At 41.5% G+C, this 1136776-nt stretch overlaps 1 protein-coding gene, 1 long non-coding RNA gene and 1 pseudogene across 5 annotated transcripts; 1 reads left to right on the top strand and 2 right to left on the bottom strand.

Annotated features, from left to right (window-relative positions):
- Nucleotides 1-182408: 182408 nt before the first annotated feature.
- On the bottom strand, nucleotides 182409-931165 carry PTPRM (protein tyrosine phosphatase receptor type M). Of its 4 annotated transcripts, XM_075826409.1 has the most exons (33): nucleotides 930659-931165; nucleotides 786158-786280; nucleotides 714717-714988; nucleotides 701094-701172; nucleotides 698013-698128; nucleotides 680292-680466; nucleotides 665671-665964; nucleotides 573363-573671; nucleotides 565691-565800; nucleotides 546533-546734; nucleotides 543809-543911; nucleotides 466340-466613; nucleotides 464879-464915; nucleotides 449753-449827; nucleotides 424813-424945; nucleotides 408206-408235; nucleotides 353933-354084; nucleotides 342888-342962; nucleotides 332390-332574; nucleotides 300439-300526; nucleotides 284333-284409; nucleotides 275475-275511; nucleotides 233094-233191; nucleotides 222007-222123; nucleotides 214439-214593; nucleotides 210997-211132; nucleotides 209344-209493; nucleotides 206512-206685; nucleotides 205022-205153; nucleotides 199491-199616; nucleotides 197247-197410; nucleotides 189244-189379; nucleotides 182409-183053 (listed from the first exon to the last, which is right to left on the bottom strand). In XM_075826409.1, exons 1-33 carry the CDS (start codon nucleotides 930732-930734, stop codon nucleotides 183000-183002), a joined length of 4464 nt encoding a protein of 1487 aa, XP_075682524.1. In that variant the 5' UTR covers nucleotides 930735-931165; the 3' UTR covers nucleotides 182409-182999. The 4 variants fall into 4 exon arrangements, with proteins under 4 accessions (XP_075682524.1, XP_075682525.1, XP_075682526.1 ...); XM_075826410.1 differs by lacking the exon at nucleotides 408206-408235 and having other exon boundaries at nucleotides 930659-931164; XM_075826411.1 differs by lacking the exon at nucleotides 449753-449827 and having other exon boundaries at nucleotides 930659-931164.
- On the top strand, nucleotides 931083-936568 carry LOC142651550 (uncharacterized). Its single transcript, XR_012847644.1, has 3 exons — nucleotides 931083-931177; nucleotides 932922-932978; nucleotides 936241-936568. It is a non-coding gene; the product is annotated as an uncharacterized LOC142651550 (long non-coding RNA).
- Nucleotides 936569-1116142: 179574 nt separating this feature from the next.
- LOC142655102 (5S ribosomal RNA) lies at nucleotides 1116143-1116261 on the bottom strand (annotated as a pseudogene).
- Nucleotides 1116262-1136776: the final 20515 nt, after the last annotated feature.

Below are 1136776 nucleotides of genomic sequence, written 5' to 3'. Positions count from 1 at the left end.
TGCACAGAGAAAACGACAACACCCGACCCGCGTTTTGGCGAATGCCTTCGTCTGGCGGTGGCATCATCCTGGCGGGACCCCCTCCTATATACTACCTGGCCCATGTGTTCCGGGTCGGGAATCACCGGTTTACAGCGGAAGGAGAAAGACGGCGTCAGACAGGGGGTACAAAGATGGCCTCCGCCCCACTTCCAGAACCGCATCATCAGGGAGGATGTGAGGCAGCGATGTCTGACAGCGCCTCCCACATACAGCCCCGAACGAAGACAGAAGACGAAAGGTGCGTAGGCCACTCCCCACCAATCAGCGCACCCGCCCTCCACTGTGATCCGGCGAGTCGGACTAGAGACAACGGAAATCACATATAGAATAGTTTGAGGACATAGAATAAAGTCATATAAAAGATGTGATAAATAACCAGGAACAGAGACCTGAGGTAGCCATACGTAATATACTGCCTTACTGTGTTGAAGGCATTTATATATGTGGGTATATGATTAATTTAAAAAGATAGCGAATGTAGGTGTATAAAACCCTATGAGAAACCAAAGGTAGTGAAAGATGTGCATGTATGAGACATATATCAATGTGAAAAACATGTATAAGAAGACGGTCCAAGGTAAGAGTAAGTAAATAAATAAGGGACCGATATGTGACAAAATAATAAAACAAACCAAAATGAGAAATAAAGAATATAAAGAAACACCTGTCATAAATGGTGTTATGCAGCCAGGCACAAACGAGAAAGGACCAGTATACTAAAAAAAGAAACTATAGATGATGCAGTAATCCATGTGTGCAAAATGTGCACACAAGAAGAACCGCATCATTGATTTTAATGGTAATGCTTCCGATGTAGTTGGTTTCCGTTTGTTTCTGTTCCATAGTCGACTACACTATTGTTTCCATTAAAAAAACCTGAAACTTTACGAAACAGGAACCAACTGTAACGGAAGCATTACTATTGAAATCAATGGTAATGCAAACGGAAGCTATGGTTTCCATTTGGCTTTCCGTTCATCAGTTCCTCCGATGGAAATTTCGAACGGAACCGATAAACGGAAGCTCGACGCTGATGTGAACACACCATAAATCACCAAATTAGGCCTCAAATGCGTACGGCTCATTCACTCATAAGTCCTGTCACAGCTACAGACAAAAGATTAGGGCCACATGTAAGGTGTTTCTAAAACCAGATAACAGCATTAGGGTATGTTCACACGGCCTATTTACGGACGTAATTCGGGCATTTTTGCCCCGAATTACGTCTGAAAATAGCGCCTCAATAGCGCTGACAAACATCTGCCCATTGAAAGCAATGGGCAGACGTTTGTCTGTTCACACGAGGCGTATATTTACGCGCCGCTGTCAAATGACGGCGCGTAAATAGACGCCCGCGTAGAAGAAGTGACCTGTCACTTCTTTGGCCGTAATTGGAGCCGCTATTCATTGACTCCAATGAATAGCAGCGCTAATTACGGCCGTAATTGACGCGGCGTTCAAGCGCCTGCACATGCCGGTACGGCTGAAATTACGGGGATGTTTTCAGGCTGAAACATCCCCGTAATTTCAGCCGTTACAGACGCCCTCGTGTGAACATACCCTTATACTTAGAGGGCTGTTTTATCGGAAAAAATGTAATTAAATTTGCACCATCCGCTGCACAAAGCATAGGGAGCCAGAGACATTCACATTTAGGGCTCGTTTACACGAGCGTGTTATACGTCCGTGCAGCGTGCGTGATTTTCACGCGCGTCGCACAGACCTATAATACTCTATGGGACCGTGAATCCGCTGCGAAAAACTCACGACCTGTTCTATATTTGTGCGCTGTTAAGTGCATTTTGCACACGCAAAACTCCGCGTTTTTGCGTGCGCAAAACGCACATGCTCGTGTAAACGAGGCCTTAGATTAAGGGCATGCGCACACTGCCTGCCTGCACAGCCCTAAAGTCAAGAGTGGAGGAGGAAGATACTGACTTAGGGCTTATAAAGACGAACGTAAAATACGCGCGTGCAATGCGCATGATTTTCACGTGCGTTGCCCGTAGCTATATTAGACAATGGGGCCGTGCAGACATGGCAGCGTTTTTTGCGCAGCGTTGCTCCGTTGCAAAAAACTCACGACATGTCCGTTGATTCAGCGTTTTCAACGCATCACGCACCCATTGAAGTCAATGGGTGCGTGAAAACCACGCATGTCGCACGGAAGCACTTCCGTGCGAACTGCGTGTTTGCGCAACAGCTGTCAAAAGGATGAATGTAAACAGAAAAGCACCACGTGCTTTTCTGTTTCCGAACATCCAAATGGAGTGTCTTTGCGATTAGCGAACCCCGACAACCGAAGCTAACTTCACCGGGTTCGGCCAAACTCGTTTTGGCCGAACCCGGCAAAAAAATTTCCGGTCCGCGACGTCGGGAGACATTCACTGTGCATGGTGCTGAAAGAGTTAAACTGTTTCAGCACCATGGACAGTGACTTGCGATCCCAAAATACATGAACCTGTAAAAAAAAACGAAGTTCTAACTTACCGATAACTCCTGTCTCCTTCCTGCAGTCCGACCTCCCGGGATGACACTTCAGTTCAAGTGACAGCTCCAGCCAATCACAGGCTGCAGCGGTCACTTGGACTGCCGCGTCATCCAGGGAGGTGGGGCCCGATGTCAAGAGAGGCGCGTCACCAAGGACGCGTCACCAAGGACGCGTCACCAAGGCCACGGCCGGGAAGTTCTCGGTAAGTAGGAACTTTCTTTTTTTTTTACAGGTTTTTCGCTGTTGTGTTCGGCATTCACTGTCGAGGGTGCTGAAAGATTTAGCTCTTTCAGCACCTTGGACAGTGACGGGCGTCGACAAGCCTCATCTCTATGATGCCGGCTGCGCGAAAATCACGCAGTCGCGCATCAGACACGGATGACACACGCAGCTGTCAAATGGTGTTTGCGCGCGCAAAACGCTGCGTTGTTTGCGCGCGCAAAAACGCAACGCTCGTGTGAATCCAGCCTTAGGGTCCTCTTACACGGCCCAACGAGGGCTGCGTGAACGAGCACCGATCAACTAGACAGCTTGTTGATCAGTGTACATTTGCTCCTTTCACAAGGAGCTATGTATGGGGATGAGTGAACGCTCATTTGCCCGATAATTGGCCTGTGTTAATGGGCCCTTACTGTAAAAATCACACCCACTTTTTACCCGTGCTAGAATATATTTACATTGCCAGCTTTGTGGCGTTTTTGACAGCAATTTGTGCAAAACTGCCACATAATTGGCATTAAATCTAGCGGGTATTTTCGGTGGAAAAAATGCCAACCATTTTTTTTTCTCATGGCTTCTATATTCATGAGAAAAATAAACAGTATGTCTCTGTAAACGCGGTGTATATCATACAATGTGTATTTTAAAGCGCCTAAATTTAAAAAGTTTGTAAAAATATGCTTCATAAAAAGAAGTGACCAGTCACTTCTTGAAGTGATTTACAAGTTGATATTTCCCTTTGACACTTCAAAAAGCACTTCAAAAATACACCTCAAAATAAGCTTCATAAACAATTGCAAAAATGATTGAAAATCAGCTTAAAAAATGCCTGGATTTCAGAGGCTGTCTTCTCTTGAAATCAGCCTAGTTTTTTTTAGCCTGAACATATGTGAACATAGCCTAACACCTAGTTCAGTAAATAGAGAGATGTGATAGCATCCATGTAGCGGAAATTCAAGTGTTTATTAACGCATCCTCAAACGAAAATCCGATGTTTCGACCCACGCAGGGGTCTGTGCTGGATTTTTTTTTTTGCACATAGTAAACATTGCATTCTTGTTTTATTGCTTATAATTTGGTGAGTGCTGCTAGCAACCATTTCTACCTCAGTTTACACCCAGTTATCAATTTACTCATACATTTCTAGTAGGAATAAAAAAGGAAAGGCACATTTTAGAGTTCTAAGAATAGGTTCTCCAGCATTATGACCTGTTCACACAGAGTTTTTTTGACACGTTTCTGCAAAAAATGGACGAAATTGCCTTTCATTGTTTTTAATGGGAGGTGGAGGCGTTTTTTTCTGATGAGCAGAATAAACACTCGCGGGAAAAAGAAGCGACATGCCCTATCTAGAGGCGTTTTCCCACCTCAAAAACCCCATCGAAATGAATGGGAGACTGAAAAAACGCCAAGAACGGCCGACGATTTTTCATGCTAAAAAACGCTCGCCTTTTTTCCTTTGCCTGTTGAAGAAATAGGTAAAAAAAAAGGAGCCAAAACCCGCGTCAAAAAATGCCTGTGGTGCAAAACCACTTCAAAAAAACTTTTCTGCCTGCAAAAAACTCTGTGTGAACAGGGCCTTACAGTCAATGGGGAATTGCAAGTATTTACTAAAATAGATATGACAGGAGAGATGAAAGGGTCATCTTAAAAGATCACAAATTTGTGTAATGTAATTGCAAGATACTGTCTATAATCCTCAATCTACCACCCCTTTCTAAGGAAAACAATATTCCACCCGCTAGATTTACAGTGCAGTTAATTTTTCAATCATGATTTCTACCTATGGAGTATATTATATGTACTATATTATTAATAGTGATAAGCAAATTTCCCAAAAATGTGTTTCGGTCTGAATAAATTTGCCTCAACTCACAAGTCCCCCAATAGCCCTGTCAGACTCTCTGATGTGGGATACAGTCCTAGAAGATATCAAAGAGTCAAACAAGGCAATCAAGGCACTTGCGATTCCAGAAAAAAAAAAAAGAAAGACATACCACCACCTGTGGTTTCCTGTAGCGACGCGTCCCTGCCGGAATGCGAGATTACATCGTTTTTTTTAATCTTCTCTTCTCCCCCTTTTTTCATCTATGATCTGAACAATCGCAGACGGCACTCACTAACGGCCGCCATTTTGACAATTCATGCGCCACAAACGCCAACGAATCCGAAACTTTGGGGAAATTTGGACCGAATTCGATTCGTGCTGAATCGGTTCGCTCATCTCTAGTATATATTAGATTTTTTTATTTCTTTTTTACAAATAGGAGTTTGCTGATTCTTTATAAGCATTTCATTTTCCAAATGTGTTTTCTAAAATATAGAATATTTTTTACAGAATGGAGTTAAGATTGGGAATTATATGCCTTGCAACAACACTACAGTCCACTATGGACACATTTTATATATCGCAGATTTCAATCGTGGTGTGGATATTTCATTGTAGATTATTCTGTGGTTTTTACCAATTTCAATGCAATGGGTGAAATTCTTGACAATTTTTTATAAGAAATCCACAGCAGAATATTAAATGTTGGAGATTTAAGGCTTGTTTTGTTGCAATTTTCAGAGAATCGCTAATTTAGGCCTTATTCACACGAACGTGTTTTACGTCTGTGCTACGCGCGGACCTATGTTAACGGACCTATATTAACGGACCTATGTTAATGAATGGGGCCGTTCAGACTGTCAGTGAATTTGACGCAGCATATGTGCACTGCGTAAAACTCACGACATGTCCTATATTTGGCCGTGTTTCGCGCAGTCAATGGGTGCGTTCAAATCGCGCTCGGCACACGGAAGCAGAGTGTCATAATGATGCTGGCTGCGCGAAAAATCACACAGCCACGCACCATATGCTGATGACACACGGACCTTTTGCGCGCGCAAAACGCAGTGTTTTTTGCATGCGCAAAACGGACATGTTCGTGTGAATAAGGCCTTACTGTGATGTGGGATCACAGCCTAAAAATCCATGGCATGCCCAAAAATCATTACGGATCTTCACTGAAACGTGTAAACAGGGATTTGTGGATTTGCGGAATCCTCATGGAAAATCTGCAAGTGTGAACGTGGCCTTATAGCTTGTGGGTTTTAAATCCAAATGACAGATCCACTTTAATATGAATATATCAAAAGTCACAAAGAGCCATGCGGAAGATGATTAAAGCAAGCAAGTCTAGAAGCGCACTTATTTTGTGTATACTATATAATTATTTAAGAAATACCTTTAAGATGAACATCTAATATAAATAGAAAGCAAGCAATGGACCATATAAGTAAGCTGAAATATGCCATCAATTTTGGGTCATTTGACTAAAAATATAATGCACTGCTGGTAGATCCAGTGCAACTACTTTATATGTATATTCTTCTAGGTGCAAGTTTTTTGAGCATGAAAAGGTAAAATGTTTCTTTTCTTCAATAAATTGAAGCATTTAAAAGGAACTCAGCCAGATGGAAATAGAAAGGAAGTTTTCTTATATTGGAACCATAAATCTTTCTACATGGAGATTAAATTGTCATGTTTTACATTGTATTATAATCAACTTTACTTTGACACAAAGATCAGAAGTTGTAATGAAATATATATTTGTTAGCATTTTATTAGGCACACCAGTAGTTGGGTCCCCGTCTGCCTTCACAGCAGATTTAATATAACGGGCCTTAGATTCTGCAAGATGTCTGAAATGTGTGACTCGGCCTGGTCAAGTCAAGTTTATTTGCTTTTTGGAATGTTTTGTGTAATTAGTCAGACCGCACATACATCACATTCAGATGCAAATATGTTAGACAGAGAGAGGCAATTGTGAAGAATTAGTTGGGGGGGGGGGACGGGACTTCAGAAGATTTACGATACGATGTCTCTAGTTTAATGTCTTTTTTTCTCCCTTCTACTGGGGTTCACAACCTGTGGCCCACAATGCTGTTCTGTGTGGCTCAACCATCAGGGCACACAGACATGCTTGTATGTATCTTGATGAGTCAGAAAAACATCCTCGATCATAGATACCAGTGATGGTTTTTGAAGATACATGTAAGCGCCCTCTAGGGGAACCCAAATCTCCTGATAGATGTGAGTCCCAGAAGTTTATCCCCTCTATCAGAGATTTATGACATATATTCTGATATCCCATAAATGTCTCAGATGGGAATACCCCTTTAAGTTTTATAGAGCGCCTTGGGAGTGGTACAATCTAATAATGTTGCCCTCGGACCAGAAAGTTTGTGCACCCCTGGTCTAATTAGTCTAGTCTAAATCTTCCTTTAAACCCTAACCTACATTTTAACCTAAACTATTTTACATGTTATCATGAGCTAATCTATAGTGTGTCCTTTGGTTTGTGTGGTTTGGAGTGAGGATCAGCATGCAGAGTACCATTAAGGCTAGATTCACGGGCGTTGCGCACCTTGGACGTGAAAAACTGCAGTTTTTCATGTCTGAGCTGCATCCTTGCTCTGTGTTGCGGGACGCAATAGCACGCATCCCCCATAGACTAGAGTCTATGGAGGGATGCGCGAAGCGTGAAAAAAAGGACTTGTCCTATTTTCTCACGGACCCTTCACGCGGTCCATTGAAACAAGGACGTTTAACACGTTTGTGTCAATAAGGCCAAAGTGATATATCTGTCTAGATCATTGCATATATAATTCCAGAAATGACACATCAGCGTTTTCATGCTGATGGTCTCTATGGTTTATATCTGCAAAAAAGTTTTCCATGACAGCACTCCATGAGAGAGACCGCTCATGTCCAGGACAGGATAACCAGAGGAAATAAAATGGACACACCTCTCTATCTGGCAAGACTCAAAAGGATGCTGAGGACTTGAGTTTAGAAAATGAATTCCATAAAGAACAATCATCTATACATATATAATATATAATTTTTTTGTTTTTAAATATATATATATAAATAGGGAGAAAATAAAGGTAGGAAAAACAGAATACTCTCATGGGTTAATGGAATAAAATTTACCGGTAGAAGTAATCCTTGTTTAAGTGACAGCACCAGCAGAAAAAGGCAATAATAAAGTAGGGAAAGACTACTACCAGATGATAAATCAGCAGCAAAGTGGAGTTGTAGTCTATAATGCCTAAAAAAAAGGTGAGAGGAGCTCCAGGTAGCTGCTTGAGCAATTTGATCTATAGACCACCTACCTGCTTTCTGCACCAAGAAGCCGACAATGCCTTTGTGGAATGGGCTCCAAATCCCCCTTGGAGGATCCAGAGACTGGAAAGAATAAGCTAGATATATGGCTTGCTTTATTCATCTTGCTGTTGTTCCCTTCTGGCTATTTATCCTTAGTTGAGACCTTGATAGTGTAGAAGAAGGTTTTCAGACTTCCTCAAGTCTTTTGTGTTTTTTAGATGATGGATACGAAATTGTTTCACATCAAGAAAGTGGAATGACTCTAGGATTCTTTGGTTTATAGCTGGAGGGGCTAACAATATCTTGCTGTTTATGGAAGTCTGACTACCTTTAGTAAGAAAGATGTAACAACCAATTGCGTGTGTCACGGCTCGGGGTGTGGACCCACTGGACCATACCGTGTAGCGGGATAGTAGTTGGCCAAATAGGGACAGTACAAAGTCTATAGTCCAGAAAGGGTACCTGAGGCAATGTAGACAATAGCGGTGATTCAGGTTGAAGATAAGGCTCTGGCAGTAGACAGACACCCGGCAGGGTGTGACACAGTAGATGCAGTGGAAGACACAACTCGACTTCAACTGTAGACGGCACAGAGGCACGGTAGCACGGGATACAGGGTACAGGCAGCAAGAACTGGAAACTGGAAAACACTAGGAGACCATTTGCAAGACAAACTTTAGGTACACCAAAGGCTCAGGCACTGATCAAGAGGGCAGAGACCTTTTTATAGTCCAGCAGCACTCTGGTCTTGATTGCAGATTTCCTGCAATTGTGCGCGCACTGGCCCTTTAAGGCCGTGCGCGCCCTGCGGGAGACAGGCCCTGAAACAGGAAGTGAGTGTCGGCGTCTCTCAGGAGGGAGATGCCGCCGAGAATGACGGGCCGCGGCCATAGACGTTACAGTATCCTCCCTTTTACGCCCCCTCTTCTTGTGGCCAGAGCGGGAGAGAAACCTCTTCACAAGGACATGTTCTCCTCTGGCTCCCAAGACCTCTCTTCTGTACCAAATCCCCTCCAATCCACCAAATAAAATGTCCTTCCCACTTTCTTGGTGGCCAGGATCTCCCTTACTTCGAAAGTCCCTGACGAGCCGCCAGGAGCCACTGTGGAACTAAGAGTCCTGGAGTAGCGGTTCAGGACCACGGGCTTCAGCAGGGAGACATGGAAGGAGTTAGGGATCTTGACAGTAGGAGGCAGCCGAAGCTTGTAAGAGACAGGGTTAATTTGTAGCAGAATCTCGAAGGGTCCGAGGAACCTGGGAATAAACTTGCAAGACGGCACCCTCAGCCGGATATTCCTGGAAGACAGCCAGACCTTCGTACCTGGAAGAAACTGGGGAGGCTCTCGTCTTCTAGTGTCTGCCTTTTTCTTCATGCGGTCCACCGCCAGCAGAATAGAAGATCGGGTCTGCTGCCATATCTGTAGAAAGTCCCTGAAGGTAGAGTCAGCTGCAGGCACCTGGGACATAGTAGAGACAGGAAGAGGTATTCGAAGATGTTGGCCGTAGAGGATGAAGAATGGACTGGAGGTGGTGGACTCACTAGTATGGCTATTATAGGAGAACTCAGCCCACGGGAGCAGCTGCACCCAGTCATCATGCTGCCTGGAGACAAAGTGCCACAGATAGTTCTCCATAATCTGGTTAACTCTCTCGACTTGACCATAGTTTAGAGGTAAGAAAAACGGGACCACCGGCGCTGCTTGGATCTTTGGTCGATATAAATACACAACCAGCGTGATGGGTTAAGTGTATAGAGTATTTATTGTTGATAGGCTACGCGTTTCGACGTCGAACTGACGTCTTCCTCAGGCCAATACAGACTGTGCGGTTCCTGCCTTATTTAAGCATCTGGGCCAGGAAAAAGACCGCCAGTTGTTAAAGGTCAAAGGTCACATGGGATACAGAAAAAAACAACACAGACGAAAGAAGCGGCATTAAAAGCAATTTACAAGTATCATAATATAATACGAATAAACGGGATTAGTAACATGTTTGGAAACTGTTTTAAAAAACTCTCAGTTATGCTGGCAGATCGGTACCGTATTTTCAAAGTCAAATTTCTATAACAGCCAAAACCTTTATTTATGTATAGGACTGTGGGTGAATAAACAATAATATATTAAATATTTACTTATGTCTGAGTTTTTATGTGTTTTAACTAATGTTTAACGGAAGGACCAAATGAGGCCCAAGAAATGCTGAGTCATAGCGTCCTTGGTTACTAGGAGTGAGAGAAGACTACGGGGAGCTGAAGGGGAACAAAAAGGTTTCAATGGACCGCATATTTGGACCGCACGGGTATACAATAGTGGTTGAGAGCGTCCTTGGTTACCGGTTGTCATGAACACAAGGATGTCAAGGGGGAAAGAAAGGGATTACGCTGGATCGCACAGTAAGCTGCATAGGGTCGCGGGACTCCGCGCTGGAGACCCTTGAAAGAGGCACCTGCAACGGAGCTGGTGAGTGACAGGACGTCATGTTAGTGGGATATTGGTTATTAGTGATTCCTATGGATCTCTTCCATTAATATCCGATTAGGTAAATGGTTATTATTTAAGAATCATCTACAAGGTTAAAACGGTGGCAAATATGTCTGAATTGGTAACGATTAAATTGATTTTGTATGTCGATATCATATATTTTCTTTAAAAGAAGTTTGCAGATAAACCGACAATTTCTTTTATGAAATAAAATAAAATAAAACAGAACAAAATAACCTTTTAAGAGAATTTGTATATACAATGAGGTACGGGGATCAATCTCATTAATATTATGGACTAAAGTTCCTCTAATCATAGATGTCAAAGGTAGATAGTTAAAAAAAAAACCTCTTAAAATTGCGGTAATGTTTGCTGATTGGTTTTTTATTTATTTTTATTATAATTTTTATTTTTATTCTAAAGATGACTCAGTAAGGTCATTCAGACCATTTGGATGTAGGGTTTCCAGTTTAAAAATCCAATAATTCTCCCTTTGCTTTAGCTTAACAAATCTATTTGGTAGGTCCACTGATATCTGTTCGATTGGGGTGACCTTAATCTCGGAAAAATTGCACTTATGTTTGTACAGACAGTGACGGGACACACTTTGTTTTATAAAACCCCTCGTGACATTGAACCTGTGGTTATTTATTCGTTTCCTTAGGGTTTGCGTGGTTCGGCCCACATATTGCAGATTGCAAGTGCACTGCAGTAGATAAATGACATAGGAGCTACCGCAATTTAAAAAATCTTTGATCATAAATTTTTCCCCCGTTTTTATGGAGTGATAATCCCTGCAATTGTTTGAGATGTTATTACAACATAGGCATCTGTTTTGGCCGCATCTAAAGGAACCTTTAAGGTTTGGGAGTAAACCGTGATTTATTATTTTGACATTCCGTAGTTTGCTCGGGGCTATTAGATTTTTTATTGTTTTAGCCCGTCTATATGTAATAATAGGTTTCTCTGGTATTAGGGGTTTTAGAAGAGGGTCGTTTGTTAAAATATGCCAATGTTTTTTTAAAAAAGGTGGCTATTGTCTTACTCTCTTTATTGAATGTGGTTATAAAATTGGTTTTAGCCCTCTCACTACTTGATTTTGGCTTAGTATTTGTAAGTTTCAATTCGATACATTCTTTCTGTGTTAGGCTTTGGGCTTTTATTTCGGCACCTTTGATGAGGCTTTTTGGAAAACCTTTTTCATGGAATCTCTGCTTTAAAATCCTACATTCCTGGTTAAAGGTTAGATTGTCTGAGCAGTTCTTTCTAATTCTTCTATATTGTCCGAACGGGATATTTTTGAGCCACGGGGGGTAGTGGGCACTTTTAAAATCTAGATAACTGTTCACGTCCACCATTTTAAAATGGGTTTTGGTTGTAAAACGGCCATTTTTCTTACCAATTGTCAGATCTAAAAAGTCAATGTTTGTGTCTGAGAATTTATGAGTGAATGAGAGGCCAAAAACGTTATTATTTAACTTTCTCCAACCTGGTAAGCTCTGATTTAAAAACCATTCAACAGACTAACACTTTAAGGGACAACCTATCCTCTTCCCAACGTAAAGCTCTAAAAAATCTACAGAACAACCAAGACATAGTAATTAGGTCCGCAGATAAAGGGGGAGGCATTGTCATACAAGACCGATCCGATTATTTGAAGGAAGCACAGAGATTAATATCAGACACTTTATATTACGAGGAACTTAAACATAACCCAATCCCTGAATTTGAAATAGAATATAAAGCCTTGATCGAAACTGCATTCACCGAAAACTTGATATGTAAAAAAGAAAAAATGTTTCTGACCGTTCCGTTTCCATCCATCCCATTCATGTATCATCTCCCCAAAATCCATAAATCTCTTCATAATCCGCCCGGCCGACCAATAATTTCAGGAATAGGTTCTTTGACAAGTAACCTATCACATTTCGTAGACATCCACCTCCAACCCCTAGTTTCCAAATTGCCATCCTTTTTGAAAGATTCAACACATCTCATAAGAGATCTCTTCCAATTACAGTCAACCTGCGATATTTCTAATATCAACTTTCTTACGGCGGACGTATCGTCTTTATACACTAATATCCCACACACACAGGGTACACAAGTTACGCTTGACTACCTTGCAACTGATCTACGGTATCCAAACACACAAATCAATTTTATCATAGAATGCGTAGATTTTATATTAACCCACAATACGTTCATTTCTGATGGGAAATTTTACAAACAAATAAAGGGATGTGCAATGGGGACAAGATTCGCACCCTCTTATGCAAACTTGTATATGGGGGCTTTCGAGGAAGCCCTCATTTTAAGTAAGCATGCTTTTAGAGACAGAATTTTATTCTATAAACGATTCATTGATGACCTGTTTTTTATATGGAACGGCGACGTCAGTACAGCCAATGATTTTATGGAGGTTTTAAATAATAACGTTTTTGGCCTCTCATTCACTCATAAATTCTCAGACACAAACATTGACTTTTTAGATCTGACAATTGGTAAGAAAAATGGCCGTTTTACAACCAAAACCCATTTTAAAATGGTGGACGTGAACAGTTATCTAGATTTTAAAAGTGCCCACTACCCCCCGTGGCTCAAAAATATCCCGTTCGGACAATATAGAAGAATTAGAAAGAACTGCTCAGACAATCTAACCTTTAACCAGGAATGTAGGATTTTAAAGCAGAGATTCCATGAAAAAGGTTTTCCAAAAAGCCTCATCAAAGGTGCCGAAATAAAAGCCCAAAGCCTAACACAGAAAGAATGTATCGAATTGAAACTTACAAATACTAAGCCAAAATCAAGTAGTGAGAGGGCTAAAACCAATTTTATAACCACATTCAATAAAGAGAGTAAGACAATAGCCACCTTTTTTAAAAAACATTGGCATATTTTAACAAACGACCCTCTTCTAAAACCCCTAATACCAGAGAAACCTATTATTACATATAGACGGGCTAAAACAATAAAAAATCTAATAGCCCCGAGCAAACTACGGAATGTCAAAATAATAAATCACGGTTTACTCCCAAACCTTAAAGGTTCCTTTAGATGCGGCCAAAACAGATGCCTATGTTGTAATAACATCTCAAACAATTGCAGGGATTATCACTCCATAAAAACGGGGGAAAAATTTATGATCAAAGATTTTTTAAATTGCGGTAGCTCCTATGTCATTTATCTACTGCAGTGCACTTGCAATCTGCAATATGTGGGCCGAACCACGCAAACCCTAAGGAAACGAATAAATAACCACAGGTTCAATGTCACGAGGGGTTTTATAAAACAAAGTGTGTCCCGTCACTGTCTGTACAAACATAAGTGCAATTTTTCCGAGATTAAGGTCACCCCAATCGAACAGATATCAGTGGACCTACCAAATAGATTTGTTAAGCTAAAGCAAAGGGAGAATTATTGGATTTTTAAACTGGAAACCCTACATCCAAATGGTCTGAATGACCTTACTGAGTCATCTTTAGAATAAAAATAAAAATTATAATAAAAATAAATAAAAAACCAATCAGCAAACATTACCGCAATTTTAAGAGGTTTTTTTTTTTAACTATCTACCTTTGACATCTATGATTAGAGGAACTTTAGTCCATAATATTAATGAGATTGATCCCCGTACCTCATTGTATATACAAATTCTCTTAAAAGGTTATTTTGTTCTGTTTTATTTTATTTTATTTCATAAAAGAAATTGTCGGTTTATCTGCAAACTTCTTTTAAAGAAAATATATGATATCGACATACAAAATCAATTTAATCGTTACCAATTCAGACATATTTGCCACCGTTTTAACCTTGTAGATGGTTCTTAAATAATAACCATTTACCTAATCGGATATTAATGGAAGAGATCCATAGGAATCACTAATAACCAATATCCCACTAACATGACGTCCTGTCACTCACCAGCTCCAGTGCAGGTGCCTCTTTCAAGGGTCTCCAGCGCGGAGTCCCGCGACCCTATGCAGCTTACTGTGCGATCCAGCGTAATCCCTTTCTTTCCCCCTTGACATCCTTGTGTTCATGACAACCGGTAACCAAGGACGCTCTCAACCACTATTGTATACCCGTGCGGTCCAAATATGCGGTCCATTGAAACCTTTTTGTTCCCCTTCAGCTCCCCGTAGTCTTCTCTCACTCCTAGTAACCAAGGACGCTATGACTCAGCATTTCTTGGGCCTCATTTGGTCCTTCCGTTAAACATTAGTTAAAACACATAAAAACTCAGACATAAGTAAATATTTAATATATTATTGTTTATTCACCCACAGTCCTATACATAAATAAAGGTTTTGGCTGTTATAGAAATTTGACTTTGAAAATACGGTACCGATCTGCCAGCATAACTGAGAGTTTTTTAAAACAGTTTCCAAACATGTTACTAATCCCGTTTATTCGTATTATATTATGATACTTGTAAATTGCTTTTAATGCCGCTTCTTTCTTCTGTGTTGTTTTTTTCTGTATCCCATGTGACCTTTGACCTTTAACAACTGGCGGTCTTTTTCCTGGCCCAGATGCTTAAATAAGGCAGGAACCGCACAGTCTGTATTGGCCTGAGGAAGACGTCAGTTCGACGTCGAAACGCGTAGCCTATCAACAATAAATACTCTATACACTTAACCCATCACGCTGGTTGTGTATTTATATCGACCAAAGATCCAAGCAGCGCCGGTGGTCCCGTTTTTCTTACCTCTAAACTACTGCAAACCGACAGCAAACCTCGTTTGGCTGTGTTGCGGACCTGGCTGCAGCTTCCTAAGTTTTGTCGACACCCCTTTGGTGTCCATCACCCGAGGTGAGCGGAATTGTCTCATTGACCTAATTTTATTACCATTTATCAGAATCTGATTTGCGGCGCCGTGTTTTCTTTTTTCTACCTCACCTAGCTCGACTTGACCATTGGACTGGTGATGGTAAGTCCAACTTTACACCGAGGAGACCGCAGAGTGTTCTCCAGAACTTCGAGGTGAACTGGACCCCTCGATCTGAGACAATATGCAGAGGCAGACGGAAGATGTGTTGAACTAAGAGATCGGCCAGACGAGCAGCAGAAGGCAGACCAATCAGGGGGACAAAATTAGCCATCTTGGAAAACAAATCCACCACCACCCAGATCACACTGCATCCAGCAGAGAGAGGCAGATCAGTAACAAAGTCCATTGCAATATGTTGCCAGGGAGCATCGGGCACAGGCAGTGGTCTGGAGTGGGCAACTTTATTTGCTGTGCATACCATACAGGAGGAGACAAAGTCCATGACGTCTTTGGGCAGCATGGGCCACCAGAACTGACGGGCAATTAGGTCTTGGGTCTTACGGGCACCCGCGTGACCCCAGCAAAGGATTCTTCCTCTGTCTGCCAGACGTACAAAAGTCCTACCCGGAGAAATGTCTCTAACTTGCAGAGGGTTGACAGAGAAGATGCAGGAAGGATCAATAATATTCTGTGGGGACTCCACAGTGTCCTCTGTCTCAAAGGACCTAGACAAGGCATCAGCCCTCACATTCTTGTCGGCAGGTCGGTAGTGGAGTTCGAACTGGAACCGAGCAAAGAACAGCAACCACCTGGCTTGACGAGGATTCAGCCATTGAGCCGTCTGAAGATAGGTCAGGGTCTTGTGGTCCGTGAAGACCAGGATAGGATGAGCTGCGCCTTCTAGCAGGTGTCTCCACTCCTGCAGGTCCAACTTGATGGCCAGTAACTCCCGATCCCCAATCAAGTAGTTGCGCTCTGCGGGAGAAAACAGCTTAGAATAGTAGCCACATACCACAGTCTTGCCTTTGGAACCTCTCTGGAACAAAGGTGCACCAGCACCAATAGAGGAAGCGCCCACCTCTAACGAAAACTGTAGGGATACATCACAGTGATGAAGAATAGAGGCTGACGTTAAGGCCTTTCTTAAGGTTTTAAATGCGGCTTCTGCTTCCGGAGTCCACAACTTGGCATTCATGCCCTTTTTGGTGAGGGTAGAGATGGGAGCTATCAATGAAGAGAAGTTGGGGATGAACAGCCGGTTGAAGTTGGCGAACCCCAGAAAGCGTTGTATGGCCCTTAAGCCTTGGGGGCGTGGCCATTCCAGAACAGCCTTTACCTTCTCAGGGTCCATTTTGAGACCCTGATCGGAGATGATATAGCCCAGGAAGGGTAGAGACTTTTTTTCAAACACGCACTTCTCCAGCTTGGCATAAAGATGATTCTCCCTTAATCGCAGCAAAACCTGGCAGACATGACTCTGATGCGTTACAAGATCTGGGGAAAAAATCAAAATGTCATGGAGATACACCACAGCACAAACATAGATGAGATCACGAAAAATATAATTGACAAATTCTTTAAACACCGCGGGGGCGTTACACAGGGCGAAGGTCATGACCAGGTATTTGTTGTGCCCATCACGTGTATTAAATGCAGTTTTCCACTCGTGACTCTGACGAATCCTGATTAGATTGTAGGCCCCCCGCAGGTCTAGTTTAGAAAAAAAAAATTCCCCCCCCGTATGCGATCAAACAGTTCCGAAGGCAATGGGTACCTGTTCTTCACCGTGATCTGGTTGAGGCCCCAGTAGTTAATGCAGGGACGGAGGGTCCATCTTTTTTCTTGACAAAGAAAACCCCGACTCTGGCTGGGGATGAGGATTTACGTATGAAGCCCCTCTCCAGATTCTCCTTAATGTAGGCCGACATAGACTGGGTTTCAGTAAGGAGAGAGGGTATACCCTACCACGAGGAGGGGACGAATCAGGAACCAAGTCGATAGGACAATCATATGCTCAATGTGGTGGCAACGTCTCTGCTTCTTTCTTGTAGAAGCCATTTGAGAACAGAGAGTAACAAGGAGGCAACCCTGCCGATGGCTGATGCGGAGGAGACTGAGGCGGATGGATATGCCCCAGACAGCAGTTGAGACACTTGGGACCCCACTGGAGAACTTCTCCGGAGTTCCAATGCAGGACTGGGGCATGTAGACAGAGCCAAGGCAAACCCAGCAGCACGGGGTTAACGGCCTTGGGCAGGACAAACAGGGAGATGAGCTCAGAGTGAAGGGCTCCCACTTGAAGTCTCAGCAGCTTGATCACCGACAAAACGTGGTCAGGCAGCGGCAGTCCATCTACCGAGGCAACGGTCAACGGCCTTTCCAGCAGAACAGTGGGCAACCGAAGAAGATCCACAAGGTCTTGGCAGATAAAATTGGTTGCAGAGCCAGAGTCCAGGTAGGCAGAGACCTCATGGGGCCTCTCGCCAGCGACGATGGTCACAGGAATGAACAGTTTGGAGGAGAGTTCTCTATTAAATGCAGTATCGCCCAGGGTTGTCTCTCCAACCAATCCTAGGTGTTGGGGTTTTTTGGCTTCTGGGGACACAGACACACGACATGGCCAGCGAGGCCGCAATATAGACAGAGTCCAGAGGTGCACCTGTGCTATTTCTCCTAAACAGACAGTTTAAACTGATCCACCTGCATCGGGACCTTGGGTGGAGCAGTAGAAGGCAAGAGGGGTTGTTGGGGGCCAGTCTAGGAAGCCATCTCTCTTCTTGAGATCTTTCTCTGAGCCTTATGTCCACTCGAGTGGCAAGTAGAATCAGGTCGTCCAAGGTAGATGGTAGATCCCAAGCAGCAAGTTCGTCCTTGTTCTCGGCTGATAGGCCATGCCACAACAACGCCTCGTTGTTCCAGGACAGTTCTCCTGCCAGGGTCCGGAACTGTATGGTGTATTTGCCCACGGAGGCATCCTACTGGCGAAGGTTAAACATCGCAGTGGCTGCCGTCAAGACTCGTCCAGGCTCCTCGAACACCATACAGAATAACCGCACGAATCCCTGGAAGTCTCGGTTCTCGGGTCCCTGTCGTTCCCAGATTGGGTTTGCCCACGCCAGGGCCTTGCCGGCAAGTAAAGAAATAATGAAGGCGATCCTGGCTCCATCCGAAGGAAATTCTCTGGCGTCTCCATGGATACGAGGTGGCAATGGCAGCGAGATCCGAGGATCCGAACCGGAGCTGCCAGGAGGTGTAGCAGGAGGATCAATTGGAGGAGCTTGAATGGGAGCCGAGAAGGAAGCAGCTAGCGCCCCTTGCTGCTGTTCCATGGAGTCTACTGCCACAAGAAGTTGATCCTGTCGTGCTCGCAGATCCTGCAGGTCCGCCTGCATGGCTTGGGAGGGTGACAGGCCCTTGAATTAGCCAGCAGGGTCCATGGCCTGAGCGTACTGTCATGGCGCGGGTTGTGGACCCACTGGGCCGTACCGCGTAGCGGGATAGCAGCTGGCCAAACAAGTACAGTACAAAGTCTATAGTCCAGAAAGGGTACCTGAGGCAATGTAGACAGTAGCGGTGATTCAGGCTGAAGATAAGGCTCCGGCAGTAGACGGACACTCGGCGTGGTGTGATATAGTAGATGCAGCGGAAGACACAACTCGACTTCAACTGTAGACGGCACAGAGGCACGGTAGCACGGGATACAGGGTACAGGCAGCAGGAACGGGTAACACTGGGAACTGGAAAATACTAGGAGACCATTTGCAAGACAAACTTTAGGTACACAACAATGCTCAGGCACTGATCAAGAGGGCAGAGCCCTTTTTATAGTCCCGCAGTACTCTGGACTTGATTGCAGATTTCCTGCAATTGTGCGCGCACTGGCCCTTTAAGGCCGTGCACGCGCGGGCACGTGCGCCCTGCGGGAGACAGTTTCTGGACCAGGAAGTGAGTGCCGGCGTCTCTCAGGAGGGAGATGCCGCCAAGAACTCACATATCCATGGCTGCAGCGGTCAGAGGGTAAGTCAGAACGACGGGCCGCGGCCATAGACGTTACAGCTTGTCACCGCAGTCGTCATTCATTTCAATGGAGAGGTGGCCGCCCTTGCGTGTTACCCTCTCCATTGAAGTCTATGAAAGTTACAGTAGGAGCCACACCTGTCAGGCATTTATGGCATATCCTGTATATATGTCCTGTTTGCTTACAATGAGAATACCCGTTTAAAAGGGATGTGTCGCAAATTAAATTTTTTTTTTGTAATTTACTTATTTTATTTTTAACTGGTTCCTAAGCGCTGGCAGTGTTTTTACGGCCAGCGGTCAGTGTCCTTAAAACCCGAGCCATAGACTTTTTACGGCTCGGGTTTTAACTTGCTGCCTGAGTGATCGGGCAGCTGAATGTCGGGTCTCCGGCTGTCAGTGACTGCCGGATACCCTGAGGATAAGATAGAAGCAGCTTTCGCTGCTTCTGTCTTCTCTGATCACTTGTACACAGCACTCAATGAACGCTGTGTATAGGAATAGAGGCAGCGGCCGCGCCGCTGTCTGTATTGCTCCCGGTGTTCATGTGACTGGTCACATGATCGCCGGGTGCCGTTAGTGACAGACTGCTGCTGGGTCTAACTAGACCCAGCACAGCCCTATTAGTGACAATCGTCACTATGAGGGTATGTTCACATGCAGTGGTTTCAGACGTAGTTCGGGCGTTTTACGCCTCTAATTACGCCTGAAAAAACGCCCCTAATACGCCTACAAACATCTGCCCATTGCTTTCACTGGGAATTACGATGTTCTGTTCCCACGAGCCTTTATTTTACGCTTCGCTGTTTCAAATTACGGAGCGTAAAAAGATGCTCCATAAAAAGAAGTAGCATGTCACTTCTTGAGGCGTTTTTTGGAGCTGATTTTCCATTGAACACTATGAAAAACGCCTCAAAAAACGCCTCAAAAAAGTCTGAAAAGAAGCCTCAAAAGAAGCTCCAAATTACATTCTCAGCTTCAGGCTGGGTTCACACGACCTATTTTCAGACATAAACGAGGCGTATTATGTCTCGTTTTACGTCTGAAAATAGGGCTACAATGCGTCGGCAAACATCTGCCCATTCATTTGAATGGGTTTGCCGACGTACTGTGCAGACGACCTGTCATTTACGCGTCGTCGTTTGACAGCTGTCAAACGATGACGCGTAAAATGACTGCCTCGGCAAAGAAGTGCAGGACACTTCTTTGCAACGTAACTTGAGCCATTCTTCATTGAAGTCAATGAAGAGCAGCTCAAGATTACAGGCGTCAAAGACGCCTCGCATATTACGAGGAGCAGCATTTACGTCTGAAACGACGCAGCTGTTTTCTGCTGAAAACAGTCTGTCTTTTCAGACATAAAAGCCTCTCATCGTGTGCACATACCCTTAAAAACGCCTGAAAATCAGAAGCTGTTTTCTCTGAAATCAGCTCCGTATTTTTCAGACGTTTTTTGTTAAGGGTATGTTCAGACGGCTTATTTACGGACGTAATTCGGGCGTTTTCCGCCTCGATTTACGTCCGAAAATGCGGCTCGATAGCGTCGGCAAACATCTGCCCATTCATTTGAATGGGTCTTACGATGTTCTGTTCCGACGGTCATTTTTTTTACGCCCCGCTGTCAAAAGGCGGGGCGTAAATAGACGCCCGCGTCAAAGAAGTGCCTGGAGAAAACAGCACCGTAATTTCAGGCGTAATGGCATGTTGAGGCGCTACTTCGCTGCGTCCATTATGGACGTAAATGGAGCTGTTTTTCCATGGAGTCAATGGAAAACGGCTCCATTTACGTCTGAAGAATTGACAGGCACTTCTTTGTCGCGGGCGTCTTTTTTACGCCCCGCCTTTTGACAGCGGGGCGTAAAAAAAATGACCGTGTGCACAGAACATCGTAAGACCCATTCTAATGAATGGGCAGATGTTTGCCAACGCTATCGAGGCGCATTTTCGGACATAAATCGAGGCGTAAAACGCCCGAATTACGTCCGTAAATAAGCCATGTGAACATACCCTTAGGCTGGGTTCACACGACCTATTTTCAGACGTAAATGAGGCATATTATGCCTCGTTTTACGTCTGAAAATACGGCTCCAATACGTCGGCAAACATCTGCCCATTCATTTGAATGGGTTTGCTGACGTACTGTGCCGACGACCTGTCATTTACGCGTCGTCGGCACAGTACGTCGGCAAACCCATTCAAATGAATGTGCAGATGTTTGCCGACGTATGACCTCATGCACACAAACGTTTTTTTTCCTCCCGTAAATACTGACGTAAATACGGGTCCGTGGTTACACATATTCGACCCGTATTGCACCAGTATTTACGGACCCGTGCCCGTAAATACGGGTCCTGTGTCACCAGTATTCCACCCGTATTTACGGGCACGTTTTCGCTGCAAAATTGCACTGCACTAATCGGCAGCCCCTTCTCTCTATCAGTGCAGGATAGAGAGAAGGGGCAGCCCTTTCCGAGGTAAAAGTAAAAGAAATTCATACTTACCCGGCCGTTGTCTTGGTGATGCGTCCCTCTTTCGACATCCAGCCCGACCTCCCTGGCTGACGTGACAGTCCATGTGACCGCTGCAGCCTGTGATTGGCCTGTGATTGGCTGCAGCGGTCACATGGGCTGAAACGTCATCCCGGGAGGCCGGACTGGAGGAAGAAGCAGGGAGTACTGGGTAAGTATGAACTTCTATTTTTTTTACATGTTTATTTATATTGTGATCGGTAGTCACTGTCCCTGGTGCTGAAAGAGTTGGAGCCATATTTTCAGGCGTAAATCGAGGCATAATACGTCTCGTTTATGCCTGAAAATAGGTCATGTGAACCCAGCCTAACTGGGGCTGCTGAGCAGCTCCACTTACAGTGGAAAAGCATGGTGTAAAAGAAAGAAAAAAAATGTATAATGTTCCCGAAAGGTCTTTTTTTACCTTTGAGGGATAGACCATAGTAATAAAAAAATAAAAGTTAAGTAAAGTGCAAAAAAAAGTAATAATAAATACACTTAAAATAGCCATCCCAAAAAAACGTTCCCCTCCCGCCAATCATCGTCGTAACGCTAGCCCAGACCCAATTACCATAATATAGACATGTAATATATTAAAATTTACTGTAGACAATGACGATCACAAATAAAAGGTCTATTTTAGGGTAAAACTATGTTATTACCAAAAAAAGAATACAAATTCTAAAATAGCAAAAAAGATGTGTATAAAAACGATAAAAAAAGAAACCTGCATTGTCTACGGAAAAAACATCGCAAAAATCACGTCGTTAGTCCAACAAATAAAAAAGTTATAGCCATTTAACTAACACGTGCTAAAAAGGGCTAAACGGTGTCTGGTCCTGAAGGCTCAAAATATCCCGGTCCTAAACTGGTAAAAGTTTTTGTGCTGTATTTGTTTTTTTCTTCCACAAGGTGGGAAGTATTAAAAATTAAAGGGGTTGTCCGAGATAAATTTTTATTTAAAAGTTAAACACACAATACACACATTAAATATTCCCTAATATACTTACCTGTGCAATCTTGCTTCTGTTCTCCGTTCTGGCAGCTCTTTTCTTCCGATCACCTGTCTTCTGACGTCACGTTTTCTTCCTCCTCCACTGTCGTGTCGTGTCCCGATCACATGGTCTCGCCCCAGCGAGACCTCGGATGGGACACGACACGTCACTGGAGACGTGTCGTTTCTGCGGGTGCCCGCCCAGCCTATGCAGCTTTTTTTCACTGTGAGCGCGCCTATGCGTGTTCACAGTGAAAAAAGTGAAGAGGGACGGCACCTGCGGGAATGTCGGGTCTCCGGCTGTCAGTGACTGCCGGGGACCCGGAGGAGAAGATAGAAGCAGCTTTCGCTGCTTCTGTCTTCTCCGATGTCTTTTTACACAGCGTTCAATGAACGCTGTGTATAGGAATAGAGACAGCAGCAGCGGCGCTGTCTCTATTCCTCCCGGTGATCATGTGACTGGTCACATGATCACCGGGTACCGTTAGTGGCAGGCTGCTGCTGGGTCTAATCAGACCCAGCACAGCCCTATTAGTGACAATCGTCACTATGAGAGGGCTGATTTCCCCTGTAACTGGGGCTGCTGTGCAGCTCCAGTTACAGTGGAAAAGATGGTGTAAAAAAAAAAGAAAAAAAATATATAATGTTCCCCAAAGGTCTTTTTTCACCTTTGAGGGACAGACAATAATAATAAAAAAATAGTAAAGTACAAAAAATAAATAAATAATAAATACACATAAAATACCCACCCCAAAAAAATACCGTTCCCCCTGTCAATCATTGTTGTAACGCTAGCGCTGACCCAATTACCCTAATATAGACATGTATTATATAGAAATTTACGGTAGACAATGACGATCACAAATAAAAGGTCTATTTTAGGGTAAAACTATGTTATTACCAAAAAAAATAGCTGAAACGTAAAAAAGCTTATTTTTTTACTATTATTTTCAAACTTTATGAATGAAAATTCAAAAATGGCAAAAAAGGTGTGTATAAAAACGATAATAAAAATAAACCTGCATTGTCTACGGAAAAAACGCCGCAAAAATAACGTCGTTAGCGCAACAAATAAAAAAGTTATAGCCGTTTAACTAACACGTGCTAAAAATGGCTAAACGGTGCCCCGTCCTGAACTAGATAAGATCTTCTGGGGTCCTGTATCTAAGCCTACATTGTTAGGCTTAGATACAGGGTCTAACAAACAGTGTCACACATGGAGCCTGTACCTAAGCCTAACACAATGTAGGCTTAGATACAGGACCCCAGATGACATTCTTTTTATTCCTGTATTAGGGTATGTTCACACGGCCTATTTACGGACGTAATTCGGGCGTATTAACCCCCGAATTACGTCCGAAATTACGGCTTGAAATCGTTGGCAAACATCTGCCCATTGAAAGCAATGGGCTGATGTTTGTCTGTTCACACGAGGCGTATATTTACGCGTCGCTGTCAAAAGACGGCGCGTAAATAGACGCCCGCGCCAAAGAAGTGTCATGTCACTTCTTCAGACGTAAATGGAGCCGTTTTCCATGGACTCCATGGAAAACCAGCTCCAGTTACGTCCGTAATGGACGCGGCGTTCAAGTGCCTGCACATGCCGTTACGGCTGAAACGACAGGGCTGTTTTCTCCTGAAAACAGCCCCGTAATTTCGGCCGTTATGGACGCTGCCGTGTGAACATACCCTAAGATTAGTGTTTTGGGGCCCTGTATCTAAGCCTAATATGTGGTATTCTTAGATACATGGCCCATGTGTGACACTGTCTGCTTGGGTAATGTTACTAAGGCTACCTTGTGGTAGGCTTAGATACATGGTCTAACAGTATCACACATGAGCAGTGTATCTAAGCATCCCTCTTTTTTTTTTTTTCTTAGTTATTAGGTGTTTTTTACAGGTTGGGTCCTTGGTACTACATCAAGTTCAAGGACTACTTCAATGACACCTTTTTTATTTTTAATAAAATCGTTAACCAGTGTTGTGTGTGTTATTTTATTACAATATTTTTTCTATGTCCTTCTCATTTATTTAAAAATTTATTACTAGTGCATTATTAATGGCCACTGTCTAACAGCGTCCATTAGTAAGGCTTCATGCACACTAGCGTGTGTATTTTCCGCGCGTGAAAAACTTGCGTCAATCCCATCCGTGTGTTTGCGTTAGGGCGGATTAACACGAACGTGCTATACGTCCGTGCAACCCACGTGGTATTCACGCGGGTCGCACAGACCTATGCAAGTCTATGGGGCAGTGCAGACAGTCCGTGAATTTTACGCAGCGTGAGTCCGCTGCGTAAACTCGCGACATGTTCTATATTTCTGCGTTTTTCGAGCATCACGCACCCATTGAAGTCAATAGGTGCGTGAAAATCAGGCGCATCCCATGGAAGCACTTCCGTGGGACGAGCGTGATTCGCGCAACAGCAGTAAAATAATGAATGTAAACAGAAAAGCACCACGTGCTACAAACATCCAGAGTGTCATAATGACGGCGGCTGCGCGAAAACCGCAGCCGCGCATCCGTATGAACATGACACGGAGCTGTCAAGTGCATTTTGCGCACGCAAAACGCCACCGTATTTGTGTGCGCAAAACGCACACGCTCGTTTAAATCCGCCCTTATGCATCAGTGTGCTTTTCGATTGTCATGTGTTATTCACGCACTCACAAAGCCAGACCATTTTTACCTTCTTTTTTACAACAAATTGCTGTGTAAATCACGCACCAAACACGTGTGTGCTGTTTGTGGTTTTCACGAATGCATTGATTTCAATGTGAGTGTAGGTGCATGATAACGCACCAATAGAGGACATACAGTATGTTTCACGCAGCGGACTCTCGCTGCGTGAAAAGTCACGCATGTGTCAACGGCCCCATTGAAATAAATGGGTTGCGTGTGTTGTGCGTTTTTTCAAAGCACAGCACACAGACTTGATTCACGCTAGTGTAAATCGCGCATAAGGCCTCATTCACACCACGTCGAAACCACGCACAGCACACGCGACCCATTTATTTCAATGGGGCCGTTTTCACGCAGCGAGAGTCCGCTGCGTGAAACATACTGCATGTCCTCTATTGGTGCGTTATCATGCACCTACACTCAAGTAGATGCATGCGTAAAAACCATGCACCAAACAAGCGTGTTTGGTGCGTGATTTATGCTGCAATTTGTTGTAACAAGCATTAAAATCGAGCATTAAAACTGCCTTGCGGGAAAAAGAAGCGACATGCTCCATCTTCGGGCGTTTACGCCTCTGACCTCCCATTGACTTCAATGGGAGGCAGAGAAAGCGTATTTCGCGTTGTTTTATGCCTGCGGCGCTCAATTGCCGCGGGCGAAAAACGCCACGGAAAACGACGCAAAAAACGCAGCAAAAAACGCAGCAAAAAAAGCCACAAACAATGCCGCAAAAAACAGACGCTAAAAAAAAACGCCGAAAAGGCTACGATAAATGCCGCGAAAAACATCACAAATAAAGCCGCGAACAAAGAGGCAAAGAACGCCACGAAAAACGACAGGGAAAACGACACGAAAGACGCAATGAAAAACGCAGAAAAAAAACCGCAAAAAAAGACGCGAAAAACGACGCAAAAAAGGCTACGATAAACGCCACGGAAAAAGCTGCGAAAAACATAGCGGAAAAAGACGCGAGAAACGCCGCAAACAGAGGCAAAGAACGCAGCAAAAATCAACTGGGAAAACGCCACGAAAGACGCAACGAAAAACGCAGCAAAAATAGGCGCAAACAACGACGCAAAAAAAGAAATGATAAACGACGTGAAAAAGGCTACGATAAACGCAACGGAAAACATCGCAAAAAAAGATGCAAACAAACAAGCAAAAAACGCCAAGATAAACGAAGCGAAAAACGCCCCGAACAAAGCGGCAAACAAATACGCAAACAGCGCACAAAAAACGGGTAAAAACGACGCAAAAATCAACGTGCAGGGAGAGGTAAATCTGCCGCAAACTTCAAGACTGAATTTTGAGGCAGATATTCTTCCTGCAAAAAAACTCTGTGTGAACATGGCCTTAGTGGAGAGAGACATGAGATAGAGGAGGGTGGGCGAGGGTGAGGGTGGACGAGGGTGAGGGTGGACGAGGGTTAGGGTGGACGAGGGTTAGGGTGGACGAGGGTTAGGGGAGACACAAAGAGGTTTATAGACCTGAAAAGAGAAAGAAAACATAAATGTGAAAAACATAATGGGGGGGAGAACATTTGCTCACCATCCTTCAAGAATGTCAGCAAGGAGACAAGTCCAGTGAAGGAGGTCAGCGGGGAGGAGCAAGGACAGCTCACGTGAACTCTTGGAAGGTACGTGCACGCTCATTGCAGCCTGCAATGAGCGTGCACGGGAAAAAAGTTTCATAACAAGGAAAGATCAACAAACCAGAGCTGAACTGCATGTAAACAAACCGTGCTAAACTCAAAGAAGAAATGTGCTAAGTAGAATTTTTTTTAAAAATAATGCTTTATTTAGGTTGTCTGTATAAGGGGTAATGTATGACAGAGTTTTTGAAAAAATGTTGGTATCTCGGACAACCCCTTTAAATAATAATTTGACATGTTTTCCTATTTTGGCCACCAGAAGGAGCACTTTCCAGAATTACAGCAAGGTGAATCAGGAAAAGAAGCCAAGAAGCCTGACTTACAGCTACTGTGACTGTTGGGGTATGTGCACACGAGAACTGTCTTTTACGTCTGAAAAGACAGACTGTTTTCAGGAGAAAACAGCTGCTTCGTTTCAGACGTAAAAGCTCCTCCTCGCATTATGCGAGGCGTCTTTAACGCACGTAATCTTGAGCTGCTCTTCATTGACTTCAATGAAGAATGGCTCAAGTTACGTTGCAAAGAAGTGTCCTGCACTTCTTTGCCGAGGCAGTCATTTTACGCGTCATCGTTTGACAGCTGTCAAACGACGACGCGTAAATGACAGGTCGTCTGTACAGTACGTCGGCAAACCCATTCAAATGAATGAGCAGATGTTTGCCGACGTATTGTAGCCGTATATTCAGACGTAAAACGAGGCATAATACGCCTCGTTTACGTCTGATAATAGGTCGTGTGAACCCAGCCTTGGAGGGAGTCTCACAAGCCAGGAAAAGTGTCTTCAAATTGTCAAACAGTGTCCAGCTCCCATTTTGGAACTAATTTTACAATGGCAGCTGGCAGAGCTTTAGAACACACCAAAAGGCTAAGACCTCATGCACACGAACGTTTTTTTTTCCTCCCGTAAATACTGGCGTAAATACGGGTCTGTGGTTACACATATTCGACCCGTATTGCACCAGTATTTACGGACCCTATGATGCTAGGAGCCCGGCTCCCTGCACTGTGTTCGGTCCGGGTCGTAACATGGTTGTGTGAACCCAGCCTAATACTGTTGACCGCTGCTAGAGGGCGATTCACAGTAGGAGTAAGGAATGAAGTAGCAGCGGCGTATGAGCGCCGCTGATCCTTCAAAACAGCTGATCGGCGGTAGCATGCGCAGTACAGAGTTAGACGGCAGAAGCACAGTAGATTGGGTCGGCTCCCGTACCTATCTCTTTTGCCCTGTAGCTGCCATATTTCCTCTGTGTATGTGTCGTGAAGAAGCGCATACACAAATTAAATAAAACATGGCAGCCAGAACAGTAAAAAAAAGTGTTAATTAAAAAAAAAACATTTTATGGGAAAAGATAAATAAAGTAAATATAATATTTTATTAAATAAAAACACAAATTAATAAAAAAAATTATCCATGCCACCTTTCCTTTAAGTCTGAATGAGTTTTATGCCACTGATTATAAACAAACATATAGAGTGAGCAAGTGGTGAGAGCTTGAAACATGCTCTCACCCTTCAGCTCTCGGCAGACAAGGACAAGACTGATCTCTCGCGAGATCGGCCGAGAGCTGAAGAGTGAGAGCGTGCACGTGTATGCGCACGCTCCTCTCTCCAGCTCTTACACTATCCGTAGCAGAGACACACCCCCTTGCCAGTTCGGCAGACAAGTACAAGACTGTGATCTCTCGCGAGAGATCAGTCTTGTCCTTGTCTGCTGAGAGCTGAAAAGTGAGAGCTCTTGCTGTGATACTGTCCGTAGCTGATTGGACAGTGTCACAGCCATGTTACACGCCCCCTGCCATTAGACGCCATTGACAGTTCAGGGGGTTATTTAAATATTGGGCGCCAAATATAATGGCACCAATATCTAAATAACGGAGGAGGGTAGAAAAAAAAAGTAAAGTGCCCCAGGGTTTGTAGAGCCCTGCCCATTACATGCTGCACTCAAGCTGCACATGTATGGGCAGGTGAAAGATTCTCTTTAGGGCTTATTTAGACGAACATGATATACGTCCGTGCAACGCGCGTGATTTTAACGCGCCTCGCACGGACCTATGTTAGTCTATGGGGCCGGGCAGCGTGTGTCCGCTGCGTAAAACTCACGACATGTCTGTTATTTGTGTGTTGTTCGCGCATCACGCACCCATTGAAGTCAATGGGTGCATAAAAATCATGCGCAGCACATGGTAGCACTTCCGTGTGACGTGCGTGATTCGTTCAACAGCAGTAAAAAGTATGAATGAAAACAGAAAAGCACCACGTGCTTTTCAGCTTACAAACAGAGTGTCATAATGATGGCGGCTGCGCGAAAATCACGCAGCCACGCATCATACGCAGCTGACACGCGGAGCCGTTAAGTACCTTTTGCGCGCGCAAAACACTGCGTTTTTTGCACGCGCAAAAGGCACACACTCGTATGAATCCGGGTTTAAAGTGGTTTCCAGAACCCAAAAATATATGAGCACTGCTTTAAGGCCTCATGCACATGACCGCTGCCTATAAACGGCTGCAAACTACGGATCCTTGTTTTTGTGTAAGGGTCCGTAATGCATCCGAGTTGCTTCTCCAACTGCTCCGTATGTCTGTATACTACGACCGTGTTGTTTTCATATGTCATCCTTATTTCACGATTTGCACCCTCAGGAAGGTCACGTGATCGGATTTCCCAGGTGTTTCCTAGCAATGTATCCACAAACGCACAAGTTATTTTTGCAAACCCATAGACTTGAATGGTGGCAAGGGTCTGCAAAAATGTACATGAATAGGACATGTTCTATAATTTGTGGAACAGAGCATAATCCTGCATCAGTGAAAACGTCACACACGGGCAGGTAGGAACAATCCACACCCACACTTCATATATGTAAACACCAACATAATACATAAATGAACATCAATATTTCATAGAGTATCCACAGGTAACTCAGATATGTACATCAGTATTATTTAGATGGACAATTTATCAATAAATAGTATATATAGTATGTGGTAAATAGTGTGGTGTGTATAGAGTAAGTTTAGTCTATGCTATGTATGTATGTAGTGTGTGTATATATAATGTATGTAGTGTGTGTGTGTGTGTGTTGTGACGGTGTGTACAGTACTAACAAATAAAAGATGGGCCAGTTCTCAGTGGGTTGGAAGTCCGCTGTTGATACAATCATCCCTGCTCACTACCGCTATAGCAGCCATAGCAGTACTGTTACCAAAAGTGATGGGTAATATAGTGTAGTTTAGTGGTGTGTGTATAGAATAAGTATAGTCGATGCAATGTATGTAATGTGTGTATATAGTGTGCTTAGTGTGTGTGTGTGTGTGTGTGTGTGTGTGTTATAATCTATATAGTGTGTATACTAGCAAATACCAGATCGGCTAGTGCTCAGAGGGTTGGGAGTCTGCTGTTGACACAATTTTGCCTACTCACTACCGCTATAGCAGCCATAGCAGTACTGTTACCAAAAGTAATGGGTAATGTAGTGTAAGGTAGTGGTGTGTATAGAATAAGTGTAGTCGATGCAATGTATGTAATGTGTATATAGTGTGCTTAGTGTATATAGTTTGTGTGTCGGTGTGTGTGGTATAGTGTATATAGTGTGTATACTAGCAAATACCAGATCGTCTGGGAGTCTGCTTCTGACACAATTATGCCTGCTCACTACCGCAGCCATAGCAGTACTGTTGCCAATAGTGCCAGGGTACTAGGCACTATTTATTAGATTGTGGATTTGATTTACAGAAATGAGGTAAACCAAATTCAATGGATGACGGTCGCCATCACTTACCTCTCTTCACTCCTCTCCACCTCCGTGCGCCACCACAGTAGGTCCTTATGCACCCAGCCCCAAACACAAGGTCCTGATGCTGAACAGCATCCGGACTTAGTGCAGTGGCGTCTGGAGGTAAAGAGGAAACAGCGAGGAGCTGGAAGTAAAAGATGGGGTCTGGGGTCTGAATTAAGGGGGTTGGCCCACGAAAAACATTTAGCACCTATCTGCAGGATAAGCAATAAATGTATGATCGCTTTGGGGGCCCCACCGAACACGAGAACAAGGGTCCCGTGTCCACTGTTTGAATCGAGCGGTGGTCAAGATAGATCTCTGACTTCACTATTGTATATAATTATATATTAATTTGATTAATGAGTAAAGTCTCTATTTGCATGACTTAGAATTTTTTCATATGATTGTTGAGGGGCACAAAGGTGCAATTTAATCTAAGGCCGGTCCTGGCTAGAACCCGCCTTTCTGACGCTGCACGCACCTCCAGAGAGGAGCAAGACGGCAGCCCCGCTCTTTTCACATTCTGAAGAGAAGAGCAGAGCAGTTAGGTGAGTGAGCTGTGGCAGGTACATGTTAAAGAGTGAGCGCCGCTCACTGCACTCATCCTTCTGCCACCACTAATGCTACAGGGATCGGCCAACGCTATGGGGGGATTATTATACGGCAAGTGAGGGTTCTAACATCTTACTTACTGCAGAGGGCTCTATGGGGGATAATCCCCCTGGAGAGCCCTCAGTAGTTATTATATCTGGGGTGAGGGGGTCTAAGCATCTAGCTGACTGCTGAGGGCCCTATGGGCGTGGAAATTATTTCCCACCCATAGAGCCCTCTGCAGTCAGTCAGATGCTCAGAACCCCCCTTGCAGTATAATCCCCCCATAGAGCCCTCAGTAGTTATTATACTGCAAGGGGGGTTCAGAGCATCTGACTGACTGCTGATGGCTCTATGGGGGGGATAACTCCTTCCCTCAGAGCCATAAGAGTCAGACGCTCAGACCCTCCCATTGGGCACTCAGCAGTCAGTCAGACTGCCCTGACCTCCCCCTGCAGTATAATCCTCCTATATAGCCCTCAGGAGTTATTTTAATGTAAGGGGAGGGGTGTCTGACATGTCAAAATGTCAAAAGTTCTCATCGATGAGGATCCGAGCATTGAGATCCCACTGATAGTTAAAAAAAAGCGGCAGGAGCGCTCAGGTGAGTGCTGTACCACTTTGTTTCGGATTGTCTTTCCTCTGATAGCCGAGCAAGCGGTGTACAGGCTCAATAGAAATAAAGTGGTACCGTGCTTACCCGAGCCCTTCTGCCGCTTTGTTTTAGCGATCGGTGGGGTCTCAGTGCTCGGACCCCCATCGATCAAAACTTCTGAAATATCACTATGACACGCCAATTTTTAAAAAAAAGTTTAGTTACCCCTTGGGGACTGAATTGATTGGTCTAAGTTAATGTATGGGCCTGGGGTCTCATTTTGCTTAGGGGTTTGGTCTGGGGTATAAAACAATTTAGGGTGTTTCGTTTCTGAATTTCTGTGTTGCTATAGATGCTGAAAATGGCTGCAGAATTGAGGGGCAAAGATTTCTCATCAGAAAACTCTGCAGTCATCAGGAGAAGTCGCCATAACGGCCTGTGTCAGATGGAGAAGAGAAAAAAAGAGAATGACTCCCATCAGAGAAGACATCATTTGTGAGCCACTGGATTTATAGAGAATCTGGCACCTCTCCTGACATGTCTGTTATAGGAAATCCTTGTATTCTATAAAAAGACGTTGTGTACCCAGGACTAACAGACAAACAAGTGTTACCATTCCCACCGTCAGCGATGGTTAGAGACTATCAGTATGTAGGGACACAGCCTTTTGACAAAGGGAATCGTAACACTCATTTGTCAATGCTCACACAGATAGGTGGTGTTTGATATAGACACGGTGTGGCAGGGCAGTGGTGGAGAGGCGGGGGCAAGCTTGGGGAACAGCCCAAGGCCTATGGTCTACTTAATCCGCCTTTGAGTCACGTGTCTACAAGGGGCCGGCACTCTGACCTAGATAAATAGCTAAGCTCCCTTCTTCGTCAGAGAGACTACGGGTGGGCGGGAAACGAAGAGCATAGGGAAAAGAAGGGGATGCTGGAATTTGTAGTCTTTAAGCATGCGCTGAAAGACTAAGGCCTCATGCACACGAGCGTGAATCACGTCCATGTGACGGCCGTTAAAACAACGGTCGTCACACGGACTCATGAATTTCAATGGGGCCGTTCACACGACCGTCGAAAATAGGACTTGTCCTATTTTACTGCGTGTCATGCATCCCTCCATAGATTGTAGTCTGTGGGGGATCCATGACAACGCGTCCCGCACGGGTCCACTTCGGACGTGGAAAACGGCAGTTTTTCACATCCGAGGTGAGCTACGCTCGTGTGAAGGAGCCCTTAATTCCATCTCAGACCAGCATGATAATGAGCAGGAACTCACTAATGCTCTTATGGTGAACTGTTGTGTTGGTTGTTTGGCTGGCACCTGTTATGGAAGGTGGTTCACTCTTTTCTATGCAAACATTGTGAGAACATAAAGTTATATGCCGACAACCTGTCCTGGTAAGGATCAACTCTAGATATTAGTTCTGCTAGTCACAGCCCCCAAACACTTTGTTTGGCCGCATAGCCCATTGAAAGACTTAGTAAGCTCTTGTTAGGCTACTTTGGGCTCATTCAGATGAGCAGGTTCCGCATCCCTGTACTGTCCGTTGAAATAACTGACGGCACATCAATAGGGCTATTCAGACATGTGTGATTTTTCACGCAGCGTGTGTCCGTTGCGTGAAACTCACTGCATGTCCTATTTTGGTGAGTTTTTGCGGGCCTAGTTGCCCATTGAAGTCTATGGGCGTGTGAAAAACACGGAGAGCACACGGGAGACATCCTTGTGCTGTTCGTGTTTCACGCATTAGTTGCTAAAGAAATGCAGAGAAATAAAAAAAAAAAAAGGAAATGCTTGCAGAGGAGAATCACGGACGGGAAAAACGGATGCCACACGCAAAGCACACTGATGCGGAACGGAAAGCACACTGATGGCATACGGACATGAAATGCAGGAAATACGGTCCAATTTTAGCGCACGCAAATCGGACACCCTCTTGTGAATATAGCCTTAGGCCTCATTCCCACGACAGGGTTTCCCGGCCGGCACCCGGCTGCATTAGGAATAATAGACCCCTAATGGGGCTATTCACACGACCGATTTTTTGACGGCCTGGAAAACCGGCCGTCAAAAAATAGGACATGCTCTATCTTCGGCCGGGTACCCGGCCGCCAGGCTCCCATAGAAGTCTATGGGGCCGGGTAATACACGGCCATCACCGGGATGTGTCCCGAGTGATGGCCGGGTTTTCCGGCGCTTGCACTCTATCTCCTCCTCCTCCTCACAGCGCAGAGTGCATGTGAGGAGGAGGAGTTGATGCCATTCTGATGAATGGCTGTACGCTGTACACTGTGTGGCAGGGCCGGGGTGTACAGCAGGTGGAGGGAGCACTGCGCTGGCTCCCTTCCCCTGCTTGTTTTAAAAGCGCCCTGGCCCGGCGACACCTTCGATGGCGCAGCTAGCAGCTGCTGCTGCTGCGGCTGCTACTACTGTAGCGACGCCACTATAGCAGAGCAGGGAGGTATCTCCCCGCTCTGCTATGTGCTAGCCGCACTTTAGCTCCTTGAAGGAGCGGAATCCCCGTGTTTTCGGGGATTCCGCTCCTGGACAGAGCGCTTGATGTCTCTGTCCATATCTGGGCAGTGACATCAGGGGAAACTCCTGAAGCGGAATCCCCTAACACATGGGGATTCCCCTTCAGGAGTTGCCGCTGATGTCACTGTCCTGATCTGCCCGGCCTGGCACGGATGCAAAACTTTATGCAAACCGGCCGGGCAAAATGGCCGATTTTACCGGCCGGCACACGGGCTCGGGCCTTAGAGTTGATGAATCACCGCTTTCCTCTGGCCTTTGAGTTGGGGATGTAAATTCTTACTAGGGTACCCCTTTGTGCAAAACAGTATCCCCAGACATCCTACTTTGATCTGACTCACTAACATATGCTCTTTGCCGTATCAAGTTTGGTAAATAAAGCCCTTGTTTAAAAATGTTTGGTGGGAGACCCCTCCCCAGTACTGACTAGTAATGTATAAAGAAAGACAAATATTAAATGATTGTAAGCAGATCCAGTTAATTTTGGATGTAAGACCCAATAACAATGTCAGTTCTATGGAGACATCCCCACTTTCTCCAGATGTCTGCAGTTGGTGATGACAAGTTTCAGCATGTTGGATTCTTAACATGCACAATGCTCTGTCCAACCAGTAGATAAGCGGAGCCCAAAGTGCCTGACAGCTGCATATCCCCCTTTCCTATGGAAATAAAAATGCACACTTGACCTCTTGACAGTTTCTTCTAGTTAGCAGTGCAGGCAGATAGGGCTTCAGAGCTCCAATACTTAGCAATGATCTTTTTTGCCCTTTCTGTAATCTGACCCTGCATGTTAATTATCAGTGATGAGTGTATGATAATTAATAATAAACACTAATGAATTTCAAAGTAAGTTTAAGTATGTTCTATTGAAGAGTTTCAATGTTGATAAATTAAATACTTGATTTATGTTATAGCGAATGTTTGCGCCTTTGTTTTTGGGAAGGACTATGCTCATTTGGTGCTAACCTTGTGATTATAAATGCATTTGCTGTTCTGAGAACGTGCCGATGTGGCACATACCAATGTCAAGTAACTCTTACCTGAATGTCTAATACAGCAGTGTGTAAGTACTGCCTGTCACCACAAGATGGCTCTCCAACTACACAAAATATTTAACTTACAAAACTAGACAAGAACACAATTCCCTTTTTTTCCGGACACTAAATATCTATTTGTAAACTTAAAAATATGTTAAATATTTTTTTTATTCCTCGATAATAATATAGTGGAAAAAGACAAAAATGTATTCGCATATTTAGGAAGATAAAAATTCATGAGAAATGCCATACTTCAGAAGATAAAGATTCATGTGAAACAAAACTTTTATCTTGACTTGAGCTACTTTCTCATGTAGGACAAAACAAAATTCTCTATTTGAGAGCCTGTCATATTCATTCAGTTCACTAGCTATGAATCTGAATACATAGAGGCGTAGCTAGGGGTTTAGCACAGGGGGGTGGGCGACATATCTTAGTGGGCCCCAACCCAGTGGGCCGCCCCAACACATCTTTACAACTGAAGAGGCGCATTCTAATTATATACCAGCCATCATTCCTGTATATAACCCCCATCTGGTCGGTATATACCAGTCATCATCCTTGTATATACCAGCCATCATCCCTGTATATACCAGCCATCATCCCTGTTTATAACTCCCATCATCTCTGTATATAACTCCCAAATATTCCTGTGTATACTAGCCATCCTCCCTGTATATAACCCCTATCATCCCTGTATATACCAGCCACCATCCCTGTATATGCCTGCCATCATCCCTGTAAATAACCCCCATCATCCCTGTATTTAACAGCCTGGTTGTGGAATACGTTGCACGAATCCCCAGGCAGAGCACTACCCAGGGAAGCTCCTGACGCTATGGTCCATATATGGACAATGATGTCAGGAACTACAGTGCAAGCACTCTGGTCAGGGACTCCAGCCTTGGAAAAGCCCTTGACGTCACTGTCTATATGAGGACAGTGTTGTCAAGGGCGTCAGTAGCACTGTGGCCAAGGACTCCAACCCTAGAGAAGCCCCTGACATTACTATCCATGTATAGACAGTGATGCGAGGAGCTAGAACACCGTATTCCACGACCAGAAAGTCAAAAGCCCTCAGGCAGCGTCAGGGGCATAACTAGGAAAGACTGGGCCCCATAGCAAACTATTGACTGGGCCCCCCCTTCCCCACAACCAACACCAACACCACTACCCCCCACAACCCTCGCTAGGGCTGGGTGATTGTGACCTAAATAAAAATCACGATTAATTGAACATGTATTCAAAAAGAAAAAAACAAAAAATATTTTCCAAAACATACCAGGCACTCTTTGGGATAAGAATAATTTTGTATACATTTTTATTAAATTCCATATAAAAATATATTTTAAAGATTTTTCATATATAAATATATCTCTTTCCTCTTTTATCCATAATACAAAGATTTTTTATAGGAAAAGAAAAGGGTTTGAGAAAACACATTTGTTTCCAAATAGATGTACATAATTTAAAAAAATGTCTCCTGGCCAGGATACCAACTCAGACTTTTATAACATTACTTCCATTAATTTATCCCCCTGTAAACACAATGACATGTCATGATGAGATATCTAGGTAATAGGTGTTCTATACATAAGCCATAATCAGACCCATATAAGAGATTAGCTATAAGAACCGGTTCTGAAGATTATTTATCCAGACACCATTGGTCTCCGTTCACACTTGCGCTTTTTTCTTTTTACTCCTTCTTTTCTAATTTTGATCCGAAACCAACAGAGACAGTTCCTCTTGTATGATAGCAATGCAATTGTATATAAGGAGTTAAATATTCATCTTTAAATCTTCCTATACTCGGGGGCAGCCGAGATTTCACCCAAAGGTGAGCAAATTTAAGCAATCAGGATACCAACTCAGACTTTTATAACATTACTTCCATTAATGTATCCCCCTCTAAACACAATGACATGTCATGATGAGATATCTAGGTAATAGGTGTTCTATACACAAGCCATAATCAGACCCATACAAGAAATTAGCTATAAGAACCGGTTCTAAAGATTTTTTATCCAGACACCATTGGTCTCCGTTCACACTTGCGCTTTTTTCTTTTTTTCTTTTTCCTCCTTCTTTTCTAATTTTGATCCGAAACCAACAGTAACAGTTCCTCTTGTATGATAACAATGCAATTATATATAGGGAGTTAAATATTCATCTTTAAATCTTCCTATAGTCGGGGGCAGCCGAGATTTCACCCAAAGGTGAGCAAATTTAAAGAGGCTCTGTCACCAGATTTTGCAACCCCTATCTGCTATTGCAGCAGATCGGCGCTGCAATGTAGATTACAGTAACGTTTTTATTTTTAAAAAACGAGCATTTTTGGCCAAGTTATGACCATTTTCGTATTTATGCAAATGAGGCTTGCAAAAGTACAACTGGGCGTGTTGAAAAGTAAAAGTACAACTGGGCGTGTATTATGTGCGTACATCGGGGCGTGTTTACTACTTTTACTAGCTGGGCGTTGTGTATAGAAGTATCATCCACTTCTCTTCACAACGCCCAGCTTCTGGCAGTGCAGACACAGCGTGTTCTCCAGAGATCACGCTGTGTCGTCACTCACAGGTCCTGCATCGTGTCAGACGAGCCGGCACCAGAGGCTACAGATGATTCTGCAGCAGCATCGGCGTTTGCAGGTAAGTCGATGTAGCTACTTACTTGGAAACGCTGATGCTGCTGCAGAATCAACTGTAGCCTCTGGTGCCGACACGATGCAGGACCTGTGAGTGACGTCACAGATCTGCACTGCCAGAAGCTGGGCGTTCTGAAGAGAAGTGGATGATACTTCTCATCAGAACGCCCAGCTAGTAAAAGTAGTAAACACGCCCCGATGTACGCACATAATACACGCCCAGTTGTACTTTTACTTTTCAACACGCCCAGTTGTACTTTTGCAAGCCTCATTTGCATAAATACGAAAATGGTCATAACTTGGCCAAAAATGCTCGTTTTTTAAAAATAAAAACGTTACTGTAATCTACATTGCAGCGCCTATCTGCTGCAATAGCAGATAGGGGTTGCAAAATCTGGTGACAGAGCCTCTTTAAGCAATGGAGCACGCTCCTACATTTAAGAGTCGGAATCCTGCTATGCTGGTATCCACGTTACATTTTTATTCAGACACCATTGGTCTCAGTTCACACTTGCATTTTTTGCTTTTTCCTCCTTCTTTTAGAATTTTGGTCCAAAACCAACAGGAGCAATTCCTCTTATATAATAGCCATGCAAATATAGATAAAGAGTTGAATACTCATCTTTATGTTGATCTCGCAACTCAAGGTGGACTGAAAGTTCACTCTTTTTCACTATGTTCCTCCTCCTGGAGCAATTGTAGGGTTAAGGCAGATTTTAGAAATATATCAATCGGGTTTTTCACCCCTTCAATCTCATCATTGGCAGATCACAATTCCCACATGGAAGGTTCTCCTTATATCCACTCCATCCACGGTCAATCCTTATGTTGAATAGCTTGGATCTTCCTATACTCGGGGGCAGCCGAGGTTTCACCCAAGGTGAGCAAATTATAGCAATGGAACACACTCCTCATTGGAGAGTCGGTATCGTAATATGCTGGTATCCACGTTGTTTTTTTCTGGCAACACTGGAGACTGCAACACGAGGCAAGGTTGAAGTCACTACCTGCCAGGTGTAGACTAATTGATCAGCTGACATGTTTCATCCCGAACCGGGATTTCCTCAGAGCCTCTAATTGAACATGTAACCTTGATTACGATTAATAAACGATTTTTAGACCACACCCCGTTTTGCATGCCATGCTCTCTATTTGCATGCCACACCATTTAATTAATATAGATCCCCTTAGCCTGCTGTATACTAATATATATAATACACCCCCTGACACTGCTCCCACACAGTATATTGCTCCCATAGCTGCCCCACACACTATAATGCCCCATAGATTCCCCCACACTGTATAATGCCCCTATAGCTGCCCTCCATGCAGTATAATGCCTAATACAGCCCCAATAGTGCCAAATAAAAATAATAAAATACTTACTCACCTAACCCCGTTCCAACGATGAGTGAAGAAGATCCCTCTGCTCCTCCAGTCTGTGAGGCTCGGCGCACATTTCAGTTTCTGCTGCACTTCTGGCATATACCATCCTATCAGGCATCCTATTGGTCCACGGTGTCCTCAATGTTCACCCCATTTACTTCTTGTCTAGCCTCAATGCCCGTGTGCCATGGCGAGCGGACAGTGCCAGTCCCAATGGTATAAACGCGGATGATGGGGGTTATACACAGGGATGATGGCTGACTGGCATATACAGGGATGATGGGGGTTGCATACAGGAATAATGGTGCTTATATGCAGGGATGATGGCGGGCTGGTATATACAGAATGATGGGGGTCCCTGTATATAACCCCCTTCATCCCTGTATATAACCCCCATCATCCCTGTATATAACCCCCATCATCCCTGTATATAACCCCCATCATTCCTGTATGTACCTTATCATCCCCGTATATAGCTCCCATCATCTCTATATACAGGGATGATGGGGTTTTATGCAGGGATGAAGGGGGCAGTGGCATAAGTACCGCCCTAGCAGCCGTAGCGACTGCTACGGGGCCCATGGCACGAGGGGGCCCATGTCGCCCGCCGGCACGGGCCCCCACCATGGCCGCAGGCTCCGCTAGCAGCCGCTATGTCGGCAGCTCCGTAGAAATGAATGGAGGCCGGTCGCGCTTGTGCGAATGCGTGACCAGCGCTCCTCTCATTTTTATTGAGCTGCCGACACAGACGCCGGAAGTCCGAGGTTAGTCATGGAGAACTTCAGGGGACTTTCAGTCCCCCGTTCTCCCTATCGCTGCCAGCGATCACACATGTATCCCCTATCCTGTGGCTATATGGCGTTCCCTGCAGGGGGGGCGCTGTATGGCTTTCCCTGCAGGGGGGGGCGCTGTATGGCTTTCCCTGCAGGGGGGGGGGGGCGCTGTATGGCGTTCCCTGCAGGGGGGGCGCTGTATGGCTTCCCTGCAGGGGGGGGGGCGCTGTATGGCGTTCCCTACAGGGGGGGGGCTGTATGGCGTTCCCTAAAGGGGGGGCTGTATGAAGTTCCCTACAGGGGGGGCTGTATGGCGTTCCCTACAGGGGGGGGGGCTGTATGGCGTTCCCTACAGGGGGGGGGCTGTATGGCGTTCCCTACAGGGGGGGCTGTATGGCGTTCTCTACAGGGGGGGCTGTATGGCGTTCTCTACAGTGGGGGCTGTATTGCGTTCCCTACAGGGGGGGGCTGTATGGCGTTCTCTACAGGGGGGCTGTATGGCGTTCTCTACAGTGGGGGCTGTATGGCATTAGCGCCATACAGCCCCCTCTGTAGAGAACGCCATACAGTCCCCCTGTAGATAACGCCATACAGTCCCCTGTAGATAACGCCACACAGCCCCCCTGTAGATAACGCCACACAGTCCCCCCTGTAGATAACGCCACACAGTCCCCCTGTAGATAACGCCACACAGTCCCCCCTGTAGATAACGCCATACCGTCCCCCTCTGTAGATAACGCCATACAGTCCCCCTCTGTAGATAACGCCATACAGTCCCCCTGTAGATAACGCCATACAGCCCCCCTGTAGATAACGCGATACAGTCTACAGGGGGGACTGTATGGCGTTATCTACAGGGGGGGCTGTATGGCGTTATCTACAGGGGGGGCTCTGTATGGCGTTATCTACAGGGGGGACTGTATGGCGTTATCTACAGGGGGGGCTGTAAAAAAGGCACTATCTACAAGGGGGGGGGGGGGTTGTGTGACACCCAGGGGAGGGGGGGGGGGGCCCCACTCAAAAGTTTGCTATGGGGCCCAGTCTTTCCTAGTTACGCCCCTGGAAGGGGGTTATATACAGGGACCCCCATAAGCCCTGTATATAACCCCATCATCCATGTATATACCATTGAGGCTTAACAAGAAATAAATCGGGCGGGCATTGAGGGCCAATAAGCTGCATGATACGCCGATACATGGCAGAAGTGCAGCTGAGTCTTGATACATGCGCGCTCAGCCGCTCACGGCTCAGCACAGAGAGGCACGAGGCAGTGACGTCATCGCGCCTGTGAGCGGCCAGCGTTATAAACTGTCGATCCCCTGCTCTACTATAGGATTCAACTGTATCTGCGTCCTGAGGACGGAGATACAGTTAAAATCAGATAAAAAACTAAAAAAAAACTAAATGCTCAAGACGACCTCGATTATCTGTGCTGAATTTCAGTTTAGTTTCTTTCTGAATATTTTTTTCTGAATAATTGCCAAGCCCTAATCCCGGCCCTCCCGACAATGAACATTTATAAGTTCTGTCTGCAATGTAAAAATACAGCTAGGCCGCCAATTGTATTAACCTTTAGTCACAGGGTTACGAAAATTGTAACAAACAGTGAAGCGCTGATATTTTAACCTTTGGTGTTATCACTTAATTATGTTATTTCATATTTATACATAGAAAAAGGTGGAGTACGAAGCCATATATAGTAAAATATAACACATTTTATTATTTTACAAAATGTTAGACAAACATTTAAAAAGGTACACAATGGAATGGAGAGACCCTTTAATATTATGCATTTACAAGTACACAGGCTATTCATGTATATATAGCAATAAAATATTGCACTGTACTCCTTACACTAAGGATATATAGAATGGGTGGTGTGTTGTCCCATAGATGGCTAGTCCCTCACGTGAAAACCCATAAAGTAATGGACATAATAGTCCTTTGAACAATTTAGGGAAAGCTTAAGTGTCAGAAAAGATTGAAAAATACCTTACCCATGTCAATAGTCATAGAAGCCTGGATAGCTGCTACACACAGCCCTCCTTGTAGATAGTGCCACACACAGCCCCACTTGTAGATAGTGCCACACAACTCCCCTTATAAATAGTGCAACACACAACCCCCTTGTAAATAGTGCCACGCACAACCCCCTTGGAGATAGTGCCACACACAACCCCCTTGTAGATAGTGCCACATGCCCCCCATGTATAGTGACACAACTCTCCTTGTAGATCGTGCCACACACAACCCCCCTTGTAGATAGTGCCACACATAACCCCCCTTGTAGATAGTGCCACACAAAACCCCCCTTGTAGATAGTGCCACATACAACCCCCCTTATAGATAGTGCCACACACAACCCCCCTTATATATAGTGCCCCCCTAAACAAATAATAAAATCCCTAAACTTACCTAGCCCTGTTCTTGCAACGAACAGAATGCCACAGCCTCCTCAGCAGCCTATGAGATGGGACAATTGTGTAGGCTGGTTTGATCTAGTGGCCTGTAGCCTAGTAAATGACAGAACAGGGAGCTAGCTCCCTTCTCCACAATAGTATTCAATTGTATCTGCGTCCTAAGGACGCAGATATAATTGAATGTCAGTCACTGGATGCCCGGTGCTAGCGAGGCCACCAGGCATGAGGGGGCACGTGCCACCTGGCCCGGCACATAATGTTATGTGCTGGGCGTCACAGACCACATCATGCCGCGGGCCCCGTTGCAGCCGCTATGGCTGTTATAGCGGTAGTTGCTCCACTGGGCAGAGTACTCCGGCCCTAGAGAAGCCCTTAACGTCACTGTCCATATGTGAACAGTAATGTCAAGAGCTACAATACCGGAGTTCTTGGCCAGAGGGTCCGAAGCACTCTGGCCCCGGAGAAGCTCTTGACATCACTGTACATATATGGAACTTCCTCTGGGCCAAAGTCTGTGGGCAGAGCGCCTCCAGTGTTGGAAAGCTCCTGACATCACTGTCCATATATTTCCACTGATGTCAGGAGATTCCTGATGTATTTGTTTAACTTATACCTATGCGCTCTCTCGCGTACTACCTCTCCCAGCAGGCACTGCTGCCAGGTTACCTTTGCTACGACGCCGTATGGTTCCTGCATCTTCACACTGCCGTGCACATGCACTTCCTTCTGTCGCTAATGTCGCTGGGCCTGCACCTGGGGTGCGCGCTCACTTCCTGTATCTGTTAGGGCCAGCACACATGCCCAAAGCATCCCCCAGCCAATCCCGGTTAATCACCAGGTATATTAGTCTGCTTCACTGTACACACTCTACCTGAGCAACTTTAGTGCACCTAGTTGTGTCCTGCAAAGGTTCCTGTTTGCATCCTGATTCCAGTCCGCACCTGTTATCAGCCTGTATCCAGCTATTCGCTACCAGCCTGATTTCAGCTATTCGCTACCACTTTAGTTATGGAGATGGCTTACCTGGTGGGTGTGGCTAATGGGGACGTGGTTTTCTTCCCAGAATTTCTGCATACAAATAAATGAACAATAATTTCAGCACTAGCTAGTTTGGCTGACAACTACCATGGTAGGCAGTATCTATCTCTGGTTATCTGGTTGTATACAGGCAGGGGCTGTGTATTACTAGGGTCTGGGAAAACTTTGTGACAACTTCTATGGGAGCTTAGTGGTGGCCATATTAGCTGTCACTCAGCTTTCCCAGAAACGGATATAACTGGGAAAAGGCTGCTACAATTGCCCTATACTGTAGGCCAAAGATACAGGTTTGAGAAACTACGGCCAAGGATAAAAAGAGTAATAAATAAGAATAAATACGAATTACTAGTTTACTAGTTATGACACATGTGCTAAGAACGACAGATCCCATCTGGGAGGAGATACATAATTCACGGCATTTCTGACAATTACCACATACCAAGAACACCGCTTGGAGGCGGTAAATAAGTCAATATCGTTATATTTACTAGTCAGTATATCACGGGGACTTCCTCACCTCCATATAATCCGCTGCTGTCTCCTTTCAGGCCGAAAACTCTACACTGGGGAACGCAGCTGTCTATTTTACTTTGGTTTTGTCCCGTCCCTGAGTGACCGTTACGCCCAAAAACTTGGCACTCTAGTTTGCCCTAGCATCTGTTCCCCAACCAGGGGCAAATGCAGGATTTTTAAGGTGGGGAGTCAACGCAGCCGTCTACCAGGAAATTATAAAGCACTTCATGCTTCCCTCTGCTGATAAGCTTTATGGAGATGCGGATTTCATTTTCCATCAGGACTTGGCATCTGCCACACTGCGAAAAAGTACCAATACCTGGTTTAATAACCACAGTATCACTGCGCTTGATTGGCCAGCAAACTCGCCTGACCTAAAACCCATAGACAATAGTCAAGATGAAGATGAGACACCAGACCCAACAATGCAGACGAGCTGAAGGCCGCTATCAAAGTAACCTGGGCTTCCATAACAGCTCAGCAGTGCCACATGCTGATCGCCTCCATGCCACGCTGCATGGATAATACCTCAGCAGTGCCACAGGCTGATCGTCTCCATGCCACGCCACATTGATAACACCTCAGCAGAGCCACAGGCTGATCGCCTCCACACCACGCCACATTGATGAAGTAATTCATGCAAAAGGAGCCCCGACCAAGTATTGCATGCATATACATACTGTACATACTTTTCAGTGGGCCAACATTTCGCTATTAAAAATAATTTTTGAAATTGTGCTTATATAATATTCTAATTTTCTGAGAGACTAAATTTAGGGTTTTCATTAACTGTTACCGATAATCATCTACATTAAAAGAAAAAAATGATGGAAATAGATCCCTCTGTGTGTAATGAATCTATATAATATAATAGTTTCACTTTCTGAATTGAATTACTGAAATAAATTAATTTTATGATGATATTCTAATTTATTGAGAAGGACTGATATATTTTTATATATATATATATATATATATATATATATATATATATATATATATATATATATATATATATATACACACAACTTAGCATAATACACTACTTCCACCATTACTGAGTAGCTTGACCGTGCTAATGTCCACCTATAGGGAACCTGTTACGTCAAACATGCAGTTCGATCAGTGGACATCATGTTATAGAGCAGGAGGAGCTGAGCAGATTAATATATAGTTCTGTTCAAAAAGATTCGGTTTAACTTGTAATTTATTAACTTAAATCCCTGACAACTGTGGGCTAAAAAGTCTAGTGGGAGGCTCTACTCAGTGATTGACAGCTTTTTCTATATTCACATTCATACAGGGAAGGATGTCAATCAGTGGATGAGACCGCCCTTTGGACTCTTTAGCCCACAGTGAGCAGGGATTTAAATAAATAAATTACATCTTATCCTTTTTGCACAAAACTACATCAATCTGCTCAGCTCCTCCTGCTCAATAACATAATACCTGCAGATAGGACAGCGCGTTCAACGTGACAAGTTCCCTTTATATTCAGAGGGACCCTGTCAGGCTTGTTATGTTGCCTGAATTATTAGAGTTATCATAAGTTATACCATGATTTTGAGTTTCCATATCAACATATCCACTATAAATACATACATTATTTACTACCTAAAAACCTCTGTCTATTGAAAGTAATCATTGAAGATTTGTTAAGACAAATTGTATTGATTTTATAAGAAAGTAAAAAAGGAAATATATGTATGCGTCAGGCCATATGAACATGCCTAGAAGTAACATTTTACAGAACACAAGGGCGTTTCCTCACATTCTGAAGAATTTAATACCATTTTTACTGCACATATGGCTTGGATTGTTCATCTCTCTCTGGTGCCAAATTCATGTGTGGAAATGAATAAGCAATATATGGTTTTCCTGTCTCCAAGCTTGTGTTACTGCTAAAGGAAGCTGTTAAGGGGACAGGCATTTCTTTCTGTAATTTTGCAGTGGTGTTTGTATAATCTAAATGGCTGAATGGGTAAATTAACTCCCCTCCCCATCCAAATCCATAGTTATAAAAATTGGATCTGTTTTTGGTGGTAAGTACGGAGTCTGCATATACAGCATCAAATACCCAGAAGATATATACCACACTCATAACTTCAATTTGGTTCAGTTTTACCAGAATTTAAAGGCTGTGCATGAGAATTATTTAAGTCTTCACCATTAGAATGTCCCACATATAGAAATATTTTGACTATGTTATTAATCTCTTCTGAGATAGAGGGGTGTAAGAAGTAAAACTACTGTTAAGGATCTGCCAGGCACAGCTTCTGTATATACGCCCATAGGTAATCAGTCTGCACCTGCTTCTATGTCTGTGAGACTGACTCCATCTTCCACCACTCAGGGTGGCAGGCTTAGGAGTGGGAGAGCCTATCACAGCCTGGCCACACTCCTGGTTTGACTCGGCTCATTCGCCACTCTTGTTGCTCACGGTGTTTCCGTGGGCAACTGCCCCTTTTCCCTTGCTTCTGTGTACCCTTGTCTGTTTGTCTGTCGTGCACTTATTGAGCGTAGGGACCGTCGCCCAGTTGTACCCCGTCGCCTAGGGCGGGTCGTTGCAAGTAGGCAGGGACTGAGTGGCGGGTAGATTAGGGCTCACTTGTCTGTTTCCTTAACCCCATCATTACATAATCACAAGCCCATATACCTAGTCTACCCTGGTACCTCACACTACTATGGACCCCCTTGAGACCCTGGCTCAGCAAATGCAGGGTCTCTCCTTACAGGTCCAGGCCCTGGCTCAGAGGGTTAACCAGCCTGATGCTACCATGGTAGTGCCCCTCACCTCACCTCTTGAACCCCACCTCAAGTTGCCTGACCGGTTCTCAGGGGACCGGAAGACTTTTCTCTCCTTTCGGGAGAGTTGTAGGCTCTATTTTCGCTTAAAGCCCCACTCCTCAGGTTCTGAGAGCCAGCGGGTGGGTATAATTATGTCCCGGCTCCAGGAAGGGCCCCAAGAATGGGCCTTCTCCTTGGCTCCTGACGCCTCTGAACTTTCCTCCGTTGATGTTTTCTTTTCTGCTCTCGGACTCATTTATGACGAGACTGACAGGACTGCCTTTGCTGAGAGTCAGCTGGTGACCTTACGTCAGGGTAAGAGACCTGTTGAGGAGTATTGCTCTGACTTTAGGAAGTGGTGTGTAGCTTCTCGGTGGAATGACCCTGCCTTAAGGTGCCAGTTTAGGTTGGGTCTGTCGAACGCCCTGAAAGACCTGCTAGTTAGCTATCCCTCTTCTGACTCCCTAGACCAGGTTATGGCTTTAGTGGTACGACTTGACCGACATCTCAGGGAACGACAACGTGAACGTTTTTGTGTTTTCTCCTCTGACTCCCCCATGATGCCTCCCGAGGTTCCGTTGCTTCGTTCTTCCACGGAAGACTCGGAGGTACCTATGCAACTCGGGGCCTCCGTGTCCCCCCAACAACGTAGAGAGTTCCGCAGGAAGAATGGTTTCTGCTTCTATTGTGGGGATGACAAGCATCAAGTGAACACCTGTCCTAGGCATAAGAATAAGCAGCCGGAAAACTTCCGCGCCTAAGTGATCATCGGGGAGGTCACTTGGGCGCACAGGTATTTCCCGTAAATATGAAACGTAATAAAATCTTGCTTCCCTTTCAGGTCTCTTTTGGTGGTAGGTCTACTACCGGCAGTGCCTTCGTGGATTCAGGGTCGTCTGCTAATATCATGTCTGTGGAATTTGCTATGTCTCTAGCTATGCCTTTGATTGATTTGCCTAAACCTGTCCCGGTAGTGGGTATCGACTCCACTCCTCTTGCTAATGGTTATTTTACACAGCATACCCCTGTTTTTGAACTCCTTGTTGGCTCCATGCATTTGGAGCAGTGGTAACAAAAGAAAGAGAGGATCCAGCGATGCGTGGTATGAGTGGGGAAACTCAGTTTCCACTTTATTAAAGTGTAAGCAAACAAAGCTTTACAGGACACCAGGAGGAATGAAAAGGTGGTAAGAATGGCAGATAGATGAAAGCCTACGCGTTTAAAGCACTGGCTGTGCTCTTAATCATGGCTGAGTCGAGTCAGCCATGATTAAGAGCACAGCCAGTGCTTTAAACGCGTAGGCTTTCATCTATCTGCCATTCTTACCACCTTTTCATTCCTCCTGGTGTCCTGTAAAGCTTTGTTTGCTTACACTTTAATAAAGTGGAAACTGAGTTTCGCCACTCATACCACGCATCGCTGGATCCTCTCTTTCTTTTGTTACTATTACCTGCCGTGTGCCGTCGCGGAAGATCCGGGCGATATTGGAACACAGGAGCGTGGAGCTGGTGAGCTGGAGGTTTCCTCCCATCCCCTTTTTCCCTGCTATTACTACTACGTGTATTTTGAGCAGTGCTCTGTACTGTTGATGCAGGGATTATCGTCCGATTTGGTTTTAGGCCTTCCCTGGTTGCAGTTGCATAATCCCACGTTTGACTGGAATACTGGGGATCTCACCAAATGGGGTAATGAATGCTTGACGTCATGTTTTTCTGTTAATTCTATTTCTCCCCCTGAGGAGGTGAACACGCTACCTGACTTTGTTCAGGACTTCGCTGATGTTTTCTCTAAGGAGGCCTCCGAAGTGTTACCTCCTCATAGAGAATACGATTGCGCTATCGATTTGGTACCAGGAGCTAAGCTCCCTAAGGGTAGGATATTTAATCTCTCTTGTCCCGAACGTGAAGCTATGAGAGAGTATATCCAGGAATGCCTGGCCAAGGGTTACATTCGCCCCTCTACTTCTCCGGTAGGTGCTGGCTTCTTCGTAGGGAAGAAGGATGGTGGTCTTAGGCCATGCATTGACTACCGTAACTTGAATAAGGTCACTGTAAGAAACCAGTATCCCTTTCCTTTGATTCCTGATCTCTTTAATCAGGTTCAGGGGGCCCAATGGTTCTCTAAGTTTGATCTACGGGGGGCGTATAACCTTATCCGCATCAAAGAGGGGGATGAGTGGAAGACTGCGTTTAACACGACCGAAGGTCATTTCGAATACCTTGTCATGCCCTTTGGGTTGTGTAATGCTCGTGCGGTCTTCCAGAATTTCATAAATGAGATTTTAAGAGATTACCTGGGGGTATTTCTTGTAGTGTACCTTGATGACATACTGGTGTTTTCCAAGGACTGGTCCTCCCACATTGAGCATGTCAGGAAGGTGCTCCAGGTCCTTTGGGAAAACAAACTGTTTGCGAAGACCGAAAAATGTGTGTTTGGGGTGCAGGAGATACCATTTTTGGGTCAAATCCTCACTCCTCATGAATTCCGCATGGACCCCGCCAAGGTCCAGGCTGTGGCGAAATAGGTCCAACCTGCCTCCCTGAAGGCGTTACAGTGCTTCTTGGGGTTCGCTAATTATTACAGGAGATTTATTGCTAACTTCTCGGTCATCGCTAAGCCTCTTACGGATCTCACTCGCAAGGGTGCTGATCTCCTCCGCGGGCCTCCTGAGGCTGTCCAGGCTTTTGAGGTCCTTAAGAAGTGCTTTATCTCGGCCCCGGTGTTGGTTCAGCCCAACCAAATGGAGCCATTTATCGTGGAGTTTGACGCGTCCGAGGTGGGAGTGGGGGCTGTCTTGTCCCAGGGTACCAGGTCCCTCACCCATCTCCGTCCCTGTGCCTACTTCTCCAGGAAGTTTTCGCCCACTGAGAGTAACTATGATATTGGCAACCGCGAACTCTTAGCCATTAAATGGGCATTTGAAGAGTGGCGCCACTTCCTGGAGGGGGCTAGGCACCAGGTAACGGTCCTTACCGACCACAAGAATCTGGTTTTCCTAGAATCTGCCCGGAGGCTAAACCCGAGACAAGCTCGATGGCCGTTATTTTTTACCAGATTCAACTTTTTTGTTACCTATAGGGCTGGGTCTAAAAATATTAAGGCTGATGCACTATCGCGTAGCTTCATGGCCAGCCCTCCTTCGGAGGAAGATCCTGCTTGTATTTTGCCTCCAGGTATAATCATTTCCTCTAATGATTCTGATTTAGTTTCTGAAATTGCTGCTGATCAAGGTACAGCTCCCGGGAACCTTCCTGAGAACAAGCTGTTTGTTCCCCTGCAATTTCGGCTAAGGGTACTTAGGGAAAATCATGACTCCGCACTATCTGGTCATCCAGGCATCCTGGGTACCAAGCACCTCATTGCCAGAAACTATTGGTGGCCTGGGTTGCCTAAAGACGTTAAGGCCTACGTCGCCGCTTGTGAGGTTTGTGCTAGGTCCAAGACTCCCAGGTCCCGACCAGCAGGCTTACTACGTTCTTTGCCCATTCCCCAGAGACCTTGGACCCATATCTCCATGGATTTTATCACCGATTTGCCTCCATCTCAAGGCAAGTCGGTGGTGTGGGTTGTAGTAGACTGCTTCAGTAAGATGTGCCACTTTGTGCCCCTCAAAAAACTACCCAATGCTAAGACGTTAGCTACCTTGTTTGTCAAACACATCCTGCGTCTCCATGGGGTCCCTGTCAATATTGTTTCTGACAGTGGAGTACAATTTGTTTCTTTGTTTTGGAGAGCCTTCTGTAAAAAGTTGGAGATTGATATGTCCTTCTCCTCTGCCTTCCATCCTGAAACTAATGGCCAAACTGAGAGGACTAATCAGTCTCTAGAACAATATTTAAGGTGTTTTATCTCTGACTGTCAATATGATTGGGTCTCATTCATTCCCCTCGCCGAATTTTCCCTTAATAACCGGGTCAGTAACTCGTCAGGGGTCTCCCCCTTTTTCTGTAATTTTGGGTTTAATCCACGGTTCTCCTCCGTTTCACCTGGTAGTTCCAACAATCCCGAGGTAGAGGTCGTTCATCGGGAACTGTGCACAGTCTGGGCCCAGGTTGAGAAGAACCTAGAGGCGTCCCAGAGCATACAAAAAACTCAGGCAGATAGAAGACGTTCTGCTAACCCCTTGTTTATGGTCGGGGATCTGGTGTGGCTATCGTCAAAGAATTTGCGCCTTAAAGTCACATCCAAGAAGTTTGCTCCCCGGTTTATAGGGCCGTACAAGGTCATTGAAGTCCTCAATCCTGTCTCCTTCCGACTGGAGTTGCCCCCATCTTTTCGAGTACACGACGTGTTTCATGCCTCCCTCCTTAAACGCTGCTCCCCGTCCTTGGCTCCCTCGAGGAAACCTGTCCCCGTTCTCACCCCTGAGGGGGTAGAATTCGAGGTGGCAAAGATTGTGGACAGCAAGATGGTCCAAGGCTCCCTCCAGTACCTGGTCCATTGGAGAGGATACGGGCCTGAGGAGAGGACTTGGGTACCCGCCCGGGATGTTCACGCTGGGGTATTGGTCAGGAGGTTCCACCTTAGTTTCCCCAATAAACCAGGTCCATCTAGAAAGTGTCCAGTGGCCCCTCATAAAAGGGGGGGGGGGGGTACTGTTAAGGATCTGCCAGGCACAGCTTCTGTATCTACGCCCATAGGTAATCAGTCTGCACCTGCTTCTATGTCTGTGAGACTGACTCCATCTTCCACCACTCAGGATGGCAGCCTGGCCAGACGGAGCTAGCTCCCGCCCTCTGTCTATTTATACCTGCCTTTCCTGTTCCTCCTTGCTTGTGATTCTTCTCGTTTGGTTTCCTGGCCCTGCTGCAGCTTCTTGAACTATTTGACCCTGCTTCATATTGACCCTGGCTTACTGACTACTCTCCCGCTCTGCGTTTAGTACCTCGTACACTCCTGGTTTGACTCGACTTGTTCACTACTCTCCTGCTCTGCGTTTGGTACCTCGTACACTCCTGGTTTGACTCGGCTCGTTCACCACTCTTGTTGCTCACGGTGTTTCCGTGGACAACTGCCCCTTTTCCCTTGCTTCTGTGTACCCTTGTCTGTTTGTCTGTGGTGCACTTATTGAGCGTAGGGACCGTCGCCCAGTTGCACCCCGTCGCCTAGGGCGGGTCGTTGCAAGTAGGCAGGGACTGAGTGGCGGGTAGATTAGGGCTCACTTGTCTGTTTCCTTATCCCCATCATTACAACTTCTTAACATTTAGAGAGAACATGTCACTATAACAAGCCTATGAAAGGCATACTTCCCAACTTTTCAGAATGGAAATCAGGGTGTTAGGAAACGTCGGTCCCTTTAAGATTACCATGACTACTAGTCTAGTTTCTGGGTTGTTCTGGTTTTAGTTGTTGAGCCTATTCCTCTTCTCTGTCTTTTTTCCTATCAGATTGAAGGGTAGAGCATTTAAATCTGGGTTGGTTCCGTTTTGTTTGCTTGTGATTTTCCTTGTCTCCATGTGTTTGATCAAGCTACTGACTATACCCTGTACCTTTGACTATTTGCACATTTTGGAACTGGACCTCCGCTTGTCTCTGGATTACCCTTTGCTTACTGATTTGGCATTTCTGCTCCCGACTGGTTTTGACCTCTGCAATCCCTGATATCCACTAGCTTTACGATTTGGACTTTCTGTTTAACCTGTCTTGTTATCTGCTCTGGTATTGCCTGCATTGCACCTCTTATACAACACCGAACTCTGTTAAAACAACCTGGGTTCTAAACGGCAAAGTCCAACCTGCCTTGCGGTGGGCTCTAGCGAAAACCATAGCGTAGCCTTAGATTCTGTTGATCAGAGTTGTGACAGATTTGGGGTTGCGGATTTATTTGCACGCTCATTCCTGACAGTTTCCATCAACCCTTGGGGAATCGCTCACCTAGCAATTCCACAAACTTCCACCCTGGGAATTTCTCAACTGGTGATTCCATTACACAGGGATATTATGTAAGGGGCTCACAGCCATGCCCATTTATATTACACTTCTCCCCAACCTGCGGTATCTTAATCTTAAATAGTACATATGACCCCCGTTATCTCACCCCAAAATAAATACAGACCGCTTTAACAATTCCAGAAATAAGACCAGACCCACTAAACAAAAACATATCCCAGTCCCCTAATGAAAAACACCCCAGACCACTTAAATAAATACAGACCCCAGACCTACATAGACACCCTTCAGAACCCCTGGACTAATACAGACCATTTACGTCTCCACCTAAATAAAGCCTGCAGACCAGACTCCCTATAAATAAAGACCACAGACCAGAGTCCTGGTAAATAAAGACTGCATACCTGACCCCCTAAATAAAGACCCTAGACCAAACTCCCCTCTAAATAAAGTCCCCATATTAGACTTCCCCCAAATAAAAACCTCAGGTCAGACTCCATCTTAAAGGGATTATCCAAAGGTGCTCGCACAATGATATGCCTAACCTCCAACACCATCTCTCTGGCCCCAGGGGCTGTTGCAGCGGTCACACGCCTTACATAGACAAGACTCCCCCTCTTTACAGACCCCAGCCCGAGACCAGACTATACTTTAATACAGATCCCAGACCAAGCTATCCCCGGACCAGCGTCAGGGCATTGTTTGCAGAGGTGTCTGGATGTAAAGAGGTGTGCAGGAAAGGGGAGAAGTGAGTATATTCAGCTCCCAGGAGATTTGCCTTTTCTTCTGGGAGTGTGGGAGATCTATCCTTTTTCCGTGAGTCTCTCGGACATTGCAGTAGAGTTGGCAAGTGTGATTAAAGGGGTATCCCCATCTTATAATGTTATGACATATCGCTAGAAGGTGCCATAACATTATAATTGGTAAGGAACTGACCTTTAAAATTACTGTTTATCTCGAGAACTAAGGAATTAAGGTCCCTTCAGCATTTCTCCTGCTCTGCAGTGCATCCGGTCACCCGTTGTGCAAGGAAATGCAGCACAGCTCCATTGAAGTGAATTGTGCTTTGCTGCAGTTCCCTGCACAGCGGGTGCCCGGAGCGTAGATGTGCATGGAAAATCTGTGAAAGAGCCGCAGTGCTTCATTAGAGCCGTGGCCTCATTATTCTGAGGATTGTGGAGGTCGCGGGCATTAGACCACCACTGATCAGTAAGTGATATCATATCCTAGCTATATGTGGGAAAACAGATTTACACTTGGGACCTCAGTTTCCTAATAGAGAATTAGTTATTCTAATAGAGTTATATTAGCGGTTAAAATTATACCTACTGAAGAGCCCCCCCCCCACCCAAAGTGGCAAACAATGGGCTGAAAAGAAAACACATCCTTGTTCTGTGGAATCACATGGTATATTATGTGGTAACTATCAGCCAGTCAGCAACTCTGAAAAGGATCATGTGATACAGTCTGTGAGTCCTGTTTTTGAGGAGCTTGCAAAATATGTACCATTTTGTCAACACACTAATGGTGCACCGAGCAGAAAATAAAGCGATAGGCAAAATTGTACCACAGTCGATGGTTTCTTGCACCTATTAAAAACGTATAACTTCTAAAAGGAAACCAGTCATCAGGACAGACCCCTGTAGCTTCTGGTCAGGAAGTGGTTAAAGCATCTGTCAGATGCCCCTAAACTTTCGTGTTGCAGCAACAAGAACACAATGTGTCCCATGTGCCAATGTGATAATGACTTATTCCCATTTTTATGGGAGGCAATAGAAACCGAAAAATAAATTATTTTACATGTCACTTTCTATGTGAAAAAAAAATCAATTTCTAAAATTTTGCAATTTTCACACTGACCACTCAACCTCACAATAGGCTGACACTTTCTGCCACTTTTCATCTTGCGCTGCTTACAACAATGACACCTTTTACAAGTACCTTTTCTTATAACTACCTGTATAGTATGTTTAATTATATTTTTGCAGTGGTGCCACTGTTTTTTTAATGCCATATTAATAATGCTTCATTATAAATGTCCGCCTTTCTCTGCATGGAATGTTCTCTGTGCTTTGTTAGAGTTAGATGTTTTGATATGTTCACACGATATTGATAAAAGGGGGCTTGAAGAAGGTCTACTTTCTGCAGTCCATATAAAAAGCCTACTGTGCACTTTTTATGCCACATCAGTCACCAAATCATCATATAACTTGTGACAAACCTAATGTGAACATGACTAAGGTACAGTGGTTGAGCTCTTGAGTATGACCCTAAGGAAATGAGGCATGTAATACTGCAAAGTGCACTCAAGAAGACCCTCATTCCTCACTAATGCCTTTACACTGCTCGGAGCAGTTTGTTTTAGGATTTGTCATTTGCTCTGCAAATTGTTCAAATGGTTGAACATCACGAAACTAGAAGTAATCTTTTATATTTGGATTAAAGCGTTCAAGTCAAGGAAAGATCAGCACTGCAGTTTGTAAGAGATGTAGTGTCTACCGAGAAAGGTTGTCTATTTAAATTAGTTAATATTTTGTCTGATTACCATACACAGTAAGACATCTTTACCATCGGACATTACTTTGTCATTATCTGAAAACTATGTGCCAAGTTATTTATTAACATTTGTGATTGCAAAATCCTTTATGTCTGAGCTACAACCTTGAATCCTTTACAGACTGAAGCTGATTGGGCGTAAGCATAAAACACTCTTTTAATAATGAACTACAATAGAAAATATTTCAATTCTTTAAGCTTGTGATCTAAAGGTCAAGAACTCACTTGGTATTTTAGGCATTCGAATGGGGTGAAATGAACCAAAATAGGTTTCTCTGTATAAAAAATAGACAAGAAAGATGAATAGGCCTGGTATGTAATAGATTGACACTGACAGTCCTGTGTGAGACTTCCATTATATCTAACTCATTTTTTTATATAACTCACATCTAACTTATTTAATTTTAGAAAAAAAATTATCCTATTTTAGGGACTTTGACTTTATAAAAAAACGGCTTTTAATTTTGTTAATTTTTTTTATTTGACAAACTCTGAGATCTGCATTGTCCAAACTATTATTCTAGGGGGGATTCACACGAGCGTGTATTCGGTCCGTGCGGGCCGCGTGGTTTTCACGCGGCACGCATGGACCAATACAAGTCTATGGGGCAGTACAGACAGTCCGTGCTTTTTGCGCAGCGTTTGTCTGCTGCGCAAAAAGCGCGACAGGTTCAATAACTCTGCGTATTTCGCGCATCACGCACCCATTGAAGTCAATGGGTGCGTGAAAATCACGCGCACCACACGGAAGCACTTCCGTGGGACGAGCGTGATTCGCGCAACAGCAGTGAAAAGGATGAATGAAAACAGAAAAGCACCACGTGCTTTTCTGTTTCCGAACATCCAAACGGAGTGTCTTTGCGATGAGCGAAGCCGGACAAGCGTACCGAACTTCACCGGGTTCGGCCAAACTCGTTTTGGCCGAACCCGGCAAAAAAATTATCGGTACGCGACGTCAGGAGATAGTCACTGTCCATGGTGCTGAAAGAGTTAAACTGTTTCAGCACCATGGACCGTGACTTCCGATCCCAATATACATGAACCTGTAGAAAAAAAAACGAAGTTCTGACTTACCGCTAACTCCCGGCGTCTTCCTCCAGTCTGACCTCCCGGGATGACAATTAAGTCCAAGTGACAGCTCCAGCCAATCACAGGCCAAGCACAGGCTGCAGCGGTCACATGGACTGGCGCGTCATCCAGGGAGGTGGGGCCCGATGTCAAGAGAGGCGCGTCACCAAGGACGCGTCACCAAGGACGCGTCACCAAGGCAACGGCCGGGAAGTTCTCGGTAAGTACGAACTTTTTCTTTTTTTTCTACAGGTTTTGCGATATTGTGTTCGGCATTCACTGTCGAGGGTGCTGAAAGAGTTAGCTCTTTCAGCACCTTGGACAGTGACGGCCGTCGACTAGCCTCATCTCTATGATGGCGGCTGCGCGAAAATCACGCAGCCGCGCATCAGACACGGATGTCACACGCAGCTGTCAAATGGTTTTTGTGCGCGCAAAACGCTGCGTTGTTTGCGCGCGCAAAAACGCAACGCTCGTGTGAATCTGCCCTTAGCAATTTGTGCAGCAATGAATTGGACAAAAACCTTATGCTACCTGCTGTGATATTGTCAAGGATGATTTTACCTTTTATGAATTCTCCTAACCTCGCAACTTTTTGTTATTGTTGATTAGAGTTTCACAATGTACTTTCTGGCACCTGGACAGAAAGTCGTCTGGCCGTAAATACAAGCCACTTTTTACCATCAACACAATTTTTCATTATAGTCTAACATTAAAGAGGCTCTCCAGGATTTTGTTTTTCTTAGACCTCTTATTTATGAAAAATCCTCCCTCTCTACAATGTCTGCTGATCAGAGCACTGCTGCATGTAAACATATACAGACCTGAGTGCCACTGCAATGTTACCATGCAGCAACGCTCAGGTCAGCAGGTGCTTTTTTTAAAAAAAAAAAAAAGTAATTGAAAAGCCCTCTTATTTTTCAGGAATAACACGGCTAAATTTTAAAAAATCCTGGAAAACCCCTTTGAGGCATTAACATGTAGAGTAATATATGTACCTATCCCAAAAACAGAATCCATTCTCATATCAACATTCTGACTGCTTTCCATAGTTACATTTCTGTAATATTCCTTGCCCTGATTTGTAACGCGTCAGTCTCAATCTGCAGCTTTTCTTTTTCTAATGCCTGATGCCCACTTCATTTTTTTCTTCAGGGTGCTATCCGTTTTTTTAATGGATAGTACCCTGACACGTTCATTTCAATGGGGCCATGCACACTTCCATTGTTTTAACGGAACCATGCGGCCGTTCCGTCAAAAATAGGACAGGTGCTACTCCTGTCCATTTTTGATGGAACAGTCTCGGCTTTTTCATTGATTTGATCCGTGAAACAACGGACTGCACACGGAAGCAATCCGTGTGCGGTCCGTGTTTCACGGATCCGTCATTAGCGGCCGTACAACGGCCGACGGATATGTGCATGAGACCAAAGACTTCATGCACACATTCGTTGATCTTCATACAGCCGCAAATCACGGATCCGTGAAACATGGACCGCACACTTGTGGCTTCCGTGTGCGGTCCGTTGTTTCAACGGACCAAATGAATGGAATGGCTAAGACTGTTTCGCAAAAAATGGACAGGAATAAGACCTGTTCTATTTTTGTCGGAACAGCCGCACCGTTACGTTAAAAAAACGGAGGTGTGCATGGCCCTATAGAAATGAATGGGTTAATGTGCTATCTATTAAAAAACGGATAGCACACTGAAGCATTTCACTGAAATGTGTTTGAGGCCTAACTTTTATTTTTTTTTGTAGGTTCCACTGGACCTATTGGACTAGATCGTAGATTCGGTGGACTACTGCAATGATCTACGGTTTTTGTTTAAATAAAATGGTTAACGAGGGTTGAGTGGGGGAGTTTTTATTTCAATTAGAATATTTTCTTATGTCTGTGCTTTTTTAATACTTTATTAATGTCTGGATAATGGCAGTTGTGTGTTTGACGACGTCCATTTCTAAGGCGGGGCTTAGTGTGAACCAGTAAAAAGGCTAGCACAAACCCCCATTAGTACCCCGATACCCACCACCACTAGGGGTGCTGGGAAGAGCCAGGTACAATCCAGTACCGGACCATCTCTAATGATTGTCGGGCACTGGGGTGGCCGCAGGCTGGTATTATGAGGCTGGGAATGGCCAAAAACCATGGCAATTCCCACCCTGGTAATGCTAGCCTGCTGCTGCTGTGTTATACCAGGTTGGTTATAAAAATGGGGGGACCCGACGTAATTTTTTAATTTAATTTAAAAAAAAGACGTGGGGTTCACCCCATTTTCATAATCAGCGAGATGCAACACAGCAGCAGCAGCCTAGCATTACCAGGGTGGGAATTGCCACGATTGTTGGTCCTTCCCAGCCTCATAATACCAGCCTGCGGCTGCCCTGGTACCCGACCATCGTTACAGATGGTCCGATACTGGATCGTACCCGGCACCCCTGGTGGCAGTGAGTACCAGGGAAATAATCAGGGCCGGCCTTAGGTTGGATGGCGCCCTGTGCGGGACTCTCTATTGCCTCCCTCTACAAACCAAAAATTAACTACATACAGTGAAGGAAATAAGTATTTGATCCCTTGCTGATTTTGTAAGTTTGCCCACTGTCAAAGACATGAACAGTCTAGAATTTTTAGGCTAGGTTAATTTTACAGTGAGAGATAGATTATATTTTAAAAAAAACAGAAAGTCACATAATCAAAATTATATATATTTATTTGCATTGTGCACAGAGAAATAAGTATTTGATCCCCTACCAACCATTAAGAGTTCAGCCTCCTCCAGACCAGTTACACGCTCCAAATCAACTTGGTGCCTGCATTAAAGACAGCTGTCTTAAATGGTCACCTGTATAAAATACTCCTGTCCACAGACTCAACTAATCAGTCTGACTCTAACCTCTACAACATGGGCAAGACCAAAGAGCTTTCTAAGGATGTCAGGGACAAGATCATAGACCTGCACAAGGCTGGAATTGGCTACAAAACCATAAGTAAGACGCTGGGTGAGAAGGAGACAACTGTTGGTGCAATAGTAAGAAAATGGAAGACATACAAAATGCCTGTCAATCGACATCGATCTGGGGCTCCATGCAAAATCTCACCTCGTGGGGTATCCTTGATCCTGAGGAAGGTGAGAGCTCAGCCGAAAACTACACGGGGGGAACTTGTTAATGATTTCAAGGCAGCTGGGACCACAGTCACCAAGAAAACCATTGGTAACACATTACGCCGTAATGGATTAAAATCCTGCAGTGCCCGCAAGGTCCCTCTGCTCAAGAAGGCACATGTACAGGCCCATCTGAAGTTTGCAAATGAACATCTGGATGATTCTGAGAGAGATTGGGAACAGGTGCTGTGGTCAGATGAGACTAAAATTGAGCTCTTTGGCATTAACTCAACTCGCCGTGTTTGGAGGAAGAGAAATGCTGCCTATGACCCAAAGAACACCGTCCCCACTGTCAAGCATGGAGGTGGAAACATTATGTTTTGGGGGTGTTTCTCTGCTAAGGGCACAGGACTACTTCACCGCATCAATGGGAGAATGGATGGAGCCATGTACCGTCAAATCCTGAGTGACAACCTCCTTCCCTCCACCAGGACATTAAAAATGGCTCGTGGGTGGGTCTTCCAGCACGACAATGACCCGAAACATACAGCCAAGGCAACAAAGGAGTGGCTCAAAAAGAAGCACATTAAGGTCATGGAGTGGCCTAGCCAGTCTCCAGACCTTAATCCCATCGAAAACTTATGGAGGGAGCTGAAGATCTGAGTTGCCAAGCGACAGCCTCGAAATCTTAAAGATTTACAGATGATCTGCAAAGAGGAGTGGGCCAAAATTCCATCTAACATGTGTGCAAACCTCATCATCAACTACAAAAAATTTCTGACTGCTGTGCTTGCCAACCAGGGTTTTGCCACCAAGTATTAAGTCTTGTTTGCTAAAGGGATCAAATACTTATTTCTCTGTGCACAATGCAAATAAATATATATAATTTTGACTATGTGATTTTCTGTTTTCTTTTAAAATATAATCTATCTCTCACTGGTAGAATTAACCTAGCCTAAAAATTCTAGACTGTTCATGTCTTTGACAGTGGGCAAACTTACAAAATCAGCAAGGGATCAAATACTTATTTCCTTCACTGTATATAGACACGTACATACTGGTACATATGTACTGTACATACATAAATACATATTTAGACATACAGGCAAATATATATACACACATATGTAAATATATAGACACACACATATTTATATACAGACAGACACACACACACGCACACACACACACACACACACACACACACACACACACACACACACACACACACACACACACACACACACACACACACACACACAGGCACATAAATACACAGACAGGAACATATACAAATACATAAAAGGCACATACAGTGAAGGAAATAAGTATTTGATCCCTTGCTGATTTTGTAAGTTTGCCCACTGTCAAAGGCATGAACAGTCTAGAATTTTTAGGCTAGGTTAATTTTACCAGTGAGAGATAGATTATATATATAAAAAAAAGAAAAGAAAATCACATAGTCAAAATTATATATATTTATTTGCATTGTGCACAGATAAATAAGTATTTGATCCCCTACCAACCATTAAGAGTTCAGCCTCCTCCAGACCAGTTACACGCTCCAAATCAACTTGGTGCCTGCATTAAAGACAGCTGTCTTACATGGTCACCTGTATAAAAGACTCCTGTCCACAGACTCAATGAATCAGTCTGACTCTAACCTCTACAACATGGGCAAGACCAAAGAGCTTTCTAAGGATGTCAGGGACAAGATCATTGACCTGCACAAGGCTGGAATGGGCTACAAACCCATAAGTAAGACGCTGGGTGAGAAGGAGACAACTGTTGGTGCAATAGTAAGAAAATGGAAGACATACAAAATGACTGTCAATCGACATCGATCTGGGGCTCCATGCAAAATCTCACCTCGTGGGGTATCCTTGATCCTGAGGAAGGTGAGAGCTCAGCCGAAAACTACACGGGGGGAACTTGTTAATGATCTCAAGGCAGCTGGGACCACAGTCACCAAGAAAATCATTGGTATCACATTACGCAGTAATGGATTAAAATACTGCAGTGCCCGCAAGGTCCCCCTGCTCAAGAAGGCACATGTACAGGCCCGTCTGAAGTTTGCAAATGAACATCTGGATGATTCTGAGAGTGATTGGGAGAAGGTGCTGTGGTCAGATGAGACTAAAATTGAGCTCTTTGGCATTAACTCTACTCGCCGTGTTTGGAGGAAAAGAAATGCTGCCTATGACCCAAAGAACACTGTCCCCACTGTCAAGCATGGAGGTGGAAACATTATGTTTTGGGGGTGTTTCTCTGCTAAGGGCACAGGACTACTTCACCGCATCAATGGGAGAATGGATGGAGCCATGTACTGTCAAATCCTGAGTGACAACCTCCTTCCCTCCACCAGGACATTAAAAATGGCTCGTGGGTGGGTCTTCCAGCACTGCAATGACCCGAAACATACAGCCAATGCAACAAAGGAGTGGCTCAAAAAGAAGCACATTAAGGTCATGGAGTTGCCTAGCCAGTCTCCAGACCTTAATCCCATCGAAAACCTATGGAGGGAGCTGAAGATCCGAGTTGCCAAGCGACAGCCTTGAAATCTTAATGATTTACAGATGATCTGCAAAGAGGAGTGGGCCAAAATTCCATCTAACATGTGTGCAAACCTCATCATCAACTACAAAAAATGTCTGACTGCAGTGCTTGCCAACAAGGGTTTTGCCACCAAGTTTTAAGTCTTGTTTGCCAAATATATATGCACACACACAAACACACACACACACGCACGCACACACACACACACACATACTGTAACATATATACACACATATACTGTAACATGTACACACATATACTGTATCATATACACACACACATATACTATAACATATACACACACAAATATACTGTAATATATACACACACACATATACTGTTAAATATACACAAACACAGAGACACTTACCCTCCCTCCATGCTGACAGGATCACAGGTTTCTTGCAGGATAGGGCTGTGGGCGGAGCTTCCTCCTCTGTTGCTCGGCTCCTGTTTACTACGTGTGTGTAACGAGCTGAGGACCGAGCAGAGCCTAGTTGCGCCCCCTACATGCTGGAAGGGTGCAGCGCCCTGTGCACTCGCACAGATTGCACACCCCTAAGGCCGGCCCTGGTAATAATGGGGGGCTAGTGCGAGCCTTTTTACTGGCTCACACTAAGCCCCGCCTTAGTAATGGACGTCGTCAAACAGACAACTGCCATTACTAAGGCGCTAATAAAGTATTAAGAAACACAGAGACATAAGAAAATAATTTTGTTGAAATAAAAACTCACCCACAAAACCCTCGTTAACCATTTTATTTAAAACAAAAACGTAGATCATCACAGTAGTCCAATAGGTCCAGCGGAACCTGCAAAACAAAAAAAATAAAGATAGCAATATGAAAAATATAAATTCTTAGACTCACCTACAGCAAATTCTGTCGTCTCCCTGCGCCACAATAAATACTAGAGGTCCCCACGAGCATCCTGCATGCACCCCCCCACACAGGCTCACGCAGACCATCACACAACCCCCTCACAAGCACCCTGCACGCACCCCCCACAAGCACTCTGCACACAACCCCCCCCACACAGACACCCCCCCAACAGCACCCTGCATGCACCCCACCACAAGCACCTTGCACACAAACCCCCTACCCCTCTTAAACCCCCCCCCCGGCACGCACAAACCCCTCCCACTCACAAACCTATAGCTACACCACTGGATAGAATTGGATACATTGTCTCAGCATACAGTATCACACATGATAGGCTTAGGGTATGTTCACACGCAGAGTTTTCAGGAGTATTTTTGAGTGTAAATGCCTTGAAATACGCCTGAAAAATGGTAGCTAAATGGCCACAAACATCTGCCCATTGAATTCAATGGGAATAACTGTGTTTCGTTCAGACGGAGCGTTTTTTTTATAAAATACATAAGAAAACGCCACATAAAAGAAGGAGCATGTCAAATTCTTCAGCCTTTTTTGGAGCTGTTTTTAATTGTCTCAATGAAAAAAACAGATCAAAAAACTTCTAGAAAGAACGCCTCAAAAAAACATTTTCAGCTTCAAAAACGGCTTAAAATCAGAGGCAGTTTTCTCTGAAAACAGCTCTGTTTTTTTCAGTAGTTTTTACTTGCGTATGAACATACCCTTAGATACATGGCCCCAGCAGACAGTATCGCACATGATAAACTTAGATACAGGGTCCCAGCAGTAAGTATCCTTGTACTAACATATGTCTACCCCCCAAAGAAAATATGTGCGCGTGTATGTATGTGTGTGTGTGTGTGTATATATATATATATATATATATATATATACAAACATATATATATATATATATATATATGAGACAGCATATTGGTAGCACTCTGACCCTATAGCTATGGATAGGAAAAGGCTGGCACTAATCCACATTATTACCCCGGTACCCACCACCACCAGGGGTACGGAGAAGAGTCGGGTACGATCCAGTAGCTGACCATCTGTATTGATGGTCGGGCACTGGGGCGGCCGCAGGCTGGTATTATCAGGCTGGGAAAGCCCAAAAACAGTGGCCCTTCCCACCCTGGTAATGCTAGGCTGATGCTGCTATGTTGTATCTGGCAGGTTATGAAAAATGGAGAGACCCCACTTTATATTTTCCAATTATTTATTAAAATAACTAAAACGATGTGGCGTCCCCCCCATTTTTCATAACCAGCCAGATACAACACTGCAGCAGCAGGCTATCATTATCAGGGTGGGAAGGCCCACTGTTTTTGGGCTTTCCCAGCCTAATAATACCAGCTTGTGGCTGCCCTAGATGGTCGGGTACTGGACCGGGGTAATATTGGAGGGTTAGTATAAGCCTCTGCACCGGCTAACACTAAGCCCCACCTTAGTAATGGACGCTGTCAATCAGCCAGCGGCCATTACTAGGCGGTAGTATTGAAGTTTAAAATAAAATACAAAAACATAGAAGAAATATTTTATTGAAATAAAGAACCCCAACACATCCCTCATTAACCATTTTATTGAAAATAAAAAAAGCCGTCATCGAAGTAGTCCTCAAATCCGAAGTAGTCCAACAACCGAACCTGTAAAAAAAACAAAACACAAAAAAAACCATTAGTAACACAGGTGGTAGGCTTAGATACAGGGCCCATGTGTAATACTGTCTGTTAGACCATGTATCTAAGCCTACCACAAGGTAGGCTTAGATACAGGACCCCAGCAGACAGTAATCTTATAAAGTATAAGATTACTCTCTGCTGGGGCCCTGTATATAAGGCTAAAATGTGGTAGACTTAGATACAGGGCCCATCAGATAGTGTCATACATGTTCATGTATCTAAGCCCACCATGTGGTAGGCTTATATACAGGGTCCATGTGTGATACTGTCTGTTATACCCTGTATCTAAGCTCACCACAAGGCAGACTTAGATACGGGACCCCAGCAGGCAGTAATGTTACGCTTACCCTTCGGCCCAGGGTGCAGTGGATGACCCGACACCATCCAGCAATGTGACGTCATGAAGCGAGAAGACATCAGGACTTTTGCTGCGCTCAGGAAGGCCGGTAAGTAAAGTGTTATGACTATAGTAACAGGGGCCCGTGTATTTATGACATAGCCCCCAGTTACTATAGCAAGTTTTCAATAGACGCGGTGCGGGGGGCGGGGGGGCATTGCGATCGCTGCCCAGCAGTTGCCCGGGGATCTAGGGCACCAGGCTAAAGTGCTAGTGACGGCCCTGCCGCTGATTTTCATTCCAGTTCCTTAGCTTCTGGTCCTATTGGGATTTTGCTCCAACTGAATGTGCACGTTAAAGTCATTTAAAAAAAACAAACCATCTGACGTGTCATAGAGACTGGTTCTGAGTACACCACTGATCTCTAGAATGAAGAAGCACTTCGCTGAGCACTGTGTCCCTTCTCTCCGATCAGAGGCGGGAGGGTGATGTCAGTTGTATACAGGCTATATACTTTTTATTACACCTATATGGCTCTCATGAGCTGAAGGGGTGCCTCTTCTTCTCTTTTGTTCTAGTGATCTGTGGCGGTCTAAGCACCCTGACCGATTATTAATTACCACCATACACCAGACAAGGAATATGGTAATTCAAATGCAGTCAGAGGCAGTATAAATAACAAATCCAATGACACACAGTTGTCTTATTTTAGGATTGTAGTTGTGTCTCCTCCAGGTAGCCTAGACCAGCAAGAAGACTTCTTCCAGCAATGACTTTCTTTAGCAGAGTTTGCTGCCCCAGCATCTTTGGCTCCTCGATTTTGCATCATATGTATGCAACCTCAAGAAACACAAACTGCTCATTCTGCTCTCTCCTTTAACAGCAATGCTGACTCCATCAGCCTCAGATTGTCCTTCCTCATGGGAGCTATAGATATCTCCCATGACAGCCACATATTACCCCCCCCCCCATGATAGCCCCATCTGCATTCCATTAGCCCAGTCTCACCTCCTGCATTGTGCTGGGCTTCTTCTCAGTCTGAAGTGTGGCACTCATGTGCACCTGGTGCCCGACCTAACAACTGATGTGCACAGATAAGACATTTTTTAAATGTAAACACCTATAGAAACTTGTGAAGAATAATGAAGTAAGGGAGGGGGGGGGGGATATAAATAAATATCTATGTATGTAATTGACAACAAATGTTATAACTTATTGCACTACCTTGAACTCTAAACATGTAAATTACCATAAATGCATTATTAGGAGCTTAATTTACTCTTGCCTTGTTCAGTAATTGGATTTTATTATCATCTATGGTGTCCCTTGGCAATCTCTACCGAAGGCCACATATAAGAATAAGCAATTTCTGAGAATTTAATTATGGATTCAAGAGAATATCCTGTTTAGGCACACTTTCCTATATCTAGTTTCTTAAAAAGTCAATGTACATTTTAATCTTTATTACATTGATTCATGGGCATAGGGCAGTCTTCGCAAGGTTATATTTTAACACCTTTAATACAAATACAGAGTTCTTGATACTCTATGAGACATGATATGAGATTGCTTGTGGGTTGGGAATTTGACAGCATCAGTGTAATGACAGGGTAGGGAGACAGACAGGTGAGCCCTAATCTACCCGCCACTCAGTCCCTGCCTACTTGCTACGGCCCGTCCTAGGCGACGGCGTACAACTAGGCGACGGTCCCTACTCTCACTATGTGCACGACAGACAGACAGACAAGGGTACAAAGAAGCTAAGGGAAAAGGGGCAGATGCCCATGGCAAACCCATGAGCTACTAGAGTAGTGAACGAGCCGAGTCAAAGCAGGAGTGTACGAGGTACCAAACGCAGAGCAAGAGAGTAGTCAGTAAAGCCAGGGTCAATATGAAGCAGAGCACAAATAGAACAAGCAGCAGCAGCAGAGCCAGGAAACAAGCAGAATCACAGGCAAAGGAGAAGCAGGAAATGAAGGTATAAATAGGCAGAGGGTGGGAGCTAGCTCCGTCTGGCCAGGCTGTGATAGGCTCTCCCACTCCTCAGCCTCCCAGCCTGAGTGGTAGAAGAAGGAGTCACTCTATCAGACTTAGGAGCAGGTGCAGACTGACTAACCACGGGCGTCGACATAGAAGCTGTGTCTGGCAGATCCTTTACAGTACCCCCCCTTTTATGAGGGGCCACTGGACCCTTTCTAGGTGGACCTGGCTTATTGGGGAACCGAAGATGGAACCTCCTGAGCAATACCCCAGCGTGAACATCCCGGGTGGGTACCCAAGTCCTCTCCGCAGGCCCGTATCCTCTCCAATGGACCAGTTACTGGAGAGAGCCTTGGACCATCCTGCTGTCCACAATCTTGGCCACCTCGAATTCTACCCCTTCAGGGGTGAGAACAGGGGACAGGAAGTTTCCTCGAGGGAGCCAAGGACGGGGAGCAGCGTTTCAGGAGGGAGGCATGAAACACGTCGTGTATTCGAAAAGACGGGGGTAACTCCAGTCGGAAGGAGACAGGGTTAAGGACCGTGGAGAAATTTTTTTGGACGGGACTTTAAGGTGCAAATTTTTAGAAGACAGCCACACCAGATCCCCGACCATAAACAAGGGGTTAGTAGAACGTCTTCTATCTGCCTCAGTCTTTTGTATGCTCTGGGATGCCTCTAGGTTCTTCTGAACCTGGGCCCAGACTGTGCACAGTTCCCGATGAACGACATCTACCTTGGGATTGTTGGAACCACCAGGTGAAACGGAAGAGAACCATGGATTAAACACAAAATTACAGAAAAAGGGGGAGACCCCTGATGAGTTACTGACCCGGTTATTAAGGGAAAATTCAGCGAGGGAAATGAAGGAGACCCAATCATATTGACAGTCAGAGATGAAACACCTTAAATATTGTTCTAGAGACTGATTAGTCCTCTCAGTCTGGCCATTAGTTTCAGGATGGAAGGCAGAGGAGAAGGACAGATCAATCTCCAACTTCTTACAGAAGGCTCTCCAAAACAATTAAACAAATTGTACCCCTCTGTTAGAAACAATATTGACAGGAACCCCATGGAGACGCAGGATGTGTTTGACAAACAAGGTAGCTAACGTCTTAGCATTGGGTAGTTTCTTGAGGGGCACAAAGTGGCACATTTTACTGAAGCGGTCTACTACAACCCACACCACCGACTTGCCTTGAGATGGAGGCAGATCGGTGATAAAATCCATGGAGATATGGGTCCAAGGTCTCTGGGGAATGGGCAAAGAACATAGTAAGCCCGCTGGTCGGGACCTGCGAGTCTTGGACCTAGCACAAATTTCACAAGCGGCGACGTAGGCCTTAACGTCTTTAAGCAAACCAGGCGACCAATAGTTTCTGGCAATGAGGTGCTTGGTAACCAGGATGCCTGGATGGCCAGATGGTGCAGAGTCATGATTCTCCCTGAGTACCCTTAGCCGGAATTGCAGGGGAACAAACAGCTTGTTCTCAGGAAGGTTCCCGGGAGCTGAACCTTGATCAGCCGCAATTTCGGAGACTAGGTCAGAATCAACAGAGGAAATGATTATACCTGGGGGCAAAACACAAGCAGGATCTTCCTCCGAAGGAGGGCTGGCCATGAAGCTACGCGACAGTGCATCAGCTTTAATATTTTTAGACCCAGTCCTATAGGTGACCAAAAAGTTGAATCTAGTAAAAAATAACGCCCATCGAGCTTGTCTCGGGTTTAGCCTCCGGGCAGATTCTAGGAAAACCAGATTCTTGTGGTCGATAAGGACCGTTACCTGGTGCCTAGCCCCCTCCAGGAAGTGGCGCCACTCTTCAAATGCCCATTTAATGGCTAAGAGTTTGCGGTTGCCAATGTCATAGTTACTCTCAGTGGGTGAGAACTTCCTGGAGAAGTAGGCACAGGGACGGAGATGGGTGAGGGACCTGGTACCCTGGGACAAGACAGCACCCACTCCCACCTCGGAGGTGTCAACCTCCACGATGAACGGCTCCATTTGGTTAGGCTGGATCAGCACTGGGGCCGAGATAAAGCACTTCTTAACCCTTTCAAGACCGAGCTCATTTTGACCTTCATGACCAGCCCCATTTTCTCAAATCTGACATGTGTCAATTTATGTGTTAATAACTCTGGAATGCTTTTGCATAGCCAAGCGATTCTGAGATTGTTTTCTCGTGACATATTGTACTTTATGTTAGTGGAAAAATTTGGTCAATAAATTCATTGCTTATTTGTGAAAAACACCAAAATTTTGAGAAAATTTGCAAAAATTATGATTTTTCTCATTTTAAATGTATCTGCTTGTAAAACTGATAGTAATACCACACAAAATAGTTACTATTTTATATATTCCATATGTCTACTTTATATTTGCATAGTTTTTTGAACATTATTTTATTTTTCTAGGACGTTACAACGTTTAGAACTTTAGCAGCAATTTCTCACATTTTCAAGAAAATTTCAAAAGGCTATTTTTACAGGGACCAGTTCAGTTCTGAAGTGGCTTTGAGGGCCTTATGTACTAGATAGACCCCATAAATCACCCCATATTAAAAACTGCACCCCTCAAAGTATTCAAAATAGCATTCAGAAAGTTTCTTAACCTATTAGGCGCTTCACAGGAATTAAAGCAAAGTAGAGGTGAAATGTACAAATTTTATTTTTTTTGCTGAAATTCATTTGTAATACATTTTTTTTCTGTAACACAGAAGGTTTTACCTGAGAAATGCAACTCAATATTTATTGCCCAGATTCTGCAGTTTTTAGAAATATCCCACATGTGGCTCTAGTGTGATAATGGACTGAAACACCGGCCTCAGAAGCAAAGGTGCACCTAGTGGATTTTGGGGCCTCCTTTTTTTTAGAATATATTTTAGGCACCATGTCAGGTTTGAAGAGGTCTTGTGGTGCCAAAACAGTGGAAATCCCCCAAAAGTGAGACAGTTTTGGAAACTACTCACCTCAAGGAATTTATCTAGGGGTATAATGAGCATCTTGACCCCACAGGTATTTTGCTATATTTATTGGAGTTTGTCTGTGAAAGTGAAAATCTACTTTTTTTCCTGAAAAAATATTAAAAAAAATAATATTTGCAAGGAATAAAGTTTAAAAAGCACCCCACAACTTGTAAAGCTACTTCTCCCGATTGCGCCAATACCCCATATGTGGTACTAAACTGCTGTTTGGACCCACGGCAGAGCTCAGAAGGGAAGGAGCGCCATTTGGATTTTGAAGCGCAGATTTTGCTGGATTGTTTTTCAGTGCCATGTTGCGTTTGCAACGCCTTGGAGTAAGCAAAACAGTGGAATCCCCCCAAAACTGACCCCATTTTGAAGACTACACCCCTCAAGGAATTGTTCTAGGGGTATAGTTAGCATTTTGACCCCACAGTTTTTTTTGCTGAATTTAGTGGAATTAGGCCATGAAAATGAAAATCTACCTTTTTCTGAAAAAACATAGAAATGTTTAATTTTTGCAATGAATAAAGGAGAAAAATTACCCCAAAATTTGTAAAGCAATTTGTCCTGATTACAGCAATACGCCATATGTGGTAATAAACTGCTGTTTGGACCCACGGCAGGACTCAGGAGGGAAGGAACAATATTTGGCTTCTGGAGCTCAAATTTAGCTGGAATGGTTTTTGGGTGTCATGTCGCATATGCAAAGCCCCTGAGGTACCAAAACAGTGGAAACCTCCCAAAAGTCCCTTTAGGGGACTGGAACGAGCCATAATTAGGTCGCTGGTACAATACACTGCAATACTAATGTATTGCAGTATAATGTCATTTTACAGGCTCCTGTAACAGCGCGATCGCTGTTCCTGTCCGTTAGTCCCGGGTGTCAGCTGTAATACACAGCAGACACCTGCAGAATATGGAGCGGGCAAAGCGCGTGAGCCCTCTCCATATATAACCCCTCGCACCACGACATGCTATTAAGTCGTGGTGCGCCAAGGCGTTAATGCGCAGCGGATGGTGAAAAGTGAAAATTAAAATTTTCCACTGATATGCCATTTTAATGCACAATATATTGTGCCCAGTTTGTGCCACTGAAGACAAATACCTCATACAATGTTGAGCGGGTTCTCCCGGATATAAAATGTCATATATGTGGACGTAAGCTGGTGTTTGGGCACGCTGTGGGGCTCAGAAGGGAGGGAACGCCATTTGGCTTTTGGAGCGCAGATTTTGCTTGGTAACTGTTCTGTTTGCCGTTTTGCTGGTATCTCAGTTTATAATGTGGGGGTATGTGTAAACTGGGCAGAGTACATCAGGGCATAATAAGAGGGTATAATAATGGGGTACATAAATAATAATTCGCAGATATGTGGCCTTTGTCGCACTGATAAATGGCGCCCGATCCTATCCGCTTTTGGACACTCTGCACAATTTGCATCGCAATATTCTGAGAGCCAGAACTTTTTTATTTTTTCTCCAACGGAGCTGTGTGAGGGCTTATTTGTTGCGGGACAATCTGTACTTTTCATTAGTACCATTTTAGGGTACATGTGATTTTTTTTTATCACTTTTTATTAGATTTTTTTGGAAGCAAAGTGACAAAGAAACATAAATTCTGACAATGTTTTTTGTATTTTACGGGTCGGTACGATTACGGCGATACCATATGCATATAGGTTTTTTATGTTTTGTGGCGATTGCGCAATAAAATCACTTTGATAAAATTATTTATTTTTTGTGTCACCATATTCTGAGAGTCATAATTTTATATTTTTCCGTCAAAAAAGCTGTGTAAGGGCTTGTTTTTTGCGGGACGGGTTGTAGTTTTTATTGGTACTATTTTGGGGTACATACGACTTTTTGATCACTCTTTATTCTATATTTTGGGAGGGTTGATGACCAAAAAAAAGTGATTCTGACATTGTTTTTTAATTATTTTTTTTGCGGTGTTCACCGTGCGGGAAAAATAATATTATAGTTTTATGGTTTGGGTCATTATGAACGCGGTGATACCAAATATGTGTACTTTTTTTAACATTTTCATTTTTTACCTATAATAAAAGACTTATTATAGGAAAAAAAGCATTATTTTTTTTTGTAACCTTTATAACTTGTTTTTACACTTTTATAAAACTTTTTTATTACTTTATTTTTTACTTTTTACTTGTTTTACTTGAAGCCGGGCAGCACTGATCGCTGCTATAATACATTACACTACCTAGGTAGTGTAACGTATTATAAACTGTCAGTGTGACGCTGAGAGTCACACTGACAGGAAGCTTATGAGAACCAGCATCCGGCTGGTTCTCATAGGCTGCTGTGCATGGCAGACCCGGGGCCTGTTATATGGCCCCCGGTTCTGCCTTATAACCGACTGCAGCACCCGCAATCGGTCCCCGGGAAAGTTTGTTGTAGCAACAAACTTTCCAGTTTGTTATAGCAACAAACTTTCCAGTTCGTTGCTACAACACACTTTCCCTGCGATCACATGACCGGGACCTGAACTAATCAGGTCCCGATCATATCTCCGGGACCAGAGGCAGGTGATAACAGCGCGATCCGGGTGCAAGCGCTACTCTGAGACACCCGGATCGCGCTTTTAACACCCACCGTGAATTCACGTCGGCACTGCACAGAGCCCAGCAAGTGCCGACGTGAATATACAGTGAGCGGTCGGGAAGCGGTTAAGGACCTCAAAACCTGGACCGCCTCAGGAGGCCAGTGGAGGAGATCAGCACCTTTGCGAGTGAGATCCGTAAGAGGCTTAGCGATGACCGAGAAGTTAGCAATAAATCTCCTGTAATAATTAGCAAAACCCAGGAAGCACTGCAATGCCTTCAGGGAGGCAGGTTGGACCCATTCAGCCACAGCCTGAACCTTGGCAGGGTCCATGCGGAATTCATGAGGAGTGAGGATTTGACCCAAAAATTGTATCTCTTGCACCCCAAACACACATTTTTCGGTTTTAGCAAACAGTTTGTTTTCCCGAAGGGCCTGGAGCACCTTCCTGACACGCTCAATGTGGGAGGACCAGTCCTTGGAAAACACCAGTATGTCATCAAGATACACTACAAGAAATACCCCCAGGTAGTTTCTTAAAATCTAATTTATGAAATTCTGGAAGACCGCGGGAGCATTACACAACCCAAAGGGCATGACGAGGTATTCGAAATGACCTTTGGGCGTGTTAAACGCAGTCTTGTACTCATCCCCCTCTTTGATGCGGATAAGATTATAAGCCCCCCATAGATCAAACTTCGAGAACCATTGGGCCCCCTGAACCTGATTGAAGAGATCAGGAATCAACGGAAGGGGATATGGCTCCTTACAGTGACCTTATTCAAGTTTCGGTAATCGATGCACGGCCTAAGACCACCATCCTTCTTCCCTACGAAGAAGAAGCCAGCACCTACCGGAGAAGTAGAGGGGCGAATGTAACCCTTGGCCAGGCATTCCTGTATATACTCTCTCATGGCTTCACGTTCGGGACAAGAGAGAATAAATATCCTACCCTTAGGGAGCTTAGCCCCTGGAACCAAATCGATTGCGCAATCATACTCTCTATGAGGAGGTAACACTTCGGAGGCCTTTTTAGAAAAAACATCAGCGAAGTCCTGAATAAACTCAGGTAGAGTGTTCACCTCCTCAGGGAGAGAAATAAAATGAACAGAAAAACATGACGTCATGCATTCATTACCCCATTTGGTAAGATCCCCAGTGTTCGAGTTAAACGTGGGATTATGCATCTGCAACCAGGGTAGGCCTAAAACCAAATCGGATGATAATCCCTGCATCACCAGTACAGAGCATTGCTCCAAATGCATGGAGCCAACAAGGAGTTCAAAAACAGGGGTATGCTGCGTAAAATAACCATTAGCAAGAGGAGTGGAGTCGATACCCACTACCGGGACAGGTTTAGGCAATTCAATCAATGGCATAGCTAGAGACATAGAAAATTCCACAGACATAATATTAGCAGAAGACCCTGAATCCACGAAGGCATTGCCGGTAGCAGACCTACCACCAAAGAGACCTGAAAGGGAAGCAAGATCTTATTAGGTTTCATGTATACGGGAAATACCTGTGCGCCCAAGCGACCTCCCCGATGGTCACTTAGGCACGGATGTTTTCCGGCTGCTTATTCTTACGCCTAGGACAGTTGTTCACTTGATGCTTGTCATCCCCACAGTAGAAGCAGAGACCATTCTTCCTGCGGAACTCTCTACGTTGTTGGGGAGACACGGAAACCCAGAGTTGCATAGGTTCATCCGAGTTTTCCGTGGAAGAACGAAGCAACGGCACCTCGGGAGCCATCATGGGGGAGCCAGAGGAGAAGGCACAAAAACGTTCAAGTTGTCATTCCCTGAGACGTCGGTCAAGACGTACCGCTAAAGCCATTACCTGATCTAGAGAGTCAGAAGAGGGATAGCTAACTAACAGGTCCTTCAGGGCATTCGACAGACCCAATCTAAACTGGCACCTCAAGGCAGGGTCATTCTACCGAGAAGCTACACACCACTTCCTAAAGTCCGAACAGTACTCCTCAACGGGTCTCTTACCCTGACGTAAGGTCACCAGCTGACTCTCGGCAAAGGCAGTCTTGTCAGTCTCGTCATATATGAGCCCGAGAGCAGAAAAAAAAGGTCAACAGAGGAAAGCTCAGGGGCGTCGGGAGCCAAGGAAAAGGCACAATCTTGGGGCCCGTCCTGGAGCCGGGACATAATTATACCCATTCGCTGGCTCTCAGAACCTGAGGAGTGGGGCTTTAGACAGAAATAGAGCCTACAACTCTAACGAAAGGAGAAAAAAGTCTTCCGGTCCCCTGAGAACCGGTCCGGCAACTTGAGGTGGGGTTCAAGAGGTGAGGTGGGGGGCACTACCAGGGTAGCATCATGCAGGTTGCCCCTCTGAGTCAGGGCTTGGACCTGTAGGGAGAGGCCCTGCATTTGCTGAGCCAGGGTCTCAAGGGGGTCCATAGTGTGTCAGGGACCAGGGTAGAAAATGTATATGGGCCTGTGATTATGTAATGATGGGGTAGGGAGACAGACAGGTGAGCCCTAATCTACCCGCCACTCAGTCCCTGCCTACTTCCAATGGCCCATCCTAGGCGACGGCATACAACTGGACAAATAGAACAAGCAGCAGCAGCAGAGCCAGGAAACAAGCAGAATCACAGGCAAAGGAGAAGCAGGAAATGAAGGTATAAATAGACAGAGGGCGGGAGCTAGCTCCGTCTGGCCAGGCTGTGATAGGCTCTGCCACTCCTCAGCCTCCCAGCCTGAGTGGTAGAAGAAGGAGTCACTCTATCAGACTTAGGAGCAGGTGCAGACTGACTAACCACGGGGGTCGACACAGAAGCTGTGTCTGGCAGATCCTTTACAATCAGGCTCTCTTTACACTTGCGCTCGTTCCGTCATAGAAACAGAATAACGAAAATAGCCAGATGCGTCAAAAGACGGACAAAAATGGCGCTTCAAGGAATATTAAAAACAATCCCTGGATGGCCTCAATTTCATGGCCATATACCAGCTTCCAAGGAACAATATGGGTGGCAATCGAGATCACTCTTTACTCCAAAAAGAGAGCGTGTGGATTTCTAATCTTAGATCACTGGCCCCTTTGGGTTTAAATAATGAACTCAAACTGCATATGTTTCTTTGATGTGACCCAGGTCCCGAGACCCGACCCGCGCGACTGTATCCGATGCGCGGTTCGGCTCTTGGGACCGGACCCGCATCCTTATCTTCCCTTATTCCAAAGAACAATGGGGTTGGCAATCAAGATCGCTCTCTACTCCAAAAGAGAGCATGTGGAGTTATAACCTTAGATCATTGGCCCCTTTGGGTTTAAATAATAACTCAAACTGCGTGTTTCTTTGATGCAACCCAGGTCCCGAGACCCGACCCGCGTGACTGTATCCAATGCGCAGTTTGGCTCTTGGGACCTGGTCCGCATTAGTATCTTCCTTTATTCTGTCTATTTTTCTCTTTTTTGTTGTCCCCCCCCCCCTTTATCCTATTTTCCCCATTATCTCTTTCACTATAGGGGATAGTCAACCAGAAAATTCAAGAAATTCAAATTGTCTGAATTATGTATTATTGCAATTACTTACCTTAGTTAGATGTGGAACAACTAGGGTTAAAGAGGCTCTGTCACCACATTATAAGTGGCCTATATTGTACATGATGTGATCGGCGCTGTAATGTAGATTACAGCAGTGTTTTTTATTTAGAAAAATGATAATTTTTTACCTATATTAGCTTTATGCTAATGAGTTTGGAGTTGGTACCGAGTGCAATATTTTTACCACACCATCTGTGCGACTAATTGCACCGGAAGAGGAATACTCCTCCAAGGAGCATTGTATCTTTTTGTATTATCACAGGTATCGATGTAGCAGAACGGAGGAACTCCAGTCACAGCTGAGTAGAGACTCGATATCCGCCCTGATGCTCCTATAAGACTCCAGATGATCCTGAGTTCAGTGAGGAAGAGGATATTGTGGAGAAGCTTAAATAGTCTGAGAATCGAGCCTCCATCCCATTCTGTTTGGGTACAACCCCAAAAGCAATTTTGTTCTTCAACCTGCTCATCCACCCTGTGATAGTACTGATGGGTGAAAGGACTTGCCGACCAAGTAAACTAGATCAGGCGTAAAAGAATGAACTTGGACTAAGGACATAATACCACTACTGTCCTGCGACCCGTAATTGTCGAGTTTATGATATGTATATATATATATATATATATATATATATATATATATATATATTTGTGTAATGTAATATGAATCAATGTGTCGTACAAAAACTTTCAAGGTGTACATATAGAGATTCTAAGTGTAGATATGTGTCCGCAACATAGGCATACTCAGTGAGGACGTGCCCATCCCACAGCGAGTGAGTGTGTACGTGTAGGCAGGCATATATTTACAGCCTGTAGTCACATCATATGGAGGAGTAGTGAGAGATGCTGTTTGAGCATGAATCTCTATATGTACATATACCTAGGGTTTGGGGGGAATATTTTTGTATGTTTGATTATTTTACATTTTGTGTGTATGATTGGGTAGTGTGTAGGAACCCTTAGGGACAGGTAAGGTACACACACACCCTTGTAGGTAATTGCCACCTCAACCTTAGAACTGGTATAGTCCATACGATGATGGATTGAATGTTAAAGGGGAAATGGAAGGCAATGTTCTGCCCCACAATTCGATTTCTAGGTACCAAGACATCACCTACTCCTCAGGGATGTTAACCTGCCATGATAGAGACATGGATATCGGCCCACAAAGAATGTTTAATCTTCAATCAAGATATTGGAATGATTTGGAAAGATAACGGATTTGGTACAAAGGTTGTTGAAAGGCGGGCTAAGCCATTCCAAGGCTGACCATGTGAGGGCACAAGTAGCCTTACATGGGTCGGCATGCTAGAATTGGATCGGCTGAACGACCCGCTGACGCCTCTAAAGTGGAAGGAATACCACGAAAGAAAGAACACAGACTTTGAGGCTCTCAATTGCACTGGACTTTGAGGTTCTTGTAATGTCGGGGTAGGGAAACAGACAAGTGAGCCCTAATCTACCCGCCACTCAGTCCCTGCCTACTTGCAACGACCCGCCCTAGGCGACGGGGTACAACTGGGCAACGGTCCCTACACTAAATAGGTGCACGACAGACAAACAGACAAGGGTACAAAGAAGCCAGGGAAATGGGGAAGTTGCCCACGGGAACACCGTGAGCAACAAGCGAGGTGAACGAGCCGAGTCAAACCAGGAGATGAGCGAGGTACAAAAACGCAGAGCAGAAGAGTGGTCAGAAAAGCCAAGGTCAATCACAAGCAGAGGATCAGTAGTTCAAGAAGCTGCAGCAGGGCCAGGAAACCAACAGAGAAGAATCACAAGCAAAGGAGGAACAGGAAAGGCAGGTATAAATAGACAGAGGGCGGGAGTTAGATCCGTCTGGCCAGGCTGTGATAGGCTCTCCCACTCCTAAGCCTGCCATCCTGGGTGGTGGAAGATGGAGTCAGTCTCACAGACATAGAAGCAGGTGCAGACTGATTACCTATGGGCGTCGACACAGAAGTTGTGACTGGCAGATCCTTTACAGTACCCCCCCTTTTATGAGGGGCCACCGGACCCTTTCTAGGTGGACCTGGTTTATTGGGGAAACTAAGGTGGAACCTCATGAGCAATACCCCAGCGTGAACATCCCGGGCGGGTACCCAAGTCCTCTCCTCAGGCCCGTATCTCCTCCAATGGACCAGGTACTGGAGGGAGCCTTGGACCATCCTGCTGTCCACAATCTTGGCCACCTCGAATTCTACCCCCTCAGGGGTGAGAACAGGGACCGGAGGTTTCCTCGAGGGAGCCAAGGACGGGGAGCAGCGTTTAAGGAGGGAGGCATGAAACACGTCGTGTACTCGAAAAGACGGGGGCAACTCCAGTCGGAAGGAGACAGGGTTAAGGACTTCAATGACCTTGTATGGCCCTATAAACCGGGGAGCAAACTTCTTGGACGGGACTTTAAGGCGCAAATTTTTTGACGATAGCCACACCAGATCCCCGACCACAAACAAGGGGTTAGCAGAACGTCTTCTATCTGCCTGAGTCTTTTGTATGCTCTGGGACGCCTCTAGGTTCTTCTGAACCTGGGCCCAGACTGTGCACAGTTCCCGATGAACGACATCTACCTTGGGATTGTTGGAACTACAAGGTGAAATGGAGGAGAACCGTGGATTAAACCCAAAATTACAGAAAAAGGGGGAGACCCCTGACGAGTTACTGACCCGGTTATTAAGGGAAAATTCGGCGAGGGGAATGAATGAGACCCAATCATATTGACAGTCAGAGATAAAACACCTTAAATATTGTTCTAGAGACTGATTAGTCCTCTCAGTTTGGCCATTAGTTTCAGGATGGAAGGCAGAGGAGAAGGACAGATCAATCTCCAACTTTTTACAGAAGGCTCTCCAAAACAATGAAACAAATTGTACCCCTCTGTCAGAAACAATATTGACAGAGACCCCATGGAGATGCAGGATGTGTTTGACAAACAAGGTAGCTAACGTCTTAGCATTGGGTAGTTTCTTGAGGGGCACAAAGTGGCACATGTTACTGAAGCGGTCTACTACAACCCACACCACCGACTTGCCTTGAGATGGAGGCAAATCGGTGATGAAATCCATGGAGATATGGGTCCAAGGTCTCTGGGGAATGAGCAAAGAACATAGTAAGCCCGCTGGTCGGGACCTGGGAGTCTTGGACCTAGCCCAACTTCACAAGCGGCGACGTAGGCCTTAACGTCTTTGAGCAACCCAGGCTACCAATAGTTTCTGGCAATGAGGTGCTTGGTACCCAGGATGCCTGGATGGCCAGATAGTGCAGAGTCATGATTTTCCCTAAGTACCCTTGTAAAGTATCTGCCAGGCACTACGTCTGTGGATACTCCCAGGATTAATCAGTCGACACCTGAGGCCAGACCTCTTAGACTGACACCGGCTCCCACCAATCAGGGTGGCAGGCTCAGGAGTGGGAGAGCCTATCGCGGCCTGGTCAGTCGGAGTTAGCTCCGCCCCCTGTCCATTTATACCTGCCGTTTTCTCTTCCTCATTGCTTGTTATTCTTCTTGGATTCCTGGCCCCACTGCTGCCTTGCTCCAGCCTGCTTCTGCCGTGCTTCTGCCTTGTTTCAGTTCCCGCTTATCCTGCTTTGCTCTGCCCCTGGCTTGCTTCCTGCTCCGTGCTCTGCGTTTGTATACTCCACTACATCCTGATCCTGACTGGCTCGTTCACCACTCCGTTTCCTCACGGTGTTCCGTGGGCTACTGCCCCTTCCCTTGCTTGTTCCCTGTTTGTATCCCCTTGCACTTAGTCAGCGTAGGGACCGCCGCCAAGTTGTACCCCGTCGCCTTGGGCGGGTCGTTGCAAGTAGGCAGGGACAGGGCGGTGGGTAGATTAGGGCTCACTTGTCTGTTTCCCTATCCCGACATTACATAATCACAAGCCCATATACCTAGTCTACCCTGGTCCCTGACACTACTATGGACCCCCTTGAGACCCTGGCTCAGCAAATGCAGGGCCTCTCCCTACAGGTCCAGGCCCTGGCTCAGAGGGTCAACCAGTCTGACGCTGCCATAGTAGTACCCCTCACCTCACCTCTAGAACTCGACCTCAAGTTACCTGACCGGTTCTCAGGGGACCGTAAGACTTTTCTCTCCTTCCGGGAGAGTTGCAGACTTTACTTCCGTCTAAAACCTCACTCCTCAGGTTCCGAGAACCAGCGGGTGGGTATCATTATATCCCGACTCCAGGAAGGGCCCCAAGAGTGGGCCTTCTCCTTGGCTCCTGACGCCCCTGAACTTTCCTCCGTCGATCTTTTTTTCTCTGCCCTCGGACTCGTTTACGACGAGACTGACAGGACTGCCTTAGCCGAGAGTCAGCTGGTGACCTTACGTCAGGGTAGGAGACCTGTTGAGGAATACTGTTCTGATTTTAGAAAGTGGTGCGTAGCTTCTCGGTGGAACGACCCGGCCCTAAGGTGCCAGTTTAGGTTAGGATTATCTGACGCCCTGAAGGATCTGCTTGTTAGCTACCCCTCTTCTGACTCCCTAGACCAGGTTATGGCCCTAGCAGTACGACTTGACCAACGTCTCAGAGAACGTCAGCTTGAACGTTTCAATGATTTCCCCTCTGACTTCCCTGCGATTCCCCCCGAGGTCCCGTCTCCTCGCTCTTCCATGGAAGACTCGGAGGTACCTATGCAACTCGGGGCCTCCATGTCCCCTCGACAACGTAGAGAGTTCCGCAGGAAGAATGGTCCCTGCTTCTATTGTGGGGGTGACAAGCATCTACTGAACACCTGTCCCAGGCGCAAGAATAAGCAGCCGGAAAACTTCCGCGCCTAAGTGATCATCGGGGAGGTCACTTGGGCGCACAGGTATTTCCCGTTAATATGAAACGCAATCAAATTTTGCTTCCCTTTCAGGTCTCGTTTGCTGGCCGGTCTGCCACTGGCAGTGCCTTCGTGGATTCTGGCTCATCTGCTAATATCATGTCTGTGGAATTTGCTATGTCTCTAAAAATGCCTTTTATTGATTTGCCTTATCCTGTCCCGGTAGTGGGTATCGACTCCACTCCTCTTGCTAATGGTTATTTTACACAGCATACTCCTGTTTTTGAACTCCTTGTTGGCTCCATGCATTTGGAGCAGTGCTCTGTACTGGTGATGCAGGGATTATCGTCCGATCTGGTATTAGGTCTTCCCTGGTTGCAGCTGCATAATCCCACGTTTGATTGGAATACTGGGGATCTCACCAAATGGGGTAGTGAATGCCTGACGTCATGTCTTTCGGTTAACTCTATTTCTCCCCGTGAGGAGGTAAACACGCTACCTGAGTTTGTTCAGGACTTCGCTGATGTGTTTTCTAAGGAGGCCTCCGAGGTGTTGCCCCCTCATAGAGATTACGATTGCGCCATCAATTTGGTACCTGGTGCTAAGCTTCCTAAGGGTAGGATATTTAATCTTTCATGTCCTGAACGTGAAGCTATGAGGGAGTATATCCAAGAATGCCTGGCCAAGGGTTTCATTCGCCCCTCGACTTCTCCTGTAGGTGCTGGCTTCTTCTTCGTAGGGAAGAAGGATGGTGGTCTTAGGCCGTGCATTGACTATCGGAACTTGAATAAGGTCACTGTAAGGAACCAGTATCCCCTTCCTTTGATTCCTGATCTCTTTAATCAGGTTCAGGGGGCCCAATGGTTCTCTAAGTTCGATCTACGGGGGGCATATAACCTTATCCGCATCAAAGAGGGGGATGAGTGGAAGACTGCGTTCAACACGCCCGAAGGTCATTTCGAATACCTGGTCATGCCCTTTGGGTTGTGTAATGCCCCTGCCGTCTTCCAGAATTTTATTAATGAAATTCTGAGAGATTACCTGGGAAATTTTCTTGTAGTGTACCTTGATGACATACTGGTGTTTTCCAAGGACTGGTCCTCCCACGTGGAGCATGTCAGGAAGGTCCTCCAGGTCCTTCGGGAAAATAATCTGTTTGCGAAAACCGAAAAATGTGTGTTTGGGGTACAGGAGATACCATTTTTGGGTCAAATCCTCACTCCTCATGAATTCCGCATGGACCCTGCCAAGGTTCAGGCTGTGGCGCAATGGGTCCAACCTGCCTCCCTGAAGGCGCTACAGTGTTTTTTGGGGTTCGCTAACTATTACAGGAGATTTATTGCCAACTTCTCGGTCGTCGCTAAGCCTCTTACGGACCTCACTCACAAGGGTGCTGATGTCCTCCACTGGCCTCCTGAGGCCGTCCAGGCTTTTGAGACCCTCAAGAAGTGCTTTATATCGGCCCCCGTGCTCGTTCAGCCCAACCAAAGGGAGCCATTTATTGTGGAGGTTGACGCGTCCGAGGTGGGAGTGGGGGCCGTCTTGTCCCAGGGTACCAGCTCCCTCACCCATCTCCGCCCCTGTGCTTATTTCTCTAGGAAGTTTTCGCCCACGGAGAGTAACTATGATATTGGCAACCGTGAACTTTTAGCCATTAAATGGGCTTTTGAAGAGTGGCGTCACTTCCTGGAGGGGGCCAGACACCAGGTAACGGTCCTTACTGACCACAAGAATCTGGTTTTCCTAGAATCTGCCCGGAGGCTTAATCCTAGACAAGCTCGATGGGCCCTATTCTTTACCAGATTTAACTTCTTGGTTACCTATAGGGCTGGGTCCAAAAATATTAAGGCTGATGCACTGTCACGTAGTTTCATGGCCAATCCTCCTTCTGAGGAGGATCCTGCTTGTATTTTACCCCCTGGTATAATCGTTTCTGCCACTGATTCTGATCTAGCCTCTGACATTGCGGCTGATCAAGGTTCAGCTCCCGGGAACCTCCCTGGGGACAAGCTGTTTGTCCCCCTGCAATACCGGCTAAGGGTACTCAGGGAGAACCATGACTCCGCACTATCTGGTCATCCTGGCATCTTGGGTACCAAACACCTCATTACCAGAAACTATTGGTGGCCTGGGTTACTTAAAGACGTTAGGGCTTACGTCGCCGCTTGTGAGGTTTGTGCTAGGTCCAAGACCCCTAGGTCCCGATCTGCGGGCTTACTACGTTCTTTGCCCATTCCCCAGAGACCTTGGACCCATATCTCCATGGATTTTATCACCGATTTGCCTCCATCTCAAGGCAAGTCGGTGGTGTGGGTTGTAGTAGACCGCTTCAGCAAGATGTGCCACTTTGTGCCCCTTAAGAAACTACCTAACGCCAAGACGTTAGCTTCTTTGTTTGTTAAACACATTTTGCGTCTCCATGGGGCCCTAGTCAATATCGTTTCTGACAGAGGGGTACAATTTGTTTCCTTATTTTGGAGAGCTTTTTGTAAAAAGTTGGAGATTGATCTGTCCTTCTCCTCCGCCTTCCATCCTGAAACTAATGGCCAAACGGAAAGGACTAATCAATCCCTGGAACAATATTTAAGGTGTTTCATCTCTGACTGTCAATTTGATTGGGTCTCATTCATTCCCCTCGCCGAATTTTCCCTTAATAACCGGGTCAGTAACTCGTCAGGGGTCTCCCCGTTTTTCTGTAATTTCGAGTTTAATCCAAGGTTCTCCTCCGTTTCTCCTGGTTGTTCCAATAATCCCGAGGTAGAGGACGTTCATCGGGAACTGTGCACAGTCTGGGCCCAGGTTCAGAAGAACCTAGAGGCGTCCCAGAGCGTACAAAAAATTCAGGCTGATAGAAGACGTTCTGCTAACCCCCGGTTTGTCGTCTGGGATCTGGTGTGGTTGTCGTCTAGGCACTTGCGCCTTAAGGTCCCGTCCAGGAAGTTTGCTCCCCGATTTATTGGGCCTTTTAGGGTCATTGAAGTCCTCAACCCTGTATCCTTCCATCTGGAGCTGCCCCCATCCTTTCGCATACACGACGTGTTTCATGCCTCCCTCCTTAAACGCTGCTCCCCGTCCTGGTCCCCCTCGAGGAGGCCTCCTGTTCCCGTTCTCACCCCTGAGGGGGTGGAATTCGAGGTGGCCAAGATTGTGGACAGTAGGATGATCCAGGGCTCCCTCCAGTACCTGGTCCATTGGAGAGGATACGGGCCGGAGGAGAGGACTTGGGTACCTTCTCGAGATGTTCACGCTGGGGTATTGGTCAGGAGGTTCCACCTTCTCTTCCCCACTAAACCGGGTCCTCTTAGTAAGGGTCCGGTGGCCCCTCATAAAAGGGGGAGTACTGTAAAGGATCTGCCAGGCACTACGTCTGTGGATACTCCCTGGATTAATCAGTCGACACCTGAGGCCAGACCTCTTAGACTGACACCGGCTCCCACCAATCAGGGTGGCAGGCTCAGGAGTGGGAGAGCCTATCGCGGCCTGGTCAGTCGGAGTTAGCTCCGCCCCCTGTCCATTTATACCTGCCGTTTTCTCTTCCTCATTGCTTGTTATTCTTCTTGGATTCCTGGCCCCACTGCTGCCTTGCTCCAGCCTGCTTCTGCCGTGCTTCTGCCTTGCTTCAGTTCCCGCTTATCCTGCTTCGCTCTGCCCCTGGCTTGCTTCCTGCTCCGTGCTCTGCGTTTGTATACTCCACTACATCCTGATCCTGACTGGCTCGTTCACCACTCCGTTTCCTCGCGGTGTTCCGTGGGCTACTGCCCCTTCCCTTGCTTGTTCCCTGTTTGTATCCCCTTGCACTTAGTCAGCGTAGGGACCGCCGCCAAGTTGTACCCCGTCGCCTAGGGCGGGTCGTTGCAAGTAGGCAGGGACAGGGCGGTGGGTAGATTAGGGCTCACTTGTTCCCTTCACCTCCTTCCTGCCATAACAACCCTTAGCCGGAATTGCAGGGGAACAAACAGCTTGTTCTCAGGAAGTTTCCCGGGAGCTGAACCTTGATCAGCCGCAATTTCAGATACTAAATCAGAATCAATAGAGGAAATGATTATACCTGGAGGCAAAACACAAGCAGGATCTTCCTCCGAAGGAGGGCTGGCCATGAAGCTACGCCTTAATATTTTTAGACCCAGCCCTATAGGTGACCAAAAAGTTGAATCTGGTAAAAAATAACGCCCATCGAGCTTGTCTCGGGTTTAGCCTCTGGGCAGATTCTAGGAAAACCAGATTCTTGTGGTCGGTAAGGACCGTTACCTGGTGCCTAGCCCCCTCCAGGAAGTGGCGCCACTCTTCAAATGCCCATTTAATGGCTAAGAGTTCGCGTTTGCCAATATCATAGTTACTCTCAGTGGGCGAAAACTTCCTGAGAAGTAGGCACAGGGGCGGAGATGGGTGAGGGACCTGGTACCCTGGGACAAGACAGCCCCCACTCTCACCTCAGACGCGTCAACCTCCACGATAAATGGCTCCATTTGGTTGGGCTGATCCAGCACTGGGGCCGAGATAAAGCACTTCTTAAGGACCTCAAAAGCCTGGACAGCCTCAGGAGGCCAGTGGAGGAGATCAGCACCTTTGCGAGTGAGATCCGTAAGAGGCTTAGCGATGACCGAGAAGTTAGCAATAAATCTCCTGTAATAATTAGCGAACCCCAGGAAGCACTGTAACGCCTTCAGGGAGGCAGGTTGGACCCATTCCGCCACAGCCTGGACCTTGGCGGGGTCCATGCGGAATTCATGAGGAGTGAGGATTTGACCCAAAAACGGTATCTCCTGCACCCCAAACACACATTTTTCGGTCTTAGCAAACAGTTTGTTTTCCCGAAGGGCCTGGAGCACCTTCCTGACATGCTCAATGTGGGAGGACCAGTCCTTGGAAAACACAAGTATGTCATCAAGGTACACTACAAGAAATACCCCCAGGTAGTCTCTTAAAACCTCATTTATAAAATTCTGGAAGACCGCGGGAGCATTACACAACCCAAAGGGCATGACGAGGTATTCGAAATGACCTTCGGGCGTGTTAAACGCAGTCTTCCACTCATCCCCCTCTTTGATGCGGATACGGTTATAAGCCCCTCGTAGATCAAACTTAGAGAACCATTGGGCCCCCTGAACCTGATTGAAGAGATCAGGAATGAAAGGAAGGGGATACTGGTTCCTTACAGTGACCTTATTCAAGTCTCGGTAGTCAATGCATGGCCTAAGACCACCATCCTTCTTCCCTACGAAGAAGAAGCCAGCACCTACCGGAGAAGTAGAGGGGCGAATGTAACCCTTGGCCAGGCATTACTGGATATACTCTCTCATGGCTTCACGTTCGGGACAAGAGAGATTAAATATCCTACCCTTAGGGAGCTTAGCTCCTGGTACCAAATCAATTGCGCAATCGTATTCTCTATGAGGTGGTAACACTTCGGAGGCCTCTTTAGAGAAAACATCAGCGAAGTCCTGAACAAACTCAGGTAGAGTGTTCACCTCCTCAGGGAGAGAAATAGAATTAACAGGAAAACATGACGTCATGCATTCATTACCCCATTTTGTAAAATCCCCAGTATTCCAGTCAAAAGTGGGATTATGCAACTGCAACCAGGGAAGGCCTAAAACCAAATCGGACGATAATCCCTGCATCACCAGTACTGAGCACTGCTCCAAATGCATGGAGCCCACAAGGAGTTCAAAAACAGGGGTATGCTGTGTAAAATAACCATTAGCAAGAGGAGTGGAGTCGATACCCACTACCAGGACAGGTTTAGGCAAATCAATCAATGGCATAGCTAGAGACATAGCAAATTCCACGGACATAATATTAGCAGAAGACCCTGAATCCACGAAGGCACTGCCGGTAGCAGACCTACCACCAAAAGAGACCTGAAAGGGAAGCAAGATTTTATTACATTTCATATTTACGGGAAATACCTGTGCGCCCAAGTGACCTCCCCGATGGTCACTTAGGCGCGGAAGTTCTTCCGGTTGCTTATTCTTACGCCTAGGACAGTTGTTCACTTGATGATTGTCATCCCCACAGTAGAAGCAAAGACCGTTCTTCCTGCGGAACTCTCTACGTTGTTGGGGGGACACGGAGGCCCCGAGTTGCATAGGTACCTCCGAGTTTTCCGTGGAAGAACGAAGCAACGGAACCTCGGGAGGCATCATGGGGGAGTCAGAGGAGAAAACACAAACACGTTCAAGTCGTCGTTCCCTGAGACGTCGGTCAAGTCGTACCGCTAAAGCCATAACCTGATCTAGGGAGTCAAAAGAGGGATAGCTAACTAGCAGGTCCTTCAGGGCGTTCGACAGACCCAATCTAAACTGGCACCTTAAGGCAGGGTCATTCCACCGAGAAGCTACGCACCACTTCCTAAAGTCAGAACAATACTCCTCAACAGGTCTCTTACCCTGACGTAAGGTCACCAGCTGACTCTCGGCAAAGGCAGTCTTGTCAGTCTCGTCATAAATGAGCCCGAGAGCAGAAAAGAAAAGATCAACGGAGGAAAGTTCAGGGGCGTCAGGAGCCAAGGAGAAGGCCCATTCTTGGGGCCCGTCCTGGAGCCGGGACATAATTATACCCACCCGCTGGCTCTCAGAACCAGAGGAGTGGGGCTTTAAGTGAAAATAGGGCCTACAACTCTCCCGAAAGGAGAAAAAAGTCTTCCGGTCCCCTGAGAACCGGTCAGGCAACTTGAGGTGGGGTTCAAGAGGTGAGGTGAGGGGCACTACCAGGGTAGCATCAGGCTGGTTGTCCCTCTGAGCCAGGGCCTGGACCTGTAGGGAGAGGCCCTGCATTTGCTGAGCCAGGGTCTCAAGGGGGTCCATAGTAGTGTCAGGGACCAGGGTAGACTAGGTATATGGGCTTGTGATTATGTAATGTCGGGATAGGGAAACAGAAAAGTGAGCCCTAATCTACCCGCCACTCAGTACCTGCCTACTTGCAACGACCCTCCCTAGGCGACGGGGTACAACTGGGCGACGGTCCCTACACTCAATAGGTGCACGACAGACAAACAGACAAGGGTACAAAGAAGCCAGGGAAATGGGGAAGTTGCCCACGGGAACACCGTGAGCAACAAGCGAGGTGAACGAGCCGAGTCAAACCAGGAGATGAGCGAGGTACAAAAACGCAGAGCAGAAGGGTTGGTCAGAAAAGCCAAGGTCAATCACAAGCAGAGGATCAGTAGTTCAAGAAGCTGCAGCAGGGCCAGGAAACCAACAGAGAAGAATCACAAGCAAAGGAGGAACAGGAAAGGCAGGTATAAATAGACAGAGGGCGGGAGCTAGCTCCGTCTGGCTAGGCTGTGATAGGCTCTCCCACTCCTAAGCCTGCCATCCTGGGTGGTGGAAGATGGAGTCAGTCTCACAGACATAGAAGCAGGTGCAGACTGATTACCTATGGGCGTCGACACAGAAGTTGTGACTGGCAGATCCTTTACAGTTCTCCATTGCACTGGACTCCCGTTTGCACTGGACTTTGAGGTTCTCCATTGCACTGGACTCTCGTTTCCACTGGACTTTGAGGTTCTCGTTTGCACTGGACTTTGAGGTTCTCGTTTACACTGGACTTTTGAGTTTGAGGACTGGTGGGAAGGTGTCCTTGAGGAGATAAGTGATGTTGTGTACCTAAGTCCAAAGGTATATTTCATTCCATCTATGAATATTACCAGTAATGAGCAAGGTTGATGGGGTAATACAGAACAAACACTTCCACAAAATTTGTTGTCGTGTTCCCGACAACAGGGGGAATGTAAAGGGAAGTGTCCCCTTTCAATGGAGATGGAGTGCATATACTGTACATGCACTACAAGTATTGAGTGCATATACTGTACATACTTTTCAGTAGGCCTACATTTCGGTATTAAAAATCATTTTTGAAATTGGGCTTATATAATATTCTAATTTTCTGAGACACAAAATTTTGGGTTTTCATTAACTGTTACCGATAATCATCAACATTATGTGTGTTTGTAATGGTTCATGAACTCTAATACGGCTTCCTACAGCCTCAGAGCCGTAATGTGACACAAAGTCTTCCATATTTATACAGAGGTATTTTTTACTGTCAGAGTCTATATAAACTGTAGTCTGTCCCAATCTTCGAATCTTTCTTTTATAAAGTGCAAATCTTTGATACTATACCCTTTGTTCATACTCCCATGAATGAACAAATGTATAATAAACATTCAATTCCACTTTTAAAGACTTCCTAGTGAAGGTCCAGGAAAAACTCTCTATTTTTGCTCCATCTAAAAAGTGCTTTCATAAGATTTATTTTAGATGGTAATACATGTATTATTTTTTTTAATTATTATTTGTTTACAGCTTCTTTGGTTTTAGCAACTCATATTCTAGTTGTGATGAAAACTCTTTATTTCAACAGTGGAATTTTGATTATTAAACGTAACATATTACGGCCATGGGAGGTAGTTAAAATATAAAATGTAGTGTGAATCATTCCATTTACCATACCATTATCTGATTTCTTATCTCCTGAGCTTTCCTTTAAATTTTTTCCTATAGTGGTATTATTAATTGTTTGGGTTGGCTTTTGCAATATATTACATTAGGTAAGTAAGGTATGACTTTGGTAGCCATGACTTTATACAGTATGTAACCTGTGGGTGGCAGCGTCGTGCTTTGCTAGTTCAATTTAACAAATTGTTGTAGATAGAGATAATATATGATGAAACATTAATTGCCACGATAGTAGTACTATTAGGTAGATGTGTGTGTTAGGCTGTTCCAATTTTGAATAACTCCATGCAAAGACCAAAAAATATCTGGTTAGATCCACTGACCTGTTGTAACCATAAGCTCCCATGTTTACCAAGACAAACAACGCTATTTAGACACTAGCAATTATCATGCACTTAGAAAATCAGGGTATAACGTACTCTATAGTATCTTTCATATTTCATATTTTATATTATGCTTACCTTATCTCATATCCTTGTTCCTTTCGACCTTTTTACGTCCATTTATCCGGGTTAGCACTCCACAAGCAATTTTTTATTCATAAAAAGACATGTATTAACCCTACCCTAGAATTTTGCGGGAATTTTAAACTGCATATATACCAATGTTGTCTTTATTTTCCACACAGTGTATTTACATGATGAAGGGGGTTGGTAGTGAAACGCATAGTGTTAGTACCAGAATAAAGAATCATTATACTAAAACATCAAGGATTTCGAACTTTGTGAGGACAATCCCCATTTTCTTCTTTTCTATCCCACATATGTACATGCACTAGTTTTACAATTATATTAAAGCACTCACCCTTTGGCAAAGCTTTAATATGTGGAATTTTTATCATTTTAGCCAGAAAGCTGATCTGTTTTAGCATGGCACATAAACTGGCCACATACATAAGATAAAAATCATCCAAATTCATTGATTTTGGCAGGATTGGTCGACGATTTTATGTTTTTGGGGAGCTTACTGGCAGAAGCATTGTAACGTCTGTGGCCGTGGCCCGCCGTCCCCACTCACCTCTCGATGGCCGCGACCGCAGTCTTCCGAGTTCTGGCTAGCATCTCCCTCCTAGGAGACACCAGTGTCCTCTAGGGTGCGCGCGCTCGGTCCCGGCCTTAAAGGGCCAGCGCGCGCACATGAAGTTTATTACAAATTTTCCCCTGATAACCCTGGACTATAAAAAGGGCTCTGCCCTTTCACTCCTTGCCTGAGCATTGTTGTGTATTCCCATGTTAGTCTTAGCAAAAGGTCCCTTAGTTGTATCCTGTTACCAGTGTTCCCGTGCCCTGCTACCTCTACCCTGTATCCCGTGCTGTGTTTGTTCCTGTGCCCATTCTAGTGTTGGAGTCGTGTTGTGTCATCTGCCACACCTGCTCTCATATACCACGTCTGGTGTTATCTGCCATGCCTGGTATCATCCGCCACATTTGGCGTTATCTACCGTCAAGTTCCATCTGTGATAAGCCTCTGCTACTGTCCGGACTATTACAGGTACTCTTGTGCTAGGACTTTGCATAGACTTTGTATACGATTGTTTGGCCAGCTGCTACTCCGCTACGGCGGTGTGGCCTAGTGGGTCCACATATCCACAGATCGTGACAAGCTTATTCCCCCTTCCCAATTGAAATAAACATGCACACTAAGCGTAGTGTGCAGGTTTATGATGGAGTCCGGTAAAATAGTTTAGACAGCTGTGTCATATATATGGCCAGTTTAAAGATCCAGCCCAGACCAATATTAATATCTGTAAGATCAGTCTGATTGGGGTGTGTAAACTCAGCTTTACTTTATATTTATGTTATCGTCACTGTATGTTCACTTTGCACATGTGTATGTACTAGGATTCTAGTACAGAGCCCAGGGAGATGCATGCTAGGTTAAAGGAATTGTACAGGATTAGAAACCAATGGCTACTTTCTTTCAGATACAGTGCCACACCTGTTCATGGGTTGTGTCTAGTATTGCAGCTCTGCTTCATTGAAATGAATAGAGCTGTGGACAGGTATAGTACTGTTTTTGGAAGCAAGTAGCCATTTTTTCTAATCCTGTACAACCCCATTAAAGATTGTCAAAAGCTTTGTTCTTCTGGAGAGGGCTTGAAAAAGTGTGCATCCTAGTGCATATTTGTATGTGTCATTCACGGCACGCTTATTATGATGGCATAAATACTGAGGGACCAAAGTTAGTTTTTCATACATTTAAAAATGTCTGTAAATGGTTTAAACTTTTGGTCTCCCTTTAGAGATGTAAGAGCAGCTCTAAACAAATAGACAGCTATCTGTACAACTACAAACAGATACAGTACTGTGCAGAATAAGATAAACCAACATTCATTAGTAAATGTACGTCTTAATTTACCCAACAAAAAAGATGGTTTACATAGGTTGCTAGGGTTCATTGTCAAGTGTGAAAGCTTTGCCTAGAATGATGTCATTTGCAATAGTAATTGTTCGTTTTTCTCATAACATTTCTACATCCTTACCTTTGCTTGTTCTCCCTTGTTTTGCTTACTTATTATAATGCTATCTTTTCATAAAAGCTCATGTTAATATCAGTCTTTGTACAAAATCATTCTTTATGAGTCGGTAAAGTGGGGTTACATTTCCCCTTATCTTTCATGCGACCTCAGAAGAACGCTTGCAATAAATTACTTTTAGTAATAATAAAATACCTTGTTTCATAATGCATGACTCCAGAATTGTTTAATAGCTTCAATGCAGTACAACTGGAATATGGTGTTAAATTTAAGTGCATTGAGGACCTGGTTTGTTATAAAAAAAAAAACAATTTGCCGTTTTTAAACTTGCAAGACATTGACATTGTTAGTCTGGGGCACCCAAGCCTTGTACTTTGGATCTCAAGCCTTATATCCTGGACATTATGGCTGGCATTACTGTGCGGTACCCGCAGGTGACCACATCGCCTGCATATTGTTTGTGCACAGTTCCTTTTTTATGGGAAGTACAGTCACCATGGCAATCGGACACATGCAACCTTGCGTAACATGCACATAGGTGATATCACTAAATAAAGATGATCCAGGTGGACAGGACATGAACACAACATTGCGGCACACACAACACTGTCAACAACCATGGTGGTACGTGCAAATAAGAACCTTTCTTAACATGTGACCAAGGGAGGCTTTTTCCCATCTCTGTGGACATCTGAAATGTGGGGCTAGTGATTCCTGCTACTAGATGTCAAGAGCAATGACCTAGAAAACTAAAGGAATGGCCACAGCTGGAACTATGTAGCAATATCCTATCAAGTAAGACCTATGCAGGTGTCTTCAGACATTACTTGGATACTGTATAGTGATCTTATTTGAGCTCTCTATTATTTCAGCTCTGTATGGTAGAATTTTTCGGGATACATATGGTGGTATTATGTGAAGAGTAAGAAACCAAGGTATAGTACTTTGCTTCAAGATGCAATTAAAGCTTTATTCCAACATTGTACAATAGCAGTAATTTCACAAGTGACCACCCACAAGTGTATAACAGATCACCTGTATTTCTAGTCGCATGACTATAAAATTGCCCCCTCTCCCAAAAGGAGAGCAAGCTGCACACAGATCGGCTGCTAAGAATGATTAAAAGGGAGCTGAGGCAACCAACAGTAACAAAGATACAAAAATGTAAAGGCCTCAGTCAGCATACTGGGGGTGCCAAATCATCGGCACTTCAGTAAAAAAACACCTATATTAAATGCCACAACCTGATAGCTAAGGATGTAAAACAATATGTAAGCACACTGTTACTTACATCCTCTATCCTGTTTCCAGCTGCGTTTCTCCTGCTCTCCACTGCCGGCTGCATCATGTTGCTGGACAGTATGACGTCAGTCCCAGCAGCCTATTTAACCCCTTAAGGACACGGCCAATTTTGGCCTTGGGGACAGAACAATTTTTTTATATTTCCCTCTTCACATCCCGACGCTCATAACTCTTTTATTTTTTGTACGACGTAGTTATATGGACTTTGTTTTTTGCGGGACGAGTTGTACTTTATGTAGGTACCATTTTTTGGTACAAATACACTATCGTTTAATTTCTATACATTTTTATTTTGGTGAAAATGCAGAAAAAAAGCAGTTCTGCAGCAGTTTTAATATTTTTGTTTTTACACCATACACCGATCATCATAAATAATGTTATACATTTGTTGTACAGGTTGTTACGATCGTGGTGATACGAAATATGTCTATATTATTTCATGTTTTGGGACTTATATTTTAAAAAGTTGATTTATTATTAAAAAAATTTTTATTTCTGTGTGTTTCTTTTACTTTTTATTTATTTATTTGTCATTATTTTTTTTTACATTCATTTAACTTTTTTTTTTTTAATCCCATAAAGGGATTTATCATTTTGATTTTGTAACTGTAGTGTACTGGCATAGATCTATATGCCAGTACATTAGCCTGTGTACTGATTGTACATAGGCAGTTGTTAGGGCATACCTCAGTATGCCCTAACAACAGGAAATATGTTCAGACAGCCCTGGGGTCCTTCAATGGACCCTGGGCTGTCTGGCCATACGAGTTATGGGCTTTGATCGCGTCACAGTTATGTTCTGTGACGCGATCAAAGTGCAGTCCCCTCTCCTTGAACGCCGCGATCAGCTTTCATCGCGGCATTCAAAGGGTTAACAGCGGAGAGAAGAGGTTTTTCTTCTCTCCGCTATCAGAGCGGGGCCGTGGCTGTGTATTACAGGCGTTGCCAACCGCTCTCGATCGCACGCACAGACGGCTGTCACACAGGACGAGAATGCTCGTCCTAATGCGCCTAGTACTCGCTGTTCAGGACGAGCATTCTCGTCCTGTGTCGGCAATCAGTTAAAGGCGAATCGGGCCTGAACGCGTTGACAGCAGATTGCGGTGCATTCCTAGCTTATATTTTGTTAATATTGATCTGACATTGAACCTAAGGCCCTGTTTCTGGTTTCTGCATTTGTCTAATTTCTTGAATGGTCACCTGGTATTTGTCACGATGGGTGTGTGGACCAATTGGGCCGACCGCCGTAGCGGGATAGCAGCTGGCCAAACAGGATACCAAGGCAAAGTCTATAGTTCGAATAAGGGTACCTGTGGCAATACAGACAGTAGTGATGGCAGGCTCGGATGGGACCTTGGCAGCAGGCAGACACCAGGCGTGGTGAAATACAGCAGGTCTAGCATACGACACAACACGACTCCAACTCTCTATGGCACAGGAACAAGGTAACACAGGATACAGGTAACAGGAACGGGAACACTGGAAACTGGAAAACACTAAGGGAGCATTTGCAGGGGCAGGGTCCTTCTTATAGTCCAGAGTGATCTGGGAGCAATCAGTCAAATCTAAAACATGTGTGTGTTCTGGCCCTTTAAGCCCGGGAATGAGCTTGAGCGCGCACCCTAGTGGTAACTGCAGGACAGGACGGCCGCATCTGCTGGCACCTCTGGGGAGGGAGACGTCTGCGGGATGATACGTGCGACTGCGGATGTTACAGTATTTGTATTCAACATTTTATAAGGACAAAGTTTGTGCTGCTTGCAGCCACCACTAGGATGAGTTTATGAGATTACTACGCACTGTTTTTACATTGAACTCCCCCTAGTGGCGACTGTAGATGACCAGAATTTTATAATTTAACTAATGTCTATGTAGAGGTTTGGAGCTCTTTTTCAGTAAAAAGGAGTTCTGACCACTATAAAGATATATTGTAATGGCCGCGGTCACGGACCGCCGGCATTACTTACCCGCCAGCAGCCGTGACCTCAGACCGATGAGCTCCAGCCAGCGTCTCCCCCCTAGGAGACGCCAGCACATGAGGCAGCACTGCTCCACTGTCCTGTTTAGGGTGCACGCGCTCGTCCCCAGCCTTAAAGGGCCAGCGCACGCACCTCTAATAAGCTCTCTATCCAATCCCTACGTAACCTGCATTATAAAAAGGACTCTGCCCTCTTCCCCCTTGCCTGGCTGTGTCTGCCCCTGTTCGTTATTGGAAATGGTCCCTTAGTTGTATCCTGTATCTTGTGCTCCTGTATCCAGTAATTGTGTTTGTTCCAGTGTGAAGTCTAGTGTCATCTGTGCCAAGTACCATCTGTGCCCAGTGTCCTCTGTGCCAAGGGTCATCTCTGCCAAGTGTACCACGTCAATTGTCTGCCACGACAAGTGCCTGCCAAATCTTCTATCCAGGTACTCTTGTCCTAAAGACTATCATTGACTGTTGTTTGGCCAGCTGCTACTCCGCTACGGTGGAGCAGCCTAGTGGGTCCACATACCCCATAGACGGAACAAATATTAAGACTGAAATCAACACAGGATGTTGGACCTAAAAATAACATGATATTAAGCCTACTCCACACAGTGGGACAGTTTTTCTAATACGGTCTAAGTTTTAGCAGCGTAAACTTGGACAAGGCAGTCAGAAGATTTGCCACATTTATCAAAGTGGTGTATGCTGTATGATAAGTTTGTCACATCTAGCTAGACATGTTAGAAACTTTTTTTCTTCCTTATACCAACTATTGGTTTATAAAAGTGGTGGACACTGTCTAAAGTTTGGTATTTTGCTGATTGAGAAGAATAAAAAAATAATCTAATTTTAACAAAACGATACTCTACTTTTTGCCATAATGAGGCTATATCTACCAATCACTATTTACATGCTATGGTTATAGTGATATAATTGAAAAAGTTTTTATGCCAGATAGTGATTGGATCCAACGTGGTATGGGTAGCTTCCAACAAGTTCCTGCTTTTCTGTGTTAACTTTTTCGTTCAAATTTGTACCTCTCAATGTTGTTGAAATGTGGAATTGCTTTTCAAGTCAATGTACTTTAATGGTATTAATTGCAAATCATTATTTCACCTCTTGACTTGATTTGATGAAAAAACAACGCAGAAAGGGTTTCGAAGTAAGGCAATTTAAATGCTGAAATGCAATTTTTAACATGCACATCTAAAAACATTAAAACTGGAGTGTGTGTAGATCAATTAAGGATTTTCATTCTTGGTTTGTGTATGTAATTGGGTTCTTCTGACTGAATTCTCTGCTTTCTGCTCAGCCAATTATGAAAGTAATTCTCTGTCAAGGTGAATCATGGAATTGTAAAAACAATGTTATTAGATAGTGCTTACTTTCATGCTGCAATTTATAGAAGTTGTTTTCAAAAGCCCTTTATATTCATATCAATCTCTATCGTGCCCATACCAAGTTATTTACAGCCTCCTTCATTACTGACTTGTCCTGGAGCCCATTAGTCAGTTCTGCCAATTAATTCATTACTCATTATTTCTACATCTAGTATCTTTGGAATGAGTAAAACTGAATGCAGATCAGATTGTATCAAGTTATTTGCGTGTTTTGAATTAACTTAGCTTATAAGAGGAATAAGTATCTTCATTGACTGTGTAATAAACTTGCTAAGGCACGCGCTGTAAATTGTAACCTGATGATTTTCAATGAAATCTTTATCCCAGACTCTAAACTTGTATAGGGACAAGCGATTATAGTAAAGATCGCTCATCCCCATACTAGTTCCTTGTGACAGGAGCAAACGAGCACCGATCAATGAGCTTTATCATTGATCGGCGCTCGTTTACACGGCACATGAGGACCCGAACTCTATCTGGCCTACAGCTTTACTATGTTGGTCTGTCACACATCCAGATCTGCAAATAGGCATGGTGGAGGAATTGGCATACTTATGTTACCATGTTGTATATATTAAGGCATATGTCTAGTAGCATCTCTTACTTTTAGATCTTTTGAAAATCACATTGTTAGGCATTGCTGTCCATCTGGTTTTACTGGTCATTTTGCTACTTGGCTTCTACACTTCCTACCCCTCCTATTAGCATGGATTACTTTCAACATCCCTATTGGTGATACATTATCCTATTCAGCTTTAAAGAGTAATGGCACTTTCATCAAACTTTTGATGTCATAGAGGTCGGTGCTCCGTTAGGCTGAACTCGGCCCACATAGAACTAGAGCCATCTCCGGGCTGAAGAGGAGCACCAATCCCAGCCAAAGATGCAGAGCGCTCAGCTGAGCACTTCTGCGCCTTTGCTTCAGCGACAGTGGGGGTCTCAGCACTCGGACCCCCGCCAATCAAAACTTCTGGTATATCTCTATGACATTTCAGAAGTTTGATGAAAGTGTGGTTACACTTTAGCGGTCCTACCTAACATTCATCAGACTTTCCAAATTTACTAAATCTCATGTGCAACTCACCTGGTCTTATCCTTACTTGTCTTTGTTTGTAACTTTATTAACAATACTTTTCCCATTTTGGATCACCACACATTTTTCCTGGCCCAAAACCTAGACCCACCTATTCCGTGCACAGAACCCTACATAATATTTACATGGACCATTATTTTCAATCTTTGAGAAGGCTGTACCCATCCTCCCCCACAAACTGTATCCAGCCTTCCCTTTGTGTCTTAACTCATAGAATACCTTATGCACTCTCATGTAGTCAACTTTCTCTTTGCTAATGGGGAAATGGAACCTTTACATTATGGTTTCCTCTTTCACATTCCACTGTAACTGCTGAAATGTAAGGTACAATGGTCAATCTCTTCCATAAATATGCATGGCTCATTGCAAACTATACTGTGAGAAACATTTAAAACATTTTTCCATATGTTTCTCAGCAGATCATACGATTCCTCCTCTTCCTCCTCCTCCTCCTCCTCACAAACCTGTTCCTGTCTGTAAGGCAACAAGTTGCAGAAGGAGCCCTCCTCCACTACATTGTCTACAGTAGGAGACCAAGAATGCTAAACCTGAACACTGTGTTTAATCCTGCCCCTTCAGTTGTTAGCCAGCCCAAAATAAAGGAATCAATGGGGAATTCCTATTTTTGGATATTGACAAACAGTTCAACAGTGTTTCTTCTGTTTACTGTTCATTCATTTCCAAGCTTAGTGTTTCTTTAAATCTTTTGAACTTTGCTACATAATTACTCCCCAAAAAACAATCAAAATGACAACTACTGGTGCAGCTTCGGAGTTATCGATGTACTGGGCCTCAACCCCGTTTCCCTGCAGCAGCGCATAAAAATTCCCTGACTCTCCACTGAATGTAAGGGTATGTGCACACACACTAATTACGTCCGTAATTGACGGACGTATTTCGGCCGCAAGTCCCGGACCGAACACAGTGCAGGGAGCCGGGGTCCTAGCATCATACTTATGTACGATGCTAGGAGTCCCTGCCTCTCTGCAGGACAACTGTCCCGTACTGAAAACATGATTACAGTACGGGACAGTTGTCCTGCAGCGAGGCAGAGACTCCTAGCATCGTACATAAGTATGATGCTAGGAGCCCGGCTCCCTGCACTGTGTTCGGTCCGGGACTTGCGGCCGAAATACGTCCGTCAATTACGGACGTAATTAGTGTGTGTGCACATACCCTTACTGTTTTGGTCAAACACAAATATATGATATATAATATAATAGAAAATATTTCCTTCAATTCTAATATAACAATAACATTACCAGCAAGGGCAGGTTTCGTATTTTTTATATATATTGTGGAATAATATGAACTATTTTTCGCTACACGGATCTATATTTGGATTTATCAGTAGGTCTATCTCCCCAAATCCAGCATGGCACCTACCTGATGTTTCTTCAGTAATGAGGTACAGTGGTCCCTCAAGTTACAATAACCCCAGGTTACAGTTTTTTCAACTTATAATGGCCTTTCCTGGGCCATCCTACCTTGAAACCAAATTCAACTTACAATGCCACAGACAGTGCTGATCTGTGGCACATACAATTGACTTGATCCAGACAATGAAGAAGCTCCGTTTCCCTACATAGAAAGTGATTCACCAGCTTCCACTTTCTGACTTTTATTCTATATGTCAGGAGTTGCTTCATCTGTATTAGTTGTCTGTATTTTTCTTTAATGTAAAATTTTTCTTATTTTAGGTTGACATTTTCCTGGCATTGGAACCAATACTAGTTTTCAATAGAATCATAGTCTAAAGGAACAATCAATATTTTTATGTTACCATGGTTGTCTTGGAAAGAATTAATACTGTATTGTAACTGTAGTTTGTTCCAGTGTATATTGTGAAAATTGTGGCAAAATCTGCAATGTGACGCCAACATGTGAATAGGACCTAACACATTTTGGTGCTTGATTTCCATTTCTTTTTGTGGCCATCAAAAATCTGAAAAAGACAGAAGAACACAGCTATTTTTTTGTACAGCATTATAAGCAATCCATGTCCTAAAATCACTGCTGTTTAATATTTTTACCATACAAATTAGGTTTTCTTTTACATTTTTCACATGGCTTGTCTCAGAAATGGACAGACAGGACATAAGTGCTTAAAAGCACAATAAAATTGAAGTGACTGCGGTGATATGGCCATTTTGACAATGTAGAGCACTTAGAAAATATTGCTCAAATAAATTATTTCCAATTGATTATAAACAACATTCAAAATGCTTTGTGCAATGTATTTCAATAGCTACAATAATCATGTTTTATTTTTTCAGTTGAGAAATTGAACAGCTTTGGAACTGATTTTAGCATAACCAAAGAATGACATTACATCGCACATCATTCATTGATAGATTTGTAAAGCGGTTAGGGATAAGAACACCCAGCAATATCGTACACCTTCACTATATGCCATAGAAAAGTTTTACAATGCCACTTTTGTAAGGTTCGTTTGCTTTTCAGATGTATTTCTAAACAAATTATGTATTCACAACTTATTTAAATGGATGTCAAATGTGTATTGCAGAGCCATCAAACAAAAAGCAAAAGCCTTTCTTCCAAGATAGTATATGTATTCATTTTAGTGCATTTTTCTGGATGCTTTCCATGAAGAAAAGTCACATCACGCAGACAGTGACATAGTAGGCACCAGTAAAGCTAAAAGCATGGTAAATGCGCTGTTTCTAGAGATATATAAGCTATACCTTTCAGAACCAGCACAATAGCATTATAACAGTAGGAGAGGGTGATTAACTAGTGCAGTAGAATCGAAGAGTTGATTTGTGTAGTTTTATCTCAAATGCAGCCTTTTGTTGTGGTTGGTTGAAAAGCACTTGATAGAACTTGGGTAGTTGTTACATGATGTTTCATGTTAGAGCATTTATCAGTCTATTTAATAATGATTTATTGATTTTAAAGGGAACCTGTTAGGAGGATTTAGGCCCCAAACCACAACCACTGCCTTATAGTGTGTATGAATAGCTATCTATAAACATGTCCCTATATGTATAACCTGTACCTGTATTCTTAAAAATATGTTTTTTGAATACTGTATTCAGATTAGGTTCTTGGAGTCATGGAGTTGGAGCCGCTCGGGTGAACAGTCACAGTGACCGCTCTCTAATTTTGCCCATTCTGGCTTGATTAACGTTCCTGATGAACTCTCCTGACAACCTGGTGGTTTCCGGCTCATGCGCATTGAAGCTGGGTGTACTTACCTCGACTTCATCGGAACACTGTGCATGCGCTGGAGGCCAACAAGCTGTCAGAAGAGGTTGTTAATCAAGCCAGAACAGGTGATATTAGGAAACAGCCACTGTAACTGTTCACCCAAGCGGCTCCACCTACTTGACTCCAAGAATTCAAAGTACATCTTTTTGAGAATGCCGATACTGATTATACATATACAGACATGTGTAGATGGCTATTTATACACACTATAAGGCAGTGGTGGTGGTTTGGAGTCCTCCTGACAGGTTCCCTTTAAGATTGAAGGACATTACAACATTTTACACACTGATATGGCTGCAGTCCACCCATTCTATTTATTCGTTTGGTTGCCCGCCTCTTAACTTGCTCTAGCTCTGCTATGTCTTTCTTGTACACTGGACAATCACCACAAACACGGTGGACACATGCCACAAATGTACCACTCACACACTGGATACATGATGCACAAGTGCCCCTCGCACTCAGGGCACATGCAGCAGACACATCACTCATGCTGGATACATGGCACACATGCGACTCTCACATTCAGGATACATGTCCCACATGCACTAATCACAAACTGGACACATGCTCCACTAATATACCGGATACATACCGCACAGGTGCCACTGACATGCAGCACACATGCCATGTACGCAACACTCACAAGCTGGACATATGCCACACACGCAAAACTTGCATTCTGGACACATGCCACACATGCACCCACCCAGGATAAATCCAAGTGTCAAACATGCTGATGTAAAACAACTATTGCACACACATTGTAGTGTATACTTACCAGATTTATTTTAACCAGTGCTGACCCCTGCAGGATCCATTCAGGCAGGAGAGTGACATCTACTACTGAGACAAAGCCCCACCTTCAATACGGGTATACTCCGCCCCTTCAAGGCGCTATAAAATTTGCAGCCGCTGTAGACAATAGTCTCCAAGGTCTTTTTATCTAATTGTCTCCACAGAGCTCCTGCTCACAAGGCCCCCTACCTTCCAGACCCTTGTGTGCTGCTTCGTTCGTGTGTCCACCCCGTTGGTGGCATTTTTATTTTTTTTAAATGACCTAGTTAAAGCAAAAACCTCCTTTGCCGCTTCTGTCTCCAAGCCTCCAACTTATCCAAATCCATCTCTAATATAATATATAATATGTAATATAATATTAGTAATATATACTATGTCCTATAATACTGTCCTTTTCAGTGTTAATTACTTTACACAGTTTAGTATCATCTGCAGAAATTTTAATTTGACTCAATAAGCCCTTTACACGGTCATTAAATAGTACCTGTGAGCTCTCCTGACAAGTCTAGTTTAGTAAATACTTGCATTCAAGAAAGAACAATTCTGGAGAATCTTCTTTTCTTAGAACTTCTCATTTTGAGGTTCTTCTGATATTCCTTCTGGAAATGTATGAATAAATTGACAATTGGGTGTACAGTTGCCCTTGTCTATAGGGTGTATTACTACACTTTGGTTGTATTGAAACGTCACATATTTGTCGACTGCACTATTGATTCAGTCCAAAAAGTTGAACCCTTTCACAACGGTGACAAACGGAAACCATTAAAAAAGTATCCGTCACCATTGAGATCAGGTTTCCGTTTGCCTTTCCGTTTAGGGGTTCCCCCAATGGAAAGTTCCGACGGAACCCCTCAATGGAAAGGACTGCTGATGTGAACACAGCTTTAGTGGATTACATTTTAACAAACCCCAATTCACTCACAGAATAAAAAATCTGCTGCGGATTATCGGCATGCTGTGAATTCTCAAAGCCGCAGCATGCCCTATCTGTTGCGGAACTGTTGCAGATTTTCAGTGCAGATTTTATTCATTGCAATACAAGGAATGAAAATCGACAGGTAACTTCCGCACGAAAATCAACAATGAAATACATGCGTATTTCATTGCGGATTTTGGTGCAGATTTTTAGGCCAGTTCCACAGCATAATGTTTACGTGATCTATGAACATAGCCTTATAGTGGGTAGGGACGCACCCTAAACATATTACAAAGAACAGGTCCAAACACTCACCAGTGTGTCACCTCACTTCTAAGAGTGACCCAATCTGGATGTGTTCCATTAACCCCTTTTTGCCCTAAGGGCTTATTCAGACGAACGTATAATACGTCCGTGCTATGCGCGTGATTTTCACACGCGTCGCACGGACCTATGTTAGTCAATGGGGCCGTTCAGACAGTCCGTGATTTACACGCAGCGTATGTCCGCTGCGTAAAACTCACGACATGTCCTATATTTTCCCGTTTTTCGCGCATCAAACACCCATTGAAGTCAATGGGTGCGTGAAAACCGCACACGGCACTCAGACGCACTTCGGTGTGCCGTGCGTGATGCGCGCTACAGTAGTCAAAACTATGAATAAAAACAGAAAAGCACCACGTGCTTTTCTGTTTACAAACATAAAAACAGAGTATCATAATGATGCTGGCTGCGCGAAAATCACGCAGCCACGCATCATATGCTGATGACACACGGAACTTTTGCGTACCTTTTATGGACCTTTTGCGCACGCAAAACGCAGTGTTTTTTGTGCGCGCAAAACGCACACGCTCGTGTGAATCCAGCCTAAGGCTATGTTCACACGGGGTCTTTTGCCGAGTTTTTTGACGCGGAAACCGCGTCGCAAAACTCGGCAGAAACGGCCCGAGAACGCCTCCCATTGATTTCAATGGGAGGCGTCGGCGTCTTTTTCCCGCGAGCAGTAAAACTGCCTCGCGGGAAAAAGAAGCGACATGCCCTATCTTCGGGCGCTTCCGCCTCCGACCTCCCATTGACTTCAATGGGAGGCAGGAGAAAGCGTGTTTTCTGCCCGCGGCGCTCAATGGCCGCGGGCGAAAAACGGCGCGATCATTGCTATTCACACGGAGTATTTTGGGGGAGGAATATCTGCCTCAAAATTCCGTTTGGAGCTTTGAGGCAGATATTCCTCCCCCAAAATACTCCGTGTGAACATAGCCTAAGACATACATTTCCATCATGGGACCTGTACAGTTTCCCCAAAATGATGTAAAATGTACATCACAGTGACAATGTGTGACAATGTGCCCGCGTCATCACTTGTAGGTGACTGCTGTATTAAACAGCCGACACATCGCTATTACGGTCGTTTAACCCCTTAGATGCCACAGTCAATGCTGACTTCCATATTTATGAAGAACTTTTAGGGCCAAATTTATCAAGACTGGCATTCCATACTGAGGTTCGTTGGCGTAACATACGCCAAATTTGATAAAAGGCAAACGCCTTTTAATAAATTTGGCACATTTTGGTCTGTCCTAAAATTAGAAAAGAAAATCTGGATTTCTGCCACAATTTGCTTTTAACGTTTATAAATATGTTGGAATAATTTAGGCCATGCCCACTTTTACGGAACCCTGCCCGTTTTTCTGTGCACTTTTTGAAATTGGTATGTGCCGAGAAAACGTTCAAATGTTAGCTTAAATATGATAAATACCCACTTAATCTTCCTCAACAAGTTGGACAGATTTGAAAAAAGCTTTGGTTGCACCATATTTTTTATTGACTTGTACCATGTTTTGATGTAGGTCTAGTATGTCATGAGTTGAACCAAATATATTATGCAGCGCTTGTCAAATGAAACACTTTTTTTTCTCAGTGAAAGGTTATTCATTTGACACTATTGATAAAAGTGCACCACTGGATGACCAGTTATTAGACATGGTTCATGTACTGGATCATTAGGGTTTGAGTACATAATAATATTACAGGGTTCCAAGACAATAAGAATAGTGTGCACTACTGGGACAAACAGGACTGAGTACTGCAGTGTTGGCTGAAATTTGCCCCTGTATAATTGATTACCAGGGACTGAACCCTATAGTCCCCTGGAACACAAGGACTGGGCACATAAAATTTCAACAGCCATTTTGTCGGTAACAAAAGAGAATTCTGATGGGCACACAATGTCACATTCCACATCACATTCAGGTAAAAAGGAGGCTATACTACGGTACACAGGTACCAATATTTTCCCTATGCACTCTAAAAATGACTTGTTTTCATTTTGCAAACATTTTTGCCTTTGCTCACACATCACATGTCTTGAGGTTGTGTTTGTGAATAAACACAAACCCAACAATGAATCAATTTTTGGCCCATGAGATAACAGCTTTTCAGTTATGTTCCGTTAAGCCATGGAGAATTTACCTGGGATTGAAAGCTGAAAACAGAGATCGGAAAGTTGGTTTAATTGGCTAAACTAGAATCTTATTGTTCTAGTAAAATCTATCTTTAGACAAAGTGAGACCCTCACTTTGGAATTCTTTCTCAGCGGGATTCATTTAACTTCCTATAGAAAAGTCTTCTTTTTTTTCTTGCACTGGTTTACCATCTGAAAATGTCTTCATAATTCTAAGGGTATGTTCACACGCACTAATTACTGACGTAATTACTGATGACAAACATCTGCCCATTGAAAGCAATGGGCAGACGTTTGTCTGTTCACACGAGGCGTAATTTACGCGCCGCTGTCAAATGACGGCGCGTAAATAGACGCCCGCGTCAAAGAAGTGACCTGTCACTTCTTTGGCCGTAATTGGAGCCGTTATTCATTGACTCCAATGAATAGCAGCGCCAATTACGTCCGTAATGGACGTGGCGTTCAAGCGCCTGCACATGCCGTTACGGCTGAAATTACGGGGATGTTTTCAGGCTGAAACATCCCCGTAATTTCAGCCGTTACGGACGCCCTCGTGTGAACATACCCTAATAGAGACCCAACACTATTTTGTTAAGAAAATGTTACATATAATTAAGTGTAAGTATCCCACTGTTTAATATATTTTGTAAATAGTTCTATTTGTATATGATGTGATTGTTACATAGTTGATAAGATTGAAAAAAGACACATGTCTATCAAGTCCAACCTACAGTATAATCCTACAGTGTTGATCCAGAGGAAAGCAAAATAATAGGAGAAAATATTCCCGACTCCAAATATCAGAATAAATTTCTGGATCAACAACTCATCTCCAACAATCTAGTACATACATGTGATATTATATCTTTCAAGAAAGGCATCCAGTCCCCTCTCAAACCTGTTCAACCAATCAACCATCACAACATCCTACGGCAGAGATTTCCGTAGTCTATTTACTCTTACAGTAAAGCAGTGGTTCCCAAACTTTCTGAGGCGTTGTCCCACTTTTGGCTGAGGCTTTTGTTTGGGACCCTCCACTACCGTCCTTAGCCCCATTTCGTCTGATGTATGTCAAGATCATTCGTAGTTAGATGCCGGTACTTAGCTCCATTTGAACCTTGCGACATTGAAAACAGCGACAAATGTGTAGGCAGGGGATGTGGCGGGCTCAGGGTATCCTGCTGCTGTGCGTCGCTGAGATCCGACTATGGCTTCTGATGGTGGGTCATGTGACCTGACCCATCCATTAGTGGCCAACAGAGGCATAGTTAGGGGTTTAGAACAGGGGAGTAAACACATCTGAGTGAGCCCCAAAACAGTGGGCCTCCCAGACAGTATAATGACCCCTTAGTAGCCCCCACACATTATAATGCCCCTGTAGCTGCTCCCACAAAGTATAATGCCCTATAGTGTCTCCCCACACAGTATAATGCCCCTACATGCTGTGTGGGGGCCACTAAGCGGACATTATACTGTGTAGGGGTACTACAGGGGGAAATATACTGTGTGTGGCACTTAGGGGGGCATAATACTGTGTGGGCACAAATAGAGGACAACATACTGTGTTCTTGAAGGGGTTATAATATATTATTAAATATTATTATTAAACTGTATAGGCGACACTAAAGGGGAATTATACTGTGTGTGGGCACTATATAGGGCATAATACGGTGGGGGGCATTATACTGTGTGGGGGCATTATACTTTTTTTATGGGGCATTTTTTTTATGATGGGGTGAGGCGCAAAATATGAATTCGCACGGGGCGCCATCTATCCTAATGCCGGCCCTGGTACCACATATTAGGCACTAAAATGATAGATCTGTGGAAAAATTGCAATTTTCACTTTGCACCATCTGCTTTGCATTCATTTCTAATAAATACACCTGTGGGTCAAATTTCTCACTTTACCCCTTATAAAATAAGTTTCCACAATGGGTTTATTACTTGGGGGTTTGTTTTACTATTTGATTTCAGAGCCCTGCGATTGTGGCCCAATACTGTGAAAATCATCAAAATAGGCCTCAAATGTGCATGGTGCTTTTTCACACCTGAGCCCTTTCATATAGCCAGGCAAATGACAAATGTCTTGAGGTGTGTAGTTTCCAAAATAAAGTCACTTCTATGGGGTTTCCACTGCACTCTGGTAATTTAGGGGCTTTGCAAATGCGACATAGCACTTCAACACCAATCTAACAAACTATGCACTCCAAAAGCCCTCTGTAATGCCATTTTCCTAAACAGCCGTTTAGGGCCAAATTTGGGGAGAAATTCAGTAACAAATTGTGTGGTGCCTTTTCTCCTATTACCCCTTATGAAAGGGAAAAATTGGGAGCTTAACCCCTTCCCGCTCCTTGACGTACTATTCCGCCATGCTGAGCGCGTCGTTCGCACTCAGTGATGGAATAGTACGTCACGGGGAAAATACAGCGCCATTTTCCCCCGGCGTTTCCTTGAGCTGTGATAACTGCTGTTTCCAACAGCAGGCTACCACAGCTCAATGTGCAGGGACCGATTGCGGAGGTCCCCGCTAATTAACCCCTTAGAAGCTGCGTTCAATAGCGTTACAACACCATCGATGGCCCTGCGACGGAATCACAGGCTGCTGATGGTTGCTTTGGTAACTGGAGGCCTAACAATGGCCTCCAAGTCTACTATCTACGGAAGACTAGTAGGTCCTTTGGCAGGACCTACTAGGCTTGCTGTCAGTGAGTAACTAACAGCTCTAATATACTGCACTACGCATTTAGTGCAGTGTATTAGAATAGCGAACAGGGCTTCAAGTCACCGGGTAGGACAAAAAAAGTTTTAAAAAAAAAGTTGGATAAAAATACAAAAATAATCGCCCTTTTCCCCTTATCAAATCCTTTATTATTAAAAAATAATAAATAAATAAATAAACTATACATAATTAGTATTGCCATGTTCTTAACGGCCTGAACTATAAAAGTATTTTGTTATTTATCACGCGAGGTGAATGGCGTAAAAATTTTTGGCTAACAAACCATAGCAGAATCACTATTTTTTGGTCACTTTACCATCCAAAAAATGGAATAAAAAGAGATCAAAAAGTTGCATGTACCCAAAAATGGTACTAATCAAAACTACAGTTAGTTACACAAAAAACATGTCCACACACAGCTATAAACTAAAACACCAGTAGAACCCCGAACAGAACTACTACCAATCAAAATCCACGCCCCAAAAGTCAAGTGGTGTTTCCTCCTTTCTGATCCCTACAGCGTGCCCAAACAGCAGTTTACTTCCACGTATATGGCATTGCCATACCCGGGAGTACCCGCTTAACAGTTTATGAGATATTTGTCTTCAGTGACACAAGCTGGGTGTAACATATTGTGCACTAAAATGGCATATTATTGGAAAATCCACTGCATATTATTTTCTAGGAAAAAACATATTTTCGGTTAAAATACTCACTGCACCGCTTAATAAATGCCCTAAGGGGTGTAGTTTCCAAAATGGGGTCAATTCTGGTGAGTTTCCATTGCTCTGATACCTCTGGGGCTGTGCAAATGCGACATGGCACCCGAAAACCATGAAAAAATTTGGACTCCAAAAAACACATAGCGCTCCTTCCCTTCTGAGTCCTCCCATGGGCCTAAACGCATGTTTATCACCATAGATGGGGTATTGCCGCATTCAGGAGAAATTGTGCAACAAAATGGGGTATTTTATTCTTTCTGAAAAGTTAAGAAATTTTTTGCAAAAACGACATATTATTGGAAAAAAATATTTGTTTTTCATTTCAAGGCCCAATTCCAATACGTTTTGTGAAAAAAACAGTGGGGTCAAAATGGTCACAACATTCATAAATTAGTTCCTTGAGGGATGTAGTTTCAAAAATGGGGTCACTTCTGGTGGGTTTCCATTGCACTGATACCTCTGGGGCTCTGAAATGTGACATGGCACCCGAAAACCAATCCAGCAAAATCTGGACTCCAAATAACACTTACCGCTCCTTTTTTAGGATTTTATCCCTTGTGATAATAAGAAACTTTGTGCAAAAATTGTATTTTATTGTTGTGGTGATTTTCTCCTTTATCCCCTGAAAATAAAAAATTCTACATTTTAGTGGAAAAAAAGAAATATTGCAGCCTAATTACAATAAATTTTGCAAAGACCTGTGGGGTTTAAATATGCACTATACCCCTAGATAGATTTCTTGAGGGGTGTATTTTCCCAAATGGAGTAATTTTTGGGAAGCTTCCACTGTTTTGGTCCCTAAGGCCTCGTGCACACTTCCATCACCGTTTTCACGGCCGTTTTTGAGCCGTTTTTGACGGATCCGTGTGCCCGTTTTAGCGGCCGTGTGATTTCCGTGTGCACTCCCATGTGCATTCTGTATTTCCGTTTCCGAGCGCCGAGCATGGTACTGTCCAGGGTGCTGAAAGAGCAGGGTTGTTCAGCGCAGGTCACTGTACAGGGTGCTGAAAGAGTTAATGGGCTGCACTGATCGTCGGTAACTCTTTCAGCACCCTGGACAGTGACTAGCTCTGAAGACTGACCATGCTCGGCGCATGCAAAATAAAATTTTAATGAAATAAAAAATTAAAAAATCAGTTCATACTTACCCAGAACTCCCTGCATTTTCCTCCTGTCCGGCCTCCTGGGATGACGTTTCATCCCATGTCACCGCTGCAGCCAATCATAGGCTGTAGTGGTGGTCACGCATGTCTGGATGATGTCAGAAGGCCGGCCTCCAGGGATGACGCTTCAACACAAGTGACCGCCTCTGCAGCCAATCACAGGCTGCAGCGGCTACATGGACTGCCGCGTCATACAGAAAGGTCGGACTGGAGGAAGAAGAGGGACTACGACCGGGGTACGTATGAACTGCTTTTTATTTTATTTTTATCAGCAGCCTCTTCTCTCTATCAGTGATGAATAGAGAGAAGTTGCTGCCGATTAGTGTAATATATCTGTAATGTACTTCTACTCGCCCGTACTTCTGCCTTGAGTTTTTTTGACGGCACCGTTGACTTGCATGGGCCTCACGGTCACGGAATCTCGGACCAAAGTAGGACATGCTCTACTTTTGTCGGAACGGAGAAACGAGACCGTCAAAAAAACTGAAGTGTGCATGGCCCCATTGAAATGAATGGGTCAGGGTACTAGCCATCAGGAAAAACGGCTAGCACCCTGAAGAAAAAGACTGAAGTGTGCACGAGGCCTAAGGGGCTTTGCAAATGCAACCTTACACCCAAAAGCCATTCCAGCAAAATTTGAGCTCCAAAAGCCAAATGGTGCTTTTTGACCATGTATAGGGAATTGCTTTACAAATGTTAGTGTGCTTTTTGTCGTTAATTTCTTGTGATAAAGAAAAAATTCTGTTTGCTTTTTAAAAATTTAGATTTTCATTTTCACGGCCTAAATCAAATGTATTCAGCAAAATGCCTGCGGGGTCAAAATGCTAACTTTACCCCTAAATGAATTCCTTGAGTAGTGTAGTATCTCAAATGGGGTCACTTTTTTGATTCTTGAGGGGCTTTGTAAATGCGACAAGGCACCCAAAAAATATTCCAGCAAAATTTGAGCTTCAAAAGTCAAATTGCGCTCCTTACATTCTGTGCTCCGACGTGTGTCCAAACAGCAGTTTATGACCACGTATGGGGTATTGGCGTACTCATGAGAAATTGCTTTACAAATGTTAGGGTGCTTTTTCTCCTTTATTTCTTTTGAAAATTGAAAAATTTGACATTTTAGTGAAAATATTTTTTTATTTTCATTGCCTAATTCCAATACATTTTGCAAAAGACCTGTGGGGTCTAAATGCTCATGATACCTCTAGATAGATTCCTTGAGGGGTGTAGTTTCCCAAATGGAATCACTTTTGGGGGGTATCCACTGTTTTGGTCCTAAGGGGCTTTGCAAGTGTGACATGGCACCCAAATACCATTCCAGCAAAATGTCAGCTCCTAAAGCCAAATGGCTCCACATCCCTTCTAAGCCCTTCCATGTGTCCAAACAGACATTTATGACCACATATGGGGTATTGTCATACTCGGGAGAAATTGCTTTACAAATATTGGGGTGCTCTTTCTGCTTTATTCTTTTGTGGAAATGAAGAAATTCTACGTTTTATTGGAAAAAAATTAGATTTTCATTTTCACAGCGCAATTCAAATGAATTCAGCAAAAAACCTTTGGGGACAAAATGCCCACTATATTACTAGATGAATTCCTTGAGTACTGTAGTTTCCTAAATGGAGTCACGTTTGGGGAGTTTCCACTGTTGTGGTCCCTCAGAGGCTTTGCAAATGCGACACCGCACCCGAATACCATTGCGGCAAATCTGCGCTCCAAAAGTCAAATGGCGCTCCTTCCTTTCTAAGCTCTGTCATGTGTCCAAACAGCAGTTTCTGACCATGAATGCAGTATTTCAGTACTCAGGAGAAATTGCTTTACAAATGTTTGGGTGCTTTAAGTCCTTTATTCCTTGTGAAAATTAAAAAATTCTACATTTTATTGAAATTTTTTTTTATTTTTACGACCTAATTTAAATGAATTTGTCAAACAAACCTGTGTGGTCAAAATGCTCACTATACCCCTAGATTAATTTCTTGAGGGGTGTAGTTTCCTAAATGGAGTCACTTTTGGGGTTTTTCACTGTTTTGGTCCCTCAGGTGCATGGCACCCGAAAATCATTCCGGAAATTACTTCACAAATGTTGGGGTGCTTTTTTTCCTTTATTCCTTATGAAAAGCTGAGCTAAAACATCATTTTTTGAAAAAAATAAAAATTAGACTTTAATTTTTTTGCGGCCTAATTCCAATATATTCAGGAAAAAAACTGTGGGGTCAATATGCTCGCTATACCCCTAGATTAATTCCTTTTGGGGTTTTGTTTGCAAAAGGGTACTTTTGGGGGTGTTTCCTATGTTTAAACCTGATATGATGCCTAAAATATATTCTATTAAAAAGGAGGCCCCAAAATACACAAGGTGCACTTTTTGTGAAATGACTAGGGTTAAGAAACATTCTAAATGCTGTTTTGAATACTATGAGGCATGCAGTTTTTGTAATGGGGTGATATATGGGGGTTTCAAATATATTGGCCCTTTTAAGCCACTTCAGAACTGAACCAGTCTCTGAAAAAGTAGGTTTTGGAAATGTTAGTTAAGAAGTGAGAAATTGCTGCTAAAGTTAGAACATAATAGAAAAATAAAAGGTAGTTCAAAAAATGATGCCAACATAAAGTGGACATATGGTAAATGTTAACTAGTTACTATTTTGCGTGGTATTACTATCTAACAAGCATGGGGAGCACACTGGACTTATATGTATTGGAGAGGCTGACCATCCAGAATTATGAGTAAGGCAAAAAAAATCTTATTCCTCACGGATTGCTTCTAATTGTTGAAGTAGCACTGAGCTGGTTGCTGATTTACGCTATCTTTTTTTCTAAGGTTAAAGGGAACCTGTCACCAGAATTTTACCTATTGAATGATTTTTCACCCACTACCAGCAGGTATTGCTGGTTTAATAGGTGAAATGCTGGTGACAGGTTCCCTTTAAGCTATAGATTATCTTCAATGATTGCCACTAGCAGTCAATAGATACAATACAGACAGTAATAGTCTATAAATAAATCTTTGTGCCTTCCCTTAAAACACCCTTAAGGATACATTTACAAAACCACTGGGTTATGAATATATTGCTGTGATGGTATATTATGTGTGGATTATTGTGAGCCCTCAGCACAGGGGAATGATTCTGTAATCAGGTACCACAGGTCGTGTCTCCAGCCTATGGACAATCAGATGAGTCAGAGGTGCAGTCCACAAGACATAAAGTGTCCTCATTGTCCAGTCCCCTCGGGGGGTCATCAGGAGGTACCACCATCACTCAGCTAGAGTGCAGAGCAGCAAACCAAGCAGATCCAATTATCTCCCCCCGCTGTAATGACAGGGTAGGGAGACAGACAGGTGAGCCCTAATCTACCCGCCACTCAGTCCCTGCCTACTTGCAACGACCCGTCCTAAGCGACGGGGTACAACTGGGCGACGGTCCCTATGCTCAGTAAGTGCAAGACAGGCAAACAGACAAGGGTACACAGAAGCTAGGGAAACGGGGCAGCTGCCCACGGAGACATCGTGAGCAACAAGAGTAGTGAACGAGCCGAGTCAAACCAGGAGAGAACGAGGTACAAAACGCTGAGCAGGAGAGTGGTCAGAAAGCCAAGGTCAATAACAAGCAGAGGATGAATAGTACAAGCAGCAGCAAGCCAGGAAACAAGCATAGAAGAATCACAGGCAAAGGAGGAACAGGAAAGGCAGGTATAAATAGACAGTGGGTGGGAGCTAGCTCCGTCTGGCCAGGCTGTGATAGGCTCTCCCACTCCTAAGGCTGCTATCCTGAGTGGTGAAAGATGGAGACAGACATAGGAGCAGGTGCAGACAGATTGCCCATGGGCGTCGACACAGAAGCTGTGTCTGGCAAATCCTTTACAGTACCCCCCCTTTTATGAGGGGCCACCGGACCCTTTCTCGGTGGACCTGGTTTATTGGGGAAACAAAGGTGGAACCTCCTGAGCAATACCCCAGCGTGAATATCCCGAGCGGGTACCCAAGTCCTCTCCTCAGGCCCGTATCCTCTCCAATGGACCAGGTACTGGAGGGAACCTTGGACCATCCTGCTGTCCACAATCTTGGCCACCTCGAATTCTACCCCCTCAGGGGTGAGAACAGGGACCGGAGGTTTCCTTGAGGGAGCCAAGGATGGGGAGCAGCGTTTAAGGAGGGAGGCATAAAAGACGTCGTGCACTCGAAAAGACGGGGGCAACTCCAGTCGGAAGGAGACAGGGTTAAGGACTTCAATGACCTTGTACGGCCCTATAAACCGGGGAGCAAACTTCTTGGACGGGACTTTAAGGCGCAAATTTTTAGAAGATAGCCACACCAGATCCCCGACCACAAACAAGGGGTTAGCAGAACGTCTTCTATCTGCCTGGGTCTTTTGTATGCTCTGGGACGCCTCTAGATTCTTCTGAACCTGGGCCCAGACTGTGCACAGTTCCTGATGAACGACATCTACCTCGGGATTGTTGGAACTACCAGGTGAAATGGAGGAGAACCGTGGATTAAACCCAAAATTACAGAAAAAGGGAGAGACCCCTGAAGAGTTACTGACCCGGTTATTAAGGGAAAATTCGGCGAGGGGAATGAATGAGACCCAATCATGTTGACAGTCAGAGATAAAACACCTTAAATATTGTTCTAGAGACTGATTAGTCCTCTCCGTTTGGCCATTAGTTTCAGGATGGAAAGCCGAGGAGAAGGACAGATCAATCTCCAACTTTTTACAGAAGGCTCTCCAAAACAATGAAACAAATTGTACCCCTCTGTCAGAAACAATATTGACAGAAACCCCATGGAGACGCAGGATGTGTTTGACAAACAAGGTAGCTAACATCTTAGCATTGGGTAGTTTCTTGAGGGGCACAAAGTGGCACATTTTACTGAAGCGGTCTACTACAACCCACACCCCCGACTTGCCTTGAGATGGAGGCAAATCGGTGATAAAATCCATGGAGATATGGGTCCAAGGTTTCTGGGGAATGGGCAAAGGACATAGTAAGCCCGCTGGTCAGGACCTGGGAGTCTTGGACCTAGCACAAACCTCACAAGCGGCGACTTAGGCCTTAACGTCTTTAAGCAAACCACGCCACCAGTAGTTTCTGGAAATGAGGTGCTTGGTACCCAGGATGCCTGGATTGCCAGATAGTGCAGAGTCATGATTTTCCCTAAGTACCCTTAGCCGGAGTTGCAGGGGAACAAACAGCTTGTTCTCAGGAAGGTTCCCGGGAGCTGAACCTTGATCAGACGCAATTTCGGAGACTAAATCAGAATCAATAGAGGAAATGATTATACCTGGAGGCAAAATACAAGCAGGATCTTCCTCCGAAGGAGGGCTGGCCATGAAGCTACGCGACAGTGCATCAGCCTTAATATTTTTAGACCCAGCCCTATAGGTGACCAAAAAGTTGAATCTGGTAAAAAATAACGCCCATCGAGCTTGTCTCGGGTTTAGCCTCCGGGCAGATTCTAAGAAAACCAGATTCTTGTGGTCGGTAAGGACCGTTACCTGGTGCCTAGCCCCCTCCAGGAAGTGGCGCCACTCTTCAAATGCACATTTAATGGCTAAGAGTTTGTGGTTGCCAATATCATAGTTACTCTCAGTGGGCGAAAACTTCCTGGAGAAGTAGGCACAGGGACGGAGATGGGTGAGGGACCTGGTACCCTGGGACAAGACAGCACCCACTCCCACCTCGGAGGCATCAACCTCCACGATGAATGGCTCCATTTGGTTGGGCTGAACCAGCACTGGGGCCGGGATAAAGTACTTCTTAAGGACCTCAAAAGCCTGGACAGCCTCAGGAGGCCAGTGGAGGAGATCAGCACCTTTGCGAGTGAGATCCGTAAGAGGCTTAGCGATGACCGAGAAGTTAGCAATAAATCTCCTGTAATAATTACCGAATCCCAGGAAGCACTGTAACGCCTTCAGGGAGGCAGGTTGGACCCATTCCGCCACAGCCTGGACCTTGGCGGGGTCCATGCGGAATTCATGAGGAGTGAAGATTTGACCCAAAAATGGTATCTCTTGCACCCCAAACACACATTTTTCGGTCTTAGCAAACAGTTTGTTTTTCCGAAGCACCTGGAGCACCTTCCTGACATGCTCAATGTGGGAGGACCAGTCCTTGGAAAACACAAGTATGTCATCAAGGTACACTACAAGACATACCCCCAGGTAGTCTCTTAAAATCTCATTTATGAAATTCTGGAAGACCGCGGGAGCATTACACAACCCAAAGGGCATGACGAGGTATTCGAAATGACCTTCGGGCGTGTTAAATGCAGTCTTCCACTCATCCCCCTCTTTGATGCGGATAAGGTTATAAGCCCCCCGTAGATCAAACTTAGAGAACCATTGGGCCCCCTGAACCTGATTGAAGAGATCAGGAATCAAAGGAAGGGGGTACTGGTTCCTTACAGTGACCTTATTCAAGTTCCGGTAGTCGATGCACGGGGTAAGACCACCATCCTTCTTCCCTACGAAGAAGCCAGCACCTACCGGAGAAGTAGAGGGGCGAATGTAACCCCTGGCCAGGCATTCCTGGATATACTCTCTCATGGCTTCAGGTTCGGGACAAGAGAGATTGAATATCCTACCCTTAGGGAGCTTAGCTCCTGGTACCAAATCGATTGCGCAATCGTATTCTCTATGAGGAGGTAACACTTCGGAGGCCTCTTTAGAGAAAACATCAGCGAAGTCCTGAACAAACTCAGGTAGAGTGTTCACCTCCTCAGGGAGAGAAATAGAATTAACAGAAAAACATGACGTCATGCATTCATTACCCCATTTGGTAAGATCCCCAGTATTCCAGTTAAACGTGGGATTATGCAACTGCAACCAGGGAAGGCCTAAAACCAAATCGGATGATAATCCCTGCATCACCAGTACACATCACTGCTCCAAATGCATGGAGCCAACAAGGAGTTCAAAAACAGGGGTATGCTGTGTAAAATAACCATTAGCAAGAGGAGTGGAGTCGATATCCACTACCGGGACAGGTTTAGGCAAATCAATCAATGGCATAGCTGGAGACATAGCAAATTCCACAGACATAATATTAGCAGAAGACCCTGAATCCACGAAGGCACTGCCGGTAGCAGACCTACCACCAAAAGAGACCTGAAAGGGAAGCAAGATTTTATTAGGTTTCATCTTTACGGGAAATACCTGTGCGCCCAAGTGACCTCCCCGATGATCACTTAGGCGCGGAAGTTTTCCGGCTGCTTATTCTTACGCCTAGGACAGTTGTTCACTTGATGCTTGTCATACCCACAGTAGAAGCAGAGACCATTCTTCCTGCGGAACTCTCTACGTTGTTGGGGGGACACGGAGGCCCCGAGTTGCATAGGTACATCAGAGTCTTCCGTGGAAGAACGAAGCAACGGAACCTCGAGAGGCATCATGGGGGAGTCAGAGGAGAAGGCACAAAAACGTTCAAGTCGTCGGTCAGGTCGCACCGCTAAAGCCATAACCTGATCTAGGGAGTCAGCAGAGGGATAGCTGACTAGCAGGTATTTCAGGGCGTTCGACAGACCCAATCTAAACTGGCACCTCAAGGCAGGGTCATTCCACCGAGAAGCTACACACCACTTCCTAAAGTCAGAACAATACTCCTCTACAGGTCTCTTACCCTGACGTAAGGTCACCAGCTGACTCTCGGCAAAGGCAGTCTAGTTAGTCTCGTCATAAATGAGCCCGAGAGCAGAAAAGAAAAGATCAACGGAGGAAAGTTCAGGGGCGTCAGGAGCCAAGGAGAAGGCCCATTCTTGGGCCCCGTCCTGGAGCCGGGACATAATTATACCCACCCGCTTGCTCTCAGAACCTGAGGAGTGGGGCTTTAAGCGAAAATAGAGCCTACAACTCTCCCGAAAGGAGAAAAAAGTTTTCCGGTCCCCTGGGAACCGGTCAGGCAACTTGAGGTGGGGTTCAAGAGGTGAGGTGGGGGGCACTACCAGGCAAGCATCACGCAGGTTGTCCCTCTGAGCCAGGGCCTGGACCTGTAGGGAGAGGCCCTGCATCTGCTGAGCCAGGGTCTCAAGGGGGTCCATAGATGTGTCAGGGACCAGGATAGACTAGGTCTATAGGCCTGTGATTATGTAATGACAGGGTAGGGAGACAGACAGGTGAGCCCTAATCTACCCGCCACTCAGTCACTGCCTACTTACAACGACCCGTCCTAAGCGACGGTGTAAAACTGAGCGACGGTCGCTACGCTCAGTAAGTGCAAGACAGACAAACAGACAAGGGTACACAGAAGCTAGGGAAAGGGGGCAGCTGCCCACGGAGACACCGTGAGCAACAAGAGTAGTGAACGAGCCGAGTCAAACCAGGAGAGAACGAGGTACAAAACGCTGAGCAGGAGAGTGGTCAGAAAGCCAAGGTCAATAACAAGCAGAGGATGAGTAGTACAAGCAGCAGCAGCAAGCCAGGAAACAAGCATAGAAGAATCACAGGCAAAGGAGGAACAGGAAAGGCAGGTATAAATAGACAGTGGGCGGGAGCTAGCTCCGTCTGGCCTGGCTGTGATAGGCTCTCCCACTCCTAAGCCTGCCATCCTGAGTGGTGAAAGATGGAGTCAGTCTCACAGACATAGGAGCAGGTGCAGATCCTTTACACCCACCGTGTTCTCATCCTTGCTGTGGCAAACAATAGACGAGCAATACACATAATAGTACAAAAGCCACAACTCACATACAGACAGTAGAACTACAAACTAAAGTAATTATAACAAATGATGGTGACTAAAAACTGCCAAGATGTTCCTCTTCCTCAGGAGTATATAAGGGCTGGTCCTGGGGAGGATGGAGATCTCCTGGATGTAAACCATGTTGGAGTTGCCCTGTCGTCACTGGCTCTGTTGATCGTGCATTAACCTAACAAACTTTATGACAGTTGCATATGATCATGATTTGGGTATGACCATCAACAGTCTCTGCTCATGTAACAGTGTGTGTTTTTTGTACTGGAGTCCTCTTTTCTAATCAGTGTATTTTTTATGAATAAAATATGGGATTTTAGATATACGCTAGTAGTGGACTCTTCTTTTGTACTCTTTGGCTTTAACTATCTTACAAGCAGATACATTTAAATTGACAAAAATGCTAATTTTTTAACATTTCATGTAAAGGGATTTTTTTCTATCTATCTATCTATCTATCTATCTATCTATCTATCTATCTATCTATCTATCTATCTATCTATCTATCTATCTATCTATCTATCAAGAGCCGCACCAACGAATGAAGAAAATCACCTTTGCAAAGGTCTTGTGTGTGCAAGCCTCCAGACCATGACCAACGGTCCAACAATTTAGGAATTCAAAGAGTAGGCAGCACTCCACATCATAGTATCAAAAAAGTGAAAAATCTTTTATTCACCCATATGATAAATTGCAACGTTTCAGTCCTAATTCGGACCTTTCTCAAGCAATCTGTAACTTGTGGTTTAAATACCATGCAACATATAATTGTACGATTACATCCATTAAGTGAAAAAATATTATAAACATATGTTTTTATAAAATATGGAGACATATTACATATATCCCTAAGTAGGAAAAAAGTGGCAAGTGCATAGTGATAAATATTAAACATCTAATACATACACTGATCCATCAAATTCCTATCATACTTATAATTGATTCATCACATTTCATATAAACACATGATGTAATGTATATCTTAATTCATTACTCACTGCCTGGCAGTCCATAACAGTCATAGTGTTTTATATCTCGAGGCCGAGACTCGGTGTCTACCTATTCAAACTGCGCATGTCTACACACCTATTCTCATCCAGTGTTCATATCCCGTGACGTAATCTATCAAAAAAGCCGGCAAGTTATCCTATTGGGCCGCGCGTGCAGGCTTCGCACGCGCATGCGCCAAGGACACTTCGTTGAAGTTATAGCCATCACAGAAAAGGGCAAATATGCCCCTTAGTCCATAAATGCAGTCACCGTGTATCCAGAAAATGCCCATACATAATGTATGAAGTGGACGAGGGATACCTGTTTTTATCTATTTTTTGTTTTTATTTTTATTTTATATATGTAAGAAAATAAAGTGCATCTCCTACGTCATTCTAGACGGAGTCAGCTGATCTGGATTTCAGATGTGCAGATAGCACACCCTATATTACCCGTGCGTCAACATAAAGAAGACAGTACAGGAGTTCACATCTGGATATCGATTGTTTCATCGGAAGTTTAGGGCATCGACCTCATTTCCACATTATTATAATACCTTCATTTTTTCAAAACAAGAAAGAAGAGGCATAATACAGAATAGGGAAATGAAGAGGTTTGGATCCAGCGCTGTATAGGATGTAAAACGGAAGCAATTTCCAAGTTTAATAGTCCTTTTAAAAGAAATCCAGTAGTGTGGAGTCCTGGTGTGAAGAAAGCGGGTGGTGGTATCCTCAGAGCCTACGCGTTTCGGACGGCTCATCTATCTATCTATCTATCTATCTATCTATCTATCTATCTATCTATCTATCTATCTATCTATCTATCTATCTATCTATCTATCTATCTATCTATCTATCTTCATGTCCCATCAGCCATGCCTTTATAATTCCCCAGGTTTAATGGACAAGTGACAGCTGGCTTCCTGCTAGCTGCTCTTTACAGTTCCAATACTCGGGAGGAGCAGAGGATCTCCTCTGATCCTCTGTCTCTTCCACTGCAGGGGGACCTTAAACTGCCAGGTGGCCAAAGGCATATCCTGCGATGTATTCTTACACCTACCGCCCTGCATGTTCATGAGGATAGTGATATTGATTGATTCCAGGAGGCCGGCAGCACTGACACCAGTTCAGGGAGGACTGATGCATCGCTATGGTAGGCCACGTAAAGTCTAGTATTGACTTTTTTCATCCGGTGTCCGCAGCGGCAATTCCAGCCCGAAGTCTGCACTAAATCAAACACAATTTGCTACAGACTTTTGTCCAGAATTGCCTGTGGTATCTGGGCCAGATTTGATGCAGAGTTTCCCGCAGCAAATCAAATCTGTGTGCAGGGGGCCTAAAGGTTCTAATACAATGTGATTTATTCACTCATGTTTAGTGCAAGCTTGACAAAAGCCCTGATACAGGGCTGAAACTTTGCACCCGTTTAAAAAATGCCTAACATTAAAACCACCTGCCTGACATTGTGTAGATCACTCTCGTGTTACAAAAACACCTCTGACCCGTTGAGATATGGACCACAAGACCTCTGAAGGTGTCCTATGTTATCTGTCACCAAGGCTTTAGCAACAGATCCTTTAAGTCTTGTAAATTGTGAGGTGGGGCCTCCATGGATCAGTTTTTCCAGCACATCCCACCGATACTCAATGGTTTGACATCCAAGGAATTTGGAGGCCAAGTCAATACATTGAACTCTTTGTCGTGTTCCTCAAATTATTCCTGAACATTTTCTGCATTTTTTGCCATTAGGAAATGCCGTTGCCATGAAGGAATCAACTCCTACAAGAGCTGCGGTTTTGGAGATGCTCTGCGCTATTCCATACAAAGGGATCCAGTAAAAGAAAGTATACCGCGCAGCATATGATTTTTTTTTTAATGTAAGCCTATGGGTGACGTATCCCACTGTATCCCTATCCATTAGCAAATACTTATAGCTCCAATGGACACTGTTAACGCAGTGTGAAAAGGGCCAAAATGATAGTGATTTGTGATAAATCTGGAGCATGTTTGCAGCAAACCAGACCATATACCTTCTTGTCAGAGAACATTTAAAAAAATGGCAGCCACATACTCCATAAATATGGTGCACATGCATGTTGGTAATATTTACTCCAGATCTACTCCAAAAATATGTTTTTATGAATGTGCCGCACTGTTTTTGTCTTCTGCTGTCTCTTAGTGTCTCCATATACATTATTGTATAGAAAGTTTTTAATTCGACTCATGATTAGCTATAGTACTGCTATTAAAATGCATCATTTTCATAATGAGGAAACGGACATTGGAATTGTCACTAGTATATTCCTTGTAAAATCTTTGTTCTGACCTGCTCTGTGACTCTTTTATATTTAATATGCACAGTCATCCAATAACAGCAGTTATGTAGTACAGGCACGTGGCGGCAATCACCAGTGCTGTATCCCAGTGCAAATGAGTTGAATTAACTAAACAGTATAAACACAAATAATATAATATATTCACGATTAAGTAAAATCATGAGAAAGTAGACTTATTTTTGTATTGCTTTATTAATTCAATATTCAGGAGATGTTGATGCAGTAATTATTTTCATTTATTAATATGCTGGCCATGTGTTCTTCTATCTTGTTTAAACTGTGTAGGTGACTCAGGTGCATATTATTAGACAACTTTTGCTCCCTGGAGGAAGCATGGCAGAAAAACAATTAGCAGTAATCATTGTAAGAACATAAATCAAGGCTTATGCGATGACTTAAGGAATAAATACAGAAAATGACCCGCTGTGTTGAGGCCCCTATGGCAAGTTCACTCTTGTTTTTTTCATACCACTAGATGCTAACTCTCCAATTTTCATGAGAAGGTCACAATGTTGTTTTTTTTATACTCAAATCTTGGGCACTCTGCATTCTGAACTTTGTCCAGTAAAGGACAATACATGGTACAGCATGGCATTATTGGGCTGGGCACTGTATGGCATTATTGATGTGTGAACGATATGGCGCTATTGATTTGGGCACTATATGGTACTATTGGTGTAGATCAGAGGTACACATCCTGCAGCCCAGTGGCTCATGATTACATTCTGATATCAGTACACAGAGTGCCGTTATTAGATGACAGCTCTGTTCCCTCATTGGCTGCTCAGTTGTATCTACCATGTGAGAGAGAAAAGGAGCAGCAAGGACTGGTGTGCAGCATGGGAGAAGGGACAGGTAAGTGCTTACGGTACATTATGTAGCTGGTGCTAATGGGGCACACTGTGTGGCTGGCACTACTGGTATTGTACCTTTGTTGCTCTTTGAACTTTTGTTTCATGCACCACACACTCGGGCAATGCCCTAGACATAACACAGTTCCCCTGATTCTTTTTTGGACACCCTAGAGAGGAGGAGACGACGTGGAGAAGTGGCTGTGTATTCATGCTGCTCGTTCCACTGTAGTTGTAAAATGTTCAGCTGTTCCTGTGTTCTCCCAATAGATGGAAATCCCAAAAGTGGATCCCCTACCTATCAGACATTTGTAACATATACTGTTGATATGCTATAATGTCTTGAGTTGCTTTGTTGCCCGTGGACATATGACTCAATGGTGAGCTCACCAAGCAACCCAATATAATCTAAGTGTGAAAATTCTCTCTGTGTAGAGAATCTAGACACCATGTAATTAGCTACCAGTCCACAGCCCTATATGCTACCTACTCGTCCATCTCTAAAGTCTTATCAGGAGAAAACAGCTCCTGAATTTCAGACGTAATTCCATGTACTGGCGTTTTTCACCGCGTCTTTTACGGACGTAATTTGGAGCTCAATGAAAAACGGCTCCAATTACGTCCCAAGAAGTGTCCTGCACTTCTTTGACGAGGCTGTTATTTTATGCGCCGTCTTTTGACAGCGACGCGTAAAATGACAGGTCGTCGGCACAGTACATCGTAAGACCCATTGAAAGTAATGGGCAGATGTTTGCCGACGTATTGCAGGCATTTTTTCAGACGTAATTCAAGGCGTAAAACGCCTCCATTACGCCTGAAAATAGGTCGTGTGAACCCAGCCCAACGGTAATACCAGGACTTTGTAGTGTGAATGGGTAGCTGGTGAGCTTTGGGGCCCCAGCAACTGAGTACAACAACTCATCAAGACTTGTCGGACAGGCCAGGGGTAATCGATGGAGGGTAAAATACTGAAATCAAGGATACATTGGAAGATTCTGGGTTCAAGCAACTGAGGATACACAGGAATTCAGGATTGGACATAACTACGATCAGCGGCCTAAAGTCTGTTGCAGCATGTTCTACCTGCACCTAGAAAAAGATCCCCAGACTAAGACCTGGAATTCCACATCCACATTCTGTAATGATTCTGGAAACTTACCACTCTACGCTGTACATGGCAGACATTTTTGCTGCATGTTGATAGGAAACAATAATCTAACTGGCCAAAACCTCAGTATACTAAAAAAGAATCACTGACAATGAAAAGTACATTCCTGTCTCGTCCTTCAAAAGACGAAGTCTTATTTTTCCCATAAAATATTTGCCTCCTGTTGCTTTCCTACAAATTGGTACCTCACTAGATTAGTCCACAGACTGTGCCAATACTTCCATGTCTTTCTCCTCAAACCACTGGTCCTTTACTATCCTTTATTGATCCCTAAGGCCACCCAACTCACAGTTATTGATAATTCTGATCAAGAATTTAAAGTCCATTCTGGATTCCAAGCATGCGGAGGCAAAACCAATGTATTAGATAAAGATAATCATGACTTTTTAAAATGATAACATCTTCATAATGTTCAAATGTTAATTAATTAAAAACCACAATGACTGGCTAACATTTTACAAATTACAGAAACTTTTTTTTATTCATTGCCTTTGTAAAGTAACAAAAGGCTATAGATATGGATTCTTGTGGCTGCAAATGTTTGGCACTGGCAGCCGGACACAGCAACAACAGATGGGGTGGCTTGGACAGGAGAGTAGAGATGAACTGGACGCTGGACACAGGAGCAGGCTAGAAATACCACAGGTATCAAGCTGCTTGAGGCAGTAGTCAGGAACTGAAATAGAAGCAAATACATTGACACTTAGGCCAAGAATTAAGACACAGGCTGGTTTAAAGAGGCTCTGTCACCACATTATAAGTGCCCTATCTCCTACATAATCTGATTGGCGCTGTAATGCAACAGCAGGGGTTTTTATTTTGAAAAACGATAATTTTTGTGCAAGTTATGAGCAATTTTAGATTTATGCTAATTAGTTTCTTAATGACCAACTGGGCGTGTTTTTACTTTTTACCAAGTGGGCATTGTACAGAGGAGTGTATGACGCTGACCAATCAGTGACCAATCAGCGACATACACTTTTCATTGTCTAAGCCCATTGTTACAGTGTGATTGTGGAGTGAAAGAAGCTGGGCTGGAACAATGAGAAGTGTATGACGCTGATTGGTCACTGATTGGTCAGCATCATACACTCCTCTGTACAACGCCCACTTGGTAAAAATTAAAAACACGTCCAGTTATCTATTAAGAAACCAATTAGCATAAATCTAAAATTGTTTATAAATTGCTCAAAAATGATTGTGTTTAAAAATAAAAACCACTGTTATCTACATTATAGCGCCGATCAGATTATGTAGGAGATAGGGCACTTATAATGTGGTGACAGAGCCTCTTTAAGTAGCACACCTAAATAACCCCATGATGAAGCAGCCAATGAAAGGAACAAGAAAGAGTTAATATGCACAACACTAGCAGCATGGTATAGTCACATGTCCAAGGAAAACAGAGAAGCATAGGCTGTCTGCGGGTTGATGTTCTTTTAGTGACACCAGCAGAGAACAGATAGCTTAGCGCCATGGCACGTCCGCCACGAGGTGGCAAGAGAAGGATGCTGGAGCGCATCGAGGTGAGTAACAACTCGATCGGCGCTGTTTGTGACAGCCTTATCTTGTGGAATGGAAAGTATATAGATTTATAGATCATTATTGGAAACTTGCCACAAATACATTTTCTCCATATCTGATTAAAATGTTTCCGCATCTGTACCTTCACAGTAAGGGTAAGGCCACACAGTGCGGTCACGGTGCGTTTATGTTGCGTTTTTAAACCGCAGCGAGTCATTTTTCAGTATAAGTCAATGGTGAAATGTTTCTTATGGACAGACTGCTGCTATTATATCACAACGTGTTTTTTTTGCAGTTAACTGCATCTTCATAATGTCCGACCGCATGCGGTTAATGACCGCTCTGCCAAGGTTGTTGCTGAACTGCTTGCGTTTTTGCTCACAGTTCTGCAATGCATTGTAATGAACTATATACAGGCAGCACCTAACAAACGTCAACACGGGTGAAAACTATGGCTATCAATTATTTCCTTTAAAAACGCAACAGAACTCCAGCATTACAGAGACAAAAAACGCATGCGGTTGACCAACCGCAACAAAACCGCATCAACGATGCACCGTGTGGCCTTAGCCTCAAGGCCCTTTTACACGGGCCAATTATCGGAATAACGAGCCTTCACAGTAAACAGGGTAACGATCAGCCGATGAACTAGCAAATGCTCGTTAATGGGCTGATCATATAGTTTCTGCAGCAGAAAATATTATTGTTGCAAACAGGGGGATGTGCTGCCGACCTGATAAAAATGTATGGGGACGAGCAATTGTAGTAATGAGCGCTTGTCCCCATATATTACTTATAATAGCCCCTTGCAAAAGGAGGAAACGGGCACCGATCAACTAGCTGTCTCATTGATCACCGCTCATTGTTATGGCCAAAATAGGGTTAGGGGTAAAAGTAGAGAGGAAGCTAATGCAACAAATAACCAAAACATTGTTAAAGTGTATTTACTGGTTTAAAGATTCTTATAGTCATGTGTCTCCAAGTAGAACCTTCTGTCCATAGTCAATAGTAGGAAGATCAGCTCTGAGGCACAAACATTCATTATTTGTGTGACAGGCTATGTTCACATCAGGTCTTTTGTCTCCATTTAACGTATACTTCGGAAGCTCCAAATGAATAAGTTAAACCGAGACTGTGATGGATGCCTAACAGTGGCATCCGCCACCCATAGGCTGGGTTCATACGACCTATTTTCAGGCGTAATGGAGGCGTTTTACGCCTCGAATTACGCCTGAAAACACGGCTCCAATACGTCGGCAAACATCTGCCCATTCATATCAATAGGTTTGCCGATGTACTGTGCCGACGACCTGTAATTTTACGCGTCGCTGTCAAAAGACGGCGTGTAAAATAACAGCCTCGTCAAAGAAGTGCAGGACTCTTCTTGGGACGTAATTGGAGCCGTTTTTCATTGAAGCCAATGAAGAACAGCTCCAAATTACGTCCGTAATGGACGCCCTGCAAAATGGGAGTACGAGCAATTACGTCTGAAATTCAGGAGCTGTTTTCTCCTGAAAACAGCGCCGTAATTTCAGACGTAATTGCAGTTATCGTGTGCACATACCCTTAGGCTATAATGGTATTCATTTAATGAATACGTCATGAAAAGGGGTCACAACATATCTGTTAAACAGATACCATTAGGCTGAGTTCACACGGGGCGGATATGCTGCGCAAAAGCACACAGCATATGCGCCCTGTGCCCCGCAGGGAATTCCAGGCGAAAAAGTTCACCAAACTGTGGTGCAGTATTTCGCCCGGAATGTCCGCTGTGAAAAACTACAGCACTTTGCTGGCCTGCTACAAGCCGGCCTCCTGAGATGACGTTTCATCCCTAGAGAACGCTGCAGTCAATGACATGAAGCGTCATCCCAAGAGGCCAGCCCTCTGACGTCATCCAGGCCGGCCTCTTGGGATGACACTTCATCCCATGTGACAGCTGTTACAGCCCGTGATTGGCTGCAGCGGTCACATAGGATGAAACGTCATCCCAGGAGGCCGGCCTGGAGGAAGAAACACAGGTTTCTGGGTAAGTATAAGATTTTATTTTCCCAAATTGTGTTTTTTGCGGCGGAATCACTACAAATCCGCCACAAAAAATGCAACAACTGCTATTTGTTGTGGGTTTTACCTCCCTATTGAGTTCAATGGGGAAAACCCACACCAAATAAGCAGCGTTTACGCAAATACAATTGACATGCTGCTGGTCATTTTCTGGCTATTTTTTTCAGCTCAGTATTTACGCAGCGTGTGGATGAGATTTGTTCTATCTCATCCACTCTGCTGCTACTGTATTTGCTGCAGATTTTCCACAATGAATTCTGTTGCAGAAAAACCGCAGTATTTACACAACGTGTGAACTGACCCTTACACTAAATTACAGTAAAAATATCTGGCTTTACTGCGATTGTAACGACCCGAACACTAAAGTTAACACATTAATTGAAGTGCATGCTGAATGCCGTGCAAAAAACCACACGAAAACAATGGTGAAAATGCTTTTTTTTCTATTCTTCCCACCAAAAAAATAAATAAAAGTTAATCAAGAAGTCCTTTGTACTCCAAAATAGTACCATTGAAGACTACATCTCGTCCAGCAAAAAACAAGCCCACATATGACTACATTGACGGAAAAAAATAAAAAACTTACAGCTCTTGGAATGTGGCGATGCAAAAACAAATAATGTTTGTTTAAAAATGCTTTAATTGTCCAAAAGTAATAAAACATAAAATATCTATACATATTTGGCATGGCCGTAATCATACCGACCCATAGAATAAAGTTAACATTATTTACACCGCATAGACAACGGCATAAATTTGATACGCAAAAAACGATTAAGGACTAGCCGTTTTTTTTCAATTCCTTCCCAAAAAAAATTCTAAAAGTTAATTCATATAATATATACACCCAAAAATGCTGCAATTGAAAAATGCAACTCGTCCTGCAAAAAAACAAGCCCTCATATGGCTATGTCGACATAAAAAAAAGGTTATGACTCTTGAAAGGCGGGGAGGAAAACACGAAAAAGAATGCTTGGTGATTAAGGCCAAAATAGGCTTGGTCTTTTAGGGCCAGTTGACACAGTTGAGTTTTTGACACTTTTTTGACATGGAAACTGCGTCAGAAAATGCGCCAAAAAACGTCCGAAAATGCCTCCCATTGATTTCAATGGGAGGCGGAGGCATTTTTTTCCCGCGAGCGGAAAACCCGTCTCGCGGGAAAAAGAAGGGACATGCCCTATCTTTGAGCGTTTACGCCTTTGACCTCCCATTGACATCAATAAGAGGCAGAGAAAGCGTATTTTGTGGTGTTTTATGCCCGCGGGCGGAAAAACGCTGTGAAAATCGTCGTGCAGGCAGAGGAAAATCTGCCTCACAATTCCGTACTGAATTTTGAGGCAGATTTTCCTCCTGCAAAAAACTCAGTGTGAACCCAGCCTTAGGGTATGTTCACACAGCTTATTTTCGGCTGTTTTTCAGGCCAAAAACGTCTGAAAAACGGCCGAAAAATTGGAAGCAGAATGCCTTCAAGCATCTACCCATTGATTTCAATGGGAAATACGGCGTTCTGTTCCGATGTGGTTCTTTTTTTTTCCCCTTGAAAACAGCTCCGTATTTTCAGATGTTTTTTGCTACGCATGTGAACGTACCCTGAGGGGTTAAAGGCATAAAATCTGCTCATGTGAGTTAGGTCTCATATAAAAAGTATGAACAATAAAGCCATAAGAATATAAATCTTGCACCTGTCACTTTAAAAAGTAGAGCAGTTTATGTGCCATCATCTTAATATTAAATTGGAATTCCTTTCCTTTGCACACCATATTATGTATTCACACTAATGGCTCAGCATTATGTTCATAATATATTTTAAATTTGGAATAAACAGACATTAAAATATTTGCAATGTTAAAGGATAGGTAGATGCATAGAAGTGTTTCCATGTTGTATCGATTTGTGATACTTTTAGGTGAATAGTTCATTGATACAGCTTTGTATGGTTAGAAGAACACCCAAAATGTGTGGTATAATACATGATGTGGTGTTGTAATAGGACATTATTGACAGTGGCATAACTACCGCAGTAGCAGCCGTAGCGGGCCCCCCCCTCCCATGGCCGGCGGCTCCGCAAGCAGTCGCTATGGCTGCTACAGCGCGACGCCACTGAAGGGGTTGTTCCTACAAAAGACATGCATCCCCTATCCACAGGATAGGGGATACATGTGTGATCGCTGGACTTCCGGGGTCTCTCTGCAGCTCCATAGAAATTACTTGCGCACCGGTCGCGCTTGTGCGCATGCGTGACCAGCGCGCCTTTCATTTTTATTGAACTGCGCAGACGCCGGAAGTCCGAGGTTTGTCATGGAGAACTTCGGGGGACTTTCGGTCCCCCGTTCCCCTTATCGCTGCCAGCGATCACACATGTATCCCCTATCCTGTGGATATGGAATGCATGCCTTTTGTAGGACAAACTATAGGCCGTTTTTTGTTGGGGGCTGCATGGCGTTACCTACAGGGGGGGGTTTAGGGCTGTATGGCGTTATCTACAGGGGGGCTGTCTGGCGTTATCTAGAGGAGGGTGTATGGCGTTATCTACAGGGGGGGTGTATGGCGTTATCTACAGGGGGGCTATCTGGCGTTATCTAGAGGGGGAGGGCTGTATGGCGTTATCTACAGGGGGGGCTGTATGGCGTTATCTACAGGGGGGCTGTATGGCATTATCTACAGGGGACAGTATGGCGTTAGCTACAGTGGGGTTGTCTGGCGTTATCTACAGGGGCGCTGTCTGGCGTTATCTACAGGGGGGGTGTATGCCATTATTTACAAGGGGGGCTATATGACGTTATCTACAGGGGGGCTGCATGGTGCTATCTACAGGGGGAGGACTGTATGGCATTATCTACTGGGGGAGGGCTGTATAGCGTTATCTACAGGGGGGGGGCTGTATTACGTTATCTACAGGGGGAGGGCTGTATGACGTTATCTACAGGGGGCTGTATGGTGCTATCTAAAGGGGGCGCTGTGTGGCGGAATCTATAGGGAGGCACTATCTCCAAGGGGGGGTTGAGTGATACCCAGGGGAGGGGGGCCACAGTCAAAAGTTTGCTATGGGGCCCAGTCTTTCCTAGTTACACCCCTGATTATTGATAGTGTTAGTCATCATCTATACTACCGTATTATGGCTCCGTACAACCTCCGGGGCCTTACTGTACCTCCATATTCCTATGAATGAGAAATTTTACCATGCTCCATGAGATGCCATATTACGGAGGTATTCTCTGGAAGAAGCATTTCTCTATACATGAGACCTAACAGCATCAAAATAATTCCAACGTAGTAGGAGCATTAAAGTTAGTGTAGATAGTCATGTGCTATATAAATACAACCAATGTTTCCTAGATAATATATTTTTTACCCTTTAAAGCATGAGAGAGAAGAAGACCTCCTACACACTTCCGACACGGTTTTCATGGCCGTTTGTGACGGATCCGTGTGTCCGTTTTGTCGGCCGTGTGCAATCCTGTGTGCACTCCGTGTTTCCGTTTCCGTGCGCCGAGCATGGTACTGTGCAGGGTGCTGAAAGAGTTAATGGGCTGCACTGATCGCCGCTAACTCTTTCAGCCCCCTTTACAGTACCATGCTCGGTGCGCGGAAAATAAAATTTTAATGTAATAAAATAAAAAAATAATTTTATACTTACTTTCCTCCTGTCCGGCCTCCAGCGATGATGTTTCATTCATCTCGCCGCTGCAGCCAATCACAGGCTGTAGTGGTGTTCACGCACGTCAAGTTCACGTCAGAAGTCCGGCCTCCAGGGATGACGCTTCATCCCACGTGACCGCCTCTGCAGCCAATCACAGGCTGCAGCGGCCTCTGCAGCCAATCACAGGCTGCCGTGTCATTCTGGAAGGTCGGACTGGAGGAAGAAGAGGGACTCGCCTCCAAGACAACGACCGGGTATGTATGAACTGATTTTTATTTTATTTTTAATCAGCAGCCACTTTTCTCTATCAGTGATTGATAGAGACAAGTGGCTGCCGATTAGTGTAATATTTCTCTTAAGTTTTACTGCCCGCCCGGCGGTTGCTAGGCAACGGCTCTGTCACACACGGACGGCACACGGATGCCTTCCGTGTGCCTTCAGTTTTTTTGACAGCCCCATTGACTTGCATGGGCCTCACGGTCACGGAATCCCGGACCAAAGTAGGACATGCTCTACTTTGGATCGGAACGGAGCAACGGACCGTCAAAAAAACGGAAGTGTGCATGGCCCCATTGAAATGAATGGGTTCAGGGTGCTATCCGTGACAAAAACGGATAGCACCCTAAAGGAAAAAACTGAGGTGGGCATGGGGCCTGAATGCAGGCCTTATTTTCCATTTTCAATGTGTACACAAAACATTCTTAGGTAACATGAGAAATATAAGAATGAGAGTTATTCATTGTGTTTTCCTATTACAAATTAATAAGTCTGCGTGGCAATATGTCACGTGTTTACACAAGTCTTACTAAGCTCGGTACAATTTTACTTTTGCCTGCCAATCTTATAATTGCATTTACAACTACATTTCATTTCAATTATAAGTTTTCTCAAAGTGTTAGCTGTAATCTTCCTCCGAGGTTTTTATTAGCTTCCAATGTTCCATATCACAGCATCTATGGCTCCAGTGGAACCCGTCTACCTCTGTGATGAAATAAAAACTACTTTCACTGTTACTTGCTATAAAAATGTACAAGTTAGCTTTAAAAAATCCTGCACTGAAACCATTAGATTGTAAATAAACTAATAAATATACTTGTTGATAGAACATGTGTAATTTTCCATTTGTGTAATCCTTAGGCTTGGATTCACACGAGGTCATTACGTCCGTAATGGACGGAACGTATTTCGGCCGCAAGTCCCCGACCGAACACACTGCCGGGAGCCGGGCTCCTAGCATTATAGTTATGTACGACGCTAGGAGTCCCTGCCTCTCCGTGAAACTTCTGTCCTGTACTGAAAACATGATTACAGTACGGGACAGTTGTCCTGCAGCGAGGCAGGGACTCCTAGCATCGTACATAACTATGATGCTAGGAGCCCGGCTCCCTGCAGTGTGTTCGGTCCGGGACTTGCGGCCGAAATATGGATGTAATGTGCTTGTGTGAATCCAGCCATACACCAAAAACTTAGACTGCTCAAGAATTTACATCGGAAAATAAAAATCAAGTATTTTTATTTCATGTACAAAATAATGAGAATAATACGCTTCTCTTTCTTTCTTTACTGGGGAAAAAACCCTGGTCTGTCTGTTTCTGATCAGTTATCGTGTTGATCATTTACAACCTCTCTTACTTACTTTTAGGGCTTATTCAGACGAATGTCATTTACGTCTGTGCAACGCGTGTGATTTTCACGCGCGTTGCACGGACCTATATTAGTCAATGGGGCCGTGTAGACTGTACGTGAGTTTCACACAGCGTGTGTCCGCTGCTTAAAATTCACGACATGTCCTATATTTGTGCGTTTTACGCGAACCACGCACCCATTGAAGTCAATGGGTGCGTGAAAATCACACGAAGCACACGGAATCACTTTCGTGTGACGCGTGTGATTCGCGCAACAGCAGTAAAAACTATTAAAGTAAACAGAAAAGCACCACGTGCTTTTCTGTTTACAAGCATACAAACAGTGTCATAATGATGGCGGCTGCGCGAAAATCATGCAGCCGCGCATCATACGCTGCTGACACATGGAGCTGTTAAGTACCTTTTGCACGCGCAAAACGGTGCGTTTTTTGCGTGCGCAAAATGCACACGCTCGTGTGAATCTGGCCTCAGAGTTCATGCACGTGGCAGAACCGCGCGCAGGAGGCTGTACGGAGTCACTACAACTTTGTACCACGGAGACGTAGGCACTGTTTGTGCTACTATGTGGTACTCTGTAGGATGCCATATTATGAGGTGATTCTCCCCCAGCAGCAATGCTGAATTCTGGGCTGCAAATTAAAACATTTTAAGGAATAATCTTTTCTATAATAACTGTCAAATTTCCTTAAAGTCCCACGCATTCCGGTTGCAGTCTCAAAGGGGGGATTTATTAAGACTGGCGGGTCATACTAATGTAAAGAAAGTTGGAATAAAATAAGCCTAATTTAGTAAGAGGAGCACGCCCCATAATGACTTAAGGGCATCTCTGACTCTCCATGCGCCATAAAGTGGAATCTAGGCCAGCTCATGATTTCTGCTGTAAATTATGGTAAATTTGTCAGGCCTTTGGTGGCCCCACCCTTCCACAGAAGCAGAAACTGCACAAAAGTAACTGGCAAAGAAAAGTTATTAAATTCTCCTTAATGTGGCTTGTTATGGCTGCACCGTTCAATGGCTGTAGGCTGAGGACGAATATTACAGACTATTTCTTGTATTTTCAAAGGGTATTTTGTAATACCCGGCAGGTACTAGAAAACTCCTACAAATGAAAATGTAGTTAAAAAAGTGAAAATAAAGCATAAAAGTTTAAATAAAGCAATAAAAAACCAAAATTTATATTGTGGGTGGAAATGGACCTATGATCTGTATCGATCAGGTCTCATACAATTCTCAGCTGGCCCTTGAACTGGACTCTCTGACACTTTCCTTAAAAACAAACCTCTCTATAATGATATCATTCTCCATCATTTTTTTAGTATCTTTGTCTCTATTTAGTGGACTATTCTCTGGCCAAATAAAACTGAACATTAATGATTGCATAAGTATTTCCATGACAATAGAACTTTTCTATGAGTATAAACTAGTTTCATGCACTGACACAGTAGGATGCTGAATCCTTCACACATCCATATTAACAGTCATCATTGTAACATTGCTTGGCAATGAATGCTTTTATGAGTAGAGGTATTTTGGGCTATGATGCCCGGAGCAAAATTTCACCTTTATTTCTTTGCAGGACACATAGGGCTTTTATTTATTATTTCAAATTTGAGCTGATAGCTTTATATTTTGTAGGTCCTATTTAGTAAAAGATTGTCAAAGAGAAGAAAAACTAATTTATTTTAGGTTCTTTTTTAGTTTGTTCAATCAATATTTACTCTAAAAATGAATTATTTTGTGCATAACAATGCAAAATATGTGCACATTGTATAACATGATGTAGATATAGCGCTGAGAATGGGAATCCCAATTTAGTTTTAGCTTAGCCTTAGCTTCAGACACAGCCTATGTACAAGGATAATAATCATTCAGGTAAATAATTTTTTTAGTGGAAGTGCAAAAGCAGAGTGAATGGGACGGAGCTGCAATACAAGGCACAGCCACTACCAAATGTGCAGGACAGTGCCTGGTAAACAATGACGGGGACACAGCGTTGACCGGAGCAACGAGGCCCCGTCACTTAGCTGATCATGGGGGGTGGGGAGTCGCACCCGTCTGATCTAATATTGATGGCTTAACGATACTCCATCAATATCAGAGTCCCTAAAAAACCCTTTAACTTATATTATTAAAATAATTAACCTGTAGGCCCTGCCTCAATATTATCTACCTAACATATTTGCATGTGCCATTTTCTAGTGTTTTTGTGCTGCAAAGACGCAGTGGTTACAGAAAAATTCAATCAAGGCTGGATTTACATGAGCGCGCGCAAAAAACGCAGCATTTTGCGCGTGCAAAAGGCACTTAACAGCTCCGTGTGTCATCACCATATGATGCGTGGCTGCGTGCTTTTCGTGCAGCCGCCATCATTATGACACTCTGTTTGTATGTTTGTAAACATAAAAAGCACGTGGTGCTTTTCTGTTATCATTCATACTTTTTACTGCTCTTGTGCGAATCACGCACGTCACACGGAAGTGCTTCAATGGGTGCGTGATGCGCGAGAAACGAACAAATATAGGACTTGTCGTGTGTTTCATGCAGCGGACAAACGCTGCGTGAAAATCACGGATTGTCTGCACGGCCCCATAGACTAACATAGGTCCGTGCGAGGCGCATGAAAATCACGCGCGTTGCATGGACGTATTACACGTTCGTGTAAATCCGCCCTAAAACACTGAGGTTTTGAAAAGCTGCAGTTTTTACCCGGATATTGTACAAACTCTGCATCTTACCACTATTTACACAAAACGTGGACCAAAATGGCGCATATAACAACTACACCTACTAAGAATTGAATATGAAATGTAACTAATTATTTAAATGTTTTTTTTAGGTTTTATGATGGAGAACATTGTGATGTGCTATAAGGGGGAGTTTCATATGCAATAGAAAAAGAATTTGGAGTAAGATGCAACACATTTATTAAGAGGCGAATGCCTCTTAATAAATGTGTTGCATTATTTGGCAAGGTGGGTGCCACAATTGTGGCGCAATGACTGTGCCCATGTACCATCCATTTCCCCCATTTTAGTTATAATTTTTTTTTTACATTTATTTGTCCACTGGGGGTGTGGGGGTGGTTGAAAGGGTAACCTAATCGGTGGGGGAGCAGATTGAAATCCTAGTTGGCTTAGATATACACTATAATTTACATCGGTTTTCTGGCGTAATTTATAATAAATGTTTCTAGGCATTGTGACCCCGCCCCTTTTGCAGAGCCATGCCCTTTCCCACAAAAGTGGCGAGGGAGGCGCAAAAATGTTGGGCCCTTTTGCGACTTTCAACGCCAAAAAAGTGGCGTACAAAGATTGATAAATTACTGTATCTGCTGCAATGTATGTGTCTTCTCTCTCTCTCCTCATGACAGAGGGAGGAAAAAGAACTTTCCCCGTGATTACCATAATTGGTTCCTTCATGGTGATCACGTCAATGGGACCCTGAAATCACTTCCATGCTTCCTGAACCCCAAAATTGCATTGACCAGCGGGACTGTAAATATACAGAAGCTCTGTAGACTGGCACAGTGCTCTTTGCCGTATATTTGCATAATGCAGTTTGGAAGTAGTACAATTTGTAAAAACTCTGGACATTTAAGGGCTATGGAAACTTTTGAAAAAAATAAAATTTTACAAAAATTAAATAGTGTATGAGAATGTTTTGAGCAACTTTGTAATTTGTTTTTTTATTAAAGATTATTTAAACTTTTTCAGATTCAGCTGCTATGTATCCTGGATACATAAGAGCTGTATGCTGCGCTGAAACCTGTATCTGCCAGGTCAGTGGGACTAGATATGCAGCAATTTAACCCCTTCACGCTCCTTGACGTACTATTACGTCATGGCAGCTCTATCGTTCGCGCTCCATGCCGTAATAGTACGTCTTGCAGTTAGAACAGCGGTGCGCGCGCCCGGCGCGTTCATGCGCTGTGATAGCTGCTGTTTCTGACAGCAGGCTATCACGGCATAATGGGACGGGACCATTTACTATGGTCCCGCCTCGCCGATCGCCGCTATTGGCTAGTCAGTGAGTAACTAGCCAATAGCAGCGATCGGTCTCATTCAGCACAGCAGTGCTCGAGCCCGGCGTTCCTGAGCTGTGATAGCTGCTGTTTCTGACAGCATGCTATCACAGCATAATGGGCCGGGACCATTTACTATGGTCCCGCCTCGCCGATCGCCGCTATTGGCTAGTCAGTGAGTAACTAGCCAATAGCAGCGATCATTCTCGTCACTTCCTCTCTCTGACCTCACATCCTGCTGCAACCGCCCTGAACGCCCTGTTGGAGTTAGCGAGGCGTTGAGATCGGTTGTGAGCAGAGAGTCAGAGAGAAAAGAAGTGAAAAAAAGTGAAAAAAAGTTTCTAAAACAACGTTTTTTTTGCTTCCCACCACCCCATCCCTTCCTCTTTGAGTTCTACCCACGTTTTTTGGTCAGTGATCTCCTATCACTGACCACTTTTCAGTCTTCAGGACCACATTTCTTGGTCCCTGGGGATTTTTTTTTCATTTTTTTCTATATAAAACATAAAACAAAAAAAAAAATATAAAAAGAAAAAAAAGAAACAAAAAAAAATAGTTAGTTTAGCCAATTTTGAAAATTTAACTGGTTAGTTTAGTATTAGCCCCTTCCCGCTCCTTGACGTACTATTACGTCATGGCAGCTCTATCGTTCGCGCTCCATGCCGTAATAGTACGTCTTGCAGTTAGAACAGCGGTGCGCGCGCCCGGCGCGTTCATGCGCTGTGATAGCTGCTGTTTCTGACAGCAGGCTATCACGGCATAATGGGACGGGACCATTTACTATGGTCCCGCCTCGCCGATCGCCGCTATTGGCTAGTCAGTGAGTAACTAGCCAATAGCAGCGATCGGTCTCATTCAGCACAGCAGTGCTCGAGCCCGGCGTTCCTGAGCTGTGATAGCTGCTGTTTCTGACAGCATGCTATCACAGCATAATGGGCCGGGACCATTTACTATGGTCCCGCCTCGCCGATCGCCGCTATTGGCTAGTCAGTGAGTAACTAGCCAATAGCAGCGATCATTCTCGTCACTTCCTCTCTCTGACCTCACATCCTGCTGCAACCGCCCTGAACGCCCTGTTGGAGTTAGCGAGGCGTTGAGATCGGTTGTGAGCAGAGAGTCAGAGAGAAAAGAAGTGAAAAAAAGTGAAAAAAAGTTTCTAAAACAACGTTTTTTTTGCTTCCCACCACCCCATCCACTACCCACTCCTGTTCCCTTCCTCTTTGAGTTCTACCCACGTTTTTTGGTCAGTGATCTCCTATCACTGACCACTTTTCAGTCTTCAGGACCACATTTCTTGGTCCCTGGGGATTTTTTTTTCATTTTTTTCTATATAAAACATAAAACAAAAAAAAAAATATAAAAAGAAAAAAAAGAAACAAAAAAAAATAGTTAGTTTAGCCAATTTTGAAAATTTAACTGGTTAGTTTAGTATTAGCCCCTTCCCGCTCCTTGACGTACTATTACGTCATGGCAGCTCTATCGTTCGCGCTCCATGCCGTAATAGTACGTCTTGCAGTTAGAACAGCGGTGCGCGCGCCCGGCGCGTTCATGCGCTGTGATAGCTGCTGTTTCTGACAGCAGGCTATCACGGCATAATGGGACGGGACCATTTACTATGGTCCCGCCTCGCCGATCGCCGCTATTGGCTAGTCAGTGAGTAACTAGCCAATAGCAGCGATCGGTCTCATTCAGCACAGCAGTGCTCGAGCCCGGCGTTCCTGAGCTGTGATAGCTGCTGTTTCTGACAGCATGCTATCACAGCATAATGGGCCGGGACCATTTACTATGGTCCCGCCTCGCCGATCGCCGCTATTGGCTAGTCAGTGAGTAACTAGCCAATAGCAGCGATCATTCTCGTCACTTCCTCTCTCTGACCTCACATCCTGCTGCAACCGCCCTGAACGCCCTGTTGGAGTTAGCGAGGCGTTGAGATCGGTTGTGAGCAGAGAGTCAGAGAGAAAAGAAGTGAAAAAAAGTGAAAAAAAGTTTCTAAAACAACGTTTTTTTTGCTTCCCACCACCCCATCCACTACCCACTCCTGTTCCCTTCCTCTTTGAGTTCTACCCACGTTTTTTGGTCAGTGATCTCCTATCACTGACCACTTTTCAGTCTTCAGGACCACATTTCTTGGTCCCTGGGGATTTTTTTTTCATTTTTTTCTATATAAAACATAAAACAAAAAAAAAAATATAAAAAGAAAAAAAAGAAACAAAAAAAAATAGTTAGTTTAGCCAATTTTGAAAATTTAACTGGTTAGTTTAGTATTAGCCCCTTCCCGCTCCTTGACGTACTATTACGTCATGGCAGCTCTATCGTTCGCGCTCCATGCCGTAATAGTACGTCTTGCAGTTAGAACAGCGGTGCGCGCGCCCGGCGCGTTCATGCGCTGTGATAGCTGCTGTTTCTGACAGCAGGCTATCACGGCATAATGGGACGGGACCATTTACTATGGTCCCGCCTCGCCGATCGCCGCTATTGGCTAGTCAGTGAGTAACTAGCCAATAGCAGCGATCGGTCTCATTCAGCACAGCAGTGCTCGAGCCCGGCGTTCCTGAGCTGTGATAGCTGCTGTTTCTGACAGCATGCTATCACAGCATAATGGGCCGGGACCATTTACTATGGTCCCGCCTCGCCGATCGCCGCTATTGGCTAGTCAGTGAGTAACTAGCCAATAGCAGCGATCATTCTCGTCACTTCCTCTCTCTGACCTCACATCCTGCTGCAACCGCCCTGAACGCCCTGTTGGAGTTAGCGAGGCGTTGAGATCGGTTGTGAGCAGAGAGTCAGAGAGAAAAGAAGTGAAAAAAAGTGAAAAAAAGTTTCTAAAACAACGTTTTTTTTGCTTCCCACCACCCCATCCACTACCCACTCCTGTTCCCTTCCTCTTTGAGTTCTACCCACGTTTTTTGGTCAGTGATCTCCTATCACTGACCACTTTTCAGTCTTCAGGACCACATTTCTTGGTCCCTGGGGATTTTTTTTTCATTTTTTTCTATATAAAACATAAAACAAAAAAAAAAATATAAAAAGAAAAAAAAGAAACAAAAAAAAATAGTTAGTTTAGCCAATTTTGAAAATTTAACTGGTTAGTTTAGTATTAGCCCCTTCCCGCTCCTTGACGTACTATTACGTCATGGCAGCTCTATCGTTCGCGCTCCATGCCGTAATAGTACGTCTTGCAGTTAGAACAGCGGTGCGCGCGCCCGGCGCGTTCATGCGCTGTGATAGCTGCTGTTTCTGACAGCAGGCTATCACGGCATAATGGGACGGGACCATTTACTATGGTCCCGCCTCGCCGATCGCCGCTATTGGCTAGTCAGTGAGTAACTAGCCAATAGCAACGATCGGTCTCATTCAGCACAGCAGTGCTCGAGCCCGGCGTTCCTGAGCTGTGATAGCTGCTGTTTCTGACAGCATGCTATCACAGCATAATGGGCCGGGACCATTTACTATGGTCCCGCCTCGCCGATCGCCGCTATTGGCTAGTCAGTGAGTAACTAGCCAATAGCAGCGATCATTCTCGTCACTTCCTCTCTCTGACCTCACATCCTGCTGCAACCGCCCTGAACGCCCTGTTGGAGTTAGCGAGGCGTTGAGATCGGTTGTGAGCAGAGAGTCAGAGAGAAAAGAAGTGAAAAAAAGTGAAAAAAAGTTTCTAAAACAACGTTTTTTTTGCTTCCCACCACCCCATCCACTACCCACTCCTGTTCCCTTCCTCTTTGAGTTCTACCCACGTTTTTTGGTCAGTGATCTCCTATCACTGACCACTTTTCAGTCTTCAGGACCACATTTCTTGGTCCCTGGGGATTTTTTTTTCATTTTTTTCTATATAAAACATAAAACAAAAAAAAAAATATAAAAAGAAAAAAAAGAAACAAAAAAAAATAGTTAGTTTAGCCAATTTTGAAAATTTAACTGGTTAGTTTAGTATTAGCCCCTTCCCGCTCCTTGACGTACTATTACGTCATGGCAGCTCTATCGTTCGCGCTCCATGCCGTAATAGTACGTCTTGCAGTTAGAACAGCGGTGCGCGCGCCCGGCGCGTTCATGCGCTGTGATAGCTGCTGTTTCTGACAGCAGGCTATCACGGCATAATGGGACGGGACCATTTACTATGGTCCCGCCTCGCCGATCGCCGCTATTGGCTAGTCAGTGAGTAACTAGCCAATAGCAGCGATCGGTCTCATTCAGCACAGCAGTGCTCGAGCCCGGCGTTCCTGAGCTGTGATAGCTGCTGTTTCTGACAGCATGCTATCACAGCATAATGGGCCGGGACCATTTACTATGGTCCCGCCTCGCCGATCGCCGCTATTGGCTAGTCAGTGAGTAACTAGCCAATAGCAGCGATCATTCTCGTCACTTCCTCTCTCTGACCTCACATCCTGCTGCAACCGCCCTGAACGCCCTGTTGGAGTTAGCGAGGCGTTGAGATCGGTTGTGAGCAGAGAGTCAGAGAGAAAAGAAGTGAAAAAAAGTGAAAAAAAGTTTCTAAAACAACGTTTTTTTTGCTTCCCACCACCCCATCCACTACCCACTCCTGTTCCCTTCCTCTTTGAGTTCTACCCACGTTTTTTGGTCAGTGATCTCCTATCACTGACCACTTTTCAGTCTTCAGGACCACATTTCTTGGTCCCTGGGGATTTTTTTTTCATTTTTTTCTATATAAAACATAAAACAAAAAAAAAAATATAAAAAGAAAAAAAAGAAACAAAAAAAAATAGTTAGTTTAGCCAATTTTGAAAATTTAACTGGTTAGTTTAGTATTAGCCCCTTCCCGCTCCTTGACGTACTATTACGTCATGGCAGCTCTATCGTTCGCGCTCCATGCCGTAATAGTACGTCTTGCAGTTAGAACAGCGGTGCGCGCGCCCGGCGCGTTCATGCGCTGTGATAGCTGCTGTTTCTGACAGCAGGCTATCACGGCATAATGGGACGGGACCATTTACTATGGTCCCGCCTCGCCGATCGCCGCTATTGGCTAGTCAGTGAGTAACTAGCCAATAGCAGCGATCGGTCTCATTCAGCACAGCAGTGCTCGAGCCCGGCGTTCCTGAGCTGTGATAGCTGCTGTTTCTGACAGCATGCTATCACAGCATAATGGGCCGGGACCATTTACTATGGTCCCGCCTCGCCGATCGCCGCTATTGGCTAGTCAGTGAGTAACTAGCCAATAGCAGCGATCGGTCTCATTCAGCACAGCAGTGCTCGAGCCCGGCGTTCCTGAGCTGTGATAGCTGCTGTTTCTGACAGCATGCTATCACAGCATAATGGGCCGGGACCATTTACTATGGTCCCGCCTCGCCGATCGCCGCTATTGGCTAGTCAGTGAGTAACTAGCCAATAGCAGCGATCATTCTCGTCACTTCCTCTCTCTGACCTCACATCCTGCTGCAACCGCCCTGAACGCCCTGTTGGAGTTAGCGAGGCGTTGAGATCGGTTGTGAGCAGAGAGTCAGAGAGAAAAGAAGTGAAAAAAAGTGAAAAAAAGTTTCTAAAACAACGTTTTTTTTGCTTCCCACCACCCCATTCACTACCCACTCCTGTTCCCTTCCTCTTTGAGTTCTACCCACGTTTTTTGGTCAGTGATCTCCTATCACTGACCACTTTTCAGTCTTCAGGACCACATTTCTTGGTCCCTGGGGATTTTTTTTTCATTTTTTTCTATATAAAACATAAAACAAAAAAAAAAATATAAAAAGAAAAAAAAGAAACAAAAAAAAATAGTTAGTTTAGCCAATTTTGAAAATTTAACTGGTTAGTTTAGTATTAGGGTTAGTTAGTGTCAGGGAACCGTCAAAAAGCGTAGTTAGGTATAGTGTCAGGGAATTTAGCGTCAGGAATCGGTCACCGTAGATAGGCTTAGCGTTAGGGATCCATCACCGTAGTTAGGTTTAGCGTCAGGGAAGCTCGGAATAATTAGATAGGTTTAGTGTCAGGCACCCGTCACCGTAGTTAGGTTTAGTGTCAGGGAAGCTTGAAATAATCTAGATAGGTTTAGTGTCAGGGAATCGTCGCCGTAGTTAGGTTTAGCGTTAGGGAAGTCCACATAAAATTTAGTTAGGTTTAGTGTTAGGAACCCTCGCCCTAGTTAGCTTTAGTGTCAGGGAAGTCCACTTGCTCTCTAAAAACAAAACACACATTTGTGCTAGTTGTGCTATCCTATTGCTCCCAGTTAGGGATTTATTTTTTTGCAGTATATAAATTTTGTCTTCGCACAACAAGCATGTCCCAACGGACATTTACTGCTGAAGAGGCGTATGCATTTCTGGCCTCCGACACAGACTCGTCGGATGGCGATACAGTATTTTATTTGTCTACCTCCTCATCCAGCGATGAAGAGGAGGGACCCCCTAGGAGACGCCCCAGGACCACCACCATAGTAGAAATCCCTGAGAGAAGTGACCCCACAACAAGTGATACCCCTGAGCGAAGTGACCCCATTTGGACACCCACACCAGACCATTATGAACCCCAAATCCCTGAGTACACGGGCAGCCCAGGCATCAAATTTAACACGGCAGGGTTCAGTGAGATGGACTTTTTCAAGTTCTTCTTCACTGATAACTTTATAGAGCTAATGGTCACCCAGACTAATTTATATGCCCAACAGTATATCACCAAGAACCCCAACTCATTTTATGCCCAATCCCAGAGGTGGACTCCTGTAAACGCAGCAGAGTTGGGCAAGTTCTGGGGACTGCTCTTGAACATGGGGCTTCTAAAAAAGCCATCCATTAGGACCTACTGGAGCACGGACATCCTATACCACACCCCGATGTACCGTATGGCCATGTCCAGGATGCGTTATGAGGCAATACTTCGCTTCCTACATTATGCCGATAATGAGCAGTGCCCACCCCGAGATGACCCCAGTTTTGACCGTTTATATAAACTGAGACCCCTATTAGACCATTTCAGTGCCCGGTTTGCCCAAGCATACACCCCCGAGAAGTGTATTTCCATTGATGAGTCCCTGGTACATTTTAAAGGGAGGCTTCAATTCCGCCAATACCTGCCAAGTAAGAGGGCAAGGTATGGCGTGAAGTTGTATAAGCTGTGCGAGAGTGCATCAGGGTATACATATAAATTCAGGATATATGAAGGGAAGGACAGCAGTATTCAGCCCCCAGAATGCCCCCCCTTACTGGGAATTAACGCAAAAATTGTGTGGGATTTGGTGCACCCACTGCTGGACCAGGGTTACCACCTCTACCTGGATAATTTTTATACCAGCGTCCCGCTCTTCAAGTGCCTCGCTTCCAGAAGGACTGCGGCATGCGGCACTGCTAGAAAAAATCTTAGAGGCCTCCCTAAAACACTGCTTGGGCAAACACTCAGAAGGGGTGAGAGCAGGGCACATTCTAGTAGCAACATATTGTGTGTCAAGTACAAGGACAAGAGAGATGTCCTTGTATTGACAACAATACATGGCCACACCAGTACCCATGTACCTGTACGAGGTACCAGTACAGAGACCCCCAAACCAGATTGCATCCTGGACTACAATAGGTACATGGGAGGGGTGGACTTGTCAGATCAAGTCCTGAAGCCCTACAGCGCTACGCGGAAATCGAGGGTGTGGTATAAGAAGCTGGCCGTGCACATCATACAGATGGCATTGTACAATGCGTACGTGCTACGTCGATGTGCAGGCCAGAGGGGAACTTTCCTGGAATTTCAAGAGGTGGTTATAAAGAACCTAATTTTTGGCGACCAGGAAGGAGGGGCACCCAGTACTTCTGGAAGCGAGGCCACACGCATCGTACCAGGGCAACACTTTCCAGGAGAAGTTCCCCAAACTGGCAAGAAGGGAAAAAGTCAAAAGAGGTGCAAAGTGTGCTATAAGAGGGGGATAAGGAAGGACACAACATACCAATGCGACACGTGTCCCGAAAAACCAGGGCTCTGTATGAAAGATTGTTTTAAAATTTACCATACATCCCTTGATTTTTAATTTACCCTGATGCACTCCGCACAGCTTATCCCCCTCATCTTTCCCTTTTGAGCCCTGCCATGTGCCCAAGCAGCAAATAACAGCCACATGTAGGGTATTGCCGTACCCGGGAGAACCCACATTACAATTTATGGGGTGTATGTCTCCGGTGGCACATGCTGGGCACAATATATCGGACACTGAAATGGCATATATGTATAGGAAATTGCAAATCTCACTTTGCACCATCTACTGCGCATTACCTTTTACACAATAACTGTTGGGTCAAAATGCTCACTACACTCTAGATGAATGTCTTAAGGGGTGTAGTTTTTAAAATGGGGTCACTTCTCGGGGGTTTCAACTGTACTGGTACCTCAGGGGTTCTGCCTACATGACTTAGCACCAGAAAAGCTCCAGTAGGCTAAATGGTGGTCCTTCCCTTCTGAGCCCTGTCGTGTGCCCAGGCAGCTAATAACAGCCACATGTAGGGTATTGCCGTACCCGGGAGAACCCACATTACAATTTATGGGGTGTATGTCTCCAGTGGCACATGCTGGGCACAATATATCAGACACTGAAATGGCATATATGCATAGGAAATTGCAAATCTCACTTTGCACCATCTGCTGCGCATTACCTTTTACACAATAACTGTGGGGTCAAAATGCTCACTACACCACTAGATGAATGTCTTAAGGGGTGTAGTTTTTAAAATGGGGTCACTTCTCGGGGGTTTCAACTGTACTGGTACCTCAGGGGTTCTGCCTACATGACTTAGCACCAGAAAAGCTCCAGTAGGCTAAATGGTGGTCCTTCCCTTCTGAGCCCTGTCGTGTGCCCAGGCAGCTAATAACAGCCACATGTAGGGTATTGCCGTACCCGGGAGAACCCACATTACAATTTATGGGGTGTATGTCTCCAGTGGCACATGCTGGGCACAATATATCAGACACTGAAATGGCATATATGCATAGGAAATTGCAAATCTCACTTTGCACCATCTGCTGCGCATTACCTTTTACACAATAACTGTGGGGTCAAAATGCTCACTACACCACTAGATGAATGTCTTAAGGGGTGTAGTTTTTAAAATGGGGTCACTTCTCGGGGGTTTCAACTGTACTGGTACCTCAGGGGTTCTGCCTACATGACTTAGCACCAGAAAAGCTCCAGTAGGCTAAATGGTGGTCCTTCCCTTCTGAGCCCTGTCGTGTGCCCAGGCAGCTAATAACAGCCACATGTAGGGTATTGCCGTACCCGGGAGAACCCACATTACAATTTATGGGGTGTATGTCTCCAGTGGCACATGCTGGGCACAATATATCAGACACTGAAATGGCATATATGCATAGGAAATTGCAAATCTCACTTTGCACCATCTGCTGCGCATTACCTTTTACACAATAACTGTGGGGTCAAAATGCTCACTACACCACTAGATGAATGTCTTAAGGGGTGTAGTTTTTAAAATGGGGTCACTTCTCGGGGGTTTCAACTGTACTGGTACCTCAGGGGTTCTGCCTACATGACTTAGCACCAGAAAAGCTCCAGTAGGCTAAATGGTGGTCCTTCCCTTCTGAGCCCTGTCGTGTGCCCAGGCAGCTAATAACAGCCACATGTAGGGTATTGCCGTACCCGGGAGAACCCACATTACAATTTATGGGGTGTATGTCTCCAGTGGCACATGCTGGGCACAATATATCAGACACTGAAATGGCATATATGCATAGGAAATTGCAAATCTCACTTTGCACCATCTGCTGCGCATTACCTTTTACACAATAACTGTGGGGTCAAAATGCTCACTACACCACTAGATGAATGTCTTAAGGGGTGTAGTTTTTAAAATGGGGTCACTTCTCGGGGGTTTCAACTGTACTGGTACCTCAGGGGTTCTGCCTACATGACTTAGCACCAGAAAAGCTCCAGTAGGCTAAATGGTGGTCCTTCCCTTCTGAGCCCTGTCGTGTGCCCAGGCAGCTAATAACAGCCACATGTAGGGTATTGCCGTACCCGGGAGAACCCACATTACAATTTATGGGGTGTATGTCTCCAGTGGCACATGCTGGGCACAATATATCAGACACTGAAATGGCATATATGCATAGGAAATTGCAAATCTCACTTTGCACCATCTGCTGCGCATTACCTTTTACACAATAACTGTGGGGTCAAAATGCTCACTACACCACTAGATGAATGTCTTAAGGGGTGTAGTTTTTAAAATGGGGTCACTTCTCGGGGGTTTCAACTGTACTGGTACCTCAGGGGTTCTGCCTACATGACTTAGCACCAGAAAAGCTCCAGTAGGCTAAATGGTGGTCCTTCCCTTCTGAGCCCTGTCGTGTGCCCAGGCAGCTAATAACAGCCACATGTAGGGTATTGCCGTACCCGGGAGAACCCACATTACAATTTATGGGGTGTATGTCTCCAGTGGCACATGCTGGGCACAATATATCAGACACTGAAATGGCATATATGCATAGGAAATTGCAAATCTCACTTTGCACCATCTGCTGCGCATTACCTTTTACACAATAACTGTGGGGTCAAAATGCTCACTACACCACTAGATGAATGTCTTAAGGGGTGTAGTTTTTAAAATGGGGTCACTTCTCGGGGGTGTCAACTGTACTGGTACCTCAGGGGTTCTGCCTACATGACTTAGCACCAGAAAAGCTCCAGTAGGCTAAATGGTGGTCCTTCCCTTCTGAGCCCTGTCGTGTGCCCAGGCAGCTAATAACAGCCACATGTAGGGTATTGCCGTACCCGGGAGAACCCACATTACAATTTATGGGGTGTATGTCTCCAGTGGCACATGCTGGGCACAATATATCAGACACTGAAATGGCATATATGCATAGGAAATTGCAAATCTCACTTTGCACCATCTGCTGCGCATTACCTTTTACACAATAACTGTGGGGTCAAAATGCTCACTACACCACTAGATGAATGTCTTAAGGGGTGTAGTTTTTAAAATGGGGTCACTTCTCGGGGGTTTCAACTGTACTGGTACCTCAGGGGTTCTGCCTACATGACTTAGCACCAGAAAAGCTCCAGTAGGCTAAATGGTGGTCCTTCCCTTCTGAGCCCTGTCGTGTGCCCAGGCAGCTAATAACAGCCACATGTAGGGTATTGCCGTACCCGGGAGAACCCACATTACAATTTATGGGGTGTATGTCTCCAGTGGCACATGCTGGGCACAATATATCAGACACTGAAATGGCATATATGCATAGGAAATTGCAAATCTCACTTTGCACCATCTGCTGCGCATTACCTTTTACACAATAACTGTGGGGTCAAAATGCTCACTACACCACTAGATGAATGTCTTAAGGGGTGTAGTTTTTAAAATGGGGTCACTTCTCGGGGGTTTCAACTGTACTGGTACCTCAGGGGTTCTGCCTACATGACTTAGCACCAGAAAAGCTCCAGTAGGCTAAATGGTGGTCCTTCCCTTCTGAGCCCTGTCGTGTGCCCAGGCAGCTAATAACAGCCACATGTAGGGTATTGCCGTACCCGGGAGAACCCACATTACAATTTATGGGGTGTATGTCTCCAGTGGCACATGCTGGGCACAATATATCAGACACTGAAATGGCATATATGCATAGGAAATTGCAAATCTCACTTTGCACCATCTGCTGCGCATTACCTTTTACACAATAACTGTGGGGTCAAAATGCTCACTACACCACTAGATGAATGTCTTAAGGGGTGTAGTTTTTAAAATGGGGTCACTTCTCGGGGGTTTCAACTGTACTGGTACCTCAGGGGTTCTGCCTACATGACTTAGCACCAGAAAAGCTCCAGTAGGCTAAATGGTGGTCCTTCCCTTCTGAGCCCTGTCGTGTGCCCAGGCAGCTAATAACAGCCACATGTAGGGTATTGCCGTACCCGGGAGAACCCACATTACAATTTATGGGGTGTATGTCTCCAGTGGCACATGCTGGGCACAATATATCAGACACTGAAATGGCATATATGCATAGGAAATTGCAAATCTCACTTTGCACCATCTGCTGCGCATTACCTTTTACACAATAACTGTGGGGTCAAAATGCTCACTACACCACTAGATGAATGTCTTAAGGGGTGTAGTTTTTAAAATGGGGTCACTTCTCGGGGGTTTCAACTGTACTGGTACCTCAGGGGTTCTGCCTACATGACTTAGCACCAGAAAAGCTCCAGTAGGCTAAATGGTGGTCCTTCCCTTCTGAGCCCTGTCGTGTGCCCAGGCAGCTAATAACAGCCACATGTAGGGTATTGCCGTACCCGGGAGAACCCACATTACAATTTATGGGGTGTATGTCTCCAGTGGCACATGCTGGGCACAATATATCAGACACTGAAATGGCATATATGCATAGGAAATTGCAAATCTCACTTTGCACCATCTGCTGCGCATTACCTTTTACACAATAACTGTGGGGTCAAAATGCTCACTACACCACTAGATGAATGTCTTAAGGGGTGTAGTTTTTAAAATGGGGTCACTTCTCGGGGGTTTCAACTGTACTGGTACCTCAGGGGTTCTGCCTACATGACTTAGCACCAGAAAAGCTCCAGTAGGCTAAATGGTGGTCCTTCCCTTCTGAGCCCTGTCGTGTGCCCAGGCAGCTAATAACAGCCACATGTAGGGTATTGCCGTACCCGGGAGAACCCACATTACAATTTATGGGGTGTATGTCTCCAGTGGCACATGCTGGGCACAATATATCAGACACTGAAATGGCATATATGCATAGGAAATTGCAAATCTCACTTTGCACCATCTGCTGCGCATTACCTTTTACACAATAACTGTGGGGTCAAAATGCTCACTACACCACTAGATGAATGTCTTAAGGGGTGTAGTTTTTAAAATGGGGTCACTTCTCGGGGGTTTCAACTGTACTGGTACCTCAGGGGTTCTGCCTACATGACTTAGCACCAGAAAAGCTCCAGTAGGCTAAATGGTGGTCCTTCCCTTCTGAGCCCTGTCGTGTGCCCAGGCAGCTAATAACAGCCACATGTAGGGTATTGCCGTACCCGGGAGAACCCACATTACAATTTATGGGGTGTATGTCTCCAGTGGCACATGCTGGGCACAATATATCAGACACTGAAATGGCATATATGCATAGGAAATTGCAAATCTCACTTTGCACCATCTGCTGCGCATTACCTTTTACACAATAACTGTGGGGTCAAAATGCTCACTACACCACTAGATGAATGTCTTAAGGGGTGTAGTTTTTAAAATGGGGTCACTTCTCGGGGGTTTCAACTGTACTGGTACCTCAGGGGTTCTGCCTACATGACTTAGCACCAGAAAAGCTCCAGTAGGCTAAATGGTGGTCCTTCCCTTCTGAGCCCTGTCGTGTGCCCAGGCAGCTAATAACAGCCACATGTAGGGTATTGCCGTACCCGGGAGAACCCACATTACAATTTATGGGGTGTATGTCTCCAGTGGCACATGCTGGGCACAATATATCAGACACTGAAATGGCATATATGCATAGGAAATTGCAAATCTCACTTTGCACCATCTGCTGCGCATTACCTTTTACACAATAACTGTGGGGTCAAAATGCTCACTACACCACTAGATGAATGTCTTAAGGGGTGTAGTTTTTAAAATGGGGTCACTTCTCGGGGGTTTCAACTGTACTGGTACCTCAGGGGTTCTGCCTACATGACTTAGCACCAGAAAAGCTCCAGTAGGCTAAATGGTGGTCCTTCCCTTCTGAGCCCTGTCGTGTGCCCAGGCAGCTAATAACAGCCACATGTAGGGTATTGCCGTACCCGGGAGAACCCACATTACAATTTATGGGGTGTATGTCTCCAGTGGCACATGCTGGGCACAATATATCAGACACTGAAATGGCATATATGCATAGGAAATTGCAAATCTCACTTTGCACCATCTGCTGCGCATTACCTTTTACACAATAACTGTGGGGTCAAAATGCTCACTACACCACTAGATGAATGTCTTAAGGGGTGTAGTTTTTAAAATGGGGTCACTTCTCGGGGGTTTTAACTGTACTGGTACCTCAGGGGCTTCTGCCTACATGACTTAGCACAAGAAAAGCTCCAGTAGGCCAAATGGTGGTCCTTTCCTTCTGAGTCCTGCCATGGGCCCAAACATCAGTTTATCACCACAAATGGGGTATTGCCGCACTCAGGACAAATTGGGCAACAAAATGGGGTGTTTTATTCCTTGTGAAAATAAGAAATTTTGAACAAAAATTACATCTTAATGGAAAAAAATATCATTTTTTTAATTCACAGCCCAATTCAAATAGGTGCTGTGAAAAAACGGTGTGGTCAAAATGATAACAACAACCATAAATGAATTCCTTGAGGGGTCTAGTTTCCAAAATGGGGTCACTTCTGGTGGGTTTCCATTGCTTTCATACCTCTGGGGCTCTGCAAATGCGACATGGAACCCGAAAACCAATCCAGCAAAATCTGGACTCCAACAAACACATAGCGCTCCTTTCCTTCTGAGTCCTCCCATGGGCCCAAACGGCAGTTTATCACCACAAATGGGGTATTGCCGCACTAAGGACAAATTGGGCAACAAAATGGGGTGTTTTATTCCTTGTGAAAATAAGAAATTTTGAACAAAAATTACATCTTAATGGAAAAAATATCATTTTTTTAATTTCACAGCCCAATTCAAATAGGTGCTGTGAAAAAACGGTGTGGTCAAAATGATAACAACAACCATAAATGAATTCCTTGAGGGGTCTAATTTCCAAAATGGGGTCACTTCTGGTGGGTTTCCATTGCTTTCATACCTCAACACCTCTTCAAACCTGGCATGCTGCCTAAAATATATTCTAATAAAAAAGAGGCCTCAAAATGCACTAGGTGCTCCTTTGTTTCTGAGGCTTGTGTTTTATTCCACGAGCGCACTAGAGCCACATGTGGGACATTTCTAAAAACTGCAGAATCTGGACAATACATATTTAGTAGTATTTCTCTGGTAAAATCTTCTGTGTTACAGAAAAAAATGGAATAATATTGAAATTCAGCAAGAAAAATGAAATTTGCAAATTTCACCTCCACATTGCTTTAATTCCTGTGAAATGCCTGAAGGGTTAAAAAACTTTCTAAATGCTGTTTTGAATACTTTGAGGGGTCTAGTTTTTAAAATGGGGTGTTTTATGGGGGTTTCTAATACATAGGCCCCTCAAAGCCACTTCAGAACTCAAGAGGTACCTTAAAAAAAAGGCTTTTGAAATTTTCTTAAAAATATGAGAAATTGCTGTTTATGTTCTAAGCCTTGTAACGTCCAAGAAAAATAAAAGAATGTTAAAAAAACGATGCCAATCTAAAGTAGACATATGGGAAATGTGAACTAGTAACTATTTTGGGTGGTATAACCGTCTGTTTTACAAGCAGATGCATTTAAATTCTGAAAAATGCAATTTTTTCAAAATTTTCTCTAAATTTTGCAATTTTTCACCAATAAACACTGAATATATCGACCAAATTTTACCACGAACATGAAGCCCAAAGTGTCACGAGAAAACAATCTCAGAATCGCTTGGATAGGTTTAAGCATTCCGACGTTATTACCACATAAAGTGAAATATGTCAGATTTGAAAAATGGGCTCTGAGCCTTAAGGCCCAAACTAGGCTGCGTCCTTAAGGGGTTAAGTATTAATGACTTAAAGGGACACAACCATATTGCTGAAATCTGGTAGTGAATGTGCATCTTTATTGGTCCTCTCCAACTAAGGCCTTATTCACACGAACGTGTTAAACGTCCGTGTGACGGCCGTTGAAACAACAGCCGTCACACGGACCTATAATTCAATGTGGCCGTTCACATGGCCGTTGTTTAAACAGACCGAATGAAGGGTCCGTGAGAAAATAATAATAATAATATTTATTTATATAGCGCCAACATATTACGCAGCACTTTACAATTTAGAGGGAACATAAACAGATAATATCAGACATTACATAGTGACAAAGCTAATTTACAATTCAGACATGAGGATTGAGGACCCTGCTCACAAGAGCTTACAATCTATAAGGAAATAAGGGAGACACAAAGTGTAAAAGTGTATGTTCAGTACAATGGTCCAGCCTTCTTTTATACACATAAGGCTGCATGAGCCGGTCACCTGCCAGTATCCGTGTATGACGGACAAGAAATACAGTACAGTGCAAGGAGTGTGAGGGAATCTTATTCTGATGAATAATGGGGCCAAGGAAAGGAGTCAGATTAGGGAATGTTAAAGGCCTGTCTAAAAAGATGTGTTTTCAGGGCACGTTTAAAACTGGATATTGGGAATTAATCTGGTTGTCTGTGGTAGCGCATTCCAGAGGACTGGTGCAGCACGAGAAAAATCTTGGATACGGGAGTGGGAGGTTCGGATTATGGGGGATTTTAATCTAAGGTCGAACGTAGAACACAGGTAGGGTGGTAGACAGAGATGAGGGAGGAGATGTAAGGAGGTGCAGCACTATGGAGAGCTTTGTGGGTGAGAGTAATAAGTTGGGCAACCAGTGTAGTGATTGGCACAGATTAGAGACGTTGGTGTAGCGGTTGGTCATGAAGATGAGCCTAGCTGCTGCATTGAGGATAGATTGGAGAGGGGAGAGTTTGATGAGGGGAAGACCGACTAGTAATGAGTTACAGCAGTCAAGACGAAGGTGTATCAGAGCAATAATAAGAGTTTTGGCTGTTTCCTCAGTAAGAAAAGGGCGGATTCTAGAGATGTTTTTGAGGTGAAAATGACAGGAGCGTATAATTAATTGAATGTGAGGAGTAAAGGAAAGATCTGAGTCAAAACTAACCCTGAGACAGCGGGCGTGCTGCTTAGGAGTTATGGTAGTGCCACACACAGAGATGGAGACATCTGGTTTAGGTAGGTTAGTAGATGGTGGGAACACAAGGAGCTCAGTTTTAGAAAAATTCCGTTTCAGATAGAGAGAGGACATGATGTTAGAGACAGCGGACAATCACTGGTGTTTTGTATTACAGCGTGGGTGATGTCATGGGAAGAGGCAGGGGTGTAGCTAAAGGCTCATGGGCCCTGGTGCAAGAATTCAGCTTGGGCCCCCCCCTGCCGCGCCTATGGCAGCCGCTTTGCCCAACAGCCCCCCCAGTATACTTCCCCCATAGCTGCCCCATACAGTATAATGCTCCCCGTAGCTGCCCCCGTACAGTATAATGCTCCCTGTAACTGTCCCCATACAGTATAATGCTCCCCATAACTGCCCCTATACAGTATAATGCTCCCTGTAGCTGCCCCCACACAGTATAATGCTCCCATAGCTACCCCCCACACAGTATAATGCCTCCATACAGTATAATGCCCCCCATAGCAGACCCCATACAGTATAATGCCCCTCATAAATTCCCCCATACAGTATAATGCCCCCATAGCAGCCCCATACAGTATAATGCCCCCATAGCAGCCCCATACAGTATAATGCCCCCATAGCAGCCCCATACAGTATAATGCCCCTCATAGCTGCCCCCACACAGTATAATGCCCCCATAAAGTATGACACCCCCATAGCGGCCCCATACAGTATAATGCCTGCATAGTTGCCCCATACATTATAATGCCCACCATAAATGCCCTCATACAGTATAATGCCCCCATAGCAGCCCCATACAGTATAATGCCCCCATAACAGCCCCATACAGTATAATGCCCCCATAGCAGCCCCATACAGTATAATGACCCTCATAGCTGCCCCCACACAGTATAATGCCCCCATAAAGTATGACACCCCCATAGCGGCCCCATACAGTATAATGCCTGCATAGCTGCCCCATACAGTATAATGCCCCCCATAAATGCCCTCATACAGTATAATGCCCCCATAGCAGCCCCATACAGTATAATGCCCCTTATAGCTGCCCCCACACAGTATAATGCCCTCCTTAGCTGCCCCACACAGTATAATGCCCCATACAGTATAATGCCCCCTTTAGCTGCCCCCGCACAGTATAAAGCCCCCATAGCTGTCTCCCTACAGTGTAATGCCCCCATAGCTGCCACCATATAAGCCCCCCCGACAGTATAATGCCACCATATGGTATAATGTCCCTCATAGCTGCCACCATATCAGCCCCCCAAACAGTATAATACCCCTCATAGCTGCCACCATATCAGCCCCCCATACAGTAGTGCCCTTCATAGCTGCCACCGTATCAGCCCCACTCCTTATACAGTATAATTCCTCCATATGTGGATCATAGAAAAATAATAAAGTTACTTACCTATCCCTGTTCCCACGACGGGTGGAGGAGGAGATTCTTCTTCTCCTTTGCCCTGTGTTATGAGTGACTCGGTGCAGACAGGCGCGATGACGTCACTAAATTGCGCCTGTCTGCGCCGAGCCGCTAATAGCTCACGGCAGTGAATGCTGGAGGAAGCAGCCGTCAGCTCCTTGCTCAAGGATTAAATTCAACTGGTTCTGCGTCCTGAGGATGCGAATACAGTTGGAAGCAGTACCTCAGTGAGTGGTTCGCGACCCCCTGGAGGTCTTCATACGACCCCCGAGGGGGAGTGCGACCCACAGTTTGTAATGTATTGTGTCGTGCAGTTTGTGTTTGCGGTGGAGAGAGGAGAGGGGGGCCTGTAATTTAAAGCCCCTCTCTCCACCGCAAACACAGACAGTACAATACAATACAATACAACACACATACATTACGGGCCCCCTCTGCAGCTCACCTGCAGTCTTCCATGCTCTTCCGCATCGGCTCTTCCACAGTGGCTGGAACGCCCCTCTCGTGACGTCACGGTCACATGGTACACTGAGTGTACCATGTGACTGTGACGTCTAAACAAACCATGCCCGTAACCAGGAAGTACCGACATACAAACTTTGTATTAGCGCACGGCGTGGTAACGAGGGCCCTGCGGGCCCCCCAGGCTTTTGGGCTTTTGAGTGGATCATGTTAAGTAGGAGTATGTGGTCTAAAGTGTCAAAGGCTGCAGAGAGATCCAGAAGAATCAGGAGAGAGTATTTACCGTCCGATTTAGCTGCCAAGAGATCATTTGAGACTTTAGTAAGGGCAGTCTCTGTGGAGTGTAGAGTGTGGAGACCAGATTGTAAGGGGTCTAGAATGGAGTTAGCAGAGAGAAGGCGGATAAGGCGAGAGTAGACCAAGCATTCCAGGAGTTTGGAGATGAAGGGGAGATTAGAGAATGGATGGGTCAAGAGTTGGTTTATCCAGTAATGGGTTTATAATGGCATATTTAAAAGAGGAGGGAAAGATGCCAGAAGAAAGAGAGAGGTTAAATATTTTAGTCAGGTGACTAGTGACAGCTGGGGAGAGGGACTGGAGGAGGTGTGTGGGGATAGGATCACTAGGACAGGTAGTGGGACGAGAAGAAGAGAGGAGCTTAGTGACTACTTCTGTTATTGGGTCAAATGCTGAAAGTGAAGAAGAGGGAGTGCGGGAGGGAAAGGGATCGATGATACTAGGGGACTGGGAGATATCATGCTGGATGTTGTCAATTTTAATTTTTAAATAAGCGGCCAGGTCTTCAGCACTGAGATCTGTGATCGGTATCTGCACTTTAGAACTAAGGAGGGAGTGAAAAGTATCAAAGAGGTGTTTTGGATTATTAGATAGTGTGGAGATGAGAGACATGTCCTATGTTTTCACGCTTCACGCATCCCTCCATAGACTCTAGTCTATGGGGGATGCGTGATATCGCATCAAGCAGCACGGATGCACCTCGGATGTGAAAAACTGAAGTTTTTCACGTCCAAGAATGCGCAACGCCCATGTTAATCTAGCATAAGGCTGGGGATTATCTGAGTGCCGGCACTTGTGTAACAGTCTGATTCTAACGATACCCATGGAAAGAACTGACCGGAGGGCACAATTTAAGCTATAGCACCCTTTCCAATGACTTTGGTTAGGGTTAAAGCATTCATCTGATCCCGGGGCTTAGGTGCCTCTAGTTAGTCCGGTTGATTCTCTGGATAACTTTTGCTGGTATGGAATCAGACGAAAATAGGAGTGATATGAGACACGGTAACTATAGACAATGGCAAGCAAATATCTATTTAAACACATCGGGTAGGGTATAACATGAAATTGGGAATATAAGCGAGGTGAGATAGTAGCAGCAGTCGGCAAGAGAACCTGGGGAGATTCATAAACCCAGCCAGGAAGCCAAGAGTTGGGAAACAGTACTCAAGCAGAGCAAGGTAAGCGGTACAGCAGCGGTAGTCCGGAGGGTAGTCAGAGGAACAAAGTCAGTAGCGGTGATGTAGCAGGGTTGGGTATGCATGACAGAGGGGTAAAGCAAAAGAAAAGTTAAACATGCCAGGGCAAAAAGGAGCTGTGCGCTGGCTTGGAGAGACAGCGCTGGAATGTGATGAGATGATAATATGGCACTAACCCCTTCTACAAGTAGCCACTGGACCCTTAGGTAGGGCCAGCCTTTGGGATGTGCGACCTGTGCATCACTTATATACTGATAAGGGGCCCTGCCAACAGCATGCTTCAGAGCAGCATTGCAGAGAGCAGACTGCCAGGGAGAATAATGTACAAGCACCAGTTGCCCACTCTGACAGCCTGCTCTGTGTGTGCTGCTGTGCACTGCCGCTCTCTACCTGTGCTCCTCTTTGACCTATAGTGGGCTATTGCTTCCCCCCTACACGGGACTTTGCTTCTCCAGGCTAAGCACTAAGTGCATGATGTTACCTCCTCTGTGCCCCATGGCGCCACATGCTCTTACCCAAGCTGTTGAATGCTGGCTGCCCACAAATGAGCAGAGCAGAGGATTAAAGTGGAGATGTGGGTGAGTATTTATTTTATTACTTTGTTAAGGCTTACTTAAGGGGCACTATTACCATTATAGGGTCACTAAGAAGACACTTTTACTAAAAAGGGGCACTATTACTGTGTGGAGGTCATTAAGGGGCCCTTTTTACTAACTGGGGGCACTAAGTGGCACTTTTACTAACGGGGCACTATTACTGTGTAGGAGAAATAAGGTGCCATTAATAAATGTAGGAGCAGTAAGAGGGCACTATAACTGTTTAGGAGCAGTAAGGGAGCAATATTACTGTGAAGGGGAACTTATAGGCATTATCAGGGCCGCCATCAGGAATTTCAGGGCCCCCTACAGCTAAATTTTCTGGGCCCACCTACCGTGGCACCGCCTGTTAACGGTACTCCGTCCAGCACTATATCATGCTACCCAGGGCCGCCATCAGGGGGGGTATTAGGGGTACTGATGTGAGAGGCCTGGCCAAACCTAATTGAAAGGGGGGCCCGGCAACTGCCGCGACTTGCCTTTGGTAGAAAAAAAACAGGCCCCTGCAATGGGGCTTGTTTTTTTCACCAAAAGAATGTCATGAGCTGCGGGCCCCCCTTTCAATTAGGTTTGGCCGGGCCTCTCACATCAGTACCCATAATACCCCCCCTGATGGCGGCCCTGGGTAGCATGGGGGTCGTCATGGGGGCCGTCAAACACTGCCGCCCGTGCGACCGATCGCGCGCACCCGCAAACTCCCGCGCATGCGCACCCGCGACTGCCTGGAACCGCGCACCGAATTTTGAGGCAGATTTTGACCTGCCCACACTATCTTGCCGCGTTTTTTGCCCGCGGCGATTGAGGACAGCAGACAAAAAACGCAGCGAAAAATGCATTTTCTGCCTCCCATTGATTTCGATAGGAGGTCAGAGGCGGAACCGCGGCAAGAAAGGACGTGCTGCTTTTTCTTTTTTCCGCGACTGGCTCCCATTGATTTCAGATTAAATCAATGGGAGGCGGTTTTGGAAGTTGTTTGGTGCTGATTCTGACGCAGTGTCCGAGTTAATATCAAGGCCCAAAAACTCTGTGAACTGGGCCTTATTGTTAAGGCTTATTCAGACCAACGTGTAATACATCCGTGCAACGTGCGTGATTTTCACGCGCCTCGCACGGACCTATGTTACTCTATGGGGCCGTGCAGACTGTCAGTGATTTTCACGCAGCGTGTGTCCGTGTGTCCGCTGCGTAAAACTCACGACATGTCCTATATTTGTGCATTGTTCGCGCATCACGCACCCATTGAAGTCAATGGGTGCGTGAAAATCCCGCCCAGCAGTTCCGCAGCCGTATAAAATATGAATGAAAACAGAAAAGCACCACGTGCTACAAACATACAAACACAGTGTCATAATGATGGCGACTGCGCGAAAATCACGCAGCCGTGCATCATACGCTGCTGACACACGGAGCTGTTATGGACCTTTTGCATGCTCAAAACGCCACGTTTTTGCGCACGCAAAAAGCACACGCTCGTGTAAATCTGGCCTTAGGGTAGGAACACACTAGGCACGAACACTGCGGATTTTATGCAACACATTTTATTGTGGACAATCCGCAGCGTATTACAGTCGCAGCAGAGTGGATGAGATGTGAACAAATCTCATTCACACGCTGCAAAAATAATTGACCTGCAGTGTGGCTTTTTAAGCTGCAGCATGTCAATTTATTCTGTGGAATCGCTGCTCATCTGTTGCGGAAATGCTGCGGTTCTGCCACAAAAATCACAAATGAGAAAAAAAAGGTACTTTTTTAAATTTATAAAAAAGTTTAGACTTGCCCCGGCCGTAGTCCTGGTGACGCGATCCTCTATTCTTAGCGCAGCTCGGCCTCTTGTCATGACGTTTCATCCCATGTGACTGCTGCAGCGGTCACATGATCTACAGCGTCATCCCAGGAGGCGGGGCTACGTTCAGAAGAGAGAGATGCGTCACCTAAACTACCGCCGGGGCAAGTCTAAACTTTTTTTTCCCTGCAGGATTCCCGCAGCGGACATGCCTCACCAAACCTGCACCACTATTTGGTGCGGTTTTGCTGGCAGAATTCCCTGCGGCTACCGGGGCAGATAAGCTGTGTAGTTTTACTCAGCATATCCGCCTAGTGTGTCCCTTATGATGTCGCTCCTGGAGCTGCTGCCGGTCTCTAAATAGGCAATTGGTCCAGTAGAATTTGGAATTATTTTTTTTTGTGAACCAGCTTAAAAAAATACAAAACGTTTGTGTTAGGGCCTGTTCACATCACCGTTCATTTCCGCTCCGGGGTTCCGTCTGAGGTTTCCGTCGGGTGAACCCTGCAACGGAAAGTGACAGCACAGCTTCCGTTTCCGTCACCATTAGCGCAGTCGACTACGCTATTAATTCCGTCCGAAAACCTGCCGGAACGGTGACGAACGGAAACCATTAGCAATGGTGACGATGTTTCCGTCACCATTGAGATCAATGGTGACTGAAACGGAAGCTGTGCTGTCACTTTCACTTTCAATAAGTTCACAGAGTTTTTGGACCTTGATATTGACTGAATCTGAAATCAATGGGAGCCAGTCGCGGAAAAAAGAAAAAGCAGCACGTCCTTTCTTGCCGCGGTTCTCGAAATCAATGGGAGGCAGAAAATGCATTTTTCGCTGCGTTTTTTGTCTGCTGTCCTCAATCGCAGCGGGCAAAAAACACAGCAAAAAACGCGGCAAGATAGTGTGGGCAGGTCAAAATCTTTTTTTCGGCCTGCAAAATACTCTGTGTGAACAGGGCCATACATAATCAGCACTTTGAGACACTTTACTCACCGTGTCAGAAGAGCTGCTCCCACTCCAGTCCTCTTCAGGCGATGTCTTCGGTCCAGACGTCCAGTCCTTCACTTCCAGGCTCCAGAAAACGGCGGGGATCGTGTAACTCCTGCCGCCGCGCAAGAACTGGACTCCCCCCCCTCTCCTTACGCAGCTACGCTCTGGAGAAGAAGGAAGCGGAGTCGGATGAGGAGGCGGAGTCGGACGAGGAGGCGGAGTCGGAGGACGACGAGGAGGCGAAGTCGGAGGCGGGCCAGCAGGTAAGTAAACTGTGCGCCGCTGCTGTCCTTCCCCGTAGATCGGACTTGTGTTGCGGGCGGCGCGCCTGGTCGGTCGCGCGTGGGCGCGCGCTTGCGGTCATGCGCGCACGGGTGCGCGCTTGCGGTCGTTCGCGCGCGCAAGCGGTGTTTCGCGGCGGTGATGAGGGGGGGGGCCCGCAGCTCACGACATTGTTTTGGTGGAAAGAACAGGCCCCATTGCAGGGGCCTGTTTTTTTCTACCAAAGGCAAGTCGCGGCAGTTGCCGGGCCCCCCTTTCACTAGTACCCCTAATACCCCCCTGATGGCGGCCCTGGGCATTATTACTGTGTGGGGGCACAAATAGGGCTCTATTACTGTGTTGATGTCACTAAGGGATCCCTACTATTGTGTAGGGCACAAAGACGGGCATATTACTATGTGGGGACCTATTACTGTCTGATTTTTGGGGTAACCATATTTATGACACAATTATTTTTGAAGTAGAGTATTTAAAGGTACTTTACTACAAAGCCGGTACAGTAATGTGGGCACCTGGGACAGCAGTAGGCACAGTAATGGGGGAAGCAGCAGGATGGCACTGTTAAAAGGGAGGAAGTATGAGAAGTTTGTGTAGGGGGTGAATAATAGGTGGGGAGGCTGCTGGAAAAGTATAGAGCCATAGATGTCTGGGCAGCAAAGTCTACAGAGACGAGTCATGTCTGGGAGGAGTCGTTATAGTGGTCTGGGTCTGATAAATAAGAACTGGATAAGTGAACATCACCTATGTGTCACTGAATTGACTGTACAGTGTTCACTTATATGGTCTGCAGAGTGCCTGTGTTAAACTGGTATCTGCCACTCAGTGGCGTACCTACCGCTGTTGCTGCTATGGGGCCCATGGCATGAGGGGGCACCGCTATTAGCCGCTATGGTCGTTAAATAATGCTGATTGTATTGAACACTGCGGCAGAGCAGGGAGGTATCTCCCTGCTCTGCCATTTACTAGGCTACAGGCCACATTCGGCCTGCAGCCTATCAGGCATGCCAGTCTACGCAAGGATCCCATCGGTGTTGAGGATTCTGTAGAGCAGCTCGGTTCATCGCCGGAACGGGGCCTAGTTGAGTATATGTTTTGGGTTTTATGTGTTTGTGCGGTGCTATCTACAAGGGAGAGGTGGGGGCGCTATTTACAAGGGGGGGCTGTTTGGCATTATCTACAAGGGGGAGGTGGGGGCACTATCAACACGGGGGCTCTATGGCACTATCTACAAGGGGAAGGTGGGGACACTATCTACAGGGGCGGCTGTATGGCGCTATCTACAAGGGGGAGGTGGGGGCATTATCTACATGGGGGCTCTATGGCACTATCTACAAGCGGAATGTGGGGGCACTATCTACAGGGGCGGCTGTATGACACAATCTACAAGGTCGGGGACAGTAAAGGGGGGTTCAGTATGACACTATCTACAAGGGGAAGGTGGGGGCACTATCTACAGGGGGCTGTATGGTACTATCTACACTACAAGAGAGTTGTGTGGGGCACTATCTACAGGGGGGCTGTATAGCACTGTCTACAGGGGGCTGTATGGCACTATCTACAAGGGGGAGGTGGGGGCACTATTTACAGGGGTGGCTGTATGGCACAATCTACAAGGGGGTGGTCTGGGACACTACAGGGGGGGCTGTATGACACTATCTACAAGGGGGAGGTGGTGGGCACTATCTACAGTGGGGCTGTATGGCAATATATACAAGGGGGAGGTGGGGGCACTATCTACAGGGGGCTGTATGGCACTGTCTACAAGGTGGAGGGAGCACTATCTACAAGGGGGGGGGGTGACACTATCTACAGGGGGGCTGTATAGCACTGTCTACAGGGGGGCTGTATGGCACAATCTACAGGGGGGCTATATGGCACAATCCATAGGAGGCACTATTTACAAGGGGGGCTGTGTGTCGCACCCAGGAGAGGGGGCCCACACAAAAGGTTGGGGCCAGTCTTTCCTAGTTACGCCCCTGCTACCACTATATGGCCACTGTATGGTGGTTATATTGGTATTTGTATAGTTGTTTTTATTCAGTAACACTATGGTGGTAATACTCAATATCAATGATGTGGTATTATTCAGTAACAGTATGGTGGTATTATTCAGTCACTATGTGGTGGTAATGTGTTGTCATAGTGTGGAGGTATTATTCGGTAATCGTGTAATCCTGGCTGTTTAACCCCTTAGCGGCTGCTGTCATGAGTGGCATCTAAGGAGCTTGACGGTGGAAGGAAACTCCCTCTGACTACCCATCTGGCATGATCATGCGGGGGAAGATGGGGGGGGGGACGGTAAAAGAAAATCCTTCAAAGGGTGCCATCTAAACTAAGGCTGGCACTGCCCTTATGATGCTACTAGACCCTGCTGAGCATTTTTAAAATTCTTTATCAACCTATTATCATGTATCGACCTGGTCTGTTTCCCTTCCCAATGGACTAAATATTGAAGGGAGCCCCTAGAATCAATGCTCCTTGAATTAAAAATTTTTGATGACCCCCAACTATGACAGAAGGATGTTTGACTGGGCGAGTAGCAGTATGGACTTGTGTAGGATTGTGTAGGGATTTTAGTAAGGATTTGTGAAAAGGTTTGGGATTTTTATTGATACTGGGTGTTGCAGAAGAAATGATGTAGGGCTAATAACTTCGAGAATCCTGTATGGACCAATATACTTAGATTAAAGATTTACTCAGCTAAGTTCTGACCTAAGATTTGTGTTGAGGGCACAGCGTTTATTTGTGTGTTTTTTTGCATCACTGCATTTTAAGAGCCATAACTTTTTAATTTTTTCATCTTCGTAGCCGTATGAGGATTTGTTTTTTGCATGCCAAGTTGTATTTTTTTTTTGCATTTTTTCCAAATATGATAAGAGAACTTATTTACAAAGAATGAAAAAATGAGAACATACAAAAAGTATTAATATAAATGTGTACTTCTGTACTGCAATTTACTGTAAAGGTGTTTGTGATAAGGCACACCGATGGATCCCCCAGGAGTGTGGTGAAAATGCTTTTGAGGTACCATGTAGTATCTCCTAGTCGAAAAAGAATGACAACTCAGCAGGCTGAAGATGTGCGTGCAGTGCGGCAGGAGTACAGGTGAAAGCAGGAGAGCATCAGGTGTAGAGATGAGCGAACTTATCAAAAGTTCGGTTCGGCTAGTTCGCCGAATCTCACAAAAAAGTTTGATTCGGACCGAACTAGTTCAAACCGAACCTCTCACTTCCGTGCGCCGAGCATGCTACTGTCCAGGGTGCTGATAGAGTTAATGGGCTGCACTAACTCTTTCAGCAACCTTGACAGTACATGCTCGGCGCGCGGAAAATACAATTTTAATGTAATAAAAAAATAAAAATAATACGTTCGTACTTACTTTCCTCCTGTCCGGCCTCCAGCGATGACGTTTCATCCCTTTCGCCGCTGCAGCCAATCACAGGCTGTAGTGGCGGTCACGCACGTCAGGATTACGCTTCATCCCACGTGACCGCCTCTGCAGCCAATCACAGGCTGCAGCGGCGACATGGATGAAACGTTATCGCTGGAGGCCGGACAGGAGGAAAGTAAGTATGAACGTATTATTATTTTTTTTTGGCATGTATGTATGTTGGTATGTATGTATGTATATATGTATGTATGTTGGCATGTATGTATGTTGTCATGTATGTATGTATGTATGTATGTATGTTGTCATGTATGTATGTATGTATATATGTGCATGTATGTTTGCATGTATGTTGGCATGTATGTATATATGTGCATGTTTGTATGTATATTTGCATGTATATATTTGCATGTATGTATGTATGTTTGCATGTGTGTATGTTTGCATGTGTGTATGTTTGCATGTATGTATGTTTGCATGAATGTATGTTTGTATGTATGTATGTTTGCATGTATGTATGTTTGCATGAATGTATGTTTGTATGTATGTATGTATGTATGTATGTTTGCATGTATGTATGTATGTATGTTGTCATGTATGTATCCAAGAAACGAGACTGGAAGCAGCACTCAGCAAAAAATGTGAATTTATTCACCCAACACAGCAACGTTTCACTTCCTCCATGGAAGCATTTTCAAGCAATCAATAAAAACCACACTTTGACATATATAGACAGAGCCGCAGCTCAATTAACAGGTGTTATGAATCGTAACAATTATATAATGTATACAAATATACGATATTAAATAGCAGTGTAACAAAACATACATTACAGCAGTTTATGAGTCAATTTACTGACATATAAATGTAAACAGTCACACTTCCGACAAGTGAAATATAAGTGTATATAGTAGTGAAACATATTAATTACATATTCATCAGCAATCACAGTACAATACAAAGAAGCTGGCACTCACCAATCTGGATAAACAAGGATAATCTGTCTACGAGTTGTCAAAAGTTAAAGATCACAATTTTTCGGCGCCATCGTCGCCGTAATGCGCATGCCCCTATGTTCACCGTCTATTGGCTAATACTATCACATGCGTCTCTGGATGTTATGATGACAGGTTCAGGCACAGCCACTGACCCGACTACATCATCATAAAGGGACAAAAAGTCCCACGCAGACGCACTGCGATGCAGAGCTAGAACCACGCCATAGTATACACTGGCAAACTTGCCAGTAGTCTAATCAGAATACGCTGGCAGCTATAATTGAAAAAGCTCAGCATAAAGTTATGCATTTCATATAGATATTAAGCTTTATTAGTCTTAAGTAGTGTATATATATATACAGGGTGGGCCATTTATATGGATACACCTAAATAAAATGGGAATGGTTGGTGATATTAACTTCCTGTTTGTGGCACATTAGTATATGGGAGGGGGGAAACTTTTCAAGCTGGGTGTTGACCATGGCGGCCATTTTGAAGTTGGCCATTTTGTATCCAACTTTAGTTTTTTCAATGGGAAGAGGGTCATGTGACACATCAAACTTATCGAGAATTTCACAAGAAAAACAATGGTGTGCTTGGTTTTAACGTTACTTTATTCTTTCATGAGTTATTTATGTCATTATGGGTGTCAGGTCCAAGCATTCCTAGATGAACAGTTTCCTGGAAAGTGGATTGGTCGTCATGGGCCAGTTGAATGGCCCCCTAGGTCTCCCGATCTGACCCCCTTAGACTTTTATCTTTGGGGTCATCTGAAGGCAATTTTCTATGCTGTGAAGATACGAGATGTGCAGCAACTGAAACTACGGATACTGGAAGCCTGTGCTAGCATTTCCTCTGCGGTGTTGCTATCAGTGTGTGAAGAGTGGGAGAAGAGGGTTGCATTGACAATCCAACACAATGGGCAGCACTTTGAACACATTTTATAAGTGGTCAGAAACTTGTAAATAACTCATTAAAGAATAAAGTAACATTAAAACCAAGCACACCATTGTTTTTCTTGTGAAATTCTCGATAAGTTTGATGTGTCACATGACCCTCTTCCCATTGAAAAAACTAAAGTTGGATACAAAATGGCCAACTTCAAAATGGCCGCCATGGTCAACACCCAGCTTGAAAAGTTTCCCCCCTCCCATATACTAATGTGCCACAAACAGGAAGTTAATATCACCAACCATTCCCATTTTATTTAGGTGTATCCATATAAATGGCCCACCCTGTATATATATATATATATATATATATATAGGAGAGGATAATGGATAATGGTAAACCGTACTCCAACTATATTCCATACCCATAAACAGAAACTCCCCAGTGCATATATTCAGGAAATAAATGTCACACGCGAAACCTAACCTCAAATGTGTCACAAACTATTGTCACAGAGGCACTCAAGGGTATTTTGTGACGGGATCCTAAAGAAAGGAAGGAAGATCATGACCAACCAAAAGTCACCACTTAATTAAAAAATGAAGTATATAATTAAGCATAGCCAGCGCATCAGTATCGTATACACGGTAGAGACATTATTATGATTCCTAGACAATCTCGTAGGCAGAAAAAACATATTTGTATATATAACATAAATATGCTTCCAGTCTCGTTTCTTGGATATATGCATGAGGAGCACGTCACTCCTTTATTTTGAAGCTAGCACCAACCGTTTTCTTGGCATTTACACAGTGCTGCTCCTATCCCCTGTTCTACTGTTGTCATGTATGTATGTATGTATGTATGTTGTCATGTATGTATGTATATATGTGCATGTATGTTTGCATGTATGTTGGCATGTATGTATATATTTGCATGTTTGTATGTATATTTGCATGTATATATATATATATATGTATGTATGTATGTTTGCATGTGTGTATGTTTGCATGTATGTATGTTTGCATGTATGTATGTTTGCATTTATGTATGTTTGTTTGTATGTATGTATGTATGTTTGCATGTATGTATGTTTGCATGTATGTATGTTTGCATGTATGTATGTTGTCATGTATGTATGTATGTATATATGTGCATGTATGTTTGCATGTATGTATATATGTGCATGTGTGTATGTATGTTTGCATGTGTGTATGTTTGCATGTATGTATATATTTGCATGTATGCATGTATGTTTGCATGTATGTATATATTTGCATGTATTTATGTATGTTTGCATGTGTGTATGTTTGCATGTATGTATGTATGTTTGCATGTATGTTTGCATGTATGTATGCTTGCATGTATGTATGTATGTATGTTGTCATGTATGTATGTATGTATGTTTGCATGTATGTTTATATATATGTGCATGTATGTAATTATGTTTGCATGTATTCATGTTTGCATGTATATTTGTGCATGCTTGTATATATGTATGTATGTATGTATCTTTGCATGTTTGTTTGTATGTATGTTTTAATGTGTGTGTGTATCCATGTATGTATGTATGATAGTTTGCATGTATGTATGTATATATGTGTGTATGTTTGCATGTATGTATATTTGCATGTATATATGTGCATGCTTGTATGTATGTATGTATGTATGTATGTTTGTATATATGTATGCATGTATGTATGTTTGCATGTATGTTTGTTTGTATATATGTCTGTATGGCCACGTATGATACTGTCTGCTGGCGCCCTGTATCTAAGTCAACTTCGCGGCAGGCTTCTATACATGGTATAACAGTCAGTATCACACATTAAACTGAATCTAAGCCTACGACATGTTTTAGTTCATTATTTTTTTTTTTTACAGGTTTGGTGTTTGGACTACGTCGGTTTCGAGGACTAGTTAGATGACGGTTTTTTTTTCTACAATAAAATGGTTAATGAGGGTTGTGTTGGGGGTGCTTTATTTCAATAAAATATTTTATCTACAGTATAGCTTTGTCTTTTTCTTTTCAAATTTTATTACTACCACTTTAGTAATGGCCGCTGTCTGAGTGACAACATCCATTATTAAGGCGAGGCTTAGTGTTAGCCGGTACAGAGGCTAACACTAACCACCATTATTACCCCGGTACCCACCACCACCAGGGGTGCCGGGAAGAGCCAGGTACGATCCAGTACCCGACCATCTGTTGTGATGGTCGGGCTCTGGGGCGGCCGCAGGCTGGTATTATGAGGCTGGGAAGGGCCAAAAACAGTGGACCTTCCCACCCTTGTAATGCTAGGCTGCTGCTGCTGTGTTGTATCTGGCTGGTTATAAAAGTGGGGGGGACCCCACATCATTTTTTTAAATTATTTATTTATTTTTAATTGTTTTTAAAAAAGACATGGGGTTCCACCCAATTTATCATAACCAGCCACATACAACACAGTGTTATTAGCCTGGGAATGGACAAAACCAGTGGCCCTTCCCACCCATGTAATGCCAGACTGCTGCGGCCTTGTATATGGCTGGTTATTAAAAATGTGGGGGACCTGTCTATTGTTAAATTTGTTAAATTTAAAAAAAAAAATGACGTGGGGGTCCCCCCCATTTTTATAACCAGCCCGATACAACACAGCAGCAGCAGCCTAGCATTACAAGGGTGGGAAGGTCCACTGTTTTTGGCCCTTCCCAGCCTCATAATACCAGCCTATGGCCGCCCCAGTACCCGACCATCACAACAGATGGTCGGGTACTGGATCGTACCAAGCTCTTCCCGGCACCCCTGGTGGTGGTGGGTATCGGGGTAATAATGGGTGGTTAGTGCTAGCCTCTGCACCGGCTAACACTAAGTACCGCCTTAATAATGGACGCTGTCAATCAGCCAACTGCCATTATCTAGGCACTAATAAAGTTTAAAAAAAACACAAAGACAATTATTTTTTATTGAAATAAGAAATCCCCAACAAAACCCTCGTTAACCATTTTATTAAAATTTGAAAAAACGTAGATCTACGCAGTAGTCCAACGAATCGAAGATGTAATCCAATCGGTACATCAAAATCTGCAACAACATAAAAAAACAGTTATCAATGTGAACAATAACAATACTTCTACTCACCTACACACATATATACACGCACACACAAACAAACAACCATACACAAACACACACATATATACACAAACACAACAAGATATACACACACACATAAACAGACAAACACACACACACATATACACGAACTCACACATATACAAATAAAAACACACATATCCAAACACGCACACATATACACGAACTCACACATATACAAACAAAAACACACATATCCAAACACACACATATACACGAACACACACATATACACAAATACACACACACACACACACACACATATGCACAGTTATACACAAACACAACAAGATACACACACACACACACACACATATACACACACATATACACGAACTAACACATATACACAAACACATATACAAACAAAAACACACATACCCAAACACACACATATACACAAACACACACATATACACAAATACATATACACAAACACACCCATATATACACAAACACACACACATAAACACACACCCATATACACACATATACACAAACACACACATATACATAAACACACACAAACATCTACACACAAACATATACACAAATACACCCATATATACACACACATATACACAAACACATATACACAAACACACCCATATATACACAAACACACACATATACACAAACACACATATAAAAACAAAAACAGACAAAGACACATACCCAAACACACATATATACACAAAAACACACATACACAAACACACACACTGTTTCTTTTAAATGCTGCTGGGGAACCCGCTCGATCCACTATATAAGGCTGCGCTATAGTGCAGCATTTAAAAGAAACAGGATCCTGACCTGTCCATAGAGTTTAAGGCAGCACAGAGTATTTCAGGAGATGAGCGTGCAGATTCAGTGCTGCTGTGAACTCTGCTCTTACCATTACGTAGCTCTCAGTCTGTTAACTCTCCTCCACTCCTGTCCTCAAGAACACCTTCACATGATTGGCAAGTCACCAAGTAATGGTAAGAGCAGAGTTCATAGCAGCACAGAGTATTTCAGGAGATGAGCGTGCGGATCTTGTGCAGGGTGGTGACTTGCCAATCATGTGAAGGTGCTATTGATGACAGGAGTGGAGGAGAAGTAACAGACTGAGCTACGTAATGGTAAGAGCAGAGTTCACAGCAGCACAGAATCTGCACGCTCCTCTCCTGAAATATTCTGTGCTGCTGTGAACTCTGCTCTTACCATTACGTAGCTCAGTCTGTTACCTCTCCTCCACTCCTGTCCTCAATAACACCTTCACATGATTGGCAAGTCACCACCGCGCACAAGATCCGCACGCTCATCTCCTGAAATACTCTGTGCTGCTGTGAACTCTGTTCTTACCATTACGTAGCTCAGTCTGTTACCTCTCCTCCACTCCTGTCCTCAATAACACCTTCACATGATTGGCAAGTCACCACCGCGCACAAGATCCACACGCTCATCTCCTGAAATATTCTGTGCTGCTGTGAACTCTGCTCTTACCGTTACGTGGTGACTTGCCAATCATGAAGGTGTGATTGAGGACAGTAGTGGAGGAGAGGTAACAGACTGAGAGCTACGTAATGGTAAGAGCAGAGTTCACAGCAGCACTGAATCTGCACGCTCATCTCCTGAAATACTCTGTGCTGCCTTAAACTCTGTGGACAGGTCAGGATCCTGTTTCTTTTAAATGCTGCACTGTAGCGCAGCCTTATATAGTGGATCGAGCGGGTTCCCTAGCAGCATTTAAAAGAAACAGGATCCTGACCTGTCCACAGAGTTTAAGGCAGCACAGAGTATTTCAGGAGATGAGCACGGCCGGCCACAGGCAGCCGGTCGTTTTTCCAAGCCGTGCTCCCATTATGCACACATCCGTAAAAACACCCGTTATTGCGGGTCGTAATTACGACCCGCAATAACGGGCTCATAGACTTCTGTTACCCACAGGTAGCTTCCTGTTTTCTCACGGGAAGGTGCCCGTGCCGTTAAAAAAATAGAACATGTTCTATTTTACGGGCCGTGCTGCTATAATTAGGGTATGTTCACACGAAAGCGTCCGTAACGGCTGAAATTACGGGGATGTTTCCGCCTGAAAACATCCCCGTAATTTCAGCCGTAACGGCATGTGCAGACGCTTGAACGCCGCGTCCATTACGGACGTAATTGGCGCTGCTATTCATTGGAGTCAATGAATAACGGCTCCAATTACGGCCAAAGAAGTGACCGGTCACTTCTTTGACGCGGGCGTCTATTTACGCCCCGTCATTTGACAGCGGCGCGTAAATATACGCCTCGTGTGAACAGACAAACGTCTGCCCATTGCTTTCAATGGGCAGATGTTTGTCAACGCTATTGAGGCGCTATTTTCGGACGTAATTCGGGGCAAAAACGCCCGAATTACGTCCGTAATTAGTGCGTGTGAACATACCCTTATAATGACAGCACGGCTCGCAAAAGCGGCCGGCTGCCCGTGCCCGGCCGTGCTCGTAATTATGAGCACGGCCCATAAAATAAAAAAATAGAACACGTTCTATCTTTTTAACGGCACGGGCACCTTCCCGTGAGAAAACGGGAAGGTACCCGTGGCTAACAGAAGTCTATGGGCCCGCTATTTCGGGTCGTAATTACGACCTGTAATAACGGGTGTTTTTACGGTCGTGTGCATGAGGCCCCGTAATGACGGGTGACTACATGTGTGCACCCGTCATTACGGCAGCGTTGCTATGCGACGTCAGTAAATAGTCACTCTCCAAGGTGCTGAAAGAGTTAACTGATCGGCAGTAACTGTTTCAGCACCCTGGACAGTGACTACCGATCACAATATAGAGTAACCTGTAAAAAAAAAAAGACGTTCATACTTACCGGGAACTCCCTGCTTCCTCCAGTCCGGTCTCCTGGCCGTTGCCTTGGTGACGCGTCCCTCGCGACATCCGGCCCGACATTCCTTGATGACGATGCAGCCCATGTGAGCGCTGCAGCCAATCACAGGCTGCAGAGGCCTCTGCAGCCAATCACAGGCTGCCGCGTCAGAAAAGAAGGTCGGACTGGAGGAAGAAGAGGGACTCGTCACCAAGACAACGACCAGGTACGTATGAAATGCTTTTTATTTTATTTTTAATCAGCAGCCTCTTTTCTCTATCAGTGATTGATAGAGATAAGTGGCTGCCGATTTGTATAATATTTTTGACCGGGTTCGGTCAAAACGTGTTCGGCCGAACCCGGTGAAGTTCGGATTCGCTGCGAACCGAACTTTTCCAGAAGTTCAGACCGAAACCGGGTTCGGTTGTCCCGGTTCGCTCATCTCTAATCAGGTGCTTTCAGGAAGGACTCATAAAACTCTTCCAGGTATCAGCATGGAGCATAAGAATAGCAGTAAATATGAATGATGAAGAAAAAAAAAAAACAGGCAGCAATTTTTTTTATTTTTTGGGGGGGTTTGTTTTTACGGCATTCATTGTGCAGTATAAATGACATGTTAACTTTATTCTGCGGGTCATTACAATTATGGAAATACTAAATTTATATAATTTTTTTTTTACTAATTTTGAACAATAGAAACACATTAAAAAAATAGTTCTGCTTTTTAAGAGCCTTAACTTTTTCATTGTTACGTCAACAAGTTACGCAATTTGCAGTTTTTTTGGGATACATACTGTACAACTTTTTGAAACTGTGACCAAAAATAAGCAATTCTGCCATTGTTCTTTATTTTATTTTTTTACGGCATTCACCATGTGGAATAAATAATGTGTTTGTTTTATAGATGGGGTCGTTACAAATACGGTGATACCAACTATGCATAATTTTTAATGTTTTCTTTCTAAAATTTCAATAATAAGGAACTTTGTAAGGGGCAGTTTTTGTTATTTTTTACTTGCGATTTGATCGTGCGATCCTCTGCTCATCCATATAATACACTGCAATACTTCTGTACTGCAATTTATCGTGCCAGAGGGTGCTCCGTCTAACCGCTTATATGCCACGGTCGCTATTATATTGACTGTGGCATCTAAGAGGTTCAACTGCCGGGAGAAGAGCTAGCTCTGATCCCGGTAGTTGCAGCAGGTTGTCAGCTGTGTGTTATCAAAATTATCAAAGATAACCTTCAGCAATGCTTCATCTGACATTCCTCGTCACCAGCTAGGGCAGGGTTTTTCTTTATCTAGAATTAAGATGGCGGTCTCCGGCCATGCATTGCTTATCGAGGGCTCAACAAAATCACTATCAAGAACAAGTACCTCTTTCTGCTAATATCAGAGATGTTTGACTGAATTAAGAGACCCACCGTGTTTACCAAGATCGAGCTGAGGGATTCGTACAATCTTGTGCACATCAAACCTGGAGATGAGTGAAAAAACGGCTATAAAACTCATGATGCTCTTTGGTCTAAGCAATAAGCCTGCAGTGTTCCAAAATGTTGTCAATTAAATATTCCAGGACATGCTTTATAAATTTGTCGTTGTGTATCTTGATGATATCCTCACCTTCTCACACTCGTTATTGAGTCATTGGGAACATGTCCGACAAGTCCAAATCCGACCGATAGAAAACCACCTCTTCTGAAAGCTTGAAAATGCCTCTTTGAACTTCTGGTACTGAGCTCTGGATGAACCCTGCGAAAGCCCAGGCTATCCAAGATTGGCCACAACCAACAGGGTTGAAAGCCACCCAGCATTTTTTTCTGGATTTGCCAATTATTATCGGCGATTCATCAAATGATTATCCTCTCTGGTAGCACCTATAACAGTACTCATACAAAATCTGCCGATCCTAAGCATTGGACACCAGAGGCCATTCAAGCTTTAAATCAGTTGAAGAAGGCATTCTTACCTATCCCAATTATCAACCAAACTGATAACTAATTTCACCTTCATCTTAGAGGTGGATGCATCCTCATTTGCAGTAGGGGCAATGCTGTCTCAGCAGAAATCCACTGGCAAGATACATCCCTGTGGGTTTTTCCAAACATGTTCTGCTGCAGAAAATAATTACGGGATTGGGGATAAAGAATTTGTAGCAATCAAGCTAATCCTAGAACAATTGAGGCACTTGGAAGGAGCAGTCTTTCCAGTGACCATATATACCGATCATAAGAATTTACATATCTCCACTAAGCCCATCGGTCCAACCCGTGTCAAGCCGGAGACAACCAATAGGAATATAGGCATACTGGCATCATATAGTAAAAATGTCCCATGTAACAATGTAAAATGGAAGACCGATAGATACACAGAACAAGCTTGTATGTGAAAAATTGTATAAAACCTTTATTATGCATACATATGCGTAAAAAATATTTTTTTTATAAAAAACAAATTGATAATGTAAAGGATCTGCCAGGCACAGCTTCGGGGTTAACGCCCATAGATAATCAGTCTGCACCTGCTTCTATGTCTGTGAGACTGACTCCATCTTCCACCACTCAGGGTGGCAGGCTTAGGAGTGGGAGAACCTATCACAGCCTGGCCAGACGGAGCTAGCTCCCGCCCTCTGTCTATTTATAACTGCCTTTCCTGTTCCTCCTTTGCTTGTGATTTTTCTCGTTTGGTTTCCTGGATCTGCTGCAGCTTCTTGTACTATTGTCCTTGCTTCATATTGACCCCGGCTTGCTGACTACTCTCCTGCTCTGCGTTTGGTACCTCGTACACTCCTGGTTTGACTCGGCTTGTTCACTACTCTTCTGCTCTGCGTTTGGCACCTCGTACTCTCCTGGTTTGACTCGGCTTGTTCACTTCTCTTGTTGCTCACGGTGTTGCCGTGGGCAACTGCCCCTTTCTCCCCCTAGCTCTGTGTACCCTTGTCTGTTTGTCTGTCGTGCACTTATTGAGCGTAGGGACCGTCGCCCAGTTGTACCCCGTCGCCTAGGGCGGGTCGTTGCAAGTAGGCAGGGACTGAGTGGCGGGTAGATTAGGGCTCACTTGTCTGTCTCCCCACCCCCGTCATTACAGATAAAAGTGGAGAAGGAAGAGAACCATCAAGAACAAGTGGTAAGGCTGAGGTGGTATGTATGTGCACAATACAAATATTAAAGTAAAAAATATTTTATTCTGTATGATCAGATGCTATATCCCCCCTATAGAACATGAGTAACGTCTGTAAATCAGTACATCACCAGAATACATAATTATGAAGGGAAAGGATAGCGGGAGAACAGGTAAAGAATACATACCAACCTCATCCCATCACGATGCCCCAACGTACATTTCGTCCAAGAGCTTCGTCTGGGGGAGCTTCGTCCGTGTCAAGTCAGGTGGTTGCTGTTCTTTTTCAAGTTTAACCTAATTATCACTTACCATCCACGTTTCAAAAATAACAAAGTAGATGCCCTGTTTCTCTCATTTGATGTCTTGGATCTGGAAAACTCCCCAGCACCCAAGAGTATCATTGACCCCAAAAGCATCATCCTTGCCAAAGTACCTCCAATGTCACCAACCCCTTCACCTGGGAAAACCTTAGTGGTGTCCAGACAATGCCCTAAACTCCGGTTTTGCAGTCATCGGGCAAAAAATTACCATAGATTTACTTTCCAGGAATTACTGATGGCCTACTCTTTCCAGAGATGTAAAGTACTTTATTACTGACTGCAATGTCTTTACGCAGCATAAAACTCTGCCTCGCATGCCTCATGACTTATTGCATCCTCTCCCAATTCCAGATAATCCTTGGTTTCGGGACAATTTTCATTCTTTTGACATACACAAATAATACCTAATTTCTAAAATAAGAAAGCTATATTATACCCTCATACCTATATATTTTTGAAAAGATTTTGAAAGCCACTCTGTACTTTACACTCATGGGAGCCTTCATGCAATTTCGCATCAAAGTGTAACATTTGGTAAAAAAAACTCTGACCCATGCAGAGGTTTAGAGTTCAAGATGTGCAGAGTTCATATAGGCCACTTATGCAGATGTCTACATGAACATATTTTCATAAAATGTTATAACCGAAGAAAATCTTTGTGCCCTAGATGTCAGTAAACAAGTCGGCAAATGGTCTAACTAGGTGCAAATGTTCATCTTCTTACCCCTTTATGTCTCCTAGAGAGGCTAGTTATACAGCCAAGATCAGCCCAAAAAACAAAGAATCAAAATATTAGAACAAATTCAGTAATTTTTATTAAATATGTCAAATATTAAAAACCACTAAAACCGTATGGAAGAATCAACACTAGCACAAGTACTGCAAAGCTATCACTATCAGACATAATCAAACATAACAGTTCTATAAATCATCCATCATGTTAAGTAAACTTGATGTACACCAAGTGGTAGAACAACAATATGTAACATGATCTGTCAGAGTGCTAAAGTGCAATAAAAAACTGTTCAATACATGTTACCTAGCAGTTGGGCAGCGCTGCGATGTACGTTTAGTCTGTGGCTTTTCCCAAGAGGAACATATTTATCTTTAAAAAGCCACAGGAGAAACATAAGAAATGTTGTTCTACCACTTGGTGTACATTAAGTTTACTTATCATGATAAATGATTTATAGAACGGTTATATGTGATTATGTCTGATAGTGATACCTTTGCAGTTTGGTTGCAGTACTTGTGTTAGTGTTGATTCTTCCATATGGTTTTAATCTACGGCGGACATACCATATGTGCAACCTGTGCAGTTGCACAGGGGCCCAGAAGGTAAAGTGGCTCACTATCACCTTCAAAGCAGATCCCTACTGTCTATTAGGTTGTATGTAAGGGGCTGAGGTCAAGAATTTCATAACTCCCAGCTACTGGCGGTTTCTTAGAGACACATAAGGGGTTCTCTATGATAAGATATTTGAGAGCAAGAGGCCCATATACAGTTCTTGCACAGGCGCCCTCTGCAGTCTGTGTTTTTATGGTTTTAAATATACAAATTATTTAACCCCTTCCCGACATCCGCCGTATATATATGGCGCACGTCGGGTGGGGGAGTATGGTGAGCCTGCTTCTTAGAATGAGCATATTGGTTGTATCTTACAGCCGAAACTTCAGCGTAACGAGCGGGATCCCGCTCGAGCACGATCCCGCTCATTTAACTCCTTAGATGCCGCGGTCAATAGCAACCGCGGCATCTAAGTGGTTAGAAACATCCTGTGTTAGTGACCAGTCGGTATCCTGTATCCTGTGTCTGTGACCAGTCGGTATCCTGTGTCCGCTTCCAGTAAACCGGCACCAGCCCGCTTCCAGTAATCTGGCACCAGCCTGCTTCCAGTAATCTGGCCCCAGCCTGCTTCCAGTAATCCTGCACCGGCCTATTTAACACTGGTCTGATCAACAGCTACTCCGTTCTGGTGGAGTAGCCCAGTAACTCCACAACCCCATTGGATGTTACAACTGTTCTGATAAAAACTTCCAAATCCCCATGTTTGTCTGCCTGCAACTGCCACTAGAGGGAGCTCACTGCATTGAACTCAATAAATTATTCACAAGCAGTGTGCTACCCCTAGTGGTGGCAGAAAGAATTCTAGCATTTAACTCATCTTTCCTCCTCAACTTCTCAGAAGTGCCCCCTGATAACCTATACTTAAATGTGCTTATACTTCCCTGTCAATGTAACTACAGATTACATATACAATTATCTAAGGTTTATTTGCTTTACTCATATTTATAAATAAAAGACATCACTTTGTGAGGATGTCATTAGAAATCACCACTTGCTAAGGAAAAAGCTGGGAAACTATATAGGTTATTGCTATGCACAATAAACTGTTATTATTAAAGCGAGTCCCAACAGTGCCATAATCCTTTATTAAAGGGCTGATGTCTTCCACACACATACATTACTCCTGGCTGCATTTTCTGAACGTCTGTAGATTTACTGTAGGCGCACATAAGGTGCCGCTAGTTATTTAACCAATAATATTAAAAATCTACTTCTTCATGGACTGAGCAACTTAAAGGTGATGTCCGACTGTTACCTGTTATGGCACGTTCATTTACTGTAATTGTATTAGTGATGGTTTCACTGCTGGGACCCCAAATGATCCCGAGAATGAGGGGGCCTTGAGGTTACTTAACAGTTTTTATCTTCCCCATTAATATTAATGGAGAGTGAAAGTACATGCCAAGAATGTGTACCAGTGCCCTCTTATTCTTGCGATCAGTGGGGTTTTATGGCATATTTAGATAGTATAAGTGGGAAAACTGCTATTAGTGTCTCACTATAATAATATGTACTTGAAGTATAAGTGCAGGCCCTACAAGGTCTGGTGGACTCCATAGATATCCTCCATACATAATGCAAATATATTACTCTGTATATATACTGTATTAATATAGTAGTAAGTATGTATGTGTATGTATATATATATATATATATATATATATATATATATATATATATATATATAAAACAGTAAATAGGCAGCACTCACAAAGGCTTATAGTGAAAAAAGAGGGTGCTTTATTGACCCCAAAAAGTGCGACGTTTCGGCTCACACAACCTGAGCCTTTCTCAAGCCTTTTTTTTTCACTATAAGCCTTTGTGCCATTTTTTTTTTTTTACTTTATCCTACTACACTCCCCCCCTGATATCAGTACTTTTTGTACTTCAGTACCTCTACGCTTCTATTGCCATTTTTTAATTTGATGTTTTTTTGAACAGATGTAGCATGTTATTTAATAAATCCTTTTCTAAACATAAGTACAGGTTCTGAGAGAAGAGCTACATAGCTGTGTTCCTGTATGCAGCTTTCAGGGTGAGCTGTGCACATTGATCTCTCTATACACAACATACAATGAGAGCTGCACAACCTTAGTCCTTAGTTACGCATGTAGCAGAGCTGCTGTGACCTGATAGAAACTCCTGACTCTGACCCTCTGACATGGAACCTAACAAGAGTTCAAGTGAACGTATGTTTTAGAAACTGAGGCTTCGTTCACATCGGTGTTCTGTTTTTCGTTGTTCTGAACCGTCGAAGGAGCAGAACAACAAGGGAAACTGAACGCCAGATCCGTTGCATGGCGGAAACCAATGGCGCTTGAAGGAACTTATTGACTTTAATGGTTTCCATCGGGTTTCCATCACTGTGTCCTTCATTTTGCGGGACAAAATAGAGCAGTATGCTGCGCTATTTTGGCCATCATTTTAACCCGGATCTGCGGTAACAAGTACAGTAACAAGTGCAGTAGCCTTCCGAATTAGACTACAAGTAAGAGCAAGTCTTTGAGAATCCACGGCTTCATCATTGCCAACAGGGGCCTAACTAGAATTCATGAGACCACATAGAAAAATGAGATGGGCCCCACCATCAAGTAGCAATAATTGCCGGTATGGATGAAAGCGCCATCTGTCAGAGAACCAATATAGAAGTGCTGGATAGCAGAAAGCCATCAACTTGCTCACACACAGCCCATTGGTTTTAATGGCAACGATGTAATCCTTAATTTAACCTGTGGTGGCGCTGCAAGGAAAACACTAGCCTACAGGTTACAGCTCATTTCTGGGGGTACCAGCAGTGGGACACCCAGTGCATCAAACCATGATTACATTACTACACGGCTGAATACAAAGCCTTGAGCCACTATAAAAATTTTGTTGCAGCGTGTGAAAATCAGTTCCACTCATGTGAATGGGGCTGTTTTTGCAGCAGGTGCGTGGATTATTGCAAATTCTATTCAGATGAATGGAATTCATTTTCAATCAAAGAGATTTCTGCAACAAAATCTGTCATGTGTGAATTCACCATAAGGGTAGGAACACACTAGGCGAAGAACACTGCAAATTTTACAGTAGCAGCAGAATTACAGTAGCAGCTGTGTGGGTGAGATTTCAACAAATGCCATCCCAGCACAGCGGGAAAAAGCAGTGGAAAACGAACATAAATTGACCTGCGGCGCGGTTTTCTCAGACAGAGCATGTCAATTAATTCTGTGGAATCGCTGCTCTTGTGTTGTGGGTTTTCCCCATTAAATTCAATGGGGTGCTTAAACCCACAATAAAGAGGTGTGTGTTGCGACATTTCTGGACTAATCAAAACGATTTAGCTACGAAAATCGCAAGTAAGAAAATACCTACCCAGAGTTCACCGCTTCTTCTCCAGTCTGGCCTCCTGGGATGATGTCTCATCCCATGTGACCGCTGCAGCCAATCACAGGCTGCAGCGGTCACATAGCCTGCAACGTCATCCCAGGAGGCCGCTCCTTTCCGCAGCGGAAATTACGCCCGAAATAGTGGCATACAATGTCATCCCAGGAAGCCGGACTACGCACAGAAGAGAGGGAGGTGGTAAGTATGAACGTTTTGTGGTTTTTTCGGCACTGCTTTCCACAAAGGAAATTCTGCCCAAAAAAACGCACCACAACGTGGTGCGGTTTTTTGGACGGCATTCCCTGCGGTGTTCAGGGTGAATACGCTGTGCAGCTTCATGCAGCGTATACAACATGAACACGCTGTGTGTGTTCCTACCCTTACACTGACAAAACAGGTAGCATTGCATCTCACATATTTTTTCTTAGGGTCTGTTAACATCACGTTTTCCCTTTATGTTCAGCGTATACACTGGGGAAATCTCCCGGTGTATGTGGCGAACGTAAATACCTGACGTATGCCACTGTATGCCATACTGTGGCAAAAGTCATACATGGCCCCCATGTTAAAAAAAAAAAGTATACCGTGCGTTATACCTTTTTTTCTTGCAGTGACCCACTGTATAGGAATGCGCATCAACCTACGCTTTTCTATACAGTAAAGAGATATACCAACGAAGAAAATGTATACCAACGTATACCTGCTGGCGGATGACGAGAGTATCTCTTGGGGTACACACCAAAAGTGGTATAAACAGAACATAACTGCTAACAGTACTATTGAGTGACCTGAATAATGCATGACTAGACAGTTGTGATTTTGATCAGTTCCATTTTTATATTGCGGAGGAAATATATTGCCCTTTTGAAAGTATTATCAGTAAATCATAAATGTAAGAAATGCACATTTTTAAAACATTCCGCTGCATTAACAATAGTATATTGAGCACATGAATCTATCAGTGGGACTGCTGCTCAGCATTTATCAGACTACTAACCATTTTCCTACGTGCTTATGTTTCCCATCAGGTGCACCTTCCAAAACATCATTTTTCAAACTTTCATTACATTGTAAATTATCTTCACATAGTGATAGTGTATATTGCGCTTTTCATAGCTCCCTAGCTAAATTTTTCAAGAGTATAGGAAAACTTATTTTTCAAGACTCATTGTCATTCAACGGGTGCATCCTCCTGGTTTGAAGCAGAACATATTTAATGGTAATTCAATTGATCATCATCTCATCCTGTAGCAAATGCGATTGACTGCATTTTATTTAGAGCAGCTCATCCATTTTGTTGAAATTCATTAATACAAAAACTTTTTACTTTCTGAAAGTTTAGCAGTTCATACAGGGGACATGCTGGGTACTGTTGTGTTGCACTTAATCGGTGACTGTATGATTTTTGAGGTGATGTTTGAAATAAAAAGCAAAATAAGTTCTCTATGGGTAGTCCACCATGTTACTGTGTCGCCAGTACTGTGAAAAAAGAGGTGAATTCAGAGGTGGACACTTATATGGATAAAAAAATTATGGCTGAATTTCCATGTTTTCCCAGTGATGTCTAGTAGAAAGTGCTCCCTCTTTAGCAACTAAAGTACCAGTCAGTGTGAGGTAAAGCAGATACATTAATCCAGTAGCTTTTAGCATCTAATTGTATTTTACTAGAAGTCACAGAACCTTAAATCAGATCTATCACATCAATATGCTACTCTAGGTAAGAGCAGCATATGACAGGGACAGATTCTTTTTCCTATTATCCAAAACAGCATAAAAATATATTGTGGTGTAGTCGTGAGAAGAGCGCTCCCCTCATGTATCTGCATGCACATCGACCTGTCAATCACTGTGAGGAGGGCGGGGTAGGCGGGAGATCGCTCCCCTCATGTATCTGCATGCACAGCCACCCGTCAATCACTGTGAGGAGGGTGGGGTAGGCGGGAGAGCGCTCCCCTCATGTATCTGCATGCACAGCCACCCGTCAATCACTGTGAGGAGGGCGGGGTAGGCGGGAGAGCGCTCCCCTCATGTATTTGCATGCACAGCGACCCGTCAATCACTGTGAGGAGGGCGGGGTAGGCGGGAGAGCGCTCCCCTCATGTATTTGCATGCACAGCGACCCGTCAATTACTGTGAGGAGGGCGGGGTAGGCGGGAGAGCGCTCCCCTCATGTATTTGCATGCACAGCGACCCGTCAATCACTGTGAGGATACAGTGACTGCAGTATTGAGAGGACACATTGTGGTTGTCACTGTTTGGGGTCTGACACTGTATGCAGGGCACTGTTTTTGGCTATGAGTAGACCTGTTTGGGGAGGGGGGGGGACTTGCTGATATAAATTGTTAGGCACTGTGGTTGTAACTATTTGGGGGCTTGTTGCCACATGTCTTTATTTACTTATGGACTTCTATGTTTCTTCTCTTCCCATTTACAGCTCCCAGTCCTGGCTGATTGTACGATAGAAATTATATATGTAAATTAAATATTAAGTAAACGCTTAAAGAAGTTGTGGATATATATTTTTTATTTATCCTTTATTTTTTTTGCAAATTAATTATTTAGTTCTTTTCAAATGATACAAATAAAGTAATAATAATTCAACAAAGGGTGACCTGTTAAAATGCAGTTTAAAAACAGATAAATACATAGGTCATGTTTCCTTTAACACATTGCGGTACAAATTTAACAAAAACTGTATGTTGTCATAGTGCCGATCTCCATGTTCCACGGAACAAAAAAATAATAATAAAAGAATTAACACTATTGTAGTTAAGACAATAACAAAAAAGTCAGTCAAACAAAAAATATTGATCCTTCATAAGAATGTAATTGTGCTCATTCATTTGCCAAAATCTGCTGCTTCTATCAGGCGACTTGGTAGCTGTGGATAAAGGATCCATAAACTTCAAGATGCGTCCGTGTCAGAAAACAGCGAGACATTGGGGAAAAAGGCAGTGCAGACAGCTTCCAGATCACTTTTCTCCAGCTCCTCAAAGAGCCAATTATAAGAAAGCAAAATAAGCAGAACACTGAAGTCCTCATTGTATATACACAAATATCAAGGAACAATTTGCATTGTTCATGGGCGAGATGGAGATGAACAGTTTTTATTTTTTGTTGTCTAATCAATGCAATCAGCCAGAATTTAAATATTCCAACGCTACCTCGTAGCAGAACTTGTATTGATCCTGGAGGAGAGAGAGAATACAAAGATTCTGATTAGAACAATGAACACACAGTACACAGCATATAGGTTCAAATCATGCATGGTCGGAATGATTTCCAATCCTCTTGAGTTAGGCTTTATTTATTTTTTAACAAGAATAAATTATTTTATATTACTTTACGTCTATTTTGGAAAAAAAAAAGTGTCTGCACCAGAGATATAAAAAAGCACTTTTGAGTTTGGATAACAACATAAGCAATATATACAATTCACTGAGCATCATCATAGGCAGAAAAATTGGCAAAATTTCCCCACACAAAAAAAATAATGCCACTGATTTTTGATAAGTATTAAAATCAAACAAAAACACAAGAAGGATTGCAAAATAGTGTTCTAAGGTAGAACTTCAAGGGGCATTCCAGCCAATCACATTCATGGTCTATCCACTGGGACCGACAACTGGGACTCTGCCATTCACAAGAACTCCTCACCGAATCATGCTGGGGAAGGGGAAGTAGACTTGGGTCCCTCATTTTAGCAATTATCATGGGTCCCATTTATGGATCTAATTTATTTATCTATCACTTATCCAGTGGATAGATGGTAAATGTTATTGGCTAGAATACCTCTTTAAATATAATATAGTTCAGCAGCTCCCTGCCTTTCGAAATTTAACATTCTGTTAAGAATAAGAGATCAAAGCACATGGTTGTCACCCCATGTAGTCAATAGCATATTTAAAATACTTTTCATGTGCACTCAATTCACAATATTTACTATTTTTCACATATTTTTCACATATAGACACAGTAAAGCCTTAGGTGGGATTCACACGACCGGGTCGTTCCCGAGCCCGAGTGTCGGCCGGTAAAATCGGCCATTTTGCCCGGCCGATTTGCATTAAGTTTTGCATCCGTGCCGGGCCGGGCAGATCCGGACAGTGACATCAGCGGCAACTCCTGAAGGGGAATCCCCATGTGTTCGGGGATTCCGCTTCAGGAGTTTCCCCTGATGTCACTGCCCAGATATGGACAGAGACATCAAGCGCTCTGTCCAGGAGCCGAATCTCCGAAAACACGGGGATTCTGCTCCTTCAAGGAGCTAAAGTGCGACTAGCACATAGCAGAGCGGGGAGATACCTCCCTGCTCTGCTATAGTGGCGTCGCTGCAGTAGTAGCAGCCGCAGCAGCAGCAGCTGCAGCTGCTAGCGGCGCCACCGAAGGTGTCGCCGGGCCAGGGTGCTTTTCAAGCAGGGGAAGGGAGCCAGCGCAGCGCTCCCTTCCACCTGCTGTACACCCCGGCCCTGCCACACCGTGTACAGCGATGCCATTCATTAGAATGGCATCAACTCCTCCTCCTCACATGCACTCTGCGCTGTGAGGAGGAGATAGAGCGCAGGCTCCGGAAAACCCGGCCATCACTCGGGACACATCCCGGTGATGGCCGTGTATTACCCGGCCCCATAGACTTCTATGGGAGCCGGGCGGCCGGGTACCCGGGCGAAGATAGAGCATGCCCTATTTTTTGACGGCCGGTTTTTCCGGCCGTCAAAAAATCGGTCGTGTGAATAGCCCCATTAGGGGTCTATTATTCCTAATGCAGCCGGGTGCCGGCCGATTTATGAACGGCCGGCACCCGGCCGGGAAACCCTGCCGTGTGAATGAGGCCTTATTCACAATATTTACTATTTTTCACATATAGACACAGTAAAGCCTTGTTCACAATGAATTGAGCAATGAGGGATGAATTCTTATTGGATGAATCAGATGCTTTCAAATTTTTTCTTCCCTGACAATTTTGCCACCATAGAAAAATCACATGCAATAGGTATGGTATAAAAAAAAATGGTGTATAGGTGATAATTGTCTATTCTGGGACAACTCTTTTACTGAATGTTTCCTGACAATAAACAAGTGAAAATGTTATCCTGCCCCCTCAAAATCTCATCTTTCTCCCACACAAACAAATGTATGCTAACAAAGTAACATTTCTACCACATATGATATATTGTAATTCCCTGGCACTTCACCTTTCCTGTATATGTTCACATTTGCATAGGATTTCTGCATTCAATCACAGGTGACATATAAAGTAATAAGTGACTTTCTTCACTTGGACATTATTCTTTATATACTACTCTTTATATGTACTTTTGTCTCTGTTTTTATTTCTATCAAACTCAATGACAGATTGTATTCCCTATCTTCATCTCACTGGGCAAACATGATATAAAAATGCAATCTGCCGATGTTCAGCTAAAGTTTGCTCTATTTGCTTTTTATTGCTTGAAGAACTAAGGAATCAAAAACCTAATATTAATGCAGACTTTATTACCAGCCTCGAAAATGATATCTAGAAAAACATTCTACTGTACATTGGATGTGCATGGCAAGCTGGTTTTATCTGAGAACAAAAGTTATTTAGTTCACTCGGCCTCAGTAACATGAACAGGGACCTCTCTCCCAAGCATTAGATATGATTCCCACCGAGAAAAGAGGAAAGGAGGTGAGAACGGCCATATTGACAGGCTTAACATGCAACATAGAAGCAAACGCGTACTGTCATCAAGCGGGAGAATGCTCAAAAATAACCACCAGAACTTTGCTGGACCTGCGTCTTTTATTGGGTAGATTAGTTTTGGTGTAGAGAACAATGGTGATCTATATCTCCACAATTTCCATATGTCACTTATTTATAGCTGTACCAGTTTTTGAACCAAAATGTGAGTATATGGTACGGAGGGTATGAATCGCATTGAAGCAGCTTAAATAATAATGGATTTACAATCCGGGCCACCAATGCCATGCAAAGACTCCAGGGATTTAGTTTTGTCTTTTTCTGGCTCAACATTGCATGATAATAGGTTGACCTAGATGGACTTATCTTATTTCACTTTACTATGTTACTAAGTTAGTAGAATAGAGTGGAATCTTCTTGCCCAACACCGGCAATGTTTTGGTTCTGTTGCACCTTCATACAAGTCCTAATCGACATAAACATCATATGAGTTGGGCAAATAAAGACACAACATGCTAATCCAAAATGCGTTATTACATTATGTATGATAGATTGCCTAGCACGATCAATAGTTAAATAAAGAAGGCATCTGAAGATCGAAGACCTTTGTAGCTAAGTTTCAAATACATTGAGTATGCACTATTAAATTTAACATTTAAGTTAGAATGTCAGTCCAGTTATAATCTACCGCCCATACTAACATCGGGCGTGGAGAGACGCTCCTGTAAGAATTGGACCCGTTCATGATACTGTCCGGGTGTTGCACGTTTGCCATGGCAACAGTATAACCCAGCTTGCAGGAGCTTCTCTCCACGCCCAATATTATGGACTAACCCTATTAAGGCGTATTACGGTTTTAGCAAATACAGCTTATTCATTGTATAATGAAAAGTTATACATTTTCCAATATATGTTGTGTATCAATTCCTCATGGTTTTGCAAGATCTCTGTTTGCAGTCATTCAAAAAGAACCTTCATTAGATAAAAAGCTGTCCTGGTCATGTGATGGACACACAGGTGCAAGGCTCGTTACAAAATAGAGCCCTTATAAACAGTAAGGCCGAATTCAGACAACCGTAGTATACGTCCGTGTGACGGCCTTAAAACAATGGCCCTCACACAGACGCATGTATTTCAATGGGGCCGTTAACATGGCTGTTGCTTCAACGGATGTGTCAAGGGTATGTTAAGAAATAGAACATGTCCTATTTTTTTCCCAAGTCTCAAGTCTATGAGGATCCGTGAAAACGGGACCCGAATGTGTGCAACGCGGACGTGAAAAACAGTCGTTCGTTCGTGTGAATCTGGCCTAAGTGTAATCAGTTCTACACTTGTGTGTCCATCACATGACCAGAACGGAGCTTTATCCACTAAAAGTAAATATTGAAGCTCTCTATTGATGACAGCAAGCAGATATCTTGAAGTAATTGATACAAGAAGTATACTGGAAAATTGCATCCCTTTTCATTCTACAATTAATTACTTTTATTTGCTAAAACCAAAATTCCCCTTTAAATATTTAATGGCGAGGAACAAATAATAAAAATGTATCGTATAAATATCCGCGCTTAATTTCCCAGCGTTCTCTTTTGTATTTTGTGGAAAGAATCTTAACAACTATCTGCAATTTAAAGTTTCAAACTAATTAGAAAAATATTGAACTGATAACTTTTTGGATAAAACAGCCATACAAAGTCTGGGAATGAGAAGTGTTCCTGTGCGGAGATAAACAGATGCCAGGTTCATGGTTCAGCGTTAGAACACAATCTATTGTATGCTCATACAAGCAGCCTCTCGTATCACCGAAATAGAATTAGTGCCCCCTTCCCTCCCCTGGAGCGCTGCCAGCAATTTACACTGGCATTATACTTGGCGACACTGTTACGACAGTGTTCTGGTTATCACTTATTATTATATAGCGGGCTTACATTTTAAACAAGAATGTGGTACATTATGATTCAAGCAAAAGTGGTGTTCTTCATAGGCAGAGATAATAAAGAGGATTTCATTTACATTGCAGGCATGTTTTCCTTTCAGCTTCATCCAGCTCTGTGCACCTGCTACAAATATGTATTTTTTTAGACAAAGGCTGCACTGACGGATGGAGAAATCAATGATCTTTTGAATCTGATTAAAAGACTTGAAATAACCCACGCCGAAGAGCGCCATCAGCTTTTGGCTCAGAAGGTCATTTTAACACTTGAGAAACAGACCTGTTCAGGCACACTGGCTAAATGTAGCTGAACTAATGATAACAGTAATGCTTATTGCAATGTATGATTAGAATGGATGTGGCGCTGTGTGAACATGGACTGGCTGGACAGAGGGCTTACAACCTCAGTTCAGCTAAATCCGGGAGGGAGACACGGTCAGCTTCAGATTTGTATGGTTAGGTTTTTTGCAATAAGAACCCATATAATTCCGTTATCATGTAAGAAAGATATCTCAAAGGGGACTCTCTTTTTTCAATCGATCATTTTCGATAGTCTGCCTCATAGACATTGTCTGACTTTTAAAATAAACTGTTGTATTTGGCTGGTTCTGTAATATTTTTTTTTTTTAAATTCAAAACTCATTTTGTCTTTTTGTTTTTTTTTAAAGGACTTGTCATTGTTTTTTTGAAAAACATTTTGAGGTTTTGCCACTGGGATATAGATCCTTCAGGGAAAACGTGGCATAGTGTTGTGGGGAGAGTGGGATGTGTTAGGCCCTATTCACATCACATTTTCTTGCCTACGTTTAGAGTATACGCCAGGAGAAGCTTAGGCATCTGTCACAGGCATCCGTCACCCATAGTCTATTATGGCATCCACTTAATGTTTACTTCATGAAAAGATATTAAGAAGCTGATGACGTATACATTTATTGAATGCCTGTAACATATGCCATGAAGTGGCATACATCACCCGTAGGCACCCTTGTTAAAAAAGTACGCTTCGCAATGTATGATTTTTTTTATGGGATCCCATCATATGGAAAAGCATAATATGCTACGCTATTCCGTACCTAAGAAAAAGGTATATCGACGTGTACTAACCCAACAGAACACTCTTTTGGCTTCCGCCAGGCTAATGGAACCCTATGAACACGTTTAGCGTATACGTCTGGAGCTTTCCTGGCATACGTGTTAAGCGTAGGGCTATGTAATGTGAACAACACCTTAATGATTTGCTGCGAACACTTCTAGAACTGGAATTCCACCAATAAAATGCTAATCGCTACACACTTGAATGCTGCCTTCACCCACTCCCAGCTGTTGAATTCAGTCACCAGAAATGATCTGCCCCCATAGAGATTTTTCTCCCTATTTAAGAAGTTTTCCTGATTCCAGAAAAAAGAGTATTTGTTCCATTTTAGGAATGTACCTGTGTGTAGTGAAGAAGCAAAGATGATAATGGTTGGTACAATATAAATGAGATATCTATTTGTACAAGGGGGTCTATGTGTTTTTTTTTATAATGTAGGGAACATAATATTATGTTTCTGTTCTAGAATGCTGGGTTACTGCATTTATGACCTATACCTTGAAGTTAATTCTACAATGCCTTAGGATATGTCTTTTGATTTGGATCCGCCATCCCTGTGGTGAGAAAATGCTCATCGTGTTGTCAGGCATTTCTGCTACGTACCAGAAAGTCTGCTGCAACTGAGATAATGAAACATTTGTATTCAGTGACATAATTAGAAAAACTTACCAAAAGGTCCACCATGTTAGGCTTATTGTTCCTAAGCGTCTTCACGGCATGGAAAACATCAACTGCCCTCTGGTGCTGAAGCATTTCACAAACTATGCTAATTGCACAAAATGTACCACTGCGACCACCTCCATTTCTGGGAAAAGAAGAGTTAAAGGTCATTTAGCCTGTTTACCTGGAGCGCTTCTCTAATGCTGCAGTCCCCTCACTGCCACATGAGCTTCACTTAAAATCCACATGAGCTCTTGAGTTCTGCACACCTTATGCTAAATATGTCACCTAGAAAAGATGTAACATAAGTGATAGTTATCGACACTCAGACACAGCAGATTTGATGAAGAAAATTCCGCAACAAATGTGCCACATATGAATATACCCATATTGGGGCACATTTTGGGCCACTGTAATAACCTGCAGCACTGACTGTTTGTTTGGGACCTAGAGTATTTATATAGAAATATGTGCTCGTAGTAACATGTCATTTGTGGACTATAACTTTCCAACCGTCTCATTGGGTTAGGAAATGTATATAATTGGTTTCAAGGGAAACTTTCACTAAAATGTAATTGTCATATGCTGTGTAAGGTTTACCGCTGCAATTTAGATAATTGGTAACAATTAAAACAAATTGCACTTCATATTTTATAATCTCCAGGAGTTACTGTCACTAGTACTTCCAGGGCAAAAAGGAATTTCCTACATTATTAAATCTATCCAGTGTCTGTTTTCTGTTTGAAGAAAATGTAAATTACAATGTAACTCATCAGTAATGTGAAACCTAAGGGTTTTCTATAAATACTACTCAGATCCCCAAGCTTCTTCAAGACCCTGAGGAACATTTACTGAATACTTAAAGTAACAAGAGGAAAATAATTAACTTTATATAACTAGGTTATTGTATTTGGGTTGCAGCTACAATATGCTCTACTGATCATGTTTAGTAACCTAGGTACAGTATTACTAGTATGATCTAAAACAGTTTCCCAACCGGTGTATGGAAGCTAAATGTGGCTCTTGAATCCCTTTAAAAGGAGATTTTGCAGCAGCTGAGGTATGTAATATTAAAAAAATTATTAACTCCCTATTATAAATTTTATGTTATTTATACAGCTTTGGATTGGTGTTTTCTGGCCCCTCCAGAATAAATGATGCTAAGGACTCAGCCTTTAGATATATAGAACATATACACGTCCACTTTTAACTCGTTCGCATAAATGGGTGCACTATTATGTCCTAATTGCGGTCTTTCAAACACAATAGGATGTAATTGTAGGCCCAGTGAATGGAATGGGCACAGAAGCTGTGCCCACTCCATCTGCAGCAGGTGCCGACATCTTGTTACAATGGCCAAAATAGGAGTTACCCCCGATCCAGGTATCTTGGTGGTTGAATAGGAGGGGGCGCCCTCTCTCCCCCATTGGCCGATCGTATCGCTGGTACCAATGGGTTTGCTATGGCAACTAGGGGCTTAACAAAGTTCCCCAGGCCTGCCACGGCTATTTGCTAATTTTACACTGCCAGGCAATAATGATTTAATATACTAAAGTATACCAAAGAATTATGTATGTGATCAAAGAATTGCATTTTGAAATCCGATAGTGGGACATAAAAAATTGGTGTAAAAAACAATAAAAAAAATAAATCATCGGTTACATCAATGAAAAAATAAAAAAAAAGTTATGAGGCGTCATAAACAGGATTTTTTACCATGAAATGTGTTATTATTGTGCAAGAGTAGTAAAAAAAAAAAAAAAGATACATATTTGGTATCGCCGTATTCCTATTGACCCATGGAATAAAGCATAAATTTGAATTGCTGAAAACAATCGCAGAATTGTTTTTTTTTCCAATTCCTCCCCAAAAGTTGAAAGAAGTTAAGGAGGCTCTGTCACCAGTTTATAACTGCCCTATCTCCTAAATAATTTAGACGCTTTGATGTAGATAACTACGGTTTTGATTTTTTTTTAAAAAAATCTTTATTATTAAGTTATAAACATTTTTCAATTTAAGTAAATTTTTTCTAAATGCCCAAATGGGCGTTTTTTTCTATTCACCAAGTGGGCATGGTATAGAAAAGTGTATGACGCTGACCAATCAGCGTCATACACTTCTCTTCATTACAGCCCAGCTTGAGTCACAGCCCAGCGTGATCTCGCGAGATAACGCTGTGACATCACTTCATCCCGCAGGTCCTTCACCGGAGCGACGGAGAAACAGTAGTTATCTACTTCAAAGTGCCTATAAGATTAGGTAGGAGATAGGGCAGTTATAAACTGGTGATAGAGCCTCTTTAACAATAGGTACCTCAAAATAGTGCCTTTGAAAAATATAACTCATCCCACAAAAAACAAGCCCTCATTCAGCTCCGTCGATGTTAAAAAAATGGCTACTAGAATGTAGGGACACAAAAAAAAGTTAAAAAAAAAAAAAAAGGGTTTTCATTGTGCTAGAGTAGTAAAACATAAAAAACCTATATAAATTTGGTATCGCTGTAATTATAACGATTCACTGAGTGAAGGTAATATGTCATTTTTACCACATAGTCATCTCCGTAAAAATGTAAGTAAAATAACAATGGCGGAATTGTTGTTTTGCCATCCCTCAAAAAAAAGTGTATAAAAGTTTCTTAACAAATTACATGTACCCCACGATGTTGCCTTTAAAAAATACAACTCGTCCCGCAAAAAAAAAAAAAGACCTCATATGGCTACATCGACTGAAAAAGGTAAAAGTTATGGCCCTCGGAAAACAGTAAAAATGTAAAATAAAAAAAGTCACTGTGTCCTCAAGGACCAAAATAGCATTGTGTCCTAAAGGTGTTAATTGCATTGTAATCTTTTTTACTATCATTGTACCCACAGGACATATCTTCAGTGAGGTTTTATAGATTATGTCTGAAATAGATCAAAGTTATTGGCTCAAAGTAAGATTAAAATGTGGTTGTCTTCTATGGACCTTTAGGGTCCAATATTATGTCAGTGCCTGGGCCCACCGCAGCACCGTTTAGTACTCTGGTTGGCAGTCTGACCCTGAATGGGAGAGTAACAAGGAATTTGAATAGTCCGTAGCTGTTCTTCTCGAATTTCCCATATTGCTTCTGATTGCTAAGGAAGTTTATTAAAGAGGCTCTGTCACCACATTATAAGTGCCCTATCTCCTACATAAGGGGATGGGCGCTACAATGTAGGTGACAGCAGTGCTTTTTATTTAGAAAACGATCTATTTTTACCACGTTAGGAGCGATTTTACCTTTATGCTAATTAGTTTCTTAATGCCCAAGTCGGCGTGTTTTTACTTTAGACCAAGTGGGCGTTGTATAGAGGAGTGTATGATGCTGACCAATCAGCGTCATGCACTTCTCCCCATTCATTTAGTCAGCGCATAGTGACACTGCGTTGTTCGCTATGTGCTGTCTTATACTGACACATTAACGTTACTGAAGTGTTTCGACAGTGACTAGACATTCCTTCCAGCCAGGACGGGATGGGATGTCTATTCACAATCCCGGCACTTCGTTAACGTTTCTGTGGTACTTACAGCAGAGCAAGCGTAATCTCGCGAGATCATGCTGTAAATGACAGTTTACAGCGAGATTACGCTTTGCTCTGCTGTAAGTACCACAGAAACGTTAACGAAGTGCTGGGATTGTGAATAGACATCCCGTCCTGTCTGGAAGGAATGTCTACTCACTGTCTAAACAAGTCAGTAACGTTAATATGTCAGTATAAGACAGCACATAGTGAACAACGCAGTGTCACTATCCGCTGACTAAATGAATGGAGAGAAAATTATATGATGCTGATTGGTCAGCGTCATACACTCCTCTGTACAACGCCCACTTGGTCTAAAGTAAAAACACGCCCACTTGTGCATTAAGAAACTAATTAGCATAAAGCTAAAATCGCTCCTAACGTGGTAAAAATAAATAGTTTTTCTAAATAAAAAGCACTGTTGTCACCTACATTATAGCGCCCATCTCCTTATGTAGGAGATAAGGCACTTATAATGTGGTGACAGAGCCTCTTTAAAGGTGTTTTCTAAGATTCAACATTTATGAGCTATCCTTAGAATATGTGTGATCCGTGTGCGTTCAACCCCTAGAACCCCAACTTATCAGCAGAACAAATGGGTTTCTTCACTGCAGTAGTAGAGATGTAGCTAAGTTTATCTTGACTCTGATAACTTGCTGCAGCGTGATATCACGCAACAAAAGCCATTGAAATGTCATTGAAAAAGTCAAGTTTCTTACCACTGTGTATTTAATGCGTTAAAAGTCAAGATAAAGATGGCTACATCTGTACACACATCGCTGCCCATGTGTGAACGGCTGTCTCTGAGTGTTAGGGGCTGAGCTGGAGTACCTGACACGATCACATGGCTGGGAACATCGCTGTGAGGTGCTGCAGTGAAGATGGTGCTCCAGTGGCCCCTTTATTCTGCTGACCCCTGGGACCTCCACCGATCGCACGTTGTTAGCCCGCCCTAAATTTAGCTCATCAATGTGAAAATCTTGAAAAACCCCTTTTGAGAAATTGCTGATAATACAATTTCCTAACATATTCGTTAAAGTGACTCCTGAAATTGAACTTCACTTTAGATGAATAATGTGAAAATGATTAGCATGGTCAGTGGTGTTGAAAGCAGCAGGAAGAACTAGAAACATGTAAAGTTAATAACCTTTGGATTTAGGAGAATGAATGTCAGTGGATATAAATGGCTGTCTGGGTGTAAAGAGTAGCATTGAGACCTCTTTACGAGGGATCTGCAGCTAAAATTCAGGGGTGAGAGCAAATAAAGAATTCTTTCCATAGATCATGTATCGTTTTCTATGCTATAACAAAACTACCAGCAAATGTGCTCAAACAAGAAAGCCTAGAATGTAACATTATTAGGTATGGATATTGGTACTAGTGAAGTCGTTCACCTGTGACCTTAGTCAGAGATATTTAACTCTAAATACCAGGCCCACATCTCTGCAGTCAGACCTCTATTTCATTCTCCTTTTAAAACGCTCTCCATAAAGGTTACTTCAGTCATCCTCAACAAACCAGAACATACTTCAATCTTACTAGAAGGTTAGTCACTTAGATGAAGGAGATTTCAAGCATATTCACTGCTTGTTTCAAAGCTTGCAATGCAGCTAAAAGGTCACGTCTGACCTTAAGGGATACAAACTTGATGGAGCTTTCTCAAATGTAAAATCACTTTTATAATCCAGGAGATTTACATGGAACAATAGGAGATGCTGAAGGGGCTTCCTGCTGGTTGTCAAGCAGAGGGAAATAATAGTCCGTAGGCCCGGCCTCTTGTGTAAAGTGTCCGGAACATTTTAATGTTTAAATATATCAGCTTAAAACTGCAGTTACCAAATATATTGAAATAGATATTACTGCATATTCTAAAAGAAACTTGTAAGATAATGATAAACTCAAGAAAATGTGATAAACGGGAATAGAACAGCTGCACTTGCGGGTTATATTGACGTCATTCTCACCATGTATCTCTAAAGTCAATTTTTAGTTTGTTTATTTAAATTGTTTCAACTTCCAAAAGCCGTAACCTTTTTTTTCTGTCAACATAGCTGTATGATGGCATGTTTTGTTCCAGACAAGTTGTATTTTTAAGGGCACCATTTAATGTACCATATAATGTATTAAGAAACTTTAAAAAAAATTGTGGGGTGGAATTTAAAAAAAACACAATTCTGCCAGAGTTATCCTTGATTCTGGCCGCTGCAACGGGGTGTCAGCTGTATAAAACCGCTGGTACCCACCGCGTATGGTGTGGGCTCAGCTCCTGATCCCGTGCCATACTGTTAGTGCATACATCTGCTGTACATGTACGGTGGATGTCGATGAGGCTAAGTTACGTCAGCTAAGCACAGCGCAATCCAAGACTTTTTGCTTATTTGTGCCCAGCTTATTCATAATGTGCTTACCTACATTTAGGAGTAGTTAATTTTTATGGATTTGTTTGTCTCTAAATGAGCCTTAAGACTGGAGCTTCAACAAGGGGCTCTGACCAATCACCTTCGCTTTTGTTCAGCACAGTATGTGAGGTCGCATGACAGGCCAATCAGATGTAAGCATGTCGAAGCAGCATCTATATTATGTATTCTAAGGCCTGGAGGGGGTGGAACCGCTAAATGAATATTCATAAACAACAATTTTGAGATGTACAGATGAAATTCAGTAGGACCATAGTATAAGTTATATGAAGAAAATAACCCTCAAACAGAGTTATTATAACTATTATATCCTTCTAAACTGATACCGTAATTTGGTGAGAAATGAAGAAGCAGAAAATATTTCACATAATTACACTAAAGCCTCAAAACTAAATCTAATATCACATTTTTCAATATTTTGTGTGTCCGGTCTTCGCTTTTATTACACATTCAATCCTTTTTTGAAGACATAGTTTCAGTTTTTCTAAGAAATCTGCATATATATTTTTTAATGCTTCTTGTAAACACCTGCAAAGTTCAGTTAGGTCAGACGTTGGGAGCATTTTCTGCATCTCATGATCCAAATAATGCCAAACATTCAATGATATTGAGGCCTGGGAACTAGGGTGGCAAGTCCTTTGTTCGGAGGACACCGTAAGCTTCATTGTTTGATTAGTATATCTTGATCTTAAAGGATAACTAAACGATCAAAAAACTTCTGACATGTCATAGTGCCATGTCAGAAGTTTTCATCAGTGGGGGTCTGAGCACTGAGACCCCCACTGTTCGCTCAAATGAAGCGGCAGAAGCGCTTGGGTGAGCGCTTCATTTCTGATCAGCTTTTCTCAGAAAGCCGAGCAGTTGGTGTACGGGCCCATACACTTTCTATTGAACCCGTACACCATTACCTCGGCTTTACGAGTAAAGTCGATCAGAAACAAAGAGGCTCAGCGCTCACCCGAGCGCATCTGCCGCTTTGTTTTAGCAAATCCGTGGGGTTCTCAGTGCTCAGACCCGCACCGATCAAAACTACTGGCGTGTCACTGTGACACGTCAGAAGTTTTTTGAAAGTTTAGTTACCCTTTAACAGCATTGGCATGGTGGATGTTATCTTGATGTGGAATTATTTTTGTTTTTCTGAATCACGTCTTCCAGAAGGTATTACATAATAAAGTAATTGTTGTTTGCATAGCATTCACTCAAATTGAAAGCCACCAAACCAGAAGTTGTTATACATCCCAAACGTTCATTGATCCTCTAGCATGACTTACTGACCGTTATATAAGTAGTTTGAAGAGACTTTAGTAGCATACATACTGCCTACTGTTACTTCTAAAGATCTCAAATGTAAACTCTTTAGTCTCTATATCCTTACTCCACATCTCAGATCTTTAATTTTAGTGTTTTAATTCAAATGTTCTTCATTTATGTCTATTTCCTTTTCTTTGTAATAGCTTCCTCACAGGTACACATCCTTTGAGACCCATAGCTTTGAATTATCTTCTCACAGTAGAAAGATAGACATAAAACACCTGTGGATTTTGTTCTGAAGCCAAAGTGGAGCTTGAGTACTGGTTTTTTTCCACTTATTTTTCTTTTCATTTTCCGTTTTGTTTTTTTTTAAATCTCCTAAGAAATATATTTTATAGACATTTTAGATGCACATGATAAAGAAATTAGTAAGGCAGGAAGAAGCTTTTGAGAATCTCGGTGTGTCTTTGAATATTAACATAATGTAAGTGACACCTGTAAGAAAATCTTTTGTTGGGTGGAAAGAACTATAACTTATTAGTTTTAAAATAAGAAGAATGGTAGAGTTAAAGTGGCAGTAGGGTGCACAAAAGTAAATCGTGGGAATTAAAAACTGATATATGTTATATCATACTTCGTGTAATAAGTTGCCTCATTCAGACAACCCCTATCCATATGTCATAACTTATATTCTAATAATTTAATTCCTATTTTGAAAAAAATTGACACACAGTCACAACATTCTACACAAAATTTACAACATACTGACATTTTAATAAAATTTACTTGATTTTGGATCACTTACAAGCAGTGTACAACTGTTCGACCTTCTCCTCCATTATATTCTTCTTGCCACTTGTCTACTTGGCGAATGAGCTTTAAAAAAGATCTTTTAGATACTGGAGTGTCTCTATACATTGGCCAGCCCAGGAACTGGAACTGCTGAACCATCCTGTAACCATCCTGAGGCTGAAATCACAATAGCAAGCCAATAAGATATCATATTATTACTTTTACAATTGAAAGAACATAGGGGTTATGTGAAAAAAGTGTTCTAAGAGATTATATAATAAGAGCGGAAACATTCATCAATACAGACAAACATTTCAGACAATTTGTCGCATTTCCTCAAACGAAGGCCTAGCATTCCTTGATCTTCCTCCACAATCATGCTTCTTGCTGGTAAATGCCAGTGTGACAGCTGAAGATCTTGCTACAGAATAACATAGCATTCAAACTAAAAATTAAGGTGTCCTACTCTTTCTCCGCTGAGATAAATTTGGCAGTTCAGCCACCAAAGAAGAGCTGGTGGTCAAATGCGATTTTATTTTCTAAACAAAAGAGAAGCTCTATGGGTTTGTGGGTTGTATGACCTTGCAGAGCTGATATTTTATTAGCTAGGGAAATAAAATCCCAAGTGACACCGGTTCTCCAGTGTAAGTATTCTGCCAAGCAACTTTCTAGACATATGTGTGTGATATGTGATCTGTTCGAGAACCGTTAATACAATACATACACTATACTAGTCCTTCTCAATGAATTAGAATATCATCAAAAAGTTGATTTATTTCAGTAATTCAATTTAGAAAGTGAAACTCATATATTATATAGATTCATTACACACAGAGTGATCTATTTCCAGCAGTTTTTTCTTTTAATGTTGATGATTATGAAAACCCAATATTTAGTATCTCAGAAAACTAGAATATTATATAAGCCCAATTTCAAAAATTATTATTAATACCGAAATGTTGGCCTACTGAAAAGTATGTACAGTATATGCCCTCAATACTTGGTCGGGGCTCCTTTTGCATGACTTACTGCATCAATGCGGCGTGGCATGGAGGCGAACAGCCTGTGGCACTGCTGAGGTTTTATGAATGCCCAGGTTGCTTTGATAGTGGCCTTCAGCCTGTCTGCATTGTTGGGTCTGGTGTCTCATCTTCCTCTTGACAATTCCACATAGATTCTCGATGGGGTTTAGGTCAGGCGAGTTTGCTGGCCAATCAAGCGCAGTGATACTGTGGTTATTAAACCTGGTATTGGTACTTTTGGCAGTGTGGGCCGGTGCCAAGTCCTGCTGGAAAATGGAATCAACATCTCCATAAAGCTTGTCAGCAGAGGGAAGCATGAAGTGCTCTAAAATGTCCTGGTAGACGCTGCGCTGATTCTGGACTTGATAGAACACAGTGGACCACCACCAGCACATGACATGGCTCCCCAAACCATCACTGACTGTGGAAACTTCACACTGGACCGCAAGCAACTTGGATTGATGCCTCTCCACTCTTCCTCCAGACTCTGGCACCTTGATTTCCAAATGAAATGCAAAATTTACTTTCACCTGAAGACAAGACCACTGAGCAGCAGGCCAGTCCTTTTAAAGTCTTAGGAAACCTACGCAGGTGTTTTGTGTTGATTAGCTGATTAGAGTGTCACACTATTAGTCTACAATCGTCAACTTTTTCCCCAATATTCTAGTTTTCTGAGATACTAAATTTTGGGTTTTCATTAACTGTTAGCCAAAATCATCAACAATAAAAGAAAAAAATGCTGGAAATAGATCACTCTGTGTGTAATGAATCTATATAATATATGAGTTTCACTATTTGAATTGAATTACTGAAATAAATGAACTTTTTGATGATATTCTAATTCATTGAGAAGGACTAGTATGTCCAAAATTATGTGGACATCTGATAAAAACACCTACAATATATGAGCTTATTGGACATCCCATTCTAAAACCATGGGCGGTAATATAGATTTGGGCCAACTTTCGTGGCTTTAACAGCCTCCTCTTTTCTGGGAAGGAATAAATTTGGAGTGTATCTGTGGGAATTTGTGCCCATTAAGCTAAAAGAGCTTTTGTTAGGTTAGGCACTGATGTTGGGCGAGAAGATATGCTTCACAATCAGCTTTTTCTATTCATCAACCTCCTGATGCACCTGAACATATAATTTGGAGGGTAGTCTTTATACTTTTTGGCATATAATGTATATTATAAAACACATAAAAAATATTTAAACTTTATTTCGTAAATTTTTACCCGTGCAGCATTATAAATCCTAAATATTCGGCTTATGATGTCTTCCTCTAAATCAGCAGATACAAATTCCACTTGAATTGGCCCATGCCTGTGTACTCCATTCTCTGGCCAGTACTGCGGACATAGCTGAATAAAAAAAAGAGAGGAACTTTACAAATTTTCAATAGAATGTTCATTATTTTTTATCGACATATTTTGCAGAAAATTTTTATTTCATGGATCTGCACAAGATTATAATCTGATTGTTTAACTGATAGCCTTTAGCCCCGTTCTGCCACATACAAACGAAATGCTACCTATATAACCTGGAGAAGGCTCTGGACTCAGGGCCGTATTTACCACTAGGCACGACCCCCTAGGTCGTCCAGCAGGGGGGGGGGGGCGGCTGCTGGAGGATCGTATTTTTAGTTAATGTATTTCAATACATGAATGTAGTGAGCGGGCCAGCGGCTGTGTAATACAGCCACTGGCCCGCTCCTGTCAAGTGTGCACACGGCCAGTATGAGGTGATGCGGCCTGTGCTGCACTAATAAGCGCCGGCACTGAAGACAGAGAACATGGTCGGCGCACTGAAAAACCCCCATGTCCTCTGTCTTCAGGCCCGGCGCCGCTGCTCATTAGTGCAGTGCTGGTCACATTACCTTATGCTGACCGCATGCGTACACTTGTCAGAAGCGGGGCAATGACTGTATTACACAGCCGCAGCCCCGCTCTAACGGCGGAGATCAGAGAAACCTCTCATCTCTGCTGCTATTCCCCTGAAATCAAAGCTGACCGAAGCATTCAAGGGGAAAATGCGAAGGGGGATCCCCCTTGGATCGCGTCACAAGGACCCTAGGGCTGTCTAACCATATTTCCTGTTGTTAGGGCATACTTAGGTATGTCCTAACAACTGCCTTTGTACTATCAGTACACAGGCTAATGTACTGGCATATAGATATATGCCAGTACATTAAAGGGGTATTCCGGTTACAGCAAGTTACCCCCTATCCGTAGGGTAGGGGGTAATTTTCTGATCGGTGGGTGTCCGACTGCTGGGACCCCCACCGTTTATGAGAAATGGGGTCCCGTACCCCTCGTTTGAACCGAGCAGCAGGTCATTCTCTATGGCAGCGCCGGAAATAGCCGAACGCTGTACTCGTGTATCTCTGGCGCTCCGATAGAGAATGAATGGAGTGGCAGTGCGCATGAGCGACCGCTCAGTTGAAACAAGGGGTATGGGACCCCTGTTCTCGTAAATGGTGGGGGTCCCAGCTGTCGGACACCCACAGATCAGCAAGTTACACCTTACCCTACGGATAGGGGGTAACTTGTTGGAACTGGAATACCCCTTTAAAGCTTAAAATTGTCATTGGTTAGTTTACATCATGTGGTGGCCGGTTACCTAAGTTCATTGGCCTACTTTTAAAAGTAGGCCAATGAACGGAGGTAACCTGGGACCATGTGATGTAAATGAACCAATGACAGCTTAGAACAGTCACTTCTTAGTTAACTATCACAGACCCAGGAAGGCCAGTATTATAATGGTTTTGCTTTTTTACTTATTAATGTTACAATTGTTTCTTTTGTGTTTTTTTTTTTTTTTTACAGTTTCGGTCATTGAACTACGTTGGATTCGAGGACTACTTAGACGACAGCGTTTTTATTTTCAATAAATTGGTTAACGCGGGTTGTGTAGGGGGTTTTATTTCAATAAAATATTTTTCTGTGGCTGTTTTTTTTAAACAATATTACTACTGACTTAGTAATGGTGGCTGTCTGAAAGAGAGTGTCCATTATTAAGGTGGGGCTTAGTGTTAGCCTGTGAAGAGGCTAACACTAACCCCCTCATTATTACCCTGGTACCCACCGCCACCATGGGTGCCAGGAAGAGCCAGGTACGATCCAGTACCTGACCATCTGAAGTGATGCTCGGTCACTGGGGCGGTATTATTAGGCTGGGAAAGCCTAAAAACAATAGGCTTTCCCACCCTGGTAATGCTAGGCTGCTGTTGCTATGTTGTATCTGACTGGTTATGAAAAATGGGGGGGGGACCCCACGTCATTTTTTGAAATAAATAATTAAAAAAACAACTTGGCGTCGCCCTATTTTTCATAACCAACTAGATACAATAAAGCAGCTGCAACCTAGCATTACCAGGGTGGGAAGGGCCATTTTTTTTGGGCTTTCCTAGGCTAATACCAGCCTGCGTCCGCCCCAGTACCCAACCATCACTTCAGATGGTCGGGTACTGGATCGTACACAGCTCTTCCTAGCACCCCTGGCGGAGGAGGGTACTGAGGTAATAATGGGGGGGTTAGTGTTAGCCTCTTCACCGGCTAAAACACAGAGCTTCGCCTTAGTAATGGACGTGTCTGTCAGACAGCTGCCATTACTAAGGCAGTAGTAATGAAGTTAAAAAAACACCTACACAGAAAAAAATATTTGATAGAAATAAAAGCCCCCACACAACCCTCGTTAATTATTTTATTGAAAATAAAAACACTGTCATCAAAATAGAACCTGTAAAAACACACACAAAAAAAACCAACAACACATTAGCAACACTAATAACTAAAAAACCAAAACTATTATTTCAGGATCTGTGACAGTAAACTAAGCAGTGACAGCTCTAAGCTGTCATTGATTAGTTTACATCACATGTTCCCAGGTTACCTCCGTTCACTGGCCTACTTTTAAAAGTAGGATGATGTACTGAGGTAACCGGCAGGGCGTTTTTTGTTCTAGTTGGGAAGGGGGGGCACTGCAGGACTGTGTTTTTTTTTTCTTTCTAAAAAATAATAATGTGTGACCTGATCAACAATAGGGGAAATGGGCCCCAGTGTTCATGTAGGGGGCAGGGGAGGGAATGTTAATGGGGTAGCACTGAGTATTTATTTTAGGGTATGTCCACACGTAAACACTGCAGATTTTCTCACAACGGATTTCATTGCGAAAAATCTGCAGCATAATACAGTAGCGGTAGAGTGGATGATATTTACACAAATCTTATCCACATGCTGCGTAAAAAAAACACAGACAAACCGTTCATGAATTGACCTGCAGTTTGCTTTTTTTAATCCGCAGCATGTCAATTTATGTTGTGGAATAGCTGGTTTTCTGTTGCTGGTTTTCACTATTGAATTCAATGGGAGGTAAAACCTGCAACAATTAGCACATGTTGCGATTTTTGCGGCAGAAAAGCTGTGTTATCGGGGGCGTCAGCACTCAAAGTACCTAGGACACCACAAACTGTAAATACAGCCCTGTCTGGACCATGTGTTGTCCATATCCTTTAGTACTCTTGAAGTACTGTTCTTGCTGTTTCATTGCAGTCCATTTTTGAGGATTGAAACAAGTCATGCAGTCAAGGTGGCAATAATTTGTTCTTTCCGTAGAATTACCAGATATGAAGAGGATAATGTGGTTTTGAGTTTTAGGATTTGGGTACCAGAATAGAACTCCTAGACAAGTACATCAGTGTTACAGGGCGTATTTTTGAGTTTTGACATGTTTTCAGTGTTCTCAGAAGTCTTGAAACATTAAAGTCTTGAACTATTTGTGGCCCTCCTTTCAACCCTTTAAACCATACATCTAAAAATATCTTTTACTGACCATTTTAGTCTATTTTGTGTCATCACAGATAATCCTAATAGGATATATAATGTAACATCTGCCTTTTACTGTGATCATAAGGCCATTTGCTACATACAAATTCATGCATGAGGGATTCACAGTTCCACAAAATAGTTTTCCCCTTATACTGAGGTTAATTGTGCAGAACAAATAAGCCCTTTACATGGATACAATCACTGTACTGGAAGTTACACATGCTCCTATGTACTCATTTATTGCACACTAAAAAGGTCAACTTCTTAACTTTGGAAAATGTTTTGGAAAAACGGCAGATTATCGAGATCTGTGTTTGTTCAGCCATAGAGTAATATGTAAGTTTGATCCAATCTATAAAATGGCAGCATGTTAAATGTGTACTCCAGCACACTGATATCTCTAGGGCCCTCGCATAACACAGAGCAAACAATTTCGATTCTTAACTTGTTTGTCTCTCTCTATGTTCATCATTGCAGATAGAAAAAATAGCTTGGATCATCAGTAAGATCTATTGCCAGCAGTGATAAAACTTTTAAAAGCATGTACTGCTATCCTTGCCACATACAGACATATTTCCCTTCTATTTTAAAGGGTCAACCAATATATCAGCAGATATCATTGCAGCTAACCATGATCAGACCCTACATAACAGGATAACCAGGGGCTGCACCCTGTATACCCAATCACAGGGTCTATGCCCAGTGTAACACAGTGGGTGACCTATTACTGAGAAAAGTACAATATGTGGCACTGGATTAGCATGGAATAGCAACAGAAACTGTACAGGTTTACCACAAAGTAGACAAGTGGCATAGTGGCTCAATGGCTATAATATGTTGTTGTTATATAAGCAACGGGGGAATAAAATAAATAAAGAAAAATATATTGGACATAAAACATTTGGCAATTTTGCTTTAAATGTCTTTTCAAACCACTTATGGTAGACATAAGTGGTGAATAATAAAATCTTAGGATAAAACATGTAACTCATGGAAAATAAAATGCATAGATGCAGCTTTCAAGTAAGGCTCTGTTCACTCTTACGTTTTTAGACTTCCATCAGGTGTTCTGGTATTTTTGAGGGCAAGGTTAGTGCAGTCTGCAACACTATTCTTGCCGTCAAAAATCACAGAGGTCTAACAGAAACCTGACAGAGCCCATTATAAGGCAATATCATCCTTCATGATTCATTGGGATCTGTTCAAAAGCAGATCCGGTATAGCTGATATTCAGCTTTAAGTAAAAATATTTAACAGTCTTTCTGAAAAAAAAACCAAGTACAATAATGATGTCAGCAAAAAGCATGGAAATAATGCAAGAATATTACACAGATCTCAACTGTACTTGTTGGAAAGATAAAGATGGAGCGGTCTGCGGTGTGCCGTTATCACACAGTTATGCAAGTGTTTATACTGTCGCTTTAATCTTCTAAGACATAGCAGGTTATTAAAATGACTGCAAAATAATTAGAAAAGCTTCTCAAAAACATTTGTCGTAAATAACTGGCTGTCACCCTCACCGCACATGCGACAAGTAGGCTAGGAGTAATAAAAATGTATTATGTTCTGTATTTAAAAAACATTTTCCTTGCATAAAAATACATTTCTTTGCATTGACCAAGTGAATGCATAGTAACTTTCATACAGGTGACACAACAGGGCTTATCATATGCATATCATATGGATTCACACATCACATATTTGTTGCAGATTTTTGTGGCCCAAAGGTAGAAGTGGTTTCAAAAGGAATGGGAAATATAAAGGAAAAAAACGTAGACTTCTACTTCCTCCTGGATCCACTTCTGGCTTTAGTTAAAAAATCTGCAACAAATATGCGATGTGTGAATCCAGCCTTCCTCTTGGCATGTGGATAGCTGTGCTGAAAAGTGAACTGCTCTGAATGAATTCTGCCAGTGCATGCATGATTTTAGCCAACGTACCTGTGCAGGGTCTACATCATTTAACATTACTATTGATGTACAGTGGTAGTCAAGGACCAGCCTCCAGAAGTCTTTTACTGTGTTCGGTAAGGGATGTTGGGTGACGATGAAAGCTGAAGGCTGCACATAGCTCTAAAGAAAGGAGAACAAATTATAATGAAAATGAAGAATCAGGATTTCAAGTATGTTCAATAGCAGAATGTCACAAACCAAGACATTGTTAAGATTCACAAATAGGCCAAGGCCCCTTTGGAAGTTTTTTCTTTTTTTCTTGTAAGAAATGCCACCTATCTGCCTGACTGTAGTAACAACCTTTTCCAATCCTTGAAATTCACTCTTTATAACATTTTCATCTTCCAATAATAATAATATAGAATTTCCTCTCTTTTTATTTTCAAAGGACTGGACAAGAAATTGATTTGTGAGATCATTGTGTTATCTTGTAGTTTTTGTTTTTTTTAGATGTTCACATTCTAAAAGGAAGGTGAAGGTTAACTTTTAACATTTGTACGTATTAAATGCTTGACACAATGGAAAGGTTTACTCCTAAACTTAAATAAATACTATAATTTAAGTCCATTATCAAGCAGACTGCTGCCGCAGATCCACAGCACCAGAGTTGTGGCTACCCTTTCCTCCACCCAGAGCAAAGATTCGGTTTTCTGTTCTAGTCATGTATCTTATTACCCCAGCCATGACAGAGTGGCCTGTTGATGCACCACCTCCCTGGCACCCAGCACGTGGGGCACATGCCCCGCCAGTCCCCTCCTAGTCACATTTCTGACTAGAAAAGGGCATTTAGGGCAAGGTATGAGTTAACAAAGATCTTTCTCGGCATACCAAATATTAGATAAGTGATTTATTCAGTATAACTCATGTAGAGCCAAGAGAAAATATACCGCAAAATCAAGAGCACCAGAGAGGATTCAAAGACTGTATACCACCAAAGATAGACAAACATGACAAACATTAAAAAAAAACACATTTGTGTGATGTATGGTGTAAATTATCCCGTCCTTAAGAGTATATTACCGGGACTACAGCCAGTGGTGAAGTCAGAACAAGTCCATTAATAGAACTCCACAGGTTCACACCTCAACCATGGATGAATGCATTTATGTTGATGATGTCGATTTAATTTCCTTTCTCTGAAGGATTGTTTAAATTGCAATTCAATACACAAAACAAGAAGAAACTGAGCGTGAAAAACTGGTCTACAAAGTCCTGTAGAGCACAGACAACTCCGTATCAAGGGAAATAATGCAGCAATGTTCTGTCCTGCACTTCATCAATGTCCTTATGTTCTACTGGCATTGTGAAACTTTAGATGACATTACTTTCCTTTGCAATACCTTTCACTTATTATTGTTTAAGTATACCCTGATGTGTGCTCTGCCAAGCTCCAGGCTGTTTTCTCTTATTTGGGAGATCTCATTTTGTTGGATTATAGATTATATTCTCATTAGTATGAACTATAAAAATGTCCTCACATCCATCAAGGCTGCATTGATGTAGTTACTGCTTTCACCGTCTATTGTTATGAGAAATGGGAGACAGCGGTCTGGAGGTAAGACGTCCATGCAGCGGTTCTTTTCATGGTTCCTAGGCAAGAGTGCTATACTGCAGTCTTCTACCCGTAGGGTTGGAGTCACCATGTTCAATGTCTGTAAACACAACAATGTTAAATTAGCAAAGCACGTTTATTTCTTAATAGTTATTTTAAACCACGGTTGTACAACCTTTTCGGTTCTGAGGGCCACATTGTCGGCTTGAACCACTCCCAAGGGCCACAATAAAACTTTTAAAGGAGTATATACCATAAATGTCTGACAGGTGAGGCTTCCACTTTTGAGACTCCCAACTATCGGGAGATCACAAAAACAGCTGATGGTTTCACAACTCCTATAAACTTTAATAGAGACAGCTTGCATAGGTGGCAACCTCATCTCCTTTTCTCTGATGTGCCAAATAAGAGATCAGAAGGACCCCCATTCTCCTGATACATGGGGGTTACAGAGTGGGAACTCCCACCTATCAACTATTTATGGTATATTGTGTGGATATATCAAAGTCTATGATGGGAATACCACTTCAAACCCCTTAAAGTGGATCTGTCATATAGATATGCTGCCCTATCTGAGGGCAGAATAAAAAAATTCCCGTCTATTTAGCTGTATGAGAGCTTGTTTTTTGTGAGACAAGTTGTCATTTTTATTGCCACCATTTTGGCATTTTGGGGTAAAGATAATTTATTAATTAACTAATATTTTTTTTTTGAGGGAGTTATTTGAAAATAAAAAACATTGTTTTTTGCAATTATTTGTATTTTTTTTTACTATGCAATATAATCAACATGATAGCTTTATTCTACAGGTCGTCACAATTGTGGAAATAACAAATTTGTATAGTTTTTCTGTTTTAGTACTTTTACATAATGCAAGCATTCCGAGAGCCAAGACTTTTTTATTTTTCTGCCGTATGAGGGCTTGTTCTAGGAAGATGTGTTGTAGTTTAGCCCCATTTTGGGGTACCTATAATTTACTGATTAACTTTCAGACATTTTTAAAGGGCTCGAATTGGAAAAAAACTAAATCCGCCACCATTATGAGTATTTTTTTTACGCCATGTGCAGTGGGGTAAAAATAATATGCTTAACTTTATTCTACCGGTCATTACAATTGCAATGCCCTATATGTATTTTTTATGGTTTACTATTTTTAATCAATACAATTAGTCCCTATTAGTGCCAGACAAACTGTGCCCCCAAAATGTTATGCCCGTAACAGAGTACGCCACACAGTGCCCCCTCCATAACAGTTCTAGCTATACAGTGTCCACCATTAGTGTCAGACACAAAGTGCTTCCCATTACTACCAGCCAGATTATCTGTCTCTGCTCCCATGCTGCACCTCAAAGCTCCTTTTCTCTATGACATGGAAGTTACATGTGAGTAACCACCAGGGAGTGCTCACATGTATCTTCCAAGACCCGCAAGGATATCTATGACCACTGAAGGGAAAAAAGAACGGAGCTGTGTCTTATAACGGCATTGTGTTCTCTGCATCAGAAAGATGTGGCTGTCCTACGACAGCCATGTCTTTCTTAATTATTGGGACACATAAAATCTTGACTGTGTCCTGATGGCTGTGGGCCACAAAGAACAGCATTTCAGGTCACAGGTTGTACAACCCTGTTTTATATTAGTGTAAATCTTTAGGATGTTGCTATGTTAACCTGCCCGGACAGCAGTGCTCCAGGATCAGGAAAGTCAATAGGAGTGAGCAATACTGCTATGGAATGCTAAGTTTTCCATAGCATTATATAAGTGGTCAAACTATCGCAGCTTCAAGTCATATAAGCGGTTAAACTATCGCAGCTTTAAGTGCCCTAGTGGGATTAAAATTAAAGTAAAATATAGTTTCACAAAAAATACAAAAAAAGGTTCCCCCCAGAAAGGTTCCCTCCCTTTTTTTTATTAAAACATCTTTTATTGTTTAAAAATAGTTAACTATAAAAAAAATACATATATGGTGTGGCACAATCGTAATGACCCGTAGAATGAAGTAAACATGTTATTTATGCAGAAAGAAAAATCTAGCGGATATGCTGTTTTCTTCCGATCCCCAAAAACTTTATAAAAGTTAAAGGCTATGTACACCTTATCAGGGCATTTTTTTTTTTTTTTTTAAATAAACAAGTCAAATCAGTGTGTTTGGTGCAACTTTATAAATAGTTTTTAATAAAAATTCAGTTTCCTTTTTGAGATACAGCTGCTTTGTATTCTGTACACAAAGCAGCTGTATCTAGAGCTAAATCCTGCTCCCGTCAGGTCCGTGGGACTGACGGATTCAGGTCATAGTGAACGATACAGCTGCTCGGTATAGAGAATACAGAGCAGTAATATCTCAAAAAGTATAACAAATTAAAACCATTTATAAAGTTGCACCAATCACATGACCTTTTTATTAAAAAAAAAAAAAAGGACCTTCAAAAGGTGTACATAGCCTTTAAACTCTAAATTACATGTAGCTTAAAGAGGTGCCAACAGAAAATGTCAAATCGTCTACCAAAAATGCAACCCCCATACGGCTACGTCAATAGAAAATTAAAAAGTTATGGCTCTCAGAATACTGTGTTCTTTTTTCCATAAACCGTGCTTTTTCCATATACACGTTTAGTATCGTCATAATTGTACCGACCAGTAGAATAAGCGTAACATGTAATTTATGCTGCACGGTAAACTGCGGTCATGTTACAGATATACATGTTTCCAGGCTGCAGCTTTTTCCTGCTTAAGATAAATGAAGTTTATCTAAACTTACTCTAAATTCCTCTTTAATTTGACTGGAGTTTGTTTGAGGGTCCACTTTATTCATTTCATAGTATACTGATCGGACCTGAGACGCAGAGATTGAGGTGTCTCCACATAAACAGGCTTCTAATATGGCATCATGGATGAACACATACTGTTCCTAAAAGATGAAGAAAAAAATAATTTGCATACAGGAATTCACAGTTTATTTTATTTGGAATAAAAATCTAAAATTAAAAAATGAATAATGTTAATAATATTCGGTATCAAAATGAGTCCATATTTCTATACCAATATGATTGTATGTAAAAGAAAGAAATGTGTCCATCTAATTTAGCTGTTAGCAATCTTTTTCATCGTCATCATCCTCCTCATCATTATTATTATTTATAATTTTATTTTTTAATTATATTTTTAATTATATTATTTGCTATGACCAACAATTGTTCCGTTATTAGTTTTTTATAAACTTCTGATTTTCTTAACAATAAAAGTCTGTCTGCTTTGCTGTTATTTTGTTATCAAAGAAAATAATATTATTTAACATAATATATAATATATATGTGTAATTTATTCACTGCTTTGTGTTGGTTTAGGTTAGTTTAGTAGTGAGCATAATACCTGTTGGTTTCTGTCTTAGGGCACATTCAGACGTGGCAGAATTTTTCCGCTGCAAATGTTGCTGAAAATTCGCGGCACTTATGCAATGAATCTGCTGCAACATTTGCATATTTGACAGGTAATTCAGATGTTGCGGATATCACAGCGGACTTGCCGCAGATTTCAGCCTTTGCATTGCAAAGGCGGAAATCCGCAGTGAAATTTCGCTGCTTCTGTGAAAATCCTGCACCGCAGCCTAAATCCTGCACCGCAGCCTAAATTCAGCACCGCAGCCTAAATTCTGCACCGCAGCCTAAATTCTGCACTGTTATTTTCTGCAATGTCTGAACTAAATTACCTAAAAAGGTATAGAAACCAATAAGGAAAAATGGCTGCTGCCGATTTCCATTGCAGACTGTCCACAGCGGAATTCAACAGCAATTCCGACATGTCTGAACATGCCCTTAGGGTATGTTCACACGTACAAAAATAAGTGGGTAAAAATTACAAGGCTGTTGGCAAGGGAATACAGCCTCTGATTTCAAGGCGTTTTTGAAGCTGAAAATGAAGATTTTTTTTAATTTGAAGCTTATTTTAATGTTTTTTTTTTTTTTTAAATAATTTTTGAGGCGTTTTTAGTAGTGTCAATGGAAAATCAGCTCCATAAACGCCTCATGAAGTGACATGCTACTTCTTTTTATGAGACTTTTTTTTTACCAAACTTTTTTTAATTCAGCAGCATAAAAATATGACTCATATGGACAACACAGTGTATTTCCCATTGAAATCAATGGGAAACTGTTTGTAGACGAATTTCAAGTTTATTTTGGAGTGTAAAACAAGCCTTTAATGCTCCAAAATAAGATAAGCCTGAAAATAAGCTGTGTGAACATACCCTTAGGGTATATTCACAAAATATAGTCATAGAACAGTTTTTGCTGCAATGTTGCAAAAATCGTAGCCAAAAACGCAATATGACTGCACCATGTGAATATACACATACAATATATTCTCTCTCTATTCCAGCAAACTATATATCACTATATATACATAGTGAATGTACCTCTGTCTGTACCATGTTCACTCTACGAGAGCGAAGTTCCCTCACACAGTTGTAAATATCTACAACTCCTTCCCTTTCAGCCATGTCCAGCATGATGTCTATAACAATAAAGCAACCTGTTCTGCCAGCTCCAGCACTGAAACAGAAAAAACAAGACCATGAAAAAGCAACAAAAACCTTTCAGAGCACATATTGGGTTGGTATAATTCCCGATGTTGCTACGTGTATATATATGTATATATATATATATATATATATATATATATATATATATATATATATATAAAAATATGTATATATATACACACACACACACACACACACATATATATATATATATATATATATATATATATATAGACGTGTGAAGATTTGCCTTTTGTTTTATATTCACTTACAGGTTGGTGATATTATTTAATATTTAAAGCAGGAGTGCAGATGTTGGCTTAAAAAATATGTCACTCTCTAGGTTTGGGTAATGTATTTTAAATCTATGTCTATATTTTGTGCTCTGTATCACTATAAAGATATATTAAGGGCCAGTTCACATCAGCATTGGCTTTACGTTCAGGAGTTCCATAGGAGGTTTCCATCGGGTGAACCCCTCAACGGAAAGTCAAACGTAAACCTTAGCTTCCGTTTGCATCACCAGTGATATGAATGGTGACGGAAACATGGAATTCATAACAATGGTGATGTAAATGGAAGCTAAGGTTTCCGTTTGCCTTGCGTTGAGGGGTTCACCCGATGGAAGCCTCCTACGGAAACCCTGAACGGAAAGCCAACGCTGATGTGAACAGGCCCTAAGAAATCAATCCGCAAAGAATTTTTAACTTATTTAGAAAACAATTATATTTAAGGGAGGAACTTCCTTTTAAACGATTACACCATTCTTGTCTTTGGTATCACTTTTCCTCAACATTAACCCTGCAGTGGTTACAACTGACATCTGTGTAAAAGCACAAGCTTACTATTCCTGTACTGCCCATAGCATGCCACAACCCACAGAAAAGAGTCCACTCATGGGGTCCTGATTTCCACTAAAGCAGGTAACTGGCACACTGTACTAAGGGAATTGGCTTTCAAAAAGGGGGATTCCAGAGTTCCTCTTTAACATTCTACTCCTGTTTAAAAGAGTTCCTATTTAGAGGATACCATGCCTTAAGAAGTATAACCAAAAATTGGAAATGACTAAAGCATAACAGAAAATTGTAATTGACTGTACAGTATATTTTGCTATTAATCTAGGAATACACCATTCAGTCTAATATTTATACCACATGCCTAATATTGTGTGGGTTCCCCTTGTGCCACCAAAACAGCTCTGCCCCATTGAGTCATGAACTCCACAAGACCTCTGAATGTGTCCTGTGGTATCTGGCACCAAGACGTTAGCAGCAGATCCTGTAAATCCTGTAAATTGTAAGGTCGATCAGACTTGTTTTTTCATCACATCCCACAGATGATTGATCGGATAAGGATCTTGGGAATTTGGAAGCCAAGTCAACACCTTGAACTTCTGGTCATGTTCCTCAAACCAGTTCTGTACAATTTGTGCAGTGTGGCAGAGAGCAATATCCTGCTGAAAGAGGCCACTACCATTAGGGAATACCGTTAGCATGAAGCGGTGTACTTAGTCTGCAACAATGTTTCGTTTGGTAGTACGTGTAAAAGTAATATCCATAAAAATGCCAGGACGCAAGGTTTCCCAGCACAACATTGCCTAGAGAATTACACTGCCTCTGCCGGATTGTCTTCTTCCCATAGTGCATTCTGGTACCATCTCTTCCGGAGCTAAGCGACGCACACGCACCTGGCTGTCCTCATGATATAAAAAAAAACATGATTCATTAGTCCATGCCACCTTCTTCCATTACTCCATGGTCCAGTTCTGATGCTCATGTGCCAATTGTGGGTGCTTTTGGCAGTGGATAGGGGTCAGCATGGGCACTCTGACTAGTCTGCGACTACGCAGCCCCAAACACTGCAAACTTTCATGCACTGTGTGTTCGGACACCTTTCGATCATAGCCAGCACCAATTTTTTTCTATAATTTGTGCTACAGTAACTCTCCTGTGGGATCGGACCAGGCGGACTAGCCTTCGCTCCACATGCACATTAATTAGTTTTCGGTTCTCATGAATCTGTCACCGGTACACTAATCGTCTTTCTTGGACCACTTCCGGTAGGTAATAACCATTGCATACTGAGAATACCCCACAAGACCTGCAGTTTTGTAGATGCTTTGACCCAGTCGTCTGGCCATCACAATTTATCCCTTGTCAAAGTCACTCAGATCCTTACTCTTGTCCAATTTTCCAGCTTTTAACACATTATCTTTAAGAACTGACTGTTCCCTTGCTGCCTAATATATCCCACCTCTGGACTGCTGCCATTATTATGAGAAGATCAATGTTATTCACTTCACCTGTCAGTGGTTTTAATGTTATGGCTGAATGGTGTAGACTAAAGTTTGTCAACAGCAACAAGCGAAAGAAAAAGGATAGGGAAATGCAAAATAATGTAATCTATATGAATCAACTATCTTATGGTTTATGTAGAAGGCCATGAAGGAGAAAATATTTAAAAAAAATCCATATGCCTTTTGTATTTCATAAAAATTACTTTATATGAACATCAGTTTCATGTACATTACAAATTCATCCACTACATTCTCTAAAGCATTATATGTACTCCCTGCCCCGGGGAATTTCCAAATTATACCATAATGCAATCAATGCGTGCTTTTCTATAGTACCAGAACCAAGGGTGGTCTGCAAGCAGTTGTTATTTTAAACTGATCAATACTGCATAATATCATAATGATGTTTTTTTCTGATATGTATTACATGTATTAATTTTCTTTAAAAAGGAATAATCAGCAAATAAAGCTTATCCAATAAAAAGTTATGCAGGTTTGTAACATATGTTATGTATATAGTTTTTTTAAATGTTTTTTTAAGATCTCTGTTTGCTGTCATTGTATGAGATCGTTCATTGTTTACTTCCAGAGGATGAAAATCCGTTCTTGTCACGGACACACAAGTGCAAGTCTCTTTACAAGAGAGATCTCCGAACATTGTACCTTAACTGTAACGAGCCCTGCACCTGTGGGATCATCTAGTCATCAGGACAGATGTTCTTCCTCTGATGAAGGTTTCTGCTCAACGACCACAAACAGAGATCTTAAAAACGGTGAAGTTGTATTATAAAATTAATAAGCTTTAATTACTGAACATGTTAGATATGTTTATTTTTTCATTTAATGTTCCCAGTACTAGTATGTTCTTCACTGTCTGCCCACAGCCCCCATATAATAGCATAGGATCTAAGGAAGAAAGATTGAACATTATTTGTTTATTCAATTTGACACAGGAAAATCTGCATGTAAAACTGTGTTAATACATATATATTTCTAAACATAGCAATATTGTCAGTTTACCTGCAATGCACAACCGGTGGGCCTGCATTGGCTGGGCTCTTTGATTTGACTTGCCGTACAAACCCTAGAAGTCCTGTTGCATGGTATGGCACACCATGATCAGGCCAGCCTGTAAAGTGGAACTGGCGGATTTCCCGTATTTCATGTATACCCCTCTGTCCATAACAAAGGGGGGGAAAAAATAAAATTTAGATTTATACAGATTAATCATTGTTTAAAAAAATAAATATTATTAATTTAATTTATCATAGATCAGTGAGTAAACTGAACAAATATGCAGGTTAGATAATTAAAAGGAACAGAATTGCTAAACAAAAACATAAAATGTGCAAAGTAACCCCTTAATGACCAGGCCTGAAAAGGCCTGAAATGGGCACTGTCATTTTAACAAACTTTGCATAAATTAAAAATAGTACAGGCGATTAGAAGAAACTTATCTGAGTAACAAGCCTCTTTCTGCTCTTATCTGGCTATTTTCCTGCTCCCCCTCCATCTCTTATAATTAATTTCACTCTGAAATATCAGCTATATCCGTCTTGAGTCTGACTGCAGCTCACATGTATTAGATTGCACATGTCTATGGAAGTTTATGGAGAGGGGAGGGGGATGAGTAAGCAGGAAGTGCAAGAGATAAGAGAGGAAACAACAGCCATGGAAACTTTGTATGACAACCAAAGCACATCATTCACATCAGTACAGGTCAGTACTTCTCTATATATGTCCTGCATGATCCTGGGGCTGTTTCTAAATAAGAGAGAGACAGTTACAGAGTAGATTCTCCCCATACTGTGTGCCGTGTATGGCAGCTAGTCTCCAACCCCAGTTTAGAGCCAACTGCAAACTACAGATATGGCCTGCAGAGGTGAAATGTGCTAAATAATACAAAATATTAGTCACAAAATGGGCAGTAATAGTGGTACTCCTCATGTACACAGACTATCCTGAAAAGTCAAATGAAACGACAGGTACACTTTAATTAACAGCTACATTTTTCCATTCTTTCCTCTCTGCATTTCAGCAGCCATAATTTTTATTTATTTTTTCATTGATGTGGCTGTATGAGGCCTTGTTTTATGCTGGAAATGTATTTATTTTTCTGCGTGGTTTGGGGGTAGAGAAAATTTACTGTATAAGTTATATAATTTATTTTTACTGCTTGAATATAGGAAAAAGCAATTATCAACATTGTATTTTTTTGTTTATTTTTTATCCCGTTCACGTTTCACGCTAAAGAACCTGTTAAATTAATTGTTCAGGTTATTATAGTTGCGTAGATACTTAATATGTGTAGGTTTTTTGTTTTTATGTAATGTATGGGCAATAAAATATATTTTATGCAAAATAATGACTTTTTTTGGGACTTTTTTTTATTTGCTACCTTTTTTTTAAAAATCCCATGAAGGGATAACTTTATTTACAACTTTATTTTTTACTTATAATGAGTAGCATACTTCTGTATGAAAGTACATTACACTGTGTTATAACGCAGGCTTCTATTAGGGCAGCACATAGTGTGCCCTAATGGCAGGCATACTGAACAGATAGCTCTGGGATCCTTTTTAAGTCCCCAGGGCTAAATGTAGAGAGATTCCCCAGCCATAGATCGCGTCACCTCGTTTCTGGTAATGCGATCGAGGAGGGGAGTCCCCTTTGATCATGTGGCGGCGATCAAAGGGTTAAATAGCTGGGGTCTGAATTTTTTACAATCCCAGCTGTGTTCAGGAGGCTTTTCTAAGTTCAGGAGATGTTGGTTACAGCTCCTGCTTAGAGGATGAGCCCCCACAGGAGCATTCATCAGCCTCTTCTACAGCGACGCCAAAGGGCGAAGAACCTACACCGCATGCCATCAAAAGATGGTGGGCGGTCGTTAAGGAGGTAAAATAAAATACCTTCACAAGAAAAGCTAAATAAGAACACTATGAATATATTGTAAATAATCTATTGTAATAACAAAAAATAGTAATGGTTCTATCCAAATGGCAATCATAATACAATCCAAGCATAATAATGGAAATGTTAGATGAAACTTCACGTGTGGTCTATATTGTTGCTTTAAAGTATGTGCTTCAACATAATAATAAGCACGTATTCTCTGTAGGCTGAATTCCATTTAATATTTGAAAAATAAAAAAAAGATACAATACAAACCACAAAGACGGTACATTTTTTTAATATGAACTGAATTCACCCAACTTCTTGTAATTTCTTATACTCTGCCAAAGAGATAATATTCTAGAAAGTCTTCATAAATCTCAATAAATATAACATTTTAATGCAGTGCTACCATTTATAATGGGATTGAATGGGACTCCATCTGTTCAGCAGATGAATCGAGTCTATACAAGATTTAATAAGAAACATCTCCAACTGGAGGTCTTCACACTTCCCTCATCAATGCAGACATATGCTATTCAGTGCAATTTGCAAAATTCACAGGGCTGGAATAGAACTTGGAGTTTTAGTTCACAAAAAAGTTAACTAAGAATACGTGGGAAGGAGGGTGGTCAGGAAAATGCAACGTACCAACGCTCCTTTAATTATATAAAGTACAAAAATGTACTGGCGATGAGAAATGCACAACTGAATAGTATGTGTCATTTGAAAAAAAATAAAATAGTAGGTTGAAAAGTGATAAAAGAAGATAGTGTTGAATAAAATGTTGGGACCGACACAGAAATGAATTTCTGAACTAGTCATAGTGACAATATTAAAATATGCAAATACTTAATAAATGTCCCTCTTATGCATATGTCCTATACAGCGGCGTTTTAGAAATACTCCGCAAAAAGAATTTATCTTTTTTTTTTTGTGTGAATTTGAGGCTGCTGATGGGTTTAAAAATCACGGCATGCCTTAAAAACGATGCCGTTATTTATGGCATAAAGCCAATAGAAGATATAAAAATGCAGTTCACTATAGAGGGAAAAGTCTATGAATATGACCGTACAACATTAAAAATTTCACTAATATGAACCTAAAAACGGTTGTTGGACTTGGAAAATCTCTATTTTTTAGAAGAGAACCTCAGTGCTCAGCTGTAATCTATGAGGGAACCCGGTAGCAAATGTTCAGTTCCCCTGTAATGCCACAGCAGGGAAATGAAGCATTAAACATTTTCCAATAAAGTCAAAGGGATGGTCATGTAATACACGGATGTAATAAGTGCTCCAGAGCGGGAAACGTTCTTCTTAACTACACAGCACTCTGATTAACCTTTTTGACAGTCAGATTAAAATTGGAAAAACCCTTCCGAAAATGTAACTTTTTTTATTGTAGATTTTGAATTTTTGTCTAGTAGGCACATAACTAAGATTCCTTAAGTGCATTTTAACCACTTAGTGACATTACTGTTTTTTGTTTTTTTTAAATAAAAAAATGGGGGGGATGGAATGAAAACAGCATTTTCGAGTATTTTTTTTAAATTCATTTTTACGGCGTTCACCGTGTTGTCCTGTATAAATAATGTGTTAACTTTGTTCTATGGGTTGTTAAACATATTAATTTTATAGTACAGGTAGTTACGGCTGTTGCGACATGTAATTTTTTTTATTATTTTTATTTTTTTCAAACATTGTGTATGGAAAAAAAAGGTATTTTTTTTCTGGAAAACAATTTAGATGATATAATAGACAGCTAGGTCATGGAGTACAAAAAGAAAAATACCCCCATATGTGACAATCAGGGAGCAAGTATGCTCTTAGATTGATGATATGAACAAAAGTCAATGTTATCCCTCTATCCCTCGGGTCATCAGAAGCCATACAGGGACAGGAGAAGGATCATAGATAGATCCCCTTCCTCTCCATGCACACTGCAAGCGTGTCCTCCACTGCGTCCCCTCTGCTATGCAGCTCCAACTTCAACCTGCTCAAGATTATTGGCTTCAAAACAAGACCAAAATGACAGCTCTATCTATCTTCTAGTCGGAGCTAGAGCCTTTAGAGTTGCATCTCCCTCTCCAGGTACAAATGCGCAAGCTGTGTTCTGGATAAATTGTAATGCCCTTTACCTGCAGAACGAGCACAGGTCGGGATAAACTGTTAGGTGGTTAAATGATGAGAGCCTTCAATGGGAGATCCCCTTCTATTAACTCTGTTTTGGCCTTGCTAAATTAAGTGGCTTGTGGATCAAGTGGAGTTACTAAACCGGAGTTAAATAGAGGAGTTAAAGTCCCTGCAAGTACTCTTCTTTTCCTTTACTTTAACAATTGTTCACTGTTTTTTTGTAACTGGGATAATGAACAGCAAGATTGGAGGTTTTCTTCAGTGCACAATTTTCCATATGTATGCACGACTGGAGCCGGAGTTCCAGGGTGAATACTTCTGTGGCAGATGTGAGCATATTGTTCACCTGGAAGCTCACATTAGAGATCTGGAGGAGAAAATGCAACACTGAGGGTGATAGACAATCTTGAGCGGAGCATGCTGCTTACTGAGCAAGCAGTTAGTGGGTAGATCTGGAGGGTGAAGACATGGGTCAGCAGGATCACGCAAGTAGCTGGGTTTATGTAGTTATGGGCAGTAGAAAGGGATCCAAGAAAAGGAAGGCCAATTCTGTTTCTTATATTTCAAACAAAATTGCCAAGTTGGGGGATGATGTGAGAGTGTCGGTCTCAGAAATGGCAGCCCTAGTGGATACTGATTTCCCTAACAGCCGGTAGAACAGCCCAGCTAGTAGTCGGCGGGATGGTAATGCAGGTAAGGCAAGACAATTAGTAGTTGTAGGGGATTCTATAATCAGGAAGACGGATAGAATAATTTGTCGCCCAGACTGCCTCAACCGAATGGTTTGCTGTCTCCGTGGTGCCAGGTTTCGGCATGTGGTGGAACGGGTGGATAAATTACTGGGAGGGGCTGGTGATGATCCAGCTGTCGTGGTCCATGTGGGAACCAACGACAGAATAAATAGTAGGTGGAGGAGCCTTAAGAATAATTTGAAAGAACTAGGCTACAAGCTGAAGGGATGGACCTCCAAAGTAGTATTCTCAAGAGTACTGCCTGTGCCATGCGCATCACAGGAAAGACAGCGGGAGCTCAGGATGTTAAATGCATATCTTAAGTCTTGGTGTAGAGGAGAAGGCTTTGGGTTCCTAGAGCACTGGGATGACTTTTCATTGGGGTACAAACTGTATTCTGCAGATGATTTGCACCTAAATGGAAAGGGGTCCGCTGTGCTGGGGGAGAATTCTAGCTGGGGTGGCGGAGTATTTAAACTGGGGCTGAGGAGGGAGGTCAATGTAGAAAATAAAGGGGTAGTTAGGTTAGAGGGGTCAGACTAAATTGGTGGGGGGAGAAATAGACTGTGGGGAGAGGACTAGACAACAGATCCTGTTACAAAACAGCAATGAAAATGCCCAAATAATGTCAAATAATTAAATTTCTGATACTGAAAGTGAAAACCTGAAAGCCAAGTTAAAGTGTACGTTGACAAATGCCAGAAGTCTAGCAAGAAAAATGGGGGAGCTAGAGGCCTTGGTATACTAAGTATACCAAAGTATTATAGCAGCGATCTGAAGATCGCATAGTAAAGTCCCCTAGTGGGACTAAAAAAATAAGCAAGTAATGTGAAATAAAAATGATTAACAAGTACACATATATAGTATCGCCGCGACTGTAATCACTCAAACAATAAAGTTAATATGTAATTTAAACCACAAGGTGAACACCGTAAAAAAACCGCAAAAAAACAATGGCGAATTTGATATTTTTTTCCATTTCTCCCCAAAAAAGTCATAAAAGTTAATCAATAAGTCCCATATACCCCAAAACAGTACTAATAAAAACTACGTCTCGTGCCGCAAAAAAAAAAAGCCCAGAAATCACTACATTGATGGAAAAATAAAAAAATGACGGCTCTTGGAAAGCGACGAAGCACAAACAAATAATTTTAGTTCAAAAGTGTTTTTTGTGTGCAAAAGTCGTAAAACATAAAAACCTATACATATGTTGTATCGTCGTAATCGTACCGACCCATAGAATAAAGGTAATGTGCTATTGATGCCACACAGTGAACGGCGTCAATTTAAAACGCATAGAACAATGGTGGAATTTCAGGGTTTTTTTCTATTCCCCCCAAAAAAAGTTAATAAAAAAATTATATGTATCCCAAAATGGTGCCATTAACCGCTTCCCTCCGCAGCAATTTTTGGGATTTTCACTTTTGTTTTTTTCCTCCCCACTTTCCAAAAGCCATAACTTTTTTATTTTTCCATCAATATTTCCGTATGAGGGCTTGCTTTTTGCGGTACGAGTTGTAGATTTCCACAGCTCCATTTTGTACCATATAATGTAGTAGGAAACTGGAAAAAAAATATATGTGGGGTGGGATAGGAAAAAAACTGTGATTCCTCAACATTTTGGGTGGTTTTGTTTTTACAGCGTTCATCGTACAGTAAAAACAGCATGTTAACTTTATTCTGCGGGTCAATACGATTACAGCGATATCAAATTTATATCGTTTTCTTTAAGTTTTACTACTTTTACAAGGAAAAAACTGATTTGAGTTTTGTTGCCATATTCTGAGAGCCATAACTTTTTTATTTTTCCGTCAATTTAGCAGTGTGAGTACTAACATTTTGCGGGGCAAGCTGTAGTTTATACTGGTACAGTTTTGGGGTACGTGAGACTTTTTGATCACTTTTTATATCATTTTTTGTGGGAGATGAAGGGATCAAAAAACAGCAATTCTGATGTTTTTAATTTAATAGTTCAGACTTTTACGGATGCGTCGTTACCAGTTGTGTTAGCTTTTTCTTTTTTTTACATTGTGCTTGAGGGAAAATGGGAAATGGGGGCTTTTAATTTTTTTATTTTTAAAATTTGTTAAAAAAAACATTATTTTACAGTTTTTTAAATTTTTTACTTATCCCCTAGGGGGCTTCAACCAGCGATCGTTAGATCGCTTACATGATATACTGCAATACTAATGCAGTATTTTGTGATTCTGACAGTCTCCTATGAAGCCCTGCTGGAGCAGGGCTTCATAGGAGTACAAAGATGGCGGACCTGGGGGACTTCATCAGGCCCCCAGGCTGTCATGCCAACCAACGGCGCACCCCGATCTCGCCACCGGGGGGGGGGGGCGGTTGGGACGTTACAGGGGGTCGCCCCCCTGATTTTAGTCATTTAAATACCGCGATCGCTATTGACAACGGCATTTAACGGGTTAAACAAGCGGAATCACGCTCGAATGGGATCCCGCTCGTTACCCGGAAGTGTCGGCTGTAACACACAGCCGACACACTCGCTCTATGGAGCCCGCTCCATATTCCCCCACCCGGCGTGCACCGTACATATACGGCGGATGTCGGGAAGGGGTTAAAAAGTGCAACTAATCCAAATAACAAGTCCTCAGCTATGTTGACGGAAAATAAAAAAGTTATAGCTCTTTGAATGCGACTATAGAAAAACAGAAAAAAAATAGCTTGGTCATTAGCGCCTAAAATAGGCTGGTCACTAAGGGGTTAATGCTGCCTACTGCCATTTTGCTAATCCAGAAAGCTTGAAAAGCATATTTAGTAAAACAAATATTATTTTTTAATATGCAATGCAAGATTCTTGTGGACTTACCTTTTCTACTGCAAAAGTTCTTATTACATATTCAGCAAGTAACTCTGTTTCAATAAGCGTCACTTTAATATCTTTATATATCTCTGTATCATCGGGCCAGTATTTACAACATTTCACCTGAGTAAGAAAATATAAAAGACTTGATGAGTTTCATAACACTACCTTTAGGGGCCCTAGAAGCCGCCTATGTAAAAATAGAAAATGTACTGATTATAAAAGAGAGAGAAAACAACAATTAAAATATCTCCTCATTGACTGGAAATAACTATTTCTTAATATAGGCCACAAAAAAGCCTAGAATAATGCTGATTTTCTGATTTATAGACTCTCATGCTGTGAAGAAAAGGTGCGGGCAGAACCATAGAGAACTGCCAGACATATATGACGTAATAATATTAATTAAAAAAAACAAAGAAAACAATACAACGAAATGACAACATTGTCCTTTTAAATTGTTTAGAGATCTGAATAAATTTGTAAATATCTTTGAAATAATAATATATCCCTCTTACACCTCCCGATAATCCTCCATAATGTGGCATGACTGAGTGTTAAATGTAAATATCACATCATGTATTCTTGCATATACTGGATGGTATTGAATACATCTAGACAGTTAGATGTATAATTTTGTTCAGTACGAAACAGCAGTTATGCGGGAAGGCAGGGACTCCCAGCATCATAAAATGTCCATGATGCCAGAAGTCCCGTTCACCTGTACCGTGGTCGGGCCGGGAAATCCAGCCGTCACTCGGACCGTTTTTCACGGCCCGATCTTGGTCGTGTGCAAGAGCACTCATCACATACTAGAAAGCGAGGCAATGTTGTTCTAAAAGCCTGGCCAATATGAATGCAGGCACTGTCTGAATGAGGGAAACACTACAAAATGATTTGGGATGAATGTTCAAACTGTTACTTTATATACAGATTCATCGCACCTGAAAACAAATACTACTGATTAAAAAACAAAAAAAAAACATTTATCGATGATAAATATAACGCTGCACTGTTTATTACTATCTGCCTAATATATAATGAAATGGATTTTGCAGATATTGTCCCAGTATCTTGTATGTCTGTGTTTGTATGCCTCAGATAGGGAAATTAGACTGTGATCCATTAGGGGAAAGGAGCTGAATTGAATGGATACAATATGTGTACATCTCTATGGAAATAAATACGGGGAAATAGATATTCTTGCACTATGAGTGGGTCGTCTCAAATGCCTTATAACAGTATCCAAACGCATTACAACATAATATTAAAGGTCACTGCCATTACCATCAATGTGACTGTGCACGTATACTGTATACCCACGTATGTCCTAGTGTCTGTGTATTTGTTGTAGTGAAAGAGTAGATACAATAACTTGAAAGAACATAACAGGAAGCAGCTGCAGAGGGATCGGGAAGACAGTCAAGGCAAAACAAAGATGTCTGGCGAGAACTGCTGCCAACTGTTGACTCTCAGGTTTTGGCAGAAATAAATTGCAGTTTAACAGGCTGAAGATCTTTTACTGAACGTCTACACTGGAATTATTCACAGCACTCTTTACCCATATGGAAGCCAAGCAAAGTGTTTACACGTTCAATGCTTGCAGCAGATGCAGAATAAAACAAAGATTAAAAAAAGTGAGTGAGTGAGTATGTTGACAGCCTACATATGTTGCCTGCTACACAGACTAAGTGGGACCGCTGGTTCAGAGGTAGCAGTCCTACTATGATGGGTGAGGGGGCCTGGTACACCACTGGTTTGTTAAAGTCTAATATTGTGGTCCCCAAATAGTGTCCCTGTAGAAGTGATCTTCTGCAGCTGCTGGCTCTTATGTGGAGAAATGCTGCTTTGTATGGCGACAGTGAGGCGGTGTTTGTTGGAGGGGCTCTGTTGCCTCCGCTGTTGGGGAGCATTGTTATAGTGGCACTGTGACTAGTAAACTTAGAACACTGTGGCCACCACTATTAGATACTCTTTTATAGGGATGTTTATGGTCAGCCAGGGCTAGGAGAAGTGGCAAGCATGTACACAAATACATGGTGCTCGCGTACACTGGATTTGTTGTCCGTATTCCTTTGTACTTGTTCTGCCAAAAACCCAAAAAGATTTTTGCCACAGTGAGTAAAAAAAAAAATATCTGCTAGAAGCAAATAACATTTTTGGGGAAAATAAACAAAGACAAAAACCAAAAATACTTATTAGATCTTCTAGAAGGGTGGTCCTCTCAAAGAAGATGGCTAGTATGCATAGTATATATGCATAGAATGATTTATATATGAACTTAACTTATGGCCCTATGATCCAGTCAAGGGCAGTACCCATAAGGTAGCAAGCTGACCACCACTGAAAGAGTTAAAGAGTACATATATATATATATATATATATATATATATATATATATATATATATATATAAAGACTCCTCCACAAACAGCTATTGTACATATATGCTCCTGCATGGTTTTGTTTTCTAGCAAATTAGATTTTTAACACTATAATTACCAGAATGTTTAGCTAAGAGGAAATAGAGGCAACCAAATACAGTAGCGGCTGTGGAGACAAGCAATTGTAAAAAGCTCCGTGTGCTCCAGTAAAATACAAACCAATTATACTGCACTGAGTCTGTGTTTTTCTGATATAATTTTTCAAGCCAAAAGAACAATCTTAAAATAGCTGCTCTTTAGGTGCTCAAGCCTAGCAATATTTCATACATAGAATAAAGTAGGTTATGGATGAAAGTTTCCTGTCAACAAATCTAGGGTAAAGCTTCAACAACAAGAGGCCCACTTCATCAAAGCAAAATAAAATGCCTTCGATGTCCATCCTGATGCTGAGAAAGATAGCTCCGTAACAAGCTATTTCACTTCTTCAACGCTCTTGAAAAAAAACAAAACTACAGTATATTACCAGTCGTCTTCTCCGTGTACAAAACTCCCAGTATTACACAGAAACATATTTGGTTTTTCCAATGTTTTTGCTCAAGTGACCACATCACATCGGCTTGCTTGCTGCTCAGATATTACATGGGGTGATATGAAAACCCTGGATCTTAAAATGATCTACTTCACTTATTATGACAGATTTGTTGAAAGAATATAAAACGTTGTGATTCTAGTTTTCTGCTCTGGCACTTGTCATCAAGTTCGTCGCAACTTTCAACACAATGGCAAAATGCTAATGTTTGTACAGTAGACATGAAGATGTGTTTTCCGTGTTTACTCGGTTCTGCCCAGACTGAATGTGATAAACAGTTTATACACTTTGTGCATATGTTGTTATTGGCCTAAATTCTGTTATGATAATATAGAACATGGTGGATTCCTAATTACGTTGTGTAATGACTTAATAAACTTAATGAGAAAAATATCACAGCACCTAAGATAATTTATAATATGATCAAGCTGAAAATAATAGATGTAATGGGGAACTGAAAAACGCCAGCGATTACATGGACACTCGTGTATAACTTTTATTTCCGTTCTATACTCCCCGAATCACTACCAAAGAAACACTATTCATACTGATCCAATATTCTACCACCATGTTCCTCCTTTCGATCTAAATAAAAAACAAAAAACATCAAAATTGTCTCCTGTTTTGGTCTATATATGATAGGATCACAGAGTGGGAACTCTAAACATAACCTTTATTCATTATTTAGGTTAAAATACACTACGTAATTATTTTAAATACAAATACCCCTGACACAACCAGGGTTTTATCAAATAAGCAATCCACAATAATTACCTGGAGTATCCATAAAATGATATCTAGATGGCGTGGTACCATACGGCACCTATGGATAAACTCCAGGGATACAAAAAATTCTCACACACAGAATTTGTGTAATTTCTAAGCACCAAATATTACATCTCACCAGAACACTGTCACTTCATAACTGTCATAATGCATTTCCCCAACCTAGTTGGTTCATCAGGGGGCAATATTGGACAATTTGTGTGTAATTGGAGACCTATCAAGGTATATATATACATATATAATAAATATTTGCTTATATAGGCGCATTTGTGCCAGATTAGAACTCACGACTCCTAGGAGTAAAGATGTCAATTGGTTGAGGAAGGAACAGGTGGCTGAAGATAATACATTTTACAAGGCATGCAGGTTTGTAGAAGCTGTAGATGGAGGCTTGGCATTCCACATGGTCTATGATGACTTCCTGGGGAGACGTGGTGCCTGATGACCAAGTAGGTTCGGTAAATGCGTTGGGACAGCTATGAAGTGACAGTGTTGTGGTCATTTTATGCAATATTTGGCGTTTAGAAATTACACTAATTGAATGTGTTAAATTTTTTTGTATTCCTGGAGTTTGTCCATAGGTGGCGTATGGTACCACGCCATCTAGATATAATTTTCTGGATACTCCAGGTGATTATTGTGGATTGCTTATTTGATTCAACCTTGGTTGTGTCAGGGGAATTTGTATTCAAAAGAGTTACATAGAGTATTTTAATCTGAATAATGAATAAAGGTTATGTTTTATGAAGAGTTCCCAATTTGTGTTACTACTTGTTCCTTTGAGGAACCCACATATTGATTTCAGTGATAATGCTATCTACCGTAGGGCCTAGTGCTCCCTTCCAAAAACCCTCGTTGCCATGCAGCTTTCTGGCTAGGAATACTCTCTGGTTCACGACTGTAAACCTATAAACACAACACATTGCAAGGTAGCAAGGCAAGAGAGGTCAATGGGGAAATATAAAACACCCTACAAACATCGTTTTTTTAGGTAGCATTTTTTTTTATTCCAACTTGCATTTTTTCTGTCATTTTTGCATGATTTAGTGGTATTTTTATCCCATAAACCTCCATAGCTTTATTTTTTATCTATAACAAAAACTCAAGTGTCAATGTGCGTTGAATTTTTAATGGCTTTTTTGGTAGCGTTTTATTTCAAGAAAAAAGCATGTGCTGCAAAGAGGAACCTTTGCATCACATGGTTTTTGTGATTTTTGTGTGGCCAAAAAAAGGCCACACATATTTTTACGAGGCTTTTTATTAATTCACAAGCGTAAAAATACACCCTATATGAACCACACAGTGTATTTCCCTTTTAAATCAATGGGAAACTATTTGCAGGTGTATTTCAAGTGTGTTTTGGAATTTTTCTCTCTGAAATACGTGTGAAAATAAGCCGTGTGGACATGCCCTTCGTAACATGATCTAGGGCAACATCATGTTTTTCCTTTTAACCTCTTCCGGTCAGGAGTCCTCTTAAGTTTCTTAATATATGACATAAAATCATAACCCTGCACTTTTTTCATTCAGTCAGGAAGATACAGCAGGACATTGCACAAAAGAGAAATAGAATAATATGTATCAGCAGAGAAAAAAAATACACTGCATAAATGACAAGGCAAACATCAATACTGCGTTAGGCATTTCATTCATAAGCTTAAACTAATGTGTTTACATCTTGGAGTATAATCCCCTAGAATGAAATCATTTTATCACCCGTTATCAGCACTGTGCAGGACAAACTAATAATATCTCTAAATGCCTGAAAGGCCCCATTTAAGTTTTTAATAAACAGTCACAGTTTAATGAGGTCTCTTCAAAACTGACTTAACATGTTTAGAAATCATTAGCTGAAATTACCAGTGCAAAAGTCTCCTGTGGGAGATCGCACTGCATGCTGCCTGGCGGGCGAATCAGCGGAAAAGTACAAGAGACATTTATGTCTCCACATACAAACAAAAAGAAACACTAATAAAACAAAGCTTACAAGATATAAGTACACTACAAGTCACACATGGGTGTCCGGGAAGAGACAGGAACACTGTTTGGGATTAAATATCAAGAGCAGGGTTGTGCATGGTGGCAAGCAGAATGCCATAGGTCCATTATTGGCTAAGGCTTCGTTCACCTCTGCGTCAGGGCTCCGTTCCGATGTTCCGTCTGAGCTTTCCGTTGGAACGGAGCCCTGACTTTCACAAATGGAAACAAGAGGTTTCCGTTTCCATCACCATTGATTTCAATGGTGACGGATCCGGTGCCAATGATTTCCGTTTTGTCTCAGTTGTGCAAGGATTCCATAGTTTTGACGGAATCAATAGCGTAGTTGACGGAACCCTTGCACAACTGAGACAAACGGAAACCACTGGCACCGGATCCGTCACCATTGAAATCAATGGTGATGGAAACGGAAACCTTTGGTTTCCGTTTGTGTCAGTCAGAGCTCCGTTCCGATGGAAAGCTCCGAAGCAACGTCGGAACGGAGCCCTGACGCAGATGTGAACAAAGCCTTACACGTGAAAAGTAAAAGGTGCATGGCTTGTTTAGATAACAGTTAGGTCTTTTTCACACACATATTTTTTTCTGGCAATTCAAACTGCATCAAAAAGCTTCTAAAAACGCTAGCGTTATTAACATGTAATGTGTTTCTAAGGCATTTTTAGTGGCGTTTTTAATTTAGTGCCATTTTGCAAAAAAAATAAAAATCTGGAGTTTTTGTAGTCCTACAGAGAAAGCTATGGGAAAAATGCCTGAAAAATCGCCATGACTTGGCATTTGGAAAAAAAAATGCCACTGACCACATAGTAGCCTCAAAAATGGCAGAAGCCAAAATGCAGTTGTGTGTAGTGCATTTTATATTTTACTATAGACTTTAATGTAACATCTGGCTGCACTTAGAGCATTAAATAAGACTGCAAAATAAACCTTAAAAAATGCCTCGAAAACACACAAAAATACGGCAAAACGCTGTGTGTGAGTCAAGCCTTGACCTGTTCTGCAAAGATAATATGGGTAAATCCTATCCTTCTAGATTACCCCTGCCAAGTTGTGAAACAATAAATGCTTGCGGACATGAACGTTTAGGGCATGACCACACATGGCGGAATTCCTCCGCAACTGTCCGCATCAATGCCGCACAGAATCTGCGTTGCAGATTCTGCAGCGGATCTGCACAAAATGTGCAGAAAATTGATGCGGACTGGCCGCTGCGGACTGCAGGAAAAGTGCTTCTCTTCTCCCTATTCAGTGCAGGATAGAGAGAAGGGACAGCACTTTCCCTAGTGAAAGTCAAAGAAATTCATACTTACCGCCCGTTGTCTTGGTGACGCGTCCCTCTTTCGGCATCCGGCCCGACCTCCCTGGATGACGCTCCAGTCCATGTGACCGCTGCAGCCTGTGCTTGGCCTGTGATTGGCTGCAGCCGTCACTGAAACGTCATCCTGGGAGGCCGGACTGGAGACAGACGCAGGGAGTTCTCGGTAAGTATGAACTTATATTTTTTTTTACAGATACATGTATATTGAGATCGGTAGTCACTGTCCCGGGTGCAGAAACAGTTACTGCCGATCGCGTAACTCTTTCAGCACCCTGGACAGTGACTATTTACAGACGTCTCCTAGCAACGCTCCCGTCATTACGGGAGCCCCATTGACTTCCTCAGTCTGGCTGTAGACCTAGAAATACATAGGTCCAGCCAGAATGAAGAAATGTCATGGTAGTAAAAACAATACGCTCCGCAGCACACATAAGATCTGCGGACTTCATTGCGGAATTTTGACTCTCCATTGAAGTCAATGGAGAAATTCCGCCATGAGTCCGCAACCAGTCCGCCACTGCTCCGCAACAGACAGAGCATGCTGCGGACACCAAATTCCGCTCCGCAGCCTATGCTCCGCAGCGGAATTGTACGCATCGTGTAAACGAACACTGCTAAATTAAAGTGAAAGTCAATGGAGAAACGGCTCCGCTGCGGATTAACGCTGCGGAGTGTCCGCAGCGGAATTTAAGTGAAATTCCGCCATGTGTGAACCCGCCCTTACTTTTCCAGGGTACGTATTGCTTTCTAAGTGTGCTGCCACAAAGATGATGTGTAAACAGGATTTCACACACTGCAGACAGGAGGCAAAAGAAAATGATGCTCAGAAATCAATTTGAATCTTTATGCAGATTTCCAGACTGATAGCTCGAGTACGAGATAGGAAGCATCTTCCAGCACAATTATCAGGAGACATATCTGTTTTCATTACAATGTTATTACATCGTGCTGGAGCAAAATACTATAACTTCTCCAATAGCCTGAGGACACAAAGGTGTAATCAGAAAATTAAAGTGTTTTTCTTTGTGTACAGAAAACAGTTCCTGAGCGGAACTTACCGGAAAAGAAACAGACTCGGGACTGAACTAGTTTAACTGCAGCCTAAAAACTAAGTTTTACATCTTTCCAATGTTTAATATATAGTGTAGGAAGACACAAACAGAATGATAGGCGAATAATCATACTACTTGAAATATCCGAAATATAGGCTTATACCATACACTGAACTTTTTCTCTGAATCATCTCCATCATGTCACCAGGGCAGGCTTTCCTCAGATTAGGACTTCTACACTACAATACCATACCTTATTGAAGTTAAACAATATACCCACTAAACAGTGATCCCTTCTAAGCTGTGCTCTCTGGAAAATTTAAAGAAAAAAAAGGGGAGTCTGGCGGCATCTGGCACATGTGAATTGCACACATAAAGCCGAAAACAGTGAAAGTGAACTCATTGTACAGCTCTCTTGTATCCTATCCCAGACATCTGTGTGAGCGCCACTTAGTTCACTATGGCGGAGCAGAAAGCCATTGGCTCCCTGCCCCACCACTAACTCTAGTAAGTCATAGGCTGTTTTAGACCTGTGGCCTACTGGAGGTTGCTGAGGATGTCAGCCTGATGTCCCAGCACAGGCGGATTGATGACATGACTGCATTGCGCTGCTTAGGCTGGGAAACAGATCGAAGACGCAGCAACTCATTGAGGAAACAGGATTAGGTGAATTGACATTATTTTCATTTTTATTGTTGCAAGAGGGGAACTATTAATGGAAGAGGGGAACCTAACTACCATATGGGGGTCACTTACCTACTATATGGGGGCACCTATCTTTTATAAGGGGTCTAACTACTATATAGGTGTCACCTATCTACAATTTGGGGGCCTAACTACTATATGGGGACACCTATTTACTATATGGGAGCACCTAACTACTATATGATGGTCATCTATCTACTATATGGGGGGCCTAACTACTATATGGGGGCACATAATCATTATATAGGGGTACCAAACTACTATATGGGGCACAAACGTGGACTACTAATTTAGGGGAGGACAAAGGGGTACATTACTATTGTGCGGTGGCACTATTACGGTTTGGGGGCAATCACTATTACAGTGCGGGCCTAAAGGAGGCACTATTACTATTTGTGGTCATGGTGTGGCTGTATCACTCAGTAACATAATGTGGGGTTATTCAGTCACTATGTGGTGGTAATATGTGGTCATGGAGCGGAGGTACTATTTGGTAACAGTATGGCGGTATTATTCAGTCACTATGTGGTGGTAAAATGTGGTCAGAGGGGAGGTATTATTTGTTAACAGTATGGGAGTATTATTCAGGCATTATGTAGTAGTAATATGTGGTCATGGGGGTATTATTCAGATACTATGTAGAAGGAATATGGGGTCATGGTGTGGCGGTATTGTTTGTCCCTTGCATAGTGGTATCATAAATAGAAAATGTTCTTATAACTATGTAGTCTTTGAGACTCGCATCGCCACTGGAGCCCACGCATAAGAGCAACAAGTGGGGGGGGGGGGTCAGATGTAAAATGTGCCCTGGGGCCCATAGAAATCTAGTTACACCCCTCCTATCTGAGTAATTCGATTTCATGGGTTCTTTAACACTGTCTGGTGGTGGTGCAGATACAGTACGTTTAGTGGGTTTTCCTGCTTTGCAGATGCATTATTCACTTCATTTGCATGAACTGCACATTTTTTTCTGTTGTCTGAGATATTTAATTGTGCAAAAAGTGTGTCAAAGTATAGCCTTTTATACTTATAGGTATAGAAAAAGGCATGCAGTTTCAATCATATGGAACAATTGGAGGACTTGGGAGATTAGGAGCTGGTATAGCAGATCTTCAAAAGCTACTATATTCGTTTTGCCCTAGTGTGGTGAACAGAAAAATACTGGACTAGCTTAACGCATTACAAAATAAGACATTCCTGTGTACAGTATTGAGGAATAATTAAGTACTATATAAATAATGAGAAATAAAATTAATTCATTCAGTATAGCACGTTAAGTACTTAGTCAGAAACGTAGTCAGGTCTAGTATGCTTAAAGGATATTTCCAATATAACATTGACGGCATATTCCTAGCATATGCGATCCTTATTAGTGTTATCAGAGTGGGTCTAACTGATGGGACCCCACTGGTCACAGACTGATGGCATATCCTAGGGATATTATTGGGGCAGTTGTTAGAGGGACATACAAAAAAATTTATCTGCAATGTTTAGGATGATTCCCCCTGCCCAAAAAAAAATGTTGGTAGTTATAAATATTATACGTGTGCATTGCTGGATATGGATTTTCATATATGATAATTAATTTAATGCTAGGATCATAGGAGCAGATTTACTAAAACTTGTTTCATATGCCAGTCTTAGTATGAAGCCCGCAGGAGTAAGATGCGACTAATTTATTAAGAGCTTCTGGTGTAAATTATAGTGAATTTGTCGTACCATAAGTGATCCCCTCCTGCTAAGCTTCACCCACTTTTTAACGTACGTAAAATATCTCGCAAATATGGCATGCGCCATGATTTACGACTTTTTAACGCTGCTAAAGTGAAGTAAACCTTTAAATACAATCTGCTACTACTGATGTAACAAATTTCTATCAAGCTAAAACGATAGTTTTACTTACATATTCTAAAGTTCACCCACATCCCTTTCCTTTCTCTCATCCCTTGGTTGAACTTAATAGACATATTTTTTCAACCTTACGAACTATGTAACTATATACAGAATTTTAACCATTAATGATCATTTTCTCTGGTCATTATCATTAACAATGTTATGGTTATTTGTATAAGCAACTTAACACATTTATCACTGTGTCACATGTGTGGAGGGTTTAATGACATGTAACAACTACATAATAATTCAAATGAGTCCTGTCTGAGACCTATGTTATAAAAAGTTTGTGATTCTAGATCACATCATTGAAATATGACATCCTTTGAGAAAGAAAACAAAATAAACATTACACTAAAAATCATAGCTTACCCTGCCAACTTCTACTAGATTGGTCACCATAACTATGCTGGCAGTGTTTTCATGCCACACCATCCTCCAGAAATCGTATACTGTTTCTTGCATTGGACCTGTGCAGGTACAGAAAATGGAGCAAAAGATTAGAATGATAACAATATAAAAGAAGTTTCTTAATATATGAAAACATAATTTATAAGGTCGAGAAATACTAAAAACGTACAGCTTGAAAGAGAATATATTCATGAATAGCATCCGCAGTGTTACCATTCCTACCTATCATACTGGTTTGAAGATTTCTCTTTGTATTCCTACTAGATGTGCCTTAAGACAAGATAAAGGATACAACAATGAAGATTGTACTAATGCTTAATTCGCCCATTTGGAAGATCTTATCTACAATGTCGCTCATGTTGTTGTAAATAAGTAATTTTACTCCATAATTTTGTAGCTAAAGTCATTAACCAGGAGATCTACATAGATTATAATCGGCAGGAAAATTCTGAGTTGCGCTCCTGCTTAGTAGAGATCAACTCCAAATATCCATCCACATACAGATAGGTGTAACCTCAAGTAAAACTGTAAAAGAAGGTGCACATCTTAAAATACCCTAGACGTTAGCACAATATACTGGTAAAAATATAGTATATTCTAATGGTAAAAATATAGAATTTCCTTTTTCTTGGGCGCTATGTTAACTTCTCTTATTATCCACTATATCACGAATGAATGAATATCATGGTTCACATACCAAGGCATTGTGAGGAGCATTCTGTAATATATACACTTATTGGAAACTCCTAAGAAAAGTTATAAAATTCATGGATTTCTACTCACTACTTACCGTAAAAATAGGTTGGGACTCGAACACTTGCCATCTAAGGCTGTGTATATGCTGGACATATAGCCTGAACAGATCAAATTGTATGCCATACAATTGCATATTCCCACCATTCTTAAGATAAAAAAGGGGGATAAAAAAGAGAGAAAACGGCGCTCCTCTAAGGTGATATCGTTTCTGGTATTTGTAGGATAGAAAGTAACTTTATGAATGGAGCTCACCTTGGTGAGTTGTGCAATGTCGCCAGCACAACTTAACTTTGTAGCTTGTACACGCTCGGTCACACTGTGCTTGCCTCTGGAGCCATAACCGCATAGGGTGAATTCGTATCAGGAACTCCTCTCCTTGCGGTTTTGAAGTAATACAAATTGGGAAGAAAAAGCTGCTCCTCTAAACGGGCACTCAGGTGTGGATTGTACTAGTATCTTCACAAGTGTGTGGTGGTAGCAGTGAAGTATATCGAATAAAATCGTTGAAAACAAACCCTGACGATTTTGAGAAGATACTAGTACAATCCACACCTGAGCGCCCGTTTAGAGGAGCAGCTTTTTCTTCCCAATTTATATTCCCACCATTTTAACCCATTGTAAAAAAAAAAATGCTTACCACATGGTATACTTGTAGTGTGGGATGCTCTAGCATAGCTTAGTCGACTACGCCTTCAAATACAGTTGTAAAAAGGTATGCTGAAGAAAAACAAACTAGAGGTGTTTCCTGCACTCTATTGATTTACAGTGGTATCGTTGTTAGTGTGGCTATAATAAATGTTGTGGCTCAAAATTCTGCTTCCCATTTATTTTTTAACTGCCATATTAGCAGGAATTCAGTTCAATGAGGCCTAAAAATGTTTTATTCTGCCTTGCTTCTGTTTGGAACACTTTTGCTTGCACCATGAGCATAACTTAATTATCTAATCTTTTGACGAAGTGCCTCTAAATATATATATATCGTACTGTATTTACACACAAACACTGTATATATATATATATATATATATATATATATATATACCGTTCAAAAGTTTGGGGTCACTTAGAAATTTCCTTATTTTTGAAAGAAAAGCACAGTTTTTTTCAATGGAGATAACATTAAATTAATCAGAAATACACTCTATACAGTGCTAATGTGGTAAATGACTATTCTAGCTGCAAACGTCTGGTTTTTAATGCAATATCTACATAGGTGTATAGAGGCCCATTTCCAGCAACCATCACTCCAGTGTTCTAATGGTACATTGTGTTTGCGAACTGTGTTAGAAGGCTAATGGATGATTAGAAAACACTTGAAACCCCTTGTGCAATTATGTTAGCACCGCTGTAAACAGTTTTTCTGTTTAGAGGAGCTATAAAACTGACCTTCCTTTGAGCTAGTTGAGAATCTGGAGCATTACATTTGTGGGTTCGATTAAACTCTCAAAATGGCTAGAAAAAGAGAGCTTTCATGTGAAACTCGACAGTCTATTCTTGTTCTTAGAAATGAAGGCTATTCCATGCGAGAAATTGCCAAGAAACTGAAGATTTCCTACAACAGTGTGTACTACTCCCTTCAGAGGACAGCACAAACAGGCTCTAACCAGAGTAGAAAGAGGAGTGGGAGGCCCCGCTGCACAACTGAGCAACAAGACAAGTACATTAGAGTCTCTAGTTTGAGAAATAGACACCTCACAGGTCCTCAACTGGCAGCTTCATTAAATTGTACCCGCAAAACGCCAGTGTCAACGTCTACAGTGAAGAGGCAACTCCGGGATGCTGGCCTTCAGGTCAGAGTGGCAAAGAAAAAGCCATATCTGAGACTAGCTAATAAAAGGAAAAGATTAATATGGGCAAAAGCACACAGACATTGGACAGAGGAAGATTGGAAAAAAGTGTTGTTGTTAACTGAGAATTAAAAAATATAGTGAACCGTGAAATACTTGGATGTCATGTGTATATAGTACACACTTCTAGGATATGAACGGTCTACTGCATAGACCCCCTTGAAAAAGCTGACGGCGAAACGTATGTCGGGGTGTCTTGGTGTGGTCTGTGGTTGACTCATTTAGGGGCAGACATGCAGAATATGGGTTGGTATTGGATATGGATCCGATCCTGATTTTATATATTTTTTATATCTTGGATCAGTCTCTCTGACACTGTCATTTGTAATTTTTGTCCAGTGTGTACATATTTAGTATACCGTTAACTGTTGAGGTATTCTTGTACAGTATTGTCAATACCTTGACAATACACTGTTTGATTCCATGGATGTATAATATGATACATTTGTTGCTCCTAGATACCACTACCACATTTTTATTATGTGTTATTTTATATTGTATGTGATGGTCTATGTATCTTTTAAAATATTTTCCAAATAAAGATTTTTTTTTATATTGGTTAGTGCTTTACTTGTACTATGGTTATTTACACTTCTAGTATTGTTGTCTATATATGTCTTCATAGGTATTCTATATGATGGTAGAAAAGCATGAGACACAGGCGTCAGAAAAATCAATGACATCAGAAAATCAGCAGGAAGCATCTCTATATCATCTGTCTATGTAAAGAATAGCATACTAACCTAGACTGCTCAAGAACTGCATAAGACACAGTGATTACAATCAAGATTGATAGAAATTCACAAAACATACGTTGGAATATTTGGGTGAAATTACTAGCCTGCTCAGTATAATAGATGTTCAGTCTAAACCTAAAACAAGATGCTTCATCCCAGCAAATTGCTTGCTTCAAACATAATTCTATTCAAAAGCTTTATCTTCTTTCACATTGATGAATTTCAAATTGTAGCCTGGCATTTTAATAAATAATTATAGTACCACTTGTCTTGGGCATAAATTAAAATGCAATGAAGCCTAGAGGGCTGAGTGGGATTTACAGCTAGTTGTGAGCCCAAGCATAAATACTGTGCCACTTTGTGGATTATGGAGAGCTGCAAGTATAAGCTATATTTCCATTGTATGTCCTCAAATCACAATGCAGTAAATAAATTGGAGCTTATTCATAGGATGTGCTTTAGTTTGAAAATTCAATTTACCTTCTTATCACCGTTCCCTCTAAGCTGTGCGCTCTGGAAATGATTAGAATTAAAAATTTGAAACTCTGCAGACAGGTTGAGCAGCTATTGGGCTCATTTACCCTTATTAGCGTGTTGTTTTAACTCTTTCCTTTCCAGAACACGCAGCTTAGAGGAATCACTGCTTAACTCCTTAACAACATCCAACATGCAGTTACGCCGCATGTGCACTACTGAAATATGGCACGGGCTCAGGAGCTGATCCCACTCTGTACACTGTGGGTCCCGGCTGGTGGGTGCCGGAGATATCGACCGTGGCATCTCAGCGGTTAAACAGAGGAAAATTTCAGGGTTCCAAATGGTATCCATGGCAGCCAGAGGCCAATTGAAGGCCTCCAGGCCTGTTAGCCGTGCCCTACTATTAAGCCGTGCCAGAGGCAAGGCTTTAAGGCTATGTACACCTTTGAAAGGCATTTTTTTAAAATAAAAAGGTCAATCAGTATGATTGGTACAACTTTGTATTTAGTTTTTATTAAAAATTATTTTTACTTTTTGTGATAAAGCTGCTCTGTATTCTCTATACAGAGCAGCTGTATCGTTCGCTAAAACCAGGGCTGTCGTTAGGGGGGGCAAACAGGGCAATTGCCCAGGGCTCCCTGCCCACTATAGCAGCCATAGTGGTTGCTATGGGACCTGTAACGACCCAGCCCACATCCTCATGAGCACCTGAGAGGGCTCCGTTGCTAGTGACAGCCACATTCAATTGTATCTGCGACCTCAGGCTATAGGCTGTAGACCACGTTAGGCCTGCAGCCTATAAGGTGCTGGTAAGAATCCCTGCGCAGGCCAGTGTGTTGACGTCACTGGATCACGCTGGCCTGCTCAGGGGTCCCGCCCGGAGGGTGTGAAGCGCTCCGTCCGTCGCTGGAACGGGGCTACATACTAGGTAAGTATAATTTTTTTGGGGGGCTGTGTGGCACTATATATACAAGGGGGAGGGCTGTGTGGTACTATATAGAAGGGGGAGCTGTGTGGTACTATATACAAGGGGGAGTGCTGTCTGGCACTATATACAAGGGGGAAGCTGTGTGGCACTATATATATATATATATATATATATACAGGGCTGTATGGTACTACATACCAGGGTGGTACTATATACAAGGGGGGCTGTGTGGCACTATATACAAGGGAGGGGGCTATGTTGCACAATATACAAGAAAAGGGGTCTGTGTGGCACTATAGACAAGGAGAGGAAGAAGCTGTGTGGCACTGTATACAAGGGGAGGGGAGCTTTGTGGCACTATATACAATGGAGGGGGGCTGTGTGGCACTATATACAACGGGAGGGGGAGCTGTGTGGCACTATATACAACTAGAGGGGGAGCTGTGTGGCACTAAATACAAGGGAGTAGGGAGCTCTGTGGAGCTATACACAAGGAAAGGGGACTGTGTGCCACTATAGGCAAAGGAGGGGGGCTGTGTGGCACTATATACAAGGGAGGGGGTCTGTGTGGCACTATATACAAGGCGAGGGGGGCTGTGTCGCACTTTAGACAAGGGAGTGGGGCTGTGTGACACTATATGCAATGGGGGGGGGCTGTGTGACACTATATGCAATGGGGGGGGGGGGGCTGTGTGGCACTACATACAATGGGGGCTGTGTGGCACCATACACAATGGGGGTCTCTATGGCACTGTATACAAGGGGGGCTGAGTGGTGCTATCTACAGGGGGCTGTGTGTGGTGCTATCTACAGGGGGCTGTGAGTGGCGCTATCTACAGGGGGCTGTGTGTGGTGCTATCTGCAGGAGGAACAAAGGGGGAATTAATACTGTGGGGCACGGTTACCGACGGGATACTTTTATTGTGTCGAGCACTGTAGATCATTATTACCATCTGGGGGAATATGGATTACGAGTTTGTTTAGAGGATCGGGTATAGGTGGAGAGGATGCTGGAAAAGCGAGAGACCAACATGTCTGTGTGTCAAATTCTGCACAGACGAGTCGTGGCTGGAATAAGTCGGATGGAGAAAAAGAGGAAAAGTGAACGACTAATCAAAGAAAACATCTCCTGTGAGTCACTGGATATAAATGTGCTATAATCACTTACATGGTCTGCAGAGCTCGTGTGTATAACTGACATTTACCACTAGATGGTCACTATATGGTGGTGATATTGGTCTTTGTATGGAGGTATTATTCAGTCACTATGTGGTGGTAATATGTGGCCATGGTGTGGCGGTATTATTCAGTAACAGTATGGGGGTATTAGTCAGTCACTATGTGGTTATGGTATGGCGGTATTATTCAGTAACAGTATGGGGGTATTATTCAGTCACTATGTGGTCATGGTGTGACGGTATTATTTAGTAACGGTATGGGCGTATTATTCAGTAACAGTATAGAGGTACTATTCAGTCACTATGTGGTTATGGTATGGCGGTATTAATCAGTAACACTATGGGGTATAATTCAGTCACTATGTTGTTATGGTGTAGCGGTATTATTTGGACCATATATTGTGTTATTATTGGTAATATTGGTCATATAATAGTGAGTTGTGTTCACTAACAGTACATAGGTAATATTTAATCTCGTATAATGGTATGATTTAATAACTGTATGTGTATATAGATATTTTTTTGTGTGAGAGGGGGGGACATATGCTTTAGGGGTTGCAACACTCCTAGACGTGCTAGAAATCAGCGATGTAGTACTCTGCAAACTGCCCTTTGAATTGACTGCATTATTGATACAGTAATTCAGCATTTGAGGCCCCACTTTTAACCCAGGGCCACACTTTGTCTAAAACCCGCTCTGGCTAAGACCATTATAGTCCATGGGTGACGGATGCGACAGTTAAATATCCGTCACAGCCTTTAACATATACATTTCTAGAGCTTTTCCCAGTGTATACATCAAACATAGGCCAAAAAACGGTAGGTGAACATCGCCTACAGAATCTCTACTGCCAGCCTATTGTGAGGCACAGTGGCAGTATTTCTGGATTTTTATCTAGATAGTGACATGGAAAATTAAAAATAGCATAGCTTAAAATGGTTTAAAAATATGTCTAACGTAAAGTGTGATTTAAACATTAATTTATTTTCTGATGATAGATATTCAGTCTAAAATTCAGTTTATGTATTGAGTAATGCCACTGCTAACCTGTCTCATGGCTGGCTTTAAAATGCCCCTAAAATAAATTCATTATATATATATATATATATATATATATATATATATATATATATATATATATATATATATATATATATATATATATAAAATAAAGCGGGGTCTCTTCACATCCCATGTGTATCGTGTACATAAATGTGCTAAAAAAGTGATTTTCATAATCAGTTCTGTTTGATCAATGCTATGATTACAGATTTTTCAGTCACTTAAAGACCTAAGTTAGACTGACAGAATAAAGGGGATTCCTTTAATATTTGACCTGTTGGATTTTGTATGACTATGGCACACAAAAAAAATGTGGCATGTTCCATCAAATGCCATTTTATGGAGCTATTCTCCCCCAAGAAGGATTGCTGCAAGGGAAGAATATTGCTCTAATACGGCAGCACATGGAGTGCATATGGCTTCATAGTTTGTAGTCAAAGCCTCTCCGTGTGCCTCCATAAAGCCTTTATGAACACGGCTTTGCCATGTGAATGATGCCTTAGACAGGGCAGACATACTATATAAAATAGAACACCATAGTACAAACCAAAAGATAAACGTTATATTTGTCTACTTGATCTTAGTCATGAAAAAAGAGTGGCATATTGAATATCTGGTAGAGAAGTACGGAATTGCGGATGGAAAATACGCAGCACAATACAGTAGCAACAAAGTCGGTGACAAATCTCATCCACGCGCTGCATACAATTTCCGAGCAGATATACACCTGCGGTGCGTATTTTTTGTACCGCAGAAAGTCAATTCCTGCTGCGGAAAGTGGATTGAATTGCTGCGTTTTTAAGAGAAAATGTCACTATCTCCCAAAATTGAGAAAAATGCCGCAAAACCTGCACCATTTTCTACAGTAAAAAACACAGGAAATGGTGTGGTTTTTCCATAGCGGAATGTCTGCTAGTTTTAATGGAAATGCTGAATAAATTTTCTGCAGCAATTCCATTACGTGTGGACAAGTCCATAGTGCTCATGCACACGACTGTAGTTTTCTTCAGTGTCCTACCCATTTATTTATTTTTTTGCAGATAGCATACTGAACCATTCACTTCTACATGCAAACATCAGTTTTTTTATTTTGCAGATCTGTGTGTCTGTTCCGCAAATTTTAGAACAGGTCCTATTCTTGCCCGTGTTTGGAATGGACAGCAAATAAAAGTCATCATGGAATTTGAGGTCCGCAAAATGGAAATGGGAACGGTCGTGTGGATAAGCCCTTATGCCCGGGTTCCCATGCAGTGTAAATGCTGGGGAATTTCCACAAAGGAATTCTGTGCGAATATTCTGCAGCATTTACAGTAGCAGCAAAGTGGATGAGATCTAGAAAATCTCATGCCCATGCTGCGGAAAAAAACACAAATTAAACTTTAATAAATTGACCTGTGGGGCAGAATTTAAATTTGCAGCATGTCAATTTATGCTGCGTTTTCGTTGATTTTCTGTTGTGCAAAACCCGCAACAGAAGCCAAGTGTCGCAACTCAGGGAAAAATAAATAAATCATACTTGCCCAGAACTCTCTTCTTCTTCCTGCAGCCTCCTGAGATGATGTTTCATCCCATGCAGGGCCGGCCTTAGGGGTGTGCAACCTGTGCCTTCGCACAGGGCGCATCACTTCAGCAGGTGGAAGGGGCACTGTGCTGGCTCCCTTCCCCTGCTTGTTTCAGAAGTGCCTAGGCCCGGCGACTCAGCTACTTTCCATAGCGGCTGCTAGTGGTTACTCTGGGCATGAGGGCAGTGGTGCCGCTAGCAGCCGCGGTGGCTACTACAGCGATAGCGACGGCACTATAGCAGAGCAGGGAGTTATCTACAAGGGGGCTGTGTGGCGCTATCTACAAGGAGGCTGTGTGGCGCTACCTACAAGGGGGCTATGTGGCGCTACCTACAAGGGGGCTGTGTGGCGCTACATACAAGGAGGCTGTATGGCAAAATCTACGGGGGAGCACTATACTATGTGGGGGCCACTAAGCGGACATTATACTGTGTAGGGGTACTACAGGTGGCATAATACTGTGGGCACAATTAGAGAACAAAATACTGTGTCCTTGAAAGGATTGTAAAATATTATATTATTAAATATTATTATTATACTGTATGGGGGCACTAAAGGGGCTTTATAATTTTTTTTATGCAGCATTTTTTTTAATGATGGAGTTGGGCGCCGAAAGATCATTTCACACGGGGCGCCATCTATCCTAAGGCCGGCCCTGATCCCATGTGACCGCTGCAGCCAATCACAGGCTGCAGCGTCACATGGCCTGCAATGTCATCTTAGGAGGCCGGACTATGCACAGTATGTATGAATGTTTTTTTTTCCTCAGTGCTGCATTCCGCAGCGAAAATCCCGTCGAAAAACCGCACCACAATGTGATGGTTTTTAGGACGGAAGGTGCTGCGGGTTCTAGGTCGGATACACTGCACAGTTTATATGTAGCATATCTGACCCGTTGGAACCCGGCCTTAGGGTCCCAAATACTTAAATAGGGCACATTTGCACCTAGGACAGGAAAAACTTTGAATAGTACATTATAGACAGTCATGTGTCACAAATATATAAGGAATTGTATCATTCTTATGTTTTCTGGTTTACAAAACTACATATTCTACTTTGGTAGAAATGCCACTGCGGCTCTCAGTTCTGACTGATAAAGAAGGGCCCCAAGCGAGGGAAACCTGTTTATGATGTCAATATACCCTAATAGGGCATATGGAAATTGTTTTGAGAATCTGAAATGCAGGGAGATTTCAGCACCCCTTCCCGCTGCAGCCATTTTTCGTTTTTCCATTTTCGTTTTTGTCCTCGCGTACAAAAAGCCAGAACTTTTTTATTTTCCCGTCGACATTGCCATATAAGAACATTTATTTTCTGCGGGATGAGTTGTAGGTTTTAATTTCATTATTTAATGTACCATATAATGTACTGGAAAACGTAAAAAATATATTTTGTGGGATGGAATGAAAAAAAAAAGGAAATTCTCCATTGTTTTTTAGGTTTCATATCTAAAGCGTTCACCATAGGGGAAAAATTACATGTATACGTTATTCTGTGGGTCAATACAATTAGGGCGATACCAAACATATATACTTTTTTACTACTTTTACAAAATTAATAGAATTTGTTAAAAAAAACATATTTGTGTGGCCACAGTCTGAGACCCATAACTTTTATAATTTTCAGTGTGTATGGATTGATTTTTAAAGGTCGAGCTATAGTTGTTTCTATTGGTACCATTTTGGGCATACGTGATTTTCGATTACTTTTTATCCATTATTTTCTGCAAACAAGGCGACCAAAAAAAAATCAATTATGGCATTTTATATATTTTGCAGTACCTCTTTTTTTCGGATGCGGCGATACCAATTATGTTTTTTTTAATTGTGTACATTTACATTTGTGAAAAAAAAGTTTTTTTTTTTATGTTTAATATTTTTTTTTCTATATTCCTAAAAACATTATTTATTAGAATTATTTTTTTAACTAAATATGCAATTGTTTGATCGCTTGCACAATACACTGCAATACCTATGTATTGCAGTCTGTTGTACTTTTGGACATCTCCTATTAAACCCTGCCTCTGGCAGGGCTTAATAAGAGCACCAAAATGGCAGACTACCAACACGAACATGGCAGACCTTAGGGCCTTCACTGACAACCCATCGGCACCCTGTCGAGTCGTGGTGGGGGCAATGAGGTGGCAGATGGGTTCCCTTCCTCTGTCTAACAATTTAGGTGCCGCAGTGACTATTAACCACGGCATGTAAGCGGAAAATGTCCAGGATTTAGAGTTATGTCCGACCCTGGGCGGTGCGAGGTGTCACTATGAGGTACATGTTATTCAAATGTCGGGAAAGGTGTTAATAGGCTCACAGAACTTCAATTCGGACTCCATAATTCAGCATATACTGTATGTAAAATAGCAGTGCCCTGATACATGATGGCATAACCTGCCCAGCTCACGAATGCTTTCACAAAAGTGTATGTTAGTTTCAGAATTGCTGAGTAAGAATTGAATTGAGTTAAAAAGATTGTGGGAAAAACATACAATTCCGCTGTAGAAAATACAGTATTACACAGCGCACATTTAAATGTATAGGCAATCATGTAATACATGTCCAACTGAGTCATTCAGAGCGGTCGCTTTTCACTCTAAGGTCGTGAGCTTGAAATATTAACACAAAGAATATCAGTCATTCATAATTTTACATTGTAACGAAGGTATGTAATTTGTGCAATAAAGAAATGGCGGTCACTCATCCTGTAAAATATACATTACGGAAACAAGTATAGTAGGATACTTAAAACAGTACAATAAACAGTAGAGGAGAAAAAACAACACAAAGCGCACATAGTGCATCATATGATATAGTAAAAAAAGCCACAGATAGGTGATCAGTTCTGCTGACCTGGTTGGTTGTGCTAGGAGCACAAAATCCTTTAAAGCGTGTTTTAAAATTTTGCTGCAGCCTGGTTTCCGATCCGAATCCAAAGGGTCCAGTGGTAAATGGTAATTTGAGACGTTTGAGGAAAAAATGGATTTCCCTGGTGCTGCTAACTGGTAAAACCCTTCTTGAGTAGTGAGGATTTAAAACATCTGATATTACATTTGTTTGTTTTAAATCCTCACTACTCTAGAAGGGTTTTACCAGTTAGAAGCACCAGGGAAATCCATTTTTTCCTCAAACGTCTCAAATTACCTAAAACAGTGCAATGGCACACAGAGGACAGGTCATCAGTATATGATTGGTGGGGGTCCAACACTCGGACTCCGCACCAATCAGCTAATCTGTTATGCAGCGGTCGGGGGCCAGAAGTAGAAGGCTTCGACCACTGTATAGTGGTTGTACTGGGTTACTTCAGTACTACAGCATGGTCACTATACAGTGGTCAGAGGCTTCTGCTTCCGGCACGAACCCTGCATAGCTTCCGGTGCCTGAAGGCAGCCCTATCAGCTGATCGGTGCGCTTTCTAGGTGTTGGGTTCCCACAGATCATACACTAAAGACCTAACCTGTGGATAGGTCATCAATATAAAAACAGCCCCCAACCAGTTTTATTTTTCTGTTGACATAGCCATATGAGGGATTTTTTTTTGCAGGAAGAGTTGTATTTTCTACTTGCAACATTTAATGCACCATATAGTGTACTGAGAAACTTTTACAAACTATGTTATGTGGAATGGAAAAAATTTGGCGTTCATAATGTGCTAAAAATGACATGTTAACTTTATTCTGCGGGTCTATGTGATTTCGGCGATACTAAATGTATTTTTTTTTATGTTTTACTATTTTTACAAAATAAAAATAATTTGTTAAAAAATAACCCATACATTTTTTATTTTCCATCGATGGATATGTGTAAGGGTGTATTTTTTTGTGGGGCGAGTTGCAGTTTTTATTGGTAACATTTTGGGGTACTTATGCCTTTTTGATCACTTTTTTGTGACCAAAAAACAGCAATTCTGTCATTTTTATTTTATTTTTTATGCCATTCACCGCGTGGGATAAATAATGTTATATTTTAAAAGCTCAAACTTTTACGGAAGTGACGATAACCGCTATGTTTATTTTAAAAAATGTTTCATTATATTCTTAAAAAAATGATAAGCATTTTTTTTTTTTTTTAAACGTTTAACTCTTTTTTGTATAGTGTTGAGATCTTTATAAAATGTACTTTTATATTTTTATTTAGACCCCCTAGGGGAATTGAACATGCGATCATTGGTACTCTACACTGCAAAACGTATGAATACCTTATGTATTACAGTGTAAGGTATTTTAAATGGTCTGCTATCACAGGGGTTTTCCCACTAATCATCATCCACAGGGTGATAAATCATGTATTTTGATACATGATTTTGAGAGGAAACCATGCGGTCTTACATGATTTTAACAAAAAGCACCATACAGTCTTACATGATTTTAACAAGAAGCACCATGCAGTCTTACATGATTCTGACAAGAAGCACCATGCAGTCTTACATGATTTTGAGAAGAAGCACCATGCAGCCTTACATGATTCTGACAAGAAGCACCATGCAGTCCTACATGATTTTGAGAAGAAGCACCATGCAGTCTTACATGATTCTGACAAGAAGCACCGTGCAGTCTTACATGATTTTGAGAAGAAGCACCATGCAGTCTTACATGATTTTGACAAGAAGCACCATGCAGTCTTACATGATTCTGACAAGAAGCACCATGCAGTCCTACATGATTCTGACAAGAAGCACCATGCAGTCTTACATGATTCTGACAAGAAGCACCATGCAGTCTTACATGATTTTGAGAAGAAGCACCATGCAGTCTTACATGATTCTGACAAGAAGCACCGTGCAGTCTTACATGATTCTGACAAGAAGCACCATGCAGTCTTACATGATTTTGACAAGAAGCACCATGCAGTCTTACATGATTCTGACAAGAAGCACCATGCAGTCCTACATGATTCTGACAAGAAGCACCATGCAGTCTTACATGATATTGACAAGAAGCACCATGCAGTCTTACATGATTTTGACAAGAAGCACCATGCAGTCTTACATGATTCTGACAAGAAGCACCATGCAGTCTTACATGATTCTGACAAGAAGCACCATGCAGTCTTACATGATTTTGACAAGAAGCACCATGCAGTCCTACATGATTCTGACAAGAAGCACCATGCAGTCCTACATGATTCTGACAAGAAGCACCATGCAGTCTTACATGATTTTGACAAGAAGCACCATGCAGTCTTACATGATTCTGACAAGAAGCACCATGCAGTCTTACATGATTCTGACAAGAAGCACCATGCAGTCTTACATGATTTTGACAAGAAGCACCATGCAGTCCTACATGATTCTGACAAGAAGCACCATGCAGTCCTACATGATTCTGACAAGAAGCACCATGCAGTCCTACATGATTTTGACAAGAAGCACCATGCAGTCCTACATGATTCTGACAAGAAGCACCATGCAGTCTTACATGATTCTGACAAGAAGCACCATGCAGTCCTACATGATTCTGACAAGAAGCACCATGCAGTCTTACATGATTTTGAGAAGAAGCACCATGCAGTCTTACATGATTTTGAGAAGAAGCACCATGCAGCCTTACATGATTCTGACAAGAAGCACCATGCAGTCTTACATGATTTTGAGAAGAAGCACCATGCAGTCTTACATGATTCTGACAAGAAGCACCATGCAGTCTTACATGATTCTGACAAGAAGCACCATGCAGTCTTACATGATTTTGACAAGAAGCACCATGCAGTCCTACATGATTCTGACAAGAAGCACCATGCAGTCCTACATGATTCTGACAAGAAGCACCATGCAGTCCTACATGATTTTGACAAGAAGCACCATGCAGTCCTACATGATTCTGACAAGAAGCACCATGCAGTCTTACATGATTCTGACAAGAAGCACCATGCAGTCTTACATGATTTTGAGAAGAAGCACCATGCAGTCTTACATGATTCTGACAAGAAGCACCATGCAGTCTTACATGATTTTGACAAGAAGCACCATGCAGTCCTACATGATTCTGACAAGAAGCACCATGCAGTCCTACATGATTCTGACAAGAAGCACCATGCAGTCTTACATGATTCTGACAAGAAGCACCATGCTGTCTTACATGATTCTGACAAGAAGCACCATGCAGTCTTACATGATTCTGACCATGATTCTCACCATGCAGTCTTGCTTTAAATGTTACAGCAGATTAACATTTTCCACTAGTGTTTTTTTCTTTTGCATTCATGCATCTTTTCTTTTATGATGACAATGTGAGGTGTGAACTAAAGCCCCCTGACAAGTAGCGTATGCTTGTGCAAAGCTATTTCACAGTTGACAGCACTTGCACATAGTTGCGAAGTCGGTGACCTGCATTTCCCATTCCCCCATCTGTCCTTTCTTCATTTTTACTTTCGTAAACTGTTTGAATTGCATCACATGTACTCGCACCATCCCAGTACCCTGTTCAGCGCTGATGTCTGTCAACCTTTGACCGAAATAAGTCTTTCTCCAGTGAACACGGCCCAGGTTCTTCCCTAAGCTACAAACAAACCCAAGCAGTTGACCATGTGTTAATTTAATAAAATAGTGCAGTTTCAAGTATTCAGGTCGGTGGAAATATTTCATTTTTTTTTCAACATGCTGAGCACAAAATAATGGTCTGCAGATACATCTGCAATTGTTGGGTCATGACCCTTGGAGTCTCCTGCTTATTCCTCAATATGTCGTTTTAACTACAAGAGATACCTTTTAGAAAATCCTTTCCTTAGTAGACTATAATCCATTTCTATCTATATCTCCAAAATGACTGTGGTGCTCCTTGACGTGGAGTTTCTTTGTGGAAGTGCTATCAATTTGTTCTTTTCATCTCTACATCTAACCATCCGGTCCTCTCGCTACTTCTGTATAACAATAGACCCTGTTCCTTCTGGTATTTAATAGCTATTATTAAACACAGCTCATCCTCACAAGCCATCCAACAACTTTTCTTGACAATGAACAATATATAGAGAACGTGCAGCTGACTAAACAGATTCAACCTTTGAAAACTTCTTCACTCTAGAGAACGGGTCTCTTAAGAACATTAATATTGTGTCTTACCTGCTGATCCAGGTACCTAACGCGCTCATTAGTGCCCTTTTCGCATTAACTGGTCTAGGTTATGGCAACTCTCTTTTATCAAATTAGACCGGAAATAAGGCAGCTGTCAGCAGTAATAATTTTAAATCTGTCGAAATGTGCTCTATTGAATGTTCCATGCAGGAGAAAGAAATAGTATTATGGAAATGAATGCTGAAAATGCAAAAATATGTATGTGCTAATGATACCCAAGAATGAACCAATTAAATAGGAAAATGAGAAGTTATCTTCTACATACAACTAAAATAATTGCAGGGTTCAATGTTGCTCAGTGGACCATTGGGAAGCAGCTGTATACTATGTTTACAGAAAGTGGCTGTAGACTATGTTATCAGGAAGCGATTTCATAGTTGATAAGGTGGAAAAAAAGTCACAGGTCCATTATGTCCAACCTATAATTCTAACGTATCAATCTAGAGGCATAAACCTCTATAAAGTGGATGCCTATTGCCCCATATTAGGGGAAAAATTTCCTCCCTGACTCCAAATATTACAATCAGAGAAAATCCTTGGATCAGCGTTTCATCTTCAGAATCTAGTTCCCATAACTTGTAATATTATATTTATCAAGAAAGACATCTTAAACTCGCTCAATGAATCAAACATTACAATATCACGTGACAGAGCTTTCCAAAGTCTCAATGCTCTTACAGTAAAGAATCCCCGTCTATGACTATGGTGAAACCTTCTTTCCTCTAGACATAAAGAATGCCCCCTAGTCATGGTTACAGGTATGGGAGTAAAAAGATCATTAAGGGCATTTTACACAGGCCGACAAGAGGCCGGTGCAGCGAGCGCCGATCAACGAAACATCGTTGATCGGCACTCGTTTGCTCCTGTTACATGGAGCTATGGATGGGGATGAGCGGTTGTTACTCCGATCGCTCGTCTCCCCATCCATTATTATCATGTCGGCAGCGTGTCTCCCTGTTTACACAGAGAGATGTGCTGCCGACACCGATAATCTTTTAGTTTTTTAAAACTAAAACGTTTGCTCGTTCATCTGCTGATCATTCCCTTGTTTACACAGGGCAATTATCGGCAATGAGTGTTATATGAACGCTTGTCTGCCCGATAATCGTCCGGTGTAAAAGGGCCTTTACAAAGATCTCTGTACTGTCCATTCAAGTATCTGTACATTGTAATTAGATGGCCCCTAAGCCGTCTTTTCTAAATTGAATAAACCCAAGTTTGATAACCTTTTATGGTACTGCAATCCAATCTTCCCCTTAATTACCTTAGTCAACATTCTTTGCACCTGCTCTAGTTCTGCTGTCCTTATACACAGGTGCCCAAAATTGTACATAATATTTTATGTGACTAATATTCTATGTGGCCAACCGCTACACCCATGCCGCTACAATATGCCAGTCACTGCACTAGTTGCCCATTCACGTTAGAATATTATTTAAATTTATCATTATACCTCACAATGCTCTCCATAGTGCTGTACCTCCTTGCATCTTCTCCCTAATCCATGTCTACCACCCTACCATTGCCCTATAGTCTACCAATGACCTAAGACTAACATCCTCCATAATCAGAACCTCCCACTCCAGTCTTCAAGACTTTTCTCGTGCTGCACCAGTTCTCTGGAATGTGCTACCCCCAGGCAATCATATTAATTTCTATCATCTTAGATGTGATCGCAAATTATGGTGGCCCTGTGGGACACACAGGACCCACTCTCAGCCGAGCCATCAGTTCACTTCACTGACGGATTTGGCTGATAGCAAACAATATAGCTTCTACATATACAGGATATATAGAAGCTGTATGGTAAAAAAAAAATATATAATAATAATAATAATTATTAAAGTCAGATAGAAAAGTGCTATTTAAAAAAGCAAAAACAAAACAATTCAAAGGTGTGCATAGCCTTTAAGCAGCAATTCCATAATACACTGTCACTATTGAAACTGCTTTGTTTAGGAAAATAAGTGATTTTTCATTGGTCCAGGAGAGAATTAAATTACCTACAGCTCCCCTGAACTAAGTTAGTGTTTTTTCCCGTTGTGTGACTGGTTGGGATCTATCAACTGGGACATTACCAATCAACAAAACGAAGGGACCAAATATTCCAGCAGGTTAAAAAAGTCAGTATTTTTCCAGACACAGCGGCACATCTGTATATGCGGCTGTGCCTGGCATAGCCACTCTGCTCTGTACCTAAGAATAAGCCATCAATGTGTATTCCTGGAAAACCCCTTTAAGATCACTAATGCTGTTCAGATCCAAAAAAGCTAATTTTTCTCATTGGAGAATGACTGTATATGCTCTTCATACCAGGTAAAAGTGTACTCCAAAACAGAGTAGGTTGACACAAGTTCCCTAATACTATTATAAAAATCCCTGCCTTCATGAGTGGAAGCATTTTGATAACAGAGTAGGGCAGTAGTAGGAAAATGTTATTCTCCTCATTGCCCTGCACAGCCATCAGCAGTATAAGAAGGAGCCACAAGAAAAGCACGGAGGAACTTACTGCCTCCTTGAATGATACCCACGACAAATTTCTGTGCTCCTGGCACAACGGGTTGACTTTTGAAAATTCTCTGGAATATGTCTCCCTGATTGCTTAAAAGTAAAGATGGTATTGTTAACAGGTTTGTCCTCATATCTCACCACCTTTTCCCCTTTCCCCCCAATTATTTTTTTATTTTTTCTCTTTCTACTTCCTTCTATTCCTCGTCTTTCAACAGGACCTTTGTTGTATACATTGTATTAGTCTAATGTGACCACTGTTGTTTTGGGAATTACCTAACTATATGTTACTCCATTGTGAATGCGGATGTATTTCTTTTATATCTTGAATAAAACCAAAATTAAAAAAATAAATAAATAAAAAAAGAGCCACAAGCCCATATATCAATCTAGTCTATTCTTCAAATCTGGTGATTCAATAAATCCCAGAAGAGGAGCATAAACAATAAAGACTGCATTTATGAATATAACAGTATATATGGCCTATAAACCTTATAAATGAATCTAATACATCTCATACCGTCGTGGTCAAGACTATTTTTTTTATTTGAAATGTAACCTTACAGATCCTGAACAATTTCATTCTAAACAGTTAAATGTGGAACAGTTTAAAAAAAATGCCCCCCAAACCAATCCAAATAATTATCTGTGCGCTTTGTTTCGTTTCATTTGTATGCAGATGGCGGATGAGACATCAAATGGCCACCGGTGCTATCAAAGTCTTGAATACAATGTTAATTTATACCTTCAATAATGATATGGCAAAGGTTAGCAGAGTTTTAGTACCGATAATAAGGCAAATATTGATCTGCTTAATGTGTTTCATTTTCTACAGACACTTAGCATCATTTAAATGTCTCACAGGAACAAATGGTTCACATTGTCATTTTCACAGTTTCAGAGTTTCAGTTGAATGCAGTGATGAGGGATGACATTGTTACCATATTAGTTTTTATCTTATAGGTATATTTTCAGATAAGGGCATTATATTTATATGAATACACTTATATAATTGGTGTGAAAACATTGTGCCTTATTGGTGTCACTGCTAGAGTACACGTAAAGAGAAAAAAAAAAAAGCCAATTTATATGCCCTCCGCACAGGGTACAAGGACAATTTGGTTATATACTTAGCAACTTTTACCAGGCAGAAAAACTTGGCATGTGGCAGTAGAGGGCATCACATAATTGGAATGTGCGGTTGTTTTTTTTCTATATGTAATAGTCTTTTCTTTTTTTTTTTCTTACACATAGTTACTAGATTTCTCTCAGAAAATTTGTTGTTATGAGTGTTGAGTAACGGGATTAATCTTTGGAACTAAGGTGGCAATAAAGGGAGTGGCATCCTTATTAGTGTGAATAGTGTGCTATTTATAGGGGAAGCAGTGATATCATGTAGATCGCTTATACGAGATCACCAAAGTGTAAATCTTTCCATGCGTATAGGTACTTTTACACCTACATATTATGAGAAATGATTGCTTAAAGTTGCAGGTCCAAACTGACATGTTCTTATAACCACCTGTCCCTTCTAATTTTTGTCAGCAGCAGATATGGGGACCTTGTGTGGACTCATCACCACTTCCATCTACATATACATCCTATTTGGATTGAATATTAGCAAATATGTGTATATATGCGAGAACATCTATGGTGTTAAAAATAAATGGTGATTAAAATCCACACAGAATTACAACTGCACATGACAAATATCGGAAGGGCATATGATGTCATCTTTAAAAGGTGCAGCCTCGGCTTTGGCCTGTGACGTCAAGAAATCATATCCCAGTATAGAAGTAAGATAAATAAAAATAGTTTTTACATTTTAATGTAAAGTGGCTGACACAACAAGAAAAACAGTACCGACAGGAGATGGGACAGGAGATCTCAGTGCAGGACAGTTTGGTAAGGATGTACCATAAGGGCATGACCAGACGAGGCGTATTTCTTCCGCCACTGTCCGCATCAATGGCGCACATAATCTGCGTTGCAGATTCTGTTGCGGCTCTGCCTAAAATGGGCATTAAATTGATGCGGACTAGCCGTTGCGTATTGAGGTGAAAGTACTTCCCTTCTCTCTATCAGTGCAGGATAGAGAGAAGGGACAGCCCTTTCCCTAGTAAAAGTAAAAGAAATTCATACTTACCCGGCCGTTGCCTTGGTGACGCGTCCCTCTCTTGACATCCAGCCCGACCTCCCTGGATGACGCGGCAGTCCATGTGACCGCTGCAGCCTGTGATTGGCTGCAGCCGTCACTTGGACTGAAACGTCATCCCGGGAGGCCGGACTGGAGGAAGAAGCAGGTAGTTCTCGGTAAGTAGGAACTTCTATTTTTTTTACAGGTTAATGTATATTGTGATCGGAAGTCACTGTCCAGGGTACTGAAACAGTTACTGCCAATCGTTTAATTCTTTCAGCACCCTGGACAGTGACTATCTCCTGACGTCGCCTAGAAATGGTCCCGTAATTACGGGTGCACACATGTAGTCACCCGTAATTACGGGAGCCCCATTGACTTCTATTGGCCTGCCCGTGCCGTAATAACAGGCGTTTTTCCGTTAGTGTGCATGGGCCCTAGAAATACATAGGTCCAGCCAGAATGAAGAACTATCATGTTTGTAAAACAAATACGCAACGCAACACACATAACATCTGCGGACTTCATTGCGGAATTTTGACTCTCCATTGAAGTCAATGGAGAAATTCCGCAATGAGTCCGCAACAAGTACGCTACACGTCCGCAACAGCCAGTGTATGCTGCGGACACCAAATTCCGCACCGCAGCCTATGGTCCACAGCGGAGTTTTCCGCAACGTGTAAACGAACCTAACTAAAAAGATGTGGAAAGCAATGGAGAAACGTGTACACTGCGGATTTCCGCAGCGGACTGTCCGCAGCGGAATTCCAGAGCAATTCCGCCACGTCTGGTCATGCCCTTAGAACGGGAGGCTACACGGGTAACTGGGGCAATGTGCACTTGTAGTCATGTTCCAGTAATATTTGCATAATGACAATATATTTGGGACATTATGCACTCACCATTTGTTAGTGGTTCCACAATCACTAAGGCCTTATTCACACGTGCGTGTATCACGTCCGTGTGACGGCCGTTAAAACAACGGCCGTCACACGGACTCATGCACTTCAATGGGGCCGTTCACAAAAGCGCTCCGTTGAAAAATAGGATATGTCCTATTTTAGGCTATGTTCACACAGAGTTTTTTGCAGGTGGAATTTCTGCGCCATTGAGCGCCGCGGGCATAAAACGCAGCGAAATACGCTTTCTCTTCATCCCATTGATGTCAATGGGAGGTCAGAGGCGTAAATGCCTGAAGATAGGGCACGTCCCTTCTTTATCCCGCGAGACGGTTTTACCACTCGCGGGAAAAAGACGCCTCCGCCTCCCATTGAAATCAATGGGAGGCATTTTCGGGCCGTTTTTAACGAGTTTTGCGGCGCGGTTTCGCGTAAAAAAACTCGGAAAAAAACTCAGTGTGAACATAGCCTACGGGTCCACCTCAGACGTGGAAAACGGAAGTTTTTCACGTCCGGGGTGGGCTACGTTCGTGTGAAGGAGCCCTAACACTGCGAAATGTTGACATCACACAGGATGAGTCCAGGGACAAATTCTGACTATTTCGATAACATAAAGCAGAAGAGGATTCATAAGAGCTGATGACACTTTTTAATCCTCAATAGTATACATGTGGTGCTGAAATGTCCACTTGAGTTTTTTTTATTGTTCTTTTTTAAATTTTTATACAATACAGGACCTATGGCCCATTTTTCCAAGGGCTAAAATTCTGAGAACCATATTAACATTTTACACTTTTTGCAGTGAGGCCTCGTAAGTAATCTGCATATTTTTGCCGAACATGAGCTTTGCACCCCTCCCAAGCACAGAACATTAGCATTTGATATTACACATACCAAATGAATGAACAAAAGCCAACAGATGTAAAAATCTAATGTGAACATAGCAATGCATTTTGTCACAGCAGGGTGAACCTCATAAACTGCTATGCACTCATATACATAGATTACCCTCACATAAAGTTCCCAAACTATTGTGCATGCATATATTTTGCTACCTAGCTGACAATGTCAGCACAATTCTGGCTGCCACACAATAATTTCCTGCACAATAAAGACTTAATTGATATTTTAACAGGTATTTTTTCTACAGCATATTCATTATAAATGCATTGTTATATTTGAGCTATACTGGCATCTATGATAATGAGACTATAAAACTAGACTCTAGAACTAAGGTGAGTTCACATATTTGCATCAGAATTAGTGGAATACATTCAAATGAATAAAACCTGATTACAAATCAAAACATTTACAACAAAAAAAAAGGAAATATTCATAATTCGCCTTTAACCCCTTAGGCTATGTTCACACAGAGTTTTTTGCAGGCGGAATTTTTGCCTCAAATTTCCATTTGGAAGTTTGAGGCAGATTTTCATCACCCTGCACGTGAGAGCCGCGGGCATAAAACGCTTTCTTTTTCATCATGTCAAACTTACTAAAAATCACATATGTATGCCTTAATATGTGTTTATCTATGTCTAAAGGTCCCTTTACACGGGCAGATTTCTGTCCGTTATGAGCACTGATCAACAATATAACAAGTGAAATTCCTTTAATACACCATTAACAACAATAACCTTACCAATAATGGATTATCAGATATTCTAGAAAAGTATATAACATAATATCTGCATGGGCAAATTATGGCTTTGCACAATATCCGAGTTGTAATCTTGGATCTTGGTACTAGATTCCATATAATAGCATTTAGAGCAGGGGTCTCAAACTCGGCCGGGTAAGTGGCCCGCTTATAGAAAAAATGTGAAGTTGACGGGCCGCATTACTTTCAAATTTGATACAATACAAAATTATTGTTAATCAATTAGTGATTTGAACTACTATAACACTATATTACTAGAATAATAATACTACATTACTATAATAATAGCGCTAGGTTTAAAATTTGAGATATTTCTCCACGTGTTTATTTCAACAATCCAGCTTTCCAGTTTAAGTGTCGCTAAATGCAGTCCGGCGGCTCAGTTAGCACACATGTCAAGATTGGGCAGCCCCTTCTTAGATAGTGCCGCAGTGCCCTCTGTGGATGCTGCCGCAGTGCCCTCTGTGGATAATGCAACACACCCCTAGATAAGGCCACAGTGCCCTCTGTAGATAAAGCCACAGTGCCCTCTGTAGATAAGGCCACAGTGCCCTCTGTAGATAAGGCCACAGTGCCCTCTGTAGATAATGCAACACACCCCTAGATAATGCCAGTGTCCTCTTCAGATACGGTCACACACCCACTTGTAGATAACGCCACAGTGCCCTCTGTAGAGGCTGCCAAAGTGCCCTCTGTAGAGGCTGCCACAGTGCCCTCTGTAGAGGCTGCCACAGTGCCCTCTGTAGAGGCTGCCAAAGTGCCCTCTGTAGAGGCTGCCCCAGTGCCCTCTGTAGAGGCTGCCCCAGTGCCCTCTGTAGAGGCTGCCCCAGTGCCCTCTGTAGAGGCTGCCCCAGTGCCCTCTGTAGAGGCTGCCCCAGTGCCCTCTGTAGAGGCTGCCCCAGTGATGTCAGGGGCTTGCCCAGAGCTGGAGTCCCAGGCAGAGCGCTAGTAGGCTCTTCCTGGGACTCCAGCTGTGCTCCTGACATCACTGGGACTCCTGCTCTGGGGAAGCCCCTGACATCATTGTCGATGTATGGACAGCGATGTCAGAGGCTTCCCCAGAGTCCCGGAGCAGAGCCGATAATAGCGCTCTGCTCGGGACTCCGGCTCTGGGGAAGACCCTGACACACTGTCCATATATGGGCAGCGATGTCAGGGAATTCCACAGAGTCCAAAAGCAGAGCCGACACCAGCGCTCTGCTCCGCTCTGGGCAAGACCCTGACACACTGTCCATATATGGGCAGCGATGTCAGCGAATTCCACAGAGTCCCGGAGCAGAGCCGACACCAGCGCTCTGCTCGGGACTCCGGCTCTGGGGAAGCCCCAGACATCGCTGTTCATATGTGGACAGCGATGTCAGGGAATTCCACAGAGTCCAGGAGCAGAGCCGACACCAGCGCTCTGCTCCGCTCTGGGGAAGACCCTGACACACTGTCCATATATGGGCAGCGATGTCAGGGAATTCCACAGAGTCCCGGAGCAGAGCCGACACCAGCGCTCTGCTCGGGACGCCGGCTCTGGGGAAGCCCCAGACATCGCTGTTCATATGTGGGAATTCCAGAGTCTCGGAGCAGAGCCGATACTAGCGAATCTGTGTCCCGCGGGCCGCAGATGACAGCCCCAGGGGCCGCATGATTTAGAGTATGTTTCTGTCAGATTCATGCTTCTTTAGTTTGTCATATGTATATACTGTATTCCTCCCTAGAAGCATTGTAGTTAGGGAAGAATACCTCAGTATGAGGGTATGTTCACACGGCTTATTCTCGGCCGTTTTTCGTGTCGCAAACGGAAAAATCGGAAGCAGAACGCCTCCCAACATCTGTCCATTGATCTCAATGGGAAAAACGGCGGTCTGTTCCAACGGGCCGTTTTTTTACACGGCCGTTTTGAAAAACGGCCGCGTAAAAAAACGCCCGCGAAAAACAAAGTGCATGTCACTTCTTGAGACGTTTTTGGAGCCGTTTTTCATTGACTCCATAGAAAAACAGCTCCAAAAACGGCCGTAAAAAACGCTGCGAAAAACGCGAGTTGCTAAAAAAATGGCTGAAAATTAGGAGCTGTTTTTTCCCTTGAAAACAGCTCCGTATTTTCAGACGTTTTTTAGTAAGCGTGTGCACATACCCTTGGGGTATGTGCACAAGGCTTATTTTCAGGCGTTTTTCGGGCCGTAAACGGCCGAAAAACAGCCAAAAGATCGGAGGCCGTACGCCTCCAAACATTGCCCATTGATTTCAATGGGCAAAACAGCGTTCTATTCCGACGGGCCATTTTTTTACGCAGCCGTTTTGAAAAACGGCCACTTAAAAAAAAGCCTGCAGAAAAGAAGTGCATGTCACTTTGTGAGACATTTTTGGAGCCGTTTTTCATTGACTATATAGAAAAACAGTTCTAAAAATGGCAGCGAAAAACGTGATTTGCAAAAAAAACAGCTGAAAATCAGGAGCTGTTTTCCCTTGAAAACACCTCTGTATTTTCAGACGTTTTTTAGTAAGCGTGTGCACCAGGGGCGTAACTAAGAAAGACTGGGCCCCATAGCAAACTTTTGACTGGGGCCCCCCCTCCCCTGGGTGTCACACAACCCCCCTTCCCTTGTAGATAGTGCCTTTTTTACAGCCCCCCCTGTAGATAACGCCATACAGCCCCCCCTCTGTAGATAGCGCCATACATCCCCCTGTAGAGTACGCCATACAGCCCCCCCTGTAGATAACGCCATACAGCCCCCTGTAGATAACGCCATACAGCCCCCCTGCAGAGAACGCCATACACACCCCCCTGTAGAGAACGCCATACAGCCCCCCCTGTAGGGAACGCCATACAGCCCCCCCCTGTAGAGAACGCCATACAGCCCCCCCTGTAGGGAACGCCATACAGCTCCCCCCCTGTAGGGAACGCCATACAGCCACCCCCCCTGTAGGGAACGCCATACAGCGTTCCCCCCCTGTAGGGAACGCCATACAGCGTCCCCCCTCCCAAAAAAATGCGACCTACAGTGTGTCCTACAAAATACATGTATCCCCTCTCCACAGGATCTCCACAGGACAGGGGATACATGTGTGATCGCTGGCAGCGATAGGGAGAACGGGGGACTGAAAGTCCCCTGAACTTCTCCATGACTAACCTCTGACTTCCGGCGTCTGCGCAGCTCAATAAAAATGAAAGGAGCGCTGGTCACGCATGCACACAAGCACGACCGGCGCACCATTCATTTCTACGGAGCTGCCGACAGACCCCGGAAGTCCGAGGTTTGTGATGGAGAACTTCAGGGGACTTTCAGTCCCCCGTTCTCCCTATCCCTGCCAGCGATCACACATGTATCCCCTGTCCTGTGGAGAGGGGATACATGTCTTTTGCTCTGTTTTGCGCCTTCAGCACCAGACACCGTTTAGCCATTTTTAGCACGTGTTAGTTAAATGGCTGTAACTTTTTTATTTGTTGGGCTAACGACGTGATTTTTGCAACGTTTTTTCCGTAGACAATGCAGGTTTCATTTTTTATTGTTTTTATACACACCTTCTTTGCTATTTTAGAATTTTTATTCATAAAGTTTGAAAATAATAGTAAAAAAATAAGCTTTTTTACATTTCAGCTATTTTTTTTTTGGTAATAACATAGTTTTACCCTAAAATAGACCTTTTATTTGTGAACGCCATTGTCTACCGTAAATGTTTATATATTACATGTCTATATTAGGGTAATTGGGTCAGCGCTAGCGTTACAACAATGATTGGCGGGGGGGGGGGACGTTTTTTTTGGGGGTGGGTATTTTATGTGTATTTATTATTTACATTTTGTTTGCACTTTACTTTATTATTTTTTTATTACTATGGTCTGTCCCCCAAAGGTCAAAGAAGACCTTTGGGGAACTTTATATATTTTTTTTCTTTCTTTTACACCATGTTTTCCCACTGTAACTGGCCCCAGTTACAGGGGAAATCAGCCCTCTCATAGTGACGATTGTCACTAATAGGGCTGTGCTGGGTCTTGTTAGACTCAGCAGCAGTCTGCCACGAACGGCACCCGGCGATCATGTGACCAGTCACATGATCACTGGGAGGAAGAGACACAGCGCCGCTGCTGCTGTCTCTATTCCTGTACACAGCGCGCATTCAGCGCTGTGTACAAGTGATCGGAGAAGTCAGCAGCAGCGAAAGCTGCTTCTATCCTCTCCTCAGGGTCCCCGGCAGTCACTGACAGCCGGAGACCCGACATTCAGCTGCCCGATCGCGCGGGCAGCAAGTTAAAACCCGAGCCGTAGAAAGTCTATGGCTCGGGATTTAAGGACCCTGACCGCTGGCCGTAAAAATACAGCCAGCGGTCGGGAGCCAGTTAATGTCAGAGCGGGGAGATACCTCCCTGCTCTGCCGTAGTGTTCAGTGGCGTCCCGCTGTAGCAGCCATAGCGGCTGCTAGCGGAGCCTCCAGCCATGGTGGGGGCCCGTGCCGGCGGGCGACACGGGCCCCCTCATGCCGCGGGCCCCGTAGCAGCCGCTACTGCTGCTACGGCGGTAGTGCACATACCCTTAATGTACCCTATAGAGGCATCAATACAGCTGCAGTAGCATGGAGCCATAGGGACTCTGTGTGACATTATAGGCTCTGTGTCAAGGCTCTGCCATGTGAAGAAGTCCTAGGTGTACAGACCCTGCAGAAGGGCAACATCGCATCTGCTGAGGAGTATTATTTCTGCTTAGTCTTCTGCTTATGGTTATTCAGTTAATTTTACAGTTCAGTGCTAGAAAGAAGTTTCAGTTTATCAGAGTTTTTGCAAGATCAGTTTATCACTTGCTAGATTAATGCTGGTTTCATACATGGAGATTTGATACAGTTTTTGGTGCAGTTTTTTTGGCTCAAAAAGCTGAGACAAAAACTGAACCAAAAACTATGAAAACTGGATGAGTGATCCTGGCCTCATAGGAGCTTCGCTAAAGAAACTTTACATAAACACTTTTCTTAAGGTCATGATCACACAAACAGTTTTGATGCCGTTTTTGTGGCAATTTTTGGCTACGTGTTTTTTTTAGCCAAAAACAGGAGTGGACATCAGTTTTTTTTCTTTATACCTTTCCTTCCTTTTGGATCTACTTTTGGCTTTGGCTAAAAAAAACTAAGCCAAAAACTGGAACAAAAACGACTTCAAAACTGTGTGTGTGCGTGTGTGTGTGTGTGTGTGTGTGTGTGTGTGTGTGTGTGTGTGTGTGTGTGTGTGTGTGTGTGTGTGTTTTCCTGGTCTAATGTAGTTATTACAGTGAATTATAAGCACAGTAGAATTTTTTCCCCATGAATTTAGATTAATAAAAGCACTGGTCCTAGGCTACGTGGCATCTGTATTCATGTTAAATGAAAAATTTGCTACACTTTCCATTCAAGCATCTTCCCATTAAATGTTTGATTTAAGTAAATTGACCAAGCATTTCTATAACACATGAAACAGATCTAAACCGACACCAAGTCTTTTCATAATAGTAGCCGTTCTGCTTTTGTGTAATAGTTAAGTAACAGTACTGAAATGAACGAAAAACCTTGCCTTAAATAGAGCTATTGATACCTGTAATTACCATCCATTTGTCCTGCATGACCTTTTACTTAGTTCCGTCACTTTAATTTCCGCTCTGACAATTGCCATTTATTGGTATTAGAGAAGCTTTAACTATTTACCTGGTTAGACTGATCCCTTTAGGTATATACTATTATACTGCTCATGCCCTTGTCATGTTTAACTGTATACATGTCCTCTGCAATTGACAGACGTTTTATTCATGCTCAGCATGACTCATCTTTTAATATTGTGTATTTCAATAAAGTTAACATTTTTTTCTATCTTTGTATTGTGTTAATTGTACCCTACACTCTATAGGTTATATATTAGAGACTGTAGGAGAACAGTGCAGCCCAAATGTAACCACGAAACGGCATAATTCATTTACACATTTGAATACAATAAATAATTTTTTTCATGTAGACCTCAAATAATGGGATTTTGGCAAGTTTCCTAATAAGCGTATATTAGGAACCTATAACCTATTTGCAAACCATCCATACATCCAGTGGAGAACTTGATGAACATTCTATACAAACAGCCATCTCATCTTTTCCTGTCCTTACCGTTGTGTTTTCCTACACTTTAAACAGATTCTATTGTGTAATAAAATTTGCTTGCAACTTGTATAGTTATTTACATGTATTTACGTTTAATCAATGTCCTAGATTTATTGATAGGCCTCAAATCTGTATTCAATGTACTGATACAAACAATGACTAAATAGTCAGGAGGAATATATAGCCTTAGGCCAAATTCACACGACATGGATACTCGTCCTTGTGATGGCCGTTTATTCAATGGCCATCACACGGCCGCAGTAAGAACATGGGGCTATTCTCATGGCTGATTTAAAAAAAATTGAATATTCCCTATTTTGGGCTGTTCTCCCGGCCACAGGGCTCCATAGAAGTCTATCGGGCCGTGTAAAGCACGGACATCACTTGGATGTTATCCGAATGACAGCCGAGCTTTCTGCCACTCACTCACTCACTCTCTCCTCCTCCTTACAGTGCAAAGTGCATGTGAGGAGGAGGAGGAGAAGATTTTTTTCCTTTAGGTAGTGCCACAGTCCCCTTGTAGATTGCACCCACCGTAGATGGCACTCACCCACCGTCCATAGATAGCGCCACTGTAGCTCCCCGTAGGAGCGGAATCCCTCTAATCAGCAGCCACAGCGTTGCCGAAGATGTGGCAGGGGATTCCGCTCCAGGAGAAATCACTGACGTCACTATCCATATATGGACAGTGACATCAGGAGCGACTCCTGAAGTGGAGATTCCCGGCCAGAGGGCTTCTGCTTCTACAGGGAGCTACAGTGGCGCTATCTACAGGGGGGGGGGGGGGGCTGTGTGGCACTACCTACAGGGGGCTGTGTGTGGCATTATCTACAGAGGGCAGTGTGGCATTATCTACAGGGGGCTGTGTGTGGCATTATCTACAGAGGGCAGGGTGTGGCATTAGCTACAGAGGGAAGTGTGTGACATTATCTACAGAGTTCCATCTACGGGAGTGCTATCTACAAGAGGGCTGTGTGGCACTACCTACAGGGGGGCTGTGTGTTGCATTATCTACAGAGGGCAGTGTGTGTCATTATCTACAGAGTGCAGTGTGTGTCATTATCTACAGAGGGCAGTGTGTGGCATTATCTACAGAGGGCAGTGTGTGTCATTATCTACAGAGGGCAGTGTGTGACATTATCTACAGAGGGCAGTGTGTGGCAAAAAAATAAACAAATTAAATTCATCTGTTTTTAAATGGACAGGGAAAAAACAGATGCAAAACGGATCAAAATTGGCCATTAAAATTGGAAACATGGTCCGGAACGGAACAGATGGAAAATGTCAGAGAAAAACACTGACCAAAACTGCCGTTTTTATCAGTCGACACTCAGACCCTGTCGTGTGAATAGAGCCTAGCAGACAATAGCCAATATCTCAGCTCAGCAAGATATTTTGCCCTATAAATGCTAAGAGATCCATACATTTTTATTAAGAATGCAGGTATTCCCCCTATAAACCTTCTAGGAGCCTCTAAAACATAGTGAGAAATGAATACAGTAGAATAGATATGGTGCAAATGCTGAGGCTCTAGATAGATTTTTGTGTAGTACTTTGCTAGCTGTTTCTGCTACAGCAACCAGGTGGCTGCCTTTCGAAATGGTGGTGCAGCAGTGATGCCATCTAGATATGGCTACTTGTAAGTCAGACTCCCATTGTCTCATGAAGGAGAGCTTATCCAATGGAAATGGTTGCTTGAAAAATGAATATAATGTGGATATGGTACCACTATGATAGGGGCCATATGACATATCTGTCCAAAGGCCGTTCGGGCAGGTAATGATTAACTACAAAATCAGGTCTACAGTAAATGAAAAATGTATTGTATTCGAAAGGTTTCTTGCCTCAGGGGTTTGAATTTCTTATAGAATTTCTGAGAATTTAAAAGTTTTCCCCTGTGACAAAATTAAAGAGAACAACCATGGAGAGATCTTGGCCTGGAATAAAGAGTGGATGAGAGAGTACTGGCATCGTTCTCCACCGAAGTAAAGACTATAAGTGAAAGGGCTAGTGACCCATAGGGAGAAAGAAATAGGCATGTTATCCCAAAGTAGGGAATTCAAAGCATGAGGGATGCTGAGAGGTGATCACATACATGAGGACAAACTGTTTCAGCTGTTTTCAGTTGGGCTAGTTGTGCTACTTTAAAGCATTTTTGTAGGATAATTCTCTAATGGGAGTTGGATAGGCCTTGATACATGGTCTTTTCTGTTGCCATTCACATTTTGAGATTAGTCTGCAGCTACTATTGGTTTCAGTAGGCATCAAAACAAGTAGAAAAGTCAGGGAAGTAGAGCCTCTCAGGGTGACTTGCATAAAAGTTGGGATGATTTCACTTACATAAAGAGTTGCATGTCGAGGTCCCACACCTCTCGTTTATGGTGCAGATAAGAGAGAGGTATGGGACCAAAATGAACAGTATAAACCTTATGTGACCTGTCCATTTATCGGAAAGAAAGGTCTGGATTTTATAAGTGTAGTATTATGAAATGTAGCGCAGATGTCAAGAGGGGTCTGCAAACACAGGAGGTAGCAACACCAAAATATCATTGAATAACAGAATATTGAAATGAAAGGGACAATTCTATAGAAGATGAAAAAGCAAAAAAAGCAGAAGGAAATTTTTAGAACATATAAAAGGGTCTAATTATCTAAATACTATAGTATAAAACTGTAATACATATTGCAGTTGTGTCCTCCATATACACACTTAATTTATTTCTATACACTTTGGCACTCACAATGCTCCAGCAGTCACACAAAAGTACAACTGTCTGCTCTGTTAAGGCCAGATTTGTTGTCTATTATAAACTGATTACACTTGCCACATTTTGGCTGCCTAAAATTATATTTGCTCATTAACACTTGATAGCTTGAATGCAGATGAAGAAGAGTACGAGAACAATTAAATCTCAATCATAATAATTCTGCGGCGCTTTGAAGTTGACTGCTGAAATGCTATTTCCCTGCAAAGACTAATTATCTCTTTTTGGCTTTTGAAGATTGCTAGAAGATGGATGGATGGCATTTCGAAAGTATTAACATCAAGTTAAACAAAGATATATCATTATGAAATGTTTTCCTTTTACTGGATGAAAATTAGGCTTCACTCCAGAATTAAAGAACAGAACATTGACAAACTGTGTTGTTAGGGAGCCTTGGAGATGTTTTACTGTGAGATGTACAACAGTGTGAACATACAGTAACACTAAAAAAGTTATAATGTATCGTAAAGCAGGAATAAAAATGTACTACATTAGCAAGACACCATCTGCACATAACAAGGGCAGTAAATATGCCCTTTTTATTTCATTTCATGCATTAAGAACAATGGGACAGTGTTCCTTGAAAGACATTTTAATTATAGGTAGTCAGAATGGGCCAAGACTGGAACCCCTTACTGCAATAGTTCCCAGAGTATTACACACACTGAATCCTTGTTAAGAAAAACACCAATTCATGTTGTACTTAAAAATATAACTGCATAGGTGTTCAGTTGAGTTCACATTAGAGTTTACTTTTGTAACGACAGCCCTAGCATTGGGCTGTAGTAATGCCAGCAGGGGGTGGTGTAAAACCTACTTATCACCAAAGGATATGACTTGGGGCTACTCCATGGAGCGGAGTCTAGGGTAACCCCCATTATTCACCCTTTAACACTTGTACAGGGATGTGGACTTCGTTGCATGGAAACCCCCAGGTCGCCAACCCCGAAGTAGTTTCCCTTGGTGACAGCTGACGTTTCAAGAAGTGGTGGACAGCTATAGATCTGGGTAGGTGGCAGAGGTTCAACGCGGTTAACTTAGCAATAGGTATGGGCAGGCGGCAGAGGATCAACACGGTTAATGTAGAAATACGTCTGGCAGGCGGCAGAGGATTAACATGGTGAACTTAGCAATAGGTCAGGGCAGCAGGAACGGATGATCAAAACACGCAAGAGGTCGGTACACAGTAATTCAGCAAACAAGATAGCAGGAGAACTAGGTACACTAGGGTACACTAGAAACCACATTGCTCTGGCAATGTGTACCAGAGCATGCACTCTTTATACAGGGTCAGGTGATGGAATTTGAAAATTTGCGCTAGCTGGCCCTTTAAGAAAACAAGGGTAAGCGCGTTTGGACCCAGAGGAGTGCGTCAGCGACTGGAGCGTCTGCCAGATGGAAGAGGAGGCAGAGGGAGGACATGTGGATGCTGGGGTAAGTATAACACACCAACGGTGAAAAGCGGCAGCCGTGAAAACTTTAGTGTATAAAACAATAGCATTTTGTCTTTCATATGTGCCAGAGTTAGACAAAGACCATAATACATATCCTGTGTGAGACCCATATAATTTGTGACAAAATCAGGATTGGGTACATGCCGTTTTAATTCTGTTTTTAACTCAATTTTTTTTTTGCCAAAGCCTGAAGTGGATCCAAAAGGAAGGAAATGTATAAAGAAAAGACTGATGCATATCCTTTCTTTTGTGTCCACTAATGGGTTTCATTAAAGGAACAGTGGCATGAAAAAACATTTTTTTACATCAGTTTGATTTTAGTGTTTTATTAAAAACATTTATATTTATTTGTGTGTTTGTGTTTTACTTTTTTTTATTTTCTTAACTTTTTCTTCCCTATAGGGGCTACCATTTTTTTTTCCATTTCTGTATGTGTCGATTAACGACACATACAGACATGGAGTACGGCAGCTACAGTCCCATAGTGAATGCGAACGGGGCCCGTTCCATCCACTATGGTGTACGCCGTCTGTGTGGGAACGGAACATGCGCCGCTCCCACACAGTCCAAGTTGAACTGTGCGCCGTCCGGCGCCATTTTCCTATAGACCGGAAGTCGCGGCCGGACAGTAAGATTACTACTTCCGGTCGCGGCTTCCGGACTTGTGCACTTGGAGCGGCGGTAGCAGACGGAGCGGACGGACCGGAGGGAGCGGCGGCGACTAGAGCAGGTAAGTGATTTCTGTGTTTGTAAGTGTTTTACTGTGTGTTTACTAGTGTATGTAAACCTACTACACTGTGTGTTAGCTCAAAAAATGGCGACACACAGTGTAGGAGGTTTGACCGTTCAATCCCCTCCTTTCTCCTGGCACTAGACAGGATAAGGGAGGGGGGATTCTAAGAGCTCACTAGAGCGAGTGAGTTTTCTCAAATTTTGCAGCATAAAGCAATGTGGTTGCTTTACCACATGCAATGCTGCAATTTTGGGAATTGCTCCATCTAGTGACCAGCGCTGGGAAATGTTATAAATTAGAATCTAATTTATAATATTTCCTGACTCGTGAAAAAAATTAGAACAATGTTTAATCACCTATACACTAATTGTTTAACTAAAAAAAAAAAAAATATTTTTCTAGCGTCACATTCCCTTTAAAAAAAAAGCTGAGCCAAAAACTGCATCAAATAGGGCAAGGCGACACGGAGCGGCCCTGACATGGTCGCCAATGCGGCCAACAACCACCCTGGCACTATGTAGGCATGGCTTTCAAATACCTTGTTAAGAGGTATTCCGGTTACATGCTCATGCGCACTGCCGCTCCATTCATTCTCTATGGCAGTGCCGGAGATAGCCTAGTGCAGTGTTCGGCTTTTTCCGGAGCTGCCATAGAGAATGAATAGTGGGTAACTTGTTGTAACTTGCAAACTCCTGCGGCCATAAAGAGTGTATTAATTCATGGCAGCACGATTTTGCAGATAAAGGGGCGGTTTACCCGTATTAATGTGCGGCCACTAACAGGCTATTTGACAGCCAGCCCGAACATGGTGCTGGCGCGGCTGCTGGCCACGTTGCGTCCGTGTCAAGGCCGCTCCGTGTGGCCTTACTCATATTGTGTCTGTGATCTCGACCTAAAGCAGGTTAATGCCTCTTTGAAGGGTAACATTTGTCAGTGTCTGCTGTGTGAATACAGAACACAGCTATAACTTGTTGGTTTTAAAGATGATCTGTCCTCATACTATGCTGGCCTATATAAGAGGACAGGTTCACTCTGTTATTAGTCCAAATAGCACAACAAAAATGTTGTGCCGTTTGGTAATAGGTCCTAATAAGGAATACGGCAGACTTATTATTATGATGCCAGTGCAGTGGCGTAACTACCGCTGTACCAGCCGTAGCAGCTGCTACGGGGCCTGCGGCATGAGGGGGCACGTGTTTGCTATGGGGCCCAGTCTTTCCTAGATACGCCCCTGTGCCAGTGTATTCATGAGTGGAGCACTCCCCCACCTCTCTCACCAGTGAGTGAGAGGGCTGCAAATATAGACACACGAAGAGGCGGAGGGAGGACTACCCTCATAACTATGGGTCCGCTATATTCTTTATTAAGCTCCCTTAGCCAATCTGCACAATATTTATTTCAGCCTCTCTTAGCCAAACAGCACAATATTTTTAATATATATATTTATGGGTTGACAATCCTTTTTTTCCCAAACACGTTTGGGACAAATCATAGACAGCCAAAACATATAGATCAGAATACTACTATGACCACATTAATAGTTGTATTTATTGTAAGGAGTAAAATAATAATACACATGCATATTACTCAGCACATATACCCCCAGCCAGGGCACTGGCCAAAAAAATACCTATTATTATCAACCCTGATGTATGTCTCTAAGGAAATCAGAAGCAAACCCTATGGAGAGCTCATAAAGCGAATGTCACTTTGTATTTCTCACATGGCTGCATGGTAACAGATAACAGGTAGCAGATAACTTGCCAGCATGGTCACTGTCACCCTTTGATAGGCATGCTGTACTTTCAGATGTGGTTGGCGTATGACTAAGGCCAGATCAGACCATATTTTTGGACATGACATCTTGCCCACTAGTCAGGCACAATGTGATCAATTTCACATGTAGAGAAATAAGTAAGCCTACTTTATTTTGAACACAAGTCACGGGGCTACATTGTGTTCTTTCTGTATCTGCAGGCAAGCAGAGACTTTTATATGATAGAAAAACCTAAGAATAATCCTCCCCTGCAGTGATCGGATAATCACATTTTACACATTTTCAATCTCTCAGCCTCTTCTTAGGAAAGGCTGTGTTCTGTCAACATCATTGCATACAGTAAATAATCCGCTTGCACTCCAGATACTGCCTGGTGCCAAATGAAATTAGAAATACGTCAAGTGAGATCATGAACTGAAAATTGTATTAGTTATTATAGAGAATTACTTTGTCATTGTTTAAAATCTTTCTGCATACATGACACATTTGGTGATAAGCGATATGCAGATTCCAGACATTTCGATTTTCTTTGAAAAATGGGCTTTTCTAGTTTAATATCACAAATATCTATTTCAAGCTGCTAAACAAGCAGTTCGGACGCTATGATTTACAAACTAGCCTGAACAGAAGACAAAAAGCACTACATGCACACAGACAAGGCCAGATTTACCTATAAGCAACCGGTCCCTAACGGGGGCTCGGATTAGTATGCATTTATTTATAAATGATATGTAATAATATGTTAATTAGGTACTGACAGAGCTGAGAGGACACCAACGGAGAGACTAGGGTAGAGTTGCAGAGGGTGCTAGATGTTATGAGAATCACGCCCTAATGCTCTGCTTTATTTTGTAGGAGAAGACAAACATTTTAAACCCATACATGACTTAAAGCGAGATTCTGGTCTCAGGACAAAATGATAAATGTGAGGGGATATTTGGATATATTACCTGGTGCCTTCCAGTTGACTCCCTATACAGTGAATCCGCCATTTTAGGGTCCCGTATGAGTTGTCTCAAAATGGCCACAGCGCTTTTCAGACACTCCCACTGTTCACGGATTAGACAGAACTGCTCACGTGAGAAGCTCAGGCCAATCCGAGAACAGTGGAAGTGTTTTAGACTCGTAGTCCAAAAAGCACTGCAGCCATGTTGAGACAACACATACGGAACCTAAAACAGTGGATCCACGGCAGAGGGGCACAAATGGAGGGCACCAGGTAATATTACTCCATATATTCAATCATATTTAAAATGTTGTTCAGGTCTGGAGAGTCGCTTCAAGGTGTGGCCTACTTGATGGGCGGAGTATAAGCTAACCAACAATCTGTGCCTACAGGCTCCTGTGATGTAAATCCGGTACTGCACACAGGTATTTTATATGAAATCGAAAAAAGGGGATGACAAGGAATTATTTGATAGGGAGTTATTCTGTTAACAACATTATATTGTGGCATTCTCATTAAAGAAGCTCCCATACACATTATGAACATTACCACCAAGTGAACCTACACTTGTGGGGCCAAGATACTAGTTTTGCACAACAGACACACCTATCCACCAATGTCATTCATTAACAAAATGAAGTAAAAATGATAGCCACATTAATATATGCTATAATAGTGCTACCTAACGTAAGAAATCATATTTTACTAAGTTGTTTTCAAGAACATGTGCTGTTCACCTATTATCTAGACCCATTGACCACATAAGGTGCACTTAAACCGACAACCATGAAAGGATTAAACTGAAAAGTAACTTCTCAAAACTCTGTTCCCTAAAAAATGAAGAGAAAAAAACCCCGATTTTGTTTTATACTTCATTATACCCAAATAGGCCTTGGATTTTTGAAACAGCAAAGCACGCTTTAGAAGATCAGTTATATGAAATTACAGAAGGCAGAAATGTTCAGCATATTGAAATGGCATTGAGGAAAACCTGCATTTATTTCAATCAATTGAGCAATTCTCAGCACAACAGATTTTTCCTTGATGTTTAAATTGTTCCCCACTAAATAAAGTGTTTTGTGTACAACAGAGTGCTTTATGGGTGATTCACTTACTTCTTAATATCAGCGCTAAGCTTTAAAAATTTCTATTACTACAATGTAAAGTTGAGGCATGCAAAACATTCACAAATCGGCACATTAGACTTCACTAAGCCAGCAAAATGTACATCACTGAGAATGCCAAAAAAATACGTCTGACAAATCATACGGACTGCAAATTTCACAATTGTCAAATTTCATTTAGAGGTTTGTGTTTCTTTGTTTCTTAGGGGGGTGGTAATAAAATAAATAACTATGACTTTTACTGATCCTGTAACTGTTAGTGGAATTAAAAGTTCTATATTGTGACAATGGAGACAATTACATTAAGAATTTTAAGGTGCTAGGGTTTTTGTACAGTTTGTCTAGTAAGTTTTCTACAAACTGAGGCCCCATGCACATGACCATAATTTTGGTCTGCAATTACGGACCATAATTGTGGATCAAAATACGGTTCCATTAATTTATATGGCTTACGGACACCTTCCCGTAGTTTTCCAGGCCGTAGAAAGCTACCGTAAAAAATAAGACACGTCCTATTTTTTTATTTTACGGCCGGTGCTCCCATATTTTATAATGGGAGCACGTGGCCCCTGATTATGGGCACGGTTGTGTGCTTGGGGCCTAAGAAGCTCCTAAATGTTCTCGTTGGAAGGAGCGCCTTCAATTTTTGCCTCCTAAGGCTGGGTTCACACGACCTATTTTCAGGCGTAAACGAGGCGTATTATGCCTCCATTTACGCCTGAAAATAGGGCTACAATACGTCGACAAACATCTGCCCATTCATTTGATTGGGTTTGCCGACGTACTGTGCAGACGACCTGTAATTTACGCGTCGTCGTTTGACAGCTGTCAAACGACGACGCGTAAATTGACTGCCTCGGCAAAGAAGTGCAGGGCACTTCTTTGCAACGTAATTTGAGTCGTTCTTCATTGAACTCAATGAAGAGCAGCTCAAGATTTACGAGCGTCACAGACGCCTTGCATAATACGAGGAGGAGCATTTACGTGTGAAACGAGGCAGCTGTTTTCTCTTGAAAACAGTCTGTCTTTTCACACGTAAATGCCTGCTATCGTCTGCACATACCCTTACAAAGATTGCATGAGTTTTCTCTGGTTACTCCAATTACCCCCAACACGGAAACATATTTACTAGTTAATTGCCTGCTTCTTATAAAATTGCCCGTAGTATGAGTGTGAGATAAGGAAATTACATTGTTAGCCCCAATTTGATGAAATTACAATCTCTGTACTGTGGAATATGTTGGTGCATTCTTTTTCATTAAGCTTAAATCAACTTCATTAATGAAATTAGAACCGCACTCAGTTTTCATAGAGGTTGCTCTGAGGAAGTCCCTATCGGGATGAAGCGTGTGAGCCAATAACAAGTGACGTCACTGATGTCATCATGCCACTGACCCACTCAGCGTGATCCCTGTTGCTGAGTGATGCTGACTCTGGCTTCTGGAACTCTGTGTAAATGTTATACTACTCTACCGCACATCTCTGGATTATACGGAGAATCTAAAAAAAAAGAGACAAATATATGTAAACGGGGCCCTGAACAACAACAATGGAAGACGTCTAAAGTGCTTTTCCTCAATCTTTCCTGTATAACCAAAGACACTGTAATGGTTGAACTTTCTGTGTGCCTGAATTAACAGGCTTTGCCTTTGGAAATAATTTGACATGAACTGCATACTACTAGACGCACTTCCCTGCATGGCCTAAACAGCATATATACCTGCCAGTACAAATGCTCCCAAAATGCTCAACAAAAAACCCCTATGAGGGAAACACCTCTAAATAAAACTAAAGGGGATAATATAAGCCCCACAGAAATGGATGTTCCTATGCTTTAAAATTAGAGCAATGCTGTCCTATGATATTATTTTTCTTTTTGTGATATGTCCTCATTGAAGTCAATTGCTTGAAAGGCCATTACATAAATAATGTCTATTATATTCACAATTATTGTTGTTTAATGCAAACGCTTGAAAGGCAATTCTACAGGCCATTATATGTGCAATGTCTCTTGTGCTGCACCTAAAAATGTCCTTGACGAAGGAAATTGCTTGAAAGGCAATTCCATGAATAACATATCGTATTCTTAATTGATTAACATCTTTTTCTAAAGACAATAGCCACGGAAATAGATATTTCTATGCTTTAAAATGTGAACATGATGTCCTCTGATTTAATTGTTTTTTTTTTATGATAGGTCCTCATTGAAGGCAATTTCCTAAAAGGCCAAATATAATGTCCCTGGTGCTATATTCCCAAATGTTGTGGTTTAGGGCAATTGGTTGGAAGGCAATTATATAGGCCATTTTATATATATATATATATATATATATATATATATATATATATATATATATATATATAATGCCTATTGTGTTTTACTTATAGATGTCATAGCATAAGACAATTGCTTGAAAGGCAATTGCGTAATCAACATATTCTATTCTAAGTTGATCAACGTCTTTTTCAAAAGACAATTGCCTATAATGCAATTGCACAGACAATCTCCTTTGCTAATGTGCGGGTTAGGACTATAGGTCTTTTTTCCCCGCTGCGATATGCCCTTTGAGACGGTTACCTAAATGGTAATGATGTGAATGATCTTTATTTTATCGATACTTGTGAAAAAGTGATGATTCACTACTGATGTTATATAGGTATATGAGAGTTCTCGGTATCCTGGCTAGGGTATCCTTCATTTGCTAGCGGGTTTCTATGTTAGAAATCATATATGTACATGGGCAACTTTGCCAGAATATTTTAGTGGTTGTTAATAATTGGATTTTATATCATTTCAACCTCAATGAGTGCTATGTATTTCTTGCATTTTTTTTAGAGTTTCATAGAGGTGCCCCTGTTAATAAAGAGAGTCTGGCTTGGGCAAAACTGCTTCAAGTTACAGGTGTCTCTGAGACCTGTTAAGCACAAAGGTTCTTGTTGGTGGCAGTCCTCATAACTAGCTGCTGTAGTGACCATCTGTAGTCCCCCAGAGCTGAGAGCCATGCTGGATAGGGTTTTCGGTTTTAGCTAATAGAGGGGAGTCCTCACTGGGGAAAGGGTCACATCTAGTAACTCAACATGCTTTAGTATTGTATATAAGAAGGGGTGCATGCTGTAGATTAATATATTATACAACAGTAGAAAATATTTGGTTTATGCAAAATTCATAGGTATTGCACCCCTGTAATAGAATATTATTAGGCATATTATTTACAAACGTCTGATTTGCTGAATTTTTTAAATTACTTATCAATGTTTTTTGTTGTCATTAAGCGACAACTGTAAGGCATATTTTTGTAATAAGTATCTATGTATTTACATTAATAACATGCATGCACTCGGTATTATCTGGATGGAATCAAAATATAGGGATCAGTAGGGACATCGCCATGTTCCTAAATGCTAGATTAATGCCCGGAGGATTAGGGGTTGTATTGGCAATGAAACTGAAATAGCAAAAACACATTGCTCAGGTTTTCCTTTTTAATCCATAGACAATGGATCAATTTGAAACGTACTGAATATACAATCTGAAACTCTATTTGTCTACTCATCCAGATTTTACATGGACATAGCCTTTAAGGCAGGGCCTGAATATGATATTAATAAATAACGTATTGTGCAAATATATCATATGGCCTTTATATTACCTTAGTATCTTTTAGTAGGAAGGGGTCACCATCTCCTGGCTTGACCCACTTCCAGGTGCCTGCAAGCATGCATTAGTTAATGAAGACCGTTCCGCCCACTGAACTCCCCTACCCTTGTCTTGATATCACGTAGTGGCGTGTGGATGCAAAAGGGAGAGCGTCCTCTGAGAGCAGGTGAGAAAGAAGATGCTTCAAATATGGCCGCCGAACAAAAAAATGCAGATTACGCGCTTACATGGTTACGGTAACTATTGTTGGAAATGGGGAATAAATGTTATTGTTTAATAACAATACCATATTTATTTAATGAAGTAATAAAACGTGAAAAAATTCGGTAGTGCTTCTTTCTCGGGACACTCCAGGCCAAACTGATACACTGTTTTATTCCTAGTGCAGGGCCTGGTGTTCTCTGAATTCCTGTCATGCCCCGCACTAGATATAACACAGTGTATCAGTTCTGCCTGGACACAGTGTATCAGTTCCTATACGTGCCTGAAGTGGATATACAGAAAAGAAAAGCTGCATTCCTTGGAGGAATACATTTTACATACTGTATTATACTTTACACAAGTAATGTATACAAGAAATGCTAACATGGTCTTTGTTTCTGTAACTCATTTTATGTGCGTTTTGTTAGAGCTGCTTGGTCCATTAAATAGGAAATAAAGTACATACTGTGTTTATTAACACCAGATTTTTCGGTTTCTTCAACTTGAGAAGCTATCGAAGAGCATTTAAGTAACAACACAGGGTGGTAATTATACTATTTTCTACAAACGTTGATGACAATTTAATTCTGCACTCGGTATATTGCAGTGGGGATTAGTAAGCGATTTTGCACAAATCTCACTGTCAGAAGTAATGCTATGTTACTGTTATACCTTGTCTTAAGAAGCTTTACAAGTCGCTGAGTTAATGCAGAGTAGACATTAATGTAAGTGAAAAAGAAAAGAACAAATACAAGGAATAAAACTTACCCTGTGTAGCAATGTAGTGATTTGGTCTATGATAGCCCTAAAATAAGAAGAAAAAGAAGAACTGTAAAATCCATAATGCATTTGCTATCTATGACATACATTAACTTTCAAAGGCCAACTTAAACGGGTTATCCGGTTACCAAAAATTGATTGCAATAATATTTTTATGTGAAACGAAGTAACTTACTAATATACTTTCATTTAAAATTCTCTAGTAAATGGTGCAGTTCAAACCTCGTGAATTTTTCCCTGAAGTGAAGGAGCTTTTCTAATAATGATGATGCACCGACACGGCCCCACGTAACGGAGGGCTTGCTTCATGTGCTGTTTGTGAACATGACCGCAAGGGGCTGTCACATGGACTATTGCTGGAATCCCGAGCAGAACATCAGCTAGCGCTTTGCTCGGGACTCCAACCCTGCTGCCGACGTCCATATTTGGTCAATTCAGGGGTCTCCTATCGCTGCAGTCCCCGAGCAGAGCATCAGCTGGTGCTCTGCCTGGGGACTCCACAACTTCTGCCCATGTGACTGTCACTGTCCATATATGGACAATGAAGTCGGCAGCAGTGCTGTAGTTCCCGAGCGAAGCATCAGCTGATGCTCTGCTCGGGAACTCCAGCAATAGGAAACCCCTGAAGTCACTGGACAGTGACATCCGAAGCAGGGCTGGAGTCCCCGGGCAGAGCATCAGCTGATGCTCTGCTCTGGTACTCTAGTACTGCTGCCGACGTCACTGTCCATATATGGACTGTGACAGTGACGTGGGCTGAAGTGCTGGAGTCCCCAGGCAGAGCATCAGCTGAACAAATTTATGCAGGAACTTAAAGAATACAATGTATATAGGTACAAGGGACAGTTTGGCTTCAAAGAAAGAATTGCTAGGCAGCTTGAGCCAAGTAATACTTTAAAGGCCTAAATCCCTTCATTATGGTATTCCTTAATCCAATTCAAAGAACAAGTGAAAGAACCAGATCCAGACATGGAGGTTTTTTTTTATCATCATGAATAAAAGTAATGCAAGCTGAAAACACAGTTAGACATCACAGAAGATTTTTAGAGTGCTGATGCTTACCCTCAGAGCCTCATTCCAAAAAATAGTCAGAAAAAAACAGCACAAGTTGACAAGTATGCGTTGTAATAAAGCTAATCTTAGCAGGAGACAGAGTTCACAGGAAGAGATCTAGGGAACTGTACATTCATTGCCTGCTTCATGGTTACATCTCTCTCCATGAGATCTCAGGCAGGCAATGTTGGGACATGAGCTGAATGTTAAACAATACACATCCTTTAGAGACAGAAAATGGGACTAATTTCTGTACTCTTTGAAGCTATTGGCCACCTGCTGTCCTAAAGATACACAGTAATTTGTAGCACGACACATTGGCACTAATTAATGGCATGCTGTAGTTCAATGTGCAAAATAATGCACATAAATATTAATAATTCTGAAACAAAAAAAGTAATCGGTCCCCACTGAACATTACCAGGATGGGACAAGGTCTGTGAGCCAGTAATATTTGCTGAGCAAGGCAAACTGCTGCCACTGCTTAAAAGGAATGGTATTTTTCTAGACAGCAAAAACTAAATTGCGTCTAGGAAAAGTAACAGTTTAGAGATCTGTCCTAGTTTAGAGAGCTTGTAAGGAATGTACTGCAAAACCGCACGTAGCAGCTACTGTGGAGATGTTTGGAGCCATATTGGAGTCAAAATTACTCTAAAAGTGGTTAAATGAGAAACCTATACAACAATATAATAACATTTAAATAAGTATGGGAAATATGTGCATAAGAAATGTGTCTAGAACATTTTGTCCATGCTATATTACTGCACGTGCAATCTAGAATGAGCTAATTTCATAATCTTGCACTGCGTGATAGAACAGGTAGAGAGATACATGTGGGGACCTTCGTACAAATTGGTCAATACACACTTTGAACTAATAGGAAGAGCAAAAATTATATAAAACATATACTAAAAGGCTATATTAAAGAAGCACTCTTAGTGCTATACACCTATATAGTGCAGCACAGACTATTATTAAAGAATAATATAGAGGCTATTGTGTATGCCTGTATTAGTTTGTGTGCCATTTATGGTTTATTTGCCATCATGGTTTCTTCTTCTCCTCTGATATAGTTTCCCTAATGCAGCCTACATTTCCTGTCATGCCTCTGGTTTTGCAGAGGGGACGGATTTTCATCACACTGCACTTGCTCTACTCTGAGCCCTATCTAAGTGCAGCAAGTGATAAATCAGTGACATAGAACTTCTGTCCTTACACTGCAGAGTCTCAGTGTATTCCTATGTGATGCAGCTTCACACTGCTCTCCCTGCCTCCTGCTTGAGATAGATTTCTCTATGTCAGTTTTTACGCAGGAGACAGTGAGGAGCAACAGCTTAAATAAATACACTGGACTCACTGCACACAGAACTCACAGACAGTATAGACAGTTAGTGTGAGTCAGGGGAGTGTTATATTTTTGCAGAAATAGTTGAATCCAATGCTGAAGCAGGGAACCAGTGACGTCAGGGGTTCTTCCTGAAGCGGAATCCCCGGCCAGAGAGTTGCTGATGATCTGCCTGTGGATTCCGCTCCCGGAGGCAGCCCATCCCCGGCCACAGCGTGGCCGACGCTCTGGCTGGGGATTCCACTCCTAGAGGGAGCCCCAATGGAGCTATCAACAGGGGAGGGGGGTTAGCACTATCTACAGGCAGGGTGGCTTCTTCAAGGGAGATGTGGCACTATATACAGGGGCACTGTGGCACTATGTGGGCAGTGGCACTTTATATGTGGGCACTGTGGCACTATGTGGTCACTGTGCAACTTTGTGGTCACTGTGGCACTATCTACAGTGAACACTGTAGCACTATGTAGGCACTGTGGCACTATGTGGACACTGTAGTGGTATGTGGGCACTGGCACTATCTATGTTGGCACTATCTACAGTGGGCACTGAGGCACTACCTACAGGAGCATTGTGGCTCTATAGGGCACTATACTGTATGGGGGCATCTGTGTGGGCATTATACTGAATGGAGGCAGCTATAGGGGCATTATACTGTGTGGTGCAGCTATGGGGCATTATAATGTTTGGGGCATCTGTGTGGGCATTATACTGTATGGGGGCATCTGTGTTGGCTTTATACTGTGTGGGTGCATCTATGAGGGCATTATACTGTATGGTGCATTATAATGTATGGGGGCCGCTCTTTGGCATTATACTGTGTGGGAGGAAGTATGGGGTATTATACTGTGTGGGGGTCAGCTATAGTAGCATTATACTATGTGGGGGTTCTATAGAAGCATTATACTGTGGGGAGGCACTATTGGGGAATGATACTGTGTGAGCTGAACTGGGTGTGTATGGGTGAGGATTGGACGGGGTTAGAGGCATGGCTTAAAAGGAAAAAAGAATGCTGCGTGCCGCATCGGTAGTCCTTTTTTGCGATACTTGAAAGTTGGGAGGTATGTCATTGCATGGACTCACCTTTTATATCACTGCACTCCTGCTCCATTAGATAGGGCAGAAGTAATGTCCTCAGTAGCGCTATACGCATTTGGGGGAAATACAAAGGAACAATGAGGATGGGGCTGGGTGGGCAGAGGAGGGTCTTAGGGCTGCCAGGAGGGATTTCATTGGTGATGATGTAATACTGTAGTTCACAGGTAGTCAGACACACAGGAGATACTGACATCTACACATGAGAGCATGGTCTATTTTGGTGGTCAGACTGAGATCACTTGACACAGCTAGCCATAATAAAAGGGTTCAAGATGTATAGATGCAACTGAGCTGAGATGTAAGAAATTAGGCTTCGTTCACATCTACGTCGGGGTTCCGTTCATAGGTGCCGTCAGACCTTTCCGTCAGGGGAACCCATGGACGGAAACTAAACGAAAACCATAGCTTTCCGTTTGCATTACCATTGATTCCAATGGTAATGTTTCAGTTGCTAATGGTTTCCATTTGTCTCAGTTCCTTAAGGTCTCAGTTTTTTCGGTGGAATCAATAGCGTAGTCGACGATGCTGTTGATTCCGCCGAAAAAACAGAAACCTTATGGAACGGAGACAATTGGAAACCATTAGCAACTAAAGCATTACTATTGAAATCAATTGTAATGCAAACGGAAAGCTATGGCTTCCGTTTGGTTTCTGTTCATTGGTTCCCCTGACGGAAAGATCTAACGAAACCCATGAACGGAACCCCAACGCAGATGTGAACGAAGCCTCACACAGGTAGAATATTGCTGGTGAGTTAGCATGATATATGAAAAAAACTAAATTTGCCTGAGTGCTTCTTTAGTAACCTCAGACTAGGTTTAAATACTATGATTCAGGACTGATATCCAGAGATAAAGAATCTTTATCTCTGGATATACAGTATACTGTTACATAGTATTAAGGAGACGTACTGTACATGCTAAAATATTTTCCACTGCCAATATATGGCATCTGCACAGAGCCCTAATATGGCCAATTGCATACTGCAACTTAATATTTAGATAACCAGATGGATAATACACCAGATAACAGAAAAGTCTAGTGACACTTCTATAAAACTTGCAGGAAAGTGTTCTGTAAATTTAATGAGAACAAGGACTTATAATGTACTCATCTCAATGTTATCCTTTTTCTCTTGTAACCCTCAATTGTGTTTAAACATAAAGAATTTACAAAAGTATATTTTTTTTAAAAAAAATAATGGAAAATGTCTGATTCATAGTCTTAGTCATGATCACCTATTCGAAGTTATCACTACATGGCTTTACATAATCTCTTATTGTGTAAAAGATTCCTACAAATGTTAGCAATGAAGGGTACTTCATTCTAATAAAAAATTTAAAAGTCTTGTGAATATGCTATGTATGTAACGGGGTGATAGATTCTAAGGAAAACTAAGAAAAGCAACTGAATAATCGAAATGCCATAGGGACATTCAAAATGTTCTACAATGTTCTTAAAATCTACCTAACATTTAGTTTAACAATAAACATTTTGCGTTAATTATTTCCTAATGTATCATTATAGCATGTAGAGGTCTGTTATTCTCTTTCAATGCTTCAAACCCTATTTAGCTTTACACAGGTTTAGAGTTGAACAATAAAATTCTGGCTGCCTGCGACCGCCACTAGAGGGAGCTTACATATTTATACAGCTCCCATTGAACTTAATAATAAATCCTTCCTCAGTAAGCGCCAAAGCACCTCCTTGTAATGGCACCAGAGAGCTAAAAGTGTATCATTTTATTATATGCTTGTGAAGGGAAGCAATGGATTTGGAGCTCTGCACCAGACAAACTGAGCTATAACCCCTATGAAGATAAAATTAGCCAAGACATAATGTTGGATCTATTTAGATTGAAAGAAAACAAAAAGAAATACAATAATATAACTTTAGCTTGACTTTTAAATCCTAACACTTTCATTAGTCTTGGACCTAAAATTAGAATAATCACAGAACCGAAAAAGTAAAACTCCACATCCACTGAGATTTGCTACCTGACATTCAGATTCCGATTGCAGATACTGGCAGTTTATAGTCATGTTATGAAATGTAAAAATGAAGTGGATTTGAACTTTAAGACCAATATCTCTGCAGCACTGTTTATATGTTAATCTTATCTAGTGGCTACTATGAGTTTACACGTCTCACGATTCATAGCCAGTGTCTTCTAAAACGTACATTCTGTCTCCAGTTGTTTGGCAGAGGAAACATAAGTTGTTTCCAAGACTGCATAGTGACATTGCAGGGGGACACACAGATAGCTCCCATGTTATATTAGAATCAGAAGGGATCCTCTCTGATATTACATTTTTCCTACATTCTTGATGGAAAGCATTTCATAATATGTTTTTTACTTGTCTTGTTCCATTTTGGTATGCAATAATACAGTTGACAGACTACTATTATTAATTTGCATAAGCAAATTAGTTTTTACACTTCCACGACACATGGTTTTGTAGCCACTAGACTTTAAGAGGTTTTCCACGCTCTTATTTTTTTTTTATTTTGCCTTTTTATTCTTGAAGAATAAGGTTATAATCACACAATGAGGATTTGATGAGGATTTCAGTGCGGATTCCGTCCCGAAATCCAAATCAAATCCTTTAACAATCCGCCTCCAATGCAAGTGAATGGGGTTTTTGTAACCCAATTCACATGCTATGGAAAAAAATCAGCTCAGATTTTTTTCCACACAGCGGAAAAAAAATAAGTAACGTGATCATTGTTCTCACGGATTCCATGCGTAAAACCTGTGGATTAGCCATATTGAATTACAAAAAAAACAAAAAAAAACTCTCCCTCCCTTAAGGCTTATTCACACTACAGGAATAATCAGTCGTGTGACGGACGTTTTTTTAATGGGCATCACATGGCTGCATTAAAATCAATACATGGGGCTATTCACAGGGCCGTTTTGGGTGTTTTTTAACGGACCGTGTGAATGACCCCTGAAAAAAATAGGACGTGTCCTGTCTTTGCCCGTTTTCCTGAATCTCTCAATAGACTCAAGTTTATTTGTGTGAATATGGCCTTACTACGGCGCCCAATGAACTGAGCAACGCTGCATGTAAAAGCTTACAATACGTAACTAACCCTGCATTGCCTTATCCACTTGGCTTACAGGATAGAATTCTTTTTTTGTACGTTAAGCTCTATGATGCTATTTGCATGAAGTGACAGGCGGTCACATTCAGAACTACTATAGTTTTACCATTGATTATATTGACTGGTCTCGACTTATGTGAAGAATTCAAAAGAGGTGCATCATGTCAGCCCTCCTAGTCCTACTGAATGTCAAGTAGGACTGAAGAAAGAGTGGAGAACCACCATATAAGCCCATTAACATACACGGAACACTTTAACACCTATGTGAAGCTTGTGGCTAGACACTGTGTTGTTCTATATTAAAAATCTGTCACAAAATACTTATACAATCACATAATTTACCTAAAGAGGTCTAAATTTCAAGCTAATGATAACCCCATCCATTAATGTCTTAGGGTGACAGGTTCACTTTGATAATGTGTCACATGAAGCAATTTGGATCATAGACCTGAAATTATACAAAATGTGCTGTTCTCGAAGGTTCCCACATAGGTCACTCGAATAAGACAAGCAGATAAGGAGGCTTTTATCATGGAATATAAAGTCTAATTTGAATTGCTACAGGAATTATTGTATAGTATGACCATTTCAACCTCAGCATGTAAGTGGTTATTACAGACTACTGCATTTCACAAAGCAACTAACTCTAAATACTTGCGCATATTTACACAGAGTTTGCTATTATTTTCAATTACAATTTCATATTAATTAATTTATCTACAAACTTCCCATTTCTCAAACAGTTCATTCTAATGTAAAACATTCACTTACATGATGCAATATGAACAAAGAAGTGGTGCTGAATAATTAAAGGGTTTACATATTTAATGAAATGGCTTGCTTGCATTAGAAGCATTGGTTAACAGCTGCACACTTCTTTGAAGGGAACTTAAAAGTACAGAGATGACAAGAGATTGCTAATCACAGCATTAGGAATTACATAGTTTTGTCACATCAATATGCAAACAGCTTTGAATTTAAAGGGGTATTCCGGTTACAACAAGTTACCCCCTATCCGTAGGGCAAGGGGTAACTTGCTGATCAGTGGGTGTCCGACAGCTCAGACTTCTACCGTTTATAAGAACGGCGACCTTGAAGTTGCCCGAACCACAAGTTTCAACCGAGTGGCAGGTCGCTCATGCGCACTGTCGCTCCATTCATTCTCTATGGGAGCACCGGAGATAGCTGAGTGCAGTGTTAGTTTTTTTCCGGCGCTGCTATAGATAATGAATGGAGTGGCAGTGCGCATGAGCGACTTGCCACTCGGTTCAAACTTGAGGTTCGGGCAACTTCGGGCTCCCCGTTCTCGTAAATGGTGGGGGTTCGAGCTGTCGGGCACCCACCGTTTAGCAAGTTACCCCTTACCCTATGGATAAGGGGTAACTTGTTGTAACTGGAACACCACTTTAATGAAGAATCATGAGTGTTGATCTACTTCTATGAGCCACAGCTGAGAACCAAACCAAGTGCTGCCCAGGTCTGGAGGACCAAAGAAATAATTTTCTAAGAATGGCTTTTGCAATGCTTCTTTCCCCAGTAAAATAATCTGAGTGACAGGCTTCCAGCAACCGTCCCCCCCATATTCCTGGAGATCTACGATGTAAGAAGGAATTTTTCCCTTTAAATACGTTTTTGTTTGTATAGCTGTTCTGATAACAGTTTCAATAAAAACTATTATAAATAAAAAAAAGCTACTCGACAAATAATTAGAATTCATATATGAGTTGCCCTTGTAGCTGAATAAAATAGATAATCCTAAACAAAGAATCTATTGTATGTGTAGAAGCAATATAAGGCCCCATGCACACGAACGTGTTTTTGCGGCCGCAATTCCCCCGAAAATCCACGGGAGAATTGCGGCCCCATTCTTTTCTATGGGGCCATGCACACGACCGTAGTTTTTACGGTCCGTGCATGGCCCGGGAACCCGCACCGCAGAAAGAACGGGCATGTCCTATTACGGACATCTTCTGCGGTCCGGGCTCATTGAAAACAATGACGGCAGCCATGTGCATGTCCCGCGATTTGCGGGCGGCCCGCGGCTGACCCGAAAATCACGGCCGTACACACGGCTACGGTCGTGTGCATGAGGCCTAATACTCTTTAATTCAATTGGGAGGTGTCAGTTTAATTCTGGGGTACAGTTATGAAATCTACAAAAAGCATTATTTCAAAACAATATTACAAGCAGAAAATTATGAAGAATACATAGTGTGCAAATGCTTCCCCAGTCTTGAGTACTTACATCAATGTAGTTTCCGTTGATATAGTCTGAGCTGGATTCATCTTCGATGATTTGTAGTCTCACTCGGGAATGGTCATCTGCAAAGGAGTCAAGACCTCAAATTTTAAAACATTTAATGTTAAACACTTTCTACTTAATGTAATCTAATATATATTTGGCAAGGACGTGGTGTCCGAGGCACAGTCAGCTCCACCCACAGCCCGACCTGCAAGAAGCCTGTGAGGAAGGAGATGTGAGTGCTCAGTCTGTCTGTTGTTTGTGACTCTATTTGTCTGTGTCTCTGTGTTTGTGTATAAGTTCCAGTATGTGTGTATGTGTGTCTTTGTGTGTGTGTGTATTTGTGTGTCTAAGTGCCTATATATGTATCCCTGTATGTGTATATATTTCTGTGTGTGCATCTACTACATTATCTCAGAGTTATCACTGTATGTTATCTTTAGTGTTACATAGGAATGCAGGTAACAGCTACATTATCTGTACTCAGAGAGTTATCACTGTGTTATCTGTGGTGTTACATAGGACTGCAGGTAACACTACTACATTATCTTTACTCAGAGTTATCACTGTGATATCTGTGGTGTTACATAGGACCGCAGGTAACATCTGCATAAAATGTACTCAGAGAGTTATCACTGTATGTTATCTGTGGTGTTACATAGGACTGCAGGTAACAGCTACATTATCTGTACTCAGAGAGTTATCACTGTGTTATCTGTGGTGTTACATAGGACTGCAGGTAACACTATTACATTATCTTTACTCAGCGTTATCACTGTGATATCTGTGGTGTTACATAGGACTGCAGGTAACATCTACAACATTGTCTGTACTCAGAGAGTTATCACTGTGTTATCTGTGGTGTTACATAGGACTGCAGGTAACATCTACTACATTGTCTGTACTCAGAGAGTTATCACTGTGTTATCTGTGGTGTTACATAGGACTGCAGGTAACATCTACAGTCATTCTCAAAGAGCACAATTATAAATACTTATCATTCCTTTTGCTAGCAAACCCGTGTAACGGATTTTCTATACTAGTATTTATGTAAAATTCACAGAGACAAAACCAATTTTTTTTTTCAGTAATTTTCTGACGGGCACGTCATGTAGATTATAAATACATTGTTCTGTTTGTCGTTCTTATACAGTAATTCATTATGATACAGTACACAGATTCTCTAACACGATGTGAGTAATGACCTCTGCAGAGCGCTGCAGAATATGCTGGCGCTATTTACGCAGTGCATAATAAATAAATTACATGTTTATTGTGGGACAATTCTATTCTTATTCTCTCAGGTCTTCTAAGAAACATCTGTAATGTGTTTCCTTACAAAATGAGACTCATAATGGGTATTTGTACAAGCTTGACAGTACTGATCCAGTTTTTGTGATGGTGACAGAATTATTATAAATACGTAGATCTTTGTAGTAAAAAAAAATACCAGGAAAAAAATGACACATAAATTATAGATTACTATACAGTATATTTCACTAATGAAAAGTGTTAAAAGAGCAAATGAACAAATATAGCAAGTTTCATTATCAGGATTTTCTGGCTTCAGTAGAATGGAATTTGCCGACTTAATTCTCTGCAGACTTCCAACAGATCTATCTGTCTGCTGAATTAAATTAAAATGGGTCTTGTTCGGGCGCTCTGTGCTAGCTCCTCTAACTCATTGTAATAAATTACTTTTCTTCCGGATGGCATAGTTCCTTTTTGTATCCTTCCCTTGCCCTGCGATAAGGTACAAGCTAGTTCCTAATGCACCACAGGGCTTAATTAAGCTCTAGTACCAAAAAGTCAACAATGTCAGCAAGTGACATTCAGTCTAATGCAATACTAAAATCTAAAAATTTGTATTCAAAGTTATGTGCACGTCAATATAAGTCTACGTTACGAAGAAGTGAAGGAATATGAGAAGAGAGAGAAAACCCGATGAGTCAATAAACCCGATGAGACACATATTCTCCAAGTTATTTCGGTAGGTCTGGATACTAAAAATTCCAACAGTAAGAGAAAAAGTGAAACATATTCCATTTAAAAAGAATAGGCACATTACGTATATACTAGTATACTACCAAACTGGGAAAGCAAACGTAAACATTGATTGATATGATACTCATACTATGGATGAGAAACAAAAGTGCCATCGCTGAAGGAATAAGTGTTCAGTGTCTGCAAAGTTTATATTGACAACTTTAAGGTAAGCCTATCGATAGATAGGTAGATAGATAGATATGAGATAGAGAGATAGAGAGATAGAGAGATAGAGAGATAGATAGATAGATAGATAGATAGATAGATAGATAGATAGATAGATAGATAGATAGATAGATAGATAGATAGATAGATAGATAGATAGATACATAGATAGATGATAGATAGATAGATAGATAGATAGATAGATAGATAGATAGATAGATAGATAGATAGATAGATATGAGATAGATAGATAGATAGATAGATAGAGAGAGAGAGAGAGAGAGAGATAGATAGATAGATAGATAGATAGATAGATAGATAGATAGATAGATAGATATGAGATAGATAGATAGATAGATAGATATGAGATAGATAGATAGATAGATAGATAGATAGATAGATAGATAGATAGATAGATAGAGAGAGAGAGAGAGAGAGAGATAACCGCCCAGGTTCCCAAGGAGTTAGCAGCACTGAACATGAGCTCCTGAGTCTACATCAATATATACCTTGTAATGAGCAAACTGGTTTCAACTGTGTTTTTATTGAAAATTTTTCAAAAATATACATATAACTTAGAGCAGCATGAAGGGCCATGCAATTCACATAGTAAGACAGTAACTTTCAATAGACAGATAAAACATCTGGGAAAAAACACAGGGGTTTAAGGGGGTGAGGGGGGGGGGGGGATAGTCGGAGCTCCACCTACCACCTAATCTTGAGTTCCCTGTATCCAATACTTGTCCCACGGGTCCCACACCACTTTGAACCTGTCCAGTTCATTGTCAATAGAGGCCGTCATATGCTCCATTGTACGTATTTCCCTAATTCTAGTTACTAAGTCGATGTGGGAGGGAGGGGTTGTCTGTCTCCATTTCCACGCTATCAACGTCTTAGCGGCTGTGAGAAAGTGTCGAAAGAGTCGAGCTGGTGATTTCCCCAAAGACCTAGGGGGAACATTTAGGAGGTAATGAAGAGGGTCTAAGGGAATATCCTGCTGCAACACCGCCAATGCCAAGTTCTTAACTTCCAACCAATACTGTTGTACCAGTGAACAGCTCCAGAAAATATGGAACAGATCACCTCTCTGACCTCTACATCGCCAGCAATCCGACGGAATACCCGGATTGAAGCTATGCAAAAAGGCAGGGGTATGGTACCAAAACATAAGGATTTTATATTGGTTTTCCTTATATGCAGTGCAGATGGAGGTTTTAGCTGCTTGCGACCAAATAATCTGCCACAATGAGAGCGGGATGGATTTATTCAGTAAGGCCTCCCACTTCAACATGTATCTATGCCCAGGCGGAGGGGAACCCTCCGGGGATAGCAATAATGCATAAATGGCTGAGATAAGCCCCCTAGTGGTGGTAGCATACCGACATAACCTTTCGAAGCTTGTAGGTGCAGTAACCCGCGTGGATCTAAAAGTTTGCTGCATGTAATGTCTAACCTGAAGATAGTGAAAGAACGCAGCGGAGGGAATATTATGATGTTTTTGAAAGTATGAAAACGGGTGAAGCTCTTGCGTGTGGGGATCAACCATATCAGCCAGGTGAAATACCTCAATTCCCGTCCACAATCGGACTATTCGGGAGGTAGTGCCCCCCGGAATAGTGGGAGTGTAGAGTACCGAAGTCAAGGGCGGGCAACCCGATGCCAAATGGAAGCGGTTTTTACAGGTTTCCCACACCTCCCTTTGAAATCTCATGGGACCCAATAAAGATGCAGTCGGCATTACCAGTGGGTCACCCCATAACAGGGAGTTTGGGTGGACCGGGGCCATCCATAGCTTCTCTATTTCGGTCCATTTATTGTACGCCCTTAAAGACACCCAGCTGGGTATGCGACGGAGGTGTGCCGCCCAGTAGTACTTCACCACATCAGGGACCGATAGCCCACCCGCAGATCGACCCGATAATAAAACTGATTTCGGAATTCGATGTCTGCCGGAATGCCATATGAACCTGAGGATAGAAGACTGCATGGCCCGCAATTCCTTCATAGGTACTGCTACCGGCAAAGTCTCAAAGTAGTACAGTAATTTAGGGAGCAAGGTCATTTTGACCGCTGCTATGCGCCCAAAAAATGACATGGGAAGAGGATCCCACCTGGCCATTAGCTGACGTAGCTCTACAAACAGAGAGGGGAAATTAGCCTTGTAAACCGACGTATAGGAGGGAGTGAGTTGAACTCCTAAGTAAGTCAGGGAGGTTTCCTTCCAGTTGTAGGTGTAGTTGTGTTTGAGTAGCTGGAGCTCCTGGTGTGGGACATTAAGAGGGAGCGCTTCCGTTTTAGATGTATTAGTTTTATATCCTGACAGCCTCCCATACCTACGGAGAACTGTAGTAAGGTTAGGGAGGGAGGTATGAGGTTTAGTGATAGTCAAGAGGACGTCATCTGCAAACAGGGAAACCTTAAACTCTTTATCTTGTATCTGGACCCCCGCTATATCCCTGGATTTCCGTATTTGAGCTGCTAACGGTTCTATGCATAGCACAAATAAAAGTGGGGATAGGGGACACCCCTGACGTGTACCATTCCAGATTTGAAACGGAGGGGAGGTGGAGTGTGGGAGTTTAATTGCCGCTGTCGGTTTGGAGTAGAGACCACGCAGTGCTGTCAAATAAGGGCCCGAAATCCCAAATGAATTTAGAGTTTCGAACATAAATGGCCATCCCAAGCGGTCAAACGCCTTCTCTGCATCTAGACTAAGAAGGATCGCCGATTCCTTTTGCTTTTGGAGGGCATCAATGAGGTCAAGGGCCCTTCGTGTGTTGTCTCCTCCTTGCCTAAGAGGCACAAAGCCCACTTGGTCTTTGTGAATCAAAGAAGGGAGCCAAACATTGAGTCTATTAGCTAGAAGACGGGTGAAAATTTTTAGATCCGAATTCAGAAGGGCTATGGGTCTGTAATTGGAGCACTCTGCGTGGTCTTTACCCGGTTTAGGGATCAGCGTGATATGAGAATGCAGGAATGTTTGAGGGATGGGAGAACCCTGTAGGAATTCATTAAATAAGGAAGCCATCCGTGGAACCAAGATCTCTGCAAAGGTCTTATAATACCCATATGTAAAGCCATCTGGTCCAGGGGCCTTACCACTAGGGAGGTCCTTCAATATATCAAACAATTCCTCCGCAGAGATCGGGGCATTCAGGGATGAAAGCTCCTCATCTTTCAGTTTAGGGAGAGCACAGGAAGAGAGATATGCTTGCAGCGTTTCCCTCCGACGAGCCGGATCAGGTGGTAAGGTATTTGGCAGGTGGTATAAGGATTTATAATAGTCATGAAAAAGTGTGGCTATCGTGTCTGGGTGATGCTGGAGTATGCCCGCCTTATCCCGAACCGCCTGTGGAGTACGAACAGTCGCCTGATCCCGCAATAGTCTGGCCAGAAGCGAGTGCGCCTTATTACCTTTGTCGTAATATTTCCTTTTTGTGTATAGTAATGACTTTTCTACCCCCTTCATAGCTAAGTCCTTGAGTTGTGCTCTAGCCTCTATCAATTTCCGTAGTGTCGGGACCGCCGGTTTAATCCCCATTTCTCTCTCCAACTTAGTAATTGTCCGATGGAGAGCCACCCTCTTGGCCCGAGAGTCTCTTTTCAATCTAGATCCCATTACTATGCATTGCCCTCTCATCACCGCCTTATGCGCCTCCCAAAGAGTGGATACTGAAGGAACCGATCCCTCATTAAGTGCATAAAATTCCTGCATATGTCCGGCCAGGCTGTCCCTAAGAGCAGGGGACTTAATCAAAGTTTCGTTTAAGCGCCAATGACATACTCTCGTATTTGGTTTCCCTATCTGTAGGGACACAGAAACTGGTGCGTGATCTGACCAAGAGATGGGGTCTATATTCGCCCCCTGGAGCGCCCGGAGGGAAGGGACATTACCAAAAAAGTAATCTAAGCGTGTATGAGTGCTGTGCGTATGGGAGAAGAAGGTATAGGACCTATCACCTGGGTGATCCACTCGCCACAAATCATAGAGCTGGTGCTCTCTAATTAGTTGCCTAAAACGTGTAGAAAGTCCTGTAAGGGTGGGCGTCGGAGTAGCGTGTGTAAGAGAGACCCTATCCATGGACGTGGAGAACGGGACATTAAAATCTCCTCCCACCAGCCATGCCCCCCTAGGAAGCTTCTGGAGTTTAGAAAGGAGTCTACGTAGGAATGGAATCTGTGCGGTATTAGGAGAGTAAACGTTACATAAAACAATGGGCTGTCCAAGCAAAGTCCCCTCTATTATAACATATCTGCCTTTCGGATCTAGATGTGAGGTGTGAACTTGTATGGGGCAGGAAGCTGCTATCAAAATGGCCACCCCCTCCCTTTTGCGACCTGACGAGGCAGAGTACACAGCAGGATACGCCCCTCGGGCAAATTGGAAAGTTCCGGATGAATCTAAGTGTGTTTCCTGCAGAAAAAGCAACTTCCGCTCCAAGCGATTTCAACTCCCTGAGAAGCAAGCGTCTCTTCACATTGGAGTTGAGACCCTTGACATTAAGTGTGACAAATTTAACCATGGTCAAAGATGTATGAAAGAGCAAAGAATGATGTGGAAAGTGCGGATGTATACAGCTCACAGTTATGTCGGGGCCAGTCCCATGTCGGTTTCAAAGCAAGCAGTGTTCTACGGCGTCCTTCTACCTTGGAGGTTCTTGGAGGATTCACTGTCGTCTCAAGTGTTATTTCGGATGAAAGTAGGAGGGGAGGGAAAGACACTGGGGTAAAGACGTACCAGGGAGACAATACACATATCTGCAGTGAGAACAAAGAGAAATGCATGAGATCAATGAATTTCAAACACACTCAGAAAATACTACCAGGGAGAATACTATACCCTGGGGCGGGTGATATTAAAGCAAAAGAAAGCTGGTAATACAATATTACCCTTTGCAACTCTCTCTAAAAACAGAGGGAGAACTGCAAAACAAATTACCCCTATCAAAAAAGGAGGTCGGGTCTCAACAGTCGAGGAACCTAGTACAAAAGTACGTATAAATACGTACAGGCCGAGAAAAAACAAAAAGGGGGTGAAAAAGCCAAGTGTATCCCGGGCAATCGCGCCCTGCCACAATTTACGTTAACGAATTAAAGAGAAGCAACATAAAATCAGAAATATAATCCTAAATGCATTTTTAGCCTAGGATAGTGCAACTGGCGAAGGGAGCAGCTGGTATGGGTGACCAGGCTCCTTCACATATATTACGGAGGTGCCGTGTATCTGCGCAGCGTCCATCAATTCAAATCAGGTCTTGGTGGACTTCGGTTAGACTGTCGTCTTGGAGAGGTCCTCCGCTTATTTCGGACCGACTGCCAGACTGGAGGTGGAGACGAAGGCGGCAAAGGAGTCTCCCAATTCTGCATCTTGGGCGTTGGTATACCAAGGGAGTCACAGAAATGAGGCAAATCCCCTGGGTACCTCAGGGTTGCAGAAACACCATCTCTTCGGGCTGTAAGGGAGAACGGAAACCCCCATCGATAAATAATATTGTGGTCCCGTAGGGCTGCGAGAAGCGGACGAAGCAGACGTCTTTTCTGTAACGTAATCCAGGAGAGATCCGGGAATAACTGAATCGGCACACCGGCATACTCCAGGTCTTTACGCTGACGGGCTTTAAGCATAATGTCCTCCTTAGTGCGGAAATCCTGGACACAGCAGATGATATCTCTGGGCTGAGATGTAATGGATTTTGGTTTCAGTGCTCTATGCGCTCTGTCAAGCGGTATCCGATTAGACGGGGGTGCACCCAAAAGGTCGTTAAAGATAGTCTCTAACACGATGGGAAGATCTTCAGACCCCGAGGGCTCCGGTATGCCCCTTATCCTTATATTATGACGGCGACCTCTGTTATCCAAATCCTCTAGATGCAGTTGCATATCTCTAATGGACGCCAGCTGGGAGGACACTGAAGACTGTATCACAGAGACATGGCGCCTAGTGGCATCGTGGTCATCTTCTAGAGCCTCCACCCTCGTAGCAATCTGCTGTATATGCTGCGACACCCCCGCCAATTCTGAACGAAAAGCTGCCTTCACTTCTTGTATCATACTCTTAAAGTCCTCTTTAGTGGGCAACTGTGAGAAACATTCCCTCCACATAGGGGGCACATCTGAAGGAAGTGAGGCTGAATCCTCCAGGTCAGAATCTGAGGCATATACAGGGGCCTGGGCATAGGGGGTCAAAGATGGTGTATCCCCCAGATCGTCTCTCCTCCCCGGCTGCTGGATCGTGGGCCGTTGAGGTTTAGGTGCAGGCCAAATCTGTAGGGCCATTTGTGCTGAGGGCTGTGACATTGGTGGTTCAAGCAGGTGTACTGGGGCCTCTAACTGAGCTGATGCTCCTCGTGGCCTGGCCTCCATTGCTCCTGGGATAGGGGACCCCCTTCCCTGCTGTTCACAGGACGAGGTGGAGGACAGCTTAGGGGAGCTGGGAGGGTGAACTTTAGCCATCCGGCTATTCAGCTTACCCTGTACGTGGGGCACTGTCTCCTCTCCCTGCTCGGACATCTCCCCTTCCTTCTGACACGAGGCTGTCCAAGATGGCTGCGGCTGAGGGAGCGGCGTGGCTTGCCGCCGAAGAAAGTAGCCGTCGATCGTTGGTGGAGCGGCGGCGACCTGGTGCTGTGCTGCAGGGGTGAGTCTAGACCCTTGGGGTCTTTTTTTCCCCATATGAGGCACCTTTCCCCGCTGTAGGCTGCTGGATCTGCGTGGCAGGGCGCGGAGCTCTCAGTTTATGCGACCGGCGCCATCGACTGCTGGCCACGCCCCCGTAATGAGCAAACTGTAAGGCATAACCTGGATAATACAGACTCCATGGAAGACAGGAGGAAGCAGGACTAAAAGTTCTTCATGAAAAATAAGAAATGTAAAGATTTGAAAGAAAAAACAAGAATTTTGCTTAGAGGACAGACTGCAGCAGAGAACATCAAGTCTGACCGAGTCCAGAGAACTGAGCATCCAAAAGGTAAGAACTTCCTGCAACACCAACACAATCCAACTAGAGAGAAAACACCATAGATATAAGGATTTATCTAAAAATGGAAAATCACAACTTAGAACAAGAAATGCAGAATAAAGTAAATGTCCATAAGACGGAGTTTGGGATAGAAGATTCAGACAACAGGGGGTCAGGCACCTTGGAGATCACATACTCCGAAGAGCAGAGGAGCATTCAAGCGAGGAAAGCCGTAAAACATGCCACAATCAGACACAATCCAGAGACACTTTTTGCTGACTTTACCTCTAAAGAAGAAGTCAAGAGGAAAACAAATGTATTATTCTACACTGAGCACCGCTCCGCCTGGCACACAGCCCTGTGCCAGCACTATAAGGACATATCAAAGTGTGGCATCAATAAGGGCCGACAGATCAGAATAAAAGACCCAGGAAATGATGGGAGTATTACACTTACCATAAGTCTATATAATAACGGCACCGTTCTCATACAAGGCAATGAGGACAAGCTAGAGGAATTCCAAGAAATCTTTCATCATATTAAAGACCAGGCCCAAACTTACAAAGAACAACAAACTCCAGCAACCCAGACCAGAGATGGACATACAGAGACAATCTCCAGCGACAGCCCCGCTGCCCCATGTCCCAATGTCCCACACCCCTCACCCGACACCCTCAGAGACTGTTTATCTCAATTAGAAAGAGACTTTGTACAATTCAAAGAAGAACTTCAAAGAAATCTCGGTGACAAAAACACAAATGACCAAGTAACTAAAGAGATAAACAAACTGAAATGTGAACATGCATCAGCTCTGCAGGAAATACAACGTACACTCCGAGAGCTGCAACAAGAAAATACAAAGCTCAGATTAGAGATAGAAAATCTAAAACCACAAACACAAAGTCTAGGAGCAAGGGAGAGCGCTGACATAAGGACTGCCAATGACCAGGGCGCTAGTACATCAAATCACCCAAACCCAATAAATATTCCTGAAATTAATGAAAACAAACTAGGAGAAAACAGAGCGATACAAGTGGGTACAAAGCCGACCGCCAACCAAACCTCCAGCACAGAACCACAGCAGCACCACATACCACCACCAAGCAGGACCCAGGACACAAGCATCAGACAAGCCACCCGCAAGTCACAATGTCCTGATACTGTCCTAATAATTGACTCAAATGGCAAATACCTTAATTCACGGCGACTCTTCCCAGGAAAAAGGGTCAGTAAAATTCACTGTGCAACTATCCAACAAGTCACATCAGTCATCAATAACCCACATTTTACCAATCCAAACCATCTCATTATACACACGGGTACAAACAACCTCCAAGACCAGCAACAGCAGATTGCAGAACAACTGACCCAACTAGCAAAGACGGCACAACAAAAGTTCCCTGACAGTAAAATAATTATATCATCCGTGCTCCCAAGAAAAGATGTACCCAACGAGATCACCCAGGCCATCAACACAGAGCTGGCAGCGAACATCAGCTCAATGTCAAACATCAGCCTGGCACAACACCCCTCCATAGAGCAGCACCACCTGTATGATGACAAACACCTCAACAAACGAGGGGTCAGCCTTCTGGCCAAAGAACTGAAAGACATTGTGCTGAACAGACCCCCCAGACCTGGACCCCACACCAGCAAAAACCAAAACATGGAGACATCACTAACAATGAAAAGACCTCAAACTCCACACACCTTACTACACCCAGGAGAAAAACCCCTTTACCCAAGGTCAGACCAACAGAGGCAAAATCCATGGAGAAAACCCCCTGCCTCACACAGAGACACGCAGAGCAGAGACATGGAGGAAACCTCCTGCCTCACACAGAGACACACAGAGCAGAGACATGGAGGAAACCCCCTGCCTCACACAGAGACACGCAGAGCAGAGACATGGAGGAAACCCCCTGCCTCACACAGAGACACGCAGAGCAGAGACATGGAGGAAACACCCTGCCTCACACAGAGACACGCAGAGCAGAGACATGGAGGAAACCCCCTGCCTCACACAGAGACACGCAGAGCAGAGACATGGAGGAGATAAAGACCCTGCTCAGCACTCTATGTAAAAAACTAATGTGACTGTACAACACGAGAACATCTACAACACATCCAACAGTCACATCTCCAGCCCGTCCTACACAGCGCCGCTCATTACAAGGTATATGGACACACAATGACGTCCTTTATAATCAGCAGCTGGAATATTCAAGGCCTCAACGCCTCAGCCTTTGGATGCAAAATTAACGATCCAGACTTCATCCAAAGACTGAAAAATATCGATATACAAATCCTCCTGGAAACTTGGACTAGGACAGAGAATGAGTCCCTGGTGCCCACTGGATACAGGGAAATCTCTGTCCCCGCCCTGAAAAATAAACACATCAAGCAGGGTCGGTGTTCAGGAGGAATATTAGTCTGGTACAAGGAGGAGCTCCATGAGCAGATCAAAGCCGTGAAGCGAGGAGACAGCCACATCTGGATAAGAATAGGCAGCTCCATCCTCACCTCTCAGTCTGACATGTATCTCTGCGCAACGTACATCGCACCGCCAGAGTCCCCGTACTCCAACCCAGACAGCTTTGAGATCATACAAAGGGAAGCCGCCCATTTCCAGACCCTGGGCAGCGTTCTCATCTACGGAGACCTCAATGCAAGAACGGGGAGAGATAAAGACTACCTGACCAATGATGGAAATATCTTCATCTTTGGAGCAGAGGCCGACTGTCATAACTCCCTACAGAAAGAGAGAAACAGCTATGACAGCACCGTCAACAAAAGCGGGAAAAAACTACTGAATCTATGTCGAAGCTTAGGACTCCACATACGGAATGGCCGCACCAAGGGAGACTCTTTAGGAAGGTATACACTAAACTCCCATGTAGGCAGTAGTGTAGTAGACTATGCCATCACGGACATGGACCCCGCAAACATTGGCGCACTCATAGTCACTCCACAAACGCACCTGTCAGATCACAACCAATTACTTCTATACATCAAATCCACAACCAAACCATCTGCACAAAAACCACATCAAAGCGGCCTCTTCAACCTGCCCCCATCTTATAAATGGTCCAAAACGTCAACTATAAAATATAAAGAGACAATGAACAGACCAGAAGTGCAGGAGATGCTTCACAACCTCTACAACAAGGTGTATGAGACAAGCCCAGGAGGGGTCAATCAGGCCGTAAATGACCTCAATAATATATTCTATACCATGGCAGAGAAGTCTGACCTGAAAAGATGTGACTACAAGAGGCCACAAGAAATACATCCTAACGGTTGGTTTGACCGTGAGTGCAAAGAAGTACGGAAGACCCTAAGAAATGCCTCAAATAAGAAGCACCGAGACCCAAACAACACCGGTCTGAAGGAGGCCTACAGCAACATACAGAGGCAATACAAGACCATCCTCCGAAAGAAAAAACAAAGGCACATCTCCACCAAACTTACCCAACTCCAAGATGCCCTCCATGACAACTCGTTCTGGGAATTATGGAAACACATGGGCAAAAATTGCAAGAAAAACAACCTTCATATTCAAAATGGCAACATCTGGCTCCAATATTTCAGGGACCTCTACAAAGATATCCCGAAAGAAGAACAAAGCCAAGAACAAAAACAAATAATATCAAAATTGAAGGCGATGGAGGAAACACTTAAAGATTCTCAAAACCCCCTGGATACACCAATAACACTGCAAGAAGTAACAGAGAGAACCTCAGACATAAGGTGTAAAAAATCCAGCGGCCTAGACAGAATCTCACCAGAAATGATAAAACACAGCCCGCCAGAAATACAGGCCGCAATAGTCAAACTATTTAATATAGTGCTGAGTGCCGGCTACTTCCCGCAAATCTGGAACCAAGGCCTTATAACACCAATCCACAAGAGTGGGGACAGGTACGACCCGGCCAACTACCGAGGGATATGTGTCAGCAGCAACCTGGGGAAACTGTTCAACAGCATCCTGAATAAGAGAATCCTCAGCTTCCTCACCCAGCACAATGTCCTCCACCAAAGCCAAGCTGGGTTCATGCCAAACCACCGCACCACTGACCACATCTTCAGCCTGCGCAGCCTCATCAAGAGCCACGTCCACAATACAAAGCATGGGAAGATTTACGCCTGTTTTGTGGACTTTAAGAAGGCCTTTGACTCAGTGTGGCACCCGGGCCTATTCCTGAAACTGCTGGAGAGCGGAATAGGAGGTAAAACCTATGACGTCATCAGAAGCTCCTACACAGAGAACAGATGCAGCGTGAAGGTGAACGTGAGAAGAACGGCTGATTTCCAGCAGAGCCGAGGAGTCAGACAGGGCTGCAGCCTCAGTCCAACGCTCTTCAACATCTACATCAATGAACTGGCCACAGCTCTGGAATCCTCCTCAGCACCAGGTCTCGCCCTCCATGACACCCAGGTGAAATTCCTGTTGTATGCAGATGACCTTATGTTACTATCACCAACCGAGAAAGGTCTCCAAGACAACCTGCAAATCCTAGAAAAATTCAGCTCCACGTGGGCACTACCCATCAATGCAAAGAAAACCAACATCATGGTGTTCCAGAAGAGAAACTCAAAATCCCCCAAGCACCCGACCTTCACACTAAATAACGCCACAATCACAGCGACCGACAGGTACACTTACCTGGGCCTAGAAATCAACCAATCAGGAAGCTTCAAACAAGCCATAGAGATACTGAAAGACAAGGCGTGCAAAACCTTCTATGCCATCAGAAGAAAACTCTATCATCTCAAACCACCAGTGACGGTCTGGCTGAAAATCTTTGACTCCATCATCTCCCCAATCCTCCTGTATGCCAGTGAAGTCTGGGGTCCGGACACATACCCAGACTGGTCAAGGTGGGATTCCAGCCCAACAGAAATCTTCCACCTAGAATTCTGCAAACACCTTCTCCAAGTCCATCGGAGCACCTCAAATAGTGCCTGTCGGGCAGAACTAGGCAGATTCCCACTACACCTCACAATCCAGAAGAGGGCGCAATCATTCTGGGCCCATCTACACAGCAGCAGGCAAAGTTCCTATCACCATAAAGCCCTGTTACACCAAGGGGTCCCAGGTAAACCAGGCCCCCCAGAACATCTCACCCTCACCCGGCCTGAAGAAAATGTCACTCAGCGCGGCCTCACAAAAGCCGAAATCAAGAAGACAATAAACAAAGGCCAAGAGGAGTATATCAGTGACTGGAGGAACGACATAAAGACATCCCAGAAACTGACAATATACCGGAGTCTACAGCGGGAATATAAACTGGCGCCATATCTGGAGAAACTGCCAAACCCCAGAGACAGACAGATCCTGAGCCGCTACAGACTGAGCGCCCACAACCTGCTCATCGAATCCGGGCGCCACAGACAGACCTACAAGCCCAGGGAGAGCCGACTGTGCCAACAGTGCGACCAGGAGGCCGTGGAGGATGAGGCCCACTTCCTGCTACACTGCTCCAAATACTCAGCAGTAAGGGACACTCACTTCAGGAGACTCTCTGATCTCTTACCGGACTTCAGCTCCATGGAAGAGGAAGAGAAACTCTACATCCTGCTGGGTGAAGAGGAAACCACAGTGGGCACAGCGGCACAATATGTCACTGCATGCCATAAACTGAGAGAGACATGATATGCCATGGACTTGTATAACCCCGACCCTAGATATGTCCCTATCCCCAAGCCCTCAGTCCCTATCCCTCATTCCCTTACTTCTTACTTGCTTTGGCAATGCTAATATGTATTTGGTCCTGCCAATAAAGCTTCTTTGAATTGAATTGAATTGAATTGAGAGAGAGATAGATAGATAGATAGATAGATAGATAGATAGATAGATAGATAGATAGATAGATAGATAGATAGATAGATAGATAGATAGATAGATAGATAGATAGATAGATATGAGATAGATAAATAGATAGATAGATAGATAGATAGATAGATAGATAGATAGATAGATAGATAGATAGATAGATAGATAGATAAACTTACTCAACAGCCCTACATTTGACCTCTATTGGTACTGTACATCTAGCTATTAAACATGGCAAGCATTAGAAAGCTCATATGTGTGACTTGCTTGTATGTATGTGTATGTAGAGCAAAATAAACAGGAAGGGCTACGTCAGTCAACCTAAAAATGAGTAAGCGTCTAGTAAATTATTACGATTCTGTAACTGAGTGACCCCTTATTATGTTGTTATTATTTACAAATGCACATTTTATTGTCATAACCAAGTATTTAGGACACTGTAATTCACACCTTAGATACTGAGCTAGAACCTGACAAATGACGATGTATCCTTCTGATTTTCTAATACACAGTTTTGTTATCTATGACTTTTAACTATTTAAACTTTTTGTAAAAAATGATTTTTATCCCCGCTGAGAACATTGTACACTTAAAAGAGGAAACGGACTCGGCTATGCGAGTTCCAGCATAATTGTCTATACGACAGGAATTTCTTAAATATATGCCTGCTCTTTGGACTCAGATGATTTATTTAACAGGCGCAAAAATTGTAACCTTTTCTTCTGAACGATCCGCGGATGTTTCACATTTGTAAAGGTTATAAATTTGCCTGCGTAATGAATTATTAAATTTCAGGCCTAAATCTCTCTGAGACAAGAAAACTGTAACTTTATATAATTGAATTCATAATTATCTGATGTTTGCAAAATTTTTAAAAAAATAAAAATGAGCTCCACCCTGGATCCACTCAGGGTCAAGGAGGGTTAATATATCTTTAATTTGTAGACTCAAGCATTTATTAAGCAAACACAATCTTGCTCAGGGGGAGGTTTAAATATAATTGTCCTCCAGATGCATGCTGGTAATTTTTTTAAGTCATTAGAATAAGAGCTGGCACAGTAAAGGAATGATATGCAGTGCCACTATGATACTGTCAACACTTACATGCTATGATATTCCCATATCTATTCTTCATTCTGTTCTCGTCTTTCTTTGCAGACTCCCACGGTGCTGACTGTCCTTCAAAGAAGCTCTGTAAAATAAAAACAGTGTCACTAAACGTTATGCCACATAGAAAAAGGAAAAAGAAATATACGTAGTCCAAGGTTAGGGGAAGAATTACAGCAATAATTTCTTAAAAGAATGGAAACACCAGTTTGACTGAAGAGATAGAAATGATTGCCTTAGCTGTTCACAGTGATTTAATTATCTGGAGATCTATTCGAACAATCATGTCTGCTTCATTTATAGAATACGCAAGGTGCAATTTATGTTGTCAGTATCACATATGCCTTTCAAAGCAATACCACCCATGTTTCCTCTTTAGATAATGAGACTAACACAAGCCCTGATAGGAAGATAAATGGATATTAACAAAAGAGTATAATAAGCTTCAACAATGTGCATCTAGATCAACTAAGACATGACTGTCAAGTATACCTAAAATGCAGATTATCACAGTTTCGTTTTGTATACTACCAAAGGAACAATTACTAGATATCTGAAAAAATATCTGTTAACCCCTTAATGACCAGCCTATTTTAAACCTTAATGTCCGAGACATTTTTTAAGTTTTTCCATCGTCGCATTCCAAGAGCTATAACCTTTTTATTTTTGCGTCGACATAGCTGTATATGGTCTTGTTTTTTGCGGGACAAGTATTTTTTAATAGCACCATTTTGGGGGACATATTATTTATTGATTAACTTTTATTAACTTTTATTTGGGGGGAAATAGAAAAAAACCTGAAATTTCGCCACTCTTTTTCGCGTCTTAAATCTACGCCGTTTACCATTTGATATAAATAACACAATAACTTTATTCAGCGGGTTGTTACGATTGCAACGATACCAAATTTGTATAGTTTTTGTATGTTTTACTACTTTTACACAGTAAAAACACTTTTTTTTTCAAAATTATCTGCTATACACTATGAACACAGATAAGGCTCCGTATACAGCTTTCTTACCACTCCCAGGTCTCTGGGTGAAGGACTATTCTAAATCTGTTCCTGGAGACTGACTATTAACACTTTTCTGACCATTAACTCCCAATCTTGAAGAAATAAATCACGCACATCCTGCTGCACTGACTATACATAAAATGCAGCAAGGAAGTGTGTGTTTCAAAATGTAAAAAACAAAACATTACATTTACATACTTATATTTGAAGGCTTTAGAAACCTTTGCAAGCATTTTTTTAACTAAATATGTTTTATGTGATTGCAAATGTTTTTTCAATTGACTTTTATTAAGAATTTTCTTTTTTCGTTTTTTCAATACAGCTTTTATATATCCTTTATACTTAGAAGTTGTATCATCCACTGTCAGCCGAATCCGTCAGTGAAGTGAACTGATGGCTCGGCTGAGAGCGGGTCCTGTCTCACACAGGATTACTAAAATTATAATCACATCTAAGTTGACCTTAGCAACACGCAGGACCTGCTCACATAACTGACGCATTCAGCTGACAGCGAGTGATAAAGTTTCTCTTTATAACGGATACGTAGTAGCTGTATTGTAATAACTAAAAACTATTTTTATTAAAAGTCAATTGAAAAAATGTTTGTAATCACATAAAGCATATGGCATTTTATTTATATATATATATATATATATATATATATATATACACTACCGTTCAAAAGTTTAGGGTCACTTCGAAATTTCCTTACTTTTGCAAGAAAAGCACAGTTTTTTTTCAATGAAGATAACATTAAATTAATCAGAAATACACTCTATACATTGTTAATGTGCTAAATTACCATTCTAGCTGCAAACGTCTGGTTTTTAATGCAATATCTACATAGGTGTATAGAGGCCCATTTCCAGCAACCATCACTCCAGTGTTCTAATGGTACATTGTGTTTGCTAACTGTGTTAGAAGGCTAATGGATGATTAGAAAACACTTGAAAACCCTTGTGCAATTCTGTTAGCACCGCTGTAAACAGTTTTGCTGTTTAGAGGAGCTATAAAACGGACCTTCCTTTGAGCTAGTTGAGAATCTGGAGCATTACATTTGTGGGTTCGATTAAACTCTCAAAATGGCTAGAAAAAGAGAGCTTTCATGTGAAACTCGACAGTCTATTCTTGTTCTTAGAAATGAAGGCTATTCCATGCGAGAAAATGCCAAGAAACTGAAGATTTCCTACAACAGTGTGTACTACTCCCTTCAGAGGACAGCACACACAGGCTCTAACCAGAGTAGAAAGAGAAGTGGGAGGCCCCGCTGCACAACTGAGCAACAGGACAAGTACATTAGAGTCTCTAGTTTGAGAAATAGACGTCTCACAGGTCCTCAACTGGCAGCTTCATTAAATAGTACCCACAAAACGCCAGTGTCAACGTCTACAGTGAAGAGGCGACTCCGGGATGCTGGCCTTCAGGGCAGAGTGGCAAAGAAAAAGCCATATCTGAGACTGGCTAATAAAAGGAAAAGATTAATATGGGCAAAAGCACACAGACATTGGACAGAGGAAGATTGGAAAAAAGTGTTATGGACAGACGAATCGAAGTTTGAGGTGTTTGGATCACACAGAAGAACATTTGTGAGACGCAGAACAACTGAAAAGATGCTGGAAGAGTGCCTGACGCCATCTGTCAAGCATGGTGGAGGTAATGTGATGGTCTGGGGTTGCTTTGGTGCTGGTAAAGTGGGAGATTTGTACAAGGTAAAAGAGATTTTGAATAAGGAAGGCTATCACTCCATTTTGCAACGCCATGCCATACCCTGTGGACAGCGCTTGATTGGAGCCAATTTCATCCTACAACAGGACAATGACCCAAAGCACACCTCCAAATTATGCAAGAACTATTTAGGGAAGAAGCAGGCAGCTGGTATTCTATCTGTAATGGAGTGGCCAGCGCAGTCACCAGATCTCAACCCCATAGAGCTGTTGTGGGAGCAGCTTGACCGTATGGTTTGCAAAAAGTGCCCATCAAGCCAATACAACTTGTGGGAGTGGCTTCTGGAAGCATGGGGTGAAATTTCTCCCGATAACCTCAGCAAATTAACAGCTAGAATGCCAAAGGTCTGCAATGCTGTAATTGCTGCAAATGGAGCATTCTTTGACGAAAGCAAAGTTTGAAGGAGAAAATTATTATTTCAAATAAAAATCATTATTTCTAACCTTGTCAATGTCTTGACTATATTTTCTAGTCATTTTGCAACTCATTTGATAAATATAAGTGTGAGTTTTCATGGAAAACACAAAATTGCCTGGGTGACCCCAAACTTTTGAACGGTAGTGTATATATATATATATATATATATATATATAAATAAAATGCCTACGAAAGTGTACATAGCCTTTTCAGTAAAGTTAAATATAAACTAGAGTTGAATATATGATAAGTCCCCTCTAACTATGTTAATTTTGAGGCACAGCAGAGAGAGTATTATTGTCATATTTTAAAAGCCACTTTATGTTACAAATTACATTTCAAGAAGAATGGTGCTGCACGTGACCTATAGGACATAGCTCTGCGACTGAACTGAACATATATAAATGCTAGTCCTAGAAATGCATCTCTTTCAAAACAAAAATAATGTCCTGTATTTATTCTCTGGATCACAACACACATTACATCAAAAAGTGGTTGACCTTGACAGGCTTTGACTTTATTCAATGTTGCTAACTAATTGCTTTGCAATCTACAAACCTTTATAAAATGCTAGCAGACCATCTCTAACTTTTACTTTATACATACATGGCTGGTTGTGTGGTAGACAGAAGATATAGAACTGCCTTAGCATATCCGAGGAGAACAATGACTAGTGCACAGTTTCTGTACTGCTTTTTAGTATCAGGAGAAATAGATAGTTAGGTCCAGAATTATTTGGACAGTGACACAAGTTTTGGCATTTTAGCTGTTTACCAAAACATATTGAATATACAGTTATATAATCAATATGTGCTTAAAGTGCAGACTCAGCTTTAATTTGAGGGTATTCACATTCTAATTTGAGAAAGGGTTTATGAATTACAGCTCTTTAATATGTAGCTGCCTCTTTTTCAAGGGACCAAAAGGTAGTTGGACAATTATCTCAAAAGCTATCTAATGGGCAGCATGGGCTATTCCCTCGTTAATCCATCATCAATTAAGCAGGTAAAAGGTCTGGAGTTGATTCCAGGTGTGTTATTTGCCTATGGAAGCTGTTGCTGTGAACCCACAACATTAGGTCAAAGGAGCTCACAATGCAAATGAAACAGATCGCTAGGCTGAAAAAAATTAAGAAATCCATCAGAGAGATAACACAAATGTTAGGAGTGGCCAAATCAACAGTTTGGTACATTGTTGAATAAAAAGAGTGCACTGGTGATTTGGTGAACTCCAAAAGGCCTGGACTTCCACGGAAGACAAAAGTGGTGGATGATCGCAGAATCATTTCCATGGTGGAAAAACCACTTCACAACATCTACCCAAGTGAAGAACACTCTCCTGGAAGTAGGTGTATCAGTATCTAAGTCTACCATAAAGAGAGGACTTCATGAGAGCAAATACAGAGGGTTCACCACAAGGTGCAAACCATTAATCTGCCTCAAAAATAGAAAGGTCAGATTAGACTTTGCCAAACAACATGTAAAGAAGCTACCCCAGTTCTGGAACAGCTTTCTTTGGACAGATGAAACTAAGATCAACCTGTACCAGAATGATGGGAGGAAAAAAGTATGGAGAAGGCTTGGAACGGCTCATGATCCAAAGCACACCACATCCTCCGTAAAACATGGTGGAGGTAGTGTGATGGCATGGGCATGCATGGATGCCAAAGGCACTGGGTCACTGGTGTTTATTGATGATGTGACTGAAGACAGAAGCGGCCGGATGAATTCTGAAGTGTTCAGGGATATTCTTTCTGCTCAGAGTCTACCAAATGCAGCAAGGTTGATTGGACGTCGCTTCGCAGTACAGATGGACAATGACCCAAAACATACTGTGAAAGCAACCCAGGAGTTTTTTTTAAGGCAAAGAAGTGGAATATTGTGCAATGGCCAAGTCAATCACCAGATCTCAACCCGATCGAGCTGCATTTCACTTGCTTAAGACAAAACTTAAGGCAGAAAGACCCACAAATAAGCAACAACTGAAGACGGCAGTAAAGGCCTGGAAAACCATCACAAAGGAGGAAACCCAGCGTTTGGTGATGTCTATGGGTTCCAGACTTCAGGTAGTCATTACCTGCAAAGGATTCTCTACAAAGTATTACATTTTTTTTTTATGGTAATGTTAATTTGTCCAATCACTTTTGAACCCCTGAAATGAGGAGTCTGTTTAGAAAAATGGATGCAATTCCTAAACGTTTGACAGCATATTTTTGTTCACCCCATGAAATAAACCTGAAAGTCTACACTTCAATTGCATCTCAGTTGTTTCATTTCAAATCCAATGTGGTGGCATGCAGAGCCCAAATCATGAAGATTGTGTCACTGTCCAAATAATTCTGGACCTTAGGCCCCATGCACACGACCGTGCCCGCAATCACGGCCCGCAATTGCGGGCACGGCCGGCCGCCGACTGACAGACGCATTTTCGGGCCGTGCTCCCATACAAAGTATGGGAGCACGGCCCGCAAAATGCAAAAGAACGGACATGTTCCATAATTCCCGGAACATTTCCACGGCACGGACACCCTTCCGTAGTGCTACGGAAAGGTGTCAGCGTTCAATGAAAGTGAATGGCTCCGTTTTTGCGGACTGCAGTTGCGGTCCGCAAAAACTGAGTTTTTTACGGTCGTGTGCATGGGGCCTAACTGTATGTGTTCAATATAAATTCTGTACAGGGCTATCATAATCTACTTTATGAAGTAACAGCTATTAGCACTATAAACAAAAATGTATTGCTGTGTGATGGTCTGGAGTCACATGTAGTTATCAAGCTGAAAAATATACAAGTGAATGAGACAGTGGTGCAATACCTTGCACAGACGCTACAAATGTAACGGCGCGTTCAAGTACGAACACACAGAACCATGTAAACAATGAAAAGGCTGCGGTGATTGTACGAACACGATGGCCCCTTCAAACAGCTGATCGGCGAGGTGCCGACAGTCGGACCCCCACCAATCTAGTATTGATGGCCTACCCTAAGGATAGGCCATCCATTTTAAAAACCTGGATAACTCCTTTAAACACTTCTCTTTCAAAACTCCAGTTTATCTATAAGAAAGACAAAACCTCTTTAGAACCACTATTCCATGGAAACTTTCCTTCATGATCCCATATAAGCAAGTGGACAAATTCATGAATCAACACACTGTTATGTGATACTAATGTATAGTATTGTATTGCTGTATGTTATATTAATGTTTTTGTACGAAATGTTCTCTGGAGACATTGGTGAGAGGAGTTATACTATTTCATAGAGACAATCTATAATAAGAAAATGTCTTATTATTTGTTCAAGTTTTTATGTTTTGTTGGTAGTATTTTTGTTGCTTTTTTAAATCACTTTTAATGTCACTAAACTCCTGAGCTAATGTATTGAAGTTTTCACACTGGCCAATGAGTGCTGAAAATAGGCTGACAGTTCCTGTTTTGTGTAGATCACTTTTCAGCATGTGCTATGTAGAAGGGAATTTGCAGTTTAAATATTAACCTGAAATGAAGCATTTTTTTGTTTTTTAATGCTGGGGTCAATGTAATTAAAAGTAAACTCTGTAAGTCTCCATAATAAATAGCTAAAATGAGAAGCTCTCTCTGTATGATCTAATGCAGAAATGAATGTTAGGACTTCAGTCACCAATATAAATATGACTTGTTTTACTGTACTTTGGTGCTTTGTGATTTTTAACCCTCAGGAGTTGCACATTAAGGTGACTATAATATTATGTTCCCACTCTTCCCTCTTCCTTTCTTCCTTCCACTTTTTATATTTGCTGATTACACCTTGAAAAACCTAATAAATATTTGAATTTTCAAAAATGGGAAGCTCTATTCTTCAGGTATGAGGTTTCTGACCTTAATAGTGAACTAACATGTGGGTGAGGTAGTGCAACAAAAGGTGCTTTCAACCTTTTAGATATAGCGTGTGAGGAAATAAGCACTAGTTCAGACAGTAATGTCAAGAAGTAGAAAAAAGTGTTTTATATTTTTATGTCAATTGACAGAAAACAAATGCAATAAAATTGCCAAATGTGAATAAAATATTTCACCCATCTGAAGGTTAGAGTCATGGAAATGTTCTGGTTAGAGTTCCTTCATAGTCTTGTCAGTTAGATCCAGGACTTTCTCCGATAGCAGAGACAACACGCGTGGAGGATTGGCGTCTGACATCACCTGTGCTATGGTTTTTTTGGGGGACCGCCCCCTTTCTCCCCTTTCTCTATTCTTCACTAGTGATTCCTTTTAAAGCGATTGTCTTATGAATAGCATTCCTTTTAAATAGAAGACTGATGACCATAGGTCCGGCTTCTCTAACGCCCAGCGATCAGCTGTTATCGCCAGAGAAAGCCAGGTCCACGTCTAGTGTGCGCTGGAAGGGGAAATGTAGTATCATATGCAAATGAATTGCTAACCATGTAATACAGAGACAGACTTTTTGTGAGCGGCCGTCCACTTTGACTCATAATGGAGCGTCCCAAATGGTGGTCTTCATTAGAAAACACCCTTAATCTGGGCCAATTACTTCACAAATTCAGAATTTATTTCTTAAATTTATCTGGAATGGTAAAAGAGCAAGAGTAGCTAAAAAATTACTATATCGTAAAGTCAAAGCGGGAGGATTGGGGGTACCAGATGTGGTGGCTTATAATATAGCCGCACTTATGGACCAAACGCGTATGTTATGGAAGAATCCAGCCACTAATTTATGGGCTCAGCTGGAAGGAGATATGTTATCGCAAACATCCTTAAAAAGTTTAATGGCGGCAATATATATAGGGGCTAAGATGCCAAGGGTGACATTACAAACGACTTTAGATTCTTTGAAGGTATGGAAATCATACATATGCAAAAACAATTGGATACATTTAAGTCTTGAACATCTACCGCTTCACATAGTGCAGGTTTATGCCCCTCATTTGTCTCTGCTCCCATGGATAAAGGCGGGGATAGTGAGTATTTCTGATTTTTATGAAGGAGAAAGTATGAGATCATTTGAGAACTTAACATTCAGGTTTGATATTCCCAGCAAGTTATTTTATCAATATCTTCAAATCAGACACTTACTACAATCTATAGAGTTACCAACTCGGCCAGACCATCTGTCAGCATTCCATAAGTATTTTTATCAGTGGCAAGGATATGATAAGGGACTATCCTGTAGCTATAATCTTCTTCTAAATAATACGGTTATAAGTAAATCATCAAACGAGTTGAGATGGGAGAGTGAGTTGGGAGAGGAGTTTTCTGGGGAAGAATGGGCAAAGGCGTCAGGGTGGATTCTACGTCATTCTAGATGTATTAATCATGTGGAACTCTCACGGAAAATTCACCTCAGATGGTATATGACACCAGCAAGATGTGCTCATTTAATGATTGGTTCAACTAATAAATGTTGGAGAGGGTGTGGATTGATAGGATCGACCATTCACATGTGGTGGTATTGCCCGAGGATTAGGGGTTTGTGGAAAGAGGTGTATAAATTGATGAAAGAGATTACTGGGAGAGTTATTCCTTTTAAACCAGAATTGGCAGTTCTGGATATTGGGCTGGGTGATATCCCACATGAAGACCGAGTAGTGACACATCACATATTCATAGCCACTAGGATAACCATTGCTAAATCCTGGAAGGCGAATATATCGCCATCAATAACAGAAGTAATCAGTAGAATAAATAATACCTGCCATTATGAATCGATTTTATTGCATACCCCTGCCAGTCATGAAAAATGCTTGAAAAATTGGGAGATATGGAAAGACTCGAGATACTATACATAATGGTATAAAGATTGACATGTATGTAACTGAAAATATGATACTGCACTATGTGTTTGTTTTTGTTTGTTTATTTTTGCTTATTTTTACTATTATAAGTTGGTGCTAACGGACTGATTCAACCTGGTATATATTCAATGTATTGAAGCACTATTGTTGTTGGCCCGTGTCTTGGGCACATTTTGATGTTTTCTTGTTTAAAAAAGAAGTAAAATTTCAATAAAAACTATTGATTTAAAAAAGAAAACACCCTTAATCTTACACTGTTGGTTTTACATTGACTTATAATTACTGGTATGTGTGATAAGATTCTGCAATGAGCATGGTCAGAAACATCTTAGTAGATTTATGTTATATACTGATTATTTTGTTTACTTTAATACAGAGGAAATGTCCTGAATTTAAATATACTGTATGAAAACTTTATAATCTGAATAACTAAATATATACAATAAAATAACAATTATTCAGCTGTGCATTTTATTTGACTATGAATTATATTTGTGGAACAATTGAGGGCTATGAACTAGAGACTCTTTTTTTTCAAGTAAACAGAAAAGAATTATAGTTTGCCCATGAAATTGGCAATGAACTAGAATACTTAATTATTCAAATGACATAAATACTATCTATATGAAAATAAAGGCTGTATTTATAATTAACAACGGGTGCATTATAATTACATTCAAAATCATTTGCATAATTTAAGCTGCTACAAATTGAAGAAAGGTTTTTCATGTCCACTTAATGGCAAATAATAAAATATAAAAGGATTGAAGAGGTTATTTAGTGTAAAGTGATGAATTTTTTTCTCCGCGAGATACCGTTTCACTGCTCATTACATTATGTTAGAATGAAAATTATCAGATAAAAAATAAATAAAAACACTCGAGTATGTTTTGTCTGAAAAGCTGGAACGCTCTGCAAAACATTCAAAATAACATTACAATGATAAGTTTAATTAAAAAAAAAAATAGTTGCCTTCACAAGTCTTCTGGTTGTCACTGGCAACAGTCAACAAGCTTGTGTACAGACACACCATTAGAGGGTAACTGGCATTTATGCCAACTATGAAATAAATGCATATTCTTGTTGGTTTCATGTTACTGATAACATTCCATAAGTACATATTGCTAATGCCTATCTTTTAGTCCCCTCCAGCGGCCTTAAACTTTTTGTGGAGCTTCTTTACAATCACTTCATTACAGGGGCGTGTACACTGTGTGAGAAGCTTACCAGCACTATACGCACTGATGCTTCCTTTCCCTCACTTGCCATAATGCTTTGCGCCTCCTCAGGAGTGTGAACAAGCATTGGCCAATGAGAAGACGGCCCGTTCCAAAACCCCTCCTGTCTGTTATGACAGTGTGTCTGTGGTGGGAAAGGTTGCATGTAGGAGTCGGGAGCGTGCCTGATGCAAGCATCCTGTATTCCGTCTCGGTGTCTCTGCTGCTCGAGATTCCTCATGACAACAGGCAGTGGACTGCAAGTCAGTCAGGGGTGTAGCTAGGGGGGGGCAGGCGGGCATGTGCCCCGGGCGCCACTTAGAGGGGGGCGCCAGCGCCACCCCCCTGCACTATAATTGTGCCTGCGTCTATAGGACACAGGTACAATTAGAACCAATGAATAGCCGGGTACGTTCCGTGCCCGGCCATCAATGGCGGATTATCGTATTATCATGGCCGCCCAAAGTACATTGTAGTTTTGTCGCGATTTCGCTGCGAATCGCAGCAAAAACCGTGACGAAACTGCAATGTGTATGTCCTGCAAAAGGACCTTTAGACATAAGGTCACATGACCTCATCTCTGAAGTTCCTACTATTGCTTAGAGACCTGCTGGTCACATGACCGCAGGAGCTCGAGCAGCAGCAGCAAGCCTCAACAGAGAAGACTGACTATGTAAGTATAAGGGGATTGATTGGTTTAATGGGTCTGTATTTAGGGGGTCTGCAGTGGGATCTGTACTTAGGGGGCCTGGTTTGGGGACTGTATTTAGGAGGTTTGGTGTCCATTAGTTTAAGGAGTCTGTATTTAGGGGGTCTGGTCTGGGGTCATATCAGTTTAAGGGGTTTAGGGTCTGTATATTTAGGGGTCTGTGTTAGTTTAAGTCGTCTGGGGTCGGTATTTATGGGGTCTGTTTTAGTTTGAGGTCTGGGGTCTGTATTTAGGGGGTATGGTCTGGGGTCTGTATTAGTTTATAGGGTCTATTTAGGGGGCCTTTTCTAGGGTCTGTATTAGTTTAGGGGTCTTTATTTAGGGGTCTGTATTTAGGGGGTCTGATCTGGGGTCTGTATTAGTTTATAGGGTCTATTTAGGGGGCCTTTTCTAGGGTCTGTATTAGGTTAGGGGTCTGTATTTAGGGGTCTGGTCTGGGGGTCTCTATTAGAATAGGGGGTCTGGTCTGGGGGTCTCTATTACTTAAGGGAGTAAGGACTTTTGGTCATTATTAGTGTAGGGGTCAGGTCTGGGGTCTGTATTTAGGGGGTCTGTATTAGTTTGAGGTCTGGTGTCTGTATTTAGGGGGTCTGGTCTGGGGGTCTGTATTTAGGGGTGTCGTCTGGGCTCTGTATTAATTTATGTGGTCTGTATTTAGGGGTCTGTATTAGTTTTGCGGTCTTTATTTAGGGGTCTGTATTAGTTTAGGGGTTCTGGTCTGAGGTCTGTATTAAGGGAGTCAGGTCTGGGGTCATTATTAGTGTAGGGGGTCAGGTCTGTGGTCTGTATTTAGGGGTCCGGTCTGAGGTCTGTATTTATTCAGGTTGCTTGTTCTGGGGTCTGTATTTGTTTAGGGGGTCTGGTCTGGGGACTGCTATAGTTTAGAAGGTCTGGGTCTGTATATATTCTATGATCTAGTCTGGGGTCCAAATTTATTAGTCTGAGTAACAGGGGTTGTCCGGGCACATCGATAGGTCATCAGTATAACAACGGTCTGTACCCGGATAACCCCTTTAATGTATAATTATGGGCCTTGGTGTCTAAATTTGTGTGTTTCTATAGGGGCTGGAAATGCCTGCAGAAGTGATAGGCAAAGATGTCTCATCAGGCGAAGTTGTGATAAAGGTCTGCGTCAGATGGAGAAGAAAAGAAAATGGCTCCCATCAGAGAAGACGTTACTGGATCTATAGGTGATCTCCTCTCCTGACATGTCTGTTGCAGGTAATCCTTGTATTCTACATATCTCTGTGTACCCAGGACTAATAGACAAATGTGTGTTACCATTTCCATTGTCAGGAGGATGTGTCCCTACACAGTGTGATACTGTCAGCGATGGTTGGAGACTGTCAGTATGTAGGGACACAGCCCTTTGACAAGGGGAATCGTAACAACCATTTGTCAATGCTCACACAAAAACGTGGTGTTCACTATAGACACGGCAGAGCGGCGGTGGGGAAGGGGGGCTCAAGTTTGTGGAACAGCCCAGGGCCTATGGTCTACTTAATCCGCCACTGCCGGCCATTCAGCGCCTTTGAAGGGAGTGAAGTGGCGTGATTGACAGGGAAGCGTTCAACCCCAGGAGACCTGCGTAGAAGAGAGCAGGTCTCCATTGCTGCAGGATGGCGTCGGAAACGGGATTAAGGTGAGTTTGAATAGTGTGTTATTTTATCTACAGGGGGGTCTTTATCTATGGGGGTCTTTATCTACCAGGGGGGGGCTTTTTCTATGGTGGGGCTCTATCTACAGGGGGCTATATACTGGGGTGGGCTATATGTGTAGCACTATATACAGGGCTGGGCTATATCTACAGGGGGGCTATATACAGGGGTGGGCTATCTGTGGAGCACTATATACAGTTGTGGGCTATAACTACAGGGGGCTATATATAGGGGTGGGCTATCTGTGGAGCACTATATACTGGGGTGGGCTATATCTACAGGGGGGCTATATACAGGGTTGGGTTATACGTGGAGCACTATATACAGGGGTGGGCTATATCTTCCAGTGGGGCTTTATACAGGGGTGGGCTATCTGTGGAGCACTATAGGGGGAGCTATATGTGGGACACTATACAGGGGTGGGCTATATGGGGGAACTATCTACAGGGGGCTCTATGGGGGGCACTATCTACATGGGGCTCTATGGCAGGCACTATCTACAGGGGGCACAGTGTGTGCGTGTGTGTGGGACACGGTGTATGGTGCTATTATAATTAGAGGTGCAGTGTATGGCGCTATTATATTTAGGGGCGTAGTATGTGGTATAATGAGAACTTTATCTTTGTTTATAGGTGTAGAAATTTTGGAAAAGTGAGAAGCTGAAGACATCTGAGCGGCAAACTGCAGAAATGGGCTGTGACCGGGAGAAGTCATCATATAGGTCTGGACCGGATGAGAAAAAGAACTAGAATCTGAGACGTCACCGGTGAGTCACCAAATGTAAATGTTTATTCTGCCTCTAATCAGTAATGTAGTCACTGTATGATCTGCAGCGAGATGATGGGTGGTATGATTATGATAGGATTTATTTTTTGAAACAGCAACTCCCAGCATATTCTTACCATTGTTCGGGCCATGCTGGGAGCTGGAAACAAATTAGTGTGAATCTATACGTCAGGGGTTGCACTAAATTGAGCTGTATTTGTGCTAGTGCTGTATTTATGTATTAAGCTTGGTTCTGGGGCTGTATTTATGTACTGAGCACTATTCTGGTGTTGTGTATGAAACTATATTGCTTGTAAAATGTACAAATGTTTTTATGCTCGAATTACATAAAAAGAAATGTGGAAAATAAATGACACGTCGATTGGTAGAGAAAACAAACCTGGCGAGGGGGAAGGAGATGTTGGGAAAGAGGTTGCGGGGGGGGAGCAAACTGAATCTTTGCCCCGGGTGCTGGAGAACCTAGCTACGCCTCTGCCTTAATTCAAACCAACTGAAAAAGCTCAGGGTAGACTTTAAGCAAATGTGGAATGATGGGAGATTGCAGAATTGTAAATGCAGCTCTGCAGTATAACAGGCTGTGAATCTGAATAGATTGCTGGAATATAAATAGTTGCTAATAATCTATTTGTAAAACATATTTTGACTGGGTTTTTCCCCCGGCTGTTCCATTTTCATCATTTACATCACATCATGTCACTTTATTATAGTGATATGTAAGCAACAACAATCTCTAATTTAAGATGTGCGTAGTTCCTTCAAAATCTAATTACAGTTTACCATTGTGTGCATGTTTTTATTGTGTCGTTTTTATACTACTACTAAAACCTTTCAATTTAAGATCCATATACAATAAAGAGGCAGCGATTACTATTTTTACTAAAACATCTGTATTTTAGTATCAGTTATTGCTAGGTCGACAGTGCTTATTAAGTGTCTTTGTAGAATGAAGGACTCTTGGTCTTATGCAAGACCCATGGCTTTTCAGCTGTAATGCATTACTTTATGAATTCTCATTTTGCATTCCGCTGCCTTGCTCCATCACATTGAAGCCACTTTATGTATGTCTTTATAAGGTGGCAAATTCAAATATATTATTTAATAAGGTTTTGAGTGACTGTACCCTTCAATAATTGGATTTAAGGCATAACTAACATATTTCTCTCTAGTGCACAGTTTAGTGACTCATAAATTTTAAATTTTCATATTCATGATGGCAGTGTATTTTACCCCAGAGAAAAATCTCAAAAATTTCAGCATAACTACATTTAGAGCTGAATATAAGTACAATTTAAATTTTGGAGAGTAAGAATACAATATACATATCTGTGTAGCAGAGCTTATGAGACAGAAAAACTAACGAAGACATCTCTGTGTGTGCAGAAGAGAAGACACACAAAATCACTTTAGGGAGTTAAATTTTCATCTGAATTTATATTCATATAACATATTTTTGTTACAATATATTTGTCCCTCAAACTGACCTCATGTAATAGAAGTTTGTTATTTTACTGATTAAGTGCAAAGATTATTCATTAATTCATTTTGAATACTAAAAATGTTCTTACGCTACAATGATTTCTTTATATTAATATGGAATATGTCAGAGTATTATGAAATTAAAGTAATTACATCTAATTTTGTCAAAGCAAATGGTATCCCCAAAAAAAATTTAAAAAAATGTCGGTATGCAAACAGATTTAGTGTTATTTAAGATAGATCACTATTACCCAAATCAATCACTGTTCACTTACAAAAGACTAGATATAACACTGGATACAAAGGGCTTTTAAAGAATTGTCCAACCCTATGCCGTTTTTTACAAACAGCTTACAATGTAAAATAACCAAAGAAGTAATATCTTATAAATCCGCTGCTGATTTTTCCCTGGTCCCCCGCTGGTCACTGATCTTACTTCTTTCTCCAGAGATGACGTGCCGACATGACATGTGACCGGTGCAGCAAAATTAATGGCCGCAACAGTGACATCAGTGGTGTCGACACTGGTGATGCAAACGGAAGCGAAGGTTTCCGTTTGACTTTCCGTTGAGGGGTTCCACGACAGAAACCTCCGATGGAACCCCTGAACGGAAAGCCAACTCTGAAGTGAAAAGGCCCTAAGCGTTAATGAGGTCACTAGTACATTTTTATGCACAGTAACCTATTTCATTAGCTGCTTGCTTTTACGTATAGTATACAGTATCCAAGTATCTAGTGTATTATATATATATATATATATATATATATATATATATATATATATATATATATATATATATATATATATATTTATATTTATTGAATCCAGTATATATTATGCAGTTTTCAATTGGCTTGAAATATTTGGCTGACGACCAGGAAAAAATTTGTTACATCAGCTAAATTGGTTATGACAGATAGAACAAATTGGTCAAACCAGTTGTTTTAGTCCTATAAAATGATAATCATTAATGATTGGCTTTTAAGCTTGCCATAGAACCGACCATAACAGTTAATGATCTGAATGTAAAAAATGTAATGGTTCTTATTTGAATTCCCAGGTGTATTCTTCTCCAGGTCTAAACTTACAATCCTCTAGAGATCCAAGTTAAATCTACATGCCATATACCTCACATAACCCCAAGAAATTTAACCTTGTAACGTGTTTTTTTAGGCAACTGATAATATTTTGTTATTTTATAAGGAAACCCATGCTAAGTTATCTCTACGCTTCTTCTTTCTCATTTCTGTTCCAATTTTAACCTTTTATATCTTCACATTATACATTTAAATTTACATTTTGTCATTTAAACTGTTTTAAATAGATTTTTTTTAATAAAAAACGACAATATAAAAATAACATTATCAACCTACAGTACACTATAGCCATAGAAAGGTAACAAAATAATAAAGTACAATAAACTGTGGCTGCTATAAAAGGCAACAGTAAAATATCATCTAGTACTGTTAGCACTGTAAAAAAGATTGAGAGCAAACCATTTTATTAAGAAATCTATATATTTTTTTCAAAATAAAATAAAAAAGGTTAGCTATCAACAAATGCTTTTAATGCAATGAACTATACTTAAAAAAAAATGATATGTTCAGGCATGTACTTTTGCCTGTTGTGCAAGAAATGTTATATCAAATCTTTGACTGTTTCGGGATTTTGTGGAGTTGGAACATTGGGCACCAGCTACAATTGCTAAATCTTTAGAATAGCTGGTTGACGCCTCAAACATCAGTAACTACTATATTTTGGGTTCACCTTCATTCTAAGGTACAAATATCTAATTTTATTAAGTTATATAATTTTTTAAAACTGTGCCTATCCTTTTAGGCCCTGTTCACACTGAGTTTTTTTTGTCGTGTTTTTTTGTTGAGGAAACCGTGCCAAAAAACTGCTGAAAACGCCTCCCATTGATTTCAATAGGAGGCGGAGGTGTTTTTTTCCCGCGAGTGGAAAAAAACGCTCGTGGTAAAAAGCCACATGACCTATCTTGAAGTGTTTTCTGCCTCAAAAACCCATTTGAAATCAACGGAAGACGTAAAAAAAAAAGGCAGGGTTTTTTTAAGCTTTTTTGGGTCGTTTTTTGGAAAAAGTTTTTTTCCTTTGCCTGTTGAAGAGGTAAAAAACGCCTAAAAAAACGCGGCAAAAAAACGCACCAAAAATGTGTCTTCCATTCTGCATTTTTTAGCAGTTTTTTCCTCTGTAGGCTTTATCTATAATTCTCAGTTTTCACTGAGCTAGTGGATGGAGCGTAACTGTTAATCTCTCTGCCATACATTTTACACAGAGAAAATAGGAGATCCTGCTCCCCATAACCTCTATCTATCACATATATAGACACAGCAGCAAGAGGGAGAACATCATACAGCAGTACTGAGCAGTGTAGCTGTGAATCCAGCACTGGGTTGAGATAGAACACTTACTAGTAAGCTGCAGCAGCATCTGTGTCTCTCTCTCTGACTCTCTCTCCCTCTTCTCCTGCTCCCTCTTTCCCTACACCTCCATAAACTTCTATGGGAAGCTGTAACCTGATGCCTCAGTGAGCTGATAGTCCGTTTTGTCTTGAGATGAATAAAGCAGTAAATTCAATGTGAGTGAACAGTTTAGGAGGGAGAGGAAGGAGCCTGATAAGTGTATAAAGAGGCATTTTCTCTAATAAGATATATTACAAAGTTTCTTATTTTCGCATGTACTGTTGATTTATGAAAAGTTTTTTGAAAAGTAAGTGACCATTTAAGTTCTTTTTTTATAAGGAGAAATGAACAGTTCCCACATTTATCCTCTGGTGATCTTACACATATGCGGTATATTAGAAAATTAATCTCTATACGTATGATTTGCACAATTCATAAGTGTCAGCTTTATAACAGTGCAAGGAGGGGATCATTTTTCTTTGGCTTCTCTATCAGAACATCAGCAGGCTTAGGCAAGATTCACGCAAAATTTGCGAAACTCGGACGTGAAAAACAGCTGTTTTTCACGTCTGAGGTGAATGCGTGCTGTATGCTGTGGGTTGCGTTATCACACATCCCCCATAGTCTATGGAGGGATGTGTGAAGCCCAAAAAAATACGACATGTCCTATTTTCTCACGGACCGTTCACATGGTCCGTTGAAACCACAGCCGTGTGAACGGCCCCATTGAATTATATTGGTCTGTGTGACGACTGTTGTTTCAACGGACGTCACACGGACATGTTACACGTTGGTGTGAATGTTTTACAAATTACACGTTCGTGTTGTATCTCATAAAGACCCAATTTGGTACTTAAACATGAGTAAGAGCTCATGTACATGACAATATTTAGCATCCATATTACACAGTTTACAAATAAGGCACTCGTAGCCTGCTAATGGGTAATACTGTACCTCAGTTTGGCTATTTTATATGGAGGCACACAGAGATTTTCTCCAGTGCATTCCGTATTATGGAGGTATTCTCCCCTAGAAGCATTGCTCTAGGAGAGAATACAGTGCCTCATGGAATCTGCATACAGTGGCACACAGAGTGCATACAGGTCTATAATACAGACCCATAGACACTCTGACAGCCTCTGTGCCCTTTCACCCATGACCGTTTTCTTATAGCAAAAGCTTTTTTTTTTACTTCATATAATGGCGATTGCAATTGATTATACTGCCTCTTTGTGTAAATATAATGCAAATTTTCTAGTGCATATTATTTGTAGCTTAAAATAATTTGTTTCTGAAATAAACTATTTTTCTGAAGCTGAGAAAATAGAAAAAAAACCCATAAAATTAAATCAGAAAGCCAGCACTATACCAAACATAAACTGCATCTTCCATTTCTGACACAGTTTTCCCTTTGACACTTGCCTCTCTGATCCTACCTTATCTCTAGTCTGCTACAATAGTGCACATAAGATCAAACGTGAGAAAGCAAAAGTAAATCATTTATTCTGTAAAAGCCCGGGGCTTAATTCATTAGTGCTTAGAAATATCTCCTTAGATTCAGACCTGTTCCCATAAAGAATGGTAATGGAACAGGTGTTTAAAGCTCACTTGTAATGAACACTTTAATTATTGAGCAAAAAGAAATATCACAAGGATAGCTGGAGCTGCATAAAGAAGCAAAGAAACCAATTTATCATTTGCTCAAAATAGAAAAAATGGGGTTTGGACAAGTAGTGCAATTACATTTTTGTATTATTACAAATTCATTGGATGGCTGTGTTAAAGAGCTCTAAATAAAATGTAAGTTTGGATTGCAGCTCTTTCATGTAGGTGGAACCATACAGTTTTTGGTTGGGGCTCCAAAGACAGTAAGAACAAGTGAATGACTTCATAGGCAAACACTAGCATTCAATGTGAGCCATTTCACCCTCACTTTTAGGCCCCATACAGGGACTTATATTCCATTATTTCGTGCTCTGTACTAGGGGAGAAAATCTCTGTGTAATATGCCATGCGATGGAACATGGTGCATGGTTTTTTCTGAGAAATTTGGCAGAAAAAACCTATATATGCCTCTGTATAAAATCACAGGCATACGGAGATACAGCGGGTCCAAGAGAAGTCTGTGGGTGATCTATTACAACTTTGCACAACTCAGGGGATGTATGTAGCCATAATATGGCCATGTGCATATGGCCTAGTACTTACTACTAAATTTGACATCCCCTTGTATTAAAGGCATGCATTTTACTTTTCATCAACCCCATTTTTAACATGCTTATCCCTTTATTCTTATCTGAGAGTTTCCATGGATCATATTTATCTGCTTGTTATTTTATTGTAACTTTTCCTACTTATGTGTGATGTTGAGGGTGGCTGTTTGATCATTTCACAAACGAAGTATACAGGATATCAATTTATACTGTATGCCCTAAAACTTGTTTGTCTGAGATTTTCTGTCAATCTTTAAACTTTATGAATTGGTTAGCACGCAGGTCACCTGTGATCTTTATCAGTAGAAGTCTAAATATACTTTGTAAGCGCTTAAAACCTGACCCCAAGAGTCTCAACCCTTGCCTGCTGCAAACTGGTATAATTATTTTTAGCAATATTAAATTACTGTAAATAGCAGAATTTGTATTTATAAACAAGGATATTCAGCTTTCGTCATTAGAATAGAGTACACCAGGGGTCCCCAGCCTGTAGCTTGGAAGCCACATGTAGCTCACGAGGCCATGCTGTGTGGCTCACAGACTATCGCTGGAACATTAGCAGTGGTTCCGGGTGGTTATTTGAATTTTTCTGTAGTGCAGGAGTAATGGAGGAGGAGCAGGCAAGAAGCAGAGTTACGGCGCTGTGGCTGCCTCCTTTCTCCCAAAATGGAACGTCAGAAGTGCCACAGTGCCGTAATAATGTTTAAAGGCTCCTCCTTGCATATCCGCCACGGCCTTCCCATCCACTAAGCAAAGAATGTGTGCAGAGGAAGGCCGTGATGTACATGTGAGGAGGAGAAGGTGGAGTCATTAAATGTTGTTGTCACCAGCTCTTCACTCCTTTGACTTAGGAGGCCCTACTCACCACCATTGGGTATGTGCAGATGCAGCATAAGTTTTTTTGGGAGGAGTTTCTCATGGCTCCCCAAACCCATTACCTGCCCTCCTCCACGATATGGCTCCCCAAACCTATTACCTGCCCTCCTCCATGATCTTAAGCAATGTGCAAAGGTCACAAGCAAATGGAGTAATCAGTATGGTTTCCGACTCTCATAATAACTGCTGAATTTAATATAAACTTAAGCAGGGTTCCACATCTCTCCCCCATTTTAACGACCTGCTCTCCTCCTCAATCCCATGTATAAGGTCAGGTAATAGATCGAGGGGCAGAGATGAGGAGCCATACTTATATTTATATACATAGGAGGGCAAGCAGATGCATGGTTTCTCGTCATCCCTGCACAAAAAAAAACGAATACCTGCAGTATTTAAATTAAACATAAACAGGACTCCACATCCCCCCCCCCCCATACCAACTAATGGCTCTCCTCCACAAGCACATGTATGAGAGCTTGTGGATGGGGATGAGGAGCCATGTGCCTATTACTGGTTGTATGTAAACATGGCCCCCTAGGACCTCTGCATGTGTAGCATAATTGATGAAGATTTTTGGTCCAGATTTGGGGATGGAATATCTGCAACGTATTACAGTAACAGAAAAGTGGATGGGATTTTAACACTTATTCACACACTGCTGAAAATTGAATGTGCATTGGATGAGGCTCACGACCATCTCTCAGTGTTGACTGTGACTCTCAAGGTAAGAAAGGTTGGGGACCAATGGAGTACACTGTAATATAACATAAAACCACCAACTATTCATGATAAGGTATTATGGACACGGCACAGCAATGAGCATGGAGCTTTATGGAGACATGTAGAGCAACTACGCAGCCTTAGGTTCTCCATTTGTCGCCCTATGGTGCTCCATACAGCGCCATATTACTGAGATATGTTCCCAAGGCAATGCTTTTAGGGGAGCATACCTCCATAATACGGCATCTGATGGAGCATGCCAAAATGTATATTTCTGTCAGATTTATATCCATATGGAGGGCCCTAGAGATGGTTATGGGTGCTATATTAGGGCTCTGTACAACTCAAAGTTTGTACAGAGCAGCAATACGTGGGAAGGGCGAAATGCATATTTAAAGCCATATTGCTGACTAGCTTCCACAATGCTGTTTGTGGGCAAAAAAAAGTTTAAATTGAACTGTTCAGTGAGAGTATTTTTTAACTTTCCTAAGCAACTAACATATTGTAAGGCCCGCGGTCGCTGACCGCCAACATTTCCCATTTACCGGCAGCCACGACCGCTGGTGTCTCCTTCCCCTGAGACACGGCACACATTGCTCTCTCCTCCAGCCGATGCTGCACGCTTGTCCCTAGTCCTAAAGGGCGTACACCGGGAATATCACCCCAGACCAATCCCAGCACTTCAAAAGGAACTTTGTCCACTTCCTCATTGCCTGATCAATGGTGTATCTAACCCTGTGTTGGTCTGCAAAGGTTCACAAGCGTTATTATGTATCCCGTATCCTGTTTCCCATATCCTGTATCTTGCATCCTTGTGAAAGTGATTAAAATATGTTTATTAATTCCATTTTCGTAAGTCTGACTATGTGAATCAATCTTGCATGGAGTCTCCATCTTGTATCCTAAAGTCTCCATTTTATGGTTAAGAAGTCATTTGTTCCTTTAAGAGAAAATATAATTATGTTAGGATTGTTTAAGCTTTCGGTTTCCCTGTCTCTTATCTGAGTCTCTATTACAAGAAACGTTATGTTATGACCTTGTATTTGTAACTCTATGAAAAGGTCTTTCATGAGAAAGAACAGGCCAGAAGATAAGACTGTATTCCAGCCTGAAGAATGTAGCAGATGCTGAGATGATGTAGAATTTCAGGAGAGAGAACAGGACAAGAGATAACATTGTATTCTTGCTTGAAAAATGGTTTGCAGGTTTTAGCTTGACGTAATCATTTCATTCAGAATTATAATTTTACATTTAAAATGTATTGTATGTCTGTGATTGGCTCAATTTGAAAAATTCTCATTGTATGCTATTGGATGAACTAGAGTCATTGCCCCATTGTAAATGATTGGCTGAAATCAAATCCACTCCCTTCTTTAAAGATATTTTTGTAATGAGATTTTGTCAATAAACTCAGAGGAGTATTTTTGGGTATACAAAGCATTGTCTCTGTGGCTCTTCTCCCTGATATATCAATTTAACTATATTTTGGATATGGATAACTTTCCTGGGAGGTTATCGGTTGACATACCCGTCTAAAACCTCAGTCTAATATATATATTGGCCATGATTGCATCAACAGTTTTTGGTGCCGAAACCCGGTAGATTAATTGTCTGATAGCTGTCACTGGAGGTCGGGCATTGCATCAGTAAAATTTTAAAAACTGTCCAGTAAGTAAGAAGCTTATTCTTAGGCTAGAATCACACGAGCATGTTCGGTCCGTAATGGACAGAACGTATTTTGGCCGCAAGTCCCGGACCGAATACTCTGCAGGTAGCCGGGCTCCTAGCATCATGAAAACATGATTACAGTACGTGACAGTAGTTCAACAGAGAGGCAGGGACTCCTAGCGTCGTACATAACTATGATGCTAGGAGCCCGGCTCCCTGCAGTGTGTTCGGTTCGGGAGTTCCGGCCGAAATACGTTCCGCCCATTACGGACCCAACATGCTCTTGTGAATCCAGCCTTACACAAACCTTTTTCACTCATGTATTGCAGGGCTGGAACTAGCTGTAATGACGTCACATAAAAAAGTATCCAGAGGCATGAGGTATGTTAAAACTTTTTGTGTGAGGAATGATTGCAGATGCATACGTCTACCTTGAGTTAATTTTGAAGATGTGTAAATCTTGAGTTGTTGGTATGAGTTCATGGTATGGAGGACATGAGAGGATTTTTGCGGCAATTAAACTGTTACGGTTGTTATAACCAAAACTGTTAAGATTGTTAGAAGTGAGTAAATGACCCCCCCCCCCCCTTGAAATGCAGTGACGACTGGACAGTTGAGAGGAGTTGTAACTTACATATGAAAGATTTTAAAGTGAAAGGGTTGTAGCTTGGACAGTGAAAAAATGTGTGCTGATAAGGAAATTAAATTCAGAGGTCCATTGCGTCTAAGGTGTCTGCGTGTGTGCTGAGGAAACTAAATGCTTTGTAGACTTAACCTGCAATGAACTGTGCTGTTGCATTTGTGTTGTATAGTTATAGCCAAAGTGCGGTTTATGTAATTTATTGTTGGCTGTTGTGTAAACTGTCAAGGATCAAGGGAAAGGTTATCCTGTTATCCGCTTGTTATGACAGAGCTGAGAGTCACAGACCACTGACCAGCAGCGCTCCAGAGTGTCTGTAGGTGACACAGGTGTTGTGTCCAGAGGGGACACAACTGTTTGTAGGTGACAGTGTCTGTCAGTAGGAGACAGAGAGGTATTAACAACTGTCCGTAGGTGACAGAGACTTCCTTAGGTGACAGAGAGGTTGGATATTCATAGGTAATATCCTGTGGGTAGTACCAGTAGTACCACAAGGACTTCTGCGGTTCAGTCCTGATAATGGGGAACTCAGAGAGCAGAGCGACACGGGGAGCCCCGTGGTATACAGCCAAGAGAAATTGTGACAAACAGGATGAGCAAGAAGCTATAACAAACTGTGGAAAGATAAACAAAGGGATGGTTGAATGACCAGGAGTTAACTGAGTTAGCTGGGAAAGCAGAGTGCGTAGCTGAAAGTGTCAGAGCAAGTGAGTCCGGAGTGCTGCGTGCAAGAATTTGATGATGATGATGATGTAACATGTGTGCAATGTGGACTAGTACAAATGTATCTACTGAACTAATTGGATTGTTAGTTATTTTAGAGTGTGTAAAAAAAATAAATAGCCATACCACACTAAATTTTAGTACAACGTGTAAATGTTTCTGGCTTTTTGGTGTGCCTTTTGTGTGGGGTTAAATAATTAGAGTTAACTGTGTAAAGTCAGGTTTTAGAGTTATAAATGTAGTCAGGCGTTTTGATTTCTTCCAGCAAAGCATGAGGCAGCTGGCTGGTTACAGTGAGAAGGAATGTGTCTTATCTTTACGCATGCGCTGCTCTGTCTGTTAGTATGCAAAGACAGTAAAATATTGCAGCCAGCTCAGTCACCACTAGGTTTGTAGCAGCCTGCATGATATGCGCACGGCATTACATAGGTAAAACATCAAAGGTACCTATGAAAAGTGAACCAAGGCCAGATTACCCGTTCCAGCGACTGCAGAACATACAACTACCTGAGGTAGGTTAGGTAGGTGTATATGAATATGTGCTCATATGTGTGGACCTGTTCTCAAGGTGTCCTGAAGCCTGACCAGGAACTTCCCCACTGCAAAGAACACGGCCAAGAAAATGCTCAGTGAAGTTGTATGTAAGTGACAGGGGAATAATTTCCCCCAAGTATTGAACTGGTGTTTGTACAATGACTAAGATATAAGTAGCTCTCTAGATGCTATCCCAAAGTTTGTGTCACGTTGGGTACGTGGACCCACTGGGCCATACCGCCTTGACAGTATGGAAGCTGGCCAACAGGACACAGGTCTCAGTCTATAGTTCGGTTGGGACTAGGCAGCAGGCAGGCACCAGGCGTGGTGTAGCAGGAAAGGAGTGGTACTCAGCGCAGCACAACTCCAACTGAATACGGCACTTGGACCAGGATAGCACAGGATACAGGTTACAGGTAGCAGGAACGGGAAACACTGGGAACTGGAAAACACTTAGGAGACCATTTGCAAAGACAGACTAGGGTAACGACAACAAAGCTCAGGCAATAAAGAAAGGAGCAAAGCCCTTCTTATAGTCCAGGGTGCACATGGGCTAATTTGGTACTTTAACTCAGATGCGCGCGCTGGCCCTTTAAGAGCGGGCACGAGCGTGCGCGCGCACCCTAGGGAACCCAGCCGAGAGAAGAGGAAGTGAGCGCTGGCGTCTCCTGTGGAGGAGATGGGGACAGTGCTCACAGATCCATGGCTGTGGCCATCAGTAGGTGAGTGAGCCTGACGGCCCGCGGCCATGGGCATGACAGTATCCCCCCTCTTATGCCCCCTCCTTTTGAGGCCAGAGCGAGAGAGAAACTTCTTCAGAAGGGTAGGAGCATTGAGGTTCTCCTCTGGCTCCCAGGACCTCTTTTCAGGACCAAACCAACTCTAATCCACCAAATAAAAGGTTTTCACCCACTCTCTTGGTGTCCAGGATCTCCTTAACCTCAAAAGTATCTGATGAACCACTGGGAGACACTGCAGGACTAGGAATCTTGGAGTAGCAATTCAGGACCACAGGTTTCAGACGGGAGACATGGAAGGAGTTGGGGATCTTGAGGGTAGGAGGCAGGAGGCAGGGTTGATTTGTTGCAAAATCTCGAAGGATCCGAGGAACCTGGGAGCAACCTTGCACGACGGCACCCTCAGCCAGATATTCTTAGAGGGCAGCCAGACCTTAGTGCCTGGAAGAAACTGGGGAGGCTCTAGTCTTCTTGTGTCTGCCTTTCTTTTCATGCGGTCGACCGCCAGCAGAATAAAAGATCGGGTCTGCTGCCAGATTTGTAGAAAGTCCCTGAATGTAGAGTCAGCTTAAGGTACCTGTGACGTAGTGGAAACAGGGAGAGGTATTCGTGGGTGTTGGCCGTAGACAATGAAGAATGGGCTGTAGGTGGGCTGTAGTTTGATTGTTGTAGGAGAACTCAGTCCAAGGAAGCAGCTGCACCAAGTCATCATGCTGCCTGGAGATAAAGTGTCGTAGATAGTTCTCCGTAATCTGATTAATTCTCTCGACTGGGGATGGTAGGCTGAGGAAAAGTCCAATTTCACACCAAGGAGTCCGCAGAGGGTTCTCCAGAACTTTGAGGTGAACTGAACCCCCCGATCTGACACAATATGCAGAGGCAAGCCGTGCAGAAGGAAGATGTGTTGGATGAAGAGATTGGCCAGTTGGGAATCAGAAAGTAGGCCAGTCAGTGGAACAAAATGAGCCATCTTGGAGAATCGGTTCACAACCCAGACCGTACTACATCCAGCAGAGGGAGGCAGGTCTGTGACAAAGTCCATAGCAATATGTTGCCAGGGGGCATCGGGCAATGGCAGCGGCTGGAGAAGGCCAGCCAGTTTGGAATGGGCAACTTTATTTGATGCGCACACCATGCAGAAGGAGACAAAGTCCGTGATGTTTTTGGGCAGCGTGGGCCACCACAACTGATGAGCAATCAGGTCTCAGGTCTTACGGGCACCCGCGTGACCTGCTAGTTTGGAACTGTGTCCCCAGCGGAGGATTCTTCTTCTGTTTGCCAGACGCACAAAAGTCCTCCCCGAGGGAATGTCTCTAACTTGCAGAGGGTTGACAGGGATGATGCAGGATGGATCAATGATATTCTGTGGAGTCCTCTGTCTCGAACGACCTGGACAAGGCATCAGCCCTCACATTCTTGTCGGCCAGACGGTAGTGGAGCTCAAAGAACAGCGACCACCTGGCCTGACGGGGATTCAGTCGTTGGGCCGTTGGGAGATAGGTGAGGTTCTTGTGTTCCGTGAATATCAAGATGGGATGAGCTGCACCCTCTAGTAGATGTCTCCACTCCTCCAGAGCCAATTTGATGGCCAGTAACTCCCGATCCCCAATCTAGTAGTTGCGTTCTGCGGAAGAGAAGAGTTTAGAGTAATTGCCACATACCATAGTCTTGCCCTTGGAACCTCTCTGGAACAGGAGTCCACCTCCAACGAGAACTGTCAAGATACATCTGGATGATGGAGGATAGAGGCTGACGTGAAGGCACTCTTCAGCCTATTAAATGTGGATTCCGCCTCAGGAGTCCACTCCTTGGCGTTCATGCCTTTCTCAGTGAGGGTAGAGATAGGAGATGTCAGTGAGGAGAAGTTTGGAATGAACTGTCTTTAGAAATTAGCGAATCCCAGGAAGCGCTGTATGGACCTCAAGCCTTGAGGGCGTAGCCATTCCAGGACGGCCTTTACCTTCTCAGGATCCATCTTGAGGCCTTGATCCGAGATGTTGTAGCCCAGGAAGGGTGGAGCATTTTTCTTAAACACGCACTTCTCCAACTTGGGGTAGAGGCAATTCTCCCTTAACCGCAGCAAAACTTGACGGACATGTCTCCGATGAGTCACTGGAGCTGGAGAAAAAAATCCAGATGTCATCAAGATAGACCACAACACAAACATAGAGGAGGTCACAGAAGATGTCATTAACGAACTCTTGGAAGACCGCAGGAGCATTACACAGGCCGGAGGGAATTACTAGATATTCATAGTGTCCGTCATGGGTGTTAAATGCCATCTTCCTGTCGTCACCCTGGCGAATCCGGATTAGGTTGTAAGCCCCAAGCAGGTCTAGCTTCGAAAAAATCTTGGCTCCTCGGATACGATCAAACAGTTCAGAAATCAATGGCAACGGATATCTAATTTTTACCGTGATCTGGTTGAGACCACGGTAGTCGATGCAGGGACGCAGAGAACCATCTGTTTTCTTGACAAAGAAGAACCCGGGGAGGAATACTTCCGTATGAAGCCCCTCTCCAAGTTCTTCTTAACATAGGTGGACATGGACTGAGCCTCTGGCAAGGAGAGAGGATATACCCTACCACGGGGAAGGGATGCACCAGGAATCAGCTCGATAGGACAGTCAGTCATATGCCCAGTGTGCAGGCAGCATCTCCACCTCTTTCTTGCTGAAGACATCCGAGAACGCCGAATAACAACAAGGCAATCCTGCCAAGGTCTGAGGCAGAGGAGGCTGAGCCGGATGAACCTGGCAGCGGTTGAGACATTCGGGGCCACACTGGAGAACCTCTCCAGAATTCCAGTCCAGGACTGGGGCATGTAGTCGGAGCCAGGGCAAGCCCAGCAGCACAGGGTTGATGGTCTTAGCCAGAACAAAGAACGAGAGGAGCTCGGAATGGAGGGCTCCCACTTGGAACCTCAGTGGCTTGGTCACAGCTACTACCTGGTCTGGCAGAGGTAGTCCATTCACAGATGAAACAATCAAAGGCCTCTACAGAGGGGTTGTGGGCAACTGGAGAAGATCCACCAGGTCTCTCAGAATGAAGTTAGCTGCAGATTAGCCGGACATTATGGTCACGGGAATGAACAATTTTGAAAAAAGACCGTCACCCAGGGTTGTCTCTCCAACCAACCCTAGGCTCTGAGGCTTTTGGGGGCACAGACGTACAAAATGGCCTCAGAGGCCACAATACAGAATCCTGAAGTGCATCTGCAATGTTTCTGCAGGGTAGACAGCTTCAGATGGTCCATCTTCAAAGACTCTGGAAGAACAGCTGATGAGAACAGAAGGGGTGGCTGCAAAGTAGAAACCGGGCTAGGGAGTCCTCCCTCCCGGCGAACCTCTTGGAACCATGCTCAGATCCTTATATCAATCCGTGCGGCCAGAAGGATGAGGTCATCCAGGGTAGATGGCATATCTCGGGCTACAGGATCCTCCTTAATTTCAGGAGACAGTCCCTGCCAGAATGTAGCCACCAGGGCCTCATCGTTCCACAACAATTCTCCCGTCAGGGTGCGGAAGTGGATGGCATACTCGCCCACGGAAGTGTCTCCCTGGCGTAGGGTCAGCAAGGAGACGACTGCAGACGAGACTCGTTCAGGCTCCTCAAACACCGTGCGAAATGTCAGTAGGAATCCCTGGAAGTCACGGGTCTCTGGTTCTTGTCTTTCCCAGATAGGGTTTGCCCCTTGTAAGGGCACTGCCAGTGAGGAGAGAGATGATGAAAGCGAGCCTTGCGCCATCAGTCGAAAATGCCTTTGCATACAGGCTAAAGTGGATCTGGCACTGGTTCAAAAATCCACAGCAGGTCTTCGCGTATCTATCATAGCGGTGAGATAACGGCAAAAAAAATCGGGGATCAGCACTGCCAGGAGGTGTAGTCGGAGGATCTGTACTGCCAGGAGGTGTAGTAGGAGGAATGGCAGCTTGCACATCCAGCCGATGTGCAATAATGTTCAATGCCTGGAGGAGTTGGTCCTATCGAGGAGGTCTAGCTTATCCGCCCGCATCTTTTGTGACGTCGTCATGGTCTTGGATTGACCAGCGGGGTCCATGGCCTGAGCTTACGGTCACAATGGGTACGTGGAACCCCTGGGCCGTACCGCCTTGTCACAGGTCACAGTCTATAGTTCGAATAGGTGTACCTGTGGTAGCTCAGACAGTAGTAAGACAGGCTCGGCTGGGACTAGGCAGCAGAAAGGCACCAGGCGTGGTGTAACAGGACAGGCATGGTACTCAGTGCAGCAGGACTCCAACTAAATACGGCACTTGGACCAGGATATAGCATGGTATACAGGTAGCAGGAATGGGAAACACTGGGAACTGGAAAACACTTAGGAGACCATTTGCAAAGACAGACTAGGGTAACGACAACAAAGCTCAGGCAATAAAGAAAGGAGCAGAGCCCTTCTTATAGTCCAGGGTGCTCATGGGCTAATTTGGTACTTTAACTCAGGTGCGCACGCTGGCCCTTTAAGAGCGGGCATGAGTGCGCGCGCGCACCCTACGGGAGCCAGCCGAGAGAAGTGGAAATGAGCGCTGGCGTCTCCTGAGGAGGAGATGGGGGCCAGCACTCACAGATCCATGACTGCGGCCGCCAGGAGGTGAGTGAGCCTGACGGCCCGCGGCCATGGGCATGACAGTTTGTTTGAAAACGGTATTCAAGAAGTGTTGTGGGAATATTAAATGCTGAGATTGTGTTATATCTGCAGGGGTAAAAGTCCCATTAGGACAGTAAGTTATAGTGCGACACAATTATGACCAAAACATGTGCCGTGGCAGGGCAAGTTTGGATTATCGCTAACATTAGTAGGCTTATCAGTAAAGAATGGGCATAAAATAGAGAAATTAGCTGAAATATTTGACAATGTTACAGATTATGTGTTTGATGCTTTGAATCTAACTTCTGCATATGCTAGACAATTAATATTAGTAGTTAACTAATATACAATAGTGTGAGATTATTTGATAGCGGCCCAAGGGATGAGGTGAAAAGGTTAGGTAAGTCCTCAAGAGGGGATAAGCCCTCCTTTAAGTACCTGGCTTGGATACAAATGTCCTCAAATAAACAAAAGGTGGGAAATGATTAAAATGTGTTTATTGATTCCATTTTTGTAAGTATGACTATGTGACTCAATCTTGCATGGAGTTTCCATCTTGTATGTTAAAGTCTCCATTTTATGGTTAAGAAGTCATTTGTTCCATTAAGCGAAAATATAATTATGCTAGGATTGTTTAAGCTTTCTCTCTCCCAGTCTCTTATCTTGGTCTCTGTTATGACCTTGTATTTGTAAGTCTATGAAAAGGCCTTTCATGAGAAAGAACAGGCCAGAAAATAAGAACGTTTTCTGGGCTGAAGAATGCAGAGATGATGTAGAATTTCATGGGAGAGATCAGGGCAAGAGATAACATTGTATTCTTGCATGGAAAATGGTTTTGTTCAAATTGCAGGTCTGACCCTGATGTAAGCATTTCTTTCAGAACTATAATTTTACATTTAAAATGTATTGTATGTCTGTGATTGGCTCAATATGAAATATTCTCATTGTATGCTATTGGCTAAACCAGAGTCATTGTCACATTGTAAATGATTGGCTGAAATCAAATCCACTCCCTTTTCTAAAGATAATATTATAATGAGATTTTGGCAATACTGAGGAGTATTTTTAGGTATACAAAGCAGTGTCTCTGTGTCTCTTACTTCTCTCTGATATATCAATATAACTTATGATTTGGATCTGGATAACTTTCCTGGGAGGGAATCGGTTGACATACCCATCTAAAACTTCAGTCTAATATATATTTTGGCCATGATTGCATCAATAATCCTATATCCTGTGTACGTGTTCGGTGTCAAGTCCAGTGTCCACGATTACTTCAGTATCCATGTCCGGTGTCATCCTGTGCCCGTAACAACTTCAGTATTCGTATCCGATGTCCGTGCCAAGTCCTGTGTCTGTGACAACTTCAGTATCCTTGTCAAGCCCAGTGTCTGAGACAACTTCAGTATCTGTGTTCTGTATCCAAGACAAGTCTTGTCTTCCAGCAAAAGCCAGCTTCTGATTATCCGGCACAAAATCATCTACCCAGGGACTATTATTGACTCTCGTTTGACCAGCTGCTACTTCACTATGGCGGAGCGGCCCAGTTGGTCCACATACCCCACAGCCGTGACACATATATTTCTCTGTGAATCTGAGATGGCAAATTCATTTTACATACATGTACATTAAAATTTGTAAATGAATACGTAAATCACATGTTCATCTAAAAAGGCAGAAAAATTAATCAGAATGCATGTGTCCGAGTATATAATCAATATAATGTGTGCTGCCAACCCAAGAGATAAACATTTAACAATAAGAGAATTCAGACTTCACACATTCTCAAAGTTCATATCCTGTCAGCTGGCGAGGAGATGAAAGGCAATGGTGTCAACTCTTCAAACCTGTTATGTAGCTATCTAGTTGAACCTAAAATATTAATAATGAATGTTCAAAATAAAATATTGAAAGTTCTTTTTGGAAATTACAGGAGATGAAACAGGCATTTGAAGTTTCTGCAGCATTATACCTTAATACGGCATCTCCTGCCTTGACACTGTGCTTGAGTTTTATACTTACTTCATATTCCTCTTTGAATCCGTAGCCTTCAGCACATTTCATCTGTGTGATGTGCTGCAGTAAGTCAGCTACCCGGATAGCTGGGTGAAGCTGGCCTGTCTGATAGGGAACATCAACTGCCTCCCGTTTCTTGTATGTATGAGACTGGGCTAAACTGCTTGTCTCGCTGTTGGTGTGGTTTTCATCTATAAATAGAAAACATAATAAATGACTGGTTGGCATATAGAAATCATATAAACTTAAAATAAACAAGGTTTCCTTGGTGAAAATGAAATTGTAAAAGTAAATAAGATACAACGTTATGATAAAACTATACAGCACATTTCGTATAGTCAGAAACAATGCATCAATTGAAAATGAAATAAATACATCATTGTAATTTCCCTACAGTACAGAGGATTGTGCTGGACAATGAATTACATTAATAAGAGTGTGAACACATTATATCATATACATATGGAACAATATGAAACACAACGGTTGGACACTTGGCGTGGCAGACAGACATAATGGTTTTCGAGTTTTACCCCATTCATTCACATGCAACTAAAAAGAACAAAAAAATATTCCAAGGCTGTTACACGACAAATGAATCTTAAACACAAAACAGAATCAGTGGTGGAATAAGACCTGTAGGGTTCCCACAATCACTTGCCCTTATCCAGTGTTGGGAGAGCATGTCGAGAGTGCAATTGACATCCTCAACCAGCACTGGAAAAGTTCACACCCCTCCCCCATAGATGTTTCTTTAGAGGGTAAGAAGGGCAACTTACCATTAATTGGCACTTTAAAGAAGATACATATCAGGAGGGAAAAGAGTAGGAAAAAAATGAGACAGGGCATAAGCAATTAAAATGTATTCAGTAAGAACAGTCTGGCTCCTGACAGTGGTCAAAATAAAATGAAGAGGAAGGGTATAAGGTCAAAAAATAAAGTCACGCAATATAAGAAATAATCTAAAGGGTAGCTATAAATTATATACCTAGCGTAAATATAGGTCTATAAAAGTTATACGGTCTATTCATTTCATATTTTTTATATATGTAATAATTTGGTTGAAATATATTTATCTTGGGGTGATCCTCCATTAACAGTTAATTACAACTAATTAGGGAGTAGACTTGGTCCTTTGTCAGAATTTGTGAGCCAAAACGTCACTAGTCCCTGTAAAGTGTATTGTTTTCTAAATTCACTAAAGGACATTAAAAAAAAAATGAAATTACAGTCAGTATTTTCAATGAATTGTCGTTTTAGTATAAAGCAGCCAATAATTAATGCATTTCATGCATGTGTAAGATGGAAAGATAGTTCTATGAAGGGAAATTAAATTACTTTGGATACTTTGAAACATTCTAGAACATGCCTAAAAATAAGATACGACACAAAGGACAAAAAAACAACGTCATTTAATTTGTTTATTTTTAATTGTCAAATAATCCATCAAATTTTTGTATCACAGCATATCCAACCTAACTCCATATCCTCATGAGATTCTGGTCCAGTCCTGGTTTTCAAACTCCCATTCTGGTCCTGGTATTCCAGATTTTCTACAGAAAATTAAAAATGCCATGACCAGAATGCATCGAAAAGACAGAACATTTCGAAAAAAAATATATCAATAACGGAAAAGGAAATTGTCCCAAAACCCTCCCACAAAGAATTCCGTACAAAATGTAACACTGACGATATTTAATATTAAAAATATATGTATATATGCAATTTTAGAACGCATAAAAATCATTTATCAAATTAAGAACTACATATCATGCAACAACTTTAATAAAAGTCTTAAAATAGAACAAATATAAGCTTTCACAATAGTATTTATACACTAGATATAATGGGAAATAAAGGTAGAATAAAACCAGTGCTCTTTTCCTTCATTGAAAATATTATTAAATAAAATCCAAACTCTATTTAGAGATGTATTTTTGTTCATTTTATAAAACTCTTGTTACCACTGTTAGTTTTTTTTTACCTTGGATATATGTTTTCTACTATGAAGAAACAGTATAAAAACTAACACTAGCTAAAGTGTTTTGCATTTAGTAAAGAAATATGAAAAGAGAATTATTCTTCAAACTCTACTTAGTAAGCATTTACCTACAAAAATAAAAATGTGCCCTATAGATGCTGATGAGAATGTATTTTAGGCCCCATGCACACGGCTGTGCCCGTAATCACGGGTCACGATTGCGAGCACGGTTGGTCGCCGACGGCCGCGGGCAGCCGCCTGCATTTTCAGTTCATGCTCCCATACAAAGTATACCTCGGTCCATATACAAATATATAAATAAACGGGAAGGTATCCATGGACAATAGAAGTGAATGCGTCCGCAATTGCGGACCGTAATTACGGACAATTTTTACAGTCGTGTGCATAGGGGCCAATCTCTGTATTATTATATACTATTTATTTTTTTAAATATGAGATATTGTCTGCCTGTTTATAATGAAAGAGAGTTTAAAGGTGACAACAACTATAAACAGACATTGCAGGGATGTTGTCATTTTTTTAAAAAAAACAACTCTCTTATTGCAATAGAATGTTCCACTCTTCACCGCTCTACCATCTCCTGAAGTTTCTCTCTCCTAGTCATACTGGGGTTCCTCCCCCTATGTATTGCCATCTGAATACTCCTGGTTAGGACAGCTTTTCTTAGCCTATTGTGTCTGTGTGCAGGAAATGAAACTCTAAAACTCGTTAAGAGAGAGGAGCACACAAGAGCTACTGCATTGCTTGATAACACATGTACCAAGGAATACAGGGTAGTGTCAGTAGTAAATGGGTAATGTAGCAGATGGAAGTAGTTAACTCTTCTAGAGAAACAAACATCCTCTTTTGCCATTCTGTTTTCAGCAATGTAGTGTGCTAAATTAATCAGGGGGAATATATACAAAAAAGAAGTAAGCAGTTCTTTTTTATTCATGATTTACAAACCAGCAATTTATAACCATACAATTATTAAGAATTTGTTTTCAATCCTAGATTTAATAGATGTATCTAACTTTTCAGGTGGATTTTCAGAATAAGCTGTCATATCTGTGTACATAAGGAATAACACTATTTGGCCATTATATGACTTGCATTTTGCATTTTTTTTTTTTAGCAGTAATCCCATCTGCAAGCTCTATCTCTAATTCCAAGTTGTCTCTGATATAGTGGACAGAGCCTAACTTCTATCATGGAAGAGGAGAATCCTGCTCTCCTATCTCTATCACATATATATATATGTAAAAGCAGCAGCATTGAGGATATTATACAGCAGTAATGAGCAGTGTAGTAGAGAGTCCAACACTGGGGTGACATAGAAATCTTACCAGAAACATGTGTCTTTATCTCTGTGCTCCTGCTTCCTCCCCCTGCTCACCCCTCCCCTCTTCATAGCATGTCTTTTGCTGACTCACTCTCTCTCCCTCCTTCTCCCCCTACCCTCTGCATAGACTTATATGGAGAGTCAGTAAAGTGGCACACTCACACCTTCTGCAGCCTGTAAATTCTGCTTTGTAACCAGGGACGGACTTTGCTTGACAAATGGGGTGGACAGCAGATTACAGGAAATGAGACACCTAGTGGCAGTAACTTCACACAGAATTTGCATGGATAAAACAAATACATTTTAACAGTAAGTAAATCACAAAGTAGATCCATAACAGGTATACTATTAGAATGGTATACGTTTTTTGAAAAGTTTGTGTCCATTTAATGTGTGTGAATATAATGGATTAACATTTTTCAATGGAATACCATTATATTTGAAGTAAAAAAAGCAAATACTTTCTTGTCCCTAGAGTTTGTTCCCGATAAACTTAACATCTTGTTAATTTACTTTACCAAGCTTAAAACACATAGAAACAAATTAATTAAGTCAATCTTGGAACAACATTAAACCACAGTGGGCAAACCTGGCTCCTAAGTCATTGATCAAGCACCCAATTTAAACTTCAAAATAGTAATCAATGAAAGAACATATCTGGGTAAAGTAACGATTGGTTACTGTATCTACTATCAGTTCAGTGTAGAAGGTTTATCTGGATTGATTACTCACAGTGTAAAACAATAGAACATTGGCACACCAGTATGTATATAATAAATTACAAAACTGTATACCATGTATAACAAAAGTCTATTGTGTACCCTTTCTGCGAATTTAAAAGTCATAATCAGACTTTCAATGTCATAAGTGTTGGATAGAGATAAGGGAATGACAAAATAAAATCGAAGATTTCGTTTAATAGGCTTAGTATAATCCTGCAATTAAATCACACAGATTTATTCACCCAAACTCTGTATTTCTTCCCTCAAGGGACATATATTTGATAGATATAACTAGACAAAGTAGCATAAAACCTATGGATCAGTTCAATGTAGGTTCTGTTAACTGTGTTCTGGACTGGTAGTGAGATACCTTCCTATGCCTTTCAGGACCTAGAACGAGTATACAGACCAAGCAAAGGAGGAGATCACAGGAGGAGACTACTAAACAGGGAGATCTTCTGGATGTTTATGTTAGAATCTAGACAGCTAAAAGGACTTCTCATACAACAGGATTTAATATATCATTACTAAAATGTTTAAGAATAATGATGAAATGAGGTTTATCTAATGATTTACTGCCATATTCAAAATAGGTCTTCTTGGCATTAAACTTATGTTTGAAATGTATACTCTTTTTATATTTCAATACTATGTTCTGTGCTACTTGGTTTTACTAATTGGTTTATTATTTAATTATGCAAATCCTGAGGTCACATGGTAATTTGAGATCAGGTGACCTGTGAGATCAGGTTTTTAAGGGTAGTGGGATCAGTCAGTCACAGGCTATGTTTAAGGACATCGTTCGAAACGCGTAAGCCCAGTTTACTGGTTTACTTTGCCATGGACTTTTTATATTTTTGTCATTAATATTTACAGTGGATTTTATCAGGGAACCTCCTTGGTGCTGGAGTTTTTTTTGTTTCTATAGTGTTCTGGACTTGTGCTATATAATTCTTTACATAATATGTCCTTAGATAAAGTGAATGTACAAAGACATCAGGGGCAAGTATTATGACCTTGAAATACTATATCTAAAAGAGTTCTCCAGTGAACTCCATTTTCATCAATAAACAGCACAAGTAGGACTAAATCCTGAATCTAAAACAAAGTTTGAAGAGTTGGAAGCTTAGTTATTTTGAATGTCCTTAACATAGAAGAGAGGGAGCCCTAGTAGCAAAAGGGTTGGGACCAAGCAGGGCTTTTTTCCCCATCTCCAAAGGCCCTTTAGCCGTTGCACAGTTTGACTCTAGGGTTTGGCTGACAGTTTGAAACCTCTTAAAAGGTTATAGTCAATAATTGACTGTCCTATATTTTATGCTACTATTGAAAGTTGCAATGAAACCACAATCTTGGTTACCTGTATTGAGAATTCCTTTCCAAAGTATTAGTCATAATGATTAAATTGAATACTAATATCTAGCATCTTTCTGCTCAAATTTGATGGTATCTCTATTAGCGTCACTGGAATGGGCACTGTAGTGGGTATCTAAAACATCTCTTTCTCAACCCTTGTCTAAGGGTTGACATGGGACTTGACCTGTAGTGACATGAGCCATGCTTTTTCTCTTCTAGTGCTCTATGATAATTCTTCAAGAGAGGAGTTACTGTGCTGTACTCTACTGCATGGTAAATATATTTAGTTTTTTTTTTACTTTGCATTGGTTATGCACTCCAGTCTCATTTAGCTTGCTTCCCTTTTGAGACTACCTCACACCCTCATCTTCCTACCCAGGGGTCCTTGAGATCTTATTTTCATATTGTACCTGCTGCTTTTCATAGTAATGATGTTTAATTTTTACTTAATAATGTAAATGTCGCCTTATATGCCTTAATAGACAAAAATAAGCACGGGTACAGCACTCTCCACTATTTTAGGGGTTGTAATGCACGTTACCACTAGGGAGAATAACTCCCTTGATGGCATTCTAGGAAACATGAACAAGGCAACAGCACACATACTTCAATTCCAAACTTTAAAAACATGCTAGTTTATTCACATATATTCACATGTGGTGGTCAATAAACCAGAACGTGGTTGAATTTTGGAAGTGAAGTCTGTGTGCTGTTGTCTTCTTCATTTTTCTTGGTTGTATGCCTCTTGACTGATTGTGACAAGCATACACTGGTTTAGACCAGGATCACACACAAAGTTTTAAGGTAGTTTTTGGTTCTGTTTTTTAGCCAAACAAAAGTGGACACAAATGAAAGGAGATATAACAGTCTTTTCTTTATTCCGTTGCTTCCTTTTGGATCCAGTCTTGGCTTGGACTCCAAAAACTGAGCTAAACACTGCATCAAAACTGTGTGTGATGTTAGCCTAACACTGAAATTACACTTGTAGTTTACATTGTCGCTTTTGTGGCAGTTTTTGATGCAGTTAATTTGGTGCCAAAGCCAGGAGTGGATCCAAAGAGAAGGAACGGTATAAAGAAAAAAATGACGTATCTCCTTTCTTTTGTGTTTACTCCTGTGTTTGGCTCAAAAAAACTAACACAAAAACTGCCACAAAACTGCATCAAATCACTATGTGATTCTGGCCTAAAAGTAATGTCTTTCTCAAAACCTTGTATATTTCCTCTGGTCTCTGGATACCATTTATTTGAAAAAGTTCATTAAAAACAGAATCTATGAATTAGATACATAAATAATCTGTTTCATATTTACTAAAGTATGTCAGTGTTACTAATTTTAAAATATAAATTCTCAGATATGAAACCTACTCTCAGGTACCACAGATTGAAGGCCAAGAACCCACAAATAGGTTACTTCATAGCAGAAAACACACTGTAAATCTCTTAAATTATGCTTCTTATTGGATTGATTTGTTCTCGTTTAAAGGACTTCTTGATTATATGGTATATTCTGAATATCCACAATTTCCAAATTGCCTTATATCAGGAAAGGCTGGACAGCAAATCAATCTAGTAAATGAATCTGTGTCTGCAGGATATGGACGCAGAATTAATATTGGACATCAAGTCCCCGGCCAATAAAACAGTAAGAACTATGTAAGATGAGATGACTCTCTCCTCCTCGAAGACATGTTAAATGTTTAAATAAGGAAGATTCATATTGATTTGCTGTCTGACAAAATGTGTACTGATAGTTTACAAATGATAGCTTTTTTGACATTGCCATCTGCTGACTGAATAGTTTATTTTAAGCTTTGATCTGATGTATAACACAATTATATGTAAATAAAGACTGACAACACAAGTGTTTTCAATGAAGAAAAAAGCATACATACCACAATTTATGACTGAAAGCTTCAGATATACAGGTGTGAACTAAATACGGAGACTGTGCTATCCATGTTAACGGAAGAAAACAGAGGCATGGCATTTCCAGACATATATTCCACATCAGGGGGAGCCAGCAATTCACTTTCCAGCCTGCACTGGACTACAGTTCCCATCAACCTTGACATTTTCTGTCCAAGACAAGTTGATGGGAGTTGTAGTCCAGCGTCAGCTAGATAGCTGCATGTTGACCTCCTCTGTTACATGTTGAACTTCAGAAGGTAACAATCTCCGAGAAGCAGTCAAAGTGGAAAAACAAGTGTCCCACGAAAATGTTGTAGTATAAGTTTGAGAGCAAGCCATGTGGGAAAAAGCGGTGATAGATTTGTATGACCCCCACATATACAAAACAAGTTTAATAGCACCATATAATAAACCAAAAATACTTTTCTTCATAACATTTTCAGCATTTTGCATGTGTAAGAATCACTACAGTCACTGCTTTGTGAAGAGCCAAACACAGGACGATTGGGAAAGTCTCTTCTGCTACCACTGTCTATCCTAGTCATTTGTACAGATAACTTTTATGAAGGGAAATGATCTCACCTAAAATTGCAGTTGGCACAAATGGATCTGCCATGTACCACAAGCAGGGCCAAGCAGAATGAGAAAAAGAGAACACAAGGAGAGAGAAGGAGAAAATAGAAAATAATTGACACAAAGGCTGGTACTCCCAATAGATTCACTTTAACACAGACGGCTGTATTGTAATGAAGCAAATTCATTTCTACCTGCAGATTTAGCATTCAGTTAAACAGACGTAGAAAATAATGAGAACATATAGGAAGATTTTGCTGCTACCCCCATGACGAGAATATACTGTAAATAAGTCATAACATTTTAGGAGCAGTTTCCTCCGGAAGCATCACTGACATTGCGGACCTTTGCTGGAGTGCTTTAGGGAACTTTACTAATTGAATATTGCAAGTGTGACAAGGTCAAGTCATGCTGTTCCCAGAAATGACTGCTCCTACAATGATCGTGCCTATTAAAATAAAATGCTGTCATAAATATACTGCACGTCATGTACTGTAATAGAGCCCTGAAGAGGAAATCAATACCTGTGAAAATAAACAGGGTTATGGCATTTTTCATAGGATGCACTTATTAAATTTTAAAGTAACCTACTTTATTACAGTATATTATTAGCAGAAAGTGTTCCACTTCTCATACTACAGCATAATATCAGGGTGCTTTTATATATAAAGAAATATAGAAAAAACACATATGATTTCAGAATTTATTCACATGGCTAGCTAAGACAATAAAAAGAGTGCCACACCACATTAAGCCAACTGTGTTAGGCTGGATTCACATGTGCAGGTTTTTATACTGTTTTTGTTGTCATTTTTTATGGTGGTTTTTTTTTCTCAAATACAGGAGTGGATAGGAAAGAGAGGAGACATAGTAGTCTTTCCTGTATACTTGTCCTCTCTGTAATATCCATTTCTGTGTTTGGCTCTAAGAACTGTACACAAAACTGCACCAAAGATTGCATGTGTAAATTCAGACTTACAATTACACATTTGCTTCTGTCACAACTATAAACTCGAGGAATAATTGAAAATCTTAAATATCAAACTGTAATATTACAGTTGTTAAAGGTGTTTTGCCCTGAAATATGCATTGATGGAATATTAATTAGAGGTGTCATCAATGTTTGATTAGTGGGGTTCCCCCACTATGTCTAGAAAGAAGAGCGGTGGACCCCTGTCTTATTTTGTCAAAATACTACTCATAACTTAGAGCATTGCTTGAATTGCAACACAGCCCCCTTGCCTTGGTTGCAATTCCCTACACAATGCCTGGTTGAGAGTGGCGCTGTTTCAGAAAAGAGTCAAAGGGGCTGTGGTCCCTTCATTTTAGGCATCCAGGTATTTTCCATAAGTCATATTAAGACATTGATATTACCTCTAATTGATAAACCATCAATGCATATCATTTGAAAAACCTTTTTTTATGTTTGTGTACAAACATTTTTATCATTGTATGTATTTTTGGCAAAGTCATAACCAAATAGTTAAAAGGCATTTAATGATAAGTCTATATACACTACCTGGTCTTCACTACTTCAGAAATAGCAGAAATCAAATCATGTTTAATCAACAGTAAGAAAATTGTGCAAAAAACTTGTCCTCTATGAAAATATACTTAGGCTCCTTTCACACTACTGTTATAGTAGTATAATAGTAGTTTAGTTCTCTTCCGTCAGAGGAAGAGGTGAACGAGACTGCAAACGGAAAGCATCGCTTCCGTTACAATTGCCATTGATTTCAATGGTAATTCTTTTGTTTCAGATGCTTTCCATTTGCCTCCGTCCCTAGGTTTAACTTAGCCTTAGTTGGTAAAAATGGCTAAATCTATACAATATCAAAACATGCTGCCTGAATTATACTGAAAATCGGGGGTTATAGTAAATTAAGAGGATTCACCTACTCCATAAATCAACAATAGAGTTGAGCTCTTCTAAACCGCTAGGTGATGTTTAGGGGGTTGTTAAACTAGTTGTCTGGTTTCGGCAAATTAATGTTTTTTTTGGTATAATTAATTTCTAAAATTTTCCAACATACAGTACTTTCTGTATTTATTCCGTACGTTTTTTTTTTGTTGTTTTTTTTAATGATCTCTGCTTGTTGTTATTCAGTAGGAGCATTCATGGTTTACTTCCAGTAGATAAAATTTGATCCATGGTCGTGTGATGGACACAGAGGTGCTGGGATCGTTAGGAGTCACCGCTCTGATGCACATACTGTAACTGTAACGATGCGTGCACCTGTGTGTCCATCACATGACCATGGACAGAATTTTATACACTGGAAGAAAACAATGAATGTTCCTACTGAATAACAACAAGCAGAGATCTTGAAAACTGTGAGGAATTAATACAGAAAATATATTGGAAAATTATATCACTTTTAATTTGATAAAAAATAACTTTAATTTGCTGAAACCGGACAACTCCTTTAACATTTATTATGAGTGTTATTGTCCTTTAGTACTTTAATTGATGGTTATTGCAAATCTGCACTAGAAAATTAGTAATAAACTCTACCACATGGAAATAGTGCATCTAGATCCCACTTAACAATGTTGGTTGCTTACTGTTTTTTAAGAGACGAAATACACAGCACCGTATGAAGAGTACTATTCATTTGCTTACCTGGATAGTAAGAATTAGGCACAGTTGTACTAAGTGTGTTTGTTTTCATAGTGAATGATGAAGGTGAGGACACAGCTGTAGATAAAGACACATGCATACATTACACACAATGAGCAGCAGTAAAAGTCACCTGTCAGACATCAAACCATAAAATACAGTCAAATAGTGATAGATCTACACCTGGCAGCAGTGGTGTTACTATTACCATTCATTTTCTGTCTATATGCCCACCTCTAAGGGTATGTGCACACACACTAATTACGTCCGTAATTGACGGACGTATTTCTGCCGCAAGTCCCGGACCGAACATAGTGCAGGGAGCCGGGCTCCTAGCATCTTACTTATGTACGATGCTAGGAGTCCCTGCCTCGCTGCAGGACAACTCTCCCGTACTGTAATCATGTTTCCAGTACAGGACAGGAGTTCCACGGAGAGGCAGGGACTCCTAGCATCGTACATATGTATGATGCTAGGAGCCCGGCTCCCTGCACTGAGTTCGGTCCACTACTTGCGGCCGAAATACGTCCGTCAATTACGGACGTAATTAGTGTGTGTGCACATACCCTTATATAAATATAAAAGTCATAGTTCAGTAAACAGGTGTATAAAAGTAAAAGGATAAGTAGTCAGACTATTCACATCATGATTTTTGACCTAGGTTTGACATACACGTTGGAAAAAGCTCCCGATGTATACGTTAAACAAAGGATGTGACAGATGCCTAGCAGCGGCACCCGTCACCCATAGACTATGATGGTATCCGTTAAACAGATATGTCATCAACTGTCATAACCTTTTTAATGACCTATCCCTTAAATGGATACCATTATAGCCTATGAGTCACGAGTGCAACAGTTAGGCATACATCAAAGCTATTGAAAAGCCCAAGACGTATACATTAAACGGATGCCTGTGACCGTCACCAACGGCTCCCATGTTAACAAAACTCGTAGTCTACTACGCTATTCCAGACTTTAAATAAAAAGTTATAACGACTTATACCAGCCCCACGAAGGCTAAAAGGACACTCATTTGGCCTCCGTCAGGCTAATAGAGACCTATGGACACGCATGTATGTTAGGACCTTACCCGATGTACATGCTAAACGTAGGGTAAAAAGCGATGTGAATGGTGCCTAAAAAACATATATTTATCAATACAATTATCACAAGTTTTTAAAGCAATGTTGGTTAAAACAAAGTGTTGGAAAAAGGGGGGATGGCTTTATGGTCACATTTAGTGCCAATTATATGGAAGAATATACTGTCACTTTCTGCTCAGAAGGTAGGACCTCAGTAGCCTTACCGTAAACATTAACATAGCAAATTACTTGACTCAAATAAGTCGAGTCGCTTCTCCCCTTATGTAAATCTACCCTCCCAAAGCAGACACTGAAACAGAGTTGGATTTTAATGGCCACAGCAGCCGTTTATTATTTTAAATAACAATAACTTTAAATACCATAATTTTTGAATCCCCAAAAAAGGGGATACATCATAACAACAAATAACCCACTGCGACCCTATCAGGGTCATAACATTATAAACCAACCAGAATGACAGGGGCAAGTCCTTGAAGCCACCGATACTTAATTTTGGCCATCTGCCCACAAATACCTTACCCCCAGCCGTAACCCGGCCCAGGAGCACCAAATTACCTTTTTGCAGATGACCACCATATATATATAAATATATATAACCCAGCTTTCAAAAGGGGTAACACCCTAAGAAGCCGACAAATTGGGGGTGCATCCCGTGATGCATTCCCCCCCACCACTTTTTACGACCTACTTCAAGGACTCCCCCCGCAGCTGCAATGACAAAATTTAACCTCCCCCAAAGACAAATGTCAATAAGCAAATAAACTTTGACGAGAAGAACCACCATCCGCAGCAACCTCTTGCCGCGGTCAACCGATCCACATCAGGGCGGGCGGGCGGGAACATGTTCCTGCTTCTGTGTCCTGGCGAAGAGAGGGAGAGCACAAACAGGAAACAGGTACATCCCCTTCAATCCCCACCCCTTCTCACTCAAGCCCTCCTGCTGTCCCCCCCCCTTTCCTCTCATAGGCCAGCCAACTCTGTGTCCCTCCCATCTATTTTAGTCATGGAGGCCTTCCCTTATTCCTTTTTTTCTTCTTTCAGTACGGCCTCTTCTTGACTCAAATAAGTCGAGTCGCTTCTCCCCTTATGTAAATCTACCCTCCCAAAGCAGACACTGAAACAGAGTTGGATTTTAATGGCCACAGCAGCCGTTTATTATTTTAAATAACAATAACTTTAAATACCATAATTTTTGAATCCCCAAAAAAGGGGATACATCATAACAACAAATAACCCACTGCGACCCTATCAGGGTCATAACATTATAAACCAACCAGAATGACAGGGGCAAGTCCTTGAAGCCACCGATACTTAATTTTGGCCATCTGCCCACAAATACCTTACCCCCAGCCGTAACCCGGCCCAGGAGCACCAAATTACCTTTTTGCAGATGACCACCATATATATATAAATATATATAACCCAGCTTTCAAAAGGGGTAACACCCTAAGAAGCCGACAAATTGGGGGTGCATCCCGTGATGCATTCCCCCCCACCACTTTTTACGACCTACTTCAAGGACTCCCCCCCGCCAAAGCGAAACAGGCCTTGACCACCTCACGCCTGCGAGCTCCTCCACACTCCCACCGCTCGCTCAATTCCATCGGTCAAAGCCAGACTCCACATATCCATCCCCACCTCATTGAGGTGCACACCGTCCTCTCTCCAGTAGCTGCCTGTCCCAGCCTCCAGATCCCAGTGGCGCACCGCAACCCCACCATTACGCGTCACGAAGCTCGATATGGCCCTATTAGCCTTAATGCGAGCCTTGTTAATTTTTCCCACAGAACGGGCCATCCGCCAGTTCTTCCTAGGGACCATCTCAGACCACACCGTCACCAATTTAGGATAAGTTGCCCATAAGCAGAGCAAATCATGCTTGACGTCCCGTACCAACTCCCGGAAAGGGCGTATACCCAAATCGTTGCCTCCCACATGCAACACCAGTACCTCCGGCGCCCTGTCAAGCAGTACAAAATTGTGAAACTCGGGCAATACCCTGTTCCATGTCATTCCCCGTATACCCATCCACCTCACAACCGCCGCGTCCCGCGGAATCCTGAGCTGTCGACCGTCCGGCCGTACATCCGCGCGAAGGGCACCCCAGTACACAAAAGAATGTCCCATAATCCACACCATGCATGAGTCACGGCCTGCAAAACAAATGAAGAAAATACACGCACCACCTCTTGCTGCCGCGTACCATTAATACTCAGGCGGAAACGCACGCACCCGGAACATGCTATACATCAAATATATCACAACATGTTCAAGCGCACATAAGAACGGAAACGCGCCGACTCCCAACGCCCTATCCGCTGCACGCCTGCATCATCTAAACCCCATCTCACCGCCTCCGTCGCTGCCCCTATACGGAAAGAATGAGACGAGTATTGCTCTGCCTGCACCCCGCTAGCCACCAGACACTTTCTGAAAACCGAAATAAACTGATACCGCGACAGAAACGAGCCATCCTCGTGCCGCAGCAACGGCCCCTCTGAGAGATCTAAACCCGCCAAGTACTCCTTGACACACAACACTGGACAAACCGGATTCTTTGGGACCGCCAGCAAAACCACTCGACGTCCTGCCCCTCCTTGGTCCGTTTTGGACCTTCGCAACACTATCTCCACCCTGTCTTCATACAAATCGACATTATCCTGCAACAAGCCCCCGCTCTCACCGAACTGGGGGAAACCAATTCCCCTACCCGAAAAGCTCCAAAAAGGCTAACGCAAAAGCCAACCGGAAAAGCTTGCTCTCATACTCTGAACGACACACCTGCCGCACCACCACCTCCCGGGAACACAACAATTGAAATGACACGGGACGCCTCTTATCCCTCACGACTACACCCCGTCTCAGCCCTTTCAATGCCTGGCCCACCAAAAACCGCTTCGTGATATCTGCCAACCCCCGTAACTTACAACCGAAAGCAATGGCCGCCACGAAGCGATTAACCTTAGCGACCGTGCAACCCCGGGCGAACGCATCCCCCAACCAAAACAGCAAGGCCACCATCCTATCATCATCCGAGCACACATCTCCCAAAGATCTCACCCACTCCTCCCATTGCCTCCATCCAGCCGCATACGACGACCACGTCGCACTGGCCAGTGAACGTTTAATCAATGCACCTGCCGCCTGGATACCAGCTCCCACAGATGACTGGGACAGTCCACCCCTGTTAACTCCGCGTCCGGGACCAGCTGCCGGAAACGATCCCACTGCGAGCGAGAAAGCGCGTCAGCAATACAATTCTCTACCCCGGGAACATGCACCGCCACCACCCATGCATTTAAACTCAAACAGGAAAGCACCAACTGACGCAACAAGCGAACCACTGGAGGGGACGACGCCGAAGTATTATTTATAGCCATCACCACCCCCAAATTGTCGCAATGAAAACGCACTTTTTTGTCCCGGAACCTGTCTCCCCAAATGGTGACCGCCACCACGATGGGAAACAGTTCGAGTAGGGCCAAGTTACGCGTCAGTCCCGCCTCCACCCATGCAACCGGCCATTTTCCCGCGCACCATTGACCTTTAAAGAACGCCCCGAACCCCACCGCCCCAGACGCGTCAGTGAACAATTCCAAATCGAAGCTATCTAACGCCCGGGACATCCAAAGAGAGCGCCCATTATACTGTGCCAGAAAATGGAGCCAGACCTGTAAATCTTCCCTGTGCTCTGCAGCCAGACGAATGAAATGATGGGGTTCCCGAACCCCCGCCGTCGCCGCTGCCAACCGCCGACAAAAAACCCTGCCCATCGGCATGATGCGGCAGGCAAAATTCAACTTCCCCAATAAGGACTGCAATTCACGTAGCGTAATTTTCCTAATCCGACACGCTCGCTCCACTACCAACCGCAAATCCCCCAACTTATCCTCCGGCAATCTGCACTCCATTGCTACGGAGTCGATAGTAATTCCCAAAAAACAAATGGTCGTCACCGGACCCTCAGTTTTTTCCACAGCCAAGGGTACACCGAACTCCCTTGACACCCAATTGACCGTCTCCAACAAATTTGCGCAAACCCCCGAACACGACGGGCCAACGCACAAGAAATCGTCGAGATAGTGAATAACTGATTCCACCCCCGCGACCTCCCTGACTACCCATTCCAAAAAAGAACTAAACACCTCAAAGTACGCGCACGACAACGAACAACCCATGGGAAGGCATCGATCAATGTAATAATCCCCTTCCCAATAACATCCCAACAACCTCTGGCTGTCCGGATGAACCGGCAACAAACGAAACGCCGCTTGAATATCAGTTTTTGCCATCAGAGCCCCTCTTCCGTAACCACGTACCAACGCTACCGCCGCATCAAACGACGTGTAGACCACAGAACAGAGATCCTGGTCAATGCCATCGTTAACCGACGCCCCCTTCGGGAAGGACAAATGCTGAATAAGCCGGAATTTGTTACCTTCTCGTTTTGGAACCACCCCTAACGGTGACACCACCAAACCTGGAACTGGGATCGTGCTAAAGGGGCCCGCCATTCTGCCCAGATCAATCTCCTTCCGGATTTTTTCCGAGACTACCCCCGCATGCTGATATGCCGACTTAAGGTTGCGCTGCGTGAAAGGGACCTCATGCAAAGGGGGCGGAATAACGAAACCGTAACCAAAACCTAAACTAATCAACCGCGCCCCCTCCTTATTGGGGTACCTACTTAGAAAGGGGGCCATCTTTATGAGTTTCACCGGAGTCTCCCCCATAACCAGACGCACCGCTGGCTCCCCCTTGTCGTTTACCCTTCTTAAAACATTTAGACGCTCCATGTGACTGCCCGCTGCAATGTGAACACGCATGCTTGAATTTACACGTCGCTCCAAATTTGCACTGCCCCTCATTGAACTGCCAACACGTCCCAAATTTTGAACCTGAGGCCTGACTACCCCCGCCGGAAGTTCCTGCTGCATTCCCGCTCCCGGGAAAGGACTGCCCCTGCTTATAAAGTGCCGTCACTTTCAACCATAAGGCTATGTCCTTGTGGTCCCACCGTATATTCGGCCGCACCGCTTTCCTCTGCCGAAACTGCTCATCGTAACGAAGCCAGGCCTGGCCCCCATAAACCCGATGCGCCTCCCCCACCGCATCCAAATAACAAAACAAGCCGGAACAATTATCTGGCGCCTTTTCCCCAATAACGCTCGCCAAAATTGCAAAAGCCTGCATCCAATTGACGAACGTTTTTGGAATCAACCTGTACCGTCTCTTTTCTTCCTCATCCTTTTTTGTTTCATCCCGCTTCACCTTATCTAAATTAAACTTCTCCAGCGGAAGCAAGGAAAAAATCTCCACATACTCGTCCTTCCAAATCCTTTCCTTTACCTCCTGCTTTAAATGCGCCCCTAACGGGCCCTCATAACAAACATAAACCTCCCCGCGCGCACGATCATCAAGACGCACCCTATCAACCTCCTTTGGCGAGTCTGTTTGAACCGCCGCCGCCACTGCCACCGCTGCCCCGGCATTCAACCCCCCACCGTTTTGACGAACCGGAGCGCTTCCAACACTGCCCCCCCACACCGCGGCCGGCGCCACACCTGACGATTCTTGGGAAGGGGAACCACCTAGCCGCCCCACTAACACTTTTAAACATCCCACTAACTCCGCCAAACTATCCCCCGCACCCGCCTGTAGCGACGGGACCCCCGACTCCGCCGCGACGCCCACCGCCTCGACACCCTCTACACCGATACCCGACATCAATAAAGCTGGAAATGGTAACGTAGGTGTCAACTCACCAGGCTGCCCAGGGGCTGTGAACCCGTCAGCCGGACCCCCATGTCCACGTGGAGAGGCCCGCCGCTCACCGTCCTCCAATGCTCCGGACTCCCTCTGGCGCTGTCCGCATTGGCAATGTGTGCACGGGGAATTCCGATTTTCGTCTGAGTAAGGGGGGGGTGACATCGCATCATCCAATTGGCCGAGGTCCAGTTCATGCCTCATCCGTCCCGCTGAACCAGCTCCAAGCTGTTCCGTCCCTGGCACTCCAACCACCGACCTCATCCTGCGACCTCTGGTCGTTTCCACCTCGACGACACCATGAGCCGACCCTCTGGCTGGCACATCACCATGCAGGGTCGCCGTTGCCCTTCCGCCACGTGCTGAAGAAGGAGAGGATGTGACCGGAAGTGAAGGCCGCGTCCTCCTCGCCGCTGCCGCCGGGCGCTGCCGCGTTTTGGGATTCCTCCCAGGACCAGACGAAAGAGCAGCGGCAGGCCGCCCTGGTGTCTGGCCTGCAGGGTCCACTGATGGGCTCCTCTTGCGCCGCCGCGCCCGCGGGATGTCTTCAGGACTCAGCCTTGCGGGCGGGCGCGAGCGCCTCGTGCTGCGCGTCACGCCGGGAGTGCCAGCCCTGGCCTGAGTCATGGGGGAAACGGGCTCTCCTCTTCTCCTGCCCGACCCCCTGGTACGCCGGTCCTGTACCTCGGCCTGCTCCAGCAGCCCCGCGACCACCGGCATGACAGAGCGCTCCCCGCTTGCTCCAGCCGACTCTGCTCGCTCCTGGACCGGAGCGCCCGATTGTCCCTGCAGCAGCGTCGCTACTCGTGCTCCGAGCCATCCAGGACCCTGAGAGGCTGCCGCGGCCCGCAACAGCTCCATAGCCTCCTCATCAGACGCAGCAGGGGTAACAAACATGTTCCTGCTTCTGTGTCCTGGCGAAGAGAGGGAGAGCACAAACAGGAAACAGGTACATCCCCTTCAATCCCCACCCCTTCTCACTCAAGCCCTCCTGCTGTCCCCCCCCCCTTTCCTCTCATAGGCCAGCCAACTCTGTGTCCCTCCCATCTATTTTAGTCATGGAGGCCTTCCCTTATTCCTTTTTTTCTTCTTTCAGTACGGCCTCTTCTGTTCTAACCACAAAGCCAAAACCATGCAGCACAGCGTTCAAACTGTATTATATTGTCCTAGATATTGCATTGCTTAAAGAGGACCTGTCACTAGGTCCTACAAAGTGAGTCAGTAGTCTCACCTAATAGCCGCTGTTTCTGAGTCCAGCGGTTTTTGTCCTGTACTTGTGCGTCCCCCCGTTGCTGAGCTAAGGACCTCTCTTTATTTAGCAACCAATATGGAAATGACCTGCTGGCTAGCCAAGTGGGTTTGGCCAGCAGCGATTCTCAATGGGCGGAGTTACCACGGAGCCTCTGACGCTGTTTCCTAAAGAGAATCCTAGGTCAGCGTCATCGCGTGAGACCACGCTGGCTGATGACTCACTCACGCTATGACTCTGGTCTAGGACTGTCTTTAGGAAACAGCCTCACGCTACTAGAGGGCTGTGTGCTCATGTACCGAAGATGAAAAAAAAGGACAATATAGAAAGATCTTATGCGAATATTAATAGCAAAAGCAAAGTCCTCCATTCACACTCCACTAATACACCACAAAACTATCCACCTTAGGAACTACCCTCCCTTCAACTCCGGATTGTAGTAAAGGTGTAAATGATCTTACTCTAGCAGTGCAGAGAAATATGTTTTTCAGGCCAAACCTCCTTCCAGTGTTTGCTCCATTCAGATAAAAAAATAACCGAGTCTCCCCGAATGCTTCCGCTCCACACTGTAGCCTCTCACTGCAACAAAGTTTAAAATGGCCCAAACATAGTGTAACTCCGCAACTTCAGATGAACAGTTAGGAAGAAGCTGTTAAGGCGAAACTCCGGGTCGGGTCCATGTGAGGCAGCAACTTCCGTGGTTATGAAAAAGCGCTGTTTTTATTTGTTTGGGAGTATAATTAAAACCCCCTTTTTTTAACAGTTGATCTGAAGTTGCGGAGTTACACTATGTTTGGGCAATTTTAAACTTTGTTGCAGTGAGAGACTACAGTGTGGAGCAGAAGCATTCGGGGAGACTTGGTTGTGTTTTTTATAAGAACGGAGCAAACACTGGAAGGAGGTTTGGTCTGAAAAACATTTCACTGCACTGCTAGAGTAAGATCACTTGCACCTTTACTACAAGCTGGAGTTGAAGGGAGGGTAGTCCCTAAGGTGGATCGTTTTGCGGTGTATTTGTGGAGTGTGAGTGGAGGACCTCATTTGCTTTTGAGTTCGTTTGGACATTTTTTGGACTTTGTATTTGGACCTCGAGCTCCATTTTGCTTCTTTGTGGTGTTCTGTCGTTACCGGTTTTACATATGGATAACTTTAGCTATATAGGTCGGTATTGGTTCAGAGTGCACTAGACTTATAGGAGGTGCACAAATAGGGTCCCAACCCAATCGTATGTAGAGAAGTATTCGGCACACAGACAAATGTAGATCATAAATTCTTTCATTTTATTATATTGTATTCAAATGCCATGGGCGGAGTGCATGCAACGTTTTGGTCCAAAAAGACCTTCGTCAGGCACTAGAACCCTGTTGGCGTGGATGTATCCTGTCGATGAGCGCTGTTGTTCATATGGCGGCTTACCGCTCGTTTTTGGCGCTAAAACAGGGTTCTAGTGCCTGACGAAGGTCTTTTTGGACCAAAACGTTGCACGCACTCCGCCCATGGCATTTGAATATAATATAATAAAACTAAAGAATTTCTGAACTACATTTGTCTGTGTGCCGAATACTTCTCTACAACTTTAGCTATATAGTTCATATCCACATTTCTAAACCTGAGAAATATTTTCTTTAGCTATTTTGATTTGTCAACAAAATATGAATCACAAATGGTTGTTATTTTAAAGGGAGGCATTTTGCCAATGTTAAGACTGTATAATGTGACTGATAGAGGTCAATCTTCAATCAAATCATAAGAAATTAATTTGCATATACTGGCTGCATGCCTAATGCAGATTCTGAAGGGCGGTGTTTGACTCAAGGAACACCAAATATAGAAGTCATGCACCGCCCCTTCAGGCCCTGCACTAGGCATAACATAGTAAATACATTTTTAATAAAGTCCCCTTAACAAATGTTGTTTCATCTTCTCCAAATGAGTTTCTCCCTCATTTAATCTGATTAGATTTTTATTTGTGCAGAACAAACAGGGGCCAGTGTATGATTCATGATTGAATAGGACAACTCTAGTAAATGCCATTAGGTCACAGACCTAAGGCTTCATTCACATCTGCGTCAGGGCTCCGTTCCGTATGAGCTTTCCGTCGGAACGGAGCCCTGACTGACACAAACGGAAACCATAGGTTTCCGTTTCTATCACCATTGTTTTCAAAGGTGACCGATCCAGTACCAATGGTTTCCATTTGCCTCCGTAATGCAAGGCTTCCGTCGTTTTGACGGGAATCAATAGCGTAGTCGACTACACATAGTTTCCGTTTGTGTCAGTCAGGGTCCGGTTCCAATGGAAAACTCTGACGGAACGTCGGAACGGGACCTTGGCGCAGCTGTGAACGAAGTCTAACCTGGGTATTGAGAATGACCAAACAACTTATTCATGTAGATAAAGTAAGCAGAGGAAGACGTTATTTACTTTTTAGTGTGATCTGAATATTTGAGTTTATGCCTCCACTATGTCACACAACGCTTATTGCTGCTTTAATGTAGTATTGGAGAGCTGCACTATGTTTAGATCGAAAGTTTATTTTTGAAGCTTACATTCTGACATGGACAAAAATTTGACATTTGTGTTCAAAAAGCACAATTTCCAAGATACTCCTAAATGAGCAATATGAAAATAATGCACGCCATATGCTGAAGAAAGTACATCAAGCTCCTGGCTATACACTTTATAACTTGTTATGATTATTTAGAGAGAGTCCAGAATGCATCAGCGGCTGTTCAAAACGCAAAGTGATTTAAGGCACAGCATGTGAGATGCTTATTTTCAATAACTGACTATTTTGTCCATTAAATTGATTGGTTAATGAGGTAGAAAAATGTCTTAAAAGTCACCCATATTCACTTCAATTGCTTCCTCCTCCATGCATTAGTAAAAATAAAACAGAGTGCTGAAGCAAAATCATTAAGAACTTACATCTGCCATTTAGATTGTGAGTGTCCATAAAAGAAAAAGCTTCATCACAGTTAGTGCCTTGCTCGGTGTAACTTTTATCCATTGAATTCACCATCACTGTCATCTCCTGACGAGTGTTGCTCAGGGTCTCCTTCCGTTTCTTTGCCAGTTTCCTGGAAAATAGTATAAATCATATTATATGGGAGGTGCAGATGTAGCTATAGGAAGTGTAGAGGTAGCAGTTGCACCTGGGTCTTTGTTCCTGCTGAGCATGGTGTCTGAGAAGTTGAGAAGTTACGCCTCTCTTCAGCAACAATACATAAAGCAATCCAGGATTACAATACCTTAATTATAGGGGTTTTTAATACAATTTAATTATGTCCATAAGACAGAGGACCACAAAGATATAACCCCTCTCCCCCACTGATGTTGGCCTATGGCAAAAGAAAACTCTCCAAACCCCCCTCACTGTATGCCAGTACTGGACCAGAAAACATCCCAAAAATCACTGCTACTGCTCTAACATTCTAAAAACTCTCTGTTTTCTCCATGAACACTGGAAACATAGAGAACTATTCTGTTTGTATTCCGTTGCTCTTTGAAATTTAGAATAGAACATTAGAAATAAAAAGAAACCTGATTGACCCATTACAAGTCAGTAGGAGCAGTCAGGATCTATTACAAATCATATCACGGGGGCCTTTTCACACCTGCAATCAGGTTTCTATTGTTCTGCTCTGTCAGAAGAGCAGAACAACGAAAATACCGGAAGCACCAATTCTGTTGAACAACGGAGACAACCGGCGCCCGAGGGAACACATTGACTTTAATGGGTTCCGTTGGTTTCCGTCGAGGGGTCCATGGTTTTACCAGAAACAATAGCGCACCATGCTGTGCTCTTGTTTCTGGTATTTTCGGCCGGATCTGTGACAGAGGCCCCTAACGGAACCTCCAACGCAGATGTGCACAGCCCCTCAAAGTTCTGTTACAACAGGAGCCATGACGCTAGTGTAAACAGACAATATTATAAAGAGTTAGATGTATAGATTAGTTCAACCCTATTGCAAATGACAAATTCTAACACTATGGGAAATGTAAAAACATTATTTATATACACACACACACACACACACACACACACACACACACACACACACACACACACACACACACACACTGTTTGGCCGTTACATTAAAACCACTGACTGGTGAAAGGAATAAAATTATCTGGTTACAATGACACCTGCCCAAGCGGGCTAAGGAATGGAGATACTCAGGACAATGTTCTGCTTGAAAACTTTGGGTCCTGGCCACCTACCTAAACATTGTTGCAAGCCAAGTACAGCCCTTCATGGCAACGGTATTCTCTTATGACAGTGGACTCTTATAGAAGAACAATGAACCCTGCTACACTGCCAAAGTTATTTAGCAATGGTGTAAAGTACACGACAAAGAGTTCAAGGTGTTTACCATTCCCCAAATCTCAATTGAGCATCTGTGGGATGTGCTGGCAAAGTAAGTCTGATCTATTGACACCCCACCTACCAATTTACAGGACTTAAAGGATCTGCTAGTAACGTCTCGGTGCCAGATACCATAGGTCATCTTCAGAGGTCTTGTGGAGTTCATGCCTCGATGGGTTAGAAGTGTTTTGGCAACACGATGGAGACCTACAAAGTTTAAGGCGGGTGGTTTAAAAGTTACGGCCAAATAGTGTGTGTATATATATATATATATATATATATATTATACTTTATTAAACTGTCTATGAATAAACATAAAACAACTGTCGCTGTACAGTAGTTCAATGTTTATATGGACGTAAGTTCTCAGACTGAGACTGCTCACTTTTGTCGATATTTTTCTCTTTGCTCAAGTTTTGCAGAACAATTATAACTCCAGAGCTGAATATTACTTGTATTGAAATAACTATGAATGCAGCCGCAGGAACAGACAGGGGCTAATAGATTTACATAAAGACAGGACTTATTAGGAAGTGGTATAATACAAATGTGTGTTTTATAAGACTGCACACTGCACAAACTGCTTTGTTCTCTCATACAATTTATATCCTGATACACTTTAATCTCAACCAGCATTATTATTGAAATGCATAGATAATCCAGTTATAACTTATCAAAGCAAAGTAATTTATCTGCATTGTTCATATTTCCCATCTCTGGAAACAAAATGTCTTGATGTTCACTGATATCTTAGGTATATAGATCATATCTAAATAGATTTGTAAGTAGATTTTCTGTGCAGCACATATTTTTGCAATATTATTCTGTCAATCATGTTACATTTCATTCTGCAATTTCAACATTATTCCTCTATGCTAATCAGTGCAATTGGGAGTCGAACTGTGCATGTATAATTTATGATTAAAATATATCATTAGTTTTTTATATTTTCTATTATTTTCCCCAATAATAATAAATAGTCAAATTCAAATTGGTGTGGGTAGCATATATGTCGAAATAATCCCTTTTTTAAGCGACCAGAAGGCCACTTTCAGACATGGTGAATGTGTAACAGATTTTCGATGCGGTTTCTGCACTGAAAAACCGTGATAATTTACAATATAATACATGTGGATGTGATTTTCAAAACTTAGGTAGTCTTCAGATGTTTATAAACTTCTTTCTTTCAGAGCTATTCCCAACATAGCATTATGATAAAGTATCCTCTGTTATAATGTTCACCATTAATGAACCTGCCCTCCCTTAAAAGTATACAGTAGCTAGATGTTGTAGGGAAGGGAACAAATACTATGCTTTATCTTGCCTTGGGCACATAACATTTTATTAATATTTGATTTTATATGATTTTAAATGGGTATTCCTAATTTAAAAATTAATAACATATCCACAGGATCTCAAAAACGTGGGTCATTCGACCCCATCCCTGCCTGGCGACGCTGATACTGGCTGCCACATCCAGATGGTGATTTAGTGCAGCGGTGGCCGGGCATGCAGTTACAGTGGAGCTTGCTATGCTATGCTGTTTACGTAACTCCCCTAGTAGTGAATGGGAGTTACATAAACACTGTAGCACAGTGAGCTATGTTGTTTATAGAAATTCGGAGTTATGTAAATAACGTAATTAATATGGTAATAACAAAAAGACCTTGGATTAAGTACTTATAGAAAAAAAAACTATGAATAGACTATGAATGACGGTCCGTCATTCTAACTTACCCCTCGACAACCACGGCCATGGACATCCTGCTGCTGTGCTGCGTCGTCCCCCTGTGAGGCGCCGTCACTCACTTCCGGGTATCGAGACTGTCTCCCGGAGGGTGCGTGCGCGTGCTAATGCCAGCTCTTAAAGGGCAAGCGCGTGCACATGAAATCATCATCATTAACTCACATGATTTCCTGGACTATAAGAAGGTCACCGCCCTTCTGATCCTCGCCTGAGCGTTGTTGTTTCCCAAAGTTTGTCTTGCAAATGGTCTCCTAAGTGTCTTCCAGTTCCCAGTGTTCTCCATACCTGTATCCTGTATCCTGTATCCTGTGCTATCCTGGTCTACTGCCATGCTGAGCTGTTGTGCTGCATTCCATGCCTGTTCTGCTACTCCAAACCTGACATCTACCTGCCGCCTGGTCCCAGCCGAGCCTGCTTTGCTACTGTCTACATTGCTTCAGGTACCCTTTCTGGACTATAGACTCTGTACCATACCTGTTTGGCCAGCTGCCATCCCGCTACGCGGTACGGCCCAGTGGGTCCACACCCCGCATCGTGACAGTCGGCATGGAGACTCGACCGACACTTTATTTAAACTCCTCACCGTGTTCTAGTGACTGGTAGGGGTCCCAGTATTGGGGTCCCAAGCAATTATACATTCATCACTAATCGTGTCGATAGGTGATAAATGTGTTTTGGGTTTTTTCAGCTCTGATATATCTTTTATACAAACGCTTGTGCTAAAAACTGCACACAATATTCCAAGTGTACATTTTATATACAGGCCCATTTCATTTTATGGCTAACCACTCACTACTGCCAGAGGACCTTCACAGTGAGAAGAAATCCAGCTCAATAACCACATGTAGGCAGAGTCAATTGGGTATACTTTGCGATAGCAGGTAAAAGTAGGATCAGAGTGGTCCACATGTACTATAAAAAACATAAATATACATGAGTTATTAAAGAGGATCTGTCACTAGGTCATATAAATTGAACTGCTTTACTGACCTGAACAGCACTACCTCCCTGAAGCTGCTTCATGCTGATTGGTCATCATCAGAGACAGGGAAGCTAGCTCCACCCCGTTGGCTAACTACAGCAAATTAGCCTATGTGTAGCCAACACAACTGTGGGTCATATCCCTGAAACAGGGTGTCCAGGAAAAAGAAAAAAAAACAGCGCTGGAATCAGGGAGACAGCACTATTCAGATCAGTTAACCAGTTCAACTTATATAACCTATAGACATATTATCTTTAAGTCAAAGGTCACTTCCACTTCCTAGTGATCCAGTGATATCTGCAATGCCAATATTACATTTCCTAGATTGCTTAATGTCTGGCAGTACCTACTTTCTAGATTTAAATTGGAACTGCTTACTAAAAAGCAATTTTGGAAACATATCAATAAAGGCATTACATATGTTTACTAACATTATATTGATCTTATAATGACGTCAAATTTATTCATTAAAAAGATACCAAATTATTTACTCGTTGAGCAGTAGGAATGTGGAAAGAACAATACAAACTAGAAAAACAGGGAAAATATCTTACACACAGTAAGGACATTGAGTATATAACAACATGTGGCAAATAGCTCCAGTAACATCCCTGATCCAGCTGACTACTTAACAACAAAGAACAAAAACTGCACTGAAATACACTTAAATGCCCTAATTTTGGATTTGTGCCCATCATTATTATATGTATATGATGGTAGAAGAACGACAGATGTTACGTTATTATGGTGTTACAATCTAAAGCCATAGATTGTTTGGAGGGAAGATTCATAGCTTTGCTGTTGAGAATGTGTCATTAGTACAAAAGGATCGTTTTCCATGTTACACAACTAGGTGATTGCTTCCAGTCTCTAGATTGACATAATAACTGAAGCTAATGTTTGGGTATTAAGACTATTGTTTAATTAGAATGAAGACACTACGTGTGTTCTTGTATAATTAAGTTCAGTAATTTAATTTTTTGCAATGACTTCCGCCCTTTCCCTGCAATGCTATGTTATGTAATGAATAGCAGGTCGCTGTGACTAGGAGGGGGTAACACTGCTGTTTATTCAAAGACACTAGCAGAAGTTAATAGACAGTTATAAACTAATTGAGTGTGTCTGTTGTGATATCTTCCCATTCATCTAGCTCTTTCTCTTTAGCTCTGGAAGGCTTCCATATGTTGCTGAACCCTGCTGTTGGAAACACTCTAAAGAAGTGAGAAAAAAAACTAACAATAAGAAGTAAACTTTAAAGGGGATCTGTCAGCTCTACTGACGTGTCTGTTTTAGTGAATACTTATATTTCCCATAAAATAACAAATCTGTGATCTCTTCTTAGAACTCTGCACTGTGCCAGTCCGCTGTTTTTTCCTTCTAGAAATGTATGAATAAATTGTCAGCTGGATGTTACCATTCCCCTTGTTAAAGGGGCAAGTCCCTACATAGTTTGAGACTGTGACTACTGATTGGACAATGTCATACTGCGTAGGAACACACCACGAAGTGGTAACACCCAGTTGTCAATTTATTCATAAATTTGTAGGAGGATTACCAGAGGAACGGCACAATGCAGAGTTTGAAGAAAATATACTCCAGAATCATTATTTTATGGGGAATACAAGTATTTACTAAAAAATACAAGTCAGGAGCGCTGACAGGTCCTCTTTAACGGTTCTTGTAAATGTGTTTGACATTTGAAATAGAAGTACAGTGTCAAATAGCAACATGTCTGAAATTGTCTTGGAACCGGAAAAAAAAAGTATATGCAACTTATCAATACCTTCCTGTCTTGTGAAGAGACCTATGTAGTCCTGAAAAGTTGCTATTTGTCATTTTTGTTTTATTTTAGTTACTTATTCATAGGAAGCCCATACTGAGAACTCTGTTCATCTTACTGCATTTAATATTCCACAAAAAAAAAAATTGAGAAGATATAGGGGAATAAAGATTGATTGAGATAAGAAAACAGGGGTGGTCAATGGACTCAAATAGTATGGAATAAAAGTATGAGGATCAAAGTCTTAATTAAAATCGGGATGAAAATCTTGGCTACTTGGACTTGAGATGAAAAAATAAGGATGTACATCTTGGCCCTATTTCTCTGTATCTTTCCTTAAAGAGGCTGTCCTAAAATGCGAAACCCTATCCATATTTCAGTCAGACAAGCAATCAGATGCTTCGGCTAGGCAAGAGCAGCGATCAGGGGAAATGTAATACATGGATGGGTTGAATCGGACAGTGACACTCTGCTCTAGCCAATATTGGGGAGTCCCGAGCGGGGGACATAATTGAGATATATGGAGCATATAGACAGGGATAGTCTTTATGAGACAATATTAAATGGATTATTAATTACAAGAAGGTGTCAAAAAAATTGCTATTTATTGTTGAATCAGTAGTTGATCAGATTGTACTGTGGCTATTTGGATAACTATTTTGTTACTAATTATAAATATTTCATGGTTGATTAACACTTTGTGCACATTACATTACCCTATTCAGTACATATTTGTTCAATTAATTGTTAATTTTAAAACTGTTATTTTCTAGTGAACATGGGATGAGAAGGTGATACTTGTTACACACCAGTACATGGACGTTACATGAAAGCTAAAGCTTGGACAATTACAACTTACTAAAACAATGATAGAAGCCTGCATAAAGAGCAGTAAGCATAAGATTGCTTCCATTACCTGTTTTGAAGAGCAACAAATAGCTCACTTGCCACCTTAATCATATGAGTATCATTTATGTGATCCATCTGAAAGAATAGGTCATTGTAGTAGAGAATGGGTTAACAGACTCATAAGGAATAAGATAGTTCTGTCTGTTGCTCACTCTCTATAGAACATGCTGTGTGGCAACCCACTGACTTGCGTGACTCCTGCAGAAGACTTCATTAGTCAATGCCATCTTCAATCTGCTTCAGTTATGTTACTCCTGGATCCCAGAGGAAAGGAGCTCTCCTCAGTGAATGCAACCTACACTAAAGATAAACTGGCTCATTTTACAACACATCAGGCCAGCACGTCCTTACTCTCAATAGCATCTCAAAACACAGGAAAATCTATAAATGCTATTAACCTTGCCAAAGTATTAAATGAAAGAGATATATGTGTAGGCAGGAGCTCCTAAAGCCACGGCAGCCTAACTACTACTACAACAGTAGTCTCACTTCTGTAAAGCATCATTTACATAGGAGAAATAATGCTAAAAGCTATTTGTATCCACATTGCACTTTCTACAATTTTTGTTTTTGCAGTTGAGTTATTGTACACATCCATCTTCTCCACATCAAAGTATGTAATAATTGCTCCGAGACTTTTACTGGCTATGCTCACCAATGGATCTAATATTAGATTGTAGGCTCCACTGGTGAAGGAAATTATGTGACTAAATATATTAGAACTATATAAAGCATTAATAAAAAAATAAAAAGACAGATACAATGAATAAAAAAAATGATCTGTATTTTGAGTTTATATTCTTCTCGAGATGTAACATGAAGAGGCTCCCTCATACCTCCCAACTTTCAAGTATCACAAAGAGGGACAACCGATGCGGCGCGTAGCAATTTTTTTGCTGTTAAGCCATGCCTCTAATCCCCCCCAATCCCCGCCCGTACACACCCGGTAGAGCCCACACAGTATCATGCTCCCATAGTGCCTCCCACACAGTATAATGCCAAATTGGTGCCCCCACACAGTATAATGCCCTCTAGATGCCACCATACAGTATGGTGACCCCATAGCTGCCACCATACAGTATAATGCCCACATAGATCCACCCATACAGTATAAAGCCATCACAGTTGCCCACATACAGTATAATGTCCACACCGATGTTCCCATGCAGTATAATGCCCACACAGATACCCCAATACGGTATATTGCCCACACAGATGCCCCCATGAAGTATAATACCCAAACAAATTCCCCCATACAGCATAATCCCCCATAGCTGCCGCCATACAGTATAATGCACACACAGATGCCCCCATGTAGTATAATACCCCCATAGCTGCTCCATACAGTATAATGCCCCTTAGCTGCCCCATACAGTTAATGCCCCCAAAGCTACCCCCATACAGCATAATGCCCCCATAACTGCCCTTATACAGTATAATGTCCCATAGCTGCCCCCATACAGTATAATGTCCCTATAGCTTCCCCATACAGTATAATGCCCCCATAGCTGCCCCATACATTATAATGCCCCCTTAGCTGCCACCATACAGAATAATGCCTCCTTAGCTGCCAGCCTACAGTATAATGCCCCCACAGCTGTCCTATATAGTATAACACCCCTATAGCTTCCCCATACAGTATAATGCCCCCATAGCTGCCCCCATACAGTATAATGCCCCCTTAGCTGCCCCATACAGTATAATATGGCCTTAGTTGCCCCATACAGTATATTGCCCCCTTAGATGCCCATAGTGCCAGTGCCCACATACAGTGAAGGAAATAAGTATTTGATCCCTTGCTGATTTTGTAAGTTTGCCTACTGTCAAAGACATGAACAGTCTAGAATTTTTAGGCTAGGTTAATTTTACCAGTGAGAGATAGATTATATAAAAAAAAAACAAAAAACAGAAAATCACATTGTCAAAATTATATATATTTATTTGCATTGTGCACAGACAAATATGTATTTGATCCCTTTGGCAAACAAGACTTAATACTTGGTGGCAAAACCCTTGTTGGCAAGCACAGCAGTCAGACGTTTTTTGAAGTTGATGATGAGGTTTGCACACATGTTAGATGGAATTTTGGCCCACTCCTCTTTGCAGATCATCTGTAAATCATTAAGATTTCGAGGCTGTCGCTTGGCAACTCGGATCTTCAGCTCCCTCCATAAGTTTTCGATGGGATTAAGGTCTGGAGACTGGCTAGGCCACTCCATGACCTTAATGTGCTTCTTTTTGAGCCACTCCTTTGTTGCCTTGGCTGTATGTTTCGGGTCATTGTCGTGCTGGAAGACCCAGCCACGAGCCATTTTTAATGTCCTGGTGGAGGGAAGGAGGTTGTCACTCAGGATTTGACGGTACATGGCTCCATCCATTCTCCCATTGATGCGGTGAAGTAGTCCTGTGCCCTTAGCAGAGAAACACCCGCAAAACATAATGTTTCCACCTCCATGCTTGACAGTGGGGACGGTGTTCTTTGGGTCATAGGCAGCATTTCTCTTCCTCCAAACACGGCAAGTTGAGTTAATGCCAAAGAGCTCAATTTTAGTTTCATCTGACCACAGCACCTTCTCCCAATCACTCTCAGAATCATCCATATGTTTATTTGCAAACTTCAGACGGGCCTGTACATGTGCCTTCTTGAGCAGGGGGACCTTGCAGGCACTGCAGGATTTTAATCCATTACGGCGTAATGTGTTACCAATGGTTTTCTTGGTGACTGTGGTCCCAGCTGCCTTGAGATCATTAACAAGTGCCCCTGTGTAGTTTTCGGCTGAGCTCTCACATTCCTCAGGATCAAGGATACCCCACGAGGTGAGATTTTGCATGGAGCCCCAGATCGATGTCGATTGACAGTCATTTTGTATGTCTTCCATTTAATTACTATTGCACCAACAGTTGTCTCCTTCTCACCCAGCGTCTTACTTATGGTTTTGTAGCCCATTCCAGCCTTGTGCAGGTCTATGATCTTGTCCCTGACATCCTTAGAAAGCTCTTTGGTTTTGCTCATGTTGTAGAAGTTAGAGTCAAACTGATTAATTGAGTCTGTGGACAGGAGTCTTTTAACCAGGTGACCATTTAAGACAGCTGTCTTTAATGCAGGCACCAAGTTGATTTGGAGCATGTAACTGGTCTGGAGGAGGCTGAACTCTTAATGGTTGGTAGGGGATCAAATACTTATTTCTCTGTGCACAATGCAAATAAATATATATAATTTTGACTATGCGATTTTCTTTTTTTTTAAATATATAATCTTTCTCTCACTGATAAAATTAACCTAGCCTAAAAATTCTAGACTGTTCATGTCTTTGACAGTGGGCAAACTTACAAAATCAGCTAGGGATCAAATACTTATTTCCTTCACTGTATATAGTGCCAGTGCCCATGTAGATAGTGCCACAGTGTCCCCTGTAAATAGTGCCCCTATATAGTGCCACAGTGTCCATGTGGATAGTGCACCCCTTGAAGATAGCGCCACCCCGTCTGTAGATAGCGCTATTGATACTCCCTTTAGGAGTAGAATTCTTAGCCAGAGCATAGGTCGGGCATACCAGGTCGGGCATATAGCTCGTTCCTAGAGGGAACCCCTGACGTCACTGTCCATATATGGACAATGACATCAGGGGCTAGTCCTGGAGCGGAATCCCCTGCCAGAGCACTGGGGCAACAGGGATTCCACTCCAGGAGGAGTGGACAGTGGACAGTGATGTCAGGGATTCCCTCTAGTAGCGGAATCCCTGGCCAGAGCGTCAGCAACGCTCTGGCAGGGGATTCCACTCCAGGAGTAGCCCGTGACGTCAGGTGTCAGGAGCAGAAACCCCGGCAGGGCGTCGGCAATGCTCTGGCAGGGGATTCCGCTCCAGGAGTAGCCCCTGAACTCATTGTCCATATATGGAGAGTGATATCAGGGGTTTCCTCAACGGGCGGAATCCCAAGCCAGAGCATTGGCAATGCTCTGGCAGGGGATTCCGCTCCAGGAGTAGCCCCTGACGTCATTATCCATATATGGACAGTGACGTCAAGGGTTTCCTCTAGGGGCGGAATCCCCAGCCAGAGCGTCTGCAATGCTCTGGCAGGGGATTCCATTCCTGGATGAGCCACTGACGTCATTGTTCATATATGGACAGTGATGATAAGGGCTTCCCCGGGCACAGCGCTCAGTGAGCGGAGGAGCTCTCCCATCCTGAGGACACAGATACAGTTGACAGTGAACATGGCCGAGCGGGACACCGCTCAGAATCCGGGACTGTCCTGCTGAATCAGCGGGACAGTTGGGAGGTATCTGCTTTGAACAACATCTACTGTTGCAAACCATAGCGATAAACTTTTTTTTGCCATTAAAACGGCTTGCTCAATGCTTATTTCCTCTGCAGCAACTGTGCACCTCAGAGCAAGAGATGTCCTATGCTCTGGCTGATATGGGGGTGTCCGGCCTTAGGACTCCTTGCCTCATTACCTAAATGCCCTAACAGACAAAAGACAACCCCCGCACCATGGTTATATGGAACTGAATTTAGGTAATCAAAGAACTTTATGGGGATCTAAGTTCAGTTCAGTAGAACTGCAGGGGATCCTTAAGTTTGGATGCTAAAATGCAGCCAAAGTACTACTTGTACAACCAGTAGAACAGTAAAACCTAATTCACATTGTATCACGGCCGATTATCACGGCCGATTTGACACCCATTTGTGTAAATAAGCGCTTGACCTGTGGTATGTGTACCCCTGGGCGTACATGTCATGTTTCTATGGAGTACTCACACTGCCCTCTTGCTTTGCTTTTAATAGGCACATCACAGGGTATGAACATAGCCTTGAGGGTATTTTGATGTAATTTATTTCAGTAGTGGGTACTTGGCTTAAGAACATTGGAACATACGGATAAAGAATAAAGTCTAGAACCATTTTCTAGAATTGCTTTTTTATAGAAAAAAAACTTGCAAGCATTAATAACCTTTTTTAGACACGTCACTACCATTAGAGCATTCACAATATTATTCTCTATTATCATTACAACTTCTCGGATCATTTATGATGAAACATGTAATTTCAAGGGAATTCCAGTGACTCTTGTTTACATGGTAACTTTTTCTTCCTCTATCAACTGAAACATCGCTTGGTTAAATTGTTCCAGCTTATTTAATTTGCTTGTCAATTAGATAATCATACTAGCTTTAGGGATAAAATATGTTTCTTGCAGAGGGATTGCTAGGAATGTGAGACAATCAAGAAAGGAGATGTCTCATAAATTAATGAGCTTTCGCATTGGGAAGAGAGGGCTATGCTTTAGGGCCGAAGAGGTAACTGTAAATTTGTCAATGACATAAAATCTGCCACACTCTGAATTGTTGGGAAATTAAATCTGTAACAGTTGACAACACCATGCTATTAAATCAGAATTAAACAGTGTAATGATTCATCCATCACCTCAACACTTGTATAACTCATAAAATGCTTTGGTTGCCATATATTTGCCACAAGTGTTTTGTCAATGTCCAGGCTGAGTAACTAATTAATAAGCAGCATAACGACCAAGTGTTAATAATTGGAGGCCCATTACTGTCCACGTATTTCATTAGGCTCTGTTCCCATTATGTTAGGGCTCTACTCTCGATGTAAGGCCAGGTTCCCACGTGGCGCAAAAGCGGCGGAATTTCCACAACGGAATTGTGTGTGTAAATTTCACAGCATTTACAGTAGCAGCAAAATGGATGAGAATTTGAAAATCTCATGCCCACGCTGCGGGAAAATAAACGCAGCGTAAACTTTAATAAATTGGCCTGCGGTGAGGAATTTAGTTCTGCAGCATGTCAATTTATGCTGTGTTTTTGTTGGTTTTCTGTTGCGGGTTTTCCCCATTGAATTCAAAGTGTTGCGACTTTTGCAGCGCAATTGCAGTGATTACGCCACAAAGATCGCAACTCTGGAAAAAATACAAAAAACACACTCTTCCCCAGAATGCTCTCCTTCTTGCTACAGTCTGTCCTCCTGGGATGACGTTTCATTTCATGTGACCGCTACAGCCAATCACAGGCTGCAGCATCACATGGCCTGCAACGTCATCCAGGGAGGCCGAACTATGTGCAGAGAAGAGGGAGGGGATAAGTATCGACGTTTCTTTTTTTTTTTTTAACTGCTACTTTCCGCAGTGGGAATTCCGTCCTAAAAACCGCACTACATTGTGGTGCGATTTTTCAGACAGAAGGTGCTGCGGGTTCCAGGCCGGATACAAAATTTTTACGAAACGTATCCGATCAGTGGGAACCCAGTCTAAAGCTCCCAAAGCATATGCAGAACATATCTATAGGCCCCTATTCACCTGTAATATGCCAAAAGGGTGTCCTCTTGGCATATGCTGGACCAGTATGCTTCAGCATACCTTTTTTTGGGGGGCTGTGTAGAATAGTGTGGTAAGCTGCGCTGTTCTATACGGAAGGATACAATAAAAAAGGTATGCCGCACAGTATCTGTTACTATGGAAGCTTATTGGCAATGTATGCCATTGTATTCCTATACAGTGGCATACGTCCCAGCCTTACATTGGAGGATGAAATCCTCCAACATATACCTCTGATGTAATGCTCAAATGCAAAGGGAATAGAGCCATAGGGTTATCTTTTACTCCAAATAATAGATGTTCACTCTACTGTTCTCTATGCCAACTAGTGTCTATGCACCCCCATGGCTACGATACCTGATTGTAATAAAAAATATGACATTATATATATGACACAGGGTGCAGGACACATAATGTATTTTCTAGTAAGACTAGTTTGTCTAGCAAGAAACAATTTATGAGGTACTTTAGTCATTGTCCATAAAATCATTAACGTACTAGTGGTGTAACAGAACTATAAGGCCTTGTTTATACAGTGTAGATTTAGTGTGTTAAGCAAAACCAGGATTGGATCCAAAAAGCAACCAGTGTCCCCTGGTTGACAGTAACAGTATAGGGTGCATATAGCACATATACACTATAGAAGCCATAGAATGCCATACGTTTGCTATTAACCCCTTCCCGCCGCAGCCATTTTTAATTTTTGTTTCTTCCTCCCCGCCTTCCAAAAGCCATAACTTTCTTTTTTGTGGGACAATTTGCAATTTTAATGGCACCATTAAATGTACCATATAACGTACTAGGAAACTTTTAAAAATTATTTTGTGAGGTGAAATGGAATAAAACAGCAATTACTCCATTGTTTTTTGGGTTTCGTTTTTATGATGGTCATAGAACAGTTAAAATGACATGTTATCCTTATTTTGCACATCAATACGATTATGACAAAATCAAACGTATGTAATTTTTTTTATCTTTTACAAAATAAAATCCAGTTTAATTTTTTCGTAGACGGAGCGGTGTGAGGACTTGTTTTTAGTGGGACAATCTGTAGTTTCATTATATAGTATAATATTGGTACCATTTTTATGTACATATGACTTTTTGATAACTTTTCATTCATTTTCTTGGGAGATAAGGTGCCCAAATAACAGCAATTCTGGCATTTTTTAAAATCTTTTACAGCGTTCATTCTGTGGGTTAAATAACGTTAAATTGAAATAGTTCAGACTTTTTGCAGCGATACCAATTATGTTTATTTTTTTAAACATTGCAGTATTGCAGGGTTTTGTGCTTTTTTTCATTGGTAGACAACCATCAGCACCCGTTATTGGATGAAGTGGGGAGCGATGTGGTGACAGATGGCATCCTTCCTTCTTTCTAATGGCTTAGATGCCACGGTCGCTATTCACTGGGGCATCTAAGTGGTTAAATGGCCAGGATCTGAGTTATCTTCGATACTGGCCATTAGAAAACTGTATGTCAGCTGTAATACACAATGGAGTTTATTTTAAGGGTAAAAAAGGCAAAATGAGGAACGTTTCTTCCCTTATTAATGTGATGAAAGAAACATAGCTGCCTTTTAATCCCTTAGCGACATCTAACGTACAGTTATGTCAGATGTGCGCTACCCCAGGATGGCGCTGGCTCAGGAGCTGAGCCTGCGCCACATGCGGCGGGTGGCTGCCGTTTTAGACAGCCAACACCCACCTGCAAAGGCCGGGATCAGAGATAACTCTATTCCCAGCCATTTAACCTCTCATTTGTCAATGGCAACTGTGGCAATTGCGGAATGCTGCTCGTTTGCCATGGCAGCTGGAGGCCTATAGAAAGCCTCCAGGTCTGCCATCAGTGTCCTAAGGCAAGGCTTAATAATATAGCATTTATAAAGGCAATACACTGCAATAAATAAGTATTCCCGCAACAACAAGCTTGCAGTAAGGTCTCTTTCACACGGCAATATTTTGTTCAGTATTTTGCTTTAGTATTTGCAAGCCAAAACTAGGCATGGAATCTATACATAGAAAAAATATAATGGAAAGATTTGTACTTCTTCCGTGTTTTGGACACACTCCTAGTTTTGGCTTCCAAATACTGATGCAAAATACTGACCAAAATACTGCCATATGAAAGACCTAACACCTATATTGATGTGCAGAAATATGTACGCAGTTGAGGATATGATATTTTCTTAATAATAGGAGTTACACATTGAATGATTTTAAAAGCTGAGTAAAGCTTTCAACTACATCAATCTAAAGAATCCATCCACTCTCAATCCCACTGAGAAACTAGCATCACACGTGTTTAAAAATGTAGATTTAGTAGCAAAAATGAAATTAAAACTTTATCTTAACATACCCTAACTAAGAAAAAAAATATTGCCCTAGGGGAGCTGGAGCAGAATAAAGGAGCAGTTATAAAAGCATACTGTATATATTTCAGTAATGAACACGTTGTTAGAATACCCTAATACAAATAGGAAACTAAAATGAAATCGCACAAATGAATGTCAAGAAATGTTTAAATCATTATTGGATAGAGGAAAAAAATCTTCGATTTTAAATAAAAAAAGAATATGTTTTTTGTATGAACACTCGAGGTTTGAAGTTATTTATTATTTACCAAAAATCCCTAAAAATCTGATTGATCCCCCCCCCCCACTAAACAAATTGTGTCAGGCATAAAATAATTTACTGAAAATTTGGGAGAATTTTTTCCATTCCATAACGTCATACAAATGCTGTCAACAAAGAGTCAACAAATATAATATGAAAATTATACTTGACAGAGTCTAACTCCAATTTGATACTGTGCACAGCGGATGTAGCTTCTTGATAATCCCCCACCAGCCGTAAATAAAATATATATGTGTAATTTTTTTTATTATTATTATTATAGAGTGTATTCAATATGTGTTAAATAATAACTATTTTTGGTGTGAAGAAAAATTATTTTCCCAGACCACCGGGACAGCATTGGAGGCAAAATGTTCCAATAGTTGGTTTAACCTTTTTATGTCACTGTGAAAGGAGGAATGGATTTATAACTTGCAACTAAAAAAAGAGCTTTAAAATTGGTGGCGTTATGTAAATGATTGTTTCCCTTTTTGGTAGTAGGTAGTAGGGATGAATTTGAACATTTTCTACAGGAAATATCATAAGAGATTGGAATGTGGGTCTAACATTCTTGTTCCGAAGCTGCAGAGGCAGGGACTGGGGGACAATGTATGCACATGGGTGAAGAATTGGTTATAGGACAGAAAACAAACAGTCGTTATAAATGCTATTTACTCAGAATGGACTGAAGTCAGCAGTGGGGTACCACAAGGCCCGACCTGGGCTGTGTGAACGAGCGCTGATCAACAAGACAGCTCGTTGATCGGTGCTCGTTTGCTCCTATCACACAGAGCAATGATTGGATATGTATAGGGATGAGCACTCGTTACTACGATTGGTCAGCCCTACACAATTTTATCATGTCGGCAGTGCATCTCCCTGATACACAGAGATGTGCTGCAGACAACGATGAATTTTAATTCTGCATAAAATAGCAGATTAGCCGATGAACGAGCGTTTCCTCGATCATCGGCTGACTGTTGCCCTTATTACACAGGGCAATGATCGGGAACGAGTGTTCATCTGAATGCTCGTTTGCCCAAACATTGGCCCGTGTAATAGGGCCTTAAGGCCCAATTTTTTTAAATCTCTATTTTAATGACCTTGTGAATAGGATTGATAGCAAGGTGTCAGTTTTTACTGTCAATACAAAACTTTGTAGGATACCTAAAACTCAGCTTGAAATTAAAATATTACAGAAAGACCTAGATAAGCTTGTAGAATGGGGAAAACATGACAGATGAAATTTAATGTAATTCACCTAGGACGCAATAATAGTATTAATGCATCTACATTAAATGGAATAAAACTGGGAATAACGGAACAAGAGAAGGACCTGGAAATATTAGTTAAAAATAAGCTAAGCAGAACTCAATGTCAAGCATCTGCTGCAAAAGCATATAGAATTTTAGGGTGTATAAAAAGAGATATAAAAACCCTTGATTCAAATGTAATATTATCCCTCTATAAATCCCTTGTAAGGCCACATCTTGAATATGGAATTCAGTTTTGGGCTCCAAATTATAAAAAGGAAATAGGAGAACTGGAGAGGGTTCAAAGGCGGGCGACTAAATTAATCTGAACATTCCAAGGACTTTACATAGGATCAAGGGACATTCGTTACATGTGGAAGAAAGACATTTCAGACATCAATATAGGAAAGGGTTTTTTATAGTTGGAGTAGTCAGACTAAGGAATACCCTACCCCAAGTGGTATTGATGGCAGATACTATGTCAGCATTTTAAAAAAGGATAGATGATTATTTACGGACGAATAGCATTGGGGGTTATAACTAATCTAGCAATAAATGATAAATTGATTGACAAAGGTTGAACTTTATAGACCAGTGTCTGTTTTTAACTTATGTAACTATGTAACATGGGAAATTAGTGAATATAAAACAGAATTTTTTGGATCTCACCATTTTCAAGAAGAATAATTATGCACTAAGACCTACCAGACCGTAATATATAAATAGCATGAGCTGTCATCTTAATTGTTATGTATTAAAAGGATCTACACTTTAAATGAGGATTTTAATGAACAGAGTATGGTTTTAATTAAGAGATTTATGGAGAGAAATTATTCCCCACAAATATAAGGAAAGCGATGAATGAAGTAATGAAGTTTGAAAGATTGAAAATATTTATACAATACCTCCTTTTGTCACCAATTTCTCCTGAGATGGGATTAATGTAAAGAAAATTTTCAGAAGTATTGGAACATTTTAAAAAGTGAACAGATTTTAGAACAGTATGTCCCAAGTAACTAAATCTATTCTGTATACAAGCCAGGACTATTAAGGACTGTCTAGTGACTAGTTTCATAAAAAGATTAATAAACCATAAAAGAGATGCTTTAATAGGTTTTTTTCCTTGTAAGAGGTGCAAAATATATAAGACATTAAACCCAATAAAAACGAAGTGCGTTTTGTTCGAACTTAAACAAGGGAAAGGTATATGAAGTAAGGGATAGACTTGATCATTACTAATGTGTAACTGCTGGATTGTAAATGTGGTTTATAATATGTAGGGAGGATGGGAAGGAAGTTAAAAACCCATATTAACTAACACATTATGTCACATAGTGTATCTGCTCACTTCTTCATGAGATTTATAAGGAAGAAAAACATTGGAGTGGCGGGATGTAATTAAATTGTGAGTCTGTAATTACAATAATGAAATTTGGAAATCCTTTTCAATTGGGTCCCATGGCTTTCTCTGTGATTCCTTATCTGCACTTATTCAAATCCACCTATCGAGCGATAGGAGTGTTCAAGCTTTGTTCAATTACTACGCCTATGGATATCTGCGGTTGGAGTGGTAACAAGAACAACCTCTGAAGGTATGCAGAGGTGGAGGAAAGCGGAGGAAAGCGGCAAGAATCTGATATGGACGAATTACTAAAGTGTACAAACTGAAGCATTGAGCCAGTCCTGTGATTGTATTAATATTTAATAGTACCTGTATAGCACATATTGGTAGATTGTGGAATATTTTAGGAACTTTAATTCAGCTTTCAGTAGTCTTATTGTACATTTAGCTCCTTTTGTGATCTGTTCTTTCAATTGTTTATAGTAAAAAAATATTGAAACTGAAAAGAAATCCCATAGTTGCTATAGCCACATATACATTTTGGATATTGTATATTCTACTAGAGTCTTAATTAGTATTAGTGAGTATACGTTAAAGCCTTTGTGTGAAAAGTATAATATAACTACTCACTACTAAAAATTATTCTAATAGTGGTAATGGATGCAATCAAGTTTTACTGAGAAAATACAACTTTAAATATGTTATAGTTAAATAAAAAAGCTTAAAAAAAGGCAACCAAAATAAAATAACAAACAGTAGACAAACATATGGCGAAATGACAGGCACAGATTTATTCTGCACATGACTACAAACACATTTCTGCCAACGTGATATTAAACATTCTAATCATAACTCATATCTTTGAACATAACTAATCACATGCTGAATCAATGCCAGCCATCCGAGACATGCTCGCATATGGAGATTCAAAATCATGAAGGTTAACCAACAGAATGATACTAAAATTCAGTGCTAGAAAGCAAGCTGTGACCACACAAAACAAATAACTAGATCACGTGGAAAGGTTATCTCCAACACCACAAGTGCAAAACTATAGTAATGGTGGTCATACATATTAAATATTTTTATGCCGACTCCCCTATTTCTCCAGTGGGAACAAAAGATTGGGCATGTTGAAATCCAAGATGCTCAATTCTTGTGTCCTCAGAAATGTGCCATCGGGGGAAACTCAGGTGGCCCCTGCAGACATTAGATAGTCAGTCGATCTTGCTAAAATTGGTGGGTTCAGAGTTTTGTCTAACATGTATTGGCAACTTAAAGTCATAAAAAATAGTCCCATTCTCATAAAACTTATGACCCTTAAGCTTCATGCACATTAGCTCTGAGGTGTAAATTGAGGCTCCTGGACACAGTGCAAAATCTGTAACAGAGCCCCCACCTACCATGTATCATTCATAACACTGAAGTCTTATTATTTGACAAAGGGGACTTTGGGCCCCCTCAGGCTCCAGGACCCAGGTGCGTCTGCACCCGCTTTAGCTTCACCCCTGCACAAGCGTATTATAGCTCTGTACAACCTCTAGGTGGTATAGAACCATAATACGGTGCCCATAGACTACTATGGGACCATACTGTACCTTAGTTTACCTCAGATTTCATACAGAGTGATACTTCGTTTTCTTCTGTTGGATTCTGTATCTGACAGAAGAAAAGATGTGCCATATTCCATTGGATGCTGTATTACCAACAATTCTACTTTAGAATAACTCCATAATAAGACACCGTATCGAGCACCATATGGCAGAACATGGAGCGCCTAATGCCTTGAGCACCACAGTATATATCTGCAGGCGTTCCATGAGACCCCATATAGCCTATGTGCACATGGCTCTGCTATGTGCATGAAGCCTTACTTTTATTAACATCATCTTATATGAAAAGGCACTTTCAATAATAAAACTATGCCAAACAAAATGGAAAAAATAAATAAATAAACATACTGTATAAGCTTGACATAAAATTATTTGGAGTGTGTTTTGAAAGTATATTTTTCACATTTTTAAACTACTAAAGTGCACCCCACAATTTAAAGGGGTTGTCCCATCAGGACGATCCCTTTCCATGTGCCCTTTTAGGGCATGTGGACATCACTCAGATCCCCCAGCTATCATCCAAGGGGGAGATCAGCTAACAGGGAGTAATGCAATGTAATGCAATACTACATTTCCCCTGCAGTGTATTATATCTTTATACTAATATATAGCATAGTATTAAATAAACCTAACATAAAACATGACATAAAAAGTCAAATATATTTATATGAATTGATAATACTGTTCAATGATTGCAACAAGAAATTGCAAATGTCACTTTTAAACCTCTGTTTCTGTTACACTGTTAGATTAGGTTACATGGATTAGGTTACATGGACTCCAAAGGACTATCCATATTAAAAGGTTGCTACAAGAAAATTGTACAAGAGGAGTTCATTACGATAAGAAAACTTTAACTGTATCCAGTGGATAATGTTCTCTAGAATGCTGTGTTCTTTTTCATGGTGCTGTACCAGGTCTGGTGTGCTAACAACCAATGGTTCCTATGAAGCTCTTCTAACAATGTAGTACAAAGGCTGCACAATATTTCGCCTACAACTTCTACTACTCTGCTTTTATAGTACTTACTGTTCTTTTGCTTACATTGAAAACGTCATTTTCAATACCTTGAGAACTTCAAGGCTAAAACGTTGACCTTTAAGAATTGTATTTATTGAAGTAGTTAGGACATCAAATGACAAAAAAACCTGTCAAGTGTAGCCGTTACTCGAATATGTCACTCCCACTGAGCAGCTTTAGAAAGCACCAATATTAAACAAAGTCCAAAAAAGTCTAAACATAAAAGTTCCTAAATTATATGAGGGCATTTTCTCAAATTAAAAAAAATACATAGAAATGTAAGCCCTGGGTTGTGCTCTTCTGAAATCTTTTAATGTTCTATTAAGCCGTTTCTGACTTACCATGGTCTTCAACATTGGTAGCACACACTTAAAGGGAAGGTGTCATGATTATTTTTTTATTATTATTATATTTCTTTTTATATGATATTAACATAAATTTTATTTATTTGTGTTCTCATGTTCTACTTTTTACTTTGTTCTTACTTTTACTTCTCTATGGGGACTTGCATTTTTTTCTCATCCCTGTATGTGTCGATTAACGACACATACAGAGATAGAATACGGCACATACAACCCCATAGAGAATGCGAACGGGAGCCGTTCCATTCTCAGAAGTGTGCGCCGTCTGTGTGGGAACGGCCCATGCGCCGCTCCCACACAGATCAAAACGAAGCTCGTTTGTAGAGCGAAATCCGGCACCATTTTCATGTGGACCGGAAGCCGCTGCCGGTCAGTAAGATGACGACTTCCGGCCGCGGCTTCCGGCCATATGTTCAACGAAGCGAAGGCGCAAGGAAGAGGAGCATAGACCAGCGGAAGCGGCAGCAGGTAATTTATGTTCGTGTATGATGTGTGTATTATGTTCGTGTATGATGTGTGTATTATGTTCGTGTATGTTCGTGTGTATTAGGTTCGTGTGTATTAGGTTTGTGTGATACTGTCTGCTGAGCCCTGTATCTAATCCTCCTAGCACTGTGCAGTGGCTCAGAAAATGGCGGCACACAGTGTAGGAGGTTTGAAGACATTCAATCCCCTCCTTCTCCTGGCATTAGCCAGAAGAAGGGAGGGGGGATTGTGTGAGGACACTATAGGAGAGTGTGTCCACCCCAAATTTGCAGCATAAATCAATGAGGTTGCATTACCACAGTGACCATGCTGCAATTTTGGGAAATGCTCCCTTTAGTGGCCAGCACATGGAAATGTTATAAATTAGAATATAATTTATAATATTTCCTGACTTGGGAAATAATTAAAAAAATTAAAACAATGTGTAATCACTTAAATACTAATTGTTTAACTGGAAAAAAAAAATTCTAGTTACACATTCCCTTTAATAAGACTGATTTCCACACCCTAAATGTCTGTATTATTAAAGTGATTATGTGGGGACCAAAAATGATCAGCAGTGTACTCACTGCAGTATATGAATACACTCGCTAATATACATTCCGGTCGCCCATCACGCTGATGCTGCGATTTTAATTGCGCTGCAGGGGGACCAGAATTCTAGTTGCGCAGTCTTCTTTGATGATGATACGACTCTTTGCCATGGGACCCACTCAACTTTACTCTATGTACTCGCTGGACTACTGCTTCTGCTTGTACATGGAATACAGCGGGGTCGGTCACATGACAAACAGTCATATTGTCATCAAAGAAGGCTGTGCAACTGGACTACCGGTCCCCTGGCAGCGCGATAAAAATGTATGATAATTTCAGAATCAGCGCGACGGGGGACGGAATATATATTAGCGAGTGTACTCACATACTACAGTAAGTACACTGCTAATAATTTTTGGTCCCCACATAACCCCTTTAAGCATTATTATTAGTTACATTCCTCTGATCAGCCTCTCCCACTTACACTGTCTATGCAAGTGTCATAGAAGTTTTGGCAATTCTGTAGTTCTGACGTTCCATGCATGAACCAGGGGGCTCAGGACGTACATGGCTGTAGGTCCTTCAAAAATAGAGAAATGCTACAGTAAATGGAAAATGTGGAAAAATCACAATACAAAAAATAAAAAGAAATACACGGTGAGCTGAATTGATGTTTTTAAAATGAAACCTGTGATTATCATCAGTGAGCAATTCTGCATCAGTGGCTGCAATCTATGGGAGTCACATAATGGCCAGATAGTGTTATACTTCATGTACACATATATGACAGCTTATCCTGAAAAGTTAGGTATGCTTTAAGTGAGCTGTGAGTGTGTGGCAAATGTCCAATGCGTGAGTGGCATGTCATTTTAGTGAACACAAATGTATGAGCAGAATGTTTCTAATGTTGAGTGGAATATTTGCAATGTAAGTCTTGGCAGTGTGAGTGGCATATATGGAGTTTAAATGTCATCTGTATCATTTATTTTATTAGCTTGATATATATATATTTTTTTAGATATATGAGAGCTTTGTATGACTGAAGGGAGGGAGATCCCATAAACTTCTTGCACAGGGGCTTCTCAATTTTGTTGTGTCTGCCGCAAGGCTTAGAAAAAGTGATGTTTCAATGAGGTCCCACGCACACAACCATAGAATACTTCTGTATTTACGATCCATAATTATGGACCCATTCATTTCTGTTGCCCATGGACACCTTCCCGCATATTTACGGGAAGGTATTCCTGCCGTAGAAAGGCTCCGCAGAAGATAGGACGTGTCCTATTTTTTGCTTTTTACGGGCCTGGTCGTGTGCAGGGGGCCTAAGACTCGGGATCGCTTTACAGAAAAAGCTATTAATCTCGGACAACTACATTTCATTTTTTAAATGTTTTCTTTTGTACATAAACGCTGTTACTGACATTAAATTCAGTCTTCCTATTTATAAGCTTTTGTGTTACCAATGCATAGTGACTTCAAAATGATTCTGCCTATACATCTCAGCACAAAAAAAAATTCTATTGCGGTATTCTGCTAAACTACTACAGGGATTTGGGAAAGAAAACAAGCCTATTTCACTTTAAATGTCAAGATGCAATTCACCTCAGCATGCCATTCAAAGCGTACAAAGCGATGGATAAATGCATCCAAAAATGTTGAGAAGGCCTACCAATCAAAGATGTCAGATCGAGGTAGATTGCTATTGATGAAACTGTATAGAACAGTCAGAGGTGGGCTGTAATCATAGTCATTCGACTAGAAGGAGTGGAACAGAACAGACCAGAGATGTTACAATGGGACGAATAAACAGCCATACAACAAAACACCATGTAGTAGTCATTAATACTAAAACAAAAGAGTCTGAAATCACTGCAATGGAGGAAAGTTACTTTCACTCCACTCGAAACAACGGAGATGATTCATCTTAAGTGTCTGTGTCCTAGTTCTTCTGAGACTTTTACAGTTTAAAGGCGTTTATTTAGCTTCAGGTGACCACGCAAAGTTCTTTTCCTGTAACCTACATCAGGTAATACTTCAAGTTTATTAGAATTCTAAATTAGACCTAACTTTTAAGCTATTGAAGTCAAGTGTGAAAAATGCAGAAAGCTATTGGATGTAATTTAATTAGGGAGATGTAAGGATATGGTCTTTCTAAACCTGGCAATGTATAATTAGTCAAAGGTTTATTGTTTCTGGCACTTTAGGAGGCATAGCGCAAAAAGCCCTATTATGCACAAGTCGTGATACGTCAGATTATTAGTAAGACAGGTACTTTAATGATGAATACTGCTTTATACAGCCAGCAACAAACATGGGTATTGCAGGGGAGCACAGGGGCCATATGGTAAAGAGGCCCATAATTACCCTTAAAGGAACACTCTGGTAAAATGTTTTGTCTTTGCCCCCGTTTGCAGAGTAGACCAGGTAAAAGGTACTGCTGGTAATCCACTTACCAAACCCTTTATTGCCAAACTATCTTCTCCATTCCGGGCCGCTGTTATGTCATGTGATGTGCACTGTGACTGTCCACGTTCTACAGCGTCTGCTCTATGGACCAGAAGTCACTCCCTTTATTACTATGAGACTCACATTTAGCACGAGAAATACAGAGTGAGAGTGATTTCTGTTCCACACAACAGACGCTGTAGGATTCAGACAGTCACATTGCACGTCAAGTGACATAATGGCATCCCGGAATGGAGAAGACAGTTTGGCAATAAAGAGCCCAGTAAGCGGATTGCCTACCCTACCTTTTACCGGGTTTACTTTACAAACGGGGGCAAAGATAAAACATGTTACCGGAGTGCTGCTTCAAAAGAGGATTACAGCACTCCCTGCTGCTTACTAGATTGCATGTAAGAAACGACCCGACTTACTACGATGGCCTATTGATGAATTGCAGTCTGCTAAAGTAATTGGCACACCAGGGAAAGTGTTTCTAGAGGGCCACAAGGTGGCACCTAGCACCTTCATTTTTAGTTGTTAGAGAGCAAGAGGCCCACTAACATTTTTTTTAGAATAGGGGCCATTTGCTATTTGTGTCCACCTCTGGAGAATAGGCCCATTTGCAAGGCCATCACATATCAGATTTATTTTCTTATTCTATTGCAAAAGACTAAACTGAGGGTTTTAAAAGTAAAACCATCCCAAATTTGATATATGGATGTGTGATCTTATGGAGAAACATTTCAAACGTTTGTTTGACCGTCCTAAGTTTTTTAGTATATGCCGCACACTACACAGCTATGAATCTTTCAGCCTATTCAATGCTTTAACTTGTACGAGTACTACCTGACATCATCATTATAGACACACGCTTAGTACATGGAATAATATAACTGTTATATGTGCCAATTATGTCAGAAAATCAATAATTTTGCTGCTTGCTTGGAATGATATTCTCTTAATTCAGTTTACTGACTACAACATCTCATATAATACACATATGCGAGGAGAGATTTCACTGTTATAGCAAAATATAATAATCTCCAACTGTGAGTCACTTCCACAGTATATGAAACCAGGGAAGGAACCAGGCTGTAGAGTGAAAGGAAGTAAACAATCCCAGTATTGCAGTATTTCATATGAAAGTGCCATCGTCTAGGGCTGTCAATCATAAAGTGGGTCATTAGGCAAAGAAACTTATGGAAGTTTTAGAAAGTTTTGACTGCTATAATTGAGAAAACGAAAATGCGATGAAACATGCAATAATCTTATTCAGAGTCTTATACTTATCCCCGCAGAGAAAAAGTGCCAGAGCATTTAACAACTTCCATTCTTAAAATGTCATGAATGTCCTTTAATAGAATAAAACCTATTGGTGTTATTTTAATAACTGGACATAAAAATAACATTCATCCATACATTTTACACTCCAACATTTGAAATAAATCTATACCAAAACTTCCTGCAGTCTATGAATTCACGACAGACTGGTTAGTCAATCACCACTGGATCCTGTCCTGGGACAGATGACAATATGCATAAGTAACATGACAAGATGAGAGGAGCGAACTGTAAAAAGGTAAAAAATAAAACCCTTTAAATTAAGGATCTCCATATTAAAGTAATGTGGAATAGACACAATCACATCATACACTTTGTGGTTGTACAAAGATCAAGTCCTGTGCTATCACCCATTTATTACTATACATTGTCATTTTAAGGTGATTCCAGCTTATAAAACAGTCTGCCTACTCTCAACTAAAGTTAAGTCATTTACTAAGTTTTCATTTTGCAGGAAACCTGACGTCCAGAATACCCACAACCATATGTAGACAATACAACAACAGGGGCAGCTCATCCATGTGACATCACCATTGACTAGTCAAGTCAAAGAGACTAAGGCATGGACAAAGAGGTCATGTGACTATATGTACACATATGCCAATGTGCTACAGACTCTTATAGTAATCTGTGCACTGGCATGTGTATGTGGAGAGCTGTAGGTATAAACAAAGCAATCATATGACCATTCTATGGTGGCATTACACGGATTGTTTGCACCCGCAGCTGTATTATTTACATATATCTGTAAATATTCAAACTCTTAGGATATCTGACAAATTAAGGCTACGTTCACATCTCCGTCGGAGGTTCTGTCGCAGATTCTGTAAAATTTTACGGAAAAAATAACCAAATGGACATCATGGCAGAAACAGACTAACCCCATTTTTTGTCAATTGATGGTCGTGCAAAGAATTTTGCAAATGCGTCATGGATTCCATTATCACGGATTAATGCTACGGAAGTGCAGTTGAACATGTGGCTAATCCGCTTGTGGAAATATGTCGGCTTTTCCGTCATGTCTGAACACAGACACGGATTTCCCACTGAAATCAATTGGAGGTGGATTTCACATGGACAGATTCTGGTGCTGAAATTTGTGTGAAATCCCGTGAGCCTTAGGCTGGGTTCACACGACCTATTTTCAGACGTAAACGAGGCGTATTATGCCTCGTTTTACGTCTGAAAATAGGGCTCCAATACGTCGGCAAACATCTGCCCATTCATTTGAAAGGGTTTGCCGACGTACTGTGCAGACAACCTGTCATTTACGCGTCGTCGTTTGACAGCTGTCAAACGACGACGCGTAAAAATACAGCCTCGTCAAAAGAAGTGCAGGACACTTCTTTGGACGTTTTTGGAGCTGTTTTCTCATAGACTCCAATGAAAACAGCTCCAAAAACGGACGTAAAAAACGGCGCGAAAACGGCGCGAAAAATGCGAGTTGCTCAAAAAACGTCTGAAAATCAGGTGCTGTTTTCCCTTGAAAACAGCTCCGTATTTTCAGACGTTTTTGGCTCAGCATGTGAACATACCCTAAGGGTATATTCACACGTAGTCAACCAAAACGTCTGAAAATCCAGAGCTGTTTTCAAGGGAAAACAGACCCTGCTTTTCAGACGTTTTTTTACCAACTCGCATTTTTCGCTGCGTTTTTCGCGCCGTTTTCGCGGCGTTTTTTACGTCCGTTTTTGGAGCTGTTTTCATTGGAGTCTATGAGAAAACAGCTCCAAAAACGTCTGAAAGAAGTGTCCTGCACTTCTTTTGACGAGGCTGTATTTTTACGAGTCGTCATTTGACAGCTGTCAAACGACGACACGTAAATAACAGGTCGTCTGCACAGTACGTCGGCAAACCCATTCAAATGAATGGGCAGATGTTTTCCGACGTATTGGAGCCGTATTTTCAGACGTAAAACGAGGCATAATACGCCTCGTATACGTCTGAAATTTGGCCGTGAACATACCCTTAAACAGCTGCACAGCTTGTCACAAGAGAGGAATATACTATAACAAGCTATGGTCCTGAGGAAGAATGACTATGAGTTTTCCGCTTCTATTTTAATTCACTGACAGCAATCAGAGATCATACAAAATGGTGAGGAATTTAAAAACAGAGTAAAATAGAGAACTGCAGAACTTTTTATTATACACTGATTTATAGACACTGGGAAAGTCACCTTTTTATAAACTGGAATACCCCTCAAAAGCTACTAAATCTTAAAACTATGCTTAGGTAAAAACTAATATGAGATGGTTATTTAAAGTTTAAGTAAAAAAGTAAAAGCAATCCACTTCACTCACCAACAAAGAATTCACCTTTCATGTATTTGCATAAATGAAAGAGGTTGTCCTGCATTTTCCATAATTTATTCAAAATTTTGCACTGAAAAATAATCCAATGTTTTGAATAGACTGACAATGCATAAAATCCATTTTAGGAAAAAGATTAAGCAAATTGATTTAAGAAAATGTCAGCAGTATTTTTGTAATATTGGAAAGTGTGCCAATACCCTTCAGAAACACAATACGATAACAAGGTCAGTTGTTGGAAACTTGTAAATTAATTTGCATTAACAATACATTTTCTATGTCAATTCTCTACTGTAATAGGAACTAATTTAGAAATGTGTCTACTCTTCCTGAATTGTGTTAAGTTATACAAATTGTCATGATGCCAATTTAATGAAACGTTAACGTATAACGGTTTTTAATATGGGAGTCAATGGAGACAGATGGTCGATGGATGGCTGACGTATGGCATTCGTCAGAGGCATCCTTTGCCACCATCCAGTAAAAATATCTTACAAGTTAAACGTATAAAAATTTTTTTAACCTGGGAGTCTATGGGTAACAGATGGCTGACGAATAGCAATAATGGTGTGTAGTAAAGGCGGATCCAGCACTCAAAATTAAAAGTTCCAAGTTTTATTCAGGTCATGTTAAAAAAAAGGTAAAACAAAGAATCCCGGGACCATGCTTACACGTTTCAGACCGTGTCCTGTATCTTAACACATCTGGAAAAAACATGTGAATGCTTCAAGATAAAGGAATTTTCTTCCCTACTAAATATTAAATCTAATTCTTTCTCCCAAGCTAAGATATAACTAGGTTTATCAGGAGAGCCTTCTAAAATTAAAATGGAATATCATTTGGAAAGAAATCCTTTAGGTAAAGTGGGTAGTAATAAGCATGTTTCCAACTAGGAGGGTTCTGGGATAGTGGGGAACATTTTCAAAATTAGGTGGCATGTTACTCTAAAGCCCAGGTAATGGAGAAAGGAAGGTGTCGTAGGCGGAGAGCTGGGAAGTAGGGATTGGAGGGCAGGAACTGAACCATCTTTAAAAACCTTAATAATACAAGTGTCCTTCAAAGCTGTTCAGAGATCTACTGGCCCAGCCGCGCGGCCCATGAGTTCTGGAAGTAAGTTAAGCGGTGCGAAAGGTGAGATGTTTCTAGGAGGTGTAAGTGTTTGAGTAAGAGTGAAATACCGAAATAGTGCCCCTTAACGTGGGACTCGTTGTGTGTGGGCGACCCTTCTTAAGCAAAGGGCACCACAGCTGGGACCACAGATCATGGGAAAGCAAATTCCTTTTTGCCTCTAAAGCTGGAGAGGAGTCTTGTAGTCTATTCAAGGATATCCATCTGCTCAGATGCATAGCTCTGTAGTAGGTCATAGTGTCAGTTAGGCCCATGCCTCCAGAGTGGCATTTGAGAATTAAATGTCTATGTGCTAACCTAGGCTTCCTGGCGTTCCAGAGAAATTTTGAAAACATTGGCTAAACAGAATTATAAATGTGATGGGCAAATTAATTAGGATAGTTTGGAGAAAATACAAATTTTGCGGAAGGATATAGGTTTTCAAAAATGTTTCTACCCCCCCCCCCCCCATTGCAGAAATGGAATCTGCAATTTTCGATTCTGGTCAACAAAGGAGTGAAATTGGCAGTGAATAAATTTGATAGATTTTTGGTCAGCTTCATGCCTAGGTATTTAATGTGGTACAGCGGCCATTGGAACGGAGCAAGGTTTTTATGTCTTTTCTTGTGACATTTCACATGGGTATAAATGTATATAAAAATATTCAGCACAGGCACTGTTTAAAGGAACACTGCAGTGAATTTTTTTATTGTGGCCCCCGTTTGGAAAGTACATTTGATAAAAGGTAGGGCAGGTCATCCTCTTACTTGGCGCTTGTTGCCGAACTATATGCTCCGTTCCCGGGCCACTTTTATGTCACGTGACCGCAATGTGATTGACTGATTCCTACAGCATCTGCTGTGTGGACTGGAAGTCTCTTTCTCTCTGCATTCCTATGAGACTCACAGTGAGCATCTCATAGGAATGCATAGTAAAAGCGACTTGCGACATGACGGCCAGGATCGGAAGAGGTAGTTCAGCAGCAAAGTGCCCGGTAAGAGGATGGCCTGTGCTACCTTTTACCCGGTGTACTTTCCAAACAGGGGTCATGATAAAAAAAATGATCTGGAGTGTTCCTCTAGGTACAGCTGCCTTTTTATTATGATATGAGGCTGCATGTGGTAACATGTCTTTTACAAAATGTTCTTCCGATATGTTACTTAAAAGAATTGTCCCCTTTATGACAGTCTTTTTCTAGTTGCTCTTATTTGGTAATGTTTTTGGAAAGTGGGGAATAAAACCACCTCTAGATTGGCTCTTTGGTTCAAGGAATAATTCAAACTCAACGGAGAGTAAGGCTGGGTTCACACGTGGCGGAATTTCACTTGAATTCCGCTGCGGACACTCCGCAGCGTTAATCCGCAGCGGAGCCGTTTCTCCATTGACTTCCACTTTAATTTAGAAGTGTTCGTTTAGACGTTGAGTAAAATTCCGCTGCGGAGCATAGGCTGCGGAGCAGAATTTGGTGTCCGCAGCATGCTCTGTCTCTTGCGGAGCAGTGGCGGACTGGTTGCAGACTCATGGCGGAATTTCTCCATTGACTTCAATGGAGATTCTAAATTCCGCAATGAAGTCCGCAGCTGTCATGCACATGTTATGTGTGCTGCGGATGCGTCTTGCCTTTTTAACATGACATTTCTTCATTCTGGCTGGACCTATGTATTTCTAGGTCTACAGCCAGACTGAGGAAGTCAATGGGGCTCCCGTAATTACGGGAGCGTTGCTAGGAGACGTCAGTAAATAGTCACTGTCCAGGGTGCTGAAAGAGTTAAGCGATCGGCAGTAACTGTTTCTGCACCCTGGACAGTGACTACCGATCCCAATATACAGCAACTTGTAAAAAAATAGAAGTTCATACTTACCGAGAACTCCCTGCTTCTGTCTCCAGTCCGGCTTCCCAGGATGACATTTCAGTCTAAGTGACGGCTGCAGCCAATCACAGGCTGCAGCGGTCACATGGACTGCCGTGTCATCCCGGGAGGTCGGGCTGGATGCCGAAAGAGGGACGCGTCACCAAGACAACGGCCGTTAAGTATGAAATGCGTTTACTTTCACTAGGGAAAGTGCTGTCCTTTCTCTCTATCCTGCACTGATAGAGAGAAGGGAAGCACTTTTTCCGCAGTCCGCAGCAGCTAGTCCGCATCAATTTACTGCACATTTTGGGCAGATCCGCAGCCGTAATCCGCAACCCGGATTAGGTGCGGCATTGATGCGGACAGCTGCGGAGGAAATCCGCCACGTCTGGCCGTGCCCTAAATCTCTGCAGATTTATTATGGCCTGAGGGTAGTTGCACCTGACTTTCATAATAAGTTAATGGTGGGAGTACTAAGCAAAGGTATTGCTAAGACCCTGTTACGACTGCTCAAGACAAAGACATTTAGGACAAGTTAACTCACAATAGAAATTTAATAGAGGCTCTTGAATAAACAAAAAAAAGTACAACTATACATAGTAATTTGATGTGACTCTTTTAGAAAAAAATATACCGTTGCATTAGGTACTCTGCTTTATGTAGGCTCAAAAGTAAAAAGGGTTGTCCGTAATTAGAAAAAATATGGCTGCTTTCTTCCAGAAATAGAGCCACACCTATCGAGGGGCACACGTGTGATGTTGTTTCTGGGAGAAAGCAGACATGTTTTTCTAAACCTTGACTACTCCTTTAAGGTGTCCATGTACTATACGCATTAACAATTATTGTTATAAATGTGCTACTAAAGTGATTGGTTCTGACCAATAGGAATATGTTCAATCATTCATAATAGATTGAGGACAGATTAAACACTACAGCTATGACTTCCATCTCTCAAGGAATCTTGCAAAATATGTCTCTTTAATGACCATCATCTCAATAGGGACACTGGTTCGATCAAGGACAAATTGTTTCCTGAATGGTCAGCTTCATACATTATAAAGTAGGTCTCAGCTTAGAGCAGTATATATGTTTATGTTACAAGTAAGACATCCTACAAAAATGTTTTTTACTGGCTTTGGGAATCATAAAAACAAAAAATGCTCCAAATTATTCATTAAAACTGCACTGCCTTAGGCTCTGTTCACATTTGCATTTTATGCTTTCCTTAAGTGGATTCCGATATTTTTGACAGTAAGAATAGAACAGTCTGTATCACTATTCTTGAAATCAAAAATACCAGAAACCTCGACAGAAACCTGACAGACCCCCTTATAAGTCATGGTATCCATTGGAAGGTCAGAGCAGCCCAAACACGTACAGAGATGGTACAAAAATCTGAAAAGCAGCCACAGGTTAAAATATAATGTCAAAGGGCTTTATTCATCCTGTCTATGGGTGTAATAAAGTCTATTATAGAAAAAACAAAATTCCATTGCAAAACTGCTTTTGAGCCCATTTTCCCACTATTTTATTGAAAACGACCATGGTATTTGATCTATAAGTGCCAATACCTATCCTCCACAGCTATCTGCAAACAGACATTTCTTATTTGTTTCCTTTTTATAATAATGTATCTGCCTAAATATATCAATAAGCAACCATACTATTCTTATAAAGCCGTAATCGCTTTGGACCCCAAGGCAGTCACAAAGATGATAGTGGTTATAGTTACACCCATGCTAGTTACTGTATCTCTACCGCTAAAATTTAAACTCATTAGGATAGAAAACAGACCTGGCACAGCTCTATGCTCTATCCTCTTCCATTCAAGAAGACACTCGTATCTCCTCAACAGTGTCACTGCTATCAGATGAATGTGACAATGATCACTGCAGCAAGCGTTATTCCCTGCATACGAAAAATATTTGTACTGGACGAAAGACAGAATGTACTAAAAGCAGGCAGAATTTCCCCCTGATTGGTATTTAAAATGGTCATAATTATAAAAGACTCTTACACCTTAAGATTGTTTTCAATTATAGAAATTTACCCGTGTGGTCTTCATTTCGGAAGCAATTTTCATATGAGGTTACTATGTACATCTTTCCACGACACGCTAAGCAATCAGGGAAATGGCAATTTATTTCTATGTGGTCTCATTGCAACTAACAAGTAACAATCAAGCTGGAGAAATGTCAAATCAGACAGTGGGACGCAAACTGCTAAGCATGTGGTGCTGCTACTTAGCACGGCCTTGTAAAAACACATCCACACGGGCGTACAGAAAAAAGGTTTATTTCTAATAATGCAATTCGCAACATGCAAACAAAAAAATGCTGAAAAGATTTTCATAAGTCAGAAACTTTATTAGCTGTTTTTACTCACTGTTTGGAAAATAACTTTATTTTCTGCTTTTTTATTGTTCATTTCGATGTGTTCCCTGTGGCAAAGCTTTACCAACGGGGTCCCAAAGTAAAAAGGCGCAGATAAGCCAAACTGCAGAAGCTTTATTGATTTGTATAAAGATATAGACCAATGTGTGTGACCTCAGATGCCTTACTAATCCCTTCAAGTAAGTTTGGCTGTATAATGCAATAATGGAGCTGTTAGAGTATGTTCACACAGGGCAGATATGCTGTGGAAAAGTACGCAGCGTATCAAACCTAGAACCCGCAGGGAATTCCGTTAGAAAGATCGCATCAAATTGTGGTGGTGTTTTCATTCGGAACCACCGTTACTGAAGGCAGAGCAGAAAAGAAAACGAACGTAATACTTCACTGGCATTGCCACAACGACGTGTCCTTGTCTCCACCTCTGGTCTCATATGACCGCAACAGCCTGTGATTGGCTGCAGGACTTTTTTTTAATTACATTTAAAGAGGAACAATTTTTCTTTCAAATTTGCAATTTTTGCAGCAGCTTTGCAGCTTTGCCGCTGCAAACCCCCCCCCCCCCCCCCAATGAACTTAATGAGGAAAACCTGCAACAATTCCGGAGCATAAATTGACATGCTTCGGATTAAAAATCTGCAGAGCAGGTCAATATATGCACGTTTTTCAAATCTCATTCACGTTGCTGCTACTGTGATACGCTGCAGATATTTCACAATAAAATCTATTGCGGAAATCCCGCAGTTAATAGGCCCCGTGTGTACATGCCCTTAGTTCTAAGGGTGGAACACTGGTAGTCCTTAGTCATCCATTTTCATATATTCCACCAGTCACAGGACACGTCTACAATCATATGACAGTTGCTCTAATCATTTAATTGGGTGGGATTTATCAAAGTTAATGCAAGAAAAAAGGGGAGAATTGTTTAAAGTAACCAATAAGATTCTAGGATTCGCTTTCAGAGTCTTTTTAAAACTAAAGTAGTCGGGCTAGAACAGACATGGGCAAACTACGGCCCGCGGGCCACATACGGCCCGTTAGGCTTTTTAATCCGGCCCGCCGAACTTGTCCAAGATATATCCGTCCTCAGCAGCTGCTAGTTCGCGCAGGAGGACGGATATATCCGTCCTGTGATCGCGCGGGTACTGACAGTTTACCCACGCGATCAGCGGCAGGAGCACGGCTGTTATACACAGCCTGGCTCCTGCTGCAACTGCCGGAATCGAAGCACGCGCCGATTCCGGCAGTTTAACCCATTAAATGCCGCTGTCAACAGTGACAGCGGCATTTAATGTGTTTGACAGAGGGAGGGAGCTCCCTCTGTCACCCGATCGGCGCCCCCGCAAACAAATCGCAGGTCGCCGTCGGGTTTCCATGGCAGCGGGGGTCTAACAAAGACCCCCAGGTCTGTCTTCAGCATCTGCCTGTTAGGCGATGCCAGAGACATGACCTAACAGGTTGCCTGTCAGTTTTACACTGACAGGCAATAATGCTTTGGTATACGAAGTATACCAAAGCATTATATATGCGATCGGCATATCGCATAGTGAAGTCCCCTGGTGGGACTAAAAAAAAAAAAGTAAAACCGTTAAATAAAGTTTGTGAAAAAAAAAATAAAAAAAATTACAGTCAAAGTCAAATAAAACTACTTTTTTGCCCCAAAAAGTGGTTTTATTTAATAAAACGGTCAAAACAAATCACACATACACATATATGGTATCCCCGCGATCGTAACAACTTGACCAATAAAATGAACACATTAATTAAACCGCCGGATGAACGGCGTCCAAAGAAAACGCAAAAAACAACGGCAAAATTCTCTCTTTTCTCCCATTCCCCCCATAAAAAATAAAATAAAAGTTCATCTATAAGTCCTATGTACCCCAAAATAGTACTAATGAAAACTACACATGGTCCCGCAAAAATCAATCCCACGTACGGCCACATCGACGGAAAAATAAAAAAATTACGCCTCTTGGAACGCGGCGATGCAAAAACAAGTAATTTTTTTCTAAAAGGGTTTTTATTGTGCAAACGTAGAAAAAACATATAAAACCGTTACACATTTGGTATCCCTGTAATCGTGCCGACCCATAGAATAAAGTTAACATGTTATTTACGCTGCATAGTAAACGGCGTAAATTTATAACGTGAAAATTAATGCTGGAATAGCTGCTTATTTTCAATTCTCTCCTAAAATAAAGTTAATAAAAGTTAATCAATATATTGTAAGCATCTAAAAATGGTACAATTACAAAATACAACTCGTCCCGCAAAAAACAAGCCCTTATACGGCTATGTCGACGGAATAAAAAAAGAGTTACGACTCTTGGAATGCGACCGTGGAAAAACAAAAAATAATCCTTGGTCATTAACGTGCAAAATGGCCCGGTCATTAAGGGGTTAATGTGGCGCGTATTTCTCTTTATTTCACTTTAATTTTCACTTCGTTTCACGTCACCATTAAGCCCTTCGGTTTTCAAAGAGTACAATATCAGCCGTCACTTTGCCACGAAGCATGCAAACTATGCTAGCAAGCAGTCAACACAAGAACGGGCGGCTACTGCTCAGAGGTTGGCAGCTAATTTACAGAGTCAACAGAACTTTTTTCTTGATAAATCACAGTGCGTATGTTATTTTAATCTATTTACATTTCCTCCTCCCAGTATCTGCGAAATAGTATGTAAATGCCATATCTTGCATATTCCTTGAGACAAATTTATTAACTGATAAGGGCTATTTTTCACATTTGAAAGACAGTTAATAAATTGGGTTGTAGTGTTCTTACTGTGCTATGAGGTTTGCACACACTACATTTAATGCTTTAGTATATCCGGCCCAAACACTCCCTCCAAATGCTCCTGGCCCGGCCCCTCTGTCAAATTTTAGAACCCATTGTGGCCCGCGAGTCAAAAAGTTTGCCCACCCCTGGGCTAGAATAACAGTTCCACTTTTCCCTTGAACTAGTTTTGATAAGACTCTTGCACTTATTTGATTGTCTCATCAAAGGTTCTGGCTGCTGATTTATTTCTCCACCATTTATTTCTCCACCATGCTTCACACTGCAACTCTGCTTGTATTGATTAGCTGCTGTCTATTGACACAAGCTTACCACAAGTTTAGCAGGAATTGCACGGGAAGAGGATTTCCACTATAGCAAAGATAGAATGATTATAAACTATAGGCATCTAAACCACCAGGATAAAGGAAAGACTATAAGGTAACTGCCACACATATAATGAGGCAGATAGGATCATTATTAATATGTGAGCCTCAATAATGGGGGATACTAGCTATCTATTTTTTTTTATTTTTAGTACAGCTCTGTCAGAATCTTCTGAAAACACTTCCAATACTACGTGTAAAGCCTCATTCATGCAGTTAGCCAACAGGGCGTGAACTACCATCAAGCTGCCTCGTGCAAAATGGACAGCATCACAGGCAGGGAAGCTAGCTCCACCCCGTTGGCTAACTACAGCAAATTAGAATATAAGAAGCCAACACAACAGTGGATCCTATCTCTGTCCAGGAAAAAAAAAACATTGATGGATTCAGCGAGACATCCCTATTCCGGTCAGTAAACCAGTTCAACTTATATGTCCTAATGACAGGTCCTATTTAAACATAATTGTAATGTTTTTATATAGATATAAGCTACAACTACAAATATTACATTATATACCAAAATTACAGCATGTATTAAAGAACATTATCATCCACAGCTGAAATCACCCAGTATTCTTTGCTGTCTCAATGTCTGTACAAAGCTTGCTATGATGGTTTGCAACTTGTAAAACCTTACATAATAAGAGCTTTAACATGGTTTCCCTCTCATTACAGTTGTTATATATGGGTATTTGTCAATCTTTGATTTGCACTAATATGACAATAGATTACTAAAGATGGACTAAAAATGTCTATAAGCAAGAATATTGTCTCGAAGGACACAAACCGTACTAACCCATCCCACGGATGAAAACGTATATTGTGGTTACTAATTCACATTGAGATACGTATACGATTGACTCGCTCCCAACTAAAGCAGAAAAAAAAAGCTTGTCACTGGAACAAATGTGTGACGTTCTTTACAATTAATTTTATTCTTGTTCTTTCAAATAACTACTTGTAGATTTAATTAAAACTTTCATTCGCCCGGCATAGTGCGGAAAAATATTCATATTTCATGGATTTTCTTTTTCAAAGAATAAAGGAGCAGTATGCTGTATGTTCATTGTAAAGAAAAAAAAGGGGCATCATGGTTTCAAATATATTATATATTTGTATTGCATAGTTTAGTTATATAGATGTATCTGAGTTGTATTTATCATTTAAAGGGGTTGCCTGGTTGGAAAACCTGTTGTCAAATACCCTATTAGGGAATTCTGAGTAGATGGAGTACATAGATATCTAACGCTTGAATCAATCTTATTCCAATCTCATCCACATGGCTGGTACTGTAATCTGCAGTGGATTTTACATGGGCAAACCCGAATGGAAAATCTGCAGCAATTCCACTATGCGTAGACTCAGCCTAAAAGTCATATACTGTACCATATTGTTTTCCTAATATAAGGCTTGTTTCATCTGCATTTATTTATGTGGAACAACACCGATAACACAGTAGTCTTTGTGTTACTATGTCACAGACCGTCAGTTGGCAAACCACATGGTTCCAGATTCCAATTTTTTTTTAACAGTTTAATCTCCAACATGTAATAAAGATATACGGTACAGTTATTATATACAATAATGTTATTTTCCACACAGCCATGTTCTGTGACAATGATTAATGCTGCCCTCTTACCAATTAAAGTATTTTTGTCTAACAACTTATTAAGAATTAATTTTCATTCCAGAACTCAGGAAAATGAATCAATTCTTAATCAACTACTGTGCTATTATAGCAGCTTTGATTTAGCAAATAACAGTTCAGCGGTATGTTAGCTTATATATTTTATTCTAAGGTTAAGGCCTATTTACACGGGCCAATAATTGGGAATAAGCATTCTTAAGAATTCTCATTCCCGATTATTGGCCGCGTAAACAGGGAAGAAATCAGCCGACAAACGAGCAAACATTCCTTTGTTGGCTGATGACATTGTTTTATGCAGGCTATACAATTATCCTTGTTGGCAGCAAATCTCCCTGTGTAAACAGGGGATGTGCTGTCGACAATGATGCAAACTGATGGAGACCGAACGAACGCCAATCGTTATAGCGTCGATCATTATGGCCAGAAATCTGTCCATGTAAACCAACCTTTCGTCTATGAAATCGGGCAATGAATAATAATAATAGGGTGTATGTAAATGGAAGTTAAAACATAATTTTTCATTGTCAATCTAGAAGGTTATTGAAGGTTATACCAATTACACAAATTACAGACACCTCAGAAGTTCAATTAAAACTCTACTTTTGAACAACAATTTACTAAATTATATAGTTAAAATCTAAATAAAATGTTGAATACATTTTTAAGGTCCTTACATTTACTTATCTTGTGCTGATTTGAAAAATTAGATTTTTGTTTTTTCCCCATTTCTGCCATGAAATTACCACATTTCATGACTTTACCCTTAAGTCACGTCTGACAGCAAAGTGGAGTTAAACTTCTGACTGTTTGACTACGTATCCAGCATGTATGTATATGTATATAAATAACAAATAAAAATCAGTACTAAAATGTAAAACCATATATTGAAAAAGGTCCTTAATGTTTATGTGGATTTAAACTGTAAAATGTTTCTGAAAGTGGAATTAAAGGAGTGGTCTTATATTGACAACTTTCCATATTTATTATCAGGGCATATGGACATCATAGAGTGGGTTTCCCTGTTTAGGAGCCCCTCTATAAGCCAAAGTAGAGAGCTGCTAACATGATTTGGCTTCCACTTTGACGGACCCGGTCCGTCTATGTCATTATTTTTCTAATCTATAAAACCGCTCCGTTTTGCCAAGATTTCTGTGCCACGAACCCTAAAACTTTTACCAAATCTGGGGAAATTTGGACCAAATTCGATTAGTGTAGAAATTGATTTGCTCATGCCTACTTATACATTATTCATCTAAAATAAGAATGTTATAATATAATCATCTACTAATAAGAATAAGCAGCTATCTATACTACAAAAACATCCTATTAACAATACCTTACATCTATTAATTCATCAAATCACACTTAAAAATTGATAAAAATATATAAAAAACTAAATAAATTACAAGCATAAAAATAAGTAAGCTCTCAAGTAACATTAAGAGAGACATATATGTAATAAGGTTGTCATGCACTAAACTAAATCAAATACTGGTATACTATAAATTTACTTATTAATAAAGTCAAATCAAAGCAGATGCAACTGTCTCTGGAGATGATAATATTTAACAATATATCCACTTATATTACATCACTCTGATTCTACATTTAATTTCTGCTTTAAAAAGATGCACACAGTTTGCAGACTATCTGGCATAAAGACATGGGGGAGATGTATTAAAACTGTGCCAGTCTTAAAAAAAAAAAGGCCAAAAAGTACAAATTTTGGTGTCTTTTGGGCCATTTACGAAGCCTAGAAACATTGTTCAATTCCTCCCATGGACTTCAAAGGTGGAGCAAATCAACAAGCTGGAAGGGCTCTCCAACTAAACCAACAATTTATTCATAATTTTTATAAAGGACGCTTGACTAGTGTAGAAGTAATTGAGAATGCTTGGAAACTCTTAATCATGCGATCATAGAACATACTTGGCCAACATATAAACTTTTGTCTTAACCATTTTTATTAATGGAGAAAATAAATCCCATTTTATACTTTAGAAGAAATGTAGGTGCCCTCGTCGGATTTACTTGAAGACTCCTTATTAAAGTTCTAAACATTTCCATTTCACATTAAAGCGTACAGATGATTACAGCCATGAGTATCTCGTGATATGTAGGTCATGCTTATGAACTCCTTATAGAATTTCATTTTACATATTAACAGTGATAACTGTACATCTGTGTCTAGCAACCATGACTTGTTCCAGATAATCTGCACTTTCAATACCCTAATACAAAGAAAACCGAACAGAAAAAGGAAGACCGTGTAAGGTATGTATAAATATGCTGAAAAACTGTTCATAGTTCTACTTAGTAACCTAAAAATGAATATGCTCTGAACTATTGTGCTCTACATTTGAAGACAGATAAAAAAAAATAAATCTAAGGATTGTACATTAAAGACTAAAGAATGAATATAGGCAGATGCCGTCTTGAGGCAGATTACCAGTAATCTTTGATTCAGGGTCAGTAGACGGCAGTTCAGTTTAGGCATCTTTAGACACAAGAGATTAAGGATTTGAAAGTTAAATTAAAATAGAGTTACTTAGACAGGCTAATACAATGCTAATGCCAAGAGTGCTTTGTCTTTAGCAAGTCTATGTAAGAGTAAGGTTCACACAAATATGGGTAAATGTCAGACAAGACAGGATGAATTCCATCACACTGGATCATGTTAGGCTGGCAATACATACATCCACAATTAGGTCTTCTAATGAAAAAAAAACAGCACTTTCAATATAAATAGTAAGCTCCTTGATCATAGTCCAATCATGACCAGGGATAAAAGGGGTTTGGTGACTATCATAAGTCACATTAGATTTAAGAAGTTGTCCAAGATTAGAAAAACATGACTGCTTTCTTTAAAAAACAGCGCCAGGTCTGACTACAGGTTGTGTGAGGTATTACAGGTCAGCCCCATACACTTAGATGGAGCTCAGCTGCAATACCAGACACAACCTATGGACAGGTGTGGCACTGTTTCTGGAAGAAAGCAGACATGTTTTTCTAATCCTGAACAACCGCTTTAAACTGAAAACAAAGGAAAGACAAGGAATATATTCAATGAGTTATAGTATTCTAGTAAGGAGAATGCAATCTATTTGTATTAGGGTTAGGACTACTACATGTCGCAAAAAGGATACTTTAATTGTGAGGTGCAGTCCTTTATACGTGTTTTCCTTTTTTTTTGTTTATATTCACATAATCCAATGCTCTTCACAATGTGACTGGAAAAGCATATGAGATGCAGAATCACAGGAGAACTAATGAATTTCCTAGAGCAGGGGTTTCAAACTCGCCCAGGTAAGTGGGCCACATATAGAAAAAATGGGAAGATGACGTGCCGCATTACTTTCAAATTTGATACAATACAAAATTATTGTTAATCAATTAGTTATTTGATCTACTATAACACTATATTACTATAATAATACTACTACATTACTATAATAATACCGCTAGGTTTAAAATTTGAGATATTTCTCCACGTTCTTATTTCAACAATCCAGTTTAAGTGTCGCTAAATGCAGTCCGGTGGCTCAGTTGGCAGCGTTTGGCAGACACACAAATGTCAAGATTGGGTAGCCCCTTTTTAGATAGTGCCACAGTTCCCTCTGTAGATAATGAAATATTGCCCTCTGTAGATGCTGCTACAGTGCCCTCTGTAGATGCTGCCACAGTGCCCTCTGTAGATAATGCCACAGTGCCCTCTGTAGATAATGCCACAGTTCCCTCTGTAGATGCTGCCACAGTGCCCTCTGTAGATAATGCCACAGTGTCCTCTGTAGATGCTGCCACAGTGCCCTCTGTAGATAATACAACAGTGCTCTCTGTAGATAATGCCACATTGCCCTCTGTAGATAATGCCAAAGTGCCCTCTGTAGATAATGCCACAGTGCCCTCTGTAGATAATGCCACAGTGCCCTCTGTAGATGCTGCCACAGTGCCCTCTGTAGATAATGCCACAGTGCCCTCTGTAGATGCTGCCACAGTGCCCTCTGTAGATGCTGCCACAGTGCTCTCTGTAGATAATGCCAGTGCCCTCTGTAGATAATGCCACAGTGCCCTCTGTAGATAATGCCACAGTGCCCTCTGTAGATAATGCAACACACCCCTAGATAATACCACAGTGTCCTCTGCAGATACTGCCACAGTGCCCTCTGTAGATGCTGCCACAGTGCCCTCTGTAGATGCTGCCACAGTGCCCTCTGTAGATGCTACCACAGTGCCTTCCATAGATGCTACCACAGTGCCCTCCGCAGATGCTGCCACAGTGCCCTGCAGATAATGCCACACACACCCCAAGTAGATAGCTCCATTGTGGCTCCCTCTAGGAGTGGAATCCCCAGCCAGAGCATTGCCAACGCTGTTGGAGCCCCTGACGTCACTGTCCATACACTGTGACATCAGGGGATCCTCCTGGACAGGAATGTGATATCAGGGGCAACCCCAGAGCCGGTGTCCCGGAGCAGAGCACTAGTATAGGCTCTGTGCTGGAACTCTGGGGAACCCACTGACATAAGTGTCCATATATGTCAGGGAATTCCACAGAGTCCCGGAGCAGAGCCTATACTAGCGCTCTGCCCGGGACTCCGCTCTGGGGAAGACCCTGACACACTGTCCATATATGGACAGTGATTTCAGGGAATTCCACAGAGTCCCGGAGCAGAGCCCATACTAGCGCTTTGCCTGGGACTCCGCTCTGGGGAAGACCCTGACACACTATCCATATATGGCCAGCAATGTCAGGGAATTCCACAGAGTCCCGGAGAAGAGGCTATACTAGCGCACTGCACGGGACTCCGGCTCTGGGGAAGACTCTGACACACTGTCCATATATGGACAGCAATGTCAGGGAATTCCACAGAGTCCCGGAGCAGAGCCTGTACTAGCGGCTCTGTGTCCCGCGGGCCGCAGATGACTGCCCCAGGGGCCGCATGCGGCCCGCGGGCCGCGTGCTTGAAACCCCGGACCTAGAGCGTGCCAGCTGCAGGGTCATAGCAGACCAAAAATTCCCCTATGAGTGAGATATATATATATATATATATATATATATATATATAAAATTATTGTTATTATGTTTAGAACTACCGTGATTGTATCCAACCACCCTGTTGTTGGTCATCCTCTTTTCCCTTCAATATCTCCATATAATTGTATTTTCTAGTAAAGTTGGTCTTTTCATGATATGTCCAAAATAAGACAGCTTTAGACAACTTTGCTTCAAGTGAGAGGTTAGGCTGATTTGGTTGATGATCCATCTGTCTGTTTGCTTTGCCGTCCACTTAGAAGTCCTCGTCAATACTAGAGTTCAAAGACATCAATACATTTCCTGTCCCTCTTCTTCCTTCTCCTGCTTTTACATCTATAGAGAGTCACAGAGAATACCATGGCCTGGACAATTCTGATCTTTGTATTTAGACACATCATAAGGGCTATTTTACACCGGCCAATTATCGGCCAAATGAGCGTTCACAGAACACTCATTCCCTATAATTTCCCTGTTCAAACAGAGCATAGATCAGCCGATGAACGAACAAATGCTCATTCATTGGCTGATTGTATCGATTTAAATGCCTTAAATATTATCATTGTCGGCAGCACATCTCTATGTGTAAACAGGGAGACGTGCTGCTGACATGATAGAAATGTATGGAGACGAGCGATCATAGTAATGAGCACTCGTCCCCATACTAGCTCCTTGTGAAAGGAGCAAACGAGTGCCGATCAACGAGCTGTCTCGTTAATCGGCGCTCGTTTACACGGCCCAAGTCAGGGTATGTGAAAGTACCCTTAGGGTATGTTCATACCGCTTAGCAAAATACGTCTGAAAATACGGAGCTGTTTTCAAGCAAAAACAGCTCCTAATTTTAAGACGTTTTTGTAGCAACTCGTGTTTTTCCCGGCGTATTTTACGGCCGTTTTTGGAGCTGTTTTTCAATGGAGTCAATTAAAAACGCCTCCAAAACGTCCAAAGAAATACATGGTGTCTTTTTATGCACCGTATTTTGAAAATGACGCGTAAAAATTACGCCTCATGGGAACAGAACACCGTAAATCCCATTGCAAGCAATGGGCAGATGTTTCGAGGCGTAATGGTGGCGTTTTTTCAGGCGTAATTTGAGGTGTAAACGGCCCGAATTACGTTGAAAACAAATCGTGTGAACATACCCTTACATTTCATTATCTTATCTATGTCTTTCGTCCTTGTTCTTGCAATGTCCAGTCTTTTTTATTTTGTCTTATTTCTCAGCTGCTGGAGCCTTTGTATTAAAAATGTATCCAAGTAGGCAAAAGCTGTCTACTACTTCAATGTCCCTCCATTAACTATAATGTTGGCTGTAATGACTTCCAACATAACCTTTACGTTCTTCATATTTTAGCTAAATGCTCTTTTCATTTGGTTCTTTAACTTTCTTTAAAAGGGTTTATCTGCCAATCTTGAGTCCTCGATAGTCTTCCTCCAGTCCTGCCTCTTATTATGTGTTCCGTATACAGGGTGAATAAGTCTGATGATAGTATGCAGCCTTGTCAACTCCTTTGCCAATATCAAACCAGTCTGATTTAAAATTTTCTGTCATGACTATGGCTTCCTATACTATACTATACTTTACATATATGTGTGTGTGTGTGTGTGTGTGTGTGTGTGTGTGTGTGTGTGTGTGTGTGTGTGTGTGTGTGTGTGTGTGTGTGTAAAATGTGATTTAAGTGCACGCCTTCAGCTTTAATTTGAGGGGTTTAACAATAGTATTGCATTACCCGTTTAGGAATTGCAGCCATTTTCTCCATAGTCTCTCCATTTTCACAGGCTTAAACGTAATTGGACACACTAACATAATGATAAATATAATTATTTTTTTAATACTTGGATGCAAATCCTATCCGGTCAATGACTGCCTGAAGTCTGGAACCCATGGACAGCACCAAATGCAGAGGTTCCCTCCTTGAGATGCTTTGCCAGGCCTTCACTGAAGCCATCTTCAGTTACTTCTTGTAAGTTTTCTGCCTCAAAGTTGTTGTCCATTTTGAAAAATCTCTTATTTTTCATCGGGTTCCCCGATGATAAACTGATTACAGGGTATCCTGCTGTGGAACCTCCAACAATCAGCTGTAATCAACTCAAGAATATGGCAGTAAGTGTTCAATTACCCTGCAGTGCCACCGGAGGAGTAATGAAGCATTACACAGAGCCTACTGATATCAATGGGCTGTCCATGTAATGCACAAAAGTGCTAAATCCTCCAGAGAGACTGTTTGATGCCATTCTCTGTTTGGATAATAGATTAGGTCCCTAAACAAAGACCTCCCGTCTATCAATTTAAAATTCCCTAAAAGTGTATTTGAAAATGGGTTTTCTAAATCATACAATCCCATTAAAAAGTAACTACAATTGCAATTTAAATTAGTATAAATTAAAGGGGTTGTATGTTCTTTATTTATATTTTTTTTAAAAAGGCAATGGGATGAGGTTACTAGGTACAGCCAATGGACAAGAGTGGCGCTGTTACTGAATATAAAGCAGACCATTTGTTCTAATCTCTTAATACCCCTTTAATGCCATGAAAGGAGACACCTTCCTTAGTTAACTTTTTATTTGCTAATCTATTACATAAGTTCTTAACAAAGACATGGATTCTCTGGCTTTTAATTTTGGAAATAAATAAACCGTTCCATCTTAAATATTCAGAAGCTAGACATGGATCACAGTATTCTTAAGAGCTAATACTACAGCACTTCTGTACTGTATCATATATTTATTAGGAAAAGGCACAATATTAATTTTAAAATTGGACTTCTTATGAAACAGCCTTAAAATTTATTTCTCACAGTAAACACCTTTATCTGGCAGACCACGACGACATGGTTCAATATTTCATTAAATTGCACTGAAAGAGCATAACTCAATCTATTAAAAAACTGCAGTCTACGAAATCTAAATTATGGCACCAGCACTAGGTGTATTATACAATATATTTAATCTAATGAAAACTTTTCATTTCTTTTGCAGCTGTGAAAATCTGGATTAAAAAGCATAATTTTTCAATACTCATGTACACAAACAACATACTAATAGGCGTTGAAAAGCCCTACAACCCCTAAAAAACATAAAAACCCAATATACTTTTCTCTGTCTAATCTTGGATAATGTGTTATTGCTGTTCCATGAAACATAACATGAGGACTGTGAGAAAACCTGTGACTTTCATTTTAGTTTAAAGGAAAATTCCCTTTTCAAATACATGTTATTACTTTTCACAGTTTGAATCTGCTTATTATGTTAAAGGGGTTTTCAGCAGCTTCTGCATCTTTTCCAGAAACAGCAACACTCTGGTACATGGGCTGCATCCAGTATTGTAGCTCAGTCCAATTCTCTTAATTGGAGATGAACTGCCATACCAGACACAGACTGTGGTCAAGGGTGGCACTGTTTCTGAAACAAAGTAAAAAATAATCCCCAACAACCCATTTAGATAATTTTAACATATATATGTCTTAACCGATGTAATCATATACAATTTCAAGTATTTACATTTAAATATATCACAGATTTAAAATATGACACTTTCTAGCAAACTCTTTGCAGACACCAAGTAGACAAGGAAGACTGGGAGATATCTAATCCAGCAGGAATGTGACTGCAGTTCTGGACTATAATTCAGGATGTTACCCAGGACACATACAATATCAGTAATGTTATTTTATTTGGAAAGGTACTTAGTGCATCTTTACAGCAAATGTTTACCTAACATAAAAATCTGAGAGCAGAACATTTTTGGGCCCCCCTTCATTTCTATGAGAGCCTAGATGTGAAATTCATGGGAATGAATAGAGAGACAGACTTCCTGTCCGCATAGAAGACACTAAGATTCCGTTACGTTAGAGCGGGGGTCATGTGACCGAATTGCAGCTCGAAACGGAAGCTGAAACTACAAGATAAAGTCAGAGATGAGTTTTCCAACCACAGTATTGTTTATGCCAACTCAATTAAAAATGGGTAGGGGAACTTTTTTGCTGGGAGTGCTTTATTAAATCAATCGAGCATCAGACGAGGATGGGTACGTTACCTATCAGCTGGACAAATAAAGGCATTGAAACTGTCAGAGTATCACAGGTAGCCCAGATACCAGCTCCTCACATGGTTACCTGGCATCGTGAGGATTCAGAAAGTTTCTGTAAGATTATATGTGGCTTTTTTTGTGCAGACATACGGTATGTTATGTGAGTCCTCTCACTCCATTAAGCACTGAACATTAGTTAGTAATAGACTATGAGCGCTTTGTCACTGCAGAGATATTGGTTCAGAAATCTGTAAACTAGAATTCTAGTTATTTTCTAATAGAGAACTCTAATAGAGAACATAATCCAGAAGCCGTATTGTCTGCTTACATAATCTATGATGGGCAGGTGAATTGTGGGTATGAGTGATTTATTCTTGACTCGAGGGTCTGAGATGTAGAAATAATATTTAATTCAAAAGTAGATCCTCTGTGTATAGTTGTGTAACTGCAGGACTAGGGCACCTTCAAAACCAAGTTCAATAAAGTGGAAGAAATGGTATAGAGGTTGGGAAGCAGCAGCATAGAATAAAATTATAGTTATTTGGAGGCTGTATACTGTAAGACAGTATTGTTTTTAATTATTTTACATTTTCCGTTATTTTCAGAAACTCCAATAAGATGGCATCAGTTTTTTTCCAGACATGCACTGTATAGCACTTATATTTTACTATTTTAATATGGTATTTGCGATTAAGAAATGGGTCGTGGCTCACAACGGTGTCTGTCAATCTAAAGATTATTATATTCAACACTGCAGGAAATATTGTGAGTGTGATTTTAAAAAAACAAGCTCTTTATAGGACAAATGACCAGATATGGGTAGGGTGTTGGTGAACACTTGCCTCATGTGGGTGACTTTAGGGTACACACTAGGAAAGGAAGTAGAGCCTGTGCACATCAGCGTTGTCTTTCCATTGAGGGGTTCTGTCTGAGCTTTCCGTCGGGGGAACCCCTCAACGGAAAGGCAAACGGAAACCTTAGCTTCTGTTTACATCACCATTGATCTCAATGGTGACGGATACTTTGCTAATGGTTTCTGTTTGTCACCGTTGTGAAAGGGTTCCCTTTTTTCTTACGGACTCAATAGCGCAGTCAACTACGCTATTCTGTCAAAACAACGGAAAGCTCAGACGGAACCCCTCAATGGAAAGACAACGCTGATGTGAACACACCCTAACATGAACTCTATTTCAATATACCATTTTTTTTGGAAATATGTCTTAGGCTGGGTTCACACGACCTATTTTCAGGCGTAAACGAGGCGTATTATGCCGCGTTTTACGCCTGAAAATAGGGCTACAATACGTCGGCAAACATCTGCCCATTCATTTGAATGGGTTTGCCGACGTACTGTGCAGACGACCTGTCATTTACGCGTCGTCTACGACGCGTAAATTGCCTCGGCAAAGAAGTGCAGGACACTTCTTTGCAACGTAATTTGAGCCGTTCTTCATTGAAGTCAATGAAGAGCAGCTCAAGATTACAGGCGTCAAAGACGCCTCGCATAATACGAGGAGCAGCATTTACGTCTGAAACGAGGCAGCTGTTTTCTCCTGAAAACAGTCTGTCTTTTCAGATGTAAAAGCCTCTCATCGTGTGCACATACCCTTAATATTCATGTACAAGCAACAATATCTGTTCAGCTACTAGAACCTACCGTCTTCCACTACATAGTATAACCTGTCCATCTGCATATACATATATATATATATATATATATATATATATATATATATATATATATATGAACATAGATATATAGATATCTATATATATATATATATATATATATATATATATATATATATACATATATAAACGAAAGAAATCCCACAGCACTCCGATGGTTACAAAAAGTATGTGATTTATTCAGTCAACAGCTGCAACGTTTCCGTCCCGCTATAGGACCTTTTATATATATATATATATATATATATATACATATATATATATTTATATATCTATCTATCTATCTATCTATCTATCTATCTATATATATATATATATATATATACATACAGTGGAGGAAATAAGTATTTGATCCCTTGCTGATTTTGTACGTTTGCCCACTGTCAAAGACATGAACAGTCTAGAATTTTTAGGCTAGGTTAATTTTACCAGTGAGAGATAGATTATATAAAAAAACAAACTGAAAATCACATTGTCAAAATTATATATATTTATTTGCATTTTGCACAGAGAAATAAGTATTTGATCCCTTTGGCAAACAAGACTTAATACTTGGTGGCAAAACCCTTGTTGGCAAGGACAGCGGTCAGACTTTTTTTGTAGTTGATGATGCGGTTTGCACACATGTTAGATGGAATTTTGGCCCACTCCTCTTTGCAGATCATCTGTAAATCATTAAGATTTCGAGGCTGTCGCTTGGCAACTCGGATCTTCAGCTCCCTCCATAAGTTTTCGATGGGATGAAGGTCTGGACACTGGCTAGGCCACTCCATGACCTTAATGTGCTTCGTTTTGAGCCACTCCTTTGTTGCCTTGGCTGTATGTTTCGGATCATTGTCGTGCTGGAAGACCCAGCCACGAGCCATTTTTAATGTCCTGGTGGAGGGAAGGAGGTTGTCACTCAGGATTTGATGGTACATGGCTCCATCCATTCTCCCATTGATGCGGTGAAGTAGTCCTGTGCCCTTAGCAGAGAAACACCCCCAAAACATAATGTTTCCACCTCCATGCTTGACAGTGGGTACGGTGTTCTTTGGGTCATAGGCAGCATTTCTCTTCCTCCAAACACGGCGAGTTGAGTTAATGCCAAAGAGCTCAATTTTAGTCTCATCTGACCACAGCACCTTCTCCCAATCACTCTCAGAATCATCCAGATGTTCATTTTCAAACTTCAGACGGGCCTGTACATGTGCCTTCTTGAGCAGGGGGACCTTGCGGGCACTGCAGGATTTTAATCCATTACGGTGTAATGTGTTACCAATGGTTTTCTTGGTGACTGTGGTCCCAGCTGCCTTGAGATCATTAACAAGTTCCCCCCGTGTAGTTTTCGGCTGAGCTCTCACCTTCCACAGGATCAAGGATACCCCACGAGGTGAGATTTTGCATGGAGCCCCAGATCGATGTCGATTGACTGTCATTTTGAATGTCTTCCATTTTCTTACTATTGCACCAACAGTTATCTCCTTCTCACCCAGCGTCTTACTTATGGTTTTGTAGCCCATTCCAGCCCTGTGCAGGTCTATGATCTTGTCCCTGACATCCTTAGAAAGCTCTTTGGTCATGCCCATGTTGTAGAGGTTAGAGTCAGACTGATTAATTGAGTCTGTGAACAGGAGTCTTTCATACAGGTGACCATTTAAGACAGTTGTGTTTAATGCAGGCATCAAGTTGATTTGGAGCGTGTAACTGGTCTGGAGGAGGCTGAACTCGTAATGGTTGGTAGGGGATCAAATACTTATTTCTCTGTGCACAATGCAAATAAATATATATAATTTTGACAATGTGATTTTCTTTTTTTTTTTTTATATAATCTATCTCTCACTGGTAAAATTAACCTAGCCTAAAAATTCTAGACTGTTCATGACTTTGACAGTGGGCAAACTTACAAAATCAGCAAGGGATCAAATACTTATTTCCTCCACTGTATATATATATATATATATATATATATATATTTATATATCTATCTACATATATATATATATATATATATATATATATATATATATATATATATATATATATATATATATATATATATATTGATCTGAATACACACACACAAATATAGAACCAAGAACAATCATGCTTTTTTTTCCAAAGCAGGAAGATATTTTCAATCGACCTCTACAATTTGTTAAATTGACGCATACACACTGGATATGATCTAATCCACTTTAAATACTATGTTAGCGATGAACTACTTACAAATCTATACATTCAGTATGGCAGTCTTGTGTTAACCATTGCGTTCAGATACAGTAGCAATTATGAATTAAAATCATTAAAAAAACATAGGTAAATAATGGATGTTCACTATATTTATAAAAAGGTGCAAGGAAAGCACTACAAAACATGGCCTATATCCTAAATGTCCTATGTCATTATCAGTCCATGGATTTGTGGGGGGTTTTGGTGGGGTGCTTATATGTAGAGTGTCTTTATACCTGCCTGTGGCATGGATGGAAACATTTTCAGCAGTAAATTTCTTTCACTAATAAAAAAATAACAGCTCTCCAAGTTCAATAAGACCCTACAGAACCACTGTTCTGTTAGTTAAGGAAAAACTTTCACTTGTGACCACAGTGCTCCCTCCAACAACTAAAGCAGCTCTCTAGTGTAAGGACACCACCAAACAACACCTCTGTATGACAAAGGGAAAAAGTAAGATATTGTGTTCAACTGCAGATAAACCTGAATATTGAGGAAAAATACCTCCTGTGTACAAGGACCTATTTCTGAACAATATATTTAACATCATATTAAAATAGCTGACTCTTTTAATTGGGTTGTCTTTTAAAGAAGCACGCCGGGGTTGTTTTTTCACACCCCCACTCAACTCCATTTGTAATGTAGTGATGTGTATTGAATAACCTGGTGCTGTATTTCACATGATGCTGCCCTATTTCTGGCCGCCGTGGGGTCATGTGATCTTTACTCTGACAACCCAAATACTACATTGTATAGTGTAGAAACCAGATGTCAGTTTTTCAATGCAAGTCTATAAAAACCTCCATGTAAGTCTTACAGACTTGCATTAAGAGCCTGACATTTGGTTCATACAACAGACGCTGTAGGATACAGGGAGTCAGAACGAAGATCACGTGACCACATGGTGGCCCGGAACGGAGTGGTATCATGTGAAATACAGCACCAGGTAAGTCAATACACATCACTACATTACGCTACATTACTTTCGCAAATGGGGAGGGGGGTTGGGGGTGAAAAAATATCCTGGAGTGTTTCTTTAAGCAGATATAATCTTTTCATTATACTTTTGCCATCATTTAGATTCAAGAATAAACTTGGAACATGACATTTAGATTTCTTACCAATATGATTAAATATAATTTGCATTTCATTTATCATAAAATATTAACTTACACAACACAGTGAATAGTTGTGTTTGTGAATATCAAGCATCATTAAAGAAATATTCCACCCATAATATAGATTTCAGCTTTGCATAGAAAGTTTGGCATTCTCTCCCATCCCTTATAAATACAACTAAACCTATTTCTTGATATAAGGGGGTACTTTGCAAGTAAAAAGCCAGAAATGGCACCTCTCCCCTTGGCACTCTCACAGAATGTGTTACTTGACACTACTCTTGCCCTGTGCTATGTATAAATATACATATTGGCATACATAGGAACACGTCTTAAACATATATACACACAGTGTAGTGCCAGAGGGGTGTGCATGACATGGTCGGTTAATGTCTCCCATGCAACATGAAGAAAGACATAAACCTATACAGGTATTTAGGTGTCTGTGAAAGAGTTGGACATACGGTATGGAAGATACGGCGATGAAGAAACATTGTAGTGGATAGTAGAATAATTTTATAAATTGCAGAAGGAACCTACATATCATGTATAAACTTTTACATCACTACAATTACGTTTATTCTATATGAAAGAAAACTAATATTTAATTATTACAGATTCGTCCCAACTATGAACTGTGTTCTATAGATATGAGCCAGTAAGTGGAATGGGCACAAGAAGCCCGGAAAACATCTGAAGGGTTAAGACATTCTTTTAAAACATCAGTCCCTTTCAGAGTTTCTAAAATCCAAATTCATCTACTTCAGCAATAAGAGAGTACAGTAAGCGCGCTAACATTATGCGGTTATATTTATTGTGTGGAACAAATGAGTCTATGCAATTTGCAGCTAGTAATTCGTTTTCTCCGCTATATAATCTAAATACTCAAATTTGGCTTTAGATTAAAATTTCTGCAAACATCACAGTTATCTACCCCATCAAGAACTATCGCTATGGATGTGGCAAATGGGAACAACGCCATTCACATTATAGGCATGTGAAATCATTAGCAGGGGTGCTTTCATTCTGCAGCAGGTGATGAAAATCTTATGGTTGATCCCCCTCCCCAAACTGGAGATGAGAAATTGGAATTGTTGCCCCACTGCAGTCAGGGAAACTTTTAGCACACTCATGAATATAACTCCCCTGAGAATTAGCCACCATGGAAATCCATCCATATAGATTAGTATCTTGTAGCTTAAATAGGTTTTCCAATGACAGACTTTTATGGAGTGTCAATCAGACATGTCATAAAATTCAGGCAGAGGAGAGTGCGGTATCTGGGACCCCACAGAGGAAAAGATACGGCTACCTAAATGTTTCTATGCTAACATATCTGATTATATCTTGTATCAACTTTTCTAATTATATAGCAAGTGAAGTAACAAGGGTGGAAATGAATATTATTTCAAGCTGACATGGACTGTATTACTGACATTCAATATTCATGCATGGATAAACATGGCAGAAAGCATGACACTACTTATGCTCAAAAATTTACTTACAGGTAATATGTGTAGGAGTTATAGCTTCTTCTGCCATGATGAAGCAAGGATATAGGCAGTGGTAGAAAAGATGAAATGGAAGGAAAGAAAAGCCAGATATTAATGTATGAAAAATTTGGATGAACGAGAACAGATCCGATGACATGAATGAAAGAATTCAGAAGCAAAATTACATCACACACACAACATGCAACACATGATACCATATATTTAATACACAAATAGAAGCGTTTTATATTCTCATCACCTATAGCCTAAGACAGCGGTCCCCAACCTTTTGTTTAACCAAGGACCAGTTTTATGTAAGACAATTTTTCCACGGACCGGCGGGGCTGGGGGGATTCGGGGTTTTATGCAACGGGATTCGTTGCTGAAAATCTGCAGCACAATACAGTAACAGCAAAGTGGATGAGATAGAACAAATCTCATCCACACACTGCGCAAATAGGGAGCGAAAAAAACCACTCAAAAATGGACCGGCGCTGCAGAGTTTTATTCTGCAGCATGTATATTGTATTTGAGTAAACGCTGCTGATTTGTTGCAGGTTTTCCCCATTGAATTCCATGGGGAGCTAAAACCCACAACAAATAGCAGTTGTTGCGTTTATTGCAGCGGAATCGCTGCGATTCCGCTGCAATAAACACAACTCAGAAGAAAAAATTTCTTATACTTACTCAGAAGTCTGTTTCTTCCTCCAGGCCGGCCTCCTGGGATGATGATTCATCCCATGTGACCATTGCAGCCAAGCACAGGCTGTAGCGGCGGTTACATGGGATGAAAAATTTTTCAAAACTCCATCCATGTGTAGTTGAAAAAACCTGCAATTACAGCAGAGCATGCTGCGGATTTTTCAATCTGCAGCTCGCTCGTTCTGTTGCAGAGAAACATTGCGGCTTTCAGACGTTGAATGCATTCCTTGTGGATTTGCCGCAATTTCGTGCCCTAACACTACAAATACAAATTTCACATAAATTAGGTTTTATTTTATTTGTGGTACTATAACCTAAACTGATATTAGATACTGGGAATGCTACGGGGTCATTTAGACAAGCACTATTACAAAAGTGAGAGGCCTCAGGAATTAGCCTGAAATACAGCAGACTAAGGCCTCATGCACACAAGCACCAGTCATGTGCAGGAGACTGTATTGAGGCACATGGAGTCCCGGCGGCTTCAAACTATAGAGCCTGCGGCACTCTATGTGCCACCGTCTTGTCTTCATGCAGCGCACTATTATGGGAGTATAGTCCCCCAGATCCGATCCTTCTAGAGGTGAATGGCTCTGTAATACTGCACCCAATGATTCATATATAATCCATAAAAAAATCCTCTGTATGAAATCAGATGCATACAGATTATTTTTTATAGATGTCTATGGTGCCGTATTACTGCTCCATACAGCTCAGAGGCTATACAGAGTTGTAATACGACCATTAGCTTTTATCCTAAAGTTTTTTTAAACACACGGGAGTACATTTATAAAAATTATGACCAAATTATGAACCAAAGTTTCTTGTCTTCAAAAATAAAGCAATTTGGACAAGACCCCTGATGCCCAGACATAGACTGATCCCTACATTCAGACAAATCTCTTACTGATATTTATACGTTTTCTAGAAAACCTTTCCAAATGTACAAATGGCATAGCCTGGCCAACTTTAGAATAGAAAATGTTAAGCCCACTGACATGCGTTGGTGCCATTTTTAACGCCATGTCTACTCCCGAACACAGTGTTTACAACATATGTTATAAATGTCCCCCTTTACAAAATGCTGCTTATTTAACAGCACCAAAAGGAACGTTTAGTGTATACTATATTGTATTTGACCAAGTGTTTGCAGCACTAAGGTGTACCGGTCACCAATATTTTAGCTTTAGTCAGTATAAGTTTATGATCTGATCCCTTGTGGACATTCAGGTAAATTATATCTTCTACTCTTTAGTGTCTCTTTCTGCTTTTTTTCCAGTAACTTTCACTTTGAACTTAATGAGTCTAAAGGGTTGGCTTGTGTCTGAATAAGTCTAATGGCTGGAGCTGCAGTGAGCGCTCTGTACAATCAAATTAAGTGTAGCTCAGTAAAGTATGTGAGACCATGACAGGTTAATCAGCAGCTTAATATATGTTTAGATATTTAATGTACAGGTCATAATAAAGTCTAGCAAAGATATAAGGTCCAGACGGGGCACAATTTTTCTGCCTCAAATACTGAAAATTTCCTGCAAATTAATAGCGAATATGCAATCCCTCAACATGTGTTACACGCAAATTTTTATGTGGATTTCACCCTTTACATTATTAAGAGTAAAATCTGCAGGAAATATTCCCTCAAGTCAGCAGTGGAAAAATCAGCTATGTGTGAATGGGGTATTCTGTACCGTATACTGTAGAGTATCCATATCACACATCCAAAATATATATGCCAGATCTGAATGTGGCTTTTAAAGGTCAATGTCATTTCCCAAAAAATCTGACATGTCACAGAGATGTATCAGAAGTTTTGATAAATGGAAGTCCAGGTACTAAGAAGCTCAACTCAGAATTGTACTCCCTTGGCTTCTGTCAGCATTTGTCATCTCTCCTCAGAGAACAGTGTACAAGATATAGCAATTACATAGAAAGAATAGCGCCCATTCAATCAGCAAACTGAACTGAAAGCTTCTGACATGTCTCTATGATGCTAGAAGATGCGAGAAGCGCACACAATGCTCTGCTTTATTTTATAAGAGTAAAAAACAAAACATTTTAAAGCCATTTATTCTAGGAGAATCCACTGAGGGGATGGTGGAAGGAGTAGGGACTACAGTATTTCCCTTGTCTGTGACCATGTGATAAAATTATAGTTGCTAAGAATGAAACTTCCAGGAATACCGACAACGAACAACAAGAACAGTTCTTGATAGTGAATAGTTTTGATTTATGAGAATGTGTACTTTAATTATGCAAACTATATGTAAATATATTTTGGCGCATTATGTTTGCTATTCTAATTTTTTCCTAGTTTTAAAGAGCTCTAATAGCTATATCCCAGCAAGACAATGCTAAGTTGAGGTTTGGAAGAAGTTGGAGGTTGTTTGTGTTTTGATTTTTTTCTATTTGCTTATTAGAGTATGCAGAGGAATTTGACCCATGTACCTTGCCTTTGGCTACGTATTATGTTCATCTCTTTGCAATATCGGCATTCATTGAATTTTCTGTCTTATCTAGTTTCTCTGGGATGGCTTTAGATATACATTCTAGAAGCAATATCTATTTTCAAGCATCAAATGCAGTTGGGATTTCCTAGAACCATTTTATTTGGAAGCCTTTTCAATGATACTCACAACAAAGGATTGTTCGTGTTCTGTACACTGATTTTCTTTCACCATTTTTATTTAAAATGTATTTAATAAAGTGCAACCAAATTTTCTAAGATGATACGCATTAAACTTACGTTAAGTTAATTTTGGAAAAATCATCAAACCTGCTTACAGCATTTAAAGAAGCCATAAAATGATACGTCATATTTAAGAATGGGTAATTAAAATGTTAGTGATTTTTTTTGCCACATGACTTTAGTTACCATATACATTCATTCATCTATGACCTCAAGGCAACTGCCTAACTAGAAGTTCATATGCTCAGAGAAATTTTTGACTGCACAGCAAAGCATCTTGGGAAGCAGTATTGCTCTCTCAGGTCCAGTATCTAATCTCAAAAAGTAGTCATGTTCATAGAGACTGAAAAATGATCTAGTGAAAGGTATTAAGTAAAGGTCCTATTACACGGCCATGAAAATAAATGCAGATTAACGAGGCAGCCTGTTGATCAGCGCTCGTTTGCTCCTCCCACAATGAGCTATGATTGGTTATGTATGGAGACGTACCACTGCTCGTTACCGAGATTGCTCATCCCCATACATTTCCATTATGTCGGCACCACATCTCCCTGTTTACACAGGTAGATGTGGTGCCAACAACGATACTATTTATGGATGAATAAACTAGGAGATTAGACGATGAATGACGGCAATGATCAGGAACGACAGTTCATACGAACGATCGTTTGCCCGATCATTGACCCATATTAAAGGGCCTTAAGGTTATCCAATGGCCATAATATAATAGCTTTGGTTTATAAGATGTTTTATGATGTACTTTGGCTTTTAATAAATATAAAGTGCTAAGCTTCCATTTGTAATTTTTATTCATAAATTTAGATTAACGAGTTGAGCTGTATATTGGATAGAATATTATCCCATGTAGACAGTGCTCACTAGAGGTGAAGAAAAGTCAACTCAGCAATCTAATAATGATACATCATTCTCTTTCCATGGTAGATTTCACCAAAAAGAATCGGGGGAAAAAATAATTATAGCCAAGATTAAATTGTTAAATGAAATGCTTACACTGATCATTTCCATAAACCCCTTCATAACGGTCTGTTCTGTTTTCTGGCAACACACGATTGAATTAAAAAGCCCCAAAACAGGGCTTTGATGTAAAATATGGATCTTTTCATTTAAAGGGATTGTCCATTTGGATGTGACTTTGGCGATGATGACATATGAAATCCCATATCATGTATTAGAGATTTATAAAGCAGAATGGTTTGTCTAGTAGCAAGCAGTCATCCAAGTTGAGTTAAAAGCTGAGCAATTTAATAAAAATATGTAAGAAATTGCATTACGTGAAATTCTGTTATATATTTTTTATTAATTGAGCAACAGGAGAGCTCAAAAGTTAAGGAAGGACACATCAAAATCTACACAGTTCCCCCTACTAGCCTTTTGACAAAATATAGACTCTCTACTTATTGCTGTATATAGCTTGACTAAGGGATATACCAGAGTGTCATATGACTGGAGAGCAGGGAAGTTCCATTGTATTTGGACTTTGACCATGGTATCAATGCTCTATAGGCTAGGGTATTGTGCTGATAAAAACACACTAAGGAATTCCCGATTTTGCGAATTCCCAACCGGTTGGCCTGCGTGCCTGAAATCCAGGGAGATATGTATAATGCTGTATTTCTGTTTTATACATAATTCTCACACTGCTAATGAATATTGCCTTTCTTAATAAAAAATGAAATGAACAAAAAGCTTTAGATGGGAGGTTATCTTTAGGTATCAGCAGTTGTAATTAGATATTCTTATAATTAGCACACATTTGTGCATGAGAAGAGAAGAAAAAACAAAACACAGCAAATATAATTTATCAAAATAACCAGTCTGGGAGAATGGACTTACATTTAATTCTACATATGCAGCTATTGAGATAAATAGCCATTAAAAAACTGATGAAAAAGCACATAATGTGAAAAGGAAATTTATCATTGAGCTCAAGGCAAAACACACAAAAACGGAACATATTTTTCTTAAGGTATTTTTAAATATTTTAATTGGAATCACTTTATAATAAGGATAGGTACAAAGGAAGTTGTAGTTGTTGATAGGATTTTTACTAGGACAATTTGTCATACACAGATGGTATAAAGTAGTTTTGATAGTAGTTTTTTTTTCTATGTTTTTATGCAGCCGTTACACGGGAAATGTTTACTCAGACATGGATTCCCCTGGCAATTAGAGAAGCTGAACTCGCAACTATCAGCTTCTATCTTAAAAGTGGTTATCTTCATGGGATAACCCCTTAAATATGTTAACGTGACAGATTTTTTTTTTAAGTTAAAGGGTTGTCCATCAGCTGTGTCTGATATTGCAGCTCAGCGGTAGTCCAAAAGCATAATAAAATATATTTGCTGCAGGATATGTTATAAAATAACAAAAAAAAAAACATTAGTTACCTATTAATTTCTTGGCTGGGCTTAATAGGAGGACGCAAAATACAATTGCAAGTGTATTGTGTATTGTGCAAGTGTTAAAGTCCCCTAGTGTGACTAAAAAAATTTACATTAATAAAGTTTTTAAGAATATAAAAAAAATATAAAAAGTAAAAAAAAAATCCCCATTTTTTTCCTAAAATAATATAAACAATTAAAAAATATTCATACTATTACAATCTAATGTTATTCATCCCACAGTGAATGCCATTAAAGAAAAACAAAAAAAAAACACCAGAATTGGTTTTTGGCCACCCCGCCTTCCCCAAAAAATGGAATAAAAAGTGAGCAAAACGTCATATGTACCCCAAAATGGTGGCAATAAAAACATCATCTCCTCCCCAAAAATCATCATCTCCTCCTACAGCTCTATTGACAGAAAAATAAAAAAAAGTTATATCTCTCAGAATATGGCGACACAAAAAATTTTGTTTTTAACAAATAGGTTTTATTTTGTAGAAGTAAAACATAAAAAAAATTGACATTTGATATCACCATAATTTTATTGACCCGCAGAATAAAGATAACATGCCATTTTTACCGCACAGTGAACGTCGTAAAAATGAAGTACAAAAAAAGTACATTCCACCACACCAAAAAATTGTAAAAAGTTTGTCAGTACATTATATTGTATATTGAATGATGAAAGCAACCCTTCACACCAAAAATATAAAAGGAAGAGGGAGAAGGCCTGTACACTTACGGACATACAAATGATACATAGAGATCCATGTCCATGAATGATATTAGGGGTGTAACAAAAAATTGCCAGGTCCCTAGAATATTAAAATAACGACTAAATACAGTCTATAGATTAACTAAGAATATATATTGCTTATAGGAAAGGATTAAAAATGAATCCTACTGTACAGTAGTTTGATCCAGAAGACTCGTCATAGCATCAAAGAATCCAATTGGCTTGTTGTGTTGTTGCCAAAAGCTAGGATTTGACAGGTGTTATTGGGCAGCCCTACTTTTACTTTTCCCACCTTTACACCACTACGGTAATTGCAGTTTTCTGAAGCCACTACAACAATTGCGGTTAAAAAAAATGCAGCAGTGTTGTATTGGCGTAGCTCTTTGCTGAACCACACTGTGTGAATAGCCCCTAAAATGAAATCAGCAGGATGCTGACATAAAGTTACATTAGAAGATACAGTCCACGCCTTCCTTTAATAAAATAGCATTTACAGAAATGAAGGAAATTCAGCTGCCATCTGGCTTGTTGCCCACATTAAATACATATCAGGCCATATATTAGGCTCAACATTGAATAGTAAATCAGGGCCAATAATATCATGTGTGCACGTAAAGACTTGTTCAGAGGCAATCAACTGCACAGCAAAACAGGGTTGGATCATCAGAATTCCAATTTAATCAAGATGGGTTATTGAGAAGGCATCAGCACATAGAATGGACCCATTAAAGTAGCTTCTAAGTTTCTAGCAAATAAAAATTTATTATTGTACAATAAAAAGATTGATGCAATGTTCTAGTACACTTTTTAATTCAATTCCTCACCATTCCTCTCTGCATGCTGTCAGTGAACTGAAACATATTATTTATATTCAGAAATCTGTCCGAATTATGTTCAACTGACACAGATCTGCAGCTCTCAAAGTGTATTACGGCCCTTTTACACAGGTTAATGATCGGGAAAACAAGTGTTCATATGAACGCTCATTCTCAATCATTGCCCTGTGTAAACAGGGCAACGATCAGCCGATGAACGAGCAGACACTCGCTCATCAGCTGATCGTATAGGCCAGTGTGAAAGGACCCTTAGGCTGGGTTCACACGTGGCGGAATTTCACTTAAATTCCGCTGCGGACACTCCGCAGCGTTAATCCGCAGCGGAGCCGTTTCTCCATTGACTTCCACTTTAATTTAGCAGTGTTCGTTTAGACGATGCGTAAAATTCCGCTGCGGAGCATAGGCTGCGGAGCGGAATTTGGTGTCCGCAGCATGCTCTGTCTGTTGCGGAGCAGTGGCGGACTCATGGCGGAATTTCTCCATTGACTTCAATGGAGATTCTAATTTCCGCAATGAAGTCCGCAGCTGTCATGCACATGTTATGTGTGCTGCGGATGCGTCTTGCTTTTTTAACTTGACATTTCTTCATTCTGGCTGGACCTATGTATTTCTAGGTCTACAGCCAGACTGAGGAAGTCAATGGGGCTCCCGTAATGACGGGAGCGTTGCTAGGAGACGTCTGTAAATAGTCACTGTCCAGGGTGCTGAAAGAGTTAAGCGATCGGCAGTAACTGTTTCTGCACCCGGGACAGTGACTACCGATCCCAATATACAGCAACCTGTAAAAAAATATAAGTTCATACTTACCGAGAACTCCCTGCTTCTGTCTCCAGTCCGGCCTCCCAGGATGACGTTTCAGTCTAAGTGACGGCTGCAGCCAATCACAGGCCAAGCACAGGCTGCAGCGGTCACATGGACTGGCGCGTCATCCAGGGAGGTCGGGCTGGATGCCGAAAGAGGGACGCGTCACCAAGACAACGGCCGGTAAGTATGAAATTCGTTTACTTTCACTAGGGAAAGTGCTGTCCCTTCTCTCTATCCTGCACTGATAGGGAGAAGGGAAGCACTTTTCCCGCAGTCCGCAGCAGCTAGTCCGCATCAATTTTCTGCACATTTTGGGCAGATCCGCAGCCGTAATCTGCAACCCGGATTACGTGCGGCATTGATGCGGACAGTTGCGGAGGAAATCCGGCACGTTTGGCCATGCCCTTAGGGCATGGCCACACGTAGCGGAATTGCTCTGGAATTCCGCTGCGGACACTCCGCAGAGGAAATCCGCAGCGGACCCGTTTCTCCATTGCCTTCCACAGCTTTGTGGTTGGGTTCATTTGCACGTTGCGGACAATTCCGCTGCGGAGCATAGGCTGCGGTGCGGAATTTGGTGTCCGCAGCATACAATGGATGTTGCGGACGTGTGGCGGACTGGTTGCGGACTCATTGCGGAAGTTCTCCATTGACTTCAATGGAGATTCTAAGTTCCGCAATGAAGTCCTCAGATGTAATGTAGATGTTATGTGTGCTGCGGAGCGTATTGATTTTTTAACTTGATATTTCTTCATTCTGGCTGGACCTATGTATTTCTAGGTCTACAGCCAGACTGAGGAAGTTAATGGGGCTCCCGTAATTACGGGTGACTACGTGTGTGCACCCATAATTACGGGTGACTACGTGTGTGCACCCATAATTACGGGTGACTACGTGTGTGCACCCGTAATTACGGGAGCGTTGGTAGGCGACGTCAGTAAATAGTCACTGTCCAGGGTGCTGAAAGAGTTAAACAATCGGCAGTAACTGTTTCTGCACCCTGGACAGTGACTACCGATCACAATATACATCAACCTGTAAAAAAAATAGAAGTTCATACTTACCGAGAACTCCCTGCTTCTTCCTCCAGTCCGGTTTCCCAGGATGACGTTTCAGTCTAAGTGATGGCTGCAGCCAATCACAGGCTGCAGCGGTCACATGGACTGCCACGTCATCCAGGGAGGTCGGGCTGGATGCCGAAAGAGGGACGCGTCACCAAGACAACGGCCGGTAAGTATGAAATTCGTTTACTTTCACTAGGGAAAGTGCTGTCCCTTCTCTCTATCCTGCACTGATACAAAGAAGGGAAGTACTTACACCTCAATACGCAGCGGCTAGTCCGCATCAATTTATTGCCCATTTTGGGCAGATTCGCAACAGAATCTGCAACGCAGATTCTGTGCGGCATTGATGCGGACAGTTGCGGAAGAATTCCGCCACGTGTGGCCATGCCCTTAGAGCTCTCTTGTAACATGCCCTGCTTCTGCAATTGTGTTAATTGGATACAATTAGGGTGGGCTTTAAACCTTAACTTCATTTACATAGCTGTCCTCTTTAAATTTTAATGGCATACTACAGTCTAAGGGCTGATGCGCACTGACATATTATGGCTGTTTTGCGCCGTGCACTGCCATCCAGCCTCTGTGCCAGTATGCATGAACCCTATTCTTGTGGGATCTGCAAAAGTTTCGATTCAATTTCAAAAGGTTGCACCATGTTCTCACACACACCAAGAGTAGCTCAATTCCCTTTTGTAGTCTTATAATACATTGCCTTTTTAAGACACCTGTGCACAAACATTTTATATGTTTTATTCAGAAAGTCATCAAACTGAAGCTCGGTGACAAAAAAAACCATGTGACAGATAAATTTTCTTCTGTTTGCATCTGTCAATGAACGGACATCCCTTCCTGTCTCTGTAACCACAGGATCTCGTCTCCTAACAGACCTAATTGTAGCGGTAGACAATAATTCAAATAGGGGTCTGGGAGAGAACAGGACAGGGCGTCTCTACCCATGAAACTAGAAGCCGTTATGGGGATGGCTCCAAGTTCTGGGCTAAGTTGGGAAGAAGTGTTCTTGAACTAGATGATGGGATGCAGATAAGTGATTTGGTAGAACGTAGTTTTTGTGGCGGAATAATACATTATTTAAATCATGCGTTTATTATAAAATTTGTGTAAATATATTTTTATGTGACATCTACTGTAATGGCAGGGGGTAGGGAGACGGACAAGTGAGCCCTAATCTACCCGCCACTCTGTCCCTGCCTACTTGCAACGACCCGCCCTAGGCGACGGGGTACAACTGGGCGGCGGTCCCTGCGCTCAGTAAGTGCACGACAAACACGACAAACATACAAAGGAACACAAGCAAGGAAAAGGGGCCGTTGCCCACGGCAACACCGTGAGCAACCAGAGTGGTGAACGAGCCGAGTCAAGCCAGGAGTGTGCGAGGTACAAAACGAAAAGCAGAAGAGTAGTCGGTAAGCCAGGGTCTGTATGGAGCAGGATCAAAAATAGCAGGAGCTGTAGCTGGGCCAGGAAACCACAAGGAAAGAGTCACAAGCACCGAGGGACAGGAAGTGCAGGCTTAAATAGACCGAGGGCGGGAGCTAGCTGAGTCTGGCCACGTTACGATAGGCTCTCCCACTCCTAAGCCTGCCAGCCTGAATGGTGGAAGCAGGAGTCAGTCTCAGGGATGTATTCTCAGGTGCTGACTGATTAGTTCTGGGAGTTAACCCCGAAGCTGTGGCTGGCAGATCCTTTACAGTACCCCCCCTTTTATGAGGGGCCACCGGACCCTTTCTAAGTGGACCTGGCTTACTGGGGAAACGCAGGTGGAACCTCCTGACCAATACCCCAGCGTGAACATCCCGGGCGGGTACCCAAGTCCTCTCCTCGGGCCCGTATCCTCTCCAATGGACCAGGTACTGGAGGGAGCCTTGGACCATCTTGCTGTCCACAATCCTGGCCACCTCGAATTCCACCCCCTCAGGGGTGAGGATGGGAACAGGAGGTCTCCTCGAGGGAGCCAAGGACGGGGAGCAGCGTTTGAGGAGGGAGGCATGAAACACGTCGTGTATCCGAAAAGACGGGGGTAACTCCAGCCGGAAGGAGACAGGATTGAGGACCTCAATGACCTTATACGGCCCAATAAACCGGGGAGCAAACTTCTTGGACGGAACCTTGAGACGCAAGTTCCTAGACGACAACCACACCAGATCCCCGACCATAAACAGGGGGTTATCAGAACGTTTTTTATCAGCCTGAGTTTTTTGTACGCTCTGGGACACCTCTAGGTTCTTCTGAACCTGGGCCCAGACTGTGCACAGTTCCCGATGAACGACCTCTACCTCGGGATTGTTGGAACTACCAGGTGAAACGGAGGAGAACCGTGGATTAAACCCAAAATTACAAAAAAAAGGAGAGACCCCTGACGAGTTACTGACCCGGTTATTAAGGGAAAATTCGGCGAGGGGAATGAAAGAGACCCAATCAAATTGACAGTCAGAGACAAAACACCTTAAGTATTGTTCTAGAGATTGATTAGTCCTCTCCGTTTGGCCATTGGTTTCAGGATGGAAGGCAGAGGAGAAGGACAGATCAATCCCCAACTTCATACAGAAGGCTCTCCAAAACAATGAAACAAATTGTACCCCTCTGTCCGAAACAATATTGACAGGGACCCCATGGAGACGCAGGATGTGTTTGACAAACAAGGTAGCCAACGTTTTGGCGTTGGGTAGTTTCTTGAGGGGCACAAAGTGGCACATCTTACTGAAGTGGTCCACCACCACCCACACCACCGACTTGCCTTGGGATGGAGGCAAATCGGTGATAAAATCCATGGAGATATGTGTCCAAGGTCTCTGGGGAATGGGCAACGAACGCAGTAAGCCCGCTGGTCGGGACCTGGGAGTCTTGGACCTAGCACAAACCTCACAAGCGGCGACGTAGGCCTTAACGTCTTTAGGCAACCCAGGCCACCAATAATTTCTGGAAATGAGGTGTTTGGTTCCCAGGATGCCTGGATGGCCAGATAGTGCGGAGTCATGATTTTCCCTAAGTACCCTTAGCCGGAATTGCAGGGGAACAAACAGCTTGTTCTCAGGAAGGTTCCCGGGAGATGCACCTTGATCAGCAGCAATATCAGAGACTAAATCAGAATCGATCGAGGAAATGATTATACCTGGAGGCAAAATACAAGCAGGATCTTCCTCCGAAGGAGGGCTGGCCATGAAGCTATGCGACAGTGCATCAGCCTTAATATTTTTAGACCCAGCCCTATAGGTAACCAAAAAATTGAATCTGGTAAAAAATAACGCCCATCGAGCTTGTCTCGGGTTTAGCCTCCGGGCAGATTCTAGGAAAACCAGATTCTTGTGGTCGGTAAGGACCGTTACCTGGTGCCTAGCCCCCTCCAGGAAGTGGCGCCACTCTTCAAATGCCCATTTAATGGCTAAGAGTTCGCGGTTGCCAATATCATAGTTACTTTCAGTTGGCGAAAACTTCTTGGAGAAGTAGGCACAGGGGCGGAGATGGGTGAGGGACCTGGTACCCTGGGACAAGACAGCCCCCACTCCCACCTCAGATGCGTCAACTTCCACGATAAATGGCTCCATTTGGTTGAGCTGAACCAGCACCGGGGCCGAGACAAAGCACTTCTTAAGGACCTCAAAAGCCTGGACAGCCTCAGGAGGCCAGTGGAGGAGATCAGCACCTTTGCGAGTGAGGTCCGTAAGGGGCTTAGCGATGACTGAGAAGTTAGCAATAAATCTCCTGTAATAATTAGCGAACCCCAAAAAACACTGTAACGCCTTCAGGGAGGCAGGTTGGACCCATTCCGCCACAGCCTGAACCTTGGCGAGGTCCATGTGGAATTCATGAGGAGTGAGGATTTGACCCAAAAATGGAATCTCCTGTACCCCAAACACACATTTTTCGGTTTTGGCAAACAGTTTGTTTTCCCGAAGGACCTGGAGCACCTTCCTGACATGCTCAATGTGGGAGGACCAGTCCTTGGAAAACACCAGTATGTCATCAAGGTACACTACCAGAAAAATCCCCAGGTAATTTCTCAAAATCTCATTTATGAAATTCTGGAAGACCGCAGGGGCATTACACAACCCAAAGGGCATGACGAGGTATTCGAAATGGCCTTCGGGCATGTTAAACGCAGTCTTCCACTCATCCCCCTCTTTGATGCGAATAAGGTTATACGCCCCCCGTAGATCCAATTTAGAAAACCATTGGGCCCCCTGAACCTGATTAAAGAGATCAGGAATCAAAGGAAGGGGATACTGGTTCCTTACCGTGACCTTATTCAGGCTACGGTAGTCAATGCATGGCCTAAGACCACCATCCTTCTTCCCCACGAAGAAGAAGCCAGCACCTACCGGAGAAGAAGAGGGACGAATGTAACCCTTGGCCAGGGATTCCTGGATATACACTCTCATAGCTTCACGTTCGGGACAAGAAAGATTAAATATCCTACCCTTAGGAAGCTTAGCTCCTGGTACCAATTCGATAGCGCAATCGTATTCTCTATGAGGAGGTAACACTTCGGAGGCCTCCCTAGAGAAAACATCAGCGAAGTCCTGAACAAACTCGGGTAGCGTATTCGCCTCCTTAGGGGGAGAAATAGAATTAACAGAAAAACATGACGTACAACATTCATTACCCCATTTGGTTAGCTCCCCAGTATTCCAGTCAAACGTGGGATTATGCAACTGCAACCAGGGAAGACCTAGAACCAAATCGTACGATAATCCCTGTATCAACAGTACAGAGCATTGCTCCAAATGCATGGAGCCAACAAGGAGTTCAAAAACAGGGGTATGCTGTGTAAAATAACCATTAGCAAGAGGAGTGGAGTCGATACCCACTACCGGGACAGGTTTAGGCAAATCAATCAGAGGCATAGCAAGGGACATAGCAAATTCCACAGACATGATATTAGTAGAGGACCCTGAATCCACGAAGGCACGGTAGCAGACCTACCACCAAAAGAGACCTGAAAGGGAAGCAAGATCTTAGTACGTTTCATATTTACGGGAAATACCTGTGCGCCCAAGTGACCTCCCCGATGATCACTTAGACGCGGAAGTTCTCTGGCTGCAATCTTACGCTTAGGACAGTTGTTCACTTGATGCTTGTCGTCCCCACAGTAGAAGCAGAGACCATTCTTCCTGCGGAATTCTCTACGTTGTTGGGGGGACACGGAGGCCCCGAGTTGCATAGGTATCTCTGAATCTTTCGGGGAGGAACGAAGCAACGGAGCTTCGGGAGGCATCATGGGGGAGTCGGAGGAGAAAACACATAAACGTTCACGTTGTCGTTCCCTGAGACGTCGGTCAAGTCGTACCGCTAAAGCCATAACCTGGTCTAGGGAGTCAGAAGAGGGATAGCTAACTAGCAGGTCTTTCAGGGCATTCGACAGACCCAACCTAAACTGGCACCTTAAGGCAGGGTCATTCCACCGAGAAGCTACGCACCACTTCCGAAAGTCAGAGCAATACTCCTCAACAGGTCTCTTACCCTGACTTAAGGTCACCAGCTGACTCTCGGCAAAGGCAGTCCTGTCAGTCTCGTCATAAATAAGTCCGAGAGCAGAAAAGAAACAATCAACGGAGGAAAGTTCAGGGGCGTCAGGAGCCAAGGAGAAGGCCCACTCTTGGGGCCCTTCCTGGAGCCGGGACATAATTATACCCACCCGCTGGCTCTCAGAACCTGAGGAATGAGGCTTTAAACGAAAGTAAAGCCTACAACTCTCCCGAAATTAGAAAAAAGCCCTCCGGTCCCCTGAGAACCGGTCGGGCAACTTGAGGTGGGGTTCAAGAGGTGCGGTGAGGGGAACTACCAGGGTAGCATCAGGCTGGTTGACCCTCTGAGCCAGGGCCTGGACCTGTAGGGAGAGACCCTGCATTTGCTGAGCCAGGGTCTCACGGGGGTCCATAGTGGTGTCAGGGACCAGGGGTAGACTAGGTATGGGCTTGTGATTATGTAATGGCAGGGGGTAGGGAAACGGACAAGTGAGCCCTAATCTACCCGCCACTCTGTCCCTGCCTACTTGCAACGACCCGCCCTAGGCGACGGGGTACAACTGGGCGGCGGTCCCTGCGCTCAGTAAGTGCACGACAAACACGACAAACATACAAAGGAACACAAGCAAGGAAAAGGGGCCGTTGCCCACGGCAACACCGTGAGCAACCAGAGTGGTGAACGAGCCGAGTCAAGCCAGGAGTGTGCGAGGTACAAAACGAAAAGCAGAAGAGTAGTCGGTAAGCCAGGGTCTGTATGGAGCAGGATCAAAAATAGCAGGAGCTGTAGCTGGGCCAGGAAACCACAAGGAAAGAGTCACAGGCACCGAGGGACAGGAAGTGCAGGCTTAAATAGACCGAGGGCGGGAGCTAGCTGAGTCTGGCCAGGTTACGATAGGCTCTCCCACTCCTAAGCCTGCCAGCCTGAATGGTGGAAGCAGGAGTCAGTCTCAGGGATGTATTCTCAGGTGCTGACTGATTAGTTCTGGGAGTTAACCCCGAAGCTGTGCCTGGCAGATCCTTTACATCTACATCCAAAAAAATCTTGAAATTTTCCAGTTTTCACACTGGCCACTAGAACAGAAATTATAAAATGAAGCTTTGTTGTGTAGACAGGGACAGGGTCAGAAGAGGGTGGGGGATTTAATGACAGCTCTATTACAGTGCTGGGGGCCTAGATAAGGCAGAATAGTAACACTAAACACACATATAAAGCTCTGTATGTAACTTCATCATGCCCCGGAGACTATAATAGTCTTGATAGTTCTCTGACAATCAACTCATATTCATTGCAGCTGCCATAAAGCGCACGCACACACACACGCACACACACACACTGTAACGTGTATATAGACAATATTGGCAGGAAGCGTGTGCCACCAATATGGCTGCCCAAGTAAAGATTATAAAAATAAACAATAAATAGGGACAATATAACTAAAAATAAATCTGTGCTATATTTTCTTTGAAGCCTCAGAACATTGGTCTGAAGCCACCCAAGGCCAAAAAAATAAACTGTAGAGACAGACACAAAAGCTGGAGTTGTGTATTGTCTGATAGCATACGTCTGAGTATACTTAAAACTATGGGCTTCTTGTTTTAGTCTCTTCTCCTCATCTATTCTTTATAAAACCAGCTGTTCTTCAATAGAGTACATACAGTATATCTGCAGGTGCCTAACAAAGCATGATCTCACAAGGACAAGGACCCTGTGCAAAATTTGATGAGGACGTTAGCAACTGGTAATTTGCATGATAGATATCTGAATAAGCTGGAATATATATAATTTAATTTAGTTGGCAGCTTTTCATCACGAGATACATTTTTCCCTACTTTTGTCCATGCTTCATTCATTATCAAAACATAATGTAACAACAGAGTGAAATGAATAGATTAGAAAGCCACCCACCTTTTCTTCATCACCAAGACAATGCCCAGGAAGATGATAACAAAGAGAAGAATTCCAGCAATGACTCCAGCAATTTTCACCGTGTGATCTGACTGTTTTTCAGGTTCAGGATCTGGCTTACGCGTTGCAGAACCTAAATAGATCATGAATTTAAAAAGGAACAAAAACATGTTTAGTGAATTACAGATGAGACTATAATACAATAGATCAATTATAACAGAAATGAAGATATGCACAGCCCCCTTACCAAGTCATGTTGGTAGGCATAATGCATAAGATAGCTTTTTAATTAAAATCTTCAAAAAAGAGAACATTTATCAGCGTAGATAAAGCATCAGGGAATTTTTACTAATTCTACTACGGGGCCGTAATTCTGCACTTTTAGGCAATGGAAAATTGTCTCATCTCTACTTATCAGCTCCACTATTCCCAACTTGCAGAATTGCTGCATAGTTTCCAATGTTTAATCTGAAAAGCACTCATATGGGCACATGGAAGTCCTAGGGAACCCTCAATTCACACCTATAATTCTGGAGTATCTATTAGCACCAGCTCTGGTTGAGCAGAGCAAGAAATGGAGATATTGCGCATGTTATTCTAAAATACTGGAAACCTTGGCAGATGACGCCGAGTTTTGATACTTGGGCATGTTTTAGAAGATCCTCGTACTGTACTCTGTAGGTGGACATATGTCTTGACAAGACTGATAAAAAAAAGGAGCACACTTACACTTTTATGTATTTCTTCTCCGTTGAACCAGTAAAATATGAACTCAATCTGTCAACCTTGCAATACAAATGCTAGTGCTAATGTAGACAATGAGCTACCAGAAAAGAAAAGGTGGGAGGCATCAAAAGGTCACAGGATTGCGTTCTCACAGATATTTTCAACTAAAATGTCTTATTACAAATGTACTTCTACTACTAATAACATAGACTTCCAAAGCAAACAACACACATATGTGGTCATATGTGATGATATCATGTTGTATATAATCTCTATTTACACTATAAAACAAAGTATTCATTTGCATATTGAGAGTAAAAAGCACCTGCCGTCTACAAATTAGAAAACTAATGGCATGGGTGCTTTTGGCCCTCTGCAGGAGCGATGCTACAATGACGGTGACCGCCATGCGGTGCTGCAACCGATAGAGTAGGGACCCACTTTAAAGAGGTCGCCATAAAGTGGCAAGTGGGCTTATATACAATTTGATCAAAATGTTAACAAAGAACCTCATGTTCATGTTTATACATTTTGCCTAGCCACGATAGATCAAAGTATATAGTGGATGTGCGGTCCATGTCTAGTTTCTCACTAAGTGAAATTAGAAAACTAGTTTCTTAGAATGCAGTTAATTTATTAGAAAAAATCCCTTTGTTAATGTAAAACGGATCTCTCAAATGCTACTTGACAAATTGGCTTTCCCTGTATGTAAACAAACATTAGTTTAACCCGTTAGTGACCGGGCCATCGTGTTTCTACGTCGGTCACTAACGGGCCTTATTCCGATGCCATAGACTTTTTACGTCGCGGCATCGGAATAAGTAAACAGAGCAGGGAGCTGTCAAATCTCCCTGCTCTCAGCTGCCAGAGGTAGCTGAGGGCTGGGGGCGTCCCTGCTCTGCCGGGTGAGATCGATATTAGTATCGATCTCACCCGTTTAACCCCTCAGATGCGGTGCTCAATAGCGAGCACCGCATCTGAGTGGTTTTGGAGAGAGGGAGGGAGCTCCCTCTCTCTCCCACCGACACCCGGCGATAAGATCGCCGAGTGTCTGTGTCTGCGATGGCAGCCGGGGGCCTAATAAAGGCCCTCAGGTTTGCCTGTAATGAATGCCTGCTAGATCATGCCGCAGGCATGACCTAGCAGATGCCTGTCTGTTTTAAACGGACAGGCATAATACACTGCAATACAGAAGTATTGCAGTGTATTAAAATAGCGATCGCAGAATCGCATATTAAAGTCCCCTAGTGGGACTAGTAAAAAAGTAAAAAAAAAAGTTTAATAAAGTTAATAAAAAAAAATGTGAAAAAAAAATGAAAAACCCACTTTTTCCCCTTACAAACTGCTTTACTATTAAAAAACCAAAATAAAGTAAAAAAGTTACACATATTTGGTATCGCCGCGTCCCTTAACGACCCCGACTATAAAGCTATTACATTACTTAACCCGCACGGTGAACGCCGTAAAAAATTAAATAAAAAACGAAAGAAAAATTGCTGTGATTAAAAAGTGATCAAAAAGTCGCATCTACTCCAAAATGGTACCAATAAAAACTACAAGTCGTCCCGCAAAAAAAAACCCTCATACAACTGCATCGGCGAAAAAATAAAAACGTTACGGCTCTTCAAATATGGAGACAAAAAACAAATAGTTTTTAAAAAAAAGCGTTTTTACTGTGTAAAAGTAGTAAAACATACAAAAACTATACAAATTTAGTATCGTTGCAATCGTAACAACCCGCTGAATAAAGTTATTGTGTTATTTATACCACACGGTAAACGACGTAGATTTAGGACGCAAAAAAGAGTGGCGAAATTTCAGATTTTTTTCTATTCCCCCCCCCAAAAAAAGTTAATAAAAGATAATCAATAAATAATATGTACCTCAAAATGGTGCTATTAAAAAATACAACTTGTCCCGCAAAAAACAAGACCTTATATAGCTATGTCGAGGCAAAAATAAAATAGTTATAGCTCTTGGAATACGACGATTGAAAAACGTAAAAAATAGCTTGGTCATTAAGGTCTAAAATAGGCTGGTCATTAAGGGGTTAAAAAAACAATACACTAAACTCAATCGCTTTGCATAGTTATAACCTGCAAAATCAGTCCATATACAATGTACTATTGTTTAATTTAAGGTACACACACAAATCAAATCTTTATTTGCGCTGTTCCTGGTCGTTTAACCACTCAAATGCTGTTATCAATCGCAACCACAACATCTGAGGCGTTGAAAAGACGGGGCGGCCCCCTCCGACAGCTCATCAGCGCCCCCACAACACGATAGGGGGTGCCGATGGTTGTCATAGCAGCCCAGGGGCATAACGAAAGCCCCCAGGACTGCCTTCACTCTGCCTCCGTCAAGCCGTGCCTCTGGCACAAAATTATAACATACTGCAATACATTATTAAAATGACAATATACTGCAACTCATTAGCAAAGATGCAATACATTAGAGATCTAACAATTGCTGGTTCAGGACCCCTAGGGGGGCTAATAAAATGTGTCAAAAAAAGTTTAATAAAAGTTATTAGTAGTGAAAAAAATAAAACATTTTCCCTCTAAAGTAATGTAAAAAATAAGAAAAATAAACAAAATTGGTATAGCTGCGTCTGAACTGTTACAATATACCACTATTTAAATCGCACAGTGAACGCCGTAAAAAAAAAAAAATGTAAAATGCCAAAATTGAGGTTTTCTGGTCACCTTAGCTGTAAAAAAAATTTTTTTTTAATAAAAAGTGATAAAAGAGTCATATGTACCAAAAAATGGTACCAATAAAAACTACAGCTCGTCCCACAAAAACTAAACCCTCACACCGCTCAATCGACGGAAAAAAAAAAAATTTATGGCTCTCAGAATGTGGCGAAACAAAACAATTAGTTTTTTTAACAAATAGTTTTTTTCTTTATAAAAGTAGTAAAATATAAAAAAACCTACTGTATATAAATTTGGTATAACCATAATAGTATTGAGCCGCACAAAATAGTTAAGTTGTCGTTTTTTACCACACGGTGAAAGTCGTAAAATAAAAAAACAATGTAAGAATCGCAGTTTTTTTCCAATTTCAGCCCGCAAATAATTTTTTTGATGCCATTAGAAGCTACAACTCCAGGCGCAAAAACTAAGCCCTCACACCACTTTATTGATGGAAAATAAAAGAGTTATGGCTCTTGGAAGGCAGGAAGTGGAAAACAAAAATGAAAAATAAAAAAAATGGCTCAGTCCTTAAGGGGTTAAAGGCTATGTAAACCTTTGAAGACTTTTTTTTTTCACTAAAACAATGTATTATAGTGTTTAATACAACTTTTTAATTGGTTTTTATTTAAAAAACTTTTTTACTTTTTGAGATACAGCTTCTATGTATCCTGAATGTATAGAAGCTGTATCTTGCGCTGAAACCCGAATCCGTCAGGTCAGCGGGACTGATGACTTCGGTGACAGTGGGTCCTGCGTGTCAGAGACTGCGTGTCCATCGTTTATTGATAACATCTAAGTTATGAACTTAGATGTGATCATAATGAGCTGGATCCTGCGTGTCAGAGACACGCAGGACCTGCTGTCACCAAAGCTGTCAGTCCCGCTGACCTTACGGATTCGGGTTTCAGTGCAAGATACAGCTTCTATGTATACTTAGAAACTGAATTTTAAAAAAGTAATTTTTTTAAAATAAAAAACAATTACAAAGTTGAATTAAACACTAATACATTGTTTTAGGGGGAAAAAAAAAGTCTTCAAAGTTTTACATAGCCTTTAAATTATCAGGTGCCTAAAGGAACTATTGATGGTGACCTTTGAGACATGTGCCCCCCCCCCTAGGCCCTGCACTAGGTATTACACAGTGAATACATTTTTCGGGGGAAAATTTCCTTGAAAGAGTAGCTGTATTTTCAAAAGAAACTTTTGATATGTCACAGATATGATATGTCACAAAATATACAAAGTTTTTATCGGTGGGGGGTCCGAATGCTGAAACGAAGGTGCAGAAGCGCTCGGCTGAACGCCCTGTAACTTCAGCTGTGAATGGCGCTCCTTGTTAGGGTATGTGCACATGGTGAGAGGCTTTTACGGCTGAAATGACAGACTGTTTTCAGGAGAAAACAGCTGCCTCGTTTCAGACATAAAAGCTCCTCCTCGTATTATGCGAGGCATCTGTGATGCTCGTAAATCTTGAGCTGCTCTTCATTGAGTTCAATGAAGAATGGCTCAAATTACGTTGCAAAGAAGTGCCCTGCACTTCTTTGCCGAGGCAGTCAATTTACGTGTTGTCGTTTGACAGCTGTCAAACGACGACGGGTAAATGACAGGTCGTCTGCACAGTACGTCGGCAAACCCATTCAAATGAATGGGCAGATGTTTGCCGACGTATTGTAGCCCTATTTTCAGACGTAAAACGAGGCGTGTGAACCCAGCCTAAGGGTATGTTCACACGGCAGCGTCCGTAACGGCTGAAATTACGGGGATGTTTCCGCCTGAAAACATCCCCGTAATTTCAGCCGTAACGGCATGTGCAGGCGCTTGAACGCCGCGTCCAATACGGACGTAATTGGCGCTGCTATTCATTGGAGTCAATGAATAACGGCTCCAATTACGGCCAAAGAAGTGACAGGTCACTTCTTTGATGGAGGCGTCCATTTACGCGCCGTCATTTGACAGCGGCGCGTAAATATATGCCTCGTGTGAACAGACAAACGTCTGCCCATTGCTTTCAATGGGCAGATGTTTGTCAACGCTATTGAGGCACTATTTTCGGACGTAATTCGGGGCAAAAACGCCCGAATTACGTCCGTAATTAGTGCGTGTGAACATACCCTAAGGATGAAGACAGCTCAGATAGAACATATATGAGCCCATCTTCAGCCTAAAAGGAGAGCAGATCACCCATACCAATCAAAACTTCTCAAAAGCCTCTATGACATATCAAACATTTTTTGAAGCTACAGTTACTCTTGCACATAGTTAAATGGTAAACACACCCATCTGGACATTTGAGGCAGTGGGTTGTCTTTTTCAATCATGGTTGGCAATGATCAGCACATTAGGTAATTAGTGATTTGAACATTTTTTAATATATCTTTGGTCTTAATTGTAATATCATGTTTATCTTGTATTTAATTTGAGTGTAGATTATTTGCTTTAAATTTGCTCATGATTGGGTAACACCTACCTTATGTTTGTCATGATTTTAGGCTTACGCAGAATGGTGTGTATTTAAATATGTGAAACATTTAAAGGGGCATAGCTTCCCTAACCCCCAAGTCTGCCCACTCATTTCCCCTGCTGTGTCATCAGCAAGGAAAATAGAGCAATAGATAGCGGGCCATTTAATTCTTATATAGTAGCTCCCTGTTCTGACTTATAGAGAAGGTCACAAGAAAAACAGCCCCCTCTATGACGTTCCTATGCCCTAATAGGGCATTTGGGCACAGGTTGTCTTTATGAGACAATCCCTTATTGATTCAATAAACATTTGCTTTATTAAATATAGTAGATTTAGATTTATTTATTTTTATAAAGGAATGGTAAATAGAGTAGGTACTTTTAATAGCTAACCATCAAACTTTTGATATGTCATAGAGACATATTAAAAGTTTGGATCGGTGGGGGTCCAGTTGTTGAGACCCCCACCATTGCTGAAACAAAGGTGCAGAAGCGCTCAGCTGAGCACTTTGTTCCTTTGGATGTGATTAGCGCATAGAACGTCTATGTGAGCCATCTGCAGCTTTAGGGGGATCGCTACATTTATTACGTGCCAGAACCTTATTAGTGTTATGTCAGGTGGGGGGGGGGGGTTAAAAAAAATCAACAATGGTACAAGGAAATATAAACTAATGTTTGCCTGTCAATCCAACACAGCCTGTGTCCCTATTATAAAAGCATAAAATTCTTGGGGCAAACATTTATTTATTTCACTAGAGTTCTTGATCTCTTGTGTAAGGAGCGTACCAGGCAGAGGACGCAAAACTTGTCCTGTGGCTACAAGTAACATACAGCCAAGCCATCTCATGATCTTCAGATCATCTCATGCATTTCATCACATCTCATGCTTCCTTGTTACTGACAAAACACATTAACAATATAATAAGTGCCTAGCCTACCCATCTAAGTGATTTGCTGGACAATTTTACTTAATTATTTCTCATAAGTGAAGCTGGAATTCTATCACATATTAGCTGAAACACCTGGAAATATGTGATAAACTCATTTACTATTCGTTTCACCAGCAATTGTTTTTCAGTACAATAGCCTATTTTTGCCTTTGGAAATTAAAATCTAGGTCACATCTGGTAGTCAAAAGACTCCTTCTAAGCAATTTATTCACAAAGTGGGAAGCAGCTGAGTATTATACCACTGACACCCACATTTAATATCTGCCTAAATGAGATAACCAGTGCCTTGCAGCGGCTACTGTCTTAGCTTTCCCCAGTTCCCTTATTTCTAAAGTCCTGTTTACACTGTTTATTGTATAATGTGATGGAATGTCAAATCCGCGTCTGATGGAATATCCATTCTCTTTTCTAAATGAATTTAAGATGAAAAATATAAGACACGCAATGTTCAATTCACTATAGTCAATTCTTTTTCTTGCAGTTTTTATACCGAGGCTTCCAATTTTTTAATCAAATTGTGACAGTATTCATCATGTGAGTTGTCACAAGGAAGAAAGATGGTCTGGAAATTGGAATTTACTTCAGAAAGTCTGAAAATGATGCTTTTTTTTTACAAGGCGTATCCCTAGATCACTTATTCAACAGAATTCTGTGATGAGCAGTAGAATTAATAATACTGCAAAACTTTACTTTGTTTCTTCTACATTTTCCTATAAAGTGTACCTTGCATGCATTGTGGAGTATGGAAACATTGCAACTAGGACTGATACCACATATAGAAATGTTCACACTACAATCATGGTCTAGGTTTGCCATATATTATGAGAAACCTCCCACCATTTATGCTAAACTTACATTTGGTCAGTATGTGTCGGCCTACCTTTTCTTTACTGTGTTAAAAAGCCTACTTGACACGTTTCAATGCAAAGTAGTCCTTCAAACAACATATACAACGTGGCATACGTCTTTTTTTTTTAATAATTGGAGTTAATGGGCGATGTATGCAACTGTATGGCATACAGTTGCATATGTCAGGATATACAGTCAGATATACGGAGTGTGAACAGAGTCTAATATTTAAACAATCAGTCGGTTTGCAGCATGAGTCAATTGAACCTAAATAATTACAGTATCTGTAAAGGGGTTGTCCTCTTTGGGGGTTAAAGAGGGAATAGAGCATAGTCAAATGGAATATAATTTTCAGCTCACCAAAATAAAAGGTCCCTAGTGTGCAAATCTTCCTAACAGCACTCTGTCATATTAATTTTTTTTTTTAAACATCCAAAAGATTTAAAAAAACAAAGTAGGTTTACAGAAAACAGCTAACTTCTTGCTGTAACATAAATATATATACAGTACTGTGCGTAAGTTTTAGACAGTTGTGGAACAATGCTGCAAAGTAAGAATCCTTTCAAAAATAAAAGTGCTAATTGTATTTTGTTAATAGATTAAAAAAAAAGTGAATGAACAGAAGAGAAATCAAAATCAAATCAATATTTGATGTGCCAACCCTTTGCCTTCAAAACAGCATCAATTCTTCTAGGTACACTTGCACAAAGTCATGGATTTTTTAGGATTAGGGTATGTTCACACGATAGCAGGCATTTACGGCTGAAATGACAGACTTTTCAGGAGAAAACAGCTGCCTCGTTTCAGCCGTAATTCCTCCTCCTCGCATTTCGCGAGGCTTCTCTGACAGCCGTAAATTTTGAGCTGCTCTTCATTGAGTTCAATGAAGAACGGCTCAAATTACGTCTGAAAGAAGTGCCTTGCACTTCTTTTGACGAGGCTGTATTTTTACGCTTCGTCGTTTGACAGCTGTCAAACGACGACGCGTAAATGACAGGTCGTCTGCACAGTACGTCGGTAAACCCATTCAAATGAATGGGCAGATGTTTGCCGACGTATTGTAGCCCTATTTTCAGACGTAAAACGAGACATAATACGCCTCGTTTACGTCTGAAAATAGGTCGTGTGAACCCAGCCTTATTGTCAGAACAGGTGATAATGATCATGATTTTCATATGTAGGTTGAAATACACTCATTAACTGTAACAGACACATTTGTGTAGGAGATTTAAAACTGGGTGAGGAACAGCCAAACTCTGCTACAAAGGTGAGGTTGTGGAAGACAGTTTCATGTCACAGGTCCACCATGACAAAACTGAGCACAGCAACAAGACACAAGGTAGTTATACTGCATCAGCAAGGTCTTTCCCAGGCAAAGACTTCAAAGCAGATTGGAGTTTCAAGATGTGCTGTACAAGCTCCTTTGAAGAAGCACAAAGAAATTGGTAACGTTGAGGACCGTAGACTTAGTGGTCAGCCAAGGAAACCTAGTGCAGCAGATCAAAGGCACATCATGCTTACTTCCGTTCGAAATCAGAAGATGTCCAGCACTGCCATCAGTTTAGAATTGGCAGAAACCAGTGGGACCCAGGTATACCCAACTATTGTTTGGAAGAATTGTCATGGAAGAATTGCGACCAAAATGCCATGCCTTCGACGTGGAAACAAGGCAAAGTGACTCAACTATGCATGAAAACATAGGAACTGGGGTGCAGAAAAATGGCAGCCGGTGCTCAGGATTTGATGAGTTAAAATCTGATATATTTGGCTGTAACAGAAGGCAGTTTGTTTGCTGAATCGCTGGAGAGCGGTACAACAATGAGTGTCTGCAGGCAACAGTGAAGAATGGTGGAGGTACCTTGCATGTTTTCGATGCATTTCAGCAAATGGAGTTGGGCATTTTGGTCAGGATTAATGGTGTCCTCAATACTAGGAAATACAGAACAGATACTTATCCATCATGCAATACCATCAGGGAGGTATTGCATTTGGCTTCAAATGTATTCTGTAGCAGTACAATGACCCCAAACATGCAGCCAATGTCAGTAAGAACTATTTTCAGGATATCCTGTCTGGGATTATATGAAGAGACAGAAAGATTTGGGGAAGACTACATACACAGAAGATCTGTGGTTAGTTCTCCAAGATGTTTGGAACAACCTCCCTGCCAAATTCCTTCAAAAACTGTGTGCCTAATATTGATTTGATTTAGATTTCTCTTCTGTTCATTTACTTGGCATTTGATTATTTGATAAAAAGAAAACTATTAAAGGGTAACTAAAGGTTCAACAAACTTGACATGTCATAGTGACATGTAAGAAGTTTTAAATGGTGGGGGTCCGAGCACTGAGACCCTCACCAATCGCTAAAACGAAGCGGCAGAAGCGCTCGTGTGAGCTCTGAGCCACTTCGTTTCTGTTCTGCTTTTTCCGTATAGCTGATGTAGCGGTGTACAGGCTTATAGAATTTCTATTGAGTCCATACACCGCTACATCAATTGAACGTTGAATGTTTAGTTACCCTTTAACACTTTTATTTTCAAAAGCATTCTTGCTTTGCAGCATTTTTTGAAAACTGCAGAAAATCTACATACACAGCAAATATATATATATATATATATATATATATATATATACACAGCAGATCAAAGGCACATCATGCTTACTTCCCTTCGAAATCAGAAGATTTCCAGAACTGCCATCAGTTTAGAACTGGCAGAAACCAGTGGGACCCAGGCATACCCATCTATTGTTTGGAAGAATTGTCATGGAAGAATTGCAGCTAAAAAGCTATACATTGGACATGTATATATCTTTTGGAAATACTGTCGGAATAAAATTTTATTTTTGTAATCCTGGAGTATGCAATGTGCACCGTATTATGGACTGAAATGCACTTGGCCATGTGTATGAGGCCTTATTGTTTGATTTGTTCACAGTGTGCAGGTTTGCTGCAGATTTTACATGCATTTTTTAAGCAAAAAACTGAATTGAGAGCAAACCTAAAAGACCTTGCTTTATACATTACTTCTATTTAGGTTCTGTTCCTGGTTTTGGCTTAAAAAATACATGCAAAACATGCAGCAAATCTGCATTGTGTGAACAAGGCCTAATAATGACTAGTGATATGCCTTACAATGTTATTATTATTACAATTAATAAATAAATAAGTTATTAGTCTATTCTGTGCTTTCCACATAATAAATCAATCGATAAATAAATTTTCAGTCCAAACAGAACTAAATTATTGAAAACCTTGTTGTACAATCCAATTATTATCACTTTTTTTACATTGTTATTTGATTATTTTAAGAAGGTAATTAACTTTTAACCTTCATGACATTAACCTCTAAAGTATCAACCTAATTAGGGCTGTTAGGTCCGGACCGAGTTATTGTTTTTTTATCGACACAATCCAAGAGTCATAACTTTTTAACTTTTCTGTCGATGAAGCCATAAGATGGCTTTTTTGTGCGGGACAAGTTGTAGTTTTTGCTGTCCTTTTTTTCTGATATATATAATTTTACTTTAAGGGCACGTTCAGACGCGGCTGAGTTTTTCTTCTGCAAATGTTGGTGCAGATTTGGGGCAATTACGCAACGAATATGCACCAACATTTGCATATTTGACAGGTAATTCAGATGTTGCAGAAAAAAAAGCGGACTTGCCACAGAGTCCAGTTTTTGCATTGCAGAGGCTGAAATCCGCAGTGAAATTCCGCTTCTTCTCCGCAATAGTCAGTGCATGCTGCGGAGGGAAAATTCTGCACTGCAGCCTATGGTCCGCAGCGGAGTTTTCCGCAACACCTGAGCTAACTTGCCTAAAAATGTATTGAAACAAATGTAAAAAACGGCCGCTGGAGAATTCCACTGTGGACTGTTCGCAGCGGAATTACACAGCAATTCTGCCACGTCTGAATGTGCCCTTATTATATTATTTTAGTGGGGATTGGAAAAAAAACACAGCAATTCCTACATTGTTTTTTTTTTACTCTGTTTACTGTGCAGTATAAATAACATGCTAACTTTATTCTACCGACAAGTAGAATAAAGTTAGCATGTTATTTAAACCACAAGGTAAAAACACGGTAAAAAAAAAACAATTATAGAATTGCTGTTTTTTTCCCATTCCCCCTATTCGGGACTAGAGAAACACAACATTGTACTCTGGGGCAGTGGGAATGCATTATCGTCCAGTCTGATGGACAAATCTGAGTTTCAAGGACTCAAGAGAACATCTAAGGGTTTGTCCACACGTGACGGAATTGCTGCAAAAGATTCTGCAGCGATTCCGCATAAACTAGCAGACGTTCCGCTACGGAAAACCGCACTTTTTCCTGCGTTTTTTACTGCAGAAAATGGTGCGGATTTTGCGGTGTTTTTCTCAATGCTGGGAGATGGTGACATCTCCACTGAAAAACGCAGCATTTCAGTCCACATTCCACACCAGGATTTGACATGCTGCAGTATGAAAAATATGCACCGCACCCACTTTGTTGCTATTGTATTCTACTGCGTATTTTCCGTCCGCAATTCCGGACGGAAAATACACAGCAATGCCACTATGTGTGGACAAGCCCTAAGAGTAATGGTAAAGGGCTGTTTTCAGGGCTTGATCAAGCACATTGATAATTTTTGTGGGGAGTAACAAGTCGGAGGCTTTCTGTATCAAGCAATACTATAGATTCTCTGATATATGGCGTAAATGTCCATACCGTTAAAAGGGTTTTCCAGTTATAAGAAATTGATTGATCAATATCTGACTAGTGTTGGTCCAACTCCCCCCCCCCCCCTCCAATGATCAGCTGCAAAATGGGAGAGGGCTGTAATAATGTTAACAGCCGCAACAAGTGTGTCGGTGATTCACAGTACGAGAAGTGACAGAAATGAAGCGTTAGCATGAGCGCTGCGGTCCCTTAAAAATAGATGACCGGTGGCGGTGCCGAAAGTCAGCCCTCCATGATCAGATATTGAAGGATAGGCCATCAATTTCTTATAACTGGATAAGTGATTGCTACTTATAGTGCTCTTTATTTTTCTTGTCACTAGGTGGTGGTGCCTAAATCATTTTGCCACGGGGCCCTATGAATTCTAGTAGCACCCCTGTATTTTATGAATACCATATTTAAAGTGTAGTTTAAAAAAAAAAGGAAGTGAGGGCGCTGTGCCAGATATGAGATGAAAAGATCCTCAACACATCAGATTCATATATATATATATATGTATATATATATATATATATATATATATATATATATATATATATATATATATATATATATATAAATTATAGTCAGTGGATAATGGGCGATACAACTGATACAAACAAATGCACAACTATATGCAATCCATTCTGTCCAAAAATAATGCCTGCCAAAATGACAGCTGAGTGAATAAAGCCTTATAGAGGATGTCTTAAATTGGACACTTGCTTTAACAAATTATTTGCAATTTACATAAGAATATTCTCTTTTGCATGAAGTAAATAAATAAATCCCTATTTTTCTTATTGAGTTCTTAGTGAAGAATATATTTTCCGTGCTGTATCAGTCAGCTATGCAATGCACTTTGATGTGCTGTAATGTCAGTTGTGACTTATTGCCTCTATATGCATGTAATGTTTATCATTTTTGTGTGGTGACAGTTTCATCCATAAAGCAATACACTAACAAGAAAACGAGCATTCAGGAATTTCATGATTGCAGATTTTTCTTTCAGCTCAAAAAATCCACAATGTCAAATGTTTTCAAATTTCTGATTTGTGTTCTTGGTATTTTGAAGTAAAACTGTATATACAATGAAATAAAACAAACAAAAAATAACACTCAGCGCCGCAGTCATTTTTTGTTTTTGAATTTTTGTATTTTCCTCCCCGCCATCCAACAGCCATAACTTTTATATTTTTTTTGTCGACATAGCTATAAGAGGGCTTGTTTTTTTGTGAGATGATTTAAAGTTTTAAATGTCACCATTTAAAGTAACACATATCGTGTATGGAAACTTAAAGGGACGTCAGAAAGGACTAATTCTGAAACTATCAGAGAAGATTGAACACTGTCAGACTATGTATGGATAAACCCCTTTGACAAGGGGAATGTTAACAGCCAGTTGTCAATTTATTCATACAAACAAAACAAGGGCTAACTATTTAACCAAAACTAAGTTGTCTAGCACGGAAAATTGGTGTTGACTATAGACATGGCATAACAGGGCAATGGTGGGGAAGGGGGGTTCAAGCTTGGAGAACAGCCCAGGGCCTAAGGTTTACTTAATCCATTACTGTCCTTATCTCTAGGTGAGAATGGAGAGCAGTTACAAAGAATGTTTCTTGATCTGGAGGACCTCTCCAGTACTGCATTACACAGACAGCCCATTGAATGGAAAAAAAAAATTCCCCTGTGTTGGTGCTGCAGGGAAATCGAACATTTACTGTGCCTCGTGTTCCCTTAGAAAACAGCCACAGATTTCAGTTTTTGCATTGCAAAGGCTGAAATCCGCAGTTAAATTCCGCTTCTTCTCCGCAACAGACAGTGCATGCTACGGACTGGAAATTCCACACAGCAGCCTATGGTCCGCAGCGGAGTTTTCCGCAACGTCTGTACGAAGATAACTAAAAAGGTGTGGAAACCAATGGACAAACTGTCTGCAAAGGATTTCCACTGTGGATTGTTCGCAGCGGAATTCCACAGCAATTCCGCCACGTCTGAATGTGCCCTAATGGTATATAACAGCCCTAGATGTTTTGAAGTCGCCAACTCATCAGAATTAGAAATACATACTACACACTACCACATACTGTGAAAAACAGATCTCTACTTTTACCGGACCAACTGCCTTAAAACAAATGTCCACCCTTGAAACCATCAAAATATGTTCAAAATTTTGCACTGATTTATTTATTCATATATCTTTCTACAAGTCAAAGTTCTGTGTTTTTATACCGAGCTCCAAATCCTGCGCATAGGCATAGATTAAGGCCTCATTTACACGAGCGTGTGCGTTTTGCGCGCGCAAAAAACGCTGCGTTTTGCGCGCGCAAAAGGCACTTGGCAGCTCCGTGTGTCATCCGTGTATGATGCGCGGCTGCGTGATTTTCGCGCAGCCGCCATCATAGAGATGAGGCTAGTCGACGCCCGTCACTGTCCAAGGTGCTGAAAGAGCTAACTGATCGGCAGTAACTCTTTCAGCACCCTCGACAGTGAATGCCGAACACAATATACACCAACCTGTGAATAAAAAAAGACTTTCATACTTACCAAGAACTTCCTGCTTCCCCCAGTCCGGGCTCCCGGCCGTTGCCTTGGTGACGCGTCCCTCTCTTGTCAACCGGCCCCACCTCCCAGGATGACGCCGCAGTCCATGAGACCGCTGCAGCCTGTGATTGGCTGCAGCCTGTGCTTGGCCTGTGATTGGCTGCAGCTGTCACTTTGACTGAACTGTCATCCCGGGAGGTCGGACCGGAGTTATCGGTAAGTCAGAACGTCTTTTTTTTTTTACAGGTTCATGGATTTTCGGAGCGGAAGTCACTGTCCATGGTGCTGAACCAGTTTAACGCTTTCAGCACCGTGGACAGTGACTGTCTCCTGACGTCGCGTACCCGAACATTTTTTACCGGTTTCGGTCAAAACGAGTTTGGCCGAACCCGGTGAAGTTCGGTGCGCTCATCTCGAATTTGACACTCCGTTTGGATGTTTGTAAACAGAAAAGCACGTGGTGCTTTTCTGTTTACATTCAGGAGTTTGACAGCTCTTGCGCGAATCACGCAGTTCGCACGGAAGTGCTTCCGTGCGGCATGCGTGGTTTTCACGCACCCATTGACTTCAATGGGTGCGTGAGTGCGCGAAAAACGCACGATTATAGAACATGTCGTGAGTTTTTTTCTGCGCACACGCGCTGAGCGCAATTCACGCATCGTCTAAACTGCCCCATTGACTAATATAGGTGCGTACGACATGCGTGCAAAGCACGCGCGTCGCACGCGCGTATAATACGTTCGTGTAAGGCCTCATTTACACGAGCGTATTATACGCGCGTGCGACGCGCGTGCTTTTCACGCGTGTCGTACGCACCTATAATAGTCTATGGGGCTGTTTAGACGATGCGTGAATTTTGCGCTGCGTGAGTGCGTTGCGTAAAACTCACGACATGTTCTATATTCTTGCGTTTTTCACGCAACACGCACCCATTGACTTCAATGGGTGCGTGAAAACAACGCATGCCACACGGACGGTCCTGCGTTGCATGCGCGAAAATCACGCAAGAGCTGTCAAAAGTATGAATGTAAACAGAAAAGCACCACGTGCTTTTCTGGTTACAAACATCCAAACGGAGTGTCAAATTAGAGATGAGCGCACCGAACTTCACCGGGTTCGGCCGAACTCGTTTTGACCGAACCCGGCAAAAAATGTTCGGGTACGCGACGTCAGGAGACAGTCACTGCCCACGGTGCTCAAAGACTTAAACTGTTTCAGCACCATGGACAGTGACTTTCGATCACAATATACATATACGTGTAAAAAAAAACAGAAGTTCGGACTTAACGATAAGTCCCGGCTCCTTCCTCCAGTCCGACCTCCCGGGATGACAATTAAGGCCAAGTGACAGCTGCAGCCAATCACAGGCCAAGCACAGGCTGCAGCCAATCACAGGCTGCAGCGGTCTCATGGCCTGCCGCGTCATCCTGGGAGGTGGGGCCGGATGACAAGAGAGGGACGCGTCACCAAGGCAACGGCCGGGAGACCGGACTGGAGGAAGCAGGCAGTTCATGGTAAGTTTGAAAGTCTTTTTTTATTCACAGGTTGGTGTATATTGTGATCGGCATTCACTGTCGAGGGTGCTGAAAGAGTTCCTGCCGATCAGTTAGCTCTTTCAGCACCTTGGACAGTGACGGGCGTTGACTAGCCTCATCTCTATGATGGCGGCTGCGCGAAAATCACGCAGCCGCGCATCATACACGGATGACACACGGAGCTGTCAATTGCCTTTTGCGCACGCAAAACGCAGCGTTTTTTTGCGCGCGCAAAACGCACACGCTCGTGTAAATGAGGCCTAAATGAGGCCTTAAATTGTAACATGTTGGTTACTTGTAGCCACCACTAAAGGGAGCTTAAAAGCTATGGACAACTTTGCACTGAAATTTTTGTTATTGTTCATTAGCTTCCTAAATGCAAAATTAAGCAGCTTTCTAAATACCATTTTGCTGCTGTATAGTAGGTGCAGCTCCTGTAGAGAGTTGGTGTCCAACAAAATCTAAGTAAAGAGCTTCAGTCCACTTCACCTGATAGGCTGACGTAATCTGCTCCCACTCGCTCCCTCCCTTCTCTCAGTGTTAGAGATAGGGGCAGGGAGGGAGAGGAAATTGTACATGGCAGGTTAGAGAGTGGAGAGGGGGGAAAAGCTTCCAAGTATTCAGGGAGGGCGGATCACAAGAGCTGTGTAGAGAGAAAGCTGTGCTGATACATGAGATCTAGTGAAGGCAAAAAAATGTATGAAACTAGGAGCAGGTTGTAAACTGCATATCTGGGGGTCTGAAAATGGAATGACTATTGCAGCCTGAAAACTAGTGCAACTTTTTTAACTCCAGGCAACCACTAACATGTAAAAATATTTATTTTCATGTCAAAGATGTCCATAGCCTTTAAGAGCTAACTAAATACTGTTATACATTGAACCCAAAAGTCAACAAAGTATTTAGTACATTTCTAGGTTCCCCTGGGCAGCAAGAATGCTATCTTTTACATTATTGAGTTATAACATTAAAACCATACAAGGAACCCCCCCCCCCCACTGCTCTGTCTGCACTAGGCCCCCAAAGATACTTAAAGTTTATGTACACCTTTGAAATAGCCATTTTTATTAAAAAACAAAAAACTTTTTTGTGTAACTTTCTAAAGACTTTGTATTAAAAATAATTTTTACTTTTTGAGATACAGGTGCTTTGTATTCTGTATACAGAGCAGCTGTATCATGCGCTGAGACTTGAATCTGTCAGGTCAGCGGGACTGACGAGTTCACTGTCAGCGGGTCTTGCGTGTCAGATCCACCTGTTATGGATCACATCTAAGTTATAAACTTAGATGTGATCAGTAATAGCTCGATCTCGCTGACACTGAACCCGTCAGTTAAGAGGACCTGATTGATACAGGTTTCAGCGCTGGATACAGCTGCTCTGTATACAGTATGCAAAGCAGCTGTATCACAAAAAGTCAAAATAACTTTTAATAAAAAGTATTTAGAAATTTGCACCAAACACACTAATAGACATTTTTATTAAAAAAACACAATGATTTAAAAAGTGTACATAGCCTTCAAGCACTCCCTCTTAGCTAATAACCACCCCCTCTGCCATTTATCATCCAAAACGGAAAGAGATCCATGGGAAATTAACCCCTGTGTTCTCTGCAGGGATTCTACAAGGTAGTTTACTTCAGGAACATGAAGAAAATCCTGTGTAAAGGAGACCTTAAGCTTTTTTGTGTACAATAATAAGCATCAACACCATCTCTGAACTAGATAAATTCCATATTAACCCCTTAACGACGAGCGACGGATATATTATTCGCAAGCAGGTGGTAGTTGCCGCATAGCGATGGATAGATCCATCGCTCTGATCGGGTGGCTACTACCAGTGTACCCACACAATCAGCGGCAGGACTCCGGCTGTTATACACAGCCTGGCTCCTGCCACAACTGCCGGAATGAAAGCGCGCTCCGATTCCAGCAGTTTAACTTATTAGATGCCGCTGTCAATAGTGACAGCGGCATCTAATTTGTTTGACAGAGGCAGGGAACACCTTCTGTCACACCATCGGCGCCCCCACAAAGAAATTGCGGGGAGCCGTTGGGTTTCCATGGCAGCTGGAGGCATAACAAAGACCCACAGGTCTGCCTTTAGTAACTGCCTAATAGGCCATGCCGGATCGGATACTCTGATAATTTTTTACGGACCCGATTCACCCGCTAAAGTGAATGGGTCCGTGAAGACTATCGGGTGCCACTCGGATGCCATCAAAAATGGCTTGAGTGCCACAACGGTGGTGTTCATGAGGCATAATACACTGACAAGCAATAATGCTTTGGTATATTAAGTATACCAAAGCATTATATAAGCGATCAACAGATCACATGGTGAAGTCCCCAAGTTGGATAAAAACAAAATTTTTTAAAACAGTTAAATAAAGTTTATGAAAAATAATTAAAAAAGATTACAGTAAAAATACATATAAAACCACTTTTTTGCCCAAAAAGTGGTTCTATTTAGTAAAACTGTAAAAAAAATACAAAACCCACACACATATATAGTATCGCCGCGATAGCAATGACTCAAACAATAAAAAAAAAACATTAATTAAACCGCCCGATGAACAGCGTCCAAAAAAACTGAAAAAACAGTGGCAAAATTCCTTTTTATTCTCCCATTCCCACCATAAAAAATAAAAGTTAATCAATAAGTCCCATGTACCCTAAAATACTATCAATGAAAACTACACCTTGTCCTGCAAAAAACAAGCCCACATATGGCTACATCGACAGAAAAATAAAAACGTTACGGCTCTTGGAATGCGGCAATGCAAAAACAAGTAATTGTTTTTTTAAAAGGTTATTTTTTTGCAAACGGTTAAGAAAACATAAAACCTTTACATATTTGGTATCCCCGTAATCGTGCCGACCCATAGAATAAAGGTGACATGTTATTCATGCCGCATAGTGAACAGCGTAAATTTATAATGTGAAAAACGTCCTAAATTCTTTCCTAAAATAAGTTTAATAAAAGTTAATCAATATATGATATTCACCCAAAAATGGTGCAATTGAAAAATACAACTTGTCCCGCAAAAAACAAGCCCTTATATAGCTATGTTGACGGAACAAAAAAAAAAAAAGTTACAACTCTTAGAATGCAACAGTGAAAAAGCAAAAAATAATCTTTGGTCATTAATCTTAAGTCTAAGTTGGAAGGACGTGTGCTTGTACTAAGGGATGGTAGGCAGATGAGTAGAAAAACAATAAGTGGTAATGTGCATAGACTTAGAGGTTTAGATAGCTTGGTAAAGATGAGTTATTGTGGAGGAACTAGTGCTCGTCCATGCTTTGTACCATCAGTAGTTTTTACTCTATCAGGCTCTTGGGTCCTGCTAGACACAAGGCCTAACATAGCAATTGCAACTTACTATTAACAGACTAATAAGAATTGGCTGACATTTTTGTTGCTTTCATATGATATTGCACATTATTTCAAAGTGCCGTTTTTTTTGTATCACAGGTAAATTAATCCTAATATATTGAAATAGTAAACTTATTTATCACCATAACTAAATCTATCCATCTAACCACCCTAAATAAAACATTGACGATACAGTAAATTTATTCTAATTATATAGATTTTTTTTAGTGCTCATTTCATAGCTGATGGTTTTAGAAGGAAATGATGCCTTAACTTAATAGATGTTTTATTAGTTCAATAACATATTACTTGAATAACTAGCATGAATAATTAGTCTTAAGTTCCACCCTTGTCATATGACAAGCCACATTTTATATGCTCCTTACTTCTACCTTCCTCCATGTTTCTACATAGAAGTATATTTTCAACATAAGGAATTAGATATTGGAAGAAGTAATGGATCTAAATAATGAAGAACGCTGAATGAGCTTGCTCAGAAATAAGGAAAAAATACATATGAGACCTGTAAAAGAAAATCTTTTGTGTTCACACGTGCTATTTTCAGACGTTTTTTGGGCCGTAAACGCCCCCCAAAAAACAGCAAAAATGCGGGGGCTGTCCTCCAAACACCTGCCCATTGATTTCAAAGGGAAAAAAGGCGTTCCGTTCCCACGGGACGTTTTTATAAACGGCCGCGTAAAAGAATGCCTCGTAAAAATAAGTGAATGTCACTTCTTGAGCTGTTTTTGGAGCCACTTTTCATTGACTCAATAGAAAAACAGCTCCAAAGACGGCCGTAAAAAATTCCGCAAAAAAACGCAAGTTGGTTAAAAAATGGCTGAAAATCAATATTTTCAGCAGTTTTTTGTTAAGCGTGTGAACATAGCCCAATGCTGCATTCTACGTTACTAGTCCTATTTTCTAAATATTTGACCCTTTCCATTAACTGACAGAAAGAAGAGTTCTTGAAAATAGTGAGGAAATAAAGCCCAAAAACTGGGAAATGTTCATAGAGATGTGCTAAACTAGAATATTATACAAAATTTTATAGACTGCAATAAATATAGACTCTTCAATTCAAAATATGGAAAAACATACTCCTCATAGTAATTGAGTACATTTACCATCTGTTTTTAAATGGCTTCTTCTCCCATTAACTGTAAAAAGTTGTCTAATATAAAGTTCCCTCAAAAGACAAAGGGGCATTCCCTCCGTCTGGAGTAGGAAAGGTTCAATCCCAGGGACGACAAGCCTTCTTTACTTTAAAGGTACTCTTACATTTTCATCCTGGGTCGTGTAAACGAGCGCCGATCAACGTTGATCGGCGCTCGTTTGCTCCTTTCACAAGCGCTCTTTACTCCCATTGCTTATCCCCATACATTATCATGTCGGCAGCGTGTGTCCTTGTTTACACAGGGAGAAGTGCTGCCGACAAGATAATATTTTACATTTTTAAAAAGATACGATCAGCAGACGAAGGAGCGTTTGCTCGTTCATCTGCTAATCGCGGACTTGTTTACACAGGGCAATTATCGGCAACAAGCGTTATATGAACGATCGTTTGCCCAATAATTGACCCGTGTAAAAGGAGCTGTGAATCTGTGGAATAGTCACCTCAGGAGCCGGTCACAGCAGGAACAGTAGATGGCTTTAAAAAAGGCTTAGAAGTTTTCTAAATAATATCGGCACTTATTTGAATGTACAAAATACTTGTTTGAATCCAGTCGGATCGATGTAACTAGGTCCGTAGCTTTAGTGTATTTTTTTATTTAGTGTAATAATAATGCGGATTGGTCCAAGTCACATTATGAAAATACTGCACTGAGAAGTCTCAAGATCCAGTAACAGCACATTTCTTGGACCAGCACAAGTGATAACTCGGGAGCTCCATAAGTTGTTCACAGGTTAATCCCTCTGATGCTAACATGAAGATGAACCAGGTCTGAACACGTCCCCATCCTATAACTGTGCCCACTCTGCCAATAAAGCCCCTGTATATAAATGTACTATATGAATTAATAATATTGGTTTGCAGCAGCTGTTCTTATTTGAGCGGATTTTACAATGAGTGTATTTATTAGTTGTTCTAAGAAAATATCATATAAATGCAAGCAAGTCTGGATGTTTTTCCATATCATGGTTACAGAATGCACGGTGACCCATTCATGAATGATTTGTCACTGTCCAAAAATGTTGTCTGCAGAAGGCAGATAATACATGAGTTTCCCCGAGACAATTTATTTCCTGTGTGCTCAGGAACAGAAATTTGCTTCAGAAGCAAACTGATTTTCTGGAATCTTTGCCCTAATTTCTTTCCATACAAAATTAGATTGTTAAAGTCTAAATGCAGTGAAAACCTTAATGAAACTGGACAATTTGAATATAGGAGAAGTTTAATTATCTTTATTGGTTCTCAAATGTGGGTCCCACTAACAATGGCCATCAGATTGATAAATTGGGATAATTATAAGGAATGGTAACGCTAATGTTCCCTCAAAAAGGTTAATGCAATTTGCATCCATAATTTTTCTTTGGTTTTGCTTCTTTAATTGTCTGCAGTGTGTTCACATAATACAGAATTAGATTTTATAACTGTAAGCATTTATGTGTGTGTGTATAGTTTTATATATACTGTATCTTTATATCTATCTCATATCTATCTATCTATCTCATATCTATCTATCTATCTATCTATCTATCTATCTATCTATCTATCTATCTATCTATCTATCTATCTATCTATCTATCTATCTATCTATCTATCTATCTCATATCTATCTCATATCTATCTATCTATCTATCTCATATCTATCTCATATCTATCTCATATCTATCTCATATCTATCTATCTATCTATCTATCTATCTATCTATCTATCTATCTATCTATCTATCTATCTATCTATCTATCTATCTATCTATCTCATATCTATCTATCTATCTCATATCTATCTATCTCATATCTATCTATCTATCTCATATCTATCTATCTATCTATCTATCTATCTATCTATCTATCTATCTATCTATCTATCTATCTATCTATCTATCTATCTATCTATCTATCTATCTATCTATCTATCTCATATCTATCTATCTATCTATCTATCTATCTCATATCTATCTATCTATCTCATATCTATCTATCTATCTATCTATCTATCTATCTATCTATCTATCTATCTATCTATCTATCTATCTATCTATCTATCTATCTATCTATCTATCTATCTATCTATCTATCTTTTCACACATTGAGAGGGTTTCACTAACTCTAGAGAGACTAATATACAATCACCATACTTTTATTTACCATTATGTTAGTGGTGTTGCCGGTTATGGTCCCTTATTCATTCACAGTGGTGTTTTACCTGCTAGAAAAATCCCTCTAAATGAATAATGCTTACTTAGACAAGCTTGACCAAAATATAGAGCAATTCTACCCAAAAAAAATGTTTATACAGAGTTACAATCATGATTTAGAAAAACCAAAACCAACAAAAAAAACACTTCCTAAATAATTTTTTTTAATCGTCCCACTTCTGGCTTAGATAAAGCTCAGAACTAAGATATGTCAAACATTTATATCTATGTAAAGGAAATAATAACCACTGTTGGCACTGTAATATATTGTCCAGAGCTGTAGTAACTTTTTAACCTCACTGGCCAATACAGAAGGGGGCGTCTATGCTGATTTGCAGGGTAACATTAAACATCAAACATAGTATGCATTTGTAAGAACATTATCGTTTTTCTGCTCTTCTGTTACATATAGATGTAGATGTACAAGCATTATTTAGCAGAATGACTGGATTGGACACCAGGTTCACGGTATCTGAATCCCTGCACTCACCTCTATCATTTACAGCAAATACAATGGATGGGGTGTTGGACTGTGTTGTGAACCAGTATGCCTATAGCTCTGGAGCATTGTTGGATAAAATACTATTATAAATACTAAAATCCCCAACTTTATGCCTTCAAAATATATTTTTTTATGTTAGCTGTATGGCAGTTATTGGGATATTTAGGATATTATTTTCAATAGAGAATGCACATATTGGTTCTTACACTTACTAAGTAAACTGAATCCTTTACTACATACCAGAATATTCGAGTTTGTGAAACTATAAATACTTTGTCTTAAATTTGGAGGAAATCATATTAATAGAATTTCCTCGAGCTAGTATTGTAGACCAGCAGTCTGACCATCCTATTAAACAGCTACACTCTATTCATCCTACTCTACATCTGTTAAGTTTTTGGTGAATAAGAGGTAGAAATTAACAGAGGTCAATAATTCCTGTGCTCACCAAAGGTTCATTCAGATGATAAATCAGAAAAGGGTGAAGTAAAGTAAGTTCTATGTTCTCCACATTAGCACGATACAGAAATAGATATCTAATGTGCCATGATCAATGGCAATGAGATCAATGAAATATATGTCCTTGTCATTACTTTGCATTTCTCATGTCCAGAAACTAAATGAATTTGAAATGGACATAAGGGCAATAGTGAGCAAAAAGTGGAGCTGTAAGCTTATTTACCAGGGCACTAGACGGATATGTCAATACTTTTACCTGACTTCTTCTTTGAGGGAACCCTTATTGGATGATCTGATGAGAGCCATACTATTCTTTCATTGATATGATGCACTATTTAAGGCAGTTATTGACAACCTTATTACCATTGGGGACTCCCAGGGAACCCAAACTCCCAATTCTATGTCAAAGAAGTTTGGTAAGGGAAAACATTATAATTCTTGCCCAGTTTTTTCACCATATGTGTAAACAGCTAAAAAAGAATTAATCACGGGAAGCTTAAAAAAAAGAACATCTCACATAATACACACATAATAATAGCATGCAGTGAGTAACATTGATTTTATGGCACATAAATGAAATGAATTGGTAATACCACATTTCTTATTTGCAAGAGCAAGTGCAAAGCTAAAAACTTCAAAATAAAAGCAAATTAACAATGACACGTGAGGAAATAAGCAGTAAACTGCGGAATGATGATGATAATAATATTGATTGATGATAATAGGAAGAAGAAATGAAAAATGAGTCGTGTGTACTTGAATGTCTGACCTGTTAGTTGGTCGTCGCCTGCAGCAGGGGCGATGCGAATGTATGGTGTTGTAAGCTGAGTCACGATTATCGCAGCTAAGGCAAAGGAAGAATTCCGGGTCAGCATGCATGAGGAGGAGAAGAAAAGCCAGACTGAAGCAAGGCCGACAAGAATACGGTCAACGTTTCACCAACTGTGCAACATCATACTACCAAAACACCACATTTTCTAGCTGAGAGTATAAAATAGCATGAAGGAGAGTAAGAGAAAAGAGTTCACTGTGGTAATGATTCAGTAATTATCTGGTTAGAAATTGTGAATAATGAAGACATGCAATTTACTCTAGATTCTTACATAGTCTATGCCTCCCCTTATTTCTAAAATGGATAATATAACAATATGGATATTTGTGGCTCCATTCACAAACTCACAAAGCCAATAGAAGCACAAACACACAGCAGCCAATGGACTAAGAACTGGTTAATATCGCAAAAACAACTGCAAGCACTACATTGTGTTTAGTGTGTAGAGTAACTCATATAGCTACAGCTTTATATTGTATCTACTTCGTTGTGTTGTACTATTTAAAAAAAAAAATTTCCTGTGTTCTAAGGATTTATATTGCTTTAAAGTGTTTGCTGTTTTGCAGTCTTGTAATTTAAAGTCTACCATACTGTGTAGAGGCAATTACTTTGTATCAATATATGGCATAACAATGAAAAAATATTGGTGTATTCCACAAAAACATCTGCCATCGGTATGAGCAGGTACTTCTGTTTAGAGAAGGATAATGGCTGCAGCTCTCTGTATATATAACATGTAAAGTGGGAATTGCTTCTTCGTCTTGCATTTTAGTATATTTTTCATTACTCAATTCCATTAAGTGACTTAATTCATATCATATTGTTGCACCCATATAAATTAAAAAGCATTAAGATGATAACCTTCAGTATTCACTCATTTATGACATAATTAAAGCAGTTGGAACAAGATTTTGGTATTTTTAGTACTGAGCAAACTTCTCCATATCATGCAAAAAAGGTTTTTAAGACTTTAGAAAGTAAGTACGTTAGCATCTTTTTTACAAATTTAGAAAGCTAAAAATTTAGGACTTTTTCCAGAATGTATTAAGTTTTTACTATTGTAAAAGTGTGAAAGGGTAAATATGGGTAATACACATTTTGGGTAAATTATGCTAAGTTTACATCCCATTTAGGTATTATGTTTGGAAGGACAGTTTGAAATGTTGTACTGAGTGTATGCCCGAGATGTATGCCACTCTATGCCTATACAATTGTATACGTCTGCTACTGACTCCCATTGGAAATACAAACAAACCTATATTGCATGGTATATGTTGTTATCACAATTATCAAATCCTGAGATTAGGGAAGAATTGGGAATCTTATATTAACCCTTTTAGGACCAAGGGTCATCGATGCCTCAATGACCAGGCCTAAAGTTTTGGCATACATTCATTTACACAGTCATAACTTTTGAACTACTTTGGATAACTTAACACTTTTTTTTAGCTAACTAACCTACTATTCCTGTCTGCCTATTCTAACATTAAGGGGCACAGGGAATACAAAGTACATAATTTGTAAATGTGTGTGCGTACATCTATATATATATATATATATATATATATATATATATATATATATATATATACACATATATATGTATTTGCCTGCAGTGTTCATTGTATAATAGTTTTTCTTCACTCTTCTTCTACCGTTCTCTCAATCAGTCTCCTACTATCTGCAACACCGGTGACAGAGTGAAGGAGGCTGAGAGGAGAGGACAAGTGTGAAAAGTTTGTTTTACAATCAAACTTTTCAGAGATCACAATGATTCGTTAATCATGGTGATTACATGCTCAGAAGCTGAACTAATTGGTTCGGCTATCAGTGAGCAGGATGCTGTGGTGCTGGGGACACTGAATGTGCCGGTGTCAGAGCGCTCTCCCCAGGGACCTGAATCTACATATTAGAAGCATGAAGGGGTTAATAGTAAAGCCTATTAAATGATATGAGTAACTTAACTTGGCGCAAACGCAATAAAGCAGTGCGCTCATATGTATATCTCCTAGGTTAGAATAGGAACTTTCCACTACTAAACTATGAAGCCGCCATGTCATAAGTAAAATAAATGTAAGTGCCAAATCACTGCCTTCTACAATATAAGCTTACTTATATCCTGCAGTATTCCCTGGCACGTTGCAGTGTTCTGATCAGGTATGTGTTGTGCTTTTGAAAGCAGTGGCCAATGGAAATAGAAAGAACTGCAACTAACTTTTACACACACATAAGGGTATCTGGAGGTTCTCAGAACTGGAGATATGTGACATTAAAAAGGCTCTGTCACCAGATTATAAGTGCCCTATCTCCTACATAATGTGATCGGCGTTGTAATGTAGATAACAGCAGTGGTTTTTATTTTGAAAAACGATCGTTTTTGAGCAAGTTATGAGCTAGTTAAATTTATGCTAATGAGTTTCTCAATGGACAACTGGGTGTGTTTTTACTTTTTACCAACTGGGCGTTGTACAGAGCAGTGTATGAGGCTGACCAATCAGTGAACAATCAGCTTCATACACTTCTCATTGTTCCAGCCCAGCTTCTTTCACTGCACAATCACACTGGGCTGTGGATCATGCTGGGCTGGAACAATGAGAAGTGTATGACGCTGATTGGTCACTGATTGGTCAGCCTCATACACTCTGAACAACGCCCAGTTGGCAAAAAGTAAAAACACGCCCAGTTGTCCATTGAGAAACTCATTAGCATAAATTTAACTAGCTCATAACTTGCTCAAAAACGATCGTTTTTCAAAATAAAAACCACTGCTATTATCTACATTACAGCGCCAATCAGATTATGTAGGAGATAGGCAAGTTATAATCTGGTGACAGAGTCTCTTTAAGTAGAGATTATGGGGCAGACGTTTTTCTAGTCACATTGAGAAAAAACCTTGATCAACATCTCCCCAGTCTGAAATAGCAGCAATAGATAACATTCAACTGCACTGTAAATAGAGTTAAGGAAGGATGAAGGTGAAAGGTGCTTATAAACATTAGAGTTTGCAGATTTTGGCAGGACCGGCCGACCATCTAATGTGTATGGGGCAGATGATGGGGAAAGAAGGATCGGGCATGTAGGATTTCAACAAGCACAACCATTCATTCTCATGAGAGATAAGTTGCCGCCAAGTATGTCTTTCAGCAGCTTATTCCCTTCTCTCCATTGAAAACACATACACGCTCAGCCAAGAGATCATGTCTATGGGAGGGGGGTCAGGAGGAATAACTATGGACTGAACATGCTTTCGGCCAACAGTTATCTAAGGTGTATGGTCCTTTAGTGTTCATTGAACGCCTTCATAGATCACACAAATTTGATTGGAGATAAGTGCAGCCTCCTACCCCACTCCATGTGACACAGTCTGAAAATCTGAATACTAACAAACAATAATGGATCTGCAGTGTCAAAAACTCCTTTCCATTCTTTGACCCTATTGCCACTATTTTCCTAGTCATGGAAATAAATTCACTGGTGAATACTCTCCAGGTCAGTTTTATACTCCAGAGATTGAGGAGAACAGTTAAGTTTCTGGACTTCTGGGAGTATAACAAGGTGGGTGTTCAACTGAAGATTAAAGAGGCTCTGTCCCCAGATTATAAGTGTCCTATCTCCTACATAATCTGATCGGCGCTGTAATATAGATAACAGCAGTGGTTTTTATTTTGAAAAACAATCATTTTTTAGCAAGTAATTCTTCGATCCATTACTCCCAGGGGATAAAAATGTGTACTGGTCATTTGATAATAGACAATGCCTCCAGGCAGGATGCGATGTCTATTCAGACTCCCGACACGTCGGTAAAGTTACTGTGGGATTTACGCACGGCATAGCGTGATCTCGCGGGATCACGCTGTGCTGTGTGATTAAGTCCCACAGAAACTTTACCGAAGTGTCGGGAGTTTGAATAGACATCGCATCCTGCCTGGAGGCATTGTCTATTATCAAATGACCAGTACACATTTTTATCCCCTGGGAGTAATTAATCGAAGTTCCTATTAAATGACAGCAAGCAGAAATCCTGAAAAGTGTGATTAATTGATATAGAAGGTATATTAAACAATTGCATAGCTTTTCGTCATACAAAGACCATTTGTTGAACACCAGAATATCCCTTTTAAAATCTCTGATTCTAACGCTAACGCCTCATGCACATGACCGTTGTGCCACTCGGGCCGTTTTTTTACAGCATCCGAGTGGCACCAGATTGTCTTCACGGACCCATTCACTTTAGAGGGTGAATCGTGTCTGTGAAAAATGATCCGAGTCCCCAATCCGAGGAAAGATAGGACATTTATGCTATTAGTCCTGCCATTCAGAAAACATACATCAATACCTAATTTATACTCACAATTACATTATAATTTCGTGCCATTCTTTGATTTTAGAAACAGTTAAAAAAGGTAAAAGGTCAAAGACAACAGCTGGAAAACCACACAGGGACAAGTCTCAAGAAAATGAAGGACAGACTTTTTCTGAAGGATTTCTAATTTACATAGAACAGACTGAGTGCTATTAGAATTGTGGCAAGCGAGAGAAAAAGATCATCTACCATCTGCAGACAATTAAACCCAAAACTGCTGCTGCATAATATTTGGAAATATCCCTCTGCAATGTTCAGATAGAGCGATGTTAATGGATGCTTCAATGCTAGTTATGTGCCTTAAATATCTTAATAGAATCCAACTCTTTATTATTGGGATTATGGTTCCCCCATGATATGATGTCAAAGACCACAAGAAGTCCATGCAGTCCTGTACTCGGTTTAATGGTCCATTGCCCTGTCTATGTCACAATGCAGATTTAAACTAGGAATTTCATATCCCGGAAGTCTTTCTTTCTATGACAAACATTTACCTTGCTACCATTTTAATACAATTCATACAATATTTATAAATCTAAGAGCAGAGCAGCAAATGAATTAAATTTCAGCGCCTTTACTCCCAAAAGCTGCCCCTTGGGGTTCCAATATAAGAAAGTAAGTCATTCTTCAAAGTGTGCTGATATTAAGAGAATGCAAATGGCTTCAGGTTGTTGAAACACATTGAGAAACTGTGCAATTTTGAATTCTGCTTTCACATAAAACATAATCTTTTGTAAGGGAGATACCGTCTAGAAAACGTTACTGATTTATTCAAACACTATGACTATGCCACAAATTGTAATATTTAAAGCCAACTTATTATAGGCAAAAGGTATTCAGCTATGACACATAGATGCAGTATAAGTTGAGTTCTCAAGTACGTACCTTGTTGGTTTATTCAGGTAAAACTAGTATCATGTTCTACTTCATGGTCAGTAGGTCTTACTTTAAAAGTGTATCTCAACCTTTGAACTCCAATTTACAGTTTCTATATAGATGTAATCTACAGAAAATTTAGATTAATTCTGGAAATACATTGCATTACCTTGTCTTGTACTTATACTGAGTCATGGTTTGTACTATAGTCCGGAGCTGCATTCTAAATTCTGCTTGCTGCTATTGCAAATAGTCAGAAATTCACTGCCTGTATAAACGTTTAAAATAATTTTATTTATATTAATTTAAAAAATAGGGCACTAATGCCAAAAGGATCTGCGTACAGAAGTTGGCAACACAGATCATAAGTCCTCGATAGAGTGTCTGAAATATATTGGTTCAAAGTTAGCTTGGCTCATACATCATTGCGACACTATACAAGGATAGTCAATTGTATTGCTGGTCTGTTTGCCACAGCGATGCAAAATTCCCATGCCTTTTATAAAGTGTCTGAGATATCATAGTGTCGTTCATGTACCGATACGACACTCTACAAAGGCAATAACAAATGTAATGCTGGTCTGTTTGCCATAGAAAAGCAAAGATCCCTATGCGTTTCTGCTCCCCTATACCATAAGGGAAGCGTCCTCAGGGGTATATATTGCCTAAATACTTCTAAATGCCGGTCAGCACATATTATGCTGTGTTATGTTTTGCGGCGTGCACTAGATACTGATGACTGGTCTAGCCATGGCTAGATTTATGCCCCTGAGGACGCTCCCCTTATGGTATAGGGGCTCAGAAACGCATAGGGAACCTTGCTATTGGTACATGGACACTGATATCTCAGAAAATGTATCAATGGCTTGGGAATTTTGCATTGCTATGGCAAACAGACCAGCAATACAATTGACTATACTTGTATAGTTTTGCATTGATGTATGAGCCACGCTAACTTTGAAACAATATATTTCGGACACTATCAAGGACTTATGATCTGTGTTGCCAACGCCTGTACTTTTGTCCCACTAGGGGACTTCCCTATGCGATTGTTTGATCGCTTTTATAATACACTGCAATACTTCCTAACAGGAATTAACTAGAGGCAGACCTGGGGTCCTCTGTTAGGCCCCAGGCTGCCATAGAAGTCATCGGCACCCTGCGATCGATTACATCGCATCACAGGGTGCCGGTGGTGTGAGAGGGAGAGCACCCTCCCTCCAAAACCACTTAGATGCGGTGCTCGCTACTGAGCGCTGCTTCTAAGGGGTTTGACAGGAGGATTTCGATCCGCCAGCGAAAGCGGCACTGCTCCAAGTCCTCAGCTACCTCCGGCAGCTGAGAGCAAGAAGCTTTTACTGCTCCCGACGTCGCTGCTTTATAGTGATGCAGCGCCGTGAAAAGGAGTATGCATCAGAATAAAGCCCGTTAGTGGCCGCCATGAAAAGGCGTATTGGCAGTCACTAACAGGTTAAAGAGAATCTGTCAATAATTTAGTAATGCCTAATCTCCTAGCTAATCTAATAGGCACTGTCACACTGATAATGCTAGTGAAAATTGTGTCCCAAAACATTTATTATTTTAAAAGTATTAAGCTTTTTACTAAATATGCAAATTAGCCTAAACTTGACAAATGGGCGTCAACACCAGCGATACTCCTGAGGTGTAATGACCTCACAGCCTGTGACGCTGTCCTATCAGCATGAAGCTGCTTCACACAGTGTGAGACTAAAGCTGGAGGGAAGGGGGATCACTTCAAACAGCCATATCTCGAGCTTCTGGTGGCATATGAAAGAGGAGATTATAATCTTTCATATGACACCAAGATCTCAGGTCTAGCTGTGACACAACCGGAAATATCACCAGTTGAATATACAGTTGGGAATGGTAGCCGTATAGTATATGATCACGCTGTGGTGCTGGGCAGGGAAGGGGGAGAAGCTGTATGACGTTGAATGGACAGCGTCATACAGAAAACATTACACCTCCCAGAGTGAAAAGAAAGAGTCACCTCCTATTTGGCTATTAGAGACAAATTAGCATATTTAGAAAAATGCTCATAACTTTGAAAATAAACGTTTTTGAAAACAAATCACATTGTAGTTATCAGCATCATAGCGCCTATTAGATTAGTTAGGAGATAGGGAATTAATAAACTAGTGATAGATTCTCTATAACTAAAATATATTTGTTTCTACACATTAAATGGATATTCCCATCTTTATAAATCTATTTATTGTGCTCAACCATGTTCATTGAATCTTTGTTTATTCCTCGTTGTCTAGGGATCTTGGCCACCACTGCTTTCCTCTAGCGGTGGCTGCGCTTGCGCAATGATATCCTCTCCGTCATTAAGAGAGGATGTCCGTGTTCTCGTGAATGTGAATGTGCATGCGCGTGCGCAATAGATGCTGGCCCGGCCACCTCTCAGGTGGATGCATCAGCGGTCGGCTCCAGGTTCTGCCTACTAGATAGATGTTCACACGGGGGGGGGGAGAGTTGCTGCGAGGGGTGCAGCTTATCGCGAGTGGGGGCGTTGGGGCCGCAAGGGGGGGCTGGAAGTGGCTTTCGCAAGGGAGGAAGGGAGTTACAGAGAAGAGTGGCGGGGGTTTGCAGGGCGGAGGGGCAGGGGTGCCGTGAAATACAAAGTGGCACTGTAAAACTAAAAAAAAGAAAATAGGGGGGGTCGTCTCAACCACGCTTACCATGCCTGCTTGAGACGATTGTTCTCCCGATGCTGCTAGAACTAGATAATCTAGCAACATCAGGAGCGCGCACTAGCAGAGCAGAGCAGCTTGATTGACATCGAGCCGCTCACGCCCCCTTTTAGAAAAGATAACTAGCACTAGCTGCGTTATCTGGTTGGAAAAAAGGAATTTTTAAAAAAAATTTACAGCACTAGATTTAGAATTTTATTTAGGTTGAGGATGCATTTAAAAAAAAAATGACTCAACTTGGGAATAACCCTTTAAGGACTCATTCATCCTCATTATACCAGTGTTTAACAGTAATCCGGTTTAACAGGTGGACCTGCCATTTTTCTCGAACCTCAGTGGGTCCAACGTGATTCATCGGGTATATATGGACTCTTTAACACAGGCAGAATGCGCCCGTATCAATGAGGATAAATGTAGCACAGAATGCCCAGAGGTTTTCTAAGTTCAGTGATAGGGTTTTATCTGCTCTCTTTTTCTCTGCAATTCTCTGCAATATTTTTGTAGCTCAGAGATAAATAACCCAAAGCACCATAACTTATAGTTGAAAAATAGGGTTTTACAATATATTATCAGTTATCATACAAACTGATATACCTAGATATGCGGTAATCTCAACACATGAAACAGAAAATTTTGGCTTAAAAAGATGGACTTTTGGAAAATGTATAATTTCTCTCATCAGTAGCCACTACAATAAAGGGGATGGGTTGATCCATACAGTCAGGACATTATAATATGGCTTCACCATATACATAAGGGAACTGCATGAACAGCAATTCTCTAATACACTTGAATTATCAAAACTACAAGAGTGTTAGCTTTATCTGCATAAACGAACTACAATGAAATAAAATGAATTAATTTGTATATTTCCTATATCTGGATTCTAAACTCTGGAAGGCTCATGTTCTGAAAACCATAGCACACAATCACATATTCGCAATTCACAATCACAAGTCCAATGGCAGGAATTGGCTGATATGGGTCACAGCACATTAAGGCCTGTTTAATGTTTGGTTTAATAGTTGGCATGATAAAAATCAAATAAGAGAAATATGTTGTTTAAAATAAGTTTTGTATGGTCAGGATTTAATGAATTTGGCAAAACTATTCTGCAGAAATCCCAAAGGGAAGCCCTCATTTCCACATTTTAATCAGTAAGGCTCAGTCTCCATGACGTTTACTTGATATGTAATTTACGTACATCAGTAGCTGGTACAAAAAAATGTTTTCACACCCTGCTTACTTTTCACTTTACTTGTTAAATAGCAAACGCAACAAAGCATAGATATAATTTGTACAAACAATCATACAGCATCATCTAAAAACAAGCCTGTCAAGCATCTCCTCTTGGGATCCATGTAGCCTCGGGACTATAAATCATTTGTATTTCTATCTGAAATTTGTGTTTCTTTACTGTTGTTCAAAATGTGTTTTTTTTTTCTCCACTTCTTTTAAGGGCCTTAACAAGATTTTACATTACTTAAAACTCTAGTTTCAAAACAATAAAAGATACAAAGAGAAAATAAATAGACAAAAGAAAAGGCCACAAACCGGTTTACTGCTGCTATGGTTACCTGCTGCACAGAGAGATGGCTTGACCTATTGCACATATTTCTATTACAATATAATTTCAATACTATTGTAAGAGTGTTCAGGGAGAAGAAAAAAAGCAAATACAATTAATTTCCAATGCTCTGTCAGGGCCATCTTTGGAAAAGCCACGTAGGCCTAAGGTGAACCTAAGACTGCGGAGCTACAGGTGCAGCATCCTTGTCTTTTCATACCAATGCTTTTATTTATTTCATTATTTATTTATGAATAACTGCGAGTAATTTGCTGTCCATTGATTGTAGGAATATAATAACAAACTCAATTAGTCAAGTTTATTATTATTACAGTTGAGAATAGGATTTATTAGGGTAAAAAAATGGCATATAACTACGATAAGCATGTTATTGTGCAAGTTCGGGATTGTTCCCTAACATAACACTGAAGGAGTGAATTTGAGGTAGACAACCTGTGTAAAGTCCCTGCTTTAACCAACCAGTTATGTAAAAATGTATGCACTTTTCTGAACATAGAAGCTGCTGAGCAACATATTGATGCTCAAGAGAATGTAGGCAAACCAGCACATTCCTTGTATAAAGTATGACATGTTCATCTAGGCTTTAATAAAAATAAGTCTAAGATTTGCACACAAAATATCTTTAAAAAAAATGATATGATCCCATCTGTAGTAAAGACTATACGAGCAGAACTATCAAGATATGACAGTAGTATACCCAGACAGCCATGGAGAAGCAGCATCTGCAAGGTCTTGTCTTGTTATATTGTACTCTAATATAACTGCATATGTCCAACAATAGAAAAACTTTCCATCAAAGACTTATCACAAACCAGTGTGGCACACTACTCTCTTTCACCGAGTTAACCAAGGTCAGTTCAAGGTTGGTGGAGGTCTGTGAGCAGATATTGGTGGTGGTGGTGGCTAAATTCCTCTAGACATAAACATTAGATGACTGTCGGTGAATCCTGAAAACGATAATTTAAATTGTGTCCATGCTGTTGGGGAAAACAATGTATTGTATGATGGATTTATTTTAATGATCATTTGTTCACAGGGGAATCTGAAAGCTAAGCATCTGGCACTAAACATGCATGCTTGACCATCAGATTACTTCTAGTTGGCAGTGCAGGCAAATGAGGCATTAGAACAAAATACAAATGTAAATGGAGCTCTGACTATTAGTAAATGTTGCATATTACCATCTTCTGCCAAATATTAAAATTTGTATATTTTTAAGGCACACATTAAGACTCTCATATTTTGCTACTGTAAGTGTCTGAAAAGGGCTGGCGTGAACTGGAGGTGGAGGTCACTGGGCAAGTGCCCCCTTTACCCTGCAATAATCTGGCCCCGCTCCTCTGTTTGAACTGTTGCTTAGCAAAATGTGCAGGTAGGAAGTAGATGACAATTCTGGATCTTACTAGATTTGTCTGCTGGGGGCTGTCAGCCAGCAGTCTACAGAATCGCTGGATGACACCCCACCACACCCTAAAATTTTACAAAGAATATGAGTAAAAAATACAAAATTCCTAACAGTAGGACAATCAATGGAATGACAATTAGATTACTGATACAATTATGCAATATCATGAGGATCATGACAGTAAAAGTTTTATCTAGTGATTGATCATTGATCTTAATAGATATCTTACATGAAGTCTCCATATCCAAAAATAGGTAAAGTGAATTAGCTGTTAATAAGTTTTAAATAGCTCCAAAAAAGACAGGGCAAGCAAGGTGTGCATTCCGCCATCAATTATAAAAGTTCTAATTTTCTGATTTCCAATATACAAAGCTAAAGTTACAATTTCTATATCAGTTCTATTAATAAATGTGTTAAACATTCACTTTGAGAAAATGTGAACTTAAAATATTAAACCGGCTATTAGGATTTGGATACAAGCCAGCCTGGTTTTTTTTAATCATTTTTACATACAAGTTTTCTTAATAAGATGGACTACTGTACCTGTCCTCAATTGAATATTACATAATCAGCAGTTTACTTGGGGCATTCCAAATATAAAAGGGGCTTTCTATAGTGAGACAATTCATTTAAATTGGTTTAAGGCGAGAAGTCGGTAGCCTTTATGTTTACGATATAATTTATACAAACTAAGGCCCCATGCACATGACCGTAATTTTCATCCGTAATTACGGATGAAATTGCGGACCCATTCATTTCTATAGGCCACGGACACCTTTCCGTATATTTATGAATGTGTGTTCGGGCCGTAGAAATGATCTGCAAACTATAGAACATGTCCTATTCTTGTCTGCAATTGTGACATGGACTCGCCCGAGGATGTCTATAGACGCTTCCGCAAATGCGGACGGCTATAGATGTGTATCCGTAGCCTTCGGATCTATATTTGCAGACAGTAAAAACGATTACGGTCACGTGCATAAGGTCTAAGGGAGTAATTTGTCAACTAAGGAAAACAAATAATTTAAAGGTATCGCCTAGCCTTATAAATTGAGTTTATACATTGATAGCATATAACTAGAATCTGTGATCACTGGTGGGCTATTGATGGACTGCGTACACAGTTAGTGTGATCAGTGGGTTATCACTGGTTGAATCCTCACCATTCACACATTGATAGCGTGTCATAGGGATATGCCATCTATGCTCTCTTTGGTGTTCTCTGATTTCCTGTGTCATGCACTGTGCCAACAATTTATAAGTTGGAATATTTTGTTAACCAAACTAAATTCACACTTTGGTTCAGTTTAAAAATAACAGTGGTGAGATTCTATATTTGTGTGATTGACATCCCTACAGTCCGTTTTGAATTTTAACAGTTTTTAGTTTTAAGGGTTTGCTGCATTTTTTTTTTAAAAAGCACACTAAATACTCCATTTGTTATGATTTTTCGGTGTCTTTTCCAAAATTTTTTGCCATGGTGTCCAGTCTGTGGTTGTGGTTAGAACATAGCCTAAATTAACTTTACATTATTTAGAAACCCATGCAAATGCAGAGACCATACGAAAACTTCATGAAGATATTGCCCTGGATGGGTGCTAACTCAGGATTCCAGGGCTAACCACTGGGACATGATGCAATGGTAAGGTATTACGATTATTTTATACTTTCGCACATTATATTATACTCTGTGCAAACAAAAGAATAACTGTGTACAGTATATAGTAAAAAATCGAATTAACTTGTATTATTAACATATGCTGGAATGCAATAGTCTAAGTCTAAAACATGATTTCACGATACGGTGTCACAAGATGCTTTTGCTATATGTGTCTGTGTGGACTCCCATTCGTTGTGATGTGAATGGCAGGCAGTCAAGTTTTTTTTTTTACAGCTGTCACAATATTGTGTTGAATTTATTTAATGAGAAATTGGAGTCCTTAAAGGGAATCTGTCAGCGGTTTTGAGGCCCCAAACTGCTGACAGAGCGATCTAGGGGAGGAGGTAGGCTTTGTAAACATACCTTTTGTTTCAGTCATGCAAGTTACATGACCAAGAATCCTACGTTTGATTCCCACGGTTCGGTGGTCGCAAGTGCCACTCTCTGCTCTGAGTGACAGCTCTAGCGGACTATCAGGATGCTGCTACAGCCGGCATTCAGAACAGCGTACAATACAAGAGCAGTTGCACATCAAATGCCCACCTTAGTGGTACCTGCGATCGCGGCACCAGGGTGAATTAAAGATCGTTTTCATGGTCATGCAACTTGCATGACGGAGACAAAATATGTTTACAATGCCCTACCCTTCCCTTATATCGTTCATAATCTTTTTAACTAAATTCAGGCAAAGGGAAGGGTAATATTATGTTGATATTTTTGTTGTAGATAGCTGAAAGCATGTACATTGTTGACTTCCATATCATAGGGTAAAGTACTGGCAGCCAAGGAGAGGTCAATATCTACTTAGCATCACAAACACATAGATCACTTTGGTTTGGATGGGGATGGCTGTAGAAGGTCAAAAGTGGAAATAGAAGAATAACTTTGAAGCAAATCCCTAGAACAAAAAGCAACTCAACTTCATAGAGAAGACTATACTTCAAACACAGTCCCCCGTGAGAATGGATTATTTCTGACAGAGCTGAATGTAAACATGAATTAACCAATATCTGCAATGTGAGTTCTGTTGTAACAAATACAAATGGAATGACTGATATAAATGCATAAAATAACATAACTATGGATGCTATTAGTTTATTGACTGCAGTTAAATGACATCTAGCAAATTACAGCAGCTCAGTCTTTTCTGTACACTATCTATAGTTGGACATTACACATATTTGCGCGCGCACACACACACACACACACACACACACACACACACACACACACACACACACACAAAATAGCTGCATTCTTTACAAACTCTCAGTGCTGCACTAATAGATATTTAATTTGTTTGATACAGTGATATTTGGGATATGAAATATAGGATATTATCTCTTAAAGTGGTTCTGTCTAGTATATGATAGAGGGTGAGTTGCTGAGCTCAGAGACATGCAGTTTTCTATGATTGAATTCTCATTGAGAAAATCTGTCCTGCTTTCCATAGCCCCCACACATTAATTGACAGCTCTTCCAGCATACATACACATACAAGATAACAGGGGTCTGTGTTAGAGGGGAAAATCAGGATTCAGGAATTTGACCATGGTCTGTATAGTAACTATTTTAAAAAAATACAGTGGAAAAGATTCCCACAAATTGTACCAAAAAATAGCGTACATAGCGGGCACCAAATTTTTGCATGTGCTTTGACAGTTTTGAAAACGGTCTAGATAAAGGAGTATGGCCAAAATAAATCAGAGTATAAAAGAGTATCCGGCACACCAATTTTGAAACAAAGGTATTTTTATTTTGTTTTTGTCTTTAATGCCAGTGGCAGAGTGCGACGTTTCGGTCTAAGTGACCTTCATCAGGCACTGAGCCGTGCTGGAAAACTGCATAGACGAGCGCTAGTGGTGCTGATAGCGGCTGGCCGCTGTGTCACGTCGCACTCTGCCACTGGCATTAAAAACAAAAACAACATAAAAATACCTTTGTTTCAAAATTGGTGTGCCGGATACTCTTTTATACTCATATTTGGGTTGGGCCCCTATCCGTGCAAAACCCCACCCTTCCACGTATCTGGTGCTGTCTGAACCTATACACAAGAGAAATCAGAGTTGGCAAATTTATTAAAGAAGTGCACCATTTTTGGAGCAAAATACTAATTGTTCTGTTGTCAATGGCTCAGGGGATGGCATTAAGGAGAGGTGTGTTAAACATGCCAACTGAATTCCCCAAATTTATCATGCTAGGTGCATCACTTTGAGAAATTTGGCACAGTTTTCGTCTGTTTTTGTTAAAGGTAGGCATCTTATTAAAGTATAAATTAATCCAACCAGTAAGAACAGGAACTATATTAACATTCTAAATGTCAGCTCTTGCTCTGTGTAATGTTAACGGGAGGAGTACTGGCTGCCTACTAATATCTGGCTGGTTAGAGGCTTATTATATTTATGTAAACCATTATGTCTTACTTATATATGTAACATCACTATTTTAACTTACCTTTTGTGGCTATCCTCACGCAGTCAATTTTTGTTTCCTGCAATAAAAGGAAGAAAAAAATTCAAGCTGTCAGAATATCACCCCGAGTTCATCAAGCCCAGTAGGCTTGGACTCTTTCTCAGTTCACAAACGTTTCCGTGCTGCATTTTTACAGGGAAGAGTTACAACAAGTTTATGAACAACATTAGGGAATAACATCATATTGTGAGAACTACATAATATATATATTTTTTTTGTTACAAATAACTGGAGGTAAACTTTAAACTAAAAGCCCAATGCCAATGCATTTCCTCCTAAACAGGCTTCATCAGGGGATATTTAAAGATGACCACACCTTAGGTCATGCCGCTCGCCTGCACAATTTTTAAACCTCCTCTGATGCATACTGTTTAGGAGGAGCGGATAAAGGGATTTTACACTACGTTCAGCGTATGCGCCAAATGTATTAATAGGGCCCCATTTACCTGATGGAAGCCAAAATAGTGTCCTTTCCAAAAGAGTCTGCTGCAAATTATCATACAGAGGCATCCAACAAAAAAAATTATCATTGGAGCCTATGGGTGACGTATGGCACTAAGACATTGGAGACTTCCGGTCGAGGTACACATAGAGAAATACCCCAATGTACTCTATACCTTTGATGGAAACCTCAAACGTGATGTGACCAGAGCCTAAGTACTCAACATTTATAAGGTTAAGATTAGGAGCTATAATAACTTTTTACCGGTACTACCACAGCGTTTGCCAGTTATTTATCATTATGCAAAATACAATCTCAGTAATCCAAAACAAGCGACATTACTCTCTCTATTCTAAACACTTTTTGAACAAGTATATTTATTTAAAAAATATATCAATAAGGCTCTATTCACACTGTATGCGCTCGGCGTATGCGTCAGGTAATCTTCTGATGTATATCCCAAATAGTTGGCCCGATTGTTTGAAATATTGCCCATTGTCTTCCCATTTTTTTGTGGGATGAATCTGTATTGAAAAGTTTAGTCAATTTAGCTTTTCAATAGTTCAAAATAAGTTGTAGTCATGTATAACACCATAATGAATGACAAAAATACACTCTTATGACATACGTTGGGTCCATAGCAACCTATCGACAAGTTGATCCAGGAGCGCAAATATATGCTAGAAGTATATCTGGCAAATCTACACTGCAGTGTGAATACAGCCTAATGGTTAACTTTTATTTATTACCTACTTCCGCCCTCTGTGATAGCTGTTGTATACCCAGCCGTAAAATAATAAAACCCAGTATGTAATTGGTTTTAATGGATTAAATCACAGTTGTAATATTTCTATAGACTTTGATGTCTGAATCACATGTCTTTGTGACTAGAGGACTTCTCAAATAACATCCTAAGTAGGAAAATGATCTTGTTGATTCCAGCTGTTCCATATGGAAACTTGACAATGAGTTTAGAACATCGTGCACTGCACCAGCCTTACCCCATTGGCTCTGCTGGCAGCTTGATAGTAGATATTATAGCTTTTCTGTGGTAGAAGTGGAGCATTCCAGTACCCATTATACGTTTTATTGTCACCGACTGTGAAGATGAGGGCAGACGACAAGAGATTTGGAGGAAGTTCTGCAGCAAAGTAGTACTGTGCGTTCAACAATGATACATTCTGGTAATGTATAGGAACTGGAAAACATTTTAGCATTTCTGTTGTCTTTCTGACTCGACGAGATTTCTTGTCCTCAACGATAACATGATAAGCACTGCAAGTAAACAGAAACAAACTGTTTATCAAGAGGAAAACAAGAAAATTCAAGATTTTGCCAAGATCATTGTTATCCAAACACTATCACTATTGAGGTACTATCGCAGGGTGCCGGTGTCTTCTATGGCAGCTGGGGGTCTAATAAAGGCTGCAAGGTCTGCCTCTAGTTAATGTCTGCTAGGTCATGCCAGAGGCAAGGCGTAGCATATGCCTGTCCATTTTACACTGACACGCAGTAATACACTGCAATACAGACAATACAAAGTATTGCAGTGTATTATAAAACTGATCAGGTCAATAAAATTAAAAAGTTTAATAGAAGTTTATAATAAATAAGTAAAAAAACTGAAAACCCACTTTTTAAAGTTACACATATTTGGTATCGCAGCATCCATAACGACCCCAACTATAAAGCCATTACATTATTTAACCCGCACGACGAACGCCGTAAAAAATTAAATAAAAAACAATGCAAGAATTGCTGTTTTCTTTGCATCCTGCCTTAAATAAAGAAGAGAGATAAAAAGTGATCAAAAAGTTGCATGAACTCCAAAATGGTACCAATAAAAACTACAAATAAGTCGTCCCGCAAAAAAAAGCCCTCATACAACTGTATCGATGGAAAAATAAAAACTTCATCGCTCTTCAAATATGGAGACACAAAAACAAATAATTTTGAAAAAAAAAAATGTTTTTACTGTGTTAAAGTAATAAAAAATAAGAAAACTATATAAATTTGGTATCATTGCAATCGGAACAACCTGACGGAATAAAGTTATTGTGTTATTTATACCACTCATTAAATGGCGTAAATTTAGGACGCAAAAAAAGAGTGGCAAAATTGATGGTTTTTTTCTACCCCCCCCCCAAGAAAAAGTTAATAAAAGTTAATCAATAAATTATGTATACCCCAAAATGGTGCTATTAAAAAATACAACTTGTCCCGCAAACAACAAGTCCCCATACAGCTATGTCGAAGCAAAAATAAAAAAGTTATAACACTTTGAATGAGACGATGGAAAAATAAAAAAAATAGCTTGGTCATTAAGGCCTAAAATAGGTTGGTCATTAAGGGGTTAAAAACATTTCTTTTTTTAAAGGCTTTAATTTTTTAAAATTGTGAGCAGAAACCTATGAGACAACCTACATAATGGTTCCTGTACAGGAGGAACAAAACCTGATAGACTAAGAAACCATGGGCGGATAAAGGACAGACTGAAGTCGCTAATGGGTGTATCATATTAAGAATGGGTATGTGTGATTTCTAATTAGTTTGGTTGAAAAAGACTGATCCTCGCACAGATTATTGTGATCCACCCTAAATATCACAGTCACCTTTGTAGATTGATATTCATAGGTTAATAATTATTTTTACAGAGAAGTCTCCCAACATGTTACCTTGTAAAATGATTACATTCATATCAACATGGGTCAATTTCAGCGCCATGGACAACAAAATAGCTACTATATAATATATATAAGAGAACAACAAATACAAAGTAGCTTAAAACCTGTCTAGAAAGGTTCTTATGAACACAATATCTAATAATTATATATATATATGTCATTTAAATAATAAAAAAAACTGTTTACAAGCTAAATTGTAATACAATGTATTGACAAGTATAGTCATAAGCAAAGTTCACATTCTTCGTACTCATATTTTCATGGCTCACGTAGCATACAAAATCATTTCATCTCACACTAGGCATTACAATGTATTCAGCATTGTGAAATATTACAGAAACACACAATACAGATTATTGCATTACATGCTTTGTCTTTTTTTTGTTTCGCTATGAGGTGTTCTCTATGTACAGCAATCCATGTGGCTGGGCATAGTACTGCAAGTAAATCTCACCTTAAAAGGTTATGGCTTATTGCTGGGATTTGCCGTAACTTTCTGATTGTGGGGGTACGACCTCCAGCACCCCACCTATCCCAAAAACAAAAATGTATTTCTCCTGCATATTGGTGCTCCCCGCCATCTTCTGTGCAGGGAACCGCAACAAAGCTCTATTCAAGTTAATCTTGAAACCATTTTATACATAACATAATTTCAATGACAAAATTTAGTACATGACTGTATGTATGTCATTATAGTTTTGCAGATATTCACATCACACATGTAAATTGATCATGTAAGTATGTGATCCCTGTCTGGTTGCACATGAGCCCCATGCAGATCACAGAACCACATTTCATTGTACCTCAGCATATCCTCTTATGGCTTCAAACTTGTTTACTACACAGATTTGACTTGTTTACTGCACAGATTGACTAGTGTAGACTTACTTAACGTTGTGCTTTTAGCGGTAAAGTAAAATGTGTATTCCTTGTCCTACACATGACGCAAATTGTATTTCTTTACTGAATTGTCTAATTTAACCTTAACACTGAATGTGCTTTAGCAGTTTATTACTGGTTTAATTTGCACCTGAAAATGACCTACATATGTCTTCTGTGTTGGGTCATGAACTTAGGCAGTATTATTAAATGAAGACAATAAATCAGAATATCTGCCAATTGTCCAATGCCGAAATTCCTCATGTTGTGATATTGGAGTTTTCCTATAGAAATTTGTATTTGGTTAAATTTGTTACTATAACTTAGTGCCACAGTGGTTTTTTTTTTAATTTGCACTATAGAGAATAGTGTAAAGTGCCCTTACTACCTTTCTGCTGTGAGAATTCATTCTTATGCATGTATGATATACAGCATAGCTTGGTCCCTGGTGCAAATGCTATTTCTAGGTCTACCGCCAAGTCGGGGATATGAGTACAATATGGTATATAACTTGTATAGGCAATTTAAAAGACAAGTATTCACTTTCAAATATTCTTATAGCATGGTTACATCACTGTGCAATTGAGGTGAGGTTGTGCTTCTGTATCACCCAGATACCAGGGAAGTAGCCTTAGGGTGTACAGAGGTAGTAGAAAAATCTGACCTAAGGCCCCTCTGCCGCCTAGTAAAACAACAGAATTGTATGTGGCACATAGTAGGTCAGTGGCCATGTTACAGATTTTGCATTGTGGCCCAGGAGCTGTCAGCTATGCCTCTGCCACATACAATGTTGTTCTTTTATGGCCTGGTTGGGACTGCAACCTCTGTAACCCCCAACGGAAAAATGTTCTTTGTTTCCCCAAAATAACATGTAAATAAATAATATCACACATAAAATAAGCAGCTTCAATTGAACTGATTAGTAAATTTGAGCCAGACTTTGGTCGAGCCCTGACAGAACATTACAAATGCAGTAATTCTCCAGGAAACTATTTTAGGTGAAAAGTAATTATCTCAGGTACTCGAACAGGGGAAAAGTAATTATCCAAGGTACTCGAACAGGAATAAAATAAATATAAATTGAAAAAGCAGGTTAGGAAATGCATTAAATCATGTAATGTATGTTTCAAATGAACATTTAATCAGGTTCCTCAATTCCGTATTAGGAGAAAAATTGTTCTCCTTAGACAAGAAACACTTTAACATTTCAGACAGATGTGATGAAGCGCTTTACTTATTTTGTTACAATGGACCAGTAAAACAACTGAATAAGGAAAAAGACCTAAACTTTCTCTGCCTCAGCAAAACAGCCCTGATTGAATTAAAGTATAGGTAGCAAAATTACAGTAAAGTACTTGGAGACACTTTACACTTTATATAGAGAACTTCATTACCGGCATTCTCTAATACATAGCTGCTGTATTAATGGAAAGTGGGAGTGATCCGGGTAATAAGGTGGTGCGGTGCATTTCTTTCTGATGCTATGTATCTACTGTATGTTTTCCCTATGTTTTCTAATTAGGGTTAATGAGGATGCAACCGAGCTGAGCCATACGGGGGTGCTCCTTTCCTAACTTGTTTGTTGCTAAAATGACATTATTTGTCTTACATTTCTTTGAACCAAAGCGTTTGATTGACATAGGAATTTAAAGGCTATGTACACCTTTAAAAGAGATATTTTTTTTAAATAAAAAGGTCAATCAGTTTGGTGCAACTTTATAATTAGTTTTTATTAAAAATTATTTTTACTATATGAGATACAGCTGCTCGGTATTCTGAATACAGAGCAGCTGTATCGTTCGCTAAGACCAAATCCGTCAGTCCCGCAGACCTAACGGTTTCAGTGTCCACCTGTAATCTCTCAAATCTAAGTTATGAACTTAGGTGTAATGGATAACAGGTGGTTCCTGCGTGTCAGAGACCGGCATTCACTGAACCCGGGAACAGGATTTAGCAAATGATACAGCTGCTCTGTATTGAGAATACAGAGCAGCTGTATCTCAAAAAGTAAAAAATAATTTTCAATTAAAACGAATTATAAAATTGCACCAATCACACTGATATACATTTTTATTTATAAAAAAAAAAAAACAATTTCAAAAGGTTTACATAGCCTTTAAGGATGGTCTCCCCTGATCAACATTTAAACCCCTGTATAAGTTAATGTACTCAATGGCAAAAACAGGGGAGCAAGAACTATGTTCATCTTGTCTTGTTCAATATACTGTAGTTGTGCACCATGAAGCACTAAGTGTTGTCCTATACTAGTGCCACGAGAGGTAAACAACAATGATCTGCTCTATATTTTCCTCAGGGTAGGTTAATTGTTAAAGGAATTCATCAAATCTATTATAATTTGTTTGTGAAGAGGTGCTCATGAAATATATCATACAATAATTATGAATTAGTATAACAACTACCTGAAAATTCACCTGGTCATGAAAACAAATGAGATCTTGTTACAAAACTGTTTCCGTAACTAGCGCCACTCCATTCCTCTACATTCCATTAGTATAGTTATTTATTTACCTCATTCTCGTTTTGTTCAATTGCTGAAAAAAAGGTTCCTCCAATCCGATGGCTTTGTTTTTTTTTACGTGTTGGCAAGAGTTAAGGACAAGGATGTAACAAAAGAAAATATGACATTGGTTACTTTAAGCCTACTTTATTAGTCAATTATGCACTGTTTACTCTTATCTTTCACTGAGCTTGCTGGATTAAGTGGCTTGTGATATAAGTGGAGTTAATAAACCCAGAGTTAAAAAGCGGAGTTAAAGTCCCTGTAAGTACTCTTCTTTAACTTTTTAAATTGTTCACTGTTCTTTGTAACTGCAAGATTGAAGGTTTTCTTCAGTGCAGTCTGCAATATGTATGCACGACTGGAGCAGGAGTTCCAGGGTGAATTCCTCTGTCACAGATGTGAGCATGTTGTTTATCTGGAAGCTCACATTAGAGATCAGGAGGAGCAAAATGCAACACTGAGGGCAATTGACAATCTTGAGCGGAGCATGCTGCTTACTGAGCATGCAGTTAGTTGAGTATATCTGGAGGTTGAAGACATAGGTCAGCATAGATCAGGCAAGTATCCGGGTTTATGTAGTTAGGGGCAGTAGAAAGGGGTCAAAGAAAAGGAAGTCCACTCCTGTTTCTGTTATTCCAAGCAAAATTGCCAAGTTGGGTGATGATGCAAAGGTGTCAGTCTCAGAAATAGCAGCCCTAGTGGATACTACTCTCCCTAACAGCCGGGAAAACAGCCAAGCTAGTAGCCTGCGAGATGGTGATGCAGGTAGGGCAAGACAATTAGTAGTTGTAGGGGATTCTATAATCAGAAAGACGGATAGAATAATTTGTCACCAAGACCACCTCAACCAAATGGTTTGCTGTCTGCCTGATGCCAGGGTTCGGCATGTGGTGGAACGGGTGGATAAATTACTGGGAGGGGCTGGTAAAGATCCAGCTGTCGTGGTCCATGTGGGAACCAATGACAGAATAAATGGTAGGTGGAGGAGCCTTAAGAATAATTATAAAAGACTAGGCTGCAAGCTGAAGGGAAGGACCTCCAAAGTAGTATTCTCAGGAATACTGCCTGTGCCATGCGCATCACAGGAAAGACAGCGGGAGCTCAGGGAATTAAATGCATGGCTTAAGTCTTGGTGTAGAGGAGAAGGCTTTAGGTTCTTAGAGCACTGGACTGACTTTTCATTGGGGTGCAAACTGTATTCTGCAGATGATTTTCACCTGAATGGAAGGGGGTCCGCTGTGCTAGGGGAGAGAATTCTAGCAGGGGTGGCGGAGTATTTAAACTAGGGCTGAGGAGTGTGGTCAATGTAGAAAAAAATATGTAGTTAGGTTAGACGGGTCAGACTATATTGGTGGGGGGAGAAATAGACTGTGGGGTGAGGATTAGACAACAGGATAAGGAGAGGATTAGGCAACAGGATAAGGAGATCCTTTTGTTACAAAACAGCATTGAAGATAAATTTGCCCACATAATAAAAAAAAACAAAAACACATTTCTGATACTGAATGTGAAAAATTGAAAGGCAAGTTAAAGTGTATGTTCGTGAATGCCAGAAGTCTAGCAAGCAAAATTATAGTGCAAAATGTATTCCTATAGGTAACAAGTATAAACGACTAAATTTAAATCCCCCATGGCTTAAACATACTGTAAAAATATATGACAAAAAAAGGGCATTTAAAAAATACAAATCTGAGGGTACAGCTGTAGCCTTTGTAAATTATAAAGAGCTTAATAAAATCTGCAAAAAAGTAATAAAATCAGCAAAAATACAAAATGAAAGGCGGGTGGCGAAAGATAGCAAAACAAATGCAAAAAAAAAAAAAAAGCCAAGGTCTGAACATGTAGGACCCCTGATCCTGAATAGTGGTAATGGGGAGTTGGTCACAGGGGATCAAGAGAAGACAGAGCTACTAAATGGGTTCTTTAGCTCTGCATATACAACAGAAGAAAAAGCAGCTGATGTAGCCGTTGCCAGTGCTGTTAATGCATCAATTAATAAACTGAATTTGCTGAATGTAGATATGGTCCAAGCTAAGTTAAATAAAATAAATGCGAACAAGGCTCCGGGACCAGATGGGTTACACCCAAGAGTTTTTAACCCTTTCATGACCAAGGGTCATTGATGCCCGTGTCCAGGTCAAATTTTCCATTTTTGATATGCACTTCTTTAAACGATAATATCTTTGGAAACGCTTTGAATATCACAACTTTTTTTTACAAGACTTATGAGGCTTTCGTTAGGTTAGTTTAATTAAATCAGTGTTTTTAATTTTTATTATGAGCAGACAAATCACAAAAAATGTGAAAAAAACACTTTTTTGTAATTTTTATATATTTATCTATCTATATATAGATAAATATACATACACTGTAGAGCTCTGTAACAATTAGTCCTCTTCTCTCTGTCACCCTGGATCGCTGTGAGGGGAGAGTGAAGAGGGCTATATACACACGACCGTGAAAAAAATGTCAGTCAACAACGGATCAACTGTCATCCAACTGAATCCATTTCCCGACAGTCTGACCGTTTTCAACCGGCATTTGCTATCCGTTTTTCAGGGACGTTAAAAAAAAATTAATGAATTTTATTTGTTTGGGTTTTTTGTCCCAACCCCCTGAAAACACCACAGTGCCCATGTAGATAGTGACGCAATACCACTGTAGAAAGTACCACATTGCCCAAATAGTGCCAGTGCCCACATAGATAGTGCCCACTGTAAATAGTGCCAGTGCCCACATAGTATCACAGTTCTCCCTGTAGATAATGCCCACATAGTGCCACACACAGTGCCCATGTAGATAGCGCCACAGTGTCCGCTGTAGGTAGTGCAAATATAATGCCACATTGTCCATGTAGATTGTGCCACACCCCCTCTATATAGCAACCCCATGTAGACAGCACCACACCCCCTGTAAATAGCACCACCCCCTGTACATAGCGCCACCCCTCTGTGCATTGCAACATACCCTCTGTATTTAGCAATATCCCCCGTGTAGATAGCGTCAACCCCCCTCTGGAAATGGCACCCTCTTCCTTTAAATAGCACCACTGTAGCTCCCTGTAGGAGCGGAATCCCTCTGGCTGAAGATTCCACTCCTACAGGAAGCCACTGATGTCTCTGTCCATATACGGACAGTGACATCAGGGGTTAACTCTAAAAGCGGAATACCCTGCAAGAGCGGGGATTCCACTCCAGAAGTAGCCCCTGATGTCACAGTCCATATATGGATAGTGACACCAGGGGCTTCTCAAGTAGTGGAATCCTCGACACAGAGCGATCTGACACCGGAGATTCCGCTCCTAGAAAGAGCCGCTTACGTCATTGTCCGTATATGGATAATAACACCACGGGCTTCTCCAGTAGCGGAATCCCCGTCCAGAGTGTCGACCGGGGATTCCGCTCGTAGAGAGAGCCACTAACGTGACTGTCCAAATGGACAGTGACATCAGGGGCTCTCTCTAGAAGCGATCTGACACTGGGGATTCCGCTCCTAGTCAGTTCAGGTGACGCTATCTACAGTGGGGGGGTGCGATGCTATCTACAGAGGAGGGATTGCTATCTGCAGGTGGGGTGGCACTATCTACAGCGGCGATGGAGAGACAGAAGGGGCTCCCTCTAAGAGGGGAATCCTCGGCCGGAGCGCTGGCCAGGGATTCCAATCCTGGAGGGAGCTTAGGTGGCGCTATCTACAGTTGGTTTTGCACTGCCTACAGGGGGTTGTGGGTGGCACTATCTACAGTGGGGGGTTAATCCAAGTCTTTCAAAGCCCAGGCCGACATGAGAGTGCAGTGCTTCTCACACTGAAGCAGCACTGCACTCATTAAACCCGCTCCAGGTTGTCAACGTCTATACGTGCCTAGGCAGAGGGGATGCTGTGGATATAGTGTTTTTGGACTATGCAAAGGCATATGACACTGTCCCTCATAGATGCCTAATAGGTAAATTAACGTCTATAGGTTTAGAAAGCTCAATGTTTCCTACTCTGAATGGTCCCCAGTTATAAGTGGTGTACCCCAGGGTTCAGTGTTGGGACCACTATTATTTAACTTATTTATTAATGATATAGAGGATGGGATTAATAGCACTATTTCTATTTTTGCAGATGACACCAAGCTATGTAGTATTTTTCAGTCTATGGAAGATCTTTGTAAATTGCAAGCTGATTTGGACACACTAAGTGATTGGGCATCCACTTGGCAAATGAGGTTTAATGCAGATAAATGTCAAGTTTTGCATCTGGGTACCAACAATCCACATGTATCATAGGTCCTGGGGAGCTATACTGCGAGAGTCACTTGTTGAGAAGGATCTGGGTCTTCTTGTATATTATAGACTAAATAACAGCATGCAATGTCAATCAGCTGCTTATAAGGCCAGCAAGATATGTTGTGTATTAAAAGAGGCCTAGACTCGCGGGACAGGGATATAATATTACCAATTTACAAAGCATTAGTGCGGCCTCATCTAGAATATGCAGTTCAGTTCTGGGCCCCAGTTCATAAAAAGGATGCCCTGGAGTTGGAAAAAATACGAAGAAGAGCAACTAAACTCATAAGGGGCATGGAGAATCTAAGTTATGAGGAAAGATTAAAAGAATTAAACCTATTTAGCCTTGAAAAGAGACGACTAAGGGGGGACATGATTAACTTATATAAATATATAATTGGCACATACAAAAAATATGGTGAAATCCTGTTCCATGTAAAACCCCTCAAAAAACAAGGGGGCACTCCCTCCGTCTGGAAAAAAAAGGTTCAACCTGCAGAGGCGACAAGCCTTCTTTACTGTGAGAACTGTGAATCTATGGAATAGTCTACCACAGGATCTGGTCACAGCAGGGACAGGAGATGGCTTTAAAAAAGGCTCAGATAATTTTGAAGAAAAAAACCTCTCAGCTCCTATGTCAATGTGTAGAATTCTTGTTTCATCCCTTTCTCACATCCATTGGTTGAACTTGATGGTCTTTTTTCGACCATACCAACTATGCAACTATATCTATTGTCGGGTTTCCATTTATTTTTGATGGTCAGAATAGCATAACGTGTTGCTCTATTAGATCCTGTAAAAAAAAGAAACTCAATGCAACTATTATACATTAAGTCAAAGGAGGAAGAAATGAATCCTAATGGATCAGTTCTATATGTCATAGAACCTACAAAAAATGTAACCTTGACTACAATGTGAACAGAGCCTTAATGGTACCATATATGTTTAATACAAGGATTTTATATTTTTAACTAGATTGCTCTTCAAAGGATGGTAATCACAATGAAAGTAAGACCAATACATTCACCAAATATTGTTTTTCAAATTGAAGAAAGGCAGAATGTGAATACATTATTATTAACGGATATGAATAAAAATAAGTAATAATTTTAAATGATATTTTAAGCTTAGTTCAAACATTATTATACAGTATGTAAGTGTACATTAAATGAATGAACATGTGAAATACGGCAGCTGCAGGCATGATCTGTACTGTATTTTTTGTGACCTAAGGCTTATTTGAATAGCTGTAAAGGCAATGAGGCTTTTGTGGGTTTGGAATCTTAAAACAACGTCCTTACTTTGAAAAAGAAAATCTCTTGTGTGTAAAATCATGTCTCCAATACGAAAATATATGAAATATAAAATACTTGCACTGTAAATTCTGGTACCTTGCAGCTGGTTCCAGGGCACAGCTTTGCTAGAAATGTTAATTTGCACAGCACCCTTGGGTGTTCATTCCTGAAGTATGTAAATTTGATTGAAAGAAAATGACATTTCAGGTTCTGCAGCAACTCCTACAGAGGTGCCGGGAACTATACAATGTAGAACATTAAGGTCAGCAAGGAGAGCAAAGTGTTTTGCATGTTAAATGAGTCACACATGCATTTGGGAAATAGTAATAGTGTGGGGAATAGGAAGTCGTGTGTGTAGAATTTATCTCTTAACCTTGTTTCATTCCAAAGAAATAAAAATATGAAATACAAAAACAGTAGAGGAGATTTATTAATACTGGTGCACTATGCGAGCACTGCGCCTGTTTCTCCACCAATGCATTGTGCACCTTATTTATTAACAGGGCACAATCAAGTTGGAAAAAGTGGCATGGGATAAAAACAACATGAGGTTGAACCTGGAGTTGTTTTCTGCCAATTTTCTTATTAGTAAAAACACAAAACTTTTTGTTGCCTCTGAGAAAGCCCCAAGAAGAAATATGTTGGCAGGTGATTTTATGCCTCTATTTCTAAGTGTAATAGTCCACTTTAAATTGATTTTAGATAACAGGTTTTACACTATGGTGGAGTCTTCTATGTATGACCTGAGTAAATCGTAAGGAGACTTGATTTTTGGAAGGAAGAGGTGGGGTCATGATCGAGACCAGGGACTGTTACAGCTTAGATATGATATAGAATGGATCGGGATGCCAAACTGAGAAGCAGCCGATTAGATACAGGAGTTATCTGTGAGACTGTATTCAGGAAGTATATATACTTGTGGCAGGAAAAGACCCCATTCTAAAATGTTACTTTTTTTAAATTTATGAAAATATAATATTACAAAAGAAGAAAAAACACCCTAGTGATTGTGTTTTTTTTTTTTTTTAAATGTTCTGAGTTATTAGAACATTAGAGCTCCAGACACAGTGCAATACTTTATTTGATTTATATAAGTGTGCACTTGGGTACAGTAATTCATATACACAATATCACTGCTCCTAAAATTATAGACCCGGTCTTCTGGGCCTATAGGAGAACTATTGTTGCCTGTGATAGTACTGTCCCTAAAAATAACCAACCAGAGTCTATTCATGCACTCTAAAAAGAGTGATCACTTGTTGACTTGAGTTTATGTCCTAAATCCTAATCTCTATTTTTTATCCCTAACATAAACTAGGAGCTAGGTTAGGGATAAAATATAATTGTAATATTTTATTTTTAGAAATTAATAAAAGTTATATTTTATAATGGGTCTTTTCCTGCCACAAGTATATATATTATTGTGCCCGGCAGGGTATCTGTGTAATTGAGGACAATCAAATCAGTTATTTGGAATGTAATATATTCAGGATGTAGATTAAAGTCTGTAAAAAAGTCACAAAATCCCAAGTGCCGTTATACGTGTTATACGTGAAACATACAGATCAAACTAACCATGTGTCTATTTACTAAATTGCTAACTTGTCTAGTGGTTAACATATTATTACAATTTTGGTATATGGGAGAATAATCCTGATTGAGGTGAATGCTGAAATTTGCTATATTAGGCGCCCTTCCCATATATCCGTTGATCCAGCGTAGTACAAAAATGCTGGAGGGAAACTGATGACAGAACTGATCCCATGCATTCCTATGGCATCGTTTCTAACAAAGTCCACATTAATGTCATCAGTTGTGTCCAGCTCCAACCAAAAACAACTGGCCTGACGCAACTGATGTAAGTGAACCCAGCCTTAGTACAGTTTCTGACTGCAAAGACATTATACATATTGAGAGACAAGGGAAAGACAATAAAGTTGATTACTTACTACACATGAGATTGATTTCTAAGAATACGTTTGAATTAATCTGAAATGTGGCAGTGCAATTGATTATTTCTAACATTGGAAATTGATTTTCGGGAATACATTTGCATTAATCTTAGATATGATCCTGTATTTTTCATATGAAGAATTAACCAATGTATCTGCATCAGTATATAATGTTAGTAAAGTAAACGGATTTATCCTAATTGTATTATTGGGATACCAGTATAATAGATGTATTTATCTGCTTTTAATACACACATTTTATATTTCTGTACTATGGGAAGGAGGCATTAGCAGGTCACCATATACCTGACCCCTTAAAGAAAATTTCTGCTATTTGTCTCCGGATACATTAGAGCAAGAGGAAAGTTGACTGGAGATATTTCAAACCCAAAATGTCTTTTCATCTTTTCACCACAAGACAAATTAGATTAGCGAGTAACCAGACCTCAAATCTATTTGCTCTTTAATAATTTAAGCACTTAAAGGTCAAGCAGCTCTTTTCTGTTCTCCTTTATCACATTCTTAGTGCTAATGAAAAATAACTAAATCCCATCGTCTGTCTAATTTCCACCCTGTACCGACTACCTGATGTAAATTAACACACGATTACCTCCTGCGCCAGGGCTGCTGCTTGAAGAGAATTCTGTATTTCTATTGCTACAAAATGAGAACATTTAAGAAAAAATGGCTAAGTATTTTTTTCTAAATATAAAATCCTTTGCGCATTGATTAGGTTATTTAATTTGTGGCTTAGCTTGAAAATATCAATCACTTCACAAAATGCAAAAAGACGGTAAAAAGTAAATGACTTGATTGTAAATAATTCCTAGTCTCTAAACCATAGATAATATATAAATATAAAATACTACTAAACTGTAATGCAATGCATGAAAATATCCTATTAACGTTACAAACCTACAATATAATGTGACTTTTGCTGCTGTTAAACATAAAAGCACAACATGGATGGCTGCAGAGATGACAATGTCGATATTACACTGATAACGATATGTGAAATACAGAATAATAATGTATCCATAGTAAGACTTGTAGTGCTACATAATGATGGTTCCCTGTCAATAGGCCTGATGAGCACAATTACAGCATGGAAAACTACATGTAAAAAACGCATTCACAGTTTTCCATAGCGGACGTTCTAGAAACATTTCTTTAGCAAAAAAACAATTGCCGCAAAACTGCATGCACTAAAACAGTTTTGCTATAGATTATAGTTTGCAGTTGTGGTTTGGCTTTAGGGGTGCTCAACCAAGCACAAATCTGACTTTAAAATTAAAGATCCCAAAACCATGGTTGAAATCTGGCTACTAGAAATGTCCCTTGTAGCTTAAGGTGCCCATACACATTAGATGATAGATGATGTGACAGACCAACTATGTGATGTGTATGGTGGTGTTACATCTTCCCCCGTGGCAGATATTGGATACCAACATGCCCAATCCTTTGTTCCTGCGGAACATAAGCCACTCGCCAGTACCTCTGGCAGCAGTTTATCCCCCTATTTCCATTGACTACATATGTAGGAGCCGGGAGCAATAACTCATTCAGCTGACAGGTGTCTTTAAGGCGGCGATACACCTTAGACAGCTTTTGGCTGGATGATCGTTCAGCCAACAGCTATTCCTACTGACCCCCCCATATACGTTTATGCTCAACTGAGCGTGCCTGTGTGCTCAATGGGAAGCGGGGAATAAGCCGCTGTCGGACACCTTTGTTTGCATTTTTTTCTCCCATGAGAGCATGCCGCCTGTTAAAATCCAATATGTCCGATCCTTCTTTACCTCAACATCTGCCGCCAGGGGATATTTGGGACACACTCAAAGACATTAGATGTCCTCCTGACATTGGCAGGTACGGCCGGTGTATATCTAATGTGTATAGGTACCTTTAGTGTATGAGCAGCTTTATGAGCAGGAGAAAAGTTACCAAGGAAGAGTACCAGTGAAAATATGAAATTAACATTATGAGTAAAATTTTACTGCTGGAGTAGATCAGTGGCAACCAATGGGAAAGAACCGGTAATTTTTCTTTCTTAGACTAGTGTTATAAATGGAGCTTAATGTCTTTTTAACTTTTAATGACCTATTTTACACATTTCCTTGCATGTACATGAACAGTTTTCCTAGTTAAATTTTCTCACACACATAACCACTACATTTACGACAAACCAGAATGTTCTCCATAATACCAACTTTCAATGGCCCGGTATATGACAAAGATCTACCCTAATATAACAAAATAAATGTGTGTCCTTTATCACAAATTCAAAACCAGTAGTTTTAACTTTTTCAACTAAGGTTTTCTAACATGACCACTAGAACCTGATTGGTTGCTATATACCAAACCGCTGTCATAAATAACTCTAGACTGAATATGACTAGTTTGATTAGCGTCAGCAAATGTGATTTATTTCTGTGTGCATAATTTGAGAGCTACAATCATAGAGGTCTGTGCTAGCAATTCATCATACAAGACAAATGTTTGACATTAGGTAAAACTAGTTTATCATTTCCTAACAGCAAATTATCCATAGCAATACCATACATATTACGGAGTCCAACTTTTTGAAACTTTGTGCATGAATATAATAGTTTTATTACCAAATTAAATAGGATTAATATTTATATATTACAGGGGTACTTTACCAAGCACTGTGGCTGGCACGATTACAGGGGTACTGAGGTTGACAGTATTACAATGGCACTGTGACTGGCACTACAAGGGTACTATTACAGGGGCATTTTAGGTGGCACTATTACAGAGGACTGTGGCAGACACTATTATAAGGCACTGTGACTCGCACTAATATAAGGTGGCACTATGGCTGACAATTGTCGTGGCACAGTGGCTAGCACTGTTATATAAACACTGTGACCGATTCTATTATATGGACACTATGGCCAAATCTGTTAGGTCACGTCAGGAGCAAAATTGGTGCCTGGTCCGAACAAAACAAGCACAACTTTAAGCGCATTTTTAAAGCAAACATGTATATCAAACTAGAAAACTTCATGAATTAACATGAAATGAAAACAAAATCAATAAAAAAAAGAATGTACAAAATTACTTAACAATTTATTTATATTTCAACTGAAATTGAAATGCAGAATATTCAAATATTTAGTAGTCTTGCTCGTCATATAGAAAAAAATGGTAGAAAATATCAGACCTAGTTTTGTTACACAGTTATCATTGTAAAACAGCTTTATTTCATTTGCCAACCTCTCACCCCCCAGGAGTTGATCTACAGCCGCACACAGAAACATGTATTTTTCACAGAAAGTAAATCCTATCTTTCAATAATGACTGAAAGCCTGAGAAGTGAAGTTGACTCCGGTGGCAGATTGAATGGTCCAACTGACTGTTTTGCTGAGATGATTGTGAAGACATAGAAAGAAACGATGACAAGGCTATGCCGCTTCTGTTGTTACATAACAAAGACTCTGCCAAAGGGCTTATTCACACGAACGCGGTAAAACTCAGACATGAAAAGCAGCCGTTTTTCACGTCCGAGTTTCACCCGTGTGGGACCCGTTTTCACGGATCCCCATAGAGTCTATGGAGGGATCCGTGAAAACAGAAGAAAATAGGACATGTTCTATTTTTCAATGAACCCTTTACACGGTCTGTTGAAATAACGGCCGTGTGATCGGCCCCATTGAAATACATGTGTCCGTGTGACAGCTGTTGTTCTAACGGCCATCACACGGACGTATTCAACGTTCGTGTGAAAAAGCCCTTACAGTGATTTTCTCTAAGCAGTTTGGGGTCATCTGTCTCTGTGTATTGTGGTTTTCGTATAATACATACTTTACATTTATTTTCAAGGGATGGAATAAGAAATAATAATACTATTCCAATCCAACCCTTATAAAAAAGACCCATCACCAATAAATGTGTCACCCAAACAAGCGATAAGCCTGTCATCTGACTAGAAACCAGTGTCATAAATGATGCAAAACATTTAATGTCTACATTTGGAGCATACACCAGGAAAATCTCCTGATATATACAGTTGCATACATCACCAATAGTCATCTCTGCGTTATATATTTTTCACAGTAGCCAAATATACAGAAAAGCAAAGCAAGCTGCTCTAAAATGTATACCGATGTATAGCTGTTTGGCTCATGCATTAAGGACATTTTTAGCATCCGGCGTTTTTTTAGGGGTCTGTGTAAGTGTTCAAGATATGCCAGGATACTTCCCAGGATATATTCTAAACGTTCACACCAAACAGGGTGTGAACATTGCCTTAGGGTGATGAATAAGATGTCCCACTGCTCATGTATGTCACCCGGAAGAACTAAATTCACGTGAACACTTTGGCTATTTTTCTTATTGTTAAAGGTCCACAGACAACACTGACACACTTAGCTCTGCTACCTCTGTGTACTGTACTTATTGCCACAATATCATCAAGTGCCGGACGGGACAGTAGGACCGCTAACCACTGTGCCTCAATGCTGCTCATAGGGCTGTATTGTAAATGAAAATACAGTGGATGCGACAGTGCGGGTGAAAAGATTATGCTTTTTTTTTTATATATCTTATATTTTACCCCTATTACTGTATCATTTACATTACGGAAGTCCCACAATTATGAAGCAAAGCAAAAAAGCTATCTGCCTCCTCCTAAGTTATAGCTACATTTCCCTACTACTTGCATTTTCCATCTTACCTCTCTTCCCTCCTACACAACCCCTGATGTGTGCTAGAAATTATCTCCATGGGAAATAGCTTTCACCGTACACAAATAACCCGAACTTTATCAACATTTTCTGTGTGCTGTCAACTAGTAAGGATCCCAGGTACTGAATCTATGTTTTCATCATAGAAACGACTTGTCACAATGGCATAATGGAGAACCTATGTAAAATTCTGCCGCCTTTACATTAACAAGGCTTGTCAAAGTAGCAAGATTGCTAAAACTATAAAGGACGTCTGTCATAATTTTCTCAAGCTACATTTCTAAAAAAAACGAAACACACTGTACTGTTCCTAAAAAATGTGTATTGCGATGAATAAAGTTATATTGCATATTAGATTTGTAAGAATATTTCTAAGAAGTATCATATGATGGTATTAACGGCTACCCTGTGAAGGAACCACTGTGAAGGAACCACTATGTATGACTACTGGAATACTGTAATGCAGCATGTAAGGTCCAAGTCCAGTATGTATAACGGGGTGGTTAAGAATAAAGGGAACCGCAACTCTAAAATGTAGAAGGACCCTGATCTCATCATTCTCAGGGTCGGTGTGGGTCCCTGAGATCAGACCCTCACGCATCATAATGTTACGGCATATCCTAGTAAAATGTCATTACATGCTGGGAGTAGGGCCCCAACCGATCACATATTGATGACCTATCCTGAGGATAGGCCATATATTTTTGAGACTGGACAACCTCTTTAACAATTTTGTATCTTATTACATTAAATAACGTCTGGATAAAATTAAGGGCATGTTCACATGCAAAGTCAAAAACAGCTGAAAATTACGGAGCTGTTTTTAAAGGAAAACAGTCTCTGATTTTCAGCCATTTTTAAAGCTGAAAACGTTTTTTTTAGGCATTTTTTCTAGACGTTATTGGAGTTGTTTTACTATTGACACAATGAAAAACAGCTGCAAAAGCTGCTCAAGAAGTGACATGCTCCTTTTAATGGGGCGTTTTTTTTAAACGGTGGCGTCTTGTCTGAACGAAACACCATTTTTCTCATTGAATACAATGGGCAGATGTTTGTAGGCGTTTAGCTACAGTTTTTTCAGCCGTATTTCAGGGGCGTTTACGCACACAGCGTGTGAACATACCCAAAGACAAATAGGTTGAATAAGTTTGAAACAAGCCAATAATAGCAGATGAAGATGATATCAACAAAAGGAGAAAGTCAATACAATGGGGCTAGGGAATTCTAATAAAATTATAATAGTTTACTGGTACTATTGTTATAACTTATCACATGCCTGTTCTAAAATACAATTAGGGAAAATGAACCCATCTTCTTATTCAGTCAGTCTGTTTTCTCTTAGTAAACAGCTTTTTGTTACACGAGAACGTCATTCTTGGCTTGACAGCCACATTCATCTGTTAGCTTACTTGTGTTTATAGAACAAAACCAAAAATAGAAATACATTTATTTTAGCTGCAAGTAACAGAAATTATTTGGAAAGAGGTTTCGGTAAGTTCGCTGACAGTAAAATTGTTAATTAATTTAGAAAAGCCTCCTAGTGCCACCTGGGCACCTTGTCGAGAGATTGCACAAGCTGTGTCTGGAACAGATACAATTATGATGTGAATTCTTATTAATCTAAGACTTGGAGGCTGCGAGCAGTCATATAAAGGAAGTTCATTGTTTTAAATAGAATTGTTAGCCTTTTGTTTTGATATTGTTGGGACCCCAGACCTGATAGAGGTGTTCCTGTTGAACTTAACTGCATCAAACATACATAACCTTCCAGTAATATGAACGGGGACGAGTCTTGACTTCACATAATCAAACTGGAATATCTGTAACAATTCATTGCAGCGTAAAAAAACTTAAAACTGACATTCCTAAGATTTCCAGGTGATTGGTATAGTCGTGTAATACCATTAGGTCTGAGTTCTTGAAATGAAAGTCATAGATCAAATTGTCACTGCTAGGTATAAGTCAGTTTAAATTAGCAAAATGTTTAATAGAGGAATTCAGTTGCATTTCGTTTTCATCTACTGAGTTTAAAAAGATAACAGTCACTTAAACTCTGGAATGGTCAATATAAAGTGATTTCACTGCTCTTTCTGTAAATAAAGTTTGATATAACGATGGACTCTTTAGTAAACAGTGAATGCCAAAATATACAATATGCTATCCTGAGAATTATAACACTTTAATGGGACAGTATACTCGATGCATGGCCTGTTTTAGGGGTGTGCGACCTGTGGGGTAGGAGTGAGCAACCTGTACATACACTACTGATGGCTCTGGTGGCCTAGGAACCAGGAGCTTGCTCCCCTGTTCCCACACTTTGTGCCCAAACATATGAAAAGGCAGCATCACAAGATGTAGCTACATTCCGTAGTTACCGTATTTTTCGGCTATAAGACGAAGTTCTTAGCAAGAATAAATCTTGCTAAAAAGTCCCTGTGTCTTATAGTTGGCAGTCAAGGGATCCGGCTGCACGGGGCCCCCTGGCCGCTTCTTACTTTACCCCTTCCCGAGCCATGATGTGCCGGCACATCATGGAGTGGGGAGAGGATGATGTTTGGAGCGGAACGGGCTCAAGCGCTGAGCCCGCTCCATACACTGCAGGTGTTAGCTGTGTTTTACAGCTGACACGCTGCTCTAACGGCCATTGCGCTGTTCCTCGCCGTTTAAGTAGTTAAATGCCGCGGTCAATACTGACCACGGCATTTATAGGGGTCTTCCCATGAAGGGAATTTATGACATATATGGATATGTCATAAATGTCAGATAGGTCCCACCTCTGGCGCTAAAAAGAATGAAATAAAAAGTGATAAAAACATCGTATGTACAAAAAAAAAATGGTGCTAATAAAAAAATACAGCTTATCCCACAAAAAACAAGCCCTCACACCACTCAAACACAGCACTCAAACGATGAAAAAAGCTAAAAGTTATGGCTCTCAGAATGTGGCGAAACTGAACAAATGTATTTTTTTTAACCACTAGTTTTTCTTAGGAAAAAAAATCATATTTTACTACTTTTACAATTTTCTGTTGTCTAAAACCTGGGTGCGTCTTATAGTCAGGTGCGTCTTGTAGTCCAAAAAATGCGGTAATTGATTGGCCATTGTCATTTAGGCAGTGACGTACTCATCATAGAGGCAGATAACACCAATGATACAGGACCCACAGCCATAGGGGGGCCCTGCACTGAACTCCTGCTTCTCAACAAAGCCACAGCATTTTCCTGCAGCCACCACTAAGGGGGGCTTACTGCATAGAGATTTTTTATAGCCTTCATTGAGTTCAATGGTAGCTGTATAAATTCATTTGCACTGAGCTCCCCCTAGTGGTGGCTGCAAGTAGTCAGTTTTATTATGTACTATGTGATGGGCAGCAAATATTTAGTGCTGTATGAAGAAGATGTATCAATGTATTTATATCAGTTGTATATACATTGAAAAATATAGTGTTCTGACTAAGCATCATATTTATGAAGCATTTGTTCCAGTTTTTACAACAAAAAAAGTCAGGAAAAGTGGGCGAGGCTTTAGAGTGGCGCAGGGCATGACTTCTTTATTAGAGAATTTATCCACTTTTCTACTCCAATAGAAAATATTGGAACAGGTCAAATCTGATGTTTTTATTCTAAGCCAGATTCATCAACAGGGCATACATCCTGTTCATAAATCTGTTACACGCTACAACAGGGGAGACATATTAGAATACCATTTGCATGGTGTGTCAGTATTAACTCCTATAAAGATCTGTTATGAAATTACGGTGAACATTAATTTAAAGGGGTTTTCCCATGAGGGACATTTATGACATATCCACAGGATACCTGGTTCTAGCTTTTTGTGCGCACGCTGCCTTCCCGCCACTTGCTTATTACATGATCGGTAGTTACGGAAAGAGAGTAACTCGCTGAGCTACGCTGTTTCCGTAAGTCCGTAGTTCTAGAGATAGGTGTGGGTCCCAGAGGTGGGACCCGCATCTATCTGACATTTATGACATATCCTGTGGATATGTCATAAATGTCCCTCATGGGAAAACCCCTTTAATGAAAAAATATAAATTTGTTGTAGCAATACAAAGTTATGCTATCTGGCCCTATGATTTCAGCACATTTAGGAAACTGTCTGGCCACATTATATGGGCACTGTATGATTGTATTATTTCAGTGCTATATGGTACACAAGAAGAGGGGACATCAATAGAAGGTTCTGCACAGGGCATCAAACAACCTATGGTCAGCCCTGAATATATACATACTGAGGTAAAAATGTAAGTAACCTGAAGTTCTCTGTCGAGAAATTAGTGGTCCAAGAGGCCAAGCTAGATGGCAGAATTAATGGTTCACATACAGTAAGAGGTGTCCTTCTTATATAAATCTATCTGTATAGTACACCAAAAAAAGTTTACATTGATCAGCAGATTATGGGCTGTGCCTTACCTTGGTTGGGATATAAAGTCCTCTAACTAACATATTGGATGTAACATGAGAAAGCTCCAGCAATTTCCAAAATATATTCTAACATTTAGGTTGACACTAAATCTATGCTTTAACTGGTTTACCGACACTGAGCGGCGGGTACTTGGCGCATTAGGACTAGCATTCCCATCCTGTGTGACAGCCGTCTGTGCGCGCGATCGAGAGCGGGGCAACGGCTGTAATACACAGCCACGTCCCCGATCTGACAGCGGAGAGGAGAGAAACATCTTCTATCCGCCGTTAACCCTTTGAATGTCGCGATGACAGCTGATCGCGGCAGTCAAGGAGGGGGGACCGCACTTTGATCGCGTCACAGAAGATAACTGTGACGCGATCAAAGCCCATTGAAGGACCCCAGGGCTTTCTGAACAGATTTCCTGTTGCTAGGGCATACTGAGGTACAATCAGTACACAGGCTAATGTACTGGCATATAGATCTATGCCAGTATATTAGTTACAAAATAAAAATCAAAAAGATAAATCCCTTTATGGGATTAAAAAAAAAAGTTAAATGGATGTAAAAAAAATTAATAATAAATAAATAAAAAGTTAAAAAAAATACACAGAAACACACATTTTTTTATAATAAAAAAACTTTTACAAATATAAGTCCCAAAACATGAAATAATATAGACATATTTGGTATCGCCATGACCGTAACAACCTCTACAACAAATGTATAACATTATTTATGATGATCGGTGTATGGTGTAAAAAATAAATATTAAAACTGCTGCGGAACTGCTTTTTTTCTGCATTTTCGCCAAAATAAAAATTTATCTAAATTAAACAATAATGTTTTTTTCCCTAAAAAATGGTACCTACATAAAGTACAACTCGTCCCACAAAAAACAAAGTCTCATACAACTACGTCGTAGAAAAAAATAAAAGAGTTACGAGCGTCGGGATGCAAAGAGGGAAATCTAAAAAAATTGTTCTGTCCTCAAGGCCAAAATTGGCCGTGTCCTTCAGGGGTTAAATGGTTTCCCATGTTTAAGGTTTGTAGCAGATTTGGAGTTCGGGAAATAGTCCAAGTTCGGTACGCAAATCAGCAACAGCAGTGTGGAGAGAGGCAGCAAGGACCCAAACTACAGACAGGAATCTCAATAGTCTGGCAAGGAAGAAGTTCAAGGACGAGGCTTATAAAGGAAGCCAAAAGTGTGAGACTAATCAGGTAACCAAGGTAAGGAATATCAAGAGGCAAGTATCGAGAGGCTAAGTGCTCGATTCAGCAGTGGAGCTGTCCTACAGCACCAGTAATATCTCAATGAAAAGATCTGCTGCTTGTGTCCCTGGGTTCAAATCCTGACATTTATCATAAACCATTATGTTTCTTCTTCTTCCCTCCCATTGACTTATAATAAGTCCATCTGTTTTGCCCATTTTCTATTTTACTAGATAGAATAATTTGCTATGTTATTCTACTCATCGACAATCAACAGAAACCTGGAGGAAGTGTGAAGAGATCCTAAGGCATCTCAGGACATAAGATCATTGGAAGATATTTCTCTCGAAGGGATCTTTCTCTTCTTGTGGTGTCTTTAGGGCAATGCTCCCTGAGAAAAAGTGTGCAAAATAGCTCTCCTCCAAAAGGAGGAGTCTCTAGTGCCACCTATAGGAGACTATCCTGTAAGTAAATGTCTTGAATTTCTACTCTCACCGATGCCTGGCTTGAATGGGCTGAACTCGTTCACAATAACAGTTTTCTGTTATACTTCACACAAATATAATATTAGTGAAGTAAAGCCACTTTCCTCAAAGCTGTCATATTGCGCATGAGTGACACAGAATTGGTGGGGCACCTTCTCACAAACACTCCTAATGTCATTTTATGACATCCTAATGACATCAATGTTAAAAGAATTGTAAACATGGGAAACCTGGAATCAATTTTGGTTGTTAATAAGCAAAATGTAGAAGAACAATAGCATAAGATACAATAGTATAAGATAAATTTGTGTCAAACCTCCTTTTATTATCCAGAAAACAGCAAAGTTCCTTATTGCCACAACATATTATCTTGCTTAACATAAGGTAATAGCTGCATCCAAAGTAATATATGCAGATGACGGGTGATTGTTCATATGTCATTCATTCCTTTAAGGTTTGTTCAGTTTAAAGACATTAAAAATGATCAGGGATCTTTCTCTCGTGTCACCATCATGTGTCTAGGCAGTTGTAGGTCAGCTAACAAACCACAGTACAGGAATTCTGACGTCTTATATTTTACATTCATATGATTGATACAGTTGTCAAATGTTTTTTCATTTTACATTTGTCTTGGCTGGAAGTCCGCGTCTATGACAAGTACATTTTGCATCAGTCTGTCTTATGGTTTTACAAACATAATGGAATTTTCACATGAAAGGAAGTACAATAGAATTAAACACTAAATAGAAATAATTTCTAAAATGTACAAGAAGCTGAGAAATCGAGTATTGTATTTCAGGAAAGCATATTTAGTTTCATCATAAAGTTTGTATAAACATGGAAAAGTTTTACATTTTGTTGTGTAATTGTCATGATCTGAACCCAGATACTTTTGAGCCCAGGCAGGGCCGGCGTCAGCTATGGCCGGGGATTCCGCTACTGGAGAAGACCCTAGTGTGGCACTATCTACAGGGGTGTGTGTGGGGCACTGTCTACAGGGGCAACTGTGGCATTATCTACAGGGGGTGTGTGTGGCATTATCTACAGAGGGCACTGTATATATGGTGGGTCACAAATTGGGGGCCTAACTTATATATGGCGACATAAAGGGGATCTAACCTTTATATGGGGAACCAAACTGGGGGCCTAACTTCTATATGGGGGCATAAACAGTGCCTAACTTCTATATATGGAAGCACAAACTGGGGGCCTAACTTCTATATGGGGGCATAAACAAGACCTAACATTTATATGGGGGCACAAATTGCCATTTGTTTGCCGTTTTACTGCCACTGTAAGTTCCCCCGCAAAGGGGCCAACTAAGTCTGTGTCGCCCAAGTGCCCACGTAATCCTGGAGCCGACCCTGGCCCATGCAGTAGATCTTCTCATTGAGCTATGGTATTGCTAGAAAGCTCTAACAATGACTCTATTCTCTAGGCTATCTTCATTCTTGCCTATAAAGAATTATTGTCTTGATTACCTAATTAGTCTCACCTGTTTGGCTCTCTATATTAGCCTGGCCCTTGAACTTTCTCCCTGCCGGGCTTTGTGCCTCTAGTCTAGTTCATTGCGATGCTACTTTAAATGATACTGTTGCTTTTTTTGTTTACCAAAATTGGACTGTTTCTTGATCACATCTATTCCTTGCTCTACAAATTGTTGTCCCTTATCAGTGTACCGAACTAGGATTGTTTTACATGCACATTTCTGCCTTACGCTACAAACTGTTGTTGCTTATCTGTGTACCAAATTAGGATTTTTTTTTCATGACCACGTCTCTGAATTTCGTTGCCGTGTACCGAACCTAAATTGTTACCTGACTACTCTTGCTTTTCCACATTAATTCAGCCATTGGACTCCGAATCTGCTTCCAGACCTTGACAATATTCTCCACTTAACACACAACTACGGAATATTCTTTATGTTATAATTACTTATCAAACATATGCATGTTACAGGGGAGGGAGTAAAGCAGTTGTCTGTACTATGTGGTTTTGAAACTGTATTACACAAAGGAACTATAAAACAGCTACAGACATTACCTTATCATTCTGTTTAGTGTTCTTTAATTTGGCGGATATAGTCATCTTAAAGAACAATAGAAAAAGGATATTCATGGAATTATGTTTTTTTAAATTATAACTAAAATTTCTAAGAAATGCTGACATGTCAAAGGTTTTCATTAGCAGGAATTTCTGACACACTCACCAATCACTGGAAGTAAAATACTGTGGCACATGTTGCTGTATCCTTTGGCCACTGTTAGCCTTTCTTGGTTTCACCCAATATAGGCAAAGATGGAGTATTACATGGTCGCCATTCAGATGAATGCCGTAGAAGATATCCCAAAAACTATTAGAAAGTCCAGCGCCGAAGATTTTATTTTATTAATTTATATAGCGCCAACATAAGAAGTTGTTAATTCTTTGGTGCTGGACTTTCATTTTTTGGATATTACTCTGTATGGGTTTGTTTACACATACACGTGTATTACAGGAAGACTAAGGACAAGCCGCGTTTATAGACTCTTATACACCACACATCAACCTCCACTTCTTGTTGAAAAAAATAACTCATAGTCTCATGAATATGTTGCTCAGTTTGCAGATGCATTAAAGTAGAAAATACCAGTGTGACTTTAGGTCTAACCTGCATAATGTCTAATACTGCATTACTGTTTTTAGGTATATATAGATTTGAGTCTTGTTGTCTATGTGCAATTTTCTCTACAGTATTTAATTAATACATTAAAAAATTAGTTTCATCATTGGATATGTAACCTATTAGGAAGAGTTTTTCCAAAAACATCTAATCTCAGTGTTGCCTCATTTTTCCATTCTTGGTTTACTTTATTTTTTACCTTCGACCATGGTGAGATCAACCATGCACAAACTAGTTCTACAAAAGTAACATCCATTTTATATATTAATCGGGGCAAATGAATTCTCCTGTATGTTGCCAGAGGCTCTGTTGCGTTTTCAATGTCCCTTCATAAAGGATCCATCAGAGCAGGAGATCATGGAAGCGGAATTTAGTAATATTTAATGTTAAATACATTACTAATGTTTAGTAATATATTTTATGACACTCTGTTGCTTTTTATTTTAACAGATATGTTTTTTTAAAGTGATTGTTCATTTTTATGTAGCTTCAGAACATTATGCTGAACATAACACCAACAAGCTATTAACTGTGTAATCACCAAGAAGAAAAGACTACGTTAGGCTCTACTATAATTCATCTCAAAGACCTGTCAAGTTCTACCACACCAAATTCGGCAAACAACAGAAATTTGTTCATCGGTAAAGGACCTTCTAACAACTATTACCACAAAATTGGAAGCACATACGTCTCTAGACAGTTATTGTGTGCTGTACTTTTACGTTTTCCCATGTCTGGAACTAAGGGACCAGACAATGGCCCTCCCAACAAACATTTCTTAGGTTGATTTACTTCCAAAAGGCAGAATTTTTTTAGTGAACATTGTGAATGAGGACGGATGTATTTCAGAACTCAGCAGCTCTGTTCTATGAGCAGGGCTGAGATGTTAATTCTCCTAAATGTTTCCATGTCACAATAACAATCCTTATAGTTGACTGGTGTATGGCAAAAATATGAAAAACTAACTTTTTGGAAAGTTGAAACAGATGACAATGCTAAATGGTAAGGGATTTGTTCTTTAGTATGGCCTATTGTATAAATAATGATTATTTGTGGAGACTGTGTGGCTGTATGTGTGATTTTGTGCATCTGACAGCAATGCATGTGGCTTGATAGACTGAAGACTTTTGGCCATATGGAGCCTGTCAAGAGTATGTAATACGTATAACATCCAGCAAGCAAATCAGATAATATGTACCATAGTCATGGTGGATTAGCATTCTATCCAAAATCCTGAATTCCGAATATCTGTGAAGCACTTCTTGCCCACTCAAAGTTATGCAATTTAATATTTAATTTTGGTTTACCTAAAGCTTAGATAAGTAAATTTGTTTGTCATTTTTGTTTTAGGGACCATGGGTTTACGATTTAACCTATAATTCAAAATGGATGCCTGCCAGTGCTACTAATGCACACACATAGGGAGAAATAGACGATTAATTGTCCCAAATCAGAAGAAAAATAAAGGAAAACAGCACTAGTATTATATTTTCTTCGAATGATAGGCATAGTTTTGAACTGACACATCCTATCTATCCATATGAGTGAGTACAGAGAGAATATTTTTTATTATTAATATTTTCATTCTTGGTTTTGTTTCTTATAGAGCTTTTACAGAAATGAATAATCTGTTTCTTTGTTAAAGCTTTAGATTATGTGGAACAAAACAAAGTGATTTCATCTTCTATAAGGTCATAGACACGGAGCAAACAAACCCAAGAAAACCAATCATTAGTTACCGTTTAGCACACATTTTTCATTGGCCTCCCTATGCTTGACATATTATAAACAGGATGACACTGCTTAATATTTAATTTGAAAACATTAATTTCTTCATGTCTTGCTTTGACCAAGATTAGATCAGTCATGGATTACTCTGGAATATTAGCCGGGTACCGTTAATGTATTTTGTGTTCTTTCAACCGGAACTTATTACAAAGATCTCACACTGCATCAATAAGTCACCATTGCTCATTTTTTGTGAGGCTCAATACACCACTGCTGTGCTATTTAGCAAGAGAATGAAATGCAATAAAATATTAATTACAGCTGAAAGGTTGGGTGAAAAATATGAACTCAATTATAGACATGTATTGTAAGCAAAGTGCATAATCCAGACAACTGCATAGATAATAATAATAATCATAATAATAATATACCACAAAAAACAACAACAATGGTAATAAAAATCTCCACCCTAGCATAGTATCCAGAGATTACAGTATATAATATTTCCTTGGAGGTTTCTTTTCATAATTAATCTAGTTTATGCCTTGTATGCTTTCTTTTTTAGTACTGTCTAGGGGCCACCAACCTGGGCTTATTACACTGATATAAGATCAAAAAAGTGTATACCTCATTAAAAACAATCAGACAATGTCTACCTTGCACTCTTAAGTAGTGTCAAATGAATACTTAATACATCCATTTGATAACAACAATAATGATAGTAATCATTGTTTAGCCAACAACAAAGGCAATATACTGAATACATATGTATAAAATATATTATAACCAGGCTTTCATTAAAAAATGTAGATCTGATCTATATGAAATGGTTTGTTACACACAAATATCAATAAGAAAAATTGGGGTACCCCTATTCTTTTGAGCGGTATTCGACCACTAATTCTTGAAAAATGCCTGTGGCCGAAAACGTTGATATGTTATTGTCGTTTTTCTGCATGATGAAGAAATAAAAGTTATGTTTTGCAATGGATACCGTAGATAAGGGGTAATGCAGATGTGTATTACGCGCGGTTTTGCGGCGCGTATTTGCGTGCGCCAAAATCGCAGCGTAATACAGTACCAGCATAATCAATGAGATTCCAGGGAATCTCATGTCCACGCTGCAGTAATTTTCGGGAAGTAAATTGACCCGTGGTGCGTATTTTCGAAACGGCAGAATGTCATTCCGCTTGCGAATTCCATCTATGTAGTTCTCCAGAAATACGCAGCAAATTCCGCAGCATGAAAACGCAGCGATTTACGCAGCAAAACTTAAAAATCGCACCGGAAAGTGCATTAAAAAAACCGCAATGTTTTTTCACGGCGGCTGTTAAGTGTACTCAACGTCCCAAAAAGTGTCCTGCACTTCTTTTTCACGCTCGTTTTTTTACGCGTAAAAAAAACGCAGCGAAAAACGCTCCGTCGGAACAGAACGCCGTTTTCCCATTGAAATCAATGGGCAGATGTTTGGAAGCGTCCTGCTTCCGATTTTTAGGCCGTTTTTCGGGCGTTTACCGCCCGAAAAACGGCTGAAAATAGGCTGTGTGAACATACCCTAAGTTGTACATGGACAGGCAATAATAATCTGCAATACAGAAGTATTGTAGTGTATTATAAAAGCGAACAAATGATCGCATAGTGAAGTCCCCTAGTGGGACTAAAAAAAAGTTATAAAAAAGTTTAATAAATCTTAGAATATGGAGACACAAAAAAAAATATTTTGAGTGTTATATATATATATATATATATACAGCAAACATAGAATGGTGACAGCACCCTGCGACACTAATGCCACCTAAACCACTAAATATAAATAAATATGCACTAAAGCTAAATCTACTTACAAATAGGGAGGTTCTTAGTGCACATTTTGATCAAAAAGTGTTAGCCCACCTGCCACGACAAGGCGACCTCTGTAAGGTGGGAACCTACGCTGCACATACACCCAGAACTGGGACTAAGCCTACATATATACCTGGGGATGGTAGGATCCAGCATTGAACTGATTAAAATCACCCAGGGCAGAATGGGAGGAGTGCAAGAACAACAAGTGGAGGCAGTCACTAACCCCACATATATGGATCACATAAACACAACAAAAAGTTGAACAGCACATTCCAACTAAATGATACAAAATGTATGCAGGTGCAAGATATATATATATATCCAAGAAGAAAATTCAGCAGCACTCCAATGATCAAGGTGAAAAAAAAGTGAAATTTATTGTGCCAACATGGCAATGCAACGTTTCCGTCCCACCTTGGGACCTTTCTCAAGCATGGGACGAGGTGTCCCAAGGTGTCCCAAGGTGGGACGGAAACGTTGCATTGCCATGTTGGCACAATAAATTTCACTTTTTTTTTCACCTTGATCATTGGAGTGCTGCTGAATTTTCTTCTTGGATATGCGTATGGTCTTTGGATCGGGACTATCAGTTGGCACCCTTCATTACTGGAATCTGTACATTGAATTAGAGTGCTGCCGTTTTTTCTACTGGTGTATATATATATATATATATATATATATATATATATATATATATATATATATATATATATTTTAAGTGTTTTTATTGTGTAAAAGTAGTAAAACATAAAAAAATATACAAATTTGGCATTACAGAAACCGCAACAACCTGCTGAATAAAGTTAGTATGCTATTTATACCACACAGTAAATGGTGTCATTTAAGACGCGAAAAAGAATGGCAAAATTTCTGTTTTTTTCCATTACCCCCATAAAAGTTAATAAATGATATGTAATGTATTATATAGTCCTTGTATAGCTAAGTCGACTGAAAAATAAAAAGGGGTTAAATATTGCCTAACAAAATTCTAAAAGGTAAGATAGAAAGAGCAGAACTACAGCACAAAAATGAAAAACAAAAAACAGTGTACACAGTTCTGTTTAAATGTTATTACATTTTGTAATGGACAAATCAAGCTCATTTTTATCTCAAACTATTACTAGTTAATGCATTACTGGTTCAGTTACTCATATGTATTATAATGGAAAAGCACCAGAGCGGAAATATCAACACCACAAAACCTGTGTATTTATTGCACAAATTCAATGTGACCACTGCTTCACCTCATCCGTTTCTGAGCACCATACTTTCACGTGTGAGTACAGAACGAAATAAATACTTCCCTCTATTGCTTTTTGCAATAGACTTGTTCTATCGCCAAAATAAATTGTATAGCAGAACATTATAACTGACCCACAAGAGAAGTTGCTCATGATAAACTTCTGTTGTTTTTATTCTTTTGTGCATTTTCCATTACATAAATAGTAAATGGGTCATTCACACATATGACTAGGGTATTCCACAGCTATGTTCTGTCTAGTTATTACCCCAATCACCCTTCTTTTCCTGTGCCACAGTTTTCAAATGGAAAATGATGGCTACCACATACATACATACATACATACATACATACATACATACATACTGTACGTACATACATACATACATACATACATACATACATACATACATACATAGTACTGTGCAAATGCTGAAAAGTAAGAATGCTTTCAAAAATAGAAGTGTTAGTTTTTTTTAACCAATTAATGAAATGCAAAATGAACGAACAGAAGAGAAATCGAAATCAAATCAATATTTGGTATGACCACCCTTTGCATTAATAACATCATAAATTCGTAGATACACTTGCACACAGTTTTTGAGGGAACTCGGTATGAAGGTTGTTCTAAAAATCTTGGAGAACTAACCACAGATCTTCTGTGAATGAGGGATTCCTCAAATCCTTCTGTCTCCTCATGTAATCCCAGACAGACTCGATGATATTGAGATCAAGGCTTCGTGGGGGCCATATCATCACTTCCAGGACTCCTTATTTTTCTTTACTCGGAAGATAATCCTAATGACATTGGCTGTATGTGTGGGGTCATTGTCCTGCTGCAGAATAAATTTGGAGCCAAGCAGGCGCTTCCCTGATGGTTTTTCATGATGGATAAGTATCTGCCTGTATTTCTCAGCATTGACGGCATCATTAATCCTGACCAAATCCCCAACTCCATTTGCTGAAATGCAACCCCAAACTTGCAAGGAATCTCCACCATGCTTCACTGTTGCCTGCAGACTTTCATTGTTGTACCGCTCTCCAGCCCTGTGGCTAACAAACTGTCTTCTGTTACAGCCAAATATTTAAAATTTGGACTCACCAGTCCAGTGCACCTGCTGCCATTTTTCTGCACACCAGTTCCTATGTTTTCGTGCATAGTTGAGTCGCTTTGCCTTGTTTCCACATTGAATGTATAGCTTTTTGCCCACAATTCTTCCATGAAGACCACTTCTGGCCAGACTTCTCTGAACAGTAGATGGGTGTAGCTTGATCCCACTGGTTTCTGCCAGTACTGAGCTGATGGCACTGCTGGACATAATCCGATTTAGATGGGAAGTAAGCATGATGTGTCTTTGATCTGCTGCACTAAGTTTCCATGGCCGACCACTGCGTCTACAGTCCTCAACTTTACCCGTTTCTTTGTGCTTCTTCAAAAGTGTTTGAAAAGCACACATCTTGGAACCCCAGTGTGTTATGAAATCTTTGCCTTGGAAAGGCCTTGCTGAGGCAGGATAACTAACTTGTGTCATGTTGCTGTGCTCAGTCTTGCCAGTGGACCAGTGACATGAAACTGTCTTCCACAACCTCATCTTTGTAGCAGAGTTTGGCTTTTCCTCACCCAGTTTTGAGCCTCCTTCCTACACAGCTGTTTCTGTTACAGTTAATGACAGTGTTTCAACCTATATATGAAAATAATGTTCATTATCACTTGTTTAGTATAGTTGGTTAATCATACACCTGACTATAATGCTACAAAATCCATGAGTTTTTCAAAGTGTACTTAGAAGAATTAATGCTGTTTTGAAAGCAAAGGGTGGGCACACCAAATATTGAGTTGATTTAGATTTCTCTTCTGTTGACTCACTTTGTATTTGGTTAATTGATAAAACTATTAACACTATCGTTTAAAGCATTCTTACTTTGCAGCATTTCTACACAGATGCCTAAAACTTTTGCACAGTACTGTATATATATATATATATATATATATATATATATATATATATATATATATTAGAACACATAATTTGTAATACATTTCATTAGCTATTAGGAGGCCAGATAAGGTTACAGTACTGTTAAGGTTTTATGTATGTTTCAAATAAACTACATTTCAGAGATAAATGTTGTGTGCTAGTAAATGACCTATGCAGTCGTAAAACTAATTCTCCATCCTTATCTCCCAGACTAGATATTGTCATAATCTTTCCTACCATCTACACCAATCACAAAAACAAACGGAGTAAATTCACAGTGCATGGGGAAGAGAATATTAGCTGCTAATCTATTCCTTTAACTTAAGTAAACACATTTGAGGGTATATTAAAGTCATTCTCCAGGTAGAAATTACAGGGTTTATCCATCAGAGGCTCTGTTCATGTCTGTTGGGAGGCATCATTAGGTGCCTCCGTCGCAGATTTCATCATATTTGTTGGAAAAAAATTGTGCAACATGCAGTGATATTTTGCCTGGAAAAATAATGGAAACAATGACGGAAACTTATTAAAGTAAACGGGTTCCATCGGGCGCCGTTGGTGTCCGTCATGTGACAAATTTTGCGTTCATGTTATTTTTGTTTTCAGCTCCCATGGTGAAATAGAGAAATGGAAATAGCAATGCAAGTGTGAACAGAGCCTTAGGCCTCTTTTAACACCACACTTTTGCTATTGGGGCTTCACCAGCAAAATCATAGTGATTCAGTGGTCGATGTCCATGCAGGGGTGGCACAAGTGCAGAAGTCATCTCTGTCTAAGTGTCATATTGTCAAAGTGTCCTGGCAGTTATACATGGCACAGATCTAACATCCATGTCCCTTCACTTCATACAGGTACATAATCAATTCCAATCCTGCCATTTACTATCTCCCTGCTGTACCTTAATTTCCAACGCTGAAAGTTTGATTTTATGATATGCAACTCTGCCTTCCTATATAGTCTAATGTTATCTCTGTAACTTTTGTCAAAGTGTTTGATTCTCATTACATTTTATGATCCCTCCAGACCAGCTAGTTTGCTTGTTTACCTCTGCAAAGTATTTACTGCTTACCCTGCTGCTCTATCTTATGGTGGTCTCCACTTCTCTCATGCCGCCAGACCTGACAACAGGTAGGGTGGAGGAGAAGGAATACTTCTTTCCCCACACTGCACTTTCCAGGTCATTCCACAGGTGCCCACACTCACATTTCCAACTTTTGAAGTCCACACCCTCAGACTCTTTCGCACATTCTCCTTCCGAGTGGAAGTTGTCTACCGCCCCCCGGCTCACTGCTTCAATTCCTAGATGATTTTGCTGCCTGGCTTCCACAATTCCTAACATCTGAAACACCAACTCTCATTATGGGTGACTTTAGTATCCCCATTGATAACCTAATCTCCTCATCTGCCTCCCAGTTTCTATCTTTAACCTCCTCCCTAGGTCTGTCACAACTTACTACCTCTCCTACACATGAAGACGGGCATTCACTTGACTTGGTCTTCTTCCGTCTCTGCTCAGTTTCTGACTTTAAAGGAACAGTGTCATCACAAATTATTTTTTTATATGTTAAAGATGTTAGTGCTTTATTAAAAACGTTTATATTCATTTGTGTGTTTGTGTTTTACTTTTTCTTATTTTTACACTTTTTCTTCCCTATGGAGGCTGCCATTTTTTGTTCCATTTCTGTTTGTGTCGATTAACGACACATACAGACATGGAATACGGCAGCCACAGTTCCATAGGGACTGCGAACGGCTCCCGTCCCATTGACTTCAGTGTACGGCGTCTGTGTGGGAACTGCGCATGCGCCGCTCCCACACAGTCCAATTCGAAATTGGCGCCGTCCGGCGCCATTTTCCTGTGGACCGGAAGTCGCGGCCGGACAGTATTACTACTACTTCAGGTCGCGGCTTCCGGATTTGTGCACTTGGACCAGCGGCAGCAAACGGAGCGGACGGGCCGGAGGGAGCCGCGGCGGCAGGAGCAGGTAAGAGATTTCAATGTATGTTCGTGTTTGTGTGTGTTTACTACTGTATGTAAACCTACTACACTGTGTGTTAGCTCAAAAAATGGCGACACACAGTGTAGGAGGTTACACCGTTCAAACCCCTCGTTTATCCCGGCACTAGCCAGGATAAAGGAGGGGGGGATGCTGAGAGCTCACTAGAGCGAGGGCTTTTAACCCAATGTTGCAATGCTGCAATTTTGGGAATAGCTCCATCTAGTGACCAAAAATGGGTAGTATTATAAATTAGAATTAATTTATAATATTTCCTGACTCGTGAAAAAAATAAAAAAAATTTGAACAATGTTTAATCACCCACACACTAAATGTTTAATTTAAAAAAAAAAACCATGTTTTTCTGGCAACACATTCCCTTTAATAACTCTCCTCTCCCACTCTCCAATTACAACCTTCCCTCCTTTACGTTAACAAATTCTCTGCCACCTAAGAACATGCCTACCCATCAGATATACAGATATCTACATGCCATTAACACTCAGCAACTCATAGACAGTCTACATTGTCCCCTATCTCTTCCCTCTCCTATCCCAATCTGGCCGCCAAACATTACAATAACACTCTTAAAAATGCTTTGGATGAAGCAGCCACCCCCCTACACTCTGAACCACCTGGCAAAGACATCCACAACCCTGGCACACGCCTCAATCCCACTTTCTTCAGCGGCGCTCGAGATGTGCCGAGCGTCTGGAGAAAATCGCATTTGTCAGCAGACTTCCTCCATTACAAATTCATGCTGAGAACTTACAACTCTGCCCTTCACGAGCCAAACAAGTCTATTTCACCTCTCTCATCTAATAATCCAAAACACTTTTTTGATACTTTTCATTCCCTCCTTAGTCCTAAAGTGCTACGCCAATCACAGATCTCAGTGCTGAAGACCTGTCCACTTATATTCAAGTTAAAATTTACAACATCCGGCATGATATCATCTCCCAGTTCCCTAGTAACTTTGATGCCCTTCCCTCCCGCACTCCCTCTTCTTCACTATCAGCATTTGACCCAATAATAGAAGAAGTTGGCTCTAGGCTCCTCTCTTCTTCTCATCATGCTACCAGCCCTAGTGATCCTATTCCCTCACACCTCATGCAGTCTCTCTACCCAGCTATCACTAGTCACCGGACTAAAATATTTAACCTTTTTCTTTCTTCTGAAATATTTCCCTCGACTTTTAAACATGAAATTATAAACACATTAGTAAAAGAGAAAAAATCTTGACACATCCAATGCTGCTAACTACCGACCTGTCTCCAAACTCCCCTTTATCTCCAAACTCCTGGAACGCTTGGTCTACTCTCGTCTTATCCGCTATCTCTCTGCTAACTCAATTCTTGACCCCTTACAATCTGGTTTCCGCACTCTACACTCCACAGAAACCACTCTTACTAAAGTCTCAAACGATCTCTTGGTGGCTAAATCTAACGACAAATACTCTCTACTGATTCTTCTGAATCTCTCTGCAGCCTTTGACACCGTAGAACACCAACTCTTACTTTAAGAGACAATAGAGTGGAGCATGTAAAGACACTGCTCTCTCTTGGTTTTCTTCCTATCTCTCTGACCGGTCCATCAGTGTGTAATTTGCTAGTTCTGCTTCTTCTCCTCTTCCCCTTGCTATCGGGATTCCTCATGGATTATTCCTAGGTCTGCTTCTTTTTTTCTCTATACAGCCCCTATTGGACAAACCATGAGCAGACTTGGCCTCCAGTATCATGTCTATGATGATGACAGCCAATTATTTGCCTTTTCCCATGACATCACCCCTACTCTAATACAATACCAGTGATTGTCTATCAGCTGTCTCTAACATCATGTCCTCTCTCTATCTGAAACTGAACCTTTCTAAAACTGAGCTCCTTGTGTTCCCACCATCTACTAACCTACCTAAACCTGATGTCGCCATCTCAGTGTGTGGCACTACCATAATTCCCAGGCAGCACGCCCACTGTCTTGGGGTTATTTTTGACTCAGATCTTTTCTTTATTTCACACATTCAATCATTTACATGCTCCTGTCAATTTCACCTCAAAAATATCTCCAGAATCTTTTCTTACTGTAGAAACAGCCAAAACTCTCATTGTCGCTCTGATTCACTCTCGTCTTGATTACTGTAACTCATTACTAGTCGGTCTTCCACTCACTAAACTTTCTCCTTTCCAATCCATTCTTAATGCAGCAGCCAGGCTCATCTTTCTGACCAACCGCTACATCAATGCCTCTACTCTGTGCCAGTCACTGCACTGGTTGCCCATACCCTTCAGAATTTAATTCAAACATATTTCCCTCACCCACAAAGCTCTCCAGAGTGCTGCACCTCCTTACATCTCCTCCTTCATCTCTGTCTACCACCATACTCACGCTCTATGTTCTGCCAATAACCTTAGATTAGCATCCACCATAATACGAAACTCCTACTATCGTCTCCAAGATTTTTCTCGTGCTGCTCCAGTGTTCTGGAATGCACTGCTCAAGACAATCAGATTAATTCCCAACATCCACAGTTTTAAATGTTCCCTGAATTTTTTTTTTAAGACAGGCCTATAACAATCCATAATCTAGTGTGATGGACTTTAAACAGGGATTGTCCCTTTCACTCAAGAGCCCTTTACAATCCAATATGCAAGTTGTGATATACTAATAAAGGGACATCCTTCTCTAGCTTGTCATAACTCCACTCTACCCTTTTTATAAATAACACAGCCTTGGTGTAAAAGTGATAGAAAAGATAGTAGAAACTATATCCTAAATGACAGTTGTTGAGTTTTACCTCTTGTTTAGCATCTCTATCTATTTATACTAAAAGGGAATGTCCACACATAGCGGAATTGCTGCATATTTTCCACCGGAATTGCGAATGGAAAATAAGTAGCAGAATACAGTAGCAGCAAAGTGGGTGAAATTTAGAAAATCTCATCCACACGCTGCGTAAAAACTTCTGAGCAGAAATTGACCTGCGGTGCATATTTTTTGGACCGTAGCATGTCAATTCTTGCTGCGGAAAGTGGACTTAATTGCTGCGTTTTTCAGTGGAGATGTCACTATCTCCATGCATTGTGAAAAATGCAACAAAGTATGCACCATTTTCCGCAGTCAAAAACGCAGGAAATGGTGTGTTCTTGCCGAGCGGAATGTCTGCTATTTTCAACGGAATTGCTGCAAAAATTTTCTTCAGCAATTCCGTTACGTGTGGACAAGCCCAAATAGTTATTATTACGGCTCTGTTACAATCACCAGCTTAGTGAAGGTAAGGGTATGTTCACACGGCCTATTTTCGGGCCGTAAACGCCCAAAAACCGCCAAAAAATCGTAAGCAGAACGCCTCCAAACATCTGTCCATTGTTTTCAATGGGAAAACGGCGTTCTGTTCAGACGGAGCATTTTTCACAGCGTTTTTTTTACACGTAAAAAAACGACCGCGAAAAAGAAGTGCAGGACACTTCTTGGGACGTTTTTGGAGTCGTTTTCCATAGACTCTATTGAAAAAAGCTCCAAAAACGGGCGAAAAAAACGCAGCGAAAATCGCGAGTGGCACAAAAAACGTCTGAAAATCAGGAGCTGTTTTCTCTTGAAAACAGCTCCGTATTTTGAGACGTTTTTGCTTACTGCGTGTGAACATACCCTAATAGACCGGTAGATAGCACTTAAACATCTCCCCCACGCTAACATTTTCCATGCTCAATGTTCACGCAGCGCCATAAAAGTTTTCTAATAACTGCCTCAAATCCACAAAAAAATAAAAAATCAATAACTGAACAAAACACATATTACAAATTATGTGAATAATGTTATTGAGGAATAATGCTCAGCTGTTCACATAGAGCAGAAGAACTCAATTTATTTTAGGAATACAATAGAAGGGAATGTGCTACACTCTCAATACACCAGGCAAACTATCAGTACCGAGGGAAAGAAACGAAATTCTAAATGAGAGTATTTGACATAGAAAATTAAGCTTCCCTGCTACAGCATAGCAGTATAAAGGCTTACTGAACCTTATTTTCTAGCTGTCTGTAAGTAATGGCTCCAAAAGGTTTAAATTCATTGAAGTGAATTGGGGAATTAGGAATACAATATTTTCAGAAAAGGTTTTATAGTGAAAACTTAAAATTGGCCATATTCGAGTCCTATTAAAAAAAGTTATTATAAAAAAAAGTTAACATATGCAGAATTAGCTGGACTGAGATGTGAGAAGACATGGTCACTTTTCATTCAGGACCATAATAACTTCTGTACTGATTATGTAAATTTACTGTGAATATAAGGTTCTGAATAGTGAATAGTATACAGGGAATGTACAGTAGGTTTAGTAGGGTCAGTCTTCTATACACAGTATACAATCAAGATCCATTATATAGTAGTAAGAAGCATTATAGCTGAGAATCCAGCACTGGGGTAACATATATCTCTTACCAGCAGTAGCATATTGGAGATTATATAGCAGCAATGAGCTGTGTAGCTTAAAATCCAGCACTGGGTGAGACAGTTAGGGTATGTTCACGTGCAATCGCAAAATACATCTGAAATTACGGAGTTGTTTTCAGGCCAAAACAGCTCCTGAATTTCAGACGTTTTTGCATATACTCATGTTTTTCACGGCGTCTTTTACGGACGTAATTTGAGCTGTTCTTCATTGGAGTCAATGAAAAACGGCTCCAAAAACGTTCCAAGAAGTGTCCTGCCGTTCTTTGATGCAGGCGTAATTTTACGCGCCGTCTTTTGACAGCGAAGAGTAAACTTACACTTCGTCTGAACAGAACATCGTAAGACCCATTGCAAGCAATGGGAGATGTTTGCAGACGTATTGGAGCCGTCTTTTCAGGCGTAATTCGAGGCGTAAAACGGCCGAATTACGTCTGACAATAGGTCGTGTGCACATACCCTAACACTTACCAGAAGCTGCAGCGTCTGTGTCTCTCTCTCATTCCGCAGGTGCTACTGCTTTCTCCTCCCCTCTATCTATAGACTTGTATTTGCAGTTTTAACCTGATCTCTCAGTGAAGCTTAGAAACCGTATCTTTTCTGCCTCTCTGCTCTACAGATTCTATGAGTGAATTCTGAGTGAGTGAACAGTAAAGAAAACATTTAGGGGAGGAGGAAAAGAGCTTGATAAGTGGTGAAAAAGCCTTTTTTCTCTAATAAAATATATTTCAAAGTTTCTTACATTCGCTTGTACTATTGATTTATGCAAAGTTATATATAACCGGGGGTACGCTTTAACTTGACACTTAGGCCTTATTTACACAAACGTCACACGGACCTATGTAAGTCAATGGGGCTATTCAGACATTTCGTATTTTTCACGCAGCGTGTGGCCGCTGCGTGAAACTCACAGCATGTTCTATACGTTAGCGTTTTTTGCACATCACGCACCCATTGAAGTCAATGGGTGCGTGAAAGTCACGCGCAGCACAAGGACGCACTTCCGTGTGCTGCGTGTGATTTGCGCAACAGTTGTTCAAGAAATTAAGGGAAAAATAAAACCACCTCCTTTATTTCATTTTCTAAACCTCAAAACCGCATGTCATAAGGATGCCATATGCGCGAAAATCACGCAGCCACGCACCAAACACTGATGACACACAGAACTGCAATGCGCAAAAAACGCAGCATTTTTTGCACGCGCAAAATGCACCCGTTCATGTATATAAGACCTTAAGGTGCTAAATACACAGTTGCAGCCAGCAAACTTTATCTTGACTTTTCCAATATACTTTCTAAATAAATTCTTCACAATTATCAAGATCTCTGCTTGCCAGCATTAAAAAAAAAAAAAAAAAAGAGAAAAGGTTACAAAGGTTTACATAGAATTTAAACACAGAAGGTGCAAGTTCATTGGGTATTATTGGATATAATCAGAGATTCCAGCTGGGCTTATAGAGTTATTTCACGCAACAAGGAATTGATCAATAATATGTTTGTTTCCTAAAGTTGAAATAATTGGTCCTGCCTGTGGCCTTTTGTAGCTAACCCTCTCAATGACATCAAATCTTGGGCTGATGGATTTATTAAATAGCTTTGTATGATATTAAAATGGCTAATTTTTTTATAGCAACTTTATTAACAGTCATGATTGTTTAACATGTACCACAGAACCACATGCTTTATGTCAGGGACTCTCAACTAGTGGGCCGCGGACGCAAGTTTTCAGGACCCCCACTGACAACCGAAAGGCAGATAGTGCAGGAACAGGGGGGACATTTCTCCTCTACAAGCAGGTGTTGGATCCGAGTGGTTCCCCTTGAAGTCAATTGTATCTGTGTCCGCTAAGACGCAGATACACTTAAAATGCCTCACTTAGCGCTGGCGGATGCAAGAGAGCCACATTCCTGTGATGCAGGTAGTGGGACGATGTTATAACGCCGCAGACAAATTAAACAATTGTTCATAAGATACATTTGGTGCTAGTAAAATAACGCTAACAGTTCTCTACAAATACAAAGCTACAAATAGGCAACACAGCATAGAGTTTAGTAATATAAGTTTCATGGGAGCGTGTTCCCTTTAACCCCTTAATGACGCACCCTAGTTTTGGCCTTTAGGCTCAGAGCCCATTTTTCAAATCTGACGTGTCACTTTATGTGGTAATAACTCTGGAATGCTTATACCTTTCCAAGCAATTCTGAGAATGTTTTCTCGTGACACATTGGACTTTATGGTTAGTAGTAAAATTTGGTCTAAATATTCAGTATTTATTTGTGAAAAATAGCAAAATGTAGAGAAAATTTGGAAAAAATAGCATTTTTCGGATTTTAAATGTATCTGCTTGTAAGACAGATAGTAATTCCACACAAAATAGTTACTAATTCACATTTCCCATAGGTCTACTATATGTTGGCATAATTTTTTTAACATTCTTATATTTTTCTAGAACGTTACAAGGCTTAGCACTTTTGCAGCAATTTCTCATATTTTGAGTAAATTTCAAAAGCCTTTTTTTTTTAGGTACCAGTTCAATTCTGAAGTGGCTTTGAGGGGCCTATATATTAGAAACCCCCATAAAACACCCCTTTTTATACCCTTCACGTCCTTTTTTAAAATTTCCTTTTTTGTTTTTTCCTCCCCACCTTCCAAAAGCCATAACGTCTTTATTTTTCCATCGATATGGTGCTATGAGAGCTTGATTTTTGCGGGACGAGTTGTAGTTTTTCGTAGCACCATTTATTGTGCCATATAATGTACTAGGAAATAGGCAAAAAATTATTTGTGTGGTAGAAAATGAAAAAAAAAACAGCGATTCCTCCATTGTTTTTTGCGATGCCGCTCGTTACTCTGAAGTGTCGGCTGTAACATACAGTCGACACCGGCATCGTATGGAGTGGGTTCATTCCGTGAGCAAGTTCCATACTTCCCCTACCCGACTTTGGCGTATGGATATGTCAAATGTCGGGAAGGGGTTAAAAACTAGACCCCCCCCCTCCAAGTATTTAAAACAGCATTAAGAAGGTTTCCTAATCGTTTAGGCATTTCACAAATTTAAAGCAAAGTAGAGGTGAAATTTACAAATTAAATTTTTTTATGCAGAAAATCCTTATTATTATTATTTTTTTCTGTAAAACAGAAAGTTTTACCAGAGAAACACAACTCAATATTTATAGTTTTTATAAATATCCCACATGTGGCCCTAGTGCGGTAATGGACTGAAGCGCCGGCCTCCGAAGCATAGGAGCACCTAGCGGATTTTGAGACCTCCTTTATATTAGAATATGTTTTAGCACCATGTCAGGTTTGAAGAGGTCTTATGGTGGCAAAACAGTGGAAACCCCCCAAAAGTAACCCATTTGGGAAACTACCCCCCTCAAGGAATTTATTGAGGGGTATAGTGAGCATTCAGACCCCACAGGTTTTTTGCTGCATTTTGTGGAATTAGGCTGTGCAATTGAAATCACAGATTTTCCTGATAAAATGTACAAATTTTTCATTTTTGCAAGGAATAAAGGAGGAAAAACACTCCCACATTTGAAAAGCAATTTCTCCTGATTACGGCAATACCCCACATGTGGTAATAAACTGCTAGTTGGACAAACAGCAGTGCTCAGAAAGGCAGGAGCGCTATTTGGCATGTAGATTTTGCTGGATCTATTTCTGAGCGCCATGTTGCATTTGCAGAGCTTCTGAGGTACCAGTACAGGGGAAACCCCTTAAAAATGACCACATTTTGGAAACTAGACCCCTTGAGGAATTCATTGTAGTTTGAGGTGTGGTGACTAAAAAACAGCAATTCTACTATTGTTTTTAATTCCTTCTTTATACAGAGTTCACCATGCGCTATAAATGACATATTCATTTTAGTTTGCGTGGCGATACCTTGTGTTTACTTTTTATTATGTCTTATGGCATTTGCACAATAAAATACTTTTTATAAAAAAATAATTTACTTTTTGTGTTGCCTTATTCTAAGTGCCATAACGTTTTTATTTTTCCAACAAGAAAGCCGTGTGAGGACTTGTTTTTTTGCGTAAAGAACTGTAGTTTTGATCAGTACATGTGACTTTTTGATCTCTTTTTATTCCATTATTTGGGAGGTGATGTGACCAAAAAAATGTGATTCTGGTATGGTTTATTATTTTCTTTTATGGCGTTCACCGCGCGGGATAAATAATTAAATACTTTTGTAGTTCAGGCCATTACGGACGCGTCAATACCATGTATATGTATAGTTTATTTATTTATTTTTTTAAATAATAAAGGACTGACAAGGGAAAACGAGGGATTTTTACTTTTATTACTCATAAACTTTTTATTTTTTTATTTTTATAGAACTTTTTTTTTTACGTCCCACTAGGGGACTTAAAGGCATGAAGCCCTGATCCCAAATCGAATACATTGCACTACATGCGTAGTGCAGTTTATTAGGCCGGATTTACACGAGCGTGTGCGTTTTGCGCACGCAAAAAAACGCTGCGTTTTGCATGCGCAAAAGGCACTTAGCAGCTCCCTGTGTCAGCCCCGTATGATGCGCGGCTGCGTGATTTTTGCGCAGCCGCCATCATTATGACACTCCGTTTGGATGTTTGTAAACAGAAAAGCACGTGGTGCTTTTCTGTTTACATTCATAGTTTGACAGCTGTTGCGCGAATCACGCTCGTCCCACGGAAGTGCTTCCGTGTGGCATGCGTGATTTTCACGCACCCATTGACTTCAATGGGTGCGTAATGCGCGAACAACGTAGAAATATAGGACATGTCGTGAGTTTTACGCAACGGACTCACGTTGCGCAAAAATCACGGACTGTCTGCACGGCCCCATAGACTAACATAGGTCCGTACGACACGCGTGAAAATCACGCGCGTTGCACGGACGTATATCACGTTCGTGTAAATAAGCCCTTAAAGCGGTCAGATACTCACTGCCAGCAAGCATAGTTCCGTAGATGGCATAGCTGGAGGCCATTGTTAGGCCTCCGGATGCCATAGCAACCATCGGCGCCCGCGATCATGTTGCAGGATGTCGATGGTGTTTTAACCCCTAAGAAGCTGCAATAGCTTTAGAACGTGACTTCAAAGGGGTTAATCAGCGGGGACCACCGCTATCGGTCCCTGCTGAAGGAGCTGTCAGCAACTGCTGTACGAAACAGCAGTTGTCACAGCTCCTGTATGTGCCAGGAGGGGGGCCGGAATGGCCCTTAGACCCGTGACGTACTATTAGGTCATGGTGCGCAAACGATGCGCTTATCATGTCCTAATAGTATGCCCAGGAGCGGGAAGGGGTTAATAGTGTTCAGTTCCAGGTTATGGTTCATGTCCGAACAATTTGTTCCAGCCTCTAGATTTTACACATTTCAATAAGAACATAAATCTCGGAAATAAGATTCTCTTTCTACTGTATTTCTTGAAAAATCGGATTTTTTATCAAAATTTGAACACATTTTCAATTGTATGATGTATTGTAATAAAAAAGAAAACCAAAGACCACCCCAAATGTACAAGCAAATATTAAATCGGTGCCGTCCCGGTATTAATTTTAAAAAGAGAAAGAGAAAAAATAAGTCCTGGGACATATACAGGACACAATGGGGTAACAAGAAAAAATCATATACGAGTTTTTTTGAATGAAAAAAGAAAATAGCCTTTCCCAAAGAGGCTAATACCTAATAAGTTTAAATACACTTTTTCTTAGAAAAATATGCAACTTTATTTTAATTTAGTTGAAGAAAGGGGCAATACTCAACAATACATATAAAACAATCCAAAAAGACCTCCTGACCAAGTTACAAAAAATACAATCCACATATTCATGCATTTCAAATAACAATACAATTTATGTATAAGAGTACTACAGATCATAGGTTCGATATTACTAAGATTATCTATTACATAGTGATAAACAAAATATTTAAACAATTATCTTGAACAGAATATTTAAGAGCATAGATGACATCAATAGCACCCAAACTCAGTGGATGGTATAGAAATTGTCACAAATAAGCTTTGGCCATATATGAATTCCCAGTAATGACTATTCAAGCAAAAATGTCAGAAGGTAGAGCCTGTGTGGAATTTACACAGGTGATGTTATACCATATAGATCTATAGATCACTACGGCTCCAGTGTTAAGCCAGCAGAGAAAGTCATTGATGACCTTATATCAGTAATAGCTATACAGGTAAAAAATATCGAAAATGGTGCCAGTGTGGAATTGGTACTAACAGTAATATATCATCAAATTATATAAATTACTGCGGCTCTGATATTAAACCAGTCAAGATGATATATATGCTTTCTAGGAGGCAGACTAGGCCATTATATGACCTGTAAGTAATACTTAGTTGAGCAATAGTTTCAGGGAATAGTGCCTGTATAGAATTTGCACCACTAATAATACACTATGGAATTATGTAAATCACTGCGGCTCAAAAAATAAACCAGCAAAGGAGATATATATACCTATTACAAGCAATTTAAGCCATTCATGACCTCTGAGTAATGGCAATTCAGGCAAAAATATCCAGAAAAATAGTGCCTATGTGGAATTTGCACTTATTCATAGCATGGTATAGAAGTATGTAGATCACTGCGGCTCAAATATTAAACTAGCAAAGAAGATATATATATATATATATATATATATATATATATATATATATATATATATTTATTTTTTACCAGCAAATTAGGCTATACCTGACCTCTCCGTAATAGCTATTAAAGAAATAATGGCAAAAATTAAACTTATTCATATTTTCTTCTGATTTTATTCCTTATTTCTGAGAACCCTGTGATGTAACTAAGTGTAAGGACACGTTCAGACGTGGCAGCAAATGTTGGTGCAGATTTGGGGCAATTAAGAAACGAATCTGCACCAACATTTGCATATTTGACAGGTAATTCAGCCGTTGCAGAAAACACAGCGGACGGACCTGCCACATATTTCTGTTTTTGAAATTCCGCTTCTTCTCCGCAACAGACAGTGCATGCTGCGGACTGAGAATTCCGCACCGCAGACTATGGTCCACAGCAGAGTTTTCCGCAACGTCTGAACTAACTTTCCTAAAAATGTATTGAATCAAATGTAAAAAACAGCCGCTGGAGAATTCCACTACAATTCCGCCACGTGTGAATGTGCCCCAATTGCTAGTATAGCGATAGCAAAAATATTTCTAGAATCTGTTTTGATGCAGTCCAAGCATAATATACTAGCTGAAAGCATATACTCATCTGCTCCTACAGATTTTTTCATTGTGCCATTAGGTGTGGTCCTTTTCATGTAATTGGCAAAGAATTGATGCTTACCAGAATATTAGTTAAACATCTTGTTGCTGTAAGGAAATGAAGGGTTTATACCCAGAAAAAAAGCATGCCTGCTAAAAAGTAGGGGAACAGAGGTAATTAGATCAGTGTGGTGTGGCAAACAACCACGACGAGTCAGGTGCACGGAGCGATGACGTCACTCACGTGTGTGCGCGATTCTCAGAGCTAGTAAACTGCATAGATACGTCTATGCTTTATATAGGGGTAATATACCACATTTGAGAGAACAGACATGTTTTAAAGAGAACCTTTAACCTGCCCATACATGTGCATCTGAGTGCAGCATGTTATAGGCAGGACTTCACAAACACTGTCTTACTTGAAATTATTTTTCTATCTTCCTCCGTTAATTACATATCGGTCCCGTTATATTTGGCGCCCGATCTGTAAATAAGCCCCTGAACTGTCAATTGGGCGTTTCTATCTAACTAAATAGCAAGGGGCGTGATCTCTTCGCTCGGACACTGTCCAATCAGCTACGGACAATGCCAGGGAGGCTTGCGCTGTGTTCCCTCCCGCGAGAACACACACAGAGAGCGCTGCAGAACCACCAGCCTGTGTGTGTTTTCACGTAACTTTGCTATATCTTTAATCAATAATACACAATAAACTTTGAAACAAGTTGTCAACTTCAATTAAATCAAACCGGCAAGGGAATAATTAGGATAAGTAAGAACCAAGAATCAACAGATGATACAATTAACATCATAAAAGTGACTGGGTTTTTAAAATTTACAAAAAAAAAGGCATCCAAGGTGAATAAGCCCTAAAGTACTGAATCACAAAAACAACATAACACAGCAATGCAGTTTGATTGGGCAACCGATGCATAAAATAATGTCAATTTTCTGTCCAGCTCAGCTAGAGAGATCTGAATCTAAGCCTTTATGCATATCACTACCCTGAATGGTGCAACGCTCCATTTCTTAACCCAACACCTTTCCCACTAAGAAGCAAATATTACACATCAAATACTCCACCCACATATCCACATTAGCCCTCTGTTATTATTATATAAAACGTACACTGGGAACATTGTATATCGTTTTTGCACTGTACTGTATATAGTGTTTGTTGTGTATTCTTTATTTTGACCTTCTCGGTTTGTATTGTACAAGAGACTATTGAGGCCTGCGTGCCTAACATTACTTTTGCACTCCTGACTGCATTTCTGTATAATGTAATGTAATTTCTCTGGGTTTTTTTCTAATAAAAAGAAGTAACTCTTAGAAAAATGTCAGTTTAACAGAACAATGAATAGAATCTGTCTATGGATTTTATTCTTTTTTTATTTATTTTTTTTACAAAATATGTATCAATACAATGTAAAGAAAAACTCAGGTGTGAACCAAGCTTTAAAGTCCCTTATCTCAGTAAAAAAATTACATTTTTCTTTACAGGCAGCCTGTCTGTACTTTAGCAGTCAGAATGAGTTCACACTGCACAACAAACAGATCAAATGGTCATCTATAAAAATGATGCATTAATGGTGCCAAAAACAATTCTGCAGGAGAATTTCAGGAATAGGTTATACTAGACAACAAAAAAATAAAGAATTACATTTTTCACTGTAAGCAATTATTTCAGAGCCAGTTCAATAAAACGGAAATTGACCTTAAAGCTGTAAATCAAACATACCCTTCTGCATACAACAAGGCAATATGCCACCATTTGAACCCACCTTCAAGTGCTCTACTTTTCAAAGGATTTTTATTTGCAAAGCAAATATAGAAAATCCAAAGTAAAAATAGTTAAAGAAATATATACTTTCTTACTTTTTTTAACCCCTTAACGCTATGTGACGTAATAGTCCTTCACAGGCGTTGTCCTGTTAACGCAAACTGACCGACTACTGCGCCATAGCATTTACAGGGTACGGTGTCTGCAGTCACATCTGCAGACACAGTTTTAAAGCAGTGATAGCTTAATGCTATCACTGCTTCAAGGCCAGGACCGGAGCTAGCCTCTGATCCGGCCGATTAACCGATCGATCAATCGATGGTGTTTACAAGCAGATCGGAACCCCGCAATGAAATCGCGGGGTTCAGATGACTGCTCGAGCAGACTGGAGTCCTAACAATGGCCTCATGTCTACCAAGTACAAAAGTCTGCTAGGTCCCACCCAGAGGCGGGACCTAAAAGGTGACCAGCTGCAGCAACAAGATGGCACAGGCTCAGAAGCTGAGCCTGCGACATCAGCCGCTGGTGTCAGCTGTATGTTACAGCTAACACTGCGCTGTAACGGCAGGGAACTGAAGCTAGCTCAGATCCCTGCCATTAACCCCTTAGATGCCACGATCAAAAGCGATCTCGGCATCTTAGTGATTATTAGCGATCGGCATCGACACGATGTGATCGTGAGGATAACTATCATTGCTATGGCAACCGGAGGCCTAATAATGGCCTCCTGGTCTGCCATGTACGATAGCCTATTGGACGGGACCTAATAGGCTTGCTGTCAGTGAATGACTGACAGCTCTAATGCATTGCACTACGAGGGTAGTGCAATGCATTAGAGTAAAGATCAGAGGTGCAGGCCCTCAAGTTCCCTAGTGGGAAAAAAAAGTTTAAAAAAGCTGAATAAATGAGTAAAAAAAGAAAAGTTTCAAGTTAATAAAAATAAACACTGCCTTTTTTCCTATAATAAGTGTTTTATTATAGGAAAAAAATATGTAAACGTTAAAAAAAGTACACATGATTGGTATCGCCACGTCCGTAACGACCCGATCTATAAAACTATAATGTTATTTTTCCCACAAGGTGTGCACCATAAAAAATAAAAAACAATGCCATAATCTCTATTTTTTATCACCACCCCTCCAAAAACATGGAATAAAAACAAGTCATAAAGTCCCATGTACCCCAAAATAGTACCAATAAAAACTACAACCCGTCCCGCAATAAACAAGCCCTTACACAGCTTTTTTGACTGAAAAATAAAAAAGTTCTGGCTCTCAGAATATGGTGACACAAAATGTGCAGTGTCCAAAAGCGGATCAGATCTGGCACCATTTATCAGTGCGACACTGGCCACATATCTCTGAAATATTGTTTATTTACACAATTATTATACCCCCTTATTATTTCCTGATGTACTCCGCACAGTTTACATATGCCCCCACATTGTAAACTGAAATACCAGCAAAACCCCAAACAGAACAACTCCCAAGCTAAATCTGCCCTCCAAAAGCCAAATGGCCCTCCCTCCCTTCTGAACCCTGCAGCGTGCCCAAATAGCCGTTTACGTCCACATATACGGCATCGCCATACCCAGGAGAAATAGCTTAGCAGTTTACGAGGTGTGTGTCTTCGGTGGAACAAACTGGTCACAACATATTGTGCACTAAAATGCCATATCAGCGGAAAATTGTAATTTTCACTTTGCACCGTCCGCTGTGCCTTAATTACTAATGAAAAAACACCTGTGGGGAAAAAATGCTCACTACACCGCTTAAAATGCCTTAAGGGGTGTAGTTTCCAAAATAAGAGTCACTACTTGGGGGTTTGTTTTACTATTTGACCTCAGGGCCCTGCAATTGTGGGCCAATGCTGTAAATATCACCAAAATAGAGCTCAAATGCGCATGTTGCTCTTCACTTCTGAGTTCTATCATATGTCCAGGCAAATGATAAATGCCTAGATGGGTGTAGTTTCCAAAATGGGGTCACTTCTTGGGGGCTTCCACTGTACATTGGTACCTTAGGGTTTCGCAAATGCGACATGGTGCCCAAAAACCAATCCAGCTAAATCTGCATGCCAAATGTTACATTCACGGCTGCGGAATATCAGGATTATTCACCCCTTGACAGCCGCAACCATGGACTTGTGAGCACTGGTCCCCATCTCCTCCCCAGGAGACGCCAGCCCTCACTTTGGCTCCGCTCCGCTGTGTCCCGTAGGTTGCGCGTGCCTGACCAAACAATAGCAAATCATGCACTCCCAGCATTATAAGACCTGACTGCATCCTGAAAAAAAGTATATGCATTAAAAATATCCATAAAAAACATGGGGTATTAGTTGTTATTTTGGCCAAAATACGCAAGCTCGCAACCCAACGCCAAGGGTCCCTAAAAAACTGCTGTATGGACTATCACAGGTACCCTTGTGCTTGGACTATATATATATATATTGACTTGGTACACTGTTTGGCCAGCTGCTATCCCGCTATGATGGTGCGGCCCAGTGGGTCCACACATCCACATATTGTGACACCAAATAGCACTCCTGCCTTTCTGAGCCCTGCCGTGTGTTCAAACAGCAGTTTATGACCACATGTGGGGTATTTCCGTACTCTTGAGATATTTCTTTACAAATGTTGGGTTGCTTTTTCTCCTTTAGCCCTTGGGGAAATGAAAAAATGCAACTTTTTTGTGGAAAAAAATGTTGATATTCATTTTTACGGCCTAATTCCAATACATTCTGCAAAAGACCAGTGGGGTCTAAATGCTCACTATACTACTAGATAGATTGCTTAAGGGGTGTAGTTTCCCAAATGGGGTCACCTTTTGGGGGTTCCTACTGTTTTGGCCACGCAGGAACTTTGCAAACGTGACATGGCACCCGAAAACCATTCCAGCTAAATTTGAGCTCCAAATGGTGCTCCTTCCCTTTTGAGCCCTGCCGTGTGTCCAAACAGCAGTCTATGACCACTTATGGTGTATTGCCGTAATCAGGAAAAATTAGTTTTCAAATATTGGGGTGATTTAACTTCTTTATTCCTTGTAAAAATTGAAAATGTCCACGTTTTAGCAGAAAAAAAATAGCTTTTCAATTTCATGGCCTAATTCCACTAAATTCAGCAAAAAAAACCCTGTGGGGTCGAAATGCTCACTATACCCCTCAATAAATTCCTTCAGGGGTGTAGTTTCCCAAACGGGGTCACTTTTGGGGGGTTTCTGCTGATTTGGTCCCGCAGGAGGTTTGGAAACATGACATGGCGCCACAAACCATTCCAGCAAAATTTGAGCTCCAAAAGCCCTGCCGTGGGTCCAAACAGTAGTTCATTACCCCATATGAGGTATTGCTGTGCTCAAAAGAGGTTGCTTTACAAATGTTTGGGTGCTTTTTCTCCTTTACTTATTGTGAAAATGGAAAATTCTGAGCTAAAATTCAATTTTATTAGAAAAAAATTTAGATTTTCATTTTCATGGCCTAATTCCACTAAAGTTAGCAAAAAACCTGTGGGGTTAAAATGCTCACTATACCCCTCAATAAAATCCTTGAGGGGTGTAGCTTCCCAAATGGGGTCACCACTGATTTGATCCCTCAGGGGCTTTGCAAATGTGACATGACACCCGAAAATTATTGCAGCAAAACTTGACCTCAAAGCCAAATGGTGCTCCTTCCATTCTGAGACCTGCCGTGTGTCCAAACAGCAGTTTATTACCACATATGGGATATTGCCGTAATCAGGGGAAATTACTTTTCAAATTTTGGGGTGTTTTTTTCTCCTTTATGCCTTAAATTTCTACGTTTTATTGGAAAAAAATGTAGATCTTAATTTTTATGGCTTCATTCTACTAAATTCAGCAAAAACACTGTGGGGTCAAAATGCTCACTATACCCCTTGATAAATTCCTTGAGGGGTTTAGTTTGCCACATGGTGTGATTTTGGGGGAGTCTTTCCACTGTTTTGGCATCACAAGACCTCTTCAAACCGGACATGGTGCCTACAATATATGCGAATTTAAAAAAAAAGGCCCCCAAATCCTCTAGGTGCTCCTTTGCTTCTGAGGCCTGTGCTTCAGTCCCTTAGCACACTAGGGCCACATGTGGGATATTTTTAAAAACTGCAGAATCTGGGCAATACATATTGAGTTGTGTTTCTCTGGTAAAACCTTCTATGTTACAGAAAAAAAAGGATTAAAAATCAATTTCTGCAACAAAAAAAAATTAGATTCTCAATTTCCTCCCTACGTTGCTGTAATTCTTGTGAAACGCCTAAAGGGTTAATAAACTTTCTAAATACTGTTTTGAATACTTTGAGGGGTTCAGTTTTTAAAATGGGGTGATTTATGGGGGATTGCATTGTGTGGGCCCCTCAAAACCACTTCACAACTGAACTCGTCCCTGTAAAAATAGCCTTTTTAAATTTTTTTGAAAATTTGAGAAATTTCTGCTAAAGTTCTAAGCCTTGTAACGTCCTAGAAAAATAAAAGGATGTTCACAAAATTTTGCCAATAGTAGACATATGGGAAATGCTAATTAGCACTTATTTTGTGTGACATAACTATCTGTCTTACAAGCAGATACATTTAAATTTAGAAAAATGCTAACTTTTGCATTTTGACGCAAAATGTTGGTGTTTTTCACAATAAACTTCTGAATGTATCGACCAAATTTTACCTCAAAGTATAATGTGTCACGAGAAAACAATCTCAGAATCGCTTGGATAGGTAAAAGCTTTTTAAAGTTATTACCACATAAAGTGACACGTCAGATTTGAAAAGTGGGGCTGCGTTCTGAACATGCCAACTAGTCCATGTCCTTAAGGGGTTAATTATTAAGGAAGTATGACTCCTACAACTTTAACACTACTATTCTGTAATCATCCTCCAATCTCGTGACACATTATACTTTGAGGTAAAATTTGGTCGATACATTCAGAAGTTTATTGTGAAAAACACTAACATTTTGCGTCAAATTGCAAAAGTTAGCATTTTTCGAAATGGTCAGGGTTCCTATCTTTGCAGGAATGTATGTGTGTATGTATATATATATATATATATATATATATATATATATATATATATATATATATACATACACACATAGATACACATACATTCCCGCAAAGATAGGAACCCTGACCATCAGAATCCAGGTGGGGTGATGTTGGTATCAGTAGTTTGGAAAGGTTATATTTTTTAAAACAAAACAGTTACTGACATCCCTTATGTAAATTTATCATCTGGAGCAAAATGTGTGCTGCGGAATTGTAACTCACAAAACTGCATTGATTTGAATATAATTCCCATTATGGCCCTGGGAATGCAGAGGCTTTACAGTTGTAACATTTCTTTTTGTCAGAAAATAGTTTCCAATTCCATAAATTTTTATGCTATGGATTTCACACATTAAAAGTTTTCTTCATTTAGATGTCTAAGGGCATGACCACACGTAGCGGAATTGCTCTGGAATTGCGCTGCGGACAGTCCGCAGCGGAAATCCGCAGCGTACACTTTTCTCCATTGCTTTTTAGCTTTTTAGTTGAGTTCGTTTACACGTTGCGGACAATTCCGCTGCGTAGCACAGGCTGCGGCGCGGAATTTGGTATCCGCAGCATATGTTGCGGACGTGTAGCGGACTTGTTGCGGACTCATTGCGGAATTTCTCCATTGACTTCAATGGAAATTCAAAACTCCGCAATGAAGTCCGCAGATGTTATGTAGATGTTATGTGTGCTGCGGAGCGTATTGGTATTGGTATTACTAACATGACATTTCTTCATTCTGGCTGGACCTATGTATTTCTAGGTCTACAGCCAGACTGAGGAAGACAATGGGGCTCCCGTAATTACGGGTGACTATGTGTGTGCACCCATAATTATGGGTGACTACTTATGTGCACCCATAATTACGGGAGAGTTACTAGGCGACGTCAGTAAATAGTCACTGTCCACGGTGCTGAAAGAGTTAAGCGATCGGCAGTAACTGTTTCAGCACCCTGGACAGTGACTTCCGATCACAAGATACATCAACCTGTAAAAAAAATAGAAGTTCCTACTTACCGAGAACTCCCTGTGTCTTCCTCCAATCCGGCCTCCCAGGATGACATTTCAGTCCAAGTGACGGCTGCAGCCAATCACAGGCTGCAGCGGTCACATGGACTGCCGCGTCATCCAGGGAGGTCGGGCTGGGTGGCGAAATAGGGACGCGTCACCAAGACAACGGCCGGGTAAGTATGAATTTCTGTTACCTTTACTAGGGAAAGGGCTGTCCCTTCTCTCTATCGAGAGAAGGGAAGCCCTCTTCCCCTCAATAGGCAATGGCTAGTTCGCATCAATTTAATGCCCATTTTAGGCAAAGCCGCAACAGAATCTGCAACGATCACGATCCCGCTCATTAAATGCCGCGGTCAATAGCGACCGCAGCGCATTTAAATCGTTAGAGAGAGGGGGGCGACCTCTAACAGCTCAATGCGCCCCCCGCAACGCAATCGGGGGGGGGGGGGGGTTAGTTGCTATGGCTGCCTGGGGGCCTTATGAGGGCTGGTTGACCCTAGGGGGACTAATAAAAAAAAGTCAAAGAGTTAAATAAAGGTTTTTTTTGTATAAAAAAAAAAAATGAAAAGTTCAAAAAAAAACAACACTTTTCCCATTTCCGCCCTAGAGCATAGTAAAGGAATAAATAAATAAACATAATTGGTATCAACGCGTCCGTAAAAGTCTGAACTATTAGAATATATCATTATTTAACCCGCACTGTGAACGCCGTAAAAAAATAAAATTCTAAACGCCAATATCTCTATTTTTTGGTCACCTAATCTCCCACAAAAAATGAAATAAAAAGTGATAAAACCGTCGCATGTACAGCAAAATGGTATTAGTAAAAACTACAGCTTATCCCGCAAAAAATAAGCCCTCATACCACTTAATCGACGAAAAAATAAAAAAGTTATGGCTCTCAGAATTTGGCGACACAAAATCAATTTTCTTTTTTACAGGTTTTTACTCGTAAAAGTAGTAAAAATATAGAAAAAACTATACATATTTGGTATTGCCGTAATCATATTGACACACAGAATAAAGTTAATATGTTGTTTCAATTGCAGAGTGAATTTCGTAAAAACGGCGCACAAAAAACAATGGAGGAATCGCTGTTTTTTTCATTTTCTACCCCACAAATAATTTTTTCCCGTTTCCTAGTACATTATATGGCAAAATAAATGGTGCTACGAAAAACTACAACTCGTCCCGTAAAAATCAAGCCCTCATAGTACTATATCGACGGAAAAATAAAGACGTTATGGCTTTTGGAAGGTGGGGAGGAAAAAACGAATGAAACGAATGAAAATCTGAAAAAGGGCTGCGGCGGGAAGGGGTTAAAGGGTCTGAAGACTTTCCGAATGCATTGTTTGTAGCCTTTTCTAGGGCTTAATGCACACGGCAGAGCCATGTGGAAGAGACTGTACAGGTGCACACGGAGTCCATGCGGTTCTTTACCTTGGAGCCACAAGCACTCATGTGCCACCGTATGCTGCCTCCGTTTGGCACCGTATTACTGAGATATTCTAACACAGAAAACCCTCATATGAAAGTGAAGGCACACAAAAGTACAGTAGGGCCCCAAAGAAATTGGTGGATGTTGTACGGAGCTTACCTTTGTGTTCCTTTATCCCCTTGGGATGTGACCTACTTAACGCCTGTGTTTAATTTCTGTATATGACTTGTTTAAATTTGTAACCTCTCTCTAAACTAAAGTATAGTGCTGCATAGAAATGTTAGCACTCTATGATAAAGAATAAATAATGATAATAATAATATTTTTATGCAAATAAAGAAACCACTTATAGAGATGATATGCACTCGCACTAACTTTACATGAAATATACTCTTTACAGAAATATAGTCAGAGAATAGTCCAAATGATGTCCTCCGGTTTGGAATTTGTTAATCAAGTGACATCACTTCCCGTCTAAGTGACACAGAGTCTCTTCTTCTAAAAGACCCAATTGTTAGGGTAACAGACAATATTTCACATGGGAGCATGAAAGAGAATAGGACATGTGGGCACCAACCATGAAGCTATAAGCAATTATGGATGGTAATGTACATAGAGTGAGGAGTGGTGTTTCATCTGGTTTAAAGAGAACCTTTCTCCTCCCCATACATGGGCAGCTGAGTGTAGCATGTAATGGGTAGGGCTGCACAAACTGTGGGGCACTTTACATTTTATTTCTACCTCCCTCCGTTATTTAGATATCGGTGCCGTTATATTTGGCGCCCGATATTTAAATAACCCCCTGAAAAGTCAACGGGGTGTGTACTGACAAGGGGTCGTGTTACTATGGCTGTGACACTGTCCAATCAGATATGGACAGTGCCACAGCAAGAGCGAGGAGAGAGAGTGTGCGATTGCAGTCTTTTCACCTGAACTGGCAAGGGGGCGTGTCACTGCTACGGACAGTGTAAGAGCTGGAGAGCGTTTACACTGTCCGTAGCAGAGACACGCTCCCTTGCCAGTTCGGCAGACAATACAAAACTGATCTCTCGCAAGAGCTGAAGAGATGAGAGTGTGCTCTCCTCTCCACAGCTCTTACACTGTCCGTAGCAGTAACACGCCCCCTTGCCAGTTCGGCAGAAGACTAATCTTGAAAGCTGAAGAGTGAGAGCGTGCGCGCACGCGCACGCATTCTCTATCTCCTCCCTCTTGCTGTAACACTGTCCATATCTGATTGGACAGTGTCACAGCCATAGTAACACGCCCCCTTGACAGTACATGCCCCGTTGACTGTTCAGGGGCTTATTTAAATATTGGGCGCCAAATTTAATGGCACCGATATCTAAATAACGGAGGGAGCTATCATTTTTTTTTAAAGTGCCCCAGGGTTTGTTCAGCCCTCCCCATTACATGCTGTACTCAGCTGCACATGTATAGGGAGGTGAAAGGTTCTCTTTAAAGCAACACTATGGCATTGCGGGGTCTCAGCACCATTGTATACATCCTATGGATGTTCTTCGATACCAGCATATGGAATAAAGCATTCTGCAGGGATCTATTCCTTATACGAAGAAGAGACATACTATGGTAAATTTTTAGCCCGTAAATAGACTATAAAACACATATTACTTTCTGCTGATACATCAATCACAGGTCTTAATAAAAGTGCAATAACTCAGCTATCTTCAGGTTTTATGTATCCACTGTGAATACATCTGCTGGTGCCATGTAGAAAACGTTGTCTACATTTGCAGTTTTATATTGTGTTTGCTTGTACTGCATGTCTGAATATAGCACAGAAGGGATGAATGTACTTTATGATCTCTATGTCTTTCAGACCACAGAGAAATCTGTCTGACTGCCAAGAAATGTGCAGATCCGGATAAAGATGTTCATACTGGTAGGCTGACATAACACCCTTGCTGACTATACTGGACACAGTGAATGTGCTGTGTCTGTGAGCAGAATCCATGACACGATTGTCTTACAATAACAAATTATAACAAGTTACAGAGGGAAAAGCGGAGATGAATATGGCTCATCCACATTATCACTTTTTTTTATAGTCTACTGATTGTGTCATCAGTAAAAAGACGAAAGGTTAAAAAACAATAAAATATGACTAAGAAAAGACCAGCAATATCTACATTGATATCCTCTCCTTACTTCTTCATATTCGGTCCCATTTCACAATCCAAAGGATGAAACCTAAAAAAAAAAGTTTTCTATATTTGTAACATGAGGCCTCCATTTTGTCGCACCCTTCTTCTCCCCCTTCAGTGCTAGTGCACATGAAATAGTAAGCACTGGGAAGAGAAGGGGCACAGATAGCTGTAATGTCGGGGTAGGGAGACAGACAGGTGAGCCCTAATCTACCCGCCACTCAGTCCCTGCCTACTTGCACGACCCGTCCTAGGCGATGGCGTACAACTGGGCGACAGTCCCTACGCTCAATAAGTGCACGACAGACAGACAGACGAGGGTACACAGAAGCTAAGGGAAATGGGGCAGTTGCCCACGGCAATACCGTGAGCAACAAGAGTAGTGAACGAGCCGAGTCAAACCAGGAGTGTACGAGGTACCAAATGCAGAGCAGGAGAGTAGTCAGTAAAGCCAGGGTCAAATTGAAGCAGAGGTCAAAAGTACAAGCAGGAACAGCAGAGCCAGGAAACAGGACAGAATCACAGGCAAAGACAAGCAGGAAATGAAGGAATAAATAAATAGACAGAAGGCGGGAGCTAGAACCGTCTGGCCAGGCTGTGATAGGTTCTCCCACTCCTAAGCCTACCAGCCTGATTGGTAGCAGATCGAGTCACTCTATCAGACCTAGGAGCATGTGCAGACTGATTAACCACGGGCGTCGACACAGAAGCTGTGTCTGGCAGATCCTTTAGGATAGCTTTGTCAGATAGACAGCTTGTTGCAGCATAAACATTCCTACATTAGTTTTTCTATAATAAAAAACAGGCCAGCTAAGTCCCTCCAACCTCAGTCAAAGATTGAGGGGACCAGAAGATCGCTTTCATATTTGTCTGTTTAGAACTTTGTAAACTGACAATATTTTTTTGTGTGTTGTTTTTGTTTTGCTTTTCCTCTTTTAAATTCTAGGTTCATTGTCCCTTTAATGTAAGACACAATTGGAGATATTACGATATTCATCCTATACCTCTTCTTGACACTGGGCAAATCACAACAGTGTGTCTTTGCTGTGCATTGAGAGAATACAGGCAGAATAAAACTGCCCAACTTGTGTTGACAGTTCTGCAGGCTATCACATGGAGTTTGATACACCCTGCAGTCATGAAGTTTATAGTCAGAACTTTACCACGGTTCCAATAACAGGGATTTGTTATTATTCTATGCCATGTTATATTTTTTAAATCCGGTATTAGGTAGTAAAGGTAGTAAAGGTATTCTGATAATCTGGCACTTGATTACAGCACAGTACTAAAAAATAATCTCGAGATTTAGCAAAAAACTGAGCAAAATATTGCTCTACACTTAGCAAAAGAAACACAAGTGTCCTTCTTGCACAAAGCAAGCAAAAAGATTACACATTCTAGTTTTTCTACTGAAGTTTAGAAAATAAAATCTGGACCCTGGATACTATGAACAAATTCCCTTGAGCTACACTTAATGCAAGTCATGATATTACTATAAGGCCCCTTGCACACGAACGTGCTTTTGCGGCCGCAATTCCCCCCGAAAATCCACGGGAGAATTGCGGCCCCATTCATTTCTATGGGGCCATGCACACGACCGTAGTTTTTACGGTCCGTGCATGGCCCAGGAGCCCACCCCGCAGAAAGAACGGACATGTCTTATTACAGCCGTCTTCTGCGGGCCGGGCTCATTGAAAATAATAGCCCGTGATTTGCGGGCAGCTTGCGGCTGATAGTCCGCTGCCGGCCGATCCGAAAATCACGGGCGTGCACATGGCTACGGTCGTGTGCATTAGGCCTAAGGGTTTTTTTTTACTAAGCAGAGATAACCATTTTGAGATAAGGGCATATTCTACAGTATGTGAGTACTTTATTTCGAGTGATCTCCCTGGAGGATCTTTACGATTACAAGTAAGTTCTGTTCACACTTGCGCTCAGAGGCTCCGATTGGAGCCTCTGTTGCAAATTACATCAGATTTGATGGAAGGAATAGCGTTGCATGCAACACTATTCTCCCTTTTAGAACCTCAGACACCTCGACAGAACCCCACGAAACCCGATTATAAATCAATTTAGTCCGTCGGGGACTGCTGGTATCTATAGTACAACAAATCTGGCACAGCATATTGGTTTCCATTATAGACGGAAACCAAATTGTAGGTGTGAACAGAGCCTAAGAGCTCTCCTCATACCACCAGCTACATATTTTCTTGTTAATAAAGATATTTTTCTTTTATATTTTACATATAGTACATTATTCTAGATGCATAGAGCAAGGTCACAGAGGCTTCTGTATGTACAAGTCCCGCAGCCTTGGCCCAGTAATTTTAATTGTGCCCGGATTAAAGTTACTATATATTTTTGCATCACGATGTGAGTGCTGTCTATTACTTTGTTGGTGGATATTGTGTCAGGGTCAGATGAATAGAGCCCTTGGTTAAACTTGCACCACGCATGCTACTGTAAATTTGGCTTTGGATGCAGTCCACTTGGTTTTTGCTTGCATTAAGGAACTTTACTGTGACTACATATTTGTAATGCTGTCCTTTAATGCTGACGGTGAGAAATAACTGAGGTGGGCATGATACAAGGATTCTTCAAATCTGTGCCAGCCCTTGAGCTCCCACTTTTTTTGGCACCAATTTTCTTCCTGAAACGGATGCTCAAAATAATCAAATAATGAAATCATCATTTATCATTCTGACAAAAAAAGCAGAGTTAGGAGAATATTCTATGTGACTGTAAGAAAGAGTTCTCAAACTTTCCAGTTCAGTGATGTTCCTCAAGCTCCCAGCATGATGCAGAGCAGCCAAGTACTGTTTTGCTGCGTTAAAAGACCATGATTTAAAATGCCAACTGCAGTGATATGTGCTGTGACATTAATATTCTTATGTTAATGCAAAAGTTTCAAATCTTGATGTTATCTTATGTTTGTTATGTTCAGGTTTTTTTCGCTTACAACATCCGTCCCACTTGCACTTACTGTAGAGTGAAGCCTTATGCTGCAGCAAATTACCCTCATTATTTTATACATATCAATAATAATTCAATCTGAATTTATTATACTCAATACATGCTTAAAGCTCCCTATATAAGCAAGCTCCACTATTACTAATACATGCGGAAGACATAATGAGCAGTCAGCATTTTATGGGGTCTCCATTATCTGATGACTGATGCCACGGTTGCTGAGATGAGTGATGCTAAATGTAAATAAATAATGCCGCTTGGCCTAGTCTGAGATGTTCTGCGTCTCCTACACCAGCAGAATTACAATGCCATCTTTATTATTTCCTACAAGTACACAGAGCTTTTCAGCCGGCTCTACAGTGTTTATCCTGCCTTGTGAACTGTACAGGTCAGTGCTCCCATAAATCCCTCTTTCCATCCTCACAACCACTCAACTAATGTTCATGTAACTATCAAATCCTACCATTAGCCATGGCAAACTAGGAAAAGGATAATGCTGTTTGTTCGCAATGATTTTATTTTTCCTTCCGATCTAAGGCTGACCTAGCAACCCGGATCAATAGCTGAAATCCAGTACAAGGCTCAGAAAATAAAATCTTTCTAACAAGAAGCTTAGAGAAAAAGAGGGAAACGGGGGCTCTATAGTGAAGTAACTGACAATAAATGGGCAAGACAAGAATCAGGCACAGAAGACTTGTTTCATCTGAGATATTCTAAACACAGCACAACTCCCACTAAACAATTGGAGGATACTACGACTGCAACACTTCTTCACATTTCTACCTCTAAATACCTTCCTACAGGGTAAGTTGCCCTTTGAAATACTTTATCAGGGATCGGTACAGGTTTGTCACAGCCTGCCTACAATCTTCTCCTCCAATCTCCACCCTCCCTTGTATTTAGCACAATGGTAAGCGAATTTAGCATCGTTTACCTTCAGATCAAAGACGACGCATATATATCCTAGCACACAAATCCTCCATTAGCTCAAGATATCAGGAGGCAAGGTATAAATTACTCTTTCGGTGGTATAGAGTGCCTTCTTGCCCGTATGCTATTATTCCTGAGATTGACCCAGTTTGTTGGTGCTGTGGAGAAGAGGAGGGGACCCTTCTTCATACATTCTCTCCTTTTTGTGCAAAAGTAACAGAGTTACAGGCCTTACAATGGCTCATAGTCCAGCGCTATTTCTCCTTCATCACTGTGAGATCTCTCTACCTGCCTATAAGGGGTCCATACTTCGAACTTCAAAATTTGGCGATGGCTGCTTGGGCGTGCATTCTTTGCTGTAGAAGAAAAGGGCACCCCCTTAATTTCCCACTGGATTGCCAAAGTCAACAACGTTTTGTACATGGAAAATTGGACTTCCTCTCTCTATGACACATCTGATAAGTTTTATAAAACTTGGCACTACAGGATGGAATTCAAACAAAGTAAGGAGCACACAGATTTCCTGAGAGATTGAATTTAAATGGTGATTTACACAACTAGTCTTAGCATCTTTGCTCTTTTTGTATTTTTTCTTTCTTTGTTTCTTTTTCTTGATTAATGTCACTGGTTTAAAAAAAACAAAAAACGGGAAAACCTTGAGATGGACCAAGAGACTAGAAAATATTAGACTCTGTACCGAATAAACCATATTATCCTATAATACATTTATAATTTTGGTTACGTTTACTTTGTACTTCTGTATTTTATTGCGTTGTACGTATTCTGTAAACCACTTGGCACAGACTCTTTGCTCCTTCTCCGTGATTCTGCATGATGTTGTAAAAGTAAAGAATAAAAAAAAAAATCGGGACAACAAGTTTGTCATCATTTCATCCAATCATGTGATGAAACTAAAAGTAGTAGACGGGAATTGAGGTATTCTAGGCTCTGCTATTTTTCGATGAAGTAATATGGGATGTCATCAAATTGGACCTGGTGAGGTGAATATAGTTTCCAAAACACTTTTTTTTAGAACAGACTGGGTCTTAGTTATGAAAACTGGCATAGACAAGGGACAAGGTGTAGCTGCTCAATTAAATTCCATCTTGGTTGGGCGGAAGCCCACTTCTTCTCGCCCCATTTGCTATACATGAGGCCTATAATGTGTCACAGGGTCGTATTGCCCCCTTAATCAGATATAATTGAAATGTTAAAATAACCACAGGGAATTAAAATTGAATACATTGTTCTCTTAAGGCCTTATTCACACGAACGTGTATTACGTCCGTGCGACGCGCGTGGAAATCACGCGCGTCGCACGGACTTATGTAAGTCAATGGGGCCGTTCTGACAGGTCGTGATTTTCACGCAGCGTATGTCCGCTGCGTAAAACTCACGACATGTTCTATACTTGCCCATTGAAGTCAATGGCTGTGTGCAAATCACGCACGGCACACGCAAGCACTTACGGGTGATGCGCGTGATTCGTGCTACTGTTTGTAAAGAAGAGAAGGGAAACATACAAGCCCCTCCTTCTTTACTGTTTCATAACATCAAAACAGAAGGTCATAATGATGCCGGCTGCGCGAAAATCACGCAGCCACGCACCATATACAGATGCCACACTGAACTTTTGCGCACGCAAAACAGACACGTTCGTGTGAATAAGGCCTAACTAACAGTAATACATACTGTATTTGTGTTGCAAGAACAAATTTTAGAATAAATAGCAGCCTTAATGTCAATTAATTAAACAGTATACTTGTGTTCCCAAAGACATGGTATAAATCCTGTAAATCCTTATTCCCTAAAGTGATTTAATAAAACAAGACGCTAACACGAAGTTAACAAGCTGCACCAATACCGTTTTTGTGGTGGTTGCTATAGAAACTGCATCAAGATCTGCTAAAAACAAGATATTATCTGGAACCAAAATATAATATATTTCCCCACAGTGGTCTATCGGAAACATGTTTATCCCGGTTCAGAGCTTATGATTACTATTGTTGTTATTGCAAGCCTAATATATAACGTAATATTAGAACTTTTGGAAGTGGTACGTTTCCCTTAGAACTACTCTGTAATGTGCTGTAGGTTTGATATATATTTTTTCCTTCACACCTTTTTTGGTGTATTGGACAGTCATTGAAACATCTATAAACTTATTTGCAAGTATACAAAATATACAAGAACATAGTCCAAAAAAAAAAGCATACAGTACATGAAATATATCATCAGTTTTTATCAGAGCAGTCTCAGAAGTGGTTATCTTTGCTTAAGGCCCTTTTACACAGGCCAATTATCGGGAAAACGCTCGTTCATAGAATGCTCGTTGCCAATAATTACCCTGTGTAAACATGGCAGCAATCAGCAGATGAACCAGCAAACGCTCCTTCATCTGCTGATCTTATAGCTTTAGCTGCCTAAAATATTATCGTTGTCGGCAGCACATCTCCCTGTGTAAACATAATGATAATGTATGGGGACGAGCGATCAGAGTAACAAGCGTTCGTCCCCATACTAGCTCCTTGTGAAAGGAGCAAACGAGCGGCGATCAACGAGCTGTCTCGATCGGCGCTCGTTTACACGGCCCAGGACAGGCTGTGTAAGAGGACTTTTTTTTTGTCCTGCCAGAAACAAGTGGCGGAATAATAGAATTAGTAGACTATAAGGCCACGTTCAGAAGTGGCGGAATTGCGGACAGTCCGCTGTGGAATTCTGCAGCAGCCGTTTTTTACATTTGTTTCTATACATTGTTAGGAAACTTAGTTCAGACATTGCGGAAAATAACTGTGGAAATTAGGCTGCGGTGCAGAATTTTCCCTCCGCAGCATGCACATTATGTTGCAGAGAAGCGGAATTTCACTGCGGATTTCAGCCTTTGCAATGCAAAAACTGAAATCTGTGGCAAGTCCGCTGTGATATCTACAACGTCTGAATTACCCGTCAAATATTCAAATGTTGGCGCAGATTCATTGCATAATTGCCCTGAATCAGCACCAACCTTTGCAGCGGAAAAATTCTGCCACGTGTGAACGTGGCTTCACATGCTGTTTTAACAGTATTCTCCTGCACATATATAGGTAATGATGTTTTAATTGAATATCTAAATGGACATTCTACTATATGGACACTTAGTGCCAAAAAAACTAAAACAAAACATGATCAGGCATTGTTCACACAGTGCATATGTGATGCAGATTATGCATGCATACTTTTAAGACAAAACCATAATTGGATCCAGGATAGGAGTTAAGGTCTTCCTTTAAATATTTCTTCTGTTTCAGTTCTGTTCCTGATTTTGGCTTAAAAAAATACATGCTAAATCTGCACTGTGTGAACAAGGTTTTATTTCTACTGTCTGCAGTTACACTGGGGGGCATAGCTATAGGGGGTGCAGAGGCAGCCACATAAGAGAACACCAGTATTATAAATGGTGAATGGCAGGTTTGGGCCCTGTTAGGGTATGTGCACACACACTAATTACGTCTGTAATTGACGGACGTATTTCGGCCGCAAGTCCCGGACCGAACACAGTGCAAGGAGCCGGGCTCCTAGCATCATAGTTATGTACGATGCTAGGAGTCCCTGCCTCGCTGCAGGACAACTGTCCCGTAGTATAATCATGTTTACAGTACGGGACAGTTGTCCTGCAGCGAGGCAGGGACTTCTAGCATCGTACATAAGTATGATGCTAGGAGCCCGGCTCCTTGCACTGTGTTCGGTCCGGGACTTGCGGCCGAAATACGTCCGTCAATTACGGACGTAATTAGTGTGTGTGCACATACCCTTACATACTTTGTATTTGGGCCCAGGAGCTTCAATCTATTGACCCGCAGAATAGAGTTAACATGCAGTTTTTACCACATGGTGAACGCAGTAAAAACAAACCCACCCAAAAGATTGAGGAATCACAGTTTTTTTCCTATTCCACCCCTCATATAATTTTGTTCTCATTTCCCACTACATTATATGGTACAAAAAATGGTGCTGTACAACTCATCTCGCAAAAACCAAGCCCTCATACGGCAATATTGATGGAAAAATAAAAAAGTTATGGTATTTGGAAGGTGGGGGAAGAAAAAACAAAAGTAAAAATCCGAAAAATGGCTGCGGCGGGAAAGGGTTAATGCTACATAAACAATACGATCAACCAATGAACGAGTGTTTGCTTGTTTATCTGCTGATCGCTGTCCTATTTACACAGGGCAATGATCGGGAACAAGAGTTCTGTGAATGATCGTTTGCCCAATAATTGCCCCGTGTAAAAGGCTTTAAGTCACTTACTAGTTATAAGAAACTAGTACTAAGGCTGGGTTCACACACCCTATTTACAGATGGAATTCCGGCGTTTTAACCTCGAATTACGTCCGAAAATACGGCTCCAATGTGCCGGTAAACATCTGTCCATTCATTTGAATGGGCTTTACGATGTTCTGTGCCGACGGTCATTTTTTTTATGCGCCGCTGTCAAAAGACGGTGCGTAAAAAAGACGCCCGCGTCAAAGAAGTGCCTGTCACTTCTTGGGACGTAATTGGAGCCGTTTTCCATTGACTCCATAGAAAAACAGCTCCAATTATGTCCGTAATGGACGAAGCGAAAAACGCCTGCACTTGTCTTTACGTCTGAAATTCCGGAGCTGTTTTCTCCTGAAAACAGCTCCGTAATTTCAGGCGTATCGGACGTGTACGTGTGACCATACCCTTAGTGTTGCTGTAGAGTGTGTCCCCTCAGGAGTAATCACATATCTGATGTTATAATGCTAAGCAACGTACATTTTATTTTCCCCTTTATGTGCAGCTACATTTACATGTGCAGACGTTTATAAGATTCGTGCTTTTAATAAATTATTATTGTATCTATTTATGCAGTCAAACGCTCCTTTCCATAATAATACATTATAGGCAATGATCAGTAATATGGGTTAAAGTGAATGTCCATCCTGAACACCAGCTTGTTTTTTAAACTAAATAGGTCTATAATTTTGTGCTGAGCAGCCTCCTAATATATATTTACAGTTCCAAATCTCCTGTACAGTCAAAAAGTTACAGAATACTGTATGGAAACGTTTGACATGGGCAAAAAAATATTTTTATCTTTGTGTTAAAGAGGCTGCTGGCTTTACTAGCTCTTATGTATTAGCACAGCTTCATTTGTGTACTGATTCCCCTTTCTAGAGACATTATACAGCTTATAAGGGATCTTCCCTCCCATGCTTCCACAGACACTGATGAAGCCTGTGCGTATGATTCCCCCTCCCCATGTAGATTCTGCTGTGGGTGCTCTCCTCTCTACGTAGACTGATGCTGCCTGTGTATGTGAGCCCCTCCTGCAGAGTCTGCCAGGTTTGCTCTCCTCCCTATCTGCAGCCTGTCTGATTCACCCCCTGCACAATCTACTGTGTGTTCTCTTCTCCCTACAGCCTGTGTGATCTCTCCTTCCTTCCCTTGAAGATTTGGCAGTCGGTGCCATGGGTGTTATTCGGCTTGATGTGCTGTGTACAACCTCCTCCCATCCCTGCTGGTATTTCTAAGGCTGGATTCATACGAGCATGTTCGGTCTGTAAAGGACGGAACGTATTTCGGCCGCAAGTCCCGGACCGAACACACTGCAGGGAGGCGGGCTCCTAGCATCATAGTTATGTATGACGCTAGGAGTCCCTGCCTCGCTGCGGGACAACTGTCCCGTACTGTAATCATGTTTTCAGTACGGGACAGTAGTTCCACGGAGAGGCAGGGACTCCTAGCGTCGTACATAACTATGATGCTAGGAGCCCGCCTCCCTGCAGTGTGTTCGGTCCGGGACTTGCGGCCGAAATACGTTCCGTCCTTTACGGACCGAACATGCTCGTGTCAATCCGGCCTTAGGGTATGTTCACTCGTCAACGTCCATTACGGCTGAAATCACGGAGCTGTTTTCAGGAGAAAACAGCTCCTGAATTTCAGACGTAATGGCATGTTGCAGGCATTTTTCGCAGCGTCCATTACGGCCGTAATTGGAGCTGTTTTTCTATGGAGTCAATGGAAAATGGCTCCAATTACGTCCCAAAAAGTGACAGGCACTACTTTGACGCGGGCGTCTTTTTTACGCGACGTCTTTTGACAGCGGCGCGTAAAAAAAATGACCGTCGGCACAGAACATCGTAAAGCCCATTCAAATGAATGGGCAAATGTTTGCCGGCGCATTGGAGCCGTATTTTCGGACGTAATTCGAGGTTAAAATGCCCAAATTACGTCCGTAGGGTGTGTGTGAACCCAGCCTAACACTGAGAGAAGGGAGGGAGAGAGCAAATGACATCAGCCCTGAGCCCACAGCAGCCAGAAGCAATGTGCTATTGGATCTATGTCAAAAGCAGCACAGCCAGCTATGTATAAGGGTATGTGCACACAATAACTGCATTTACGTCTGAAATTAAGGAGCTGTAATTTCAGACGTAATTGCATGTACTCGCGTTTTGCGAGGCGTCAATTACGGCCGTAATTTGGAGCTGTTCTTCATTGGAATCAATTTTTTTTACGCGTTGTCGTTTGACAGCGACGCGTAAATGACAGGTCGTCGGCACAGTACGTCGGCAAACCCATTCAAATGAATGGGCAGATGTTTGCCGATGTATTGGAGCCGTATTTTCAGACGTAAATCGAGGAATAAAACGCCTCGTTTACGTCTGAAAATAGGTCGTGTGAACCCAGCCTTAGGCTTTATTCAGACGAACGGGAAATACGCGCGTGCAACGCGCGTGATTTTCACGTGCGTTGCACGGACTTATATTAGTCTATGGGGCCGTGCAGACATGTGCGTGAGTTTTGTGCTGCGTTGGTCCGTTGCAAAAAACTCACGACATGTCCGTTGATTCAGCGTTTTCAATGCATCACGCACCCATTGAAGTCAATGGGTGCGTGAAAACCACGCATGCCGCACGGAAGCACTTACGTGCGATCTGTGTGATTCGCGCAACAGCTGTCAAAAGGATGAATGTAAACAGAAAAGCACCACATGCTTTTCTGTTTACAAACATCCAAACGGAGTGTCTTTGAGAAGAGCGAACCCGGACAACCGAACCGAACTTCACCGGGTTCGGCCGAACTCGTTTTGGCCGAACCCGGCAAAAAAATATCCGGTACGCGACGTCAGGAGATAGTCACTGTCCAGGGTGCTGAAAGAGTTAAACTGGTTCAGCACCCTGGACAGTGACTTCCGATCACAATATACATGAACGTGTTAAAAAAAAAAAAAGTTCTAACTTACCAATAACTCCCGGCTTCTTCCTCCAGTCTGACCTCCCGGAATGACAATTCAGTCCAAGTGACAGCTACAGCCAATCACAGGCCAAGCACAGGCTGCAGCGGTCACATGGACAGCCGCGTCATCCAGGGAGGTGGGGCCAGATGTCAAGAGAGGCGCGTCACCAAGGGCGCGTCACCAAGGACGCGTCACCAAGGCAACGGCCGGGAAGTTCTCGGTAAGTACGAACCTCTTTTTTTTAACAGGTTGCTAGATATGGTGATCGGAATTCACTGTCGAGGGTGCTGAAAGAGTTACTGCCGATCAGTTAACTCTTTCAGCACCCTGGACAGTGACTGACGTCGGCTAGAATCATCTCTATGATGGTGGCTGCGCGAAAATCACGCAGCCGCGCATCATACACGGATGACACATGGAGCTGGCAAGTGATTTTTGCGTGTGAATCCAACCTTATAGTTGCACAGAATATACAGCAACATAATAGTAGAACATGTAATGTGAAGACTATTTAAAAAGTTGCCTCATTTTGTATTTAGGAAGCTAATGAACAATAAAAACAAAAGTGTCCATAGCCTTTACATTTTTAAATTCTGTCTGACTGCAGCTCCCACTAGGATGAGCTTACGGTATACTGTTTATACATTCAACACAATTATATAAACCATATGCAATAAGCTTCTAAGCTCCCCCTAGTGGTGCCTTCAGGCAGACAGAATTTTATCATTTATTAACTGTTTGCATGGGATTTAGAGCTATGAATCAGCTCTAAATGCTATAAAGATATATAAGAAATAATTAGCACAGAATGTTGGCCCTAAAAAGGACATGGACTTTATTGTGTTTGCCCAGTCTCACCCAAATCAATGACTGGATCAGGCTTTCAAAGCTTTAAAAATGTACATACAGTTGGTATCTCCACATTGATATTAAACTATCAATACTATTGGGAAGTATTTTCTAACAGATACCTTTTTAAAATATTTTGTTTTCTTTCTACAGTATGCCACTTTACCATTTTTCTTCAAAATATAATTTCCCGTTTTTCTTTTTTTTTCAGTTTGCCTATCTTTTTTTTTATAGGCATGAAGTAAACAAAATACATTTATGAGAGATACTTCAGCCAGAAAAGGTTTGATTTCCTGTCTAGATTCATGATTATACAGAAATGTGAGATTTAATAGACCCAGATTTAGCATTACAGGAGCAGCAAATGTAATTTTATGATATAGACTGTAATCTTGATCCCATGAAACAACGAGACACAAAGCAAGCCTATTCTGAAGTACAAAGTAAACTTGTAATAGTAGACAATGTTACATGAATAAATAGTGTGTGATAAAAGGGAAATAAAATATATGAGTACCTCATATTGTGGTCGTTTTGAAGGTGCAAAAAAGATTGACTTATACAGGCATATAATGGAAAATAGTCTTATGGGAGTTCATTGGATCAAATCTGACTGCAGAATGGTAATACATTTCTGACAGAATAGAAATTGTTCTACTCATAAGCTATATAGGATTGTTCAGTAAAGCAAGCTACTCACTGAAATCCAATACAAGGCGACCATAATAATATAATAGCACGGAACAGTACATAAATATAAAATATAATGCAGCTGCATCTTATATAATGTAAAACACACCATAAATGTAAAGTATGGCTTCACAAGTTAATCTATCAACATAGGTTAATCTATTCAACAGTTCTTGATGAAAAAACCTCATTTGAGCGTGTAGGAAGCTATTCCGTAAGGTGATTATGATACATAAGAACAGTTAACAATGGGCTCAACACCATAAGTACACACAGTATATACATTGTACAGTGGCCTTTGTATTAATAATGTAATTTTTCATTTTGTCTATACGTTATGTGTATGAAGATAGAGCCTTGAATTTCAATAAAAATTTGACCCTGGGACCTAGGATACTCTGTTCAACTTTAGAGCTGGTCTCTAGACATTCCATCACCCTTAGGCCTCATGCACACGACCATAGCCATGTGCACGGCCATGATTTTCGGGTCGACCGGCAGTGGAGTGTCACCCGCAAGCCGCAGCCATTATTTGCTATGAGCCCGGACCACGTCAGGTGCATGGCCCCATAGGAATGAATGGGGCTGCAATTCTCACGTTCGTGTGTGACGGGGCCTTAGGGGGAGTTCACACTGAGTTTCTTGACAATTTTTTTGACGTTGGAAAATGCGCCAAAAAACGGCTGAAAATGCCTCCCATTGATTTCAATGGGAGGCGGAGGCGTTTTTTTTTCCCGTGAGCGGAAATACTGGCTCGCTGGAAAAAGAAGGGACATGCCCTATCTTCGGGCGTTTGCGCCTCTAACCTCCCATTGACATCAATGGGAGGCAGAGAAAGCGTATTTCGCTGTTTTTTTTGCCCGTGGCGCTCAATGGCCGCGGCGTGCAGGCAGAGGAAAATCTGCCTCAAAATTCCAAACTGATTTTTTGAAGCAGATTCTCCTCCTCCACAAAACTCTGTGTGAACCCAGCCTAAGGGAGGATTTACACAAGCGTGTAATACGTCCGTGCAGCGCGCGTGATTTTCACGCGTGTCGCACGGACCTATGTTAGTCTATGGGGCCGTGCAGACAGTCCGTGATTTTCACGCAGCGTGTGTCCGCTGCGTGAAATGCACGACATGTTCTATATTTCTGCGCTGTTCTCGCATCACGCACCCATTGAAGTCAATGGGTGCGTGAAAATCACGCGCACCACACGGAAGCACTTCCGTGGGACGCGCGTGATTCACGCAACAGCAGTAAAAAGTATGATTGAAAACAGAAAAGCACCACGTTCTTTTCTGTTTACAAACATACAAACAGAGTGTCATAATGATGGCGGCTGCGCGAAAATCACGCAGCCGCACATCATATGGTGATGACACACGGAGCTGTTAAGTGCCTTTTGCACGTGCAAAACGCAGCGTTTTTTGCGCGCGCAAAACGCACACGCTCGTGTAAATCCTCCCTAACAAATATCACTCCTATATTCCTCTGAGATCCTCACACTGACCAAACTTTCTCGCCTTCAAGAAAAATACTAAACGACATCAATCTAATTAACAAAAGTAAGACATATCTATCATATCTACATGTGTATGCAATGGATTGTTACCTGCAAGCAGCTGCTTTAGGATGCGGAAAGACTGAATGTGGCGTTCGTCGATGGAATTACTGACACTCCATAGATGTAAGTGTTACATTTACTGTATTAGTAATTCTAATACATAATGGACCTCATTTATCAAAACAGTCCAACAGTAAGGGCACGGCCAGACGTGGCGGAGGTTTTCCGCTGCAAATGTTGGTACAGATTTGGGGCAATTACGCAAGGAATCTGCACCAGCATTTGCATATTTGACAGGTAATTCAGACGTTGCAGAAATCACAGCAGACTTGCCACAAATTTCAGTTTTTGCATTGCAAAGGCTAAAATATGCAGTGAAATTCCGCTTCTTCTCCGCAACAGTCAGTGTATGCTGCGGAGGGAAAATTCCGCAACGCAGACTATGGTCCGCAGCGGAGTTTTCCCCATCGTCTGAAATACCTTGCAAGAAAATGTATTGAAACAACTGTAAAAAACGGCCACTGGAGAATTCCACTGCGGACTGTCCGCAGGGGAATTTCACAGCAATTCCGCCACGTCTGGCCGTGCCCTAAAACTGTCTTTGTTGCTCATAGCAAAAAAATCAGAGTCCAGCTTTCGTTTTTCCAGAGCAGTTAAAGGGGTTTTCCCATAATCAACATTTATCATGTATCAACAGGATAGGTAGTATATGGGTATGTGCACACACACTAATTACGTCCGTAATTGACGGACGTATTTCGGCCGCAGGTACCGGACTGAACTCAGTGCAGGGAGCCGGGCTCCTAGCATCATAGTTATATACGCTGCTAGGAGTCCCTGCCTCTCTGCAGGACAACTGTCCCGTACTGTAATCATGTTTTCAGTACGGGACAGCAGTTCCACGGAGAGGCAGTGGCTCCTAGCATCGTACATAACTATGATGCTAGGAGCCCGGCTCCCTGCACTGTGTTCGGTCCGGTACTTGCGGCCGATATACGTCCGTCAATTACGGACGTAATTAGTGTGTGTGCACATACCCTATATCTGATCACTGGTGTTCTGATCGATGGGACCCCCACAGAACAGGCTTACCTTGCTGTCCCTGGAAGCCCCATAGGAATGGAGTGGTAGCGCACATGTTTGGCAGCCGCTCCATTCATTTATATGGGGCTGTCGAAGATAGTGATCAAGCTTGCGACTATTCCTGTGGATAGGTGATAAATATTGATTATGGGAAAACTCCTTTAAAGAGATTAAACCTTTGTTCTGTTCGGTGGCAACGGACAGTTTTTTTGTTAGACAGTTTTGACAAATGAGGCCCAAAATATTCTTTAGTCTTAGAAGCTTTCTACTACTTAGTGTGTGCATATTTGTGCTATCTGGTCTACATACTGTTTATGTCGATCATGACTAGTAAGGGTATGTGCACACACAAAATCAAATACGTCTGAAAATGCGGAGCTGTTTTCAAGGGAAAACAGCTCCTGATTTTCAGACGTCTTTTAAGCCACTCGCATTTTTTGCTGCGTTTTTTGGAGCTGTTTTTCTATAGAGTCAATGAAAAACGGCTCAAGAATTGACATGCACTTCTTTTTCGCGGGCGTCTTTTTACACGCCGTTTTCCAAAAATGAGGTGTAAAAAAACGCCCCGTCGGAAAACAGAATGCCATATTTCCCATGGGCAGATGTTTGTAGGCGTTCTGCTTCCATTTTTTCGAGGCGTAAACACCCCAGAATATGCCTGAAAACACTACGTGTGCACATAACCTTACAATCGTCACATTTTTTACATTTTAACCCCTGAGATGAAACGCTCCTATTACGCACCAAAATACCTTTGAAATACGCCTTAAAATATGCTTCAAATACACTTGCAAAATGGAAAAATACTTTCAGAGGCTGATTTCTTGAAATCAGCCTCCCCTTTTTCAGCCTATAAAATAGAATGTGTGCACTTAGCATTACAGTCACAATTTTTTTTGTAGATTTTGAATTCATGTCTAAAGTAAAAATAGGTGGTGTAACTAAGCTGCCATAAATGTATTTTAACCCTTTAGTGACATAACTAATTTGAGCCTTCAGGACCAGTAAAATCTTTCCCCCAGCGGTCATAACTTTCTTCAATGTAGCTCTACGAGACCTTCTATTTTGCAGGAAGGGTTGTAGTTTTTATAGGAACCATTTGGGATACATATAATGTATTGAATAACTTTTATTATTATTTTTTTTTGGGGGGGGGGGGGCAATGGAAAAAAATCCCAGCAATTTCACCATTGTTTTTGGGGATTTATTTTCAACGTGAAGTATAAATAATGTGTTAGCTTTATTCTACGGGTCATAAATACTACAACGATACCAAATGTTTTACAACTTTTTCACAAGATAAACCTGTTTTTTTTTACAAAATTATTTGTTTGCAATTAAATGAGAAAATGTAGAAGGGTTGAAAACTGTAGCTAAATCCACAAAGTGTGAGGGTACACTTGAAGCCAAGACTCGTGGCTTTAATACCAGACCTAGAATGATCTCGAGCCGTGATCTAGCCTGAGCTAGAGCCATTATTAGCAGCTCCCCCTGCAGCCACACTGCTGCTGAACTGTGCATTGCAAAACAGTAATGAACTTTTCCTCTTAACCCCTTAACAACAAAGGACGAACGTAACCGTCAAAAGCAGGAGCTAGTTTCTGCATAGCAATGGATATATCCGTCACTCTGATCTCGTGGGTACTGCCACTGTACCCACGAGATCAGCAGCAGAAGCACGGTTGTTATACACAGCCAGGCTCCTGCAGCAACTGCCAGAATTTAAGCGCTCTCCGATCCGGCAGTTTAACGCATTAAATGCTGCTGTCAATGGTGACCGCGGCATCTAATGTGTTTGACCGAGGAAGGTAGCTCACTCTGTCACCCGATTGGCACCCCCACAAAAAGATCACGGGGCGCCGATTGGTCTCCATGGCAGCTGGGGGCCTAACAAAGGTCCCCAGTTCTGCCTAACAAAGGCCCCCAGGTCTGCCTTCAGCAACTGCCTATTAGGCCATAGGCATGGCCTAATAGATAGCCTGTCAGTTTTACACTGACAGGCAATAATACTTTGGTATACCATTATATCTGTGATCAAAAGATTGCAAAGGGAAGTCCCCTAGTGGGACAAAAAAGTAAAATAGTTAAATAAAGTTTATGAAAAAAATATAAAAAATATTACAGTAAAAATAAAATAAAACCACTTTTTTCCCCGTAACGACTCAAACAATACATTTACAATGTTAATTAAACCGCCGTACGGTGTCCACAAAAAACAATGGCAAAATTCCTTTTTTTCTCCCATTCCCCCCATAAAAAATTAAGGGTATGTGCACACGTAGTGTTTTCAGCCGTTTTTCAAAAATGCATAAAAAAAACGCCCGTGAAAGAGAAGTGCATGTCACTTCTTGAGAAGTTTTTGGAGCCGTTTTTCATTGACTCTATAGAAAAGCAGCTCCAAAAATTGCCGTAAAAAAGCAGCAAAAAACGTGAGTTGTTAAAAAAACGGCTGAAAATCGGGAGCTGTTTTCCCTTGAAAACAGCTCTGCATTTTCAGACGTTTTGAATTTTGTGTGTGCACATACCCTAAAAGTTAATCAATAAGTCTCATGTACACCCAAAATAGTACCAATGAAAACGAAACCTTGTCTTGCAAAAAACAAGCCCACATATGGCTACATCGACGGATAAATAAAAAAAAGTTCCGGCTCTTGGAATGTGGCGATGCAAAAACAAGTAATTTTTTTTAGAGTTTTTACTGTGCAAATGTAGGAAAATATATAAAACCTTTATATATTTGATATCCTCGTAATCGTACCAACCCATAGAATAAAGGTAATATATTATTTACACTGCATAGTGTCCGGCGTAAATTTATAAAGCGAAAATCAATGCTGGAATAGCTGTTTATTTTGAATTCTGTCCTAAATTAAAGTTACAGCTCTTTGAATGCGACAGTGAAAAAACAAAAAATAATCATTGGTCATGAACGTGCAAAAAGGCCTGGTCACTAGGGGGTTAAGGTACTCTACATGCCATGATGTGTGGCGTGTAAACGACTCCGATCAACGAGACAGCTCGTTGATAAGCGCTCGTTTGCTCCTTTCACAAGAAGCTAGTAAGGGAACGAGCGCTCATTACTCGGATCGCTCGTCCCTATACATTTTTAAGATGTCAGCAGCACATCTCTCTGTTTACATAGGGAGATGTGCTGCCGTCAATGATAATAGTTTCGGCATTTAAAAGGATGCAATTAGCCGATGAACGAGCGCTTATACAGGGCAATGATCGGAAACGAGTTCTGTGAACGCGCGTTTGCCCAATAATTGGCCGGTGTAAAAGGGCCATTACCTGAGCACAGCTCGAGATAAACAGTAATGGGGGTTAATGAAATGCTACAATAAGTGGATATTAGATAAAAGCATGTAAAAAATGGACAAAAGGATAAATTGAAGCTTGCTTTACTTGATGACCGCTACAACTGAAGTTGGCCATGGTGATAAATTATATAAAATCTCAAGGAAACCTAAACGCACTAGTTGTAGTAGGTAAAGTCCTTTGCCCTCAGGGAACCTCATATACAATTTAAGAATCACAAAAGCATTTATTTTATGCAGATGCCGCAAAAAGCCAACTTTTATGTAGTGTGCATAGTCAAGCTTCCATGCTTTGTAATACTAATGGGCTTGTGGCACCCTCACATTGTGTATGACATTAACCCACCATTAAACAAAAACTCTGTCTGCTTCTAAGGTGTAAGCAGCTGCACAAGAAAGTGGTCATACAGCAAAAATTTTCATTAAAATAGACCACCACCTGTTTTATTGTGACACTGTGACACAAGGGTACAATTAACCGAGGGAAAGTCTTTACATAGGTAAATACTGAAAGGTTAGTGTAAAACAATCCAGGTTAAAAGTCTGCTGTAACCATGAATTTTGCTGATAACAGCAAGCAATTACAATGCTGGAGCGAATAAGCCACCCACACACCGAAGCTGCCGCTTTGTTCTCCATCTTCAAAGAATCAGCCACTTGCATTTGGATCAAATGATTTAAACAATTCTGAGACTCTCATCAAAGTGCCATCCTTTCTACTGTTATTTAATTTAATTAGCCCTAATACAGACACAGATTTACACAGTGTACAATGTGCTAAAAGTAATCCCTAGAAACATATTCAAGAAATTAATCAATCACATTTTTTTTTAAGAAGATTTTTGTATTATTTTTTTTGTTTCTCATACCTGAGAGGAGCACCTCTGCTCTGAGCCGGCTTTAGCAGAACTGTCAATGTGCTGTCAGTCTGATTCAAAGGTGTTTCCAGTTCATACGCTGGCATAGAGGGTGCTGGGGAACACAAATCGAGATCAAACTAATAAATTTAATTTTTTCTGGAGCCAAAACATCATTTAAATGAGTACTTTATATGAGAAGGATCAGATAAAATATCACACATATCTCCTCTATTATCCCTTCCAGACATATTGTGTCAAAGGAGAAGAACCAAATAATTTTAATTAGATTTAGGAAGAAATTACTAATCTAACTTTTGGTGTTACACAGACTACGGTGCATATATGGTGCACCTATGGTACCAGCTAATAAAAAGATAAAAGGGAAATGTCTTATGAATTTAATTTTAGTATCATTAAGTCTATATAAGAGATTGAATGTGTTTGTTCTGTATTTTAAATGTTGTAGCTAATTTAAAAAAAAAAAAAAAAAAAAATTATTCCTTGGGAGTGGCCATATGGTGGGTACACACTTCCGTCTTATATTATCTTGATATATAGTACTGCAGGGTATTTGCATTCCATGGCAGCTGAAATAAATTGGAGTCAATTGACAGAGAAGTGTCAGAGACTATGGCAGTATCCAGTAAGTGATGGAGTACAGAGCCCTACCCAAAGACCAGGGAGTGACAAAGGGAGATGTATATACAGAGCCATATCTGTATGTTAAGTGTTGCTATCCTGCCTTATCTACGCCTCCAGAAGTAAAATAGAGCTGCCAACATCTTCCCCACCCTCAAATGATAATGAGAGAACTGCTCATTCTGCCCCAGTCTATACAGCAAAGCTGAAAAAGTGAGTTACAGAAAACAGGAAGTGTCAGTCTACTGTGAACAGTGAAAACCATTTTTCTTTATTTTTCTTTCCATAGCCTTTTGGGGGAAGGGAGGTATTTATATTGTGATGTAATTTATAAATTGTGTGATATTACTTTTTGTACTGAATGAAAATAAAAATGTAAAAACTGTGATGTTTTGAGATTTTTTATGTGCAAAAAAATAAATTTTTAAACACAAACATTTCAAAAAAATATTTAGAATAAAAATTTGATATAAATAATATGTAATATTATTGCTGATACTGCACTTTTACCATTGAAATACAAGGAAAGCACTATAAAAAATACTGATTTACTATGCTTGTAGATGATGTATTGCAAAATATGATAAGGGCACTGACTTAGGACCATTCAGAGAATTAGGGATAATACAGAACATTAAATAAGTATTTCCACTTAATTGTAACCTATTCATCAATTAAGTAAAGAGCCAATGGTAGTCTGATCTCAACTTGACTCTCACTCCCAACCAGAGACATTGCATGCTTCTTTTCACACACAAATCCTCTAGCAGTTCCCTTTATCAAGAAGCTAATATCAAACTACTATCTCATTGAGTTCCCTCCAAACTACATCAACTACAACCCTCCATTCCAAATACGTGCTGACGATGCAGTAAAGCAGGAGGTACCCTCCTCCCTACCTTCTGGTCCCGTCGGATCCTCTCTCTATTCTGGCCCTCCGTGTAGTCAATAGATGGGTCACTGGTCGAACAATGCCCTCGGACCCTGCTTATTTCCTCCTCCAGCATTATATAAACCAGTGCGAATCAACAAGAATTCCCTTCTTTAACACTTTGTTATGGCAGCATGTCTTTGCATCCCTCTTCTATGGAAGAATCAGATCCCTCCTCCTCTATCCCTTTGATTTTCCAAGGTAAATGATATTATGCCTATGGAGGATCTAATGTCTTCTGTACAGAATGCTACTGCCTCATTCTACACCTCCTGGTACCACTGGTCTGCTTTTTGCAACAGTGTGGGATATTGGAATTTCCTTGCTCGGTCATGATGGGGCCTCTTACACCTCAACTTCTCCAGCCCTCCCCCAAGCTTTTTTATTTCTCTCCCCTACAGGGGGTTCTTCCCTGACCTCAGGTTACTAGGTCACTTTCTTTTTGTGCTTCATATTAATAATACGAATTTGAAGGGCTGCTACAGGTTGTCTGGCACCCCCAGTGGAGTATCATTTTATTTGACAACTTTACTATATTGCTCATGTATAGTTATGTTATTTGCTCTATCTGTTTCAAGATCTATGTATCATTGGGTTTGTCACTTGACTGTCTGTGGGCTATCGCGATCTGTCAACTCTTTGTTCATAAAGAATTATTTAAAAACAATGATGCAAATAACACCCTGTAGAAATAAACATAGAAATTGTTGACTCGCTGGCCCTTTACACCCTGGGCTAGTGCCAATACAACTACAAAAAGTGGTCTCAAAGACTGCTATTGCTAGAGGATGTGTTACGAGACATTAGCCGTTTTTCATATATAGAGATGCATTCAACAAAGATCAAAGGTTAGAATATACACATATCCTAAGGCTAAGATAAATGTCCATATATTAGTCCAGTATGAAATTGAAGTTTAGAAATTTGCATAACATGGTTACTGGAGCAGATGATAATACCTAGGGAAGCTCAGGTGTCACACTGAACTTTAAGCCTTGACTTTGTATATATTTGTCATGTATTTACTTCTGAAGTATTATCAGCATTGTATTATTGTCACAGTCACAATCACCAGCCAGGATTTCCTTTACACGCTACATAATAATGTACAAGTAGAGATAGCAATATTATAAACAGACGATTCAATTCATTCAAAGCAATACCTGAGATTTTGGTTGCAAACTGACTAGTAATAGGGGGGCCAAAGCCCTTGGCTGTGCTGGCTCTTATTGTGAAAGAGTAGGTTGTCCCAGGATACAATCCAAAAAACAGGTAGTGCGTTTCATTTCCTTGCTTTATAATCCGGCCACTTTGATTGGATAAATCTATTTCTGGGTCAAAGGAGCTGACTGCCTTGTATGAGATCTGTGAAAAGAAGCAAGAAGAATAAATGGAAAGTCAATGGAAAGTCTCGTGTTGTCGGTGCGAGATTACATCTTTATCCGGTAAACCCATCTGATGTATGCACCGTCAGACATTTTATGATAACAGATCATATTCCTCTAGACTCTTCAAAACCTGAATTCAATGAAGGAACTCAGCCAAAACTGTTATGCGCTATTACTTTTATAGATACAAGTACTTAGAGCCAGATGGATTACTAATGTGAAAGATGGCTTCTGGCTTAACCTAATACCTACAAGTTGTTTTCCTATACACTTCATACATATAAGACTCCATTTTTGCTCTGTCTTTTAATAATTAAATTGCCTTAAAAGATTCGATTTTCATGATGATAGACACCATTGCTCAAGATCATTTTTTCTTTATGTGCATAAAGAGATTTAAAAGCAGAGACAGTGCAAACCCTGACAGCTCCGTAGATACGGCGTACCAGTGAGCAATAGCAGATATGAGTTTCTCATCAGCGCTGACAGAACTAGAGTTTGCCATTTTGTTATTGTTAAAGAGGCTTTTCACTGAGAAATCTTCATGGTATGTCAATAAGTATACTACACAAAAGGGTGGGACAATGAAAATATAACTTTTAATATGATACTTAACTTCTTCCCGTCCGCACCACTTAAATTAACTGGCTAATGGCATCGTCCCTGTGCCAGCGCCTGTTAAGTTACGTGCTGTGTTTGATTGCCCTGCCACGCAGTGCCATCAGCAGGATCAGCTACCACACTAACAGCTTGATCCTGTACTGTGACAGGGAACTGAAATAATCAGTTTCCTGTCACAAAAAGCCTTATTTTCACCATAATTTTTGTTTAGGTTTTAACAGATAGACTCAGAATCACCTCTTTAAAAAAAAAAGGAGATTCACTGCGGTCTTTATGAAAACCGTAATAATTACAGAAAAAGATACATGGTCTTACATTGTCATTGCATTTTGAAGCTTTCATTGTCCAACACTGTCTGTCACGGAGGTGTCATGTCTCTGTCCGTTATGTGTACCCAAAGATAAAGGTGAGTCTTAAATATTTAGGTGCTTTTGTCACTACATATATGAAAGACTATAAACTCATGCAGTACTTTCACCCCCCAGAGTTTACTCAAATAGATAACCCAGCCCTATTTGCTTTTATGCCTGTCTGTACTTGGATGTTTATCATCCATGTACACACAACTTGAGGACAGCATCAATATGGCAAAAATATAATTGTGTTTATTAACACATACCAAGTATAACCAAGAGTAACGTTTCGACCCCGCAGGAGCCTTTCTCAAGCATTTTATGCCTTTCTGTACTTGGATGTTTATCATCCATGTACAAATGCTGTGTCTAAGGGTCCTCTTACAAGGCCCAATGTGGGCCGTGTAAACGAGTGCAGATCAATGAGGCAGCTCGTTGATCGGCGCTTGTTTGCTCCTTTCACAAGGAGCTATGTATGTGCTCATTACATACTTTTCTATCATGTTGGCTGCACTTCTCCCTGTTTACACTGCCGACAATGATAATATTTTAGGCTGCATAAATGGTACAATCAGCCGATGAACGAGCGTTTGCTTGTTCATCGGCTGATCGTTGCCCTGTTTACACAGGGCATTGGTCGGGAACAAGCGTTCTGTGAATGCTCTTTTGCCCTACAATTGGCCCGTGTAAAAGGACCATAAGGGTCCTATTACACGGCCCATAATTTTTCTCTAATTTTAAATAATAAGAAAGCTCTATGTATCCTGCAAAAAAAGAAAAAACATTTTTGGGGTAAGCTAAGAAACAAAAAATGATTTCACCTTTATAATGCAGCATTCCAAAAGGTGAAATTTTGCTCTGAACATTAAGGTTCAAAACACCCCCGGTCATAAATGGGTTAAAAAAAATAACGCCAGAGTTATCCAAAAAAAAAAAAAAAAGACTTTTGACTTTGTGACATTGTTAATTTTTTAAGTAACATAATAACAGCTAGATTTGAATTGCCTCGCCCTTTTTTGTAGCATACTGTATTCCTGGTGAGATTTCCCACATATTTGAATTCATTGCATTTTCCACGTCAATGGTGAGGTCCAAGCGGTGGGAATGGTAAAGTGTGTGCACTGGCCTTATAAAAAAAATTAATTTCAATGAAGAGTAACTATAGATACACATTCACCTACCGAACGAGAACCGGCTACCCTCGTTCCCAGCAACAGGGGTCATAACAGTCCAAAAATAAGAAATATGAAGTTTAATGAGCTCAGATACTACATTTTATATCTAATCCAATAATCTAAGTCCTGTTGCCTAGCTACAGTCCACATTAGCGATAAGGTGACAATTCTGAATGTGTTTGGGACTGTGTCATTCAATATTGTTGTTCAATAAGGCACATGAGCGCTTCCTTCACAGTCTTACAGCACTGGAAGATACAAAGTTATTCTGCTAGCTAAAGAGGAGCAGGAGATATGAAGCCAATAGAGAAGACATTTTCACACAATGTGGCAAATCACACAAATGACAACAACACTAATAGAATTAATCCCAGGTTTTCGGTCATTATAACCCTTTTGTTTAGAGACATCTGGGTTGACGTAGAAGTCCTGTCATTATATTACACATCTTTGCTGAAAGTTTTCTTAAAGAAATAAATCACTGTTGTAAAAATAAGTTGGGAGGCACTGGCAATGTAATAACATTCATTTATTATGTGTCATCTTTATATTTTAACTATTCTTCTTCTTCTTCTTCTTCTTCTTATTATTATTATTATTATTATTATTATTATTCAGAACATTTATTTTCTATGTAGGGATTCTATACCTTTGTATAGTTATGGCATATTGCTTGGTAATATCATCATTCTGTGATTGGTGTGGTTCTGACTGCTTGGTCCATGTGAGTACAAGCGCCACAACTCTTTGGGTATTACCAAATATACTACAAAGATTGTCAATGGCCTGTGTCTGATATTGCAGCTCAGCTCCATTCACTTCAGAAGTGACAAAAAGAAAAGACATATAGTCTTCGCTTGGGCCATTTATATGCATTATATGTACTGTAACCTCAACTGACTGGTAACTTCTATTTAAAACTGTACAGTTTAACTTAAACGTCGACATATTTAATTCACATTTTTTAGGCATATATGAGCATCATAAAGGGTGGTCCCCACTCGGGACTTCTCTTTATGAGCCAGAATAGAGTCACTCTGTGAGAACAGCTCATGCTCTGATGGAACTGACCTGCATGGCCGGCCTTAGCTATGTTCGACCAGTGCGTTCACACAGGGTGCCAGACGCCACAAGGCAAGAGGGGCGCCAGCGGGTGTGTGTATCCCTGCACCATTGCAACTTCCAGCGGGGATACACACACTAACTGCAGTCGCCTTTCCACCCGGGCGCTTCTTCACTTAGTGGCCATCGCTACCGCTGTAGCAGCTGCTAGCGGTGACACCGAGCATGAGCGCGGTGGCGCCGCTAGCAGCTGATGCGGCTGCTATAGCGGTAGCGACGGCACTATAGCAGAGCAGGGAGATATCTCCCTGCTCTGCTGTCTACTAGCGCCACCGTAGCTCCCTGAAGGAACGCAATCCCCGTGTGACCGGGGATTCCACTCCTGGAGCGCTGCTTGATGTCACTGTCCATATATGGACAGAAACATCAAGCAGCTTGATGTTTCTGTCCATATATGTAATACACCTAAAAAAACAACCTCAAAACAGAAGAAACAGGGAGTCCCCACTATATGCTGAACAACCAAAAAACAAAGGGGACATAGCACCCAATATTTATACCTATGAATGTATAACTGACACGTATCTTCATAAAATATTAAAATCTTTATTGGTACATAATGAATAACGATACTTGATAACAGAAATATTGACAATGGTAAAATAAGTCAGATTCCAAGAACAGCATCAGAGTGGTATAGATGTAATACTACCTGAGGGTATACAGAGTAACCTATCTAGAGGAAATGATGCCAAATACACATAAACACCATGTAATATAAAGGACATGTGCAGCTGTAAAGAACAGCATGGATACACAGCCCAAGCAAAAATAGTGACTATAGGTAATAGTATATATGTATATACAGCCCTCAACAGAAAGCTATCAAATAGGGAAAAGGCATATCACCAAGAAGAATAGAGCATACCTATAGACATGGTGCTGACGAAGCCGGTCCCAGGCGAAACGCGCGTCGAGGTGCTCTTTGCTTCTGTGCCATATCTAGGCTGATGTCCATCTCCTTGCACCATGTCTATAGGTATGCTCTATTCTTCTTGGTGATATGCCTTTTCCCTTTCTGTTGAGGGCTGTATATACATATATATTATTACCTATAGTCACGAAGATACGTGACTATTATAGTCACGAAGATACGTGTCAGTTATACATTCATAGGTATAAATATTGGGTGCTATGTCCCCTTTGTTTTTTGGTTGTTCTGTCCATATATGGACAGAGGCATCAAGCAGCGCTCCAGGAGTGGAATCCCCGGCTCCTTCAGGCAGCTACAGTGGCGCTATTTATACTGGAAGGTGGGTGGGGTTGCTATCCACAGGGGGGCACTATAGCAGAGCAGGGAGGTATCTCCCTGCTCTGCTGTCTACTAGCGCCACTGTAGCACCCTGAAGGAGCGGAATCCCTGTGTGGCCAGGGATTCCACTCCTGGAGCGCTGCTTGATGTTTCTGTCCATATATGGACAGTGACATCAGGGGAAACTCCTGAAGCGGAATCCCCGATCACAGCATTGCAGACTCTATGACCGGGGATTCCACTCCAGGAGAAGCCAATGACGTCATGGACACAGACGACAGGAGCTTCTCCTGGAATGGAATCGACGGTCATAGCATCTGCAACGCTGTGACCGGGGATTCCGCTTCAGGAGTTTTCCCTGATGTCACTGTCCATATATGGACAGAGGCATCAAGCAGCGCTCCACGAGCAGAATCCCCCGGCCACACGGGGATTCCGCTCCTTCAGGGAGCTACAGTGGCGTTATCTTCACTGGAAGGGGGGGTTGCTATCTACAGGGGGGCTGTGGGCTGTGTGGCACTACCTACAAAGGACAACTGTGCAGGAGCACACAAAATACCCAGCTTTCCTTGGTATCAAAAAAAAGTGTGGAAATAAACTAAGATATAACTTTTATTTAATCTAGCTAAAAGGATTAATCCTTTACTCAGACTAAATAAAAGTTATATCTTAGTTTATTTCCACACATTTATTTGATAGCTGGGAAAGCTGGGTATTTTGTGTGCTCTTGCACAGTTGTCCTTTTTTGAATGTCTATTGCCCGCCAGCTATCAGGGTCATTTCGTAGTCCTTGCACTACCTACAAGGGGGCTGTGGGCAGTGTGGCACTACCTACCAGGGGGCTGGATGGCACTACTTACCAGGGGGCTGTGTGGCACTACCAACCAGGGGGCTGTGGGCTGTGTGGCACTACCAACCAGGGGGCTGTGGGCTGTGTGGCACTACCAACCAGGGGGCTGTGTGGCACTACCTACCAGGGGGCTGTGTGGCTCTACCAACCAGGGACTGTTGGCTGTGTGGCACTACCAACCAGGGGGCAGTGGGCTGTGTGGCACTACCAAGCAGGGGGCAGTGGGCTGTGTGGCACTACCAACCAGGGGGCTTTGGGGCACTACCAATAAGGGGGCTGTGTGGCTCTACCAACCAGGGACTGTGGGCTGTGTGGCACTACCAACCAGGGGGCAGTGGGCTGTGTGGCACTACCAACCAGGGGGCAGTGGGCTGTGTGGCACTACCAACCAGGGGGCTTTGGGGCACTACCAATAAGGGGGCTGTGGGGCACTACCAACCAGGGGGCTGTGGGGCACTACCAACCAGGGGGCTGTGGGGCACTACCAACCAGGGGCTGTGCGGCACTCCCTACCAGGGGTCTTTGCGGCACTCCCTACAGGGGGCTGTGTGGCACTCCCTACAGGGGGCTGTGTGGCACTCCCTACAGGGGGCTGTCCGGCACTCCCTACAGGGGGCTGTGCGGCCCACTCTACAGGTGGCTGTGTGGCGCTATCTACAAGGGGGCTGTGTGGCGCTATCTACAATGGGGCTGTGTGGCGCTATCTACAAGGGGGCTGTGTGGCGCTACCTACAATGGGGCTGTGTGGCACTACCCACAAGGGGGCTGTCTGGCGCTACCTACAAGGGGGCTGCCTGGCGCTACCTACAAGGGGGCTGTCTGGCGCTACCCACAAGGGGCTATGTGGTGCTACCCAAGAGGGGGTTGTGTGGCGCTACCCACAAGGGGCTGTGTGGCACTACCTACAAGGGGGGTGTCTGGCGCTACCTACAAGGGGCTGTGTGGCGCTACCCACAAGGGGCTGCGTGGCGCTACCTACAAGGGGCTGTGTGGCGCTACATACAGGGGGAATCTGTGAGTGGGGGGCTGATGGTCATTTTACTGTGAGTGGTGGGCTGATGGTCATTTTACTGTAAGTGGGGGGTTGATGGTCATTTTACTGTGAGTGGGGGGCTGATGGTCTTCAAGTGGTTTCCACCTCTGACCTCCAATTGAAATTAATAGGAGGCAGAAAATACCTGCCGCGCCCGTTTGGAGCTTTTTTTTCCAGCGTCTTTTGCATTCTCTTCAACAGCTTAAGAAAAAACAAAAAAAAGGTCACCCAACGCTGTCAGTTGCTGAAGGAATTTTGAGGCAGATTTTTTTTGCCTTACAAAAAACGTGTCTGAACATACCCTACGAGTGTAGTGCTTGTTCTTAGCCATTTTCTGTCTTTCAAAAAAACAATTTGTGGTAGGGGGGCCCTGAGGAAATTTTGTTTTTCCAGTGCTGCCACGAGTCCGAAAAGGTTGGGAAATTCTGTACTAGGCTACAGGGTCCCATCATGGAGCAGCTCAGTTCGTCATGGGAAAGGGGCCTAGGTGAGTACAATTTTTGTTTTTGTTTGGGGGCACTGTCTACAAGGGGGAGGTGCGGGGACTGTTTGGCACGATCTACAAGGGGGAGGAGGGGGACTGATTGGCACTGTCTACAAGGGGAAGGTGGGGGACTGTATGGCACTGTCTACAAGGGGAAGGTGGGGGGCTGTATGGCACTATCTACAAAAAGGAGGTGGGGAATTATGGCACTGTCTACAGGGAGGCTGTATGGCAAAATCTACAGGGGGGCAATCTACTGTGTGGGAGCCACTAAGCGGACATTATACTGTGTAGGGGTACTACAGATGGCATAATACTGTGGGCACAATTAGAGGACAAAATACTGTGTCCTTGAAGGGGTTGTAATATATTATATTATTAAATATTATTATTATACTGTATGGGGGCACTAAAGGGGCATTATAATTTTTTTATGGAGCATTTTTTTTTAATGATGGGGTGGGGCACCAAAAGATCATTTCGCACAGGGCGCCATCTATCCTAGGGCCGGCCCTGCTGACCTGCCCTTGCATTACATTCATTTGAATGTCTGCAATACTACATTTCTCCTGCAGTGACCAAAATATATGGACAGACGTGGCTTCCCCTAGCAATAACAGCTTATCACCAGAGTTCAGAGAAGCTGATCACTCGTTCATATTCTTTTTAAAAAGGGGTTGTCTGCATGAGGCAACTGCTTTCATAAGAAAACAATACATCTAAAACATCCTAGAGGAGAATATCCAAGAATCTCTTTTTGTTGTTGCTGTGTTAACAGGGAAGATTGTTTTGAATGGAGTGAACACAATGGTGGGCATTTAAAGCTGCTTAGAAGTACATTGGCAATTATTTTTTTTTACTGATATTTACATCTGATCTTTTGTGAATATAATTGGTGCATCATTAGAAGTGGTGCCATCAAAACATGTCAATCTGTCCCTGCTGGCGTCATTTTAATTGCCACACACTGGTCAAAGGAATTGGTATGGATGCTGAGAACAGCTACAGTGCACAGTATTCATCCTCAGTCTAACAATATTATCTACTTCCAGAAGCCTTGCTTTAGAAAATCTCCACCAGCAATTCAAGTGACACCCATATGCATAGTAAGGGACACAAATAAATATTTCAGTAACCTTTTGTTCCCTGTCTAGCTGTCAAAACGGAAAATTTTGACTTGGCAGAAAAATCTGTGACTTTTGAGTCACACCAATTGTCAAGAGTCTGATTGACAGGTGAAAAGTAAAATTTTTCTGCCTCTGCCTACACAGACTATTCTGGCTCCCCATAGAAACCTCTTATGTGTGCATTACATTAAAGCAATGTCTTATTTATTAAATTACTGGTTGCTCCATGGAAAGAATTGAGGTTTATACCATCTGTATATATTTCAAATCACAAATATTGACTAATGGAGGCGGAAACATATTTTACATCAGCTCAATATTTTCTGGCGTAGAAAAGTTGAAAATGCCTCAAAAGTCACAATTTGTGCAAGACATTGAGACGTTTGGTGAATTTGCACTGCTCATGGCACTTTAGCAAAATTACTATAATTTACGTCAGAAATTGGCGTAAATTATAGCACAAATCTATGCAAGCGCACAGATGACCAGGGATGCGCCTAATGTATTATTAATAAATTAGGCACATCTTACACCAGCACTTTTTAGATTAAGACTGACATATGAAACACCAGTCTTAATAAATCCCCAATATTATTAAAAGTTGATGGAGCAGCAGGAAAATGCTCTAGTTGTTGAGTAGTTCTGTTCTTTAGAATGGGATAATTTCCACATTACAATTCCAGTCAATTTAAAGGAAAGCAGCAAAACAACAGCTAGTTGGGTGAGGTGTGGGCTTCCTACTTGACAGCTTAGACTGTTCCATTCTTTGTTAGTAGACTTCCAATGTAGTCAGGTAAGAGTCCATTGTTAGGCAGGGAACGCTTCTTAGGGATCAAGTAGCATATAATCGTGAAGAATTTGCATTCAAATAAATGGTAGCTTTTTAAATTACACTTGCTTGTTTCTCTTATAATAGGCTTCATGGAAAGAAATGCTGGCAACATGCAATGAAAGTGACCATTATGCTATTTTGCTATTTCTAAGGTATCGTCCCTGAACAATCCATTCAAATTGGCATCCTTATCATTCATCTGTTTGACTGGCACCGGCACACAAGGCAAAGATACACATGAATATATGTGGAGCTTTGAATTATAATGTGTTCCAAAGAAAGAACTGATTTATGTATGCAGCTGTCAGGGGCAGTTTATGTTCTACAATACTCATGATCATGTACAATCACAACTAAGATCTTGGCCCCATCTATTAGTTGGCATAACTACTATGAGAACATGCCCCCACAGTAACCAAGCTCCCAATTAAGTTTCTGGCTTGTTAAATATATTGGACATTAGGGAAATGAGCATTCCTCAAGAAGATAGTTGTGACACAATTTTAACACACACCTGATCAACACATAAAACATAAAATTGCTGTCTTAGGCCTGATGCACAGGAACGTATTTTTTTCCTCCCGTAAATACTGGAGTAAATACGGGTCCTTGGTCACACATATTCGACCCGTATTGCACCAGTATTTACGGACCCGTGCCCGTAAAAAAGGGACCGGTGTCACCAGTATTCTACCCGTATTTACGGACACGTTTTCCCTGCAAAATTGCACTGCACTAATCGGCAGCCCCTTCTCTCTATCAGTGCAGGATAGAGAGAAGTGGCAGCACTTTCCGTAGTAAAAGTAAAAGAAATTCATACTTACATTCATATATTAGCCGTTGTCTTGGTGACGCGTCCCTCTTTCGACATCCAGCCCCCCGACCTCCCTGGATAACGCGGCAGTCCATGTGACCGCTGCAGCCTGTGATTGGCTGCAGCGGTCACATGGGCTGAAACATCATCCCGGGAGGCCGGACTGGAGAAAGAAGCCGGGAGTTCTGGGTAAGTATGAACTTCCATTTTTATTACACGTTGATCTTTATTGTGATCGGTAGTCACTGTCTAGGGTGGTGAAAGAGTTACTGCCGATCGTCTAACTCTTTCAGCACCCTGGACAGTGACTATCCCCTGACGTCGTCTTGCAAAACTCCCGTAATTACAGGGGCAGACACGTAGTCACCCGTAATTATGGGAGCCCCATAGACCTCTATGGGCCTGCCCGTGCCGTTATTCTGGCCTGAAATAGGTCATGTTCTATATTTTTCAACGGCACAGGCACCTTCCCGTAAGCATACGGGTAGGTATCCGTGGCCAATAGAAGTCTATGGACCCGTAATTACAGGCCGTAATTACGGGTGTTTTTACGTTCGTGTGCATGAGGCCTAAAAGGGGTTTTCCAGACAAAAAAGAAAAAAAATGGATGGCCTATCCTCAGGATAGGCCATCAATTGCTAATGTGTCAGGGTCTGTCTCCCGGGACCCCCGCCGATCAGCTGTTTAAAAGGGTTTGCAGCGCTCATACGAGTTCATTTCTTCTTGCTCACTGTGAATCTTCGACACGCATTTAGCGGCGATTCACAGGTATTGCAGCCTTTTTTTCCATTCACTTCAAAGGGAAAAAAGGCTGCAATACCTGTGAATCGCCACTAAATTTGTGTCGAAGATTCACATTGAGCAAGAAGAAATTATGGGAAGCAGCGCTCGTATGAGCACTGTAGCCTCTTCAAATCTGAAGGTCGGAAGGGGTCCCGGGAGTCAGACCCCGACCGATCGGATAGGCCATCAATTTTTATTGCCTGGAAAATCCCTTTAGGCCCTGTTCACACTGAGTTTTTTGATGAGTTTTTTGGCACGGAAACCGCTCTGCAAAACTCGTCAAAAGACTTCCGGTTCCGGCGCTGGGGATGCAGGACGCGAGTGACTGAGCTCCCGCTCCCGTCCAGCCTGTAAGCTCGCAATAGTCGCTACGGCGACGATAATCAGCGGGGAAGTCACCAGCCCTGCACACGGCAACATCATCGGTGGTGCCTGTATGGACAGTACCTCCTCAGAAGCGCGCAGAAGCCAGCCATGGAGGAATCAGCCGCGGCCGTGGTAAAGGGAGGTAAGATGGCGGCGCTTCCCGCCACTGCGACCCTGCTATACACACAGGAAGATGAGCTGCAGCACCATCAGTCCCAGCTTTCAAGCCCGGCAGAGCATGTACTGTCCGCTCTTCCAGTAGCCATTGACTATGTAACCCTGGCCCGTGAAGTAGCCAAACAGATAGCGCCAGACCTGCAAAAGGCGCTGGAAAAAACGGTGCAAGATTCTCTAAACCGCGTGCATGCGGAGCTGGCACAAGTCACTATCAGAGCTGATGAGTTAGAACAGCGTATGACGCTGCTGGAGGATGAAAATGAACGCCTGCAATCCAAACTCAGAGGGGTGCTGTCTGTTACTGCGCAGTTGGGGGACAAGGTGGAGGATCTGGAAAATCGCTCCAGGAGGAGCAACCTGCGACTGGTGGGGCTGAAAGAAGCGGTGATATCTGCTGATTTGCAACGAGTGTGTGAGAGGACATTGCCGGAAGCCTTAGGTCTCCCCCGTCCATGCCGGGTGGAGAGGGCGCATAGAGTGGGGCCGGACCCCAGAAACCTCCCAGCAACAGCTGACCACAATTCACATCGTCCCAGACAAGTGATCTTCAAACTGTTGGATTACAATGACAAGGTGGCACTCATGAAAGCTTTCCGCAGCAGATCGCGTCCTTTGGAAATAATGGGCATGAAAGTGCTACTATTTGAGGATTTCTCGGCGGAGGTTGCAAAACGAAGGCGGGCTTTCAGCAAGATCTGCACCGCGCTGTTCCAAGCGAGAATACGCTTTAGCCTGCAGTACCCAGCCATCCTGCGGGTGTTTCAAGAGAACGGGCGGAATAAGGTTTTTACCACTCCACAGGAAGCGGAGGACGCACTTGCGGAGCTTTGTGGGAACAGATCACAGCAAGAGGAGCGTCACAGTCCAGTACATAGTCCGCAGCGCAAGTCAAGAGAAGACAAAAGGATCCGGCTAAATATGGAGCGTACCTGGGCAGAAGCCTTTTATGCCCACACCTGGAAGATCCCGGGGGGGGTCGAGCCGGAAATAGAGGGGACTCTCCGAAGCCGCAGAGGCGAACACGGGACCGCACCCGATCCACGTCTCCTGATTGACGGACGAAGTCCTTTTTGGCGCATTTTATTTAAGCTGTTGTGATGATGATTTTGTGGACGCTGCAGACCAATTGCAGATTCCGACCAGCTACAGATAAGTTTACAGATAATCTGAAAGTTATTGAGGGGGATATTTTGCGGTCTTATACAGCACTATGTACCGGTCAATAGTTGACCTATTGTTACAATGTTATCAAGGTTGAAGTATATGCATTCTGATATTTCCCTGCTTTTTCACGGCAAGATATTTGTGAGGGAGTTAGATCAGGATCTGAGATTGTCCCTGGTGGGCGGGATTGACCGGGAGTGATACAATGCCTCCCCCACGCAAGGGATTAGTGTTATCTGTTACAATGGCAGACTGAGGGAAATTGTGGTAGGAGATAGGGGACACAGAGGTAGGGAAACCTTGAAGCGAAGCAAGGTTCATAGGGAAATGTGAGGATGCAATCCTAACGGACTCTAGGCTGTTAAAGTAATGATAAGGGAATGTACATAAGGGTGCGCAGGCGACAAAGAGGTACTGAGGGGGCAAGGGCAGGTGTTACTTCCTCATGGAAGGAGCCATATAGGCAGGCTGGGGGGGAGGGGGAGGGGGAGGGAGGGGCGCGTTCTGGCGTAACAGAAAAAAGTGAAGTCACATACACCAGTGGGTATTAAGGGACTGCTAACCCTTGCCGCAGGTGATTTTATGATTTTGTTAGGTAAGGGATGGTTGGCCTTGTTGGTTCTGGCTTACAAGCCAGGGTTTGGTTATGATGTTAATGTTAATGTTTGTACATGGCTCTTGGGAAAAGACGGATCTGACTCCCCGGACTCCACACGACTTTTAGGCACTTTAGCTCATCTTAAACACGTTCCAATAACATGAAAATAGTTTCTTGGAACATTAAAGGGCTGAGATCCCCACAGAAAAGGACCAAACTTTTAAGGCACATGAAACGATTGCATCCTGATGTGGCCCTATTGCAGGAAACTCACCTTACCGAGCCGGAGTTTAAGTATTTGCAAAAGTTCTGGGTGGGTCAGGTTTTTGGCTCGTCGGCAAGGGAGGGTAAGGCGGGAGTTATAATTCTGGTACATAAAAACTTTGCGTTTACGCTGGTGTCCCAGGAGCGGGATGACGAGGGCCGTTGGATCCATCTAGTGATGGAGCATGAAGGGGAAACCATCAGTATTTATAATGTGTATGGCCCAAATACGGTTAACACTGGTTTTTTTGGTCACTTGGAAACCCAACTCCAGCAGGATCGCACTAGGTTTTTTATTTTAGGGGGAGACCTTAACACTGTAAGGTCTTCAAAGGAGGATAGGAGCGCAGGGACTAGTTCGCAGAGAAATAGAGATAAGATCTTGCCCGACTTTTTAAGACACACGGCCCTAATAGATGCGTGGAGGAGTTTACACCCAGATGCGCGGGAATATACACATTTCTCTCATGTTCATCAGTCATGGTCGCGTATTGATTATTTGTTAGTTAGTGACGCAATGGCGCGACGTTTACGTGAAGCGGCAATTGAAGATCTAGTTATTTCGGACCATGCTCCGGTTACCATTACATTGGCTGACACAGTAGCTAGAGGAACGGATTTTATCTGGAGGTTTCCCGCTTTTCTGGCAAAGGATGAGGGCTTTACACAGAAGCTTAAGGGGTGGTGGATGGAATTCGATGGGGATAATGTAGCGCATCGCTCGGAACCGTCATTGTATTGGCGTACAGCCAAGGCGGTAATAAGAGGGAAAATCATGCAGTATATGTCTAATCTTAAACGTAAGACGACCGAAGGATACAAGGCAGCGAGCGACAGATTACGGCGTGCGTACACAGCATTCCTACATTCGGCATCAATGCTATTGGGGGAGGAATGGAAGGAAGCCAAGCGACAGTTTGATCAATGGTTAGACAAAAGAGAGAGTATTTACCGGTCCCAATTTGATGCTGATTTAATGCGTTTCGGCAATAAGGCGGGCAAATTATTAGCGAGGTTAGCAAAGGGGAGGTATGCACCGGCACATATTTCAACACTTAAAGAATCAAACGAAACTCCTACCTCGGACCCAAAAAAAATCAATACCATATTAAGTAAATATTACCAAGCCCTTTACTCAGAAACACCCATAGATCTCCAAAAAGGGAGGGAATTTTTGGAGAAGGTGAAGTTGCCAGGGCTCACCCAGGAGCAGAATGGTCATTTGAGCGCGGAGATTACACTAGAGGAAGTTTGGAGCGCCATTAAAACATTATCTAACGGGAAGGCCCTGGGTCCGGATGGATTCACAGGGGAGTTTTTCAAATCTCTGAGAGAAGAAATCAGCCCTACCTTGGTGGCATATTATAATACTTTACTAGGAACGGGAGCTTTACCAGCAGAGGCCAAGGTAGCGCATATAAAGGTGTTACCCAAGAAGGGGAAGAATCCTCTTGACCCGGGGTCGTACCGCCCCATCTCGCTGATAGATCAAGATCAGAAATTGCTCACAAAAATTTTGGCCAATCGACTGGCTATGTATCTACCCATACTGGTGGGAAAATCTCAGGTAGGCTTTGTAAAGGGCAGGGCTGCAGTGACAAATTTACACAAGGTATTGACGGTGCTAGAAACAGTCAGGCACGATCCCCAGCCAGGTACCAGGCCGGCACTTTTAGCGCTAGACGCAGAGAAAGCCTTTGATAACATACAATGGGAATGGCTGGGGATGGTGCTAGACAAAATGAACATTCAGGGAGATTTCCGGGTCTTCCTGAAGGGAGTCTACAATAGCCCGCAAGCACGTGTTCACTCCTCGGGGTTCCTATCAGATCCCTTCCAATTACATAAAGGAACACGACAGGGTTGCCCCTTGTCGCCCCTGCTATTCAATCTAGCACTGGAACCTATGGCCAGATTCCTGGAGGAATCGGATATGTTCAGAGGCATTCAAGTGGGATCTTGTGCAGTGAAATTAGCCCTGTTCGCTGATGATGTCATAATTTTTATGTCAAACCCTCAGGAGCATTTAGGGAAGGTTTTTCAATTTTTGCAGGAATTTGGGCAATGCTCGGGATACAAAGTCAATATAGCTAAGAGCGAACTGCTGGAGTTGGGCAGGCCATTGCCAAATACCTTTTGGCAATCCTTGGGTTGCGGGATATCACCGGTGGAACACTGCATTACCTATCTGGGTATCAAAATAGGGAGGGTACCAGATACTCTGTATGGCTTAAATTATCCCCCGTTAATTAAAAAAATACAAGCGGAACTCACTAGATGGGGCCAATTGCCGTTGTCCCTCTTGGGAAGATCTCATCTGATCAAGATGGTTAGTTTTCCTAGATTGCTATACCCCTTTCAAACGCTACCTCTCTTATTGAAGCATGTGGATGTCTCGAAATTGACGGCTTCATTCACTAAATTTATATGGGCAGGAAATAGGCTGCGTATAGCGCTCACCAAGTTCATGATGGGTAAACAAGAAGGGGGTGTGAACTTTCCGAATGTCAGGGGTTATAACGTGGTCTGTCTTATGCGTCATGTAGTAGATTGGCTTCATGAAACAAGTAATTATTCCAATTTAGATCTGGAAGGGGAGTATGCTTCACCTTGGAACCTGAAAGCTTTGTTACATTGTAGAATCGCTTCTCTTCCGTGCCGTCTCAAAACCTCCATTGTATTGAGAGATACAGTTCTAGCTTGGAAAGTGGTACGTAAGCAGTTTGGGTTACCCCACCTGGTATCGAAGTATATGCCGTTGAGCGGTCATCCGGAGTTTTTACCGGGAATGGACAAGGAGGACGGAATTGCCTCATGGGGGAGGGTAGGCATTGGTAGCGCAAGGGGATCTTATGCATACAGAGGAAAAGAGGTGGTTAACTGGGGAGGAAATCACCGCTAAACTGAGACCCATAGTAAATAGAGTCAATATTTTGCAAGTACTTCAGGTACAAACATTTTGTACCTCCAGGCTCAGGGATTTGAGTAAGGAAGCTACTACGCACACTCTGGATGAGGTCATAGGTCCAAGAACTGGGCGGGCGACCATTTCAGGAATGTATAGAGCATTGAGAGAGGGTTTTGTTCGTCCGCAATTAAGCATTAGTTTTAAAAGCTGGGAACGGTGGACTCAGGATCCAGATATAGGAGAGACCATACTGGGGGGTTGGGAGACGGTACGGAAGAGTGTGATAAATGAGAGCTGGAGGGAAACCTATTTTAAGTTGATGCATGCAGCTATATATGGCTTTAATATCTTGCCCTCACAATCTTTCCCTGATCGCATTACAAGTTGTCCCAAGTGCAATACACCACTGACGAATTTGTGGCATGGAGTGTGGGGGTGTGTACATACGAAAAGATTTTGGGGGATGGTACAGAAATATATTAAGGACCATTGGAAAACGAATCTCCCAATGACGCCTCAAGCGCTACTATTCCATCAGGCGCGGCCGCCAGAGGTAGAGGGTGCTCGAGGAGTAAGATCACCTCCCGTGTTGGTGCACACGATTTTACTGGTAGCTTTGAGATGCCTCCTGAGTCACTGGTTAGAGGCAGACACGCCGGGGTTAGAATTGATTGTGTCACGGCTGAAACAGTTATTGGTTCTTGAGAGGGTGGAGGTGGAAAGGCGGAAGGAAACGGGAACCAAGAAGCTATTTGATAAGTGGCAAGTATTTATAGAAACGCAATGTACAACAGCCGAAATAGCGGAAATTGTTAGGCCTTTCCAGTACACAAAGTGGTACTGCACGCAGCTCTTGGCAGGCGTTTTAGGGAGGATGCTACTGTAAACCAGCTGGGGGAGAAAGGATGAGTGGAAACTCATTGATGATGTAGGTGGTGTTGGAGTTGGGGGAGTCATGTTTTTCGGTCCATCTGAAGATCGACAATTATGCCATGTTTCTATGTTTATGTGTTTATATGTTATGTTGAATTTAATTCAAAGTTAATTCCATGACAGTTGAGTGCTGCGCACTCATGATGTAACTCTTACGTGAAATGTTTGTAAGAAAATGTGAAAACTGACAATAAAAAGGATATTTAAAAAATTAAAAAAAACTAGTCAAAAAACGCCCGAAAATGCCTCCCATTGGACGTGTTTTTTTACCGCGGGTAAAAAAAACGCGTCGCAGTAAAAAGAAGCGTCATGACCCATCTTGAGGCGGTTTCCGCCTCCAAAACCCCATTTCAATCAGTCAGAAAGGGTAAAAAAAACACCTTGACGAGTGTTTTGACGAGTTTTTGTCAAACCACTGTGCAAAAAACGTCTGGAGTAGTTTATGCAGGAGGAATTTTCCTCCTGCAAAAAACTCAGTGTGAACACAGCCTGCGGTTTAATGAGTGCAGAAGCTGCTTCAGCGTGAGCAGCTCTGCGCTAATCTATGTGTCGGCTCTTTCTACAAATGCCGACACCTCTTTGACTTAGTTTCATAAAACAAACATGTTTTTTTAATGAAACTAAACTAGAGGCCCTTTTACGTCTGCCGATAAGCGGCCGGTGCAGCGAGCGCCGATCAACGAGACATTGTTGATCGGCGCTCGCTTGCTCCTGTTACACTAGGCTATGAATGGGGACGAGCGCTCGTTACTCCGACTGCTCGTCCCCATACATTATCATCATGTCGGCAGCGCGTCTCCCTGTTTACACAGAGATATGGGCTGCCGACAAAGATAATCTTTTACTTTTTTAAAACTATATGACCAGCAGATGATCGAGCGTTTGCTCGTTCATCTGCTGATCGTTCCCCTGTTTACACAGGGCAATTATCGGCAATGAGCGTTGTATTAACACTCGTCTGCCCGATAATCGTCCAGTGTAAAACCCCCTTTACAAGTGCAGCTCTGCTCACAATGAAGCAGTCTGCACTTATCTCCCTCTCCCAGCTCTCTCCCCGTGTGTCGACACTTCCCCCTCCTTCTCCCTCCATTGGCTTCTGCGCAGAGATAACGGAGCTAGTGTGCTCGTTATCTGAGCAGATGAGGTACTGATAGTTTGTTTTAACTCTTTAGTCTTCTGCTCTCTCCTAGATCCCCTGTGAGGGGAGAGTGAAGAAGGCTAACTGCTACAAAGCAGCAACTGTGTATGTGTGTGTATATATATATATATATATATATATATATATATATATATATATATATATATAAATATATATATATATATATATATATATATATATACATACATTTTTTGTGATTTGTCTGCCCATAATAAAAATGTAAAACATGGAATTAATTAAACTAATCTAGAAAATTAAAGCCTCATAAGAAAAAAAATAAGGTAAGAAATAGTTAGGATATTCAAAGCGGCGGCAAAGATATTATCTTTTAGGGTATGTTCACACGGCCAAATTTCAGACGTATACGAGGCGTATTATGCCTCGTTTTACGTCTGAAAATACGGCTCCAATACGTCGGCAAACATCTGCTCATTCATTTGAATGGGTTTGCCGACGTACTGTGCAGACGACCTGTTATTTACGCGTCGTCGTTTGACAGCTGTCAAACGACGACGCGTAAAAATACAGCCTCGTCAAAAGAAGTGCAGGACACTTCTTTGGACGTTTTTGGAGCTGTTTTCTCATAGACTCCAATGAAAACAGCTCCAAAAACGGACGTAAAAAACGCCGCGAAAACGGCGCGAAAAACGCCGCGAAAAATGTGAGTTGGTCAAAAAACGTCTGAAAAGCAGGGTCTGTTTTCCCTTGAAAACAGCTCTGGATTTTCAGGCGTTTTTGGTCACTACGTGTGAACATACCCTTAAAGAAGTGCATTTCAGTAATGGAAAATTTGACCTGGACACAGGGGTATCAATGACCCTTGGTCATGAAAGGGTTAATAACAAGAGCTAAAGATTAAATGAAATAAAATTGCTATCAAGTATAAAGAAACTTTATTGTAACTTTATTGTAACTTACATCATACAAGGTAATAATGCCATAGGTCTGTGCAGGTTCTCTCCACTGTAGAAAAATCTTCTCTTCAAATGTGCTGCTTTGGATTGACTCTAAAGGCACAGCGCTTGGCACTAGAAAGACAACAATCAGCATTAAGATGGCCATTTAAAATATTGGTCATTATAAATATATATATATTATAGCATATATTGTTTACTGAATATTTTAGGATACATGACTATCTGAATGGCTACACCTTACTTGACATACTCTATAGTCTGAATAACCCCTTGAGGATGCAGCATGTTTTTTTCATCACTGCGTTGTGAGGGAAATTTGTAATTTTTTTCCATCAACTTAGCCGTATGAAGGCTTGTTTTTTGAGGGACCAGTTTAATTGTTTAATTAATTGTAAGGCACATATAACATAGTAAAAAAAAAAATATTCTTTTTTTGGGGGGCGGGGATTAAAAAAAAATAGCAATTCCAGTATCAATTTTTGGGTTTTGTTTTTCAAGTACTCACTGCTTAGTAAAAAATGAAATGTTAAGTTAATTCTACCAGTCATTATGATTACAGGGATACCACATTTATTATTTTTTTTTATATATATATTTTACTACTTTTGCCCATTAAAAACAATGTTTTTTAAAAAGTATTTGTTTATGTGTCGCCATATTATGAGACACATAACTTTTTTTTTTTTTACCGTCAACGGAGCTTATAAGGGCTTTTTTTTTATGCGCGATGAGTTGAATCTTTAAATTGCACCATTATGGGGTACATATAACTTATTAACCCCTTCACGACCACCCCACGTAGATTAACGGGTTGCAAAGCTGGTCGTTGTTCATGCAGCCCGTTAATCCACGTGTGCTCCTAACAGAGCACACAGACGCTCCCCGCAGCCCGGCATCTCCCAGTACAGGCTACTACTAGCAGCCTTAGTACTGGGGGAAAACATCGGGTCGGATCACAGCGGTGATCCGAACCGATTAACCCCTTAATTGCGGCAGTCAATAGTGACCGCCGCATTTAAGTTCTTATAGCAACATCGGCACCCCGCTACGCGATTGCGGGGGCCGATTGTTGCGGGGGGGAGGGGGGGCGATTGCTATGGCAAACGGAAGCCTAACAAAGGCTTCCTATCTGCCATTACGTTAGCCGATTAGGCCCCGCCCGGAGGCGGAGCCTGATCGGCTTGCTGTCAGTGAACAACTGACAGTTCTAATACATTGCACTACATGGGTAGTGCAATGTATTAGAACATCAAACAAACAGTTGGACCTTCAAGTCCCCTAGTGGGACTAAAGAAAAGTGTAAAAAAAAAGTGTAAAAAAAGTAAAAATAAAAGTTGTAAAAATACAATAAAAGTTTCAAATAATAACACAAAACACAATCGCCCTTTTTCCCTTATCAAGTCATTTATTATTGAAAAAAATAATAAAGCCATACATATTTGGTATCGCTGCGACCGTAACGACCTTAACTATAAAAATATTATGTTATTTATTCCGCACAGTGAACGCCGTAAAAAAAATCTAAAAAATACTGACATAATTGCTATTTTTTGGTCACTTTGTCTTCCAAAAATTTAAATAAAAAGTGATCAAAAAGTCGCATGTACCCAAAAATGGTACCTATAAAAACTATAACTCGTCTCGCTAAAAATAAGCCCTCATACAGCTCCGTCAACGAAAAAATTAAAACCGTTATGGCTCTCACAACATGGCGACAGAAATAATCCATTCTCTTTACAAAGGTTATTTTATTGTGCAAAAAGTTGTAAAACATAAAAAAGTTCTATAAATTAGGTATCACCGGAATCGGACTGACCCGCAGAATAAAGGTAACGTGTAATTTATAACGCGTGGTGAACGCTGTATAAAAATAATTAAAAAAATAATGTCAGAATTGCTCTTTTTTGGTCACCTTGCCTCCCAAAAAAAAAAGGATAACACGTGATCAAAAAGTTGCATGTACCCCAAAATGGTACCAATAAAAGCTACAGCTCGTCCCGCAAAAAAAACAGCCGTCATACCACTACGTCTATGAAAAAATAAAATTAGTTAAGGCTCCAATAAGCCAGGAAATAAAAATATGCAGTTGTGCCGGCCCGAGGGAAACATTTCTTCTGTTTCAAGTGGCGAATTATCAAGGCCCCTAAAATTAGGGAACCAGGAAGGGGAGAGCCCAAACATATCTGCTGAAAGCGAGGTTGCCCGTATTATACCAGGGCAACACTTCTCAGCAAAATTCCTCAAACTGCAAAGGTGCGGAGTGTGGACCAAAAGGGGAATAAGTAAGGAACATTTATTAGTGCGACACTGGCCTGTGCAGAAAGGATTGTGTCACAGCGTAACACACCTCTATGGATTATTTTATTGTTTTTGTTTACTCCATTATTATACCACCTGACTATGCCCCTTATATACTCCGCCCGGCTTACATGTACCCCCACATTATAAACGGAAACACCAGTAAGACTCAATACAAGACTACTACAAGCAAAATGAACACTCCAAAAGCCAAATGGCGCTACCTCCCTTCTGAACCCTACAGTGTGCCCAAACAGCAGTTTACTTCCACATATATGGCATCGCCATACCCGGGAGAACCCGTTTAACAATTTTTGGGGTGTGTGTCTCCAGTGGCACAAGCTGGGCGCCACATATTGGCATATCTATAGAAACAAATCCCATTTTCACTCTGCAACATCGAGTGCACGCAAATTTCTGCCAATCACCTGTGGTGTTAATATGCTCACTACACCCCTAAGTGAATACCTTGAGGGGTGTAGTTTCCAAAATGGGGTCACTTCTGGGGGGGATCCACTGTTTTGGTCCCACAGGGACTTTGCAAATGCGACATAGCGCCCAGAAACCAATCCAGCAAAATCTGTACTCCAAAAGCCAAATGGCACTCCTTCCCTTCTGAGCCCTACTGTGTGCCCAAACAGCAGTTTATGACCACATATGTGGTATTGCCGTACACAGGAGAAGTTGCTTTATAAGTGTTGTTGTGCTTTTTTTCATTTATTTGTTGAGAAAATGAAACATTTTCAGCTAAAACTACGTCTTATTGAAGAAAAAGGATTTTTTTTTATTTTCACTGCCCAATTCTAATAAAATCTATGAAACACCTGTGGGGTCAAAATGCTCACTACACCCCTAGATGAATTCCTCAAGGGGTGTAGTTTTGTGTATGGAATCACTTTTGGGGAGTTTCCACTGTACTGACACCTTAGGAGCTTTGCAATAGTGACATGGTGTCAAGAAAGCAATCCAGCAAAATCTGTGCTCCAAAAGCCAAATGGCGCTCCTTCTCTTCTGATCCTTGCCGTGTGCCCAAACAGCAGTTTAAGACCACAAATGGGGTATTGCCGTACTCCAGAGAAGTTGCTTTACAAATGTTTTTTTTTTTTTTATTCCTTTATTTGTTGAGAAAATGAAAAATTTTGAGCTAAAGCTACGTCTTATTGGAAAAAAAAGTATTTTTTTTATCTTCACTGCCCAATTCTAATAAAATCTATGAAACCCCTGTGGGTTCAAGATGCTCACTACACCCCTAGATGGATTCTTCAAGGGGTGTAGTTTCCTAAATGGAGTCACTTTTTTGGTGTTTTCACGGTTTTGGTCCCTTAGGGGCTTTGCAAATGCGACGTGGTCTCCGCAAACCATTCCTGCTAAATTTGAGCTGCAAAAACCAAATGTCGCTCTTTCCCTTCTAAGCCCTGCCGTGTGTCCAAACAACCGTTTATTACCACATGTGGGGTATTGTTTTACTCGGGAGAAATTGCTTTACAAATGTAGTGGTGCATTTTCTCCTTTTAGCCCTTGTGGAAATTAGAAAAAATTAGCTAAACCTACATTTTCTTTGAAAGAATGTAGATTTTCATTTTCACGGCCTACTTCCAATAATTTCTCCCAAAAACCTGCGGGGTCAAAATGCTCACTATACCCCTAGATAATTTCCTCAAGGGGTATAGTTTCCGAAATGGGGTCACTTTTGGGGGATTTCCACTGTTTTGGCACCGCAAGAGCCTTTCAGACCCGACATGGTGCCTAAAATATTTTCTAATAAAAAAGGAGGCCCCAAAATCCTCTAGGTGTTCCTTTGTTTCTGAGGCCTGTGCTGCAGTCAATAAGTGCACTAGGGCCACATGTGGGGTATTTCTAAAAACTTCAGAATCGGGGCAATAGATATTGAGTTGCGTTTCTCTGGTAAAACTTTCTGTGTTACAAAAAAAATAGATGAAAAATTAATTTCTGCAAAAAAAAAAAGAAATTTGAAAATTTCACATCTACTTTGCCTTAATTCCTGTGAAACATCTAAAGGTTTAAGAAACTTTCTAAATGCTGTTTTGAATACTTTGAGGGGTGAAGTTTTTAAAATGGGGTGACTTATCGAGGGTTTCTAATATATAAGGCCCTAAAATCCACTTCACAACTGAACTGGCCCCTGTAAAAATAGCCTTTTGAAATTTTCTTGAAAATGTGAGAAATTGCTGCTAAAGTTCTAAGCCTTGTGATGTCATAGAAAAATAAAAGGATGTTCAAAAAACAATGCCAATCTAAAGTAGACATGTGGGGGATGTTAATTAGCAACAATTTTGTGTGGTATTACCATCTGTTTTACAAGCAGATACATATAAATTTAGAAAAATGCTAATTTTTGCAATTTTTCGCTAAATTTTGGTGTTTTTCACAATTAAATACTTAATGTATCGAGCAAATTTTGCCAGTAACATAAAGTCCAATGTGTCACGAGAAAACAATCTCAGAATCGCTTGGATAGGTAAAAGCATTCCGAAGTTATTACCACATAAAGTGAAACATGTCAGATTTGAAAAAATTGGCTGCGTCCTGAAGGCCAAAACAGGCTGTGTCCTGAAGGGGTTAATGAACTTTTATTTTAAAAAAATTAAAGGGGAGATTGAAAAAACAAAATAAAACAGGAATTCCGCCAAGGATTTTTGAGGTTTAAATATTCATTATTCACCATGCTGCATAAATAAGATGTTTCCTTTATTTATGTGTTGTATGTGGGCTTATTTTTTGCAGGAATAGTCATATAGTTTTAATAAAACCTAGAATTTTTAAGTATATATAGTTTATTAATTATCTTTTATGAATTTTTTTAAAGGGGGAAAATAAAAAAAAGCAATTTCGCCATTTTTTTAACTTTAAAAATAAATAAATTCTGCTGTTCATAGTGTGATATAAATAATGTGTTTACTTTAATATACGGATTGTTACAATCCCTGCGATACCATATATGTGTATTATTTTTTTAACACATTTGCTAAATAAAGTAAATTTTTATGTAAAATTTATTTAACTATTTTTTTAGTTCCACTAGGGGACTTCAGAATGCGATCTTCTGATTGCTTATATAATGCATTATTGCCTATCAGTGTAAAGCCATATAGCCATGGCAACCCATCGGTGGTCCGTGATCATGTCACAGGACAACGATGGGGTGACAGCATTACAGCCTGCACCCACTGCGGATGGTGCGGGCACAGCTCTTCCGCCTGTGCCCTCCACTGGGCGTAGTGCTACCAACTATAGCAGGCAATAGACCACAATTACGAGTTAATCGTTCACCCATTTGCACAACAACGGGTTAAAGGGAATGTCTCATGTATTTAATTTTAGTTTAATTAATTAGATGTAAGTCTACAGGAGAAATAATATGTTTGTTCTTTTTTTTAAATGTTTTAGCTATTAATTTTTCCTTTTTAAAAACTTACCTGGGTGCGGCCATACTAGAGGCACACACTGCTTGCCTGTATTCTCTATATGGACCATGCAGCACAGTATGTGTGCTTTATGGCAGTTGCAATGAATGAGAGTTGATTGTCAGAGAAATGTTAAATGTTAAAAATGTAATATTTAAAGATTTTTCTTATATGAATAGTTACATAAAAAAAATCAATAAAAATACTACCAAAAATGTAAAAAATATGTTAATAATAAAACCTGATTTAGCATTTGGTATTTTTCTGTTTATACATTCCCTTTAAGTGTAGAGAATATTAAGCTAGTGCCTCTAATTAGTACTAAATTTTCGGACGGGTCTTGCCTTTGAACTTTTGTATCCCCCTAGCCCCGTGCTACTGAATAATGTGTTGCTGATTCTATAGAAGGTCAAACACCTTCACGACCATTTTAAAAACTATTGCTCTAATTCATCTATTAACCCTTTCAGGGCAAGACTAATTTTCATTTTTATGCTTTTGTTTTTTCCTCCCCGCCTTCAAAAAGTCATAATTTTTTTACATTGACACAGCCATATGGGGGCTTTATTTTTTCGGGACAAATTGTACTTTCTAATGGTACTATTTAATATTATGTGTGATGTACTGGGAAGCTGGAAAAAATTCAGAATGGGGTGGAATTGGAAAAAAAACAGCAGTTCCGCCATTTTTTTATGGGTTTCGTCTTTTTGTACGTGGAAAGATGTTGTTTTTATTAATACCATTTTGGGGAATGTCTGGCAATGTGATCACATTTTATAAAACATTTTGGGGGTGTTGAAGTGGCCAAAAAAACTGTGATTCGGCCATTTTGTAATTTTTTCCTGCTACGGCGTTCACCGTATTGGAAAAATATTTTTATATTTTTATAGTTTGGCATTTTGGGACACGGGATACCCAATGTGTTTATGTTTATTTATTTTTAGATGTGATCTAGGGAAAGGGAGGTGATTTTAATTTTTATATTTTAAAAAAAAAAGAAATTACATTTTTTTTTATTACTTTAAATACCCTTCCCGGACATTAATCTACAGATTAGCCACGTGAAAGGGTTAAAAGAAGCAACTTTGCAAATCATCTTTATTCAATTTGTCCTATTGCTTTGTGTCTACAGCTCCTATGTTTCCATGGAAATACACAATAAGCAAACCCTGTTTAGTCTGATCCTGCAGTCATATTGCCTTCCATAAGTCCCCTAAGACATTTGTTAGGTAAGCAAAAAGCCGGGGACAGATAGTGGGTAATATTGCAGGACAAGACTACAGCATGTTTCTATATTTGCAGGGGACTCTGTCCAACACGACTTTGTCCTAGCCTTAGGTGTTATATTATCATTTCTTTTTACTCATACTGTTGCCTATTACTTTTACTGTTGGATACATTTGACAGTATTTTCAACATTTGACAGTATTTTTAACATTTGACACATTTTTAACCATTGACCATCTCTCGGCTCCACCCATTGTGGGTGGTTCTACCGCCAATTGTTGCATTCCAATATTTGTCCCTAGATTTTTTCTTCCTTACCTTGCCTGCCATGTAAACTTAAAGGCACAGAGAGATATAGTATGGACCAATAGAATTCTACTGCTCAGATCCACAATACGGTCCATGAACTCATGTACCAACCAAATAATTTGTGTGATTATGGCCTCAGTGATAGCTCAAAATTAATAGGCACTCACCTCTCATCCAAATAGTAATACATTGTACTGTACATTACAGATTTTGCTAAGGGGCACAGGAGCTTCAAGCTATGCCTGTGCTTTACAGTATGTACACAATTTAAAATATTACTATGTAACATACACTATACACATTTGGTGTTAACGCCAATTGAACCAATGTGTTTGTGTACACCTTGATCTTAAGGATAGAGTAAATTTTAGGAGATGTATACATTTCGATTTTTGTAATTCCATAAGTACTTACCGTCTTCATCAGTCTGTACTACTAGTTCCTGACTTTCCTTCCCGCCCTCTGGATTCATAAGTACAAGTTTGACACTGACGTTGGTGTAAGGTGTCAGTTTTGTTATTGTGTGTTGAGGATGTGAGCTCTCCATATCCCAGCTTACTTCTTCTCGTACTTGCTCTTGCCCTCCAATGTGGTACCTGTATTGAACCGTGAGATTGTATCTGTGGCAACGTGTAACATTGTATCCAAATGGCTCCCAACGGATGGTTAATTCCCTGGATTTTATTTCAACCACCTGCAGCTTTCGTGGACCATGCATTGGATCTGCAAGAAAAACGCACAAAATATTAAATACAATGAATTGGACAGAGGTCTTACATTAAAATTATAGCTGTTGTCTACTACGATGTGCCTGACTGTCCCGTTTATTTAGGGGAAGGGAAACACTAGTTTGAAAGCTAGAATATTGGCTGCCATGATGGGGGTTTCTACCTCAGCGTGCCTTTCCCTTGTATTATATATTAAGTAGGCACAGGAGACGTAGGTTATAAGCATACATAATATTAGCAGATAAAGAGAGAACACAGGGAGAAGAAGAAGGAGAAATAGTAACTAAAATGTGCATAATCATATACAGGGTAGCTGGGAGACTGAGTCCTCCCACACACGAGCGTATTTGGTCCGTGATATACGGTCCGTACATCGACCGCATTTCCCGGACCGAACACACTGCAGGGAGCCGGGCTCCTAGCATCATAGTTATGTACGATGCTAGGTGTCACTGCCTCGCTGTGGGACAACTGTCCCGTACTCTAATCATGTTTTGAGTACGGGACAGTAGTTCCGTGGAGAGGCAGGGACACCTAGCGTCATAGATAACTATGACGCTAGGAGCCCGGCTCCCTACAGTGTGTTCGGTCCGGGAAATGCGGCCGACGTACAGACTGTACCACGGACCGAACACGCTCGTGTGTGTGAGGCTCCTAAAACGCACCATAATAAAAAATAAAAAATGGCTGATTATGTTTGCTGTCATTTAGCAACTTCCTGCGCCCAGAAACCTGTAGGTCTCAGGTATAAAGAATCTGAAAATTCTATTAAAACTGGTTATGAATGCGTAAAGAAATAAGACAATGTTGTTCCTGGACATGATTACTACTTCTAATAGTATAATCTGTTATAAATGTGCTGTACGTACTGAAGCAGTGGGGAATAATTGTCAAGGTTTCTAAGAGAAAGTTAACTTTTTATGGAATTGTTTTAGCCAAACATCACTGTGCAATGAGTGATAGATTTCTATTTTCTATTAATTTAGTTATAGGCTAGAAAGCTGTTTTTTACTGTGCCCCAGTTTACTTGATAAACTAGCAGTGTCTCTCTCGGAATTATCTCCATTTATGATAGGCCCCATTGGCATGAATCATGAGGTCAACTGAGACACTCTAGGTCCACTGATTCATGATAAGAAAGCCAGATTGCTTCCCTGCAGAATGCAATGTTTATCATGCCTGAAGTTCAGTCAGGTAATGCCTATCAATTCCCCTGACTGTGCCTGCAGCATCCGACATACACCAGTGCTTTCCTCCTGCCAGCTTAAGCTGGGTATCAAGCAGTGAAGCCTGACAGGTGCAGTTCTGACCTGAGGGAGTAGCAGGCCCATATTTAGCCTGTGGCACTTCTGAATTCTATTTAATCAGAGATCCTAGCTGTTTCTACACTTGCTATATGGCACACGAACTGACTGATAGAATCTATTTCCATTGCATGTAAAATTCATACTTCATTTCTCTTGAATTTACACTTTAGCTTCTATTACAACTGTGGTGTTTTTTTTCCCCATGAAACTAAATTTCTGCATCTCTGAGACGTTTAAGGTGTAATTTGAGGATACTGCCAATGATAATCAAAACCTGGCTGAGAAATAAAAGATCTTGCTTCGGGGGCTCGATTCCTCTTTAGTTTGTGTACTGGCACTCTGCAGAAATATAAATATGCAAACCAGGGACATTTTGCTTTTTTCCTTTCCTTTTATACAGTAATTCTTTAATTTACTTCCAAAACATGAATTTAATGACAGAGAATGGGATGTCGCCAATTCTTCAGCAATGACCAAATTGCTAATGACTTTCTTTGTCTCAAAACTACCGTATACTGGCCAGTAACCTTTCTAGAGTTACATAGGAATGGCTGGCACAACCATTCCGCACTCTCATACGCATGAGTGTTATTATATAGGGGTTATCATATTTATATGACTTCGCAGTTGTGAATATTACTGCAAATCACAGGCTACATTAGAAATTAGTTGTTAGGGTATATTGGGAATATGATTAGTCAATGGAATGGCTATGCTGTAATGTAGGGGATGATAAGGGCAGGCTGTTTTTACATGTGCCGTTTTTTAGCAGAAAAAAACGCAGAAAGAAAAGTGGCAAAAATTTAGGGTTGGCCAAAAATAAAGAACATTTGAAAAGATTCAGAAAGTAGATGTTAGGCCCCATGCACACGAACGTGCTTTTGCGGCCGCAATTTCCCCGAAAATCCACGGGAGAATTGCGGCCCCATTCATTCCTATGGGGCCATGCACACGACCGTGGTTTCCACGGTCCGTGCATGGCCCAGGAGCCCGGACGGCAGAAAGAACGGGCAAGCCTTATTACGGCCGTGTTCTGCGGTCCAGGCTCATTGAAAATAATGGCCACGGCCATGTGCACAGCCCGCGATTTGCGGGCGGCTCGCGGCTGACACTACAAGGCCGGCCGACCCGAAAATCACGGCCGTGCACATGGCCGTGTGCATGACGCCTTAGAGATAGATTACAGGAAGGTTACAGAAAAAAATTAGAACTATGTATTTGGATTTAAAGGGGAAATCTACTTTTAACAGTCTGAGCACTCTTAGTACTCATACTCCGGAATATAAATAATTACAAAATTTTATTTGCCACATTTCTGAAGATAATTGGGAAATGGCACCGCTCTTCTTTTCAGCTTATCTATTCTAATCTATAAGGTTCCATTGCATTGTTTTTAAAGAATACATAACTTGTTAATCGACAGTGTAGAAGCGAAGATTGTAAAGGGAAGGTAATGTCCTCACTTCTTGAACAGTTTTTGTTCATTTAGTTGAAAGATATTATATCTTTAGCACTAGTATAACGACAGTGTGAGGGATTTATCCAAACTGTCGACATCAACAGTGGCAGAAATCTTTGTTATAACTTAGCAGCAGAGTGTGTAACTTGCAGGCTGTGCCCTTTTGTTGACACCTGTGAAAAATTACGAAAGTGGCAATAGGTTTTATAAATGTGGCTCTCAGATGTTTTGTTCTTATAGCACAGTCTTACTGCTGCCATCATTCACCAAAGCAGCACTCACTAAATTCACATATAAAAACAATAAAATGAAAACCTCATGATAGAACGATTACAATATGAAGTTTCGATTAAAAACTATTGTCCTTAGTAATCAGTATTATTGTGTTAAATGAGATGGCACTGTACCAAGATGCCTGTAGGGCAACTCCCCAGCCTGGCAGGTCTTTCCATAGACGCAGGCCTATATTTAAACTCAAAAACAATGCTAGATGCCATCAAGGGTTGTTCTCTCTTCGACAAAGATTGATATCAATTTTGCAAGTGAAAGAACTAAACTGCTCAAGAATAAAATCACAGTAAATTCTATAATTTGAGGAGCCAGCTAGCCACCCCTCCGAAATGGTAATTATAAGTAACGGTACCTGTGCCTATAATCTGCACATTGATGAAACACCTGGATGTTTTATAATGTTGCACAAGCTATAGAAAGACAAACAAAATCTATGGTTTACTAACTGGAAGTTCTTTTTTTATACCGCCACATGATGGAACCGCAGAGATTATACATTTTCAAAATTTTTTACTACTTCTTCATAGTCACAACGAGACAATAAATATAAATGATGTAAAACAAAACAACAGCTTAGAACAAAAAAAAAAGCCGAGACTCCTGTAAAAAATGACATACCTCTCTGTGCTGCAATCACTTTATAATAACCCCTTTCATTTTCAAATCTACTTAGGCATCAGCCGGCAGTAGAGACAACGTTACTTGCTACAAGTGCACATTAGGCTTACATTCCTTGACAGCCTAATTCTAGAGAAGTCTGAAGACAGACAACCATGTGTATAAGTAATTTAATTCTTTCTTTTTTTTTTTTGCTATGGAGCAAGCATGTTTCTTACTGATAAATGAAAAGTGGAGGAATGCAAAGATACATTTTAATTTTACCCATCCTCTAGCAACAGCCATCGGCAAATATGCAAATCAGTATTAACAAAATATAGTAGGTAGTGGAAAAACACATCCACCGTCTATGTAAAAGGCCGTTACTTAAAATATAGTTTTAAATACATTTGGAGCCTAACATCAGGCCCATAATAGTGAACATTAGGTACATACGAATCATTGAGTAGATGAATACTAGTATTGTAAAGATATACACTGTCTATAATTAGGAATTTAGATAGGACAATGAAAAGGAAAGCAGAGGGATTTTCTATCACCAAAGGATAATGCAGACATTATAAATGCAGCAATACCTACACCAGGTAATATCTTACGGGGAGCAGTACGTTTTGGTACTAAGCTCAACAGCTGTCAGTCGCAGTAATTTCTGCAGTGGAAAACTGCCATGTGTGAACATATTCAAAGGCTACATTTACAAGTAATGATTTTTTTGCCACAAATCTCTTAATTTAATGTACCCTAATAGTAATTAAGTGCATTGAATTAGCAAGAATGAGCTGACAACAGAACAGGGATAGAAAGTCATAATGCTCAAAATCATAGAACGGCAATGCCTGGAATAGTAAACCTATGATGCATTCTCATAATTAACTCACAGAAAATAACATTCAAACTTAATTTCAAACCATTAAAATTGGTAGTACTGTAGTCATTTGTTAAAAAACAATATGTATACTGTACTGATAAAAGTGTTAAAGTAAATAAAAGCAGCAGAAACAAATAACATGTCTATGAGCCAAACCGCTCCTTCATACAATCTCCTATGTACAGATCATGTTTTCCTCAGATCTATGTGCCAGACCACCTTCCTCAGATCTCCTATGTGCCAGACGACCTTTCTCAGATCTCCTATGTGCCAGACCACCTTCCTCAGATCTGATATGTGCCAGATCACTCCTTCCTAAGATCTCTTATGTCCTATACTATCTCTCTTCAGATCTCCTATGTGCCAGAACACTCATTCCTCAGATCTCCTATTTGCCAGACCACTCCTTCCTCAGAACTCCTATGTGTCAGACCACTCCTTCTTCAGATCCCCTATGTGCCAGAACACTTGTTTCTCAGATCTCCTATGTACCAGAACACTCCTTCTTCAGATATTCTATTTGCCAGATCACTCCTTATTCAGATCTCTTATGTGACAGACAATTTCTCTTTAGATCTACTATGTGCCAGCCTGCTCCCTCCTCAGATCTCCTCTGTGCCAGACCACTCCTTACTCAGATCTCCTATGTGCCCGATCACTCACTCCTTAGATAACCTACGTGCCAGACCACTCTTTCCTCAGATCTCCTATGTCCCAAACCAGAGAGAGAGAGAGAGATCTCTCTCTCTCTCTCTCTCTCTCTCTCTCTCTCTCTCTCTCTATATATATATATATATATATTGCTTTTGTTATAGTCTTTGTTTATATTTTTTATAAGCAAACACCTGCATGCCTATTAAAACCCACAAATTAATAGTAGTATATTAGTATATATTACAGGCCCTGTTCACATCATGTTTATGCTCTATGCTTAGCGTATAAGCTTCAATATAAAAAAAAAAGGTATTCAAACGTATTCCCTGGCATTTGCATACACTTTCATTTTCCAAAAGAGTATACTTTTGACTATGTTTGACCACCTTTACGTCAGCAAACGCTGTTGTTGTTTTTTTAGGAAAGAATAGCATAGTGTACCACGCTATTCTGTCCTCCAAATAAAATGTATACTCGACGTAAGCATTTTTTTTATTTACATCGTAGTCAATGGGTGACGTATGCAAACGTAATGTTTGCACAAGTTAAGCATATACATTTTGAATATTTTTTTAGAAGAATAGAAAAAAAAGACGTTTTAATATGTTTACACATATTCGTAAAAAAAAACAAACTTGGAAGCATTAGAATGGCATATATTTGTCTACATTTAACAAATACGCTAAACGTAAACTCAAAACGTAATTTCAACAGGGCCTTAGAGGAGAATTTATTCCTACATTTATTCATAAATATCTTTCCAAAGACATAGTCATGCCAACGAGATTGGCAACATCCATGGAAACATTGATTGTTTACATTGATGACTCTAGTCAGAGAATTGGAAAATGATGCAGAAAGTTAAGCTTTGCTCACAAACTTACATTTTTGGGTGATTTCACTTTGGTTTTGTAAAAAATTTTCAAAGCTGCTGCATAAATGTGGTGTGGTTTTGTCAAAATAACCTAAAGCTGGATTTATACATCGTGTATTTTTTGCAAATTTTGGTGCAGATTTTTGAGCCAAAGACAGAAGTGGTTTCAAAAGGAATAGGGAACATAAAGGATTACTTATTCCTATTTCTCCTGGATCCACTTCTGGCTTTGGCTCAAAAATCTACCTCAAAATCTGAACAAAAATTTGCAACATATACGCGATGTGGGAATCCAGCCTAAGAGTATGTTCATACTCAATGATCCATATGGATGCTAAGCTTATCCCTTTTAAGGACAAAACCATTTTTGATCTTTAGAACTAAAGTTTTTTTTAATTAGGTTTAGGGAGTTGTATGAGATCCTGTCTTTTGCAGAACAAGTTGTTGGGGGGGGGGATGCAAACTGTTTTTTTTTTAGGTTTTAGGATTTTTATGTAATAAATAATATACTTTAACAAACATTGTTTAACTTTTTTTGTGCCACTGTATTACAATAATATTGTAGGTGTTACAGGACAGTCCTGGGGGCTTGTCCCATCTTGAAAAAAAAATGCACATCTGAACACACCTTAAGAAGAAAAGGGAACGCTGCATTCCACAAAATTTGTAATGGAACCCTTTTACTGCCAGAAAATGTGGGTGCTGTACTTGTTCGGATAGGCAGAAATGTTTTCTTGTTTTTGCCTTCCCACATTTAAAGTCATAATAGCCATCGCTTTTTGTATTTTTTCATCAACATAGCTGTATGAGGTCATGTTTTTTGCGAGTTGAGCTGCATTTGTTTTAGGTGCCATTTTACCATAGACATAAGTATATATATATATATATATATATATATATATATATATATATATATATATATACAGTCCAGGGTGGATGAACACAGCACTCCAAATGCAACAAATCAGGCCATGTGCTCGTTACCTGGGGGTGAATCAATTCCCCAATATCCAAATAGAGAGAAATGTAGAGCGTAGTAACGGCACCAGGACTTCAAGGTGGATGAAAGCAAAAGTGGATTTATTTCACCTCAACACAGCAACGTTTCGGTTCAACAGGAACCTTTCTCAGTTGGCTTGAGAAAGGTTCCTGTTGAACCGAAACGTTGCTGTGTTGAGGTGAAATAAATCCACTTTTGCTTTCATCCACCTTGAAGTCCTGGTGCCGTTACTACGCTCTACATTTTTCTCTATATATATATATATATATATATATATATATATATATATGCGCTAAGAACCTCCCTATTGTAAGTAGCAGTAATGCATATTTATTTATATTTAGTGGCTTAGGTGGCATTAGTGTCCGCAGAGTGCTGTCGCCATTTTCTTGTGTGCTGTGTGTGTATATATATATATATATATATATATATACATACATACACGTATAGCAGAAGAAATTATCTTAAAGATAACAGTATAGCCTGTGGCTCTCATAAAGCAGGTCCTGAGTTTGAGACCTGGTAAAAAAAGAGGTTAAAGAGGATCTATCACAAGATCTCACAGTACAAACTGCATACATTATTAAATAGATAACTTTGACCTATTGAAGCTGGAGTATTTATTTTGAAAATCCATGTTAGAATGGCCGTATAATCCTTTCTCAAAGTTTTCCTGCCTGATATTAAAATTAGCATTAGACCAAGTGTATTCATTAGACCAAGTATATGAATAATGTAATCTCAATCTCCTCCCACCTATAGCTGACAAGCTCCTATCAGTATCCCTCCTCCCCTGAACCATGTTGAAATTTAACACATACCCAGTTAAAGCTACAGTTTTCTCTGATTTGCAGTAAAATAAATCAGCAGATCGATTCAGAAGTTGTAATTCCGCACTAAATCTGCTGCTGGAAGACTAGCCTTCCACTGCAGAATAAGGGAAACTGCAGCTTGTACTGAACATGTGCAATATTTCTGCACAGTGCCGGGGAGGAAGGGCACTGATAGGAGCTTGTCAGCTCTAGGTGGGAGGACATTGAGATTACATCAAACATATACTTGGTCTCATGCATATATTTGGTGTCATAGTTGGCTAATTTTAATGATTAATCAGGCAGGTCGATAACAGATGAATAGACAGTGGACAAAAGTTTTACAACACTCACTGACCCTATCAGAATACTATCCCACAGCAGGGCAAGACAATTGCTTGGCAGCAGACCAAACGCACAGGAAAGGCAAACAAACCAGTGGAACTACTGATCCCAGGATACATATATAAAATCACTATACAAAACCCAGAACCCTCAGAGGACCAACAGGTCCCACAGTACAAACAAACACATAGACAGACAGACAAGGAACAAAGTCTCAAACAAGAATCTGGAAATAGTTAGCCCATGCCAGAAACATTATAACCAGCACTTGCGTAATCCGGGCCTGAAGTATATATATCCCAAGAAAGGTACTCCGCCTTAATCAACGAGGCAAAGCTAAATGATGACCAAATCCAAATTCAGACCAAAGGCATTGACTAGCAACGTACAAACACAAAGAAAACAGAATCATTGATTAGCAGCAGTCCTGCTGCTAATCATAACAGAAATCTATTTAATGTTTGCAGTATGTATTGTGAAATTTGGTAACAGATCCTCTTTAAATTAAATATAGAGAGGGCTCCCTGTGCAAGGAAGGCCTACCCCCCCCCCTCGCCAAACGTCCTGCATCCTGTGTAGGAGAAACTACACAGGAAATAAGAGAACGCAGCAGTGTCCTGTGTAGTTTCTCCAACAGTCCTGGGCAAGATAAACTACGAAGGACGTAATTCAGGGCGGAGACCAGTAGTGGACACTCTTTTCTTTAGTGGGCTTCGACATCTGCCCAACATTGTGGGGTGCTAATGCCAGTCCTGTGTGCTCCAAATGTAGCCCAGGACAGGGAGCGATCTTCCATAACTGCTTCTGGCTGAAAGGAGCCTCCCTTTTTTTTCCCAGGTTGAGTTCTTGTTTGTGACCACAACAGTAATGTCTGTTCGGAGATGACACTCCGTGGACAGGAAGGGATGCCATTTGATAGACAGAAGCAGACGGGAGAATATCATATGGAGCAGAAGGTGGCATTACCCAGGAAATTACTGCAATCATCTTATATGGCATGTTAAATCTGTTACATAAGTCACATGTTTCTTAGCCACTGTGCTTAGGCTTTATGAATGCACATGGACATAACAAAAGGGCCAATTAGAGATAATTGCACTTACATAAGCATGGAAACAAGACGTGAATTGGTTGATGAAATGGTTTACAAATGTATTATTCAAAATAGAGAGGAGTCTGCTGGCTAACCAGCAGGAAAAGCATAAATGGTTCCTCAATTTAGTTATTATACAAACCAATAAACTTTAAATAAAAGGGAGGATCATGGACTCCCACTGAAGACATCTATTATGCTCAATATGTAAGGATATCCAATTCCGACAACAAACAAAAACATATTTTTCCAAAATGATAATTTGACAGTATGACATAACCAGGAAAATACTGGAATATAAAACAGAGCACATAAACAAACATACAGTATATATCTTTAGAAATAAGTTGGAAATATCTGGGTACAAATCTTCAGAAGACAAGACCGCCCTTGCAACTCAGAGCCTTCAGAAAACACTTTAGGAAATGAAAAACTGTTGCCATGCCTTTTAACTTCAGCGCTTAGCCAACTATTATTTGCTCATAAAGTTGTTTCTTTGGAAAGACCTGCATTTGTATTAATCTTGTGAATATAATCCATATTGATTGCAACCAGGGAACACAAAAAGCTTTCTGACAGATAACTAAACAAAAAAGAGCACATATACATCAGGGTTTAAACCTAGTTCAGAAAGAGAGCCTAGAATTATGGAGTCAATAAAGGCTGGAGAGCTTCAGAAAGCTAGAACGAGACCTGGAAACTGAAGTAAGTTAAATTCCTAAATACAACGTTATGTTTTTATAACCTTTTTCTAGAAGTTTTTCCAAAAGTACAAGGTAAAGTACACTGGTGTCCTCCTATGTAGCACTGGACTGGCTGTGCCCGGATGGGCACCAAGGCCTGGCTATGTCTGCAACCTTTACACCCCGTATAGTTACTCGTCAGCTTAAAGCTTTATATAAAAGTCCATAAGATCAATTAAACTAGGGCTCCACAGTGACACCGAGCCAACCACGATTCTCTACAAAATCGAAGCATTACTACAACTTACGGCTAACTTCAATGTTCGATTTATTGGAATTTTTACAATGTCGCTTGCAACTTTCTTTTCCATAGGTGAAATATTTAAGTCACCTGGAAGTTGAGAAACCCTAGTCTAACTGTAACTCAAGGCAGTATTTTACGCTGTTCACACTAGCATCATAGGTTTAGTTTTAAAGGAACCATTGAGGCTTGTGTTTCAGTCTATGGATAGGCAACCACTGACTGACCATTTAGTGCCAATGTTGTGCACTCTGCAATCTCTGTTTGATGGGTACCCACCAATTTGGCAGTGTGTTCTCTGACTGATGAAGACGGTGGTACTGTATGTTCTTCCCCCTTAATTTGGCTGAATTTAGGCAACTGAGGGACTGCTAGGTCCTTACCCCTTCCCCATAGCAGATCTCCCTCTGAATAGGGGGATAATGGTATTCTTCTAGAGTACGGTCAATAGTTTGTAAGCCCCCTCTTATCGGGTTGGCTATTTATGAGGTACACTTATCTAAGGGTAGAGATGTTTTTTGTATTGATTGTGTTTGTGTATCTTGTCTCATACTGATTTCTTTTGCAGTTTAGTTATTTATTGTTTCCTCCATCTTTGACAAGTCGAAGCCTGGCAGTTGGTCTAATGGAAAATGGTGGTGGTGGAGTTTGGATGGACTGTTGGGAATCCGGCTGCTGGTATACTGCTTCCAGGCTAGTGGTGGTGATAAGTTTTGAATGGCTTACAAAATCTATGGCTAACATTCAATTTAAACATATAGTTTGGTTGTTGCTTATTTCAAGTTAAGGCCCAGGGTTAATGGGGAATATGTTAAATGTTCCCTCTGCCAGCAGTCTTAACCTGGTAAACATCATCAGGATTCCTTGAGTACGGGGACTAGTCCAGAAAATAAATGTTTTTATAAGTAGCTAGAATATCTAAACTTAAAATATTTGTTCTTTGCAGATCTTTATTTCACTCCTTTTTTCCAGTTTTAGTTTTATATAGCTTCTATCATTATTGCTCAAACTGCTTCCCCCACATAGATATGACATGCAGCATGCAAAAGCTAGAAGCAGGGGAACAGAACGATCAGGAACGCTGCTTGGTCACAGAATGGCTGTTCGGCAGACTGGTGAGCATCTGTAAAATGGGTTTGCTCTCGCCAAGCATTACCCTACATCTGCATGGTGCCATTACAGATAGATTACATGTTTTCAAAACCTGTACACTACATTAAACAGAGTCTGCTAAGAGCGGCTTTAAAAACATTCACAGCTTGTTGGACTGCAGCAAAGAGAAGTTTCTGACATGCTGGATAAAAACAAATATTGTAGTAAAGATGTGACACGTACACTAGTACCCTTAGGTATATGCCTTCTGTTTCTTGCATGCTATATATACAGACGTAGCAGGATTGAATTTGTCAATGTAGCAGTGCCATGTTTGTCATTCAGAACAACGCATTATAATAAAAAATCTGTGTTTTTCGTAGGACTGCAGGGAAAGCTGCTGAATTATCTTGCACAAATAAACCGTGAAATTACAAATTCCACTCTTCTATATCTATCTACTCTATATGGCCAAAAGTATGCGGACACCTGATCATCACACCTATACGAACATCCCACTTCAAAACAATGGCCGTTAATATAGAGTTGGACCACCTTTAGTGGCTCCTAGCATCCGCCAAACCCAGATTCATCAATCAAACTGACATATAGTGAAACATGATTCTTCATTCCGGGGAACACATTTCCATTGCTCCAGAGCCTAGTGATTGCGGGCTTTACACCACTCCAACTGATGCTTGGCATTGTGCACTGTGATTTTAGACTTGTGTGCAGCTGCTCGACCATGAAAACCCATTTCATGAAGTTCCCGACGCACAGTTCCTGTGCTGATGTCACTTCCAGAAACTGTTTGGAACTCTTCATTGAGTGATGCAACAGTGTATAGGTGATTTTAATCCACCACACGGTTCAATATTTAGCATTCCTGCTCTATGAGTTTGCTTGCTCTACCACTCGGTGATTGAGCTGTAGAAGCTTTTACTTCACAATAATAACTTGCAGTTGACCGAGGCAGATCTAGAAGATCAGAACTTTTACAAACTGTCCTGTGGCAATGATCACTTAGCTATGCAGTACGACCCATACTACTAGCAATGCTTATCTATGGAGATTGCATGTTTGAGGTTTTTGCACCTGTTTCCAATGGGTGTGGCTGAAATACCTAAACTCAACAAATAGGAGGGTTGTCCACATATTTTTGTCCATGAAGTCTATCTATCTATCTATCTATCTATCTATCTATCTATCTATCTATCTATCTATCTATCTATCTATCTATCTATCTATCTGTCTGTCTATCTATCTATTTTTCTATGTCGTGATACAGTGTAAAGCTAGACGGTACTGGTTTGGCGACTGTACCATCCCTATTTTTTTCAGGGGAAGAGTTTGCAACAGTGGAACTATTTTTGTGTCCTACAAGTAGCAGGTGGGCATTAGACCAGTTAGAGTCAGACAGGTGGCCAATTCCAAAGAGAACTATCATTCAGTAGGGACTGACGAGAGCTCATTGAAAGTCAGAAAATTGTGGAAGAATCATATTTCTTGCCCATAGATGTCATTGAGGATGGAAAAGGTAAGGAATTGCCCTATGTGAGTCCATGAGTGTGTGATCCAAACCTGAATTAATTTGAAGACTGAAATAAAAGTCATTTTGTGTTGGATGGAAGCCAGATTCTGTAGGGTACATTTTGAACTCAGCACCACAAACACCTCTGTAATATTCAGGTGATCCCATTTATCAAGAATGGACTTATATAATTTTATCATCAGAATTCTTCAATTTACAAGTATAGCTAATCTGATCATAAACCTGTAGTACTGTGGGAAACTCAAATTCCCTGTCACTGCAGGTGCTGCCGGCAGTATACAGTCACTGTGTAAGGCAGCCAGTATTTATTTTTCCATCTAGAATTTGAAGAATAGAAACCAAAGTACAGAGCAATACATAAGGGTCAGACATTAGAAACAAGCAAAGCAATAATACACAGAGTAGTTGACCATTAAAGAAGAACTAAAAGAATAACCATCGTACTTTATAATTTCACCATAAGTGCCAAGTCTGAGAGAAGGATCTCTGCTATAATCATAAATATGAAGTAATAAACATAAATGCATCAAGAAAATTTGGTGCGTGCCTGGCTTTCTACACCATAAGTATTATAGTTAAAGTAGGCAAAAAGAAAGAGGACGCTAATTATCAATACAAGTATTATGAGCAAGTAAAAGGAACACTCGCTTCCCAGTATAAATTTCTAACATTCCCATGGAACACTGTGAAGCTTTGTCCACACATTGCAGATTTAACGCAGATTTTGCTTGCATTTTTAAGTCAAAACCAGAATTGGATTCATGAGGCACTTAAGGCCTTCCTGTATATATTTCTTCTGTTCAGGCTCCATTCTTGTTTTTGGCTTAAAAAATACATGCAAATTCTGCATCATATCTAGACTGTGTAAACAAGGCCTTAAAGGGCACCTTTATAACATAAGGAATGACTGAAGAGGAAAAAGAAGGAGGTGGATTTTAAGGGAATTTCCTAGAACACAAGTCCATAAAGTTTGTTACTGTTAGCAAAGAGCATGAATTAGATTAGAGGTCGATTATGAATACTGCCTGGGTCCCTGGGGATGTGAGCAACCTTGACAAGCTACCCAAACACATCCCTCTGCAAAAAAAAATAATTGTAAAACTGTGGAGATTCATGGTAAAAGCATATGTGGATGCCCTTTTGCCCCTTGGCTGCTATGTGTGCTCTTAAAAAGCCAGGGACAAAGAGAATTGGAAAGAGATGAGTACTTGTGGCTGGACGACATTGTGGTTGGTACTGAGGGGGATTTTGTGGTTTTCACTGAGAGGTCATTGTGGCTTGCACTAAGTCTCTGAGGGGTGCGTTGTGGAAGTCTGAGTGGGTTTATGACATGGAATAAGGCGATATTGTGGCTTGCCTTTCGGGGGATTTGTGGTTGAGACTCGTTGGCACTGCAAACGTTAAAATTCATGGCTTGCAATTATATGGGTGCACACTGTGGCTGACACCTGTGGCTAGCAGTATAAGGGGAACACAAAGTCTGATTGGCACTGCACACAGACACTTTGAAGAAGTGGTTGTTCAATCAGCAATCGACATGAAGCTCCTGCTTCCATTTAAAAAAGAGGTTCTGCATTAGCTGAGGTGTGTGAATATTGTATTCCTTACTATAATGATAGGAGTTCCATTACCTGTATGAAGGCATGTGAGTACAGCATAGAAACGAACCATAACAAACACACTAAGACCTACATCTAATAATGAAAAAAGTAAAAAAATATTGATTTTTAAGGGAAGAACAATCATGAGGGATAAATGTGATATTACATGTAATAAACGAGCACCGATCAACGGGACAGCTCATTGATCGGCGCTCGTTTGCTCCTTTCACAAGAAGCTAGTATGGGGACCAGTGCTCGTTACTACGATCGCTCGTCCCCATACATTTATCATGTCGGCAGTACGTCTGCCTGTTTACAAATGGAGAAGTGCTGTCGCCAAGGATAATAGATTCGGCATTCAAAACGATGCAATCAGCCGATGAACGATCGGATGATCGTTGCCCTGCCTACACAAGGCAATTATCGGGATGAGCGTTCTATAAACACTCGTTTGCCCGATAATTGGCCTGTGTAAAAGGGCATTTAATCTTCAGATCTTGAAATGTTGGAAATTAGGTAAGACTGAAATATTTGCCATCTCAGTCACATTTTTCAACCTACTATATGTGCCAAACGTCCAAAGATGTTACAGACTATCCAAATTAAATTTTGAAAGAACTTCAATGTAAACCACTCTATTAAAACACACATTCGCCAGACACTATTGTTCAAAGAAAATATAATCTTATTAAGGTAACAATATAAAAGATTGTCAGTCTTAGTGCTGCGAGGGGAGCAGCGTCTGGAGGTTATGTGTGCTATTTAATACCATATAGTAAAGTTTTCTGCACTCAACTGTAGTAAACCGTTCAAGGTGCAAGCATCAATCTTTAGGCTCAAAAATCAAAACTACTGCATATATGTGGCAAGTGGTATAACTAAGAAAAACAAACATTTGATTGAGTGTTTCTTTGGGGTAGATTTAGATTTGGTGTAACTACAATGAACGCTGTATGTATGGACACACGGCATGAGAATGATGAACTTACATTTCCTGCCAGATTTTTTACACAGTTTTCTACCCTTTATTACATGGTCACCCACTAATTTGAATGAGTGATGTGTAATTCTACAGGACATTGCAAAGGAAATATATGGCCGTTAGCAACCTGAACTGCCATGATCAACTGATCGCTGGGGGCTGCATTTAGAAAGGGGATCTCTATTTAAAGAATAACAGACACATTACAATAAAATGCCTGGAACATGACACTTAACCCCTTAACAACTAGTGACAGATATATTCGTCACAAGCAGGAGCTAGTTCCCGCATAGAAACAGATATATCCGTCACTCTGATCTCGTGGGTACTGCCACTCTACCCACAAGATCAGCAGCAGGAGCACGGCTGTTATACACAGCCAGGCTCCTGCCGCAACTGCCGGAATCGAATAGCTCTCCGATTCTGGCAGTTTAACGCCTTAGATGCCGCTGTCAATAGCGACCATGGAATCTAATGTGTTCGACAGAGGGGGAGAGCACCCTCTGTCACCCCATCGGCACACCCGCGATGAGATCGTGGGGCGCCGATGGGTTTCTATGGCAGCTGGGGGCCTAACAAAGGCCCCCAGGTCTGCCTTCAGCAACTGTCTATTAGGCCATGTCAGAGGCATGGCTTAATAGATTGCCAGTCAGTTTTACACTGAAAGGTAATAATGCTTTGGTATACTAAGTATACAAAAGCATTAGGCTGGACAATTATGACCTAAATAAAAATCACGATTAATTAAACATGTAACCTCGATTACGTTTATTGAACAATTATGTAGGCCACACCCCTTTTTGCATTTCACTCCCCTTATTTGCATGATACACCATTGAATTAATATTAATCCCCTGAGCCTGCTGTATACTACTGTATATAATATACCCCCTGACACTTCCCTCATACAGTATATTGCCCCCATAGTGCTCCCCACGCAATATAGTGCCCCATAGCTGCCCCCACACATTATAACTCCCCTATAACTGCCTCCACACGGTATAATACCCCTATAGTTGCCCTCCACACAAAATAATGCCCCCATAGCTGCCCTTATGAAATTGAATGTCCTAATTGCTGCCCCCACACAGTATAATGCCCCCCATAGCTGCCACCACACATTATCTAATATTTTAATTTTTTTCGTCAACGGAGCTGTATGAGGGCTTGTTTTTTACGAGACGAGCTATAGTTTTTATAGGTACCGTTTTTGGATACATGCGACTTTTGATCACTTTTTATTTAAATTTTTGGAAGACAAAGTGACCAAAAAAACAGCAATTCTGGCAGTATTTTTTAGGTTTTTGTTATGGCGTTCACTGCGCAGGACAAATAACATAATATTTTTATAGTTCAGGTCATTACGGACGCGGCGATACCAGATATGTATGGTTTTATTTATTTTTTCAATAAATGACTTGATAAGGGAAAAAGAGCGATTGGGTTTTATGTTATTACTTTAAACTTTTATTTTATTTTTTACAACTTTTATTGTTACTTTTTTTACACTTTTTTTTTTTTACACTTTTCTTGAGTCCCGCTAGGGGACTTGAAGGCCCAACTGTTTGATTGATGTTCTAATACATTGCACTACCTATGTAGTGCAATATATTAGAACTGTCAGTTGTTCACTGACAGCAAGCTGATCAGGCTCCGCCTCCAGTCGGGGGCCTAAACGGCTTCCACAATGGCAGACAGGAGGCCATTGTTAGGTCTCCTATTGATAGCAAAAAGTACAAAATTTTATTAACATGAAACCATGACAAGGGTTAAAACTGGAACAGGGAATGAGTCACTCAATAAAAAGACATCGAAAACAATAATGCACCGGGTGTCAATGTGACAAAAATCTATACAAAACTGTTTGTTTGTTAGTACAGCGAAGAAAACGAGTATATATATGCCTGTGCAGGCCTGTAGTTGATAGAGCCAACCCCGGACGAAGGCAGTTGCCGAAACGCGCGTCGGGTCCAGACATCCTTTTCCACGTCTCCATCATGTCCACCGGTATGTGTCACAGCCATTACTGAGTGTGTTTCCTGCTATTGACCTGTTGTTTTCTTAGTGAGCCCATGCACATTGTTGGATGTTATTTCTAAAAGTGGTCCTGTAATACATACTATGCCGTATATTAGTCCAATACATATATGCAGACAATCACTGCATTCAGGCATTTACATGTAATCATTGCTATGCATTCATTTGCATAGTGGTGATCTAGGCAGTATATACAGGTATCCTATCCTAGGTGGATCTCTTTTTCTGTCATTACTATTTTTGGCTCTATCAACTACAGGCCTGCACAGGCATATATATACTCGTTTTCTTCGCTGTACTAACAAACAAACAGTTTTGTATAGATTTTTGTCACATTGACACCCGGTGCATTATTGTTTTCGATGTCTTTTTATTGAGTGACTCATTCCCTGTTCCAGTTTTAACCCTTGTCATGGTTTCATGTTAATAAAATTTTGTACTTTTTGCTATCAATGTGTTGTGCTTCAGTCGATCATTTTCTTTGTTGGGTTTATCAATTGTTGATCGATGCACCAAGGTTATCTTGATCATTACCTGGGACGCAAACACAGTAGATCTCATATTGTTCAGCAACGTTGCTTTATATTGAACAGTACTCTGTGTCTGTGCCCCTTCTTTCGTTGGTATTGTATTGGTATATAGGTCTCCTATTGCCATAGTAGCAGTCGACAGCCTTGCCATCGCTTGGCAGGGCTGCCGATTTGCTACAAACCACTAAGATGCAGCGATTGCTTTCGATCGCTGCATCTAAGGGGTTAATGGCAGGGATCCGAGCTAGCTCCGGTACCTGCCATTACAGCAGGGTGTTTGCTGTAACATACAGCGGACACCCACTTCTGATGACGCCAGCCCAGCTTCTGAGCCGGAAGCTGAGCCGGCGTCATCTTGCCGATGGTACATGAAGGATTTTAGGCCCCGACTCCAAGCGGGGCATAGGAGGTTTCCGTTGCTGGCAGACCTGGAGGCCAGTATTAGGCCTCCAGTTGCCATTGCAGCCACCGGCAACCCAGAGATCACTTTGATGGGGTGCCGGTGGCTAAAAACACCTCACATGCTGCAATCTCGATTGAACGCAGCATCTGAGGGGTTAATCGGCCGGATCGGAGGCTAGTGCCGGTCCTGGTCATTACATCAGGGTGCCAGCTGTAACATACAGCAGGCACCTGGCGGTGATGGTGCGGGCTCGATCTCCGCGACGTAATGGTACTGCGCTTTGCGGGAAGCCCTACCCAACAGCGCCGTATATATATGGCAGATGACGGAAAGGGGTTAATAGGAATTTATTTCATAAATTGGGTTTGGCCTACTGCTCCGTAAAGAACTATTCATGTTTATACAGTAAGATTACAGCGGAGACCAGTCTGGCTGTTCTTTTTATTATTTCTGTGCATTTTGTAAGTTAGAAAATGATTCACTGGTTTGCAGCTGATGCTGCACAACCTCCAAGCATCAAAGACACATGAAGCCCCGTTGAGCTTGACACTTGTTTTTCATTTCCAGGCATTGATTTTTCTCCGTCCAGTCAACATATTTCATTGGAATAAACTGTTAGCACTATCAGCATCAAATATTGATTACTGCAAGTCTAAGATCCCCACCTGAGAATATGTAACCTTAATTTCCAGGAGGTTACATTGGTTATCACCAACTGGAGATAAAAAGGAATCATTATACAGTCCAAAATGTTCAGCGACATATAACTCCTTGAATACACACTGATAGTAACAGAAAAAGACAGGCTTTGTGACAGCAATTATCACTGCTGAAAATGAGGAGCCAAGACGTAAATTATACTGGACTTCAAGTAAATGCTTCTAGAAAAGTGTTGAAATGACACATAAGAGAATTAACATGGTGGTTGTGAACAGGGGGAACAGAGGTGTAAAATCGATACTGTGTGCTTACAGGAAAGCTACTGCAGGACACACAAGCTACTATAGTATACGATACTTTGAACACAAAGAATAATGGGGTTCATGTCTAAAAAAGAGTGTACACAAAAAGCAGAGGAGACTCCCAACCGCTGCCATTTAGAGCACTTCTTTTTGAAACATGATTTGGTAATTTGGACATATTGGGGGAGATGTATCAAAATTGATGCAAAGGAAATTGGAGTAGTTGTCCACGGCAATCAATTAGATTCCACTCCTCATTTTTCAGAGGCCCTTTGGACAAGGAAAACAGCAAACTTTTCCCTTGCACCAGTTTCAATACATCTCCCTTATTGACTAGATAGATTTCTCTTTGTAGCCTTAGTTCTTGTTTTCTAGTCAGTCAGTTTTGTGTATATAAACACTACAAAATAAAAGTAGTAGTTTATGGCATTTTTCTCTGCAGATGGTCATTAAAGGAATATTATGATTTCAGCAAATACAGGTTATTCATTGTACTATATAGTGAAAAAGTACAAGTTTCCAATTGATACACAAATGATACAGAAAGTTTATAAGAAATTGTTTGCAATTAACCCCTTAATGACCAGCCTATTTTAAACCTTAATGACCGAGCCATTTTTTAAGTTTTTCGATCGTCGCATTCCAAGAGCTATAACCTTTTTATTTCTGCGTCGACATAGCTGTATAAGGTCTTGTGTTTTTTGCGGGACAAGTTGTATTTTTTAATAGCACCATTTTGGGGAACATATTATTTATTGATTAACTTTTATTCACTTTTATTTGGGGGGAAATAGAAAAAACCCTGAAATTTACCGTGTAAAATAAATAACACAATAACTTTATTCAGCGGGTTGTTACGATTGCAATGATACCAAATTTGTATAGTTTTTGTATGTTTTACACAGTAAAAACGCTTTTTTTTCAAAATGATTTGTTTTTGTGTCTCCATATTTGAAGAGCCGTAACGTTTTATTTTTTTCGCCGATGCGGTTGTATGAGGGCTTTTTTTTTGCGGGAAGACTTGTAGTTTTTATTGGTACCATTTTGGAGTAGATGCGACTTTTTGATCACTTTTTATCACATTTTTTTAAAGTCAGGATTCACAGCAAACAGCAATTTTTCCATAGTTTTTTATTAAATTTTTTACGGCGCTCACCGTGCGGGTTAAATAATGTAATAGATTTATAGTCGGGGTCGTTACGGACGAGGCGATACCAAATATGTGTAACTTTTTAACTTTATTTTGTTTTAAAGCATTTTGTAAGGGGAAAAGCTGGGTTTTTCATTTTTTTTTCACATTTTTTTTTCATTAACTTTATTAAACTTTTTTTTTACTTTTTTACTAGTCCCACTAGGGGACTATAATATGCGATTCTGCGATCACTATTATAATACACTGCAATACTTTTGTATTGCAGTGTATTACTGCCTGTCCGTTTAAAACGGACAGGCATCTGTTAGGTCATGCCTGCGGCATGATCTAGCAGGCATTCGCTCCAGGCAGAAATGGGGGCCTTTATTAGGCCCCCGGCTGCCATTGGAGACACAGACACTCGGCGATCTTATCGCCGGGTGTCGGTGGGATGAGAGGTAGCTCCCTCCCTCTCTCCAAAACCACTCAGATGCGGTGCTCGCTATTGTGCACCGCATCTGAGGGGTTAAACGGGTGAGATCGATATTAATATCGATCTCACACGGCAGAGCAGGGACGCCCCCAGCCCTCAGCTACCTCTGGCAGCTGAGAGCAGGGAGATTTGACAGCTCCCTGCTCTGTTTACTTATTCCGATGCCGCGACGTAAAAAGTCTATGGCATCGGAATAAGGCCCGTTAGTGACCGACGTAAAAAGACTGTGGGCCGGTCACTAACGGGTTAAACTTTCCATCATACAAAGAATAAGCTTTATTTACTAGAGCCTTTATATCACTTTGATGCAAATGTCAATAAGATCAGATTTAATAGGTCACATCAAGGAAGACTGCACAAATAATAACAAAAATGAAAGGGTTCTTATCATCCTATAAAGTGATGGCATATCGCTAGCATCACTTTATGATCAGTGGGGGTCCGACTTATGAGACCCCCACCGATCCTGAGAATTAAGGTGATCCCCTTCTAAGTTCTCCCTGCACAATGGTGCTCCCAGCTACCTGGCTCTACAGGAAACTACAGCCGGCCCCATTCACTAGAAAAACAGTGAATGGTCCGCAGCAAAAAATCAGCGCTGCTGCGCATTTATCCTTAGGATCATGGGGGTTCCAAAGGTCAGACCCCAACGATCGTAAAGTGATGGCTTATCCTAGCGATAGGCCATCGCTTTATAAAATGGGAATACACCTTTAAATAGAGTATCTGCAGATTGTAGGGGCAACCATGGGCCAAATCGATTTCTGGAGTTTTTCGTGGGTTTGCTGTATTCTAGTATTAGATATCATTTATCTCAAATGCAATGATGTAATTTATTAATTTAAGCTATGGTCCATTAGCCCTTTAACATTATGTTCATAAATAATACCATGTGGTAGAGAAAATATTATATTAAACAAAAATGTTGAAATTGCGGTGAGTGATTTTTTTCCCCTACTGACTTAATTTGTAAACCAAAAATGCATTATTGAGAACTGTACGGCATGTGCAGTTTTCAGTTTAATGCTGCAGGGATGATTACAGTACAGGACAGTTTTTCCGCAGCGAGGCAGGGACTCCTAGCGACATAGATAACTATGACGATAAAAGCACAGCTCCCTGCAGTGTGTTCGGTCCGGGAAATAATGTCAGCATACGGTCTGTATATCACGGACCGAACACACTCGTGTGAATCCGGCCTTAGTCTATCATAGCTTGTCTCCATATACTTCCAAAGCTATTGTTAGGGTGAATCTTCCAACTAAATTGAGCAATGTAAAAACTGATAGTTATTTGAAAGAAAATATTACAGGTTTTTTTTCTTACCAAATAAGTTGTTCAATTATATGACTAACTCTTTCTTTTCTTGATTGTTATCATGAACATTAATTCTTAAAGTACATAAACATCAGGTGACAATTAGATGTGCATACAGAATGCTGATACCTTTGCCATCAGCTGTGCGTCATAGCAACAAGTCCTCCCACAAGGAGTAATGAAGATTCAAACTAGGGGATACATGTGTGACCCCCAGCGATAAGGAGAACGGGGACTGAAACTCACCAAGAGCGCTACATGACAAGCTTTGGCTTCCGCGTTCTGTGTCCGGCAGCTTCATGGAGATCAATGGGTTTCTTCTGCGCATGCGCGAGCGCCTCTCCATTGATCTCTATGGAGCTGCAGAACAAATAAGCCGGACACAGAACCCGGAAGTTCAGGCTTCTCATGTAGCGCTCTGGGTGACATTCAGTTCCCTGTTCTCCTTATTGCTGGGGGTCCCAGTGGTCGGATGCCACATGTAGCCTCTATCCTGTGGATCGGGGATACATGTGTTTTATGGCAAACCCCTTTAACTAGTTAAATGCCGTGGTCAATAGCGACCGAGGCATTTATTGGGGTTTTTCTATGAAGGACATTTGACATATCCACACGATATGTCATAAATGTCAGGTAGATGTAGGTCCCACCTCTGGGACCCGCATCTATCCCTAGAACGGGGCCCCTAAACCCCGTTCTAGCTTTCTGTAATCTGCCGTAGTAGTTACGGGAACAGCGTAGCTCGCAGTACAGTTCCCAATAAAGCATTTTTGTTTTACAAATGAAGTCAGTAGGGGAAAGAATGCTATAAACATCTCACCTGCTGCTATAAAAAAAAGAAGTACAAACAGAAACGGATGCATTGTGTAAAATAGTATTTAAAACTTCCAATTCAATGCATGTCGGTCTGCTGTAATAAAATACCCCCTAGTATCAGTCCTCATGCACACAACTATATTTTCGCAACTGTAAACTATCCACATTATTGCGGATAAATTGCGGACCCATGCTTTTCTATGGCCCCATGCACACGACCTTGATACAGACCGCAAAAACTCAGGACAAGTCATTTTACGGTCTGGATTTGCAGATTCACCAATACTGGTGAATTGTTGTGGATCTGTGAGTCCGGATGACACACGGATACAGAACAAAGTTTTTTTGCGGTCCATCGGACCACAACGGACACGTGGTTTTTCGGACTGCAAAACCAATATGGTCGTGTGCATGAGGTCTTAGTGTTACTAAATATTAGCTAAATATATACATAAATGCAACAATAAATATACATAGTTACATAGGTTGAAAATAGACAGGTCCGTCAAGTTCAATGTTTCTCTATCAATTACACGTCATTTATTGCTAGATTAGTTATAACTCTCAATGGCATTTGACATTAGGTAAGCATATAGCTATTTTTTAAATTCTGACATAGTATCTTTCATTACTACCTCTGGGGGTAGGGCATTCATTTCAACTACTCTAACTGTAATGAACCATTTCCTATATTGATGTCAGAAACATCTTTCCTTCACATGCAATAAATGTCCCCTGGTCCTTTGTAAACTCCTTGTAAAGAATAAATCATGTGTTACTTCTTTGTATTGGCCACACATATACTTCTACATGTTAATAAGATCACCACCAAGGCTGTCATTTCTTCCAAGCTGAACAAGCCCGATTTTTTTAGGGTCTTTTCTTATCCCATTTAATAATCTAGTCATCTGCCTTTGAACCTCCTCCAGTTATCCTATATCCTTTTTACAATATGGAGCCCAAAACGGAATCCCTTAGAAGGGATTTACAGAGGGTAATATTACATTTGAGTCAGATTTTTATCTCTCTTTTTATACACGCTAGAATCTTATTTGCTTTCACATTGAGTACTGCTGCTTAGTTTACTAGTAACCAGAATACAAATGGCTTCTCTTCTTCTATTATCCCCAGTTTTATTCCATTTAATGTATATGCTGGTTTGTGGCTTTTAAATTTGTCCACAAGCCCCTGGTCGTTTACTAATCTGTCTATATGTACTTAAAGCCAATGTCCAGTTGTGAGGTCAAAAATGAAATGTATGTCATGCTGCTTACCTGCTACTTATTTACCTCAGTGCTTTCTTCTTGGCAGCTTAAGGCAGGGTTGTGATCTTTGCCTACGACTTAGCTACATGCAGCGCCTACAGAAAGTATGAGGTAGTCTGAAATCCACCTCGTGTCTCATTATAGGTTCAGGTTGCTACTCTCTCCCCACTGCGACTCTCCCTCCTTAGATTGGTTGCTGCCTACCAGTAAGTCAAACTTAGGAAGACAGTGAATGGAGAGCTGATTTCCATTACAGAAAGGGAAGAATGACTAAAAAGTACAGACTTATAAACCACAAAAAAAAGTAGAGAAATAGATTATCAAGCAAATGCCACAAATATACTGAGCCAAATGAACCTTAGTTAGGAGGGATCATGGAGAGTTGCTTTCATCTTAGGTTCCCCATAGATGTAAATAATGTTGTTAACTTTCTAGTATTTCACATTACCTCCAGTTGATGCAATGAATAATACAATGGTGATGGAGTTGTAAAACACAGCACTGTATATGCTCCAATTATTTTAATGAATCCATCCTATGTAAATATATCCATTTAGTTTTTTTTTGTTTGGGGGTGGGGGGTTTACACAAGTCTCGTTGTAAATTCGGGTCATAGTTACTGAAGAAATACATTATATTTTAATAATCAAACACATCCTGTGACTTCTTACACAACGCCAGTGATTCCAAGAAAATAATAATGTCATTTAGATGAAGGTTTCTTGTGTTCTCTGCAAGTGGTATAAAGAAGCAGATGCCAGGTTTTGCCTGAAGGAGAATAAACTTAATGTACTGTAACAAATAGAGGCAAATAAAATAAAGCTACATTTCTCTATTACCTGCAAATTATTTCTCATGCTGCATTGATAAGTGGAATAGTTCACCTCTACTTGCAATGCACACTGGAACTTGGAATCACAGCCAGGTGCTAACTTGACAGCAAAAAGCTATACATCTTAATACTTGATGTGTTACGGAATCCACACATTGATTTAGACATAGACTACAGTAGCTGCAGATTTATCAGACACTGGTCCAGGCCAGAAAAAAGACCATATAGGTTCCACCAGAAGCTCACCGAGCAAAATATGAAAGTTGCAGGTTACCATTAGTGTAACCTGCAACCATTTATTTCAATAGGAAAAACTGTGTTTTGTTCTGATTGGGCGTTTTTTACGTGTCCAATTGAAAAAATGCTGCATAAAAAAACGCCCTGTAAAAAGAAGTGCATGTCACCGTTTTTGGAGCTGTTTTCCATTGTGTCAATAGAAAAACAGCTCCAAGAACGGCCACAAAAAACGCAATTTATGATTTAAAAATGGATGAAAATCAGAGGCTGTTTTCCCTTGAAAACAGCTCTGTATTTTTAGCCGTTTTTAGTTTTGCGTGTGAACATACCCTTAGGCTGCACTACGCTCAGAAGTCAATTTGTTATTGTATTTCATATCCATATGGAAAAACTAGAGGTCGACACAAGATGTGAAACTTTACCTTTCTCTAAGGTAATTGGATTAAAATCTGTGTCCACTAGGTATGAACACTGTATCACAGAAGAGAAAGTATATTTAAATATTTGTATCTCTGAACAAGAAAAAATATTTTGTGTTTCAATTTATATTTATATTTACACTTCAAATCCACAAAGAGCAATTGTACAGCAGAAAAAAATATAAACCCCACTGATGTGTACCTGTTATTCTAAAGAATGTTTTCTTTTCTTAGGCCGGGTTCCCACGGGACGGATACGCTGCGAAAAAAACACGCAGTGAGTCCAACCTGGAACCCGCAGTACATTCTGTCAGAAAACCGCACCACATTGTGGTGCGTTGTTTCATACGGAATTTCCGCTGCTGAAATCAGCTGTAAAAACGTTCATACATTCATATGCTCTTGGGGATAATAAATTGTCTCTCTTTGAGAATATTTGACTTGCGTGGTTTCAGGACTCCTTTTGCATACAGGTGTGATCGTTAATTACAGGATATGAATAGAAAAGCACTTCTTAGGCTTCGTTCACATCTGCGTTGGGGTCCCGTTCTGACATTCCGTCTGAGCTTTCCGTCAGAACGGGACCCTGAACAGACACAAACTGACACGAATGGAAAACAGAGGTTTCCGTTTCCATCACCAGTTATTTCAACTACGACTACGCTATAGCTTCCGGCAAAACGACGGGTCCGATGCACAACAGACACAAATGGAAACCATGGGCACCAGATCCGTCACCATTGAAATCAATGGTGATGGAAACCGTGTCAGTTTGTGACTGTTCAGGGTCCCGTTCTGATGGAAAGCTCAGACGGAACGTCAGAACGGGACCCCAACGCAGATGTGAACGAAGCCTTATCTTACCACGTAATACTGGCTTTAGGGCTCAAGAAATGGTGTACCTTTGTTCTGTAACTTTGTTTAAATATTTTAGTTACTTTCTTTTACTTAGTTCCGTAATGATTATACTAATATATACATACATATTCACTAACATATGTAAATTTTGTAACACTGTTTTACTGCTGTATATGTGTACTTGCCATCAAGATTTCAAATTTTTATATATTCTATCGCTGCGAAAACGCCGCAAAAGTCGCAAGATTTGGCTTTCTGTTGCAGGTTTTGCATCCCCATTAAATCCAAAGGGGGAAACCCGCAATGGAAAATCAACAAAAACGCAGCATAAATTTAATTAAATTCCGCACCGCAGGTCAATTTCTTAACGTTTATGCTGCATGTTTTTTCCGCAGCGTGGGCCGAATTCTGTTGCGGAAATTCCGCAGTGTGTACGATACGTGGGAACCTGGTCTCACTCAGATTTATACATAGAGCCACAAGACTGACATCAGACACTATGATGAAGAGGTTTGCGTTTATTCTGGCCAGAAAGGACATGTTCCAATTGCATGTGTGGTTTGGCAGTTGCTAAAGATTTAAGATTGTTCTGCCTCAACATTGAACATTTAAGTGTTGGGAAGTAACTTTAACCCATTGACACCATTGGATGCAAATTTAAGGTGCTGGCCATATATAGTTAGCGCCAAGCACAATAAATGAAAAGCATGGGGATGATGCGGGCACAGGAAGAGCTTGTCCGCAACATCCGCAGCAGGTGCCAGCTGTATATTACAGCTGACGCAATGCTGCAACGGTCGTGATGACTCTGTTCCTGGCTATTTAACCCCTTAGATGTGGTGGTCAATGGAGGCTGCGGAATCTAAGTGTTTGGACAAAAGTAGGGGTCTCCCTCTGGGACTCCATCAGCAAAGTGTAATAGAATGCCTGTCAGTTTTACACTGACAGGCATAACACACTGCACTATATAAGAGGTGAAGTACATTATTGAAGCAATTAAGCGGTCACTCGGTCAAGTCCCCTAGTGGGACTAAGACAAATGTAAAAGAAAAATGAAATAAAATGGCTAGAAATCTAAAAAATTATAAAGAAGAAAAACACAAAAAAACTTTTACCACTGATACAATGCTTTATTATGAGGGTAAAAATATTTTAAAAATTACAAATAATTGGTAGTTTCGCAACAGTAATGACCCTTACTACTGTATTAAATTATCACATTTTTTTTATCCTGCATAGTGAATGCCATAAGTAAACAACGAAAAAACACTGGCAAAATTGCTGGTTTTTGTTCATCCCACATCCCAAAAAAACTTTAAAAAAAGTCATCATAAAGTCGTTAGAACCCTAAAAAGTACCAACTAAACATTTAAAAAACTAGAAAACGACATCAAGATCCGAATTTAAAAAATGATATGGCTCTTGGAGTGTGGCGACACAAAAAGCAAATTATTTGTGAAAAAGGCATAGATTTGGTATTGCCGTAATCATAATAAACCGCTGAATTAAGTTTTCATATATTTTATACTGCACAGTGAACGCCGTTTTTTTTTTAACATTTTCCCCCTAAAATTTTTCAATACATTATGTGTACCCAAAAATGGTGCCATTAAAAATGCAACTCGTCACTTTTCAGACTAAGCCCCCACAGACAGATCACACTTCAACTTGTGCTTTCTGCACTGGGCGCAGGATCAGCAGTGATTTTCTTATCATCCGAGAACAGGAAAATAATGAAATAACTCCTCTGTTACAAAGTTGGAGGCAGATAGCCAAGAAAGTTAAGGGGGCATTACTATTAGGGACATTTATGACATATTCAAAGGATATGCCATAAATGTCAGATAGATGTGGGTCCCACCTCTGGGACACGCACCTATCTCTAGAACGGGGTCTCCTAAACCCCGTTCTACCTCTCTGTGCTACAACTAACTCGTGTGATTCCCGACAATGAAGAAAACGGAGTAGTTTGCTGAGCTATGCTATTTCTGTAGAAGCCCATAGAACAGAATGGTAGTTATGGAAACTGTGTATCTTGCATGCTACGCTGTTTCCGTAACTGCCATTCACTACTATGGGACTTACGGAAATGGACACACTGTTTTCTTCTTCATGGTCGGGAATCAGACGTGTCATTAGTGGGCCCCATTCTAGAGATAGGTGCGGGTCCCAGAGGTGGGACCCGCATCTATCTGACATTTAAGGCATATCCTGTGAATATGTCATAACTGCCCCTGATGGGAAAACACCTTTAATGAGACAGCTCAGCACCTCCTCCTCCTCCATACTCCCTTTCCCTGCACAGTGAACACTTGCATATGTCACAGAGTATGCCCACAACACTCTCCAATTGAACTAAATAGGTTGTTTTCTGACTCAAATCACTGGAAATGTTGATCCTATAATGTCTCCATAAGCATGAAAAGAAAATAGAATAAAAAAATCTACATTCAAATCACATTTTGAGACTGTTAAACCTATGCAAAAGAAAGTCAGCTTGGGACCTACTGCATGTTTATTAAATAGCAGAATATCTTTATAATATCCTTATCCACAGCAATGCTTTCTAGCATATAAAACAACCCAGGTGGGAAAAATATTTTCCTCCACAATGATTTTAATATTCATAATTTACTGGCAACCAATATAGCAAATCAGTAGATAAGCAACAAAAAGTTCTGTAAGTTGTAATTATCAATACCATAAGATCAGCATGCAGAGCAATCCAGAGCAAGAGAAACGAGCTATTAATTGGCAGTATATATATATATATATATATATATATATATATATATATAGACTGTATATATATATATATATATATATATATATACACATACCACACAGATGTATATATATGTATACCACCGATCAGCCGTAACATTAAAACCACCAACAGGAGGAGTGGACAACATTGATTACCTTGTTACAATTGCACCAGTCGAGGTGGGATATATTAGGTTAGGCAACAAGTGACCAGTCAGTTCTTGAAGTTAATGTGTTGTAAGCAGGAAAAATGGGCAAGCGTAAGGATCTGAGTGACTTTGATAAATTGCAAAGGGCCGGACGACTGGGTCAGAGCATCTCCAAAACGGTAGGTCTTGTGTGGTGTTACCAGTATGTAGCGTTTAGTATGCCAAAAGTGGTCCAAGAAAGGACAATCAGTGAGCCAGCAAAAGGGTCATGGGTGCCCAAGGCTCATTGATGCGTGTGCAAAGGTAAGGCTAGCCCGTCTTGTCCGATCCCACAAAAGAGCTATTGTAGCACAAATTGCTATTAAAGTTACTGCTGGATGTGATGGAAAGGTGTCAGAACACACAGAGTGAATTGCAATTTGCTGCATTTGGGGATGCGCAAGCACCAAAAGCGTTTACAATGGACTTGTGAGAATCAGAACTGGACTGTGGAGCAATGGAAGGTGACCTGGTCGGACATATCATGTTTTCTTTTACACCATGTGGATGGCCGGGTAGTGTGTGTCACTTTCTTGGGAAGAGATGAAACCAGGATGCACTATGGGCAAGCCGGCAGAGACAGTGCAATGCTGTGGTCAATGTTCACTGTTCAATGCTCTGGAACAATAAAGGTCATGGCATTCATGTGGATATTACTTTGACATTTTCCGCCTGCCTAAACACTGTTGCAGGCCAAGTACACCTCTTCATGGCAACGGTATTCGTTAATGGCAGTGTCATCATTCAGCAGATTAATGCGCTCTGACACACTGCAATTGTTCAGGAATGCTTTGAAGAACATGACATAGAGTTCAAGGTGTTAACTTGGCCCCCAGACCCTTTACATTTTTTCACATTTTGTTAAGTTGAGGCCTCGTGCTAAAATAAAAATAAAATCAAGTTTTTCCCCAACATTCTGCATTCAATACCCCATAATGTCAAATGAAAACAGAATGTTAGTAATCTTTGCTAATTTATTGAAAAGGAAAAACTAAAATATTGCATTGACATAAGTATTCAGACCCTTTACTCAGTACTTAGTTGAACACCTTTGGCAGCGATAACAGCTTCCAGTCTTCTTGGATATGATGCCACAAGGTTTGCACACCTGGATTTGGGGATTTTCTGCTATTCTTCTCTGCAGATCCTCTCAGCCCCTGTCAGGTTGGATGGGGACCGTTGGTGGACAGCCATTTTCAGGTCTCTCCAGAAATGTTCGATTGGGTTCAAGTCAGGGCTCTGGCTGGGCCACTTAAGGACATTCACAGAGTTGTCCCTAAGCCACTCCTGTGTTGTCTTGGCTGTATGCTTATGGTCATTGCCTTGTTGGAAGGTGAACCTTCGGCCCAGTCTGAGGTCCAGAGCACTCTGGATCAGGTTTTAATTAAGAATATCTCTGCACTTTTCTCCATTCATCTTTCCCTCAACCCTGACCAGTCTCCCTGTCCCAGCCACTGAAAAACACACCCACAGCATGATGCTGCCACCACCATGTTTTACTGTAGGGATGGTATTGGGCAGGCGCTGAGCAGTGCAGGGTTTCCTCCAGACATGACGCTTAGAATTGAGGCCAAAAAGTTAAATCTTGGTTTCATCAGATCACAAAATCTTGTTTCTCACAGTCTGAGAGTGCTTTAGGTGCTTTTTTGCAAACTCCAGGCAGGCTTTCATGTGTCTTTTACTGAGGAGAGGCATATTTTTGGCCACTCTGCCATAAAGCCCAGACTGGTGAAGTGCTGCAGTGATGGTTGGCATTCTGGAAGTTTCTCCCATCTGCACACAGGATCTTTGGAACTCAGCCAGAGTGACCATTGGGTCCTCGGTCATCTTTCTTACCAAGGCCCTTCTCCCCGATTACTTAGTTTGGTGGGCCGGCCAGCTCTAGGAAGAGTCCTGGTTGTTCTAAACGTCTTCCATTTAAAAATTAAGGAGGCCACTGTGCTCTTGGAACTTTAAGTGCAGCAGATTTTTATTTGTACCCTTCTCCAGAGCTGTGCCTCCACACAATCCTGTCTCTGAGCTTTACAGGCAGTTCCTTGCTCCTTATTGCTTGGTTTTTGCTCTGATATGCATTGTCAGCTGTAAGACCTTATATAGACAGGGGTGTATCTTTCCAAATCATGTCCAATCAAATGAACTTACCACAGGTGGACTCCAATCAAGGTGTAGAAACATGTCAAAGATGATCTAGAGAAATGGGAGGTCCCCAGAGCTAAATTTCAAGTGTCATAGCAAAGGGTCTGAATACTTATGTCCATGCAAAATGTGAGTTTTTAATCTTTTAATAAACCTGCAAAAATTTCTAAAATTCTATGTTCACTTTGTCATTATGGGGTATTGAGTGCAGAATGATGGGGAAAACTTATTTAACTTTATTTTAGCACGAGGCCTTAACATAACAAAATGTGAATAAAGTAAAAGGATCTGAAGACTTTCTGAATGGACTGTACACAATATTAGGCAGGTTGTTTTAATGTGCTTGTTTAGTTAGTGCTCAGTTGAGCGGGATTTATTTTCTGTTTTGCCTAAACTGTAAAGGCCGTTTCATTTCTGGATAGTACAGACAAGCACTGTTTTTTTTTTTTACTTTATTTGATATTTCACTATCTCTATCTGTTCTGAGCCTATTGTGCCTACCTCTATTGATGCTAATCTTCCACTATATATATATATATATATATATATATATATATATATATATATATATATATATATATATATATGTATATATATATATATATATATATATATATTATACAATATATATAACACCATGCAGCAGCTTTTAGGGAAAAGTTTGCACAATAATGAAGGTTCCTATTGTACACCATCCTATTCTTGAGAGCCACGCATTTTATTTTGCACAAAGCTGTGATTTGGTCAACCCTGAACACAACACACAAGTCTGAAATAAAATGAGATTATTTCCATGGCTCACTGCATTCATCCAAGAAGATCTACCACTTAGCCCAACAAGAATGCATAGGACAGGGAATGAGCAAGACCTTTTCTGTACCTAGCTGGTTGACTACTGGAGCATGCGTGCAAATTCATTTAATTGACATGTGTTATCTGTACCTTTGGGAAATGGATTTGAAGGGTGAACAGTCACAGTTCTTGCTTTGCACAGTAGAAAGTGCCATCAAAACTGAGAACAGATCAAGCCACGTTATGCAAGAAACGAGTGAAAGAAACCACTTTTCCATTTATGAGACATTCTCAATCAATCTTTTCAAGCAATCAAGCCTTCCTTATGCAGATATTCTCTCTTTGCTCCTGGTATACAGATTTTACCGTTTCATTTATAGCAATTGAACTGGGAAGTAGCTTTTATGTATACAGCCCTAATTATCTCACAAGATAGTTTTACATCTTTTCCTCCACAATGATGGTAAAGAAATATTTGCTTTTTTTAAACGGAAAGCTGTGTCTTATTACAGATGTCATCATCCTGAACTCTCAATACATAATAGAAGTACAGCCAAGTAAACACAGAGTTTTTTGCAGGCAGAAATAACCTGCCTCAGAATTCCTTCAGGAATTTAGGGGCAGATTTGCGCTTTTTTTCTCCGAGTTGTTTTGCAGCGTTTTTCACCTGTGGCCATTCAAGCTAAAGTAAGGAACGCGGGCGAAAAACGCCGCCAAAAACACCCAGCAACTAATACTTCGGGTTTTTTCTGCCTCTCATTGATTTCAATGGGAGGTCAGAGGCGGAAACCACGGTAAGAAAGGACATGCTACTTTTTTTCCTGCGAAAAAAACGTCTCTGCCTCCCATTCAAATCAATAGGGGGGGGGGGTTTGGATGTTCTTTGGCGTTGATTCCAATGTGGATTCCGCATTAAAATTTGTGCCAAAAACTGACCCTCACACCAACCAAGCTACATTCTATTGAAATTGGTGTCCTTAGTGGGTCAGATATATGCTCTATGTGAGTGTTTTTAAATCTCAACCCCATTGAAAACCCCAAACTTAAGTGTGACTGACGTTAACACCAATATCTCCCTCCCTAATGTCAGGAATGACAAATAAACAGTATTGTAAGTATATAATTTTAATTTTTTGCTATAATGGTTTGTATTGAACAGCAATAATAGAAAATAGCAAAATTTCCCAACTTAGTAGCGCACAAAGAGACAAGCTACAGATATGAGATAATAAGTTTTAAGAGAAACAATTTCTTAGAACCCGGAGACCCCCTTTACAGTGTAAGTCAACAAAGAACAACTTAAAGTACTTTTCTTGGGATATACTTTAATTAAAAATGTACTTTGAATAAAAAATGAAATACTGATAAGTTTGTTGCTTGTGACTTACAGAACAAACATGTGCAAATGCACCATAGCATGCTTGGGAAAGGCTCCTGCAGAGTCGAAACGTAGCTTTTTTTATATACTTGGGATGTGTTAATAAACACAATTATATTTTTTGCCATATTGATGCTGTCCTTAGGTTTTGTATACTAGTTATCTGTCTGGATGGGATTTCTGGACATGGAATTTGCATCTCTTTCTCAGAATTGAAGTGGAAAGAATCTGATCAAGTGAGTGCTGTGGAATATTTTTTACGACTCGTCGTCATGTGACTGGTACAGCGATTATGCAGAGTACAGTGGGGCCGGTCACATGACGACAATTGCTGTAAAAATCTATTAAATCTCATAATCAGCGCGACAGTGGACCGGAATGTGTATTAGCAAGTCTACTCACATACTGCAGTGAGTACGCTGCTAATACTTTTCCATCCTACATAAACCCTTTAAAAGACCTACCAAATCTTGGTTACTCTAATAAATTATTTACCCCTGATAGTATAACCTCTTAATCTTAACCCCTTACCAACATCTGCCATATATATATGGTGGAGGTCGGGTGGGGGAGTATGGAGCGGTCTCACAGGCTGAGCCCGCTACCATAGAACGAGCGTGTCGGTTGTGTTTGACAACTGTCACGTCAGTGTAATGAGCGGGATCCTGCTTGTGTAGCCCCTTAGATGTCGCAGTCAAAGGCGACCGCGGCATCTAAATCTTTAGAAACATGGGGGCAGCCCCCTGTGACGTTGTATTAGCCCCCCCCCCAGTGACGCGATCACGGGGAACCGATGTTTGGGATGGCAGCCTGGGGGCCTAATGAAGTCTGCCATCTTTGTATTCCTTTGTACTCCTATGAAGCCCTGCCTCCGGAAGAGCTTCATAGGGGACTATCCGAATAACAATATACAATTGATCGCTGGTTCAAGTAGCCTAGGGGGAATAGTAAAAATAAGTTAAATACAGTTAAATAACATTTATTTAATATATAAAACAAATAAAAATATTAAAAGTTAGAAAAAAACTTTTTCCCATTTTCCCCAAGCGCAATGTAAAAAAAACTCTAGCAAATCCCGACCTATTACAATATAACATTATTTAACCTGCTCGGGGAACGCAAAAAAGTAAATAAACTCCAGAATCTCTGTTTTTTGGTCACTTCATCTCCGACAAAAAATATAATAAAAAGTGATCAAAAAGTCTCATGTATCCCAAAAATGGACAAATAGAAACTACAGTTTGCCCCGCAAAAAATATGCCCTCATACCGATTAATCGCCGGAAAAAAAAAGTTATGGCTCTCAGAATATGGTGACAAAACACAAAATTTAGTTTGATAATAATTTTTTCCTTGTAAAAGTAGTAAAACATAAAAAGTTAATAAATTTAGTATCACCGTAATCGTATTAACGATGTCAAAATGAAACCCCCCAGAATATAGTGGAATCGCTGTTTTTTTTCCCATTCCACCCCACAAAGACAGTTTTACAGTTTTTCGTCCCGCAAAAAGCAGGCCCTCATATGGTTATATTGATAAAAATAAAAGTTATGGCTTTTGGAGGGTGGGGAGGAAAAAATAAAACTGAAAAAAAAAAAAAATGGCTGCGGAAGGAGGGGGTTAATTATTACTTAGCTTCAGGTACGATATGCTATTTCGTTTTTAATATTGGCTTACTGAAATAATTTCTCACAACAGAAATTTTGCACACAACAGAAATTTTGCACAATTAACTCAGTAAAAAAAACACCAAAGACAGTAAATGGAATACAAAGTTTCTGTGACATTTTCGAACGGCTTTCTTGGGTATACTTTTTTACTTCACACTTGCATATTGTTAGCATTCTCACAGTCGTACTGACATTAATTTAAGGAACAAACTTCCAACTAGGCAAACAGTGCATTCTTGTCTACATGGAAAATGACATTATAATTGGATGTAAGGCTTTAGAAATGTTGTTTACCACTGCAATTTCACCTGCTGTTTTATGTGGTTAAAATGTCCCGGATAAGCGTAAAAGTTTTGCTTCAAATAAAATTAGATTTATGCATCAGTCTATAACTTTACAATCCGGTATAGTGAGGAATATTCAGACAAGGAAGAATATAAGCTTAACAAGCTTGAAAAGCTTCTGTACGACAGCTCTCTAATGATATAGTATAGCGCTAAAAGGAGCAGTGAATATATATGTATATTTAATGCATACCATAACAAATGAACTATTCTTATGGTTAGCCAGCAATTGCTGAGAATAATTAAGGACATCTCAAAAGATAGCATCAGTGTGGCTCCTATATCTTTGAAGTATGTTGATGGCCGTTCCAGTTACCATGGAATACGCAGCTCGTGGATCCCCAGTAAAACTTCTCTCAATGACCCATCAGAAGATAGCTTGCGATTAATATACAGTGAAGGAAATAAGTATTTGATCCCTTGCTGATTTTGTAAGTTTGCCCACTGTCAAAGTCATGAACAGTCTAGAATTTTTAGACTAGGTTAATTTTACCAGTGAGAGATAGATTATATATTAAAAAAAAAAAAAGAAAATCACATAGTGAAAATTATATATATTTATTTGCATTGTGCACAGAGAAATAAGTATTTGATCCCCTACCAACCATTAAGAGTTCAGCCTCCTCCAGACCAGTTACACGCTCCAAATCAACTTGGTGCCTGCATTAAAGACAGCTGTCTTACATGGTCACCTGTATAAAAGACTCCTGTCCACAGACTCAATTAATCAGTCTGACTCTAACCTCTACAACATGGGCAAGACCAAAGAGCTTTCTAAGGATGTCAGGGACAAGATCATAGACCTGCACAAGGCTGGAATGGGCTACAAAACCATAAGTAAGACGCTGGGTGAGAAGGAGACAACTGTTGGTGCAATAGTAAGAAAATGGAAGACATACAAAATGACTGTCAATCGACATCGATCTGGGGCTCCATGCAAAATCTCACCTCGTGGGGTATCCTTGATCCTGAGGAAGGTGAGAGCTCAGCCGAAAACTACACGGGGGGAACTTGTTAATGATCTCAAGGCAGCTGGGACCACAGTCACCAAGAAAACCATTGGTAACACATTACGCCGTAATGGATTAAAATCCTGCAGTGCCCGCAAGGTCCCCCTGCTCAAGAAGGCACATGTACAGGCCCGTCTGAAGTTTGCAAATGAACATCTGGATGATTCTGAGAGTGATTGGGAGAAGGTACTGTGGTCAGATGAGACTAAAATTGAGCTCTTTGGCATTAACTCAACTCGCCGTGTTTGGAGGAAGAGAAATGCTACCTATGACCCAAAGAACACCGTCCCCACTGTCAAGCATGGAGGTGGAAACATTATGTTTTGGGGGTGTTTCTCTGCTAAGGGCACAGGACTACTTCACCGCATCAATGGGAGAATGGATGGAGCCATGTACTGTCAAATCCTGAGTGACAACTTCCTTCCCTCCACCAGGACATTAAAAATGGCTCGTGGCTGGGTCTTCCAACACGACAATGACCCGAAACATACAGCCAAGGCAACAAAGGAGTGGCTCAAAAAGAAGCACATTAAGGTCATGGAGTGGCCTAGCCAGTCTCCAGACCTTAATCCCATCGAAAACTTATGGAGGGAGCTGAAGATCCGAGTTGCCAAGCGACAGCCTCGAAATCTTAATGACTTACAGATGATCTGCAAAGAGGAGTGGGCCAAAATTCCATCTAACATGTGTGCAAACCTCATCATCAACTACAAAAAAAGTCTGACTGCTGTGCTTGCCAACAAGGGTTTTGCCACCAAGTATTAAGTCTTGTTTGCCAAAGGGATCAAATACTTATTTCTCTGTGCACAATGCAAATAAATATATATAATTTTGACTATGTGATTTTCTTTTTTTTTTTATATATAATCTATCTCTCACTGGTAAAATTAACCTAGCCTAAAAATTCTAGACTGCTCATGACTTTGACAGTGGGCAAACTTACAAAATCAGCAAGGGATCAAATACTTATTTCCTTCACTGTATATATATGTAAATTGTAATTGAAGTCTCTATATAATTGAGCACAGTAGCTCTAAACAGGAGCAATGCTTTAACAAAAACTCTACCTAAAAAAAATATACTCTGCTAATTTTTAAGTTCACTTGGCCCTCATTTTATACAAATGTTCATGCAAAGACAATTGTGGGATGCTCCATTGCATGAAAAATTATAGAGGTAATCCACTAGGGTAGCATTGGTCCTAGTGGAAAATACCGTAACTCATTGAGACACCTTATGGCATCATGTACAGTAGTTTAGGGACTCCCTGAGATACTGTACAGGGTCTGTGCACGTGGTGTGCATGGACCCCTAGGGCAAAAAAAAGTTGTATTATCTGAAGACCAGTTTACACCTAATAATAATTGTTACAATTCATTGGTTCCCATGTGATCATAATAATTATTGCCTGTTCTAAATGCGCAAAAATATAAACTATAAACAATAACACCATTGTTTAACAATGATCAAAATGGATTGTGCATACGTAAGTATCATCACTATCATTAGAGGTACTTGTAGTTGTAAACCGTTTCCATCCAACATTTCCAATATCTAAACCATTAAGATCAGATTATAAAAATGGTAACGTATGTATGATATTAGATATGCAAAATAATTTATCAAACCACCGATCGCTTGTATTTTCCTCGTTAGTTTTTTCATATAACCTATGTGGCTTGGTGTGTCTGAGAGACGGAACAAGACAGGGAAGTTAGATTGTGGTCCCCTCGGAGGACAAGAACTATATACATTCAGGAAGACATTCTGTGTACTGCATTGCAGAATATGAAGATCCTCTATCCATAACGGGATGTTCTTTTTATTTAAAAGTAATAAATATTTTTAAATACTTAAATACTTTTTTTTTTGTTTCTTTTTTTTCTTTTTTTATTATTACTAAATGGGACAACAGGAGATCTATTTTTGGATGGTTCATACACTAACATGATATAAGAAATCACACACCATCATACAGCCTTATTAAGTCATTTCTGTTGTACCTCAGCAATGAACTGTGTCCACATAAACCCATAACAGAGAATTTAATCCTGTCTGCTGTTCCCACCACTAATACACTGACCTTTCCTATCGAATCTCATTTTCCTGTTCTGCTTTTTCCTTTGGATAAATGATTTTAGCCGTCATCTCACAGTAATCCAATACAGGGCTCATAAATGTTATTTATTAGTTCATGCCATATGCATACACTTACATCTATTAACTCACTGATATTAATTATTCAAATCCTTACAAAAAACCTTAATGACTTAGAACTAGTATAGTTCTACGTTCTATTGCCAGTTACAATTTATGTGTTATGCAAAAAAACTGTAGTGTATATAAAGCATTTATCAATTATGAATGCTTTTTATGTCTTGTGTTATATTATTGTCCACAATCCTATTTCACTGTGTCTCTGTCTTTATAGTGACTTTAATATTTCATTTTCAGTCCAATAAAAAATATAACTTAGAAAAGGAAAAGGCATAACCTAGAGCAAAATAAAACCGTACAATGCTAATTACCTCATTGTAATAAATCATATCCGCACAAATGAAAAGAGCTGGATAGATTATAACTTCCCTTTGAGGAAAATGCTATAATCTAAATTAATTTCATACTGGCAGTTCCAATTGAAACACCTCAAACACTGATAAACAACTTGCAAAACAACTATACCTGAATTCCCGTCAACCCATATCCATTTCTGTAAACAGATAATCAGCCAAATTAATATAAAATCAATATACTTCTCTGCCATGAATTCTCAATGACTGTATGAACAAAATAAACAATTGGCCTGTGTTATTTGCTCCAGAGTATTTGGTACTAAGGTCAAATTAAACACAATGGTCCTCATGCATAAAACCTGCATATCTGTGTTGACTATAGCAAGCAATGTGCCTGGTACCTGAGGGGGCCCAATGACGCCTCTATTACATAAGAAAATGCCAGTATTGTAAATACCCCATGGTAGGTTGGGGGCCCTGTCACAAATTATGTATTGAGGCCATAGAGTGGCAGTTGGAGTATTTGTCACAAACTTTGGGGTGGCTCATGACCATGCTGCCGTGATGCCATGTTGTCATGGCCAGAAACGGCTTTGAATGCAGCACAGTTGAGTACAGCAGAGGTTCTCTAGAATAGTAAAAACACTTTGAAGTATACAGATTAGAAACATAATTTACCAATATGCAAAATTTGGGGTGAAACTGTTCTTATAATTCTACAATCTCTATTGAGTTGCTGGACATTGATTTTAATTTACAATTAAGATAAACATGTTGTAGATGTTAACATGTTTAACTTGGGGTACTATTTAGAGGTGATTATTATATTAATATTATTATTATTTTATTTTTTATTATTCCAGATATTGATGGCCTATTCTCAGGACAGGTCACCAATGCCTGATCGGTGGGGGTCCGACTCCCGGCACCCCCAACGATCAGCTGTTTTGAAGGGTCTGCTGCGCTCGTACAAGCAATGATTCCCCTTCATTCCTTATCTGCTCATACTGTGAATCGCCGACACCTTTGTAGTGGCGGTTCACAGTATTACAGCTTTTTCCCATTGAAGTGAATAGGAGAAGGGTGTAATACTGTGAACCACCGCTAAAAGTGTCTTGGTGATTCCCAGTATGAGCAGTGATAGTAATGAAGGGGAAACAGCGCCCATAAGAGTGCTGCGACCCTTCAAAACAGCTGATTGGTAGGGGTGCCTGTAGTCGGACCCCGACCGATCAGATATTCGTGGCCTATCCTGAGAATAGGCAATCAATTTATTTTGACTGGAAAACCCTATTAATGCATGTCTCAAGCATAGTATAAGAGAATATAGAGAATCCCCATATTTAAAAAGTATCCAAGTCTATTAATGGTTTGTTTTACTTTGTACTTAAAGGGGATGTACCAGAATCAACAATTATCACCTATCCACGGGATAGCTGATAAGTGGCTAATCGCAGGGGGTCCCACCGCTGGAACCCCCACCAATCGTGAGAAAGAGGATCCAAATCACCTGTTCATTCCAACTACACTTTCTGCACTAAGGAGGAGCTTGAATGGAGCAGTGGACACACGCTCGACCACTGTACAATTTAAGGTCATTCACACTATGGTCGAGCAGAGAGAAGGGCCCCTGTTCAGGACCCCTGTTTTTGGAACAGGTGGGACCCCCCAAGTGATCAGACAATTATCATCAATCCTGTGAATTGGTGATAATTGTCGATTCTGGGAATACCCCTTGGGGCTCTTTGGTGTTATATAAATAACAGAGTATGTATATAGTTTTTAAATGGCTAACATGCAATGTGTCCAATTTGGCTCACTGGTTTTGGGCACTGGAGCTGGGGTGTAAGAGTGGAGCATACTTTGTTTACATATGTCTCATTGTTATAGACTCACATGTATCAATAATGTATCTCACAATCATGGGCAAATATATGTAAACAAACTGTGTATTTCTCAAAGCCAATAATGTCGATCTATTGCAATGTTTCCCAATCCAGGCCTCAAAGAGTGCCAAGAATGTCACGTATTGAGGATTTCCTTAATAATGCACACATGATTTAATTATCTTTCTTGAATCAATAATTAGCACGTTTGCTTTATGAAAAATTCTTCACATGACCTGTTGGCATTCCTTGAGGACTGGATTTGGAAAAAGTTATCTCAGGGACCAAATTTTAACACTGAAAATATTAGTAATTTAACCTCTTGGCGCAGAATCACGTACATGCACGGCATAGAAAGGCAGCTATTCGCACATTCCGCTGTGGATGTATGTTATTGTGATCGTGAGGGCACCGAAGCTGTGCTCGGGCGATCACCACGCTAGCCAAGCTGTGAATAACAGCCGGGCTCCCGCTGCAATGGCTAGGATTGAAGAAACCTCCAATCTCTGTCGTTTAAGCCCTTAAAAGACGCTGTCAATAGCTACTGCGACATTTAAGTGGTTTGACAGAGGGAGCTACCTCTGTCACCGATTAGCGGGCCGTGAATGCGAACGCCGATGGGTTGCCATGGCAACGGAGGTCTAACAAAGGCTCGAAAGTCTGCCCTGGCTATATGCCTATTAGGCCGTGCCAGAGGCATGGCCTAATAGATTGCCTGTTTTACACTGACAGGCAATAATGCTTTGGTATTCTAAGTATACCAAAGCATTATATCTGCGATCAGAAGATCGGATTGTGAAGTCCCCAACAAAAAAATTAAAACAGCTATTAAAGTTAGCGAGCGCCACATCTGAGTGGTTTTGGAGAGAGGGAGGGAGCCCCCTCTCTCATCGCACCGGCACCCGGCAATAAGATCGCCGGGTGCCGTGTCTTCTATGGCCCCCGAGGGCCTAATACAGGCCCCCAGGTCTGCCTGTAGTGAATGCCTGCTATGTCATGCCAGAGGCATGGCCTAGCATATGCCTGTCCGTTTTAAACGGACAGGCAGTAATACACTGCAATACAGAAGTATTGAAGTATATTATAAAAGCGATCGGACGATCGCATAGAAAAGTCCCCTAGTGAGACTAGTAAAAAAAGTTAAAAAGAAAGTTTAATAAAGTTAATAAAAAAAAGTGAAGAAGAGATATGAAAAACACACTTTTCCCCCTTACAAAATGCTTTATTATTAAAAAAATAAAATAAAGTAAAAAAGTTACACATATTTGGTATCGCCGCGTTCATAATTACCCCAACTATAAAGTTATTACATTATTTAACCCGCACGGTGAACGCCGTAAAAATAAAATAAAGAACAATGCAAAAATAACTTTTTTCTGTGAATCCTGCCATAAAAAAATTTGATAAAAAGTGATCAAAAAGTCGAATCTACTCCAAAATGGAGTAGAATTTAAAATAAATAAATATATTAAAACAGTTATTAACCCCTTAAGGACGCAGCCTAGTTTTGGCCTTAAGGCTCAGAGCCCATTTTTCAAATCTGACATATTTCACTTTATGTGGTGATAACGTCGGAATGCTTAAATTTATCCAAGCGATTCTGACATTGTTTTCTCGTGACACATTGGGCTTCATGTTCGTGGTAAAATTTGGTCGATATATTCAGTGTTTATTGGTGAAAAATTGCAAAATTTAGAGAAAATTTTGAAAAATAGCATTTTTCAGAATTTAAATGCATCTGCTTGTAAAACAGACGGTTACACCACCCAAAATAGTTACTAGTTTATTTTTCTTGGACGTTACAAGGCTTAGAACATAAACAGCAATATCTCATATTTTTAAGAAAATTTCAAAAGCCTTTTTTTTAAGGTACCTCTTGAGTTCTGAAGTGGCTTTGAGGGGCCTATGTATTAGAAACCCTGATAAAACACCCCATTTTAAAAACTAGACCCCTCAAAGTATTCAAAACAGCATTTAGAAAGTTTTTTTAACCCTTCAGGCATTTCACAGGAATTAAAGCAAAGTGGAGGTGAAATTTGAAAATTTCATTTTTCTTGATGTAGTTTACATGATCCTGTGTACAAGGTGCATCAATAAAGGAATCTACATTGGAGAAACAATACAAAAACTACAAACCAGGATGAATCTTCACAGACATACAATAAAACAGGAGGTGGATACACCCGTGGGAAAACATTTCTCTGGACCTGATCACAGTTTGGCAGATTTAAAGGTACTCATTCTGAAGGGTCATTTTAAAAACAACAGAGAAAGGAAAAATTTGGGAATTCAAGATGATGATAAAATTCCAGTCATTGACACAAGGCCTCAATCTAACACCTGGATTTATGAGCCACTACATGGACACACGTCACGTCCCCCATCAGACTGACTCCAGATGCCTTAACTCCTAAGTCATCACCCCTATAACCTCAGTTTTATTGCCCCGGCTTATCTTAATGATATATCACTTCATGTACTAATTGTCTTTGTGTAACATCTAAATGTTGTGCTTTTTTCTAAGTCATTCATTTGTAAACTGCCTGAAGAAGGAGCCTCTGCGCTCTGAAAGCTGCATATAGAACTTTTATGGTTAGCCAATAAAGGTATCATACCTATTATACTTTTGTCTTTTTTGACACAAAAGCATTTTTCTTGATGAATTTCAATTTTATTAAAAAAAAATTCTGTAACACAGAAGGTTTTACCAGAGAAACACTACTAAATATGTATTGTCCAGATTCTGCAGTTTTTAGAAATGTCCCACATGTGGCTCTACTGCGCTCGTGGAATAAAACACAAGCCCTAGAAGCAAAGAAGCACCTAGTGCATTTTGAGGCCTCTTTTTTATAAGAATATATTTTAGGCAGCATGCCAGGTTTGAAAAGGTGTTGAGGTGCCAAAACAGTAGGAATCCTCCAATAGTGACCCCATTTTGGAAACTACACCCCTCAAGGAATTCATTTATGGTTGTTGTTACCATTTTGACCGCACAGTTTTTTCACAGCACGTATTTGAATTGGGCTGTAAAATGAAAAAAATTTCATTTTTTCCAATAAAATGTCATTTGTGATCAAAATTTCTTATTTTCACAGGGAACAAAATACCCCATTTTGTTGCCCAATTTGTCCTTAGTGCGGCAATACCCCATTTGTGGTGATAAACTGCCGTTTGGGCCCATGGGAGGGGCTCAGAAGGAAAGGAGCGCTATGTGTTTGTTGGAGTCCAGATTTTGCTGGATTGGTTTTCGGGTGCCATGTCGCATTTTCAGAGCCTCAGAGGTATCAAAGCAATGGAAACCCACCAGAAGTGACCCCATTTTGGAAACGACACCCCTCAAGGAATTCAAATATGGTTGTTGTTACAATTTTGACCGCTCAGTTTTTTCACAGCACCTATTTGAATTGGGCTGTGAAATGAAATAAATTTCATTTTTTCCCACAAAATGTAATTTTTAATGAAAATTTCTTATTTTCACAGGGAACAAAATACCCCATTTTGTTGCCCAATTTCTCCTGAGTGCAGCAATACCCCATTTGTGGCGATAAACTGCCGTTTGGGCCCATGGGAGGCCTCAGAAGGGAAGGAGCGCTGTGTGTTCTTTGGAGTGCAGATTCTGCTGGTTTGGTTTTCGGGTGCCATGTCGCATTTGCAGAGCCCCAGAGGTATCAAAGCAATAGAAACCAATCACAAATGACCCCATTTTGGAAACTACACCCCTTAAGGAATTCATTTATGGGTGTTGTGACTATTTTGACCCCATAGTTTTTTCACAGAACTTATTTGAATTGGGCTGGGAATTAAAACAAAATTATTTTTTTCAAATAATATGTAGTTTTGGCTGAAAATGTCTTATTTTCACAAGAAACAAAATACCCCATTCCGTTGTGCAATTTGTTCTGAGTGCCGCAATACCCCATTTGTGGTGATAAACTGGCGTTTGGGCCCATGGGAGGGCTCAGAAGGAAAGGACCACCATTTGGCCTACTGGGGATTTTCTAGTGCGAAGTCATGTATGCAGAAGCCCCTGAGGTACCAGTACAGTTGAAACCCGCAAGAAGTGACCCCGTTTTAAAAACTACACCCTTAAGGCATTAATCTAGAGGTGTAGTGAGCATTTTGACGGGAGAACTACACCCCATAAACTGTAATGTGGGTTCTCCCGGGTATGTCAATACCCTACATGTGGCTGTTATCAGATGCCTGGGCACACAGCAGGGCCCAGAGGGGATAGACGAGGGGGGATAAGCTGTGCGAAGTGCGTAAGTAAAATTGGGGTAAATTATAAACCAAGGGATGTATGATAAATTTTAAAACACTCTTTCATACAGAGCTCTGGTTATTCGGGACACGTGTCACATTGATATATTGTGTCATCCCTTATCGCCCTCTTATAGCAGACTTTGCACCTCTTTTGACTTTTTCCCTTCTTGCCAGTTTGGGGAACTTCTCCTGGAAAGTGTTGCTGCCCTGGTACGATGCGTGTGGCCCCGCTTCCAGAAGTACTGGGTGCCCCAACTTCTTGGTCCCTAAAGATTAGGTTCTTGATAATCACCTCTTGAAATTCCAGGAAAGTTCCCATCTGGCCTGCACATCAATGTAGCACGTACGCATTGTACAATGCCATCTGTATGATCTGGATGGCACGGCCAGCTTCTTATACCACACCGCATGGCGCTGTAGGGCTTCAGGACTTGATCTGACAAGTCCATCCCTCCCATGTACCTATTGCAGTCCAGGATGCAGTCTGGTTTGGGGGTGGCCTTTCCTTCATATATCCTAAATCTGTAGGTATACCCTGATGCACTCTCGCACAGCTTATACATCTTCACGCCATACCTTGCCCTCTTACCCGGCAGGTACTCGCGGAATTGAACCCTCCCTTTAAAATGTACCAGGGACTCATCAATAGAAATACACTTCTCGGGGGTGTATGCTTGGTAAAACCGGGCACTGAAACGGTCTAATAGGAGTCTCCGTTTATACAAACGGTCAAAACTGGGGTCATCTCGGGGTGGGCACGGCTCATTATCAGTATAATGTAAGAAGCAAAGTATTGCCTCATTTACTTATTGTTTTAGGTTCCAGTTCAGTTCTGAAGTTGCTTTGAGGGGCCCATATATTAGAAACCCCTATCAAACACCACATTTTAGAAACTAGACCCCTCAAAGTATTCACAACAGCATTTAGAAAGTTTATGAACCCTTTAGGTGTTTCACAGAAATTTAGAGCAAAGTAGAGGTGAAATGTACATTTTTTTTTTTGTCAGAAAATCCTCTTTATACCATTTTTTTTATAACACAAAAGGATTTATGAGAGAAACGCAACTTAATACGTATTGCCCAGATTCTGCAGTTTTTAGAAATATCCCACATGTGGCTCTAGTGCGCTACTGGACTGAAGCACCGTCCTCCGAAGCAAAGGAACACCTAGTGGATTTTGAGCCCTCCTTTCTATTAGGCACCATGTCCGGTTTGAAGAGGTCTTGTGGTGCCAAAACATTGGAAACCCCCCAAAAGTGACCCCAATTTGGAAACTAGACCCCTTGAGGAATCCATTGTAGTTTTCTTGGGGTGCATGCGGCTTTTTGATCAGTTTTTATTCTATTTTTAGGTGGCGTGGTGACTAAAAAACAGCAATTGTACTATTGTTTTTTTATTCAATTTTTTTTACAGTGTTCACCGTGCGCTATAAATGACACATTCACTTTATTCTGCGGGGCGATACGATTACGGCGATACCCTATATTTATAGTTTTTTTTATGTCTTATGGCGTTTGCAAAATAAAATACGTTTTGTAAAAAATCATTCACTTTTTGTGTTACCTTATTCTAAGCGCCAGAACTTTTTTCTTTTTCAATCAATAAAGCCGTGCGAGGACTTATTTTTTGCATAACAAACTGTAGTTTCGATCAGTACCATTTTTAGGTAGATGCGACTTTTTGATCTCTTTTTATTCCATTTTTTGGGTGGTGAAGTGACCAAACAATTGTGATTCTGGTACGGTTTATTATTATTTTCTTTTACGGCGTTCACCGTGCGGGATAAATAACAAAATAATTTTGTAGTTCAGGCCGTTACGGACGCGGCGATACCATTTATGTATAGTTTATTTGTTTGTTTATATATTTTTATAGTTTTATAGTTCAGTTATTTCTGTCCCCCTTTTCATAATATTCAGAGAATCTCTAGTGACTGGTATAGTGCCAAGGGACTGGCACAGGGCAAATGTGGTGCCTATTTTCAAAAAGGGCTCTAGGTCTTCCCCGGGTAATTATAGACCAGTAAGCTTAACATCCATCGTGGGGAAAATGTTTGAGGGGCTATTGAGGGACTATATACAGGATTATGTGACAATAAATAGCATTATAAGTGACAGCCAGCACGGTTTTACTAAGGACAGAAGTTGTCAAACTAACCTAATCTGTTTTTATGAAGAGGTGAGCAGAAGTCTAGACAGAGGGGCCGCTGTGGATTTAGTGTTTTTGGACTTTGCAAAGGCATTTGACACTGTCCCCCATAGACGCCTAATGGGTAAATTAAGGACTATAGGTTTAGAAAATATAGTTTGTAATTGGATTGAGAATTGGCTCAAGGACCGTATCCAGAGAGTTGTGGTCAATGATTCCTACTCTGAATGGTCACCGGTTATAAGTGGTGTACCCCAGGGTTCAGTGCTGGGACCCCTATTATTCAACTTATTTATTAATGTTATAGAGGATGGGATTAATAGCACTATTTCTATTTTTGCAGATGACACCAAGCTATGCAATATAGTTCAGACTATGGAAGATGTTCATGAATTACAGGCAGATTTAAACAAACTAAGTGTTTGGGCGTCCACTTGGCAGATGAAGTTTAATGTAGATAAATGTAAAGTTATGCATCTGGGTACCAACAACCTGCATGCATCATATGTCCTAGGGGGAGCTACAATGGCGGATTCACTTGTTGAGAAGGATCTGGGTGTACTTGTAAATCATAAACTCAATAACAGCATGCAGTGTCAATCACCTGCTTCAAAGGCCAGCAGGATATTGTCGTGTATTAAAAGAGGCATGGACTCGCGGGACAGGGATGTAATATTAACACTTTACAAAGCATTAGTGAGGCCTCATCTAGAATATGCAGTCCAGTTCTGGGCTCCAGTTCATAGAAAGGATGCCCTGGAGTTGGAAAAAATACAAAGAAGAGCAACAAAGCTAATTAGGGGCATGGAGAATTTAAGTTATGAGGAAAGATTGAAAGAATTAAACCTATTTAGCCTTGAAAAAAGACGACTAAGGGGGGACATGATTAACTTATATAAATATATTAATGGCACATACAAAAAATATGGTGAAATCCTGTTCCTTGTAAAGCCCCCTCAAAAAACAAGGGGGCACTCCCTCCGTCTGGAGAAAAAAAGGTTCAAGCTGCAGAGGCGACAAGGCTTCTTTACAGTGAGAACGGTGAATTTATGGAATAGTCTACCGCAGGAGCTGGTCACAGCAGGGACAGTAGATGGCTTTAAAAAAGGGTTAGATAATTTCCTAGAACAAAAAAATATTAGCTCCTATGTGTAGAAATTTTTCCTTCCCTTTTCCCTTCCCTTGGTTGAACTTGATGGACATGTGTCTTTTTTCAGCCGTACTAACTATGTAACTATGTAACTATGTAACTATGTAAATGACTGATAAGGTAAAAAGGGGGATTTTTACTTTTAATACTTTTAAAACTTTTATTTTCTTATTTTTACACATCTTTTTTTTACTTTTTTTTTACTTTATTACTTTGTCCCACTAGGGGACTTGAGGGCAGGAGGCCCTGATCGCAATTCTAATACACTGCACTACATGCGTAGTGCAGTGTATTAGAACGGTCAGCTACTCACTGACAGCAAGCATAGTGGGTCCTGACTTTGTCAGGACCCACTAGGCTTCCGTCTATGGCATAGCCGGACGCCATTGTTTGGTGTCCGGTTGCCATAGTCACCATCGCCGGCCGCTATCGTGTAGCAGGCCGGCGATGGCAGCTTAACCCCTAAAAAGCCGCGATCTCTATTGAACGCGGCTTTTAAGGGGTTAATCAGCGGGGACACAGCGATCGGTCCCCGCTGTAGGAGCTGTGACAGCTGCTGTACGAGACAGCAGCTGTCACAGCTCCTGTATGCGTCGGGAGGAGGGCCGGAATGGCCGTTACTCCCGAGACGTACTATTAGGTCATGGAGCGCGAACGATACAGCTGCCATGACCTAATAGTACGTCCAGGAGTGGGAAGGGGTTAAAGTTTTTTTTTAAATAAAAAAAAAAGATTATAGCAAAAATGAAAATAAATCCACTTTTTACATAAAAAGTAGTTTTATTTACTAGAAGTGTAAAAAAAAATACATATATGGTATCGCCACGATCGTAACGACCCAAGTAATAACGTTAACACATTAATTAAACCGGCGGGTGAATGCTGTACAAAGAAACACAAAAACATCTGCGAAATTTCCAATTTTTTCCATCACCCCACCAAAAAATAAAAGTTAACCAATAAGTCCCATGTCCCCTGAAATTATACCAATAAAAACTAAAAGTCGTCCCGCAAAAAAAAAGCCCTCATACAGCTGCATCGGTGGAAAAATAAAAAAAGTTATGGCTCTTCAAATATGGAGACACAAAACCAAATAATTTTGAAGAAAGTGTTTTTACTGTGTAAATTAGTAAAACATAAAAAAAATCGATACAAATTTGGTATTGTTGCAATCATAACAACCCGCTGAATAAAGTTATTGTGTTATTTATACCACATGGTACACAGCGTAGATTTAGGACGCAAAAAAAGTGTGATAAAAAATTTTTCTATTCCCTCCCAAAAAAAGTTAATAAAAGTTAATCAATAAATTATATGTACCCCAAAATGGTGCTATTAAAAAAATAGAACTTGTCCCACAAAAAACAAGACCTTATACAGCTATGTCGATGCAAAAATAAAAAAAGTTATAGCTCTTGGAATGCGAGATCGACAAAACTTAATAAAAATAGCTTGGTCATTAAGGTTTAAAATAGGCTGGTCATTAAGGGGTTAAAGTAGCGCACGTGCTCTTATATTTAAGTATTATTTATATAAAACCACAGTTCCCCTTTAAAAGTTTGAACAATAGAAATGCCATAATATAATAGTTATATTATTTATAATAATAGAACTAAAGTTCCCTTTAGATGTTTATTAGAAAAGTGGAGAGGCATGGAGATCAAATTGCCTGTGTCTGTTCTCCATGGTGGCATTTAGTGGATTCTCTAAGTAGAGAGAAGTGCTGTGTTGATATGCTGATGGACAGCCCCTCTTTTCTCCTCGCTGACAGAATACAGACGTAATGGGCACTTGGATTCTGTTAAAGGCACCAAATAGAAATTCCCAGATGCTTCTTATTCCATTACCCAATTTGTTCCTCTAACAAATGGAGCCATTCAGGTAACGGCTATATAATATGAAATTGCAGTGAATGCCATTTCCTATTGTATGTGACATTTTCACCATATTGAGTATTCCCTTTAAATAATATTCTTTTTAGAAATACAATACATGCATATTCATATAAGAAAATAAAGGAAATTTTCTTACAGGTCAAGTCTCCTATTAAGCGAGAATTGATACATTTTCAAAGTAATTAGTAGTAACTTGGCAGCAATGTCAGAAAACATCATTATGTAGATAACTTAATCTTTCCAGGGCAGTTAAATGTCAATAGATGTCAATGTCTTTTAGAGACTATCAACCATCAATACATTATGTCGTTTAAGCTAATGTTTTGTCATCTTTACAGGGCTGAGATAATGAGGCCGATAAAAATTGACACATATCTGAATGTGTTATGATAATTGTTGCTGGAAATTGCGAGTGCATTTCTATATTAGTAATATAAAACATTAAGGGTTAAACGGCAAGTAATTTTAAAAAGAAAGGTGACGGGCAAAATAAAAGAAAATTAGTTGAGTGTCCGAATATTGGTGACATTCTGCCAATTAACAGCACATAAAAATTGACAAAATAAGAGGAAATAGCCCTCTGTAAGACTACTGAGTCTACCAATATCCAGCATATATAGCATCGTCCCACTTAAAGGAACACTCTTGGCAAAACTGTTACAAGGTGTAGTGCACATTACAGGGCCTTAGCCCCTTCAGGTCCGAGCCATTTTTTTCTTTTTCATTTTTCACTCCCCTCCTTCCAAGAGTCATACCTCCTTTATTTTTCCGTCAATAGAGTGGTGTGAGGGCTTATATTTTGCGGGAGGAGTTGTAGTTTCTAAGTCTATATAATATACTGGGAAGCTGGGAAAAAATTCTTTGCGGGCTGAAATTGGAAAAAACTGTGATTCCTCCATTGTTTTTTTATTTTTGTTTTTACGGCTTTCACCGTGTGGTAAAAACAACAACTTAACTTTATTCTGTTGCTCAATACGATTATGGTGATATCTAATATGTATAGGTTTTTTTAAAATATTTTACTACTTAAAAAAACGAAAACTTTTTGTTAAAAAAAATAGTTTTGTTTCACCACATTCTGAGAGCCATAACATTTTTATTTTCCCCTGCATTAAGCAGTTTTTAGGGCTTATTTCTTTTGCAGGACGAGCTGTAGTTTTTTTGTTACCATATCTTAGTACGACTTTTCGATCACTTTGTATTAAATTTCTTTGGGAGCTTAGTTGACCAAAAAACAGCGATTTGGGTGGTTTACATTTTAAATTTTTTATGTCATTCACCGTGCGCGTTAAATGACGCTATATTGTAATAGTTCAGACGCTTATGGACGCAGCAATACCAATTTTGTTTACTTTTTTTATTTTTTTACATTACTTTAGAGGAAAAATGGGAAAAGGTTTTTTTTTTCACTACTAAAAACTTTACTTCAATTTTTTTTACACATTTCATTAGTCCCTCTAGGGGACTTGAACCAGCGATCGTTAGTCAATCAATACTAGCGTATTGAAGTATATTTTAATGTCTACAGGCATCTGTTATGCCCTGCCACAGAGCTTAGCAGAGGTAGAGTCAAGGCAGTCCTGGGAGCCTTCATTAGGCCCCTGGGCTGCCATGATGACCGTCGTCACCCCCCCCATCTCAATGCAGGGGAGCAATGAGCTGTCAGAGGGGGCCGCCCCCTCTTTTCAATGCCTCAGATGCTGTGGTCGCGATTGACCGCAGCATTTAAGGGGTTAAACAGCCAGGAACAGCTTGATCGCTGTTCTTGGAAGTTTGTCCAGGGTGATAGCTGTAAAACACAGCCGACACCTGAAGTGTATTCAGCGCGCTCAGCGCGTGAGCACGCTCCATACTTTTCCCCCTGCACCAGGATGTATCAGTGCATCCTGCTGCGTGAAGGGGTTAACGCACAGAGCATAACACTGGGTCTATTTTGTCTTTTCAATCCATGTGTCATGCACCGCCCCCTCAGATTCTGTACTAGGCAGGACTATATATAAGTGTCACTTTAAGGTCGAATGCATATTAAGTGCGGAAAATTCGCAACGTAATAAAGTATTAGCAAAGTAAATGAGATTTCAAGAAATCTCATGTACACGCTGCAGTTTTTTTCTGCGGTGCGTATTTTAAAATCTGCAGCATGTCAATTTATCTTGCGTTTCTGCTTGCGAATTGTATCTGACTAATTCTAAAGAAAAACGCACCAAAACCCGCAGCATGAAAACGCACCTAATTACGCATCAAAATGTAAAAACCGCACCTAAAAACGCATCGAAAAACGCACGATTGGGTGCAGTTTTTACTTGCGAATTTCCTGCAGTTTTGATGCGTATTTTCTGCAGCAAATTATGCAACGTGTGCATGTAGCCTAAAGGAAATCTCTACTTTGGGCAAAACATTCTTGTTAGGAGGGGCTCCCAAAAGTAAGCTAATCATATGGTGTCTCGTTGCGATTATCTGTAATCTGCGGGGGAACCTAGAAGTACAATTTAAATTTCCCTGCAGCGTCACCATTAGAGAAATGAAGCAATGCATGGTGCCTATTGAAATTAATCAGCTGTCTATGTAATGCACGTACAGGCTAGGTATTCCAAAAAGAAAGGTGCTTTTTATAGCGTCTCTGCTCTTGCTAATTGATAGACATCTTGAATGAGGGACTTCCATTCACTAATTCAGAGTGGGTGTCTGATTTTTTTTTTTTCTAAACCAAACAACCCCTTAATGTCTGAATCAAATTAAAGAGCGCCTTTTTTCATGTCAGCTTCCTCCCACGGTTTGCTGTATAAGTCATAGTTATTTCATTTTGCTAAGGAACACCTGTCCTTTTTTTAAGGTTTTAAAAAAGTATATATTTTTTTAAATAATCTGAAGTCTATCTATGTTTTATTAATCTGAAGTCTGTGAAACAACTCTGCTATTTACTATCTAAAGAAATTCAAGAGTTTAAGTCCAAAAGTTTCTCCATACATGAAGAAGAGGAAAAAAATAAAAATAATTGTTTATAAATACAATTTCAGATACACGCAATCCTAGAACATCCTGCCAATGCAGGAAGTGATGCAAAATGACCAGCTGTAAAAAATAAACAACATGATATTTTGATACTCAGTTACGAGATGTCTATGCTATGTGTATTTATGTTTGGCCATCCAATGGTTTTCATGAGATTTGCAGCCTATTAAGGGCTTTGCTAGTATGTCGCGATATTATATTGAATTTGGTTCATGATAAATTTGGACTTCTTAACCAAATTCAAATAAAGGTAAGGGTGGACACTTCTGTACATGGCAGATATCATTCTGATTTGTGGTGGATTTTATGATCTAAGCAAACACTTTATGGAACATGGGTGTCATCGCAAGTACTATATACTGAACTGGTGTCATAATAGTGCCCCATAACCTATAATGATCTGGAAAATGAACACATAAATAAACAAGACACAGGGTATAGAAACACAAGTTAATTTTCACTTGTTACTCTTCTAAAGGCAGGTACTATTATTATTATTATTATTATTATTATTATTTGGCTTCCGTTAGACTCTGTACTGTCAGGTTTTTGATGTTTGGAAAAGTTTAGTCTACTATGCTATTGTAGTTGATTCAAAAACAAAATCTGTTAAGATCCCTTATATTTCTATTTTGGTCTGTTAAAAATGATCCATTTTGGAACTGACAGAAACGTAAACCTTGATGCAAATGTAATAAGTGTCTTACAGCTGGGTGGTTGGACATTCAAACATTTGGTAAAAGATTGGAATTAAAATGACCATTGCATATTCAGATGCTGTCATAAGGTGTGAATATCCGAGTGCTACCTATTTAACTTACCTAGTGTTAAGTGGTTGTCATAATAAAGCTGAAGTCTGGTGAATTTGGCTAAAAGGGGAGTTCGGTTTTATGACACATTAATTTCTACATTTATAATTACTAGCCTTATATTGTGACTTTTTGGAAGGTCCCTTGATTTCGTATTGAGTTGTAGTGCCTGCCATATTTGAAGGTGTTACAACCTCTGCTAAATTTCTCTTTGAAGGAACCAGCAGTGTTTGGCAGATAAGACTTGAGGAGAAAATTACAGCTCCTATAGAAAGGGACTAATCACAATCGAGCATTTCATTTGTCAGTAAAAGAGCCCTGGGTTTTATAATGGAAATGTAATTGTAGTGCCATTTTAAACAGTTGTCATTTGGCGGCATCGCTAATGATGCATAGGTCATGGAAAAAAGATTTTTTTTGTCATACGCTTGGTCAAACATGCCAGTTATAATAAAGTAGACGGTCAGTCCATAAAATTAAACACTACAGGAGGAATTGATCAAACTTTTTGCACAGTTTGCTGCCTGCTGAAATCATTCATGGTGATTTTACACTTAAAAATATTTAATTACTTCTGAAAAGAAATGTTCAGAGAGATAAAAGAGCTTGTAAACTGATCCACTGATCTACAATAACAAAGCTTCTGAATGAAATAGAAATTACACCTCTAATGTTAGCCAGTCTTTATCGCTATGCCCGCAGTGTACATGACCTGTCTCCAAAAAATAACAGTTTTAAAGGCAAAGTACACCTTTGAAAGGGATTTTTGTTCTTTAAAAAAAAAGGTCAATTAGTTTGGTGAAACATTATAATTAGTTTTTCTTAAAAATTATTTTTACTTTTTGAGATACAGCTGCTCTGTATTCTGCTTACAGAGCACCTGTACTGTTCGCTAAGACCCGAATCCGTCAGTCCGATGGACCTAATGGGTTCAGTCAGGGGTGTAGCTAAAGGCTCATGGACCCTGGTGCAAGAATTCAGCTTGGGCCCCCCTACTCCTCCCCAACACCACAAGACCCCTGCCGCGCCTATGGCCAGCTGAATTGCCCAACAGCCCCCCCCCGTAAAATTCCCCCCATAGCCGCCCCCACAGTATAATGCCCCCATTAGCTGCCCCATACAGTATAATGCTCCCCGTAGCTGCCCCCATACAGTATAATGCTCCCCATAGCTGCCCCCATACAGTATAATGCTCCCATAGCTACCCCCCCCACAGTATAATGCCCCCATACAGTATAATGCTCCCATAGCTACCCCCCCCACAGTATAATGCTCCCATACAGTATAATGCCCCCTACAGCAAACCCCATACAGTATAATGCCCCTCATAAATTCCCCCATACAGGATAATGCCCCCATAGCAGCCCCATACAGTATAATGCCCCTCATAGCTACCCCCACATAGTATAATTCCCCCATACAGTATAATGCCCTCCATAGCAGCCCCATACAGTATAATGCCCCCTTTAGCTTCCCCACACAGTATAAAGCCCCATAGCTGTCTCCCTACAGTGTAATGTCCCCATAGATGCCACCATATCAGCCCCCAGACAGTATACTGCCCCCATAGCAAACCCCATATAATATAATGTCCCTCACAGCTGCCCAACACAGTATAATGCCCCCATAGCAGCCCCATACAGTATAATGCCCCTCATAGATGCCACATTATCAGCCCCCCAGATAGTATAATACCCCTCATAGCTGCCACCATATCAGCCCCCCAGACAGTATAATACCCCTCATAGTAGCCACCATATTAGCCCCCCTCCTTATACAGTATAATTCCTCCATATGTGCATAATAGAAAAATAATAAAGTTACTTACCTTTCCCCGTTCCCACGACGGATGGAGGAGATCCTTCTCCTTCTTTGCCCTGTGTTGAGTGACTCGGCGCAGACAGGCACAATGACGTTACTAAATCGCGTCTGTCTGTGCCAAGATGCTAATAGCTCACGGCACAGTGAATGCTAGAGGAAGGAGCCGTCAGCTCCTTGCTCCAGGATTAACCCCTTAGTGACCAGCCCATTTTAGGCCCTAATGACCAAGCTATTTTATTCGTTTTTCTATAGTCGCATTCAAAGAGCTATAACTTTTTTATTTTTTCGTCTACATAGCTGTATGAGGACTTGTTTTTTGCAGGATTAGTTGTGCTTTTTAATAGCACCATTTTTGGGTACATATAATTTTTATATTAACTTTTATTAACCTTTTTGGGGGGGATTATAAAAAAAAACTGAAATTCCACCATTGTTCTATGCGTTTTAAATCGACGCCGTTCACTATGCGACGTAAATAACATGTTACCTTTATTCTATGGGTCGGTACGATTACGGCGATACCACATATGTAGAGGTTTTTTTATGTTTTACGACTTTTGCACAATAAAAACACTTTTGAACTAAAATTATTTGCTTTTGCATCGTCGCTTTCCAAGAGCCGTAATTTTTTTATTTTTCCATCAATGTAGTGATTTTTTGGGCTTGTTTTCTGCGGGACGAGACGTAGTTTTGATTGGTACTGTTTTGGGGTGCATAAGACTTATTGATTCATTTTTATTATGACTTTTTTGGGGGGCAATGAAAAAAAATGGCAATTTCGCCATGGTTTTTTGCGTTTTTTTTTTACGGTGTTCACTTTGCGGTTTAAATGACATATTAACTTTATTAATGGAGTCATTACGGTCGCGGCAATACCACATATGTGTACTTTTTTTTTTTTTTTACACTTTTACTAAATAAAACCACTTTTTATGGAGAAAAATGGTTTTATTTATTTTTTTACTGTACTTTTTATTAATAATCTTTATTTCACTTTGACTTATTTTATTAGTCCCACTAGGGGACTTTACTGTGGGATCTTCCGATCGCTGCTATAATGCTCTGGTATACTTCGTATACCAGAGCATTATTGCCTGTCAGTGTAAATCTGACAGGCAATCTGTTAGGACATGCCTCCGGCGCTTCCTAACAGGCATATGTCCACGGCAGACCTGGGGGCTTTTATCAGGCCCCCGGCTGCCATGACACCCCATTGGAGACCCGCGATTGCATTCGCGGGCCGCCGATGGGTGACAGAGGGAGCTCACTCCCTCTGTAAACAAAGATAAATGCCGCGGTCGCTATTGATGGCGACATTTAACGTGTTAAACGGCCGCGATCGAAGTAAACTTCGATCGCGGGCGTTGGAGCAGGAGCTCAGCTGTCATCAGACAGCAGAGCCCCGGCTCCTGCCTGCACGGGAGACCCGTGCAGGACTTAGACTAGGCTGACGTGAAAAGGCGTCAGCCTAGCCTAAAGCCCATTAGTGACCGACGTAAAAAGGCGTATTAGTGGTCACTAAGGGGTTAAATTCAACTGGATCTGCGTCCTGAGGACGCAAATACAGTTGGAAGCAGGACCTCAGTGAGTGGTTCTCGACCCCCCGGAGGTCTTCACACGACCCCCCAGGGGGAGTGCGACCCACAGTTTGTAATGTATTGTGTCGTGCAGTTTGTGTTTGCGGTGGAGAGAGAAGAGGGGGGCCTGTAATTTAAAGCCCCCCTCTCCTCTCTCGACCGCAAACACGGACAGTACAATACAACAGACAGTACAATATAACACACATACATTACGGGGCCCCTGGTGTTGTGAACATTTTCTCGTTGGAAGCAGGAGCACCCATGTGAGGGAGGTGCATGCCGCATGACATTGCATTTTGTATCTCCTTGACAGATTATGTGTGTTCTTGGTCCTAGAAGCAATAGTTAAGAACCTTGTTACCCCTTTATATATACAGAATGTAGCTGGTAATTGCAGACCAGGGATCACTAAAGCAGAGGCCTAGAAGGACATTCTGCCCCCATACAGATGGAATTTAGTCCGTGATAGCAGACCGGTGAGTGGTAACATTGCTTATAAGCATTTTATATAAATGTGTTCTATATTATTTACATTTTATATCACAGCTTAATACCAAATGTGCTCCTTGTCTTATTATATGTTGTAAAGGGGATCTCATATTCAATCTCATATTCATGCAATGTTTGCAATAGAGTGTAGGTTAGTAAGGCACTGTGCACAAATGAGTCTGAGGTTCCGTCACAGATTCCGTCTTTTTTTAATGGAAATAGCGAACACCGCGGAACCCAATTGAAATGCTTTCTGAGGTACGTCAGTCGCCACCGGTGTCCATCATGTGACAAATCCGTAACTGTATCATGGTTTATTTATGGCAGAATTAGAAAGAACTGCCCATCTTCAACAACAACGTTATAGCATGGACTGTTATGTGGCCATACTGTAAATACTTATTTAACCCCTTCCCTCTTTAGCCACTTTTGACCTTCCTGACAGAGCCTCATTTTTCAAATCTGACATGTGTCACTTTATGTGGTAATAACTCCGGAATGCTTTCACCTATCCAAGCGATTGTGAGATTTTTTTCTCGTGACACATTGGACTTTATGTTACTGGCAAAATTTGCTCGATATGTTCAGTATTTAATTGTAAAAAACACCAAAAATTAGCGAAAAATTGCAAAAATTAGCATTTTTCTCAATTTAAATGTATCTGCTTGTAAGACAGGCAGTTATACCACACAAAATTGTTGCTAATTAACATCACCCATATGTCTATAACCCATAACATCACCCATAAAGCAAAGTAGAGGTGAAATTTACAAATTTCATATTTTTCTGCAGAAATAAATTTTTAATACAATTTTTTTTATAACACAGAAGGTTTTACCAGAGAAATGCAACTCAATATTTGTTGCCCAGTTTCTGCAGTTTTAGGAAATATCCCACATGTGGCCGTAGCGTGCTACTGGAATGAAGCACCGGCCTCAGAAGCAAAGGAGCACCTAGTGGATTTTGGGGCCTTATTTTTGTTTGAATATATTTTAGGCACCATGTCAGGTTTGAAGGGCTCTTGCAGTGACAAAACAGTAAAAATCCCCCAAAAGTGACCCCATCTGGGAAACTAGACACCTCAAGGAAATTATCTAGGGGTGTAGTGAGCATTTTGACCGCACAGGTTTTTTACAGAAATTATTGGAAGTAGGCCGTGAAAATTAAAATCAACATTTCTTCAAAGAAAATGTAGGTTTAGCGATTTTTTTTCTCATTTCCACAAGGACTAAAGGAGAAAAAGCACCGCAAAATTTGTAAAGCAATTTCTCCCGAGTAAAACAATACCTCACATGTGGTAATAAACGGTTGTTTGGAGACACGGCGTGGCTGAGAAGGGAAAGAGCGCTATTTGGCTTTTGGAGTTCACATTTAGCAGGAATGGTTTGCGGAGGACATGTCACATTTACAAAGCACCTGAGGTGACAAAACAGTGGAAACCGCCAACAAGTGACCCCATTTTGGAAACTATACCCCTTGAGGAAATTATCTAGGGGTATAGTGAGCATTTTGACCCCACAGGTTTTTTGCAGAAATTTTTGCAAGTAGGCTGTGAAAATGAAAATCTACATTTTTTCAAATAAAATGTAGGTTTAGCTAATATTTTTTCATTTCCACAAGGACTAAAGGAGAAAAAGCACCATAAAATTTGTAAAGAAATTTCTCCCGAGTAAAACAATACCCCACATGTGGTAATAAACGGCTGTTTGGACACACGGCGAGGCTGAGAAGGGAAAGAGCGCCATTTGGCTTTTGGAGTTCACATTTAGCAGGAATGGTTTGCGGAGGCCATGTCACATTTACAAAGCCCTTGAGGGGACAAAACAGTGGAAACCCCCCCACAAGTGACCCCATTTTGGAGACTACACCCATTGAGGAAATTATCTAGGGGTATAGTGAGCGATTTGACCCCACAGTTTTTTTGCAGAAATTATTGGAAGTAGGCCCTGAAAATAATAATCTACATTTTTTTAAAAAAAAATTTAGGTTTAGCTAATTTTTTCTCATTTCCAGAAGGACTGAAGGAGAAAAAGCACCACAAAATTTGTAAAGCAATTTCTCCCGAATAAAACAATACCCCACATGTGGTAATAAACGGCTGTTTGGACACACGGCAGGGCTTAGAAGGGAAAGAGCACTATTTGGCTTTTTGAGATCACATTTAGCAGGAATGATTTGCGGAGGCCAGGTCACATTTGTAAAGTCCCTAAGGGGACAAAACAATGAAAACGCCCAAAAAGGGACTCCATTTAGGAAACCACACCTCTTGAGGAATTCATCTAGGGGTGTAGTAAGCATTTTGACCCCACAGATGTTTCATAGAATTTATTAGAATTAGGCAGTGAAAATAAAAACAGTCCTTTTTCTTCAATAAGACGTAGCTTTAGCGCAAATTTTTTCATTTTTTCAACAAATAAAGGAAAAAAAGAACCCAACATTTGTAAAGCAATTTCTCCCGAGTACGGCAATACCCCATATGTGGTCATAAACTGCTGTTTGGGCAAACGGCAGGGTTTAGAAGGGAAGGACCGCCATTTGGAGTGCAGATGTTGCTGGATTGGTTTCTGGGCGCCTGTGGGCCCAAAACAGTGGAAACCCCCCAGAAGTGACCCCATTTTGGAAACTACACCCCTCAATGCATTTACCAAGGGGTGTAGTAAGCATTTTAACCCTGCAGGTGTTTTGTAGAAATTAGTGTTCACTCGATGTTGCAGAGTGAAAATGGGATTTTTTCCATAGATATGCCAATATGTGGTGCCCGGCTTGTGCCACCATAACAAGACAGCTCTCTAATTATTATGCGGTGTTTCCCGGTTTTAGAAACACCCTACATGTGGCCCTAATCTTTTGTCTGGACATATGACAGGGCTCAGAAGTGAAGAGTACCATGCGGAGTGGAGGCCTAATTTGGCGATTTACAAAGTATTGGTTCACAACTGCAGAGGCTCAGATGTGAAATAATAAAAAGAAACCCCTGATAAGTGACCCCCACTATGGAAACTGCACCCCTCAAGGCATTTATTAAGGGGTGTAGTGAGCATTTTCACCCCACAGGTCTTTTCCATAAATTAATGCGCTGCGGATGGTGCAAATTAAAAATTTATATTTTTCCCTAGATATGCCATTCAGTGGCAAATATGTCATGCCCAGCTTATGACGCTGGAGACACACACCCCAAAAATTGTTAAAAGGGTTCTCCCGGGTATGACGATGCCATATATGTTGAAGGAAACTGCTGTTTGGGGACGCTGTAGGGTTCTGAGCCGAGGGAGCACCATTTGGCTTTTGGAGAGCGAATTTTGCTTGGTACTATATTTGTTTGAGTATTGCTGGTGTTTTATAATGTGGGGGTACATGTAAGCGGGGCGGAGTATATAAGGGGCATAGTCAGGTGGTATATAAAAAAAAAATAATCCATAGATGTGTGTTACGCTGTGAAGCAATCCTTTCCGCACAGGCCAGTGTCGCACTGATAAATGGTGTCATTTCTTATCCCCCTTTTGGTCCACACTCCGCACCTTTTGTAGTTTGGGGAATTTTGCTGGGAAAGTGTTGTCCTGGTATAATACGGGCACCATCGCTTCCAGCGGATATGTTTGGGCTCTCCCCTTCCTGGTTCCCTAATTTTAGGTCCTTGATAAATCGCCTCTTGAAACAGAAGAAATGTTCCCCTCGGGCACAACTGCATATTTTTTTATTTCCTGACTTATTGGAGCCATAACTAATTTTATTTTTCATAGACGTAGCGGTATGAGGGCTGGTTTGTTGCGGGACGAGCTGTAGTTATTATTGGTACCATTTTGGGGGACTTTTTGATCACCTTTTATCCTATTTTTTGGGATGCCAGGTAAACAAAAAAAACGTAATTCTGGCACAGCTTTTTTCGTTTTTTTTTATACAGCGTTCACCATGCGTTATAAATTACATGTTAACTTTATTCTGTGGGTCAGTACGATTCCAGCGATACCTAATTTATAGCACTTTTTTATGTTTTACAACTTTTTGCACAATAAAATTACTTTTGTAAAAAGAATGTATTTTTTCTGTCGCCAAGTTGTGAGAACCATAACTTTTTAATTTTTTTGTCGACGGAGGTGTATGAGGGCTTGTTTTTTGCGGGACGAGCTATAGTTTTTATAGGTACCATTTTTGGATATGTGCGACTTTTTGATCACTTTTTATTCTAATATTTGTAGGGCAAAGTGACCAAAAAAGAGAAACTCTGGTAAAGTTTTTTACGTTTTTTTTTTACGCTGTTCACCGCGTGCAATAAATAATATAATATTTTGATACCTCAGGTCGTTACGGTCGTGGCGATACCAAATACATATGGTTTATTATTATTTTTCAATAATAAAGGACTTGATAAGAGTAAAAGGGGGATTGTGTTTTATTTGATTACTTGAAACTTTTATTGTTTTCAAACTTTTATTTTTTGCACTTTTTTTTTACACTTTTTTATACTTTTTTTACACTTTTCTTCAAGTCCCACTAGGGGACTTGAAGGTCCAACGGTCAGATTTTTTTTTTCTAATACATTGCACTACCTATGTAGTGCAATGTATTAGATCTGTCAGTCATTCACTGACAGCAAGCCGATTAGGCTTCGCCTCCCGGCGGGGCCTAAATCGGCTTCCGTAATGGCAGAGCAGGAGACCATTGTGTCTCCTGTTGCCATAACAGCAGTCGCCAGTCCCGATTGCCTCTCAGGGCTGGCGATCTGCTAGTAACCGCTACGATGCAGCAATCGCTTTCGATTGCTGCATCGAAGGGGTTAATGGCAGGGATCGGAGCTAGCTCCGGTTCCTGCCGTTACAGGTGGATGTCAGCTGTACAGTACAGCTGACTTCCACTGCTGATGACGCCAGATCAGCTCCTGACCCGGCGCCATCTTGCCGACAGCTACGGAAGCCGATCATGCTCCGCCGTCGGGCGGATGTTGACCGGCTTCGGTGCTAGGCAGACCGGGAGGCCAGTATTAGGCCTCCGGTTGCCATTGCAGCCACCGATGAGCTGCAAACACCTTAAGTGCAGCGATCTCGTTTGAGCGCTGCACTTAAGGGGTTAATGGCGGGGATCGAAGCTAATTTCGGTCCCCGCCGTTACAGTCGGATGTCAGCTGTAAGATACAGCTGAGATCCGACGATGATGGCACCGACTCAGCTTCTGAGCCGGTGCCAAACATTTGACGTAAATGTACGCCATTTTGCGGGAAGTCAATGCTTTCCATGACGTACATTTACGTCAAATGTCGGGAAGGGGTTAATAAATGCAGCGCATATGTTTGCATTAGAAATGTCTTATATTGCAATGATTTAAAATATACTGTACTTAAATATATCTGGCATAGCTGTGGTGTTGGTCGGTAATCAATAGCATGTTGAACCCTTTATGCCTTTTCCAGTACAACGGTGTCGTAAAATGTTTTATTTAATTATATATTGATTATGGTATAGTATTATTTTTGTTAAATAGGCTATAATGGTAACATAGTAAGCATAAATTATCATCTACTTTTTAGAATGGCACCTGGCACAAAATCAAAAAGTAGTGCTCAAAAGTGTAGACAAAGAATAGAAGAGTTACAGTAGCACAGACAGCTAAGCTACCAAAAATGTGTTCATATCTTAAAGGGAACCTGTCACCAGCATTTCACCTATTGAGCTTTACTTATCCCTCACTGGCCGCTGCTATAAAAAGTTAATTGCCGTTATCCCTTCTCCTAAACTCCTCCTCCGACTGTAAATAACAGTCTGCAAACATTTCGCGCCTTTTATCGCAATAATCCGGTGTTCCTTTGTGCGCACACATCAGAAGAGGACATCAATGCACAAGCGCAGGATTTTGCCTGCTGGGGGAAGGCGAGGAGCTGTCAATCAAAAGTAAGGAGGCGGGGTAAACTCGGAAAGACTTGAAGAATGAAGATGTGACTCTTTTCAAAGGAAGATTTGACTCTTTTCAAACGAAGACTTGACTCTTTTATGCTCATTAGCATACAGTGTGGGAACACTAAAAAGCTGAATACTAAAGCTAGAGAGCCGACAAAGCAGACAATTTTAAGTTATATAGAAATTATTTTTCACCCTCTACCACCAGGTATTGCTGGTTTAATAGGTGAAATGCTGGTGACAGGTTCCCTTTAAACAAGCTTAGAAGGAACACAGTGATATATCCGCCCCATGTAGCAGCACTTCTGGTGACAGTGGCCAGATCAGCCTTATAGAAGAATATGACAGTAGTCATATAAATGCTGAAGTTACATGAGGACATTTCTCACACTGCTTCAAAGAACGCAGAGACAATTTCCAATAACGAACCCTGTGCAAACGTTACTCTAAAAAGTGAGGAGACTTCCACAGAAGATCTGGATGAAGTATTTGTAGCTGCTGAAGTCCCTGATACAGTTGCAAATAAATGTCCAACTGACTGGTAATTTCCCATCAGATATTACTGAAAATTAAACTAAGAGAAAAGTAAAGAGGACGTTGTTTTTCATTCAAATTGTACACTAAGAGAACACAAGCTGTAGTATTGCTCCAATGTGCAGGGATGTGTTATTCTCCACAATTAGACTGTGCCTACTGTGAACCATGCTGGCATTTAGCTGATCGAAGCTCTGGTGCCTACAATTCAGAATGAGTGAATGGTGTGAGAAATTGGTCTCATCTAACAAAGGCAGTGCATTATCATGAAAGCTCCATGCAGTACATTAATGCATGTAAGTTGATGCAGCAGTGGCCCAGACATGGTACTGTAGACGAAGAAAATGAAAGGTAAATAAGAAAACTTGAGGCAAGTGCTTGATAGTTAGGCTTCCTTCACATCTGCGCCGGAACTCCGTTCATGGGTTCCATCTGAGCATTCCATCAGGGGAACCCATGAATGGAATCCAAACTGAAACAAACGGAAACCATACATTTCTGTTTGCATTTCAATGGTGACTGATCCGGTGCAAATGGTTTCCGTTTGTCACTGTTGTTTAAGGGTTCCGTCGTTTTGGCGGAATGAATAGCGCAGTCAACTATGGTATTGACTCCGTCAAAACGACGGCACCCTTAAACAACGGTGAAAAAACGGAAACCATTCGCACCGGATCCGTCATCATTGAAATCAATAGTGATGCAAACGGAAACCTATGGTTTCCGTTTGTTTCAGTTTGGATTCCGTTCATGTGTTCCCCTGACGGAAAAGTCCAACGGAACCCATGAACGGAGTCCCAACGCAGATGTGAATGAAGCCTTACTTATGTCTCTATGTCTCTTACTCTACTCTGCAGCAGTTATTGGAAAAGCCAAGGGAATCTGTCAGGTATCTGAGCCACAGAGTACAGGATGAGATCATTGCTTTATATCAAAGAAGATAGAGCAAGAATATGTTAATGAGATCAAGAGCTCTCCATTTCTCCAATAATCATAGACACAAGGCATTTCTAAAATGGACCAACTTAGTCAGATTTTTCAATATGTGATAGTTGAAACTAAACAACAGAATACTGTTAAGGCATTAAAGGTAAGTTAAGTCTTCCTGAAATTTCATGCCATCACCGACGAGACCGCTGCAATCCTTGAAAAATAAATTGTTCTAAGTATTCAAAATAATGGTCTTGACATAAGAAGGTGTTGTGGAAAATGGTATGATGGTGCAGCAAACATGAGCGCATATACACAGGTGTGCAAGCAAATAAAAAAATTGAACCTATAGCACAGTATATATGTTGTGCAGCTCAATTTAAACCTTGCTGTTAACGATTCTGACCGATTCATCCCTGAAATCAACTACTTTTATGATATAATAAAGAAATGGTGCCATTTTTGTTGCACACAGTATCAAAAGATGGGTATTATTATGAGAAATATCTTCTGAATCTGAAAATGCTAACATTACTCTGAAGAGATTGTTTCCAACTACCTCTGATGGTCTTCCAGGAATGATTTCATCAGAGCACTGAGGTATCATTACACTAATATATAGAGGGCTGTGACAAAAATCATCCTAAAGTCAGACAGGAATTCTACTGGCAGCAAATCAACTATTTTACGTTTATGATGATGGTTGTTTTGCAGTCAAGGGTTCTAGATGCTATAGGACCAATTTCAAAGTGTCTGCAAACTAAAGACACAAATGTAAAAAAAAACACAATTACTTCAGAATACAGTTAAAAATCTTCAAAAGTAATTGCCAGCGAGCGAAAAACAGCGCTATAAATTGTTAAAAAGTGGGGCACAGACGTTACATTTGAAAAGAGAAGAAACATGTAAAACGACAGTATGATGTGTTGTGTGAAGATGAGTGGCTCAACGACAGGTTAACGTCTATCATTCCTGCTTAGATGAAATCATGATGAAACTGAAAGAAAGATACCACAGTCTTCAGGCAACAGTAAAAAAATTAAAAATTAAAGCAATCCTTCCCAGCTTACTTTTATCAGCATCTGATGAGGAACTGTACAAGGATGGGGAAAATCTTGTGATGCATTTAAAAAATGACTTGTCATTAGCTCTACCTGTACAACTTCTTTCTTTTAGAGCTTGCTTAACTTCTTAATGACACAGCCTAATTTGGGCCTTAAACGGGTTTTCCCACGAGGGACATTTATGACATATCCACAGGATATGTCATAAATGTCAGATAGATACAGGTCCCACCTCTGGGACCCGCACCTATCACTAGAACGGGGTCCCCTATAAACCCCATTCTACCTCTTTGTGTGTCAGTTGATTTCCGACCATAAAGGTGAAATAGCATAGCTCGATGAGTCAGGAAGTGGCAGGGAGTCAGCGATAACAAACAAAGCAAGAACGGGGTCTAGGGGGTCCCCGTTCTAGAGATAGGTGCGGGTCCCAGAGGTGGATATCCTGTGGATATGTCATAAATGTCCCTCGTGGGAAAACCCCTTTAATGCTCAGAGCCCATTTTTAAAATCTGACGTGTCACTTTATGTGGTAATAACTTTGGAATGTCTTTATTAATAAAAGGGATGCTGAGATTTTTTTCGCGTGACACATTTGACTTTGTTAGTGGTAAAATTTGGTCGATATATTCAGTGTTTATTTTTTAAAAATAACTAAATTTACAGGCGATTTTGAGAAAAATTGCAGTTTTCTGAATTTAAATGTATCTGCTTGTAAGGCAAATGGTTATACCCCCCAAAATAGTTACTAGTTAACATTTCCCATATGTCTACTTTATGTTGGCATCATTTTTTTTAACATATTTATTTTTCTTGGACGTTACAAGATTTAGAACATAAACACCAATTTCTCATATTTTGAAGAAAATTTCAAAAGCCTTTTTTTTTAGATACCAGTTCAGTTTTGAAGTGGCTTTGAGGGGCCTATATATTAGAAACCCCCATAAAACACCCCTTTTTAATTAGTAGACCCCTCAAAGTATTCAAAACTGAATTTAGAGAGGTTTTTTTTAATCTTTTAGGCGTTTCACAGGCGTTTTCTGTAAAACAGAAGGTTTTACCAGAGAAACGCAACTCAATATTTATTGCCCAGATTCTGCAGTTTTTAGAAATATCCCATATGTGGCCCTAGTGTGGTAATGGACTGAAGCACAGGCCTCAGAAGCAATGGAGCACCTAGAGGATTTTGGAGCCTTCTTTTTATTAGAATATATTTTAAGCACTATGTCCGGTTTGAAGACGTCTTGTTGTGCCACAACAGTAGAAACCCCTCATAAGTGACCCCATTTGGCAAACTACACCCGCCAAGGAATTTATCGAGGGGTATAGTGAGCATTTAGATCCCAAGATTTTTTGCTGCATTTTGTGGAATTAGGCTCTGAAATTGAAAATCATATATTTTTCTGTTAAGACATGCAAATTTTTCATTTTTACAAGGAATAAAGGAGAAAAAGCACCCAAACATTTAAAAAGTAGTTTCTCCCTATTACGGCAATACCCCATTTATGGTCATAAACTTCTGGTTGGACAAACGTCAGGGCTCAGAATGGCTGGAGCACTAATTGGCATGTAGATTTTGCTGGATTGGTCTCTGGGCGCCATGTCGAATTTGCAGAGGGACTCCCCTTAAAAGTGATCCCATTTAGGAAACTAGAGCCCTTGAAGAATTCATTGTAGTTTTCATGAGATGCATGCAACCTTTTGATCAGTTTTTATACTATTTCTTAAGAGGCGTGGTGACTAAAACACAGCAATTCTACTATTGTTTTTTTATTCCTTTATTTTTTACTGCGTTCACCGTGCACTATAAATGATATATTCAGTTTATTTTGTGGGTCGATACGATTACGGTGATACCATATGTTTATAGTTTTTTTTTATGTCTTATGGCGTTTGCACAATAAAATCCTTTTTTTTTTAAAAATCATTTACTTTTTGTGTTGCCATATTCTAAGAGCCATATCTTTTTTATTTTTCCATCAAGAAAGCTGTGTGAGGGCTTGTTTTTAGCGTAATGAACCGTGATCAGTACCATTTTTGGGTACATGTGACTATTTGATCTCTTTCTATTACATTTTCTGGGAGGTGAAGTGACCAAAAAATTGTGATTCCGAAATTGTTTCTTACTATTTTCTTTTATGACGTTCACCGTGCAGGATAAATAACTAAATTATTTTGTTGGCCAGGCCGTTGCGGACGGGGCAATACCAATTATGTATAATTTATTTATTTATTTTATTTATGTTTTTAATAATAAATTACTTATAAGGGAAAAAGGGTGATTTTACTTTTATTACTTTAAAACTTTTTATATTTTTATTTTGACACTTTTTCTAACTTTCTTATTTTGTCCCACTAGGGGACTTGAACGCAGGAAGCCCTGATCGCAATTCTAATACACTGCACTACATGCGCAGTGCAGTGTATTCAATGATGGATCATAATAGGGGCCTTTTAGGCGGCCGCCCGGGGCCTGATGCTCCATGGGGGCCCATGGCCGCCCAAAGTAAATTGCAGTATTGTCGCTTTTTTCCGCGAATCGTGGCAAAAACTGTGACAGAACTGCATCATCTGTGTCCTGCAAAAGGACTTAAGGTCACATGACCGCAGGTCCTAGAACAGCAGCAAGAGAGAAGAATGAGCTGCTATGTGAGTATGAGAGGATGGATCCATTTAAGGGGTCTGCATTTGTTTAAGCGGTCTGTATTTAGGGGTCTGGTCCGATGTCTGTATTTAGAGTGCTTGTTCTAGGGTCTGTATTTATTTAGGATGCTTGTTTTGTGGTCTGTATTTGTTTAGGGGGGTCTGGGTACTACTGTAATTTAGAAGGTCTGGGGTCTGTATGTATTCTAGGGTCTGGTCTGCGATCCGAATTTATTAGTCTGAATAAAAGGGGTTGTCCGGGCACAGATCGTTTTTTCATACTGATGAGTATATGATCGTGAGGGTCTGACACCTGGACCCTGCACAGATCAGCTCCTCCGGCCACAGTATACCGAATGTGCTCGAATACTGCAGCTCCGCTCTATTCAAGTGAAGGTTCTATTCTATTCAGAGTTGAAGTACTGCAGCACGGCCGCTATGCAGTACGTGGAGCCATCTGCTTCCAGCACTACGGGCACTGAAAACTTCACAACATCTGGTGCTCGGTGGCAGCTACAACAGCTGATCAGTGTCGGGTATAGGTGTCGGACACGCAACGATCATATACTGATAAACTATCCTGTCATCAGTATGAAAAATCTGTCAGTGCCTGGACAACCCCTTTAATGTATGGTCCTGGGACTTTTTGTCAGAATTTTTGTGCATCTATAAAGGCTAGAAATGGCTGCAGAAGCGAGGAGCAAAGATTTCTCATCAGAAGAAGTTCCCATAGCAGTCTGTGTCAGATGGAGAAGAAAAGAGAAAAACTCTCATCAGAGAAGACATCACTTGTGAGTCACTGGATTTATAGAGGATCTGTCACTCTCTTGACATGTCTGTTGTCGGACATCCTTGTATTCTATAAAAAGTCTTTGTGTAGTCCAGGACTAATAGACAAATGCGTGTTACCATTCCCATTGTCAGGAGTATATGTCCCTACACCGTGTGATGCTGTCAGCGATGGTTGGAGACTGTAGGTACACAGTCCTTTGAGAAAGGGAATCGTAAAACCCATTTGTGAATGCTCGCACAGAATGTTGGTGTTCACTATAGACACGGCAGAGTGGTGTTGGGAAAGGGGGGCCCAAGTTTGGTGGAATAGCCCAGGGCCTACGGCTTACTTAATCCGCCACTGAGTGTATTAGAGCTGTCAGTTACTCACTGACAGCAAGCATAGTGGGTCCTCGCTTTGGCAGGACCTACTAGGCTTCCGTAGATGGCAGACCGGAGGCCATTGTTAGGCCTCCGGTTGCCCTATCAACCATCAGCAGCCCGTGATTGCGCCGGAGGACCGCTGACAGGGTTGTAACCCCTTAGAAGCCGCGATCGTTAATGAATGCAGCTTCAAAGGGGGTTAATCGGCGGGGACCACCGTGATCGGTCCCTGCACACAGAGATGTGATAGTCTGTTGTTGGAAACAGCAAGTGTCACAGCTCAAACACACGCTGGCTAAAAATGGCGGTGTGCTAAATCAGGTCAATGCTATTACTAAGCTGAGCACAAAGATGCGCTCAGCCCGATGTAATAATACTGAGCTGAGCGGAAAGGAGTTAAAAAGGTTTTCCCATTAGGGACATTTATGACATATCCACAGGATATGTCTTAAATGTCAGATGGATGCTGGTCCCACATCTGGGACCCACACCTATATCTAGAACGGGGCCCCCTAAACCCCATTCTACTCAATTGAGAAAGGGCCCTCTGCAGTCAAATTCTGTCCCTGAATCAGTGATGGACATACCATATGTGCGACCTGTGCAGCTGCACAGAGGCACAGTGGGTAGGAGGGCCCACTGCCATCCTAAAAGCAGCTCTTACTGTCTATTATATTACATATAAGTGACTGAGCTAATGAATTTACTAGTTCACTAGGTTAATAAAGAGAGTGCTCCATAATGAGAATTTGGAGAGCAAGGAGCACATATTATGTTTTTGCACATGGGCCTTCTGCTATCTGTGTCCGCCCCTGAAACCTACCAGGGAGCGAAAAAAAGCACAATAAAATTGTTAAAGTTATGGGACACCTTACTCAGTTGTTAAAAAGTTTTGTAACTTGGAAACATGTCTTTAACTACATGACAGCATTCAGCCATAAAGCATGTTGTTCTTATATGAATTATTTAGCCGAATTTTTCAAATGACCTAACTGGAGAGGATTAGTGTGTTTTTGGTAGAGTGCTTTTTATATGGTTTGAAAATCAAGAGCAGCTTTTTACCGAGTTTATGTCATGTTATATACTATTCATTACATATTTGGAAAACCATGGTTTTCCCAATAAGTAAATTCTGAATTTGGATAATATAGAGCCTAAAAGTACAGTAAATATTGTTTTTACAATGAGCAAATGTTCAAAGAATAAGTATATACATTAATTTACTGTAATAAAGTCATTTAGATTTCTATATAACTTTCTTATAAACTTTAGCAACTGATATCTTTCAAGATGTTATTGTAAAAAGTTCTTTTTTAGAGCTTGTACAGTTAAACCTGCGTTATACAATCTCCTACACTTTTGTTTCATTATCAGACCCAAGTAGCACTAGTTTTATTGAAGGTCAATGGTTAATGTTCCATCCTAGCTTAGTCAAGAAGATATGAATGTGTCTTAGTACAGAACTATACATCATTACAAAAGCTTTTACAAAATCATAAACTAATTCTGTTTAACTAGTGTAACAAATTGCTTCAGAATTCTGATGTGGGTTTTGTAACAATCCAATCATCAGAAGCAGACTGTAAAAGTTAAGTAGAATCCAAACTCCTTCCCCATACTTTTACCTTTCAGAAAAATAATAGGAACACAAATTTTCAGTTCATGTATTTACAAGAAGCAAGTAAATGGAAAACACAGAAAAAAGACATCTATCCTTTTTATCTGGCATCTTTTTTTCTTTCTCCAAGTAGCAGCGCGAATGTGTGAATGACGGTGTCTTCTGGGCAAGGAGTTATTGATTCTTGAAGTCGAGAAATGATTGCAGGGCTGATATTTTTTTCCTTCCTCTTTGGCTTTCTTCCATGTGATGGTAATACACATGCTTAAAGAATTTCTGAATAGTCAATTGAAAAAATCCACACAGACGCAGGGTTTGTGGCAGGCTGGTGCTGACAAAAGAATAGTATCAAGGTCATCTCTAAAGTTCCGCAGACTCTTGAGTGATTTATTGCTTTGGACAGGTGTGTATGGTGTGTCACAATCCGTGGGTATGTGGACCCACTAGGCCGCACCGCCGTAGCGGAGTAGCAGCTGGCCAAACAGTCCTAGTACAAGAGCACCTTTAATACTCCAGACAGTAATGGAGGCTCGGCACAGATGAACTTGCAGACACCAGATGTGGTGTATATCAGCAGGCGTGACAGGTGGCACAACACGACTCCAACAGTCTAAGGCACAGGAACAAATATAGTACGGGATACAGGTAGCAGGGTACGGGAACAACAGGAACAGGATAGAACTAAGGGACCATTTGCTAAGACTAACATGGGTAAACACAACAACGCTCAGGCAATGAGTGAACGGGCAGAGCCCTTTTTATAGTCCAGGGTGATCATGGGCTAATTACAGATCTTACTCATGTGTGTGCACTGGCCCTTTAAGGCCGGACGCGAGCGCGCACGCGCACCCTACTGAAACCAGTACAGCGATGCAGAAGTGAGTGCCAGTGTCTCTCAGGAGAGAGATGCCGCCCGGCACTCACTCGTCCATGGCCTCGGCTGTCGGGAGGCAGGTACACGGTGTTACATTGACTAAATATGCAGTGATGATTATACTAAATCAGCTTCCATTCAATGTCCATATGTATAAGGTATATGGTAAATAACTGTAACATTGTTAAATTGAAAGCCAGACTTGAAGGGGTTTTCCATGGACACAAAATTTTTTAACTAATACCCTATGTAAATATAGAATAAAGTTCCTAATACACATTCTGTATGAAATCAAAACACATTTCTTCCTACCTTTCTTATTCTACCTCTGCCCCACCAGAAGTTCTGCTTTTCATCTGTGTCTTTTTTTTGTTTTGATACAGGCTCGTGCACGAGCGTTAGTATGCGCACAGACCTGTGTCGATACCTCACTCACGTACGTAACGACACAGGGCTGTTCTTTACTAATAATTCCACCTCCTCTATCTGTCCAATAGCCCTCCCCACTAGTTCTCCCTTCCCCTTTAGTTTATGCCGCCCACCTGCCTTCTTTGCGTGCGGTCACAGAATCACGTGACCGCACCTCAGATATGTAATGTGATCCCCATTATCTGTAGATACAATCGGGGCTGGCAGCTCGCGGGCACTGAGAAATGGTGCTGGCATTGAAGCATAAGCAAAAATGAACAGGGCGGGCATTGAGGAGGCTGTGGACCAATGGGATGCATCAAACCCGGGAATTATGACGTATACCTGAGTTTGAGGCATTCTATTGGTTCACAGCCCCCTCAATGCCTGCCCCGTTCATTCTTTGCATATGCTACGTACAATGCCAGCACAATTTTCTTCACGTTCATCATATTCCTTTCGGGCTGGGCAGAGCACGAGCACTGAAAAATAGAATAAACGGGGAAAAAAATGGTGTTGGTATTGAAACATAAGCAAAGAATGAACGGGGCGGGAATCGAGGAGGCTGTGGACCAATAGGATGCCTCAAACTTGGGTATATGTCAGAAGTCCCGGGTTTGAGGTATCCTATTGGTCCACAGCCTCCTCAATGCCCGCCCCATTCATTCTTTGCTTGTGCTTTAATGCCAGCACTATTTTCTTCGCATTCCTTAGTGCTTGTGCGCTGCCCGCCCCTAAAAATTTAGTGTCACTGGAAAACCCCTCTAAGGATAAATAGATAGTTTACAGTGGCACTTTTAAGGCCTCCTGCACATGTTGTGTATTTGCTGCAGAATTTCTGTCTTATAGTAACTGTATTTCAAAGAATGCATGGAATATTGTATTTAAATATTCAAGACTTTCTTAATGACAACATCTTCAATACTCTTCATGTTCAAAGTTTTCAACGTTTTCTTAAACAGATCCTGACGACACACTCGAATATACAGGAGATTAGAGATATATTTCAGGCGTTTAGGCACACGACCTGGTATGCCAACGAATCACTTGGAGGTACTCTGGGATTGTTGGGGGAGGTAGGGAGAGATTGAGAAGGTTATTGTGAGGGTAATGAGGAAATGCCGTGAAGGGTGGGAATAATATTTTCGAATCAATTCTGGACATATTTGATGAAGTACCGAGAGGCTGAGACCCTTCGAAGCCATAACTGATAATCAGCAATACTGGCAACACAAATATTAACACTGATGTTATTTATGATTTATCTGTAATGTTATAATATTTTTTTTTTATATTTCTGTTTATTTTGTTATATTATCTCTTTTGGTAGGTTTCAAAAACCAAATAAAAATATGTTATAAAAAAAAAAAACAGCTCCTCACTAGTGATGAGTGAATTTTCTAACATTTCTGTCGAATCAGCCCTGAAATTTCTTTAGGTCCGAATAAATTTGCCATGAAGCACCAGTTCGCCGATTGCCCTGTCAGACTCTCGGATGTCTTCAAGGACCTCAGAGAGTCAAACAAGGCAATCGGGGCACTTGCGATTCCACCCCTAAAATAAAAAAATGATCACACTCACCACCTCCCCATGCCTCCCATAGTGGCGTGCTCCTGCCAGCCTCCTGAGATGATGTTGTATTGTGCCATGTGATCGCTGTCCCATGTGACCACCCCAAAAGTGTCCAATTTTGGTGAATACGAAAATTTTGGGAAATTCGGACCGAATTGGATTTGTGACTGACAAAATGTTGGAGGGCTAGCCTTCTGTTCAGTGTGCCTTTGCTTACACATCTAATTATAAATGAGCAAATCAGTGAATCTCTGATTGTCTTTTTGGCAATTTTTCTATTATGGAGCCCTACTTGCTGGAAAAATTATGGAACCCTAATTGCTGGAAAAGTCACTGGAGGCAGAAATACAGATTCTTATTTCAGCCTACATTCATTTACAGTATATGGGGCAAATAGCAGAACATTTTCCCATCAGAGGAACGGATTTTATCAAATCCCACAATCGCTAATTACAATTCTGAATTGTGCAGGGAGCAGAGGAGGAGGCTCTGTGTGGGACAAGCAGTCATGACCTCCACTCATGACATACAGAATAGAAGGATCTGTGTTTCAGAACATCTCTATCTTACAGGACATGCAGATACAATGCATTCGGAAAGTCTACAGACCCTTTAAATTTTTACACATTTTGTTATCTTGAGGCCTTGTGCTAAAATAAAATAAAGAATCACGTTTTTCCCCATCATTCTGCACTCCTTAATGAAGTGAAATCAGAATGTTGCTAATTTATTGAAAAGGAAAAACTGAAATATTGCATAGACATAAGTATTCAGAACCTTCACTCAGTACATAGTTGAAGGACCATTGGCAGCGATAACAGCCTCCAGTATTCATTGGTATGATGCCACAAGGTTTGCACACTTGGATTTGGGGATTTTCTGTCATTCGACTTTGCAGATCCTCTGAAGCTCAGTCAGGTTGGATGGGGACCGTCATTTTCATGTCTCTCCAGAAATGTTAGATTGGGTTCAGGTCAGGGATCCAGCTGGGCCACTCAAGGACATTTGCAGAGTCGTTCCTAAGCCACTTCTGTGTTGTCTTGGCTGTTTGCTCAGGATCATTGTCTTGTTGCAAAGTGAACCTTCGGCTAAATCTGAGATACAGAGCAATTTGAACAGGTTTTTATTAAGAATATCTCTGTACATTGCTCCATTCATCTTTTCCTCAACCCTGAGCAGTCCACCTGTCAAAGCTGCTGAAAAACACCCACACAGCATGATACTTTCACTACCATGGTTCACTGTAGGGATGGTGTTGGGCAGGTAATGAGCAGTGCAGGGTTTCCTCCAGACATGACGCTTAGAATTGAGGCCAAAAAGTTCAATCTTGGTTTCATCAGATAATTAAATCTTGTTTCTCACAGTCTGAGAGTCCTTTAGGTGCTATTTTCCAAACTCCAGACAGGCTTTCATGTGTATTTTACTGAGGAGAGGCTTCTTTCTGGCCATTCTGCCAGACTGGTGGAGTTCTACAGTGATAGTTGACCTTTTGGAAGTTTCTCCCATCTGCACACAGGATCTTTGGAGCTCAGCCAGAGTAACCATTGGGTTCTTGGTCACCTCTTACCAAGGTCCTTCTTCCCCGATTACTTAGTTTGGTGGGGCGGTCAGCTCTAGGAAGAGTCCTGGTTATTCTAATCTTCTTCCATTTAAGAATTATGGAGGCCACTGTGATCTTGGGAACTTTTTTTTGTACCCTCCTCCAGATCTGTGCCTCCACATAATCCTGTCTCTGAGTTCTACAGGCAGTTCTTTCCTCCCCATGGCTTGGTTTTTGCTCTGATATGCATTGTCAGCTGTAAGACTTTATGTAGACAAGGTTGTGTCTTTCCAAATTATGTCCAATCAAATGAATTCACCACAGGTGGACTCCAATCTAATTGTCAAAACATTTCAAAGATAATCTAGAGAAATGGGATGCCCCCAGAGCTAAATTTCAAGTGTCATAGCAAAAATGTGAGGTTTTTCATTTTTAATAAATTTGCAAAAATGTCTAAAATTCTGTTTTCAATTTGTCATAATTGCATATTGAGTGCAGGATGATGGGGAAAAACGTTCATTTTTTTTTATTTTGGCACAAAGACTCAACATAACAAAATGTAAAAAAAAAAAGTAAAAGGGTCTGAAGACTTTCTGAATGCAATGTATACTGCTAAATACAGAAAATCTGCAAACCGACGTATTTATGGGGATATTGGGTGCAGGTGGTTTTTACAAGCTGGTTCGACAACATAGAGAAAGTCAGCCCCCAGGGAGAATGAGTAGATAGGTCACAGAATAAATATGCATGGATTTCACTGCTAATAACCATTTTAGGTGAACTAAAATATACATTTCATAGTGTCTTATATTTTCACATACTTATCATCATCTTACTTTGGTTGTAAGATGACATTTTTTCATTTTAAAGAATTTCTTAACATATCCGATCCATCACTTTGAACATATAAACAAAAAAGAAATACATAAAAACGGCATCAGACTACTTGAGAGAGAGCTCAGTGTTAGAAGAAGCAGCTAAACTACTACAGCAGAGATCTCGTACCCATAAGACTGGTGATTTGAATCTGGAGTTTATTCTAGTCCCCATAGTTTCAGAGTGGCAGCATGTAATTATCACTGTCATTAACCAGGTGCAATGACTCTTCCTTTAAATTGACTCCTGTTGTTAATTGAAAGCAGCACATCTGAGGATGGCAATGTTTTACACCTTCCGTTCTTAATTTGTTTGTCATTAATTCCTCAGCATCCCCTAACCCCATTAACTAGTGATTAGGAAGTCGTTTGAATCCCGCAGCCCCCCAATTATCGATGTCAGTGAACAACGTCACAGAACACTGCAGTGACACTTTTCTGACACATCACTTCTGCAGTCACTCAGCGCTTTATGCATTATACATTATGCACTGTGAGAAGATCTATTCAAAGTAAATATCTGATGTGCATAATCTGAAACAGAAAATAATAGAACAGTCCTATAAATTGAAATTATATGAAATCACCGTGATAAATTTCTAATATATTCCAAGATTCAAGGAAGTGAAGTTGAAGCTTGTCATTCACTTTACGGAAAACTCAAAACTGACAGAAAAGCCAGCCTGAAGTATGAGAATTTCAGTATTTTGTAATGATAGCTGTCAAATGTCGAGACATAATAGTACACAGACAAGAAGCTCGCATTTATTTTCTAATTTTCACTCCCTCCTTAACAATACATAGTGTAATTACAGAAGAATTACCATAAAGACGTAATATAGCTAAATTAGCTAGACAATTATGGAACAGATATCACTCACAGCTGTTGGCGACCTTTGACATTGCACACCTTCGCTATGTATTATGAAAACTGACTCTTTCCTTCTTTATTTGATGGCTAATTTAATTTGACCACATTTTTTCAATAAGCAAAAATTTATTTTTCTAACTACCATCCAATTATAGAGCATTATAAACAACTGTCGCCTCTATAAGGATTATCTAAATGAAGCAACTCATCAAACAAATCAAATTAGTTGGTAAGAGATCTGAATTCAATTGTTGTTGCTTAAAATTAAATTAGCTCATAGCAAACAGAAGAAATTAAATGTGTAACTGGAAAAAACAATTAAACTTGAAACATGAGCTTTATATGTCGGACGATGAACAAAATGAAAGATCGTTGGCATTACCAGCCCTTGATCTGATGATGACCTTGGTGGGCTTGGTTTCTGACACTACAATGGGGCCTGGCACAACAGAGCCCATGAGGTCCAGCCAGAGACAACTTCATCTCAAGCTATTATTAGACAAGATCACTTGCTGCTCGGTTAAAGGGGGTATTCCCAACTCACACCTTTTTGGCATATCCACAGGATTTAACATAAATGTTTGATAGGGGCTGGTCTCTCCTCTGGAACCTGCACCTATGTGAAAGATCGGGGAGAAGCGGACGCCGCATCCAGGTGAAGAATAAAGAAAGAGGTGGTCGTGTGCCATGTGCGCAGCTCTCTCCATTCAGTTCTATGGGAGTTATGGAAACACCCTAGTTCTTCACATATGTGCGGATCCCAGAGGTGAATATGCCATAAATGTGAGTTTGGAATACCATTTTAATTTACCTTAGTGCTTATATTACTTCTGTGTGCAATAATGACAGCAGAAATTACAATGCAATTAATAAGGACACTCACATGTTCTGTGCAGCTGTAGGATAGGCCTAAACATGACATTAAGAGTGCCTGTAGAATGTTTCAAAAAATCCCTATGCACATGGTTTTCAAGATTAAAAAAATGGCCTGGAACACCTTGTTAGAATTATAATAGTAGTCTAGCCATAACGCAGGATACGGGTGCCGCTCCTGCCAGTGGCCTACGCTGCTGGGTCTCCTACCCGCCCTGCGTATCTGTCCTTCCTCACATCCTGATCGCAGCCGCATCTGACTTAGGGCACTCCCTGCCCACCCAATACAATCCCTATTGCACCTCCTCATATTATCAGGGATCATTACCATGTATATTGTTTGCAAAAACATTATTACTTTATATAAACTAAAAATCAGTATATTACACAAAGATTTGTAAATGAAACAAGATATAGAATGTATGAGAAACACGCCTATGGAAGACACCGCCCCTGGAATGCAAGAGGAGTGTGCAGATGGATTTACAGCTGAATGGAGCCAATGGGGCTTAAGCACGTCCCACCTTCCTACAGAGAAGATTTCTTTGTGTTGTTTGTTCAAATAAAGTTAGTTCACTTCCTACTGAACTGAGGGAAAGATGTCTACCAACATTTGTCTGTGTGGTGTACTTTTTTCCATGAATGCATTCAGCTTTCAATTTACAGAGGTGGTTATTCGGTGTGAGATAACAGGGAGAAGGAAGCTACCCTGACAATATCACCTGGGGCCTGAGCAACTTTGGTGCAACCTAGTTGTGTCCTGCAAAAGTTCTTATTTGCATCCTGATACCAGTCCGCACCTCGCTACCTGCTATCAGTTGTATTCAGCTATCCCCTACAAGTCTATATCCAGCTTTTCGCTGCGAGTCTGTATTCAACTACACGCCACCAGTCTGTATTTAGCTCCCCGCTACTAGACTGTATCCAGTTGCTCGCTACCAGTCTGCATAAAGCCACCTGCTAACAGTCCGTATCCTGTTACCCGCCATCAGTATGCATCCTGCTATCTACTGCCAGTCTGTGTCCAGCTACCTGAGACGAGACTGAGTCTTATTACAGGTTACAAACTGTGACTTCTCATCCACACCCATCTCCCAAGGTATCATCTGCCAGTTGCCTGTACCCTCGGTGTACTACACCATTGTATCCTGGGCTGCTGGGCCAGCTGCTACTCACACCTGGACCACCTCTAGAGGTAGCAACCTGGTAGTCTCCCCGCAACAAAGTCCAGATCTACCGAGGAGGCTACTTAGATAATGCCATTAGAGATGGCCCTAAGCCAAACCGGTTGAGTAGCACAGTGGGTCCACGACCCACTGATTCTTACGCTAGTAGGTACCTCACAATTACTAGACTCTACTGGTAAAACCTTAATTTAAAATGTTTTATTTTTTATTCTTATTCTTCTTATTATATATTTTAAAGCACCATTAATTCCACGGTGCTGTACATAAGGAAATGCAGAAGGGTTTAAATACATGACATGAGACAGGATACAGAAAGAGTTAAGGCCATAGGCTTACAATCCTACGGGGATCTGAGTCAGAAGGTTAAGGTAGAAGCTGTTCATCCAGTAGAGTAGTGGTTATTGAAGGTTGTAAGTTTTTTTGAAGAGGTGGGTTTTGAGGTTGCTTTTGAAGGTTTGGACGGTGGGAGCGAGTCTGAGGTGTTGGGGTAGCTGGTTCCATAGTATGGGTGATGAACAAGTGAAATCTTGAAGGTAATGATATGAAAAGCAGACCAGAGGAAAGCAGAGAATAAGATCATTTTGAGGACCGGAGATCATGTGTGTGTGTAGATGTCAGCAGATTAGTGCGGAGATGTATGGCGGCGAAAAACTTGTGTACAGCCTTGTATGTCATGGTTAGTATTTTAAAGTGAATTTGTTGGGCAATAATCAGTGAAGGGACTGGCAGAGGGCTGAACTCTGCATTGCAAAGATATGGGTAGGTACGGACCTAGGTGGAGGATAGACCTCCAGGGTCTCCAGGGGAGACCGAGGTGGAGATGTAAGAAAAGAGGTGCAACAGTGTATTATCAATGGGATACTAGAAAAGATTTAGAGACATGTGAGGTTATGTTCACCTTTTTTGGTTGTACTAGGAGGTACAACATTCTGTAAACAAAAATTCTGGTAAAGGTGCAAGCAGTCTATGGATAGCAGAGAGGTAACATCCGGGCCAAAGAGCTAAATTTGTGTGTCGTCGGCAGTAGGAACAGCAACCCAGGTCTGGGTTTTCTGGATCCTTTTGAGTATGATGGCCTCTATTCAAGTCTATAAGCTGATACTGTAACTCCGTATGCTTATTGTTTCCTATAGAGACATACAGAGGCTTGTCTTTCAGATACATAAGATGTGTTTCATCAGATGCGTATTACACAGGAATTTAGAGAAATAACTCTGCACTTATTAAACTTTCTAGGTTGTATTAATGAAAGCACAAAACACAATGCAGATCATTGTAATTACTGAGTTATTAAAGGCAAGATGTTGTACAGTTTAGCAGTTGTGTTCACGCAGTGTAGAATTGATTTATACGATAGTTCCACGTCTAGGTCTTTGTTCAGTTATATAATGTACTTCATTGGTTCTCTTATGTTAAAAAAAAACAGCTACGAAAAGTTGGATATTCTAGTGATCGTAGATATTCCACTAGAGGGAACACTGGAACGAAGTGAAATACACTTATCTTGATTTATACTATTGGGTAGGACCTCCGCTATAGGTATGCTTTTTGATGTTTATTTTTTTTTTCTAACCACAAAATACTCTTTTGTCTATAATGTTGATTACTTGAGGGCATTGTACCAGATAATTCTTGGACAATATACATAGTAGAAAATTGTCACCAGAGATGAGCGAACTGGGACAACCGAACCCGGTTTCGGTCCGAACTTCCGGAAAAGTTCGGTTCGCAGCGAATCCGAACTTCACCGGGTTCGGCCGAACCCGTTTTGACCGAACCCGGCTACATTTTGGCGCCTGCCACATGTTACATCTAAAATGGAGGATTTCACAAGATCACCTGACATCAGGCTACCCCATAATGCCTTGCAAACGGCTCTCCCAGCCAATCGGGAGGCAGCATAGGGGCGGGCTCAAGCCTGCAATAAAAGTCTATGCACGGAGCTCAGCGGCCATTTTAGAGACAGGAGCTGTAGGGATAGCATCTCTGTGCAGTAAGGGAAAGCTTTAGGAATCTAAAAGGCAGGAATCCAGGAATCGAAGGGGCTCATCCACTACTCACTACTCAGCCAGTGTGTGAATACGCTTTTATAAGGGCTCATCCCCGTTGCATCCAACTTGCAATAAAGGCAGGCTTTGTAGTACTACAACGCCCAGCATTCCCTGAGTCAGTGCACAGTGGCTGATAGAAATTCTCATTCATTGCCATTTGCCAAGCCAGTGTCAGTGTGTGAATACGCTTTTAGAAGGTGCTCATCCCCGGCCGTTAACATAACAAACAAATAACAATCCAACTTGCAATACAGGCAGCCTTTGTAGTAGACGTAGTACTACAACGCCCAGCATTCCCTGAGTGCACTGCGGCGTGGCTGATAGAAATTCTCATTCATTGCCATTTGCCAAGCCAGTGTCAGTGTGTGAATACGCTTTTAGAAGGGGCTCATCCCCGGCCGTTAACATAACAAACAAATAACAATCTAACTTGCAATACAGGCAGCCTTTGTAGTAGACGTAGTACTACAACGCCCAGCATTCCCTGAGTGCACTGCGGCGTGGCTGATAGAAATTCTCATTCATTGCCATTTGCCAAGCCAGTGTCAGTGTGTGAATACGCTTTTAGAAGGGGCTCATCCCCGGCCGTTAACATAACAAGCAAATAACAATCCAACTTGCAATACAGGCAGCCTTTGTAGTAGACGTAGTACTACAACGCCCAGCATTCCCTGAGTGCACTGCGGCGTGGCTGATAGAAATTCTCATTCATTGCCATTTGCCAAGCCAGTGTCAGTGTGTGAATACGCTTTTAGAAGGGGCTCATCCCCGGCCGTTAACATAACAAACAAATAACAATCCAACTTGCAATACAGGCAGCCTTTGTAGTAGACGTAGTACTACAACACCCAGCATTCCCCAAGTGCACTGCGGCGTGACTGATAGAAATTCTCATTCATTGCCATTTGCCAAGCCAGTGTCAGTGTGAATACGCTTTTAGAAGGGGCTCATCCCCGGCCGTTAACATAACAAACAAATAACAATCCAACTTGCAATACAGGCAGCCTTTGTAGTAGACGTAGTACTACAACACCCAGCATTCCCCGAGTGCACTGCGGCGTGACTGATAGAAATTCTCATTCATTGCCATTTGCCAAGCCAGTGTCAGTGTGAATACGCTTTTAGAAGGGGCTCATCCCCGGCCGTTAACATAACAAACAAGTAACAATACAACTTGCAATACAGGCAGCCTTTGTAGTAGTACTACAACGCCCAACATTCCCTGAGTGCACAGTGGCTGATAAAAAATTCTCATTCATTGCCATTTGCCAAGCCAGTGTCAGTGTGAATACGCTTTTAGAAGGGGCTCATCCCCCAGGTTTTAATTCAACTTGCTGCACTCCAGAAGTGAAATGTCTGGTAAAAAAAAGGTTGTGAAAGGACGGGGTAGAGGAAAAAACACCCATGCCGTCTCCTCTTCCAGTCCAAATGTTGGATCTGTTTGTGCCAGACCCAGTACCAGCATTTGTGGCACAAGACATGTGCCCAGTTCCACTAGTAGCAGCAGCCATGTGCGTGCTGGTAGTAATAGCAGCATCAGCAAGCCAGACTTGCCCATCTCCTCCGGTGGGCGGGTTACTTTAGACAATACGGCCATTGTGGACTGGTTGGCTGGCTCGCGGTCATCTCAGCAGGAAGACTCTGACGATCTGGCTTCAAGCCAGGTTTCGTTGGATTCCAGATCCTCTACAGTTCCTTGGCACAGTGACAGTAGTAATATAGGTATTTCTAGCGTTTCCATTCCATCATCTATGTCTTCGCTCCCCCTTCCTAGCGGGAAGCCATCTTTCCTGAGAGTCCTAAGAGACATCTCCTCGGGTGCGAAGGAAGATACTGAACAACATAGTGATGATGATGATTTGTTTTCCGCGAGTCAGCCAACGGAGTGTGTTGCGGCGGTGGTGGAGGTGGAAGCGGTGTCTGAGACGCATAGCTGCGGTAGTGGGGGTGTTGGTGGTGGTAGCCGTGGTGGCAGACGCAGTAATGAGGGGGGGCATGGAGCCCGCCATGATGTCACATCACATTCACAACACAGTAACAGAAGTGGCGGGGATGATGAGGAAGGCTATGATGATGATGTTGTTTTAGACAGGACGTGGGAACCAGGTGACGAGGTGATGACGGCGTCAGAGGAGGAGGGTAGTAGTGGCGGCACTGGCCGTGATAAACAGCCAAGCCGAGGTAGGGGCAGAAGTCAATCTGCCAAACGTTGCAGCGGTAGGGTCAGCTCAGGAGCCGGTGACGGCGACACTAATGCTGGTGTAGGCTCCCAAAAAAAGCCTGCCAGACAAGGGGCAAGCTCGGGTGGTGGTGGTGTTGGTGGTGGACGTGGTACTACCTCTTTACGGTACTCTGCCGTGTGGCAATTTTTCTGTACCTTCCCGGAGGACGAAAACATGGCACAGTGCCGTATCTGCAAACAGAAATTAAGGCGTGGGCAGGGCAGCAATGTAGGAACTACCGCTCTACGTAAACACATGGAGCGGCATCACAAGGTCATGTGGGACAATCAACATGCCCCACCATCATCATGTACATCTAATGAAGAACCCTCTGCCGCTGCTGCTGCTCCGAGTCCCTGTCATCTAAGTAGTAGCCAGGCCTTATCCACCATGTCGTTGTCATCATCATCATCACTGTCATCTAGTGCTCCTCCTACGTCCCGTCAGTTATCCATTACGGAATCGTTGTCCAATAAGCAACAATATATACCCAGTCATCCACTTGTCGTGCGGCTTAATTCACACCTGGCTAAGTTGTTGGTGGTACAGTCGCTGCCGTACCACCTGGTCGACTCCGCCGGCTTCAAGCAATTGATGGCGTGCGCTCAGCCTAGGTGGTGAATACCTAGCCGACATTACTTCTCCAAAACAGCTGTCCCTGCCTTGCACAAGCACGTGGAGGAAAAGGTGTGCCAGTCCTTGCAATTATCCGTGTGCAGCAGGGTACATGCCACCGTCGACACGTGGAGCAGCAACTATGGGCAGGGACAGTACATGTCTTTCAAGGCCCACTGGGTCAATATTTTGCAGTCCGATGCACCACCGCAGCAATGCCAGGCATTACCACCTCCACGCTTGTATCTTTCTGGTTCAACTCCGGACAACAGGCGCCTACAATCCTCCTCCTCCTACTAATCCTCCTTGCCTTCCTCCTTGGAGGTCTTCCCGTCCCCGACAGGACACAGCGTATCTTCCACTCCTCCTCCCTCCTCTTTTCATAGGTGCAAGGTGAAGCGCCACAACGCTGTCTTACACCTGCTGAGCCTGGGCGAGAAAAGCCACACAGGGCAGGAGCTGCTGCTGTGCATTAAGGAGGAAATCGCATGCTGGCTGTCTCCTCTGAAACTCACACTGGGCAATGTTGTCTCTGATAATGGCCAGAACGTTGTGGCTGCACGGCGTCTAGGTCACCTGACACACGCTCCTTGCATGGCACATGTGATCAATCTGGTCATAACACGCTTCTTAAAGTCATATGTTGGTTTGAAGGGTGTGCAGGCCATGTCCAGGAGAGTTTGCGTTCGCTTTAGACGTTCGTATGCATTTAAGCACGCCCTCCTGGACTTGCAGTGTCAAAACAATCTCCCAGAACACAGCCTGATTTGCGACGTTCCAACACGCTCGAATTCTACCCTGCACATGTTGGACCGTCTGTACGAACAGCGGAAAGCCGTGAATGATTTCCTGATGCAGCAGACGGGCAGCGTTTGGAGCCAGTGTAATTTCGAGCTCAGGCACTGGCAGCTGGTTAGAGACGCATGTCGCGTTTTGAGGCCCTTTGAAGAGGCCACACGATTTGTGAGCCGTGACGCTAGCGGAATGAACGATGTTATGCCGCTGATATTCATTATGGAGCAAACGCTCACAGCGATGATTCAGCAAAGGATGGAGGAAGGATCACATCTGGCTATGGATGTTGAGGAGGAGGATGAGGATGAGGAAACAGGACCTGAAGAGGAGCTGGATTTGGAGATGGAATCACAGGAAGGGATAGGGGACGAGGCAGCCGCACAACATGACAGTGATGGTGGTCATGACGAGTCTGACGACCACCTTGATGATGGACAACCATGGCAGTATGGGGCGGAGATGGAACCAACCGGGCCCTCTGAAACGCTGGCCAGGATGGCGAGCTGTATGCTTCGTTACTTGCGCGCTGACTGTCGTATTGTTAGCATGAAGCAAAGAGATGAGTACTGGATAGCCACACTTTTAGACCCTCGGTATAAAGCCAGAATGGGGGATTTTTTTGCGCCTTCCGAGAGGGAGGCAAAATTGGCTTATTATCGAGAGAAGCTATGCAGCCAGCTTGTCACGGCTTTCAAACGGCAAACACCTGCTGCAAGCATGTCTGACCGGGGGGCCACTCTCCGCTCCCCACTGTCTCATCGTTCCACCGCCTCTGGCAGAGCTACCTCTGCAATAGGCGGCAGCAGCGGCAGCAGCAGCAGCAGCCAATTCAGTTTGGAAAATATGATGACATCATTTTTACATCCAATACCCCGACCTGACACTCATCGTAGTCACCAAAGGGATGTTCACCATCACCAGGTGCAGCACCTATACAACCAGGTTCACTCGTACCTGGACTATGCCCTTTCTCTGTCAGAAATGCTGATCCCAGACCCCATGGACTTCTGGGTCAGCAGATTGGATCATTGGCAAGAACTGGCCCAGTTTGCCATGGGTGTACTGTCTTGTCCACCCTCCAGTGTAGCGTCAGAGAGGGTATTCAGCGCGGCAGGGGGCTTCGTCACCCCATAGCGAACAAGATTGTCCGCCAATAGCTTGGAAAATCTCACGTTTCTGAAAATTAATCAAGCGTGGATCGGTGAGGATTTTAAAACCCCTGTGCCTGATGCCACTGATTAGATCTGACATTGCTGCTGCCGCTGCCGCCTGCTACTACGGGATTCTGTCCTGTCCACTCTTTTTTTAATGTGCCGCTGTTGGTGCTGCTACTACTTCTACCACCAATCCACCCCAGTGCCGTCTGCTACAAGCAGGCCTGCCCCACCACAGGGCTTTGTCCTGTGACTGTTGTCCAGTCTCTTTTTTTAATGTGCTGCTACTACTACTAGCACCCTTGCTGTCTGTGTTGGCTACCTCTACTACCACCAATACACCTCCACTGCCGCCCGTCTGCTACAAGCAAGCCTGCCCCACCACAGGGCTTTGTCCTGTGACTGTCGTCCAGTCTCTTTTTTTAATGTGCTGCTGCTACTACCAGTCTACCACCCTTGCTGTCTGTGTTGGCTACCTCTACTACCACCAATACACCTCCACTGCCGCCCGTCTGCTACAAGCAGGCCTGAGGCCTGCCCCACCACAGGGCTTTGCCCTGTGACTGTCGTCCATTCTCTTTTTTTAATGTGCTGCTACTACTACTACCACCACCCTTGCTGTCTGTGTTGGCTGGGCTACCTCTACTACCACCAATACACCTCCACTGCCGCCCGTCTGCTACAAGCAGGCCTGAGGCCTGCTCCACCACAGGGCTTTGTCCTGTGACTGTCGTCCAGTCTCTTTTTTTAATGTGCTGCTACTACTACTACCAGTCTACCACCCTTGCTGTCTGTGTTGGCTAGGCTACCTCTACCACCACCAATACACCTCCACTGCCGCCCGTCTGCTACAAGCAGGCCTGAGGGCTGCCCTACCACAGGGCTTTGTCCTGTGACTGTCGTCCAGTCTCTTTTTTTAATGTGCTGCTACTACTACTACCACCCTTGCTGTCTGTGTTGGCTAGCTCCCTCTACTACCACCAATACACCTCCACTGCCGCCCGTCTGCTACAAGCCTGCCTGGAGGGCTTGTGAAAAGCCATTGCTTGTTGCTTTTACATCCATGTATGGATGAACCCCGGCAGGAATCTGCCAATAAAAAGGGTCAATTTTTGGAGGGCTTGTCAAAAGCCATTGCTTGTTGCTTTTACATCCATGTATGGATGAACCCCGGCAGGCATCTGCCACCATAAAGGGTACATTTTTTGAGGGCTTGTCAAAAGCCATTGCTTCTTCTTTTACCACCTTATATGTATGAGCCCTGGCAGGCATCTGCCGCCAAAAATGGTTAATTTTTGTACCTTTTTTAACAATGCATTAAGCATACAACATGCACAAGTGCAGTGGATTCTGTTAGTTATCACTGTGTCCCATCCGTTTTCCTATAGCCATACATGTTGGCGTAACTTTGACACTAACTTTGCCTTAAAGACAGCTCAAAAGTACTTGGATACACTCATGGGTGATCTAAGAGTGTTATACAGGGCTTCTAGGGCTTTTAAACAGTGTTATACATGATTTTTAGGGGCTTTCTTGTATTACAGGTTCGGTCAGAACTAGTTCGGTCCGAATCGAACTTTTTCATGAAATTCGGCGAACCTGCCGAACCGAACTTTTCATAAGTTCGCTCATCTCTAATTGTCACCTCACAAGTACATTTCCTTTGAATGTGTAAAGGGAAGTGTTTTATATATTTATATCTATGTACATGTAGTGTAGATATATATATATATATATATATATATATATATATATGTATTTGTCCCTCCAGAAAGGTGTCATCTACTCAGACACCCTGGGGGGTGTAAAACAAACAATGAACTAATCTAGGTAGAAGGAAGTTCCAACTGCCCTTCCAGCCCCCTACTAGATACCATGAGGCCCAGGCCCCTCCCTTTCACGTGCATGAGCCTGTGTGGTCACACAGGTGTGCACGGGGAGGTTTAAAAGGACAAATGTTCCCAAAGCTCTCTCTCTCTTTTGTTCCTGCTACCTGGCTCCACTAAGGGTCTCCTCTTCCCTCCTGGCCTGCTCTTGGCTCATGGCCCTTCCTGAGAGACCACATGGACTGCTAAGTATCCACGTGTAGCAGCAGCTACACGTTATGATCTCCCCCCTCCTTACTTCAACTCTTGTAGCCCTGAGTCCCTGTTTATCCTTGCTGCCCTGAGTAACTTGCTAGCCCTGCTGTACCTGTTTAACCCTTTCCCACCATTTACACAGCAACCCATTCCCCTTGATAACCCATTGCTGAACCCTTAGAGTATAGGGAAAGTGATATTAGGTAGCGTGTATTGGATTGTAACGTAACTGTATTCATATGTATGTTTAGGTATGTGGGTGGAGGCATAACATAGGAAACCGTGTTTATACTGTACTACGTATAGTGTGAGTATACTCAGTATATATTAACGTGTTATGTGTATTGGGGTATACTGATACTATACTGTGATCAGTTACTGTGTTCTGTGTTTGGTTTGTGTATTTTGTATGTAAGTGTGATTATTGTTAGTAATAAATATTACCCTTTATTTACTATACAATTGTATTTATTTGTACGGTCTTATTCCGTGTAGAAGCAAAGCAAGTAGACGTTAGTATAAGGAAAAGTTAGGTGAACTAGGCATAACCCTAGTGACCCTGATTATAAAGGGGGTAGTAATAGTGAGCGACCAAGTAGGTGAAACCCAGCTATTATACCAGCCCTTGTACACACGTGAGTGAGTGTGTAGTGAGCATATATTATATATATATATATATATATATATATATATATATATATATATATAGTTATATATATTGAGTCCTTTTACAGAATGCATAAGATTAACTCTGCCCTGGTATCATTTTGCTGCCTTCTTATGTTCTCAGAACAGCAAACTTCCAGACTGTGATGAAACACTTAAGTCCATTAAGTTGTGCAGTAAAAGTTCAATCATTACATGTTAACCTTGTGGGGGATAACATTTGCTTTGGTCCAAGAGACTCATTTATTGGTTGTGCTGCTAGACTGGGATGGTAGTTGCAGGCTGAACCAATATAAATGTTATTAACTATGATGATGTTGTATTAACAAAGGGCACTATTAATAACGACACCATTACCAGAATGATATATTCAAACATAATGTACCTTACATGCCATATAGTCTTAACCATTCTGCTTAAGTTGCTATTCTTATGGATAATCTGCTAAGAAAAAGGAACGCGGTTTCTTTGTGACTAGCTCTAAAGTCAGAAAACTGTTGTACAGACATAGTTGAATTTACCCTATATTTAAGTAAAAATAGAGGGAATTTATTAAGACTGCCGTTTCACATACCAGTCATAAACAGAATGTGCACACCTCTTAATAAATTTGGTGCATCTTTGCCTGTACGTGCACCAAAAAAAACAAATCTACAATCTGGATTTGTGCTATAATTTACACGAATTTCAGACGTAAATTGTAGTAAATCTTGTCGGTCCTTGGGAGGATACCCCCCCCCCCCCCCCCCCGGATAAACCACACCCACTTTTCTTGCCACTTTTGAAAAATGGCAAAAGAAGAGTAAAGTGGTGAAAAGTCGCAAATTATTGTGCAAGTAGGACATGGGTTATAATTTGCGACTTTTTAACCCCACAAAAGTGACGTAAAGCCATTAATAAATTTCCCCATTACAGTTTTTTACAAATGTGCTCCAAAGTATTCACTGGAACTATAGGTAAACCTAAGAAAAAAAACACTAACTTCAAGAAAGAAGTAGGTGGAATGGAATTATTTCAGTTTGCAGTAAAATTAAAAATATACAACAGTTTACTTATTTTTCTGATCTGAACTAGTTATGCCCATGGTAATTGGTGACTCTTTGCCCCACCTTTTCTTAATCCAAATCTTCTTGTCACATCCAACAATTAAACACCCAAAAGATTTTGCAGGTTGTTGTCATTTTTTTATTTTACATTCTTATACTTTATAATTTAGAATTATAAATAGGCCATTGTTTATTTGAGGTAAATTTATTTTTAAACAAGCTATTCTTTAAGGGTTAATTTATGGACTGGCGAGATCATAAAATAAATTACCCAGAAGCTGTATGAGCTATGCCAGCTGTACCTTTTTTTCTGCTTACAGTATATACAAGGAGACAGTAAAACACTACTCAAGTCATATATTTTAAGATTGCATTATTTTAACCAGAGAGAAATTCTTCCTGTAAGCCAACTTTGCATTTATGTATGTGCCCCCCCCCCCCACCCTGCCTCTTCCCGTAAGGTTTGTAACAAGTTCATACTGTACAATACGCATAATGCTCTTTTTAAAACTCTGGTTAAATCTTTAGATATGAAACATATGATAAAATATGTTAGGATACCGCAGGGCTTCAAGGTCAGGATGTTCTAACACTGATGACATTGAAAAGAGCTGAATTTTTTTAACTACAGCCATCAAGTCTTTTATTTCTACTCACCAGCACATTTTGTCCTTGTCCTTAATGCAGGTCCAGGTGATCCAGTTCCACCATCTCCTGGTCTTGTTAACAAGACACTTATTTCATATTCCGTGTCTGGGTCAAGATGTCCAATCTTATAACTGGATGAATCCACAGACTGGATGTCAGACCAGGTTCCACTTGTAGTACGATACTCTACATCTCTTTGAATGATGGGGCCATCTCCATTAATAGAGTTTGCATTGAGCTGTATCCACAAATACGTTGCTCCAACAGATGAAAGTTGTGGTGGTGCAATAGGTACAGGTGGCTCTGCAAAAAGTCCAGAATGAATTACTACACATTACTTATGTACATGCTACAGTATTGCCTTTACAAATTGGTTTAAGGAAGTTAATGGTCAACTAAAGAGTAATTTAAAAAAAGTTATATCTTTAATAATAATTTATCAATTATTTACGGTACTATTAGGACACATTCAGATGTGGCGGAATTGCTGATGAATTCTGCTGCGGACAGTCCGCAGTGGAATTCTGCAGCAGCCGTTTTTTAAATTTCTTTCTATACATTTTTAGGAAAGTTAAATCAGACGTTGCAGAAAATAACTGTGCGGAAATCAGGCTGCGGTGCAGAATTTTTCCTCTGCAGCATGCTCATTTCATTGTGGAGAAGAAGCGGAATTTCACTGCAGATTTCAGCCTTTGCAATGCAAAAACTGAAATCTGTGGCAAGTCCGCTGTGATATCTGCAACGTCTGAACTACCTGTCAAATATGCAAATGCTGGTGCAGATTTATTGCGTAATTGCCCCAAAATTTCGCCACATCTGAACATGGCCTTACCGTGAGTTCAGATGCGGCAGCAAAATCTGCAGCAATTCCATAACAAAATCTGCATTTGTTACATGCGACTTTTTCAGCAGATTTTGCTGCAGATCTGCCTTGATTATCAATGCAATGCAAAAATTATCTATTCTCACCAAGTTATGAACAATTTTAGCTTTATGCTAATGGCTTTCTTAATAGACAACTGGGCGTGTTTTTACTTTTGACCAAGTGGGCGTTGTGGAGAGAAGGTATGACGCTGACCAATCAGTGACCAATCAGTATCATACACTTCTCTCCATTCATTTACTCAGCACATAGTGATCCTGCATTGTTCACTATGTGCTGTCATATACACACACATTAACGTTACTGAAGTGTCTTGACAGTAAATAGACATTCCTTCCAGACAGGACGGGATGTCTATTCACAATCCCGACACTTCGGTTTGTGACTTACAGCACAGCAAGCGTAATCTCGCGAGATCACCCTGTAAATGACAGCACAACGTGATCTCAATGTGCTGTGCTGTAAGTCACACACAAACGTTACCGAAGTGTCGGGATTGTGAATAGACATCCCGTCCAGTTTGGGAAGTAGTGAGTTCACACCTTAAAAATGGCTTATGTAAGTAGACAACTACATGGAGCACAAATCGCATCATTATTTTAAATGTTATCAATTCGGATCGATTCTTAATCAAACTCTCATAATTATTTTACAATTGCAACGATAAATTTACATCTAATCTAGGCAATGCTTTATGAGCTAAATACATCTGCAGCAGCTGCACAATACTCTTATAGTTTGCTACAAAGTATCAGTCTGGAGTCCAGGCTGTTTAGCTCACAGAGGATTGTCTACACTGAATACAATTTTATCCACGTCGCAGCTGGGAGCAGGATTAGGGTGTGTTCACGTCAGTGTCAGGCTTCCATTCAAGGGTTCCGTTCAACCTTTCCGTCGGAGGAAACGATAAACGGAAAGCCAAATGGAAACCATAGCTTCTATTTGCATTACCATTGATTTCAATGGTAATGCTTCCATTGCAATTGGTTTCCGTTTGTTTCCGTTCACTAAGGTTTCCGATTTTTTTCGTGGAAACAATAGCGTAGTTGACTACACTATTGTTTCAGTAAAAGAAACGGAAACCAACTGCAATGGAAGTATAACCATTGAAATCAATGGTAATGCAAACGGAAACTATGGTTTCACTTTTTGGATTTCCGTTCATCGGTTCCTCCGACGGAAAGGTAAAAACAGAACCAATGAACGGAAGCCTGATACTGATGTGAACAGGCCCTTAGCTATGAATTAGTTTTCAGCATTTGGATGTAAACAAGAATGTTCTCATTCACTGACAGCAAACACATATCTCACAATACAAGTATATTAGAAAGTTGAGACATTTTCATTATACAACCATTATAAACAAAAACTTTATTTGATTATTGTACAGTTATGATGCAACAGCTTCTAAATTGAGGGTTTGAGAGATTAAAGTAAAAATTCTATCCTCAACTGCTTGTAAGCCTTGTATTTATTTGGAAAAACATTAAATGAAACAAAAACTTGAATACAATTTGCAATATAAAATAATGCAATATGATCTCTTTTTAGCCACTGGCTGCGGTGTTGTTAATGATTGAGTAAATGCAATGTGCAGGAACCGTGTGCTGTAAACACTTCTGTAACAACTCAAAATCATTTAACATCAATTTAAGTGATTAAGCTATGTCTTGAACCGGGATGCAATACGATGCTTCATGGAGAATCCTAAGGCAAGTGTGTAACCATGCTGAAAGATCAGTTAATTACTTTCTTGTTTCCCTCTTTATATTAAGAACTGTTGAACTAAGATGCAAATGAAAAGGCAAGTTCGTAAGGGTCACAAGACACAGCGATTAGATGTCAGTGTTACAAGTATTGAAAATCTGCTGCATCCTATTATTTGAGGAAACCCCAGAGCTATTTGCAGCCACATGTGCATAGTGGGTAAAAGAGAAGCAATGAGGCAGTAGTATCCTGAAGGCTGAACAAAGTACTGGGACAGCTGATTCTTAGATAAAATGCATTGCTCTAGTTACTCGCACAAGGACAGAATATTAATATCTTTAACTCACAAATGCAACATGACAACAGTTGAATGTTCTGCCTATGATACATACAGTCTAGGCAAAGACATGTAAATGGGTAAGAGAACTGTCCCTAACTATATATATTGTTAAAGGAAGTGGCATCTTCCTCATTTTCTATCAGCCTGTAGATTGCCTACCCCTGTCTGCAGGCTCTCTGTACTTGTCCTCCTCAATTCTCCCCAAAAATGTCTAGTGTGAAGGGGGAGGAGGGGGTTGCAGCTGCCACTTCTCACTCAGAGTTTCAGTGAAACAGCATGAGGGAGAGACGGGAAGTTCGGCGTTGTAAATATTATATCCTTCGATTGCATTATCAGACATTGCCTGTTTAAAATGTTTAAATAACAATACATTAAGAATTTGCTGATAATGCATAAACAGGTGCAATAACCCCTTAATATCGAAAGTATTTGAAACCTTAGTGACCAAGCAATTTTGTAAGTTTTTGCATCGTCACATTCAAAGAGCTATATCTTTTTTATTTTTGCGTCGTCATAGCTGTATAAGGACTTGTTTTTTGCGGGACAAGTTTTAATTTGTAACAGCACCATTTTGGGGTACATATAATTAATTGATTAACTTTTATTAACTTTTTTGGTGGGGTAATAGGAAAAAAACAGACATTTCGCCACTTTTTTGTGTCCTAAATTTACGCTGTTTACCGTGTTGTATAAATAACATAATAACTTTATTCAGTGGGTTGTTACGATTGTGGCGATACCAAATTTATATGTTTTTTTTTATGTTTTACTACATTTACACAGTAAAAACAATTTTTTTATTCTAAATTTTGTTTTTGTCACCATATTTTCAAAGCCATAACGTTTTTAATTTTCTGCTGTTTGCGGGACGACTTGTAGTTTTTATTGGTACCATTTTGTAGTACATGCAACCTTTTGATAACTTTTTATCACATTTTTTTGAAGAAAACAGCATTTCTGGCATGCTTTTTTATTTAATTTTTTACGGCGTTCACCATGCGGGTTAAATAAGGCAATCGTTTAATAGTTAGGGTCATTATAGACTCGGCGATACCAAATATGTGTAACTTTTCACTTTTTTTCATAATAAAGAATATTGTAAAGGGAAAAAGTGGGTCACACACTTTGTTTTACTTTGGACTTTTATTTATTTATTACAAACTTTATTAATCTTTTCTTAACTTTTTTTTAGTCTCACTAGGGGACTTTACTGTGCGATCCTTTAATCGTTTTTGTAATACACTGCAATACTTCTGTATTACAGTGTATTATTGCCTGTCAGTGTAAAACTGACGGGCATCTGTTAGGCCATGCCTCTGGCATTTACTAAAGGCAGACCTGGGGGCCTTTGTTAGGCTTCCATTGCTGCCATAGAAACCATACGAACCCTGCGATTGTATCGTGGGATGCCGGTGTGGTGAGACAGGGAGCCCCTTCCCTCTAAAACCACTGGGATGCGGCAATCGCTATTGAGCGCCGCATCTGAGGGGTTAAACATGATCGAAGACCACTACTTGTGGTCTCCGATCGATGCCCTGAAGCCCAAGGCTGTTAGCAGAAGTCTGGGCTTCAGGAGCACCCCGCCCGATGTGGGAAAACTTCTTCTGAAGCGCCGACGTGAAAAGGCGGCGCTTCAGAAGAACTACCCTTAATGGCCGACGTAGAAACACTATACGCCAGTCGTTAAGGGGTTAATGACTAAGTAACTGATGAGGACAGATAAAGGCTGTGAGCGCAACAGGTCTACTGCTACCAAACCAGAGGTAAAAAGGTAGATTCCCACAAAATGACACCCCACTTCTTCAATATAGAAGTGTAAAAAGGACCAGAGCTGCCAGACAGGTAGGAGAATAATCCAAGATACGGCTGTTAGAATGTATCACTTTGCTGAATTTTAACATTAGAAAAACATTTTACGGGGCATTTTATAATTGCTTCACATTCATTTTGACGCATGTATTATTTTGCATTCTGTCTGCATTCCCGTATTAATATTATATGTAGATACTTTTAAAAGAATTAAACAGAAAAGTGCCACCGACTGGAGAATCTCTAATCTGTAAAACAAGTTATATTGCAAGTAATTGTCTATGTGACTTTGAAAACTTAGGTTTCAAGTTTATATATATTTTAAACTGTGGCAATCTATTCCTTGTAAGAAAAATAATATTCTTATTGTCCTCTCCAAATAAAATACTCTTAGAAAACCAGATTAATTCATTAACTGAGAGTCTGGCAACATTCTGATAAATATCATCATATATAAAGCTAAAACATGTGAATGTCAGAGTAAATAGTGAACGCACATTAAAGAGGCTCTGTCACCAGATTTTGCAACCCCTATCTGCTATTGCAGCAGATAGGCGCTGCAATGTAGATTACAGTAACGTTTTCATTTTTAAAAAACGAGCATTTTTGGCCAAGTTATGACCATTTTTGTAGTTATGCAAATCAGGCTTGCAAAAGTCCAAGTGGGCGTGTATTAGGTGCGTACATCGGGGCGTTTTTAATACTTTTACTAGCTGGGCGCTCTGAAGAGAAGTATCATCCACTTCTCTTCAGAACGCCCAGCGTCTGACAGTGCAGATCTGTGACGCCACTCACAGGTCCTGCATCGTGTCGGCCACATCGGCACCAGAGGCTACAGTTGATTCTGCAGCAGCATCAGCGTTTGCAGGTAAGTCGATCTTACCTGCAAACGCTGATGCTGCTGCAGAATCAACTGTAGCCTCTGGTGCCGATGTGGCCGACACGATGCAGGACCTGTGAGTGACGTCACAGATCTGCACTGTCAGAAGCTGGGCGTTGTGAAGAGAAGTGGATGATACTTCTCTTCAGAGCGCCCAGCTAGTAAAAGTATTAAAAACGCCCCGATGTACGCACATAATACACGCCCACTTGGACTTTTACTTTTAAACACACCCACTTGGACTTTTGCAAGCCTCATTTGCATAACTACAAAAATGGTCATAACTTGGCCAAAAATGCTCGTTTTTTAAAAATAAAAACGTTACTGTAATCTACATTGCAGCGCCTATCTGCTGCAATAGCAGATAGGGGTTGCAAAATCTGGTGACAGAGCCTCTTTAAACTCTAAAGTATAAATTAAGAAATGTCTCCATCAGTATCTTTCTGCATTCTAGAAGTTTATGAAAATGTTCTCATATAGAACATAAAAGGAAACATTAACATTAAGAAGAATAGACTGGGCTATTGGATTGTATGTTATGAATCCTAGCCCAGCTCCCCTGCCCTCCACATTTTCTTAGAAAACTGTCCTTTAATGTTTTTAGAGGACAATTTAACTGACATTTCGCTAATACTTTTAGAGAACTGCAGATCTTATACAGAGCGCAGTCCTAGCCGAAGCTTTATCTTTTAATGTCATAATATTTTTCATGTTTGTGATAAGTAAAACATTTTATCGCTAAATAGAGCTTACTCAGTTCTTTAAGAAATACAAAGAATACATTTAGTCGCTTTCTTTCAAAAATACAAAGAATACGGCAGATCTTACTATTTCAAAGAACATATAAGAAGCCAATGTTTCAATAAATGCCTCAGCTCCTTATATGAGGAAAAAAAGTAGTGTTCTGATATTATCTTGAATCCTCCTGCAGACTTAAAATGAAATGACTAAGCTGCCGAATGAATGTGGGGTTTTTCTTCTAAGAAGGAACAAAGTTAAGTTCTGGCAGAAGAAGCTCAGCTTTGAATAGAATTGGGTCACCGTGCTACAGATGGTTTCCCCTACATGCCCTCTGTTAAACGCTGAACACCAATTTCTAAAAGCCGAGAGACACCTAGCTTTTCCTTGCCTGAACTCAATAAGTAGGGTGAACCTTGCAGTAATCGGATGTCTTTTCAGAAAGCGCCATTAGAGTGCTCTTTGTCTGGTTAATAATGCACCTATGGCCATGCCAATATTAGAAAAGTTTAGCCAGTGAACCATATGTAGTAGTCTAATATGCTTTTCCAAACGCATTAAATCAATAGTGCCCTGCTGCCTGTCTTTTGTTCCTATGTATTTTAATAACAGCTAGAATAAAAGGTCTGCTGCAGTATTAGAACAATTCAGTCTTATACATCATAATCTAAGATTCCCATCTATGCAAGGAAACAATAACATAACATGATGAGCTCAGAACCTAATTATCTTTTCACATCATTTTTTTTCTTAAAGATTAGCCAAATCTAGACTTTCAGTGTCTGTTAATTGTGACAGTTCATGGCTCATTGTTCAGCAGTCACTGAAAATTGACAGATATTAATTATGGACAAAAGAATCATAAAGTGCAAGAAATAACAGGATTCAGCAAAGAATAGTTACATTTATTAATACAGAGGAAGTGAAAGCCCCTAGGTTTTCCGAATATGGAATGAGTGGCTCAGGATAACCCCCATGTCAGTAAGATTTTGGATGGTTGGAAAGTTAGACGCCTTTTACCTTAATTGGGAAAAAAAGTGATCTTCTGACAATTGGTCACCAACAATTCAAAAGAAAAGACAGCCCCTTCCTTCCCACATGAGGTCTTCTGACATATTTATATATGCATCACCTTGTATATCTACATCTCTGAGTGTAAATTCACCTTGTTAATGAAGAAGATAAATATTATATATATATATATATTCACTTTCGGTAAGGAAAAAATATTGCGATTACATGAAGTTTCCATCTGCTATAGTCTGCTCCAAATACCATGTGGTAGTGCTAAACATTCATAGATTCTGGATTTGATACGGGCAAGGAGAATTTGGATACTAGGTCTCCATGTTTCAATTTTTTTTTTCACTCTGGATTCTTTTTGCAATAAGGAAATAACCCAATCCACTCTCATGAGTAATGTCAGCTTTTCTAAATATAAATTAAGAGCAGCTTGGTCTGGGTCTAGCTATGTTTGCAGAATGGTCATCAAGGCTATGGTAGAGATACAGAAGATGAGTAGTTTTTGTAACAGGTGGATGTAAACATCTGTGTATGGAAGGTGAACCGAAAGAGGATCAAACCATATGTAAGGTATTTCTAGTAAGGCAAAGTGTAAAGCGTCATGGATAGACAGATGCAGATGGGTTGGATAGCCCACGAGGATATAGTTAGAGGAGTTGATTAACCAATCTTGAATAAGCCTGGAATAAGACCACTAATTGTCCGTTCATCTTTGGGTCAAATGTGTATGGGGAGAGATTGGAATAAAGTAGCTTTGCAAAAGTTATGATTTTGAAGAATATTGCACTGTCAAAAAAGGAAATAGTGCCACCACTTCACACAGTCACATCTGCTTGCAGCAATTCAAGAAATAGTTTCAAGTTGGACAAATATAGTTTGGAAGGGGTGTGAACAATTTGGAAAATACCATCAGAGCCCCTTTCGAACTTAACCCGTGTAGGAGGGATTCCAGGATGTGATGAGGTCGGCAGACAAAGCGTAGATCATTCGTGAATTTGGTTAGCCTCAATTCCTCACTGCCAAAGTCTATACCCTGAAAATCCATCCAGGTGTGTAAGTGTATCAGCAGAAGGTCTACAGCAAGGTTAAAGTGGAGAGGGGATCATGAGCAGCCGTGTGTGTGTGTGTGTGTGTGTGTGTGTGTGTGTGTGTGTGTGTGTGTGTGTGTGTGTGTGTGTGTGTGTGTGTGTGTGTGTGTGTGTGTGTGTGTGTGTGTGTGTGTGTGTGTGTGTGTGTGTGTGTGTGTGTGTCATTAATGGAAAATGTGGTTTGGACCGGAGTCTGTATGAGATTGAGAAATTGCAAGAAAGGTTATGCCAAAATTACATAAGCGAAAGCCTTCTCCACATCTAAGCTGAGAAGCATAAAAGTGGGGTGATTTAATTGGCGGGCAAGTACTTTCTTTGCTATCAGTGAGCACACGCTTTTTATTGAGTGTCTCTCTCTAACAAAGTCCAATTAGGTAGTCCTAAGGAATGTTGAGAGACACTCCTAAAGTATGTCTGCAAGGATCTTAGTCAAAATTTTGTAATCAGCATTTTAAGAAGAATATTGGCTGATATATTCTAACATTAGTGTCATCCTTGTTGGGCTTCGGGAGGAATATGTTGTGGGTTTTGTGAAAACTCACCATACATTTCCCCTGATAATAGACAGTATTGAGTAGGTTAATGAGTTGAGTCACTGAGTCTGGAGTAATTAATAAAACTCTGCAGTCAGTCTGGTCTGAAATAGTCTGTGTAATTTGGCGTGTAAGCAACCAACTTTAATACTCCATTTTAAGATGATGTCTAGTGCCAGGGTCAAAGTGTCTAGGAGACATTTATCTTGAAGATATTCCACTAAGGAATAAGTGTGTAGTTCCTCTCAGTGGTGGGGAGCAAACGCCAGGGGTCATAGAGAAAGCTGATGCATTATAGTTAGCAATAGTAATGCAGCTCCGGTATCATGCAAAGCAATGGAGGTATGATCCAGATGTGGGGAGAGTACAGCATTAACATCTCCTCCCAGGATACAACCTTCAAAATGTGATATCAAGGTGAAATTGCTTGATATGTGTCAGGATGCCTTTACATTTAATTGGTGCTTAGTCCTGCCACACTCCAAGACAAGTGATAGAGTGTGGTATGAGTGGCGTTCGGTTGGATACTCATCGGATGGGATCGGATGCCAACTCAGGAAATCTACATGGTGTATACAGTTCAATACACATATATATATATATATATATATATATATATATATATATATAAAAAGAGCTGTGGTATACTACTGGGCAGAGCACCAAAGGATGATACCGGGTCTGTGAATGGATATCCAGATGTGCATTTCCAAATTAACAGCACATATTGACCTTCCTCAAAGCGGTCTAGATTTATTTCTTGCTCTGGACTGGTTTATATGCATAGTCAGCAATAACATTTCTTAATAACCTTTCCGCAATTCTCAAGGAAAGAGAACACATTTTTTTCTACTGCCACTGATACTGTAAGGTTTATTAGAAAGCTACAGCACTGTAAATATTTTTAATGAAGCTTTAATTCTCTTTTTTTAATTTAGTTTTTCATCTAGTGAATAAAAACAAGGATAATTAATTTATCACCTGTAGCTTCCACATTTTAATAAGATAACACATTATTTTTCATTTAATCCACTAAACAATCCCACAAATGCACAAAAATCAATGAACTATAGAGCAGGCAGATTTGTTCTCTAATTATTGTATTAACTCTATGGAAAATTCTAAAGAAAACATGTCACTATGATAAACCTCTTCAAATAAGAGCAAAAGTGTGATGCCCTAATAGAGCCAGTGAGTATGACTGCATCTATTATTGAAGAAAACCACAGCACTCTCTCGTAAGAATGCTTTTAGGGTAAGTAAATGTGCATGCCCAATCACCACACTAAGGACGCTCTTCCATAGTTGCTAGGACTTTTTCATAACAGCCTAGTTGTGCCTGAATCAAATCAGATACTTCTACACACACCCAAGGCACCAGACACTTGACGCATGTGCCAAATTTATATAAAGACGCAGATTTTCCACTTCATTGCCCCATCTTGTCACGGTGCTATACACACCTTTAAAGGGAAGGTGTCATGATTTTTTTTTATTATATTGATTTTAATAAAATATAAACAAAAATTTTATTTATTAGTGTTGTCATGTTTCAATTTTTAGTGTTCAAACTTTTACTTCTCTATGGGGGCTGCCATTTTTATTTTCATCTCTGTATGTGTTGATTAACGACACATACAGAGATGGGAAACGGCACATACAACCCCATAGAGAATGTGAACGGGAGCCGTTCCATTCTTGCAGCATAAATCAATGAGGTTACTTTACCACAGTGACCATGCTGCAATTTTGGGAACTGCTCCCTCTAGTGCCCAGCACATGGAAATGTTATAAATTAGAATCGGCAGGTAGCGGAGGCGGCAGGTAATTTATGTTCATGTATTTGATGTGTGTATTATGTTCGTGGGATACTGTCTGCTGAGCCCTGTATCTAATCCTCCTATACTGTGCATTCGCTCAGAAAATGCCGGCACACAGTGTAGGAGGTTTGGAGATTCAAACCCTTCCTTCTCCTGGCACTAGCCAGAAGAAGGGAGGGGTTATTGTGTGAGGACACTAGAAGAGAGTGTGTCCACCCCAAATTTGCAGCATAAATCAATGAGGTTACTTTACCACAGTGACCATGCTGCAATTTTAGGAACTGCTCCCTCTAGTGCCCAGCACATGGAAATGTTATAAATTAGAATCTAATTCTAGCGACACATTCCCTTTAAGCTTCTACCTCATTATCTTTTTACTTGGTAAGTCCCCCTACTACTCCACTTACTCCATTTTCATTTTAAATATACCCTACTCCTGGTCTACCTTGGTTTTCTATTTTTTAACCTCCTGGTTCTGCCGCTGATTCTACAGTGCAGTCATAAATAATAATACTCTTTTTGCATTCCTACTTATGTTAGCTCCTGTTTAGTGTTTTAGTTGAATTTGCATTTTTGTATATAATATATAAGCACAGATTATGTATAGATCTCCTGAGCTATTCACTATATTATCTAGATCTGCCTTCATTTTTATTAGACATTTATTATAATTTGTTTACACGATGTTACACGATGAATAAAGTTATGTTTATGAACATTATATTGTATTGTATTAGTGACAGTGTGCACAACATCTAGGAGGACAAAAATGTTAATACTACTGTCAATAAAAAACATTTTCTAAGTTGAAATGAAATAAAATGTCACACCTTAGGAAAACATTCCCCTCTATGGGAAACTTCACTAATTTCCAGAGTGCAATTACTCCTAATTAACTGAAAATCTACTAATAAACCCTTCAAGGTGCACAGCAGTGTGTGGGGGCAGAAAAGTAAGCACTTTCCGGGTTCTGTGGAATCACATGATGTAAACATGATCCCTCTGAGCTCTGAAAAATGTAACATAAACTTCACAACTCTTTAGAAGTAGGAGTCTTATTATCCTTTTCAGAGCGGCTGACTGGCTGAGAGGGGTCACATGATACACCACGTGACTCCAACAAACCAGGAAGTGCTTTCCTTTTTTACTCCCCCTGTTTGACACTTTCAGGGTCTATTTACTGGGTATAATTATACCCACTAGTGTAACTCTATTGGGAAATTATCATGATGTCCTCATTTTAATAGGTCTGTCATTGTGACAAGTTGTCTTTAAATAACCTTTCCGAGGACAATTAACCTGTTACTAATATATAATCCAAATCAATGTTTTATCAATGAATACACTTTAATTAATAAAGCCTTTTTTTTTTTTCTCTGCTGTTGATGTGTTTTTGGACAGAATCCGCATTGGAGAAAATGTAGGTGTTTAATGTGTCAGTATTAAGCTTCGTTCACATCATGTTTGAACCCTACGTTTGGGCTGGTATACGTTAGTATGCCTTTTTTTGTAGTATAGAAAAGCAAAGTCGATTACGCATTTCTATGCAGATGCATCCATCAAGTGTACACACCTACTGTAACGACGGGGGTAGGGAAACGAACAAGTGAGCCCTAATCTACCCGCCACTCTGTCCCTGCCTACTTTCAACGACCCGCCCTAGGTGACGGGGTACAACTGGGCGGCGGTCCCTACGCTCAGTAAGTGCACGAGATAAACATACAAGGGAATACAAAGCAAAGGGAATGGGGCAGTTGCCCACGGCAACACCGTGAGCAACAGAGTGGTGAACGAGCCAAGTCAAACCAGGAGAGCACGAGGTACCAAACGCAGAGCAGAAGAGTAGTCAGTAAGCCAGGGTCAGTATGGAGCAGGATCAAATAGCTAGGAGCTGTAGCTGGGCCAGGAAACCACACGGAAAGAATCACAAGCAAGGAGGAACAGGAAAGGCAGGTATAAATAGACAGAGGGCGGGAGCTAGCTCCATCTGGCCAGGCTGCGATAGGCTCTCCCACTCCTAAGCCTGCCATCCTGAGTGGTGGAAGATGGAGTCAGTCTCAGAGACGTAGATTCAGGTGTAGACTGATTACCTATGGGAGTTAACCCCGAAGCTGTGCCTGGCAGATCCTTTACAGTACCCCCCCCCCCCTTTTATGTAACGACGGGGGTAGGGAAACGAACAAGTGAGCCCTAATCTACCCGCCACTCTGTCCCTGCCTACTTGCAACGACCCGCCCTAGGCGACGGGGTACAACTGGGCGGCGGTCCCTACGCTCAGTAAGTGCACGAGACAAACATACAAGGGAATACAAAGCAAAGGGAAGGGGGCAGTTGCCCATGGCAACACCGTGAGCAACAGAGTGGTGAACGAGCCAAGTCAAACCAGGAGAGCATGAGGTACCAAACGCCGAGCAGAAGAGTAGTCAGTAAGCCAGGGTCAGTATGGAGCAGGATCAAATAGTTAGGAGCTGTAGCTGGGCCAGGAAACCACACGGAAAGAATCACAAGCAAGGAGGAACAGGAAAGGCAGGTATAAATAGAGTGGTGGAAGATGGAGTCAGTCTCAGAGACGTAGATTCAGGTGTAGACTGATTACCTCTGGGAGTTAACCCCGAAGCTGTGCCTGGCAGATCCTTTACACCTACAGGCGATGTATGCTACTGTATGTCATTGTAGTGGCATTTGTCAGAGCCTTCTGTCAGAGATGTATGTTGGGCAATACTCCTGGTGTATATGTCTGATGGGAAGCGCAGACATCGTGTCAGAGCTTTACCAAATACTATATCCTTGAATCGCCCCACATGAACTTTTTATACATGAAGTAAAGTAAATACTACCACTAGTAACCAAGAAAAATGTTGAAGCATGAACCATAAGGGTATGTGCACACGATGAGAGGCTTTTACGTCTGAAAAGACAGACTGTTTTCAGGAGAAAACAGCTTCCTCGTTTCAGACGTAAAAGCTCCTCCTCGTATTATGCGAGGCGTCTGTGACGCTCGTAAATCTTGAGCTGCTCTTCATTGAGTTCAATGAAGAACGGCTCAAATTACATTGCAAAGAAGTGCCCTGGACTTCTTTGCCGAGGCAGTCAATTTACGCGTCATCGTTTGACAGCTGTCAAACGACGACGCGTAAATTACAGGTCTGCACAATACGTCGGCATACCCATTCAAATGAATGGGCAGATGTTTGCCGACGTATTGTAGCCCTATTTTCAGGCGTAAATAGAGGCATAATACGCCTCATTTACGTCTGAAAATAGGTCGTGTGAACCCAGGCTAACTGTTTCGACCAGAGGGGCAGATTTCCATCAATAAGATCTGAACATTTTTGCACCATAGAAAAACCATTATGGTTACCATTCATAAAATCTTTTTGATAGTCAACTATAATTTGTTTGTATGAGCTAAAGTTTGGTTAAAAACTATGCGTCCAGCATTTAAATTTACTATTAATAAATGCCACCCATAGACCTTGGTGGACTCCTGTGTGGATGCTTTCTACTGGAGCTGTGTTCTTTATGGGAAATTTCCATAAATACGTCTCTTTTTATTAAAGTGCTAAGTTCTTCACTATCTCTTAGAACAATAGTTTGTCATGGCAGGAGAATGTCTAAGCTTCAAATATCTAAACTGTTTTGTTTCTAGAAAATGCCTGGTGCAAATCACTTTAAAATCAATTCACGCAAGAAAATCTCTCCCACTTTATTTAAATCTTCTCCAAGGTAAACGTTTCAAAGAGCAAGCGAGATAACCTTGACATGAATACAAAGAGCTAACTATAAACACACATTACATTGTAGAGTACCTTTAACAACCAATTCAGCATAGTTTGAGACTCCAACTCCTCCTTCAGTATGGATCATACAACGGTAATTGCCAGCATCTTTCTTTGTTGTGTTCACCACATTAAATATGGCCACAAATCGACGATCATTATTCACTGTTATCGCTTTTAAAGGAGCTTGTCTTCCATTTGCGCCCTGACAAGTAGAGAGAAAAGTAGAAGATATTACATTTTTGCATTTTTCCTAACTGTACATTGAATATTCATTCTTCTGTTCCCTAAAACAGATGTTGCTGCAGGAAAGAATAGCTGATTGATTGCTTTGTTGTTATTATGTTTGCCCTGTTTTTTTAGACATCCAGCTGGCAATGCATTAAAAAAAGGCGACATATTTATAACAATTCAAAGAAAAAATATGTTCGCTGGCAATGACGCTTTCTGACCAATAGTATGAAAACTGGATATAAATCAGCTAAAATGTAATATAATTTAAAACATAGTACTACTATAGCATTACTATAGATTGAGATAACTATTTCCTTCTTTGCATAATATAGTTGATAATTTGTATTCTTCGGCTCAGTTCACACGTTGAGTAAATACTGGGGTTTTTCCGCAATGGAATTTGTTGCAGAAAATCCGCAATAGAGTAGCAGCAAAGTGGATGAGTTAAAACAAATCTCATCCACACACTACGTAAATACTGAGCGTAAAAAATGCTCAGAAATTTACCAGAAGTGCAGAATTTTATTCCACAGCATGTCAATTGTATTTGCGTAAACGCTGCTTATTTGTTGAGGGTTTTACCCATTGAATTCAATAGGGAGGTAAAACCCGCAACAAAAAGCAGTTGTTGCTTTTTTGCGGCGTTTGCAGCGATTGCGCCGCAAAAAACGCTACTCAGAAAAAAAACTCTCATACTTACCCAGAAGTCTGTGTTCCGTCCTTCAGCGCAGCACCCTGGGATGACGTTTCATCCCATGTGACTGCTGCAGCCAATCATCGGCTGTAGCAGCGGTCACATGGGATGAAACATCATCCCAGGAGGCCTCAGAGGGCAGGCCTCCTGGGATGACGTTTCATCCCAGGAGACCGCTGCAGCCTGTGTTTGGCTGCAGCGGTCTCCTGGGATGAAACGTCATCCCAGGTGGCTGGCTAAGTGCTGCAGTTTTCTGCAGCGAACATTCCGGCGAAAAACCACCACAGTTTGGTGCCGTTTTTCACCCGGAATTCCCTGCGGCGCACAGGGTGGATACGCTGCATGCTATTACGCAGCATATTCGTCCCATGTGAACTGAGCCTTAGGCTAGATTCACACGAGCGTGGCGATAGATGTAAAAAACGTGACATTTTTCTCATCCTAGGTGCACCCGTGCGGGTCCCGTTTTCACGGATCCCCATAGACTTGAGCCTATGGAGGGATCCGTGAAAACAGAAGATAATTGGACAGGTTTTATTTTTTCAACGGACCCTTCACACAGTCTGTTAAAACAACGGCCTTGTGAACAGCCCCATTGAAAAACATGAGTCCGTGTTCATGCGGACACATTGAATGCTCGTGTGAATAAGGCCTTAAAGTAAAAAAAGAGATGCTGAAATGTAGATTAAGAAAACAGTATTTGCTGAAGATGGCTATAGATAGAGTTAGTTGACTTAATGTAAAGGGTTATTATTAGGTATTGAACAAAGTTTAGGAGGCATATATTTCCCTGTATAACAAACAAGCAAAACTTATATTCTTTCTTGAATGTAGTCAGGTGGAATTGCTGGAGGTTTTCATCCGCCATCATTGCTTAGATGTAATAGTTAAACACTTGTCAAAAGTGCACAGGATTAAATGAAAAACAAAAGTCCTCTTTGCATTAGATCTACTAAAAGTGGCATAAAGAAAGGGCTACTCCTTTAAATGTAACCATTTATTGAGAAAGAAACATAGAGGGATAAAAAAATGAAATCCGAGCAGAACCAAATAATAATAGCCAATGGTAGGTGCAAAGCCCACAGCTTATAACCTGCAAGCCTTAGGTATACAAGAATAAGAAAATAGGCAGCACTCCAAAAATAAGTGAAAAAAGTTTAGACTTTATTAGCCCACAAACAACGTTTCAGTCCTTGTACCCAGGACCTTTTTCAAGTAACAATGGGTGAATGAGTATAATATTTATAGGGCATGTTGGGTAACAATCAATTACTCATAGAAAAAGTAGAAGAAATGATCAAGCGCTGAGTCGTACTTTGAGTTTAAAAAGGAAGCAGTATTCCCACCTTTATTGGGGTATTGAAATTAAAAATTGAAGGGAGACGCATTCCCAAGACATGTGTAGATAGTAGGCGGTTTGCCCTGGCCTACGCGTTTCGAGCACGTACTGTGCTCTTACTCATGGCAAAGAAATGTCAATTACTCATAATCAATACAAAATACATAGATATATCAAAATGCCATACATGCATATCATATAGCTGCGTACAGTGTTATCATAATAGTGTGATCAACTGAATTTGAGAAATGGGAAAGGAGAAACTACAAGGATATAGAGGAACTTCATTTGTGTTACTTACAACTTTTTTTTTATTTTTTTAAATAGAGCATTTAGTCCAAGACTGTAATAATCAAATGCAGAATGTTGTGTAGAGCATACCGTAATTACATGGCGGGGAATAAAGAGGTTTATCACTTACACTACATGTAGCTGAAATATTTAAAAGTTTTATTTACTCTTATTTTTGTAGTTGGGGGGGGGGCATAATGTGTGACTTATACAGTACCGAACTGATATCAATTGCACCCAGACAGTAGACAGATCATTGAAAAAGAAAAGCTGGCATTGCAAAAATGAAGGCCACCATGTGAGTTTAATTGTGCAGTCACTAGCTGTGACGTAACACCTTTTATCATAGAAAAGCAGAAATCGCTCAGATAAATCTGCATAATGCTGCCTTAAAATATTTATTTATAATTTGTGTTCACAGTTTAACTAAAAACATATTTACAATAAAACTGTTTACCCATACATAGCCCTAGAATGGCATTCAAGCTGTCATCAGTAGCTGCAAAAAGTACTGTAGTATTCCCTTGCCAGTTGGGGTCCTTATATACATACAGATGTAACCGAGCTCTGTGAAACCTGAGTTAAAGGTACACTCCGAGCAAGCAAAACTGATGCATTGTGTTATGTCTATTTCAGGGGCTGAAGCATAACACAGGGATTCCAAAAGCACCAAAGAGACAATGCATCGCCCCCTCAAGATAAGGCTATGTTCACATCTGCGTCAGGGCTCCGTTCCGATGCTCCATCTGAGCTTTCCTTTGGAACAGAGCCCTGACTGACACAAACTGAAACCAAAGGTTTCCTTTTCCACCACCATTGATTTCAACGGTGACAGATCCGGTACCAACGGTTTCAGTTTGTCCCCGTTATGCAAGGGTTCTGTCGTTTTGACGGGATGAATAGCATAGTCAAAATGACGGAACCCTTGCACAACGGAGATAAACTGAAACCATTGGCAACGAATCCGTCACCATTGAAATCAATGGTGATGGAAACTGAAACCTTTGGTCTCAGTTTGTGACAGTCAGGATGGAAAGTTCCGATGGAACGTCGGAACGGATCCCTGACGCAGATGTGAACAAAGCCTTACACAGTATTTTAACACTGACAGGAGTGTTCCTTTTAAAATAATGCAGTAGATCTACACACGTTACATAATTTCATACACAGCTCTGCTACATACGTACATACAGTTATCATTACACATGTAACAACCACTGCAGCCTGAACATTACCACTAATATTATTCATAAGTTTACACTCACTACGACTTCTATATGAAAGGATTTTAGAGCTTGCACAAAAGAGTCTAATCAACCAATATTAGGATGGATAACCAGTTTTTAATCACTTTTTTTTTTCTATTTAAAAAGAGCAGACTAAATCATTGTGTAATCCAATTGTACCTACAGTTGGCATCAAACGTTTTTCACCCCCATTGCAAATTAGGTTTATTAGCAAAATGTACAAATTTTCAGCTATTAAATCTTCCAGAATCTTCCAGGACTTCTTCTGAAACCAAGCCTTGGTGGACTTTGAGGTCTTCTTGGCATCATTGCCCAGTTAAAAGGTCCAATGACGCCCACGCTTCCTGATACTTGGTTAAATCCCTCTTGCCCTCCACACGCTGCTGGTTTCCAGTGCCAGAGAACGCAAAGCAGTCCTAGAACATCACCGAGCCACCGAGCTTTACTGTAGGCAGGGTTTTCTTTTGAGCATATGCTCCATTCCTACTTCTGCAGACATACCGCTGATCTATAGGACTAAAATGTTCCAGTTTTGTTTCATCGCTCCCAAAACTTCTGTGGCTTATTTATATGGTTTTGAGCATATTGGGAGTCAAATTTTCTTGTGCTTATGGGTTAGTAGAGGTTTATGTCTTGGAATTCGGGCATTGAGACGACTTCAGCGTTTAGCATGTGCCTTACTGTGAAAACGGAAACCTCAGTGCCTGCTGCCACCAAATCTTGCTGAAGGTCTTTAACAGTCACTCAGGAGTTTTTCACTACCTGCCTCAGGAATCTGGTGGCAACCAGTGATAGCTTTCTCTTTCTGCAACATCCAGGTAGTGTAGATAGGGTATATTTTTAACTTAGAACCTGTAAACTATGCTTCAAACTCTCTTTTTGTATCTTTTTTCTTGTTTGTGCAAGGCAATGATCTCTTCTCTTTATTTTTTGGATCACTCTCTTGTCTGAGACAACGATGTGTGTTCTTATGAGGGATTCTATTCAGGGGGTTGAATAATTCTGAGACTGCGGTAGTCATTAAAAGTGGCATTTTGTGTTCAATTTGGAGAAACCACTTGATATATTAGTTGTGTAGAGCTATTTAAATTGTTGTTGTTTGACTGACTTTTTGCAAACAGCTGAAAGTTTATAAATTGTGCTAATAAAACTACTTTGCAATGCGGGTTGAATAATTTTGATTGGAACTGTGTATATTCACCCCAATCATAATTGTAATGGGATCTGGTATCAATTCATAGACTCAGGAGAACATTAAATGTTATTGCTGAATATCAATAAAATCTATAACAAAAATGTGTTTTGAAGTTAAAAAAAAAGCGTGTGGATTTTGCACACTTGGTAAACACAGGAAGGCCAGGAAGGTCTAATAATATGTAGAATATCTATAACCCAGCAGTAACCAGAACAATACCTTGATTTGTGCAGGCTGTAAAACTAATGAGACTATTGTTATGGAAATAAATCTTAGCTATCTAAGTGCAATGCTCTGCAAAGGAAAAAATAATATACATCCAAGATTTGCAAGAGTTGTTAGCACATTAATGGAAATCATAAAATATTTATTCATGAAGCAAAGTTATACTTTATTTCTATAAAAGTACAAAGCAAAATAAATTGCTGGTACTTCCCAGAAAGTGCAAAGTGAGGCATAATAATCTGTCAGTAATTAACATTGGGATATCACGTTAGGCAATGGCCTGTCTCCGTTGCAATGTGTCACTATACTTGGTGGTTAACTCATTACTAGGAAAAACATATAGGAGGCCCCTTTTAGTGAACATAAAAATGTGAAAACTTTTTTAGCGTATGTTAACAATGAGCTACCAGTGTTTGAAGTTTCAGACCAAAAGCCAACGTCACGACTGTTAGATCCCCATGATAACACTTCATGTTCTGATTCACGTCAAGTTCAGTGTTATCAAAGGGTCATTGTGTAAATCCAAATCCCCCTATTCATAATTGCACATATACACACATAACTGGCACTTTGCAAGTCAGCTAGGAAGCGGACATTGATGTGGGTTATTTGATTCCACACAATTTCCTTATTTTACATGTTTCATGTACACTACAAGTCCTTACATATATTTCAACTGGTAGTTATTCTTTATTCTTTGCATAGACTTGATGCAGGAGACCACAAATTATAACTTTTTACAATCCAGTCATAATGATCATCTAAAATGTAATTATTACTTATTCTAAGTATACATTGATGTAGTCTGTGGTCTAGGACCGCCAATGAATTTAAAAAAGGAAAAGCATCTAATTCCCTTACCGGATTTCTAAGTTAAGGACCAAAATCAATGGTAGTTGCTTAGACTGTGGTTATTCCTATTTGAATTTTCAGTAACAGAAATCTCAAAGTACCTAATAGAACCCAAGTGGTTGGAGCGTTTTATAGAGCTTTTTATTCATGGATATCAAAATCTTCCCCAATGTGATCTACTTACACATATCTATGACATATCAGAAGATCATTTGGCTAGATTTTCCCTTAACAGGGCAGTCTAGTTTGGCACCGCTGATCAGCGATGTGTTAGGGTAAATGAAGCCTTACATCTGTTTCAATTAATGGGCAGATGAGCTGGAACCTACGTAGAAAAAAACACTCATTGAGGCTGCTCTCTAATCTGGCTAATAGAGGGACGACCAGAGCGGGGAACACCCTATTTATATCCATATGCCCTAAATTAAATTACCCAGTTCAGACAAGCGTATTTGTGGAAGAGGCAAGATGCCGTCATGCACGGAAAGGCAACACTGAATGTGTTTGAGTCAAAGTGAATAAAGTTATCAGATAGCTGATAACCATTCTGAACATGATTTTACTTACCGTTCCATTTTCAAACATTTAATGTAGCAAGAGACATTGGCAATGTGCAGATTCTGCTAAGTGTCCTGGTTAGGCATATGTTTTACTGGTGTAGTTTGCCATTTTTATTCCTCATCTTGAGAAAGACAAACATGGGCCTGAGATATTTATTTTTGAGTAAAAGATTTAAAAAAAACATCTAAAATAAACTAACAGAATTATGTGACAGAAAAAAACCAGAATATCATGAAATAGCAGACCAAATGTCGACATTTTAGGGCCACTTTTTAATTTTTTAAATTTATTTATAGGAAAGGAAGTAATAGTTTATTAATATACACATATTTCAAATTATGTTCACATACCTTTAGTATACCGGTATAGTTGCCTCTGTCTAATGCAAAACAAAGATGGCATAGCCCACAGATTAGTCCATAGAAAAGCATCCGTGGGCTAAATATGGTGTCAGTCATGTGACCCACCACCCAAACATGACGTGACCACTGACATTCATTTGACACTGTCCAGGTATCTAACAGGTGAATATTGTATTACTGAGGATCAGAATAAAGTAGTTCTACCTACAGCAAAATCTCCACATCATGTCTGTCAGTGTCGCTGAGGAGAAACTCTTACATTCTTCTCACTGTCTCCTCTGTGTGTTGTGTGTGTATTTTTTTTTTAAATCGTTAACTTTAGTAACAACATGACAATATCACCTAGAGACAGGCGGCCATTTTGTACAAGTAAATACAGACACACTGAAGTAGTTGTTCATCATTATTCCCCCAATAGTCCTATTCACTTAGCCCATAGATGTGTCCTCTATGAGGCTATAAACATGTCATGTAACCCTCTTGCCAAGTGAATGCTAGGGGTCACAAAATGTGTATGTGTGTGTGTGTGGGGGGGGGGGGGGTGACATAACTGATGCCATGTTTAGTCATATTCAGGTAGCTCGTGGATATATAACAGGACTAATCTGTGGGTTACACCATTATACTGTGAAGAGACAGGGGCCTATTACACTGGTATAAGAAAGGTATGTGAGCAGAATTTCTAATACATGTATATTACAAAACTGTATGATTTACTATTCTATACCAAAATAAGCTAAATAAATAAAAACTGGACAACCCCTTTAAAAGACTAGTTTTTAGGAATTCCATTATTGGTGAGGTGAAATCCCATTTTCCAAACCACTATTAAGCTTATGACTTAAGCACTTGCCATATTTAATCGTTAAACTGAATATAATCCACAAAATTCATCCTTGGGTTACAATTGATAACCAGCTTTTACTTATATCTGTGCAACTGGGGAATTTGATGTTTTAATATTTGCAATTTTGAAAATGGCAAGCTAAACTCTGAGGAGGCATTTGGCCAAGACACTAAATTACTGCATGATTCCAAAGATACAAATGTATTAAACAAAATTGCTTCTGAGAACAGATGACATAATTAAATGTTTCAGAGGCATAAACTATGTAATAATTTAAGAAGCAGTCATTTTCTAAGTGAGGTAATGCCGAGTAATCGCAACGTGAAAAGATCCTTAATCTAGCAAGATGGACAGTAACAGACAATTGACCTGGGCTTCCCATAAACCAGCCGTTGTAAAGCTGATGAGTTGCTTGTGCCGTGTGCTAAGATTGATTTACGCTGAGAAACGCTGCTTCTGGTGTTTCAATTTATTTAAATTATGAGTCTGATCATTGCTACAACTATTGCTGAAACGGCATAATAAGTATTTTTTTCTAGCAAATTACTACTCATGTGTTAAGATCTTAGGCGTTAGCACATTGCACAAAAGTAGCTATAAGTCTAATTTGCATGAGAATAACCTCATTCTCGTAAAGCCTTCTTAAATTAATAAAATGTAATGCTTTAAGTCTACACAATAACTTACTCAGCAAAATGTACTTAACCCTTCCAATACATGAAGCCTTTTTTTTTGTTGCCATTTCTACCTCTATTTCTGCATGATGCTGTACTGATATAATGTGGTAGTTTACATTTTATTCAGGGATTATAAATGTACCTAGTCCACATAATATCCTGGGCCATAGCTAATAATTGAGTACAAACCCTTTTTTTTCCCATTGTTTATTTGGGGATGGTGACTACTTCCATCTTGGTCATGCACTCCTCCTATCTGTCCAAGGCTGTTTTGATTAGAATGTAGCTGGTTCCTGCCCACCCTCAGTTCATTTGTAGGCCTAGGACAAGGAGAGAGGTGAGCCTGTTTAGCTTAGGGTCCCATCTGTTGATGGCGCCTTGTTTTGTTAGATGGGCTCACACAATTTGATCAAAATATGCGCTAAGAACCTCCTATTTATGAATATGGTTAAAGGGTAACTAAACGTTCAACAAACTGACATGTCCCACACCAATCCCTAGAACGTAGCTCCAGGAGTGCTTGTGTGAGCGCTCAGCCGCTTCGTTTCTGTTCGGCTTTTCTGGAAAGCCGATGTATCGGAGTATGGGCTTCATAGACTTTCTATTGAGCATGTACCCTAATGCATTGATTTCCGGAAAAAGCCAAACAGAAACAAAGCGGCTGAACACTCACACGAGCACTTCTGGCGCTTCGTTCTAGTTGTCTCAGTACTCGGACACCCTCCAATCAAAAGTTCTGACATGTCACTATGACATGTCAGAAGTTTGTTGAATGTTTAGTTACCCTATAATATAGCAGTAATGCACTATGAAATAAACCATATATTCAATGTTTGCGCATATTTTATCATTTACAGGGTGCTGCTATAACCTTGTGTTTGTTTAAGTACAAATCTTATAAGGTTCTAGGTTTGGTCATACAATACTAAATATTGTTTCAAGACAGAAGGCTAATGAGTGGACTGTCTAAGTGGTTCCACAAAAAGCTGATCACTGGCATCTGAAACGTTCCCAGGATCAGTAGGGGTCCCGGGGCTAGACTTCCATCAATGCGTGTTTTGTTATTGACATGTCAAAACATTTTCATGGTAAAATCCCTGTAATATTTGTTGCTTCACGCTTAAAGAGGCTCTGTCACCACATTATAAATGCCCAATCTCCTACATAATGTGATCGGCGCTGTAATTAAGGTAACAGCAGTGTTTTTTATTTAGAAAAATGATCCATTTTGACCAAGTTATGACCTATTTTAGATTTATGCTAATGACTTTCTTAATGCCCAACTGGGAGGATTTTTTAGCTTTTGACCAAGTGGGCATTGTAAAGAGAAGTGTATGACGATGACCAATCAGCGTCATACACTTCTCTCCATTCATGTACTCATGTACTTGATTGCAAGATCACAATGTGCTGTCAGTTACTCACACATTAACTTTACTGAAGTGTCTTTGGAGTGAATAGACATCGCTTCCAGCCAGGACGCGATGTCTATTCACAATCCCGACACTTCGGTAACGTTTGTGTGGGACTTAATGACAGCACAGCGTGATCTCGATGTGCTGTGTGAGTAAGTGACACACAAACGTTACCGAAGTGTCGGGATTGTGAATAGACATCGAGTCCTGGCTGGAAGCGATGTCTATTCACTCCAAAGACACTTCAGTAAAGTTAATGTGTGAGTAAGTGCCTGCACATCGTGATCTCGCAAGATCACTATGTGCTGAGTACATGAATGGAGAGAAGTGTATGACGCTGATTGGTCATCGTCATACACTTGTCTTTACAACGCCCGCTTGGTCAAAAGCTAAAAAAACGCCCAGTTGGGCATTAAGAAAGTCATTAGCATAAATCTAAAATATGTCATAACTTAGTCAAAATTGATAGTTTTTCTAAATAAAAAACACTACTGTTATCTACATTACAGCGCCGATCACATTATGTAGGAGATAGGGAACTTATAATGTGGTGACAGAGCCTCTTTAACTCTCCACCAATTAATTATTTCAACTAGCAATGCGTATTTAAATTACTTTTTTAACAGATAGTAAAAACATTTCCCTTATTTATATAATATCAACATATTCTGCAGTGCTGTACACAGAGTTTTTGTTCCCAATGGGGCTCACAATCTAATTTTACAATTTCACAAAATAGGGCCAGTTTCCTAGGAAGCCAATTAAAGCAAGCCATAAAGATTCAAAATCGCCCTAAAGGACGCTTAAGATCAATTTTTTTGTCCAACGTTTGAGCCATGAAATAGTAACCTGATGCCAGATGAAGACAGATATCTGTGGAAATGCTGAAAAGTTGGATTCTTTTCAGTCGTTGTTGGGGGCAGTTTTGGCATATTTAGAAAGTTATTCATGACAGAAACTAAAGATGTGCACCACAGGGCACACCAAGCTCAGGTCACAGAGCAAGCCTGAAATCGATATGCCAATTGTTGAAGATTTATTGTTTTAACTTAATTTAACTTATTTTCACTTAATTGAATTTATCGTTGTCATCCAGAACATCAAGCATCACAGACGATTTAGGATTTACAAGTCATTTAAAAAAAATGCTAAAATTATCTAACCGTCTAAAATCTCTCGTATATGGCCACTTTAGAAAATATATAATCTATAAAGATGGTGCCCTAACTAGATTCAAATCCAGGACTTAAGGCAATGAAGTTAAACATTAACATGACATACTATTGCGTCGTGGTGCAGGGGTGATGTGAGCCTACTACGTACGAAGCGGGTGTCAGCTGTGTTTTACAGCTGACACCCGGGACTAAAGGCCAGGAACAGCGACCGCGCTGATCCTGGCCGTTTCTTCGATGCTGATATCAAGCAAGATTGCAGCATCTAAGACATTAGAAAGAGGGGGGCGCCCACCTCTGACAGCTCATCCCTCCGCAACGCAATCAGGGGTACCGATGGTTGTCATGGCAACCCAGGCTCCTAATGAAGGCACCAGGGCTGCCTTTCTTCATCTCTTGTTAAGCCATTCCTCTGTCAGGCCTTAACAGAAGCTTGTAAAAATGACAAGATCTAACGATCGCTGGTTCAAGTCCCCTGGGGTTACTAATAAAATGTGTAACACAAAATTCAATAAAGTTTTTAGTAGTAAAATAATTTTTTTAAGTTAAACACCCATTTTCCCAATTTTTCTCTGAAGTAATGTAAAAAAAATAAAAAAAATAAACAAAATTGGTATCACCGTATCCGTAAACGTTCAAACTATTACAATATTGCATTAATGTGTACAGTGAACGCCATACAAATAAAAATATATAAAATGCCGGTATCGCTGTTTTTTGGTAATTTCATATCCCACAAAAAAATGAAATAAAAAGTCATCAAAAATTCGCATGTAGCCCAAAATGGTACCAATAGAAACAACTCGCCCCGCAAAACATAAGCGCTCATACCGCTCATCAAAGATAAAAAAGTTATGGCGCCAAATGTGGCGACAAAACACAAATTGGTTAAACAATCTGGTACGCGGCAGCCGATAAGGGGAAGTATGAAGCGGGCTTACGGGCTGAGCTCGCTCCATACACAGCAGGTGACGGCTATGTTACACAGCCGAGACCTCACTGCAACGGGATTCTGCCCGTTAAACACCTTAAATGCTGCGGTCAATCGCAACCGCGGCATTTAAATTGTTAGAATCAGGGGGGTGCACCCTCAAACACGCCATCGTGCCCCCCCCCACCCGCGGCACGTTCGGACGTTTACAGTGGTTGTTATGGCAGCCTGGGGGCCTGATAAAGGCCCCCAGGTCTGCCATCTTTGTACTCCTTTGAAGCCCTGCAATATATTAGTATTGCAGTATATCATGCAAGCGATTCAACGATAATAAAAAAAAAGTAAAAAACAGTTAAATAAAGATTTTTATAATGTTCCAAATGAAATAAATATAAAAAGTTCAAAAAACCCCAATTTTCCCATTTTTTTTCCTAAAGCAATGTTAAAAAAAATACAATTTAACATAACTGGTATCCCGTGTCCGTAAAAGTCCGAACTATCACAATATAGTTTTATTTAACCCGCTCGGTGAACGACGTAAAAAAAATATATAGAAAACATTCAAATTGCTGTTTTTTGGTCACCTTAGTTCTCCAAAAAAAGGAATAAAAAGTGATCAAAAAGTCACATGTACCCCAAAAGCCCTCACACCTCTAAATTGATGGAATAATAAAAAAGTTATGGCTCTCAGAATATGGCAACACAAAACATTTTTTTTTTTTTAAAAGTGGTAAAACATAAAACAAAACATATACATTTTGGTATCGCCGCAATCATATCAACCTGTAGAATATTGTGAATATATAGTTTTTACCGCCTGATGAACGATGTAAAAACGAACCCCCCCCCCCCCCAAAAAAAAATGGTGTAATCGCTGTTTTTTGCCCATTTCACCCCACAAATAATTGTTTTCAGATTCCCAGTACATTATGCGGTACAATAAATGGTGCCATGAAAAACTACAACTTGTCCCTCAAAAAACAAGACCTCAGATGGCTATGTCGACGAAGAAATAGAAAAGTTATGGTTTTTGGAAGGCGGGGAGGAAAAAACAAAAATAAAAAACTCAAATTGGCCTGGTCTTTAAAGGGTTAACAATTAGTTTTTTTTCCTTGTAAAAGTAGTAAAACATAAAAAGACTATATAAATTTGAAATCGTCGTAATGGTATTGACTTGTAGAATAAAGTTAAGGCGTAACTAAATGTTGGATCAACTTTTTGTTTTCAAGCAGCATGTGTAATATAAATATATTTTGTAATATACTTTATTAATGAATTTGGGCTCCTTTTTGTGTTATATGTGTTTTAAATGGCCACTCTTACACTTTTCTACCACATTTTATTTCTTGTATTTCCCCTGTTGCTAGCAGAAATCCGTACACCGTTTGAATGTATCAGTGTACGGATTCTGCTGCCTATGAGGACGGGTGGGTAGTGGCCCCATCCTGACGTCAGATGTGCACGCCCCCATCATGACGTCAGGAAGGTCTCTCGGCCTCTATACACTACACAGTTCATGGAAGAGACTGTGTGCACTGGTCTCTGTAATTCTCCCCCTGTCTCAGGACACTGTAATCTGAGCTGCTAATTAGCATCAGATAAGACTAGGACTGCTCCGTCCTTCCGTCCGTCCGTCCGTCCCCCAATCACCCTGCCGTCCTGTCTTATCTTCCCTGCACTTGCCAGGGAAAGTGAAAAACTCTGATTGCTTTCTTCTGAAGTGTGCAGAGATATTTACAGCTCTGTATATAATGTGTTGTGCTGTGCATAGCCTCAGTGCACGCTCACAGTACTGTAGTTATACCTCAGAGTTCACTGCCCATGAAAGATAAAGACAGATCGTAACATCACACACAGTAAGACACACCCCTAGACATGCCCCTAGCAACCGGCCAGAATCAGGAAGTGGGAGAAAATAGATGTGGACGGTTTCACAAGAAAAAGAGCTGCAAAAAAGGTACTTTGAAGTGAAAAAAATTGCTAGGAGTAATGTATTCACGTAGAGGGACATAATCGCAGTTTAAATATTTTTTTTTTGCGAACGTTTAGCTACGCTTTAACATGCCGTTTTTACTATATGGTGAAAGTCGTAAAAACTAAAATCCTCAAAAGATTGAGGAATCACAGTTTTTTTTTCCTATTCTACTCCAGAAATAATTTTTTACCACTTTTCCAATACATTATATAATAAATGATGCCGTGAAAAACTACAACTTGTCCCGCAAAAAACAAGCCCTCATATGGCTATATCGACGGAAAAATAAAAAAGTTATGGCTTTTGGAAGGTGGGGAGGAAAAAATGAAAACGAAAATCCCAAAAATGGCTGCGTCCTGAAGAGGTTTAGACACCGTGCTGATCCTGGTTATGAATCAAGTATCACTTCCTTTTTTGAGACATATACCATAGGGTACACATTAGCACAGCCCTCATGAAAATATTCCAGGTTACTTTAATTGACAGTCGGAACTACTTCTCTGTTACCCAAGAAGCAGCTAATTGCATAGCATCAATATAATTGTCATTTAATATTCTATGCATGATTGTAAATGGGAGTTGAACTTATTTCTGTATCATTTCTGTTTTGACACTTTATGACAGTTAAGATACAAACTGATGGAAAGAAGAATTAATTGTATTTAAGGTGCAGACAATATAACAAAAGTTGAATAAAGAAGGTTTCAAAAGTAGAAGCCAAAATAAACCGACAGGTAATCCCCTTCAACTTTTATTAATTACTTTTTGGTTTGCAAATGACATTGTCTGATCTTACGCAAACAGAGCGCTGCAGTCAAATTTCCATGGTGACAAGATCCAGCTAATTCCCAGTCTTTTTCTTTGCCCACAGCATAATTGCACACTACAAGTGAGATATAAACACCTCTATCAACATATGCATTAGAATTATTTTCCTTGTTCAGTAAGTCAATACAAAAGAAATATTATGCCCATTTTAGTGCTGGTTTGTGTTGTCAGCAGATGTGAGAAAGAAAATCTAAGCAGATGGGATACATCTGTTAATCATAAACATCCTTTCATTAGTGCCATTGTCACATTTATTTGGTGGCAAGTTTATTTTTTGGTATATCAGCTAATGAGAACATTGGATTTACACTGTAATCTGAATCGGTAATGTCACTTCTTTACAATATGTTGTTTATTCACTGCAGAGAAAATTCTGAAACTACAGTTTTCTGTTTTGGATATACCGGCTATATATATATATTTGTTTAAATCAGCTAAGAAGTTGATGTTCACTAAGCAAGAGCAGGATCTTTAGTCTGCACTTAAAGGGACAGTACAGTCTCATGATTAGATAGTCATTCTAGGCCTCCCATAGGGTGGGTTAAACATTAGTGGACAGTAGCTTTATGATGATATTTAAAATGATATAATAGTGTAGTTTACAAATCAAATTTAGAAGCTATGTACACCTCTACAACCATTTTTTTTATTGTCCTAATGCATCTATATTAAAAAAACAAAACAAAGCAACTTTGCAATAAATGTTGTTTTAAAATGTTCTACCATTTTGTGTACACAGCTCTTGTTCAGGCTTATGTGTCTCCATGGAAAAACAAACTAATAAACAAACCCTTTGTAGTCTAATTCTGCAGTCACATTTCCTTCTATCTATTCTCTACTTCTTGAAAGCATAAATTCATACAAGAAGTTTGGGGCAGATGGAAGATTGCATGACTGCAGAATCAGACTACAAAGGGTTTGTTTCCATGGAGACATATAAGTGTGCATAGGAGCTGCAGATACAAAAGATGGGACATTTTTAATCAAGACTATTTGTAGAGTTGATTCATTTTTCATTTTGGATGCGTCTTTATTCAAACGAGAGGCCAGAGAGGCTAACAGGGCAGGTGCCAGCAGGAATGGGCAGGAGACCATGTTTAATTCTGTTGTATTATATTTGTCTATATTTAAAATCAATGTTCATATCTTGACTAAAAAAGTATAATAAAGTTGTAATGTACACACAATTTTTTTTTTTGATGATTCACTTTAGCTGCTGTAGGAAAAAGTTAATCTTTTATCACTTGATTCAGACAGACAGAAATACATTTTGATAGAACAGCGGAGATTTATCAATAGGGTCATGGGATGACCTATGTATACATTGGGAGGAGATTTCTCTGTTTGCAACTGACATCTGTTGTCTTGAGTGTTGGGGTAATAAGGGTTCAATAAATTGTAGCATGATAATATAACACTAGGAACAACATACACGAGAACAATAAGAAGGAGCAATGACAAATCCATATCTAGCAATATAATCTCCTTGGCTGAAACCAAATACTAGGAAGACACCTACAAAGAATTAATGGGAAAACGGCAGAGAAACTATATATGCGATTTAGAATTAATTATTACCTGGCATATTTAATCACTAATTCCCAGTATTTTCTAATGTCATGTCAAAGAGGATAGAGATAGAGGATAAATATAAAAGGGTAGCTACACAACACAATTCCTATCTTTGTACTAAGCTACAAATCACACGCAATAAACAGCAATAGTAATAAGTAAAATGCATGTACAATTAAACAGACATGCACAAATACAATCATACAACGTTAAACCTAATTGTTAGACAAGTCTAACATTTTAACCTTCTTATCACCTTTTTGTATGGTAAATAAAGTCAAAGAGATCACAAATGTACTTTTATGTATTACTACACATGTACTACTCAATTAGTAGACCGACGTACAAAATGAATTAGGATTTGCAGAAGATCTCATATAGAAAAAATAGCTTTCCTTTCATTACTCTGGAGAGATGAAGATAACTGCTAATCTTTTGCTTATTGTGCACCTCCAGCAACAAATGGATTTCTATATTTCTTTTTATCACTTAATCCTACAGAACTTTGTGAGAGATTTTAGTAGCGGCCGGAGCTCCGTTAATATTATCTTGCCCCCTTTCCCGTTCTAATTTAACTAAAATTTTTACCACCACTGGGGAAACGGATCCATCTTCAGTAAAAATAGACAACCATAGGAGCCATATGTAAGCCTCCTACTTATGTCTATGGATACTGAATACAGATCAGAGCCGTTACTGAATGAATGCTGCAGAAATTCTGCAAGTCATGTGTGAATGGGGAATGGGGCACCACAGCTATAAAGTGATTTATGATTAAGTCTTAAAGAGAAGCAAAAAGAAATCTGTAGAAATATTTAAATAAATGCATAGTAAAGGCACGATTTTAATCTAGAGTATATGGGCCAGACAAGTGCTAGGATTACACTTTTTTGAGGAGTATCTGCTGCCGCTCTCCCCCTCACCATGCTATATTCATCCCCCCTCTCATCCCACTTCTTTCTTTTTATTCTTTTGTTCTACATTTTTTCCTCTTTTCTCTAGTTTGATAGAACACAGAGGCAGTGGGCAGAGCTGACTACTGAAAGTTTCTGCTGATAGACGTCTGAAGCTTATTGGGGTCACCCCATTTATAGTTATTCTTAACATACTTTGGACCTATAGAGGTGGACATCCTCGCTTTTTCCGGAGTTTATTCTCTCTCAGAGGGGATATTGCTTGTGAACATGTTTATACTGTTTATATTTCTTGTGTGATATATATGTACTGACTATATGACTACATATGAATCGCTGTGGTTTCTGGTTTTCATCTTTGGTACTGGATTTTTCATACTTCCAACTGAGTTTGTAAAATTAAAAGAGGTAATTATTTACCTGCAGCCAAAGCCTGTCACTTGGTGTTGTCTTTCCATTTGCCACACATGTGAATGTTGCAAACTTTCCTGCATTGACATCCGCATTTTTAACCCGTATGAAGTGAGGTGTTTTAGCTAAAAAGCAAGAGAAATACTAGTTATATCACAACAACAAAACACTGTAAAAGCCAGGGCAACTAATCCAAATAACCTGCTCCTGCACACAAGAAGTTGTTTTATTTAAAATACGAAAATAGCACAGGACAGGGCACCAATTTCTAGAATTAAATTTTTATGTGGTTGGCACCCATATCAAATAGATACCACAAAATGTAAAGGATGGATACACTGTTGCACTTAGAGTGTAGCTAAACGATTGACCAACTCCTGACATATCATAGTGACATGTCAGAAGTTTGGATTGGTGGGGGTCCGAGCACTGAGACCCCCACCAATCGCTAGAACAAGGCAGCTGAAGCGCTCGTGTGAGCGCTAAGCCGCTTCGTGTCTGTTCGGCTTTTTCCGGAAAGCCGATGTTTCAGAGTACGGGCTCATGGACTTTCTATTGAGTTTGTACACCGATACGTGTATTTCCGGAAAAAGCCGAACAGACACGAAGCAGCTGAGCGCTCACACTGCTTCGTTCTAGCGATTGGTGGGGGGTTCAGTACTCAGACCGCCACCAATCCAAACTTCTGACATGTCACTATTAGCTACACTTTAAGTGAGAGATAGCAGACATACTAATCTCTTGCCCATGCAAGCTGGTCAGTCCTTTGCCTAATCCTAAACTTATGTAAAGAACCAGCCTGGAAGTGAGCATCCATATCATAATTATTGCATAGACCAAAGTTATACTTTTTTCACTCTCACTTATATTAGGACCATACTCCATTTGTCATTTTACATGCATTTTGGCTTAGCTATTCTGTCCAACATTTTAGACCAGATCGGAGAGCCTCCAATGCAGATGTAAATACGGCCTTAGATAGAGTACAGCAAAGGTGGGAACTGTTCTAGTGCATTATGTTTGTTCATCCATATTTATTTTTATTTAAATTTCCATTTGAAGGTATCAGAGAGAATAAATTTTAACCCATGAAAAAAGTTATATACTGTAAAGTAGGCAAACAAACAGATTAACTAAATCCTATTACTAATAGGCAGGGATGTTCAAAGACAAATAAAATAACACAATTAGGAAAAGTTCACAAAATCATGATAATAGGTTACCCCGGAGATATACACCCATTAGAATCTAAAGTTTAAATAAACCCAAGAATTCTGTACATCTTTGTATAAATATTGACGCTCTACCTTTTGTGAAAAATGGCCAACAGTTCAATATATATTGAGAGCTTCCGACTGTCCCCTGATGGCAAATGACAAGGGAAAAAAATGATTCTTTGTTGCATTTCTACATGCTGATCCTTTGTTGCAGATCTGGCAGTGACTTACTCCCCTCTTCCCATTGGAATCTACACATATGCTTTGCTAAGCTGAGAGAGTGCATGTTTATAGGAAAGGGTGGAGAGATAGCTGTCAATAGCTATCGAATGAGTATGGCCACCTTTAGGCTGTGTGTTATGATTTAACTTTAATATCTTCTGAACTAATGTACAGTAGCATTATAATAACTGTAAGGCCTCATGCAAACAACCATTATTTTATATCCAGAACTATGGAACGGGCTCATATACTTATTACTATGAGCACGGTCCGCAAATCCAGGTGACACTCCGCGGCCCGTCGGTGCAGTAAATAGTGCACGGTCGAGTGCATGAGGCCTGAGTTAAGGCCCTTTTACACCGTCCGATAAGCCGCCGGTGCAGCGAGCGCCGATCAACGAGACATGGTGCTTTGAATGGGGACGAGAGGTTGTTACTCCGATCGCTCGTCCCCATCCATTATTATCATGTTGGCAGCGCGTCTCAGAGGGAGATGTGCCTTACGACAACGATAATCGTTTACTTTTTTAAAACGATACGACCAGCAGATGATCGACGGTTTGCCCGGTCATCTGCTAAGCGTTCCCTTGTTTACACAGGGCAATTATCGGCAACGAGCGTTATATTGAGGCTCGTCTACCCGATAATTTTCCTGTGTAAAACCGCCTTCAGAAGCCTTTGTTTGTCCATATCATTGAGTGTCTGTTCCAAGTTTACTCTAATTAATAACAAAGAAGTTGCCAAGTTATCAGCACAAAGAGGCCAAGGAACAAATGTTTCATGTTTATCAGGACACAACTAAAGCCTTTACTCTCCAATAGTGCTAATTTACAAAATATTATTCTTATGCTAGAATAAGAGAAGAGATGCCAGAGAGTGTCGCTCCTTAAACATGGGTAAGGTGCTCCACTGCAGTCTGCAGTGTTAGACTGGTAGATTATACCTATTATTGAACCATACCATTTAAATATATTCATTATCCATTTATTTTACTGACTATTAGGCTGTTGTAGATGTATTCTATGTATGGGTTTATTTAGGAGTGGGTGTAATTTGATCCTTTTACCTTATACATGCCCATGCAGGCTGCATGGTGCAACATACTTTATATACATTGCCCACTTAACCCTGTCTGATACAGCGCCCATTCTTGCGTATCATTGTCTGGTATCCATCTATACTGTGGTAATCATCTCTGTTTTTAATCTTGTTTGTTGTTATGTATCAATAAATTTATACCTTTTAATATAAATTCGTGGTGTGTCAGACTCCGATTTTTAGGTTTTTGTTTCCAGTGGTGGGTTTTGCACCGTTACTTCCATGTGTTCCATGAGCTTAATTGCTCAGTCCCTTGAGTACTTTACATTCAATTATGGGTTTGATCTCATTTCATAATGTTGGGATTCTTTTGGTTGCTCTCCATATAGGTATAGAATAAGAGAAGTCCTTGGTAATACAACATTTCTATAAAAATTTAATTGTAGTTCTAACATAATTGTATTCAACAATGCAACCTCTATCTATAGACTTTTCATGATAGCAACTGTCATTATTCCCTCTCTTGAATGACCTTTCTGACACAAAGGTCTTTAGAGTTTTCTTGTTTGAACATATTTTGTCAAGCTTTAAATAATAATACAAATAGTACTCACAGCAAGGATGTCTTAGGACTTTTACTTCATCTATTGCTATGTATCCATGTTGGTCATATGCAATAACTTCAAAATAAACCTGTAAAATAAAAACAGCATTAAAGACATCAGATCATTAATTAGACTATTGCGAAATAATTGGCAAATAATGTAATAAAAAAAATCAACTTAGTTCACCGTTGTTTTTAAAAATTGACTTGTAATACATAGAACAGTATAAAAAAAGTGCTTTCTCAAAAAAATTATTGAAGACCATAACAGGCAGATGATTAATGAAAGAGCAGAATTATCACAAGTGATTCACCCACAAAGTCATCAGATTTCTTTGAGATGACAATAGCTTCAGGAAATTACATTGTCCAAATATTATTTATCTGCTCTCCAGGAAAATATGGCATGGACTTTTTGGGCCTATGAATCAGCAGTATTTCTGGAGAAGGAATAATGGAGCATACAGTGAAAAGAACACCCTACCTACAGTAAAGCATGACTTTGGCTCAGTGATGTTCTACAGGTGCTTTGCCTTCTCTGGCACTGGAAATCTGCAGTGTGTGGAGGGTAAGATGGATTCAATCAAGTATCCGGAAATCCAAGAAGAAAGCATCATGCCTTCCGTGAGGAAGTTGAAGCTTGGACGTCATTGGACCTTCCAACAGGGTAATGATCCTAAGTATACCTCAAAGTCCACAGAAACTTGGTTTCAGAAGTCTTAGAAGATTCTGGAGTGGCCATCACAGGCTCCTGACTTGAATCCCATAGAAAATCTTCATTGGGATAAAAAGTAGGTGGTTGAGGCATGCAAGCCAAAGATTATTAGTAAACTGGAGGCCACGAGGAATGGGCTAAGATTCTTCAGAAACTATGCCAGAAGCTGGTGTCTGACTATACATTACATTTACAGCAGGTCATACTAGCAAAATGCTGCTATACTATGTACTAAAAGTACTTGCCATGAAGGGGGTTGAATAATTCTGAGACTGCAGTAGTCGATAAAAGTGTCATTTTGTGAATTTGGAGAAACCACTTGTTATATTAGTTGTGTTGAGCTATTTAAATTGCTCTTGTTTGACTGATTGTTTTCTTGCAACAGCTGCAGGTTTGTAAATTTTGAGAACAAACTTAACTTGCAATGGGGGTTAAATAATTTTCATTGCAACTGTACAACCTTATTATGGGACTCTCAGAAGGTAAGGTTCTCACATGATGTGGAATAAACTGTAGGACAGAAAAAGGAACCCAAATGAAAAATGTAAACCCCAAGTTGATGCCTCATAGTTACACACATCTTTTAGTTTACCATAAAATAATGAACTCTAAAGTCTCATCTGAAACTGCATTAGGGGTATTCCCATCTCGTAATGTTATGGCATACAGATGTAGCGATCTTATACTTAAGTTTAAAAAAATAATAATCTGTGTACCAGAATTGGCACAATAAGTAGGAACTGTCTTAACCACCAAAGCATTGACACCAATCAGCTGTCACAACAGGGGCCTTATGAGCAACACTGTGACTGTCTATAAAGGAGGGAAAGCTAGCGGACTAGAGAATAGTGCTTTCTGCTCTGTTTGTCTTTAAAATTAAAATAAAACAAAAGAACTCCCCATGTTTGCCAAGTATCCACTAATGAAAAGCCAGGGAGAACTGAATAGCGTCTAGGGATTTCCCTGTAAGAAGAAACTGTACAAATGCATTCAAATTATCATTTTACTGATGAGCACAAAATTAAAACCTCTCATTGCTCGAAGCCTCTTGATCATCCAGTTCGTTTATCAATATCTGGAATATTTAATTCTCCACCTGCTTCTTACATAGCAAGTCAGATACACAGATCTCAATGTTGCTGCTGTCTAAAGGGGCACAAAAGCATGGGGGTATAGCTGGGATGGGATCTTCTGTCATAGCTGAGATCAACAGACTAGGTTCTGGTCCTTTCCTTCTCATGTATCTAACACCAAAGTGCAATGTACGGGTTCAGTAAGGTTGTGCTCAATGACGTTAACAAAGACTATTGCCATGAAACAAACAGGAGCTATAACTCACTTGTAATGCTGCAAGCATCTGGGTATTAAATTGTTCTTTAATGTAATTAACCTTTGTTAGATTATGCACAAATTACTAATTATGAAAACAGCTGAATTATATGTGAATATTCTAGCACCGGTCTACATAGATATATGTAAATAATTAACTAAGTAGCATCTAAAGCCTGGTGTTTTTTTTTATGAATGCAACTCTGGCATTTATTTCTGAATTTCTCTTTTATCACACAAAATAGAGAGGACTTCTCAGGTCAATATGTCTTTCAATCTTAGTGTACACCTAAAGAGCTTTTCATTAAGTAAAATTCGAGTCAAAACGAATCTGCTTTTTAACCCCTTAATGACGGGGCCTGAAAAGGTCTAAATGACCAGCTACATTTTTCAGTTTTTACCTCTCTGCATTTCAGCAGCCATAAATTTTTTATTTTATCATTGACGTGGCCGTATGAGGCCTTGTTTTATGCGGGAGAAATTGTATTATTTTTTTTATAGTTTGGAGGTAGGAAAAATTATTTTTACGGCATGAATATAAGAAAAAGCGATTCTCTGCATAGTTTTTCTTGTTTATTTTTTATCCCGTTCATGTTTCACGCTAAATAACCTATTAGATTAATTATTTCGGTTATTACGGTTGTTTAGATACCTAATATGTGTAGGTTTTTTGTTTTTATTTAGTGTAGGGGCAACAAAATATATTTTATGCAAAATAAAGACTTTTTTGTTTTTTGAAGTTTTTTTTTAAAGTTTTTTTTTGTTACTTTTTATAATCCCATTAAGGGATAACTTTATTTATAACTTTATTTTTTACTTGTAATGTATTAGCATACTCTTGTATGCTAATACATCATACTGTGTCATTATATGTGCCAAAACAGCAGGCAAACTAAACAGACAGCCCTGGGGTCCTTTGTAGGTCCCCAGGGCTGACTGCAGAGGGATACCCCAGTGTTTGATCACGTCACCGGGTTTCCGATGATGAGATCAAAGCGGAGGAGTTCCCTTTGATCTATCACACATACTCAGTACAAGCTGCAGTCTCCCTGGCTTTGCAGTAAAAGAAAGCAGCATGTGGAGTTAGACACTGTAATTCCACACTAAAACTGCTGCTAAAAGACAGGGTCTCACTGCAGAACCAGGGAAATTGCAGCTTGTACTGAGCATGTGCGAGATTTTAGCATGGTGCAGATTGTCAACTCTAATTGGGAGGAGATTGAAATTACATTATGTATATACTTGTGCCCGAACAGCAGGCTTACTGAACAGACAGCCCTGGGGTCCTTTGTAGGTTCCCAGGGCTGACTGCAGAGGGATTCACCGGTGTCTGATCACGTCACCGGGTTCCGATGACGAGATCAAAGCGGGGAGTTCCCTTTGATCTTGCAGAAGGTCACGGACCACGGCAATCAAAGAGTTAAACAGCAGGGGTCCGAATGTTTTCCGACCTCAGTTGTATTCAGCAGGCTGCTCTAAGATCAGGAGCTGTTAGATACAGCTCCTGCTTAGAGGATGAGCACTCACAGGAGTGCTCATCAGCCTCTTCTACAGCGATGTCAAAAGACGTCGCTGTAGACTAAGAACCTGCACCGCCTGCCGTCAAAAGACAGTGGGCGGTCGTTAAGGAGTTAAAAAATAAACCATTGCCGTGCTCCATGAAAAATCTACTGATTACAAATTTGGATGTAACAGCTCAGGATTTTAATATTAAATAGGATCTGTCACAAGATTTCGCAACATAAATTGCATACATAGATTTCTGACCTGATGAAGTAGGTGTGTTGACTTTGAAAATGCATGTAAGAATAGCTATATAATCTTATCTCAAGGTTTTCCTGCCTGATATTAAAATGAGCATTTTATTAGACGAAGTGTATTTATGAGATCAAGTATATGTATAATGTTAATGTCAATTTCCTCCCCCCTAGAGCTCCTATCAGTGTCCCTTCTCCCCTGCGCTATACTCTCACACATATTCAGTACAAGCTGCAGTCTCCCTTGCTTTGCAGTAAAAGAAAGCAGCATGTGGAGTTAGATATTGTAATTTCACACTAAAACTGCTGCTGAAAGACAGGGTCTCACTGGGGATCCAGGGAAACTGCAGCTCGTACTGAGCATGTGCGAGATTTTAGCATGGTGCAGGGAAGGAGGGACACTAATAGGAGCTTTTCAGCTCTAGTTGGGAGGAGATTGAAATTACATTATGTATATACCGGTACTTGTTCTTATGCATATACTGCAAAATCGTCATTTAGTATCAGGCAGGAAAACATTGAGAAAGGTTTATACAGCCATTCTGGAACTTATTTTTTCAAAGTAAGTACACCAGCTTCATCAGATCTAAGATATTTATTTAATAATGTATACAGTTTGTATTGTGAAATCCGGTGACAGATCCTCCTTGAGGTCTAATATTAAGCTGCCCTAAGGAGTGATTTGTTCACCCCATAGACTTACTACGTAAGCAAGTCAGGAGCGCTGTTCAATTTTTGTATTCTCCATATAATATAAAAAATTCACTACACCTAAGTACTTAAAATTTTCCTAAAGAAAGGCCCTGTTCTGTATTCCAGTCTTTTATCAGCCCCCTTTAACTAAACTATGTAATTAAAAATTAAACAGACTTGGGCTGTAGCCTTGTGGATTCAGACTGGTGCTATATTTGGAGACCAGAACCAAGAGCTGCTTCAAAATCCTAAATTTGGAGGCATTATATAAAGTTCTGATGTGCTGGTATTTAGCTACCATAGTCAGCAAACTGGGGCAGGACAAGAGTAAATCACTGGAGCATGGTAAAGTAAGTTTATTACTTTCTCAAATAAATACTTCATTAATGATATTATCGTATATAGGGCCTTTCAAAATCACTGGCATTTAGACAGTGGGCCTAGGCATACATTTTGCTTAAGGACTAGGAACTTTAAGCTATGCCTCTGGCACTGCAATTAGTTTTGTTGTAACATACTTTATCACAGTAGATACCATACATGATTATACCACAAAACGAATAACCCTAATACTAAATATTGTTTGTAATTTAATCTAATTTAAAAGGGGAAGAACATTCATCAATAAGTATCTAAAATGTGAAATGTCACATGTAGAGTAAAAAGACTTGAGTACAAGAGTATATTAAATTGATGTTGGTTGCAAATGTCTGCAGTACCTCAGCTTAGATTCCATTTTCAGTGCTTACACATTTAAGAAATCATAAAAGAAAAATGACAGTCATTAGAGTGACATTCTAATGCAGTTATACTAAAACAACGCTGACACTTCCAATATATCTCTGGAGAGAAAATGTGTGACTTATAACAGGGCTGTGTTTTTCATCATTTATGCTCCATGTCTTTTCTAGCTTGCTAAATTATATTTTTTATTCTTTGCTCATCTGTACACTTTTTTTTTATACCAGACTTGACTTCACCAGGTACAAGAAGAATGAGATAGAAAATTAAGAGACAGAAATATTTATCGAGGGCAATGTAAAAAGTATTTTTTTTCAAAAGAGAAGCATTTGTCAAGCAAAGAAATATGCAGCGTTTAGTAAAGCTAAAGACTCCACAGAGAGCTGGAATCAACATCCTATTTTATGAATGATTAATATAAATAAATGTGCTTCAGGTTTCCTATTCTTCTATGTTTCTAGTCATTCGAATTAATTAATTATATTTCTATAAAATTAAACCAGTTGTATTACAACACCTGTCACTAATGTAACAGTCAAAATCTATAAAGTAGATATGCAGAATATCTATTCGGCTGTGCTGCTTTCTCTATTGACCCCGGCGATCTAAACATGTGACCCTAATGCTGGGACTACTAAGACCTGTTCTGATTGTTACAGGGCTATTTTTTCATGTAAAGCCCTGTTCACACGTCACATTAAATTAGAATCTAACGTGTTTCTCTGCAGTAGAAATCGAAGGCTTACCATAGGGTTTCTGCCACGGATGTGTAGCAGATCCGCACAAGAATTGTAAAGGATCTGCCAGGCACAGCTTCTTTATCAACGCCCATAGGTAATCAGTCTGCACCTGCTTCTAGGTCTGTGAGACTGACTCCATCTTCCACCACTCAGGATGGCAGGCTTAGGAGTGGGAGAGCCTATCGCAGCCTGGCCAGACGGAGCTAGCTCCCGCCCTCTGTCTATTTATACCTGCCTTTCCTGTTCCTCCTTGCTTGTGAATCTTCTCTGTTGGTTTCCTGGCCCTGCTGCAGCTTCTTGTACTATTTGTCCCTGCTTCATATTGACCCCGGCTTACTGACTACTCTCCTGCTCTGCGTTTGGTACCTCGTGCTCACCTGGTTTGACTCGGCTTGTTCACTACTCTCCTGCTCTGCGTTTGGCACCTCGTACTCTCCTGGTTTGACTCGGCTCGTTTACTACTCTTGTTGCTCACAGTGTTGCCGTGGGCAACTGCCCCGTTTCCCTTAGGCTCTGTGTTCCCTTGTCTGTTTGTCTGTCGTGCATTGTACCGTGCATAGTGTTATTGAGTGTAGGGACCGTCGCCCAGTTGTACCCCGTCGCCTAGGGCGGGTCGTTGCAAGTAGGCAGGGACTGAGTGGCGGGTAGATTAGGGCTCACTTGTCTGTTTCCCTACCCCCATCATTACAAGAATAAGCCCGATTGTCACTCTACAGGGCTAATCCTCAGTTTTTTTTGTGTGGAATCTGCGGAAACTAGTAGCAGGCTTATTTTCTTTTTGTGGTGCAGATAAAAATATGCAGAGAAAATTTCTGCAGCATGTAAACGGGGTTGCGGAAATTCCATTCACATGCGTAGAATTGCGAAGTGGAAGCAGATTTCTGCACAGAATCCATTCCGAAATCCACGTCAGAATCTGAAAAAGGTCCCAATGTGGGACGGAAATGTTGCACTTGCCATGTTGGCACAATAAACCACACTTTTTTCTTCTTTACTACTGGAGTGCTGCAGGATTTATTTCTGGGATAATGTGATAGATAGATAGATAGATAGATAGATAGATAGATAGATAGATAGATAGATAGATAGATAGATAGATAGATAGATAGATAGATAGATAGATAGATAGTACTAAATATAATTAATTGAAACAGCACTCATGTAATAAAGTGATAGATAGATAGATAGATAGATAGATAGATAGATAGATAGATAGATAGATAGATAGATAGATAGATAGAGCAGGATCTTCTCTTCTCTATGTGTGCTGTGTATAGGAGACATAATAACCATTAGGCTGGGTTCACACACACTATTTACGGACGTAATTCGGGCGTTTTAGCCCCGAATTACGTCCGAAAATGCGCCTCAATAGCGTCGGCAAACATCTGCCCATTCATTTGAATGGGTCTTACGATGTTCTGTTCCGACGATCATTATTTTTTATGCCCCGCTATCAAAAGGCGGGGCGTAAAAAAGACGCCCGCGTCAAAGAAGTACTTGTCACTTCTTCAGGCGTAAATGGAGCCGTTTTCCATTGACTCCATGGAAAAACAGCTCCATTTATGTCCGTAATGGACGCAGCGAAAAGCACCTCAACATGCCATTACGGCTGAAATTACGGAGCTGTTTTCTCCTGAAAACAGCCGCGTAATTTCAGCCGTAACGGAGGCTGCCGTGTGAACATACCCTTACACTCTGGCCACCACTGGCTCAGAGACAACAGAGAGAGATTGAGCCTGCAGAGGGGAAAACTGCTAAAAAAAAATAAATGCAGAATACAAGTCATATAATGACCAGATATAGTGTTATTCCTCATGTACACACATATGACAGCTTATTTTAAAAAGTCACCTGAAAAGTTAGCTACGCTTTAACTGGTTAGTGCAGAAAAATTAAATATGAAATTATCATGTCCTCCAAACGTGTTTTCTGACATTGTAATATTAGTAACAGTAGTAAGGCTATGTTCACACTGAGTTTTTTTGACGCGGAAACCGCGCCAAAAAACTCATCAAAAATGGCCCAAAAATTCCTCCCATTGATTTCAATGGGAGGTGGAGGCGTCTTTTTCCCTCGAGCGGTAAAACCGCCTCGTGGGATAAAGAAGCGACATGCCCTATCTTCGGGCGTTTACGCCTCTGACCTCCCATTGACTTCAATAGGAGGCAGAGAAAGCGTATTTTGCGGCATTTTCTGCCCACGGCACTCAATGGCCGCGGGCAAAAAACGCTGCGAAAAATGCCGCGAAAATCGGCATGCAGGGAGAGGAAAATCTGCCTCAAACTTCCAAACGGAATTTTGAGGCAGAAATTCCGCCTGCAAAAAAACTCAGTGTGAACATAGCCTAAAAGTAAAAAGAGTAATACAAATAAAAGAAGTGCACTAAAAAAACATAAAAAAAATAAAAAACAAATAAAAGATCAATGCAAATTAAAAACAAAGCCATGGTGTGTTTTACTGTCATTCTATCTTTAAAAATCTCTCTGTCTGTGCTCAGGTAATACTTATTTATCACATATATACAGAAAATATCAGCTCAACAACAGTGTGAAAGTGGTGCTTGACTTCATCGACACTTGGTTAGGATGAGTGCCTCTTTGAGAGATGCTTTACATGAGGTTATTCATCAGATATGTGCCAAACAGGAAGCCGTGAATCAACGTAGCACAGCAATGATCCTCCCTGCATCACTGAAGAGCAAAATTAGCTTTCATCCTCACAAGTTTCCCCGGCTGTATGTGCTGGACATGCTGAACCTTATCATAACCCACCCAACCAAGAGCCCAAAGACTACATGTCACTTTTCAGGAGTAATGGAAATATTGTTCCCTCTCTAAACGAAACAATGCATTCCCTATCCATATAAATATAAACTTGTAGCAAAGTATGGAGTTCCCTCAAAATTCAAGAGGCTCAATGCATCCAATATAACAGTGGTTGAGTGTAAGGGTATGTTCACACGGCCTATTTACGGACGTAATTCGGGCGTTTTAACCCCCGAATTACATCCAAAATTACGGCTTGAAAGCGTTGACAAACATCTGCCCATTGAAAGCAATGGGCTGACGTTTGTCTGTTCACACGAGGCGTATATTTACGCGTCGCTGTCAAAAGACGGCGCGTAAATAGACGCCTGCGCCAAAGAAGTGTCATGTCACTTCTTCAGACGTAAATCGAGCTGTTTTCCATGGACTCCATGGAAAACCAGCTCCAGTTACGTCCGTAATGGACGCGGCGTTCAAGCGCCTGCACATGCCGTTACGGCTGAAATGACGGGGCTGTTTTCTCCTGAAAACAGCCCCTTCATTTCAGCCGTTACGGACGCTGCCGTGTGAACATACCCTAATACCAAATATAATGTTTAAGTTTCAGTTCACATCCTTCTTGAAAGCCCTAGTAAAAATATCACATTTACTCATTATACTTTATCTTGGTATCATCTTCCATAATTTGAAGCAGAATGTTTTACTCGATCAAAAACACGAGCACGACAAGTTACTCATCAGTACACGAGATGGAAACCATTATTCTTTGCAGTAGATCTTGGCGAGCAACCAAACCAGACAGGATAATAAACAGTCAGGTTATGGTGTGGCAGGATGAAAGGAAGCAGAAAACTCTGAACAGAAAAATGACATGACATGGCGTCCATAAGGCACTGGGGATTTGTCATCACTCTATTGCAATTTATTTTTTTGAAAAACCAAAAGGTTTATTACTCACCATATGATACCTGGCAGAGCCCTGCAAACATTCCATTTTGTCCCTGTGTATTACTTATATAGTCAGTTATTGCAACATGTATACAGCTGTTTAGGGCTTATTAGCAATTCTGTTTCCTATGCCCGCAGTATTTCTGTGTATGCTTTTTAGTCCCTTTCATCTTACCACACCATAGCTTTACTAGATGTCTCATAGTGGGAGATCCAAATATGTCCAACAAGACCAGGTTGATTTTATTTAGATTCATCTACCTGTCTACTTATCTCATATCTATCTTTAATAACTATAAACATTTTAGAAGATATTGTCAGGTATTGCGGATAACATGATCATTAGTCCCTAAGGCTAGGGCTCTATGGAGGCTCTCGGTCATGCAATGGGCGTAGTAAACCACCGTGCAACCTCAATGTTTTAATACAGGGCAAAAGTTGCAACAATCAAAAGAATTCTAGCAGTAACGGTAACACCCAATTTATGGCGACCGTTGCACAACCAAAAGTGTGGCGTTGAGCCCTAGCCTAAAGCAAATTATTATTTTTACGTAGCAGGAACACATTTTGTTCTTAAAAACGGTAAAACTTTTTCTATTTCGGCAGCATCAAACTCAGATCAGGTAGAAATGACTGTTTACAATCTTTCATTTAGCAAAGCAACAAATATTTACCACACGTATAATTATGTTTATATGATTTATAATCAAGATCGTGAAAACATAAACTACACTCATTTAATTCCTGCATTTGCACTATAGATAACAGTGAAACACTTGATGGTACTTTCTCTTTTATGTAAAATGAAATAATATACGGTGGCCAAATAAAAGTTGCCATTAATTAGATACTGAGTTTGTGCCTAATCACTGGATAATTTCCATCTTAAATTGCTGCAGATGATAATTATCCGGCAAATTGTTATGCTCTCAGAATGGTCCTGTATACGGGACATGCAGAAGAAGCGGCAATGATTAGTGTAATGGGGACGGTGGCTTACAGTTCACACGAGCTTCTATTTTAATTATATGTTTGAGAGCGGTTAAATGTAAAAGACATTCACAAACTCCCACTCTGAGAACATTTATTGGGATTTCTTGTTGTAGAAAATAACATCATACACGTTCTTAAAGGGAAACCTGTATTTAAATATGTAAAATGGGTAAAACAAAATACAAAAATGTTGGATATTTTTTTACTAAATTGAATCTCTTTACCCTAGTTTTATTGTGTTCATGAAGGGTTATCTGTATGTCAGGATTTCTCCCCTACAGTAGTATTTCATATTTGTTTGACTTCAACGCTTCATGTACTTTGCTTGATTGTCCCAGATTTTTTTTAAATTAATTTGATCTTTTATTGAATTTTGTGACACAGGGAGAAGCATACAAAGTAAACCAACAATGTGCCAGCATGGTTTAGTGCACATTCTACTAGGAAATATCCAAATGTATTGTATGAATTGCACAAAGTGTACATAATGCACTTGGACGTGGGAAAGTAGTTTTAAGGGTGATGGGGTTCCTGTAAAAAGAAATCCAAGTCTGGTAGGACACGGTGCACACTCTTGCTCCATGTTTGACATAAGGGATCCCTGCATATATAAGGGACACCCCATTGCTACAAGAAAATAGTGAGGGGCCAAAACCCAAAGATCAAAGAGGCAAAATGCCAAATGGGCAATATTTTCTGGGATAAGTCAAGTCAAGTAATAGCTAGAGTCTGTGCTGACGGACTAAGGCCAACCTATTATTTATAAAATATGTAAGCAGCCCTTGTCCACATCGTCTTTTGATGTAGACTAATTTAAAGAAGTGATAGGAGTTTACTAATTATATGGTTTACAATTGGCTGAAGAGAAATGCAAAACTTTGTCATGTCTGGATTCAGATCCAAGGGCTTAAAAGTGGTATACCCTGAAATTCAGCGTTTACTTATGTCGCTGGAGAAGTCTTTTATGGTGACATCCCGTGATGTGCAGCTTGTACTTTCTAGGCATCCTCCACACAGCTGGCTAATTAAAAGGCGGGATGAGATGTCATGTTGTGTGGATTTGAGTGTTGGTGGTCTCGTTTAGGAAGACAATAAGCCACAGTGCATAGGGAAGAAAAGTAAGATGAACCAGGCTCCTCTGTAAGTGTTGTGGAGGGACTATGAGTTTGGGAAGTGAGAATTGAGAATCGAGAAGTGTGGCAGCCACGGCCTGCAGGAACTGGGCCATATCAGAGTTATCATTATATAAATTTGTAAGCTAGGAGAAATACCACTCCATCGTACCCACAGAAAACAGGAGGGTCTTTGGCGCTTTTTCTTATTTTTACAAGATTTGTCTATTTTAGGGGAGATTATAAGTGCATAAAACCTGTGAAGTAGCGGTAAAGCATGTCTTTCCAGTGTGACATTTCATATGTTCCCAGATTTGTACTTTGTAACTTGCAACTTTTGGTTCTCCAGCTATTTTAAAAGGTAAAATTGTTGTTTCCAATATTTAATTGTACAGGGTGGGCCATTTATATGGATACACCTAAATAAAATGGGAATGGTTGGTGATATTAACTTCCTGTTTGTGGCACATTAGTATATGGGAGGGGGGAAACTTTTCAAGCTGGGTGTTGACCATGGCGGCCATTTTTAAGTCGGCCATTTTGTATCCAACTTTAGTTTTTTCAATGGGAAGAGGGTCATGTGACACATCAAACTTATCGAGAATTTCACAAGAAAAATAATGGTGTGCTTGGTTTTAACGTTACTTTATTCTTTCATGAGTTATTTACAAGTTTCTGACCACTTATAAAATGTGTTCAAAGTGCTGCCCATTGTGTTGGATTGTCAATGCAACCCTCTTCTCCCACTCTTCACACACTGATAGCAACACCGCAGAAGAAATGCCTCCCGATCTGACCCCCTTAGACTTTTATCTTTGGGATCATCTGAAGGCAATTGTCTATGCTGTGAAGATACGAGATGTGCAGCAACTGAAACTACGGATACTGGAAGCCTGTGCTAGCATTTCTTCTGCGGTGTTGCTATCAGTGTGTGAAGAGTGGGAGAAGAGGGTTGCACTGACAATCCAACACAATGGGCAGCACTTTGAACACATTTTATAAGTGGTCCGAAACTTGTAAATAACTCATGAAAGAATAAAGTAATGTTAAAACCAAGCACACCATTGTTTTTCTTGTGAAATTCTCGATAAGTTTGATGTGTCACATGACCCTCTTCCCATTGAAAAAACTAAAGTTGGATACAAAATGGCCGACTTCAAAATGGCCGCCATGGTCAACACCCAGCTTGAAAAGTTTCCCCCCTCCCATATACTAATGTGCCACAAACAGGAAGTTAATATCACCAACCATTCCCATTTTATTTAGGTGTATCCGTATAAATGGCCCACCCTGTACAATAGCTTAATTTTAATAATTATTAAAATGAAGGTATTGCTTGTTGATGGACCAACTATACTAACATGCTAGTGCCAAGACAACAGTAATAGTAACTCTGTAATAAATACTAGAAACTGTACTTATAGGAATTTGAATAAAACATTACTGTAAAGTAAGCAAAAATCGAATTGAAATGGACACTTATTAGCACATAAAATGTTTTATAAAATCAGATGCAAAGATATATCTATAGTTCTCACCAATATCTTTTTTTCATAAAATTCAGTAGTATTTTAAATTACGTGATGATTATGGCTATATGCTCAGTGAGGCTAATGTCATATACGTAATAATGTTCATAATTATTTTAACATACATATTGAGGTACCAATCTGCAGAAATTAAAGACTAATCCTTGTGCATTGATCTAACAAAACAGAGCGTTGTGCTTGCTAAATATACCAAATTCTTATACTTTATGTATTTTTTCTTTCCTTTTGTGTATGTAAGTCTAAAAGCTGACAGCACCATTATTGCTGAAATAAGTATTCTATTATACCTGGTAGAAATTAGGCCAGAAGGTGCTTATTGCCAGTTCTGCTCGGTTCCATGTGCCTGTTGCTATTCCCGATATATTCCAGATTGAGCTCCCCTTTTCCCCATTGTTCACTGTCACATAAATGTTCATAGATCCAGGAAGGGCTCCACTCTTGCTGGACACAAAGTAATGAAAGTCAATGCAGTGTGTGTCATTCTCTTTCAGTTGAGGTAAGAGCAGGACAGCCTTCTGTCCAACACGTTTTCCGGTTGTATTCACCATCATAAAAGACCCTAAAACACAAAAGATTATCCATGAGTGAATATAAAGAGAGAGGAAAATGTATCTATACTTTTTTTAAATTAAAAACATAAATGTATATATTAACCTTTCCAACATTATTTTCACAATGTTTACCTCTATTAATTTAATACTGGACAATCTCCTCTGCTCCTCAAATAAATTGAAAATGTCCAAAAGTAGGTTACCCAGTGACTGATGATTACCCGTTATTGCAGGAGGAACAGCTAAGTAAATTTTCACTTCTTCTAACCCCCGGTTGAGATCTACAATATATGTGCTCCATTTACAAAGAACACAATTCCATTGTTATGCATGGTATGTTTGCGTCTAACTAGCCACACCCAACTCTATCATACCTCGACAAATGTTAAAAATATTAATATGGCGCACTTGTGCCACACTTACTATGTTAAATTTAGTAGACAGTGATCAATCTGTCCTAAAGTGTTTATCTTGAATGCGCCTGAATAATGAAAAAGGAAAAAAGTCTACAAAAACTGTACTAAAAATTGCAGCTTTACAATTTACAATGCCGCTAAAGGAAAAAAAATTATCTACAATTTCAATTGCATGTGGTTTACCACCAAGTTAAACGATTGTTCTACCTTTGTAAAGTGTCATTTTTACAACATTATTGATAATTGTGCCTTAGTCCTTTTCATCACAATTTTTTGTGCAGTTTTTGTAGGCTTTTTTTCTTTTTTAATAAAGTAAAAATTGCATACAAAAGAGAGAAGTATAAGGCTGTAGTTTTGCTCTGTATTTTTTTTTTATAAAAAAGCACATACAAAAAGGGCATTGTGTGAACAAAGCGGTACTATGTTGTTGTTTTTAGATGCAATGCGTTTCTAAACCATATTCAGCTTCCCTGTGTCAGCCTATCCATTACAGAACACATTTGTAGCAAGGGACCCCAAGACACTGGACTGAATGCCTACATCTGCAGGACACAATCGAAAAATGATTTTAGTTGAACAGACTAGAACTAATTTTGTAGTATTGTACTGCGCCTTTTCATAATCATTCCCCAGCTCGCTGACTTTTGCCCAGGAAGACCTAGCACATTAGACGTGCAAATTGAAACATACCATGAACACATACTATACATAATTTTAGAAAATTGCAGCATTTCAGAATCGCAAAAGTAAATGGCGATAAAATATAAGCCCAGTATACAGTTATCTCTCATTTGTAGCACTAAACCTCGATGCTTGTCAGACCTATTAAATGTACATAGAGTGGATTTTGAAACTTTGGGATGGAAAGTGAAGACTGTAATAAAAATAATGCATTGCATTTTCAGAACAAATGCTTCAGATGGATTAATTTTCTAAATGCCTCTAGTAGCAGGAGTGAAAGCTTTTTTTTTTTTTTTTTTCATACAAGACACAAAGTCTCTACATACTACTGTGGACCAAATCTGTATATTAAAAAAAAAAAAAAAAAAAGACAAAAGGGTCTTGTAAACAATATGCTAAGTACCTCTAAATACTCTCTAAAAATCTTTCTATTCTAAATGCATGCGGTTTTTAAATTCTCTATTATTTTATTCTTCTCTAATGCACACAGTATAATATAAAATAAAAGCAATTACATACTTAGATCTATCAGTGTAAAATGACAGACGAAGATTATGTTCCTGAAATAGGGAACCAATCATATCAGGAATTCTGCTACTACAAGAGGGAGAAGGAAAACATGAGGACACCTAGACCTAAAATAACATATCAGTAAAGTTGGCCGATTGCCAATTTGGCTAACAGAGTTTCCTATCTTCTGTTTGGGTTTTCAGTATATGTTATAAAAGGTAAATATTAGGCTATGTATATATATATATATATATATATATATATATATATATATATATATATATATATATATATATATATGTATATATATAAAAATTCTCAAAAATTACATTTAAATTGATCAATACTTTATTCTTCAGGGTGGACTTCCATAAACAACCACAGCGATATTGTAGAAAAGACAATTCTGATCTTTCTAACGATCATTACATCTTAAGAATTTTTTTCCAGGTTTTTCCTCCTTATGCTACCACATTGCCTCACAAAGAAGGAGTTATTGTTTGCCATTCTGACAAACTATTAGATGTATGTTAGTTTTAGACATACAGAACGATCTTCTGGTTTACAGTAACAGATGAACATCTAGATGTTGCAGAACACACTTATTGTTATTTGCGTGATAGCTACATTTAGATTTTGGCAATGTTCAATTTTATTGAGGATATTAACAGGGCCGGCCTTAGGGGTGTCCGACCTGTGCCATTGCACAGGGTGCATCACGCCAGCATGTGAAAGGGGGCGCTGCGCTGGCTCCCTTCCCCTGCTTGTGTTTCAGAACACAGGGGAGGGGACATTCATTACCCTGTGTGGAGGCCACTAAGCGGACATTACACTGTGTAGGGGCACTACAGGGGAAATATAGTGTGTGGCCCTTAGGGGGCATAATACTGTGTGGGCACAATTAGAGGACAAAATGCTGTGTCCTTAAAGGGGTGATAATATATTATTAAATATTATACTGTATGGGGGGCACTAAAGGGGAATTATACTTTGTGGGGGCACTATATAGGGCATTATACTGTGGGGGGCATTATACTTTTTTATAGGGCATTTTTTTTATGATGGGGTGGGGCACCAAGGGATAATTTTGCATGGGGCACCATCTATCCTAAGGCCGGCCCTGGATATTAAGGTTGGGATTTAAATGGAATATGTTGCCAGTTTTTATAACAGTCTTTCACTCAGGCCATCAGATTCTATACTACATACACAATCAAGACCACAGCTCCATTCGGATTGTTTTTTATTATTATTAAATAGTAATTTTAACTTTACAATGGAAGAACATACAAAAGTTTTTATTGTTAATACAAAAATAATAAATATCTAGAACAAAGCTTTTTAACCAAGTTTGCAAAGCCTCATATTTCTGCAATGAAAATGTTACTGTTTTGATTTAATCATGTTTATTTAAGGAATATGTGAAATATATATTAACATAATAATAAAGAACAATAATAAAATCAACAAAGAAAACATAGCAAGGTGGACCACATAATAACAAATGACTTAATAAAGCTGAAAGTTTCTCATTGACCATGATAAAAACAGGATAACTTCAGTTTTACACAATCTTAGCTAATCAAAGGAGCCTTCCATGTCCCCGCTATCGTGATTCTGGCAACCAGGAACATAAATAAGATTAAATAAGATTAATTGTTGAGTATGTTTGGGGATATCGGGAACAGGTTTATTTAGTAATACTTCCCAGGAGGATTTACTGAGGGAGATGTGTGTCACCGATTGTACAAGATAATAAAAGCATATCCAGAAGCGGTATACTCTGGGGCAAGCCCACCAGATAAGCAGCGGTTAACCCTCGTCTGCACAACCCCTGAAACATCGGGAGGAGGACCCAGGAAATCTGTGCCAGCCTCTGAGCAGTTAAATACCATCTCATGAGAAGTTTATAACTGGACTCTGTTAGGGCTGTATTGATAGACAGCTTAGCAGTAGATACCAGTTAGCAGCGCCAGGGAAAATCCATTTTTTCCCCAAACTTCTCAAATTAGCAGTAGATTCAGTCATATCCTGCCAGTCCTCAAAAGCAAGAGATTTTCCTAGATCCTCCTTGTATCATCGAATATCATATACTTTGTCATGGGAAATAAATTATTTATATTAAGTAGATATGTTGCTTGATTCATCCGAATTATTATAAAATATATTTTCAAAAGCCGTTTTAGAGTTAAAGAGGCTCTGTCACCACTTTATAAGTGCCCTATCTCCTACATAAGGAGATCGGCGCTGTAATGTAGGTGACAGTAATGCTTTTTATTTAAAAAAACTATCTTTTTTCACAACGTTAGGAGCGATTTTGGTTTATGCTAATGAGCTTTCTTAATGCCCAAGTGGGCGTATTTTTACTTTCGACCAAGTGGGCGTTGTACAGAGGAGTGTATGACGCTGACCAATCGGCATCATGCACTCCTCTCCATTCATTTACACTGCACTAGCGATATAGATATATCGCTATGTGCAGCCTCATACACAAGCCCTAACATTACTACAGTGTCCTGATAATGAATACACATGACCTCCAGCCTGGACGTCATGTGTACTCAGAATCCTGACACTTCTGACTCATTTTTGTGAGATTCCGGCAAGTGAAACCAAATCTCGCGAGATTACGGAGCTAAACGAGATTTGGTTTCACTTGCCGGAATCTCACAAAAAAGAGTCAGAAGTGTCAGGATTCTGAGTACACATGACGTCCAGGCTGGAGGTCATGTGTATTCATTATCAGGACACTGTAGTAATGTTAGGGCTTGTGTATGTAGATGCACATAGTGATATAACTATATCGCTAGTGCAGTGTAAATGAATGGAGAGGAGTGCATGATGCCGATTGGTCAGCGTCATGCACTCCTCTGTACAACGCCCACTTGGTCGAAAGTAAAAGTACGCCCACTTGGGCATTAAGAAAGCTCATTAGCATAAACCAAAATCGCTCCTAACGTTGTGAAAAAAGATCGTTTTTTTTAATAAAAAGCATTACTGTCACCTACATTACAGCGCCCATCTCCTTATGTAGGAGACAGGGCACTTATAATGTGGTGACAGAGTCTCTTTAAGCTTATGCTTATGTTACAGGGAAGCTAAAAATATTCGGATTTGTTGAAACCGAAAATATTTAGAGGGGGGCATAGTATGAATTGAGGAGAAATTATCATGTGATTTAATGCATGTGCGACCCAGGTTCAGTTTTTAAACAATAAATGTTGATCATACATTGACTTTTACGTACCAGTATGCTACTAGCAATTAGATAAATAACTACCTAAATCTTACTAAATGGCACCTATGATAGACATATAGTTTACTGTCTGCATTTAGGACCATTTAAAACTTTCACATCATGCAAAGTGCATAAAGCTTGTGCCAAACATCTAGATTCATTTCTGTAATCCCCTCAAGCTATGTGTATATTATATTGAAAATAACTGTGACTTAGAAAATGCTTGTACTCAATTTCACAGGATAAGACCCAGAGTCCATGGTCGCTGCTCCCTGCTATCTTATATTTTAATCACATTTTTTGTGTAACTTGCCATATCCATTACCCAGGTCTGATACATAAACCTGTGTCGTATTTTATATGGATTTGATTTTCCCTTGTGTTAATCGGTATGGGATGGCTTGCAGGAAATTTGCATAAACATATAATGCCATAAACAAATGTATTTTCCAGACTCTAACACACCGAGCACGGCGTTCATCAATCACAGCAATACAAATACAAATGGGTTTGCCCTTTGTTAATGGTGTGAAGTCTATCTCTATCAATCCAGTGCTCTTGCCAGACATCCAATCGGCATAAATGAAGGCGCAGAGCACTATCACAGTCCATGGAAGACAATCACATGTCTGCCACAGTTACACAATCTGTCAATCATTACAAACATGACTGACATGTCACAGCAGTAAATAGATAAGGAGAGAATGATACAGGTATAAAAAAGACTGTCTTTAAATTCTTAGAAAGACCATAGATCATGACTTTGAGATAATTGACTTGAAAAGGTCTCGCAGTTGCGTGCAATGTATAAAGACAAGAATCACCACAAAGCGGCAACGTAGCAGCAAAGTATTTTTTCTATGTAACGCGCAATGTGATTTCAGGAGGCTTGATAGCCTGACGGACTCTGCGATCACAACTGCATCAGATCTAGTCACATGCACAATAGGAACTGGTAAAATGAATAGAATTAACCCCTTCCCTCTTTGGCCACTTTTGACCTTCCTGACAGAGCCTCATTTTTCAAATCTGACATGTTTCACTTTATGTGGTAATAACTCCGGAATGCTTTCACCTATCCAAGCGATTCTGAGATTGTTTTCTCGTGACACATTGGACTTTAAGTTACTGGCAAAATTTGCTCGATATATTCAGTATTTAGTTGTGAAAAACACCAAAATTTAGCGAAAAATTGCAAAAATTAGCATTTTTCACAATTTAAATGTATCTGCTTGTAAGACAGGCAGTTATACCACACAAAATTGTTGCTAATTAACATCCCACATATGTCTACTTTAGATTGGTATCGTTTTTTGAACATCCTTTTATTTTTCTATGACATCACAAGGCTTAGAACTTTAGCAGCAATTTCTCACATTTTCAAGAAAATTTCAAAAGGCCATTTTTACAGGGACCAGTTCAGTTGTGAAGTGGCTTTGTGGGCCTTATATATTAGAAACCCCCAAAAAGTCACCCCATTTTAAAAACTTCACCACTCAAAGTATTCAAAACAGCATTTAGAAAATGTCTTAACCCTTTACACATTTCACAGGAATTAAAGCAAAGTAGAGGTGAAATGTACAAATTTCATATTTTTTTGCAGAAATAAATTTTTAATACAATTTTTTTTATAACACAGAAGGTTTTACCAGAGAAATGCAACTCAATATTTGTTGCCCAGTTTCTGCAGTTTTAGGAAATATCCCACATGTGGCCCTAGCGTGCTACTGGACTGAAGCACCGGCCTCAGAAGCAAAGGAGCACCTAGTGGATTTTGGGGCCTTATTTTTGTTAGAATAAATTTTAGGCATCATGTCAGGTTTGAAGGGCTCTTGCGGTGCCAAAACAGTCAAAATCCCCCAAATATGACCCCATCTGGGAAACTACACACCTCAAGGAAATTATCTAGGGGTACAGTGAGCATTTTGACCGCACAGGTTATTTACAGAAATTATTGGAAGTAGGCCATGAAAATTAAAATCAACATTTTTTCAAAGAAAATGTAGGTTTAGCGATTTTTTTTCTCATTTCCACAAGGACTAAAGGAGAAAAAGCACCGTAAAATTTGTAAAGCAATTTCTCCCGAGTAAAACAATACCCCACATGTGGTAATAAACGGTTGTTTGAAGACACGGCAGGGCTTAGAAGGGAAAGAGCGCTATTTGGCTTTTGGAGCTCAAATTTAGCAGGAATGGTTTGCGGAGGCCATGTCACATTTACAAAGCCCCTGAGGGGACAAAACAGTGGAAAACCCCCACAAGTGACCCCATTTCGGAAACTACACCCATTGAGGAAATTATCTAGGGGTATAGTGAGTGTTTTGACCCCACAGGTTTTTTGCATAAATTATTGGAAGTAGGCCCTGAAAATGACAATCTAAATTATTTCAAAGAAAATGTAGGTTTAGCTAATTTTTTTCTCATTTCCACAAAGACTGAAGGAGAAAAAGCACCGTAAAATTTGTAAAGCAATTTCTCCCGAGTAAAACAATACCCCACATGTGGTAATAAACGGCTGTTTGAAGACACGGCGTGGCTTAGAAGGGAAAGAGCGCTATTTGGCTTTTGGAGATCACATTGAGCAGGAATGGTCACATTTACAAAGCCCCTGAGGGGAAAAAACAATGAAAACGCCCAAAAAGTGACACCATTTAGGAAACTACCACTCTTGAGGAATTCATCTAGGGGTGTAGTGAGCATTTTGACCTCACAGATGTTTCATAGAATTTATTAGAATTGGGCAGTGAAAATAAAAACATCCTTTTTCTTCAATAAGACGTAGCTTTAGCTCAAATTTTTTCATTTTCGCAACAAATAAAGGAAAAAAAAGAACCCAACATTTGTAAAGCAATTTCTCCCGAGTACGGCAATACCCCATATGTGGTCATAAACTGCTGTTTGGACACACGGCAGGGCTCAGAAGGGAAGGACCGCCATTTGGAGCGCAGATGTTGCTGGATTGGTTTCTGGTCGCCTGTGGGCCCAAAACAGTGGAAACCCCCCAAAAGTGACCCCATTTTGGAAACTACACCCCTCAATGCATTTACCTAGGGGTGTAGTAAGCATTTTAACCCTGCAGGTGATTGGCAGAAATTTGTGTGCACTCGATGTTGCAGAGTCAAAATGGGATTTTTTTCCATAGATATGCCAATATGTGGTGCCCAGCTTGTGCCACCATAACAAGACAGCTCTCTAATTATTATGCTGGGTTTCCTGGTTTTAGAAACACCCTACATGTGGCCCTAATCTTTTGCCTGGACATATGACAGGGCTCAGGAGTGAAAGCGTACCATGTAAAATTGAGGCCTAATTTGGCGATTTACAAAGTATTGGTTCACAACTGCAGAGGCTCTGATGTGAAATAATAAAAATAAACCCCTGAGAAGTGACCCCATTATGGAAACTGCACCCCTCAAGGCATTTATTAAGGGGTGTAGTGAGCATTTTCACCCCACAGGTCTTTTCCATAAATGAATGCGCTGTGGATGGTGCAAATTCAAAATTTATATTTTTCCCTAGATATGCCATTCAGTGGCAAATATGTCGTGCCCAGCTTATGCCACTGGAGACACACACCCCAAAAATTGCTAAAAGGGTTCTCCCGGGTATGACGGTGCCATATATGTGGAAGGAATTTGCTGTTTGGGGACGCTGTAGGGTTCAGATGGGAGGAAATGCCATTTGGCTTTTGGAGCGTGGATTTTGCTTGGTAGTAGTTTTGTTAGGAGTCTTACTTGTGTTTCCATTTATAATGTGGGGGTACATGTAAGCCGGGCAGAGTATATAAGGGGCATAGTCAGGTGGTATAATAATGGGGTAAAAAAAACCAATAAAATGATCCATAGATGTGTGTTACACTGTGACACAATCATTTCTGCACAGGCCGGTGTCGCACTGATATATGGCGTCCTTTCTTATCCCCCTTTTGGTCCACACTCCGCGCCTTTGCAGTTTGGGGAATTTTGCTAGGAAGTGTTGTCCTGGTATAATACGGGCACCCTCGCTTACAGCGGATATGTTTGGGCCCTCCCTTTCCTGGTTCCCTAATTTTAGGTCCTTGATAAATCGCCTCTTCAAACAGACAAATGTTCCCCTCGGGCACAACTGCATATTTTTTTATTTCCTGACTTATTGGAGCCATAACTAATTTTATTTTTCATAGACGTAGCGGTATGAGGGCTGGTTTGTTGCGGGACGAGCTGTAGTTATTATTGGTACAATTTTGGGGTACATGCAACTTTTTGATCACCTTTTATCCTATTTTTTGGGATGCCAGGTAAACAAAAAAACGCAATTCTGGCACAGCTTTTTTCGTTTTTTTTATACAGCGTTCACCATGCGTTATAAATTACATGTTAACTTTATTCTGCGGGTCAGTACGATTCCGGCGATACCTAATTTATAGAACTTTTTCATGTTTTACAACTTTTTGCACAATAAAATTACTTTTGTAAAAAGAATGTATTTTTTCTGTCGCCAAGTTGTGAGAACCATAACTTTTTAATTTTTTTGTCGACGGAGGTGTATGAGGGCTTGTTTTTTGCGGGACGAGCTATAGTTTTTATAGGTAACATTTTTGGATACGTGCGACTTTTTGATCACTTTTTATTCTAATATTTGTAGGGCAAAGTGACCAAAAAACAGAAACTCTGGTAACGTTTTTTACGGTTTTTTTTTACGCTGTTCACCGCGTGCAATAAATAATATAATATTTTGATACCTCCGGTCGTTACGGTCGTGGCGATACCATATACATATGGTTTATTATTATTTTTCAATAATAAAGGACTTGATAAGAGTAAAAGGGGGATTGTGTTTTATTTGATTACTTGAAACTTTTACTGTTTTCAAACTTTTATTTTTTGCACTTTTTTTACACTTTTTTTACACTTTTTCTTAAGTCCCACTAGGGGACTTGAAGGTCCAACGGTCAGATTTTTTTTTTTCTAATACATTGCACTACCTATGTAGTGCAATGTATTAGATCTGTCAGTCATTCACTGACAGCAAGCCGATTAGGCTTCGCCTCCCGGCGGGGCCTAAATCGGCTTCCGTAATGGCAGAGCAGGAGACCATTGTGTCTCTTGTTGCCATAACAGCAGTCGCCAGTCCCGATTGCCTGTCAGGGCGGTTAGTAACCGCTACGATGCAGCAATCGCTTTCGATTGCTGCATCGAAGGGGTTAATGGCAGGGATCGGAGCTAGCTCCGGTTCCTGCCGTTACAGGTGGATGTCAGCTGTTCTAGAGTGCCAAACAGGGGACTACCATCCCAAAATATGGGGTCCCAGAGGTGGGAACCTTGCTTATCAGATATTTATGGTATATTCTGTGAATATACCATGAGTGTACCTGTCTAAAGAATAGCTCGGAGTAAAACTGAGGTACTGCGTTATGCCTAGTGCATCTGGCAGCATGCCACAGGGCTCGTAGTTTAACTGCCAGGGCTCCACATCTCATCTCTAGAAAATTTGTAAAGATCTGAATTGCAATGCACTGTACATTAAACTAATGTATAATCACAGTTGATCTTGGGCTGAATTTTTAGATGTCCTAATAGAGAGAGAAAGTGACGGCTTCTTATCCACAGATGTATTTAGAAAAAAGCAGCTACTAATACTCTCCTTTTGTTGTTGTGGTGCTGTATCTGTGGGGGGACGTGGTCCAGAGCCAAGGTGGCTTAGACCGGCAGCATGGGTGCTGTTGGTCTCCTGGTTTGCTCCATCTGCGGGTGCTGTGTTGCAGCGGCATTGGTTGCCATGGGATACTACACTTGGTGGAGTAGAGACTCAGTTGAAGAGGTCGCCGTGAAGTGGCAGGTGGGCTTATACAGTTTGATTAAAATGTTTACTAAGAACCTCATGTTCGTACATTTTATTTTGCTGAGCCGCAATAGATTAAGTATAGCAAGTGGATGTGCGGTCCAGGTTTTCTTTTCTCCTCTGTGGACTAATACTCTCCTGCATGCTACATCTTAGCATTACCCTCAGATCAAGAAAGCCATTCCAGTGGGTCAGCTTTAACGAATGAGACGTATCTACTCCAGTGATGACAAATTTGAAAAGCAGGCAAGTGACCTCTTCAGAAGATTCGAGGAGAGGATATAGCCAAAAACCTATTAGACTGGATGTGTTAGAGCAAAGAGACCAACACATGATTTACTTCTGGTAAGTATAAGGCCTGCAAAAGAAAGGGACTCACAAGCCAGGTTTATTACAACCTTTAATTCAAATTTGGGAGCAATAAGAGCAGCACAGCTCAAGCATTGGCCTGTTCTTTTGAAGGACAAAGTTTTTGTGAAGTGCCTTCCCAATTAACCCTTTATTACATAGCGGAGATCTTGTAATTTAGAAAGGCCAAGGAAGAAATAAAGAATAAAGCAAAACATTATGAGAGCAATTGATTATGGAGAATGGTATAGTTTGAATGTGTACTATTACTTTCTGTATTGAAACAACTGTAAACTGAATCTCTGTACAAGAATGTATGACGCTACCTGTCGCCCCCCCCCCCCCACTCCTGTGCATTTCCAAGATGTGAAATGTAACTGTTTTATACTTGTCTTTTCAGTTTGTTTTTTTTTACTATATAATGAAACACTATATACGTGCAAACAGTACAATAGACCTGATGAAGGGTTTGAAATTGTGTGGGATAGAGTGAGTCAATTTGGGAATTAGAAGAGGTGATGTAAGGAGGGCACTCCTACAGAATGAAACTAGGAGGATGGCACTATTGTGGACTGTTTCACCACTTGGATTAAATGAGGGCGTTAGTGTTAAAACCTTTTTGTAATATGTCTGCACAAATTTTAACTATGAGGGGATACAATTCTAACTTTTTATTCTCTTTTGTTTTATTTTTAATAATATATTTCTCTGTATTTGGTGCTTTGTAGTTATATATGTCTTTTTGGTTTATTTCCTATAGTAGAAGTGTTCTATATATCGCAATAAGGCTTGATCATGCGCTGGTAAAGCACCGTGGAGAGGTATTCAATTGTTCACATGTTGCAATGGTAGTGAGCGTGATGATGTAGTATGACTGTTTAGGTAATCTTATTGGCACAGTAGCTAAAGCTTATATTTCTCTTGACATTATGTCTTCATTTATTTATATGTAGTTATTATATGCCTGTGAATCCATGCTAGCAGTGTTTACACACAGTGGCTTTTGCGACCACATGTCACATGTTTTGTGATCTTCATTAAAGATGCTCTGTCACCAGATTATAAATGCCCTATCTCCTACATAATCTGATCGGCGCTGTAATGTAGATAACAACAGTGGTTTTTATTTTGAAAAACGATCATTTTTGAGCAAGTTATAAGCAATTTTAGATTTATGCTAATTAGTTTCTTAATAGTCAACTGGGCGTGTTTTTACTTTTTACCAACTGGACGTTGTGAAGAGAAGTGTATAACGCTGACCAATCAGTGACCAATCAGTGTCATACACTTCTCATTGTTCCAGCCCATTGTTACAGTGTGATTGTGCAGTGAAAGAAGCTGGGCAGGAACAATGAGAAGTGTATGACGCTGATTGGTCACTGATTGGTCAGCGTCATACACATCTCTTCACAACGTCCAGTTGGTAAAAAGTAAAAACACGCCCAGTTGTCTATTAAGAAACTAATTAGCATAAATCTAAAATTGTTCATAACTTTGTCAAAAATTATAGTTTTTCAAAATAAAAACTACTGCTGTTATCTACATTACAGCGCTGATCAAATTATGTAGGAGATAGGGCACTTATAATCCCGTGACAGAGCCTCTTTAACTGTATACCCAAGTCATGTGCATTTAGCTTAATACTGATACTAGTGTTTAGGAATTCTTATCTTTTGCAGTGTTTAGGGCTGTGCCATTCTATGCCCCATGTGTGTTCTGTCTCTCCTTTTTCGCATATGTGTTACATACATGTAAATATATTTATATAATTAATAACTTTGATGCCGATTTCATACATTGGGCATCGTACCTTTATTTTTGTGATATACTCTTGAAAAGGACCCCTATTATATTTGTGGATGATCTTATTTTATGTTTTATGCCTAGTGCATAGCCTAAGATGGCGGTGTATGACATAGGGATTCAAAGAGCACCAAAGAGAGAATACCAGTAGTGCCAGTCACGTGTAGTCCCCCATTAGTGCCAACCATACATTGTCTCCCATTAGTGTCAACCACGCAGTGCACATTTAGTACTTACTTTCTCTGCTCCCGTGCAGTGTGCCTCCCCTCTATGCGGCTACATTTCTCACTAACATGGAAGATACAAATGAGAGCCACCAAAAGGGCGCTCACTTGTATCTTCCAAGTCCAATGCAGGGTAGAGAGTACGGAGTTGCTGTCTAATAATGTCTGCTTTGATAGTTGAACTATCTGTACACAGACAAGCATATCTGCGTCCTGATGGCTGGGGGCAGCACAGAATGGCATTGCAGGCCGCATGCGCCCCCAGCCATTGGTTGTGCACCCCTGGCCTAGAGTGGAAATGTACAATAAACCATACTGTTGCTTTTATGGTCATATACTAGATAACAGTGGTTAAAGTGAGCCTTCTGTATTGTAGATACAATGAAGCATACCTTAGGTTTCTCTATCTCCATTACTGCAATTTCTACTTAGAAGAAGCAGAATTAGGTGATTGAATACGTATATTTTGAAAAAATCCAGCAGGGTAAGTTCTCTTAAAATATACTAGTAGACATGTTCTAACTGACCACAATGGGGAAGGGTTATATTAGCCTATCTCTTCTTTTATAAGATTCAGCATTTGAGGACATAATTTTCCTTTCAATGCTTTTAACGTTTATTTGAACTTCTATAACAGAGTTGACTACTGTATAGTACAAATAAATATAATAAGGTAACCGTAGTCATGCAGAGTATTTTATAAAAACATGTCTAGTTTACCTATATTTAAAAGGTATCTATCATAACAACTTCCTTTAAGTTAAAGGGAACCCGTCAAGTTGAAAATGCAGTACAATCCGCAGGAAGCAAGTTACAGAGCAGGAGTAGATGAGAAGGTTGATGTATATTTGTGTAGCAAAAGACTCAGAATAACTTGTACTTTATTCTTTTAACCTCTGCTCATTCTGGGCTTAGGAGTCCAGTGGGCTATCCTACACAGTGATTCCCTGTATGAGTGTGAATACAGGGATAGTTGTCAATCAGTGATTATGACCTCCTGTCACGATCTGTGGGTATGTGGAGCCACTGGGCTGTACCATCGTAGCGGGATAGCAACTGGCCAAATAGTGTACCAAGTCAATGTCTATATAGTCCGAGCACAAGGGTACCTGTAGCAGTTCAGACAGTAGTAACGGCTAGGCTCAGATGGGACCTTGGCAGCAGACACCAGGCGTGGTGTCACACAGCGGGCATGACCGATCGCACAACACGACTCCAACTTTCTAGAGCACAGGAATATCAGTAGCACGGGATACAGGATACAGGTACGGGAACACTGGGAACAGGATAACACTAAGGGACCATTTGCAATACTAACACGGGTAAACACAACAATGCTCAGGCAATGAGTGAAAGGGCAGAGCCCTTTTTATAGTCCAGGGGGATCATAGGTTACTTGATGATTATTTTAATGTGCGTGCGCTGGCCCTTTAAGGCCAGAAACAAGCCTGCATGCGTGCGCACCCTACGGGACATAGCAGAACAGAGCGGAAGTGAGCGCTGGTGTCTCCTGGGGAGATGTGGGCCAGGGCTCACAGATCCATGGCTGCGGCCGACGGGGGTGAATACACGATGGGCCGCGGCCGTGTACGCTACAGTATCCCCCCTCTTACGCCTCCTCTTCTTGGGACCAGAGCGAGAGAGTAACTTTTTAATGCGGGCAGGAGCATTGAGGTTCTCTTCTGGCTCCCAGGACCTCTCCTCTGGACCAAACCCCCAAATAAAATGTTCTTCCTTCTACTTATCTGAAGTCCAGGATCTCCTTAACGTCGGATACATCGGAAGAACCGCTGGGAACAACTGCAGGGCTAGGCGTTTTTGTGTAGCGGTTCAGGACCACAGACTTCAGGAAGGACACATGAAAGGTGTTGGAGATCCTGAGGGTAGGAGGCAGCCGAAGCTTGTAGGAGACAGGGTTGATTTGCTATAGGATCTCAAAGGGTCCGAGGAACCTGGGAGCAAACTTGTATGACGGCACCCTCAGCCAGATATTCCTTGAGGATAGCCAGACTTTGGTACCTGGAAGATACAGAGGTGGCTCTCTTCTCTTAGCATCTGCTTTTCACTTCATGCGATCGACTGCCTGCAGAATAGAGGACCGGGTTTGCTGCCAGACCTGTAGAAAATCTCCAAATGCAGAGTCAGCTGCGGATATCAGGGATGTAGCCGGAACAGGAAGAGGAATTTGTGGATGTTGGCCGTAGACAATGTAGAATGGTTTGGAGGTGGTGGACTTGTGTGGTTGTTGTACGAGAACTCGGCCCATGGAAGAAGCTGTACCCAATCATCATGCTGCATGGAGATGAATTGGCGAAGATAATTCTCCATGATTTAGTTAATCCTCTCAAATTGGCCATTAGACTGGGGATGATAGGATTAATAAAAGTCCAACTTCATGTCTAGTAGTTTACAGAGGGCTCTCCAGAATTTTGAGGACTGAACCCCCTGATCAGACACGATATGAAGAGGCAAGCCATGCAAACAGAAGATGTGCTGGATGAAGAGATTCGCCAGCCGAGGAGCAGAAGGTAAGCCGGTCAGCAGACTAAAATGAGCGATCTTCGAGAACCAGTCCACCACCACCCAATCTGTATTGCATCCTGCAGAGGAAGGAAGGTCAGTGACAAAATCCATTGCTATATCCTGCCAGGGAGCTTTGGACACAGGCGGAGGTTGGAGCAGACTTGGAGTGAGCAACTTTGTTGGAAGCACCCACAGTGCAGGACAAGACAAAGTCCACAATATCTTTGGACAGCGTGGGCCACCAGAACTGATGGGCAATCAGATCTCGGGTCTTACGAGCACCCGCATGCCCAGCCAGTTTGGAGCTGTGCCCCCAGCGAAGGATTCTCCTCTTGTCTGCCAACCGCACAAAAGTCCTCCCCGGAGGGATGTCCCTAACTTGCAGAGGATTAGCAGAAATAATACAGGATGGGTCAATGATACTTTGCGGAAGCTCCACGGTGTCCTCTGTTTCAAATGACAAGGACAAGGCATCGGCCCTAACATTTTTGTCCGTGGGCCGGTAGTGGAGCACAAGCTAGAAGCCGGTGAAGAACAGTGACCACCTGGCTTGACGGGGATTCAGCCGTTGAGCCGACTGGAGATATGTAAGGTTCTTGTGGTCGGTGTATATCAGGATAGGGTGGGCTGCACCCTCTAGAAGATGTCTCCACTCCTCCAGAGCCAATTTATAGTCCAAGCACAGGGGTACCTGTAGCAGTTCAGACAGTAGTAATGGCTAGGCTCAGATGGGACCTTGGCAGCAGACACCAGGCGTGGTGTAACACAGCAGGTGTGACCGATGGCACAACACGACTCCAACTTTCTAAGGCACAGGAACAACGATAGCACGGTATACAGGATACAGGTAGCAGGTACGGGAACACTGGGAACAGGATAACACTAAGGGACCATTTTCAAGACTAACATGGGTAAAAACAACAACGCTCAGGCAATGAGTAAAAGGGCAGAGCTCTTTTTACAGTCCAGGGTGATCGTGGGTTAATTGATGATTATTTTCAAGTGCGCGCGCTACGGGACACAGCAGAATGGAACGGAAGTGATCACTGGCATCTCCTGGGGAGGAGATGCGGACCAGCTCTCACAGATCCATGGCTGCGGGAGTCAGGGGGGTGAGTAATCCCAACGGTCCACATGCCATGGACGCTACACCCCCCACTGGACTCCTAAGCCCAGAATGCGGAGAGATTTAAATGAATAAATTACAAGTAATACTAAATCTTTTGTTACAAAAATATATATCAATCTTCTCATCTCCCCTCTGCTGCCTGCAGATTGGACTGTGTTTTCAAAGTGATAAATTTTCCTATACAGCATAACTTAAACCAGTAATCCACGTCAGCCAGTCAAAAAAACCAGGACCAAAGATGCCATGCTATAATATACATACAATGTGCACACTGTTCAGGAGCCACAGCAGTAGGTTTGGGGGGGGGGGGGGCTTCTTTTAGTGGGTACAACTGCAACCACTGACTTGTTTTAGGTTATAGTTAACCCCTTAATGACCGCCGATACGTGTTTTTACGGCGGTCATTAGTGGGCTTTATTCTAGAGCGCCGCTATTCTACGTCGCTGCTGTAGAATAAAGTAAACAGAGCAGGGAGCCGTGAAATCTCCCTGCTCTCAGCTGCCAGAGGCAGCTGAGGGCTGGGGGCGTCCCTGCTCTGCCGGGTGAGATCGATATTAGTATCGATCTCACCCGTTTAACCCTTCAGATGCGGTGCACAATAGCGAGCACCGCATCTGAATGGTTTTGGAGAGAGGGAGGGAGCTCCCTCTCATCTCACTGACACCCGGCGATAAAATCGCCGAGTGTCTGTGTCTTCTATGGCAGCCGGGGGTCTAATAAAGACCCCCAGGTCTGCCTGGAGCGAATGCCTGCTAGATCATGCCGCAGGCATGACCTAGCAGATGCCTGTCCGTTTTAAACGGACAGGCAGTAATACACTGCAATACAAAAGTGAAAAAAAAAAAATGAAAAACCCAGCTTTTCCCCTTACAAAATGCTTTACTATTAAAAAAAACTACAATAAAGCAAAAAAGTTACACATATTTGGGATCGCCGCGTCCATAACGCCCCCGACTATAAAGCTGTTACATTATTTAACCCACACGGTGAACGTCGTAAAAAATAAAATAAAAAACAATGGAAAAATTGCTGTTTTCTGTTAATCCTGACTTTAAAAAAATGTGATAAAAAGTGATCAAAAAGTCGCATCTACTCTCAAATGGTACCAATAAAAACTACAAGTCGTCCCGCAAAAAACAAGACCTTATACAGCTATGCCGACGCAAAAATAAAAAAGTTACAGCTCTTTGAATGTGACAATGTAAAAATGTAAAAAATGGCTTGGACATTAGGGCCCAGAATGCAAGCAGGGGGAAGGGGTTAAAGGGGTCTGTTGTCATAACAGATTCCCTAGATTAGGATGATTGCCAGACCTGTATACATTAGTAATAACAATAGATTTTAAATCAAGTAAGCAAGGCAAGAATACTAACGATAAAGCATAATCCCTGTGTACAGATGTAGCAATCTTTAACTTGACTTAAAGGGGTTGTTCGAGATACCATCATAATTTCAAAAAGTGTTTCATACATTTCTCCTTATACAGACAACCTAAATAAAGCAGAATTTTTTTTTAAAAAAAATCCACTTACCACATATCTTCTTTGAATTTAGCGCCGTTTGTTTACATGAACTCCAGGTCCGGTTTGTTGATGCTTCCTTCTGATAATACTTTTTTTCCCTGCCTGCATTGCAGGCTGTAATGAGCGTGCATGTACAGCCTACCAAGAGTTCATGTGAGCTGTCCATGCTCGTCCCCGCTGACATCCACTTTGCGCTGTGAGGAGGAGTAATTTTTTTGGAACCCCAACACCTTCGTAGATGTCATCCCCACCTCCATAGATGTCACACTCCCCCTCCCCCACCTGTACCTAGCGCTATTGCACGTAGCGCTATTGTACCTCACTGAAGGAGCGGAATCCCAGTGTGGTCGTGGATTCCACTCCTGGACGCTTCGATTGATGTCTCTGTCCATATATGGACAGAGACATCAAGCGATCCGTTCGGGACCGGAATCACCGGCCACAGTGGCGCTATGTACATAAAGGCGGGGGGTGTTTGTGGGGGGTTTCTACAAGTGTATGTAGTTATAAAACAAATAAATGTGCCGGTGCTGACATTATACCTCGTAGACCCGGATAGTCATACGCAGGTGCCGTCTTTGTTCTCTGTGAACACGCACAGGCACGCTCACAGTGAACAACTACATAGTCTGGGCGGGCACTAAAGAACAAGTACCCGCAGAAACGACACGTCATCAGTGACGTATCGTATACCGTCCAAGGTCTCTCTGGTCCGAGACCATGTGATCGGTTACGACACTACAGTGGAGGAACCAGAAAACGTGACGTTGGAGCTCATGTGATGAGCAGGAAAAAGCAGCCAGAGTGGAGAACCAAAGCAAGATTGCAAGGGTAAGTATATTATGAAGTTGTAAATATCTGCAATGTGGTTTTAAATGTAAAAAAAAAATCTCGGACAACCCCTTTAATGCATTAAAATACACAGTGGCATTTGCTACATATGTATATGAAGCAACTAGCCTATAAAAGGCATTGAGTGGATCACTGGTGAGTATCTTCCCTAATCTGAATGAAGTCTGCCATCAATTGACCTGTATTGCACTGTGTGCAGCCAAGTTTTGGGAACACTAACACTACAGCTTGATTTAGGTTTAATTTGCTCAGGCTTTGTATGAAATTTGATCTATTTGAGAGCCTCTCTAAATTACAATTTAATGTTCTGCTTACTCTAATAGTTGCAGATATTATGCATGGTTATCATATTAAAAAAAGACAGAAAAGAAATCTGGACCCAGCTCTGATCATTTGCAGTTTATTATCCCCAATTTTAACAGGCTAGCTAATACCATTGTGTTAATGGAGGGCAGGATATCAGTTTGGGCTTAAAGTCTACTGATTTCCCTCATCTGTTCCTTAATCCTCTGTCACCATTTCTTATATTTCAGTAATAAGAATCACAGAGGTCATACAGAGAAAGAGAAGAATTAATGACTAGAAAATGTCAATGGTAGGCAAACTCTTATTACTTTTGTACAGCAAGGATTTCTTCCTAGCTACAGGGGTTAGTTTAGAAAGTAAAGTAATTTAACTTTCAGACAGCTAGTAAGGACGAATAGAAGAAATTATTATTTTTTGGATAACATACTTGCTGAGCATGACTATTTTAGGAACATCAATATATCACGTTAGGACTTGCTAAACAAAGGATGTTGAGGCGTTAGAAGTGAACCCACTTTGACACTGGCATACAGCACCGATTGACTTGGGGTGTGGAGTCTAAACAAGTGTATGGCTTCTGTTTTACCAGCAGGTTATATGTCTTGTTGCTAAAACACAGAAAGACTTATTCGGCTTACAAGTATCTGTCCACAGGAGAAAGTGACAATAAGTGAATATATAGATATGGACATATAGTGTGCTTGGAGAATAAGCTGAAATAGAATGCTTGGCAGTGCATGCTCTATGTGCACTGCCCACCGTGCCACTCAAAAGTGATCTTTACATATGTAGCACCATCTTTGGTATCAGTAGGGAGCCACTTATGGCTAGTTTAGTTTTGAACCAGCTTGGCTGGCATTTTACTCTGTCAGCTGATGTCAGTGCTGTGTACCCCTTCTGTTGACAACTATAAAACTTCAGTCATTGATGAGGACTCAAATTAAAGTGTCCAGCGGAGCAGCAGTAAACCCAAATGAAAACTGTGGAAAAGGGGGGTATGATCTGCTAGGCTTATCCACTTGGTACCTAATTTGGACTAGAGTCCTTAGATTATAGTCAATTTAACCCTTCATTGTGGAGTTAAATTCAGTACTTCATCCATTGGAAGTAAATAAGGAAGGTTTCGATTCAATGAAAGATAGCAGAAGTCTTAAAAATTGCAATTAACTGAAACAGAAATTATATTAGAAAATTCTAATAGTAACTCTCTGAGTGATATAAAATAGAAAGTGGTTATTAATGGTACATACTCATATTAGGTCATCGTTATGTGGGGTACCACAGGGGTTAGTATTGGGACATATTCTGTTTATTAATGACCTTGTAGAGGAATTGCACAGTAATTTTTTTGCAGATAATACTAAACTGTGTAGAGTAATTAACACAAAGGAGGGCAGTATTTTGTTACAAATGGATCTGGAGAAGTTAAAAACTTGGGCAGAGAAGTGGCAAATTAGATTTAACACTGATAAATGTAAGATTATGCACTTGGGAAGGGAAAATACATGTCACAATTACATACTTTATGGGAGAGCACTGGGCAAAACTCACATGAAAAGGACTTAGACATTTTAGTTGACAGCAAACTTAATTGCAGCAACCAAACCAGTGTCAAGTAGATGCTGCCAAGGCAAATAAGATCATGGAGTGCATCAAAAGGGGCATAGATGAATATGACCAGAACAGAGTTCTACGACTTTATAAATGACTAGTATAAAAGAGTATCCGGCACACCAATTTTGAAACAAAGGTATTTTTATTTTGTTTTTGTTTTTAATGCCAGTGGCAGAGTGCGACGTTTCGGTCTAAGTGACCTTCATCAGGCACTGAGCCGTGCTGGAAAACTGCATAGACGAGCGCTAGTGGTGCTGATAGCGGCTGGCCGCAGTGTCACGTCGCACTCTGCCACTGGCATTAAAAACAAAAACAAAATAAAAATACCTTTGTTTCAAAATTGGTGTGCCGGATACTCTTTTATACTCATATTTGGGTTGGACCCCTATCCGTGCAAAACCCCACCCTTCCACGTATCTGGTGCTGTCTGAACCTATACACAAATTTATAAATTACTAGTCAGACACGGAATATTGTGTACAGTTTTAAGCACCAAAACACTGGAAATATATAGTAGGGCTTGAGCAAGTTCAAAGGCAAGAAACTAATGTAATTAATGAAATGAGTGGACTACAGTACCCAGCAAAATTCTCAAAATTAGGGTTATTTAAAATGGCTAAGGGGGAACTAATAGCTATGTTTACATATATCAGAGGTCAATACAGAGATTTATTTTGTGATCTAATTATACACAGTACTGTAACTATAGCAAGGGTACATCCTCTACATCTAGAGGAAAGAAGGTTTCTACATAAAAACTCTTTACTGTAAATCTGCCTCAAAATTCGAAATACGCTTTCTCTGCTTCCCATTGATGTCAATGGGAGGTCAGAGGCGTAAACGCCCGAAGATAGGGCATGTCCCTTTTTCCCGCGAGCCGGTTTTTCCGCTCGCAAGAAAAAAACGCCTCCACCTCCCATTGAAATCAATGGGAGGCATTTTCGGCCGTTTTTTGGCGCGTTTTGCGGCGCGGTTTCCGCGTAAAAAAACTCTGTGTGAACTCCCCCTAAGAGCAGTGAGACTTTAGAATTCTCTGCCAGAGGAAGTTGTTATGGTGAATTCCCTGAAAGAGTTTAACAGGGCCCACATGCTCTTCCTGAGCGTAATAATATTAGAAGCTACAGTTGCTAGATATTGCTGGAGATGGATCGTTAATCCAGGGATTTATTCTGATTGCCATATTTGAGTCGAGAAGGAATTTTTCCCTAAGATAAAGAAAATTGGCTTTTGCCTCATGGGGGTTTTGCCTTCCTCTGGATCAAGATTGCTAATTAACAGCCTAAACTGGATGGACGTATGTACTTTTTCAGTTTTACTATTTTACTTTAACTTATCATTATGCAGTAAATAAACTTAATTTGCTGAAAACTGGATACCACATTAATGCAAAAGTTATCAATTTTCCGAAATTGCCTAATAAATGCCTAAGATCTATCACTCCCTTTACAAGTAGGAAAAATATGGGTAATACGGGAGAGCAACTATGTGGTAATTACATTCCCAGCGACTGCTAAAACTGATCCCAACAATGGAATATAGGTGCTGTTTATAGTATCTGTACTCTGTTAAAGGAGGTCATGATGACTGCGGATGATGCTGCTCAAGAATTTGATTCTGCAAAGGCAACAGTTTGCAATATGTGTATTTTAGAGGATGCAAGTTCCTAATAAACAAGCAAAGCTGAACGTTTACTTTAATCTTTGGTCAAAACTTGGTTTGTATGCAGTTGTGAAGTTTTGTAAATCTAGTCCTCAAAAGTCCTGTAGTAGTGTTAGTTTACAACCATCAGAGAAAACAGCATTTAGGAGTTTTGCAACAAATGGGGATCTGGAGAAAAATGTAGCTAATTATGCCCTATGCTTGCAATTACTTGTAATGCTTTTTATATTACTGTTATCTCTGCTCGGGGATTAAAGTCAACGAAGCAAGCATCAAGGTCATTCCCACCTTAATGTAAAAAAACTTGCCAGCAATTAACACACAGCAGAGGAAAGTAATACAATGTTGTTCTTTACTAATCTGTAACAGCACTAGTAAAATATAAATATACTCAAAAAAACGTCATCAGTTTATAAAACATGTATACATTTCTATGGGATGCTGCTGTTAAAGTGACCCATTTTGCATTTGTCCATCAGTTCCAGTTTTTTACAGGATCAGATGTGATCTGTTCCTTTTTTAATAATTTGTGTAGGGCTAAAGGATTTTTGATGCTGTACAACATACATTAATATGGCAAAAAACTTTGCTTATACAATATGCTTGAAAAAGGAAATCCTCAGGCAGGTAGTCACTATGTGGCTTTCACAATACAGAGGATTTCATCAGCCAAAGTATATACCATAAGTTGCTATCATTGGAAGGATTCTGTATAACTAGGCCTAAGTCAGGAAAGAGGTACCTCTAACAGTTGTAATGTATAACTGGGCTACAAAGCCCAATATATGTGTGTCCCTGGACTGAGGAGCAAAAAAAGGATGTCAGCCAAAGAGGCGCACACAAAAATGAGGGATTGGATAGTAGAACGAAAGGTGTACTACACAAGGAGTAGGAGAAGTAAGAAGGTTTGTCTCAGGGTTGTCAATCGGTGGGTTTCCACATTGGGCTGCGTTTATCCACAGCTGGTGGCACTTTTTACTTCTAGTCCAAGTGCCCTGTTAGTCCGGTTTTCAGTTGAAGTGTGCTATTTCCTACAAGAAAGAGGCCAGGAGTGATTGGAGATGCAGGTATAAATATAGGATGTGGGCTGCAAATTAGAACAGATTGTGATTTAATCTTCTTGTGGTACAAAACTGGCTTCAAATAAGACTACGGGCAAATTTTCATAATAAAATGGACCTACTAGGGTCATTTAACATATCATACATTAATTCTTTCACTCTGGTCCCTCAGATACAAGTTTACAAAGTGCTTTATACACTGTAGGTCCTCAAAACCACAGAAAATATTAAAGTGACTGTATGCTGTACGAAGCCACCTTCCCTGGCATCACTCGGTGCTCAATTGCTTTTGGCTAATACTTCACCACACAGACTTCCTGTTCTTCCTGCTCCCTGCACATAATCTGTACAGGAGGAAGCAGCTAAAATAGAGCAGAAAGTTCTCAGTATTCATAGTAACACATGGAGAGTGCCGGGGTCAGGATTTCTGCGAGGAGCAGGTTCAACCAATAGCTGCAGAGCTCTGAGTGATGTCAGAGAGGGGATCATTTTGCCAACTTCTCCTGTACAGCCCAGTAGCATGCAGCCGTTTTGTTATTTCCTGTGGTATTAAGGACCTCTGTTCAATGTACAGAGCTCCTTGGAAACTTGCATTTGAGGGGGCAGAGTTAAAAGCCATGTTATGTTACATGACCAAAGTAGCTTAATTTTAATATTTATGAAAATCTGCCCAGAGCTTCACTTTAAAAAACATGTTTCAACTTCCGACATGACTTAGAGAGAAAGGAGACCAGTAGTCTGTGTATGCAGATGAGCTAAATGATAAGGCCTGCAATGGTTGCATCTGGTTGAACGTAGGCCCTGCTTATTAGAAAGACATTTCTATACTAAAAATCCTCTAGTAGAGAAAAGTACTCTATATGAGCAGGGCAGCAAAAGGGAAATCAAATTCACTGAGACTTCTCTCACTGCATCAGTAGACATATAGGGGCCCATTTAAATTGCATTGAAAATAAGCACATTTATGGTGAATTATCCAGTGTCGAGCCCCCATCCACACTTTTTCTGACATCTTTGGCATTTTCGTAATTGTAGTAATAAGAGTACAACTGATTAACAAAAGTTACTGCCACTTTTCTGAAAAAACTTGGGTAAATAAACTGTAACACAAGGCAGCGACTTTTATCTATCTGTAAACTCTGGATGTTGCATAAAGAGCAATTGTTTAATATAATAATATACTTCTCACTACTGGAGTAGTGGTCCTACAATAAATATTCAGGTCTGCAGAGTAAAACTTCCCTATCTTTGTCCTGTTTATTACAGCCTGTATTTTGTCTATAGAGCAGCACACGGACGCTGTAATATGCCCTAGAGAACATTTACTGGTGAACTACATGGTTTACCTTGCCCTGTACTTTCCAACATGGTGCTCACCAGCAGGGTGTTCTTCCCACTTTTGTGTTGGTAAAGTATTGAGGGTATTTCCATATAGCATGCTACATGGAACAGTATTTAAATGTCAGAATTTAAAATGTTTTTCTCCATAGCAACCCATGCTGTGTTAATGTCAAGTTACAAACACATACAATGACTTAATATTCTTTTCTTCACTTAACTACCCATATGTATAAATGTGCCACCCACTTACCATCTTAAAATACTGTTTTTCTTTTCTGCTGTATCACTGGTAAGAAAAGACTAATATTTCCTTATATAATAATTGCTAGCCTTCCTACCTTTGAATGGTACCACTCTGACATCCTGCAAATTTTTCCGTTATACTATTTTTGTTATTATTATTAGTATTATTATTATTCTGCATATGTAATTGTTACGTATTTCTAGTGCTCTTCTGATGTGTTCTCACTGGGAATATGTTGTTTATTTGTTCAGAAAAAAATAATATATATTAATCCATTAATTTGTGGAAAAAAACCAAACAAATTAAAACCGTGTAGTTAACCATAAATTACACACACACACACACACACAAACATCTGTCCTTTATGTTTCACACAAAAAGACTAAATAGTATACTGTTAAGGCCCTTTTACACTAGCCGATAAGCGGCCGATGCAGCTTTGATCGGCGCTCGTTTGCTCCTATCACACGGAGCTATGGATGGGGATGAGCGGTCGTTACTCCGATCGCTTGGCCCCATCTATTATTATCATGTTGGCAGCACGTCGTCCTGTTTACACAGGGAGATGTGCTGCCAACAACGATAATATTGCACCTTTTTTAAAACGATACGACCAGCAGATGAACCAGCGTTTGCTCGTTCATCTGCTGATCATTCCCCTGTTTATACCGGGCAATTATCATCAATGAGCGTTATTGTCTGCCTGATAATCGTCCTGTGTTAAACACCTTTAAGATTTATACTTATTTACTAAGCTTAAACACTTGCCAACAATTTCTCTTTTGAGAATGTACTTTAGTGAAAGAGTCATTCTAAGAACAAGGCATTTTATGAATCGGAAAGACATATCAGATAAACTTTTATGACCGTTTTTTGTTTTTTTTTGTCCAGCTGTGTGCAGATAAAGCTGAGGACAATATACTGCGCATGCGCAGTAAAGCGAGGTATAGTGTCTTCGGCTTTATCTGCGCAATGCCACTGGACTCCTCTCCCGGGTTCATCTTGGTAACTTGTATGTTCTTCCACTTATTAGTGCCGAAACGTCCGGTATTGACATTTTTGGCATATTTGGAACGCTAAACGCTGGTGGTTTAATGGCTCCAAACCTAGTGACAGGTTGCCTTTAAGTTACCCTTTTGAATATTCAGTTTTGGCTTAAAAGCTGTTAAAAATACTATCACATTCTATATTATATATATATATATATATATATATATATATATATATATATACATATATATATATATATAGATTTTATATATATATATATATATATATATATATATATATATATATATGCATAAACACTACCATTTAAAAGTTTAGGGTCACTTAGAAATTTCCTTATTTTTTAAAGAAAAGCACAGTTTTTTTCAATGAAGATAACATTAAATTAATCAGAAATACACTCTATACATTGTTAATGTGCTAAATGACTATTCTAGCTGCAAACGTCTGTTTTTTAATGCAATATCTACATAGGTGTATAGAGGCCCATTTCCAGCAACCATCACTCCAGTGTTCTAATGGTACATTGTGTTTGCTAACTGTATTAGAAGGCTAATGGATGATTAGAAAACACTTGAAAACCCTTGTGCAATTATGTTAGCACCACTGTAAACAGTTTTGCTGTTTAGAGGAGCTATAAAACTGACCTTCCTTTGAGCTAGTTGAGAATCTGGATCATTACATTTGTGGGTTCGATTAAACTCTCAAAATTGCTAGAAAAAGAGAGCTTTCATGTGAAACTCGACAGTCTATTCTTGTTCTTAGAAATGAAGGCTATTCCATGCGAGAAATTGCCAAGAAACTGAAGATTTCCTACAACGGTGTGTACTACTCCCTTCAGTGGACAGCACAAACAGGCTCTAACCAGAGCAGAAAGAAAAGTGGGAGGCCCCGCTGCACAACTGAGCAACAAGACAAGTACATTAGAGTCTCTAGTTTGAGAAATAGACGCCTCACAAGTCATCAACTGGCAGCTTCATTAATTAGTACCCGCAAAACTCCAGTGAAGAGGCGACTCCGGGATGCTGGCCTACAGGGCAGAGTGGCAAAGAAAAAGCTATATCTGAGACTGGCTAATAAAAGGAAAAGATTAATATGGGCAAAAGCACACAGACATTGGACAGAGGAAGATTGGAAAAAAGTGTTATGGACAGACGAATCGAAGTTTGAGGTGTTTGGATCACACAGAAGAACATTTGTAAGATGCAGAACAACTGAAAAGATGCTGGAAGAGTGCCTGACGCCATCTGTCAAGCATGGTGGAGGTAATGTGATGGTCTGGGGTTGCTTTGGTGCTGGTAAAGTGGGAGATTTGTACAAGGTAAAGGGCATTTTGATTAAGGAAGGCTATCACTCCATTTTGCAACGCCATGCCATACCCTGTGGACAGCGCTTGATTGGAGCCAATTTCATCCTACAACAGGACAATGACCCAAAGCACACCTCTAATTAGGCAAGAACTATTTAGAGAAGAAGCAGGCAGCTGGTATTCTATCTGTAATGGAGTGGCCAGCGCAGTCACCAGATCTCAACCCCATAGAGCTGTTGTGTGAGCAGCTTGACTGTATGGTACGCAAGAAGTGCCAATCAAGCCAATCCAACTTGTGGGAGGGGCTTCTGGAAGCATAGGGTGAAATTTCTCTGGATTACCTCAGCAAATTAACAGCTAGAATGCCAAAGGTCTGCAATGCTGTAATTGCTGCAAATGGAGCATTCTTTGACGAAAGCAAAGTTTGAAGGAGAAAATAATTCTTTCAAATAAAAATCATTATTTCTAACCTTGTCAATGTCTGGACTATATTTTCTAGTCATTTGCAACTCATTTGATAAATATAAGTGTGAGTTTTCATGGAAAACACAAAATTGTATGGGTGACCCCAAACTTTTGAACGGTAGTGTATATATATGTATATATATATACTTTATGGACAAAAGTATTAGGCCACTCAGGTGTTTCATTCAGTCCCATTGCCACAGGTGTATAAAGTCAAGCACATAGCCATGCAGTCTGTCTTTAAAATCATTTGTGAAAGAATAGGTCGCCCTAAAAAGCTCACTGAATTCCAGTGTGGTACTGTAAAAGGATGCAACCATTGCAACAAGTCAGTTAGTGAAATTACTTCCCTCCTAGATATTTCACGATCAACTGTGAGGTGTTTTATTGTAAAGTGGAAGTGTTTAGGAACCACAGCAAATCAGCCATCAAGTGGCCGACCAAGTAAAGTTACAGAGCGCAATCGCAGAGTGCTGAGGCACCTAATGCATAAAAGTTGCCAACGCTCTGCTAACTCAATATCTGCAGAGTTCCAACCCTCCTCTGTGTGTGTGTGTGTGTGTGTGTGTGTGTGTGTGTGTGTGTGTGTGTGTATCTATATATATCTATATATATATCTATATATATATATATATATATATATATATATATACACATATATATACTGTATATATATATATATATATACACAGTATATACATGTGTGTGTGTGTGTGTGTGTGTGTATCTATATATATCTATATATATATCTATATATATATATATATATATACACATATATATATACTGTATATATATATATATATACACAGTATATACATGTGTGTGTGTGTGTGTGTGTGTGTGTGTGTGTGTGTGTGTGTGTGTGTGTGTGTGTGTGTGTGTGTGTGTGTGTGTTAAACTTCGTTTTAAGCTTTATTTAAAATACTTTATATTACATTAATTTTTTTGTCTCATCAGAATCGAGTAGAAATAGTTCTGTTAATATTAATATCATAAAGATAACATCTTGATTCTAAATAATTTGCTGATTCCTGCCGAATATGAGCAAGAATTAAAAGCACCAGGTGCAAGAACAATTAAGAGCTAATACAAAACCTGAGATGCACCTAGTGCAAAAAGATAAATCGAATAAACACGACAGGTGGTTTGACTGGTCATGACAGGTTAAGTTACTACCAGACATTGGATAATATGAGGGCACTTATGTCATTGGTCTAGACAAGCTCTAGTTTAAGATGGGCAGAGACAGATGGAGAACTTCAAGTATATAATTAACAGATCACTAGGATAATGTAGTTCTAAAAAAAAGATTGAAAACCTCATATTTTCTAACAACATAATTCATGCTGTGGTGCCCAAAGGTACCTGTGGCACATAAGAGAATAGAAAAACGATGAAAAAGCAGTGCAAAGTTGTGATAATAACAGCATTATAATGCAATACCTATAAATGAGAGCTGCCTTACTATAAAAATAACTACCATATTTTTTCTGACTATAGCACACATTGGTACCACAGTGCCCCAATAAAATGCCAGCCACAGTGCCCCAATGCCAGCCATAGTGCCCCAATACAATGCCATCCACAGGGCCCCAATACATTACCAGCCACAGATACTTTGTCTGCTATAGTGCCTGCACCCTACGCTGAACTCACCAGACATCAGAGGTGAGGAGAGGCAGGGGTTAATGGTGAGGAATCTGCTCTTCTTGCCGCATCATTCATAGGAGGGGCGCGGCTAGAAGGTCCTTGCAGATCAGTACCTGCACAGACTAACTGTGCTGTGTATGCAAATGTCTGTTATTTGCTCACTGAGCCGTCAGATTATACAGAATCCCGCTACGGTATTGATTCCGTCAAAACGACAGAACCCTTGCACAACGGAGACAAACGGAAACCATTGTCCTTCACCATTGCAATCAACTGTGATGGAAACGAAAACTTGTGGTTTCCGTTTGTATCAGTCAGGACTGCATTCGGACGGAAAGCTCAGACGGAAAGTCGGAACGGAGCCCTGGCGCAGATGTGAACGGAGCCTAAGATGTAATTGTTCAGTGATCGGATAACAGAGATTTTGTACACACACCACCTGTTGCTTCCATAACACTGTATTGCAAGGACCTTTGAATCGAAGAGCTCAGTCACCTGCTTCTTCACACACTGGCAGCTGGATGCATTCAGACTATTAGACGCAGCACAAGATTACAGCATAATTTTAAGGATGAAAAAAGCGTCTAATAGTCTGAAAAAAATGGTACCTTTTTATGTTATATAGAAGTACTCAACAAATTTTAGTGAAGGTCCATTTACCTGGGTCTGCCGTCAGGTGAAGGTCTGACCTGAACGCCAACAATAAGAATATAAGAATAAGAATACAGGTCGGTCGGATTTGCCATAGGTCATTCCGACCCGTGGATCTGCGACAGAAATCTGAGGCTTATCTGCCACAATGCCCCCTGTGCCACAGTTCCCCAGGTAGATAGTGCCACACAGTGCCCCTGTAGACAATGCCACACAAGGCACCTTTTGAGATAGAACCAGGCAATGTCCCTTGTAGACAGTGCCACACAGCCCCCACATAGTGCCACACAGACCCCCATGTATATAGTGCCACACACCTCCTTTGTAGATAGTGCCCTCCAAACAATAAAAAAAACTTGTACTTACCTAACCTCATTCCCACGACGAACAGAGCTCCACAGTCTCCTCAGCCATGTTAGGCCTGCCGCCTATTTGACGTCGAGACACACGACCCTTGCGCGGGCGACGTGATGCAGTGACGTCATCGCTTCTGTCCCAGAATCTTATAGGATGCAGGCCTAATGTGGCCCTTAGTCTAGTAAATGGTGGATAGCTCCCTGCACCACCATAGTATTTAATTATATCTGCGTCCCGAGGATGCAGATACAATTGAACGTGGCAGTCGCCCTGAGATCTGACTGGCAACGCCACTGGTCCGGACAACTGGTGTCCGCAGTCTGGGTTTGGACAGCGGTCCGCCAGTTGAAGACCCCTAAAATAAATCCTACATGGTGGGGGAGTGTTGTGGGGGGGTTCTGATATGAATTTCAAATCATGACCCAGAAGATTTAAACTACACCTGTGGGCCGCCAATAAGTTTTCTTCTAACTTTCATATTATGGCAACAATTCTAACTTAATTTGATAAGTTATTGTTATAAAATAAACCATAAATACAACATAAAGTATAAAATAAGATCAAGTGATTATTAACGCATCATTCATGTAATATGGCAAAGTCACATATTGTTGGCGCTGCAAGCTTTTTAATTCAGCTTTGACTTTTTTTTGTTTTATGTCTGTAAGGCTATGTTCACACTAGTGCCATGGTTTCTGTTTAGAACGAAGCTAAGATAGCTGTGATGGATCCATTTTCTAATGTATCCAAACGGATGCTTTTTGGGGTTTCTATATTTTAGACAGAAAGAATATCGCTACAGATTCTTGCCATAAAAAAATTTAATTTGGAACATTGATGGAAACCATGTCAGAACCCCCATCACAAGTGTGAACAGTGTCTAATAGGGCACCATATAATCCTAGCAAATGTTATATAAATACAATTTATATTTAATTCTGTGTATGTTATATTATGATTTTAATCATGTAAAAAAAAAAGGCTGGTCCTTGACTACAATATAAATTAGGTGGAGGATAGCTTTTATATAATTTACTCTGCCTCAAAGAAATATGATCACCTAGACAATATAACTGACATAACAGAATTTTACATATAGCTATAATCTGCATAAAAGGTTGAGTAACTTTGCAAATACTTTGTATTATTGATCCAAACAGATTTTGTTTTATTCAGACACTGAGCAAATTGGGGCTGTCGATGTGAGCTCAGAACTCAGCAAATGCCTACAGAATTCTAAATGCTGCCTTGAATGAAAATAGACTACAAGACATAAAGAAATGCAAGATCAGTAAAAAAAAATTAGTACTATATGTAGATTATATTTGCATATCTATTGTTACATGAAAGTTGTTATATTAAGTAGCCCATAAATCAATAGTAAACATGATATGTTATGTAACACTATAACTTGCCAATATGATTGTTTGTATATATCAATAGTATAAAACTGTTGGCTAAACCACTTAACCTGCTGTGCATACCAGGACATCTATGATGTCCAGGCAAACTGCAGTGCTATACACACCAGCAAACTTATAAAATAACTTCATAAAATGCTGAAAGTGTGAATGTCTCACAGAACTTTGGCATAGAGATCAACAGTTCTCTAAGCAGTGCAGTTGCTCTCTTTTTGGATATGCCCTAAGGCATGCATCATATAAACTTTGTCTATGTGGCTTCATGAAAAAAAATATTATCATTAAACTAGGATGCCAAAGATGTAATATGTATATAAACTCAATAATGAGGTGATAAAACTAGATGCATGATTTTACAACCAAAACTATAAGATGCCAAAATTGTGTATTAATTATAGAATTGGACACAGGGCAGTTCATGCTGACTGATCATAAAATGAAGTTAAAGGCTTTTTCTCATTTATAATTATAGGGGACAGAGGATTTCACTCACTGTTGGGCAACTATCCTAATTTTCTGCAACTACAGGTGTAGTACCAGCAACCCCACTATATGAGCAAGGTTACTGAAGTGGTGAACCTGTGCACACCTAAAGATGACGGAGGGTAAGTATGAGAAATCTCCCCCCCCCCCCTAGCGGGCATACTATTCTGGGGCATTCACTTTTTCCTGGCAGGTAAGACCCCTTTTTTTATATGCTGGCCCAGGCAACTCTATGCCCCATACTGGTACTGGTAGCCAGCGGCGCCATCAGCCTAGTTCCGATGAAGAGGCGTCTATAATTTAGTGCATTCTTCTCCAGAGGACTATGCCCTCCCCCAGGGGCCTACTATTTTGGGACATACTAGCTTTTCCTGAGCCTCCTCTTCAGCCTAATGTCCATGGGACACAGCATCAGGTAGGCTGGCCCTGTGGGCTGAATTTATTTTTAGGGACCATCTTTTTTCACATGGGTCATTTTCCTTTGGGGGCCCAAATAATCACTGACAGCTGTCTGTTCAGAGGCAGTTTTATTTCCTTTATAATGTCCTCCTCCCGGAAGGACTGCAGCCGGCCCCTGTTGGGTTAGTGATGCATTATATCTTCGGTCACTGATATAATTATTTTTCATGCAAGCAGCTTACCTATTGTGTCTGCGGCGTCTGCAATCTTGGACCCTTCCAGGATGTGGCTTCTCCTGAATGTATGTAGTGCTTTGCTCAGGCCTTAGTGGACATTTCCAGACTCCAAAACCATTGTTGAGCCTTTGGAGCGCTTGCCTTCCCAGATAGTGGCCACATTCCATGCCCCTCCTTCCCCTCCTTTGGATGTACCATCTATATGACCATGGTAGATCACATAAGAGGTGTAGAAGGACCAGGGACAAGTCCTGCTCCTCTTTAGGTTGCCTGCATGGGTCTCCTGATAGAGTCATCAATGGAGAAACTGCAACCATCCAGGATCAATTGCCCTCCTCCTGTAAATCCTCCGATTCGGATTCAGAATCTGAGCAGGACTCAAAACTGACAACTGCCACGCAGGTGTTGATACATGCTGTCAGCAACACCTTTTATGTAAAGGATGACCGCATCCCCTCTTCTCAGGAAGAGGCACCCTTACAGTGACCACAGCACCAAATGCTATGCTTTCCAAACTATAGCGAGTTTAAGTAGATTTTATGCTAAGATTGGAAGCGGCTGGCCGCTTCATAACACATTAATACTCTGTTTACTTTTCAGGAGGACTTGATCTCTGGTCTATTACTCCTTCTGTGGATCCGCCTATCTCACAGCTATCTAAGAGAACCACTATTCCACAGTCAGATGACATATCACTCAATGACTCACTTGACAAGAAGTTGGATTTTCAGATCAAGTCTGCATTCGTCGAAACAGCATTTGCATCTGTCTAGGTGAGTAAGGCTTGTGCGGTTTTAAGTAACGTCGCAGCAGGATATGGCTGCTCTCGCATCTCAGATGGTTGCAGCTTCAAAGTTCCTATTTGAGTCTTCCCATGAATCAGTCCACTTCAATGCACGTGCATTGATTAATTTGATTGTCATTTGGCGTTCTATTTGGCCAGGCCCCTCTAGGGGGTGACCCTTTGGTAATGGGTCAAGTCTGAGACCCCTCTGCACAAGCTGAATCTCCTGCCCTCTCGAATTTGTAAGGAGTTGCGCTGGTGAGAGATCTTACCATCACACTGAGACGGTCCTTCTTTCCCCTACAGTGGCTTGTCATCTCAACAAATGATAGTCTCTCTGGCTGGGGTGCAGTTTTTGGCCTCCACACAGTCCAGGTAACTTGGTTGATGGAGGAGTGATCCCTACAGATCAACTTTCTGAAACTCAGGGCAATCTTCCTGGCCCTCTCCCATTGGACTCTTTTTCTTCAGGGTCACCCTGTCAGGATCAGGACTGAAAAATTCATTGCATTTGCCAATCTGAATCCCCAAGTCGGCACCATGAGTCGAGTGGCGGAGTCTATGGGCAGAGTTTCAGTTGCCAGTGCTGTCATCAGTCCACATAACAGGAGTCGACAACTGGGCCGCAGACTCGGAACGTTAGAAAAGACTGGATCTAGGAAAGTGGACTCTTTACCTAGATATACAACATCACCTTTGCGAGACGCGAGGCACCCCAAACATGGATCTATTTGCGTCATGTCTCAACCTCAAGGTTAAAACCTACGTGGAAAAGGCAAAGGATTCCCAGAGCCATTGCGGTCAAGTTTTCCCTCCTGTAGCTCTTGCCATTTTTCATATTTTCAGTATCGAAACATTGCAGTAACCCGCTCAAAAGTCAACGTGTACTGCAGGAACTTTCTCATAAGCTGTCATATATAGTAATAAGGATATATAAGATAATGCTGTAATGCTATAACCCTCTCATTAGTTAACCCAGAAGTGCAATAACTGAACCTCTGTACAGCGATGAGAAAATACTGGACCACCCTTCTCTAAGCAGGCAAAGCAGGTTTTCATTTAATCTGAAACTGTTTTGTGTAAAGCATAAATAGGTTTCCCCTATCTTATTTGAGCAGGGACATACATAAGGAAAATGGGGCTCCAGAAAAAAAATCTAAATATTCTGGTTTTCACACACCACCATCCCTCTTCACCCAGTCACTGCAATTGTTCAATCCCTCCCATCTGGCATGATTTCTTGCACCTTTGTTTGGCAACGTTGAAGAACTTGTAAAGGAGTTAATCACCATGGGTAAACCAAACTATGAGATATTAGGGTGGATCCCTCCTCTTTATATACCCTGTAGAAGTTACATGGGCGGCCACTATGGTTCAAAACTTGTTGCTTTTTTTTAACATTACAATAAGGACTGCTTGATGGGAACAATATTAAATAACATGTACTGTTTATTTTCTAAGTGAAAAAAGAGTTTACACAACCATTGCAAAAAACAAATGTAACAACTTTCTTCACAATTACTGTTTATTTGCTGAAGTTATCATAGTGGAAGAAATGAAACATAATATATTGCCATGTGCAAAAGTTTTGCAATCCTTTCAGTCACCCTTTCACAGAAATCATAGCCTCCAAATGTGTCTTTTAGCCAGCTATAGTGTATAAGTATATATGCCTAAGGCCCTGTTCATATGGCGGATTTTGTGTCGCAGGTCTCGCCGCAAAATCTGCCGCAGAATTATCCCTGCTGTCGACACGAAGATTCCTCCTCACATTGACTTCAATGGGAGGTTTGGGCGTAATCCACCTGAAGATCGATCAAGATGCTTCTTTTTCCAGCTAGTAGAAGAAGTGTCAAACTCCATTAAATGGGAGGGGGAATTTTGCGCTCGCCGCCACCCATCATTCTTTGATGGGACCTAAACTGTTGTCATAAGATAGGGGAAACTAGATTGTGAGCCCCATTGAGGACAGGGTCTGATGTGAGTGATGACAATCTCTGTACAGCGCTGCAGAATATGTTGGTGCTATATAATCAACAGGAAATATATAAGTGCCTGGAGAAATATGTAATGAGAAAACTCAGCAGACCCTCAGCTTGGTGGATTATTGTTTTACTATTATGCACAGTTAAAGTGTAACTAAACTTTTAAAAAACTTTTGACAGGTCATAGTGACATGTCAGAAGTTTTAATGGGTGGGGTTCCAAGCACTGAGATCCCCACCGATCGCTAAAACGAAGCGGCACAAGCACTCGGGTGACTGTGTCACTATGACATGTCAAAAGTATTTTAAAAGTTTAGTTAGCCTTTAACAGAAGAGTTAAAAATAAATAAATTTTGGACACACTACCATTAACACATTTTAGTATACATTTGACACACACTGCTTAATTTGTTGGCTATAATAAATGGAAATAATTTCAAAAGTTACCAACTCCAATAATGTCACAAACTTTTGTACAACTAATAATGAGCAGAATCAAGGTAGGGTTCCATTTAACAATATTTGAAGCTGGCACAGGGTGGAACATAAATGTGTGTTTTTGAGTTAAGTGGATGCAAAGGGCATAGTTTTGACTTGTTACCTTATAAAATTACATGGAAGGTTATTTTTTCAGTTTCCCACTGTGCTTTGTCCATGGCAACAGCAGCACCTAATCATGCTGACAAATTCCATTTAGCCAATTGCAGATTCTGTGACTTTGAATATTTTTTTTCAGTCTAGAAGTCGGATTATTATACAGTTATATGGTAAATCAGTAAAGTATGACACATGAAAAAGATCTTATTAAATCAAATGTTGATAAATTCTTCTTTTAATTGCAGATCCATGACTTCTAATATCTGGGTGTAATCTGCAGCTATATCCTCTAATTTCTTTATACACACCAGCTAGAAACTGCATGCTGGGAGCAATCTCAACACAACTACAATTAATCTGATCAGCCAAACGCTTGACACGTAGTGGTAATACTTTTTTATAATTCCGCTGGGTTGGTTACTGAGGCTCCCTACATATTGACTTAATACCATAAATGCATGCATGACCTCACTTATATAACAGTTGTCAAGTAATGAACAATGATCTAATCATCAATTTAACTTAATATACAATTGAAAATAACAACATTTCTACTTTGAATACATTTCTACTTTCTACTTTGAAAAAAAGCTTAAACACACTTCGATCCATTTATGATCAGTACATTGGGAATGAAAAGAAGTATAAAAAGCATAGAATATTATTCACATGAATGAGAAAAGGATATTAGTCCTATTAAGGATAGTAACGCTAAGGTCTCAATTTCAGGCTTTTTGCTGGGGTTTAGAGAATCTGGACCCCTGACAGTCAGTAAATCACTGGGACGGCTTCATTTGAAGTAGGGGTTGACTAGATGGGACAATCCTATTTAAAAACAACAAAAATGACACACACTTCATTTTAAGGAAACCTCCAGATATTTCTGTATAATACACCTTTTCCAATCAGAAATATAGTAGATAAATAAAGTGCACTGGACTTCTGGGGGCGGGGCATCATGGATGTCTGCTTTTAGTCTGAGCTTCCTGGCGGCTTGCTGACATATGCGGCTCATCGCCGACATCCCAACTGCAACATCACCGCGGGTGCCCTACTTTTGCTTGTGGAGGGTGCACATCTAGGGGAGCTCATCATTTAGGCATCCCCAGAGTCATAGGCGGTGTTACGCCGGACCCTGCTGCCGCAATCTTGCTGCTCCTGTTGGACGGAAACATCACTGGAGACTGTTACTCCATGGTGCCCGTCGGCCTCTTGACCTCCAGATGAACAGGGAGCTTCTCTCTATTCCCAGACCCTGTGAACATGAAGGCCGCGGCCTGCCCCTCTCCTGCCTCCCGCCATCTTGTTTACTCCTGGGCGGTGAATGTGATCTCCAGGGTGTACCCCAGGCTTCCAGGCCTGGGAATTGACAGAGGGGAATGCACAAGGAATACTTCCCCATTAGTTTATCTGATTTAATATCCCATCTATAGAACTTGTTATCGGTAGATTTGATCTGCCAATGGGACTCAGAGTGAATAAAGGCATCTAGTAAATGTCTAGCAGTGTGATATATCTGTTGGTTGTGGGGGGTGGAACCCTTTGTGTATTTCCATTGAGCCGCCAATAAATCTTTATGTAAGGCGTCAAAGTGTGTTTTCCGTACTTTCCGCTTACGTGACAGATATCCAATAATGTGTCCCCTCATCATTGCCTTGGAAGATGCCCACAGTAGCGGTGTATCATCCATATGAGGAGCGTTATCATCCAAATAGTTGTGCAGTGACTGTCTTAAAATATGCCAGCTAAAGTAGAAAATTATGTATAGAAAAGTAAAGTTGAAAACGTAAAAAAAAGGCAACAAACTTAGTTCTCTGAAGTTGTTATTACTTGAAGGAGAACTTATTGCACCCACATACTGCACCTAAGTATCCATTAAGGGAATGCTTAAGGTTTATAGAGAGCACTTGACATGCTTGGCACGGTACACAACCTGGAGCAAAGCGATCTACTGTAGGTGCCTGGAGTGAATATGACTTGTTTTCTCAACGCTGCAGCTTCCTTAATCATTTACTGATGCCAATAAAAACAAGCTCCATCCAATTAGCCATTTAATTTCAACCAATTAATCATTCTTACAGAATGATATTACCTGTGACACCTCAGTATACTTTAAATAAATGAAATTATGGTAATGTAGCTATTATAATGAAGTATTTATGGATGCAGCTGACCTGGTGAAATGTGGAATGCAGTAAAGGATAGGATGCTTGTACAAATGAAGCAATCTTCATAAGTATGAGTTCTTCTAGACGTAAAGTAAATGTTCTGGATCACTCTACATTAGGAATCGCTGGAACATTTGACAGTCTTTCAATTGTAACACCTGTCCTATATAGACTGCTCATTAGAATACATTACTGAGAAACTAAGCAATACAAACCTTCATTATTTCAGCTTTCCCCTGGTTTGATGCCAGACTAGTGAATTATCTGAACTATTGGAATTTTCAAATGTAGAGCAAGACCTACCTGGAAGGTTATATTCAGCCTATTCAACAGGAAGTTTAACCCCTTAGAGACAGACAATTTTTAATTTTTTCAGTGTTTCATTCTTAGGGTATGTTCACACTCCCTATTTACGGTTGTAATTCAGGCGTTTTACGCCTCGAATTACGCCCAAAAAAACGGCTCCAAACCGTCTACAAACATCTGCCCATTGAATTCAATGGGTCTTACGGTGTTCTGTGCAGATGGCCTTTTTCTTACGCACTGCTGTCAAAAGACGGCGCGTAAAAAGACACCCGCCTCAAAGAAGTGCATGTCACTTCTTGGGACGTAATTAGAGCCATTTTTCATTGACTCCATTGAAAAACAGCTCCAATTACGTCTGTAATGGACACCGTGAAAAACGCGTGCACTTGTCAAAATGTCTGGAATTCAGGAGCTGTTTTCGCCTGAAAAGAGCTCCGTAATTTCAGACGTATTTGGCGTTGCCGTGTGAACATACCCTAAGCCATAACATTCTTATTTTTCTGTCAACGTAGCCGTTTGAGGGGTTGTTTTTTTGCGGGACGATTTGTACATTTTAAAGGTAGCATTTATTGTACCATATAGTGTACTGGGAAACTGACATTTTTTTATTTGTGTGGTGGATTAGGAAAAAAACAGGATTCCAAAATTGTTCTTTGGGTTTTGTTATCACGGCGTTTACCTTTCAGTGCAAACGATTTGCTAACTTTATACTGCATGTCAATAAGATAACTGTTATACCAAATTAATATAATTTTTTATTACGATGTACTACTTATTCAAAGAAAAAACTTTTTGTTAAAAAAAAATAGTTTTTTGTTGCCATATACTGAAAGTTTTTAACTTAACTTTTTCATTTTTTCATTGATGGAGCTGTGTGAAAGCTTCTTTTTTTGAGCTGACATTTTTAATGTTACCATTTGGGGTACTTACAACTTTTTGATCACTTTTTATTCAATTTTTTCCGGGGTCCTTAAAACCCGCACCATAGTATATTTACGACACGAGTTTAGCTGGCTGCCTGAGCAATCGGGCTGCTGAGTGTCGGGTGCCTTGCAGTCAGAGACTGCCAGGGACCCTGAGGAGAAGATAGAAGCAGCTTTCACTGCTCAATGAACGCTGTGTATAGAATAAGGCCAGCGGCTGGTCACATGATCGCCGGGATGCTGTTAGTGGCAGGCTGCTGCTGTGTCCAACTAGACCCAGCACAGCCCTATTCGTGACAATAGTCACTATAAGAGGGCTGATTTCCTCTGCTGTGCAGCCCCAGTTACAGTGGAAAATCATGCGGTGAAAGAAGAAAAAATTAAAAATAGCGTCCCCTAACGGTCTTTTCTGACCTTTTGAGCTACAAACCATAATAATAAAAAAATAAAAGTAATAAAGTGCCAAAAATTTTTATAAATAAATACACATAAAATACCCACCCAAAAAAAAACGTTCCCCCCCCCGCCAATCATTGTCGTAACGTTGACTTTAAAATAGACATGTAATATATCAAAATTTACAGTAGACAATGACGATCACAAATAAAAGGTCTATATTAGGGTAAACCTATATTATTACCAAACAAAATTAGCTGAAATGTAAAGTATATTTGTTTTACTATTATTTTCAAACTTTAAGACTAGAAATTCTAAAATGGCAAAAGGATGTGTAAAAAAATTATAAAAAACATGACTGGCCCACACGGAGCCCTGACCTCAACCTCATCGAACACCTTTGAGATGTACTAGTATGGAAATTGTGAGCAAGGCCCTCTCGTTCACATCAGTGTCTGACTTCACAGATACTCTTCTGGATAAATAGGCAAAAGTTCTAACAGGCTCTAAAATCTTGTAGTAACCCTTCCCAGGAGGGTGGAAGCTGTTAACCGCTTCTCGATCGGACACAGTAAATTTACGTCGGCGCTTGCTGGGCTCTGTGCAGCGCCGACGTAATCGCGCTGTTAACCCCTACCTCTGGTCCCGGAGACATGATCGGGACCTGATTGGTTCAGGTCTCGATCATGGGATCGCAGGGAAAGTTTATTGTAGCAACAAACTTTCCCGGGGACCGATTGCGGGTGCTGCCATCGGTTGTCATGGCAAAACCGGAGGCCATACAACGGTCTCCGGGTCTTCCATGCACGGAAGCCTATGAGGACCAGCCCGAGGCTCGTCCTCATAGGCTTCCTGTCAGTGTGACTCTCAGCGTCACACTGACAGTTTATAATACATTACACTACCTAGGTAGTGTAATTGTTTTACAGCAGCTATCAGTGCTGCAGGTCTTCAAGTAAAAAGTACAAAAAAAGGTAATAAAAATATTTTTTAAAAGTGTCAGAAGAAGTTATAAGTTCAAAACACAAAGAATGTTTTTTTCCCTATAATAAGGAAAAAAAATTGATATTCATTTTCACTGACTAATTCTAATAAATACTGCAATAAAACTATGGGGTCTAAATGCTCACTAAACCCTTAGATAGATACCTTAAAGAGGCTCTGTCACCACATTATAAGTGGCTTATCTTCTACATAATGTGATTGGCGCTGTAATGTAGATTACAGCAGTGTTTTTTTATTTAGAAAAACTATAATTTTTGACGGTTATGACCTATATTAGCTTTATGTTAATGACTTTCTTAATGGACAACTGGGCGTGTTTTACTTTTTGACCAAGTGGGCGTTGTGGAGAGAAGTGTATGACGCTGACCAATCAGCGTCATACACTTCTCCCCATTCATTTACACAGCACATAGTAATCTTACTAGATCACTATTTGCAGCGACATACACACACATTAATGTTACTCAAGTGTCCTGACAGTGAATGTACATTACCTACAGCCAGGACGTGATGTCTATTTAGAATCCTGACACTTCGCTAACGTTTGTGTGAGATTTACAGCAAGGCAAGCGTAATCTCACGAGATTACACTGTAACTGTAAACTGTCATTTAAAATGAGATTACGCTTGCCTTGCTGTAAATCTCACACAAACGTTAGTGAAGTGTCAGGATTCTGAATAGACATCACGTCCTAATCTACATTACAGCGCCGATCATATTATGTACAAGATAGGGAAATACAAGGAAAAAACACTGCGCCACATAGTGTGAGTAAGCCCAGAAGTAGCAGTCAATGTATACAAATGAATGCTTACCACAGGAAAGTAGATCAATCGCGTTGAACAGGTGGATAAAAGTGAGTGCTGCTCCCGAAATCCCAGCCGGTAAGGCCAATTGGCCACCGCAATAAAGATAATATGCAATTCGTAAAAACGGGATTAAGTACGGCGCTGCTACTCAATGATGATACAAATGATGTAAATGATGACGTTTATTGATCAAGGCTACGCGTTTCAATGCCGCACCGGCATCTTCCTCAGGCCATATGAAGATGCCGGTGCGGCATTGAAACGCGTAGCCTTGATCAATAAACTTCATCATTTACATCATTTGTATCATCATTGAGTAGCAGCACCGTACTTATTCCCGTTTTTACGAATTGCATATTATGTACAAGATAGGGCACTTATAATGTGGTGACAGAGCCTCTTTAAGGGGTGTAGTTTCCCAAATGGAGTCACTTTTGAGGGGTTTCCACTGTTTTGGTCTCTCAGGGGCTTTGCAAGTGCGACATGACACCCAAAAACTATTCCAGCTAAATTTAAGCTCCAAAAGCCAAATATTGCTCCTTCCCTTCTGAGTCGTGCCGTGGGACCAAAAAACAGTTTATTACCACATATGGAATATTACCATAATCAGGAGAAATTGCTTTACAAATGAAACATGATTATGTTTTTTCAGAAAAAAAGTAGATTTTCATTTTCACTGTCTAATTCCACTAAATTCAGCAAAAAAAAAAAAACTGTGGGTTCAAAATGCTAACTATAACCCTAGAAAAATTCCTTGAGAGGTGTAGCTTCCAAAATGGGGTCACTTTTGGGGGGTTTCCACTGTTTTGGTCGACATGGCACTGAAAACCAATCCAGCAAAATCTGCGCTCCAAAATCCAAATGGCGCTCCTTCCCTTCTGAGCTCTGCTGTGGGTCCAAATAGCAGTTTATTACCACATATGGGGTATTGCCGTAATCGGGAGAAATAGCTTTATACGTTTTGTGGTGCTTTTTATTCTTTATTCCTTATGAAAATGTAAAAAAAATATAGATTTTCATTTTCACAGACAAGCTCCAATAAATATAGCAAAAGACCTGTGGGGTCAATTAAACCCCTAGATAAATTCCTTGAGGTGTGTAGTTTCCAAAACCGTGTTACTTTTGGGGAGTTTCCACTGTTTTGGCACCACAAGACCTCTTCAAACCTGACGTGACCTAAAATATATTCTTAAAAAAGGAGGCCCCAAAATCCACTAGATGCTCCTTTGCTTCGGAGGCCTGTGTTTCAGTCCATTAGCACACTAGAGCCACATGTGTGATATTTCTAAAAACTTCAGAATCTGGGCAATAAATATTGAGTTGTGTTTCTCTGGTGAAACTTCCTGTGTTACAGAAAAAATGTATTACAAATTAATTTTGGCAAAAAAAATAAAATTTGTAAATTTCCCTTCTAATTTGCTTGAATTCCTATGAAACGCCTAAAGGGTTAAGAAACTTTCGGAATGCTGTTTTGAATACTTTGAGGGGTGCAGTTTTTAAAATGGTGTGATTTATGGGGTCTATCTAGTACAGGGGTCTCAAGCACGCGGCCCCTGGGGCTGTCATCTGCGGCCCGCGGGACACAGAGCAGCTAGTACATGCTCTACTCCGAGTCTCTGGAATTCCGTGACATCGCTGTCCACATATGAACAGCGATGTCTGGGGCTTCCGCAAAGCGGAGTCCCGTGCAGAGTGCTAGTATAGGCTCTGCTCCGGGACTCTGTGGAATTCCCTGACATCGGTGTCCATGTTTGGACACACGATATCTGGGGCTTCCCCAGAGCTGGAGTCCCGGGCTGAGCGCTCTGCTCTAGGACTCTGGGGAAGCCTCTGACATCGCTGTCCATACATCGACAATGATGTCATGGGCTTCCCCAGAGCAGGAGTCCCAGTGATGTCAGGAGCACAGCTGGAGTCCCAGGAAGAGCCTACTAGCGCTCTGCCCAGGACTCCAGCTCTGGAGTTGCCCCTGACATCTCTGTCCATATATGGACAGTGATGTCAGGAGCAGAGCTGGAATCCCAGACAGAGTGCTAGAAGCGGCTCTGCTCCGGAACTCCAGCTCTGGGCAAGCCCCTGACATCACTGGCAGCATCTGCGAAGGGCACTGTGGCAGCATCTGCGGAGGGCACTGTGGCAGCATCTGCGGAGGGCACTGTGGCAGCATCTGCGGAGGGCACTGTGGCAGCATCTACAGAGGGCACTGTGGCAGCATCTACAGAGGGAACTGTGGCAGCATCTACAGAGGACACTGTGGCAGCATCTACAGAGGACACTGGCAGCATCTACAGAAGGCACTGTGGCAGTATGTACAGAGGACACTGGCATTATCTAGGGGTGTGTTGCATTATCTATAGAGGGCACTGTGGCATTATCTACAGAGGGCACTGTGGCAGCATCTACAGAGGGCACTGTGGCAGCATCCACAGAGGGCACTGCGGCAGCATCCACAGAGGGCACTGCGGCAGCATCTACAGAGGGCACAGCGGCAGCATCCACAGAGGGCACAGCGGCAGCATCCACAGAGGGCACAGCGGCAGCATCCACAGAGGGCACTGCGGCAGCATCCACAGAGGGCACTGCGGCAGCATCCACCGAGGGCACTGTGGCACTATCTAAAAAGGGGCTGCCCAATCTAGACATGTGTGCCTGCCAACTGAGCCGCCGGACTGCATTTAGCGACACTTAAACTGGAAAACTGGATTGTTGAAATAAGCACGTGGAGAAATATCTCAAATTTTAAACCTACCGGTATTATTATAATTAATGTAGTATTATTATTATAGTAATATAGTGTTATAGTAGATCAAATAACTAATTGGTTAACAATAATTTTTTATTGTATCAAATTTAAAAGTAATGTGGCCCGTCAACTTCCCATATTTTCTATATGTGGCTCACTTACCCAGCCGAGTTTGAGACCCCTGATCTAGTACATAAGGCCCTCAAAGCCACTTTACAACTGAACTGGTCCTTGAAAAATAGCCTTTTGAAATTATCTTGAAAATGTGAGAAATTGCTGCTTAAAGGAACAGTGTCATCACAAATTATTTTTTTATATGTTAAAGATGTTAGTGCTTTATTAAAAACGTTTATATTTATTTGTGTGTTTGTGTTTTACTTTTTCTTATTTTTACACTTTTTCTTCCCTATGGGGGCTGCCATTTTTTGTTCCATTTCTGTATGTGTCGATTAACGACACATACAGACATGGAATACGGCAGCCACAGTCCCATAGGGACTGCGAACGGCTCCCGTCCCATTCACTTGTGTGTACGGCGTCTGTGTGGGAACTGCGCAAGCGCCGCTCCCACACAGTCCAATTTGAAATTGGCGCCGTCCGGCGCCATTTTCCTGTGGACCGGAAGTCGCGGCCGGACAGTAATATTACTACTTCCGGTCGCGGCTTCCGGACTTGTGCACTTGGACCAGCGGCAGCAGACGGAGCGGACGGGCCGGAGTGAGCCGCGGCGGCAGGAGCAGGTAAGAGATTTCAATGTATGTTCGTGTTTGTGTGTGTTTACTACTGTATGTAAACCTACTACACTGTGTGTTAGCTCAAAAAATGGCGACACACAGTGTAGGAGGTTACACCGTTCAAACCCCTCATTTATCCCGGCACTAGCCAGGATAAAGGAGGGGAGGGATGCTGAGAGCTCACTAGAGCGAGGGCTTTTTACCCAATTTTGCAATGCTGCAATTTTGGGAATAGCTCCATCTAGTGACCAGAAATGGGAAATATTATAAATTAGAATTAATTTATAATATTTCCTGACTCGTGAAAAAAATAAAAAAAATTTGAACAATGTTTAATCACCCACACACTAAATGTTTAATTTAAAAAAAAACAACATGATTTTCTGGCAACACATTCCCTTTAAGTTCTAAGCCATGTAGCGTCCTAGAAAAATAAAATAATGTTAAAAAATTATGCAAATATAAAGTAGACATATGGCAAATGTGAAATAGTAACTATTTTGTGTGGTATTACTATCTGCTTTACAAGCAGATACATTTAAAATTAGAAAAATCATAATTTTTGCAACTTTTCTTAAAATTTTGGTGTTTTTCACAAATTAGCAATGAATTTATTGACCAAATGTTTCCACTAACATAAAGTACAAAATGTCATGAGAAAACAATCTCAGCATCACCACATAAAATTACACATGTCAGATTTTAAAAAATGGGGTTGGTCCTGAAGGCCAAAATGAGCTCGGTCCAGAAATGATTAAGTTTCATAGGGAAGAACAACACCATATTAGTGCCTATGGATTTAGAATGGGATGTCATAAAAGCTCCTGTGAGTGTAATGTGCAGATATCCCAATACTTTTGTCCATATAGTATATATATATATATATATATATATATATATATATATATATATATATATATATATACTGATGTGTTCACCCTTAGTTTTTCTTAACCCCTTAATGACCAGCCTATTTTAGACCTTAATGACCAAGCCATTTTTTATGTTTTTCCATAGTATCATTCAAAGAGCTATAAACTTTTTATTTTTACATAGCTGTATAAGGTCTTGTTTTTTGCGGGAAAAGTTGTAATTTTTAATAGCACCATTTTGGGGTACATAGAATTTATTGATTAACTTTTATTCACTTTTTTTGGGGGGGGGGGGAATAAAAAAAATAGCAATTTCGCCTTACTTTTTTGCGTCCTAAATTTACACCATTTACCATGTGGTATAAGTAACACAATAACTTTATTCAGCGGGTTGTTATGATTGTAACGATACCAAATTTGTATAGTTTTTCTATGTTTTACTACTTTTACACGGTAAAAACACTTTTTTTTCAAAATTGTTTGTTTTTGTGTCTCCATATTTGAAGAGCTGTAACGGTTTTATTTTTTCGCTGATGCAATTGTAGGAGGGCTTTTTTTTTTTTTGCGGTACGACTTGTAGTTTGTATCGGTACCATCTTGGAGTAGATGCGACTTTTTGATCACTTTTTTTTTTTTTAAGGCTGGATTTAAAGAAAATAGCAATTTTTGCATGTTTTTTTATTTTATTTTTTACGCCATTCACCGTGCGGGTTAAATGATGTAATAAGTTTATAGTTTAGGTCATTACGGACGCAGCGATTCCAAATATGTATAACTCTTTTACTTTATTTTGTTTGTTAATAATAAAGCAGTTCACTTTTTTTTTTTGTACTTTTTATTAAACTTTTTTTTCACTCTTTTACTAGTCCCACTAGTGGACTTCACTATGCGATTATACGAACACATTTTTAATACACTGCAATACTTCTGTATTGCAGTGTACTACTGCTGTCCGTGTAAAACGGACAGGCATCTGCTAGGTCATGCCAGAGGCATGATCTAGCAGGCATTCATTACAGGCAGACCTGGGGGCCTTTATTAGGCCCCGGCTGACATCGGAGACACAGACACTCGGCGATCTTATCACCGGGTGTCAGTGAGATGAGAGGGAGCTCCCTCCCTCTTTCCAAAACCACTCAGATGCGGTGCACGCTATTGAGCACCGCATCTGAAGGGTTAAACGGTTGAGATCGATAATAATATTTAATGAAGCTGCCCGTTGAGGACCTATGAGGCGTCTATTTCTCAAACTAGAGACTCTAATGTACTTGTCTTGTTGCTCAGTTGTGCAGCGGGGCCTCCCACTTCTCTTTCTACCCTGGTTAGAGCCTGTTTGTGCTGTCCTCTGAAGGGAGTAGTACACACCATCAGGGCCGCCATCAGGAATTTCAGGGCCCCCTACAGCTAAATTTTCTGGGCCCCCCTACCGTGGCACCGCCTGTTAACGGTACTCCGTCCAGCACTATATCATGGTACCCAGGGCCGCCATCAGGGGGGGTATTAGGGGTACTGATGTGAGAGGCCCGGCCAAACCTAATTGAAAGGGGGGCCCGACAAACTGGTTCACCTGACAGAAACCTCAGACGGAACCCCGGAGCGGAAGCGAACGGTGATGTGAACAGGCCCTAACACAAAAGTTTTGTATTTTTTTAAGCTGGTTCACAAAAAAAAATAATTCCAAATTCTACTGGACCAACTGCCTATTTAGAGACAGGCAGCAGCTCCAGGAGCGACATCATAAGGGTAGGAACAAACTAGGCGGATATGCTGAGTAAAACTACACAGCTTATCCTCCCCGGTAGCCGCAGGGAATTCTGCCAGCAAAACCGCACCAAATAGTGGCGCAGGTTTGGTGAGGCATGTCCGCTGCGGGAATCCTGCAGGGAAAAAAAAGTTTAGACTTGCCCCGGCCGTAGTCCTGGTGACGCATCTCTCTCTTCTGAACGTAGCCCCGCCTCCTGGGATGACGCTGTAGACCATGTGACCGCTGCAGTAGTCACATGGAATGAAACGTCATGACAGGAGGCCGGGCTGCGCTAAGAATAGAGGATCGCGTCACCAGGACTACAGCCGGGGTAAGTCTAAACTTTTTTATCAATTTAAAAAAGTACCTTTTTTTTTCTCATTTGTGATTTTTGCGGCAGAACCGCAGCATTTCCGCAACAGAGGAGCAGCGATTCCACAGAATAAATTGACATGCTGTGGCTTAAAAAGCCACACTGCAGGTAAAAAATTTTTGCAGCGTGTGGATGAGATTTGTTCATATCTCATCCACTCTGCTGCGACTGTAATATGCTGCGGATTTTCCACAATAAAATGTGTTGCATAAAATCCGCAGTGTTCATGCCTAGTGTGTTCCTACCCTAAGGCCGGATTTACACAAGCGTGTGCTTTTTGCGTGCGCAAAAAACGTGGCGTTTTGTGCATGCAAAAGGTCCATAACAGCTTCGTGTGTCAGCAGCGTATGATGCGTGGCTGCGCGAATTTCGCGCAGCCGCCATCATTATGACACTCTGTTTGTATGTTTGTAGCACGTGGTGCTTTTCTTTTTTCATTCACAGTTTATACGGCTGTGGAAGTGCTGGGCGTGATTTTCACGCACCCATTGACTTCAATGGGTGCGTGATGCGCGAACAATGCACAAAAATCGGACATGTCGTGAGTTTTACGCAGCGGACACACGCTGCATGAAAATCACTGACAGTCTGAACGGCCCCATAGAGTAACATAGGTCCGTGCGAGGCGCGTGAAAATCATGCGCGTTGCACGGACGTATTACACGTTCGTCTGAATAAGCCCTAACAATAAGGCCCAGTTCACAGAGTTTTTGGGCCTTGATATTGACTCGGACACTGCGTCAGAATCCGCACCAAACAACTTCCAAAACCGCCTCCCATTGATTTAATCTGAAATCCATGGGAGCCAGTCGCGGAAAAAAGAAAAAGCAGCACGTCCTTTCTTGCCGCGGTTTCGCCTCTGACCTCCCATCGAAATCAATGGGAGGCAGAAAATGCATTTTTCGCTGCGTTTTTTGTCTGCTGTCCTCAATTGCCGCGGGCAAAAAACGCAGCAAAAAAACGCGGCAAGATAGTGTGGGCAGGTCAAAATCTGCCTCAAAATTCTGTAAGGAATTTTGAGGCAGATTTTTTTCTGCCTGCAAAATACTCTGTGTGAACAGGGCCATACATAAACAGCACTTTCAGACATTTTACTCACTGTGTCTGCAGAGCTTCTGGCTCCCACTCCAGTCCTCTTCAGGCAATGTCTTCGGTCCAGACGTCCAGTCCTTCACCTCCAGGCTCCAGGTAAGTTGTGTCCATGTGTGTGTCCGCGGCTGCGCACGCTTCATTCGCGGGTGCGCGCGTTGGCGATCGCGGGTGCGCGCGCTGGCGATCGTGGGTGCACGCTTCCGTTCTTTCGCGGGTGCGCACGCGGGCGGTCTCGAGTGCGGGCTTTCGTGGGTGCGTGCTCGCGGACGCTCGCGAGTGCGCACGCGCGGGAGGTTCCTTGTGCGCACGCGCGGGAGGTTCCTTGTGTGCGCGCGGGAGGTTCCTTGTGCGCGCGGGAGGTTCGCCGGCCCCCATGACGAGAGGGGGGCCCACAGCTCACGACATTCTGTGGTGAAAAAAACGGGCCCCATTGCAGGGGCCCGTTCTTTTCTACCAATGGCAAGTCGCGGCAGTTGCCGGGCTCCCCTTTCAATTAGGTTTGGCCGGGCCCCTCACACCAGTACCCCTAATACCCCCCTGATGGCGGCCCTGCACACCGTTGTAGGAAATCTTCCGTTTCTTGGCAATTTCTCGCATGGAATAGCCTTCATTTCTAAGAACAAGAATAGACTGTCGAGTTTCACATGAAAGCTCTCTTTTTCTAGCCATTTTGAGAGTTTAATCGAACCCACAAATGTAATGCTCCAGATTCTCAACTAGCTCAAGGAAGGTCAGTTTTATAGCTCCTCTAAACAGCAAAACTGTTTACAGCGGTGCTAACATAATTGCACAAGGGGTTTCAAGTGTTTTCTAATCATCCATTAGCCTTCTAACACCGTTAGCAAACACAATGTACCATTAGAACACTGGAGTGATGGTTGCTGGAAATGGGCCTCTATACACCTATGTAGATATTGCATTAAAAACCTGACGTTTGCAGCTAGAATAGTCATTTAGCACATTAACAATGTATAGAGTGTATTTCTGATTAAATTAATGTTATCTTCATTGAAAAAAACTGTGCTTTTCTTTAAAAAATAAGGAAATTTCTAAGTGACCCTAAACTTTTGAACGGTAGTGTATATATATACCACAATGTAGTGACCATATAGTGGTATATGCCAGTTATACACAGGAGCTCTGCAGATGATATAAGGGATTACAGCACATTTATATCCAGTGACTGACTCACAGGTGATGTTTTCTTTGATTAGAGTCGTTCACTTTCCCTTTTTTTCTCCATCCAGCCCAGAGCACTATGCCAGCCACGAATAACCTTTGCAAAATTTGTCACACAGACATGTTGGTTTCTCTCTTTTCCAGAACTTTCCACACCTTTACCCCATCCAGATGGTAATAATGATCCCTCAGTGCTTGACACAATAAAAGTGCCCCATCAGTAACAGTGATCTCACCCACTTTGCTGCTGCTGTATTCTGCTGCATATGTTCCGTCCACAATTCCGGAGGAAAAATACGTAGCAATTCCGTTACGTGTGGACAAGCGCTTAATAGTTTTTTTATATGAATTAACAAATTACAAAGTGAATGAACAGAAGAGAAATCTAAATCAAATGTATACTAGGTGTGACCACCCTTTGCCTTCAAAACAGCATCAATTCTTCTAGGTACACTTGCACACAGTTTTTGAAGGAACTGGGAAGGTAGGGTTTTCCAAACATGCACCCTGGGTGCAGCAGTGGTCCCCCCTCGTTCCGGTCCTGATCTCCCGGCTAGCGTTGTACTTTGTAGGTATAGGTACACTGCCGTTTGTGTGATACATATTTCTGTGATTGCATTTATATGTTTCTTACTTCATTATACCAATCTGTGCAAAATGTACCATACCTGATACTTGTTTTAAACTTATGATTCAAGCACTTTTTCCTGGGTGATCTTTTGACCGGTTTTCCACCTGGGGGGCCATGCTGCTTTTATGTTCTGACTCCATCTTTGTATGAGGGCTCATTTTATCGTGTCCAGTTTTGTCTATGTGTTTTTCTGTGTCTAAATTGACTTTAATAAAGGCTTTGTTACTTTTCCTATTATTTAGTCGTGACTTGTTTCTCTTTTTGGTTTATTGTATTAGTCACTAGGACCATTGGGATATTCTGGGGCATTGCTCGGTTTGCTCAATTTCATATAATTCCAGACAGACTTGATGATGTTGAGATCAGGGCTCTGTGAGGGCCATATCATCACTTCCAAGGCTCCTTGTTCTTCTTTACGCTGAAGGTAGTTTTTAATGACATTGGCTGTAACTTGGGGTTCTACTGCAGAATAAATTAGATGAATTAGATAAATTATTCTACTCCAGAATAAATCAGATGACTCCCTGATGGTTTTGCATGATGGATAAGTATCTGCCCGTATTTCCCAGCATTGAGGACACCACTAATCTTGACCAAATCCCCAACTCCATTTGCTGAAATGCAGCCCCAAACTTGCAAGGAGCCTCCACCATGCTTCACTGTTGCATGCAGAAACTCATTATTGTACTACTCTCAAGCCCTTTGGTGAACAAACTGCCTTCTGTTACAACCAAATGTTTAAAATTGTGACTCATCAGTACAGAGCACCTGCTGCCATTTTTCTAAACCCCAGTTCCTATGTTTTTGTGCATAGTTGAGTCGCTTGGCCTTGTTTCCACTTCAAAGTTATAGCATTTTGGCCGCAATTCTTCCATGAAGACCACTTCTGGCCAGACTTCTCCGAACAGTAGATGGGTGTACCTGGGTCCGACTGGTTTCTGCCAGTTCTGAGCTAATGGAACTGCTGGACATCTTCCAATTTCGAAGGGAAGTGAGCATGATATGTCTTTGATCTGCTGCACTGTTTACTTGTCCGACCACTGCGTGTACAGTCCTCAACGTTGCCCGTTTCTTTGTGCTTTTTCAAAAGAGCTTGAACAGCACAGCCTGAAACCCCAGTCTGCTTTGAAATCTTTGCCTAGGAGAAACCTTGCCGATGTAGTATATCTACCTGGTGTGTTGTTGCTGTGCTCAGTCTTGCCATGGTGGACCTGTGACATGAAACGGTCTTCCACAACCTCACCTTTGCAGCAAATTTTGGATGTTCCTCACCCAGTTTTAAGCTTCCTACACAGCTGTTTCTGTTACAGTTACTGACTGTGTTTTAACCTACATATGAAAATGATGATCATTATCACCTCTTTGGTTTAATTGGTTAATCATACATCAGACTATAATCCTACAAAATCCATGACTTTGTGCAAGTATACTAATTGATGCAGTTTTGAAGGCAAAGTGTGGTCCCACCATATATTGATTTGATTTAGATTTCACTTCCATTCATTCACTCTGTGTTTTGTTAATTGATAAAAAAAATCTATTAACACTTTTTTTTTTTTTTTTAAAGAATTCTTATCTTGCAGCATTTTTCCACAACTGCTTAAAACTTTTGCACAGTACATCTATACACATTCTAAGTGGTTTCTAAAGCGCAACACTGTATTTTTTGCTATTTTGTTATTATACTTACTAGAAATACAGTACTGCCTTGATTACTATATTATTTTGTTTCGGGACAACCATTGTAAACTGAAAATATTGTCACTAGAGTCAATAAAAACTGAAGCCTATATAATTAACATTCCATTTATTTCTATGAGTAATCTAAAAACAACACTCGCTAATAAATAAAAAAAAACAGTAGAATAATAATAATTATAGGACTAATTTCATAAACTTTTCAAATTAATTCTTTCAGACTATAAGGAGAAAACAGGAGCAGCAATCTGGTATTTCACTACATCTTCTGACGTGAGGAAAAACAATATCACGCAGAGGTCCCAGCTCATTAATCTGACAATGATTTGACAAGCCAATATAAGCGATCGCAAACAAGCCATCGTTATTATCTCAGATAGGCAGGAGCTGTGTCAATCACAACCTTGGAATGCAATCACATATCCTTGGTCCATAAACCCAGGTGCAGTTTTTCCATGATCAAGGGAAAGTACATGGAGCCCCTTATCAGAGACAAGAAGCTGCAAACTTACATGTTTTCAGTTAATTACTGATATAATTGTGTCATTGTACCAGTGATTTCCTCCTGAATAGTTTTTTTTTCTTCATGTCACTGAATTTTTAGCAGACAACAAATATGTATAAACAATGGTGGCTTCTCTTGTCTGGAAACACATAAAAGATATAAATAACTAATATACTAGACATAGAATGTTCTGGAATATTAAAAAATTAAAAAGGAATTTAGAAATGTAGAAAATATTGCAACATACACTGAATGGCCACTTTATTAGGGACACCATACCTCCCAACCGTCCCAGATGCAGAGGAACAGTCCCGGATTCCGGGCGGTGTCCCGCGCGGCCGGGGGTATGTCCCGCTGTCAAACTAATTCTGAAGCAGGGAACTATCAGCTCAAACTATTCAAACGTCTATCCACAGTTATCAGCGTGTGTCAAGAAAATATTCCCCACACCATTACTATACCTCAACTAGCCTGAACTGTTGATACCTAACAGGAAGGTTTTATCAAATTATACTGCCTGCGCCAAATTCTGGCCCTTCCATCAGCATGGTGCAACAGAAATCTGGATTCATCTGAACAGGTGATGTTTTTACACTGCTCAGTGATCCAATTTTTGCACTCTTTTGCCCAGTGAAGTTTTGCCTTTCTGTTTCCCTTATGCGGAAATGGCACTCAAACTGGTCATCTGCTATTATAGCCCATCAGTGCTAAGGTACGATGTGTTGTGCATTCGGACGCTGTCACATAGACTAGGGAATGGACTGTAACTGGGCCAGAAGTGGGGGTGTGAACCCTTCTTGTCATCAAGGGATTTGACTTGGGGCTACTCAGGGGAGTAGAGTCTAAGGAAACCTCTGTTTTTCACCCTTCAACCCCTTTACAGAGATGTGGATTTCCCAGCAGGAGAACCCCAGGTCACTACACCCAGTGTAGTCGCTCTTGGTGACGACTGACGTAACAGAAGCAGAGTGGTCTGGAGAGCTAAAGGTCAGGGCAGGCTGTGAATTTCATTCAGTAAGGCCCCATGCACACGACCGTATTTTTGTCCACCAGTAAATACGGGTCCTTGGTCACACGTATTCGACCCGTATTCCACCCGTATTTACGGGCACGTTTTTGCTGCAAAATTACACTGCAGTAATCGGCAGCCCTTCTTTCTATCAGTGCAGGATAGAGAGAAGGGACAGCCCTTTCTGTAATAAAAGTAAAAGAAATTCATACTTACCCGGCCGTTGTCTTGGTGACGCGTCCCTCTCTTGACATCCAGTCCGACCTCCCTGGATGACGCGCAGTCCATGTGACCGTTGCAGCCAGTGATTGGCCTGTGATTGGCTGCAGCGGTCACATGGGCTGTAATGTCATCCCAGGAGGCCGGACTGGAGGAAGAAGCAGGGAGTTCTGGGTAAGTGTGAACGCCTTTTTTTTTTTTTTTACAGCTGTATCTATATTGTGATCGGTAGCCACTGTCCCTGGTGCTGAAAGAGTTACTGCCGTTTAACTCTTTCAGCACCCTGGACAGTGACTATACACTGACGTCACCTAGCAACGCTCCCGTAATTACAGGTGCACACACGTAGTCACCCGTAATTACGGGAGCCCCATGGACTTCTATGGGCCTGCCCATGCCGTAATTACGGCCTGAAATAGGACATGTTCTATATTTTTCAATGGCACGGGCACCTTCCCGTAAGCAGGTACCCGTGGCCAATAGAAGTCTATGGGCCCGTAATTACGGGTCGTAATTATGGCCCGTGATTATGGGCGTTTTTACGTTCGTGTGCATGGGGCCTAAATCGAAGCAATAGGTAAGGGCAGGCAGCAGAGATTCGTCACGGTAAACGTAGCTAAAGGTCAGTGCAGGCGGCAGGCACGGATGACCAAAAAGGAATTTGGTACACAGGAATTCAAAAACAAAACTGCAGGAATACACTTGGAACACTAGGAACTCAAGGGAACCAAATTGCTCTGGCAAAGAGTAGACGGCAGGAAGAGCCTTTTATATCAGGTTGTTTGGGAAAACTAGACTTTGTCCCTTTAAGAATACAAAAACGGCCGCCAGAAGCAAAACGAAAAGGAATAAACCTGCAGCGTGTACCAGGATGCCAGGGACCGGTAAGTATGGAGCAGCAGGGAGTGGGTGCGCTACAGACGCGTTGGTTGGACCACCAGTGTTGTATTTGGTTGCAATTTGCCTGACTGTGTCCCACCTATTTGTCAGAACGATTTTTGACATTCTCCTCTGACCTTTTTCGCCGACGAGTTGTTGACATCTACAGGATTCCCTTTTACTGAAGGATTTTCCTTGCTCCCACCATCTACTTTTGATGCTGTTGCATGAGAGAACCCCACAGGGTTGGCAGTTTAACCATTTAATGACCAAGGGTCATGGATGCCCCTGTGTCCAGGTCAAATTTTCCATTTTTGATATGCACGTCTTTAAATTATAATATCTTTGGAACCGCTTTGAATATCAGAACTATTTTTACTTTTTTTCTTTACAAGACTTATGAGGCTTTCATTTTCTAACTTAGTTTAATTAATTCAGTGTTTTTAATTGCTATTATGAGCAGACAAATCAGTAACCCAACCCCCTGAAAACACCACAGTGCCCATGTAGTGATGCAATACCACTGTAGATAGTGCCACATTGTTCACATAGATAATGCCAGTGCCCACATATAGTGCCCACTGTAAATAGTGCCACAGTTCCCACATAGTGACAGTTCTCCCTGTAGAAAATGCCCACATAGAGCCACACACAGTGCTCATGTAGATAGCGCCACAGTGTCCCCTGTAGATAGTGCCAATATCTACAGTACCCATGTAGATAGTGCCACACCCCCTGTATTTAGCACCCCCTGTAGATAGCACCACACCCCCTGTAAATAGCGCCACCCCCTGTAGATATCAACATCCCCGCTGAAGATAGCACCACCCCCCCCCCATAAATGGCACCCCTTCCTGTAAATAGCACCACTGTAGCTCCCTGTAGGAGCGGAATCCCTCTGGACGAAGATTCTGCTCCTACAGGAAGCCCCTGATGTCTCTGTCCATATATGGACAGTGACGTCAGGGGTTAACTCTAAAAGTGGAATCCCCTGCCAGAGCGGGGATTCCGGTCCAGGAGTAGCCCCTGACATCACTGTCCATATATGGATAGTGACACCAGGGGCTTCTCCAGTAGCGGAATCCCCGACAGAGCGATCGGACACCGGGGATTCCGTTCCTAGAGAGAGACGCTGACATCATTGTCCATATATGGATAGGGACACCAGAGGCTTCTCCAGTAGTGGAATCCCCGGCCAGGGTGTCGGCCGGGGATTCCGCTGCTAGAGAGAGCCACTAACGTCACTTTCCAAATGGAGAGTGATGTCAGGGGCTCTCTCTAGAAGCGGAATCCCCGGCCAGTGCGATCTGACACCGGGGATTCCGCTCCTAGATTCAGTTCAGGTGGCACTATCTACAGTGGGGGGTACAATGCTATCTAGAGCAGGGGGTTGCTATCTGCAGGGTGGGTGGCACTATCTACAGCAGAGATAGAGAGACGGCGGGGGCTCCCTCTAGGAGCGGAATCCTCGGCCAGAGCGCTATCTACAGAGGGTTTTGCGCTGCCTACAGGGGGTTGTGGGTGGCACTATCTACAGTGGGGGGTGTATTACGGGGCTCTCAAAGCCCCCTGGCCGACATGAGAGTGCAATGCTGCTCACACTGAAGCAGCACTGAACTCATTAGACCCGTTCCAGGCTGTCATCGTTTAAACACGTGCTAACTGCAAGGGGCATCGGCAGTTAGAACGTATATAGCCGTATGGCAGACTTGAAGGGGTTAAACACTGGTGCCAGCTAGTCTAGCACCAATGACTATGCCTCGTTTGCAGTCGTTCCGATCACTTGGTTTACCTTTGTAATGTTGATATGGCGCAAAAGACAGTGTCATTGCCATATCAATCCTATCTCTACTACTCGGTTTGGGATAGCGGTACCCACGTCTGTTACAACTTGCTGCTGCCCACCAAACGCCATACATGAAGAAAACCAAGCAATTGCCAAAAGGATACAATATAACAAATGAAAAAAGGTTTGGCCCAATTACACATCTCAACTATAGAAATACTGCAGTCTCTGGCACTACAATTCAAAGTCCTTGTATCAGGTAGGAATGGTAACTCTATTTTCCCAGTGTGAATAGCGAGACGACTTTTCTTCCTCCGTCTCTTTGTTGGCTATAGATTTTTCTGGCCCTCCTTCCGCCACCAGCTGAACCGGGGTGTCAGATACTGGGACGGCAACCAACCAATTACAGCCATGTTCCTCTGGGACAGCTTAGGTTTCTGAGCAGCAGCAGCATATGCCTGAAGACCCCGATGCGGGGTCGAAACGCATTGCACAGTGTTTGATTTTAGACAAAATGAATAAAAGCATTTTTTGTGGAAAATTTACTACAAATTCCTACCAGCACGGGAGCGCCCCATCAAGGAGTTTCTTTTGTCTACTTTTTCCTGCTTGACATACTGTATGACTGTGTTGTGTCATTTTAGCATGTGTTCCTTAATACTACAATACCCAACACCTCAATAGAGCACGAATAAAGAAACTTCCTCTTTGTGTCATTATAACTCAAGCACAATTAGGATTAAATGGATTTTACAACAAGTAGTTAAATCACATTGACTGCCAGCAAGGCGTCTATGTGAGTTGTTGAGAGTCAGGAACTAATAGGGCAATTAACCTTCAATCTATAAAAGAAAAATAAAATTTCCACTCCCTTTAAGAAATGTGTTTTTTTCATGTTCAATGTGCTTCCTCTTATTCACATCACCTTTCCCTTGATCACATTAAGATGTCTAAACTATAGACAGGATACATCAGTGTAAAGAAAAAAATTCTAAGAGCGTTATTCTGCTAAAAAATAAAGGGGGACATTTATATAGACTGGCACTTCATACCTCAATCTTAATATAAAGAAAGTTGGAGTAAGATGCAACACATTTATTAAGAAGCAAACGCCTCTTAATAAATGTGTCACCTGTTTTAACTGACCATGTGCCACAAGCGTGGCACAACAACCACGGTCATGCGCCATCCATTTCCCCTTCCCATCGCACATACTGTAAAATAAAAAATATATATTGTGCAACATGTAGAGAGAATAGTGGTTGGCACTACCTTTTAACTTGCGGCGTCACAGGTAGGCTCTATTGTCTTCAAATCCTGTGTTATGCCTGCCTCAATATAGAATAAAAAGAAACCCTTTTTTGCAAGTGGTGAGTGCCGTGCTGACTATTTCCTCTACATGTTGATAAAAATATATATATACTCACCTCACCACTCCTCTTCTCCACTCAAGGTCCCCTCAGGCTCCCTCAGCATGCTGCGGCTCATACACGGTCCTGACCCCAAGCATCATCAGGGCCCTATATGCGACGCAACCCTCAACATCATCAGGGCTGCGTCACATACTGGTGTCAAGGCCTTGTATGAGCCGCAACATGCTGAGGAAGCCTGAGGGGACCTAGAGAGTAGAAGAGGAGTGGTGAGGTGAGTATATATATTTTTTATTTTACAGTATGTGCGATGGAAGCCTGAGGGGACCCGAAGGGTAGAATAAGAGCGGTAAGGTGGGTATTGATTTATGTTTAATTTAACTGTCCGATCGGAGGGGCTTAGCCTGAATGGGGGGGCAAGGTACGAATACCGACGCCAGGCTCTACGGTGCTATGCTGCAAAGAGTAAAATCTATGCCAGCATTTCCATTACAATATAGGGCAGTTTTCTGGCGTTAATTATAATAAATTTGTCGGGCTGCTGTGGCCCCGCCACCTTTTGGGAAGCCACTCCCCTTTTCATCATAATGGCAAGGGTGGCGTAAAAAGGCCAAAAACGTAGAAATGTTGATAAATTCTCCTCATGTGCCAAATTGCAACAACATATTTTATGGCATAGTTTTCAGTTGTTAAAAGAAAAACAGGTGATCTGCACTTCAAGTCCCACTGTATGACTCTGTGAGGCAACGTATTCTCCCCTAGAAACAGTGGTTCTAAGGAAGCATATCTCCATGATACGCCATGCTATAAAGCTTCGAACAGCCATGCTTTATGGGGAAGAACAGTATTGCCCCATAGCAGTCTATATGCTGTGTGTATGAGGTCTTAGAGTATGTCCAGCAGATTTGTTGCAGAAATTTTTGCAACTCAAAATCCATTCCATACATCTGAATGTTTTTGTTTTTTTGCAGCATGTGTAAGGATTTCTGAAAGCCCTATTCAGATTAATGGAAGAGTCACACAAATTTTGTGTGAGGCTGCTTCCCCTTAATTTCTTCTTACTCACTGTGAATGTACGACACGCATTTAGCGACGATTCACAGGTATTGCAGTCTTTTCTCCCAATCAGCAGCCCCTTCAAAACAGCTGATCGGCGGGGGTCCCGGGAGTCAGACCCTGACCCTGACCCATCAGCTATTGATGGCCTATCCTGAGTATAGGCCATCAATTTTTATTGGCTGGAAAACCCCTTTAAGAAAACCGTAAAAGAGTAATTTCATAAATCATTTTCATACTAAAAGTGAAAAAATTGTGTTAATAGCTGTTTTTAAAATAATTTGCAGGGTTTCTAACACATGAAAATTACTTTTTTTATTTGCTGCTCTGCTCCTTCCCTGACAAGCATGGCACAAAGCTATTTCTATTGGCTGCTCTGCAGTGAACAGATGATCGCTATGCAAAGACCTGGCTGCGGGGAGACGGACTGGCAATGCGTGTCCACCAGCTTGCATATTGCTATACACTTTAAACACCTGGTGGCACCATAATATGCAAGTAAATGTAATAACTATTCACTGGATTTTTTTTTTTTAAAGAGGCTCTGTCACCAGATTTTGCAACCCCTATCTGCTATTGCAGCAGATCGGCGCTGCAATGTAGATTACAGTAACATTTTTATTTTTAAAAAACGAGCATTTTTGGCCAAGTTATGACCATTTTTGTATTTATGCAAATGAGGCTTGCAAAAGTACAACTGGGCGTGTTTACAGTAAAAGTACAACTGGGCGTGTATTATGTGCGTACATCGGGGCGTGTTTACTTCTTTTACTAGCTGGGCGTTAGGAATGGGAGTGTATGATGCTGACGAATCAGCATCATCCACTTCTGTTCGTTAACACCCAGCTTCTGGCAGTGCAGACACACAGCGTGTTCTCGAGAGATCACGCTGTGACGTCACTCACTTCCTGCCCCAGGTCCTGCATCGTGTCGGCCACATCGGCACCAGAGGCTACAGTTGATTCTGCAGCAGCATCAGAGTTTGCAGGTAAGTCGATGTAGCTACTTACCTGCAAACGCCGATGCTGCTGCAGAATCAACTGTAGCCTCTGGTGCCGATGTGTCCTCGCTCGTCCGACACGATGCAGGACCTGGGGCAGGAAGTGAGTGACGTCACAGCGTGATCTCTCGAGAACACGCTGTGTGTCTGTGCACTGCCAGAAGCTGGGCGTTGTGAAGAGAAGTGGATGATACTTCTCGTCAGAACGCCCAGCTAGTAAAAGAAGTAAACACGCCCCGATGTAACACACATAATACACGCCCAGTTGGACTTTTACTTTAAACACGCCCAGTTGGACTTTAGCAAGCCTCATTTGCATAAATACAAAAATGGCCATAACTTGGCCAAAAATGCTCGTTTTTAAAAATCTGGTGACAGAGCCTCTTTAAAACCCCTTCCCGACATTTGCCGTAAATGTACGTCATGGAAAGCATTGACTTCCCGCAAAATGCTGTACATTTACGGCAAATGTTTGGCACCGGCTCAGAAGCTGAGTCGGTGCCATCATCGTCGGATCTCAGCTGTATCTTACAGCTGACATCCGACTGTAACGGCGGGGACCGAAATTAGCTTCGATCCCCGCCATTAACCCCTTAAGTGCAGCGCTCAAACGCGATCGCTGCACTTAAGGTGTTTGCAGCTCATCGGCGCCCCAGCAATGAAATTGCCGGGGTTCCGGTGGCTGCAATGGCAACCGGAGGCCTAATACTGGCCTCCCGGTCTGCCTAGCACCGAAGCCGGTCAAGATCCGCCCGGCGGCGGAGCCTGATCGGCTTCCGTAGCTGCCGGCAAGATGGCGCCGGGTCAGGAGCTGATCCGGCGTCATCAGCGGTGGAAGTCAGCTGTACTGTACAGCTGACATCCACCTGTAACGGCAGGAACCGGAGCTAGCTCCGATCCCTGCCATTAACCCCTTCGATGCAGCAATCCAAAGCGATTGCTGCATCGTAGCGGTTACTAGCAGATCGCCAGCCCTGAGAGGCAATCGGGACTGGCGACTGCTGTTATGGCAACAGGAGACACAATGGTCTCCTGCTCTGCCATTACGGAAGCCGATTTAGGCCCCGCCGGGAGGCGAAGCCTAATCTGCTTGCTGTCAGTGAATGACTGACAGATCTAATACATTGCACTACATAGGTAGTGCAATGTATTAGAAAAAAAAAAATCTGACCTTTGGACCTTCAAGTCCCCTAGTGGGACTTGAAGAAAAGTGTAAAAAAAGTATAAAAAAGTGTAAAAAAAAGTGCAAAAAATAAAAGTTTGAAAACAATAAAAGTTTCAAGTAATCAAATAAAACACAATCCCCCTTTTACTCTTATCAAGTCCTTTATTATTGAAAAATAATAATAAACCATATGTATTTGGTATCGCCACGACCGTAACGACCTGAGGTATCAAAATATTATATTATTTATTGCACGCGGTGAACAGCGTAAAAAAAGACCGTAAAAAACTTTACCAGAGTTTCTGTTTTTTGGTCACTTTGCCCTACAAATATTAGAATAAAAAGTGATCAAGAAGTCGCACGTATTCCAAAAATGGTACCTATAAAAACTATAGCTCGTCCCGCAAAAAACAAGCCCTCATACACCTCCGTCGACAAAAAAATTAAAAAGTTATGGTTCTCACAACTTGGCGACAGAAAAAATACATTCTTTTTACAAAAGTAATTTTATTGTGCAAAAAGTTGTAAAACATAAAAAAGTGCTATAAATTAGGTATCGCCGGAATCGTACTGACCCGCAGAACAAAGTTAACATGTAGTTTATAACGCATGGTGAACGCTGTATAAAAAAAACCGAAAAAAGCTGTGCCAGAATTGCGTTTTTTTGTTTACCTGGCATCCCAAAAAATAGGATAAAAGGTGATCAAAAAGTCACATGTACTCCAAAATTGTACCAATAATAACTACAGCTCGTCCCGCAACAAACCAGCCCTCATACCACTACGTCTATGAAAAATAAAATTAGTTATGGCTCCAATAAGTCAGGAAATAAAAAATATGCAGTTGTGCCCGAGGGGAACATTTCTTCTGTTTCAAGAGGCGATTTAAGGACCTAAAATTAGGAAACCAGGAAGGGGAGAGCCCAAACATATCTGCTGAAAGCGACGGTGCCCGTATCATACCAGGACAACACTTTCCCAGCAAAATTCCCCAAACTACAAAAGGTGCGGAGTGTGGACCAAAAGGGGGATAAGAAATGACACCATTTATCAGTGCGACACCGGCCTGTGCAGAAAGGATTGCTTCACAGCGCAACACACATCTATGGATTATTATTATTTTTTTATACCACCTGACTATGCCCCTTATATACTCCGCCCCGCTTACATGTACCCCCACATTATAAATGGAAACACCAGCAATACTCAAACAAATATAGTACCAAGCAAAATCCGCTCTCCAAAAGCCAAATGGTGCTCCCTCGGCTCTGAACCCTACAGCGTGCCCAAACAGCAGTTTCCTTCAACATATATGGCATCGTCATACCCGGGAGAACCCTTTTAACAATTTTTGGGGTGTGTGTCTCCAGCGTCATAAGCTTGGCATGACATATTTGCCACTGAATGGCATATCTAGGGAAAAATATAAATTTTTAATTTGCACCATCCGCAGCGCATTCATTTAAGGAAAAGACCTGAAAATGCTCACTACGCCCCTTAATAAATGCCTTGAGGGGTGCAGTTTCCATAGTGGGGGTCACTTATCAGGGGTTTCTTTTTATTATTTCACATCTGAGCCTCTGCAGTTGTGAACCAATACTTTGTAAATCGCCAAATTAGGCCTCCACTCCGCATGGTACTCTGAGCCCTGTCATATGTCCAGGCAAAAGATTAGGGCCACATGTAGGGTGTTTCTAAAACCGGGAAACACCGCATAATAATTAGAGAGCTGTCTTGTTATGGTGGCACAAGCCGGGCACCACATATTGGCATATCTATGGAAAAAAATCCCATTTTCACTCTGCAACATCGAGTGAACACTAATTTCTACAAAACACCTGCAGGGTGTAGTTTCCATTTTGGAAACTACACCCCTTGGTAAATGCATTGAGGGGTGTAGTTTCCAAAATGGGGTCACTTCTGGGGGGTTTCCACTGTTTTGGGCCCACAGGCGCCCAGAAACCAATCCAGCAACATCTGCACTCCAAATGGCGGTCCTTCCCTTCTGAGCCCTGCCGTTTGCCCAAACAGCAGTTTATGACCACATATGGGGTATTGCCGTATTCGGGTGAAATTGCTTTACAAATGTTGGGTTCTTTTTTTCCTTTATTTGTTGAGAAAATGAAAAAATTTGCGCTAAAGCTACGTCTTATTGAAGAAAAAGGACTGTTTTTATTTTCACTGCCTAATTCTAATAAATTCTATGAAACATCTGTGGGGTCAAAATGCTCACTACACCCCTAGATGAATTCCTCAAGAGGTGTAGTTTCCTAAATGGAGTCCCTTTTTGGGCGTTTTCATTGTTTTGTCCCCTCGGGGGCTTTGCAAATGTGACCTGGCCTCCGCAAATCATTCCTGCTAAATGTGATCTCAAAAAGCCAAATAGTGCTCTTTCCCTTCTAAGCCTCGCCGTGTGTCCAAACAGCCGTTTATTACCACATGTGGGGGACTGTTTTACTCGGGAGAAATTGCTTTACAAATTTTGTGGTGCTTTTTCTCCTTCAGTCCTTCTGGAAATGAGAAAAAATTAGCTAAACCTAGATTTTTTTTGAAAAAATGTAGATTATTATTTTCAGAGCCTATATGCAAAATAATTTCTGCAAAAAAACTGTGGGGTCAAATCGCTCACTATACCCCTACATAATTTCCTCAATGGGTGTAGTCTCCAAAATGGGGTCACTTGTGGGGGGTTTCCAGTGTTTTGTCCCCTCAGGGGCTTTGTAAATGTGACATGGCCTCCGCAAACCTTTTTTTGCTAAATGTGAACTCCAAAAGCCAAATAGCGCTCTTTCCCTTCTCAGCCACGCTGTGTCTCCAAACAACCGTTTATTACCACATGTGGGGTATTGTTTTACTCGGGAGAAATTTCTTTACAAATTTTATGGTGCTTTTTCTCCTTTAGTCCTTGTGGAAATGAAAAAAAAATTAGCTAAACCTACATTTTATTTGAAAAAATGTAGCTTTTCATTTTCACAGCCTATATGCAAAAATTTCTGCAAAAAACCTGTGGGGTCAAAATGCTCACTATACCCCTAGATAATTTCCTCAAGGGGTATAGTTTCCAAAATGGGGTCACTTGTTGGGGGTTTCCACTGTTTTGTCACCTCAGGGGCTTTGTAAATGTGACATGGCCTCCGCAAACCATTCCTGCTAAATGTGAACTCCAAAAGCCAAATAGCGCTCTTTCCCTTCTCAGCCACGCCGTGTCTCCAAACAACCGTTTATTACCACATGTGGGGTATTGTTTTACTCGGGAGAAATTGCTTTACAAATCTTGCGGAGCTTTTTCTCCTTTAGTCCTTGTGGAAATGAGAAAAAAAATCGCTAAACCTACATTTTCTTTGAAGAAATGTTGATTTTAATTTTCACAGCCTACTTCCAATAATTTCTGTAAAAAACCTGTGCGGTCAAAATGCTCACTACACCCCTAGATAATTTCCTTGAGGTGTCTAGTTTCCCAGACGGGGTCACTTTTGGGGGATTTTTACTGTTTTGTCACTGCAAGAGCCCTTCAAACCTGACATGGTGCCTAAAATATATTCTAACAAAAATAAGGCCCCAAAATGCACTAGGTGCTACTTTGCTTCTGAGGCCGGTGCTTCATTCCAGTAGCACGCTATGGCCACATGTGGGATATTTCCTAAAACTCCAGAAACTGGGCAACAAATATTGAGTTGCATTTCTCTGGTAAAACCTTCTGTGTTATAAAAAAAATTGTATTAAAAATTTATTTCTGCAGAAAAATATGAAATTTGTAAATTTCACCTATACTTTGCTTTAATTCCTGTGAAATGTGTAAAGGGTTAAGACATTTTCTAAATGCTGTTTTGAATACTTTGAGGGGTGAAGTTTTTAAAATGGGGTGACTTTTTGGGGGTTTCTAATATATAAGGCCCTCAAAACCACTTCACAACTGAACTGGCCCCTGTAAAAATAGCCTTTTGAAATTTTCTTGAAAATGTGAGAAATTGCTGCTAAAGTTCTAAGCCTTGTGAGGTCATAGAAAAATAAAAGGATGTTCAAAAAACGATGCCAATCTAAAGTAGACATATGGGTGATGTTAATTAGCAACAATTTTGTGTGGTATAACTGCCTGTCTTACAAGCAGATATTTAAATTGAGAAAAATGCTAATTTTTGCAATTTTTCGCTAATTTTTGGTGTTTTTCACAATTAAATACTGAACATATCGAGCAAATTTTGCCAGTAACATAAAGTCCAATGTGTCACGAGAAAACAATCTCAGAATCGCTTGGATAGGTGAAAGCATTCCGGAGTTATTACCACATAAAGTGACACATGTCAGATTTGAAAAATGAGGCTCTGTCAGGAAGGTCAAAAGTGGCTAAAGAGGGAAGGGGTTAACAGCTTGTAAATGGCAAACATTGTTCATTTTTCATGATCTTTACAATGAATATGAAATTGAATGGAGGGACAACCCCTGTAATTTACCTTCGACAAACTTTGCAATGTGGATGATTCCAATCTGTGTACATCACTGTAGAATGTGTTGGAGTTACGCTAACAAACACTTGGCTTTTCAGGAAAATAAACAAGAAAACCAGATTGAATGGTTCCATTACTTTGTTGATGTGTGACTGCTCTAAATACGAATTTGAGACGTTGTCATCTACTTGGGGTGCGTCTTCTCAAATGTATCAATAAGGAAACTTTCTGAAACTTTTATCTGTGAAGAGTCCATGGATTTCTACAGCTCATACAGTCAGATGCATTAGTAAAGACATTGATTTGCACATGAGGTTCGTGTGATGGACTGAAATAATTCTAAGCATCTATGTTCTGAGATGAAATATTGACTGATACAAAATAAAACCAAATGTCACACAGTACAGGAACAGACACCGGGGCCGTAGATTCAGTTTACAAAGTTGGAACTGCTGTTTATCAGATGATATATTGACATGTTGCTCAACCGTGGCTTCATGCTATGCAAAAACCGATATGACACAGCATGCTGGCATGCATCTAGATGATCTCATTTCTTCTGTCAGAGTACTAAAAGCAATTTATAATCACTGCTATTCCATTTACACATAATACATAAATGAATATTTTATTTAAGAAACAAGGTATGGAAGAAATGTTACCCACCTATGTGGTAAAACCATTACAACTTACATTAATCTTAAGCAGCAAGCATCCTCATAGCTATACACTAATGCTTGTGTGCAGCAGCCCTACTGCAACTACGTTCCACAGGAAAGAGTTGATAAGGAAGGCAACTGACACCCTAGACTAGTGGTCTTCATCTTGTGGCCGGAGAGCCGTAGGTTGGAGACCAATGGTCAAGGGAGATAGTTGCTTTCCTTACCAGTTCTTTCCTGGGGAAAGTTGTCCTCTTTTAACAGTAGTAGTCGTAGTACTGCACAATAGAATTTGTAGATAACTCTGCTGTATTATTTTAGTTTCTGCTGTACAGTAGTCACGGAGCGGCACTGCACTGAAATTTTGAAATTTGACCATATACATTTTCTTTCAATTTTAAACGTTAATACACTCTTAAGGAATTGTTATATTTTTCACTGCATCCCGTTGTTGTGATTCTTTATTTTTAAAGACACTACCAGATGATTTCAAGGAAACAAAGAATTAGAGAATTTAAGATTTGATAATGAATTTGGTAATGCCTGTTGAGTTTATAGTCCTATCTGGTTGACTTGGGTCAGGTTGAACAACAATTTTAGATTTCCATACAGGCAGTTCTAAGAACATTGAGTAGGACTAACTGAAAAATCGGGATGCATGCATGCAACTTTCCACGTGTTTTTATGATCTTGCCACGCAACTACTGAACATATCCTAACTGTGCTATTACTATATACTTCACACAACTCTGTCTAAAGGAAATGTATATATAAATCATTAGATTTGTGCATGATGCTTATTTTCTTTTTCACTACTCACTGGTTTTAAAGCTCTGCTACAGTGTGATATTAGGACACAGCTATGATAAGTAAGCTGCATTGTCTAATGGGAGTCTAAAATAGTCTGAACTCATGTCTGTTTCAGCAAAGGCTCAAGTTGTTACTGTCTCACCATGCTTTAGGCCCCATGCACACGACTGTAATTTCATCTGTAATTACGGACCGTAATTACGCACCCATTCATTTCTATGGCCGACGGACACCTTCCCATATATTTACGGGAAGGTGTCCGAGCCGTAGAAAGCTTCCGTAAAAAATAGGACATGTCCTATTTTTTTTTATTTTACAGACCGTGTTACCATACCTTATAATGGGAGCACGGCCCGTAAATACGGGCGAATGTCTGCATTTTTACAGACCGTGTTACCATACTTTATACTGGGAGCACGGGCCGCAAAATGCGGGCGAATGTCTGCGGCCGGCCATACTCATGAAACGCCATTATTTATGACAAAAATTGGGAGCGCAAGATCAGTAGCAGAACGTAAACTATTAACTTTAATGGCTTTCCGTCATGAGTTCCATCATTTTGCCGGAAAATGGTGCTGCATGCTGCGCTATTTTGTCCAGCAAAAATTATGGAATCTGCAACAAAGGCTCTTAGCAGAGTCTCCGATGCAGATGTGAACAAAGCCTGACACACTTTTGGGACTTGTTTTGGTAAGCTTTGAAGTCATTCAGACATTGATGAAGTGGCACATATTTGAGTGACAGATGGCTGGAGCCAAGGGGGTGCGATGACATTTAATTTACATGCAATTCCTGTTAGACATAAATTACTCATATCTTTTAATAAAATGTCAGATTTTTTTTCCTGGGGCAAAATAAAGAGTATTCATATATGACTTAATATATTTGATGTCTCAGACATCTATTTTTAGTCATATAGAAAAAAGACATCTTGTTTTTTTGAGAAAATATTTATTTTATGATTTATCTATTGAATGGTCCAGACTACACAGCCAGAGTGCTGTTATAGGGAGTGGACAATAATACACAGTTAGACTGCTGTTATACAGGGAGGTCCAGACTACACAGTCAGACTGCTGTTGTACAGGGAGGTCCAGACTACACAGACAGACTGCTGTTATAGAGTGTGGTCCAGACTGCATAGCCAGACTGCTGTTATAGAGTGTGGTCCAGACTGCATAGCCAGACTGCTGTTATAGAGTGTGGTCCAGCTACATAGCCAGACTGCTGTTATAGAGTGTGGTCCAGACTACACAGACAGACTGCTGTTATAGAGTGTGGTTCAGCTACATAGCCAGACTGCTGTTATAGAGTGTGGTCCAGAAAACACAGACAGACTGCTGTTATAGCGTGTGGTCCAGACTACACAGACAGACTGCTGTTATAGAGTGTGGTCCAGCTACATAGCCAGACTGCTGTTATAGAGTGTGGTCCAGACTACACAGACAGACTGCTGTTATAGAGTGTGGTCCAGACTACACAGACAGACTGCTGTTATAGAGTGTGGTCCAGACTACACAGCCAGACTGCTGTTATAGAGCGTGGTCCAGATTACACAGTCAGACTGCTGTTATAGAGCGTGGTCCAGATTACACAGTCAGACTGCTGTTATACAGGGAGGTCCAGACTACACAGCCAGACTGCTGTTATAGAGCGTGGTCCAGACTACACAGCCAGACTGCTGTTATAGAGCGTGGTCCAGACTACACAGCCAGACTGCTGTTATAGAGCGTGGTCCAGATTACACAGCCAGACTGCTGTTATAGAGCGTGGTCCAGATTACACAGTCAGACTGCTGTTATAGAGCGTGGTCCAGATTACACAGTCAGACTGCTGTTATACAGGGAGGTCCAGACTACACAGACAGACTGCTGTTATAGAGCGTGGTCCAGATTACACAGTCAGACTGCTGTTATACAGGGAGGTCCAGACTACACAGACAGACTGCTGTTATAGAGCGTGGTCCAGATTACACAGTCAGACTGCTGTTATAGGTGGTACTCCAGATGATGCTCTGCTCGGGGACTCCAGCGATAGGTAATATCCACCCCCTTGCCTTCACGCGCTTGATAACATGCCAACACGAACGTCACAGGAAGCAAGCCCTCAGTCACGTGAGGCTGTGTCGGTGTCATCAATATTAGAGAAACTACAGGACTTCCAGGACCAATTCCCAGAGTTTGATCTGCACGATACAGTAGTAAATTAAAGGGGTTATGTGGGGATCGAAAAGTATTAGCAGTGTACTCACCGCAGTATATGAGTACACTCGCTCGATATATATTTCAGTCCCCCATTGTGCTGATTATGAGATTTTTAATAGATTTTTATAGTGATGGCGGGGGACCAAAAGTCTAGTTGCACAGTCTTCCTTCATGACGACACGACTATTTGTCATGCAACCGGCCCCGCTTTACTCTATGTAATCACTTTACTACTGCTACTGCTTGTACATAGAGTACTTTTTTTTCCTGTCAGATTCGTATGGAATCCCACAAAAAACCCTCTGTTCGTCTCTGTATGAAATCGGAAGCATACGGATGTACAGTAGAGGGATCATGGACCTCTATGGAAAATAGATCTCTAATACGGCTGTGTGCCACAGACTAACGTCTGTGCTAAGTATACTAATTTTTCACCATTTAAAATGCCACTGTCCTCAGACGTCTGCCAGCAGTTCCGGTGGCACTATTTGATGCCGCATTGTTACATTTTTGTTAGCTTGTGTCAATTATTTCACAAGTCTCATTCTGGTTTTTGTACTGATAGACAAAAAAGAAATAACAGTAAATTATTATGTGGCTATCGAAATTAAAGTAGCTTCCAGGAAGAAAACTTTCTCCAAATCTGTCTAGTCTCAACAGACAATGGAAAGGGCCCAACAGGCTTTGTCAGATAAAAGGGTAAGCAAGATAAATTAATGTAAAAATTAATACAAGTTATTAAAATTCACTCTCACAAACCTGACGGCATCCAAGAGTCCGTATGCGGCCTCCTCAATGTGTTCACCTGCTCCCACTTCAGGTCATTGAGTTCCAACTGACTGTAGCCACATGACTGGAATGGATCATCAAACGAACAGCTACCTGAGAATAGAAGACGCAGGAAATAATGCATTAGCTGAAATGGTCACAACATTCATAGAGTCATGCAGAACAATTGTACTATCAGCCCTTTGCAGACCAGGCACAGAAAGTGGCCTTGAATTTAACTAATGGATTTTAAGAGTACAAATTATTATGATATATGTCGGTCGTTTTTTAACTATAAAATGTGCTAAATATTTTTTATATACAGAATTTAACTGAAATTGCCTGCATTTTACCCGAAGCAAGTAATACATAGATAACATTTCCCAAATAATAAACTTTCCTTTATAGCTGTTTAGAGGCTTTCATTATAGTATTTCAGAGAAAAACATACTATATTAGTCTATGTTCACATTTTAGCTCTTGAATCCTTTTATTCTCCCCATTCATCCCTGTGTGCCTGCATTCCCAGTTTTTATGTTAACAAAAGACAAAAAGAATAGAGAACATCAGAAAATACCAGTAGCATGTGACATTACGGACCTTTTTTTTAAAATTATTATTATTATTGATGTGGATTATCTGCCTAAGTGGAAATAAAAAAAATCTATCAAATAAAAGGCCCTTGATACCCCTCACCTCAATGTCCTCTAATGTTAACGCTATGTCCAAATAATTTTAGAGCCTCCAAAGCAGATTTAGTCATATTTGACAGGATAAATAGCACTATATTTCACACAAAATGACCGACACCCCGACGGAACCCATTTTAAGCTAATGGTGTATGATGGGCGCCGATGATATCTGGCATCCATCACTGTATCATAGTTTCCGTTATAAACTGAAACAAGGATGCAGATGTGAACAGAGCCTCAGCTGTGTATTTTACAATGCTAAATTTGTACACAAAAATTTAATACATGTTGATTACATTGTATATTGCCACGTATGTTTGCTGTTAAAAAGGAGATAATTGCTCTGTAATAAAGTTTACAATAAGGCTCCCTTTCTGGTGCACATCAACACACCTCCAATGGAACAGAAGGATTTGGTGCTTCTTTGACCCCGTCACCTTACTATAATCTTTGGATTAATGCCACACATGTATGTTTACAAAAAAAAAAATTAGCACCATTGGAGAAGGGATCCCTGCACAAGTTCTCACCACCCATTAAAATAATGGATGCAGCCACCCTGAGATGGGGCCCCTCTCGCCTCTGCCCAAAGCAGCTACAATGTATGTACGCATTTGTTTTCCATTTGTACATGGATGCTTACTCTTTTGTTTTTTCAATTTTTCATTATTTTTAGTGAGTATTCCATGATATTCAGGATATTAGAGGTGTCCAGGTCAGAGAAGGTAGGCAGCCACATTGAGAGGCTAGTTGTTACGTTCCTATAGTCTATAGAAGGACGTAAGTATTTCTAGAGGAGGGAAAATTGGCCTTCGGAGTAGGTGGGTCAGTATAGAAGTGAGTGGCAGGTGAGATCCCATTCAGTTTGGACAGTGTACGAATTTATGAGGCTATGAAGCAGCTTTTTCCTGTAGGTAAGCAAATAGGGGAAACTAAAGTGTTGAATGTTTGTCTCGCAATGATTTAGAGGGAGTAAATAGAAGCTATTATTCATACTCCTTTTCGGTACTCAGTGTAAAAGATGGGATTCGGTTGATCTGGAAGGCAGAGTTCTCCACCACAGTAATTTGTATTGATTTTGACCCATATTGTCCAAGCTGGTATCAGCAGAGGGTTGTTTTCACCTATGGGGGAAGCTTAGTGTATCATGTATGCAGAAGGTTTGCAAGTGTTAGGTTGGGTAGCATTGTTTGGTCTAACCCATGTAATTTTGTTTGATGAAGTGCACTAAAATAAATTTTAGGTTTGTTGTTCCCCCAGATCTTGGTGCGATAAAGATAGTTAATTTTACATTCGCCTTTAGGATGAAGAAAAAGCGGAAGCAACTGCAGGATGGAAAATAGCTTGGCGACTTCTACCATTTTAAGAAAGTTAGTTTTCCCCATAAAAGTTTAAGGGAATTGCTTCCAGATAGTTAACAAATTTGGATGCTTACTCTTAACCTTTCTCGAACACATTAACTAAAACAAAACATTTAGTAAAATGTCTGCCCCCACTTAATTCCAGGGATTAAAAACCTGCCACCCTGGAACAATTTGTGATTTCGTATTTAAAGGGAAAAATGTTATCTTATTCTCTTATGCTTCACATAGCCTAATTTTTTTGCTTAAGAAATGTTAAACTCTGGTAAAATTGTTCCTAGCATAAGCTCATCAGAGACTACAGATGAAGTTAACTATTGAAAACTTTCTTCCTTTAACTTACCATACAGTAGGTAGTAAAAAAAAAATCTATTCAGTTTCTAGAGTAGCTGGGTTTGTCATACATTATTTATTTTTAAATAAATTATGAACCCTCTGAAATGTTTTGATTATAATTGTAAATTGAATTGAAACTGTTCCAAGAAAATAGCTTTGCAGTACACTAACCAAATAATGGTGGATAAGTATAAGTGGATGTGTAATGCACATTATAAGAAGTCACATAACACTCGGTGTTAGGTAGGATTGTTGCATTGTCTGCTGTAATATTTTAGAGGATCTTTGGGGAATTAATATAAAATTTAGATTAAACGATTTTTAGAAATGCACTGAAAGTGCTGTTATTATGTAATATGTGGACCGTGAAGATAATCCTTAAATTGGTTGATAATTTACCAGTTTCATATTTTCCAAGCCAGCATATACACAAAGCGAATCATCATTTATCAAAGTTTATGTGATATTTGTTTATTACGTGTTATTTATATAGCCCCAACATTTTTTGCAATGTAGAATAGAGAATGTTTCACCCCAATTAAAGGGAGTCTGTCATCAGTTTTATCCCACTCAAACCGCTGACACCGCATGTTAAGTATAGTTGAAAGCAGTGGGAACATACCCCTATTACTTATCTTAGTTCTTGCATAGATGTAAAAAGATGCAAGTGCCTATTGAACCAGGAAGTGACCTGTATCTTGAGCTCTAACCCTTCCCATTTCCCTCCGTTTCAGTTAGGGTATGTTCACACGGCGGGGGTCCGTAACGGCTGAAATTACGGGGATGTTTTCAGGCTGAAACATCCCCGTAATTTCAGCCGTTACGGACCCCCGCCGTGTGAACATACCCTAATTTGCAAATGGCACGTGGGAGAATAAAAGTACTTTTTACACTTCTGCGGGAGCTCAGATATGTAACAAAGGTATATTGCTACTACTCTTCAATATGCTTAAGTGGCGGTGTCAGCAGTTTAGGGGACAAAAAAGATGACAGACTCCCTTTAATTCCTGTACACAGTCTGGCTTGCAATATTGGACATATATGTACTAGTGCCTTTGGACATTGGGAGGATACTTCTGTAAGATTTTTAGGGATAAAAAAAAAGTCATTCTGCCAAAAAGGGATGCAACTGTATGACGTAGCAATAAAATAAGTATACAGTTTTTATACAGTTGCGTATATTCGTCATTTGTTTGACAGACCTTGTTTTCTTTTTAAAGGGGAAGTGAACTCTTTTTTTCTTCAGACGGATCCGAGTGTCTACTGTGCAAATGTAATCAAACATATACCCACACATTTGCCATTGATTTCCCTTATATAAAAGTATACCTTAACATTCAACTGTTTGAACATGTCTTGAAAAGTGTAGCAGCCTAGCCGTGAATGTTTACAGATGGGAGGCAGCTCAATCCCATACATTTACAGACAGGTGCAACTCAACACTAAAGCAATGGACTCAACCCAACTGGAAGGTCAAGCAGCAGTACCCTAGTGTACACCTTTAACTTTATTTTGCACCATGTGTTTTTGCAATTGTTGCCCAAGATCTGTGCATGGATGATTATAATTATCATTACTCCTATTAATTCACCATACAACTCTATTGTTATAGATACACCAAGGGAGATGTATACAATTCCATAGAGCAAAGGATCCAATATAGATTTGAGCTTCTACTTGTTTATATGAATCTTATGAAGAATGAGAATTCTTTCTATAAGCATATCCGCACAGAAATAGCATGGCAAACCTCTTTTAAACCTATAAATAAAATAGAGCACTGCAATTTTCCAACAGATGAAGGTTAAGAGTGTCTAAGAAGATATGAAATGTGACCAAAGAAATTTCAAAAGATCGGTTCACAAGTTGACCGCTGATTTGTGACGAAGTTTCTTGATAACACAAATGGCAGTGAAAAAGTTTATATGTCTTCAGAAAAAAAGTTCAAACAAGCAAAGACTGCGAATAAGATGAAACCAAGAAGGATATTTGTGAAGTGTGTGTAGATCGGAATTATGGCATTGGCAGGTGTCATCACTGCTGACTCTCAATCAGCAGGCTGGATAAAATGCATATTTCCCTGTTGGTGTCTCTTAACATCAAGATGAATCAATCTATAATTTTATGAGGTCATTGAAATGAAATAGAATTGACATTTTCTTTGCAATGAGAAAACACAGGGAAGTCAAGATTGCAAAATTAATTATGGCTCAGTGAATTTTGCAAATAATAGGAAATAGGCCAAATAGCTTTATTGACGATATTATATATCCGATTTGGACAAGTAGAAAAAAATGTGACATTGTTTTTATATTGTATTTAAACACAGAGGTATATCTGACCTTAATGTTTTTATTGTTTTAACTGCATCGTGTAGTCCACAAGCATCTGTAGCGTTCAGTTTTACACATGGGGAACCAGCTAATTTCCCTGTTGAATTAATATGAACGAGGAGTTGTTTATATTGGTTGTTATAAGTGAATGCTATAAAGAGATTTTTTTTAATTGGCTGTAAATGGCCATTTTACTAAAAATAAGATAACTTTAGAAATGTGCATTTCTGACTATCCCTCCCCCCCCCCCCACCCGGCTGCATGTGAACATGGCCTTCTCACCACTTGCATTGTAAAATAAATACACAAAAAAGAAACAAATTATCAAATAGACATTGTTACTTATGCGTATATTTGGCTTAAAGTGATAGAAGTTTGTGTCTGTAGAAGGTAACCACACTGAAAGTTGAGTCTTAATTTATTATGGTAAATCCTTTAATGTGCAGCTTCAGTTGTACTCTACTGCCCGCACTGACATCAAGCATGGCAATATGCTCCTGCATGCTGGGCAGTACAGTTGCCATGGCAACTGCACAACGACTTAGAGAGTATCAAGCAGAGAGTATTAATTGATCCGCTAAGCTCTGAGGTATAATAGAACATACTGAAGTGGTTGTTTTTGCTTTGAAAAGTTTGATAAAATACTTTAAATCTGTTTTATTGCCAGCTCATTATTTAAGGATATTCTACAAGAACATACAACTTTCTAATAAACTTTGTGTTTCAAGATCACTATTTGCGGTCAATGAATGGGATTCTTGTTTTTATCCAGAGGATGAAAACCTATATAGATCTAATACTTCTCACAGCTGAGAGTTCACTACAATTTTATCCTGTCTTGTGAATCCTGTATTTGAGCTGAAGAGGCTGAAATCCAGGATGAGGTCTAAGGGCTAGTTCACACAGAGTTTTTTGCAGGAGGAAAATTCCTCCTGCAAAATCTGCTCCAGGCGTTTTTTGCACAGTGATTTGACAAAAATATGTCAAAACACGCGTCGAGGCATTTTTTTTCCGCTGATTGAAATGGGGTTTTGGAGACGGAAACCGCATCAAGATAGGTCATATTGCTTCTTTTTACTTTTTTCTCGCGGTAAAAAACCGCCTCCGTCTCCGATTAAAATCAATGGGAGGCATTTTCGGGCGTTTTTTGACGAGTTTTGCGGAGTGGTTCCCGCGTCAAAAAACTCGTCAAAATACTCTGTGTGAACAGGGCCTTAATACCTACACTAGTATCCTGGGGAGATTTATTTAAGATTTATTTAATAGTGTCAAAGGAAACTTGAATTTGTTACAAAACTGTCACTGTCATAATTTATCAAAATAGCACACACAGCATAATATATTTTGTACAACCCACTAGGCATGTTAAACATTTTTCTCTTCCTTATGCCATCTCATGGCTGGCATGCTTATATACCATTTATTTGCACACAATAAATGGTGCACGTCATGAATGTGTAGTATATTTTCCAGAATTTGTTCAGGACTATTGGGGTCTAAAACATAATAAATTTACTGTCCGCCATATTTTTGTGCCGCAGTTTGCATTAGAACTTTGGTGCATTTTGCATAGTAAGGCTGGGTTCACATGACCTGTTTTCAGACGTAATGGTGGCGTTTTACGCCTCGAATTACGTCTGAAAAAACGCCTCCAATACACCGGCAAACATCTGCCCATTACTTTCAATGGGCTTTATGATGTACTGTGCCGACGACCTGTCATTTTACGCGTCGCTGTCAAAAGACGGTGCGTAAAATTACAGCCTCGTCAAAAGAAGTGCAGGACATTTCTTGGGACGTAATTGGAGCTGTTTTTCATTGACTCCAATGAAGAACAGCTCCAAATTACGTCCGTAAAAGACGCCCCGCAAAACGCGAGTACAAGCAATTATGTCTGAAATTCAGGAGCTGTTTTCTCCTGAAAACATCTCCGTAATTTCAGACGTATTTGCAGTTATCATGTGCACATACCCTAAATCTCCCTCATTTTAGCAAACCATCAGGAGAGGAGAGATACTTGTGCTGTTGACAAACAGTATATGGACAAAAGTATTGGGACACCTACACATTACACCTACAGTAGCTTTTATAGCATCCCATTCTAAATACATAGGAAATAATATGGAGCTGTTCCCCCTCTTTGCAGCTAAAACAGCTTCCATTTTTCTGGGAAGGCTTTCTACAAGATTTTGAAGTGTGTATGTGGGAATTTTTACCCATCCACCCAGTAAAAGTATTTCTGAGGGGTAAGACACTGATGGATGACAGGGCCTGGCTCGCAATCTCATTTCTAGTTCATCCAAAAGGTGTTCGATGGGGTTGAGGTCAGGGCACACAGTCATACTGGAACAGAAAACGGCCTTCCCCAAACTGTTCCCACAAAGTTGGAAGAATACAATTGTCTAAAATGTCTTCTTATGCTGAAGTTTTACAATTTCCCTTCACTGGAACTAAGGGGCCTAGGCCAACCCTTGAAAAACAACTCCATAGCATTATCCTTCCACCACCAAACTTTATTGTTGGCACAATGCATTCAGACAGGTAACATTCCCCTGGCATTCACCAAACCCAGGCTCGTCTATCAGTCTCCCAAATAGAAAAGCGTAATTCGTCACTCCGCATAACACGTTTCCACTGCTCCAGTTTAGTGGTGGCGTGCTTTATACCACTCTATCCGACGTTTGGTATTTTTCTTGGTGATGTAAGATTTGTAGGCAGCTATTCAGCTGTCATGAAGCTCCCGACCCACAGTTCTTGTGCGGATGTTAATGACAAAGGCGGTTTGGAACTGATATTGAGTCAGCAAAAATTTGGTGAATTTTATGCACTATACGCCTAAGAAAATGGCAACACTGCTATGTAACTTTACTTGGTCTACCACTTTGTGGCTGAGTCTCTTTGGTTCCCAAACGCTTCCACTTTGCAATAATACGACTTACAGTTGATCGTGGAATATCTAGGAGGGAAGAAATTTTACAAACTGGACTTGTTGCAACATTGGCATACTATTACAGTGCCACGCTCAAATTCAGTCAGCACTTTAGAACAACCCATTCTTTGACAAATGTTTGTAAAGGCAGACTGCATGGATAGCTGCTTGGTTTTATACAACTGTGGCAATGGGACTGAATAAAATATATATTTATACTCTGTATATTTATATACAGTATATTGTACAATACGAAGAGGATGAAGGAAATCCACAGCACATCCAAATTATAAAGTATAAAACAAGCTTTATTTTAACATGGATTTATAAGTCCAAGTCCAGTCTCCCCCTCTAAGAGGTTTTTTGACCAATTCAATACCAAAGAATTTAAAGTGTTCTAAAGAGCTATGATGTTTGTCAATAAAATGTTTAGCAGCTCCAGATGTTTTTGATGAATTTTGAAGTATGTCAGAAATGTGATTTTAAAACACATGTGTAAAACCTGTTACGTTATGCTATGAGTAAGAACATTTAGTTCGAAATGCGTTAGCGGCAATACGCCATACCTGTGTCCCCTTGGACTTTTAAATCCATGTTAAAATAAAGCTAGTTTTATACTTTACAATTTGGATGTGCTGAGGATTTCCTTCATCTTCTTTGTATTGTATTCCTTGCCTGCCTGCAAGCCCCCCTTCCAATTGCACTCCATTGAGGAACCAGTAATCCCAGGAGGAAGCATTGTGGTGAGCACAACGGTAGCTTTTGCTGCTGTTTTTTTCTCCTTGTTAGTATATTGTGCACCTCTGGCTGGTAAAGTATTTTTTTACCTGGCTGGTAAAGATGGGATAAATTAGACATCCAGGGCAGTTGGATTTCTCAGCAAAACTTAATTTGCTGAGGCCTTTTGTTAAGTCTGTTTTATGGGCCTGCATGTCTATGGAATGGCAGGTAGGTTTCGTAGAGGGACTTGTCATTACCTCACCGCACCAGTGCAGGGTTTCCCCTTCACCAGGTTAGTACAGGTGTGTTCACTGGGCTATTTAGGGCTACATTGAATGCAGTCCAGTTTCAGAGCATATTAATTCACACAAGGATAGTGTGGAAAGCCTGATCCAAAGTTCACAGTACTCACGGTTTACTATAGGTGAGTATGTGCGCAGACGGGTCAGGTGAATGTTTTGTTTATACGCTGCAAGTCTTGTATGCTGGACAAGAACTTGTTTATATTTGGACTGCAATAAAAGTCAAGTTTGGACTTTAAACTTGAATGGCATCAACATCTTTATTGCCAACGGTAACCCCCCATACAAACGAATCCCGATAATATATACACATACAGTTAATGCTATCTGTGTGATAACATTTATGTGTACTCTATGAGAAAAACATATATAAAAACATATTGAAAGGAAGCTTTGTAACTCGCTAAAGTAGAACCTTAAGTTATATTATTGATATATAGTAACACAAGCAGTGGTGCGACACCATTAAATGAAGAAAGTTACAGATGAGCAGCAAGTGAGAGGCAACACTTTATCCTCTTGAAACAGAAAAGAGGATTGGGGTTTTGGTTAAGAATTAATAACAAACTGAAGTTGTGCGTAGGATCCAGACTCCACATTTCAATTATCTATTCTACTGTACTCTGCAATGACTGCAATTTGATTGCTCTGCTTTACGTAATCTCCACACTTGACATTTATATCATACTCTATTATGTTCTTTGCTGTTTTAATAAATGTATTGTAGATTTAAACAAGATGTGCTGACAAACCCACTAAAACCCCTGCTAATTTTCATGCCACAGGTTGAGTGCCACGAGTGCATATGAAGAGACAGCTAAGTACCGTCTACCCTGCTGATGCTCAGACAATTGTGATTATGACAAATATCTGTGTGAGTCTTTGACATCTAGTTACATATTCATTGGTGTGATTTTCTTGAGAGAAATGCAAGCGTTACATAAATGATGACAATTTTCAGTATCCTACAAAGAGATGGTAACGTGCAAAATATGTCAGCAAGAAAATTAGGACATCCACAATCTGACTGCCTGCTCTTGCCAACAAAAGCCTGCTTTACCCCATGAGGTTAATATTCAACAGGATATATCATGGGTGTTTAAACCATTTACATTATTAGAAATGTATACTAATGTTTTGCTAAATTTATGTAGTACAGTATGTAGTTGCCTTTTCTCTGGACCTCTTAGACCATAACTTAAACTTCTCTCAATATTACATTCACCATAACACTCAGAATGGCTATAGTTTTTTCATTCTGAATGTCATGGAGCCAGTGGGTTTGGCAAGAGTGTTAAATGGGGTTTTGTTCCTCATGTTCCTCATGTTCACCAATACTGTATGTGGGGAATGTCAAATAAAAAAAAAATCTATTTCTATATAGTCAAGTTCAGACTTGACAATATTTACAAAGTTGGTGGTCACCATGATCTGTCACCACTGACAACCATTGACGTTCATACCGACTGATGGTGCCATAGTAATATTTTTCCCCATTGCCCAAACAGGGAAGCAGTGGTCTAAAATAACCCTTCTGACTCAATAGGAGTAAGTAGAGTCTAGCAAAAGAGCAGAAGTAAGGATAATGTAAGCTAATTTTTTTAATTTTCTTATTTTGTTTTTAGCAGTGATATGTAAGGATTGTTAAATGTAAAACAAATCAGACCTACCATCTTAGTAACCAATGTTCAAGGAGTAATTCTGAAAAAGAATCTTCTCCAATTCCCAAATTTGTCGTGGTTCAGACAGCACTAGGTTTTCAGGCGGTGCATGCGTAGGGGCCCAACCCAATATGTTATAAAGAAGGTACTATGCTCAGCAATGGGAGTAATTTCCAAGATAGATATTTATTATTTTGCCAGTATCAGTGCAAAGTTTCGGTCATATCCTTGACTTTCATTAGGCACTGTAGTATGCTGGTTCATGAGTATTGGTGCTTATGAAAAGGCGGCTCTCATTTCGGCCAGCCGCCTTCTCATATGCGCCATTTCGCAGGCACCAGCATACTACAGTAAATGATGAAGGTCAAGGATATGACCGAAACGTTGCACTGATACTGGCAAAAAAATAAATATCTATCTTGGAAATTACACCCATTGGTGTGCATAGCACATTCTCCAATTCCCAAAGTCTTACCGTGAGTTCAAGATTTACAGCATTCCCACGCTAGTCGGCAGCCAATAACAACCAAGCAGTAGCATCACAAGACAATTGAGAGTCTGCATAGTAAATAATCCCTCTACTAGATAGAGTATGCAGATGGAATGCTGTTGATAACAATATAAATGGGCAAATTGGGGATCAGAGTGTGACTATAAACCTGAAAAAAAAAAAAAGCTGAATTCTTACTCTTTAAAAAAGTTTTCTGCGTGAGCACATTGGCACACTGGTAGTGTATCATAGGGCTCTTCTTTAAATGATCTCTTATGTCCTCATACAAAATGAAATCTTGTATCTATTTCACACATTAGTACATAACTATGCATTCTCTTCAACCTGCTGTGGATATGGGGGGGGGGGGGTAATATTTAACAATCCATATCAATGTGTGTATCCCATACCAGTCACTGAACTCTGTCCTCCTTTGAACCCAAACTAACATTCCTTTGTGCCACCTTAAAGATGTATAAAAAATTTATTACATTATTATTCTAACAAACGTATCAGTGTCCTTTTGGCATAAAATGGGCAAATTTAAACTTATGGCATATGTTTGCATGGAATATGTTTTAAACCCCTTCACTGCATTTCTGTTAAACAGGACTAAACATATACCAGAAGCATGCTAAACATAATTGTGTTATACAAAACCCTCTAAAATATAAATATATGACAAAAATTCTATATATATATATATATATATACATATATATATATATATATATATATATATATATATATTTTTTTTTTTTTTTTAATGGGTTATTCAACTGTACTGATTTTAGTAATCATATACAGTACATAGTGGCATCTTTTTTAAAGTTAGTGCTTTAACTTTTGTAGAACATAAAACACAAGTGAAAGCTGGCAGAACCTGAAAACACTTTGCAGTTTATGTAATTTTCTTATGCATTTCGTAGGCGGATATTTATAGTACAAAAAAGGTATAACTATTGAGATGTTCCAACATAATTTGTCAGTCCTTGAAGGGCTATAAATTATGAAAAATGTTCAATAATTCACAGCAATTTGAGTTCTAAGGGGACTTGAAACCTTTTTCTTAAAGTGAAGGTTCACCGTCGCTTATGTATTATGGAAATAAATAATCTGGAATCCCCTAATGTATTTCTTGTGAGGATGTTAAAGAAATAATAATAATAATAATAATAATAATAATAATAATAATAATAATAATAATAAAAAATAAAAAAAAGGAAATTGTACATAATAAAGTATATGACAATCTCTTTCTATAAAAGCTCGAACCAGTCTGGTATCTTACATGGATCCAGAGATCTCCCCATTCATTGCTCTGCTAGATTTTCTTCTGGGTGCCAGCACAGGGGGCGTGTCCTTTCTGCTGTAGATCCTCCCCCTCCCTGTCATAGCTTGTTCAGGCAGATCGTTCTGTTTCACTGCCCCTGCCTCCTCTCTAGGAGAAGCTTTACAAATGCCTCCATTACATGTCTTTTTAGAGGGAGAGCCCAGCCCTAAATAACTCAAGTAGAGGGAGAGCCTGCAGCTTACACACAGTGAGAGGATGAGCAGGAGAGGGGAAAGCTGAACGCTGTATAAGCAAACTGATGGCTCTCTTACTGTGTGATTCTGCCATCCACACTACAAGCTGTGATTCTGAATAAAATCTTCTACTATACTTCTTTACAGACAAGCAGAAAAGCCATTGTCTATTGGCTGGTTGCAGCTGGAGAGTGGAACTGAGCATGTGCGTCTTCCCTCATTCAGCTCAGTAGAAGGGCGTACACATTACTATACAGATTGAACACAAGGGGACGGCATTATAATGAAGTTAAGGGAATATCTCGCAACTGGAGCATTTTTGTAACATAAGCTAAATAACAAAGCAAATACATTTTTAATGCTGAATTATATTGCAATAACATTTAGACAACACATATAATTGACAGATTCCCATTACATGGGAGAGTAATCTTAGCAAAGCCTAGTTCACACTTGTAAATGTGAAGTCGGAAATGTCAAAATTTGATGCAATGTTTTCTTTGCAGCTTTATTTAAGCCAAAAGCAGGTCATTTGATCCTTTTTCTAATCTGTAAATTAGCGGCCGCGGCTGCGATTCGTGTGCAGCAAACACCAAAAGTTTTGGAATTCGCCAAACCCCAGACTAAGTTCGATTAGTATAGAAACTGTTCACTCATCTCTAATGTGTAGGCTAAAAAGAGTTGACTAACCATGTGAACAAGGCCTGATAATACTGCTCAATGTTGTTTGTTTGCAAATAGCTCTGACAACTGGAAGGCCTCATTTACACGACCGTAGTGGTGTGCAAGGGCCCGTGATTTGTGGCTCGGACGGCTGCGGAATGTCATCCGCGGGCCGCCCGCAAATCATGGGCCATGCACATGGCCGTGTACATTCATTTCAATGAGCTCGGACCGCAAAATGCGTCCCATATAGGACATGTCCTATCTTTTTGTGGTCCAGGCTCCCGGGCAATGCACTGACCGTGGAAACCACGGTCGTGTGCATGGGCACATAGAAATGAATGGGACCGCAATTCACTCGCAGATTTGCGGGTGAATTGCGGCCGCAAAAACACTTTTGTGTGCATGAGGCCGAAGTGTTGTGGACTTCCAAATACATACAACAATTTCATAACATAATAAACATTTACATACTCCACCTTGCCCAACCCAATTTTATTTCAATTAGTTTTCTAGCTCCAATGCAGAAAGATTTCTGTGAAATTCCATCAAAATTGTTTTGGAATGTAAATGGATTTCTAAAGTTATAAAATAAAGCCATCAATGCACTTGAACAAGTTTACTACTGTAAATTAGAATTACTTCTAATAAGTCTGTGTATCAGAGGTCTAATACTCTGCAAACTCTTAGAAAGTACTCCTAAGTCCTAAGTTTCATACAATACCATTAAAAGGCTGTATAATAGGAGTCATATGGGGAGAATAATTGTCATCTTTATTGCTCATTTAATTTTGATTTGTATGTCCCATGGCTTAGAATTGTCTGCCTCAATTACCTGGGTACAGTTAGTTGCTAATGTTAGCCTTCCCTGCATTTGAACTTGTTCTTGCTCTCCTGCTATTTCCACCATATTATGCAGTACATTGATTTTCTTAATTTAATGCCACTATTTTTCTTGGGCATATATTGCGGTTAGAAACTGGATCATTATAGAAGGAAGATGCTGTATTACAGTAGGGTTACATGTTTTTTTTTCTTACTGTTTCAATAAAGTGTAGTCCAACTTGTCATCAGTATAAATTCCCTGATGCACTACAATTAAGAAAAAAAAAAAACTACAGACTGACATAAATAAAATTATAAAAGGGTTAGGGTCAGCAAGAGAGTTTAGAATTTTTAAGAAGTATTAAACTGCATTGCTTCTATGTACCATACCTCGAGCTGAAAATACAGACCTGTCATAGAGAGTTCATGCAAATGGAAATATCGTATGCATGAGGCCATAGAAAGCAAAACCAAATATGAAATGTGTTGCCTAGCATAGTAGGGATTTTTTTACTGATATGAGCAGGAGAGTTTCATCTAGGGGTGTATTTAGATTTGTTGTAAAAATATCTGTGATTCTTCGATACATCTGAATGGGGTTTGTAAAAATCCATGAGCTGCTGCAGAAATAACCGCATTCAGATATTTGCAACGGATTTTCAGTTGTACAAATTTCTGCATCAAATCTGCCACGTGAAAACATACTCTAAGAATATGACTACATATAGCGGTAGATGTTCAGCGGAAGTGCGTAGGCAATGTGACCGAAAATCACGCTGACATGTGGTTTTACTGCAAATCAGCGTAGTTTTCGAATGCTCGTTAAACGGGTTGTCTGGACAATAAGCTGATCACAAAGTATCCCCCTGTTGAGACCCCCTGCAATCAGCTGTAATCTGTCAGTAAGTGTTTCATTTCCCTGCAGCACCACTACAGGGAAAATGAAGCATTACACAGTTCAAATCAATTGGTTGTCTGTTGACTAAAGGACAGGACAGGTCCTCCAGCGTGAGAGACGCTCTTTGTAACTGCTCTCCACTATGGGCAAGAGATGAAAATCCTGAACAGAGGTCCACCCTATATTAACTCAGAATTCGCTAATAGAATATATGAAAATGCTTTTTTCTAAACTAGATAACCCTTTTAATGTCCGCACATTTTTTTGCAGGTAAATAGCAGTTTTATCTGCAAAAATAATGTGAACAGTAACAAGCATTCAAAAACTGCACCGATTTCTGACAAAATCACGTTAGCGTGGTTATCACTGTCAGAACACAGGTCCCAGGTGGAGCAGCCACAGAAAAGGGTTTCCCTGCTCTTCCTTATTACCTAATTCCAGTAATAGGTAATTATTAGGAAATTGCTGTAAATACCATTCACTAATATATCGAGAAAATTCAACAAAGGTAAAGCTTGGAGTTACATATTTTCACAAATGTGTTTTTAGAGAACAGGTATAAACAGGTATAAAACTGATTTAATAATTGTAATAAAAATGTTGATCACTAAGCTTCAGCAGTTATGTAAACAGAAATCTCTAGATATAGTGGAACAACAATTCCCAGCATGTATGTAATAACAGCTAAATAGACACAAGTTATCAGCTGGAGTGCTTGAAGTAAAAATCAATGCACTAAATACATGACTTGACACATTGAAAACAAGGCAAAAGAAAAAACACATTATGGGAACTTGCATGAACTGTAAGGAATTGCAAAGCTATACAAACGGCTTTCACAAACCAGCGGTAAGGATGTAGCCCTTGAGGAGCTAATTTTGCCTTCACATTCTTTTTATGTCTTTAAGACGGTACTATTACAGTGAGAAAGAAAATATAGCTTGATATTGCCACTGCAAGCCAAGAAGCACAAGCGTACTTGATGCTCAATCATCATTTATCATGAATTCACATTTTTAATGAGCAGCTTGTCTTCATGTGTCTCGTAAGACAAAAAGCACAAAGCAATCTCAGGTAATTTAAAGCCAGCGTCTGATGCCTCCCCTAACTACTGTCTTTTTTTTTTTTTAGCTCAAATCTTCCTGCTAAGTCCAAGAGGGACTGCTGGACCATTCCAGTCAAACCCAATTTCATTTATTTATCACAAGCCCCTACTAAGAAGGATCTCCGCTGTGAATTGCTTGTACCTACGGTCTGTTCCAAGCTTTGAACTCCTGTAAGGATTTAAAAAGCCAATCTCAATAACATTAGAAATCCAAGTGCATTGCTTTTCCATTGATTGTCAGAAAATAAAAAAGTTTGAAGCCTGATTTAATGACTAATGTTTTCCATTTGCTTGATGAGAACGGCAGATGCCTCAAAACAATCACCCATTCTATTAGACAAATGTCAGTATGCTAGCGGCTGAAAGAACACACGCTATTTATACTGCAAAATGATAAATTCCCCAGGAATGACTTTCTTTAAAGAAGCTGTTTTATATATATATATATATATATATATATATATATACACACACACACACACACACACACACACACACACACACACACACACATTTAGGTGTCTTTTTAGAATAAGCTGTAATATGTGTGTACATGAGGAATAATATTATTTTTGGTCATTATATGACTTGTATATGGATTTCTTTTTTTAGCAGATTTTCGCTTTCAGGCTCAATCTCTAATTCTCAGTTTTCCGTGAAGTAGTGGGTAGAGCATAACTGTTACCATGTCTTCTATACACTGCACACAATGAAGAGGAGAATCCTGCTCTCCTATCTCTATATATCACATATATAGAAGCAGCAGAATGGAGAAGATTAAACCGCAGTAATGAGCAGTGTAGCTGTGAATACAGCACTGGGGTGATATATAACAATTACTAGGAACTGCTGCCGAGGCTTTGTGTGTCTCTCTGGCTTTCTCTCACTCTCCTCCCTCTTCCTCCTCCCCTCTCCAGAGTCCATAGACTTTTACGGGCAGATGCAATCTGATCCTTCAGTGTGCTGATTGTTGGAGACTAAAAAAGCAGTACATTTAAAGTGAGTGAACAGTTTGGAGGGGGAGGAAAGGAGCCTGATAAGTGGAGAAAAAGGCATTTTTCTCTAATCCGATATATTACAATGTTACTTATATTCTCTTGTACTATTGATCTATGTAAAAGTTAGTGAACATTTTAATAAAATATAAAAACACAACACTTTAAACTTTTAAAGTAGTTTAGAGTCAGCTGATATTACATTCTGTCTGAGCTTAGAGGCAGGATGCATTGTTAAACTTGGAAGGGCATGTGTGACATACCCACAGCACACTGGATGGTTGCTAAGAGTCCCACAACTCTGCATAGTCAATTAATGACTGATTAACTTTCTGCGTTTCTTGTACTAAGGCACATATTAAAGAACAAGACCACAAGACATCTCGGCCTGCCCCCCCCCCCCCCTTTGTTCCTATCAAATTGTGTACATCTTATTTGTTAGCTTCGGACAAAGAAAAAAGCACTCATGCTATAAGGCCATGCCAAGTCTCCTTGGCTCTGGACCACATCCCCCCCCAAGTGCAGCACTACAGCACCAGATACCGCTTTGTCAATAACAGGGATAACAGTTATAGCTTTCAATGCCACATGGAGATGCTGTGCATTTGTATGTAAAGTGTGGCTTCTAATAGATGACAAGGACAAAACACAAGACCACATCATTACATCTTTAAAAAAGCAAAGTAACAACGCAATGGAGTACAGCTCATTAACATAATGATTTATATCCTTTAGTAACCCTATATCATGATGACGCCAATGCATAATAGAAATAATATATATAAAAAGCACCCCAAATAGCTTTTATAAAAGCAGCAATAAATTAACATATAGTTGTCCCCTTAAACGCCCTCTGCAGCCATTTTTTGGTTTTTAATTTTTGCTTTTTCCCTCCCACCTTCCAAAAGCCATAACTTTTTTATTTTTTCATCGATATAGTCGTTTGAGGGCTTGTTTTTTGTGGGACGAGTTTTTCACAGCGCAATTTAGTGTACTGGGAAACTAGAAGAAAAATCTTTGTGGGGTTGAATGGGAAAAAAACTGTGATTCCTCCATTATTTTTGGGGTTCAATTTTTACGGTGTTTACCGTGAAGTAAAAGTGACATGTCAACATTATTCTTCAGGTCAAATCGATTACGGCTATACCAAATTTATATCTTTTTTTGTGATTTACTACTTTTACAAAAAAACTAAAAAACTCATTGTTAAAAATTCTGGGAGCCATAACTTTTTTATTTTTCCGTCAGCGGTGTGAGGGCTATTTTTTGCAGCTGAGCTGTAGTTTTAATTGGAAGTATTTTAATTACCTTTCATTCCATATTCTGTAGGAGATGAAATAATTGAAAAACAGCCATTCTGGCGGTTTAATGTTTTTTTTACTGCATTCACCGTGCGGGTTAAATAATGTTATATCGTAATAGTTCAGACTCATACAGTCACAGCTATACCTGTTATGTTAATTTTTTCTTTTTACCTAGCTTTTGGGGTAAGATATATACATCCACAAGGGAGAAAAGAAAACCTGGAACTCACATCCACTTGCTATACTTAATATATTGCGGCTCAGCAAAATAAAATGTACGAACATGAGGTTCTTAGTAAACATTTTAATCAGACTGTATAAGCCCACTTGCCACTTCACTGAGACCTCTTTCAAGTGGGTCCCTATTCTACCAAGTGTAGTATCCCATGGCAACCAATGCCGCTACAACACAGCACTTGCAGATGGAGCAACCCAGGAGACCAAAAGCACCCATGCGGCCGGTCTCAGCCACTTTGGCTCTGGACCACGTCCCCCCACAGAAACAGAGCCACAACAACAAAAGATTACCACACAATACCACAAAAAAATTAACACATGGAAAAAGCATATACGTAGTCTATCCCTCTCATTATTTTTTGTTTTACTTGGCACCAGCACTCCACACATTTGGCCCTCACACCGCTGCTCCATACAAAATGTCCGCTGCTCCATACAAGGAATGTCCACTGCTCCATACAAAATCCTTCTCACTGTGATCATGCAATGAGGAGAAATAAGGGTTGGGATCCCTGTTCTAGTGATCAACGGTGGTCTTGGTGGTTGGGCCCCCAGCGATCATACATTTATAACATATAATGTGGATAGATAGTAAATATGCTTAGTGGGAAAACACTTATAGGCAGTAATAGCTGCACCAACAGAATAGAGAAATGCAAATCTCTCTGCATTTAGAAAAGAGACATAATTAAAGGGGTTGTCCAGTGGATAAAAATGTTTTTTTAAAACAGCTCACAATGGTGTACAAACATTATTAAAAAAAAGCCATACTCACCGTTGCTGCTCATGATTCTCTGCTGCTACTTCCTGCTGCAGCGATGATGTCACTACACAGGGACATGTGCCTGCTGAAACCAATCACTGGCTGTAGCAGTCACCATCGAAGTAGGAAGATGGGACCGGGAAGCGGCGGAACGAGAGCGGAAGGGGATTGGTGAGGTTTGTATGGCTTTTTTTATGTTTGGACACCATTGTGAGCCATTTTAAAAAAAAATATTCGCTGGACAACCCCCTATCATACTTTGATAACTTCTGATTTTATATAATATAGCTATTTTAAAGTTATGGTAAAAGTTTTTTTGCTCTATTACCCAGAGTTATTTTTTGTAGTTTTTTTCACAGTAAAACAATTTTGGTTTCTCACAGGCACCAAGTGTTTAAACATAGAATAACGTAGTGGGAAAGATGAAACCAGAATTCCTCAGGAAATGATGTGACCGTCAGCACATACAGTAGAATCAGGCAAACAGCAACTTCCTCTCAGGAACACACATCCACCTAAGCATACTATGAAATACACAAATGTAGCAGAGTTCAAGTTTCCAGATTGAAAGACAGGTAAGGCCCCATGCACACGACCATGCCCGTAATCCCAGTGGGCAAGGCCGGCCGCTGACAGCCACCAGTATTTGCGGGCCGTGCTCCCATATAAATTATGGACGGCCGAAAAATCGTAAACAGAACGCCTCCAAACATCTGCCCATTGATTTCAATGGGAAAAACGGTGTTCTGTTCCGGCGGGGCGTTTTTTTACGCGGCCGTTTTTAAAAACGACTGCGTAAAACAACGCCCGCGAAAAAGAAGTGCATGTCACTTCTTGGGACGTTTTTCGAGCCGTGTTTCATTGACTCTATAGAAAAACATCTCCAAAAACGGCCGTAAAAAAACGCAGCGCAAAACACGAGTTGCTTAAAAAACTTCTGAAAATCAGGAGCTGTTTTCCTTTGAAAACAGCTCTGTATTTTCAGACGTTTTTTGGCTAAGTGTGAGAACATACCCTAAAAAGCAAAAACTAGGACATGTCCTATATTTTGCGGAGCTTTTCTATGGCACGGACACATTCCCGTAAATAGAAATTAATGGGTCCGTAAATTACGGTCTGTGATTACGGGCAAAATCTACGGTCGTGTGCATGGGGCCTTAATCAGTGCACATTAAATGATTAGTCTATTATTTTTTAATGAAACATTGACAACTAATACTTAAAATAAGAACTTTGCCAGATAACGTCCGTTTTCTAAAACTACTAGCTTTTATACCCGGCGTTGGTCGGGAGGTTGACTTACAGTATAGATAGAGTGTGTCCCGGGGAGGCTGTTGTGGGTGACAGTAGTCGGTCGGGCCCGGGGGTCTCACACCGGACGGCGGAGAAGCCGGAAAGCGAGGCGGCCCACCACCTTGGTGTCTTGTTGTTGGGAACATTCCGCCATGTTTGGAAGGTCAGTATGGGAGCGGTGTGGCCTAGGCCTGCCATACAGCACACGTAAGCTCACGGTGATCGCTCTCCACCACGCCCTCAAAGCACAGACCCAGCTCCCTCCGCCAATGATACTCACCATCACGGCCGTGTCTGCCCGTCCGTCCCGGGGAGGCTGTGAGCAGACAAAGAGCCAGCGCCCGATACTGCGCTCCGAGTATCCTCTGACCTCCCAGCGTGCACCATGCTGCGCAGCCGCCTGCTCAATTAACGAGCGCCATTTTGCGTGTGGCGTTCCTCTGATGCCAAGGCGTGGCTACGCTGTGGAGGATGGAGCATGACGTCACTTCATTTTAAACCAATGAAAAATCGGGCTTCAAACAAACTTTAGAAAATATATATAAGATGATACAAACAATATTGCTAAATGAACCTCTTCCCGACTGAATACATATTAGACCACTATGGCATGTTTATAGCAGCCTACCATGTTTTACACTTTCTTGCAGCACTACATTCTCCTTCAAAAATGGGTTAAGAATCAGGCGGATTGTTCTTATGAACAAAGGGTTAAACAGCTGGGATCGTAGGTTCCTCTGATCCTGCCCGTATTCAGGAGGCTGCTCAAAGTACAGGAGCTGTTAGTAATAGCTCCTACTTAGAGCATGAGCGCTCATAAGCCTTTTCTACAGTGATGTCGCTGTAGATTCAGGACCCGCACCGCCTGACATCAAAAGACAGTGGATGGTGGGGAAGGGGTTAACTGATTTTAAAATGGGACATAGGCCCCAGGAGAATTGCCCCATATGCCATCCCTATAACGCAATGGTGGTTATTGAATCTGGACCCAATGCACTTGATTATTTTAGTTATTAGGGCACATTCACACGTGGCGGAATTGCTGTTGAATTCCGCTGCGGACAGTCCGTAGTGGAATTCTGCAGCAGCCATTTTTTACATTTGTTTCTGAACATTTTTAGGAAAGTTAGTTCAGACGTTGCAGAAAATAACTGTGCGGAAATCAGGCTGCGGTGCAGAATTTTCCCTCCGCAGCATGCTCATGATGTTACGGAGAAGAAGCGGAATTTCACTGCGGATTTCAGCCTTTGCAATGCAAAAACTGAAATCTGTGGCAAGCTCACTGTGATATCTGCAACGTCTGAATTACCTGTCAAATCTGCAAATGTTGGTGCAGATTTGCTGTGTAATTACCCCAAATCTGCACCAACATTTCCAGCGGAAAAATTCTGCCACGTCTGAACGTGCCCTTAATTTTGCCATCTCTTTTTAAGTACGTAAGAGAAAGGGACACAATAGAAAACAGTTTTACTCTGATTTCAGTTCTGCAAACCTCAGCGCATACAGCTCTAACACTCAATGCCTGTGTGAGATCCTAACAAAACTCAACAAGGTTAATGAGAAATGTTGAGTTTATTGACAGCTATCACTTTGAAGAGCTGTCAGTCCATTATCACAGAATAAACACCTTGTACAAGTCTCATTGGCACCGAGAGGCTTTGAAGACTCTTGCATCTTCTTGTAGGGTTATGAAAATGAGATCACTGTGCTGTACAGTATATTCTTCACTTTTTCTCAATTGCCATAAAACATTCCTGCCCCATATCTAGTAAAGTGCACTTAATCTTATTGAGGACTTCAAAGAGATAATCTTACACGTGACGACAATAAGTTTTTCTGAGAATACATGTTTTTTGCCAGGATGATATTTCTCGCTAACATGCCAAACGTAAAGGTTGTTAAATACAATTTAATTCACTCTGGAGTGCAGTTAAATAGATATGACGGATGGCAGCTTGTCTAAAGCCTTTCCATTTGTTAAATTATGATGGATGAGTGATGTACATTGCTGAATTTCAATGCACGCTCTCTGTCGCTCATTCTCTCTGTTTTCGTAAAGAACTTGCAATCAACAATTGTTCTAAATCTATCTCCATCAGAACGATGTGACACTCTACAATTATGATAAAGAAGGAGAATGCCTAAAATGTTACCGAAAAGGTCCCTTGATAATATGTCTGATGTGAAGAGCATTCAAAGTGTCACGGTGGTTTGACTGTTTCAACAAATTCTCAATACTTTCAGCTTTCCATGAAATAGTTTGCCGTGTTCTCTGAATAAATGTTTCGCACTGAAACATCGTGACTCACAGTGAAATAAAAGACAGTTAGGAGCAGCAGAATAATTAGTTATGATTCCTTCTCCCTTCGTCGGAAATCCTGAAAATTGAAAGAACGGAAATCAGAATACATTGTAGTGTCAAAAGACAGGAGAGGAGCATTCCAGAATACTAAGTCGATTTTGTCTTCCTTATTCTTTTCATCAGACGAAAGGATATGACAGGGTTCAAATGAGAGATAACATTTGTAAAGAGCCACTTTCCTCGATTTCCCTGTAATTACAACAAGAATTACATTTACAGGATAAAGTGGAAGTAGCAGTGTAGGAAGGAGCCAGATCTCCCCTCCAATAATCACCTCATGTCAAATCTTCTATTTCGTAGTAAATATTAGTGCCAGACGCTTGTGTATTCTATTCTATGCTTTGCATATAGAAATGTAACTCACCTCGCATGATATGACCACTTGTTCCCAAAGCTTGAAACTTTGCTGATCTGTTTTGTGCGTTTGGTGATAATTTTATTGTTCAAGAATAAATGTTACAATATTGCAGATATACATATAATAAATTTTTTTCTCATAGTTATCCTATACCCTCCCCCCCCCTATTCCGTTCAGGGCTATAAATAGAAACAATAAAACAGACTTACTATATACTAGTATATACTTAGCAGGGGCGTAGCTAGAGGCTCATGGGCCCCGATGCATAAATTCTTACTGGGCCCCCCCCCCCGCAAACTTATTATGGCCGACGGTCCGCAGCTTTCAGCTGCATCGCTGGGTCTCCTAAGTGACCCAACAATGCAGCACTAGCAGTCGGGGGCGTCACTAAGGCTGGGTTCACACACCCTATTTACGGACGTAATTCGGGCGTTTTAGCATTGAATTACGTCCGAAAATGCGGCTCAAAAGCGTTGGCAAACATCTGCCCAATCATTTGAATGGGCTTTACGATGTTCTGTGCCGACTCATTTTTTTTTACGCACCGCTGTCAAAAGGCGGGGCGTAAAAAAGACGCCCGCGTCAAATAAGTGCCTGTCACTTCTTCAGACGTAAATGGAGCCGTTTTCCATGGACTCCATGAAAAAACAGCTCCAATTACGTCCGTAATGGACGCAGGAAAAGACGCCTGCACATGCCTTTACGGCTGAAATTACGGTGCTGCTTTCTCCTGAAAACAGCACCGTAATTTCAGCCGTAACAGACGCTGCCGTGTGAACATACCCTCAGGGCTTAAAATGTCAGGGAAATAGCCCCAATACATATGTGTCCGCCCAAAAAAAAGTGTGTATAGGAGACAGCATAGCATATCTATAGCACTACGACCCTATAAACTATGGATAGGATTAGATACAGTGGCTCAGCAGACAGTATCACACAGGATAGGATTAGATACAGTGGCCCAGCAGACAGTATCACACATGATAGGATTAGATACAGTGGCTCAGCAGACAGTATCACACATGATAGGATTAGATACAGTGGCTGAGCAGACAGTATCACACATGATAGGATTAGATACAGTGGCTGAGGAGACAGTATCACACATGATAGGATTAGATACAGTGGCCCAGCAGACAGTATCACACATAATAGGATTAGATACAGTGGCTCAGCAGACAGTACCACACATTATAGGATTAGATACAGTGGCTCAGCAGACAGTATCACACATGATCGGATTAGATATAGGGCCCAGCAGACAGTATCACACATGATAGGATTAGATACAGGGTCCAGCAGACAGTATCACACATGATAGGATTAGATACAGGGTCCAGCAGACAGTATCACACATGATTGGATTAGATACACAGCTCAGCAGACAGTATCACACATGATTGGATTAGATATAGGACCCAGCAGACAGTATCACACATGATCGGATTAGATACAGGGCCCAGCTCGCTGACATTGCAGCTCCAGCGCTGGACCCAGGATAGGTGAGAATAATAATTTTGCTTCTTTATGTGTTACTGATTATTTTTGTGTTTTTGTGTTTTTTTTACAGGTTCGGTTGTTGGACTTCGGATTCGAGGACTTCAATGACGGCGTTTTTTTTATTCTCAATAAAATTGTTAATGAGGGTTGTTTTTTTATTTCAATGAAATATTTTTTCTATGTGCTTGTATCTTTTTAAAATTTATTATCACCGCCTTAGTAATGGCCGCTGGCTGATTGACAACCTCCATTACTAAGGCGGGGCTTAATGTTAGCCTGTGCAGAGGCTACACTAACCCCCATTATTACCCTGGTACCCACCGCCACCAGGAGCACTGGGAAGAGCCGGGTACGAACCAGTACCCGACCATCTGTAGTGACGGGCAGGCAACGGGGTGGCCGCAGGCTGGTAGTATTAGGCTGGGAAAGGCCAAAAACAGTGGCCCTTCCCACCCTGGTAATGCTGCCTGCTGCTGCTGTGTTGCATCTGGCTGGTTATGAAAATTGGGGGGGAACCCACATCGTTCTTTCCAATTATTATTTTTTTTTTAAATGACGTGGGGTCCCCCCCATTTTTCATAACCAGCCAGATACAATAAAGCAGCAGCAGCCTAGCATCACCAGGGTGGGAAGGGCCACTGTTTTTGGCCTTTCCCCTCCTGATAATACCAGCCTGCGGCCACCCCAGTGGCCGACCATCACTACAGATGGTCAAGTACTGGATCGTACCCGGCTCTTCCCAGCACCCCTGGTGGCGGTAGGTACCGGGGTAATAAAGGGGGTTAGTGTTAGCCTCTGCATCCGCTAACACTAAGCCCCGCCTTAGCAATGGACGCTGTCAATCAGCCGGCGGCCATTACTAAGGCGGTAGTAATATAGTTTAAAAAAAACCACAAAGACATAGAAAAAATATTTTATTGAAATTAAAAAAAAAACCCACACAACCCTCATTAACCATTTTATTGATAACAAAAAAAAAAGCCGTCATCGAAGTAGTCCTGGAATCCGACGTAGTCCAACGACCGAACCTGTAAGAAAACACACAAAAAATGATTAGTAACACATGTGTTAGGCTTAGATACAGGGCCCATGTGTGATACTGTCTGTGGGACCCTGTATCTAAGCCTACCACAACGTAGGCTTAGATACAGGGTCCAGCAGACAGTAATCTTATACAGTATAAGAACCGAGTATAAGCTGGGCGTTGTGAAGAGAAGAGGATGTTACTTCTCATCAGAACGCCCAGCTAGTAAAAGTAGTAAACACGCCCCGATGTACGCACATAATACACGCCCACTTGGACTTTTACTTTTAAACACACCCACTTGGACTTTTGCAAGCCTCATTTGCATAAATACAAAAATGGCCATAACTTGGCCAAAAAAGCTTGTTTTTTAAAAATAAAAACGTTACTGTAATCTACATTGCAGCGCCTATCTGCTACAATAGCAGATAGGGGTGCAAAATCTGTTGACAGAGCCTCTTTAAACATTGATGGCCTTTCCTCAGGATAGGCCATGAATGGGTCCGACTTCCGGGACTTTCCTGGTTCCAGATCGCAGCGGAGGTCCTGACGTCACAGCGCTATGCGCCGTGCACAACATCGAGAGGACAGAACTTCCGCCGCGGCTGAAGAGGAAGGTAAGATTAGTTGCCCTGACTGGCGGGGTCCGACTCCCGGGACCCGCCAATCAGCTGTTTTGAAGGGGCCGCAGCACTCGTACGAGAGCTGCTTCCCCTTCATTTCACTACTCGCTCACACTGTGACCGGAATGAAGGGGAGCAGCTCTCGTACGAGTGCTGCGGCCCCTTCAAAACAGCTGATTGGCGGGTCCCGGGAGTCGGACCCCGCCAGTCAGGGCAACTAATCTTACCTTCCTCTTCAGCCGCGGCGGAAGTTCTGTCCTCTCGATGTTGTGAGCGGTACATAGCGCTGTGACGTCAGGACCTCCGCTGCGATCCGGAACCAGGAAGGTAAGGTCAGTCTGTTACTATAGTAACAGGGGCCCGCGGCCCGAGTTACTATAGTAACTTTTTATTGATGTGGTGCGGGGGGCTGTGGGCCCCCCTGGCTTCGGGGCCCGGTCGCAATTGCGACCCCTATAGCTACGCCAGTGTAGATATGAGATAGATAGATAGATAGATAGATAGATAGATAGATAGATAGATAGATAGATAGATAGATAGATATGAGATAGATAGATAGATAGATAGATAGATAGATAGATAGATAGATAGATAGATAGATAGATAGATAGATAGATAGATAGATAGATATGAGATAGATATGAGATAGATAGATAGATAGATAGATAGATAGATAGATAGATAGATAGATATGAGATAGATAGATAGATAGATAGATAGATAGATAGATAGATAGATAGATAGATAGATAGATAGATAGATAGATAGATAGATAGATATGAGATAGATAGATAGATAGATAGATAGATAGATAGATAGATAGATAGATAGATAGATAGATAGACAGACAGACAGACAGACAGACAGATAGATAGATAGATAGGTAGGTAGATAGATAGATATATAGATAGATAGATATATAGATAGATAGATGATAGAGATAGATAGATAGATAGATAGATAGATAGATAGATAGATAGATAGATAGATAGATAGATAGATAGATAGATAGATAGATATGAGATAGATAGATAGATAGATAGATAGATAGATAGATAGATAGATAGATAGATAGATAGATAGATAGATAGATAGATAGAGAGAGATGATGATGATAGATAGATAGATAGATAGATAGATAGATAGATAGATAGATAGATAGATAGATAGATAGATAGATAGATAGATAGATAGATAGATAATTATTATTATAATATCTTTATTATGGATGAGATGGATAGATAATAGACAGATAGATAGATAGATAGATAGATAGATAGATAGATAGATAGATAGATAGATAGATAGATAGATAGATAGATAGATAGATAGATAGATAGATAGATAATAGATAGATAGATAATTATTATTATAATATCTTTATTATGGATGAGATGGATAGATAATAGATAGATAGATAGATAGATAGATAGATAGATAGATAGATAGATAGATAGATAGATAGATAGATAGATAGATAGATAGATAGATAGATACTTTGTCTGTTATGCTAAACTGTCAGCCCTGAGGTGTGACTGCTCAGCATGACAGACATACATACACACAGTGAAGGGGTTAAGAGCTGGATTACTAGTTGCTACTTACATCTGCTGTGGGGTCAGAGAGCAGCTGGTACTGCAGGGGAGCAGCAGACACGCACACCATCTTCTTGCTGTAGCCATTCCTTTCCCTCTGAACAGGTCACGAGGAAGAGGGAAACAGCAAGAAGTGAGCTGATTGGGTGGACAGTACAGTGGGCGGGGCTGGGTCTCGTAAGATGAGTGGATTCATCTATCATTCATTTTCCACCCTCTTGTTCCCCCTCCACGCAATGACTCTCTGACAGCTGAGCTGCCACCAATGCTTTAAGCTACATTACTGGGTCTCTTTTGTACCACAGCAGGGACCCAGCAATGTAGAGCAATCATTGCAGCGCTAGTGTGGTGAGGGGGGCCTGCGGGCCTCCCTAGCTACGGGGCCCGGTCGCAGTTGCGACCGCTGCGACCCCTATAGCTACGCCACTGATACTTAGATTGTCAGGGTATGTGCACACACAAAAATACAAGGGAAAACAGATCCTGATCTTTAGACGTTTTTTAAGCCCCTCGCGATTTTCACAGCGTTTTTTACGGCCGTTTTTGGGGTCTGTTTTTCTATAGAGTCAATGAAAAACGGCTCCAAAAACATCCCAAGAAGTGACATGCACTTCTTTTTCGCGGGCGTCTTTTTACGTGCCGGAATAGAACGCCGTATTTCCCATTGAAATCAATGGGCAGATGGTTGTAGGCGTTCTGCTTCCGATTTTTCAGCCATTTTTCAGACGATTATGGCACGAAAAACGGATGAAAACACTACGTGTGCACATACTCTAAGGATACCTAGCTAACGCCCAAAAGCGTTGGATATTTTTTTGCTTGTGTACAACTATAATGTATCTTCTCAATCACTTTTAATCAGACCCTTTTTTATTCCCCTTTTGATAACTTCACTTCTGAATCATCTCCGAGTAAGGGCACGGCCAGACGTGGCAGAGTTTTTCCGCTGCAAATGTTGGTGCAGATTTGGGGCAATTATGCAACGAATCTGCGCCAACATTTGCATATTTGACGGGTAATTCAGATATTGCAAAAAAGACAGCGGACTTGCCACAGATTTCAGTTTTTGCATTGCAAAGGCTGAAATCTGCAGTGAAATTCCGCTTCTTCTCCGCAACAGACAGTGCATGCTACGGAGGGAAAATTCTACACCGCAGCCTATGGTCCGAAGGCTAAGGGCAAAGCCCCACGTGGCGGAATTGCTCTTGAATTCCGCTGCAGACACTCCGCAGCGTTAATCCGCAGCGGAGCCGTTTCTCCATTGCCTTCCACTTCTTTTTAGTAGGCTTCGTTTAGACGTGGCTGAAAATTCCGCTGCGGAGCATAGGCTGCGGTGTGGAATTTGTTGTCCGCAGCATACAATGGATGTTGCGGACCAGTGGCGGACTGGTTGCGGACTCATTGCGGAAGTTCTCCATTGACTTCAATGGAGATTCTAAATTCCGCAATGAAGTCCGCAGATGTCATGCACATGTTATGTGTGCTGCGTCTTGCTTTTTTGACATGACATTTCTTCATTCTGGCTGGACCTATGTATTTCTAGGTCTACAGCCAGACTGAGGAAGTCAATGGGGCTCCCGTAATTACGGGAGCGTTGCTAGGAGACGTCAGTAAATAGTCACTGTCCAGGGTGCTGAAAGAGTTAAGCGATCGGCAGTAACTGTTTCTGCACCCTGGACAGTGACTACCGATCCCAATATACAGCAACCTGTAAAAAAAATAGAAGTTCATACTTACCGAGAACTCCCTGCTTCTTCCTCCAGTCCGGCTTCCCAGGGTGACGTTTCAGTCTAAGTGACGGCTGCAGCCAATCACAGGCTGCAGCGGTCACATGGACTGCCGCGTCATCCAGGGAGGTCGGGCTGGATGCCGAAAGAGGGACGCGTCACCAAGACAACGGCCGGTAAGTATGAAATTCTTTTACTTTCACTAGGGAAAGTGCTGTCCCTTCTCTCTATCCTGCACTGATAGAGAGAAGGGAAGCACTTTTACCGCAGTCCGCAGCAGCTAGTCCGCATCAATTTACTGCACATTTGGGGCAGATCCGCCGCAGAATCTGCAACGCAGATTCTGTGCGGCATTGATGCGGACAGCTGCGGAGGAAAACCGCCACGTGTGGAAATGTCCTAAGGGAAAACAGCTCCTGATTTTCAGAAGTTTTTTAATCAAAGTCACGTTTTTCGCAGCGTTTTTAACGGCCGTTGTTGGAGCTGTTTTTCTATAGAGTCTATGAGAAACGGCCCCAAAAACGGCTGAAGAAGTGACATGCACTTCTTTTTCGCAACCATTTTTTTGGAAAAACTGCCGTTTAAAAATCGCCCCGTCGGAACAGAATGCCGTTTTCCCATTGAAATCAATGGGCAGATGTTTGGAGGCATTCTGCTTCTGATTTTTCAGCCGTTTTTCGGGACATTTACAGCCCGAAAAACGTCTGAAAACACTGCGTGTGAACATACCCTAACAGTACAGATGCACACAGATAATAAAATACCCAAATTACAGATTCACTTTGTACATTCATTTAATGACTTAGAAATACAATTTTTATTGTAAAGCTCAGGAGTCCTTTGTAGTACTAAAAAGGTTAAATTAATTCTCAAGTGAACGTATAGTAACAATTCAAGGAAATGAGATTCTTTACAAGGATAATGTGTGAATTCAAATGAATTATTAAAACGGGATGATTTGAAAACGAAATCTTGTTATGTCACTGGCTGCTAAAAATCATTTCACCACACCTGAGGACATGACGTCTCTGACATGCTATGGGGGGGGGGGGTAATGTGAAAGATGAAATTCAGTTACTAAAGAGAAATCTGTTGACATCAACAAATTCATTGATATTTAGGCCTAATTCACACGACCGGAAAGCCATTAATCCGTTGTCTGTATTTGTGGTCCATTTGTCCGCAAAAAAACATTCGCAGTGCATTCGTGTCTCATCAGTATTCACGGATCCACAAAACAAAAGGAGGCCTGGTAACCTCTGAGTACGTCACATGATCCACATATATGATCAGTAAAATAATATGTTACTGAGTTTTTGCGGCCCGGAATCGTGCCCCAAGGATTTGTGAACATCACGGTCGTGTGAATGGGGCCATATAAATGAATGGGTCCATGTGCTATCCACAAAATACATTCATAGCCAGGTTGTGTGCATTAAGGCTAAGGGTATGTTCATACGACAGCGCAAAATACGTCTGAAATTACGGAGCTGTTTTCAGGCGAAAACAGCTCCTGAATTTCAGACGTTTTTGCATGTACTCGCGTTTTTCGTGGCGTTTTTTACGGACGTAATTGGAGCTGTTCTTCATTGGAGTCAATGAAAAACGGCTCCAAATACGTCCCAAGAAGTGTCCTGCACTTCTTTGACGCGGGCGTAATTTTATGCGCCGTCTTTTGACAGTGACGCGTAAAATTCCACCTCGTCTGCACAGAACATGGTAAAACCCATTGCAGGCAATGGGCAGGTGTTTGCAGACGTATTGGAGCCGTCTTTTCAGGCGTAATTCGAGGCGTAAAACTCCTCCATTACGTCTGAAAATAGGTCGTGTGCACATACCCTAAGGCTACATGACGACTTTGGCTTAGACACAGGTCAAACTTGATGGATTTCTTGCAACTGTCAAGACGAGGCTGGACGCAGCCTGCAGGGCTTAGGAGGGAAGCCTCCATGACAGCCCTAGGAGGGAAAGGGTTAACTTCGTAGGGAAAGTTAGAGGTGGAGGAGGGACAGGGAGGAGTTAGGGGGCCGTTACGGAGCTTCCCGCTGTTTTTCGGCAGTGAGCCGGAAGCAGCGGGAGAAGTAACACTCACACAAGTAAGCTCCCGTTGCCCCGCTCTGTACTGCATGTCTGTGGCTGAGATTCTTGCGCGGCTGCGTGCCGCTGCTGTGCACCACGGTCCCGGTTGGTTGGAGGAGACCGTGGCTGCACTTACAATGATCCCCGACGCCGATTCGCCACGTCAGGCACGGCATATGAGGTCTGTTGCAGTGGGGGACAGGCTCCCCTCCCCCGGCCCCCTTCCTGGCAGTAATATGGCGGCGGGGGGGGAGTCTACAACACCCGCTCCTGCTCAGAGGAGGCAGAGAGCGTCGCCGGGGGTGACGGCGACTCAGGCCGGGTCTGCCCGTCGCTCCCGGCGGTCCCGACCTCCAGAACGCCTCAGCCCTGAGGTGGTCCCGCGGACACGGCGTCGCAGGGGGAGCCCTAATATGGACGCTGCAGGCCAGGCAGCTGGGAGGACCGTCCCTTCCCAGGCCCTGCGTCCTGGCAGGAATCCCAGGCCGCGACGGGGTCCGGCGGTTCTCAGGGAGTCGCAGGCCGGGCTCCCTGTCACCCCCCCCCCATCAGATGCAAGATCGGGAAGACTGGTTACGGCCGCCCCGCCTGGTGATGCTCCGGCCAGGGGGCAGGCTTCATCAGGATCGTCGAGACGGACGCCTAGACCTGCAGCGACGTCGAGGCAACAGGTCCGGTCGGAAGTTTGGATCCCAGCGGTCGGGCGGCAGGTTGCCGGCCCATCTGCCAGCGCGTCATCATCCCCGGTTCGGAGATGTCGGTGGGATGGCCAGTCGTCGGCGAGAGAGGAGCTGGAAGACGGTGAAATAGACGTGTATCGGCGAGGGCAGGATGGTCCGGCTGACGGGAACACAGCGCCTGTGCAGCCCGGTGAGTGCATAACTCCATCTTTGTCGTATCCAGCGATTTTTATGTCGGGTGTCGGCAGGGGGGCTGCTAGCGTCGCATCGGTGGCCGGTAGTGGCGCGGGCGGGCGCGACGGCGCGGGTCTAGCGGACTTGGTGGGTTGCTTGCGGGAGCTGGTCGGGCGTCTAGATAGGGCGGCGGCGCCAGTAGTTACGGAGGTGTCCCCGGCGGTAGTTTGGGTAGGCCCCAGGGAAGTGGGACTGTTACAGGCGCGTCCCGTAATGGCGGCTACGGAGGCGGTCGCGGTGTCGGTACAGACCGAGGCCCAAAAAGACGGCGATCGGGTGCGTATTGATGATCGTGCTCGCGGGGAGGTGTATGTTTGCTTTGAAGGTCCGTTGGGGGCGCACTTAAAGCAGGAGGTGCGTGAGCGTATTTGGAAGGACGAATACGTTGAGATTTTTTCTCTTCTGCCGCTTGCTAAATTCAATTTGGATAGGAGCAAGCGGGATGAGAGCAAGAAGGACGAGGAGGAGCGTCGGCGGTATAGGCTTATCCCGCAGACGTTCGTTAATTGGTCGCAGGCGTTCGCCATCTTAGCCAGTGTAATAGGAGAAAAGGCGCCGGAAAATTGTTCGGCGTTGTTTTGTTATTTTGACGCCATTGGGGAGGCTCATCGGGTGTACGGGGGGCAGGCTTGGCTCAGATACGATGAGCAATTCCGTCAGCGAAAAGCGGTTCGGCCGGCGATTCAGTGGGACCAGAAGGATATTGCTCTCTGGTTAAGGGTCACGGCTCCGGTTAGGCAGCCCTTTCCCGGGAGCGTTGGCCAAGGGGGCCAGTCCAGTCAGGTCGGACAGGGCGGTGGGGCAAAGTTGGGATTCTGCTGGCAATTCAACGATGGCCAGTGTAAGTTTGGGGCCACGTGCAAGTTCAAGCACGTGTGTTCGGAGTGTAATGGTGCATCCCATGGGGCGGCAAAATGTATGCGAAAAAAGAGGTCAGGGAACCAGTCCTCCTCGGCTGGTCAAGGGGTTGTCACCGGTGAGGGTGGAAAGGATGGCCCCCTATCTAAATGAGTATCCGGATAGGGCTGCGGCGAAGTTGCTTTACGAAGGGTTTAGTGTTGGTTTTATTATTCCTCCGCCTCCTTATGAGGTCCCGGTTACGCGGAGGAACCTTAAATCGGCCTACTTGCATGCTGAGGTCGTGTCAAAAAAGTTGTTTAAAGAAGTTTCGTTAGGCCGCATGGCGGGGCCTTTTATTGATCCGCCAATAAAGGATTTAGTCGTGTCCCCATTGGGTATTGTTCCAAAGCGCGAGCCCCAAAAATTCCGGTTGATTCAGCACTTATCGTTTCCCAAGGGTTTGTCGGTAAATGACGGGATTGATCATGAGTTGTGCTCCGTAGTGTATACCTCATTCGATAAAGCGGTGGGGTTAGTTCGTGCTGCGGGTCCAGGCGCGCTGCTCGCAAAAACCGACATCGAGGCGGCGTTCAGGTTGTTGCCAGTTCATCCAGAAAGCCAACGGCTGTTGGGTTGTTTTTGGAATGGGGCTTTTTACGTGGATCGGTGCCTTCCGATGGGGTGTTCCCTTTCTTGCGCGTACTTCGAGGCTTTTAGTAGCTTCGTGGAGTGGGTGACGAAGGGTGTAGCCGGGGTCGATTCGTTGATACATTACTTAGACGATTTCTTGTGCGTCGGCCCGGGGGGTTTGCCCGTTTGCGGTAATCTGCTTCACGCACTGCAGAAGGTTGCGAGGGATTTTGGGATCCCTTTGGCGCCAGAAAAGACTGAGGGCCCGGTAACGACGATTTGTTTTTTGGGAATTGAGATAGATTCGGTGGCTATGGAGTGTCGTCTTCCGATGGATAAGTTGGGGGCTTTGAGTCAGGAGGTACGTCGGGCTTGCAAGTTAAAAAAAATTACGCTGCGGGAGATTCAGTCGTTGCTGGGGAAGTTGAATTTCGCCTGCCGGATTATGCCAATGGGGAGGGTGTTCGGTAGACGGTTGGCGGCGGCTACGGCGGGAGTGCGTGCGGCACATCACTTCGTACGGCTCAAGGAGGAGCATCGGGCTGATTTGCAGGTATGGGATGACTTCTTGGGCCAGTATAACGGTCGGTCGCTATGGATGGCTCCAGCGCAGGATACGAGTGATTTGAATATTTTTACGGATGCAGCTGGAGCGGGCGGTTTTGGAGCTTATGGGGGGGTCCGTGGTGCGCGGGTCAATGGCCGGCTAGCTGGGTGTCCAGTGGACTCACGCGGAATCTGGCCCTGCTCGAGCTGTTCCCCATCGTGGTTGCGGCGACCATCTGGGGGGACAGGCTCAGGGATAAGAAGGTTCGTTTTTACTGCGACAACATGGGGGTGGTGCTGGCCATTAACAACATCACGGCGTCCTCTCCTCCGGTAATTCAGTTGTTGCGACATTTAGTGTTGGTGTGCTTGTCATTGAACGCGTGGGTGGTGGCGGTGCACGTGCCGGGGGTACGGAATTGTATCGCTGATGCTCTTTCTCGCTCGCAGTGGGACCGGTTTCGGCAATTGGCACCGGGAGCGGAACGTCTCGGTTTGGTCTGCCCGGAACATCTTTGGGATCTGGTCTCGGTCCCGTAGAACGATTGGTGAAAAGGTCTTTGGCGCGCTCAACGTGGAGTGCTTATTCTGCTTGCTGGAGGCAGTGGGAGGAGTGGGTAAGAGAGTTGGGTGATGTCAACACGGATAGAGACAGGTTGGTGGCACTTTTGTACTGGTTAGGGGACGCCTGGGAGGCGGGGTTTTCATTGGCAAAGGTTAACCGCTTCATGTCGGCGGTGGCGTTTGGTTTCAAGTTACGGGGCTTTAGGGATGTGTCTAAGGAATTCTTAGTGGGGCAGGCTTTGAAGGGTTTGCGCCGAGGTAGGGTCGAGGCGGATCGTAGAAGGCCTGTGTCGTTTTCTCTGCTGAGCTCTTTGGGCGGATCATTAGCATCGGTCTGTCGTTCTTCGGCCGAGATGAGGTTGTTTCGGTTAGCTTTTTCTTTGGCGTTCTTTGGGGCATTTAGAATCGGCGAGTTGGTTTCGCCGAGTACCAAGCAAGCTGGGGGGTTGAGACTGAGAGACGTGAGCCTATATACAGATCGGTTGGAGGTATGGTTGCGTCGGTCAAAGACTGACCAATTAGGAAAGGGGAAGCTGATAGTGTTGTTCGCTCTCCCGGGTTCGGCTATGTGCCCGGTGGCGTGCAGGCAGGGTTTTAAGCCACAAGTGGGGTCTCCGGAGTTGCCATTGCTATGTCACGAGGACGGGTTATTTTTGTCTAGATTTCAATTTAGAGCTGTATTCAAAAAATGCTTGGCGGCGGTCGGTGTTGCGGCGGACGCGTACTCATCTCATTCCTTCAGGATTGGCGCAGCAACGGAAGCAGGGCGCTGGGGGTTGGATGATGAGGGGGTGCGGCGCATCGGTCGTTGGGAGTCCAACAGATTTAGGTCTTATGTCCGCCCCCATCTGTTATGAGTTTTGCCGTTTGCACTTATAAGAATGTTTTGTGTGGTGGTATTTAACTTGCTTTTCCGTTTCAGATCCGCCTCCGTGTTTGGTGTGGTTGCTGGGCCACTCTTACGTGCATTGGGGGGCTTTGAGGGCGGACGTCCGCCCGGACGGTCGCCAGTTGCGCATTCCGCGACAGGATGCGGTTTTGCATTGGCTGGGATTTAGAGGTATGTCGTGGAGTAGGGTGTTAGCGGAATTCCAGACATATGCCCGGCTTGATAGGGTCCCGGAGATCTTGGTCTTGCACGTGGGTGGGAACGATTTGGGTGTCCGCCCTTTTCGTGAGTTGGTGCGGGATATTAAACACGATATGTTGTGTTTGTGGGTTTCTTATCCCAGGTTGGTAATTGTGTGGTCGGACATTGTCCCAAGAAAACATTGGCGGCTGGCTAGGTCAGTGGAAAGAGTCAATAAGGCTCGCATTAAGGTTAATCGCGCGGTGTCCCGATTTGTAGCCAAAAACGGGGGCATTTGTGTTCGGCACAGGGACTTGGAGTCAGGAGTGGGGAACTACTGGAGGAGCGATGGGGTTCATTTGACCGAGGTTGGGATTGATCTGTGGAGCTTGGCAATAGCAGAAGGAATTGAAAGGGCGGTGGTGGTGTGGCGGAACTCACAGGCTTAAGGTGGTCAAGGCCTGTTTCGCTGTGGCGGGGGGAGTCCTTGAGGCCAGTCAGTACAAAATTGGTGGGGGGGTCGCATCGGGGGTATGCGTCCCCCAAAAAAGGTACATGGTTGAAGACTTCATCGGGTGTTATCCCTTTGAAGTGGTCTTCTGGTGGAAGGTATATCACTCGAAGGCTTCATCGGGTGTTATCCCTTTGAAGTGGACTTCTAGTGGTCGGTATAGCACTTGAAGGCTTCATCGGGTGTTATCCCCTTGAAGTGGACTTCTGGTGGTTGGAGCCATCTGCAGAGGTCAGTGGTGCCTCCGAGCTGGTTTACGGCTGGAGGTAATTGGTGGTTTGCAGATGGCTAACTCGAGGTGTGTAAAAAAGGAATATCTAAAATGGCTTCAAGGACTGCCCCTGCTCGGTCTAATGTTAACGTTAAATTGTTATTTATGATTCTGACCCATGTTGGGTCATGTGAATTATTAGGAGGAATTCTCTGGTGGATTCCTAATTAGTTATCCGAATGTTTCGGATTTAATTTGGTTTTAAAACTGTGAAATTAATAAAACGGCTGCTGTGGCCATTTCACATCCAACCTCGGTGTCACGTGTCTTTTCCTAAAGGTGGGGGTGAAGGGATTGGTAGGGATAAGGGAAGGTGCACTAACACACGACTCTACTTAGGCAGGTCAAGACGAGGCTGGACGCAGCCTGCAGGGCTTAGGAGGGAAGCCTCCATGACAGCCCTAGGAGGGAAAGGGTTAACTTCGTAGGGAAAGTTAGAGGTGGAGGAGGGACAGGGAGGAGTTAGGGGGCCGTTACGGAGCTTCCCGCTGTTTTTCGGCAGTGAGCCGGAAGCAGCGGGAGAAGTAACACTCACACAAGTAAGCTCCCACCCTCCCTCCCATTTGGTGTTATCCCTTGTGGTCTTTATTAATTCTGTTTATGAGTGTGGCAATTTTATTGTGTGCTTATTTAACATGTTTTTTTTTTTTTTTTTCTTTTCATTCGGAGTAGGTCCTGGTGTCATGGCAGCTGGCGGGGGGAGTCCTTGAGGCCAGTCAGTACAAAATTGGTGGGGGGGTCGCATCGGGGGTATGCGTCCCCCAAAAAAGGTACATGGTTGAAGACTTCATCGGGTGTTATCCCTTTGAAGTGGTCTTCTGGTGGAAGGTATATCACTCGAAGGCTTCATCGGGTGTTATCCCTTTGAAGTGGACTTCTAGTGGTCGGTATAGCACTTGAAGGCTTCATCGGGTGTTATCCCCTTGAAGTGGACTTCTGGTGGTTGGAGCCATCTGCAGAGGTCAGTGGTGCCTCCGAGCTGGTTTACGGCTGGAGGTAATTGGTGGTTTGCAGATGGCTAACTCGAGGTGTGTAAAAAAGGAATATCTAAAATGGCTTCAAGGACTGCCCCTGCTCGGTCTAATGTTAACGTTAAATTGTTATTTATGATTCTGACCCATGTTGGGTCATGTGAATTATTAGGAGGAATTCTCTGGTGGATTCCTAATTAGTTATCCGAATGTTTCGGATTTAATTTGGTTTTAAAACTGTGAAATTAATAAAACGGCTGCTGTGGCCATTTCACATCCAACCTCGGTGTCACGTGTCTTTTCCTAAAGGTGGGGGTGAAGGGATTGGTAGGGATAAGGGAAGGTGCACTAACACACGACTCTACTTAGGCAGGTCATGTCGATGTCGCAGAAAACTGTGGGTCACAATGTAGGATAACACAGTGATCTTTGTACGTGTGTTGCGGCCAAAGTTGCCGTGTAGCCTTAGCCAAATAGCCAATGAAAATAGAGCAAATTGCACTCAATTATTCTCAGTAACGCACACATTATGGGAAACTTTACACATTTCTCTTTCCTAGACCACCTCATGGCTGGCATACATATGCACCAGTCATTTTCACAAAACATACAACACATCATTAAAATGTGGCTTATTTTAAGGCTCAGTTCATCTCCCAATATGTGAGTGAACATTTACAGCCCTGACATTTGCCATTGCATGCCATACGTACGTCGCTCTCAAGTCAAAGACACATTTACCATGCTGTATATGTTTCCTTGTGGGATGCCTCTGCATTGAAAAACTAAGTCAACTACGCTGTTCAATACAGTTAAAAAAGAAAGGCATTTTTTACAGCGTTTTATACATGTTGAATGCGCTGCATGCTGCGCTTTTAGGCCAAAAACTGCTAAAAATGCGGGGGGGGGGGGGGGGGGGCTGAATGCCTCCAAACATCTGCCCATTGACTTCAATGGGAAAAACGGCGTTCCATTCCCACAGGGCATTGTTTTACGCGCCATTTGTAAGAAACGGCGTGTAAGAAAACGTCACGTAAAAAAGAACTGCATGTCATTTCTTGAGACGTTTTTGGAGCCATTTTTCATTGACACAATAGAAAAACAGCTCCAAAAACAGCCACAGAAAATGGCGCAAAAAACGCTAGTTGCTTAAAAAACGGCTGAAAATCAGGGGCGGTTTCCCCTTGAAAACAGCTCCGTATTTTCAGCCATTTTTTGTTAAGCGTGTGAACATAGCCTAAGAGTCAATGCACATGATGCGTATTACGTGCGGTTTTGCCGCACATATTTGCGTGCGGGAAAAACAGCAGCGTAATGCAGTACCAGCATAGTCACTGAGATTCCAGGAAATCTCATGTACTAGCTGCAGTATTTTTCCGCACATAAATTGACCCGGGGTGCGTATTTTAAAATCCACATTATGTCAACTTATCTTGTGTTTCTGCTTGCGAATTGTATCTGCCTAGTGCTGTAGAAAATCACACCAAAACCCGCAACATGAAAACACGGCAAAAAACGCATCAAACTTAAAAAACACACCGAAAAATGCATAGAAAATTGCACGATTAAGTGCGTTTTTTTTACCTGCGAATTTCCTGCGTATTGATGCGGAGTTGGTGCGTATTTTTTGCAGAAAATCACTTTTTTTACGCGGCCATGTGAGTCGGAGCAGAACTGAAATCAATGGGCAGATGTTTGGAGGCGTTCTGCTTCTGATTTTTCAGCCATTTTTCGGGATGTTTACGGCCCGAAAAATGTCTGAAAACACTCCATGTGAACATACCCTAATTGTACAGTAAATTGGAATTGTTGTTCCTTACTGATTTCTATGCGGAAAAAAAGCAGAAAATCAGTTCACTTTCCGCTGCAATACTTGACATGCTACGGAAATAAAATTATGCACCGCAGGTGAATAATCTGGACGGAATTTTTCCGCAGTGTGAGGGTGACATTTGTTAAATCACAACTACTTTGCTACTGTATTCTGCTGCGTATTTTCCGTCCACAATTCCGGAAAGAAAATACGCAGCAGTTCTGTTATGTGTGGGCAAGCCCTTAGGGCATGACCAGACGTGGCTGAATTGCTCTGGAATTCCGCAGAGGACGGTCCGCTGCGGAAATCCGCAGCATACACGTTTCTCCATTGCTTTCCACAGCTTTTTAGTTAGGTTCGTTTACACGTTGCGGACAATTCCGCTGTGGAGCATAGGCTGCTGTGCGGAATTTGATGTCCGCAGCATACACTGGCTGTTGCGGACGTGTAGCGGACTTGTTGCGGACTCATTGCGGAATTTCTCCATTGACTTCAATGGAGAGTCAAAATTCTGCAATGAAGTCCGCAGATGTTATGTAGATGTTATGTGTGCTGCGAAGCGTATTGGTTTTACTAACATGACATTTCTTCATTCTGGCTGGACCTATGTATTTCTAGGTCTATAGCCAGACTGAGGCCCCATGCACACTAACGTAAAAACGCCCGTAATCACGGGCAGTTATTATGGCACGGGCAGGCCCATAGAAGTCAATGGGGCTCCCGTAATTATGGGTGACTACGTGTGTTCACCCGTAATTACGGGAGCGTTGCTAGGCGACGTCAGTAAATAGTCACTGTCCAGGGTGCTGAAAGAGTTAAACGATCGGCAGTAACTGTTTCAGCACCCTGGACAGTGACTTCCGATCACAAGATACATCAACCTGTGAAAAAAATAGAAGTTTCTACTTACCGACAACTACCTGCTTCTTCCTCCAGTCCGGCCTCCCGGGATGACGTTTCAGTCCAAGTGACGGCTGCAGCCAATCACAGGTCAATCACAGGCTGCAGCGGTCACATGGACTGCTGCGTCATCCAGGGAGGTCGGGCTGGATTTCAAGAGAGGGAGGCATCACCAAGGCAATGGCCGGGTAAGTATGAATTTCAGTTACTTTTACTAGTGAAAGGGCTGTCACTTCTCTCTATCCTGCACTGATAGAGAGAAGGGAAGTACTTTCACCTCAATACGCAACGGCCAGTCCGCATAAATTTAATGCCCATTTTAGGCAGAGCCGCAACAGAATCTGCAACGCAGATTCTGTGCGGCATGGATGCGGACAGTGTATGCAGAACTCCGCCACGTCTGGTCATGCCCTTACAGTTACTTTTTTTTCTTCTAAGCAGAACTGCCACAAAGATGAGCAAAGAATATATTCATACACAGCAAAAACATGAACTATATATTGAATAAAAACAGAAGGATAATTAGTAACGCTTAAGGCTTAGTTTTTGCAACTCTCTAAATATCTAGTGATGTTATGTTTACCTTCCATACATAACTGTTCTCAACTGTGTGTAATAATCTGATAAACTGTGATCTGCACTATGCAATTACACTCACTTAACAGCTGCTAAGCAGCATAATTGCCTGCTGTTAAACTCATGTAGAATTGATTGAAATCTTAATTGCATTATCGTTCCTCATTATGACCACCACCACCCACAACCACCAGGGATGCGCTATGCATGAGGGACCGCACTAGAGAAAAAGTTGACAAGAGGCAATTCTTGATACAAACTTTGCAGACATTTACTTGTCCTGCCATATTCTGAATGAAAATGGATCTTCTCTCTAGTTGCTTCACATAGTACAGTACTTCGAAACCAGAATGCAAAAAAAACAGAAATGATCATCTAAAATATCCTTGGGCTTTAGACTGTTTATGCTTTATATTCATCATGTAAGACAGCATGTTATTACCATAGCCATTTCCAACTGTAACAAGAACGGGGGTCAACATAGTCACATTCTTCCAAATTGCATTTATTTATAAAATAAAACTAAAAACCAAACATGGAAGTATGGATCGATGTGTACATCATCACAGTTAACTGGGGCATACGATAAGACAGGGCTTTTGACTTGCATTTTACATTTTATTTTGTTAAATATTGTTTTTTGTATAGGCGTTTTCTAACATTTTTAAAGTTATATTAAAAAGATTATGGAGGAAAACAGCAGAAAGAAAACAAGCGACATGCCCTATCTTCGGGCGTTTCCGCCTCTGACCTCCCATTGACTTCAATGGGAGGCAGAGAAAGCGTATTTTGCGGCATTCTATGCCCGCGGGGGCCAAAAACGCAGCGAAAATCGGCGTGCAGGGAGAGGAAAATCTGCCTCAAACTTCCAAACGGAATTTTGAGGCAGAAATTATGCCTGCAAAATACTCCGTGTGAACATAGCCTTAGGCTATGTTCACACAGAATTTTTCTGCAGGCGGAAATTCTGCCTCAAAATTCCGTTTGGAAGTTTGATGCAGATTTTCCTCTCCCTGCACGCCGATTTCCGCGGTGTTTTTCGCGGCATATTTCGCCGCGAAATACGCTTTCTCTGCCTCCCATTGATGTCAATGGAAGGTCAGAGGCGTAAAAGCCCGAAGATAGGGCATGTCGCTTCTTTCTCCCGCGGGGCATTTTAGGGCCGTTTTTGACGAGTTTTGCGGCGCGGTTTCCGCATCAAAAAACTCGTAAAAAAACTCAGTGTAAACATAGCCTTAGGGCACGGCTCCACGTGGCGTATTTCTTCCGCGACTGTCCGCATCAATGCCGCACAGAATCTGCGTTGCAGATTCTGTTGCGGATCTGCCAAAAATGTGCAGTAAATTGATGCGGACTAGCTGCTGCGTATTGCGGTGAAAGTACTTCCCTTCTCTCTATCAGTGCAGGATAGAGAGAAGGGACAGCCCTTTCCCTAGTGAAAGTAAAAGAATTTCATACTTACCGGCCGTTGTCTTGGTGACGCGTCCCTCTTTCGGCATCCAGCCCGACCTCCCTGGATGACGCGGCAGTCCATGTGACCGCTGCAGCCTGTGATTGGCTGCAGCCGTCACTAGAGACTGAAACGTCATCCTGGGAAGCCAGACTGGAGAAAGAAGCAGGGAGTTCTCGGTAAGTATGAGCTTCTATTTTTTTTACAGGTTGCTGTATATTGGGATCGGTAGTCACTGTCCAGGGTGCTGAAACAGTTACTGCCGATCACTTAACTCTTTCAGCACCCTGGACAGTGACTATTTACTGACGTCGCCTAGCAACGCTCCCGTAATTACGGGTGCACACACATAGTCACCCGTAATTACGGGAGCCCCATTGACTTCCTCAGTCTGGCTGTAGACCTAGAAATACATAGGTCCAGCCAGAATGAAGAAATGTCATGTTAAAAAAGCAATACGCATCCGCAGCACACATAACATGTGCATGACATCTGCGGACTTCATTGCGGAATTTAGAATCTCCATTGAAGTCAATGGAGAACTTCCGCAATGAGTCCGCAACCAGTCCGCCACTGGTCCGCAACATCCATTGTATGCTGCGGACACCAAATTCCGCACCGCAGCCTATGCTCCACAGCAGAATTTTCAGCCTCGTCTAAACGAAGCCTACTAAAAAGAAGTGGAAGGCAATGGAGAAACGGGTCCGCTGCGGATTAACGTTGCGGAGTGTCCGCAGCGGAATTCAAGAGCAATTCCGCCACGTGGGGCTTTGCCCTTAGAGTATGTTCACACGCTTAACAAAAATCATCTGAAAATACGGAGCTGTTTTCAGAGAAAACAGCCTCTGATTTTCAGGCGTTTTTGAAGCTGAAAATGAAGCTTCTTTTAATTTGGAGCTTCTTTTGAGGCTTCTTTTCAGGCTTCTCTTGAGGCGTTTTTTGAGGGGTATTTTCAGGGCATGGCCAGATGTGGCGTATTTCTGTAGACACTGTTCGCATCAATGGCGCACATAATCTGCGTTGCAGATTCCGTTGCGCCTTTGCCTAAAATGTGCAGTAAATTTCTGCGGATTAGCCATTGCGTATTCAGGTGAAGAGTACATCCTGCTGTCTTTTAAAACATTCCATCTCAGTCTGGCTATAGACCTCGAAACACATAGGTCCAGCCAGAATTAAGAAATATCCTGTTCGTAAAACCAATCCGCAACGCAACACACATAACATCTGCGGATTTCATTGTGGTATTTATGAAATGTTAAATACTTTTGTGTCAAAAAAGACTGGAGAAATTCCGCAACAAGTCCGCAACAAGGACACCAAATTCCGCACCGCAGCCTATGGTCCGCAGCAGAGTTTTCCGCCACGTCTGCACGAACCTAACTAAACAGGTGTGGAAACCAATGGAGAAAATGTCCGCTGCGGATTTCTGCAGCGGACTGTCCACAGCAGAATTCCAGAGCAATTCCGACACGTCTGGCCGTGCCCTCATAGTGTTCAATGGAAAATCAGCTCCAAAAAATGCCTCAAGAAGTGACATGCTACTTCTTTTTATGGAGCGTCTTTTTACACTCCATTTTTTAAAACAGCAGCGTAAAATACGCGCCGTATGAACTAAATGCTGTTTCTCCCATTGATTTCAAAGGGCAAATGTTTGTTCAGCTTCCGTGTTTTCAGGCGTTTTTCCAGGCGTGTCTGAAAACACTGCGTGTGAACATACCCTTAGAATTACATAAACCAAAATGGTGTATGTGTAGACGATCACACCTGAAGAAATACTGTGTGTAAGTGATGTTCTCTTTTAGGTTATGTTCACACGCTGAGTCAAAAACTTCTGAAAATACGGAGCTGTTTTTTAAGCCACTCACGATTTTCTCTGCGTTTTTTACTGCCGTTTTTGGAGCTGTTTTCCATAGAGTCAATGAAACGGCTCCAAAAACGTCCCAAGAAGTGACCTGCACTTCTTTTTCACGGCCTTTTTTTACGCGGCTGTTTTTCAAAACGGCAGCTTAAAAAAAACGTCCCGTCGGAACAGAACGCCATTTTTCCCATTGAAATCAATGGGCAGATGTTTGGAGGCGTTCTGCTTCCGATTTTTCGGCCGTTTTTCGGGCGTTTACGGCCCGAAAATATACCTTACGGGCACGTTCAGACATGGCAGAGTTTTTCCGCTGCAAATGTTGGTGCAGATTTGGGGCAATTACGCAACGAATCTGCACCAACATTTGCATATTTAACAGGTAGTTCAGACGTTGCAGAAATCACAGCGGACTTGCCACAGATTTCAGTTTTTGCATTGCACAGGCTGAAACACACAGTGAAATTCCGCTTGTTCTCCGCAACAGACAGTGCATGCTACGGACTGAAAATTCCACACCGCAGCCTGATTTCCGCACAGTTTATTTCTGCAACGTCTGAACTAACTTTCCTAAAAATGTATAGAAACAAATGTAAAAAACGGCCGCTGGAGAAAAAAATTGGTGGATGCCCCTCACTCGTATTCAAATTAGTGGATTCCTGCAAAGCCTGGATGCTGCACATGCAGGGACTGTGGTATTGCACACAGTAGGAGGGAAATAGACTAAAGGCAGCAATGCGGTAGCTGGGGAAGGGACAATGAGGCAGGGACACGCAAGGCATTATGGGGCTGGTAGTAAACAGCGTCTATAGTCTCCCATCACGTGTGCCTCCACTTAATCCCTCCCACAATCTCTCACATTCGGCACGGAGAGGGAACAGGAATATAGGAAAGGACCATAAAAAGTTTATTTTATTTTAAGTGATAGGCTTCAAACAGTTCCTATTATATATATTTTTGGGAGCAAAGTCTGTCATGGGACAACCCCTTTAAGAATTTGTATTCTCAGCCACTTTTGCATGCTTATTATAGGATTGATAAGGAGCGCTTCAAATAATAGGCATATACTAGTTAATATTAGAAAATTCCTATTTATGCAGTTTCCTAATGTGTAATTGTAGGTTCACCAAAGGTAAACCTACACTCCAAGCACCCAGTCTGTAAGGAAATGAAGAGAAAAAAAAAGTAATTTCCTCTTAAAACGATACTCTATACTACACAATAGAAAATTCCATTTACATATGCAGATTAAACAATATAACAAACGAAACATTCTTTTAATGCCTCAGTAGTTTTGTTAATACTTTGTTTCCCTTTTGAATCAATGAGAATCTTTACAATTATCAGTAAATAATTTTTTTTTTCCTAATGAGTATATATACCTCAGTCTAAATATTGTTTCCACCAAATTACCATATAAATTGACCACACGACAGAAGTATACGATAGACAGTGTTTGATATAGCTCCAGAATGTCAATGACTGTATACTGGAGGATTTCATGTTGTCTGTGGTTTTTAGTCTGTTACAGAACACTTCTGGAACATCAGAGGAGCAGTAGCTTTAGAAGACCAATCTGCATAAATATATAAGATGCCTCTTACATTCAACTTACTGCATATCAATATTAGTAGAACAAATGCTAAAAGTCACCCAATTTTGATAACTATAGCCAGTATAAAATATCAACAACTCGTGGACCAAAGGGGTAAGAGGAGGACGTAAAAAATCGTTCTGACGAACAGGCGAAGCACAGTCAAGGAAATTGCAGCCGAATACAACGCTGGTGCTCCAACTAACTTGTTCCAGCACACAACTTGTCGTTCTTTAGCTTGGATGGGCTATAAAAGCAGACGACCGGTTCGAGCGCCATTGCTGTTAGACAGTAACGGAAAGCCAAGACTGCTGGGGAAAAATAGCGCCGAAATTGGTTCACTGAGAAGTGGAAAAACATTGCCTGGTCAGATAAATCTGGATTTCTTTTGCACCATGCTGAGGGTCAGAATTTGGCGCAAGCAGAATTAATGAATGAACTCTTCCTGTCAGGTGTCAACAGTTCAGGCTGCGGGATGTGAAGAACTGGTGTGGGGAATATTTTCTTGGCACACCCTGCATACTCTGATACCTGTGGATGGACATTTGTACAGTAGGGCTTACATAAACATTGTGGCTGACCAAGTTCATCCCTTCATGGCAGCTGTTAACCTTAGATTATTGGGACTGTATACCTTAGCTTGCTTTATATGGTTTTGTCTTCCTCATGTGTCTATATTGTTGATGCTATGGTTGCACGTATATAACTTGCAGTGGGCTAGCAATCCTTTGCACTACTAGCACTTTATCATTATATTGCTATAGTGGGATTGTACAGTATAGGATCCTGGCTTGGGACTCATGGGTAATGCATGCACGAAGATATATTGTATGTCTATGGAAATTAATAAAATATATATTTATTCATTCAATTTCTGTGCATTAGTTCTTTTTTTTCTGGTGGTTATAATTTACAGGCTGCACAGACTACATATAGTCAAACCAACCCTGTTTATTTCATTTGGCTTGGAGAGAACATTTTAGTAGCAACCGCGAAAAGCTATTCTGTCGGCATGGGCCAAAATTCCTGCACAACAATTTCAATACCTAGTGGAATCTTTGCCACAACGAATTGCTGCCATTCTGAAGGCTAAAGTAGGTCCAACGCACTACTAGAAGGATGTCTCTAACGAAGTTGACTTGCAGTATATATGTCCATAAAGTTATAGTTGATCGTAAGGTCCAAACTTAGCCACTTTCAGAACCATAATTGTGCTGAAATCCAGCTTAAAAGGACATTTCGGAGGAGTAATGTGAACTGCTGTTTATTAGGTAGCTGATCTCAATCAATCAGGATTGTTGGGATTTTTCTCAGCAATGCTTCTTCCAAATGTCCTTTTTAGCCAGGCACAGTATATAGCCCCCTCAACTACAGAGAGCTGTATAAAGGGAGTTCTTAGCACCCAGTAGATTCACACTTTATGGGCATCTGACATATGATCGTCCTTGTGCATCTCTCTCTCATAACCTTTCAGGTACCCCAAAACCGGGCTTATTTCATTATAGAGTGGGCTGTAACCATCTCTTTGTCAATGCAACAGCAGAATATATTGATGAGTGTTTATCTCTTACACATGCATGTCCATACAGTTAGTCTATAAACCAGCAGCTTACAGATTTGTGTAAAGGTTCAGATAGCACCAGATACGTGGAAGGGTGAGGTTTTGCACGGATAGGGGCCCAACCCAAACATAAATATAAAAGAGTATCCGGCACACCAATATAGAAAAAAAGGTATTTTTTATTTTGTTTCTAATGCCAGTGGCAGAGTGCGACGTTTCGGTCTAGGTGACCTTCATCAGGCACTGAGCCGTGCTGGGCAACTGAATTGACGAGCGCTAGTGGTGCTGATAGCGGCTGGCCGCTGTATCATGGCGCCAAAATACCTTTTTTTCTATATTGGTGTGCCGGATACTCTTTTATATACAGCAGCTTACAGAGGCACGCAAAATTAGGTTCTTGAGGACTTGGCTCAAGGACTGTTGTGGAATGGATGTGAAAAGGTTAACTCTCCATATTCTAAAACAAATAGGCTCTCCTTTAGTGTCCCAGGGAACCCATTTAACAATTTTCAATAGCCTTGAGACTCGAAGTGTCATTTGTCCTTATAAATAATACACTATTCAAAAAGCTATATCACTCAATTACTTTATTTTCTACTAATAATAAAATGTTTCAGTTCTGCAGACCAAAAGAAAATAACAAAACCATTACTTAACTATTTAACCAGCAAATATATTTTGTGTAATCTATAGAAATAAAGCTTGATGGGCAATTCAAGATGTACCTTTCACTTTCTACTGTTTGGATTGCCTCTTGTAAACATGTGTAAAAGGAAATTTATTAGCGAGCTACTTTCTAAACTCTAAGCAGTCACTTCTATGTAGTTCTGGTATATTGGTTATAATGCTCACATTACTTAGCCTCTTAGATCAGCTGGATTGCAGAAGCGGAGTTCATTGTCTGTTACTATGGTTGTTTGACAAAGACTTATTTTCTTCTAGCAATAGCGGAAAACAAAATTAAATATATTAATTTTCTCTCAAGTAGTGACTGTTCTTATTATTACATAATGAAAGCTTATGAAAAAAATGATGGTAAATAAAGGCTAAAGTCTATGAAAATGTTCTTAAAGAAAACAAAATACCTCAATAAGATACAAACAGCATTTTGAAAAAACGAAAACGCAAAATAGCATTCGTATAGTAAAAAACATATATAAAAAATGATCCCTGAAAGCTGCAGTGGAGCCCCTGAAGCTGTTTTGGGCTCTGTTCACATCTACATCAAAGGCTACATTCAGAGCCTTCATCGTAGATTCCTTCAGATTTGACAGGAATAGCACTAAATGCCGCTTTATTCTTCCCATCAAAACACAGACACCCTGGTGGAACCTGATGCACCCCATTATAAGTCAATGAAATGGATCAGGAATAACCAGATGTGAATAAAAATGTATTCTCAGAAATGAAAACAAGGACTGCTTGTTATATAGTATTTATAGTTATGGAAATATTTTAAAGACAAAACAACAATTAGTTATTGTGCCATTATCCACACTTTCACCAAAATGATTGATTTTCTTTTAAATAAAAATGTTGTTGAAAATGTGCTAATCAGGCACTGGCCCCTTCACCATTTTTATATGGTCGGTAATATATACTCAGAAATCATATAAGCTTACTCATATTGCAAATTAAAAGTTCATCACATGCAACTGTTCAAACGTTCTGAATAGCCTCATAGAATCCCATATAGCCTGTCTAGAATATCTGCCTCCACAACGTCTATGATTCAACAAGAGTGGGTGCAGAAATTGGAGTCCCACTTGGGCCCTGGTGTCTGATGGTAAATACAAAGGCTCGCTGCCACATTAGAGAACCTCATTACTATAAAGTGGCAGAGGTGTGATGTATATCATCATAATTTCACAATAATGTTATAACTCTAGACAGAGCTGTCTTATCATACAAATGAGTACTTAACTCTAATAATGTAGACGGCACACGATTACATATGCATGACATAGGGTCAGCAGATTGACTTTTGCTAAACAACTAAAGTCTGTTTAAATTTCAATATCACTAACAAACATGTAGCTAGTAAGGCTTTGTTTACATTTACAGTAATAGGGTCCGATGCCATAAAGCTAGTGTGAATAGAGCCTACGTGTAATGACGGGGTAGGGAGACAGACAGGTGAGCCCATATCTACCCGCCACTCAGTCCCTGCCTACTTGCACGGCCCGTCCTAGGCGACGGCGTACAACTGGGCGACGGTCCCTACGCTCAATATGTGTACGACAGACAAACAGGCAAGGGTACACAGAAGCTAAGGGAAATGGGGCAGTTGCCCACGGCAACACAGTGAGCAACAAGAGTAGTGAAGGAGCCGAGTCAAACCAGGAGTGTACGAGGTACCAAACGCAGAGCAGGAGCGTAGTCAGTAAAGCCAGGGTCAAAATGAAGCACGGTCAATAATAATAGCAGGAGCAGCAGAGCCAGGAAACAGGAAAGAAACACAGGCAAAGGAGGAGCAGGAAATGAAGGTATAAATAGACAGAGGGCGGGACCTAGCTCCGTCTGGCCAGGCTGTGATAGGTTCTCCCACTCCTTAGCCTCCCAGCCTGAGTGGTAGCAGATCGAGTCACTCTAACAGACCTAGGCACAGATGCAGGCTGATTAACCACGGGCGTCGACAAAGAAGCTAAATCCATTACACTACGATTATAGAGTATTAGTAATGTTTATATTATTTATGGATAATGTAGGGGATTTGTCTACAACAAACTTTACATATGAAAATGGTCTCAGAGATAGAAAATTAAACCTAAACTTTGATTGGCCGCTGTGGGTAATAGGAACATTTTCATACGTGAGGCCCATTGTGGTCATTTCTATTATTTACGCATCATTGTTGATATAAAACAGAAGAGGAGCACAGTACAGAGATTGTGAAAATATATTTGATTGATTTGCTCACGTTGCTTTTATATCTGGATGGGGGATTTGAAAATAACTTGATTGCAGGTGAGCCCAATAAAAGATGCTGAAATTATTTCTGTCTTTAACAAGTCTATCACTTTTATCTTGATTTATTTTTAGCAAACTAACAAGCAGTATTCATAAGAAGAGTGGATTAGCAATGTTCGGAGACAATTGAGAGGATTAATAAAGAAACATAAGACACATTTGACTATTTTCAACACAACATCTGACATTTGATTGACAGATGATTGTCTATTTATCTTGGAAGAGAAAGAAGCAATTTTGTTTTAATGCTTTAATTTTGTACATTTGGCATTGCTAAGGTACATGTAATCCGAATCAAGTTAAACTACTGTAAAGCTGGCCATACATGGGTTAATAAATAGGTAAATTTGATGTTTTTTCAGTCTTGGGACCACTTGTCCATTAAACGGCATAAAATGTAAGTCATCTGCAAAAATCAGATGATCAGATGAAGAACCATCTGACCATTTTAACTATCTTTTGTGTGTATTGCTGCATATGCATTTTTTAATACGATAACTGCTACGATTGTAGTGTACAACCAATAACAACTAAAAAAATGTTATAGCAAATCCTTAATCTGCTATGTCATATAGAACAAATTATCATGATTCCTAAACTGATTGATTTACCAAAATTCACATATTTATAATTGTTATATGCATTTTACAGAACTAATGTTAACATCTGTGGTCATAAGTTGCAAAGTTAGAAGTAATTTCCGATTTCCTTTGCACTCCATGTACATGGTCGTAGACCATGGTTATAGACCCATGCTGTATCTCCGTGAGCCTCTGATCTGATGCTCCACCGAATACCATATTATGGAGATATCCCACCTAGAAGCTTTGCATCTAGGGAGAATACAGTCCTTTATGAAGAGAACCATGCGGCAGCACATGCAGTGCCAGTGGCAACAACTTCATATTACAATCATGTAGGGACGCTGTGCGCTGCTGTACAGCATCTTTGCACACTGGTGTATAGACCCTTATAGAAGTAGCCAAATGATAGAGAAAGAAAAACATTTTAATGGTAGGGTGAAATATCAGTGTGTATACCAGAGCCGCATCTACCATGAGGTGAGTTGAGCCTCAGGGTGCTGCCTGAGGCCAGAGACTCAAGGGGGCGGCATTACAGAGTAGCTGGCCGAGGTTCCCTCCACTTAGCAGGTACAAGATGTGCTGCTTCCTTAAAAACGTCTCTCCTGTGCCACCTTACTAACCCCCCCCCTGCTGTCCACTCTGCTGTCCACTCTGCTGTCATACGATCCTGATCAGTGTCGAGACGGAGAGGGAGGCGGGAAGGGCGTCTGCATTACACTGCTGCCGCCAGGAAGAGGCTGAGGGGAAATCCTGCCATGGATTCACCACATCATCTACTGATTGTCTCTGGAGTCTCCCTGCACAGCAAGAGAAAGATCCATATAGTCATCAGCCTGCACAAAATGTAAAGTGTATATATGTATGTCTGTATGTACTGTATGTGTAATGTATATATGTACTGTATGTGTAATGCATGTATAATGTATGTATGTACTGTATGTGTAATGTATCTATGTACTGTATGTTTAATGTATGTATGTATTGTATGTGTAATGTATATATGTACTGTATGTTTAATGTATGTATGTATTGTATGTGTAATGTATATATGTACTGTATGTGTAATATATGTATTATGTACTGTATGTGTAATGTATGTATGTACTGTATGTGGAATGTATGTATATATGGTACTGTATGTGTAATATATGTACTGTATGTGTGATGTATGTACTTTATTTGTAATGTATGTATATACTGTATGTGTAATGTATGTATCTACACAGCGCCACCCCGTCCATGAGGCGAGGTGAGTCTCTCGTCTCAGGCGGTGGTGTCCTGCTGCCTCTCTCATGGTGTGGAGCCACTGAAACCAACCGCCACCACCCCCTCCTGCACTTTAAGTGTTTCTGCATCTATAGGATGCAGATATAATTACTAGCACTGGCAAGGCAAGGAACATTAGTTCCATTCAGTACCTTTCAATGACGCAGGTGGTGCAATGACGTCATCGCGTCGCTGGCGTCACTGAAAAACGCTGAATGGCAGGGCTAGGAACACAGAGCTTTTCAATGACGCCGTGCCACTTGCGTTGTTCAGCTCCAGCAGACCTGCTCAGAAGAGAGAAGGGCCTGCGTTGCAAGAAGACGGCACAGGAACGGTATAAGGCGAGTATGTAAAGTTTTTTTTAGTTGACAGTGTGAGTGGCATTATCAACAGGTGGCTCTATCTACTGGGGGTTCTATGCGGGGCGATATCTATAGGGGCACTATCTACAGCTGTATGCTAATTACTCTATAAAGGGTAATTTTGGCAAAGCCGCTCTCCTGAAGAGTCACACAGTTCTGACTACAAACCCACCTTTCCATGCTAGATTGATATCCCCCTGGTTGTTGCACCGTGCAGTGAGGTATTTTCTGCCCGGTTTCATTGCTGCACTGCACATGCCAGGGGAGTACAAGGCAACAGCGCATCCAAAAGAGTTGGAGGAGACTGGTAGTGATGTACAACAGCCAGGGGGATGTCTATTAAGACTGGGGGACACCATTTCAATGTTGGCCTCAAAAAGCTAGAATCGGCCCTGCCCTGGTGTATACAGTACGTTGCGGTAAATGCATTTACTCATAAAGGAGAAGGAATGTTTTCATAACTACTCCAACTATCACATTTATGTTCTAGCTGATATCTATATATATTTGTATAAGTTACATTCCCACACTACATCTTCCGTCTTTCACTACACATTACTTCCTCTTTTTATTAATTTAGAATCTCTTTTTCCATTTTAGAATTTATTTTTCCTGCTACTGCACAAAATATAATTTTTTTGTTGTAAGAGTATTTTACCATGATTTTAAAGTGAAACTCCGGACAAATATACATTAGTAAAATACCTACTAGAGTAATTTAACATACCATACCTTAATTCTTTCGTTCTGCATATAGTTGCAGAGCACTGAGTGATATCAGAATTTTGTCCTCGTTCTGACAAAGTCTCCTGTACAGTCTAGTAAGGCTGGGTTCACACGACCACATTAACGTCCGTAATGGACGGACGTATTTCGGCCGGAAGTCCCGGACCGAACTCAGTGCAGGGAGCCGGGCTCCTAGCATCATAGTTATGTACGATGCTAGGAGTCCCTGCCTCGCTGCAGGACAACTGTCCCGTACTGTAATCATGTTTTCAGTACGGGACAGTAGTTCCACGGAGAGGCAGGGACTCCTAGCATAACATGCAGCTGTTTTATTTCTGTACACCGCATTCCAAATTATTATGCAAATGTTATTTTTCGCTGATTTTCCTAAATAGTCGATGCAAATGACAGTCAGTATAATCTTCAAGCCATCAACCGTTGGAGTATAATGCAAATTTTATTGAACAAATCTCCTAATAATAACAGATTTTTTTTTAGAAGTAAAAAACTCAAAATGCACTGTTTCACATTATTATGCACAACAGAGATCAAAACATTTTAAAGGTTGTAAAGAGAACTAAAATGGTAATTTGTTGAATTTGCAGCATCAGGAGGTCATATTTACAGAAATCAAAAGCTCTTTCAATCAAAAAAAACATAACAGGCCAAGTTACATGTTAACATAGGACCCCTTCTTTGATATCACCTTCACAATTCTTGCATCCATTGAATTTGTGAGTATTTGGACAGTTTCTGCTTGAATATCTTTGCAGGATGTCAGAATAGCCTCCCAGAGCTTCTGTTTTGATGTGAACTGCCTCCCACCCACATAGATATTTTGCTTGAGGATGCTCCAAAGGTTCTCAATAGGGTTGAGGTCAGGGGAACATGGGGGCCACACCATGAGTTTCTCTCCTTTTATGCCCATAGCAGCCAATGATACAGAGGTATTCTTTGCAGTATGTGATGGTGCATTGTGATGCATGAAGATAATTTTGCTACGGAAGGCACGGTTCTTCTTTTTGTACCACGGAAGAAAGTAGTCAGTCATAACCTCTACGTATGCTTGTTAGCATTGTTTAGGGGTGGCCGAATAATAGCTTTATGCACACTTGCCAACCTCTGGAGGATCCTACACCTTGAGGTTCGCGGGACTCCAGAGGCACCAGCGGCTTCAAATACCTGTTTGCTGCTTTGCAATGGCATTTTAGCAGCTGCTCTCCTAATCCTATTAATTTGTCTGGCAGAAACCTTCCTCGTTATGCCTTTATCTGAACAAACCCGTCTGTGCTCTGAATCAGCCACAAATCTTTTCACAGTACGATGATCATGCTTAAGTTTTCTTGAAATATCCAATGTTTTCATACCTTGTCCAAGGTATTGCGTTATTTCACGCTTTTCGGCAGAAGAGATCCTTTTTCTTTCCCATATTGCTTGAAACCTGTGGCCTGCTCAATAATGTGGAACGTCCTTCTTAAGTAGTTTTCCTTTGATTGGGCACACCTGGCAAACTAATTATCACAGGTGTCTGAGATTGATTACAATGATCCAAAGAGCCCTAAGACACAATACCATCCATGAGTTTAATTGAAAAACTAATAATTAAATGTTTATGACACTTAAATCCAATGTGCATAATGATTTGGAACACAGTATAGTGTACAGAACAGCTTGGAAACTTGCATTTGTGGGACCAGAGTGCAATAATTAATGTTCCTAGTATGTTAACTCAACCCTCCAGTCCAGAAAAAAATGTGAATATACATTGGAAATGTATAGTAAACTTATCTCCTTAATGATCTGGCCTCAAGTCCTGAGTTACAGTCCCGCGTTTTCAGCTCTCTAAGATGGCAGCTGTAGTGTCAGACTTCGCTATGGAGAACTTCTCTACAAGTCTGAGACACGCCCCTACTTCCGCCTAGGGTTGCACGATGCATCTAAACTTCGATACTGTTTTGATACTGTGCACCCTCAAACGGTACAATAACGTTATTGCAGTTATTTCGATACTGAGCTGTGCGGCCACACAGCTTGGCATTGTAACAAATGAATGTAGTTGGAGCGGGGCTGCGGCTGTGTGATACATGTGTAATACAGTCATTGCCCCGCTTCTGAGTCCTGACAAGTACGCGCAGTCAGCATGATGTGATGCGGCCGGCGCTGCACTAATGATTGCCGGCACTGAAGACAGAACATGGCAGGCACACTGCAAAACACCCCCATGTTCTGTCTTCAGTACCTGCGCCGCTGCTCATTAGTGCAGTACCGGCCGTATCACCTTATGCTGACCGCTCGCACACGCTTATAGTCAGGAGCAGGGCAATGGTTGTATTACACAGCGAAATCTCTCATCTCCATCGTTATTCCCCTGAATGCTGCAATCAATGCAGACTGCAGCATTCAAGGGGTAAATGAGAAGGGGGGGATGCCCTTTGGATCGTGTCACAGGGAATCCCTGTGACACGATCGAGGGTCATACCATATAAGGGCAGGCAGCCCAGGGTCCATTGAAGGACCCCAGGGCTGTCTGACCATATTTCCTGTTGTTAGGGCATACTTAGGTATGTCCTAACAACTGCCTGTGTACTATCAGTACACAGGCTAACGTACTGGCATATAGATATATGCCAGTACATTAAAGTTTAAAAATAAAAAGTAAAAACAAAATAAAGTAATGTTAAATAAAATAAAAAACAACACACATTTTTTTACAATAAACATTAAAATAAGTCTCAATACATAATACTCATATTTGGTATTGTGGCGACCGTGATAAATTCATAGCGTAATTTATGTTTACGTTGTTAGAAAATAACTAACAACTGCTTTCTTTCACTTATTAATGTGAGGCACAAGATATTATGAATTTTGAACCTTCATGCGCCTCACATTAATAGTAATTAACCCCATCATGTACCTCACACACAATGTTGTCCATTATGACTGAGGAACATGATGGGGTTAATTACTATTAATGTGAGGCACATGGAGATGCAAAATTCATAATACAATGTGCCTCACATCGGAAAATGGAAGACCTTTTTTTTTTTTTACTGTTGGCAAAAGTATAATTTTGGTATCGAGTATCGCAATACTACACGAAGTATCGGTATCGAAGTGCAAATTCTGGTATTGAGACAACCCTACTCCCTCCACTGTCCTCTGATGGACCAGCTTTGATGACGTCGGCGCTGGTGGACACAGCGCAGACACAGAGGATAAGATCATCAGCGCTGGTCCATTAGAGGGCAGAGGAGGGTGTGTGGGTGTTTCTCAGATTTGCAAGCAAGCTTTCCATAGCGAAGTTTGAGACTATGGCGGCCTCCTTGGACAGCAGAAAACGGGGACCGGAACAAAGGAACGGATCAGATCATTCTGGAGTGGACAGGAGGTAGTAGCTAAAGGGTCGCTTTAATGACCCTAGTAGCTTCATTTCACTAATTATGAAAATTTGCCTGCTTTCACTTTACTGAAATTGGCAAAAGTACCCTCTCCTCTAGTTCTACCTCTGTAGTGTGAGGATCCACCAGAAAAACAACTTATACCTCAGATTTTTTAATGCACCATGAATGTGACTTAGGAAAGTAAATTCTACTTTATTTTACTCAAAACTATTTTTTTTTATGGTTTTGAGTGGAGTCACAGACTTTAGGGGGGTTTTCACATAGACATTTATGGCATACGCACAAGAAATGGCATGTATGTCTAACAGATGGGGGTCCCACATTTGTGTATATGGGTGGCCACAGGGGAGCATCGGGACCAAATTCCCCTACCAGCTGTAGCAGAAGAAAAAAATATAACCTACTAATGAAGTTTTACAAATAAAATGCCACATTGGAATATTGCTGGCAGCTTTCAGAGTATGTTCCAAAACATGCTTCTGGAAATGTAATATTGAAAAACTATAAAACTCAAATGGTCAGGCTCTTCAAAGAACAGTAGACTCATCACTTAACATAATGCTTGTATAGCTTGCTATTAGTGTCCACGAACCAATAAAAAATGGGACTAATCTTTAAACCTACAGGTGAGCTCTCTTGGGAGATAAATCTAAGCATAAATGTTTCCCCTATCCATTAAACAAATTAAACCTCTTGAAAGGTGTTGATGACAGCAGAGTTTACATTATGATTAATTTAATACCGTCAGTACAGAGCAGAAAATTAGTTTGACCACTTATTTTCCATTTGGATATGTAGCTAATATTTTAAGCATCTCTTTGCAGTGCCAGCCATGCCGATATCTGTGTCAACATTAATTTGATTCATTAAAGATATCAGATTGTGAAGACTTCAGTGTCCGTGAGAAATAAAAATCTATCTAATTGGATTGATGTATTTATTATCATTGTGACATTACACCCCATCATTAGCTATTGACTTGCAGCAAGTGCTACACAAACATCTTTAATATGAATAGGAACAATAGAGATTTGGAAAAAGAAGAAAATGAGAGCATTGCTTGAAAGGTTGAAGATAAATGATATGATATCCAAACATTCCTAAGATTGCTCCCCTAGTATAATAATATATTGATAACTTCACATTCTGTTATGATCATAGCATTTTACCAGCTATCGGACATGAATGCACACAAACATTTTTCCAAATCATTCCTCTCTGTGCTTTGTTTTGATCTTTTTCAATGTATGCAAGTATTGAAATAGGGAAACATTATTGGAATGTTGTGTGGATTGGGAGAAAATGTCCTATGGCCTGTACTAGTCAATATAGTGCTAAAGTCACTGTGTCAACTAATCCTTCCTAATATGTTTATCAAACATATTTTTAATAAGAATTCTTTAAGAGGCTTGCTGTGAATGGGTTAAGCTCTCTTCACACCACATCAGAGCCCTACATCAGAGGTATACATTGGGAGGATTTGCCAGCAAATAGCTGCGATGGAAGGCTGCGACATATTCCACTGTATAGGCATATAGTGGGATACGAAGCCCATAGGAACCCATTGTAAAAAAATTATACTGTGAAGTACACTTTTATTTTTTCTGTATACCGAAAAATCAGCCCAACGTAAGCCAAAAATACAAACTTTTAACATATGCGGGTAAATGGGTGCCTATGAGTACGTTTAGCCATACACCAAACGTAGGGCTCTGATGCGGTGTGAACGGAGCCTTATACTATTACATTTTAGCTGTGTAGTAATATACACTGTCTCGCTCTATTAGCACTGATCAGTAGAGTACTGGATTACAAAGTTCCTGTAAGGGGGGATTCACACGAGCGTGATTTGGCAGCGTGTAGGGCGCGTGGTTTTCGCGCGGCACGCAATGCCCTATAGAAGTCTATGGGGCAGTACACACAGTCCGTGTATTTTGCGCAGCGTTTGTTCGCTGCGCAAAATACGCGACAGGTTCAATAACTCTGCGTATTTCACGCATCACGCACCCATTGAAGTCAATGGGTGCGTGAAAACCAAGCAGGTCGCACGGAAGCTCTTCCGTGCGAACTGCGTGTTTGCGCAACAGCTGTCAAAAGGATGAATGGAAACAGAAAAGCACCACGTGCTTTTCTGTTTCTAAGCATCCAAACGGAGTGTCTTTGCGAGGAGCGAACCCCGACAACCGAGGCAAACTTCACCGGGTTCGGCCAAACTCGTTTTGGCCGAACCCGGCAAAAAAAATTCCGGTCCGCGACGTCGGGAGAGATTCACTGTGCATGGTGCTGAAAGAGTTAAACTGTTTCAGCACCATGGACAGTGACTTGCGATCCCAAAATACATGAACCAGTAAAAAAAAACGAAGTTCTAACTTACCGATTACTCCTGTCTCCTTCCTGCAGTCCGACCTCCCGGGATGACACTTCAGTTCAAGTGAAAGCTCCAGCCAATCACAGGCCAAGCACAGGCTGCAGCCAATCACAGGCTGCAGCGGTCACTTGGACTGCCGCGTCATCCAGGGAGGTGGGGCTCGATGTCAAGAGAGGCGCGTCACCAAGGACGCGTCACCAAGGCAACGGCCGGGAAGTTCTCGGTAAGTAGGAACTTTTATCATTATTTTTTACAGGTTTTTCGCTGTTGTGTTCGGCATTCACTGTCGAGGGTGCTGAAAGATTTAGCTCTTTCAGCACCTTGGACAGTGACGGGCGTTGACAAGCCTCATCTCTATGATGCCGGCTGCGCGAAAATCACGCAGCCGCGCATCAGACACGCATGACACACGCAGCTGTCAAATGTTTTTTGCGCTCGCAAAACGCTGCGTTGTTTGCGCGCGCAAAAACGCAACGTTCGTGTGAATCTGCCCTAAGAATTATGTGATATTCGTGCTCTATCACAGTGTGTTTTAAAAGTGCATTGTAAAGTGGCTTTATCAATAGGGTTTGATAAAGATTTTAAATAAATTGTTTTTGCCCGCTTCCTGAAAAAATAAGTTACAATCAATGAGACTTAAAGAGGCTCTGTCACCAGATTATAACTTGACTATCTCCTACATAATCTGATCGGCGCTGTAATGTAGATAACAGCAGTGGTTTTTATTTTGAAAAACGATCATTTTTGAGCAAGTTATGAGCTAGTTTAGATTTATGCTAATGAGTTTCTCAATGAGTTTCTCAACCTAGCCTAAACATTCTAGACTGTTCATGTCTTTGACAGTGGGCAAACTTACAAAATCAGCAAGGGATCAAATACTTATTTCCTTCACTGTATAGATATATATATATATATATATATATACATACACAAACACACACACACACACACACACACACACACACACACACACACACACACACACACACACACACACACCAACCCCATAGAAAAGATCAGATATGAGTCAATAATCTAGAATACATCTGCAAGTAAGGTGCATTGAACTTGTGATCCAGGACAAAAGATACATAGGTGAGTCAATCATAAATCAGTCTGATTGTCTTACCAGGGGGTTGATTTTAAAAGGAAAGAAGAATCCTGAACGATTGGTCTACTATTATCTATGTTACAAGAAAAGAGTAAAAAACTTTTTTTGTGCTTGTAATAAAGAGGAAAGATTTACTTGTAAAGCTCTTGAATAGTAAAACGTTTTCCTAGCATCATTGCAAACACTGTGACAATGACAAACAAGTCACAATGACATGCAGATGAATACAAATCTATATTCTCTTAATCTTCCTATCTATACGAAACACGCTGTTTTCTTACATAAATTACTAAAGTTCAAATATGGCATCAGTATTATACTAATACAGAGGTGTACTCATATTAATGCACTCGCTTTTATCACTATGAGCAATGTGATATAGTTGTAATTTGCCATTGAGCAATTCGGTCACTGTTGGACCGCATTTATCTTGTACCTTTTGCTATTTTTACCATTTGTAATTATGTACTGTATGACAATGACTGCTGGAAATCTCGATCATTTCCAGCTGCGTGTTTTCTCTTAGTGTCCAGACACCAAAAGATGGCAACATTATTTTTGTAATTGTTGGGAATCTTCCATTTCTTCTGAGGGTATGTTCACACGCAGAGTCAAAAACAGCCCCTAATTTTCAGACGCTTTTTGAGCAACTCGCGTTTTTCGCGGCGTATTTACGGACGTTTTTGGAGCTGTTTTCAATAGAGTCTATGAGAAAACGGCTCCAAAAACATCCCAAGAAGTGTCCTGCACTTCTTTTGACGAGCCGTTATTTTACGCACCGTATTTTGACATCGACGCGTAAAATGACAGCTCGTCTGCACAGAACATCGTAAGACCCATTGCAAGCAATGGGCAGATTTTTGCCGACGTATTGGAGCCGTCTTTTCAGGCGTAATTCGAGGAGTAATACGCCTCCATTACGTCTGAAAAGAGGTTGTGTGCACATACCCTTAAAGACCTTGTATGTTTTTTTTTTTACCTCTCAACATTATAGCCTTGTTCATAGTGCAGAAAGGAGCAAAAAGACAACAGACCTAGTTGCCTTTATTAGGCCCCCAGGCTGCCATGGACACCATCGGCACCTTACGATCTAAGCCCTCTTTCTAATGGCTTAGATGACACAATCACTATTGACCATGGCATCGAAGTGGTTAAAAGACCAGGATCAGAGTTATTTTTATCATTTGTAATCATGTAGTGTATGGCAATAATGGCTGGAAATCTCCAATCCCAGCTGTTACAGTGAAGTATCAGCTGTATGTTACCCCTTGAGCCCGCTCCATACTCCCCCCTTTCTAGTTATGATGTACAGTTAAAGGAGTTTTCCAGCCGATAAAAATTGATGGCTTAACCTCAGGATAGGCCATCAATAGCTGATGGGTCGGGGTCCGAATCCCGGGACCTCCGCCAATCAGCTGTTTTTGTAGGGGCCGCAGTGCTCGTACGAGCGCTGCTTCGCCTTCATTTTCTCTTGCTCACTGTGAATGTTCAACACGCATTTAGTGGTGATTCACAGGTATTGCAGCCTCTACTCCCATTCACTTCGATGGGAACCCAAATAAGAGAACCACAAAAGAGGTAATGAATGAGCCAAGATGATGAACAGCACATATATGGCACCTCATGTTAAACAGGAATGCACAAACGCCTCTACATTATTCTTTATTAATACCCTATGCTAAATAGGCCAAAAACATGTTTTATCCTAATATTTCTCACATTTGAAAATTCTCTATAAGACATCAAGTCTTGTTAATCTTTTGTAGCCTGAAATTCAGGCTGATATATTTTCCTTACATTGATACATTATTACAAAGTATCAGGACATGAGAGAAATGCATTCTCCTGCTAACGTATTTAACGCACAAAGAATTGCCTAAACTGGATACAATTGTAGCAATTTCCCAGCTGTCAGACATATTAGATTTTCACAGGTTTTTAGTCTCTGAATATAAATAACAATGTTCTCATATACTGACAACAAGCAGAGATCTTGAAAATGGTAAAAGATGTAAACACAAAGTGTATTAGAAATGTGCATAAAATTTCTTTAGCCAATGATTAATCATTATTAACATAATACTGGAAACTCCTTTAAGCTCATATGTATGAATGTGAATTCGGGGGCCTTTGGTTACAATAGGCTTATATCACTTTAATGGCACATTATTTTATGGCAGCTAGATACAATATAAAAATACAATATATAAAATACAATATGCATACTTAGCATTCTCCTGTAGCATCAAAACTCTAAAGTCTCGAAAAATCACTGTAACAATAAATGGCTTATTAATCCATCATCCTCCTTCCTCCTACTAAATTTACTATTTAAAGATATTTCGAAATAAAAGAAACACGAAAACATGTATCATTATATAATCCAATAATTTCAGTGCTTAGAAGAAAAAAAGAAAGCCTTGCAACTTTCTTTATACACTCAGAAAAATTCCTCTATAAACTGAGAGAGGTTTAAACAGCCAACCCACCCACTACCACCCATTTATACAGAATGCCTGTTCAATGGAGCTACTGCGATAGGAGCTTTGCAATATACTTGATAGCACTGGAATCTTTAAGAATTATTGTAATTTTAAGCTTTGCCAGAGTAATTTTAGTTTAATATTACATCTGTGCAAAATAAAAGGAAACGATAATAGGAAAAGGACTGTATTTGTTTCCAAATGCTTCATTCACAGAGTAATTATGACATTCTAATTGTAGCACCGCAACCTCTACATCTGCAGCTGATGCTAGCTGGGATATCACTAGAACTGTAGAACAAAGGAAGCCAGAAACTCCATGAAAAAAGACCCAGGAACAAAAGCAGCTTTACAACATAAATAATGTGTTAGTGAGACAGAATGTATCTCATATTATGTCTTGCTATACATACTGTAAAGCTAGCGTAGCAGTCAATACTGAACTTCAGAATTATCGAACTCCTTTAACATGTGCTCCACCAGTCCATTCCTGCCATGGCTGAAAAACCAATATGGCCACCATTAAAATTACTGCAGGGATTTTCACCCAGGTTTAGGCCCCATGCCTAAACGGATCAAATTGCGGACCCATTCATTTCTATTGGCCACGGACACCTTTCAGTATATTTCCGGATGTGTGTCCGTGCCGTGGAAATAATCTGCAAATTATACAACATGTCCTATTCTTCTCCGCAATTGCGGCACGGATTCGCCCATTGAAGTCTATGCGCGCTTTCGCAATTGCGGACGGCTACAAATGTGTATGCGTAGCCGTCGGACCTGTATTTGCATTTTATAAATCATCTCGAGACAGTAAATACAGGCACAGTGAGGTCGTTGTTCATCATTATTTCACCATTAGTCCTATTCACTTGGATGTGTCCTCTATGTGGCCCCATGTATGACATGTAAGCCGGTTGCTAACTGAATGCTAGCCATAATCATATAATTTTTGGGGTTATAGTCTTACATATAGTCTAATACCAACAGATTCAAAATATGTAAGCAAGAATTCTTTAAATTGCAACCACATATACGGTATACTGTATTGATCCAAACTGCAGCAAATCCAATATTTTGCCTGTTATAGTTATATTTTCCACTTATCCCATTCAAGGTCACATCTTGAAGACATAGACACATATCTCTTGTGCTGACCCTTAGACAATCATTTTCTTCTCTGCTTACTTATAAGCTTCAGTGAAATGTTATGCCATGTTGCAATGATATTATTTATCTATCAGTTGTTTTCAGTGGTTGTCATTAACTTTGGCCTGTTCCTTATCTTCAATCTCAAGTTAATTCCCAGGGCGGCATGCTCCTTACTGGCTTCAGGGATTAAATGTAAGGGTTTATGAAGAAAAGCCGCTTTCGGTACAATGCTATTACACTATGATAGCTTACTCATAAATTGTAAGCTAAGAAATGTTGCATCAAGTGCGCACACTGTTCATTTTAAAATAAACAATAGATCATTGGCATGACCATTAGTATGTCATAAAGTGTCTTGGTGATTTTCATGTTACAGAAAGGTTAAAGGGGTTATTCAGTGTCAGAAAATGGTATGCCAATCATCTAATAACCTATTATAGTTGTTATTCTTGTTGTGCGCCGATTCCCTGTTTGATAACACTGTCACGTGTTCCAGGGAGTTCAGTAGTTTTTTCCGCTTTTATGATGTGCCGACACAGACCCATGTGACTGAGAGTGATCTCCCCCTCCCTTGTGTCGGTGCGACTTCAAAGCATGTGACCGCGAGAGAGCTAGCACTGACGATGCAGAGGAAGTAAGCCAGCCCCCTTTTTCCACAGCGCTGTCTCTATGCGCAGTAAACCAGAGTTTGGGTGGAGTTACAGGAGCTGAGTGGAAAGAAGGGGATGACGTGACTTGTAGCACTTAGAGCGTCCCACCTAATACCAAGACGTTTGCAAAAGAGTTACACCAGAGTGTGGTGAGTAAGGTAAAACTATGAGTTTGTGCAGGAAGAGAAATGTATGAAGGTTATTATATGTACAGTGCTGTGAAAAAGTATTTGTATCCTTCCTCATTTCTTCTATTTTTGCATATTTGCAGGGTTAGGGCAAGGGTTTGTTGCCCTTGGCAGATTAGGCAAATTACTTCCCCCTCCCCACAGTGTGCGCCCCCTGAGTGCAATCATGACACACACCGTGCCCCCATATCACACACTGTGCCCCTGAATACAATCGTATCACACACTGTGCCCCCTGAATATAATCGTGTCAGACACTGCGCCCACTGAATACAACCATGTCACTCACAAAGTGCCTCAAAAGTAATGCCACAGGCTGTGCCCCCTGAAAAGAATGCTACAGGCTGTGCCTTATAAAAATAAGCATAAAACACATATGCCTGTTAAAAATAGTGCCACATGTTGTGCCCCTGAAAACAATGCCACAAGCCATACAAATAAAGCACCACACACACACACACACACACACACACGCTCTGCCCCATGTAAAAAGTGCCACATGCTGTAGATGGTGCCACACACTATGCCACATGTAGACAATGCCACACAATGCTGACAGTAGACAATGCCACACAAAGTGCCCCTGTAGATATTGCAATAGTGACGCCTGTAAATAGTGCCACATAGTTCCCCCTGCAAATAGTGCCACACAATGTCCCCGTAAATAATACCACACAGTGCTTACTGTAGAAAGTAACACACAGTCCCCCCTGTAGATAGTGCAACAAGGTGCCTTGTGTAGAAAGTACCAGACAGTGCACCTACATTCAGACTTCACACCAGACCTCTGCTCGAGGCCACATCTCCCTTGCACTTGGTCCTGTCTGCAGTGTGCTTCAGGTGCGGCTGCTGTAAATCCTGATGCCGTCCAGTATCAGTAGGAAATGTTTGACGACGTCAGGACATTGTGTGCGCAACCGTAGACTACATCATGATGCTAGACAGCGACAACACACTAAGTGCAGCATCGACACCCAGAGCAGAAGAGGATCGGGTAAGTCATCCGACAACCACGCTCACAGCTCCACAGTCCTCCTATACCAATGAGCACCTCCATCCCTCACAGTGTGGCAAGGTGGTGCCCTAACCTGTGGGTAGATGATAAGTTTTCAAGGTGGGATAACAGCTTTAAGTAAACATTTTAAGGAAAGGAGCTCTTCAGCATCATATTGGATGAAAGAAAATGATTGAACTAGACTTATGAAAAGGTTCTTCCCATGAATTTAACTGTAAACAGTAGGCTTTGCTAACTATATATAGAACCTGTCACTAAGCATAAACTGTTCCTTTCTGTGGCTGACGTGACTGGTGAAATGTACTACCTTTCTCAGTGAGCCTATACAATGCAGATTTTTAGGCTAGCGCTACTCGACTACTTTAAAGAAAACAAATACACATGTTCGAGCAGAATTTTCAGTGAATTTGAGATTCACTCTGAATTTGGCTGTTTGATTAAGATACGAGAAGTAGTATTATCAGGAGTGTTGTTTGAAATAATATGACACAAGCACTATATCTGTCAGCAGCAGCACAAACATCTACAATTCCAGTGGCCGAGCCTGCCACATACCACTCCTATTTACCAAGTATTATGGGGCCATGTGGAGTCCAATGCGAGAACTATTCTTTACAGTGGCTCTCAACTTTTGCTTATAGACAGGGGCAGGGAAAAGGGACTGTAAAAGTGATTTTCATCACTAGCCACATTACCTGAAAGTATGGCAGAACAAAATTGAAACATTTTACTCATCTCTAATGATAATCTTCTTTTGATCGAAAGGCAATTTACTAGGAATCTCCATAAAAAATATGTACATAAAATATGTGGGGGAAAAAAGAGACAGGCTTTGACAAATATAAAAATATGTCAATATAAAAATAAACAGAATTTAAACTGCTCCCCAAATTCTATTTACAATATAGGCAATTAACTATGCGCAAGTAATGAAAATTGAATTTAAAAAAAGTCATTCGAAAGTTTGAACATGTCAGAAATACCGGTATATTACTATTGTTTAAATGTTTCCATTTCAATTTTTTTTTTGCTTTATTTAGCATGTTTTGAGGATCCTGTATTTTTATATGACAAGTTTACAACACACATCATGTAAAAACATCAGAGAAGTCTTCATAGATTGTTCATGTACTAACCGTAGTCTCGCACTCCTACATATACTTGAAAACCGAAGCAAAAGACTTACTGTGCTGTTGATGAAATTAGTTGGTGATTTGAATTTTTTTTCTCGCAAAGAGCACTGGACACTGTAGGATTACTTACTGCAGGTGGTGCACCTATACCAAGGCAGAAAAAAAACATGCCTATTGTTCTCCATTAACAAATAATTTCTAACTTTTTGGTGGGGATTTAAAGGGCCTTCATAGTAAAGGGACCAATGGGATTAACAATACAGAAGTTCACCACCAGACTGAAGAACCTCCAATATCGACAAATGGCTCAATGTTGATTAAGAAGATGAATTATGATAGGTCATAATTTCTCCTGATTAACCCTCCTGATGAACCCTGTACTTAGCCCAGTTCCATTGTCGCTTGTGTATTTCAGCAGCATTCTGAATTTGCAGACCTCTCATCCACCATGTAATACCGGGAGGGACACGTTCACAGGAGAACAGTCTGAAGCTAGGATCATGTTGCAAACTGCATATTAGGAGATCTGAAAATGAATGAAGGAATGAAGACTGCAGCCTGAAAATTATTGCAACATTTTTAACTAACGGTAATCTCTAACATATTCAAGATCAATTTTTCCCATGTCAAACGGTCCATAGTCTTTAAAATATTTTTTTTTGCTGTATCTCCTGTCTAGATTTTGGTGCAGGCAGAGGTATATAAATTGTCATGGACGTGATACTCCTTTCTGTTGATTCCTTGTTTCCAGTTTTGAATTTTGTCACTTTAATTTAAATGTGTGGCCCAACAACTATTAACCCCTTAACGCATCATGACATAACTAAACGTCATGGTGTGGGGGCTTAAGTCTGGAGTGGGATTACGCGCTGAGCCTGCTCCATACGCTGCGGTTGTCAGCTATGTATTACAGCAGACACCTTGCTCCAATGGCCAGGAACAGCAATTGTGCTGTTCCTCACCGTTTAACCACCTAGATACCGTGGTCAATAATGACCGCGGCATGTAAGCCATTAGAAAGAGGGGGCGGCCCCATCGTCTCCACTGTGCCGCGATTGCGGGGTGCTGACGGTTGTCATGGCAGCGTGGGTGGCCTAATAATGGCTCCAGGTCTGCCTTTATTCTTCTCCTGTTAAGCCCTGCCTCTGGCCCTCAGACTGCTCCATCAACAGAAAAATAAAAAAGTTATGGGTCAAAACAAATATCATAACAATTTTTTTAACAAATTCTTTTTTGTATAAAAGTAGTAAATCATTAAAAAAAACTATTTCAATGTGGTATTGCCGCAATTGTATTGAACCACAGAATAAATTATACATTTTTACCACAAGGGGAACTCCTTAAAAAAACAAAAAACTGAAAACAATGGAGGAATCGCTGTTGTTTTTCTTTTCTACCCTGCAAAGAATTTTAAAAACGACAACTCATCCTGCAAAAAACAAGCCCTCATACGGCTATGTTGACAGAAAAATTAAAACGTTATGGCTTTTGGAAGACGGAGGAAAAAAAAAGAAAAATGGTTGAGTTTTTTGGGGGGGTTTTCAGGCCTTCATGTAGTTTTTTTTTACGTAGTACATAAATGTGAAGTACAAAACAAAATAAATCATAATGCAACCAATTCAGGTAATTGTCATATTTTAAATAATTGTTCACAATGCATTGTCTTAAAGTGGTTCCAAAAGCTAAGCTTCATTCTGAAATATTTTTTTGTGACTGCATTAGTTTATTTCCTAACAAGAAGACACACTTAAAATGAGGCTTTGTATATATTAGATGTGCAGAAGATGGTGTAATAAGAATAACATGGTTAGGAAGCAAATGTTATTCAACCTGCTGTTTTTCTATGGCAGCCCTAGATCTCCGTGTGCAGTGAGTTTGCACGTTTGTTGTTTCCCTGTTTATTTCTTATTTACACTTTGACTATGATTTTTTTTTTTTTTTTTTTTACTGTAATATTTATTAATAATTTTTATTTAACATGTATTACTTTTTTTTCAGTCCCACTAGGGGACTTCACTATGCGATCTTTTGATCGCTGCTATAATTCTTTGGTATACTTAGTATACCAGAGCATTACTGCCTGTCAGCGTAAAACTGACAGGCAATCTATTAGGACATGCTTCTGGCATGGCCTAATAGGCATATAGTCAGGGCCTTTGTTAGTCGCCCGGCTGCCATGACATCCCATCAGAGGCCCGTGATTGCATTTGCGGGCCGCCGATGGGTGACAGAAGGAGTTCCCTCCCTCTGTAAACTATTTAAATGCTGTGGTCGTTATTGAACACAGCATTTAAGGGGTTAGATAGCCGCGATCAAAGTAAACCTAGTCATCAGACAGCCGAGCACCCGCTCCAGCCTGCCCGGAACACCTGTGCAGGACTTAGAATAGGCTGCCATGAAAATTCGCCGGCCTAGCCAAAGGCCCCTTAGTGACCGCCGTGAAAAGGCATATTGGTGGTAACTAAGGGGTTAAGTTATTTTCATTAGTCAATGTATATAATGGCCCTCTGCTTTACCTAGCAAAGGGCAGTTCGAGCAAGGAACCTCCCTCTATACTCCCTCTAATAGGGCATATAGAAAGTGATTGAAAAAAGGTCTTCGCGCATGATAATTGTAATTTCAATGCTACACTAATGAAGGAATGATGTGAATGTGCTGATTTCTGCCCTGGCAAAACGAAATATGTTCACACAAACATTGGATTCTACAGTTAATTTATTTTTTGTATCAAGTATAAGTGGATGATTTACGTTTGAGAAGAGCCTTTGCTTCTGACCCCTCCTGCACCACACATTAAATTATATTCAATTACAAAAATAAATTGTTTCTTGTAGATACATTCTCCTACAAGGATCACAGATGAAAAAGGTCAGAATACTGCTCAGTTATAAATCACTCTATCAATCTGAGTAATCCTTATCTGCTATGTGCAAAACAAGTCAAGGGAAAAAAAAGTTTTCAGTGTGGGGGCACTAACAAAGTTGCAGGAGGGAGTCACTGCAAATAATTGATTGATTGTGACACTGCAATAGTCCAAACCATATTCTTTATTGAAAGACTGATCCCTAAGGACCTAAGTGCACATCTTTGTGATGGCAGCACAAGTAATAAATCCAATCTGACAACTATTCACAGGCTAGGGCAATGTTCCATCAAACATTTTTAAAGTCAGTTCCACACAAACCATTCTAGATTCGCCTAAGGATTTATTAGACATTTAGCTGGTGCGCATGTGATCATTTGTTAAAGTAAAAAGGGAAGAAAAGGCAAGTTGACAAAGTGTAAAATAGAAGGCTTCTATACTGGTGGAAAATAAGATGTGACGTCTGTATTGGCTGAGGCAGGCTTTCCACAAACTTTTTAAATCAAAAGTTGGTGTCAAAACCATTTAGCAGCATGCAAGCGTACGTTACAGACAGCACTATGGAAATCTGTCCCATTTCATCTACATATACTGTACATATGCTTATCTCATCCCAATTACTTTATGTGTTGTCCATAACTATTGCAGACGTTTTGCCGCGAGATGTCCACTGGTAAAGAAGGCTGTCACAAGTCACTGTGTATACACAATTGTTCAGTAGGGCAGAAGTGACACTGATCTATGTAAAGAGATGTAAATGTAAAAGAATAATATGTTCTGCTGTACATTACTCTATAAAATTATTGATTTAATTATCATTAAAAAAATTAAAGAATTGTAATAAAACCTTTTGATTTTTCCATCGACATAGTGACGGGTGAGGGCTTGTTTTTTTGCGGGACGAATTTAATTTTTTTAATGGCACCATAAAAAATGTAAAAAAATGTTGTGGAGTGGAATGGGAAAATACAGCAATTCCTCCATTGATTTTTGGGCTTTGATTTTACAGCGTTCAACATGCTGGAAACAATGACTTGTTACATTTATTCTGTGGATCAGTACGAAAACTGAGTTTTTTTAAATGTTTTACTACTTTTACAAAATAAAAACAATTTGCTACAATAAAAATGTTTTGTGTCGCCATATTCTGAGATTTAAAACTTTTTTATTTTGCCGTCGATGGAGCAGTGTGAGATCTTGATTTTTTGTAAGCTGTAGTTTTTATTGGTACCATTTTGTGGTATATATAACTTTTTCATTGCTTTTTATTCCATTTTAGGTGAGGTGACCACAAAATAGCAATTATAGAACAAAAAATTCTGACGTTCACTGTGTCAGATACATTACACTATATTGTAAAAGTTTGGATTGTTACGCAGACAACGATACCAATTATGTTTTTTTGCTTTTAATTTTTTTTTTTATATTGCTAAAAACGTTATTAAACATACTTTTATATTATTTTTTTCTTTTGTCCCTCTACTGGACTTGAATATTGCGATCATTTAAAGGGGTTGTCCAGTCCCAAAAAATGAATGGCCTATATCAATATCTGATCAGATGGGGGCTGAACCCAATCAGCTGTTTTGAATCGCTGCCTACCCTTTATTTCCTTTACTGCTCACACTGTGAATCGCCGACACACCTGTAGCGGCGGTTCACAGTATTACAGCCTTCTCCCATTGAAGTGAATAGGAGAAGGCTGTAAAACAGTGAACAGCCGCTACAGGTGTGTGGACGATTCACAGTGCAAGTAGCAAAGGAAATGAATCACAACCTGATCACAGCCTTCTCTCCTATACTATCACAAATTCTCTGCCACCTAAGAACATGCCTACCCATCAGACATACAGAAATATACATGCCATTAAAACTCAGTAAACTCATAGAGAGTCTATAGTCCACATTGTCCCCTATCTCTTCGCTCTCCTGTCCCAATCTGGTTGCCAAACATTACAATAACACTCTCAAAAATGCTTTGGATGAAGAAGACCCCCCTACACTCCAAACCACCCGGCAAAGACGTCCACAACCCTGGAACATGCCGCGATTCCGCTTCTTCAGCGGTGCTTGAGATGTGCCAAACGTCTGTGGAGAAAATCGCACTTGTCAGCAGACTTCCTCCATTACAAAATTTATGCTGAGAACTTACAACTCACCTTCACCGAGACAAACAAGTCTATTTTACCACTCTCATCTTCGCAATATCTAATAATCCAAAACGCCTCTTTGATACTTTTCATTCCCTCCTTAGTCCTAAAGTGCAGATGCCAATCAGAGTGGCTGAAAAACCTGGCCACTTATTTTAAAATTAAAATTGACAACATCTGGCATTATATTATCTCGCAGTCCCCTAGTAACATTGATCCCCTTCCGTCCTGCACTCCCTCTTCTTTACTTTCAGCATTTGACCCAATAACAAAAGAAGTAGTCTCTAGGCTCCTTTCTTCTTCTCGTCCTACCTGTCCTAGTGATCCTATTCCCTCACACATCGTCCAGTCCCTCTCTCCAGCTGTCACTAGTTATCTGACTAAAATATTTAACCTCTCCCTTTCTTCAGAATCTTTCCCTCTTTTAAACATGCCGTTATAAACCCATTACTGAAAAAAACAACTCTTGACCCATCCAGCGCTGCTAACTACCGACCAGTCTCTAATCTGCCCTTCATCTCCAAACTCCTGGAACGCTTGGTCTACTCTCGCCTTATCCACCATCTCTCTGCTAACTCCATTCTAGATCCCGCACTCTACACTTAACAGAAACTGCCCTAACTAAAGTCTCAAACGATCTCTTGGCGGCTAAATCTAACCGCAAATACTCTCTACTGATTTTTCTGGATCCATCTGCAGCCTTTGACACTGTAGACCGCCAACTCCTACTTAACATGCTCCACTCTATTGGCCTTAAAGACACTGCTCTCTCTTGGTTTTCTTCCTATCTCTCTGATCGCTAGTTCAGTGTGTCATTTGCTGGTTCTACTCCTTCTCCTCTGCCCCTTGCTATCGGGGTTCCTCAGGGATCAGTCCTAGGTTCGCTTCTCTTTTCTCTCTACACAGCCCCTATTGGACAAACCATGAGCAGATTTGGATTCCAGTACCATCTCCATGCTGATGACACCCAATTATATGCCTCTTCCCATGACATGACCGCTGCTCTAATACAGAACACCAGTGATTGTATGTCCGCTGTCTCTAACATCATGTCCTCTCCCTATCTGAAATTGAATCTTTCTAAAACTGAGCTCCTTGTGTTCCCACCATCTACCGAAACCTGATGTCTCCATCTCTGTGTGTGGCACTACCATAACTCCCAGGCAGCAAGCCCTCTGTCTTGGGGTTATTTTTGACTCAGATCTTTCCTTTACTTCACACATTCAATCACTTTCACGCTCCTGTCAATTTCACCTCAAAAACATCTCCAGAATCTGCCCTTTTCTTACTGTGGAAACAGCCAAAACTCTCTTTGTTGCTCTGATTCACTCTCACCTTGACTACTGTAACTCATTACCAATCGGCCTTCCACTCACTAAACTCTCCCATCTCCAATCTATCCTTAATACAGCAGCCAGGCTTATCTTTCTGACCAACTGCTACACCAATGCCTCTACCCTGTGCCAGTCACTGCACTGGTTGCCCATACCCTTCAGAATTAAATTCAAACTTATTACTCTCACCCACAAAGCTCTCCACAGTGCTGCACCTCCTTACAGCTCCTCCCTCATCTCTGTCTACCACCATACCCGCACGCTACATTCTGCCAACGACCTTAGATTAACATCCACCATAATCCGAACCTCCCACTACCGTCTCCAAGATTTTTCTCGTGCTGCACCAGACCTCTGGAATGCACTACCCCAGACAATCAGATTAATTCCCAACATCCACAGTTTTAAACGTGCCCTGAAAACATCTTTTTAGACAGGCCTATAACATTCCCTTGTGACTCCTTTCCCTGGCCCCCCTTTTACATTAGTCATGACCCCCTCATTCAGCAGTATCCCCCAATCTCCTTGCACCCTAATGCACTTTATGTCTGTCATACACGGATACTGGCTGGTGATCGGCTCATGCAGCTTTATGTGTATTACACGATATGCATAAAAAATGGCTGGACCATTGTACTTAACAAGCACTTTTTTACATTTTGTTTCTCCTTCCTCATAGATTGTAAGCTCTTGCGAGCAGGGTCCTCACTCCTCTTGTTTGAATTGTAAATTAGTTTTGTCAATATGTAATGTCTGATATGGTCTGTACATGTTCCCTCTGAATTGCAAACTGCTGAGGAATATGTTGGCGTTATATAAATAAAGATTATTATTATTATTTTTATATGTTTAACCCTAGAGGGCCATACACAGTGAGGTTATTTCTTGAACCGCGTAAAAAATCAGAGGGAAGTCTAACTAGAAAGACAGGTATAAGTGATCTGCTTTCTTGACAGATTTATGGCATCTATTTTCTAACTGGACCTCAAAATCCCTTTTGTCGACATCCCTGTTGACTGGCAGTGGGGTTTATAAATCCTGAGTGGTTGAAAAACCACAATATTATAAACTTTCAATGTGCCCATTTCCAGTTGCACATGGTGCTCTGCTGACAAGAGTATCAATAATGTCATGGAGTCCTTCGTGCTAAAGATATTGTTGTTGCAAGAGCCAGTAATATAATGCAGACCATTTTGTAAAGTGAGAGTTGCGCATCACTAATCTACATATCAGTAATATTCTAAATATCGCATTATAATATACACAGAAAGCCTCACTCCAGCAGCTAAATTCAACTGAGAGTTGGAAAGTATTAACATTTTAAATCACTCTTGCTATTTGCTAAGTCACATTCCCATAGGCTTAAAGAATGAAGAAGATTTATGCCACAGTTTATCCACATCATCTCAAAGGTACTGCTTTACTGCATATACAAAGTGATGGATTTCATTCCCATTGCGTGTAGCTCAGGCTTAGATTCGCCATGTTTCTCAGTGAACACCTAGTTTGCTGGAAGATGAATCTCCATTACTATCACTGGTTTAATAATTTGAGTGTAAGGCACATAATTGCAGCAGTTCCGCTTGAAACGTGTACCAGTTCTTACACAGCTTGTTGTCATGCCACCCTTTGTTTTCTACCACTCAGACAAGTTGGAGTCTAAATTCTCAATGACGTAATTAATGTTTATGACAAGAGAGAACGTTTCATATAATTTTAATTATCCCTTACTTCAGGATATGAGTTACAAGAGCAGATAAAACCTCCGATCATGTCCAACAAATATTAATAAGGGACTAATTTACTTAGTTACCACTTCAATTAATAATTAGACCTCTGGGCTAATATAAATAATGTATTAGATGGCATGCGGATAGTATGTATCCCTACAGGTCTTTGCATACATTATATCATTCTAGATTATTTTAAGGCAAAATATGACTTGCAAGTGACTTCTATGCAAATGATTCTTTTCTTCTCCTGCCTGGGGATGGCACAGTGAGAGCCTCTATCAGTTAGCAAGAGTTAGAGAAAAAGACAAATATTATTTTTCATCTGAATCCCTTTATACCATGAAGTATTCAATAATTCATTATTGTACAAAAAGTCCAAACATCCTTTAAGCTATTGATGAGATGTTAAATGTAAGTCTTGCTACAATTACTTGCTCTGAAAGTCAGGTTTGCTTTCCTCAGCTTCTTTTCTTAGAAAAACAAAACAGAAACACACAAAAAGGAACTTGAAGCTAAAGCTGCTTGAGTATGCGCTCAGAAATATGTACACTTCATTAAAATGCAAATTGCTTACTGCTAGCATTGTTTCTGGCAATGTATTCAGCCCAGTTGCAGATTTTTTTTTCATAGCATAATCATATAAGAACAGGAATTGTTAAATGTAACTTTCCATATATTAACTTTATTTCCACAAATGTTGCTGGAAGAAATTCCATTCTATCCAGGTTGTATGTTTAAGCAGTCCATGGACTTGTGCATTTCATCATAACAGTGCACAAATAATGTCTCCTGTCAAACAGTGATCCTTGTTCATACGTTCAGAACAACAATAAATAGGATTCAAGTCAGAATAGTTTTGGAAATAAACCAGTTTGGACAACAAGATCCGCAAAACATTCATTTAAAGAGGATTTCCAAATTAGACAACCCATTTTCATATATCCTATTATGGAATTCTGAGGGTTTCCCTGTTCAGGATCCTCATCTCGTCTCTCGCTCTGAAGAACTTGTCACCTGTCATGCATTACACAGGCAACCTATTGCTTTGAATAGGCACTGTGCAATCCTTAGTTTCCCCTGTGGTGGTGCTACGGCGAAATTGATCACTTACTGCCAGGTTTCCTCACAGGTTACAGCTGATTGCTGGGGGTTCAAGAAGAGGGACACCTTTTTATGCTGTTCCCTGAAGTTAGTTGCAGTTATAGCTTTGATCCTGGTATTCTGGGATCCTGGAGACTCCAGCAATTCTGCCCACGTCACTGTCCATATATGGACTGTGACGTCGGCAGCAGTATTGGAGTCCCTGAGCAGAACATCATCTGATGCTCTGCTCGGGGACTCCAGTACCGATGCCGACGTCACTCTCATATATGGACAGTGACAGTGACGGCAGAAGTGCTGAAGTCCCCAGGCAGAGCATCAGCTGATGCCTTGCTCGGGAACTCCAGTACTGCTGCCGACGTCATTCTCCATATATGGACAGTGACAGTGACAGTGACGTTGGCAGAAGTACTGTAGTGCCCAGGCAGAGCATAAGCTGATGCTCTGCTCGGGGACTCCAGTACTGATGCCGACTTCACTGTCCATATATGGACAGTGGCGTTGGCAGAATTGCTGGAGTACCCAGGCAGAGCATCTGCTGATGCTCTGCTCGGGAACTTCAGCAGTAGGAAACCCTTGAATTGACCAAATATGGACGTCGGGAGCATTGCTGGAGTCCCAAGCAAAGCGCTAGCTGATGCTCTGCTCGGAACCCACGTGACTCAATCACGTAGGGCCATGTCGGCGCGTCATCATTATTAGAAAAGCTCCAGGACTTCCGGGAACAATTCAGGCAGTTTGAACTGCACCATCTAGTACAGAATTTTAAACTAAAGTACATTAGTAAGTTACTTCGCTTCACATAAATATATTATTGCAATGCCATTTTTGGTCCCCGGATAACCCCTTTAAAGACCAGTATCTTAGCTTTCAAATGATACCAGGATCAAAGCTATAACTGCAACTAACTTCAGGGAACAGCATAAAAAGTTTTACTTCTGCTTCTGTGTCCCTAGAAGGGATGGGAAGGGGGCGGGCTGCAAGTGAACGCAGGAACAAAAATCACAGTCTCCTACTGTCATCTCGCCCCTGTACAGCCTTCCTGTGACTCCAGGGGAGTGATACATGAACTTATATTCATGTTATCAGCCACCTTACCAATAAGAGAGGATATGTGCTCTCTGTGAACAAATTTTTGTCTGGGGGGCCTGGCAGATTCTCGACCGATGGTTGCCATAGGGACAAGAATACATTTTTTCTACTACAACACTTTCGATCTGCTAGAGAAAAGCAATGCCAGAGGTGTTTGGCAGCCGTTTACCTTTTTCTGCTTTATTACAATAACATACTGTATAAGTTTAGCCAAAGCAAATGTGCATAATAGGGAAATCAGTGCTGATTCTGCAAAGTTTGTTTTTGTCACTTCCTAAACTGTACAATCTGCTATTAGTGGGCACATTACTATTGAGAAAATATAAAAATACATTCTCAATGAAAATACATATACATTTTTTTCATGTATTTGTGTCATACAATATACTGTACATGAAAGTAAACCCGAATGCAGGACTTACATTATCAAATATAAACATCAGGTTTCTTCGCTTAGGACCTTTAATCCACAATGATATTCACAACAATGTAGGATATAAATTACATTATGTGTAATTATATTTTAGTAGGTTGCCTTAAGTTTTCTTCTGAATAAGAGTGGCACATGGAAATAGTAGATAAGTGTGAATCTAGGATTGCGTCAACATCGAAGCTAAAAGTCCAGGTTTAATACATGTTTCTTACATAAAACCTCTAACTTTTAACGCAATTATGTAGGTCTGTTAACCCCATATTAGTCACACTACAAGGGTATTTTACTTTAAGAAAAATAAAAATCAAAGAGCACCAAAATACACACAGGATTAAATGGAATTGAAAAATATATAAATCTTTATTGAATAGCAAAAGTTTTAAAATATATATAAAAATACATATAAAAAGAGACAGATAACCCACAAAAAGTTGTCAGTGTAGGGTCAATATATATCTATTGCAGCATAGTAAATGGACATCAGTTCTATGTCCAAAAGTACCGTATTATATAGAAGGCTGCGGTTTACCATATATAGTTCTGACAACAAGACATATTACATCCATAAAGATCAAACAAAAAACAAAACAGCCAGTAGGAAGCTATAGATGCAAAGAGAATACAGATCAGACACAAGACACTAGACCCAACGCACGTTTCGCTATTTGCTTCGTACAGAGTCATGCCCTATTGTTTTACCTACAAGCGTGAGTAACACAGTTTAAAGTTTACCTATAAATACTAAGAATATATAGAAAACTATCATTAGAGATGACCCATGAAGTGTTACACGTGTGAGGGGTAAGGTCCTGTCAAAAAGCATTAGCAACACGCATAACATACAAGACAGACATTTCCAGTGACTTGAGAGGTGAAGAAGGAGAATGGAAATGTCAATTGCAGGCTTCGGCTAAATGGCAGCAAGTGCCCGGGCGAGGTGTTTGCCTACCCATGTGCTGCTTGTCTCTATAAATCTATCACCCAAAAGGACATGGAACCTCAGGAGGGATGAATGTCCTGAGTCAAGAAGCTACATTGGGCGACATTGCTGAAAGCCTCAAGCAACAGCATGCTGTCATATTGTGAACTTAACTGCAATCTGCCTTCTGTCAAACATTCTGGAAAAAGCAGTCTTCCTTTATATTCCTGACCAGCATATGATGACATTTTAACAGTGTGCCTCTTAAGTAAATGTGTGAAAACTTGCTTAGATTATGTATTAATACCGGAAACAACAACACGGGTTAGTAATGAGTTAAATACATTTTCTTTTTCCCGATTGATCGTGTCCAATTAGAACTCAGAAGTTCCAAGGTATATCTGTGGGAAGCCACATCGGGCCCACACCATTGATTTTTGAAGCTCGGACCCTCATTAAACCATTGACCACTTCTGATTGCAACTGCCAAGACTACAATCTGTCTCCCCTGGGCTTACGGCCTTTAGACAGAATCTGGTCAGTTTACACATTATTTATCTCAAAACACAAATGCAGAATGTAAAAAATATATACTCTTTTGTAAAACTGTATATATATACAGAAAGAGAGATAAAGATATATATACATACACATCTATCAGAAAATTTACCTTTAACATGGTGTGCAAAATGAAAAGTCAAAAAACTTTCTCTATGTGTGTTATGACTAATAATAAGAATACCATATATAGAAATTGATTTACTGGTTTGATCTGGAACACAATGGTAAGTGTCAGTTGTAATATAGTCTGATGAATAAATCTAAATATTGCTGGATACACTTAATCTGTCAATAACATGATTTGTAGAACCCTACAGTGTGTAATGCTGACAGATTATTTGTATGAGGCAGAAAACTTTCACTGACCTCTCCTAACCTTGTGCCTTACTCCCTTTACCTTTCTGCCTTGTACTAAATCCTGTGCCTTGTACTTCCTGATCTTTGACCTTGGACATCAAGTGGACTGACCCTAGCTTGTGCCTAACCACAATTCTGCCTGTCTATTGTGTACTGTGCTTATTAGCATCCCATATTGCCCTGCTTACATCAAGTTGTTTTTTATTCTATTTCAATATTTCCAACAATTCTAAGATGTATGAGTTCAAGTAAAAGATGCTTTCTTCTGCATAAATTTACCCCATCTTCTTCCTAAATTCCTAACTCCTTAACCATATAAACTGCTTTCCTTTCCTGTCTGTTCTGGAAATGTCATTTATGTCTTGCCCAGCTGCTGCTGCTGCGCTGAAAGCCTTTAACCAATGCAATCAAAGCGCAGATATTGGGGATTAGAGGAGGAAATTGCAACCACAAATAAGGAATTAGAGTGCAAAGACGATACAATTTCTAAGATTGGAGTCTCCCACCTGGAAAATGAGCTGGATAACAATCTGTCCACATGATAACATTGTCGAGGGGGATATAAAATAATCAACTCATCAGCGTAAATAAGAATGCTCTTGTATAAACGTATTAAACTCCACCAATGCTAGTCATTTCTGAGCGAATAACAACGACTATAGTCGCTCTTTTCATATGTGATATGTTATGAACAGAACAGTCTGGAGCACAGGTCAGTGACCTCTGGCACACCATTACTATCTGCATATCATAATCACATTGAATTTATTTCTTACCCGCAACAAGATCGGAAGTAAACAGCATATTAAAAGGAGCAGTTCAGGTCAGAAAGAAATTTGTTTTTCTACAACTTGTCACAGTAATTGTTTATCTCAGATTCAGTCACCCTTAAAGTAACCCTTCATTTGCATCTTTACAAATGAGGATATCTTGTTTTTCTTTCCCTAGGTTCGTACATTGAGTAGTTGACGTCTCTTCATTTCACTTACAATAGACATGAAGGATCATTTCCTTCCCGTCTGAAAACTTTTGTCACCAACGCATATATCACGCATCTAATACACACCAATGATTTTATTTTCTGTGATAGTTGTAGATATACATAACAATAAAAAAAAAACAGGATAATTGGGGCATTAAAAATAATTTAGATGTATCTAAATGAAATATTATATGTTAAAGAGAATCCACATTCAGAAATCGATATAGTTAACTTACATTATAAGTTCTTCCTAATAACGGAGAAAGTATAAGTGAAATTTGTAGATACTTTAAAGGCTTTGTAAACCTTTGAGAGGATTTTTTTTTTTTAACAGGTCAATCAGTGTGTTTGGTGTAACTTTTTAATTAGTCTTTATTAAAAATTAGTTTTGTTTAGATATAGCTGCTCTGTATTCTCTATACAGAGAAGCTGTATCTTTCGTTATGATCTGAATCGGTCAGTTCTGCGGACCTGACGGGAGAAGAATTAAGCGCTAGATACAGCTGCTCTTTATAGAGAATACAGGGCAGCAGTATCTAAAAAAAAAAACGCAACGTCTGATTACTCCATAGGCTGGAATCACACATGCAGATTTCGTGACAGCTTTTTAAAGCTGGTTTTTGTGCCAAAGCCATTAGTGGATCCTTAAAGGGGGTTTTCCATGAGAGACATTTATGACACATCCACAGGATATGTCATAAATGTCAGATAGATGCGGGTCCCACCTCTGGGATCTGCACCTATCTCTAGAACGGGGCCCTCTAAACCCCATTCAGCCGCTGTATGTTGCCGCTGAATGAGGTGTTTTCCAACCATGAAAAACCTTATATGGTCGTGAGTTACGTAAACAGTGTAACTCGCTGAGCTACGCTGTTTTCGTAACTCCAATAGTAGTGAATGGCAGTTACAGAAGTTATCAGTGTGTATAGTGTTGCTATCCTACCTTATCTAGAGCTGCAGCAGTACTACAGACTTAAGGTCCTTTAATACCGGCCTATACTCGGCAGGTGTACCGAGCGCTGATCAGAGTGCTCTGGACCTTAGACTGGGCCGAAGGTTCACCTTCCAACAAGACAATGACCCTAAACACACAGCCAGGACAACACAGGAGTGGCTTAGGGACAACTCTGTTAATGTCCTTGAGTGGCGCAGCCAGAACCCTGACTTGAACGCAATCGAACATCTCTTGGGAGACCTGAAAATGACTGTCCACCGATGGTTCCCTTCCAACCTGACAGAGCCTGAGAGGCATCATACCCAAGAAGACTGGAAGCTGTTATCACTGCCAAAGTTGCTTTAACTAAATACTTAGTAAAGGGTCTGAATACTTATGTGACGTCAAAGAAATATTTTAGTTTGTCCTTTTCAATAGGAAAGATTACTAACATTCTGTTTTCACCTTGTCATTATGGTGTATTAAGTGCAGAATTATGGGGAAAACTGGATTTTAATTTTTTTATTTTAGCACAAGGCCTCAACATAACAAAATGTGGAAAAATTGAAAGGGTCTGAAGACTTTCCAAATGCATTGTATATAGGTAATTATTTTTTTTAAACAGAGGGTACTGTTTCATTTCGCTGCATATTTGCCTCTTAGTACAAACAATAACTGACTATTACTTCAAAATTAACAAAATAATTCTTTGCTTCCACATCACCAATGTAGATATTTGGTCTACACCTGTACATAAACCTAAATAAATATATCTCCTAATAAAAGACCCATAAATATAACTAATCCGTGTGAAACAAAGCCAAGAAAACCTAATGAAGAACTACACAACCTTTTGGCATAGAGATTAAAAATGAACTTTATTACAAAACATGATAAAAATACAACAAAGTACAGAAAAGTAAAAGGGAGCGTACAACCTTTACATAAAAAAGAGAGAAAGAAAAAACACGGTGGGTAAAAATGGGTATAGAGACTGTGTCAAGGTTCCTCATATAGGGCATATAATGATATCATTTATAAATGCATCCCAACAGAAGTGAGTAAATACAAGCAATTAACCCCTTAACGACTAGCATAGAGCCTTTTTACGTCGGCAGTTCAGGGTAGTTCTTCTGAAGTGCCGCCTTTTCACGTTGGCACTCCAGAGGAACTTTTCCGTGCTGAAGCCCAGGCTGTTGCTAATAGCCTCGGGATTCAGGGCAACGATTGGAGATCACTAGCAGTGGTCTCAGACCATATTTAACCCCTCAGATGTGGCGCATCTGAGTAATTTTAGAGGGACTGAGCTCCCTCTCTCACCCCACTGGCACCCCGCGTGCATTGTGGGTTGCCGATGGTTTCAATGGCAGCTTGGGGCCCTAACAGATGCCTGTCAGTTTTACACTGACAGGCAATAATACACTGCAAAAGATCGCACAGTAAAGTCCCCTAATGGGACTAAAAAAAAAGTTACAAAAAAAGGTCAAATAAAATGTGAAATAAATAAATAAAGGTCCCAAGTAAAAAAAAAATTAAAACCCCACTTTTTCCCCTCACAAAATACTTTATGAAAAAAAGTACAAATTTACTTATAATTAGTATCGCTGTGTCCATAACGAACCCAACTTTAAAATGATTACATTATTCAACCTGCACGGTGAACGCCGTAAAAAATAAAACAAAAAACAATGACAGAATTGCTGTTTTCTGTTCATCTTACCTACAAAAAAATGTGATAAAAAGTGATCAAACAGTCGCATGTACTCCAAAATGGTACCAATAAAAACTAAAAGTCGTCCCGCAAAAAACAAGCCCTCATACAGCTGCATCGGTCAAAAAAGAAAAAAGTTATGGCTCTTTAAATATGGCGACACAAAAACAAATAATTTTGGGATAAAAGTGTTTTTACTGTGTAAAAGTAGGAAAACATAAAAAACCTATATGAATTTGGTATTGCCGCAATCGTAACGACCTGCTGAATAAAGTTATTATGTTATTTATACCACACGGTAAACGGCGTAAAATTAAGACACAAAACAATTGGCGAAATTTCAGGTTTTATTCCATTACCCCACTAAAAAAGTTAATAAAAAGTTAATCAATAAATTATGTGTACCCAAAAATGGTACTATTATAAATTACAACTTGTCCCGCAAAAAAAAAGTCCTTATACAGCTATGTCGACGGAAAAATAAAAAAGTTATAGCTCTTTGAATGCGACAATGGAAAAACTTACGTTTTAAAATACCTTTGGTATTAAGGGGTTAAAGAGGCTCTGTCACCACATTATAAGTGGCCTATATTGTACATAATGTGATCGGCGCTGTAATGTAGATTACAGCAGTGTATTTTATTTAGAAAAACGATAATTTTTGACGGAGTTATGACCTATATTAGCTTTATGCTAGTGAGTTTCTACATGGACAACTGGGCGTGTTTTACTATATGACCAAGTGGGCGTTGTACAGAGGAGTGTATGATGCTGACCAATCAGCGTCATACACTTCTCCCCATTCATTTACACAGCACATTGCGATATAGCTATATTGCTATGTGCAGCCACATAAACACACTATTCCGTTACTGCAGTGCCCTGACAATGAATATACATTACCTCCAGCCAGGACGTGATGTTTATTCAGAATCCTGACCACTTCTCTGCACTTCTCTGTGAGTTACAGCATAGCAGGCATAGTCTCGCGAGATTACGCTGTAAACTGTCATTTACAGCGATATCTCGCTGTGCTGTAGTCTCACACAGACGCTACATAAGGTGTCAGGATACTAAATACACATCACGTCCTGGCTGGAGGTAATGTATATTCATTGTCAGGACACTACAGTAACGTTAATGTGTGTGTGTATGTGGTTGCACATAGCGATATAGCTATATCGCTATGTGCTGTGTAAATGAATGGGGAGAAGTGTATGACGCTGATTGGTCACTGATTGGTCAGCGTCATACACTTCTCTCCACAACGCCCACTTGGCCAAAAAGTAAAACACGCCCAGTTGTTCATTTAGAAACTCATTAGCATAAAGCTAATATAGGTCATAACGCCGTCAAAAATGATAGTTTTTCTAAATAAAAAACACTGCTGTAATCTACATTACACCGCCGATCATATCATGTACAATATAACAATCTTTAACCAAATCTCACGGTAAACAAGTACAAATGCACAGTGAAATAAATAAGTACACATGGTTAACCCTCAATGGGAAATACATACACAGTATAATAATCCGTCTGTTGGGATGCATTTAAAATTATATCATTATATGCCCTATATGAAGGACCTTGACACAGTCTCTATACCCATTTTTACCCACCGTGTTTTTTCTTTCTCTATTTTTTTGTGAAGGTTGTACGCTCCCTTTTACTTTTCTGTACTTTGTTGTATTTTTATCATGTTTTGTATTTAATTTTTAATCTCTATGCCAAAAGGTCGTGTAGTTCCTCATTAGGTTTTCTTATAAACCTAAATAAACTCAACCCTGAGTACCCCATATTTCTAAAAAAGCGTTATTGATGGATGCAAAAATGATATTGAAAACTTGCATTCAGTGTAAAGCCTAGACAGAATTATACAGCGACAGAGCAAAATTCTAAAATTAAAGCAAGCAAACAAATTTAATGACTTGCATTTTAATCTTAATAGCATTAGACACCTGTAAGTTTCTATTTATGTTGGTAGTGGTAAAGAAAAAACAGGCACCAGGGACCACAACACTCCTGCACTGTACAATTCATTAAAAGCTTTGTTAATTATTAATTACATTATTTTTATGCGCGCTCATTAATAAAGTAGAACAAACAGCCGCAAGAGAGGATTATTTAACACTATATGCTGGGACAATTCAAAGGACCAAACACAGTCTTGCCTAAAAGAGATTTTAGATGCTTGTGTACATCAAAATGAAGAAAACTGAATTATTAAAAGAGGCCTTAAATTAAAATGATTCCCAAAGCAGATAAGGCTTGGCAGTACAATTGCGATTAATTTTCTTACACTCGGATAACAGCGAGTAGTTTGGAGCTGTCAAACACGGCACGACTTCTAAATGCAGAAGCCCTAAGAGGTTGTTGAAACTAGTGCTACTGGTCCCCCTCACATTGCAAACAGATATAAAAATAAAAATAAATAATATTCTCATTGGACATTTTATTCAAGCCTGAGTCCATTGGTGATTGGGTTAGAAGGTCACAAATAAAGTGGAAGTACATATTATGGCTGATTTGAGCAGGTCAAATACTTAATGCACTTTTTATGAGTTGTTCCTAGCTGACTGAGCTCTTTTTAATATTCTTGGTATTTGTTATGCAAGGAATTGCTTTGAATGGGATGAAATGGGTTTTCTGCTAACTAAATGGGTTGTCCCATTAGGACAACCCTTGTGCATAAATCCTATTAGGCCATATGGGTGTCTGAGAGGGACCTGCTTAGGACCCACTTCTATGAGCTACAGTAGAGAGCCGTAAACAGGCAGTGGTTTTCGCTCTGGCAGACTCTGGCCGTCTGCGTATTACATGGATAGCCATTCATTTGAATGCAGGTCAAATGTCTGGTTGTCCTTGGCTCCCTCAGGCAAAATAAGCTTACCAGGGGTCTCAGCAGCTGGCGCTTGTATTAAAGAAAAAATATACAAGAAAAATTGGTCCGCTCACCACTCATTCGGAGTAAGGACGCCACATTCCATGATTATTCGGTGAACGGGCAAGAGAGCTACCTCGGGAGTAGGTAGAAATCCAAGGAAAAAAATGTAGAGGTCCAGCACACCATATGATGTGAAAAAATACAAAACTGTTTGTCACGGAGCGGGTTAGTGGACCCACTAGGCCGTACTGCCGTAGCGGGAAGGCAGCCGGCCAAACCACAGGAAACCCCAGAAATACAATGTCCCGCACAAGGGTACCTGGATAGTCCAGACTGTGACCGAAGCTCTGGCACAGATGAGATGAGTGCAGCAGATGGCGCCAAATATAGCGGATTCCTCCGGACGTGGCAGATGACACAGGACGTGGCGGATTCCTCCGGACGTGGCAGATGACACCGGACGTGGCAGATTCCTCTGGACGTGGCAGATGACACAGGACGTGGCAGATTCCTCTGGACGTGGCAGATGACACAGGACGTGGCAGATTCCTCTGGATGTGGAAGATTCTTCTGGATGTGGCAGATGACACAGGACGTGGCACGACTTGATACTAAGACAAAGCACGGGAAATAGGAACGGGGAACAAGGCACGGGTAACAACAGGAACGGGAAACACTAAGGGACCATTTGCAAGACAGACTGGGAAAACTAACAACGCTCAGGCAAGGATTAGAAGGCCAGTGGCCTTCTTATAGACCAGGAAATCGTGGCAGTTGATGATGATGACGATTTCCTATTTGCGCTCGCCGGCACTTTAAGGCCGGGCGCGAGCGTGCGCGCGCACCCTACGGGACACAGCCGAACGGAGCGGAAGTGAGCGCTGGCGTCTCCTAGGAGGGAGACGGAGACCAGCGCTCACAGATCCATGGCTGCGGGTGTCGGGAGGTGAGTAAACCCAACGGCCATGGACGCTACACTGTTTATTTAAGTCAAAATTAGAACAAGAAATTAAAAAATCCCGGGAGAGAACGCCTACGCATTTCGAACTTTTCAGTTCTTAATCGTAGCTTGTATTAAAGAGGTTGTCTTTGATGAGCCTGAAAACTTTAATCTGTAGGTGCACAACCAATGGAACTCCCACTAATCCTTAGGATTCTTGAGAATGGAGGGGTTCCAGCCCCTATATTGCCTATTGACTACATACCTGTGCAGACATGTAATAGAAAGCAAAGTATTTATTTGATACAAGCTATTTAAGACTGAAGTTTATCTATTTTTAAACTTGAGAAAATTAAGTCAGATGTTTATTTTTATATCACCAAAATGTGGCAATTTCTACTCTGTGCAAGTAAGTATGGTTTATAAGCTTACTACAGATGCAGCTTATTTGTTATTTCTGTACTTTGTGAAAAACTGTTTCATCAGAAATCTCCATATGAAAGGGTGGGAGGGTCACTTGAGAAGAATTTAAGCATAATATTTGTTATCCATCAGAAGATTTTAAACCACTTCCATCAACAATAAAGAGCAACACATTTTTTTTTTATCATAGACGATCATCTGAATATAAAGCTGAGAAAACTAGGAAGCAGCTGCTCACATTGAAGAATGCATGAACCAGATAAACATGGATTCAGTTTTCTGCTTTGAGGGTTTTATTATATTAAGCTAATTAGAACTTTCCAACAATTAAGTCAAGTCTGTGACGTAAAGCAAGTTTGAACTGTGAACCTCTTTCTTATATTTACAGGAATCCATGTGATATCTGTAAGTAACAATCTTGGTCTGGTTACTGAGTGATCATTGAAAAGAGAATTTAATTTACAACATATCACTGAAAAAGGCCACACGAAAAACGGGCGAAAAATCGGAAGCAGAACGCCTCCAAACATCTGCCCATTGATTTCAATGGGAAAATTGCGTTCTGTTCCGATGGGGCGTTTTTGTTATGCGGCCGTTTTGAAAAACATATGTGTAAAAAACCGCCCGCAAAGAAGAAGTGCATGTCACGTCTTGAGACGTTTTTGGAGACGTTTTTCATTGACTCTATAGAAAAAACAGCTCCAAAAACGGACGTAAAAAACGCAGTGAAAAATGAGAGTTTCAATAAAATACGTCTGAAAATCAAGGGCTGTTTTCCGTTGAAAACAGATCCGTATTTTCAGGTGTTTTTTGCTAAGCATGTGAACATACCCTAACTGATACAAGGCCAGTTTAAAACACCAGTGTTTTCAGACCTGTGTCTTCACAATACATAGATCAACTAAGTGCATGCGTTGCTTTGTTACAGATAAGGTCCCATGCACACAACTGTGATTTTCATCCGTAATTACGGAATCCATAATTACGGATGAAATTGTGGATCCATTTATTTCTATTAGCCACGGACAACTTTCTGTAGAAATGATCTGCAAAAAATAGATCCTGTCCTATTCTTGTCCGCAATTGAATAATAGACTCGACCATAGAAGTCTATGGGTGCTTCCGCAATTGCGGCGGCTACGGATGTATACGTATTTGTAGCCATCGGATCCATATTTGCGGACAGTGAAAACTATTATGGTCGTGAGAAGAAAGCCTAAGATATTGTCTACACCGGGGGTCTCAAAAATCCAGCCCGCGGGCCTCATGCGGCCCCTGAGGCTGTCATCTGCGGTTCGCGGGGCACCGTAGCCCCCTCAGGAGAGGAGAGAGCAGGCCGAAATTGGAGTGCGCCGGCACTCCTACATGGCGTCCCAGAGCAAAGCTTATACTAGCACTCTGCTCCAGGACTCCTGCTCTGAGGAAGCCCCTGACATAAATGAGAGAAGCAGAGATGAGTCCCAGGCAGAGCGCTAGTAGCGCTTTGCCCTGGATTCCGGCTCTGGGCTTGCCCTTGACATCACTGTTCATATATGGACAGTGATGTCAGGAGCAGAGCTGGAGAACCAGGGAGAGCGCTACTACCGCTCTGCCCGAGACTCCAGCTCTGGGCTTGCCCATGACATCTGTCAATATATGGACAGTGATGTCAGCAGCAGAGCTGGAGTCCCAGGAAGAGTACTACTAGCTCTCTGCCCGCGACTCTGGCTCTGGGGTTGCCCCTGACATCACTGTCCATATCTGGACAGTGATGTCAGGGGCTTCCCCAGAGTTCCGGGGCAGCCCCTATACCAGTGCTCTGCTCTGGGACTCCGGCTCTGGGGTTGCCCCTGATATCACATTCCGGTCCAGGAGGATGCCCTGATGTCACTGTCTATAGACAATGACGTCAGGGGCTCCTCTAGCAGAGGAATCCCAGGCCTAAGCATCGGGGCAACACCTTGGCTGGGGATTCCACTTCTAGAGGGAGCCCCAATGGAGCTATCTACAGGGAGGTGTGTGTGTGTGTGTGGCACTATCTATAGGGTGTGTGTGTGGGTATGGCACTATCTACAGAGCGCTCGGTGGCATTATTTACAGAGGGCACTGTGGCATTATTTACAGAGGGCACTGTGGCATTATCTACAGAGGGCACTGTGGCACTACCTAAAAAGGGGCTGCCCAATCTTGATATTCTTGTGTCTGCCAACCGCGGCCCAACTAAGCAGCCAGATTGCATTTAGCGACACAAACTGGAAAACCTGATTGTTAAAATAAGCACGTGGAGTTACATTGCTACATGGTACGATTGAAAAAAAGACACATGTCCATCAAGTTGAACCAAGGGATGGCAAAAGGGAAGGGATGAAACAAAATTTCCACACATTGACATAGGAGCTGATATTTTTTGGTTCTAGGAAATGATCAAAGCTTTTTTTTAAAGCCATCTACTGTAGCTACTTTGACCAGCTCCTGCGGTAGGCTATTCCATATGTTCACAATTCAACAGTGAAGAACGCTTGTCGACTCTGCAGATTGAACCTTTTTTTCTCCAGACGAAGGGAGTGCTCCCTTGTTTTTAGAGGGGGTTTTACATGGAACAAGATTGTACCATATTTTTTGTATGTGCCATTCATATATTTATATAAATTAATCATGCCCCCCCTTAGTCGTCTCTTTTCAGGACTAAATAGGTTTAATTCTTTTAATCTTTCCTCATAACTTAGATTCTCCATGCCCCTTTGTAACGGCCGCGGTCGCAGACCGCAGACCCCTTGCATCCTGCCGATATCTTCCTCTCCAGAGATGCATGCACATGCGGCCGTCCTGTCCTGCAGTGACCACTAGGGTGCGCACGCGTGCTCTCTCTCCCGACCTCAAAGGCGCATATGTTAAGAATGAACTAATTAGTCCCAGATTCCTGGACTATAAAAAAGGGCCCCGCCCTTTCACTCCTTGCCTGAGTGTTGTTTGTATTCCTCTGTTAGTCTTGCAAATAGTCCCTTAGTCGTTTCCTGTTCCCAGTGTTCCCGTGCCCTGCTTCCTGTATCCCGTGTCCCGTGCTGTATTTGTTCCTGTGCCCTCTATAGTGTTGGAGTCGTGTTGAGCCATTTACCACGTCTGCTGTGTTACACCACGTCTGGTGTCATCTGCCACGCTTTGCATCATCTGAAGTTCCATCTGTGCCTAGCCACTGCGACTGTCTGGACTATTCAGGTACCCTTGTGCTGTACTTTGTATTGATTGGGTACTCTGTTGCTTGGCCAGCTGCCTCGCCGCTATGGCGGTGTGGCCTAGTGGGTCCACATACCCACAGATCGTGACACCCTATTAGCTTAGTTGCTTTTCTTTGTATTTTTCCAACTCCAGGGCATCTTTTCTATGAACTGGAGCCCAGAACTGAACTGCATATTCTAGATGGGGCCGCATTAATGCTTTGTAAAGTGGTAATATTACATCCCTGTCCCGCGAGTCCATGCCTCTTTTAATACACGACAATATCTGGTTGGCCTTAGAAGCAGCTGATTGATATTGCATGATGTTATTTAGTTTATGACCTACAAGTACACCCAAATCCTTCTCAACAAGTGACTCCCCCAGTGTAGCTCCCCCTAGGACATATGATGCATGCAGGTTGTTGGTACCCAGATGCATAACTTTACATTTATCTACATTAAACCTCATTTGCCAACTGGATGCCCAAACACTTAGTCTGTCCAAATCCGCTTGCAATTCTCGAACATCTTCCATAGACTGAACTATATTACATAGTTTGGTGTCATCTGCAAAAATAGAAATAGTGCAATTAATCCCATCCTCTATATCATTAATAAATAAGTTGAATAATAGTGGTCCCAGAACTGAACCCTGGAGTACACCACTTATAACGGGGACCTTTCAGAGTAGGAATCATTGATCACAACTCTCTGGATACGGTCCTTGAGCCGGTTTTCAATCCAATTACAAACTATACTTTCTAAACCTGTAGTCCTTAATTTACCCATTAGACGTCTATGAGGGACAGTGTCAAATGCCTTTGCAAAGTCCAAAAACACTATATCCACAGCGGCCCCTCTGTCTAGGCTTCTGCTCACCTCTTCATAAAAACAAATCAGGTTAGTTTGACAACTTCTGTCCTTAGTAAAACCGTACTGGCTGTCACTTATAATACTATTTTTCCTGTATATAGTCCTTCAATAGCCCCTCAAACATTTTTCCCATGATTGATGTTAATCTTACTTGTCTATAATTCTATAATAAGTCCCTTCGCACTATACCAGTCACTAGAGAATCTTTGAATATTATAAAATAGGGGGACAGAAATAACTGAACTAAGTTCTTTAAAGGGAACCTGTCACCAGCATTTCACCTATTGAACTTTACTTATCCCTCACTGGCCGCTGCTATCAAAAGTTCATTGCCGTTATCCCCTCTCATAAACTCCTCCTCCGACTGTAAACAACAGTCTGCAAACATTTTGCGCCTTTTATCATAATAATCCGGTGTGCCTTTGTGCGCATACACCAGAAGAGGACATCAATGCACAAGCGCAGGATTTTGTGTGCTGGGGGAAGGCGAGGAGCTGTCAATCACATAGTATTACGTTGTTACATAGTATTACATAGTTAGTACGGCTGAAAAAAGACACATGTCCATCAAGTTCAACCAAGGGAAGGGAAAAGGGAAGGAAAAATTTCTACACATAGGAGCTAATATTTTTTTGTTCTAGGAAATTATCTAACCCTTTTTTAAAGCCATCTACTGTCCCTGCTGTGACCAGCTCCTGCGGTAGACTATTCCATAGATTCACAGTTCTCACTGTAAAGAAGCCTTGTCGCCTCTGCAGCTTGAACCTTTTTTTCTCCAGACGGAGGGAGTGCCCCCTTGTTTTTTGAGGGGATTTTACAAGGAACAGGATTTCACCATATTTTTTGTATGTGCCATTAATATATTTATATAAGTTAATCATGTCCCCCCTTAGTCGTCTTTTTTCAAGGCTAAATAGGTTTAATTCTTTCAATCTTTCCTCATAACTTAAATTCTCCATGCCCCTAATTAGCTTCGTTGCTCTTCTTTGTATTTTTTCCAACTCCAGGGCATCCTTTCTATGAACTGGAGCCCAGAACTGGACTGCATATTCTAGATGAGGCCTCACTAATGCTTTGTAAAGTGGTAATATTACATCCCTGTCCCGCGAGTCCATGCCTCTTTTAATACACGACAATATCCTGCTGGCCTTTGAAGCAGCTGATTGACACTGCATGCTGTTATTGAGTTTATGATTTACAAGTACACCCAGATCCTTCTCAACAAGTGAATCCGCCAGTGTAGCTCCCCCTAGGACATATGATGCATGCAGGTTGTTGGTACCCAGATGCATAACTTTACATTTATCTACATTAAACTTCATCTGCCAAGTGGACGCCCAAACACTTAGTTTGTTTAAATCTGCCTGTAATTCATGAACATCTTCCATAGTCTGAACTATATTGTATAGCTTGGTGTCATCTGCAAAAATAGAAATAGTGCTATTAATCCCATCCTCTATATCATTAATAAATAAGTTGAATAATAGGGGTCCCAGCACTGAACCCTGGGGTACACCACTTATAACCGGTGACCATTCAGAGTAGGAATCATTGACCACAACTCTCTGGATACGGTCCTTGAGCCAATTCTCAATCCAATTACAAACTATATTTTCTAAACCTATAGTCCTTAATTTACCCATTAGGCATCTATGGGGGACAGTGTCAAATGCCTTTGCAAAGTCCAAAAACACTAAATCCACAGCGGCCCCTCTGTCTAGACTTCTGCTCACCTCTTCATAAAAACAGATTAGGTTAGTTTGACAACTTCTGTCCTTAGTAAAACCGTGCTGGCTGTCACTTATAATGCTATTTATTGTCACATAATCCTGTATATAGTCCCTCAATAGCCCCTCAAACATTTTCCCCACGATGGATGTTAAGCTTACTGGTCTATAATTACCCGGGGAAGACATAGAGCCCTTTTTGAAAATAGGCACCACATTTGCCCTGCGCCAGTCCCTTGGCACTATACCAGTCACTAGAGATTCTCTGAATATTATGAAAAGGGGGACAGAAATAACTGAACTAAGCTCTTTAAGAACTCTAGGGTGTAACCCATCTGGTCCCGGGGCCTTGTGCACATTTATTTTATTTAATTTAGCTTGGACCATCTCTACATTCATCCAATTCAGTATATCAACTGATATATTAACAGCACTGGCACCGGCTACATCAGCTGCTCCTTCTTCAGTTGTATATACAGAGCTAAAGAACCCATTTAGTAACTCTGCCTTCTCTTGATCCCCTGTGATCAACTCCCCAAGTAAGGAGGCGGGGTAAACCCAGAAAGACTTGAGGAATAAAGATTTGACTCTTTTCAAACGAAGATATGACTAAAAGACTGACTCCTAAAGCTACAGAGCCGACTAAGAAGACAATTATAGGTTATACAGAAATGATGTTTCACCCACTACCACCAGGTATTGCTGGCTTAATAGGTGAAATGCTAGTGACAGGTTCCTTTAAGAACTCTAAGGTGTAACCCATCTGGTCCCGGAGCCTTGTGTACATTTATTTTATTTAACCCTTTAGTGACCAGCCTATTTTAAGCCTCAATGACCAAGTTACTTTTTACGTTTTTCCATCGTCTCATTCAATGAGCTATAACTTTTTTAGTTTTCCGTCGACATAGCTGTATAAGGTCTTGTTTTTTGCGGGACAAGTCTTATTTTTTAATAGCACCATTTTGGGGTACATATAATTTATTGATTAACTTTTATAAACTTTTTTTTGGGGGGGAATAGAAAAAAAAAGCAATTTCGACTCTATTCTTTTGCCTCCTAAATTTGCGCCATTTACCGTCTGGTATAAATATCACAATAATTTCATTCAGCGGGTCGTTACGATTGTAACGATACCAAATTTATATTGATTTTTTAGGTTTTACTACTTTTACACAGTAAAAACACTTTTTTTCAATTATTTGTTTTGTGTCTCCATATTTGAAGATTCATAACTTTTTTCTTTTTCCATCGATGCAGTTGCATGAGGGCATTTTTTTATAGGGCGACTTGTAGTTTTTATTGGTACCATTTTGGAGTACATGCGACTTTTTGATCACTTTATATCACATTTTTATTAAGGCAGGATTCACAGAAAATATAAATACTTGTTTTGGTTTTTATTTTTACGGCGTACGCCGAGCAGGTTGAATAATGTAATAACTTTATAGTTGGGGTAGTTGCAGACGCGGCGATACCAAATAGGTGTAACTTTTTGACTTTTTTTTTTTTTAATAATAAAGCATTTTGTAAGGGGAAAAGGTGGGTTTTATTTTTTTTCACTTATTTTGTTATTATTAACTTTATTAAACTTTTTTTTTTACTTTTTTACTAGTCCCACTAGGGGACTTCACTATGCAATCATTCGATTGCTTTTATGATACACTGCAATACTTCTGTATTGCAGCGTATTACTACCTGTCTTTGTAAAACGGAGAGGCATCTGCTAGGCCATGCCAGAGGCATGGCCTAGCAGGCATTAATTAAAGGCAGACCTGGGGGCCCTTATTAGGCCCCCGGCTGCCATAGAAGACACCGGCACCCTGCGATCTTATCGCAGGATGCCGGTGGGGTGACAGAGGGATGAGAGAGGGAGGTTAAATGAGCAAGAACGATACTGATATCGATCTCGCCCAATCAAGAAGGTCTGCTTCCTGCTCTCAGCTACCTTGGGTAGCTGAGAGAAGGGAGATTTAACTGTTCCCGACGCTGTTTATTTATTCCGATGCAGCGCCGTGAAAACGCGTATGTATCAGAATAAAGCCGTTAGTGGTCGCTGTGAAAAGGCGTATTGGTGGTCACTAACGGGTTAACTTTGCATGGACCATATCTACATTCAGCCAATTAACTATATTAATTGATGTAGCAACAGCACTGGCACCGGCTACATCATCTGCTCTTTCTTCTGTTGTATATACAGAGCTAAAGAACCATTTAGTAGCTCTGCCTTCTCTTGATCCCCTGTGACCAACTCCCCATTACCACTATTTAGGGGTCCTACATGTTCAGACCTTGGTTTCTTTGCATTTATATACTTGAAGAATTTTGGGGATTTGTTTTACTATCCTTGGCCACCTGCCTTTCATTTTGTATTTTTGCTGATTTTATTACCTTTTTACAGATTTACAGATTTTATTAAGCTCTTTATATTTTACAAAGGCTACAGATGTACCCTCAGATTTGTATTTTTCAAATGCCCTTTTTTTTGTCATGTATTGCCCTTTTTACAGAAGGTGTAAGCCATGTGGGGTTTAATTTTGGTTGTTTATACTTGTTACCGATAGGAATACATTTTGCACTATAATTATACAAAGTAGATTTTAAAATCTCCCATTTATCATTTGTACCATTATTTGACATTAGTTCTTTCCAGTCTATGTCCTGAATTGCAGCCCTCATCCTGGGGAAATTGGCCTTCTTAAAATTAAGTGTTTTGCCCTCCCAGCCTGCGTTTGTTTTTTACAGTATAGGTAAAATGTAACTATATTGTGATCACTGTTACCGAGGTTTTCATGTACATTGACATTCCCAACAAGCTCTGCATTATTAGAAATGACCAGATCCAACAGAGCGTCACCTCTAGTCGGCTCTTCCACAAACTGGGCCATAAAATATTCCTGCAACAAGTTGAGGAAATTTCTGCCCTTCGCAGTTGAAGTCGAGCCATGACCCCAATTAATATCCCGGTAATTCAATTCTCCCATTATCACTACAGTACCCGCCTGTGCAGCCCGCTCCATCTATTTATATAGCTGACCTTCCATCTCCTCAGTTATATTGGGGGGTCTATAGATTACACCAAAAGTAATTTTTTCAGTGTTTGCCTCCCGTTGTAATTTCACCCACAAGGTTTCAACCTCCTCACAATCTTCACCCACTATTGTCTCTTTCACACTCGCCTTCATATCACTTCTCACATACAGACATACACCACTGCCTTTCCTATTTGTCCTGCCTTTCCGAAACAGTGTGAAACCCTGTAGATTTACAGCCCAGTCATGTGAAGAGTCCAGCTATGTTTCAGCAACACCAACTATATCTATATGTTCCTCCAGTACCAAGGCCTCAAGCTCTCCTTAACTAGTATTGTAGTATTGTTATAGTAATGTATTATTATAGTAATGTAGTAGTGTTATAGTAATGTAGTATTATAGTAATGTAGTATTGTTATAGTAATGTAGTATTGTTATAGTAATGTAGTATTATAGTAATGTAGTATTGTTATAGTAATGTAGTATTTTTCTAGTAATGTAGTATTGTTATAGTAATGTAGTATTGTTATAGTAATGTAGTATTATAGTAATGTAGTATTGCTATAGTAATGTAGTATTTTTCTAGTAATGTAGTATTGTTATAGTAATGTAGTATTGTTATAGTAATGTAGTATTATAGTAATGTAGTATTGTTATAGTAATGTAGTATTATAGTAATGTAGTATTATAGTAATGTAGTATTATTATAGTAATGTAGTATTATAGTAATGTAGTATTGTTATAGTAATGTAGTATTGTTATAGTAATGTAGTATTATAGTAATGTAGTATTGTTAAAGTAATATGAATAACAAATTGATTAACAATACTTTTATATTGTATCAAATTTGAAAGTAATGCAGCTGTCAACTTCACATTTTTTCTATGTGCGGCCCATTTACCCGGCCGAGTTTGAGACCCCTGCTCTACACCTAAGCTATATTTTGCAGGAAAGAAATTCTCAAAGATCCAGTGTTACCATAAGTTCTATGAATTCCAGCTTTACAATAATATAGTAAGTAAGATGTTACGCAATAACCCGTGGCACTGTGTAACGTTTTTATTTCTAGCAATCCAACTTCAAAAGCCTTGAACTGTGTCATGCAAATGGAAATATGTAAGAACACAAATTGTTCATTTTTGAAAGTCTGCATGACTTAGAAACCGCTGCAAAAGCACAGCAAATCTATAAAACGACTTCATCTTTGCATTTGTGCGATTGCCTCAATGTCCTAAATACTCTTATGTCAGCAATTAGCAGTAGCAGTGTTTCATTAATCCATCAGAGTTCTGATGTGGCACATTCTAAGACCAAGGGATAATAGGAAATCATTTGTGTAAAACCTCCGGATTAGCCTCTGATGCATCAACCTACTGGAATCCATTAACAGCGGTGGTGTTAGCCCAGGATTAAAGCACAAACCGTGAACTGATAGCTAAGACTCTACAAGCAGTTCTGGAAACTGTGTGAAACCCAAATGTCCAATGTAGACCATTATTGTCAGCTGCAATTTGTTTATATGTATATATATACATACATATGTAGGGAGATTTTTCGGATGGAATGTACTGCGGGTTCCAGGTCAGACACGCTACGTGATTTTTACGCAGCGTGTCCGCCCCATGGGAACCCGGATTAAGGCTACCTTCACACACACTTTTTTAAAACATTTTGGCATTCTTTTTGGGTGACGGTTTTTTGATTCATACATATTTAATATGTCATTAGAAAAACAGATTGAATTAAAAAAAAACACTCCTAGAGCCCGCTGCGTTTTTTGAAATAAATGGACCAAAAAAAAATTGGAAAAGCATCACAAAATAAACACGTTTGGCTTTCAGCAAACAGATCAATGCAAAAAAATCAGCCCCAAAAACAGTGTTTTTCCTAAAAACGCTATGTCTGAAACCACTCCTACATATGGGAGAAATTCTTCTTGAGAATATGCACCACATGAAAATTTCCACACATGTTTTCTGCAGATTTTTTCTGCAGTGTGGATGAGATTTGTTCAAATCTTATCCACTTTTCTGCTAGTACGCTGCAGAATTTCGGCATGTATTTCCTCCCATCTGTAGGAGTCCTTAGACTGAGTTCTCACATTGCAATTTAAATGTGTTTTTTGCCGCGAATCATGGTGAAATTGCGCAATTTTACCACAATATTAATTAAAAATGCAACAAGATTTTGCCGCGCTTCGCGGCTAAACACGCATTTGAACCGTGACGTGAGAACCCAGCCTTAGGCTGGATTCAGACGAGCATGTTCGGTCCGTAAAGGACGGAACGTATTTCGGCCGCAAGTCCCGGACCGAACACACTGCAGGGAGCCAGGCTCCTAGCATCATAGTTATGTACGATGCTAGGAGTCCCTGCCTCTCCGTGGAACTACTGTCCCGTACTGAAAACATGATTACTGCTTTTGTTCCTAATGAAATTCAATATTTTACCTTCCATTCATTTAAATATTTGCTGAATATGTTTGCACTAAATAAATAGAGGTTATTATTATTATTATGTCTACTAGGCTGGATTCACATACAGCGTTTTGCTGCGTTTTTGGTGGTTTTTAGGGTACGTTCACACAGGTCGGATATGCTGCGGAAAAGCACGCAGGGAATTCCGGCGAAAACCGTACTGAATTTTGGTGCAGATTTTCGGACGGAATCGCCGCTGCGGAAAGCAGAGCAGAAATGAAAAAAGTAAATGCTCACCTTCACTGGCCATAGCGATAGGTCTCTGCTCCCCACCTCTGGTCTCCCAGTAGCTAAGCCTCTTGTAATGACAGGGTATGTGCACACGATAACTGCAATTACGTCTGAAATTACGGAGCTGTTTTCAGGAGAAAATAGCTCCTGAATTTCAGACGTAATTGCATGTACTCGCGTTTTGCGGGGCGTCGTTTACGGACGTAATTTGGAGCTGTTCTTCATTGGAGTCAATGAAAAACGGCTCCAATTACGTCCCAAGAAGTGTCCTGCACTTCTTTTGACAAGGCTGTATTTATACGCGCCGTCTTTTGACAGCGACGCGTAAAATGACAGGTCGTCGGCGCAGAACATTGTAAAGCCCATTGAAAGTAATGGGCAGATGTTTGCCGACGTATTGGAGCCGATTTTTCAGACGTAATTCGAGACGTAAAACGCCTCCCTTACGTCTGAAAATAGGTTGTGTGAACTCAGCCACATTGTGGCTGCAGCAATCACATGGGAAGAAACGTCATCCAAGGAGGCCAGCAGGACGGAGAACTGCAGGGGGGAACAAGGAGTCATTGCTATGGCAATGGCACGGAAGTATGGACCTTTTTATTAAATTTAAAGAAAAAGGTTTTCTCCTACTGTAATACGCTGCTGATCTTCCACAATTATATCTGTTGCGGAACATCTGCAGCTAATCCGCCCTGTGTAAACATACCACAGGGGATGTTTACACGTCATCGCAAAAATACGTCTGAAATTACGGAGCTGTTTTCAGGCGAAAACAGCTCCTGAATTACAGACCTAATTTCTCGTACTCGCGTTTTTCGCGGCCGTAATTGGAGCTGTTTTTCAATGGAGTCAATGAAAAACGGCTCCAATTACGTCCCAAGAAGTGTCCTGCACTTCTTTTGACGAGCCGTCTTTTTTACGCGCCGTCTTTTGACAGCGACGCGTAAAATGACAGGTCGTCGGCACAGTACATCGTAAAACCCATTGAAAGTAATGGGCAGTTGTTTGTCGGCGTAATGGAGCCGTTTTTCAGACGTAATTCGGGTGTAAAACGTCCGAATTACGTCTGAAACTTGGTCATGTGAACATACCCTTAGTCCTCATGGCAGGTATTATTTTCTATCTGATTAAATCTATGGGTGCTGTATCACAGCTCTGTACAACCTTGAGCTTGTATGGAGCAATAAAATGGCCATTCACTACTAAAAAGACAGCGCATGTTAATGTACCTTAAGGGTATGTTCACACGGCTTAGCAAAATACGTTTGAAAATACGGAGCTGTTTTCAGGCGAAAACAGCTCCTGATTTTCAGACGTTTTTGTAGCAACTCTGGTTTTTCGTGGCATATTTTACGGACGTTATTGGAGCTGTTTTTCCAATGGAGTCAATGAAAACCGCCTCCAAAAACATCCCAAGAAGTGACATGCACTTCTTTTTCGCGGGCGTCTTTTTACGCGCCGTCTTTTGACAGCGACGCGGAAAATAACACCTCGTTGGAACAGAACATCGTAAAACTCATTGAAAGCAATGGGCAGATGTTTGTAGGCGTGATGGAGCCGTTCTTTCAGGCGTAATTAGAGGTGTAAAATGCCCGAATTACTTCTGAAAACAGTGCGTGTCAACATTCCCTAATTCTGTTCTGGATGTTCACGGTGGATTTTATCCTTTTCAATGTAGAAGAGGTGAAATCTGCAGCATATGTGCAAAATCCTGGTACCCTAAGCCCTTATATACACAGGGCAAATTTGCTGCAGATTTTGCATGCATTTTTCAAGCCAAAACCAGGAACACAAGAAATATATAAAGAAAGGTCTGAAACTGTCTCTTCTCCTGGATCCAATTCTCATTTTGGCTTAAAAATTGCATGCAAAATCTGCACTGTTTGGACAAGGGCATAGGGTGGATTAACCCAGGGCAGATTTTGTTGTAGAAATTTCTGCGACTGAAAATCAGTACCATTCATATGAATGGTAATAGCAGAAATCCATGTGCTTTCTGAAAAAAACAACCCCATTCAGATGAATGGAACAGATATTCAGTCACAGAAATTTCTTCAACAAAATCTGAAGCATGTGAATCCACCTTGACAAAGTTGGTGACCACTCTTATGCCTTGTCACATAGAATTTCAGGAACTGCTACAAAGAAACTTGTATTAACAATTTATCTTTTTAATCTAGCTGAATGAGTGGCAACAAAATGAACAGCATGTCCAACAGTGGTTGAAATTGATGTTTTTTTTTTATCAAGTAGAAAAATCGGAAGTGACTAATTAATATATCAACATCATTATCAGCCAGACAATTTAACTTTATGTTTTTATTTTATAGTTTATATTACCTTGTCTTTCACACACATGAAGAACAATCTCATTGTAAAGGTATGTTCACATCAGCGTTCGGGTTCCGCTGATGGGTTCCGTCAGACCTTTCCGTCGGAGGAACCCATCAACGGAAAGACAAGTGGAAACCATAGCTTCTGTTTGCATTACCATTGATTTCAATGGTAATTCTTCTGTTGCTAATGGTTTCCAGTTTGAGTTCCGGTGATGGGTTCCTCCGACGGAAAGGTCTGACGGAACCCATCAAAGGAACCTAACGCTGATGTGAACACATCCTAACCTAGTGTATTTTGGTGAAACAGCTTGATGCTGTGACAACCCTTGTGTAGATGCATCTTGCCAATAAAGTTTGTGGTACAAGGAAGCAGGAGCAGAGAGAGAAAGATTCAGCAACAGATACAAGTCTATAGAGGGGTGAGCACGGGGAGGAAAAAGGAGCAGAGTGAGAAAAACACAAGCTGCTGGTAAGATTTCTATGTATGATTATACAGCAGTAATGAACAGTGTAGCTGGATTCTCAGCTACAGAGTTCGTTACTACTGTATAATCTCCATTCTCTTGTTGCTTCCATATATTTGATATATAGAGATAGGAGATCAGGATTCTTCTATGTGTGCAGTGTATAGAATGATAGTCATTAGGCTCCACCTACTGGCTCTGAGACAACTGCAAATTCGAGGTAGAGGCTGCAGAGGGGAAAACTGCTAAATAATGTCATATACAAGACATATAATGGCCAGAAATTGTGTTACTGCTTATGCACACACATATGACAGCATATTCTGAAAAGTCCTCTGAAAAATTAGGTATGGTTTCAGTTAGCATGTTCCAAAAACGTACATACATCCAGCAAATTTGATGACAAAAAAAAAAGGTAACGCAAAGACTTAGCCCTACTGTTAAATTCATTTGTTGACAAGATATTATGCTGGTTCTTCAAGAAAGCAAAAATAAAAATATACACCAAGAACTAGAAAAAAGTGGAGGTACTCCAAATTCTGCAAGTTAAGTGGGTCAACATCAGTCAAGTGAAAAGAGGTAGTTTAAAAGAGAGTTTACAAATTCAAATTCCTAGGCAAAGAAGTAAAAAGTAATAATTTAATCGAAAAGATTATATGCTGAGCAGATGAATAAAAAAGTCCAAAAGTGATAAAAAAAATAATAAAGAAATGAATGAAACCATTTTACTAGTGAAGGGTAAATTGCTGCCTTTCACATAAATATGCTTTGTGAAAGAATTTATAAAAGCCGTACAATCAAGAAAGATGTTGTTTACCGTTTGACAAATGACAATGAAAAATAACAGTGTGTTCAAGGTTTTAGGTCATTAAAATCGAGTTTGACCTCTACAAATGCAAAAGTTTAACAAGTGCTATTTACTTTTTATAGAAATTTTGAGGTCTGTTCCATGCTCTGATATCAGAACATACATTTTAGAAAGCACAACACAGGAACAAATCAAATATAGATTTCTGGACAAAGGGATCTCAAGGAACCACAGTACAGGGGCGGACATACCGCATGTGCAGCCGGTGCAGCTGCACAAGGGCCCCGCGTGGGAAGGGGGCCCGTTCAGTGGCGTAACTACCACAGTAGCAGCCGTAGCAGCTGCTACGGGGCCCGCGGCATGGGGGGGCCCGTGTCGCCCTGACAGGCACATTACATTTTATGTACCAGGCCTGGCGGCACGGGCCCCCTCATGCCTAGTAGCATCACAACACTAGGCATGAGGGGAGGGAGGGGGCGGGGGCCCGGTGATAGCCGCCACACTGCACTACCAATCGGGAGGGAGGGGGCGGGTGCCCGGGCCCGGTGATAGCCGCTACACTGCACTGCCAATCTGGCACAGATGAATAGGACAGGACGGCGATGCTGGTGGTAGGAGGAGCGCTCAGGCAGGGGAGAGGACAGGGGGCGGTGCGACGTAAGACTTCGGGCGGCTGGACAGTACAGTCAGGACTGCCGGAGAACTCATAGGATGAGCGGAGGACAGACACAGGACGAGTGGAGGACGTGCAGACTGCAGAGGACAGGTAGATGAAGTTAAAAAGTTCATGTCAGAAGGGAGAAGTTTTTATGTAGAAAAATCTGCCTCATAATTCCTTCCGGAATTTTGAGGCATATTTTGACCTGCCGGTAGAACACTTCCCGCGTTTTTCATTGCGTTTTTTTGTGGCGTTTTTCGGCCATCGGGCCGTGGGCAGGGAAACGCAGCAAAAAACGCATTTTCTGCCTGCCATTGTTGTCAATGGGAAGTCAGAGACAGAAACGCCCGAAGAAAGGGCATTGCGCTTCTTTTTCCCGCTTGCGGTTTTTACTGCTCGCAGGAAAAATTTCATGGATTTCAATGGGAGGCACTTTCTGACGTTTTTCGCGAAAAAAACCTCAGTGTGAACTCCCCCTAACACAGGGGCGTAACTACTGCTATAGCAGCCGTAGCGGCTGCTACGGGGCCGCGGCATGAGGGGGCCCGCGTCACCTGCCGGCACGGGCCCCCACCTTGGCCGGAATCTCCGCTAGCTGCCGCTATGGCTGCTACAGCGCGATGCCACGGAACACTACGGCAGAGCAGGGAGTATCTCCCCGCTCTGCCATTAAACATAAGACATGTATCCCCTATCCACAGGATAGGGGATACGTGTGTGATCGCTGGCATTGATAGGGAGAACGGGGGACCGAAAGTCCCCTGAAGTTCTCCATCACAAACCTCGGACTTCCGGGGTCTGTGTCGGCAGCTCCGTAGAAATGAATGGAGCGCCGGTCACACTTGAGCTGCGCAGACACCGGAAGTCAGAGGTGAGTGATGGAGAACTTCGGGGGACTTTCGGTCCCCCGCTCTCCCTATCAATGCCAGCGATCACACATGTATCCCCTATCCTGTGGATAGGGGATACATGTCTTTTGTCTTTTCACACTGTAGGTCGCATTTTTTTGAGTGATTGGGGGTGTATGGCGTTCCCTACAGGGGGGGGGCTGTATAGCGTTCCCTACAGGGGGGGGCTGTAAGGCGTTCCCTACAGGGGGGGCTGTATAGCGTTCCCTACAGGGGGGGCTGTATAGCGTTCCCTACAGGGGGGTCTGTATGGCGTTCCCTAAAGGGGGGTCTGTATGGCGTTCCCTACAGGGGGGGGCTGTATGACTTTCCCTACAGACCCCCCCTGTAGGGAACGCCATACAGAACCCCTGTAGATAACGCCATACAGACCCCACTGTAGATAACGCCATAAAGTCCCCCCTGTAGATAACACCATACAGCCCCCTGTAGATAACGCCATACAGCCCCCCTGTAGATAACGCCATACAGCCCCCTCTGTAGATAGCGCCATACAGTCCCCCCTGTAGATAGCGCCATACAGTCCCCCCTGTAGATAGCGCCATACAGTCCCCCCTGTAGATAGCGCCATACAGTCCCCCCTGTAGATAGCGCCATACAGTCCCCCCTGTAGATAGCGCCATACAGACCCCCCTGTAGATAGCGCCATACAGACCCCTCTGTAGATAGCGCCATACAGTCCCCCCTGTAGATAACGCCATACAGCCCCCTCTGTTGATAGCGCCATACAGTCCCCCCTGTAGATAACGCCATACAGCCCCCTCTGTAGATATCTTGAGATTCAGTCCTGCTTGATAGGTAACAGTGCAGTAAGCTAAGCATGATAAGATCATCTAAATTATTGCATCTCAGTTGCATGAGTGCTTTGTGTTATATTCAATGATTCAATTTAACCTAAGTCTCTAAATGTGGGCAAAGAAAATAAAAAAACTATACTCACCTCCTCCCTCGCCTCCGTTCACCCGCCGCAGCCCCCATCCTCCTGTCTCGGTCTGTGTTACAAGTGTACAAGGCTGCACTGGTGACGCGCTGCCGATGGCACGTGACCGCTGCTGCCAATAACTCCTCATTGGTGTGCTGCTGAGGACAGTAGTTCCACAGCAAATCGCTGTTGAGGGCATTGATTGGCTGCAGCGGTCATGTGCCATCGACCGCGCGTCACCACAGCAGCTTTGTAAACACAGAAAGGGATAGGGGCTGCGGAGGGGGAACGGAGGCGCCGGAGGAGGTGAGTATAGGTTTTTCATTTTCTTTGCCCACATTTAGGGACTTAGTTTAGATAAGAATTTAACCCGGAAAAAAATGTGTTACTTGTGTTCTAAACTGGTAATAAAATGTACAATATAAATCTTCCTTCATAATTTTTATTAGTAAGGTTTATTTTTATATGCATATATATGTTTAGGTAACTTTGTCGGTATTGGGGGGGGGGGCGGGGGGGCCCTGGCACATTATCTGCACAGGGGCCTTTTGCAGTCTGTGTCCGCCACTGCCACAGTATAAGGCCACTGTCACATGGGCTTCTCTATAGGACTTCAAAAACGCCAGAAGAAAAAAGCATTTACACAATGGCACTGAATGAAAAACGTCACAAAAAACACCACTAAAAAAAGCCATAAAAACGCATGTTAGGCTTCGTTCACATCTGCTCCAGGGTGCTGTTCCGACCTTCCGTCTGAGCTTTCCGTCGGAACGGGACCCTGACTGACACAAAAGGAAAAACCAAAGGTTTCCGTTTCCATCACCATTGATTTCAATGGTGGCGGATCAGGTGCCAATGGTTTCCGTTTGTCTCAGTTGTGCAGGGATTCAGTCGTTATGACGGAACCAATAGCGTAGTCGTAGTTGTGTCAGTCAGGGTCCCGTTCCGATGGAAATCTCCGACGGAACGGGACCTTAGCGCAGATGTGAACGAAGCCTAATATTTGAAAACTGACAGCATTTTTAGAAACGTTTTTTGATGCAGTTTAAAACGCCACAAAAATTCTGTGTGTAAAGGAGGCCTAAAGGAAATGGGTGAGATCAGACTCTCTATAACAGTCAACAAGTCTAAGGGCTTGTCCACACATAACAGAATTGCTGCGTATATTCTGTCTGGAATTGCGGATGGAAAATACGCAGAATACAGTAGCAGCAAAGTGGGTGAGATAAAAATTCCGAGCAGAAATTCACCTGCGGTGCGTATTTTTTGTACTGCAGTATGTCAATTCCTGCTGCGGAAAGTGGACTGAATTGCTGTGTTTTTCAGAGGAGATGTTACCATCTCCGAGCATTGAGAAAAATGCTGCAAAATACGCACCATTTTCTGCAGTATAAAAAGCAGGAAATTATGCGTTTTCTCCACAGCGGAATGTCTGCTAGTTTTAATGGAAATGCTACAGCAATTCCGTTACATGTGGACAAGCCCTTACTGTCCTCTTACACCGCCCGATATGGGCAGTGAAAACGAGCACCGATCAACGAGGCAGCTTGGTGATCGGCACTCGTTTACTCCTTTCAAAAGGAGCAATGATCAGAAATGTGTGAGGACGTAGTTTCTCCGATCGCTCATCGACATACATTTCTATCACGTCGGCAGCACATCTCCCTGTTAAACAGGGAGATGTGCTGCCGACAACAATGATATTTCTTGCTACATAAACGATAAAATCAGCCGGTGAACGAGCGTTTGCTCGTTCATCGGTTGATCATTGCCCTGTTTACACAGGACAATGATCAGGAACATACGTTCATATGAACGTTTGTTTGCCCAATAATTGGCCCGTGTAAAAGGGCTCTAACTCTAGGATCCATCAAAAACAATTTATCAGATAATAACACACCCTGTGGATACTTCACACATGTCAGTTGCCATGTGTTTTGTTTGTTACATGTAATTTAAAAAAAAAAATAATTGGAATCTGTTAAACCAATGTAACCTGCTAGTTTAAAAAAAACCGTTTGGCAAGCTGCTCTGTGTTCTAACCAATATGTGTAACCTGGCTAACATATCAACCTTCCTAGTCAAACCATATAGTTCCCCCTTCCCTGAAGTCACAGCAGTGCTCTCATTGTTCCACAGTATGTCACATGTAGGACAACCTCTTGTAAATATAATATAATTTAAATATTATATAGACTGCAGTGAGTAGGACATTGAATGGAGCGGCAGTCCAGATAGAAAGATAGATAGACAGATAGTAGCTAATTAGTATTCTCTCTCTCTCTCTCTCTCTATATATATATATTAATTATTTAAAGAAAGCTTTTCTTCAAATTTCTTCTGTCTTACACTGTCACGATCTGTGGGTATGTGGGCGCACTGGGTTCTACCACCGTAGCGGGATAGCAGCTGGCCAAACAGTGTACCAAGTCAATGTGTATATAGTCCAAGCACAAGGGTACCTGTAGTAGTACAGACAGTAGCAATGGCCAGGCTCAGATGGGACCTTGGCAGCAGACACCAGGCGTGGTGTAACACAGCAGGCATGACCGGTGGCACAACACAACTCTAACTGGATAACACTAAGGGACCATTTGCAAGAATAACACGGGTAAACACAACAACGCTCAGGCAATGAGTGAAAGGGCAGAGCCCCTTTTATAGTCCGGGGTGATCAAGGGCCAATTAGAGATTATTTTCATGTGCGTGCACTGGCACTTTAAGGCCAGGCACGAGCACGCGCACCCTACGGGTCCCAGTGAAGCAAGGCGGAAGTGAGTGCTGGCGTCTCCTAGGAGTGAGATGCCGGCCAGAACTCACAGAGTCATGGTCGCGGCCGTCGAGGCGTGAGTATGAACAACGGTCCGCTGCCATGGCCGTTACATACACCAGAGTTCTAACATACTACTAAACTGTGCTGATAATGTATTGGCGTTGTGAAATCATTACGCACATTGCTCTTTATCCAGCAAGCCAGGCTCATCATGTATTTGCTTTCTACATCTGTAAATACTCCCTGGAGGAAAAATTAATTTTAAACCAAAATAAAAATTCTCTTGGTGTTAGGCCTTCTCTGAATCATGCTTTAAGATTATTTCCAGACTTTGGCATCAAGACACTCTAACATCCCTGAATTATTAATTCACCAGTGTTTGCTCCACTCCCAATACACCAGTGGAGGCCAATACGTTTCAGCTACTTGATGTTCTATCTTCTTAAGTGACTAAAGAGACTGCAAAGCACCCCATTGCTTATGTCTGACATATCAACGCCATTAGCACTAAAGACCTCCCTATTCTTACTGCTGAATAAATCCTTGGAGAGCCTCAGGACTGTTTCATGCTTGAAAGCAACTGTTAAGAATTTGACAACAGCCAAACGGTTCCTATTTAATCCTTCTCCCAAGGTAAAAAGAATTATAGGTAAACATATGCCTTCATTATTTGCCTTGCTGCTTCTCAATACCCAATCCCACACACAATTGCAAGACAAGGATTAAATGCAATTGCTCGTATGTTTCAAAGCTATTTCTTTCTAGCATGGTAAACGCTTAAGAGTGACAGGCTGTGATAGCAAGTGGCTGTGCCTAATAAAACTGGCAACCACATTTATATTAAACTGACTTTGATTTAGATGGAGCTAAAAGAAAGTAAAAAAGTATCTTGTTTCACAGCAAAATGCTCCAAGTCTCAGATACTATCAAAGTAGTGAAAAACGTAACATATACTACAATGTGTCTGACCAGAATCTCCTTAAAAACTAGTCTGCAGAAAGTTAGCTTAGTAATAGGTCAACATGCGTTAATGTATACAATTACTCAAAGAAAATCTAAAACTGTGACTGTAAAACTACACCATGAAACATTTTATTTTAATTTTAGCCTAACCAGATGTTAGATGGATATCTAGATGCAGTACCAGATTTGTGTCACAGGACCCTGTATGTCCAAAATGTTTGACACCTTAGGCCCCTCCGATTAATAATGGCAACCTAAAGAACACAAAACATAGATAATGCACAAAAAATAAATGTATAAAAAATATATCCCAGCACTTCTATTCATCTCCTCCTTTCTTTTGATTCCCTTTGTCTCATGTTACAACTTATACTGAAAAATATATAAAGAAATCTTCTGTCTGTGTCTCAGGAGCTCAGCCATGTCCCTCCTCCTCCTTCCTGACCTGTGTCTTGCTGTAAGGCCCCATGCACACGAACGTGCTTTTGCGGCCGCAATTCCCCAAAAAATCCACGTGAGAATTGCGGCCCCATTAATTCGTATGGGGCCATGCACACGACCGTGGTTTCCATGGTCCGTGTATGGCTCAGGAGCCTGGACCGCAGAAAGAACGGGCATGTCTTATTACGGCCGTGTTCTGCGGTCTGGGCTCATAGCAAATAATAATCTTCACAGACTAATTCCACTAAATTCTGCAAAAAAAACTGTGGGATTAAAATGCTAACTATACCCCTAGAAAAATGCCTTGAGGGGTGTAGTTTCCAAAATGGGGCCACTTTTTGGGGGTTTCGACTGTTTAGGTACCACAAGACCTCTTCAAACCTGACATGGTGCCTAAAATATATTCCTAAAAAAAGGAGGCCCCAAAAACCACAGGGTGCCCCTTTGCTTCTGAGGCCTGTGTTTCAGTCCATTAGGACACTAGGGCCACATGTTGGATATTTCTAAAATCTGCAGAATCTGGGCAATAAATATTGAGTTGCGTTTATCTGGTAAAACCTTCTGTGTTACAGATTTTTTTTTATTACAAATGAATTTCGGCAAAAAAAATTACATTTGTAAATTTCACCTCTACTTTGCCTTAATTCCTGTGAAACGCCTAAAGGGTTAAAATACTTTCTGAATGTGGTTTTGAATACCTTGAGGGGTGCAGTTTTAAAAATGGGGTGAGTTATGGGGACTTTCTAATATATAAGGCCCTCAAAGCCACTTCACAACTGAACTGGTCCCTGAAAAAATAGCCTATTGAAATTTTCTTGAAAATTTGAGAAATTGCTGCTAAAGTTCTAAGCCTTGTAACGTCCTGGAAAAAAAGTATGTGAAAAAAATGATGCAAGCATAAAGTAGACATATGGGGGATGTTAACTAGTAACTATTTTGTGTGGTATTACTATCTGTTTTACAAGCAAATACATTTAAATTTAGAAAAATGCAAATTTTTGCTAAAATTTTACGTTTTTCACAAATAAATATAGAATTTATCGACCAAATTTTTTCACTAACATAAAGTACAATATGTCACGAGAAAATAATCTCAGAATCGCTTGGCTAGGTAAAATCATTCTGGAGTTATTACCACATAAAGTGACACGTGTCAGATTTGAAAAAATCATCTGTGTCTATGAGGCCAAAACAGGCTGTGTCCTGAAGGGGTTAATAGCAACAATATAAATAATTAAAATATGGATGCAGATATGGCACATTCAACAATTTTAGACTGAAGTGCTCTGGAATGTTCCCAGGTGTTTGTTGACTGTGCCAAAAGTTTACAAACTTTTATTTTAATGCCTAGAACACTAAGATATAAAATGACTCAAAGTCATAAATAGCTGATGCTGGGCTCCTTAGTGACTGTTATTTCACACACACACTAAGCCTTCACGCTGAGCCAGTTTCGTCTTCCCTCCAGTTGATTTTTGCATCAGATGTAGGCAGATGTCTCTGTAACAAAGCTTTGATTATATCCTTAGGTCAAGCACAAGGATCATACTCCCTTCCTCTACAGTCATCACTTGCCCTCCTAACCAACTAAGTGTTAGTAGATAAATTTAGAAGAAAATGGAGTAGGGACTTCAGACTGCTAGGTTAAACAATCCCTCCAATAGAGCTTGGAGATAAATTAACAGTAAAGAGGAAAGTTGCAGCTGTAGTAGTTACATTTATAAAATAGAAAAAAATGTGTGGTAAAAAATATTAAAAGGAATCTTTCGAAAATGGATTAAATAATTGAAAAATATTCATTCACACTTAAGACATGACATGCGTCACATAAAAAACAATAGGAATAAAAAGAACCCGTAAAACTAGTCTCTCTGGTGTAAATCGATTTCTTCTTCCATTTCCTTCCAACATATTTAGCTGTTAATCTTTAAACATCTCCAGTATGGTAGACAGCATGGCTTTTGTTTACATGTCATATTTTCTTTGATCCCTGATTAAAATAAACTGTTTACTTTACAGAGCTGTATAATTCCAGAACTAACATTAATATCGATGATAATCCTTTTTCAGCAACACTGGATTTGGAGGAGGAAGGCACAAAGCGTTGTTCTGATGGTGTCAAACAAAATTTGTAGCAAATTAAAACAAACGTGAATTTTCCTCTTTTGGTAATGATACTTCACTTAAAGGGGTTTTTCCATCTTTGACATGTATGGCATATCCACAGGATATGCCATAAACATCTGCTAGATGCAGGTCCCAACTCTTGGACCCGCACCTATATGGAGGACACCCGTCCTACCTTCTCTTGCTCTCGCTGCTTTCAGCCACTGAGTGACGAGGTGGTCGGGAGTACAGAAGCAGCAAAGATCACTGAGCCATGCTGTTTCCGTAACACCCATTGAAGTGAATAGGTGTTAGGGACACAGCGGAGCATGGTGAGCTCAGCTGTTTTTGTACTCCTAACTACCTGATCAGTGGCTGGAAAGCATTGAGAGCAAGAGAAGCTAAGATGGGGGTTAGGTCGCCTCATTCTAGCGATAGGTGCGGGTACCAGAGGTGGGACCCGCATCTATCAGACATTTATAGCATATCCTGTAAATATGCTATAAATGTCCATGATGAGAAAACCCCCTTAACAAAATGGAACAGTCATTTATCTAACAGTCTTATACTAAACACTGCCAAACGAATCGGACTTGCAGAAATCCAAGTGTTTTCCGCTAAAACAACCTCAATTAGATGAATGGAACTGATTTTCAGTCACAAACAATGTCTACAACAAATCTACCGTGTGTGAATATACCCAGATATTACTACTACTACTACTACTACTACTACTACTACTACCACTACCACTACCACTACCACTACTACTACTACTACTACTACAGTGCAATATATTTGTAGTTCTGGAGGCCCCTGCATAGACAACCGTCTGAAAAAAGAAAAAAAGCAGTTATAGTCTTGGTCAAAAAATCTTGTGGGACATAAACAACTTTGAAAGGTGATGAGGAAGTCTGAAAATATCTTAATATCAAATTTGTAGCCAGAAACTGGCCTACTGGGCCTCAGTGCAGCTAACAAACAGGACTTTTACGTTCAACAGTCATCTACTGGGAAAGGCCCTTGTTTAGAGCATCATAGTCATTGGGCATATCAACCACACTGTACCCAACCAAAACACTTTGTTACAAAATCAAGACTATGGTTTTAGTTCTCAGGAAGAACCCCCTCCCATTAAATTACTTGTATTTTCAGTATTCACACAGTCCATGAAATAGTGAAGCAACCTATAAAGACAACATACTGTATCTACCCTGCTGCATAGAACTCTGTGACTTGCCTATTCTAGATGCCTAGTGGCCGAATAATCACTATTGCAGCCCACATTTATTTTAATTGGACAACCAACCAGGTATCCACTATTAATGACAATGATCAGCAGCAATCAATTTTAATTCCCCACCTCCCTTCTCCCACCAAAACAACACATGCATTGAACGCTTAGCGAAAGTGCCATGTAAAAAGACACACAGGACTAATGGAAATACTAAATCACTCTGTGGAAGCAATTATGCACAAGATAGTAGCATTTATCACACAAACCAATTTGTGACCTAAGGTGCCTATGCATCATTACAGATCTGCAATAGGAAAGTTTGGTGTTTCCAAGAGGGAAAATAAACCCTTAACTAATGCTTATTATTTGGTCGTGAATAAAAAAAGACAGCATTCACAATATACACTGCAAGAACACTCGTTTATATCCTTTTATTACACATAAATACTAATGAATAATAATAACCTGGTGAATAAATGCAGACAACAAGAGCGCTGCATAAATAGTGAACGTGCTAAGCAACCTGATGATATTTATAAAAAACCACAATTATTTCCTTGCCTTGTGATTATTCTATATGACGTTTGTGTTGCAGGCAAGTGTAAGAATTGGAATATCTGTATAAGAGCCCTGGCAAGTGAAGTTTATCTAATTATTGCCTATGTTAATGTAATTATTATAGATCAGGAGAATTGTAACTGCCTTTGCTGATCTATTCCAATCAATACGCCTCTACCTTGTAATGATGAATGTTTGATTTTATCTTTGTCCAAAGGTTCACCTAGGTATTTTCTTCTTGTTCCATATTAAACCATGAATAATAACACTAAACAAAGAAAGCTAGTCAAATTAATACTCTAAAATGCCTCCCTCCCATTAATATAAACATCTAAGACTTACTTTGAGGGCTAATTGTTCAATATATTTCATCCGAGGATCATCTAGGTGTAGATGTGAATATGGCCATAACATGTATTGGAATAAAAAGGTGCCTGTCACTCAGATGCCTATACTGGGAAATCAAAAACTATGGACCAACATTGTTTGTTAAGAACATGCATATGGAGGTAAAGTTGCACTCACACGTAGCACTTTTTTTAAACCACTTCATTAGTGCTTGGAAATTAACAGCCTTAAGGACGTGGGACCCCGACCGATCACTAAGACGGGGGTGTCGAGCCTCCCGTTCCTCTTCACTGCACTGCTCGCAGTGAGGAGGAGCTTGTATGGAAGGACGGTTGAGAATACGCCCTACTGCTCCATTCAATGTCTTTGAGTCCCAAAGACTTAGACTGGAGCAACACTTTAGTCTCGCTGTACTCCAACTTTTTTTTTTTTCCTGTCGTTGCTGTTTGAAGTCTTATTTTATTTTTTTTTAATTTTGGGAGGTATTTCTTACATGTTTCATTTATATAAAAAAAATTCCAAGCTGACTTCTGCCATTGTTTTTTGTGTGCTTTATTCATGTCGTTCTCCGAACATCTTAAAAGTGTATTCCCAAAACGATCACTAAAATGATGTTCCCAAACCCCTCATTACTCTTCATAGCATAGCTGCGGTGAGGAGAACTTTGAATGGAGTGGTGGACAAGCATGCGCAGTGTCGATCCATTCGAAGTCTATTGGTCTTTGAATAGACATTGAATGATCAGTTGGAGTCCCAGGTATCAGACACTTACAGTATAACCCATTAAGTTCATAGGTCATAGTTGTCCATTCTGGGAATACCTTTTTAAATTATGTTTGTCTTATTATATGGGTAGTAACGATTAAAGGGATACATCTTTTTTTTTATATTTGATGACTTTTACTTAAATGGTAACTAAACTTTTGAAAAACGTTTGACATGTCATAGTGACATGTCAGAAGTTTTGATCGGTGGGGGTGTGAGCACTGAGGAACCCACTGATCGCTAAAATGAAGCAGCAAAAGTGCTCGGGTGAGCGCTGAGCCACTTGGTTTCTGATCGGCTTTTCTCGGAAAGCAGAGATTTTGGTGTATATGAGTCTATGATCCCGTACACCAACTGCTCGGTTTTTCGAAAGTTTAGTTACTCTGCACCAGCAGCTGATAGGGCATACCTCAGTTATGATCTAACAGGGATTACCTCAGGACAGCACTGGTAGCCTCAGTTAGGCCCAGGGATGTACCTTAAAACCATCAGCCCTGGTGTTCACTATCCTTTGAGAAGCTGCGATCCCTGCTGGCTCCCAGTACCGTACATTTACACCACGTGGCGGTGGTAATGTTACTTGTCAAAATAAGACAGTATTTTCTTGCATGAATGAAAAGCAGTATTTCCTCTATTTAGTGAAGTCCGAAATGTAGCTTCAAGTTCCTGGCCCCTTCAAAAAAAGCTGTACCTGACTCCACCACCTAACCACCAGTGACATCCTAGGCCCACGTATATAATAAATACACGATGTACATCATGTGTATATGCTATATAAAGTATTGTTAAAATACAGTATTCTGTCTAGCAAGATCGCTTCATTGTGTATTTATCATGATATCCATTATGCCTTATTAATAATGTCCTTTACTATAAATCCATCATTCGGAAATACCAACAAAAATTGCTGATGCGCCATACTTTAAATCCTTGCACAATCGCAGTTCTCTCAATATAGACCCAGTCCTACTCAAGGATCATAATGAACTCCCTCCCTTTGTTCTATGAAAAATAATGCCTTCTCTGTAGGGCAGAGGAGAATAATGGGTCAGTTTGATGGCACTTAAGGTAATTACACATATTATTAGTAAGTAGGTGTTGTACTCTTGAAATACTTCAGAAATTGACAGGGGCTTTTATTATGTCCATCATGACCCATGATTCTTCCAAAGTCTGATAATTTCAGTGTTTGTACAAAAGCAAGATCTAAATATCTCTAAAACTAAATGTCAATCATATTACCAAATGGCCTTTTAAAAAATATGTCTAAAGAGCATTTATAAGTGAATGACAACGACTCTCTCAAAGTCAGCATCAGGTACCTAGGTATACTGAATTAGTTCACTGCTTGCACTTTGTTCTCGCCACTCTACTGATGTTAGAACAAGACAAGCCTACAAAATCCATGTTATTAGTAGACAGGATATGAAAACAATGACCTAAAATTGATTATAATTTGATCATTAAATATGAAGTGCACAGATTGTAAGGTTATAGTACAATGCCAAGTCTGAACAAAATCATGAATTATTGTAATGCAGACTTTACTGACACTCAAATTCTGAATATCTTGTCAACTCTTTATTTAAAACCCCCTTTCTGTAATTAGATTGACTGCTGAGTGTTCTAACTACCATCAATAGATCTTTTAAATAGCTATTTTTTTTTTACAGAGACGTTTTTATTTAACATGATTTTCTAAGTTTATGTCACAGCTAGACATTGACATGTACAGGGCATTGATGAATTTCAACAACCATTTGTTCTTAAAGCATTGACAAAGACACATCATAATATAAGATTATAGCCAAAAGTTGCCCATGAGCCCAAGAAACAGGTTACATTATATCAGGTCAGGCAACCTGGTGAAAAGCAATCTCTAATAAAGCCCAAGCCCTGGTATCTGGTCAGGCAACTTGGTGAAAAGCCATCTCTATCTGTAACAAAACCCAAGCCCTGGCATCTGATCAGGCAACATGGTGGAAAGCCGTCTCTAACAAAGAACAATCCCTGGAATCTGGTCAGGCAACATGGTGAAAAGCCATATCTAACAAAGAACAATTCCTGGTATCCGGTCAGGCAACATGGTGGAAAACCATATCTAACAAAGCACAAGCCCTGTCATCTAATCAGGCAACATAGTGAAAAGCCATATCTAACAAAGTACAGACCTTTGTATCTGGTCAAGCAACATGGTGAAAAGCCATATCTAACAAAGTACAGGCCCTGGTATCTGGTCAGGCAACCTGGTAAAAAGCCATATCTAACAAAGTACAGGCCCTGGTATCTGGTCGGGGAACCGGGTGAAAAGCCATTTCTAACAAAGAACAGGCACTGGTATCTGGTCAGGCAACATGGTGAAAAGCCATCTCTAACAAAGAACAATACATGGTATCCAGTCAGGCAACATGGTGAAAAGCCATATCTAACAAAGTACAGGCCCTGGTATCTGGTCAGGCAACATGGTGAAAAGCCATATCTAACAAAGTACAGGCCCTGGTATCTGCTCGGCAACATGGTGGAAAGCCATATCTAACAAAGTACAGGCCCTGGTATCTGGTCAGGCAACATGGTGAAAAGCCATATCTAACAAAGTACAAGCCCTGGTATCTGGTCAGGGAACCGGGTGTAAAGCCATCTCTAACAAAGCACAAGCCTTGGTATCTGGTCAGGCAACCGGGTGAAGAGCCATCTCTAATATAGCACAAGCCCTGGTATCTGGTCAGGCAACATGGTGGAAAGACATATCTAACAAAGCACAAGCCCTGGTATCTGGTCAGGCAACTTGGTGGAAAGCCATATCTAACAAAGTACAGGCCCTGGTATCTGGTCAGGGAACTGGGTGAAGAGCTATCTCTAATATAGCACAAGCCCTGGTATCTGGTCAGGCAACATGGTGGAAAGATATCTCTAACAAAGCACAAGCCCTGGTTTCTGGTCATGTGACATGTTGCAAAGCAATCTCTAACTCCCCTCCCCTTCACTTCATCAGTCTTCATGGAATCTCATTCAGTTCAATTGACTCAATTAATTGTACATTAAACATAGCATCAATTTGTCAAAGAAACATATAATTTCATGATTATTTGATGCTTATAAAACAACAAGGAACATATTAGATGTTTTATTTGGTGCAAATTGCATACTAGACACACTTACGCCACCTCAACATTTTTTGGCACAATCCTCACAATTTATTTAGCAAAACCCCTTTGATGATTCTTGTTGTAAAATCTTTTACAGGTCACATAGGAACAAATACTGTGAAAGTCTATCACGTACGCCACTTGCGCTATTTTTCTTGTATACCTTAAACCATATTTCTGCTGCATTTCTAATGTTCTAGTATTGAAATTTAGGAATTGTAGGTTGGATTCAGATATTGCATATGGATGTTTTTTCTACAACTGTAATCAGTACAAACCCTTTGTCTAACAGTATTAAGCTGTTTTCTGAAAGAATAAAAGTAAATTCTCATAATTTTTTGCAAATAGTCTGTACATGTAGCTCCCATTCCTGCCCCTATGCCCCCCCACCCACCTACCTACCTGATGATCAACCCCTCTAACACTCAGCATAAATAAAATGAAAAAAAAAGACATGAAGATGTTGGATCATGGACACCAATTTCGTCTTTCTGGCGGTGGGATCTCAAAAGCAGGAGATGATTTTCTTCAGCACTTCATCTCTATCGACGTGTCAATGCTGAATCTCCAAGAGATCATAAAGATTCAGTGTTGTCTGTGCTGGTTACTAAGCAGCAGCCAATCAAATTGAGCCTGACAGAGTCACTAATTAATAAATGCACTGTGTTTTTACTGAACTGGCCCTCATCGCAGACAATCCTTTTAATCTGAGACCCGGCACGCCGATCAGCTGATCACAGTGGGTCCATCATCCACAACCCCCGGCAAACAGTTCGATTTTGCAAGGGGAAGATTGAGCTGGCTATGTATTATGTAGTATTATATGGCGGCTGCAATTCTTATAAAAGGCTGCTCTTTGGAGGCGCTCCACTCTGGCTCATAGAGTGTCGTCCTGTATAGGGGACCCCTCATTATGATGTCCATAAGCCCTTACAGGACAGATAGACAGGGGTTGTCCTGATAGGACGATCACTTTAAATAAGCCTGCTATGTTTTTAAGTTCTTTAAAAGCTTTGTGTATTCTCATTATGACAATTATTCCTGGTACTAGGGATCCATAAATCATCACTTTTCTTACTTCAGCATTTTAGTAACAGAAATAAGTGCAGAGAGGTTCAAGGTGAAATGCTTGTAATTTAAAATTGCAGTTTGCACTTCGTCTCCTTCATGGCTCTTTTTTTCTGCCAAGCCCTCAAGTCAAGAAAACTGATGCATATGAATTGAAGGCACGCAGAGTAATGCATTAATGACTGGCGTGTGGCAGCAAAACGCAGACACACAAGATGCAGGCTGACGTTAATGGAGAAACTTGCCTGTGGTCATGCTCTAGGGAAAAAAAACAGACCCACCTGCTTCTTGCCTTTAACCTGGGTTTAAAATCAGATGTCAAACAAGATTAATTAAATGCCTCTAGTTTGATTCCGTTCCGCTGATAGGAAAAAGGCATTTCCATAATGCAAGGAAGCATTTATGTGGGTAGAAAATTGGTCTGACATTGAGGCAAGGTTTGTTGTATTGTAAAGCTGGCTGTGCGGTGCTTGTCACTGCAATTACTTTCTACTCAAGTGCTTTGCTTTTTAACATTTTATTATCCTCACAGCAAAACCTTGGAAGCAATAATTATTTATTATGTTAATGGCAAAGCTTTTCTTTTCTCAGACATTATGCCACCCATTAAATACTTGCTGTGTCCTAGATATACATAAGGTGCATTCAGTTTATCCAATTAAGAGCACAACTTGTAAAAGCAGTTGACTCCCTGGTAACAGATTGAAGATGCATCCAATTTATGCACAGATTACATTCCTTACCTAGAAGCATTTGTGCCAAAGCTTATAAGAAGATCAAACCTGATCTATTTTAATGCAAGTGTTTACCCAGATTACACGGGCACTAACATATGAATCACAAATCATGTTCTGGACACGCATGTTCGTAGAGTAGTCAGTAATAGAATTTGACCTGACTCTTAGTTTTACAGATCTCTCCTTGATGAAATTTTCTTATAATACTGGTAAACTGTCATATTGTTCAAAGCTTCAACAAGATTTTTTTTTTATATTATAAAGGTAAGAAAGAGTGCTTTTGGGGGACGTGATCATAATATGTTTTTGGATCCTTATAAGCAGAATTGCTCATGAGAATAGGATGGCTTGGCATCTATTAGACAAATGTAAATCTAATCAACACTGCTGGTTCTTAAGAAAAAAAATTCTAAAACCAGAAATTCCCATTTCTCAGAAAGATCTTGAAGCAAAATAAGTTCTAACAAGCTTTCTCAACCTTTTCCATGGGAATATGGTGATGAATTGCTGTGTTTGGAAGTGTTATTGAAGTCAATGATACAACGGAGGTTTAACTGAAATGTACCTTGTGAATAACACTTGTAAAGCCACAAGGAGCTGATTTGTTGTGGTTTCTAAATGGGACACAGTTGTCAGTTGTACTTAGGTTCACTGGTTGCTTTTTTGCATGAAATTTTAAAGGGGTTTTCCGAGTTAACACTCTTATGTGTCAGTGCTTTTAACCTCTGAATGTGATTACATGTAATGCACTTATTGTATCTAAATTGGCCCCGTTTCCCAATGCTGCCATGGGGCACATGACTGGTGAGGTCACTATCTTTGACCGCTTTGTTAACCAGCCGTATACCTATTACATGGTCAATCTGTTAAAAGTATCTGCCTGGTATACGGCATGTCACTAGTGACGTGCTGTGTATGGGATGTTCCGTTATAGAGCCAGGGACGCGCATGTGCGGTCCCTGCTGTTCTCTCGCTTGCCTGGGAGCCATCAGTAGGCTCTTGATTGCCTTGACATCACAGCGGCTCTACGTGATCGTGTCGCAGATTGGATGGCATTAGCGAGGGGGCTCTCCCTCTTGTGACTTAGATGCCACGGTCGCTATTGACCACGGCATCTAAGCAGTTAAATGGCCTGGATCAGAATTATCTTTGATCCCAGCCATTAGAATGAGTTGTCAGCTGCAGTACACAGATGGCACCTGTAGAACCGTGCCGGGAATTATGGAGCATGTCCTACTTTTCTTTTTTACGGGCCGTGCTACCATACTTAGTATGGGAGCACAGCACGAAAATGCGGTCCGCGGCCGTCGGAGGGCCAGGCTGTGATTTCGAGCACCGCCGTGTGCATAAGGCATAAAATTTTTTCTTTATTTGTGGATTTGAATTTGGTGTTTTTTTGTGGCCCAGTAGTGATGTGGCTTTAACCCCTTAAGGATGCAGCCACTTTTGGACCAAATCACACAGCCTCATTTTTAAAATCTGACATGTGTCACTTTATGTGGTGATACAGTGAATGAAATAAGTATTTGATCCCTTGCTGATTTTGTAAGTTTGCCCACTGTCAAAGACATGAACAGTCTAGAATTTTTAGGCTAGGTTAATTTTACCAGTGAGAGATAGATTATATAAAAAAACAAAAAACAGAAAATCACATAGTCAAAATTATATATATTTATTTGCATTGTGCACAGAGAAATAAGTATTTAATCCCTTTGGTAAACAAGACTTAATACTTGGTGGCAAAATCCCTTGTTGGCAAGCACAGCAGTCAGACGTTTTTTGTAGTTGATGATGAGGTTTGCACACATGTTAGATGGAATTTTGGCCCACTCCACTTTGCAGATCATCTGTAAATCATTAAGATTTCGAGGCTGTCGCTTGGCAACTCGGATCTTCAGCTCCCTCCATAAGTTTTCGATGGGATTAAGGTCTGGAGACTGGCTAGGCCACTCCATGACCTTAATGTGCTTCTTTTTGAGCCACTCCTTTGTTGCGTTGGCTGTATGTTTCGGGTCATTGTCGTGCTGGAAGACCCAGCCACGAGCCATTTTTAATGTCCTGGTGGAGGGAAGGAGGTTGTCACTCAGGATTTGACGGTACATGGCTCCATCCATTCTCCCATTGATGCGGTGAAGTAGTCCTGTGCCCTTTGCAGAGAAACACCCCCAAAACATAATGTTTCCACCTCCATGCTTGACAGTGGGGACGGTGTTCTTTGGGTCATAGGCAGCATTTTTCTTCCTCCAAACACGGCGAGTTGAGTTAATGCCAAAGAGCTCAATTTTAGTCTCATCTGACCACAGCACCTTCTCCCAATCACTCACAGATTCATCCAGATGTACATTTGCAAACTTCAGACGGGTCTGTACATGTGCCTTCTTGAGCAGGGGGACCTTGCGGGCACAGCAGGATTTTAATCCATTACGGCGTAATGTGTTACCAATGGTTTTCTTGGTGACTGTGGTTCCCCCTGTGTAGTTTTCGGCTGAGCTCTCACCTTCCTCAGGATCAAGGATACCCCACGAGGTGAGATTTTGCATGGAGCCCCAGATCGATGTCGATTGACAGTCATTTTATATGTCTTCCATTTTCTTACCATTGCACCAACAGTCGTCTCCTTCTCACCCAGCATCTTACTTATGGTTTTGTAGCCCATTCCAGCCTTGTGCAGGTCTATGATTTTGTCCCTGACATCCTTAGAAAGCTCTTTGGTCTTGCCCATGTTGTAAAGGTTAGAGTCAGACTGATTAATTGAGTCTGTGGACAGGAGTCTTTTATACAGGTGACCATTTAAGACAGCTGTCTTTAATGCAGACACCAAGTTGATTTGGAGCGTGTAACTGGTCTGGAGGAGGCTGAACTCTTAATGGTTGGTAGGTGATCAAATACTTATTTCTCTGTGCACAATGCAAATAAATATATATAATTTTGACTATGTGATTTTCATTTTTTTTTTTTAATATAATCTATCTCTCACTGGTAAAATTAACCTAGCCTAAAAATTCTAGACTGTTCATGTCTTTGACAGTGGGCAAACTTACAAAATCAGCAAGGGATCAAATACTTATTTCCTTCACTGTAACTCCGGAATGCTTTTTACCTATCCAAGCGATTCTGAGATTGTTTTCTCGTGACATTTTGTACTTTATGTTAGTGAAAAAATTTGGTCGATAAATTCAATATTTTTTGTGAAAAACACCAAAATTATAATTTTTCTAAAATCAAATGTATCTGCTTGTAAGACAGATAGTTATATCACTTATGTTATATCACTTATGTAGTGCAGTGTATTGTAACTGTCATTCTTCATCTGACAGTTAGCGTATTAGGTCCTGCCTCGGGCAGGACCTAATAGGCTTCCGTATCTGGGCAACCAGGAAGCCTAGCAATGGCTTCCTGGTTGCCATAGCAACCGTCGCCACCCGGGGGGGAGGCCCGGGGATACAAAGGGAGCCCCCTCCCTCTGTCAACCACTTCAATGCGGCGGACGCCATTGACAGCCGCATTGAAGGGGTTAACAGCCATCGCAGCCATTGCAGCGGCATGTCAGCTGTGTATTACAGCTGACAGCTGCTGAAGATAAAGCGCGCACAGCTCCTGTGCCGGCTTTATCTACAAGGCGTGACTGTACGCCCTTGTGCGGGAACTCACTTTGAATCTGGATGTACAGTAACGCCCAATAGCGGGAAGGGGTTAACGTGGTTTTCCCACCAAACACAGATGATACTGAGCCCGCTCCATATTTCTCTCTCCAAACCATGACGTATATGAAAGGGTTAAAGTAAAGCTGTGATTGATGAGCAAAGCACAATGTAAACGTCACTACAAGGAAATTGAATCATTACATGGAGCCTATTAAAAATCAATTGGCCCCTACTAATTTCAGCAGAATGTTATGCTCATCCAGAGCTTGGCGATCAAGGGTAACTTTAAATGACCTGAATATGCCTTTTTTGTTCCGAACACTCAAGGTTTACAAAAATCTGAAATATTGCCACCACACAAATAATTGCCTACTCTTTATCCAATAAAAAGCAATTGCGAAACCAGGATTAGGGGCCCTTAGTTTGGTACATGTTATTGTCATTATTTTCCTCTATTTCTCTCTCACATACAACTCAATCCGATGTTCTCTCGTCCAATAATGGGAGGCTGTAATACACCTTGATGAGTGAGGTCTCAAATATAGCCTAGTGCCTGACATGAGTCGCTGTAAATACGCAGGATGTCTGTCCCTGCTAATGTAGGCTTTAATGAGGAGCCGTAATCAGACATATAGTAATAGATCCAGATCACAGTGATATATTACACCCAGGCAGCATTGTGAAAGAAGTGTTACTTTTTAGTCATTTCAGATCAATATAAAAGCTTTCTGTAGAACACAAATTGTGTTGTGGAATTCATTTTAAGGGGCTTCAGACATTCCCTCTCTAAGCAGAGCTTTAATACGAGCCAACCTTTGACCAGCCAATACTCAGCTCTCAGTAAATCTCTCATTTGTACACAAAGGCTTAGACCTAATGCAATTAGTAATGTAACTGACAAATTATCAATCCATGAACCTTGTGAATTCAAGTCGTCCAGTCCCAATCAGGGAACAAAGCAAAATGTATTGACCACAATGTTACTAGCAACTTAACCTTTGAGGTGCTGGTTTTCAAGAATGTAGAATAGACATCAAGAATAACTATAAGTAAAGTAGTACATGTCAATGATAGGGTGACACACTTGAAAAGGAGGAAATCTACATTAAATAGATGTATAAATATAACTTAAAAAGAAATGGACTGACCTAACTGTAATCTAAATAACAGTATATTGTTATTAAAGAAGTATTCTTAGTACAAGACATTAATGTGTGAGCAGTACGAGTCCAGGGGGTCAGACTCACTTCAATCCCACATTGATGGCCTAACCTAAGGGTAGGTGATGAATGTGCTTTTCCAGAAAACCACTTTAAGACCAACATTGAACACAAAAGAAAATATAACATTTGTGACAAAAAATTAGTAAATGAGGACACTATTTTGTGAACATTTATAGACACAGTATTGCTTTAGTATTGCAAAGACAAATAGCAATTAATTTTCCCATTGCATTTTATTTTTTAAAATAAGAAGATACAAATAAAAAGACAAAACTTGATGTACTTATAATTACAGATATCTAAGTAATAGTCACTAGTCACCATTTCATTCTGAAATAAATAAACTGAAATGGGGGGCAATAATACTTGGGGACAAAATCTTCGTTGAATACAATTTAGTGTTACTTCCCCATAAAGCCTTGATCACACACTGCCGTTTTTTCAATGCCCCTTTTTTAACTGGGTCAGGAGAGGTTCCTAAACAGAGCAGTACTATAAAAGGAAAAAAACAAATACAATATTGGAATGAAATGAAGGGAATAATAAAATAAGAATGTGGACTAAATGACTAATACATTTTAACAATGTATTTTTGAACAGCATTGTAGAATACTATTTACAAATGTGTTACATTTTCAAGCTCCTACACTGAAAAGACGACACGGCCTAATATAACTGATGTGGTCTCCCAGACTCATTGCTCTTCAGATTACAGAGAAAAGCAATTTCTTTGTGGAGATTCGAAGCAATGAAAAACTTTACTAACTTATTTCACAGTCAAAAGATAATTCCCTCTCAGATCCCAGAGAAGCTGTTCAGGGCTCTCTGTAGATGAGGATAGATTTGTTAAAGCCTTTACATGCCTGTATTCTGTAGTCATGTGATTGCTCACTCAGCCGCTCCTGAAGAGTATTAATTAAAACGTTTTACAGCTGTCTGTATTACAAACATTTATTTTACTAGCACAAAGTATACTGTTTTAGTGCTATTTTTAACTATTTTTAACTATTGTGGTTTGTAATTAATTTCTGCTTAAGCGAACATGTGTGACATTTCCTAGAACTGCAATCGTTGTAAAGTCACAGTAAGGCCCCATGCACGCAACCGTAAAAAATCTCCGTATTTGCGGACCGTAATACGGTCTGCAAATACGGACACGCCCGATTCTTTTGGAAGCAGACACCTTTACGTACCGCTACGGAAGGGTGTCCGTGCCATAGAACCATGCCGGGAATTATGGAGCACGTCCTACTTTTGTTTTTTACGGGCCGTGCTGCCATACGGGCCAAGCTGTGATTTCGGGCACCGCCGTGGGCATAAGGCATAAATTTTTTTTTTCATTTGTGGATTTTAATTTGGTGGTTTTTTTTTGTGGCACAGTAGCGATGTGGCTTTAACGTGGTTTTCCCACCAAATACATTTATGGCATAACCACAGGATATGCCATAAATGTCTAATTGCTGAAGATCCAACCTCTGGAACCACCATCTATTGGAAAAACAAGGGTCCCCTGATCCTCGATCCGGTATATGAGGCCATCGAATCCAGGAGGAGATTGCATGGATTACATGACCGTGGCTGTCACGATTCAAGCCTATGGGCGTTAGGGAAACAGTCAAGCCAGTTAGGGGATCCCAATTCCCCAGATAGGTGGGTTCCCAGAGGTCTGACCCCCAACCTATCAGACATTTATGGCAAATCCTGAGAATGTTTTTGGTAAATACCCTTTGAGCCACACCACAACTGCCAAATGTAATCTCGACCTAAAAGTACGGGTATGTATATGTACAACATTTTAACATACCTTTATCTGTACTAAAGTGAAAAATCTGTTGTACTGTGAGTGTGCCAGCAATACTACTGGGCTGTAAAGGTCTCAAAAATAACCAGACATGAATGATTTACACTAAAGTAAATTCACTGACTGGACATTTCACTGTGTACATTTCTTCAGAAAATGTTTTCTTTCACAGGAATACACTTAGCATCCATATATAAGCATCTTCATAAGGGTTTTTTTTTAAATGTCTCCATGAAATGCTTCTGCAAAGCTATTACATTATATGTTTACATTTCAACAAGTCAATTTCAGACAGTTACTAACCTGGGTCAATCTTCAGCATTGCTAGAGTCTAAGGAATCTCCCCATTCTTCACTCTTGACCTCGCAAGAAGGTATGGCTTTACCCGATACTGGTCTCAATCCCCACAATAGCCACTGAATAGCTGCAGCTTTGCTGTAGTCAGCAACATACCCAGATGAAGTCAGCACTTTTGCATAAGCAGCACTCTCATTGACTCAGTGAAGGGTGAGTCAATGAGACAGCACTTAGGTAGTTGTATGCAAAAAATGGTGCAAATGTCTCTGTAGTTCCAGGGTCACAGAAAACATAAGCATTCCATTATTCCTAGCTGAAATATTCAGGTGATCGGCCTTCTTTAAAGAGTCTGCCAGTTCGAGATTTTTAACCGCAGCAACTTTAAACGACACCATTCCCCTGCAATAGATCCTTGTTAAAGGATTTAAAGTGTATTCAATCCAATTTCAGGGCCTCGACAGAGTCCTATGTTGTTGATATTTTTCAGCACCACTTTGTAAAAATGGGAGTGTTTAACTCCTTCCCGACCGCCCACCGTCTTTTGATGTCAGGCGGTGCAGGTCCCCAGTCTACAACGACGTCTTTTGGCGTCACTGTAGATGAGGCTGATGAGCGATGGTGTGAGCCCTCATCCTCTAAGCAGGAGGTTTAACTTACAGCTCCTGATCTCAGAGCAGACTCCTGAACACAGCTGGATTCGGAAAACGTTCGGACCCCAGCTGTTTAACTCTTTGATCGCCGCGGTCCGTGATCAAAGGGAATTCCCCTCTTTGATCGCATCACCGGGAATACCTCTGCAGTCAGCCCTGGGGACCTACAAAGTACTCCAGGGCTGTCTGTTCCGTTTGCCTGCTGTTCGGGCACACTATATGGTTTTTCATTTTTTTTTCTTTGGGGTTTTTATTTATTATTTATTTATTTATTCCTGCAACATTATTCAACTTTTTTATTAGATTCACTAGGGGACTTCACTATGCGATCATGTGATCGCTTTTATAATACACTGTAATACTTCTGTATTGCAGTCTATTATTGCCTGTCAGTGTAAAACTGACAGGCATCTGCTAGGCCATGCCTCTGGCATAGCCTAGCAGGCATTAACTAAAGGCAGGCCTGGGGGCCGACTGTCATAGAAAGCACCGACACCCTGCGATCGCATTGCCGGTGGGGTAAGAGAGGGAGCCCCCTCCCTTCAAAACCACTTAGATGTTGCACTCGCTATTGAGCGCCGCATCTAAGGGGTTATACGGGCAGATTTCGATCCGCCCGCTCGAGCAGTGGTGCTCCAAGCTCTCAGCCGGAGAGTAGCTGAGAGCAGGGAGCTTTTACTGCCCCTGGCGGCGCTGCTTTATTCTAATGCAGCGCCGTGAAAACGTGTATGTATAAGAATAAAGCCGGTTAGTGGCCACCGTGAAAAGGCGTATTGGCGGTCACTAACGGGTTAAAGGGGTTTTATGGGATGTGGAAATGAAATACATAAACCAAAAAAGCAATACTTACCTAACCTTGCCCCCAGCGATCCTTCGCTAAGACTCCTGTGGCAATCCCCGTGGTTATTTACATGCATGTAGAATGTGACCGCTGAAGGCAATCAGAGGACTCAGCGGGGCTCAGTGATCATGTGCTTTATTTCTGCCATTATGCAGCCGGAACCTCAGCGCAGGATCGCCAGGGGCAAGGATAGGTAAGTATTGGTTTTTTTTGTTTATTTACTTCATTTCCAGCCTCTACTAAAAACATTTCCCATCCCGGATAACAACTTTAAACTTTTCCATACATTATTGGAAGTGTAAAGAAAAACTGCAGCAGGCACATGCAATTGTGTGACACTAACCAAGCCCACATTATAACAGTGTCTTTCTATTTCTCCGCATTTCGTCTCTAATTTCCTTTTCTCTAGAGAATTCTGTCTTGCTTTTAGAAGCTGCTGTATGCAGACAGTAGCTCTGGTTATAACTACCCCCATGATGCTTTCCACAAGCATTAGATAGGGATGTGTGGCTAAGACAGCACATTGGGGTGGAAATCTGCATGTTCATTAACTATGAGGTGGCAGAAAAAACATGCCTAACAATGCCTAACAATTGCACCAAATATATTAAGTGTGTACTCATTTAAAAACATTTGGAGCAATGTGTGCCATTTTTGCCAACATTCATGGACCCTACAACACGAAATCTCTCCCAATGTAAGAACACAAACAGAAAGGTGTTCAAAATGATGGGAATATTTTCTATTTCAACACCTGCCGCTCTAGGTCCATTAGTTACATTTAGAGCGCTAGTGCTTCAAATTTTATGTCCCTATTACAACACATTCCAAAATTGAAGAGGGTGATTTTTGTAGGCGAGACTTCTAGATTTAATCAAAGTATATGTCTTCATATGCATAAAACATATGAGCCTGGCAGATTCCTATTTAAAAGATGATCCTTCTGACTCTGCTTTACATGTGATGCATGAGCATATTGCTCTGACAATGAACTGCTGACTTTTTTAGAAAACAACAAAGCACCAGGCTTACTAAAAGAGACAAAGTGACCTTTAAGTTCTGCATATTTTACCATGCTCCATAAAGGTACAATATTCTCCCTATCTCCTTCCAAGACAGAATCAATAGTAAAGGGGCATTATAAACCAAAAGTAATAAGACGGGAATTTAGTAATATGAAATATTTCATAATGAAAGCCAGTAGAAAGCAACGTGTTCTTCCATTTACATATATTCAATAAGGAGCTCTTGGACCTTCATTTGTTAACTATTTATCTAAACTAGACCATATAGCATTTTGCAGAAATAAACACAAGAAAAAATACTATAAAAATGTGTGTCATTCAAATTACAGACAACATTCCAAACTAAGCCACAGAAACATTTATTTTGCAGAAAAATTAACGTCCTGTGACCCTTCACTGACCAAACTTGCATTTTGTAATTCAGAGTATTTCTTACAAAGTCCCATAAACCAGACAGGTCCTACCAAAGGAATATGATATATTTATAAATAGTGATGTCTACATTAGAAACGTCTTAAGTCCTCCTCCTTATCCAGTTTTCAGAAGGTATATTTCTTGCCAAGATGGATTTAAAATTAGCCCCATCTGTCATCCTGTAATGTGAGAAGTCTGAAAATATACAAGTCTTACTTGAACTTATTGGATTTGTACCAACAGTTTGTTTTCAGATTTCATCACAGTTCAAAATGCATTATAAAATGTGAGGAAAGATGCCAGTATGTGAACATTTTACAGCCATATAATGAACAAGCTAGAACTGAAAGCTTGAAAAACCAAAGCGCTAAAGAGCTAAATACTGTATTCAACTACTGACTCTTGTTCTGTGCACATCATTTCATATAGATACCTAAGTAAAGCCAATGTATAAAGTGTTAGTCCCTTCACTGCCATTCTCCACACTCTAACACCCAAGGCCTTTCCTCAATTATACAGTTGCTATGGTGGAAAGGATGTCATCTGCATGATCCAATCACCCGCCATATTCAACAGATAAAAGAATCTATAAACCGCTTGGGAAAATAGGGAGCATCCATGCCTGGGAAACCTGTATGCAAACTGTGGGATGAAAATTTATGATGATTGAAAATATTTTATCTGCTGCGTGTCCCTTTTGCTCCTTTTGTTGGCTGGTAGCAAAAAAAAAATGTTGGTAACTAAATACTGAGTTCCTGTCAACACTAGCAAAAGGCAAGAGAGGATCGATTATTGGCTAAATACTCACCTCTACTTGCCCAGAACTTGCCCAAACCATATTGTGACTTGTTGCATACCACGCTCAAATCTCACTGGTGGTGAAGCTTTTGTAATTGAGCACCATGAAGCCGTCTATCCATGATCATTGCATAGTACAGTGTAGTCATAAAGAGTGAAGGCATCCTTTACAAATCTGGGCCCGAGAATAGCTTATGAACTTTTCTGTTTGCACTAATATTTTGAGTAAATGTAGCATATATATTCATATATCCTACCCCAAGGCATGCCATTGATGTAACATGAGTGACTGCAAGAAAAAGAGGACTAATGATTTAAAGGGGTTGCCTGGGATAGAGTTATTTTTTTTTAATTGGCCATAAGTTTCCATGTTACAGGATATATAACAACTTTCTATTCGTTTTTTTTATTAAAAATGCTTTACTTATATTTATGGATGACATCCCATCTGGCAGCCATGTGGCTCTTCCCATATATTGTACGGAGAACGGCTGGTCATGTGGTCACTTCACCCAATAGATCCGCTGTTGTTTTTCTACATAGCCACATTTATTACTATTAGTGGATTATTCTCCAGAGCTGTTGTCTGCACAATCTATAAATGGGAATGGGGGAGCCATATACATGCTGAGCCGTGGCCAGTCTAAGAGAATTTCAGCATAAATGCCAGGACCCTCATTTTACACATATTGGTTATGTTTTGCATTATATTTACAGGGTCTGAATCTGCTACGTAATGATTCATTTTAATTCTACTCTGTATGCTGCATTTACTGGAGCTAACCAGCTGTACTTTTGTTTTTACCTGTACTTACAAAATATGTTTACTTTTTTAATGTTAATGCAAATGAAAAATTAAATAAAAATATTGGTTTGTTGTTTTTAGAAATTCTAAATACAAAACAATTAGATAGCTTTTGTATGTTCTGCAACATGGCCACTTATGGTTAATAAAAGACAATAACTTAATTTTTGACAACCCCTATAAGTGCAAATTAGTACTTAGAAGAACTAATTCTTGTTAGATTGTTCACTAGGCACAATATAATGCTAGGTATACTGTGACAGGTTCTGTTTAATTTTGTAACTCTAAGTGCTTTGCTAGCAAAACTCAGATTTATCTGGAATGGCCTGACATCCTGATGTAGGAGTCATCGTCCATTAAACACTAACCTTCAAGTCTAGTGAAGATGGGAACCTTTATCACAGTTGAGCTGTTCATACATCTGAACTCAGGTTTGTTTTTTTCAGGAAGAAGCAATACTTCACAAACAGCTAATAATATATCTCATTTTGTTTTAAGTGGAGAAAATCATAGCTGTTATTTTGCTATGCTATCTGTACTTGAATTATATAAGCTCGAGCCCCTACTATTTATGAACATACAAATCAGACTATGCCATCAAGAACTGCAAAAAAAGATTTTTTTTAACTTTTCTCTATCTATTAAGTCTTTGTTTACATCTGCGTCAGGGCTCAGTCCCGACGTTCCATCTGAGCTTTCCGTCGGAACAGAGCCCTGACTGACACAAACGGATCCATCACCATTGATTTCAATGGTGACGGATCCAGTGCCAATGGTTTCCAATTGTCTCAGTTGTGCAGGGGTTCTGTCGTTTTTACGGGATCAATAGCGTAATCAAAACAGAGAACTGATGCAGATGTGAACAAAGTAAAGCAAAAACCCTTAGCATTTAAAAATTGCTATTTGATTCAGCAATTTACAAATGTATCCTTGTGTGAAGTTAAGATGTGGCAGAATTTCACACATCCGTAACTGAAAATTCTTTAAATTCAAATAAATGGGATTTTCAAATTCCGCTCACACACTGCAGAAATAAATCTACCCAGATATTAGGGCGAGGTGTGGAAACTTAAAGTGTACCTAACTTTTCAGGTGACTTTTAGAATAAGCTATTATTTGTGTACATGAGGAGCAACACTTTTTCTGGCCATTATATGACTTGTATTCTGCATTATTTAGCAGTTTTCCTCTCTGTAGGCTCTATATCTAATTCATCGTTTTCTCTGAGCTAGTGGGAGGAGCCTAATGGCTATCATGTCTTCTTTACACTGCACACACAGAAAAAGGGGGAATACTGCTCTCCTATCTCTAACTATTACATATATAGAAGCTGCAGCAACATGGAGGAAATCATACAGTAGTAATGAGCAGTGTAGCTGAGAATCCAGCACTGGGGTGAGATAATAACACTTACCAGGAGCTGCAGCACGTCTGTATGTATGTTTTTCACTCGACTCCTGCTCGTCCCTACCCTCTTCATTGACTTGTATGGTCAGTGGGTCTGTGTCTTTCTCTGCTTCTGCTTTTTCCTCATGCTCCCTCTACCCTCTCCATAGAAATGTATGTGCAGCGTGTCTGTGTCTCTCTCTGCTTCTGCTCCCTCTCCTGCAACCCCTCCCTCCCAGACAGAGCCTGCTCCATACCGTGCGGGTGTCAGCTGTGTATTACAGCTGACACCTCGCATTAACGGCCAGGATCAGAGATAACTCTAATTCCGGCCGTTTTACCACTTAGCTGCCCCGATCAATAGTGACGGCGGCATCTAAGCCATAACAAAGAGAGGGAGGCCCACTCTGAGAGCCCTTTAGCACCCCTGGCGCGGCAAAAGTCGGGTACCGATAGTTGTTAAATCAGCCTGTGGGCCTAATGAAAGCCCCACATATTTTTAAAGTATAAAAAAATCGAAAATAAGCATTTATTTCACCATTACCAAAAGCAACATTTCGACCCAGGTGTGGGTCTTTCTCAAGGCTGCGGTTATTTCTGGATTTGTGACTATAGAGGAGTTGGAGTGGCTATGGTTCGACACGGCCTGCACCGTATAGATATAACTTTGGAAATTGTTCTCCATAACTTTTGGACTATGATGTGCTGCTGATCTCTCTTTCTGCTCCTATTAAAGAGGCTCTGTCACCAGATTTTGCAACCCCTATCTGCTATTGCAGCAGATAGGCGCTGCAATGTAGATTACAGTAACGTTTTTATTTTTAAAAAACGAGCATTTTTAGCCAAGTTATGACCATTTTTGTAGTTATGCAAATGAGGCTTGCAAAAGTCCAAGTGGGTGTGTTTAAAAGTAAAAGTCCAAGTGGGCCTGTATTATGTGCGTACTTCGGGGCGTTTTTAATACTTTTACTAGCTGGGCGTTCTGATGAGAAGTATCATCCACTTCTCTTCAGAACGCCCAGCTTCTGCCAGATCACGCTGTGACGTCACTCACAGGTCCTGCATCATGTCAGACGAGCGAGGACACATCGGCACCAGAGGCTACAGTTGATTCTGCAGCAGCATCAGCGTTTGCAGGTAAGTAGCTACATCTGGCAGAAGCTGGGCGTTCTGAAGAGAAGTGGATGATACTTCTCGTCAGAGCGCCCAGCTAGTAAAAGTATTAAAAACGCCCCGATGTACGCACATAATACACGCCCACTTGGACTTTTACTTTTAAACACACCCACTTGGACTTTTGCAAGCCTCATTAGCATAACTACAAAAATGGTCATAACTTGGCCAAAAATGCTCGTTTTTAAAAAATAAATACGTTACTGTAATCTACATTGCAGCGCCTATCTGCTGCAATAGCAGATAGGGGTTGCAAAATCTGGTGACAGAGCCTCTTTAAGCTCTGCCAGAGGCAGGGCATAATAAGCGCCGGTGAAAGTTACAATACACTACATTAATATACATTAGTATTGCAGTGCATTGTAACAGCGATCCAACGATCAAAGGGTCAAGTCCCCTTGAAAATAGTTAAATAAAGTTTATAGTAGTGTACAAAAAAAACTTAAAAAGAAAACCTTTTTTCCCATTTTTTCACTAAAGTAATGTAAAAAAGAAAAAAAGAAACATAATTGGCATCACCGCATCCAAAAAAGTAGCAACTATTACAATATAACATTATTTAACCTGCAGGGTGAACGCCGTAAAAAAAAACAAAAAAAAAACAACAACGCCATAATTGCTGTTTTTTGGTCACCTTAGCTCTAAAAAAGAATGTTATAAAAAGTGATCAAAAAGTCGTATGTACCAAAAAATTTACCAGCTCACCCGGCAAAAAACGAAACCCTCACATAGCTCAATCGTCAGAATATGGTTACACAATTTTTTTTATAACCAATAGTTTTAAAAAAAAAATAAGTAGTAGAACGTATGGTACTCAAACCTATGTCAAGAACAGAAGCCCGTCCTGCCTGAGGCGGCAACTGGTTACTGCGTCCAGGCAGGGAATGCATGGTGAGGTGTCCACGCATGTGGCTTTTTCTGTAACTCCCATAGAAGATAATACAGAGAGCTGCGTACATGCAGTCCCCCTCTCTACCAATATAGGTGGGGGTCTAAGAGCTAGGACCTACATCTATCCGATATATATGACATATCCTGTGGATATGCCTTAAATGTCTGATATAGGAATAACCCCTTAAAGTTGCATGTACAGTACATGCCACACAATATATTTCCATAGAATGTAACTGTTGTTCTATAGTTGAAATTGGAACTGCTGAGCTTCTGGAAGTCTGTGTGTTGACCCAGTCGAATAGTTTATTGTCAAAAGTGCAAAATCACACATCATTTTAAATAGAAATATTTAAAAAATAAATAAATACACATGATAAATATGCAAAATACATGACAGAGAAAAAAAAAACAAAGCCATCTAAGATGCATTTTAAATTCAGTAGCATATTTTCTATAAACTAATGGTACCAAAAGGTCACTTAAAAAGATAACATTATAAACTAATAGAAATCTTTACTATAGTCTGAACCAGTCTGGCTAGCATTCTTCATTATAGAATGCCAAGTCCACTCAAGCAAAATTTTAAGTAACGAATATTGTCCAAGACTTTCCACACAGTGTATTATGTATCTGATCACTGTGCAGGGAACGTTACAACAAAGTCCAACCTCAGCAGCTGCAAGTATCAGTCAGCAGCATTCAGCAGCCCAGTGTTTCCATCCTGTACTGTATTTAGCGGATTTGGAGATGCAGCTACACCTAGTGATCAGCAACAGATCACAGCAGGCTAAGCTTTTCAACCGAGAATGCAATTTATCTGTATGTTACCAAGTTCAGTGCTCTTTAACTGAGAATCATATTACATGGGGTTCAATACATTACGGCCACACATGAATCTATGTAATACACAGGTTTTTCTTATGTTTTTGTTTTTATAAAAAGAGCATACTTCACAACAAAACCAAACCTGTGTGTCTAAAAATAAGTCAAGAAGTGTCATAATAGTTTATGTTATAAGCAAATCCTGACGCTTCCAAAATACCAGAGCGTAAAATCCTTAATTTTCTAAAACCATTTCTTAGGGCTCATGCACACTCCAGTGAAATTCTTCAGTGTGCGATCTGCTTTTTTTAACGGATAGCAAACTGACCCATTCATTTCTATTGGCCATGCACACATCCTTTTTTTTTTTTTTTTTTTTGCAGATCAGTGTGTCTGTTCCACAAAAACGGACAGGAATAGGACCTGTTCTATAATTTGTGGATCAGTCTCGGCCATTCTATTCATTGGTCTGTTAAAAATACGGACCGCACACGGAAGCCATCTGTGTGCGGTCCGCATTTTGCGGCCATATAAAAGGTTACGGATGTGTGCATGAGCCCTTAGGTGTGTCTGTATCTGTAATAGATGGGTTCTCTTTAAGGCATGCTCCTTATTCATAAAATTAGCAGTAACACTTTCAAAGAGAGAATTCTGAGCAATATAAATGGTAAAAACAAAACAACTAAATTGCAATACTTCTTTGAGATACAGCGGAGAACAAAAAAGTAGTTACGCGTTCATAATCTAAGAAACAAAATTACAAATATTAAGTATCCTTTAGGAGGTAACTCTTCAGCTATGTGACACATGTACCACTCTTTATTTTGGGAAGAACAGTGGCACAGATGAGATTAATTTATAGGTGTTAGTTAATACAGATTCAGATTCTCTCTATGACAAGTCCCAAGTCTTCTTATAGGACACTTGTCTCCAGTTTAATTATAAAAGCTAAGAAGTAAAAAGCAAACATTATAAAGTGATTGTTTACACCCCTGTATTTGTTATCCTTGCTCCTTGCACATATTTGTTACCAAAAATGTTAATAAATTGAAAGTAGTAAAGGAGGCAGAAAAACTTTAGATCTGCGTCATTAGTATTTATTTATTGATTTACATATTTTCTGTGCCCATTTTATTTATGACCAAGTAGAGAAGAGCCTCTAACAGCCATTGGCCATAAACTAGGCATCTGGTTAAAGGAGTTGTCATCCCAAACGCTTTCCATATGCCCTATTAGGGCATATGAACATCACAGGGGGGTCTACATCCCCTAACAGAAGGCAAACATTGAGCAGGTTTTGAACTTGCCGTGGCAGACCATCCTTGTAGGCATATAATACTACATTTTCATGAGACGACCCCTTTAAGATCTAGGTCATGATATTACTTTAACAAATGTGTCTATAGAGCAGTGGTTTCCATTATTTGGCACTACAATTCCCAGTATATCCTAACAGCCTCAGACTGTCAGGAAATGCTAGGAGTAGTTTTACAACAGCTGGAGAGCCACATGTTGGAGACCACTGATAGAGAGTAAATGCCCATTTACACGGGCCAACAATCTGGAATGAGCATTCCTAAAAACTAGTTTGACAGATTATTGGCCCGTGTAAACAGGGCAGCGATCAGCCAATAAATGAGAAAATGCTTGTTTGTTGACTGATAACATTGTTTAAGCTATAGCGTAGTCGACTACGCTACAGCTTCCGGCAAAACGACGGATCCGGTGCACAACAGACACAAACGGAAACCATGGTGATGGAAACGGAAACCTCTGGTTTCCGTCTGTGTCAGTTTGTGTCTGCTCAAGGTCCCGTTCTGACGGAAACCTCCAACGGAACGTCAGAACGGCATCCCAATGCAGATGTGAACGAAGCCTAAACCACATCCATTTTTAAACCTAATAAACATTACTGATTTTTTATATGTCAATAACAAGCAAAGAAACTTTAATACAGTAAGATGTTTCAGATTTGCCTCTAGAGTACTTAGGCCTCATGCACACGACCGTAGCCATGTGCACGGCCGTGATTTTCGGGTTGGCCGGCAGCGGACTATCAGCCGCACGCAAATAGCGGGCCATGCACATGGCCGCGGCTATTATTTTCAATGAGCCCGGACCGCAGAAGACGGCCGTAATAAGACATGTCTGTTCTTTCTGTGGTGCGGGCTCCCGGGCCATGTACGGACCGTAAAAACTACGGTCGTGTGCATGGCCCCATAGAAATGATTGGGGCCGCAACTCTCCCGTGGATTTTCGGGGGAATTGCGGCCGCAAAAGCACGTTCGTGTGCATGGGGCCTTAGACTTCATAGCTCTATAGTTTGTACAGGCTACTTAATGGGCAGTCTTGGTCCTTGAGATCAAGGACCATATTTTGATATTGTTTCACAATAATGAATCGGTAGTTAAGGGATTACATGTAACTTTATGAAGACAGATACCAAGGCAGCTGGTTCAATAAAATCCTTTCATCTGATAAAACATTGATGAAAGAATAAATCAAATAACTTATTCAAAGTCATACTAACACAGTCTAATGAATTTTTATAGTTTATTCTCCCAGTAAACTCAGCCACAACTCCAGAAAACGCTAAAAACAGCATAAAAATGTGTGTTATAAATAACTGCAAGTCCTGTTGGTTATGACTAAGCCAAAAGACCAAAGAAACATTAGAGGATCTCCTCAATAAACCCTCCTCCTGTTCAGACCCACAGGGGGATAAGATTTTCTGCATATCATTATATTAGCAGCACCACTTTAATCAACAACACTATTGGAGCCTTTATGTATATGAATAGCCAAAGTTGAGAACACAGATGCCTGCTTGATACTGAGAGGCTTAATTGCTGTTAAACCAAGCATTATACTATACTAAATGTGGTAATAACTAGGATATTTACTGCTAAAAAAACAATAGGACTTCCAACCCAAATCTCTAATCTGTCATTACAATGGATTGAACTTCTTGCTCTGTCTTTATGAATTGCACCATGACACCCAATAAAGAAGATGATAAAGAACACACACTTCTTTTGGTACCACATTTTTAACTTATGTTTTGTGATTTTTTACATTTTGGCTGTGCCTGCCTAGTACACTGTTGTTATCACAACTCTTTAGGCTATTACAAGCTAATACTACTTTACCTATGTCTCCTAGAAAAGTAGCAACAAAGCTGGTAATTCATCTGAAGGTTAAGGCAACTTTACTTACATGGGATGAATGTAAAATATGTTTTATACTCCGTTTTTTTCCGCAGGAAACCTAATACAATGAGCAGCTATTCTAATTCTTTATCCAATTCCCTGACCAGGAAAGTTTATAAAGTCAACTAGTTTCACAATACTGTTGGTCTTAGCCTTAGGGACTATGAACGTGCTGTATTACGGAGGCATTCTGCCCTAAAAGCATTGCTTCTCGTGTAGAATAATTACCTAATAAGGTGCTGTACAGATTCAAATGTCTTTTCCTTCATGGCAGCGCATCTGTTCTAACACCGCATAAACCTCCCTCTGTACACTATAATAAAAAAAGAAAGTACAAGCTCCTAATGATAGGGTACCACACCCGGGCACTGTTGCATAAACTGAATCACGCAATCCCTAATCTATGCTGGCGTTACAATAATTCTGGTGGGTCCCTATTCCACCTTTACCAGGACTGCCCCCTTATGGCATCATTTTGGCGCCAGAAAAGCCCTTATTAGATCATCTCTTATTTTTCATAGATTCTCCCCATGCACTCTCCGGCGGAGTAGAAGCCCTCTAGTCGATACTGGACTTTTACAAATTGAAAAACATGTATTCTATGGAACACTTGACTTCTCTCTTTAACAACTAAATGAAAAAAAATTGCCATGACATGAGAAACATGGAATAATTATTGGATCCGGATTGTCTCTAATAATGCCTCCTGAGCAGTCTACTTGTCTTCTTTTGGTACCTCCGTTGGTAGTCTCCCTCCATTCTCTTTTCTCTAATATTTTATTGCACTTATCATACTTTCTGTATTGTTATCACATTTTGTTTGCTGCTTTTACAGTATCTATATAGGTTCCATAACACCTATATTTGGGATCAGCTTCTATATGCAAAACGATGTTACCTGTTACTACTGTTTTTCTTCCATTACCAAGTCCGAAACAAGAAGCGACAGCCACAGAATATACAATACAACTCAAAGCCACATGAAAATATTGAGGTCATGTGCGGTCCTAAGTGGCTGCAGTGACTAATAGCTTTGGCACTCTACACATACAGTGCTGTAGCATTGGATTATGAGTTACATGACTGTGTCACATGACTGCTGGATGTGAGGTCACTTAGGACGACACGTCACCACCAGCTACATTGTTCTTTTTAAATCTGATGGGCACACAATTCAGAATTTATAAAACTTTGGTAAGTGAGACTATTTAGTTAAAGAATATCATTTGTATGTGAAAAGAAAAACATAAAAAAATTATATTCCTGGGAAACAGCATTAATACATTTTTCTACAATTTCAAAACGAAAAAAAAACAAAACATCAGACCGAAAGTCAATCTTTTAGATGCAAATATCCATACAAGAGCTGCATAAAAATGCTGTAACTATTTTTTTCATGTCCAACCTAGAGCAACAGAAAAGTTAGAAAATAAAACATAAAATGGTGGGCCATAATGCATCAAAGATAAAAATTGTACAGAGCTCACGACACATCATCGCTTTTGACTACAACAGCAATATATACAAAGGGAGATACACTTTACTTTGGCTTTATGTAACAAAATACTAAACTAACCGAGGTTTGTAATATTTCTAATATCAAAGTTTGGTCTCGAAAGCTAACCATCAGGACTACAGATGCCGACTGTTGCTGACCTCTAAGCATGGACCACGTCATTATTGGCTGCCATTAATATAAATAGAGGCAAAATTTAGGCAAAATACATACAGGGCAAAGGCTTTAGGAGACAGATGAACAGTTACTTTTACACCCTCTTCTCTGCCAAAGGATATTTGAAAAAGTTGCAATCTTTGCTGTCAGCAGCCTGTATGTGCGAGCAACACAAACACCATAATACTGACAATCTATAGCCACTTTACCATATCAGAAGAGAAGTCAAGTGAACTATGCAATCTCCTTGTCCAGGGGGGAATGTAGGGGTGGCCCTGACTTTTTAAAATCTTGGCTCATTCTAGTACTTCTGGCATCGCCTTTTATTATTTATTTTTTTACATTTCCATAGCTAAAAATCTAAGATGTAAAGGAGTTCATACATTTAATCCCTACATAGAATTGTGTTGTAAAACAGACTAGTCTGAGTTCTGGCATAAGGTATGAAGCAGAGGTAACAGCAGAGATTTGTGTCAGTATATACGCATTAATGTTCTCTAGATAAACAGGCAATAATTATCGATAATTAGTTATGTACAGTTTAACGGTAAGTTCACACGTGGCAGGAGTGACAATGACATTGTAATGCAGGCTCTGCGATCTTAGCGCTAGTGAGTTGGGATATTGCACAAGTTTTCTTTTCTTTTGAAATTTTACAATCTGGCTTACTTCAGTTTGTAAAGAATGTCTGACGGAGCCTTCCTCCTAAAAGCTATGGAAAATTGGAACGCTGCATACAGTATCCCTGCCATTTATTCACAGACAGACTGTTATGAAAGAGGGAAACTTTGGAGTTTCACAAAATGTATTTCAGGGGCTCACAGACTATTACAAAGCTCAGCAATCCACTGCAGACCAGGGAAAGATGTGTGGATTATAAGAAGGGAATATAGACACAGGGCTGGCTGGTGTGCTTCTCATTTTATAGCACAATGAGAGGTAGATTCTAGTTTAGAACTATATTACTGACTGAGAACAAGTGGCTACTGTAAGTAAAATACTGTACTGGCCTACAATTTGGTGGAAACATAAAAACAGAGTTTAATTTTGTCTACCACTCATATACTGTACAGTAGAGTTATTACAACCCCATATTACTAACACTAAGCCATACACCATACATACAACTTGTATGTTTATTGTGAAGATGAAGAATTACATAGGTACTCTAATTTCATAGAACTTTTACTGTATTTGCATCAAAGTGGCCACCGCTTCTTCATCCCGTTCCAGCTCAGGGACATGATATTGCACTTACAGCTTTCAATACACACCATCAACCCTCTCAATTAACAATAATAAAGACACAAAGAATCTAATGGACGCTTCCACTGCTAGTTGAAAAATGATCCTTAAAGTGAACCTGCTTCAAAGTATATAGTCAAGAAAAGTTTGAATCACAATTGCAAAATATAAAGCTATCATGGTTCACATTAGCCACAGGACTGTTCCATATGATAAGGGATTTCACTTGTCGACAATTTCCCTGTGAATTACTTAAGAGATGGCAGACTTGTATTTCTATATTGGCAGAGATGCAAACATTGGGCTGTGTAACTAAATACATCAGCGACTGTCTGCGGTAAAATATCAGGATATTGTTCATACACAGGAAATTGTTAGTTATTTCTTAATGCTAAGGGAAAAGTCTACATCATAGGTAAACAATAAGGATAACAATAGCTCAGTTTCCTCCTTTCCTTGTGAAGAAAACAGCCGCTTATTTAAAAACACAATGGTGGGGCGACTTTCTAAAGCCTGCATTTTTTACCAGCTTAACAGGACTGCTGTTGGCATAGAATTTTTATAATCAGCACCTGTCATCACCCCCACCCCACAGTCAGTGTAAACAGTACAAACTTAATATAAGGCATAATATATTGTCTATACCTTATAAAAGTACCATGTACAGTAAGATTCAAGTCAGCCACTTGTTTCCATATGTAGCAGTCATAAACGTAATATAGGATCATGTAACTGAGAAATAAATATATCCTAAGTTTGTCATTTTAATGATGTCAAAATGTGTTCCTCGACAGAACATATCAGGGTCTGGAGTCACCGGATGAGTGTCCTATATATCGGCCATTTCTAACTACAAGCACAGAGCACAATTTTATAATTGACAAAGAACATATCACAACTTACAGTACTTTCTGTAACTTTCCCAATCCAATGGGCAACATAGTACTAGCTATATGATACTGTAGTAGTAATGTTCCAATGAAAACTAACTAAAATAAGGTCTATTTGTGGACATTAAGTAGAATTTTGCCTGTCCTGTCCATAATTGCAATGTTATTGTAATATCATGTCATTATTTATATTATTGTTTTCTAAATAAAAATACGGTTAAAGAATGTCAATACTCTATTTTATACAAACTTAAAAAGAAGCAAAGGCTCTGTGGTTATTTAGAGCTGAAAAAGAAGGCAGAGAGGACCAGAAAAAGGTATCAGTATAACAAAACTGAATTTACGACCAACAATTATTCTTAATATTTCAAGTAAATAAATTATGTGCAGGAAAAGCTTTTTGTATCTGGACTAGACTTAGTGTAAAATAGGTAAATAACAGGTCAGTTCTATTCCAATGTGATTGATTAAAAGGACATGGTGTCTCCCCAGCTATATCCTATGGATTATTAAGCCTCGGATGGAGTTATAAAGCTGCACTAGGAATTGCTTAGAAAGAATGACAAGCACCCAAGCAGCCAGCCATTCAGCAGCACAAGGCGGCTCAGAAAACTTTGCAGAGGTTGTTATTATGTGACACTGGCGGTATTCATGCTGGTGGCTCTACTGACAGCATAGTCACGTCTCCCAGGCAATGCACCTGGTTCTTCCGCTTGCCTGTAAAGCCCATACAGCATTGTTCTCAGGGACTTTGGTGTCTAGCAGGACATGACAAGTCCAAGAGGAAATTACCCTGTTTACTTTAATAGAGGGGGTGCAGGAAAGCAGCTGGGAAGATAAGAGAGCAGAGGAAACAGGGTGGAGAATAAGAAGACTAAGAAGTGGATGAAATGAAATAGGAAAAGGGAAATGATGAGAACAAGCTGCGAGATCAGATAATGATCCAGCCTGTAAGTTCACTGCCGGCACTGGAGAAATCACTGAGCCTGTCTGTGGTTAGTTTCTTCACAGCATTATTTATACATAATATATAGTAAGTTCTGCACATTATCCATATGATAGAAAAGTTACCAGGGCAGATTCGGTTCTAAATAAGAGCCAGTTATGTTCTAAAGGCCACTGCTGGCATCCTGTGTCTTACTGGGCATTGTAGTTCCACACCAGTGAGAGAGTTACTATAAACCTAAAGATGCCTATAGCCATTAGATGCTGAAAAGGACTTGTGAAACAGATGACTGCCAGAAAATGGATGGGACATGTTGGACCCGCTGTATATGGACTTTTTACATGCCACATGTATTACTGTAAATGAATAGAGAATCCTGAATATCACCTGAAAGTATGTGCACCCACTAGTGAGCCATCTACAATACGTCCGTTTTCCACATGTCATGTCAGTGATCTGTTAGCTTTATGTCTGGCTAGCTTATCTCTAATTTATGGAACTCAAAGTAAATTGAAGATCAAAAAGTTACCAGTTATTTACAAGGAATCTGGTGACTGCCGCACAAGTCCTCCTTTAGGTTTCCATGTATAGTATGAATAAAGTGTGAAGCAGTGAGAAGATGAAAGTTTTGTAGGTGATTGTTCCCTGTCAGATACCTCCACATTCCCTTATAGATCTGCATACACTGACACTGACAGTCCATGTGGCGTATCTACTGCACTCCAGCTGCCTGATCCTTGTCATCAGCCTTCCATGTACTATGTATGTATTTTAGTTCTTACAATCCCAGCTCCCACATACACAGGGGTGAACGACAGCGATCAGTGTCACATGCTGCCTGCCAAACACTGATCTCCGCAGTCGCTGCCCCTGTTGCCAGTGCCATACCATGTGTGCCTGTTTACTACTGGCAGTGTTGATAGTGGGCACGGTCGTGTTTACAAGGGAAGCAATGTCAGTACCGATCCGTTACTTATACACGGATCACGCAAGAACTGTACACTGATGGTGGATACGGATCTATGGATTCATTCTCCCGTATTGTATGACAGTGACTACATACAGTGATGGAGCCAGATGTCTATGTAGAAGCATACATATGGTTAAATATCCAGGAAGCTGAGCTCAGCCATGATACTACATATAAACTTCCCCTAACTCCGCACATGGCATCGTGCCCAGCTGTGGACGCCCCTGTCCTGTTCCCCGAGCTCTGCCTAGCTGTGGATGCCCCGGTCTGGCATCCCAGGGATATGCCCCTGCCTAGCTGTGAACCGCTATCCCTGCTATAGTAGTGTACTGTATCGGCACTGACAGATCTATGCCCTCCTCTCATAACACCACCACTCACTTCTCTGCTCAGCCCTCACATATAATAATCTCCACTCACCGGAGTACGGTCCGAACGCCACAGCGGGTAGAAGTCCAGCTAAAGTCAGCAGGCAACTTGTAAACACTTTCCCCATGGCGGCTCCAGCACTCCAGAACCCAGGCGGATAAATAAGTCTCCAGCGAAGAACCGTGACAGGAATGTCGCGCTGACCGTCCACTCCCTGCTGCTGACTGCGCCAGAGAGAAGTTTTGGATGATGCTGGTCCCAATAGTCCTGTGGGTGGGGAGTGTCACTGGCACCGTGTATATAGTAGTGTGAGTGGCGCCGTGCCCGCTCCCTGTATATAGTAGTAACGTGTGTCCTGCCGCAGCTCGTCTCTGGCACTGCCAGCGCCGCCCCCCTCACTCTACGTTCTGGATTTGGAACTCTGGCGGCGGCAGCACAGGGTGGTGACGTCACAGTTCTCTCACAGCGCGGGTTGTAGCGGAGCGGCGGCACCGACTGCTGTGTGAATGGCACACAGCGGACTATAGGAGTTTTATCACGTCCGTCTTAAACTGCCGCTCCACTTCTGAGGTACTTTACATGAGGAATCTCATTATATCGCAGCTGGGAAGATGCCAAACAAGTCATAGGGCTGCTGCATGAAAGTGAAAGGATTCCCTCAATATTGTGCCCACTGCATGTACACCTGTATCTGCGTAGAGCTGCTCTTCTGCATTACTGTGATATATTCCCTATGGATATATATATATATATATATATATATATATATATATATATATATATATATATATATATATATATATATATATATATATATATATATATATATATATATATATATATATATATATATATATATAGCTATACTGTACTGACATAGAATATTTCACAGATCTCCATCTTCAGGGCTTCCTTGTCAGCCTCTATGCAGAATACAGGCTGTTTTACTATAGTCTGCTGTCTGGGCAAACAACAGAGGCAGCCATGCAGCTGCTAGGGGGCCATGAAATAGGGGTTCGATCTCCTTGTCTTATGAGACATGTAAATCAGCACAAGGCTCCCCTCTCTGTAACCTTAGCATACAAGAAAGTGGAAAGACTAGAGGAAAATGCCGCCTTTCTCTGTTCGTCCTTATTCGGATGATTGCGTCCGCAAAAACATGAAACTTTTTCATCCATATGAATGTCCATGTTACAACCGTGTGGTTTCCGCCTGTCATCCGCCTCATCAAGCACTTACTGGTTTCACTTTATTTTTATTTTCCGCATTTCTTTAGCAACTATTCTGTGAAAAACGGGCAACACACAGATATCGTCCGTGGGCTGTCGTTTTTTTGAGTGATCCGCAAAAATGGACCAGAATAAGACTTGCTGTGAGTTTCTTGAAACAGACACTTGCTCTGTTCAAAAAGACGGATGTGTAAATAGCCCCATTGACTTGTATGGGGTCAGTGTGATGTGCGTTGTTAAAATGGACAGCACACGGACGAGAAATACATTTGTGTGAATTAGAGCCTGTTCACATCAGCGTTGGCTTTCCGTTCCGGGGTTCCGTTGGAAGTTTCCGTCGGGTGAACCCCGCAACGGAAAGTCAAACTGAAACCACAGCTTCCGTTTCAGTCACCATTGATATCAATGGTGACGGAAACATTGCTAATGGTTTCCGTTCGTCACCGTTCTAGCAGGTTTCCGTTTTAACGACGGAATCAATAGCGGAGTCGACTGCGCTATTGATCCCGTCAGAAGATTTGGCCTCAATTAAAGTAACGATTTATTAGTAGGGTGATCGCAGAACCCAGCCCTGTGGTTGTACAGACGTGCGTACATGCTTATTTCTATAGGGAGAGGGGAATAAATCTCTATGTCGCCGGGTAATAGAGGATCGGGTGTATTAAAATCCAGCATGCCCAATCCGTGTTTCCCCTTCTAGCAGAGCACATTCTAACTATGGACTGTACCTATGTATCTATGTGCGCATATAGGTCTATAAGTACTGTAAGTACAGGTGGAGTGTGATGTAGTGAGTATTGGTAGATATATGTTCATTCATAGTGTGGCAAACCACACTAGGCTGGGGAGGCACCCATGTATAAAAAATGACTATTATGTGCACAAATATTTATTTGGATTCCACATTAATATTTAGAATATTGTAAGAGTTGATTATAGGAATAAGTCACTGACGACATTAGTTTGGTGGGGGTGGGGAGGACTAGGAGTCCCCTGTATTCTTTATTAGGCTCCATTAGCCAAATGGCACAATATTTATTTGCCATTAAAGTCAATTGAATTTTCCGTTTTTTGTTTTAATTCAGCTTGCCCTATAGATTGCATTCAGTGCGGAAAAAGTATAGCCCAGGAAAACGTCATATGTGAGCACTACCATTGCATTTTTTTTACATTTTGTTAACGCAGGGCATTTTCCTAAAATGTTTTTACGTTATAGAAAAACAAAGCAGCTGGCAATGCCAGCACGATCTAATAAATGGATACATGATTTTCCAAACTACTTTTTTGTTTATATTTTTCAATCTCAGTGAAATGTTTGTTTTTCTAGTGACAATTGCAATTTTAACCATTTGTATGAATATTCCGTAAGTTCCATGCCGTTTCATGCCGTTCCATGCCAATCCACCCAACAGATTAAAAAAACAGTATTGGAAAAACGTTCTTTGTGGTGTGTTTCCTGGCATTTTCTCTGCCGTTTTTTGCAGTAGAAAAACTCTACAACCAGGCATTAGCTGCAAGTCAATGGGCAAATATACAACGTACTATGAACATTGCGTTTTTTAGGGGGGGGTTCTCCTTTGTCTTTTTTGGCTCAGTGGCATTTTTCAAAATCACAGCACACCTGGCTTTGGCGTCTTTTCTAGCATTTAGTGGCGTTTTTTCCCCTAGACCTCCATAGGTTTAATTTGCCTCTTCAAAAAAACAAAGTGTCAATGTGTTTTGCATCTTTTAGGGTATGTTCACACGGCCTATTTACGGACGTAATTCGGGCGTTTTTGCCCCGAATTACGTCTGAAAATAGCGCCTCAATAGCGCTGACAAACATCTGCCCATTGAAAGCAATGGGCAGACGATTGTCTGTTCACACGAGGCGTAAATTTACGCGCCGCTGTCAAATGACGGCGCGTAAATAGACGCCCGCGTCAAAGAAGTGAGGGTATGTTCACACGAGGGCGTCCGTTACGGCTGAAATTACGGGGATGTTTCAGCCTGAAAACATCCCCGTAATTTCAGCCGTACCGGCATGTGCAGGCGCTTGAACGCCGCGTCAATTACGGCCGTAATTAGCGCTGCTATTCATTGGAGTCAATGAATAACGGCTCCAATTACGGCCAAAGAAGTGACAGGTCACTTCTTTGACGCGGGCGTCTATTTACGCGCCGTTATTTGAGCGGGCGTTAAATTTACGTCTCGTGTGAACAGACAAACGTCTGCCCATTGCTTTCAATGGGCAGATGTTTGTCAGCGCTATTGAGGCGCTATTTTCGGGCGTAATTCGGGGCAAAAACGCCCGAATTACGTCCGTAAATAGGCCGTGTGAACATACCCTGACCTGTCACTTCTTTGGCCGTAATTGGAGCCGTTATTCATTGACTCCAATGAATAGCAGCGCTAATTACGGCCGTAATGGACGCGGCGTTCAAGCGCCTGCACATGCCGTTACGGCTGAAATTACGGGGATGTTTTCAGGCTGAAACATCCCCGTAATTTCAGCCGTAACGGACGCCCTCGTGTGAACATACCCTTAATGGTGTTTTTTGGTGACTTTTTCTGAATTCATTATGTGTTGCAAAGAGGAAAATATCCATGTAGTAAAACACACTATTAGCAAAAAAACGTCACCAAAAACAGCAGAAAAAACGCAAGTGTAATCCCCCCCCCCCCAAAAAAATTTTTAGATTAATTTTTGGGGGGAAAAAACTGCCACACATTGTGTGCTTCCTCCTCACACACAAACGTGGTTTTGCGGCCTAAATTCACCCGCAAATCTGCGGGTGAATTGCAAACCCATTCCTTTCTATGGGCCCATTCACACGACCCGGACCGCAAAAAGATAGGACAAGTCATTATACGGTCCGGGTTTGCGGTCCGGGCTTATTGAAATCAATGTGTGCACGGTCGGTGATTAGGTGATTAGGTCGGTGAAAAGACTATAGATGTATATGGGGGAAAAACGGCAGTAACTGCTGGAAAAACGCCAAACCAGCCTAGCTGCGATTTAGAAAAACCGCTACTGAGCAAAAAAAATACAAGATAAAAGAATAAAAAGCACAATGTTTGTAGTGCATTGTATATTTCAGCATTGATTTCCAGCTAACATCTGGCTGCAGTGTTTTTTACCACAAAAAAACACCAGGAAAAACGCCACAAGAAGCGTAAACGCTAAATGTGAAGCCACCCTTATGCTCTTCTCACACTTGAGTTTTCCACTTTCTGTAAGGGTCAGCTCACACAGCGTTTTTTTGCGCTGATTTTGACACGGAAACCACGTCGGAATCGGCGCCAAAAACCGGCCTCTCATTGATTTCAACGGGTGGTGGAGGCGTTTTTTTCCCCAGATCTGCTTTTAGCCGCTCGCAGGATAAAGAAGCAAGGTGCTCTTTCTTACCGCGGTTCTGCCCTCCGGTCTCCCATTGAAATCAACAGGGGGCAGAGAAAGAGTTTTTCGCAGTTTTTTTTTGCCTGCGGCGCTCAATGGCCGCGGCCAAAAAACGCGGCAAGAAAGTGCAGGCAGGTCAAAATCGGCCTCAAAATTCCTTTATGAATTTTGACCCAGATTTTTCTGATCTGCCTGCAAAATAACTCTGCGTGAACAGAGCCAAAGTGGTTTCAGTATTTTTGAGATCAAGACTAGTTCAGTCTATGGTGCTATTCTTGCCGTCTAAAATACTGGAACCCAAACAGAAATCTGACTGACCCCATTATAAGTAAATAGGATCCATGAGGATTCGTTGGGATCCGTTCAAACACAAATTCATCACAGCTGTCATGGCTCCAATATTAGCAGTAGTACTAGTGCCACTTCTATTTTTGCAGTTTTCATTAAATACATGTGAAGACATCAGACATTTTTACTGTTGCACATCATGCAGAAAAAAGTGCACCCTATGAAAACATAGTCAGTCAAAAATCAATAATCACATGTAAGGCTGCGTTCACATCTGTGTCAGGGCTCCGTTCTGACGTTCCGTCAAAATTTTGAGTCGTAACGGAGCCCTGACTGACACAAACGGAAACCAAAGGTTTCCATTTCCATCACTATTGATTTCAATGGTGATGGATGCAGTGCAAATGGTTTCCGTATGTCTCCGTTGTGTAGGGGTTCCGTCGTTTTGACGCAATGAATACCATAGTCGACTACGCTATTGATTCTGTCAAAAGGACGGAACCCCTGCACAATGGAGACGAACGGAAACCATTTGCACCAGATCCATCACCATTGAAAACAATGGTGATGGAAACAGAAACTTATGGTTTCAGTTTGTGTCAGTCAGGGCTCTGTTCCGAGGGAAAGCTCAGACGGAACGTTGGAACAGAGCCCTGACGTAGATGTGAACGCAGCCTAATAGAATGTAGATCAGTTTAGTTAAACCTTGGTTCCTTTATGTTTTCTTCTACATTCAGGTGCTCTCGGCCGCACTGTTTAGGAAATTGTAACACTGCTCCAATCAGGTGACCTGGAGCATGGCTGTGACGGGAAACACTGAGAAATAGCAGCAGTACTTGGCTAGCCCCTTCATGCTAAGGACCGATGGTAGTGATAACCTCTTTCATGGGATTTTTCAAAAGTTTAAGTGCTCATAGATTTGGATTCTAAGGTGATAGAATGGGTTACCAAGCCTTTACACCTCCTTGTACAGTTGATAAGGGCCAATATTGATGCCTGTTTTCATAAGAGCGTTACAAATACGGAACTCCGCTGCTTTTTTTGACTGGCTAGTTCCTCATCTCTGTTGCAGAAATTAGCTGTGAACTCATTAAAAATGGGCTGCCCAAATAAAATAAGATGTAATGAGTGTTGTTTGGCATTTGCTAGCTCACAACTTTAGTTCCATTTGAGCACAAGCCACAACTCTGGTTGGCACCATGCCCAGCCACCAGTGATGTCATGCTTATCCTTTGCCACTTGGCTTTGCCTCATGTTGTTGTGTTTTGAAGGATATTCACTCATGAAGTCTGATGGTATATTAGAGATAATTCATATATTAATTGTTTTTATTTAGTGCTCGGGATTACTAGCTCCCATGGAAGAGATGCATCTGGTATGGAGTATTCTCTATGGTAAAAAGTATGCTCCAATAGGTGGCTCTTGATATGGTTTTTCTTCTCCTGGAGGAAAGTAAATTTGCATAGTTTTTATTTGAAAAAGAGACAACAAATTTAGATTTTTTTTTTGACACAAGCAAAGTAACACCTTTATATAACTAGGTGAAATAATATATGATATATATGCTCTTTGGTCATTGTATTAGATACACCTGTACATCTGCTCATTAAATACCCCCTGAATGGCACCAGTTTAGGAGTGGACCAAGGCTGCAGTTAGGAAGTGAGGCTCCGGAGAACTTGCTGTGGGAGGGAGATATTAAGGGGAGAATCTTGGTGGATTGGCAAGAAGAGGTTTAGTGTAAGCACCATTCTCCAGAACTGTGAGTAGATTCCGCCCATCGTCCCTGACATTTTGCAGTTTGTCTAGTCCTATTTAAGGGAATGGACTTCCTCGTGGATGGGGGATGGGGCGCAAAATTGTTTCATTGTTAGTATCAAGCATATATGGATGCTGCATTAGGTGGATGGGTTTCTGGTTGTTTTGCTCATATTTACAGCATATTGAATAGTTCTGCAATCAGCTCTAGAAAAAAGGATGATTCTTGGTAGTCAATGGTGATGAATGGGCTTTTCTTACGGTAGTTAATTACCTCTAAGAAAACACATTTTCACCCTAAGTATGTGTCCTTGTGTACCACAATTAGAGAATAAACCTACTCAAAAACACAACAAACAATAAATAGAGAATCCAATATATTTGCAACACAATATCAAAAGTTTATTGACACATTAAAAAAACTGGACTATCATGACCTACAATAAACATAAAACAAAGTAAAAAACACGTTTTAACCTAGGTGCAATATTTTTTCTCATTGTGATGTCATAGTAATTTTTTACATGATGAATATAGCATGTGTATAAGACATTACTATTTTTCTTATTTCACAGTGGCATTTATTTATTCATATATTGTATAACATGCACTGACATGCAACCTGGACCATGACCTCCATGTTTTTTACCTTGTATTATGTGATTGTAGGTGATGATAGTCTGGATAGTATATGTCGTGATGTGTCAATAAACACTTCATATTTTATTGCAAATATATTTAATTCTCGATTTATTCTACGTTCTTTTTCAGAGTAGGTTTCTTCTTTTCTATCTGAAGACCTCCTCACAGGCTTCACAGCCCTCACAGGCTTTACAGTGAAGACTTACCAATTTGAAATCCTTTCTAGCGTACCCACAGACCTGTAAAATAGTGTCTGGCATATAATTGGGGCTAGATATGCATTAGCTAAATGGTTGGCATTGTCAAGGACTTCAGGGCATTTGAGTGTAATAAAGTACTTTTTGTAAAGTTGTTATTATTTTTAATCTGATGTTATTTATGAAAATAAAATTACAGTTGATATTTGTCTATGTTAGGCCCTGTTCACATCTGCATTCGGCATTACATTGTTCTGCTCCGTCAGCAGAGCAGAACACCCAAAAAATTTCGGAAGTGCAGTTTCCGTTGAACAATGGATAACAACCGGCACTTGATGGAACCTATTGACTTTAATGGGTTCCATCAGGTTTCCGTCGGGGTGTCCGGGGTCTTACCGGAAACAATAGAGCAGCATCCTGTGCTATTGTTTCATGTCTTTTCGGCTGAATCTGCCACCAACGCAGGTGTAATAAGTGCTGCAGCCTTATACTTGATAAATTTTTGGATAAAGTTCCAGTTTTGTGTTTTATATGGAATAGCATTGATTAGTCATGAATCCTATGCCCTTTGTCACAATCATGGAAGCATCATTAGCCAATTATGTTGTATGTTGTGGCAACTCAATATATAAAGTTGAGCTGACAGTCAAGAGGTTCAGCTGTTGTTCGGACTACATACCAGAATTGGAAGAAATGTATTCAGACTTTAACCTTGGAATGATTGTTGGTCTCAAAAATGTCACATCTAGGATTTTTACCGTTCTGAGAAAAAGCTTTGTTAATAATAAAACGAATATAGAACCTTAAAGTGGTTGGTGTACAGCAGCAGAGGATAAGATTGGGTTCCACTTCTGTCAGATAAGATCAGCCGCCCAGGCTACAGTAGAAACAGATAGCCTAAGGCCTCATTTACACGAACGTAATATACGCGCGTGCGACGCGCGTGCTTTGCACGCATGTCGTATGCACCTATATTAGTCAATGGGGCAGTTTAGACGATGCGTGAATTGCGCTCAGCGCGTGTGCGCAGAAAAAAACTCACGACATGTTCTATAATCGTGCGTTTTTCGCGCACTCACGCACCCATTGAAGTCAATGGGTGCGTGAAAACCACGCATGCCGCACGGAAGCACTTCCGTGCGAACTGCGTGATTCGCGCAAGAGCTGTCAAACTCCTGAATGTAAACAGAAAAGCACCACGTGCTTTTCTGTTTACAAACATCCAAACGGAGTGTCAAATTCGAGATGAGCGCACCGAACTTCACCGGGTTCGGCCAAACTCGTTTTGACCGAAACCGGTAAAAAATGTTCGGGTACGCGACGTCAGGAGACAGTCACTGTCCACGGTGCTGAAAGCGTTAAACTGGTTCAGCACCATGGACAGTGACTTCCGCTCCGAAAATCCATGAACCTGTAAAAAAAAAAAGACGTTCTGACTTACCGATAACTCCGGTCCGACCTCCCGGGATGACAGTTAAGTCCAAGTGACAGCTGCAGCCAATCACAGGCCAAGCACAGGCTGCAGCCAATCACAGGCTGCAGCGGTCTCATGGACTGCGGCGTCATCCTGGGAGGTGGGGCAGGATGACAAGAGTGGGACGCGTCACCAAGGCAACGGCCGGGAGCCCGGACTGGGGGAAGCAGGAAGTTCTTGGTAAGTATGAAAGTCTTTTTTTATTCACAGGTTGGTGTATATTGTGTTCGGCATTCACTGTCGAGGGTGCTGAAAGAGTTACTGCCGATCAGTTAGCTCTTTCAGCACCTTGGACAGTGACGGGCGTCGACTAGCCTCATCTCTATGATGGCGGCTGCGCGAAAATCACGCAGCCGCGCATCATACACGGATGACACACGGACCTGCCAAGTGCCTTTTGCGCGCGCAAAACGCAGCGTTTTTTGCGCGCGCAAAACGCACACGCTCGTGTAAATCAGGCCTTAAAGTGGAAGGTTGAAGAGTGGAGATATATTGCTTGGTCCGGTGAATCTTCATTTCTGCAGCATCATGTTGATGGCAGGGTTAAAAATTGGTATAAACCAAATTAATTGGTTCTACTCATCTTCTAATGGCTTTTTTTTGCAGGATGAAAAGCCATGTCACGTTATCTCAATCTGATTCAATGACAAAGAGTGTCTGCCACAACCACTAGTGGTGGTATGGAGACCTGTAGTATGAATGTCCAGTCAATAAATATACAGCAACTCAGCGGTGCCATCAGCATTGTCCTGAATTTGTAACTAATATTTCCAGACCCTTGTTAAATTCATGCAACAAAGTATTCAGGCTGTCCTAATGTGAAAAAGGGAGCTGTAAAACGGAATATCCATCTACTGCGTCTATCTATCTATCTATCTATCTATCTATCTATCTATCTATCTATCTATCTATCTATCTATCTATCTATCTATCTATCTATCTATCTATCTATCTATCTATCTATCTATCATCTTTACACTTCTCCTCCTCCTCCTCCTCATCATCATCATCATCATCATATATTTTTACTGTTGAATATATAAAAGAACCTATCTACATTTCAAGTGTCTGCTATTATTCTGCTGCTTTTTTGCTTGCTTTAGTCGCATATTAGTTGGAGAAAAGAATTTGAGAATTGGTGAATGCTGCCACCTCTGGCTGAAACAGGAATAGAACCATATTCGAAAGCTTCACTTATGCAGATATAATAGTCTGTAAATGGGAGCAGACATAAACCTTAGTCTGAAATACTACATGGTTTGATGAACTCAGTTTAGGATAAAAAAATAAATAATAAGTTTTAAAGGTATTAATGTACATATGATGTAAAATAAATGAATGGATTAGGTATGAAGGAAGGAAAATAAAAATGTATTCAGTTTTATTATGATAATGCAAACTGTAGATCACTTTCTATATGTTTTACTGATTTACACTTTACAGTTCTTCAAAAAGTAGCAATATAATAATACTATATATAGAGTATATTATGAAAATAATAATAATAATAATAATAACAATAATACAGTAAAATTATATTAATCCAGCCTTAATGAGACCCTACAGGTTCCGGACTATCAGATATTCTGGATTATCAATCATATAAAATATCTGAAACTCATTTGTAAGGGTAGAAAGCCTAAATAAAACGTGTGTGTGTGTATATATATATATATATATATATATATATATATACATATATATATATGTATATATAAATCAGGGGTCTCAAGCATGCGGCCCCTGAGGCTGTCATCTGCGGCCCGCGGGACACAGAGCCGCTAGTATCGACTCTGCTCCGGTACTAGGTGAAATCCCTGACATCGCTATCCATATAGGTTGCTTTGATAGCGGCCTTCAGCTCGTCTGCATTGTTGGGTCTGGTGTCTCATCTTCCTCTTGACAATACCCTATAGATTCTCTATGGGGTTTAGGTCAGTCGAGTTTGCTGGCCAATCAAGTGCAGTGATACTGTGGTTAACCAGGTATTGGCACTTTTGCCAGTGTGGGCAGGTGCCAAGTCCTGCTAGAAAATAGAATCAGCATCTCCATAAAGCTTGTCAGCAGAAGGAAGCATGAAGTGCTCGATAATTTCCTGGTAGACGGCTGCGTTAACTCTAGACTTGATATAACACAGTGGACCAACACCAGCAGATGACATGGCTCCCCAAACCATCACAGACTGTGGAAACTTCACACTGGACCGCAAGAAACTTGGATTGACGCCTCTCCACTCTACCTCCAGACTCTGGGACCTTGATTTCCAAATGAAATGCAAAATTGACTTTCTTCTGAAAATAGGACTTTGGACCACTGAGTAACAGACCAGTCCAAGGCAGGACCTAATAGGCTTAAAGAGGCTCTGTCACCAGATTTTGCAACCCCTATCTGCTATTGCAGCAGATAGGCGCTGCAATGTAGATTACAGTAACGTTTTTATTTTTAAAAAACGAGCATTTTTGGCCAAGTTATGACCATTTTCGTATTTATGCAAATGAGGCTTGCAAAAGTACAACTGGGCGTGTTGAAAAGTAAAAGTACAACTGGGCGTGTATTATGTGCGTACATCGGGGCGTGTTTACTACTTTTACTAGCTGGGCGTTCTGATGAGAAGTATCATCCACTTCTCTTCAGAACGCCCAGCTTCTGGCAGTGCAGATCTGTGACGTCACTCACAGGTCCTGCATCGTGTCGGCACCAGAGGCTACAGTTGATTCTGCAGCAGCATCAGCATTTGCAGGTAAGTAGCTACATCGACTTACCTGCAAACGCTGATGCTGCTGCAGAATCATCTGTAGCCTCTGGTGCCGATGTGTCCTCGCTCGTCTGACACGATGCAGGACCTGTGAGTGACGTCACAGCGTGATCTCTGGAGAACACGGCTGTGTCTGCACTGCCAGAAGCTGGGCGTTGTGAAGAGAAGTGGATGATACTTCTATACACAACGCCCAGCTAGTAAAAGTAGTAAACACGCCCCGATGTAACACACATAATACACGCCCAGTTGTACTTTTACTTTTCAACACGCCCAGTTGTACTTTTGCAAGCCTCATTTGCATAAATACGAAAATGGTCATAACTTGGCCAAAAATGCTCGTTTTTTAAAAATAAAAACGTTACTGTAATCTACATTGCAGCGCCGATCTGCTGCAATAGCAGATAGGGGTTGCAAAATCTGGTGACAGAGCCTCTTTAAATGTCTGATGAAGAATAACAGTTACAATACACTGCACTACATAAGTAGTAAAGTGTATTGTACTGGGGATCAGAAGATCAGATCTTCAAGTCGCCAAGTAAGTGTAAAAAATGTAAGTGAAAAAATGTAAAAAAAAATGTTTAAGAAAAATAAATTAATAAAAAATTTTAAGTAATAAAAACAATAATCGCCCTGTTTCCCTGGTCAAGTCCTGAATAATTGAAAAACAAATGAAAAAAACTATATACAGGGTGGGCCATTTATATGGATACACCTAAATAAAATGAGAATGGTTGGTGATATTAACTTCCTGTTTGTGGCACATTAGTATATGGGAGGGGGGAAACTTTTCAAGCTGGGTGTTGACCATGGCGGCCATTTTGAAGTCGGCCATTTTGTATCCAACTTTCGTTTTTTCAATGGGAAGAGGGTCATGTGACACATCAAACGTATCGAGAATTTCACAAGAAAAACAATGGTGTGCTTGGTTTTAACGTTACTTTATTCTTTCATGAGTTATTTACAAGTTTCTGACCACTTATAAAATGTGTTCAAAGTGCTGCCCATTGTGTTGGATTGTCAATGAAACCCTCTTCTCCCACTCTTCACACACTGATAGCAACACCGCAGAAGAAATGCCTCCCGATCTGACCCCCTTAGACTTTTATCTTTGGGGTCATCTGAAGGCAATTGTCTATGCTGTGAAGATACGAGATGTGCAGCAACTGAAACTACGGATACTGGAAGCCTGTGCTAGCATTTCTTCTGCGGTGTTGCTATCAGTGTGAACAACAGAGCTTTTTTTTTTACCGTAAGCTATTCTCCCTTTTTAGAAACATCTCTGTATTTTATATTCTTATTTTTTTAATTTAATTTCTAATTGTTTGTTTGTCTTTATCTTGTTTCTGATTTTGAATATGTTGGGTCCATGAAATATGAACTTTTATGATTATCCCTCTCAAATTAAATCCATATGAATTGATGATGAGCGGCTCTCTGTATTTATTTATTTTCGCTATTATCCATTATAATTATTTTATTCACATATTCTCTGATTTTTGAGATTGCAATGTCACTTTCAAATCGATTGCACTAAAACATGTGACATTAAAATGTTTATTACTGTGTCACTTTAACCAGTTGCTGACTGTCTATAGACTATAAGGGCTCGGCCAGACGTGGCGGAATTGCTGTGGAATTCCGCTGCGGACAGTCCGCAGTGGAGTTCTCCAGCGGACGTTTTTTACAGTTGTTTCAATACATTTTTAGGCAAGTTAGTTCAGACATTGCGGAAAACTCCGCTGCGGACCATAGGCTGCGGTGCAGAATTTTCCCTCCACAGCATGCACTGACTGTTGCGGAGAAGAAGCGGAATTTCACTACGGATTTCAGCCTTTGCAATGCAAAAACTGAAATCTGTGGCAAGTCCGCTGCCTTTTCTTCAACGTCTGAATTACCTGTCAAATATGCAAATGTTAGTGCAGATTCGTTGCGTAATTTCTCCAAATCTGCACCAACATTTGCAGCGGAAAAACTCTGCCACGTGTGAACATGCCCTTAATGTCCTGGTGCTCCACACCTACGTATATCTTCATGGATGTTTTAAAACGTCCTGCAGAGTTTTCCCCTCATGCTTCCCACACTCCAGCAGAGCTCTGTGACCTCTGCCTCTAGACAGCTGAGATCACAGAGTTTTACCGAGACCAATCAGCATGTGATCATTGTGGCGTCCAGTCACAGTGATCACAAAACGTTTACTAGTAAATCATACCTCACAACCGTCCCGGATCCGGCAGGACAGTCCCGGTTTCTCACCGCTGTCCCACCGTCCCGGCGGTCTGCAAAATGTCGCGCTGGTCGCTGCATCCAAACAGCTGATCGCTGCTGACTGCAGCAGCGATCAGAAGAAGGCAGGAGTCTTGCGGCGGTGTTCTCACTGCGATCGATGCCGGCACGGGAGTGGACCATTACAGTCACCTGACCTCACTGGTCAGGTGACTGGACTGGTCCACTCCCGGGCCGGCATCGACACCAGTGAGAACGCCGCTGCAAGACTCCTGACTTCTAACGGTGAGTGACGTCAAAAGCAGAGCGGAGAGTGGCAGCAGTAGGGCCGACTACCTTTACCGCTCTCCGCTCTGGCGGCAATGTGGCACCTACAGGGGGACTGTGTGTGGAGCTATTTACAGGGGGGCTGTATCTGGCGCTATCTACAGGGGGCTGTGTGTGGCGCTATCTACAGGGGGGCTGTGTCTGGCACTATCTACAGGGGGGCTGTATCTGGGGCTATCTACAAGGGGGCTGTGTGTGGCGCTATCTACAGAGGGGCTGTGTGTGGAGCTATCTACAGGGGGCCGTGTCTGGCGCTATCTACAGGGGGGCGGTGTGTGGAGCTATCTACAGGGGGCTGTGCCTGGCGCTATCTACAGGGGGGCTGTGTGTGGAGCTATCTACAGGGGGCTGTATCTGGTGCTATGTACAGGGGGGCTGTGTCTGGAGCTAACTACAGGGGGGCTGTATCTGGAGCTATCTACAGGGGGGCTGTATCTGGAGCTATCTATAGGGGGCCGTGTGTGGAGCTATCTACAGGGGGGCTATGTGTGGCGCTATCTACAGGGGGGGCTGTATCTGGAGCTAACTACAGGGGGGCTGTATCTGGAGCTATCTACAGGGGGCTGTATCTGGAGCTATCTACAGGGGGGCTGTATCTGGAGCTATCTACAGCGGGTTGTGTGTGGAGCTATCTACAGGGGGGCTGTGTGTGGAACTATCTACAGGGGGCTGTGTGTGGAGCTATCTACAGGGGGCTGTGTGGAGCTATCTACAGGGGGACTGTGTGTGGCACTATCTACAGGGGGGCTGTGGGTGGAGCTATCTACAGGGGGGCTGTATCTGGAGCTATCTACAGGGGGCTGTATCTGGAGCTATCTACAGGGGGGGTCTGTATCTGGAGCTATCTACAGGGGGGGGCTGTATCTGGAGCTATCTACAGGTGGGCTGTATCTGGAGCTATCTACAAGGGGGCTGTATCTGGAGCTATCTACAGGGGGGCTGTATCTGGAGCTATGTACAGGGGGGCTGTATCTGGAGCTATCTACAGGGGGCAGTGTCTGGAGCTATCTACAGGGGGGCTGTGTCTGGAGCTATCTACAGGGGGGCTGTATCTGGAGCTATGTACAGGGGGGCTGTGTCTGGCGCTATGTACAGGGGGCTGTATCTGGAGCTATCTACAGGGGGCTCTGGTGGATGATTTCTCCATTGACCGGATGCCGCCGCCGTGATGAGCAATTGTTATACCTAAGATAGGAAAAGTAACACAAAGACGATATAACCGTATCCATAATATCTGTGATATCCAGACATTCTAGAGATCCGCAGTGAGAATTTGTGCTTGTTATTTGCAGAAAGATATAGCATCTAGTTTTAGGATGAGGCCACACATAGCATCTAAAGTGCCGCGGTGATGTAGGCGAAAAAATCTAATTTTTACTGCAATCAGTTTTGGAATGTTTATTTATGTCCTGCAAAAGCCATGTGATAATACACAAATATTCCAAAATTGTGCCAATTTGTGATCTAACCACTAGCCAGACGGGTTTCACCTGCATCGTAGAAGGTAACTAAAGAGAGAAATCTTTATTTATTAAATTGTTTTGCTTTTTTCCTCCTATACTAATAAGCTTCTGATTAGGAAGTAGTTAATTATATATTGATTATTGTTATTGTTATAAAATCGTATTTGATTCATACATAGTTAATTGCATATTGTCATTTTAAAACTGCAACACAATTACTTTATACAATGTCAGACACGCAGCCCATAATAATTGGTTGTCAAGTAAATAATGTATCAAACAATAGCGGCGGGAGAAAATTACAGAGATGAGAGAGCTGAACTATATTCTATAAAGATACTTTTATTCAGGGAGTTGGTGGTCCCGCAGGTGCTTAGGTCCTCGGCCGTGAGGTGTCCCACTCTGGCATCAATGGGTTCTTTGTGCAAGCTTGGAGTGTTGTATGGCGCGTCTGAGCTCCTAACATGCGTATTTTGCACTTGATGGCCGGAAGTGGGGCACTATTCACTGCCTACTTAATCCACATGCGCCGGGGACCAAAAAGATAATTGGCTAAAGCAGTATCATGTGACATTTGGGAATAACTATTTATAAGGGGTAAGGATGCCATTATGTTACCCCCTGAGGAAGGAATCACACAAAATGTGTGTTTCGTATCGGGGATCAACACAGTGGGGTGTACAGCATCTGGACCATAGGTAAGAGAATCTATTTCTGGGTTTAATACATCATTTTAACTTGTGCACTTGCTGAGATACTAGATTAGTTTTAAACTCTTGTACAGGGGCGTAACAAGGAAACACTTGGCCCCATAGCAAATATTTGACTGCCCCCCTCCCCTGAGTGCCATACAGCCCCCTCTTGTAGATAGTCCCATACAGCCCCCTCCTGTAGATAGCGCCATACAGCCCTCCCGTAGACAGTGCTATACAGACCCACCTGTAGACCGTGCTATACAGCCTCCCTGTAGACAGTCCCTTGCAGCCCCCTCCTGTAGATTGTGCCATAAAGCCCCTTCTATAGATTGTGCCATACAGCCCCCCTGTAGACAGCGCTATACAGCCCCTCCTTTGAACAGTGCTATACTGCCCCCCCCCCTTGTAGATAGCGCTCTCACATCCCTTGTATATAGTATGATATATCGGCCCCAAACAAAAAAATATATTATATACTCACCTAGGCCCCGTTCCCCCGACGAATGGAGCTGCTCCTCAACGCCGTCAGGATCCTTGCGTAGGCCAGCGTGGTCCAGTGACGTCATCACGCTGGCCTGTTCAGGGATCTTGACCCTGCGCCTCATAGGCTACAGACCCAATGGCGCTTGTAGCCTATGGCAGAGCAGGGAGATACCTCCCTGCTCTGTCATAGTGTTCAATAGTATCTTTGTCCTAAGACGCAGATACTATTAAATGTGGCGTTGCTACTGCTGTAGCAACTATAGTGGCACCACCGACCCCCTCATGCCGCGGACCCCATAGCGGCCACTATGGCTGCTACAGCGATAGTTACGCCACTGCCCGTGTAAAGGTAAGTGGATTTGTTGCGGATTTTGTGTCCAGATTTTTGCGGAAAACTGCGGTGGATGCGCCCGCTCCATACTTCAGCGCCTTCCACCATGACTTGCATGTACATCATTGGTCGTTATGGGATTAAAATTTCAAAAAGTTGTTTTATTTGTAGTTGCGATTTTTGGAAATGGAGCTATCCTGCAGCAAAAAACGCTACATTCGACTGATGGCTCAGTTGACAGCTGCTCCTGTGTGCCTCTAACACACAATATAACCCTAATACCATTTAAATCTAAGTTGGTGACCGACGAATTCGGCTTTCAGTGGCGTAATGCAGCTTCTATGCTATGCTAAAATGAAATAAAAATTTTAATTACTGTACATCAGAAACATTTTTAAAATCACTAAAATCCTACAATACATAGATAATAAAAAGCTTCAAAGGTTTACATAACTTTGAAAGTGATATCATAATTCTATGTTCCAACAATCGGATTTGTTGTATCTTTATGAAGTGTTTACATTAATAAGATCATGAAATGTATTGATAATTGACTTTATTCCTGCTGTTACACTAACATAGTTGCCAACATTTGTCCAAAAATTTACAGGGACACTTCGGGTGTGGCTTCTTTGGTGGGAGTGTTGTATGAGGGCGTGGCTTACATGGTGGGAGTGGCAAATGAGCATGGACTTCTTCACAGAAATTCTGCATACAAATAAATGAACAAAAATGTCTGCAGTAGTTTGGCTGACAACTACTATGGTGTTCAGTATCTCTCAGGTTATCCGGTTGTTCACAGGCAGGTGATGTCTCACTTTATCACTAGGGATAGGTAATATGTGCTGACCACTGCTGGTAAGATTAAAAACCAGCGTAGATTGTGCCCCTTGTAGATGGTGTTCCACACTGCCCCAGTAGACAGTGCCACACACTGCTCTCTGTAGATATTGCCACACACTGCTTCCTGTAGATAATGCCACAGTGCACACTGTAGATAGTGCCACATGGCCCCCTGTAGACGGTGCCACAGTACCCTCTGTAGATAATGCCACAGTGCCTTTTGTAGATAATGCCACACGCCCCCGTAGATGGTGCCACACAGCCCCTTTTTAGATAGTGCCACAGTGCCCTCTGTAAATAATTCCACAGTGCCCTCTGTAGATAGTGCCACAGTGCCTTCTGTAGATAATGTCACAGTGCCCCCTGTAGATGGTGCCACACCCCATAGATAATGCCACAGTACCCTCTGTAGATAATGCCACAGTGCCCTTTGTAGTTAATGCCACAGTGCCCTCTGCATATAGTGCCACACTCCCCCTGTAGATAGTGCCACCCCCACTAGATAATGCCACAGTGCCCTCTGTAGATAATACCACAGTGCCCTCTGTAGATAATGCCACACCCCCTTCTAGATAGTGCCACACACACTCCCTTGTGCCACACACACACCCTTGTAGATGGTGTCATACCCCCCTGTATAGATAGTGCCACACACCTCCTATAGATAGTGCCACAGCCTCCTGTAGATAGTGCAACCCCCCTAGATAATACAACAGTACCCTCTGTAGATAGTGCCACATGGCCCCCTGTAGATAGTGCCACAATGCCCTCTGTATATAATGATACAGTGCCCTCTATAGATAATGCCACACCCCCTTCTAGATAGTGCCACACACACTCCCTTATGCCACACACACACACCCTTGTAGATGGTGTAGTACCCCCTGTATAGATAGTGCCACACACCTCCTATAGATAGTGCCACAGCCTCCTGTAGATGGTGCAACCCCCCTAGATAATACAACAGTACCCTCTGTAGATAATGCATCTGTGCCCACTGTAGATAGTGCCACATGGCCCCCTGTAGATAGTGCCACAATGCCCTCTGTATATAATGATACAGTGCCCTCTATAGATAATGCCACAGTGCCCTCTGTAGATAGTGCCACAGTGCCCTCTGTGGATAGTGCCAACCCCCCAGATAATGCCACAGTGCCCTCTGTAAATAATGCCACACACCCCCTTGCAGATAATGACACACACACACACACACACACACACTTGTATATAGTGCCACACAGACCCCTTTGTAGATAGTGGCACACACACACACACACACACACACACACACACACACACACACACCTCCTTGTAGATAAAGGCACCCCCCCCTTGTAGATGTGCCACCCCCTATAGATAGTACCACACCCTCTATTGATAGTCGCCCACACACTCCCTTGTAGATGGCGCTTCACACACACGCACACACACACACACACACACACCCCTATAGATAGTGCCAAATCCCCTATAGATAGTGCCACACACCCTTGTAGATATTCCCCAATCCTCCTTGTAGATAGTACCACACACCCCCTGTAGATATTGCCACACACACGCCCTTGTGAATAGTGTCACACCCCCCCTTGTAGATAGTGCCACACCCCCCCTTGTAGATAGTGCCACACACCCCCTTGTAGATGGTGTCACACACACTCACACATATAGACAGTGCCAGACTCATAATATAGATAGTGCCACCCCCTGGTAGATAGTGCAACTCCCCTAGATAGTGCCCTCTGTAGGTAATGCCACAGTGCCCTCTGTAGATAATGCCACACACACCCCTTTGTATATAGTGCCACACACACCCCCTTGTAGATAGTGCCACACACTCCTTTAGATGGTGCCCCACATCCCTATAGATAGTGCCCCACACCCCTTATAGATAATGCGCTCACCCCTATAGATAGTGCCACACACCCCAATAGATAGTGCCACAGCCCCCCATATAGATAGTGCTACACACCCCTATAGATTGCACTACTCCCCCTCCCTGTAGATAGCTCCTTTGGGGCTCCCTCTAGGAGTTGAATCCCTAGCCAGAGCGTTGCCGATGCTCTGGCCAGGGATTCCTCTCCTGGGGGAGCCCCTAACATCACTGTCCGTATATGGATTGCATTCTTTCTTTAGGGTATGTTCACACGGCCAAATTTCAGACGTATACGAGGCGTATTATGCCTCGTTTTACGTCTGAAAATATGGCTACAATACGTCGGCAAACATCTGCCCATTCATTTGAATGGGTTTGCCGACGTACTGTGCAGACGACCTGTTATTTACGAGTCGTCGTTTGACAGCTGTCAAACGACGACCCGTAAATTTACTGCCTCGGCAAAGAAGTGCAGGGCACTTCTTTGCCACGTAATTTGAGCCGTTCTTCATTGAAATCAATGAAGCATGGCTCAAGGTTTACGAGCGTCTCAGACGCCTCGTAAATTACGAGGAGGAGCTTTTACGTGTGAAACGAGGCAGCTGTTAACAGTCTGTCTTTTCACACGTAACTGCCTCTCAGCGTGTGAACATACCCTTAGGGTATGTTCACACGAGGGCGTCCGTTACGGCTGAAATTACGGGGATGTTTCAGCCTGAAAACATCCCCGTAATTTCAGCCGTACCGGCATGTGCAGGCGCTTGAACGCCGCGTCAATTACGGCCGTAATTAGCGCTGCTATTCATTGGAGTCAATGAATAGCGGCTCCAATTACGGCCAAAGAAGTGACAGGTCACTTCTTTGACGCGGGCGTCTATTTACGCGCCGTCATTTGACAGCGGCGCGTAAATATACGCCTCGTGTGAACAGACAAACGTCTGCCCATTGCTTTCAATGGGCAGATGTTTGTCAGCGCTATTGAGGCGCTATTTTCGGGCGTAATTCGGGGCAAAAACGCCCGAATTACGTCCGTAAATAGGCCGTGTGAACATACCCTTAGGTCTCTTAAACTCAAAGTGTGGTTCTCTGACAAACAACTACCTCTCAATCTAGTGATCCCTACACCCTATGAGTTTTGTTTGAAGAAGTTTGGGCTTTATAATGAAAGTGAATTTTTGCCCCCTCTTAAATCTGAAGTCCTTGAGAGCTTAATTTCTTCTGTTAAAAAAAGATGTATATCTGTTGAAATCTAAGTTAGAGACTAGGGGTGAGCGTCTAACATGTCCCAACTTCACAAGAGGTGAAATATCAGCTTTACAGGTCCATAGAGATGATCTCATTATTAAAACCACTGACAAGGGTGGCGAGATCGTCGTTATGGACCGACAGATGTATGTTGAAGAAATAGAGAGACACTTAATTGAACCTGAGGTTTATAAAAGAGTTAATGGGGAACCCAAGTTTGATTTTATCAGGAGACTTAAGATTTTGATCGACAACGCTTTTGCTGTAGACTTAATAGACAGAGATCTGTATGAATTTATTCTACCTAAAGATCCAGTGACTCCCCTTATATATTGTCTCCCGAAAATTCATAAGAATATGCAATGTCCACCGGGAGGCCCGATTGCATCGGGTAAGGATTCCTTGCTTAGTCCCTTGGCAGTTTTTCTTGATACGTTTTTGAGGAATTTGGCTATGGAAGCCAAATCTTACATCAAAGACACGGCCGACTTCTTAAGCAAAATTCATGATCTAATCATACCCAGGGGATCCATTTTGGTTTCTTTTGACATCACATCATTATACACCTCCATTAACCATGACAAAAGTTTAGTGAGTGTCAAAAAGGAATAGGACACAACAGGATACTCTAATGAATGTAAGGAGTTTGCCCGGGGACTACTTGAAATCATTCTTACTTGTAACTTGCATTTTTTGCTTGGTAACGATTTTTTTATCCATTTAAGAGGCACCGCCATGGGATCAAATGTAGCCCCGACTTATGCCAACGTTTTGGAATGGTGGCGATACATAGACAACATATTCCCCATTTGGACAGACACTCATGATTCTTTAAACAAATTTTTTTCATATCTGAACATGGTTGACCATGATATAAAATATACAATGGTGTGTTCTACTGAAGCCATACAATTTTTAGATACAGTTTAAAACAAGGATAATTTTTTGCAGACAGATCTCTTTATAAAACCCACAGATTGTAATAACCTTTTGAGATACGAGAGTCAACACCCATGCAATATGATCAGATCCCTTACCTTGAGCCAGATGTTGAGAATCAGAAGGATTGTTGATGATGAATCAATGATGATAGACCGTTTAAATGATATAGGACTTAAATTTCTCTCTCAAGGTTATCCTGATAGATTAGTGAGATCACATATTGATAAGGCGAAGGGTATAGAGAGGGCCGTCGGCCCTATGAAAGAGAAACGTATTCATGTGTTACCACCTATCATGAGCACAGTCCACAGATCATGCAAGTTTTCCGTAAACACTGGCCTATGTTAGGCAATTTTTATGGCATTCCGTCCTTCAGAGTACCACCCCTTTTTTTCTATAGGAGGTCCCCTAATCTGAGAGACAGATTAGTTAAGAATGACATCGGTCCTAAGGGTAGTGGTAGATCCAATAGAGCCGACATGTCTATATGTAAGGGCTGTTACCCCTGTATTGCTTGCGCAAATTGTGGTCTTATGTGTAATTGTGATACCTTTACATATCCTAGTTCTGGTAAGTTATACAAAAGTCGAAATTTTTTGACCTGTAGGTCAGACTTTGTTATTTATGTTCTAATGTGCCCTTGTAAACTCTTGTACGTAGGGGAAACTAACACAGAGTCAGACTGAATACCCACAAATCCACGATTAATACCAAGAAAACTGAATTATCCATACCCAGACATTTTTGTGAAGCACAATATAGGGTTAATCAGCTTCGCTCTTGAATTATTGACCATATACTACCCCTTAGAAGAGGGGGCGATAGGGAAGAATTACTTAAAAGACAAAAGATGGAATCGATCAGTAAACTTAACACTCTACAGCTCAGAGGGCTTAATTTTGGCTACAGCTTAAAGGTGTTTATACGAGATGTATTTTCTTGCGGAGTTGTTCAGTCTTGGGACTCTTTTTTGCTATCCCTCTCTTTATCCTGTCATTTATGAGTCCTCATAGTACTAAGGTGACATAAGAATATTTGGGTTTTTCATATGCACTTATTGCACTTTAGTTCTTATTTTTTTATTGATAGCTTTGCATTATAGGTTACTAATGTGGTATTTCTTGTTCATATTCTTGTACATCAATGTACATTACTATTCGTCCTCAATGTGAAGCAGGATACTCACCCAATTGGAAGAGTATAATAATTGTTTCTTTCTGTAATGATGGGGGTAGGGAAACAGACAAGTGAGCCCTAATCTACCCGCCACTCAGTCCCTGCCTACTTGCAACGACCCGCCCTAGGCGACGGGGTACAACTGGGCGACGGTCCCTACGCTCAGTAAGTGCACAACAGACAGACAGACAAGGGTACACAAAGCTAAGGGAAATGGGGCAGTTGCCCACGGCAACACCGTGAGCAACAAGAGTGGTGAACGAGCCGAGTCAAACCAGGAGTGTACGAGGTACCAAACGCAGAGCAGGAGAGTAGTGAACAAGCCGAGTCAAATCAGGAGTGTACGAGGTACCAAACGCAGAGCAGGAGAGTAGTCAGTAAGCCAGGGTGAGTATAAAGCAAGGACAAATAGTTCAAGAAGCTGCAGCAGGGCCAGGAAACCAAACGAGAAGAATCACAAGCAAGGAGGAACAGGAATCAAACGCTCTTTCAATAAAAAAAAACTTAGCAGGCCAAGTTACATGTTAACATAGGACCCCTTCTTTGATATCACCTTCACAATTCACAATTCTTGCATCCATTGAATTTGTGAGTATTTGGACAGTTTCTGCTTGAATATCTTTGCATGATGTCAGAAAAGCCTCCCAGAGCTTCTGTTTTGATGTGAACTGCCTCCCACCCACATAGAGTAAGGCTGCAAATATAGTCATCTGTGAGATCGATTTCTATCTCACCTGTATTTCTGTGGAGGCCTTAATACTCCAGCTTCTAAACATTTACCCTAATTTTCCTTTCATTAAAGGCTATGTACACCTTTGAAATACGTCATAGAAAAACGGTCGAAAAATCGGAAGCAGAAAGTTTTCAAACATCTGCCCATTGATTTCAATGGGAAAACGGAGCGTTTTTCGCAGCGTTTTTTTATGCAGGACACTTCTTGGGATGTTTTTGGAGCCGTTTTTCATAGACTCTATTAAAAAAAGCTCCAAAAACGGACGTAAAAAACGCCACGAAAAACGCTGCGAAAATCGTGAGTGGCACAAAAAATGTCTGAAAATCAGGAGCTGTTTTCTCTTGAAAACAGCTCCGAATTTTGAGACGTTTTTGACTCTGCATGTGAACATACCCTGAAGGTCAGAATCACACACACACAGTTCTTATGCAGTTTTTGTGGCAGTTCTTTGCTCAATTCTTTTAGCCAAAGCCAGAAAAGGATCCAAAAGGAAGGAACATTATAAAGGAAAGACTGATCATCTCCTTTTCCTTTTCCTTTTCCACGACTTCTGTGTTTGGCTCAAAAAACAGAGCCAAAAACTGCATCAAAACTGTGTGTGTAATAAAGGCCTAACAGTTGTGAGCCGTTTTGGTGGCATGAGAGTGGACCTACACAATATCAGGTAGGTGGTTTTATTGTTATGGCTGAATGGTGTATTTTACATATCAAATCCTCAATGTTTTCAAGATTTCTGCTTGCTGTCATTGAATGTTTACAAGTATACAGACAGAATCTGTACTGAAAATGTGACGTTCACGCAGGCACATTACTAGCAATCCCTGCAGCAATGTTAGAAGACCATGATGATGACAAGTTTCCAATCACTGGCAGAAAGCAGATATTTTCTCTGCCAATTTCACAAATTTAAAACTTTCAACTAAAACAGAGTGTTATTTGCATTATATATATATATATATATATATATATATATATATATATATATATATATATATATACATACATATACATATACAGTATGAAGAGTATCCATATATATTATTAATTACAGTTTATTAGAGAGGCTGTTTACCGGGGAAAAAAAAGTCGCATAAACCACTGGTCACGGAACTACTTGTGAAAGTCAATGCTGGAGGGTAAATACATGAGCAAGTCTTGGAAAAACCAATAATGTACAAGAATATAGTTAAAGTTTCCACTCCACACCCTCATTTGTCTTATTGGAAACTGTTGTTAATTTATAGTTAAAAATTCATTTAAACGTAAAACAGGAAAAACACAGTAAAGTCTGTTTGCTGAACTCAAATAATTTGCTATTCCCATGCAAATCCTTTTGTGGTGAATTCACATGCAGCAGATTTTCTGTAGAAAGTTTTCTGACTGTGTCATTCATCTGAATGGCGCTTGCAGAAATCCATGTACGGTACCTGCTGCAGAAATGGATTTTCAGTTGCAGAAATTTCTGCAACGAAATCTGCTGCATGTCACGGCACCCTTAGGGTATGTGCACACACACTAATTACGTCCGTAATTGACGGACGTATTTCGGCCGCAAGTCCCGGACCGAACTCAGTGCAGGGAGCCGGGCTCCTAGCATCATACATATGTACGATGCTAGGAGCCCCTGCCTCTCCGTGGAACTACTGTCCCGTACTGAAAACATGATTACAGTACGGGACAGTTGTCCTGCAGAGAGGCAGGGACTCCTAGCATCGTATATAACTATGATGCTAGGAGCCCGGCTCCCTGCACTATGTTCGGTCCGGTACTTGTGGCCGAAATACGTCCGTAAATTACGGACGTATTTAGTGTGTGTGCACATACCCTTATAGTCATCTATGTAGGTGACTTTGGGATAGCAAGCAGAAGCTTATATTGTGTTTTTACAATATTCAACAAAAGAAATTATTGGAATTTTTAGGGCGGTCACTTACGGAATTTATTCTGATGCATAGGCCTTTTTACGGCGCTGCATCAGACTAAAGCAGTGCCACTGGAAGCAGCAAAAGCCCCCTGCTCTCAGCTTCCAGAGGTAGCTGAGAGCTTGCATCCGGCCTGCTCGAGCGGATGGGTTCGAAATCAGTATCGATCCCACCCGTTTAACCCCTCAGAAGCGGCGGTCAATAGCGATCTCTCATCCCATCGGCACACCCGCGATGTGATCTAGTCTGCCTTTAGTGAATGCCTGTGAATGGTTTACATAGCCTTTAACCCATTAGTGACTGTCCATAGGTGTTTTTACAGCGGCCACTAACGGGCTTTAGGGTATGTTCACACGGCCTATTTACGGACATAATTCGGGCGTTTTTGCCCCGAATTACGTCTGAAAATAGCGCCTCAATAGCGCTGACAAACATCTGCCCATTGAAAGCAATGGGCAGACGTTTGTCTGTTCACACGAGGCGTATATTTACGCGCCGCTGTCAAATGACGGCGCGTAAATAGACGCCCGCGTAGAAGAAGTGACCTGTCACTTCTTTGGCCGTAATTGGAGCCGCTATTCATTGACTCCAATGAATAGCAGCGCTAATTACGGCCGTAATTGACGCGCCGTTCAAGCGCCTGCACATGCCGGTACGGCTGAAATTACGGGGATGTTTTCAGGCTGAAACATCCCCGTAATTTCAGCCGTTACGGACCCCCGCCGTGTGAACATACCCTTATTCTGATGCAGTAGCCTTTTTACAGTGCTTCATCAAAATAAATAAATGCCGCCGGGAGCAGTTAAATCTCCCTGTTCTCAGCTATCAGAGGTAGCTGAGGGCTGGGAGCACACCTGCTCAAACGGACGGGATCGAAATCAGTATCGATCTCGTCCGTTTAACCTGTCAGATGCGGCACTCAATAGCGAGCGCCGCATCTAAGTAGTTTTAGAGGGAGGGCGTTCCCTCTCTCACCCCACCGGCACCCCTCGATACGATCGCAGGGTGCCGATGGTTTTGATGGCAGCTGGGGGCCTGACAAAGGCCCCCAGGTCTGTCTCTAGTTAATGCCTGTATGGCCTAACAGATGCCTGCCAGTTTTACACGGACAGGCAATAATACACTGACAGGCAATAATACACTGCAATACAGAATTATTGCAGTGTATTATAAAAGTGATCAAATGATCGCATGATGAAGTCCCCTAGTGGCACTAAAAAAAAAAAAATTGAAAAAGTTTAATAAAGTTTATAATAAATAAATAAAAATCTCAAGTAAAAAAAATTTAAAACCCACTTTCCCTATCGTTCTTCAGGCAGCACACAATGGGTTAATGACTTGCTTCTTCTCAGCTAGTATAGAAGACATAATTTGTCTTAATTACAATATCATTAATTCCTGGGCCAATGGTATAAAGCACACCTTAACCCCTTAATGACCAGCCTATTTTAAACCTTAATGACCAAGCCATTTTTTACGTTTTTCCATCGTCTCATTCCAAGACCTATAACCTTTTTATTTTTTTGCGTCGACATAGCTGTATAAGGTCTTGTTTTTTGCGGGACAAGTTGTATTTTTTAATACAACCATTTTGAGCTACATATTATTTATTGATTAACTTTTATAAACTTTTTTTTGGGGGGGGGGGGAATAGAAAAAAAACAAATATTTGGACACTCTTTTTCGCGTCTTAAATCGACGCCGTTTACCGTGTGATATAAATAACACAATAACTTTATTCAGCGGGTTGTTACGATTGCAACTATACCAAATTTGTATAGATTTTGTATGTTTTACTACGTTTACACAGTAAAAACGCATTTTTTTCAAAATTATTTGTCTTTGTGTCTCCATATTTGAAGAGCCGTAACGTTTCTATTTTTTCGCCGATGCGGTTGTATGAGGGCTTTTTTTTGTGTGGGAAGACTTGTAGTTTTTATTGGTACCATTTTGGAGTAGATGCGACTTTTTGATCACTTTTTATCACATTTTTTTTAAGTCAGGATTCACAGAAAACAGCAATTTTTCCATAGTTTTTTATTACATTTTTTACGCCGTTCACCGTGCGGGTTAAATAATGTAATAGATTTATAGTCGGGGTCGTTACGGACGCGGCGATACCAAATATGTGTAACTTTTTTACTTTATTTAGTTTTTTTTTAATAGTAAAGCATTTTGTAAGGGGAAAAGCTGGGTTTTTCATTTTTTTTTCCACATTTTTTTTAAAATTAACTGTATTAAACTTTTTTGAAACTTTTTTACTAGTCCCACTAGGGGACTTTAATATGCGATTCTCCGATCGCTATTATAATACACTGCAATACTTTTGTATTGCAGCGTATTACTGCCTGTCCGTTTAAAACAGACAGGCATCTGCTAGGCCTTTATTAGGCCCCCGGCTGCCATTGGAGACACAGACACTCGGCGATCGTATCGCCGGGTGTCGGTGGGAGAGAGAGGGAGCTCCCTCCCTCTCTCCAAAACCACTCAGATGCGGTGCACGCTATTGTGCACCGCATCGGAGGGGTTAAACGGGTGAGATATCGATCTCACCCGGCAGAGCAGGGACGCTCCCAGCCCGTGTGGCATGCGTGGTTTTCACGCACCCATTGACTTCAATGGGTGCGTGATGCGTGAAATACGCAGAAAGAACGGACATGTCGTGACTTTTTCGCAACGGACCAACGCTGCGTAAAAACCACGCACATGTCTGCACGGCCCCATAGACTAATATAGATCCGTGCGACGCTCGTGGAAATCACGCGCGTTGCACGGACGTATATCCCGTTCGTCTGAATAAGCCCTTACAATGTGTTTTTTTTCTTCTGTCCCAGCTGGACATGTTTATTTTTCCCTTAATAGGATTTTTTATTTTGGGTGATGATGGCCGCTGGTGGAATCCTAGGGGGTCTCTAGTGCATCCACTAAGCCCTCTTTTGTGTTTCCCCCTGTGAGTTGTACTGGAATGACTTTTCCCTGGTCGGTGATTAGGTGTGTCTGTTCCGTCCTGCCAAAGTAGCAGCCGGAGCATCAGCACAGTGTTCTGCTTGGCATGTTTGGAGGAGAGCCTCACACATGTGCTGAAGTTTTCGTAAGCGCTGATATGTGCAAGTCCGTAAGTCTGCACAGACGCGCTGTGCGCATGCGTAGAAGTTTTCTCCGCTATGGTTGCCGGTACCATTACCAGGCTCGCACGCCCAGTCTGACAAAAAAGGTAGAACGTGCATAATAGAAAAATAGCATAATTACTTACCTATCCCCGTTCCCACGTCGGGTGGAGGATCCTTCGCCTCCTCCGGTGTCTACTATGAGTGACTCGGCGCAGACAGGCGCGATGATGTCGCTACATCCCGCCAACCTGTGTCGAGCCGCTCAGGGCACAGGGAATGCTGGATCAAGGAGATGTCAGCTCCTTGCTCCAGGATTGAATGGAACCGGGACTTCGGTGAGTGACTCGCGACCTCCCGGAGGTCTTCACACGAACGAGACGCACAGTGTAGGGATGTCACGATACCAAAATTTGGACTTCGATTCCGATACTTCGTTTACTTTGTGAACAGTGATAAAAAAAAAAGTTCTTTAGTTATCTAATGTGAGGCGCGAGGTATGATGCTGAATTTTGAATGTGCCTCACATTAATAGTAATTAACCCCATCATTTTTCTCAGTCATAATGGGTTCATGTGTGAGGTACATGATGGGGTAAATTACTATTAGGCCGGGTTTACACGAGTGTGTGCGTTTTGCGAACGCAAACATCGCGGCGTTTTGCGTGTGCAAAAGGCACTTAACAGCTCTGTGTGTCATCAGCGTATGATGCGTGGCTGCGTGATTTTCGCGCAGCCGCCATCATTATGACACTCTGTTTGGATGTTTGTAAACAGAAAAGCCCGTGGTGCTTTTCTGTTTTCATTCATCCTTTACAGTGCTGTAGCACGAATCACGCTTGTCCCACGGAAGTGCTTCCGTGTGACATGCGTGGTCAGTGGTGGATTAAGTGTACCATGGGCCCTGGGCTGTTGATAGAACTTGGGCCCCCCTCACACAGAGTTCACGGCAGCACAGAATCTGCACGCTCCTCTCCTGAAATACTCTGTGCTGCTGTGAACTCTGCTCTTACCATTACGTGGTGACTTGCCAATCATGTGAAGGTGTTATTGAGGACAGGAGTGGAGGAGAGGTAACAGACTGAGCTACGTAATGGTAAGAGCAGAGTTTACAGCAGCACTGAATCTGCACGCTCATCTCCTGAAATACTCTGTGCTGCCTTAAACTCTGTGGACAGGTCAGGATCCTGTTTTTTTTTAAATGCTGCACTGTAGCGCAGCCTTATATAATGGATCGAGCGGGCTCCCCAGCAGCATTTAAAAGAAACAGGATCCTGACCTGTCCACAGAGTTTAAGGCAGCACAGAGTATTTCAGGAGAGGAGCCTGTGATTGGCTGCAGAGGCCGCTGCAGCCTGTGATTGGTTGCAGAGGCCGCTGCAGCCTGTGATTGGCTGCAGAGGCCGCTGCAGCCTGTGATTGGCTGCAGAGGCCATCACGTGGGATGAAGCGTCATCCCTGGAGGCCGGCCTTCTGACGTCATCCTGACGTGCGTGACCGCCACTACAGCCTGTGATTGGCTGCAGCGGCGACATGGATGAAACGTCATCGCTGGAGGCCGGACAGGAGGAATGTAAGTATGAACGTATTTTTTTTTTTTTTTTATTGCATTAAAATTGTATTTTCCGTGCGCCGAGCATGTACTGTCAAGGTTGTTGAAAGAGTTAGTGCAGCCCATTAACTCTATCAGCACCCTGGACAGTACCATGCTCGGCGCACGTAAATTACAGGTTCGGTCCGAATCGAACTTTTTCGTGGAATTCGGCGAACTAGCCGAACCGAACTTTTCATAAGTTCGCCTATCTCTAGTCATAATGATGGCGGCTGCGCGAAAATCTTGCAGCCGCGCATCATACACTGATGACACATGGAGCCGTTAAGTGCCTTTTGCGCAGTTTTTGCGTGAGCAAAACGCACACGCTCGTGTAAATGAGGCCTAAAGGGTAAGTCAATTTTTAACAAACTTCTAACATGTCATAGTGACATGTCAGAACTTTTGATGGGTGGGGGTCCGGGTGCGGAGACTAAGCGGCAGAAGCGCTCATGTGAGCAAAGAGCCACTTCATTTCTGTTTGGCTTTTTCCGGAAAGCCAAAGTAGCGGTGTACGGGCTCATTGACTTTCTATGAGCCCGTACATAAGCTGCTCAGTTTTCCGGAAACAGAAACCAAGTGGCTCAGCGCTCACACGAGTGCTTCCGACGCTTAGTTTTAGTGATCAGAGGGAGTCGGCGAGAGACACTGCTTCCGTAACCATCATTCAGTTTTATGGGACTTACGGATGGTGGATATGTCATAAATTTTTCTTATGGGAAAACTGAGGGCTGTATGGGGGGATTATGTTGCAAGGGGAGGTGAGTTTGTCTGACTTCTGGGGGCTCTATAGGGAGGTCTGAGTGTCTGATTCTGACATCTCTGTGGGGGGGGTAGCCCCCCCCCCATAGAGCCCGTCACTCAGACCCCCCTATACAGCCCCCAGAAGTCAGACAATTTGACTTACCCTTGTAATATATTACTAACTAGTGAGGGCTCTATGGGAAGGGGGGATTATACTGAATGGGGGAGGGGGGGTTCTAACCATCTAAGTGACTCCAGAGGACTCCATGAAGGGGGGAATAACCCCCCCATCCCATCCCCCATAGAGCTCTCAGTATTTCAGTATTTATTATACAGCAGGGAGGGTTGAGCGTGTAACTCACTGCTGAGTGTCTATGGAGGGAAATTATTGTCCCCCCATAGAGTCCTCTGCAGTGAGTTACACCGCTCAGACCCCCCTTCTGTATAATAAATACTGAAATACTGAGAGCTCTATGGGGGATGGGATGGGGGTTATTCCCCCCTTCATGGAGTCCACTGGAGTCACTTAGATGTAAATTAAGATGGAGACGAACATGAACACTAACCTCCTCGTTGCTCGACCACCGCCCTTCTCGTCTGTTCCTCACTGGCGGTACGTGAAGCGTCAGAGGGGCGTGTTCTACCACGACTCGCAGACGCACGTCTGCTAGTCCTATCCAGCAATTGATATCCATCCCCCTCCTCCTCATCAGCACTGCGCTGCCCTCTGTTGCAGTCTGCCCGCCCCTCCCTCTCAACGGCCATTAGCGGCGCTTCTTGTGAACGGCCATTAGTGAGTCCGACCTTAAGCGATTTAAAATGATGTGCGTTTCGGGTTGCGATGGGCCCCCTAAAAGCTTGGGCCCCGGGCGGCCGCCCGAAACGCCCATATTATAATCCGCCACTGTGCGTGGTTTTCACGCACCCATTGACTTCAATGGGTGCGTGATGCGCGAACAGCACACAAATATAGGACATGTCGTGCGTTTCACGCAGCGGACATACGCTGCGTGAAAATCATGCCCCTATCTGCACGGCCCCATAGACTAATATAGGTCCCTGCGACGTGCGTGAAAATCACGCGCGTCGCACGGACGTATAACACGCTCGTGTAAATGAGCCCTGAATGTGAGGAACATGGAGGTTAAATTTATCATCGCACTTCGTGCCCCACAATAAGTTCTAGAAAGCATTTTTTTTTTGTTTTTTTTTACAGCGCACACATCATAAATGATGCAAAAAAAATGTTGTGCAGATTATTACGGCCGCGCCAATACTGATTATGTGTATGTTTTATGTATTAAGACTTATTTTAATGTTTATTGTAAAAAAGGTGAATGTGTATTTTTTTTATTAAACGTTACTTTGTTTTTACTTTATTTTTAAACTTTAATGTACTGACATATATCCGATATATGCCAGTACATTAGCCTGTGGACGGATAGCACACAGGCAGTTGTTAGGACATACCTAAGTATGCCCTAACAACAGGAAATATGGTAAGACAGCCCTGGGGTCCTTCAATGGACCCTGGGTTGTCTGCCCATATATGGTATGGCCCTCGATCGCGTCACAGGAATTCCCTGTGACACGATCCAGGGGCATCCCCCCTTCTCATTTTCCCCTGAATGCTGCAGTCCACTATGATTGCAGCATTCAGGAGAATAGCGGCGGAGATGAACGGTTTCTCTGATCTCTGCCGTTATAGAGCGGGGCTGCGGCTGTGTAATACAGCCATTGCCCCGCTCCTGACAGGAAGTGCGCGCGCCGTCAGCATGAGGAGATGCGGCCGGCGCTGCACGATTGAGCGGCGGTTCAGGCACTGAAGACAGAACATGGGGGTGTTTTGTAGCGCACATGTCAGGACTCAGGAGCGGGGCAGTGACTGTATTACACAGCCGCAGCCCCGCTCTCATACACTCATGTGTACTATACTGTATTGTGTTGGATTGTGCAGTTTGCGGTGGATAGAGGAGGGGGGGCTGTGATTTAACGCCCCCCCCTCCTCTCCACCGCAAACAGCACAGCACAATACATTACAAGACATTACATTACAACACAAGACATTACATCACAATACATTACATTCCAGACTGCAGCTTACCTGGAGTCCTCCGCACCGACTCTTCCATTCCACTGTCTTGGAGCCGTGTCACGTGACAACACGGTCACATGGTACACTTAGGGGCCCGGTCGCAAGTGCGACCGCTGCGACCCCTAGAGCTACGCCACTGGTCCCTGTGTTTGTCACTAGATGCCTAACTCTCAAGGAGGAAAACGCTCAAGGAAAGCTAGGCATAGGATGTGTGCTCAGTATGGACGGTCTCTATCTGACGATTGTGAAGCTGATATATGCAATGCTTGTTTACAGCAAGAGAATAATGAAGATGTTGATGAAGAGGATTTTGTATGTTTTTCCTGTACAGCAGCGGGCTAAACAGTTTTCTGACTGGTTGAAAGGCCATCTTGTAGAAGCTTTTAAAGAGGCTAAAGGGGAGTGCAGTATTCCTTCTTAACGTAGAAAAAGAGCTGTTGTGGAAGATGTGTATTATGTGATATTATTACATCTCTTATGAAGTCTGTCAAAGAATCTGTGGAATCAGAGGTTCTGAAAGGGGAACATTCAAAAAAGCAGCACCTATTCCACCTTCCAAAAATAAAGGCAACTATTTTTCGGAGCATGACTTGCTTAAAGGGAATGTGTCGCGAAGTAAACCTTTTTTTTTTAAGTAAGTTACTTATTTCTATTATATTTTTTAAGTTTTTTGCTGTATTTTTTTTTTCTTCCACATGGTGGAGAGTATTAAAAATTAAATAATAATTTGACATGTTTTCCTATGTTGGCCACCAGAGGGAGCACTTCCCAGAACTACAGCAAGGTGAATAAGGCAAAGCAACCTGACTCACAGCTGCCGTAAATCTCACCCCCCCCTACAAGCCAGGAAAAGGTGTCTTCAAATTTATACCAACATATTATGCAGCGCTGTACAGAGGTCCTCTTTTTTACTGTCCCCATTGGGGCTCACAATCTAAATTCCCTATTGGTATGTGGGAGGAAACCGGAGTACCCGGAGGAAACCCACACAAACACAGGGAGAACATACAAACTCCACGCAGATGTTGTCCTTGGTTGGATTTGAACCCAGGACCCTAGCGCTGCAAGGCAATAGTGCTAACCACTGAGCCACCGTGCTGCCACTTTGCAAATTGCTTTGTAGTGTCCGGCTGCCATTTTGGGTGTGATTCTGCAGCTGTCAGAAGCTATAGGACACACCAAAAGGCTAAGGCCTAGTGCACACTTCAGTCTTTTTCTTCAGGGTGCTAGCCGTGTTTCTGATGGCTAGCACCCTGACCCATTCATTTCAATGGGGCCATGCACGCTTCAGTTTTTTTGACGGTCCTGTTGCTCCGTTCCGACAAATGTAGAACATGTCCTACTTTGGTCCGAGATTCCGTGACCGTGAGGCCCATGCAAGTCAATGGGGCCGTCAAAAAAACTGAAGGCACACGGAAGGCATCCGTGTGCCGTCCGTGTGTGACGGAGCCGTTGCCTAGCAACAGCCGGGCGGGCAGAAGTACATTACAGATATATTACACTAATCGGCAGCCACTTATCTCTATCCATCACTGATAGAGAGAAGAGGCTGCTGATAAAAATAAAATAAAAAGCAGTTCATAGGTACCCCGGTCGTTGTCTTGGTGACGAGTCCCTCTTCTTCCTCCAGTCTGACCTTCCTGTATGACGCGGCAGTCCATGTGGCCGCTGCCGCCTGTGATGAAGCATCATCCCTGGAGGCCGGCCTTCTGACGTCATCCAGTCCGGCATGACCGCCACTACAGCCACTACTGTGATTGGCTGCCGTGGTGACATGGGAGGAAACGTCATCCCAGGAGGCCGGACCGGAGGAAAATGCAGGGAGTTCTGGGTAAGTATGAAATTATTTTTAACTTTTTTATTTGATTAAAATTTTATTTTCCGAGTGCCGAGCATGGTACTGTCCAGGGTGCTGAAATAGCATGGTTCTTCAGCGCTAGTCATTGTCCAGAGTGCTGAAAGAGTTACCGCCGATCACTGCAGCCCATTAACTCTTTCAGCACCCTGTACAGTAACTAGCGCTGAACCACCATGCTCTTTCAGCACCCTGGACAGTACCATGCTCGATGCTCGGAAACGGAAACACAGAGTGCACACGGAAATCACACGGCCGCTAAAACGGGCACACGGATCCATCAAAAACGGCCGTGAAAACGGTGATGGAAGTGTGCACGAGGCCTTAGGGTATGTTCACACGCTTACTAAACAAAGGGAAAACAGCTCCTGATTTTCAGCCATTTTTTAACCAGTTCAGGACCGGGCTACTTTGAGCCTTCAGGAGCAGACACCGTTTAGCCCTTTTTAGCACGTGTTAGTTAAATGGCTATAACTTTTTTATTTGTTGGACTAACGACGTGATGTTTGCGATATTTTTTCCGTAGACAATGCAGGTTTGTTTTTTTATCGTTTTTATACACTTCCTCTTTGCTATTTTAGAATTTTTATTCTTAAAGTTTGAAAATAATAGTAAAAAAATAAGCTTTTTTATGGTTCTGCTATTTTTGTTTGGTAATAACATAGTTTTACCCTAAAATAGACCTTTTATTTGTGATGGTCATTGTCTACCATAAATTGTAATATATTACATGTCTATATTAGGGAAATTGGGTCAGCGCTAGCGTTACAACAATGATTGGCGGGGGGGGGGGACGACAATTTTTTTGGGGGTGGGTATTTTATGTGTATTTATAAAAAATTTTTGCACTTTACTTTACTATTTTTTTATTACTATGGTCTGTCCCTCAAAGGTCAAAAAAGACCTTTGGGGAACTTTATATATATTTTCTCTTTCTTTTACATCATGTTTTTCCACTGTAACTGGAGCTGCACAGCAGCCCCAGTTACAGGGGAAATCAGCCCTCTTATAGTGACGATTGTCACTAATAGGGCTGTGCTGGGTCTAGTTAGACCCAGCAGCAGTCTGTCAGTAACGGCACCCGGCGATCATGTGACCAGTCACATGAACACCGGGAGCAATAGAGGCAGCATTGAGCGCTGTGTACAAGTGATCAGAGAAGACAGAAGCAGCGAAAGCTGCTTCTATTCTCTCCTCAGGGTCCCCGGCAGTCACTGACAGCCGGAGACCTGACATTCAGCTGCCCGATCGCTCGGGCAGCAAGTTAAAACTCGAGCCGTAAAAAGTCTATGGCTCGAGTTTCAAGGACCCTGACTGCTGGCCGTAAAAACACAGCCAGCGGTCGGGAACCAGATAATCAAACTCGCGTTTTTGGCGGCGTTTTTTACGGACGTTTTTGGAGCTGTTTTTCTATAGAGTCGATGAAAAATGGCTCCAAAAACGTCCCAAGAAGTGATATGCACTTCTTTTATGGCGGGCATCTTTTTACATGCCGTTTTTGGAAAACGGCCGCGTAATAAACGCCCCGTCAGAACAAAACGCCGTATTTCCCATTGAAACCAATGGGCAGATGTTTGTAGGCGTTCTGTTTCCGATTTTTCAGCCGTTTTTTGGGACGTTTACGGCCCGAAAAATGGCTGAAAACACTGCGTGTGAACATACCCTTAGAATGATGAAAGTGAAGTGAATGAATTTTCAGTCAACAGTTCATACGGCGTGTATTTGACACGTTTTTTTTTGCGCATTTTACGTGCCAAAAAACGCATCAAAAAACACTTGATTGCGCTTGATTTTGCATGTTTGGGGGGATTTGTGTGTGTCTGTGTGTGTGTTCGTGGGGGGGGGGTGGGGGTGCTCGCCGCTGATTCTTCAAAACAGCTGATAAGCGGCTATGAAGTTTCAGCGGCGCCCGTGCATACTCCGCTCTGCTACACACACACACAGAGCACTGCTACACACATACACACACAGTCAGCACTGCTCCACACATACACATAAACTTAGCACTGCTACACAGACACACACACTCAGCTCTGCTACACAGACACACACACTCAGCTATACTACACAGACACACACACACTCAGCTCTACTACACAGACACACACACACTCAGCACTGCTGCATAAGAGACACACACTCTCACTCAGCACTGCTACATACAGACGCACACACAGCACTGCTACACACATACACACAGTCAGCACTGCTACATACACACACACACACACACACACACACACACACACACTCAGCACTGCTACATACATACACACACACACACTCAGCACTGCTACATACATACACACACTCAGCACTGCTACATACATACACACACACTCAGCACTTCTGCACAGACACACACACTCCGCTCTACTACACAGACACACTCAGCTCTACTACATCTGACAAGCTTAGCTCCGCACACCGTCCAAAATGACCATACATCTAGTGACAGGGGGGGGGGTGGGGGCCTGCCGGGAGGCCGTCGGGGCTCACGAGAGCGGGGGTCTGTGAGAGAGGGACAGACAGAGACACACACTCAGCTCTACTACATCTGACAAGCTTAGCTCCGAACACCGTCCACACTGACAATACATCTAGTGACAGGGGGGTGCGGGGGCCCATCGGGGGGGGGGGGCGTCGGGGGTCACGAGAGCGGGGGTCTGTGAGACAGGGAGGGACAGACATAGACGCACACCTTACCTGCAGTGCAGCCGGTCTTCATATTGGCGCCTGCTATCTCCCTACAAACCAGCTTCTCTGCTGTGTGACTCTGACCTGCGTCTGCGCAGTTCAGAGCCAGATAGCAGAAGCAATAAACGGCTGCTGTTCATTGAGTCCTATGCAATGTGCTGCCGTATTCCATCTCTGTATGTGTCGTTAATTGACACATACATAGATGAAAAAAAATGACAGCCCCCATAGAGAAGTAAAACTATGAATACATTAAAAAGTAGAAAGTGACAACACAAATAAATAAAATTTTTGTTTACATGATATTAACCCCTTCCCTCTTTAGCCACTTTTGACCTTACTGACAGAGCCTTATTTTTCAAATCTGACATGTTTCACTTTATGTGGTAATAACGTCGGAATGCAATGCTTTCACCTATCCAAGCGATTCTGAGATTGTTTTCTCGTGACACATTGGACTTTATGTTACTGGCAAAATGTTCAGTATTTCATTGTGAAAAACACCAAATTTTATCAAAAAATTGCAAAAATGTGTATTTTTCTCAATTTAAATGTATCTGCTTGTAAGACAGGCAGTTATACCACACAAAAGTGTTGCTAATTAACATCCCCATATGTTTACTTTAGTTTGGCATCGTTTTTTGAACATCCTTTTATTTTTCTAGGATGTTACAAGGCTTAGAACTTTAGCAGAAATTTCTCACATTTTCAAGAAAATTTCAAAAGGCTATTTTTGCAGGGGCCAGTTCAGTTGTGAAGTGGCTTTGAGGGCCTTATATATTAGAAACCCCCAATAAGTCACCCCATTTTAAAAACTGCACCCCTCAAAGTATTCAAAACAGCATTTAGAAAGTTTCTTAACCCTTTAGACGTTTCACAGGAATTAAAGCAATGTAGAGGTGAAATTTACAAATTTCATTTTGGGAAACTACACACCTCAATGAAATTATCTAGGGGTGTAGTGAGCATTTTGACCGCACAGGTTTTTTACAGAAATTATTGGAATTAGGTCGTGAAAATGATTATCTACATTTTTTCAAAGAAAATGTAGGCTTAGCGATTTTCTCATTTCCACAAGGACTAAAGGAGAAAAAGCACTGCAAAATATCTAAAGCAATTTCTCCCGAGTAAAACAGTACCCCACATGTGGTTATAAATGGTTGTTTGGACACACGGCAGGGCTTAGAAGTGAAAGAGTGCTATTTGGCTTTTGGAGCTCAAATTTAGCAGGAATGGTTTGCGGAAGCCATGTCACATTTGCAAAGTCCCTGAGGGGACAAAACAGCGGAAACCCCCCACAAGTGACCCCATTTTGGAAACTACACCCATTGAGCAAATTATCTACGGGTATAGTGAGCATTTTGACCCCACAGGTTTTTTGCAGAAATTATTGGAATTGGGCCGTGAAAATGAAAATCTAAATTTTTTTCAAATAAAATGTAGGTTTAGCTATTTTTTTCCCATTTCCACAAAGACTAAGGGCATGACCACACATGGCGGAATTCCTCCGCAACTGTCCGCATCAATGCCGCACAGAATCTGCGTTGCAGATTCTGCAGCGGATCTGCACAAAATGTGCAGAAAATTGATGCGGACTGGCCGCTGCGGACTGCAGGAAAAGTGCTTCTCTTCTCCCTATTCAGTGCAGGATAGAGAGAAGGGACAGCACTTTCCCTAGTGAAAGTCAAAGAAATTCATACTTACCGCCCGTTGTCTTGGTGACGCGTCCCTCTTTCGGCATCCAGCCCGACCTCCCTGGATGACGCGCCAGTCCATGTGACCGCTGCAGCCTGTGCTTGGCCTGTGATTGGCTGCAGCCGTCACTTACACTGAATCGTCATCCTGGGAGGCCGGACTGGAGACAGACCCAGGGAGTTCTCGGTAAGTATGAACTTATATATTTTTTTACAGATACATGTATATTGAGATCGGTAGTCACTGTCCCGGGTGCAGAAACAGTTACTGCCGATCGCGTAACTCTTTCAGCACCCTGGACAGTGACTATTTACTGACGTCTCCTAGCAACGCTCCCGTCATTACGGGAGCCCCATTGACTTCCTCAGTCTGGCTGTAGACCTAGAAATACATAGGTCCAGCCAGAATGAAGAAATGTCAAGTTAAAAAAGCAAGACGCATCCGCAGCACACATGACATGTGCATGACAGCTGCGGACTTCATTGCGGAACTTTGAATCTCCATTGAAGTCAATGGAGAAATTCCGCCATGAGTCCGCCACTGCTCCGCAACAGACAGAGCATGCTGCGGACACCAAATTCCGCTCCGCAGCCTATGCTCCGCAGCGGAATTGTACGCATCGTGTAAACGAACACTGCTAAATTAAAGTGAAAGTCAATGGAGAAACGGCTCCGCTGCGGATTAACGCTGCGGAGTGTCCGCAGCGGAATTTAAGTGAAATTCCGCTATGTGTGAACCCGCCCTAAGGGAGAAAAAGTACCACAAAATTTGTAAAGGAGTTTCTCCCGAGTAAAACAATACACCACATGTGGTCATAAACGGCTGTTTGGACACACGGCAGGACTTAGAAGGGATGGAGCGCCATTTGACTTTTGGAGTTCAAATTCAGCAGGAATGGTTTGCGGAGGCCATGTCGCATTTGCAAAGCCCCTGAGGGGACAAAACAATGAAAAAGCCCAAAAAGTTACTCCATTTAGGAAACTACACCCCTTGAGGCATTTATCTAGGGCTGTAGTAAGCATTTTGACCCCACAGGTGTTTCATAGAATTTATTAGAATTGGGCAGTGAAAATAAAAACAATCCTTTTTTTCAATAAGACGTAGCTTTAGCTCAAAATTTGTAATTTTCTCAGCAAATAAAGGAAAAAACGAACCCAACATTTGTAAAGCTATTTCTCCTGAGTACAGCAATACCCCATATTTGGTCATAAACTGCTGTTTGGGCACACGGCAGGGCTCAGAAGGTGCAGATTTTGCTGGATTGGTTTCTGGGCGCCTGTGGGACCAAAACAGTCGAAACCACCCAGAAGTGAGCACATTTTGGAAACTACACCCCTCAATGCACTCACCTAGGGGTGTAGTGAGCATGTTAACCCTGCAGGTGTATTGTAGATATTAGTGTGCACTCCATGTTGCAGAGTAAAAATGGTATTTTTTTCCATAGATATGCCAATATGTGGTGCCCAGCTTGTGCAACCATAACAGGACAAGCGCTTTAATTATTATGTGGTGTTTCCCGGTTTTAGAAACACCCTACATGTGACCCTAATCTTTTGCCTGGACATTCGACCAGGCTCAGGAGTAAAAGAGTAACATGTAAAATTGAGGCCTAATTTGGAGATTTACAAAGTATTGGTTCACAATTGCAGAGGCCCAGATGTGAAATAATAAAAAGAAAGTGACCCCATTTTGGAAACTACACCCCTCAAGGCATTTATTAAGGGATGTAGTGAACATTTTCACCCCACAGGTCTTTTCCATAAATGAATGCGCTGCGGATATGCCATTTCAGTGGCAAATATGTTGTGCCCAGCTTAGGCCACTGGAGACACACACCCCAATAATTGTTAAAAGGGTTCTCCCGGGTATGGCGATGCCATATATGTGTGAAAGTAAACTGCTGTTTGGGCACGCTATAGGGTTCAGAGCGGAGGGAGCGCCATTTGGCTTTTGGAGAGCGGATTTTGCTTGGTAGTAGATTTGTTTGAGTATTGCTGGTGTTTCCGTTTATACCTATGTAGTGCAATGTATTAGATCTGTCAGTTATTCACTCACCGCAAGCCGATTGGGCTTCGCCTCCCGGCAGGGCCTGATCGGCTTTCGTAATGGCAGAGCAGGAGGCCATTGTGTCTCCTGTTGCCATAGCAGCAGTCGCCAGTCCTGATTGCCTTTCAGGGCTGGCGATCTGCTAGCAACCGCTAAGATGCAGCGATCGCTTTCAATTCCTGCATCGAAGGGGTTAATGGCAGGGATCGGAGCTAGCTCCGGTTCCTGCCGTTACAGGTGGATGTCAGCTGTAACATACAGCTGACTTCGACCGCTGATGATGCAGGATCAGCTCCTGATCAGGATCAGTATTAGGCCTCCGGTTGCCATTGCAGCCACCGGAACCCCGGCAATTTCCTTGCTGGGGTTCCGATGAGCTGCATACACCTTAAGGGTATGTTCACACGAGGGCGTCCGTTACGGCTGAAATTACGGGGATGTTTCAGCCTGAAAACATCCCCGTAAATTCAGCCGTAACGGCATTTGCAGGCGCTTGAACGCCGCGTCCATTACGGCCGTAATTAGCGCTGCTATTCATTGGAGTCAATTAATAACGGCTCCAATTACGGCCAAAGAAGTGACAGGTTACTTCTTTGACGCGGGCGTCTATTTACGCGCCGTCATTTGACAGCGGCGCGTAAATATACGCCTCGTGTGAACAGACAAACGTCTGCCCATTGCTTTCAATGGGCAGATGTTTGTCAGCGCTATTGAGGCGCTATTTTCGGACGTAATTCGGGGCAAAAACGCCCGAATTACGTCCGTAAATAGTGCGTGTGAACATACCCTAAGTGTGATGATTCAGCTTCTGAGCCGGTGCCAAACATTTTTCATATGGATACGGCAATTTGCGGGAAGTCATGTCTTTCCATGGCATACCATACGTCAAATGTCGGGAAGGGGTTAAAATCAATATAATAATTAAAAAAGAACTCATGACACCTTCCCTTTAAAGATTTTTTCAAGTTAGACTGGCAGAGACCATAGGAGAAAATCTAAAAAAACCCTAGTTTTCCTCTGATGAGTCAACTTTACTTAGGGAACATATGGATAGAAAGGCAGTTTCTCTACTCAAAAGAGTTTAATCTTTGTCAGCAGATGTATGTACGGCATCCTTTACCTCAGTCCCTGTGGCTAGGGCATTAAGGATTTGGCTAAGTGATTTGTCTAAAGGGTTGCAGGAAGGTAGCTCCAGAAATGAATTGTTAGAGTTAGGGTATGTTCACACGTAGTGCCCAAAACCGTCTGTAAATACGGAGCAGTTTTCAGACGAAAACAGCTCCTGATTTTCAGACATTTTTTTTAGCAACTCGCGTTTTTTACGGCCATTTTTGGGGCTCTTTTTCAATGGAGTCAATGAAAAACTCCTCCAGAAACGTCCCAAGTAGTGTCCCGTACTTCTTTTGATGAGCCGTCATTTTACGCGCCGTATTTTGACAGCAACGCGTAAAATAAAGGCTCGTGGGAACAGAACATCGTGATTCCCATTGCAAGCAATGGGCAGATGTTTGTAGGAGTAATGGAGCCGTTTTTTTCAGGCGTAATCGAGGCGTAAAACGACCGAATTACATCTGAAAAAAGTGCGTGTGAACATACCCTCACTTTCCAAAATGAAGTTAGCGGCTGAACTTTTGTCAGATTTTCCCTTAGACACTATGCAACTTAATGTACAAAATATGGCACTTGCTATGTCGGCTAGAAGGTCTCCGTGGTTAAAAGAATGAAAAAAGGGGGACATTCCGTCTAAACATAATTTTTGTTCTATTCCTTCTCATTCTAATCTAGCAGATTGTTTGACCCAAGTCTGGAGGACAAAGGTGTCTAGTTTCCTCAGTGAAATTATGAGAGGCCCAAGGATTTTCGTGGTCAACTCAGAAGGTCATCAAAATTGAAAAGGTCTTATTCTAACCCAAAGTTTAACCGTAGGTTTAACCAGAGAAAAGCCCAAACCTTTGCTACCTCCTTTGCTAAAAGACGTCAGGAGGAGCACAGACAATTTAATCAATGAGGCCATGTCTCTTCCTCCAGTGTGTGCCAGTCTACAGAAATTCTCCATTAATTGGCAGGCGGTCACATCAGACATGTGGGTTCTTTCCACAATAAAAAGAAGGTATTCACTGGAGCTAGAGTCTCAAATTTTTTCTTACATTTTCCAGAAAATCAGTCATGCTACAAATGCTTCAGGATTTCGTGGACAAGGGGGCACTAGAGGAGGTTCCATATCACCAGAGATGGTGCCGAGTCTACTCAAGAGTCTTTTCTGTCCCCATGCAAGATCAAGGATGGAGATTAGTAATAGATCCTACATTTTTGAACAGGTTTATGAGAAAGACCAAATTCAAGATGGAGTCAGTGAAACCAGTAATATCTCTCTTACAACCACAAGATTTGATGGTAACGATCAACCTGAAAGATGCCTACCTACATGTGCCTATTAGCAATTCAGCTAGGACCCTAGTCAAACATCTGCATTTCACATGCCTCCCTTTTGGCTTTTCATTCTCACCGACTGTATTCACAAAGATCGGGGTGGTTATTGCAGCCTTCCTCAGGCTGAATGGAGTATATCTCGTTCCATATCTGGACGACTGCTTCCTCAGAGACTCCTCAAGGGAACGACTCTTAGATCATTTAAATGTAACCATCAAAGCCCTGACAAATCTGGGAGTTCTGGTATATCTCAAGAAATCCCGGTTGACCCCCACACAGTGCTGCTCTTTCCTGGAGTTTGTAATAAATTTGGTTCATATGTCCATCACTCTGCCCCCTCAGAGAATTATCAACATATTAAAAAAGTTAAAACTGGTTGATTACAGCTCGCAGGGTTCAGATCAGGGCAGCAATGAGTGTTCTAGGCCTTCTTCCCTCTACTCTAGATGCAGTGCCATGGTCCAGATCACACGTCAGGAGCCTACAATTGCAAATTCTGTCCCAATGGGACAAGTCCCCAAAGACCTTAGACTGCTGCATTCACCTCTCCGAAGCGACCAAATCATATCTCCATTGGTGGTTAGCACCAAAATATCAGAACTCTGTGCCATCTTCTTTGCCCTACACCACTTCACGGCATATCTTCGTTACCACAGAGTGGTTGTGCAAACAGACAACTTGGCCTGAGTGTTCTATCTTAAAAATCAAGGAGTCCATCTTTGATCCAAGAATTCAACAAAATCATGAATTGGGCGAATGTGGCAGATTTAGCGGCCATCCACATAAAGCGGCATCTGAATCTCCAAGCAGATTGGCTCAGTCGCAATTTCCTCAACTCACGGGAATGGAGCCTCAACAATCAGGTTTTTCATCAGATCACTTCCAGATTCGGTCTGCCAGAAATAGATGTTATGGCATCATCTCAGAATGCCAAAGTTCGGAGGTTCTGTTCTCTCTCCAGGGAGGGTGCACCCGGAGGCTCTAGACGGTCTCTCTAACTCATGGAAGCATCTCCTGGTCTATGTATTTCCCCCGGTCCCCTTAATTCCAAGAGTCCTGAAGAAATTAGTGGAGGTTTGTGCTACAGCGAACATGATTATTCCATTCTGACCTTGAAGAGGTTGGATTCCTCTTGTCTTAAAGCTTTCCAGGGATCGATATTGGAAACTGCCGATATCAAAAGGTCTTTTACAGCAGAGCGGGCTGTATCACCCAGAACCAGATAAACTACATTTGAGTTGACAGTAGGCATGGTCGGCATTAGCTACGTACGACACGTGCGGTCGCCCAGGGCGCCGGGCACCGTGCTGTAACCCCCTTACAGCATGGCGCCCGGCGCCCTGGGCGACCGCACGTGTCGCACGTAGCTAAGGCCGACCATGCCTACTGTCAACTTCCATGCCGTCAAATTTCTCCTGCTCTGCGGCTACTGCTCGGGGCGCCAGCGGGTCAGGTGTCACTCACTGACCTCACTACTGGCTTCCCCGCGCTGTGACTACCGCTCCCCCTCCTCGTCTTATGTCCTGAGTGATGATCAGGCATGATGACATCACTCAGCAGGCAAGACAGGGAGGAGACTATCTTACCATGCGTTCCTGGTCTGGCTATTTCCCCAGGGCTCCGCTCCAGTAGCACTAGCGGACTATGGGATTTGGTTGTATGGGGGCACTGATGGGGATATAAAAATGGCAAATGGGCAGAGGATTCAGTGCCACCTTGGTGCCCATTCGCCACTTATTGCCCCTTTAGTGTCCTGTTCAGTGCCCCTTCGATGCCCATTTGCCATTTATTGCCCATTTAGTGTTCTTCAGTGACACAGGGTGCTAAAGGGGCAATAAATGGCAAATATGCATCAAGGGGGAACTGAACATAAGGACACTAAAGGGGAAATAACTTTTCTTTATTTTTCCGTCAATAAGGTGGTGGTTATTTTTTTGCGGCATGAGTTGTAGTTTCTATTGGCACCATTTAAAGTACCATATAATGTACTGGGAAACTGAAAAAAATTCTTTGTGGGCTGAAATGAGAAAAAAACTGTGATTCCTCCTTAGTTTTTTGAGAGACATAACCTTTTTTATATTTTTGTCTAAGCGATGTGAGGGCTTATTTTTGTGGGACAAGCTGTAGCTTTTATTGGTATAATATTTTGGTAGATGTAACTTTTTGATAATTTTTTTATTACATTTTTTTTAGAGCTAATGTGAACAAAAAAAGCGGTTTTGGCTATTAACTTTTTTTTTTACGCCCTTTACAGTGTGAGTCAAATAAGAAGTAACAAAAAGTGCCAACATTGCCCACGTGGACAGCCGTTTTAATAGTTTTTCCTGTTATACAAAAGATAGCCTTTGAGTGAACAGAGTAAGGACCAGTTCACACGTTGCGTAAATACTGCGGATTTTCCGCAACGGAATTCGTTGCAGAAAATCTGCAGCAAATACAGTGGCAGCAAAGTGTATGAGATAAAACAAATCTCATCCACACGCTGCGTAAATACTGACCTGCGGTGCAGAGTTTTATTCTGCAGCATGTGAATTGTATTTGCGTAAACGCACCTTATTTGTTGCGGGTTTTTACCCATTGTATTCAATGGGGATGTAAATTCTGCAACAAATAGTTGTTGCGTTTTTTGCGGCAGGTTCGTAACGATCCTGCCGCAAAAAACGCCACTCAGAAAACAAACAATATATTATACTTACCTAGGAGTCTGTGTTTTATCCTCCTGGGATGACGCTTCATATCATGTGACCTCTGCTGCAGCCAATCACAGGCTGTGGCGGTGGTCACATGGATGAAACGTCATCCCAGGAGGCCGGCCTGGATGATGTCAGAGGGCCGGCCTCCTGGGATGACGCTTCATCCCATGTGACCGCTGCTGCAGTGGCGTGCTAGCAGGCTGGCTAAGTGCTGCAGTTTTCCGCAGCAGACATTCCAGGCGAGAAACTGCCCCACAGTTTGGTACGGTTTTACTCCACAAATTCCCTGCGGCGCACAGGGCAGATACGCTGCGTTCTTTTACGCAGTGTATCCTCCCCGTGTGAACTCAGCCTAAGACCTTATTTATACGAGCGTTGCGCACATCGAGGTGCATCCGTGCTCGGCGCTGTGGGACACGATGTCCCGCATCCCCCATAGATGAGTCTATGGAGGGATGCGTGAAGTGTGAGAAAATAGGACATGTCCTATTTTCTCACGGACCCTTCACATGGTCCGTTGAAACAACGGCTGTGTGAATGGCCACATTGAATTACAAAGGTCCGTGGGACGGCCGATGTTTCAACGGCTGTCACACGGACGTTTAACACGCTCGTGTAAATAAGGCCTAAAGGTAATTTCATATTACATCCTGCCCATCCGTGTAATGTATGCATCGGGAAAGCTCCCAAAATGTATGGTAAACCGTCCCATACACCTGATGGAGGTTAAAAAAGCCTCAGTTCGGGTGGGACTGCGCTATTTTATGTAGTGGCGTCCAGTAAAAGAAAATTATACTGCATGTTTTTTGTGTCCATTTAATGTATGCGCCAGGAGCTTTTCCGCCGCATATGATAAATGGACAGGCAGGACGTAATGTGAAAACAGCCTTACAAAAACATAGGTCTTGTTCACACTGTGCTAAAAACTGCGGAAAAATCAGAAGCAGAACGCCTCCAAACATCTGCTCATTGGGAAAACGGCGTTCTGTTCTGTGGGACACTTAAACCAAGCATTTTTTACGCGTTTTTAGGCGTGATATATGCACAAACAAAAGCACCAAATGCCGACAATACATAACAATGATAAATGGATTGGGAATCTAGCAGATAAAGGCCTGTCAGAAAAAGTTGTTGATATTTTGGTCTGTTCGAGAAGAGCTTCCACAAGAAAAGCATATTCTAGGATATGGAGAAAATTTGCTAGTTGGTGTTCGACTAATATGTTACTGTCGGTGCTTCAATTCCTTCAGGAAGGATATGATAAGGGCTTAAAACTCAATACTTTAAAAGTAAATTTTGCCACAATCCACTTTTTTTTGGAAGGGATTTTTTCTAAAAAACATTTAGTTCCCAGAAAACAGCTCCAGAATTTCAGAAGTTTTTACAAGTGCACGCGTTTTTTGTGGCGTCCATTACGAACGTAATTGGAGCTGGTTTTCATTGGAGTCAATGAAAAACGGCTCCAATTACGTCTGAAGAAGTGTCCTGCACTTCTTTGACGCGGCCGTAATTTTACGCGCCGTCTTTTGACAGCGACGCGTAAAATGACAGCTTGTCTGCACAGAACATCGTAAGACCCATTGCAAGCAATGGGCAGATGTTTGCCAACGTATTGTAACTGTCTTTTCAAGCGTAATTCGAGGCCTAAAACGCCTCCATTACGTCTGAAAAGAGGTCATGTGCACATACCCTAAGGCAGGGGTTTCAAACTCGGCCGGGTAAGTGGGCCGCATATAGAAAAAATGGGAAGTTGACGGGCCGCATTACTTTCAAATTTGATACAATACAAAATTATTGTTAATCAATTAGTTATTTGAACTACTATAACACTATATTACTAGAATAATAATACTACATTACTATAATAATAGCGCTAGGTTTAAAATTTGAGATATTTCTCCACGTGCTTATTTCAACAATCCAGCTTTCAAGTTTAAGTGTCGCCAAATGCAGTCCGGCGGCTCAGTTAGCACACATGTCAAGATTGGGCAGCCCCTTTTTAGATAGTGCCGCAGTGCCCTCTGTGGATGCTGCCGCAGTGCCCTCTGTGGATAATGCAACACACCCCTAGATAAGGCCACAGTGCCCTCTGTAGATAAGGCCACAGTGCCCTCTGTAGATAAGGCCACAGTGCCCTCTGTAGATAAGGCCACAGTGCCCTCTGTAGATAAGGCCACAGTGCCCTCTGTAGATAAGGCCACAGTGCCCTCTGTAGATAAGGCCACAGTGCCCTCTGTAGATAAGGCCACAGTGCCCTCTGTAGATAAGGCCACAGTGCCCTCTGTAGATAATGCAACACACCCCTAGATAATGCCAGTGTCCTCTGCAGATACTGTCACACACCCACTTGTAGATAACGCCACAGTGCCCTCTGTAGAGGCTGCCACAGTGCCCTCTGTAGAGGCTGCCACAGTGCCCTCTGTAGAGGCTGCCACAGTGCCCTCTGTAGAGGCTGCCACAGTGCCCTCTGTAGAGGCTGCCCCAGTGCCCTCTGTAGAGGCTGCCCCAGTGCCCTCTGTAGAGGCTGCCCCAGTGCCCTCTGTAGAGGCTGCCCCAGTGCCCTCTGTAGAGGCTGCCCCAGTGCCCCCTGTAGAGGCTGCCCCAGTGCCCTCTGTAGAGGCTGCCCCAGTGATGTCAGGGGCTTGCCCAGAGCTGGAGTCCCAGGCAGAGCGCTAGTAGGCTCTTCCTGGTACTCCAGCTGTGCTCCTGACATCACTGGGACTCCTGCTCTGGGGAAGCCCCTGACATCATTGTCGATGTATAGACAGCGATGTCAGAGGCTTCCCCAGAGACCCAGAGCAGAGCTGATAATAACGCTCTGCCCGGGACTCAGCTCTGGGGAAGACCCTGACACACTGTACATATATGGGCAGATATGTCAGGGAATTCTGCAGCGTCCCGGAGCAAAGCCTGTACTAGCGCTCTGCCCGGGACTCCGGCTCTGGGGAAGCCCCAGACATCGCTGTTCATATGTGGACAGCGATGTCAGGGAATTCCACAGAGTCCCGGAGCAGAGCCGACACCAGCGCTCTGCTCGGGACTCCAGCTCTGGGGAAGCCCCAGACATCGCTGTTCATATGTGGACAGCGATGTCAGGGAATTCCACAGAGTCCAGGAGCAGAGCCGACACCAGCGCTCTGCTCGGGACTCCGGCTCTGGGGAAGCCCCAGACATCGCTGTTCATATGTGGACAGCGATGTCGGCGAATTCCACAGAGTCCAGGAGCAGAGCCGACACCAGCGCTCTGCTCCGCTCTGGGCAAGACCCTGACACACTGTCCATATATGGGCAGCGATGTTAGGGAATTCCACAGAGTCCCGGAGCAGAGCCGACACCAGCGCTCTGCTCGGGACTCCGGCTCTGGGGAAGCTCCAGACATCGCTGTTCATATGTGGACAGCGATGTCAGGGAATTCCACAGAGTCCAGGAGCAGAGCCGACACCAGCGCTCTGCTCGGGACTCCGGCTCTGGGGAAGCCCCAGACATCGCTGTTCATATGTGGACAGCGATGTCAGGGAATTCCACAGAGTCCAGGAGCAGAGCCGACACCAGCGCTCTGCTCCGCTCTGGGCAAGACCCTGACACACTGTCCATATATGGGCAGCGATGTCAGGGAATTCCACAGAGTCCCGGAGCAGAGCCGACACCAGCGCTCTGCTCAGGACTCCGGCTCTGGGGAATCCCCAGACATCGCTGTTCATATGTGGACAGCGATGTCAGGGAATTCCAGAGTCTCGGAGCAGAGCCGATACTAGCGGCTCTGTGTCCCGCGGGCCGCAGATGACAGCCCCAGGGGCCGCATGCGGCCCGCGGGCCGCGTGCTTGAGACCCCTGCCCTAAGGGTATGTGCACACGGTAGCAGGCTTTTACGTCTGAAAAGACAGACTGTTTTCAGGAGAAAACAGCTGCCTCGTTTCAGTCGTAAATGCTCCTCGTCGCATTTTGCGAGGCTTCTCTGACAGCCGTAAATTTTGAGCTGCTCTTGATTGAGTTCAATGAAGAACGGCTCAAATTACATCTGAAAGAAGTGTCCTGCACTTCTTTTGACGAGGCTGTATTTTTACGTGTCGTCGTTTGACAGCTGTCAAACGACGACGCGTAAATGACAGGTCGTCTGCACAGTACGTCGGCAAACCCATTCAAATGAATGGGCAGATGTTTGCCGACGTATTGTAGCCCTATTTTCAGACGTAAAACGAGGCATAATATGCCTCGTATACGTCTGAAAATAGGTTGTGTGAACCCAGCCTAAGGGTATGTTCACACGTAGTCAACAAAAACGTCTGAAAATCCAGAGCTGTTTTCAAGGGAAAACAGACCCTGCTTTTCAGTCGTTTTTTTACCAACTCACATTTTTCGCGGCGTTTTCACGCCGTTTTTGCTGCGTTTTTTACGTCCGTTTTTGGAGCTGTTTTCATTGGAGTCTATGAGAAAACAGCTCCAAAAACGTCCAAAGAAGTGTCTGTCCTGCACTTCTTTTGACGAGGCTGTATTTTTACGCGTCGTCGTTTGACAGCTGTCAAACGACGACGCGTAAATAACAGGTCGTCTGCACAGTACGTCGGCAAACCCATTCAAATGAATGGTCAGATGTTTGCCGACGTATTTGAGACGTATTTCCAGACGTAAAACGAGGCAAAATACGCCTCGTAAACGTCTGAAATTTGGCCGTGTGAACATACCCTAAGTGTTGTCCTTACCTGTTTATTTGCACAGCCATTTGAACCCCTCCAAGATACAAACCTCAAATACCTTACCTGAAAGACATTATTTCTAGTGGCCATTTCTTCAGCAAAAAGAGTAGGAGAATTGCAAGCTCTCTCTTCCAGGGATCCTTACCTTAAAGTTCTATCATCATATTAAGAGATCTTTCTTTCTACCATGCCTCCAGAATCTCTGGATAATCATGCCCATCCTCTGGATGTAAACTGTTCAGTCCTTTCTTACATAGATAAATGCCATACCTTTAGAAAGTCAGAAATGCTCTTTCTTCAGTTTCAAGGTCCTCGTAAAGGGAAGAAGGCTACTAAGTCGTCTTTTCGTCACTAGATTAGAGATGTAATTTATTTTTCTTACACTCAAATTAACTTACCTGTTCCTTCTGACTTAAGGGCTCATTCTACTAGAGCTTTATCAACAACCTGGGCTGAAAAACTCTACGTATGTCTAGATCAGATTTGTCAATCAGCGACCTGGTCTTCAGCGGATACTTGGAGCGCATGTTGAAAGCCGTAAAAAGTAAAATAAAAAACAATTGCTGTTTTACGTTCATCCTGCCTTAAAAAAAACTTGATAAAAAGTGATAAAAAAGTCGTGCGCACTCCCAAATTGGTACCAATAAAAACTACAAGTCATCCCGCACAACAAAAGCCCTCATACAGCAATGTAGGCAGAAAAATAAAAAAGTTATGGCTCTTAAAATATGGCGATACAAAAACAAAGAATTTTGAAAAAAAAAATTTTTACCTTGTAAAAGTAGTAAAGCATTGAAAAATTGTATAAATTTGGTATTGCGTAATCGTAACGACCCGCAGAATAAAGTTATGTTATTTATACAAAATGGTAAACGGCATAAATTTGAGACGCAAAAAAAATAAATGCCAAAATTGCTGTTTTTCATCTATCCCCCCCCCCAAAAATTAATAAAAGTAAAAAAATTATATGTACAACAAAATGGTGCTATTTAAAAGTACAACTTGTCCCCCCCAAAAAAAGTCCTTATACAGCTATGTCGATGGAATAATAAAAAACGTATAGCTCTTTGAATTAGACAATGGAAAAACGTAAAACATTTCTTGTCATTAAGGTCTAAAATAGGCTGGTCACTAAGAGGTTAATGGCCTATTCTTAGGATGGGTCAACAATATTAGATGGGGGGGGGGTCAGACTTCCGGCACCCCTGCCGATCAGCTGATTATCCCAGTTTACAAGCACGGTGCTGTACAAATCCCATACAAATTGGATTCAGCTGCAATCCCAGGTACAGCCACTACCGATATGTACAGCGCTGTGCCTGGTAAACACTGAAGAGGCCGCGGTGACGAACGCCCAGGCCCCATCAACCAGCTGATAGGCAGAGGTGCCGTGAGTCCAACCCCACCAATCTGATATCGATGATCTATCCTAAGGATACTGAAAACAAAACAAAAAGGACACGGCGCCAAAACTTGCGGAATCAATAAATAATGGGCGAAGATAACGCACATAAATGCTCACCTCCAAGGTTGTAAATTACCGGCATGTAATTTATAGTAGAAAATCTGCTGCCAATCCCAACGCAAACTCCCACGGGGTTGCCAAGGTAGTAAAATTTACAAGGGGAAAAAAACGGGATATACGGCGCTGCTTAATGTAATTGATTTAATAACGGAGAATGCTACGCGTTTCGACGCCGGACCGGCATCTTCATCAGGCATATCAAGGTTGATATGCCTGATGAAGATGCCGGTCCGGCGTCGAAACGCGTAGCATTCTCCGTTATTAAATCAATTACATTAAGCAGCGCCGTATATCCCGTTTTTTTCCCCTTGTAAATTTTACTATCCTAAGGATAGGCCACTAATAAAAAATGTTCGGAGAACTCCAAATTGTATTTTAACTCTAATGCCCCATTAACAGCTGTATTCTGGGTCCGATTTACACAGATCCCAAATATGGCAAATCTGTGGGCCCATGCATTACTGGCCAGTTAATGGGGGGCATTTACTATTTCTACTGAAATAGTGACAAAAGGGAGAGCAGATCTCTTGAATATTAGTGTGAATGCAGTTTAAACTAAATCATGGGGTATAGAACACATTAATAAAAAATGCACCACCAGGGAAAGTATCAAACTCAATAATATGTGCTTACATATGGAAAAGATATAGGAAAGAAACATAACAAAATAATATAAAAAACAGCATACTTTCCCCTGTATCTTTAGCTTGAAAGTTGCTAGTTTGTTCTAAACACTGACATATGGGTTGGCAGGTAGACCTGACAGTACAAGGGCTTAGTGTCGGTATGACAGTTGGTGCCCTAAGCCGCATTGAAAAAATGCAGCATTCTGTTCTTGGAGCCAGTTCACACACGTTGACTTACAGTGTGCATTACAAATGGTAGCCAGTGTGCGGTTAACAGACAGTCATTCATTAGATGCAATTGTCTAAGGGTAGTTGTTAATATGATCTTACTACCTATTTGAACAGCTGTGATCACCTCAGGAAACCGAATAGACGGAACATTACACGTGTCCATTAAAATTAATAGGTTGTCCATGTAGTCCAGAGGCACGATAGGTCCTCCAAAGTGAGAGATACACTTTAATGCCGCTCTGACTAATATAATCCTGAGTGACCTCCCTCTATTAACTCATAATTCCCAGTATTTGAAGATGTTTTCTAAACAAGACAACCGCTTTAACCCATTAAGGACCCAGCAAATATTTTTGTTTTTCCCTTACCGCATTCCCAGCCAGTTATTAACCCTTTCAAGACCGAACTCATTTTGGCCTTCAGGACCAGCCCCATTTTTTCAAATCTGACATGTGTTAGTTTATGTGGTAATAACTCCGGAATGCTTTTGCCTATCCAAGCGATTCTGAGATTGTTTTCTCGTGACATATTGTACTTTATATTAGTGGAAAAATTTGGTCAATAAATTCATTGCTTATTTGTGAAAAACACCAAAATTTAGCGAAAATTTGCAAAAATTATGATTTTTCTAATTTTAAATGTATCTGCTTGTAAAACAGATAGTAATACCACACAAAATAGTTACTATTTCACATATTCCATATGTCTACTTTATATTTGCATCATTTTTTGAACATTATTTTATTTTTCTAGGACGTTACAAGGCTTAGTACTTTACCAGCAATTTCTCACATTTTCAAGAAAATTTCAAAAGGCGATTTTTACAGGGACCAGTTCAGTTCTAAGGCTGGGTTCACACGTGGTGGAATTTCACTTGAATTCCGCTGCGGACACTCCGCAGCGTTAATCCGCAGCGGAGCCGTTTCTCCATTGACTTCCACTTTAATTTAGAAGTGTTCGTTTAGACGTTGAGTAAAATTCCGCTGCGGAGCATAGGCTGCGGAGCGGAATTTGGTGTCCGCAGCATGCTCTGTCTGTTGCGGACCAGTGGCGGACTGGTTGCGGACTCATGGCGGAATTTCTCCATTGACTTCAATGGAGATTCTAAATTCCGCAATGAAGTCCGCAGCTGTCATGCACATGTTATGTGTGCTGCGGATGCGTCTTGCTTTTTGGACATGACATTTCTTCATTCTGACTGGACCTATGTATTTCTAGGTCTACAGCCAGACTGAGGAAGTCAATGGGGCTCCCGGAATTACGGGAGCGTTGCTAGGAGACGTCAGTAAATAGTCACTGTCCAGGGTGCTGAAAGAGTTAAGCGATCGGCAGTAACTGTTTCTGCACCCTGGACAGTGACTACCGATCACAATATACAGCAACCTGTAAAAAAATAGAAGTTCATACTTACCGAGAACTCCCTGCTTCTGTCTCCAGTCCGGCTTCCCAGGATGACGTTTCAGTCTAAGTGACGGCTGCAGCCAATCACAGGCTGCAGCGGTCACATGGACTGCCGCGTCATCCAGGGAGGTCGGGCTGGATGCCGAAAGAGGGACGCGTCACCAAGACAATGGCCGGTAAGTATGAAATTCGTTTACTTTCACTAGGGAAAGTGCTGTCCCTTCTCTCTATCCTGCACTGATAGAGAGAAGTGAAGCACTTTTCCCGCAGTCCGCAGCAGCTAGTCCGCATCAATTTACTGCACATTTTGGGCAGATCCGCAGCGTAATCCGCAATGCGGTTTATGTGCGGCATTGATGCGGACACTTGCGGAGAAAATCTGCCACGTGGGGGCATGCCCTTAAGCGGCTTTGAGGGCCTTATGTACTAGATAGACCCCATAAATCCCCCCATATTAAAAACTGCACCCCTCAAAGTATTCAAAACAGCATTCAGAAAGTTTCTTAACCCTTTAGGCGTTTCACAGGAATTAAAGCAATATAGAGGGGAAATTGACAAATTTTATTTTTTTTGCTGCAATTCATTTGTAATAATTTTTTTTCTGTAACACAGAAGGTTTTACCAGAGAAACGCAACACAATATTTATTGCCCAGATTCTGTGGCCCTAGTGCGATAATGGACTGAAATACCGGCCTCAGAAGCAAAGGAGCACCTAGTGGATTTTGTGGCCTCCTTTTTTTAGAATATATTTTGGGCACCATGTCGGGTTTGAAGAGGTCTTGTAGTGCCAAAACAGTGGAAATCCCCCAAAAGTGACATGGTTTTGGAAACTGCACCCCTCAAGGAAATTATCTAGGGATATAGTTAGCATCTGGACCCCACAGGTCTTCTGCTATATTTATTGGAGTTTGCCTGTGAAAGTGAAAATCGACTTTTTTTCTGAAAAAATATTTAAAAAAAAGATATTTGCAAGGAATAAAGAATAAAAAGCACCCCAAAACTTGTAAAACGACTTCTCCCGATTACAGCAATACCCCATATGTGGAACTAAACTGCTGTTTGGACCCACGGCAGAGCTCAGAAGGGAAGGAGTGCCATTTGGATTTTGAAGCGCAGATTTTGCTGGATTGGTTTTCAGTGCCATGTCGCGTTTACAACGCCCTGGAGGGAGTAAAATGGTGGAAACCCCCAAAAGTGACCCCATTTTGTAGACTACACCCCTCAAGGAATTTTTCTAGGGGTATAGTTAGCATTTTGACCCCACAGTTTTTTTGCTGAATTTAGTGGAATTAAGCCGTGAAAATGAAAATCTACTTTTTTCTGAAAAAACATAGAAATGTTTAATTTTTACAATGAATAAAGGAGAAAAATCACCCCAAAATTTGTAAAGCAATTTGTCCTAATTACAGCAATACGCCATATGTGGTAATAAACTGCTGTTTGGACCCACGGCAAGACTCAGAAGGGAATGAACAATATTTGGCTTTTGGAGCTCAAATTTAGCTGGAATGGTTTTCGGGTGTCATGTCGCATTTGCAAAGCCCCTGAGGTACCAAAACAGTGGAAACCTCCCAAAAGTCCCTTTAGGGGACAGGAACGAGCGATCATTAGGTCGCTGGTACAATACACTACAGTACTAATGTATTGCAGTATAATATCATTTTTACAGGCTCCTGTAACAGCGCGATCGCTGTTCCTGTCCATTAGTCCCGGGTGTCAACTGTAATACACAGCGGACACCTGCAGAATATGGAGCGGGCGCAGCGCATGAGCCAGCTCCATATATAACCCCCCGCACCACGACATGCTATTAAGTCGTGGTGCGCGAAGGCGTTAATGCACAGCGGATGGTGCAAAGTGAAAATTAAAATTTTCCACTGATATGCCATTTTAACGCACAATATGTTGTGCCCAGTTTGTGCCACTGAAGACAAATACATCGTACAATGTTGAGCGTGCTCTCCCGGATATAAAATATCATATATGTGGACGTAAACTGGTGTTTGGGCATGCTGGTGGGCTCAGAAGGGAGGGAGCGCCATTTGGCTTTTGGAGCGCAGAGTTTGCTTGGTAACTGTTCTGTTTGGGGTTTTGCTGGTATTTCAGTTATGATGTGGGGGTATGTGTAAATTGGGCAGAGTACATCAGGACATAATAAGAGGGTATAATAATTCGGTAAATAAATAATAATCCGCAGATATGTGGCCAATGTCGCACTGATAAATGGCGCCCGATCTTATCAGCTTTAGGACACTGCACAATTTCTGTCGTTATATTCTGAGAGCCAGAACTTTTTTTATTTTTTCTTCACCGGGGCCTGAGAGGACTTATTTGTTTCGGGACAATCTGTAGTTTTCATTGGTACCATTTTAGGGTACATGTGATTTTTTATTAATCACTTTTTATTAGATTTTTTTGGCAAGCAAAGTGACAAAAAAACAAATTCTGACAAAGTTTTTTGTCTTTTTTTTTTTACACTTTTCACCGTGCGCTATAAATGACATTTTACTTTATTCTGCGGGTCGATACGATTACGGCGATACCATATGTATTTAGTTTTTTTATGTTTTGTGGCATTAGCGCAATAAAATCACTTTTCAATAAAATTATTTATTTTTTGTGTCACCATATTCTGAGAGCCATAACTTTTTTATTTTTCAGTCAAAAAAGCTGTGTAAGGGCTTGTTTTTTGTGGGACGGGTTGTCGTTTTTATTGGTACTATTTTAGGGTACATGCGACTTTTTGATCACTTTTTATTCTATATTTTTGGAGGGTTGATGACCAAAAAATAGTGATTCTGACATTGTTTTTTATTTATGTTTTTTGCGCTGTTCACCGTGCGGGAAAAATAATATTATAGTTTTATAGTTTGGGTCGTTACGAACACGGTGATACCAAATATGTGTACTTTTTTTTAACATTTTCATTTTTTTCCTATAATAAAAGACTTATTATAGGAAAAAAAGCATTTTTTGTTTTTGTAACTTTTATAACTTATTTTTACACTTTTATAAAACATTTTTATTACTTTTTACTTGTTTTACTTGAAGACCTGCAGCACTGATCGCTGCTATAATACATTACACTACCTAGGTAGTGTAACGTATTATAAACTGTCAGTGTGACGCTGGGAGTCACACTGACAGGAAGCTTATGAGGACCGGCCTCCGGCTGGTATTCATAGGCTGCCGTGCATGGCAGACCCAGGGGCCGTTGTTTGGCCTCCGGTTCTGCCTTATAACCGACTGCAGCACCCGCAATCGGTCCCCGGGAAAGTTTGTTGTAGCAACAAACTTTCCAGTTTGTTGTAGTAACAAACTTTCCAGTTCGTTGCTACAACAAGCTTTCCCTGCGATCACATGACCGGGACCTGAACCAATTAGGTCCCGGTCATGTCTCCGGGACCAGAGGCAGGCGTTAACAGCGGGATCCGGGTGTCAGCGCTACTCTGAGACACCCGGATCGTGCTTTTAACACCGTGAATTCACGTCGGCACTGCACAGAGCCCAGCAAATGCCGACGTGAATATACAGTGGGCTGTCGGGAAGCGGTTAAAGTTAGTATTTATCTTTTTGTAAAAAAAATAATTATTGGAGGGAATTCAAGTAAATTCTGAGATTCCCTATAAAAAATAAATAACGTTTATTTTATTCTATTGGTCAATACAATTTTAACAATACTAAAAAATGTAGGTTTTTTTTTGGAGTGTTTTATTTCTTTTGTTCAATAAATCCTGGCAAAAATGTTTTTTATTCTTGTTTTATATTACATGTGCGCGATTTATTTTAATAAACTTTATTGAACTAGATTTTATTTATTTATACTCCCACTAAGGGACTTTCACTGATACATTTTTACTGTTAACACATAATGCATTCAAAAACTGCTGTATTTGAATTCATTGTAGCCTATCAGTGTTAGGATCTTATATGTAATGGTAGGTCCAGGACTGACATGAAAACCACGGCCGGCTCGAGCTTTATGTGGGCCCTTCGGCGACCCAAACTTAGTAAGCCCCTTTGCGGTTGAACTCACGGCGGCAGTAAAATGGCAGAAAACGTCACTTTGTGCCCCCATATAGACGTTAGGCCCTGTTTATGCCCTAATATAGAAGTTAGGCCCACAGTTTGTACCCCCATAAAATTTGTGCCCTCTGTACATAGTGCCACATAGCCCCCCTCTCAGGTAGTGCCACACAGCTCCCCTCCCTGGTAGTGCCACACAGCCTTTGGGAGAGGAATCCCTACCCAGAGCATTGCCAACGCTCTGGCAGGGGATTCTGCTTCAGGAGAAGCAACCCCAGAGCCATAACACTTTATAGCATCGATGGTCATTTAATATCTGGTAGCATATCATGCTATATCTCGTGCGGTCCATTACCACAACATTACCACCCTTATCAGAGGGCTTTATTATGATAGTGTCATCACCCTCAAGTGATCGTAAAGCGACCATTTCATCTTGTGTTGTATTGAAACCAGAAGGCCTGGAATGATCGAGTAATCTGAGTTGGTCCTCCACTACTTTAACGAAAACATCGATCGGGGTATTGTCATTCAGGGGAGCAAATTTCGTCGAGGGTACCCTAAGTGTGGTAAAGGGACCCTTTCCCTCTTCCCTGTGACTTTCTTCCCATAAGCCCTCTAGTAGCCTGAGGTTTGGTAAATCCTCTTCCATAATCCCCAATTCAGTACATTGACGTTGGTCATGCGTCTTGAAGAACTTCTTCCATTTAAGTTTTCGTGCAAACAGGTTAAGATCTTTAACCCATTGAAACAAATCAAACCTATTGGTAGGGACGAATGATAGTGCCTTACTAAGGATACCCAGTTCCCCCGCAGTTCCTCCTGGTTGGACAGGGGGTTCAATGGGAGTTATAGATGTGGCTCTTGTAAGGCATGCAACTCGATTTTTTGCAGTAAAAATTTCAAAAGCACCAAGACTGGCAGGGTGTTTGACAACAGATCCTATATTAACTGTAAGACCAAAGGTGTAGTCTATCTGATCACATGTGGCTGCCAATTACAGTATATAGGCAAAACGAAGAGAGAATTTAGAAGGAGGATTAGGGACCACATTGGGGATATAAGGAGAAAGGAAGATACTCCGGTGTCGCGGCATGTATGGGAATGCCATAATGGTGACTCCTTGATATTGAAATTTCAAGGGATTGAACACGTTAAACCTTTGGCGAGAGGTGGTGACCATGATAAGAAGATCTTACAAAAAGAAGCGCAGTGGATCTTTCGTATGCAAACTATGAGTCCCGCTGGCTTAAATGAAAAGATCTCATATGCATGCTTTCTGTGAGCATAATATCAAATAAATTTATATTATAACTTTTTGGATTATATACGACGTTTTGTCTTTTCGTTTATCTTTCCCCCCTCTTTGTGTGTGGTGGTATGTTTGGCCCAACTATGCACCTGACCCCTTCTAACAGTATCATCTGTGTGTTTTCACATTAAACTACTGTTGACCCCTGTTAACACTCTTAGAGGGCTCCTATGCGTTTTTCTCCAACTGATTCATTGATAAGTGATATTACACTTCTATCTGGTTCAATTGAATATGGGGCGTCTGTGTACAGCCTAAACTGTGTCTATTTTAATTAATGGCGACCCTTAATTATACCTTTTCAGCGTTTATATACTACTTTCTGACAGTATTATACTCTTTGAGAGTTATGACTGTCAAAAAGGGCTAGAATTCTATCTATGGCCGGAGTATGTATTATTATGAGGTCTATCCGACATTAGTATTGAGGATGGTCTGCTGATCATCGTGATATTACGAATCTTCAACATCTTTACCTATTAAATGTCTGTCCCGTAATCTGTATGTATCCGCTTCAGGTCTCCAGGGTTACAAAGGACGCTTTATCGTCACACTTCAGCCTGATTGGCTGGGCTGTCTGGAGGCTCGCCACAGTCCGGATACGTCACTGCTGTGACGTGTCTTCGTTTGATTGGTGGTGGGCTGACAGCCTCGTCCGTGCAGGGGGAGGGCTCTAGCCCTTCATATGCTCCCAGTCTCGCCGGCTCGTGTGCGGCCATTTGTATTAGAGTCGTGCACGAGCCGGGAGAAACAAATGTTAGCACAAAATTGTGCTTAACCGGCATCAACTTTTACAATCCCTGATGATGTGTCACACCTACCAGTGACACTGAAACGCGTAGGGTTGTCATAATTAGTGCAGCGGTGGTTCGGAGAATTGTCCAAGAGTAGTCTGTCAACAGGACTAACTCTTTTCTCTGACCACTTGCTGTGAGCCCGGTGGGCTGGAATTATTTTCTCTCAGCAAGTTGCTGTCAGGGCTGTATACTATAAGAGGAGAGTCTCACCACCTCCTATCCCTGACTACTTTGTCTGAGCCTGAATATATGTTACTATTGGGCTATATGAGCCATATTTTATACTATACTAATAAAATTCAATTTTAATCGTTCTAATCAGGCAGTCAATCTATCTATTCAGTGAACGACATTTACATTACCAATAGTTGGATTCATTATGACAGTTGAGGACCTGTGACGCGTCTAATTCTCAAACTAGAGACTCTAATGTATTTGTCTTGTTGCTCAGTTGTGCAGCGGGGCCTCCCACTTCTCTTTCGACTCTGGTTAAAGCCTGTTTGTGCTGTCCTCTGAAGGGAGTTGTACACACGTTGTAGGAAATCTTCAGTTTCTTGGCAATTTCTCGCATGGAATAGCCTTCATTTCTAAGAACAAGAATAGACTGTCGAGTTTCACATGAAAGCTCTCTTTTTCTAGCCATTTTGAGAGTTTAATCGAACACACAAATGTAATGCTCCAGATTCTCAACTAGCTCAAAGGAAGGTCAGTTTTATAGCTCCTCTAAACAGCAAAACTGTTTACAGCGGTGCTACCATAATTGCACAAGGGTTTTCAAGTGTTTTCTAATCATCCATTAGCCTTCTAACACAGTTAGCAAACACAATGTACCATTAGAACACTGGAGTGATGGTTGCTGGAAATGGGCCTCTATACACCTATGTAGATATTGTATTAAAAAACAGACGTTTGCAGCTAGAATAGTCATTTATCACATTAACAATGTATAGAGTGTATTTTTGATTAATTTAATGTTATCTTCATTGAAAACTGTGCTTTTCTTTCAAAAATAAGGAAATTTCTAAGTGACCCTGAATTTTGAACGGTATTGTACATACACAGACTATACATACATACACACAAACACACACACACACACACACACACACACACACACACACACACACACACACACACTATATATATGCACACACATATATACAAACACACTATATATATATATATATACATACACACACACACACACACACACACACACACACACACACACACACACACACACACACATGTACACATCACAGACACATGAATATGCACATAATACACATATAAAGTACACATTGTAAATACACATGCACTTACCTTTTATGTAGGATATTTGTGAAGGGCGTTCAGCAGGTTGATAGGGTGGGATCCTTCACTCAGCGTTTCTCCTGCTCACAACCAGACACAGAGCCCGCCGACAGTCTCCCCTCCACCTCACGTTCCGACTGGTAACAGCAGGAGGAGGAGAGGTGTGTAGAGCAGGGAATGGGGGCTGGAGGGGGAGCTTCTAAAGCAGCATAGGGAGATATAAGATAGCAGCACAGACCACGGCTGCTAATAGCTGGGAGTCGGACAGAAGCTCACCTCGCCTTATGACAGGTGCGGCCCTGGCACTGGGGCCCCCTCCGATGCTAGCGACGCCACCGGTCATGAGGGGGTCCATGCGGTCATGTGCAGTTTGGGCAGCCATGGGCCCCCTGGGAGCCTTGGGCCCCGGGCGGCTGCCTGAACTGCCGTAATGATGATCCGCCATTGCATTTTTTTTCATGTTACAGAACACCAAACTCCCATGCTTGTTGGGGAAAACAATATACTGAGAATGAAGTACTGTAAAAAAGGAAGGTTCTATTATTCTGATGCAATAGTCCATTATTCTGATTATCAACATCTAAAAGACAAAATACACATATGATATACGAGAGCATTAATGTATTGTACTCAGAAAATGCTTTTTAGCCATTACATTTCTGTAAAACTGCAGTAATTATTTTGTTAGATTTTCTTTTTCCTTACTAATGTAGCTAAGATATAAGGGCTTTATAGTTTTACAACTGTTTGACATTAAGTGTGAAGCAGGGTAACATACAAGGAAATTAAAGTTTTCAAGAGTGCTCTGTCTAGTACATTTGCATGCAAGAACTGTCTTTTTTAAATCAGAGGTGACATTGACATTCGATAGCCACATTTATCTATGAGACAATGGTTCATTTTTCATGTGTGCTATAACGAAAAAAACTACTTAAATGATCTCTCTGAGTGCTCATATTATTCACAGATATAGTCCCACCTATCTTTGTGAAGGAGAACTTTAAAGAAAAACTTATTTGGAGATTTGCCTTATTATATACAACTTTGTCAGATGCGATCCAAGCAGACCATACATTTCGGATAAAATTCGGCAATGTTAGAATTTCTGCCTCAAAATTCCGTTTTGAAGTTTGAGGCAGATTTTACGCTCCCTGCACGCCGAGAGTTTTTCGTGGCGTTTTTTGCCCGCGGCCATTGGGCGCTGCGGGCATAAAACGCAGAGAAATACGCTTTCTCTGCCTCCCATTGAAGTCAATGGGAGGTCAAAGGCGGAAACGCCCGAAGAGGGGGCATGTCGCTTCTTTCTCCCGCAAGCCGGTTTTACTGCTCACGGGAGAAAACCGCCCCACCTCCCATTGAAATCGACAGGAGGCATTTTCGGGCCGTTTTTGACGAGCTTTTTGGCGCGGTTTCTTTTTGGCGCGGTTTCCGCGTAAAAAAACTCGTCAAAAAACTCAGTGTGAACTTAGCCTAATATTCCTGATCCTTTGTTCCCGCAGGAGATAAGGTGAACACAGAAGTGTTCTTTTAATTGTATTGTAAACTTTGTTGTTATCAATGCACATTCAGGACATATTATCAATAGGGTTTAACAGTTCACTTGCCATTCAACCCATAAGGAATAAACCCTAGTGGAAAGTGATTCACTCTAAAAAAGGGACTCAGCTCTAAATAGGGGTTAGGGCGGATTTACACGAACGTGCTATACGTCCGTGCAACCTGCGTGGTTTTCACGCGGGTCGCACGGACCTATGCAAGTCTATGGGGCAGTGCAGACTTCCGTGAGTTTTGCGCAGCGTGAGTCCGCTGCGTAAAACTCGCGACATGTTCTATATTTCGGCATTTTTCGCGCATCACACACCCATTGAAGTCAATGGGTGCGTGAAAATCACGCTCACCACACGGAAGCACTTCCGTGGTACGCGCGTTGTTCGCGCAACAGCAGTAAAAGAATGAATGTAAACAGCAAAGCACCACGTGCTTTTCTGTTTACAAACATCCAAACGGAGTGTCATAATGATGGCGGCTGCGCGAAAAGCACGCAGCCGCGCATCCATATGAACATGACACACGGAGCTGTCACGCACCTGCCACGCATGCAAAACGAAGCGTTTTTTTGCGCGCGGAAAACGCACACGTTTGTGTAAATCCGCCCTTAACTCTATGCTGGACCTTTGGGATTCATTATGGTGTCAGAGCTTAAGCTCTTGGATCCTCTGGTACTCTGGTTGGTCAGTCCGGCCCTGGAGTCGGAAGAAATAGCTGTTAACCTAACAGTAACAGACTGTAAACTGCCACCATAATTGTACAGTAACCAAAAAACTACAGTTTGTAGTCTGTAACTAAGGAACATCTGACAGAATTTGTTGTAAATCTCAGTGAAAGCAAATACAGCATATAGTTTGCAGAATTAAATTGATGATATAATTTTTATTTTCAAATGTCACTGCTAGCCCTACTTTCTCCCTTCCAGCAACACAACTAAGATAAAAAATATATACAGAAGCATCTTCCCCAAAACTATTGTCACATAATTTGTATTTCATTAAGGCCCCATGCACACGAACGTGTTTTTGCGTCCGCAATTCCCCCGCAAATCCACGGGAGAATTGCGGACCCATTCATTTCTATGGGCCCATACACACTATCCGTGTTTTCACGGGTCTCCGCATGTCCGCAAATCCGTGCCGCAGAAACTCAGGACATGTCTTATTACGGCCCGCAAATTCGATGGGAACATGCCCATAGAAGTCAATGGGCCCGTGGAAAATGCGGGTACACCTCCGTGTGTCAACCGCAGTTTGCGGATTTGCGGAAGTGTTGCTAGGCGACGACCGGGAATGAGTTCTGTCGTCATCCTGTTTTACCTAGGCTTTTTTTTTTCATCCGCATTTTGCGGATTACATACGGATGAACTGCGGATTACATACGGATGAACTGCGGAGGACATTTCACGGAACACGGTCCTGGAATTTGCGGACCAGAAAAACACTACGGTCGTGTGCATGAGGCCTAAGACTTGAGTCCTCTCTTCTTTCAGCATTGACAAATTCAACAACTTGGCCATTAAACTTTTCACAAACAAAATATCTCTTTATTAAATAAAAAATATCATGCAGAACAGTTCTATTCTACATCTACTTTCATCCATTAAAATAGAAATGGAGTTGTCAGAGCATTTGTCACTTGTCTTATTTGTTTGAAAATTTATTTTTATTTTTTCTCCATCAAATCAAGACGTAGACCTGTATTATTCCATGTTATAATAAAAAATAAATATCACAAGGCACATTCCTATAAATTGCTTAGATTACATCAGTTCTGCATTTGATTAAATTGTTAACGTTGTATCAAAGTTACATGTGCTTTATTTCTACTTTACATCTAGTGTCTCATCTTTAAAAAATGAAAGCTAAAGGAACCCGTGGGTGGGGGGGGGGGGGGTGGGGTCAATGTGCATATATAGCTTATGTTCTGTTGATATCCCATCTCTTCGCTGATAGATTTCTTAGGGCCCATGCCGATGGAGTGTTCTTTTGGCATATGTTGGGCCGCTTCGCATTTGCATACCTTTATTTTTACTGTATAGAAAAACATAGACTGCTGCACATTCCTTTACAGAGGGATGCAGTAAAAAAAACATATACCATGCAGTATAAGCTTATTCTACAATGATAGTCAATTGACTATGCATGAGAGTGTTTGCCTATACAGTGTCATATGTGGCAGCCTCATGTCGGAAATATTCCCAATATATACTTCCGATACAAGTAAAAAAAATGTAACAGAGTCATATCTGTATGCAAATTTTTTTTAGAGCTAATCTTCCATGAACAAAGTAAAAGGATCAAAAAGTAGTGTTGCCTATTCTGATCAGTCAGGTGCTTTTCTGGGTGATCATATTGGTGTACTATTACAGTGAGGAGGGCACTAAGGGGCACTTTTACTAAGTAGGGGGCACTAAGGGGCACTTTTACTAAGTAGGGGGCACTAAGGGGCCACTTTTACTAAGTGGAGAGCCCTAAAGGGAATCTATATCTGTAAAGGTGCAGTAAGGGGGCACTATTACTGTGTAGTGACAGTAAGGGAGCATTATAACTCTGAAGAGGGACTAAGGGGGCACTGTTATTGTGTTAGGGTACCAAGGGGGTACTATTACTTTATATGGAATAGATGGGCACATTAAAGTGTAGGGAACTGTTATTGACTGTGGCTGTCACGTACTCTCTGCCTGCGGCTCCCTCGGTGTCCAGGACATCGAGAGTTACTCGTTGCCTGGCCTGGCAGAGTGAGGCAGTCTGCAGCCAATAGGAGCTCAGGAACATCAGGCCAATCAAAGCCTGGCTGATGTTCCTGAGCTCCCGCCCTCTCCTTATTTAGTTCAGCCTGGGATATTTGGCCTTTGTCTGTAATTAGAGTTTCCTTGCCTGGGGCTTTCCCTTGTTTCAGACTCCCGTGAGCGACTTGCTTTTTAACTTCTTGTGACCTGACCTCGGCTGGACTCTTGACTTTTCTTTGCCTTCTGACTTTTGTTTTTTCCGCACTCTCCCGGTTTGACCCTGCCTGCCTGACTCCGCCTTTTGCGCCCAGACTTGTCCGCGGCGCAATTGCCCTGCCTCTCCCTCCGTGTACTTCCCAGGTGACCCTTTGTAATTCCGTACTGTCTGACTTATCCGTTTGTCAGTTTCACTTGTACCAGTATAGGGAACGCCGCCCAGTTGTGCGCCGTTGTCTGGGTCGGATGGTACAAGTAGGTAGGGACACAGGTTTGGGAAGAACAGGGACCTCACTGTTTACTGTGTATTTGTTCATGACAGTGGCATTATCTGTTTGCCACTATTATTATAGGTATAATACCACTATTTAAGAGCACTTTACTATACAACAGATCTTCTATGGAAATAAGTTCCAGGTCCCACAGAACAGATTTTCACTATACATTAACCGGTTAAGGACTAGGCTGTTTTACAGCTAAATGACCAGAGCAAATTTCACAATTTTGCTATGCGCTTCTTTAGATGACTATAACTCTGCAGGTGAATAAAGTTCATCTTTGAATTTTACACTCTTTTTAAAGGACAGATAGGGCTTTGTTTTAGTGGCATTTGTCAGTATATATAATTTTTATTTTTTTCTCTAAAGTGGGCAAAATTGGAAAAAACTGCAAGAATTTAGCATATGCGTCAGTTTATGCTAGCATTTTTCACACACAGTATGGACCACGGACAAAATTAATCTCCTTTCACATTCTTCCACTTCTCCCGTGCATGGGGATACCAAATATGTGTGACTTATTCACTGTGCGGGCATGTGCCAGGGCTTGGCATAAAAGGAGGCTTTTTGACCTTTTTGGTCCAGGAATTCTGCATTTGATTTTATAGCCGCATACTGTTTTCTTGGGGGCGTAATGCTGCTGAAAGATTAGAATCACCCCATAGATTACTTCATTCACACAAGTAGACCCCACAAGGTTTCCTTCAAGGGGTTTATCATATTTTTAGCAAGTCCAGTTTTCTTCTGAAAGTTTCTTGAATAAGATGGAACAAAATAAAATTAGCTTTTTTTTAGCAAATGCGTCAGTTTATGCTAGCATTTTTCACACATAGTATGGACCATGGACAAAATTCATCCCATTTCACATTCTTCCACTTCTCCCGTGCATGGGGATACCAAATATGTGTGCCTTATTCACTGTGCGGGCATGTGCCAGGGCTTGGCATAAAAGGAGGCTTTTTGGCCTTTTTGGTCCAGGAATTTTGCATTTGATTTTATAGCCGCATACTGTGTTCTGGGGGGCCTAATGCTGCTGAAAGATTAGAATCACCCCATAAATGACTTCATTCACACAAGTAGACCCCACAAGGTTTCCTTCAAGGGGTTTATCATATTTTTAGCAAGTCCAGTTTTCTTCTGAAAGTTTCTTGAATAAGATGGAACAAAATAAAATTAGCTTTTTTTTAGCAAATGCGTCAGTTTATGCTAGCATTTTTCACACATAGTATGGACCACGGACAAAATTCATCCCATTTCACATTCTTCCACTTCTCCCGTGCATGGGGATACCAAATATGTGTGCCTTATTCACTGTGCGGGCATGTGCCAGGGCTTGGCATAAAAGGAGGCTTTTTGGCCTTTTTGGTCCAGGAATTTTGCATTTGATTTTATAGCCGCATACTGTGTTCTGGGGGGCCTAATGCTGCTGAAAGATTAGAATCACCCCATAAATGACTTCATTCACACAAGTAGACCCCACAAGGTTTCCTTCAAGGGGTTTATCATATTTTTAGACAGTCCAGTTTTCTTCTGAAAGTTTCTTGAATAAGATGGAACAAAATAAAATCAGCTTTTTTTTAGCAAATGTGTCGATTTATGGCAGCATTTTTCACACACGGTATAGACCACGGCCAAAATTCATCTCCTTTCACATTCTGCCACTTCTCCCGTGCATGGGGATACCAAATATGTGTGCCTTATTCACTGTGCGGGCATGTGCCAGGGCTTGGCATAAAAGGAGGCTTTTTGGTCCAGGAATTTTGCATTTGATTTTATAGCCGCATACTGTTTTCTGGGGGGTGTAATGCTGCTGAAACATTAGAATCACCCCATAAATGACTTCATTCACACAAGTAGACCCCACAAGGTTTCCTTCAAGGGGTTTATCATATTTTTAGACAGTCCAGTTTTCTTCTGAAAGTTTCTTGAATAAGATGGAACAAAATAAAATTAGCTTTTTTTTAGCAAATGCGTCAGTTTATGCTAGCTTTTTCACACACAGAATGTACCACAGACAAAAATCATCCCATTTCACATTCTTCCACTTCTCCCGTGCATGGGGATACCAAATATGTGTGCTTTATTCACGGGCATGTGCCAGGGCTTGGCATAAAAGGAGGCTTTTTGGCCTTTTCGGTCCAGGAATTCTGCACTTGATTTTATAGCAGCATACTGTTTTCTGGGGGGTGTAATGCTGCTGAAAGATTAGAATCATCCCCATAAATTACTTCATTCACGCAAGTAGACCCCACAAGGTTTTCTTCAAGGGGTTTATCATATTTTTAGACAGTCCAGTTTTCTTCTGAAAGTTTCTTGAATAAGATGGATCAAAATAAAATTACCAATTTTTTAGCAAATGCGTCAGTTTATGCTAGCATTTTTCACACACAGTATGGTTTGTGCTTGTCCGATGTTGCCCCCCTTTCCCTCACTGCCACTGTTCCTGCGGTATGAATCGTGCTTAGCACATACACGTCTTTGCGATCACTGAACTTGACCGCCAGCAATTCCTCGGATGCATAAGCACAGGAGTCCCCCTTTACCATGCGCTTCCCCACTAATTGCTGTGGAAAACCAATTCGGTTTTTGCGCATGGTACCACATGCCCCAGTCCTTGCAGCATGCAAATGCCTAAACAGGGGCACACTGGAATAAAAATTGTCGCAGTACAGGTGGTACCCCTTGTGAAGCAGAGGCTGCATTATCTCCCACATGATCTTACTACTGGTGGACAGATCAGGGCGGCATCCAGGAACATTTATTGAGCGGAACCGCCCTTCATAAATCCTGAAGGCGGTGGTATATCCTGACCCGCTTTCACACAATTTGTAAAGCTTAACGCCATATCTTGCCCTTTTGGAAGGTAGATATTGGCGAAAGCTAAGTCTTCCATGAAAGTTGAGGAGGGATTCGTCCACACTTACATTCTGCTCAGGGGTGTAGAGTTGCAGAAATAAATTACTCAGGGAATTTATTAGCGGTCTAATTTTGAACAACCGATCCCGGTTTGCATCGGTACTTGGGGGGCCTGTGCGTTGTCGTTGAAGTGGAGGAACCTCATTATTGTCTCATAACGAGACCTGGGCATTACTGCAGAATATACTGGGGTGGCTTGTGCGGGTATTGTTGACCAGTAAGACCTAATGAAGGGCTTTTTGACAATACCCATATTTAGGGTGAGCCCCAAAAAATTTTTTAATTCCTGCAAATTGGTGGGCGTCCAATCTCTGGCATGGTTGGATGAAGGTTTCTGCCTTATATATTGAGTGGCATATAAATTTGTTTCGTGGACAATCTGATTTAGGATGTCGTCCGTTATAAATAAATGGAAGTAATCCATTTGGACAAAATTTGTATTGTCCACGGTTATGCCAGGAGTGGCAGTAAATCCGTGGATTCTAGGCCCAAAAGATGGGGCAGGTGCCCATACAAGAGCCTGGACTGGAGGGACCAGGCTGTCCCGTGCTACAGCGCTACTTGGCCCTGCGCTTTCATGTTCTGCAGTTTCAACTGCATCAGGGACAACGTCCCCTGAAGATGAACCGGAAGTGACGCTATCATCGTCACTGCCCAAAACAGGTTCCATCTCTGACGCCATCTCTGATGCGGTCTCCGACTCAGACCACAGCATGGCGTATGCCTCCTCGGCGCTAAACAACTTCCTCGCCATAACAACACTAACACTAACTAAACTAATTTTTTTTTTTGAATTTTTTTTTTATAAAACACACAAACTAACTGCTATATATATCTACACTACCGCTAACAAAAAAATAAACCGCTATTGCTATATATATTATATATATGTGGATATATATATAATTATATACTCCCTACCTGCCTATTTTAATAGAATAAAAGAAAGAAAGGTAGATAGAAAAAAAGATAGATGGATAGATAGATTGTATAGATAGATAGAAATCTATCTATACAGAGAATGTTTTATAGTGTAACTGTATTTTTTTTCACTGTAATCTTCTGGCAGCAATTCTCTCGAGTCTCTTCTTCTCCTCAAACTGAAACAATGTTTGAGGAGAAGAAAAGAGGCAGGAGATTTAGGCTATGTTCACACGGAGTATTTTGGGGGAGGAATATCTGCCTCAAAATTCCGTTTGGAACTTTGAGGCAGATATTCCTCTCCCTGCACGCCGATTTTCGCTACAATTATTGCGCCGTTTTTCGCCCACGGCCATTGAGCGCCACGGGCATAAAACAGCGAGAAATACGCTTTCTCCTGCCTCCCATTGAAGTCAATGGGAGGTCAGAGGCGGAAGCGCCCGAAGATAGGGCATGTCGCTTCTTTTTCCCGCGAGGCAATTTTACTGCTCGCGGGAAAGAGACGCCGACGCCTCCCATTGAAATCAATGGGAGGCGTTCTCGGGCCGTTTTTGCCGAGTTTTGCGACGCGGTTTCCGCGTCAAAAAACTCGGCAAAATACCCCGTGTGAACATAGCCTACCTGCCAGAAAATGTGGCAGGTTTTCACAGGTTTTCACAGCGACCACATGTTCAGGGACCATCAGATTGGTCCCTGATACTCTGCCCAGTGCCCAGAGCTGTTGGTTACAGCGTGGGCACAGGGCTGTGTGCACGCGATCGCGCGTGCACAGTCTCTGAAGTGCCGCCGTAATTAGTCTATACGGCGGACTTCAGAGACCCTGACCGCTGGCCGTATAAATACAGCCAGCGGTCGGGAACCTGTTAATATCCAGGCCCATTTTTTTATTTTTTTTGCTCAGCCTGTTTATCTACACCCACTTGTGTCTTGGAGAGCCCTTGAGACTTAGCTCTCTGTTCACTCATTATGAGTAAACCTACTGTGATGGGGTCCTCCTCAGGTTCGTCCACCCCTGCTCCCCATCGTCACATCCGGGAGGTGGGAGAGCCATTCCTAAGTAGCATGTCAGTACCTCAGCAGCCACAAGGCCAAGGAGCAGCAGCAGACAGGGATGGTGAGCATGAATGAGAGGTAAGTGAGGCTACTGGTGTGTACCTGCAGCAATGCAGCCAGCAAAAAGACGAAATGTAGTGATACTCAGGTGTAGGGGCCATGTCCTGTCCGGAAAATTGTTGTTGATTTGCTTTTCTTCTTCAGGATTTGATGCATCACATTTGTTTCTGTGAGATTCAAGCAACGGATACGAAATCTTGCGAGATTACGGAGGTAAACGAGATTTCGTATCCGTTGCTGGAATCTCACAGAAAAGATTCAGAAGTATCAGGATTCTGAATACACATGACGTCCAGGCTGGATGGTCATGTGTATTCATTATCAGGACACTGGATTAATGTTAATCAAGCAGAATCGCTGTGTATGTGGCTGCAGATCATGTTCTAGTAAGAACGCGATTCTGCTGTCTAAATGAATGGAGAGGAGTGCATGTCATACACTCCTCTGTACAACGCCCACTTGGTTGAAAGTAAAAATATGCCCACTTGGGCATTAAGAAATTCATTAGCATAAACCAAAATCGCTCCTAACGTTGTGAAAATAGATCGTTTTTTTGAATAAAAAGCATTACTGTCACCTACATTATAGCGCCCATCTCCTTATGTAGGAGATAGGACACTTATAATGTGGTGACAGAGCCTCTTTAACCCCGTAATGACCGGGTCTGAAAAGACCTTAAAGGGGTTGTCCGAGATCCCAACATTTTTTCAAAAACTGTGTCATACATTACCCCTTATACAGACAACATAAATAAAGCATTATTTTTAAAAAAAATTCTACTTAACACATTTCTTCTTTGAATTTAGCACGGTTTGTTTACATGCAGTTCAGCTCTGGTTTGTTGATCTTTCCTTGTGATGAAACTTTTTTCCCGTGCACGCTCATTGCAGGCTGCAATGAGCGTGCACGTACCTTCCAAGAGTTCACGTGAGCTGTCCTTGCTCCTCCCCGCTGACCTCCTTCACTGGACTTGTCTCCTTGCTGACATTCTTGAAGGATGATGAGCAAATGTTACCCCCCCCCCCCATTATGTTTTTCACATTTATGTTTTCTTTCTCTTTTCAGGTCTATAAACCTCTTTGTGTCTACCCCAACCCTCGTCCACCCTCTTCTATCTCATGTCTCTCTCCACTAAGGCTATGTTCACACTGAGTTTTTTTGCAAGAGGAATATCTGCCTCAAAATTCCGTCTTGAAGTTTGCGGCAGATTTACCTCTCCCTGCACGTTGATTTTTGCGTAGTTTTTCCCGGAGTTTATTGTGCGCTGTTTGCGTATTTTTTTGCCGCTTTGTTCGGGGCGTTTTTCGCTTCGTTTATCTTGGCGTTTTTTGCTTGTTTGTTTGCGTCGTTTTTTGCTGTGTTTTCCATTGCGTTTATCGTAGCCTTTTTCACGTCGTTTATCGTTTCTTTTTTTGCGTCGTTGTTTGCGCCTATTTTTGCTGCGTTTTTCATTGCGTCTTTCGTGGCGTTTTCCCAGTTGATTTTCGCTGCGTTCTTGGCCTCTGTTTGCGGCGTTTCTCGCGTCTTTTTCCGCTATGTTTTTCGCAGCTTTTTCCGTGGCGTTTATCGTAGCCTTTTTTGCGTCGTTTTTCGAGTTTTTTTTGCGTTTTTTTTTCTGCGTTTTTCATTGCGTCTTTCGTGTCGTTTTCCCTGTCGTTTTTCGTGGCGTTCTTTGCCTCTTTGTTCGCGGCTTTATTTGTGATGTTTTTCGCGGCATTTATCGTAGCCTTTTCGGCGTTTTTTTTTTGCGTCTGTTTTTTGCGGCATTGTTTGTGGCTTTTTTTGCTGCGGTTTTTGCGTCGTTTTCCGTGGCGTTTTTCGCCCGCGGCAATTGAGCGCCGCAGGCATAAAACAAAGCGAAATACGCTTTCTCTGCCTCCCATTGAAGTCAATGGGAGGTCAGAGGCGTAAACGCCCGAAGATGGAGCATGTCGCTTCTTTTTCCCGCAAGGCAGTTTTAATGCTCGATTTTAATGCTTGTTACAACAAATTGCAGCATAAATCACGCACCAAACACGCTTGTTTGGTGCATGGTTTTCACGCATGCATCTACTTGAGTGTAGGTGCATGATAACGCACCAATAGAGGACATGCAGTATGTTTCACGCAGCGGACTCTCGCTGCGTGAAAACGGCACCATTGAAATAAATGGGTCGCGTGTGCTGTGCGTGGTTTCGAAGTGGTGTGAATGGGGCCTTATGCGCGATTTACACTAGCGTGAATCAAGTCTGTGTGCTGTGCTTTGAAAAAACGCACAACACACGCAACCCATTTATTTCAATGGGGCCGTTGACACATGTGTGACTTTTCAGGCAGCGAGAGTCCGCTGCGTGAAACATACTGCATGTCCTCTATTGGTGCGTTATCATGCACCTACACTCACATTGAAGTCAATGCATGCGTGAAAACCACAAACAGCACACACGTGTTTGGTGCGTGATTTACACAGCAATTTGTTGTAAAAAAGAAGGTAAAAATGTGCTGGCTTTGTGAGTGCGTGAATAACACATGACAATCGAAAAGCACACTGATGCATAAGGGCGGATTTAAACGAGCGTGTGGCGCACACAAATACGGTGGCGTTTTGCGTGCGCAAAATGCACTTGACAGCTCCGAGTCATGTTCATACGGATGCGCGGCTGCGGTTTTCGTGCAGCCGCCATCATTATGACACTCTGGATGTTTGTAGCACGTGGTGCTTTTCTGTTTACATTCATTATTTTACTGCTGTTGCGCGAATCACGCTCGTCCCACGGAAGTGCTTCCATGGGATGCGCCTGATTTTCACGCACCTATTGACTTCAATAGGTACGTGATGCTCGAAAAACGCAGAAATATAGAACATGTCGCGAGTTTACGCAGCGGACTCACGCTGCGTAAAACTCACGGACTGTCTGCACTGCCCCATAGACTTGCATAGGTCTGTGCGACCCGCGTGAATACAACGCGGGTTGCACGGACGTATAGCACGTTCGTGTTAATCCGCCCTAACGCAAACACACGGATGGGATTGACGCAAGTTTTTCACGCGCGGAAAATACACACGCTAGTGTGCATGAAGCCTTACTAATGGACGCTGTTAGACAGTGGCCATTAATAATGAACTAATAATAAATTTTTAAATAAATGAGAAGGACCGCAACGGCATGTGCAGGCGCTTGAATGCCGCGTCCATTACGGACGTAACTGTAGCTGGTTTTCCATGTAGTCCATGGAAAACGGCTCCATTTACGTCTGAAGAAGTGACATGACACTTCTTTGGCGCGGGCGCCTATTTACGCGCCGTCTTTTGACAGCGACGCGTAAATATACGCCTCGTGTGAACAGACAAACGTCAGCCCATTGCTTTCAATGGGCAGATGTTTGCCAACGATTTCAAGCCGTAATTTCGGACGTAATTCGGGGGTTAATACGCCCGAATTACGTCCGTAAATAGGCCGTGTGAACATACCCTTATACAGGAATAAAAAGAATGTCATCTGGGGTCCTGTATCTAAGCCTACATTGTGTTAGGCTTAGATACAGGCTCCATGTGTGACACTGTTTGTTAGACCCTGTATCTAAGCCTAACAATGTAGGCTTAGATACAGGACCCCAGAAGATCTTATCTAGTTCAGGACGGGGCACCGTTTAGCCATTTTTAGCATGTGTTAGTTAAATGGCTATAACTTTTATTTGTTGCGCTAACGACGTTATTTTTGCGGCGTTTTTTCCGTAGACAATGCAGGTTTATTTTTTTATCGTTTTTATACACACCTTTTTTGCCATTTTAGAATTTTCATTCATAAAGTTTGAAAATAATAGTAAAAAAAATAAGCTTTTTTACGTTTCAACTATTTTTTTGGGTAATAACATAGTTTTACCCTAAAATAGACCTTTTATTTGTGATCGTCATTGTCTACCGTAAATTTTTATATATTACATGTCTATATTAGGGTAATTGGGTCAGCGCTAGCGTTACAACAATGATTGACAGGGGGAACGGTATTTTTTTGGGGTGGGTATTTTATGTGTATTTATTATTTAATTTTTTTTTGTACTTTGCTATTTTTTTATTATTATTGTCTGTCCCTGAAAGGTCAAAAAAGACCTTTGGGGAACTTTATATATTTTTTTTCTTTTTTTTACACCATCTTTTCCACTGTAACTGGAGCTGCACAGCAGCCCCAGTTACAGGGGAAATCAGCCCTCTCATAGTGACGATTGTCACTAATAGGGCTGTGCTGGGTCTCATTAGACCCAGCAGCAGTCTGCCACTAACGGTACCCGGTGATCATGTGACCAGTCACATGATCACCGGGAGGAATAGAGACAGCGCCGCTGCTGCTGTCTCTATTCCTATACACAGCGTTCATTGAACGCTGTGTAAAAAGACATCGGAGAAGACAGAAGCAGCGAAAGCTGCTTCTATCTTCTCCTCCGGGTCCCCGGCAGTCACTGACAGCCGGAGACCCGACATTCCCGCAGGTGCCGTCCCTCTTCAGTTTTTTCACTGTGAACACGCATAGGCGCGCTCACAGTGAAAAAAAACTGCATAGGCTGGGCGGGCACCCGCAGAAACGACACGTCTCCAATGACGTGTCGTGTCCCATCCGAGGTCTCGCTGGGGCGAGACCATGTGATCGGGACACGACACGACAGTGGAGGAGGAAGAAAACGTGACGTCAGAAGACAGGTGATCGGAAGAAAAGAGCTGCCAGAACGGAGAACAGAAGCAAGATTGCACAGGTAAGTATATTAGGGAATATTTAATGTGTGGATTGTGTGTTTAACTTTTAAATAAAAATTTATCTCGGACAACCCCTTTAAGGACTAGCTAAATGTTTCCATTTTTACCTCTGTGCCTTTCAGCTGTCATAACTTTTTTATTTTATCATTGACGTGTGCGGGAGAAATTGTATTATTTTTCTTCTGCAGGTTGGGGGTAGAAATAAATTATTTTTACGGCATGACTATAGGAAAAAGCGATGCTCAGCATCGCTTTTCTTGTTTATTTTTTTTATCCCTTTCACGTTTCATGCTAAATAACATGTTAGATTAATTCTTCTTAGTTATTACGGTCGTTTAGATACCTAATATGTGTAGATTTTATTGTTTTTATTTAATGTAGGGGCAATAAAATATATTTTATGCAAAATATGCCTTTTTTGGGGGGACATTTTTTGTATTTTTTTTACTTGATTTTAATCCCATTAAGGGATACCTTTATTTACAACTCCATTTTTTACTTCTACTGTATTAGTATACTCTTGTATGCTAATACATTACACTGTGTCACTATAACATAGGCTGCTGAACAGGCAGCCCTGATGTCCTTTGTAGGTCCCCAGGGCTGACTGCAGAGGGATTCCCCGGTCTTTGATCACATCACCGGGTTCCCGATGACGTGATCAAAGAGGGGAGTTCCCTTTGATCATGCTGTGGTCACGGACCGCAGCGAACAAAGGGTTAAACAGCTGGGGTCTGAATGTTTTCCAACCCCAGCTGTATTCAGCAGGCTGCTCTAAGATCAGGAACTGTTACAGCTCCTGCTTAGAGGATGAGCACTCACGGGAGCGCTCATCAGCCCCTTCTACAGCGACGCCAAAAGACATCGCTGTAGACGAAGCACCTGCACCACATACCGTCAAAAGGCGGCGGGCGGTTGTTAAAGGGTTAATTCATCCAGTTGGTCTGCCTGAGTTTGATATAAGTTTTAACCAGGCAGATGGGCTAGAAATGTTTTGGTCTAAAGGTGAATTAGTGAAAAATACAAGTGAGAGGGATCGGGGCTGGCTCCAGGTTAATGTGGGCCCTTGGGCGACACAGACTTAGTGGGCCCCTTTGCGGGGTAACTCACGGCGGCAGTAAAATGGCAGAAAATGTCACATTGTGCCCCATATAGTAGTTAGGCCCTGATTATGCCCCCATAAAGAAGTTAGGCCCCCAGTTTGTATCCCCATAAATTTAGTGCCCACTGTAGATAGTACCACACAGCCCCCTCCCAGGTAGTGGCACATAGCTCCCCTCCCAGGTAGTGCCACACAGCCCCCCTCCCAGGTATTGCCACACAGCCGCCGCCTCCCAGGAAGTACCACACAGCCCCCCCTCCCAGGTAGGGCAACACAGCCCCCTCACAGGAAGTGCCACACAGCCCAACTCCCAGGTAGTGCCACATAGCCCCCCTCCCAGGTAGAGCAACACAGTCCCTCCTCCCAGGTAGTGCCACACAGCCTACCTTTCAGGTAGTAGCCATAGCAGCTGCTAGCGGGGCCAATGGTCTTGGGGGGCCCGTGACGGTGGGCAGCACAGGCCCCCTTATGCCACGGACTGCGTAGCTGCCGCTATGGCTGCTAAAGTGGTAGTTATGCCGCCTCCTAGACAGGGGCTCACTCTAGAAGCGGAATCCTGTCAGCAACACTCTGGCCAGGGGATTTCACTCCTGGAGGAGCACCTGGTTCCTGAGTGAGCCCTCCGAAGGATAGTGAGCCCCGGCACTTTCCCAAGTTCGCCGGCCCAGGGAGGGATTTATAGCTGTTTCTGTAACCAGGTGGGACAATGTAAAGGTGTCGTTCTGACAAGGAATGAAACCCTTCCTTTGTGTGATATTATAATGTAGCTAAGCAGATATAGAAAAGTAGTTGGAAACCTGAGGAAGAATCCAGATGAGAGGGGTTAATGGTCAGAGGCCCACACTTTCTAGGTCAAGCTCAAGCTGTATGGTATTATTGTGATGCATATACCCTCATCTGCTCTTCTCAGGCATGACTGTATTCTAGTTGTTTTTTTACCCGGGACAACATAAACTTTGTCATAAATATGCAAATCCACTTAAGTGCCTCATGCACCTCAAAACTAGGTCACCTGGCATTGGATTTCTCCACAATTTGCTGCCACTTATATGGCTATCTGGGGTACCCAATGAACAGATGACCAGAGTCCAGCCACAGAAGCATGACAAGGGAAGTGGGTAAGGCAGGACAGGTGGGTAAAGAGCTGAAGAGCTGATTAACAGAGGGAGTGGTTAACAGTGTGGATGAGGGTTCATCAAATGTCCGGCGTCATGGACTAGAAGAAGGATAGCAGCTTAGCTTAGAAGGGCAGAAGAAAATGAAAAAAGAGTGCAGAAAGTAGGAGTAAATCTGTCTCTGGATAATTTGACAAAAGAGATAAGGGGAGGGGAAATGAGACTGGAGAATTGAAGGGTTATCCCAAAAAATGTTGCCAGGACAAGTTGGATTAACATCTGAGTTCTACAAGGCATTCAAGGAAATTTTAGTCCCAAGATTTTTCCTCGGGTATTCTGACCCTGTCTATGAGAAGATCGGCCTTAAATCTTCTGTGAAAGGGTACGTATCTAACAGTTTTTAAGAATTCGGTCAGGGCCTCGATGTTGCGTGCTGTGTCGCATACAATGTTCAGAAGTTGCCTGCGTCTGAACCTTTTACGCACCGTGGCACAGACCTTGTGTAGAAGCCAGGTGAGGGTGGGTCCTGAAAAGAAAGCAAGGGGCTTTAAGTAAATGTCTGTTGTGGGGTCTGATTAAAGGGTCTGAGCTGGGGAGTCCATGCTGGGTGCCCCAATTCAAAGTGTGGCATTGGGTCCTGCACTTTTAGGGTATGTTCACACGCTAGCTGTCATTTATGGCTGAAATGACTGCCTGTTTTCAGAAGAAAACAGCTGCGTCGTTTCAGCCATAAATGCTCCTCCTCGTAATATACGAGGCGTCTGTGACGCTCGTATATCTTGAGCTGCTCTTCATTGAGTTCAATGAAGAACGGCTCAAATTACGTGGCAAAGAAGTGCCCTGCACTTCTTTGCCGAGGCAGTCAATTTACGCGTCGTCGTTTGACATCTGTCAAACGACGACGCGTAAATTACAGGTCGTCTGCACAATACGTCGGCAAACCCATTCAAATGAATGGGCAGATGTTTGCCGACGTATTGTAGCCCTATTTTCAGGCGTAAAACGAGGCATAATACGCCTCATTTACGCCTGAAAATAGGTTGTGTGAACCCAGCCTCATAGTTAAACCCCTGTGCCTATGGTTTTGGAATGGGATGTCCAACAATCTCATATACTGTAGGTGTGATGGTCAGGTGTCCACATACTTTTGGACATATAGTGTACATTGGAGCCTAGAATGGAACATTAGATCTTGCTTTTATTTAAAATGTATTTAATTTTCACTAATACAACCATATTATATCACAATTTGAATCCTCAGAGTAATTGAAACTATATGTGAGTAAATTTTAATGTGAGTGTGTTAGTATGCTCTTGAAATTGCATTTTCAGAAAATTTTTTAAGTGATCTTATGCAATTCATATGCATACATAGTAGAGCAGGGATACTCAACTATTTTTAGTGAAAGTCCAGTTATTTGGGTCTGCCGTCAGATGAAGGTCCGAGCTGAGCACCGACAGTAATGCTATATTCATACGGGTTGGATTTTCCATAGACAATTTTGATCTGTGAATCTGCGGCACAAATCTGTGGGTTAATCCGAGGCCCCCTGTAGATAGTGCCACAGTGCCCCCTTGTAGAGTGTGCCACAAACCCCCCTGTAGATAGTGTTACACCCCCTGTAGATTGTGTCACCCCCCTTTAGATTGTGTCACCCCCCCTGTAGATAGTGCCATACACCACTCTGTAGATAGTGCCACACTCCCCCCTTGTACACCGCGTTCCAAATTATTATGCAAATGTGATTTTTCGCTGATTTTCCTAAATAGTCTATGTAAATGACAGTCAGTATAATCTTCAAGCCATCAACCGTTGGAGTATAATGCGAATTTTATTGAACAAATCTCCTAATGATAACAGATTTTTTTTTAGAAGTAAAAAACGTAAAATGCACTGTTTCAAATTATTATGCACAACAGAGATCAAAACATTTTAAGGGTTGTAAAGAGAACTTAAATGGTAATTTTTTGAATTTGCAGCATCAGGAGGTCATATTTACAGAAATCAAACGCTCTTTCAATAAAAAAAAAACCATAACAGGCAAAGTTACATGTTAACATAGGACCCCTTCTTTGATATCACCTTCACAATTCTTGCATCCATTGAATTTGTGACTATTTGGACAGTTTCTGCTTGAATATATTTGCAGGATGTCAGAATAACCTCCCAGAGCTTCTGTTTTGATGTGAACTGCTTCCCACCCTCATAGATATTTTGCTTGAGGATGCTCCAAAGGTTCTCAATAGGGTTGAGGTCAGGGGAACATGGGGGCCACACCATGAGTTTCTCTCCTTTTATGCCCATAGCAGAGGTATTCTTTGCAGCATGAGATGGTGCATTGTCATGCATGAAGATAATTTTGCTACGGAAGGCACGGTTGTTCTTTTTGTACCACAGAAGAAAGTGGTCAGTCATAAACTCTACGTACTTTGCAGAGGTCATTTTCACACCGTCAGGGACCCTAAAGGGGCCTACCAGCTCTCCCTCCATGACTCCATCCCAAAACATGACTCCGCCACCTCCTTGCTGACGTCGCAGCCTTTTTGGGCCATGGCGGCCATTCACCAACCATCCACTACTCCATCCATCTGGACCATCCAGGGTTGCACGGCACTCATCAGTAAACAACATGGTTTGAAAATTAGTCTTCATGTATTTCTGAGCCCACTGCAACCATTTCTGCTTGTGAGCATTGTTTAGGGGTGGCCGAATAATAGCTTTATGCAAACTTGCAAACCTCTGGAGGATCCTACACCTTGAGGTTTGCGGGACTCCAGAGGCACCAGCGGCTTCAAATACCTGTTTGCTGCTTTGCAATGGCATTTTAGCAGCTGCTCTCCTTATCCTATTAATTTGTCTGGCAGATACCTTCCTCATTATGCCTTTATCTGAACGAACCCGTCTGTGCTCTAAATCAGCCACAAGTGTACGATGATCACACTTACGTTTTCTTGAAATATCCAATGTTTTCATACCTTGTCCAAGGTATTGCACTATTTCATGCTTTTCGGCAGCAGAGAGATCCTTTTTCTTTCCCATATTGCTTGAAACATGTGGCCTGCTTAATAATGTGGAACGTCCTTCTTAAGTAGTTTTCCTTTGATTGGGCACACCTGGCAAACTAATTATCACAGGTGTCTGAGATTGATTACAATGATCCAAAGAGCCCTAAGACACAATACCATCCATGAGTTTAATTGAAAAACTAATAATTAAATGTTTATAACACTTAAATCCAATGTGCATAATAATTTGGAACACAGTGTATTCTAACAGTAGATAAGAAATAACAATGCATGACATAATTATTATCAGATCAAATGCTGATAGAAGTGAAATATGTAAAAAAAACAAAAACAGAAAGTGTAGGAAATGCAAAAGAGACCCAAGTAAAATTAAAGAAAACATTTTCACAAGAGATTCACAGATGAATAAATACTTGAAGCTATAATAAATGGGTTAAGGAGGAAAAAAATCTGACACTACAGTTCAGTAATAACCATCTCTTAGTGGGGCACATGAATACTTGGTGTTTCAACTACTAAAGGGACCCTTGAGACTGGTCGCATTAAAAAGCTCTTACATATTTTATATGTCAAAAGAACTCGCAAGCACAGTCTGTGACTATCAGTCTGAACAGTTGCGTTATTTCATGGAGAGACTTCATTTAATATTGCTACACATGAATATGTCCTATTAGTTTTAACGGAAATCAGTCTGCCTTGGTAATATTTCAGATCAAATATACAAATATAGAAAAATAAATACTTAAAAAAAAATGATTTAATATTTACCGTATAGAGCGATAACATATTCCGCAGCTCTGTACAGTGTGGACAGATTTGTAGTATACCCCTAAGGAAGATGCTGTGTATTGCAGTGATACACGTGGAGGAACCAGCCTATCTTTTATATTCTTTTGGCCTGCTATGTAAATATTTTGCATACATACTTTTTTCTTTTGTAGATATTGTTTGACAGCATTGTTCTATATAAATGATATTAGTATTCACTAACAGTGAAAACACAACGAGTGGGAGCCTCACATGGCCAAACTACGCCGACATGTGATGGCGAATGGCCACACAATTTTTCCTGTAAAACTGTAGTATTACTGGCAAAAATCATGCAGCCAATCGCCACTGCATGTGGGCATGATTTTGCTGCGTGCAGCTGGCTCTCTGTGAATTCTCACCCTTTAGCAAAAGCACTTTATTATTGGTTATGTCTACTTTGTATGGTCTTGAATGGATTCATGTTAACCCTTTAATGACCAGCCTATTTTAAACCTTAATGACTAAGCCATGTTTTAAGTTTTTCCATAGTCGCATTCCAAGATCTATAACTTTTTTATTTTTTGCATCGACAGCTGTATAAGGACTTGTTTTTTTGTGGGACAAGTTGTATTTTTTATAGCACCATTTCTGGGTACATATAATTTATTGATAAACTTTTGTTAACTTTTTGTTTGGGGGGGGGGGGGGGGGATAGAAAAAAAACCCAGAAATGTTGCCACTCTTTTTTGCGTCCTAAATCTACGCCGTTAACCGTGTGGTATAAATAACACAACTTTATTCTGCGGGTTGTAAAGATTGCAACCATACCAAATTTGTAGAGATTTTGTATCTTTTACTACTTTTACACAGTAAAAACACTTTTATTTCAAAATTATTTGTTTTTGTGTCTCCATGTTTGAAGAGCCATAACTTTTTTATTGTTCCGCTGATGCAGTTGTATGAGGGTTTTTGTTTTGCGGGACGACTTGTAGTTTTTATCGATACCATTTTGGAGTAGATGCGACTGTTTGATCACTTTTTATCAAATTCCTTTTAAAGCAGGATTCACAGAAAACAGCAATTTTTCCATTGTTTTTTATTTTATTTTTTATGGCGTTTACCGCGTGGGTTAAATAATGTAATAGCTTTATAGTTGGGATCGTTACGGACACGGTGATACCAAATATGTGTAACTTTTTTACTTTATTTTGTTTTTTTGATAGTAAAGCATTTTGTAAGGGGAAAAAGTGGATTTTTCATTTCTTTTTCCCTTTTTTTCTATTAACTTTATTAAACTTTTTTTTTACTAGTCCCACTAGGGGACTTATAAATGTGATTGGAGGATCGCATATTAAATACACTGCAATACTTTTGTAGTGCATTGTATTGCTGTCTGTCCGTTTAAAACGGACAGGCATCTGCTAGGCCATGCCTCTGGCATGACCTAGCAGGCATTCACTACTGGCAGACCTGGGGGCCTTTATTATGCCCCCGGCTGTCATCGGAGACACAGACACTCGGCGATTTTATCGCCGGGTGTCAGTGGGATGAGAGGGAGCTCTCTCCCTCTCTCCAAAACAACTCAGATGTGGCGCTCGCTATTGAGCGCCGCATCTGAGGGGTTAAACGGGTGAGATCGATACTAATATCGATCTCACCCGTTCAAGCAGGGATGCCCCCAGCCCTAAGCTACCTCTGGTAGCTGAGAGCAGGGAGATTTAACGGCTCCCTGCTCTGTTTATTTATTCTGATGCAGTGCCGGCGTTTACCGTGTGGGTTAACCCCTTCCCTCTTTAGCCACTTTTGACCTTCCTGACCGGGCCTCATTTTTCAAATCTGACATGTGTCAATTTATGTGGTAATAACTCCGGAATGCTTTCACCTATCCAAGCGATTCTGAGATTGTTTTCTCGTGACACATTGGACTTTAAGTTACTGGCAAAATTTGCTCGATATGTTCAGTATTTAATTGTGAAAAACACCAAAATTTAGCGAAAAATTGCAAAAATTAGCATTTTTCCCAATTTAAATGTATCTGCTTGTAAGACAGGCAGTTATACCACACAAAATTGTTGCTAATTAACATCCCCCATATGTCTACTTTAGATTGGCATCGTTTTTTGAACATCCTTTTATTTTTCTATGACGTTACAAGGCTTAGAACTTTAGCAGCAATTTCTCACATTTTCAAGAAAATTTCAAAAGGCCATTTTTACAGGGGGCAGTTCAGTTGTGAAGTGGCTTTGAGGGCCTTATATATTAGAAACCCCCAAAAAGTCACCCCATTTTAAAAACTTCACCCCTCAAAGTATTCAAAACAGCATTTAGAAAATGTCTTAACCCTTTACACATGTCACAGGAATTAAAGCAAAGTAGAGGTGAAATTTACAAATTTCATATTTTTTTGCAGAAATACATTTTTAGTACAATTTTTTTTATAACACAGAAGGTTTTACCAGAGAAATGCAACTCAATATTTGTTGCCCAGTTTCTGCAGTTTTAGGAAATATCCAACATGTGGCCCTAGTGTGCTACTGGACTGAAGCACCGGCCTCAGAAGCAAAGGAATACCTAGTGGATTTTGGGGCCTTATATTTGTTAGAATAAATTTTAGGCACCATGTCAGGTTTGAAGCTCTCTTGCAGTGCCAAAACAGTCAAAATCCCCCAAAAGTGACCCCATCTGGGAAACTACACACCTCAAGGAAATTATCTAGGGGTACAGTGAGCATTTTGAGCGCACAGTTTTTTTACAGAAATGATTGGAAGTAGGCCGTGAAAATTAAAATCAACATTTCTTCAAAGAAAATGTAGGTTTAGCGATTTTTTTTCTCATTTCCACAAGGACTAAAGGAGAAAAAGCACCATAAAATTTGTAAAGCAATTTCTCCCGAGTAAAACAATACCCCACATGTGGTAATAAACGGTTGTTTGGAGACACGGCAGGGCTGAGAAGGGAAAGAGCGCTATTTGGCTTTTGGAGCTCAAGTTTAGCAGGAATGGTTTGCGGAGGCCATGTCACATTTACAAAGCCCCCGAGGGGACAAAACAGTGGAAACCCCCCACAAGTGACCCCATTTTGGATACTACACCCATTGAGAAAATTATCTAGGGGTATAGTGAGCGTTTTGACCCAACAGGTTTTTTGCATAAATTATTGGAAATAGGCCCTGAAAATGACAATCTAAATTTTTTCAAAGAAAATGTAGGTTTAGCTAATTTTTTCTCATTTCCACAAGGACTGAAGGAGAAAAAGCACCATAAAATTTGTAAACCAATCTCTCCCGAGTAAAACAATACCCCACATGTGGTAATAAACGGTTGTTTGGAGACACGGCAGGGCTGAGAAGGGAAAGAGCACTATTTGGCTTTTGGAGCTCAAGTTTAGCAGGAATGGTTTGTGGAGGCCATGTCACATTTACGAAGTCCCTGAGGAGACAAAACAGTGGAAACCCCCCACAAGTGACCCCATTTTGGAGACTACACCCATTGAGGAAATTATCTAGGGGTATAGTGAGCGATTTGACCCCACAGGTTTTTTGCAGAAATTATTGGAAGTAGGCCCTGAAAATAAAAATCAACATTTTTTCAAAGAAAATGTAGGTTTAGCTTATTTTTACTCATTTCCACAAGGACTGAAGGAGAAAAAGCACCACAAAATTTGTAAAGCAATTTCTCCCGAGTAAAACAATGCCCCACATGTGGTAATAAACGGCTGTTTGGAGACACGGCTTGGCTTAGAAGGGAAAGAGCGCTATTTGGCTTTTGGAGATCACATTGAGCAGGAATGGTTTGCGGAGGCCATGTCACATTTGCAAAACCCCTGAGGGGAAAAAACAATGAAAACGCCCAAAAAGTGACACCATTTAGGAAACTACACCTCTTGAGGAATTCATCTAGGGGCGTAGTGAGCATTTTGACCCCACAGATGTTTCATAGAATTTATTAGAATTGGGTAGTGAAAATAAAAACAATCCTTTTTCTTCAATAAGACGTAGCTTTAGCGCAAATTTTTTCATTTTCGCAAGAAATAAAGGAAAAAAAAGAACCCAACATTTGTAAAGCAATTTCTACCGAGTACGGCAATACCCCATATGTGGTCATAAACTGCTGTTTGGGCACACGGCAGGGCTCAGAAGGGAAGGACCGCCATTTGGAGTGCAGATGTTGCTGGATTGGTTTCTGGGCGCCTGTGGGCCCAAAGCAGTGGAAACCCCCCAGAAGTGACCCAATTTTGGAAACTACACCCCTCAATGAATTTACCTAGGGGTGTAGTGAGCATGTTAACCCTGCAGGTGTTTTGTAGAAATTAGTGTGAACTCGATGTTGCAGAGTGAAAATGGGATTTTTTCCACAGATATGTGGACAATATGTGGTGCCCGGCTTGTGCCACCATAACAAGACAGCTCTCTAATTATTATGCTGGGTTTCCTGGTTTTAGAAACACCCTACATGTGGCCCTAATCTCTTGAGTGGACAGTCGACCAGGCTCAGGAGTGAAAGCGTACCATGTAAAATTGAGGCCTAATTTGGCGATTTACAAAGTATTGGTTCACAACTGCAGAGGCTCAGATGTGAAATAATAAAAATAAACCCCTGAGAAGTGACCCTATTATGGAAACTGCACCCCTCAAGGCATTTATTAAGGGGTGTAGTGAGCATTTTCACCCCACAGGTCTTTTCCATAAATGAATGCGCTGTGGATGGTGCAAATTAAAAATTTATATTTTTCCCTAGATATGCCATTCAGTGACAAATATGTAGTGCCCAGCTTATGCCACTGGAGACACACACCCCAAAAATTGCTAAAAGGGTTCTCCCGGGTATGACTGTGCCATATATGTGGAAGGAAACTGCTGTTTGGGCACGCTGTAGGGTTCAGATGGGAGGAAATGCCATTTGGCTTTTGGAGCGTGGATTTTGCTTGGTAGTAGTTTTGTTTGGAGTCTTTCTGGTGTTTCCGTTTATAATGTAGGGCATATGTAAGCCGGGCGGAGTATATAAGGGGCATAGTCAGATGGTATAATAATGGGGTAAAAAAAAACAATAAAATGATCCATAGATGTGTGTTACGCTGTGACACAATCCTTTCTGCACAGGCCGGTGTTGCACTGATATATGGCGTCCTTTATTATCCCCCTTTTGATCCACACTCCGAGCCTTTGTAGTTTGGGGAATTTTGCTAGGAAGTGTTGTCCTGGTATAATACGAGTACCGTCGCTTCCAGCGGATATGTTTGGGCTCTCCCTTTCCTGGTTCCCTAATTTTAGGTCCTTGATAAATCACCTCTTCAAACAGAAGAAATGTTCCCCTCGGGCACAACTGCATATTTTTTTATTTCCTGACTTATTGGAGCCATAACTAATTTTATTTTTCATAGACGTAGCGGTATGAGGGCTGGTTTGTTGCGGGACGAGCTGTAGTTATTATTGGTACCATTTTGGGGTACATGCAACTTTTTGATCACCTTTTATCCTATTTTTTGGGATGCCAGGTAAACAAAAAAACGCAATTCTGGCACAGCTTTTTTTGTTTTTTTTTATACAGCGTTCACCACGCATTATAAACTACATGTTCACGTTATTCTGCGGGTCAGTACGATTCCGGCGATACCTAATTTATAGCACTTTTTTTTATGTTTTACAACTTTTTGCACAATAAAATTACTTTTGTAAAAAGAATGTATTTTTTCTGTCGCCAAGTTGTGAGAACCATAACTTTTTAATTTTTTAGTCGACGGAGGTGTATGAGGGCTTGTTTTTTTGCGGGACGAGCTATAGTTTTTATAGGTACCATTTTTGGATACGTGCGACTTTTTGATCACTTTTTATTCTAACATTTGTAGGGCAAAGTAACTAAAAAACAGAAACTCTGGTAACGTTTTTTACGGTTTTTTTTACGCTGTTCACCGCGTGCAATAAATAATATAATATTTTGATACGTCAGGTCGTTACGGTCGCGGCGATACCAAATACATATGGTTTATTATTATTTTTCAATAATAAAGGACTTGATAAGAGTAAAAGGGGGAATGTGTTTTATTTGATTACTTGAAACTTTTATTGTTTTCAAACTTTCATTATTTGCACTTTTTTTTACACTTTTTTTTACTTTTTTTACACTTTTTCTCAAGTCCCACTAGGGGACTTGAAGGTCCAACGGTCAGATTTTTTTTTTTCTAATACATTGCACTACCTATGTAGTGCAATGTATTAGATCTGTCAGTCATTCACTGACAGCAAGCCGATTAGGCTTCGCCTCCCGGCGGGGCCTAAATCGGCTTCCGTAATGGCAGAGCAGGAGACCATTGTGTCTCCTGTTGCCATAACAGCAGTCGCCAGTCCTGATTGCCTGTCAGGGCTGGCGATCTGCTAGTAACCGCTACGATGCAGCAATCGCTTTCGATTGCTGCATCGAAGGGGTTAATGGCAGGGATCGGAGCTAGCTCCGGTTCCTGCCGTTACAGGTGGATGTCAGCTGTACAGTACAGCTGACTTCCACCGCTGATGACGCCGGATCAGCTCCTGACCCGGCGCCATCTTGCCGGCAGCTACGGAAGCCGATCAGGCTCCGCCGCCGGGCGGATCTTGACCGGCTTCGGTGCTAGGCAGACCGGGAGGCCAGTATTAGGCCTCCGTTTGCCATTGCAGCCACCGGAACCCCGGCAATTTCATTACTGGGGTTCCGATGAGCTGCAAACACCTTAAGTGCAGCGATCGCGTTTGAGCGCTGCACTTAAGGGGTTAATGGCGGGGATCGAAGCTAATTTCGGTCCCCGCCATTACAGCCGGATGTCAGCTGTAAGATAAAGCTGAGATCCGGTGATGATGGCACCGGCTCAGCTTCTGAGCCGGTCCCAAACATTCGGCGTACATGTACGGCAAGATGCGGGAAGTCAATGCTTTCCATGACGTACATGTACGGCAAATGTCGGGAAGGGGTTAAATAATGTAATAGCTTTATAGTTGGGATCGTTACGGACACGGTGATACCAAATATGTGTAACTTTTTTACTTTATTTTGTTTTTTTGATAGTAAAGCATTTTGTAAGGGGAAAAAGTGGATTTTTCATTTCTTTTTCCCTTTTTTTTCTATTAACTTTATTAAACTTTTTTTTTACTAGTCCCACTAGGGGACTTATAAATGTGATTGGAGGATCGCATATTAAATACACTGCAATACTTTTGTAGTGCATTGTATTGCTGTCTGTCCGTTTAAAACGGACAGCCATCTGCTAGGCCATGCCTCTGGCATGACCTAGCAGGCATTCACTACTGGCAGACCTGGGGGCCTTTATTAGGCCCCCGGCTGTCATCGGAGACACAGACACTCGGCGATCTTATCGCCGGGTGTCAGTGGGATGAGAGGGAGCTCCCTCCCTCTCTCCAAAACAACTCAGATGTGGCGCTCACTATTGAGCGCCGCATCTGAGGGGTTAAACGGGTGAGATCTATACTAATATCGATCTCACCCGTTCAAGCAGGGATGCCCCCAGCCCTAAGCTACCTCTGGTAGCTGAGAGCAGGGAGATTTAACGGCTCCCTGCTCTGTTTATTTATTCTGATGCAGTGCCGGCGAAAGGCGTATGCATCAGAATAAAGCCCATTAAGGCGTATTGGCGCTCACTAACGGGTTAAGTGAGTTTTACATTTATATGTTGAGTGTTTCCTTATATTTTTGGAGTTGGACCATAGGATGGGACCATCTTATTGGGATGAGTCCTATGATCATTGTGTTTTTATTTGTTTTATATTGGTATGTTCTTTTGTACAATAAGAGATCTATTATATATCATGTGATAAAAAAATTTGTGGTATGCCTATTTATATGCATTCTTTTCTTTTGCATTGTTTAAAGCATCCCATGTGACAACCTCACATTTCAGAGGTGGCAGGTTATAGCTACCTAATCCTCTACTTTTCCTATGCCACTTTTCCTTGTTGATTTCTGCATTTTACACTGGGTTTCAGTTAAAGACCTGTATGAAATGTGCCTATTTCCCACGTATACATTTACAAGATGACTACTGGGAAAGATTTATTATGACTGTAGCTGGCTGGTGTTATTCTTGAACATATGATATTTCCTTTTAACAAAATGTAGGTGAAACGTATGTGAGTGCCTTATCTGTATGCATGAGATGGGATTTATAGCTCAGATGGCTTCTAAATGGATAACCATCCTATGTTAAGAAAAATAAATATTTTAAAAGACTGTTTAAAATGGTAATGAGAATCATTAGGTGGACAATTCCTCAGGGGTGCTAACATTTACACATCTTTCAAAGCGGGCATTAAATCAGATTCAAGCTTGATCCAAAGGCTACGCAATGAGGAGGAATAATGTGCGTCTTCTGTTCATCTTCTTCACTGTCCAAGCTGATTGATGTCAACAAGCATGATAGTGTTAATTTATACATTCCCATCTTGGTAATCCAATGTGTCAATTCATTTTGAGAGGAGCTTTCACTTGCTTTGATCACAAACACTCATATTCTTTTTGAACATCAAAAGCAGTTTATTTTCTTTCATGTGAGCACAAAAGGTAGAGACCTCCGAAAAAAGGGAAGGATCTGCACCTGGATTCTGAAGTTCAAAAATGAAATGATAGTTGTGCTCATTGAATTTAACAATATGACTTACAAAATAGCCCACATTTGCAAAGCAGTTTACGCTAGTTTTTGGAGTAAGCTGCAGTAAAAAATTCACAAATGCTGATGTGCGACAAATTACAACTTTTCCTGTCGCTCACAAATTTTAGAAGGTGAAGAGTAATGTGGCTGTGGTCTCCTAGAAAATGTAGTTTAGGCCACAGTAATTAAGAGAAATAGGTTAAAATGCTGAGAATTCTTCCAACCAATAAGCAGGCATAGATTGAATTTCCTGACCGTCAGAGAGTTCAAAATGCTCCAAATTTATTAAGAGGTGAATGCAGCAGTCAAATTCAGGTAAGTTTTCCACTCCACTCGGCTGATTCAGCAACTTGCGGGGAGGCTTTCCACTCCAACCACGAAAAAGAGACTCTTTTTTTACACCTTTTAAGGCCTATTCGTGCCGCCGCACTCACAGCATGATCCGTCTCTCAAGATGTAGCCAATGGTACTGAACACCGACAGGCAGGAACAGACGGTTTTTATAAATTAGGCGCCGCCCGTAGTGTGTCCACACTGTATGCGCACTCACTTTGTTATGGAGCAGCGTACCCTACACAAGATGCCTGCCTGTACATAAATGCACATGTGTACACAAAGCAACTAAATATATATTTTTATATACACAGATATCTGTAGCTCTTCTCCTGTGAATGAACAAAGTAAAACAAGCATACATATGTTAAAGAGACAGTATACAAAAAACATACTCCTGGGGAAGGACTGCTATAAATTTTGACACGGAGAAAAACCCCTTCACACATCTTACACCCCAACTCCCTTCTGTCCTATGCTAGGCCTTGCTGTCCCATGCTGTATTTAATTTCATGGGACGCAGGGGCGCAAAGACGGGTCAAGTAAGTGACGCATGTGGTCTTTACAAAGGGGATCCAAGCAAAAAACGGTTTAAAAAGGGTGGTCATCGGTCATAATTAGAGGGCCACTGTACATAGACTATGAGGCAAAAACAAATTTATCACAAATATGTGTGCTTACCTCTTGACCCAGCTGAACGTAATGTGCCGCCTTTTCATTGAGTCAAGCTCCGCATTTGAGGCCTTTGTGACAGAGCTGCAAAACCCCGCACAGCCGCTCCGAAAGAAATGTGTGAAAGTACAAATGGGAATGAAACTTATGTAAACAATGAAGAAGTTGCAGCGCTTGTGCAAGTGCTATGGCCCCTTGTTCTGACTGTTGGCACCCCCACGGTCTAATATTGATGGCCTATCCTAAGGATAGACCATCCATTTTAAAATTCTGGATAATCCCTTTAAAGATAACACCTCTGTTATAGAAGACCGATAACACAGAAACACATTATTGATAATAGAGGATAGCTACGCTCCTTCTCCCTCCCTCCCCTCCCTGCAGTAACTGATGCACATATCACAGTTGTTTATTTTTTACGTCCAGGTGCCTGCTGTAAAACAAATCTCTATGACTGTTGTTTGGACAGATCAGATAAGATGGCTGCCCCCAAATAATACAAAAAAATATATAAAAATTGTAAAACAAAAATGTACTATAAAAAAATAGGAAAAAATATATATTTTAGTATATATTTTAATCAGTAAAATTAAAGTGATATTTACCCTTGTTCCCGTCCATTTTTTGTTCAGTATTCAGTTTTAACAGTATTCAGTTTTAAAACGGAATACTGGTCGCTTCTGAGACCAGATGTTCGTGTGGGGTTTGTGGGTGGTTTGACCCTGTACCAGTTCTCTCAGTAGTCTTTGACAGATCAAGATTACACTTATAGTAGGTAAACCTTGCATTTGAACTCGTCATCAAAATCTCCATGTAACTGTACAATGTACAACACTTCTTGAACCATGTATTAGAGTAAAGGGGGTTTTACACTGGACGATTATCGGGCAGACGAGTGTTCATAGAATGCTCGTTGCCGATAATTGCCCTGTGTAAACAGAGGAACGATCAGCAGATGAACGAGCAGACGCTCAATCATCTGCTGGTCGTATCGTTTTAAAAAAGTGAAATATTGTCGTTGTTTGCAGCACATCTCCTTGTGTAAACAGGGAGACACGCTGCCGACATGATAATAATGTATGGAGACGAGCGATTGGAGTAACGACCGCTCGTCCCCATCCATGGTTCTGTGTGACAGGAGCAAACAAGCGACGATCAATGATGTCTCGTTGATCAGCGCTCGCTTTATCGGCCCATGTAAAAGGGCCTTAAGGCAGAAAGGGTTTAAGTAATGATGAGCTACTCTCATTAAATGAATCAGGATTAAATTGCAGTCCTACTAATTTTTGCATACTTGCTCATCCCATCTGTGAATCTGGTTCTTTACTCACATTTATGTGATTCTGGGTAATCAACGGTGACAATCACTCCAGGAGGTGCCATAGCAGAGCCAGCTGTAATGAAAATGATTTGCCTGGCAACTTGCTTTATTTGGCTTCAACTACCCAAAACTTGAAATAGGTCCAGTGCTAACATACTAAAAGGAATATGATGCCACAGCTTTGCAGCGTTAATGCAAATGGAGTTCTGCTCATTAGTTTGCTGCTTTCCTTCTTATACTTTTCTGTCAGACTTTACCCAAATTTTTACATTGCTCACATTGACTTTATTGTTGAATCGAATACGATACATGATTTTGTACTGAAGTGAGTAAAATGTACTGACTTTTCTCATTATAAAATTCTTTGTACTGTAGTTCCCATGTCACATGCTATGTACATCTGCTTTTTACAAAGACTTATAGAATTATATTTAAAGAAAGATTCCACTCTGAGACAAATTGAAATGTGCAGATAGGTAATGAAATAGAAAGTAATTGAAGAACTACTATTGTCGACTTGTTTCTGTCTTGTTAATACAGTTGAATGCTTTATGGTCATTCACATATATTAGTTGTGTTTGACCAGTTCTTTTTTTTGTCTGAGCAGGACACAGCAGTTAAAAAAATTGTTGCCTGGCTTTTATGGCTAGCTAGACAAGCTCAGCACAAACGGGAGATGTCCGGCATCACAAGAGACATAATACAAATTTGGACGTAAAAGAAAACCTGACCCCATAGAAAATTACACTATATATCCAAAAGTATGTGGACACCTAACCATCACACCTAAATGAGCTTGTTGGACAACCCATTTGAAAACCATGGGCGTTAAACATGGAGTTGGGTCCCCTTTTGGGACTATAACAGCCTCTACTCTTATGGAAAGGATTTCCACAAGATTTTGTTGTATGTCTGTAGGAATTTTGTGCCCATTCAGCCAAAATAGCATTTGTGAAGTCAGACAGAGTTGTTGGATGAGAAGGTCTGGCTCGCAATAAGCTTTCCAATTCATCCTATAGATGTTCAATAGGGTTATGGTCAGTGCTCTGGGAAAGCTCTCAAGTATCTCCACACCAAACTCGTAAAACCATGTCATTATGAACCTCACTTTGTGCACAGGGACTAAAATGTATTTGTACTGTAGCATTAACATCACCCTTCACTGGATAAAGGGCCTGGCCCAAACCAAAAAAAAAACCAGACCCAGACCTCCTCCACCAAATTTTACAGTACTCACTATGAATTCCGGTTGGTAGCATTCCAATGGTATCCTCCAAACCCAGATTTGTCCATCAGATGGCCAGATAGTGAAATGTGAGTCATCACTCCAGATAACACGTTTCTACTGCACCAGAGTCCAGTGACGTCGTGCTTTACACCACTACAGACGACATTTGGCATTGCACCTGGTAATCTTAAAACTTGTGTGCAGCTGCTCGATTATGAAAACCCAAACGTACAGTTCCTGTGATGATTTAACTACTAAAGACTGTTTGCAACTCTGTAGTAAGGGATAGGGGATTGTTACATATCATGCGCTTCTGCACTTGGCGGGCCAATCTAACAGTCAGTGAGCTTTTCAGCATGACCCATACTGCTACCAGTGTTCGTCTCTGGAGATTGCACGGCTGTGTGCTTGATTTTATGTACCTGTTTATAATAGGTGTGGGTGAAAAAACCTAAACTCAATAATTAGGACGGGTGTCCACTTAGTTCTGGCTACTTAGTGTTTGTTGTCAATTTTGTCATCAGTGTGGAAAGTGACTGGAGGGACGGACATATGTGAACAGGCCCTTAAATGTCTAGGATTACCTTTTTTCTTTGCATTTGGCCATAAGCTGCTACAAATCAATTAGCTTTTTAATGTATTTGTATAAAAAAATCCAGTTCTCTTTATTCTCTAGGAGCTTTCCTTCTCTTGCCTTGTCATCCCACTTACCCATGCATTTTACAGAGCTCCATAAATTGGCAATTTGACCTCCTGTATTTGTGCAGGGCCAAAAATATTACTATTAGCAGCCACTCAACAGGTTACATGAGCATTTATTAGCTGTTTACATGTGTCCACAGCCAGTGAGAGGAAAGCTCCTAAATAAATAATGAAGTTAATTTCTCTAGTAATATGGCCCCTTTGGCCAATTCTTGAAAACAAGCTAATCTCAAATAACCCTTTTAATTGTTAGAAATAGATAAAACAGACACGGCGCCACATAGTGCAAAATAAGAGCGATAAAACCAAGGGGCAAATGGAAAAGAAATTTGCTCACCTAGGGTTGTGGACACCGGTTAAGATGTCACAAACGTATGAGAGCTGCTGCCAGATCCGTGCACAAACAAAGCAAGTTTGTTGTCAAGAGGTACTGCAAATTCAGCGGAGAAAAAAGGACCAAACGGCGCTGCTCAGAAAGGATGTCAGATGTAATGAATTGTAAATAAATAATAAATTTATTAGGAATATAGTAGGCTACGCGTTTCGACGCCGGACCGGCGTCTTCATCAGGCCAATGCATACAGTGCGGTAGTTGCACATTTATATACATGGAGGAAGTGACAATGAGTTGGCTAAAAATTAGAAAAAAACCGCCAACATAGGCGGGTCAGAGGTCAGACAGAACAATTGTACAAGCGTTTACCTAATGTTTACAAACATGTTAAGATTTACATAAAAACCTAATGACATAATTGTATTAAAAGATGCCTCTAAGGAAAAACCACAAATTGAACCTTTTATGAAGCATTTAACATTTCTAGGGAGAAATATGTATCTAAAGAACGGCTGGTGACACGCAGGGTTTGAACCGCAAACCAGTTCAACACTAGAAATAGACCTAGAGGTTGCAGAGGGGGTAGAGGTCATTCCAAGGACCCTACCCCTATCACCAAAGAGAAAACACAGGCTGACACAATAAAAATATTTAATTTGTCCAAATATAAATTTAATACCAATGAATTAAGTTTACTTTCAAAAGGTTTGTCTTTTTGTCCTACCTCGTCTCCAGACGAATTCGAAATATTCATGGACCTTAATAAATTTCTACGGAAAGTAACTTTGTTACGTCATTTTGCCATCTGCCCCTCTGCGGTCCCTACGGCTCCCCTTCCAGTGGACATCCCTATGCCTGTAAGGACTAATGTACAGCCCAAGTCATGTTTTTACCCCCTCCATCATCGTGGCCCTGCAATTGAAACCTTTGCAAATTTAATAAGTAACGATTTTAAGACGATAGAGCAATCTATCCCATTCTCAGACAACCTATCCAACTTTCAACGTAAAGGGCTAAAAAATATACAAAAGAACCCCAATATAGTAATACGTTCCGCGGATAAAGGGGGGGCATCGTGGTACAGGACAGAGTAGACTATGTCAATGAAGCAATAAGACTACTTTCCGATACATTATTTTATGAGAAATTAACTTTTAATCCAATTCCGAAATATGAAACTGAATACAAATCCCTTATTGAGTCTGCTTTTAATGATGACTTGTTATGTAAAAAAGAAAAAGTTTTCCTTACGGTCCCTTTCCCTGCAACCCCTTTAATGTATCATCTGCCAAAGATACATAAAAATTTGTCTAACTCCCCGGGCCGACCCATTATTTCGGGGATAGGGTCTTTAACTAACAATCTATCTCATTTTATCGATATTCACCTCCAACCGTTTGTTTTAAAATTACCTTCCTATCTTAAAGACTCAACACAGTTAATTAGGGAATTACTAGAACTACAATCTTTATATAATTTATCCGATTTGAGTTTTCTTACTGCAGACGTGTCCTCATTATATACAAATATTCCACATACACAGGGTATGGAGGCTGTTTCCTCATTTCTTTCATTAGACCCCCGTTTTCCAAATAGTCAACTGAATTTTATTATCGATTTGTATCGATTTTATTTTAACACATAAAGTTTTTACTTTTGAGGACAAATTTTATAAACAGACTAAGGGTTGCGCGATGGGAACCCGTTTCGCACCCTCATATGCAAACCTCTATATGGGGTCCTTTGAGGAATCGTATATTCTGATCGAACATATATTCACAAACCATATTATTTGCTAGAAACGTTATATTGACGATTTGTTTTTTATCTGGAGGGGAGACATATCTGCTGCCAATGCTTTTATTGACTTTTTAAACAAAAACACATTTGGCCTCACTTTTACGCACACATATTCAGCTACTACCATTGACTTTTTAGACATAACGATTAAAAATAATGGGAACCATTTTTCTACTAGCACCCATTTCAAAAGCGTGGATGTAAATAGTTACGCGCCCACACACCATGGTTGAAAAATGTCCCGTTTGGACAATATCGGAGAATAAGAAAAAATTGTTCTGATGATGTTAGTTTTGATAAAGAATGCAATATTCTTAATAAGAGGTTCGTAGAAAAAGGCTTCCCTAGGAGTCTAATCAAGGGTGCAGAGATAAGAGCAAGAGGTATGACCCAATCTGAATGTATTAAAAAATTAATACCGGCCAATATTGATGTTGAAAAAACTATAAAAAACAAATATAATGAACAGAATGTAAATTTCATCACCTCATTTAACAAAAGTAGTAAAAATATTATGTCCATCTTTAGAAGACATTGGCACATTTTAACCAATGACCCTTTTTTAAAAACATTACTCCCTGCGAAACCTTTAATCACCTTTAGAAGAGCAAAAACACTGAGGAACTTATTAGCCCCCAGTAAGCTACATAGTAACAAAAAGAAGGCTGTGGATCTAATAACGAAAAATGTCTCTTTCTCATGTGGTCATGTTAGGTGCCTGTGCTGTAAAAATATCGCAAATAAATCTACACAATTTTATTCATTAAAAACCAATAGAAACTATCCTATCAAAAGTCACTTAGATTGTGGCAGCACTTATGTGGTGTACCTACTGCAGTGTACATGTAACCTGCAATATGTAGGTCGTACCACTCAAACGTTAAGAAACCGAATTAACAAGCACAGATCCAATGTTAAGCAAGGATTTTTAAAACAGAGTGTGTCACGTCATTGTGCCCTCAAACATAACTGTAAATTTGAAGATTTAGTTGTTACCCCGATCGAACAGATCCCAGTGGATATACCTAATAGGTTTTTAAAACTTAAACAGAGAGAGAATTTTTGGATTTTTAAATTGGAGACCCTGCACCCTAACGGCCTGAATGACCTTACAGAAACGTCCTTAGATTAAAATGCTTTATGTCCCTGTCATGTTTTTTTCCTTGTTTTGACTATCCAATGTAGTACGCATACACCCTCAGGCTTTTTTCACATCACATCACCCTCCCCCCCCCCTCTTTTCATATCATTTTATTATACGTCTCTTTTTATCTTTTTATCCTACTATCTATTCTTATTCCTAACAATCATACATTCATATCGATTTTATAATATTACGGTCCGAAATGCAATTTCTGACACACATTATTATTAAGCAACTTGATTAAAAAATTTTTTACTTACGTGGTTTACTCCGGTTCAATCGCCCTTGTATTCTTGCGGCCCAATATGCGGTCCATGTCCCAGATGACTAACTGTTTGCGGTCCATTTTATGCCCCACGTGACCAATTGGTTGCGTTCCTGTTACGTTCCATAGCCTATTCGTTCACAAATCGGCCCTACCTACTTGCTGCGTTCCATCGTGCGGCTCATGTCCCACATGTTGAACTGGTTTGCGGTTCAAACCCTGCGTGTCACCAGCCGTTCTTTAGATACATATTTCTCCCTAGAAATGTTAAATGCTTCATAAAAGGTTCAATTTGTGGTTTTTCCTTAGAGGCATCTTTTAATACAATTATGTCATTAGGTTTTTATGTAAATCTTAACATGTTTGTAAACATTAGGTAAACGCTTGTACAATTGTTCTGTCTGACCTCTGACCCGCCTATGTTGGCGTTTTTTTTCTAATTTTTAGCCAACTCATTGTCACTTCCTCCATGTATATAAATGTGCAACTACCGCACTGTATGCATTGGCCTGATGAAGACGCCGGTCCGGCGTCGAAACGCGTAGCCTACTATATTCCTAATAAATTTATTATTTATTTACAATTCATTACATCTGACATCCTTTCTGAGCAGCGCCGTTTGGTCCTTTTTTCTCCGCTGAATTTGCAGTACCTTTTAATTGTTGACGCAACATAAGTCTACTACAGGGGTCTCAAACTCGGCCGGATAAGTGGGCCACATAAAGAATAAATGTGAAAATGACCGGCCGCATTACTTTAACCCCTTCCCGCTCCTGGACATACTATTAGGTCAAGGTAGCTGTATTGTTCGCGCTCCATGACCTAATAGTACGTCACAGGCCATTTCGGCCATCTTCCCGACACATACAGGAGCCGTGACAGCTGCTGTCTCGTACAGCAGTTGTCGTAGGACCTACAGCGGGGACCGATCGCTGTGTCCCCGCTGATTAACCCCTTAAAAGCCGCGTTCAAAAGCGATCGCGGCTTTTTAGTGCTAAATCACCATCGATGGCCCACTACACGATAGCGGCCGGCGATGGTGCCTATGGCAACCAGACACCTAACAATAGCATCCGGCTATGCCATCTACGGAAGCCTAGTGGGTCCTGACAAAGTCAGGACCCACTATGCTTGCTGTCAGTGAGTAGCTGACAGCTCTAATACACTGCACTACGCATGTATTGCAGTGTATTAGAATAGCGATCAGGGCCTCCTGCCCTCAAGTCCCCTAGTGGGACAAAGTAATAAAGTAAAAAAAAAGTTAAAAAAAGTTGTGTAAAAATAAGAAAATAAAAGTTGTATAAGTAATAAAAGTAAAAATCCCCCTTTTTCCCTTATCAGTCCTTTATTATTAAATAAAAGTAGATAAATAAACAAACAAACTATACATAATTGGAATCGCCACGTCCATAACGGCCTGAACTACAAAATTATTTCATTATTTATCCCGCGCGGTGAACGCCATAAAAGAAAATAACAATAAACCATACCAGAATCACAATTTTTTGGTCACTTCACCTCCCAAAAAATGGAATAAAAAGAGATCAAAAAGTCGCATGTACCTAAAAATTGCCGTACCCAGGAGAACCAACATTACAGTTTATGGGGTATATATCTATGGTGGCGCATGCTGGGCACAATATATTGGACACTGAAATGGCATATATGTATAGAAAATTGCAAATCTCACTCTGCACCATTTGCTGCACATTACCTTTTACACAATACCTGTGGGATCAAAATGCTCACTACACCTCTAGATGAATGCCTTGAGGGGTGTAGATTTTAAAATGGGGCCACTTCTCGGGGGTTTCAACTGTACTGGTACCTCAAGGGCTTCTGCATTCACAACTTAGCACCAGAAAAGCTCCAGTAGGCTAAATGGTGGTCCTTCCCTTCTAAGCCCTGCCGTGTTCCCAGGCAGCCGATAACAGCCACATGTAGGGTAGTGCCGTATCCAGGAGAACCCACATTACAACTTATAGGGTGTATATCTCCTGTGGCGCATGCTGGGCACAATATATTGGACACTGAAATGGCATACATATATAGAAAATGCAAATCTCACACTGCACCATCTGCTGCGCATTACCTTTTAGACAATGCCTGTGGGATCAAAATGCTCACTACACCTCTAGATGAATGCCTTAAGGGGTGTAGTTTCCAAAATGGGGTCACTTCTGATTGGTTTTCATTGCTTTGATACCTCTTGGGCTCTGCAAATGCGACATGGCACTCGAAAACCAATTCAGCAAAATCCGTACTCCAATGAACACATAGAACTTCTTTCCTTCTGAGCCCTCCCATGGGCCCAAACGGCAGTTTATCACCACAAATGGGGTATTGCCGCACTCAGGACAAATTGGGCAACAAAATGGGGTGTTTTATTTCTTATAAAAATAAGAAATTTTGAGCCAAAACTACATATTATTGGAAAAAATTAAAACTTTTTTAATTTACAGCCCAATTTAAATAGGTGCTGTGAAGAAACTGTGGCGTCTAAATGGTCACATTACCTATAAATGAATTTCTTCAGGGGTGTAGTTTCCAAAATGGGGTCACTTCTGGTGGGTTTCCATTGCTTTGATAACTCTGGGGCTCTGCAAATGCGACATGGCACCCTAAAACCAATCCAGCAAAATCTGGACTCCAAAGAACACATAGCGCTCCTTTCCTTCTGAGCCCTCCCATGGGCTCAAACGGCAGTTTATCACCACAAATGGGGTATTGCCGCACTCAGGACAAATTGGGCAACAAAATATGGTGTTTTATTTCTTATTGGAAAAAATGTCATTTTTTAAATTTCACAGCCCAATTCAAATATGTGCTGTGAAAAAACTGTGAGGTCAAAATGGTAACAACATCCTTACATGAATTCCTTGAGGGGTGTAGTTTCCAAAATGGGGTCACTGTTTGGGTATTCATACTGTTTTGGCACCTCAACAACTCTTCAAACCTGGCATGCTGCCTAAAATATATTCTAATAAAAAATAGGCCTCAAAATGCACTAGGTGCTTCTTTGCTTCTGGGGCTTGTGTTTTAGTCCACGAGCACACTAGAGCCACATGTGTGACATTTCTAAAAACTGCAGAATCTGGACAATACATATTTAGTAGTGTCTCTCTTGTAAAACCTTCTGTGTTACAGAAAAAAAATGAAATAAAATTGAAATTCAGCAAGAAAAATTAAATTTGCAAATTTCACCTCCACTTTGTTTTAATTCCTGTGAAATGCCTAAAGGGATAAAAAAAACTTTCCAAATGCTGTTTTGAATACTTTGAGGGGTCTAGTTTTTGTAATGGGGTGTTTTATGGGGTTTCTAGTACATAGGCCCCTCAAAGCCACTTCAGAACTGAACAGGTACCTTAAAAAAAAAAGCTTTTGAAATTTTCCTGCTGTTTATGTTCTAAGCCTTGTAACATCCAAGAAAAATAAAAGAATGTTCAAAAAATTATGCCAATCTAAAGTATACATATGGGAAATGTGAACTAGTAACTATTTTGTGTGGTATAACCATCTGTTTTACAAGCAGATGCATTTAAATTCAGAAAAATGCTATTTTTTCAAAACTTTCTCTAAATTTTGCAGTTTTCACACATAAACACTGAATATATTGAACAAATTTTACCACTAACATAAAGCCCAATGTGTCACGAGAAAACAATCTCAGAATCGCTTGGATAAGTTTAAGCATTCCCAAGTTATTACCACATAAAGTGAAATATGTCAGATTTAAAAAATGGGCTTTGAGCCTTAAGGCCAAAACAAGGCTGCGTCCTTAAGGGGTTAAAATTTCATACAATACGAAATTGTTGTTAATCAATTAGTTATTTGAACTACTATAACAATACTACATTACTATAATAATACTCAATTACTATAACAATACTACATTACTATAATAATACTACATTACAATAACAATACTACATTACTATAATAATACTACCTATCACAGCCTGATAGAATGATTAAAAAATATCTTTATTAAATTAATGATCATCCACCCACAGACTCCAATCTCACCTGGTTATATAATATTATTCTGAGCACTTGCCACAAATTGATAGCCCTACGTATCAGTACCCCCTATACTGTGGGATACATCATCAGGGGTTACAATATCATTCAGCCGGATAGCACTGTTTTTGTTCTTCGTGATCTCCCGGCGTGTGTACGACTCTAATGTATTGGCCACTGTAATAATACTATATTACTATAACAATACTACATTACTATAATAATACTACATCACTATAATAATACCGCTAGCTTCAAAATTAATTTGCGAGTTTTCTCTACGTGCTTATTTTAACAATCCAGTTTTCCAGTTTAAGTGTCGCTAAATGCACTCTGGCGGCTCAGTTGGCAGCGTTTTGGCAGACACACGAATGTCAAGATTGGGCAGACCATTTTTAGATGGTGCCACAGATCCCTCTGTAGATAATGCCACAGTGCCCTCTGTAGATATTGCCACACACCCACCCGTAGATGCCACAGTGCCCTCTGTAGATAATGCCACAGTGCCATCTATAGATAATGCCACAGTGCCCTCTGTAGATAATGCCACACCCTCTCCTACATAATGCTGCAGTGCACTCAGTAGATAATGCCACCCACCCACCCGTAGATAATGCCAAAGTGCCCCCTGTAGATAATGCCACACACACCCCTTGTAGATAGTGCCACCCACCCCCCAGTAGATAGGCTCCCTCTAGAAGTGAAATCCCCAGCCACAGCGTTGCTACAAATATGGACAGTGATGTCAGGGCAACTCCAGAGCCGGAGTCCCGGGCAGAGCGCTACTAGCGCTGTGCTCTGGGACTTCAGCTCTGGGGAAGCCCTTGACACCACTGTCCATGTATGGACAGTGATGTCAGAGGCTTCCCCAGACTCCTGGAGCAGAGCCTATACTAGTGCTCTGCACAGGACTCCGGCTCTGGGGAAGCCCCAGACATCACTGTCAATATATTAGCCTATATTAGCGCTCTGCCCGGGACTCTGACTCTGGGGAAGCCCCTGACATCGCTGTCCATATATGGACAGTGATGTCAGGGGATTCCACAGTCCCAGAGCAGAAGCTATATTAGCGCTCTGCCTGGGACTCCAGCTCTGGGGAAGCCCCAGACATCACTGTCCATATATGGATAGAAATGTCAAGAGATTCCACAGAGTCCCAGAGCAGAGCCTATACTCGCGCTCTGCCCGGTACTCCGGCTCAGTGGAAGCCCCTGACATTACGGTCTATATATGGACAGAGATGTCGGGGGATTCCACAGAGTCCTGGAGCAGAGCCTATACTAGAACTCTGCCCGGGACTCTGGCTTTGTGGAAGCCCCAGACACCACTGTCCATATATGGACAGCAATGTCAGGGGATTCCACAGAGTCTCGGAGCAGAGCCTATATCCTAACACTCTGCCCGAGACTCCAGCTCTGAGGAAGCCCCTGACATCACTGTCCATATATGGACAGCAATGTCAGGGGATTCCACAGAGTCCCGGAGGAGAGCCTATACTAGCGGCTCTGTGTCCCGCGGGCTGCAGATGACAGCCTCAGGGGCCGCATGAAGTCCGCATTTATGAGACCCCTCTACTACAAATTAACATTGTTATTTATAATTCATATGGTAATTTCAAGAATTGATTGGTTTTTCTTTACCTCATGCAAATATTTGCCCTTCCAACATGAAGCAAGAAGGGCCAATGGCTGAGGTCCCAGTGGTCACACCTCTACTGATAATTGGTTTATATTATGGAAAGAAAACTCCTTATAAGGACCAGGCAAAGTTTTTGAGTTTATAAAGCTAAATTATCATTTTTTTTCAGGAAGCATAGGTAGAATTTAGGTACATAAGTTACTGTTGAGTCTCTTTCCATATTCTTGCTATATGTCCTCTTGACTTATTCGCTATTTTTTTTTAACTTTATTTGCTATTTGCGCTAACTGCAGTGTCACCTAATGTATAGAAACTTGCATTTGCAAAGTAGAAAATCCGTATTTCTGTAAATATCTACATTATGCACATTGACTAAATGTTTGTTGTACTGTTTATGTTCACTGCTTTATCAAAGTTATGTTGCCCCATTGATCTAAAAATGTACTTCATGTTCTCTATATCTATTACTGATATTATGTTATACAGATTTGAAACCCAATAAAAAATGGATATATATATATGTAATATATATATATATATATATATATACACACACACACACACACACACTGCCGTTCAAAAGTTTGGGGTCACCCAGACAATTTTGTGTTTTCCATCCAACTCACACTTATATTTATCAAATGAGTTGCAAAATGACTAGAAAATATAACATTGACAGGGTTAGAAATATTGATTTTTATTTGAAACAATAATTTTCTCCTTCAAACTTTGCTTTTGCCAAAGAATGCTCCATTTGCAGCAATTACAGCATTGCAGACCTTTGGCATTCTAGCTGTTAATTTGCTGAGGTAATCGGGAGAAATTTCACCCCATGCTTCCTGTAGGCCCTCCCACATGTTGGATTGGCTTGATGGGCACTTCTTGCGTACCATACGGTCAAGCTGCTCCCACAACAGCTCTATGGGGTTGAGATCTGGTGACTGCGCTGGCCACTCCATTACAGATAGAATACCAGCTGCCTGCTTCTTCCCTAAATAGTTCTTGCATAATTTGGAGGTGTGCTTTGGATCATTGTCCTGTTGTAGGATGAAATTGGCTCCAATCAAGCGCTGTCCACAGGGTATGGCATGGCGTTGCAAAATGGAGTGATAGCCTTCCTTATTCAAAATCCCTTTTACCTTGTACAGATCTCCCACTTTACCAGCACCAAAGCAACCCCAGACCATCATATTACCTGCACCATGCTTGACAGATGGCGTCAGGCACTCTTCCAGCATCTTTTCAGTTGTTCTGCATCTCACAAATGTTCTCCTGTGTGATCCAAACACCTCAAACTTCGATTCGTCTGTCCTTAACACTTTTTTCCAATCTTCCTCTGTCCAATGTCTGTGTGCTTTTGCCCATATTAGGGTATGTTCACACGGCAGCGTCCGTAACGGACGAAATTACGGGGCTGTTATCAGGAGAAAACAGCCCCGTCATTTCAGCCGTAACGGCATGTGCAGGCGCTTCAACGCCGCGTCCATTACGGACGTAATTGGCGCTGCTTTTCATTGGAGTCAATGAATAACGGCTCCAATTACGCCCCAAGAAGTGACAGGTCACTTCCTTGACGCGGGCGTCTATTTGTGCGCCGTCTTTTGACAGCGGCGCCTAAATATATGCCTCGTGTGAACAGAAAAACGTCAGCCCATTGCTTTCAATGGGCAGATGTTTGGCAACGCATTCAAGCCGTAATTTCGGACGTAATTCGGGGGTTAATACGCCCGATTTACGTCCGTAATTAGTGTGTGTGAACATACCCTTAATCTTTTCCTTTTATCAGCCAGTCTCAGATATGGCTTTTTCTTTGCCACTCTGCCATGAAGGCCAGCATCCCGGAGTCGCCTCTTCACTGTAGACGTTTTGCGGGTACTATTTAATGAAGCTGACATTTGAGGACATGTGAGGCGTCTATTTCTCAAACTAGAGACTCTAATGTACTTGTCTTGTTGCTCAGTTGTGCAGCGGGGCCTCCCACTTCTCTTTCTACTCTAGTTAGAGCCTGTGTGTGCTGTCCTCTGAAGGGAGTAGTACACACCGTTGTAGGAAATGTTCAGTTTCTTGGCAATTTCTCGAATGGAATAGCCTTCATTTCTAAGAACAAGAATAGACTGTCGAGTTTCACATGAAAGCTCTCTTTTTCTAGCCATTTTGAGAGTTTGAGAGTTTAATCGAACCCACAAATGTAGATTCTCAACTAGCTCAAAGGAAGGTCAGTTTTATAGCTCCTCTAAACAGCAAAACTGTTTACAGCGGTGCTAACATAATTGGGTTTTCAAGTGTTTTCTAATCATCCATTAGCCTTCTAACACAGTTAGCAAACACAATGTACCATTAGAACACTGGAGTGATGGTTGCTGGAAATGGGCCTCTATACACCTATGTAGATATTGCATTAAAAAACAGACGTTTGCAGCTAGAATAGTCATTTAGCACATTAACAATGTATAGAGTGTATTTCTGATTAATTTAATGTTATCTTCATTGAAAAAAATTGTGCTTTTCTTTCAAAAATAAGGAAATTTCTAAGTGACCCCAAACTTTTTTAACGGTGGTGTATGTATTTATATATATATATATATATATATATATATATATATATATATATATATATATATATATATATATATAACACTGGGTGCACAGCAAGTAGCCCTAATCTTTGGAATAAATACAGATATTTCAAAAAAGAAGATCTTGCAGAACTCCTATAGGCATAAAAAATTGATTTATTCAGTCCACATCAAGTAGAAATTGTAAAGGATCTGCCAGGCACAGCTTCGGGGTTAACGCCCATAGACAATCAGTAGGCACCTGCTTCTATGTCTGTGAGACTGACTCCATCTTCCACCACTCAGGATGGCAGGCTTAGGAGTGGGAGAACCTATCACAGTCTGGCCAGACGGAGCTAGCTCCCGCCCTCTGTCTATTTATACCTGCCTTTCCTGTTCCTCCTTTGCTTGTGATTCTTCTCGTTTGGTTTCCTGGCCCTTCTGCAGCTTCTTGTACTTTTGTCCTTGCTTCATATTGACCCCGGCTTGCTGACTACTCTCCTGCTCTGCGTTTGGTACCTCGTACACTCCTGGTTTGACTCGGCTTGTTTACTACTCTTGTTGCTCACGGTGTTGCCGTGGGCAACTGCCCCTTTCTCCCCCTAGCTCTGTGTACCCTTGTCTGTTTGTCTGTCGTGCACTTATTGAGCGTAGGGACCGTCGCCCAGTTGTATCCCGTCGCCTAGGGCGGGTCGTTGCAAGTAGGCAGGGACTGAGTGGTGGGTAGATTAGGGCTCACTTGTCTGTCTCCCCACCCCCGTCATTACAGAAATGCAACGTTTCAGTCCTGCAATAGGACCTTTCTCAAGCATCAGGAAGGTCCTATTGCAGGACTGAAACGTTGCATTTCTGGTTGATATGGACTGAATAAATCAAATTTTTTTGCCTATTAGAGTGCTGCAAGATCTTCTTTTTTTAAATATATATATATATATATACAGTCCAAAGGTAGATGAACACAGCACTCCAATGGTTTCCAGGAAATCAGGCCATGTGCTCGTTACCTGGGGTTGAATCAATTCCCCAAAGAGATAGACAGAAGCATAGAACACAGCAACGGCACCAGGACTTCAGAGTAGATGAAAGCAAAAAGTGGATTTTATTCACCTCAATACAGCAACGTTTCGGTTCAACAGGAACCTTTCTCAAGCTTGAAGTCCTGGTGCCGTTGCTGTGTTCTATGCTTCTATATATATATATATATATATATATATATATATATATATATATATATATATATATATATATATATATATATAATATGAAATGTGGAATGTTTAAAACTTGTGTCCTTTCTCCTAAAGCAATGATGTTGTTGGTTTTATACCAAATAATACTCTAGTTACGTGTGCAGCAGCCTAAGGTTTTTTGTTTTTTTTGTACAATTAGTTTTGTGAATAAATGTTTCCAATAGGCAAAGATTAAAATTATCATAAATAGATGCGCTGACATGCCCTGTCATATTTTACTGTTTTTAAAATGTGGTTTTAACATGTTTAAACATTAAAATTTACAATCCAGATAACATAACTAACGGAGACTTACTTAATTTCAAATCTCTAATTTAAGCAGAATAACCATGAATTACAATAAAGAATGGGTGGACAAGTACAGGTGCATTACAGGTAAGGAAGGGGTGCAGGTCAGAAGAAAATATTGGGGAAATTTATCAATGGCTGTATGCCAGTATTATGGTGTAAATAAAGTCTCAAATTATGGCACACTCCATATTTACACTGCCTCCACCACATTTTAAAAAGTATCTACTGGGGTGGAACCACCTGCCACCCAACAAAATCACTATAATTTACGCAAGAAACTAGCATTATAGCGGAAATTTACTCCGGCTCTTACCTGGCATAGATTTCAGTTTCTAGCATAAGGACGATGAGAGATGCGCTTAATTAATTACGAAAAGTGCGCTACTTAGTAAACTGGGTGCATCTTACTCCAGTGCTCTTTAGATTAAACCTGGCGTATGAAACACCAGTCTCAACAAGTTCCCCTCATTGAGTTAAAGAGATTGGCTGGTATATTTTTTTAAATTGTTAAAATATGCGCAGGGCAACATTAAAGAAGCTAAATAATGTATTTGTGGAGGAAAAAGTCCTACTGCTATTTCCCCGACAATGCATCTCTCCTCAAGAAGGTCCTATTGCAGGACTGAAACGTTGCATTTCTGGTTGATATGGACTGAATAAATCACATTTTTTTGCCTATTGGAGTGCTGCAAGATCTTCTTTATATATATATATATATATATATATATACATGTATATATATATATATATATATATATATATATATATAACTGTTGGTGAAATTAGGGCTTAATTGACTAAGCAGAGGGACATTATTACTGCTTTATTATTGTGATTTATCCACTCAATTAATTTGTTGATAGACAGGGCGACTTTGGAGTAAACCAGAGAGAAGAGATGCTTCTGTGGTTACTTATTGGATTAATAAATATGCTGATCTTAATCTCATCGCATTGATATCTAATGCACTGAAGGATATTAAAATGCATCAGTTGCCCTGTCTTTATATATCGCAGATCACTCAACAAGGACATAGAGGAAGGTACATGCATGCAAACAGAATAGACCAGACACAATACACATCAAAGTCACTTACCCAGTGTTTTGAACTAATCACACATCCACACATGGATATTTTTAATATATGTCTCTGTGGTTTTAAGAAAATAACAAGGTATCAATTTGAAGATTTAATCACATAGAACGTTTGTGAATTTGTAATGGTTAGGACACTGAAGAGGACATTTAGAATAGTGATTTGCTAAGTGATTAACTTGTTTCTTTTCATGCATTGTGACATTTTCCCTGGTTATTCACAGCATAGAAAGTTAAAGGTAAAGTAAGATGAGTTGCAAAGATCAATCAATAAAGATTACATTTTATAAAAAAGCACATTATTTCATATCATCAATAAAATCTATCAATACTTTTTTTTAATAATAATCATATCAATATTATTCAATTCATATGACTTGAACAATGCCAAAATTACATTCAATCACTTAAAAGTACAAAATTATTAAATCACATCATCTGTAAATAATCCATCACTTATGTGCAAAATAATAATCAATTCCTTGGCCATGGGAAACATTAAAGAGGATCTGTCACTTGTTTATTAATGCCCTATCTCCTAACTGAATAAATAGGCGCTGTCATGCTAATAACTAGAGTGAAAATTGTGTTCCAAAACAATTCTTATTTAAAAAATGATCACCTTTTTTTCTAAATATGCTAATGAGCCTATACTTGCCAAATGGGCGGTTACTCTTAATTTCCTCCTTGGGCGAGGTTATATTTTGTCTGTATGATGCTGTCCAATCAGCATCGTACAGCTTCTCCCCCTTGGATGCAGATCTGTGTTGTCAATTCCACCCGCTGTTCCTTCAACACAGCGACTCAGCTCTCCTCCAGGAAAACAGTCCCTGCATCGCCTCCAGCTGTTGCAGGGAGTCGTCCTGGTCGCAAATTTGTTAATTATAGACTCATTAGCATATTTAGAAAAAAAGCTCATAACTTTTGAAATAATGAAAATTTGAGAACACTATTTTCACCGTAGTTATGGGCATGACAGCGCCTATTACATTAGTTAGGAGATAGGGCAAAAATAAACTAGTGACAGATCCTCTTTAAAGCAAGTGGCTTACTACATATACAGACAGTGGGTTCCCTGAATCTTACTGCACATGTCTGTAAATTCAAATTCACATCATATGGACCCAGCCCACAGATACAATGCACATTTTCAGAACCCTGGATGGGCAATACTGTGCATGTCCTGTCTCTCTCCGTTGAGGTAACTTGTAGCGTCCTGTTACTACTGTTGTCAGACTGTGCTTCTGTATGCACACACTCTTATGGCCCTTTTACACAGGCCAATGATCGGGCAAACAAGCGTTTATTTGCAAACGCTCGCTCATTGGCTGATTTGCTCGTTTATGTAGCCAATAAAATGGTCGCTAGTCAGCAGCACAACTTCCTGTGTCAATAAAGAGCTGTGACGTCAATCGGCGCTCGTTTTCAAAACCAAAATCGGGTGTGTAAAAGTACCCTTAGAGTGTTTTTAGGTTGGACAACTCTGCTGCGTCTACTTCTGGACTTAGGCTCAATTGATCCAGATTTCAGCGTATGTATAACACTCTGATCCTTCTCCCTCTCTTTATTAGTAGCTGTATTTATATAAATCTCACAGAAAAGCCCAACACAACACCTCTGAATTCCTAAATAAAGTAGGAATGTCCACATTTGCCACACTGCTATCAATGCCCATTTGGATACAGAATAGCAATGTAGCCTGTGCCGACACACTGGAATAATCATCTTTACACTACTGTTTAATGTAGCCTCTGAGAAAATAAAAATTATTGTCACAGGCATTATTGGTCAAACTATCACACTTATATGGTACTTTATAATATAAGGCACTTGCAATGAGAGTCATAAAGCCCTGAAGGAAATTTAAAAAAACAAAAAACGGAACACTCAACTAAAGAGACAAAGTCCATTCTACATTTTTAGCTATGGCCATCGGAATTGTGATAATGTTACATCTTCAAAATTGTATTACATTACGTGTTAGTTTGTAATACTATAATAATTACAAATAACACCATTAGTAAAGGTCTAATATTAAACATTGATTTGTGCTTATTATTATTATTTATTATTATTATTATTGTCTATCTACTCTACTACTTTAAAATAATAATCTCAATTTCATTACTCAGATACTTCCAAGGATGGTCTAAGAAAGACAAGTGGATATGGCAAATTGGTCCTTGACTATGAGCTTTAACCACATATTCATTATATACTGCCCTTATTGTTGAGAGGGATTCGGCTGTTACTGTCATTGTTGAAGGAAGATGTTCCTGTCGCTCTCATGGAGGATGTGGCTGTCACTGTTTTTGGGTCTGTGCTGTCACGGATATGTGGGGTGGGGCCTAATTGTTATGGAGGGCTGTGGCTGTCACTGTCACAGAATGTGCCTGTCTTTTTTATTGGTTACTAATGCTGTCTTTTGTGTAGTGCGGCAGGGCACTCATATAAGGTGCTATGTTCTGATAAGCGTGTCAGTTCATGTGCCGTCATTAATCCGTCTCCATCCTAGCAAAGTCCTGAATGTGAACCATATAGCAAAAAAGATTGGAGAGCGTTGCTCTATAATATTTAGTTTGTGCATTGTAAAATTATCACTTTCCATAAACTATGCTTTCTGATCTGCAATTTGTACTTTACTGTGTACTGACCAGTATAATAACTATAAGAATCACATAGGCTCCATTCACAACCGGGCTACTGTTTTATAGGGGCTTATAGGCACATTAGCATATAAAAGTACTGCAGTGCTATAAGTGCAGATGTGAAATAGTTTATTATGCTAAGCCAGATGTAGTTGCAGTTTAAGTCCTGATGCACACGACCGTAGCCATGTGCACGGCTGTGATTTTCGGGTCGGCCCGGCCGCGGAGTGTCACACGTGAGCCACCCACAAATTGCGCGCCGTGCACATGGCCGCATCCATTATTTCCTTTTGAGCCTGGACCGCAGAACACGGCTGTAATAAGACATGTCCGTTCTTTCTCCGGTCCAGGCTTGTTTGCATTTTATTTGTGCACTTTAGGCCTCATTTAGATGGGCATATTGCCCAAATAGTTAATTAATACGTTAAAAATCCATTGTTCAGAGTACTCTGAGATATGTGTTTACAAAAGATGTCCAATTATCATCTTCTGGGTAAAAATTGTAAATTGTAATCTAATCTCTAGTTTCCAAATATGTTTCATATATGCATATGATTAATTTTTGCAACTGCGGAAGATGAGGAGAAAGTCAAACGAAATGCAAACTGAAGTCAGTCAAGCAAGCTGCAAGCCATTGGGATTCAAACAGAGACCATCCATTTTGGCAGTCGCAGCCTGTGGCAAAACTGAATTTGTGTCTTATGGGAGATAATTAAAAGCCTCAACAGACAGTGACCAAGAGTCCTACTTTTCGATGCCAGCAATTTTCATCAACGTAGAAGGAAAATTACAGGTGTGTGCAAGCTTATATTTGTGCACTTCCAGATAAGAGTTCATAAGTTTGGAACATGTGCTATCTTTCATTTGGTTTGGTCTTAAATATAATTTTGTCAGTTAGAACAGAGTTCAACACACAATTACAATTATCAGACAGAGAAATGCAGATGTTACAGTAACTCATGAATTCATAAAAGCACTGACCTGGAGCGTCTCTGACAACTTCCTATATATGGAGCTCTGATGAGCTCCATCCCCCTTCCTCCTTCTCCTAAATGTGAGTGAATAGGGCGGACGGAGCCGAGTAACGAATGACGCGGCGGCAGCGCGGTCTGAGTGAGTAGGGCCAGACCAAATGATCTTGCGGGCCTTATATGGCCTGCGGACCGAACGTTCCCCACCCCTGGATTTAAATCCAGGGGTGGGGAATGTCCTGCCCGCGGGCCCTAAAAGGCTTGCGAGATCTTACCTCTTAGTACCCTGGAGTCTTCTTCAGGAAGAACTATTGGTTTTTATTGGCTCTGTGCTTTGTTCCAAACTTTGCACTTGGAATTCTCATAATCTACTATGCAGGTAGTCATAGACATAATGTAACTGTACCCGGAATTATGCTTGGTTCCTTTATTAACATAAACATTTGGCTTATCTGAATGTGCATATTAATTCTAGGGAGTGTGGAAGACAAACAACCTTCAGACTCTTGCAACAGCATCTCACAGCAGTTTCTTAACTATCAAGTTACCCAGGTAATGACCCAGGAATCTTAAGGAGTGACTGCCATTGGTTTGCACACTAATAGAATTACTTTTCTCCTCCATAGTGGGTGTGTTGGAATACATGAGTTGGAGGATGATGCTCCACATGAAATATATGTTATGTGTAATGGGTACCCATAATCTGGCCCTACTAGTATCACTTTTACTATAGTAAATGTTGCTGTTATGAAGTAGACATTGAAATGAACTTGGATGCATATATTTTTCAGTAGTTGATGGTGCGAACCTCTGCTATTACTCACAGGTAGAGCGGCAATCTAATGAAAGAGATGTGTCTCTGTTTTTATGATTGATATAAAGAAGATGACAAGGAATTCTAGACCGTTAAAGAAATATAGTAGCAGTTCTTTGTTGTTCCTGCATGAGATTAGACATCTTTTAATCTCATAAATCAGCTTGTTCAACAATCTATCTGGGAAGGAAGGACAAGAGATTTTGTTGCATGTTTCCTGAGTTCCATTTGCAAAATCTCAATACTCTTTTGACAGTTTCATCTAAAATGTCTGTGCTATTGAAAACATCTTTATCCCAGAGGATATTTGAAGGTGGTCTTCTTTTTTAGTCATCAGTTAAAAAAAAGCATCACTTGTAAAACCTTAGCTTATATTTCAGCTATTAAATAGGAATATCACAGTCTTTTTACAAAGAGCCTGCAATTTACAATCCATTACTTCTAATTTATGGAAATCACGTTTAATTGCCTTGATTGATTTTTACATAAATTGCACTTCTGAGATTTACTGATATGTAAACAATTAAAAACTGTATCTGGAGGCTGCAAATATTAGAAAATTCATATTCAAACACCTGGTATGAAGCAACTATAACACTTTAGTTACAATTATTATTTAGAAGTATCTACATCACAGTTATATTGTGTATTAAATAAACAGGAAGGAAACTTTTGGATAGAATGTATAGTTTTACATAAAGATGATAATCATTAAAAACAGTGTTGTAACCTGATGCCCAGTAAATAAGGCATTATTTTAGATACCTTTGTGTAAAAAAAAGCCAGGAATATTACAAACATTTTCTACCCAGACAAATTGCAATTTCAATTTTTTGGGGCAAAAGATGTCCATTCATCAAGCTGATTTACAATGCTAGGGTTATAAAACTGTGTAGAGGCACACAATTGTTATTACTGTGCGGTTGTGTGGTGCCTGCACAAGGTACCGTTATTTCCTCTTCTATGGGCGGAATACTCAGAAATACAGTATGTAATGCTGCATACCACAATTCTATTTTTGTTTGCTGATTCTCACAGGATCCTTAAAAAACAAAACAAAAAAAAACCCCTCTGTGTTCCTTCATTTAGAATCACATAGGTACAGTAGCTCATAGACAGCTGCAGTATAGCTGTCATATTATGGATCCCCACGACATGGATCTGTAATTTAGCCATCTCCATTTTTTTTTAATACTTTTGAACTAATTTGGTAATATTGGTTGATGATTATATAGCACAGCCTTGGAGATATGCTTAAACCCTTAAGGATGCAGCCTAGTTTGGGCCTCAAAGGCCCTTTTACACCGGCTGATCATGGTTGATTGGTGCTCGTTTGCTCCTTTCACATGGAGCTATGGATGGGGACGAGCAATCGCTACTCTGATCGCTCGTCCACATATATTATTATAATGTCGGCAGCGCTTCTCCCTGTTTACACTGGGAGACGTGCTGCTGACAACGATAATATTGTACTTTTTTAAAACAATATGATCAGCAGATGATCGAGCGTTTGCTCGTTCATCTGCTGATCGCTGCCCTGTTTCTTTGAACGCTTGTCTGCCCGATAATCGCCCAGTGTAAAACCCCCTTAAGGCTCAGAGCCCATTATTAAATCTGACATGTGTCATTTTATGTGGTAATAACTGTGGAATGCTTATATCTATCCAAGCTATTTTGGGATTGTTTTCTCATGACGCATTGGACTTTGGTAAAATTTGGTCGATATATTCAGTTTTTATTTGTGAAAAATAGCAAAATGTAGAGAAAATTTGGATAAATTTGAATTTTTCTGAATTTAAATGTATCTGCTTGTAAGACAGATAGTTATACCACACAAAATAGTTACTAGTTCACATTTCCCATATGTCTACTTTATATTGGAATAGTTTCTTTAATATTCTTTTATTTTTCTAGGATGTTACAAGGGTTAAAACACAAGCAGCAACGTCTCATATTTTGAAGAAAATGTTAAAAGCCTTTTTTTTATGTACCGGTTCAGTTATGAAGTGGTTTTGAGGGGCCTATATATTAGAAACCCCCATAAAGTACCCCATTTTAAAAACTTGACCACTCAAAAGATTCAAAACAGCATTTAGAAAGTTTCTTAACCCTTTAGATGTTTCACAGGAATTTTAAGCAATGTAGAGGTGAAATATACAAATGTAATTTTTTTTTCAAAAAATCCCTTTTGTTAATTTTTTTCCTATAAAATACAAGGGTTTACCATAAAAACGCACTAAATATTTATTGCCCAGATTCTGCCGTTTTTAGAAAAGTCCCACATGGGGCCCTAGTGTGCTAATGGACTGAAGCACACGATACTGAAGCAAAGGAGCACCTAGAGGATGTTGGGGCCTCCTTTTTATTAGAATATATTTTAGGCACCACGTCAGGTTTGAAGAGGTCTTGTGGTGCCAAAACAGTGGAAACCCCCCAAAAGTGACCCCCAACTACATCACTCAAGGAATTTATCGAGGGGCATAGTGAGCATTTAGACCCCACAGGTTTTTTGCTGCATTTTTTTGAATTAGGCTGTGAAATTGAAAATCGCATATTTTTCTGATAAAACGTGCAAATTTTAAATTTTTACAAGGAATAAGGGAAAAACAATTCTGCCGATTACGGCAAAACCCCATATGTGGTCATAAACTGTTGTTTGGACAAACGGCAGGGTTCAGAAAGTCAGGAGCGCTATTTGGAATGTGGATTTTAAAGGATTGCTTTCTGGGCGCCATGTCGCATTTGCAGAGCTTCTGAAGTACCAGTAAAGGAGAAACCCCTTAAAAGTGGAATCTAGACCCCTTGAGAAATTCATTGTAGTTTTTATGAGATGCATGCATCTTTTTGATCAGTTTTTATTTTATTATCTTGTGAGGCGTGGTGGCTAAAAAACAGCAATTCTACTATTGTTTTTTATTCCTTTTTTTTACAGCGTTCACCGTGCGCTATAAATTACATATTCAATTTATTCTGCGTGGCAATACAATTACAGCGATACCATATGTTTCGAGTTTTTTAATGTCTTATGGCGTTTGCACAATAAAATACTTTAAAAAAACAAAACATTTACTTTTTGTGTTGCCTTATTCTAAGCGCCAGAACTTTTTTATTTTTCCATCAAGAAAGCTATTTGAGTGTGTAATGGCGGAAGGAGGTGAAGGGAACAAGTGAGCCCTAATCTACCCACCGCCCTGTCCCTGCCTACTTGCAACGACCCGCCCTAGGCGACGGGGTACAACTGGGCGGCGGTCCCTACGCTGTCTAAGTGCAAGGGGGTACAAACAGGGAACACGCAAGGGAATACAGTCGCCCACGGAACGCCGCGAGGAAACGGAGCGGGAAAGAGCCAGTCAGGATCAGGAAGTAGTGGAGTATACAAACGGGAGCACGGAGCAGAAGCAAGCCAGGGGCAGAGCAACGCAGGATAAACGGAACTGAAGCAAGGCAGAAGCACGGCAGAAGCAGGCTGGAGCAAGGCAGCAGTGGGGCCAGGAATCCAAGAGAATAACAAGCAAGGAGGAAGAGAAAACGGCAGGTATAAATGGACAGGGGGCGGAGCTAACTCTGACTGACCAGGCCGCGATAGGCTCTCCCACTCCTGAGCCTGCCACCCTGATTGGTGGGAGCAGGTGTCAGTCTCAGAGGTCTGGCCTCAGGTGTCGACTGATTAATCCTGGGAGTATACCCAGACATAGTGCCTGGCAGATCCTTTACAGAGTGCTTGTTTTTTGCGTATTGAACTGTAGTTTTGGTCAGTATCATTTTAAGGTACATGCGACTTTTTGATCTCTTTTTATTCCATTTTTTGGGAGGTGAAGTGACCAAAAAATTTTGATTTTGGTTTGGTTTATTATTATTTCTTTTACGGCGTTCACCTTGTGGGATAAATAATGAAATACCTTTGTTGGTCATGCTGTTATGGATGCAGCGACCAATTATGTGAATTTTTTTTAATTTTTTTTATAATAAGAGAAAAAAAGGGGATTTTTAGTTTTATTGCTTTATAACTTTTATTTTTTTATGCAACTTTCTTTCACTTTTTTTTTTGTCCCACTAGGGGACTTGAGGGCATGAAGCCCCGATTGCTATACTAATACACTGCACTACATGCGAAGTGCAGTGTCTTAGATCTGTCAGCTTCTCACTGACAGCAAGCATAGTGGGTCCTGCCTTTGTCAGAACCCACTAGGCTACCGTAGATGGCATAGCTGGAGGCCATTGTTAGGCCTCCGGTTTCCATGGCAACCATCGGTGCCCACGATCACGTTGCGGGATGTCAATGGCGTTTTAACCCCTTAAAAGCCGCGATCGCTATTGAACGTGGCTTCTAAGTAGTTAATCAGCAGGCACAACTGCAATCGGTCCCTGGGGAAGGAGCTGCGGCAAATGCTGTAGTTGACAGCAGTTGTCACAGCTCATAAATGTGACGGGAGGGGGGCAGAATGGTGGTTAATCCCAGGACGTACTATTAAGTCACTGAGCGTGAACGATGCGCTCAGCATGACCTAATAGTACGTCCTGGAGCGGGAAGGGTTAAAGTAAAGAAATAACCTTATAAAATATTGTTGCATCTGCCATCTCTGGTGTATGCTTTCTTATTGCAACATGCTATAAGTGCTTACAGTGCAGTTCTTTTTTACCAATAGTAGTACAAAAAATATAAAGACACTAATGCAGCCGTGCCTCAATCCCTAAACTAGCTCAAATCTAAAAATAAATTCTAGTTGTAGTAACCATCAGAACTAGTTAGTAATTTTAATTAGCAAGTAAGTGTCTTAAATTACTGTAAATCATTTTCTAGTGCATTGTTATTATATTTTAAGCTCAAGCACTTATGTTTAGTTATCCAGTAAGAAAATATTATGAGATGCAAAGTATGGATAATATTGTGTTGTATAGTATGGATCTGTAATGTGGCTCCCCTTGACAATTATAGGCCCATACTTTACCACAGTGTTCATACGGAATCTGTGAGCTGTATTTGGTTGTATTTACACATTCAATTTGGATAGCATTTTTTGCTGAAAAAACATGATTCATCTGTAGCGCTTAAACGCACTCTAGGGTATGTTCACACATTGCGTAAACACTGCAGACTTTAATTGCGGAAAATCTGCAGCGTATTGCAGTAACAGCAGAGTGGATGAGATTTGAACAAATCTTAACCTCACGCTGCTTAAAAAATCAGTTGAAAACCCATTTATAAATTGACCTGCGATGAGTTTTTTTTTATCCGGAGCATGTTAATTTATGCTTCAGAATCACTGCTTTTCATTCATTGCTTGATTAATTATAACCCTCGAAGCCATTCGTCAATAAATAGGCATCTAGCCTTTTTTTAAATGCTTACATAGTACTTGCCATCACTACCTCTTGGGGAAGGGCTTTCCATAACTTAACCACACTAACTGTAACAAACCCTTTTCTATATTGATGTCTGAAACGTCTTTCTTCCACATGCAACGGGTGTCCCCTTGTCCTTTGTAGAGTCCTTGGAAGGAACAGATCTTGTGCTAGTTCTCTGTATTGACTACACATACACTTATACATGTTGATAAGTTGACTTAATTTTTCCAAGCTGAACATGCCCAATTTTTCTAGCCTTTCATTGTAAGCGACACCTCCCAACCCATTGAATAATCTAGTTGCCCGCCTTTGAACCCTCTCCAGTTCTCCTACATTCTATTTACAATGTGGAGCCCAAAACGGAATTCCATATTCTAGATGTGGCTTTACAAGGGATTTATAGAGGGGTAATATTACATTTGAATCACAAGTTTTTAATCTCTCTTTTTATACACCCTAAAATCTTATTTGCTTTTTGCAGCTGCTGCTTGACATTGAGCGCTGCTTATTAGCTTATTTGTTACCAGAATATCCAGGGTCCTTCTCTTGAACCATTGTCCCCACTTTTATTCCATTTAATGTATATGCATTAATACTATTATTTCTTCCTGGGTACATTACTTTACATTTCTCAACATTAAATTTCATCTGCCATGTTTTTGCACATTCTGCCAGTTTATCTAGGTCTTTCTGTAATATTTTATAGTCAAGTTAAGTTTTAAGTATCTTACAAAGTTTTGTATCGTCAGCAAAAACTGACACCTTGCTATCAATCCCATTCACAAGGTCATTATTAAAGAGATTAAAAAGAATTGGGCCTAACACCGATTCTTGTGGTACCCCGCTGCTGACTTCAGCCCATTTTGAGAAAGTTGAGAAACTTTGTTTTCTGTCCCTTAACCAATTCTTTACCCACTTGCATACAAGTTTCCCCAGTCCCTGTGTCTGTAGCTTCAGAACAAGACTGTTGTGTGGTACAGTATCAAATGCTTTTGCAAAAACCAAATAAATCACATCAATTGCATGACCAACATACAGATTTGCACTTACCTCCTCATAGAAACCGGGCATGTTGGTTAGGCACAACCTGTTTTTCATTAATCTACACTGGTTATCAGTTATTAGATTATTCACCGCTATATACTCTTACAGTTCATCTCTTAAGAATACCTTCAAATATTTTACTTACCACAGATGTCAAAGTTACTGGACGGTAGTTACTCGGTCCCACCCTTCTATTGATACAACATCAGCCGTCCTCCAATCCTGTGGCACTGATCCTGTTACAAGAGAGTCTAAGAAGATGGGATACAATGGTCTGTCCAATACTGAGCTCAATTCCCATAATACCCGTGGATGTATGCTGTCTGGGCCAGAATATTTATCAATATTTAATTTGCTCATACTTACGTGTACTTCCTCCTTTGTTAAGTAGGTAATATTGGGTGTGGAACCTTTATAACTGTCTCCCTGAATATCTGGTACAGGCCGCTCATAAACAAACACAGAGCAAAAGTACATGTTTAATATCTCAGCCCTCTCTTTTTCCTCTACAATTATATTCCCATGCTCATCTTTAAGAGGGCCAATATTATCAGATTTTTTCTCCATTTTTCCATTGAATTCAATTGCAAACTAAAACCTGCAACTAATAGCAAATGTTGAGATTTTTGCGGTGGAAAGGCTGCGATTTCACCACAAAAATCGCAGCAGAGAAGATAAAAACGTAATTTTGTTTAAGAAAAATCAAAAGTTTTATATGTACCACCTGAGCATTGTCATAGCGATGCATTCTTCTGTTCTCCGTCCAGACTGGCCTCCTGGGATGACGTTATATCGTATGTGAATGCTGCAGCTAATTACAGGGTCCATCGGTCACATGGGCTGCAGCTTCATCCCATCAGGCCGGACAACATAGTAAACAGAGGGACGCGTTGCCATAAAAATGGAGAACAGGGTAAGTATAAAAAAAAAATTCAACCACTGTTTATTTGCAGCGGACATTTTGCCCGAAAAAATTCCCTGCAGGTTCCAGGACGGACACGCTGTGTTCTTTTATGCAATGTATCTGCCGTGTGTGAACATTGCCTTATCGAAGTATTCTCTTCTAGAAGCATTGCTTTAAGGGGAGAATAGAGTGCCTTAAGGAGACACCATACAGCAGCAAGTAAAATACTTTTGGGTCCATATTAAAGAACCATAGGGACTGAATGTGTTGCCTTACAGGATCTGTGCAACTGTTTTTGCTATGGGCATCAGGAATGTCTGGGCCCCATACAGCCAAGGAGTCTGGGCCCCTCTCCATTACCGAGGGATGGGCAACGTACGTTTGTATGTTATGCGCGTTAACTGATTTTGGTACAGATGTCAATTACAGTGAACAAAACCATGGGTTAGGCACATGACCGGCTAATGCCCTGGATTTTGTTCAATTCAGCCAAAACATTTCCCACTGCATGTCGCCCAGGGAATGGCCCAGGAAAAACTCCTGAAGTCACTGTCCATAAATGGCTTTCCCAGGGCTGGAGTCCCCGGATCTTCTACTAGCGCTCTGCCCGGGGACTCTGGCGCTGTTCCTGATGTCCATATTTGGACAGTGTTGTCAGGAGCTTCCCCAGGGCCAAACTCCAAGGGCAGATTGATTGCGATGCTCTGCCTTGGGACTCCGGCATTGGGAAGCACTTGACATTACTCTCCATATAGTGTTGTCAAGAGCGGTATACGTTTTTTTTGCGGGATCTGTCAGGATGGAATAACATAGTCTACTACGCTATTCCATTCTTCAAAAAAAGGTAAACCACATTCACATGAGTTATGTATATTGTAATTTGTAGTGAATTTTCAGTGCTCAATCCGTATCGAAAATAGGAGAGTTTTAGCCATGTGCCAATTTAAAAGCAAATTGTTCTTCTATTATTCTTCCAACCTACAAGTATTTGGTATTGTTTTTCACAAAACATGTTGGGCTTCCATTTTGTGTAAAAAAAAAAAAGAAAGAAAAAGTGATATCTTTTTACGTTTACATTTTTTTAAATGAAAAAGGGGAAATAAATTTTTTTAAAAAAGTGAATATGTGAGATTAGGTGATATTTTTTTAACATCTGGTGCATGCCACTGGGTAAACACACCGGAATACATATTTGGCAACTTCTGCCCACTACAACGATAGCAAATATGTGTGCATTTCCAAAATGCTGGGTGCAAGGTGGAGCTTACAAGGAATGTGCGCAAACTGGCTTTTGGAGAGCAAATTTTCCAAAGCTGATTCCATAGCGATCTCTGTGCATGGGACCAGTGTTGTGGCTTAAGTCACCGTGTAGCCCCAACCTAAAACTGTACATCGATATATATGATATGAAAGATATAGATAAAAAGATAGGTAGATAGAAATAATAATCTTTATTTGTATAACACAAAAAATAATAATCGCAATTTATATATATAAACATATTATAATCATCTATCTATCTATCTATCTATCTATCTATCTATCTATCTATCTATCTATCTATCTATCTATCTATCTATCTATCTATCTATCTATCTATCTATCATGATTTGGGCGGGCCCCTTTTTCAGCCATGTGGCTGGGCCCCTGATGGCAGTACCAGTAGTACTGCCCTGATGGTGGCCCTGGGCATGGGCCCTTAAGCCCTTGTTTTTGGGTTTAAACATAGCCTTGTATTTATCAAAATGTTCCCAGCACCTATTGACCATCCATTTACTGTTTTGTTGAGTAGAAGGTATTTCGTCATCCCAAGACAATTAAGAAGACACGTACATATGTACTTTATGTTCGATTGCAGAGTATTACAAATCAGATAGATTTTAGTTTCTCTGTAATTAAATACATTCACTGTTCAACAAGCTCAGCAGATTTTATAATATTAAACTGGAAAACCTACCAGACATTTGCAAGGCTTCTATTTATAGCCGTCACAGAAAAACGTATCTGCCATTTCATGAGTCAGTGTTCCCCTTCCACAGAAAACTATAAACAAGGCACAAGGGAAGCAAAGTGGCAACAATGCTACAAAGCCAGATAAATGCTTGGCCATGAAAGCTATTTGACTTGGCTCCTTGACTGCCTAACTGTTGCCACTGTAAAATAGTTTAAGATATTATTATGTTTCTATTTCCTCTAAACTGCTCTTTTATGAACAAGTCCCCAATATGTTCTCAGTAAGCTCATTATAAGTTTGGTCAGCAATGTTAAAAAAACAAATGTGTGCATCCTTGTAAATGGAGTCAAGCAAAGAAAAATAGATAGTATTTTAATTACAGATCACTATAAACAACCACCCATGTAATAGTCTACATTGATTTTACTGCATTTAACATTTTTGAATAAAAAAGTACAGTCAACCATAGCAACTTATCAAAGATTTGCTCTTGAGTATGGTGCAAACCAGGAAATGCGAGTAATTTAAAGGGGACCTGAAATGGGAGAAAAAAAATGATCTTTTAATGAATAATGTTTCCCAATCACTTGGGCTTTAGTATGATGAAAATAATCTCGATACCTTCTGGCACTGGGTATACAGATAACTGAGAATTAAAGTGGCAGTCTTTAGGTACAACATTTTGAAGCATGCTGGTATTTTGTATTTTTTGTCTTGTAATTATGTAGTGTATTGACCCTGACTCCCCCATAAACATGCACTCCCAGGCCAGCCAAGCATCTATTCTTAAAGGGAGAGGGGAGTAAGCTGTTGCCAGGTACATCTTATAGAGCTTTTCAGACAAGAAACAAAGGATTGGGCATGTTGAGCTCCATCAGATCCTTTTTTGTTGTCGCCAGCAAAAATACTAAAGAAAATTCAAATTGCCTTTAGTATTTGCATGCGATGTAACCATTTGAATTAGTTTTGCTGTCTCTACACATTCAGACTGCAGCTCTGTTCCTCCTCAATGCTTTACACTTCAGCTCTGCTACTCTACCTTAGTGAATGGAAACATTCTTTCTTAACATTTTCACAGATGGTTGTTTTACACAGTAGAATGTTATAATGTATCAGAGTAGATAAAAGTAAACCACCGGGAGTCCAGAACAGGAGAGAGTTTTTTGCTGCTGGGATTTATCCTTGACTTACAGCATTGTAGCCTCATGCATTGGCGGTCTTTATTATTACGCAAACCAAGTAATTGTGCTGGACTCCAGAGGTCAGGGGGTCCCTGTTGGGCTTCTTGACAGCGCTACAACTTTTGAGGAAACCGTGAGCTCTCTGCTCCAACATTCACTAGGCTACAGGCCACATTAGGCCTGCGCCTATTAGACATGGGGACAGGATCCCTATGCGGTCCAACGCGATGCTGTCACTGAATATTGCCGCCCTATATAAGGGTCCTTTCTCAGCGTTTCATAGGCTGCAGGCCTAACATGGCTAACGAGGCCTGCTGTGCAGCTCCGTTTGTTGTCGGAATGGGGTTAGGCAAGTATACATTTTATTTTTTGTTTGGGGGGCACGATTGTTAAATGCTGGCAGTTTCTACAGGGGGCACTATGTGCGTGACACTTTCTACAGGTGTCTATGATTAGGGCCCCCAGATATAACTTTGCTTTGAGAGCCAGAAATGCAAAATCCGCCCCTGGCCTCATATAAACATGAATGTCCTCATTCATTAACCAGAGCATTATATAATGATTACGCCTTTTTTACATATGACTGGGCAAACTTTTAGGGGTATATGCACAGTTGGTAATGTAACATTTTAATTGCAAATTTTGCAATGTACTTTGGCTGTTGTTTTCTTTTACAGGTTAAACACATGCAGTCATAAAATGCATTGCAAAACTGTGGTACAAGCAGACACAAATTTTAACCACGTATGTCAACACGCAGTGTTTTCAGCCGTTTTTCGGGCCGTAAACGTCCCGAACAACGGCTGAAAAATTGGAAGCAGAATGTCTACAAACATCTGCCCATTGGAAGAACTGCTGAATTTTGGAAAATAAAAGACTTCACATGCTTACTAAATATGAGGACAGTTGAGCGGTGCAAGATTTCCATTTCTGGCCAGTGGTATGCTTTTAGAGCGATTGTTATTGAAATGGATAAATACTTCTTGATTAAAGCTCCATTCAACTAATGTTAAAGTGGCAGTCTGGTGTGACAGTTGTTTTTAGGTATGTATTTGCTTTTAGAGAGTAAAAAAATCTGTTCTCTTGCACCCGGGGGCAAATATTCAGTTTGACGCCGCCCAACTTCTTTCCCGACATCTCCTTCCCCCTTGCCATGTTAGCGTTCTCTGCCAAGAATTGAGATGTAATTTTTTTCACAGTTTTTTTATGCAACGCGAGCATAAAACCATTTGTACATTTTACAAGCAATATACTGTAGTTATATAAAGTAGTTAACATAACAATAAATGAAAAGAAATTAAAGAGGCCACACACACTCTTGTATATAACGCCACAGAGCCCCCTCTTGTAGATAACGCTACACAGCCCCCCTCTTGTAGATAGCGCCACACAGGCCCCTCTTGTAGAGAATGCCACACCCAGCCCCTCTTCTTGATAACACCACACAGCCCCCTTGTAGATAACGCCACACATCCCCCCTCTTGTAGATAACACCACACAGCCCCCTTGTAGATAACGGCACACAGCCCCCCTCTTATATATACCACCACACACAGACCCTCTTGTAGATAACACCACACACTGCCCCCTCTTGTAGATAATGCCACACAGCCCCACTCTTGTAGAAAGCGCCACACAGCCCCCCTCTTGTAAAGAACGCCACACACAGCCCCCCTCCTGTAGATAGGGCCACACAGCCCCCCTCTTGTAGATAGCGCCACACAGCCCCCCTTGTGTAGCTAGCGCCACACAGCCCCCCTCTTGTAAATAGCGCCACACACAGCTCTCCTTATAGATAGCGCTACACACAGCCCCCTTGCAGATACTGCCACACACAGCCCCCCTTGCAGATAGTGCCACACACCGCCCCCCTCTTGTAGATAATGCCACACAGCTCCCCTCTTGTAGATAGCGCCACACAGTCTCCTTCTTGTAGAAACTGCCACACGACGCCCCCTTTGTAGATAGCGACACACACAGCCCCCCTTGTAGATGGTGCCGCACAGCCACCCTTGTCGATAGTGCCACACAGCCCCCCCTTGTAGATGGTGCCACACAGCCCCACTTGCAGATGGTGCCATACAGCCCCCCCTTGTAGATGGTGCCACACAGCCATCCCCTTGTAGATGGTGCCACACAGCTCTCCTTGTAGATGGTGCCACACATCCCATCTGTAGATGGTGCCGCACAGCCCCCCTGTAGATGGTGCCATAATGCCCCCCCCCCCCTTGTAGAAACAAATTTAAAAAATTACTTACCTAGCCCCGTTCCCTGCTCCACGCCAAGGCGAGACTCTTGCGTAGGCCGGCGTGATCCAGTGATGTCGTCACGCATGCCTGCTCTGGGACTCTGGGATTTTTGTAGGCTGCAGGCCTAACGTGGCCTGTAGCCTAGTAATGGTGGAGCAGGGAGCTGCTCCACCATAGTTTTCAATTGTATGTGTGCCGAGGACGCAAATACAGTTAAATGTGTCAGTCGCTAGCACTGGGATTGATAGGCGTCCTGTATGCTGGGCGGCTGCAGAAGCGATCAGCTGTAGTAGCGGCAACTGTACCAGCGGCGCCTCCCCTTCCTTCCATCTTTGTTGCGTCCGTATTGAGTCATATGAAAATAACAAGTGAGGTAAAAGATTTGAGTGGAACAGGCAACATAAGCCTGGAAGAAGTATGAGTACATGCAACACAGCCGTCGCCACTGGAATGTATCCACTCTTTTAACTCTTTGATTACGTTTGATATGTAAAGTGTGGGGGATAAATCCCAAAGTTAAAGGGAAATACTTTGCTTTAAAATTTTATTTTGGGCCAAGTGTACCATTGATGCCCCTGCCTGTGAATAAAAGTTGGAAGTTCTGCAACTTACTCCTGTCTTCATACCATCTTTCCCCGAGACATCCATGCCGGGCCTCATACCACCTTGGCCCTGGCCTTACAGATATATAGATTGTGTACTTGTTTTACAGAAGCTGAGGCCATGTACCTTTTGACTTTTATGCAACACTGAAATTATATAGGTGTGCCAGCTTTTTTTGCTCTCACTGTTTTAAATATGATGCCAGGGTTGAATAGCTTTTATAATCAGTCGTTACATCTCTTTCTCCCTAAGATCATAGTATTTCAGAATATCGCTTCCCTACTGTGGCAAGTGGTGGTCTAAGGCTGTGGTGATGCCCCTAATAAACATCAGCACAGCCTAAGTGAATGGAAGAGGTAGACACAACTGGTGATGTAATTTAATAGCATCTTCCTGCTCCATTCAGAAACTGGGAGCTGGAAGAGGACCTGCAGGAGCACAGAGGAGGTGAGATGAGTATTACATATTTTAGTTTTCTACACAACGAGCCTATGTTGACTGTCCAGTCCCTTAAGGGTATTTGTACATAACTGTGTCAAAAGTATAAAAATGTATTGATTAATAAATAAATTAATTTTATTAGCTTATCGGCTATTTCATAAGTATGGGTTTCCCAAATGGTTGCCTTGACTGTGCCCTTTAATAACTCTTTCAACCTAAAATTTTTCTTAAATAATAGAACATTTACTTGGTTTTAATGACTTGGTAACTAAATAGTTTGTAAAGCTATAGCAAAACAATGGATGGATGGGACTATGGGGGTATATGAAATTACAGAAAGATAAGTTCACAAACAACTTTCATATGTTCATATGTTTCACCTACAGTTAGTCGATAGATTTTTGTATAGAAGGGAGCTTCTATTGTACAGTGAATATTAAGAGTAACCTTTGCAATGGCAGAACCTAGACAATTTCTCTGTTACTTAAAAGGTTATGTGTTGATTTGTTTGCAAATCATCAGTCCCGTCATCTCCTCTTCACCTCCTCTTTAGGGACCAGACCCCTTAAGAACAACTTCAAAATTAAAGGTCTATATCTGTGGAATACATGAACATTATCTTTATATCTTAATAAAATGACTAGTAGGTTATATTTATATTTACTATGTCTTATGCTCCAGACATGTACCATCTAGCATTTTGAAATGAGTTTCCAACAAGGGTTTTTTTTTTTTTTACAGATGAGTGTAGGATAGTTAACCCCTTCCAGCTGCAGCCATTATTCAATTTTTCATTTTCAGTTTATTTTTCCTCACCTTCCAAAAGCCATATCTTATATTTTTTGTATTAATATAGCCATATGTGGGCTTTTTTTTTTCTTGCAGGATAAGTCATAGTTTTTAATGGTGCCATTTAATATACCATATAATGCACTTGAAAACTTAAAAAAAATAATTTTATGTCGTGGAATGGGAAAAGACAACAATTCCCTCATTGTTTTTTGGGTTTTGTTTTTACGTTGCTCACCAAGCTGTACAAATTACATATTAACTTTATTCTGTGGGTTTATATGACTGTGGCGATGACAAATTGAAACATTGATTTAAACCCAGTTAATGGCCGTGCGTTATTACAGGTAAAACTGCCCTTTATCTGCAAAATCGTGTGGCAATAAAGGGTGTATTAATTAATGCAACTAAAGGGATGTTTTACCCGCATTAACACGCGTCCATTAACAGGGTATTTGACAGCAGCGCCAAACATGGTGCCGGCGCGTTTGTTGGCCGTGTCGCGACCGGTCAGGGCTGCTCCGTGTGCCCTTACCCTTAGATTAGAGAAGATTGGAATACTTAGGGTATGTTCACATGGATCTTAATTCCAAATGGAAAATCCGACATGTATCTCAAGAAAATTCAGTTTAGAAATCTGCGTTTACACGAGGATTTTTAGTTTTGATGTGGCTCGGATCTTATTTTTATTTTTCTAAATCTTCTGCCTAAGTCTGTCTAGCACTACAGAACAACTGCAGTTAATACTGCAGAACAAGATGTATATTTGTTGTCTTCATTTACACCTAAGGCTATGTTCACATCTGCGCCAGAACATCTGTCACAGCTCTCTTCAAAATTGACAAAAAAAAAACAGCACTGCATGCAGCACTATATTTCCCTTCAAAGTAACGGACACCCTGGCGGAAGTCAATGGGGTCCATAAGGTGCCGCTGATATCCGTCATGTCACGGATCCGGCAATGCATCTAGGCTTCCATTATGAACCTGTGTGTTAAAGAGGACCTGTGATGTTTTTTTTTTAAAAAACCACATACCTCCCCTTATTCCCGGCGTCCTCCCGATTCCAGAGCTGTTATTTTTATTCCCCCCACTGATGTCCCACTACAGCCCTTACTCCTTTTAGCTATTTTTATCCGCCCCCTGATGTCCCACTACAGCCCTTACTCCTTTTAGCACGTAATATGTTAATTGTAAGTAAAGGTACAGAGAGGAGGAGACCTCATATCTCATCAGTAGGCGTTGTAGTCCTCGTGCATTGCTGTGACGCTGTCCAATCAATGCGAACTTCCTCACAGTGATGCAGGAAACCTACAGTAAATCTCACAAAATCAGCAGGTCTTCTGCATCTTTGTGAGGCTGTCCGTTCTGATTGGACAGTGTGACAGCGATACAGGAGGCAACGCCTACTGAGGAGAGAGAATGTCTTCTCCTCTCTGTACCTTTACTTAAAATAAGCATATTAGGCACCAAAACAAGTGGGGCCATAGCATGACACGGGGGAAATAAGAAAAAAAATTTAAGAGCCCTGAAATCGGGAGGAGGCTGGAAATAAGGGGAGGAATATGGTTTACAAAAAAAAAAAAATCATGACAGTTCCTCTTTAAATATTCTTCATTCTTTTCAATCTTTTGATGTTTGTTGCTGTTGTTGAAACAAATGTATTTATGAATTAATGGTGAACATACCAATTTACCCAGTTTACCAATATGAAATCTAATAATACCATGTTCTTGTCACTCAATAAATTTGTAAAAAAAAAGGTCACTTATCACGCCATATCCACGTTCTGTTTGTTTGATGGCTTGTACTTTGTAGTTGTTTCCAGAATATACTGTAGCTCAGATTGAGAGCCTAGCTCCAAAGGGAAAACAGTAGATTCTGTCCACCCAGTACGGTCAGTATACTTACTGGTTTCAATGGATGATAAAGGTGCTAAGTCTAATTTTGTAATAATAATCTTCAGCGAAGGAATTTTTTGTTTCTGTTTTATTCATGCATGCAAAAGGTCATCATCCAGGGGAACAACTTTTTGTAGAGCAGTGGTCTCAAACTCGGCTGGGTAAATGGGCCACCCATAGAAAAAATGTGAAGTTGACAGGCCGCATTACGTTCAAATTTGATACAATATCATTAATCACTTAGTTATTTGAACTATCATAATACTACATTACTATAACAATACTACATTACTGTAATACTACATTACTATAACAATACTACATTACTATAATACTATAATACTACATTACTATAAGACTACATTACTATAACAAGAATTCATTACTATCACAATACTACATTACTATTACAATACTACGTTACTATAATACTACATTACTATAACAATACTACATTACTATAATAATACTACATAACTATAATAATACTACTTTACTATAATACTACATTACTATAATAATACTACTTTACTATAGAAACATCGCTAGGTTTAAAGTTACCGGAAATTTGCGAGGTTACTCCACGTGCTTATTTTAACAATACAGTTTTCCAGTTTAAGCGTCACTATATGCAGTCTGGCTGCCCAGTTGGCAGCATTTGGCAGACACAAGAATGTCAAGATTGGGCAGCCCCTTTTAGTAAATGCCACAGTGCTCTCTGTACACAGTGCCACACACCACCTTGTAGATAGTGCCACACACACCCCCTATAGACAGTACCACACCCCACCTAGGTAGTGCCAAACAAACCCCCTCTATAGATACCCCCCTAGGAGTGAAATCCCCAGTCAGAGCGTTACATAGTTACATAGTTCGTACGGTTAAAAAAGACATATGTCAATCAAGTTCAACCAAAGGATGGAAAAAAGGGAAGGAATGCAACAAAAATTCTACACATTCATATAGGAGATATTTTTTTGTTCTAGGAAATTATTGAAGCGTTTTGTAAAGCTATCCACTGTTCTTGCTGTGACCAGCTCCTGCAGCAGGTTATTCCACTGATTCACAGTCCTCACTGTAAAGAAGGCTTGTCGCCTCTGCAGATGGAAACTTTTTTTCTCCAGACAGAGGGAGTGCCCCTTTGTAGGGTGCACCCATATATGGATAGTGACATCACAGTCTCCTCCTGGACCGGAATCCCCGGGCCAGAGCATTGACGCTATCTACAAGGCGGTCGTCACTTTCTACAGGGGTTTGTGTGTGCCACTTTCTACAGAGAGGGTGTCACTTTCTACAGGGGTGTGTGTGCGTCACTATCTACAAGCGGTGTGTGTGTAGAGCTCCTAATTCGGCCTGCTCTTTGTTTTTTCCGAGGATGTCTCGGGAGCTTCGGACTCCCCCGAGGGCCACATGTTTGAAACCGTTGGTGCGGAGCATGATCCAAAATACAGAATTTTTAAATATGTGTTTACAATTAAAGGTGTTTTCCTGGATTAGAAAAAAGCTTCTACTTTTTTTCCCCCTAACCAGTAAAACTCTTGTCCATATTCTTAATAAATCATCACAAATCAATTTCGCAGACCTTGTTGTTAAACTAACCAGAGAAGGTAAAGTGTTAGGAGGGTCCGGTCCACCTTAGTACAAAAGCAAAGTAATATTGACTTTGCCGTTCTGACGACTTCTGTCTGTTATTGCAGCTCAACTTAATTCACTTGAATTTGTATAACTGCAATACCAGACACAACCAATGGACAAGTGTGGTGCTGTTGTTGGAAAAAAATCTATTCTAGTCCTGGGCAACCTCTTTACAGTGTTTCTGACAACATTATATTTTTAATTTTTTTTTCTAAAGAGCAAGATGTCTTGAGCATAATGCCCTAATATTCCAAATTAATTTGATCAAATATAGTACCATGTAGAGGACCATGTGACTATTCCCCTTTATTAAAAAGTAAATACATTAAAAATAAATATATTGTGTATATAACAAATGTTAAACTTCTGTATTAACCCGTTAGTGACCGCCCATAGGTGTTTTTACGGCAGCCACTAACAGGCTTTATTCTGATGCTGCAGCCTTTTTGCATCAGAATAAAGAAACACCGCCGGGAAAAGGGTAAATTTCCCTGCTCTCAGCTACCAGAGTTAGCTGAGGGCTGGGAGCAGACCTGCTCAAGCATTCGGGACGTTAGTATCGATCCCGCTCATTTAACCCCTCAGATGCAGCGCAGATGAGGCAGTAATAAACTGCAATGTAGAAGTATTGCATTGTATTATAAAAGCAATCAGCTGATAGCACAGTGAAGTCCCCTAATGGGACTAAAAAAATGTTTGAAGTTTAATAAAGTTTATAATAAATAAATAAAAATCCCAAGTAAATTTTTTTTTAAAAAACACTTTTTCCCCTTACAAAATGCTTTCTTATTAAGAAAAAAAATTAAACATATTTGGTATTGCTGCATCCGTAACGACCCCACCTATAAAGCTGTTACTTTATTTAAACCGTATGGTGAACGCCGTAAAAATAAAATAAAAAACAATGCCAGAACTTCTATTTTCTGTTCATCCTGCCTTCAACAAAATTTGATAAAAAGTGATCAAAAAGTCTCATGTACTCCAAAATGGTACCAATAAAAACTACAAGTCGTCCCGCAAAAAAAAAGCCCTCATACAGCTGCATCAGTAGAAAGATCAAAAAGTTATGGCTCCTAAAATATGACAACACAAAAAGAAATATTTTGAAAAAAAAGTGTTTACTGTGTAAGGCCCTATGCACACGACCCACTGGCGTAGCTATAGGGGTCGCAGCGGTCGCAGTTGCGACCGGGCCCAGAAGCCAGGGGGGCCCGCAGCCCCCCGCACCACATCAATGAAAAGTTACTATAGTAACTGGGGCCTATGTAATAAACTACACGGGCCTCTGTTACTATAGTAACTGACATTACTTACCCTTCCTCTTCCTGGAGCGCATCGGAGGTTCTGATGTCACAGCGCTGTGCGCAGCGCATAACGTCACGATACTATGCGCTGCGCACAGCATCCCGACAGTTGATGGAGTGAGGACCTGCGGCCGAAGAGGAGGTAAGTTTAATTTGAGTGTCTTGCTGATGGGTTGGGGTCAGACACCCGGGACCCCCGCCAATCAGCAGTTTTGAAGGGGTTGCAGCCGCTCGTACGAGTTCTACTTCCCCTTCCGGTCACTTTCCCACACTGAATCGCCGACACGGGCGTGTCAGCGATTCACAGTGTGAGCAAGTGAGGGAAATGAAGGGGAAGCAGCACTCGTACGAGCTCTGCACCCCCTACAAGACAGCTGATTGGCGGGGCTCCCGGGAGTCTTATTGACATGTCAGAAGTTTGTATTGGTGGGGGTCCGAGAACTGAGACCCCCACCAATCTCTACAGTAGAACGAAGCAGCTGAAGTGCTCGTGTGAGCGCTCAGCTGCTTCGTGTCTGTTCGGCTGTTTCCGGAAATAAATGTATCGGTGTATGGACTCAATAGAAAGTGTATGAGCCCGTACTCTGATACATCAGCTTTCCGGAAAAAGCCGAACAGAAACGAAGCAGCTGAGCGCTAACATGAGCACTTCATCTGCTTTGTTCCAGCGATTGGTGGGGGTCTCAGTGCTCGAACCACCAATCCAAACTTCTGACATGTCACTATGACATGTCAGAAGTTTGTCGAACATTTAGCTACACTTTAAATCCTACCGTGTATTAGGCTTAGATACAGGGCCCCAGCTTATACTGCATAAGAATACTGTCTGTTGCACCCTGTATCTAAGCCTACATTAGGCTTAGATACAGGTTCCAACAAACAGTATCACACATGCATATGGGCCCTGTATCTAGGTTCTGTTTGGTTAACCCCTCAACGTAAAGGCAAATGGAAACTTTAGCTTCCATTTGCATCACCATTGATCTTACCGTTGTGAATGGGTTCTGTTGTTTTGGCGGAATCAGTCGACAATGCAAAACAACGGAACCCTGCCACAACGGTGACAAACGGAAATCTTTAGCAACGTTTCCGTCACCATTGAGATCAATGGTGAGGGAAACTGAAGCAGAGGTTTCAGTTTGCCTTTCTGTTGAGGGGTTAACCCGATGGAACCCATCAACGAAAGGGCAGCGGTGATGTGAACAGGCCCTTACTAATGGTTTTTTTTTGTGTTTTTTTACAGTTTCGGTTGTTGGACTACGTCGGATTCGAGGACTACTTCTTTATTCTCAATAAAATGGTTAATGAGGGTTGTGTGGAGGTGTTTTATTTCAATAAATCAATTTTTTCTATGTCTGTGTATTTTTTTTTTAACTTTATCTCTGACAACTTACTAATGGTCGCTGACAGATTGACAGCGTCCATTACTAAGGTGGGGTTTAGTGTTAGCCGGTGAAAAGGCTAACACTAACGCTTATTATTACCCCGGTACCCACCGCCACCAAGGTTGCCAGGAAGAGCCTGGTATGATCCAGTACCCGACCATCTGTAGTGATGATCGGGCACTGGGGTGACCGCAGGCTGGTATTATTAGGCTGGGAAAGGCCAAAAACAGCGGCCCTTCCCACCCTGGTAATGCTAGCCTGCTGCTGTGTTGTATCTGGCTGGTTATGAAAAATGGGGGGGACTCCACGTAATTTTTCTTTACAAATATTTGGACAGCACGATGTGGGGTTCCCCTATTTTTATAACCAGCCAAATACAGCATAGCAGCAGCAGCCTAGCATTACCAGGGTGGGAAGGGTCACAGTTTTTGGCCTTTCCCAGCCTAATAATGCCAGACTGCGGCCGCCCCAGTGCCCCTCTGTCACTACAGATGGTCGGGTACTAGATCATACCCGGCTCTTTCTGGTGGCGCTGGGTACCAGGGTAATAATGAGGATTAGTGTTAACCTCTTCATGTCTAAGATTAAGTCCCCCCCCCCTTAGTAATGGGCGTTGTGAATCAGCCAGCGACAATTACTAGGGCGGTAGTTATAAAGTTTAAACAAATACAAAGACATAGATAAAATATTTTATTGAAATCAAAATTCCACACAACCCTCGTTATCCATTTTGTTGAGAATAAAAAAAAAACGCAGTTATCAAAGTAGTCCTCGAATTTGAAGTAGTCCAACAACCGAACTTGTAAAAAAACAAACACACAAAAATAATTAGTATCACGTCAAAAAGGAAAATCATTATTATTCTTACCTTTCCTGGGTCCAGCGCTGGAGCTGCAATGTCAGCGAGCTGGGCCCTATATCTAATCCAATCATGTGTGATACTGTCTGCTGAGCCACTGTATCTAATCCTATCATGTGTGATACTGTCTGCTGGGCCCTATATCTAATCCTATCATGTGTGATATTGTCTGCTGGGCCCTATATCTAATCCTATCATGTGTGATACTGTCTGCTGAGCCACTGTGTCTAATCCTATCCATAGCTATAGGGTCGTAGTGCTATAGATATGCTGTCTCATATATATATATATATATGCACATATTCATACACGCACACATTTTTTTGGGGGGCGGGCACATATATAATGGGGCTATTCCCCCTGATGTTTTAAGTCCTTAGTGACGCCCCTGGCTGCTAGTGCTGCATTGTTGGATTACTTAGGAGACCCAACGATGCAGCTGAAAGCTGCGGGCCATCGGCCTGAGAAGTTTGGGCGGGGGGGCCCAAGAAGAACCTTTGCATCAGGGCCCATGAGCCTTTAGCTACGCCCCTGACACGACCATAAAATCGCCCGTAATTATGGACCGCAATTACGGTCCGTAATTACGGGTCCATTCGGTTCTATTGGCTGCAAAGACCTTTCCATATCGTAACGGATTGGTGTCCGTGCCGTATAAGGGTATGCTCACACGCAGAGTCAAAAACGTCTCAAAATACGGAGCTGTTTTCAAGAGAAAACAGCTCCTGATTTTCAGACTTTTTTGTGCCACTCGCGATTTTTGATGCATTTTTCACAGCGTTTTTTACGGCCATTTTTGGAGCTTTTTTCAATAGAGTCTATGGAAAACGGCTCCAAAAACGTCCCAAGAAGTGTACTGCACATCTTTTTCGCGCCGTTTTTTTACGCGTAAAAAACGGCGCCAAAAACGTTCCGTCGGAACAGAACACCATTATCACATTGAAATCAATGGGCAGATGTTTGAAGGCGTTATGCTTCCAATTTTTCGCCCATTTTTCGGGCGTTTACAGCCCGAAAAATGACAGAAAATAGGCCGTGTGAACATACTCTAACTGTGCTGGGAATTATGGAGCATGTCCGTTTTTTTGTGTTTTACAGGCCATGATCCCATACTTTTGTATGGGAGCATGGCCCGAAAATTCAGGCGGCCGTCAGCAGCCGGCCGTGCACGCAATCGCGGGCCATGATTACGGGCACGGCTGTGTGCATGGGACCTAAAAGTAGTAAAAAAATAAGAAAACTATATATATTTGGTATCACCGGAATCATAACAACCCGCTGAATAAATAAATAAAAAGTGGTTTGCGAAATTGCTGTTTTTTTTTCTATTTCCCCCACAAAAAAGCTAATAAAAGTTAATTAATAAATTATATGTATCCCAAAATGGTGGTATTAAAATACAACTTGTCCCACAAAAAACAAAGGCCTAAAATAGGCCGGCCATTAAGGGGTTAAGAATTCAGATGACCTTAGCAACGAGCAATAGAAAACTCTACATGACTATGGAAGAATATGAAATCAATGTCAATTTTTGACATTTAATAGAAAAGGTTACAAGTCAGTCTTTGAGAAGTCTTGTCTAGGGCAGTGTAAATATATTGACCTATTTTAAATGAATAACTTAAATATCCAAGAGACAAGAAAACACAAGAAAGTGAATTAGAAAGAAACAACTACAAAAAACATCATGTTTTTATAATTAATATGAGTAAGATGGGAACATGCAAATGATGGCAGCATAACTAATGCAGAAAGTTTCAACTAGTTAATTATCTCCTCCTGCTGTAGTTTCCTTGCCATGGCTTCTGGGAGAAAACGAATGTCCTCACTATTTTTAGATACATAAGTTAGTTAATTAACCCCCAAGCTCTCATTAGCACTCACACACTGTTTGTGTTGTTTACTGCAACCTTAGCCTACATTACCACAGCAGTTTTATATGGCTTAGAAAAATAGATGTTTTTGCAAACTATTCAACTAGTGCTAGTTGTTAGCCGTTTACACTGAAGAAATGGCTTGGACATGGGACAGAATAATTATTTTGCTACTTGATCCAAAACTGCTTATTTGGGCAGCTATGTGCTGAGATTTGCCATAGCTTTATAAGACAAAAAAAAAATACCATTATACTATTAAGATCTTTTTTATTTTTTATGAGGCAGAGATAGATGTGCATCTGACCTACATCAGAAAATAAGCTTACTCATGTTGTAGGCACTTCATTTATCACGAAGGCTTTAAAAAGCTGGAAGGATACAAACACTAGATTCTACTGTCATCCAAACACTGATATAATTGTAGTCAGTTATGATAGGTGAATCTAAACTAATATTAAATCAACTTGTTATTATAATTAAGTTGCTTATAGATATTACATTTTTGTTGGCAGAATCCACCAACATTTTAATGTGTATAGGGCCTAGCAGGCCCTTAACCCTTTCGGGACGAAGCCATTTTTTGCTTTTTCATTTTTGTTTTTCACTCCCTGCCTTCCAAGAGCCATAACTTTTTTATTTTTCCCTCAATGGAGCGGTGCGAGAGCTTATTTTTGGCGGGAGGAGTTGAAATTCCAACTGGCACAATTTAAAGTACCATATCATGTACTGGGAAACTAAAAAAATATATTTGTGGGGTGGAATTGGAAAAAACTCTGATTCCTCCATTGTCTTTTGGTTTTATATTTATGTGTTTCACCGTAAAAACGACAACTCAACTTTCATCTGCGGCTCAATACGATTACGGTGATACAAAATTTATACAGTTTCTTTTTATATTTTACTATTTTTACCAAGAAAAACTATATTATTTTTATTAACTTTTTAATTTTTTCGTCAATTGATAAGTGTGAGGGCATATTTGTGCGGGACAAGCTGTAGTTTTTATTGGTGCATGCAACTTTTTGATCACTTTTTATAAAAAGGTGACCAAAAAAACGGCGATTTTGGTGTTTTACATTTCTTTTTTTTTACGGCGTTCACAGTATGAGTTAAATAATGTTATATTGTAATAGTTCAACGTTTTGAATTTGCGGCAATTCCAATTTTATGTATTTTTTTTATTTTATTACATTACTTTAGAGGAAAAATGGGAAAAGGGTTTTTATTTAATTTGAATATGTTTTTTTTTACTATTAAAACCTTTTTTTTTTTTACACATTTTATTAATCCTAATAGGGGACTTAAACCAGCGATGGTTAGATCGCTGGTACAATACACTGCAATACCAATGTATTGCAGTATATTGTAATATTTACAGGCTTCTGTTAAGCCCTGCCCCCACAGAGGCAGAGAGAAGGCAGGTCTCGGTGCCGATGGGCTGTCGAAGTGGGCTGTCCCCTCTTTCTAATGCCTTAGATGCTGCGGTCTAAATTGATCGCGGTATCTAAGGGGTTAAACGGACAGGGACATCGTGATTCATACTTCACCCCCCGTTCCAGGACGTGCTATTAAGTCGTGGTGTGCAAAGGGGTTTAAAGGGGTTCTCCACTTATTTTTTTTGTTTTTCTGTTACAATGATCCCTTGATAATAAGCTATTTAGAAAGTGTCCCAGTGATCAGCTGTAATCTGTAAGTAAATATGGCAGTAAGTGTTACATTTCTCTGCAGCGCCACCGCAGGCGAAACTAAGTATTAAGTAATGGGCTTTCTGTGTAAAACAGGACAGGAGCTCCAGAGAGATTTTCTTTGTAACCACTCCCCACCAAGAGATGTGGATCCCGAACAGCGGACCACCCTCTATTAATAGGGTGTATGGAAATGGTTTGTTTTTTTAAAACTGGACAACCCCTTCAACTATGTAGACACAGGTCAGATATTGTAGGATAGAATTATTGTGTTTAATCCAATTATTTCCTGGAAATGAACCCAGAGCAGTTTAGCAGCCACTCATCTCTCTGCTTTATTAAAATAATATGCATGTTTGGTTGAGCCAAATGTGAATGTTTTTGAAGGAATTGATTATGCAAAAAGAAGGATACTGTGTCCTCAATCAGATATATTTTATCTCATTAGTTATAATTCTTGCACTTGGGAACCAAAACACAATACAATAGTCTATAATATTTCCCTCGATGCTTCATATAAATATCAAGCAATATAGCAAAAATATATAAATACTTTGTTAATCCTTTTACAAATAGTTGTACAAACCATTAAAAGCACCCAATAAAACACAATATGAAAAAAAATTGCACACAAACAAGACAGTGTGATGTATAAAGCAGGACAAAAATAGTGGTTTTACATATCTACTAATTCAATGTATATAAAGTACCATACCAATCAAGTATATAAAATATATGCAAATATTGCCAGAGAAATATTACATGATAGTATACAGTAGTGTTCAAAAAAATTGCAATAAGTTTAAAATAGCAAATAAAGCACAAATTCATGATAATAGCTTTTATTTGCCTAAATGCAAATGCACTAGAAATACTACACATTCAATTCCAAATCAAAACAAAACAGAATTTATCCAGTTTGTGTTAATCCTTTACAGAAAGTAAAGAAAAAGGGATATTAGGCTGTTCAAAAAAATAGCAGTGGCAGCATTTTTATTTAAAAATTAAAAAATTTAATGTATAAACTGAAAAAATGTTTCAGATTTCGCTTAATTAAACTAATATTAAGTGGCATAAGCATTGTGTCTGAGAACTGCTTGATATCTGTGTTGCATGGAGTCGACCATCGTCTGGCACCTCTGAACACGTATTCTAGTCCAGGAAGATTGGACTACATTCCACAGTTCTAATGAATTTTGGGATTTTGCCCCATAACCACATTTTTAATGTCACCCCACAAGTTCTCTATGGGATAGTGGTCAGGGGATTGGGCTGGCCACTCCATTACCTCAATCTGGTTTGTCTGTAAACAAGATGTTGTTTGCTTACTGATGTGTTTTGGGTCATTGTCGTGTTGAAACACATTTCAAGGGCATTTCTTCGGTATAGGACAATATGATCTCCTCAAGTATTTTGATATATTCAAACTGATCCATGATCCCTTGTATGAGATAAATAGGCCCAACAGCATGGTATGAGAAACATGATTTCATCATCACGCTTTACTGTGTTAAGAGTCTACTGTGGCTTGATTTCAGTGCTTGGGGGTCGTCTGACATACTGTCTGCGACCACTAGACGAAAAAAGATAATTTTTACTTTCATTAGTCCACAAAAAACGTTGCACCATTTTTCTTTGGGCCAGTTAATGTGTTCCTTGGCAATTTTTAACCTATTCAGGACATGTCTTTTTTTCAACAACAGGACTTTGCGTGGAGTTCTTGCTGGTAACGACTTCACTTTAATCGTCTTCTAATTGTTGCAGTACTCACTTTTAACATCAGATCTTCTTTGATCTATCTGGAGGTGATCATTGGATGAGCCTTTGCCATTTTGGCTATTCTGCGATCCATTCGAACACTAGTTCCCTGCTTCCTTCCGTGTCTTTCAGGTTTTGGTTGCCACTTAAAGGCATTTGAGATCATTTTAGATGAGCAGCCTATAACTTGCTGCAATTCTCTATATGTTTTTCCCTCTCCAATCAACTTTTTAACCAAAGTACATTTTTCATCAGACCTATTTTACCCAGTATTTCAGGAGGGAATGCACTATAACCAACATGTGCAACATTTGCCACCCTCCTACCTTAAATAAGGGCCAAAATTGACACCTGTTATTCCACAGAATGAATGACTTCACCAATTTCACTACTCACTGCTATTATCATGAACAAGCCCGTTTTAATTCATGATTCAATTACTCAGAATGAGCGGCATGCATGTTCTAATTGTTGGCTCTGCATTTTTTTATACTACACTTACAAGTAAATTATTTGCTATGTAGAAATATCACTTCTACCAAATACATTGATTTACCAGGTTAATGATGTTGGACTGCTATTTTTTTTAACACTACTGTACTTAATAAGTACATATTCAATACACAGGCTCAATACAGTCAACATCACCTACGATATGCCATAATAACTGCCTTCACACTGTGCAGTAGGAGTTAATTCAGTGCAAAACCAGCTGGAATTTAGTACATTACCTCACTGTATTCTCTAATATGGGACAGATGAGAGGCCGGTCAGTACCCCAGCAATGACACTCCCAGTGTCCAAAAGTTGGTACAGCAAAGAAGCAACGCGGACGACCACCCACTCTGCACATGCGCACAGAGCCAGTGAGTCAGCCACAGCTATTTTGAAAATGGGCAAATACCCCTAATTAACAAGAAAATAATAAATAAAACACATAATCTCATACAGAGAAACTTAATAATAGATTACCTGCAATGTAGAGTCATGAAAATGAAAGTTTTTGCAGAAGTGGGTCACACTATATTAGCAATCCATTGTCAGTACATGGAGGACATTTAGGCATGAAAAACGGCCGTGTGATGGACAATGTTCTGTGGGTGTATCCACATTTTTAATGGCCCGTAAATATTGGCCGTCAAAAAATAGGACATGTCTTATTTTTGGGCGTTTTCTTTTACGGCCAGACGACTCCCAAAGAAGTCAATGTATTAATTCTTACAGGCTGTTTTTCAGGAAACAATTCTTGTAACGGCCGATAAAAAATTATCCTGGCCGAGGCTACTTTGAGCTCTGAGTCCGGGGAAGCCCTTGACATCACTGTCCCTATAAGGACAGTGAAGTCAGGGCTTTTAACAATGGAATCCCTCGCCAGAGCATCACAAGATCTCTGGCCGGGGACTCCAGTCTTGTAGATAGCACCCCCCCTGGATGAATATAGCAAACCAACCTCCCTTCATCCCCCGTAGATAGCGCCACTGTAGCTCCCTGTAGGAGCGGAATCCACGGTGGCCAGACCCCGCTCTGGCAGGGGATTCCGCTCCTGGAGAAGCCCCTGGAGTCACTATCTATATATGGACAGTGACGTTGAGGGGTTACTCCAGGAGCAGAATCCCTGCCCCGCTCTGGCAGGGGATTTCGCTCTCTTAACGTCACTGTCCATATATGGACAGAGACGTCCGGGTCTCCATCTATGGGGAATCCCTGCCCAGAGGTATTCCACTCCTACAGTGAGCTACAGTGGACCTATCTGCAGGGGAGGGGGGTGGTATCTACAAGGGGAGTGCTATCTACAAGAAGGTGCTATCTACAGGGGCATGCTATCTACAGGGAGGTTGCTATCTATGGGGGAGCTGCTATTTTGGGGGTGTGGCACTATCTACAGGGCAGGTATCTACTGTGCGCTATCTATATGGGCAGGGCACTGTGGCACTATCTACAGGGGACACTGTGTCACTATCTACATGAACACTGTCCAAAGAGAGATGTGGGCAGCACAGATAAACAAAAACCTCCAGGGTATCTGGGTGCAGGTCTCCAGGGTTCCAACTTGTAAATCCCCAATAGTAGACAAAATATAGAAAGAGAGGCAGCACTCCACAGGTGAAAAATAGAATACATTTATTCGCCCATCAGTGAAAAAGGTACAACGTTTCAGCTGCTCAATGCAGCCTTTGTCAAGCCTTGACAAAAATGCTTGACAAAGGCTGCATTGAGCAGCTGAAACGTTGTACCTTTTTCACTGATTGGTGAATAAATGTATTCTATTTTTGACCAGTGGAGTGCTGCCTCTCTTTCTATATTTTGTCTACATAAGCACTGTGGCACTATGTGGGCTCTATCTACAATGGGTGCTGTGGCACTATGTGGGCACTGGCACTTTATATCAGGGCACTGTGGTACTATATGGGCACTGTGGCCCTATCTATAGTGGACACTGTGGCACTATGTGGGCACTGGCACTTTATATGTGGACACTGTCGCACTATCTACAGTGGGCACTGTGGTTCTATGTGGGCACTGGCCCTATGTGCACATTATCTACAGTGGGCACTGTGGCACTATCTACAGGGACATTGCATCACTATCTACATGGGTACTGTGGAGTTTTTAGGGGGTTGGGACAAAAAACAAAACCTGACAAATTAAATCCATCCTTTTTTTTTTTTTAACGGCCATGAAAAACGGATAGCAAACGGATGACAAACGGCCATTAAAAACAGACAGACGGACTGGAAATGGATGAAAATTTTATGTGTAGTGGCACCCTCTCCACACCAAAAAGTAATTTAAAAAAATGGGGGATTGTGATCTAAATTCTTAGATCTCATTTTTTTTTTTTAATGCATACATTTTCAATAGGATATAGTGGAAGAGAACATTTGCTGGCTTGTATATTTGGAAATATAGGAAAACAGATTTATCCATATATAAAAATAGTAATCCCTATGACACGATGTTGATAACTTAATGTCAAGATGGGGTGTGGACCCACTGTGCCTTCTCGCGTAGCGGGATGGCAGCTGGCCAAACAGGTATAGTACAGAGTCTATAGTCCAGAAAGGGTACCTGTGGCAACTTGGACACTAGCAAGGCAGGCTCGGCTGGGACCAGGCAGCAGGTAGACGTCAGGCGTGGAGCAGCAGAACACGACAACAGCTTCAGCACGGCACTTGACCAGGACAGCACGGGATACAGGATACAGGAAACACTTGGGAACTGGAAGACACTAGGAGACCATTTGCAAGACAAACTTTGGGTAACAAACAACACTCAGGCAAAGAACAAGAGGGCAGAGCCATTTTTATAGTCCAGTAGCGTTCTGGGCTTGATTACAGACTTCCTGCAATTAGGCGTGCACTGGCCCTTTAAGACCATGCATACGTGGGCGCCTTCTGGAGACAGTCTCGATACCAGGAAGTGAGTGCCGGCGCCTCACAGGAGTGTGACGCTGCAGGAAACTCACATGTCCATGGCCGTGGCCGTCGAGGGGTAAGTCAGAACGACGGACCGCGGCCATAGACGTTACACTTAAAGAGCAACTCTATCAGATATAAAAATGACACAAGTTTAAGTCTATAGGTTTAATATTACGGAAGTTAATACAATTGTAATAAAAATAATCAACTCACATACTTTAAAAGGTTGTCCCAAAATTCAATATTACATTTGTCTGTTAGATCACACAAAACATAACCACTTCTCAATTGCAATGATTTTTTTATTTTTATTAAATGCTTCTGTGTCTATATACTGTCCTGCTTCTATAAACTTGTTCAATTCACTTGTTCAATACAAGAGGGAGAGCCCTGTGTAGCACTCTCTACAGGGGCGCTGTATGGCACTATCTATAGGGGGCTGTGTGTAACCCGCTCTACTGGGGGCTGTGTGCGGCGCTATCTATGACGGTGTGTAATATCTACAGGTGTTGGAAAAGTGAGGAGCCGAAGACATCTGAGTGGCAAATTCTGCAGAAATGAGTCATGGCCGGGAGAAGTCGTCATGAGCTCTGGGCCGGATGGAGAAGAAAAGATGAAAAAAACTACTAGAATCTGAGACGTCGTCACCTGAGTCACTAGATTTATAGAGAATCTGTCACCTCTCCTGACATGTTTATTATAGGAAATCCTTGTATTTCACAATTAGTCTTTCTGCAGTCCAGGACTGATAGACAATTCCCCTTGTCAGGAGGATGTGTCTCATCACAGTGTGATACTCTCAGTATGTAGGGACACAGCCCTGTGACAAGGGGAATCGTAACACCCATTTGTTAATGCTTGCCCAAAAAGGTAGTGTTACAGCCTCATTTACACGAGCGTAATATACGCGCGTGCGATGCGCGTGCTTTTCACGCGTGTCGTACGCACCTATATTACTCTATGGGGCAGTGCAGACAATACGTCAATTTTGCGCAGCGCGAGTGCGTTGCGTAAAACTCACGACATGTTCTATAATCGTGCGTTTTTCGTGCATCACGCACCCATTGAAGTCAATGGGTGCGTGAAAAACACGCATGACACACGGAAACTCCTGCGTTGCATACGCGTTTTTCACGCATCACTTGTTATGTCCATGAACAAGAGTTTATAAAGCTGGTCCAAACAAGCACAAACCAGGAAGTGCTTGCGTTTCCTCTGCGAGTGGGCCAGTCTGGAGAAACTACACACAGAAGAGAACTGCAGGCATGCCGTGTGGGCTGGATGTAGAGAGGCTCATCAGCCTGGTACAGGCCAAAGCTGAAATCTTGGACACCCGCGCGGAGTCGTACCACGACCGCACGCCCAAGGAGGACGCCTGGGAGGAGATAGCCCAGGCACTTTTTGGGGCAGAATGGGAGAGCAGCAGAACCCGGGACCGCAGTAGGATGGGTGCGTACCATGTGTTTAGAAGCGATGCCTATTGAAGTACTGTGTCCCTGTATGTGTCTTTAGCTAAATGCCCAACTGACGTTTTCTGTTACTGCCGCATCACCGTGTAGCATGTCATTTGCAGGGTAGGGCCCCTCATGTATTTTAGGGCTGAGTTGTTAGGGCGTTGTCGCCATGTGTGACCATGTATTTGTTTGTCCTCCAACAGTCCTGGATATCAAAACAAGATGGCGTAGCTGTAGAGACCAGTTCCGGCGAGAAATGGGGGACCGAGATAGAAGTGGAGATGGGGCTTCTAGAAAGCGCCCCTACATGTATACAAAGCAGCTAATGTTTTTGAAGGACATAATGGAGATGCGCCCATAAGAAATTGTGCTTTTGCATGTGTAAAATGTTTTCTTGCCCAGGTCATGTTTGCCATCGTGTTATTTGGGGCAATGATCTCTATTGTATTCTCATGATGTTTTCACATTACAGAACCACCGACAATTTGGAGGATAGCACGGAGGACACTGACCTGCCCGAGTCACGGCCGCAACCTCCCGCCGGTCAAGAGCTGCCCCTTAGCCCGGAGCCTACACCTTTGGACCCCGCCCCTGTAGAGTCGGCCCGAGCCTCTCCGCCTGAGGAGCGCCCCCTGCGACCCACAACACAACGCCGACGAGCTCAGCAGCCAGCCGCCGCGGCACAGGTGGATACTGGGTACTGGAGTACCTTAGGCGAGCGACGGACGAGGACGGCCAGGACTTCTTCGCCCGGGGAATTGTTCCTCTGCTACGGAGGGTCCCCGAGGATCGTATGGCCCGCCTACACGCGGCCATCATAACGCTGTTTGACTCGTCCACACCCCCCCACAATCCGCACCACTGCTTCACTGCGATCGAGCAGTGGCGCGGATTTGCCCTGGCAGGCACCATGGCTAATTTGCTAGCCCCATACCACCCACCCCTAGCGCACGCCCTCACCCGTATATGAGACCCATGGCTCCCCCTCTCCCTGCCCCAAGTTACCAGGGGCATCATCAGCACCACTATGCTGGAGAGGAACATCCTCAGCAGCTCCATGGCCAGCATAGTGGTGCTGAAATGCACGCATACTCCTCCCCAGGCCACCACTACCAGCACCTGTGAAAGTGTTGGTGTGCTGGGCGTAGCAAGGCAGAGTTTTGAAGGGCTGTAAAGTCTGCCCTCTGACGTTTTTCCACCATGTTGGTGTTTATATTTGGTTGACTAGTTGTGTTCCTTTGCACCCCGTGTTTACTGTGAAGTGAAAACAGATAAACAAGGTTGTTCACAGTTTCAATTGCGTGGTGTTTTTATTTCACACCCCTCCACACAATGCTTGCCACAAATGTATTTTGACTGTACACTCACACACTGCTGGGCTTGGGCCCAAATTCATGCACACATGTTATAACGTATTAGTTCATCTATAGGGGTTTGCCATTGTTTGCAAGAGATGAGAAAGTTAGCGTGCTGTCATGTGACTCTAGACACACTAAGGACAGTCGCAATTGGAGTCGCCTAACTTTTGGCCGACCATCATTCAATCTCATGAAAACAGGTTCCGGAATGGCAAATGGGCTGATCAAACCCCAACAGATGTAAGCTCGCAACCCACGTCAAGGGTCCTCATGTATTGCGAGTCCCTAACCCTACACGAACCTACATAACCTAAAACAACAAACACTGGCCACTTGGGACCTGTGTCCTGAAAACTCCAAAAAATAGCCAACCCTTCAAATGACATCACGCCCCCATGGTGCGGCTCCTGATGGGCTCTCAAAATATGCTGCCAAACTATCCCGCACTCGAAGTCCGGATGTGAGAGATCGCCCGAGAGGAATAGCCGGGACAGTGTCGCTGGTGGCTGCATGTGTTAGGATATATTCTACATCAACGGTACTATCATGAATGCGGCAGAAGTTATGCAGAACTACACATGATTGTATGACACGTGTCACATTCTGCATGGACAATTGCATTGTCGACAGAAAGACCCGCCACCTGTTCGACATAATGCCAAAGGCACATTCCACACATTTGCGAGCTCGGCCTAGGCGGAGATTGAACATGCGGCGACGCTCATCCAAGCCCCTTCTTGCAAAAGGCCGCATGACTTGCCTTGTCAGGGCAAACCCCTCATCCGTAACGATGACATATGGGAATGGGGGTCTGCTGGAGCCAGGGAGGATGGAAGGTTCCGACACCGCCAGTCGATTATTCAAAAGTCGCTTTCCCATTCTTGATGAACGGAATATGCGGGCATCTGCAGAGCTTCCATACGAGCCGATGTCAACAATAGTGAAACAATAATTTGTGTCCGCCAAGGCCAACAATACCATAGAGAAAAACTGTTTGTAGTTATATTAACCTATTGGTACATGCAGGAAGAGGTCTAGTCAATATACATATGTAGATATATAATGAATTAGTACCTATATCTAGGGCTAGATCTCAATGGAGCCAAGTAAACCTTGGTGTATTGCCCTAAACGACTGATATAAAACCTATATAATGTAGGGTACAATTAACACGATACAGTTTGAAGACAATGTATACATTTTATTGGGTATAACAACATTAAAAGATGAGTCATGCTGAGCATGAATAAAAACGTCTGTCAATTACAGAGGACATACAAATACCAATAAATAACAGTACCATGGGTAATATATTACTGTACTTCCAGGCCAATTGGCCTAACCAAAAGAATAGTTACAGCCTCTGTGTTAATAATAGCATGCAAAGTGCAACATGTATACAGAGGCAAAACGAACTGTACTGAAAACGACTGCAGTTAGCTCAAATATGGCATCAAACACCAGCCTAATGCTGAAAACCGACATGTGGTAGCTAACTGATAAATGCAATGCAGTCAGTGATAGTACAGACAGTAACACATGGAAGATAGGACACACAACATACCCATGATAGCCCTCTGCAAGGAGAGAACGTCAATCCCGATGCGCGGTTCGGCGAAATGCCTTCGTCCGGGGGTGGCGTCTCTCCAGCAGGTGCCTCCCCTTTAAATACATAGCTGTCCAATCATATCAATGAATATAGGTCACATGGAGCAGGAGGTTTGTAAAGAATGGCGTCATGTGTCAGGAACGAGAGAGTCCGTCGTAATCCCGTGACCGCGCGTCATCCAGGGAGCGTGGATCAACGGTGACTGACGCCGTGGAGACACGCCCACCCAGATACAGACTAACTATTCTTTTGGTTAGGCCAATTGGCCTGGAAGTACAGTAATATATTACCCATGGTACTGTTATTTATTGGTATTTGTATGTCCTCTGTAATTGACAGACGTTTTTATTCATGCTCAGCATGACTCATCTTTTAATGTTGTTATACCCAATAAAATGTATACATTTTCTTCAAACTGTATCGTGTTAATTGTACCCTACATTTTATAGGTTCTTTATGTTTGTAGTTATAGTATCGCGAGCCACTGCGTGGGGGCTTCTTCACCCGAATGTGTTTGCCGTCTAGGGCACCAATACAGTTAGGAAATTGAGTTGCTCGAAGAAATCCCTCCGAAATTCGTAGCCACTGTTTTGTCGTGGGCTGAGGCATGACCGTGGGCTTTAATCTCTGCCACAGCACGACACAGATGGATGTGACAATGAAAGAAATGGTGGTCACTCCCAAAAGAAATTCGAAATGTAACGAATGGTAACTATTGCCTGTGGTCAGAAATCTAAAAAGCCAAGAGAAAACAAAAGCAATCAACAACACATGTTAGGGGGGACTTGTAAAACAGACAGCGTCATTGAACAAGTAATTGCAAGTGCACACATACCTCAAGGTCACATCAGACGTTCCTCAGGGGAAATGCAGCGTCTCATGTTGGTATTCTGGTAGGTGATGCCAGGGCGAATCTGCTCAAGTTGAAGATCAAATGTGGCCACAGACATGCGGCAGAACGCTCTAAATTTATCGGGGTGCCGACGTAAGTCCTCATACAGAGTATGAAAATGCCCTTTGGAGGTTCGTTGGGCCACAAGTGGATGAACCCAAATGCGACTTCTTCCACGCGTCTTGTGCTGCAGCATGGGTCGGCGTTCCCCAAAACGACGCAAACTCATCCACGCAAGAAGCACACGTGCCAGCGACTGAGAAGGCATAACTGTGCCTTGCAAATCCAAAAACGTGTCAACTGGTGAAACACACACTGGGGTTTCTGCAGAGGCTGCAATTAAGACGCAAAACCTGTTTTCCCAGCAAGCAGGGGTTGGGCCAGCAGGCCTATTTGTAGGCTGGCCTCGCATTAACGACCTCTGCGTTTTTTACGCGCGTCTTAAACGCTGGTCGTGCGCGCATTAAAAACGCAACAACGCTGCGTATACGCATGGAAAACGCAATGGCAATGCGCGCAATACGCAGCATGTTTTTCGCGCGCAAAACGCACACGCTCGTGTAAATGAGGCCTAAAAGTAGTTGCGACAGGGCGGCGGTGCGGAAGGGGGCCCAAGTTTGGGTAACAGCCCAGGGCCATGGTCTACTTAATCCGCCACTGCAGAGGATAGGCGATATTTATGTGCCACGCACTTATCATTCAGGGGCCCTGCTCTGTGAGTTTCTTGGTCTACAGCTTGGTGGCTGAGCTGTTGATACTCCTAGATGCTTCCACTTCATAATTATAGCATTTACAGTTGGCCCAGGCAAATCTAGCAGATCAGAAATTTCACAAACTGACTTGTGGTAAAGGTGGCATCCTATGACAGTGCCACGTTTAAAGTCACTGTGTTATTTGGATTTTAACTACCCATACTATTACCAATGTTTATCTATGGAGATTGCATGGTTGTGTAGTTGATTTTTTTGCACTGGGTTTTGAGGGGTGTTCACATACGTTTGGCCATATACAGTTAGGTACAGAATTTGGACAGTGACACAAGTTTTGGCATTTTAGCTGTTTACCAAAACATATTGAGTATACAGTTATATAATCAATATGTGCTTAAAGTGCAGATTCTCAGCTTTAATTTGAGGGTATTCAAATCCTAATTTGAGGAAGGGTTTAGAAATTACAGCTCTTTAATATGTAGCAGCCTCTTTTTCAAGGGACCAAAGGTAATTGGACAATTATCTCAAAAGCTATTTAATGGGCTGCATGGGCTATTCCCTCGTTAATCCATCATTAATTAAGCAGGTAAAAGGTCTGGATTTAATTCAAAGTGTTACATAGTTACATAGTTACATAGTTAGTACGGCTGAAAAAAGACACATGTCTATCAAGTTCAACCAAGGGACGGGAAAAGGGAAGGAAAAATTTCTATACATAGGAGCTAATACTTTTTTGTTCTAGGAAATTATCTAATCCTTTTTTAAAGCCATCTACTGTCCCTGCTGTGACCAGCTCCTGCGGTAGGCTATTCCATAGGTTCACAGTTCTCACAGTAAAGAAGCCTTGTCGCCTCTGCAGGTTGAACCTTTTTTTCTCCAGACGGAGGGAATGCCCCCTTGTTTTTTGAGGGGGTTTTACATGGAACATGATTTCACCATATTTTTTGTATGTGCCATTAATATATTTATATAAATTAATCATGTCCCCCATTAGTCGTCTTTTTTCAAGACTAAATAGGTTTAATTCTTTTAATCTTTCCTCATAACTTAAATTCTCCATGCCCCTAATTAGCTTCGTTGCTCTTCTTTGTATGTTTTCCAACTCCAGGGCATCCTTTCTATGAAATTGAGCCCAGAACTGAACTGCATATTCTAGATGAGGCCTCACTAATGCTTTGTAAAGTGGCAATATTACATCCCTGTCCCGTGAGTCCATGCCTCTTTTAATACACGACAATATCCTGCTGGCCTTTGAAGCAGCTGATTGACACTGCATGCTGTTATTTAGTTTATGATTTACAAGTACGCCCAGATCCTTCTCAACAAGTGAATCCGCCAGTGTAGCTCCCCCTAGGAAATATGATGCATGCAGGTTGTTGGTACCCAGATGCATAACTTTACATTTATCTACATTAAACTTCATCTGCCAAGTGGACGCCCAAATACTCAGTTTGTTTAAATCCGCTTGCAATTCATGAACATCTTCCATAGACTGAACTATATTACATAGCTTGGTGTCATCTGCAAAAATAGAAATAGTGCTATTAATCCCATCCTCTATATCATTAATAAATAAGTTGAATAATAGTGGTCCCAGCACTGAACCCTGGGGTACACCACTTATAACTGGGGACCATTCAGAGTAGGAATCATTGACCACAACCCTCTGGATACGGTCCTTGAGCCAATTCTCAATCCAATTACAAACTATATTTTATAAACCTATAGTCCTTAATTTACCCATTAGGTGTCTATGGGGGACAGTGTCAAATGCCTTTGCAAAGTCCAAAAACACTAAATCCACAGCGGCCCCTCTGTCTAGGCTTCTGCTTACCTCTTCATAAAAACAGATTAGGTTAATTTGACAACTTCTGTCCTTAGTAAAACCGTGCTGGCTGTCACTTATAATACTATTTTTTGTCACATAATCCTGTATATAGTCCCTCAATAGCCCCTCAAACATTTTCCCCACGATGGATGTTAAGCTTACTGGTCTATAATTACCCGGGGAAGACCTAGAGCCCTTTTTGAAAATAGGCACCACATTTGCCCTGCGCCAGTCCCTTGGCACTATACCAGTCACTAGAGATTCTCTGAATATTATGAAAAGGGGGACAGAAATAACTGAACTAAGCTCTTTAAGAATTCTAGGGTGTAACCCATCTGGTCCCGGGGCCTTGTGCACATTTATTTTATTAAATTTAGCTTGGACCATATCTACATTCATCCAATTCAGTATATCAACTGATATATTAACAGCACTGGCACCGGCTACATCAGCTGCTCTTTCTTCAGTTGTATATACAGAGCTAAAGAACCCATTTAGTAACTCTGCCTTCTCTTGATCCCCTGTGACCAACTCCCCATTACCATTATCTAGGGGTCCTACATGTTCAGACCTTGGCTTTTTAGCATTTATATACTTGAAGAATTTTTGGGGATTTGTTTTACTATCCTTGGCCACCTGCCTTTCATTTTGTATTTTTGCTAATTTTATTACATTTTTACAGATTTTATTAAGCTCTTTATATTTTACAAAGGCTACAGCTGTACCCTCAGATTTGTATTTTTTAAATGCCCTTTTTTTGTCATGTATTGCCCCTTTCACAGAAGGTGTAAGCCATGTGGGATTTAATTTTAGTCGTTTATACTTGTTACCTATAGGAATAAATTTTGCACTATAATAACTCAAAGTAGATTTGAAAATCTCACATTTATCATTTGTCCCATTATATGACATTAGTTCTTCCCAGTCTATACCCTGAATTGCAGCCCTCATCCTGGGGAATTTGGCTTTCTTAAAATTAAATGTTTTTGCCCTCCCAGCCTGCGTTTGTTTTTTACAGTATAGGTAAAATGTAACTATATTGTGATCACTGTTACCGAGGTTTTCACGAACATTGACATTCCCAACAAGATCTGCATTATTAGAAATGACCAGATCCAACAGAGCTTCACCTCTAGTAAAAGTGTGGCATTTGCATTTGGAAGCGATTGCTGTGAACCCACAACATGACGTCAAAGGAGCTCTCAATGCAAGTGAAACAGACCATCGTTAGGCTGAAAAAAAAATTAAGAAATCCATCAGAGAGATAGCACAAATGTTAGGAGTGGCCAAATCCACACTTTGGTACATTCTTGAAAGAAAAAAAAAAGAGCGGTGATCTTGTGAACTCCAAAAGGCCTGGACGTCCAAGGCAGACAACAGTGGTGGATGATCGCAGAATCCTTTCCATGGTGAAGAAAAATCCCCTTCACAACATATACCCAAGTGAAGAACAGTCTCCTGGAAGTAGGTGTATCAGGATCTAAGTCTACCATAAAGAGAAGACTTCATGAGAGCAAATACAGAGGGTTCACCACAAGGTGCAAACCATTAATCAGCCTCAAAAGTAAAAAGGCCAGATTAGACTTTGCCAAACAACATCTAAATAAGCCAGCCTAGTTCTGAAACAACTTTCTTTTGACAGATGAAACTAAGATCAAACTGTACCAGAATGATGGGAGGAAGAAAGTATGGAGAAGGCTTGGAACGGCTCATAATCCAAAGCACAACACATCCTCTGTAAAACATGGTGGAGGCAGTGTGATGGCATGGGCATGCATGGCTGCCAAAAGCACTGGGTCACTAGTGTTTATTGATGATGTGACTGAAGACAGAAGCAGCCGGATAAATTCTGAACTGTTCAGGGATATACTTTTTGCTCAGATTCAACCAAATGCAGCAAGGTTGATTGGACCTCGTTTCACAGTACAGATGGACAATGACCCAAAACATACTGTGAAAGCAACCCAGGAGTTTTTTTTGAGGCAAAGACGTGGAATATTCTGCAATGGCCAATTCAATCACCAGATCTCAACCCGATCGAGCATGCATTTCACTTGCTTAAGACGAAACTTAAGGCAGAAAGACCCACAAACAAAGAACAACTGAAGACAGCCACAGTAAAGGCCTGGCAAGGCATCACAAAGGAGGAAACCCAGTGTGTGGTGATGTCCATGCGTTCCAGACTTCAGGTAGTCATTGCCTGCAAATGATTCTCTACAAAGTATTAAAAAAAACATTTTATTTATGGTAATGTTAATTTGTCCAATTACTTTTGAGCCCCTGAAATGAGGAGGCTGTGTAGAAAAATGGTTGCAATTCCTAAACGTTTCACAGGATATTTTTATTCAACCCCTTGAATTAAACCTGAAATTCTACACTTCAATTGTATCTCAGTTGTTTAATTTCAAATCCAATGTGGTGGCAGCAGAGCCCAAATCATGAAGATTGTGTCACTGTCCAAATAATTCTGGACCTAACTGTAGTATATGCCAGACAGGAGCAACAGGTTAAGTCTATTTTACTTCCAGCATTGTAGTGAACATTCACAACTTCCTACATCATCATCTTTGTTCCTTACTTTGAATGCTAACATAATACAGAAAAGTACATGAATATATTACCCAATGATTATTTTATCAGAACAAATAACCAAGTAAATATATTCTGTGTAATGGGTGAATGTGATAAATTCTATTTTATAAACTGTAATAAAAAAATGTGTGTATTTTCAGATTTTTTATATGGAAGCAGTTCAGAAAATGTATTACTTACAGAAAAGAAATTAGTAATTTTATAGCCCAGAACAAACTTACCGAAAAAACATGTGCATAACTCCTAGATAACTCTGCTCACCACTAAATCCCCATCTGAATACTGGAAGATTTGCTGCTAGTTTTATTTTACATCTCGCTGGATCTTCATCCATAATTTGGTTTATCTTTTCTTGCAGCAAAGTGGTGATAACTAGTGGTACATCAGAAAGAATTTATTTGTGTAATAAATTTACTGTCACCAACAGATACACAAAACAGTCAAAATGCACTTAGCTTTGTTTTTAAAGGACATGCACTTGAATAAATGATTACAAAGAAGGACAAGTTTAATTGAATCCTCTGCAGTCCAATTTCATCTTTAATTGTTACTTCCATAAAAAAAATACAATATCTAGTAGCATATGGCATTATAATAGTACATCTGCTCTACACTATAACAAACATATAAGGTTGAAAAAGGTGCAATCTTTTACTACCAGAATATAAAGTACTAATGTGAAACAATAAACATATACTAAATGTTAGATGTTACTGTTTTATTAAAGAGACCATAAAACATTGAAACATTATTTCCATGTCAAAAATGCTTGAAAATTAAATGAATTTTACTGAAATTCAAGATTTTATATTGAATACTTCTGATTGGAGAAACTAATTAACAATATCTTAGGCTTTTAATTTAATACACACAAGGGTCTATTCACACTGGTGTCATGGGTTTCGTTTATACAGAAGCCATGACGGATATGACAGACCCATTTTGCTCCAGATCTTAATGGATGCTGATGAATTGTAATAGATTCCTTTTTATTCATTGGACAGATTAGTGCTTCAAACTATGTTATTCTGCCCATGAGGAAAAATGGAAACCAGACTGTGTGGAACCATAACACCAGTATGAACAGAACTTTATAAAAAGTTAATTTATTTTAAATTTGTCCTCTTGTCTATGTCTGTAAATCAAGTGATCTCACTTTCGCCTATCTGAATCTAGTCTCTTAACAGACCATTAAGGGCACACTTATCACTTTGACCTGTCTGAGTGACCACAGAGTCTAGATACCTAAGGGGTCATGTAACCTCATGTGTTTAAAACAGAGGCCACAACACAGTGCTTGATCTGTTAGTACAACGGATACCACCGATGCCCAACGGACCCCGTTCACTTATAATGGGGTCAGTCGTGGTTTCATCATGCAGCGCTATTTTTCCTGCCAAATCTGACAATGTGCAATGGAACCTCCAATTCAAATGTGAATATAGCCTTGTCTATAGATTAAAGGAGTCTCTGTGATGGTTTAAGTAAGGCTTTGTTCACATCTGCGCTAGGGCTCCGTTCCGACGTTCCGTCTGAGCTTTACGTCGGAACGGACCCCTAACAGACACATAGGTTTCCGTTTCCATCACCATTGATTTCAATGGTGACGGATCCGGTGCCAATCGTTTGTCTCCGTTGTGCAAGGGTTCCCTCATTTTGACAGAATCAATAGCATAGTCGACTATCGTATCTGTTTGTCACAGTCAGGGTCCCGTTCCGACGGAACGTCGGAGCGGGACCCTTTGCGCAGATGTGAATGAAGCCTAAGAAAACATCTACAATGAGATAACAAATCAACTGTGAGTTACTGCACTGATCATCGTTTAATAGAAAATAACTGATTATTACTGTAGATTGGATAATCTACATTGTCACTTTATCCTTTGTAGATTCTTTATGTTCTCTTTCCAAGTTGCAAGGAACTTATATTGCATTACCTCACCCCAATATGACAACCTCTTGTATACTAGGTCAATAAGGTTTTTCTGTTATGCCTTGTTGGCATGTAGGGAATATGCTCATCTGCAGCCCTTATTCTCAACCTGTTTACTGTTGCTGTAAAGTATTTTTTGTTTCCTTTAGTTGGGGTCAGGAGAACATTATATCCAATCCTTAATTGTATGAACCTGATAAACATGAGTCCTTATTCAACTTGTTTTACAATGTAAATGCTCAACTTAGGTAAAAAATAAAAAAGTCTAAATAGAGGAACAATGATGTGAGGGAATGCCTATGCAGGTTACTATAAGTGACTTTACACTGAATGGCACTGAATTACACTTTGCTAGAGACTGTCACGATCTGTGGGTATGTGAACCCACTAGGTCGCACCACTGTAGCGGAGTAGCAGCTGGCTAAACAACAGTGTACCAAGTCTATACAATTTCCAAGCAGAAGGGTTCCTGCAATAGTCCAGTCAGTAGCAGCAGCTTGGGTACTGATGGTACTTTGACGACAGGTGATGCAAAACTTGGCAGGAGGTACCAGGCGTGGTAGATGACACCAGACGTGGTGTAAGACAGCAGGCGTAGCAGACGGCACAACACAACTCCAACACTAGAGAGGGCACAGGAAAAAATACAGCATGGGATACAGGATTCAGGTAGCAGGGTACGGGAATACTTGGAACAGGATACGACTAAGGAAAAATTTCCAAGACTAACATAGGAATACAAACAACGCTCAGGAAAGGAGTGAAAGGTCAGGGCCCTATTTATAGTCCAGGGTGATTTGGGGATAATTAGTTAATTCTTTACATGTGCGCGTGCTGGCCCTTTAAGGCCGGGGAAGAGCTCGCACGTGCACCCTAGTGGCCACTGCAGAGCCGGATGGCTGCAAGTGCTGGCATCTCCGGGGAGGGAGACGTCGGCAGGATTAGAGGGTTTGCGGCCATCAGCAGGTAATTGGAGGCGGCGATCCGCGAATGCGGCCATTACAGAGACACCTCTCTGTTCATGATTAGAGCTTCTCTGTATGGAAATTAGACATGTGACACTGGAATGTAGCATACAATCAAGTGAGCAAGTTATACGTGGATGAGTTTCAGTTTAAATCCACATTAAATGGAAAAATCAAGAAATTTGAGCGACTTCAAACGAGGCATGGTCATCAGTGCTAGACTAGCCAGAGCCAGTATTTCAAAAACTGACAACCTTGTGGGTTTTTTTTGCACATTGGTGTCAAGAGTTTAATGAGAATAGCGTGATCGAGGAAAAATATCCTGCGAAAGGGTATCCTACAGACATCAACAACTCGTCAACGAAAGAAGATCAGGCGGTTTACAGTCAAGCAAATTGCTGCCGAAGACAACACTTGTTCTCCAATGTGTCCAAAAGCATAACTCGCTGTTTCTTAGCACAGGTGAGTTTAACATCAGATGACTAGTTCGAGTGCCATTGCTGTCAGGGGGAAACAGAAAGGCAAGACTCCAGTGGGCAAAATAGAAGAAAAATGTAATCACTAAACAGTGGGAAAATATCTCCTGGTCAGCTGAACCCAGATTACTGGTAATTTTTCTGATGGGGGGGGGGGGGGTAAGAATTTGGTGCAAGCAGCATGAATCCATGAATCCTTCCAGTCAGGAGTCAAAAGTTCAGGCTGGTGGAGTAATGGTGTAGGGAAGGATTTCTTAGAACATATAGAAAAATTGCCAGAGGCAATAGAATCCCGTTTTTCCCCCAACTACTTGCTACCTAGTAGAATAGTTAAATTGGAAAAACGACAACGTGTGCCGACCAGTAATAGTATCAAAGTTCCTATGCCATACCATAGATAAGAATAACACAATGCAAATCATAAGCACTGAGTAAAAGTGCTAGCTGTAGTCAATAGTATAGAACAGCTATCACTAAGTAAAGGTACTAACTATAGTCAATAGTAAAGGTCAGCTGTTAACATTGCTCTAAAATAGGATTAAATTAGTCCCCCCCCCCCCCGACATGTTTCGCTGTAGATGCAGGTGTTTTGGGGCATATACACAACCCAGTCGAACATCTGCGTTGCCGATCCTGGTCGGAGAGTCGGAGTCTGTTTCCTTGCATAGGCTCCTCCGAAGTTGCAGCAGGATAGGGCAGTAGAGGCCTTTGAAATTTTGGTGCCAGTTGGGAAGACCTTTTCTCCTAACGGACTTTCTTAGTGTGCTGTTGGATCCTCATATCCATCCGGGTTTCCAGAAGTATCATGGCATCCAAGGTATCAGGAAGCTCTGGGGCTGCCAGTTCATCCTTTATATGAGGAGCAAGGCCCTGCCAGAAAGTCACCACTAAAGCCTCATTATTCCAAGCCAGCTTTGCTGCCAGCTTACTCCTGTACAGACTCCCCATGATTGAGGGTCAGCAGAGAAGCAGCTGCAAAGGATGTTTGACCCGGTTCCTCGAGCACTGTACAAGATGCCTCAAGAAACAGTGGTAAATCTGAGAATTCCGGGCGCTCCCGTCCCAAGATGGGGTTCGCCCATGCCAGGGTTTTGCCAGCGAGGAGAGGAATAATAAAATCAACCTTGGACTCAACAGAGGGGAAGAGATTGGCACGTAACTTAAAATGGATCGTACATTGAGTGATAAAGCCTTTAGAGGTCTTATGATCCCCGTCGTAGTGAGGAGGTAGAGGCAAAAAGTTGTAGATCCAGGGCAAGCAGGAGGGGTAGCAGGTAATGGAACAGTGGAAGCAGCCAGAGGAGGTGCAGTAGGAAGATCCAAATGAGTGATTATGGAGTTTACTGCGTGTAATAGTTGATTGTCGCGTGTCCGGAGGTCACGCATGTCCGCTTGCATCATCTGGACTGCCATTTTGGGTTGACCAACAGGATCCATGGCCTGAGCGTACTGTCACGGCTATGGGATATGTGGGCCCACTAGGCCGTTCCGCCATAGCCGCTGGCCAAAGAACACTCAATGAAAGTCTTTAGGACAAGAGTACCTGGGTAGAAGATAGGCAGACACTTGGCGTGAGAACACTTGGTGTGATGACACTTGGTACAGATTACAAACTCGACTTCAACACTATACTTCGCACTGGAACATACACAATCAGGGCCGCCATCAGGGCAGTACTGGCGGTACTGCCGTCAGGGGCCCGGCCATATATTTGAAAAAACGGGGGACGCTCTCCACTGCTGGAATTAATTTGCTCACAGCAGTGGGGCCCTTATGATTTCACTTTGGTGAAGGGAACAGGCCCCATCACGAAGCTGGGGCCCCTTCTTTACATCAAAGTAAAATCATAAGGGCCCGCTATTCACATAGTGCCCACCCCCTTCTCCTCCTCAACAGCGGCGTGACAGCGTGTGTGGAGGAGGCGAGGGAAGGCGTCATGAAGGCAGCGGGAGGTTTGAATCCAGTGGAGGCGTCAAGGTAGCAACAGCAGCAGAAGACTTCTGACACAGTGAGTATGTGATGTCTGTGTCAGGCTGCTGCTGCCCGGAGCCTCCTCACGTCATATCCCCCGAATAAAAAGCAATGTCTTACCCATGTCTGTACTATATCCTCTCAGCACTGCTTCATAGTCCTGTATCACTAGTAGCAGTTCTTACCTCGTTTCCTGTGCTGTGTAACCAGAGAGAGAAGATAGGTGTATTGTCACCTTACGCAACACAGGAGATAAGAGCAGGTCGTACAGCTGCTGCTAGTGATTTAATACTATGCTTCAGTGTCAAGAGGATATCATACAGACCTGGGAAAGACATTTGCTTGCTATGGGGGGTTAGATGACAATGAGGTCAGGGAGATGTTATTGGGTGGGGAGGGACATGATGGTGTAATGGGTAGGAGATTATAATGGAGGGTGGATGACACTAAAGGAGTCATTATACTAGGGGGATGATAACTGGGGGAAAAGAGTATATCTGAAGAGAGGGGTAGAGGAAGGAGAGGATACTTGGGGGAGGGGGGAGAGATCTTAAAGGCTATGTATACCTGTGAAAACGTGTTTTTTTTTTGTTTAGTGTCTACTCCCTGCCACTTGGCATCACCCCCCTTACTACAGCCTTCTTCCCCTTACAGAGGCCATGTTACCTCGCACATCCCTGCCTCCACCACATAGTCACTCCTCGCTTACCATAGAGACGTTATCCCATGTAGTTATATAGAGGTACCCATAGAATATTGGACATCTAACCCACAGGGCCTCAGCAGATACCCATCAATAAATGTTTTGTTATCAAATCCCATATCCATTAGATAGACCATAAAAGCCTGAATGCTAAACTGTGACGGCAGGTAGGGGTCTGTTGGAAAGGTGTCTGAATTCCTTAAAGGAGTATTCCGGTTACAAAAAGTTACCCCCTATCTATAGGGTAGAGGGTAACTTGCTGATCGGAGGGTGTCCGACAGCTCGGACCCCCACCGTTTACGAGAATGAGTACCCCAAACCCCTTGTTTGAACCCAGCTTTAGGTCGCTCATGCGCACTGCCGCTCCATTCATTCTCTATGGGAGCGCCGGAGATAGCCGAGTACAGTGTTTGGCTTTTTCCGGTGCTGCCATAGAGAATGAATGGAGCAGCAGTGTGCATGAGACAACCTGCCGCTCGGTTTAAACGAGGCGTTCGGGACCCCCGTTCTCATAAACGGTGGGGATCCAAGCTGTCGGACACCCACTGATCAGCAAGTTACCCCTTACCCTACAGATAGGGGGTACATTGTTGTAACCGGAATACCCATTTAAAAGGTCTGATCTGGGGTCTCAATTTATTTAGAGGTCTGGTGTCTGAATTAATTTAATTTTATCATGTGGTGTCTACACAGATGACGTGTGTACTGCATGAGAAGAGAAATCGAAAAAAAATCATCAAGATGTGCCGCGGCAGTGGGGGATCTTTGGGACTGCAGCGGCCAGAACTACATCTTAGTGAGGGACTCTGCAGCAGCTTCAGTGCAATCAGTTTTGTTTATGTTGCCTCCCTGCAAACAGATTCTCTGCACACACACGTTTCCATTTTTGCCCCCCACAGAGTCCCTGTTTCTTCCCTGTTCCTCCACAGAGTCTCTGTCCGCTTGCGTCTTCCCCTGGCCACCCTCCCACCCATGCCACTTTCTGTTCTCCCAGAAATCCCCTCCTCCTTCCCCCACCGAGCCCTGGCACTTAGCCTCTCCACCTTGCCCCCTGTTACCCACCAGTTGTCTCTGCCCTGCCCCTCCAAAGAGACTCTACTAGTTTGCTTTTCATCGCTGCCCTACCTCTCACCCCTTTACTTTGCGCCAGCCCCAATAGTGATCGGGGGCCCAAACTCCATGGCTGTATGGGGCCCAGAAATTTCTGATGGCGGCCCTGTACACAATTACTGGATATGGGATACGGGACTACAGGATACAACTAAAGGACCATTTGCAATAATGAACATTGGCAGACACAACAATGATCAGCCAAGGTGGACGAGTCCTTTTTATAGTTTATTTTATGCTGGGATAGGATGGGGGAGATTTTCCTGGTGCAGTATCAGTCGAGGAGGAAGATGCGACCAAGACCATTACCACAACGGCCCCCCGCGACAATATCACGGGGTGCTGATGGTTTGCATGGTGGCCTGGGGTCATGATGAAGGCCCCCAGGTCTGCCATCTTTGTAATTCTTTGAAGCCCTGCCTCCAGCAGGGCTTCAGTGGAGAGTGTCAGTAGAACGATATACTGCAATACAAGAGTATTGCAGTATATCATGCAATCTATCCAATGATTGCTGGTTCAAGTCCTCTAGGGGGACATGTAAAAAAATGTTAAATACAGTAAAATAAAGTTTTTTTTATATATACTGATATATATATATATATATATATATATATATATATATATATATATATATAAAAAGTTTAAAAGTTTAAAAAAAAAAACCTTTACCCATTTTCCCAGAGGCACAATGTAAAAAAAAAAAAAAATTGACATAACTGGTATCGCCACGTCCATAAAAGTCTGAACTATTACAATATATCATTATTTTTTCCGCACAGTGAACGGCATAAAAATAAAACGCCAGAATCGCTGTTTTTTGGTCACTTCATGTCCCACAAAAACATTAAATAAAGTGATCAAAAAGTTTCATGTAACCCAAATGGTACCAATATAAACTAAAGCTTACCCTGCAAAAAAATAAGCCCCTATACTGCTCAATCGATGGAAAAATAAAAAAGTTATGTCTCTCAGAATATGGCAACAAAACTAAAATTTTATTTTTAACAATCAGTTTTTTCATTGTAAAAGAAGTAAAAGATAAAAAAAAACTATATAAAATGTGGTATTGCCATAATCGTATTGACCCGCAGGATAAAGTTAACATGCCGTACAAATGAAACCCCCCAAAAGTTTGAGGAATTTATTTTCCTATTTCATCTCACTAATAATTTTTCCCCAGTTTCCCACTACATTATATGGTACCGTGAAAATCTACAACTTGTTTTGCAAAAAACAAGCCCTCATATGGCTGTATTGATGGTATAAAAAAAAGTTATGGCTTTTGAAATGTGGGGAGAAAATGAAAATCTGAAAAATGGCTGCGGAGGGAAGGGGTTAAAAATAGATTATTAAAAATAACAATACAAAGCAGCACTTGCGCATGTGCGCTGCTGCTCCATTTAATGTCTATGGGACCATCTTATTGGGAAGCTAAAATTAGATGTAATACAAGAAATCCAGCATACATTACATATATTTTAATGTAAGATAATTTTACCATTGGAAAAACCACGTATAATCAAATGCTGTTTTACCCACAGACACACAGTTTAAAATAAAAATGTTTAACTTGAATCCAAATGGCCTATAATAATGATAAATGATAAAAAATCATTTAAAATGTTCTTTATTCTAAGCATGAACATTTTCCTTTTTAAAGCCTGGCATCTATATTACAGATCAACTGAAAGTCATCCTCATATTTCTTTTGCCTTATTCTCATTCATAGCGGATAACATGGGCCCCATAATTAATTATTTATATGCCACTTCAACAGCCATTTTGAACTCTTACAGAAACATTCGCAGTCTGTCTTTTGCCCGATTTAAGATGCAGTCATCAAAAACGAAACAGTTCTCCAGGTGAGACCTCATAAATAGTTTGTAAAGTGGCATCGCTGTATCCTTTTTTTTAATCTTTTCCCCACTTCTCTCAATATATTTAATCTCATAAAAATTGCAATTACATTTTATTAAATATTCTCAGTCTGTATTTTACCAACAGAACATTTGAAGCTGGAAAAAGAGACTCGTTTATTACGTGTCATGCAACTTCAATAAATTCATCACTATATTACTGGTTTTGCGGCAGTAATATAAATGTTTAAATTCTAATACAATGCTAATAATAACATTATTTGCTTTGCTTTGATGAGCTCACTTCTGAGTTTTGTATTTCACAAATCTTATTTCTAACTTAGATCCATAAAACAAGTCTATGTCTTTAAAGAAAACACACCAGGAACGGTTTGATGGTAGTATAACTACTGTATGTGGGTTTCAGGATTTACAGATGATTTTAATTAAAGTTCGAGAACCTTATGTATAATTCACTCTTGAAGCACTTAGCATCGTGTTTTAAAGGACAATCAGTTAATTAGGAGGTCATATTACAAGGGTAGACATAATTTAAGTCCTTCCTGAGACATTTTATCTTTAGATGGCACAAGCTTTAAAAAACCTAGTATCACGATGCTTAGCACTATAACAAGGACAAATCTGTTTAAAGTGAATTCATTTTGTTGGAATTTAACATAGAAATCACAATCGTAGACTGTTCTCTAGCAAGGTCAACAGCAATCACCAGCATTAAACCAGGTTTATTCCTTATAATTGGCAAAATAATAGCCATACAACTAAAAAGCAAACATGGTATTGTATATTATATGTCTACTCAGTTTTCTTGTTATTGGCTTATTGTTTTTTTTTATTACAGTGGTAATAAATTTGTGACCTGTCTGAAACTTTACCTTGAAATATATATAATGCTCTTGTTTCATGCAGAATGTCTTGTTCGAACAATATATCCTTTGAATCATTACCATCAGCGATCTCAAAACATCCAGTTATTGTTGCAAGACATCTTCTTATGTCACCTGCCATTCGGAAACAGCTGAAGGTCGCAGCAAATAGGAAATGGATATTTGGAACTGTCATGTTAAATAACATACGGATGCTTTTACACAATAAATTCAAAAATAAAATTCAAGGACAGGGTCACTGGACGCTGTTCTATAGACTTATATTTTATTTATAGAATCTATAATTTAATACTAAATTTCTCATTCTGTTGTCTAATCTGCAACTTCTCCTTCAAGAATTGGTTTGTAGACTTGTCTAGAAATTTTGCATTGTACTTTAAGGGTATGTGCACACGTAGTGACCAAAAACATCTGAAAATACAGAGCTGTTTTCAAGGGAAAACAGCCCCAGATTTTCAGACGTTTTTTGAGCAACTCGCGTTTTTCGCTCCGTTTTCGCGGCGTTTTTTACGTCCGTTTTTGGAGCTGTTTTCATTGGAGTCTATGAGAAAACGGCTCCAAAAACGTCCAAAGAAGTGTCCTGCACTTCTTTTGACGAGGCTGTATTTTTACGCGTCGTCGTTTGACAGCTGTCAAACGACGACGCGCAAATGACAAGTCGTCTGCACAATACGTCGGCAAACCCATTCAAATGAATGGGCAGATGTTTGCCGACGTATTGGAGCCCTATTTTCAGACGTAAAACGAGGCATAATACGCCTCGTTTACGTCTGAAAATAGGTCGTGTGAACCCAGCCTTACCAACAAGGAAAAAATACAGACTGTAATAAGGGCAAATATGTCAAATACAATTCCCACACATAAACTTCCTTTTACCAATCAAACAAAGATACTAGCCGTAAGTACAATACCACCTTTTCTTTCTACTGCATTCCATCCTCTAGTTCAAGCACGTGTCCTCAAAACTCTGCCTAGAACTGGGAGCCATATTCCATAACTTCTTATATTCTTTCCCAGGCCCCTATGTGATATATTGTCTGTGACCATGATGTGTAGGTCGGTAAGTAGACTGGACTTTGTGTCACTGAAGCAGGAAGTGATGTCAATTAATTGACAGATACAGAGAGGAGGCCATCATTTAGATCAGAAAGGGGCAACATACCGGAAACTGGCTGCAATCATGTTACATGGCATGTTATATCTGTTACAGGACTCACATGCACCATTTCTGTTATGCAATATGATGGCACTGCATTCTCTTTATGAACTACCATAAGGTGGGGCACTTGAATAGAAATGAAACAAAATGCAAATTCGATTTGGCTGGCATCAGAATTTAGAGCGTCACCTTTGAAATATATTAGGCTATTGCTTAAAGAGAACATTTATGGGAAGGTCCAATTTTAGACAAGTACCTATATTCTCTTGACTAGCTCACATACAGCTAGTCAAGAGAAATACCTAATTAGCATTTTTCTCATTTAAAATCTTTTGCCTCTAAAATGGATAATGATAATACATTGGATAACGATGACTCAAATTAGTAAATTAATAAAGGTTTACCATATGTCTTCTTTATATAGGCATCATTTTTTTTTATTGCATTTTTTTTAGACCATTATAAAAGTCTTAGAAGTTTAAAGTATAAATTTGCCAAACATATTTTTTTAGGCTCTAACTCCGTTCTGAAGTGGCTTTAATAGGCCTTTATTTAAGAAACCACCCTATTTGAAAAAACTAAACAAAAAACTACATCTCTCAAAGCATTCAAAACAACATTTAGGATATTTTTAAAGAACTATAATTTTTTTGCAGATAATCCATTATAATAATTTTTTTTCTGTAATACAGCAGGTGTAAACATAAAAACGCAACTCAATATTTATTAACCAGATTCTGAAGTTTTCAGAAATATCACATATGTGGCACTAGTATGCTACTTGACTCAGACACAGGTTTCAGAATTGAAGTAAGGCCTCATGCACATGAACGTATTGTTTCCCTCCCGTAAATACTGGCGTAAATACGGGTCCTTGGTCACACGTATTCGACCCGTATTGCACCAGTATTTACGGACCCGTGCCCGTAAATACGGGTCCGGTGTCACCAGTATTCCACCCGTATTTACGGGCACGTTTTCGCTGCAAAATTGCACTGCACTAATTGGCAGCCCCTTCTCTCTATCAGTGCAGGATAGAGAGAAGGGGCAGCCCTTTCCGAGGTAAAAGTAAAAGAAATTCATACTTACCCGGCCGTTGCCTTGGTGACGCGTCCCTCTTTTGACATCCAGCACCCAGCATCTTTCAGCACCCTGGACAGTGACTATCCACTGACGTCGCCTAGCAACGCTCCCATAATTACGGGTGCACAAACGTAGTCACCTGTAATTACGGGAGCCCCATAGACTTCTATGGGCCTGATCGTGCCATAATTACGGCCTAAAATAGGACATGTTCTATATTTTTGAACGGCCCTGGCACCTTCCCGTAAGCATACGGGGAGGTACCTGTGGCCAATAGAAGTCTTTGGGCCCGTAATTACGGACCGTAATTACGGCCCGCGATTACTAAGACAATACTCCATATTTGATTCTAAACTACTGTTTGAACACATGGCAGAGCTTAAAAGGAAAGGTGTACCAATTGGCTTGTAACGACCAGCAGGTTTGTGGACCCACTGGGCTTCTCCGCCGGATTGGAGTAGGGCCACCTCTAAGCATCCACCCAGGTGGAGTAGCTGCTGGCCAAACAGAAGCAAGGCAGAGGCAGGCAGATGGTACATTGGTGGTAGTAGACAGAAGCTGGTTTGCTGGAAGCAGGCTAAGACCTGATTACTAGAAGCAGGCTGGTGCCAGATTACTGGAAGCATGCTGGTGCATGATTGCTGGAAGCATGCTGGTGCCTGATTGCTGGAAGCATGCTGGTGCCGGATTGCTGGAAGCATGCTGGTGCCTGATTGCTGGAATCACGTTGATGCTGGAATTCTGGAAGCACGCTGGTGCCGGAATACTGGAAGCACGCTGGTGCCGGATTACAGAAAACATACTCAGGATACAGGGCCTCAGGATACAGGATATGGGAACTTCACAGGATAACACTGGGTTTGTCTAACTTTGCTCATGCAGTTAGGAAAGGGGTAGGGTCACTTATAAGGACAAGTGTGTGAAGGGATAGGCTGGGGACATTTTTACTGATGTGCATGCTGGACCTTTAAGAACTGGCACGAGCGCGCGTACGCACCCTACAGGCACATTCCGGGAAAAGAGGCAGAGAGCAGAGTGCGCCAGCGTCCCTGGGTAGGGAGGCGCCAGCGAGGATGCACAGTCCTGTGGTCGTGGCTGCCGGTAAGAGGGTGGTGCCGGCGGATATCGGACATGGGCATTACATTAGCCCCCTTACGCCCCCTCCTCCTAGGTCCACAGTGTAGGAGGAACTTGATGAGAGCTGAGGCATTAATATTCTCTTCAGGTTCCCAAGATCTTTCCTCAGTACCAAAACCCTTCCAGTCGACAAGATAAAAGGTCATTCCTCCTACTTTCTTGTAGTCCAGAATCTTCTTGACCTCAAAGACATCGGAAGAAACTTTGGGAACAGTTGCAGAGTTAGAGGACTTTCTGTACCGGTTGAGAACTACTGTTTTCAGGAGAAACACATGGAAGGAGTTGGGAATATTGAGGGTAGGGGGCAGACGTAGTTTGTAGGACACAGGATTGATTTGTCGTAAGACTTCAAAGGGATACATTTAAGCGAATATTCCTAGAGGACAACCAGACTTTACCTCCTGCAAGATCACGAATTTGGTTTATTGCTAGATCTAGAGAAAGCTTACGTAGAAAACATTGGCTGCAGGAACTTTGGAGGTAGCAGTCACAGGGAGAGGCACACGAGGATGTTGGCTGTAAACTATGAAAAATTGAGAAGTAGCAGTGGATTCACTTGTATCATTATTTTACGAGAATTCGGCCCATGGAAGGAAATGTAACCAGTTGTCATGTTGAGCTGATAAAAAATGGCGGTGATTGTTTTCGAGCACTTGATTAATTTGTTCAACTTAGCCATTAGATTGTGGATGGTACGTAGAAGAGAAGTCCAGTTTTACGTCCAGAAGTTCACACAGAGCTCTCCAGAATCTGGATGTGAACTGGACGCCACGATCAGAGACAATGAGGAGAGGCAATCCGTGCAGACGAAATACATGATGAATGAAAAGACTTGACAGGCAAGGAGCTGAGGGAAGACAAGACAAAGGATTGAAATGTGCCATCTTGGAGAAACTATCTACAATGACCCAGACAGTGGTACATCCAGCAAAGGGAGGAATATCTGCTATTAAATCCATGGCAATATTCTGCCAGGGACTATCAGGACCTTGCAGAGATTGGAGTAAGCCCACAGGCTTGGAATGAGCAATTTTGTTTTGGGCACACTTGGTACAGGTGGAGACAAATTCTTGGACATCCTTGGGTAGCTTGAGCCACCAATAGTGGCGGGTGAGGAAATCCCAGGTTTTTTGAATGCCAGAATGACCTGCCAACTTGGAGTTGTGACCCCAGGAGAGCATCTTTTTCCTGTCTGCAGGAGGTACATAGGTTTTCCCTGAATTAATGTCTTTGATTTGCAGAGGTGTAACAGCTATTATGCATGAGGGGTCAATGATGTGCTGTAGATTATTTTCATGGTTGGTTGTCACAAATGTGCGGGATAGAGCGTCTGCCTTGACGTTTTTGTCCGCTGGAAGAAAATGAAGTTGAAAATTAAAGGTCCTTGTGGTCAGTGTAAATGATACCTGGATGTGCAGAACCGTCCAAAAGATGTCTCCACTCACCTAGGGCCAACTAGACAGCTAGGAGCTCACAATCTCCTTTCTGCTGCCGAGAAGAGTTTAGAGAAAAAACCACAAGAGACAGCTTTTCCCTTTGAGTTTCTTTGGAATAGGAGTGCTCCAGCACAAATGGAAGAGGTGTCAACCTCCAATGAGAACTGACAGGGGACAGATTCAGCTTCAGGGGGCCAATTCTTTGATTTGCTCCCTTTTTGGTGAGGGCAGAGATGGAAAATTAGGGATAAATTGTCTGTAGAAGTTCGCAAAACCCAGAAACCTCTGTATAGCACGAAAACCTTGAGAGCAAGGCCAATCTAGAATGGGCTTTACTTTTTCCAGATCCATCTGGAGTCCATGATCAGAGACAATATAGCTCAAGAAGGTAAAGAATTTATTTTCAAAGATACATTTTCTCCAATTTGGCGTAGAGGTTGTTCCCCTGTAACCGTGACAGGACTTGGCGAACATGCTGCCGGTGTATCGTCAGATCAGGTGAGTAGATTAAGATGTCCCAATAAACCACCACGCAGACATATAACAGTTTCCAGAATATATCGTTCACAAATTCCTGGGACACAGCTGGAGTATTACATAATACAAAGGGCATCACAAGATATTCATAGTGACTGTCTCAGGTGTTGAATGCTGTTTTCCACTTGTCACATTCGCAGATACGGATCAAGTTATAAGCCCCATGGAGATCCAGCTTACTGAAAATCTTGGCTCCACGAATATCGTCGAAGAGCTCAGAGTTCAGCATCAAGGGGTACATGTTTTTAACAATGATATTGTTCAGACCACGATAGTCTATGAAGCCAGAGGGATCCATCTTTTTCCCTACAAAGAATCCAGCTCCAGCTGGAGAAGTTGACTACCTAATAAACCCCCTCTCGAGGTTCTTCATGACATATGCTGACATAGCTGGAGTCTCAGGCAAAGAGAAAGAATATACACGTCCACGAGGAGGTTAAGTCCCAGGAAGCAACTCGATAGGACAGTCTTCTGGACGATTCCTAGGCAAGGTTTTGGCCTCCTTCTTGCTGAACACATCAGTGTAAGGGTATGTGCACACACACTAATTACGTCCGTAAATGACGGACGTATTTCGGCCGCAAGTACCGGACCGAACACAGTGCAGGGAGTCGGGCTCCTAGCATCATAGTTATGTACGACGCTAGGAGTCCCTGCCTCGCTGCAGGACAACTGTCCCGTACTGAAAACATGATTACAGTACGGGACAGTTGTCCTGCAGCGAGGCAGGGACTCCTAGCATCGTACATAAGTATGATGTTAGGAGCCCGGCTCCCTGCACTGTGTTCGGTCCGGTACTTGCGGCCGAAATACGTCCGTCATTTACGGACGTAATTAGTGTGTGTGCACATACCCTTACAAGCATATTGCAAAGGTAGACCAGAAAGCGACTGAGACACTAAAAGTCGGGCAGGATGAAGCAGAGGCAGACAGCTGTGTTGATAACTAGGTCCCCACTGAATAATTTCTCCAGAATTCTAGTCAAGGATGGGAGCGTGCTTGTAAAGCGAAGTTAGTCCCAGCAAGATTGGATTAATGGCCTCGGGTAGAATGTAGAAAGCTATTTGTTCTGAGTGTAGAACACCTACCTGTACCTACAAAGGTTCAGTGATGGTTAAGATTGGATTTGGCAATGAATGATAATTCACGGAAGCTACCACTAAAGGTTTCTATTAAAGAAGCTCTGTCATCACATTATAAGTGCCCTATCTTGTACATCGTTTTTTTTCCTATAATAAAAGACTTATTATAGGAAAAAAAGCAGTTCTTGTTTATGACCCTTATAACTTTTATTTTTACACTTCTTTTTTAATATTTTTATTCTTTTTTTTGCTTTCTTTACTTGTCCCACTAGGGGACACTTAGACTTGCAGCTCTGATCGCTGCCGGAATACATTACACTACCTACATAGTGTAATGCATTCCAACTGTTATTGTGACGTAACAGTCACACTGCCAGGAAGCCTACGACAACCACCCTCCGGCTGGTCCTCATAGGCTTCTGTACATGGCAGCCCAGAAGCCATTGTCTGGCGTCCGGTTGCCATGGGTACCATCGCCAGCCCCCGTTATTTCTCGTGGGGTTTGCCGATCTCCGCTAAAATCCTTAGATGTGGTGATCGGGTTAACTGCCGAAATCAGCGGCGATGGGCCACTGATCGGCAACAGGGAATGCAGGGCAGACACCCTGCACAGTTAACCGCTGCTGCGGTTTAGCGCCGCACGGCGGTTAACTGTCAAAGCACAGACGTAACTGCACGTCGAGGTGCGCGAAGTTACTGCTCACCTCGACGTGCATTAACGTCAAGGTGCGGGAAGGGGTTAAAGTAAATATATTCACAAATTAGTAATAGTTTGTGTGTGTGTGTGGAGGGGAATTAGTGTACAAACATTATTTTCAGACCACTGCTTTCTGGCTCTGGCCTTAGGTTTTAATATTTCTGTCCTGAGCTGTGTGAGCTGAACCCGCTCATGCTGCGCACGGACTCTGGAGCAGCAAGAAGGTGCATGATAATAGGTGAGGGCCACTCGCCATCTAAACCAAAACAAGGCATGTTCTGTTTAGAATTATCAATGTCTGAACAGAGTTCTCGATGCTGTCTGAAACACCATTTTCCTTCCATGCTGCTAAGATATTTCTTATATCAGTAAATCCCACAGAATTGGTGTATGAGAGCAGAATGTAATAGGCAGAATATGTACACCAGTTACAGCTCTTATACAGGAACTGTCTGAATACCAGTTTTAAAATTCATGAGCAGCGCAGAAAGAGAGCAGGGACCGGTTTAATATAACACAAAAAAATGGTGTCATGCAGTGTGCATGTAATACACATTTCACACATATACACATTACACACATGTTACACACATACAGTACGCACATATACACACCAAAACAAATTACACACACATATACAGTTAGGTCCAGAATTATTTGGACAGTTACACAAGTTGGCATTTTAGCGGTTTACCAAAACCTATTGAATATTCAGTTATATAATCAATATGGGCTTAAAGTGCAGACTCATCTTTAATTTGAAGGTATTCACATCCTGATTTAAGGAAGGGTTTAGGAATTACAGCTCTTTAATATGTAGCTGCCTTTTTTTCAAGGGACCAAAAGTAATTGGAAAATTATCACAAAAGCTATTTAATAGGCTGCATGGCCTATCATCATCAATTAAGCAGGTAAAAGGTCTGGAGTTGATTCCAGGTGTTGCATTTGCATTCGGAAGCTGTTGCTGTGAACACACAACATGAGGTCAAAGGAGCTCTCAATGCAAGTGACACAGACCAACGTTAGGTTGAAAAAAATGAAGAAATCCATCAGAGAGATAGCACAAATGTTAGGAGTGGCCAAATCCACAGTTTGGTACATTCTTGAAAAAAAAAAAAAAGAGCGCACTGGTGATCTCGTGAACTCCAAAAGGCCTGGACGTCCACGGAAGACAACAGTGGTGGATAATCGCAGAATCCTTTTCATCATGAAGAAAAACCCCTTCACAACATCTACCCAAGTGAAGAACACTTTCCTGGAAGTAGGTGTATCAGTAACTAAGTCTACCATAAAGAGAAGACTTCATGAGAGCAAATATAGAGGGTTCACCACAAGGTGCAAACCATTAATCAGCCTCAAAAGTAGAAAGGCCAGATTAGACTTTGCCAAACAACATCTAAAGAAGCCAGCCCAGTTCTGGAACAGCTTTCTTTGCACAGATGAAACTAAGATCAACCTGCACCAGAATGATGGGAGGAAGAACGTATGGAGAAGGCTTGGAACGGCTCATTATCCAAAGCACACCGCATCCTCTGTAAAACATGGTGGAGGCAGTCTGATGGCATGGGCATGCATGGCTGCCAAAGGCACTGGGTCACTAGTGTTTATTGATGATGTGACTGAAGACAGAAACAGCCCGATGTCGTGTCCATGGCAGCGGGCCGTCAGGTTCACTCAACCCCTGACGGCCGCAGCCATGGGTCGGCGAGTGCTGACCCCAGTCTCCTCCACAGGAGATGCCATCGCTCACTTTCACTCACCTCAGTCGGGTCCCGTAGGGTGCGCGCGCACGCTCGTGCATGCTCTTAAAGGGGCAGCGCACGCACCGGACTTGGACTTTAATGCTAAATTAGTCCATGAGCACCCTGGACTATAAGAGGGGCCCAGCCCCTTTATGCAATGCCTGAGCATTGTTGTCGTACCCTAAGTTTGTCTTGCAAATGGTCTCCTAGTGTTTTCCAGCTCCCATTGTTCCCTGTTCCTGTATCCCACGCTATCCTGGTCAAGTGCTGTGCTGTGCTGTAGTCGTGCTGTGCCGTATGCTACGCCTGTCCTGCTACTCCATGCCTGACGTATCTGCTGCCTAGTCCCATCCGAGCCTGCTTTGCTACTGTCCGAGCTGCCACAGGTACCCTATACGAACTATAGACTCTGACCTGCGCCCTGTTGGCCATCTGCCATACCGCCAAGGCGGTACGGCCCAGTGGGACCACGAACCCTACGTGACACCGGATTAGTTCAAGAAAAGTGTTCAGAGATATACTTTCTGCTCAGATTCAACCAAATGCAGCAAGGTTGATTGGACGTCGCTTCACAGTACAGATGGACAACGACCCAAAACATACTGCGAAAGCAACCCAGGAGTTTTTTAAGGCAAAGAAGTGGAATATTCTGCAATGACCAAGTCAATCACCAGATCTCAACCCGATAGAGCATGCATTTCACTTGCTTAAGACAAAACTTAAGGCAGAAAGACCCACAAACAAGCAACAACTAAAGACAGCTGCAGTAAAGGCCGGGCAAAGCATCACAAAGGAGGAAACCCAGCGTTTGGTGTTGTCTAGGAGTTCCAGACTTCAGACAGTCATTGCCTGCAAAGGATTCGTTACAAAGTATTAACATTTTTTTTTTTTATATTTCTGGTAATGTTAATTTGTTCAATTACTTCTGAGCCCTTGAAATGAGGAAGCTGTGTGGAAAAATGGTTGCAATTCCTAAACGTTTCACAGGATAGATTTGTTCAACCCCTTGAATTAAACCTGAAAGTCTACACTTCACTTGCATCTCAGTTGTTTCATTTCAAATCCAATGTGGTGGCATGCAGAGCCCAAATCATGAAGATTGTGTCACTGTCCAAATAATTCTGGATCTAACTGTAAATACAGTATGTGCATTGTATACACACACACACACACACACACACACACACACACACACACACACACACACACAATGTATACACATTATATACACATTAGGCCCCATTCACATCACGTTTAGGCCTTCTGTCAGAAGCATATGTTGGGAAGACCCCCGACGTATACCTCCGACATATACCTCCGACACAAGGCCAAAATGTATCCCACTGTAAGGCACACAGTGGTATATGTCACCCGGGGACCGGCCCTGGGAAAGCTCCTGAATTCACTGTATATATATGGTCAGTGACTTCAGAAGCAGTGCTGGAGTCCCCAGGCAGAGCACTAGCTAGCACTCTGCCCAGGGACTAGAACACTATACATATATGGATAGTGATGTTGGGAACTCCCTGAGCTATATGTTTAACGTATACCTGTGACGGATGCCACACAGTGGCATCCGTCACCCACATGCTCCCATGTTAAAAATTTTTGTGGGATCCCTCAGGATGGAATAGCTTTGACTTTAACGCTATTCCATCCTGCAAAAAAAATGTATATCGACGTATACAGCCCGACGTGGGCCAAAAGGACTCACTTTTGGTCTCCGTTGGGATAATGGAGCCCTATGAACGCATTTATCTTGTATGTTGGGATCTTTCCTAACGTACAAGATAAATGTAGGGCAATAACGTGATGTAAATGGGGCCCTACACGCACATTAGACACACATACTGTATGCACATATGCAAAGTATATACATTGCACACACATATACAGTATTTAAACACAATTACATAATTTACACACACATTACACAAACATTTACCTTTTGTGTGGATAGCACATTTCTGGACCTTTTGACATGTAGGAAACCTTAAGAAGCAGGGGCAATTACCCACTGCTATTTTCCACATCCCAGGACAGTGGTAGAAAGGGCCATTAGTAAGGTAGCAGCTGGGTGGGCAGAAAACAGGAGAGAGTAGCTGGGGGGAGTAGAGTACAGGAGAAAGTATCTGGGAGGGGGAAGACAGGATAGAGCAGCTAGGGGGTGGGGAGCAGAAGACAGGAGAGAGCAACTGGGGGCAGAGGTCAGAGGACCCTCTTATTTTCCTGTACTGCTCTGTCTGCATACTACCCTCCCCATCCTGTCAGTGCCGACTATGGAGCAATTTGTATCGTGTTAGAAAGGAGCTGGGAGGGAGGAGTAGACAGAATCTCAATGGATCCTGCCACTGCTGCTACTGCAGCACATTGAAGACAGAGTCCTGGCTCCATTTAAAAGCAGCAATCTGGCTCCACAGAAGGTCCAGGGCTTCTATAACTGCTCCCTCTTCTAAAGCTCTGGAGCATTGTAGTAAGTGCAGAGAGTGTGGCCCCATTGGAAGATCCCGTCTGAAATTGGATGTATGGTACTGGGCTGCCTGCAACTGCACAGTGCACTCGCTGCACTACACAATCAGTGATTGTAGTAGGCAGTGTAGTGCATGGCGTGCACTGCGCACTGCTCAGGGGGAACAAAGCATGCGGCCAGTGAGAGAGGAGAGAGCGGCCCACTGAGGATAACATCCCATATGGCATATGCCAGCCCTGAGGACCAGGATGTGCAGGGATAGACTGGGGACATTTTTACTGGTGCGCGCGCTGGTCCTTTAAGAACTGGCACGAGCATGCACGCGCACACCCTATGGGCACAGTCCGGGAGAGGAGGCAGACAGGAGAGCGTGCCGGCGTCCCTGGGAAGGGAGACGCTCGCGAGAATGCACAGTCCTGCGGACGCGGCTGCTGGTAACAGGGGGAACCCGGCGGTCACCGGCCGCAGACACTACACAGCTTTTGGAGCACAGATTTTGCTGGAATTGTTTTTGCACGCCATGTCGCATTTGCAGAGCCCCGGAGGCACCAGTACAGTGGAAACCCCCCAGGTGACCCCATTTTGGAAAGAGCACCCCTTAAGTAATTCATCTAGGTGTATAGTGAGCATTTTAACCTCACAGAAGTTTCAAAGAATTCATTAGAAATGAGAATTGATTGAAAATTAAAAATTAAATATTTTCCAATAATATGTAATTTTAATTATTTTCTTTTCACAAGGAATAGAGCCCCAAAAGAAGGGCCCCAATATTTATTTAGCAATTTCTCTTGAATACAGTAATACTCCATATGAGTTCATAAACCTCAGTTTGGGCTCATGACAGTGCTCAATTGAGAAGGACTGCAATTTGATTTTTGGAGTGCAGATTTTGTGGGAGAGAATTTTGGACACCATGTCACATTTGTGCCCATGAGTTACCAGTAGAGTGGAAAAACCCCAGAAGTGACCCCATTCTAAAGACTGCACCACTCAAGGAATTCATCTGAAGGTGTAGTGAGAATTTTGACCCCACAGATGTTTTTCAGAAATTAGTGCGCTATGGATGTTGCAAAGTGAAAATTGCTATTTTTTCATAGATGTTGTGCCAAGCTTTTTCCACTGTGAAAATACAGTTTACAAATTATCATGAGATGTTTCCTGATTTTAGAAACACCCTACATGTATGTAGCCATTATCTTTTGCCTATACACACAAAAAGGCACAGGAGTGAAAAATCACCACACGATTACCCCCAATTGCAGAGGCTCTGAGGCGAAATGATAAGAAATCTCAAAGAAGTGACCCCGATTTTAATAACTACAGTCTTCAAGGCATTTATGTAGTGAGCATTTTAACCCCACGGGTGTTTTTCAGAAAGGAGTGCTCAGTGGATGATGTAGAGAGAAAATTGCTATTTTTCCACAGATATGCCATTGAAGTGCCAAAAATGGTATGCCACTGAAGAAACACACCTCATAAATAGTTAAGCTGGTTTTCCCGAGTACAGTTTTACCCCATATATGGTTTATAAACTCCTGTTTGGGTGCACGGCCAGTCTCGGAAGGACCACATTTTATTGTTGGAGTGCGGATTTGGCTTGGTAGTAGTTTTGCTTGGTGTTTTATTGGTATTTCAATTTATAATGTGGGGATATATGTAAGCTTTGCAGAGTATATTAGGGTATAATAAGGTGGTATAATAATAGGGAAATAAATAGCGAAATGAATAATCCATAGATGTGTGGTACGCTTTAGAGAAATCCTTTATGCGCAGGCCAGGTTTTTCAGGATAGGTATCGCACTGATAAATTATGTCCTTTCTTATCTCTCTTTTGAAACACACTCTGGACCTTTTTGGGGTCCCTCCTGTCTTTGCAGTTTGGAAAACTTTGCTGGGAAAATGTTGCCCTAGTACAATACAGTTGGCCTGATGATGATGTTTTGGGGAAGATGTGCTTAGTCCCTCCCCTTCCTGGTTTCCAAATATAAGGGCTTTGATAACCACCTCTTGAAACTGAAGGAATGTTCCTGTCTGTCCTGCACATTGGGATAACACATAAGCATTTTACAATGCCATCTGTACAATGTTCACGTAGAAAAATCTATATAGAAACAGCATCAGTATAACTAGATAACAGTGCACCACGGGACGTTGGTTTCCTGTCGGCCAATAGCAAAGATGTAAGTCTTGTTGAACTACTAAAATGAACAAACAAATACACTATACGTGTCAATGGCAATATAATGCAACGGAAATGTCACGATCACAGGGTATGTGGACCCACTAGGCCGCTCTGCCGTAGCAGAGAGGCAGCTGGCCTAGTCACATTCTATACAAAAGTCTATAGCAGTTCGTAACACATGGATACCTGAACTAGTCCAGACAGTGGCTGTGGCTTCAGCATGGATGGAGGTAGGTGCAGCAGGTTGCGCCAGACGTGGTGGACAGTACTAGACGTGGCAGAAGACACTGGACATGGCACAAGACACTTGGCGTGGCAAAGGACACTAGACGTGGCAAACGACACTAGACGTGGCAAATGACAGAAGGTGCAGTAGGGCACGACTCCAACACTAAGAGGCTCAGAAATGAGAACACAGCACGAGATACAGGATATGGGTAACAAGGCACGGGTAACTACTGGAACGGGAAAACACTAAGGGACCATTTGCAAGACAGACTTGAGATTCACTAACAACGCTCAGGCAAGGATCAGAAGGGCAGGGCCCTTCTTATAGTCCAGGAAATCATGTGTAGTTGATGATGATGATTGTTCACATGTGCTTGCGCTTGCCCTTTAAGACCCGGGACACAGCGGACCGGAGTGGAAGTGAGCACTGGCGTCTCCTAGGAAGGAGATGCGAGCCAGCGCTCACTGATCCATGGCTGCGGGCGTTGGGAGGTGAGTAAATAGGAAATAAGAGACTATGTTTCTTGTGAGATGATTAATGTGGTTTATATACTGAAGTGCTTTTGAAGCAAACAAAATTTGGAGCGCGCAAGTTAAAATGTAAGCACAAGAGCGAATGAACACATTAAGAACATAAAGAACGGGCTAAAAACCCATAGTGTCTCCCTACATTTTTTGAGGCGCCACCAAAAAGATCCGACGGGTTTGTAGTTTATTGGGTTTGGCTGCACAAAAAAGTGAATAGAGAGGTGGAGATAAAAAAAAATAAAAAAATCTTTCGCAGCTGGAGACAGTATATATATATATATATATATATATATATATATATATATATATATATATATATATATTGAATACCCTATCACCTAATGGTTTGAATGATTGGACTTGGCATCTGTCACTAATTTAGTATTGCTTAATCTGTTAATTTATCTAATAGACGATGTCACGCTGATTATTCTATTGAAAACTGTGTCCCAAAGCTTTTGTTATTATAAAAGTTATGAGCTTATGTCTAAATATACTATACTAGCCACTATACTAACGCTGCTCTTTCTCTGTGGGCGATGTTTGTGTTGTCTGTATGACGCTGTCCAATCAGTGTCACACAGCTTCTCTCCTTCCCTGCACAGTGTGATCTCAGCTTTAATCACGAGATCATGCTGTATTTACACTTCTGGCCGCAGCTCCTTCAACACATGGCCTTAGCGCTCATCCAGTGACAGCGCCTATTAGATTTGTTAGGAGATTGATAATTACTAAACTAGTGACAGATACTTCAATATTCAAATTGCTTCATAAGAGATGGATATGAATATCTTATTGTCCTTTGTATGGGATTTTTACTTTAGTTTAATGTTTTTAATGTTTATTTTATATATCCGTTACCTGTTGCCCTTCGTCCTGAAAGGGGGAGGGTTTTTTCAGATGCTTTTTTGATTATAATGAACATTGAACAATTCATCTTGGTAACCCCTGAGGAAGCTGGAATGGCAGAACCAATCGGGTAGCTCATAGAATGCTGTTTTTAACTGATTATCTATACGGTTATGCCTAAAGTGTTGAGGCCATTTTATCTTGTAAGTAGGTAGTAATGTGTACGTCTTTTTTGTACCGTAAGTCTCTAAGCAGTGATGTGCTTATTTGCCTTAAATCAATACAGGTGTATGTTTAAAGGTCACGCGTACCAAACTTTGTCCCCACAGCACCTCCCAGGGTTGCCAACCTTCACTTCAGAAATTTCTGGACAACTGAGCTAAAAATCATGGACAGACCAAAATTGTTACAGACACATTACAAAATCATTGCCTGTGCACTGTGGTAGGAGTGACTCACCAATCACAGCACCGCTTGTAGCTTCCCCACGATAACTTAGGTGAGTCGTTCACTTTCCCTTTTTTTCTCCATCCGGCACTGTGATTACTTTTTCGAGGCCTGACTTGTATCTGCACAATTTGACACATGTTGGTTTATATCTTTTCCAGCACTCCCCACACCTATACCCCATCCTCTAAACAAACTCATAATCCACAGTGTTCCAGATGTTAATAATGACACACGGCCACATGGCGCCCCTTGTAAATAGTGGCACAGCTCTCCCTTGTAAATAGCGCCACACAGATCCCCCTTATAAAAAGTGGCACACGGCTACCCCTTTTAAATAGCGGCACTCGGCTTCACCTTGTAAATAGCACCACATGGCTCCCCCTTGTAAATAGCGCCATACACCCCCCTTTGTAGATAGCGCCACACAGCACCCCCTTGTAGATAGTGCCACACATCACCCCCTTGTATATAGTGCCACACAGCCCCCCTTGTAAACAGTGCCACACAGCCCCCTGCAAAAAGCGCAACACAGCTCCCCTTGTAAACAGCGCCACACAGCCTCCTGGAAACATCGCCACACAGCTCCCGTTGTAGAGAGTGCCAAACACAGCGCCCCTTGTAAATAGCGCCACACAGCCCCCATGTTGATAGTGCCACACACAGCCCCCTTGTAATTAGCACCACACAGCCCCACTGTAAATAGCGCAACAGAGCCCGGACGGACAAAATCCCCGACGGTGCTTTTTTCTGCCGGATAATACGGACGGCAGAAAAAAACACCCATGTTTGTGGACTGTCCGTACATTTACGGACGGTTGGCAAACCTGGCACCTCCTGTAGTGTCGAGTCAGAGGTAAAGCGGGTGAGGGGGCTTGGATCACATCCAAGTAAAAGCGAGTCAGAGAAATGACAAGATTCATATGGTAGAAGCAAGTATCTAGAGGTGAAGTGCAATTACTCTCGTTACTTGTACCATACAGAAATGGAGTTCTGTGACACTATTTCTCATGACTGTACGATGTGCACGGCCAGCTTTTTTGTACAATGGGACAAGGCTATGCGGTAAATCAGGATATTGTACAAAATATCCGCACTCCAATATTGCTTAATCTTTAGCTTCTTCACTAGTCCCATATGAAGCACAAGGCCCCAAACATTCTTTATTTTTGATGCATCTATGGAGTTCATCTGTGGGGTCTAGCAAATGATGAAGTGGGGTTTTATGCAAGAAAATGCTGGGCGTATAAAATAGTGTGGGCCATCATTTTGCCTCATTGCTTTCCAAGAGTCATAATGTTTTAATTTTTCTGCCAACATAGCAGTCTGAGTGCTTTTTTTTTTTTGTGTGGGATGTGCTGTATTTTTTTAAAGTCATTCCGTTATGGCACATATAATGTATAAAAAAGCTTTTATAAACTTTTTTGAGGAAAAAGCAATTCTGCAATATTTTTGGAGGTTTCGTTTTTCTGGCATTCCCCGTGCGGTATGAATGACATGCTAACTTTATTCTGCTGGTCAATATAAATTACAGTGATACCAAATTTATATATATATATTTTTTTTTTTAAGTTTTACTACTTTTACACAATTAAAACCCCGTTATTTTTACATCCCACCTCATATAGGTCACCTTGTCGTGGCAGTTAGGCCTCATTTACACGAGCGTGTGCGTTTTGCGCGCGCAAAAAACGCTGCGTTTTGCGCGCGCAAAAGGCACTTGGCAGGTCCGTGTGTCATCCGTGTATGATGCGCGGCTGCGTGATTTTCGCGCAGCCGCCATCATAGAGATGAGGCTAGTCGACGCCCGTCACTGTCCAAGGTGCTGAAAGAGCTAACTGATCGGCAGTAACTCTTTCAGCACCCTCGACAGTGAATGCCGAACACAATATACACCAACCTGTGAATAAAAAAAGACTTTCATACTTACCAAGAACTTCCTGCTTCCCCCAGTCCGGGCTCCCGGCCGTTGCCTTGGTGACGCGTCCCTCTCTTGTCATCCGGCCCCACCTCCCAGGATGACGCCGCAGTCCATGAGACCGCTGCAGCCTGTGATTGGCTGCAGCCTGTGCTTGGCCTGTGATTGGCTGCAGCTGTCACTTGGACTTTACTGTCATCCCGGGAGGTCGGACCGGAGTTATCGGTAAGTCAGCACGTCTTTTTTTTTTTACAGGTTCATGGATTTTCGGAGCGGAAGTCACTGTCCATGGTGCTGAACCAGTTTAACGCTTTCAGCACCGTGGACAGTGACTGTCTCCTGACGTCGCGTACCCGAACATTTTTTACCGGTTTCGGTCAAAACGAGTTTGGCCGAACCCGGTAAAGTTCGGTGCGCTCATCTCGAATTTGACACTCCGTTTGGATGTTTGTAAACAGAAAAGCACGTGGTGCTTTTCTGTTTACATTCAGGAGTTTGACAGCTCTTGCGCGAATCACGCAGTTCGCACGGAAGTGCTTCCGTGCTGCATGCGTGGTTTTCACGCACCCATTGACTTCAATGGGTGCGTGAGTGCGCGAAAAACGCACGATTATAGAACATGTCGTGAGTTTTTTTCTGCGCACACGCGCTGAGCGCAATTCACGCATCGTCTAAACTGCCCCATTGACTAATATAGGTGCGTACGACATGCGTGCAAAGCACGCGCGTCGCACGCGCGTATATTACGTTCGTGTAAATGAGGCCTTAGGCTCACATAATTTGATCAAAATGTGCGCTAAAAACCTCCCTATTGTAAGTAGATTTAGCAGTAATGCATATTTATTTATATTTAGTGGCATTAGAGTTCACAGTGTGCGGTCGACATTTTCTTGTGTGAGATATATATATATATATATATATATATATATATATCTCTCTTCTAAATTTTTATAGAGCTTATATTGTAGAAGAACCCACTTTACTGTGATTACATAAAATCTATATTTGATTTAACTGATAGTATACAATTATTTCTACACGAACCACTGTGTTTTCCATACATAATTAATTAAGGTACATAATTGACTTATATTACTGAACCTGCAAGTGGCAAGCGCTTAATTCACTTTACAAAAACACATAGACCTATGTGTCAAAAGCTTACAGAATATTCTGTTACTAATGTACAGCGCACTAATTTATAGTAGCAAAAATAACAGCTCTTTATTCACTTAGAACAGAAAACAACTATTTATCTCCATTTGGTTAAATTATTGTCCAAACCTAAAAATAATAACTGCATTCATGTACAGAAGGCCATCAAAAATAGAACACAAATGAGGCAATGTGCTATCAGGGAAAGGTTTAAATAGCAAATATACATTTCATAAAGTAAAGCGATCATAACATTAAATAAAAACAAAGATGTGATTAATATCTATATAAACAATGCTCCGTTTTGCGATCACCAAAGCAAGAGCTAGGAACTTTTGTTCACCATAAAATATTGGAATGGAAAACTACAAAACTGGATAAATCTATCTATCTATCTATCTATCTATCTATCTATCTATCTATCTATCTATCTATCTATCTATCTATCTATCTAGAAGGTGGAAGAGAAAAGTAGCACTTCGTGACTGTATAGGTTGGTGCTATGCGAACCTTAATCCAAAACGGTCCTATAAGCATGTGAAGAAATGATCGCAGCACTCCAATTGGTTGATGTCAAACAAAAATGTGGTTTATTGTTCCATGTTTCAAAGGATAAGCTACGTTTCAGTCGTCTCACAGGACCTTTTTCAAGCTGAAGTGACATGTGCAAAGCAGGGTTTTTATACCCATGTGCAAACAAATCATAATCAGCAGTGATTAACATACAAACATATAAAAAAGGACAACATTTGGCTAATACAAATGTAAAAAATTGAATAGCACCATATAACAATGTACAAACAGTTATTGCATAAAGTGTATATAAAAATTCTGTGTTACAAAACAGTGTATTTAATCCATTACACTAACATTGAACAAGTATATATATTAGTGAAGGGGAGGCGTTACGAGCCACTCACCAGTTGCAGAGCCTCAGACCAAATCGTGCAAGTGCTGTTTCAATTAAAATCTACAATCCTCCAGTGTCTGCAATAGTCAACAGAGCATGCACCATCAGTGGACGGCGTCCAAGGTTGCCATGACAAATGTCTACAGTAGCCCATCAGAAACAAGTTCGTCCCGTAGTGAGAGTTACGAATCCTCAGCTCTTGGCAGCACTCAAGCAACATATGAATTTTAAGTAAAATGTATTTTTTCAAGGGAAAATGCCAAAGTCAACCGCACCACAGATTCCCAGACAGTCTCCCATACTGGTACTAGCGAGGCCTGCAGTTGTGTAACTTCTGCGATCTGATGAGAGCAGGCACATTCAGCTTAGAATGGTCATTGACATTATATGTCTCAATGGTACTTAAACCTACTTTACACCAGTATCAAAAATAACTTTAGCAGACCGGGTCCATTATCTGGACACCAACATCTACAATATAGTGTATCAGACAAGCTCCATGTCTAATATGGTCTGTCACCCACACCTTCGTGTGGTGGCTATCCATTATAGACATAACGGTCTGTTATATTAGCACCAAAAAGCAATTGGATAAATGATTAAATAGTATTTTATTGGAGTAGGCAAAGCCCTAGAACATAACATTCGTATAATCTATAGTAATATGGGCGATAAATGTTGACGATTGAGCTTTAACAGACAGTAGAGGAAGAAAAAATATCAATAGATATATATAGCTTGCACCACAATTTGTTGTACAGAGTCTGTTGTTCATCGACGGACGGTGTGTGGCTCGTCCCCATACGATATTTCAATTCTAAAAAGGGAAAAAGTAAAGAGCAATTAAAAAAATGACTTTTATCATGTCACCATTACACTTCATCAAAAATTGGCAGATAAATAATAGAGCAAAGAAGGCAAAACCCCCATTGAAGCAGAACAATTCCCAAGTATAATCTCCCATATGATTATCTGGACATCACGCTTGACACTTGAATGTCAACATTGAGTCCATTAGGTCTCAATGTGTTAAATTTGTAAATCCACTCTAATTCACGCTTTTTTAGAGCAGTGAGCCTATCACCCCCACGTTTCAATGCCGGTATATGGTCAATAATCATGAAACGAAGGTCACGTTCACCGTGTCCCTTACAAAAAAGTGTTTAGACACCGGTAGATCTTTCCTTTCCTTGCGAATGGTATACCTATGATTATAGAGGCGTGTCTTCATGTCACACATTGTTTCTCAAACATACAGAAATTTACACGGACACCAGATTACATATACAATCAGAACTACATGTCAAAAAATGCTTAATTTTAAAGCTATGACCGCTGTCTGGATGTATAAAATTACTGCCTTTTACCATCAATGCACAATTAATGCAACCCAAAGACGGAAAACACCGCATTTTACAAGGTTTCAAATATTGTTGTCTCTTACAAGTGTTACTTATAATGTCCAATTTCATCAATCTATCCTTTAAATTTGTGGGACGTCTATACGACATAAGGGGACAAACGTTGAATTGTTTAATATCACTGTGGTCATCCCTCACTAATGGCCAATGGTGTCTAATGCTATTCCCTTGACTTAAATCATTGTAGGTAGAAACAAAAGGCATTCTATCTAAATCCTGTTTCTCACGATGTTTGCACAGTGCCTGTTCTCGAGAAAATTGTTGTGCCCTATTTTTCTATTTAGTGATGACTCGTTGTGGATATCCCCTTTATTTAAAATTCTCTATCATGATCTTAAAAGTGGGATAAATTTTTTCTTCCTCATCCACAATCCTTCTCACACGTAGCATCTGACTAAATGGTAGGGAGTCTATAATTTTTCTGGGGTGACAACTGTCATAATGGATAAGAGTATTGCGATCCGTAGGTTTAGTTTCTTCTACCTTCTATCTATCTATCTATCTATCTATCTATCTATCTATCTATCTATCTATCTATCTATCTATCTATCTATCTATCTATCTATCTATCTCTATCTATCTATCTATCTATCTATCTATCTATCTATCTATCTATCTATCTATCTATCTATCTATCTATCTATCTATCTATCTATCTATCTATCTATCATTCGGAAAGTCTTCAGACCCTTTCACTTTTTTCAAATTTCAGAGACATGCAGGACCCGCTGACACTGAACCCGTCAGTGCCACTGACGTGACAGATTCAGGTCTCAGCGCAAGATACAGATGCTCTGTATACAGGATACAAAGCAGCTGTATCTCAAAAAGTAAAAATAATTTTGAATAAAAAGTATTTAGGGTCTGTTCACACTCAACTGCGCTATTGATTCCGTCCAAAACAACGGAACCCTGTCACAACGGTGACAGACTGAAACCATTACCTAGGTTTCCGTCACCATGGAGTTCAATGGGGAGGGAAACGGAAGCTAAGGCTTCCGTTTGACTTTCCGCTGAGGGGTTAACCCGACGGAAACCTCTGACGAAACCCCTCAGTGGAAACAAACGGTGATGTGAATACACCCTTAGAAAGTTGCACAAAACACACTGATAGACATTTTTATTTAAAAAAAGAAAAACAATTTCAAAGGTGCACATAGCCTTTAACCCCTTCCCGCAAATGGGCGTGACTGTACGTCCAGATCGAAAGTACTTTACCGCAATTGGGCGTACAGTCACGTCTTGGCTTTAAACTGTCACCGTGTTAAGTGACGCCGTGACAGAGTCCTGACCGAAACTGTTACTGACAGATGCCAGGCAGGACTCACTGGCACGAGACTAGTCGGAATGGTCCCGTATCGTCAAGTGCTGTGATTGGCCAGTCAGTACTGACTGGCCAATCACAGCTTCGTAGGCAAGATTCACAGGCTTCGCCGGCTCTGACAAGCTCTGTTATGTATGAGAGCTTGTCAGAGTCGGTCATAGTGAAGCATAGTGAAGAAAAGAGAAGTAGAGATCTTATAAAACTCTCAGTTCTGCCCAATTTCTGTCCACTGACCAGTGATCACCACCTTTGGTGCCCACTGGTCATCTGATTAATCTGATCCCACCCTGCTATGTGCCTAGATTGCCCACTGCCCGAGTTCCCTGTTAGGTAGCAATGACACCTCTCATTTAGAATTTCCCTGGTAGGTAGGGTATCCTCACTTATCAAATACAGCAGGGTCGCTGGTCGCCACTCCGTCATCGTTGCTCACTTGGGAGTAGCGGGGTTTTTTTTTGTTAAAAAAAGTTTTAACATTTTTTTTTTTTTTAAATTACCGTAGCTATTTTTGGTTTTAGTTTGTATTTGTAAAATCCCCCAATATGGCCAGGAGGGCTTTCACAGCTTAGGAATCATATGAAATGCTCTGCTCCGATACGGACAGCGCAAGCGAAGGTGAAGCGCAGTTCGCGCTCTCACCTTCGTCCGTATCCAGCGACTCTGAGTCTGCACACCCCCGTCAGCGCAGAAGAGCCTTAGGTCCTGCTCTTCCCGAGCTGACATGAGTAGCTGTGGACAATTATACCCCCAGGTGCCTGAATTGATAGCTACCTCAGGCATTCAAGTTGATAGTACAGGGTTCAGCCACATAGATTATTTTAAACTCCTTTTAAAATTCTTTTCTGACAACCTTTTAAATTTAATGGTCCAGCAGACCAACCTATATGCAGGTCAGTTGATATCCCAGAACCCTGACTCGTTTTACACCAGAGGCCAAAATTGGACCCCCACAAATGCAGTGGAATTAGGGAAATTTTGGGGCCTATTTTTAAACTTTGGTCTTGTCAAAAAGCCAAGTATTAGAGACTATTGGTCCCCTGACAGGGGCGTAACTAGGAAAGACTGGGCCCCATAGCAAACTCTTGAGCGGGGGCCCCCCTGGGTGCCACAAGCAGCCCCCCTTATAAATAGTGCCCCTGTAGAATGTGCCATACAGCCCCCCTGTAGACAGTGCTATATAGCCCCGCCTATAGACAGTGTCACAACCCATTTGTAGATAGCGCCCCCACCTCCCCCTTGTAGATAGTGCCATACAGCCCCCTGTAGATATTTCCATAAAGCCCCCATTGTATGTAGCGCTATACAGCTCCCCTTGTATATAGTGCCACACAGCCCCCCTTAGTAGAAAGTGCAGCACAGCCCCCCCTTAGTAGAAAGTGCCACACACAGACCCCTGTAGAGTGCGCCACACTCAGCCCCCTGTAGATAGAGCCACAGCCCTCCCCTTGTAAATAGTGCCATACAGTTCCCCCTTGTGTATGCTGCCACACAGCTCCCCCTTATGTATAGTGCTACACAGCTCCCCCTTGTGTATAGTGCCATACAGCTCCCCCTTGTGTATAGTGCCACACAGCCCCCCCTTGTGTATAGTGCCTCAAGGCAATGGCGCATCCGAGAAAGTTGTATCAGCCAGGGAGATGTCACTCAAACATGGAAAGGTGGGTTTGGAGGCAGGACTATGTGACTCTTCAGGATAGCGGCACCGCCCCATGACCCTCTAATGAGTAATTAGCATATAGTGTGCGTCGTTTTAAAAGTGGATTTTAAGAATTTTGCTGCATCTGAAAAAAACATACAAGGGAATGTTTGGAAATATTGTCAGGTCATGTATTACCGCATGGTGGTGGTTCAAGGGGTTAAAACTACCTGACAGATTCCCATTAAATATACAATGAATTGAGAACATTTCCATCTGCCCTGCAATTTTGTTACTATAAATATATCCTATATAACTACAGATCCAGAACCAGTGTAAAGGATTTGCCAGACGCAGCTTCTGTGTCAACGCCCGTGGGCAATCAGTCTGCACCTGCTCCTATGTCTGTGAGACTGACTCCATCTTCCACCACTCAGGATGGCAGGCTTAGGAGTGGGAGAGCCTATCACAGCCTGGCCAGACGGAGCTAGCTCCCGCCCACTGTCTATTTATACCTGCCTTTCCTGTTCCTCCTTTGCCTGTGATTCTTCTATGCTTGTTTCCTGGCTTGCTGCTGCTTGTACTACTCATCATCTGCTTGTTATTGACCTTGGCTTTCTGACTACTCTCCTGCTCAGCGTTTTGTACCTCGTTCTCTCCTGGTTTGACTCGGCTCGTTCACTACTCTTGTTGCTCACGGTGTCTCCGTGGCCAGCTTCCCCGTTTCCCTAGCTTCTGTGTACCCTTGTCTGTTTGTCTGTCTTGCACTTACTGAGCGTAGGGACCGTTGCCCAGTTGTACCCCGTCGCTTAGGACGGGTCGTTGCAAGTAGGCAGGGACTGAGTGGCAGGTAGATTAGGGCTCACCTGTCTGTCTCCCTACCCTTTCATTACAACCAGGCTCTGACATATATACAGTACCACAACCAAGCTCAGTACATAAATACAGTACCACAACCAAGATCAGTACATAAATACAGCACTAGAACCAAGCTAAGTACATATAGACAGCACCAGAACCAAGCTCAGTACATAAATACAGCACTAGAACAAAGCTCTGACATATATGCAGCACTAGAACCAAGCACAGTACATAAATACAGCACTAGAACAAAGCCCATACATATATACAGCACCCGAACCCACCTCAGTACATAAATACAGCACCAGAACCAACCTCAGTACATAAATACATCCCCAGAACCAAGCTCAGTACATATATACAGCACCAGAACAAAACTCATTACATATATACACAGCACCAAACCAATCTCATACGTATATACAGCACCAGAACCAAGCTCATTACTTATATACAGCATCAGAACCAAGATCAGTACATATATACAACACCAGAACAAATACAGCTCAATTTAGTGCAAACCCTGCCGTATAGGTTTGTACGGCGTAAAACTACAGCTCCCAGCATAGCACGAACAATGGTGAGGATATGCTGGGAGATGCTGTTTCACAAAAAAAAATCATATTATAATCATCTTGCTGCAGATCATACAGTGACTACAGTGCTGATTAGAGGCAAAATAAACATTTACATTAAGTGACTCACCGGTGACTTCTCAGATTCTAGTTCTTTTCTTCTCCCTCCGTTCCAGACATCTATGATGGATTTCTACCGGCCATGACCCATTTCTGCAGTTTTCCGCTCAGATGTCTTCAGCTTCTCACTTTTAAAACATTTCTGCACCTATAAACAAAGTTAAAATTCTCAACACCTCTTGCACCTCTAACTATAATAGCGCCATACACTATGTCCCTGATTATAATAGTACCATACACTGTCACACGCACACCGTGCCCCCTGTAGATAGTGCTCCCATAGCCACCGTGCTGCCCTACATATAGCTTCCCTATAGGTAGTGCTCCACGTATAGCCCACCTCTGTAGACAGTGCCCTACATATAGCCACCCTGTTGCTAGTGCCCCACAGGTAACCCACCCCTGTATATAGTGTCCCACATATAGCCCACCCCTATAGAAAGTGCCCTTAAAAAATAGCTCCCCTATAGATAGTGCTCTACATATAGCCCACCCCTGTATAGTGTCTCACATATAGCTCCCCCTGTATATAGTGCCCCACCTATATACCACCCTGTAGATAGTGCCCCACATATAGACCCCCCTGTAGATAGTGGCCCACATATAGACCTCCCTGTATATAGTGGCCCACATCCCCACATATAGACCCCCCCTGTAGATTGTGCACCACATCCCCACATACAGACCACCCCTGTAGCTATTGCCCCACATCCCCACATATAGACCCCCCTGTATATAGTGGCCCACATATAGACAACCCCCCCTGTAGATAGAGCCCCCACTATAGATAATGCCATTAACAGTTTTATGAGGAGAAAAAAAAACTTTACATACTCACATGATCCGGTTCCTGTTCGCTGGCGATGCAGATCTGCTCTTTTCTGAGCGGGTCTGCTGGAGCTGAACGAGCGTCGTCCAATGACGCTGATTGGCGGGGCAGAATTACTTGCCCCGTCAACCAGCACCTTTCAGGCATGGAAGTGGCGCAATGACGTAATCGCGCCGCTAGCCAATCAGCGTCATTGTAAGGCGCTGAATAGTCGGGCATTCAGCGCTAATGCATGTATTTGGCTGCCGCTAGCACTGGGACCCCCTCCGGTGTAAGCAACGCCTACAGGCATGACAGGGCCTGTGTCGCCCGGCCCATACTTGTTGGAGGCTCGGCGGCGCGGGCCCCATAATAGCGGCGCTACTGCTGTAGTATCCACAATGGCTGCTAACGTCGCCACCGACCATATGAGGAGGGGTGTGTCGGTTGGCGGCACGGGTCCCCTCAAGCCGCGGGCCCCGTAGCAGCCGCTACGACTGCTACCGTGGTACTTACGCCACTGTCCCCTGATATTTTATATAATACCCCCCTATACTGTACAATTATGAGCAGGACACGATTTGAAGCTATCCTGAAGTTCCTGTACTACAACGGCAACAGTCACTGCCCACCCCCACAGGACCCAAGTTTTGATAGGCTCTCTAAAATTAGACCATTAATTGCCCACTACATTGCAGTAGATATATCTCTAGTGAGCTTCAAGGGTAGACTGCATTTTAGGCAGTATCTACCCAATAAAAGAGCCCGGTACGGCATTAAACTTTATAAGTTATGTGAACGTGCCACAGGTTACACGCACTCTTTAAGAGTTTGTGAAGGGAAAGACTCCAATATAGATCCCCAGAATGTCCTTCCTTCCTATCGTAAAAATCGTATGGGATTTCGACAAAGGATATCATTTATATCTGGACAACTTTTACAACAGTGTCCCATTGTTACAAGTTCTCTCGTCTAGATCCACATTGGCGTGCGGAACAATCCGAAAAAATCAGAAGGACCTCCCCAAAACTTTGTTGGGTCAGACACTGAAATTAGGAGAGAGAGGAGCTGTCTGCAGCGACGATCTGCTGGTTCTGAAATTTAAGGATAAAAGGGACGTCCTTATACTAACCAGCATTTATGACAGCAGCTGCAGCCTTATCCCTGTACGTGGATCCACCACCCAAGTCCCCAATCCATTTTGCGTACAGGAGTACAATAAATATATGGGTGGCGTTGTCGTGTCTGACAGGTCATAAAACCATACAGCGCCATGCGCAAAACAAAGGTGGGGTATAAAAAGCTTTCTGCCCATCTTACACAGATTGCTTTATACAACACCTTTGCCCTCTGCAGATATGCTGGCAGTAGGGACACGTTTCTGCAATTTCAGGAAAAAATCATCAAGGCCCCGATATTTGCTGACCAGGAAGGGGAGGGCAGCTCATCTGTTCCTTCCGTCAGCAGTACAATTCCCGGCCAGCGTTTCCCCACAGAAATCCCCCCGACTGAAAAAAAAACAGAAGTCCCCAGAAAAATGTTTGTTGCCTCAGCAAAACTTTTTTTGCTGAGGGCTTTGATTTATTTTTTGGGCTTGATTTTTTTTGGAATGGTGGGCAGGTTGGTAGTGGGACCTGACATTCCCTCTCCCTCCATTGCGGGTTTTCCATGTATTCCTCAGTTACTGCACAAATGAAACATTTTTACTATACCCCTAGATGAATACCTAGAGGAGTGCCACTTTACAAATTTAAAATTCTCACTATACCCCTAGATGAATACCTAGGGGGCTGTCACGTAACAATTTTTTTTGCTGTACCCCTAGATGAATTACCTTGAAGGGTGTTACTTTTCAATCTAAAATTTCTCACTATACCTCTAGATAAATTCGTTTAGGGGTTTAGTTTCCAAAATGGGGTCACTTTTCTGGGATTTCTAATATTTTGACACCCTAGAGCAGGGGTCAGGAACCTTTTTGGCTAAGAGAGCCGTAAACGCCACATATTTTGAAATATAATTCCGCGAGAGCCGTACAATATGTTTAAAGGGGATACATGTCCTGTGGAGAGGGGGATACATGTCCTGTGGAGAGGGGGATACATGTCCTGTGGAGAGGGGATACATGTCCTGTGGAGAGGGGATACATGTCCTGTGGAGAGGGGGATACATGTCCTGTGGAGAGGGGGATACATGGCCTGTGGATAACCTGTGGAGAGGGGATACATGTCCTGTGGAGAGGGGGATACATGTCCTGTGGAGAGGGGGATACATGGCCTGTGGATAACCTGTGGAGAGGGGATACATGTCCTGTGGAGAGGGGGATACATGTCCTGTGGAGAGGGGGATACATGTCCTGTGGAGAGGGGATACATGTCCTGTGGAGAGGGGGATACATGTCCTGTGGAGAGGGGGATACATGGCCTGTGGATAACCTGTGGAGAGGGGATACATGTCCTGTGGAGAGGGGGATACATGTCCTGTGGAGAGGGGGATACATGTCCTGTGGAGAGGGGATACATGTCCTGTGGAGAGGGGATACATGTCCTGTGGAGAGGGGGATACATGTCCTGTGGAGAGGGGGATACATGTCCTGTGGATATCCTGTGGAGAGGGGATACATGTCCTGTGGAGAGGGGGGGGGGGGGTACATGTCTTTTGCTCTATTTTGCGCCTTCAGGACCAGACACCGTTTAGCCATTTTTAGCACGTGTTAGTTAAATGGCTCTAACTTTTTTATTTGTTGGGCTAACGACGTGATTTTTGCGACGTTTTTTCCGTAGACAATGCAGGTTTCATTTTTTATCGTTTTTATACACACCTTTTTTGCTATTTTGGAATTTTTATTCATAAAGTTTGAAAATAATAGTAAAAAAATAAGCTTTTTTACATTTCAGCTATTTTTTTTTTTTTGGTAATAACATAGTTTTACCCTAAAATAGACCTTTTATTTGTGATCGGCATTGTCTACCGTAAATTTTTATATATTACATGTCTATATTAGGGTAATTGGGTCAGCGCTAGCGTTACAACAATGATTGGCGGGGGGAACGTTTTTTTTGGGGTGGGTATTTTATGTGTATTTATTATTTTAATTTTTTTTGCACTTTACTTTATTATTTTTTTATTACTATGGTCTGTCCCCCAAAGGTCAAAGAAGACCTTTGGGGAACTTTATATATTTTCTTTCTTTTTTTACACCATGTTTTTCCACTGTAACTGGAGCTGCACAGCAGCCCCAGTTACAGGGGAAATCAGCCCTCTCATAGTGACGATTGTCACTAATAGGGCTGTGCTGGGTCTTGTTAGACCCAGCAGCAGTCTGTCAGTAACAGCACCCGGCGATCATGTGACCAGTCACATGATCACCGGGAGGAATAGAGACAGCGCCGCTGCTGCTGTCTCTATTCCTATACACAGCGTTCATTGAGCGATGTGTAAGAAGACATCGGAGAAGACAGAAGCAGCGAAAGCTGCTTCTATCCTCTCCTCAGGGTCCCCGGCAGTCACTGACAGCCGGAGACCCGACATTCAGCTGCCCGATCACGCGGGCAGCAAGTTAAAACCCGAGCCGTAGAAAGTCTATGGCTCGGGTTTTAAGGACCCTGACCGCTGGCCGTAAAAATAACAGCCAGCGGTCGGGAACCAGTTAATGGCAGAGCGGGGAGATACCTCCATGCTCTGCCGTAGTGTTCAGTGGCGTCCCGCTGTAGCAGCCATAGCGGCTGCTAGCGGAGCCTCCGGCCATGGTGGGGGCCCGTGCCGGCGGGCGACACGGGCCCCCTCATGCCGCGGGCCCCGTAGCAGCCGCTACTGCTGCTACGGCGGTAGTTACGCCACTGCATGCATCCTTCCCATAGACAGGTAGGAGCCCTGTCTGCGAGCCAGATACGGCCATCAAAAGAGCCATATCTGGCTCGCGAGCCATAGGTTCCCGACCCCTGCCCTAGAGCCTCTGTTTTCATGACACAGGGCAGTAAATACCACCATAGTAGACACCAAATGTTGCATAGTGCTCCTTATATTCTGAGCCCTGCCATATACTCAAACAGCCATTTATGACCACATATGGGGTATTTTTGTACTCGGGAGGAACTGCTCTACAAATGTTGGGGTGCTTTTTCTTCTTTAGTTTTTGTGGGAATGAAAAAAAATTAGCTTAACCTACATTTCATTGAAAAAAGTGTAGATTTTCATTTTCACAGCCTGCTTCCAATAATTTCTGCAAAAAACCTGTGTGGTCAAAATACTCACTATACCCCTAAATAATTTCCTTGAGGGGTTTCAAAAATGGGGTCACTTTTCTGGAGTTTCTAATATTTTGACACCCCAGAGCCTCTTTTTTCATGACACAGGGCAGTAAATACCCTTAAATAATTTCCTTGAGGGGTGTAATTTCCCAAATAGGGTCACTTGTGGGGGGTTTCCACTGTTTTGTCCTCTCTGGCTCTTTGCAAATGCGACATGGCCTCCGCAAGCTATTTCAGCTAAATTTAGATTTCCATGGAATGTAAAACATGCCGAAAACGCGCCAAATGTTCCTATAGTCAATGTAAGTATTAATTACGCACAGAAAAATGTGCAGAAAACGCTCCAAAAACACGTAAAAAATGCCCGTGTTTTAAATAGCACATTACAAAAATGCTAGCGTATTTGACACGTTTAAACGTCACATTTTCGGAGATCGCATATCTATAAGACTAAGGCTCCCATAGCTATGCCACTAGATAGAATTGGATAACTTGTCTCAGCAGACCGTATCATACATGATACATGGCCCCAGTAGACAGTATCACCCATGATAGGCTTAGATACATGGCCCCAGCAGACAGTATCACACATGTTAGGCTTAGATACATGGCCCCAGCAGACAGTATCACACATGATAGATTTAGGGCTCATTCAGACGAGTGTGATTCTCGTCCGTGTGCTGTGCGTTGATATAACGCACAGCACACAGACCCATTGATTTCAATGGCGCTATTCACACATGCATACGTTTTCACACAGCGGGTGTCTGTTGTGTGAAACTCACTGCATGTCCTATTTTAGTGCGTTTTCACGCACCTAGCCACCCATTGAAGTCAATGGGTGCGTGAAAACCCCGGACAGCACACGGACGACATCTGTGTGCTGTTCGTGTTTCACGCATCAATTACATTGAAAAAAAGTGCTTGCAGCTGCGTGAAAAACACATGCCACACGCAAAGCACACTGATGCAAATCGCAACACACATGACCAGATTTACGCGCATTATTTACACGCATAAATCTGACGCGCTCGTGTGAATGTAGTCTTAGAGTAAGCAGTAAGTATCCTTTTACTAAACCTTAGGGGCAAATTTGTCATCTCTGGGGCCCCAAGCAAAGTTATGTCTCGGGGCTCTAATCAAAGATACCTGTAGAGTGTTCCCCACACAATGCCCCCTGTATATAGTGTCACAATCCCCCTGTATGGTTCCACACACAGTCCCCTGTCATGTATCCCCCTTGTAGACAGTGACATGCAGTCCCCCGTAGTTAGTCCCACATACCCACCTTGTCTCAGCAGACAGTATAATACATATTAGTCTTAGATACATGGCCCCAGCAGACAGTATCACACATGATAAGCTTAGATACATGGCCCAGCAGACAGTATCACACATGATAGACTTAGATACAGTGACCCAGCAGCCAGTATCACACATGATAGACTTAGATACATGGCCCCAGCAGACAGTATCACACATGATAGGATTAGATACATGGCCCAGCAGACAGTAACACACGATAGCCTTAGATACAGGGCCCCAGCAGTAAGTGTCCTTGTACTAACATATGTTCGCCCCCTCAAAAAAATGTATGTGCGTGTATGTATGTGTGTGTGTATATATATATATATATATATATATATATATATATATATAAAAACGGCATATCTATAGAACTACGACCCTATAGCTATGGATAGGACTAGATACAGTGGCTCAGCAGACAGCATCACACATGATAGGCTTAGATATATGGCCCAGCAGACAGTATCACACATGATAGGATTAGATATAGGGCCCAGCTCGCTGACATTGCGGCTCCAGCGCTAGACCCAGGAAAGGTAAGTTTAAGAATTGTTTTGCATTTTTATGTGTTACAAATTTTTGGGGTGTATTTGCCTTTTTTTTAAAAGTTCGGTTGTAGGACTATGTCGGATTCGAGGACTACTTAGATTACGGCTTTGTTATTCTCAATATAATGGTTAATAAAATATTTTTCTATGTCCTTGTATTTATTTCAACTTTATTACTACTGCCTTAGTAATGGCCGCTGGCTGATTGAGTTCATTACTAAGGTTGGGCTTAATGTTAGCCGGTGAAAAGGAAAACACAAACCCCCATTATTACCCCGGTACCCACCACTAAAAGGGGTACCGGAAAGAGCTGGGTACGATCCAGTACCCGACCATCTGTAGTGTAGATTGGGCACTGGAGCGGCCGCAGGCTGGTATTATTAGGCTGGGAAAGGCCAAAAACAGTAGGCATTCCCACCCTAGTAATGCTAGGCTGCTGCTATCTTGTATCTGGTTGGTTATAAAAAAGGGGGGGCCATGTTTATTCCTTTTAAAATAGGATCCCCCCTATTTTTGATAACCAGCCAGATACAACATAGCAGCAGCAGGCTAGCATTACCAGGGTGGGAAGGGACACAGTTTTTGGTATTTCCCAGCGTAATAATACCAGCTTGTGGCCCCCAAGTACCCGACCATCACTACAGATGGTCAGGTTCTGCATCGTACCCGGCTCTTCTTGGCACCCCTGGTAATAATTGGGGTCAGTATTTTCCTATGTGTATGGTTAATATGCGTTGTGTGTTTTTTTTTATTTCAATAAAACAGTTTTTTCTGTCTTTGTATTTTTTTAAAACTTTATTACTACCACCTTATTAAAGGAAGGGTGTCACGAAAAAAAATTTTTTTAGATAAATTTGCTTTTAGTGTTTTATTAAAAAAAAGTTTATTTATTTATGTGTTTGTGTTTTACTTTTTTTTTTTTCAAACTTTTTCCTTATGGGGGCTGCCATTTTTTTTTCATCTCTGTATGTGTCGATTAACGACACATACAGACATGGAATACGGCACATACAGCCCCATAGAGAATGCGAACGGGAGCCGTGTGTTTGTGTTTTACTTTTTTTTTTTTTTTTCAAACTTTTTCTTCTCTATGGGGGCTGCCATTTTTTTTTTCATCTCTGTATGTGTCGATTAACAACACATACAGACATGGAATACGGCACATACAGCCCCATAGAGACGGCGAACGGGAGCCGTTCCATTCACTATGCTGTACGCCGTCTGTGTGGGAATGGCGCATGCGCCGCTCCCACATAGTCCAAATGGAAGGTCTTCGGCCGAGCGACATCCGGCTCCATTTTCTTGTGGACCGGAAGCTGCGGCCGGACAGTAAGATGACTACTTCCGGTTGCGGCTTCCGGGCATGTGTTCAGAAGCAAGCGGATGGAGCAGACGGACCGGAGGGAGAGGCGGCGGCAGGAGCAGGTAAGTCATGTTTATGTATGTTTTGTGTTATAACCACTGTATGTAAGCCTACTACACTGTGTATTCGCTCAACAAATGGCGGCACACAGTGTAGGAGGCTTGAACATTCAATCCCCTCCTTTCTCCTGGCACTAGCCAGGATAAGGGAGGGGGGATTCTGTGAGCTCACTAGAGCGTGTGTGTTTACACCAAATTTGCAGCATAAAGCAATGTGGTTGCTTTACCACATGCCAATGCTGCAATTTTGGGAATTGCTCCCTCTAGTGACCAGCACAGGGAAATGTTATAAATTAGAATCTAATTTATAATATTTCCTGACTTGTGAAAAAATGTAAAAAAATTCTAACAATGTCTAATCATGTATACACTAACTGTTTAACAAAAAAAAATAAAAAAAAAATTCCAGCGACACATTCCCTTTAATAGCTGCTGGCTGATTGACAGCGTCCATTACAAAGGCAGGGCTTAGTGTTAGCCAGTGCAGAGACTAACACTAACCCCCATTATTACTCCGGTACCCACCTCCACCAGGGGTGCCGGGAAGAGCCGGTTACAATCCAGTACCCGACCATCTGTAGCGATGGTCGGGCGCTGGGGCGGCTACAGGCTTGTGTTATTAGGCTGGGAAAGGCCAAACACAGTGGCCCTTTCCACCCTGGTAATGCTAGGCTGCTGCTGCGTTGTATCTGAAAAATGAGGGGGAACCCCACGTAATTTTTTTATTAAATAAATAAATAATTGGAGAGAACAATGTGCGGTTCCCCCATTTTTATAACCAGCCAGATACAAAATAGCAGCAGCAAGCTAGCATTATCAAGGTGGGAAGGGCCACTGTTTTTGGGCTTCCCCAGCCTAAAAATACCAGCCTGCGGCCGTGCCAGTGCCCAACCATCACTACAGATACTTTCGGTATCGGGGCAATAATGTGGGTTAGTGTTAGCTTCTACATGTCTAACATTAAGCCCTGACTTAGTTATGGACTTTGCCAATCAACCAGCATCCATTACTAAGGTGGTAGTAATAAAGTTTAGAAAAATACAAAGACATAGAAAAAATATTTTATTGAAATAAAAGTCCCACACACAACCCTCGTTATCCATTTTATTGAGAATAAAAAAAAGCCGTTATCGAAGTAGTCCTCGAATCCGAAGTAGTCCAACAACCGAACTTGTAAAAAAACACAAACACGAAAAAAAATTGTAACACGTAAAAAAACAAAACAATTATTATTCTTACCTTTCCTGAGTCCGGTGCTGAGTGAGCTTGGCACTATATCTAATCCTATAATGTGTGATAGTGTCTGCTGGGCCACTGTATCTAATCCCATCATGTGTCATAATGTCTGCTGGGCCATATTTCTAATCCTATCATGTGTAATACTAACTGCTGAGCCACTGTATCTAATCCTATCATCTGTGATACTGTCTGCTAGGCACTGTCTCTAATCCTATCATATTACATCTAATCCTATCAAGTGCAATACTGTCTGCTGAGCCACTGTATCTAATCCTATCCTTAGCTATAGGGTCGTAGTGCTATAGATACGCTGTCTCCTATATACACATACACACAATTTTTTTATTTTTTTTGGGGGGGACGGTATATGTATTGGGGCCATTTTCCCTGGCGTTTCAAGACCTTAGAGGCGCCCCTGGCTGCTAGTGCTGCATCGTAGGGTCACTTAGGAAACCCAGCGAAAAAAGCTGAAAGCTGCGGGCCCTCGGCCACGAGAAGTTTGGGTGGGGACCCAAGAAGAACCTTTGCATCGGGGCCCATGAGCCTTTAGTTACGCTCCTGATCCCATGTGACTGCCGCCGCAGCCAATCACAGGCTGGAGTAGTCTCATAGGATAAAACATCACTCCAGGAGGCCAGCCTGCTAGCAGGCCGGAAAAGTTCTTCAGTTTTCCACAGCGAATATTCCGGGTGAAAAACTGCACCACAGTTTGGTGCGGTTTATCGCCCTGAATTCCCTGTTGCGCACAGGGTGGAAACGCTGCATACTTTTACGCAGCATATATGCCCTGCGTGAACTCAGCCTAACAAAGACAAATGAAGACTGAGTACACTGATAATTCAAGGTAGCTGTGTATCATATTTATATGACAGCAGCAGAACATGATGAAGTCTCAGAACTCCCAATGTAGACACGAAAATTGACTTGACAATGTACCCATGTTTTCAATGTTGCTGTCAACGCAGTCTAATTAGGAATACGTTGTTTGGAAAGTCATACACCCACGGCAGTTCAAAGGAAGAGGCATTTAGGTATTGTAAAACGTAAAAAGATATTTTTTATATACAAGTTTTGCATTACCCTTTGTGTCTATACATGTATATGGTTTTTCATATCGGTTTTGTTTTCTAGTTTTATTTACGATTAGTTATTATAGAAAAATTATAGTTAGTTCTAGGGCCAACATACTGTTTGTGTAGCCTGTATAGTTGCACAGGGGCCCTGTCCACAAAGCGGTCAGCCTCTATCTTAAAAAGAATAAACAGAAGCAGCAAGCACCACCAGAACAGACGACCTGCTGTGCTATTTACATTACATGCCGTTCAACTACCCTTACTATTGGAATGCCGCGCTACGTAAATAGCATAGTGTGCTGTGGAAATCTACGTAAATAGAATTGCGCCGTTTGTACTTGTGTAATTTCGTAGCAATAGTAATTTTGCAGCAAATTTGTTTAATTCAGTGTGAAATTTTACATAGAATTTAGGTCTGTAATGAAATTCTACATCCAAAATCTGCAACACATAAATATAAAACTGCACAAAAGTATTTCCGCAGCAGAAAAATGGTGCACGGAAATTTAAACCATGTACAGTGAAGGAAATAATTATTTGATCCCTTGCTGATTTTGTAAGTTTGCCCACTGTCAAAGTCATGAACAGTCTAGAATTTTTAGGCTAGGTTAATTTTATCAGTGAGAGATAGATTATATATAAAAAAAAAAAAAACAGAAAATCACATAGTCAAAATTATATATATTTATTTGCATTGTGCACAGAGAAATAAGTATTTGATCCCCTACCAACTATTAAGAGTTCAGCCTCCTCCAGACCAGTTACACGCTCCAAATCAACTTGGTGCCTGCATTAAAGACAGCTGTCTTAAATGGTCACCTGTATAAAAGACTCCTGTCCACAGACTCAATTAATCAGTCTGACTCTAACCTCTACAACATGGGCAAGACCAAAGAGCTTTCTAAGGATGTCAGGGACAAGATCATAGACCTGCACAAGGCTGGAATGGGCTACAAAACCATAAGTAAGACGCTGGGTGAGAAGGAGACAACTGTTGGTGCAATAGTAAGAAAATGGAAGACATACAAAATGACTGTCAATCGACATAGATCTGGGGCTCCATGCAAAATCTCACCTCGTGGGGTATCCTTGATCCTGAAGAAGGTGAGAGCTCAGCCCAAAACTACACGGGGGGAACTTGTTAATGATCTCAAGGCAGCTGGGACCACAGTCACCAAGAAAACCATTGGTAACACATTACGCCGTAATGGATTAAAATCCTGCAGTTCCCGCAAGGTCCCCCTGCTCAAGAAGGCACATGTACAGGCCCGTCTGAAGTTTGAAAATGAACATCTGGATGATTCTCAGAGTGATTGGGAGAAGGTGCTGTGGTCAGATGAGACTAAAATTTAGCTCTTTGGCATTAACTCAACTCGCTCTGTTTGGAGGAAGAGAAATGCTGCCTATGACCCAAAGAACACCGTCCCCACTGTCAAGCATGGAGGTGGAAACATTATGTTTTGGGGGTGTTTCTCTGCTAAGGGCACAGGACTACTTCACCGCATCAATGTGAGAATGGATGGAGCCATGTATCGTCAAATCCTGAGTGACAACCTCCTTCCCTCCACCAGGACATTAAAAATGGCTCATGGCTGGGTCTTCCAGCATGACAATGACCCAAAACATACAGCCAAGGCAACAAAGGAGTGGCTCAAAAAAAAGCACATTAAGGTCATGGAGTGGCCTAGCCAGTCTCCAGACCTTAATCCCATCGAAAACTTATGGAGCGAGCTGAAGGTCCGAGTTGCCAAGCGACAGCCTCGAAATCTTAATGATTTACAGATGATCTGCAAAGAGGAGTGGGCCAAAATTCCATCTAACATGTGTGCAAACCTCATCATCAACTACAAAAAACGTCTAACTGCTGTGCTTGCCAACAAAGGTTTTTCCACCAAGTATTAAGTCTCGTTTGGCAAAGGGATCAAATACTTATTTCTCTGTGCACAATGCAAATAAATATATATAATTTTGACTATGTGATTTTCTGTTTTTTTTTATATAATATATCTCTCACTGGTAAAATTAACCTAGCCTAAAAATTCTAGACTGTTCATGTCTTTGACAGTGGGCAAACTTACAAAATCAGCAAGGGATCAAATACTTATTTCCTTCACTGTATGTGTTGTGTATTTTGTTTCTACCCATAGGAATATATGGTGTAAATTTCCACAGCTGAGTTTTCCGTTAAGGAAAATTATGCCACGTGTGACTAAACCTTAACAGTACAAGTAAATAGCTGTAAATGACTTACACGGCTTATAATTACTGGTGGGTTACAACTGATAAGAGAAATTGTCACATCTCCGAAGGACCTGCTAGAAAAGAACTGTGTGAAGAGCTGGAAAAGAGCTGTATGAAGAGCACCTCACTCTCAACTGTTACATAGCAACACATCCTTTTTTTTTGCACAGGGACCAATTGCTGTCTGTGTCTGTCCCTCTTTCATCTTAACATCAGTAGAACAGTCACAATTTCTAAACCCTGAAAAAAAAATAGGATTTAGCTCAGATCGAGGTTCCAGTGAAGTTCTTTGTCTCTCACTGCCGTCAAAAAAGTGATTTGCACTTTTCACGCCAATTCTGCCATCATTGACCGGACAAATGAAGTAGATTTCTATACCAGCATTAAAGAGGACCTGTCACCTCTCCTGACATGTCTGTTTTAGTAAATACATGTATTCCCCATGACATCAAAATTCTGGAGTATCTTTTCTTAGAGTTCTGCACTGTTCCATTTCTCTGTTATGCCTACTGGAAATGTATCAATAAGCTGATAACTGGTGTTACCATTCCTCTTGTTTAAGGGGTGTGTCCCTACAAAGCCAGGCACTGTCTGCATTGATTGGACAATGTCAGACTGTGTAGGGACAAACCCTCAACTGGTAACACCCAGTTTTCAATTTATTCATACATTTGTAGGAGGAATAACAGAGGAAAAGCACAACACAGCGTTCTAAGAAAAGATGCTCTGGAATCGTTATATTATGGGGAAATACAAATATTTACTAAGACAAACATGTCAGGAGAGGTGAAGGGCCCTCTTTAACTATTCTGAATTGTTTGGACAGAAATGTGGGTGTGATTGGATAGGAGTATTTTGAGAACCTAATCTTTAACCATTCCAATGTATGTATTATACAGAATATCCGTATTTAAAGAATAAGAAGCATAATAACACTAGCCCAAGGAGACTAGAAAATGAAAAATAGCTTGCATGTGGTTAATAGAAAACCCTTAATTTTTAACTTTAACCCGTTAGTGACCGGCCCATAGTGTTTCTACGTCGGTCACTAACGGGCCTTATTTCGATGCAATAGACTTTTTACGTCGCTGCATCGGAATAAGTAAACAGAGCAGGGAGCCGTGAAATCTCCCTGCTCTCAGCTGCAAGAGGCAGCTGAGAGCTGGGGGCGTCCCAGCTCTAACGTGTGAGATCTATATTAGTATTGATCTCACCCGTTTAACCGCTCAGATGCGGTGCTCAATAGCGTGTAACACATCTGAGTGGTTTTGGAGAGAGGGAGGGCTCCCTCTTATCCCACTGACACCCGGCGATAAGATCGCCGAGTGTCTGTGTCTCCGATGGCAGCCGGGGGCCTAATAAAGGCCCCCAGGTCTGCCTGTAGCAAATGCCTGCTAGTTCATTCCGGAGGCATGACCTAGCAGATGCCTATCGGTTTTAAACGGACAGGCAGTAATACACTGCAATATAAAAGTATTGCAGTGTATTATATTATAATAGCGATCGGAGAATCGCATATTAAAGTCCCCTAGTGGGACTAGTAAAAAAGTAAAAAAAAAGTTTAATAAAGTTAATTTAAAAAAAAGTTAAAAAAAATAAATGAAAAACCCACTTTTCCCCCTTACAAAATGCTTTACTATTAAAAAACAAAAATAAAGTAAAAAAGTTACGCATATTTGGTATCGCCGCGTCCGTAACGACCCCGACTATAAATCTATTACATTGTTTAACCCGCACGGTGAACGCTGTAAAAAATTAAATAAAAAACTATGGAAAAATTGCTGTTTTCTGTGAATCCTGACTTTAAAAAAATGTGATAAAAAGTGATCAAAAAGTCGCATCGACTCCAAACTGGTACCAATGAAAACTACAAGTCTTCCCGCAAAACAAAAGCCCTCATACAACTGCATCGGCAGAACAATAAAAAAGTTATGGCTCTTCAAATATGGAGACACAAAAACAAATAATTTTGAAAAAAAAGCATTTTTACTGTGTAAAAGTAGTAAAACATACAAAAACTATACAAATTTGGTTTCGTTGTAATCGTAACAACCCGCTGAATAAAGTTATTGTG

Source organism: Rhinoderma darwinii, chromosome 5 (assembly GCF_050947455.1).
Source record: "Rhinoderma darwinii isolate aRhiDar2 chromosome 5, aRhiDar2.hap1, whole genome shotgun sequence".
Lineage (NCBI taxonomy): Eukaryota > Metazoa > Chordata > Amphibia > Anura > Rhinodermatidae > Rhinoderma > Rhinoderma darwinii.
The sequence above is the reverse complement of the archived record's forward strand: the minus strand, read 5'-3'. Positions and strand labels throughout refer to the sequence as shown.

Coding starts and splice junctions, on each gene's coding strand:
- PTPRM (XM_075826409.1), bottom strand. CDS start 930,734: ATGGGGAAAGTGTTTACAAGTTGCCTGCTGACTTTAGCTGGACTTCTA. Junction 275,512..284,332: donor TCAACGGAAACTACATTGAT/GTAAGTACTCAA, acceptor TTCTTATTTTAG/GGCTATCATAGACCAAATCA. Junction 211,133..214,438: donor CCACCGGTTGTGCATTGCAG/GTAAACTGACAA, acceptor TTTCTGTTTCAG/TGCTGGAGCTGGCAGAACAG.